The 891,400-nt window shown below is 49.3% G+C and overlaps 352 protein-coding genes across 352 annotated transcripts; 177 read left to right on the forward strand and 175 right to left on the reverse strand.

Moving 5' to 3' along the window:
• Positions 1 to 859: 859 nt before the first annotated feature.
• On the forward strand, positions 860 to 3,237 carry N7519_007136 (response regulator; the record flags this gene model as incomplete). The annotated part of the gene is made up of 4 exons (XM_057293912.1): positions 860 to 2,069; positions 2,122 to 2,777; positions 2,841 to 3,017; positions 3,061 to 3,237. 4 exons carry the CDS (start codon positions 860 to 862, stop codon positions 3,235 to 3,237), a joined length of 2,220 nt encoding a protein of 739 aa, XP_057148723.1.
• A 1,056-nt stretch (positions 3,238 to 4,293) lies between these two features.
• N7519_007137 (uncharacterized protein) lies at positions 4,294 to 4,482 on the forward strand (the record flags this gene model as incomplete). Its single annotated transcript, XM_057293913.1, has 1 exon — positions 4,294 to 4,482. The coding sequence occupies one exon, from the start codon at positions 4,294 to 4,296 to the stop codon at positions 4,480 to 4,482; it is 189 nt and encodes a 62-aa protein (XP_057148724.1).
• Positions 4,483 to 6,594: 2,112 nt separating this feature from the next.
• Positions 6,595 to 7,341, forward strand: N7519_007138 (putative NlpC/P60-like cell-wall peptidase; the record flags this gene model as incomplete). Its single annotated transcript, XM_057293914.1, has 1 exon — positions 6,595 to 7,341. The coding sequence occupies one exon, from the start codon at positions 6,595 to 6,597 to the stop codon at positions 7,339 to 7,341; it is 747 nt and encodes a 248-aa protein (XP_057148725.1).
• An 866-nt stretch (positions 7,342 to 8,207) lies between these two features.
• Positions 8,208 to 9,590, reverse strand: N7519_007139 (mitochondrial 37S ribosomal protein mS45; the record flags this gene model as incomplete). The annotated part of the gene is made up of 3 exons (XM_057293915.1): positions 8,208 to 8,761; positions 8,812 to 8,890; positions 9,102 to 9,590. The coding sequence occupies 3 exons, from the start codon at positions 9,588 to 9,590 to the stop codon at positions 8,208 to 8,210; spliced, it is 1,122 nt and encodes a 373-aa protein (XP_057148726.1).
• Positions 9,591 to 10,492: 902 nt separating this feature from the next.
• N7519_007140 (uncharacterized protein) lies at positions 10,493 to 11,557 on the reverse strand (the record flags this gene model as incomplete). The annotated part of the gene is made up of 5 exons (XM_057293916.1): positions 10,493 to 10,831; positions 10,889 to 11,146; positions 11,198 to 11,238; positions 11,297 to 11,406; positions 11,445 to 11,557. The coding sequence occupies 5 exons, from the start codon at positions 11,555 to 11,557 to the stop codon at positions 10,493 to 10,495; spliced, it is 861 nt and encodes a 286-aa protein (XP_057148727.1).
• Positions 11,558 to 12,788: 1,231 nt separating this feature from the next.
• On the forward strand, positions 12,789 to 15,291 carry N7519_007141 (WD repeat PLAP family protein; the record flags this gene model as incomplete). The annotated part of the gene is made up of 3 exons (XM_057293917.1): positions 12,789 to 12,836; positions 12,929 to 13,382; positions 13,436 to 15,291. The coding sequence occupies 3 exons, from the start codon at positions 12,789 to 12,791 to the stop codon at positions 15,289 to 15,291; spliced, it is 2,358 nt and encodes a 785-aa protein (XP_057148728.1).
• A 183-nt stretch (positions 15,292 to 15,474) lies between these two features.
• On the reverse strand, positions 15,475 to 16,422 carry N7519_007142 (NADHX epimerase; the record flags this gene model as incomplete). Its single annotated transcript, XM_057293918.1, has 5 exons — positions 15,475 to 15,906; positions 15,973 to 16,067; positions 16,125 to 16,190; positions 16,249 to 16,357; positions 16,411 to 16,422. 5 exons carry the CDS (start codon positions 16,420 to 16,422, stop codon positions 15,475 to 15,477), a joined length of 714 nt encoding a protein of 237 aa, XP_057148729.1.
• A 334-nt stretch (positions 16,423 to 16,756) lies between these two features.
• On the forward strand, positions 16,757 to 17,381 carry N7519_007143 (mitochondrial 37S ribosomal protein bS16m; the record flags this gene model as incomplete). The annotated part of the gene is made up of 3 exons (XM_057293919.1): positions 16,757 to 16,833; positions 16,975 to 17,167; positions 17,337 to 17,381. 3 exons carry the CDS (start codon positions 16,757 to 16,759, stop codon positions 17,379 to 17,381), a joined length of 315 nt encoding a protein of 104 aa, XP_057148730.1.
• Positions 17,382 to 19,265: 1,884 nt separating this feature from the next.
• N7519_007144 (uncharacterized protein) lies at positions 19,266 to 21,074 on the forward strand (the record flags this gene model as incomplete). Its single annotated transcript, XM_057293920.1, has 1 exon — positions 19,266 to 21,074. One exon carries the CDS (start codon positions 19,266 to 19,268, stop codon positions 21,072 to 21,074), a length of 1,809 nt encoding a protein of 602 aa, XP_057148731.1.
• Positions 21,075 to 23,821: 2,747 nt separating this feature from the next.
• On the forward strand, positions 23,822 to 25,142 carry N7519_007145 (WD40 repeat domain-containing protein; the record flags this gene model as incomplete). The annotated part of the gene is made up of 6 exons (XM_057293921.1): positions 23,822 to 23,831; positions 23,901 to 24,014; positions 24,069 to 24,108; positions 24,161 to 24,256; positions 24,314 to 24,936; positions 25,006 to 25,142. 6 exons carry the CDS (start codon positions 23,822 to 23,824, stop codon positions 25,140 to 25,142), a joined length of 1,020 nt encoding a protein of 339 aa, XP_057148732.1.
• A 591-nt stretch (positions 25,143 to 25,733) lies between these two features.
• On the reverse strand, positions 25,734 to 27,282 carry N7519_007146 (putative RNA binding protein; the record flags this gene model as incomplete). Its single annotated transcript, XM_057293922.1, has 8 exons — positions 27,214 to 27,282; positions 27,068 to 27,154; positions 26,780 to 26,811; positions 26,686 to 26,720; positions 26,580 to 26,631; positions 26,442 to 26,508; positions 25,844 to 26,377; positions 25,734 to 25,793 (listed from the first exon to the last, which is right to left on the reverse strand). Exons 1-8 carry the CDS (start codon positions 27,250 to 27,252, stop codon positions 25,734 to 25,736), a joined length of 906 nt encoding a protein of 301 aa, XP_057148733.1. The 5' UTR covers positions 27,253 to 27,282.
• A 604-nt stretch (positions 27,283 to 27,886) lies between these two features.
• N7519_007147 (alpha-actinin, sarcomeric (f-actin cross linking protein)) lies at positions 27,887 to 29,982 on the reverse strand (the record flags this gene model as incomplete). Its single annotated transcript, XM_057293923.1, has 5 exons — positions 27,887 to 28,075; positions 28,142 to 29,173; positions 29,256 to 29,750; positions 29,806 to 29,872; positions 29,927 to 29,982. 5 exons carry the CDS (start codon positions 29,980 to 29,982, stop codon positions 27,887 to 27,889), a joined length of 1,839 nt encoding a protein of 612 aa, XP_057148734.1.
• Positions 29,983 to 30,835: 853 nt separating this feature from the next.
• On the reverse strand, positions 30,836 to 33,384 carry N7519_007148 (uncharacterized protein; the record flags this gene model as incomplete). The annotated part of the gene is made up of 8 exons (XM_057293924.1): positions 30,836 to 30,979; positions 31,036 to 31,249; positions 31,310 to 31,398; positions 31,460 to 32,114; positions 32,169 to 32,229; positions 32,401 to 32,491; positions 32,573 to 32,968; positions 33,088 to 33,384. 8 exons carry the CDS (start codon positions 33,382 to 33,384, stop codon positions 30,836 to 30,838), a joined length of 1,947 nt encoding a protein of 648 aa, XP_057148735.1.
• A 481-nt stretch (positions 33,385 to 33,865) lies between these two features.
• N7519_007149 (uncharacterized protein) lies at positions 33,866 to 34,233 on the forward strand (the record flags this gene model as incomplete). Its single annotated transcript, XM_057293925.1, has 4 exons — positions 33,866 to 33,991; positions 34,045 to 34,092; positions 34,153 to 34,163; positions 34,215 to 34,233. 4 exons carry the CDS (start codon positions 33,866 to 33,868, stop codon positions 34,231 to 34,233), a joined length of 204 nt encoding a protein of 67 aa, XP_057148736.1.
• Positions 34,234 to 34,725: 492 nt separating this feature from the next.
• Positions 34,726 to 35,881, forward strand: N7519_007150 (uncharacterized protein; the record flags this gene model as incomplete). Its single annotated transcript, XM_057293926.1, has 3 exons — positions 34,726 to 34,864; positions 34,915 to 35,615; positions 35,678 to 35,881. 3 exons carry the CDS (start codon positions 34,726 to 34,728, stop codon positions 35,879 to 35,881), a joined length of 1,044 nt encoding a protein of 347 aa, XP_057148737.1.
• A 234-nt stretch (positions 35,882 to 36,115) lies between these two features.
• Positions 36,116 to 39,008, reverse strand: N7519_007151 (protein kinase family protein; the record flags this gene model as incomplete). The annotated part of the gene is made up of 3 exons (XM_057293927.1): positions 36,116 to 36,616; positions 36,671 to 37,063; positions 37,125 to 39,008. 3 exons carry the CDS (start codon positions 39,006 to 39,008, stop codon positions 36,116 to 36,118), a joined length of 2,778 nt encoding a protein of 925 aa, XP_057148738.1.
• A 247-nt stretch (positions 39,009 to 39,255) lies between these two features.
• Positions 39,256 to 39,495, reverse strand: N7519_007152 (uncharacterized protein; the record flags this gene model as incomplete). Its single annotated transcript, XM_057293928.1, has 1 exon — positions 39,256 to 39,495. One exon carries the CDS (start codon positions 39,493 to 39,495, stop codon positions 39,256 to 39,258), a length of 240 nt encoding a protein of 79 aa, XP_057148739.1.
• A 284-nt stretch (positions 39,496 to 39,779) lies between these two features.
• N7519_007153 (uncharacterized protein) lies at positions 39,780 to 40,661 on the reverse strand (the record flags this gene model as incomplete). Its single annotated transcript, XM_057293929.1, has 2 exons — positions 39,780 to 40,261; positions 40,304 to 40,661. The coding sequence occupies 2 exons, from the start codon at positions 40,659 to 40,661 to the stop codon at positions 39,780 to 39,782; spliced, it is 840 nt and encodes a 279-aa protein (XP_057148740.1).
• Positions 40,662 to 41,617: 956 nt separating this feature from the next.
• Positions 41,618 to 41,959, reverse strand: N7519_007154 (uncharacterized protein; the record flags this gene model as incomplete). Its single annotated transcript, XM_057293930.1, has 1 exon — positions 41,618 to 41,959. One exon carries the CDS (start codon positions 41,957 to 41,959, stop codon positions 41,618 to 41,620), a length of 342 nt encoding a protein of 113 aa, XP_057148741.1.
• Positions 41,960 to 42,089: 130 nt separating this feature from the next.
• N7519_007155 (uncharacterized protein) lies at positions 42,090 to 43,957 on the reverse strand (the record flags this gene model as incomplete). Its single annotated transcript, XM_057293931.1, has 4 exons — positions 42,090 to 42,703; positions 42,751 to 43,184; positions 43,243 to 43,794; positions 43,884 to 43,957. The coding sequence occupies 4 exons, from the start codon at positions 43,955 to 43,957 to the stop codon at positions 42,090 to 42,092; spliced, it is 1,674 nt and encodes a 557-aa protein (XP_057148742.1).
• A 489-nt stretch (positions 43,958 to 44,446) lies between these two features.
• N7519_007156 (cytochrome P450) lies at positions 44,447 to 48,227 on the forward strand (the record flags this gene model as incomplete). Its single annotated transcript, XM_057293932.1, has 10 exons — positions 44,447 to 44,704; positions 44,771 to 44,780; positions 44,818 to 45,548; positions 45,837 to 45,997; positions 46,077 to 46,246; positions 46,506 to 46,950; positions 47,010 to 47,462; positions 47,509 to 47,937; positions 47,991 to 48,135; positions 48,192 to 48,227. 10 exons carry the CDS (start codon positions 44,447 to 44,449, stop codon positions 48,225 to 48,227), a joined length of 2,838 nt encoding a protein of 945 aa, XP_057148743.1.
• Positions 48,228 to 49,479: 1,252 nt separating this feature from the next.
• Positions 49,480 to 51,399, forward strand: N7519_007157 (sugar porter family MFS transporter; the record flags this gene model as incomplete). Its single annotated transcript, XM_057293933.1, has 7 exons — positions 49,480 to 49,569; positions 49,629 to 49,705; positions 49,758 to 50,112; positions 50,166 to 50,729; positions 50,785 to 50,943; positions 50,999 to 51,200; positions 51,251 to 51,399. The coding sequence occupies 7 exons, from the start codon at positions 49,480 to 49,482 to the stop codon at positions 51,397 to 51,399; spliced, it is 1,596 nt and encodes a 531-aa protein (XP_057148744.1).
• Positions 51,400 to 52,398: 999 nt separating this feature from the next.
• On the reverse strand, positions 52,399 to 53,753 carry N7519_007158 (uncharacterized protein; the record flags this gene model as incomplete). Its single annotated transcript, XM_057293934.1, has 3 exons — positions 52,399 to 52,782; positions 52,844 to 52,990; positions 53,634 to 53,753. The coding sequence occupies 3 exons, from the start codon at positions 53,751 to 53,753 to the stop codon at positions 52,399 to 52,401; spliced, it is 651 nt and encodes a 216-aa protein (XP_057148745.1).
• An 85-nt stretch (positions 53,754 to 53,838) lies between these two features.
• On the reverse strand, positions 53,839 to 54,195 carry N7519_007159 (uncharacterized protein; the record flags this gene model as incomplete). Its single annotated transcript, XM_057293935.1, has 1 exon — positions 53,839 to 54,195. The coding sequence occupies one exon, from the start codon at positions 54,193 to 54,195 to the stop codon at positions 53,839 to 53,841; it is 357 nt and encodes a 118-aa protein (XP_057148746.1).
• Positions 54,196 to 55,883: 1,688 nt separating this feature from the next.
• Positions 55,884 to 56,825, forward strand: N7519_007160 (aldo/keto reductase family protein; the record flags this gene model as incomplete). Its single annotated transcript, XM_057293936.1, has 2 exons — positions 55,884 to 56,399; positions 56,490 to 56,825. The coding sequence occupies 2 exons, from the start codon at positions 55,884 to 55,886 to the stop codon at positions 56,823 to 56,825; spliced, it is 852 nt and encodes a 283-aa protein (XP_057148747.1).
• A 90-nt stretch (positions 56,826 to 56,915) lies between these two features.
• On the reverse strand, positions 56,916 to 58,750 carry N7519_007161 (initiator tRNA phosphoribosyl transferase family protein; the record flags this gene model as incomplete). The annotated part of the gene is made up of 4 exons (XM_057293937.1): positions 56,916 to 57,070; positions 57,158 to 57,821; positions 57,918 to 58,090; positions 58,480 to 58,750. 4 exons carry the CDS (start codon positions 58,748 to 58,750, stop codon positions 56,916 to 56,918), a joined length of 1,263 nt encoding a protein of 420 aa, XP_057148748.1.
• A 1,564-nt stretch (positions 58,751 to 60,314) lies between these two features.
• N7519_007162 (HAD family hydrolase) lies at positions 60,315 to 61,135 on the forward strand (the record flags this gene model as incomplete). The annotated part of the gene is made up of 2 exons (XM_057293938.1): positions 60,315 to 60,323; positions 60,383 to 61,135. 2 exons carry the CDS (start codon positions 60,315 to 60,317, stop codon positions 61,133 to 61,135), a joined length of 762 nt encoding a protein of 253 aa, XP_057148749.1.
• Positions 61,136 to 61,749: 614 nt separating this feature from the next.
• On the forward strand, positions 61,750 to 62,981 carry N7519_007163 (MutT/nudix family protein; the record flags this gene model as incomplete). Its single annotated transcript, XM_057293939.1, has 4 exons — positions 61,750 to 61,800; positions 61,932 to 62,024; positions 62,406 to 62,646; positions 62,743 to 62,981. The coding sequence occupies 4 exons, from the start codon at positions 61,750 to 61,752 to the stop codon at positions 62,979 to 62,981; spliced, it is 624 nt and encodes a 207-aa protein (XP_057148750.1).
• An 89-nt stretch (positions 62,982 to 63,070) lies between these two features.
• Positions 63,071 to 64,160, reverse strand: N7519_007164 (putative NUDIX family hydrolase; the record flags this gene model as incomplete). The annotated part of the gene is made up of 2 exons (XM_057293940.1): positions 63,071 to 63,583; positions 63,750 to 64,160. 2 exons carry the CDS (start codon positions 64,158 to 64,160, stop codon positions 63,071 to 63,073), a joined length of 924 nt encoding a protein of 307 aa, XP_057148751.1.
• Positions 64,161 to 67,574: 3,414 nt separating this feature from the next.
• Positions 67,575 to 70,068, forward strand: N7519_007165 (uncharacterized protein; the record flags this gene model as incomplete). Its single annotated transcript, XM_057293941.1, has 3 exons — positions 67,575 to 67,687; positions 67,740 to 69,819; positions 69,904 to 70,068. The coding sequence occupies 3 exons, from the start codon at positions 67,575 to 67,577 to the stop codon at positions 70,066 to 70,068; spliced, it is 2,358 nt and encodes a 785-aa protein (XP_057148752.1).
• A 1,547-nt stretch (positions 70,069 to 71,615) lies between these two features.
• On the forward strand, positions 71,616 to 73,034 carry N7519_007166 (dolichyl-phosphate beta-glucosyltransferase; the record flags this gene model as incomplete). Its single annotated transcript, XM_057293942.1, has 3 exons — positions 71,616 to 71,729; positions 71,846 to 72,556; positions 72,690 to 73,034. The coding sequence occupies 3 exons, from the start codon at positions 71,616 to 71,618 to the stop codon at positions 73,032 to 73,034; spliced, it is 1,170 nt and encodes a 389-aa protein (XP_057148753.1).
• A 910-nt stretch (positions 73,035 to 73,944) lies between these two features.
• Positions 73,945 to 74,733, forward strand: N7519_007167 (uncharacterized protein; the record flags this gene model as incomplete). Its single annotated transcript, XM_057293943.1, has 1 exon — positions 73,945 to 74,733. The coding sequence occupies one exon, from the start codon at positions 73,945 to 73,947 to the stop codon at positions 74,731 to 74,733; it is 789 nt and encodes a 262-aa protein (XP_057148754.1).
• A 1,056-nt stretch (positions 74,734 to 75,789) lies between these two features.
• On the forward strand, positions 75,790 to 77,050 carry N7519_007168 (uncharacterized protein; the record flags this gene model as incomplete). The annotated part of the gene is made up of 2 exons (XM_057293944.1): positions 75,790 to 76,496; positions 76,570 to 77,050. The coding sequence occupies 2 exons, from the start codon at positions 75,790 to 75,792 to the stop codon at positions 77,048 to 77,050; spliced, it is 1,188 nt and encodes a 395-aa protein (XP_057148755.1).
• Positions 77,051 to 78,144: 1,094 nt separating this feature from the next.
• Positions 78,145 to 78,878, forward strand: N7519_007169 (putative cell wall protein; the record flags this gene model as incomplete). Its single annotated transcript, XM_057293945.1, has 2 exons — positions 78,145 to 78,570; positions 78,612 to 78,878. 2 exons carry the CDS (start codon positions 78,145 to 78,147, stop codon positions 78,876 to 78,878), a joined length of 693 nt encoding a protein of 230 aa, XP_057148756.1.
• Positions 78,879 to 80,064: 1,186 nt separating this feature from the next.
• On the reverse strand, positions 80,065 to 81,228 carry N7519_007170 (ATG3/ATG10 family protein; the record flags this gene model as incomplete). The annotated part of the gene is made up of 2 exons (XM_057293946.1): positions 80,065 to 80,605; positions 80,678 to 81,228. 2 exons carry the CDS (start codon positions 81,226 to 81,228, stop codon positions 80,065 to 80,067), a joined length of 1,092 nt encoding a protein of 363 aa, XP_057148757.1.
• Positions 81,229 to 82,231: 1,003 nt separating this feature from the next.
• On the forward strand, positions 82,232 to 88,415 carry N7519_007171 (uncharacterized protein; the record flags this gene model as incomplete). Its single annotated transcript, XM_057293947.1, has 8 exons — positions 82,232 to 82,433; positions 82,498 to 83,597; positions 83,632 to 84,260; positions 84,434 to 86,583; positions 86,663 to 86,720; positions 86,791 to 87,019; positions 87,088 to 88,215; positions 88,293 to 88,415. 8 exons carry the CDS (start codon positions 82,232 to 82,234, stop codon positions 88,413 to 88,415), a joined length of 5,619 nt encoding a protein of 1,872 aa, XP_057148758.1.
• Positions 88,416 to 88,517: 102 nt separating this feature from the next.
• N7519_007172 (uncharacterized protein) lies at positions 88,518 to 88,720 on the forward strand (the record flags this gene model as incomplete). Its single annotated transcript, XM_057293948.1, is given in 2 exon segments — positions 88,518 to 88,532; positions 88,547 to 88,720. 2 exon segments carry the CDS (start codon positions 88,518 to 88,520, stop codon positions 88,718 to 88,720), a joined length of 189 nt encoding a protein of 62 aa, XP_057148759.1.
• A 138-nt stretch (positions 88,721 to 88,858) lies between these two features.
• Positions 88,859 to 89,810, reverse strand: N7519_007173 (putative cyclin; the record flags this gene model as incomplete). Its single annotated transcript, XM_057293949.1, has 2 exons — positions 88,859 to 89,503; positions 89,559 to 89,810. 2 exons carry the CDS (start codon positions 89,808 to 89,810, stop codon positions 88,859 to 88,861), a joined length of 897 nt encoding a protein of 298 aa, XP_057148760.1.
• Positions 89,811 to 90,304: 494 nt separating this feature from the next.
• On the forward strand, positions 90,305 to 91,663 carry N7519_007174 (uncharacterized protein; the record flags this gene model as incomplete). The annotated part of the gene is made up of 1 exon (XM_057293950.1): positions 90,305 to 91,663. The coding sequence occupies one exon, from the start codon at positions 90,305 to 90,307 to the stop codon at positions 91,661 to 91,663; it is 1,359 nt and encodes a 452-aa protein (XP_057148761.1).
• A 548-nt stretch (positions 91,664 to 92,211) lies between these two features.
• On the forward strand, positions 92,212 to 93,932 carry N7519_007175 (translocon subunit SEC61; the record flags this gene model as incomplete). Its single annotated transcript, XM_057293951.1, has 5 exons — positions 92,212 to 92,221; positions 92,315 to 92,415; positions 92,483 to 92,650; positions 92,718 to 93,793; positions 93,851 to 93,932. 5 exons carry the CDS (start codon positions 92,212 to 92,214, stop codon positions 93,930 to 93,932), a joined length of 1,437 nt encoding a protein of 478 aa, XP_057148762.1.
• A 540-nt stretch (positions 93,933 to 94,472) lies between these two features.
• On the reverse strand, positions 94,473 to 95,936 carry N7519_007176 (bifunctional ornithine acetyltransferase/N-acetylglutamate synthase; the record flags this gene model as incomplete). Its single annotated transcript, XM_057293952.1, has 2 exons — positions 94,473 to 95,400; positions 95,482 to 95,936. Coding segments are annotated over 2 exons (1,383 nt in total), but the record flags the coding sequence as incomplete, so codon positions are not given.
• A 712-nt stretch (positions 95,937 to 96,648) lies between these two features.
• On the forward strand, positions 96,649 to 98,334 carry N7519_007177 (origin recognition complex subunit 2; the record flags this gene model as incomplete). Its single annotated transcript, XM_057293953.1, has 1 exon — positions 96,649 to 98,334. The coding sequence occupies one exon, from the start codon at positions 96,649 to 96,651 to the stop codon at positions 98,332 to 98,334; it is 1,686 nt and encodes a 561-aa protein (XP_057148764.1).
• Positions 98,335 to 98,528: 194 nt separating this feature from the next.
• Positions 98,529 to 99,162, reverse strand: N7519_007178 (uncharacterized protein; the record flags this gene model as incomplete). Its single annotated transcript, XM_057293954.1, has 2 exons — positions 98,529 to 98,681; positions 98,803 to 99,162. The coding sequence occupies 2 exons, from the start codon at positions 99,160 to 99,162 to the stop codon at positions 98,529 to 98,531; spliced, it is 513 nt and encodes a 170-aa protein (XP_057148765.1).
• Positions 99,163 to 100,059: 897 nt separating this feature from the next.
• On the forward strand, positions 100,060 to 101,167 carry N7519_007179 (pyridoxal 5'-phosphate synthase subunit PdxS; the record flags this gene model as incomplete). Its single annotated transcript, XM_057293955.1, has 3 exons — positions 100,060 to 100,164; positions 100,235 to 100,417; positions 100,538 to 101,167. The coding sequence occupies 3 exons, from the start codon at positions 100,060 to 100,062 to the stop codon at positions 101,165 to 101,167; spliced, it is 918 nt and encodes a 305-aa protein (XP_057148766.1).
• A 1,249-nt stretch (positions 101,168 to 102,416) lies between these two features.
• On the reverse strand, positions 102,417 to 105,697 carry N7519_007180 (putative importin 13; the record flags this gene model as incomplete). The annotated part of the gene is made up of 4 exons (XM_057293956.1): positions 102,417 to 104,741; positions 104,813 to 105,314; positions 105,394 to 105,587; positions 105,635 to 105,697. The coding sequence occupies 4 exons, from the start codon at positions 105,695 to 105,697 to the stop codon at positions 102,417 to 102,419; spliced, it is 3,084 nt and encodes a 1,027-aa protein (XP_057148767.1).
• Positions 105,698 to 106,757: 1,060 nt separating this feature from the next.
• On the forward strand, positions 106,758 to 109,200 carry ampp (aminopeptidase P; the record flags this gene model as incomplete). The annotated part of the gene is made up of 10 exons (XM_057293957.1): positions 106,758 to 106,938; positions 107,007 to 107,066; positions 107,119 to 107,284; positions 107,340 to 107,401; positions 107,456 to 107,677; positions 107,731 to 107,776; positions 107,833 to 108,664; positions 108,716 to 108,800; positions 108,853 to 108,897; positions 108,953 to 109,200. 10 exons carry the CDS (start codon positions 106,758 to 106,760, stop codon positions 109,198 to 109,200), a joined length of 1,947 nt encoding a protein of 648 aa, XP_057148768.1.
• Positions 109,201 to 109,686: 486 nt separating this feature from the next.
• N7519_007182 (exocyst subunit SEC8) lies at positions 109,687 to 113,593 on the forward strand (the record flags this gene model as incomplete). The annotated part of the gene is made up of 5 exons (XM_057293958.1): positions 109,687 to 110,272; positions 110,331 to 110,504; positions 110,560 to 111,548; positions 111,602 to 111,718; positions 111,773 to 113,593. The coding sequence occupies 5 exons, from the start codon at positions 109,687 to 109,689 to the stop codon at positions 113,591 to 113,593; spliced, it is 3,687 nt and encodes a 1,228-aa protein (XP_057148769.1).
• A 556-nt stretch (positions 113,594 to 114,149) lies between these two features.
• N7519_007183 (putative extracellular cellulase CelA/allergen Asp F7-like) lies at positions 114,150 to 115,367 on the forward strand (the record flags this gene model as incomplete). Its single annotated transcript, XM_057293959.1, has 2 exons — positions 114,150 to 114,893; positions 114,957 to 115,367. The coding sequence occupies 2 exons, from the start codon at positions 114,150 to 114,152 to the stop codon at positions 115,365 to 115,367; spliced, it is 1,155 nt and encodes a 384-aa protein (XP_057148770.1).
• A 293-nt stretch (positions 115,368 to 115,660) lies between these two features.
• N7519_007184 (uncharacterized protein) lies at positions 115,661 to 116,058 on the reverse strand (the record flags this gene model as incomplete). Its single annotated transcript, XM_057293960.1, has 4 exons — positions 115,661 to 115,751; positions 115,820 to 115,888; positions 115,954 to 115,994; positions 116,044 to 116,058. The coding sequence occupies 4 exons, from the start codon at positions 116,056 to 116,058 to the stop codon at positions 115,661 to 115,663; spliced, it is 216 nt and encodes a 71-aa protein (XP_057148771.1).
• An 872-nt stretch (positions 116,059 to 116,930) lies between these two features.
• Positions 116,931 to 117,858, reverse strand: N7519_007185 (basic helix-loop-helix domain-containing protein; the record flags this gene model as incomplete). Its single annotated transcript, XM_057293961.1, has 2 exons — positions 116,931 to 117,271; positions 117,327 to 117,858. The coding sequence occupies 2 exons, from the start codon at positions 117,856 to 117,858 to the stop codon at positions 116,931 to 116,933; spliced, it is 873 nt and encodes a 290-aa protein (XP_057148772.1).
• Positions 117,859 to 119,953: 2,095 nt separating this feature from the next.
• N7519_007186 (putative protein N-terminal asparagine amidohydrolase) lies at positions 119,954 to 121,217 on the reverse strand (the record flags this gene model as incomplete). Its single annotated transcript, XM_057293962.1, has 2 exons — positions 119,954 to 120,927; positions 121,040 to 121,217. 2 exons carry the CDS (start codon positions 121,215 to 121,217, stop codon positions 119,954 to 119,956), a joined length of 1,152 nt encoding a protein of 383 aa, XP_057148773.1.
• Positions 121,218 to 122,060: 843 nt separating this feature from the next.
• On the reverse strand, positions 122,061 to 123,513 carry N7519_007187 (uncharacterized protein; the record flags this gene model as incomplete). Its single annotated transcript, XM_057293963.1, has 2 exons — positions 122,061 to 122,821; positions 122,886 to 123,513. The coding sequence occupies 2 exons, from the start codon at positions 123,511 to 123,513 to the stop codon at positions 122,061 to 122,063; spliced, it is 1,389 nt and encodes a 462-aa protein (XP_057148774.1).
• An 831-nt stretch (positions 123,514 to 124,344) lies between these two features.
• Positions 124,345 to 126,561, reverse strand: N7519_007188 (metallophosphatase domain-containing protein; the record flags this gene model as incomplete). Its single annotated transcript, XM_057293964.1, has 3 exons — positions 124,345 to 125,052; positions 125,706 to 126,206; positions 126,271 to 126,561. 3 exons carry the CDS (start codon positions 126,559 to 126,561, stop codon positions 124,345 to 124,347), a joined length of 1,500 nt encoding a protein of 499 aa, XP_057148775.1.
• A 382-nt stretch (positions 126,562 to 126,943) lies between these two features.
• On the reverse strand, positions 126,944 to 128,738 carry N7519_007189 (uncharacterized protein; the record flags this gene model as incomplete). The annotated part of the gene is made up of 4 exons (XM_057293965.1): positions 126,944 to 127,215; positions 127,272 to 127,467; positions 127,530 to 127,938; positions 128,731 to 128,738. The coding sequence occupies 4 exons, from the start codon at positions 128,736 to 128,738 to the stop codon at positions 126,944 to 126,946; spliced, it is 885 nt and encodes a 294-aa protein (XP_057148776.1).
• A 550-nt stretch (positions 128,739 to 129,288) lies between these two features.
• Positions 129,289 to 132,920, forward strand: N7519_007190 (uncharacterized protein; the record flags this gene model as incomplete). The annotated part of the gene is made up of 6 exons (XM_057293966.1): positions 129,289 to 129,327; positions 129,373 to 130,889; positions 130,942 to 130,987; positions 131,074 to 131,894; positions 131,998 to 132,468; positions 132,563 to 132,920. 6 exons carry the CDS (start codon positions 129,289 to 129,291, stop codon positions 132,918 to 132,920), a joined length of 3,252 nt encoding a protein of 1,083 aa, XP_057148777.1.
• A 583-nt stretch (positions 132,921 to 133,503) lies between these two features.
• N7519_007191 (uncharacterized protein) lies at positions 133,504 to 134,570 on the forward strand (the record flags this gene model as incomplete). The annotated part of the gene is made up of 5 exons (XM_057293967.1): positions 133,504 to 133,543; positions 133,650 to 133,752; positions 134,103 to 134,121; positions 134,275 to 134,310; positions 134,538 to 134,570. The coding sequence occupies 5 exons, from the start codon at positions 133,504 to 133,506 to the stop codon at positions 134,568 to 134,570; spliced, it is 231 nt and encodes a 76-aa protein (XP_057148778.1).
• Positions 134,571 to 135,320: 750 nt separating this feature from the next.
• Positions 135,321 to 135,990, reverse strand: N7519_007192 (uncharacterized protein; the record flags this gene model as incomplete). The annotated part of the gene is made up of 3 exons (XM_057293968.1): positions 135,321 to 135,551; positions 135,685 to 135,800; positions 135,948 to 135,990. 3 exons carry the CDS (start codon positions 135,988 to 135,990, stop codon positions 135,321 to 135,323), a joined length of 390 nt encoding a protein of 129 aa, XP_057148779.1.
• A 1,523-nt stretch (positions 135,991 to 137,513) lies between these two features.
• On the reverse strand, positions 137,514 to 142,035 carry N7519_007193 (uncharacterized protein; the record flags this gene model as incomplete). Its single annotated transcript, XM_057293969.1, has 6 exons — positions 137,514 to 139,635; positions 139,656 to 139,741; positions 139,785 to 140,341; positions 140,485 to 141,445; positions 141,498 to 141,677; positions 141,736 to 142,035. 6 exons carry the CDS (start codon positions 142,033 to 142,035, stop codon positions 137,514 to 137,516), a joined length of 4,206 nt encoding a protein of 1,401 aa, XP_057148780.1.
• A 429-nt stretch (positions 142,036 to 142,464) lies between these two features.
• On the forward strand, positions 142,465 to 142,944 carry N7519_007194 (uncharacterized protein; the record flags this gene model as incomplete). The annotated part of the gene is made up of 1 exon (XM_057293970.1): positions 142,465 to 142,944. The coding sequence occupies one exon, from the start codon at positions 142,465 to 142,467 to the stop codon at positions 142,942 to 142,944; it is 480 nt and encodes a 159-aa protein (XP_057148781.1).
• A 1,415-nt stretch (positions 142,945 to 144,359) lies between these two features.
• On the reverse strand, positions 144,360 to 146,091 carry N7519_007195 (uncharacterized protein; the record flags this gene model as incomplete). Its single annotated transcript, XM_057293971.1, has 4 exons — positions 145,984 to 146,091; positions 145,732 to 145,933; positions 145,288 to 145,680; positions 144,360 to 145,225 (listed from the first exon to the last, which is right to left on the reverse strand). The coding sequence occupies exons 1-4, from the start codon at positions 146,065 to 146,067 to the stop codon at positions 144,360 to 144,362; spliced, it is 1,545 nt and encodes a 514-aa protein (XP_057148782.1). The 5' UTR covers positions 146,068 to 146,091.
• A 9,668-nt stretch (positions 146,092 to 155,759) lies between these two features.
• Positions 155,760 to 160,701, reverse strand: N7519_007196 (ATP-binding cassette glutathione S-conjugate transporter YCF1; the record flags this gene model as incomplete). Its single annotated transcript, XM_057293972.1, has 6 exons — positions 155,760 to 156,017; positions 156,074 to 156,165; positions 156,229 to 156,297; positions 156,360 to 156,514; positions 156,572 to 160,326; positions 160,414 to 160,701. The coding sequence occupies 6 exons, from the start codon at positions 160,699 to 160,701 to the stop codon at positions 155,760 to 155,762; spliced, it is 4,617 nt and encodes a 1,538-aa protein (XP_057148783.1).
• Positions 160,702 to 161,332: 631 nt separating this feature from the next.
• Positions 161,333 to 162,440, reverse strand: N7519_007197 (ankyrin repeat domain-containing protein; the record flags this gene model as incomplete). The annotated part of the gene is made up of 2 exons (XM_057293973.1): positions 161,333 to 161,792; positions 161,854 to 162,440. 2 exons carry the CDS (start codon positions 162,438 to 162,440, stop codon positions 161,333 to 161,335), a joined length of 1,047 nt encoding a protein of 348 aa, XP_057148784.1.
• Positions 162,441 to 163,547: 1,107 nt separating this feature from the next.
• Positions 163,548 to 164,816, forward strand: N7519_007198 (uncharacterized protein; the record flags this gene model as incomplete). The annotated part of the gene is made up of 1 exon (XM_057293974.1): positions 163,548 to 164,816. The coding sequence occupies one exon, from the start codon at positions 163,548 to 163,550 to the stop codon at positions 164,814 to 164,816; it is 1,269 nt and encodes a 422-aa protein (XP_057148785.1).
• Positions 164,817 to 165,347: 531 nt separating this feature from the next.
• N7519_007199 (putative C2H2 finger and ankyrin domain protein) lies at positions 165,348 to 167,338 on the forward strand (the record flags this gene model as incomplete). Its single annotated transcript, XM_057293975.1, has 2 exons — positions 165,348 to 165,396; positions 165,450 to 167,338. The coding sequence occupies 2 exons, from the start codon at positions 165,348 to 165,350 to the stop codon at positions 167,336 to 167,338; spliced, it is 1,938 nt and encodes a 645-aa protein (XP_057148786.1).
• A 3,340-nt stretch (positions 167,339 to 170,678) lies between these two features.
• Positions 170,679 to 171,456, forward strand: N7519_007200 (uncharacterized protein; the record flags this gene model as incomplete). The annotated part of the gene is made up of 2 exons (XM_057293976.1): positions 170,679 to 170,880; positions 170,945 to 171,456. The coding sequence occupies 2 exons, from the start codon at positions 170,679 to 170,681 to the stop codon at positions 171,454 to 171,456; spliced, it is 714 nt and encodes a 237-aa protein (XP_057148787.1).
• Positions 171,457 to 172,227: 771 nt separating this feature from the next.
• On the reverse strand, positions 172,228 to 173,678 carry N7519_007201 (AP-2 complex subunit mu; the record flags this gene model as incomplete). The annotated part of the gene is made up of 3 exons (XM_057293977.1): positions 172,228 to 172,234; positions 172,296 to 173,286; positions 173,342 to 173,678. 3 exons carry the CDS (start codon positions 173,676 to 173,678, stop codon positions 172,228 to 172,230), a joined length of 1,335 nt encoding a protein of 444 aa, XP_057148788.1.
• Positions 173,679 to 175,747: 2,069 nt separating this feature from the next.
• Positions 175,748 to 176,515, forward strand: N7519_007202 (uncharacterized protein; the record flags this gene model as incomplete). Its single annotated transcript, XM_057293978.1, has 1 exon — positions 175,748 to 176,515. The coding sequence occupies one exon, from the start codon at positions 175,748 to 175,750 to the stop codon at positions 176,513 to 176,515; it is 768 nt and encodes a 255-aa protein (XP_057148789.1).
• Positions 176,516 to 178,975: 2,460 nt separating this feature from the next.
• On the forward strand, positions 178,976 to 180,964 carry N7519_007203 (cytochrome P450; the record flags this gene model as incomplete). Its single annotated transcript, XM_057293979.1, has 8 exons — positions 178,976 to 179,174; positions 179,245 to 179,377; positions 179,458 to 179,501; positions 179,546 to 179,648; positions 179,707 to 179,858; positions 179,921 to 180,168; positions 180,222 to 180,493; positions 180,568 to 180,964. 8 exons carry the CDS (start codon positions 178,976 to 178,978, stop codon positions 180,962 to 180,964), a joined length of 1,548 nt encoding a protein of 515 aa, XP_057148790.1.
• A 216-nt stretch (positions 180,965 to 181,180) lies between these two features.
• N7519_007204 (ankyrin repeat domain-containing protein) lies at positions 181,181 to 182,287 on the reverse strand (the record flags this gene model as incomplete). Its single annotated transcript, XM_057293980.1, has 1 exon — positions 181,181 to 182,287. The coding sequence occupies one exon, from the start codon at positions 182,285 to 182,287 to the stop codon at positions 181,181 to 181,183; it is 1,107 nt and encodes a 368-aa protein (XP_057148791.1).
• Positions 182,288 to 182,812: 525 nt separating this feature from the next.
• Positions 182,813 to 188,342, reverse strand: N7519_007205 (uncharacterized protein; the record flags this gene model as incomplete). Its single annotated transcript, XM_057293981.1, has 5 exons — positions 182,813 to 184,053; positions 184,731 to 187,232; positions 187,289 to 187,676; positions 187,732 to 187,780; positions 187,834 to 188,342. The coding sequence occupies 5 exons, from the start codon at positions 188,340 to 188,342 to the stop codon at positions 182,813 to 182,815; spliced, it is 4,689 nt and encodes a 1,562-aa protein (XP_057148792.1).
• A 2,209-nt stretch (positions 188,343 to 190,551) lies between these two features.
• Positions 190,552 to 190,851, reverse strand: N7519_007206 (amidase signature enzyme; the record flags this gene model as incomplete). Its single annotated transcript, XM_057293982.1, has 2 exons — positions 190,552 to 190,720; positions 190,793 to 190,851. The coding sequence occupies 2 exons, from the start codon at positions 190,849 to 190,851 to the stop codon at positions 190,552 to 190,554; spliced, it is 228 nt and encodes a 75-aa protein (XP_057148793.1).
• Positions 190,852 to 191,149: 298 nt separating this feature from the next.
• N7519_007207 (CocE/NonD family hydrolase) lies at positions 191,150 to 193,273 on the reverse strand (the record flags this gene model as incomplete). The annotated part of the gene is given in 3 exon segments (XM_057293983.1): positions 191,150 to 191,930; positions 192,088 to 192,929; positions 192,944 to 193,273. 3 exon segments carry the CDS (start codon positions 193,271 to 193,273, stop codon positions 191,150 to 191,152), a joined length of 1,953 nt encoding a protein of 650 aa, XP_057148794.1.
• Positions 193,274 to 194,220: 947 nt separating this feature from the next.
• Positions 194,221 to 195,672, forward strand: N7519_007208 (uncharacterized protein; the record flags this gene model as incomplete). Its single annotated transcript, XM_057293984.1, is given in 3 exon segments — positions 194,221 to 194,297; positions 194,354 to 195,112; positions 195,126 to 195,672. The coding sequence occupies 3 exon segments, from the start codon at positions 194,221 to 194,223 to the stop codon at positions 195,670 to 195,672; spliced, it is 1,383 nt and encodes a 460-aa protein (XP_057148795.1).
• Positions 195,673 to 196,271: 599 nt separating this feature from the next.
• N7519_007209 (flavin reductase family protein) lies at positions 196,272 to 197,318 on the reverse strand (the record flags this gene model as incomplete). Its single annotated transcript, XM_057293985.1, has 2 exons — positions 196,272 to 196,430; positions 196,560 to 197,318. 2 exons carry the CDS (start codon positions 197,316 to 197,318, stop codon positions 196,272 to 196,274), a joined length of 918 nt encoding a protein of 305 aa, XP_057148796.1.
• A 394-nt stretch (positions 197,319 to 197,712) lies between these two features.
• N7519_007210 (putative quinol monooxygenase) lies at positions 197,713 to 198,476 on the forward strand (the record flags this gene model as incomplete). Its single annotated transcript, XM_057293986.1, has 3 exons — positions 197,713 to 197,772; positions 197,822 to 197,958; positions 198,011 to 198,476. 3 exons carry the CDS (start codon positions 197,713 to 197,715, stop codon positions 198,474 to 198,476), a joined length of 663 nt encoding a protein of 220 aa, XP_057148797.1.
• Positions 198,477 to 198,622: 146 nt separating this feature from the next.
• On the reverse strand, positions 198,623 to 200,510 carry N7519_007211 (fungal specific transcription factor domain-containing protein; the record flags this gene model as incomplete). Its single annotated transcript, XM_057293987.1, has 3 exons — positions 198,623 to 198,987; positions 199,047 to 199,432; positions 199,483 to 200,510. The coding sequence occupies 3 exons, from the start codon at positions 200,508 to 200,510 to the stop codon at positions 198,623 to 198,625; spliced, it is 1,779 nt and encodes a 592-aa protein (XP_057148798.1).
• Positions 200,511 to 202,370: 1,860 nt separating this feature from the next.
• Positions 202,371 to 203,300, forward strand: N7519_007212 (single-stranded DNA-binding protein; the record flags this gene model as incomplete). Its single annotated transcript, XM_057293988.1, has 3 exons — positions 202,371 to 202,660; positions 203,064 to 203,152; positions 203,242 to 203,300. 3 exons carry the CDS (start codon positions 202,371 to 202,373, stop codon positions 203,298 to 203,300), a joined length of 438 nt encoding a protein of 145 aa, XP_057148799.1.
• Positions 203,301 to 204,771: 1,471 nt separating this feature from the next.
• Positions 204,772 to 206,250, reverse strand: N7519_007213 (pheromone receptor; the record flags this gene model as incomplete). Its single annotated transcript, XM_057293989.1, has 2 exons — positions 204,772 to 205,625; positions 205,695 to 206,250. The coding sequence occupies 2 exons, from the start codon at positions 206,248 to 206,250 to the stop codon at positions 204,772 to 204,774; spliced, it is 1,410 nt and encodes a 469-aa protein (XP_057148800.1).
• Positions 206,251 to 207,197: 947 nt separating this feature from the next.
• N7519_007214 (uncharacterized protein) lies at positions 207,198 to 207,680 on the forward strand (the record flags this gene model as incomplete). Its single annotated transcript, XM_057293990.1, has 1 exon — positions 207,198 to 207,680. The coding sequence occupies one exon, from the start codon at positions 207,198 to 207,200 to the stop codon at positions 207,678 to 207,680; it is 483 nt and encodes a 160-aa protein (XP_057148801.1).
• Positions 207,681 to 208,201: 521 nt separating this feature from the next.
• On the forward strand, positions 208,202 to 209,647 carry N7519_007215 (uncharacterized protein; the record flags this gene model as incomplete). The annotated part of the gene is made up of 2 exons (XM_057293991.1): positions 208,202 to 208,521; positions 208,597 to 209,647. The coding sequence occupies 2 exons, from the start codon at positions 208,202 to 208,204 to the stop codon at positions 209,645 to 209,647; spliced, it is 1,371 nt and encodes a 456-aa protein (XP_057148802.1).
• A 412-nt stretch (positions 209,648 to 210,059) lies between these two features.
• N7519_007216 (phosphatase family protein) lies at positions 210,060 to 213,275 on the reverse strand (the record flags this gene model as incomplete). Its single annotated transcript, XM_057293992.1, has 1 exon — positions 210,060 to 213,275. One exon carries the CDS (start codon positions 213,273 to 213,275, stop codon positions 210,060 to 210,062), a length of 3,216 nt encoding a protein of 1,071 aa, XP_057148803.1.
• A 521-nt stretch (positions 213,276 to 213,796) lies between these two features.
• Positions 213,797 to 214,775, forward strand: N7519_007217 (Dcp1 family protein; the record flags this gene model as incomplete). The annotated part of the gene is made up of 2 exons (XM_057293993.1): positions 213,797 to 214,379; positions 214,420 to 214,775. 2 exons carry the CDS (start codon positions 213,797 to 213,799, stop codon positions 214,773 to 214,775), a joined length of 939 nt encoding a protein of 312 aa, XP_057148804.1.
• A 233-nt stretch (positions 214,776 to 215,008) lies between these two features.
• Positions 215,009 to 216,234, reverse strand: N7519_007218 (bifunctional triacylglycerol lipase/ester hydrolase; the record flags this gene model as incomplete). The annotated part of the gene is made up of 5 exons (XM_057293994.1): positions 215,009 to 215,067; positions 215,125 to 215,363; positions 215,429 to 215,613; positions 215,690 to 215,858; positions 215,906 to 216,234. 5 exons carry the CDS (start codon positions 216,232 to 216,234, stop codon positions 215,009 to 215,011), a joined length of 981 nt encoding a protein of 326 aa, XP_057148805.1.
• Positions 216,235 to 217,070: 836 nt separating this feature from the next.
• Positions 217,071 to 220,207, reverse strand: N7519_007219 (SMEK family protein; the record flags this gene model as incomplete). The annotated part of the gene is made up of 9 exons (XM_057293995.1): positions 217,071 to 217,628; positions 217,680 to 218,116; positions 218,173 to 218,340; positions 218,394 to 219,194; positions 219,257 to 219,583; positions 219,634 to 219,683; positions 219,734 to 219,815; positions 219,888 to 219,984; positions 220,094 to 220,207. The coding sequence occupies 9 exons, from the start codon at positions 220,205 to 220,207 to the stop codon at positions 217,071 to 217,073; spliced, it is 2,634 nt and encodes an 877-aa protein (XP_057148806.1).
• A 1,292-nt stretch (positions 220,208 to 221,499) lies between these two features.
• N7519_007220 (DUF914 domain membrane protein) lies at positions 221,500 to 222,882 on the forward strand (the record flags this gene model as incomplete). Its single annotated transcript, XM_057293996.1, has 3 exons — positions 221,500 to 221,720; positions 221,777 to 221,967; positions 222,023 to 222,882. 3 exons carry the CDS (start codon positions 221,500 to 221,502, stop codon positions 222,880 to 222,882), a joined length of 1,272 nt encoding a protein of 423 aa, XP_057148807.1.
• A 1,101-nt stretch (positions 222,883 to 223,983) lies between these two features.
• Positions 223,984 to 225,690, reverse strand: N7519_007221 (uncharacterized protein; the record flags this gene model as incomplete). Its single annotated transcript, XM_057293997.1, has 7 exons — positions 223,984 to 224,313; positions 224,378 to 224,483; positions 224,537 to 224,741; positions 224,931 to 225,149; positions 225,206 to 225,310; positions 225,494 to 225,543; positions 225,602 to 225,690. 7 exons carry the CDS (start codon positions 225,688 to 225,690, stop codon positions 223,984 to 223,986), a joined length of 1,104 nt encoding a protein of 367 aa, XP_057148808.1.
• Positions 225,691 to 229,456: 3,766 nt separating this feature from the next.
• Positions 229,457 to 232,852, forward strand: N7519_007222 (uncharacterized protein; the record flags this gene model as incomplete). The annotated part of the gene is made up of 3 exons (XM_057293998.1): positions 229,457 to 230,075; positions 230,145 to 230,216; positions 230,271 to 232,852. The coding sequence occupies 3 exons, from the start codon at positions 229,457 to 229,459 to the stop codon at positions 232,850 to 232,852; spliced, it is 3,273 nt and encodes a 1,090-aa protein (XP_057148809.1).
• A 1,668-nt stretch (positions 232,853 to 234,520) lies between these two features.
• Positions 234,521 to 235,999, reverse strand: erg1 (squalene monooxygenase erg1; the record flags this gene model as incomplete). The annotated part of the gene is made up of 2 exons (XM_057293999.1): positions 234,521 to 234,789; positions 234,844 to 235,999. The coding sequence occupies 2 exons, from the start codon at positions 235,997 to 235,999 to the stop codon at positions 234,521 to 234,523; spliced, it is 1,425 nt and encodes a 474-aa protein (XP_057148810.1).
• A 314-nt stretch (positions 236,000 to 236,313) lies between these two features.
• On the reverse strand, positions 236,314 to 239,220 carry N7519_007224 (pentatricopeptide repeat protein; the record flags this gene model as incomplete). The annotated part of the gene is made up of 1 exon (XM_057294000.1): positions 236,314 to 239,220. The coding sequence occupies one exon, from the start codon at positions 239,218 to 239,220 to the stop codon at positions 236,314 to 236,316; it is 2,907 nt and encodes a 968-aa protein (XP_057148811.1).
• Positions 239,221 to 239,863: 643 nt separating this feature from the next.
• Positions 239,864 to 241,679, reverse strand: N7519_007225 (putative tetracycline-efflux transporter; the record flags this gene model as incomplete). Its single annotated transcript, XM_057294001.1, has 3 exons — positions 239,864 to 239,940; positions 239,993 to 241,442; positions 241,506 to 241,679. 3 exons carry the CDS (start codon positions 241,677 to 241,679, stop codon positions 239,864 to 239,866), a joined length of 1,701 nt encoding a protein of 566 aa, XP_057148812.1.
• Positions 241,680 to 242,115: 436 nt separating this feature from the next.
• On the reverse strand, positions 242,116 to 243,513 carry N7519_007226 (ferrochelatase HEM15; the record flags this gene model as incomplete). Its single annotated transcript, XM_057294002.1, has 3 exons — positions 242,116 to 242,573; positions 242,631 to 243,213; positions 243,277 to 243,513. The coding sequence occupies 3 exons, from the start codon at positions 243,511 to 243,513 to the stop codon at positions 242,116 to 242,118; spliced, it is 1,278 nt and encodes a 425-aa protein (XP_057148813.1).
• Positions 243,514 to 243,842: 329 nt separating this feature from the next.
• On the forward strand, positions 243,843 to 246,072 carry akuA (uncharacterized protein; the record flags this gene model as incomplete). The annotated part of the gene is made up of 7 exons (XM_057294003.1): positions 243,843 to 243,905; positions 243,961 to 244,581; positions 244,629 to 245,151; positions 245,202 to 245,474; positions 245,527 to 245,630; positions 245,691 to 245,909; positions 245,962 to 246,072. The coding sequence occupies 7 exons, from the start codon at positions 243,843 to 243,845 to the stop codon at positions 246,070 to 246,072; spliced, it is 1,914 nt and encodes a 637-aa protein (XP_057148814.1).
• A 1,113-nt stretch (positions 246,073 to 247,185) lies between these two features.
• Positions 247,186 to 247,612, forward strand: N7519_007228 (uncharacterized protein; the record flags this gene model as incomplete). The annotated part of the gene is made up of 2 exons (XM_057294004.1): positions 247,186 to 247,279; positions 247,389 to 247,612. 2 exons carry the CDS (start codon positions 247,186 to 247,188, stop codon positions 247,610 to 247,612), a joined length of 318 nt encoding a protein of 105 aa, XP_057148815.1.
• Positions 247,613 to 248,566: 954 nt separating this feature from the next.
• On the forward strand, positions 248,567 to 249,061 carry N7519_007229 (uncharacterized protein; the record flags this gene model as incomplete). Its single annotated transcript, XM_057294005.1, has 1 exon — positions 248,567 to 249,061. The coding sequence occupies one exon, from the start codon at positions 248,567 to 248,569 to the stop codon at positions 249,059 to 249,061; it is 495 nt and encodes a 164-aa protein (XP_057148816.1).
• A 2,096-nt stretch (positions 249,062 to 251,157) lies between these two features.
• On the forward strand, positions 251,158 to 251,514 carry N7519_007230 (uncharacterized protein; the record flags this gene model as incomplete). The annotated part of the gene is made up of 1 exon (XM_057294006.1): positions 251,158 to 251,514. One exon carries the CDS (start codon positions 251,158 to 251,160, stop codon positions 251,512 to 251,514), a length of 357 nt encoding a protein of 118 aa, XP_057148817.1.
• Positions 251,515 to 252,976: 1,462 nt separating this feature from the next.
• Positions 252,977 to 254,019, reverse strand: N7519_007231 (DUF3431 domain-containing protein; the record flags this gene model as incomplete). The annotated part of the gene is made up of 3 exons (XM_057294007.1): positions 252,977 to 253,025; positions 253,081 to 253,701; positions 253,772 to 254,019. 3 exons carry the CDS (start codon positions 254,017 to 254,019, stop codon positions 252,977 to 252,979), a joined length of 918 nt encoding a protein of 305 aa, XP_057148818.1.
• Positions 254,020 to 255,773: 1,754 nt separating this feature from the next.
• N7519_007232 (U2-type spliceosomal complex subunit CWC24) lies at positions 255,774 to 256,840 on the reverse strand (the record flags this gene model as incomplete). The annotated part of the gene is made up of 2 exons (XM_057294008.1): positions 255,774 to 256,241; positions 256,304 to 256,840. The coding sequence occupies 2 exons, from the start codon at positions 256,838 to 256,840 to the stop codon at positions 255,774 to 255,776; spliced, it is 1,005 nt and encodes a 334-aa protein (XP_057148819.1).
• A 989-nt stretch (positions 256,841 to 257,829) lies between these two features.
• N7519_007233 (putative nuclear migration protein (ApsA)) lies at positions 257,830 to 263,322 on the forward strand (the record flags this gene model as incomplete). Its single annotated transcript, XM_057294009.1, has 3 exons — positions 257,830 to 258,279; positions 258,348 to 262,843; positions 262,899 to 263,322. The coding sequence occupies 3 exons, from the start codon at positions 257,830 to 257,832 to the stop codon at positions 263,320 to 263,322; spliced, it is 5,370 nt and encodes a 1,789-aa protein (XP_057148820.1).
• Positions 263,323 to 264,156: 834 nt separating this feature from the next.
• Positions 264,157 to 265,509, forward strand: N7519_007234 (class I SAM-dependent methyltransferase; the record flags this gene model as incomplete). The annotated part of the gene is made up of 3 exons (XM_057294010.1): positions 264,157 to 264,241; positions 264,523 to 264,639; positions 264,803 to 265,509. The coding sequence occupies 3 exons, from the start codon at positions 264,157 to 264,159 to the stop codon at positions 265,507 to 265,509; spliced, it is 909 nt and encodes a 302-aa protein (XP_057148821.1).
• A 569-nt stretch (positions 265,510 to 266,078) lies between these two features.
• Positions 266,079 to 266,465, forward strand: N7519_007235 (uncharacterized protein; the record flags this gene model as incomplete). Its single annotated transcript, XM_057294011.1, has 2 exons — positions 266,079 to 266,349; positions 266,398 to 266,465. The coding sequence occupies 2 exons, from the start codon at positions 266,079 to 266,081 to the stop codon at positions 266,463 to 266,465; spliced, it is 339 nt and encodes a 112-aa protein (XP_057148822.1).
• Positions 266,466 to 267,800: 1,335 nt separating this feature from the next.
• N7519_007236 (DNA helicase ZGRF1-like domain-containing protein) lies at positions 267,801 to 269,621 on the forward strand (the record flags this gene model as incomplete). Its single annotated transcript, XM_057294012.1, has 2 exons — positions 267,801 to 269,245; positions 269,297 to 269,621. The coding sequence occupies 2 exons, from the start codon at positions 267,801 to 267,803 to the stop codon at positions 269,619 to 269,621; spliced, it is 1,770 nt and encodes a 589-aa protein (XP_057148823.1).
• Positions 269,622 to 271,951: 2,330 nt separating this feature from the next.
• On the forward strand, positions 271,952 to 273,551 carry N7519_007237 (BAR and SH3 domain-containing protein; the record flags this gene model as incomplete). The annotated part of the gene is made up of 4 exons (XM_057294013.1): positions 271,952 to 272,065; positions 272,126 to 272,443; positions 272,552 to 272,620; positions 272,679 to 273,551. The coding sequence occupies 4 exons, from the start codon at positions 271,952 to 271,954 to the stop codon at positions 273,549 to 273,551; spliced, it is 1,374 nt and encodes a 457-aa protein (XP_057148824.1).
• Positions 273,552 to 274,492: 941 nt separating this feature from the next.
• Positions 274,493 to 274,882, forward strand: N7519_007238 (uncharacterized protein; the record flags this gene model as incomplete). The annotated part of the gene is made up of 1 exon (XM_057294014.1): positions 274,493 to 274,882. One exon carries the CDS (start codon positions 274,493 to 274,495, stop codon positions 274,880 to 274,882), a length of 390 nt encoding a protein of 129 aa, XP_057148825.1.
• Positions 274,883 to 275,262: 380 nt separating this feature from the next.
• N7519_007239 (cytochrome P450) lies at positions 275,263 to 277,019 on the reverse strand (the record flags this gene model as incomplete). The annotated part of the gene is made up of 5 exons (XM_057294015.1): positions 275,263 to 275,458; positions 275,492 to 275,658; positions 275,741 to 275,860; positions 275,908 to 276,204; positions 276,255 to 277,019. 5 exons carry the CDS (start codon positions 277,017 to 277,019, stop codon positions 275,263 to 275,265), a joined length of 1,545 nt encoding a protein of 514 aa, XP_057148826.1.
• An 835-nt stretch (positions 277,020 to 277,854) lies between these two features.
• N7519_007240 (uncharacterized protein) lies at positions 277,855 to 278,825 on the reverse strand (the record flags this gene model as incomplete). The annotated part of the gene is made up of 2 exons (XM_057294016.1): positions 277,855 to 278,719; positions 278,776 to 278,825. 2 exons carry the CDS (start codon positions 278,823 to 278,825, stop codon positions 277,855 to 277,857), a joined length of 915 nt encoding a protein of 304 aa, XP_057148827.1.
• A 4,025-nt stretch (positions 278,826 to 282,850) lies between these two features.
• Positions 282,851 to 290,147, forward strand: ags3 (alpha-1,3-glucan synthase Ags3; the record flags this gene model as incomplete). The annotated part of the gene is made up of 4 exons (XM_057294017.1): positions 282,851 to 283,198; positions 283,245 to 283,420; positions 283,474 to 290,040; positions 290,099 to 290,147. 4 exons carry the CDS (start codon positions 282,851 to 282,853, stop codon positions 290,145 to 290,147), a joined length of 7,140 nt encoding a protein of 2,379 aa, XP_057148828.1.
• Positions 290,148 to 290,744: 597 nt separating this feature from the next.
• Positions 290,745 to 291,172, reverse strand: N7519_007242 (uncharacterized protein; the record flags this gene model as incomplete). The annotated part of the gene is made up of 2 exons (XM_057294018.1): positions 290,745 to 290,949; positions 291,066 to 291,172. 2 exons carry the CDS (start codon positions 291,170 to 291,172, stop codon positions 290,745 to 290,747), a joined length of 312 nt encoding a protein of 103 aa, XP_057148829.1.
• Positions 291,173 to 291,433: 261 nt separating this feature from the next.
• Positions 291,434 to 292,243, reverse strand: N7519_007243 (uncharacterized protein; the record flags this gene model as incomplete). Its single annotated transcript, XM_057294019.1, has 1 exon — positions 291,434 to 292,243. One exon carries the CDS (start codon positions 292,241 to 292,243, stop codon positions 291,434 to 291,436), a length of 810 nt encoding a protein of 269 aa, XP_057148830.1.
• A 340-nt stretch (positions 292,244 to 292,583) lies between these two features.
• On the reverse strand, positions 292,584 to 293,408 carry N7519_007244 (Serine/threonine-protein kinase HT1; the record flags this gene model as incomplete). The annotated part of the gene is made up of 1 exon (XM_057294020.1): positions 292,584 to 293,408. One exon carries the CDS (start codon positions 293,406 to 293,408, stop codon positions 292,584 to 292,586), a length of 825 nt encoding a protein of 274 aa, XP_057148831.1.
• A 1,329-nt stretch (positions 293,409 to 294,737) lies between these two features.
• N7519_007245 (uncharacterized protein) lies at positions 294,738 to 297,761 on the reverse strand (the record flags this gene model as incomplete). Its single annotated transcript, XM_057294021.1, has 16 exons — positions 294,738 to 294,926; positions 294,980 to 295,061; positions 295,112 to 295,305; positions 295,497 to 295,752; positions 295,800 to 295,852; positions 295,908 to 296,015; positions 296,070 to 296,130; positions 296,195 to 296,338; positions 296,390 to 296,514; positions 296,569 to 296,639; positions 296,693 to 297,023; positions 297,074 to 297,299; positions 297,347 to 297,392; positions 297,445 to 297,476; positions 297,532 to 297,589; positions 297,647 to 297,761. 16 exons carry the CDS (start codon positions 297,759 to 297,761, stop codon positions 294,738 to 294,740), a joined length of 2,091 nt encoding a protein of 696 aa, XP_057148832.1.
• Positions 297,762 to 298,461: 700 nt separating this feature from the next.
• On the reverse strand, positions 298,462 to 300,299 carry N7519_007246 (uncharacterized protein; the record flags this gene model as incomplete). Its single annotated transcript, XM_057294022.1, has 4 exons — positions 298,462 to 298,543; positions 298,594 to 298,939; positions 299,000 to 300,103; positions 300,161 to 300,299. 4 exons carry the CDS (start codon positions 300,297 to 300,299, stop codon positions 298,462 to 298,464), a joined length of 1,671 nt encoding a protein of 556 aa, XP_057148833.1.
• A 658-nt stretch (positions 300,300 to 300,957) lies between these two features.
• N7519_007247 (NAD(P)/FAD-dependent oxidoreductase) lies at positions 300,958 to 303,110 on the forward strand (the record flags this gene model as incomplete). The annotated part of the gene is made up of 13 exons (XM_057294023.1): positions 300,958 to 301,169; positions 301,223 to 301,454; positions 301,503 to 301,640; positions 301,696 to 301,870; positions 301,925 to 302,090; positions 302,146 to 302,215; positions 302,277 to 302,314; positions 302,381 to 302,516; positions 302,566 to 302,598; positions 302,653 to 302,711; positions 302,764 to 302,800; positions 302,856 to 303,000; positions 303,052 to 303,110. 13 exons carry the CDS (start codon positions 300,958 to 300,960, stop codon positions 303,108 to 303,110), a joined length of 1,500 nt encoding a protein of 499 aa, XP_057148834.1.
• Positions 303,111 to 303,390: 280 nt separating this feature from the next.
• Positions 303,391 to 305,892, reverse strand: N7519_007248 (beta-glucosidase; the record flags this gene model as incomplete). Its single annotated transcript, XM_057294024.1, is given in 4 exon segments — positions 303,391 to 304,050; positions 304,086 to 304,238; positions 304,256 to 305,667; positions 305,724 to 305,892. 4 exon segments carry the CDS (start codon positions 305,890 to 305,892, stop codon positions 303,391 to 303,393), a joined length of 2,394 nt encoding a protein of 797 aa, XP_057148835.1.
• A 2,172-nt stretch (positions 305,893 to 308,064) lies between these two features.
• Positions 308,065 to 309,003, reverse strand: N7519_007249 (putative FacC-like extracellular signaling protein; the record flags this gene model as incomplete). The annotated part of the gene is made up of 1 exon (XM_057294025.1): positions 308,065 to 309,003. One exon carries the CDS (start codon positions 309,001 to 309,003, stop codon positions 308,065 to 308,067), a length of 939 nt encoding a protein of 312 aa, XP_057148836.1.
• Positions 309,004 to 309,683: 680 nt separating this feature from the next.
• N7519_007250 (uncharacterized protein) lies at positions 309,684 to 310,023 on the reverse strand (the record flags this gene model as incomplete). Its single annotated transcript, XM_057294026.1, has 2 exons — positions 309,684 to 309,774; positions 309,806 to 310,023. 2 exons carry the CDS (start codon positions 310,021 to 310,023, stop codon positions 309,684 to 309,686), a joined length of 309 nt encoding a protein of 102 aa, XP_057148837.1.
• Positions 310,024 to 310,026: 3 nt separating this feature from the next.
• N7519_007251 (uncharacterized protein) lies at positions 310,027 to 310,370 on the reverse strand (the record flags this gene model as incomplete). The annotated part of the gene is made up of 2 exons (XM_057294027.1): positions 310,027 to 310,148; positions 310,211 to 310,370. 2 exons carry the CDS (start codon positions 310,368 to 310,370, stop codon positions 310,027 to 310,029), a joined length of 282 nt encoding a protein of 93 aa, XP_057148838.1.
• A 304-nt stretch (positions 310,371 to 310,674) lies between these two features.
• On the forward strand, positions 310,675 to 311,979 carry N7519_007252 (NAD(P)/FAD-dependent oxidoreductase; the record flags this gene model as incomplete). Its single annotated transcript, XM_057294028.1, has 1 exon — positions 310,675 to 311,979. The coding sequence occupies one exon, from the start codon at positions 310,675 to 310,677 to the stop codon at positions 311,977 to 311,979; it is 1,305 nt and encodes a 434-aa protein (XP_057148839.1).
• A 472-nt stretch (positions 311,980 to 312,451) lies between these two features.
• Positions 312,452 to 313,972, reverse strand: N7519_007253 (glycoside hydrolase family 32 protein; the record flags this gene model as incomplete). Its single annotated transcript, XM_057294029.1, has 1 exon — positions 312,452 to 313,972. The coding sequence occupies one exon, from the start codon at positions 313,970 to 313,972 to the stop codon at positions 312,452 to 312,454; it is 1,521 nt and encodes a 506-aa protein (XP_057148840.1).
• A 678-nt stretch (positions 313,973 to 314,650) lies between these two features.
• On the forward strand, positions 314,651 to 316,695 carry N7519_007254 (glycoside hydrolase family 32 protein; the record flags this gene model as incomplete). The annotated part of the gene is made up of 3 exons (XM_057294030.1): positions 314,651 to 315,052; positions 315,122 to 315,482; positions 315,539 to 316,695. 3 exons carry the CDS (start codon positions 314,651 to 314,653, stop codon positions 316,693 to 316,695), a joined length of 1,920 nt encoding a protein of 639 aa, XP_057148841.1.
• A 592-nt stretch (positions 316,696 to 317,287) lies between these two features.
• On the reverse strand, positions 317,288 to 318,717 carry N7519_007255 (uncharacterized protein; the record flags this gene model as incomplete). Its single annotated transcript, XM_057294031.1, has 3 exons — positions 317,288 to 317,873; positions 318,121 to 318,414; positions 318,467 to 318,717. The coding sequence occupies 3 exons, from the start codon at positions 318,715 to 318,717 to the stop codon at positions 317,288 to 317,290; spliced, it is 1,131 nt and encodes a 376-aa protein (XP_057148842.1).
• Positions 318,718 to 319,585: 868 nt separating this feature from the next.
• N7519_007256 (fungal specific transcription factor domain-containing protein) lies at positions 319,586 to 323,790 on the forward strand (the record flags this gene model as incomplete). The annotated part of the gene is made up of 9 exons (XM_057294032.1): positions 319,586 to 319,786; positions 319,846 to 320,135; positions 320,211 to 320,424; positions 320,493 to 320,565; positions 321,775 to 321,918; positions 321,989 to 322,280; positions 322,349 to 322,720; positions 322,946 to 323,521; positions 323,589 to 323,790. The coding sequence occupies 9 exons, from the start codon at positions 319,586 to 319,588 to the stop codon at positions 323,788 to 323,790; spliced, it is 2,364 nt and encodes a 787-aa protein (XP_057148843.1).
• Positions 323,791 to 324,336: 546 nt separating this feature from the next.
• On the forward strand, positions 324,337 to 326,187 carry N7519_007257 (uncharacterized protein; the record flags this gene model as incomplete). Its single annotated transcript, XM_057294033.1, has 5 exons — positions 324,337 to 324,400; positions 324,499 to 324,840; positions 324,912 to 325,519; positions 325,546 to 325,694; positions 325,794 to 326,187. 5 exons carry the CDS (start codon positions 324,337 to 324,339, stop codon positions 326,185 to 326,187), a joined length of 1,557 nt encoding a protein of 518 aa, XP_057148844.1.
• An 800-nt stretch (positions 326,188 to 326,987) lies between these two features.
• Positions 326,988 to 328,761, reverse strand: N7519_007258 (uncharacterized protein; the record flags this gene model as incomplete). The annotated part of the gene is made up of 6 exons (XM_057294034.1): positions 326,988 to 327,746; positions 327,942 to 327,988; positions 328,044 to 328,264; positions 328,314 to 328,449; positions 328,501 to 328,537; positions 328,597 to 328,761. 6 exons carry the CDS (start codon positions 328,759 to 328,761, stop codon positions 326,988 to 326,990), a joined length of 1,365 nt encoding a protein of 454 aa, XP_057148845.1.
• Positions 328,762 to 330,119: 1,358 nt separating this feature from the next.
• N7519_007259 (uncharacterized protein) lies at positions 330,120 to 330,868 on the forward strand (the record flags this gene model as incomplete). The annotated part of the gene is made up of 3 exons (XM_057294035.1): positions 330,120 to 330,521; positions 330,581 to 330,661; positions 330,719 to 330,868. The coding sequence occupies 3 exons, from the start codon at positions 330,120 to 330,122 to the stop codon at positions 330,866 to 330,868; spliced, it is 633 nt and encodes a 210-aa protein (XP_057148846.1).
• Positions 330,869 to 331,779: 911 nt separating this feature from the next.
• N7519_007260 (uncharacterized protein) lies at positions 331,780 to 333,291 on the forward strand (the record flags this gene model as incomplete). Its single annotated transcript, XM_057294036.1, has 3 exons — positions 331,780 to 332,067; positions 332,180 to 332,935; positions 333,073 to 333,291. 3 exons carry the CDS (start codon positions 331,780 to 331,782, stop codon positions 333,289 to 333,291), a joined length of 1,263 nt encoding a protein of 420 aa, XP_057148847.1.
• An 808-nt stretch (positions 333,292 to 334,099) lies between these two features.
• On the reverse strand, positions 334,100 to 335,534 carry N7519_007261 (uncharacterized protein; the record flags this gene model as incomplete). Its single annotated transcript, XM_057294037.1, has 3 exons — positions 334,100 to 334,375; positions 334,437 to 335,414; positions 335,484 to 335,534. The coding sequence occupies 3 exons, from the start codon at positions 335,532 to 335,534 to the stop codon at positions 334,100 to 334,102; spliced, it is 1,305 nt and encodes a 434-aa protein (XP_057148848.1).
• A 1,850-nt stretch (positions 335,535 to 337,384) lies between these two features.
• Positions 337,385 to 339,623, forward strand: N7519_007262 (Zn(II)2Cys6 transcription factor; the record flags this gene model as incomplete). Its single annotated transcript, XM_057294038.1, has 5 exons — positions 337,385 to 337,610; positions 337,672 to 337,726; positions 337,781 to 338,874; positions 338,973 to 339,266; positions 339,319 to 339,623. The coding sequence occupies 5 exons, from the start codon at positions 337,385 to 337,387 to the stop codon at positions 339,621 to 339,623; spliced, it is 1,974 nt and encodes a 657-aa protein (XP_057148849.1).
• Positions 339,624 to 339,884: 261 nt separating this feature from the next.
• Positions 339,885 to 340,945, reverse strand: N7519_007263 (sterol desaturase family protein; the record flags this gene model as incomplete). The annotated part of the gene is made up of 3 exons (XM_057294039.1): positions 339,885 to 340,090; positions 340,149 to 340,654; positions 340,719 to 340,945. The coding sequence occupies 3 exons, from the start codon at positions 340,943 to 340,945 to the stop codon at positions 339,885 to 339,887; spliced, it is 939 nt and encodes a 312-aa protein (XP_057148850.1).
• Positions 340,946 to 342,091: 1,146 nt separating this feature from the next.
• Positions 342,092 to 344,689, reverse strand: N7519_007264 (uncharacterized protein; the record flags this gene model as incomplete). Its single annotated transcript, XM_057294040.1, has 1 exon — positions 342,092 to 344,689. The coding sequence occupies one exon, from the start codon at positions 344,687 to 344,689 to the stop codon at positions 342,092 to 342,094; it is 2,598 nt and encodes an 865-aa protein (XP_057148851.1).
• A 465-nt stretch (positions 344,690 to 345,154) lies between these two features.
• Positions 345,155 to 346,614, forward strand: N7519_007265 (putative RNA 3'-terminal phosphate cyclase; the record flags this gene model as incomplete). The annotated part of the gene is made up of 2 exons (XM_057294041.1): positions 345,155 to 345,689; positions 345,746 to 346,614. The coding sequence occupies 2 exons, from the start codon at positions 345,155 to 345,157 to the stop codon at positions 346,612 to 346,614; spliced, it is 1,404 nt and encodes a 467-aa protein (XP_057148852.1).
• Positions 346,615 to 349,930: 3,316 nt separating this feature from the next.
• N7519_007266 (uncharacterized protein) lies at positions 349,931 to 350,216 on the reverse strand (the record flags this gene model as incomplete). Its single annotated transcript, XM_057294042.1, has 2 exons — positions 349,931 to 350,053; positions 350,139 to 350,216. The coding sequence occupies 2 exons, from the start codon at positions 350,214 to 350,216 to the stop codon at positions 349,931 to 349,933; spliced, it is 201 nt and encodes a 66-aa protein (XP_057148853.1).
• Positions 350,217 to 352,820: 2,604 nt separating this feature from the next.
• Positions 352,821 to 354,161, reverse strand: N7519_007267 (putative inositol 5-phosphatase; the record flags this gene model as incomplete). The annotated part of the gene is made up of 1 exon (XM_057294043.1): positions 352,821 to 354,161. One exon carries the CDS (start codon positions 354,159 to 354,161, stop codon positions 352,821 to 352,823), a length of 1,341 nt encoding a protein of 446 aa, XP_057148854.1.
• Positions 354,162 to 354,789: 628 nt separating this feature from the next.
• On the reverse strand, positions 354,790 to 356,850 carry N7519_007268 (putative pyruvate carboxylase; the record flags this gene model as incomplete). The annotated part of the gene is made up of 3 exons (XM_057294044.1): positions 354,790 to 355,113; positions 355,203 to 356,745; positions 356,801 to 356,850. The coding sequence occupies 3 exons, from the start codon at positions 356,848 to 356,850 to the stop codon at positions 354,790 to 354,792; spliced, it is 1,917 nt and encodes a 638-aa protein (XP_057148855.1).
• Positions 356,851 to 357,143: 293 nt separating this feature from the next.
• On the forward strand, positions 357,144 to 359,042 carry N7519_007269 (uncharacterized protein; the record flags this gene model as incomplete). The annotated part of the gene is given in 4 exon segments (XM_057294045.1): positions 357,144 to 357,462; positions 357,476 to 357,834; positions 357,927 to 358,509; positions 358,564 to 359,042. The coding sequence occupies 4 exon segments, from the start codon at positions 357,144 to 357,146 to the stop codon at positions 359,040 to 359,042; spliced, it is 1,740 nt and encodes a 579-aa protein (XP_057148856.1).
• A 3,729-nt stretch (positions 359,043 to 362,771) lies between these two features.
• Positions 362,772 to 363,952, forward strand: N7519_007270 (uncharacterized protein; the record flags this gene model as incomplete). Its single annotated transcript, XM_057294046.1, has 5 exons — positions 362,772 to 362,952; positions 363,026 to 363,298; positions 363,425 to 363,538; positions 363,600 to 363,733; positions 363,803 to 363,952. The coding sequence occupies 5 exons, from the start codon at positions 362,772 to 362,774 to the stop codon at positions 363,950 to 363,952; spliced, it is 852 nt and encodes a 283-aa protein (XP_057148857.1).
• Positions 363,953 to 365,711: 1,759 nt separating this feature from the next.
• N7519_007271 (HPP family protein) lies at positions 365,712 to 366,443 on the reverse strand (the record flags this gene model as incomplete). The annotated part of the gene is made up of 1 exon (XM_057294047.1): positions 365,712 to 366,443. One exon carries the CDS (start codon positions 366,441 to 366,443, stop codon positions 365,712 to 365,714), a length of 732 nt encoding a protein of 243 aa, XP_057148858.1.
• Positions 366,444 to 366,704: 261 nt separating this feature from the next.
• On the reverse strand, positions 366,705 to 369,899 carry N7519_007272 (uncharacterized protein; the record flags this gene model as incomplete). The annotated part of the gene is made up of 4 exons (XM_057294048.1): positions 366,705 to 367,473; positions 367,527 to 369,217; positions 369,319 to 369,583; positions 369,640 to 369,899. The coding sequence occupies 4 exons, from the start codon at positions 369,897 to 369,899 to the stop codon at positions 366,705 to 366,707; spliced, it is 2,985 nt and encodes a 994-aa protein (XP_057148859.1).
• A 2,812-nt stretch (positions 369,900 to 372,711) lies between these two features.
• Positions 372,712 to 374,479, forward strand: N7519_007273 (putative amino acid permease; the record flags this gene model as incomplete). Its single annotated transcript, XM_057294049.1, has 2 exons — positions 372,712 to 374,295; positions 374,363 to 374,479. Coding segments are annotated over 2 exons (1,701 nt in total), but the record flags the coding sequence as incomplete, so codon positions are not given.
• Positions 374,480 to 374,610: 131 nt separating this feature from the next.
• On the reverse strand, positions 374,611 to 375,721 carry N7519_007274 (homocysteine S-methyltransferase family protein; the record flags this gene model as incomplete). The annotated part of the gene is made up of 2 exons (XM_057294050.1): positions 374,611 to 374,751; positions 374,825 to 375,721. The coding sequence occupies 2 exons, from the start codon at positions 375,719 to 375,721 to the stop codon at positions 374,611 to 374,613; spliced, it is 1,038 nt and encodes a 345-aa protein (XP_057148861.1).
• Positions 375,722 to 376,095: 374 nt separating this feature from the next.
• N7519_007275 (glycosyltransferase family 69 protein) lies at positions 376,096 to 377,923 on the reverse strand (the record flags this gene model as incomplete). Its single annotated transcript, XM_057294051.1, has 5 exons — positions 376,096 to 376,422; positions 376,854 to 377,011; positions 377,060 to 377,285; positions 377,352 to 377,414; positions 377,573 to 377,923. The coding sequence occupies 5 exons, from the start codon at positions 377,921 to 377,923 to the stop codon at positions 376,096 to 376,098; spliced, it is 1,125 nt and encodes a 374-aa protein (XP_057148862.1).
• A 414-nt stretch (positions 377,924 to 378,337) lies between these two features.
• On the reverse strand, positions 378,338 to 379,087 carry N7519_007276 (uncharacterized protein; the record flags this gene model as incomplete). The annotated part of the gene is made up of 1 exon (XM_057294052.1): positions 378,338 to 379,087. The coding sequence occupies one exon, from the start codon at positions 379,085 to 379,087 to the stop codon at positions 378,338 to 378,340; it is 750 nt and encodes a 249-aa protein (XP_057148863.1).
• A 668-nt stretch (positions 379,088 to 379,755) lies between these two features.
• On the reverse strand, positions 379,756 to 380,304 carry N7519_007277 (uncharacterized protein; the record flags this gene model as incomplete). The annotated part of the gene is made up of 2 exons (XM_057294053.1): positions 379,756 to 380,045; positions 380,118 to 380,304. 2 exons carry the CDS (start codon positions 380,302 to 380,304, stop codon positions 379,756 to 379,758), a joined length of 477 nt encoding a protein of 158 aa, XP_057148864.1.
• Positions 380,305 to 381,911: 1,607 nt separating this feature from the next.
• Positions 381,912 to 382,539, reverse strand: N7519_007278 (uncharacterized protein; the record flags this gene model as incomplete). The annotated part of the gene is made up of 2 exons (XM_057294054.1): positions 381,912 to 382,409; positions 382,480 to 382,539. 2 exons carry the CDS (start codon positions 382,537 to 382,539, stop codon positions 381,912 to 381,914), a joined length of 558 nt encoding a protein of 185 aa, XP_057148865.1.
• A 686-nt stretch (positions 382,540 to 383,225) lies between these two features.
• Positions 383,226 to 383,814, forward strand: N7519_007279 (uncharacterized protein; the record flags this gene model as incomplete). Its single annotated transcript, XM_057294055.1, has 2 exons — positions 383,226 to 383,756; positions 383,782 to 383,814. 2 exons carry the CDS (start codon positions 383,226 to 383,228, stop codon positions 383,812 to 383,814), a joined length of 564 nt encoding a protein of 187 aa, XP_057148866.1.
• A 1,605-nt stretch (positions 383,815 to 385,419) lies between these two features.
• Positions 385,420 to 387,273, forward strand: N7519_007280 (uncharacterized protein; the record flags this gene model as incomplete). Its single annotated transcript, XM_057294056.1, has 5 exons — positions 385,420 to 385,521; positions 385,579 to 385,673; positions 385,837 to 386,355; positions 386,427 to 386,765; positions 386,817 to 387,273. 5 exons carry the CDS (start codon positions 385,420 to 385,422, stop codon positions 387,271 to 387,273), a joined length of 1,512 nt encoding a protein of 503 aa, XP_057148867.1.
• A 472-nt stretch (positions 387,274 to 387,745) lies between these two features.
• Positions 387,746 to 388,993, forward strand: N7519_007281 (SDR family oxidoreductase; the record flags this gene model as incomplete). The annotated part of the gene is made up of 6 exons (XM_057294057.1): positions 387,746 to 387,800; positions 387,854 to 388,112; positions 388,174 to 388,337; positions 388,400 to 388,599; positions 388,663 to 388,813; positions 388,872 to 388,993. 6 exons carry the CDS (start codon positions 387,746 to 387,748, stop codon positions 388,991 to 388,993), a joined length of 951 nt encoding a protein of 316 aa, XP_057148868.1.
• Positions 388,994 to 389,431: 438 nt separating this feature from the next.
• On the reverse strand, positions 389,432 to 390,309 carry N7519_007282 (uncharacterized protein; the record flags this gene model as incomplete). Its single annotated transcript, XM_057294058.1, has 3 exons — positions 389,432 to 389,593; positions 389,681 to 389,844; positions 390,279 to 390,309. The coding sequence occupies 3 exons, from the start codon at positions 390,307 to 390,309 to the stop codon at positions 389,432 to 389,434; spliced, it is 357 nt and encodes a 118-aa protein (XP_057148869.1).
• Positions 390,310 to 391,160: 851 nt separating this feature from the next.
• N7519_007283 (uncharacterized protein) lies at positions 391,161 to 392,705 on the forward strand (the record flags this gene model as incomplete). The annotated part of the gene is made up of 1 exon (XM_057294059.1): positions 391,161 to 392,705. The coding sequence occupies one exon, from the start codon at positions 391,161 to 391,163 to the stop codon at positions 392,703 to 392,705; it is 1,545 nt and encodes a 514-aa protein (XP_057148870.1).
• A 37-nt stretch (positions 392,706 to 392,742) lies between these two features.
• On the forward strand, positions 392,743 to 394,107 carry N7519_007284 (uncharacterized protein; the record flags this gene model as incomplete). The annotated part of the gene is made up of 1 exon (XM_057294060.1): positions 392,743 to 394,107. One exon carries the CDS (start codon positions 392,743 to 392,745, stop codon positions 394,105 to 394,107), a length of 1,365 nt encoding a protein of 454 aa, XP_057148871.1.
• A 288-nt stretch (positions 394,108 to 394,395) lies between these two features.
• On the forward strand, positions 394,396 to 394,710 carry N7519_007285 (uncharacterized protein; the record flags this gene model as incomplete). The annotated part of the gene is made up of 1 exon (XM_057294061.1): positions 394,396 to 394,710. The coding sequence occupies one exon, from the start codon at positions 394,396 to 394,398 to the stop codon at positions 394,708 to 394,710; it is 315 nt and encodes a 104-aa protein (XP_057148872.1).
• A 2,053-nt stretch (positions 394,711 to 396,763) lies between these two features.
• On the forward strand, positions 396,764 to 397,942 carry N7519_007286 (uncharacterized protein; the record flags this gene model as incomplete). Its single annotated transcript, XM_057294062.1, has 2 exons — positions 396,764 to 396,981; positions 397,037 to 397,942. The coding sequence occupies exons 1-2, from the start codon at positions 396,796 to 396,798 to the stop codon at positions 397,940 to 397,942; spliced, it is 1,092 nt and encodes a 363-aa protein (XP_057148873.1). The 5' UTR covers positions 396,764 to 396,795.
• A 1,664-nt stretch (positions 397,943 to 399,606) lies between these two features.
• On the forward strand, positions 399,607 to 400,074 carry N7519_007287 (uncharacterized protein; the record flags this gene model as incomplete). The annotated part of the gene is made up of 2 exons (XM_057294063.1): positions 399,607 to 399,863; positions 399,915 to 400,074. Coding segments are annotated over 2 exons (417 nt in total), but the record flags the coding sequence as incomplete, so codon positions are not given.
• A 962-nt stretch (positions 400,075 to 401,036) lies between these two features.
• On the forward strand, positions 401,037 to 404,565 carry N7519_007288 (GTPase-activating protein; the record flags this gene model as incomplete). The annotated part of the gene is made up of 3 exons (XM_057294064.1): positions 401,037 to 401,841; positions 401,903 to 402,254; positions 402,303 to 404,565. 3 exons carry the CDS (start codon positions 401,037 to 401,039, stop codon positions 404,563 to 404,565), a joined length of 3,420 nt encoding a protein of 1,139 aa, XP_057148875.1.
• A 794-nt stretch (positions 404,566 to 405,359) lies between these two features.
• Positions 405,360 to 410,763, reverse strand: N7519_007289 (putative Rho guanyl nucleotide exchange factor; the record flags this gene model as incomplete). Its single annotated transcript, XM_057294065.1, has 3 exons — positions 405,360 to 406,109; positions 406,167 to 410,475; positions 410,540 to 410,763. 3 exons carry the CDS (start codon positions 410,761 to 410,763, stop codon positions 405,360 to 405,362), a joined length of 5,283 nt encoding a protein of 1,760 aa, XP_057148876.1.
• A 1,072-nt stretch (positions 410,764 to 411,835) lies between these two features.
• On the reverse strand, positions 411,836 to 414,280 carry N7519_007290 (fungal specific transcription factor domain-containing protein; the record flags this gene model as incomplete). The annotated part of the gene is made up of 7 exons (XM_057294066.1): positions 411,836 to 412,298; positions 412,360 to 412,592; positions 412,643 to 413,053; positions 413,109 to 413,431; positions 413,481 to 413,825; positions 413,907 to 414,114; positions 414,245 to 414,280. The coding sequence occupies 7 exons, from the start codon at positions 414,278 to 414,280 to the stop codon at positions 411,836 to 411,838; spliced, it is 2,019 nt and encodes a 672-aa protein (XP_057148877.1).
• A 756-nt stretch (positions 414,281 to 415,036) lies between these two features.
• Positions 415,037 to 417,534, reverse strand: N7519_007291 (uncharacterized protein; the record flags this gene model as incomplete). The annotated part of the gene is made up of 10 exons (XM_057294067.1): positions 415,037 to 415,171; positions 415,227 to 415,595; positions 415,650 to 415,835; positions 415,897 to 415,934; positions 415,986 to 416,486; positions 416,513 to 416,866; positions 416,917 to 417,044; positions 417,095 to 417,243; positions 417,301 to 417,380; positions 417,438 to 417,534. 10 exons carry the CDS (start codon positions 417,532 to 417,534, stop codon positions 415,037 to 415,039), a joined length of 2,037 nt encoding a protein of 678 aa, XP_057148878.1.
• Positions 417,535 to 419,815: 2,281 nt separating this feature from the next.
• N7519_007292 (acyl--CoA ligase) lies at positions 419,816 to 421,840 on the forward strand (the record flags this gene model as incomplete). Its single annotated transcript, XM_057294068.1, has 6 exons — positions 419,816 to 420,091; positions 420,156 to 420,536; positions 420,595 to 420,861; positions 420,919 to 421,081; positions 421,136 to 421,458; positions 421,514 to 421,840. The coding sequence occupies 6 exons, from the start codon at positions 419,816 to 419,818 to the stop codon at positions 421,838 to 421,840; spliced, it is 1,737 nt and encodes a 578-aa protein (XP_057148879.1).
• Positions 421,841 to 422,470: 630 nt separating this feature from the next.
• N7519_007293 (WD40 repeat domain-containing protein) lies at positions 422,471 to 424,021 on the forward strand (the record flags this gene model as incomplete). The annotated part of the gene is made up of 1 exon (XM_057294069.1): positions 422,471 to 424,021. The coding sequence occupies one exon, from the start codon at positions 422,471 to 422,473 to the stop codon at positions 424,019 to 424,021; it is 1,551 nt and encodes a 516-aa protein (XP_057148880.1).
• A 346-nt stretch (positions 424,022 to 424,367) lies between these two features.
• N7519_007294 (NADH dehydrogenase [ubiquinone] 1 beta subcomplex subunit 3) lies at positions 424,368 to 425,000 on the reverse strand. Its single transcript, XM_057294070.1, has 2 exons — positions 424,688 to 425,000; positions 424,368 to 424,630 (listed from the first exon to the last, which is right to left on the reverse strand). Exons 1-2 carry the CDS (start codon positions 424,783 to 424,785, stop codon positions 424,459 to 424,461), a joined length of 270 nt encoding a protein of 89 aa, XP_057148881.1. The 5' UTR covers positions 424,786 to 425,000; the 3' UTR covers positions 424,368 to 424,458.
• A 32-nt stretch (positions 425,001 to 425,032) lies between these two features.
• N7519_007295 (CCR4-NOT core DEDD family RNase subunit POP2) lies at positions 425,033 to 426,575 on the forward strand (the record flags this gene model as incomplete). The annotated part of the gene is made up of 2 exons (XM_057294071.1): positions 425,033 to 425,497; positions 425,574 to 426,575. The coding sequence occupies 2 exons, from the start codon at positions 425,033 to 425,035 to the stop codon at positions 426,573 to 426,575; spliced, it is 1,467 nt and encodes a 488-aa protein (XP_057148882.1).
• Positions 426,576 to 427,404: 829 nt separating this feature from the next.
• On the forward strand, positions 427,405 to 429,570 carry N7519_007296 (peroxisomal copper amine oxidase; the record flags this gene model as incomplete). The annotated part of the gene is made up of 3 exons (XM_057294072.1): positions 427,405 to 427,858; positions 427,915 to 429,165; positions 429,224 to 429,570. The coding sequence occupies 3 exons, from the start codon at positions 427,405 to 427,407 to the stop codon at positions 429,568 to 429,570; spliced, it is 2,052 nt and encodes a 683-aa protein (XP_057148883.1).
• A 1,015-nt stretch (positions 429,571 to 430,585) lies between these two features.
• On the reverse strand, positions 430,586 to 433,140 carry N7519_007297 (Tetratricopeptide TPR2; the record flags this gene model as incomplete). Its single annotated transcript, XM_057294073.1, has 5 exons — positions 430,586 to 431,285; positions 431,817 to 431,905; positions 432,039 to 432,498; positions 432,564 to 432,910; positions 432,982 to 433,140. 5 exons carry the CDS (start codon positions 433,138 to 433,140, stop codon positions 430,586 to 430,588), a joined length of 1,755 nt encoding a protein of 584 aa, XP_057148884.1.
• Positions 433,141 to 433,544: 404 nt separating this feature from the next.
• On the reverse strand, positions 433,545 to 435,083 carry N7519_007298 (uncharacterized protein; the record flags this gene model as incomplete). The annotated part of the gene is made up of 3 exons (XM_057294074.1): positions 433,545 to 433,583; positions 433,795 to 434,527; positions 434,611 to 435,083. 3 exons carry the CDS (start codon positions 435,081 to 435,083, stop codon positions 433,545 to 433,547), a joined length of 1,245 nt encoding a protein of 414 aa, XP_057148885.1.
• A 633-nt stretch (positions 435,084 to 435,716) lies between these two features.
• On the forward strand, positions 435,717 to 436,648 carry N7519_007299 (O-methyltransferase; the record flags this gene model as incomplete). Its single annotated transcript, XM_057294075.1, has 3 exons — positions 435,717 to 435,737; positions 435,795 to 436,544; positions 436,607 to 436,648. 3 exons carry the CDS (start codon positions 435,717 to 435,719, stop codon positions 436,646 to 436,648), a joined length of 813 nt encoding a protein of 270 aa, XP_057148886.1.
• Positions 436,649 to 436,953: 305 nt separating this feature from the next.
• Positions 436,954 to 438,225, forward strand: N7519_007300 (putative NAD binding Rossmann fold oxidoreductase; the record flags this gene model as incomplete). The annotated part of the gene is made up of 5 exons (XM_057294076.1): positions 436,954 to 437,236; positions 437,305 to 437,400; positions 437,453 to 437,856; positions 437,925 to 438,056; positions 438,091 to 438,225. The coding sequence occupies 5 exons, from the start codon at positions 436,954 to 436,956 to the stop codon at positions 438,223 to 438,225; spliced, it is 1,050 nt and encodes a 349-aa protein (XP_057148887.1).
• A 373-nt stretch (positions 438,226 to 438,598) lies between these two features.
• On the reverse strand, positions 438,599 to 439,524 carry N7519_007301 (uncharacterized protein; the record flags this gene model as incomplete). Its single annotated transcript, XM_057294077.1, has 2 exons — positions 438,599 to 439,091; positions 439,160 to 439,524. The coding sequence occupies 2 exons, from the start codon at positions 439,522 to 439,524 to the stop codon at positions 438,599 to 438,601; spliced, it is 858 nt and encodes a 285-aa protein (XP_057148888.1).
• A 1,119-nt stretch (positions 439,525 to 440,643) lies between these two features.
• N7519_007302 (uncharacterized protein) lies at positions 440,644 to 441,660 on the forward strand (the record flags this gene model as incomplete). The annotated part of the gene is made up of 1 exon (XM_057294078.1): positions 440,644 to 441,660. One exon carries the CDS (start codon positions 440,644 to 440,646, stop codon positions 441,658 to 441,660), a length of 1,017 nt encoding a protein of 338 aa, XP_057148889.1.
• A 596-nt stretch (positions 441,661 to 442,256) lies between these two features.
• N7519_007303 (HPP family protein) lies at positions 442,257 to 443,209 on the forward strand (the record flags this gene model as incomplete). The annotated part of the gene is made up of 2 exons (XM_057294079.1): positions 442,257 to 442,547; positions 442,631 to 443,209. 2 exons carry the CDS (start codon positions 442,257 to 442,259, stop codon positions 443,207 to 443,209), a joined length of 870 nt encoding a protein of 289 aa, XP_057148890.1.
• Positions 443,210 to 443,737: 528 nt separating this feature from the next.
• N7519_007304 (ATP-binding cassette family ATPase ARB1) lies at positions 443,738 to 445,631 on the forward strand (the record flags this gene model as incomplete). The annotated part of the gene is made up of 2 exons (XM_057294080.1): positions 443,738 to 444,298; positions 444,363 to 445,631. The coding sequence occupies 2 exons, from the start codon at positions 443,738 to 443,740 to the stop codon at positions 445,629 to 445,631; spliced, it is 1,830 nt and encodes a 609-aa protein (XP_057148891.1).
• An 860-nt stretch (positions 445,632 to 446,491) lies between these two features.
• N7519_007305 (uncharacterized protein) lies at positions 446,492 to 446,872 on the forward strand (the record flags this gene model as incomplete). The annotated part of the gene is made up of 1 exon (XM_057294081.1): positions 446,492 to 446,872. One exon carries the CDS (start codon positions 446,492 to 446,494, stop codon positions 446,870 to 446,872), a length of 381 nt encoding a protein of 126 aa, XP_057148892.1.
• A 411-nt stretch (positions 446,873 to 447,283) lies between these two features.
• Positions 447,284 to 448,661, reverse strand: N7519_007306 (TFIIH complex kinase subunit CCL1; the record flags this gene model as incomplete). The annotated part of the gene is made up of 3 exons (XM_057294082.1): positions 447,284 to 447,967; positions 448,017 to 448,238; positions 448,329 to 448,661. The coding sequence occupies 3 exons, from the start codon at positions 448,659 to 448,661 to the stop codon at positions 447,284 to 447,286; spliced, it is 1,239 nt and encodes a 412-aa protein (XP_057148893.1).
• Positions 448,662 to 449,126: 465 nt separating this feature from the next.
• On the reverse strand, positions 449,127 to 449,947 carry N7519_007307 (E2 ubiquitin-conjugating protein UBC1; the record flags this gene model as incomplete). Its single annotated transcript, XM_057294083.1, has 3 exons — positions 449,127 to 449,298; positions 449,352 to 449,629; positions 449,687 to 449,947. 3 exons carry the CDS (start codon positions 449,945 to 449,947, stop codon positions 449,127 to 449,129), a joined length of 711 nt encoding a protein of 236 aa, XP_057148894.1.
• A 730-nt stretch (positions 449,948 to 450,677) lies between these two features.
• On the forward strand, positions 450,678 to 452,253 carry N7519_007308 (proteasome regulatory particle base subunit RPT2; the record flags this gene model as incomplete). Its single annotated transcript, XM_057294084.1, has 4 exons — positions 450,678 to 450,680; positions 450,747 to 450,812; positions 450,873 to 451,944; positions 452,000 to 452,253. The coding sequence occupies 4 exons, from the start codon at positions 450,678 to 450,680 to the stop codon at positions 452,251 to 452,253; spliced, it is 1,395 nt and encodes a 464-aa protein (XP_057148895.1).
• Positions 452,254 to 452,562: 309 nt separating this feature from the next.
• Positions 452,563 to 454,323, forward strand: N7519_007309 (WD40 repeat domain-containing protein; the record flags this gene model as incomplete). Its single annotated transcript, XM_057294085.1, has 1 exon — positions 452,563 to 454,323. The coding sequence occupies one exon, from the start codon at positions 452,563 to 452,565 to the stop codon at positions 454,321 to 454,323; it is 1,761 nt and encodes a 586-aa protein (XP_057148896.1).
• Positions 454,324 to 455,043: 720 nt separating this feature from the next.
• On the forward strand, positions 455,044 to 457,486 carry N7519_007310 (DUF803 domain membrane protein; the record flags this gene model as incomplete). Its single annotated transcript, XM_057294086.1, has 2 exons — positions 455,044 to 455,953; positions 456,024 to 457,486. The coding sequence occupies 2 exons, from the start codon at positions 455,044 to 455,046 to the stop codon at positions 457,484 to 457,486; spliced, it is 2,373 nt and encodes a 790-aa protein (XP_057148897.1).
• An 823-nt stretch (positions 457,487 to 458,309) lies between these two features.
• On the forward strand, positions 458,310 to 461,254 carry N7519_007311 (uncharacterized protein; the record flags this gene model as incomplete). Its single annotated transcript, XM_057294087.1, has 11 exons — positions 458,310 to 458,487; positions 458,547 to 458,639; positions 458,714 to 458,821; positions 458,889 to 458,965; positions 459,031 to 459,138; positions 459,190 to 459,377; positions 459,429 to 459,497; positions 459,552 to 459,767; positions 459,820 to 460,117; positions 460,172 to 460,410; positions 460,474 to 461,254. The coding sequence occupies 11 exons, from the start codon at positions 458,310 to 458,312 to the stop codon at positions 461,252 to 461,254; spliced, it is 2,355 nt and encodes a 784-aa protein (XP_057148898.1).
• A 441-nt stretch (positions 461,255 to 461,695) lies between these two features.
• On the reverse strand, positions 461,696 to 463,532 carry N7519_007312 (uncharacterized protein; the record flags this gene model as incomplete). Its single annotated transcript, XM_057294088.1, has 3 exons — positions 461,696 to 463,270; positions 463,332 to 463,457; positions 463,509 to 463,532. 3 exons carry the CDS (start codon positions 463,530 to 463,532, stop codon positions 461,696 to 461,698), a joined length of 1,725 nt encoding a protein of 574 aa, XP_057148899.1.
• Positions 463,533 to 464,237: 705 nt separating this feature from the next.
• Positions 464,238 to 468,115, forward strand: N7519_007313 (GRAM and VASt domain-containing protein; the record flags this gene model as incomplete). The annotated part of the gene is made up of 4 exons (XM_057294089.1): positions 464,238 to 464,641; positions 464,715 to 465,410; positions 465,479 to 465,712; positions 465,754 to 468,115. The coding sequence occupies 4 exons, from the start codon at positions 464,238 to 464,240 to the stop codon at positions 468,113 to 468,115; spliced, it is 3,696 nt and encodes a 1,231-aa protein (XP_057148900.1).
• A 1,097-nt stretch (positions 468,116 to 469,212) lies between these two features.
• N7519_007314 (uncharacterized protein) lies at positions 469,213 to 469,542 on the forward strand (the record flags this gene model as incomplete). Its single annotated transcript, XM_057294090.1, has 1 exon — positions 469,213 to 469,542. The coding sequence occupies one exon, from the start codon at positions 469,213 to 469,215 to the stop codon at positions 469,540 to 469,542; it is 330 nt and encodes a 109-aa protein (XP_057148901.1).
• A 1,157-nt stretch (positions 469,543 to 470,699) lies between these two features.
• Positions 470,700 to 472,195, reverse strand: N7519_007315 (FAD-binding oxidoreductase; the record flags this gene model as incomplete). Its single annotated transcript, XM_057294091.1, has 3 exons — positions 470,700 to 471,743; positions 471,793 to 471,869; positions 471,940 to 472,195. The coding sequence occupies 3 exons, from the start codon at positions 472,193 to 472,195 to the stop codon at positions 470,700 to 470,702; spliced, it is 1,377 nt and encodes a 458-aa protein (XP_057148902.1).
• Positions 472,196 to 473,404: 1,209 nt separating this feature from the next.
• Positions 473,405 to 473,938, reverse strand: N7519_007316 (uncharacterized protein; the record flags this gene model as incomplete). The annotated part of the gene is made up of 1 exon (XM_057294092.1): positions 473,405 to 473,938. The coding sequence occupies one exon, from the start codon at positions 473,936 to 473,938 to the stop codon at positions 473,405 to 473,407; it is 534 nt and encodes a 177-aa protein (XP_057148903.1).
• A 986-nt stretch (positions 473,939 to 474,924) lies between these two features.
• N7519_007317 (uncharacterized protein) lies at positions 474,925 to 475,747 on the reverse strand (the record flags this gene model as incomplete). Its single annotated transcript, XM_057294093.1, is given in 2 exon segments — positions 474,925 to 475,231; positions 475,248 to 475,747. 2 exon segments carry the CDS (start codon positions 475,745 to 475,747, stop codon positions 474,925 to 474,927), a joined length of 807 nt encoding a protein of 268 aa, XP_057148904.1.
• A 966-nt stretch (positions 475,748 to 476,713) lies between these two features.
• On the reverse strand, positions 476,714 to 478,333 carry N7519_007318 (uncharacterized protein; the record flags this gene model as incomplete). Its single annotated transcript, XM_057294094.1, has 1 exon — positions 476,714 to 478,333. The coding sequence occupies one exon, from the start codon at positions 478,331 to 478,333 to the stop codon at positions 476,714 to 476,716; it is 1,620 nt and encodes a 539-aa protein (XP_057148905.1).
• A 1,239-nt stretch (positions 478,334 to 479,572) lies between these two features.
• On the forward strand, positions 479,573 to 480,144 carry N7519_007319 (thioredoxin family protein; the record flags this gene model as incomplete). The annotated part of the gene is made up of 3 exons (XM_057294095.1): positions 479,573 to 479,615; positions 479,718 to 479,796; positions 479,853 to 480,144. 3 exons carry the CDS (start codon positions 479,573 to 479,575, stop codon positions 480,142 to 480,144), a joined length of 414 nt encoding a protein of 137 aa, XP_057148906.1.
• Positions 480,145 to 480,748: 604 nt separating this feature from the next.
• N7519_007320 (SIMPL domain-containing protein) lies at positions 480,749 to 481,513 on the reverse strand (the record flags this gene model as incomplete). Its single annotated transcript, XM_057294096.1, has 1 exon — positions 480,749 to 481,513. One exon carries the CDS (start codon positions 481,511 to 481,513, stop codon positions 480,749 to 480,751), a length of 765 nt encoding a protein of 254 aa, XP_057148907.1.
• Positions 481,514 to 481,978: 465 nt separating this feature from the next.
• Positions 481,979 to 482,421, forward strand: N7519_007321 (uncharacterized protein; the record flags this gene model as incomplete). The annotated part of the gene is made up of 2 exons (XM_057294097.1): positions 481,979 to 482,140; positions 482,194 to 482,421. The coding sequence occupies 2 exons, from the start codon at positions 481,979 to 481,981 to the stop codon at positions 482,419 to 482,421; spliced, it is 390 nt and encodes a 129-aa protein (XP_057148908.1).
• A 360-nt stretch (positions 482,422 to 482,781) lies between these two features.
• N7519_007322 (heavy-metal-associated domain-containing protein) lies at positions 482,782 to 483,094 on the reverse strand (the record flags this gene model as incomplete). Its single annotated transcript, XM_057294098.1, has 2 exons — positions 482,782 to 482,933; positions 483,007 to 483,094. 2 exons carry the CDS (start codon positions 483,092 to 483,094, stop codon positions 482,782 to 482,784), a joined length of 240 nt encoding a protein of 79 aa, XP_057148909.1.
• A 1,970-nt stretch (positions 483,095 to 485,064) lies between these two features.
• Positions 485,065 to 489,679, forward strand: N7519_007323 (putative ABC transporter; the record flags this gene model as incomplete). The annotated part of the gene is made up of 4 exons (XM_057294099.1): positions 485,065 to 485,449; positions 485,499 to 486,056; positions 486,113 to 489,582; positions 489,650 to 489,679. 4 exons carry the CDS (start codon positions 485,065 to 485,067, stop codon positions 489,677 to 489,679), a joined length of 4,443 nt encoding a protein of 1,480 aa, XP_057148910.1.
• Positions 489,680 to 490,604: 925 nt separating this feature from the next.
• On the forward strand, positions 490,605 to 491,445 carry N7519_007324 (60S ribosomal protein uL16; the record flags this gene model as incomplete). Its single annotated transcript, XM_057294100.1, has 4 exons — positions 490,605 to 490,649; positions 490,711 to 490,886; positions 490,942 to 491,377; positions 491,431 to 491,445. 4 exons carry the CDS (start codon positions 490,605 to 490,607, stop codon positions 491,443 to 491,445), a joined length of 672 nt encoding a protein of 223 aa, XP_057148911.1.
• Positions 491,446 to 492,455: 1,010 nt separating this feature from the next.
• N7519_007325 (Ribosomal protein L10e/L16) lies at positions 492,456 to 493,088 on the forward strand (the record flags this gene model as incomplete). Its single annotated transcript, XM_057294101.1, has 1 exon — positions 492,456 to 493,088. One exon carries the CDS (start codon positions 492,456 to 492,458, stop codon positions 493,086 to 493,088), a length of 633 nt encoding a protein of 210 aa, XP_057148912.1.
• A 1,034-nt stretch (positions 493,089 to 494,122) lies between these two features.
• Positions 494,123 to 494,750, reverse strand: N7519_007326 (uncharacterized protein; the record flags this gene model as incomplete). The annotated part of the gene is made up of 2 exons (XM_057294102.1): positions 494,123 to 494,372; positions 494,440 to 494,750. 2 exons carry the CDS (start codon positions 494,748 to 494,750, stop codon positions 494,123 to 494,125), a joined length of 561 nt encoding a protein of 186 aa, XP_057148913.1.
• A 1,083-nt stretch (positions 494,751 to 495,833) lies between these two features.
• N7519_007327 (uncharacterized protein) lies at positions 495,834 to 496,401 on the reverse strand (the record flags this gene model as incomplete). The annotated part of the gene is made up of 2 exons (XM_057294103.1): positions 495,834 to 496,143; positions 496,361 to 496,401. 2 exons carry the CDS (start codon positions 496,399 to 496,401, stop codon positions 495,834 to 495,836), a joined length of 351 nt encoding a protein of 116 aa, XP_057148914.1.
• A 2,170-nt stretch (positions 496,402 to 498,571) lies between these two features.
• N7519_007328 (uncharacterized protein) lies at positions 498,572 to 499,071 on the reverse strand (the record flags this gene model as incomplete). The annotated part of the gene is made up of 2 exons (XM_057294104.1): positions 498,572 to 498,647; positions 498,704 to 499,071. The coding sequence occupies 2 exons, from the start codon at positions 499,069 to 499,071 to the stop codon at positions 498,572 to 498,574; spliced, it is 444 nt and encodes a 147-aa protein (XP_057148915.1).
• Positions 499,072 to 500,669: 1,598 nt separating this feature from the next.
• On the reverse strand, positions 500,670 to 501,552 carry N7519_007329 (uncharacterized protein; the record flags this gene model as incomplete). Its single annotated transcript, XM_057294105.1, is given in 2 exon segments — positions 500,670 to 500,758; positions 500,772 to 501,552. 2 exon segments carry the CDS (start codon positions 501,550 to 501,552, stop codon positions 500,670 to 500,672), a joined length of 870 nt encoding a protein of 289 aa, XP_057148916.1.
• Positions 501,553 to 502,212: 660 nt separating this feature from the next.
• N7519_007330 (uncharacterized protein) lies at positions 502,213 to 502,440 on the reverse strand (the record flags this gene model as incomplete). The annotated part of the gene is made up of 1 exon (XM_057294106.1): positions 502,213 to 502,440. The coding sequence occupies one exon, from the start codon at positions 502,438 to 502,440 to the stop codon at positions 502,213 to 502,215; it is 228 nt and encodes a 75-aa protein (XP_057148917.1).
• A 2,438-nt stretch (positions 502,441 to 504,878) lies between these two features.
• Positions 504,879 to 508,160, reverse strand: N7519_007331 (putative beta-galactosidase; the record flags this gene model as incomplete). The annotated part of the gene is made up of 3 exons (XM_057294107.1): positions 504,879 to 506,034; positions 506,088 to 507,498; positions 507,566 to 508,160. The coding sequence occupies 3 exons, from the start codon at positions 508,158 to 508,160 to the stop codon at positions 504,879 to 504,881; spliced, it is 3,162 nt and encodes a 1,053-aa protein (XP_057148918.1).
• Positions 508,161 to 508,871: 711 nt separating this feature from the next.
• Positions 508,872 to 510,507, forward strand: N7519_007332 (uncharacterized protein; the record flags this gene model as incomplete). Its single annotated transcript, XM_057294108.1, has 3 exons — positions 508,872 to 509,871; positions 509,931 to 510,016; positions 510,040 to 510,507. The coding sequence occupies 3 exons, from the start codon at positions 508,872 to 508,874 to the stop codon at positions 510,505 to 510,507; spliced, it is 1,554 nt and encodes a 517-aa protein (XP_057148919.1).
• Positions 510,508 to 511,711: 1,204 nt separating this feature from the next.
• Positions 511,712 to 513,852, forward strand: N7519_007333 (putative MFS allantoate transporter; the record flags this gene model as incomplete). The annotated part of the gene is made up of 10 exons (XM_057294109.1): positions 511,712 to 511,978; positions 512,064 to 512,211; positions 512,274 to 512,304; positions 512,360 to 512,626; positions 512,682 to 512,899; positions 512,960 to 513,048; positions 513,102 to 513,342; positions 513,400 to 513,493; positions 513,554 to 513,751; positions 513,834 to 513,852. The coding sequence occupies 10 exons, from the start codon at positions 511,712 to 511,714 to the stop codon at positions 513,850 to 513,852; spliced, it is 1,572 nt and encodes a 523-aa protein (XP_057148920.1).
• Positions 513,853 to 514,205: 353 nt separating this feature from the next.
• On the reverse strand, positions 514,206 to 514,874 carry N7519_007334 (Hemopexin/matrixin; the record flags this gene model as incomplete). Its single annotated transcript, XM_057294110.1, has 1 exon — positions 514,206 to 514,874. The coding sequence occupies one exon, from the start codon at positions 514,872 to 514,874 to the stop codon at positions 514,206 to 514,208; it is 669 nt and encodes a 222-aa protein (XP_057148921.1).
• A 2,434-nt stretch (positions 514,875 to 517,308) lies between these two features.
• On the forward strand, positions 517,309 to 517,758 carry N7519_007335 (uncharacterized protein; the record flags this gene model as incomplete). Its single annotated transcript, XM_057294111.1, has 1 exon — positions 517,309 to 517,758. The coding sequence occupies one exon, from the start codon at positions 517,309 to 517,311 to the stop codon at positions 517,756 to 517,758; it is 450 nt and encodes a 149-aa protein (XP_057148922.1).
• A 407-nt stretch (positions 517,759 to 518,165) lies between these two features.
• Positions 518,166 to 518,902, reverse strand: N7519_007336 (mitochondrial 54S ribosomal protein bL19m; the record flags this gene model as incomplete). Its single annotated transcript, XM_057294112.1, has 2 exons — positions 518,166 to 518,644; positions 518,707 to 518,902. The coding sequence occupies 2 exons, from the start codon at positions 518,900 to 518,902 to the stop codon at positions 518,166 to 518,168; spliced, it is 675 nt and encodes a 224-aa protein (XP_057148923.1).
• A 235-nt stretch (positions 518,903 to 519,137) lies between these two features.
• Positions 519,138 to 520,284, forward strand: N7519_007337 (uncharacterized protein; the record flags this gene model as incomplete). Its single annotated transcript, XM_057294113.1, has 3 exons — positions 519,138 to 519,243; positions 519,289 to 519,634; positions 519,663 to 520,284. The coding sequence occupies 3 exons, from the start codon at positions 519,138 to 519,140 to the stop codon at positions 520,282 to 520,284; spliced, it is 1,074 nt and encodes a 357-aa protein (XP_057148924.1).
• Positions 520,285 to 520,543: 259 nt separating this feature from the next.
• Positions 520,544 to 522,401, reverse strand: N7519_007338 (uncharacterized protein; the record flags this gene model as incomplete). The annotated part of the gene is made up of 4 exons (XM_057294114.1): positions 520,544 to 520,639; positions 520,691 to 521,365; positions 521,416 to 521,804; positions 521,861 to 522,401. The coding sequence occupies 4 exons, from the start codon at positions 522,399 to 522,401 to the stop codon at positions 520,544 to 520,546; spliced, it is 1,701 nt and encodes a 566-aa protein (XP_057148925.1).
• Positions 522,402 to 522,818: 417 nt separating this feature from the next.
• Positions 522,819 to 527,284, forward strand: N7519_007339 (Hid1 family protein; the record flags this gene model as incomplete). The annotated part of the gene is given in 12 exon segments (XM_057294115.1): positions 522,819 to 523,042; positions 523,185 to 523,657; positions 524,101 to 524,189; positions 524,201 to 524,308; positions 524,369 to 524,990; positions 525,046 to 525,143; positions 525,191 to 525,433; positions 525,490 to 525,843; positions 525,895 to 526,138; positions 526,194 to 526,643; positions 526,654 to 526,709; positions 526,775 to 527,284. 12 exon segments carry the CDS (start codon positions 522,819 to 522,821, stop codon positions 527,282 to 527,284), a joined length of 3,471 nt encoding a protein of 1,156 aa, XP_057148926.1.
• Positions 527,285 to 527,755: 471 nt separating this feature from the next.
• Positions 527,756 to 529,041, forward strand: N7519_007340 (uncharacterized protein; the record flags this gene model as incomplete). The annotated part of the gene is made up of 6 exons (XM_057294116.1): positions 527,756 to 527,923; positions 528,026 to 528,045; positions 528,099 to 528,130; positions 528,187 to 528,248; positions 528,311 to 528,435; positions 528,492 to 529,041. The coding sequence occupies 6 exons, from the start codon at positions 527,756 to 527,758 to the stop codon at positions 529,039 to 529,041; spliced, it is 957 nt and encodes a 318-aa protein (XP_057148927.1).
• Positions 529,042 to 529,318: 277 nt separating this feature from the next.
• Positions 529,319 to 529,606, reverse strand: N7519_007341 (uncharacterized protein; the record flags this gene model as incomplete). The annotated part of the gene is made up of 2 exons (XM_057294117.1): positions 529,319 to 529,515; positions 529,576 to 529,606. The coding sequence occupies 2 exons, from the start codon at positions 529,604 to 529,606 to the stop codon at positions 529,319 to 529,321; spliced, it is 228 nt and encodes a 75-aa protein (XP_057148928.1).
• Positions 529,607 to 530,190: 584 nt separating this feature from the next.
• N7519_007342 (H3 histone acetyltransferase RTT109) lies at positions 530,191 to 531,792 on the forward strand (the record flags this gene model as incomplete). The annotated part of the gene is made up of 1 exon (XM_057294118.1): positions 530,191 to 531,792. One exon carries the CDS (start codon positions 530,191 to 530,193, stop codon positions 531,790 to 531,792), a length of 1,602 nt encoding a protein of 533 aa, XP_057148929.1.
• Positions 531,793 to 531,999: 207 nt separating this feature from the next.
• N7519_007343 (putative ceramide glucosyltransferase) lies at positions 532,000 to 533,899 on the forward strand (the record flags this gene model as incomplete). The annotated part of the gene is made up of 3 exons (XM_057294119.1): positions 532,000 to 532,032; positions 532,053 to 532,291; positions 532,351 to 533,899. 3 exons carry the CDS (start codon positions 532,000 to 532,002, stop codon positions 533,897 to 533,899), a joined length of 1,821 nt encoding a protein of 606 aa, XP_057148930.1.
• Positions 533,900 to 534,139: 240 nt separating this feature from the next.
• N7519_007344 (ankyrin repeat domain-containing protein) lies at positions 534,140 to 534,957 on the reverse strand (the record flags this gene model as incomplete). Its single annotated transcript, XM_057294120.1, has 2 exons — positions 534,140 to 534,582; positions 534,705 to 534,957. The coding sequence occupies 2 exons, from the start codon at positions 534,955 to 534,957 to the stop codon at positions 534,140 to 534,142; spliced, it is 696 nt and encodes a 231-aa protein (XP_057148931.1).
• An 832-nt stretch (positions 534,958 to 535,789) lies between these two features.
• On the reverse strand, positions 535,790 to 536,629 carry N7519_007345 (WW domain-containing protein; the record flags this gene model as incomplete). Its single annotated transcript, XM_057294121.1, has 1 exon — positions 535,790 to 536,629. The coding sequence occupies one exon, from the start codon at positions 536,627 to 536,629 to the stop codon at positions 535,790 to 535,792; it is 840 nt and encodes a 279-aa protein (XP_057148932.1).
• A 1,702-nt stretch (positions 536,630 to 538,331) lies between these two features.
• On the forward strand, positions 538,332 to 540,287 carry N7519_007346 (uncharacterized protein; the record flags this gene model as incomplete). Its single annotated transcript, XM_057294122.1, has 3 exons — positions 538,332 to 538,391; positions 538,449 to 538,612; positions 538,682 to 540,287. The coding sequence occupies 3 exons, from the start codon at positions 538,332 to 538,334 to the stop codon at positions 540,285 to 540,287; spliced, it is 1,830 nt and encodes a 609-aa protein (XP_057148933.1).
• A 3,089-nt stretch (positions 540,288 to 543,376) lies between these two features.
• On the forward strand, positions 543,377 to 543,920 carry N7519_007347 (hydrophobin family protein; the record flags this gene model as incomplete). The annotated part of the gene is made up of 2 exons (XM_057294123.1): positions 543,377 to 543,811; positions 543,864 to 543,920. The coding sequence occupies 2 exons, from the start codon at positions 543,377 to 543,379 to the stop codon at positions 543,918 to 543,920; spliced, it is 492 nt and encodes a 163-aa protein (XP_057148934.1).
• Positions 543,921 to 544,595: 675 nt separating this feature from the next.
• Positions 544,596 to 545,363, reverse strand: N7519_007348 (uncharacterized protein; the record flags this gene model as incomplete). Its single annotated transcript, XM_057294124.1, has 1 exon — positions 544,596 to 545,363. The coding sequence occupies one exon, from the start codon at positions 545,361 to 545,363 to the stop codon at positions 544,596 to 544,598; it is 768 nt and encodes a 255-aa protein (XP_057148935.1).
• Positions 545,364 to 546,403: 1,040 nt separating this feature from the next.
• N7519_007349 (NAD(P)H-dependent flavin oxidoreductase) lies at positions 546,404 to 547,580 on the reverse strand (the record flags this gene model as incomplete). Its single annotated transcript, XM_057294125.1, has 5 exons — positions 546,404 to 546,547; positions 546,606 to 547,141; positions 547,194 to 547,335; positions 547,399 to 547,481; positions 547,538 to 547,580. The coding sequence occupies 5 exons, from the start codon at positions 547,578 to 547,580 to the stop codon at positions 546,404 to 546,406; spliced, it is 948 nt and encodes a 315-aa protein (XP_057148936.1).
• A 1,157-nt stretch (positions 547,581 to 548,737) lies between these two features.
• Positions 548,738 to 549,489, forward strand: N7519_007350 (uncharacterized protein; the record flags this gene model as incomplete). The annotated part of the gene is made up of 3 exons (XM_057294126.1): positions 548,738 to 548,777; positions 548,838 to 548,925; positions 549,054 to 549,489. 3 exons carry the CDS (start codon positions 548,738 to 548,740, stop codon positions 549,487 to 549,489), a joined length of 564 nt encoding a protein of 187 aa, XP_057148937.1.
• Positions 549,490 to 551,501: 2,012 nt separating this feature from the next.
• On the reverse strand, positions 551,502 to 551,801 carry N7519_007351 (uncharacterized protein; the record flags this gene model as incomplete). The annotated part of the gene is made up of 1 exon (XM_057294127.1): positions 551,502 to 551,801. The coding sequence occupies one exon, from the start codon at positions 551,799 to 551,801 to the stop codon at positions 551,502 to 551,504; it is 300 nt and encodes a 99-aa protein (XP_057148938.1).
• An 873-nt stretch (positions 551,802 to 552,674) lies between these two features.
• N7519_007352 (mitochondrial 54S ribosomal protein mL57) lies at positions 552,675 to 553,449 on the forward strand (the record flags this gene model as incomplete). The annotated part of the gene is made up of 2 exons (XM_057294128.1): positions 552,675 to 553,286; positions 553,345 to 553,449. 2 exons carry the CDS (start codon positions 552,675 to 552,677, stop codon positions 553,447 to 553,449), a joined length of 717 nt encoding a protein of 238 aa, XP_057148939.1.
• Positions 553,450 to 554,290: 841 nt separating this feature from the next.
• N7519_007353 (AP-1 complex subunit mu) lies at positions 554,291 to 556,044 on the forward strand (the record flags this gene model as incomplete). The annotated part of the gene is made up of 6 exons (XM_057294129.1): positions 554,291 to 554,329; positions 554,427 to 554,555; positions 554,665 to 554,894; positions 554,970 to 555,459; positions 555,515 to 555,889; positions 555,964 to 556,044. 6 exons carry the CDS (start codon positions 554,291 to 554,293, stop codon positions 556,042 to 556,044), a joined length of 1,344 nt encoding a protein of 447 aa, XP_057148940.1.
• A 742-nt stretch (positions 556,045 to 556,786) lies between these two features.
• N7519_007354 (Rag GTPase GTR1) lies at positions 556,787 to 557,874 on the reverse strand (the record flags this gene model as incomplete). The annotated part of the gene is made up of 3 exons (XM_057294130.1): positions 556,787 to 557,005; positions 557,031 to 557,613; positions 557,681 to 557,874. The coding sequence occupies 3 exons, from the start codon at positions 557,872 to 557,874 to the stop codon at positions 556,787 to 556,789; spliced, it is 996 nt and encodes a 331-aa protein (XP_057148941.1).
• Positions 557,875 to 558,737: 863 nt separating this feature from the next.
• On the reverse strand, positions 558,738 to 560,411 carry N7519_007355 (URC4/urg3 family protein; the record flags this gene model as incomplete). Its single annotated transcript, XM_057294131.1, has 4 exons — positions 558,738 to 558,821; positions 558,882 to 559,477; positions 559,527 to 560,016; positions 560,076 to 560,411. The coding sequence occupies 4 exons, from the start codon at positions 560,409 to 560,411 to the stop codon at positions 558,738 to 558,740; spliced, it is 1,506 nt and encodes a 501-aa protein (XP_057148942.1).
• Positions 560,412 to 563,268: 2,857 nt separating this feature from the next.
• On the forward strand, positions 563,269 to 564,445 carry N7519_007356 (uncharacterized protein; the record flags this gene model as incomplete). Its single annotated transcript, XM_057294132.1, has 2 exons — positions 563,269 to 563,484; positions 563,537 to 564,445. 2 exons carry the CDS (start codon positions 563,269 to 563,271, stop codon positions 564,443 to 564,445), a joined length of 1,125 nt encoding a protein of 374 aa, XP_057148943.1.
• Positions 564,446 to 566,445: 2,000 nt separating this feature from the next.
• N7519_007357 (UBA/TS-N domain protein) lies at positions 566,446 to 569,129 on the forward strand (the record flags this gene model as incomplete). The annotated part of the gene is made up of 3 exons (XM_057294133.1): positions 566,446 to 567,532; positions 567,603 to 568,957; positions 569,028 to 569,129. The coding sequence occupies 3 exons, from the start codon at positions 566,446 to 566,448 to the stop codon at positions 569,127 to 569,129; spliced, it is 2,544 nt and encodes an 847-aa protein (XP_057148944.1).
• Positions 569,130 to 569,674: 545 nt separating this feature from the next.
• On the reverse strand, positions 569,675 to 571,229 carry trm61 (tRNA 1-methyladenosine methyltransferase subunit GCD14; the record flags this gene model as incomplete). The annotated part of the gene is made up of 2 exons (XM_057294134.1): positions 569,675 to 570,623; positions 570,679 to 571,229. The coding sequence occupies 2 exons, from the start codon at positions 571,227 to 571,229 to the stop codon at positions 569,675 to 569,677; spliced, it is 1,500 nt and encodes a 499-aa protein (XP_057148945.1).
• Positions 571,230 to 571,411: 182 nt separating this feature from the next.
• On the forward strand, positions 571,412 to 574,026 carry N7519_007359 (cysteine--tRNA ligase; the record flags this gene model as incomplete). The annotated part of the gene is made up of 2 exons (XM_057294135.1): positions 571,412 to 571,852; positions 571,915 to 574,026. The coding sequence occupies 2 exons, from the start codon at positions 571,412 to 571,414 to the stop codon at positions 574,024 to 574,026; spliced, it is 2,553 nt and encodes an 850-aa protein (XP_057148946.1).
• A 439-nt stretch (positions 574,027 to 574,465) lies between these two features.
• On the forward strand, positions 574,466 to 575,806 carry N7519_007360 (transaldolase family protein; the record flags this gene model as incomplete). The annotated part of the gene is made up of 7 exons (XM_057294136.1): positions 574,466 to 574,538; positions 574,611 to 574,654; positions 574,709 to 574,834; positions 574,901 to 575,009; positions 575,080 to 575,311; positions 575,364 to 575,691; positions 575,741 to 575,806. The coding sequence occupies 7 exons, from the start codon at positions 574,466 to 574,468 to the stop codon at positions 575,804 to 575,806; spliced, it is 978 nt and encodes a 325-aa protein (XP_057148947.1).
• A 364-nt stretch (positions 575,807 to 576,170) lies between these two features.
• On the forward strand, positions 576,171 to 577,502 carry N7519_007361 (PQ-loop repeat-containing protein; the record flags this gene model as incomplete). Its single annotated transcript, XM_057294137.1, has 2 exons — positions 576,171 to 576,226; positions 576,395 to 577,502. The coding sequence occupies 2 exons, from the start codon at positions 576,171 to 576,173 to the stop codon at positions 577,500 to 577,502; spliced, it is 1,164 nt and encodes a 387-aa protein (XP_057148948.1).
• Positions 577,503 to 579,177: 1,675 nt separating this feature from the next.
• On the forward strand, positions 579,178 to 579,684 carry N7519_007362 (uncharacterized protein; the record flags this gene model as incomplete). The annotated part of the gene is made up of 1 exon (XM_057294138.1): positions 579,178 to 579,684. One exon carries the CDS (start codon positions 579,178 to 579,180, stop codon positions 579,682 to 579,684), a length of 507 nt encoding a protein of 168 aa, XP_057148949.1.
• A 275-nt stretch (positions 579,685 to 579,959) lies between these two features.
• N7519_007363 (co-chaperone SGT1) lies at positions 579,960 to 581,352 on the reverse strand (the record flags this gene model as incomplete). Its single annotated transcript, XM_057294139.1, is given in 3 exon segments — positions 579,960 to 580,457; positions 580,509 to 580,684; positions 580,704 to 581,352. 3 exon segments carry the CDS (start codon positions 581,350 to 581,352, stop codon positions 579,960 to 579,962), a joined length of 1,323 nt encoding a protein of 440 aa, XP_057148950.1.
• Positions 581,353 to 581,643: 291 nt separating this feature from the next.
• Positions 581,644 to 584,018, reverse strand: N7519_007364 (terpene cyclase/mutase family protein; the record flags this gene model as incomplete). The annotated part of the gene is made up of 4 exons (XM_057294140.1): positions 581,644 to 581,734; positions 581,790 to 583,235; positions 583,321 to 583,754; positions 583,809 to 584,018. The coding sequence occupies 4 exons, from the start codon at positions 584,016 to 584,018 to the stop codon at positions 581,644 to 581,646; spliced, it is 2,181 nt and encodes a 726-aa protein (XP_057148951.1).
• Positions 584,019 to 585,018: 1,000 nt separating this feature from the next.
• Positions 585,019 to 586,530, forward strand: N7519_007365 (uncharacterized protein; the record flags this gene model as incomplete). Its single annotated transcript, XM_057294141.1, has 6 exons — positions 585,019 to 585,220; positions 585,378 to 585,444; positions 585,509 to 585,617; positions 585,690 to 585,857; positions 585,920 to 585,988; positions 586,060 to 586,530. The coding sequence occupies 6 exons, from the start codon at positions 585,019 to 585,021 to the stop codon at positions 586,528 to 586,530; spliced, it is 1,086 nt and encodes a 361-aa protein (XP_057148952.1).
• Positions 586,531 to 586,943: 413 nt separating this feature from the next.
• N7519_007366 (E2 ubiquitin-conjugating protein UBC7) lies at positions 586,944 to 587,540 on the reverse strand (the record flags this gene model as incomplete). Its single annotated transcript, XM_057294142.1, has 2 exons — positions 586,944 to 587,197; positions 587,291 to 587,540. The coding sequence occupies 2 exons, from the start codon at positions 587,538 to 587,540 to the stop codon at positions 586,944 to 586,946; spliced, it is 504 nt and encodes a 167-aa protein (XP_057148953.1).
• A 276-nt stretch (positions 587,541 to 587,816) lies between these two features.
• On the reverse strand, positions 587,817 to 589,663 carry N7519_007367 (scramblase family protein; the record flags this gene model as incomplete). Its single annotated transcript, XM_057294143.1, is given in 4 exon segments — positions 587,817 to 588,833; positions 588,891 to 589,062; positions 589,115 to 589,644; positions 589,655 to 589,663. The coding sequence occupies 4 exon segments, from the start codon at positions 589,661 to 589,663 to the stop codon at positions 587,817 to 587,819; spliced, it is 1,728 nt and encodes a 575-aa protein (XP_057148954.1).
• A 381-nt stretch (positions 589,664 to 590,044) lies between these two features.
• lcl2 lies at positions 590,045 to 590,509 on the reverse strand (the record flags this gene model as incomplete). The annotated part of the gene is made up of 2 exons (XM_057294144.1): positions 590,045 to 590,238; positions 590,335 to 590,509. 2 exons carry the CDS (start codon positions 590,507 to 590,509, stop codon positions 590,045 to 590,047), a joined length of 369 nt encoding a protein of 122 aa, XP_057148955.1.
• Positions 590,510 to 590,696: 187 nt separating this feature from the next.
• Positions 590,697 to 591,512, forward strand: N7519_007369 (mitochondrial 54S ribosomal protein bL27m; the record flags this gene model as incomplete). Its single annotated transcript, XM_057294145.1, has 1 exon — positions 590,697 to 591,512. The coding sequence occupies one exon, from the start codon at positions 590,697 to 590,699 to the stop codon at positions 591,510 to 591,512; it is 816 nt and encodes a 271-aa protein (XP_057148956.1).
• A 356-nt stretch (positions 591,513 to 591,868) lies between these two features.
• On the reverse strand, positions 591,869 to 593,909 carry N7519_007370 (GMC family oxidoreductase; the record flags this gene model as incomplete). Its single annotated transcript, XM_057294146.1, has 5 exons — positions 591,869 to 591,915; positions 591,970 to 592,471; positions 592,528 to 593,407; positions 593,462 to 593,491; positions 593,545 to 593,909. The coding sequence occupies 5 exons, from the start codon at positions 593,907 to 593,909 to the stop codon at positions 591,869 to 591,871; spliced, it is 1,824 nt and encodes a 607-aa protein (XP_057148957.1).
• A 1,023-nt stretch (positions 593,910 to 594,932) lies between these two features.
• On the forward strand, positions 594,933 to 596,223 carry N7519_007371 (lipid-binding SYLF domain-containing protein; the record flags this gene model as incomplete). The annotated part of the gene is made up of 3 exons (XM_057294147.1): positions 594,933 to 594,975; positions 595,037 to 595,134; positions 595,192 to 596,223. 3 exons carry the CDS (start codon positions 594,933 to 594,935, stop codon positions 596,221 to 596,223), a joined length of 1,173 nt encoding a protein of 390 aa, XP_057148958.1.
• A 699-nt stretch (positions 596,224 to 596,922) lies between these two features.
• N7519_007372 (uncharacterized protein) lies at positions 596,923 to 598,017 on the reverse strand (the record flags this gene model as incomplete). Its single annotated transcript, XM_057294148.1, has 3 exons — positions 596,923 to 597,201; positions 597,249 to 597,631; positions 597,807 to 598,017. The coding sequence occupies 3 exons, from the start codon at positions 598,015 to 598,017 to the stop codon at positions 596,923 to 596,925; spliced, it is 873 nt and encodes a 290-aa protein (XP_057148959.1).
• A 1,333-nt stretch (positions 598,018 to 599,350) lies between these two features.
• On the reverse strand, positions 599,351 to 603,685 carry N7519_007373 (chromatin-binding protein RAD9; the record flags this gene model as incomplete). Its single annotated transcript, XM_057294149.1, has 5 exons — positions 599,351 to 600,039; positions 600,072 to 602,160; positions 602,222 to 602,620; positions 602,698 to 603,567; positions 603,626 to 603,685. 5 exons carry the CDS (start codon positions 603,683 to 603,685, stop codon positions 599,351 to 599,353), a joined length of 4,107 nt encoding a protein of 1,368 aa, XP_057148960.1.
• Positions 603,686 to 604,129: 444 nt separating this feature from the next.
• Positions 604,130 to 605,575, reverse strand: sen2 (tRNA splicing endonuclease subunit SEN2; the record flags this gene model as incomplete). The annotated part of the gene is made up of 1 exon (XM_057294150.1): positions 604,130 to 605,575. One exon carries the CDS (start codon positions 605,573 to 605,575, stop codon positions 604,130 to 604,132), a length of 1,446 nt encoding a protein of 481 aa, XP_057148961.1.
• A 390-nt stretch (positions 605,576 to 605,965) lies between these two features.
• On the forward strand, positions 605,966 to 606,877 carry N7519_007375 (H/ACA ribonucleoprotein complex subunit NOP10; the record flags this gene model as incomplete). The annotated part of the gene is made up of 5 exons (XM_057294151.1): positions 605,966 to 606,187; positions 606,266 to 606,310; positions 606,418 to 606,485; positions 606,549 to 606,601; positions 606,672 to 606,877. The coding sequence occupies 5 exons, from the start codon at positions 605,966 to 605,968 to the stop codon at positions 606,689 to 606,691; spliced, it is 408 nt and encodes a 135-aa protein (XP_057148962.1). The 3' UTR covers positions 606,692 to 606,877.
• Positions 606,878 to 607,081: 204 nt separating this feature from the next.
• N7519_007376 (rRNA-binding endoribonuclease) lies at positions 607,082 to 608,391 on the reverse strand (the record flags this gene model as incomplete). The annotated part of the gene is made up of 2 exons (XM_057294152.1): positions 607,082 to 607,597; positions 607,651 to 608,391. 2 exons carry the CDS (start codon positions 608,389 to 608,391, stop codon positions 607,082 to 607,084), a joined length of 1,257 nt encoding a protein of 418 aa, XP_057148963.1.
• Positions 608,392 to 612,217: 3,826 nt separating this feature from the next.
• Positions 612,218 to 613,604, forward strand: N7519_007377 (uncharacterized protein; the record flags this gene model as incomplete). The annotated part of the gene is made up of 5 exons (XM_057294153.1): positions 612,218 to 612,418; positions 612,472 to 612,576; positions 612,638 to 613,011; positions 613,071 to 613,138; positions 613,198 to 613,604. 5 exons carry the CDS (start codon positions 612,218 to 612,220, stop codon positions 613,602 to 613,604), a joined length of 1,155 nt encoding a protein of 384 aa, XP_057148964.1.
• A 474-nt stretch (positions 613,605 to 614,078) lies between these two features.
• On the reverse strand, positions 614,079 to 614,336 carry N7519_007378 (uncharacterized protein; the record flags this gene model as incomplete). The annotated part of the gene is made up of 1 exon (XM_057294154.1): positions 614,079 to 614,336. The coding sequence occupies one exon, from the start codon at positions 614,334 to 614,336 to the stop codon at positions 614,079 to 614,081; it is 258 nt and encodes an 85-aa protein (XP_057148965.1).
• A 26-nt stretch (positions 614,337 to 614,362) lies between these two features.
• Positions 614,363 to 615,622, reverse strand: N7519_007379 (uncharacterized protein; the record flags this gene model as incomplete). Its single annotated transcript, XM_057294155.1, has 1 exon — positions 614,363 to 615,622. The coding sequence occupies one exon, from the start codon at positions 615,620 to 615,622 to the stop codon at positions 614,363 to 614,365; it is 1,260 nt and encodes a 419-aa protein (XP_057148966.1).
• Positions 615,623 to 616,646: 1,024 nt separating this feature from the next.
• N7519_007380 (zinc-dependent alcohol dehydrogenase) lies at positions 616,647 to 618,225 on the forward strand (the record flags this gene model as incomplete). The annotated part of the gene is made up of 5 exons (XM_057294156.1): positions 616,647 to 616,809; positions 616,876 to 616,971; positions 617,029 to 617,256; positions 617,319 to 617,896; positions 617,947 to 618,225. The coding sequence occupies 5 exons, from the start codon at positions 616,647 to 616,649 to the stop codon at positions 618,223 to 618,225; spliced, it is 1,344 nt and encodes a 447-aa protein (XP_057148967.1).
• Positions 618,226 to 620,173: 1,948 nt separating this feature from the next.
• Positions 620,174 to 621,702, forward strand: hapX (bZIP transcription factor HapX; the record flags this gene model as incomplete). Its single annotated transcript, XM_057294157.1, has 2 exons — positions 620,174 to 620,989; positions 621,055 to 621,702. The coding sequence occupies 2 exons, from the start codon at positions 620,174 to 620,176 to the stop codon at positions 621,700 to 621,702; spliced, it is 1,464 nt and encodes a 487-aa protein (XP_057148968.1).
• A 677-nt stretch (positions 621,703 to 622,379) lies between these two features.
• On the reverse strand, positions 622,380 to 624,006 carry N7519_007382 (RNA-binding signal recognition particle subunit SRP54; the record flags this gene model as incomplete). Its single annotated transcript, XM_057294158.1, has 3 exons — positions 622,380 to 623,674; positions 623,746 to 623,872; positions 623,929 to 624,006. 3 exons carry the CDS (start codon positions 624,004 to 624,006, stop codon positions 622,380 to 622,382), a joined length of 1,500 nt encoding a protein of 499 aa, XP_057148969.1.
• A 248-nt stretch (positions 624,007 to 624,254) lies between these two features.
• On the forward strand, positions 624,255 to 625,166 carry N7519_007383 (rRNA-processing protein RRP15; the record flags this gene model as incomplete). The annotated part of the gene is made up of 1 exon (XM_057294159.1): positions 624,255 to 625,166. One exon carries the CDS (start codon positions 624,255 to 624,257, stop codon positions 625,164 to 625,166), a length of 912 nt encoding a protein of 303 aa, XP_057148970.1.
• Positions 625,167 to 625,883: 717 nt separating this feature from the next.
• Positions 625,884 to 627,270, forward strand: N7519_007384 (NAD(P)/FAD-dependent oxidoreductase; the record flags this gene model as incomplete). The annotated part of the gene is made up of 3 exons (XM_057294160.1): positions 625,884 to 626,235; positions 626,282 to 627,064; positions 627,116 to 627,270. 3 exons carry the CDS (start codon positions 625,884 to 625,886, stop codon positions 627,268 to 627,270), a joined length of 1,290 nt encoding a protein of 429 aa, XP_057148971.1.
• A 373-nt stretch (positions 627,271 to 627,643) lies between these two features.
• On the forward strand, positions 627,644 to 629,325 carry N7519_007385 (uncharacterized protein; the record flags this gene model as incomplete). Its single annotated transcript, XM_057294161.1, has 2 exons — positions 627,644 to 627,765; positions 627,867 to 629,325. The coding sequence occupies 2 exons, from the start codon at positions 627,644 to 627,646 to the stop codon at positions 629,323 to 629,325; spliced, it is 1,581 nt and encodes a 526-aa protein (XP_057148972.1).
• A 101-nt stretch (positions 629,326 to 629,426) lies between these two features.
• Positions 629,427 to 629,747, forward strand: N7519_007386 (uncharacterized protein; the record flags this gene model as incomplete). Its single annotated transcript, XM_057294162.1, has 1 exon — positions 629,427 to 629,747. The coding sequence occupies one exon, from the start codon at positions 629,427 to 629,429 to the stop codon at positions 629,745 to 629,747; it is 321 nt and encodes a 106-aa protein (XP_057148973.1).
• A 940-nt stretch (positions 629,748 to 630,687) lies between these two features.
• N7519_007387 (uncharacterized protein) lies at positions 630,688 to 632,405 on the reverse strand (the record flags this gene model as incomplete). The annotated part of the gene is made up of 3 exons (XM_057294163.1): positions 630,688 to 631,512; positions 631,582 to 631,669; positions 631,723 to 632,405. 3 exons carry the CDS (start codon positions 632,403 to 632,405, stop codon positions 630,688 to 630,690), a joined length of 1,596 nt encoding a protein of 531 aa, XP_057148974.1.
• A 2,237-nt stretch (positions 632,406 to 634,642) lies between these two features.
• Positions 634,643 to 634,825, reverse strand: N7519_007388 (uncharacterized protein; the record flags this gene model as incomplete). The annotated part of the gene is made up of 1 exon (XM_057294164.1): positions 634,643 to 634,825. The coding sequence occupies one exon, from the start codon at positions 634,823 to 634,825 to the stop codon at positions 634,643 to 634,645; it is 183 nt and encodes a 60-aa protein (XP_057148975.1).
• A 1,112-nt stretch (positions 634,826 to 635,937) lies between these two features.
• Positions 635,938 to 637,272, forward strand: N7519_007389 (uncharacterized protein; the record flags this gene model as incomplete). Its single annotated transcript, XM_057294165.1, has 1 exon — positions 635,938 to 637,272. One exon carries the CDS (start codon positions 635,938 to 635,940, stop codon positions 637,270 to 637,272), a length of 1,335 nt encoding a protein of 444 aa, XP_057148976.1.
• Positions 637,273 to 637,433: 161 nt separating this feature from the next.
• Positions 637,434 to 638,636, forward strand: N7519_007390 (uncharacterized protein; the record flags this gene model as incomplete). Its single annotated transcript, XM_057294166.1, has 1 exon — positions 637,434 to 638,636. The coding sequence occupies one exon, from the start codon at positions 637,434 to 637,436 to the stop codon at positions 638,634 to 638,636; it is 1,203 nt and encodes a 400-aa protein (XP_057148977.1).
• A 1,929-nt stretch (positions 638,637 to 640,565) lies between these two features.
• On the reverse strand, positions 640,566 to 641,344 carry N7519_007391 (ferredoxin family 2Fe-2S iron-sulfur cluster binding protein; the record flags this gene model as incomplete). Its single annotated transcript, XM_057294167.1, has 3 exons — positions 640,566 to 640,849; positions 640,911 to 641,017; positions 641,085 to 641,344. 3 exons carry the CDS (start codon positions 641,342 to 641,344, stop codon positions 640,608 to 640,610), a joined length of 609 nt encoding a protein of 202 aa, XP_057148978.1. The 3' UTR covers positions 640,566 to 640,607.
• Positions 641,345 to 641,551: 207 nt separating this feature from the next.
• N7519_007392 (mitofusin complex protein UGO1) lies at positions 641,552 to 643,130 on the forward strand (the record flags this gene model as incomplete). The annotated part of the gene is made up of 3 exons (XM_057294168.1): positions 641,552 to 641,914; positions 641,992 to 642,852; positions 642,945 to 643,130. The coding sequence occupies 3 exons, from the start codon at positions 641,552 to 641,554 to the stop codon at positions 643,128 to 643,130; spliced, it is 1,410 nt and encodes a 469-aa protein (XP_057148979.1).
• Positions 643,131 to 643,146: 16 nt separating this feature from the next.
• On the forward strand, positions 643,147 to 643,563 carry N7519_007393 (uncharacterized protein; the record flags this gene model as incomplete). The annotated part of the gene is made up of 2 exons (XM_057294169.1): positions 643,147 to 643,157; positions 643,275 to 643,563. 2 exons carry the CDS (start codon positions 643,147 to 643,149, stop codon positions 643,561 to 643,563), a joined length of 300 nt encoding a protein of 99 aa, XP_057148980.1.
• Positions 643,564 to 643,767: 204 nt separating this feature from the next.
• N7519_007394 (alkaline phosphatase family protein) lies at positions 643,768 to 645,855 on the reverse strand (the record flags this gene model as incomplete). The annotated part of the gene is made up of 3 exons (XM_057294170.1): positions 643,768 to 645,542; positions 645,599 to 645,725; positions 645,841 to 645,855. 3 exons carry the CDS (start codon positions 645,853 to 645,855, stop codon positions 643,768 to 643,770), a joined length of 1,917 nt encoding a protein of 638 aa, XP_057148981.1.
• Positions 645,856 to 646,506: 651 nt separating this feature from the next.
• On the forward strand, positions 646,507 to 647,798 carry N7519_007395 (Gfo/Idh/MocA family protein; the record flags this gene model as incomplete). The annotated part of the gene is made up of 3 exons (XM_057294171.1): positions 646,507 to 646,717; positions 646,825 to 647,229; positions 647,302 to 647,798. 3 exons carry the CDS (start codon positions 646,507 to 646,509, stop codon positions 647,796 to 647,798), a joined length of 1,113 nt encoding a protein of 370 aa, XP_057148982.1.
• An 89-nt stretch (positions 647,799 to 647,887) lies between these two features.
• Positions 647,888 to 648,856, reverse strand: N7519_007396 (putative class III chitinase; the record flags this gene model as incomplete). The annotated part of the gene is made up of 1 exon (XM_057294172.1): positions 647,888 to 648,856. One exon carries the CDS (start codon positions 648,854 to 648,856, stop codon positions 647,888 to 647,890), a length of 969 nt encoding a protein of 322 aa, XP_057148983.1.
• Positions 648,857 to 649,738: 882 nt separating this feature from the next.
• Positions 649,739 to 650,216, forward strand: N7519_007397 (KGG domain-containing protein; the record flags this gene model as incomplete). Its single annotated transcript, XM_057294173.1, has 2 exons — positions 649,739 to 649,999; positions 650,067 to 650,216. 2 exons carry the CDS (start codon positions 649,739 to 649,741, stop codon positions 650,214 to 650,216), a joined length of 411 nt encoding a protein of 136 aa, XP_057148984.1.
• A 381-nt stretch (positions 650,217 to 650,597) lies between these two features.
• N7519_007398 (putative spindle pole body associated protein SnaD) lies at positions 650,598 to 653,171 on the forward strand (the record flags this gene model as incomplete). Its single annotated transcript, XM_057294174.1, has 1 exon — positions 650,598 to 653,171. One exon carries the CDS (start codon positions 650,598 to 650,600, stop codon positions 653,169 to 653,171), a length of 2,574 nt encoding a protein of 857 aa, XP_057148985.1.
• A 500-nt stretch (positions 653,172 to 653,671) lies between these two features.
• On the reverse strand, positions 653,672 to 655,680 carry N7519_007399 (uncharacterized protein; the record flags this gene model as incomplete). Its single annotated transcript, XM_057294175.1, has 3 exons — positions 653,672 to 655,109; positions 655,166 to 655,443; positions 655,498 to 655,680. The coding sequence occupies 3 exons, from the start codon at positions 655,678 to 655,680 to the stop codon at positions 653,672 to 653,674; spliced, it is 1,899 nt and encodes a 632-aa protein (XP_057148986.1).
• Positions 655,681 to 656,953: 1,273 nt separating this feature from the next.
• On the reverse strand, positions 656,954 to 657,496 carry N7519_007400 (uncharacterized protein; the record flags this gene model as incomplete). The annotated part of the gene is made up of 2 exons (XM_057294176.1): positions 656,954 to 657,036; positions 657,085 to 657,496. The coding sequence occupies 2 exons, from the start codon at positions 657,494 to 657,496 to the stop codon at positions 656,954 to 656,956; spliced, it is 495 nt and encodes a 164-aa protein (XP_057148987.1).
• A 423-nt stretch (positions 657,497 to 657,919) lies between these two features.
• Positions 657,920 to 659,974, reverse strand: N7519_007401 (fungal specific transcription factor domain-containing protein; the record flags this gene model as incomplete). The annotated part of the gene is made up of 4 exons (XM_057294177.1): positions 657,920 to 658,814; positions 658,866 to 659,041; positions 659,097 to 659,470; positions 659,629 to 659,974. 4 exons carry the CDS (start codon positions 659,972 to 659,974, stop codon positions 657,920 to 657,922), a joined length of 1,791 nt encoding a protein of 596 aa, XP_057148988.1.
• A 25-nt stretch (positions 659,975 to 659,999) lies between these two features.
• N7519_007402 (uncharacterized protein) lies at positions 660,000 to 660,328 on the reverse strand (the record flags this gene model as incomplete). Its single annotated transcript, XM_057294178.1, has 2 exons — positions 660,000 to 660,164; positions 660,215 to 660,328. The coding sequence occupies 2 exons, from the start codon at positions 660,326 to 660,328 to the stop codon at positions 660,000 to 660,002; spliced, it is 279 nt and encodes a 92-aa protein (XP_057148989.1).
• Positions 660,329 to 661,508: 1,180 nt separating this feature from the next.
• On the forward strand, positions 661,509 to 662,098 carry N7519_007403 (CDR ABC transporter; the record flags this gene model as incomplete). Its single annotated transcript, XM_057294179.1, has 2 exons — positions 661,509 to 662,010; positions 662,094 to 662,098. The coding sequence occupies 2 exons, from the start codon at positions 661,509 to 661,511 to the stop codon at positions 662,096 to 662,098; spliced, it is 507 nt and encodes a 168-aa protein (XP_057148990.1).
• Positions 662,099 to 666,641: 4,543 nt separating this feature from the next.
• Positions 666,642 to 667,974, reverse strand: N7519_007404 (alpha/beta hydrolase; the record flags this gene model as incomplete). Its single annotated transcript, XM_057294180.1, has 3 exons — positions 666,642 to 667,251; positions 667,344 to 667,910; positions 667,961 to 667,974. 3 exons carry the CDS (start codon positions 667,972 to 667,974, stop codon positions 666,642 to 666,644), a joined length of 1,191 nt encoding a protein of 396 aa, XP_057148991.1.
• Positions 667,975 to 668,243: 269 nt separating this feature from the next.
• On the forward strand, positions 668,244 to 668,859 carry N7519_007405 (putative L-PSP endoribonuclease family protein Brt1; the record flags this gene model as incomplete). Its single annotated transcript, XM_057294181.1, has 2 exons — positions 668,244 to 668,626; positions 668,793 to 668,859. The coding sequence occupies 2 exons, from the start codon at positions 668,244 to 668,246 to the stop codon at positions 668,857 to 668,859; spliced, it is 450 nt and encodes a 149-aa protein (XP_057148992.1).
• Positions 668,860 to 669,191: 332 nt separating this feature from the next.
• On the reverse strand, positions 669,192 to 670,853 carry N7519_007406 (uncharacterized protein; the record flags this gene model as incomplete). Its single annotated transcript, XM_057294182.1, has 3 exons — positions 669,192 to 670,173; positions 670,228 to 670,330; positions 670,391 to 670,853. The coding sequence occupies 3 exons, from the start codon at positions 670,851 to 670,853 to the stop codon at positions 669,192 to 669,194; spliced, it is 1,548 nt and encodes a 515-aa protein (XP_057148993.1).
• Positions 670,854 to 671,617: 764 nt separating this feature from the next.
• N7519_007407 (DUF1593 domain-containing protein) lies at positions 671,618 to 673,174 on the forward strand (the record flags this gene model as incomplete). Its single annotated transcript, XM_057294183.1, has 2 exons — positions 671,618 to 671,926; positions 671,981 to 673,174. 2 exons carry the CDS (start codon positions 671,618 to 671,620, stop codon positions 673,172 to 673,174), a joined length of 1,503 nt encoding a protein of 500 aa, XP_057148994.1.
• A 1,277-nt stretch (positions 673,175 to 674,451) lies between these two features.
• Positions 674,452 to 676,142, forward strand: N7519_007408 (uncharacterized protein; the record flags this gene model as incomplete). The annotated part of the gene is made up of 3 exons (XM_057294184.1): positions 674,452 to 674,670; positions 674,719 to 674,821; positions 674,872 to 676,142. 3 exons carry the CDS (start codon positions 674,452 to 674,454, stop codon positions 676,140 to 676,142), a joined length of 1,593 nt encoding a protein of 530 aa, XP_057148995.1.
• A 5,051-nt stretch (positions 676,143 to 681,193) lies between these two features.
• Positions 681,194 to 683,909, forward strand: chiA1 (class III chitinase ChiA1; the record flags this gene model as incomplete). Its single annotated transcript, XM_057294185.1, has 2 exons — positions 681,194 to 681,746; positions 681,805 to 683,909. 2 exons carry the CDS (start codon positions 681,194 to 681,196, stop codon positions 683,907 to 683,909), a joined length of 2,658 nt encoding a protein of 885 aa, XP_057148996.1.
• Positions 683,910 to 684,607: 698 nt separating this feature from the next.
• N7519_007410 (CaiB/BaiF CoA transferase family protein) lies at positions 684,608 to 685,794 on the forward strand (the record flags this gene model as incomplete). The annotated part of the gene is made up of 3 exons (XM_057294186.1): positions 684,608 to 684,659; positions 684,711 to 685,306; positions 685,384 to 685,794. The coding sequence occupies 3 exons, from the start codon at positions 684,608 to 684,610 to the stop codon at positions 685,792 to 685,794; spliced, it is 1,059 nt and encodes a 352-aa protein (XP_057148997.1).
• A 264-nt stretch (positions 685,795 to 686,058) lies between these two features.
• Positions 686,059 to 688,434, reverse strand: N7519_007411 (GMC family oxidoreductase; the record flags this gene model as incomplete). Its single annotated transcript, XM_057294187.1, has 7 exons — positions 686,059 to 686,603; positions 686,660 to 687,029; positions 687,081 to 687,152; positions 687,206 to 687,668; positions 687,722 to 687,965; positions 688,025 to 688,150; positions 688,206 to 688,434. 7 exons carry the CDS (start codon positions 688,432 to 688,434, stop codon positions 686,059 to 686,061), a joined length of 2,049 nt encoding a protein of 682 aa, XP_057148998.1.
• Positions 688,435 to 689,601: 1,167 nt separating this feature from the next.
• On the reverse strand, positions 689,602 to 690,513 carry N7519_007412 (uncharacterized protein; the record flags this gene model as incomplete). The annotated part of the gene is made up of 4 exons (XM_057294188.1): positions 689,602 to 689,724; positions 689,777 to 689,964; positions 690,016 to 690,204; positions 690,255 to 690,513. The coding sequence occupies 4 exons, from the start codon at positions 690,511 to 690,513 to the stop codon at positions 689,602 to 689,604; spliced, it is 759 nt and encodes a 252-aa protein (XP_057148999.1).
• Positions 690,514 to 691,279: 766 nt separating this feature from the next.
• Positions 691,280 to 692,635, reverse strand: N7519_007413 (aspartate aminotransferase family protein; the record flags this gene model as incomplete). The annotated part of the gene is made up of 1 exon (XM_057294189.1): positions 691,280 to 692,635. The coding sequence occupies one exon, from the start codon at positions 692,633 to 692,635 to the stop codon at positions 691,280 to 691,282; it is 1,356 nt and encodes a 451-aa protein (XP_057149000.1).
• Positions 692,636 to 693,256: 621 nt separating this feature from the next.
• On the forward strand, positions 693,257 to 694,471 carry N7519_007414 (uncharacterized protein; the record flags this gene model as incomplete). The annotated part of the gene is made up of 3 exons (XM_057294190.1): positions 693,257 to 693,616; positions 693,677 to 693,830; positions 693,981 to 694,471. 3 exons carry the CDS (start codon positions 693,257 to 693,259, stop codon positions 694,469 to 694,471), a joined length of 1,005 nt encoding a protein of 334 aa, XP_057149001.1.
• Positions 694,472 to 695,050: 579 nt separating this feature from the next.
• Positions 695,051 to 695,748, forward strand: N7519_007415 (uncharacterized protein; the record flags this gene model as incomplete). Its single annotated transcript, XM_057294191.1, has 2 exons — positions 695,051 to 695,371; positions 695,401 to 695,748. 2 exons carry the CDS (start codon positions 695,051 to 695,053, stop codon positions 695,746 to 695,748), a joined length of 669 nt encoding a protein of 222 aa, XP_057149002.1.
• Positions 695,749 to 695,986: 238 nt separating this feature from the next.
• On the reverse strand, positions 695,987 to 697,976 carry N7519_007416 (uncharacterized protein; the record flags this gene model as incomplete). Its single annotated transcript, XM_057294192.1, has 3 exons — positions 695,987 to 696,818; positions 696,877 to 697,314; positions 697,375 to 697,976. 3 exons carry the CDS (start codon positions 697,974 to 697,976, stop codon positions 695,987 to 695,989), a joined length of 1,872 nt encoding a protein of 623 aa, XP_057149003.1.
• A 2,064-nt stretch (positions 697,977 to 700,040) lies between these two features.
• N7519_007417 (uncharacterized protein) lies at positions 700,041 to 702,253 on the reverse strand (the record flags this gene model as incomplete). Its single annotated transcript, XM_057294193.1, has 15 exons — positions 700,041 to 700,204; positions 700,260 to 700,379; positions 700,433 to 700,507; positions 700,558 to 700,697; positions 700,755 to 700,842; positions 700,905 to 700,958; positions 701,015 to 701,069; positions 701,126 to 701,295; positions 701,349 to 701,386; positions 701,438 to 701,503; positions 701,554 to 701,631; positions 701,685 to 701,731; positions 701,794 to 701,821; positions 701,883 to 701,976; positions 702,046 to 702,253. 15 exons carry the CDS (start codon positions 702,251 to 702,253, stop codon positions 700,041 to 700,043), a joined length of 1,425 nt encoding a protein of 474 aa, XP_057149004.1.
• A 507-nt stretch (positions 702,254 to 702,760) lies between these two features.
• Positions 702,761 to 704,684, reverse strand: N7519_007418 (uncharacterized protein; the record flags this gene model as incomplete). The annotated part of the gene is given in 2 exon segments (XM_057294194.1): positions 702,761 to 704,596; positions 704,610 to 704,684. The coding sequence occupies 2 exon segments, from the start codon at positions 704,682 to 704,684 to the stop codon at positions 702,761 to 702,763; spliced, it is 1,911 nt and encodes a 636-aa protein (XP_057149005.1).
• Positions 704,685 to 707,026: 2,342 nt separating this feature from the next.
• On the forward strand, positions 707,027 to 707,468 carry N7519_007419 (uncharacterized protein; the record flags this gene model as incomplete). Its single annotated transcript, XM_057294195.1, has 3 exons — positions 707,027 to 707,178; positions 707,225 to 707,234; positions 707,295 to 707,468. The coding sequence occupies 3 exons, from the start codon at positions 707,027 to 707,029 to the stop codon at positions 707,466 to 707,468; spliced, it is 336 nt and encodes a 111-aa protein (XP_057149006.1).
• A 314-nt stretch (positions 707,469 to 707,782) lies between these two features.
• N7519_007420 (uncharacterized protein) lies at positions 707,783 to 709,228 on the reverse strand (the record flags this gene model as incomplete). Its single annotated transcript, XM_057294196.1, has 3 exons — positions 707,783 to 708,649; positions 708,710 to 708,996; positions 709,207 to 709,228. 3 exons carry the CDS (start codon positions 709,226 to 709,228, stop codon positions 707,783 to 707,785), a joined length of 1,176 nt encoding a protein of 391 aa, XP_057149007.1.
• Positions 709,229 to 710,724: 1,496 nt separating this feature from the next.
• Positions 710,725 to 711,924, reverse strand: N7519_007421 (PHD finger domain-containing protein; the record flags this gene model as incomplete). The annotated part of the gene is made up of 1 exon (XM_057294197.1): positions 710,725 to 711,924. The coding sequence occupies one exon, from the start codon at positions 711,922 to 711,924 to the stop codon at positions 710,725 to 710,727; it is 1,200 nt and encodes a 399-aa protein (XP_057149008.1).
• A 1,147-nt stretch (positions 711,925 to 713,071) lies between these two features.
• Positions 713,072 to 714,069, forward strand: N7519_007422 (EGFR-like transmembrane domain-containing protein; the record flags this gene model as incomplete). The annotated part of the gene is made up of 4 exons (XM_057294198.1): positions 713,072 to 713,189; positions 713,240 to 713,396; positions 713,463 to 713,590; positions 713,660 to 714,069. 4 exons carry the CDS (start codon positions 713,072 to 713,074, stop codon positions 714,067 to 714,069), a joined length of 813 nt encoding a protein of 270 aa, XP_057149009.1.
• A 1,346-nt stretch (positions 714,070 to 715,415) lies between these two features.
• Positions 715,416 to 715,628, forward strand: N7519_007423 (uncharacterized protein; the record flags this gene model as incomplete). Its single annotated transcript, XM_057294199.1, has 1 exon — positions 715,416 to 715,628. The coding sequence occupies one exon, from the start codon at positions 715,416 to 715,418 to the stop codon at positions 715,626 to 715,628; it is 213 nt and encodes a 70-aa protein (XP_057149010.1).
• A 1,050-nt stretch (positions 715,629 to 716,678) lies between these two features.
• N7519_007424 (putative MFS transporter) lies at positions 716,679 to 718,585 on the forward strand (the record flags this gene model as incomplete). Its single annotated transcript, XM_057294200.1, has 7 exons — positions 716,679 to 716,691; positions 716,813 to 716,984; positions 717,047 to 717,207; positions 717,275 to 717,397; positions 717,453 to 717,809; positions 717,872 to 717,925; positions 717,984 to 718,585. 7 exons carry the CDS (start codon positions 716,679 to 716,681, stop codon positions 718,583 to 718,585), a joined length of 1,482 nt encoding a protein of 493 aa, XP_057149011.1.
• Positions 718,586 to 720,111: 1,526 nt separating this feature from the next.
• Positions 720,112 to 721,726, forward strand: N7519_007425 (DNA-directed RNA polymerase I subunit RPA49; the record flags this gene model as incomplete). The annotated part of the gene is made up of 3 exons (XM_057294201.1): positions 720,112 to 720,250; positions 720,312 to 720,637; positions 720,698 to 721,726. 3 exons carry the CDS (start codon positions 720,112 to 720,114, stop codon positions 721,724 to 721,726), a joined length of 1,494 nt encoding a protein of 497 aa, XP_057149012.1.
• A 3,820-nt stretch (positions 721,727 to 725,546) lies between these two features.
• hemA (5-aminolevulinic acid synthase HemA) lies at positions 725,547 to 727,420 on the reverse strand (the record flags this gene model as incomplete). Its single annotated transcript, XM_057294202.1, has 2 exons — positions 725,547 to 727,147; positions 727,201 to 727,420. The coding sequence occupies 2 exons, from the start codon at positions 727,418 to 727,420 to the stop codon at positions 725,547 to 725,549; spliced, it is 1,821 nt and encodes a 606-aa protein (XP_057149013.1).
• Positions 727,421 to 730,513: 3,093 nt separating this feature from the next.
• Positions 730,514 to 735,686, reverse strand: ino80 (chromatin-remodeling ATPase INO80; the record flags this gene model as incomplete). The annotated part of the gene is made up of 6 exons (XM_057294203.1): positions 730,514 to 730,710; positions 730,767 to 732,848; positions 732,937 to 733,777; positions 733,822 to 734,550; positions 734,610 to 735,098; positions 735,159 to 735,686. The coding sequence occupies 6 exons, from the start codon at positions 735,684 to 735,686 to the stop codon at positions 730,514 to 730,516; spliced, it is 4,866 nt and encodes a 1,621-aa protein (XP_057149014.1).
• Positions 735,687 to 738,348: 2,662 nt separating this feature from the next.
• Positions 738,349 to 741,045, forward strand: N7519_007428 (uncharacterized protein; the record flags this gene model as incomplete). The annotated part of the gene is made up of 1 exon (XM_057294204.1): positions 738,349 to 741,045. The coding sequence occupies one exon, from the start codon at positions 738,349 to 738,351 to the stop codon at positions 741,043 to 741,045; it is 2,697 nt and encodes an 898-aa protein (XP_057149015.1).
• A 181-nt stretch (positions 741,046 to 741,226) lies between these two features.
• Positions 741,227 to 743,137, forward strand: N7519_007429 (WD40 repeat domain-containing protein; the record flags this gene model as incomplete). Its single annotated transcript, XM_057294205.1, has 1 exon — positions 741,227 to 743,137. The coding sequence occupies one exon, from the start codon at positions 741,227 to 741,229 to the stop codon at positions 743,135 to 743,137; it is 1,911 nt and encodes a 636-aa protein (XP_057149016.1).
• Positions 743,138 to 744,770: 1,633 nt separating this feature from the next.
• On the forward strand, positions 744,771 to 746,076 carry N7519_007430 (uncharacterized protein; the record flags this gene model as incomplete). The annotated part of the gene is made up of 2 exons (XM_057294206.1): positions 744,771 to 744,907; positions 744,942 to 746,076. 2 exons carry the CDS (start codon positions 744,771 to 744,773, stop codon positions 746,074 to 746,076), a joined length of 1,272 nt encoding a protein of 423 aa, XP_057149017.1.
• Positions 746,077 to 747,306: 1,230 nt separating this feature from the next.
• N7519_007431 (zinc-dependent alcohol dehydrogenase) lies at positions 747,307 to 748,459 on the forward strand (the record flags this gene model as incomplete). The annotated part of the gene is made up of 3 exons (XM_057294207.1): positions 747,307 to 747,945; positions 748,001 to 748,355; positions 748,413 to 748,459. Coding segments are annotated over 3 exons (1,041 nt in total), but the record flags the coding sequence as incomplete, so codon positions are not given.
• A 376-nt stretch (positions 748,460 to 748,835) lies between these two features.
• N7519_007432 (putative GABA permease) lies at positions 748,836 to 751,030 on the reverse strand (the record flags this gene model as incomplete). The annotated part of the gene is made up of 6 exons (XM_057294208.1): positions 748,836 to 749,444; positions 749,519 to 749,605; positions 749,679 to 750,211; positions 750,269 to 750,419; positions 750,648 to 750,778; positions 750,844 to 751,030. Coding segments are annotated over 6 exons (1,698 nt in total), but the record flags the coding sequence as incomplete, so codon positions are not given.
• A 1,382-nt stretch (positions 751,031 to 752,412) lies between these two features.
• N7519_007433 (bifunctional K:H/Na:H antiporter NHX1) lies at positions 752,413 to 754,793 on the reverse strand (the record flags this gene model as incomplete). The annotated part of the gene is made up of 5 exons (XM_057294209.1): positions 752,413 to 753,144; positions 753,216 to 754,288; positions 754,385 to 754,534; positions 754,636 to 754,665; positions 754,751 to 754,793. 5 exons carry the CDS (start codon positions 754,791 to 754,793, stop codon positions 752,413 to 752,415), a joined length of 2,028 nt encoding a protein of 675 aa, XP_057149020.1.
• A 621-nt stretch (positions 754,794 to 755,414) lies between these two features.
• N7519_007434 (putative sucrose transporter) lies at positions 755,415 to 757,523 on the reverse strand (the record flags this gene model as incomplete). Its single annotated transcript, XM_057294210.1, has 4 exons — positions 755,415 to 756,742; positions 756,791 to 757,124; positions 757,234 to 757,273; positions 757,369 to 757,523. The coding sequence occupies 4 exons, from the start codon at positions 757,521 to 757,523 to the stop codon at positions 755,415 to 755,417; spliced, it is 1,857 nt and encodes a 618-aa protein (XP_057149021.1).
• A 1,167-nt stretch (positions 757,524 to 758,690) lies between these two features.
• steA (sexual development transcription factor SteA) lies at positions 758,691 to 761,036 on the reverse strand (the record flags this gene model as incomplete). Its single annotated transcript, XM_057294211.1, has 5 exons — positions 758,691 to 758,937; positions 758,989 to 759,072; positions 759,171 to 760,694; positions 760,752 to 760,851; positions 760,907 to 761,036. The coding sequence occupies 5 exons, from the start codon at positions 761,034 to 761,036 to the stop codon at positions 758,691 to 758,693; spliced, it is 2,085 nt and encodes a 694-aa protein (XP_057149022.1).
• Positions 761,037 to 764,170: 3,134 nt separating this feature from the next.
• Positions 764,171 to 765,761, reverse strand: N7519_007436 (uncharacterized protein; the record flags this gene model as incomplete). The annotated part of the gene is made up of 2 exons (XM_057294212.1): positions 764,171 to 765,648; positions 765,707 to 765,761. 2 exons carry the CDS (start codon positions 765,759 to 765,761, stop codon positions 764,171 to 764,173), a joined length of 1,533 nt encoding a protein of 510 aa, XP_057149023.1.
• Positions 765,762 to 767,938: 2,177 nt separating this feature from the next.
• On the forward strand, positions 767,939 to 768,372 carry N7519_007437 (uncharacterized protein; the record flags this gene model as incomplete). Its single annotated transcript, XM_057294213.1, has 3 exons — positions 767,939 to 768,081; positions 768,144 to 768,241; positions 768,305 to 768,372. 3 exons carry the CDS (start codon positions 767,939 to 767,941, stop codon positions 768,370 to 768,372), a joined length of 309 nt encoding a protein of 102 aa, XP_057149024.1.
• Positions 768,373 to 768,735: 363 nt separating this feature from the next.
• Positions 768,736 to 770,328, reverse strand: N7519_007438 (amidohydrolase; the record flags this gene model as incomplete). The annotated part of the gene is made up of 1 exon (XM_057294214.1): positions 768,736 to 770,328. One exon carries the CDS (start codon positions 770,326 to 770,328, stop codon positions 768,736 to 768,738), a length of 1,593 nt encoding a protein of 530 aa, XP_057149025.1.
• A 2,207-nt stretch (positions 770,329 to 772,535) lies between these two features.
• On the forward strand, positions 772,536 to 773,084 carry N7519_007439 (uncharacterized protein; the record flags this gene model as incomplete). The annotated part of the gene is made up of 1 exon (XM_057294215.1): positions 772,536 to 773,084. One exon carries the CDS (start codon positions 772,536 to 772,538, stop codon positions 773,082 to 773,084), a length of 549 nt encoding a protein of 182 aa, XP_057149026.1.
• A 1,371-nt stretch (positions 773,085 to 774,455) lies between these two features.
• N7519_007440 (uncharacterized protein) lies at positions 774,456 to 776,202 on the reverse strand (the record flags this gene model as incomplete). Its single annotated transcript, XM_057294216.1, has 3 exons — positions 774,456 to 774,668; positions 774,732 to 775,621; positions 775,683 to 776,202. 3 exons carry the CDS (start codon positions 776,200 to 776,202, stop codon positions 774,456 to 774,458), a joined length of 1,623 nt encoding a protein of 540 aa, XP_057149027.1.
• Positions 776,203 to 777,633: 1,431 nt separating this feature from the next.
• Positions 777,634 to 779,010, forward strand: N7519_007441 (Rieske [2Fe-2S] domain protein; the record flags this gene model as incomplete). Its single annotated transcript, XM_057294217.1, has 1 exon — positions 777,634 to 779,010. One exon carries the CDS (start codon positions 777,634 to 777,636, stop codon positions 779,008 to 779,010), a length of 1,377 nt encoding a protein of 458 aa, XP_057149028.1.
• Positions 779,011 to 779,275: 265 nt separating this feature from the next.
• Positions 779,276 to 779,940, reverse strand: N7519_007442 (uncharacterized protein; the record flags this gene model as incomplete). The annotated part of the gene is made up of 3 exons (XM_057294218.1): positions 779,276 to 779,385; positions 779,456 to 779,563; positions 779,646 to 779,940. 3 exons carry the CDS (start codon positions 779,938 to 779,940, stop codon positions 779,276 to 779,278), a joined length of 513 nt encoding a protein of 170 aa, XP_057149029.1.
• A 1,252-nt stretch (positions 779,941 to 781,192) lies between these two features.
• N7519_007443 (uncharacterized protein) lies at positions 781,193 to 782,767 on the forward strand (the record flags this gene model as incomplete). Its single annotated transcript, XM_057294219.1, has 2 exons — positions 781,193 to 781,561; positions 781,613 to 782,767. The coding sequence occupies 2 exons, from the start codon at positions 781,193 to 781,195 to the stop codon at positions 782,765 to 782,767; spliced, it is 1,524 nt and encodes a 507-aa protein (XP_057149030.1).
• A 918-nt stretch (positions 782,768 to 783,685) lies between these two features.
• N7519_007444 (fatty acid desaturase) lies at positions 783,686 to 785,045 on the forward strand (the record flags this gene model as incomplete). Its single annotated transcript, XM_057294220.1, has 3 exons — positions 783,686 to 783,776; positions 783,825 to 784,687; positions 784,740 to 785,045. 3 exons carry the CDS (start codon positions 783,686 to 783,688, stop codon positions 785,043 to 785,045), a joined length of 1,260 nt encoding a protein of 419 aa, XP_057149031.1.
• A 3,813-nt stretch (positions 785,046 to 788,858) lies between these two features.
• Positions 788,859 to 789,618, forward strand: N7519_007445 (uncharacterized protein; the record flags this gene model as incomplete). Its single annotated transcript, XM_057294221.1, has 3 exons — positions 788,859 to 789,261; positions 789,309 to 789,411; positions 789,483 to 789,618. The coding sequence occupies 3 exons, from the start codon at positions 788,859 to 788,861 to the stop codon at positions 789,616 to 789,618; spliced, it is 642 nt and encodes a 213-aa protein (XP_057149032.1).
• Positions 789,619 to 790,333: 715 nt separating this feature from the next.
• N7519_007446 (uncharacterized protein) lies at positions 790,334 to 790,768 on the reverse strand (the record flags this gene model as incomplete). Its single annotated transcript, XM_057294222.1, has 1 exon — positions 790,334 to 790,768. The coding sequence occupies one exon, from the start codon at positions 790,766 to 790,768 to the stop codon at positions 790,334 to 790,336; it is 435 nt and encodes a 144-aa protein (XP_057149033.1).
• Positions 790,769 to 790,956: 188 nt separating this feature from the next.
• Positions 790,957 to 791,193, reverse strand: N7519_007447 (uncharacterized protein; the record flags this gene model as incomplete). The annotated part of the gene is made up of 1 exon (XM_057294223.1): positions 790,957 to 791,193. The coding sequence occupies one exon, from the start codon at positions 791,191 to 791,193 to the stop codon at positions 790,957 to 790,959; it is 237 nt and encodes a 78-aa protein (XP_057149034.1).
• A 137-nt stretch (positions 791,194 to 791,330) lies between these two features.
• Positions 791,331 to 792,521, reverse strand: N7519_007448 (uncharacterized protein; the record flags this gene model as incomplete). Its single annotated transcript, XM_057294224.1, has 4 exons — positions 791,331 to 791,438; positions 791,501 to 791,690; positions 791,738 to 791,921; positions 792,461 to 792,521. 4 exons carry the CDS (start codon positions 792,519 to 792,521, stop codon positions 791,331 to 791,333), a joined length of 543 nt encoding a protein of 180 aa, XP_057149035.1.
• A 1,278-nt stretch (positions 792,522 to 793,799) lies between these two features.
• On the forward strand, positions 793,800 to 795,089 carry N7519_007449 (uncharacterized protein; the record flags this gene model as incomplete). The annotated part of the gene is made up of 3 exons (XM_057294225.1): positions 793,800 to 794,191; positions 794,256 to 794,508; positions 794,607 to 795,089. 3 exons carry the CDS (start codon positions 793,800 to 793,802, stop codon positions 795,087 to 795,089), a joined length of 1,128 nt encoding a protein of 375 aa, XP_057149036.1.
• A 403-nt stretch (positions 795,090 to 795,492) lies between these two features.
• On the reverse strand, positions 795,493 to 796,182 carry N7519_007450 (putative isochorismatase family hydrolase; the record flags this gene model as incomplete). The annotated part of the gene is made up of 1 exon (XM_057294226.1): positions 795,493 to 796,182. The coding sequence occupies one exon, from the start codon at positions 796,180 to 796,182 to the stop codon at positions 795,493 to 795,495; it is 690 nt and encodes a 229-aa protein (XP_057149037.1).
• Positions 796,183 to 798,856: 2,674 nt separating this feature from the next.
• On the forward strand, positions 798,857 to 800,439 carry N7519_007451 (uncharacterized protein; the record flags this gene model as incomplete). Its single annotated transcript, XM_057294227.1, has 2 exons — positions 798,857 to 799,349; positions 799,406 to 800,439. The coding sequence occupies 2 exons, from the start codon at positions 798,857 to 798,859 to the stop codon at positions 800,437 to 800,439; spliced, it is 1,527 nt and encodes a 508-aa protein (XP_057149038.1).
• A 1,202-nt stretch (positions 800,440 to 801,641) lies between these two features.
• On the forward strand, positions 801,642 to 802,022 carry N7519_007452 (uncharacterized protein; the record flags this gene model as incomplete). The annotated part of the gene is made up of 1 exon (XM_057294228.1): positions 801,642 to 802,022. One exon carries the CDS (start codon positions 801,642 to 801,644, stop codon positions 802,020 to 802,022), a length of 381 nt encoding a protein of 126 aa, XP_057149039.1.
• A 1,658-nt stretch (positions 802,023 to 803,680) lies between these two features.
• N7519_007453 (succinate--CoA ligase (GDP-forming) subunit alpha) lies at positions 803,681 to 805,084 on the reverse strand. The gene is made up of 7 exons (XM_057294229.1): positions 804,879 to 805,084; positions 804,785 to 804,813; positions 804,605 to 804,731; positions 804,486 to 804,548; positions 804,396 to 804,421; positions 804,259 to 804,341; positions 803,681 to 804,195 (listed from the first exon to the last, which is right to left on the reverse strand). Exons 1-7 carry the CDS (start codon positions 805,037 to 805,039, stop codon positions 803,695 to 803,697), a joined length of 990 nt encoding a protein of 329 aa, XP_057149040.1. The 5' UTR covers positions 805,040 to 805,084; the 3' UTR covers positions 803,681 to 803,694.
• Positions 805,085 to 805,315: 231 nt separating this feature from the next.
• Positions 805,316 to 807,098, forward strand: N7519_007454 (Elongator subunit ELP3; the record flags this gene model as incomplete). The annotated part of the gene is made up of 2 exons (XM_057294230.1): positions 805,316 to 805,619; positions 805,675 to 807,098. 2 exons carry the CDS (start codon positions 805,316 to 805,318, stop codon positions 807,096 to 807,098), a joined length of 1,728 nt encoding a protein of 575 aa, XP_057149041.1.
• Positions 807,099 to 807,637: 539 nt separating this feature from the next.
• N7519_007455 (uncharacterized protein) lies at positions 807,638 to 808,172 on the reverse strand (the record flags this gene model as incomplete). The annotated part of the gene is made up of 2 exons (XM_057294231.1): positions 807,638 to 807,949; positions 808,008 to 808,172. The coding sequence occupies 2 exons, from the start codon at positions 808,170 to 808,172 to the stop codon at positions 807,638 to 807,640; spliced, it is 477 nt and encodes a 158-aa protein (XP_057149042.1).
• A 313-nt stretch (positions 808,173 to 808,485) lies between these two features.
• Positions 808,486 to 809,468, reverse strand: N7519_007456 (1-(5-phosphoribosyl)-5- ((5-phosphoribosylamino)methylideneamino)imidazole-4-carboxamide isomerase HIS6; the record flags this gene model as incomplete). Its single annotated transcript, XM_057294232.1, has 3 exons — positions 808,486 to 808,769; positions 808,826 to 809,012; positions 809,169 to 809,468. The coding sequence occupies 3 exons, from the start codon at positions 809,466 to 809,468 to the stop codon at positions 808,486 to 808,488; spliced, it is 771 nt and encodes a 256-aa protein (XP_057149043.1).
• Positions 809,469 to 809,640: 172 nt separating this feature from the next.
• On the forward strand, positions 809,641 to 810,591 carry N7519_007457 (uncharacterized protein; the record flags this gene model as incomplete). Its single annotated transcript, XM_057294233.1, has 2 exons — positions 809,641 to 809,979; positions 810,034 to 810,591. The coding sequence occupies 2 exons, from the start codon at positions 809,641 to 809,643 to the stop codon at positions 810,589 to 810,591; spliced, it is 897 nt and encodes a 298-aa protein (XP_057149044.1).
• A 150-nt stretch (positions 810,592 to 810,741) lies between these two features.
• Positions 810,742 to 811,208, reverse strand: N7519_007458 (RidA family protein; the record flags this gene model as incomplete). The annotated part of the gene is made up of 2 exons (XM_057294234.1): positions 810,742 to 811,034; positions 811,097 to 811,208. The coding sequence occupies 2 exons, from the start codon at positions 811,206 to 811,208 to the stop codon at positions 810,742 to 810,744; spliced, it is 405 nt and encodes a 134-aa protein (XP_057149045.1).
• A 3,405-nt stretch (positions 811,209 to 814,613) lies between these two features.
• N7519_007459 (uncharacterized protein) lies at positions 814,614 to 815,816 on the forward strand (the record flags this gene model as incomplete). Its single annotated transcript, XM_057294235.1, has 1 exon — positions 814,614 to 815,816. The coding sequence occupies one exon, from the start codon at positions 814,614 to 814,616 to the stop codon at positions 815,814 to 815,816; it is 1,203 nt and encodes a 400-aa protein (XP_057149046.1).
• A 792-nt stretch (positions 815,817 to 816,608) lies between these two features.
• On the reverse strand, positions 816,609 to 817,760 carry N7519_007460 (uncharacterized protein; the record flags this gene model as incomplete). Its single annotated transcript, XM_057294236.1, has 4 exons — positions 816,609 to 817,171; positions 817,243 to 817,554; positions 817,661 to 817,692; positions 817,747 to 817,760. 4 exons carry the CDS (start codon positions 817,758 to 817,760, stop codon positions 816,609 to 816,611), a joined length of 921 nt encoding a protein of 306 aa, XP_057149047.1.
• Positions 817,761 to 822,502: 4,742 nt separating this feature from the next.
• Positions 822,503 to 824,259, forward strand: N7519_007461 (uncharacterized protein; the record flags this gene model as incomplete). The annotated part of the gene is made up of 4 exons (XM_057294237.1): positions 822,503 to 822,790; positions 822,843 to 823,083; positions 823,132 to 823,200; positions 823,256 to 824,259. The coding sequence occupies 4 exons, from the start codon at positions 822,503 to 822,505 to the stop codon at positions 824,257 to 824,259; spliced, it is 1,602 nt and encodes a 533-aa protein (XP_057149048.1).
• A 737-nt stretch (positions 824,260 to 824,996) lies between these two features.
• N7519_007462 (DUF890 domain protein) lies at positions 824,997 to 826,829 on the forward strand (the record flags this gene model as incomplete). The annotated part of the gene is made up of 9 exons (XM_057294238.1): positions 824,997 to 825,076; positions 825,130 to 825,177; positions 825,238 to 825,313; positions 825,365 to 825,375; positions 825,430 to 825,650; positions 825,701 to 825,830; positions 825,884 to 825,974; positions 826,067 to 826,330; positions 826,401 to 826,829. The coding sequence occupies 9 exons, from the start codon at positions 824,997 to 824,999 to the stop codon at positions 826,827 to 826,829; spliced, it is 1,350 nt and encodes a 449-aa protein (XP_057149049.1).
• Positions 826,830 to 827,454: 625 nt separating this feature from the next.
• On the reverse strand, positions 827,455 to 830,274 carry N7519_007463 (tetratricopeptide repeat protein; the record flags this gene model as incomplete). The annotated part of the gene is made up of 1 exon (XM_057294239.1): positions 827,455 to 830,274. The coding sequence occupies one exon, from the start codon at positions 830,272 to 830,274 to the stop codon at positions 827,455 to 827,457; it is 2,820 nt and encodes a 939-aa protein (XP_057149050.1).
• A 298-nt stretch (positions 830,275 to 830,572) lies between these two features.
• On the reverse strand, positions 830,573 to 832,185 carry N7519_007464 (glycoside hydrolase family 5 protein; the record flags this gene model as incomplete). Its single annotated transcript, XM_057294240.1, has 5 exons — positions 830,573 to 831,088; positions 831,114 to 831,239; positions 831,315 to 831,695; positions 831,763 to 832,027; positions 832,088 to 832,185. 5 exons carry the CDS (start codon positions 832,183 to 832,185, stop codon positions 830,573 to 830,575), a joined length of 1,386 nt encoding a protein of 461 aa, XP_057149051.1.
• Positions 832,186 to 832,592: 407 nt separating this feature from the next.
• Positions 832,593 to 835,273, reverse strand: N7519_007465 (putative APSES transcription factor (MbpA); the record flags this gene model as incomplete). Its single annotated transcript, XM_057294241.1, has 4 exons — positions 832,593 to 833,272; positions 833,324 to 834,183; positions 834,243 to 834,982; positions 835,037 to 835,273. 4 exons carry the CDS (start codon positions 835,271 to 835,273, stop codon positions 832,593 to 832,595), a joined length of 2,517 nt encoding a protein of 838 aa, XP_057149052.1.
• Positions 835,274 to 835,659: 386 nt separating this feature from the next.
• On the forward strand, positions 835,660 to 836,682 carry N7519_007466 (uncharacterized protein; the record flags this gene model as incomplete). The annotated part of the gene is made up of 1 exon (XM_057294242.1): positions 835,660 to 836,682. The coding sequence occupies one exon, from the start codon at positions 835,660 to 835,662 to the stop codon at positions 836,680 to 836,682; it is 1,023 nt and encodes a 340-aa protein (XP_057149053.1).
• Positions 836,683 to 837,070: 388 nt separating this feature from the next.
• N7519_007467 (putative glutamine-serine rich protein MS8) lies at positions 837,071 to 837,868 on the reverse strand (the record flags this gene model as incomplete). Its single annotated transcript, XM_057294243.1, has 3 exons — positions 837,071 to 837,173; positions 837,252 to 837,667; positions 837,791 to 837,868. The coding sequence occupies 3 exons, from the start codon at positions 837,866 to 837,868 to the stop codon at positions 837,071 to 837,073; spliced, it is 597 nt and encodes a 198-aa protein (XP_057149054.1).
• A 3,746-nt stretch (positions 837,869 to 841,614) lies between these two features.
• On the forward strand, positions 841,615 to 843,237 carry N7519_007468 (sugar transporter family protein; the record flags this gene model as incomplete). Its single annotated transcript, XM_057294244.1, has 3 exons — positions 841,615 to 841,791; positions 841,859 to 842,533; positions 842,587 to 843,237. 3 exons carry the CDS (start codon positions 841,615 to 841,617, stop codon positions 843,235 to 843,237), a joined length of 1,503 nt encoding a protein of 500 aa, XP_057149055.1.
• Positions 843,238 to 844,695: 1,458 nt separating this feature from the next.
• Positions 844,696 to 848,177, forward strand: N7519_007469 (GPI inositol-deacylase; the record flags this gene model as incomplete). The annotated part of the gene is made up of 3 exons (XM_057294245.1): positions 844,696 to 845,235; positions 845,295 to 847,885; positions 847,949 to 848,177. The coding sequence occupies 3 exons, from the start codon at positions 844,696 to 844,698 to the stop codon at positions 848,175 to 848,177; spliced, it is 3,360 nt and encodes a 1,119-aa protein (XP_057149056.1).
• An 898-nt stretch (positions 848,178 to 849,075) lies between these two features.
• Positions 849,076 to 850,945, reverse strand: N7519_007470 (CocE/NonD family hydrolase; the record flags this gene model as incomplete). The annotated part of the gene is made up of 3 exons (XM_057294246.1): positions 849,076 to 850,381; positions 850,432 to 850,683; positions 850,752 to 850,945. The coding sequence occupies 3 exons, from the start codon at positions 850,943 to 850,945 to the stop codon at positions 849,076 to 849,078; spliced, it is 1,752 nt and encodes a 583-aa protein (XP_057149057.1).
• Positions 850,946 to 851,127: 182 nt separating this feature from the next.
• N7519_007471 (uncharacterized protein) lies at positions 851,128 to 851,541 on the forward strand (the record flags this gene model as incomplete). Its single annotated transcript, XM_057294247.1, has 2 exons — positions 851,128 to 851,281; positions 851,462 to 851,541. 2 exons carry the CDS (start codon positions 851,128 to 851,130, stop codon positions 851,539 to 851,541), a joined length of 234 nt encoding a protein of 77 aa, XP_057149058.1.
• A 208-nt stretch (positions 851,542 to 851,749) lies between these two features.
• N7519_007472 (uncharacterized protein) lies at positions 851,750 to 853,979 on the forward strand (the record flags this gene model as incomplete). The annotated part of the gene is made up of 3 exons (XM_057294248.1): positions 851,750 to 852,007; positions 852,066 to 852,984; positions 853,042 to 853,979. 3 exons carry the CDS (start codon positions 851,750 to 851,752, stop codon positions 853,977 to 853,979), a joined length of 2,115 nt encoding a protein of 704 aa, XP_057149059.1.
• A 739-nt stretch (positions 853,980 to 854,718) lies between these two features.
• On the forward strand, positions 854,719 to 857,530 carry N7519_007473 (uncharacterized protein; the record flags this gene model as incomplete). The annotated part of the gene is made up of 5 exons (XM_057294249.1): positions 854,719 to 854,840; positions 854,899 to 855,090; positions 855,154 to 855,422; positions 855,475 to 856,205; positions 856,259 to 857,530. 5 exons carry the CDS (start codon positions 854,719 to 854,721, stop codon positions 857,528 to 857,530), a joined length of 2,586 nt encoding a protein of 861 aa, XP_057149060.1.
• Positions 857,531 to 858,422: 892 nt separating this feature from the next.
• Positions 858,423 to 858,971, reverse strand: N7519_007474 (cupin domain-containing protein; the record flags this gene model as incomplete). Its single annotated transcript, XM_057294250.1, has 1 exon — positions 858,423 to 858,971. The coding sequence occupies one exon, from the start codon at positions 858,969 to 858,971 to the stop codon at positions 858,423 to 858,425; it is 549 nt and encodes a 182-aa protein (XP_057149061.1).
• Positions 858,972 to 859,337: 366 nt separating this feature from the next.
• Positions 859,338 to 860,694, forward strand: N7519_007475 (fumarylacetoacetate hydrolase family protein; the record flags this gene model as incomplete). The annotated part of the gene is made up of 3 exons (XM_057294251.1): positions 859,338 to 859,695; positions 859,743 to 860,087; positions 860,150 to 860,694. The coding sequence occupies 3 exons, from the start codon at positions 859,338 to 859,340 to the stop codon at positions 860,692 to 860,694; spliced, it is 1,248 nt and encodes a 415-aa protein (XP_057149062.1).
• Positions 860,695 to 861,214: 520 nt separating this feature from the next.
• On the reverse strand, positions 861,215 to 863,098 carry N7519_007476 (uncharacterized protein; the record flags this gene model as incomplete). The annotated part of the gene is made up of 5 exons (XM_057294252.1): positions 861,215 to 861,460; positions 861,516 to 862,316; positions 862,388 to 862,639; positions 862,700 to 862,947; positions 863,017 to 863,098. 5 exons carry the CDS (start codon positions 863,096 to 863,098, stop codon positions 861,215 to 861,217), a joined length of 1,629 nt encoding a protein of 542 aa, XP_057149063.1.
• Positions 863,099 to 863,479: 381 nt separating this feature from the next.
• On the reverse strand, positions 863,480 to 864,449 carry N7519_007477 (DODA-type extradiol aromatic ring-opening family dioxygenase; the record flags this gene model as incomplete). The annotated part of the gene is made up of 3 exons (XM_057294253.1): positions 863,480 to 864,211; positions 864,259 to 864,389; positions 864,446 to 864,449. The coding sequence occupies 3 exons, from the start codon at positions 864,447 to 864,449 to the stop codon at positions 863,480 to 863,482; spliced, it is 867 nt and encodes a 288-aa protein (XP_057149064.1).
• A 375-nt stretch (positions 864,450 to 864,824) lies between these two features.
• Positions 864,825 to 865,358, forward strand: N7519_007478 (Zinc finger C2H2; the record flags this gene model as incomplete). Its single annotated transcript, XM_057294254.1, has 2 exons — positions 864,825 to 864,873; positions 864,934 to 865,358. Coding segments are annotated over 2 exons (474 nt in total), but the record flags the coding sequence as incomplete, so codon positions are not given.
• A 64-nt stretch (positions 865,359 to 865,422) lies between these two features.
• On the reverse strand, positions 865,423 to 867,070 carry N7519_007479 (uncharacterized protein; the record flags this gene model as incomplete). The annotated part of the gene is made up of 5 exons (XM_057294255.1): positions 865,423 to 865,775; positions 865,845 to 865,960; positions 866,010 to 866,102; positions 866,161 to 866,642; positions 866,675 to 867,070. The coding sequence occupies 5 exons, from the start codon at positions 867,068 to 867,070 to the stop codon at positions 865,423 to 865,425; spliced, it is 1,440 nt and encodes a 479-aa protein (XP_057149066.1).
• Positions 867,071 to 867,303: 233 nt separating this feature from the next.
• On the forward strand, positions 867,304 to 867,771 carry N7519_007480 (uncharacterized protein; the record flags this gene model as incomplete). The annotated part of the gene is made up of 2 exons (XM_057294256.1): positions 867,304 to 867,630; positions 867,691 to 867,771. The coding sequence occupies 2 exons, from the start codon at positions 867,304 to 867,306 to the stop codon at positions 867,769 to 867,771; spliced, it is 408 nt and encodes a 135-aa protein (XP_057149067.1).
• Positions 867,772 to 868,484: 713 nt separating this feature from the next.
• On the reverse strand, positions 868,485 to 868,938 carry N7519_007481 (TMEM14 family protein; the record flags this gene model as incomplete). The annotated part of the gene is made up of 3 exons (XM_057294257.1): positions 868,485 to 868,681; positions 868,752 to 868,844; positions 868,902 to 868,938. The coding sequence occupies 3 exons, from the start codon at positions 868,936 to 868,938 to the stop codon at positions 868,485 to 868,487; spliced, it is 327 nt and encodes a 108-aa protein (XP_057149068.1).
• A 3,400-nt stretch (positions 868,939 to 872,338) lies between these two features.
• Positions 872,339 to 875,604, forward strand: N7519_007482 (putative translation elongation factor eEF-3; the record flags this gene model as incomplete). Its single annotated transcript, XM_057294258.1, has 2 exons — positions 872,339 to 875,453; positions 875,519 to 875,604. 2 exons carry the CDS (start codon positions 872,339 to 872,341, stop codon positions 875,602 to 875,604), a joined length of 3,201 nt encoding a protein of 1,066 aa, XP_057149069.1.
• Positions 875,605 to 876,878: 1,274 nt separating this feature from the next.
• N7519_007483 (DEAD/DEAH box helicase) lies at positions 876,879 to 878,861 on the reverse strand (the record flags this gene model as incomplete). Its single annotated transcript, XM_057294259.1, has 3 exons — positions 876,879 to 877,303; positions 877,371 to 878,580; positions 878,628 to 878,861. 3 exons carry the CDS (start codon positions 878,859 to 878,861, stop codon positions 876,879 to 876,881), a joined length of 1,869 nt encoding a protein of 622 aa, XP_057149070.1.
• Positions 878,862 to 879,089: 228 nt separating this feature from the next.
• On the forward strand, positions 879,090 to 881,081 carry N7519_007484 (uncharacterized protein; the record flags this gene model as incomplete). The annotated part of the gene is made up of 1 exon (XM_057294260.1): positions 879,090 to 881,081. One exon carries the CDS (start codon positions 879,090 to 879,092, stop codon positions 881,079 to 881,081), a length of 1,992 nt encoding a protein of 663 aa, XP_057149071.1.
• A 309-nt stretch (positions 881,082 to 881,390) lies between these two features.
• Positions 881,391 to 883,563, reverse strand: rscE (uncharacterized protein; the record flags this gene model as incomplete). The annotated part of the gene is made up of 3 exons (XM_057294261.1): positions 881,391 to 882,776; positions 882,830 to 883,410; positions 883,467 to 883,563. The coding sequence occupies 3 exons, from the start codon at positions 883,561 to 883,563 to the stop codon at positions 881,391 to 881,393; spliced, it is 2,064 nt and encodes a 687-aa protein (XP_057149072.1).
• Positions 883,564 to 884,590: 1,027 nt separating this feature from the next.
• Positions 884,591 to 885,415, reverse strand: N7519_007486 (uncharacterized protein; the record flags this gene model as incomplete). The annotated part of the gene is made up of 1 exon (XM_057294262.1): positions 884,591 to 885,415. One exon carries the CDS (start codon positions 885,413 to 885,415, stop codon positions 884,591 to 884,593), a length of 825 nt encoding a protein of 274 aa, XP_057149073.1.
• Positions 885,416 to 886,728: 1,313 nt separating this feature from the next.
• On the forward strand, positions 886,729 to 888,523 carry N7519_007487 (uncharacterized protein; the record flags this gene model as incomplete). The annotated part of the gene is made up of 3 exons (XM_057294263.1): positions 886,729 to 887,161; positions 887,258 to 888,138; positions 888,197 to 888,523. The coding sequence occupies 3 exons, from the start codon at positions 886,729 to 886,731 to the stop codon at positions 888,521 to 888,523; spliced, it is 1,641 nt and encodes a 546-aa protein (XP_057149074.1).
• Positions 888,524 to 891,400: the final 2,877 nt, after the last annotated feature.

Raw genomic sequence — 891,400 nt, forward strand, 5'->3', positions numbered from 1 at the left:
AAACCAATGTGTGGACTTTGTATGGAAAATATGTTGTGTGCAGCCAGGACGACGTCAACTTCTACGCCCAACAGGACAAGATGGATGGTATATATTGTTATGGAGTGCAACTGCAGATGCAGCTCTTCGGAATGTTCCAGTGACCCTAAGAACCATCGGCCCTTTGTCTCTGGCTAAGCGCTGGTGTAGTGGATATATTGTTATCGGCATTTATGTTCAGCTATTTATGTTGATTACGAATCTGATGGCTTCTATGTTGATTTAACTCTGCCTGAATGTCGATTTAGACTCAGTTCACGTAAGCCCTGGAGGTACTGCGAATAAACCTGTTATATCCAAGCTTAAGGCTCCTATGCATACTGCATTTTAGCTCTACCTAGGTATACATATATGCCTCCTCGCCTAACAGAAAACAAACCCCGTAATTTAGATGCCTAATAATCTTGTGATATATGTATTCTCATGTGCCATCTTGTGTTTTTCTACCCCAAATGCCCGAATAAACCCCTCAATCCTTTGTAGGTTAGTCCAGCATTAGCCTTAAAAAGGCCATAGCTTTTTTCCTTGGCCGGGAGATCAACTAACCCAGCTGACTCCAAGTCCCAGTTTCCCCCTCTCAACTTCTTTTGACCTTTGACCTCTTTGCCTTTGAAGCTATATTGGAGCTATATTGACGGAAAAGTACGAAAAAGTCCGAAAAGTCCGAAAAGTACGAAATTTTCCTTATCGGGAGAATAACAACAGAGAACAATCTGTGTTTCTCCCACTTTCTCTCTTGTCAGAAATGAAGACCCAACGATGCCAGAACGGATATCACGTCTGAAGGCGAAGTTACTTGGACGATTATCTCCAAAAGCGGATGCGGATCCGAGTTCCCACTTCAACCAGAAAAACCCCCTCGCGCCCTCTTGACTCCAACAGATCCGACAGCATCGCATCTTCAAATTTGGACATCGGTTCTTCTCGCGACCGCCAAGTCGAGGAACCCCTATCTCCAGGGACAAACCAGGAACTGAATTCTTCCGTGTCTGCGCCTTCGGAACAGCCTCATCACACAGGAACTCGCAATTGTACGCCGTCGACCGAGCCATATAATTCCTCCTTGCCGACTCCTATCTCGGCCGATCCTCCGTCTCCCCTCGAAACCCCTCCGTTATCGACTCCTCCGCATTCCGATACCACCTCCTTCCAGTCCACCCACTTGAAAGCTCAAACTCCAATCCTACCCGGGACTCCATTGACTCCAGCCTTGGATACTGTTGTCGAGTGGCCTACGAATGATCGCCGACCTTCTACCTCCTACTTTCCTCCAAGCAAGCGCCCGAGCCTCGCGATCCGTCGTCAATCTCTTCTCCCAGCGACACAACAACACTTGATTAGCGGGCTACTAGACGCGAGTCTTTTCTCTTCAGGTGACCAGGGTAGTGGTTTCACTCCTCTTGTTCCTCACGAGATGGTCACACGCCGGGTTTGGGTCAAACGGCCCGGTGGTTCGGCCACCTTGGTGCCGTGCAGAGACGACGCGGTGGTGGATGAGCTACGCGACCAAGTCATTATGAAATACGGAAACTCATTAGGGAGAAGCTTTGACTCGCCCGACATCGCTATCCGGGTTTCGCCACGAGAGGGTACGAATCGACCAGGTCACACTGAACGCCTTTTGAGCCCGGAGGAAGCCCTGTCATCTATTCTCGATGCATACTATCCTGGTGGACAAAAAATCGAGGAAGCACTGGTGATCGATGCACCGTCACGGCGGACCCCAAAGCCATCGCCGCGCCATTCGATCTACCAGCACCACCATTCAGAACCCGGCGAGCATGGCGATTACTTCCCTCTCATGCCACCGGTCAATGCGAATGCGGGCACACCCTCTGCACACTCGGGATCTGCATCAGCAGCGGCTACTGCGCCGTCGATTTCCATTCTCAACACTGGGGTTGCTCCTCTACTGCCATCTCCAGGAAGCCGTAGGGCACGGCATCAGCAACGACCTCCGTTGACACGACACAAAACAAATTCTCCCACTATTCTTCATAACCAGAACACCCAAACTCCTGGCATAACAGGTACGTTTTCAGACAACTTTGCTTTGCTCCACATGGCCACTGACATCCATAGAAACCGGCGCTACTCCTCATTCCCAACCTATCCCGCCTCCCACCGCTCCCGCAGTGCCTACACCCCCGCCGGCAGCACCGCCGGTAGAATCTCCGCAGGTGAAATCACACACTCCCCCGGCAACTGCATCACCACGCGTGGTCCGGAAATCAAAAGCAGCCACTTCTCCTGGTGCTATGTTTGGCGGGTTGATTGACGGCACCGTTCCGCCAATCAATGTCCTCATCGTGGAGGACAACATCATCAACCAGAAGCTTTTGGAGGCCTTCATGAAAAGGTTGAAAGTGCGCTGGAAATGTGCAATGAACGGCGAAGAGGCAGTGCGGAAATGGCGACAAGGTGGATTCCATTTGGTCTTGATGGACATCCAGCTGCCCGTGATGAACGGTTTGGAAGCCACCAAGGAGATCCGGCGTCTGGAGCGCTTAAATGGCATTGGTGTCTTCCCGAAGACAGCCTCTGGACGCTTTAGCGCGTCCAGTACATCTCCCGCGGACAGAAGACCCGGCCTTCACCGTACGGTCAGTGAAGAGGACACTTTGTCGGATCTCTCACTGTTCCGGAGTCCAGTCATTATCGTCGCATTGACAGCTAGCAGTCTGCAAAGTGACAGACATGAAGCATTAGCTGCTGGATGTAACGATTTCCTGACCAAGGTAAGTCGGCTCCCTACTGCAACCATTTTCTTCTCAAGAAGTATGCTAACATTTCTCGAATAGCCTGTCGGATTCCCTTGGCTTGAGCAGAAAGTGACAGAATGGGGCTGCATGCAAGCCCTGATTGACTTTGAAGGCTGGCGTAAATGGCGCGGCTTCTTGGACTCTCCTCGCGCCGCCTCGCCAGTTGATACATCAGCCAGCCCGATGCAAGGTGGCTACCGCAAAGAACCACCACAGGTGGATCCCCCCATCGCCCTCGACTTCCCGCCCTGCTAATAAGCCCGACCACCACGACCCCAAGCCGCAGCTGCCAGATGTCGCGCAAATCATGCGGGAAGATTCATGGGGTAGCGGCAGTCCCGACAGCCTAGACTCACTTTCGAGTCCGCAGTTGCCAACACCGGGAGATACCGCGCCAAGCAGTAGTGCGACGGCCGCGCCTCCGGGTGAAAAATGAGGACGGATTTGTCTTTGGATGGGTTACCATGCTTTGGTCCCTATACGCTTCTATCAATCCTTTTCCAACTTGTTTGATTCGACTTTCTGTCTCTCTCATCGAATACCCCGCATAGCAACGTGTCTTTTCCAATCTCATCCTTTCATCTTCTTGTCATGGTAACATGCACTTCACTTCGAGGTTCTCAAACCTAATGCACCTCGTGAATCTTATTTTGGCCGTACGAATCTGTCTTGTTATTTTGCGCTACATACGCACATCTGTTCCTTCTGTGGCTGGTTTCTTTTGTCCCGTCCACGATTTTCACTCTTGCATACGATTGTCGTGCAATGGGGATTCTCATATACACGACCGAGATATCCCGTGCCTATATTCTTCAATGTATAGCTTTCTTTGTTCGTTCCGATTATCGGCTAGGGAGATTGGTGGTATCCTCCTTGCACCTACTTCACTAATTCTTTGAGCGGTGATTCGTATACATACATTTAGCCATAGTATTCAAAGTATTAGCTTCGACATTGTACGCAATCCATATCCCTTTCCAGAATCTCCGGCATCCAAGGTAACACAACATCTCTCAAAGCAACGAACTCGTCCAATAGCTGTTAATCAGGTACGAAATCAATATGTAGATCTGTACAATGTGATCATAGCACCAATCACGAGAGAGCAGCATGACCCCAAGTACGAGGAGCAACCCAGAGAAGCTTTAGAGTAGCAAATAATATCAAGTCCGGACTTTATGCACTTATGCAAATCGAGTTCCGGGCTTTGTCTGCTGAGTATTGTCCTGCATGTGATGTTCCTATTGTCTTTGATTCCTTAAATACCTTAATCTGGCCCCCGATCTTCTACACCCATATATTCTCCATACACCCTATACCCTACACCTTACACCTTAGAAAAATACCACATACAAGTCTATCATCTATCATTATCTCCCGAGCAATATACCATTTACCAAAAGACCTCCTCTCACACCCTACAACCTACAAACTACAAACCACAAACCACATACCCCGCATCTTACCATTCACCCCCTCACTCAGCTCGACCATGCAGTCATCAAAGACACCATCAGCTCCAGTCTCCCCTACTACTACCTCATGGATCCAAAGTGCCATCGCCTCAATCGGCTCTATTTTGAAACCTTCCTCCAAGGAAGACGAGTCTGAATCCGACGCGATCTCCGGATGGGTTGGGGCGAGAAGGCGACGCTGTCGGTCTGTCGGGGAGGCTCGTTGAGAGTCGACTATCTGGTTGTTTGGTTACTTCCTACATGCATGAATGGGAAGAATTGAAACGGGATAGGAATGGAAGTGGCTGAATGTAATGGCGGGACTGTTGGGCATATACCTCTTGCTTTTTTGATTGACGAGGCGCTGTGCATTTGATTTTGATATCTCGGGGTTCTTAGTTCTTATATTTTCGGGGTTCTTTGTTTCTAAGGGCTTGCAGGACTGGTTAGGAATGCATGATATATGATATCCATACAGTATTCATTGGCTTAGAACTATGAATATGGGAGTGATATGACCATCCCATTCTGCTTGCACTAATATCAAGATTGATAGTTTAAACTAACTGCTGTTGTTATTTATGTTCATAGAGACTTAAGGAGCATTTAGTTCATACACCTAAACCATGCGTACGGCAGTGTATACCCACCAGTGCGCCATATCGTATTTCGCTAGTAGAATATTTCATAAAACTAGTATTCGTGTGTTTTATTAACTATGCCAATCCTGGATATATCTAGGGCTTTGTGGGGGCCTGATACTGTTGAGCGATGCTGCGCTACACAATGGGAGATTCCGCTAGCGGAAATTGCTCATTGGTAGGGCCCATGCTAACTGCACTTGTGACTGTTACGACGACTGGGATGAAGAAAGTCGCTTCGCGGGCGAGCATGTCGACGATGTCGAACACTTGGCGGGGATTGCCGACGTGTCGGACGAGAAGAGGCTATTTTACCTCGAAATAGCTTGTGCACATGTGGCGAGAGCCAGGAAGGCAAGCAATGCAATGGATGTACGCAGACATGGTAATTGGTGGAGTTGAAATGAAGATGAAATCGAAAAGGATGAATATGAGGTGGACGAGCGAGAGGCTAGGAAGAGGTTGATCACTGACCTTGAAACGCGTCTGAGGGACGTTGGGGGATTGTTTCTTGACAAGGCCATACAATCAAAGGCACAATCTCTAGGGGAAGCAGCTGGGGATCAAGAGCTTTGGGGCTTGGTTGAAGCGAAGCCGCAGACTTGTTGGAGGAACTACAGTCAGTCACGCTCTTAGGAGCTTTCCCCTGGTCTTCCAGGTTGATTATGACTATGTATTATATGAAATTTACCTCTAATTACTTCTACTGATCAAGTTCTAAGACTATATATCTCCTAATCCGGCTACCTTCAATACATGTACACATCGCGTTGCGACAACTTCTTGAATATCTACCAAGATCGAAATATAGCCAGCGTAATGCGCTAATCAGCAATCAGTTTTTGATTTCTACGAGAAACAGATATTCAACTGAGAAGGGAATGTTTGGGAGTCAGACTAGTACTTAACGAGTACGAAGTACTTAGCAAGGGAATGAAAGTTGAAGGACGAGCTCTTGGTATCTGATAGAATATCTATTCCGGGACAATCCATTTCTATTAGATTGTTTTTATCTCGTTTATTGATATTAAAAAGCAACCTCATGTTTTCTCCCCTCGCAATTTGCATCCTTTAAAGGTATAGTCCTGCCGATCGTTGATGCAACTCGTATGGGCCGAGGCTAAAGTGAAGAAACGAGCCTTTTCTAGCATCTTCGGAAAATAATTGTTACATCGTGTGCGTCTAATTCATCGAAGTGGCTTGTCGATCTCGTCCTGCCAAGCAATCTCGTGTTTTCTTTCGACATCGTGTTTGGTTAGACCCTGCCGATCGCCCTTGCGGCTTGTATACGAGGCCGATGTGAAGAAACGGGACTATTTTTGGCAACATATCCGGACCTTTAGGGCTTCATATCGTATTCGCCCCGGATGTTTCATCTGCAATCGCATTTTAGCCCCAGGGTAGGATTCATTTTGGGCATCTTCCTCGTATTATGAGAAAACAAGACTAACTTACGAGCTCTCTGCGGACGAGAGGATCCAAGTCCTGCTTCCTAGCACTAATTTTAGACAAATTCTTCTCGACTACTCCGTATCGTGATAGTACTCGATCCCACCCTAATCAGCACCGGGCAAAGATCGACACATCAGTCAACGTATAAGTATCCCAGTCCGACCTGATGAACAACATTCTCGATACAACAACCAAGCCCTTCAAACATTTTACCTTCTCTCCTGCCAACTTGCTCTATTCGCCAACATGCAGCTCACCAACTTGGCTCTGACCCTAGCCGCGGCATTCTCTATTGCCAACGCATACCCCATCACCAGCGACCAACTCAACTGCCGCTCCGGCCCCTCAACAAGCGACTCAGTCGTCAAAACATACAAAAGCGGCGCCGACGTGAAGGTCTCCTGCCAGACCTACGGCGAATCCATCAACGGCAACACCATCTGGGACAAGACATCCGACAACTGCTACGTCGCCGACTACTACGTGAAGACCGGCTCTGACAGCATGGTCACCGAGTCCTGCGACGGCGGCAGCTCCGGCGACGGCAGCTCCTCCTACCAGGGCAAGATCAGCCGCAAGGAGATCCTCTCCCGCGGCCAGTACTGGGTCTCCCGCCACGTCCCATACTCCATGAGCGACTACTACCCGGACCCCCAGGGTCGCAAGTACCGCACCGACTGCTCCGGCTTCGTTAGCATGGCTCTGCACGCCGCTTCGCCGGGTGCTAGCACCGTCAGTCTCCCCGACATTGCTAAGTCTATCTCTTGGGACGATATCAAGCCTGGTGACTTTGTTGGAACTCTTGGCGCTGGTACTGGCGGTGCTGCTGGTCACGTCACCCTGTTCAAGTCGTGGGCCGATAGTTCTAAGAAGGAGTACAATACGCTTGAGTGCCGTGGCACTTACGGCTGTGTCGCGTACAAGCGTCCTGTTGGCTGGAAGGTTGGCAGTTACACGGCCAAGCCTTACCGCTACATCCATGTTACTGACTAAGTTGGAGTTTGCGGGATCTTGGGGTTGAACAGGGATAGAACCGATTCTTTGTACATGTATATAGTTCTCGTGATGGCCGCAGTTGAGCAGGCGGAGGGATAGGAATGAATATCTTCAGATGAATTCCTGGGATCAGATAAGCAGAAATCGAAGGCAAGATGAATTTTGATTACTCGTCCAAGTATATCGTTTCCTTAAGAATGTAACCTGAGTCCAGAAATAGAGGTAAATGCTATGACCAAGTGTTCGAGAGGCGAGAAGCGCGCGTTAAATGTGCTTCGACAGCGATTAACCGAAGTGAATCAGCCTTTCTCAACGAGCTCACAACATTCCTCCGAGAAGGTCGTTCTCAATACGTGTTTTTCCGTCAGCATTGCCCGGTTCAGTACGTTGGCCAGTATTCGAGACTCTATTTTTTCAGGAATATGGTCAACCCTGGGCAATCGCTGATATGTTAGGGCTAGATATGTATCTAGTTATATAGATATCTTCTCCCCCTTCTCAGATTGCTAGCTGGATAGCTGAAAAGGGCCGAAAAAGGCTTAATTTGTGAAATGGACATTTCTATATAACCCTTGGTCATTCACCCAGGTGGGCATACAAAGGGCGAATTACACCCTCCAGGGCTGGGCAAAGACGTGATTATTCAATGCGTCGTGACCAGGCAACTTGGAAAACTTGGAAGTCCAAAATGGAAGGAGAAATGTTTCGACATTATCCGGTATATAGGTACATAAGTGACAGCCTCCTTCGTACATCCATGGATGAGTATGCGTACAAGTAAAATTACAAAGGCCGTAGCCAAGAAAGTTGCTGAAAAACACAAAAAAAGAAAGAAACAGCCCGGGGACTATCCCAAAAATAAATCAAGCCTCCACACGGGTAGGAATCTTGACTTCGCCGCGTGTGCGGTCGCGGTGAGGAACACCGTAGCGACGACCAGTAGCCTTCGAACCACGGCCATCAACGCCAGTAGTCTCTGTAGTGTAGATAGTATCCTTGATACGGTAGTCGAAGCGCGAGTCCTCGGGGGAGACAATAGTCGTCTTCTTCTCACGGCGAGCCTGGAGGCGCTCACGGCGCTCTTTCTCGAGTGCGTCCTGACGCTCGAGCCTCTTAGATTGGAGATCTGCAACAGCCAGACGCTCATTGGGGTGCGCGAGGCGGTCGCGCTCCTGGGCAACCAGGTGTGGGTGAGGAATGCGCACGTCAGCAGGTTGCAGGATCTGGCGGGCGTTGGCGCCCTTGCCGACCCAGCCGATGGAGTTGGGATCCTCCATGATCTTTTCGGCGAGGTCGGAGGGGTGGGAGATTTCCGCGGCCTCGGAGTGCTCCATTGCTGGGGCACCGGAGAAGACGCGACCCGCCTCGACACGGTTGAAGGAGCGGGATTCGGGGACGGGGTAGAAGATTTGGGAGCCTGTCAGGGGTGGGCGGGGAGGTCGTTGATGGGTTCGTGATATGTTTGACGCTCGCCTTTCTCGGCGAGAGGCGTGGTGGGGACCATCTCGTGGACGGCCCGAGCATATGGAAGTGCTAGGGGTTTACCCTGATTTGAGATTCGTCAGTTCATGTCACGCGACCAAATAAAACTTGATAGGAATCCAAAATGTAAGGGTAACGCAGTTCAGTTCAAAAAGTAAGGTTTAACCATGTAGGTGTCTTCAAGACTAATCGATTTTTTGTGACTCATCATATGCGTGGAGGGTCGAGAGTCCAAAAGGGAAGGGAGGAAAAGCAGAAAGGGAAGATGCTCATACCTGGGCGCGCTGTCTCTTTTCCAATTCTACCAATCTCACGACAGCAGCAATACGCTTCATATCGATTCCAAGCTCCACACTAACAACGCGGACACTCTTCTTCTGTTCGACGACGCGGTTATAGACTTCATTCCGTAGCTCCTCACTGAGGATAGGCTCGCTGATGAAATGTTGGTTGTTGGGGAACGGACGGGATGTCTCTGAGCCCTCGTTGCCGCCTCGCTGTTTTAAGCGAGTAAGATAATTGGTTTCGCCAGGAATATGGTGCTTGAAAACGGATCCTTCATTGTTGAGCCATTCGAACATCTGCCGACGAAGCTTGGTCTGTGCCTGTGGTGCTGCCGTGGCAGAAAATTGACGCGAAAGGCATTGTGATGATGCAGAGGATAATGAAGGAATGGAGGAAAGTGAGGAAGAGGAAGAGGAGGTAGATGTGAGGTAGGGAAGAAGGGTGTTGGACACACTCCGGCTTTGCATCCGGGGTGGCATCTTGGAGGATATTATAGGGGAATGGGAAGGAAAATTTAACGTTAAACTGGATGGAAGACGCTGGGTATTAAGAATCAAGGAGTTCCAGCTGCCATTGACCCTTTTGCAGCAATAATTGAAGGATGGGAGTTTGTCGGGTTGGAGCGGGAAGTGTAGTGTCGGCAGGGGAAGAAACTTCTCGGTAGTGTAGTCACGTGGTATCATCTCCACTTGTATACCACCAAAGTAAACATCTTCATCCTATTCCCTATATTGACCCATAACGTAGTAATAATACCTTCTCAGTGGTTCTGACTATATATAGTAGATCTTTAGACATCACTTACTGTAGCCCATTGTTGACAGCTCTGTGCTTTATATTTGGGCTTACAACTAAATACGAAACAGTTTTGGAAAAGATCATTATCTGACCGACGTCGGCCGCTGTGCAGGGGACAGAGGAGAACAGCACGAAGAAGTCGAGGTCATCGCTACTTAGGATATCATATAGTGACACAAAGGGGGATAGAGGGTTGGGGGAGGGGCTGAGCTTGCGTTGGCTTCGCCAAAAGGCTACTAGTCAACAGCTCCAAGTAGAGGTCCAAGCTCATAGCTGTTGGATCTTCCAGAACACCCGAAAGCATTCTGGAAGACCCCGGTCACAGGTAAGACCGGAACTCTTAAAGAGGAAGACCAAGCAAATGCCACTCAGTACGAAAACTTCACATCTTTTCATGGGTCCAACCACCCGTGTGTAGGCTAAATGAAACCAAACACATACGTCCATCCTACACCAGCCTATCAGGAGCAAGGCAAGGCCAAAGCCAGCCACTCCGTCAGGAGCGAGAATACCGAGGGAACTCCGTCAGGAGCAAGACAAAGCCGAAGCCAGTCACTCCGTCAAGAGCACGAAAAAAATCCCATCACTCCATGATAAAGGGGCTGTAATAACCGTCGGCGCCCTGCATATGAGCAATGCGAGACAGGTGCCACCTCAGTTCCAACAGTTCCATAGAGGGTAGTGGCCATTCGTCCTTGTTGTCGGTCTTGACTGTGAAAACATATCCTGAGGTGATCCTAACTCCTGTCTCTGTATGAAAGACGACGTTATTCCTCCCAGGAGTCTCACAAGGTCGGTACTTCGGATCCTGATATGGGCTCTCCAAAGTCGAGACCAAGTCGAACCGAGCATGCTTTGCCACCCCTGGCATGTTCTCTTTGAGAGGCAGCCAATGAAGCGAGATTTGCATCTCGGTTCGGTCCTGACTGACTCAAATAGGGCGGAGTGCAATTTGTGCACAATCCCAGTATCTGTGCACCATGACTTCCAGAGTGATCCGGTTATAGAGTCGCTCCATGTCCATTGTGCCCTCTGATAGCAGCAGGCTTTGCAACCTACTGACTTTTTCTTCACCCCAGAAGCCGGTAAGCCAGTTCCAGTAATCGACTGTCTCGAGGTATAGATTATTCGTGCCATTCAGCTTCTTCGGCAGGATGTAGGCACTCTCAATCAATGGCAGTCCGCGCTTTGTCACTACGCACTGATGACCATCACGAATACCACTCTCGAGTGGGAGCTGGAAGCCGTATTAGCACTATTTCCTCTTTGTGATTTCTGATAAACTGACATCAACTGTTTCATCCTCCTCTTTCCTCTCCTCATAAGCCCCTGGTTTAAGTAGAACAGTCAGTTCAATATTGTAGACGCAACGTGTAGATCCACTCACAAACACCAGCAACATCGTATAGCCGGGAGACCCTCCTCAAGTCGTTTGTGCGTCTGTCTCGTTCGTCCGTGGTTCGCGCGTTCGCCATTTTCTTGAGAACATCGAGGTCGCTAAACCACAAGGCAGATTCTGCCGTGGGATCACGTACAGAAATTCGTCATCGTGGACGATTTGTTGGACGAGTTGTTGACGAAGAGGGTCGTCAAACTCAAAAAATATGTGTAAAGGATCCTGCTGGCCTTCTTCAAGCCGTTGGGCCATGGTTAAAAGAGATATTTGCCGGTGGTGAGTAGTAGAAAGAAACAGAAAGTGGAGAGCAACCTTCCAAGGTTGGAAGGTTCTATAAGCTTATGGGGTCGCTACTGCCTTAGGTGAATATGTCCACCTAGGCAGTCACGTCAGACACGCACTAGTTTGTAAACTACCTAGGTATAATTTAGAGAACGTAGCTAAGATCTGGAACACCAAGCCTACCTAGGTACTTTATTAGGCTTAGTACTTATATTACAGATTCCCGAGGTCAGTCCGAAATATTGGGCTAAACCTTTGTACCGGGATATACCGCCCTCCAAATTCTGCCAGTTCTGCCAGTCTAAACACCCTAATATAGTTAGCGTATAGGCACGTGATTCAGCACCAACAGTTAGCAGTCAAAGGGTTTGTACCTAAGGAGACTACTAAGTAAGACCAGTAAAAAGACATTTAAAAAGACTACCGGAGAAGACTACCTGAGAAACCCTTAAGAGGACTACGGTCGGATAAGCGGCTGACTATATATTCCTATGCAGTATATAACGGGCAGGCGGTATACAGAGCGGTAATATGTAGGTACAAAGGCTTAGCCCAATATTTCGGAGGTCCCACTGTAAATGGTAATAACTTCGACTTCTCACCGTCCTTGCATTGCAATTATATTCGAATGTGTGTTCCGCAATGAGGGAACGAATGGAAATGTGTCCCGAGCATGATCAGGTTTGTGAACGTTGGAAAATTGATGTGATTTGCAGTACGCTTAGTCCTTAGCGCGACCATTGGCCTATCTTGTTCCGGGCACCAAGCTCTGAGGGAGAGATATAGTCCGCTTCGGGGCCATGTGATACACCCCAATCTTGGAAGCTCCCAGCTGCCCTGAAGTAGAGATAGCTGTCCACAAGATGATTCCAACGTTGCTTGGTCATTGGCCAGTATAGTGGATAGGGTCTTGAGGACCACCTGAGCATGTAATAGAATTCTTTAGTGGTAGGAGATCCAATCAAAATCCCCGTACTACCTTTCGCATTTGATAAGATCTTGGCGTGTTCCAGCAGGTTCCCCGGCGTTACCGCCCACGTGATATGACCATTGATGCTTCGGCGGGGCGATCCCCGGAACGACTAAAGGACAACAACATCCAGGGGAGCTTGATTGATCATTAATTCCGTGGTTATACCCTCAAAATATTCCTTCCTCGGATTCTTCTTTTTTCACCGTTTCTTCTCTCAGAGTTTTATGTATGCCTGACTTCAAGCTCTCCGCAACTTTGGAGGGCCACGGCGATGATGTAAGGCTCCTGGTCCCGGCGTCTGTGCCGACGCCGTTGACCGTGCCCCCAAACCACACAGACTACTCACGCAGTTTTGATTTTTGATCTAGGTTCGCGCCGTGGTCTTCCCAAATCCAAATGTCGTCCTTTCCGCCTCTCGTGATGCAACGGTTCGGCTCTGGAAGCTCGTCTCCACTCCACCTCCCGCATATGACTATACCATCGCAGCACATGGCGGCGCTTTCATCAACAGCTTAGCCTACGTTCCTCCCACATCCGAGTTCCCAGAGGGCCTTATCCTTTCTGCTGGACAAGATGCAATAATTGAAGCCAGACAGCCTGGCAAGGGTGCAGAAGATAATGCAGATGCTATGCTTCTGGGTCATGGCCACAATGTCTGTGCTCTAGATGTATCTCCGGATGGCAAATGGGTCGTGAGTGGCAGCTGGGATTCCACCGCCCGGCTATGGAGGGTCGGGAAATGGGAATGTGATGTCGTACTGGAGGGACATGAGGCAAGTGTCTGGGCCGTGCTGGCCTATGACGAGAACACAATCATCACGGGTATGCTAGCTTCGTGCAGCCGTAATAAGACTTACATGCTAACTTCACCCTAGGCTGTGCTGACAAAATGATTCGGATGTTCAATACCTCGGGAACCCTACTCGGAAGCGTACAGAACTCAAACGACGTTGTCCGGGCCTTGTGCAAGCTTCCTGCCTCGAACTCTACAGGAGCCCACTTTGCCTCAGCTAGCAATGACGGAATAATTCGTCTTTATACTCTGCAGGGTAAACTCGTCGCCTCTCTGCATGGTCATGAAAGCTTTATCTACTCCCTTGCGGCACTCCCATCTGGCGAGCTCGTGAGCTCCAGTGAAGATCGTACCGTGAAAATCTGGAGCGGGACCCAGTGTGTGCAGACTATCACTCATCCTGCAATCTCTGTGTGGAGTGTCGCAGCCTGCAGTGAGACCGGTGATATCGTCACCGGTGCTAGTGACCGCATTGCTCGTGTTTTCAGCAGAAACCCTGACCGTCATGCAGCCCCCGAGGCCATACAGCAGTTTGACCAGGCTGTCAAGGAGTCAGCTATTCCAGAGCAGCAAGTCGGGAAGATTAATAAAGAGGAGCTACCTGGACCTGAATTTCTCAAACAAAAATCCGGAACCAAGGAAGGTCAGGTCCAAATGATTCGAGAGCCTGGTGGTACTGTGAGTGCCCACACTTGGTCTTCGGCAACACAGGAATGGGTTGCCATCGGTATGGTGGTGGACTCGGCTGGAAGCAGTGGTCGGAAGACCGAATACCATGGTCAGGATTATGACTACGTCTTCGATGTTGACATAGAGGATGGCAAGCCTCCGCTGAAACTACCATACAATGTCACGCAGAATCCATATGAGGCTGCCACCAAGTTTATTGGAGACAATGAACTCCCTATGACGTATTTGGACCAGGTTGCCAACTTTATCACTCAGAATACTCAAGGTGCCACTATTGGGCAGTCTCAGGAGCCCGCAGGCGCTGATCCTTGGGGCTCAGACCGACGTTACCGCCCTGGAGACGCCGCAGCGACCGAAGAGCCTCAACCACCTGCTCCCGAGCCGCGCCCTAAGGTGCTCCCCCAGAAAACCTATCTCTCCATCCGCTCAGCAAACCTCAAAGTTATCACGAAGAAGCTTCAGGAATTGAATGCGCAACTCGTGTCTGATGGATCAAAAGACGTGGCTTTGAGCCCCTCGGAGGTGGAAACGGTTGTCGCCCTGTGCGGTCAGCTCGAATCTTCCCAACAGCTCAAAGCTTCACCCGAGGTTGAATCCGGAGTGCCATTGATTTTAAAAATCGCCACAACCTGGCCTGCTGCTAAACGACTCCCTGGCCTAGATATTCTCCGTCTACTAGCGGCTGCTGCACCATTTACAGCATCCGCCGAGTACAAAGATGAAAATGTTGTGTCGGGGGTGGTATCCAGTGGTGTTTTTGAATCTCCTCTTAACGTCAACAATGCAATGCTCGCAATGCGGACATTTGCTAACCTATTCGAGACCACTGCCGGCCGTGATCTGGCTATAGGCTCATTTGATCAGATCTTGGCAGGAGTGAAGTCTGCCTTGGCCAGCAGCGGAGAGTCACCAAACCGCAACCTTACCATCGCCATCACAACACTCTACATCAACTTTGCAGTTTATCTTACCTCTGAGGGTAGGAACCAATCCCCAGAATCTGCGGAGCGAGGTCTGGTCCTCCTGGAGGAACTGATTCGGATTATCGCTGGAGAGAAGGACTCAGAGGCGGTTTACCGAGCACTAGTCGCTCTCGGCACGCTGGTAACAGCGCTCGGAGAGGAGGTCAAGAGCGCCGCCAAGGAGGTCTACGAGGTAGAAAGTGTTCTCTCGAGAGCCTCGGCCTCTGGGCCTGGGAAGGAGCCGCGCATCAAGGGCATTATTAGCGAGATCCAGAAGGCCCTCTGAGAGAAAGTGCTATTTTTATTCGGTATGCATAGATCAGAGATGCACTACCTCCTAACGACGACAACGCGATTCCCACTACAATGGCTATTCATTACCATCTCTTCCAATTCACACTAGATAAATCGTAAATGTTCTTTCATTCTTAAATCAACTTCAACTAGCGTTCTCAACAACACCGTTGCCTTACAATCTCCCCTCCGCATCAACCCCAATCTCCAAAACCTGATCAATGCCCTGATACTTGGGCAAATCAAGTCCGTACTTATCAGTAATATCCTTGGTCAAAAACCTACCACCGATAAAATGCCTGCCCTTATAAAACGCCACACACGGCTTGGGCGCAGACAGGCTGATTAGCGCATGTGGCATAAACTTCGCGCCAGGTCCTTCCTTCGGCGGTCCGCCCTGGATATCCCATGAGCTGGGTGCATCAACACTCAGCACCTGGACGTTGGCGGATTCGATTTGCGAGACGATTTCGCCGAACGGATCGCGCAATGCCCCTCCGAACGAGAAGCCGAAGATGGCGTCGACCAGGAAGTCTGTCGTCTTTAGGGCTGATTGGAAGTCATCTATGAAGGGAACTGAGAGGTTTTCAAGTTGGATTCTCAGGCGCTAGGTTGGGTTAGATTTGCTTCATGTTTCATGCTTCTAGTCTTCTTCTGGTTTGGGGCTGCGTACTTGATAGAGCTCGTTTTTGCCCTGTTTCGGATAATAAACTGACGGTGTGTAGCCATAATGGGCTAGGTGGCGAGCGGCTACGAGACCATCTCCTCCTAGTGATCTGTTAGGCTGATGTTGCTCGGAATGGCAAGGTTAGAGTTGTTTCTCACCATTGTTGCCTGGTCCACAGACAACTAGGATATTCTTGCCTGCGTTTGGCGGATGAATTTTCCATACTGATTGCTCATTGTATCAGCCTACGCTGAGTGCATGTTCAAGATCGATAGAGCTTACCGGCTTGCGAGACAGAAAGGCCCGCTAGCTCCATCAACTGGTCCAGAGACCAGCCACCTATCTCCATGAGGTCTTTGTCAAGGGATGCAGCATCTGTGGCTGAGATTGCCTAGTATAATAGTCAGATTATATGTTGTTGGAGCTAATATCAGACAATAATACCTTCAACGACATTATTGCTGGTTTACTGTAGCGGCGAATGGAAAGAGGTAGGCGAAGATGGGTGAATGCAGAACGAATCATATAAGTTTGTTAGCGTCAGAGCTGATCTTTCCGCTAACTGAGTAAATTGACAGAAGCTGTGTAAACCAAAGTGACACCAAGCTTCGAAGTAGATCTACTGAGGGTCCTCACACCATTACATCATATATGCGCTAGTCCATATTTGGAATCATCGGATCAATAATTCTTCCGGACCTCCTAGAACTTTTGCGGAGGGCAGACGGGATCATCAAGAGAACAGTCTTTGCGCTCTTTCCAATTGCAAAAGCATTAAACACCCGCCAAAATGGTTCTCCGGATTCGACTAGCACGCTTTGGCAACAAGCACAACCCCTTCTTCAACATTGTTGTTGCGCAAGCCCGGTATGTGGTCATTTCCCCGTGAATGGTTACCCCCGATACGCCCTCCAACGCCAAACACTGGAGTTGCCAGGCTATGGAGTGCTTCAATCTGCTGTGCACTGTATCTTTAAGAAGAATTGAAATTGACCCTACTATCTTCAGCTCCGCCCGCGGCGCTAAGCCCCTCGAAGTCATCGGCACCTACAACCCCATCCCGAAGCGTCCCACGAACTTGTACGGCGAGAATACCGATGCCCGCCCATATAAGGAGATCGCCCTCGACCGGTCACGCGCAAAGTACTGGCTCGGTGTCGGCGCACAGCCTAGTGATCCCGTCTGGAAGCTGATGGGCATGGTAAGCCGGACCCTTGGTTTCTTTATCCGCCAGAGTTTTGGGAATCGGAGCATCCGAGAGAGATGGGCGGCTATTGTCGGGTCTCCGTTCTTAGCAGATCATATGGACTGATAGGGATTACGTTGTTATTATACGGACTGCTTTTGCTAACTCTTGAACCTCATTCCAGGCTGGCCTTGTTGCGCCCAAACCTACTACTTTTGACAAAGCTTGATTCTGCTTGTCTGACTCCTTGACCCCTTGACTCTTTGATACTGTGTGGCTTGCAGCATGCTTGACCTTTACATAGTTTCCCAATTCTGCCCTCCGGCATTCTTTGTGTACTCGGCCGGAGAACATCCGAGAACCTTGAAAGGTCAAGACATGGCACCCTCGATGACGGGTAGGCAGTCGTGCTGTATTTCTTTTTGTTTTTCTCCTGAATTTGCTGGCATTTTTGGCGTTATTGAGTTGCCTTGTGGGAACCCCTGTACATTATGTGGCAGCCTGACTGCTCTGACTCTACGCGGTAGATGAGCCGCAGCATGAATATCTACTGATACGATTTGAATTTGTCTCAACGGTGAAGGACACATGTTGCCTAGATGGGCAGACACTCCGGACCGAGGTAGGCTATGCGTTACCAGCATACTTGCCCATAAACTGCTCACACCTATATTTTTACATTATAAAGTCATAGATTGCTACTAAAACACAAACGAAGTAAATCTTATGCATCGGAAGATACCCTTGGAACTTGATCAAATTCAGTAAATTTGAAAGCCAAAACTTTTGACGCGCCTATGACCAGTTCAGGCACATTGAAGAAGTAGTGCTAATAAAGCCCCTAGGCAGTAGCTTCTCTCCACGGCCCAACCAGATGAACCATCGCCCCCTCGATAAGCCAAGTCATTTCCCCGTGGCAGCCAATCCCATGTGTTACCGGGGTTGGGCCCGTGGCAATTGGTCAGTGACCCTGGAGGATCGCCGGTTTTTGACTTTTGTGATTCCGTGGACGTGTGTGATGACCTTTGTATTTTAGATTTATAGAATGGGTTACTCCGTAGATGGACTCCAATATTGACATATGGCGGAAAGTATATGATATTTAATATCAAGCCGTTGGCTCTTATGATCTGGCCCGGTTAACGGCAGTTGTAAATGTATTCAAGGTTCATCCAATAAACTGCCTAGAGGTACTAGGATGGGATTACCGGTTTGGGAATACCTGCTCTACCGAGTCTATAATATAGTAATAACATCCCTGTGATATATGTCTTTCATTTCATAGGGCCCCAATCGCGTGCAGAGCCGTACGGCAAGCCGCATAGGCACTTGCATGGCCGGTGCTTTTCCAGAAGAGAGACACATTCATGATCCACCCGTCGATCTAATATATAAGAGAAGATCAAGAAAAGAAAGAAAAAAACCGGGGGCATTCCACAGTTCACCATAAGTCACCTCGGGGCACGCACTTGGCAACTCTCTGCATGCGGTCAGTTTCCAGGGCTAAGGGTGTAAGACTACGTAAAATTGTGTAATGATGTGGCCATGTACTGTCATTTACCTCAGAGTACATCCCCTAATAGGAGGATCCACATACAACCCCATGTACCTCCGCTGTCACATACCTGTTCCCCATTGAGTCGCGTCGTGAAGGGCAGATCCATGGATCTGGCACTTGTGGACTGGCACTCGACCGTTCCGGACTCTTTTCTTCCCCCCTCCCCTGCACTCTCCTTCATCCCCTCCTTTCAAACCTTTCTCCCTTTTGCATCCATCTTACCATTCTTGTCAATTTCCATCTTTATCTCAATCGTTTTCACAGCGCTCATAGTCCAACCTGTCGCAAATCCGATGAGACACCATCCGAGTGAACTCGACTTTCGATCGAACCGCTAATCGCCTTCGCCTTCGCCTTTCGCCTTCTTCATTTTCTATCGTTGCATCGCGTTTGGTGTACGATCTCTTGTCGCATTACCGATTACTGCTTCGAACTTCGACTTTCCAGCTCCCGCGACTCCTTTTTTTTCATACCTGGACTACCTTCCCCTGTGTGATCGCGAACCCCCGAAAGGCGAAAAAAAAAATTCAAAAAAAAATTGAATCTCGTGGAGGGATGAGCGGCAGCTCTAGCCAGTCCACTCGTACGAGTCCCGGCTCTTTTGGAACTACGCAGCTCACAGAGTCCGTGTCATCTGGTTCGCCCCCACAACAGTCACTCCCTTCTTCGCAGGCGCCTTTGACGGCTCAGCATGCGATGTCGACCGACGTGTATAGTCCGAATGCGTCGCAAGCGCCTTCATCTATGAACCCATCTTTCTCATACCCTTTCTCCCCTATCGGCACAACAGCTTCATTCGATAACAACATGCGCTTGGGTGAGAACGATCGCAACCTCCAGGGCCTGAATGGCCTGAATCGCGGAAACGGAGGCGCGATTCTCATGCGCAAACTTCCGCGAAACACGAGCCGTGAAGCCCTGCGCAGCATGCTTCTTTTCGCCAAAGACTTTGTCGACGCGGACTTTGTGACCTTGGACCTGCCGGAGGATGACGGGTTCTTGACCGCGATCGCGCGATTCATTACTTTACAAGCCGCCGAAGAGGCCAGGTCTCTCCTTGATGGCAAACCGAACTCCAAAAACGACGCCAACATGGTCGTCGAGATGTACCCCGGCCCGATGGGAGCGAATCTGTCGAACACGCGCCGTAACACCATCGATCACACCGCGAGTCGTGCGCTGATGGGTGCCTCAAACGGTCCTCTTGCGCGTCAATCGTCGCGTTTCAACGGCACTTTCCAAAGCTTAGAGAGGCTCTCCAACGCCAACCCCAACCAGCCTATCGGCGAAGGACTTCCTCCGACCTCGGAATCAGGCTCGCGTATGCACAGCCTTTTCTCCCCACAATCTCCGATCGGAAATGGCATTGATAACCTCCCACGCATAACCGGGAAGTCTATGATTGACGAAGACCCGGACGAGGAGACAGGCGAGCTGCTCAAGGATCCGGTGGGCTATGCAGAAAATGGCCATTCTACCAATGTCTCCGCCGGACGCCGGGCCACCAACCCTCAGATCCCGACCAACCGCTTTGCCAATATGTCCCTGTCAACCAACATGTCGCCACCTTTGCAGAACTACCAGGGGGGTGGCGCGCAACGTATGGGCGGCGGAACACCCGCATCTGCATACCCGAACCAAGGCCATAGTTTCCCATACAACGCCCAGCACACACCACGCCACAGCCTCCCCGCTGCGAACCCGAATGACCTAAACCCTCCTTGCAACACTCTGTACGTGGGCAACTTGCCACCCGACACCTCCGAGGAGGAACTTAAAGCCCTTTTCTCCAAACAACGCGGGTACAAGCGACTCTGTTTCCGAAACAAGCAGAACGGACCCATGTGCTTTGTGGAATTCGACGAGGTCGCCATGGCCAGCAAAGCGCTGAATGAGTTGTACGGCTACAAGCTGTCGAACAGTGTTAAGACTGGCATCCGTCTCAGCTTCTCAAAGAATCCTTTGGGTGTGCGCTCTGGTCAACCTGGCAGCATGAACTCATCCAACTCGGCCTCTGGACAGGGCGCAGTCCCCGGGGGCAGCAGCTTGAGTGGAATTCACAACAACATGTTCTCAGCTGTCAATGGTCCCCCTCCCGGATTGGCAGCACCCCCTGGTCTTGGCATGCCCATGCCTGCGCCGCCGATGCGCAACGGCACCTCCATGCACACTCCCGTCAATCCGCATGCTGGACTGATGGGAAATACCTCATACAACCCCAACTCGGGCCTGGGAATCCGAAATGGAGCCAATTCAATGATGATGTCGCCGCCGCCTCCTTCTAATTCCGGTGGTAACAACAATACGGCGCCGAACCTGAACGGCTATAATTCCTTTTACCCTGACTACATGATGGGTCGCTAAGCCCATCCAAGCGTTATATTAAGATAATGCCCGGCATGTTTGAACGAACTGGGATATCTGGCGCATTTGGGGATCTTCGTTTCGTGAGCTAGATCAGCATTCGGCGGCTGCATAACTCTCGGGAGTACTGTTTCGGATTTGCTTTTCTTTTCTTTTTTTCCCCCTGACTTTTCTGCAAGTCCTTTTCTTGGCTTTTCGTCTTTCTGTTGCATGGGAACCTGGGCGCTCTTACATTCCTTTTTTTTGTTATCTTTTTTTTTCATTGGGAGGATTGCATTTCAGGTCATTGCCAAATTTGTATTCTTATCTGGTCGGTGCGAGGCGCTCGAGAGCGCATTTGTTTCTGTCGGCCATTGCGCTTTGTTCACACCTTCATACCCTCGTGATTTCTTGCTTTCTCGTTTACCTCGTTCTTTTATCCTGACTCAATAGGCAATGCACACTAATGCGTGTTTGCTGCCTGCCCTAACCAGGATCTATACGAGCTGTTATCTACTTTATTCCACGTGATTCCCCCTGTTTGTTACATCTATCCCCTGGATCTTTCTCGATGCATCGTCTGCGTGGATCGGAAAGGATTTTGCTGATTTACTTGCTTTCTCTATTGCAATGCGTGTTTATTTCTATGCAAGTACGAAAACAAAAGAAGGGTCTTATGTGGCTTTCTTTAGCTTCTCTTCTAATCTCTCTCTACTCAATGGCATGAGCTACGGAAGGACATGACATCGGCTCACCGGCCACATATTGTCCCAGGCGTTCGCGTTGGTTTTATCTCTCTCCTGCCATATTCCTCTCATGTCGGCGGAGACGAAGGCGTCCGGCCCATGCATTTTGCTCGAAAGCTCTTCTCTCACCTTGCTTGCATTGCCACTCGTTTTTGCTTTGGGTCTGGCTTACTCTGCTTTCCAGGAGAAGTATGAGGAAACGAGGCGTGTCTATTATTTTTTACTCTTCTTCTTACCCCGTCTTGCTTGGGGGTATCATACCGATACATTTGCTTTGATCTGTACTTGATACAATGAACTCGTGCCAGTTGCCCTGGAGAACGAACCCATTTAATCCACTTATAAATAGGGGATTGATATATGTACCCCCGTTTGGCTATTGTCCCCTTGCCCAGATGTTGAGGCATCTAGGTAATTCTGCGACTATAGAGTTTTTCTGCCGTATATTCTGCCAACACTGATCAAAGATCGTACATTCTGCCTGATTCCTAACTTGAATTGTGCCAGTATAAACCTCCTAATATAGTTAGCGTGTAGGCACGTGATTTAGCGCGGAGTTAGCTGTCAACGTATGTATCCAAGGAGCCTGCCAAAAAAAGACCACGAACAAGACATATGAAAAGACTATCGGAGAAGACTCCGTTGTCTAGTTCTGTGGATTTTCCTAATGAAACTTCCACACGTTCTAGAAAGCTGTATGCTCTTCTGAGAGGTTCGGAGCGTGACAAAGTTATCTGCTTGTTCGATGAACTTTTCCATTTGGTCGAAAATGTTGAGAGGATTGGGCTATTTCTATCTAAGATATTTGGAGAAGTTGTTTAGAGATTCGGAAGAACTTCCTTGAAGCGGCAGTATTAGTATCGAATAGCTCGAGATCATCATTTACAGACATTTCTAAAGGCATTGTACCCGATATATCTTTTTGGGTTAACATACGCATCCATAGCTCCTCTATCACGCACAAGCCTTTCGGGCGTAGCTTGTACGATGCAGGTTCTGGCAAAGAAGTCGCCAGTTGCTCACCAAGCGGACTAGAAACTTCGGGCTCATCATCGGCCTGGTTTTTGTATTGTCCCTTTCTGGGGTTCGACTGTTTTCTGCTCGCCCGTATTAAGAATTGATTTATCAATTTGTTGTTACAGAGGCCGCCTTTAGTGTACTTACAAATTCCAGGCACGTCAATATCAGGCCTGCGTAGCCTGAGTATTGAGAAGACCAAAGCGTTGGCCATAATGTGCAAGGCATTGTCGATGCCTTCTTCACATCTAAATGACATTATCTCCGTAACCACTCCCAGTACGGATATATCGCTGAACCACAGGACAAAGGACTTCTACCTATAGGAATTGGGACATAGTCGAGTATCGAGGAGGTCGCATTAGGTATCTCAAGTATATTTTCAATCTATGATGTCTTTCCATGTTTCTTTTATGTTTCTTTCATATTTCGTTTCAATGCCATTCTAAGCATATTTTTTAATATCTTTAAAAAAAGTCTTCTAGATGCCTTTATAAATATATTGTTCTAGACTTTTTAAATATCAAAATGTCAGTTTAGAACGATTCATCGTAAACCCATAGCATATGTGAGCCTCACGTGTCTCAGCCTACCCGAATCAGACTAGCGTATACCTTACCTAATACATGATCGGCTCCAGCGTTATTGTTTGAAAATGAAATTCGATATCCCATCTACACACTGAAGGAGTCTCATATTCCCAGAGGCTTTCTCTCCTTTTTGAGGTGTCTGGTTGGAAAAGTCGTTCAGTCCACTTTTTTCGATCCTTTGTTCTCGGCTCTTCCTCGAACCCCACATATCTGATGACTTGACGACCCTGACGAATCTCTTATGTACCTTCCTTAGACATATTGAACTCTCTCTCGGTCTTCTTCCTGGATTTGTATCTTGATATCAAGTCGTGACCTCTCGGTTGGGCACATCGCGTTACGCTGATCTGATTGGCTATCTGATACCTAACATCAAAACTACTGGAACCTCGGGAACTTCCTCAACGCCCACAAAATGACTGCTGGTGAGTGATATGTGTAGATGGGAATTGAAACCCACTATTTAGGTATGTTTACTAATACATCTTCAACAGATATCCCCAAGGTAGTCCCTCTGACATGCCACGGACATTCCCGTCCGGTGACGCATCTGAGCTTCTCTTCGACCGTCGAAGACGAGCAATATTACTTCATCTCTTCATGCAAAGGTAAGAAAGACCAATGACTTCCCAATTTACTGCACATCCACTAACCAACCAAAGATAATAACCCCATGCTGCGCGATGGTATAACGGGCGACTGGTACGACAAAAGAAACCAAGCCCAAAACGCACGCACTAACATCACTGTCCAGGATTGGAACATTCCTCGGCCACAAAGGCGCCGTATGGCAAGCAAGGCTCTCCGCCGACGCCGCCATCTCAGCCACAGCAGCAGCCGATTTCTCAGCGTAAGCAACCCCCAACCCCATCCCACACTGATATGCTAATCTCGACACCGGAAACAGCAAGGTCTGGGACACCTACACAGGCGAATGTCTGCACACACTGCAACACGCACACATCGTGCGGGCAGTAGCATTCCCAATCCAAGCAAACCCGCAGGTGCTCGCGACAGGCGGCGCAGAGAAGAAGCTACGGATCTTCGATCTAACACGGGGCGGCAGTTCCAGCACGGGCTCAACGCCGCCTCTCCCGTCCTCGGCTACGTCTGAGAACGGGGTCGCGAGCTATGAGATCGGTGCTGGCGTGCACGGCGGCACGATCAAGTCTATCGTCTGGAACCAGGATTACAATGTCGTCACGACGGCGGCGGAGGATCGCAAGATTCGATGGTGGGATTTGCGGTCGCGCGATCCGATCGTTGAGTACGGGGTTGATGGCACGATTGGCTCTTGCGAGTTGAATAGTCTCGCGACGAGACCTAATGATGCGGGGATTTTGACTGTCGCGGCCGGGAAGAGTGTTTATCTCTTTGATGGCGTGCAGCCTGGTCGGTTGCTTAAGAAGGTTGATTATGACTATGATGTTGCTAGTGCTGCGGTTAATAGCGAGTCTGCTCGTTTGGTTACCGGTAGTGCGAATGATACTTGGGCAAGAGTTTATGACTTGAACACGGATGAGGAGTTGGGTATGTTTTGCTATCCCGGCTATTATCTGCTTTTTGGCGTGGGGGGTTCAAGCTAACTTTCTTCTGCAGAGGTTCAAAAGGGTCACCATGGCCCTATCTGGTCTGTCAGCTTCTCTCCCGATGGTAAGCTCTACGGGACTGGTAGCGAGGATGGTACTATCAAGTTGTGGAAAGCATGCCGCGAGCCCTATGGACTGTGGAGGTGAACTTGTACTCCCATAATTGTTACATTGTACAGAATAAATCACGGAAGAATCTCATGTCTTCTTCCATCATTTGCGATCCGTGTTCTATTTATAATTGGCGGCGGCTTTGATTGGGTTTATGCTCTATCAACTTGTATCTTGCCCTCATTCATTGGTTGCAAGCAGCCTCTTCTTCTTTGTATACAGGCTTTATGGCATATGCGCGAAGGCTTTTACCCCGACTAGACGATAGAAAAACGTGAAGAAAGACACCGAACAATGCAATAAAAAAAACTTTATCATGGGCTCCCAGTTCGCCGGTGTGGACATGCAAGGGCAAGGATAAGAGCCCAGCAAGGGTAAAGAAGAATCGAAGCAGTAAAAATCCGAATGTGTGATATGGACCGAGTTACAATTTGGTTGTTGAGGTAAAGTACAGAGTTTCAGCTCTCGTGCCGAAAGGCTCAGCGATGGAAAAGAAGAGAAGAGTGGAAAAAGGCCGAGGTGATCTTAATTCATAGAAAAGACCAAGAAGTAATGCGATCGAAGCCCGAAAGATCTGAAATGCTCAAGACAAGCGAGTTTCCCGTAGTTCGAGTGACTGAAAAGTATTTACTCGATCATATCGATATCATCATCGGCAGCGGGTGCGCTGGGGGCCGGAGCAGTCTGCTGGGGGACGTCCTGAGCGGGTGCAGTCGCTTCACCACCGTTGTTCGCACCCCCCAGTAATCTTCCATCTCCTGGTCCAACTCCTTTTGGGTCTTGCGCGGACGGGCATTGGATCGGCGGTTGGATCCATCAGTTTGTTGCGAGCGGTTGTCACGTCCACGCCTGCCACCGCCGCGGCGGTTAGGGGAGCGCTGGTGCGAGCGTTCTCCGGGAACATAACGGTCGATGTTGTCTGGGGCCGGCTTGGTGACGTCGCTGCGATGAGGACGGCCACCGCCACGACGGCGTCGGCCATCTGCGTTGTCCTCGGGGCTCATGCTGCGGTCGTCACGGGGGCGCTGAACGCGGTCCAAGAGGCTGGGCCTAGGGCGCTGTGCAGATTCCAGGGGGTTACGGTCACGACGGCCCCCGACGAGAGAAAGACGGATGGGCTGGCCCTTGGCGTTGGCTCCGTCATACTCCTGAATGGAGGTGTGCGCATCCTTCAGGCGGGCGTATGTAACAAAAGCAACTCCCTCAGAGCGTCCAGCGCGGTCGTAAGAGACAGTAAGTTCAGAAACAGGTCCAATTCGGCCGAAGAGGTCCTGTTCAGCGAAGCAGCTTGTTAGGGGTGTTCTTGTACGGGGGTTGATGGGGTTGAAAACGTACCTCGAGATCGGTTTCGGTGATGTCGTAGTGAAGATTATCGACGCGAACCTTGGTCAGTGTGCTAGAGCTAATCGTTCAATTAGCGCTCTGACCAGACAAGCTATCAAGCCAAGGCTGGTTTAATGGGAGGATCCATACCGATCGGAATCATATCCGTCGCGGCCTCTGCGGCCTCCACGGGATGGGCGGGCTGAAGAGCAATGCTGTTAGAGAGATGTGGACAAAGTATGGGTAAGCCACATACATCGGTCGTCGTCAAATTTGTCGTGCACCCAGTCACTAGAACCAGAGACCGGTCAGTATCATCCACATCGCAGTAGCCAGGGAGGTATAATCACAGGTTGAGATCGACACGGTCTGAAGTGTATGGCTGTTGTTATCGAAAAGACTTAGCGTTAGCTCCAAGTCAGATGGGATATCGTGCAAAGTTCTGTTCCATGTCTTTGCCGTGGCGTGTTCGTTGGCGAGTCTCCAACGATCCAGAGGACTGGCTACGATTGTCACGGAGCAAGAAGAGAATTCGCAGAGGAAAAGGAGGGCGGACCTAGATAGCGAGTAAGATATTAGTTTCGCTGCCATGCAAATATAACTCTAGAACAAAGCCTCGATTTCAAGTCAAGTTGTACCTTTCTGACGCCATCGCGCTCGTGGCGACGGCCGGGGTTGTTGTGACGACGAGGACCACCACCGCCTGAGGGGCGACCAGGGTTCCGCTGCAATTGAGTGAGTTAATTGTGCGCTTTAGTGGTTTTATTGCTCGCTGGAGCCTTACCGTGTCTTCAGCGATGATCTCGTCCAAGCTGCGGTCCATCTTGGAGTGTATGGTTGGGGGATGGGATTGAGGGAAGAAGTAATATGTGTGAAAGAGAGAGGGTGGTCAACAAATCCGATTATGACCAGTGTTTAAATGAAAAAGATCGAACTAAGTGTGATGTGTCAAGGAATACAATGAATCGCAGGATCATCCTCATCAGCTCCGATGGATCTGGGGACTGTCACATGACCTTGTATGAATCCGGTAGTGATCGGCAGTATCCACATCTACAGATCAGGCCCGAAATAGCTTCAAAGGATTCCGTTGTAGTAACAAGGAATTGCTATTTTATGGCATATTTATATGTCGTGGCTATCCTCGCTTGCCCAAGTCCAACTCTACGTCTACCGATAGACTTGATAGTTGAAAATGTTCACATGGTATCCTGATCATTACAAACAGAGAAGCATACACCAACACAATAAATACATGTGGTAAGAGGAACAACCACCGAACCCCAGGATGCAAGATGGACCAGAAAAAAAAACAAAAGGGAGAATGCGGTTTTCGAAAAGAAAAAAAGATCATGAGGATTCTCCCTGAAAACACCAGAAACACAGCAACACCAAGTCAGTGCAAATCCCCCCATAACCACCAGTAATGCTGCGGATATCAACCTCAATGGTACCTTTTATTGCTCACTCCCATTATTTTTGTTTACTTCTCGCATCTTCTCCATGAAGCTAATGTAGTCGTACTTGGCCAAGTCCCGATCCTCGAGTAAATCGGGACCATCGTGTGTGGGCATCGTCTTAACTAAATGCTCAATAACATCGTCTGGAATGAGCGAGTGTCGGAGGTCCAGTTCTGTGACATAGGGCTGTAGGAGAGGTTAGTGACTGTAGCCCGGTAAATTCCTTAGAGGTTAAAGAAACGCTTCACATACCTTGCCATCGGCAACTTCCTTGAAACTTTGGAAGACCTGTTCGGCAGTATTTTGATCCTCTGTCACGCTGACCATAAAGCGAATAAACTGCTCGAAGCTAACTCCAGCATTCTGTGACAGTCGGTTGACCCCGCAAACCTCCACGTAGACTTGGTGCATCTCGTCCTCGTCGTAGACCAGTCCCAGACTGGCCAGTGCTGCGGAAAACTCGAGCTCCTGGAGCGTGTTAGAAGAGTCGCGATCGAAATGACGGAATACCGATTCAAACTCTTCCAATTGGATAGGGGTCAGATTGGTCATGTTGCGAGCAACCATCTGGTTGTCGAGGAATGCCAGCTTCTTTGAAATGCTGGATTTGACGAGACTCAGCTCATACGCAAGCTCGTCCAGGGTGTATGTGGTGAAGTCGTTTTCTTCAATATTGGCCTCCGCACACTGTTGGTCCAATTCTGCGATAGTGTCGAGAAAGGCGTCAAGTGGCGGCAAGTTGCCATTTAACTTTTGAACATGATCAAGCTGGTCCTCAACATCGCCATCCAGTCCGGAGATCGCCAATGACAGGGTCTTCAGGGTCAGTGCAAAGTCATTTGCCTTGTCAGCAAAGGAGCGCCGCAGTTTGTTCTTGATGTCACGGATTGTTTCGTTTATGAGTTGACTGCGTTCGTGCTCCTCCCGGGTAAGGATCTCCCACTCTTTGTCGCAGTTTTCGGGACTCAGTTCTTGCGGTGGATCGTAAGGACGCAGTCGATATGTACCTAACTTGGTTTTGATATTGCCTAGCAAAGCAGCTAGATCAGATTTCTCGGCCACCCATTGACGTTTCTCGTTCCGCTTGTAGAGCGAGAACTGATACAATTGTTCTTTGGCGTCTTTGTATGTCCCCTCGAACGAGGAGTTCTTCCAGTGCTCGCGCTGGCCGCGAATAAGTCGCAATAGTTCCTTTACTCGGCGCTCATATGAGTTCTGCATATCCCATGCACCGTGCATGTTGTTGACAAATTTCTCCACTCGTCGCCCGGCATTCTCAACCCTCTCCAATTGCGAGAGAAGCGTGGAACCAGTAGGCAATGTAGGTCATGAGGGAGCGTTCGTCGGGTCTAGGTACGTCGCATACATCGTCCACGTCAAGCAGGTCCGGGATGCCGATTTCGTTGGATGCGATCTCGAAGGCCAGCTTCATATTTCCACGGTGATCACTCTTGTCTAACGAGTCGTAGTCGATCAGGTCCGGTCGATGGATGTCGAGGAGGGCACAGAAGGCCAAACCGTTGTTCCAGCTGGATGAGAAGTCTCGGACCTCTACATCATCGTAGCATGCCGTCTTTCGTTGACACCAGAGTAGCAATCCTTCCTTTGCAGTCATGCCCTCCTCGTTGATGTCACTGATGGTAAATCGCAAAATCAGGGTCCAGATCAAACCTAAGATGATCTTTTGATTACCATCAACGATATCCTCTGCTCCAATGTTCGTCATCTGGATCCTTCTCCCCTTGATAAAGTCTAGACTCTTGTTCACATTTTCGAAGCGCTGTACGCGCAATTTGGGTTTCGAGGCATATCGACCGAGGGACTCTCCTCCTAGGATTTCAAGGAGGTGAATGAGAATGACCTAATATGCGATCAGCAACTCGAAGTTAGTGAGCGGGGCACAAGGTGGGACATACGCCGTCGGAGAGGTCAGTGACCAAGTCCTCGATGGACAGGCTCCGTGCCTTCAGCTTGTCATTCAGCCTATCATTACTCGTCAGCTGAGGTCCACGAGAGAGAAGTTGACAGGGAACATACCATTTGGTGAAGGTCTTTTGCTGCACATTAATCCACTGCTTCTCAACCGTCAACATCTTCGATCACGGCGGAGACATTCAGGGCCGATTGGCAATGTCGGGAGATGAGCGAACAGGGTTTAAGAAGAAAAGGACTAGGATGATCGGAGAGGCTTGAAGACTTTCCGATTCGGACTGGAGATCAGAAAATGGAGCACAAAGGGGGGGAAATAATGTCGAGTGGGGTTGTGTTTGTCCCGCAAGTCGGAGCTGAAGATCACCCGAGCAACCGTCCACGGGTGTTTCTTGTTCGAACTCGAAGAGAAACGAAGAGAAGCAGCACTTGAATCAAAGTGAAAGACAGACGAAAAGAATAGTTAAGACTTGGGAGTTTAGGAAAATTACTGCAGATGCATCCCTTGTGGACCCACTTCTAAGTATAGCCATTGTTTACAACCCCCCCTTTGTCTTTTAGGGAGTTTTTAAATATCGATATAACTGGAACTCCTTAAATCTTTTGAATCTATGCAAATGTATTGGTCTTCTCTTTTGGGTCGAGTTTCAAATTCCCATTCTGGCGCCGTTGGGCATTAATATGTAGTACCTATGTAGGTAGTATGTACCGGCCCTGGGGATTTTAGGCCCATCACGATTTTCCCGGGGTGCCGCTTTATAAGGCTTAACTGAGTATTTCATTTTATAGTATAGTACGTATAGTCTATATCTAATAGTCATAGGCTAGAAAATAGAAGCGATACCCGAAATCTTAACCGCTTGTAGAATTTATAGATCTATATATCTATTTCTCAACGTCATTAAATCCTTTCTTGCTATTGATATAGCTTTAGATATTCCTTATAAAGAATAGAAACGTTGACATACGGGCTGCTTATCCCTATGTTCAATCCTCTTGATTTCTTCTATAAGGAAGTCAGGACTGCGTTACACTCAAGCGGATGTCATGTAGATGCTTGAATATCTTCGCGACTTTGTCGGGCTGCGAGAGATCAACTAGAGACCACTTTGCGCCTCGCATAATCTTCAACAATACCCATAGACCCATGAAGACAATAATCTGGTTCAACAAATCTTAGTAAATGCAAACTAGATCCATCACAATATTGCTCTTACCGTCAAGTACGATGCTAAGAATGGTAGAAGATGGAACCCGTTCCACAATGCAGCACCGTTTGCGACCAACGAGACAAAAGCACAGCCTAAAAAGGCTAGATATGCCGTCAATGGCTGCCTATGGCTGCGGTATGGATAGTCATCATGGTCATCGCTCCAGCGCTGAACGTGGGCGACATCTTCACGTCGGAGATGATCGCGATGCCGAGAAATACTGGGAGGAAGAGTTCTAGTTAATATTCGGAAGATCCAGCATCTGAATGACTAGACACACCAATGGTAGAAGCGAATGAATGCCAGACATTCACACGCCCAGACGATTAAAACCGCAGAGTATGCCATTTGGCTCAACACCTCCACGAACTATTCACGTTTATTAGCTCTGAACTCGAAGTTAGAGGGAAAATTTACGCCACATCCTTACCATATCCACGGATGCTCGAGTTCCCTTCAAGGAGGATTCAGAGGATTGAGTACTCCCGCGGATCAGCTGCAGGAATGGCACCCACCAGAACGCCACCGCGGAGAATATCATAGCTCGCAGGGGAACCTGTCGTCTATCTGTTTTGCCAAACCATGCAAAAACACGCAGATACCATCTCTGACCTTCGCCTCCGTCCAAGCGACTTGTTAAGCCAAACAAAGCCCGAGAGGCGACGTACAGATTAGTACCAGCACAAGAGAGACACGTGAACACCAGGAAAGCATTGAACACGTCTGCCAAGTGCGGAATATTGGACATTGTGGCTATTGCGACGAATGCAGCACTGTTTGAAGGCTCTGTGCACCCGGCTTCCACATCCACTGAAAGCCAACTGAGCCGAGGGAGAGCACAACTCTTCCGCTCTATATCCAATGTCGCGAGCAGCCCACTGATGGTATAGGCAACCATTGCAAGTACAGGAATAAATATAGCAGAAAACTTGAATGATCTTCCGACCTGGACGTCATTAGACGGTGGAAGCTTGTCTGAGATTGTTGACATTTCGTCTTCGCGATGTACCCACCGTGCCTCTAGGGCAGAGGCAGCAACAACTTCCACTCCAGTGTATGCAAAAGTTGCTATTGAAATGCTCATCCTGATATGTTAATTAGTAATTTGAGCACAGGTAAAGACGCATGATGCCACTCACAGCAAAGCGGTGCCCCAGTTATTGGCCGCCCGTGTATCAAATTCGGTAGGCGAAGTCCAATCTGATGATGTCAGTATTCCAATCTGGCGAGAAATGTATGAGACGGTAGTCATTGCTCACACTTGGCGCCAAAGGGCAGAGCATTGTTTGGGCCAGCTGCTCATCGTTAGCGCATATGCCCCAAAGAACAAACACCCACAGTCCAAACCCATCCGTTAACCACCTTACTAACCTCCAAGATTGATTGCAATCAGTGTCACTATGATTATAACAAGAAATATGATTTTGATGCTGCCTGTCGCCACTTCCAACCAACCATAGATCTGAATGCACGTCAGCTGGCAGCTTCTCAGCCCCGAAGTCGCGAGTATTCGCATTGATCAGCAATGACGGATGAAGCATACCTCAATTCTTATGGCATTGATACAGACGATTATCAGTGGGATCAGTAGGTATATAATCAAGCCCTGTATAGCCGGTCTTTCGTGGATGTAATCCCAAAAATTGAACTCTGCAGCGGAGGTTGCCACCAGTGTGGAAAAGGACATCGAGTAGACAAACCAGTATGTAACACCGACCGCGATCCCCAGTTCTTCGTCGACAAACTGGCTAACGTATACTGACAATGCACCGGGTATTGGCCAAATGCACAGCATTTCAGTGATACATTGCATGACACCCCATGTTAGGATTCCGATGAAGAGGAAAGATAGAACCACTGCCAACGGTCCACCGAGCTCAAGAATCTGACCACCTCGCCAGTAGAGGCCTGTACCGAGAGTTGCATTGACTGTGATCATCTATTCCTGTTAGCTTTTCTTATTCCCAAGTACAACAGATTGGTCAACGTTGTCTATTGCAGGCTACAATGAAGGGAAGTCCCCTCTCAAGTTCGGAATTTGGGAAGATCTTCACATACAAATATGTGGACACCTTTCAGCGCTCTGCTGACAGTCCGTTTCCGGCTAAGTCCAATAACAAGTTGTTTCTCTGGGCACTTGGTGAAAAGCCCATTATCGTGTGAGTCAGTTGAAACGGATGACGGTGCGCTTATCAGGCTCGGGGAGTCATTTGGTGGACGAAGAAGAGAATTCTGAGATGGCGGATGTGGACTTCCACTTGGGATTTGTTCCATCCTTGTGGGCAAGACACCAGAGAGCCAGGCTCGTGCCCATTCTGGTAGCTCTACCGACTGTGCCTCTGCCGGTTGCGACATAATGCAACAAAGCGTATAGGTCTCCTATCAATATTTCAGGATTACCACACGATGCATGTTCGTGAGATAGGGGGTAATTTCTCCAATAAAGGTATAACACTAAGCCGCATTTTAAGCATAATGCAATTAGCTCTCCTGGCCAATCTACGGACATTGAAAGCTCCGCCCCTTTTGGTTGCCTCCAAGCCCTAGAATTACATCCAACCAGTACCTACATATGTATGCACCCGGGTGACCAAAACAAAGCGGAGACGATATCCTCTTGTGGTATAGTCGCGCATAATCTCAAGACAACTCTCGAATCAGCGATATCTGATAGACCGCCCAAAATTGCAAGGGATAGGCAAGGCAAAGATCGGCTTTGTGACGTGTCAATGAAATTTGCCCGGGGTTCAGCCGCAGCTTGGGGTTTATCATGTCCCCATGTTTGGGGGGGAACTGTAATTCGCAAAAGCAAAGTCGCGATTATTTTGAAATAATCATGCCTGGAAATACAGCCGAACAACAGACCCCTATGCAAACCGCGAGTAGTCGCTACTTGCGGAGAGACAGTCTTCAGGATCTGCTTGAAAGACTGTTTCCTGGACAAACAGACTTTGGTATTCAGGTAACTTGCCTGAACCTCGTGCATCGGGCGCAAGGCTGACTCTCACGTTCTAGCTTCTAGAAGACCAGTGGATCTTCACTGCCCCTAGAATAGTGGAGACTGTAAGTTAAGATCTCTTCCCTATCCCGAAATGAAGTACCTTGCTGACACCTTCTCACAAGGCTGAGCTCGAGTAAGAGTTGTTCAGTTTTTGTTCCGAATAAGAAAACTGACATGGAATTAGTTCAGCGCAGGATGATTAGCCTAAGGCCGGTGTGACAAGGGCATGAGACACCTCGAGTAGAGGCGCAGCACATGAGGCATATCAGGCGCATCAGGCATACCTTGGTAGGGTGTGTGGCGGAGCGGCTCAATGGGCATACCTAGGTACCCCCGGGGCCCGTAGATCTGATATAATAATTCAGATCCTAGATTCAATGAATCTAATCTTATCATTCTCTCCAAAAACTGCACATAATGACTTCCTTTGATCATTACTGTCTAGACCACCTGGTTGAACCCGTACAAGTCTTTGAGATCGGGGAGGATGCGACATCGTTCCTCCCAAGAGGCTCATACCAACGATCAGACCTTCTCACGGTAGATGATACGGCATCTTTTCTGAGAAACAATCAGAAGCCTTACAAATGTCGACTAGTGTATGTTTAAATCAGACATCACTCTTTCTTCTGCTAATAATTGATAGGTCAATATGTCAACGTAATTCCCGGCAACCACTGCAAATCACTAAACCCATGCTTGACCTCCTCGTCGCCAGACACGAGATAGGTCCATCATTTTGGGCGGTGCCATCATGTTTTTATCGGCGCCGTGATGACCTCGAAGGGGTGTTTTGCCTTCCATTTACAGAGTCCTGCTCTGGCTCCATAAATGGTACTTTCAACCCGGTGGATATTGACCCTGTTGCTAAATTTAAGAAACAGAAATATCTTACACCGTAAGATACCCCGAGTACAAGCAACAAGAGGACAAATGGGTCATTCGCCAGACGGGAATTTACCACCGATACGACAAAACTTCATCCCAAAGTCTTTTCGTACTGTTCAATCCTACGCCACGATCAAAAGCGCATTCGCAGGCTGAGAATTTACTACGCAATCTTTGCCCTGAGGTGGAATCCGATCCCTTTTGGCTACACCGGGTCTTGTTCGCAACGTACTTCCCGACGTGGAGAAAATATATCGCCGTACAAGAACAACGATTTCTGCCCCTGGGACGGAGTGCAATCGCCACTTTTATTAGTGGACCTTTAGGTTTAGGCCACGATAGCCTTATAACATTGACAGCCTTGCAGACTCGATTTCTCGAAGTCCCGGCCATCTTGGCATCTGCGACAGACATTCTCGACGAGCTTTGTACCGTTATTAGTTCCCAGTCAGTGATCTCGACAAATTACGGGATCCACTCGTTTCAAAATCATCGTCGAGAGTGCATTGCAAATTCCCACAATGCTTCACATTTACAGCAGCGGGCACAGGTTGTCTCGAAACTACTAGCCGACACTTTATTGTTTCGGGATCAGGTCATGGCAAAGGAACAGAATACGAACATGCTACAGCTGAACAAGTCGGCAGTGTTCATAACCTTTCTGACGCTGTTATATCTTCCTTCGTCATTCGTGGCTGTTAGTACCCCTCTGATTTCCAATACACCTTTGTCAGACCGCGACTAACATTCTCACAACAGACTATATTCGGTATGAATTTCTTCGACATGGATCAAGCCAACAATCGTATTGTCGGTACACCTATGATATGGATATTCTTTGCCTCGTCCATTGCCCTGACGGCAGGCACGTTCCTTCTATACTACTGCTTATTGCGCCGCGACGGCGAAACCCTTCGCGGCATTGCTCCGAGTAGTCAAACCTGGAGTATCGGGGGGAATTAGGAGGCGGTTCACAGCTGGCTCCAATGCCAGTATTGAGCTGCAGTCTTGTCCAGCCTGAGAACCAAGCTTCCATAAGACCCTGTCAGTTATATCAAAGTTTTATGAATTTTGGGTAAAAGCGCAGCTAGATATGAGCTCGTTATAATAGACAAAAACCGAGAAAGTAAAATTATGTTATGGGAACAGTATTGACAATACCAAATAAGGATATACATAATTATCGACAAGAACAATCTATGCTGCAGCTGAGGTACCCGATCTAGAACTAGGCACAGTGATTTTGTATATGCCACATTGATTCGCACCCATCAAAGCAGCAAGAATAACGACACTCTCGCTTTCACCGTGAACGACTCTCTCTGCAAAATCATCGCTGTATGCCAGACCCGGAATTTCAGCAAGCTCTGTCACAGAAATCTTTGTTGCCTGAGGTACTGGCATGTCCTGAGGTACTGGCATGTCCTGAGTTACTGGCATGTCAATCTCCAATAAAAGCATCTTATGATGGGCCGCGCGCCTCCCCATGGCGAATATTTTCTCATCATCCTTGCCCATCATGAGCTTTAGCACTCGGTAGTTCTTGATATCCGCCTGTATAGCAGCTGACTTATCCACTTGTGCAAGGCTTTGGATGTGCAACTGTTTTTCTCGGGTGACAAGTACACAAACATGGGGCTTTTGGGAAAGTGGAGCGAAAGTGGTAAAAAGACCAACAGTACTACTACTCTCAAGGCCCTGTATAGGAGAGATTAGACAGACAATTGACGTTGAACATAGCGGAAGACTCACTTGTGGTTCGATAATGAGCGGGCATAGCTGGTTAGTCCGAAGAGACACATGAATGACGGGAATTTCGTGCTTGCGATTTGGACCACTTCGCTGTGGTCGGAAAACCATGTGGAGGTCTTCATCTGTTGAGAATGATAACTGAACCACATCTGCTGCTGGCCAATCCAGTTTACTTCCAAGCTGCCAGTCGTATGGAGAATGGATGGAACCAATGTACAAGGAGCCGGCATTTTGATCCTCGTCTCTGTCGCTGACAACGCATGCCAATCTCTGACCTCCAGGTGCGAGAGCCACTTTTTTAATCTCCGGCAGTGTTGGCAGGGAGATTCGATCCCCATGTCTGAGATTGACGTCCATACCTACTAACCCCCTTCGTAGTTTAAAAATATAACACTTCAAAATCTCATTAGATGGGAATGGGAAAAAGAGAGGTAAAAGAGAACGAAAAGCTTACTTGAAAACTTCCTCCGGAGGTAGAAGCTATCAGATGTTTTCTGGTCAGACTGATACTCTTCCAGCGACATTCTCGTATGGGGATCGGATATTCTGCAGCCGGGCGAACAATATCAACCTCGTCTTGCTCCAGAGATTGCGAAGTGTAAAGCGAAATTTTGGTGTCAGTCCAAAACGCAATAACAGTCCCGTCTGGAGAGATCTCGCAGCCTTTGAAAGGCTCTGGTTCACGTAGATACCAACGCTCGACGCTTCTGTCTGTGGCGGGCTTTTTGCCTATGAGCACATCGATGCGCTTTCTCCGGAGCCTACTGCCTAGACCAGACTCTTCCTCTGGCAAAGATAGGCTCCCTTCGTTTTCCAACTCCTTGTACTTTCGATATGTGTCGAGCAACTTTTCCTCCAATTTATCGGCTTTGCATCTCTTCAATTGGTCTGGCTGAAGAACCTCGCGCTCTAGATAATCCAGCATCGATTTCAAAGCTTCTCCTTCTTTGGGACTCCTCTTTCTAGCTTTCTTTATCAGTTTGTCATGCCATTCTGTGACCTCTGGGTGGATCTTTGGTCGACTAAATAGTGAATTTGTGACGAAGAACCGATCACCATCCGAGGCTCGATGGTTCCTTCTCTTTTCTCGATATTTTTCCACGCCAGAGCTGCCCTCCTCCAAATACGCAAAAACAGTACTGAGGACACATCCCAAAGACCAGATATCGTTCGCTGTCCTCATAGCTCGATGTGGTGAAAGGGACTCGGGCCCAAGATAAGTGCCGCCATCTCCGCGTCTGTTGTACGTTGCCGAGGCCGATACATCCCTAGGCTGCTGGAACCGGACAAACCAGCTGTCGAAGTCTGTTTCCTCTTGACGAGATTTCAATTTGAGGCGAGACATGCCGAAGTCACTGATTTTCCAGATGAATCCCTGCTTGTCTCCCACATTTCCGAGGAAGACCAAAATGTTGCTCGGCTTGAGGTCCATATGGTAACAGACTATCCGCTCCCCCTCGGCAGTCCTCATGCCATTATGAAGGAACTCCAGCCCACGTGCGAGACCCCGAGCGCAATGAATTATGTCCGTCTTCTCCGCCATGGTATATGGTCTGGTTCGATTGTCCTCCTTCATGTGGGCGCTCAGATCGCATATGGCGAGAGGCATGAAGATGCTGTAATTCGTGCCAATGGAAAGACTGCCGTAGATATCCACGATATTCGGGCACGTCCGATCGCAGGCGAGGATCTTCTTCAAGATGTCTTGTTCCATATCCTTGGTGGATTGGTAATCTTTGCGTGCCATTTCCTTCGGCTGCTGATTTGTTCCTCTAATGTCCGAGTCGTAAAAGTGGCCCTTGGCAATCTTCACCTGGTATACAGTGCCGTACGCTCCTTTCCCACGAAATTTCTGCTCCAGGTAGGGTAAACACTGCCGGTCCAGGCTGGGAATTCGGACTTCCTTTTTGTTGCAGATCACGATAGGACAAAAACATGCTTGTTGGGTCATAAATTTATCCGGCGTGACCTGTTCCCCGAAAATCTCCGTGAGCGTCTTACGCTCTGCTGGTAGAGTGTAAAGATCTGGCGAGGTCGTTTGAGCCAATAGTTTGATGGTGAATGTTCGAGCAGCCTCGATAGTGCAGGAAGTGAAAATGAGAATCGCTAGGAAATCATAAAGCTTCCGTTGTCGCATTTTGAGCAAATTGTCTTCAAGGTCAAAATCTGACATGTCCAATTGAAGACTTCGAAAAAATCGTCGCAAAACTTCTGGCTGAAGCACTTTCCTCGCAGTGCCATGAGGAGCAAATCGGCCTCCCTCTTCATGGCCCCTTTCCATCCTTTCCATGATTTGCACATAGATCTCCTCACATAGCTCATTGTATTGGGATGCCATGGAGTTTGCTTTTCACCAGTATTAAACATGTTACAGAAATTGTAGGAAACCATTTACGAGTAGGCAGAGGTGACATCTCTGATCTCCTGACCTTTTGCCCGGGCGCTCAAAAAGATAAGGCAAAAAAAGCAAAAATAGGCAAAATAGGTCCATTTCCCCCCCGGAATATCATTCGTTTTATTCATTTCTACATATCAAGAAGGGGCTATAATAATAAATACAGGATATTGAGACCCAGATCGGAACTTCAGAACTCTTGCGCTCGCAGTTTGGCAAACATCGGTGAAACTGACTCTTTTTCCTTTGCCCATTTCAACCTGGACATCATCTGGTAGGTCTTTCGTTTGATAGAGGCGCCAATCTGGTCCTCTACAGGTTCATTCTCCAAAAACGCAAGCCGAGAAAATGTGCTGTTTTGTGTGCTTAGCGGCTGCTTCTGCTTCCAATGTGGTTCAGTGAATAGCTGCAATATCCAGTTTTCATTCATTTTCATCATGTCAAACTTCTATGGTGCGCTCTGAAGGCAAAATAATTGAATGCTGGCTGACAGATTGAATGAACCAAAGGATCGCACCTCCCAGGCCGTACCGGTCTCAAGGCACGTAATGTCTAGATCGGATTAATCTAGGCGACTTTTATGCGGGGGAGGAGATGGGACCCGACTCTGAAGCGTCTTCAAATGCGACCTTTCGGCCCTTTGAGGAGAGGGTTGAAGGAATTCAGGGTCTTAGGGACTCAGTCTGTGTGCCACCATTTCGCGTCGCGGCGGAGTTATCGAAGCCACTCGGAATGGCCAGCTTCTACCATAAAGGACGGCCAGGCTGTAGGCGCCAGAGGAGGAGTTTGGGTGGTGTGTGGAGGGTTGGCAACCGGGATAAAGCTGTAATCACCTTCTTTGCCGCAATAGAACCCATGGAAGCAAGTGCGAATTTCCACCACTGGTTCCGCAAGGCCAGGAAGGGCAATTTCGAAGAAGTCCCCAAACGTTCCCGAGGAGCTCTCATTCTCCTTGAGAGCCAGGCTTTGCCCTGGCATTGACGGAATCCGAACGACGTCTGGGTGAAACACACCACTGATCTCTTCCACATCACGCTTTGGCTTCGGCTCATCTTCCTCTGACTCGGCGTGTGATGAATGCATACGAAATTGGTCTTCTGAAAATGCAACCGCCATTCCTGCAAGGTTGTACTTCTCGGGGATGTCATTGATGGTGTCACGGGCTTTTCTGCTTTCTCTCAGGACGCGGGTTTCGGCTTATGACAAGGAGTTTAAGGTCATCTTGGGATCTAGTTGACCTCCGGGATATGCTTCGACTAGGTCAATGATTCTCTTCGTTTGGTAGGGCCAGTTCTGTCTCTGTGTCAACGAGACGTCTTTTTGGGAGACAAAGAGAGTCCTCGCCTCTGGCAGGTCGGAAGTATAGGTCGTCGTGCAGGTTGTACGGCAGTTTGGCTTCATGGGGTTGTCGGACCTCTCCATGTCGGTGAGGGCCATAGTGAGCGGGCCCTGGTGTCCTGCCGTACCCCGTTTACGTCTCGTCTCGTCGCTCATCTCGACGACCGACGTACCAATATCTCCCCGTCTAGCGAAAATGCTGAAAGTTGAGGGGCGATCAAGGATTATTTCAGAGATAAGCAAGAGCACCGGTTCCATACGTCTGTATGCCCTAAGCGCTGTGGGTGTGCATGATCGGGACACGTTGAGATTGTCGATGGGCAATATGTTTTCGCGCTGTTCGGCGCGAGGAATGCCTCTTCGGCAAAGTTAAGGATGCCACCCTCTGAGTGCGTGAGCTCGCACCGTAGAAAAGCCAAACGGTAAGGGCGTCGCCAAAGTGCCTCTCAACCTCCAAGAGACGTGTCGATTAGTGCTGAGGGCACCAGGATGAGCCTGGGGTGGTATGGAGGCCGAGATAGGCAGAGTGCCTCCTAGTAGATCAGGGTATTCCTGGCGCAGATCCACCATCTCAAATCACCTGGCCGGGGTCTCAGCGCGGGAGTGGGTTGAGATACACGTGAGTGAGTGGGCGTGGAGAATTACTGGTCAATTTCCGACCTCAGTCGACTTGACGTCTCTCACAGCCCTCACGGCCAGAAACCCCCCCCCCCCCCCCCCCGGCTCTGAAAGTAGAGTGGACATTGAGGAAAGAGCAAGGGAGGGAAAGATTCGAGCTTAGATACATTAGCAAATTCTAAGAAGACATTTAGAAGACATTTAGAGCCCGATATATCGATATTGTCCATGTCCACAGATCTATACGAGAGAGAGGTGATCAGAATCAATAATACTAGATGATGGTAAATCTCTATATAACTACATGAAGCTCACGCCTGTATAGCTTCATGGGACAAAGGAAACAAAGACATAAAGCCTGGGAATATCGAGCAAGAAACGCTCCGCCACAAACCGCATGAAAGCATAGCTGGCATGAGTGCATTAAAGGTATTAAAAAGATATACAGAAAGACACTTGGAAACCCATCTAGAAGGACTACTGAATTCGGTAGTTCTAGTAAGTTCCCAGCAATTACCTTGGAGTCGCTCCCTTAATTTAACACTGCAGCTCAATAATCTCGACCTACAGAAGCAAGCTTAGCGCTGCGATTCCCATCAGATGTGATAATTTGCCTCATCGCTCTTCGGGTTAAAGAACATGGAAACATCATAGGGAAATACAGGAGGCATTGCGAAGAACCCGTCCATGGTATTCGTAGAACTAAACCCTTCCAGTCCAAACTCATTAAACATATCCCACGGGGCAGGAGTGACGTCTGTATTGATCGGCAACGATGATGCCTGTGGATCCATGGCCGTGTCGTCGGGAGCGCAAGCCTCGACAGTTGGGGTATCAGGGCGCTGAAACCATAGCTTGTGAAGAAGCCTTGCATAGCGGGAGGCTATGTGGTTTTCGTCGTCGGAAATGGTTGTGAGAAGCGAAATGAAGCGCTTCATTAGGGCCTCTGTTTCGGAGTACCTGTTTGGGGAGATGGCTCCTGATGCATGGGCTTTGAAGAGGAATACCGAGGAGTGAATTTCGTATCTATTTGGATTAGTTTCTTTTGTCGAGTCAAATATGATTTAGTCAGGTTGGAACTTGCAGGTAGAAGCGAGTTGGCATGTAGCGTAAGTGCTTTTCGGGATCGAAGTCTTCGGAAAATGTTTTCAACAGCGATTCTGCGGCATCAAGCGCTTCGTAAATATGTCGCGCATCAGCACTAGCCATTGTCGAGTTGGGAAAGTCCAGACTTGGTCCACCGACATCGCCTTTCTCTGGGGAGGCGCGGGAAGCACGATAAATGACGGCTTGGAATGCAAAGGCGTTGACATAGAGTCTAAGATAATCCTTCATCAATGTCAAAAAGCTTTTCAAATGCTTGGATACTGCAAGTGATTGCCATGCGTGCTCCCACGCAGCCATTGCTCGGCTAGTATCGTCGATATACTTGACATAGTCTCCACGGGTGATGAGCTTCACCGTGTGCGACTTGGATGCAAAGAGAATATCGTGCGCATTTCCAAATAGTGTCGTTAGCTCAACTTGTGCTTGGATCCACGACGCAAGATCTTCATCGTTGGCATTCTTCGGTTGGAGAGAGGGGTAGTCTTGTGCTGTGAATCTCCTCGAGAGACCTGGGCCACGACACCAGAAAGCTTGACCCATTCGAATCGATATCTGGCGATCTGAGAGGTAGGTGACTACCAATGTCAATATTTCTGTCTTCTTATTCCAATGAAACACTTACAGGTCCACGCTAGACGCTTCCGCTGCGACGCAGGGTCGAGCTCTTGGTTCTTTTCTTCGAACCCGCTATCTTCTAATCGTAGCCGATATGCCAGTCTCACAGCCACGCCTAGGATTGACCATGCAGCCTCACCACCATCGTCGGCCTGTGTCTGGCCATAGTTGATCAGATTCCATTCTCCAAGAAGTAAAAGCCCTTCGACGCAGCCAATATGGCGGCTGGTAGCTACCCCGAGAACAATGTCTAAGATCTGTTGGCGGAGATAATCCCAGGTGGCTTTGTAGAGATCTGTGAAATCAGAGCAGTCCTGGAGCGCAATGACCAAGATTGCAGTGATCAGGAAAGACTCTTTTGTTGCATTCTGTTCAAGGCGGGCTGGGTCAAGGACTTCTGGGGGTACTATCGGGAAGAATGGATGGTAATTTTTCCTGAATCTAACCGAGATCAGTAATTGTTCCAAGTGCCCTCGAATTACCCGATGCGTTGACTTACAGACGTAGAAGGTCCAGCAACAGCGGCAAAGTGATTATCTTATTCTGCAGTAGATAGTATGAGCCCCTTTCATGGTTTGGCAGATAAGTGGTCGTAATAGATGAGGTGTTACGACAACTGCCAATATTGTCATATTGCACTTGTCCGCCCGTTCCTCCTGGGGCAGCGCCACTAGCATGGCTATGTCGAGGCACTCGAGCGTCATCGTCGATAATACGTTCTTCTTGTATATCCGGCTGGCCAGCTGAATGGGCCAGAATCAGTAAGGCATCCGACGGGTTCTGTAGATTATCGTGTATTGGCGTCTCTGCATTTGTGGGTTGCAAGGCCTCATTATCTAGAGGCGAAGCCGATAGGCCTGTTAGGGAAGAATGAACGTTGTCCAAACATTGCTGACTCAGTCCTTCGTTTGCTATCTGCGAAGATGATTCCTTCCGTGACCGGCGGTATCGAGAGAAGTCACCACCACGGCGAGAACCCGCCAGGACACATACGGCGCCCTCACGGGAGCATTTGACGCACGGAGGTATCCCCGGTTCTCCAGTGCTTTGCCTAGAGGGACCAGACTGTTAATCTGCAATTTGGACTGGCCAGCCGGTTGAAGGGGAAATTCTTTTCTTCATGGTGCTAAGGATACGTACAGATCACATCGCGTTTTTCGGGAGCGACACCTCACACAGGCCCGATATTGTCGAAGGTTCTGGCCCTTGGTCATTTCTCATCATCTTTCCCCGGTCCGTGTCAACTGTATAAGCCAACTGCCCTTCATGCAACCTAATTGATGCGAAATTTGTTTGAGAAGTTGGGGGTGCCCAAGGCTTTAGACGGCTACAGATATACTCTTCCCCGCATTCGGGATAGATGCCAATGCGGGGTCGGCTCTAGACGGTTATAGATGGCTACAGATAGTGCCATTTCGAATCTCAGATGTCTATGATTCGGATTGATTCGAATTATTGCATCAATGGTAATGCCCATTGGTATCCTGAAGGCCCAAACGTCGCATTGGTGTCTCCAGAGCTCGGCCTGCCTCCGGCGTAAGCTGCGGGGTGGCTTCATGAGCCAGATATATAGCTTTGTTCACATCGTCATACCATAGCTCTCCGCTCTCCATCTTTCGGAAATTATATTGTTTCTAGGATTCCAGATTGCCTGAGCTCAAACGTTTGTTAGAAACCCAGCTTCCTTTTCCACGGCCGTTACCATGGCTCCCAGTCGCCTTGAATCACCCCAGCATGCCCCAAGAGTCCGGACGGCAGAAAGCCCACAGCATACCAGCACCTTGGAACCTGCGGTCGATGACCAGTATGGTACATACTATCCAGCCGACCCGGAGACACTCAACCTTGAGTCCAATTTCGGACCCATGGACCCTAGCAGTGTCGGATACCTTCAGCCGACTTCAGTCGATACACCACTAGAAATTATGCATGAACGATTTGAGCGGGATGGATATCTCTTTGTATGTCTACTATCTCACGCTACCTAGGTGCCAGTATAATATGAGCTAATCCAGTTTGGAAACTAGGTAAAGGGATGTATACCCGAGAGAAGCCTCCCTGAAATGCCGTGAAGCCTACTTCGAATATATGGCAACGAGCGGTCTGCTGAAGGAAGGAACCTCGCCTGTTGAAGGGATCTTCTCTGGAAAAGACAGCCGGAAGTATCTGCCGCCAGGGAATCTCCGCCGTCTTTTCGGACTGAAAGACGACGCAGAGAGCGAGAAGTATCTCGAACTCATGATCTCGGCCCATTCAGCGCCTTTCTACCTAGAGTTCTGCGCGAATGAAGAGCTTCGAAAGTTTATCAGCAGATTCAACGGCTGGAAGAATCCACAAATGCTTCAACGCACCATGCTCCGTGCTTTCGTTCCCAATAGCGAGTTGACCCCTGTCCACTTCGACCAGATGTACCTACGTGCTGGTCCTCCTACAAGTATCACTGCATGGGTACCCATCGGAGACGTGTCTCTCGAGGGCGGTGGCCTGATGTACCTTGAGGGCTCCACTGATATCGGTCAGAAATGTGAAGCAGAGTTTTCGAGAAACGCACACAATCTGTCAGATGAGGAGCGCGTTAGTGCTTTCAACAAGAACATGAGTGATGGTGGCTTCTTGAGCCGCGATACAGTGGCGTATGGAAAAGAAGTGCATCGAAAATGGCTCATTGCTGAGTACGAGGCTGGAGACGTTATCTTCCATAATCCGTGGATGGTGCATGCTAGTTGCAAGAACAGGGATCCTAATGGTAAGATTCGGCTGGCAACCGATTTACGATTTGTTGATCCCGAGAAACCTTACGATCACGTATGTTGCCCTTTCCCGATTGAGTACTATCTGACTGTATGTTGGCTAATTTCTACAAGCGATGGATGAAGGTGTGGCGGCCTCTCGACGGCCTTTAATGGTCGCATTACATATAGAATATAAGGACCTGTGAAAATGACGCCGAAAATGACAATGATTATTCAATTTTCCATAGTTTAGCTCTGTTCTGCTATAACTGGGACTCGACCAGGTGTACTGCTCCTACAAAAAAGCTACCTGCCGGGCGAGTCGTTCTTGGGTAAACGCAATCAAGGACAAGCTTTCCAGAGTGATCTTCCGAAGCACACCTCTTTGAATGATCTTCTAGACTCTGTCTGCTACCGGGACATCGAGCTCTTCTATCTGAAAGACCCCCAAAGCAACCGGGATGTTCTGTGCGCTATCATCGAGTTCCGCAACCTCAAAGGTCGGCCAGAAGGCGCCGATGGGTAAGGCCTATATATGTTTCGTAATTTCATAGCTGGTCTGCTGCTAAATCTTCCTCTCTGGACCAAATTTTATACATAGGGATTACCAACTGGCGTACTGCCCTATTGCCCAAATTATTTCATTTGCCTTCCGTGACGGAGATTTCTCGGTCGATGGCGTCTCAGTTTACACTTTGCCGAAAGTATGGAGGACGCTACCACCTTCGGCTTACGCACTTGGCCACCGAAACCTGAAATTCCGGATGCCCCGTATGCTGTGCCAGAAAGTCGGATGCTGGCTATTGCAGTGTTAGGAAAACTGGCCAGGTGGTTACCTAATGGCCAACTAACAACTAACTGCGGGGAAGCATCAATCGGGGTCGACTTGTGGGGTAGAAATCCTATGGAAATGGCTGGAGCCCCAGCCGTCGCTGGCTATTGCAGTGTTAGAAAGAAAACTAGGCGGTTACCTAATGGCAACTAACTGAGGGGAAGCATCAATCGTCTCCGTTATAACCGACCTACAAAGTACGCTCAGCGGACAGATTGTCGTGGAACGTCGTCTGCCACAACGCTGGCATCAAGATGTTTATGACAATCGCGGCCGCTTTTGCGGTCAGTATCGCTTTCGTGGTTCATTATATTTGCCAGTCTCTGTTCTTCGGTCCTTTGGCTGGGATCCCAGGGCCGAAGTCCTTTGCTTTAACGAAATGGCGACTTGCTTTCGAAGACTACAAGGGCACGCGTACCCGCAAACTTCATGCACTTCATGAGCAATATGGGCCGGTGGTCCTCGTGGGTCCAAATGAGATATCATTCAACAGTCTTTCGGCATTGCGTGCAATTTATGGGGCCGGGAGCGGCTTTGAAAGGACCACATTCTATAATATGTTTTCGGCATACGGGCGGCAGAACATGTTCTCGTTTAGCTCTGTGAAACGGCATGGCGACCGGAAAAAACTCTTCGCACATGCGTATGCCAAGTCTACAGTACTGAAGGGGAGACGGCGCGCACGATTGAAACAAAGGCCAGAAAGTTCATAGAGCTTTTGGAGAGAGAGCGCAACGGTCGATCTATCGACATTTTCCCCACACTACATTACTTCTCTTTGGATAACATCACAGAGTTCGTATATGGCGATGCTGGCAAAACCGCATGTCTGGATAGCGTGGAAAAAGACTGTGCACTTCTTCGTGATATTATGGCCACTGGCAGTCGCAGATTTACATGGTTCATGGTCCATCACCCGAAATTCACGACTTGGCTTTACTCGAGGACCGGATTAATGGGCTGCATCGCTCGTCGGTTCTACCCACTGCAGGACCCGATACCATACACCGATATCAAACTGCATGCAATGAAAGCTTTCCGGACGTTCTCGAATTTCTCGACCGAAGAGAAGGCCAAGCAAACTTCTCTCATCTCAAAGCTCTGGAAGCATCATTCCACTCAGAAAGAGGGCGGCCTAGATGATCTCGACATAGCGTCTGAATGCGCAGACCACCTCGATGGGGGGGATTGACACTACAAGTGACACTCTTATGTTCGCAATTTGGTCTCTTTCTCGCCCTAAACATGAGAAGTTCCAGCAGAGACTCATCAATGAAGTCCGAAATCTATCAGAAGACGAGCTTAATGCGGACGGTATACCACGGACAGAAGTGGCCAGCAAGCTAGAATATGTGGATGCAGTTATCAAAGAAACGCTGAGACTCTTCGCGCCTCTTCCAGCGTCACAACCAAGATCGCTACCAAAAGACACAACCATCGATGGTTATCCCATTCCTGCCCGTACTGTCGTTTCAATCTCACCCTATATTCTACATCGGAACGAAAATGTTTTCAGGGACCCTCTAACGTTCGACCCAGGCCGCTGGCTTGATCCATCTCAGGACGCTGCGGCAATGAATAAGTTATTTTGGGCCTTCTCTAGTGGCGGACGGATGTGCATTGGGATGCAGTAAGACAGCTTCCAGTGGGTGATGTGAATGTTTTGTTACTTACACTCACTAGTCTTGCCATGGCTGAAATGACCACGTTTCTGGCTGCGCTTTACCGCAAATATACAACGGAACCCAGAGATGGCTTTGACATTGTCTCCCCTGGCATTACTAGCCGTTTTGAGGTCTTTTATGACGAGAGTTGCTGTGGTGTACGGGTATGTAATTCAATACCTGAACCTATCACTGGATTGTGCGCTTACTATAATCAAAGGAACATCAATGCCAAATTGTATTCAAGCCCCAGTGATATCCAAGGTTGAGAACCGTCTTGGTTGGTTATTACAAGTCAGGCGAAGAACAAAGCACATGCGGAGAGGTCTGACGCCTGGTCTGATGATTGCTGCCGTAGGCATCCCACCTGGATACAGGTCTCTCCTCGCAATCTCTTCTTCTTTCCTTGCCCACGCTTAGTTGCTTCCTTAATACTAATGCATTGGTTGCTCCTTTTGTAACTGAGCGTAACTCTCTTGGCAGATAAATGCCCGGTCATTATTCCCGACCCTAATGGCATTGCGCTTAAAATCTCTGCGTAGCCCTTTCCAGTCCGATTGACTTTGCCCAAATATCTGCTAACTTGCTTTCTGCGTCATTTAAAGCACCGTGACTAAGAATAAAGGGGAGGGCTTTTAAGAAGAGAGATGGGAGCTCCATACAGACCATTTCTAGGGTTAGTATATGGTGAAGACGTTGATCTATGAATCATAACTGTTTGACAAGCACTATGATGTAGCGCAGGTAACATATTGACGAGAGTCTGTTCAATGAATGGAACATTGAATCTATCGAGAGTCAAAGGTGGATGCAATATCTAAACCAAGGAGACCTAGGGTAAGGCTCGTGTAGACCCTCAGGTCTATAACTACATATGTAGAGAGAAAGCTACCACCTGCAAGATGGTAGAACTACTTCATATATCCCGGGTCTAGTCCCATGAGTTGAATGGTACATTCCAAGCAGATATTATTACTTAGTGAGCTTTGCTAAAGTGTTCAATGCAAACGGACCTATGTGCAACAGCTGCTTAGCCAGCATAAAGCCGGCTAGCTAGTCTCAGAGGACAGTCTTGACTTACATGATCTGATTACTATTCGCACATTTTTTTTCTCGTTTCTTTCAAGGGTGCCTACATCTTGCCTGTTCTGTGAGTGGTGGAATTTCTAGGTCTATCCTTTGCCAATTCTGTTGTCAAAAAGTCATGTGCCGTCTGGCTAGGCGATTTCCATGGGGCTGAGTACGTCTGGGGTAAATGCGGGGAAATTTTAATGTAGCCCCAGATTCCTATCTACCTAGGTAGGTCCAATATCAGACTTTTGCGGGGAAGGTTTGTCTTTGAGGGCCGTCTATTACCGCCATGCCAAGTGTTACTACAAGCTCACCAGTGCTGGGATTCTACTATACTTAGTACCAATGACATAGATAGTTGATATGCCATTCTTATTCCCCATTGCATACTCTCATCACCATATTCCAATTCTTCTTGCCCTATCCTCAATTTCATCATGCTTCTCCAGAAGTTCATTCGCAATGAGGCGGTTAGAACAGACCCTGTCAACATTTACAACCTTCGGACGATCGTCGTCAGTTTAGTGGTATGTTGCTTATAGTTCACTATAACCATCATAAACTACCGCTAACACTAGGAAAACAGGCATGTGGCGGTGCTTTGCTCTTTGGTATGGACATGGGAATTATCGGCGGAGTCTTGACTATGGGTCCATTCAAAGAGTAAGAAGACTTCTAATGTTATCCGGTATAACACGTCTCACATATCTTCCAGCGATTACGGCCTCAATAAGCTGACCACCACCGGTCACGCCAATTTGTCCTCTAACATCGTCTCCGTGATCCAGGCTGGCGCTTTCCTGGGATGTCTCATCGCAATATGGCTAGCCAACCGCATTGGCCGACGTTTGTCACTCATATTCGCGTCAGTACTTGTCTTTATTGGAGTCGCTTTGCAGGCCGCAGCTATGGGTCGCATTGCAGCGTTATATGTGGGCAGGTTTATTGCTGGAGTAGCGATTGGCATTGCATCGACAGTCAACCCGCTTTACGTGTCCGAAAATGCCCCTCGAGGTATTAGAGGGTTATTGACAGGGTTTTACCAGCTCAGTGTTGTGACTGGATTAACGGTACGATTTTCAGAATTTCTAAGAGCATGCTATTTGTAACTAACAATTACCAGCTCGCATTTTGGATTAACTATGGATGCTCCTTGCATATCAAGGGCAAACCACAGTACATCATTCCCTTAGCCCTCCAAGCCCTTCCCGCGGTGATCCTTTTCATTGGAATGATATTTGCAAACGAGTCACCGCGCTTCCTTGCCATGAAGAGCCCCGAGAAAGCACATGCTGTTCTATCGAAGCTACGCGACCTTCCAATGGATCATCCTTATGTGCAAAACGAAATGGAAGGAATTCTTCTCCAACTTGAAGAAGAGAGAGCACTTGCTGCTAACGCGTCTGCTTTTACTCTTTTCAAAGAGGCGTTTACGGTGAAGTCGTATCGGCGTCGGACTTTCCTATGTGTGACACTGATGATGTGGAGCAACCTGACTGGGACGAATGCCATGACTTACTACAGCCCGGAAATCTTCAAAAGCGTTGGTTTATCCGAGTCATCAGTTGGACTATTTGCAACGGGAATATACGGCATTGTCAAATTAGTTTCATGCTTCATTTTCATTTTCTTCGTGACAGATTCACTAGGTCGACGGCGGAGTTTGCTGTGGACCGGTGTTGTTCAGGTAGGAGTGTTACCACGATCATCATCCATACTTCATGCTAACGGACTTTATACAGGGAGTTGCCCTATTTTATGTCGGCTTTTACATTCGCTTTGATCCTCCTGTTAGTGGGATGAGCCCAACTGCTGCAGGCTATGTTGCCTTGGTGGCAATCTACATCTTCGCTGCTGTTTATCAATTTGGATGGGGTCCTGTTGTTTGGACATACTGTTCTGTACGCCAAATCATTGCAGACTTTTCTCTCTGGCCTTGTTTAACCATCAATATAGGAGATACCAGCCGCCCGTCTGCGAACTCTTCAGATGGGAATGGCAACAGCCAGCCAGTGGCTATTCAACTTCGTTGTCGCGAAGGCCACTCCAAGCATGTTCGCAACTCTTGGTGTCAACGGATTTGGTACTTACTTTATATATGGATCTTTCTGCTTTGCCATGGTCATTTTTGCTTGGTTCCTTGTACCAGAGACGAATGGTAAGCTCCGGTCCCAGCATTTGATTATTTTACTTGCTAATAAAGTATAGGCCTCTTGCTCGAGGATATGAACGAGCTCTTTGCCCAGGACAATATTAGGGCAAAATTCGTACCAACTCGCTTGCAGACCATCCAAAATGAGCGAGATCTCAAAGGAATTCCTGAAGTACAGCATGTCGATGATGTGCATCGTGTCTGAAGGTATGGGTCAGTTGTATGGTCACTTATCACTGACACAATTGCGAACGAATGGCTTGCTATTGGCATGACACTCAAGTATCTGCCTATAGAAACGAGTACCATATGGAACACAACATAAATGAGTACCATATGGAACACAACATATGCGTCTGGAATTATGTCTATAACGCAAATACTCGGGTACATTAGTCGGCCCCCTCGTGGAGCCTTCCCTTTTGCGTAAGGGGATTAAAGAACCTTGGAATTATACGGGGAAGCGCTAAATAGAACAATAATTTCAGAATAGGGTTCCACCGAGTAGTATAGTCAAAAGTGGAGCTATCTACGGTTTGGCTACAGTAAGTTTAGTTTGTAGAATCTACGTGGAGGAATTTGAGAGAGAGAACACCGAAATCTCATTGTATTAATTAATAAAGTAAACGTTTTAAGGGCCGGGCCATCTCCGCTACTTGCGCTCTAGTGAAAAATTGTGTTCACAGTCTATTATTTGTTAATTGCTCCAGCGCCAATAAGCACTTGTTCGCTACTAAGGTAGGTTTGGAATAGGAGCCAATGAGTTGGATCAGATGATTTTGCCAAGTGAGAAGGCCTCGCGGGTCATCCACATTATAACCATCGTAGAATGCTATCTTTTCTTCTCTGGTATCAAACCCTTGTGGCGAAACTCCATAGCCATTCTTAGCCCGGCCTGAGCTCGTAAACTGGATTTGTTCCTCTAGGTCAGTTGACCTTTCTGCAACTTCCCCTCCGACCACCGGGGCAGAGTAGCATGCACTGTCTCAGCGAGTGGCCACTCGATATGCTCGGCGAGAGAAGTGTCTCGCAGGGTCTGGGAGGTGGCCACCGGCAATGACTAGGGAAAGGCTCTGACCCTTCTCAAGGTCAGAGATTTTCCCCCCCCCCCCCACCAATTCTTTTACACCAGGCAGACCTTTCGTGGGATGGTATACTAAGTCTCAGGTCTAACATCGTTTTAAACAGGTTGGGACCGCAGCCTCTAGTGAGGTTGTCGGAAGCAATGTTGAACTCTGAGGGCAGTGCTCACAGCTCCCCCTCTAGTGGCCGGGGTAGATCTCAAGAGTTGTACAGCACGGTAAAGCTCCATTGGTCTAATACCACTAAAAAGCAACGTCTCGAAACCCTGCAGAGCAGCTTCGTGCGGGGAAAGGGACATCTTGTTCAGAAGTAAGCGAAGTGAGCTGTCGTACGGAGGGCAGTTTGCGGTCCAACCGTCAATTGGTTGAGTCGTAGGTGAATTGTCCCCACTGAGACTTGGACGCGACTTGGTTGCGACTTGGTACGCATTGGCGGCGATCAATTTGTCCGATGGCAATTTCCGGGCTTGTTCAATCCTGCTGACATTGAGAATCCCTAAGAACTGCTGCAGGGTGTCTTCTTGTTGTTCTTTGTCAATGGCTGGGGGGAAAGAGGGGGTATCTTACAGCACGGATGGTGGCGACGCGCGTGGTAAAGCGAGCAGCGTGGGCAATGGTACGGTCCGCAAGGACCTGAGCGGCGTCAGCCTCAGCCGTGACCTTGCAGATTGTACCCTGGGAGTTGGCCTTTCCGGCCAATATGTGTATGAAGGCCTATTCTTTGTTTCTGTAGAGAGAGCATCCCTGGTTTCTGTAGAGTGAGGCCTTCGGGCTTGCGTAGAAGCCCGAGGATTGCGAGTGATAGCAAGGAAGAAGAGAGATCAAAAGTGTTGACATACATGGGATGTCTTTGTCTCTTTGTACAGACTGAGCCTTTGCTAGTTTGCCATTTCTTTGTTTCTTTGTTAGTGCAGGCTTTATATACAGCCTGCTTTCCATAGGTTCATTATCACCTCTCTTCTTCCCGATTTTCCCATGCTAGTGCTATCCACTAGATCTCCAGTATTGTAGCCCTCAACAAAAAGCAAAGGGGAAGGTCTATATATAGTCATCTCAGAAGCGAAGGGAAATTGCGAGATATCCGAGGTGAAGGAAATGAATCACATACTTGATATAATATAGAAACTGTATGTAGAGGTATGCAATTGCTTCCTGTTGTGCAAATTGGCGCCCCCTGTTTGGTGAAAGGGTTGACATTTTCTATTAGTTTACATTAATCTCCATTAGTAGATTAATAGCATGCTCACGACAGGGGGGTTCAAGTTTATATTCTTCTCTCTTCTCTTCTATTCTTTTGTTAGCTCTCTTCCATCCCTTTTTTTATCACCTATGGTATCCCCCTTCTCTTTGCTATCACCCATGGTCTCTCTTTTCTACCGCCTGTGGCCTCTTCTTCTCTCTTCTTACTATCACCAGTCGACCTAACACAAAGTCCGGTCAAGATGTTCGCGACTCTCCCAGTCGAGCTGATAGGCATGATCTGCAGCTATCTACAGCTATCAGACTGGCAAGCTGTCAGATTATCATGTTCCGCATTGTACACAAAATCCCTCCAGAAATTCTCAGATCGGCACTTCAAGAGCATGCGCTTCATTGTAACAAGCAGCGGTCTCAGTGAACTGGAAGATATTTCCAAGTCTGACACTTTCCGGGACCGGGTTCAGGAGTTGTGGATAATCCCCATCGTTTTCGGAGGCTTTTATGAGATGGACAAGGACGTATTTGCCCACTCTTCCTATGCGGTGTCGACAAAAGGCTGCAGGCTGGCGAATGATGATGATGAATTGAAATCTCGTTATGCCGCATACCAAGCTATAGCCGCTGACCACCTCAACGTTCTTGTATCGGCCACCTTTGTCGACAGGCTTCGCAGATGTTTCGCATGTTTTCGCAACCTTGAAACAATCGGACTTTCCCATCACCCGACATCATTTCTACTCGATTCACGGCAACATACAGTTCGATTTCTAGGTTGGCGCGACCTGAAGAATCAGTTTTATGTCCGATTCTCACTTTCGTCTCTGTCGTATGTTAGAAGCAGCTGGACAGCCCGTTGCAGCACTTGGCCCCTATCATGCCTTTTGCAAGCGCTAAGCGGATCCAGCCGAAAAATCAGAAAGCTGCATACATGTTGTCCTGACGCTTGTGGCGTAGTTTCCTCAAATCTCATGCTGACGGAAGCACAGTACAATTCTCTTCTTGTTATCTTAGAAGAGCTGGAAGATCTCCATCTATGCATATGGTTTGAGGGGCTGAAGCGAAGTCACCATTTTTGCATCTCGGACCTGGATTGATCTTATGATCAAATTCGCTCCTAGTCTAAGAAGGCTAGCATTGTCGTCCATGTATGAGCAAAATACTCAACTCTTTCAGAGGTTTTCCCAGAACATTGTGTTCACCCGGCTCAGAGACCTTCACCTTGATTCGATTTGTACCACTTTTGGTGCCCTGAAAACGTTCCTCACCACTGCGAAGCCGACTCTAACTACTTTTACTCTCTGTCGGGTGAGAATACCTGTTGAAGAGCTTTATTCGACTTCGTCCGTCGAGATTCAGGGCGTTCTACTCTGGCAGCGTGTTTGGGACTTTTTCCGAGACGAGCTATCATCACTACAGAGGTTTTCTATGAGGAAAGTCGGCTGGAATCATATGATTGTGATTCAAGGACCTGGTGGCTTGAAACCGAGCACACATGCTGTTTATGATGGTACAATGACCAAAAGCTCGTTTAGTGAATGGATCAATCAACTCACACCAGTGTCGTCATGGGATCGCAGCCTGTGGATAGAATATGATAACGGTAAATAGTCAATATGCTCCTTGGCACTGTGGATTATATTCTAATAATATAAATAGTGGACTGGTTTAACAGAATGATGCCTCCAAACAGAAGGTCACCAGATTCCATTATATGTTCCTGTCCAAACAGATCAACGCCCTGCTCTTTGGGGTATAGTAAAAGCTGAGATCGAGATTTGGAGGCAGTGGATCAAGGCCACAAAGGAGGGATGTGAGGAACAAGACTCTTGCAAGGAGTATCTGTTTACAACGAGACTTGTAGTCTTTATGGAGACTTATCATGGCGGCAAACTACCTGAATACATGTGTTTACTAGAACTGACCAAAAACATAACCACCGAAGCTTGATTTGGTTTTCTCAAAAGCGCTCTAGTAAATTGCGCTATAAATCTCCAGGCAATGTTATTCGATGGCGCAATAGCATTATAAAAATAATAGTAAGCCCAGTCAGAAGCCCTAGTGGTCAAATGGTACATGTATGTATCACGCAATTCTCTGCCGACTAGGTACAATACAGGAACAAGTTTGTACAAAGGTCAGCTTTCGACAGTAAATAGGCAGGGGATTAGGGATTCTCGATCAGAAGAGTCCAACAGGATAAAATCAATTTGACTTGCCTATATTGGTAATATTGTAGAAAGCGTGATGTCGGAACCTTGGAAAGCCGCGGCCCGGGCAGGTGTTTGAGTTTAGTCATCCAAAATGAGGTCATTTTCGCAAAGCGGGGCCAGGAGATTATTCTTCTGAACTCGGCACTCCCAGTCAGTTTCTTTTCCTTTCGCAAACAATACCCCCAGATTTCTCCAAGATGTCCGCCTCATTCAATATCACCGATCGCCTTCCTCTCCCGAACTCGAGTGTCCGCATCCCGCGCCTCGGCTTCGGCGTTTACCGCTCCCCCACCAACCAGTGCGTGCAGTCTTGTCTGAAGGCATTGGACGCAGGCTACCGACACATCGACACGGCACAGTTCTACGCCAACGAGGCAGAAGTCGGCGAGGCACTGCGCACCACCCGCGTTCCCAGAGATGAGATCTTCGTTACGACCAAGATCCTCAGCCCCGCAGCCTCGGTCGAGGCTACCTACGATAAATTGCTGGCTTCCGTCCACAAGATTGCCGGCGCTGACGGATATGTCGACTTGTTCTTGATTCACTCTTCCAGCTCTGGCTCTTCTGGGCGGAAGCTTCTGTGGCAGGCGCTTGAGAAGCTGTACGCGGAGGGCAAGACGAAGAGTATCGGTGTTAGCAACTTCGGTGTGGGGCACATTGAGGAGATGCGCTCATATGCGCAAGTGTTCCCGCCTCATGTTAATCAAATTGAGGTAGGTGCTTTTACTTCTATTTCTACTCTAGAGTATCTACATAGCTAGATCTCTGGTTTGATCGTGATCACTGACATTCTATTTTTGCAGCTCCACCCTTGGTGCCAGCAGCGCGTCATCAACGAATACTGCCAGAAGAACGGCATTATCGTCGAGGCTTATTCGCCCATCGTACGAAACTATAAAGCCAATGACCCAACACTAGTGGAAGTCGCAAAGAAATACGGCAAGTCCACTCAGCAGGTCTTGATCCGCTATGCGCTGCAGAAGGGCTGGGTGCCTCTGCCCAAGACCGACAACCCCGAACGAATTGTGTCCAATGCGGATGTGTTCAACTTCGACCTCAGCGCGGAGGATATGACTGTGCTGGATTCACTCGACCAGGGCAATGCCGGCGCTATCGTGGAGGCCGTGGACAACGAATGAGCGATCTCCGGGGCATGTTATTTATGGCCCTGGCGCTTCGACACGAATCAGGACCTACCAAGCGATGCAATGTAGTCACATTGCTCGAGGTCAATAATCCGGCGGCTGCATCAGGAAAGCATTGACAGATTGAAGCGTGGCGCGAGACGGGTTCACGTCATGTTTCGACGACACGAGCCAGGCTAGGCGCTGTCGAATGAACTGCTTGCTGATCGCACGCTTGCTCAGTGAGGCATCGAAGTGGCCTGTAAAAAACAATTAGTTATTTTTCTCCTCTTATCACATAGCGTCTGAATCCATCACCCAGACCACCTGGGCCATTGCATACATACCCTCGTCATTATAAAACAGACAAACGATCGCCAGAAGCGTCCCTGCCGAAAGATCCTTCCCATTCTCGCATGTAACCAGTACCGACAGCGACGAATCCGCCCCAAGACGGGCGCCGATAAAGTCACGCACCTTATCCAGACATTTCCGTAGATCCCGGCTTCCCAGTTTCCCAGAATCGCAGCCCAAATTGAGCCTCTTCGAATTGCCTTCCGCAGCTGCAGGACTTGCATTGCAGTCAATGACAAGATCATACTTATCTCCAGCATCAACCCCGGCCCCCGAGCCAATGTATAAATTGCGCGTGGGAGAAATGAGCGCCGCGTCCTGAGCTACATCTAGCAGCTTATGCTCAGCCACCAGCCGCGCAATAAGCTCCGGCAATTCATCTTCAGGTGTCCTCTTCAAAACATCCTGGTTGGCCCAGAACACTGGCGGCGTCAGGCCATGTGCCCATGCCTCGCTATCATCACCCGCGCCTTGGATGTATCCACCCTCAGACATTTCAGCGCCATGCACGCGCCTCGAAGCGGAGCATAGTACGAGCAGATTGTACTCATCGCCCTTGTGCAGATCTTGCGGGTGGAAATATGTCCTGTTTGCCCACGCGATCTCGATTGGTTTGCCGAGTTGCTGGCGCAGATTATCCAGATCGAGTTTTAGGCTCTGGTTGTTATCAAGTATCAGCCATTTTTGTCTGGATGAAGAAGGGGGATGCGGTGCAACTATTGTGCAAGTTGCATTCGTGTTATGCATGTGTACCTTTAGTGAATGCACGAATCCTTCGATTCGGTTCTCGATTTGCGCTTCTTCCGATGCGCCCAGGTAATCGGGTGGAAGGCGGACTGGGTGATATGCAGTTGCGGATGGGAACAGGGCTCTGTTGAGGACGGCGCTCCAGATTGGGACGGTTTTTGATAATGCGTCGGGCATCACTAGGGACGGGTTAATAAATAGCTCAAGGCTTAGGCATAGTGACCATTTGGGAAAGGGGAGCGGGATGATCCTCTAATTGGGATGGTGCAGGTAGGGGTACATACGTTTTCCTCGGCGGGTTGAGTCCACAATTACACAGCTGCAGAATCAAAGAAAATATAGTCAGCTTTTTGCGTTTCCTTTACGGGCTCTTGTGAGGATTATGCAGTGATGGATTTGCCATGGCCCATATTTGGCTCAATGAAGGCCAGCCAAAGGCACTCTAACACAGACGTCACTCCACAAGCAAAGAAGACAGTAAGAAGGGGAATTATACTAACCCCCCCATGCTCCCTAGCTAGCGGGAGCAACTGCAAGTTCAGCCTACGAAAGCTAAAATCCCACTGACCGGTATGACCATCGGTGCTTTTGAAATAAGCACTGCCAGCCTTGGCCGTAGGCGGGATATACCAGCTTCCACAGCGCTCATTAGCGACCAGAGGTAAACCATAGTGGTCAGCGACCTCCTGCGCAAAAGCGGCATCGGTCTCAATAGACTGGAGCCGGTTGGCGACGGACAGCGCTGATTGACGCAGAGACGAAAGCGTCTGGGAGATTGACAGCTGCGCCGACGGGAAATGAAGGGACTCTAGTGTCGGGAAAGTATCGGAGGACCCCATGTTTTCTTTCTCTGGCTAGAGCTGTTGCCAAGTATATTTGGAATTCAAATATTGGTATCGGGTCGTACTCCGGGGTTGTACTAGGGGCCGTTTCGGGTTCGGCTGTGCAAAATGGCGATTTAGCCCGAGACCCGTTGAATCGTGCTGATTAATTGGTTTTGATTTGATGAAGGGTTATGTTGCGGTGTTTTTTCTTTTTGGTCTTCGGGCCAAATGTGAGAGGCCGTTGTGGAATTATCTTTTGGGATTTGAGTCTAGCCAATCAGGATGGTTGTATGAGGTGGACCCGGCTTTGTGCAATGTATGTATACGACACGCTGTGCTACATGGTTCCTGGTTGTGTAAATCTGTCTCTATTGGGATAGAATAATGAAATAATGAGTAAGGTTCTAGCAAGCCTACGCCAGGTTCCGGAGTGTCATGCTCCGGAAATGATAGTACGAAGTACACTTCCATGGTTGGGCACAACTCCCCCTGGCACGGAGATGATAATAGATTAACACTTTGACCATGTCGATAATAGAATGAGGTATAAGGCAGTCAAATGGCTCATCGTTCACCGGAACTGGAATAGTACTGTATGTACTCACTACCGAGGTAATGTTAATGTCGGGTTTTTCTCTTAAATCCCCGCCAAGCATGCTCCGAACGTCCAAGTGCATACTCCTTGCTCGATATCATCTGAGCGCGCCAGTTATTTGAGACGACACGGAAAAATGGACCAACGGGCGGAGCTTCGGGCCTGCATGCTTGTGTATGATTCTCAATCATTCCGTACCCCGGCTGCTTTTTCCGAATTGGAGTTCCGCCTCCCCTCGGAGGACAGTGAAAGAACAGTGAAAAGACGGGAGCATGGCCGTGCATGAGTTTGGGCCTAGTAGGCTGATGTATAGTCGTATCCAGCCCTGGGGCGATGTCCAATCAAACGGCCCATTTGCAATATAGAGTCCTGTACGATCTAGACATCAGGTGAGAAGGTTACTTGCATATTAAAAGTCACTTGACCAGAGCACTCATAGAAGAATGAGATAACGGGATTGTATATCAAGGCAAGTTTCAAACTCGGAAAACATTGAAGGGAATCGGTGAGAGAAAAGAAATGTGAGAAACTACGAGAAACTGCGAGGTGAAACCATTCGCACCTGCTCGGCGTAGAAAAAAGACGCTAGTCCATAAACAGACTAGTCCATTATAGGTCTGTGCTTTTTTATTGGCTGAATGTCTGGCCGTCTCCCCAGGTTCGAGGTATGAGATACCTGTTTTTGTACGAACAAACTGGGCCAATCTCAGGTATCTGGTACTTCTAGCCCCACGTCAGTGACCAGCCCCTCCCGCTCTGGCCCGATTTCCCCTTGGAGATTGTGAGCGCGGCGTCATTGCTTTTCGGGGTCAGCTCTTGCCTTGACTTAAATACTCCAGTCGCCTATTTCCTCAACGGCATTCCTCTTCTCTTCATTTGACCTGCATCCACCACTCTCCTAGATCATACTAGACAGATTCCACTTCTTCTCGCATTCCCATCTCAATAAACAAACATCCCGGATCTACTCTCCGTACTTTCATCATGACTAAGGTGCGAGGATTGCGGTATCTCCCAAGAGAGAGACCCACTGGTGCTAACCGGTACTGCAGATCACAGAAATCTTCTTCGATTGCGACAACACTCTGGTCCTCTCAGAGGAGCTGGCCTTCGAGGCCTGTGCCGACCTGGCCAATGAGATTTTGGAGGCCAATAACCTCCCCGACCGTTACACCGGCGAGGAGCTCATCAAGGACTTTGTTGGCCAGAACTTCCGTGGCATGATCGTCTCCCTCCAGAAGAAGTACGACTTCGAGATCGATGCAGAGAAGCTGGAAGAATACGTCACGAAGGAAGAGGACAAAGTCATCGCCAAGTTGAATGCTAAGGCTAAGCCCTGTATCGGTGCCAACGAGGAGCTGGAGAAGATTTTCGCGGCGCAGAAGTACGGTCTGGCGGTCGTATCCTCTTCCGCTTTGCGCCGCGTCCTCGCTTCCATCAAGAAGGTCGGTCAGGACAAGTTCTTTGACGAGGACAAGGTCTTCAGCGCCGCCAGCTCTCTGCCGAAGCCTACTTCGAAGCCCGACCCCGCTATCTACCTGTATGCTCTTGAGCAGGTCGGCAAGACTGCTGCCGAGACTGTTGCCATCGAGGACAGCAAGTCTGGCGCTCTTTCCGCGATTCGTGCTGGTATCCCCGTCATCGCCTACGTTGGCAGCTACAATGGCGAAGACACCCAGAATGCGATGGCGAAGGCCCTGACTGACCTTGGCGCAAAGACTGTCATGTACCATTGGTCTGAGTTTGAGGATCGTCTGAAGGATATCGAGAATGATGTCTCCGTTGATGTCCAGTCGAGCCTTTAAACGCACTGTCGCTGGTGACGCTTGCACGTCCACGATGTCATGATAGCGAGCGTATGGTCGTTATGGAGCTCTTTCTTCTTTTATTTGCTGCTTTTTGCGCCACTCTATGTATCATGGACACTTGATTTCTCTTGACGCTTTCCGTTCTCAAGAGCTTTTGGATTGCTTTGACACAAGAGTGGCAAGACTTGTTTGGGATTGGACTGTGTCCAGTCATTGCTACATTCTTCTTTGCCTGGTGCACTTTTATTCAGTATCTTCCGTCTTTGCATAGACAGGTTTTGATGCGCAATGAGATACCATTTAACTATACCTTTTCATTAGTCGGTTCGAGTCTTTACTTTATGCCCCGTAATATATAGCAATCTTTTCCATCCTAAGATTGAATACACTCAAGAAACATCGAAGGCATCAATATCAGACTGATAAGATAAGGGCTAACCCCGCTTCCCCCGCCATCCCGCCATCACCCCTCCCGAGGTCACTCCGGTTGGGATTGGTCGCAGATCTCGCAACGTCAGTCTAGGACTCCATTGGACGGATAAATCATACGCCATCGAATCTCCGCCACTTGTTCCCACTCTTTCAATCTAAACCACTGCCAACCCATTACAATGTCAGCTCGCGCGCAGGCCAAGTCGAAACTCGTCTCGCGGGGTCCGTTGGTATGTTTACTCCAATTTCCCCGAGAAGTCCCCCAGCAATTAAGTCCCAATCTGCTATGTATAAAATAGATTTGGGGTGGTATCACCAGTAGTACAGCGCTAGGCCATGACTGACAAGTTTTACCAAACAGGACCCCAACGAAGCCCGCTGGGCTCGCATGGTGAAGACAACATACACTGACCCCCTGGGTGTCGAGCGAACATGGGAATCAGCTGAGCGCACGGTAAGACCTATCCCGTTTTGTTTTCTGCTTATCCGTATTCTGCGCGTTGGTCGATGTCCGGGGTATATGCATGACACCCGGTGCAGGTATCGAGATGACACGAGGGCCACCTACGTGACAGACTAAGCTCCAGCCTCGTCTGAATCAGGAAATGTGGTTAGCGCTAGTGGGGCTCCCCATCCTCGGGAACCTGTGCTCCAGGTGGCATAAACCCGGGCGTTGCCCGACGTACCAACCGAAACCACATGACCATTGGTTGCCTTGCAATGTAATCTGTATTGGATGCATTGGTCGATCCCATTACCAGCCAGTTCAAGCAACCTTTAGAGCCTATGTTTTTGAAATTTGTATTTCGCATTTGATGCTAACCGCATTTTCCAGACTCGTCCTGCTGGTCTCGAGCTCGATGGCGTTGGGATCGTCGCTATTCTGAACAAAGATACCGGCTCGGAGCTGCTTCTCCAGAAGCAATACCGGCCGCCAATTGATGCGATTGTTATTGAGGTTCCTGCGGGGCTCATTGATGCGGGTGAGACGCCTGAGCAGTGTGCTGTTCGAGAACTTAAAGAGGAGACTGGTTACGTTGGTGTGGCGGAGCAGACTAGTCCAGTGATGTATAACGGTATGTGAGCGATGGCTGTCGGCTTTGTTTTCTTTTGCCTGCGTTGTTTGACCTTTTCGGGCGCTGAAAGCTGACGAATATATGTAACTTGATCAGACCCTGGACTTTGCAATACCAACCTGCATATGGTCCATGTCCGTGTCGATATGTCTCTTGCTGAGAACAAGAACCCAAAGCCTGAGCTTGAGGATAATGAGTTTATTGAATGCTTTACTGTTCCTTTGGACACGTTGTTTGACGAGATGAAGAAGCTTGAAAAAAAGGGTTATGCTATTGATGCCAGGGTTGGAACACTGGCTGAAGGAATCGAACTGGCAAAGAAATGGAAGTTGTGAGCTAGCAATTGTAGCATATCTCACTAGCTTGCAGTAGAACAATAAGTGATACAAACAACCCTCTATTGACACAAATCTACTATTCCCACTCAAAGCAACCCCTCCTGCTTCAACCCCTGATACAAAGCCCAAGCAGCCAACGTCTTCCCATCCCTAAGCCCCTCCTTCCACAAATCCGCCAAAGGAACAACCTTAAGCGTAATCTTCTCCCCGGACTCTCGCAATCCCGTCAATTTCCCCTGCAACTCCTCAATCTCCTTGCGAGGCATAGCCTTCTGACACAAAAACAACGGAATAAACTCATCACTCCCGCCAGGAGACGGGTAAACAGCACTCTGCAGGCGCTCACCGTAACCAGGTTCCTGTGCAGCCTGCAGCGCCAGCGAGGTCATATCAATTAAATCGCCCTGCTCAACCCGCAGCCCCGTCTCTTCTTGTATCTCTTTCGCCGCACCGCCAGCAAACGTCCCGCTGTCATCGAGCATCCCAGCCGGGATCTCCGGGAACGACAGCGAGCCCGCTGGAATACGGGGCTGGATGGTCAGGATAGCGCGCTTGTCATTTTCATTCGGGGAGGGTATATCATCCGGTTGGAGGATGAGCTATTCATAGAATTAGAAAAGAATGAAACAGGTTTATGTTTTCGATGGTGGGGCTGGGGCGTAATATTTCTTTTTCGCCTACATGTCTACATACGTAGAGCATAAAGGGAAAGCCCCTCTTATCGAGTATAAATGGTTCAAGTTTGGTGGTTGGGGGACAACTCACCAACATGCCGACACTGCCACCCCGCAGAAATACGCTACCGGGCAAAGTCTCGCCCTGGCCATTGGATACCTCTGCTTTCAATTTGATGAAGCCTAGTCGCCCGCCACCGAAGCGGTCGACGGACTGGATATCGATTTTGCGTAGGACATATGGATCACTGTGGAACTCGTGTGAGGGGTGTTCTTGTCGCGCGAGGGATTGCTGGAGGGTTGTTATCCAGATTTTAAAGGCTGGGAATGAGAGTAGATCATCCTGGCTTAGGTCTGGGATGCTATTCACGTTGAGGCTTGAGTTGGGGATTGTGAATGTTGACATGATTTTTGTCTTGGCTTTGATGCTGATGGTTGGTCTGTGTGCGGGGGTGGGCTGTGTTGGTTTTAGGTGTCGCGCGGCAAGGCGGAGGGAGTTCATTAATTCGTGAGATCTCTGGCCTTGGGGTGTTTTACGATGGGATTGGATTGGTTTGTGGGTGTTTTGGACACAGCGCGTACGTGTGGATGTTCATTGTTGTCAATGTTGCTTCTATGACGTCGTTGAAGGCTGGTACCCCTTTCCATACATGCACATCCTAAATGGACATTTTACATATGTAGACATTGTATAATTATAGGACTCCCTTTGAATATGTGATTAATTCATTAATTCTGCTATTGTCAAACGGCTGTCTCAAATGTGTTATGGATTCATTCTTAAGCCCGTTCGCAATTTTGGAGCTATCAGTCCTGGAATTCATATAGTTCCACCTTTTATTAGAGACAGCGACTAGCGCATAGCTGGTATTCAGGGGTCAACTCTACCAGGATGCCTTCTGCGCTGCTATTTTGATATCTCATCTTTTATATGTCTAGCACTCGTCGAGCCGCACTTGAACTTGACATTCCTACCACTGTAATCTCAAGCTTTTATCCCTTTTAAGAAAGAATCCATCGAATCAACAATTTTATTGGTCAATACAGTAGATTGGTCATCAAAATAAACTTTCCCAAGATTGCAGCTGCAGCTGCATCTCAATGTCGATGAGGCCCGACAGTCTCCCAGACTTCCTACATAACAAAGATTTACGATGTGTCTTGATGGCGACTAGACTTATATTTGCAGAGCCATATTAAGCCTATATGCTATACCAATCTTTCATTCTGTGGGTGTTCATATTCTTGTATGCGCACCGATATCGCGGGTTCAGAGGACATGCATGTCACACAAGCTCCGTTGGGCTCTAAAGAGATGCAAGTGGGAAAAGATTTCAGCCGAGTACTACAATAGCGGTCAACAGTGTCTACAACTGTATCTGTCTGAAGTGAATCCGCTAGTCATAGAACCATTTATGTTCTTAGCTAGTTCCTCAATCTCAAAATAGACTATGTATTAGTATGGGACTATGTATTAGTATGGCATCTACCTTCAATTGCTCATATTTAGGAAAACAAAGGGACCAGATGTCAGAGTCTTTCAATAAATCCCGTCAATGGTTACATGGATTTGCCTCATACTCCAAAGGTCGCATCCACCATTCTCAAAACAAAGCAAAAGCAACCTCCAAGATCATATGAGGGTAAACAAGACCAAGTAAACCCCAAACAGATGCATTAAAGATTCACCAATCGCATCATACCTTCCAAGGTAGCTGAGCACACACCCCTTTTCCATGCAAATAAGAAGATCCTAGATCCCTGAACTCTAGAAGTCACGTAGAATTTCACCCGTGTGGATTTCACCCGGGCGAAATCTGCAGCCAATCTTCCCCGCTTCAGCAAGACGCTAGAGCTCAACGCATGGTTCCATGCAAGCTTATTACACTAATTACACTAATTAAATATCAGAAAATCCAAGTCCATCCATTGTCGCATAATCTGTACTCCATAGGGGATTTCCCCTGGGACAAACAGACCTTCACCCGGGTGATGGATAAGTCGTGCGCCCACCAATATCTTTCCTGCTTCCTCCCGTGTGGCTTGCAATATCACATCATCGCTCCCTTGCAGCTCCATTTTAAGTTGATTCCCGCGAAGGTCGAAATTAACGGGCTAGATCCCCTTTGTTCGGGGGGGAAGTGGAGCGCGTAAGTTGCCTTGTAAATTGCGACCCAGGTGGGTACGTATGGATTGGGTGGCACAGGTTGTTTTACTATATTGGATTGTATATGTCTAATTGGATATTCAATAGAACTGAAACTGACTACATCCTACGAGTATGGAGTATGGAGTACACGCTGTTGTTTTTAGACTGGGCCCCTTAAAACGCACTCTTATTACGGGCGCTTAGGTGATAGGCTTAGGCAGCCCTGGAGCCCTGCCCAAGATTTCTGACAGGAAGTGGATTAACTAACGTCATCGTGCCAAGCCACTTGTTTTAGTTTCCGATGGATTCAAAGTCCAGGCTTGGAGAGATTCTGTACGAGGTGGCTGATGTTGAGTATTCCAATTGTAGCCCACGTTCGTGTTAGGCCCACCACATAGTAACTTGTGTTGGATATGAGTGTTAAAGCTATTTCCAAGTTTAGAACTATGTATTACTGTATCTTGACTCAGGTATAGATAGAGATAGGAAATATTAGGTAGCAGTATAACCGGCCATAGCTCGGATCCCGTCCAAGTCGAGTCATCACCTGGGCATTTTGGCAATCTAATAAAGCCATGTGGTCGAATACTGGTGGATAACTCGTTAGCAGCTGTGCATCAGCCCATTTGTGAGTCTGTTGCATGATTGCCTGTCACCGGACATACAAGGAACCCTATCCACTGGTGATTCAACAAGGCGGCGAGTGATGGTGTGTCCCCAATATATGCTGTAGTGCAGACGACTTATTGACCAAGAATTGCCTCATTCTGGGGCGAACCGAAGAGGAAAAGCGGTAATCTTCACTTCGTACATAAGCCGTCAATGCTCAATGCGAGAGCGAAATCGCTAAGCCCACAAGGTCCATCCCAGTGCCTAGGCGGGCCAACGGAAACCGAAACAAAGGCTCTTTGGCCGAAAACGCCATGGCCCAAGCTGAAGCTTGGTCAAAAGAACCGGTGTGGTCGATTTCGGCGATAGTAGCCAAATAGCGGTGACGGAGCAAACAATGCCCTAGGGCTAGCGCTGCAAGGGCAACCGGGTTCGCTCCTCGACCCGGCGGCTTCCCCAAATCATGAGACGGCGACTGTCACATCTAAATGGTATTGGAAGATGATCTGGAGGCTGGCTGTAGGGCGATGACCGGGGTAGACTGGAACCCTACGACCGTTTGGTGAGGCTGTCAGATAACCGAGGGATCAGCTGTTTCAAATAAGACCTATTTCTTCAATCTCTTGCAGATCTTGATAATAGTTCGGCGAGTCATGCATATGAAAAAAGGTGAGGCAGAAGATATGGACCTGGGGTGCGCAGGGCGGCTATTGCCTGTCTGCCTCTCTTAACAGGCGCGGCTAAGCTTTGCATCAGGGGGCCATGGAACCATTCAAGAAGAGGTTCGAATGTTCCAATGACACAGTTGCATGAGAATCGGAAAAAGAGGCATGGAGTAGCAATAGAAATAATAAAAAATAGCTCAAGGCAACCAGTAGTTCGTATGGTAAAATATAATACCCAGCCACTCCGTACTGGGGCTAGGCGCACATGTGCAGATCGGCATCCTCCCGGGATCAGACAGGACACCCAGGCAGTTCCCAGGTTGCCTTCTGGATTTTGATGTTCTACGCTTCTACGTACATTTTAATATAAATAACGTTATTCCATATCTCTGTTCCTTCATGACAACATGTGAAATTTGAACATCTCTCTTTTTTCGTGCGTTCGCCACTTCCAAGGTGCAACCGATAACCTAATTCTCCCTAGATGGTTGAAATGGCCGAGCCACTGTGCCGTAAGGAGGCAGGACCGACTCGGCGCAATTTTTACAGTCTGTTGGATGCCAAGACAAACCTCCCAGGCAGAATTGTCCGTAACGTGTCACCTAGGTATGTTGCGCCCACCGGGCTGTTGTTGCTTATCTTTTGACTGTTCATCCAGGCGAACTTTGAAAAGACTATTGTCAGAAGAACTTATCTCTGAATCAATGAGTACCCACGGCTGCTGCTCCATCACCACGCCGATATCCAGTCCTCGGCCAAAGTCCACGGGCGTCCTAGCAGACGATTGCACTATGGAAACGCTCAGTAGTCATGGCATGCGAGCTCTGAGAAGTCCCGCTTGCACCAGTGTAGGCCATGTGGGCAAATCTCGTCGCCGGGTCTCCAGAGATCCTCGGCGGCTGTCGGCTTCGGCTTCTCAACACTTGAAGTCCAGCGTGCCTCAATGTATCAATAAACACCCCGCAGATCCAAAAATTGAGATCAGTGCTCCCAGGCAGGAAGAGGAACCGAAGCTACCTCAAGCCCTTGCGACACGTCCTGAATTACAAAGATCACAGTCAACACCCATTGCTGTGCACAGTCAAAATGATGTTGGGTTTCAGAATGCTTCCCACACTACCCAAATGCAAGCGCAAGTGCAAGAGACACGGCACACGGAAAATGATCAAATATCAAATCAAAATGTGGAGATGGTGGGTGGAGAGGCAGTCACTCAGGAACCAAAGCCTCATGAAATGTTTAGGCAACCGGAGACCCATACCATCACCGAGGAGCAACTGATCAACGAAGTGCGCGGAATTTATACCGGACTTGTCATGGTGGAAAAGAAGTGCATTGAGATCGACAGACAACAAGCGCAATCAAAGACCGAATTATCACAACCTCAGTGGCAAACGCTCGTCTCGCTACACCGAACATTACTTTACGAACACCATGACTTTTTCCTCGCCTCCCAACACCCGTCAGCTGGTCCTGTTCTCAAAGACTTAGCCGATAAGTACGCTATGCCGGCGCGCATGTGGCGGTATGGGGTGCACTCCTTCTTAGAGTTGTTACGCCAGAAACTCCCCGGCTCGATGGAGTATATGCTCGATTTCATCTACCTCTCGTACTCGATGATAACACTACTACTGGAAAGCGTGCCGGATTTCAGAGAGACTTGGATTGAGTGTCTAGGTGACTTAGCACGGTACCGGATGGCCGTGGAGGAATTCGATAAGAAGGACCGTGACCTCTGGGCAGGTGTATCGAGGTATTGGTATAACCAGGACCGAAACCAAGAAAATGGCCGCATTCAGCATCATCTTGCTGTTTTAGCTCGCCCGGACGTTCTTCAGCAGTTTTTTCACTACACGAAAGCATTGATCAGTGTGCGCGCATTCCCAAATGCTTTCGATAGCATGACCCAGCTTGTCGCTCCTCTGATGAATATGCAGAAGGGAAATTTGAGTACTTTATTCGTGACAACTCACGGTGCGCTTTTTATGCAAGCTCCGGTTGAGGAATTTGTCTCTCGAGCGAGTGTGTTTCTTGCTACTCTCCGTAAAGAAATTAGCCGGGTAGGGCGACAGGGGCAGGAAGGTGTTCAATTCACCTCTTGCAATATCTGTGCGATATTCCAGTATGGGGGGAAAGGGATGATGGAAACAGATTTTAAATTGAGGTCGCGCAATCCCACGGCAGAGGATCGCCTAGCGGCAATGAAGTGGGCATCGACTACAGCCGCAATGAAGTGGGAATCGAGTACAGCCACGACAAAAACACCTATGCACGCCATATGCAACGATCTTTCGTCCCAGCTCGCATTCCGGGCGAGCTCTCTCACGTTTCACACGTTGATCGTTATGCTCGGCCAAATTGGGGATCCAAACATGTACCCGAGTGTGCACATCTCTATGGCATTTGTCTGGTGTCTGACGCTCAACCCGGCTGCTATACAACGACTAGAACCGCTGATTCCGTGGTCGTTACTTGCGAGTTATCTAAACACCTTGTTTCGTCCCGACACAATCATTTCGAAGATCGAGGATGAATCATTCCCTCTTCTTGACGACTCAACTATACAACAGCTACCGGAGGACTTTTTGATTAGAGGACAGGCGTGGAGCCGGGTTTACTACCCAGAAGGATTCTTCGAGGGGGCTCCTACAGAAGACGACAGACCACCAATAGAAGAACATTCGACAGTGATTCCTAGAAGACATCGATGTCTTTGGCTTGGAGTGAGAATCGCAACTGTCCGTTTTCCCTGTCCTGTCTGCGCTGACCTGTTGCCCTGCCCCTATTAGCATATTGAAAGCTGACCATCTATCTCATACTAGTACACCCGCTGGATGACATACGATCAGACGCGACGGTTCACACCCACCCGATTAGCAGATGAATTTGCGCCAATGGCTGAATCTCCCGCTTACCTCTATGGCAATCCTTACTCACTAGGCACTGAGACATCACCCTCCTCCGATCAGGAGATGCAGGAGGTTTGAAAACACGGTTGGGTGACTGCTGGCTCTGTGGGTTCCGTTATGGCGTAGGCTGTGCGTCTTGGCGGATCAGTTTGGGGCTGGTGGGATCCTAAGGGTTTCTTTTTTCCTTGTTCGAACAAGTGCTCAGGCCTTCTTGAGCAAATCCTTTGGGCCCTTTCCGTACACGAAGCCAGAGAGTGGATCCTTTTCTTTCGTTAATACCAGACAGGAAATTCATGAGTCGCCCTCGACTACACGACAGATATCAGCTATCAGATTACTTTCTGGACCAACCCTGGAAGGCATGCCTCTGCCTGGACACCACTATCCAAGGACTGGACCGTTTGGAGTCTCCGGATTATTGCATCGATTGCCATGGATTCATGGGAACTTAGCCTGTCCCGGGATGCTCCTGCTTCTGTCCATCCGGTTTCACTATGATTGGGAACATAGCCTGTCCCGAGATGCCACGTATCTGTCCGTCCAGTTCTATAATGATCGGGAGCTTTCGCAGGCCTTTTCATCAGTTTCCAGACATGGGCGACATTCAAATGTGATTGGATCTGTCTTGTTGGGAAACAAGACTCCAGCTTCAATCGCTTCCTGGACTTGGATTGTTGCGTGCTCCTTCTATCCAGAAGGGGCACATTCAGAGCTATTACAAAGAAGCCTTGGCTTCCCAATGCGTTGTTTTGAAAATTGCTAGTTGGACGAATGAGTGTGGAGAGAATAACAGACACGAGACAGGGGAAGCAAAACGGTTGAGAAGAGAAATGAGACGATAAGAGAAGGAAAGTATTTGAATGAAACCTGGAAATATGGAAGCTTTTAGTGTCAGTCCCCTTTCCTATTTGGGAAGTGTTCGCATATAGTATATACACCCCCCTTGTCCTTCTCCCCAACTCCCGAGACTTTCTTCTTCTTTAACCCCATATCCATTACTTACTTTTCAATGGCCCTTTTAGTGGCTTATGGATTGCAGCATGCTCAGAGAGTTCAGGCATCATAGTCCTGTTCTCCCTAAGCTAATTTCTTTAAGGTTGCTATATCTTGCTAGAGGCGCCATTCTAACTTTGCCCATTGAAGCTCATTTTGGAGAGGGTATATTTACGAGGAACTGCGCCATTCGATAGAGCAAGAATCAGGTCTTGTATGCGACAATGTCTTTTCCAAATGATCTACCCGAGGACAATAAACATTAATTGTAATAGAACAGAACAAATAGATTAATATACCTCCTGCCTAGGTAATATACCTTCTAATATACCTTCCAATATAGTTTAATTAGTGTCTACGAACCGTGGCTCCCAAATGTGGATCTTTTCCATATCGGCTTGCGTGTTGCCGATAAAAGGCCAAGCTGGCGATTACCAACTAGCAACATTCCTCCCCCTCTCTTCTGCCCTCTCTCTCTCCAAATGTTCAAATGGCGAGGATCATTCTTCCTTACCTCTATGAATGATCCCTTTCTCTCTCGGACCTAAGTGCTTGCCTCCCTCCGGCATCACTCACTCCCCATTCCGCATCTGTTCCGTCTCCGCATCTGACGTCCAGCTCGTCACTCCACAATGGCGGCAGCTTGGGGCGAGGTCTGTCGCCAATGCTTCAATTCTGCGGTGGAAATCCCAGTCCAGATCTTACTCATTGCTTCCATAGCCAGTTTGCTGGGACTGTTTGTCCTGGTGAGTCCACGTTTCCCCCACTCCGCTTGTACCAGTCAGATCGCGCGGTGCCACTCCAGACACCTACAGCTCCAATTGCAAGTTACTGATCGTCAATCCTTCGTTCTATTTCATAGTTCTCATTATTCATATTCTTCGTTGCGCCGGTCCCACGAGAACCCCTACCAGAAGAAAAGAAGTATAGAACCCTCGCCAAAGATGGCTCCGTCACAGATCCCGAACCCCTACCCTGCTGGCTCGAAAGCCTAGACACCAAAAAGGGCGAAAAACCCACCGCAACCGACACAATCGCACCAGCCGAGCTATTCATGTCCGTCGTCGTACCAGCCTACAACGAGGAAGACCGGTTAACCGGCATGCTGGAAGAAGCCGTCAACTACCTGGAGCACATGTACGGGGATACAGCCAGCGCGATCGCCAACTCCAGCGCAGGAACAAGGGAGACGCGCTCAATGCGCAAACGCAAGCCGAACGGAGATACCACCAGCGATCCCGCAGTCTCGGCCTCAGACCGCGGCTGGGAGATCATCCTCGTCTCGGACGGGTCGACAGACCGCACGGAAGAAGTCGCATTCCGGTTCGCGCGCGACCACCAGCTCTCTCTGCATCCCAAGGGACACGCGGGTCCGTGGACACCACAGGCTGCGGAGGGCGTCCATATCCCGCCTGGCACGATCCGCGTCGTGAACTTGACTCATAACCGCGGCAAGGGCGGCGCGGTCACGCATGGTATGCGCCATGTCCGTGGGCAGTATGTTGTCTTTGCGGATGCGGACGGAGCGAGCAAGTTCGAGGATCTGGGGAAGCTTGTTGGGGCTTGTCGGGATGTGGAGGATGCGAAGGGGGAGGGCGGTTGCTGTTGGATCGCGGGCGCATATGGTTGGGAGTGAGGCTGTGGTTAAGGTATGATATTTGATGTCTGAGTGGGATGTTTGCGTGGATTACTGACTTGCTCGATAGCGATCCAAGTTTCGGAACTTCTTGATGCACTCGTTCCATTTGATCCTGTGGCTCATGACGCCCCCTAAAACGGCTACTGTCAAGGATACTCAGTGCGGGTTCAAGCTGTTCTCCCGCAGTGCGTTACCTTATATAGTGCCGTACATGCATTCCGAGGGCTGGATCTTCGACGTTGAGATGCTCATGCTGGCTGAATTCGCGCGGATCCCTGTGGCTGAGGTGCCTGTGGGATGGAGGGAGGTTAAGGGTAGCAAGTTGAATGTCTTGCGAGACAGTATTGGCATGGCTTGGGGTCTGGCTGTTCTGCGGGCAGCTTGGTCGTTGGGTGTGTATAGACAGCGATGATCAGGTTTGGAACTTGATTATTCCCGATATTTTCGAACAGTTTCCTATAGCGAATATATTGCATCTTGTTTTTTGGAGACTCGCCTTTTTTGACTTGACCGTAGTGGATGATTCAATGGATTTCCGATATAGTTCTGGGTTGATAGGTGTGCATTTTTCCTGCTCGAAAGAGCTTAGCCTCTACATATGTATGTATTATTGGACCAAAGGTGTATATCTTAGTCGACTAAAATGAATATAACGACTTTTAGTGTAGAATGTTAAAATGCCACGTTTGCATCACTCCGTATACTCAACATTCTGCATCTGACAGATGCGCCCATGGCATGTTGCTCAAGAACGTACGGAGTACTTGAGACCCAATAGATTGCACGTGTACATTTGCAAAGTTTTGGACGGTACTTGGCGTTAAGAATTCTCCTCCAATATGGAGTACATAGTTCTGAAGTAAAAACTCATCGGCTCCACTAATACGTGGGTCAACAGGGCCAAGGATCAGCCCATTTAAAGATATAAAAACTTTGCAAATGTATCCATGGTTCAGGAATCCAGGAACAGCTTTGTATGTACACAGGTATATAACTAGGTAACTACATGTAGAGACCTAATTAAACGACTTTGAACATTCGCCGAACTTTAACACCCGGCGAAGTATATCGGCCTGGAGAATGCCGAGATACTCTCGGCATTTCATATAAGGGGTCATGGTCCGATGCATTTTATCATCTAAAGTACGGTGTACAGATCTCTACTTTTTTGTTTGACTTTTTCAGGAAAAAAAAAATTTTCTGACGGTGGCAACACATCTATAGCGTATACACCCGAGTGGTACCACCATTTAAATCGGGATTAACAGCCGCATTTCGCTCGAATTCATCTATTGCTCATTCTTCTAAGGTTCTAAGCAGACATGACGAACCTCACTCCGTCAATACCATCCCGGCTTCTCCAACTCCCAGCCGAACTCCGTCTCAAGATCTACGAATATGCACTCGACGTCCCAAACGAGTATCTAGTCAGCAAACCAATGATCGTACTAGGCGATCACGGCAACACCTTCACATCCCGCGGCCAATACCGCGCCTTATCAATGAGTCCACACTGGGTCGGCGAAGACGGCACCGCACGCAAGTTACTAGCGGTGAACCGACAACTCCACGACGAAGCCGAAGACTATCTCTACTCGACGCACACGCTCTTCCTCCGCAACTCCTTCAATCTCGACCGACTAGCCGACTTCCTCGACACGCTCAGCGCAACCGCCCGCGCCCGCATCCGCAGCGTCGGCTTCGAGATCTTCTTCTTCGTGCACACGCAGACCGGCGTGCCGAAGCGCACGCTCAAACAATACGAAACCGCGGCGCGGCTTCTGTCGGAGAAACTTCCCCGCTGGAATAGTGTGCTGCTTTACCTCGATCCGCGGTACTATTATCCGTCGGCGAATGTGGGTGGGAGGGATCTTACGGCTCGGGGTGTGTTTGATCTTGCTACGCGCTTCGGCGCGTTGTGTAAGGATGTTAGTTTCTATCCGTTGCCGAATGGGGATCAGCATTTGCTTGATGAGGCGCAGCAGTTTGTTTGGCGGAGTCGGTCGCCGATGAGACAGGATGGTCGGTCTATTAAGGGGTGTTCGGCTTGGTCTTTGGATTTCAAGAAGAAATTGGTTCCAAGCCGACTCCGATCCTCGTCTGTCCGCTGATATTTTTTTCTTTTTTTCCCCTTTCTTTTTTATATATCCTTTTGTTATTTGGTTTTTGATTTGACAGCTTTTAGCATTCACCTCGATTCTTGACTTTGTGGCTCCGCTAGCCCTGCTAGTCCTGCGCCATGACGTCTGAGCGCGGATTATACTGGTCAACTGCATGCTAAAGGTCGAATGTGGCTCATGGCGCAAATGGCGTTTTCCAATTTCTCCATTCTTCCATGTTTATTTTACTAATTCAGCGCAGGGGCGAATTCTGGGCATACATTTACGGATATACTGCGCTTGTTGATATATACTTACACACATAGATGGCCTCGAGTTAATACAAATCACTTTTACTCTCATTTCAAACTATTAGGATCAGACCTTGAATTTTCTTTGTTGCTGATCTTATAAGTACATAAGTAGGATGGCCCATCCTCATACTGTATTTGCTCTACAATATATATATATCTGACATATCTGACATATCTGACATATCTGACATTTGGAGTGAAATGTTCACTTCACTCTCACTTCCCTATTTGATCCTTTTAACAATATATATAAACTACAACATAGGTAGATCTTCCATCTTATTAATGACATTTCCTATTAGAGTCCATTTGACGTCATAAGTTGTGGTCGGATCCGTTGACTATCTTCGTTGGTTGCCTTCTTTCTCTATTGTAACCTCCATTTCCCCGGAATCTGTGGGGTTCATGATTCAGTCCGATATTCCTCCATTCTTTCTTACTTATCTCTGGGAATTTCGTACCTGAAAGCTACCCAAATCCTAAATCTGCCCAAACCATTTTATCTACGGACGTAACCCAAGGCCTGACATGTGCCATATTGGGAACCTCGCATGAAATTCGTCGGAGTGCTCTGATCATTGACCGCTTCTAGGAACTCCACTGGTCAACGTGGGAAAGGCTTTGCAGGTTGGGCACGATTGTGATTATCGTGTTACTATCGTCCACGCTACTATCGTGCATGTCCAAGTCTATCCCTAATAGATCCTTATCTGCCGATTTGCGCTCATCGTGAGAAAAACACACTTCGGACACAATGAAGACTACCAAATTACTGGACGGCCACGGAAGTCTTTACAAAGAAGTACGCTTCTCTCCGACCGAAACCCCTATCCGTCGCACAAAATCCGTTTCAGCCACATTCCCTCCTGTTATATCAGGCTACGGCCGAACCGCATTCCAAGACTCGGCGCGGGTGAATTCGTTCGCCATGGATACTTCCTATATCGACCAATCGCAGGCGCTTCTCCAGAGCCAACGGCTGAGTTTTGAGACGGAGAGGGAATTGTTCGCGCAGGAGCGACGGTTGTGGGAGAAAGAGCGGGCACTATTGCGATCGAAAATTGCCGAGCTGGAGGAGTTAGTGAGGGGTCAAGGGAGCAGAACAAACCAATTGGGATCTGAAGCGGCCAAGCTTGTGCTCGCAGGTGGAATATCGCAGTATAACACAAATCGCTTCGCAGCTCAGGTGTGGGAGGGGACAAGTCCAGGCAGTCGACCAACAAGAGTATTCTCCGACCATGAATCTCCAGACCAAAGCTATCTATCGCCGATCTCTGAAAATGGAAACCTGCCATCCCTTGATCGGGCCCTTTCACCCCAATCGCGACAAGTAGACCGTTCTGCAGCGCCGAGTCAGCCGGTGCCGATCGAAAAGCTCGACAGCACGCTGGACGGCATCACGCTCAAGTCCACGGCGCTGCCACCGGCCGTGGTAGCTCGTGTGATCACTCCGCCCTCCCCGTCGCCCCTGGTAACTCCCCCCTGACACTGCCCCTTCAACCGCTGCAAGGCCGCCCATCGAACACCGAAACAGTCTCAAATTGAAGCTGTCAGAGCTCGGCCCGCCCAATGAGAACTTGCTTCGCCATGCAGGTCACACCCCGATGGCGATCATCGACGTTGATGATAGTCGACGGTCCACGCAGGAGGGGACTCCCCTCGAGGTTGCCTCCCAGGTTGAGGAGGCTCCATATGCGCCCGTGGCGACGAACGTTCATCAACCTTCCGAAAATGAGATCTCCTACTTTCCGGATGTGCCAGAGGATCCCGCTCTCCAGGGGCCTCTCGGTCTGATTAACGATGAGGAGCACGACTCCAATTTTTTGAATCAACTCGATCAGAAACTCCTTGATCAAGCGAAAAATATTCTGGGTAGCTCGGTTGAATCGGCTGATCCTAATGAGGCTGATCCTGAGTCTGAGTTCCCTCGCGAAGAGGAAGAACCGGAAATCAAATTCAAGAAATCTACTAATTTTGGCACTGCATTTGGAATATCGAACTCGAGTCATGTCTAACGAAGCACATATTTCACATCTATGTTGTACGCTTGGATATTTGTGATGTGTGTGATAGATCCCATGTCTATTTGGATCTCTTGATGTTTCCTCTTCTTTCCATGGAGTATATGCTTTTGGTGCTGTAACTTTTTTTTTTCATCTTCTTTCCTCCTTTTGGCGAAATACCTCACGAGATTATGATCTATGGCGATATGTGCAATACAACCTCATTTATTCCAATTGTTTCATATTCCTTTCCAGTCTGTGTTTTTGGGTCTTGACTTGACAACAGTCGCAAGTTGCATTGGGACTCACCTGGGAGTTCCTTGCGTGTGATGTATATGCATTCAATTTTAATCCCATACCCTGATTGGTTCCTTGGCAAGTCTCCTGCAGTTAATGTTTCTGTGCCTTATTGGCTTATCCCTTGCATCTATACCTATTAGGTACCTTTCTTCCCCATGCACGTGTTTTCGTATTCTCCAAACTCCATCTGTATCCCAATGGAGACATGGAGAGCGCCAATCCTGTCCTACATGAGCTCCTACAGCTCAGAAGCTCGGGGTAGAGCTCGTGCATAAACTTTACAGCATACGCTGCTCGCTCAGGGCACATCGGGTCTCTCGACAGCGCTGCAGGTCCTGACTATCGAACCATGCTGCTTGCTAATTTCCAATGACTTGGTTCCAGACCCCCTAAGACCTGATGTCTCTCATGATTTCCTTTCTCGGCAGCCGTTGACTTTGTACCTTGCAGATCACTGCCCTTGTGGCTTTTTTAGTCGAGTGCCACCAAGCATTAGTTCGTGCCTTGCAGAAATCTCCCTATCCGGTCCTATCTGGTCCTGGATAGAGCCCTTAGCTCTCTATCCCCATACTTTTCAAGTGTATACTCTGCTTGGAGGCCAAAAAGTACATAAGGGTCCCTGCTCACGCCTACTCTTCCGTTCTTCATCAAGCATCACAGTCTCTAAACAGTCATTCGCTTTCTCTCTCTTTCTCAACTCTCTTTCAATCACTTTATCGACTTGACATTTTCAATCTTCGGATTTATTTAATCAACCTCCATCTTCCTACTTCCAAACCAACAAACCAAACCAAACTACCGCAACAATGGTCTCCACTACTATCAACTTCTCCGGCCTCATGTGCCTTGTCCTTGCTCTCGGCCCTGCCAACGTGCTCTCCGCTCCCCAGCTGCCCGCTCTCCCATTCCCGGAAATGATGAACCAGGCCCCCGAGACCACCAACCACGGCCCAGGCAACAGCGAGACCTCCGCCGGCAGCGGCGTCAACGTCGGCATCCCAGGCGGTCCCTTCGTGAACGCCGGCGCCGGATTCCACGAATCCCACCGCGGCCCCTGCGGCCCAGCCTCAGGCTCTGACCAAGCCGCCGGCGCCGGCGTCAACGTCGGTATCCCCGGCGGTCCCAGCGTCAACGTCGGCAATGGCATGCACCACCACGAGGACGGCTATCCTTGCCCCGAGCCTCCCGTTGTCGTGCCCACTACCACCACTGTCATCCCTCCTCCGGAGACTGTCACTCCCCCCCGTTGAGACTGTTATCCCCCCCCGTTGAGACTGCCCACCCTCCTACCTGGACCGTCCCTACTATCCTCCCTCCTCCCACCTTCACCACCCCCATCTCCGTCCCTCTCACCACCGCCCCGCCCGCCTGGGCACCCTCTTCCACCCCTCTGATCCACCGTCCCGCGCCCACTGCATCGGCCTCGCCTTCCGCCGTGCCTTCCGCGCCTGTCCAGCCCGTCTTCAACGCCGGCTCTGCCCTGCTCCCTGGATCTGTTTTCGCAGTGGCTCTTCCCGTTATCTTGGCTTTCTTCAACTAAAGCTGCTTTGACATTTACCGAACACGATAAAAAATGGCGAAAATGACCCGGATAGACCATCGTCAGCGACATGGTCTATCTAATGATTGATTAGATCTGTGTATTTCTTGCCTCTTTACATCTGTATTCTTGTTTACTTTTCTTTTTATAATTTGTCTTCGTCGGCTGGTGTACTCACCCCAGGTTACTTGTATCTTCTGTGCTCAGTGAGGGCCGATCTTTTTACTTATCATGCTTTTTGGCTCTTGTCCAGCTACTGCGGATGGTGTCCAATTTTCCTTTGGGCGTCCGCGCGTGCTTTGCACTGTTCGGAGTTCTTATGTGGTTTCCTGTTACTTGTGGTTTTTGATGTTACTCTCAATTGGAATATATTATTTTGATATGCTATCGATTTTCAAGTTCTATTATGTTCTATTAAGTTACATTCAGTAGTTCTAGTGGGGAGAAGTGCCTTTATAGTCCATGGGTACCACGCACCTTCCTTAATAGGAAACCGCCCATACACCTTCCGCTTTAAGACTATATAGTCGGCCGCTTGTATGGCCGTAGTCTTGGTGGCCTACCCACGTACTCTTCCCCGATAGTCTTTTTATGTGTCCTTTTCTATGTCTTTTTGGGTAGCCTCAGTTGGTCTATTTAGGTATCTGGTATGCAGAAAAAGGCGGCAGGAGGCTTAATTTGCGAAATGGAATGTTCTTTGACGTTATATTAAGCTTGAATACTCAGAATGATCAGATACGAAAAAAGCCGCCATCATCTTAATCTAAATACATACATGTATCTATTTGATAGATCGACTTTCTCTTCCCTATCCTTATTAGCTCAAGTTTCAACCTCCTGGGCTTACTTCGAGGATACCCGGGGCTCTGTTATGATCTCGCTTTATGCAAGATGCCTACTCTGGAATCTTCAAAGATCGTAGTAGAATTGCCATGGAAAAATTCCCAAAGCTAACGAAGATAATACACAGCAAAAGCAACCCAGAAAGGGGGAAAGGAGATTATCCGTGCTCCCCAAAGCAGATTAACGCCCAACTCATATCATGTCATGCATATCACATTTCGAAAATCAAGAACAAGGGAGCAGCACGCCAGATCCTACTCTCCAGTCCAATTTCTCCGAAAAAAATATAGCTGCCTGGAAAGTAAGGATAAGATAGGACGAGTCTGTATCCCATTAAAACAAATTATACCCCCATCGTAAAGTCATGCTCGATGCCCGGCGTCACACTGGCAATGAACTTGAGGAACACAACTAGGTACTGGTCTACCCGGATGGCAACCTGTTCTTCCTCATCGCGTTGCAGCATTTCCCACTCGTCTCCGCCAGGCTGTGCGTGGTGGGAGTCCCCGAGCGACATATTCTTCGTCTCATCCACCAGGCCTTCCAATCCGCCGCCTGCCCGAAGAACGCGGTCCGCTTCCTCGCGTGACTGCGTGTGCTTGAGCTTGTCGCGGCGGAGCTTGAGTGCGGCATCGGCACGATCCAAAAGTGTCTTCATCACAGAGGCGTGGCGGCATGGGTGTACGCTGGCCATCTTGACGCTGCCCTCGAACCATGGGAAGTCCTCTAACGTCACGGTCTTGTCTTTGTAGTCGCCGACGATATCCTCCATCATCAGATGTGGTGGAAGCGGTTCGGATGGCGACAAATAGCCGGACAGGTAGAGGCGGGGCGTGCGGTAGAAGTTTGAGTAGGTAATGTAAAGGGTATAAGTGCGGAGAGATCTGGAGCGATAGCAAGTCACGGGTTAGAAAAGAGGGCAAGGTGAAGTTTGAAGACAGGAAAATGGTACTCACGGTGTCCCTGACTGATCATCTGTCTCTCGGATGATGGCTTCCTCATCATCGTCTTCATCCTCCATATCGGGGATGTCATCATCCTCCTCCTGCTCGCCCAGATTTCCGGATTCATCGACGGTTCGCACGTCACGAATCCGAGCTTCTTGTTTATCATGGTCTGCCGCAGCGTCGCGGCCACCACCAGTCCGCAACCATCCATCCTCCCCATCGTCGGCCGCTGTGCCTTCACCGCCGTCGCCGCCCGAGAGGAAATCCCTCACGATCTCATCCTCGAGCCCTGCATCCCCGGCAAAGTTGTCATTCAGCCTCCGATGACATGGTACTCCGCGGGTGACCAAGAACTGCTTGCCGTCTGGAAGGTAGGATACACGTTTTGCCGGACTTGATGCGTCGGCCCATGACCATGTGGGGAACTTGTAGACTAGATAATCTCCGGCGAGAACAAACTCCTCTGGGGTGATTTGGCCGGTGTTGCGGAAGGTGGACGTGCGTGATACCGGGGCCAGGCGGTCCCGCCAGGTTGACAGTGTAGAGTGTAGGATATTCATAGTGTTTCACAGGTGAGAGTGAAGAGAGAGATACGGAAGAAGCGGCGGGGGTAAATGATAAGCGGTGGAGCACATGATCCGCCCCGCGTCCACGGGTGAGCGTCATTTTGAACTGATATCCACGTGATGGTACCTGCTTATATAAGAATGTTATTTTCCATGCCCAGGTGATGGGCAGCCCTGGAGCCTTCTAAGGTTGGAATTTTGACTGACTTCATCTAGTGGACTATCCTAGCTCGACATCCTTTCATTTTCAAAGAGATATCTATTTATTCTTGCCAGAAGTTGGGCTTGGGCATATAAAAGGGTCTGTATCAAGTACGAAGGGCTAGTGGATCTGCCATAATAGGAGAGCAAACGCCGTCTCCATATCTGACCAATTCCTATACCAAGACAATGATCCTTTTTGATTAGGAAAAGTTGTTCAAAGTATCATATCTCAACTTCTTGAAGCAAGATTATTGTTTGAGATCCATATAGTAACCTACTATATATAAATAAGATACGTGAGGATTCCTGTACTTCTAGTCTGTATAAATTTCTGGCTCTTCTCACAGATGAACTTCTCTATGTACTATACGTCCGCTTATAGGGCTTTGGTATTCTATAGCATCCTTAGCCTTTAGTTCTCGGTACCTTAGCCTACCTTGTATGCATACATGAAGTTGAGGCTGGGAATGAGTTTGATTGTCAGTCTTCACCGTCGCTAAGCAGATAATTTGAGTATTCTAGGCACGGTGCATATCGTGTTTGCTATTTGCAACTGCGTCTTGTTTGCCATGGATCACATAGCCTATAATTACATTGCCAGCCACTTGCTTTCCTAGGAAGTCAACTGTCTTCCTTTTCCCTACTCGCTCAAATCACCTACTTTGCGATCATCCGGTCAGCCAACCACTTCTCTTAGAAAGATATTTTCTTCATTTGCTGGAGCTATGCTGACACTGCGAAGCATATCGTAACCAGATACACTAGCTGAAGGTTTATTTGTCCCTTTACAATCATGGCTGGCCGTGGAAACCGGCGATTGCGCGGCCAAGGCCATACCAGCAATCCAGACAGATCGAACAACCTCGGAACCCGTAACCAAAGCGACAAAATCTGCAGGCAATTTCAGCGTGGAAATTGTACCTATGGCTCGACTTGCAAGTTCTCGCACGACCCGGCAAGAGCTAGCGTACCTGAGCCTAATCCTACAGCTGATGGTTCGGCCCGGAAACAATACTTGGACTGGAAGAAGATTCTAAGAAGGAATTTCCTCGGTGTCAGATCTCAGAGAGGACCAGAAGAGATCCTTCAACTATGGGCAGGAGCGATTGAAATACTTGATAGTGAAAATACAGGGGGACCAACAGTTCCTTGTTAGAGACCTCGTGGATGACGATCTTGATGGGCACGGGTTCATACTGGCAACTATCGATACAACCGGCCAGGACTCAACTCACCATATTCCTGTCTATGTTGAGCCATTTCTGAAAGTTATTACCCATTCTTCCCTCTTAGATTGTCTCTCTGTTGATTCATTTGTTGGCTCTATGTACGCAACATTTGGTGGCCCGAATGGAGATCGAGCAATCGGGTTTTTGGAAAGCGTTTGTCGCTGCATGATAAACAGCTGTGAAAAAAACAGCAACAACCGGACTCTAGTCACTCCAGACATGGTGAAGTTGTTGTTGAGTGCCCTGTATCAGCTTCTGTACAGGGTCCGACGGGCACGCTTCCATGATGACCTTGCTTCACTTCTCGGCTCATTGTACGAGTTGGTCCACAAAATGATCAAAGTCTACTCCAAGGCCGACCTCGAGGCGCTTGACAACAGGATAGAGATCATGCGAAATGTGGTTGCAAGCGCACTCCGCGGTCTTGTTCCACCCACAGTACCCGAAGAAAGCGTTCCAAGGATTAGCACTAGACTAGCTCAATCGACATTTCCAATGGACACAGAAATCCCTGGTGGCAGACACGACAACGACCTTGCAGAAATCTCAGAGATTCAGATTCTTCCGACACAGGGAGAAATTGTCAGTGACAATTCGGAATATCTACCATCCACCAACTTTTCTCAGCCGCACTTCATCGCAGACCCTATGTTGAGATACATTGACTCCACGTTCCGGCTTCTGCGCCATGACATCTTCGGCTCTGTTAAGGATGTACTCCGAGATCTACTGCAGCAATGTGGCCCAAATCCCAAGCTATCGAACAAGGATACCAGGGCGCATATCTACATGACATCACATGTCCAGCGTGTCTTCGTTAATGGGAGAAATGAGCTTGAAGCAACAGTATCCTTCTCTGTACCGCCACAACTACGCAAAAAGCCTCTTGCCGAGCAGTGCAGATGGTGGAAAGACTCTAACCGACTAGAGGTAGGGACCCTGGTGTGCTTCCTGACTTCCGAAGGCACACCAAAAAAGGCTGCTTTTTCTCGAAGTCACAGCAAAGTGTTCCTCACAAGAGCAAGCAAAGAAAGAAGAGAGCACCCTTGTCTCCAATCGGCATCTGCCCAGCATTACAGTGAAGCTCGCGACATGTTCACAGCAAGAACTGGATCTCCTCGGCCAAATTTACAGCGAGAAAATCCCAGGTACACTGGTTGACTTCCATGGCCTCATTCCTGCTACATTTGTCCCGATTCTAAGGAACCTACAGCGTGTTCAGCGTGAAGGGGAGTTGACATTCCAGAAATGGATTTTGCCAGGCCAGAACGGGGATAAGGGGACTACCAATATACCTCCACCAGCATACGCCCGAAAGCTAGGATTTGCCTATCCCTTCCTTTCGATCATGAAAGGTCAAACCCGAGACATTAAGTTGGATCCCAATTTCCCGGAGTCTCTTGACATCAAGGAGCTAGAAGGTTTGACTGGTCTCGACCTTGGCCAGTGTCAGGGACTTGTTGCTGCTCTCACCCGGGAATATGCCATGATTCAAGGGCCACCGGGAACGGGAAAGTCTCATGTTGGCGTCAAGCTGGTTCAGGTTCTCCTCGCCGTCAAAGCAAGCGCGAATTTGGGGCCAATCATCGTGATGTAAGTATTTCTTATTCTACACATCTTTAAAGACCTAAACAACCGGCCGCCGGCCGTAGTCCGTTGGTCTGGTCAGTTTGTTGGGTAAACAGCAGAAAAGGGCCAAAAAGCTTATTTGGGAAAGCGGCTTTTCTATGTATAACCGTTGATCATATGGCTAACCTCGACGATAGGTGTTACACTAACCATGCCTTGGACCAATTCTTGAAGCACCTTCTTGCAATTGGTATCCAGAAGATCATACGAATTGGCGGCCGCAGTCAGGCCACTGAGCTGGAAGGCAAGAACCTTCGCGTTGTTAGCGGTGGCGTCAGCAAGACAAGAGTAGAGTCTCAAACACTCGGACAAACCTACAGCGACCTTGAAGAATGCATGAAAATAGCCGGGTATTCCATGAAGCCTCTGCACCAGTCTCGAAAGGGCCCGACCTGGAAAGGGATGCAGCACTTTTTGCGCCGGAAGTGGCCCGCCATACACAGACAATTGGATTTGATGGATGCCGAGGGATTCAAAATTGTCACTGACGATCCTCTGTTAAACTGGCTGGGAGTCAAATCGTTCAATTGCTCGAAAACTGAGGATGTGGATGAGCCCGATGATGAGCGCTTGGGAAGCCTGATACGCACTGCCGAGCGAAACATCTATCGCCCCTCGAGGCCAGAGCGTCAAACTCTTGCAAAGAGCTGGTTTAAGCAATGGTGCAAAGATGAGAGTGCCTCAATGTTTGAGGCTATCAATAGCGCCGAGCGTTCGCGTGAAAACATACACGCCGTCCACGAAGAAATAAACCGACGGGCTCTGATTCAAGCTGACGTTGTGGGCATCACGACAACATCCCTTGCGCGAAATATTGAGACATTACGCCGCATAGGAGCAAAGGTCATCATATGTGAAGAGGCAGCCGAGGTGATGGAGGCACATGTCATCTCATCTCTTATGCCGGGCGTGGAGCACTTCATCCAGATTGGCGATCACAGACAGCTACGGCCGCAAATTCAAAATTACTCGCTTAGCCTTGAGTCTTCATCTGGGAAAGCCTGGCAGCTAGATCGGAGCCAATTTGAGAGGCGTGCTGTTGGAGAGCCGGGCCTCAATCCTGCCCCTGTTGCACAACTCTATGTGCAGCGAAGAATGAGGCCCGAGATTTCGCAACTCATTCGAAGTGTCTATCCAAAGCTTGAAGATCATGAAAGCGTCATGAACCTTCCTAACGTCGTCGGAATGCGAGAGAACGTCTTCTGGCTGGACCATCGACGCGATGAAGACAAGAGCGAAGATGACATTCGTGTGAAGTCGCATAGTAATAAATGGGAGGTTGACATGGCGACCGCTCTTGTGCGGCATCTTGTCCGACAGGGAGAGTACAACAGCAATGACATTGCTCTTCTGACTCCCTATACCGGTCAACTGCGGAAGCTTAGAGCATCGCTGAGCAAAGATTTCGAAATATGTCTCAGCGAGCGGGACTTGGAGACCTTAGCAGCCGAGGGGCTCGGGGTGGACACAGATGAGACTCCTGAAGCAGGACCTCGCAAAATAATTGAGAGGAAAACGCTCCTTCAGACGCTGCGCCTTACTACCGTTGATAATTTCCAGGGCGAAGAGGCGAAGGTGATCATCGTCTCCCTAGTTCGGAGCAACTTGAAACAAAAAGTTGGCTTTCTTCGCACTGAGAACCGTATCAATGTACTTCTCAGTCGAGCACAGCACGGGATGTACCTGATCGGGAATTCCGAGACCTACCTCAATGTCCCAATGTGGGCTGATGTTCACGCTCAGCTCACACGAACGAACGCAGTCGGTACAGAACTGGCCCTATGCTGTCCCCGCCACCCCGAAGTGCCTATCCTCTGCTCTGAGCCTCATGGGTTTGAGACGAAGAGCCCCGAAGGTGGATGTAATCTCCCATGCACCCGTCGTCTCGAGCCATGTGGCCACCGGTGCCAGGCAAAATGTCATTCATCGTTCATGCACCATGGCTTTGCATGCTGCAAGCCTTGTCCTCGAATTCGGAAGACCTGTGACCATGCATGTCCTAAGCTCTGTGGTGAAGAGTGTGGTCTTTGCATGGTTGAAATCCGCGACGTGATGCTTCCTTGTGGCCATGTTAAAAAGAAGCTCATGTGCCATCAGATGCGTAACCTGGCATCCATTAAGTGCGACGTCAAAGTGGATAAGGTCGTTACCAAGTGTGGCCATGTTCTCCGACTTGCCTGCTTTATTGATGTTACGTCTGAGATCTTTAGTTGCACTGAGCCATGCACCGAAATTCTCGGATGTGGTCACAACTGTGGAGGTGTCTGTGGGAAGTGCTTGAAGAAAGGTGAAAATGGTGTAGTGTCGTTTGGGCATCCGGCATGCACAAAGAAATGTGATCGTCCACTTGGCGTCTGTAATCACAGGTGCCTCAAGGTATGCCATGATGGCGAAGGCTGTGGGAATTGTGAAGCCAAATGCGAGGTGAGCTTGATTTCTCCATTTCTCTTGCTTACATCCCTGGTTATTCTTGTATCATACTAACACTAAAAAGGTTCGATGCTCACACTCAGCCTGTGCCTCCACCTGCGGAAAGGCATGTGCACCATGTATCGAGAAATGCAATTGGGTTTGTCCTCATCAAGGCTCCTGCTCAATGCCTTGCGCAGCACCGTGTGATCGACTTCCGTGCGATGAGCGATGCGCCAAAATCCTCGATTGCGGTCATCAGTGCCCAAGTCTTTGCGGAGAAGACTGTCCTAGTGGTCTGTGTCAAGAATGCGGTGACAAGCCAGACGCTCGTGTCGACTTCCTTGAATGGAAATGTTATTCTGAAATCAACCTCGACGAGAGTCCAATTGTCGTGCTCGGCTGCGGCCATTTCTTTACCAGTGAGTCGGTCGATGGTCTTGTCGGCCTAGATGAAGTGTACACAAGAGACAGATCTGGCAAGTTTGACGGCCTTAGGGATGTCTCTGCTTCTCTTGCTAGTGCCATACCATCGTGCCCTGATTGCAAGCAGCCCATTCGTCAGTTCGTAACAAAGCGATACAATCGTGTCATCAATCGAGCTGTTATGGACGAAACATGCAAGCGATTCTTAACCAAAGGACGCATCGACCTTGAAGCCCTTGATTCCCGTCTGAATACCCTCGCAGATGCGCTTGTTTCCAAAGACACAACGGCGAGGCCAATCAGCCTTACCAAAGCGCAGATCAACACAAGATATGGGGCCTTTGTCCAGCTTGCGAAGGAAGCTGCAGTCCTCAGTAAAACGATGGATACAGGGCACCAACCGGCGAAGCGGCTCAAGGACGCCATTGCCTTCCGTCAAAAACCATCAGATGATGAAGCTATCACCGTCTCCAGCCAACTTGAAAGACTGACAATATCCACGCCGAGACCCGACAACCAGATAACTCTTGGGGCACTATTGATCTCTATCAAGGCCCGCGAATTCGTTCTTCATGATAAGTTCAGACTCTTGCATTCAAATGCAAAGATCGAGGAGTCAATCCTCATTGTTCAGCTTAATCAGCTCACGATACCGTTCCTGGAGGACTGCCAGGACTTGATCATCCAAGCCAAGGGTGGGAGCCTCTCCCGTATTGTCATCACGGCAACCCTCGCATTTGCCAAAATATCCGAACTGTTCGGATGGTACCATCGCACACGTCCAGTACACGGAAAGGATGAGACTGATATGAAAAGACGGAAGAGCACGGGGTTAGAATCGCGTGATAACCGCAGGAATACGGCGCGTGAGTTCCTTGCCGATGCCTTGCATTTATGCGAGGAATTGGGCAATTGTGAGGAACTTCGAGAGAAAGTTCAGGAAATGAATCGTCTCTATGAAGAGACTCGATATGAAGAGATCACGCCAGAGGAACTTGCGTCTATCAAGATTGCCATGGTTGGCGGGCGAGGAGGCATAGCGACTAACTCTGGGCATTGGTACAATTGTATCAACGGACATCCTGTGAGTTGAATTTGCGGAATATTCGAGATCTTCTTCTTAGAGACATACAAAGCTAACCTTTTCTGTTCTTTCTTCAGTTTGCCATTGGCGAATGTGGGATGCCGACGGAGCTAGCGAAATGTCCTGAATGTGGTGCGCGTATTGGAGGACAAAATCACCAGCCTGTTGAGGGTGTTTCTCGAGCGGAGCATATGGAGTAGGATGGAAGCATCTATGCCGTTCATTTATCATCAGAATTTTACCTAGCTATCTTGCAATTGAGTTCTAAATAGCATTCATACATCTATTTTGATGTTACGGCCATGAGAGAGGCTATGGTATGTAACAATAGGTTCAGCTGGACAGGCTGCAGAATTCACTGCGATTGGCCGAAGCTGTGGAACAGTCAATGCCCCTGACAGCATATTGGGCCACACCTGCAGAGACGAGGCCGTCTGTTGTCGGTCGGGTGTTGCCAGAATTCCTTCTGGGTGCAGACCAGGATCTCGCAAGTCTTCAGCCGTGAGGCCTTCTGTTGCCAGGACGTTCCTGCCATCCTGCGGTATATTATTTGGTAGATAGCTTGGTAGCTTCTACCAGAACATCCTTCCCAGTAGGCTTTTGATCTCGAAATCTGATGTTCTCAGCAAAAGTCAAAGAATGTTCATTCGCCCTCCTCCATCATTCGCCGTCGCTCAATTTCGGCATCCACATCATCTACTACCATTGGAATAGCTCTGTTCTTCCACCGACTGACCTCCGCCCGCATAAAGCCTTCTGTGCTTTTCATGCCGACGACCAAAAAGCCGAGCTCTTCGCGATCAACATCAAAGACTTCCCACCACTCGCCATCCACAAGCTTGACCTCCTCCTCGCGTGAAGCGAGGTAGATGGCAGCCACAGCCAGGGCATTTGGCTGGTGAGTGACATAAAGGAGCTGGGGTGAGAGCAGCGCCGCATTGAGGTGCTGGATGACCCGTTGAGCCACAGCGGGCTTTGTCACACCCAAAGTTTGAAGATATGTCAAAGCGATCGTGTGCGGTAGAGCGACATGTGTATCAAAGCCGAGAATACGGAGGATAACCGTTTCGGTGCGGAGGAGCACTAGCCGGGCGGACTGGTAGCCTCCCTCGGACAGGATATAGGATTCGGGCGATGGAGGGGTTTCGGGAGCCCCGCTGTGCCTCACAAACCACAATGGCGATGCATCTTGCGATAGGAGGAATGTGTAGACATTCAGGACAGAGCGTGGGGAGGTTGGTTGAAAGGAAAGCTTAGCCGTCAGGTACAAGGCTGCAGCAGATACATCCTGCTCTGGTTAGTGGATCAGAAGGCAGATTGAGAATTCCTGGAGTTGGCCTTACCTTGACCGAGTAGATTCGCAAGCTACCCCCATCAGCGCCAAGCCAAAAACGCGTGAAGATCACGATCGCTTGGGCAATTACGTCCTGTGACAGGTGTAGTAGAATTCCGGCAGCTTGAGTGAGCTGTGCGCCCGCACAACGAATGGAGGTTTCGAGATCGGATGGGACATTGTCGATTGAGGATGAAGAGTTGGACAGTTGGTCTGGCGTTGCCAGGGCATTGGATAAATGCTTCAGACCGTTGGGAGCCATGACGCTGGGAGTTTGCAGAAAACGTGCAATGACGCAGATCCTCGTGCAGCTGAAACCATGCACAGCGGGAACGGGAAAATTGACGGGATCAAACTCGAAAGAAGCCTATATTGTAGAGGCACTAATTTGGGCGTGTAATTAATCAGATTGGAAAAGGAAGATGTGGTGGATCATTGGAGGTGGAGAGAGCTCCTGTTCAGCCACCGCTATTTCCATCACCCCAGCCTCTTGTTTTCCTGTCAAATTATTTTTCGTTTTGGTTTCAAAAGGGAAAATTCAAAGACTCAACACTGTGAAACACGAAATACTTCACTGAAACTACCTATACCCTTTTTCATTTGACCTTGAATACCACCAGGGGTCTGTTATCGTCCTTGATTAGCCTTCATACCTCTCCCCTACAGATACCCCAGGTTGCACACGCCACATTGGGCCTGAATCGACGTGGCATTTCTATCCTGCCTGCTTGTTCTGTCGAAATAACCCCTCAGAACATGTCTCCCGATCTCTCCCATGCACCTGTCACCCTGCATTCCGATGGCACGCAACCTCACGAGACCGTTGCCTTGACGCCCCCAGGATCGTCGATCCGTCTAACCTCAAATCACTTTAATAATCCGCCTTCACATCGTCGGGCAAACACAGAATATATTGCAAGACCCCCACTATTTGAACAGGGCATCGACGACACGATATCAGGCCCAAAGAATACCCCCTGGACGGAAACCTTCCCGAAGAAGAAGCTTGAAGCAAGAGCCAGGATCTTGTCAGATTGGTTTCAGGGGAAATCAGATCCAGTCGAGTTGGGGCTGAAAATGGGGCCTAACAGTGCTTCAGATGGGACCGGATTAGATTCCCGTCCAGCTCCAACATCCATGTCACATACGAGGCAGAACTCAACCCCAACGAATCGGTTTTCATTCTTCGGCCTGCGGCGACAACCGAGCAGGCCCAACTTCCCAGAACCAGCAGATGATGAGTTCCTGAACCTGGACATCACTGCCGCTCTTTCACTACCCGAGTCGGACGATACCAACGATGAGGCGCTGGATGCCCTACGAGATCACGCCGACAAGGTGCTACGACGCATGCAGGATGCCTATAAGCAGCGGACCTTCGCCATGCACCAGGCCTTGGCAGAGAAGAACGAAAAGCAGGAGGAGCTCGAAGAGACTCGCGCCAGAGTCGACCACCTCAAGACGCAGCTGGACGGCATGGCCGCCAAGGTGCTTGATCAAGAGAAAGCCATGCAGGCCATGGCCGAGGAATTGGAGCAAGAGAGACAGATGCGAAAGGCCGAAGAATCCCGCAGTCGCAGTTGTGCAATTCGTACCGTGCACCCAGATGACGACGTGCCTTCCATGGCCCTCCAAACTCCTCGGCGCGGAGGAAAACGTGCTAGCCATAGCACCTTCACCAGCGACTCGGGCTTCGAATCCGGCGACGAGAGCGTTGCCGATAGCGTCTTCTCGCAGCGTGAAGGCGTCGAGTCTCCCACGTCCACGCTGACAGCGCCGTCTCCCAACATGTCGCAGATCGCCCTATCTACGCCGACGGGCCCGATACCAACACCTACAATCCAGAAAAACCTGGTTGCCGTCACAAGTGCAGCACCGCCTGCACGCTCATCGGCATATGATCGGGTGTTGAAGGGCCTTGCTTCAACGCGTTTAGGTAGCTCTTTCACTGGTGGTAACGGCAATGCGTCTAATTGCAGCAACTGCTACGGCGTGCCGGCTTCCGAGGCCTGGAGTGTCATGGGTGTCCTGCAAGACGAGAATCGGGGCCTGAAGACACGATTGGGAGAGCTTGAGGTGGTCATTGATGATTGCCTGGGTCTCGTTGGACCTTGAAAGATTTTCTTTTGGCCATATTATACTCTTTATAGAATGCTGGTATATATTTATAGGACCAAAGTAGGAATATTTATTTGGGCATGGATGCCAATATTATTCCTAATAATTACCCCATATGCTGTAGACCCCCCGATCGCGTTGTTAGTACCGTGGCCTCTGGAGTGTGGGGATAGCTTGGAGCCCTGCTTTTTGGTGTGCACACATCGGACTTGAAAGACTAGCAGAAAAAAAAAAGTCTGGAGAATTGAATTGAAGCTCATATTAGAGCTCATACCAGTGCAATTATCTCCAAATATGCCGTTCCTGTGTTGGTTGAGTCACCAAGTTGGTTGTTGCGGCGAAGACCAAGTGGCCTTAATTAGCGCGGAAGCGAAAAGTGGCCAGCGAACCTCTTCTGTCTTCTTCTTCCCTCCTCCCCCATCTTCTCGACAACTTCACTTCCTTCTCCTTTTGTTTTATTTCTCTTAATATTTTCCATTCCTTTAGCTGGTTTTCGACTCCAGCTTTCTTTAATTCTTTAACGGACTGGGAGGAAGATAGCCACCATGAGCGGCCGTGAGTTCCCCGAATCCTCGTCGCGCACGCAATCGCAACAATCCGTGTTGAATCGCCCTCAATTGATGGTCAAATGCTGATGGAGGACTATAGTACGCTTCCTTGACTTGATCAAGCCCTTTACGCCCCTCCTCCCGGAGGTGGCAGCTCCTGAGACCAAGGTGCCCTTCAACCAGAAGTTGATGTGGACTGGTGTATGTCGCCCTGAATCCGCTGTCTCCGCACGAAGTCGGCTTGAATCCTAATTGATATATATTGCAGTTGACTTTGATGATCTTCCTGGTCATGAGTCAGATGCCTCTTTACGGTATTGTCTCCTCCGACACTTCGGACCCCCTGTACTGGCTCCGTATGATGCTGGCCAGTAACCGGGGTACTCTGATGGAGCTGGGTATCACCCCTATTATCTCCTCCGGCATGGTCTTCCAGGTATGCGACCCACAACACTCTCCTATCATAATTTGCGATAATTATACTGACACAACTTGTTCTCCAGCTTCTTGCCGGTACCCACCTCATTGATGTCAACCTCGACTTGAAGACCGACCGCGAGCTCTACCAGACCGCCCAGAAGCTCTTCGCTATCATTCTCTCCTTCGGCCAGGCCTGTGTTTACGTCCTGACTGGTCTCTACGGCCAGCCCAGTGACCTCGGTGCTGGTATCTGTGTTCTCCTGATTGTCCAGCTGGTTGTGGCCGGTCTTGTCGTCATTCTGCTTGACGAGCTCCTCCAGAAGGGCTACGGTCTGGGCAGCGGTATCTCCCTGTTCATTGCCACCAACATTTGCGAGTCGATTGTCTGGAAGGCCTTCTCCCCCACCACCATCAACACCGGCCGTGGCCCCGAGTTCGAGGGTGCCATCATCGCTCTGTTCCACCTTCTCCTGACCTGGCCCGATAAGCAGCGCGCCCTGTACGAGGCGTTCTACCGCCAGAACCTGCCCAACGTCATGAACCTCCTGGCTACTCTTCTGGTCTTCGCCGCTGTCATCTACCTGCAGGGCTTCCGTGTTGAGATCCCCGTCAAGTCCTCCCGCCAGCGTGGCATGCGCGGCTCGTACCCCGTCCGCCTCTTCTACACCTCCAACATGCCCATCATGCTCCAGTCCGCTCTGTGCTCCAACATCTTCCTCATCAGTCAGATGCTGTACTCTCGCTTCTCTGAGAACATCCTTGTCCAGCTCCTTGGAGTTTGGGAGCCCCGTGAGGGATCTGCTCAGCTTTACGCCGCCTCTGGTATTGCTTACTACATGTCGCCTCCTCTCAACTTCAAGGAGGCTCTTCTCGACCCCATCCACACCGCTGTCTACATTACCTTCATGCTTGTTGCCTGCGCTCTCTTCTCCAAGACCTGGATTGAGGTTTCCGGCTCCGCTCCCCGTGACGTTGCTAAGCAGCTCAAGGACCAGGGTCTCGTCATGTCTGGTCACCGTGAGCAGAGCATGTACAAGGAGCTGAAGCGCGTTATCCCTACTGCCGCTGCTTTCGGTGGTGCCTGCATTGGTGGCCTGTCCGTCGCCTCCGACCTTATGGGTGCTCTCGGCAGCGGTACTGGTATTCTTCTTGCCGTTACGTAAGTTACTCCGTTGATATCTCAAACATGTTCATCTCAGCTAACAGCTTAATACAGCATCATCTACGGCTACTTTGAAATTGCCGCCCGTGAGGGTGACATTGGCGCTGGCCTCAAGGGCCTCGTCCCCGGCAGCTAAACGAGACTGTCCGTAATTTCACGAGCAGCATGACATAGGATCGCACCGGTCCTTTGCAACCTCTCTGTTTACTTTTCTGTCTTTTTTTCCCTGTCCGCTCTACGTTATACTTTTTGGGTGAATGGATCAGCGCCGTCTGTTTGGCTGAATTGGAACTATACTGATTGATATTCAGTCGTGCGGGTTGATCAACCTGCCGATGAACGTCCCGAGGTCTCCTATCTAGGAGTCTCTGCACGTCGACACAAGTGTGTCAACGTCTTATGTCGTCCATGTGTAAAATCATATGGGTCTAATCTCACTCGATAGACGGTGCTCAGCGATTAAAAGTGCCCTGTTTAGGGCCTTGTAACCATATGTGTCTAGAAAAAACCAAAATCATATATTCAACTTGCCGTGATCCTCAACATCGTTCATATTTATGCTCATTTCAACGGCTCTTCGTAACTATAGGCATTCTCGCTCCCAAAGGCCTTTAATCCCGAAACCTCCATCGATTCGATAATGTGTCCACTGCAAATGCTGAAATACATCTATTTTTTAAGTGCGGTAATCACCGTTGATAGTCACATACTCGTGACTGAAATCACAGAACCAGTAAACAGCATCCTCACCACCACATCCAGCAGCGCCCTGTTCACCACCACCAAGATCAACCTCGATCTCAAGATCCTCATTCTGCAGAATAACACTGGCCCGCTGCTCATCAACAGTCTCAGGCTCACCATTAACCAACAACTTCAAAACCTCACTGCCATCAACTGGACGGAAGCTAACAGAGGTCCGCTCAGGAACAACAGTCCCCTCAGCCACACCCTGCGTATAACCCACCGCACAGAGAATCCGGCCCCAGTTAGCATCCTTACCATAAAGAGCCGTCTTAACCAGCGGCGAGCGCGCAATCGTCGAAGCAATCATGCGCCCAGATTCATAATCCGGCGAGTTGCGCACACGCACAGTAACAAACTTAGTAGCGCCCTCGCCGTCCCGCACAACCAGCTGCGACAGCTCCTGCGCGAAATCAGTCACAACGCCCTGCAGCGCCGTGTAGTCCGCGCTGGCAGACGCGCCCGGCGCACGCACGGTCTCGCCGCCTGCAGCGCCGTTCGCCAGCACCGCGATCGTGTCGTTCGTGCTCGTGTCGCCGTCAATGGAGATCGAGTTGAAAGAGCGCGACACGGCGTGTTTCAGGATGGATTGCAGGGCTGCGGGTTCAACCGCTGCGTCTGTGCAGAGTACGCCGAGCAGGGTGGCCATGTTCGGGTGGATCATGCCAGCGCCCTTTGTCATGCCTGCGAGGCTGTAGGTGCGGTCTGGTGACGAGGGGAGGGTGAAGGTGCGCGAGAGGAGCTTGGGGAAGGTGTCTGTTGTGCAGATTGCGCGGGCTGTGTTGAGCCAGGCTTCGTGTGTTGAGGCGAGGGTTGAGTGCGCTGTTGGAATGCGGTCGAGGATCTTGGAGATCGGGAGGCTGGTGGGTGGGTTGTTGGTTAGTTATTGGGGGATTCTTGGGGTGAGTTATGAAGCAATTGAGATAGGGTGGTGCATTTACCGTTGTCCGATGACACCGGTGCTCATTACTAGAGAGCTGTCGTTCTCGACACCGCTGCACTCGTCTACTTTTCTTCCCATCTGCACGGCGTCCTCTAGGCCGCCCTTGCCAGTAACGGCGTTGGCGCAGCCTGAGTTGATCACGACAGCGCGGATACCATCGCCTTTACGGCTTTGCAGGGTCTTCCTGCTCACTTGCACTGGCGCAGCCTGGAACTTGTTGGTTGTGAACACTGCCGCGGCTGAGCATGGGGTATCGGAGGCGATCAGTGCCAGATCGGGGAAGCGGGTGTTGGAGGCCTTGACGCCCACATGCGTACCAGATACCTGGAAGCCCTGGGGGTAGGTGCCGGTCGTGGGGATGTAGCGCTGTTTGGAGGCCGGAATGGCCATGTCCAGCGGTGCGGAGTAGCATCGGACCTGGCCCTTGAGCATGCGGGCGAGGGGAGGTCGCCATGCTGGCGGATTGGGTAGTTGGAACCATGTGTGTCTTGTATAGTGGAATTGGTAGACACACACCCGGGGTTTATAAGGGAAGATGCTGCTCTTGTGAGTCAAGCCCCGTGAGTCAAGGGAAAAAAGTAGCCGATCTCGGGAGCTCCGCACTCGGCAACTGATTGCGCGGTATGAGCCCACTGCAATTGAGGTGTCTGGGGATATGTTGAGTGATTTGATTATTTGGCCTCTGCTTGCTGAATACTTTGAGTACTTCCAAGGTTTAAATATAAGAAATTGGAATTTTGTCTGATCAGTAAATTTGCTCACATGACTTGCGCGACTTTTTTAGTCCAATGTAAAATTGAATTAAATTTTTATAGCAATACAAAGTAGAGAGACCGACCGCGTATGACACAGATCAGGATAAAAGGTGAGATCTCACGAATTGTGTTGAATCCAAGACAGTGCAGTCGATAGTCGCCGTTATACCTCCAACCTGGAGACGCGGAGTCGGAGAAACCCATCCGCTCCAATTTAATTCCTTCAAGCACTTCCAGACCCAATTAAGTCCTGCATTCCAGTGTCAGACCTGCAGCTCCCTTCAATAACGAGGTCTCGAATTTACCTTCGAACCCCCTTGCGTCGCGACCCTGTGCACATTCTCCGGATCTGATGGTATTGTTGCTTCCTTCCCTTCGCGTCTACGTGACTATAATCTGACTAAAGCGCCATGAAGCGTAAGCTCTCAGACGCCGGCGACCAGCCGCCTGTCTCGACCCCAAAAAGAAGACGGACAGCCCTAGAACAATCCAATGGCGCGTTGAACAGCCACGCGCCTAACGCTTCACTCCCAAACGGCGATGCCTCCTACGAGCTTCCTCCATCAGGACGCGGTCAATCAACACCCAAAAAGGCCAATGGTGTCTCCGCGACGCCCTTACAACAGTCTGGGCTGAAAACGCCCACCCACAAATCTAAGGCTCGTGGCTTGTTCGCTACGCCCACCAAACCCAAGTCCGCAACTGCAGCGACTCCATCTCGAGTGAAGAACGCGGACCGATCCGCGAGGAAGAAGAGCGCACGGGTGCTCTTCGAGCAGGACGAAGATACAGCTTGGGATGGATCGGAACGACTAGCGGAGGAGATCTTACATGGAGATCAGCTTGATACGGAGAATGCAGGTCAGCCTCTGGCGGAGAGTATAGAACCTGAAGGCGAAGAAGATGCCCCCGAAAAAGGAGTGAAACAACCAAAGCGACGTGCTGGACGACCGAAAGGTGCTAGAAATAAGCGCTCCCCGACACCGGAAGGCGAGCTCCCTGCCCACGAGCGATACTTCTTCCAGAACCGCGCTGGTCCTGTTAAGACATCAAATGCCACTCTCAACAAAGTACCGCTGCTAACGCATGAGGAATATTTCGAGAAGCTTGGACAATATGAAGACCCGTGCAAGGAAGAGAAAGAATACCTGCAATCCTTGCACCACCGATCTTTCCCGCAGTGGGCATTCGAGTTCGATGAAGGGTTCAACATCTGCCTATTTGGCTACGGCTCCAAGCGCAAGCTAACGGATGAATTCGCGGAGTGGATCTATAACCACCGCTTGTCAGACACTACGAATCCAACCATAGTAATGGTCAATGGTTACACGCCAGGCATATCCATTCGATCAATCTTCGCTACGATTGTCACAGCCGTGATGGGCGACAATGCACCATCCAAGCTTGGTGCGCAGCCAACCGAAGTCCTCGAACTCCTACAATCTGCGCTCAAATCCCATGAAGAGCCCGTCACCGTTTTGATCAACTCCATTGATGCCCCGCCTCTCCGTCGCGCAGCTAACCAAGCGCTCCTTGCCCGTCTCGCTGCAACACCGCGTATCCGTCTCCTGGTTACAGCCGATACCCCCAACTTCCCGGTCATGTGGGATATCAGTCTGCGTGATCAACTCAATCTCGTCTTCCATGACTGTACAACCTTCCTACCGTTCTCAGCGGAGGCCGACGTTGTCGAGGAGGTTAACGCTCTCCTTGGACGCAAGGGCCGCCGTGTCGGCGGAAAAGATGGCGTGGGCTTCGTGCTCAAGAGTCTTCCCGAGAATGCGCGCAACCTGTATCGTCTCCTGCTGACAGAACTGATCACTCTACTGGACGACGGTCACCAGTCAGACGACGAAGGCGCGGCAGAGGGCGGCAAGCCTGGCGATGAAACTGGCATCGAGTTCCGTCTTCTTTACCAGAAAGCAACGGAAGAGTTTGTGGCTTCTTCGGAGATGATGTTCCGTACCCTGCTGAAGGAGTTCCACGACCACCAGATGATCACTTCGCGCATGGATGCCAGCGGCATGGAGATACTGGGTGTGCCACTATCCCGCGATGAAATGGAGGGCGTGCTGGAGGATCTGGTGCTGGGGTAGCGTAGATTCCCCCTCTGTATTTGGCGTGGAATAGATCAAGACTCATGATACCCCTCTACGAATGAACATTTTACCAATGCAAGTATGCGCCTCCAACCGCCCAAATTGCGTTCTCGTCAGTTGGCAAAATCCAACTTGGCATTGTTCGTATGTACAAGTAGCGTTAGATCTCCGTCTAACCGAACAGCTAAAGCCTAGAAATTCGCAAATGCCGCCATCGCCATCATAAAACCGAAACTCATCTTGAACGGCCGTTTCTCACTCATAGCACGACGCAAGTCGACGCGCTTAACATATTTCTGAATTCGGTTGATCGGAAGAATATTGTACCCTTTAGACGCAGCATACTAGATCGAGAACAAGCATCAGCGCACCGTCACAAGTATAACCATACCATACCATAACGTCTGACGACGAAATACCAAAGCCAACGGAAAGCCCAAGTCTACAGCAGAAGCTTATACATACCTCAACAAGAACAACCCCCATACCCAAAATAACAACCAAAGCCTTTGAAAACGCCCTCAACCCAACACCAGCAACAAGGCCCAACACGCTCCCCAAACTAACCTGGCGCATAGTCTCCGCATTCAACAGGCCAGTCTGCCGCGGACGGCCCTGCTTCTGCCCCAAAGATTCGGCGGAATTAACAGCCCACTCTGAATCTCTGTTGAAGGTGGGTTGTTGGGGCACGGCGTACTGGCATTGCATTGGGGCGGCGCGGAACGGTGACAAGGGGTGCATGGTTGCGGCGGAGAGACCGATGCCGACGCCTAGACCCAGGCGGAGGAGGGTGGCTGGTTGGTGGGTGAATAATCTAAAAGACATTGTGTTTGTTTTGCTTGTCTATCTTGTAATTGAGGGAGTTGGAGAGTCAGGTTTGGAAGGGTTTACGGTTGGAGATGCGCTTCTTGGCCGATAAGGAAACCAGGTGACGTCATATATCGCTGAGCCCATGGATGGATCTTGAAGGATTGAGGCTCTGGTTTGAAGTTTTGGTTGTTTTTCTTATTTTAGAGTCTAATCTAGTTCGTTAGATCCATGACTGGTATGCAACGTATATTGTGACTATTGGGAGATATATAGGCATCTGGAATGCGTAGAAGGTTAGGTTGATGGGGACATGGCAGTACATGTAGTACACATATATGTGCGTAGTTGACCCTGGATCGTATGTATACGGACGTATAGTCAAGAAATATATGCATGTGCAGGCATGGGTGCTTGTATCCTGATATATACCGTGTTATGCTTCAAGTAACTCTCCTGCCAAAATAGGATAAAGTTTAATATTGATGAGTCACGAGAATTGGGAGCCCTCATCAATCTGACTCTTGACTGGCATCTGTCCAACTGATGGAAAGATATCTCACCTACTGAAATAGGCATATTAATCCCAACCTTGGAAGTGTCCCGAGCCTTGGAACCTTCCAAGGCTGGAAGAGCCGACCTCAGTAGTGTAACGTGACCAAGAGGAAATCTTCTGTCCGCAGAGAGTAGGCGGTCTGTTGTTCACCGAGGGGCATCTCCTCGGGAAAGGCAAGTTGACAGGGGACTTTGCGGAGTGGAGGGGCATCCTGGGTGTGATTGGCCTGAGGCAAGTAACTTTGGGGAAAACTGTATTTCTTACTGACTCACTTTCGGAACGCTCTCTTCCTTTCTCCTTTTATTCCCCTTCAATTCTCTTCTTTTCTGTTCATATTCCCTTCTTTTACACAACTCATAATGGCTGCTCCCAATGGAACCACCGGCAATGACTTCACTGTCAAGGCCGGTCTCGCCCAGATGCTGAAGGGTGGCGTTATCATGGACGTCGTGAACGCCGAGCAGGTATGACCTCTCCCCGAGGAATTGGTTACCATCCGGCCAAGTATAGAAAACTAACAGACTCTTCTACCAGGCCCGCATTGCTGAAGAAGCCGGTGCCGCTGCCGTTATGGCCCTCGAGCGTGTCCCCGCCGATATCCGCGTTGAGGGTGGTGTCGCGCGCATGTCCGACCCCAGCATGATCAAGGAGATCATGGAAGCCGTGACCATTCCCGTCATGGCCAAGGCCCGTATCGGCCACTTCGTTGAATGCCAGGTATGTGAACAATTATCTCTATGCGGGGGAGGGGTAGATCGGCAGATGGAGGCGAAAACAGAGATGGCGGGGGGAGGCGAACAAAAAGTAACAATTTTACTAACAAACACCTGCCTACAGATCCTTGAAGCCATTGGCGTTGACTACATCGACGAATCCGAGGTCCTCACCCCCGCCGACGATGTCTACCACGTCACCAAGCACGGCTACAAGGTCCCCTTCGTCTGCGGTTGCCGCAACCTCGGCGAGGCCCTGCGCCGCATCTCCGAGGGCGCCGCTATGATCCGCACTAAGGGTGAGGCCGGTACCGGTGATGTCGTCGAGGCCGTTAAGCACATGCGCACTGTCAACGCGCAGATCAGCCGTGCCCGCGGTATCCTCCTCGCCAGCCAGGACGCCGAGCCTGAGCTGCGCGCGTTCGCCCGTGAGATCGAGGCTCCTTATGAGCTTGTTCGCCAGGCTGCTGAGCTCGGCCGTCTGCCTGTTGTTAACTTCGCCGCTGGTGGTGTTGCTACCCCTGCCGATGCCGCGCTTATGATGCAGCTGGGCTGCGATGGTGTCTTTGTTGGCTCTGGTATCTTCAAGTCTGGCGATGCTAAGAAGCGTGCCCGCGCTATTGTCCAGGCTGTTACTCACTACAAGGACCCCAAGGTGCTTGCTGAGGTCAGCCAGGGCCTTGGTGAGGCTATGGTTGGTATCAATGTGAAGCAAATGCCCGAGGCTGATAAGTTGGCTGGCCGTGGTTGGTAGATATGCTTTTCTGTGTGTTTCAGCCTTGATCATTGTTGTATCCTAAAAATTTACTGTACATGAGCCATGAGTAGATGTCTAATGTGACATATACAATATACGATTTGATACATTTGTCCTTCTGAAGCCAATCATTGCACCTATGTTGTAGACTAGGATTTGCCTATGTGTAATGCTTCTTCGACAAAAAGAGTAATTGTATCCGACGTTACACAGGGCTTCGACTATTCGGGACTATTCCTTCATGGCAGAATCCCCTGCATAATACGAATAAAACTAACCCGCGGTCTGCCACATGATAGGCTACCGGCACCGAGCCACCGATCACCGAGAGTCTGGGGAAATTCATGCCGATAGCAAAAGTCACGATTGGCGTTTTTAGTCCGCAACTAAGAGAAAATAGCCAATCGGGGCTTCGGTTGTCATCTCCATGTCACGCCGTAGTCTCCGTACTCTCCGACGGCGGCCCGCTGACGGGGAATTACGGAAAGAGTCCTGAAGGCTATTCGCGGAAAACGGTATTCAACGTTCTTATTATGTGTTCTGCTACTGAATTTCGGTGTATCAGGCTCAAAACTGTACAGTATCTATAAGAATAGTCGATTAGGTAGCTTCTGTACTTGACGATGTAAGGCTTGGATACTTCCAAGTTTTATGTCCGGTTGGCTTAACATGATATTTAATCAATATACTACTGCAATGTATTTTTAGGTGTTCTTTGAGATGTCTACCGTTTCTTCTTCTCTTGGAATTGGGGATGAAGTACAACATAGCCTGTGGTCTGTGTTGTATGTCGCACAGATCTTTGGGATAAGGTTAGTGCTAAGTGGGGTCTGGTAGGCACGTGATTCGGCATTTGTATAAAGTGACAAGATATTCCCCAAGCAATAACTTAAGTTGTGCGGTAGTTTAGAGCAAATTAGCCCTTGACGAGGCCTCCTGGAATTCGCCTTGGGGCCGAAGTTAGCGGTCTGATGGTTTGTTAGGCCATGTACTCCTGGGCAGGAGCATAGGCATTGGTCTCGTGCGTATTGGACCATATGATTCCTTTTTGTTTGTACGCCGGCCGAACTACTAGATGATTTGGAAATTCCTCAATTATGGCGCTTATATGAATGCAAATAAAAACTCCCAAGTAGGATCAAATCAACCTGGACCACGCATGTCATGCAAATGGATATCTAAATGAACACCGAAGTTGCAGGACCCATCAACTCCAATCATCAGGTCATGTACCACGCAAGCTCCATTATTGGGCATAATCAAAATTCATCCCACGGCATTTCAACCAGAAGGAACGCACAATATCCAGAGACGGTTTCTGACCACCTCTAGCAATGGCGAGAGACTCCAAGAACCGCGACTTGTCTTGCGCCGACAGGAGTGGCACTTGTTGTCCGTTCGCATCTGTGACCTGGGCGTCCAAAGAGTCGAGTGCAGCCTTAATAGCTGGCCGTGCCAATGCCATTTTCTTGAAAACAGTGCGTCGTAGAGCATCGTTCAGAGAGACCAAGTCTGATCTTGCGCATCGGCCTGCAATCTGCTGGATGATTGTGTAACACAAACGGGGGATAAACTCCTGATGGACCGATTCGAGTATGTTCATTTCTTCCGGTGAGCTGCCGCGGAGATCTATTAATGCAACCCAGAATGCAGAGGCAGATTTAAGAGGAAGTGGCTCAGGTCGTGTCAATGCGTGAAGTGTGAAGTGAAGAAGCACAGCAAGAGGAGACTCTGCGGTCAGATTTGACTTCATGGGAGTGAACAATATCGGATAGTACTTTGGTAAAAGACGTGCGAGGAAGTCAATCCCGGCGTTAGCGGTCTCTGGGTCATACACATCCGGATTTTGGAGCATCGAAGAGAAGAGCTGGGCTACATGATCGATAAGCGCTTCAGCCTCACTGCGGATGTTCATCGCATGCCGAGCGTGAGATGCCAAAAATGACGACGCAGTCGCCATAATAACGTCTGTACCGGAGATGCCAAGGGGAAAGCTCTTGATAAAGTCCACTGTCATAGAGGGCGGGAAGACGAAAAGTCCTGCCCGCTCAGTGTAACCAGCTTTCAAAATGTCACAGGCTGCTTCAATGATGCTGCTGTCCACAGGGAAGTCGACAATCAAAAGTCTCATGGCCTCCATGATCAGGCGCTGGGCTTCGGCACCTGGTCCAGAGTTCCAGAAGGATGGGGGATATGGGTCTCCTTCCTTGGCAAGCTCGATATCAATGACTTCGGTCTCTGAACGGAGGCCTTTTCCGATACTCGCAATGCAGCTTAGCACAAGGTGGCCGCGTTGACGACCATATTCATGAGCTGGGCCGGTAACCTCTTCCCGCGCTGTGTTAGCTTCTTGAACAAAGAAGCCGAGAATTCTCTCTAGTGTTTGTACCTTTTCCTGGTCACTATGCAAGCACTGGATGATGGTTGCAATTCCTTCCAGGACCTTAGGCATGGTGGGCACAGTTGCCGTCGGCTTGCTTCTGAACTGGTCTAGTTGATCTAAGAATGCGGGAAGATCCGACGTCAAGACGCGAGCGCACGATTTTGAAAGAGTCAATATAGACCTTGAAGCCGCGTGCGCACACAACTCGAAATTGAGGGATTCGAACAGGATATTTAGAACACCCGGAAGCAACGAACTGTGACGCTCAAAGTACGATTCATACTTTCCGAATGAATCCACCAGGGTCTGGCGAGCCTTGAGTGGTATTTCAGTCTCCCCACCTGCGCAGAGCCTGGCAAAAGCATCGCTCCCAAAGATGGCGTCAAGACACTGGTCGGCGTGCCCATTCTCATCCACTGCTTCTGAGAGCTGAGCTATGCAGAACATGGCAGTCTCGAAATTGCGCCAGTCCCGACTTTCAAGGCAGGACGTGGCGCTCCTCTGGAAGACAGTAACCAGGTCGACGCCGAGGACGGGGTATGCCGAAAGTAAGTAATCACAAGCGTCATGGCGGAAGGCGCCGAATTCACTCCGCTCTTCCTCACCCCAGTCTTCCAGATCTTCAGACTTGGGATATAGTAGTTTGCTGGAAAGACCCAAAACAACTTCTGCTAGATGTGACTTTACCAAGTCATACCTAGAGCTGCCTTCTTTGATTTGACTGGGGAGACTTTCTGCGATGTCGTTCCAGAACTCCAAGACACGTGGGGTTCCGAGATCGTCAATTGAAGCATAGCCAGGGGTCTTGAAAATCCCATGGATAAGTGCGAGGATCGCTGCATTTTGTGGGGTCACGGGGTCGCTGAAGATATCTAAGTGCAAATGCGAGACGTATGCAATAAGCAGGTCAACAAACGACATGCTCTCCACTCCTTCATCGCCACTCCTCACGGCAGCAATGTGAGCTGTTACGATTGAATCGGCAAGGATTTCAGAGATAAGCCACAACGAGTTGTCGTCAAACGCCCAGGAGCGGGTTTCAAAGGCCTGCGTCAAAATAGAAGCTGCACTTTCACTCAAGCTGGGTACCCTCAACGTCTCAATGACGGTATGGCCACATCGCACTGCCAAGACATTGACATCTTCAGCAGAAGAACGTTGGCGGTTTCCATGAACACCTAGCCATGTCTGCGAGATGGAAGTCAAATCAGCGATCCCACTCTTCAAAACGAAAGTACCAGAAACCGTGATTAACTCACCTTCCATGAATTCATGGCTTCAGCCACCAGTGCCACGTCAACTGCATCATCTCCAGCTGTCTTTGCATGCTGCATAATCTCCCCAAGGACAAATTGAACCAGGAGCAACCCGTCCTTAATGTTGTGTATGGCTCGCTGAATGGCGGAAGTGTCTCCAGTGCCATCCTGGGGCTCAGAGTCCAGTCTGAGAGCCTCCTCGGCGAGTGCAATTGAGAAAAACAGGAGTGCACCCGATCCACTCTTGCTCAACGCTGGCAGTATCCGCTCCTGGAAATCAACCGCTCGTGATTCCTCTTCAGATACGTATCCACCGTGGACGAGGCTTGCAGCCAGCTGCCAGACAGCCTGTTTCCATGGTGTGACAGGGTGCCTGAAAATGGCAACCAAGCTTGAGGCAAGCTTTCTCACGACCATTGCTTGTTCACCATTGGTTACCAAAGCAACAAAACGATTGATCAAGTGCTGCATGATCTCTGAGGCCGAATTCACGTTGATTTCATTCCTAATGGTATCCAGGATCAGCAATCATCGTCACATAAGTATAAGCTTGAAGTGGTGCGGATCGGAGAGGTTGACCGTACCATGAGACATTGATCTTCACTGTGAATGTAAGGGCCCCCATGAAACGATGTTGGGCAGAGTGTTCACTCTGCAGAAGTGAATCAGCAATTGCCCATGCATTTTCTGTCTTCTGAAGTTGCTGGAGACGCGTCTGGATCTCATTAATTCTGGCGGGGTCCCGTTGGTTCGCTGGGTTATAGAGCTCGGTAACCAGCTGGTTCTTTGTTAGCTGAATGTCAGGTGTAGACAAGACACACATACAATATGAGCTTCTGAGATTGACTCTCTAGCTCCAAGGCCCTCGTCAGACATCCACGTTGCCATTTTGTTTCAGCAAGCGCGTGGTTGTGAAAATGAAAAAGAGAAGTGTACATACACAAGCACGGGGGCTATGACGGGCAGAATCTAGTGTTGGTATCAGTTGGCCAATCACCTTTAAGGCGGTAACTAGAGCGGTAACTGCGGGGCTCATCAGAATCCCACGCACATGACATGACCTCTTTTGAGTAGATATGTCGAAACTCTCAGACAAATAGCAGGCTGTACGATAGATACATTACATGCTATACATACGTGGCGAAAGTCGATTCATATTCTGTTTCTTGCTGTGTGGTTATAGAACGCCAATAAGGAAGAACATCCAAAAAGACATCCAAAAAGACATCCAAAAAGCCATGCAAGAGCCTGCCTACGTAGTACATATCTGAATTGACCTTCAACAAGGTTGTTTCCCCAAGCTTTTGGTGTCTTCTGTAGACAGCTTGCGTCTCTCTCACTTGCTTGACTCACCTTCTATATTTGCCTTGCTCTCACGATCCTGAATATATTGTTTTGGCACACCCTCGAGCTTTTGGCGTCATCCTTAGCAGATGGGGCTGGATTCAGAAATACCAAGGAGTCCTGGCTTATGTTGCTTCTCCAGGCATTGCTTAGTTCTATTAACAAGTCACACTTGGGCAGGTCCTGTTAGTGCTGAGACCGTTGCTTCTAATGTATGGGTATCAAGCTTGGCGTCATGTACAAAGGATTAGTTTAAAACTATTATCGATGGCACTAAAGTCAGATAAGATCAATCTTGAAAAAAAAAAAAAAAAAAAAACAATTTCTCATTCGGAATGAACAATATGATTGTGTACAATGTCCTAGAGGTCCCTTTGAAAAGAGTGCAAACATGACAACACCAAGTGGGCCGTGTGTAGCCGCGACTCCGGAGATCGGTCTGTGGCCAAAAGCCTACTTGGTAAAAGGCCACTTACGAACGGAGTCCACACGACCTGCGGAATTAGCTTATCGTGCACTTATCTGACGCGTTCAATCCCTGTTTCGCTTAGCTTTTCGAAAGCTAATAGGTTGAGGAAGAATCTCTTGGAGTCTACCAGTGTCCATGCTCCTCTCCCACCCAATTCGCTTTTGGACATCTTTGCGATCGCTAAGGCCCCTCCCTCGTCCAAGATATTTCTCCGTTTTCGGTCCACGCTACACCGTCGATATGGGGGCCGTGGATACCTCTGAACGCCTGTCAAAGCTGAGGCAGTTGATGCAGCAGCACAAGGTGGATGTTTACAGTATGACATCATCTCTGTTTCTCAGCCGGTTGCTTAAACCTCGAGTTGTGCTTACCAGTTTCGCATAGTTGTGCCCTCAGAAGATAGCCACCAGTCCGAGTATATTGCGCCGTGTGATGCCCGTCGAGGTCAATGATCGCCCCCCTTGTTGGCCCGCGTCGACAGCTAACATTTCCATAGAGTTCATTTCGGGATTCTCTGGCTCCGCCGGTACTGCAATTATTTCACTGAGCAAAGCTGCATTGTCCACCGATGGACGGTACTTCAACCAAGCTGCGAAACAATTGGATAACAACTGGCAGCTCTTGAAGGGTGGAGTTGAGGGTGTGCCCACATGGCAGGAATGGTACGAGAGACAGTCGTGCGGGCATGACTTGTACGGGAACTGATATTGTTGATAGGACCACGGAAGAGGCCCAAGGAGGCAAGGCTGTGGGTGTTGATCCTTCTCTGATCACAGCATGTGAGTGTAGTTATGTCGGATGTGGAAGTGTATAGTGGCACTAACATTCAATAGCTGGTGCACGGAAGTTGGCAGAGACCCTTAAAAAGAACGGTTCATCCCTCGTAGGGGTCCGGGAGAATTTGGTCGACTTGGTTTGGGGGAAGGAACGCCCCGCGCGTCCCAGCGAGAAAGTGCGCGTTCACCCTGAGAAGTATGCCGGCAAGACGTTCCAAGAAAAGGTGGCCGAGCTGCGGAAGGAGCTTGAGTCAAAGAAGAAGGCCGGATTCGTCATCTGTATGACCACCTCGCATATATCCCAATCATGTGGAGTGACTAATCTATTGCAGCTATGCTCGATGAAATTGCTTGGCTATTCAACCTGAGAGGAACCGAGTAAGGACACTCTCTTTACCGTGATGCATCATTGGCAATTGACTGACTCTGAGCAGTATTCCCTACAACCCCGTGTTTTTCTCTTATGCGGTTATTACGCCCACCACCGCTGAGATCTACATCGAGGATGACAAGTTGACACCAGAGGTCAAAGCTCACTTGGGACAAGACGTTGTCGTCAAGCCATATGAATCCATCTTTGCTGACGCTCAAGCCCTCAGCACCAAAAGCCAGTCCGAGGGTGAGAACGCCGCCAAGTTCTTGTTGTCGAACAAGGCTTCTTGGGCTCTCAGCCTTAGCCTTGGTGGCGAGGGACAGGTTGAAGAGGCCCGCAGCCCAGTCGCCGATGCAAAGGCTATTAAGAATGAAACCGAACTCGAAGGAATGCGGGCGTGCCATATCCGCGATGGTGCTGCCTTGACCGAGTACTTTGCTTGGCTTGAAAACGAACTTGTCAACAAGAAGACTGTCTTGGACGAAGTTGACGGAGCTGATAAGTTGGAACAGATCCGCTCTAAGCATGATCTGTTCGCTGGTCTCTCCTTCGATACCATCTCGTCGACTGGGCCCAATGGTGCCGTCATCCACTATAAGCCCGAGAAGGGAAGCTGTGCTATCATCGACCCCAATGCCATCTATCTCTGCGACTCTGGTTGTCAATACTTCGATGGAACGACCGACACCACGAGAACATTCCACTTCGGCGTTCCCACAGAGTTCGAGAAACGTGCTTTCACGTTGGTGCTGAAGGGAACTATTGGAATTGACATGGCAGTGTTCCCCAAGGGCACCAGTGGCTTTGCAATTGACGTTTTGGCGCGCCAGCACTTGTGGAAGGAAGGTTTGGACTTCCTTCACGGAACAGGCCATGGCGTTGGTTCCTATCTGGTGAGTATCATCGCTGATGAGACACCTTACACTTTGCTAATGTTTGTTTAGAACGTCCACGAGGGTCCCATTGGTATCGGGACTCGGGTTCAGTATACCGAAGTCCCCATTGCGGCGGGAAATGTCATCTCGGATGGTTCGTACCTCTTCATCTATTTATTGCAGTCCGAAACTAATTTCTGACGCAGAACCCGGCTACTACGAGGACGGCAAATTTGGTATTCGAATTGAGAGTGAGTTGTACCGCCTATGACTTCCATTGGAAAATACTAATCCTTCTCTTTACAGACATCGTCATGGCTCGCGAAGTTAAGACTGCTCACAACTTTGGTGACAAGCAGTGGCTAGGATTTGAGCATGTTACAATGACTCCTATTGGTCGCAACCTGATTGAGCCGTCGCTTTTGAGCGATGCCGAGCTTAAGTGGGTAAACGACTACCATGCTGAGATCTGGGCGAAGACTGAGCACTTCTTCCGGGAAGACAGTCTGACTCGTTCATGGCTCGAGCGCGAGACCCGGCCTATCTCAAAATAAGTGGGTGGTCTACGGGCTTGATGGGCTGTGGTTTGATATCCACTGCTATTGATTAGACGGCACTATGTAGAATACAGCCTAGAATATGCACTATTTCGATGCTGTATCTAGAAATGAATAATTAAGTGTGAACCAAAATACGAAATTATAATGAAAGTCTATGTATACTTTGTAAGCCCCGGCTTTCACACTCATAGTACACTGACAACTGGCCAGTGGAACGGAATGCGGGAAGCTCTGGTGGAGCCTGACACTCCGCCCCGGTCTGTTTCAACACTATCACCACGGCATCACCGAATTGCTTCCAGCGCTCCCTGTATTTCGCACCTGAGAATGCTCGCAGCTTCTCGCCAACTGTTGCGCGCAAGTCACAGGACCTAATACCGAACCTTTCTGGCTAACAGCCCCACGCCAACCCCTTGTCACAGCCCACCAACGCTTCCATACTGAGCCAGAACACCCCGTGATTAGCGGGCATCATTTGGAATGAGCGGCCAAAACGGTTATGGTAACGGGTATGGCTACTCCGGTTCCGGTCGGAACGCTGCCAATGACGGGGGATACGGTGGAAACAACAACCCTGCGGTAGACGGATACGGTGGACGTGCCGCACCACCAGGCGGAGGTGGACGTTCAGATCGTCGCCCCGGCGGATACGGTGGTTTCTACCCTGACGCGCCTCCGCCTCCGGCGCTATCGCCAGGCCAATCTCCTGCGCCGGGCCAGTCGCCCGAGCGGCGGCGTGATCGAACGGACCGGGGCTGGCAGCAGCCCTCTCCGCAACCGTCTTCGAACCCCTCCTCACACCCCTCCTCGCAAGCCTCTTCGCATCCCTCCTCGCGATCACGCACAAGGAATCAAGAACCAGATAGGAAATACCAGGAAGAACGGTCTAGAGATGCAAATCGGTACGCGGACAACAGGGACCAAAGAGATCAAAGGGACCCGAGAGGCCAAAGAGACCACAGAGACAAGAGAGACCCAAGGGAACAAAGGGACCACAGGAGCCAGAGGAATGCGTCGCCTGTGGTTAACTCGAGCAATGACTCGGGGGAACCCCAGGCCATCGAAAGTATGTCTTTCTCTTTTGACTAGTCCGGCCTGATAGCTAATCCAGCTACCTCCTACAGCTATTCTGCAGTCGATCCAGCGCGATTGGGATTTTATGACTGATGCCGAGTGTGTCCCGGTACACGTTGCTTTGAGTTTGATGGACACGAGTACATTGGGCAAAGCAGATCGTGAACCGGAATTTTTGCATATGTACAATGACATCCAGAAGACATTGAAGGCAATTGTCAATGGTAGGTCCTCTCTGCAGTGGTTAGGACAAGCGTATGCTAAAACTACATGTTACAGAACACCATCAGGGATTCAACAGTTCTATTGGAACATACCACAAAATCCAATCCAATATATCTTCCTCGCAAGCTCGAGTACGCAGCTTGAGACATGCCCTGGATCAGGCCAAAACCGGGTTAATATCGACCAAGCCAGAGTTGAAAGGGCTGGCAACGTCTTCTCAGAACTACGATGATATCGTACAGCTGTTCACTCAGATTGAGGAAATTCAATCCCTTCCCGAGAAGTTGGAATCTCAGATTTCAGATAAGCGCTTCCTTGCAGCTGTGGATGTGCTTCACACTGGTCTCCGAGTTCTACGGCGTTCGGAACTGGAGGATATTGGTGCTTTATCCGATATTCGCGCTTATTTCACAAACCAGGAAACGTCGCTCACAGACATCCTGATCGAAGAGTTGCACGACCATTTGTACCTCAAATCACCCTATTGCTCTGACCGATGGAAAGCACCCACATCTGATGAAAAAGAGGTGCATACATCTAACTTAGCCGGTAGTCGCTCTTGGGAACGGCCTGTGTATAGTTTCCTCGCTAAGTTCGATCCCTTGACGCCTATGGTCGAAGACGCCTCCCGGAACCCGGAGGCAGACACGTTTTCCTATATCCAGTTATTGGTCGAAGCGTTGAACAAGATGGGTCATCTTGACGTCGCGGTTCACAGGATTGAGCAGCGTCTTCCGGTCGAACTGTTTGCTGTGGTGGATAAGACGAACGCAGAGGTCGATACTCGCTATCCTGCGCCAACCAAGAGCTTCTCAGCCCAGGACAACTACAAACAGTCCAGTCTCCCCACCGAGATTATTGAAAAACGGGGCCACGTGCTTTCTGAGTTTTTGTGGGCACTGTATGCCAAGTTTGAGGCAATTGCGGAAGGCCACCGAATTCTTCACGATGTTATTGCGGCCATTGTTGAACGAGAAGGTTTAATCAAAAGCGAGACGCTTTCTGGAGGATTCAAGGAGTTGTGGAAGCTTCTACAAAGCGAGGTAAGATGCCAACGGTTTTGACAGGCATCGCGGATATTAATCTGTTTTTCCAGATACGATCTCTCATGCACGACTATCTTGCAACCGACGGGGACTCTTCTGTTCGGTCTAGATCAGAGGAGAATGATGCTCGACGTCATCTATACACAGGCAACCGCGATAAGAATAAGGTAAGGAAACCAGAGTTTTCATTATTTTCAACTAGCTGACCATTTGCATTGTAGAAAATGTTCAAGTTGTCCGATATCGAGCAAAATTCTGAGATGAAAGCCGAACAAGACGAACTTGATGAAATCCTCAAGTCGTCAGTACCAGGGCTTGTTTCTAAGTCCAGGCAAAAGGCTGCAACAAGCGATACTACGCAATCTAATAAGGGCAACTCGGGAACTGGGCATAAGATTCTGCTCGAGCCAAGTGTCTTCAATATGGGAATCCTTCTTCCTCCCTCTCTATCCTTCATCCAGCGACTTAAGGATATCGTTCCTGTCGATTCGGATATTTCCATGGGCAGTTTGACCTCCTTTTTGGACGACTTCATGGTCAATGTCTTCCTGCCGCAGTTGGATGAAACAGTGACGGACCTCTGCACGCTCAGCTTCATCGCCGCAGATGCGTTTACAGAAGACCCCCACTGGACCAAGTCCTCTCCTCGGCCTATTTTCAAGGGAACGATCAAATTCATGTCCATTGTTCGGGAATTTAGCAAAATGCTGTCGAGTATTCCACATGACCAAGCATTCACGCAGCTTCTTATTGACCAGATTGTGACCTATTATGACAAGTGCTGTGGGTGGTACAAAGCAATGGTCACGAAAGTCTCTGCGCGGAACCGTGGAGGCGAAGTCCAACTGAAAGCTGCGGCCTCCTTTGCTGATTCAGGCGACATACATGATGTTGTGGACGAACTGTGGAAAGGTGCCGGGGACAAGAAACAGACCCTGATTGATACGGAAATCGACCTTCTTCTCAAGCGAACAGGGCAAGTGCCTTTACAGCCTTACGACATCATATCTGACCCGAAAACCGTCATTTCCCTTTCGCTCTTGTACAACAGTATGCAATGGCTCGCTAGTCACCTCGCGAGAATCCGACTTGTGGTTGAACATACCGCGGATGCCGAGTCATCCAGTTTGACTGCAACTGGCCGACCGTCTCGCAGATGGACTCTGTTCGGGTCCGTGAAGCCCAATCGCGATAGCATCAATCACCCGGTGCATTTGCCACTCAACCACGAGACTGCCGTGGTCTTTGATGGCACGCTCGAATCACTACACCGGCTTGGGGATACTGCAATTATGACGATGCATGTTGACATCCGCTGTGGCATCATCCACATGTTGACTAAAACAATGTCCGGGCCGAATCCTCCTAACTTGCGGAACTCTGAGCCTGTCACTCCATCTCCTAACACAACGGACTACTGGTGGCACATTATCATGAATCAGCCAACCGCTGCGTCGCCCACAATTCTCGCACTCAACAATGATCTCATTGCATTCGACACCAACATCTCGACGTATCTGGGATCTGTTGAGCGTTGGTTCATCACTTCAGGCCTGGCACGGTTTATCGATCGAGTGTTTGTCGCCTGTACCCAGTATATCGGGGCCATGAATGAGAATGGAGCGCTGCGACTCCAGCTTGATGTGCTTGTTCTCCAACAGAACTTGAAGAACATCATCATCGATCCAACTGGTGATTCATCGGAGTCAACTACAGATTTGCAGGCGCAGGCTTCTCAAGAAATCGTTGCTCTACCACGCAGCGCCAAGTTCCTGGACTGGTTCCTAGAAGGCGCCGAGAAGGCTTTGGACTACGCCAAGGAAGAGAAGGAGGCTTTCGCATCACATGGCGACAAAGCCTTGGCTGCTGGAAACGGCGAGCCATTTACCTACGAGGAGCTGCGTGTTCTCGTAGACTTATGTTTCTCTGAAATTCTCCGTGGTCCACGCGGGGCGGAGAACCGAGAGGACTTTATGTCGGCGAAAAAGGCCAGTGCGGATGCGCTACTAAGGCTGAACGAGATTATGTGGGATGCTCGATAGTCCAGGACTGTTTACTCCGTAGTTGTTTTGTTTTTCTCTGAGAAATCCACTAATAGGCTAGAAACCGAATCTCATTTTACCTTGACTCACAGTCATTTCCTCTTTAATTTAAACAACCTCCACTAACCCTAACTCGGTATAGCACTATGGGTCAAATGCCCTTCTCGGCTTCTCCGGAGCATTCACACTGGCTCACGATCCACGGTGTGTTTCACCTTTTTGAGCGTAGTTCTTACGGATGAAATGATCAATTTACTAGTTCATCAAGCCATATGGAGTATGAGCATGGACTCTAACGGCGCTTAGACTTATATCTCCTCCCATCCCATCTTTTTCTCCCTCTTTTCATACCTTCTTTCGCTCTCTTTGCAGTACTTCCTGTCTGGAACAGTATCTGTTTCGAATCTGGAATTCGTTATCCAGACGTCCATTCCTTTGAAGTGCACCTGCACGTCCTATCATTTTTAAGAGGCAATCTGTGACTGTCATTCATTCGATCTTCGGTACCTTGTCTTACCGAACCCTTCATTATTTACTTCAATCTACATTTCCAACAATGAAGTATCTTCGTCTAGCCTCCGTGGCCGCTCTTTTCAGCGCTGCCACTGTATCCGCTGGCCCATTGGGCGCCCGCGAACATGACGGATACTGCCCGAAGGGCTACACCATGAGCGTCTACTACAAGACCATCACCGTGGAATCCTACCCATCTGCGACCTCCGTAGAGTCTACAGCTACCCCGTCGTCTACTCCGGCTATTGTCGAGTCTCAACCCTCCGCTGAGCCCACATTGGCCTCATCCTCTCCTGCCATTGCCGTGGAGTCTACGACTCCCGTCGCAGTTATCCAAGTCGAGACCACAAGCTCTTCAGCTCCTGCTGCCGAGACCGAAATCACCGAGACCGCAGCTCCTAAGACCAATGCAGTCGTGGCTCCTCTGCCCACTGCATCAGCCGAGACTGCCGCTGTCATCGAAACCATTCCTGCTCCAGCCGTGAAGACCCCCGTCGTGCAGGCCTCCACCACCGAAGCCCCCGTGGAAGTCGCCAGTACTTCCACCAAGTCTTCTACTTCCACCTCTTCCACCAAATCCGCCTCCACCGGCTCCTCCAACGGAACCCCCGGAAAAGCCACCTTCTACGGTGGCAATGTCGGCGGCGGAACATGCTCGTTCTCCGGCTACACCCTCCCGAGCCACCTCTTCGGCGCAGCCCTCTCCCTCCAGCGATGGGACGATGCCGCGAACTGCGGCGCCTGTGTATCCGTCACCGGACCGAAGGGTAACTCCATCAAAGCAATGGTAAGCCAAACTCTTATCCCACCCCATCCCATCCCATCTCCAAGAAGCTCTAACCCAACCCAGATCGTCGACCAATGCCCCGAATGCGAAAGCAATCACCTCGACCTCTTCCAAGACGCCTTCGCCGAGCTCTCCGATATCTCCGCCGGCATCATCCAAACCACCTGGTCGTACGTGTCCTGCGACCTGGACGGACCACTAAAGCTCAAGAACAAGGAGGGCACATCTGCGTACTGGTTCTCGATGCAGGTTGTCAATGCCAATGAGGCAGTGACTGCGTTGGAGGTTAGCACTGACGGCGGTAGTTCGTGGCAGAGCACCACCCGCACTTACTATAACTACTTCGAGAACACTTCCGGGTTCGGGACTAGTACTGTTGATGTGCGGATTACCGGTGCTAGTGGCAGCACTGTTGTTGTTAAGGATGTTGGTGTTTCGTCTGGGAGTGAAGTCACTGCTGGGTCGAACTTGTAGATTTGTTAAGCGGAGGGGTTTTATATTTATTTTCTTCTGTTGATATTCTTCTTGAAGTGGTTTGATGATGTCTGTTGGTTATTTAGTCTATTGTATCTGAACTGATCTATAGCAAGGTCGAGCTACAAGGGCACTCTATATCTGAAACATATAGTTCGTTTGCTCTATCATAATTCCGTGCTCGGCTAGTAAAGACTGAGTCGTATACCCCATAACCCGGGTAGGCCATGATGCAACGCTAACGAATCTATGCTCCTGCCATGCAGCTGATCCGCAATCTCACATCTGGACAATTACTGCGTCGTCACTTCCTTATCGGCCTCGACATTGTCCACATGCGGGTGCGTATCGAGGCTGTGGACCGTATCCTTAGGGAAAGAAACGCTAAGAATGTCAAGATCAAGAATTAGCCATCTCACGCTGGAAGAAGACCGAGTGTCGAGATAACTCACGCAAAGCCCTTGATCAACGAGTACTCGTGTCCAATAGTGCCGCCTTGCTTCTGAGCGTGGTCCTTGACACTAAAAGCATCCATGTATTAGTATAGTGTATTTCAAATGACTATCTACCAGCGTAAGATGCATACGCCTGGACCTCGTCGTCGGTTGCGGTTGGCTTGCAGGTGATCTAGGTGGGTCAGTAAGATGTCTGTCTTCTGAACGTGTTATTTACTCACAATATAAGAAGACATGTTTAGATGATGGAAATGTAGTTGTGTAAGAATATAGGAGAAAGTAGATGGGTTAAGTAGAAGGAAAGGTGTCCACGTTGACATCATAGAGGGGTAGCCTATAAGCTGATCAGGGCTGTGTTATCTCCGCTCCGTCAGTGGCTGATCTGCTTATCACGCCTTATGGACGTAAATAGAACTGTAGATCTTTTGTAGGATATTTAGGCAGGAATTATCCAACCCTACGGACTACATAACTCGAAGTTGTTCGTTCTTCGTTCTTCGGGTGACTTGGGGCCTCCCGAGGTTAAGGCGCCACCTCACCCCGATGAAACTACTCTGCTTATGTTGTGACTGAGTAACTGAATATGCAACTACAACACTGTCCCTACGAAGCAGCATAGAAAGAGATAGAATAAAACAGTTTAAAATAAGGACTTATCAATCCGCAGCTCCGTTCAAAGGCAAACCCATCCCAGCCGTAGATTCGCCAGCCCACAATCCATTAATGATGAAAGAAAGTAAAAAAAGGAACAAAAAACAAAGCCCAAGTAGCGTACAAAGACCGCAGATGTGTGTGAGCAGAGAATGATCAAAGGGGGTAAGCAACAGCAGAAGAGAAAAATTGCACAAGTCGCAAGGGTAGTTAGTGGGAAATGCAACACTCAGAAACACTCAGAATGCCAGCGGCAGTCCGTATTGCGAGGAGACAGGGGCAAGAGGAGGTTCATGGCGAGGTTACATCGATTGGAGGAAACATCCATGGTAAGAAGAGAAAAGATCTGTCAACGGCAGAATAGCAGATTTGAAAAACAGAGATGAGGGTATGTTCAAGTATTGACCTCCGGAACGCAACAAGTCGTAGCACATGCAGAAGAACAAGGATGATAAGCCTAATCCATCTCCAGTGACTCTAGCTCTTTCGACTCCTCGTAATCATCAAACTCGAGGCCGGCATCCCGGCAACGTGTCAGCCACTTTAGGGCAATGTTGTTGCGTCGGGCGACCTCGCCTTTGAGCTTAGAGTTCGAGCCGCTGATCTCGGCGATAGCATGATTAGCAGTCAGACTGTGCTTCTCAAATTGCTCATCGATGTTCTTCTTTTCTTCTTGGAGCTGGAGGATATATTCGATCGCACGTTGGAGAATCGCGCCCTTGTTCTTATCGCAGTTCGGCACAAGACGAGCAATTTGGTTGATACCCTCATTAATAGCTTCGCGGCGGCGACGTTCAACTACAGGAAGGGGTCAGTATACAGACACGAACTCGGTCGGAAATGTGCTTCTTACCTTCTTTGTGATTGTTCTTGCGGATCTGGTGCCATTCGGGAGAACCAACGGTAGGCTTCTGGTTCATACTCTGAGCCTCGCGGGCGGCATAGACTGCAGCAGCAGTCGAATTGTGGTTGTGACCACCACCCATGGGAGTCTGGTTCATCTCATCGCCAAAGGACAACCCTTGGGTGAGGTTGCTGGCATCAAAGCCGGAGTCGGGAGGAGGGGGGTACTTGTGTTGAGGAGTGTGTGCAGCCAGGGCGGCCTTGGCATTTGCGGTCAACGCATTATCGTCGGCCAGACCGTTCTGCGGACCAACATGTTGAAGAATTTGTTGATCAATGTTGAGCTCAGCGCCAGTGTTGGGAAGCCCGTGGTCGTAGTTTCCGAGCGCAGAGTGGCCAAAGTTGTGCTGGTTATCCATGCTGCCGTTGCTTCCGTGGGAAGAGCGGTTAAGGCGCTGCGGGTCGGGACCTAGATCCTCAGAGCCATCTCTCTTGCGCTTATGCGAGCCGTTATCAGGGCTGTTCATGGTGGGATCAGACATGCTGAACCCTAAAGCTGATCGTCCTATTCGTAGTAGTGGTTAGTGGCCAGTAAGTGAAAAGTGAATTGAAAAACAGGTCTTGAATAAGAGAAACGGTATGTGATTGGAGATGTCAATGCAGCCTGCGATAAGTTGGCGCCTGGCAGATCAAGTCCCTCTCGGGAAGATCAGTGGGCACCCCGCGAAGTAAACAGACGCGTGAGTCCGACGCGCTTGTAATGCATCCCACGGAGGCCGGCCAACGTCGGGCTCAGCCATCACCAGCAGGTTTTTCTGGCGAGCGGCAGTGCATGGATAGTTCTACATGGAAGGGACGTTGTCAAGCGATCGCATATAATGCGATGCCTCGAGACATCCGCGGGGTTGCAGATATCAAGAACGCGTCACGATGGCTTGCAGGTAGCTGAGGTCACACAGGGGGGACAGCGTCGTGAAGGACACCACTTGCGATGAGCATCGCGACGCGATGTGCAACGACATGGGGGGGTTCTGGATGGAGATGAGGTATTGATGGAGCCGTACCTTGGGATGATCTCTCTTTATCACCTGACAGGAAGTCACCTGCCCGACAACAACAATACGCAGGTCACGTTGTCTGCGAAACCCCGAGTTCGAAATTGGGGCGTGAAAAAGGGAAAGTTGAAAATTTGAGGAAGCTGATATCAGGATATGCAAACGAAGCAGGAATCTACCTCGCGGTAAATTTAGATATAAGAAAACGTGTTTCTTTAGGAAGATGTAGAGCAGCGGACAAGTTCAAGATGGATTGCTCACGTGGCAAGGAGGTGGTCAAGAGGAGGAGTCGCGCTGAATACGGCGGATCAGAACGACCAATAGCGCAATAAATCACCTGATTGCCTTATTCACAAAAAGTCCACTGATGTAAGCAAACCGCATACCGCAAATGAGCCACCGAGGAGCCCTGGAGGTCTAGACAATTTTGCAGACACGACCATAAAGAAACGGACAGCAGGAGCTGAAGATAACCAACTAAAATGCTTGAATAGCTCCGGGGATTCTACGCCTCCATCTCTCATCGCAAGTCATGTGCAGCCATCCCGTGCCCCTCTGCTACACACCTTCTTTCTTGGCCTCTGATTGGCTGGCGTCTCTCGGAGGGGGAAATCCCTAGATCACGTGTAAGGATATATTATGGGCCAATCACAGGCTCTCTTCACCCACTACGAGGGGGGATCGGACCGTCGGATACCAAGAAATTCAAGTTATCTACACATTTAGCAAGTATATGGACGTAGTCTAGACACACTAGAAGCCTACTAACTACATGCGATATACCCGGCATTTGATCCGAAGTTACTGCTCATCCTAGTTTCTCTGCAAGCGCTCGGGCTAGGGCCACTAGTGTATAGAATACCCCCTTCGACTGAATCAGGAAACACAACAGGGGAATATCCCAGAACAAAGGTAGCAACGGGAAACAAAGTCGTGCAATATGTAGTGGGTGTGCTGGTCTAGATTGTGATATAACAGTTCTCTTTACAATATAGCCAGCTTACAGGCTATCTAGGTACTTCGTTTCTAGTTCTCATCTGTTTACCTCTGATCCCTCACCGGGGTGGGGGAGAGGAGAATCACATGTTTCAGACTAAGCATTCTGAAATAGGATTCCCCAAGTGCTTCACACCATGTCTCCAAAGGGTTGCATCGGATATCTAAAAGGGTCTTCCCTAGTACATCGCCTGCATATTGATGAATGTGAAGTCTGAGTGATCATGAGACCTCAGAATTCCACCCCGATGCAAAATTAAGCTAAGTACCTGAGCTTTTCCTGAAGATTGCGACGATCTCGATGATCTTCTTCTATATGTCATCACGTTCAAGTCCCCTATCACATGGATTACCTGCACATGATGCACCTGTGGCAAACGGTGGAGTTTCCATTCTTGCAGGGAAGATCGCCATAAAATAGAGCAATATACACCGTCTAGTGTATATATCCTGGGATTAGGAGGTATCACAGAGACTCGGGTGATCGAAATGCCATTTCTAATGTCATGTCGCAAGGGTGGACCCTCGATCTGGTCATAGACTCCGCATTATCTGTGGAATAGTCTGACGCGTCCAGTGCGCTGCCTCACTCAGACGCCTTTTTCAGTGCAAATACCATTTGTGGATCTGCCGTAGTATCCGCGAAACAAATACCTTCCTCCGTCGCGCCTAGCATGTCCCAGCAAAGTATCTTGACGTCGAATGGGATGACCGCATCCCCTGTCTCACTTTCCACATCAGTGGTGTGCGCACCTGACCTTGCATCTTTCTCCGCAGTATTGGGTGTGGGTCGTTGCGTCACAGCGATGATAGCGCTTGTTCCCGCATATCGCGCCGGTGGCTTGGTATCCTCTGTAGGTGGCTCCTCGCCCGACCGATTAGAAAAGACGATGACGATCTTCTTCGGAGAATCTGCCGCCTTGCCGCCGTCAAGATCCACCTCATGTTCCATCTTCCTTTGCAACAGGGGCCAGAACCGCTGAAGCCAATAGTTGAAAGTATCCATCTCGGGCTTATCCTTCAAGGCATCGAGCTCTTCTCGGCTCAGGGTGGTCAACCAGGCCATGGACAGAATGACAAGCTGGGATTTGGAGTCAAGGACTCGGGTTGCAAATTCCCACTCGGTGAATGGCGCCTCAAACTTGTATGGATTGATATCCATGCAGATACCAAGCGAAGTCGCGACCCGCTTTTTCTCGGATAAAGCCTGCTCACCCTGGTGCACCGGGCTTCTCAAGGAAGACACTGTGCCTTGAGTGGTAAATTCGAGCTCATGAAAGCCTCGCTCAACTTGACCTTCGGCCGCCCACGTTTCGTCGGTGTAATACAAGAAGCTCTTGCGGTAGTTGAGGATGAACTCCCCATCCTCATCGACAACAAGGAGTGAGTTATAGTACGTGGCGTTGTCGGAATTTTGAGGATCCTTCTCGATCTCCGGATACCCCACGCAGACCTTGCATCGCAAGCGTCTGGCAGTTTCGCGCGCCCACGAGCCAGAGGGGCCGTCGCCGGCTGGCTCGAGATATGGCTTGATCGCTTCCAAGGAAGGGAAGTTATAGCCTAGTTATTCATTAGTGAAAATTCCCCACAGATTGAGCTAAACGTCAGAAACTGGGGGGAAGACGGGGTTCTGCTCATTACACGCTCGTGGACAAGTTGGGTAGGTACGTACCCGTCAACGCCAACTCAGGCAGCACCAAGATATCAGGCTTCAACAGATCAACCCCAACTCCGAGCTCCTTCCCATCTACAGAAACGGTCTTGCCAGTCTTCAGTAAGGCATTTGCTTTCTCGATATTGCCTTTGAGATCGCCCAGCTTTGGCGCGAATTGAAGGCTTGCAATCCTCATTTTGTGAGACAGTGAGGTTGAGAAATTCCGAAAGTTAAAGAATGACACGCGTTGTGTAATAGGAAGTTTCTGAGTGAATCGTGAGAGAGATGCGCTTGAAGTTGTTGTTCTTGACGTGGAGGTATGAAGTCCGTGTCTTCTGGTCCCGACGCGGACACAGCGGGGCAGGATTTTTGCCAGAATGATGGCGAGTTGGAATCCTCGGACTATATCCCAATATACTCAATATAATTATTTATATGCGATTTTTGAGTCCAAATCGGAAGCGATTACTTCTGGGGTATTGTTGGTGTTTGGACGGAAGGGCGATATTTTGGGGCGGGTCATATGAAAGTTGATGCCTCAGGGATGAATATCAGTTCCTAGATCCAGTCCAAGCATTGTAATGGTGTAATGTTTACGGGTTTCAACTGAACTCCCCAGTTTCAAGAATACAGGATAGATAATAGACAGTAGAGCTATATGGACTATGGAAGTCATCAAGAGCAGATCAATGGGGCCGACCGATGCACTTCTCTACGTCGTCCACGCATATTGGTACAATTCTGTACATACTTGATGTTGATAATGTATATAGTGCTTGCTAGATCTGGAGAGTCTTCCTCCGGTGATGCATTCATGTTGTTTGATATATGTCACTGAGTATTGGCTCCTCCCATATAGTTTCTATTCCCTTCGCCGTGAACTGCCCATGTGCTTCTTAGCATCCAAACCTACGTTGACTACACCTCCCAAACTTCCTATTATCAACTACTGTACTTAACCCCAGTTTAAGCAGAGAACTGTGCATCGATCATTGCTATTTGGCTACTAGTACATGTTATTAAGCGCAAGGAAATCTCTTCAGCTCCTCTCGCAATCAGGTAATGCCCATTTGAGCATCCAATCTGATATTAACACCTCTTCAGCAGTCGGTCGCTCTTCCGGCCGGTAAGACAACATACGGCGCATCAAATCCAGAAACGCGTCTTTCTCGTCTTCCTCAATCTTGACTCCCATCTTCCGTCTCCATTTCTGCACACCAGTCTCAAATGATTCCTCAAGCGGAGGCCACCTATTTCCTCTGTATGACTCTGTTGGCTGTCTATGCTCACCAAAAAATCGTGATCGTGAGTGCCAGCGGTGCCACCATTCCAATGGCATAGGTCCTAATACATCAATGTGCCGAGCCACTACATGATCCTCGTCCGCAAAATCAGTACTAAATATAGCCTCCATTCCCACAATCTCCCAGATCGCCGTGGCCAGACTCCAGATATCTGAGGGATATGAGAGCGGGCTTTGAAATTCGAACTTAGCCTCCGGAGCTCGAAACGGGATTGGCGTGTGGCAATCTTGTCCAAGGCGAGTTTCTGAAGCGGGAGGGAACGCTTCACCAAAGTCAGTTAGAAGCGGGTGTGCGTCGGATAATGAGAACATCTCCGCAGATTTCCAGATAAATAGCGGCACAACAGCTTTAGATGGGACATTAGGAGGCAATGGTCCTCCGTCACGCCGGGTGATAGGGACTGTCTCGGGTGGTCCGAATCTCTCGTAGAATTGCTTTATAGAAAGATCATCGAAGCTGGACGGCAGCTTGGATAAAATATTATTTAAATGAATATCTATATCACCAAAGATCCGAATATTAGCTAACTAATATTCAAATAGATAGTGGTTATAACCAACCTCCATGAACATAGCCGTGTGAATGCGTGTAAGCAACAGCCTGTGCGAGTCGATATGATAGTGCTCGAGCGACTTCGAGAGGGAAAAGACGGCTAAATGAAGCCTCTCTAAGGTTGCATTGTGCAGGGGCCACCGCGTAGCATGTATGTTTCCCATTAGGACCTTGCACTTCGAATTCATCTAGGAAAACAGGCACCAAACCACGCCCAGGATGTACTGAGAACGACGGAGTCGGATCAGACAGAGCCTTGAGAATTTTTGTCTCGCGCTGGACCGAGTCGGCTATGCTGACCTTGAGAGTAACATATCTGTTCAGGCGAGCATCTCGGGCAAGCCAAACCGTCGAATAGGCCCCGAAGCCAAGTTTGTCTGCAATGTGATAACGGTCGTGTAAGACATCACCAACCATAACAGGATGATATCCCCCAGGCTGATATAACTCAAGTGTCTCCACTCCCTTGATCCAGTTATACTTGACGTGATGATTCCCGGCCTTTGTAGTGTTTGGCCGTACGAAAGATATCGAGTCGAGATTTCGACGCCAAGGGGATTGCAAGACTGGACTTGAAGGTCGAGCTAAGGTCGAAAGGTTGACAGGGTTCGCGATCATTCTGAAGCAGCCCGCCATGGTATGCTGGCCTGATTGCTCAAAGAGATAGCCATGAAGCGCCCTTGGAAGCGACGGTGAACTTTGATGCAGCTCAAGGCGCAAGGTCAATCAAGTGATTTGCCGCTACTGATATGTGATCCCAAGAGCTTTGCGGACTAGTGGTGCTCTCCCTAGTGATGCTCTCATACACCATATACATTGACGTGCATCGATGTAGCTGAACAATGGGTGGTATTACTGGTCGACCATACCAACTCACCGCTTCGCTCTCCGCCTCTTCCCCAATTCTTCTCTTTTTTTCCCTGATATTCTGCGTTGCAATCTGATATAAGAGTGTAGGAGAAGTTTAGCAACATGGGAGCTTGGAGCCTACAGGAAATTGATGGGTACCTGCTTGACAACTATCTAGCAGAAGATTTATGCCATTTCGATGGTATAGTTATTGCTTGCAATATTAGACTGACCTATAGAACAAACAATGATGGAAAGATGACGACAAGTGGTATCTATCATAATGATATGATGGGTGTCGACGCCTACAGGAAATAGCACTTAACTATATTGTTTAGAAGAGGTTGAATTCTTATTACTTGCTAAACACTGCACAGAAATACTTGGACAATACAACAATAGCGGAAAAGTGGGAAATAAAGTGATCAAAAGGGTAAGATATGATGAATTCGACTTGTGGTGATCTAAGAATATAGGAAATTCAAGGCATCGCAACATCAAATGACAACTTTGATTGGTTGTCTCCGTTCCTCATCTCGCAAACCTCCAACAATAGCTGCATTCACAAGTAAACATTTTGCCTCCACACTCGGATTGAAACATGTCTTGACAAACTCGCTAATTGTGGACAGAAGATTCCAAATCCCCCCCTTTAGCAACGACAGTGCGCTCATACGCCTCCTGCAGCGCATCGAACAAGATCCACTCGGTACCTGCACCAGCATGGACATGTCCAAACACATGCAGTTTTGGCCTGACTCTCCATAGCTCCCGGAGGAGGTGATTACAGCCCAGATGTAGCAAGTCAAGATGGGCACGGGGCGGACCATGCGTGATTAGCACATCAATCCCTTCAGACACGGAGCCAGTCCATAAGTCTTGATCGGGAGGATACTGGAAGGCCCAGTTGCCATTACGTTTAGTCAAAGGACTTCCGTAAATCCTAAGCTGGCGACCGTTTGCACAGGCAACGGTGGTCTCCTGCTTATTCAGATAGATGATCTCGCCCCAGTCAAGCCGATCCAGGTCAGCGATGGCATGATCCGCCTCATGGCGCCTTGGGTCGAGTGACAAATCGTGGTTGCCGGCAACAACTATTTTGGTGGGATGGGGCTGGGCGTTTAACCAAGTGAATGCTGCCTGGAGTTCTTTCAACGAGCCCGACTGTGTGAGATCACCGGAGTGAATGAGGATGTCGCCATCGGGAAGGCTGGGTTGACTGTTGTGAGTATCGGAGATGCAGACGATAGTAACAGGATTTGTGAGTGGTTTTGCAGGGATGGGTTGACGCCAAGTGTACAGCTTCCGCGCAAGGAAGATGCAAGGCTGGGCCAGGAATTGTTCCCACGGTGTGGGTGGTTGTCGATTGAGGAGCTCATTAAGACCTGGCATGATTTTAGACTTAGACAGTAATGTAGTAACTACATATGTACCGGACAATGCCTGGCACTTGAGACCTTTCCCTTTCCATTCTAGTGCTCACCCCTTGCCGCTTTTTGATCACTGAGTAAAATTGAGCACGCTCCTGAGTCCCTGACTTCCAACCATCTGGGAGATCCTTAATGCGGGAATTCCGTCGTACAACCGTTACAATACTAAAATTGGTTTTACTATGGTAATAACTCCAAAGTTTATTAAACACTGGTTTTTCCTAGTATTATTTAGAATACGTATTCATGTCAATTACGTATTTATCTGCAATACTAGTATTTCAGTCCTATTTTAGTATTTTGATCCGATCAGTATTTTTTTTCAGCTGTGGAGATTGTCATTTAGACCTAGGTATTTTGTTCAGCAAAGGTATTTCATATAGTATTCAGTGCATAAAGTATTACTATGGTATTCATAAGTATTTGAGTGGATTCCTCATAGTCCCGAGGTCAACATCGACGTCTACCTACCTAGGTAGGTATGTGCATGCTAGGCTAGTCGTTTTCTGAATCCGTAACATATTGAATGGCTTCCTCTCCTACTAATACCCAGCCTTTTAGATTGTCTGGGTCCCACATAACCTCTGGTATGACTGCAGGTCTACCTAGCCTCTGTAGGAGCTGGAAGAGACGCATGATTGGGGCATCAGACTGAAGCTGTTCGCCGGGAACAGCTTGCTTCAGCCACATATGAATCCGTGTGTTCAATTCCCTAACCGCTCGTGGTACTGCCCAGGCCCGAATTGATGGTAAGTGCACCCATATGTCGGGGATATAGGTGTCTTCGTCAAGAACATCCACTTCCATAGATCCGAGGCCTTCCATTGTAATGAATTCTGGGACCATGTATGAGATTGGGTCATTATCGGGGAAAGCAGAGGCGGATTCGACGAAAACAGGGGCTGGAGGAACATGTTCTCGTGGACTTTGAGGCGCTGAAGGGCGATTTTGGGACGAGGGTAGAGGAATCGGGACCATGTCACTAGAGCTCCAACCTCGGGGTTGATACTCTGATACTCGGTTAGGCTGTGCACCTGATAATGGCAATCGCTATAGATGGATCTATCATTAGCGACCTCGATTACCATTTGAGTTGGTTCGAAAGATTTCTTACCTGGTATGAGTCTTCCTGGCTTGCGACATTGTCTTGTAGCTCTTCACCCGCTGATGGTTGGTCAGGTAAGACTGGGTCTAGAGGAGAGGACGATGCCGTTGTGGCATTGTAGAAACTGGAGTGTAGCTCCTCGGTTATATTGCCTGTCCCGTGTCTGTCGGTTGTCTCATCTCCGGCATTCTCTTGTTGCACTTGGCTAGCTCCTGGATGAGCTTGTGACGTGGTATCTGGTGGCGAGGAGGACGCAGTTGTAGTATCATAGAAGCTAGAGTGAAGTTCTTGCTCTGCCATGATTGATTTGATAAAAGAGGTGATAGGTTCGAGATGTTGTGTTGTAGTTGGGGATAAGTGAATGGAAGAGAGTCATGTCTGTGCCAACATTCCTCGTTTGGTGAAAAACTTCTAGGGATTTCAGACTATATCTATTCTGGATTAGATAGATCTTATAGCGTTTAATATATAAAATATTTATTATAATTTATAGCCACTATTTACCTAGAATACACTGGATTATTCCTATATATCAAGTAAAAGGACAACTTTGGAACCTTGGAGTATTGGGTAGTATAGCAACTCAGAATCAAGGCAGAATAAAAAGGTCTCAAAACAGAATCATATCGAGTAAACAATGTCCGATCAAAGAGTTCATCATCGTCAGTTATAGGGGGATAATTCAGGATGTATCAGAGTCACGGATAGGTGGTCCTCGGAAGTAAATCTGTGGGACTGGATCGAGAGGCGCACTTCTTTTCGGTCGAGTAATACGAGGAGGACGCTCAGTAAAGATTTCCTTAGTAGCACCTCGAAGAGAATCGTGCTTGGCCATATTGAACCAAAAGGTGTGGATTTCATTCATTTTTCCGGCGGCCATAAGGTTCTTTTCTCCAGTTGAACGAATGCAGTCAGTCCAGATCTTCACCTTGGTAGCGAGGTTGGCCCAGATGTCTTCGGTCTTTGTTAGCTTTCCGAATATGAATCCTCAAGTAGTGTGGTTTACTTACTTCGAATGAAGGAGCGCCCTTGTTCGGGGGATTTCTCAAGATCAAGGATATCATATACCCAAGAAAAGCAGTAATAGAAATCCTCTTCGTTGAAGGTCTTGTAGAAGTATTGGCTAAGCTTCTCTTCGTCTTCGCAGTCTGTAATAGGAATAGCGTCCTCTGCGGCAGACTTGTCCATAATATAGGCAACCCTTTCCTATCCATAAAAACATATGTTAATAACCATAAGAATTTGGATTTATTCTGATATTGATTTACCTTCATCTTCCTGAGGGTGGTTGTCTTCCAGTTCTTAACATTGTCCTTTGCTAAGTTCAGAGCAGACGTCCACTGTGCTGATGGGATTGTGATATTTGGGTAGCTCTCGAGAATCACAGGCTTGATGTTCTCGATGTTGAAGTTGCAGATAAAGTGCCATTTCAGTCTTTGGTCGTATGCGATCCGTGCAGGGAGTTCATTCTCCTCGAATCCTGTTGCTTCTGTACACGGTATGCGACGGTTGTAGGCTCGGCGGGGTCGTGAGGCTGTTTGTGTTGTTACGCTTGGTGAGATCGGTTCTTCTGATGGGGTCTGGCTTTGAATGTTAATGGCCTCACGGGTAGGGCCGTTCGAGTCAGGAGTGGGCAGATTGTTTTTCGCACGGCATTGGGGTTGGTGTATCGAGAAGCTGTGGATCAATGCCACGCGAAACAACAAGGCTCTCTTGCGAGGTCAAGGTGCTCTCCTCTTCTAGTAGTGCTAGCCCAGGGATACTAGGTCTCGAAGTTGTGGACGAGTTAGACGATTCAGGTCGGAGAGGAGGTTTGAACGGCGTCTGAATGCCACTTGAGGCTTTCCTCTATTAGATGCCTGTTAGTTAAGTCATTATATCCATATTGCCTTAGACGGGGAATCTTCTTACACTCGATGCTCTCGAACTCCGTCCACGGCGTTGTCGTGCCGTATCGTCTGGTGTCTCCATCTTGCAACGATGTAGAGGCGGATTCAAGTAGGCTAAGAGGAATAAGAAAGACTGCTCTAGACCAGTGAGTCTAGTTTTGTATATATTGATGAAGAACTTGATAGTGAGGTGGGTGGTGAGAGATTGAAGAGAGAAAATGTAGGCACGAGCAGGCACGCCGGTGTCTCGCACTTGAGTGTCGTCATTTGGATACCCCGACTTAAATCCTAAGGAAATGGATTCAAATTGTAGTGATTTATATATATAGAGAAATGTTTTAATTAATTTAATCTCAATTTCAGAATTCACTTTTCTAGATCAATCGTTTAAATACTCGTATATCTTCAGTATAAACGGTTATGGGTTTCTATATGGCGAGCAAGATCACCTAGGTAGTGCCTATACTGGATTTTTTACCACATATAGGCTTCCTCTCCTTTTCTATCTGTTCTTCAAACTACTCCTGCGATTTCATCAGTACCCCAACCTGCCTTAAGGTAGTTCGATCTCATCGTTCACTTTACCATAGTCTCGAAGATTTACGACCTGACCCTTTCTGATATCCGTCATATACCCTCGACACTGCGCAAGACCAGGCTTTATTCTGTGGGAGGACAGAATTTCGAGGTTATGCTCATAACTCAGTTCTGAATGATTTCGTCCTGTGAGTTTCTATCTCTGACTTGTTTATGATACTCCTTTGGGCCTATGTATTGTGTCTTATATTCACAATCCTCTATCCTAGTATACATTTCGACTTGGTGGTTGAATCTACCATCTACTCTTCGACCCTTCATCTACCGCTGCAGATTCTGTCTCCCCTTCGTATTCCTTCTCTTTGGGAATACCAGGATACCATTCAGTGACTTATACACATCTGGGACTTACAGGACGAAGATATGGCGTGCCGAGGATTCCGTAGGAGGATGAGATTCATTCTAGATGAGCGTTCTGGGAACAATCTAAGCCCAAGGGTCGAAATCTCCCGAGAGCCAATCCCAACAATTCTACCCTCAGTTGAAGTGGACAATTCACAGCTGCCTATACAAGATACAGCATTCGGGGGGAGATTTCGGAATGGAGGATGAAGAATCTGACTCTTCCCTAAGCCCCAAGGTATGTCCTTTATTCTCTTTTGGAACAGGACTAATATGCTTTTAGAATATCGGCGCGAATCTTGAGCCTATTATTGAAAACCATCCTGACACCGAGACCTTGACCGTGTCCGAACATATCCCTGACGAATTCACCCAGGAGGAATGCCAGATCGTGCTCGAAACTGTGGTTGAAGAACAAGTTTTACCCAAGGATGAAGATATAGAGAGTGATACCGAAGTTACACTGGCAGAGATACCTACACAAAACACACATGATACCCAATCTATCCCTCCAATGCCCCAGCCTATCCTTGAAATGCCCCCGCCGCCTCGTCGAGGGATACAGACAGAACCGGAAATTGCCTTTGAAACTGTCGAGGTACCGCGTACTTTAACACCAATGGACAAATTCCACCTTCTCTTCTCAATATGGTTGGACGACGCCCGAATCTCGCGCCAACAATACGCCTCTCTAGCAGAAATCTTAAGGACAGTGACGGACACAAGCTCTCTACAATCCTTGCCAAGGGACATTACCACTCTAAAGCGAAAGCTATGGGGCCAAGTTTCACTCTTACCTGTCCGAACTCGGAAAATCACTATCATTCCTTCTCAACTTCCTACACTTTCGGCACGCCAGCGTCACCTCAATGAGCAGCTCATGAAGAATATCTATCTTATTGATCCGATTCCACTTGTCACAAAACTCCTCCAATCCCCAGTTTTCGAATCTCATATGTACAAAGGAGTAGCAGAACTCGTCTCAAATCCGGGTGAATTATGGCAATCTTTGTCCTGGGCCTCCTCTATTCGAAGCACATCTGGTGTTTTTGCTCGCTATCCCAACAAGACGCCAATTTTTCCTTCCGATTTCATCCGATACCGTTGCAATAGCCCAGATTGTTGTGCCCAAGGGCTTCCCCCGTTCACTCCTCATTTGGGACGTGTGGTGGGTGTATACAAGCAACACGAGAACATGCTTATCCGCACCCAGATCATCAAGCGCCAGACTGATCTCTTACCTGCCCTTCATTCAAGCCTAACCATTTGTGGACCGCCATTCCAGCGCTTTGAGTTGATCCCTGTTGAGGACGAAGAGATTCTACTTCACGAAGAAAATGTTCTCGGACGCCAACCAGACGTTCTTCTCGATAGACAGTTTGAGAATCTTCCCAATGCCTCTATACGGCAAACATCAAGTAGCACATTCACAATCTGCCGTGTCTACAATCGAAGTCGGAATCATGTGCGTCCTCTACAACAGACTCATCCAATTAGAGGGGAACTTGAGATAGCACATTATGGGCGTCAATTTCTTATTGATACCCTTTCTTCGCGATGTATATCCCTCCCATACCAAATGTTCATCGATGGGTTCGGTCTTTACCGTACTATGTATCGAAGCATTATGGGCATATACATGATTCCTTCTTGTGTCAACGCGGAAGAGCGTGCTAAAAGATCAAACGTGCTCCCGATAACTCTGGGTCCTCATGGAAGTAATTTCTCAGATGTGATCGCCAGCCTACCGCACCTCCGTAGGCTTGAGCAAGGTGTGGACATTCCATGGACAGATGGCAAGTCAGTCAGACTCCTCGCAATTTGCCTTTCATATATTGGTGATATGCCCCAGCAATGTGATAACGCTGGCTGCAAACGAGGACACGCAGATCGAGGGTGTAGGAAATGTTTAGTCAATAAAGAGCAGAGGCACGACCTGAATTTCGATATAGTATCTGAAGGCAGATATCACTTTAAGATTCAGGATCAACGCCAAGCCCAAATGTCAAGGTCACGAACTGCTCGAGCTGAAGCATTTCGCGATTTAGGATTGGCTGACAACGAATCACCTCTTCTTCAAATTTGCCCAGCCCTTGATCGGGTTACCCATTTCCCGTCCGATGTATGTCATTCCGAGTATGGCGGGATTTCAAAAATGGCACATAAACTACTCGTCGATGAGATCCTCACGAAGTCTGGGAAGGAGATGTTCCTAAACCGTTTAAGAGGATTCCCATTCCCCCCAGGCTGGTGCAGATTGCAGTCTCCAGTCACACATTTAGAGAGTTATCAACTCTCCGAACATGCCCGAGCAAGCATTGTGTTTCCCCTACTCCTCTGCCGAAATCTGGAGAAGTCCTGGATTGATCCAGCTTTCTATCAAGGAGTATCCCGTGCGTTTCCCACTTCAGTTTCACCGCCAGAGGATATTATTGTCCTTGCTTTTGCTGCTATTGCTAGGAGTAACGTGCTCCTATCGAGTCGCACAATGAGCCAAAAGGATAGAGAAAGTATCAAGAAAACAGTGGAGCGAGCACGGTCCGGTCTTCAAGGGCTGCTCGAGGCAGCAGCACTTGCGTCACAGGAGATCCGACGGTCACGTTCAAGGTCACAATCTATATTTCTCGGCGCCGAGGGAACTCCTGATCGTCAAACGCCAGCTCCAAGTACAAATAAGAAAGGGACATCCTTCAGGGAAATGCAACGTCGCCCAAATATGCACATTGGTATTCACTACGCCGACGATGCAGAGCTATTTGGGGTCCCGATGAACAACAACACACTTCCTGGAGAGGGTAAACATCAGTAAGTTCATTCCTATCCTCAAAAATACCAGAATATCTCGACTTCTTGCATGTGCCCTGTCAACTTGAAATGGAGTACTAATTATACTTGTTCTTATTCTCAGTGATCATAAGGAGCTCGTCCTTACAATGAACGGAACCGAAGTCGAGCGAACCTTGCTTCTCGAAGAAAGCTTCCGACGCACACTGCGGTTCTACCTAGAAGGAGCATACTTAAACGAAGATCAGGTCACAACACAGACGATCCAGGATGCAGCAATGGAATGCCCTCTAGTGTTTCGAAGTCTTTTTCATATTGATCTTCCGCAAGCGGGACATGGCCACCATGATTCTAAATCCTCTGGTATCAATCGCCTATTACCGGAAGGCTATTCCGCATTGAAACTTCTACTACCTTGTTCCGGATCTACAATACCAGGTTTCACAATCCCGTCATATCTGTCCGCTGTTAGAGTTCGACATCCTTTTGTGGATTCCCTTCGGGGTGCATATCGAGACGAGTACAACAAGCCATATGTCTCTGACCCTGGCAAGTATGTTCCGCGCTGGTATAAGAAAACCTCATTCTACCATAAGTAAGTGAAAGTATAACGCCAAAACCACTATGTACTTTGAGTCAAGCTTGGGCATCTATATTCGCAAAACTTACACTTACTGTGGCTCGATTAGACCCACGAAGAAACGTCACACTCTTTCAATCGGAGATTTTTTACAATACCGGCAACAACAAATAGGACTTGTCCTTGGCTTCTTCACGCACGAGCTAATACCTGGGGAAACAAGAGTCTTCGTGTATCTCCAACCTCTCTCACCCACGAGTAGATTGGACCCAATCCTCCTCCTACCCGAACTCCATCTACAACCGACTTATATAGTTGTGGGCCTCCCAGGTGTCTCAACCCGCAAGGATTACGTCTTAAAGACCACAAAACGGAATACCCAACAGTCGACGACCAGGGGTATTGGGGATGACGATGAATCTGATATCAAGTTTACGCACTGCATATGGGAAGTTGAATTCTTTTAGCTCTACTCATGTATCTACAGATAGCTCATTTGAAATGGATAATGAAATAGAGAGGCACAGCCTTGCTACATGCTGTCTCTATTCCAAGTCAATAGGTTCGATTCTAGAATATATTAAACCTCCACGTCCCTATAGTAGCAAAAAGCATATAGAAGGAGTAACCATTAACGGATAAAAAGGAAAAAGATCCAATTCATCGAACCACAAGTAAACACTGAAAGATATTCAGAGAGATGCTGTTAGGGTTTTATACGCGGTAGTTGTGATGCCTTCCTTCTAGTACGAGAATGGCTAGATCTTTCCCTTAGGGACCCCATCCACCTTCTCCTATTCTTCCGTCCCCCCATCTCCTCAAATCTTTTCTCCAACTCGCTGCTACTTTCAATTTTTCAATCCTTTGGTATTTTGAACACGGCTGGGTGACCTCAACCTTGGGCAGTGACAGATGAGTGAATGAATCAGTTAAAAGGAAAAAGGACTGACCGAAGAATCTTCAGGTCCTGATCCATTCTCCTCTCTCCTGATACAGAATCAACCTACAGGCGTGTCCCTATCGAACGATCCATCTATCTTCCGTATAACAATGAAGATCTCATATTCATCCAGCCATCAATCTCTCGACGGTATTCTCCAGATCCTCAAGATGGCTTGGAATAGGGAAATCTAGGAGAAAGAGAAGTATACCAGACACAGGCAAAGCTCAGTGAGCTAACATTTCTATTGAAACAGATTCTGCCTACGATCTGGTTACCTTCCTACGAACACACAGCCTAACCTCCGAGAGAATCTACGGCGATAAGACTCAAATCCCCAGCCCCAAAACCATTGCTAGGTGCGTCACGATACTCCAGGATGATCAGAATATATGCTGAACAAAGGCAATCTGAGAGAACCGTGCACGATTCCTTCTATTCCTCTCTTCCACACATCGACCAAATAGACGAATACTGGACTCAGGTTAGCAAAACTTCCAACGACCCAACTACCGGCAGACTATCCATAAGTGCCCCAATCCCATCACAGGTCAAGGAGCCAATGATCTACCAGACAACAAAGACAAAATGGAAGGCAAGTCTCTTAATCCCTATTCTACCATACCTATATACCCAGTTGATTTACATGCTAACATAGCTAGCCGTTATCTGCCCAGGTGGTTACCATAAGTAACCAAGTTACCTCAAGGTTAGACATCGCCACAAAGGTACGTGAATCTTCGAAATATATCACAGATATTAACCGCCCTTGACAGATACTCCAAGAACCGATAAACAGAACAACTAACGAACTGGTTTGAACTCCCCCAAAACCCCAATGGACATATATGGGCAGAACAACACTGACTAACATAAAGTAGGGAATCGATACCGTTAAGATGAACATCCCTGGCCAGGTATGTCTTATGTTTATCCTCAAAAAGAACGAAGTTATACTAACTTTGATATGACGTCTCTCACACGCGATGAGGCTCTACAGATAACTTTCTGAATACCCTCACATGCTGCCCAAACTGGCAATTGAAAGCCACAGAGTCTAGGTGAGTTCCCATGGGACTATCTGCCCAACTGAAACTCAAAGTTGAGTGTGTTTCTGACATATACGTGTACGAACATGATCCAGTTTTCAATCCCTACGGTTCAGTTCGCTCGGTGACACGACCATGACCAGCACTACAGGGTCAATGACGAACAAATACGGCATGATCGGAAACCAATCCCGCCCATCCATCATCATCCGAAGACCAAGAATCCTCAACGTCTCCCCACGGCCTCTTATACCCCGTTCCAGGTTCAGTGCGAAGCCTACCCACGTCTGCCCCTGACCCGGACATGGATATTCTACGAGCTAATATACATGTTCCACGGGCCAACAGGTATGTTCTCCAGGAAATGGACTACAAGAAAACAGTGGATTGAACCAGGAATGCATGGATGGTCGACACCTGGGTAGGTAGACAGGTACAAATGAAAATGTCACATGATCGCCTCACTGAAATGCCTAGCTGTGGCATGGATATCCAATGTGATACAAATGGATAAAACTATACCGAAGAAAAACCCAAGCATTCAGATTACTATGTAAATACTACAAGAATACCTGGCAAATACTATGTTAATACTTAGCAACTTACTGAAATACTACAGTAATACCTAGCATGCAACTGAAATACTATATTAAAACCTAGTGATCAGATGAAAAACCTATACAATACAGGCTGTTTAATGGAAATACTAAAACCAATGAGAGAATACCGGATTAATTGGAAATAAGTATTGCTTATAATACCGTGTTTACTCGATTGTTGTGGGAATGCCGCATTTAAATAAATACCGGATTACAACCATTGAAATGCCGGTATTTCGCATCCTAGTTTCTCCCAGATGGAAGGTTGATCACGGATCATTATATAATCAGCATGGTCCCGACCTCAGGAGGTCTGCTCACTGAGCATCGTGAGCCTCTCATCGCCTGGAGGTCCTCTTTAACCTGCGACACCTCTACCCTTGTCGCGGGCTTTGTCAGGTCGCCTTCACTCTTGGCCTTCTCGGCCTGCCTGTCGGCCCACCAGTTATGCACGGTGACCAACTCCCTAACAAACTGCATCACAACAAGTGTGATGCCAAAGACTTTGGTCTGGAAATCAATTTCCAGTACCATCTTATCTTCTGCTATTGTCATACAATTACAGTTAGTTGGCGTCTACTCAATAACTGGTATATAGGGAAGGGTGACGGGAAGGGGCCACAAATCGTGGTCTATTACGCACCTGGGCACGCTTTTGAAGGGCTTGGCAGAATTTGCCAAGTCCTCTGGCCTCACGGTATAGTTGCCATCGGGGCCGGGCCTGGGGATGGGAAGGGCCGCAGCCACATTGAGGATCATCTATATATTCATTTGGTTAGTAACTACCCTTGTAGGGATCCAGAGGTTGGGGTCCAGAGGTAGGGGCCCAGAGGTGCTTCCAGGTAGTGACACATTCAAGCTTGACCCGCGTACATGTGTCTACTCAGAGGTTCATATTTTACTTACCAAGAGGAGTAGGGAGATGAAGGAGGAGGTATTTTTTAGCCATCATGGGCATTTGAGTAGTGCTTGATTTTGCAGAGATTAGAAGAGATTAGATGAGAAGAAGAAGGAAAGAAGACCGAGTCAGTTTTTATACGTTCTGTCAAAAGCTTATCCATCCATGGATACCTAGGTAGGACTATATATGAGTAAAACCTCGTGACTACCCTTAGGAAGAATCCACTCTCCTTTTGCTTTGAATTTTGAATTGATACTGACATTCCTTTCACTTTGCTTTCACTTTGCTCTCACCTTGCTTTCGCCTTGTTATCTTCATATTTACTTTGATAGAACGATCATCCATACTGTACCCTGGTCCTGGTGACCACAGGATAAAGCTCGCTGGGAATAAGAATCGCATTGCAGACTTGACACTATTCCAAGGAATATTCTCATCCATGGTATGCCCCATGTCGTCGAGGGAAGCTCGACTGGTAGGAGAGTCTTTGCATCATTTTTGGGTGTGGTTAATATGGTTGCTGAGACAGATTTTTCCGATATTCGTCGCTGCTGCGGCTGTTCATTCTTCTGCCGGCCAGGCTATAATTATCCCTAGGGAGATGGTCTCCATGGGCGAATAACTCACTCAGCTGTACATTCAGATTCCTGAGGATGTGGCTCCTGAGAGTGATCAAACTCCGATTGAATATAGGGTGTTAAGTCTGAAATGCACGGCTGCGAAGAAATAAGATTACCCTTAAGTGAATTCCAGAACAAACTGTCGACGCGATCAAACCATAATCTCTCCTACCCAAAGAGGATGCTCTCCACTGGTGGGCTACCTATCAAATTGGCCAGCGTGTCTCGCCTGAATTCATTGTCAACGACTGCAAGACTCGAGCGAAGGGTTACTATAGAGACTCACATTCAGACTATGTGTATGGCTGGCTATAATATGAAGCATATTAGTTTGAGGCCATGGAGTCTATTCAAAGCGAACTTACCATCTCCGGCAGTGAAGACTCTTCCAATCCTAGCTCGGGTTGTTGCTAGGTAAAGGCGAGTCACGAATATAATTTTCGTTTATTTCTTTGTGTGACAGTCCCTTGTCTCGAGATATGGCCAAAACGCTTAGTAAAGATCGCAGCAATCTACTTCCCGTTTTCTTTGAGGGCTCTTTGTATGCAATATACCAACGGTTCCCTCCTGCTTTAGTGGAAGGCTTGCCATATAAAGACACTATAGTTATCAATCAACTAATCGGCCAATCAACCAACATATGTATAGAGAGGTTGCAAGTTGTATGTTATCGGCCTTCCCATTGGCTGCTATGGCTAGCCGATATTGCGTATGTCAGTCGCCGAATACCAGATCTTTTTAAATAGCTCTCCTACTCTATTCTTTTAATATTTGTGACCCGTTTTTCTTTTACTCTTTACTATATTAATTTGTTTCCATAACCTCTTCAAATCCGAAGCTTGTCGGGGATAAAAAAAAAGAAAACCTTTCAATGTTGTAGGTGCACATATCGTGTTTCGAACGCATTGGCTGCTACGCCGAACACCAGATTTGTTAAATAGCTCTCCTACCCTATTCTTTTGATTTTTTTAACCCCGTTTCTTTTACTTCACTCTTAGCCATCTCCTCTTTCTCTCGCCTATGACGTTCGAAGTCCAGAGGCACATGCGCAAGTCCACGAGCACCAGTTCGTCGAATACGCTGTTCGGTTCGGGACATAGGTCGGTCCGGTGTATCAGGAGCATAAGCGACCTCGTATCCTCTGGCAGTGCGATTGAGTGTCAGACGCGGGGGTACATAGGAATTTGGTTGGGGAATATTTCGGGCTTGATACTTTTCCACGATCCGGGCAATGGGATTCCAGTTTGGGTCGTGCCATGGCTCTCGGATTCTTCCGGTCCAACCGTCGAAGATTCCAGGGCCCGTCCTCAACTTCTCGGCCAAGATCCGTGCTCGTGAGAGGGCAATCTCGTCCTCATCGACTTGGCGAGCCCGTTTCAGTCGAGCTTCTTCAATGTACTGGAGTTGTTCCTCGGTCAGGGCCTTCGGCTCGCACAAGGCCTTGGCTCGTGCAAGCTTTTCTTCCAGCTTTTCCAAGATCGGGAGCTTCGGTATGGGCCGGTTTTCCGCTTTGTAGACGGAGAAATTGAAAGGGACATGTTCTTCCGCTGTGGAAACCTTGGGCGCCTTAGTACTTGGGCCCTCTTCCTCCAGCTGGGGCTCAGTTTGCTCATCCGACACTCGCTTCTTTTTGAGGACTTTAGACTTCTTGCGCGCCGAAGACACTTCCGAGTCCTGTGGCAGAGGCTCTTCCTCTTCGAAATGAACGGACCTTTTGAATGATCCATCGGGCACTGCAGCAGGAGATTTTCCTTTCAGTGAGGAGCGCCTCTTGTGCTGAAGGGGTGCTTCTGCATCGGTGGCCTCATGTTGTCGTTTCAATGACGCTTGATGTCCAGGAGCCACTGAGGGTTCTGGGCCTTGGAACAAGGGCGCTGACGGCTGAGTAGTTGCCGCTTCAGGCGAGTATGTACTGGATGTGGCGTCGAATATCTTAGGCTGTCGAAGTGCTTCAAAGAGAGTCCGGGGAGGTGAGGGGGCGGTCGCTTGGGTGTGCGAAACAGACCGACGCGTGCCCGAAACCGAAGCGGAGCCGTTGATGGGAGGCGGGCTAGGTATTTGAGCCTGTGCAGGTGCCGACTGGCTGAATACTGAAGTTTCACTCAGCTTGGGCGACTGTAAACTACTCAATGACGGGGATGGAGTCAATAGTGGCTGCTCAGGCGTGGGCGCTGTAGTTGCTGGAATGTCCGCTTTGTGGCTTGGCTGCGGTGGCTTGGGAGCTGCAAAGACTGAGCCGGGAACTGGAAATTGAGTTGCAGCCGAAGATCCTGCATTGTTCACTGAGAATGGCGAGGAAGGCTGCCCGGAACTCAATGCAGCTGCAGGTTCCTTGGCTTTGACAGCTGTCTCTGGGGCCTTGGCGGCTTGGAATGGAGATGGAGCAGCAGATGTAGCAGCAGTTGGGAAAGATAGCGGAGTGCTCGGAAGTGCAAAAGGATTGTTCGACGCAACCGATGATTGCTGTGTTTTGGTGTCGGTCTTGAACATCGTAGACTGTGCAGAAACATCTGCAGCAGGTTTGCCCACCCCAGGGCCTGCCCTTGGAAACATGGACGTCTGGCCAAAGGGGTTAGCACCAGAGAACGCCGAAGACGCGAAGGGATTCTTGGATTCAGCCAACGATGCAGGAGGTGATGGCTTGAACAGCGTAGAGGGCGCGGCGGCAACTGTTGCCGGTGTCTCCGTCTTCTGGGTTGGCTCTGATGGCTTGGGGAAGGAGGATGGAGACGGCGCAGTGAACGCGCCGGCGCCGGAAGAGAATGCAGACGCGGGTTTCTCCGCAGTCGGCGCCTCAGGAGGCGAAGTGCTGGGCTTGAACAGCGTAGACTGCGCAGGTGTGGCTACCGCAGGAGCCTCCGTCTTTTGGGTTGACTCCGATGGCTTGGAGAAGGAGAATGGAGACGGCGCAGTGAAAGGGCTTGGGCCAGTTGATAGCACAGAGCCGGGGCCATTCGGGAACATGGAAGCGGGCTTGTCTGCAGTTGACGATGCAGGGGGGAATAAACTGGGCTTTGGAAATGCGGGTGCAGGGGAGTTGTTGTAGGTGCCTCCGCCTCGAGTTTGGCGTTGGCTGGCTTTGAAAAAACGGACGAAGAAGAAGAAGTAGAGGTAAAAGCGGATGGTGAAGGGCCGGCAGGAGTAAATGACGAAACAGCTGCCTTGTCGGCGGTGTCAGGCTGTGAAGGAGGGGGGTTTTGTCTGGAAGGGCGAGGGAGCCACATTAGTGGTCACGCAGGTGTCGGTCTTTCCGGGCCCTTTTGGGAACGAGAACGGACTCGGCGAAGAAGTGAAAGGAGATGGCGCTGCGGGCGTAACAGTGGTGGAGGGGATCGAAGTTGTGAATGGATTTGAGGGAGGAGATGCCATTTTAGATGGCTGAAAGGCCGGCGCGAAAGGATTTGGCGGCTTTGAAGTGGCTGGTGGTAGATTTGACTGGAACAGGGAAGGCGAAGCTGCAGGGGGAGGTTGTAAAGGTTCCTGAGACTCAGAAGCGACCCGGAATTCAGAAGCAGATGTGTCCTGAAGAAGGGCGTTCGGTGTTTCAACCACTGGTGCGGGCGTCTGATTATCAATATCACTCACGAAGAGATCCCCATCTTCTGCCTCTGCCTCAGGCAGAGTTTCACTCTTTTGGGGCAACTGGGAGCGATCAATCATGCCCATTCTTGCGGCTTCTCTGATGTTCATGCCGAGAATGATGGCGACAAGACTACGTCCTGCGCGCTTTGACTCCACATATGTTTCAGAGAAAGAGTGGTCAGATGAAGGCGCAAAGTCTGGGAAATTGTTAGTCACAAAACAAAGAAAGAGCAAGAAATGGGATGGAAGGCATCATAAATTTGGGGCGAGTGAGATGGGTGAAGTGGGAAATGAAAGCAAACGAGACTCGGCTGAGATGAAGTTGCTTAAAATCACTTACCGACAGAGTCTACTGGTCGATCACCCCAATTGAGATAGAGTCCACCACTTGCGTTCTCAGCAAACTGTAACCCTTGTGCATTACAGTATTCGATTGTCTGCTCGTCATCATCAAAGTGTAACACCTTAGTTAATTCCTCCACAGTCCAGTGATCGTTTTTGGATTGCTGTGACAGCGGAGTCCGGCAGTAGGCTTTCCAGATTGCACGGATTGCTGTCTGACGAATGTGGTTGAAGTAGACCTCAGCCACACAGGCCATCAGGTATGACACACTCGGGGAATTGATGATGTTGAAGAAACGAGCGTAGAATCCCTGAGCAATTGCATTCGGTCGACGAGAATCCAGAGCACCTTGAGGCTCCCATGTATTACAGGCAGCAGCAAATAGTTCCAATGCCACCTGCACTCGAGGCGAAGCGAGCAGGGCAGTTGGCCATTTCTGAACACGGGCTTCCAGGTCAGGCCGCTGGTCATGGATCGAGAACAAGATGTGGTAGGCACGGAACTCGTCCTCGTTAGGGAAGTGGATGCGCTCGCGGTTGTCATCGTAGTAGTACATGAGAGAGAGCATGGTGTTGTTGAGCTGCTCACGCTCCTGGTGACGGTCAAATTGCTCCGTGTTCGCCGGGTTAGAAAGAAGATGCAGGGACACGATATGGAATCGCGCAATCCTTTCTAGACAAGTGACGGCTGTCTTCACGTCTTCTTCTTGTGTAAGTTGCTGCACCGAGAAGTCGTTTCGGATTGACCGTGTCCGATTCCAGACAAACATGTGGATGACGGCCAACGGTTCACCACCATTGATAACATAACGGATCAGGTAGTTCATGGTTTGTAAAAGTGTCCTTGGTGTCCGGATATCCGAGGGCAATTGCTCGTCATTTCCAGCTGCCGCACGCCGGAAGCGCTTCACCATTTTGGTTTCCATGATTTCGAGCTGGTCCGTTGACGGGTTGTAATACTAAATTTGCGTGTCAGCAATGGCACAAAAATAGAAACCGGCGCACCATTACCTTTTCACATTTGTCGACTGCTTTCTGGACGATTCGCTCCACCCTCTCGAAATCAGGACACATGCTAGTGCAGGTACCCACGGGTGTGATAGCCTGATTCAAAGAAGTCGGCTGATTCGGGTCCGCCATTTGCCCATCCTTGATCGCCCTTTCGCGCTGTGTCACTTGATCAATTTTCAGCTGCAAAGTCGGTTAGCTCCGTAGTTGCGTTGCCCGTTTTCGAGAAGGGCAGACTGACTTTGTCAAAGCGTTCCTGGTAATTGTTCAACGTCGAGGCATGCTCCATGGCGGCGGCAACATTAGATCCGGCGCCAACAAATTTCGTCGAAGGTTGTTGTCTCGTAATGTTCGTAGGTTGGGCGAATGGGTTTTTGGCGACGTTCGAGGGGGAAGCACTGTTTGAGACTCTGGAAAATGGAGATTGCTGGGCGGGCTGAGCCCCGAACGGCGACGCGACGGCTTTTTGCTGGTTCGATTGCGCAAACGGTGATTTGACAACACCAGGCTTAGGGGCCCTCCGCGGGTTGTTGGGGTTCATTCACGGTGTGGCCTGCAGCGCCTGCGCCGCGACCACGACCACGAGCTGTCCATGTCGCTGACCCCCGCCCACGCCCTCGAGCCCTCGCTGCGCGAGGCGCACCTGACCCTCTCGGCACATATGTTGATGTATGGCCACCTCTTCCCCGTCCCGTTGAGCCTTGCACGCCCGGCGCGCCTCCCCTGTGGCCACGGCCCGCAGAAGGGTTAAACGGGCTAGCCATCCTGCCCGCAAAGAGCGGAATAAACTGGATAGGCTGCCGCCTCTTGGAATAGGCCTGTCGCTCACTCTGTGGTCAAATTTATTTTGGATTTATGGGGTGGACGATTCCGATATGCGAGACGGCAAAGTCGATTGCGCAGAGATCTGAAAAGTTGTTTCCTATCTGCTAGAGTTAGTGCGCCGCGGCGACCACAAAGAAGTCAGCCCATGTTACAAAGCCGAGGGGATGGCCATCCCGACCCAATACTGCGCGGAAGAGGCGCGGATGGATACAAAGAAAGGCCGGAGGACAAAGCTGGGGACCGGAATGGACTCGGGGATAGGTATTCGCACTACCAGTACACTCACGGGTCTCTTTTCTTCAAAGGAATGTGTAAGCGACCTCACTGGCTTATCGCCTTTGGTATTTGCGATTCGTTGGGATCGTTCAAGCTCGTGAGGCGGCGTGCCGGCGTGCGCGTCGGAGTTTGCAATACTGGCATGAACTGGAAGGCGGATCCAGTTTATGAGCCACGCAAAGACGCCGAAATGCAAATAGGGACCGGAAAGCAAGCACGGAGTGAGCGTAAAGCGATTGAAGAGGATGGTAATCGAAGTGTCGCCGCGTTCACGGAGCTTCAAGCTGAGCGGAGTGGCTCCGCTTACTCCGCTGACCAAGCGCTTATGTCGGCGCGCGCTTGCGTCTAATTGGCCGCGGCTGTGCCTATTCCAGTCCCAATTGGATAGAATGTTGTTAGGAACAATAGGTATTATTGGCAACAATTACAATTGACAGTTTCATATTGTATTAGGCAAATACCAATTCAACCATCCGGCCCTCTCGCGATCTGTACCTGTACGTTGGAATTTCAGGGCAGATGTTGCAAACACATGGAGCGGCAGGAGACCTTGAATCTCGGAATCTAGTATAATATAATAAATATAATAATATTACTACCCATAGTGCGATAGAAGTGTCCAGGAACCAAAGATCAAAATAGAGACAGAAAGACAAAGGCATATATAAGACCGAAAAGGTAGTCCAATAGTCCAGGCTTGGAATAAGTAGGTATAAGATGGACGCCTTATGCTCAAAATTCTAGCTTCCCCCGCTTAAACTATAAGCTATTTCGATAGTTCTAGTGCAAGGGATTTCTCGTGGTGCATCTTCAAGCCTATGTATTATAGCAATGATAAGACAGGCTCAAAAGAACCGCACACTGCATAGTCTTGCAGGGATTAACGAGGCGCGTCCTTGGCTATACAGGACAAGGTCGTCTGTACATTGCATGCTTTCCACTGCCTTCTATTTCGCTATAGAACTGGGACGGGAAAATAGATCCAAAAAGAGAACGTAGTATTATAAGATATCATGGCATGGACAGAGGCCACTTAAGCGGACGACTTTTATTGTCGAATTGGTTCAATATCCATTGGTTCCTATGGTCAAGAAACTGGGGATCTCCGAACTACTCACGCCATTCAAGTTTGTGACAGATACACTGCGTGTAAGTCTCTCGACTGAGGACTGGGTACTACATAGCTAGATAACAGCCCATGGCAAGGATCATGAGCTAAAAAGAAAACCATTAAATGAGAACCGGTTGCATATTATTGAGAATAAAATTTTGAAGTATCTACCCAAATCTCGTTTATCAACAGCTCCAAACATCCAAGTTGGAGAAAACCCATATTCACAACGAAAACCAAAAAGATCAAGCAAGTAAGCAGACCAACAGATGACAAGAAAAGAAGCACAAGGCCAACACCAAAAAATAAAAAGAAATAAAGATGAAAAAATGGCGAGACCATAAAGAAAATAATAAAAAAGGAACCACAGAACAAGAACAAAGACCGGAATATAAATCACTTCAAACCAAACAAGACCCAAGTATTTTCAGAAAGAAAAAGAAAAAGAAGCAAAAGACCCCATTTGTACCGTCACCTTTCAAGATGACCCCAAGTTTTATACCAATGTACCCAAAAACACAACAACTCCCCTGGCAAAGCCTTATGATAAGCGCTAAGTTTGTGGACTAGAGCCATCACTCATATATGTTCGTTAATACCCATTTCACGAGTCAGAATCATCCGTGACAAGAGCACCACACCCTATTAGTCATTTAGACGGCGTGGGAAAGAGTCATCCCGTTAGGATGTGGGTGGCTCAATGATCCCGTGCGGAAAGGCAGGGATCTTTGGTGGATGGAGTCCATGTGGGACTGCTGGGCATGGGACATGTCTTGCATGTGTGATACCATGGGCATCTGGTAGGGCATTGAAGGCTGGGCCATACCCTGGCTAGAGGCAGGTGTGGTGTAATCGACAGGGCTGAAGATGTTCTGGCGGAAAGATGGGGTCCAGGTATCGTATTGGCCGCTTACTCCCGCGCGTGAGTGATCAGGTGTGGAGTTTTGGAAGGTGTTGTGGGCGGAGTAGTCGAAGGCTGAGACTGAGACGTCGTGGGGACTGATCATCTCTGCTGTTACGGGAGTGCTGAGCATGGGCTGCGAGAATGAATCGCTGTATTGGGGAGGTGTCGTGTAGTAAGGGCGGTCCTGGCGGTTTTCGAAGTTGATAGGCTCAGTCATGGAGAAGCTGCCTGGGAGGGAGCGGGCTGATGGCATGTTGTCGATAGGCGTGGTTAAGGAGGTGGATGCTTGCTCGAATGATGAGATGGGAGTCATTAATCCTTGGTTGATGTGCTCGGGTTCTTCGATGGTCACTGAGGAGGTGGTAGAGTCGTCTTCTTCATCACCCTTAGGGCTAGGGCCGCGGTTCATGGTGTAAACGACCATGTTGGCGTCGACTTCACCTCGTTCAAAACGCTCCTCCATCTTGCGAACTCGTAGGATCTCGTAGATGATCTCGACGTGGGATGGGTGCTTCAAGCTCCGCTTGGTGTCGCCAGCAACATCCTTGAGCTTGTCGGCAGTGATACCGTAAGAACCGAGCTTGCGGATAATGTGAAGCAAGAGCTCAATGCGGTCTAATAAAAATAAGTAAGCAATCAGATCGAGAATAAATTAGACCATAGGACCTAGATCATACACTCTTTTCTCAAGTGGTCAGGCTCCTTGTGCATAACACCGGGAGGCCACCACTCGGGCTTAGTCTTTTCTGGGTCCCCAGTAGTACCGGGGGCGGATCCTGCCGGTGGCTTGCCGCCATTGTAAGGGTGTCGGACCTGCTTGCGAGGCTCGATGAATTTAATGAATGCCTTAGCAACCATACGGCAGTTCAGCTGTTGGAAGTGCTTTAGGGCGCCCTCATAGTAGGCCATGACCTTTTGAGAGTCTCCAATGCGGAGAGGAACCATTTCAGTAGACCCGCTAGGGAGCTCCTCGCTATCAGTATCCTGCTCAGTCAGGCGGTCGTCGATAGAGATAGCAGGAGCGTTGCCCTTGCGACGTCTTACCCGACGAGGAGATGCGTCCATTGTCTCTATATTGGGATTAGTATGAATTGGCCTTGGTGTTTGGAACTTTGACATACGGCGAACAGGAGCATGGTAGCCAATGCGTTCGCCCAAAATCTCGAGGAAGTTCTGGCGAACCTCTGGAGTGAACACAGTGGAGTTTTGTTCTTGAATAGAAGATGATTCATCCACCTTAAGCTTGCCATCACGGTCAAGGTAAATCATAGCAAAGTGAGCATAAGGAGGACGGAATGATGAGCGGGAGTTGGTCATCATTGGCTAAACCAGATGTCAGTAAGAAGGAACCCAGATTTCTCTTGGAAACATACAGGAACATCGCCCCATCCTGGGGGTCCTTCGAGGGCCGAGGCAGACCTCTTCATGGCTCCGCTTGTTGGTTTACTGTAAACCATGGTGGCGGATATAGATGCGTATAGGAACTTGGAATGAAATCGTCTCGATAAGGGTAATTCAGGCTCAGTCGAAGCAGTGTATCAAGATAACCAGGAATGAGTAATGTGGAATCTGGATATTGCACGTCTAGGAGAGACTGTTCTCTTTATAGATAGTGTTGCTCGAGTGGCGGGGTTGCGATTCGGAAGAAGTTGGTACTAATGCTGTGGACTTGCAGTCAGCCAACTGCCACTAAGCATCTTCGGCAGCACCAGTCCGTCCCGGGAGAGGGTGTTCTCATGAACACCCAACGGCGGAATGGCCATTCCCGCTCCGGTGCGGGAACCGGTAGGACAAACGCTGGCATTCCGACAAACCGGGATCCAATCAAGCTCTTGTCAAACAGAGCCAGAATAGGTGGGATGTACTCACACAGTTGGAGTTGACAATGTGCAGGTGGCTCAATGGGGATGTGAAGCGGATAACTGCAGCACAGTAACTGTTCGTAACCGGGATGCAGGAACGAAAGGAAGCCTCCACTTTGTGTTCCCAAGTAAACGAAAGGTGGCACCGGGGGTTGGGACGGGTGAGAATGAAATATCTTGAAAGAAGATGATCAAGTGGGATGATCTTTTAAATAGAGCTGAGGGAGTATAGAAAATCGAGAGGGACAAGAAGGGGATATGCAAGCCTTTTTCAGTTCTAGACTTTAATGTGTACAATGACAAAAGCACGATAAAAAAAAAAGGCCAGCAACTGGGCATGGATGATCCTAGAAGCTGGAATCCCTCTGTGATCGTATGCATGCAGCGAGATTGGCGCATTCAAAGGACATGCAGTAGCTTAGACTTGACTCGATCCAGCATCCCTGTCCCACTATTTTGTAGATCGCATATTTTTTTATATTTATATTTATATTTATTTGATTTGAATTTTTTAATCCTTTTTTAAAATTATATTATATTTTTATTTTATGTATTTTTATTTTTATTTTATTAAATTCCATATTAATTCCATTAATTTCAACTCGGGGCAAACCCCAACAGTGGCGCTCATTATCGATCGACCCCCCACAACCAGGCTCATGGCTTGCTGTCAGTTCAAAGATACAAAGATACCCTTAGGGGGATCAGATCCCTATGTTGTAAGTCTTGGAGTCACTTACTATTGGTATGCGAGGCAACCACCAAGACCTTACAATATAAATGTCAATCATAAACACGAACCTATTAACCCTATAAGCACTCGTATAAGCACTCGCGTCTAGCTGCCAGGCACCCCCAAATACTGGGAAGGCGCACAGGCCCTATTTGAAGCCGTGTGCTATTCTTAATGTGCAGATCGACCTTTCGGTGGTTCCGGTTGAAAAAAAATGTAATTCGTCATGCTGTGAATCTCAGGAAAAAGTACCTAGTAAAAGTGTATAATGATGCCTATATTATCCTATTTTTTTTTTTTTACATTATAACACTATAACATTATCTTATTATATTCCAAGGTTACTTATTACTTAAATTTGAAAATTAAATATTATCTATAACTTTTTTTCTTTCGATCTTCGGATCTCAGCAAAGTGCCCCGACACTAGCAAATGTATCCACACTTCCCCATTCTACGTGAACCTATCAAAATGCGGATTGTGCATGGCCCAACATCCTGGATCCTGGGAGGTGACTCGCCGATAAACTGTCACTGTTTCTTTTATATCCCCGTCTGGAGCTTGTTGCTGTTGTCGATCTCGGTTCATTGACAGATACCTAACTCCGGGGTGGCCAAAAACTGCGGGTTTCTGGAATAGACCTTGGCTTCAGCTGAGTATAGCATAGCCCAAAAAATCCCCCCTGAGATCAGACCCTCAAATCTCAATCTCGCCAAATCAATCCAAATCAATCCAAATCAAATTATTTCAGTAGAAGCGAAAGGGGAATTCAAAAAAGTACGTGCTAATACGACCGTAGCTCTCGCCTGCGCCGGTTTACCCGCGGAAGATGGGCTATAATAAATTCAAAAACCGCTCTAAGACAGATCGAGATAATAGAGTGTTTTGGCATCCCAACACGACGGCATGATCTACTCTCTCTCCCTCTTCGGGGAAGAAAATTGGTAGCAAAATGGTTCGAGAAACTATCCCACGGCGGGTTAGTGGCGGTACTTTTTGACGTCGGGGCCCTTTTTGTGACAGCCCAATCAGCCGTCTTCCCTCCTCCCCGCCTGCGTCTGTGCTGAGGGTCCAGGGGAAAGGAAACTCCGTACCCAGGACTCTGTCAACGCGTCCATCTCCCGTCCCGGTGGATTACACTGGCGTTTTTCTTTGGGATATAAACGCCATACAATTTACACTATCGGTCTTTAACTCCGGAACAAAGGAGATGCTTCGTAACGGCCCAACTCGGTCAATGCTACCCAAAAAAGGGGGGGAGGATCTCAAACACTACCCACCTAACTATCTCTATACTATCTTGACATGGCAAAAGGGGAATACAGGGAGTACATGCGAAATACTTCCTCGGTCCCACTATCCATCCACGCTATATCGGGGAGATGCAAGAGGCAGATTTTTCCTTGTTTTTTTAATGCACAATCCCAATCTAATTGTGTACTTTGAGTATTGTATCTATCTGATTAATCTCATCGAAGTAGACTACTGCCTACCGACATACGGAGTACATAACAATGTAACATTCCAATTGCCGAGCAGTCTATTCCATACAGCAATAGTAACTGCAGTGCCTGTTGCGAATTGGATGTAGTAGTCTCCGAGGCAATGTAGGCAGATCATATTTTTTAGGTTACCGCAAGGCACACATACAACAAAGAAGCAGTGTCGTCGAACTAGACAGTTTTAGGGCAACGGTAGTTACTCCGTACGTTATTTGTCATTCTTTGAGACAAAATCGCAAAACTAGGCATACTCCAATGCTTAAGTAACTAAAACATCTGCGGCTTCAGTGCTGACATCCCCGGATAGTCTCTCTTTGTTTGTGCCCCCATTACATCTTCCTACTGGGTCGGCCTGTATGCTTCGCCCGTTTAGCCGCTGTGGTTTGTTTTAGCGGGGGGGATCAGGACTGCTCTACTCCGTAAACCATTCTATGAGAGAGTCAGGTGAGAGTCAGATAGTTTAAAAAATAAAATAAACAAAAGTCCTAGACGCATTTGAAATCACGGATTACTCCGAATGTACGGAGTACGGACTGCGGAGTACCATATTGAATACTCCCGTACTCCATATTTTCAATTCAATTTGAATGGCTTGGTCTAGATTTAGAAAACCCCCCTTTTTATTAAACATATCAGAGATCATCAGGGTAACATTTGACACTCGCCAACGAAAGCTTCTCATTGGTACAAGAGGCGATCCCTCCCCAAACGCTAAGACCAGCCACAACGTGGCTCAGTCGCGTGGCTCAGTTTATTTCAAGCACTGCCACAGGGACATGACAGCTGAAGAGGCAAAATCCAGCACTGTTACTTAAGGTACAGCAAAGAAGCGTTCATGGATGTCCCCTGCTGGTCCTTAATTCAGAAAATTTCGAAACCCCAAGACAAACGTCAGGAAGTTTGAAGCTTGGCATTGCCAATCCTTATCACACTAGTTTCAGAGCAAACATTTTATCAGCGCCAACTATTAATATAGTGACCGCCACTACCGCTTACCCTACCATTAAAAAAGTGAGCTAAGGCGGACTTGTTCGGCGATGCAATCACTCTGAAACCTCAAAATGAGGCGTGGACTTGGCTCGGACTCGGCGGATATGTGACAGCGGGTGTGCACTGACGGGAAGAAAATAACTGGGTGGGGGCCAGAGGTTTGGGATAACTGCAACAATCAGACGATCGGAGTCGAGGATGGGGATTTGGTTCACACTTCCAAACAACTTCATGTCTGTGCCCGTCGCACATTTCTGGAACGTTTGAGAAAAGGTCCCGGGTAATTAAAGGACTGGGATGGCTCTTTAGGTTGGTTCACCGCTACGGGAGTAATCAGAAATACACAAAAGAACCTCTGGAAGGATGTTTTTCGTCTTAGAACTACTTCATGTCTATAGTTCGTTCCAGACCTCGATGATCCAACAGTCCGTCTGGAGCTTATGTCAATCGAAATAGAACTAAGCGGTTTGAAGGAGGGGTAAACATATGGAAAGGGGGTGGTAGTGTATACAGTGTGTGAGTCAGTTCGCAGAGTATCATCGTGGATAGAGACGGTGGTTTCGAGACTGCATGATCGGTGTGCTACAAAGATACTGTTGAGAGATGCTCGCATGACAGATGGAGAGCAGAGGATGGTTCCGAGTTAGGCAAGAGATATGTAGCTGCATTCGCTAGAGGATCGTATTCTCCTCGTATTATAGAATCGCCACAGCCTATCAAACCGGCACTCTATTTGGATCTTCGGGACCAAAAAAGGTGCACATGACTAGTGCAGATTGTTGGGTAAATCCGAGCCACCGCACGCACGATCGTTCAATGATGCACATCGATCGAGCACGATCGAACCGAGAGAGGCTAGCATTGCGTCACCCAGCGTCCACCTATTTGTCGGGGCGTTTTGAGGCCGAAGCCGGGAGCCGTAGAGAGGTACTTTCCAGGCTCAAATTCGGTATCTTTTTTAGGTGTAAGATTGGCAGGAGAAGTTCATGGTCAGAAGGACAGTGACATTTACGCTAGTACTTTTGACGTTGGCCAGTTATCGACGATGACTCTTTTAGAAGTGGATCATCCCCTTCCAAGTCCAATCTCGCTTGGACCATGGGGCCCAGACTCGACCCGACTCGACCCCACTTAGCCACTGGCGGGTCGGGGATGGCGGGCCGGTAAAACTAAACCTGTCAGACTCCATATAAGGTCTAGCGTGTTCTCCACTATCCCAAGGGAAAGGTCAAAGTTGAGGATCATAGGGCCTTTTGACTCTATATTGTACCCGACAGGTTGGAATTGATGCAGATTTGAGATTTGGATTTAATTGCCACATTGAATAGCTCCGAGCTAGAGGTTTCAGGAAACGATGTCTTACCAGATGCGAAGATATTAGACATTCCAAGACATCGGCTTACATTTGGCGTAAACAAAAGTCCAATTCTCATGTGCCCTAGTGATAGTACTGTTGATCATAGCATCACTTTTCTTCGGGCAGCCAATCGCAATGAGCGTTCATTCCAGCCTTGGAATATCATCGCCTATCCATTGTAAGCGAAGAAAGCATTTCAAATATGCGTCCTGTGGTGGCTTTCGATAATGCTTAATGCATTCCAAATGGGTATGCAAACTTTCTGTTCCTGCTGCTTGCAATAAATGAATACGACATACATAATGAGAACGAAGCAAAAAGCAATATGAAACAGTAGGAAATTATTTCCCCATTGTGGCACGGCCCGAGGGGCCGCCCATAGTGTCCCTACAGGTCGGGGCAGCGCTACTGCACTTAATCTATTGTTGGTCGCCCAGTGTGTTGCAAATAGAATACAATTGCAACCATGTACTTTGGTATACCTGCGACTGCGAGACTCTACGTTAACCCTTGAGACTGTCGTCTCGACCTAGTCTATCTAGTCTATATATGGTAGGAGCAATCTCGGTTTGTGAGGGCGCAATGTCCAAAGCTCCTACGCACAATTCGTACTTTGTACCTAGTCAGTCTGATCGGATTGGTTGAATTTCTTCAATGCATTGTCCTCGGTCCACTTTTCGGACCATCCTTTGCCCGAACTCGCTTTTCGCTTACTCCGTACTCCGTAGCCCTGGGATAGTCAGGAGGCACCCTTGCAGCGGAAAATTACTTAGGTCGCCTCAGAGGGGGAACGTGGAAATCACCTGCATAGAGTATCGATACATGTAAGGGGAGAAAACCCCAAGAGAAAAATATCTACTCCGTATGAATGATCACGATGCTTTGATAGTTTGAACCGTGGCTTTGGATTGAAACTCTATAAACTTATCCAGTTCCTTGGTTCACGAAAGTGTTACCATATCCAGCAGCGGGAAGTGGGGGGGCACCTCGAGACGACCTTGGGAGATCACAGAATCCCAGATACCTGGATGGTGCGAATGGAGAAGTGGCTTATCTGTCCAATCCATCGGAATCTTTCCATAGAGGTCCTTGCATCGTACTTTGTGTTCAACTTTCACTCATAGCCAATCATTGCCCTATTCTTCCGTGCACTGGCACTACCTAGTTCCTTTACGTTAATAGTGCAAACTCTGCTAAGGAACTGTAAACTCTTCCCCGGGCCACTCTTAATCCCCAAAGCTTCCTGACGAATCCACCAGAACGGAACCCATTACTCGCAATCACGTTTACAGCACAGACTTCCTCCTTTTCCTGTTCCACTCCCACTTTTCCCATCCGACAAGATATATCGCATTCCCAGCAATCCGCTAACCCGCCAGTCTAGTCTCTAGCGTCCGCTCATCCCCGATCCGCGGACCAATACAATCATCGTAACCGTTGACCCAGTGGACCATTCGTATCCCCGTCACCTGCAAAGACGGACAAATTTCCCGAAGCAGCACCCGCAAGATCGCCCCTGGATATCTGTGCTTGGTCCCGATCGAGTGGTGAGGCAGGAACGGATGTCACCGTATAGACTTCGAATGATCATCGCCTTTATTTATCTTTCGGGGATCCAATGTGGAAAAGAAAACTGGAGCCCGACTGACCAACGAACAAGACCGTTCAATTCCACTGATCCCCGACCATAGGGCGTTTTGTGGCTCTCTTCAACTCCCCGGGAGCGCCCGGTTTCCACGCGAGTCAGTGGCTGGGGAAAAATTATGCGCTGCGGGGCGGACAGTGACAAATACATCCCAGCATCTCCATTCGCCCCATAATTAAGGTGCATGCCATTATTACCAACTACTGTGCTGACTGTGGGCTTTCTGCGTCTGTCGTAGACGGATTATGTAACTCTCCAACAGGAAACTTGATTACAGGCATGAAGGTGCCACTTCTATTCCACCGGGATTCGCTCATTTCCGAATCGTTCAATGCAAGGAATTACCCTTCCGTTCCATCCGTAGAGCTAATCAAGTGGGACATCCTGAAGAGATTTTGAGTTCTAAGTATCAAAGTTTCGAAACTAGGTCTAGCATTCCCCTCATCTCGATGATCATGGCTCTAATTCTATATTGTACACTTCCTGTTGTGCGAGGGTTTTAGTGTTTGGCTATGGGAACGAAGCGATCCTTCAGTCCCGCCACATCGGTACTCTCAGGGCAAAGATAGGTGCATTGTGCATTGTGCATGGGATTGTCGCGGTGTGCGGTGGTGTTTGTGGGTATGTTCCCACCGTGGCTGGATTCGCCCTTCCCCCTCAGGGCTGAGTCGATCGAAGGGTTGCAGGCGTTCCAGTTCCCTGATTGAGACTCGACAAATCCAGATGTTTCTTGGAATATATGTATTTTTATACGACTGACTATATGCAGATAGTTCATGCCGCTGGGCTTTTTAGGAAGTATAAAATAATCAAAATAAAATCTGTTCGCGTAAAGAGAGGGGAAGATGGAACAGGTACTACACAAACCAACGCCTTGTGGGTTCATGACGTTCCTGGAAAAGACTCCAAAATTGCAGAGACCTACCATCGTATGTGTAGGACTGGAGCTGGGATGATGCGCCGGTAGCGTGCATAGTGGATAGTGGAAAAGACAGACCGTCATTATGGAGCACTCTATACAGAGACGGGATCAAATTCCGTAGGCTGGTCGCACAACCAGCTCCCAAAATCGCCAGCCACTGATGCGTAGTGGACTCCATACTCCGTACATCAACGTACATACTATGTACGATCGACCAGGGAAGCGGGGATGACGTCCGGTCTTGTTCGGTGTGAAGACAGTTACCATTTCGAGTGGAGGCTTCGGGCTTTGGACTAAAAGAGAAAGTGGATAAAGGGATAAATTCGTAGTTTGACAGTGCATGAGCACACAAATCCTGCGAAAATAACAAGACAAATTGAAACAAATTCGCTTGGAAAGGCACAATTCTTCCCCGAGTAGAGTTACTATCCGGGAAACCCTGATCGCTGTCCGTGCGAGATCGATCTACTTCTGTGAACATTGCCTCTTTTGTCGACGTGCACAACCTGGGGGAGTTCGCGATCTCAAGATCAAGATTGCTGTCTCTCTGGTTGGTTCATCAAGACATGGCCCATCGAACAAGATTCCGGTGTCCACATCCCAGATCAGTCGTGCAGCCAGTGTGTTTTGAGGTCATCCCTTGCCTGGGATCTGGATGGCTGAAACATATCCTGAACGCAGGTCCACAGCCAATCAGATTTGATGAACCGGGAAAGGTGGGAGGTAATGCCATGCGATTAGATTCACACGCGAGAAAAATACGTATGTTGTAGATGCTATCCCTTGTGTTTCGAGTCTATCACTTAAAGGGCTCCAGATTAAACATCTGACGTGCAAATCAAAGTCGAAATCCACTTCTGTCATTGCCCCTCCTTTTGCCCCTCTCAACGCCTTTTGCCTCGGGAAATATATATTTCAGGTTGAGATATTTCAGACAGCTATATTGTATACCAGGTACTTCAGCAAATGAAACAGTTGTTCCTTATTTGAACAATTTACTCCATACATGCATGTACTATAATTCCAACCGCGTGGGGAGTCTGTTTTGCAGGCAGCAAGGAGGTATGCAGGAGTGTCGTATACGTACCTATTTGAAGTTGGCAGATCTATTTTTTTTCTCGCCGGAGATATATTCTCAGGATGTGATCGTCGAACCAGAGAGAAGGGGGGGAATCATGTGGAGGAGGGCCTAGGTGCATGGTTTTATTATGTCGAGTGAAGATGACAATCTTAGCTTCATGTCCTCGCGGAATAGCTTCAACATACAGATAAGTAGAGCTTACAATTTGTTATATTTACCCGAAGGCCTCCGAGTAGACTGAGATGGACAGGTGGCCAACCTTTCACCGCTACAATGAATTACTCTATGGGATATCAAGATGTCACCGCCACGTTTAGTACAAGACACTACTGCAGATAATCATCGTAAACGCTGATTTAAGTCTGGGAATGCTGTCTGTTCGTTTAGTTTGATGCATAATTACGTTGTTCAGCTGTTCACTTGGGTCTAGACAATGATGTCGGTAGTCGTCTTCAGGTTATTCACATATAAACATTGTGCACGGCCATTTGATCAAAATGTCAAAAAAAAAGGAAGGTAATGTACGAAAGGGAATCACTTTTATCTTTTTAGTTCGCAGGGTCAAATCCAATCGGATGTCCTCATACATGGAGGCAAACCATCTCCAACATGAAACGAGGCTCGAGGACAGCATATTAAAAAAAGAAAAAGACATCAGGGCAGAAATTCAACCATTTAGCCACTCACCCACCGTTTATGTCCATCCCTGTCAGGGGGGGTCCTGGGGTCCCCCTGAACTGTGCAATGAAAAACTTTTCTTCAGTACATGTACATGCATATATGCACAGACACCTGCGCCACATTCAGCACCACAAAGTCACATTTGAACGGTCAGGAAGGATCTGCTGTCAACATGACCCATGCAAGCAGCAAAGAGCATCCGGGACCTCTTAGGATCGGCCCGAGGTACTAAAAAGAAAAGAAAACCCGGCCTCCCCGAGCCACTCAGAGGTGCATGGATGGGGTTCAACTCAGGTGGGCTGGCTGAGTGATTCTTTTTGTCATCAACAGGAAATCCGGGGATTCGAGGCCACTGCAAGCGATTGAATTTTTACGCTATTGCGAGGAGACAATGCCACCGTCGCTGTCGAGAAGGCCGGCCTCCTTGGCGAGCTCGTAGAATTTGCCGCCGCTCTTGATCAGCTCTGCAGGCGTGTCGAATTCAGCCACTCGCCCCTTGTCCAGAACGACGATCCGATCTGAGTCGATGATCGTGTTGATGCGGTGCGCAATCGTGATAATAGTCCGATCGGAGAAGATGCTGCTGCGCAGAGTGCGCTGCAGCAGCGCATCCGTCTCCACGTCAACTGCAGCCTGTCGCCATGGTTAGCTGAAACTATCATCCAAAAGCAAAGACAGAACTATCTTACCGTTGCCTCGTCCAGAACAAGGATATTACTAGGAGTCAAAAGAGCGCGGGCGAGAGAGACTAGCTGGCGCTGGCCTTGACTCAAATTGGAGCCTGCAATGATGTGTCAGGGGACAGGATGCCTTAGGCAGTATGTGGACGCAGATAGTCACTTACCTCCTTCTTGGATCTGAGCATCCAGTTGCCCGTCCATCCTCGAGACATGGTCCTTCAACCTCGCATGATCTATTTATTACAAACCGATTAGTCGCTGGACACCGCGGTAAACGGATTTAAGTTAAACCAACCTATAACGCTCCAAAGCTCGGTGTCATCGTGGACACGACGAGGATCCAAGTTGTCGCGCAAAGTGCCTTCGAACATGGCGGGATCTTGAGGGATGATAGCAAGACGTCCACGAAGATCAGTCAACCCGATTGTAGAAACATCGAGCCCATCAATACTTAATGTTTGTTAGCTTAGAGAAGAAAAACGAAAGGTAATAGTGGTATGTTCTTACCTGATGTTTCCTTCAACACCCTCGATAATCCGGAAGAGGGCCAGCGTGAGCGAACTCTTTCCGGCGCCTGTTCGGCCAACAACACCGATCTTCTCCTTAGGCTTGATATTGAGACTAACATCCTTGAGCACAAGGTCGAGCCCAGGGCGATAGCGGGTGCTGTAGTTATTGAACTCCACGGCACCTTGAGCCGGCCAGCCGATGGCAGGGCGACGTTTGAAGATCACGTCGGGTGCCTCACTCGGGAGATTAGCGTACTCGAGAACCCGCTCAACCGACACGATGTTGGTCTCAACCTCGACAGTCTGGCGGACAATCCAGTTCAGAGACTGCGTAATCTGCAGAGCATATGACATGGCCAAACCAACAGTGCCCGGTGAAAGATCAGCGCCAGTCGCAACGGCCATAATTGCAAGCCCCGCGGATGCAAGAATGATGATTGAACCAATGAACTCGAGTCGAACGGCAAGCCAGCGATTGGCACTGATGGATGGGAAGTAAGCCCGGAGGTTAGCATCCATGCGCCATTCATTCTCAAGGGCGAATCGATTCTCCTGTCGGTAGGCACGGATGGTCGAGATGCCGCCCAGAGATTCCTGGAAGTGAGCGTAGATTGGGCTTCGAGTGACACTGTCCAGACGTTTCAACTCCCGCGAGGTACTCAGGTAGTACTTCTGGTAGCTAAGGTAGATATAACCCAAAGGAACGACAAATAGCAAGAAGTACGGGGTGGCTGACGCAATGACAATCATGGTGAACACCGCACGGGCAGAGTTTGCGAACAACATATTGAAAGTGCGAGCAAGTACCTCATCGACTCGATAAATGTCGCTAGAGAAACGGTTGAGGATGCGGCCAGATGGTGTGGTTTCAAAGAAGCTCATGGGGGAGCGGAAGATAGCAAATGCCATCCGCTCGTGAAGCTTTCGGGATGCTTCGATAGAGCAGAAAATCCACAGGATCAAGTTCTGCACAATGACCAAGAGAGATGATCCCAGGCCAAGCGCCAAGTAGACACCAATGAACTTTCCAACCTTAGCATTGCTTCCATGGGCTTCGTTCCAGTCAGTCCAGTGCTTCAACCAGAAGTTGCCCACCACTTGAGCGGTCTGAGAAGCCACCAAGGCAAACAAGTAAACAATAACTGCCACGATATTGCTATCCTTTGCGTATTGACCGTAAACACCCCATTTCACCTTGCCTTGCTCTGCGACTTCTTGGGTCTGCTTGCTCTTGAGGACGTTCTCCTCATCTCCCAGCTTGCGCCGGGGACCTTGCCAGCTCACAGTGCTTGCACGGCGCAAGGTGACGGTACTGGTCCGTCTACGGGCCTCACCACCACCTCCCTTGATGGGAACAAGGTCACCAAGTTGTTCCGCCTCGTCGCTGTCCGATGTACCACCGTTCTGAACGATGGTGGTTGTGACTGAGCTGTCGGGGCTAGCAAGGTCATCTGAGCCACTCCCAGTACCTTCATCGTCTGAGTCAACCGTCGTAGAGCGAACGAGATTGGAAATCTCCCCCTTCATGGCCATCAGTTGTTCATAAGTTCCTTTCTCGATGATGGTCTTGTCCCGCAGCAGGCCGATAAAGTCAGCCTCCTTTAGTACAGTGATTGCGTTTGTTGCAAGAATTCTGGTCTTGCCACTGAGGAGACCAGTTTTGCCGAGCACTCTATTGATGATGTGACGTCCAACATGCTGATCGACCGCAGAGAGAATGTCGTCCAAGAGATAAATATCGGCACGAGCATACACAGCTCTGGCGAGTGTCAACCGTGCCTTTTGTCCTCCTGAAAGGGAAATGCCACGTTCTCCGACTTCGGTCTGATCACCATCGGGCAAGTTCTTGAAGTCGTCGAGTAAAGCACATGCTTCAACGGTGAGATCATAGAATGATGGGTCCCATCGGTGTCCAAAGACAATGTTCTCTCGGACACTGGCGTTCATAACCCACGGCGCTTGGGCGACATACGCGATTCGACCACGTACAATCACCTCTCCCTGGTTCTTCCACAGGTCACCCAGCAACGACTGTAAGAGAGAAGATTTTCCAGCGCCAACTCGTCCAACAATACAGCTGAGCTCTCCTTTGCGTGCACTGAGATCGATGTTTTCCAGCACAGTCTCCCCGCTATGACGATTCCAAGTGAACGAGGCATCGCGGACACGGACAGACTCGTCACCGATCTGCGCCACGGGATCTTGGAGGACAACAGCATCAGTCTGCAGCTCCTCTGCGGTTAGATATTCTATCAATCGCTTCACCGCCACGGAAGATTCAATAACGGCTGTAATCACCATAGGCAAGATAGAAAGCGGGAATGTGAGCAAATTGAACAGCGTCAAAGCAGGGAACACAATCTCAGTAGTCAAAGGTTTATCATTCGTCAACACAAAGACAGTGAATGTGGAGCAGGACACGAGGAAAGGGGTAGACTGCCAGGTGAAGTTGGCAATGGATTGAGTGGCGCCAATTTTGCGGAGCGTGTTCAGCTCGAGATCATTTCTGATATGGCTGAGTTTGTTCATGAAAGCCGTGTTCCAGGCGTAGAGCTTGATGCTCTTGATATTGTTCAGAATCTCAGTCATCAATCGGGTCCTCGAATCCTTGTTCTTCATTTGGATGATCTGCAACTTCTTCATCATTCGAGCAATGACACCGTTCAAAGGAATCATGAAAATCATGACTCCAATACCAGCAAACATGCTCGGTCCAAGAAGTTGGTAAAGGGAGAGCATACACAGGGTGATTTGGAAAGGCGCAGAGATTAGCTGAGTGCCGAACTGGGTCAGATCTGCAACGCGCTGCTGGTCAACTGCCATGTGATTGACAATATCACCTGTCGTCTTTGCCGAGCGCCCTTCGTTTGATAGTTTCAGCGACTTGGCATAAATCATAGCAGTCAAGGCTGATTTGACTCTCATGCCAGTGTCAAAGGCACGCTGGAAATATTGATGGAGGAAGCTTGTCTGGCAGACAGAAACAACAAACATTGACAAGGCGATGGCAACACCCCTGATGACAGGCTGCGGGTCTGGGCTTCCATACGAGTGAATGAAGGCAATGAGAAGTCGTAGAAGTTGCGGTTGCACAAATGCAAGGATATCGCTTCCGAATTTGATTATCGCACCACGCACATAGGGTGCACCGAAAGCCTTGAAGAGCGCTGTCCACAGAGATGGCTTCGTCTTTTCGAGCTGTTCATCCCACGCCTCCTGCAGGGCATTGCCCGTGACCCGGGTGGTATCGCGTCTGCGGAGGTTCCAGAGGTCGTCCTGGGTCAAATAGTTTTTGTATCCATATTTCATCATCGGAGTCATCCAACTGAAGGTGAGAACCGAGAAAACATCGGCATAATTGTAGGGACACTCGTCCTCGTCTCCGAGCGCATCGTAGGCGCTTTGCTTCTTGGGCACGAAATATTCTAGCACAAATTCAAAGAGTGCTAGTCCCAAGCTGATATTGAAACAGACAAAGTAAGGAAGTCGGCCGATATATTCCTTGCGCGCGACCAGGGACCGGAGTTTGACCGCGTAGGCGATGATGAAGAAAAGCCAGTAAAATAGGACAACACCATTGGGCTGTCTACTCCGCCAATGTTCCAAATATTGCACTGAAGTTATCACCCCCAGCGAAATGATTGTCAGGATGGAAGACCAGAAGCGAAAATCGGCCCAGAAGCTTTTAGGGTCTGATTCGACTTGGATCGCCGCTTGAAGGGCGGTAACGACGATGAGAGCGGCGAGAACAGTCTATGACCAAAATACCAGTAGTCAGTACATTATCAATGACGTCCAAGGATGTGCGAAGGTGTGCGGGGGTGTCCGGCATGTACTAACCAACTTGGTGTAGAAGTGCCAATTCTTCGATACGGGCTGCGGAATCCGCTTCCTCAGTAACAACCACAAGGCACCCAGTCCGCTCAGTGTACCCCAGACAGCTACTACAGCCACAATCACGTCAAGGAAGCATGGCGTCAGATCGAATCTCGATGAGCTGAGAGGGCCCCAGCCCTCGCTATCTGTGCAGAAAGGCTGTCGCCGGGAATCAAGCGCCGATCCAAGGGAATGTAAGAGGTGCCCCGGGCGGGACGCCTCTAGGACCACCTGGGATTGGCCATCCAGCATTTTTCTTAGTGACTTCGTCCCAGTATGCCTTTCTGTGCACAGGCAAGAAAAGATACAACGTTGGAGAAGTACCTCGAAGAAAGAATGGGGTGTTGGTTCAAGCTAGGCTGCTGACAAAAGCAAGAACGGGCAGCTCCACTTTACGGGGAAATTCCCGAAGTCGGGGGCTGCTTACCATACTCATTCGTATTCGAAGTCAGGCTAATTAATTAATTACATTGTACTTGTACACATGGAGGTAGGGTTGTCTGGAGTTCTTGCATGAGACTTGCGTAACATGTATTAACAGCCTAGGTATATCTTCCTGACTCACCTCATGTTCGAATACGAATTTTCCAAGACATTTTCACGTGATTCGAAACGACGTAATCCTTGGGGATAAGCGCACTAAGACCGATGCGGCTATTTCTTATCGGCGTTGGATTCCAACTTTGGAACTTTGGGAAAGGTTGATGGCTTCGAGAACTGTTTGTAATGCTGGTCAACATTGATGTGTCCATCGTTTATTTTATATATACTAGTAGTAATAATGTTAAAAAAATTGGTATCCTTTATTTGCCACAAGTAACAATTTCCGAATCGAGATAGCAATATATATTTCTCGGTATGGGCTATATAAAACTTTTAGACATCAATCGTTGCCCTTAGTATATTCCTCAATGACCTTTGATATCTCTTCATTCCCCGAGGTACGTGCATATTCGGCTGCGCTACCCCAGCTTCCTCTTTTATATGGATCTGCCCCATGCTCTAACAACCACTTAACTCGCTCAACTGCTCCTGCCATGACTGCATACACAATCGCGTACTGTGCGACCATGTGTCGGGACTCTTCTTTCTGATTAACATCAGCCCCACGAGCAACCAGTAGTTCCATTACTGGAATCCTGCTGGTATCAAATTCCCGGCTCGGGACCACACGCCCAGCATGTGGATTCGTACCGGGAGGACAAGCCCCTGCAGCATAGTGTAGTGGTACACCGTTTTGAATCTTAGCACCTGCATCTAAAAGCATACACACAGCCTCAACACCTCCATGAATTGCAGCTGCCTCGAGTGCAGCACATGAGGAAGTATCTGGTCCACCACACCTGTCATGGGTGGTTTTCTGCACGCCAAGGTTGGGATTGGCCCCATGGTCGAGAAACCAACGAAGAAGAGGGGGGGCTCTTGATAGTCCGAGGGAGAAGAGTACTACCATAGTAACCTGGGGTGTTGGGGGTCCATTCATACTGGGTAAGAAGCTCAAAGAGAGCAATTTGTCGTTCCAAGGGTACACAGAAGATATTGCTTGGAGTTTCGCGAACAATGGGTGAGCCACGATCGAGGAGATAATGAGCAACCTCAATATTGCCAGAGCGTAGGGCACGTGTGAGACCATGGTGAAGAAAAGCAGGTGTCAGATTATTAGATGAGACAATGGACTGAATGATGTAGGGCGGGCCGTGCTGGCAGGCGGATTCAAAGGGCCCCAAGAAGACGGGAACTAGACCAACCGACACAGGATTTTCACAGATAAAGATAACATCAGTGGGCTCCAGTATGGGCAAATCATCATATTTGGATCCCATTATCCCTGACTGAGGCTGCATTTGCTGTCGCGGAGTGTCACTGTTGTTGTTGTTGTTGCTGCTGCTGCTGCTGCTGGTGTTTGGTTGTTGCTTAGCAGCCATCATTTGTATTTGATGTCGGCGTGCATCAAGCATTAGCTGCTGTTGACGCTGCCGTTGTGAAGACATGTTGCCAAAAGCGATGATAAATTCTGGTCTCCTATAAATTCTGGTCTCCTATATATTAACTTTTGCCAAAGTCAACGGGTTGGGAGATTGATGCCAAAGAGACGCATGGGCCTTGCGATGCCAGTCATGTGATATCCTATATACACAGATTCGAAAATGTGCTCACAGATCAAGTATAGGAAAAGCCAATATTATGAGTTAATTGGAGTATGTACGCGCCTTGAAGATCGAAGCATCAGTTCATTAACCATTCTTCACTCTGAATGACTCGAGTCTTATTTTATTCCTTAATCGACCTTCGGACCAAAATCTTACCGGGAAGACAGGAAAAATAGAGACCTTCCATTCCTGAATCTAATGGCCTACTCTTTACCGTCAAAAGAAAAACTGAGCTGACTATACGGAAAGTCTATCATATTTTAGTGATAGGAGGTGATGTTTAGAACAAAGCTCACAATCTTATTGTATCTAAGCCCAAGCAAACAAGCTTTGTTGTCATTGTCCCCAGCAGCACTGCGCACAGCTCTTTCAATGTGATAGCCTAGTCACCATCATATAATTACCTCTTTGGGTATCAATGCCACAGAATCACACCTTGCCCTTTACCCTTACAAAGTCTTCACCCACCAATTCTTCTCTCAGAATCAGAGATATTGAATGGGAATCTACATTGTTCGAATAGGAAAATCAATACCATTGCTTCCTCTACAATTCCACCCACCACATACTTGCTTGAGTAGCAAGTACACATGTTTCTCCATATAACATTTACCACATTGCTACAGTCCAGGAATAATAGCCGCCGCTACTGTGGGTGGGAAAAATTGGCATCTTCTATGACCACCGAGTCTAGTAACCCTCTGACAAAACCCCTCCCAACAGGACCATCATACCCTTTCCCAATAAAGCTTTACCAGTTGCAATATCCAAAGCTCCGAAGCAGCATTGAATGTGTTTACCGTGTCTTCGCACATTGCGATCTTCGATTCAACTCAGATCATTAACTCTTGGTCAAGCGAAAAGTGCTTAGAGTGGGATTGGAAGTCTCACAATCTGAGTGATCCCTTGTCGTCCTCGGAATGTGGTGCAAAGAAAAAGAGAAGTTTAATGGGCTCTGTTGGGGCCATCGCAGACACATTTTCCTGTCTCGACGAGAACTTTGAGCTTAAGACGATATCGATGCGGATGATGCCGAAGCCATTAGCCGTCGACACCCTAGAGGATCTCATTGACAATACCACTGTTCCCACAACAACCAGCTCACCCACAACTACTGCTACCATTATTGGATACTCCGTCACAGAATCAACTACTACAGCTTTCAGCTTCACCTCAACAGGTGATACTCAAATACTATGTCCTTCCGATGCTTACCAAAAGTCAAGCTCCGTGAGCATAGACCCTCTGGGCAGTACTAACATCGGAGTGATGGCCACAATTGAGCATTCTGCATTGATCTCAGAGGGTATTACCACTATTCAACCAGCTGAGAGGTATGAAATTGCAACGAGTGAAGTCACAGGTCCAACACAGCCTGCCTCCAAGGCAAGTCTCTCTAGTGGCCAAGATGAGAGAAGGATGGTCAGTTCGTTGATTGCATATACTTCCCGGGACGCTTCTCCTCCTCACAGCGCTTATGTCGAGAGCTTGGCACCAATTTGGATTGATCAGCTTGGACCAGTGTCTGCGCAATGGTTTGAATATCCATCATCCGGTCCCTCAGCTGTAGGGGTAAAGGGCATATACGGGTGCACGGCAGTGATCATAGTATCCGAAAAGGGTGTGTACATTGCCCACATCTGGGAAAACCCCGTATTCGTTGATCGTGATTTCAATCCAACTGATGACAACTCGTTCACGATAAATGTGTTCAATTCCCTCCGAGACGGAACAGAATATGCACAAAGTGTAACTGGTCTGATTGGGACTGACCAGAACCCCGGTGTCTTGAATACAATTTACGCACCCAAAGTCTTCGTCCTCACACCCTTCACTACTGATTGGGATAGACAAAACTTTGGAATTTCCACCACACTCAGATATCAAACGCGTGTCCAAGATCTCGTGCAAAAGATAGCAAGCATTGTTCCCGGTTCAGGTGGGAATGGAATTATCCTGGGTTATACACGTACGAGTCGGCAGGCATCGAGTCAGGAGCCAGGAATTGCAGGAAGAGCCATTTTGGAGATAGATCCTTCTTACGCAAGGCTCACTACAGCGTATGACTCGAAATCCACGGGCCTCCAGATTGGTCGTTGGCGTTTGTGGGTAGAGGACCAGTTGATTACTTACCAAGACTTCTGGCTCCCGCATATTACAGCTCCTTGGGCACTTACCGACGAGGCATTGGCTAATACGACCAACCGGAATAAGTAGAGGAGAAGCAAAGGAAAAGAAGAATAAACAACATTGAAGTTAGGGCAAGTGTAAAAAGTACGTCATAATGTTGCCTCTCGCTCTCAAATCACGTGATAACAACAGGTACTTGAAAGGCAAAAGGCGTAAACAAAGTAGATAGAAAGATGGCTACCTACATGTAGGTATGTAGTGAAAAGAGTATTTGTTAGGAATGATGCGCTAATACGTGAAATACAATACCAAGGATACAGGAGTGGGTGTAATTTCCTAATTGGGAGGCCGACTCGTTGTGGCACAGCAAGTTTAGAATTACTCACAGGAAAAAGAACATTCTCGAGGACGCAAAAGGGGCTGAGTAAAGGTTCAGAATATGACACAAAAAAAAGGGATTGCAAATTCAGCATCTACAACATAGACATAAACGCGACAAAGCGAAGAAAGTCCTACAACATTGTAGTACCCGCATTGCTCTTAGGCGGTAAGAGCCCACTTATCAGCGTCATTGGAGGGGCACCACGATCTCAATACACATTCTTCGCCCAGCCCATCATGGTCGACACGACTCAAATGGAGGAGCTCTTGAAAAGGCCTCTCTATGGTACGCCTCCGAAACCCCATATCGCCGTTGATCCAATCCGCTGATCTTTCCAGTTTACGATCTGCCGCCAGAACTTCTTGCCAGCTTAACGGCCAAGACCACAAGCCAACCTGTCGCCGAACAAGTCCCCGAACCCTCTTCCAAAGACCTCGAACTAGCGGCGCAGGACTCCGCGATCGCAACATCCAACCTATGCTCCCTCTGCAGGGTCTCTTACAACAGTGTACAGGAACAACGCAGTCATGTCCGCTCGGACCATCACCGGTATAACATCAAAGCCCAGCTGCGCGGGAATGCGCCTCTGGAGGAAATCGAATTTGCAAAGGCTATCGGAGAGCTAGATGAGTCTATATCCGGTTCTGAGTCCTCGGAGACAGAGGAGGAGGATTCAGAGGGGGCCGCGGGCACAGCGCTGTCCGCCCTGCTGAAAAAGCAGGCTAAGCTCTCTCACCCGAATGAGGACCCGGAAATGACTGAGACACCGATCACGCCGAAGCATCCCATATTCTGGCTGTCTAGCTCGGGATTGCCATCAAATAAGTCCCTAGGTGTCTACAGGGCCATTTTCTCAAATGAGGAGCAGGACGAACCCGCTCACCTAGTTGACACTCTACGACGGAAGCAGCTGGCGCCTATCAAAGCGCGCACCAACAAGGCAAGCAACGTGCAAGAACCCGCTGCTTCGGGCCCGCATATTTTCATGTGCATGATCGGCGGTGGCCACTTTGCGGCTATGTTGGTTTCGCTAGCGCCAGAGATCCACCGAAAGCAAGGAGGAGTTGAAGACAGACAGGCTCGAGTCATTGCGCACAAAACGTTCCACCGATACACGACGCGGCGAAAGCAGGGTGGCTCGCAATCTGCCAGTGATGCGTCGCGCGGTGCTGCCCATTCTGCAGGTTCAAGTCTGCGCCGGTACAATGAGGCTGCACTTGAGAAGGATATCAGAGAGGTTTTGTCGGATTGGAAAGAGATGATTGATACAGCCGAGCTGTTGTTCGTCCGAGCTACAGGAAAGACAAATCGAAAGACCCTTTTCGGTCAATATGACGGACAGGTCCTCAGACAGAACGACCCCCGACTACGAGGGTTCCCCTTTAATACTCGCCGTGCGACTCAAGGGGAGCTCATGCGGTCTTTCAAGGAGTTGACCCGCGTGAAGGTCAGCGAGGTGGATGAAGCCGCACTGGCTGCGGCTGAAGCTAAGAGGCGAGAGGAAGAATCAAAACCATCTACTCCTGTCCCAAAACCGCAACCACAGAAGCCGAAACTCTCGAAAGAAGAGGAAGCTGCCTTATTGCACACATCCCAACTGCAGGCACTTATTCGCCGCTCAAAGGTTCCCGCCCTCATGTCCTATATCTCAAACAACTCCATACCTTCTTCTTTCACCTTTACGCCCGCCGACTCGCCACAAAACTTCCGCTGTCCCACACCCCTCCATCTCGCCGCAAATCTCAATGCACCAGCCGTAGTCACGGCCCTCCTCACAAAAGCCGGGTCTGACCCAACGGCAATCAACAACGAAGGCAGAACCCCATTCGAACTCACCGGCGACCGAGCCACTCGCGACGCCTTCCGTGTTGCCCGCCACGATCTCGGCGAGTCACAATGGGACTGGGAAGCAGCCAAGGTTCCGTCAGCGGTCTCTAAAGCTGAGGCCGAAAGCCGAGCCGAGAAAGAACGCAAAACAGCCGAGGAGGAAGAAGCCGCCCGGCGCAAGGCTAGCTTGGATCGTCTGAACCGCGAAGAGGCCGAGAAGGCGGCGCAGCCGAGAACGACTAAATCCGGCGGTCGTACTGTAGGCGCTGTTGAGAAGTCTGCGGCTGAAAGGAGAGATGAGGAGACTAGAGGCATGACGCCGGAGATGAAGATGCGATTGGAGAGAGAGCGCAGAGCGAGAGCGGCGGAGGAGCGCTTCAAGAGAATGCAGGGTCAATGAGGTTTTGTTTGTATACCCTTTGAGCATTGAAGTTTTGACGGCGTGACTACGGCCATGAATATTCCATTCCTAAGTAGATATTGGCTCCGGGTTTGCCATTGGGCGAAGAAAATATTATTCATATTCATCTTTAGCATCTCTTTCTCTTCCTCGCTATTGTTTTGCGCAGCAATAAACCCAGGAGTTCCCTATTTTCAAACAGTATCAAAGGTTCGGGAGCTAATAACACCAGTGTCACTGGGGATAATACTCAGCAGAACGAGAAGTCACTGAATGGCCATCCCTAGGAAGCAAGTTACGCAGGCAATAGTTTTTGGTCCTTCGGGCATATGGGCCGCGGCCTACAGAGGGACAGGAGAGCGAGTGAAGGCAAAAATAGCGCTTGCTAGGACCACCGGACAAGGATAGAGGGGCTTCCACTGACTATTGGGCACTAAGAAGCCAGGGTCCAGTGTAGTGAGCCCACTTCTACTTCGGTAGCCTCTTTATTCTTATCCCTGTGTCTCGGGTAGGGTTAGTAGTCACCGAAAAAGGATAGCGGGTCTTTATCGTGTGACTGTGAGGGTAGCCTGGCAGGGGGATAAGAAAAGTGGGGAGGAGGGGAACTCATTACAGAAATAGGGAGTGTTGATCGGGAGCAAAACTGGATAGATGGTCTCACTTTCAGGCCAATGAATGGGTGGTTGAGCGACGGGGAGGCCCAGCGTAGATGGACTCGGTTTGCAAGAGTGGTAGACTAGTATTGCAAGGCAAGCGCTTCTTGGATCGCTATTGAAACGTTGAAAAGCTACGGTACATAAAGCCTGATCTGATTCTATAGGTCCTCTTTCGCAAGGGTTCCGGTATCTATCCTGGGACAAGGCAATATAACACAACCCCTAGACCCAATCACAGCGCCCTATCAGCTGAAATGTTACTCTCGAAAAAGAAAAGAAAAGCAAGAGTGTATGGAGTAAAAGACCTGGACCTTAGAGAAATGATCGTCAGTTGAAGCACACATGTTTGGCCAGAAATTAAGACAGGGAGAGAGTGATGGGGCAAGAGAACAACCAAGGGATCTATATTGAGCTATGTCTGAGACGATGAGGCCATCAAGGTGAACCTGTGAAACCTTGTATCTTGCCCTATAAGCTCTAAGGCGGGGCCTGGAGGGGCAAGTAGAGTCCCAGCCACATTAGGGCACGAACAGATCAGAAGAATGTGGAGATATGATCGACATCAAGGCCCGTGGGAAGGGGCTTATGTCTTGCATTACCGCCACTGCAGGAGAAGCTTAGATAGCATCCATAGATACCTAGGTAGGAGAGAATCGAGAATCGCCCTGGAAATTGGAAACTTTCATCCATTCTAGGTTTGGTGTATATTGCGTTGTACTATTGATGACATGCCTCTCTGTGTCCTAAGTTCCTGAAGCCTAACCTTGTGATAATCAATGATCCTCGGTGGGAGCAGTTTCATCCTGGGGCTACCCCTTGCATGAGATTGGATTTCGATCTGTGGCTGGGAGCACGGGTCTTGGAATGGAGGCTCAGAGTACTCCGAAGGCTCTCCACTCGGTATTGTAGATAGGACTAGGGCCGTCTGAATAGTCATGGGTCTAGTGGCCCTGCTAGCCCTTCTAGTTAAGCTGGATTCCAAGGAGCAGGCACCCCTTTTCAATTGACACGAATGGAATATCATCTATCAAACTGTATGTACATTGTAGTATTCTGTAATGAGCAGAGCAATGAGTCTATGTCTTATAGACCTGTAGAGGACTTGTCGGCCCGCAGTGTGCAGCCAGTCTGCACCCCACAGTGTGGAAGATGCAGAGCTCTGCAAGATAATGCAAGCCGTATCTTTGCACGAGTTGGCCTGAGTAACCCCTGTAAGGAGAAGCAAGGGTGGTGGGAGTTTCTTACAGTACAGTATAGAAAATCCCCCGGTGGGATGACCCTGGTTGATCCTATTGGGCACATGGCATTCTAAGCATTGACCCACGAGCAGTACTGCAGTACTCTTTATTCACGTACATGCTGTACTCCATTGATAGAATATCGTCCATACAGTATGTTGTACGTTGTTAGGGCACATGTGCCCAAGAGTCTTGGCGCGGCACGTCGCGCGACGCGAAACGCGAAACGCGTCAACGCGTTGAAAATTTTGAAAGCCACCATTCTACGGAGTACCATTCCGCTACGATATCTAAAGGTCTAAGAGGAGGTTCATACATGTAGCAGTGTTTAAAGGTACTACTAGTCCTAGAGCCCTAGAGGGCTGGTATGGCAGGGAACACATCTCCTGGGCTGGTGAAGGGTAGAAGAAGGGTAGGAGAACAGTAGGAAGGGAACGTTCACCCTCTTTCAAATCATTATTAAAACGCGACTTCCCCCAGTGGCGAAGATGGAGATCAGGAAATCAAAGAATATCGTAGCTAGGTATGACCTAGCGCGTCTAACAGGGCTGTGCTTTGATACCTATGCAGACCAACGCCATTGACGTTACAGGCTTTAATTCCATTGCAATACAATACAATCCAGATCTACTACTCCAGATACGGAGTACAACATTGAAATACAAAGAAACTCGAGTGCAGGGGATCTCCAGGGCTGTTGCCCGAATAGGAAATGTAATTGAAAAAAAGTGTCTCAGGGGTGCCTCGTGCCTGTTGCCCTCTCCAGGGCTCTCTTTGTATGCGCCTTGCATGTAGTCCCTCTTATCCTAGACTCCTTAGTATACTGTTTCACTGGTCTATAGTTGCAAGTTCATCAAGTACTCTGTAGTTCAAGTATAATAGAACGGCATTCCTGTTCCTATCTAGTATTCCCATCATCACACTCACTTTCGTTGACCCTTGAGATATCTCTCTCAATCCCTTCTTTTTTTCCATCTGTTTCAAGTCCTTGAACTGTCTCATCAAAAAAGAACCTTGAACCTAAGAAATCATTAATAGAAACACATTCTTTGTGACCGGAAATAAACTTGACGTTGCACGATCATTCGCTTGACCGTTTGCGGCCCCAATTTTCTTTTATCGCATTTCCCCTCCAACTTCTTCTCCCCTACACACTCGCTGCCCAAAAACATTTATATCACCACGCTGTCGCATTCCCCGGAAAAGGTGGAAATCGAAGCGCATTTCAACGACAAGTTAATTCATTCGTTTTCGCATCCCCAACTCCCTCGTCGCGCATCGAAACCGCCTCCGGCGCAATCGCAGCCTACCCACAAATCGCGCGCCCGCGCAACTCGTTGACTCTCTCTCTTTCTTTGATATCATTCATCTTCAAACCAACTTCAAACCACTCAAGTCGCCCATTAAATTTATATCTACAATCATGCTACTTCCATCCGCCCTCCCATGCGATGTGCGCCGGTCGTCTCGCTTCACCCCCAGTCGCCTATTCTCAACTCCTCCCCATCCGACACAGGGTTCCCATCGGGCAACGGTCTCCTCGGCACCTGTCGCGCACTACAATCTCTACTCAACAGATCGCCCACACCTTCATCGCGATCAGTGAAATCCCAACGCCTCCAGAGCCCCATCCCCTTCAACACACCTCGTCGCTCGCCACGATCACACAAGACCGTCCGACCCGCCTCTCCCAGACAAACACCACCACCCAGAACCGCCGCTCTCACACCCCCTCCCCCCTCCATCTGCACCCGCCCGCGGCGCAAACAAGCGCCGCCGCGACATCCTCGATGACGATGACAGCGACGCGGAAACGGGTCGGCGCAACCGCTTCGCGACTCCCAAACGCCGTCGCCACGTTCCCTACAATATGCCTCTCGGCCTTTCCTCTACAGACTTTTACTCTCTACACTCTCCTCCTGTCACCCAATCTCCTCCCTCTCCGCCTCGTCGCCGCGTGGACTATGACATCCCAGCTGGCTCACCCGACCCAGACGCGCCTCTGCCCTCCATCGAGGTAACAGAGGAACATATCCCTTCGGCTCCACAAGACTGGACCGCCGAAGAAGACGAGCGTCTTCTCGAGCTGGTCCTCGAGAAATTCCGCCTCTCCCAACAAGAATGGGATGAGTGCGCGCGCCAAATGGGTCGCAGCCATGTCGGGTCCAGGTGGCAGTCCCTCGTTGGTGAGGGTCGTGTTGGCCTGCGTCCGCGTCGGTGTTGAACATTGCGTACTGCAATTATTACCGTCTTTTATTAATGTATTATATGATCTCTGTACCTGTACCCTGTGACTGACCCTGTTCCTATTGGCCTGACTTGGCTTGATTTCTTTGTCAAACACCCCTGTATTATCATACCTTCTTGTATTTGTGAGACTGTTCATTTTTCTTTTCGGGTTGTCTATTGACCAGCACAAATTGCTTTTGTTTTGGTGTTGTGGGTTCCGTTCTACTCGGGCTATGTGAATATGCTTCTGATTGCTTTCCTGCTGATATACTGTTCATTTTGTGTCACTTACTCTTCCACATCTGTCGTTTGTTCCAATTGTACTACTATCTACATACCACTATCGACTTGACTTATTTATCATTATCTATTACTCCAACTTCAAGATAGTAACTTTGTAGTGTTACATTCGTCTCATCGTATCTTATTGTTTTGACTATCCAGCTCTCTCCCAAGGTTGGCTCAGTTGGTAGAGCCAGGCTTTTATCTGGCCCCATGGATACCACAAGGGTTAGATACACCCAGAGCTGAGTGAAACATGCTATTATACAACCTCAAACCTGCCTACAAGCATATAATCAAGGTACGGGAAATGCAGAATTGGATACTTGTGAAAAATCCATGTATGTGTCCATCCAACGCCAGACACCAATTGTGCTGCGCAAAGTAAAAATGACAAGATGAAACCGGGCTCAAGTCCATCGATATCAACACTGCTCGTTGGGGTTCTCTCCCAACCAAAATTACCTCAGAATTTCAAGCACGATCAGAATCTAAATGAAGCAATTGAGTCAGCAACAAAACCATAACCAGCGCAAAAGATAGAACACATACCGAATCTCGTAGCTCCCTGCGCGAGTCATGTAGCGCACCCATTTGACAGAGCTATAGTTATTCTTCTCAAAGACCTTAAGATAGCGCACCAGCAAACCAGAAGAGGTAAACATAAGCAAACTAAACGAAAGACTCAACGGCGGCCGACTCCAAGCCTTCTGATGCGTCATAGTCGTAAGCGTCGCCTCAGCATTAAGCACATACTCCGACTGCCCGGAGAAGCGCGCAATCTTCCAGACAATATTATTCTGCTCGGGCTCGTACTTCGCGCGACCCTGGCTCGTGCGCTCCGTAGTCTTGGCAGTATTAAGCGGCGTGGGGATGCGAATAACGACATTCGTCGCGAAGAGCTTGGAGCTATAATTCGCCTTGATAGCAACGCTATATTCGACCTTTGTGGTACCGATCTCGCGCACAATCGGATGCACCTTGAAGGGCAGGTTGACGTTCTCGGTGGCGCGGTAGCGCATCAGCTCGAACTCGCCGTCCGGCGGCACGAAGGAGATGATGCGGTCTGCGTCGAACCGGCCCAGCTTCACGCACTGGTGGAACTGGCAGTCTTCCAGCGTGACGGACCCTGCTGCGGCGCGCGTGGTCTTTGAGGTGCTGAGGCCGTTGCCGCCGCCCGGGTTGTTCATGTTGCTGGAGGACTCGCCGGTGTCGAGGAGGAGGCGGTCGTTTAAACCAAATTTGCATTCGGGCGTGCCGGATAGATAGGCGCGCATGACGATCTGGCCGTTGACGTCGGCGCGGAGGACGGTGCCTGTTGCGGACATCAGGAGGTTGACGTCTTCGATTACGTCGACGAAGGCTTCGTTTTTGCGGTATTTTATGTCGGAGCGGCGCCAGGAGATCGCGCCTGTTGCTTGTTGGGTGATTCGGGAGGAGTCGGTTGGGGAGTTGGCGATGGCGGATTTGACGCCTTCGGTTGTGATGTACATTTTCAGGGTATCTGGATCGGTGTTCTGGGGGTATCCGAAGTCAAGGATTTCTGGATCAATTGTTAGGGTCTGCTTCGACGCCATTGGTCCTTTCTCAGGTCTTACCATCGAGTAGTTCGTAAATCAGGACGAAGTTATTCTTCACGGCCTCCTCGTCGAGCTTCCCGAAATAGCTCTTGCCCAGCATGACCAGCCGGTAGAGGAACTCGAAAACCAGCGCGGCATTGGCGTTGCTCTTGGTCACAGCTACCAAGTAAATGTTCTCGTGCTTGACATGGCTGAAGGTCGTCGAGCCCAAGGTCAGGATCGGCGAGCGCACCTGGGGATTGGAGATGACTTGAATGCGGAAGATGTCGGCCAGGCGCGGACGACAATCGCTGCGGAAGGCGCGAAAAATGAGGTTTTCGCCCTTCTGATTGAATATGAGGATCCCCGAGAGCATATTGTTGTGGTGAGTCGAGTTGTTCCTGGGGATTGGAGTTGGAGTGCGGAAACAGGGGTGGGGGTGGATCGACACCGCCTGAGGTATAAAAGGGTCAACTTGGACTGCAATTGATTCAGTGTTTTACTTTCAAGTCTTGAAGTGGGCTGTTTCACTTTATTAGAACTCGAGGGGAATGCCATACTCGCAGGGTAAATGGTAGTATTTACCGAAGTTTAGGACGTAATTACTAGAAGGTTAATACATATGTAGTTTGTTACCGCTATGCCATTTACTAGTCTTTTAGCTCGTAGAGCAGAAAAAATATATATATATATATATATATAATCTAGAATAGATGGGATTGATAGAAATAATAAGTAAGCTTTAAATTTGTGCGCGCAACACATGGAGAGAAGATGGACTCGAAAGGCAACATAGCACAAAGACATGGCCATCGGAAAATGAGCTTGAGGCTGTACCAGAGATCGGCTACGGCCATCTACCAAGCAACTAGAGAGTCATTTGAAGTGGTTGATTAAGGTGATTTGGTTCTGGGGAGTACTGCAAAGTTACTGTTGAATCTGATATAGTAGAAGTTTTGTCCACATCTCATAGTCGGATCTCAGTCGTTGATCCAATAGCCCTTACAGCCTTTCTGATAATGAACACATGCTTAATTGGGCTTCGATCCTGAGGTTTTAGTTCTCGCTCTGTAACTCTATCATAACTCGGTCGTAAAAACCCAGCTTTCCAACACTAGTATACGCCCCATAAGAATACGCTATAGCCTGGTTCCTCTTGCTGCTGAGGCAAGTCGGACGGTAGTCCACGAGGTTGAGTCGGTAGACATAACTACTCAACAGGAAACAGTTGTCGGAGTAGAGATAGGGATCGAAATCTGCTGGGACTTGAGGGGAGGAGAGTGGGACATAGTTTTGCTCGTAGGCTTTTACGGGACGAAAAGAACAACTGAATTAGTGGTGTGATTCATTAGCAGGTACTTAGTACGTGCGCTATTATTCGAATAAAGGCCAGAAGGAAAGCGAGAGGATGAATCAATAAAAGGAAGCGAAAGACCAGGCCTTCCAGCCTGCCAGTATAACTACGAGACAGAGGTCGCTATTGGCATGATTTTCACCGCACTTAGGCGACAATAGTACACATCACGTACTTTAGTCGGGCATATTTGACATTTTCACAATTGACAGTCAACCTTTGTCTAACAAACCGCTAATACTTCCTATTATAAATATTAAATAGGTTTACTGCCACCTGTACCTCGCGTTGGCTGTGACAGGTACCTTGACCCAGTGATCGACCACACCAGTCCCCGAGTACATGCGATCGGCTCTAGAGCACAGACTGGCCCTGAGCTGCCCGCTGAGCACCTGAGCGGCCCCTTTCATTCCTTAACTATGCCCTTCCTTTCCCACACCCTTTCCAGGGCACATGGCCATGACTACGGAGCACGTCATTTTAGCCTTAAGTACCTTATCGTAGGTGTACATCGATCACCGTTTCTCCAGCTTTAAATGGCTACTTCACCTAGGTGAGTACGCGGAGACGTGACCTCTCTTGTAGATCCATCGCCGCGCCCCGGATTTGGCCATGGCTGTATTAATTCTACGCAGTTGGCTACGATACTCCTGAAGATAGAGTTCGGGAGTGCTGTTAGGGTCCGAGCCAATCCAGACTGTGCGAACTTGCTCGGCATTTATTGGCCAGCGAATGCCTGCCTCGTATTGACCATATGATCTCTGTATCGAGTCTTTCAGCCCCACTGCACTGCCTCTCTAGCTACTTTATCACATCCCTGGCGCATGGGTAGTATAACTGGAGTTCTACCGCTGCGGTAGCCTCGTTGTCTAAACCAGTTCAACTCCTATATAGTGATCATCTATTTTCTGGAGCGTTGCGCGTACTCAAAGAATATATAGAGCATATATATACTACCTTCTACCAAAAGGACGGGACGGATCTCTACCTCTCCTTCTCCTGCTCTGGTATATCGACCTTCTCATTAAGTGACCGGTACGCTGCTTATACGTGACTAGCTCTAAGCCTGGCACCAGCGCTGCAGACCAAGCATGCCCGCCAACCAAGTCGTCCAAGGCTTCAGTCTCACCAACCGATGGCTCCTCTACGCCAGTATGATGCTCGCTCCCGCCCAGTTCGCCGGTGGAGTGGGGAACAATGTCCCCACGAACGTGGGCTTCCTCGCCTACAACTGGTACACGCAAATCCAATGGTACCAGGCTGTCAAGGCGAGAAAGCTCCATGCGCTCTCCCTCCTCCCAGTCCACTTTAACTTGATCTACGCGATCAGTTACCTAGGCGGCATTTCGTCGGGCAATCTCTTCCTGAGCGTCCTCCTCGCCGTCGGCACGATCGGGGTGCTCATTCTCAATACTGTCTGTGCGTGGGTAAGCTGGGCTACGAACCAGCCAGAAGGATTCGGCGACTATCAATTTTTCTTCTTCGGGTGGAGGACCTTGAGTTACGGCTGGCATATTTTCACTCTGCTCTGGCAGATTGGAGACTCGATTGTAGTGTTAAACACGATTATTGTGGCCGGGTACTTGGTTCTCGTTGGGGGTGTAGACGCCGAGCGTGCCCGTAGGATTCCGTGGTACTGTCGCAGGTACCCTGCTATCCCGTTGGGGACAATTGCGATGCTGATATTTGCATGGCCGTTGATCCTCTGGGTGGAGCTGATTGTCCAGCGAAATCAGATAGTCTCGGAGACGGACATGGTTGCTGTCTGGCTTTTTGTGGCGCAGGTTGGCACATTGTTGATACCGAGCTGGTCCAGCATGTGTCGGCTTATACGTGGCTCAGAGGATTCCTCATTGTGAGCATCCTGCTCAGGACAGGCGTTTTGGTAGTTACTGGAGTTGGAGCGTCTGCCCTAGCACGCCGAGGGAAGAGAAAGCTGATGACTGAGCAGCTCACAGTATTTACCTAGGTAGTGAGTGCTTAGTGAGCCCGTGGTTTGATCATATCAAATGACTTGTACATGACGAAGGTTTTGGTAAAAATTGCGCTGAAACTTAGAGTTGCGCTGTAATTTTGATCTTTTGGTTCTTAATACGATATTTCTAATTAGGGCGTTACTGTATTGCATGGACCACTACCTTTCTCAGTTACAATCACTAATATAAGCTAACTGTTATCGCGACAAACGAGATCGCTGCTACCGAGTACAACAATAGCATTAGTATCGACTGGAGTAACTACCAATTCTCGTTATATCCTTGGTGGATTGGCTCAGTCGCCGAAGCTACTTTTCTTATTGAGTAGAGCGAACCGCAGACAAAATCATCGGAACAACATACGTGAGTACTTCTTTCTGACGCTAGTATGAATGGTCTAACAGGTTCCCGGCATGACGTTTTTAATTACTGCATCATTTATCATTCAAATTCGTCACAGTTTACGAGAGGAATCGCTTTGTTTGAGTGTTCGCACACTTGCCACTCAAGCTGTTGTCTTCGCTCTTCTTGGTGCATCATGGTTCTTCCGGGTCCTGTGGCCATCAAGCCGCATCCCCGCATTCTTTGATTCTCCTCTTGTGGAATGGTATCGACAGATCGGATGGCTAGCTGTGGATTATCTCGCATTTTCCATTGGCCAGGCGACTATTTGCTATATTACTTAGAGGCGTACTAATGGCAGAACTCATTCCCTATCAGGGGGAAGGGAGCCCTTGTCCTTAAGGTTCAATTATGCTATTTTACGATTGCTGGATTTTTGCTTTCGTTGGAAAAAGATTCATTGCAATATTTATTCACATATGTATTTCCAGAGATCTATTAAAACAATAATAGCGGTTTAATCTGCAAGAACTAGCTCTATCTCGCTGGAAGAGGGAACAACGATTTGAGGTCTGCCACCGTTATTATCATCTGTAAAGTCCAATCTCGTATTTTGACCATACCCCCTAGAAGTCACGACAGTATCAGCATGGGTCCCATCTTTAGTGCCCCAATCCCGCCACTCAATCGTTACGCCCTTAAATGCAAATCGGAAGATTGCCCCAGTTCTGAGAAGATCTGGGAACTCCCAGAGCTCATCATCCAAGGTGAATGACCCTTCCCAGCTTTCACTCGGATGGAGACATACAAAGTCTTCACTTTGAGCAACGTGAATCTTAGAAGATTGATCATTCACAAAACTGGGACAATAATCACCATATCTGCAGGGAATCCACTGTTCGCTGCCACCCTGAACCCGTCGATTTAATTGATAACTTAATTCGTCACGGAAGACATTGGTGAAGAAAGAAAGTAAGAGGACTGGCAGTGGTAGAATTGGTAGTATCGACACCGTGATATGTCACTTTGCATCGAAATTTCATGCTTATATCGCCGCGCTTCAGTTCTCTGGAGCAATTCTAAGTTTCAAGCGACACGCTAAGTATGGGCACGTTGTGTCTAATAGAACGAAAGCAAATATGATATGAGCGCTGATCAGGGGTAGAAAACTTAGCATAGGCTGTAGAAAAGTCCAAGTGGCCCCATAGCAAATACCAATAAACCCCGACCTTTCAAGAGGCGATACTCTATAGATGTGTCCTGACCACGACATCAACATTGCGTTCCAGCCGTGTGGCTCCCACATGGCCAGCTGTGCCAACACGGAAGATCACAGGCCCCACTGCGGAGGCCCCACAGGTACAATTATATTGTACTCTGGTTTCTGACTGGTTTCTGACTGGTTTCTGCACTGCCATCCCTTTGGTTCACCACGGGTGGGTCAAGCAAAGTCAACCAATGAAAACGCCAGCGGCAGCCGGCTTTGGCATCCGTAAGTGTCTTTTATGGAGTCTTGCCCTTGCTGCCATGATATCGAATGCATGTGGAGTATCTTGCTACTCTAGCGTCAGCTGGATAGCCCAAAGGGGAAAAAGCCAATGATTGAGCATTGATTTGGCACGGATTGACATCTTCGCAGATCAGTGCCCCGATAAGTTTGCTTTCGCTAAGCCGTCATATTCGTACAGGGGCAAATGCGGTCTAACTTAATTGTTTGGCAGTAGCAGATCCGTTCGCTTCACGGCCTTCGAAAAAGGGGTCGAGGCCTTTCGGGGATGCATAGCAGATATAGGAGGCTTGTGGTTCGTTCGGCGACCATTGAATGACGTCCTCGGCGAAAGTACAACCTTGGGGTGCATGAGCGCCGTGTGATGCACAAGGCTAAAAGCACCAGAGACTAATATGAGCAAAGCAGCCACAAGTGGGCCCGTACTCATGTGTGATTAGGACTTTCATTTTCCTTTCTCCAATTCCCACATTTACATTTTGTGGCCTGTCAACATGTCATTCAAGGCACTCTTGAACGCTATACTGGGACTGCTCACTTTTCTTATCACGAGAATATGGGTGAGACGCAAAATACCTCTAGGACCACTGCCCCCAGGCCCACAGCCTAAGCCAATCGTGGGTAACATTGCCGACCTGCCGCCTCCAGGTGTGCAAGATTGGATGCATTGGCTAAAGCATAAAGACCTATATGGTAGGCTCAAGAAGCTACGGTTGACTGTTATCTTTCTTTTCTTGTTGCTAATATGGAAAGGCGGCCGTAGGGCCCATCAGCTCCGTTACGGTGATGGGACAGACGCTCGTAATCCTTAATGATACACGGACAGCGTCAGAGCTATTACGCAAACGCGCCTCGCTGTACTCGTCACGACCGCATATGGTTTTCGCATCTGAAATGTAAGTTTACAAGTCCCTTTCCCATTTTAAGTCTAAAGAGTACAAATAGACTATTGGAGCTTACATTAACAGCTTAACAGGGTGGGTTGGGGCATGCGTTATCTATGCAACCATACACCCAACGGTTCAGAGCATATCGGAAGCTACTAAAACCATATTTCGGTTCAGAGATGGTCGTTTCACGGTATACTCGGCTGCAGGAGGTGGAAACCGATCGCTTTTTGTGGCGTGTTTTGAAAGACCAAGAAAAGCTCACGCAGCACATCCAGACGTCAGTGATTCCCCCAATACTCACAGTACAGGATATAGATAATAACATGATTAAATAGTGAGGCCGGAGCGGTTATTCTCAGGATAGCCTATGGTTATAGGGTTGAGCCGCACAACCAAGATCTACTGGTGAACCTTGCCAATGAGGCCCTTGAGCAATTCTCAATTGCTTCAACACCAGGTACTTGGCTTGTAGATTTGATACCGGCATGTAAGTTGCGCTTGAACATTTTCCCTCTTATCTGTTTACCATAAAAGCTGATTCCAATCCAGTGAAATATGTCCCTGCCTGGTTTCCGGGCGCTGGTTTCAAGCGAACCGCGCAGGAATGGAGGAAGAACCTTGAGGATGTTGCGAAAAAGCCTTACGCACTTGTTCAGCAGCGGACAGAAGATGGGAAGTACGAGCCATCATTCCTCTCCGATATATTTAGGTTAAATGGGATTCCATCTTCTGGATCAGAGGAGGAGCTGGTTGCCAGGTGGACAGCAGCATCGCTTTATGGCGCTGGCGCCGACACTGTATGCTACTCACCTGCGTCTTTATAATTGATACTGCTGCTGACATGTATTAGACCGTGTCTTCAGTTGGAACGTTTTTCCTCGCTATGGCATTGAACCCGCATGTGCAGCATAATGCACAGGATGAAATTGACCGGGTGATCGGGCCTGGGCGACTTCCCACGATAGCAGCTCGTGATCGCATGCCTTATGTTAATGCAGTGGTAAAGGAGGTCTTCCGTTGGCACCCTGCACTGCCGATGGGGATCCCACATATGTCGACGGCCGACGACATGTACGATGGATATTATATTCCTAAAGGTTCTATACTTATGCCGAATATTTGGTGAGTTGTCATATACGAGAAATCGGCCTGTCATGATCTCGTTTATAGGATCAATATTCTAACTTGCACAATAGGGGCATGATGCATGACCCCGCGCTGTATCACGATCCGATGGCCTTCAAGCCAGACCGTTTTTTGGAGATCGATGGCCGAGACCCAGAAATAGACCCGCACACCTTCGTGTTCGGCTTTGGGCGTCGCATCTGCCCTGGCCGGATTCTGGCAGACAACACAGTGTGGCTCAGTGTTGCAAAGTCCCTGTCGGTGTTCAAAATTAGCAAACCCATGGAAGACGGTACTGAGGTGGATGTAAAACCAGAATTCCAGCCTGGGGTTATCAGCCATCCGGTGCCATTCAAGCTACAGGTCACGCCCCGGAGTGCTGCGCATGAAAAGCTGATACTATTGGTGGAGCAGGAACATCCTTGGGAGCAGGGCGACGGGTCCGAGTTGCAAAATATCCGATGTTAAAGATCGTACTACACGTAAAGTTTCAAGGATTTAATTGTGATAGCATGAGGCATCAGTTTCGCTTTTCTAAAACTAGTTTTGGTCAAGAAAGTTATTCTATAGGTTGAAGCCTACGCCCGCTTGCCGTCGTGTGGAATACTAGTATAATATAGTACTACTAATATAATATAAAAAGGGAACCAATTTGAAGTGTGTGATATAAGAAAAGGTACCCAATCAATCCTCATCATCTTGAACCTCGTCATCCTCCTCTTCCTCTTCGATCTCGGTCTCGTCGGAAATAAACATACGGTGAAAAAGAGGCCGACGAGTGCCATCCCCGTCCTCCTTCGCCCAATTTCTCTTGTCAGTGTCAGTAAGTGCAGCCAAGGTCGCACCCTGAGACTCCAGCAAGTCGACCATATCCTGGTCACCCTTCATTTTAGCAGTGTAGAGTCCAGCATATCCGTACGGTGAAACATTTAATCCTCCATCAAGAAGAAGTCTCACCATAGACTCATCCTCACGTAGTATAGCTAGCTTCAACGCTGTTGCTTGCGGCCCCACGCCATGTTCGAGCAATACAGGGATAATATCCCGTCGATCATCTTTCACAGCGCGATATAACGGTGAAGGGGCATACAGCTCTGGATCAGCACCACGCCGAAACAGCAACTTTACTAGCTCCAGATTCCCGAACTGTACCGCAGTGAAGAGGGGCGGGTAGTCAACCTCCTTACTATGCCACCGGTTGCGACTATGTTGACTAATTAAGCATTGAACGCGCTCCCCATAGTAGAAGTTGGCCTGTGCACCAAAATCCAGCAAGACGGCCACGATTTTGGTATGGCCACCCTGGATTGCCACCACTAGAGCGTGCTGGATATTCACAACGCTCGGGATGCTGTATCCCTGTTGGAAGAGAGGGTGGGTAAAGATATCCTGACAGTAAGGATCCGTGGGGCCCCATCTTTCATTGTCTCGGGTTCTCCTTGGCTCGGTGTCTTCTTCTTCTTCTTCTTCTTCTTCTCCGTCGTCGTCGTCGTCATACATTTTTGGCGCCTTGTCTTCCGTTGCTTCTATCGCTACTAGGGATGCTTGAGGCTGGTTGCGGGCAGCATTCAGCCCATCCAGCAAACTTTCAACTTGTAAAAGGAGGTTCCGCTCAGCAGCAAAAGAGAGCGCGGCTCCATGCTTATACTGGCCGTGAAAGCAATACAGAAACTTGATGAGTGTTTTGTATAGATGACAATTGGTCCGGACCAAGGCGTAAATGTCCCTTTGGTGGCAAAAGCATGATGCGATGATCCACAGGATCGCAGTAGGTAGTTGGGCGAGCGCCATTATGGGAAAGTAGATGAATTCAATTTCGCAAGTGCATGTATGCGTAGGGGAAGTTGAAAATACGTAGAAGCGTATATTGACGATTTGGTCCCAGAGGCTCTAAGCCGTATGTGGTTAGCGTGAAAAGCGATGTTGATTTAGCAATGTGAGTATTAAAGAGGAGAGAGAAAGAAAAGCCAGAATGTAATTCTTTTCCAGAATGGTAGTATGTCTAGGAGAATGCAGTGTGACATCCAGATATGGACACAAAGGCATGAAGATGACAATAAGAAATCAGGGTAAAGTAGCCCCTAGGATCAAGAGGGATATGTAGACAAAGCTGACAGAAGAAATGTAAAAGAAAGGTATTAGATCACAAAAAGATTAAAAGAACCTCCTCAAAAGATGAAGGTATATAAGGAAAGATTGTAGGAAAAAATGCCGCGGGATGGATATCATGCAGAGGTCCCAGGAAGGGAACAAATCAGAAAGATGTACAATCAGAAAGCAAAAGCAAAACGGCGTACTCCAGCCCGACAAACCCCATCAAGACCCAGCCCCAATACCAGTACTTGGCCTGGTATTAGGAGCCGAAGGTGCTTCACTGGGTACGATACCAACCTTTGGATCGGGAATCTGGATGTCAAGGGACATGTACGCCGTCCGCCTCAAGCTCCAGATATGAACACCATCCTTAGCACCGACCTCACGATTCCAATTCTCCAGCCAAGCCTCAACATGCTGCAGCTGGCTTTTCGTCGCGGGACCATTGAGATCATCCCATACCCAACCAGTCAACAAACCCACCGCGCCATCAAACCAATTCCGAAAACTGAACGGATCAAAGGCCTTGATAATACCATCATTGACGGTAGAAATCACCCGACGGAACTCCTGCTCCGACAACAACGGATCCAGAATCTCAGGATACAGATTCGAAAACGTCGGCGCCAAATCACCCTTAATCATCCAGTCGCGCCGGATACGAATCACCCGCGTTGTCATATGCTCCCTCGACCCGACAGGCACATGGGGATTAACATGCGGGAAGCAAGGATGAGCCGGACCCCAAGCAAGCTCCTCCGCAACATCTGCCTGCGGCTGACCGGTATGCGAGGGCACAGAAGCAATCTGAGACTGGGAGCGGAGGGAAGTCTGCGACTGGGCGTGGCGGGGGCGATCATTCTGACGAGTGCCGTTTTGCGTGAGGTGGACAGCTTCGGGAGGACGCAGGTTCTCCGTATCGCGCGCTGCGCTGCCCGCGAACGCGGCGGCCATTTCGTTGAAGTCTTCGCTGCGGCGGTGTCGTCGCGGTAGGGCAATGCTAGTCCGGCCACTTTCTGTTTCCCCCTGGCTGCGCTCGACGAGCAGGCTGCTTGGGGATGGGGTTAGGCGACTGCGACGTCGCTCTGGGACGCTGAGGAGGGGATGGGCGTCGCGTGAGTGGCCGAAGCCTAGTGGGAGGCTTTCGTCGGATTGGTGTGGGCGGACGGTTATTGGGGTTATTCGTGGGACGTAATTGACTGGGTTTGCGAGCCGGACTGCTGGTGGGCGGAGAAGCGACGGCGGGCCAGAGATCGGGACGCACTGTCGCCGCTGGGCGCGAACAAATGACGGAGTTGACTCCACGGGGGCGCGATTGGTTGATGGCCCGGTTAGGAATTGTTGTGGATAACAGTGTGTTTCTTCCTCCCTTAGAGGTCTGGGGATTTTTAAGGACGCCGTTTTGAGGGGAGAAAGGAGATGGGGAGAAAGCGGAGATGGAGATCGGCCAAGGAAAAAGTGCCCTATGTGGAGGACATGCAATAAATGAGCGTAAAGAAAATAAAATTAGAAAAGAATTAGAAAAGAATTAGGGGAAAAGAAAGACGTTGGATTTGAATAGGTGAAACTCGAGATGAAATCCTGATAAATCCTTATAGAAGCTTGCTTGGCGTATATAATCCTTCTAAATATTTAACAGAAATAGGAAACTGGTGAAAAAGGATCTTACATCTTATATCAACAGACACTCGAAAGGGATACATCCAATTCAATAACAATAATATATATGCGAGCCGTTTGCCCCCAGTTTCACTGTGATTAATCGACCGTCCCTTGTTTCATCTCGGCTTTTATTGGGTATAGTATGCCTCTAGCAAACGCTAATAGACGTACTATTGCTTTATTGTACAATGACGAACTGCATTTCATTTCAGTCCAGGTCTCGGCTGTGCTCGGGATAGCCGTCTTACTTGCTGCATAGAGCTTGTGTAGGCGGGTAAAAATATGAAAATATACATTATCAAATAGAGATTATAGACATGGATGCAATAATAAATCCTTCATAAAGTCGTGGGAAAGGCACATTCGCCGCGGCATGTAATAACAACACCTAGTTAAAAAACACAAACAAAGGGTATCGAGTAAAATGAGTGAGCCATGATTAGGCACTACAGCTTTCGATTCGCCGAAGCCTGCATACGCCGCATTGCCTGACGGTGTAGATCCGTCATGTTGCCACGCTGCATGCCGTCTGCAATGGCATCGCCCAGCTGAATAGACGAGGCGTCGCGCATCTGCTGCACAGAATTCCATGTACTGCGCCGCTGGTCGGGGGGACTGACCGGGCTGAGGGGCTGGGACTGGATGGCCAAAGGATCTCTTTTTTGAGTGATATCTTCGCGGACCGATTGTCGCCACGCTGCCATTCTTGATGCAGACCGGTTCAGCTCGGCGGGAGCTGGCTGGAAGTATCCAGGGGATTGGGCAGCCTCGAGGTTGTCCAGTGTTAATGCAGATGGGGACTGCACAGTTTGGCGTTGGAGCAGGGCACGCCGCTTGGAAAGTGGAATGTCGTCGTCGTTGGGTTGGGCTTGTTCGTGTTCTATCTCCGTTTCTTCGGGGATGGAGAGCGGTGGTGAAATCGGGGAGACAAGGTGGGCCATTTCAGGTAGGGACTGGCGGGATAGGTTCCGTGCGGCCCAGGGATCGAAGCGGTCTGATGTTGACGACATGCGGTTTCGGACCATGTTCTGGCGGACTGCGAGGAGAGGAGGTGGTCCGTTCCAGCGTGGTGATGGCCCTGTTTCTTTGGGCTCGTTGGGAGTAGTGATTGTCAGCAGGGGAGTCGATGTGCTGCGCATCGACGCCAACCCCGATTCCCGAGTTGGAAGAGGGCCAGAAGATGATCGAAGCATGTTGACTGAAGCTGTCGAGTTGTTCCGGCTTAAAGTTGGATTCGCTTTGGTGAGACCTTGGGGGCCTGTCCGCGTCTTGGATTGGGGAATATCCGGCGAGGGTAACGGTGAGACGTAGGCAGATTGTTGATTTTCCATATCATCAAATTCAGGTCTGTTCACGATTGGTGGTGGTTGTGCAGTAAGAGGCGTCTGGAGAAGACCGCCTACATCGACAAATGCTGCAGTCTCGCAAACTTCCTCTGAGTCTTCTGCCTCCGGTTCAGGTTCGGACTCAATTGGCTCCATCTCAGGAGTTTCAGCATCTGCGAGATGCTTGGCCCATTCGTTTGTGCGGTACGAGTGAATCACTCGTGATGTTTGCTCAGGGATGCATTTGACGGTTGATGCATCCAGTTTCCTGAGCACTTTGATCTCTGGCTCAACCTTGGGCTCGGGCAAAGATACAACTTTCGATTCAGGGATAGACTCAGCTTTAACGGTTTTAGTAGTAGGAGGTAGATCTTCATTGGTCTCGTCCACCTTCCCCCCTTCAGTATCGTTCAAAGGTGATGGCTCCAATGTAGCTGTGGACTTGACTTCCTCGGTCTTCCCTGAAGCATCTGGAATGTCTCCTTGAACATCTGTTGCGGGGGTTTCCGGCGATTGGGGCTTCTCTGACACTTCGGAAACGCCAGAATTCTCAGAAGAACTGTCGGCAATAACAGTGCTCTCGACGGGAGACACCTGCTGAACAGGCTGGCTGACAGTGGTATCTTCGGTGATCACTTTCTCGGCGTCTGTTTGGGCTGTGGCCATATCGAAACGGAGTCCAGCATCTTGGACAGTTGGTGAACCAACATTTGACATAATCTCCGCATCCGCGGAGTCCTGCTCTGGAGCTAGCTCGGCCTTAATTTCTTTCTGCGTTTGCTCATGGTCGTGAACATCCGCATCCGAGATAACACTCGGACAACCAACGCTCACCTCATGGAGATCATCCACGACTCCCCGTACAGAAGAACTGGCATCATCATGAGCCACCAGATTCTCCTGAGACTGTGAAACAATCACCACACCGTTGCTGTTCCGCCAAGAGAGCCGGTTCAACATTTCTCTGCCAGAAAACCGTTTGGAGCGCGGCGTACCAACCTCCGAGCCGATTTCAGCACCATGCTCAGAGGAGTCATCATTGCCCTCACCAAGAACATGAGTAATAACAGGTGTAGTAGGTCTCGGGGTCTTTTCTTTAGATTGACGCTCCTTCTCGGCCCCCTTTTCCTCATCTGCATCCCGTGACTGACCCTGCTGGGATGAATCCTCCTCCGGCACAGCCTCGAGTTCACGAGCATCGTTTTCACCCTGACGGTTCTTCTCCTTGTCAGAGGCATTACCAGAAGCATTCGGGCTGGGCATCTCCTTCAGCTCGATATCACCCTCCTTGCCGTTCTCAGATGACTCGAACCCATCCGACCCCCGTCGGGAGTCACCGACAGCAGTCTCCGAAACCGAGACAGTCTTGCCATCCGGCTTTCCGTTTCCGTAAATGAGTTCCCATTCAGCGCGGTCTTGGATGTTCTTTTCCTCGAGGCGGCGACCGACTTCGGCATCTTCTTCTTCGATCTTTCTGGTGCGTTCCCGGCGGGCATTTTCTTCCTTGGCTCTGCGTTCCTTGATGAGGTTCCAAAGTCTGACCTGGGAGATTACCCCGAGAACAGCAATAATAATAGTGGCGGCGAGCTCAACACGAATACCACGTGTGACGGGATAGGTATTCGTTCTGAGAGGGAAGGCGTTTTGGTTCAATCCTAGGTTCGTCAACAACTAGGAACAGTATGGAACCCAAAAGAAATGTTAGACTTACCCCAAATATATAACCAGAACTCTTTCAGTCCAGCTCTGCTGTAGCAATCAATCCCAAGAACCAGGGCAGTTGCACCGGCGAACGACGTGCACCCGATCAGCCCGTATGGCCGTGTATAGTGGCTGAATGATAGGGAGTAGAATCCCACGGTAAAGGCAATGATCATGCCGGCCTTGGGGCCGCCCTCGGTAAGAAGACCGCCGGATTTCAAGGAAAGGAGCCACATGCTCAGACAGAAACCGCCCAGAAGACAGCCCAATCCCTCGCAGATTTCTCTGAAGACGAGCGATAGGCCACCGAACACAGCGCCGGTGAAGAAGGCGGCGACGAGATAGCCGCCCTGCACGGCGTTGCTGACCGGTGGGCTCATTACATAGATAATGAGGACCTGTATTGAGATTGATTAGTTCCGTTCTTTACTACTTTCCAAGTATAAAACTCACGGTAACTCCCAAAGCGCTAAGGAGTGCAGTCGAGAGGAAGATTTGGACCCTTTTCTTTTGTTAGCAAAAGATATTAGCATCCAAGAGTCGAAGAATGAATACCATTGTTTGCGGACACCAATGAAAGTCAGAACAGCCCCCAGTGCTATTAATATAAATCCCCCAACACCCCATGCCGGCGTGATGGTCGGTTTGATTGGCAGACCGCCAGAGTAGGTTGGTCTAGAGGAATTTGCGGTTTGCTGCTGAGAAGATGGAGTTGTTCCGTCGAGCGAGGGAACAGTCGAGGTAGCAGAAGCAGCAGAAGTCGTCGTCGTAGCATTGGTCGTGGCATTGGTTGTAGCAGCGGTCGAGCTGGTAGTCGAGGCAGTAGCATCTGTCGCTGTAGCTTCGGTAGCTGTAGATGCATCGGTTACTGTTTTTGACGCATCTGTTTGAGTTGCGGTTGTAGCCTCGGTAGCATTCTCAGTTGTAGGATCCGTTTCGTTTTCCTGTCTAGCCTCAAGGTTGGCGCCTCCAATATCGCGTCGTCCCGGGCCTGAAGTTGGCGCTGCCAATGTCCCCAGTAGGAACAGGGAGACTATTAAGGTGAACAGCAAAGACCACCGCATTTTGACTTAGCGAAATCCAATTGATTCTCCGTAGAGAAACGTCCTTGGTTATGGTAAGACCAGCACGTCTTTCACATATCCCTGTTAGTCACACGGTTCGCGCGCGAAATCAATATAGACGGGAATACACGAATATTAATAATTAATAAAAAGAAAGGAATTAATTGACGTGGCGCCAGGGACGCATTATAGGGTAAGGGAGAAAAGACAGCAAAGACTAACGGAGTAGCCCTAAGCCTACATATAAACGAAAACACGTAAAGACCTGGGAAAAGAACCATATTTTGAGTTTATTAGCACAAAAGATGGACTGAACGAGGAATCTAAGAGGACAAGAGAATATTTTAAAGCGCGATTGTACCTGAACTATCTACTTTTGTCCCCACCGATCGAGGAAATTGCCGATCGAGCCAGCAATCATCTTCGATCAACTGGGACCAGCACTGGCACGGACCAAAGAGGAGAGAGAGAGAAGATCCCCATCTCCATATTGTGGCTGAATTATCTTTTTTCATTAACCATGGCTCTGTTGGATTATTTGTTTTTCTTTTTCTTTTTTTTCTTCTTTAAGCCGTTGAACAAAGCATTGCATATGCAAGTGAGCTGTCATTTCATCCCTGTTATATGGTTGGTAGTTACTTCGTACACCGTCCTTGATATTCAAAGTCTACAGATTGCGGTGAAAAAAAAATAGCAGACTCAGTTCTTACGGGTGGCGCCGCGCTTTGACTATCATAGGCGATCTATCGATTCTACAAATTTGGCGAAGATTTGACGAATTTAACTTTGAACTTTGACTTGACCAATCTCACCACCATTGTCATGCAGATACCTGCAGGTCCAGGCCGTGTTAGCCATATCAGCCCATTGTTGACTCGCAAACGCCCCCTCCGCAGCGACGTGGTTGGGCCGCTAATTGACAATGCAAGGAGTGCATCTGAGACAACAGTTATCTTAATTTATCTTCGGTCCGGTTCACTCAATCAGCGATATTGCGGCTTCTCCACTGGGATCTGACCCCTAGCCGATCTGCCTATGGGCTGCCATTTCCAGTTTGGTGTGCCTGGCATTGTACAATTGTGCACTTGTACGGAGTACTTCGTACTCGGTAATCCGTACAATCTTTGCGGGACTGTCGGATGTGATGGATTGTGACATGATTAGGCTGAAAAAAAATATACACTGGCGTGTTCGTGTTGGCATTCACATGGTGATTTCAAAATAATAGAGCTAGGCTCGTTTGATTTGCATTTCTTTACATTTTCCGTCCTTGCTTTTTCTTTTGACTCGGAACGGGAGACGCTGGATTTATAATCCTGGGGCCCGTAGCTGTCTGCTCCCGTATGGACTAGATATGCACGGATTATGGAGTATATGGATAGGGAAATGTCTGCGAGGTGTTCCTAGCAGGGCCCCCTTTTACGGGGTCAGCCCAGAATCACTGACTCGTATTGCAGATCACGTGTATGGTGACTAATTTATGGGATGCGAGCCACCTGGGCAGGGCTTCCGGACATTGCGCAGCTTCCATGATTAGCATTAAATCATGAACTGTTCCATTCATCATTGCACTACATGGGAGGAATGAATTCATATCTACTGCCCTCCAAAGAATTTGTGCAATTGATACATTCTTCACATTCTGTCGTTAAAGGTCCAAGTCTGCTGACAAGACAATTTCATCTATTTCCTTAAGCACCAGTTTGTGGACTTGTGGACTTGCCAATGGGATACCTACCTAGGTACCTGAGGATACCTATATGTAATGATCTACCTGAACATACTGTCATGGTTGTCATCCAAATTACCGGTCCAAGGTGACGACCCGTCCAAGACATTTATATGTTTTATCGGATCATATTAGTTATTATTTTGATTAATCAACACGGCCAGCTTAGTCTCTCTCTCCCATCCTCAAGTTTCAGTTTCATGAGACATTCATGCAGAACTGGCCAACAATTCTGCTCTGGAGTTTTCCGACCTTGCTAAATAATGGTTGAAAACGAGCTCCTTGGAATTAAGTCCGAAGAATAAGCCACTTTCTTCACCCATCCACAAATTGGCTTACCTTGATCCTCAACTCTGCTTTCATCCCAAGTCGACGTCAGGGGGGACCTCGGCCTCGATTGACTGTACTGAGGCTGCCGCCAAGTTTAAAGCCGCAGAACACGTTGGTCACTCCCTCGATCCCTTGATTCCGTCTTCCTTTTCACGGATATAGCATCGGACCCTTAGCAACTGGTTCCAGTGTACCTTGTTCCTCCATTTCGGTGATCATATTGGCCAGCATCAGATCGCATCCTCGCGCTGCACCCAGGCTGATTGTGACGGGCAAGTACTCTGTCTTTCCACTCTTGGTGCTATTAAATGGGACCTCGCTAAAAGAACAGGAACAGAAAATGGTAGTCAGAGAAAATTCGTATGCAAAGGAGGGCCAGGACCTACCCTACCCACTGGGGACAACCAGATCAGGTGTGCCCGCATAGACTGTAATGTTGCTATCGGACATGCCCCAGAACGGAGGGCTTGGAGGGCTAGAAATGCAATGCCAGCACAATATCCTGCACTTGATATGATGGTGCTGGAATACTTGTTCTACTAGACGGAACAACAGAATACTTTTTCGCTGCACGGTGTCATCTCTCAAGTCAATTGGTTGATATTACCACTTTACTATTTTATTTCAACACTGCATTGTGTCCCTGATCTTACGACAAGCCTTCGTCATCCAAGTCGATATTATAACTTGATGTGGACAGATCTGAATGGGCAGTACCAGTCGTACATTGAGCAGCATTTCCGGCAGCCTAACTAGATATCACAGGGATGGTGATGGAGCTGACATAGACATCACCTGTAAAGACACGATTGACAACACCTTTGTGATAGGATTCGTCATATGCCCGTTCAAACCCAGGGACTCTTCCTCTTCCCTCGGCTGCAGAGATCTCGACGCGAAGTCGGTATCCAGCAGAAATGCGTGCAGTAGCAGGCATTAATTCGACTTCAATTGGCACTATCTCGCCGGGTGTAAGAGGGAGAGCATCCTTCTGTCGATGTGTGTGCCAAGGGCGTTCCGCCGTGCTCAGTTTGGGGTCAAGAGCTCGGTGGGAAGCTTTTAGAACCCCCCATGTCAACGGAGCCACTGAACCAGGCTCACGCGTCCGATATTGGACTTCTCGTTCGCCGTCAAAGACGCGGACAGCGACGAAAACATCGGCATCTGTGGAGGATGATGACACCCATAGACTTGCACGGAAATGGCCTGCGAGTTTAATATCCTCTTTGAGAGGCTCTGGATCGAACACAGCCAAAGCAACATCCTCCACAGGCCCGCCAACGTCTGCAGAGTATATGGAAACACCCTTGTCTCTCGGTGGAACGTCAGAGAGGCGCCCGCCAGGATTCTCGCCACTAGCGTCAAGGAAGAATTTCCGATACTCAGTCCCTTTAAGGGGCCAACTATCAGATTCGCGCCACTCAAATCCACCATCGCCTGTTCGGATAATTAGGCGCACTGGCGGTGGCTCTTTCTTTGGCTTTTTCCCCTTGAGGTGTTCATCAAAAAATTCCTCCAAATCGCATTTGCTGTCTTGGTACATGTAAGATGTATAAGAAGCGTTCCCAAATCAATAGCCTCTTTGATTTTGAGGGTATCTGCGCAAATGATTCGAAGCCAGCACGAGAGTGAATCCAAGAAGTCTGGCTGACGGATGTGATAAAGGGCACATTGATGCGTGCGTACTCGGCCGACATTAACGCCTTTCCGTGGTAGTACGTGTCGTCCCAAGGGTGACTGCGTAACCCCCCAACGAAGTCGACAGCGGCAGACTCAGGGTTCTTAGCAGGCCCCACTGTATCCTCAAACCACCACCGGCGGTAGTTGTCGAGAAGGATACCACCTTGGTATGCTAAGTCCCGGTAAGCATCCGCATCAGAGGCCAGTGGTGCAATAGCTTTCAGGGCGGGAGGTTGTAGAGCAGCGACATTCCATTGGATCGTTGCATTATATGATGCCCCGTACAATCCAACCATGCCATTGCTCCACGGTTGTTGAGCAGCCCATTGAATGGCATCGTAATAGTCTTCTGCCTCCTGTCGCGAAAATGGGTCAAGCTTCCCAGGCGACTTGCCCACACCTCTTCCATCCACACGGATGACAACGTATCCGCGAGGTACCCAGTCGCTGCTGTTGGCGCTCACACAGCTTTCCGAGTACCGCATGTAAGGATGAATCGGAGATCGATCCTTTTCATACCAAGCTGCTTCACGTTCCTCGCTGTCGTTGTAGTCGGTCTCCGTGTGTATAGAACCGATTGTGAATGCACGACCATAAATGCTCAGTCTCAACAACACTGGGTAAACACCCTTGTCGACAGGATGAAAGACGTCGGCCAAGAGATAGGTTCCGTCACGGAGTGGCACCGGGACATCTCGGATCGCTTTGATTCCCAAAAGACCCCGCCGGGTGTGGTTACGAGCTTCGGCAGCTCCACGGAATCGGCGGCCTAGCTGTTCAAAGACTGTCCTGACAGAGGGCGATTGTTCAAAATCCTCGACGCTAGTGGTGAAGATTATCTCGTCTGCCTGGGGTTGATGACGTTCTTTGCAGTCTCGTCAATCACGACACCGTTATGGAGATCAGCTTCTCGTCCCAGGCTCAGAACGAAACGTGCCCGGTTTATAGTTTCAGGAAGGAGAACGTCCACTACCACGTTGTCGGCACTATTGTGAAGAGATGCTAGCGTCAGAGACGAGGCTGCCTTCGCGACACCAATAGTCAATTTGCCGATAGAGAAAGTCACATATTCTCCCTCCAGATAGAGGAATTTCCCGTCATTTCCCGTTACACCTTTTTGAGAAGTTGTTCGGTAGCTCAGACCAATAAAGGGGCCGTCATTGAAGTGACCGACCAAGACTTTGGTGCTCATCGCTGTGTTGACAAATTGGTTTTCAGTGGGAAGTTGCAGGTACCAGGTGATGAAAAAAGGATAAAAAGCAGTAAAGCGAAGATGCTGGAGATGTGGACAATTTCAATAGGGAGTAAGTAGACCACTATATATTTGCTCTCCAGTACGTGCTGTCCCAAGCTCCGTATCCAACTCTCATAATTCCCACCGCACATTGTACACCAAGTTATCCCTGGTTCTCCAATAGTCTACAATCAAACGGTGATGATTCGCTATACCGGTCTGTTAATCCCGAATGGGAAATAGGCCGCCTTCAGTCCACCTCTAGTCAGGACCTCGGGAGGATACAAGTCGATTATTCATGTAAAAGCAGTAATTAACCACAATTTTTAATATATGGCTAAGTTATATTAGAGGTAATTAGACTATTCTATTTGTAGTCGTAGTCTCTAGTCAATAATTCAATAATTAGATAGCATTTCATATCATATTACTCTCTACTAGTACTTCCTATATTACCTCAGGCTCCATATCGAAAGTTCCTAGATTCCATACGAACATATTCATTGAATTTTCGCATTATGTCTGATCGTCCAATTATCCCTCTACCCAAACGGTGCACAGGTGCTTCTATCCATGCCAAGTATGTGGAGACTGAGAGACTTTTCTCCGCATTGTATGTATTATGCCGCCATACTGGTCTATTCATCCGCTGTTTCGAAAAAAAAAAAGAAATAGGCCGCATTCATTCAGGAATATACAGGAACGTGTCGATATTGCGGTCAAAGGTGAATAAAGATATTCCGCTGGAAAGAGATGACAACCTTGGGGCATTCCAGTGTATGTTCATGGAGTATAAAACTCAACATCAGTCGCAGGACGTGAAATTCTTTTTCACTCAGCGACTTCAAAGAATTTCTACAACTACTGTTATCAAAGTTTTGCAATACTCCTTGTGATTTGTCACAATGGCTCTGAATAAGACCACGCCATATGTCCTAAAGGATACGTACCAGTATCACGATGGCTTAGGAAACTTCATCCAGTGAGGGAATATATACCGATTACGACAGAACTTTCATTCTAATGCACCTTTGTCAGGTCTGAGACATACCCGGGTGCTGTACCTTTGGTCAACAACCACCCCCAGTTCCCCCCTTTTGGAACACGCTCGGAGAAGATATCTGGAACCTCATTCGTTGGTCCCCGACACAGGAACTTGCATACATATCTATATCGTGTGCGACCGGCCTTTTTCCACGACGAATATACACCATACAACCATCATCTCGAAACTGCGAACCCATCTCCTGCCAAACATCTGACGCCGAATTCATACAACTGGCCGAAGTTCCAGTTCGCCCTTGATCAGGATTCCGACTGGACAGAACAACGTCTGCTCGGCAGCAATGGAGATCCTGCCAAAAAAGAGGGCGTTTCCATCTGGGTCTTCAACATCAACAAGGACATGGAGCCAAACACTGTTTTCATGAGTTTAGATGGCGAGGCTCTGATTGTTCCATCAGTAGGCGCACTGGACATCCAAACCGAGCTTGGAAAGCTTCTTGTCAGGCAGAACGAATTCGCCGTCATCCCGCGGGGTGTCAAATACCGAGTGACACTTCCTGAAGGAAAGCCTGCTAGGGGAGTAACGCTTGAACTCTACCAAGGCCACTTTCAGCTGCCAGAGATGGGCATTATTGGATCCACTGGGCTGGCACACCAACGGGACTTCCAGATTCCCGTGGCGTACTTCGATGGACAGTTCGTGGAAGACAAGAACTCGCGCGACGGTATCGTCGCAAAGGCCAACAATGGGCCTGCTTGGACTATTATCGCTCGCCTCAACTACCAACTCTGGTCAGCCGCGCAGGAGACTACTCCCGTTTGATGTTACAGGCTGGCAAGGCAACCTTTACCCGTACAAGTACGACGTTGCTCGCTTCAGCTACCTTGGAAACCTGTGCTGGGATCATCACGATCCTTCGCTTTTCGTTATCCTCACAGCACCAGCATACGGCAAAGCCCCTGGCACGGCTGTTGTGGATTTCGCCGCTGTGGGACCCCACTGGGAGGCATCGGAGGATACTCCATGGGTGCCGTGGTACCACCGCAACACGATGCAGGAATTCGTCTTCCCCATAATCAATAACACGGACCCCAAGTTTCCGTTTAATCAGGGTCGTGATTGGGCCCCGTTCGGTGCGTGGCTCAATGGGTCTATGATACCCCACGGGGAGAATGACGAAGAGTACAAGCACTGGCAGGAAAAGGACACATCTAGACCTGGCAGGCTGCAGGACGACGGCATCACCGCCGGTGTTATTGAAACCGAAAGCCCTCTCCGATTGACAGATTGGGCCTACAACCAGGCCGGAAAGAACTTCAAGAATCAGGTCTCGGCTGTTTTCCTTGAATAGGTCCAGGGCCTAACTACCGTCGCCCCTTAAGGTGCTCAGTAATCTGAGCCACATAGCTTCGTCACAAGTATAGTTCTTATATTGCTTTCTTTTCGTTGCTTTCGTTTGTCGTAACTAGAGCCATTCAATCGAATACTCTTATTTTTTTCTACCCGTAGTAATGAATACGCAAGAAATATGAACCTCTCTAGATTAATTCCAAACCCCTGTACATACCGCCTGGAATTAATACGCTAGTAGTGGTAAATCTCAGCGTCAAATCTGCTCGAAATTTCCATTGAGACTCTTAGTAGGATTCAATCGTCCGGCAATTGTCTCTACCAGCACCAGCTTTTTTTTTCCTGCTTGTTTTAAATGACATGTCACCTCTATAGCACAAAAAACTCTAATCATAAGAATAAATAGAAAGAAAGAAATAAGGCATGGCCCGGGTTCCTGAAGGCCTAATGATAAAAATCCCCGAATAGTACTCAACTCCCAAGAGGATTCGAGAAAATGAGGGATACCCTTGGAAGTATAAAAGACATCATTGCTAGCCTACTTTAATGCTGTGATAACAACCCGCTATCCCAAATAGTGCTTTGTCTCTAAACACAGGCCTAGGCAGCACTCCTTTCTTTCTGTTCCCTTTCTCTCTTCAGCTTCGCATAACCCTCCAAACCGCCCACATCGAGATCAAAATCCGGCCGTTGCAGATCAAAGACTTGAGTGATCCGGCCATATGAGATGCCACCTAGCCTGCTCACTGGCCGCAAGATCTGTGGCTCTGTTAGCTTGCTTTACTTGTCCACCAGATTTGAGCGATGTTTGTCAGAAGTGGCAAAGTAATCCAAATTGAGCTTTGCAAAACAAAAAGAGTAGAGGGTACAAGGTGGGTATCAACTGACCGAAATATCCAAAGATTTTCCGTCGGGAGTGAGGGCATCCTCTCGTGCCCAGAAGTGAGTGGCTTCTACGAGCTGCAAAGAGCCCGATTTAGTTCCGGGATTCAGTCTGCTAGTAAAATTGCGCACGCTTTCCAGCTTCGCCTCGATACTGAAAATGGATTCCTTCGCTCGAGGAGGGGAAACCGTTTTAGTGTCGTACACGGGTGTCAGACCACTGATATCCCATTCTGAAGCACCGTATGGGGCATTGGCGCTGGAAGCGTTAACAGCTTCGATGAAGCCTTCGCTTACAACATTGATGACGCATTCCCCAGTTTCGAGTAGGTTACGCAAAGTGTCCTTTGCCGCACTGATCGGGCTTGTCACAGCCAGCGCGATGACCGGCGGATCAACATTGACGAACTGGAAAAAGCTGAAAGGTGCCAAGTTTTCGGTCTTTCCGTCACGGGAGCATGTGGATACCAAAGCGATGGGTCGTGGGACGATTCCGCTCACGAGCAATTGGTAGTTGTTGAACAATGTTCGATCAGCGGCATAAGGATCAATAGATATGTGTTTCGTGGGATCTGCGGAAGCCTTGGCCGATGTTTTGTTGGACCCAGAGCCACATACCCAGTCTGGCTCCGGAGGTTGAGTGAATTGAACAGTGATGGACTCATCAAACACTGGCCGAGAGGCCTCGGCAATTTTGAAATTGACACGGCGAGTTGCAGCCTTCAGTGTCGCTTCCGCTCTTTTGGGATCGTCGACGTTGGCCATGCCAAAGTTGGTATTTAGCAAGATGGAGACGGGGAGGAACCTTTTCGGACGGTGCGTAGGGATAACGTAATGCCAAAGAAAAAGACATAGTCGATAAGTGTACGTGATATAGGTGGGGATATTGAACACTTTGAGAATTAGTCCGCAATAAGAGTTCGGCCGAGTCCAGATAGTCCGCTAGTGCCCAAAGGCCGCAGTCCCCAATGACAGATACGCCGCAATCAGATTAATAGTCGGTTTCGGCTCTTTAGAGTACTTAGTCCTGGTTATATATTCCACTCGGGGAAGGCGGATCGGACTGGACATATCTGTTCCAGAATAAGCCCGCATCTGCATATTCTTTGGTTCTTAACTACATACACAAAACACCGGGTTTTGGATTAAGAAAAGGGAAATGTTTCCAAAAGCAGTCGTCGCCCGACTCGCCCCTAAGGACAAAGCCGCGCAAGAAAAAGTACGTCAAGGGGTAACCCTCGAAGGAAGTATTAGCTGACAGACCATAGCTTCTTAAACTTCTAAGAACGGCAGCCGATCACGCCCACAAGAACGAGCCCGGGCTGCGGAGATACGCCTTTACCATAGAAGCCCAAACTCCCTTATCTCAGACCCCGAATGAGCGAGCCGTATGGGTCATAGAAGAGTAAGTCCTATCAAGGAGAGCTTCATGATCAGCTTAATCTAAGATGCCAAAGATATGCAGATGAACCCGCTTACGAGGAACATTTCCGGCAAATTCCTATCCGAGAGTTGAGCGCATGGTTGGCCGTGGGTCTGGGTGAAGCTCCAAAGATCTGGACATTAGAAGTCCAAGAAGATTCCAGTTTCACCAAACCTGAGGTAATCGGATACGAAGATCCCACGATTGTTTTCACAGATCTGGGATACAAGCAGGGTACCCTTCAGTCGACGCTGCCATATTGGAAAAAGGTCGCCGACGCCAGCAAAGCTGAGTCTGGTACATTTGTATGGGGCGTGGCTTTGAATCGTGCGGAATCCGACAGGTTAGCCGTCATCCATATTTATGAGAGCCTGGAATATCTCATCAATGTGCATGCTGCGAGCAAGGAAATGCAGGATATACAGGGTTTCACGGCAGATCTCAGGACTGTACTGGCTCCTCATTTTCTCAAGTTTGTAGGAGGATATCTGTGGAAATAGCCTTGCAAGCTTTTCCCATTCTCAATTTGGACGTATATTGCTAAGTGTATGAATGATTATGAATTTTTTCATCAAATGGGACCTTTTCTGGACTACTCTTTACCCTTTCTGAAATTCACTTTGGTAGTTTGGCGACTCCGTCTCTCTTATGGGGCCGGGAATTGGTCACGATATGCTTCCGAGGCATCTCTAAGGGCAGAGTTTATCCAGTCATCAGCCTGCGGCGTGGAACATAAGAACGGACCCGAACCGGGATCATCCATGAGAATGGTACGTTCAACATCCCAAAGGTCTGTGGGGAGTACATTTACCACTTGGTGCTGGTTAGTGCGACCAATATGTTGCATGTAGTCGACGTGATCCGATTCATCGATAATATCGGAAATTGCATCATCAATGTAGCTTGGCAGTGAAAGCAATCGTTTTGTGAGGGTGACGTCTTTGCCAACATCTGGAAACTCACTGCCAGATGTTGTGCGATTCAGCCTCTGTTCATACATGCGAAACGACGCTAGGAATGAACGTTAGCTTTTCGGGCCTTGAGCACCAGGGAGAACTATTTCAACATACAAAGGATCACCTGTCCAAGGCCCCAATATTCCGCAATCTGTTCCATAACAAACATGAAAGTTTGAAAAGATAGCAGGGCTTTTTCACGCAGGTCCCAGGTTGAAGTAGCAAATGCCTTGACTAGGAGCTGAAGGCAGGCAGGAGTCCAGAATCCCAAGATGATAAAGGGACAACAGCGGCCAATCGAATGCCTAGGCCAGTCTCTCACAATCTCGCATATGATGTCCGACGCAAGGAAAGCTTCAAAGAACTTTTGTGTTGCGGGAAGCACTGTCGAGTCGTCGCCAGGATTCAACAGCCTTGTTCGATAGTTTCGACACTGGTCTGATATAGATACCGCGTCGACTCCTGTGAACATCTGGGCTCTCGCGATCAAAATACTGATCCTACCACGTCTGTTTTAGTTAACCTCCTCGTCTAAGAAAGCAATACTCACTGCTGGTTGGTTATATATGTCGAAAATATTTCGGCGAGCTGGCCGGGACTCTGGTGAACACGCTTGGGGCGTGACTCGAACTTTAGCTTTTCAGGCAATCTTTCCCTCCAGATTGCGACGCATTGTTCAACTTCCAGGTAGGGGCAGGAGCGGCCTGGATTCTCGCCACTCACTACGTCGATGAGAGTCATCAAGAAATAGAGGGAAACAATTCGGTTGCCAAGGAATGAAGTGCAATGCCACGAGTCCTCCAATTTGCGCCACTGATCAGTCCTGCTCGGTAGAAGAGGAGAAGCAACTTCGTTTCCTTTGAACCAATCATCATCATCAGCTGGGAGCTTCGTCCGACACTTGGCAACGTCGATCATCCACGGTACGCATTTGACGCTGCCCAGAAAGCTATCCAGCTCCCATATACACCACCAGACATGACGTAGTCCCTCTTTCTTGACCCATTCAGTTTCCTCGTGTTTGCAGGAAGAGCCGAGTATGAGTTGTTGATGCTCTGCGCTATCAATCCGGTCCAGTCCAGCGTCATATGCCATCCGAACACATGTTGATACCAGAGAGTGAGCCTGGGACAGTGCCCCCATTGTTACCTTGGCATAACTCAACAAAGTAGCTCCTTGAATCAGCAGCAAGGATGGCCTTTCGACTATACCATGCTCAAGCTCGAGTCTCTCAAATTCCATGACCTCATCGTAGAAGATTTTGCTTGCACGTCTTATGAATCCTTTGCCGTGCTCCCAACGCTCTAACTTTCCAAATGGGGGTCTAGACGAAGCACCCGGCTGATTTGCATCTTCAAGCAAGAAGAGGTCAAAGGCATGCACTTGGGGGTCATCCGTATATCTCGACGCAAGGGCAAACATCGCATTTAAGAGAAGCGACGAATGCTCTTGTGCAATTAAAGAGCCGCTGTGGAGCCGCTCGAGGAAACATGGACGATGGAGCAGGTGGAACTGGGGCTGTACCGTCTCAAAAAATACTTCCACCAAGTGGACAATAATGCTATATTGAGGAAACATTGGTGCCGCTGGTGATGTTGACGGCTGAACCTCACCAGAATTGCTGAGGACCGGAAAGAAGTCCGGCTGCAGGGAAGCAAGCTCATCAATATCACTGTCGGATTCAAAGTTCCTTGGGGATGGCAAAACAGACGAGTCCTGACACTGCACCGACACAGGTGCAGTCTGTCCGCCAACTGACGTTGTCACTTGTGCAGCATTATTCCGTCCGTTTCTGGCCCTGCTTTGCTGTTCAGTAACCGGCTGTTCCAGCAACTCCCGACCAATGGTCGGGTTATCTGAATCGAGTGAAATCAGACATTATTCAGCACCTGCCAGGTGGAACCCACCGTTTCTTGGCCGTTTCTTTGGGCCAGGCTTTAGAGTGAGCAATGGATAAACGCATGCAACTCCCGACCGCATACACCGCTGACACTGCGGCTTGTCTGTATCACCTAAGTATGGAGATAAGAAAGAGGTAACAAATTGACATTAGCGAGGCATACATCTCCTCTTGCGCCTATGATCCAATATTGTACATGGTCAGTCAAACACCCAAGTAATTCAGAAGATGGTTAGCATTACTGTCTGCAATTCTCGCAGGCACGGTTTCGGTACCGCGAGGAGTAGATGGGATGGTCCATATCAGATAAATTCGGAAGTGTTGCTAAAGGTCCTATCCAGTGTTTATTGTCAGCCTTAACCGAGAGGTTAACGAATCATCCATCACACACCAAAAGGGGTAATGATGGAAAGAAGGTAAAGAATGAAAGCTTCAGCTCCGATTCTTTTCGGTTTAGGTAGATTCCAACATAAACTAGCTAGCCAAACATACAATAATAAAGGGGCTTAGGAAAGTGAATGGTGGCTATTATGTGCGACAACTGCTATAAGGCACGGTCATGGGAGTCTCGGGATTTCGGATGACCCTTAGCTCCGCGAATCTCAGCTCAACCACCGGGATGTTCACGTTCCGATGACTGCGCTTCGGCTCCATTCCAATTTGACATTGCAGTCCTGCGGGTCCTCTTTTGGCTCAATCAGAATCAACCAGAATGACGGAACTTCCTCTCTAGGATTCCACCTACATATGTAGGCATCAGCGGTGATAATCGACAGGAAGAAAGAAGGTAATCCTGCAAGCATAAACGAAGACCGACCTCATTTCAAGTTAGACGGTGCAACCATTGACATATTATTGTTAAATCTATTTGGATACGTCTTCCGCTGGCAATCTTGGTAAACCATGCCGATCACTTCGCAAATGGAGTACATACATATGTATTTCAGGCCTTCCGCCAACGCCATAAGTGGTTGCCTCCAGCACAACTTATTAGGCCAAGGTTGACAATCGCATCTTATGACTGGACAGTTGCTTAAACTAAGGAAAGCTTGGAGTTCCAAGGGAGAAGGTTTAAAAGGGGTTTCTAATGGGGTGTTGGAGAATACCGTATGCTTCCCGAGGACCCTGATGTGACTGAGCGCGAAGGTTGGCAACAACCTATTCAGGGGGTTCATTATGTTTAACTGTGGCGCAGAAACCTGAAATGGTCATGTTAATAGCTAAAGTTATAGCTATCGGGCATGAGCTTAGGAGCTCCCAAATGACTAAGGAGCACTCTGTACCCAATTCCATTTCTAAGGAGATCTCAATTTCAACGAATCCTTGACTCAAGCCATAATATAATCATAGGTATAGTACTAGCCAGCCTAGATACGTCCATGCCCCAGCTGGATGTAGTGTCTATGTCGTATCACATCCGGAAGCGGTAACCCCCTAGATCACGTGTCGTTATCGACATCAACACGCCAAAACAAATCCCGATGGATCCATCCTTACTATACTTTATAATCTAATAATTCAACATCCTCCATCCAACTATGTCCGCCTTCTTCTCCTCCCTGCGCCCTGCCCTGCGCATGGCCAACGCCCCCCAGGCCGCCCGCGCCTTCAGCTCCTCGCCCGCCCACTCCATCGCCCGTTTGACCCTCACCGGCCGCCTCGGCGCAGAGCCCGAGCTCCATGCCACCTCCTCCGGCCAGGAGATCGTCAAGTACAACATCGCCACATCACACGGCCCCCGCGATAACCGCCAGACCAGCTGGTGGCGCATCACGAACTTCGTCCCCGAAGGCTCCCAGCGCGATTTCATCCTTGGCTTGCAGAAGGGGTAAGTCGCTGCTCTTGATATTTTTCCGGCTTGTGTGGGACACCATACTGCGTGTTTGGATGCCGTCTTGTCCGGGGAGTGTGTTGTTGCTATATCGTGTCGATTGGGTCCGGCAGACCCGCACGCTCTATGCGGATCGAGAGCTTGCGCTTGCGCTCGCGCTTGAAGTTTGCATGGGGATCGTGTGGGCATGTTTGGACTTACGTCATGTGGATTTGGCGATGAAGCGAGGCGCCTTCGGATGAGACGTGACTCCTTCGTGTCATGTTCCTCCTTGAACAGTAGGGCTGGGGTTATGGGATTGCCCTGCTCAATTGCCTTGCTCAGTTGCCTCTTGCCACTTGCATCGATGCAGCAACTTGAGCTTTAGCTTAATGCAGATAAGCTAACTTCGTCCCCGCAGAACCCTCCTGTACGTCGAAGGTGATGCCAAAATGGCCACCTGGGAAGATTCCGAGGGCCAGACCCGGTCCGCTCTGAACGTTGTGCAGCGTATGTCGATCCCCGTTTTCTCAATTTGCTTTCACTCTTCGGAAACAAGAGGGGAAACAAAACCAAGGTTCAAGCTAACACTCCTCTAGGCACTCTCGAGGTCCTTAAGCGACCCGATAACGGCGGCCACTCTGACGAGTCTCACTAAATTGTTTGATTAAGGCTCTGTATCAACCTGAATTTGTTGCTTTCATTTTGGGGCTGTGTTGAGTGAATCCTCCTTCGCGGTGTGATAATATTGTACGATTATACCCTGAATACACTTCGTTTTGACACTTCGTTTTGACACTTCGTTTTGTAGTGGATGACATCTTGGTAGCATGTGTACCTAGGTAGTACACATACACACTAAGTATACTAAAGCTCGATTACTGGTTCGAATACTGGCTTTTCTGAATTCTACCTGTGACTTATCTCATTTTATACGAAAGTTTACGTATCCTTGACAACAGACGTGCGCCCGTACCAGTAGTCATCGTCAACTCCCACCTGTTCTGCTTCTCCCTGCCTGTCAAGCAAGTGAGCCAATCAGACGGAACACAAATCTTAAACAAGTCCAGCCTCGACTCTGGGCAAGTCTCTCCAAGGCAGCAAGAATATCGTCCATGGTGCCATCGTTTATCCTCCCTTCCACTTCTCCCAGGCCGGCATATGCATCGTCAAGCACAACGAGCGAACATTACAAAAGCAATGCTCGAGCAGACCAAAGAAGGCCGGGTAAACCGTTTCCCAAGCCGCAGCCTGCATTTCGTCTAATGCGCACAAGAAATCAAAAGAGACATTCACAGACGTGATGAGAGAGGAGCAGACAGGCGATAAAAGCGTAGACATGATAATCGGAGCGTCTAATCCGTGCGGTAGAACAAAGACGTTCGTCCCGTATAGGACCGTTAATGCCTCTTCATACCTAGAAAACAATATAAGTCATGCTGTATCTATATCCAAGAACATCCAAGACTCACCCGATCTGACAACACCTCAACCACTCTACGCCCCCGAGTTTAGTACTCTTCAACCCCTCGACCCTGTTCGCATATCTCTCATCCTCACGGTTCCGACACCGATCATCAACAAGAGATCCACTTCTCTGGCAAACACCATGCCACCAGTCCCAGCGCTTCCTGTCCTTCTCGCTCGGACGAAATGGCGACGGCATCATCCATGCATGCTTAATATGTACGCGCCGATTACCCATTAGCTCGATGTAGATTATTCTCCTGAGTTCTATTGGGAGCTGGAAGAAGTGGCTTGCTTGTTGACAGTTGCATTTTTGGGTGAATCTAAGGACGCGCTGGTCCTGTGGAGGGATTGGTAGTTTCCATGCTGAAGGGGTCGCCGTCGACTTCGCAGGTGGAATCGGAGATTCCGATTGCGGGTGGATGGAGTACGTGGCAGAAGCTGGGTATATGGAACATGTAGTCTAAGCAGAAACAGATTCAAACAAATTCATTCATTTTCCATTTTGGAGAGACTCCCTATTATGTGTTACGATACTTAAGTATTACTACTCTGATGTACAGCAGAACCCCACGACCCCAGACTAACGTAAAGGCAAGATTAGAAGAACCGTAATAAGCCACTGCAACCCTCGAAACAATCCCGAAGAATGAACAAGCCCACTAGTTCTGAACCCTAACCTCACTCTGCTGGCTAATAACCTGCCGCACATAAATGAAATCCCTACTATGCTCCGGCGAAGTCGGCCCACTGGACAAGTCCCGACTATCACGGTGACTAGCCCAAGCATTGGTGCAGACGGTCTGCGAGGCACCGCCGGGGAGGTCATCCAGCAGTGTGCCATCGACATCCTGACGTGTTTGACGTCTGTTAAAGAGCGACCAGGGCAAGTTACTCCATCGAGACTTCTTGGTCGACCTGCCATCGCTCTGACGGGATAAGGTGGAAGAGGTGCCCTTTTCAAGATCGTTGTATGTAGCATGCGCCGAGACAAAAGTGGTGATGGATTCCTTCTGGCGCGAGAACAGCAATTTGGCACGGGAGCTGATGCTGCCGACGAGGGTGGTTGCTGTTGAGGCGTGCGCGGGGGAATGCGCGGTGCTGTGCGTCTCCGTTGGGGGCTGGATGCTTGGGAAGCAGTAGCCCAGTCCGAGATACCAGAAGACTGTGCGGTACATGCGGGTTGCGTCGCGGCCGAAGCCGAAGAAGATGAAGATCATGAAGCCTGATGCGACGGGGGTCCAGCGGTCGAAGAAGACGGTGCCGTCGATGGGGATTTTGGTGATGGTATTCCATTCTCCGTTGTGGATTCTGCTCCAGGAGTAGGGATGCCAGGGGAGGGAGAGGATTATGTTGGCGTAGACGACATAGCCTTGGAGTGGGAGGATACAGATGAGCATTGATAGGGCAAGGAAGAAGAGGCGGAGGAAGCGGGATTTGCTGAGATTGCTGCTAGAAGCGCGGAGGATGTTTGCGAAGTCGTTTCTGTACTTGTGTACGCGGATGAGGACCAGGCCTGGGATGTTTAGTCAGTTGGTGTGCTTTTCGTATCTTTCTGTATGAAGGAAGTCGGGAGTATACGTACAGCAATAGTATGCTGCAATGAGGCAGATGACCGGCGGCCAGATCCATGCAAAGACGAGACTGACCCAGCTCTCGTCGAAGTTGTTCACACATCCCGAGATGGCAAATAGCAAGTATCGACTCTTCTGCCAGATGATATGTGTGATCATTGCAATGATTGGAACAGCCACGCAGAACAGAATCTCCATGAACTGATTGCGCCAGCGTTGACCTTTGCTCGGGACTAATGTAGCCCGGTCTGTGTCCAGTACAATTGCAAGACTTCGAAAGATGCATGCCAGACTTCCTGGAATGCCCACATAGCCGGCAGCCATAAACTTGACCTCGATATCACAGAGGCCAGCTCCGTCCCACCACGACGCCACGTTGTCCGTGGGCCATATAAGGGCGTTGGTGATGTTGAACAAGTTGAGGAGGATTGACCAGAAGATCAGACTGGTAGCAGGGAAATTGCGGTTCTTCCCATGCAAAATTAATGGTGGAATGGCGAGAGCAATGGAGAAAGAAGATAGAATTGGCAGAGCAACTGCCTGCGGGTGTCTTTGGTGAATATCCATATCCGTGACGGCAGATGTAAAACAGAGATTAAAACGAATATGTCGCTAACCTGAGTCTCTAATTCTTCGATGAACTGCTCAAGGAAACGAAAAGATAGGATGAAAGAAAGAAGGATGGGATAAAACCATCATCCCTCGATGAAGGATGTATACCCGGCCAGGGGATACGATTGAGGGACGATGTCTTATTGAAATCTGAATAGTGAGAATTAGGAGGTTGATTCACACTCAAGACATCATACCTTGAGTGAAGTCGGGTGCTATTCACGAAGAATGTACGGGCCGCAGAGACAAAACCCGCCGGGGGCATCAGGCCTTGACATGTTTTGCGACAGACAGAGAAACCTATCCATTGGATTAGCATTGAATTAAACTCAACAACTTGCAATAAAGAAAATAAGGAAGATGAAAGAGGCTGAATAAAGAAATACGAAGCACATAGAGTGTGGTGTGTAGGTTGAGCGAATCGTGTGAGGCAAACCAGTCCGCATTTGGGTGTCAATAGACCCGAGGAGGCGGGGACCTTATTCATTTGCATCCGCCTGATATTTTCGTCGGTGGAATGATTTTATTATTGATCTAGACTTTCTAGTCTATTGAGGATCAGATCGGTCAGATTGACTAGTTCCCGGAGGTGTGTGTGTGAGAGAGAGAGTGTTGATGCAGTTAATAAGTTCAGAGATGATATCCCTCGACAATAAGAATAACAACATTCCAGTGAAATTTTTTATTTCCTATTATTTCCCGCACACTACAAACACTGTACCTACTTAGTTTACTGTTAAATTTCTAGAAGGCAAATGTATACAAACAGAACATCCACCATTATTGCCTTCTATAGCAGAGAACATACAAGCAGATCACACACTATATGCCTCCCTCCCTCACCTGACTTTCTCAAGAATTCTTCCCATGAGACTTATTAGAAGGACAATTTGTATTTCAACATGCCTCAGGTGGATAACGTCACTGCCCTCAAGGTATGTGATGCTGCCACACACAGCTCTGTGGACCGGGTCGAGTCCCTATTAGCCTCGGGCGTCGATCTAAATGTAGGGTCCGATGAATTAACCTCTGTCCTTTCTGGAGCGACAGAAGATTGGGCTAGCGTCGAGAAAAGTACACGTCTTCCAGTATTTTCTTTGACCACACCGACCCGCTCTTCGTCGAGCTGCATAAGATGGCAACGCAAAAGTTTTGAAGAGTTGCAGGCGGTACAGATCATGGTAACTTTATTCCAGCACGGGGTAGATCCTTACGCGCTGTTTCGTCCGCCTATTCAAGTCCATCATGCCCGACATTTGTATCCAGGTGGAACAAGGACTAGCTGTGAAGAGACCGATCTCATAATACTGACTGTGGACCACCTTGAGGTCCTTCGACAGGCATTTGAATTGGAAGGATCGACAGCAGGGAAGATCCGAACCTGAGTAGAGTGGTTCGGATTATGAGTTGACTGCGAATATGACATGGCTCTCACATACAGTATCCGCGCAAGTACGGTGTATGCAACACTCTTCATTTGCTGCTCGAGCTAGGGGGAGCCAGTCCGACCTGTGCTCGACTTTCTAGGCAGTAAGCTTAATGTAGATTTGGGACGGGGCCCTCAGAGACTGAAACTCAAGGCTACAGTCTAATCCTCACTGGCCCCACTCTCTCGAGTTCTTTATATTACGGACCAAAGCTTCTTAGGATTGTTGACACTGTGGAGGAGAGAAAAATACAAAATATGTGATATTGTTATTCGAGGTGAAATATAGAATATCGTGAAGTGTATACATGTTACCTAGGTAATATATAGGTAGAGTGGACAATTACCAGTTTGGGATCTGCGAACCATGGAACCGGTTCTTATTGCATCATCCTCGGCAAGGTTCCAAGGTTACCCCATACTCTGCACGGAGTAGTAATAGGTAGAGACAGACAACACATTCCTTTCCCAACCATCACCATGGATGATTCACCTTCCTTGAAACCACGTCGTGCCTATACCTTCGACAGTCAGCGACGGAACTCCACTCTCTCCGACTCGATCTCAGAGGCCCGCAACTCGATCCGCTCATCGACCGACGACTTGTTTCTACCTCGCGTAGCGAAAGACCATGCCACACTCTCAACTGAAGAATCGAATTGGCATTCTGCACCGCTCGGGCTGGCTCTGTTGCCTGCAATTGCCGGCATTTTCTTCCACGAAGGTAGTTCCTTCGTCACCGACGTCACATTACTAGTCTTGGCCGCTATATTCCTCAACTGGTCTGTCCGGTTGCCTTGGTATGTCCGCCTATATCCCCCGATAACCCCCAATGATCTCCCAAAACAAGAAGTACAAATACTAACTGCGCAAAGGGACTGGTACCGCTCAGCTCAGGCCATCCGACGAGAAGAGCATGGATTCCCAGCGCCCGACAATCCCCAATTCGACCCCGACGACCAAGAACCCCAAAACAAAGAAGCAGCAACCGCCATCTCCGAGCTCCAAATCCACGAACTCACCGCTCTAGCCGCCTGCTTCATATTCCCCATAATCGGCACCTGTCTCCTCCACGGCATCCGCTCCAGCCTCTCCCGACCCTCAGAGGGCCTAGTATCAAACTACAACCTAACAATCTTCCTCCTAGCCTCCGAAGTCCGCCCAATCGCTCACATCCTAAGACTAATCCAAAAACGCACTCTCCACCTCCAACGCATCGTATCATCCTCAACAGATCCAATACCCCCAACAACCCTACAAGACCTAACAAAACGCCTCGAAGAACTCGAAACCCACGTCGCAGAAACAGCAACCGCCCGTCTCGCCACCCAAACAGATAAAGACTCTTTTCCCCTCTCCCCAAAAGAACAAGAACAGACATCCCCAACCCTAGTCGCCAGCGCAGCCCTCGAAACCCGCAAAGCTATCCAGCCCGATATCGAAGCCCTGAACCGCGCAGTCCGGCGCTACGAGAAACGATCCGCCCTCTTCTCTCTGCAGACTGATCAGCGTTTCGCGCGTCTTGAGACACAGGCCGGTGACGCGATTGCGCTCGCTGCTGCTGCGAAGCGGTCGGCTGAGGCCCGGCGTCCGAATTATGCGCTCGTTCTGCTGGGCTGGGCTTGCGCGTGCATAGTTGTCCCTGCTCAGATCGCGCTGTCGCTTGTTAGTTTGCCTGGGCGTGCGGTCTCGGGTTGTTGGGATTCTGCGAGGCGTATGCTGATGGGGCGGAAGGTTGCGCCGCCGCAGAGGTCAAAGTCTAGGTCTGGGTTAAAGGGGAAGGCTGGTGCTGGCGCTGGCGCTGGCGCTGGCGCTGGGGCTGGAGCTGGAGCTGCGGGGGCTGGGTCGTCGGGTGGGTATCGGCAGGGTGGTGGACTGGTCACGCAGCGGCGGTCTGGGGTCAGGGATGGGGATGGTACGGGATGAGGATCTATATGGACATTTTTTCCGACTTTATTGCCGGCTGAAAACCTTTAGTGGGCTATAAGCTGTTTGAAATGGGCGTTGGTAATGGCCGCAGGATCGGTCCACGAGTATATTGGCGTATGTATGGACTTAAGTACTTCCGTAACGTGATCTATCATGTTTTAGGATGGGAATACTGAGTTTAGTTCAAATACGAGGTTGTTTAGCCTGTATCATTAATCCTCATAGGCAAGGAAAACGTGAAAATATGGCACTTGTACAGCATTATACACATCGAGACAACGTGATGCAATCGAACAACTGCAAAAATCAAGTCTATAGGAGTCAAACCTTGGCCGGGCTTCTGATAAATTTGAGAATAACCCAGGCCGGACCACGAGATAGGGCAAACCTCTCGACTGTATCAGAAAAATCAAGACCGACCTCCAGATGGACCTCGATCATCCACCGCAACCATCTTCAAGAACGGTTCAATGATTGATCGCCTCCGCTCTTCAGATATACGACGCTCTTTCTCTTTAGGCGGCAGTGGAGCAGAAGCAGAAATAAGCACGAGTGCAAAGGCAGATGCTAGAGCAGTCTCGACTGCTTGTCGACGTGCTATCGACTGATTCTGACCGGTAGAGTCAGGGCTAGTGCCAGCGGATGTGCTCGAGGAGCGGTTCTTGCGGCGGAAACTGCCACTGGTTATGAAGGCAGTAGCGGAAGCTGGAGTAGGAGATTGAGCTCGATCCTGGCTTACAGTTCCAGCCTGTTCATCTCTCGGCTCGTTGGGGACAACGGGCTTTCCTTGCTTGGATATTGGGACCAACGGTGTATTGGATGATACTGGGGCCACTTCATTGGCGATGCGGGCGAGCATAAAAGTGACAAATGTGAATGATACGCTGTGCGCTGGTGAGTAGGCTAGGTGCTCAAGCACCCAGGCCTGGGTTTCTTCCCAGTTTCGAGGAGGGGATTTGCTCTTCTCGCGTGCGATTATCTGCTGCTCCATGTCTTGCCATACTTTCGCCGTGACAATGCCGTCTTGGAGCGCGTTGAGGAAAGTGAGGAGAGCTTCAGATAGGACCTCCAAGCGATGAAGAAATGATGTCTCGGGGGCAAATATTGAAGTGAGGGACTTGTTGGTGTCAAGGGCTTCACGCACAGAAGTTTGCAGCGCAGCACGCTCCTGTGGGTCCTTTAGAGTCCATGTATCAGGCTGGAAGGGCCATGCTCCACCGGAAATATCCGTTGCCCATGGGGCTTTATGTTCCTCGGATTCACCATTTGTCATGCTCCACTCCGCGACGGCGCGCTCTGTCAACTCGGAGATCGCCTCAGTCAGTCGGAAAAGCTCGCGGGGTGCCGACAGACGGATTTCAGTGGAACTATCTGTGCGGGATGGATGAGGGGTGTCTGATTCGGCCAAACTTCGAGCACCCGCTTCTGGCATGCGTGTCAACTCGTCGACACTGCAACCAAAGCAGGTGGGTAGCCAACGGCCATGAACAGGGATAAAGTGGTCGCGGCCGCCATCAACATGAAGAACTAGGATGTCTTCTAGTTTCAGCTTTCCAATATTAAGCAAGCGGACGTGCCTAATGCTGCGAACGTAAGCCGTGACATCTATATTTGCTACTTCGCCAGGGAGCAAAGTGTGGTTCCCAGACGAAGAAGTCATCGCTTGGCCGGTGTCATGGGCGGTGTCTGCAGACTTGGAGACGTGCAGAACAAGCCACGAAGGTGTTTGTGTAGTGCTCTCGTCGTCACCTTCATGCCGCTCCGCAAATGAAAAGGTGGCTGCGGTGCCACTAGTGTTGGCAACGGTTAGGGACCGATGAGCTGGCACGTCAAAGGCAATATCGCCGAAATCGACAGTGTCCGGATCTTTATCTGTGTGCTTTTGGTCACCATATTTATCCACCACAATAGTAAGATCCGGCCGAGATTCATTCTCGGCCTTGTCCAATTCACGCGCCACTTCTTGATGAACCTTTGTTTTGAGTTCGCGATTGACCGCATCGAAACTCAAGGTAAAGACAGCATCTAGGGGCTTGTGGTCCGACGAAAGAATGCCTTGGTGCGACACATAGTGGTCCAAGCGGATTGGATCACGAGAAGAGTCGAGTGATGCGACTGTGGTAGCATCCTCATCAGCGGCTTGCTCCTCGTCTGATATGTACTCCTCGCTGTTTGCACCGTCTGCATCAGGGTCATATTCAAACAAGACATTATCATCGGCAACAGCCTTGTCCAGTCCGCTTGCCTTCATCTCCTCATCCCTCTTTCGGGCCTCCTCCGCTTCCTTGTCGAGCTTCTCATGTCTCAGCTTATCCTGAAGACTGCGGAACAGAATCCGATCACACCAGCTAGGCCCCCGTTGCTTCTCGCTCGAATCAAACATGGCCACACTTCCCACATCGTATTTGTACGTCGGCAAAAAAGTGATGTCACCTTCCCGCCAACCCTTATGGAAAGCTGCTCCTTTTCTCTGTTGCACCCCGAGTTGATCGTGCGGGAGAAGTGAGGAGATTGTAGTCTGAAGAGATGCAGGGTCATTATGAGGATCAATCTCATCATCAGTGACAGGGTCGGTGCCTGGCGTCGTCTCCTTTTCTTCTGGGGGAGAAGAAGGCGACTCATTCTCATCATTGGAATCGGTCGTAGAGTCCTCAGAATGGCTTAACGACTGCTTTGCTTGGCGCTCTTTGTCGTACTCATTAGCAGTATGCCGAGCGAGGACTTGACGCACATCGTCACTAGGGATATCATCGAGGCGGTAGTTGAGGTCACCAAACCAGAAAGTGAAATCTTCATCTCCTATTGATTCGCCCGATTCACCCGATCCGTCAACGTCGGACCAAACCGCGTCAAATTTAGCACGCTGGACAATCTGAGAAGAGTCCCAGTTGCGTCGCTCCAAGCTGCCTTTGTCGGACCCTGCAGCGAGATGACAATTGATAAAGACCAACCGGGTCGTTTCGCCCAGGACAAGGCGCGTTGTCACGGCACCCTTGTTTCCCATGTAACCCATCAGTCCGGTACCGACAGATGTACTACAGACAGAAGAAATACTATCTCCAATAGCAGGCGACGCATATATCAAAAGCAACAAGCCTACCAGCTGGACTTCAGAGACCAGCTGGTATCCTCCAGGTAGTGCCTTTTGGACTGCTTCCTTCCACCGCTTGGACGGTGCCAAGTCAACATATGGCCGGAGCGCTTCTGTTGGAGAAGAGATATCGACCACTTCTTGCAAACCCAAAACGTACAGGTCTATCTCCTCGGGGCTGTGGTGGAAGGTTCCTTTTTTGTCGCCGTCTGATTTCTGCTGATCCTGCTTGCTGGGCGATTTAGGTTCTGGCTTTCGTGCGTGTGCGTAGTTTGTCCCAGAGAACTTCGGGCACACCCCGTCTCCTTGAACAAACCATTTGCCAACGTCTTTCTCGGTGCCGGAGATGCCGGCTACATTCCACGTCCCGACCTTGACTCGGATAGATCGCCGGCGTGTGTACTCATCTTTTCTTGCTCTGACAGCACGCGAAAGAGACGAAACGTCGAGTCCTGGGTTCTTAACCTCTTCCGCGTATTCGGACTCGTGGCCCTTGTGGTCTGATGCGGACGGCGATTGCGATTTAGTGCTCATGGTGTACGAGTATACGATGGAGTCAGAAGGTAAGAAATCTAATTCGCCTCGCTTGGCTATGGTTTGCGGTTCGGTAGGGGAGCAGCTTGTAGCGGTGGTGTATGTATGTGCGCTTGCGCGGTTCTTAATTCCGGCAGCGGAAAATAGGCTTTGAGGGTTGTCGCAATAGAAGAACAAGAGGATAATGGTTATGATAGGATAAATAGAAAGAATTGAGAGAATCACTTGTATAATGCGACAATGGCTCAGTCATTTCATCACAGAGGTCATCCCACCAAAGTTTAGAAGGGTCGTATCGTCATCACGTAGGATATAGGGAATAGGAATATGTTGAAACCAATTGTGAAGGAATCAAATATATGCCAGTGCCCAAAATACCCTACATGAGGTTCGAAACGAAGAGCTTCGAGAGTCGGAAAGTAGAAAGTAGAGAGTGGCCGGATAAGCGCGAAGGCGGAGCTGCAATGACGATATCAGCTCCTTCCATCCTTCCACACCTTCCAAGCGTTCCCACAGAAATCATGACTTCACGCAAACCTCGGAAGCAGAACAATCACAATCCTGTCAATCTCACCGATTATGAATCCGACGCCCCATACTACTCCGACATGCAGCAACAGCCTGCACCCCCGCTCCGCTCGAACGAGGAGCTCAATCTCTCTGTTATCCGCCGCCACAAGCCCTCAGTGACCTCCATCCTCTCACTTGCCCCCTACGCAGTGGTCTACATCTTCAGCCCCACCACAAAACAATGGGAAAAGAACGGAGTTGAAGGAACCTTATTTGTCTGCCAGGAAACACAAGGTGATCTAGGCCAAGAGCGCTACACTGCCTTCGTGCTGAACCGCCGCGGGTTGAACAATTTCGATCTTCCCCTCACCGATGGCGAGAATGTCGAAATTACAGAGGAGTATGTGATTCTCAAAGCCGAGGAAAGTGAAGGTGAAGCCGGACAGAATGGCATCGCCGATCCCTTGCACCCGCAGAATGTACCCAACAACCAGACCGGCACGAACAACGTGCGCATCTACGGTCTCTGGATCTACTCGGAGCCGCCGCCAAACTCCACCGCAGAGAGTCGCACCATAAACGCCCAGATGATTCGTGAGTGCGCCACCCATGCGGGGGGAGAGCATGAAGCTAGCTCGCGGACGCCTCGAAGCTATGCGCCAGAACAGCCTGCACGTCGCGGCAGTGGCGGCTTCCTCACAGACTGCCCCGATGGAGGAAATACAGGCTAGCGTGCCTATGGGACGTCAGATTTCGCTGAAGGATCTGTTTGGTCAGCAGCGCGCCCAGGACGACGCTTGGAGTGTGCGAGCACACCATCTGGGCCCCGAGCAGCAGCCGCAACCATACCCACAGCAGCCTAACTATCAACATATGGTGCCTCATCAGATGCCGGCTCCTACTCCCCCGCCCCAGCCGCAATCCGATGTGTTAGGAGATTTATTCCGGAGGGCAGGACTAGCTCAACAGAGCAATGTGCAAGGGCACTAGAGGAGTGCTGAATGTTTCCTTCGGGCCCCTCAAGCATTTGTACATGGCGTCTAGCTTTCTGATTTATTCCGGCATATTTGAATAGCTTTGGGCTCTGTCTTAAATTCGGATGGGAATGGGCGTGGCGTAGCGTCTCTTGAGATACCCGTTACAATCTGCGCCAATGGCGAAATTCATTGTCTTCATATAGCTCCTATCTATTTCGATGCATTGTAAAATCCGTAGCCTCTCCCTCAGGCCACAATCTGCCTAATCATCCCCGCAACTTTTCGCGCCATCACATCACTGTGTTCTACAAAATGTCAGCAAGCCTACGTATCGTAGTCAAAGTCAATAAAAAGCCACTTACTCAAACAAAATGCATGTGGCAAGCCTTCTTCACAAACAACCATAGTCGGCCCAGCCTGTCCTCCCTTCTGCCCGCGCACCGCAACAATATCATCCCTCGTCTGATCAGCCACCCAGTGATCATTACGACCAAAATAGAAGAACAGCTTAGCGATAGGCTCACGCGCCGACGCAGCACCCCAGACATCATCACTCCATTTGTCCGAAGTGATAGTCCGCATTTCATCAGCAGCCATATGTCTAGCCAGGAGAAGAAGTTAATTAGATAAACCCAAACCACCAGCCAAAAAAGGAATATCACATACAAAGCTTGCCGTACCCCACCCCGACTCTTCAAAAAAGCACACGTAGTGTCCAAAGCATGAACGGGCGGGTCATTCATAACAAGCCGGATGACAGATCGAAGAAGTGATGCCGGGAGCAGAAATGTAAGTAGTCGAGCGAAGAAACTAACCACCACAGCCAGACGGGGAATAATCGAAAGTAGAGTCTACGCAGTAGAGCTGAGATTAGCTACGAAACTGAAGGAAAACATAAGCATCTGGCAAGAGGAATATGGTATGTACCGTCAATTTCTGCCCTGAAGGCGACGCGGCGATATCCTTGACTGTTGGGAAGAGCATCGCTCCGCCGATGATATCGAAGGCGCTTCCTGGATTTGATTCACGGTGTCGTCTTAGGATTTCCATTGCGATATATGCGCCGACGGAGTGGCCGATCAGGATGACTTTTTGTCTGATTCCGGCATCAACAGTACCTTTAGCATTACCGCTGCCGTTCACGTTGCCTTCGTCCCCATCAGGGTAGCGAGCTTGCCCTGGACAAAGCAGATCTGATCTTCCAGGTCGAGATCGATGCCATTGTTTGACGGCGAGGGCTTGTGTTCGTCGATTTCAAAGCCACCCAGAGAGCAGCCGTAGATTTGAAATGATGGTCGGCTTGGTAGATTTTCCTCTTTTTCCTCATCTAGATACTTTGAGAGTAAAGAGAGGAATGGGTGGTAGTAGCCGATCAGACCCGGATTGCCGGAGATGAAGAAGATTGTCGTCTTTTGGTCTGATGGAGAACCTGTGGCAGTGAGAAAGGTGTTTGCAGTAATTTCAGGTGTCATTTTTTGTTTGGCTTGTATCATTGGATCTGCTGTAGGTCTCCCATGTAGTTTCCATCCAGGGTATAGATGGCTACAGGTTTGTTGGGTGGCCTGGGCTTGGTTAGTGCTGTCCAGGCGCATATAAAATAATCGAAGGGATATGATTACAGGAAATGCACCCCTTTGTCATGTGTACTTTTCGCGTATATTATTGCCCTGGGGTGGTTGAACGAAGCGCGTTGGATTGATAGGGAGGTGAAGTCGGATTTCGCTGGTGGATCCAAGCACTCTACATCGAGAGCCATCCATGCTAGCCGATCGACCACCCAAAAAATACGAAATATATATAGAAAAAGTCAGAAAAAGAAAGAAACACACAGAGAGAGATTGGTGGGCTGTATAGGTATTTTGATAGCTGGCAGAGCAGATACTGTGAACGTGCCTACGGCACTACAGACAATTCCAACAGGTAAAGAACACCACGAAGATAGCAGGATATATTGCAACGACTCCATCCGCGGATGCAGGGCTCTTCCAATGGTCGGTTTCCGAGTCCGACCAGAAAAATAAAAAGAATAGACATCGCAAGGCTAGATCCAATGCATTGCCCAGACGCCATGCCATGTACATCAACGTTCTACTAGACGCTAGTTCAGGCCAGAGAAGACAAAACCTCGTAAAACCAGGAGGGAAGCAGATGGGTAGCACCCTGAAGAAAAGAAACGGAACAAGAAGAAAGGGCATCGCCCAAAGAACAGCAGGAGATGAAATATGGGAAATCCCACAACCGAGTCTGGTATCAAGGCCATGGGAAAGGAAAATTAAATCAAGAAAAACGCCTGGCTTATGAGGTATATTCATCCACCCTCGTTACCCTGACTGTCGTCGCGATTCTCCTTCTCGTAACTCTCGCTCGTCACCTCTGCGCGGGGGGTGTCAGTTTCTGACACGACAGGTTTTGCCGTTGATCCAATATTGATAGCGATTCTCTTGGGCGCGGCGCTGGTGACCTTGTTTAGGACACCTGGTGAGGCATTCTTATCTGCCAGTGAGCTAGCAGACAGGTTCTTTTTCCGATTCATGTTAAAGGCGCCAGAATTGCCACTAGTTGAACTTCTTCGTTTAGGTCCCGCAGTAAGCTTGCTGAGCTCATCATCGTCTTCTTCCTCACGGCGACGCTTCTCCGCAAGTCGCTCCGGCGGTGCAGGGGGCGTTTGGGTGGGTGATGATGCAGGGACCTCAGTGAAAGTCTCGGTTGGACTGGCAACTGGCTGTTGTTCTGCACCTTCGGGTTTGGTGTCCATGATGTCCTCATCGTCGTCATCTGGGTAGTCAACCAATGGTTTGACGACCGCAGAGGCGGATCCGCTTGAAGGTTCATCCGCAGTGGCCACACGGTCCTGTGTCCACTTTATCTTAAATGGTCAGTCGTTTGCTTAAACTATCTCAATCCAAAAGGTACCTACCTCATCTTCGTCGTCGGATGTGTTGAAATAATCCTCTTCCGCGGGGTCCATTTCTCTAGCACCCTGCCAGCGCTGGCCATTGAGGGGAATTCTCCGCGGAGCGGTGCTTTCATCCTGACTGAACAGAGTCGCGTCCGCCTCGGCTCCGTACCCCTGCATCTGGTCATATCGAAGAATCAGGCTCTGGAAGGTATCAACATAAATGATGTTCTCGAGTTTCTCGCGATATTTTTCGACCACATGGAGAATAAAAGGCTTGATATTTTCCCGCCTGATAAACTCAAAAAGTTCAAGACAGGCCGAGTTGAGCAGGTTGTCGCGAGGCATTGTCTCGTAGACGATGTCGAGAATCAACTCAAACGTGTTATTGTGTGTCATGAGAGCTTGGTAGAAGGTATCTTGGAGGCTGATCAAGGTGCGGAAGAATTTGAGGGCGACTTGTCGGTATTAGCTATGGATTCTGCGTCAAAAAAAAAAAAGGCTGTACACTCACCGAGTTTGAGGTGTTTCTGCGGTGCCCGCAGAAGTTGTGCCACACGAGGCGCGAGTGATTCACTCTGGATAGAGTTACGTGTGCGGAAGAGATGCTGGCGGACGAAGAAGGTGAGGATATCAACAAGATGCGAGTAGAGGGTGACCTCTTGGAATGTCAAATCATTAACTAGACTCGAGGTTAGCAAAGTCTTGACCAAAACCAAGGATCTCACCACTTACGGGCTGTGCGATTTGCAAGCTGTTTAAGCGGTTGGAAAAGCCGTTTTGAGGACTCATCAAAATGTTGCTGGACAAATGCATCAGAGAGAAGGTTGTTGTTGCGAACTTTGAAGTAATCGGGTCCAGCCCGACCAAGCGGGTCCTGCATAGGGATCTGAGGATCAAGGAGAACCTTGATAGCATCAGCAAGTTGGTTTTTGACGCCAAGGTCAGTCTCCACATGAAGAAGGTCGATCAAGGTGTCTGTGAGTGGTGTCTTTTTCTCATTGACAGCCTTAAGCATATAACCTCTCATCATGACTGGATCGTGATCCAACAGAGCCGACAAGATATCAATGCCAGTCGTGCGCATAGCTGGATTCAAGTGCTTGACGGCAAACGCTATAACGGCGAACAACCCATGGCTAATAAAGTTGGCGAATAATTGGGCCCGCGACGGCGCCTGCAAGTTCTTCGCGATGCCAGCACACTGGTGAAGGAACTGCACGGCATCATCCTTGCGTCTCTGGTCCGGATTTCTCGGGTCGAAAACGTGAAATAGATCACGCAGGAAGGGCCCATTTGCTTGGATATGATTCACTATCTCCATTTGATTGAAGAATATGAGAGAATTGAGCACCGAAAATGTCGGGTCGTCCAAGATCCGAGCTAGTACCACATCTTTTAGATACTGCAGCCTCCATGTACTCCGAATCTTGCGGCGAATGAGCGGGTCCTTGATCGGGACAACTTCCTTATATCTCGATTTATCCGCGAGGTATTGTCGATGGTTTGCCTTGTGTGTGGGGAATTCAGGGTCATCTACTTTCGTTAGTATCCAATTGCATCGGACTTGGATCAGGATGAATCTGGGTAGAGCATACATTCCAGAGCCCCAACCACTCCGAGGATGATATGATCGGCGACGACGGTTTCGATGATGGTGTTGTCATTGAGCAAAATTAGAGATTTCATGATGTTGCACAAACGATGCAAATCGATCAAGCTCTCCAAATCCTCAGCCATTGTCACTAGCGGTACCAATTTGGAGATGTACTCGTCGCGAATGATGTACTTGGATAGCGCATCTCGACCGTTCTGTGTCATGCTCGCTGCTCGTACAATCTGTTCGATTTCGGGGAGGTTTCCGAGTTCGGGGCCGGGTAATACGATGGACTGGTAGCTATCGAGGTCGTCGGACAAGGCGTCATCTTGGAGAACAATTAGAGCTGCCAGCTTTCAAACACGCGACAAACCTTACCAGCTGAAGTGAGACTCAAGAGATGTTGTTGGACAGCATTGACAAAGTCCCTTTGATGAGGTTAGTTCATGCGCGCAAAGATTTTTCGTCGATTCCTTACCAAATGACCGCACAACCTTCCGCCTCTTGGAAACTCAGTGCCATATCCGTGCCATTCTGCTCGGTCCAGACAATCAAAGTCTCTGAATCGCATGATACAGTTAGTCAAAAAAAGACACGGAACAGCGATGAGATGATGATGACGGGATAGGTACCCTGTTGTTTTTGATAGCCATCGTCCTTGGTGATCCGCGTTTCGAGTAGGACGCGATTGGGTAGGTCTTCAGATTCGACGAATATGCGAGGCTCCTCCTAGTTCAAAGCGATCAGTTACTGATGATGATGGTGATGCGCTCGGGATTGCGCGCGATGAAACATCGTCGCAAGAGCCTCAGTGCGCGCACAACACGCGACAACTCACTCCCAAGATCTGACCCGTGCAGAAGCCGGTTCCTCGGTCAAACCAATCATTATCTTTTAGTTCATAAACCTTCACTCGTTTGCGACCGTCGGGCGGCTGTACTTCCAGCGCCATGGTCCGGCAGGAACAGGGAAAGGCGTCTCGTCACTCCGGGCCTGATAAAAGTGCACCGGCGCGAGAGGAGAGCCAAAGGGCGGTGTGGGGGGAAAAGAATGAAATTAAAAGAAGGTTATCGGAGGATTGTGTAGTTTGCTTGAAAAGGGTTTGAAAGGGACGCAAAGAGGGAATGGAGGTGGAGATCCCAATGATGAAAGAGTCTGCGGAGGGGATGACGATCGGGAACAGTCCTGAAGGTCCACCTGACGGCCTCGGCAGGTACTTGGGTTTTTTTTTGGATTTTTTCCCCTTAAAGGACCTCGGAAGACTAAGAAGAAGCTTCTTTGAGAGATATGAAGTGAAAGTGGAAACTTTCAATCCTTCCAGAATTCCATATGATCCCTGTTTATCCCTACTTCATCTCTATCATCTCTACCTAAGGTATCTAAAGTACCTATAAACCACCTCAGACTATATAGGTACCTGGACTCCCTATGTATGTACATTAAGCACAGGCAGAAAATATGCTATACCACTAGGAATGCAGCTTATGATAAAATCTAGCCGTACTTTATCTTCGTCCTTCTGCTGTTCTTCCGTGATCGGCAGAAGCTGGATCTGGAATCCATTCTACAATGTTCTTTCTCAGGGGTTTCGGAATGGCGTCAGTCAATACATTATGTACTCCGTACATCCATGGAGGATGGTCATAAAGTACATGTATTTATAACAGCTGAGTCTGGCTTGTGTAAAATATAAAATCCAATATAATTTAAGATTCATCTATCAATCTATAAATCTATAAATATTCTCTGCAAGGTCAACTCAACGCAGGGATCTCCACAAGCCATGGGAGGTGGGTGGTACGCGGAAAGTACTTCCCCTCAAGCCGACAACTAGCCTCGCTATTCAAGTATCGGCCAAGTACCCGGCCGCCTTGCTTAAAGCTGCTGACATAAAAGACCAAATGGACGGCAATGTCCGCAGCACAGACCCTCACCGCCCCCACTATCCTCCCGTTGATTGGCTGTGTTTAACAGTGTGGAAGGATCTTATCGAAGATTGGCCCGATTAGGAAAGGTTCCAGACGCTTTTTTTTCTTAGGCCTCGGGTTACTTTGAGATTTCTGCTTCTTCGTCCGATTCATCGCCAAACGGTACATTGATACACGAGCGACTTCGGGAGTTTTGCGCTCGTTTTCCAATCTCATAAAGCTCCCTTTATATTGCTCTAATACTTCGACTGCAACTGGTTTTGCCATCTGCATCATTCAAACGCAACCCCGCTTTCTGAGCGCGCATCAATTAGCCATGTCTGAGTCGAAGGACCAAGTCACCGTCCAGGCATCTGGTGTAGACCATGATACTTCTACCCATTCACTAGCCAAAGATGCCCAGTTGGGCGCACAGAGTTCGAGTTCCCAGGCGGAAGCCTCCGAGAGCCCTGTGCAACCTGCGGACCTAGTCGATCAGAAGAAGGGGTTCTTTGGCTACTTCAAGACTAAGGAATTCTATATCACCTTGGTTCTAGGGTGAGTATCACTTCAGAAACTACCAGTCACTCAAATCCTAACTCAATTTCTCGCAGTCAAATCCTCGCTATTGCCAATACCTCGACGGGTACATTCACAACGCTACTCGGCCAGGAACAATGGGCAATCCCTGCGTTCCAAACCTTCCTAAACTATGTGCTACTCAACGCCATTTTCACTCCTTATACGATGTACCGTTACGGCTTCAAGGGCTGGCTCCGACTGGTATGGCGTGACGGCTGGAAATGTATGTCTCCAATCTCCCCACATATTCGATATACAACCCCGACTAACCACTGCAGACATCATCCTTGCTTTCTGTGACGTGGAAGGCAACTACTTCATTGTTTTAGCATACCAATACACAACCATGCTAAGCGCGCAACTGATCAACTTCTGGGCCATCGTCGTGGTCGTCATCATCTCATTCCTGTTCCTGCGCGTACGCTACCACATCACCCAAATTGCAGGTATCATAATCTGCATCGGCGGCATGGGCATCCTCATTGCCTCGGACCACATCACCGGCACCAACGGCGGAGACGTATCCCAAGGCAACCAACTGAAGGGCGACCTGTTCGCGCTGCCAGGCGCAAGCTTCTATGGTCTCACCAACACGGGAGAAGAGTACTTCGTCAGTACTCGACCCGTGTACGAGGTGCTGGGTCAGATGTCATTCTTCGCAATGATCATCAACGGTGTGCAGGCCGGTATATTCGACCGGACCTCCTTCGACAATGCGCACTGGAACGGGAAGGTCGGCGGATATCTCACCGGCTACACCCTGTGTTTGAGCTTGTTCTACTGTCTCGCACCGCTGTTGTTCCGTCTTTCGTCGGCGGCTTTCTTCAACGTCTCCATGCTCACCATGAACTTCTGGGGTGTGATCATTGGCGTCAAGGTCTTCCACTATTCTATCCATTGGATGTACCCGATTGCCTTTGTTCTGATTATTGTCGGTCAGCTCATCTACTTCCTCGCTCAGAAGGTCTTGAGCGAAGCCCGCAAGCCCTGGCTGGGGACTAACCAGGAACGTGGTGTTGTTGGTCTTTTCACTGCAAAGAGGAAGATCGTGCATACTATCCCTGCTGCTGCGGAATATGATCAGAACCCTGAGCATACCCCCGGGCACACTACCACGGTGAACAATAGCGCTGTCTGATTGTTAACCGCCTGTTGCTTTCTTGTTGTAAATCTTTGGGGGGTTATGACTACGGATGGGACCGCACATATAAGAAGATCTTTCAGATTTTATTTTGTGTGCTGTGATAGATGCCCGTCAAGTCCGTTCGCGTGCTCTCAACTAATGCTTAATTATGTTCAGATAATTGCTATTTCAGAGATCAATACCAATCTTTGTTTTGAGAATAAAATACACAGTTTATCGCCTGTTCTGAGCATCTAAGTACATCTTCAGCGTAGTCCAGAAGCAACATTGAAACTCCTGGTACTAGGACTGATAGCCCAAACTAGAAGGGCCAGACACGTTATAGAGCGTACATATGTACCTTTATATGACCAGGCACCGAGCAATGAGAAATGGATAGGTACACAAGGACATAATATTCTCTTCCCTATAAAACCCATAGCAAAGGCTAGAAATCAGATCCAAACGAAACCCAGATCCGTTGGAATAGAAGTAAACAGACTCCAAACCCTTACATCAACCAAGCTATAAGTCAACCCTCACCTGGGATAGAAGAAAAAACAAAAAGAACAAACAATTAAAGAATCTCCAAATCCAAGAAACATCCGTTTTGAGCCTCTGTTCGCCTCCCCATCTCCATATGGAGATATATAGTAAAAACAGGCATCCAAAATTAAATAAAAGATCACAATGTGCAAGTTTCCCGTACCACCCCCAAAGATGAAAAAATAAAAGAGACCTGTGCATCCGACATGAAGAACACCGAGAAAAATGAGACAGCCCATACATAGCCCACGAGCATCACAGATAAAGCGCCATATTTCCGACCATATTCGCACGGGCACCGGAATAGCAAAAACGACCCAACAAAAGCAGAAAACAACATGCTGAACCCAAGACCTAACAGGGGAATGCGAAGAAGGCATCATATCACCCAGAAAGATTCAAAATTTGGGGGAAATATTTCCAACCCCCCAGTAAACACCTTCGTCTTGTTCCCCCGCCTGGTATATAGTAAGCCAGCTCAACCCCAAGTCCAATATGCAACAAGCGCCCACTGGAGTAATGCCATCGAAAAGGTAATGCCATCAAAAATCAGAAATTCAGTGTGGAGTTTTAACCCCAAACGGAAGCTTGCACGCCAAGCCCACTCTTAGAGCTCCAGACGCCACTGCCGTTGCTCCAGCCGAGGCCAACACCACCAGCCTGGTCCTTCGTGCCAGGGGTACCAGCAGCGGAGGTCACAGGCGGGGTAGGACCGGCCGAGGAGGTGCGCTCAGTCGCAGGGCCAGCAGCAGGGTCAGCGGGGGTGAAGCCGAGCCCGAGCGGGGAGGGGAGAGGAGTGATGGAGCGCTTGTTCAAGGCCGGGTTGGCGGGGGGGAGCAGAAGTCTGGCCAGGGGCAGGCCGGGAACCGATGGGACCGACGGAACCGATAGGACCAGCAGCTGGCTTGGAACTGGCCTGACGGGATGAGGGCGAGTCGGCGCCGGGCGACGAGGCCGAAGTTACGGGCTGCTCGGTGCCGAAGCTGGCATTGATGGCGGAGCTAGGCGAGGAGGTGCTGTTGGCGCGCGAGGGCGACTGCAGGCCCGTGGTGGCTTCGGCGGTAGTGGTGCTAGCCTGTGTCAAGCCGAACGGGTCCATGCCTCGCGGGGAAGATCCACGCACACCGGACGACGGGGTACCCCGCCGGCTTGGCTATCTGGGCGTGGGTTATCATCGGAGAAGGCACCGGGCGGGAAGAAGGCTGGGCTTTCGTTGCCGTACAGGGCGCGGTGCTGGCGGGCGAGGAGTTCGCGACGGCTGTCCTCGCTCACGGCAGCCGGGCTGGTGGAGCGGTCGGATTTGGATGCAGACATCTCGGCGAGGAGGCCTTGAAAGGAAGAAGAAAAGTATTAAAACCCCGTGTTCAAAGAAAACGAAGAAGCCAAACCAAATATATTACACAGGCCGACGGATACATAGATGCAAGGAAGTGACAAGAAAAAGAGAAAAGGGAAAAAAAAGCCGACAGGGGAATATAACAAGGCTCAAAAAGAAGAAGACAGACGCTACCACGTACTTCGGTTGTACTGTTGCTCCTGGTGATAGTTGCGGAGTTCCCTCTCACGCTGTGCTGCCATCCGACGCTTCGCCTGCATCATCTGTTCCACCTCGTTGGGACGACCCTGGTACCGCTGGGAGGCATAGAAACCCTGGGCATTGCCAGCCGGGGGCATACGGTTGCCATCGAACTCGCTGATCGAATGGTGTCGCTGAGGGCCACCACCCATGCGAGGGTCTGTCAAGAGACAAGTCAGAAACGCGTTCTGGGTGTCATCCGTGCCCGCAACATACCGTAGTCGGGGTAGGGCCGGCCCATCATCATGGGCATCGAATCCCGCCGAGGGGCATTCCACAGCTTCCCGCTCTTGACGAGATTGTCGATCGCACGATCGACCTCTAAAAAAAGGAAAAAGATCAGCACTCGTCCCCCAAAGGGTCCCCCCGAAGAAAACAAAAAACAAGTATGTCCATATCATCTCCACAACCGTCTCGCTTCAAAACCACCGAACTTTTCCCCCGTTACGCGATTCGGTTTTCGGAGAAGCAATTGTAGAGATCCAAGCAGAAGTGTGTCCGTACCGTCAAATTGGGAGGAAAAGGCCGGGATATCCTCGCGCTGGGAGACCGAGCTCGATCCTGTCAAATGTTAGTTTTCTGCTCGGGGTGCTCGGCATTATGATCCCATACCTGACCGGGAGGGAGGCGCCGGTTGCTTCCCAAGAGACCTGGCGCGCAGCGGGTGCTTGCCAGCCCTGAGGTTCGTAGTACGAAGACATTGTCGAGATCAAAAGGTGCGACGGTTCAGGGGGGGAAGATGATCCGGTCAGAGGCGATCTGTCGAGAAAAAAAAAATGTGAGCGTCGATCCACAACACACTTTTCGAACAGTCCTCCAGTTCTTCAGATCTTCTTTTCAACACATCAAAAGAAAGTATCGATATTTGAGATCACAAAAGAAAAATAATTTTCTCTCGGGAAACCCTTTTTCGAGGGTGTTTTTTCCGCGCTCTTTCGAACTATTTTGGGGCATATGTATAGAATTTTTTTTTCTCCCCAATTGGAAACAGAAACAATATCACACTTACAGGAAATAGGCCTCCGAGTATTTCTTTCTACCACGAGTCAACGAGGCAGAGGAAGTCCAAAGATTGGAAGGATGAAGAAGAGAAGAAAAGGAGAGAGGGTCCTATGGGGGGGGATGTGGGTGTGTATTACCTTATGGGGGGGAGGGGGCTTTCATAAATTGTAATGTAAAAGAGTAAAATAGTTAGTATTCCGTACATATTAGTAGTATATTAGTATGTATTAGTATACGGGGGAAAAAAGGAGACACTACTTTTTTACTTTTTTTGTTTTTTTAAAGTAGGACAACATATTAACCTAGGTATTAAAACTGAGACTTAACCTTCCTTTCTGTTTATGTTGGATATGGACTATAAGTATACCTAGGTAACTACATACTAAGTCTCTTTCTACTAAAAACCAACCTATTTGTCATTCAATGCTTTCATTTAATACCAATTCCCTTTTTTTTTTTTCTGTACATCGAAGATCCCAAGTACGCGGCAATTCCCGGCAACCCAACGGCTTCTATTCGTCACTGCTGGGGCCGGTCACCGGAGATTGGACGGGGACACGGGGGCGTGTGTCTAAGCGTCGAGCTCCCCTCGTGTCTGATAGTTACTATTACTTATTATTCATTACAACATACTGTATACATTCTATACTTGAATGTATATTCTACTCTACATCTACAATCTAAATGTTCGAATCTTGGAAACTTGGTAATTCCCCACTTAAAACGGTGAATATTTACATTTACATTGCGTTGCCCTTATGTTGTATGCCCTAAGTCTTCAATACTCTATTTCAGTACAATATTCAAAGTTTCAAAGATTCAAAGTTTCTAAGACGTAGGTTCTGAGATTCTGTTCGTAATATAACCCAATTTAAACAGGGCATTCCCTAGAATCAACGTATGATGATGCCTTGGAAACTGCAAAGACTCTGCACTATGCAGTCAGCTTGCCAAGAAGCTGCCTATGGACGCCATCGGAGGCTGCAAGTGAACACTCTAGTCGCATCAGGAATGTGATCTGCAGCTCCATGTATAGTGGTTAGGACAAATGCATGCAATAAGTATATATAGCCCACTGTAGCCTGCTCGAATGTAGAGAACCTTGTATACATCTGGTTCAAGTAATTCCCCTAAAAGCCTTACTAACAAGTAAGTCTAGAAATTACATCTACATACAGGAGTAGACGCAATGCAATCGTAACATTGCTTCCAGAATACACTCTGAACGGTGCTTGGACCAACTCGGTCAATTCAGGAGAGGTGGGGCAACGTCCATCATTTTTTATATTTTTCCGCAAGGTCCGCGCCCCTCTGAACTGGATTGGCAGCGAGAATGTTAATGTACAATATATGTACTCACCCGGCTCGACCAGTCAGCAGCCCGAGTCCTCCCCCGCATGTACATGAGACTATTTCTATGTGATCGGGGTGAATCGACTCCGGGACGGGATTTTGGGGGCACTGAGGTACTCAGATATATAAAGTAGAAGAGGGATTTTGTATTTTCTACTCCGTAGTCTACCTGAATACCAGCTCCCTAAGCTCTGCCCTGTTGTTGTCTATGTATGTCAATCTAGCGGGAAGGTACCCGTGGACAGTACCTACATGTAGGTATTATTAAGTTGACTTCCATTCAAACCCTCCGGAAATGTACCACTAGCACGATAAACGATACGCTCAATTATGCCTCCGCGTTACCTTGGGTCCCCACTTGTCATACATGGGACTGTGCTTGGCCGTATTTGGTCCTAGTCATACTAGCTGGATGCTTGATTGTACGGGGTTAAGGCTATGTTATAAGTTACAATCCAGAGCTACCTTGATAGCTCAATGTCAGTGAAGAGGGGTAAACACTTCAACCTTGGAAGTTGGTTACTTGTTTACAAAGAAACACGCCAAAACAAGCCTCATGTTCCCAATGTGGCGACCCCAAGCCCTAATAAACAAAGGCTACCATCTTACGACTGATACATCAGTTAGCCCAGAGACAAATGGTCCAATGAATATTTATCTCACGAGGCTCATCGTCTCGAGTATCATCGGATTCGAAGAGCCACTGTTCGGACTCTGGAGTGAAGTATGGGTCCAATGGTGGTCCATGTTCTCCAAACAAAGAAGTATCCTCAAGCCAGGATGCAGAGTCAACAGAATCCTAGATTCCAACTCGATTGTTTGAAAAGAGACACATCGTCATATTCATGCCTCAGGCCACTGACATGGATTAGGTTATACTAGTGAGCAGCACGTGCAAGGACCATGCTGATCGCGGGGAGGAGTGAAGAACGACGATCAGGAGGGAAAAGGAGTGTACAACATATGGACCATGTAAGCCTTTCCTTAGGAATTGATATGTTCAGTCAATAGCTAGTAGTCCAGAGTGGTCCAACGAACAAGACTGTCTTATCGATAAACTGTCGTCATGGTACCTGCATGAAATGCATAGCTCGGTGATACGGCGGGCAACTCTGGCTGCATTTTGGCTTTCTGGCTTCGAGTTTCAGGGTTTCTGGGGATCAAGGGGAAAGGAAGAAAAGAATAAAGAGTACTAGTGAGAAAGAGATAAGCGTGAGATCATATTAGAGACAAAGGATAGAAGTTTAGCCCCTAATTGTTAGCATAAGAAATGAGGGTAGAGAGCTATCCCCCAATAGTCTGACTCCGTGGGCTGCTCCGTCCAACGTTATAACGGCTAATTTCTCACTCAACACGTATTCTTCAAACCTGGAAATACCTACCCTGGGTATATTCATTCGATTACTCGACTTGTATATACATAGAATCGTTGACGTTGGCAAGATTGGAGTTCTTTAAGAGGGGACGGTCGGCAGTGTCTCTTTACCGCCGACAGGGGCTGACCTCCAGGGCTTCATCTTCACAACTTCTCAAATTCCCCTCTCTGGCTACGCTTCCTCTTCAAAAACAATCGGAAACCTAGGCTGGTTCCTAACAACTTGCTTAAAGGGCAAACGGACTGTATCATCCTGTACTTTGGTCCTTTTTTGTCTCATTTTCTTTGATCCAATCCTCGAAAGTCCGCTCTCTTCTCTCTCACGAAGACCGTGTCTCTTTTTTTTTTTCTTACTATTTTCTTTTTGTCTTATTTTCATCTCCTGGTTGAGGCATTGTCTTTTTTTTACATCTCTTCAATTCTTATCGGTCCCGAGTGAGAGATAAAAAAAATTCGGCTTTTCGCGACTTTGGTCGAGGGCGATTGAAAGTCTCCCACCACGAACGATCTGTTTCCCGGTTGTCTCACCATATCAACGAACCTTCGACGTGTTACACACGTGCCATAACCTGCCTCACTCGAATTTATCGATCACGAAATTTCTCCGGTGATTTCCAACTGAGCAGAAACTGAGGGGATTATATTGTGTGGTGTGTGGGAGTGGACTCTTATCTCTTTTGCCGAGCACCCACCCCATACAGAAGGACCACAACGGTGTGGGAGTTGCGAATTGCTATATGGTCGCAAAAATCGATGGGAATGCAAAGTGTTCCCTTCACCGTGACGTCGCCTCGCTAGCGTCGGCGCAGCCCTCCACGATGGCATGGATGCCGCAATCCGATGTGCCACAATCCGACGTGCCCGAGCCCGCCGTTCGGCCTCCCTTGACTTCGCACCAGTCCAATTCCCTTCCTTCCACCCCATATCAGCATGCGCGCAACCTATCGTTCCACTCCCGGTCGCCGTCCCCCGCCCGCGGAAGCACCTCCCCTCGATCCACCCACTCCGAGGCCACGCATCTACCCCCATTCTCCCGGAAACCGCTCGGAGGCTGTAAATATGAGACCGCCATGGCATATTTTCGACGACGGATACCGTATAGCTTAGGCGCAGATATACTACCAGAGGAGAAGGGTGCATTGAAGGAGCAACTCAGCCCGGACGAGGAGAAAAAATTGTCGACCGAGATCATGGACCTGTATGATCGATTGTTACCATCTGCCGAGAGTGATGATCGTCGACGACAACTTGTTCGGAAATTGGAGAAGCTTTTCAACGACCAATGGCCTGGTCATAATATTAAGGCGAACATTTTTGGCTCGTCAGGGAATAAGCTCTGTTCAAGTGACTCGGATGGTAGGTTTTCCCTAGCTTTTTTGGACAAAAAGAGAGATAAAAGCGCAAAACAAATACTAACTTGAGCAGTGGACATTTGCATCACAACCAACTACAAGGAATTGGAGCATGTGTGCCTGTTGGCTGAGGTGTTAGCTAAACGTAAGAGATCGCTGTTGACAAACCTTGACTTGGATGATAGACTGACCTGGACAGATGGGATGCAACGCGTGGTGTGTGTGTCGCACGCAAAGGTCCCCATCGTGAAGATTTGGGACCCGGAGCTCCGGTTAGCCTGCGACATGAATGTCAATAATACCTTGGCGTTAGAAAACACTCGAATGATTCGGACCTATGTTGAGGTGGATGAAAGAGTTCGGCCTTTGGCAATGGCTATCAAGCACTGGACGAAGCAAAGAATTCTCAATGACGCAGCCCTTGGAGGAACCCTTAGTTCTTACACCTGGATCTGTTTGATCATTAATTTCCTGCAGACAAGAAACCCTCCAATTCTTCCAAGTTTGCAAGCACGCCCGCACAAAAAGAGGATGACTCACGATGGATTGGTCTGCTCGTTCGATGATGACCTCAAGACCTTGTCTCAATTTGGCCGCAAGAACAAGCAATCAGTTGGCGAGTTGCTGTTTCAATTTTTCCGGTATTATGGCTACGAACTTGACTATGAGAAGAACGTCATCTCAGTACGGGACGGCACCCTGATCAACAAAGAAGCCAAGGGCTGGCACCTGATGTTGAACAACCGACTGTGCGTGGAGGAGCCATTCAACACGTCAAGGAACCTAGGAAACACCGCCGATGACACCTCATTCCGGGGATTACATTTGGAATTGCGAAGGGCTTTCAAGTATATCGCAAACGGTGATCTAGAAGGGTGTTGTCAGCAGTTTGAATTCCCGGCAGAAGAGGAGCGGACCTGGGAACGACCACCACCCCAGCCGCGGCCAACCCTCACACCTTCCCTCCCATCGCGGGGTGGACGGGGAGGAAACCGAGGCGGCAGATATAATAATCAGTTCTCGCGAGGCGGGCTCTCTGGCGGGCGACGACAGTCAAATACCGGAAACAAGTCAAACTTCCGGCAGCAGAACACTGGCAATGCCCCAGATATCTCTCTGCATGCTCAACAACAAGCCCAGTATCTTCTGCATGACCAGTTGTATCAACAAATCCAGCTGTTGCAGGCGCAGGAGCAAGAACTGCGGATGCAATTACATAGTCAGGCATTGATTACTGGGAGACCACCGCCGGTATTTATCCGTCAGCCATTTATCCAATTCCCAGTCCCTCAACAGCAAGAGTTCTCAGAGGAATCCTCGCGACCGAGATCAGGAACAGGAACAGCAAGCCATGCCACTCTCAGCCCGACTCAACGACACCAAACGATTTATAACCCTACTTATGCTTCAGTTGGTGCATCTGGCTCGCAAGCGACCACCACCAACCCTCCCTCGCCATCTGCTGTTAGTGTTATGCCTGATACTCGTCGTAACTCTCGGCGATTGTCGGCTGCCAACGGATCCCCGAAGTCCCTTCGTGCGCATTCGCAGCCTGCACGGCCTCAAGGCTCGCCCTCTCTTTCCAGCTATATTCCCCTTTATACCATGCCGCCACCCACAGAGAACTGGTCAAAACAGAGGCCGACCACTGAGTCATCAGAAGGCGGAGACGGCAGTGGTGACGAGAATGTAATGCGTTCGAATAGTCTGGCCAGCAATGGATCCCGCTCAAACTCTGTGGACGACAACCGGCAGCAAGATGTGTTGGGTTATTATATAACTCCTCAACAACTTCAAGCCTTCCAGCAAGGTTCCATGCTGCCGCCGTTGTCCACACAGATGGGTCTGGTCTCGAATGGTTATTCGTTTGTCCCCCTTCAGCCAGATTACCGACCGGGATCGTTCTCGTCAGAAACTGCTCGCTCGGAGCACACCCCAACCTCCAAGCCCCCGTCGCAACCCGCCCAATCCGCTCCACGTCCAGTTGCACCCGGTCCGTTGATCGTCGATGGGTCGGTGCGCCCGAGTGAAACCCGCTCGGCGTATGCGTCTGACCTGGTTGACCCTTACTCTGCGGTAAGCCATTATACTTCCTCGGATGACCACAACATGAACACGCCCGCAAGTTTCTCCGATTCCTTGTCTCAAGATTATCAGGATTCTGGGTCCTTTGAATTGGAGCACTCAGCTGTCTTCACTCGGCCATCTACGGAAACTCAAAAGGTCAATGGTGCGGTGGAACAGCAGCCAGACGTGAATGGCCAATCTGAGCTTCTCGCTAGTCGGCTGCAGAACTACCACCTATCGAATTCCGAGAAGCTAGTACAGCAACCCGCAAAGACAAGTCCGGATCGACCAAGAAATGGCACAGCACAAGGACCAGGAAAGGAAACCGGCCCTGCTAAGCCCTCGGGCCAGACGAGCGAGAAACTTGCTACATCTGGACCTAATGAGAATCGGCATCAGTCGACCAACTCGAAGCGCCGGACCAATGGAGATCATTCTGACAAAGCCAACGGTGTTAGTGGCAAGAGCAAACCCAAAGGTCAAGGCCGACACGACGGTTCTCACAACGCTGTCCCGGGCACCAAGGATCGACACACAGACCCGCCCCGAAGATCTGGCGGACAGAGTAACGGCACGAACGAGAGCAACCATGGATGGCAGACCACCAAGAAGAAAAACCGCAAGAACACCAAGTCATCAATGGAGCCTCGAAACGGCATCAACAGCGGTCATGAGCTTGTTCCAGCAGATGATTCTTTGCGAAAAGGCGGTTGACCAAACGTATATCGTTGCGCTTCCAAACCCACCTCCAGCACGATCATGAGGATCGAGCAAATACTCACGTCCAACCTGATCAACCTGGTTCCATTGCCGTCCAAACGGTATCCCCCAAATGAACTCACGTTCCCCTGAAATACATTATTTTGCTCTTTGTCTTTTTCTTTATTTGCTCTTTTCCCCATGAGGGATCAGGGTCCATATATGCATGCATTCGTTGCCATCGGGAAAGTTGGCCGGTTCATTTTCCAAGAAAAGCCTCCCATGCATTGAGACGATTTCTTTCCAGTTGTTTGGAGTTCTTTGTGTTCAAATGGTTAGACCCGGTCCTGTGTCTGATGCTTTTCATCTTTCTTATGCCAATTTTTTTTTCTTTTTTTTTTCGGCCATGGTTCTGTACAAAAGAGAAAGAGATTAACTTGTTGCCAATGAGAAACAAACCAAAATTTTCGAAAAAAATCCTTCCTTTCCTGCTCAGATCATGATACCTGATTCTCCCTGGGGGCCTGGCATTGTCTTTGACTCTGCTATTTCCTCGCCTTACTCTGCCGTCAACAGAGTGTCGATGCCCTGAATGGAGCCATGCAAGTAACAAAGACAGAGAACAAAGGGAAGAGAACAAAGAAGTCCCAGTTCTCAAATCCTCTCTTCCTCTCTCTCTTCATGCTCATCCTCATCCTCTCCCATCTACCTGAACCCCAAGAACAAATCCCATCCGAAGACCGCATCCACTTGATCAATCTGCGACAAACCACAAACCACAGATCCCATAAAGAATCCACATATATATCCAGCATACATACCAAGAAAGGGTATATCCCAACCAGCAAAATCCCACAAACCCTAAAAAGAGAACGAAGAAAAGATGTGGATGATACTCCTCTCATTCATGCTGTATTTATATTATTGCTTTTTCTTCGCCTACGGTGTAATCTGCGAGACCTATTCTGGCATATCCTTCGTGCACAATTACGCCATCCGATCAGTCAGTGCCGTCATGTCTCTTTTCTCTCTGAATTGGAATTCGGATATCCAGCTCGGGTTTGGTCTGCCCTGGCTTGGTCATGTGTCAGCCCCGATGCCGATTGCGCCTAACTTCTTTGCGTTTTCGTTTTCGTTTTGCTTTGGGGTGTTGGCGTATCTGCTTTGTGTTGATTTGCTGTGATGGGGCTTGCTGGGTATATGAATGTTTGTATGGTGTATCTGGTGTATGTGTACTGGAAGCAAGAGAGGGAAATATGCATGGTTTTGGGCAGTGGGAGAATGTGAAATGATGTGAATGGATTGGAGTTGGTTTTTTGTTTGGGCATTTTTATGTAGCATTGGCGGAGGGATAGCGTTGATTCTGGGAATGTTTGGAATATATTGACATTGTATCATTTATCATAGAGATAATAGTATGGCATATTATATAGTACAGTGCATCCATAACAGAGATCTTGTAGTGTATCAGATGTAGTGGGAGAATGCTGGACAAGATTAAATCACATAAAGGCATTGGAAAGACAGAAGCAGTGCGAGGATGGGATATTAAAACGGAAAGACTTGGCGGGTGAAATCGACAAATATGTTCAATAGAGTGAGAATGGAGAATGATATGCTGGGATTCTCCATTGTCGCTCTTTGAAGGGAAATTAGAACACCACTCGACGGATTCGAGCCAGATCAGTACCAGATCTCGGTCCAGATGTATGGCAAAATCACGACAGAGGCTGTGTACAATATCATGACGGCGTAGTATGGAGCTAGGAATAGCTTGGACAGAGGGGTATCGCAGATGTGGACCCAGATGGCGAGGAAGGCAACAGAGAAGAAGTGGCTGACGAGGACGAGGGGTTTCTTGATTAGACCGGCTAACAACCCGACAGGCCCGCCAACTGGTCCAATCTGGAAGTAGCGGAAACAGCCACGCTGAAGAGCTTTGAGGTAATAGTCTGTTCATGAACAGTTAGTTATTGAGAATTGACTCGAAGAGTGAGCGTACGTACTGTCTGCAGCGAAGAGCGCATAGAGAGCCTGCGCGAGGATATTGATGACCGAAGAAGAGTTCTTTCGTTTCCAGTGGAATTCCGCGAGCTGCTCGAGAACAAGCCCTGTATTGGAGAGGTTGGGCACACGCTCTGGGCTGAGCAATTCGCGGATGACACAAACATCGTTGAGGGCCACCGTCATGCCTCCACCAGTGAGAGGGTGCCGCATGTTAAGCGCATCTCCCAGAATCATCAAGCCGGGTGTCTTGTTGGCTGAGGCAGGGAGGAACGAGTTCGGCATTGACCGTAGCTGGCCCTGCTCTAAGGCATCGGAGAACGACTGCTGGGCACCCTCTGGGAGCTTGGGCAGGATGTTGTTTCGCATGTAACCCTTGACACCACCATTCTTGATCGAGGCCTCAGGCAGGTTATCAGGGATATCGATAAGGATTCGGGTCTCGTGGGTGCCGATCTGGTACATAAGTACGGGTGGATTATCGCTGAGAAGAACATGACCAGTGTTGGGCGCGGGGAGTTTAGCATCAATGAGCTCCAAACCATAGAACTTTGAGCGCCGTTTGGGTGTATACTGGTGATGTTCCTTGCGAAAATCGGAGTTATAACCGTCGGCGGCCACGGTGAGTTGACCGAAGTAGCAGTCCTTGACATCCTTGGTTATACACTCGACTCCAAGGACTTCCTGAGTATATGACGATGTGATGAGGCCGGTAACCTTGGTTTCAACCACTGTGACATTGGGGCAGGACAGAGCGGCTGCCCGTAGTTTCATCACGAATCGGCCATGGTGGAAGGCTCGTCCCAACGGTGTAGGCGAGGTTGGGCTGGACTTGGGGTATTCGAGGAGAACCGGCTCTCCAAAGTAAGAAACCCAGTATCCCCTCACATCAATGCCATCAATATCTTCCAGACAATCCCGTAGCCCTAGTTGCTCGAGCGCCTGAACACCTCCCGGTTGGAGTAGTTCACCAACAATGCGGTTGGGCTCTTCCAACGACTTTTCCAGCAGGATTACACTGCGTCCTTGATTTCCCAGTGCAACTGCAAGTGCACAGCCGAGGACTCCGGCACCCGCAATTACAATATCAGCTTCGTGGTGTTCGATGCGGCGTTGAGCGGCCGGGGAGAGGGAGGCGTGGCCATTGAGCAAGGTCATTTTGGGTTTAAAAAAGTAGATATTGTCAGAACGGAGTCGACGGAAGCAGGACCATTATCGGCTTGAGCAATTGATTTAAAGGAAAGTCGATTGGCTGTGCTTATGGGCTGATGTTTTATTTTTTTTGCGGAGAGAAAGGGGTGGCGTGACATGTGAAAGGTCACCTCTCTCCGCCTTCTCAATTCTACGCAGCAGGGAACATCACGTTTACTTCAGGTGGACTGATCGAGAGATATCGCGATATACAACAATGTACACATTTATTTATAAATCTATCGATGTCTATTATACAGACTATTTACATTATTATACATTCACTGACACGCTCGATGCCCCTGATAATCCTCATACTCCATGTACTCCTCGTATTCCCCTTTAGGTGAAAACTCAAGGTGATAGTCGGACGAGTACTTCTCGGGCACATAATACCGACCCCAATTCGCGGGATTGTTCCACGGGTACTCGGGATCTTCTGAAGGGACGGTGTGCGATTTTGTGACATTCGACTCTGCCCACCACTTTGCATGATCAGGGGCGTCGAACTGCTTGCGCCTGAGTAAAAGATCCAATTCCCACTCTTCATCAAAGCTCATGATGAGTTCCCCTAGGTCTGTGGTGGGCAGTAAATGTTGTTGCTCGGTGGGCTTGAATGGCTTGGCACGATTCGACCTTTTCAACTCCGGGTGAACACTGATGGCTGACCAATGCGAATCACCTTCAAACTTGGCCTCCAGCGCGCCAACAATTTGCCGGAGTACCAACACTTGACCCGCGGCATCGTAGGAGCTAGAGGATCTGATGGCATTTTCCAATGAGCCCAACTGAGAGGTAGCTTCCACGACAAAGTCCTGATTGATGGGCTCATTCCGCGAGAGGACTGTCATTATGCACCACCAGGCCCCCTTGAAGTTATGAACCCTGGAAAACGCACGCAGCAGCATCTTCAATAGCACCTGGTCGAATCCATGAGAGAGTCGCCACCGAGACTGGTAGATTGTTGTGAGGAGATCGACGGCCAGTTCTGGCGTCCCACCCCCAATGAGGTAACGGCTGGAGGAAGTCGCGCAGAAGTGCTTCACCAAAAGACCATTGGTGTTGGCACAAACGTCATAATATTCAAAAATGGCCATCTTGATCAAGCCTCCATACCCAATGGCTTCTGGGTCCACTTCCATGACCCGTTGGAAAAAGATGGGAATCCACGAAGTGAAACGCTTGCTATAACGGAGAGAAGGAACGTTCTTCCAGTAATCCCATTCGGATGTAATCAGACGTCGCGCGTTCGCCAGGCCTGTCTTTTTGCAGCTGAGAATCGCGGCGATCACAGCCAGCTTCAAATGAAGTGGTCTGACAACGTACCCGCCGGTGGTGGCGTGGTTGTAAATTGCCAGGGCATCGGTGTGCCTGCCCATGTTGATAAAGTGCTCCATCCGCTTGTGGAGCGGAACGTATAAACTGGCAGTTTTGGAGGCCACCATCTCGCTCACCGTTTGAGGGAAAGATTCCTCAGCGGGGATATGAATCGGGGCAATTTTATCTCCTCGTACAGCCCAAGTATCAGAACTAGACCCAAGGATTCGCCGTGAAGAAGTTAGATGATCTTGTCGATTCTTGGCGGCTTGCTTCAGTCGCCAGATTCCCACAGGATTGTCGGTCATTGCGAGTTTTCGGCTCTTCAGGAGCGACTTGATAAACCGATCGTCAATACCAGTATTCCAATTCTGATCGTCGGCCATGTCCATAATGGTTGTTATCATATCTTCGTTGCCCTTTTCAATGATCGCTTCGAGGATGTGTCGGTGGAGTACCTTGTCAGGTTGTATGTCAAAGTCGTTGATACAAGAGATGACGAAGTCGAGAATTTGCGAGCCTGTGTGGGTGGGATAGTATTCCAAGAAGACGCGGTCAAAAATCATAGCGAAGTCCTTCTTTGATTGGGTGTATCCGTGCTCGTGCATAGCATGCATGCCATCCATGACCCTGTCCCATTCACAATTAAGTGCTCGGTTGTAGATAATCAAGCCAATGGTCCGGCATCCAGGCTCGGTCCCATAACGTGTTGACATCGCCTTGACCATAGCTTCGGCTTCTTCGGCGCGGCCAGTTTCAACCATGGCCTTGACCATTGGATTGAAAAGTTTCTCGGTTGGTTTCCGATCGAGGGATTCGAGACGTTTAAGGATGAGGCCCAATTGGGATGACAGCAATTCCATGCTCCTAGTTTTCCTCCATAATCCATCCAGATAAGCACCACACAGACCACAATCACGGTCATCCTCGAAGCGTTGGAAGAAGAGGAATTTGGCAGAGTCCAACCGTTTGGACTCGATCAGACATCGGAGGATGACCTCCAACAGATGCGTTGGAACAGCAAAGCTGGTGCTGAATTTATCATATATAACGCCGACAGAGTCGATATGACCTTCCTTTGCAAGCAGATGCATCAGTGTAGCCCACATCTCCCGTGAGACGACACTGACTTTATCCAGGCGGTTGAACAAAGTTCGAGCAACGAACAAGTTGCCCTTGATGCAGTTTGCAGTGAATATAACACATGCAAGCTCTCGGCGTTCCCAAGAAATGTTAGGTGTCTGCCGAGTGTGCGCTAAGAACAAATTCGCAGCAGTGATTTCCCGCTCTTCACTTAACAGCCTGCGGATCTCGGCGTCAAAGGGCAGCTTGCCAGATTCTCGTGCGATCTCGCCCTGCTGTTTCTCACGAGCCAGGATTTCGGCGTTCTGAGCCAAGCTCGGAGCATCGATCTTTCCCGTGTAGTTGGATTGTGCAATTGGATGGGTCCCAAAGAGCGAGCGTTTTGAGCGAGCATGGTGCTTTTCCAAGCTGACCAGGGGCCTAGGCTTGGGCTTTGGATCATCCTTTTCCGTCTCGAACCCTGGCTCATCTGGCCCGTCAGGTCCGTTCCGATTCCTCGCCTTGAGGGATTCAATGCCCATAAATTCACCCGCTTCCGCCGCCTCAACCATCACCTTGAGCCGTTTGGCAGCAGATGTTGCATCATAATTCGGGGCAGTGCTGTGTAAGGTTCTTTTGTTCTCGATGATTTTCTCGGCAATGCGGACCCGGCGATGGGCTTCGTACGTGAGGGCTGCGACAGTGCAGAATCCGCCGACTGTTGAGCCGGCCAGAGCCAATTGACGGAGCACTCGGAGAGCATTTGGAGAAGGGACTATTGAGCCGGATTTTGCGGCGCGGGCAAGCATATTTGTGGATGCTGAGCGCGGGTTGCGCGCGAGTTCACCAGTCGTGCATGAGCGGCCTCACACCAATGATCCGAAAATGAGCAGCTAGGTGCAGTAAATGAAACGTAGATATCTCCAATCACCAGGTACGATCCAAGATTAAGTGTACAGGCAATTGAAGCTGAGAGAGTAGGGTAAGTTCGGAGCAACTTCTTTTTTCCCGATGCAAATCAACTTGCGTATTAGGACGTTGCCGCCCGCCGGAGGATGGCCCGGTCATACGACCATGGATCTAACCGGATACATCCTCCACAGCTTCCTGTCCTCAACCTTCAAATATCAAACCTCTCTCGAAAGAAATACATGGAAAGGGCTCAATGTCGGAAGTCGAGCTGCCCATACCATGTTCTACAGCTATTCCACGACTATCAAGATAATTTGCTTGTCCAATAGCTCTATATAATCTTCTGTTTCTAGCATGCATCAAGCATTTTCATCACGAGATACCCAACAGCTACATTTGTACCGATAGGAGCTCTCTAGAATAGGTGAAAAAAACAGTCTATTTCAATCATGTAGAGCACGATTTATTAGAAAGACGCCAACGAAGCAGGCATATAACATATGCAAGGAAGCGCGACTTATTATCTCACAGAGCTGTCTATCAAAGCAAAAGACCATCATGCTCGTCGGCATCTTCTTCCGCTCTTAGATCGGCAGCGGGGCCACTCTCTAGGGTAACTGGTACAACAATTAGTATAGTTCCTGTAGGAGCTCAAAACGATAAACATACCATGCGACTTGATAAGCAGACTCATGAGGAATGCTACACCAAAAACAGCTGCAAGTGCCACAAACACTGTCTGAGGCAACGTCGCAACAGTCAGACTGTAGATCAAGTTAAAGATAGTAGGTGCAACAACTCGAGCAAGAGCATGTAAAAGACCAGTGGCACCGAGCATCTGTCCAATGCGTTCATGAGGCACATGCTTGGTCAGAGACGACTGTAGGATTGCAGATCCCATGCCACCTAGCGAGGCGACGACTCCGGACATTATCATGACGGATGGCGTTTTGGACAAAGCATAGCCAACATAGCCCAGTATATCGAAAATTATAGATGCGCGAATTAGAACAATGTCCAGCGTGTCCGAGCCGCGAATGGTTCCGTCTTCCTCGCAAGGGGTGCGGAAGAACAGGGAGATAAGCGGAAGCACCAGGAAGAGATTGACCACTCGCACCACATTAATGGTCGCCACAAACAGACTGGACTCCACGCTGCCCCAGTTGAACATGTATTCAGCGTAGATGATGATAACCTGTATTGTGCCCAGGGCAACTCCAAAGACAGCGGTATCGATAGCAGCCAACAGAATGATATTCCGGCGTAGAGCCGGACTGGCACCGCGGCGGTTAGGGAACAAGACACTTGGCTTTCCAGCGGCAGGCATCAGAATTGCAAGCGGGGTGATCAGGTTCATTGGGTTCCAGACACGCCAAGAGTACCATTTAGGAGAGTCAGCATCCACAATTTTCATGCGATGCTTCTCACGAGCCGCAAGCTGTCGATCCTCGGACAAAGATTCAGGCACGATGAAGAAGACCGATAGACAGAAAGTTGCATGGAATGCAAGCGCAATGTAGAAGACGAGTAGCGTGCCTCCATGTTTGATCAAAAAGGCTGCACCACCAGGTCCAGCTGCAATTCCAAAAAACAGAGCTCCGTGGAATAAACCGAATGCCACGCTTCGCTTTTCGGTTGGCGTGCAATCAGAAGCATAGGAATGGATCAAAGCCTGTGCGGTTGTAAATGACCCACCGAGTCCATCCATGACTGCTCCAACCAGAAGCATATTGACCGAGAACCGCTCTGGCCATTGAGCCACGATGACAGTAATAAGTTCATTGAATACCGCGCCCATCGCGCCTAGAGCGATCATCTTGGTTCTTCCGTAACGATCAGATAAGTGTCCGAACCGGGGACTCACTAATGCCGATATAATACCGGCAATAAGGTTGAGATAGAGCTGGAACTGGGCAACCAACGACTGAACTTGTGGTATCTGGCACTGTGGGTTATTTTCGCCAAATACAACAGGGAGATAGGTGAAGCCGGGGCCTTTGGTGGTCTTTTCGGCGAGATAATCTCGACAGATGAGCGACATGATCAGGTTGATCTTGGGCACAGCTATTCCACCAAAGCCCAGGGTAAAGAGGAGACCGAATGGAAGCAGCCACCAAATCTATCACGTTTGCAGATTAGAAAGTTGTTCCTGACGCTGTTGTCGCGAACCATAGTCACTCACATTCGGTTTCCTCCATTTCGGCCGATTATCCGTAACGTAAACAGGCTGTTGATGCAACAGCCTATCGGATTCATCAATTAGAGGCGTGTTTTCATTCACATCTTCAGTGGGAGTCTCTCGGGTGTGCAGCTGGGCAACATCGGGATCCCCCGCAAATAGTTCTTCGTTCTCCATCATGAAATTGGAGGCATTGGAGGTGATTCCAGGATTATACAAGATTATCGTATAATCCAAATGTTGATATATAAGATCTGAAGCCACGGACAATTCATTCCCATATGAAAGAGGGGAGAATGTTAAGTGTTGGGATTCCTTAAATTCTTATCGGGATTTCATCATTGGTAATCGATAGCTCCGGAATCTCCGCACGGACTTAAGTGCTTGCCCAGGAGGTGCCGCGGTTATATTGAGGTGTCATTCTGACGGTCTGCCCTTTTTTATATGTCGTGGATGCCTTGCCAACTTGTATAGAATTGGAAATATATTATACCATACATTTTAACCCCGAAATTTTATACTCTAACGCCTCCAACACCTACTAGTGCCATATATACATACACCCAAGGATGAACTATCTTAGTGCGAAAAGAAAAGTTCAAGCCCAGCCAGCTTATATCACCATGGAAGCTTGTTCCTGGCCTGCAAAGAATTTCTTCTGACCCAAGCACCGCTCGCTGGTGCAACCCTGGCAACGCAGTGTCATTTGGCGAGAACACAATTCTCCCTTTTGCAAGTGGTCGTGAGCAATATCGGCAAGTGCCTGAATGAAGACTGGGTTTCCGTTCAAGCTCTCTGCGCGCTTGACACCCGGGTTGTTTGCTTCATGGATGACTTCCTGATCCAGCTCGTAGAGTGTCTCAATGTGGTCACTTGTAAACGCAATGGGCACTAGGATCAAGTCCGTCTGTCCTCGTTTCACATACTCTTGAACAGTATCACTGGTCTGGGCCCCGAGCCACGCACTAGGTCCCACTTGAGATTGCCAGCACAGGCGGTAGGGGTTTTTGAACTTGAGTCGTTGCATTACGGCATGAACTGTCGCTGCAACTTCCGCGGGGTAAGGGTCGCCTGTGTGAGAGAGTAATTAGTGTAATTCTAGCAAGTAACCAGGGGGCATAGGCCTACCTCGGTTGACAACGCTCATAGGCAAGCTGTGGGCCGAAAACAGCAACACAACTTCGTCTCGCTTCTCCTCTGGGTAGGTCTTAAGCTGAGCCTCGATATTTTGTGCGAAAGCCTCCACAAGACCAGAGTGAGAGGGCCAACGGTCAATTACGCTCCATTGGATTGTGCCAGCCGGCTCGGATCCTCCATTTGCGCGCTTTCCCTCGAGACGATTACGCCACTTCCACAGTTCGTTCAGGGAACTGCCGGTCGTTGAACAAGAGTACTGCGGGTATTGTGTAAATGCGACAGCACGTCCTCCCTTGCCCTTGCCAAATCCATCGGCGAAAAGCTGCTCATACATGGTCTCGGTCAATGGGGCAGCGTAGCGGAAGGCAACGTAAGGCTTATGCGGCGCGGTCTCCGGGGACATTTTATCCAACAACTTGCACATTTCTGCGCATTGGTACTCGGACCATTTCCGAATGGGCGAACCGCCGCCGATATCTGCGTACTGCTTTTGGATCTTCGAGGTTCTCCGGCGTGCGATGAGGGGCCCGAGATACGATTGGAGTCGTCCCAGGGGAATCAAATCACCGTCTGCCTGTAGTTCAATGTGTTAACATATCGATTCAAAGCGGCGACTGGAACCATTTATGATGCGTACAAATAGTCTGCTCAAAAAGTCCTCCACCTCGTCCGTTGTGGAAGGTCCACCCATGTTCATAAAAACCATGGCCGTGGGACCCTTGGAGCCCGTCGCATCCTGTGTGACTGGCGGTACTACCGTCGCGAGACCTCGTTGATTGCATCTCAATCGAGTGCTAATTGCCGACCGACCTCCAAGATATGTGGTCCCAGTCAATAACTGTCGGGGGATCGCGAAAGGGCTGCGGAATGTCATGGTTCGAGGAGGCCCGAGATATTATATCGAGGAGTAGAGCAAAAATAATAGATATCAATGAGGAGATGGCAATTCCAATTTCCAATTTCCAACTTCCAACTTGGAACTTGGACCTCGGAGTTGTTGAATCCGGTCCTGGTTGCCCCATGTAGCTTCCGCCCACCGGATTTGGACCAATCAACGCAGGAAGATGTCAGCAGCTTCAGGCATCAGCGTCACCTGACCTTCGTGTTTGCCCGCGTCAGAGAGCGCGTCTCAATGATACTTAGACTCGATTAATTTACACCTTTTAATATTTCCAATTTCCCGAGGATCCCTACTCCATAACAATGGTTGAAGATAGCTACACGCGCGAGGAGGAGAATTACGAGGATGAAGAGCTCGACGAGACCGTGAGTATCAAAAGTTGGAGATATAGTTACCGATTGTTGACTGTTGCCTACATAGAGCTTCAAATCAGTCAAAGATGCGGTGCTGTTTGCTATAGAAATTAGCAGTTCGATGCTCACGCCTCGTCCATCGCCTGATCCTAAGAAACATGGAGACGAATCACCCGCGTCTGCAGCTTTGAAGTGTGCATACCATCTAATGCAACAACGCATCATCTCCAACCCTCATGACATGATTGGCGTTTTGCTTTACGGAACGCAATCGTCCAAATTCTATGATGAAAATGAGGATGACCGTGGAGATCTCTCATATCCTCACTGTTATCTGTACACGGATCTTGATGTTCCATCAGCCCAGGAAGTCAAGCAACTGCGGTCCCTCGCATCTCCAGCAGATGCTGATGATGACGTACGACAAGTTTTGGAGCCATCAAAGGAGCCAGTCTCCATGGCCAATATGCTTTTCTGCGCCAACCAAATCTTTACCTCAAAAGCTCCAAACTTTTCTTCTCGACGCCTGTTTGTCGTGACCGACAACGATAATCCCCACGCAGACAACAAAGGAATGCGGTCTGCTGCAACTGTTCGTGCAAGGGACTTGTACGATCTTGGTGTCAATATTGAGTTGTTTCCCATATCTCAACCAGACCACGAGTTCGACACCTCTAAATTCTATGACGTAGGTCATTAACCTTGATTCCATAGGGGTATACTCACAATTGGCAGGACATTATCTACAAAACATCTCCCAGTGATGGAGATGCCCCTGCATACCTACAGCCGGATACCAACGCATCAACAGCTAAAGGTGATGGACTTTCATTGCTCAATTCTCTGTTGTCGAGCATCAACTCAAGATCTGTCCCCCGCCGATCGCTATTCTCAAATGTGCCACTTGAGATTGGACCTAATTTCAAGATATCCGTCAATGGATATTTGCTTCTCAAAAAGCAAGAGCCTGCAAGGAGTTGCTTCGTCTGGCAAGGAGGCGAGACTGCTCAGATTGCCAAAGGCGTTACAACTCTAATGTCTGATGACACAGGACAGGAGATCGAGAAGTCTGACATTCGCAAGGCATACAAGTTTGGTGGCGAGCAGGTATCATTCACCATCGAAGAACAGCAGGCGCTAAGGAGCTTCGGCGACCCGGTGATCCGTATTATTGGGTTCAAGCCACTGTCAGCCCTTCCGTTCTGGGCCAATGTCAAGCATCCCTCGTTTATTTATCCCTCTGAAGAGGACTACATTGGTTCAACAAGAGTCTTTTCTGCACTGCATCAGAAACTTCTCGAATCTGAGAAACTGGCTTTGGTCTGGTTCATCCCCGCAGAAATGCCTCGCCAGTCTTAGCTGCTATGATTGCCGGGGCTGAGAAGATCGACGAGAATGGCGTGCAGAAAATTCCACCTGGGATGTGGATTATCCCTCTCCCTTTCGCGGACGATGTGCGCCAAAATCCAGAGAGCACTGTGCACCGGGCGGGAGATGCGCTGAACGACGCCATGCGAGATGTTGTTCGCCAGTTGCAGCTCCCCAAGGCTGTGTACGATCCTTCGAAATATCCGAATCCTTGTGAGCCTTAGTCACTTCAATCTTTGGGACAATGATACTGACTGATTTGCAGCGCTTCAATGGCATTATCGTATCTTACAGGCTATCGCCTTGGATGAAGATTTCCCAGAATCACCAGATGACAAGACCGTGCCTAAGTACCGACAGGTTCACAAGGTTGGCTGCTTCCATGATCCCAGAAATTGCCGGAATGTACTGACCAAATGGATGTTCTAGCGCGCTGGCGACTATATTCTTAAATGGGCCGAGGAACTGAAATTGCAAGCCTCCGAGATGTTTGGCGGGTCAGTAGCCGCCACCTCTACGCTGGTAAAGCGAGGTGCAAAGACCGAGGCAGCTGGTGAGCACCCATCAAAGCGGGTGAAGGTTGAAGACAGTGCGCCCGGAGTGGAAGACGAAGTGAAGAAATGCTATGCGAAAGGCACTGTTTCCAAGGTGAGCATTCAAATTCTCCCAGGTGATTGACCAAACTAATACTCGCCTTCAGCTTACGGTGGCCGTGCTGAAGGAATTCTTGCATGCACATGGCCGTGCTACAGCAGGAAAGAAAGCAGATCTCGTGGACCGAGTTGAGCAGTACTTTGAGCGGAAGTTTTAAATGTTGATTTGAAGTTTGCTCAGGATCGTCTTGAGGTGGTCCAAGGTTGCTGTAATCTGCGGCCCGATTAATGAGTTATGAGTGTATCCTACTTGCCTGTTTCCATAAGGCCATAGTCATTTCAAATGAATCGATATTTTTTATCCAGGATGATGTTGATATAAGAATATTTTCGATGTCTTTCCAGATGTACACAAAGGCGCAAGCCGGTAAAAAGCGCGAACGCCTTTCCGATATATATCACCGGTACTTCTTTATCCAAGATGCCAGAAAATACCTCTAGCAACTACAGGGGTGAAAAAAGAGATCACCCTTCCAAGGTTGGCCTAGTCTCCCTAGGTAGTCTTTTTATATATCTTTTTAGCGGTCTTTTTAGCGGTCTCCAGATGTCCTTATATAGTCTTTTTAGATATCTATTTATAAATAATATTTTCTCTCCCTTCTTAGTTTCTTGAGTTCCTGACACACTGCCCCCGACGGGGCCTTCCCCCCGGCATCGCATATTAGCCCTCCTGGGCATTACAGACAAAGACGACCTAGCTAGCCCTAGTGAGGACGGGTGGTTTGCGTCAGACTTCTACCTGTTCCACTGTTAGCCACGCAATTTTCACAACGTGGGTGTCCTCGTCCTATTGTCTTGTCCGTTCTCTGCTAATCTTACGAGTATAACTAGCGCCTAACCAAATCTGGCTGACATGCGAAGACCCATCGGCCCTGGTCACAAAACACCATGAATACCTTCATGGCAGCCTAGAAGGCGACCGTCCGGCCGTACTAGATGGCGAGAGACTCTCTAACATCTTAGGGGCTGGGAACGTACGTGTTGTGCCACGAAAAGATCTCCTCGAGAGATACCTTAGCACACTACAAGAGCAAGCAGCCGAAGCGGAACCTTGGAAGGTTGGTCCTCAAGTCCTACCTACATATGTAGCAGTATGTACCGGATTTTAGGCCGCGGATGCAGATTTCCCGATCGGGGTGCCGCCGCTTTATGAGGGCGCTCAGGGGTCCTGCTCACTGAGTAGCTCACAGCACAGGGTGATTACAAGCCAGATCGCCAGATAGATGTCTCTTTAATAAGTCCTAGTACATAGAACCAGGACGAAATTCGCCATGATTGGTGTAGGGTTGCACCTCGGCTCGAACTTGCTTGGCCGCCCCCAAAGTCCAGGGGTCTGCCTTGCTGTTCATATCGACGTGGAAATAGGTAAGACCAGAGATGACTATCCGTTTGAACAAACAAACTGTAGCATAGTGGAAAAAGCATTGGCACTCGTAATTGACACTGGGAAATGGGTTTCTGTGCTATCATACAGTGCGGCTTCAAGATATGGTTATCACTTCTTTACCTGAGCATTCACAGTGCAGACATGTTCGGAATGGCATATTCAGGAAGATCCAAGTCAGCCTTGAGGACCCACGCCGCCTTGAGTCCAATGAAAGGCTCCACCTTCACACGATGGAGAACACTGCCATTCATACTGCCCAACAGATCGTCAAAACCGGCTACGGCCATCTAGACGACGACCCACTTGGATAGCCTCGTCAGTAATAGCTGTATGGGCACGACACTGCCAGGCTACACATGATCAGCATTACCAGCGGGGCGGGATACATCATGTCTAGGAAAATTGGATGCAGAATGGGGCGTAGGGGCTTGACCTTACGGATACTGCTGACGGCCCGGTCCCAATCCGTATCCGAGATTGAGATGGGCCTGAAGAAGGATGCTATACACATTAGTGTGAGGAAGGATGCTATACACATTAGTGTGAGGGATTTAGCGAAGACAATCAGGGAACCGATGTACACCGGGTGGCTCTGGTTCTACTCCGAAGCATCCTGGACAGGAAGTCAATATTGATTCATACCGCGCCCCGTTACTTCTAGTCACCTGCTTCATCCTCTTGTGTCATGAACTTCCACTGAAGGGGCTGTAGGGCTGTACTTCTCTACAGCCGTCAACCAGATATAGGGTTTGCATTGGTTGGGAATGCGCAAGGACCGTAAAGGTATGGCTGGCTCACTTGGAAACGCTTGGCGTGGGGGCCACACTGCCTCAAATACGGAGTATGGGGCCAAAGTATGGAGAGTACTGACGACAACCGTGCAGGGCAACTCGATCTAACAGTACTTGCTTACTTGAATTTGATATTGATCATGCATGAAGTCAAAGCTGATCTGCAGTCCTTCAGAGGCCTGATTAAGAAATGTTGGTCTACTCAAACCGACCCGGAGTAGTACTGCAGTAAGGGTAACCTTCCTATCCAGATTTCAACCTCGACCTCGGCCCCAGGGAACAAGAGGTACAACCTCACAACATCTGCATTGTTACGTAACTCTCTCAGCACAAGGCAGTCTCGGTGCGAACAATTGAGGTATATAAACCCTATCTATCCCTCTCAAAATTCTTCAACTTCAACTTCAACATCAATCAGACCAGAAGCAATTCCACTTATCTCGCTTTCTCTCCCACCAGACAAAACAAGACAAAATGCTTATCAAGTCTCTCCTTGCCATTTCTGCCACGGCGACCACTGTCATAGCTGGCGAGAACAACATCAAGTTCCTCTACACAAGCTCCTCCTTTAACGGCATCCATGACTCCGGTAGCGGCCACATCGCCGGCTTCACCCTCTTCGACAACGACAACAATATCCTCTTCCAAAGCGCAAACCCTATCGGCTACGCTCCCTGCATGAGGGACACCAACCACCTCCAGATAACTTCGGACTGCTGGGAGGGAACCTACGACTTCAGTTGCGGGTCCTCCTTCAGCGGCATGCCCGGAGCATGCAGCGTGTACGCCCCTGATAAATCAGAGACTAAGGGAGAGGTGGACAAGGACTTAACCTTCATCGGCATTGCCTCCGGCGAGGACGGCACCTGCAGTGGCACCATTACTACTCAAAGTGATGGCGAGTGCACGAAGGATAGCCTTGTGAAGATCGAGCGACGCTACACCGGAAAGTATGCTGGTGACGACTAAGAGCCTGTATGCTATTGCGGGCAACCTGGTATATGGCTGGTTTAATTTCTGGGACATACATTGTCGTCAGGTTCTCTCTGCCTATCTATTCATTTCCTGTGTCTAGTTACTGTTCGTGGAGGGTTGGTAAGAAGGCTAGTCGTACCAACGAGGGCTGGAACTCGTTATGGCTATGGCTATTTTCAGAGAAGCCCCAACCTCCTAAGCAATACCATCTTCCATAGCCCGGTAGCTCGACTATCTAGAGACTTAGCCAGTAATAACGGTTAGTTCTTCCGCAGAGACGTAGATATTCCTCTTGTGAAAATCCGGGTAAAGCAGAGCTAGTGTAGCAGCGTCCTTGATGCGTTTATCTTTAACCACCTTTTGTATCACCTCTCGACTTGTTTTCAATAGACGGATATGATCTTAAATTAATCCTTAAATACGGCAGAAGTTTGCGATTATTGACGGCTTCTTTAGGCAAACGAGAGAAACCCTGTATCTATCAAACCCCGACAATAACTTATAAGATATCTCTAAGGTCCGCAATTAGGACTTAGGCCATGGTAGAGTTCACATTCCCCCGGATTTCGGTTCTAGAAAACCGGACTACAATACAGTCCCACATACAAGCCCTAGTCGAAGGGAATCTTTAAGTCCGAGTCTAGAGGCGTATCTACGAAGTATAGACTACTATAGGCCGGGAAGTCTAGGGTAGCCATCTTTTTCATTATTAATAAAAGCGCTTTAGTTTATAGTGTATATTATTCCGGGTTCATTTTGTGCCACTCTTAATATAATTGAACACCCGCCACATGCTCCTAGATAATATATTTAGTTCTAGCCGGATTAGAAGGATTATCCCAGTTCTCCAGCTCATTGTATGTCCGTGGTCCTTTACCATGACCGGATTCCACAAATTATATAACTGCCTCTCACACACAGTTGCCTGAAACGAGACAGAAAGGCGAGCACGTGAGGGGACAAGTACCAGACCAATACCAGACCAATGCGAATGAGGGACGCAGCAGAAACTAGTTTAGTACCCGGAGCACGGTTCCTGGAAGATGCATCGGACTCTTGAGGGCACTGCTGCAATCGCGGACGGTTCATGAGTACCTGTGGCTTATTAGCCTGATACTTTCCATTATTCCTATTATGAATAACGAGCAGGTCATGTCTCCAGATAAGACACGAAGGCATCACTGACAGTACGTGTAGATATGTAGACATAGTTGAGTTCCCAACATTCCTCTTTGAGTTCAGCCCATCCACGGGTGTATATTGCCCCAAATTCACCTCCGGCTACTGCCTCATCGACCTGACTCGCTATGAGGAAGGACCGACCTGCTGTCTAAACATTCCGACTTCCTTGGATCTATTGTCTGGTGTCTGTTGTAGGCGACTCCAAAAACATCTCTCTCGGTGAATCAATTGACCAAAAATGGCTACACCAGCTTCCAATGATGACGCGATGACGCCTTCTCCACCCATGAGAAGTCAACCATTCGAACACAATTCATCCCCGCGGCCTAGCTGATCTTCCTCTTCTGCTGTTAGCAGGTCGCTCGGAGGCACGTCGGAGGGTTCATCGGCTGCACAGACACTTGCTATATTCCCCACAGCAAGTTCGGTACCCCAGTCGTCAGAATTCTCTGTAGTCATCAGGGCTGAGATCGAGCGGCTCGCAAAGAACGAATGCTGGGTCTGCACATCCAGAACAACAGAGGCATGCCATGTGATCCCTAAGGAGGATAAGGCAGTACGTGATAACCAGCTTGTACTATTGGCTTCAGTATGATAGAGCTACCCATGGGCCTATAGGTAGAATTTTGGGCTGATATTGGTCTCATCAATTTCAACCTGAGGTCAATCGTAAACGGGATCGCCCTATGTCCAAGTTGCCACACCGAATTTGACCGAGCCTACGAACCAGGCATCGCCTTTATACCTGTTGACGTGGAGTACTTCCTCAACTTTGAAGTTATGGATCAAGAGAGACGGTCTGGGGACGGCAACCTTCGTCGCCAAATCCCGACCAACAAGATGTACAGGAATCATCTCGCTGAGAAGCAAATGAACGGGCCTGAAGCCGCTTATGGTCTGTACCGGCCATGTTCCTGAGTACGGACTGCCTGCCTGTGGTAATGGGAGAAAGGCTGGAGGAATTCGGTTTGACTCAACCGAAGGAGTGGCATGGAGCGCCGCTGGCCAGCTTGCGGCGGGCTTTCACCGCCCTTGCATGCTCCAAGATCTATGTGGTTGGCGATGAGACCGTTGCCAACCTACGAACTCTCTTCGACTTGTATTTCAAACCAACTCTAGCTAACCGATCAATCTTGGGGACCAGAGTCGCCAAGCACCTCAGACCGAGAGATGGTTCACGACGCCCATCCAACCAAGCGACGCAAACTCGATACACCAAGAGAGGAGACGCAGAGGAAGGCAACTGCAAAACTGCAGCAATATGATGTTTGCACGTCTGTGGTTTGTCATTTGTCTCGAGCCAGAATGGATTCTTGGGCCAGATTCCACAGCAGAACAAGCTGTGCATCGCTTCGCCTGTCTATTCGCTCTGACCTGAGCGCTTGTTGATTTGTATTGCTATGAAATTGTATTGCTATCTTAATGAGATTGACATGCTTCCTGATTAGCACGAATCATCGCACTTTTAATGCATTGTTGAACTTGGTATAAATCTCGCGTAGATCGAGTCCGTTTTGGTTATGTTTCTCCCTTCTAGTACTGGGAGGCGGTTTACGGTAGTCTCTAACCGCTAGTGCGCCATATAGTATTCCCATATTAAATTTTGACCTTCATGCCGCCAATTTACTATTATCTCCATTGTATAGGTAAGTTCTAGTAGTAATTAATTCCTACAGTATCATCATTCGAGCTTCTATAGGGTCAATTTCTATGATATCTCAATCTATAACAAGAATAGTCAGCCGCCTATACTGCCGTAGTCTTCTTGGTGGTCATTTGAGTGGTCATTTGAGTGGTCTTTTCCATTAGTCGGTCGGCGAATGGAAGCTTCGGGTGGAAACATTGATATCTAACAAAATAACCACACAGATATCCCCTCCACTGGTCGATTACGCATCTTATGCCTCACATCGGCCGACCTTCTTGATCGAAGCACTGCAGACACTGGAAGCAGTCATTCTGCTAGAAGCGCAGTTCTGCAATTGGACCATTGAGCAGATTATTCCGCATCGCCGGCTGCATCGAAGGTTTGAGTGGAACGACGTGCCGTCGTGTGTAAAGCAGTAAGCTGAGATGTGCTTCATGATAGACCGGCTTTGGATGATGCGTATAGTATCTACGGTGTAGACCCAGCACAGGACGCATTAGTGGGAGTCGGGCCTGATGGGTATGTTGACTTTGTTGCTTGTCTTGGTGATGTGCATAGGGTGGATGGGTATCTGAAGCAGTACATTGGACTGTCTCTGGAAATTAGCGCCTGTCATTGGTATTGATTAGAGTCCGATAAAATAAAGCTTGAATGATAAGATGCTTTGGCCACCTGGGGGTTATCAGAGCATGGAGTCACTATTGATAGTGGAGGTCACATGTAGAAATCTGAATGGTATGATACATCTATGTATGCATAGGAAGTAAGAAAGACAATGGTAAGAATATACATTTCATGTACTCTGATTGTCCAGAAATCCATCAATGAAAGTGAAGGAGTATGTGCATGAGGAACTTCGTCCTCGGCGCTTGAACGCAATTAATCTATGATGAAAGCAGGGCCCCTGAAAACTCCAAGTTCTATCCGACAAAAGGGGTGCCTGCTGTGTCGCAAAAATCATACACATCATGACGGAAAGGTGGAGGTAAAGGTGTAACGCCACGTGTCCCACGATATGTAAATACCAGCCTGGGAGATGTCGCTGGATTTTGGAATGTATGTTCAAGCCGAGGGCGCATTTAACACTGCCCGTAGACTCGACAATAACATATTTGTTCATCGGGACAACTGCGAAAGGCGGTTAGGTCAACATTACAGCGAAACGTGATCGACTATAACTTACTATACCCCTTCCATGCCAAAAATTACATGCCACAAGAACTCCATCACCCTCCCCGACTTAGCATCGCTAAGCTCCGTATCGATAACCCATTGGCGGAACCTAATATAATCCTCCAGCGGCCGCTTCTGAATCTGCTCTCGCGAGACAGCGAATTGCGCGCAGCATGCGGCGCCAATCTCGGCAGGCTTGCGGAGATATTTCTGGCCCGGGAACTCCTGATCCGTGGTTGAGGAGGCATTCAACGGAGGCGTACTCGTGCCGTCGAAGACTTCCATCCAAACCTGCTCGGTGACATGGCCATTGAAGCGGTGGACGCCCTTGCAGCCGGGATTCCAATTGCAGCGAAGATTCACATAACCGTTCTGTTGGACGAAATCGAGTTGTAGGTTGCGCATGGCTATGACGTTGTCGTGGAGTGGCGCATCGACATGCCAGGCCATGAGGAAGCCTGCGCGGTGGGCATGGAGAAAGGCGACGGTCGAGGGAAGATTGTTGTAGAAATCGATTATATACGTGAAGTAGGCCATGGCTTCGTGGCCTTTGTTCAATGGGGTCGTAAGAACATTGGGATTTAGTCGTGTCTCGTGTGAGGGGTTGACGGTGTAGATTGCCCGTTGCCAGCTGTTTGGAGAGAAAGAAAGCCAATTAGCCGTGCTTCTTCAGTGGAGTGTTGGAGATCAAAAGAACTCACTCGGGAAGCTCTTCTTCCACCCATTCGGTATTCTCTTCTTCTAGCTTGGCCATGACAATCACCTTATCACCAGGTGTCGTGTCGCCATGTGGAGTTGAGGCGGTGTCATTGCGATCTAGCCAATTAATCACATACGCGCCAGCGCGATATTGATTGCAGATGTCTTGTAGATGCGCCTCGAGTAGATATAGTGAGAATAGAACAAGACACGAGACGCAAAACCCTGCGATACGGAGTCCACCTCTCATTATGAATGATGAATGAGAGGGATAATACCCCAGGGACTCTGCGGAGAGGAGCCCGTAGGTGTTAAGTCGAGGTTGATGATTCAACTAATAAGCCATTGATATATACGGTTTCCGATGTATGATAGCGATGCGAAATAGGACAAGTGATTGTTCTAAAGTACCGAGACGTCTGAAGGCAAATTCGAGGGCAAAAATGATATAAAAGGAAGGCGTAGTCGGTAATAAAGGACAGGGAAGGTAGAAAGGGGGAAAGATTAAAAGAATTGTACCCCGTACGAAGTACAAAGTGGAAACCTGGGAATATTAAAGTAAAATAGAAAGAGGGGAGCTTTTCGAGTGGACTCCTTAACAATGTCATGGACATATCATTGGCCACTGGGGCGTTCAGGGGAGCCGCCCTTTAGTATTGATGCCAAGGGGCGTTTGGGTTTCTGGTTGTGGTTGGGGGAAAAGCAAAAGCTTGGCTATAGCGCACGCTTTACCCCTTTTTACCATAGAGTTTACGCTTGAGCCATGGACGGACCTCTCTGGACGGGATCAAGGCTTAAGAGTTTAAACCTTGAAAATGAATCTGTTAAACGCCCGGGCGTTGGCATACCTGAGGCAACAGTATTTAACCTATCGCAAAGTTACCCTAGGTGTTGGAATCCACTGTGGCGACACGCGTGTTTTTCCCGTACCACGGAATGCACGTGGCGTTGGGTTTGAGACTGCCAAATTAAAAAAGCTTTCCAGAATCGGAAAAGTGAACACTGCAATGGGAATAGTACGAAGTTCTCCACAAGACTATTATTCGGTAGGCTCGTATCACAGTGGGGCTGTCTCGTTTGCTTGAAATGGGTTTAAAAATTGTTCGGATTATTGCCGTTACTGGTCGGCTACGATGATCCCTTTTCAATGCACAGCCTACATAATCGGGTGGACATCGAACTGGACAGTTGGCATCCCTTGGTATGATTTCATCGGCGAACGGACTCTTGAAAGATCCAGGGTCCTAACATGTGGGTTATTTTCGATTGCAGCGTGTGGCTGTGACAGAATCAAGCCCACATATTGGCCGATCAGCGGCACTGCAATATGTTGGATGTCTTGTAATGACGTCTCTGGGATCAGAGGCATTCAAGCGAGCCATTTTTCAGAAGGCCCAGGCGCATTTTTATTGTTATGTCATCCAGCAACCTTAAAAAGCCTCGTTGCTCCCCTGTACGTGTATGTTCTCGGAGTTGCGTCGCAATGGAATATCGACTGCACTGAATGTTTGCATGCCGTGTTGTCGTCGATATTATTTCTTGGCTTGTCTGATCTTCACTGATCCAGTGAAGATCTCGGTGATCTCAGGGTTGCCTCTTCGCTTGTTGGATTAGCGTATTGTTGTACGTTGTACTCCGTACTCCGTAGGAAACGGAGTACTTGAACAGGATGAAGTCTCCATGGCTTAATGCGGTGAATGGTCTAGCGTACCACACGGACCCCAAGTAGACCACATGTATATAGTACCTCAACGCCACCCTTGTAAAATAATACTAGGCCTCAAAGAAAAAGATATATTCTCATTCTATTTTACTCCGTACACGCGGCTGATTTACATGTTACGCGTCCCCGTCTTATGTTCAAAGCATGTGAAGTGCTCAATCTCACGGTACGCCAATGGAGATAAATCGACATAAAATAAACAAGTTTTGATACATTGCCAGAGGACAAATGTTGCAGTCCAGCTGCTTGTTATATTATGCTATACATAAGGTCTTTCCCGGCTAACCACTATCATCACCCTCTTCTTCATCGCTGACCTCCTCCCCATTTGCAATCGCCTCCTCTCGAATCTTGCGCGCACGTTCCCGCTTCTTGTTCAGCAAAGTATTCAACTTCTTTGCGACGTTGAAGACACCCCCAGTCCCCTCGCCACAGGCAGCACACGACGGGGTTTTCCGGTATCGCTGTAGGGCACAGGCTTCACAGAAATAGTGCCCACATTTGGTGATGATAGGTTCTTTATAGGGCTTCAAGCAGATGATACAGGCGAACGGGATGCTCTCTAGCAACTCATCCTCCTCGTCATCATTGTCATCCTCGGCAATTTTGCCCGCGCCCTTTCGCTGTGAAACCACTCGCCCACTTAACTGCTTGCCCTTGGTGTTGATTTCCCAGTCACGATCCAGCTCCCATCCTGCCTTGTATGCCTCTCGAGAATGGAGATATTTACAGCTGTCTCCAAAGCCACACTAATTTTAGATAGGTTAGTCTTGATTCACGATAGAAAGATGGAGGCGAGGGCGTAACTCACGTAGCCAGTTTGTTTCCAATCTTTGCACACATCGGGGGCAAAGTCTGTCACTGTGATAGTCCTGACATTGGTCGCAGCTTTGACAGGACCGAATTTCCCTGGTGCATCAGGGTTCTTCTGGATGAAAGATTGATAGTTGGCGGCACCCTTGTAGGTTCCGTCCGGCTGTGAGGTAGGGACTGGTTTTGCCCGGGTTGTGCCCAATAAATTCTTTTCGCTCAGGTTCTCGTCATACCAGTCGGAAGCCTTTGTGGCATCGTTGCTCGAGGTCAATGGAGCGGGTCCCGCGGTTGTAGGTTCGTCTTCTGGGCGCTGTTTCCTTGTCGCATTTGATGTGGACGATGCGGTGACAGCTGCATTCTTGCGCCGCCTCTTGATCCGTCGCCCTTCTTCGTCGTCGGAAGATACAAAGTCGGAGTCGGAGTCAGACGCAGGAGGTGGCGTTGCGGGCTTCTTGCGAAAGTTGGCTTTGCCCTTGGAGCGCTTCTTGAAAGCGACTTGGGGCACGGCGTCTGCGACTTCTGTTTCTTCACCCATATTGTATGTTGGATATTGGTGAAAATTAGTCGTAGATATTCAAGCAGTTGTGTCAGATGCAAAGGTTGCAAAGATGCACGCATATCGTTGGATATCGACCGGGCCATCGAGAAATGACTAAGCAGATATAATGCAAACAAGACAAACAACCTCCTCACTTTGGGACGCGTTTGATAGTGAAAATCACAGCAGAACACGCAGGAACCTGTCGAATCAGCATTTCATATTGTCTTTACAGTTTTATAGTAAATTTAGAGGTATCCGGAACAAAGAATATAGCCTAGTATCGTAGATTCGTCTCTCCGTCTGGGGTGATTATCGATCGTGAATCTCAAACACCGGCGCCAATTGGCAATAACAACACCACGTTCGCTCACTCTCATTATTCTCTTCCCTCTTCTCCCCGCCGAGTCATCCAAACTCGACCTATCCAATCACTCCCTACGCTCCCTTTCTTTTCTTTTTTTCATTCCTTTCTTTTTTTGAGTTAGCTGTCCTTTTGTTTTCCATTTGTCTTTTAGTCTTTCCTTTATTCAGACCACCAAGGCCGATTCCAAAGGCCCTGCAGATCCCGAGCACTTTGTTGTGGTTAGTTGCATCTCTTCGCGCGTGTCTGGCCAATCTTACCGGGAGCTCACTGATTCGTCCGAAGGTCCTCGGTGTTTGTTGTTTTTAATCGTGTGGGATTCCCCCCTCTTCCCCTTTCGCATCTTTCAACGGTGTGCCGTTCCACGCCCATCGCATCAATATCAGCGTGCGGTAATCTCGAAAAAAAGTCGAACAACTTTTGTCGCTGGTCGGCTCGGCAAAGATCCTGACGGGAATCATCTTGCGACAACAGCCTTTGACCGAGCGCGGTAATTCGGATGATGCCCGCGGCCTAGAATCACAACAAAGATCAAGCCGCGAGTCCCCGATATCTCAACGGCAACTGTGTCCTCGTCATTAAGAGGGTTCAGATGCCGTTTGAGGCCCACGATTCCCAAATAATGACCGCATCCAATGCTGAGGCCACCGGGTCATTTGCATCGATGGAAGACCCCTTCGTTGCGAATTCCGGAAGGCCAGCTGTGCCTGGCGACTCCAATCGATTCTTCTCCTTCGATACGCAGCTATACAGCCTAAATGCGTCTTCGCCAGCACAGGCAAAACGGGCCCTCGAGGCCCACTTGGCGGAGACGGAGCGTCGACTGGAGGAGGCATCGAAGCTGGGAACGGCCCTTATCGACCAGCAGCGGCAGCTATCAGAGCAGTTGAAGGAGGTCGAACAGGAGCAGAATGAGGGAGAGATGGGCCCGGAACTGCGACGCAAACTTGCGGATTTGGAGAAGGAGTACAACGAGATCGGTCGTGAGTCAGCACGGGCGTTCCTGGGACCCAAACGCCTTGCCGGGGGCCCGGAGGATGCTCAGCTTGGGACGCCATCTTTCGATCAAAAGGTACTGCCTGGGTCTTACATCTGACTCTGGTCCGATTTCTAGCCGAACTAACATCCAAGATCTGATAGTCACCCTTAAGTCCCGCTTTGTTCGCCAGTCAAGCTACAAACTCCCCTAGCAAAGTCAGCGTTCCATCCCGCAAGCAGCGCAACCAACCATCGAACCGTGTCCACGATATCGAATTTGCGACTGAGATATCCACTTCACTTTTGGCCCAGGTCCGGCAACTGCAAGCTCTTCTTGCAGAACGGGATGAGACACTCAAGTTTGTTAACTTGGAAAAATCGCGACTTGAGTTGGAGGCAGAGGGGTATGCACAGAGAATCCGGGCGCTTGACGACAGTGAGCAACGGTACAAGGACGAGAACTGGGCGCTAGAGACTCAGACACATGAGTTAATGGCAGCTGCGAGGGAGGCCGCGGAACGTGAACAACGGCTCAACAGCACTATAACATCGACAAATTCGGAAAAGAATGCCATGGAACGAGAGCTGGAGGAGCTCAGGCAAACCAATGCGAGGTTACTTGAAGATCAGAGCCTCACGCAGAAGGCAAATGACGCGGAAATCCACCTATTGCGGCGGAATCTGACTTCTGGTGACGCTGAAAAGGCCGCGCTTCAAAAGAAGCTGATGGAAATGACTTCACAAAATCAAGAACTCGCCAAGGCAGTTGCCATGAGGCTCCGGGAGCATGAAAACCAAGGCACTAGGGAGGTTCCGTATGACAGCGAGGGCCACGAGCCGGAGCATATCACACCTGAAAGCTCTCCTCCGCCATCCCCCAATAAGTTCACTCCGCGACATGGCCATCTTGAATCGGAAACTTTGAAGAGCTCGCTCGGTCATGCTCATCGTATGATCCAGAACCTTAAGAGCACAATCCACCGCGAAAAGACCGAAAAGATTGAGCTCAAGCGTATGCTGCAAGATGCTCGGGATGAAGTTGAGCAACGGCGCCGTGATAGCACTGCGGCAAACGGAACTAGCAAGCGCCAGAAGACCAAGACAGATTCGACTCGAAAGCCACCCCGCCCAGATCTTCTGGGCGCAGGACGCAAAGAGAAATCATTTGTTGAGCTTCACGACACTGACTGGGAAGACAATGCCGGCCAAATCAGTCCCACCCAGACCCACACCAAGGCGATATCCACTAGGGGACGCCCTCGCTCGGAGTCTCCCGATGGACCTAGCGATGTCTATCAAACAGCTACCGAGGCGGAAGATGGATTTGAAACAGCGAATGAGCGGGCAACCGCAACTGAGAGCGAAGCATTCCAGACTGGTGTCGAAAGCATGGCGGATGACAGCAGCGATTCGGCTGATCTTACCGAGACGGAAAATAACCTACAGAGAACTCCTGTCCGCCGAGTGCCTTCTTCCCTGGTTATGGCCAAAGCTCGTGAACGCGCCTCATATAACAGCACTGCTTCCGCATCTTCCGATGACGAAGAATACGATAGAGCGTTCGGTTCTCCCAGCCAAATGAATATCTCCCGACCCCGTGTGAAGTCCAAACGCAGCATGTCGAGACGCATTCGTCCATCTGGAGAGGCTACATTCGCATCCACCAGTCGACCTTCCAGTTCACGCGAATCCGCAGCACCCAGTTTTGCGCCAGCGCCAGCAACTCAAGAGGGCCAGAGTCTCTTTGCCGAACTTGCAGAGCTCGACAGCACCGAGGATGATGAAGTCACTTCCCAGGCTTCGACACCGCGCATGGAGCCTGCATCCGGTTCCCGAAGACCATCGGATGCAATGCTGGATGCACCCTCCACACCCGCAATGGTCGACTCTGGTGTCATGACTGAACCTTGGGAGCCCACGCCTTCTATCGGTGCTAGCGTTGTTACTGGAGCTGCCGGTCTTGCTGCAGGAGCTGTTCTGCCGCATGCTCTCGCTGCACCCCAGGCGGCTCAAACAGCAGACCGTGAGATCGCTGAGGAAACGAAGGAAAAGCGTTCAGTGCAAGACCAGCTGGGCAATGTCCACGCTGAACCTGACCTTCCCGAGCTGGGCATGGCTAACATTTCTTCTCAAGAGACCACGCCTTCTGCACCTAAGCGACCCGATCTCAGTGTCTCATACATTACTGGGGGAACCACTACGCCTGTGAAGCATCAACTACCCCCGCCGGAAGTGCCGGAAATGACGATATCTTCAGTTTCATCCCAAAATACTAATCCCATTCAACCAACGGTTCTCGTACCTGAGCCAATCATCAAGCATGTCGATGTCATCAAATACGTGGAACGCGAGCCGGAGGTGCCCGAGCTGACCTTCTCCTCCATCACCACTCAATCAACTTCTCCTGTCCATGCAACACTTGCTGTGCCAGAGCCTACCATCAAGTACGTTGATGTGATCAAGCTCGTTGAACGTGAGCCTGAAGTGCCGGAGTTGAGCTTCTCGTCTGTCGCCGCTCAGTCGACGGTACCTGTCCAGGCAATCCAGGCAACTGTTCCTGAGCCAGAACCTGTCATCAAATACGTCGACGTAATTAAACACGTCGAGCGCGAGCGCGAGATCCCCGACTTGACACTATCTTCCATCAATAATCACTCCACTGCCCCTGTCCAGGCAACGCTTGCTGTGCCGGAACCTATCATCAAGTACGTCGATGTGATCAAGCACGTTGAACGCGAACCCGAGGTTCCCGAATTGACCTTCTCTTCCATCACTACTCAAACCACCGAGCCGGTCAAAGCAACCGTTCCTGAACCCCAGCCGCCTGCCATTCAGTACGTTGATGTCATTAAGCACGTCGAACGTGAGCGTGAAGTGCCAGAGTCAAGCTTCTCTTCTATCGTTACTCAATCCACTGCGCCTGTACATGCGACTCTTGCTAAAGCGGAGCCGGTTATCGAATACGTCGACGTTATCAAGCACGTTGAGCGCGAGCGCGAGGTGCCCGAGTTAACTTGCTCTCCCATCAACAACCAGTCCACTACCCCTGCACACGCGACTGTCACCAAACCAGAGCCTATCATCGAGTACGTCGACGTGATTAAGCACGTTGAGCGTGAGCGTGAGGAGCCTGAATTGACCTTCTCTTCGATCACCGCCCAATCCACTACCCCCGTCAAAGCAACCGTTCCTGAACCGGAGCCACCTGTTGTCCAATACGTCGATGTTATCAAGCACGTTGAACGTGAGCGTGAGGTACCGAATTTGACGATCTCTTCTCTCAATCCAGCATACACGGAGCCTATCATCCCAAGGCCCCGCCTTGCCCCTACGCCGGCATTGTCATTCTCCTCTGTTCGCTCCGTGGAGACTCATCCAGTGAAGTCTATGCCAGTTGTTATCCCTGCGGCGGCAGATTTATCTACTCAGACTGAGTCGACAGAGCCCAAGCCCGCAGGTGCCGCAGTCGTTGTTCACGAAGACCAGCCTACTGGCGCTACTCGTAGCCACACTAGCACTGCCAATAGTGACCAGCGCGCTGGTGCCGGACTGGCCTTGAACGATATCTCTGGTAACGCCCTTGCCCGCTCTGCTAGACAGGAATCTATTTCAGTGAGCATGGACCAAGGGTCCCAGACTATCCTGTCCTCTAAACAGATAGATCAAATCCTTATGGATCGTGTGTCCTCACGCCCGCTATCATCTGACAGCCAGGTAACAGACAACTCAAAAGAGATTGCTGCAGTCGCTACCGCTACCGCATCTCCTTACGTGACACCCAAGGCTCCTACGCGACCTCGCCTTTCGCAAGTTCAGTCTGCGAAATCGACAACGCCAACACACCGCCGGCCTCCCAGTGCCGCCAGTCAGACATCCGGTGTTAGTCACCCCCCACTGCCCGTCGATCACCGGGAAGCTATCATGGCAGCCGAGAAGAAGCCGATCGATATGCCTCCGCCATCTCCTACCTCTGTCATGGGGCCTCCTTTGGCACCAGCCTCCGCCTACCGCATGAACTCCCAGCGCCCACTTACGCCAGGCGAATATGCTGCGCGGGCTAGCTCTTCAAGAACCGGCTCATCTCAGGCTAGAATGAGGAGAGGAAGCCAAAGCCAGATGTCTCGACGATCCTCAGTGTCGTCTTTTGCGTCTGAGATCGAGGAGCGCTTCAACATGGCGCCTCACGCTGGCCCCATGCCTCATGGCTATGGACCCAATACGGATCCGCGCATGATCCAGGCGATCACTCAAACCATGATCGGTGAATTCCTTTGGAAGTACACTCGGAAGACCGGCTCAGCGGATATGTCCACAACACGACACCGACGATACTTCTGGGTTCACCCGTACACCCGTACTTTGTACTGGAGCACGCAGGACCCTCAAACTGCCGGAAAGAGTGAGCTCCGTACCAAGAGTGTGCCTATTGAGGCTGTTCGAGTGGTTGCGGATGACAACCCGTATCCTCCAGGTCTTCATTGCAGGAGCTTGGAGGTTGTCAGTCCTGGCCGACGAGTTCGCTTTACGGCTACGACGAGCCAGAGGCACGAGACATGGTTCAACGCATTGTCTTACCTCCTTTTAAGGGAGAGCAATGACAACTGCGAGGACAATAACAGCGTAACCCTCGACGATATCAACGAATTCAATCCCCCCTAGTTTCCGGTCTGGTTCTCGCCAGACAGCACGGATGTCGTTCTCATCTTACAATAGCCGCACCGCTCGTCAAACAGCCAAGCAACAGCGGCGAGCGGCCTCGGCGATGTCCATGCGATCTTCGGGGACTCTCGGTGGGCGTGCATCACCGGCGCTCAGTTCACCTGTTCCAAACTCGTCTTTGCAAGTTCCCGATGATCGCCAACGTTCTTCGTCAAGACTCAGCACCATTTCCAGTTCCATTCGGGGATCCATCGCAAGCTTGAAGGGACGGCACGGTCAAACTCCTAGTGTCCACAACGAAAGTCTGCATGGCCAAGAAAGTGCCGATGATCTGAGACAGGTGATCGAAACTCAGGAACAAGACCGGCTCGAAAATGTCCGTGCCTGTTGCGACGGAAAACATGATGTTGGCTCTCTTTCTCGCACCAGTCGGTACAGTCCGAGGATCAACCGCATCCGCTCACCCCACCGTCACTGAACATCGTCCAATGAGATGGGCATTTGTTCGTAGGGTTTGTGGGCAGGTCCTCAACCCAGACTCGAGTCACTCCTAAAGATGATGACGAGCCTCCTTTTCTTCTGTCTCTTGTCCAACCAGCAAGCCTTTTAATAGTGTTTCCAACTTACCTCCCTTCACACGAGTTGGAATGCCTCAAACCTCAGAATCGAGACTCAACTGAATTATGTACTCTTTGTTGACTCTGGATTCTTGGGCTCCGAAACTCCCTGAATAGTTTCACCCGCAACTTCACACGCCTTCTCTTCACCTACGATCTTTTTCTTTCTTTACTCTCTACGGATCTCAACTCTCCTACTGTTCTCTGACCTTCGTTCAATCATTGCGTCCTGCTGGAACGTTTCTCCCAATCTGAGTCTGCTCTTTTCCTATATTCTCCTTTTATGTTGATAATTTCTGTTACCACTTGATGCCATCGTCTTTGTACTGATAGGCTCCACTCTTTGTTCCGGTGTGACCATCTTTTGAGTATTTGTGCAATTTGCACCAGACCAGGATGCTAGATATTAGTCTGTGTTCAATTTTGTTGGATTATGCCTGATCAATTCTGATTTCGTAATGCCAGATGAGACAATATAATCATCCATTCGAAGAATCACATTGTCCTTCATTGGTCTTCAGATAACCTCCAGGGCTGGAGATGTGATTTGCTTATTTTAAACGCCGAAGTCCCCGCAAAGTCTGTGTCACGTGAATGATATCCGTGCCCTCACTATATAAACCTCCTCTTGCATTTTCTCCTCCCAGTATGCATTGAGGCTTGTTAAACCCGAATTTGAACATTCTCTGACCATAATGTCGAACGAAAGTCCCCCACCTTTTACTGGGCGTATGCTCGGAATGTTAGAGCCAGCATATCTCTTGACTTGGGCCGTGTCGCGTAAGTACAGACGCCGAACAAACACCGAATGGCTTCGATTTGAATATATGTAATTCGACGCGGGTGGATGTGGTTTTGCCCTGCTTGCATTTGCTCTATCATGGACGTGCTTTTGATATGCTTATATAGTTACCCTATTCTGTATCCATTTTCCGTATCATCTTCTGTCTTTTGGCGGGACTATCTGTATCCTGATATATCGTTGCACATTCCTCACACATCAACACCAATTTCTCATTTTCAATATTATGTCTAGCACATTGCTAACTCCAATACTACAGACTACGTCCGAGTCTGCGCCGAAGCAGTCTTCAAAAATGGCCAGGTCTTTGCCCCAATTACCCAGACGCGGAGACTCCGCGATGAAGCATTCGGAAGATTCTGGATCGAATTCAGCAGTGAGTCCCAGCCACCACATCTATCACCAACAAACCCAGAGGGGAGCCTCTGGCTCTATGCAAGCACAAGTCAACGAACGGGAAAGCAAAAGAACGCCCTACCAACATAAATGAATAAGTCTGTATACAAATAAACACACAAGTCCTAACCAAACCACCACAGCACCGCGCCAAATGACCTCCGACCCAAACAACAAAGAAATCCCCGAGCCAGTCGGCTCCTCAGCTCTAATCCCCCCAATCCTCCGCACAGCCTCGGGGATAGTCCTCGACATCGGTCCAGGCACAGGCACACAGATGCCACTACTCACCTCACCAGCAATAACAGCCCTATACGGCGCCGAGCCATGCAAAGGCCTACACGCATCTCTGCGCGCAAAAGCGCAAGCAGAGAACATCTCACCCAAGTACCGCATCGTGCCAACAGGCGTAGCAGCCGACGAACTGGTCCCCGCATTGCGGGCCACAGGCACAGGCGTCGTGGACGCGTACGATGCTGACCCCCGCGCGGGCATCTTTGACACGATCCTGTGCGTGCGGGTGCTGTGCTCCGTGCCGGAGATGGAGCGCACAGTGGGAGAGTTGTATGGGATGCTTAGGCCTGGTGGGCGGTTGCTTGTTACGGAGCATGTTGTTAACCCGTGGCGGCGGGCGAAGGGGTCGCTTGTTGGGCGGGTTGTGCAGGGGTTGTATCAGGTTCTTGGGTGGAGTTGGTTTATTGGGGATTGTTGTTTGAATAGGGATACTGAGGCGGTTTTGAGGGCTGTGGCTGATGTGGATGGTGGGTGGGAGAGGGTTGAGTTGGAGAGGAATTTTGAGTGGTCTGTTATGCCTTATATTTCTGGGGTTTTGGTTAAGAAGGGGGTTTAGGTTTGTTGGGTTCAGTTCTGAGCTGAGCTAGGTAGATACCTAGGTATGTATTTTGTTCATAATTATTTCATGATGGCCATGTTCGACATCCGACGCTTAATCCGATCAAGAAACCTTAGAAGTTCTGACAGATAAACTCTCCCCTCTCTATTCCTTATCTACCTTATTCCATCTTTTAAGTGAGAGTAAAGAGTAAAGTAAAAGTAAAGTGAGAGTGTTTCCGATGCCTATTTAGGACGGGCCGCACCTTCCATGGTTCTCCCACTTTATTCTTGCCTACGTGTGTCTTGTCTTTCACTTATTTATCCCTTGCCACTTCTCTCTCACATCTCTCTCAGTTCTCTCTTAATTCTCTTTCTGAACAATTCACGTCGTCTTGCCGTCAGTTTCTATTAATCTGAATCTCTCTTCGTCACTCTTAGCCCTACAATTCCGAAAGGATATCGTCCACCGCCACATCCTAACCACCTGCTGGATCAAATATATGCCGGAAGTGCCGTAAACTGAACGTGGAAGTTGAAGAAGGCGAACAAGCAACGAAAGAGGGAGAAACTTGTGCCAGATCTCTCATGAAGATGGGAAAAGACACGCAAGATATTGAGTGGTACCGCCGCTGGGTCAAACAAGTCAAGGAAGACTTCAAGCAATACAACAGTGGTCAAGTAACACTAACACAGCTTGATGCAACCATCAGCCAAGTGCCCAGCGCCATCAAGACTGTGAGTTGTGACGGGCTAGTAGCCCGTGACGTTGAATTCGGGTTCGGGATTCGTTATGGACCCTATGGCAAGCAAGCATGGATGTATCCGCATCAATTTATCACTCTCCCACAGGTGTTCTGTAAGTGGGAAATGATCTACTGCCTTTATCCAAGCTAATTGTCCAAAGTCGACGATCTTGCCGTGACATCTGAGATGATCGAGAGCCGGGACCACTCCGGTGAGAACGAGGCGTAAGCGAGGACCATAGTCGCAAAACTGTTGGAAGCCGTGTACAAGGAGCTTCGGCTTTCGGGCTTTGCTGGGCCCAACGACATCCGTATGCTTCAAAAAAAGGCATTCACATTCTACCCCATGAAGTATAGGGAATGTTGGAAATGTCACAAGGTCCGTTGCGTGGGGAGAACAGACTTTTCCTTTTACTTCGGTGACGAAGAAGCTCAGGCGATCAATCGGGTCATTGAGACAAGGCCCAAAGGGGGTTTCAATGGCGAAGGGCAGATCCTTGCCTGTATGGCTACGGTATTGGCAGAGAGGAAAAGAAGAAAGCAAAGTGATTGCACTGTCTTTGGGTGGTGCATAACAGATAGCGAGGAGTTCACCTTTTTCCGACTCACTCATGACGGTACCTGGTCGAAGGTGGTACTTCGGGTTCATCTATATTCCAGCTTTCAGGATGCGATGAATGTTGCCGCGAACTTTATCGCCAGTTTCCTTCACCACGGTCTCGACACTCCGTTGCGTTATTCAGTACCCACGATTGCTGCCTGTGAGTCTGGCTCTGATCTACCATGCGGTGCACCCAAGCTCAGGTGCCAAGTTTATCCCTCTTCAAGTTCCGGTCTCCGATAGCTTAGTTCTATTTTCAATCCATCTCTATCTTGAGCTAAAACTATGTGGCTCCTTTCCTGTCGTGTGATCCCTAGTTCCTGTACTGTCTTGTGTGTCTGTCAGACCATCTTAATCGGGCTACCGCCTTCACTGCCGCCTTAGTCCTCTTTCCATACAACCTTGTTATGTCTATTCTGGTGGTCTTTCTAGTGGTCTTTCTAGTGGTCTTTCTAGTGGTCTTTCTAGTGGTCCTTGTAGTGGTCCTTGTAGATATTTGCTTAGATATACTCATTTATAAATTCTTTCTCCTTTATGAGTGATATAGTTAGAAGGGTACGAAGAATTAGTTGTCGCGATCTGCATGTCAGGCATCTGTCAGGACTGCCTCATATTGAAATGCCCAGGGTACATCTATTTTCTGCCGGCAAAAATCCACCTATCGCCCCTCAACAACCCTCGCCCTCATCGTCCCAATCGGGCACTGCATTTCCAAGGTCTGCCTTGCTTTCTTTTTCTCTTGATGCTGTGATGGAAGATTGATTCCTCCCGATTGTTTTCTCTTTTTACCTTTTGCAACCTTTCCTTTCCGTCAGTCTCTTCAATCCCAGTCGGTTTTTCCACTTTCAACAACGCGAAAATAACGCGAAGATAACGCGAGAACAACGCGACTAAAACTACATGTACATTTCCTGACTCCATGCGATGCAGCCATGATCATCTTAGGTACTCTACAATGCTACAATGATGTCCACGCCGTCATCCTCCGTGCGTCTTCCCCCGACCTCCCCGCAGGTCACTGCGTCGGTAGTGAAGTTTCGCTGCCTGTACACTCATGACCTACGCCGCAAGTCCAAACGATGGCACGATGGTTACCTACGTTTTCATAAATTCAATAAACGTGTCATGGTCTACGATGACCAAGGGAATTTTATTGGCGACCACCACTGGCGATCCCCTGATGATGTACAAGACGGCGACGAAATGGAGCTGGACAAAGGAGTCCTGATTGAGGTGACCGAGAACATGGGCACCACGGAGACGGACATCACAACCCTATACGAAAAGAAGAAATCCAGCCAGGGTTCCCCACAGGCCAGAGAACCGGTGTCCCAAGTTCCCCGCTCCTCCACCTCAGTCTCCGCCTCCGTCTCAGCACCTCTTCGTTCCTCCCAGTCATTTCGCTCACTTAACGATTTGCTGGGTATCAAAAGGACTCCAATTGGCCATTTGGTGTCTCCATATGAGCAGAGGAATCCTCCACGCCAGGCCTCCAGCATCCAGGAGCCAGAGCGAGCGCTGAAGCGACAAAGGACATCCTCGGTGGTGAACCCCTCGCGTACCCAGGCCGAGGTCATTGATTTGACCAATTCGACGGATTCGCCCCAGGGACCCTCCACGAGGCAAAGGTCAAATCAAGTCACAAAAGAACCACCCAGAGCCGGGGGTGATTCTGCGGCTGACGTACTCGTAACAAATTGTGAGCAGAGGTCGACACTTAAGTCAACACAGGTCCGCCCACAAAGACCCAGCCCCCCTTCATTATCAAGAGTCTCCGATTTAGCTACATCTGAGCCAACCTTCAGCCTACCAACACCGGAGGTAGTTCGTACAGCCAGCAACAGCCAGCCTGTAAGGCCCCTGGCCAATAAATCGAAAAATGGGCCGCCGCATATTCAGCCACCAAAACCCTCCATCCCCTCATCGACAGATTCAATTCCAGCTGTAACCCCAGAAACAGAGATATCCAGGCCTCGGGGGCATTTGCGCGTGGAGCAGCCATCAGTCAACCGTGAGAACCAGTCAAGAGCTGTGTCACGTCCCATCCCACCACAAAGGTCTGACCCTCCGACGAGGACTACTGGAGGATCTACACCACAGGCTCCAGTGCGGGCAGTCACAAATTATGTGAAACCTATCGAGCCCGCAGACAACCAAGCTTCGATCAACGTTCCACCTTCAGCCAATATTCCACCTTCAACTGACATGCCACCTCCATCGCGTCCATCTTCTGCACTGGGCTCTGGTGCACCTACGGCGGCTCTACGCATGGGAACCGGAAAGCCACGCAGAAAGCTAATGTACAGTGCTTTGCTACCCAGTGCTTCACGAACTCCATCGTCGGCGACCTCAGATACACCGCCTGGTAGTGCAACCCGTGAAACTGTCATAAATATCCCGGAGAAACAGTTAGTATGTGCACACCTATTAACCAAAATCGCGATACTAATTCTGTGCAGGCTGGCTGCCGCTCCAGATGATTCCGCAAATGAAGAATTTGTGCCTTCAACCTCAACACAATTTATTTTCGACGAAATGATAGATGGATCAGGGTTTAAATCGCCCTCCACGATCAAAAGGTTAACTGGGAAAAGATCACTCGATTCGCCACTGCGCAAATCGATATCGGATCCGACTACCTTGACGGCCCGCCAGGTCCCGGCAGGAGGGTCACTCGATGCAGCCAACAAGGAAAATGAGCCCAAAGAGCAAGGCCCCTGGACATCCGAGGCATTAGACTTATTTGACTTCTGGCCTGCTGGACGGCCAAAGCCAAACGAGTGAAATACAATGGTCGGTCTGGGAGCCGTGCATGAGGTTTTAAGGAACAATGAGCAGGGTTTAAACCAACCCGATGACGCAAAGGACAAGCCCCTTTCAAGGCTCTTGTGCCCAGTGATGTTCACTGTCTCGTGAGAAGCAACCACCAAATCGCCGAAAACCTTTGTCGACTGTGCTGTTCTCGAAGCCAAGGCAGTGAGCAGCTTTCTGTGGTGTGCCTGCGAGAGACATACTATTTTCCAAAAGCGTGTGCACTCATGAATGCGCACTTTGCGAGAAAACACTCACCATTCCTGCTGTGGAAACCCACGCATTCATACTACAGCTCCATCCGCCTCTCTCCACCGAAGCCGTCAAACCCTATATCTATGGTAGATTTAAAGGGGGTGCCGCATGAAATTTATGCTGCGTCTGCTTGTCCGAAACCAAACATCCAGACCGAGAATCACCCCTGACGACCTCATTGACATGAATGAAAATGTGATAGAAACAAAGATACCCATTTGACATTGATGTACTTTCAAGCCGGACGGAAGACATCAATTCCAAGGTCCATTCTCCTACTCTCCTCGAGCATTTAGTTCGACTGGATCCAATCCCGATTTGTCGTTTCTCTGTGGATCCTCTAGAAATGTGTGGAGGTTGGCCAACTCATGCTCCACCCCATATTCCGGATCGGCCTCATCCATCGGTAGATGTGTATCTTGACCAGATCCCCAGACCAGTCTTTAACGCAGATATGCTCCTTGAACAGACAGGTATATTTCTGCGGCGAACAGGCGGGTGCTATATTGGTTTCTTTGTACGGATCATGGTGTGTATGCAATCAGACTGTGCTGGTGGTTTGCTGATGCGGATGACCTTGGGGAAAGACCTCTAACCCCGCCGTCCGCACCCTATCGGAAAGACCCAGGTCTGGCGGAAGTCTCGAGAAATCCACGGGAGTGGTCGCCCACTAAAGAGACACCGCTGTCGGAATTGAAACTTGCAAACTTATGGGGCAGATAGCAAATTTTGCTCCCACGGTTGTCATCACCCAAGCAATGTTGACTGAAATTTGTTCACCAAGTTCATGATATCACTCTATTGGTCTGAAGTACTTCATACCCAGCCCGAGTTATACAAGATCTCTCCGTCGGTGGATTGGACTAGTCTGTCATGAGGTCATCATCCGATCTATTTGAGACAGAGTCGTTTGAACACAGTATCTCCCTTTTGCTTTTTCTTTCCTTTGTTTTTATTATTACCCCTTTTGGGGGGGGGGCTGTTCTTTATTCTTTCGTATCAGTTCCTAGGAGTACCTTGCTGGCATGTGTGACCTTCTTCCACCGGCGCCTTATCTCCAAGTGTCTTCGAGAGACCCAGCACCGGGATTTCAGCAGTGCCTGGGAGGTCCTCATCATTCGATTGTTTGACCCAGTCTGTCTCTCGAGCAACTGGGCAATTGGCTTGGGCTCACTGAATACACGCAGAAGTCTCTCCTGCGCCAGACGGTGTTCCATAAGATAGCTGGTAAAAACGGGGGCTAAACCCAAACGGGGGCAAGTGTGACGGCGCCATACTCGGAATGGAATGGAGCCATTTCTGGCGGCCCGCTCGCCGTCGTATCATAGGTATACTATCTCGGTTGAGTTATGATTGAAGGGAAAAGATAGAACAGATATCTACAAGTATAAAACCTTTTGAAGAGCAAGAATTGCACTATGTGGGTTCAGATCACGTGCGGATGAGATGTCGAATAGAGTTCTTATATCAGCAGGTTAAGTTCATCCATCCATGGATTTCATTATCAATTTCACCTGGGCACTGTTTACATCTTATTCTACTAGCTTCCCTTGCATATGTTATAATTTTATGGCTAGGACGCAAGCTAATGGCACTCTCAAAGTGGTATACGTATATTCTTGTCATACAGGCCCATGGACTTCGTCTTGATGTATGGGATAAGATGGCCATTACCCCTGGTTTAATATGATGTATCTAGAGTGGAGAAGGGGTCTTGGGTGATTGACCTACCTTTTTCCCGAAAGGTCAATACCAATGGAGGGGCCGTGACGCGAGAGCCGCATGAAAGGCTGAAACACTGGGGCCGCCCCGGGGCGAGTTATGTGTCACGAGGGGATGGGACGTTTTCCTTCCAACCTTGGAAGGTTTCTTTCAATGCTCCTTCCCAATCAATTTCACATTTTGAGTCTGGAATTGATTAATTGATTAATATTTTGAATTAAAGTTTGTTCTTGTTTCAAGTACTCTGCCGTGTGCGATACCTCTATTATCACCCCTCTCTCCCTGTCTCGTGTTTCCCAGCTTCTGAGAGCTCCCCATCGCCCAATATGCAGAACATGTCGAGGCGCTTTGGTCGCATGACGACGAAGTCGTCTGCAGATGATAGCCAGATTGCTGTGCTTCTAAAAGATTTCGACGATGCAGATATGCTCTTGGGCAAGGTAATCTTACCCCGATGACGCGCGTCCCGTCGCATTTCCTAATACGTGTTATTTAATCAGATCGTGGAATCCACCCAAGCCTGGCGTGATGCTTGGATCTCTATCGCAACTTACCAGAGTCGCCTCGTCGAGGAGTTCGACGGACTCTATGGTCCTATCATTGGCTCCTCAGAAACCCCCTCCAACCACAAAGCTGTGGATACAGACCCCGTCAGATTAGCGCGGACAAACCGACTGCGGAAGGAATATGATGAGCTACGTACCGATCTCTTGGAGGAACTCGGTGCCGTCGATACTCGCATGTCCCAGCCGGCTGCGCGGGCTAAGGAATCACTTGCGCCGATGAAAAAGACGATCAAAAAGCGAAATGACAAGAAGGTACACAATGAAAAATGAGAGTCTTTGGTGGATTGGTTGTCGCTAATATTCCAATTCCTAGACCGACTTTGAAATCTCCCAAGGCGTGTTGATAGCCTCATGAAAAAGCCAAAGCGCAGTGATCGCGAAAATGTGAGCCTAGCCAAAGCGGAGGCAGAACTTGCCAATACGAAAGAGGTACAAATTCCAACGCCCAACGTTATATGATTCCAAGAAAAAACTAATCGCCATCCAGGCTTACCAAGCTGCCGACCATGATCTACGACAGCGACTCCCAACATTGGTCGCTCTCATATTCTCCCTGACGCCATACATTCTCGAAGCACAGGTCGAGATCCAAAACCGCATGCTTGCGCACTATTACACAGTGCTTCATACCTATTGTGAAGAAGAAGGATTTCCCTCCCCGCCACCAGCCATGGAACAAGTTGTCCAAGACTGGGAGTTTGCCTTCAAACCCGTGCAAGCCGAAATAGAAAGCTTCGGTTCCCTGACCCAAGGCAAGGCCATGCGTCGAGCCGCCACCGACCAAGATAACAAGAAACGCCCATCAAATGGAAGTCGCGTTCCCAGCACTGCCTCGTCGGTCTCACTCCCAGCTTCTTTCCGCCGGGGATCGCAAACTCCAGGATCGTCGAGCCAGACTCCCTGTGTATCAGAATACCCTCCATCTCCGCCCCTGTCAACAATTAGTCGCAAGAGCAGCGCAATTCCTGTTGGAAACGCCGCAGGATCCCAGCCCCTCTCAACGGGCGGCGACTACTTCGACCCACCTCGTCCGGCATTCATGCCGACTCCACAAGCCACTCCCATTTCATCAGGAGTGGTGAGATCACCCGCCGGTCCAAACATAGACTCTTTCCAGGCCAAGGTATCACCCTTGACTGCCGCCATAGGGAAGAAAAAGCCCCCGCCACCACCGCCGGCAGCTTCCCGTCCAGTGTTTGTCACGGCGCTGTACGATTTTGATGGTCAGGGAAACGGTGATCTGAGTTTCCGAGAAGGGGACCGCATTCGCGTCGTGCAAAAGACTAATAGCACAGACGATTGGTGGGAAGGTGAGTTGAGAGGGCAGAAGGGACCGTTCCCTGCCAACTATGTTGAGTAATGGGCGGTATTGGAAGCTTTGGAGAGGCCTCGGCTTATCCAACATGCATTAAAATGACGCATCGGGATTTCTTTGATGGATCAACCATTACGCCGGTATCCAAGTACACGATTAATGAACTCTTTTGTCTTCCTGATTATTTTACTTTGTCGTTATGGATACACCTTTGGGATTGTTCTCTCTTTCTTCGTTGGGGACATTGAAACACCATGTCAAATTGACGATTCATCTTGCATAAAACCTTGGTTGTCGTATCATACTCAGCCTCATTTACGCATAAAATACCTAATTTTGTCGAGTCACACATGTCTGCATGCTGGATACTTTCTATCCGAGCGAAATCAGACAAGTCTGGGCTGCGATGTTGTATCTGGAGTTTAGGCCTATTAAAAGCATCTCACCGCAAAGATCAAGCTTGCATTTCTCAAGATGCTACCTATGTCTAGTTTGGATTGATCGACACCATCAGAGAAATATCATTGCTCTTTTGGAGGAGCTAAACACCAGACCAACGTTCATTTACAATGCCAAATTCCTTGAAGGTATAGCGTTCATCGACAACTGTGAAGGCTTTGTTCTTTGGCTCTTTGATCCCGAACCGAAAGGAGTGAAAAGGCCTCGAGCCTTTGTCCATTATACACTATATGTAGGTATTGGGTTGGGTGTCATTGAACCTAGTCAAAGGATCGATAAAGGGCATTGTAACAACCTTGGGGTGATGTGGAGGTCTTTGTTCTCAACTATGTCAAAGACGGCCTCCCGATATAACTGCCCATTGTTTCCTGCTTCATACTTAAATAACCTCGGAATCACTCGTCTAGCCCCTACAATCAGCCGGAAAGGCAGTTCCTTTCTCACAGGTTCATCAAAAGCAAATGAACCCCCCAACACCCCCAACAGCTGAACATATCTAGGTCGAAGCTACCATAACCCTCGAAGCCATGAATGCATCAAGTCGGGTCGCTTTGAAGCGAACTCGTACCATCTTCCTCTCGGACGGCCAGCCTCACTACGAGAACCTCAGCAGCATTCCCGAACTGTGGTGGGTGTCGGTGAAGCTTACCGCCGAGGACCGCCTCTCTTCCGATGAAGAATTGATGGATCTTGTGGCTGACCGTTGCCGTGCTGGTGACTGCGCGGTCACCAACTATGATGCCTTGCACCACAAGCAGGAGCTTTGTATCTCGTTCCCGGTTATGAACTGTGACAAGGACCTTGCTACGCGAGGTTGGATGATTATCGTTGCAGGACTTGCTGAGCACTACCAGATGGAGATTGCCGCCGGACGCCTTACGGTTGATCGGGATTATGTTTTTGGGCCTAGGGTCTAAATGTGGAGTGGTAGGCTTTGAGGAGGTCTTGGTCCTATTCAGTTAGTTTTTGTCATATTTTTGGAACTATTTCCTATTATAACTCATTGAAGCCGAGTAATGCATCTTATAGTCTTTCTTCCGTGTCATATTCATTTATCCCATCCATTCCTCTATAAAATAAAGCATAACCAGGTAGATAAATTAAAGGAGAGAACTTATTGTGGGAAACACAGAAATTGCGCAATTCTAGATGCCCGGGGGTAAAATAGTAGGGGTTGGATGTGACAATCAATTTGAACCGAGATGATATAAAAACTGAAACATAATCAAGACATAGAACAGATTGGAATCTATATCAAGAAGCGAACAGATGGACGATCCACATGATTGTGAACATTCTAGTTGAATTCTTTGACGACCTTAACATTGATCAAATTGAGCCCCGGAACTGTCTGTCCATTGAAGCAGTCTCGAACAATGTGAATGTTCTTCTCATCAGTGTCGTGAAGCTCCAATTGGAATCTGCGTATCAAGGTGCCTATAATTGCGTACATCCACGAGTAGGTCATGCTAATGTATATAAGCGCCATTGGTCTGGAACTGGTAAAGAAACTAGAAACTGCTTACCTTTGGCCCATGCAGCTTGAATTTCCCTTCGCAAATGGAACGAGGTATCTATCCAGTACACGGACTTCCTCAGCTGGGCCCATCCAGCGTTCTGGCATGAATTTCATTGGGTTGGTATAGATATCGGGGCTTCGTAGAATGGAATGGGTGGTCATGCCGACAGGCGTCTACATCGATGTATTAATAAATATTAATAAAGCAAGGGGATTGTGGGAAAAAATAGAGGAAATATAAACTAGGAAGATATACCCCGGGTGGAATGGTCCATTTTCCGTACTGTAAAGCTTCCTCTGGTGCACTACGAGGAAGTCTTGTTGTCACAACCGCAGAAAGTCGTAGACCTTCTTTCAACACAGCAGACTTGTGCACCTATTGTTAGTACAATCTGCAAGGACATGATAGGGCTACTGCCTTACCAGATAAGGGAGATTCTTCAACTTAGTCCAGTCCGCATCGGCCACAACGGGGAAAGCTTCATCTAACTCGGCTTTGAGTTTTTGGTATGGTTCTGGATTCCAGAGGAGATGGAACAGGGTTATCGCCATTACCTGGGACGGTGCATCCGACCCAGCAATTAACAGAAACTTCAGTTCATCCGTCATGCGCTCGAGTTCTTTTTCAGTGCCAGGTACTTTCTCGTTGGAGAGAATAGTCGATACCATCGATTCCCCGTCTGGTTTGTCGTACACAGCCTTCACATGTTGACTAATTTCCTAACACCTAGTCAGTATATTGCAGTGTAAGAGAAGGACCACACACATACTGTTTGGAGTTTATAAATCCAATGAAAGGGGGGCAATATCCAGGCGGTAGCCTTGGGAAAAATGTGCAATAGGCCGAATAGTGACGGGACATGCCTGACAAGAAGCAGTACCTCAAAGAGGCTGTTAACAGTCTTCTTCCATTCATCTGTTACCTCTGCTCTGTCCAAGTATCCATAGCAATTCTCGCGGCCAAGCACATACGCGGACAGCACATCTGCGGCGAAAGAAACTAAGATAGAGTGCAAGTCGAGAAACTCCCCTGTGCCAACCCTTCTGGACAGGTGGTTACAAACCAGATCCGCCTTTTCCTGGATGAGAGGCTGGAGGTTTGTAACCGATTGTGTTGAAAGGAATGGGCCTAGTAATTTCCTCCGCTCACGATGAAGACCATGTGGCGCAGTCTCGAAGGCTGATAGGGGCAATCCCGTTTGAGTAAACGAAGGCAATCTGTCTCTTTTATTTAATGGCCCACCATAGAGGGTATCGTAATAGCTGGGGTCTTTGATATGCAGCTCGTGAGGATTGATGCGGAGGATAGGGCCGTATTTGTCATGTAAACGGTTAAGTTCAAACATGAACTGGCCGTCTCTAATAACGTCGAAATAGAACTCGTAGAGACTGGTTGCTGCTGCCAAGCGTGGACCTGGAAATTTGGCAAGTGGAGAGAAGTATACGCGGTAAATAACCTGCGTGCCTTTATGCGCAAATAGTATGCCTAGTAGCACGAGCAGGTACTCGGATATGCCAAATGTGAGAGGCACCATCTTTCGCGTCGATTATTGAAATGTTGAGGTGCGAACTTGGGAAACTGGAAGAAGGAAAGAAGAGGCCGACTGATTCTGAACATATATATATATATATTATTCCAACCGTATGGTATTAGTCCCGAGGGGGGAGGGACCCTGTATGCAAAGAACACATTATGTGCCACATATGTCACAGCATAGTCAAATTGGGGTCTGTCCACAGATTGGACGATGCAATCTTCGCTGACAAGATGTTTTGGATTCTAAAAACGCCATATCGTGCGTCCACTACAATCGGCCATGCGCCTCACCTTTCTGGGAGTGACATATCTGGTTTCGAAGCAATGGATGGTGTGTAACCTTTGCATCCTGTCCACAAGCGGAAATATGCAAACTCGCCATGAGTAATGTGTAACCGCATAACACCTCCGATATGATTTTGTACATATGTAGCTTACCATGACACGCTATCTAATTTAATCCTCCGTGCAACTTGTGCTGTTGATCTTCCGCTCAAAGTGCCAGCACGAAGCCGACCACTGGCCCAGTGAACTGTATCCTAAGGTCTCTACCAATTGGTAACATTGTTTTTATTAATGTTGAAGAAGACAGCGAAGTGAATAGAATGTAGGTATACCATTATGATCTGGCTTGTATATCGTACTCATTCATGTTGGTAGTTTCTTTGTAGGCTACATGTTATATATCTGCTAGTTAAATTAATACAAATGAGTCAAGTATATGAGAGCCGTGTAGTTAACCAAAAAATAAGACCGGATAGAAATAGTATCGTACACAGTCTTCGAATCCACAGTAGGAAGCAACTAAAATCAACGCAAGCACACGGATATTACTAGATCTTCGACCTCTCTTTCTCTTTCCGCAATTGGGACTTGAAAGCCTCCTCCTCTAGCATGGGCCTCCATTTAGCCGGCGCAGTTAGCACCTCCCTTGTTGACTGATTAGTCCATTTCTGGTGGACTCGCAGTTCGTCTTTCTGCCACCTCTGCACAGACTGGCCAACCCATGCCCCAATAAGAGAAGCACTTCTAGTCACATCCTCCATCGGAACCGTATGACCACAGTGTGACAGAACTGTTTTCTTAACTTGGGAATGTGTCACTCCGCCGCTTCCCCCAATTCCTGCACCTGTCCTCTCGAGAATTTGAGCTTGATCCTCTGGTGTTGATACCTGGCTCTCCTCGCCAAACAAATAGAAAACTGATGGTCGGATATGCTCTAGCATGAGGAACGCAACACGTACCTCGCTTCGATAAAAGGGCGTAGATAGGTGGGGAGGGTCGATAATATCGGGGTACATAAGAGGGTCATGCGGAGGCGCTTCGGTGGAGTCTGCTAGTGCTGAAGTAGTGTGCCCCATGAAGTTTGGTCGAAGGTAGAGCATAGACTCTTGATAGATTGAGCTGGTCAAAGTGACTGGTCCGTCAATGGGTTTGGTTTCTCCATCTGTCTGTGGGGAAACGGCCTTTTGTAGACTGCGGTATCCATGCTCATTCCACCGCTTCAGGACACGAGAATCCCATCGTGCGTATGACTTGGTGGATGATTTAAGGGCTTCGGATTTAGATGGCCAGGTGTCCCGTCTCTTAAGTGTGAGGAACGCATATAATTTTAAGGGCAAGTTTGTTGGTAGAATGGCTGGTTCAATGAGGACCAGGGAAGTGAACAGGCGGGGATGCACCAGCGATAAGAGAGCTCTAGTGTTTGCAATGTCAGCATTAGATACTCTGCCCTGTCGCTTCAAGTAGCATACAGCTGCGTCGCACCCATACTATGCCCTACTCCAATAATGGGCCTCGGCATCTCGTGACGAAACAGATTGATCATGTGTAGAATATCACGAGGATGGTCAAACACGGACGCTGAACTTGTTAGTCGTGAGATTCAAATGTATAACAAGATACACTCACGGTCATCACCGAGCATTCTCTCATTTACAACACCGCTGGCACCTAGATTCGCTATATCTGCAATCCATATCGATCCAATCCGAAACCCTTGTTGTTGACTTTGAACTAGAATTTCTTCCCATAACGGCTCATAGAGTTCCTATAATTATAATTAACCGATAAGATTCATGATTCAAGTAATGGATTATTTGCCTTTGGAAGCCCGAGGCCATGCGCCCCAATGATGGTTACATCGCCTGGCCGAGGACTTGGGTTGTCAATAGGGGTATACTTTTTCACCACAATTTTTAGAGCAGCATCTTGAGAAACTGTCGCAGTGGGATATTCCCGAATATATTGCGCGTCAATCACATGCTCTGTTATTTTGAACTTGGCGGGTGAACTGTCTGCCATGGCGTACAAACTTTTGAGACTTGTATGCTAGGTCACGAATCTCTACCACTTTAAATATGTACCACACATGGATACAGACCCTTCAAGTGAAGCTTATGCAACCCCCCGAAACTCCAGTGTTAATCCTAGGTGATGTTGAACAAACCGTGGTGGACTCTAATGCAGTCCTATTGTTGGCTTCGCCACATCCGCCTCGAATGCTCCATTTTATCAAACGAATCGAGCATGAAGGTTGGTGATACAATATTTCCTAGAAGACGAGGTTGCTCAAGGTTAATTAAACAAAATATTATTAAGTGAAACCTTGCCCATCTTTTCCTCTAAGGTCAGATCAATAGATTAACCACACCTTTATAAAGCCACATACATTAGTCATGCATTATGGACAATTTTTGTTGTATAAGTTGGCGTGGTCGGACCTACCTAATTACTGTTCCTACGTCAAACCCAACGCTCTTGTGAAACGTGCAGTCTTCCCTTTCAGGAACGCTCTACTCGGCCCAGCAAGACCAACCTCAATGGAAGTTGGGCTGTATTGGGCCGATATTTGCTAATATTGATCACCGAGTTTCAGTAGTTTCATACCATGACATACTTACGCTTTGTACTAGTGAGAGAAGGGTCAGCTTGTACAACCTCTATTCGATTAATGCAGCAACTACCCTAACGGACCCTATACTCAAGTTCAGCATGAGCGTTTGTGCCTCCAGGTCGGCTTAGATACATTCAGTCACTGTCACTTTGATTCTGAAAGCAACCTTACAGGCCCGTTTCTCACCAAATAAATTGACGCTAACTGTATTGGGAGGTACAAATGCAAAAATCAGCTATTGCGTGGCCTCCCTTACAATCTCTAAATGTGTGTAGAATGGGCCGACTGAAGAACTGACAACAACAAGTTTGTTAGGGTCCCCGTTGTAAAGACGTCGACACCCGAGATATAAGGCATTCAATATGAATCTTTGTAAAGACAGGTCGTTGTGGAACCACCCGATTTAAAATAGCCAGCGAACCGAACAATGGGAGAAAATCTTGGATAGCCCAACTCTGCTTATAGATCAATGCCTAGGGAGCAGAGCAATGAGATCGAAGTGTCAAGTAACGGTGGCGAATCCAAATGATGATGAAAATCCGCCTAGCAGTGGTCGGTAGTACGATAGGATAGCGGCTACATAGATATAATTGGGATTTCGAGTGCTAATAGAAGTGTAAAGAGCGCCTTAACAACACCACATGTAAGCATTATTGTATATAGAAGTTTAACCATTCTCTTGCCTTAACTTTCCATGGTTTGAAGCATAGGTACCTATATACATACGTAGGTACCTGCCCAGGAACTCGTGGACCTTGGAACCTTTAAGGAACCTCCCAAGTTTGGCAGCAATTAAAAATTCATCTACACTATATATAGGTCTTAGTATGTCTATATTCTCCCTAACTATTTTGGGGATACACTAATCTGATGGTTAAGAAAATTCAGGTTATGACTGTGGTGTTTATGTACATTTTATGTGCAATTATTAATACTTACAATTCGCCATGTGAAAATTTGCTATCCGGTGTCAACGCTTGGTTGGCTTCACTGTGAGCAGAGATCCACCAACGTAAATCGGTGCCCCACCGATAGTGAAACTAGTCCCAATCAGATGATGTCGGTGGAGCCTCGTATACAATATATATCGTTATGTTGGTTGGCTTGCCCCGATTATCCCCATTATAGGCTCCAATGTGGCATATAAGACATTTGCGTACTTCGTACAATATATGACGATATCTGGAACTAGGCTAAATCATATATGCCCTAGCGCGTTTCTGATGTGTCGTGAGTGTATCACAAGAGTGAAGCGAACTTTGATCCACTCTGATTGGGGCGTGCGAATCGAGACAAGCAATAAATATCGTGGGTCGCTTGGCCCAATCATTGCTTGATCACCTTGGCTATATTTAGTAAGACTACGAGGTTGGTACATTTAAGCTAACCTTACCGGTACATTATTCTGTATCGGGTTATCGTGTATCATGTAGATGTAGGTAGAACGTTTCGTTCGTTTGATATCGCCATATAGACTAACATTCAAAACAAGCTCCAGACATACCGTTCGAATACGATTGAGAATACTACTAGGACGTTGACGCCAAGCATATGGTGCGACTTCTAGGCCGCGCACGGCAAGCTTGTACTGCCTAGGCGCGGCAGAAAAAAAAAAACCTCATGCTGGCCAAATAAGATCATCAGTTATTCTGTACGGTTCCCCAGCCTCGTCATTAAAGTACTGGTACATAATCACTGGGAATAGGAGACTTTCCCAATTGTAACTAGAAGGGTGACGGCATTGTTAGGTACATATGTGCGGATTCGCTCGCTTCTATCTAAGACACGGGAAGTCAGATTTGTGTACATGGGAACAAGCAAGTAAATCGGTGAAGCAGGGTTGGGGGATAGTCAATTGAGGAGTCTACTCCATCAAACAGGGAATTTGGAGTTCTTATTTTCACCCTGATTCACCTCGAGACATTGTATAGTGGTCTGAAACTGACGGAAGATGTGACGTCGAAGGCGGGTGGGCCCAAAAAAAAAAGTCCACCGACAGACCAACTTTGACCAACTTTTACCGAAATAGTAGAAAATATCAGGGTAAAACAGGATGTCTAAAACAGTTCGGGTTTATTGTGTACCTTCAATTTTTTTATAGAAATAGTAGAGATAGTTGTTTCAACTAATGGTCTCCTTAATATCTAATCCCCCACACGTTTTTGAGTGTAGAGTAGAACAACTAGTTACCTAGGACTACAATTTTCGAATAATTAAGAACATAAGCCTCGAGGATTATCGGTTGCATTGCATGATGCAGTTAGTGAAAATAAGAGAAATATGGTGCTTTGACCTAGGACATATCTCATCGCAAATGCGTGTCGCCATACAGCGTACATATGTAGCAGCCACACCGCTGTGATTTGACAATGCAGCGTATCGCTAAGGACTGCACTTTGCATACTCCGCACCTTTGTACCTACCTATGTACCTACCTAGGTATGTTATGTACCTTGGTAAAATGCCCATTTAGTAAGCCCAGGAGTTTTCCAACTGGAATACGCCGTGCAACGGAAGCCAAGTTCAAGTGCTTAGGTGGATGCACTAGTATCATGACAACCCAAGGCCGCTTGCTAACAATTACTCTGTAGTGAATGACTCAAATCCTTCGGATGAATCTGAGACACGGGCCCGAAAAGCATGCAGCGGCAAAAAGCAGTGGATAGATAAAATCTGGCCGGGTGGGCTACGTGGGTCAGCCTATGTATAGACCATCCATTCGGCCCGATAAGGATTTGTTCTCCATAAAAATGTATTCTGGAAAATCTTAGAAATCAGTAATCAGTAAAATGCGAAAGGCCTGTTTCAGTTGATTTTTTTCTTTGTTCTTTCATCTCACTCTCGCTATCTCTCAAAGACTCATTTCATTCGTTCTTTGAGTCGCGCATTTTTCCGGCAGCAGGTTCCTGCTGATAACAGTATCATCTACGGAAATGCAGCGCTCAGCTTTCCTCATACTGTCGTTTTTGAGCGTTTTTGGCTTTTCTTGGCCCTACGATGAATCACTCGCTAAATACAATCTAAATGAGAACAAATCCGCCGAAGGCCCAATCGATTATTGGGGATCATGGCCGGACCATGAGTATCATCCGTCACCGGATAACTGGCGCCTCCCTACATATACGATCTTCTTGGATCGTATAGCCAATGGCGACCCCACAAATGATGATATCAACGGCACCGCATTTGAGCATGTGATCAATTCTAATCAGATGCGCCACGGCGGTGACTTGGACGGCCTGGTAGATACGCTGGACTATATTCAGGGAATGGGATTCAAGGTTAGTTGACCCAGCTTCATAATGAGTCTATCGCTAACCTCAAAAGGTCATCTACTTTGCCGGAACTTACTTGATGAACTTGCCCTGGGCCTACGATGGGTACTCGCCGGTCGATACCACTCTCCTCGACATGCATTATGGAACACTGGATGACTGGAGGCGGACGATCGACGAGATTCACAAACGGGACATGTATGTGTTGATGGATAACACACTATCAACGTAAGTCGATGCTTCAGATCTTCGGGTATTCGTAAGCTGATCTTGAAGCACAGAATGAGCAACCTGATCGGATTCAAAGGCCATCTGAACAGTTCCGCCGACTTCAAAGCTTCAGAATATGAAGTCCAATGGGTTACCGACAGAGAATATGTGGATTTCAAATTCGGTAACGAGTATAACGAGACTTGCAACTATCCCAAGTTCTGGCATGAGACCGGATACCCATTAACGAACGAGGGGGTTGAAGATCTAAAAGGTTGCTATAACAGCGATTTTGATCAATATGGAGAGCTAGAGGCGTTCGGAAACTTCCCAGACTGGCAGCGACAACTTACGAAGTTTGCCTCCGTGCAGGATCGCCTACGTGAATGGCACAAGCCGGTCCGCGATGTGCTCATTCAACATTCCTGCCTTCAAATCGCGAGTCTGGATATCGACGGTTTCCGGTTTGATAAGTCTGTGCAAGCGACCCTCGAGCCCCTAAGTGAAATGATTGCCAGCTACCGTGAATGTGCAAAGAAACTTGGCAAGGAAAATTTCTTCCTTCCCGGCGAGATCACGTCCGGTGATACCTTTGGCGCTCTCTACCTCGGCCGCGGCCGCCAGCCGGATCAGCGTGCGGCCAATGCAGGCGCGGGTATCAAGCTTACGAATAACTCGGAGTCGGCTTTCCTGAGAGACGATGGGCTTCAAGCTTTAGATGCCTCCGCATTTCATTATACCATCTACCGTTCGATGACCCGTTTCCTGGGTATGGACGGTAACTTGGTTGCCGGCTTTGACTTGGCTACCGACTTCATCGAAGCCTGGAATCAGATGCTGGTAACCAACGATTTCCTCAATGCATTCACAGGAGAAGTGGACCCCAGGCATATGTATGGTGTATCGAACCAGGATAACTTCCGCTGGCCAGCTGTCCAGAATGGCACAGATAAATACCTCCTAGGTTTGTACATCATCTCGCTGGAGCTTCCTGGAATCCCTCTTGTCTTATGGGGAGAAGAGCAGGACATGTACGTGTTCGACGCTACTGCATCCAACTATATGTTCGGCCGGCAGCCCATGACCTACCAGACCGCGTGGTGGACACAGGGCTGCTTCAACTTGAACACCTCAAAGTTCTATGACTTCCCCATCGAAAGGGGACGCGAGGGTTGCAATGATATCACTGTCACGTACGATCAGCGGAATCCCGCCCATCCACTGCGCAACATCATGAAGCGCATGTTCGAGATTCGAGCCCATTACCCAGTCGCCCAGGATGGTCTGTTCCTCAAAACGATCTCTCAACTCACAAAAGACGTCTTCCTTCCTGGTTCTGATACCACCCCCACGGTCACTGGCCTTTGGTCTGTCTTGCGGAGCTATTTCCCTGAAGTACAAACAAACGAAATCCTGGCCAACGAAACTCTGTGGCTTGTGTATCAAAATGGGAACGAAACCGAGACATACGGGGGCAACTGCAGCGATAAGAATTCGTCCTTGTTGGCTCCATTTGACTCAGGGACAAAACTGAGGAACCTCTTCTATCCCTACGATGAGCTCACTTTAGAAGATGGCCCAGCCAACTCCGAGAACTCCTACGGATGCGTCCGTAAAATGGAGCTGCTTCCATGGGAATACCGTGCCTATGTCAAGACCACCCACTTCGTTGAGCCCGGCCCCACCGTCACGGATTTCTTCCCTGGACATGATGCTCGGTTGATATCTACAGAAGACAGCGGTGAAACCATGTCCGTTCGGCTGGGATATTCCACCGAAATGGACTGTGACAGCATCACAAAGGCAGTGTCCTTGAATTCTAAAACAGAGAAAAACATCACTGCCGAGCTTGATACGTCTAGTGTCAACTGCGCCAAAATCCCTCCCAGGACCTCGAGCCATAACTACATCGGAGAAGTCCCGACTGTTTGGACATGGTCTGCAAGCCTGAAAAATGTCCACCATGGAATCCACCAACTGACGGTCAAAAATGTTTCCTCTTCTGGGGTTTACACCAATTCGACCGACAAGTTCTTGCTCCGCCTCGGTGCTCATGACAACCCCCTGATTTCTCCACTTGCCAATTACTCTACCACCCTAGTCCACAAGTCCAACGACGACTTTTACATTCAGCACAGAGCTGCCGGTGCAGACATGTTCCGATACTCGTCTGACTTTGGCCGGAGCTGGAACAACTGGACGACCTATTTAGGTGGCAACACGACTGTTACCATCCCACCTTTCACTGGCCCGGACTCCCGGAAGTGGGAGGGAACTCATATCCGGGTCCAGTACTTTTCAAGGCTCACTGGAAGCAGTGATTACATCCAGGAGGGTGATTATGAGAGCGATACAGTTCGAAGATTCCCGCACCTGTGGTTTAACGGCCCGTACAATCAATACGGCTACGATTCGGGAATAGACAGCAAGATGAAATTTGATTCCAAAACGTCTCGCTGGAGCTACGACTTCGTTTACGAATGGCCAGCCGTGGGCCAGCTAAATGTTTGGGGAGCGGACAGTGAGGGCGCCCCTGATACTACCGAGGTTTACGGTGATGTCGGCAACTCGTCTTCAGTTCAAAAGCTTCCTCCGTCCTATCTCTCATCAAACGTGATCAACATCACCAGTCCACCGCCATTCCCTCATCTTGGATGGACAATCTCGCTCAACGATGCGAATCTGCGATACCAAATGATCCCCGTCGGATCTGGATGGGCCCAGTTGGTCCTCTTTATCCTTCTCTGGGTTATCCCAATCCTTATGGGTTGTGCTGGTGTCTTCATCTTCATCTCGAACTTCTACCGTGTCAAACTCAACAAGAATGGCAATGTCACCAAGGCCGATAAGTCCTCGGTACTACTTTGGCGCAGACTCAAAGGAACTTTTGCCAAAGACGATGATGTCGAGGAGATCGATATGGCAGAAAAGTCGGTGCCTACAAACATGGCCCTGGCAGGAGCGAGCGACCAGCGACGCACTGTATTGATTGCCACTATGGAGTACGATATTCAAGACTGGAAGGTCAAGGTCAAGATCGGTGGTTTAGGAGTAATGGCTCAGCTCATGTCACAGAACCTGAAGCACCAGAATCTCATCTGGGTGGTGCCGTGTGTCGGTGATATCGATTACCCTGAGGATACGCCTGCTGAACCTTTCGTGGTGACGATCCTGGACCATCCCTATTCAGTGCAGGTCCAGTATCACGTCGTGGATAATATCACCTACGTCCTCCTTGATGCTCCTGTTTTCCGGCAGCAGACTAAGGCAGAGCCCTATCCTCCACGTATGGATGACCTTGACAGCGCGATTTACTATTCGGCCTGGAATCAGTGTATCGCCGAGGTAATGAAGCGAACCCCCTCCATCGATCTCTATCACATCAACGATTTCCATGGCTGCGTGGCACCACTCTACCTGCTCCCGTCGCGAACTATCCCGGTTTGTCTTTCATTGCACAATGCCGAGTTCCAAGGTCTTTGGGCTTTGAGGACCTCACAGGAGAAGAAAGAAGTCTGTTCTGTCTTCAATCTTCCTGTTGACATAGCGACCAAATATTGTCAGTTCGGCAACGTTTTCAACCTCCTTCATACCGGAGCTAGCTATTTGCGATTCCATCAACGCGGCTTCGGTGCGGTTGGTGTGTCTGAGAAATATGGAAAGCGCTCATGGGCCCGTTATCCAATCTTTTGGAGTCTTGGCAAGATTGGCAGTCTCCCCAATCCAGATCCCTCCGATACAGGCGCCCTGAAGAAAGACCCCGACGTTCAAGTTTCCATTCAGTCTACTAGCGAGCTGACCAATGACAAAATCCAAGCACAGAAATGGGCCGGTTTGAACGAGGACCCCAACGCTGACTTACTGGTGTTCGTGGGAAGATGGTCGAAGCAGAAGGGAGTCGACTTGATTGCGGATGTTATGCCGGCTGTCTTGTCTGCTAGACCTAATGTGCAGCTAATCTGTATTGGCCCTATCATTGATCTGTACGGTAGGCTGGCTGCTATCAAACTACAGCGCATCATGGAAATGTTCCCAGGCCGTGTCTTCTCCAAGCCAGAGTTTACAGTCCTTCCCCCCTTCGTGTTCTCTGGTGCCGACTTCGCCCTGATCCCGTCTCGCGACGAACCCTTCGGATTGATTGCCGTTGAGTTTGGTCGGAAGGGTGCACTTGGAATCGGTTCCCGCATCGGTGGTCTAGGCCAGATGCCTGGTTGGTGGTACACTGTGGAATCCGACTCAGCCCGCCATCTCTTGCACCAGCTGAGAACAGCCATAAAGTCTGCTTTGGAATCGACGCCAGAGACCCGAGAGGAGATGCGTGCAAACTCTGCCAAGCAGCGATTCCCCGTTCTTGAGTGGGTTCAGAAGCTCGAAGTCTTGCAACGGACATCTATCCACATCCATCACCAGAAGAATCAACTCACCGTTGCAGGCTCAGCTCGGGAATCTCAGATCTTCTGGGAAACACCAGGTTTGCGGGACTCCGCAATGACTTCCCGCCCTTCGTCAGCGATGGGGGCTTTGGATACGCCAGGCAGAACATCACAGCCCTTGCAGCCTTCCCTTCTACAGCTACAGGCAGTCGAAGCCCAAGAAATGCAGGTAGCCGAAAACAACAGAGGTAGCACGTTGGGTCGCAACCTATCGCTCGGTCGACGATCTGGGCCAGGACATGGCAGAAAGCGTCTCGTCAAGAAGTCACTCCGCGAAAGTCAGATGCTCGAGCCCGTTGACGGCGATACCACTGATGCCGATGATGAGGGCACTGCCACACCACAGGAGAACCTTATTACCCAGGAAGAAGCTATGGCAGCGGTCAATTTCCCTCTCCAGGATCTTGCCTCCCACCCTAGAAACAGCAGCCATTCCCGTGGTGTGTCTAGCTCGTCGGCCTCGGAGTCATCGCGTTTCATCTCAAGGGACTCCTCTCCAGTGAGGGCACCTGGTGGCCTTTCCGATCCAGCTGCACCCTTCGCTCAGTCCCGGAATATTTCTGTCCTCTCATTGCCTTCTGTTGTTAATGACCATGACCAACCCGATTTCCATCTGCAAAAGGTCGACCCGACCTTTACAGACAGCATGGGCCATTTCACCCGGCACTTCGAACAGCTGCTCACCAACCTCAACAAGAAGAACTCAATTTCAGATCATTGTATTGAGCTTTATCTCATGAAGTCCGAGCGAAAGTTCTTTTACATGTACAACGATGCGCAGTTGAAGAAGCAGCCCAAAGAACGTCCCGCGACCGGAGCTGGCTTGGACCGTGCTGTCGAGAACACACCCTACAGCCTTGTCACAGAAGGTCCCGAAGACTCGGATTCGAACAACAACGATGAAATCGATTTGTGGCTCGCTCGTCTGGGATACAAGAGACCCATTGCCGTCCAGCGCTTTATGAGATGGCGCGTCGGAAACTGGCCTGTTTATGCTCTATTCTTGGGTCTCGGACAGATTATCGCAACCAACTCTGCGCAGATCACCCTGTTGGCTGGCCAGATTGGTGAGACTGCAGTCAAGCTCTACGTTATTGCGGCAATCTACTGCGTCTCTTCCATCGCCTGGTGGTTCCTCTTCTACCGCTTCCCGTCTGTGATAGTCCTCACTCTCCCCTGGTTCATATATTCCATGGCATTCATCACCATCGGCGTCTCTCCGTTCGCACTCTCGGAGCTCGGTCAAGCGTGGGCTCAGAATGTCGCTGCGGGTATCTATGCCGCAGCATCTTCCAGTGGTTCCTTATTCTTTGCTCTCAACTTTGGTGACCAAGGTGCCGTTCCTGTGAAGGATTGGATGTTCCGTGCAAGTCTTATCCAGGGTATCTCGCAGCTCTACACTGTTGCCCTGTGGTACTGGAGTTCCAGGGTCACAGCCGCGGAAGTTGGAGGTGTTTCCACAGTTGCCTTGAATTCCTGGAAACTCACCGCTGTGGTGATGCCCATTGCCGCAGTTTGCTTCATTATCGGTGTTCTCCTCGCCCTCGGCTTGCCGAAATACTATCGCCAAGCACCCGGAAAGATCCTCTTCTTCTACACCTCCCTCTTCCGTCGCCGAATTGTCCTCTGGTTCTTCTTCATGGTCATCGTCCAGAACTGGTTCCTTTCCGCGGCATTCGGTCGAAACTGGTCATTCCTCTGGTCCTCCCAACACACCAAGCCATGGGAAGTTGCTCTCCTGGTCGTCTTCTTCTTCATTGTCCTCTGGGTCGCTGTGATGCTACTCTTCCGCTTCTTGTCCAAGGAGCACAGCTGGATTTTACCCGTCTTCGGCCTGAGTATCGGTGCACCACGATGGGCGCAAACTTGGTGGGGAACATCTAATATCGGCTACTATCTTCCATGGGCTGGAGGTATGACTTCCGGAGCTATCGCATCCCGGTGTCTCTGGCTCTGGCTCGGCGTTCTCGACGAGATTCAGCAAGTCGGTTTGGGAATGATTCTCCTACAGACTTTGACAAGAGTACACGTCGTCTTTGTCCTGCTGGCTGCGCAGTCTATTGGATCTATCGCCACAATTTGTGCTCGTGGATTCGCACCAAACAAGGTCGGTCCAGGAGACATTTCCCCCGCTGTTGGATCGTCCCTGGACGCAGTTGCCAATGCGTGGTTCTGGATTGCTCTCTTCTTCCAGCTTCTCGCTAGGTCAGTTATCACCCCGATCCTCTCTCATTTTATGGCGTCGTACTAACTGTGATTGTAGCTTTGGCTTCCTTCTCTTTTATCGCAGTGAACAGCTCAATCGGCCCTAGATCAATCACCATGTGTGTTTTGACTTAATAATTCAGTAAAATCTGGGGGTTGGTATAGATGGAAAGGAGTTGGAATTGATCTTTTGTCTTGTTAATAAAGCGTTATTTATACTCTAATACATATATGGACTATTGGGTGCAGTGAAATATTTTGCGAATAAACCACATTTACAATAGACACGAATAGTCTGGTTATGCATCAATCTCGTGTCCTTTTAGGTACATTCCCAAGGTTGTTCGCTTCGATTAGCCGAGGCAGTCACAAAGTTCACTTCAAAACTCATGATTAGATGTTTTGCAATACTGAGGGCAGAATTGCTGTTTGTTTCTTACTTCACTGCCTGTCGAGCCATCCTCTGCACCATCACATATCTTTGATGCACCCATGCTTCATCGGCCAAACCGTCGCTGATTCACCCGCAATACACCCGGTACCCCTCAGGTGAATCGTAATCGATGCAGTCAAATAACAACCTCATCTCGTCCCCAGTTCCCATCATCACCCAGAGATCCCAATGGGTAACACCCATGTCCTACACCTCACCCACCCGGGGATAGTGTCATACTGATCCACAATCGGAAATGCTTCGAGGGCCTTCACATATCGTAATTCTTCCTCAAAATACCCTGGCCCTTGATTTTCAGGGTCGATATCCCTTTGAGCACCTGTAGGGTTTCTTCATAGATGATAATGCACATTCGAAATTTGTTCCAATTATCATGTCTGTCTTGGGCATCCACCCAGGCTTCGAAATGAGCACGAATTGCCTCGAGGGACGTCCCGTTGAATTGCGTGGGATCACTATGATAGTTGACGGATATTACGGATATTTGGCCCAGATTTCATTGACATCGTGGTGTTTAGGATTCTGATTGGCGTCTTGGAAAAATGATTGCTGGATGCGGGCATCAATTTACCTAATAGCACCTGGGAATACAGCATCGGATTCAGCAGAGTAGGTAGTGCGATAAATGACATATCCCCAGTCCGTGAGACTGTAAAGTCTATTTCGGAGCTCGTCCATGTTTGTGAATGGCTGAGAGGAAGGTCTTTCACCGATTATATATTTTAGATCCGACCTGGTGGTTTGGCGAAGGCAGAAGTTCCTAGCTCCGGCATGTCAAAAGGTGTTGATGCCCAGGTCAACCAGAGCTAACCGAGTTTGCCAAGGCAGTGAATTCATAGAGTAGGTGGCCAGTGAATTCTCTCTGTCTGTCCTTATTTTTGCTTTTGCTTTTGGCTGCCCATCGAATAATGTTTGGTGGTGGGGTCAAGAGCAAAATCATTAATGAACAGCCGCATAAATCTCCAACGCATCATGCAGCCTTCCAAAAACACCACCATGCCAATCTCGAACCAACTCCCACTCCTCAGCAGGCAAAGTCTTGCTCGCCATCCTCAACCAAGCCCCAACAATAAGATCCGCGTAATTAGCTCGATCCCCAAGTAAAAACGGCCCGTTGCCACCAAAAAGCTTCGCCAGCCCACCCAACATCTCTCGGAAGGACCCAAGAAGCTTCTCACGCTGTTCCCCTGTTACAGCCAAATCCTCCCAACAGCTCACACCAGCCCGTCGAACAAATTCAGCCTTTGCCTCCTCGGCAGTCGCAGGATCAAACGGTAGCCCGTAGGCCATGAGTCCGACGTGCGTGGTGAAAGCAGCATCGACATTCACATTGAAGCGCGCATACTGGGGGTATTCACTGCCATCGCACTCAGACAATGGAATTAAAATCGCAGCGTCTGGACTGAAGGCGTAGTCCAGGGACTGGGGCGGGAATAAATCGTTTCCGGCTGGGTATTGCTTTTGCAGGTAGACGGCTATGTCGAAGGAGTCGCCGAGTATGCGGGATGTTGTGGGGTCCACTAGGATGGGGAGTGTGTGGAAGTCTGTGCCATCGGCAAATTTGCGGCACGCAGGGATGTTGAGGCTCTTTCGGACACTGGATACATCGGGCAGTTGGACCCAATTGGTTGAGTAGGGGAGTGATTTGAAGTTCAGGGCTAGACGAGTTTTCCATGGGTTTACGGCGCTATTGTACTTTTCGGCTGGGGGCCCCATGGCAATGTCGTAAAAAGCAAGCTTGGTGTCCATGGTGAGGAATTAATTGGGCTGTTCTTTGTTGGGTCTGTGGTTTCCAGCGTAGATGTCTCCCAAGTAGGTATATTGATGCAAGTTGACTAGATGTGGGAAGTGGGGATGTGGCACGAATGATGAATGCACGTGACCTCGTTTGTCCATACCCGCGGAGTAGATATCGTCTTTGCTTCCTTTTCTTTTGTTCGTAGTGTCGTTGATAGCATAGTTATATGTCTCTCTTTCCTTGCTTCAGAATATTGATAGTAGTTGTGGAGATATGGCGTGATTGTCGCCGCTAGCGCGGCCATCAGTTAAGAAATTGGCTCAACTAACGATACCAACACTTACATTTAAACTATAAAAAGATGCCTTTCGGCAATAAAGGTTGCTCGTTCAGAGACCCGGGCGCTGGCGAATGTAAAGCGACTGAATCCAATGCCCGTAGTAGGCTACGAGCGTTCCGAAATCCTCCGTCAATCCAGCAGTCTTCAATGATTGAGCCAAGCCAAACGTCTTCAGTGCTGGGAAGAAGCTCTCTCCGCGGCCAGGTTGCTCGACCATCAGTTGGAAGGTTGTCTTTGAAGAGATCGATTTCGCATTTCTCGCCAGTCACAACTTCATAGATAACTGCCCCGAGAAAGCCCAGGTCTATCCGAGTCGTGTATCCGTTATCATCGACAGTATCCATATCGACATCCAAGGGTAGAAGAGATGCTTCGGAGAAATCGCAAAATTTGATTGTCATATCTGAATCGAGAAGGAAGTTTCGACTAGCAATATTTGCCACAAGCACACGTTGATCGTGAATATACTGGAGCGTGCGAGCCATTTCACGAAACCACGAGAGTTGGAGCCGTTGAGGGGGCCGGTTGGTTCCCAAGTACTTACGAAGATCTCCATTTGCCATATAAGCAAGTTGGGTAGCTTCTTTTGAGAAACCAAGGCACTTGACAATACCGTCGCATTGGGGATTTAATAATTGAAAACGACGATAGAGATCTTGTTCACGTTGGATAACTTCAACGTTCATCTCAACCTGTACATCCGAGCTCCAAAAATATCTCAGAGGGGTCTTCACAGCCAGACCGTCGCGTAGCACCACAACCGCTGAAGATCCGGATCCAAGGACTTGCTCCAGAGGGATGGAATCTCCGGAGAGATCTAAAAATGGAGAAGCCATAGTTTGTTGTTGGGGATGGAACGAACGTGGGATTAACTACAGAAACTTGGAAGGGAATAAGGGGTCGGTCGGCCCGGCCCGGGGCCCCAGGGTCAGCCCACCTGCTTATATCATCCACTCGTCGCACCTGCCAGGTACCTACCTAGGTAAGTAGATATCTGGGCACCCAAAATAACCTGGAATATCTTGGGCTCGGAAGATTTTATTTAATCCTGTTACTGTTCAAGTACTCTCGGCTACCTCATGACCCAAAGCCCGATTGAAAGAGCGTGAGTGTCAAGAACTTCGCAACCTTGCCGGCAGAGTTCCGGGTTCAATCCGCTCTTTCGATAATACGGTTTTATATTCTGATGAATAGAAACTATCAACTCATCAGTTGAGATCGGATCTTTCCATGCTAATGGGCTCCTATAGCGCCTAAATCCTCCCTGGTAGGTAGCCAGCGACTTCAGCTTTCCGTCTCTGATGATAATGATAATATCGAATATTGAATGTACGGACCGGAGATCGTCGAGTTTATAAGGGTCACTCTTATGGTGTTAGATCAGCGATCTTATTCCCGGGCCTTCTGCCTATACGCAAGGCCTGCTCGGATTCTCGAGGCAGTGACATACCATCTGAATGAGGGAGCTTGAGCTCCACGGGCCATCGCCAAGCCTAGGAGCGCGCTGATTGCCGTTGGGAATGTGTGTATGTTCTGGCCCATGGCACCCATTCTGGAGGTTGATCCAAGGAAAATATCAAATGGATGAGCTGTTTGAAGGCGAGTACAGCGATATAGAAGGAAATTGCCTTGATGAGAAGACCGATGGATTCTTGAAGTTCGTCATTCATGATGAGAATAATAAGGAAGAATCTTGCTGTTTATCTTCGTTAATGCCTTGGAATGGGAAGACAACAGAATGGATCACGCTCACAACCGACGGTATTCCTGAGAATGTCACGGGATGGGAGAAGGAATTTATTTCATATAAGCGCCATATTCAGGCGACGCACGAGTGGTGTCCGGCGGTGTCCGGGCCCAGTAGGGCCACAGGGGGCCAAGCTAATATAGCGCCAACTAGCGCCGAACAAGATTTTCTTAGCCTTTAAATTGAACGACTACGTCATAACGTAGGGTGTAGTATCTCTTGCGGAACAAGATCTATAAGATATATATCGAATAATTTATATTGAGGTTTCGCATATAGAAGGATGTAAACTCTACACTTTGTATTCGCAACCTCGTAGAAGGCCGTATACGTGAGTACATTCATTCATGGATGGAGCCCACCTGGGCAAGTTTGATAAGCCCAACCCATGAAAATCTTTTGTTGTCTGTTAACACATTCACTGGTTTGGAGGGCTCCATTGACTATATTCGGTGGATGAAAGTCGACGCCACGGCTCAGTCCACAGTTCCGGTACTTCGACATCGGGCGCATAAAGTGGGGATATATCCAGAGGCATCTCAAGTAGAAAGTCGGTGTCGAATATCACAGAGGACTGTCCACCTAGAATAGAGTAATACTGAGTTGCCTAGGTGAAAGATGTTAAGCGATATACCACTGGAAACCAAAATATTTACGTACCATCGTTCCCATTTCAAGAGTCTCTGGTGTCGACCCAGATGTCGCATCTTGGTCTTTCTGGCTTGATAGTGAACGCAAAATCCTACAGATCCAAAGTTAGAAACCTACAACAGAAGATTTGTCGCCACCTACCCTGATGCTTCTGACGGATCACTGGAAACAATCCTGTTCAATGCATTGCGCACTTCATGGCTAGGATGGATATCAGCCCCGTTGTCGTCATAGAGCAAAATATTGGAGAGATCCTCGAACAATCGCAAAAAGGGTGCAGTAGCTGGCAGTACTCGCGTGTATACAGCCAATGCGCTTAAACAAGCACCTATCGCCTGATGAGTGCGTCGAGCTGTTAACGCCGTTGGTGTTGTTGCTAAACATTGCAGTAATGTAACACCGCAATAAAAACAATGGTACACTGTAATGCGATCCGGAGGTGTTTGGGGGTTTAAGCTCAATGATTTTGCATTCTGGTGAATTTTTAGAAGATTGCTTCATCGGTGTTAAGATGTAGACCACGTACCTGGCATGCTTCAACTGCGAATTCAACACACAGGCCTATTAGATCGGGATCAATTTCATTGGCCATCAATATGGGTCGTATTAGGAGAAGAACAGCTTGCGTGTATGTAGCTTGGACTCGATCGGGGGTTTGCTGAGGGAAGGGCCTCGAGTCTCGTTTTTGTGGCGCTTGCTGTTTCCATTGATCCAGCTCGTAAAGAAGATTTTGGACTTCAGCTAGCGAGGGGACTTGAGCATGTGGTCCCGTGAACCTCGTTCTGAAGAGTGTTAGCGCTTTCTATATATGTGGTAGAGGATCTCATACAATATTTTGGATCTGATGCGGTACACACGCAAATGGTGTAAAGCAGCAGTCATCTGTGTCAAATGTTAGGACCTCGAAATTGAGCGAGTAGAAACAAATTAATTATACCGTAGTGACCATCCCCTCTTCTTTACCTTGGGCTCCAGTTCCTTGGAGGAGTTGCATTTGTCGAATTCTGTGCTGGTCGATGCACGTGTCGTCAATATCAATTGGTATCTAAATTATGGTCAAAAAAGAGCGTCAAATAAATTTTCAAGCCAAGGCACACACCTCTGCATCAATATCAGAATCACTGATTCCAAACGGGAGCTTGGACCAAATCGCCAACGATCTATTTTGATCGTTAGGTTGGTTCATCGTGTAGGGGTTACATTTGGAGTAGACCTGATACACACCGATCAAAACAGTATGCACACCAGAAGAATCGTTTTCTAAGCTCAATGGTATATGGATCTAAACTTCGAGACTCGGGAGATGCCGCAAGTTTACGGTGGTATCTGAGCTTGACACACAGGCGCAAAACAAGCCCTACAAGGTGCCTAGTTATAACATCAGCAAATTATGTTGTTGAAGAATGGTGTTCAACGAACCAAATTGGAGATTCTGTCTGGGCTCTGAAGTAATACTGCACAAGACAGAGCAGAGCTTGCACTGTCGCCATGTCCTGTAGAGACATTACGGCCGGGAGATAAGTCCGCGCGCGAGCAAAATATGCCTACCACACTCAGTTAACGCGTTCTCTTTTTCCCTTCGGCGAACAACCACGTACCTCTGTTGAATTTTCGGGGTCCGGGATCAACCGGGCTCCAATAGCATATATTATCCAGATGAAAAAGGCCCCTATTGTGATATCAGTCATTGTGCTCACATTCAATCACATGGCTGGTGTTTACCAGTTTGTGATTTTATCGAATCTTGAGAAGAAACATATGCAATTGTGTCTCTTTGTCGATGCCATACACTAATTTGATTCCAGTCAACGATGCAGTATCGAGCTTGGGTATAAAAGTATGCTGCATCAACAAGTTTCCTGGCACCGTTGCTCGAGGGTAACACAGGGAGAGACTCGGTTGCTGTCTCCGGGACAAATGTGCGTCCATAGACCATCTCAAGGATGGTGACATCTGAACCTGACACCTGCGTATCATTTCTGGTCCCAAATAGAGCCCCAGGCACTTGTTCCGGAGGTTTCAAAGATTGGCCTTGTGCCATACCTGGGTACCCCTGATGTGGCTATTAGTCGTGTTCAATTTCAAATGACAAAATAAGATTACATTGTATTGTGAAACGCTCCCATTCGCAGAGAGCTGGTCATTTTGAAGGATTCCCGGTCGATCCTGCGACATTAAAGTGGAGGCATCACTTCCATGAGTCCGAGGCTCAGGAATAATCGTCTCAGGAGTAAGACAAATGCCAGTGGTCGATGTGGGTTGCTGGGATCGGCTTGCTTGTAGCTGCTTTTCAAGATTTCTAATCCGTGATTCAAGCGTTGCGACATATCTATGGAAACTTTAGCGGAAGATGTTGTGAGTAGCAGAGAAGCTTACGCATCGCGTCTCAATACACCGTCTGGGGGAACATCGAAGTGGCATTCTAGCATATAAGTCAGTTGTGCTTGAAGACGAGTAAAGGGTGCGTATTTTACCTGCAGATGACTTGGAACAAGCGACGCATTTACTACCAACAGGTTAGTCAAGACTCCACGAGCTTATTATAGTGGCGATCAAGTTACCCGTTCATGTTCTCGATGTTGTAATGGCATTTTATCTTCCTTCGTTTGCAGTAACGACCTAAAATTGGACACTCAGTCGGAGTACCCCAGATCTTGGCGTACAGTGGATACTCACACGCATTAGTGCTTCTCCGGTGGATACTACCATTGATCTGCCGAGATTGATTTTGCTTTTGTGGGCTACTCTTCCGGGATTGGAGATGCTGCTCGAGGGCTTCGGATTCTTGCATGTTGTTGAGGGATTTGAAGAGTCGAGGATTTAAGCGGCAAGGTGTACCCGCACAGAAAGGAAATAAAAGCGTAGCTCAAGTGGGGTTGGGAATCGAGGAATATGAGAACGAGGGAAAATAGACCTAGACTAGTGTTCGCTGGAGATTTGGACCGACCGATAGCCCGAAGAGATATGGGAGATATGAGAGAGGGGAAACGTCTCCACAAAATCCCTTTGAGATAAAGGGGCGAAGCTAGGGATGCCAAAATTGCTATTGTTCGACACTGACTATGATATATTTTTGGTTTGACAGGTTCGATCTTGATCACTTGCCCTACGGTGTACTTGACATCAAGTTCATTTAGAAGCAATCCCCAGCATTGATGGCTCTCCAATCAACTGGAAGTTGAAGTAAACGTTCCCAGGTTGGAAGGAGCGGAATTGCCGCTTCCCCGCTTTTGTCGGCTTTCCACGGTAATTCCGTGGAATTCATGTCTACGGCCAATCACAATGCGGGAATACATTTAACATCTGTGGACGGGACAAAGCTACCAAAGCTACCACGTACTGTTCTGATACTCATAACCCCACAGGGTGTTTTCCATATCCTACTAGTAATTGTTAAATGAAAAACACCGGAAATACGAGTGCTCTCGAGTGGAGACTGACCATAGTAAAGGACCAAAGTAAAGTGAAATAAAATTATACTAACAAAATACCTAGTGAGACGACGAACGCGACACCTCAACAGACTTCTGCGCGAATTTAGTCCCTGGAACCGCTTCGTCTTTACTGCTATCTCTGTTGCAAGTTAGCCACTGGCCGATCAATAGACGCGGAACAGATCTTACGACTTATGGTTCACATCCTGGCCCTCAATAACAGAGGATGTATCTCGGAATGCAGATTGCCTACCGAAGAGTCGCCACGGTCCGCTGAAAACACGTTCAATCTCTTCGACGCTGAGACCTGCAATCTCCGGCACAAGCAGATATACGTATAGAAGAGCTCCGGCGCACCAAGCCGCAAAGAATATAAAGGCGCCCCAGTTATCCGTCCGCGAAAGAAGGGACGGTAATGCGAATGTCATGGAGTAGTGGAATAGCCAATGAAAGGTTTGCGTTATAGCAGCACCAAAGGATCGAATGCGATTGGGCCATAGCTCGCCGCCAAAGACATATGGGAGGGTTAAAAGGCCTATGTTTTGTCCTTCAAGTTAGAATCCAGTGCACAGTTGAACTTGCTTTGTGAACTCACCGATAGTGTATCCAAAAGAGTGGATGAAAATTGACGCAAGTGCCGCCTCGCCTGCAGCTTCAGAGGGAGATGCATCGTTTTGGACTTTGATATATGCTGCAAGATAGATGTCGGAAATCATTTGAAGGGTAATTCCGAAGAAAAGCGTATTTCGACGACCTAGAGCATCGATGAAGAAAAATGATGCGGACAAGCCGAAGAAGAATTTCGTCATGGTATACATTCCATTGAGGAATAAGTTTCGGGAGGAGTCGCCGGTCAACCCGATAATTTTCAAGATAGGAATAAAATAGTTGGTGATGGAGTTGCCACCTGAGAATTGTGGAAACGCGTATAGGATAAGGGCTTGCTGAACTCGGCGGAGATTCGACGGGACTGTGAATGTTTCCTTTGCAAGGCTGACGATGTTAGAGGGCGATTTATCATTGGGGTCATGAGCTGCGGTCTCCAATTGGATAGATTCTTCAATGCTTCGGAGTTCTTCCTGGACCCGATCGTGATCGAGCGGTAAGCACCGTAATCGGACAAGAGTGTTGGCAGCTTCTTCGTTTCGGTTGGAGAGAACTAGCCAGCGAGGTGACTCGCAGAGAAAGAAACTTGCCAGTATCCACAGTAACATAAACACACAGGGAGAGAACATCACGACCTGGTATTGAAGTCGACTCGCTGCAATGTGCAGCTGCACACCGTACACACAAAATGTAGCGAGCATCAAGGACAACGTCATACACACAGTGTACCATGCTGCCAACAGTCCACGTATCTCAGGCGGAGCCAATTCAACAATAGAGACAGAGCCCGTAACACTCAATGATCCAATTCCAAGTCCAGAAATTATCCGCGACGCGTACAGTGCCGATGGTCCAGGGCTGAAAGTCGCGACTAGCTGTCCAATAATCCAGATTGCGGTGTATAACCGGAAAGACCAAAGACGCCCAATTCTGTCGTTGATGAAGAATGATAGAGCAGCACCGGCTGCGTCACCGATGTAGACAAGCGAGACGAAGTTCCTAGTCGAGTGGGCACCCGCTGTAGAGCTGATACCGAACTGCTGTTGAAAGCCCTCCAGGGACGGTAATGTGGATGCTGATCCTTGATCCCATGCTGCGTGCGATGATCAGTAAGGCTAAAGCATAAATTCGAGCGATGGAGTCAACTCACTCAAAGGGATGGCTGCGGTCGCGTACATCGCACACGACAGAAGCAGACTAGGACCCAGGATCACTTCGCGGGGTGCATTTTTTATTCTCCTGCTATAGTCCGCCAGCATGGTTCTTCCGAGCATGTTCTTGAAGCTCATGTTGGATGCTCAATGCGCGAACATGGATTGGTTGTGTTTAAGTGTGGAAGAGAGATCGGATAATTGGAAAAGAGAAATTAAAATGGACTGAGATTTCCCATAGCCGGCAATTCGAATGGTCAAACAAGCCCTGTCTTATATACCTTTACCGCAATCCGGAGGTCGATACTTGCGAAAATGCGGGGAATCAAACTGACAACCAACATTGCGGTAAATCCGCACATATATGAAGTCAGATAAAAGCAAACAGAGATAAAAGTGCATTTTGTGCGATTGGCCGAGCCACCTTATCATTTATTTGCGAGACAAAGCAAGCAGCGGGGGATGAATACCCGTATATCAAGGGATCTCCACGCTTTGCTCCGAACGGAAATGCCGCATAATGGCCACATTCCACTCTAAAACATACTATCTTGGGAGCCATTTGATCATATCAAGTATCTTATCTGGAAAACATGTAACCCAAACATCTGGGTGAACTTTTAGTGCGTGACGGAAATACCGCTCGTGCATAGATAGCTCCTTCGTCGGTAATTCCGTTGCATATCGTCAAGTCTAAAGAGCAAATAAAAGGCCACTGACGCCACCACATTTTGTACTCTGCAATAAATCGAGTGAACCTCGAACTCCAAAGTCAAACCCCTTGGAACCCTCTAAAATGACTACACCCGAATCTCGTATCATCATCGTAGGCGGTGGTGTTTTCGGATTAAGCACCGCTCTCTGGCTTGCCCGCGGTGGCTACAAAGATGTCACGATCTTCGACCGCTGCAACTTCGACACGAACTACTACAACCCTGCCGACGGCTGCGACGGTGCATCCGCTGATATCAACAAGATTTTCCGCGCAACGTACGGTTCGCAAGAACAGTCAGTACACCGAATTAAAATTCAAACCGGCCTCGTCCTTAACAGACCTTTAGTTCGCAAGATCTTGCTCTGGAAGCCCGAGATATTTGGCTGGATTGGAACCGGGCTATCAAAGAAAGTCTTCCATCCGATCTTCCGCGACCGTTGACACCAGAAGATGAATTGCTCACACTATGCGGTGTGTATCATCTCGCCGATGGACCAACCATGATCCCGCGCTATGTGGAGAATCTGCGCGTGATGGAGGACACGGCGCCTAGCTTCCGCGATCTGCAGTTCATTAAGGTGCGGCAAGGTTTCCTAGTTCAATGGCATTGTTAACAATAGAAACAGGATAACGCCGACGACGAAAAGCGAGCTGGTGCATACGGTCCCGAATGGGCTAAGAAGTTCCATCTATTTGACAATTTCAAAGATGGTGCTACTAATGGATTTCTCGATGCGGGCTCTGGAATCACCTTGGCCGACAAAGTGAGAAGCCTTTCTTTTCCCTGTCCTTCGAAGAATATTAATTCAATTCATGTAGGCATGTGTGTATGCGCGGTATTTATGTCAAAAGGCCGGTGTCAAGTTTGTCCTTGGACGTCCTCAGGGTGAACTTGACCATTTGATCACTGGGCAAAATGGTTCAGACAAGAGAGTCAAAGGCATCAAAACCTGCGATGGATTGACACACGCTGCTGATCTAGTAGTTGTTGCATGTGAGTGATGAACAACCAATGGTATCCAATGACCATACTAACATGTAAACTTAGGTGGTCCTTGGACAGCAGCTGTTCTTCCAGAGGCACATCGCTCGGTTGAAGCAACAATGGGAACTGTTATGTTCATCGATGTGCCGGAAGATCGGAAAGATATACGAGAGAAGTTCCATCCAGACAATATTCCCGTCTGGCGGTTTATTCAAGGCGAAGGCGAAGGGTAAGACCTTATTTCTTGCCCAGGTTGGACTCAATTTAGTTAACCGGGATAATAGTGGTTATGAAGGCGGCGGCTTCCCTATCACTCGAGAAGGGAGATTGAAGTTTGGATTCCGCGCGCGAAAGGTAGCCCCGGACTCTTGTGGCTTTTGTCTTTGCGACGTGCGCTAACTTTCTCTGCCTCAAGTTCACAAATTTCCAAGACCACCCCACGGAAGACAATATGTACGATTGATCCGATGCTATAATTTTCCGTCGAAGATCATGTGCTTACCACCATTTTGGTTACAGTCGAATCTCAACACCCCGAACGAAATACAGCCGAGAGCCAATCAACACCGTGCCCCTATATGGTCTGGAACTCATGAAGCAAGTCATCGGTGGACTGTTTCCAGAGTTGGCTGAGATTGGCTTCACCGATAGCCGGGTTTGTCAATCCCAGATCCTCAAAAGCCCGTCGCTAACATATATCAAAGTTGTGTTGGTACACTGACAGCATTGATAACGAGGTGAGTGTCATGAGCCCAAAGATGCGTCGTATCAATAATACTAATTCCCAGTAGTTCGTCATCGATTATGTGCCTGGCTACTCTGACTCCCTGTTCATCTGCACAGGTGGCTCGTGAGTACTTGAGTATCGATATATAAGTATATCCTCTAACCTAATGTCACAGGGGCCATGGATTCAAGTTCCTTCCAGTTCTTGGTAAAGTAAGTTTCGTCGTCTTCATACGCAGAAGAGGGAATATCTGACTCCATTTCGCAGTATGTCAAGAACCAGCTTGAACGAGTCCCTGATCGCTTTACGCCTATTTGGAAATGGCGAACTGTTGAGGAAGGGAAACCATGCAATGGCCTCGAAGAGGGCGAAGCTGGTCCTCGTGAGATGTCGAAGCTAAAGTTGGCAAAGCGTAAGTGGCCTCGGTTCTCTGACTCTGAGTTGTACTGATTGTAAACCGCAGCGCAAGACTTTCAGTTCCCGGTCAATGGTCCAGCGTTGTCAGATCGCTTCGACAGCTGAGTGTTGCACCAAATGAAAAGTCACAACTGTAGTGACAATCATACTTGTTTCGAGCTTAATTGAAGAATATATCGCGGCGGAAAATTTCGGGGGACGGGGGGGGATTACAATAGCTTCACCGTTCCCCATTGATACTGGAGGATAATTGAGCAAATCTCAGAGCACGTTTGAAGAGGACACAAAGAATGTGAAAAAACTGGTAGGAACACTAGGAAAAAATAAAATCTCGTATTTACTACCAGGCGATCTGGTCACTGATAACAGACTCTATACACAGGCTTCAAGCAGAAACAGGGGTAATCTTAGCGACCTCCTTGAGGTCACGACTACTGAATCCAACACTGAGGACAAACTCACCCTCAGGGACGAGCCACTTCTGAGAAACAATATCCCAGTAGCTCAAATCTCTGCGCATCAACTCAAATCCAACAGTGCGCGACTCGCCCGGAGCCAAAGAGACCTTCTCGAAGCCGCGCAGCTGCTTGGGCGGGGTGCCCTCAGGGGTGCTGTCTGGGAAGGTAACGTACAACTGGGGAACGGTAGCACCCTTGACGTCGCCAGAGTTGGTAACTGCGACGGTCACGTTGTAGATAGTCTCCCACAGAGCGGGGTTACCACCGGGCTGAATGGGCTGGTCTTCGGGGATGGAAGGGATGGACTCAGCCACCTGCTCGGCGTTGATGTCGGAGATGCTGAAGGTTGTGTACGAGAGACCGAAGCCAAATTCGTACTGCACGGAGATGTTCTTAGCGTCGAAGTAGCGGTAGTCGATCTCGAGCTTCTCGTCAAACCAGGATTGCCAGTCGTGCGTGCCATCAGTGGACACTTCGGTGGTGGGAGGGGCATTGTAGTCTGTGGCGTTCTTCGCGATTGTGTAGGGGAGGTGTCCGGCGGGGTTGACATCACCATAGAGGACATCGACGATAGAGTTGCCGGCTTCCTGGCCGGGTAGTGGGCGGCGAGAATGGCAGTGACGTTGGGGTGGTTGGCCCAAGGGAGGACGTTGATGCCGGAGGAATGGGTGATGACAATTGTGTTGTTGCAAGACTTAGCGACGGACTCGACAACCTCGTTGCCGTTGTAGTCCACTGTCAGGTGCTCGCGGTCAGCACCTTCCTCGGCCCAGGTCTTCAGGAAGACCAGACAGGCATCGGGGTGGCGGGGACCCAAAGATCGGTGACATTCTTGGTCGCAATCTGGGTGTTGTTCAAAAAGTATTGAACAAGAGCATCGTCCTCCTTAGCGCGGGTCTTGATGGCCTCGAGTGGGGAGACAAGATAGGTAAAGCGACCGGTACCCGAGCCACCGCCAGCAGCGAGGTTGCCGAATTCGAATGTTGCCTCGTTCACAGCTCCCATTGTGTTCTCCCCGGCATCATTGCCGAAGATAGCGATGTTCTTAGGAGCCTTCAAGGGCAAGGCCTGCTTTTCGTTCTTCAGCAACACGGTAGCTTCAGCTGCAAGCTTGCGGATCAGCTCGGCGTGATCTCCGCGGACGTCGCGGCTTCGCTCGCCGGTAAGATTGAACTCGCGGATCCAAGTCGAACGGGGAGAGAAGGTGTTCAGGTCGGCAGACGAGGGGTCCACCTCTGGGTAGTCCTCGTCCTGGCCAAGCCAGTAGTAGGGTGTCATAATGCGAATGATCATATCGTCGACACGGGACTCATCAACGGTTCCGTTGTTGACGGCATATGTCACGTTCTTGCCGAAGAAAGAACCGACCCCGGGGACCTTACCGTAGGCACCGAGACCACCGGGCATGTTCATGTCAAGGCCACCCTCGATCGAGGAGACACCAGAGTGAGTGCCACCCCAGTCGGACATGACGTATCCCTGGAAACCAAGTTCTTCTTTGAGCAGGCCGTTGAGTGCCTTGGAGTTCTCGCAAGCATAGGAACCATTCAGGCGCTGGTATGCGCACATGAAACTGGCAGCCTGGGCGCGGACAGCATTGGCGAAGGGCCAAAGGTACAGCTCATGCATGGTTCGGTCATCGATGTTAGAGGAAAGAGCCTCCTGGATCACATCTGTGAGGGTTCCATTGGGGTTGTAGGTAGGGTTACGCTGAGTTTCCTGCTCATTACCGATGAAGTGCTTTGCAGTGGCTTGCACGCCAGCATCCTGGTGACCGCGAATGGTCTTCTCCATGGCGACACCGGTCAAGTAAGGGTCAGCAGCAAAGCCTTCCCAGTTTCGGCCTGCATAGGCAGAACGGCCGAGCGGGCCGGCCACGGGGCTGAGGGCAATGTGAGCACCTTTGGCCTTGAACTCTTGACCCATGGCGTAGCCTCGTTCATAGAGGAGATCTCTGTCCCACGTGGATGCCACGGTGACACCAGCAGCGAAAACGCTGGCATAGTCGGCAACCCGAATTGCCAGGGGCCCATCCTGCAAGCAGAGACCCGGGAACCCGAGTCGTGGGATAGCAACAATGTTTCCCACACACGGACCCGGCTGGCCAGTGACCATGTCGGCTTTCTCATCGATAGTTAGCTTGGCGACAAATTCTTGAGCTTTGGCGTAGGCTTCCTTCCATTCGCCTGTAGCGGTAGCATTTGCTGTATTATAGGTCAGCAAAAGCCCAGTTGTAGAGAACTATCGGAGAGAAACATACGTGAGGGAAGGACGGCAGGGGAGTGTCCGTAAGGGCCCAGAATGGTTGTGTTCTCGGGCTGGACATAACTGAAAGCATCTTCACTTCGACTGGTCCCATCAAATGATTGACCATTGGCCACTGTGGCAGCCAAAAGGCCTGAAACCACAAACTGAGCGACGCGAGCCATTTTCCGTAACTTCCTTAAACAGGAGCTCGAATCTCTGGAGGAACAGTCTCTAGAGATGCCATGGGATATTCACTCCTTTTTATAACCTTTAGTACACAACCCATGGTACACAACCCGATTACTTGGCGTATGGGAAAAAGACGATTTTTGCCGTTCAACCGGCAATTGCAACTATTCCAAGGGAAGTCCCAACCCGGAGTTCTGCCGAGACCAAGTCTTGGCGTTCCGGGGACCCCACACATTTTCGCTTTCTGGGGAAAAACTTCTTCATCCCTGCAAGTGTGCACAAGCGTACAGAGTCAGTGCAAAGTCAGTGCGCAACACAACTTATGACGCATTTGAACTCTCTAGCTTAGTCTCTCCATCTACTACTCCATTAACTCTCACCGGTGGCTAATTTCTTCTGGGTTTGCTCTCCGCATAGTCCGAGCATGGCAACTTTAAGCACGAGACATGGTCACGATCACCGCCTTGGCAACTAGACTTGGCTAGCGGGTATTATCCCACTCCACGGCTTCATCGGAGACCGAGTGCCGGCATTTCCCCTCCATATTTGTTCCAATCGCCGGGGATACTTCGGGTGCTCGATAGAGTTTGTTGGTCGGTTTAGTGCCTCCCGACGACGTCACTGTAGAGTACCTACCTCGGTACACTCTGGAACTAGCCCTTGGCATTCCCGCAAAGCCACGAATGATGTTCTGAGGAGTTGGAAGTTAGTTTTGCCGATATATTGACTGAAGTTGGTGGCTTGGACTCGGTGGCTACAACCTATCCCGCGTTTTCGGGATTTGAGTGTGTTTACCGGCTCAGTATCTGACGGCCGAGCTTTGTCCTCGGATAGCAGAACTCTTTCGGGAGAGGGGTTAGTTGGTTTATAATCATTATGAAAGAAATTTGAAGTTTCCGCGGTTGCCCGCGGCGCCCAAGAGTATGTTCATGTCATGCAATCTGGTTGCCTAACTTTTAGTACAAGGCCTGCTATGGTTTACGTCCTCAAGCAACCGGAATATATTGTAGTGGCTCCAACTTTGTCAACTTGATAGTCTATTGTCCAACTAGCTAAACACAACGTCTCTCGGGATTCATATCGAGACAATCCCGTCTGGACTCGGGGTGAAGACTTGCGCCTTGGGCCACCTGCACTGGGTTGGAACGACAGTTAGGACTTGGCAGTAAGGTACATTTATGCTGTACATGGAACACAGCACACTTGATTGGCTTGCTGCTCTAGTATTTCTTGTATCCTACTGAATTCTAGAGATATTTAGTACAAAACCCATTCTTCTCTCCCGGAATTTCAATAAGACCGACTCGCCTGCACTTTTTACGTTAAATGGTAACGGATGAGGCTTAAAGTAACGCATAGAAGGTGTATAAGAAGGCTTAAGAAATTAATTCGATTGCCAAAACTATTCTACACAACTGAATATAACTATATCCGACTACTATTGCTTAAAGCTACCTTCCTGGAGCTATAATTACCACTGATAGTAATAAGAAACAAGTGGACGAGCGAAGCCAAAGCCAAAAATCAAATTAAAACAAAAATAAGTGGAAATAAAAGTTAAACTGTGAGCATTCGCAGGTGTGGGTGCATATTACCGCACTCCTGCAATTTCATTCCTCGTGATAGACGGTGGGTCGCCCACTATATTAATTTCAATTGGGCGTCATTCAATTACCTGCCGATATTATATCCGACAAGTGATGGAAGAAACAATCGCGCTACGAGGTCAGCTTAAGAAAGAGAGACTGACGCCAGAAGAGGTAGAGCGGAGCTAGGGAGAGACAGAACTACCTAGGTATAAGTGTAGCCTGACACACAAGTTATTCCGCCTTCTCGGTCGCTGTCACCGTTCTTTACATCAAGCGATCAGACTTGAGACAGATGCGACCCTGACGACCTAGGGGAAAGTGACAAACCTAGTCAATTGACTTTTCCCTAAGCGCATTGTCTCTTGGCTTAGCTTCCCCTAAGCATAAGAAAAAGGCTAAAAAAGATTCGATAGCACGGAAGGTAGGCTGCGATAGGACTCCTAATATATTTGAACCTCTCAGCTATATGCGCTCGGAAGACAGAGAATCGAGTATCCTCCCATTAAACAAAGCTCTTTGCTCTTTCACTGGTATGTGCCGAGCACTGGGATAGATAATATCAGACAAGGCCTGAGTCTAAACCAACACGTTCTTATAGAATAAGTTGCTGCGGCGGTCACCCGCCACCCCGGACGCAAAGCCCAAGAACAGACGCGCCTCACCATCCTTGGTCTTATAGATAGCCAAGCCCTCCGGCTCCCGGAACTCAAGTGTCGACCCAGCCTTCGTCATAACTGGTCCCTGAACCAGCTCTCCCGTATTCAAATCCATCGACAACATCTGCGAGTTAAGCTTCCCGCCACTGGCCTCATACGACTCCCCGGTAAGTAAATAAAGATACCGGCCATACACCGCATAGCCCTGATTCACACCCGTCATCGCACCCAAGTCGTCCTTAACATTCGGTATTTTCCAATCAACAAGCGGCTTCGAGAAATTGCCCGAAACAGCATCATCAAGATCCCATACAGCAATATACATAGATTTGTCGTACTGATACCGCACAACGAACCGTTCATACACAGGGTCAATCGTCGCCGTGCCCCGCTCGAACTTCTCCAGCGGCTTGATCCGCTCCCTGTTGTCTTTCGCGGGATCCAGCGTCTTCCCGTCCTCGAACTTGAATCGCCACAGCGCAGTCCCGTACCCACTGGCCGCGGCGTCGGTCTCAGACCAGATATATGTGTCGCTGCCGACGGGCTCGGCGGCAATGTTCACCCCGTGTCCGCAGGCAAGCAGGTCCATGGATCCGAGCAGGTTTCCCGCGAAGTCGACCTCGCTGATAGTGAGGTCGCCCGAAGTGGTGCTGGCGCCGTTTCGGCGGTTCACGATGAAGAGCCGGCGGTTGACATTGTCGAAGGTCATTGATTGTTGCACGGTGTAGGCGGCGGTTTTCTTGTGCCGCCAGAGGTCGTGGGAGGGGGTTGTTAAGTCGAAGCGCTTGGAGTCGGGGATTTGGGCCACCGCGGCGGCAGCGGCCGTTAGGGCTGTGAGGAGGAATGTGATTGCTCGCATTGTGGGCGAGATACCAGAGATGGGGGGGCTTATTAGAAAAATGTAGTTTGGGGGCTCGTGTAGACCGGCCAATTCATGCTCTTAAGTAGTTATCTTACTCTACAACCTCGGCTCGCTCGAGGGTGATATATCTGGGTGTTTCCTGAGCTACTGCATGATAATACGAGGTGAAGATTTAAATATAGAAATTCCCACTCGATTCTCCTGATCGTCTCGCTTAGATCCGTGTGGGGCCTAGCACTTAAGGAACCAGTACAAGGATAGTCGTGCTTTCCAAGTTGTTCGGCTGCAACCCCATCCACATGGGCCTTGGGGTGCGACGTAGATGATCCGGTCCTCGTACAGTTCGGGAGCGATTTCACGATGCTAACCCGATCGGGGCCGATGATCTTCAGAACACGAGCCCGTGTTTCGCAGTAGTCTGGCCCGAGCAAGATCCGAATCCTGGATGCGACACGCAGTCTCACAATAATTTGCGACAAGGGAACCTACATTATCTGGGTGCAAATAATATGACGCTAAGGTGTGGAGGTTGGTGAAGTAAAGGCACGGCAATATTTCATCTAGGTCTAACGTCTGATGATACCCATCGGACAGAATCGGGGAAGGGGCATCTAGAATATTTCAAAGTGATGGACAAGATTGCGACCTATCCTGTACTCATTTTGCGAGATATTTCTTCACAATTTGCTCTCCAAAAGTCTCACAACTTCCGTCTGATTCAACTGTTGTGCCAACTCCACAGCGGTGCGGCCGTTCGCGTCCTTGGCGCTAGTATTTGCGCCGAGGTTGACCAAATGACGAATTGCATCCGTCCCCCGAGCTCTGCTGCAATATGCAAAGAGTCCCCAGGCTCATAGGCCAGAATCGCATCAAAGTATGCCCGTCCTGGTGCATTGCGGCGTCTAAAGGTGCACCCTTATCAACGAGCATCGATATAACTTCATTAACATCCGTGTCTCGGAAAATGGCATACTGAAGAAGTTGTCCTTGGCTTACATCAACCCCACGGCTTAGCATCAGCTAGATGACACTAATAGGGGCAAGCTGAACAGCATAGGACAGAGGGGTACAGTCAATCTCGCATCGTTTGTTCGGGTTAGCTCCATGATCAAGAAGCCAGCTAGTCATTTGCTCATCTCCAACTGCGTACCTATAATACATCCTTTTTAGTAAATTGTCTCTCTAAATAGCTGAGTTGACCTACCCAAGAACAGGAGGCTGAATTTCGCTGACTGGTTCATTAATATCCCACCCTTCATTGATGAAACACGCGAGGGCTGCCTTTGCCTTATGGATGGTCCAGGAACATTTAGCTTCAGACACTCTCCGTAATCCGCCATTGATAGTGCTGGAAGCCTCAACATGTTTTACGATCTGAGACAACGTGGACTGTCCATCACAAATGAGTCATCGTTCAACGCCAAGAAGATTTGAGCGGATCTAAGTCACAATTAAACATACTTGGCTCACTTTTTAACCAATCCTTGGCGATTTAAACAATAGCAACTCCGCAAAAGGGCGGTTGGGGGCGGATATATGAGGGGACAAGTATGCCGACATCGGGCTAGCATAGCGTCATCTATACAGTTAAGATCACTATCCAGGGCCTCTTTCATGGTACTCACCCTTTCTATATCAGTTAAAAAAATTTTAAAAAACAGTTCCAAGATGCCGTCTACATTGACTATTGCGCAAATGAATAACAATCCCCCTCCTCGCCGGATCATTATCGTTGGGGGAGGCATTGTCGGCGCAGCGCTCGCGTTCCATCTTTCCAAAGCCCAAAGTGAAAATCATATTATACTCATCGACAAAAGTCTAGAAACCCTATTGGGCTCCACTGGTCACGCTCCAGGATTCGTTGGCCAACTCAATGAGTCGCCTGTCTTGACTCGGTTGGCTAAAGACACCGTCCAGGACTACCTCACAATTCCAGGTGGCTTTGAAACAGTCGGCGGCTTGGAACTTTCCTCTACGCCTTCCGGCTTGGAGACGTTAGCGCGCCGGCAGAGAATCGCGCAGGAGGCCGGTCTACCTGCGGAGCTTCTCACCCCAGAAGCGGCCGCCTCTCTTGCCCCGGAATTTATTGACGCCAACTCGATTAAGCACTGTCTGCATTTCCCATCCGATGGAACCGCAAATGCGGGCGTCATTACTTCCTACTATGTCGACCAAGCTCGCGCCAAAGGGGTGGATTTCTTGGAAGCCGCCGTAACAGGCTTTACGACCACGAAAGAGAACGAAACGTCGAAGATAGCGACTGTCAAGACCGCTAGCGGAGACATCAACTCGGAAGGCAGCACTGTGATTCTCGCCACTGGGATTTGGACATCTTCTTTGATTTCCAATGGCAGCACCCCTGTTACGCAACTTCCCATTCCCATCGTTCCCGTCGCACACCCTTACACCTTTACTCCGCCTCGGACTAGACGTGCCGGTGCCCCTTACCCATTCGTTCGCTGGCTGGACCATCACGTCTATGCAAGGGACCACGGAGACCGAGATGGCCTGGGCAGTTATGATCATCCCCCGATGCAGCTTGATCCCACTGAAAGCGCGATTGGAGCTTGGCAATCAAGCTTCGACCAAGTGCTGTCAGAAGCCTGTTCGAACCTGAAGAACAAAACAGAATTCCAGGTCCAGGGACAGAACACGAAGCCAGAAGGACCTTGGGTAGCAGACAAGCCATTCAATGGTATATTTTCTGTCACGCCTGACAACTTGCCTTTCGCTGGTCGGGTTCCTGACGTTGCGAATCTATGGCTTGCTGCCGCCATTTGGGTTACAACTGCTGCTGGTACTGCTAAGCTATTGGCAAGAGAGATTCTTGACGATGGTGAGAATGCGACAACTTCAGAAGATAAGGCTCTGCTGGACGCCTTGGATCCTGCAAGATTCCAAGGCGTTGAAGCGGACTTGCTTCTGCGACAATCATTGTCCAAATATAATGATATCTATAACCGAGAGACTTAGGCACATTTAAATAGCTCAAATCTTCTTCGATATTGGTCTTTCTCAAATAATACTCTCCTGTCCGGCACGGTCGGCGGCAAAATCATATATCGCACTCACTGGGACAGACATAGCCGAAACACATCAAACAAGTTTAACTAACCGCTAACCGCGGGTGTGCGGACGGGGGAATGGGTCTGCAACCGTCCTTTGGTGCTATGCAAACATGACTACGACGATTCTCCACTTCTACATGTTTACTTTGAGGGACATCTTCCCTAACCGCAACACGGTCTCAACATGTTGATTTATTCATCAATATGATAGACCAGCCTTATCCTCCTGCAACGGCGACACCACTTGTCGCCAAATGAAAGCCTATAAATCAGCACAGATCGTTTAAAACAGCAGTTTCAGATTTCTGGAAAGTGGGCTCTCATGAAATCATCCGTGAAAGGTGTCGTGATTCCCGGTACTCTTCAACTCCGGTAACCTACTCCAGAGAGATCTTCCGCACTACTACACTCTGTAGCACGACAGATCCTCCACCTACCTGCAGAGCTAGGCCATCTGCTGCCTCATCCGGGAAGATAAGGTCAGAAATAACGACCTCCCCTTTCCCTCCAAAGACTTCCACGGAGCAGATATCAATCAGTGCTCTGATTCGAACCACTCCCGAGGCATCGGGCTGTAGGGAAGCGCTATGAACACCGCCTGCTGCAGCGTCATAGGATGTATCCCCACTAGCTGTTCGGTCAACTGCCAGTGTCGCGGTGGACTGTTTGTACTGGATAACTGTTTGCTGTGATCCGGCCTTTCGAACTGCCAATGACAAAACCGTGTTTGTTTGTGCGGTGAATGCAAGCTCGATATCCAGTGCGGTCCCAACGACAGATGAGAGAAGAACCTGGCCCGGGGTAATTGTCCGGTTTCGAATAGTTGCTAGAGTAGAGCCTGCAGACAGAAGTTCACTGACAGGCCACTGAACAAATGATCGCACAGAACCTGTCTGTTGCAGCCCAAGAGTCCGAGGGAATGAGAGCATTCCTTTCCAGGTATTGGTTGGTGGACTGGCTCCGTAGCTGTTTGAGATGGCCGCGAGGATCCGTCGCCCATCCGTTTTAGGCACATTCTCCCAGCTCATCGCGCCATCGAAATCGCGCCCATAGTCAAGCCATAGGTTCGCAGTATCCACAGGATCCGGTTGAAAAGTCTTGCCATCAAATGAGCCTGTCAGGGCGAAGACGCCATTCCCACCAGCTGGTGACCCCTTTGCTGGGGTCAGGATCAATACCCAGGTGGTCTCATCAGTGCCTTCAATGGGTAGCTGGAACATATCCGGCACCTCCCAGCCGGTGATAGCTGACGGTAACCCTGATACCTGGGCTGATCCAAGATCGCTCACCCACGTCCAGTGCTTGGCATCGGTAGAGGTCCAGAAAGTGATTTTATCCTGCCCACCATGGGCAAGAATCATCACCCACTTCCCAGATGCCTCGTGGAAAAAGACCTTAGGATCGCGTGTCTCCAGTCCCTTGGTTGTATCATGGGGCGCTTCCTGCGCCGCTGAGATAATAGGATTACCAGCGAACTTTGTCCAAGTGACGCCCTCATCCACGCTATAGGCAAGGCGCTGGTCTTGTGTGCCATTCGACGGGAAGTATCCAGTGTACCAGGCCAGATAGGGCGGGCTCTGAGAGGTACCCAACCCTGATGTATTTTTAGAATCGTAGTAGCTGGTACCGGTGAATGCCTCGACGCCGTTCTCGCTTGTTATCGCGATGGGTTCATAGGTCCAGTGGAGAAGGTCCGTGCTGGTTGCGTGGCCCCAGTTCAAGTTTCCCCAGACGTTGGCGGTTGGGTTATGCTGGAAGAACAGATGCCAGACCGAGTCGATCTTGATAAGGCCGTTTGGCTCGTTCATCCAGTTCTTTTCTGGGACGAAATGGAACAGTGGGCGATAGTCGTCGGCTAAAGCCTGGGTAACAAGAAGGAGCAGAGTCAAAATGATCATGCTGACAATAAGATTGTTGCGACAGGTCTAAAAGAGAAGACAGGATTGATTATGCTGATGCACTCGATCTGTGAGTCTTCAGGGTTTATATATCTTTCCAACTCCTCAACAACACAACCTCATTTACCCTCAATCTATGAGGCATTTGCGCCCGACTATCTTTTGTATAGAGAGCCACCTCATTCTTCAGGGATTGCAAGTAAAGTGCTGCAGGGGAAATAGAGATCTGCAATGTCAACGTCCTTGGGTCTGAGGGTCTGAGACACATCCGCTCCACTTCGCGGAGAGAGTGGCATGTTCCGCGAGGGCTCCTCCTATCGAAAAGGCAGGTATTCCTCCTAGATATCCGGAGACCCCACAAATGCCGAGCCTCCATTGTACCCCATGTGATGATTTACTCACACCGGCGGCCCGTTGCGGGGAATACGGGGCTTCTGGAACCCCCCAGCGGCTGGGAGTGTGGGCAATAGGGCTTCGGCCACCACCCCGCCTCTCCGCGAAAGTTGTTTGGATGAAACTACACTTCCTCATTTTTTGGATGTCATGGATTCACGCCCGGTGAGGTTGCTGGTTCCTGGAGCCTACATAACCTGAGGACCACCCGGACTGGAAACCGCTACAATCACGCACTCGCTCTTCTCCATCTGCGATTACTCTCAACCTCCAAAGCCGACAATCATGAAGCTCAGTACGGCCTTTCTCTTGGGGGTGACAACCTTGACAGTTGCTGCAGATAGCCCAAGCAAGGCCTACACGGAGCCTTATCGTCCCCAACTCCACTTCAGCCCTGAGAAAAACTGGATGAATGATCCGAACGGCCTCCTGTATAATAATGGTGTTTATCACCTCTACTTCCAGTATAACCCTGGGGGTGATACATGGGGTGCAATGTCTTGGGGCCATGCAACAAGCAACGACTTACTGCATTGGACTGAACAGCCTATTGCTCTTGAGGCGAGGGGTTTCCCGGATAATATCACTGAAATGTTCTTCTCAGGAACGGCTATCGTCGACGAGAGAAATACTAGTGGTTTTGGTCGCCAGGGAAAGGTACCCTGGATTGCTATGTATACGTCCTATGTAAGTGCTCGTGATCGCAAATACTCCTGAATCTTTGAATCTTTATCCAATCATTCTAACGCAATGCAGTACCCAATCGAGCAGACACTGCCAAGTGGAAAGCACGTCCGCGCAAATCAACAGGCCCAATCTATAGCATATTCGCTCGACAAAGGGATCACATGGACCACATACGACGCCGCTAACCCCGTGATTCTGGACCCTCCTGCTCCATACCAAGATCAGTTCCTGGAGTTCAGGGATCCCAGTGTCTTCTGGCATGAGGATACTGAGCGATGGGTTGCAGTCATTAGTCTTGCGAAACTGCACAAGGTCCTTATCTACACATCACACGACCTCAAGAAGTGGGACTTGGCCAGTGAGTTTGGTCCAGTCAACGCTGTTGGTGGTGTCTGGGAGTGCCCGAGTATCTTCCCGCTATCTCTCGATGGTGGGGAGTCTGTGAAATGGGTTCTCATGCTTGGTCTCAACCCGGGGGCCCTCCAGGAACCGTCGGGTCCGGCACGCAGTATATCGTGGGGAATTTCAACGGCACCACGTTTACCGCAGACAGTAACAGTGTCTATGACGGGAATAGTCCCACTGATGGCATAACATTTGAGGACTTCGAAGGAGACGAGTCCCTTGCTGCTCGCGGCTGGACGACTACCGGTGATTTTGTCGGCGCGTCCCCAGCAAAGGGCACCCTCGACGGACAGAACACAGTAACTGGATTCAAAGGAAACCAGCTTCTGAACACATTTCTGAACGGCGATGCCACAACTGGTACTCTCACATCTAAGCCCTTCGAAATCTCACAGAGGTACATCAACTTTCTCGTCGGAGGAGGGAGCAATACCAACACAACCGCAATTCAACTGAAAGTGAACGGGCAAGCCGTCCATACCTCCGCCGGGTCCGACAGCGAAACGCTTTCGTGGGAAAGCTGGGACGTATTCGCCCTCCAGGGGAAGAGCGGTACTATCGAGATCATCGACAACGCCACCGGAGGCTGGGGCCATATCAACGTTGACGAGATTTCATTCTCCAATACGCGCGCCAACAACCAGGTTGCTAATTGGCTCGACTGGGGCCCAGACTTCTACGCGGCACTCGGGTGGAATGGTCTCCCTCAGGATGATCGAACGGTTATCGCGTGGATGAACAATTGGCAGTATGGAGCTACCATCCCGACAGACCCCTGGCGCAGTGCAATGACGGTTCCCCGGCACCTTGCGCTAAAGACAATTGGTGGCAAGGCCACATTGGTGCAGGAGCCAGCGGGAAAGTGGGGATCAATCACATACGGTGGCAATGTGTCCACGTTCTCTCGGGTGGATGGTGTGCGCGAGCTCGGCCGTATCGGGAAAGCGCTGGACATTCACCTGACATTCTCCAATAGACCGCCATCCTCTTCAAGTAGCAGTTCCGAGTTTGGGATTGTCGTTGCCGCGACCAACGACTATACCCAGCAAACGCGAGTCGGCTATAATTTCGGCACCCAGGAAGTTTTCATTGACCGGTCACAATCGGGGGACGTGTCCTTCGATAGTACCTTTGCGAGTACGTACTCTGCGCCTTTGTCTCCTTCGGCGAACGGAACTATTTCCTTGCGGGTTTATGTGGACTGGTCCAGCGTCGAGGTCTTTGGGGGGGCAGGGTGAAGCCACGATCACCGGTCAGATTTTCCCTTCCACTGAGGCTGTGTACGGTCGACTATTCTCTACCGGTGGTGCAACAAGCAATGTTAAGCTGGGGGTGGAGGAACTGCGTTCTACGTGGCGGTAGGATCTCGCGGCAATTAAGCCGGACTAAATTGGGGGTTGAGCCCTGGAAACACTAAGCGCAGACTTATAACAGAACCAAGAATAGGACAATTTTACTATGACTCGCACCGCAAGGATAAGAAAATAATTCTCACTGAGTAATTGACACCGCGTTGTTTGAACGCATTGTTTGAAACCATGGAATACAAGAAGTTTGATGGAGCCCCGTAGGATACTCAAGCCCTGTGTTTAATGTTGGTCCCCTCCAGTCGAGCTTTCAGTGACTCCCGCATATACTTCACAGATGGACTCAGTATACTCGGCCAGTGTAGAGCATCAACCGACGCGCCAATACATTCCCAGAAGAGCGGTTGGCAGAGCAACCGAAGGCAACGCACCTCCAAAGCCCTAATTGCGGCAATGCATACGATATATATACTAAGGGGGTTGCATAAGTACAGCCACGCAACAGAAAACGAAGAACAGTAACTCACAGCACATACCTCGCACAGAGAAACCAGGTTTTCGGCAGGCATAGTCGCAGAGCGAGGTTGGCTGAATCAAGGAGGCTTGTCACCGATTGGAAGAACAGTGGCGCGTAGGTTAGCAGCTCGGGGTCTGCAGAACCGCTGATTATGATACGGTATATCACCGGCCAGTAGATCGACACTTCATACAAGTGATACTTAGCTCGGCATACGGCACCATCGATGTGCTGGCTGATCGGTTGAGGCCGCGAGTCCGATGCAATACTTGAGCAGAGCATGTCTAGGGCAAACGCAAGAGGGTAACCCGGATCTGGAATTTCCGTGCTAGCGCTCAAGTCATCCATTGCAGGACTGGTGTATTTGTTTAGCACTGTTTGCAGTTGTATCTCCGTAGAAAAGTGGAAAGGGGTTTCCGTTCGCGAGTAAGCTTCGCTTATGTGTGATCCGTCGGACGAGGATAGTCCCGAGGGTGAGTGTGGATTATCGGACCAGTCCCAGACATCTGTGTTTGTCGGTATGGGTATCAAATCCAAATGGCCACGCATCGTTCCGCTTATGGACGATAGGCTTAGGTGCATAGAAAGCTCGCTATATCCTTGTTAGGGCTTTCAAAGCGTGGCTGTCGGCTTGAGCCCACCTTTCTATGATGTGAATCGTCCAATATAAGCGCCTTATAAGCCGCGATCCGGGAGAGCTTTGACTGCAAAGTGTGCTTTATTCCGTTAGATAAAGCCAGGGCAGCTTGCAATCAACGATGCGGTAGGCAGTCCAAATAAAAATGTACCTTTTGAAAAATGGTTGAATCTTGAGGAACGCGCTTTGCATATAATCATACGCATGTCTTGGTTGGATCAGGCATGCAGAGTATAGGCTGAAAAGGAGCAAGCACTGAACGCTTGTCACGCTGTGTTCCTGAATGACTATTGGGAGCATAGAGAAAGCGGCCTCAAAGGGTGACGATTGGGTTTGGTCTTGGCTTACATGTGCGAGTGACGCGACAAGAAGTGACAAGCAAGACATTGTGGAGGGAGGGAAACCGGCAGCACTTGACTCGCGAAAGTGAAGGGTGAAATCTGGATGGAGAACAGGATACAACTGGTGCATGTGAGTGTGGAACGTGTGGAGAATACTAGGCGTCGTCAGTATGCATCAATGTGTTTGCTCATTCGTATCAGACTGACAGATCAGCAGAACCGACAGGCCTATGCTCAGCGTACTCGGATATCTGTGCGGAGTGATGCTCCAGTCGGTACAAGACACATGCTAGATCTGACGGTAAACCGAGGATCTGCATGAGATGAGTAGACTTGATCACAAGCGGAGGACAACCCCATGGAGGCGCAAACGGTGTGATATCCTCACATAATGTGACGTGATGCGATTGCGGCTCCACCAGTGGGATGATATACTCCAGCCTTTCTCGGATGTTCATGAGTTCCTGTACCAATCTGCCACAAAATTTAGCCAATGCAAGGCCATCAAGAGAGGAAGGACTTGCTGTGAGGGTTGGGAATCAGGAGACCGTTCATATACACACTGCACGCCTTGCGAGACGCAGAATGAACACTTGGGTCTGCCTCGGTCACAGCGCCTTCTGCGCAGGCGACAGTGGTCGCAGACTGGAATTGTGGATCTAAATGGGAGCATTTCCAGAGAACTGTATATGGTCTGGGGATTCCAAAGGTATGATTTTGTCGCTGTATGATCGTGTTCCAGCCTGTTAACTACGTTGCAGAGGGGATGACAAGCATATTCGAACCCGCGGAGATACTTGTAGTAGATAGTGGCTCAATGCGGTGCTCTTGCTGCTATTAACTAACAAAATGCGGTTTAGCTCGCCAGTTAGCAATGTCAACGGAGAAACAATTTTACTTCGGGGCTATAAATAATGCTCCTATCACATGTGAGTACCTCTGCTCCACCCATGAACCCTATTGAAAAACAAGCCAATCACAGGTTGCTAAAGCAGCAATCGCGGAGAAGCTCCTCCCTTTCCGCGAAGCCATCGGTGCCCTGTCCAGTCACGATTCATGGTGGTCCATCTCTGACTCCCCACATGAAGTACGAATCCTTCTAGAATTTTGTTCGAAGTAGCTTCTTTTACTTGAACTCTCTCTAGATTCCCCATAGTCCTGAAATGCGGAGTGAGCTTTGACCCTCTTCCCCCTTCCCCGCTCAAGAGGCGCGAACCTTGGAAGCCTTATATAAATATTCCAATGAGGGCTCATAGACAAGCGTTTCTGCGTCTTCCCTTGTTACATTTTCTCCCCGCCCTGGCAGAATATGACCAAGACTTCATTATGCGAGCTCCGAACATTACTCAGGCGGGCCTCTTGATCCTTTCGAGGAGAATTGTTCAACGCCCAGAGGATGACCCTGATGCGTTGGTCCTAGAAGCCTGGTCCCAGGGCCTTATGACGGGCTCACTGGTCATCATGGCGGCGGTCACATTTGCAAACATGCGACCGGGTGTCTTGCTGCACAAACTAATTTTACTAGAGGTAACTCCCAGTACCAGCAATGTGAATAGTACCTGCTAACCGGCAACTTTCTGCGATAGTTGATCTTGGCCACCGCTCACGGAACCTTTATATTTGCGCCAGACCCTGTATATGGATGGTACTTGGCCTCAACCGCAATCGGATTGATTATATCGTGGTCCCTGCACAACGTGATTGCGTGGATGAAGAATAGGCCGTTCATGAGCCGTGGACTGTCTCTCTTCTACATCGGGACGATTATCCTAGTCCAGCCCTACTGGGCGGCCGAGATATACGCCAACTTCGCATACTTTAACAATATAAGTCTTGTTGCGTACGAAAAGATCCGTCCATGGGAAGCACTGTTCCGGTAGAGTACCGTTCCATTGTTGCAACATTGTTTTGATTCGTGGCCTTCTCTCATTGACTTATACCGCATTCCCAGCGACCCATGGTGGATTTACACAACCTGTAATCTGTTCTGGGTAGTAAAAACACATTACAACTTCGGACTCATTGAGCTGGTGCGCGAATGCCCCCGCTTTGGCCTCATGCTGGGTTCAATGTGCCTCTCTATTCTGTTCAGTGTGGCCGATGTTCTCAGCGTTACTGGCGTACTCAGCGCTGCAATGCCCACCGGAATCAACCCTTTCTGGAAGGTGAGCCCCTGCGTGTCAGCCTCTAGTTGCAATAAGGTCCGGGTCTAACAAGCGGTCGAGCCCTTCAGCTATGCTTCATGTTCAAATGCCTCTGTGACACTATTATTCTGGACGACTTCAAGACCGCACTTGACAAGCTCAGTACTAGATGGCTCGCGCGGAATGGGATGCACACAATAGGTCAGCACTCTCTCTTTATTTTCTTCTCTACGGCCTTCATCTCCTGCGTCCGGAGCCTAAATATGTCTAAGTGTCCGTAGACTTCAGAAGTCACCCGACTTTCACAGAAGAGCGTGTTCCGCCCGATGCGCACGATAGTATTTCGTTGAAGCACCCTATCAGCGCTGTACATATTGCATGAAGGGAAATTCTCTGTTTTGAAAGGCGACGAAGTGAATATTGGCTAGTTGGACTACGATATATGAGGGGCTTGTGTAATACCCATAAAATATACTACTCCCCGTCCCCCCCGGGCTGGCCCCTGCTGAAGAGTGGCCGATGAGTCAACGTATATTGTATGCATTTCGGTCAGGGCGCCGCAATTTGCGCTCAGGCTCTTGTCCATTGTCCGTCACCCAGGAATGCCCTCTACGTTATAACCTTCTTGCGAGGGAGGACAGCTCATTGGACACTAGTTAGACCCTAATGCAGAGACAGGCGACTAAAGGGCTCGACTTCGCATGTAGGGAATTAAATCATACAAGGGAGAGGATGATCGGTGTCCCACATTCACGGCCCATGAGACACCATTCGGACCTCTCCTCTCCGGGGCGTCCGGGGTAGGACCACTGATATCTGCCCACCCGCCAGCCACTTTCGGGGAAAAGGACCTTCAGGTCTGACGGCCGACTGCCACATCACATCACATTGAGTCTACCCCACTCCCGTTGCCCGATACTATCGGGAGTCCAAGGTTGTAGTGGCTAGCCGTAGTATCCACTCGGCAAGAAGAGGGAGCGTGCGACTGGTGCCCGACCTAGTGTACGAGACAGGCTGAACGCCCATTCGATGGTTATTCTTGCCCCTTCCCGCTCCTTCCCCGCCGTGATGAAGTAGAGATGTTCTTCGTGTGTTCTGGAAGCATAATGCCATGGGGCGGCGCACGCTGTAACGTATACAAAGGAATTGCTGAAGTACACCGGTGGATTTTTCCTACCCAACCAGGGACCTAGAAGGACGCGGGTGCACCAATCACAGTTTAAAGATGGTACCGGGTTCTGGTTTTAGTGAACACATCCATTGCTATAATCTCGCCAGACCCTTTATTATGGAATGTACACCCCGGAGGAATCCACGCCAGCAAGAGTGGTTTGCCGGCATTTAGCAGAAAATGAATATAGATCATGACAGCCGGAGACGGCGCAGCACGCTGGCGTGCAATACATGTCGAGAACGACGGACAAAGTGCGACGGGAAGCGACCCAAGTGCTCTTTCTGTGTTGAGCGCAGCAAGGACTGCTTCTACCAGGAAGCCCAAGACCTTGCACCCTCTCCGTTAGTGGAATACCTCATCGCGAGCTACGATACTGATCTGCTTTCTAACCGTATCCTAGGCAGAAGCTAGAGCTATCGAGGATATGGGAGCAGCTAGAGCGCATTACTGCAGTAGTACAGGGCCAGTCTCTGAAAAGCTCTCCCTCGCCCAAGAGGCAGCAGCTATTTCGTTCCTTAACAAATCACGATGCGTCTATTGGGTTTCCAATTATGGTAATCCAAAACACAGCATTCATGAACCTCCTTGGCCTGGATCACTCCCTACCTGTGTTCCTCGAAGGCTTGGAGCGCGGAAGACCAGACATATATCCTCAGCCACCCAGCACCCCCACTGTGATTATCGATATCCAGCATGCGTCACTGTAAGTCAAAGCAAAAGGCTCGACCTGGAAGATAGAGCGAGTCTGACATCAGCTTGCTTTCCGATTAGCCTTCTCAGCGCATTTATGAGGCAAATCTACATTTGGTACCCAATTCTGCATGCCGAGTACACCGAAGAGTTCGTCCAGGCTATAACGTCCTATTTCCCGCCCTCGGTGGGGTCTTGCCTCACTCTTCTTATTTTAGCGGTTGGATGTGTGGCGGAGTGCGAAACCATTACGGACGCTGTGCAGAGACGCCCGGAGGCGATATACATACAGGCGGCTATGGAGATGCTCCCATGTGTCTTTGCAGACAGTAGCTTGCGCAGTGCGCAGTGCCTGCTCCTGTTCAGTATATACCACCTTTGTTGTGCGCGACCCTGTCAGGCGCACGACTATGTGGTGATGGCATCGTATAGACTGCAGAACTATTTGATAAAGTGAGCGAATGCATAGTGGAATAGAAACGGGAATGACTACTGAACATTGGGATGTCACAGTGAGTTAGACACCGATGATTATACTACAGAAGGATCAATCTTCCGAAACTGCTTCTGGTCAGCCTTATTGATTGAAAGGTTTCATCCCCCTCGACTGTGCCATCTGTTGAGAAAACAGAAGGTCACGACCAGCCACTGATCTGTAGGAAGCTAACCACTTTATAGCGAGATCAGGGTCCAACTGGACTTCGTTGACAGTGGAATCTGGAGCGTGGCTTCATATGCCCCAGCCCCAGCAAGCTCAGCAACCTGGACCTGGAATAAACCAGAGCCCTTCGAGTCTCCCAAAAATACAAATGGTAGAAGCGACAGCGATAGGGACCTGTCATACTTCGTTGCGGAGATCGCTATGCGCAAAATGCTACGGCGCTGCACCTGGTCGATCAGCACCCTGCCCCATGGCAGCCACATTTACGCACCTATTGTCGCCGCCGAGCTGGAGCGCCAATTGGATGAGTGGCTGCAAATGCTGCCAGAGGCGTTATCATTCCGCGCTTCGAGTTCATGCATCGGGAGCTCGCGGCGGAACTCAGCGTGGGGCGAGTTCTTGCGCACGCAGTATTACGCGTTCAAGACATCGATTTACTGGCCTGCGGTCTATGAAGCACTCAGTTCAGGCGAGGCAAACGACGACCTCCTTCTCCACTGCAGTAAATTCTTTACTAGCTATGCTGAATTCGTTACCAGCGCCGCCGCTGCTGTAACGCTCTGCAAACCGAATATCTGGACTTTGTATGCGAGGTGAGCGTGGCATCCGTATCATCCCCTTGGGGTTGGAACGACAGGCTGACCTGTTTTGGGGATGTAGTGTGTTTACCATTTCGATGGCGACATTGGCAGCGCTAGCGGAACCGTGTCTATCTGAAGTAGCAGTGCTTCCGGGGGTTGCCCGAGGCCTCAAATTGGCTGTTGAAATCCTCGCAAATGTGGCGGACGTGAGCCCCTCGCTTGGGGAAATGAGTGTGATATTGAACGACAGGGTCTTTCAAGGCAACGTTCTGGCAATTTAGAAGTTAGTCATACACCCCATGTAAACCTAGAGATTCTCGTGGTTAATGTTATTCGTTCTGTCCACTGCCCAACTCGCCGTGTAAAACTGGAAAGATCTTCGGAAGTCAAGGGCTAGTCTCACCTTGTGGCGATGCAAGTGACAAATGCGTTCAACGGTGTACCTAGATAGGATCCAATATTGACTAGCAGTCTCCACTCCCTCCTGGAATATGTGATTAGCGTCATTGCTGCGCCCGGGCACCGCTTAGCTGACGGGTCCATGGCCGAGCCGTCGCGGAAAACCCCCACATCTCCGCGAGGTCATCGTTCGGGACCAAGCACTGGAGAGATTGGGGCATCGGAATCGGGCGTATCTATCCTCACCGATCAATGTCGGGCACGGTACGGAGGGATTGATGAGGGGAAGCTCTTTGCGAAAGGGGCGTGCACGCGTGGTATAAATTCCCATACAAGCGCCCTCACCTCGACCTCTGGGGTTTATCAAACAGCAATTGGAAGCATCTCTACTGTTCCTCCCCTTTCAAGTGTGCCGTTACGTATATACCATGGGTTTTCTCTTGGAAAAGCCCGAAGGAACTGCGGGCAAGGCCTGGCCTGCCATCGTTATAAGTGGCTTCGTTGCATTCGGGGGGGATTCTGTTTGGGTGAGTGCCAGAGCTGGCCCGGGGAGTAGACATCTCCATCTCGTGGAATCGCTCTCTGACCAGGCGTGTGTTTATTTAGCTATGATACTGGCACCATCAGTGGCATCCTCGCCATGCCCTATTGGGCTCGCACGTTCTCCACGGGCTACAGGGACAACACTGGCCAGCTGAATGTCACGTCCAGCCAGTCATCTGCCATTGTCTCCATCCTCTCAGCGGGGACCTTCTTCGGAGCTCTTGGTGCCGCTCCTATGGGCGATATTCTGGGTCGCCGCTGGGGTCTGGTTGCGTCCAATGCTGTGTTTGTTCTGGGAGTGATCCTGCAGACAATCGCAACCGACATTCCGCCCTTTCTTGCTGGCCGGTTCTTTGCCGGCTTGGGGGTGGGCCTGATTTCTGCGCTGGGTATGTTTCTTTCCATGCAATTTTTTTTTCTTCACCTACCAAGCACTGACAGTTACGGTATCGCCCAACAGTCCCTCTCTACCAGTCCGAGACAGCACCTAAATGGATCCGAGGCTTCATCGTCGGCTCGTACCAATTCGCTATCACCATCGGTCTCCTCCTAGCATCAGTCATCAACAACGCAACGCATGACCACAACGACTCCGGCTCCTACCGCATCCCCATCGCCGTCCAGTTTGCCTGGTCTATCATCCTAGTGGTAGGCATGCTCATTCTCCCTGAGACCCCACGCTACCTAGTCAAGCGAGACAATATTAAAGCCGCAGCGCGCAGCCTCTCCCGACTCCGTCGCCTCCCCGAAGACCACGAAGCCGTCCGCCAGGAGCTCGCCGAGATCCAGGCAAACCACCAGTATGAGGCTAGCCTTGGCGAGTCCGGATACATCGACTGCTTCCGGGGCAATCTGCTGAAACGGCTCGCTACAGGATGTTTCCTGCAAGGGCTGCAGCAGCTAACCGGAATCAATTTCATCATCTACTACGGGACGCAGTTCTTCAAAAACTCCGGGTTCAAAAATGAGTTCATCATCACCCTGATTATCAACTGCGTCAATACGGGCTCTACAATTCCGGGACTCTACGCGATTGACAAATGGGGCCGGCGCCCGTCCTGCTCCTCGGTGCGGTTGGGATGGCTGTCTCGCAGTTGATTGTGGCTGTTCTGGGGACTACGACAACGGGTCAGGATAGTCAGGGGACTATCGTCGTCCACGATACTGCGGCCCAGAAAGCGGGCATTGCTTTTATTTGCATCTTTATCTTCTTCTTCGCTGCCTCGTGGGGTCCAATCGCCTGGTACGTCCTTCTTTTTCTGTTTCTTTTCCTTTTTCCCTCTTTCATCCTGTCTTTCCCCTTCATTTCCTTCTCGGTTACTAATAAATCTTTTAAAAAAAGGGTCGTCACCGGCGAGATCTTCCCCCTAAGAACCCGCGCAAAGTCGCTCTCCATGACGACCGCCACAAATTGGCTGCTGAACTGGGCGCTGAGCTTCTCAACCCCATACCTAGTCAACTATGGCGACGGCAACGCGAACCTGCAGTCGAAAATCTTCTTCATCTGGTTCGGGTGCTGCTTTATCTGCATTGGCTTTGTGTACTTCATGATCTATGAGACAAAGGGGCTGACCCTGGAAGAGGTAGATGACCTGTATAATGAGGTACCAAGTGCTCGTGCTAGCGTGGGTTGGAGGCCCACCATTACGTTTGTTGAGATGAGGGAGAAGGCTGAGGCACAGGGGGCTATTGGGGAGCATCATGAGGTTGAGCTCCGTCTTGATGGTTCTGCTTGACTGGGTGTGGAGACGGAGTAAGTCCTGGTGGAAGAGTAGGTGGCACGCAAGTCGTAGTGTGACCGTGATTCGGGTTGGGGAATTCTAGAAGAGGATAGATTTAGGAGAATGGATAAAGGATCTATAATGAGCTCCAGTTCAGAACAGTGTCGTCGTATCTGAGGTCTAGGAAGCATTCTAGGTCGTCGAGCGTGGCAGGAAAGTGACTAATTGCCAGTTTCACAGATATTCCATAGAAAAGGCCTTTTTCTGCTGTCTACCTAACAAACTGGGAAGTGGGAGTAACTATCTATGTACCAGGCATCTAAAAAAGACTACGTGAGGAGAGTACCAAATAGAAGCCACTAAAAGACACATAAAAAGACAAATGAAAAGAGTACCAGAGAGGAGTATTTAGGAAGCCCACCAAAAGACGTTGGCCGACTATTCTTGTGGAGTATCAAGAGAGGCAAATTCCTTCATCAAAAAGATTATGTCTTTTTATTATATTCCACAACCTCCTTGGTGAAGCAACAAAGTCAGCATCTATGAAGCTCAGTGAATGCCCGACAAGTGGGCAAACTAGTTTATCTGGACTGTAGGAAGTACATTGGAAGGGGTCTCTCATTTTGGAACCTGTCGAGGACGATGGATGACAGCTGCCAGCCGTCACCCCATAGAGTAGCTGGTCTTCCAAGGAATCCTCTTCTCCTCCATCCTCCACCTGAGCGTGTGCATCCATCCGATCTCCAGTCACACCCACCATCTTCGACCCTTCACATAGTCCCAAAGGAACCCAGTATAAGCAGGAAGCTCGTGGATTAGCCAGAAGCACCCTCCATCATCAACCGAGTTGAGAGAGTAGGGTCCGCGCCATTGTGGACTGGACACGAAACATCCTTGATCAGATCATCCGATGCGCTTTGGATGGCATCCGGCACACAGTTTTCGTCCTCGAAGTTCTTAAGGTCAAATGCTGCCATCCACGTTCCATCTCCCTGATCCTCCCAAATCCAGGCGGTAAGGTCGTCGGAGTTGCTCACGCAGCCTTCCACACCAGATTTGATCGCGTCCTGTGTGGCCCAATCTCCGCTCACAATAACCTTGTACATCCAATCCTTTGTGGAAGACAGGTCATCTTCGAAGATCACTTCACATGTGGCCGACCCGGTAGCAGAAGGGGTAGGTGTGGCTGAGACCAATCTTGTTGAGGTAGGTTTCGCCGTGGCTGATACCATGGATTGTGATACCGATGGATGCGGATGATCTTCGACCCAGTCGTCATAGTCCTCACCCACATACTCGCACTTCACGTCCATGGGATCGCTGCCGACTTGCGCACAGTTTGCCTGAGGATAAACTTTATCGACATCAATCGAGTCGGCATCCAGCACGGTATCGGGATCGTGTTCAACGTCAACATCAGTGTCGATATCAGTGGAATCAGTCTGTGTGTCGCGCTTGACTTCGTCGTGGATGACATCGTAATCGCCGTCACTTTGCCAGTCGAAGTAATAATTAAGCCAATTGAAGCTCAGGAGCCATGCATAACTATCAGCTGTCATCAATGTCAGCTCCGCCTGTTTTGTGTTTAGTCAAATATGGAATTTTTATAATCACCATTCTTCTTCACATTCGTATTAATTTTGTTCCAACTTCTGAGGGGATGTAGCGAGTTTTTCCGTGCGTATCTGGCGCAGTACTCTGGCCCATAGACGACCTGGTGATATCGTAAGTATTTAATAAAAAAGGAAAAGCAAAAGAAAAATTCATACCTTTTTGCCGGTCAAAATCCCAGCAATGTTATCATAGACGTCCTCAACTGGGTACATTCATTAGCATTCGAATCGTCGTAACAGGTCGTATCCCGGGCTTACTGTGGAACTGGGTTTTCAGCGCTGTCTGGCAATGGAAGAACTCGTGTGTCATAGCATGGGCCTTTGTGTATAGCACAGGTAGCTCTGAAATGGCCTTCGGGCGGCCGTTGGTCAGTTCATCCAGATCCTTGTACTTCGGTCCGAAGAACGCGGGACAAAACACGACACTATCGCCGTAGCCATCAGAATTGGCGAGGCCTCCTGGGTAGCGGAGTGCACCCCTAAACTCATTAATGACTTGTTCTTCTTATCAATGGTTGTCGGACTTACGCGCCCATTTTTTTGCAGCGATCTTTCAATCTCTCCGGTTCTTTGCATGTAAACGTGATCCGACTTCCAGGCTTCATGGTGCGCCATTTCTTGGTATTTCCCCTAACAGGGAACTGCTGGGCCTGCTCGAAATTGTCTGGTCTTGTTAGCAAAATATGTTGCAGGCGAAGGAGATAGATATTCTTACGCATGACGTTCTTGAAGTCATCCTGTTGAGCTTCGCCCTACACAGGTCGCTCCAGTTAGCTTCATGCGAGGGTTAGAGGATTCCAGGTAAACTGACCGACCAGCCTTCACCGTCTGCCACCTTATCATCATTGAGAAAGAACTGGTTCCAGCCAGGGGTTTTCGCAGGGTTCTGAGATGACGGAGGTCCCAAGAGAAGCTTATGCGATTGATCAAGAGTCTTGACTATTGTATCGAATTGCTCGGATGAGCATGTCTTCATGGCATCAGTAAAGTAGATGCCCTTCCATTTGGAATGCAAATAGTTCAAGCTGTATGAATCTCTCTCGAAAAGAGACGTAGTCCCGTCGGTCGACACAGGGGTGGAGGTTGATGGATTCACCAGAAAGAAGAGACAGATGCTGACAAGTAGCAATTGTAAAGCCATATTGCACACGAACCAGCTTCAGTTTTGAGAGGTTGCCAGAAATGAAAGCGATACCCTTGACAGCATATTTATATACTAGAATTTGTAGTCGGGATGTGGAGATCAAGCCATAAGGCTGGCACGGTTGTGCATTGGGATCTTCACTTCCTTCGCATGAGGGGGGAGGGCTGATCCATCAGGGGGGAGTATTTGTAATTCTGGAAAGAGCCCCCAAGATTGTTCTTCCGTTGAATGAAGATTATGACCTACACAAGGCTACCTAAAATGGAAGGTTCTATGATATATTGTCCACATGTACATAGGATGAGGCTCCGCAGATCATCCACAACCTTACCTGAAACTGTAATTAGCCCCCACGCACAGCCTTGGAGCCTCCTGACAACCGACCCACAACGGAATTGACGGGACAACTAACCGGCGTTCTCCGTCTCTTCAAACGTGTTTCCTTCCATGATATGCGGGTGGGGGCCGAAATAGCTCTGGAGATCAGTCCCGATTAGGTAACATCCAGTGAGTTTCGGTGGGACCTGCGCTCTGGTGCAGTACTTCATTAGGAACCACGTCATTTAGCTAAAGACTACTCCGTAGAGGGAGTACCGTTTAAAAAGGAGCCTTGAGTCTAGTTTCGACTGGTCAGGTAACTTCTTCAAGTATAATTGGCCATGAGTATGATGTGGACGCTACGCTGGCTTCTGCTCTGGGTCACCCTGGCTCTCGCTATGGAAGACTATCGTATGAGAGACTCTCTTCATGAAATTGTACTTGGCGCTAACATAAGAAATCCTTGTCTGTCTACAGCGCTCGGTGTTAACTTCGGATTTAAATACATGTATGTGGCTCTGATTCTATCCCCAGGGCCGGAGACCTTGGTTACTAAACAGGCAATCTCAAACTAGCACGGCGGCTTACTACACGGCATCTAATAAATCGATCACTGTGGCGAAACTTGAGGCATCAGCGGACTATCAAAAGCACATGGAGAATCTAGTGACCGACTCTCAAAAAAGAGTGTAATTTAATGCGCCCGGAAGACCAAGTGAAGTGGAATCCAAAGCTAATATATCTCCCATTTTTCCAGAGTACGCTTTCAAGAGGTCCTTCTACGGGAAGGGGATGAACTCATCCCAGCACCGAAGGAGTATCAAGGCTACAGCAAAAATGATAGCATGATTCTCTCTGATACTCTGCGGCACATGATCGCAGCCGCGAATCACACACTAGGCCGGCCTGTTATGATTTCAGCCGTCAGCCTACCCTCGGATTTGGACACCATCTCCAGATATCACGTCTTCGCAGCGCTAACAGGCACGGATGTGGCTCCGGAATTGACGCACCCAGGGCAGCTGCTAGGGTTTCTCAATGCTGCTCGCCTGGCCTATAGTCTTGATACACCCGAAAGTCTTGGGTATCCTCCTGGTTTTGATTTAATGCACGGTCCATTAAATATCGCTGTTTACATTGATTACAATGGCTATTCCCTGGATTTATGGACCGCGGATCTCACAGAACTCGGAGTCGACACACTTGAACATGAGCATAGCTACGCACGCTACCCAGACTTAGGACTATGGAGGGTAGACCCGGCGGATTCAGAGGTTTGTTCTTCTCTCTTGTTCACAATTCATCTATAAACTCTAACCTATATGACTATCAGAGCCGGGTATCGCAGGTCATCCACAATTTCATCTCTAATCTGAAGAATACGGATGACGGGCACCACGTTCGAGCGGTCATCGTAAGTGGCGAAGCACCGTTGTCTGTGATGGATTCTCTCCGGTCGATCGTTTCTCAGGCCCTGCCCAAGGAATGGATTCCTATGCTTCGAGACCAGCTAGACCCGGCTTATGTCGCCGCAATCGGAAGCGCGCATCGTGCTCGAAAGTTCATACAGAAGCCTGAACTATGGGAAGATGATCATGATCATCCACATGATGAGCTTTGACCGATGAATTTGGAACTTTGTAACATAATAAAAGGATTGCTTGTTCTGTTAAATTGCTTAGTACATGCAATATCAACTGTTCAAACAAGGAAGTACTTTACCTACATGTAATTAGAGCTATAATACACGTCACCTTGATTTGAAGGAAGAAGCGCAAATGTATTAGAGACACGGTGCGTTAGTTAGCATAGCAAAAGGAGGGAGAGAGGCAGTCTCCAACCGCCAGTGCACCATATCGTACTTTTCTATAGTTTTTAAATTTGGCTGCCTTCCACACCACTAATTTACTTATCACCTCATTCCTACAAGTTCTAGTATCAACTTCTATAGTGTTAATTTCTACTATATCTCAATTCCTATAACAAGAATACTTGGCTGGTTATACGGCCGCAGTCTTCTTACTGGTCTTTTTAGGTAGACTTTCGAGACAGTCGTTTAGGTATCTGGTCATATATATATTTCTCCCCCTTCTTAGTTTGCTAGGTAGATAGCAGAAGTTAGGAATTTGAGAGGGATCACTAATGTAATTAATGCATAATCAGGACGTTTGGCATCCAACGGCTAACTCTGACTTAATTCCAAAACAAAGCTCATCTCAGCACGTGGTGTTTGTTTTGAGACTCGTGGCTCTTCTCTAGAAATTCCTTCCACGCTTGCAATCCTCCGCACCTCGGGCATATTTCCCTCTTGGTCTCCCTCGTAATGTCGACGTCAGCTCCTCCGCTAAGTATAGCTCCTATTTTCATTTACATCCGAAGTCTCAAACTCGGCCCGCTCTCATTTGATACCCGATTCGGAATAAAAATGAGGTAGGAATCCCGTCACAGATGTGGCGCCAACAATATTTAATCCAGTTGTCAGATGTATTAGGTTCCCAAGTTGAGTCTTGCTCTTTTCCCTAAGATCCCGAAATGTTCTACAATATTATCGACTCGGAGCGCCGATCCGGAAATTCTACAACAGTCACAAATCCCAGGACCAATGAACCCCTCTGGGATGTGCCTGCCGCACGTGAGACGCAACTAAACTACGCAGTCGAAGCTGCAAGAGCGTCATTTAAATCATGGAAGCTCTTGGCTATCGAGGAAAGGCAAAAGTACCTACTGAAGCTAGCCGATGAGCTAGAACAGCGAAGAGATGAGATACATGCCCCTTTGGCAGCAGAGACCGGAAAATCGGTAACGAAGACCTTCCATGTTGTGAGTGTCGGAAATATTGCTAATAAGCTTCCCAGAACCCCCTCACACAGATGGCGATTAATGATACTTTGGCTTTTATCAGATTTAATGGTATTGCAAATCTACATTCAAGAACGCTGCTTGGCTGGAAAAGCTGACTGGTCTAGCATCTCAGTCACTGCCCGATAAAGTCGAACACGAGAACGATAAGACCAAGATCGTGTCAACCCATCATCCTATCGGAGTAGTAGGTGCGATCATCCCTTGGAATTTTCCGCTCGTGTTAGCCGCTGCCAAAGCTTCTGCAGCGCTCGTCATGGGAAACTGCGTCATTGTCAAGCCATCGCCATCCACCCCAAGTGCCACTTTGAAGTTCGTTGAGCTTGCGACATCAGTACTTCCGCGGGGTGTGCTTCAGGCGCTTAGTGGAGACGATAATATGGGAAGGCTCATTACCATTCATCCGGGGATCGACAAGATAAGTTTCACCGGATCTATTGCGACTGGAAGAAAGGTAGCGGAAAACGCGGCCAAGACTCTAAAGCGAGTTACACTCGAGCTTGGTGGAAATGATGGATGTATCGTCTGCCCCGACGTTGACGTCAAAACCGTTGCTGCTAAGGTCGCTGCCGGAGTTTTTATCCATTCGGGTCAAATGTGTGTTGCTACAAAAAGAGTCTATGTGCATGAGTCTATCTTCCAAGAATTCCGGGATGCTTTTGTGGAGGCAGTCAAGGACATCAAAATCGACCTTGCTGGCGACCAATCACCTTTGTTCAGTCCCATCCAGAATGAGTCACAGTACAATGTGGTCAAAGATATCATCGCCGATTGCAAGAAAAACAACTATACTTTACTTTGTGGGGGGGACTACCGACGAGCACCCAGGGTTTTTCATCGCACCCGTCGTTGTGGATCAACCGCCAGATGATTCCCGCGTCGTCCAAATGGAGCAGTTTGGTCCTGTTATTCCGCTTATGAAGTGGTCTTATGAGGATGAAGTGATTTCAAGGGTCAATGCGACAGAAACTGGCTTGGGGGGGCTGCGTCTGGGCGGATGATGTTGGCAAGGCGGAGCGCATTGCGCGGAGAGTCGAAGTTGGAAGCGTATGGATCAATAGCGCTGAAGACCCCAACCCATATGGCTACCTTTCTGGATGGAAGCAAAGTGGGATTGGAGGCGAGTGGGGGAACCTGGGCTTGAACTCGTACTCTTACACACAGATAATTCAGCTCCGCAAGTAGACTGTCCATAGCCCTCACAACAAAGATGACATGCTGGGAAACAAGCCCGCATTTAGAGGTCAGAGGCGCTTAGAAACCAAGTTTCATAGGCACCGTCCAAAAACGACGCATCGATTGTTCCGTCTTAGTCATCCAAAATCGATATACAATTCTCTAGGGGCAATTTCGAGGAAGAGGAAGATTGGTTCGGTCAGATAGTGTTATGGCTTATAAAACTGTAAAGTACGAAACATTCCATAACATCCTCTGATAGCTCAGCTGGAAGAGCGCAAGACTGTAATTGACGTGTTCTCATGGAACTTGTTATCTTGAGGTCCCTGGTTCGATCCCGGGTCAGAGGATTTTTTGCCATTTTCACCTTCGACATTGTGAAATGCCCTTTCTTCTTTTATGTTTTCTATTTTGGAACAATGAATTTCGGTAATTCGTTGTCATTTCTTTTAAAATATTTCTAAAGTCTCCAAGGTCGGATTAACCTTGGCGTAGCTACCTAGGTAACGTCGGACCGATGGCAGCACCCAGGGGACTTACAAACACCTCCCTTGGGCGGCATATATAAAGTGATGCAACCAATAAAGTCATCATATACACATGGAAAGCTTTAATCGCGAGAACAAGGTGAATTCATAGACGTATATCGTGGGATTATATTAACTCATGCTGATTTAAACCATGGAACAGAGAAGGAGAAAAAGAAAAGACAGACTGGTATGTCCAACGCAACAAGAACTGTGAATCTAAACACTGAGCGATCGGAAATGTCACCACCAGCTAGCGCCTTTGCCACTATCTGAACTTAGATCGAGACTTAGATCTGCATAGCAACAGCACAGAGAACTCCGAACACCACGGCAACACCGGACAAGGTAGCACGGCCAGCCGCGTTGAACGGAATGATGCTGGGGCTGGGGCTAGGGGTGTGACTGGGGCTGGGCTTGCTCCCGCTACCACCGGAGGCAGGAGAAGTGTGAGCCACAAGGCCGGTAGAGGTCTTGGATGCGTTGCAGGCGGCGTTGCAGACAGTGACGATACTAGTGTAGGTAGGAGTCACACGGGTGAAAGCGCCGGTGGGGGGATGGGCGTGCTACAGTGCCGGAAGGAACAACACCGGGGCCGGTAGGCTTGCCTGGAGTCTCTCCAGGAACAACGGGAACGGGAGTCTCAACAGGGCCAGCAGGCTTGCCGGGAGTCTCACCAGGAACAACACCGGGGCCGGTAGGCTTGCCTGGAACTTCGCCGGGAACAACAGGGGTCTCGCCAGGACCGGTGGGCTTGCCTGGCTTGCCTGGAACCTCGCCAGGAACAACGGGTACAGGAGTCTCAGGAGTCTCAGGCTTGCCTGGCTTTCCTGGAACCTCGCCGGGAACAACAGGGACGGGCACAACGGGGACAGGAGTCTCAGGCTTGCCTGGGATCTCAGTCGGGGGAGATCTATCATGGCAATCAACCTCACCCAAAACGGCGAGACATACGTTGACGGGGATGTTGACCAGACCACCATTTGAGTCAGACTTCTGTTTGCACAGAGCCTCACCAAGGACAGCCAGGCAAACGTCGATCGGCACATTGATAAGGGAACCGTCGCCGCTGTCATAGGAAGAGGCCTGGTCACACTTGGCCTTTCCGAGGGCAGCCACGCATGTGTTAACGGGCACATTGATCAAGCCACCATCAGTGGCAGTCTTCTGCTTGCATTCTACCTCCCCAAGGATGGCTCCGCAGAGTCCAACAGGGACGTTGATCAGAGCACCGTCTTCGCTGCCGCCGCTGCCGCTGCTGGAAGAGGAAGAGACCTGGTGGCATTTGGCTTTTCCAAGAACCGCAGCACACGCGTTAACAGGCACGTCGATCAAGCCACCACTGCTAGCTGTCTTCTGCTTGCATTCGGCCTCTCCGAGGATGGCTGCGCAGAGATTCACGGGCACGCTAATCAGACCACCCTCGCTCCTGGCAGACAAAGCGGCCTGTTCACACTGGGCCTTCCCAAGGACCGCAGCACATGCATTAACAGGAACGCTGATTAAGCCATTTGTCACGGTCTTCTGGTTGCATTCGGCCACTCCAAGGATGGCTGCGCAGAGATTGACAGGTACGTTAATCAAGCCATCAGCGGCTTGAACTCCCTATACCATGACAAGATGTGTTAGCTGTGGACCTAGTTACAACAGCAACCATCAGCGGAATTTGCCTACCGAAGATGAGGCTGCGAGAGCCACAAGCGAAGCGATCATGGATTGCTTCATCGTTGCAAGTTGGAAGTATATTCAGACTGAAATAACGAATGGACGCTGAATGACCTGCAAAACGAGTGATAGGTCAAAAAGCTGACAACGAAGAATGAAGAGTAGGAATAAATCAGAGAGGTAACCAGCCTTATATGTGCCAACCCACCAGGCAGTCATTATAGCAATTTTAAAATAGGGGGAGCAAACCTCGATCCTCCGTACTGTATATCTCAAGCTATCATTTAGCCCAAAAAGGAACGCCAAGCGAGAAGTTCAGACTAGACCAGCCCATTTTACTTGGAAATAACTTTCCGATTGGTTGCCTGCTCGTGATTTCCTCGTTTTTTCGTTGACAAGTTGGGGAATGAACCAAACCTGATATCCCAATCTTATACTGGACCTATCACTTCGCTCCCGGGCCGCTAATGCAATTAGCGCTTTATTTGATTGCTCCCGCTGGCAGTCTAGCCCGAACTAGTTCAGCCACACATATCCCCGTATGCACAACGTATCTCAAGCAGCTCTTTGTGCTCGTGATATCTCAGTTCAGGGGCTACCCCAAGCAAGGTGTAAGTTTCAATATAGGGCTATTCGGCGAGACAGGCGGAACAATCCCAAATTAGACCAGCAAACTGCCTGTTCCACTAAGTTGGAGTCCCGTAATCCCAATGGACCAGTCATCATGTGCCTCCTACCTGATGCAGAACCCAGCTACTGGAGCGCAAGGGTTCCTAGTCAGGTACGCTGCATTTCTAAATTAATTTGCCGCCAATCAAACCTGCTCGCTTTTTCTTTCCAGTCCAGTGTAAACTATTCTGTACTCCTTATGAACTCAACACGACATCGCATCGGATGCCGAAGTATATTGCACAAGCCTTGGGATTTACGGTCTAGTTTGGCACTACCCCATGGTTCATTTAACTCTTAGTCCTTGACCTTGGCTGCGCTAGAGATGTGAACCCCACCGCCTTTTCGATCTTTTGGATATTTTTTAATCTTGTTATGATCCACAAGGTCTGTTTCCGTTTGTGGGGCCTGACCTATAGTCTGGGCATGGTTGTCTTTGATTCCCGGCTTTACCCCGGCGCCTGAATACATTCGTTGCGGACTTTCTCATACACAAAGATCGTGGAGATAATCATGAATTTGTAATTAAAAAAGACCGTGCGCTCGAGAGAATGGGACTTTTCTCCACCAGTGGATATGATACTTTAAATCTACAGCATAGGAAACCTTTTGTACTGCTCCACTAATGATCTGGCCGATTCGATGCAGGTCCTGTGCACGCCAGGGGTGCGGAAATCCCCGTTAAATTGCTCCCATCGCGTAAATGGTAAATAGATTCCGAAAAAGAAAAATCGGCTTACTTTCAATGGTTGGGAAAATAACTAGAAACCGAGAACTGTCCTCCGGGTGTCCAGTCCACCCCTTCATGGGTATCCGGGGTTTTTCCAAATATTATTGCACATGCCATACATGTCAAACATAGGAACTACAACATAGAGATGATCCCACGTTGAACTGTGGTCATACACATAAGATCAGCAGCCTTTCTCCAGTGGCCCCGCCAAAAAGAAGCGTTTCATTAGCAAAGCATAGTATGCAGCGTTATTAGCGTGGTTTATCACTTACCCTTGCAGACTCTACATAGCATGGCATGGTCAAGCCCTGTCCCATTTGTCCTCAGTAGTTTATTGAAGCCTTTGGGCTGTAACTCCGACTCCGTACTCCGAAGTGCTCCCGAGGTCAGGCGTACATTGCCCGAATAAATGACAAATGTTGATATAGTCATCGTTCCCTTCAGTCTTCATCCAAGAACCTCACCTAAGATAGTAATAAAATAGCCTGTTGAAATTGAAATCGAATTTATGCGACTTTACGAATCAATATTTGCCAACCTTGGAATTTGTGAAGGATTCGGCCACGCACAGATGGAATTCGTCCACGCGCTGACCTTCGTAGCCGCCCACTGCCCCTTTCCTTTTTTTTCCTTCAGCTTTGCAATGAAGGCTGCTTTCGACATCATGTTTCAATGTACACTGTGTGAAAAGGCCTATCAGAGGAAGACGCATTTAATTCGTCATGAAGCGACCCGTAAGGTCCAATGATCCCCGATTACAAATGTGAATACGGAGTAGGCTGACCACCCTCTCAGATACACAGCAGCCCTCTTCCAGCTGTCCTTTATGCAGCAAAGCATTTGTAAAGCCGTATGTAAACTATCTTCACCATAAATAAAGAACCGTGATCTAATGTTTCGAAAGTGAGGTCGCACGAAGACATATCAAAACCTGCGCAAAAAAGTTCAACCAACCTGCGCCTCCTGCAGCCAAGCCAGGCAGGAAAAGGCATTCCTGCGAGCTATGCTTCTTTGCCAAAGTATCATGCGACCGAAATTCACCGTGCTCTCGCTGTCGCTCCCTTGGGCGACAATGCACTTTCGTAACCCAAGAGGTGCCTTCCCGGGATCCCAGTTGCTCTGCAGTAACCTCGCTCTCGCCGTCTATAACCGTATCGCGAGCCACCTCAAGAGACAGTGGGTCATTTTCTTTTCTCCAACACTTTGCCAATCCTTCTTTCCAAAGGGACAGGCTGGCAATTGGGGAAACGGCAAAATGTTCTGTTCGAAGAAACCTCGAAACACTCAATTCCCATATCGAAGATGCTCTCGTTCCCACTGATCCTATGTCGGCTTTTGGCGATTTCCAACTTACAAGTCTGCCTTTCCAAATACCATCAACTCTACCCTCTTTCACGGATGATTATCTCCTTCAGTTCAACCCTGATACACTCTTTCCTTCGAAGCTATCCAACCAATTATCCGTGATTATGACAGAGTTGGTCGACACTTCAAAGTCAATGGGGCTTGGCACTGCAGGAACGCTAAACCCACTTGATTTTATGGAGCTTTCTACTCTGTTGGGGGTCTCCAATATCTCCGCTTCTATCTCTGCGTTCTTCCACTCTCTTCACTGGCATTTACCCGTGGTGCATTTTCCAACCTTCGACCCAGGGAACATCTCCAATCCTCTGTTACTCTCAATATTTTTATCCGGTGCCACATATACTATTCCATTGGATGGAGGTGCCCTACCATCCGGTCTCTTCGATGTCGCAGAAGAGTATATATTTCGGAAAATTGCGGATCTATCGACGGTCGCTTCAACGAAAGACCAGTCGCATCTGTTATCAACTGTACAACTACTACAAAGTGCTCTCATTATTGAGATGCTTCAATTTGGACAGGACAATATGCAAACAAGACGTCGCATTCGCATCGTCCGACATCCATGTTTGGTATCCACCATACGATCCCTAGGGATTTTTCAGCTCAAGCGAGGAACCGCTCCCACCGTTTGTGATGAGAGGACTTGAGGGAATTTAGTGGCGGAAGAAACGTGTATACGGTACTATACCCCCATTCTCTCCGATCTTTCGAGGCGCACCGCTAACCAGCTCCAAGAATCGCATGTTGGGTCTTTCTAGCGGATGGATTCCTCACAGTCTGCTTCAAGAACCACCCGTCAATATCGGTCTTCGAAATGGACTGTCATTTTCCCTGGAATGCCGGGTTATGGGAAGCCGAAAACGCATCCTCTTTCAGCAGAATTGCCATGTCGCACTCGACGGAGCTCCCGCTTCCTCCCCTGAAAGATGTGGTCACGCAGTTGCTCGAAACCCATCTAAGTAATGACCGAATACCATGGGGTCTTTCGGTATCAGTAGAGCATCTCCTAATTCTGATTTATGGTATGTGACCAAAACCAGCCAAATGATTGATTTGCTAACAATGTCACAATAGCCATTAACTCCCTCGCATTCCAGGCGAGAGCGGGCTTGTTAAGATACCTATCTCTCGATAGAATACGCTGTGCATCTGGTAACTGGAAGCTCATCTGGGATTCTGTCATTGGTCTCCTGGATAAAGATCAATTTCTTCACCTTGGGTATCCGAAACACGCTCAGGAGCTTTGGTGGTTGTTGAATGCCACGCTGGATGCTACCGGTAGATCTGATGTCAGCCTTCGGTATATGGATAACACTGCTACCGATGACTTGGGGAATTTGAATGAATTCATTCAATGGTGCCACCAAGCTCCGTCATGAGGTTGGATATAACATGATATAGCTGGGTTATACATGGGAATTCGTATTCCATCCCGCGTATGCTGCAATTTGTGGCTACTTATTTTCCTCCTTTTGGCCAGGACAATTGAAATCGAAAGAGACATACAAAACTATATTTTATTATTAAATATTACTATCCTCTCGAGTCAAATGAAGACCCCGTCAATAACAGAGGCCAGATTAGCGATCGACTATACTGGTACATTTGAATACAAAACCCGCCCTTTTAGATCATCCATCTCAATCGCATTTATCTCCAAGTTTCTCCTTCCCATCCAATTGCTGGCTTTCCATAAAGCTATCACCCTTGGGTTTTCGATACGTTCCTGCCAGGCGATCCCATGCCGTTGTAAACTGACCATAATTGTAGTTAAAGTACAAGTGATGCATCGTATGACAAGAAGCACCGTTAATCACCACCGATGTCGGCATGTACTCAGCGTCATCTGTGGAAACAATGTAAGCAACCATTCCATCGTTCCATGAGGACCAGAGAGAACTCACGAATCAGCACTGTCCATACAGTGACAAAGATAAACAGCCCCAGATAAGCACCTTTCTGCAACGGAAAAACCAACGGATAGACATGGTACGGCAGACTCTGCGACCACCCATCCAAAGGATGAAACGCATAACTGGCGAACGGCGTCGGCACAGCCCATTTATGGTGTGGTTTGTGAAGCCAGCGGTAAACGCGAGGATGATGCAGACCACGGTGTATCCAGTAGATCCCGCTATCCGTGAAGCATATAAACAACGGATATTGCAGCAAGGTGTATCCGAAGAACGGAGAGTCGGTGGTGAAATCGTATAGCTTCGACCATCCGCGGATCTCTGCTAGGAAAAATGGCACGGTGAGGAGGGCCATTACGGGAATTGCGGAGATGCCTTGGTTGATCTCGAGCTTGATCTGGTTTGGGAGGAATCGTGGGTGTTGGAGGAGTCTTTTGTCGTATACTGTGTGGTATAGTAAGAGGCTACCGAGGAGGTACATTATCATTGCGAAAAGCCTGTTGTGTATATGGAGAACTGAATCAGTCGTTGGGATACTGGACTTTGGGTGAAAGAACTTACCATGTAATCAAGTATAACGACAATGCTTGTCTGGCAATGTCATCTCTCTTCCAGAGGCTTGCCTCTGCCCACTTTGAGGGCTGCATGGGGTAATAAATGCCGACATGTCGGTTCAAATTGGCATTGGTTGGAAGGTGTCCATTGGGAATTGCCGCTGGGTCTGGTGAGAGAAATGCGTAGCACCGATCGAGGACTAATGTATCCAGAATGTCGAGGAAGATATCCATTGGATAAATGTGTTATGTCCTTTGGGAAAATCACCCTACGCAAAACGGGACCATTTCTCTTCTCTTATGTATGGACAATACCTACAAGGGATATACCTACATGGCAATTACCTACATGGAAAATACCTACATCCATAGATGCAGGTGGTTGGCCTCGGCCTATTCGGGGAATACCCACACGGCAAATACCCACACGGCAAATACCCACCCACACGGCAAATACCCACACGGGAAATCCCTACATGGGATTCGTATTTACACGCAGTGATCCACTTAGTACCACGCGTGTATATCACTGGGCGAACTATTCCAAGGATATCCCTACACGGCCATATATAATAGTTTGAGAGGCGTGCGTGAAGGTATCTGATCAAATAAAAACCTTTTGTCTCTTGAATGTGGAAAGTCCTTCGTGCAACCCATGGCGCTCGCAATTGAATATAGGTTATTCAATATAATCCGTGGTCGACATGTGTGGCTATGGGACAATCGAAGAATATATATATCGAGCTTCAACTATTTTTCTTTCCTCAGAGTGCTTTTTTTTCCTGCTCGTGAATAGAACAAAATTAATATATAGCATGTCCGACCAGGAAAGATATTGCCGTCAATCAGTATCTGAATAAATGAGTATTGAAGCTTCCACAACTATGTTGGCTCCGATGTGAATAGTTCTGAGGATTCCCTCATAATATTCAGATGGCCAAGTCCTTCCATCAACCAGCCAAGTGGCTGAGCAGTAACTCAGCCATCACATCTTCCTTGGTCTAGTGGTGATGATTTCCGCTTGTCATTAATTCCGATAAGCGCGGGAGACCGGGGTTCGATTCCCCGAGGGAGAGATTTCTTTTTGCACTTTGTTTCTTTTTTCCCATTTCCTTGAACTGGCTGGATATTGAATGAATGATGCTCGATTATTTCTATTAGGTGGAAATAATGAAAGATAAAAATGGCTGCCTCCATGCTTCGATATCAGGGTAAACAAACTGGCCAACTCCGACCTGGAGCTTTAGTATACATGTCCCAAAAGTGATGGATGAGTGAATGAGTGAATGAGTGGTCAGGATCTCCGAAAGAATATGACAGAGCAAAAAATGAACTACCACCCGAGGTATTCCAATAGCAAAAAGTGTAGGTCCCTCACGTTCAAAGAAAAGCCTCTGTGGTTGTATTGTTGTCAGTGATTTCACCCATTTGCCGACGGCGACTGTCCAAGAACATATCCACCATACGCTTGCTAGAGATCGTGGAATGAATGTCCTGAAGTTGGTGGTAGCTCTCCATCATGTCACTATACTCATCCCGCTGCCTCGCGTTCTCATTGTTTGCACGGTTATCTCGTTGGGTGCGCATAGACCGGAAATGGTTGATCCTACCATCTTGAGCGATTGGAGCACGCCTGGCTGAATAGCGTCGCTGTTGCTCTTTGGTCCAGGATCGCTTCGCTCCCACTCCCTTGGGGGTTGGGGACTCTGGCGGCTGCATGTTCCCAGATCTCAGTCGGATTGGCGACGGTTCTTGATTGCAAGCAACGGGGATTGGCTTGGGTGAAATGTTCTCGCCAGCCTTGGTAGCGGTGTCCATGGACAATGAGTTAGCGTGAGCCTGCGGCACATTTTCTGACTTAGTTGTCTGCAATGGCACGACGGTTCGCATGCCGGAAGCCTGGATCAATGGTCGGGAGAAATTGCTCTGTGACGGGACTTTGTTCTCAGTGGAGGCTTTGCGCTCAGTGATACTTTGGCTGTCTTGAACCTTTACAACTGCTGAAGAGCGAGCCGAGACAGCGACAGGAGCTCGTCGAGCTAGGCTGGTAAAGTACTCATCATCGTCTTGGTACTGCGCATCTTCTCTGATGTGTTCCCTTGTGGGGCTTGCCTGCTCAATTCGTTCGATCTGCGAGCTCATCCATTGCTGCCAGTCTGCACTGGGGTTTTTATGAGGCGTAGAAGATGAAACACGATTGGCACGCTTGGGCGAGCTGTATGTTGTCCGCTGTGGAGCGAAGATGGTCGCTGTTCCTGGTTCATCATGGACGTCCATGTCGGCACTGCCAGTTCTTGTTGGGGTATTGCCACTGGTGGTTCGGGAATAGATACTTGGGGAAACAATATCCCTTTTCGAGGCCCGAGTGCGAGAGACAATAACGCTACCATCATCCTCATCCGATTCCTCGCTCAAAGCGTACGTCGATTGCGGCGATCTTTTGTCTGAAATAGCAGTCATATGTTGATTTTTCACCCGAGACGGCACACCCCGAGAAAATTGCATCGACTTAGCTGAGCGCGGATACTTTCGTGGACTGGATTGATCACCATCACGCGCGGTTGCGAATGAACCAGGCGAGGTTGAGCATTCTTGGCTTGCGACATGGCGGATACTGCGTCGGCCATGTTGGGAGTAGACCGAACTCGTCCGCTCTGGAATCACACGATGCTGCGATACTCTGCCAAAGACCATCTCCTCGTCGGGATCAGACAGGGAATTTTGGCCCATTTGTTTCATCAACGCAGTGTACAAATCTTGACTGTCGACAATGCTAATTCGGTGAGGGCTTGCTCTCACGCCCAAAGGAGATTGATTTGCCGTATCATCCATAGTAGGAGTTCGTGGTAGTTGCTGATCCAGGTTCCCGTCCTCTCGGATCAAAGAAAGAGATTGGCGATGTCCTGGCTTCCGGGTAGTAACTGTGTTCGGCGTGGTTGAATCAGCCCAACTGGTGACGCGCGACTTGGAAGTGCAGAGACTATCGTGGCTGGGAGACTGGGGCATTGCCTGGAAATAGTTAGAATCAATGCCGTCTTCAGTGGCTGCAAGTTTGTGTGGAGAGTATCCCTCCGTGATTTTCCCAATGGGAGTTCCGGCGAGCACCTCAGCGCCATTTGGGGTACCATGTGGCGTAGGTTGATCGGCGAGCCTGGAAAACCCAAACACACGTCTGAATTTGTTTTTGATGGAACTTGAAAAAGACCGGGATTTATGAGAAAGCCCGGTATCGACGCCACCTTCACTTGTGGCCCGGAATGACTTTCGAAACGGCCTGTGCTCCCTCTTGCGTCTGAGTAAGAAAGATGACCGGCGAGGTTGAACACTTCTACCGTCGGGATCCTGAGCGAATTGACTACGAGCAAGCTGAATAGCTGCATCATGACCCTTAGCAGTTGGATCGACTTGTGTGGATTGGTAGCTTCCTCGAAGGAAAGACATGGATCGTCTCATTGTTCGTGGCAGCTGGAATCCAGGACTGCGCTCAGGATCAAGAGGATCACCGCAAGGAAGGGGAGGCACTCCATATGGGGTCTGTGAAGTTCGCTGCCTGGTTGAGAACATTGACTTGGCCTTGCGCAATCGGCGGTATGACGAGGGAACTGAGCTGTCTCGTCCATCAAGTCCATCGAGTTCCGTGATTGGCGGAAGGGCGGCAGGGTCATCGAAGCAATGCGCTCGAGCTGATACGCCGCTCGATTCTTTGGAGTGACGAGGATTTGGAACCTTGGGTAGGTCGGCCTGGCCAACCGACGAGCTATCATCAGTGCTCCGAAGACTCGATCCGGTACGCCTTCGAGGGATGGCCACATTTCCTGGACCTCCTAGTCGTTCGTATGAGTTCTTCGACTCCTGAGACGAGTTTTGACTTGAGCGCATTGCCCGGGAAGCTGCAGCTGCAGCGGCTGCATGCTGCACGGCCGCATCGGGGATCTCCGGGGCTGATCGTCGCGGTTTTCGTATTGAGCGGGTGGACATGGACCTTCTTAGGCTGCGTGTATTGGATGTAGAGGAAAACATGTTACAAAATGTCTGCAGAGTATATAACTACAGGAGTATTGAGAAAACAGGGGATGTAGAGAAGAAGGGATTTGGGAATTTGTAGAGAGAAGATTCAAGACGAGGTCATGGAAGGAAGTACTCCATCACCACCTGGGCAGTACGGAAGGTGCGAAATATCTTCTTCATGGCAACTTCCATGCCTACATTTCTTCCATCCATTTTACAACCTTCCAAGTCCCTTGGATCAAATCTCGATTTCCTTTCCAGCAGAATCAAGCCTTCGCTAAGCGCTAAGAGCCCCAGTGACTCACGCCAAGATGACGCAGCCTCATGATCTGACTCAGGACCAACTCAAAGTCGAAATGAATATGTTAATTGTTTTTCGCACATTTATCGACGCATCCCAAGGTATCAGTGTCAAATATAACTAAATTGCCTGAAATGGCGGCCTCGCGATCTACATCCAAATCAAACCATGTCTATCTGAACGGCCGAACCCTGGAAGGAGGTGGGCAGCTGGTTCGCATTGCCGTTGGGCTGTCTGCATTGACTGGTCGTCCAGTTAGCATTGACCATGTTCGCGGGAACAGAGAGGGAAAGAAGGGACTCAAGAGATCCCACGCTGCAGCAGTGAAGCTGTTGGCCGAGATTAGCGGTAGCAAAGTATCGGGAGGCGAGGTTGGCTCCCAGTCCTTGAACTTCTTTCCGCAGTCTACCAGATCGAAAAGCGGACCGCTTCTGGACTTGTCGCATGTCACCGTAAAGTCTGAATACGACATCAAGCTCACGACTGCCGGTGCCATCTTTCTGGTCTTCCAGGCCCTCTACCCGTATCTGCTTCATGTTGGATCGCAAGCGACTGCTCACTTTGTGAAAGTAACCATAACCGGCGGAACCAACGCTTCTTATTCTCCTTCATATGACTATGCAGCACAAGTCATCGTGCCCAATTTTGCCACGCTTGGACTTCCTCCCTGTCCATTATCCTTCATAAGCGCGGCTGGACAACGGGGCCGGTTGACCTTGGATCAGTCACTTTCCTCATACATACGCTCGGATCTCGATATAATCTTGATGGCGAAAACCAGCCTGAGGAGTCATCAGAAAGAGACAGGGCAGCCAAGCCTGTGTGCAGCTTCCCGCGGATTAACTTGATGGATCACAAACGTGGGAAAGTTACGCAAATTGATATCACAGTGCTAGCACCTGATCAACCCACATTGAACGCCAATGCAGAAGATGGCGGGGGGAGTACCGTTCGTCAGTTTATCGAACAGTTCACTCAACACACTCTCCGTCGTGAAATGAGGAAGCTGGATCCGTCTATATTTGCCAAACGCTCGACTTCGCGTCCAGCTGAAGAGGATGCTCCCGAGACATCATCCAAAGATACACCAGTTCCTACCAAAATCCACACATCGGAAGCTACAAATCACCGCAGCCACGTGTACGTCCTTCTTGTGGCCCATACCTCCTCAGGGTTCAGAATAGGCCACGATATTCTCGGCGGCATAGGAGGTGATCGTCTGTCTAAGCCAAAGAATAAAGGGAAGCAGAAACACCAGCAAGCCCAGGACGCTCGGCATGATTCTCAAAATGAGATAGTATTTTCTGCGGCTGGACATCTAGTCCGCCGATGCGTGGAAGGATTCATCGGGGAAATCTCAGACAAGAGTCCAAATGCCCAGCCAGACCAGAAACCTGCCTCCACCGCCAAGAGAGCTTGTCTAGATAGTTATATGAGAGACCAGGTTGTTGTCTTCGAGGCACTTGGAAAGGCCTGTCACGCAGGTGGGGGTGACACCGATGCAACAGATACCGAAACTCTGGAAGACGAGAGAGGTTGGACACTCCATACAAAGACCGCACAATGGGTGTGCCGGCAGATGTTAGATGTATAGACCGTTGCATCTGGAGAAACATCTACAATGCGGCATCGAAGGCACCAACTGAATTTTGAGCCTCTCTATAGGCTGCAACCTCCACCCAAACAATGATCCACCAAGAAAGCCTAATATATAAAACGTCAATATTAAACTGAGCCCCAGCACGCTCCGTACTCCGTATTGGCTGTAACCTTCGGCAAAAGCAATCTATCCATCGCAAATTTCTTCCGCCAAGTGCCGGTGTCCACGTAACGTGCCCGACCACTTTAGAGCCCGAGATTAAAGGATCTACGCCCCAAAGCGGCTCTTCCAGGGGGCCAAACACTTGCTGGGTCATCCCAGCCGTTCCATGCTTATCATCCAAAGCCGAAGAAGGTTCCAGACCGGAACTAACAACCAATTGGTAACTATTAGCGGAGAGGCGTGTACCGTGTAGATCCGATCGGGTACATCTCCACGACGGCAATGTTTGACGGGTTGACACATATGTACCGGAACAGAGGGTCAAACGGGTGCCTTCAAACGCTTATAGGGCGCAGTGGATATCGAGTGTTCGTGTTCGGGCGACATGCAATAACACGTATCCGCTTTGGCTTGTTGGATATAGACAAGCTCACAGGTGTTTTGAGTTGGATTTCATGTGATCCCTGTTCTTTTCCCTTCTAGACTTTTCGAAATCCAATCTATTTTCTACTGGAGGATTGGCTACGTTGTTGCTGCATAACATGTTGCCGTTATATCGGGATATTAGGGAGACAAGTTAATATAGTATTAATCTACGTAATCAAGAAAGTAATCTAGGATTTCCACCCTTTTCTAGGTAGGTACTTCCTCAAGTTCAGGGATGTGACCCAATATGCCCAATGTGGAAATATAGAGCGATAATCCACATGTGCATTCACCAAACTGTCAACGGGAAAAGCAACGCCACACCGATCATCCCTCCCACACAGCGATCAACAGATCGTAGGAATTCCAAACTAGCGAGAAAATCTCAAGAGCAGACAACCCCTGATGGAACGTGCCAAATTCCCCACAGTTCCTGAAACAGCGATCGATCCGCTAGAGTGGAATGTGGCTGAGCGTAGAAAAAATACGCGATACCGAGCAAAACAGAAAAGAAAAAGGGGCTTGAAATTTCCACGCTAGAGAACCAAAAGAGAAACCGCGTAGAAGGCCAATAGAAGAGGCTAGAAGCGGATATTTAACACTAGACTCGTTAGTTAGCTCCAGGGCTTATTCCACTGGCCTTTGTTTTACATTCAAATGGAGCCTGAATCTGACACAATCCGACTATGGAATGTGGATTCTCTTTTTTCTTCCCGTTCTTCTTTTTGAGTGTTTCCTGGAATGTCTAGCTTACAATAATATAGACAATAGTTTCAGATATGGAACACAACACAGAGTGGAACTATCTATCTCTGAGACAAGCGATCGACATAGTTCTTTTCCTTCGGTATTCTCCTATGTTGTACGGAGAAAGGAGAACGCAGTACGGAGAACTTTGCACGGAGTAGACGGCCCCCTTTCCCCGTTCCTATAGTCTAGTCTGCGTATGACACGCCCTATCCACGTCCCCAGTAAAAGAAGGTAATTACGTAGCACATCGCAGCAAATCGTACATCGTCATCGTCATCGTAAATCGTAGAAACCACCCCCTCGGAACCAATAATTCTCCGGCAAAAGCCAGGCCCAGTTCAGTCTAGATCTGCCCCCAAAACACCCGCACATGACTTTCACAAGCGAAAGCCAATATCCCGGGATGTATCCGCAAGCCATAACGGCGTCAATGCAATACCACCGAGAGCTTGTGCATTTCTATGTATGTGTGCGCCCACCAAAGACAGGGATACCCCCCCTGCATGACATGAGCTCTCGACAAAAACCCGATCGACGACGGTCGTACTAAGCCTAAGCCTTGCACAAATGCCTTTATTGCCTAACCGTACGCGTGCAACGTCGCGCGGCCACTTACTAGAAAAAGCATGCCACCCGTGCATCGACAAGGCGCAGATCTACAGATTCGGGCTGAGGTCTAGATCGTGACAGGGATCTTGTTACAAGGGTTGGAGTCGGCATTCAGCGGAGTCGGGGGGGTTGATGCGACACGATGGAAATGGATGGGCTGGGTGGTGGGTGAAGGGTACCCGAGGGTACCTTACCTAGGTAGGTACCGTGCGAGTTTGAGGTGTTGTTGAGTCAGCGGTGATGGGTGAGGTGTGTGCACGGGCAGATTTCTAACCTTTGGGGTAGATGCGAAATTTTTTTTCTTTTTTTGGTATGTTGGCGCTCGGATATCTGTTTCAATGTGAGACGCGGGAGTTATTGCGGCTGAAAAATGTTAGCGAAGAGCATTAGCCGGGTGCCGGATCCCCACGTCGGGTCTGGGAGAGGGGTGTTTGGGGGCTGAAACTTCACAGCCCCAGTGCAGTGCCACTGGGGCTGAGGGTGTCCATCGAGGCCCGAACACGCTACTGCAAAGATAGGCAAGTGGGTGTCGGGTTTGAGAATACAGAGGCTTGCTGACAGGGCTGAGTATTCTGATTTAGTTCTAGATTATACAAGGATGAAGACGAGTCGGCATAGAATGTCAAGACACAACAGTATGAATTCTGTAAATAGGTATATAGCACTAGGGGGGAATGGTCATATGATAGCGCAAGTAAAACAGAGGGGTATGGCATCACCGTTCACAAAGAAAAGAGTCAACATCAGTTAAAAGAGCATAAAAATAGGGCATAAAAACCAAAAAACAAAAGAATATCGAAGCACACGTATGCGCAAGGAAAAGAAGGGGTCGATCAACGATCAACCGGAGAGTTGAAAGAACCCAATCCATCAGCGCCACTGCCCTCCAGTGGCAGATCCATGTCCGTAGGTATCCATGCAAAAAGAAATGCGATCTATCCTCCATGCAAAACAGAATAGCGGGCCGTTCTTTGTCCTAGAAACAAACCCAAGCGAGTGAAAAAGGAAATGTTCGCGAAGTTCACGCCAAGTTTCCCAGTTCCCAAAGGAGATTCGTAGAAGCTCACTCATTAGCCCGGCCAATGTGGAGAGAGTTCAGACGAGATCAAAGAGGTGAGGTAATATGAGAAAGCCAGGAAATTAGGCGATCAAAGCAAATGGCAGGTCGCCAAATATAACAAAGAAACTCCCGGCGATGCAGATGAGAGATGTGGAGAGGGAGAGAGAGAGTAAGAGGCAAATAAGAAAGAACAAAGGAAGCGGCCGTAGATCATGCGAGGTGAATCCCAGCCGGCAGGACGCAACCTAGCAAAGAGCTGGGTTATTCTCCGGACCGTCCCGGGATGTGCGAGCTTTGCATTCATTACAGCTCTGGCTCAGTGGCTTTAGAGGAAAACTCGCCAAAGAGCTCTGAGGGCAGCGCGCGCTTGTACTCGCGTGGTTGAGCGAAGGGCGAAGCAAAAGCAGGACGGCGCAAGTTTAGAGACTGTCAAGGGTGTTAGAGTTCTATTCTTTGAATGACCTTTTGTCATCGACAAGTTCAAAGATATAATTTCTTAGGGATAACATACAACGCAGTCGGAGCACTTCGCTCCTTGCCGGTTGACACGGCCTCGGCAACCACGTGGATAGTTTGCGCAGGAATACATGGTAGATATTGACCGGGGTTTAGATCAAATGTCGACAAAGGGGAGTTGGCGAATTCTTCTCAAAGAGTCTTGAGAGAAGAAAAGGAAAAAAAAAGTCGACTAGATACTTTTTTCAAGATTAAATGCAACGGAGAATAAGGATCAAGGCTAGAATGTGTAGTACAACACGATGACGTCGGAGGTTGAAGGTTGCGGTAGAAATTCCACTTAGTAGAGAAGTTGAAGAAAAGAAAGGGAGAAGATGACGGGTTTATATCAGAGGCTCAAAAAGATGGCTTAGACATGTAAAAGCCAACAAATACAATTCTTTAGGCAGTTAAATAGGAGTTTTGAATTTTTAGGGTTTTTTATTCCCATTTTCCATTTATTACGACCGTTTGCTGGGGTTGGTTTTTTATTTTTATTTTTAAATTTATTTTTTAATTAAATTCTTTTGTTTTATATTATTCTCAGTATTATTAGTACTGTTTTTTTACCCATTTAACCCATTTTTTTTTTACTGTTTTATATTATTTTACAATTTATTTTTCATTTTCTTTAATCTCTTTCTAACCCAACCATCTGAATCACTCTGTCTTCTTGCGAGGTAGCATTGAGTATATTGAGTACCCTTGGAACTTTCCGGCTTTTTTCCCCTTTAATATTGGTAATGTTCATAAGACTACAACATAGGTATAAACTATAACACTGTCTACGTACGTACTGTTATACTGTTATATGTTGTACTGTTGCACACATGTATTTAGTAGATTCTACTCCTGCAGAGATCGGTCGATCATGATCCTAGACCCGAACATGCGGGTTGATCGGCCCAAATGCTGGTCTTCGGTGCATGAAAGGGGCCAATGAAGCGCCAAACATCAAAAAGAAAATTCAGACGGTAGGATGCATCGTCAAGATCGCGGGATGACTCGCAGTCTCGTCTGTATATTGCAGGGACAGGTGGAGCAGCTGACAAGAGCAGATTTCGAAACAGCAGCCTAATGCAAACCAAACCGTTAAGCTTCAGATTTAGCATTCCGGGACTTCCGTGGACATGGAGGTACAACATACAACATACAATATAGTTGGTAGATTGCACATAAAACATATAACTAATGTGGACCTCACTTCGTCTACTCCGTAGTTATTTTAGTATTCGAGAGAGTGCCGGGTTTCAGAATGAAGCCTCGATTCCTAATGGGTCTTGGGCTCTTGGGCCTCTGCGATGGAGTCTGGGTTTTTGTTCTGGAAAAATCTCCACCGAACTCAGGGGATTCCTCGATTTTCCACTTCAGGCTCGTTTGTAAGTTTGCATGGAACATTCCGATCCTTCTGTGCTGTCCACTTTTCTCCTGATCAGCCCTGTCAATGACATCGTTTGGCCCATTTTGGGTTTTGATTATGTATTGGCACTGTATATCCAACCCCCTATTCTTTCTACTCTATATATTAGATGATCGTTATCTTATATATCTGTATAAACCAATGACAATTCAATATTCTATTTCTTGAAACTTCACTAGAAACAATCGAATTCAATAGCCCTTTGACTTGGTCCTACATTTGTATGGTTTCTCCCTTTCATCCTGTGGAGGTTGTGGAGCCCGGGCGTTTTTTTTTTCCGTCGTTTTTTCCAGCCCAGCCAGAAACATTCCAAAGGAAATGAGATATCGTACGGAGTACGAATGCCCAAAATGCAGGGCTTACTTGTCAGATCCAATGCATTCCTTAAAAGTCCAGATCTATACACGTTTAGACCACACACCGCCTCTCATGAAACCTCTTCACATTTTTCTTGGCAATTCAGGTCGTACGGAAGGCTAGACGTGTCTCTTTTAAATTGTCTGGAGAGGAAATTAAGCTCCTTGCTAGTCACTTGACCAGTTCATGTGGTTCCATGCGTTATCGCACGTTTATTAATGGTGACACATCTAATTTACCTTCCAAGGTTGTAAAGAGCAGTATTTTCGGATGTCGCGGCGAAATAGTGGACCACAGTTCAGGAACAGAAACATTTGGGAGTCTAGAAGACAATCGAAGTTTTACCTCGGCATCTGGACTGTCACAGCCAAAAATAAAAAAAAACACCCGGTGTGACAAAGTGGAGGAGACTGAAGTGTGGAAACCTTACTATGACAGCAACAGCAATGACCCAACAATGAGAGACCTGTACCTATGCAGAGCTACCTAGGTAGGTACAGTCTAAGCCCAGTCATCACTCATGGGAACCTTAGACCTCTCGGAGAAGCCAGAAACAGGCGATAATCGGAGGGAGAAAAACCAAGAAATATGACCTCATCCAAGAAATCCAACCCCTCTCACCTGCAGAATGCATGACCGTTTCGGATCGGCTCGGTTCATGTGACTATGTGACTTGATCCGTACTGCCTAGTTTAGGCTGTTGCTAAATCATCAACATCCATTGTCCATTGTACATAATTGGGACTGCAGCCGGTAAGACTTATTAGCTGGACTTTCTCATCCAGTGCCGGTTCTGGCGACTGGCAGCATTGCATGACATTCTTCCGAAAATACCTAAGAGACAGCAGGGCAGGGCGAGATATCTGAAAAAAAAAGAAAGGAAAAAAAAACCTCTCCGAGCGCCATTCACCACACCGCCACTTAAACCTCCAGCATAGATCGAAGAATGAACCACGCCCCGAAAATACCTAGCAGCGACGCGAGCAACAGTCCGTTTCCTTCCCTGGTCAGTCCCAGATACGCAAGAGCACCCACAACAATCTCCTTTCGTCGCGCCGTATCTCGCTTGGATTTCCAATTCGGATCGATAGAGAATGGAGCTACAGCCCGGACGTTCTCAGTGTTTGAAGATGCAGCAGAGGGCCGCAGTGGCACCGATGCAACGAGCGCAACGGGACGATGATCAGACTGTGCGAAGAGAGGAAGTGCATCATAAGCGATCGGTTTGACCTTTCCAGCTTCACCAACCCAAGAGGGCTTATCGAGGAAGAGGACTCGATCGCACCAACTGGGCCAGCGGTGATTCGACCAGTCCCATTCATGATCACCAGTGTCCAAGCCCCGGCGGACAGCTTCGCGCGCAGCATCCGAGTATTTGTACGTGGGAGGGAAATCGATCGGCGCCTCAGAAAGACTGTGGAAGGTCCTGCCATAGCTCATCTCGCGCACGAGTTGGTCGTTCTTCAGAAGGTGGGAGTAGTGCGACGGGTTATCGATATCGACATTGCGGCGGGGGAAGTGTTCAATCTCCCGAATCGAGGGTCCGATATTCGACGTGCGGTAGTTCAGGTCTCCGGCAAGGAATAGGTAGGCGTTTGGCGCGAAGAGATCTCTGCGACTGCCCTCCGCGTGCGCCGATGCAGCATCGTCGAGAAGGCTGGTGTTTTCGTCCACGCTTGACATCTCCGCTAGTCTCTTGCTGCCATTGCTGTTATGCGTGAACACGAGACGCTCAACAATGCTCTTCCAGTCTAGGTTCCTTTGTTCGTAGGAATCCTCCATGGGGGCGAGATGGGCCGCGACGAAAGTGAGGTCCACGGTCTTGGATGGGTGTCCTTCAACAACGTATCCCAGGCGTGCCCCGACAGCGCCCTTGTTTCCCATTTCCTGGACCCCGAGGCCGACGTGGGCTGTGTCTCTCCAGGCGATTTTGCCAAGGGTGTCATCGCGCGCGAAAAGCATCAGGCCTGTCATTCCCGTATTGTCGGTGAGGAAGTTCACATAGTGGTGGTCCCATTTTTGTGCCGCGGCTTTCTGGACGGCACGGCGGAATACATCGAAGTAAGGTAAAAGGAAGGATCCTCCGAGGAACGAGTAGGCGATGGGTGCGATCTCTTGTAGCGAGAGGAAAATCAGGTCGGGTGCGGAGCTCCCCGCACCAGACGCGGGGAGTGCGTCGAAGAAGTGGTTCGCGAACACGTCGACATCGGCAAAGTTTCTCGCACAGTTAAAGGTCAGCACATAGACACCGAGAGCGTCCATCCTGAGAATTTACTCTGTTCAAGCCAGAGGAGACAGAAGGGTAGAGGATGGTGAAGCTGAGGCGGTGACGTCACATGGAAAAGTGACCGCTTTTTCTTGACCGCCTGCCTCGGCCTGCGAAAAGTAAACACACAGAACTCGATGGATTTTGGTCTGAAGAGATCATCTGATACGTGCAAAAACAAATACTTGCGACGAATTATTCTAAATAGACATTGGTGGGTATCTAAAGGATAGAACAAGATATCTAGCCAGGCATCTATATAATATAGAATACGACGTTCAAAAGGATATATATAATTTTTTTAAGAAGAAAACAGACCAACGTCACGTCTTTATATCGTCTCAAACCAACTGTATTCGGACTATCCAGGCACTACTCCGTACATCTTCAAAGACTAATTTCTTAAATGATTCCTTAGCCAAAAAGCAAAAAGAAATTCTTGTGCATCATCCGTGAATCGAACACGGGCCTCGTCGATGGCAACGACGAATTCTACCACTAGACCAATGATGCTGGAGGACCAGGCGAATCGGAGAGCTGATTCGTTGGCGATATATGGGACTCACGAATTTGATTTGTAGAGGGAGTCAACGCCATATCCTCGATGGTCTACACAACGCAAAATCATAACTTGCCCCGAACTTCCACATTGCCATTATTTGGCTCCAATTCGACCAAAAGCATACCCTCAGCAACATCCTCCTCTTCATCCTCCATCTCATAAACCCATTTGACCCGCCCACTTCGAGGGCTTCGTACTTCGAGCTCCATCTTCATCTGCTTGATGAAAGCCAGGACCTGATTTTCAGCAACAACCTCTCCATCCGATACCAGTATCTCGATCAATTTGCCCGAAAGAGGGAGGATGATGTGGTGAGGATTCTTTGGATCACCTCGGCGATGTGACGAGGACACCAATGCTGATGCAGCAGTCGTGGTTGTTTCGAGCTGCATCCGATAGGGACTGCGCCCTGCGAGGTCGGAGTCGTATATTCGATTTCGGCAGCGAGGGAAGTTGGGAACTCATTGCGTAGTACCCGGGACAGGCGCAGATGGTGGGCGACTTTGTCTGATCGTTGAGAATCCTTCGATAGAGGTTCCAGTGTGATTGACCACGCATCTCCTTTTCGGAACAGGAGATTAGACGCTGGCAGTCCACTTTGGGAGACAGCTTGCTGTGAAGGTCTGGCGGGACCATCTAGTTCCCGCAGAGCCTTCGATATGCTCTCCCCTTGCTGGAGAACTGCGTCGAGGTCGAGCCCCAGCCATTGCGTGTCGACTTTGCCGGCCATGAAATCAGGATGGGCCACGATCCCCCGTAGAAGATTGATATTAGTTTTCACACCGTAAATCCTAGAATCAGCCAAGACCCGCTGGGCTTTTCTAACGGATGCTTCCCAGGTGGGCGCAGTCACGATTATCTTGGCTAACAGATTGTCGAAGTTGGATCCCACAACCAGTGCGGGGCCAGAGACATTGACATGAGTATCGACCCGGATTCCGTGGCCACTAGGAACACTAAACCCGGTAACTTTGCCAATGCTTAGAGCAAACCCGTTGCTCGGATCTTCAGCACACAGTCTAAGTTGGATTGAAAAGGCATTTGGTGGAGGATGGCTTGCGTTAACCTCAGCACCGAGGCCCAGCTGATGCAAAGTGTATCCCTGGGCGAGAAGAAGCTGCGTCTGCACCAGATCTATCCCACTGATAGCTTCCGTAATGGTGTGCTCGACTTGCAGACGGGGGTTCACTTCCAAGAAGTAGAATTCCCCGCGCTGTTCACTGACAAGGAACTCAAATGTCCCCAATGACCGATAACAGATTTCACTTGCCATCCTGAGCGCAGACTCAATCACTCGACCGACCAAAGCTCTGTCCCGCACCAAAGCCGGGGCGCATTCAACCACCTTCTGAAACCGCCGCTGAGCACTGCAATCTCTTTCCCACAGATGTCGCACCTGACCCGTCCCATCACCAATAATCTGAATCTCAACATGATGGAACCCGTCAACAGCAGCTTTCTCAACAAAGACAGTCCGCGACGGCGACTCGCCAATCGCCCTCTGAATACTATTATCCAGCTCATGCTCCTCGCGAACAAGGCGAATCCCGCGACCGCCTCCACCATCAACAGCCTTAATCATAACCGGGAAACCAACCTGCGTCGCAAACGCACGTGCCTCGTCCACGCTGGTTGTAGGTTGGCTCATGGCTTCCAATACAGGGACGGCACATTGTTGCGCTAGCTGCTTTGCCTGCAGCTTATCACCTGTTCGGGCGAGGTTTTCCCACCCAGGTCCTATGACGAGAGATCCCGCTTCGTGCCACATGCGATGCGCGAATTCGGCGCTCTCGCTGAGGAATCCATACCCGGGATGCACGGCGTCAATAGAATGTTTTTGGGCTAGCTCTACCAGGAGGGAAATGTCGAGATAGGACGATGCTGATGGGATTTGAATCGCATGCTGTGGTCGCCCTAGATCGCAGTGCGATCGGTCGTCTGATGTGTAGAGAGCGATTGTCTCGACTGGCTCGGGTAGCTCTCGTGCTGCATGGAGAATACGGACGGCAATCTCTCCTCTAGAAAATATAAAGTAAGCATCTTATAATATTATTGTGTTGTAAAGGGTCATACCTGTTGGCGACCAACAATCGCTTGATGGGGCGTGTGTGCGGGGATGACATTTGGGGTGGAAGGGGAAAATCCGGGGTAATTGTATGCAAAGGCACGAGGAAGCAGATAAACGAAATAGTCTATGATATATTCAGATAGATACTAATTGAAACACTTCAAGATATTTCAATACAAGCTACTTCCATCATTGAGCAAGATATTATAGCTCGACGTGGGCGACCTCGGCCCTCGGTCTGCCCACCCCCTCAGTAGACCAAACCCTTAAACATCTCCAATTCTACATATGTACATTGTAGTCGAAGAAAATAAAAGAAATAAACCAACCTATATCAATTGTTACACCATGACCAAAGACAACGACAACCCACCGACCAGAACAGGCAAAGACCAAGCCACCGACCGTCTACACCAAGTCTCATCCCATATATCCCCACCAAAAGACCAACCAAGAAAGCCAAAGCCAAAGCCAAAGTCCACAGAAAACCGCCTCCCAGCTGACCACTCAGATGTACTAGGCCAACTCTCAGCTCTGCGCGAAATAGCCGCAAAACCAGACCCCAACAACCGAGGCTACGTACGGCAAAAGCAAGCAGGCAAGCTATGGGTACGCGAGCGCATCGAGCAACTCCTGAGACCCCAACAGCTTTCAAGAAATCGGCTCCGTCTCCGGCACAGTGACATGGCAGAAGACCGCACCGATGCGCGAGAAGCCCGTCTCCTTTGTGCCAAGCAATAACATCCAAGGCGCCGGACTCCTTCGCGGCAGGAAGGTCCTTCTCACGGCTGATGATTTCAGTATCCGGTCTGGACATGCAGACGGCGCGAGCCACGGAAAGACGGTTTATGTGGAGAAGCTTGCTATTGCGCTGCGTGTGCCGGTTGTTAAGCTTGTTGATGGGAGTTCGGGGGGTGGGAGTGTTACGACGATTCGGAAGGAGGGGTGGAGTTATCTTCCTCATGTTGCGTCCTTTCCGTATGTTATTCAGCAGTTGAATATGGGGATTCCGAATTTGGGGGCTGTTGTTGGACCTGCGGTAAGTTTGTGTCTGATATTTTCATTTCGTCATTGTTTTTATCTGATCCATTTTGGTATTGGTTGATACAAGCTGAACTGACCGGCGTGTAGATTGGACTTGGTGCCGCGAGAGTGGTGTCTTGTCACTTCTCCGTGATGGCAGCTGACATCGGAGCACTGTTCAATGCAGGCCCGAAGGTTGTTGAGGGCGCAACTTTCGAAGAAGGTCTCGACTTCCAAGACCTGGGTGGGCCTATGGTCCATTGTATGAACGGCACGATCGATAACCTCGCTGCCAATGAGGCAGAATGCTTTGAGCAGTTGCGGGTAGTTCTGAGCTATCTTCCCAACAGTGGGAGCGATGCGCCGCCAACAATTCCCTGTACTGACTCGGAAGAGCGCGAGGATATTGCACTGCGGAGTATCATACCTCGACGACAAGCACGCATGTACAATGCCCGCTCAATCATCACGTCTGTAGTCGATAAAGACTCGTGGTTCGAGATCGGAGCATTATGGGGACGGACTGCAATTGGTGGACTTGCACGCCTGGGTGGCCGTCCTGTTGGGATTGTCTCTCTGAACTGCGAAGTGAACGGAGGCGCACTGGATGCCGCTGGCAGCCAGAAATTAACGAGGCTGCTGAAGTTGTGTGATGTGATGAATCTGCCTGTTCTGCAGTTTTTGGACGTCCGTAAGTGATATCGTCTCATCCTAGATCACTTTGAATGAGCTGACATGTTTGAAGCGGGTTACGCCATTGGAACCGTTGCAGAGCGCACGGCGGCAATGCGTTGGGGTGTCGAGCTCGCCAAGGCTTACTTCAGCACCACTGTTCCGGTCTTCAGTGTGGTCACACGGCGTGTCTTTGGTGTGGCCGGTGGTGTTATGTTGGGTTGTCGTGATCCGTCTATGCAGGTTGCTTGGCCGTCTGGACAGTGGGGTTCGTTGCCTCTGGATGGCGGAATTGAGGTTGGGCATCGGCATGAGCTGCGTGAAGCTGAGAAGGTTGGAAAGAAGGAGGAGCGGTATCAAGAGTTGGAAGAGGAGTACCTGCGGCTGATGAACCCTGTTCGTACAGCGAATGCGTTTGGGATTGAGGAAATTATCGACCCGAAGGATACGCGGAAGGTGTGCTGTGGATGGGCATCGCATGTATATGAGGTGCTTATGAAAGAGAGATTAGCAGACCGAGCCTGTGGGAAGGTCCAGCCTTCTTTTGCCTGATAGAAATTGAACTTGTTATGAGACATCAATCAATATAGCAATACAGTATGCATCCATAAGAAAAGGAAGTGATGTCGCACTGGAACGATACCGTGACTTTCGAGAGATTTTGTGTCAACGACAAAAGCGAGCCGGAGTCCACTGATATACTATCTGCTGACTCGGGCGATGCCTACGTTCTTGTCGGGGTCAACATCCACAATGGCCCAACTCAATTGAATCCCGCTAACCTAGGATATCTTAAGCATTGGTATTGATTCGAGCGAACAAATGTATTCAAATGTTCTATTGTTGTTTCAGAGACCACGAAGAAGTGCGAGAATAGAATTTGGAAAAGAACAAACGCGACACCTACGCCTACGTTCTCCTTTGATATCAATATAATACGTTCAACGCTATATGTCTAAAGCTCAGTCGTCAAATGTGCAAGTCATACTTGTAGATGAATGTCTCCAAAGGTAGGGCATCATATACAGTTCGTGATCTCTAACACAATTCCTTTATGATTGGTTAAGCGCCGATAACAGTTTTGTTATGATGGATCCCTCCTTATAGTTGTGATAACACTATGCCACTAAGTCTATGTCTAATGTTTGTAGAGCCAAAGAACTAGAGGTCCGGCTTCAAATAAGGGCCTCGTATCCCGAACCCAAAGGGTTTCGTCCTTTAGCTGATGGCTTTTATAGATTCCCTGTGACTTTTCGACTATACTTTCTTTGTTCCTAGACGCGTCTCCGGAGCAAACAAATTTGTTTGCTTGCTTGCTCGCTTGTTTGTTTGCTTAGCCTTTAGTCCTAGATCCTGTGTCTCATGAGTCGAGTGTAGGAGACAGTGTTTATAACAAAAATAGTCCGCTCATATAGTCCGTTTCCCTGACGAAGTAAGGTTTTAATAATCTCAGCTATTTCGTCCAACATTGAAGACGAAATGAGGAACTTTATACAAACGTAAGAACATGTCAACATGCTTTTACATGACTTTCTTTAACATCTTTTTGATGTATACGCGGTAAAAAGCATAAACCGCACAGAAGACCTTTCTATGTATAACCATGGGCTCCAATTGCAATTGTCGTTTTGATAACACCGAGATACATGGTCTTTGCTTGATCTTATAGAGGTAAAAAATACAAGGGTTGGCTTCAAATAAAGGACTCATGCCCTGAATTCAAAGGCCATTCCTTTGGCTGATAGTTCCTATAGATCTATTGTAGTCTACTTTATCTTTTAGCCCATTGACCCTTTATACGTAGACCTATCTACAGGTGCATGTCTCCAAAAGATAAGATTTCATAGACAATTGGCGGTCTCTAAGCCAATGTCTCCCCAATTCCTACGTGATAAGTTGAACGTCGAGGACAGTTTGTTATGATTGAGCTCCCCTTATAGCTTTGATAGCTCTAAGCTACCAAGTCTATGCTTAATGTTTGTCGAGGTGAAGAATGAAAGGTCTTGCATTAAACCACTAACTGGTGTCCCGAAGCCGAACGCTTCAATTCTTTCGCTGACGGTCCCCTGGTATTCACTGTTTCCCCTACTCTATTCCCCTTATACCTAGGTGATCCTGATCTATTTGCTATAGACGCGCGCAATTGCTCACGTTGCGCGTCGACGCGCGTAATGCGTAATGCTCGAGTATAAAAGGTCTGCCCCTCCCCCAATTGAACTCTCCTTCCTTCTTCTTCCTTCACCTCTATCCTCTTGAGAGATCATCAGCCTCATCCTCATCTATCATCATCACCTGCAGTGAGTATCGTCATTATAATCTGCAGTGAGTATCATCAGCATCTCCATCTACCATCCTCATCTCAATCTACCATCATGGTCTTCATCTAACATCTATCTTCATCCACAGATATCCTCATCAATACCAACTTCATCCTCATTTCCAATCGCTATGGAAACCATGATGCAGGCTTGCTTCAAGCATGACTGTAACATGTGTCGGGAACACAATCGACACACACAGGATGCACTGCCCTTCCTGGGAGAAATTGCATCGGTGCACTACGCGGGTAACCCGTTTTAGCTTCACCTGTCGCTTTCTCCCTTCCTAGACCGATCCCTGCTCTTTCCAGGTACGTAAGTCACAACCTGGAGCCTCATCCCCATTGGTGGCCCCTCTATTACTACACTAGGTTAAACCTACTGACCGATGACACAGAAAAAAAAAATTCTTGAATTGGTTATACCACTCCTTGGCGGGTTGTGTCTCCTTTGCTTGTCTTTTCCCCATCTCAGTGTTGTAGTGGGTTGTTGAGCCTGCACAATCATGCCTCTGGAGGACCAGTCAATCGACAGGTACTTGGAAGACTTCACGTCTCTTGGGTACCAAGTCTGGAGTGTGCCTGTGTGTACGGAAACCCTAGGCCACTTCGGACTGGAGGCCTGATCAGGAGAGGGGCAATACGTGCTTTCACTCTGCATGCTGAGTCTTCACCAAAAGTACGTTTGCTGCCCACGAGTTTATATTCATGGTGCATTATGCTAATACGAAACAACAGATTCTCAACGGGCCACTCAAGTTCACACGGCAAAGAAACCTTCTTGTTCCAAATTCTGTGCACGCTTCCAACCAATCGACTGAACTTTGATGAAGAGGTGATCCGAAACCCAAACAAGCAAAAGGCCACCAGAATGGATGAACTTCTCATAATGCCTCAATTTCCATTGCGTCCAGATCGCCAGCCAATGACATCAAGGGGGACAATATGACTATCCTGTGTTGGCTAGTGCAGAAAACACTGCATGTCAATTTCACTCGAGCAGCTGTTTCCGCTCATGACAAGTGTGGCAAAAGGTGGTGCATGCCGCTGGGACTGGGGATAGCGGTTTGCGTCACTTCCATGCCAGCATTGGAGAAGTCCTCAACAGGCTAGCGTGGGACAACCCATCCCCCGAGGTTCGTCAGACGACGGTCGAAAAGTTGTGCCGGCTCCCTAACCGAGTTTGACAACATCCGGATCACTGGACATGGCATGCTCGAGCATGTCCCAGGCTCAAAGATTTTGACTGACGATTTCTCGATGCGGAGGATGATTGTTCCAGATGCTGGGGCACCAGCAGAGCATGGACGGACTGAGAGTACCCCATTGCGTCACATGGATATATGCAATGAATTCCCCCAGAGCCCACTGCCAAAGGCTAGCACAACCATGTGATATGACCTTGGTCTTGAGTGCGAGATATCTGCCTTGGGAGTGCAAAACGCCCAGGAGACTTCGCCGCTTCTACTATAAAGCAACTCTTGCAAAACGGTTTGGGTTTGTATACATACGGTATGCTGAATATGGCTTCATCAGCAATGGTCAGTTTGCTATTGGCAACGGCATTTTGGGAACGGGACCTCTTATATCATCAGAAAGACCTCTCTGCAAGCTGTTGACATCTCGAATTGGGTATTCTTCAAGTCCCAGAATCTCCCCCGATAACCAATCTGCTTTCCGAGATGTACCTGACTCATTGCGGCCTCTTGTCGCCCATGGCAATCGGATCTCACTGAGCTCTCTGAGCGGGCCCATCCTCTTGGGTGCTTACGCTTACAAAAATGCCTGCTTTGCCATCATTGACAAGGGTCGAAACAAAATTTCCCTGAGAGGCCAAATCAAGAAGTGTTAATGACAAGCGGGAATCATTACCACTAGACCCAGGAAGATGTGGGGTGCGGCAGGTAGCAGCCCTGTGCATACTCATTACCTTAGGCCCAGCCCTAGATCCCATCAAACCAACCATGGCCATCGAAGCTTTATCGTGCACCAGGTCCCTATCGGCACCTCGCACCGACTTTGGCCATGTCCTGGCTGCTGGGTTCAATCGAAGCTTTATCGTGCACCAGGTCCCTATCAGCACCTCGCACCGACTTTGGCCATGTCCTGGCTGCTGGGTTCAATCGAAGCTTTATCGTGCACCAGGTCCCTATCGGCACCTCGCACCGACTTTGGCCATGTCCTGACTGCTAACTAACGAAGCTTTATCGTGCACCAGGTCCCTACCGCACAACTGCCTCAGACTGTGAGCATGTCCCGGCTGCTGCACAAGAACCCATCCTCATGCTTGATGTTCACCATATCATGCGTTACAGCACTTTAGGCGCATTTGAGGATCTTTTTCAAAAAAACGATCGACAACTACTTCCTAGTGCGCGACCAATTCCTAATGCTTCGACAAACGCACTGAAGTCCGTAAGATTTCCAGACTGCGAACGACGCCCGTTCACATTTGGTGTGACGAATGCTAGCCAAGTGTACTTCGCCAAACGTATGTTTACTACGTATCTGACGATATTTTTGGTGCATTATGCTAATATGAAATAACATAGTACAACAGGCCAGTTACTGTCAAACACTTTGTCCTGGAAATGAGCGAACTCCGTTCCTTTTTAAGGAGCAACACCGCAAACTATATCAGTGTCCAACCATGGGCTGGAAAGCAGTCCATGGACATTAAGGGTGGCCTTGAAGGAATTCATGGCTACTACTCAGGTGTACTTCGCCAGACGTATGTTTACTACCTATCTAACGATATTCGAGGTGCATTATGCTAACATGAAATAACAGAGTACAACAGGCCACTCAGCACCTCTCGCAGATTCAGCTAGAGCCCAGACAAGGCCAAGGCAGTCCATGGACATCAGGGGTGGCCTTGAAGCGATTCATGGCTACTACTCAAGTGGAGCTCAGCCTACCTAGAAAGGTATGTTTTCTACCACTGCCTATCTGTCAATATATGTGGTGCATTATGCTAATATAGGCCACTTAAGAGCCACTGCCTATATCGATGGCAAGAGCCGAAACAAAGCGAAAGCAGTCCATGGACATTAGGGGTGGCCTTGAAGCGATTCGTGGCTACTACTCAAGTGGAGCTCCGCATCTACATATTGGAAATCGGCCATCCACGAATTGCAAGTGGTAGGACTGACACCAGGCCCTCAAAATTGTATGCGGATGGACTAACAGATTTGTTTTGATAGATGATATACCCGCATCAGCATCGGAAACATCCGAGTGGAGACTGCCTCCAGCTGTTCCAGGTACATACTATTTGGTTTACATAAACCAAATACAACAGCATGGTGGAATGGGCTGACGGTCACGCGTTCCAACGTCCACAACAGGGAATGTGTGACCGTCCCATTGACCTTGGTGAGCCCATTCCACCATGCTGTCGCAACCTTCCCATGCCAACAACAACACAGTGTACCTGGAACAGCTGGGGGCAGAAATGTCGCCTAAGTGATCCATCTTCATAGAGTGATGGGCGTTTTATGTTTGACGTGCTAAATGGGGATTTCCGAGTGGGGGAGGATCATTCAAGACTTGATGAAGATAAGTGGAGCTGGCAATGGGTTGTGCTCATTACGGTACTATCGATTAGTCGCCTCGTGTGATAACACAATAGAGGCCTTCAATGGGATAACTTAACATTGTATGTCACTTTCAGTGTAGTCATTACTCTGTAGCATAGCATAGACGATGTGGAACCTGCAACTTGTTCGTTATGAAACTGCGCGGCATGCTGGCCATGCAAGTTGGAAGCCTCACTCTTCATGGTGCCGCGGGCGTGAAGCTGCGGAGAATGCCTGGATGGTTGAGGCGGAGCAACATAGGTGGAAGATGAAGTTTGTGCGGAACAATATGAAAGACAGGGATTTCCGATGGTTCTTGTGGCGCTTCTATTCTAAGGGGATGGCTGCATTGCAGACAGTACTTGGGATATTTGCAATATTGCAAGCCTACCCATTTTCGTCGTCTTTCACATATTCTGATGAGAGCGACAGCGATTTACGAGTTCGTTTGAGGCAGCAAACGAGAGAGCCTTTCTCCGTGGGTTCTCTTTTTTTACGGTGTCACTTTCCCGGGTATTTCACTGCTTTTATGACGCTGAAATTTCGAGGGTTTTCTCTGTCTCTGTCAGTCTTTATGATACCAACGTGTCTGGTTATTCCTCTGCTTTTACGATGCCTTGTGTTCTCTGTTTTAGCGGTGCACACATTTTTTCGGTTGACTGAAATGAAATTGTGACTTGTTCTTTGGATATCCAAGTGGAAAAGCAGTCAAATAAGATGAAAACAGTAGGGAGGAAAGTGAAAAACGTGCCCTAAAAAGTTACCTTAGTTGGAATAAACGAGCACAAACATAGTAGACGGTGAGACGAAACTGATGTCCCCCAAAATAATCAGGCCGAATGGTCGTCGTAAACCGGATGAAGAGCCCTAACTAGGAGGTTAAGCTCATAGCGTAAAGTCTAAGAAACAGTAGAATATCCCATTCCACGTATACGATGTCTACTGCTTTTCCATTTCCCCTTGACCTTAGTATACGATCATACGACTCTGCACAATACTCACTTCCCCCACCACATCCTTAGAGCTGAAGTTAGAGGACTAGCATATCGCTGCTATCAAGCAGTTGCTTCTAAGGATTACCGGTGTGAAGCATTATGACTGTGAATATTACAAATATATATGTTAGACCTGAAAGAGTAGTAATTAATCTATTTCCCTTATAGAGATCTCGAACATTAGTAGTGCAACCGAGTTTATATATGCATCATGCACCATCACACACCAAACGGATAGCGGCATATACCGTGTAACAACATCCGAAGTGTAATACAAGCTCATTCGCAACGAACACCTCTTACCGCAACGTCCCAAATCAAACAGGACTCTTCACTGCCTTCTCCCCTTCCAAGGAAACATCAACAGACACCGGAACCGGAGCAGGAGGCGCAACAGACTTGGGCGAGTAGGCGCGATCCAAAACGCAGGATACCGACGATGCAAATTATTAAACAGCAGCGCGCAAACCATGAGCATAACCGAAGACAACAGGACAACAGGCAAGAAGTACCAAGAAAGCCTCCAGATCTCCTGACTGGTAGCTGGGAGCAGCGCTGTGGCACCAGCAGGCGGGTGCGTAGTGCCGGTCAACTGCATAACGACGATAGCAATAGCGGTTGAGAGCGAAGCGGCCAGCCAGCGCAGGGACTCGAAGCGCGTCTGGTCGGGGATCAAACTAAACAATTTGGTGATGCAGACGCCGATTAAGGCGCTGAAGAAGTGGCCGAAGATTAGAGCGCGCGGTTGTGCGAGTGGGCTTTCGATTGCGCCGAAGACCAGGACTGCGGATGCACCCTGTTTTTTTTGTGAGTCAATGTAGATATTTCGGATATTCATTTGTGGCGTGGGACTTACGTAGGAGGCGACTATTCCTGGTACATTGCGCTCGGTGAAATAGTCGGAGTAGTTGAAAATTGCTTGTACGACTGATAGACCGCAGAATGAGGTTATGAAGGACCAGAGAGCGACTTGGTATGTAGAGAGTGGCTTCACGGGCTCTGGGCGATAGCCAAGCCAGTGGCTGATCCACCGGGGAAGACGGGCAAGGCGCGGAGTGGCCATGGGATGAGACCCGCGGTTTCGAAGATTAGAGTTATTAATATTTTATAGAGATCGAAAGGAAGAAAACAAAATATTGCATGACATTTAAAGGCGCTAGGATGGGTTTGGAGTTGGGGGGGAGAAAAAAATTGGAGAAAATCGGCCGTGCGGAGGAATGAGGAGAACCAATTTTTATGACACATCGCTATATGCGCAATTCGGAATTATATACACGGATGCTCCCAGGCACAACACACCTATCATTACATAAATTTACACTCTTTATACATACTGCTCGTGCAACAGATCGCGGCTGACGATGTGCGACTCGCCCAAAGTGCCTTTCATCACGAGCACCAGGTCATCCACGGCGGCCAGGAATTTGAGGTATGCGCTGATGGCGACGCAGAACCGGCGGTACTCTTCGTCGCGAATCAAATCCTTGCTTAGAATAATATCCACATGGTGCGACATCCAGTAATCGTGGCAACGATTGAGTAGTGGCGTTGGCAACACCTCGGGTAGAGGGTCACCCGTCTTCAGTGACTGTTCAACCACGCCTAAAACAGCCATGACATCGCCGATATTGTGATGGTCAAGAAGACCAGCCTGACGAGCTAATCGGCTCTGCAGGTGTTCTGGCAGCGACGCAGATAGGTAAAGTAGGCGAGCGATGTTCTGGTTGAGTTCTTGGCACAGCGCTTTCACCTGGCCGAGACGCTCGCTGTCAAATGGCGAGCTGGAAAATTCAAAGCGCAGCAATGCGATGGGCCCGTCCAGTGCGGCGAGAGTCTCGGCGAGGTTTAGAGCCAGCTTCTCTGCGGCCAGGCCTTCTTCGCGCCCTTGTCCCCAGCAGGATAAGAGAAGCGCGTAGTGGTCCGACAGTAAGCGGATGGAATTTGAAAGGGACTTGCAGACGTGGCCCGATGCGGATGGTGGGCGAGGGAAGAGCTGCACAATAAGTGCCGCTGCCGAGCCGATAAGAACAAGGACAAGTCGCCGCCAGAAAACATCATATCCCCAACCGGGATTGCCGTAAGCTGGGATGTGCCTGGGAAGTGTGTCAGTCATGTTGCTACCCGCAAAGTAGTACAATTTACTCACGTATCCTCGAAACTGTAACCAACAACCAAAATGCAGGTTGCACCAGCCATCATCATAGCTTGAAGCATAGCGGGGGGCGCGAAGATACGTCCCCACATGAGAATCGTGAGCACAACAGCCATGATGGCAGCAAGACCATACGGGTTACCCTCGCCGTGGCCTGAGCCAATATACCACGCAACTAAACCAAGCACGCCGCCAACAATGGTACCAGCGGCTCGACAGAGAAGGGAGAAGGTGAAGTCGGCCATGTATATGACCAGTGTGGTCTGCCCCATGATGAGGGCCCATAGACCTTTCTCGCGGTAATAGAAACCCGCAGTGCGAGGAATTGCAGCAGGGATAGCGAGTGCAATGGTGACAGCCACCATGCGCATTGCGTAAAGGCCTTCCGGGTTGATGAACCAATGATAGGTGCCGATAACAGCGCGTCCGAAGCGGCTGCCTCGGTTGACACGATACCCTCTGCTGATGCGAAGATGCTGCTGTGCCGCTTTGGACTGCGTCTCTTCCACTTCAGGGTCGACAACTGGATTATGAGCCGCCATTACAGGCGCCACGACATTTTTTCGACGAATCCAGTTGACTGCATATCGTAAGCCCTTGGGCAGCCACAAACGGATCTTCTGGCGTTCCCCCAGGAGAGCAACAAGCTGTCCTAGAACCCGCTCCCATCCGTCGACGACACCGAGCACCTGCTCTTCGAAGATCATCCCCATAGTGATACCTCTAACTCTGGGCAATGAAGATTCGTCCAAAGTCCTGAGCATGCCTTTTTCGTCGAAGATCTCTGCATGTGTTTGAATCAGACGTTCAGTGGTCTCCGTTGCAAACGATGTGCGCAGGGCTTGAAGATTCTGCAGCGCAGTCTGACTGCGCTCGTGCAATTGACTGAGATGTTCCTTGGAGGGGCGTCCGAACCAACGCTTGTTAACAGTGTGAATGGTCTCCGCAATGATCTCGACAGCTTCCTGGCATGCCGGGAGGATATCCTTGCTGGACTCGCGCAATACGTCAATAGTTTCTGATCGCATGGATTCATGTTCTGGGCTTCGTAGTGCTTGTACCAAATTAACACTCTCCATCAGCTGGCGCATGCCAACCTCGCGTGAACGATTTTTCTCATTGCCACCAACTTGTGAATCAGAATCAGAATCACGATCCGCAACGAGCTGGTGCAATTTTTCCAGCTTCGCGTATCCCCCGAGGCGGGCGAGGTGAACTTCCAAGAGGGACAGACTACTCATCAAAGCCTGGCGTATTGGTTTCTTCATGCTCTTGATGTCTTCAGCGCCCCACCAACCGACGGAGAAGTCCAATGGTAAAAAGCCCATGGCCGGCTTGAGATCCTTGTAAGCAGCAATGGACTTCATTTTGATTTTTTGCAGATCCGCCATATCCAAGTCTTCACCTTTCAGAAGACTGTTCTCCGTGGCATCCAGAGGCCCTTTGAGTAGCCGCACCAGCCCCTCCATGCCATCAAGCACGACATGGGAGGTAGATCGAGGGAAGAAGATAAAATGGGAGACCAGGCCCAAGCCAATTCCAATAGCGGCAGGCTCGATCAGAACCTTAGGGATGGTACCGCTGAAAGATGGAAGCAGCGGGCCAATAGTCAGAGTAACGTCGATGATGATGATTGAGAAAATCTGCAACAGAATGAATTTGGGGTTCGTCGCCCGAAGACGGGACTGCACAAAAGGGTTAGTGTCTCGATGATTATGCTGGGGCTAAGAACTCTCACGATTAAATATATGAACAGACAGATTAGGCAATAATAGACAGCTGTTACACGAGCATCAAGCATCCAGCCGGTGTAGACAAGTTGCTGCTGGACAGCTGCGACAGGCTGTCCAGTGGAATTGGCCTGGCTGTATGCGGCCTGTCCCAGGGCTTGAAGCTTGGCCTGGGTCTCAGCCGCCGGTCTCGCTGCCATAGCAGCCTTCATGGCGACGACACCCCAGGCCCAGCCCAAGGCCATGCCAAGGACGAGGGTCAAAGTTCCTAAAAGGAAAATGAAAACAATGCCGGTCGGAGGTACCATGAAAAGTACCAGACTGATTACAGTAGGATTAGTAACCGATACCGAAAGGAGATATATGGATGTACTCACGTTGCAAAAAATGTCGCGGTACCAATGACGGTTAGGGACGGCGTGATAAAGATCAACAGCGACGCGACCCACGCAGCTAGCGAGCAACGGAATAGCACCTTAAGATCGCGGGCATTGAAATGATCAAGCCATCCTGGCAGCTTCCTGCCGGCCTTGGGAGCCGGCACTGCCTTTACGGGCGAGGGCGACCCCTCCCCGTTAGAGCCAAGCGGGGACGCCTCCGGCCGGGCATCTCGCTGAGAAGGTTCTGTTTCAGTCATTCCAACATGAACTAAGAGAATGAAATTATCGGGAGGATAAATTAGCTAAAGACTGAAAGAGTTGGATGTAATTGGGCATTCCTCGCGATGAAAGGGGAGGGAATGAGGAGTCAAGATTTTATCCGTCTTCGACCAGCAGAACGGGCGAAAACAACCTCAGGAACGATCGGCACTATTGACAGGATTATTCAATAATCACATGTAAATATAAATTTTAGTATTTTTAACGATTCTACATTTTGTAGCTAGCTAGCACGAATAAGGGGGAAATTATCAAAGTAAAAAGGACATAGAAATACCACCAAAAACACTACCAAATGACAAGGCCGTATAAGTCATTATTTAGTAGGATCGTACTCTCGCCCGTACATGATCGACATCTAGCCTGCCCTACTGTCTTGGATCGGCATTAAATCCTGCATACGCTCTTATGCCACGCATTATCATGATGATGAAACTTGGCGCTTGGCGCGTGGGTGCGGAAGCGGAAATTGCGAGAAAATCCAAGCCTTGGCGTTGACAGCTTGTCTCAGTCCACAGGGCCAATAACACAACAGCCGTTAGGTAATTGTGAGATAATTCTACGATATATATTAGTTTCACCTTAGACTATTGAACGCCTCTGCCAGATTGGGCTTGTTTGAGCCGAAAGGAGATAAAGAAATGGAGATTGACCTCGGGCGTGTGTAGCCCTATTATTGAGAGGCTACGGAGTAATAAGCCAAGTGCCGTCGGGTGTATCAATTAATAACCTTAATTTATCGCTGCATTGTGTCAAATGAAAACTCGCTAATAGTGTGTTCGATGAAACCTCAGGAACAAAATTTATACTGTGGCCTGATAATTCAGGTGTCGGTTGCTCGTTGCAGCATCTTCTGAACATAAACCAGATGCTCTCTGATTTTCAAATACCCCTCGTCCAACGATGATTCGAACTTGATCATTCTATTGTGATCAGATTGAACAAAAACATGTGATGAATTATCCTGTGGCGAGAACGACGCAGTCTTGTTCAAAGAAAACCAACATAGTGTAAGCAAATAGTCCACGGCTAGCTGGTTATAATTCTCTTACCTGGTCCAATGTGCTGTTTGCTGATAGAGAGTCGGATCTTTCATGCACAAATAAAGTCCAAAACTGTCGACTGATTGACGGATAACTCTGTAATATAGTCACCAACCAGTGTGCTTCCTTATAAGTATCGCTAGACTCCTGCTCAGATCCTTTAGCATTAGCTAAGTAGCTTTGCAGTCCAATGAGCCTTGAATCAAGCTCTGGTGTGCCCATGAAAATTGCTCCGCGAGTTGAGAGTCTGATGCTGCGAAGGTCCTTGGCAGGGGTTGAGTCGGCATAAAGCAGGGCCTGACGCTGATCAGTCACAACTCTCTTTGCATAGAATGGAGAAACTTACACTTTTGACTATAGTTCCCCCGAGGCTATGTGCAACAAAAATAATCGGACGATTGGCTGTCTGCGCTGTCGTCAGTACTAATTCTTGTTTCCTTGTTGGGCCAGCTCAGTTTGCACGTTTGTCGATGATCTCATCTCCCACAAGTCGCAGGCTAATTGCTCAGATATTTTCTGTTGTGATAATTTCCCACGGGATTTTCCCATGCTGGGTAAACTATAGCCCCAGGACAGGATTCGAGTGTCGGGTATATCACATGGCAGCAGGTCATGGAGCCAGTTTACCCCATTGGCCGCCGTCCATGAATTTTCGCGATGGCCATTCAGTCCATGGACAGCGATAATGCTGTGTTAATTATTAATTATCAAAATGTTTGATAGAAATGGCTTGTACAAACTCGACTGTTGGGCTGAGCCCGTCATGCAGCAACTTTAAGCCAGTCTCCTCGTCTAGTGGAAGTGAAGGCTGTAGATTCTATTAGTACAACGACAAAACAAGATGCAGCCATCTCATTATATAGGGCTCTTACTGTGCTCGCGATATTCGATTGGCCCTGTTTGAATGGAAAGCAGCATGGCCACGGCATAGTTCACGAAAAATCTGCGGTGTTGAAGGTGCGGGGAAAAATATGGCTGGGAAAACAACATTGACCAGAGTGGTATCAACCTGAGTGATTTGTTGCAAATCACAGGGTCACAGAGCCGTAAGGTTAAGGTTGTAGGGTAAATGGGAAAAATTGAAGGTACCTATGTATGTTGTAGGTAGATTGGCCTATTATTTACTACTGTGAGGTTAAGAAAACCCCAACTGTAGTAGAGGATCCGCTATCTATTCGTCCTGCTACCTTTACCCTGCGGGTCTTCGGCCCCCTACGACTAACTACCTAGGTACAACATTATAGGAGAATTAGGATAATAACCCGCGGATAAAGGGTCCGCTCCATATATTGAGGCCTGGGGCAAAAATTGAATGCCTAGGATTTCAGGCGCAAAGCTTGAATTCTTGGAACCCTATCCGGCGCATCACGTGGCATCCTTCCATATGCGTGCAGTTTTCATTGCGTCTCAACACATTATTGGTACCTGGGAAAAAGAAAACTCAATTGAGTGGGCATAATGCTTATTGGCAATATGCTAACAAGCCTTGTGATGACATGAAGCCAAGCAATCAATGTTGCATAATTCGCCTTCTCTTGCGATTATGGCAAAGAAGAAAAAGTTAGTCAATCGCCTCCCATAAAAGTGGAGAGAGGCCGAACTCCGGGCGATGAAGCCCAATGAGCCTCCCCACTGTGGAGAACATACCGGCGTTACAGGGCCGATGTCGTGCTTGGACGCGACTGAATAATTTTGGAAGAAAAAGGGAGCTGTTTCCCACCTAACCCGCTTTGATCACTTCCCAAGTCTCCGGGGTATAATCTACGGGGAAGACTTGGCCCGGATGACCGCCACCACACACAACAACATGGACAAGTCCGGCTTCAACAATGACAATGTCCAGCCGGCTCCTGGCACAGATTTTGAAGAATACGATGTGAACCCCAAGGCGGAGTTTGAGCTCAATGTCGGCGGTCGTGCGGCCTTGCAGCGTCGCCTGCGCAATTACCAGGTCACCATGATTGGCTTCTGCAGTGGTATCGGCACTGGTTTGTTCGTGGGAACTGGCGCTGCCTACGCCAAAGCTGGCCCCGCTGGATTGCTGCTCGCGTATATTGTTGTGGGAGGAGTTTTGTGGTGTGTCATGCAAAGTATCGCCGAACTCGCAACGCTTTTCCCGACTGCTGGATCCTTCCCTCACTGGGCGACTCGATTTATTGACCCAGCTGTTGGTTTCTCGCTCGCTATTTCATACGGATACTGTTACACAATCGCCATCGCGTCGGAAGTCTCAGCCGCCGCGGTTATTGTTTCATATTGGACGGATATAACGCCTGCCGTGGTGATCACTGTTGGATTGGTACTCATTTTGGCTATCAATTTGATGAGTGTGCGATTCTATGGTGAAACCGAAGTCTTTGGAGGTGCTGTCAAGGTTCTCTGCTTCCTTGGCTTGGTTGTTGTCTCCATTGTCATTACTGCAGGCGGCGGTCCCCAGGGCGACGCCATTGGATTCCGCTACTGGAATAACCCCGGCCCGTGGACAAACTTCAACGGTATCACCGGTCCAACAGGCCACTTCCTCGGCTTCCTGTCGTCGTTCGTCAACGCCTCGTTCAGCTTCATTGGTGTCGAGACTGTCGTCATTACTGCATCCGAATCGGTTGATCCTCATCGTGCTATTCCCAAGGCCGCCCGCCGTGTGACTTATCGCATTGCATTCTTCTATATTCTCGGAGCGCTTCTCATCGGCATGATCGTGGACCCAAGAGCCGCAGGCCTTGTCTCCGGCTCTGAGAACGCGAACAGCTCGCCCTTCGTCATTGCCATCACTAACGCCGGCATCAACGCTCTTCCCTCTATCGTGAACGCATGCATTCTCATCGCCGCGTGGTCCGCCGGTAACTCATACTGCTGGGTCGGGTCGCGCATGATCGTCGCCATGACTACAGACCACCAGTTGCCCCAGATCTTCGGGCGCGTGAACAAGACTGGTGTGCCATACGTGGCTGTTATTACCGCCTGGCTCTTTGGGCCCTTGGCGTACCTGAGTCTCGGCAGCGGTGGTGCAGCACAGGCATTCAGCTGGCTTCTGAACCTGAGCACTGTTGCCGGTTTGATTGCCTGGGCAACTCTTTGCTTCTGCTATATTCGTTTCTTTGCCGCAATGAAGAGGCAAAATGTGAGCCGAGACACCCTCCCATGGAAGGCACCTTTTCAACCTTATGCCGCTTGGGTGGGCTTTATCGGTTCCACTATCATTACTCTGGTTGCTGGTTTCCCCGTGTTTTTAAAGGGCAACTGGAATACGTCGGACTTTGTTGCGTCGTACATTGGTATCCCCATTTTCATCGTTCCGATCATTTGCTGGAAGCTCTGGCATCGCACAAAGGTTAGTTCAGTCCTCTCCTATTCGTTTTTCTTTTTTACGAAGATTTGCTAACATGTTGAATGTACAGTTTGAGCGTGCTGCCAATATCGACTTATGGTCGGGCCGTCTCTTGGATGGGGAGATCATGCCGGTTGAAAACCCGCATAACAATGCGTGGACGAAGTTCACCGATTGGCTCTTTTAAACGACTTTATGATGTATAAATATTTGCATGCCTAGCTGGCTATTCAACATTAGCGACAACATTAGCGATGTACAATATCTCATTTCATTCAATCTGCATTTCCGACACCACTTGCGTTCCGCTTAAAATTTCTATTGAGTCTTAAATTGCTGTCCAAGTTTCTTGATATCGTGGTGGGAAGCTTTACAGCACCCGCCTACAAGGAACGAAGTGAAATGGCCCTTTTCGTATGCTCCATTGACCACTTGGGCCAACTGCTCCTCCCAAGGTCGCTAAATTTTCACGTCAGCATAATTGTACATGGGGGGGTAATCTCTAACATTCCCACCAGAGAGTAATACTCACATTAGCACTCACATTATCACCCAACCCATCCCGTTTCTCCCAAACCTGCGTCGTAGTATTGTACACCTCCCCGTTCGTCCCATCCGGATACAACACCAAGCTCGGCGGAGCAGAAACCTGCCCCTCCGTAACAGCCTCCGCAACAGCGCGACCAAACAAATCAACAAGCCCAGCCAGCTTATGCATCTTAGTACAATTGATCCCAATCCCCCAAGGAACATCCGCACCCTCGATCGGCGCAACGGCAGCCCGTACAACCTCCCCCACCGAACTCCCATCAGGCAAGAGATCATCATCGCGCGGAAAAACACAAGCAATCCAAAACGGCACACGGAAAGCAGAATCACGAATCGCCCTCCTCACAGCCCGAACCTCATCAAGCCGCGGCAAAGTCTCAAACGCAACATACCGCACCCGCGACACGAGCTCCCCATCCGCCTCAGCAAACATCCGCAGCCGATCCAAGTGCCACAAATACAACGACTCCTCGGAATCATGCTCGGCATCGTATGCACCGCTATACTCCTGTCCTGGGATCATGCATGCACCGTAAGGACCAAGGCTGAGCGCGACGCTTGCGCTCTCGCGCACTTTCGCTTGCTCGGCGATGTCCACGGCTTTCTGTAGGAAGGGCCCCACTGCGCTGCGCGGGATCCCGTCTGGGAATTGGGTGGTTTTGGTGCGTGCAAAGCCCTCAGCGGATACTTGGTACGTTGCTGTTAGGAGGATGTCTACTCCTGCGACGCCGAAGTCGCGTTGGCATGCTTGCAGTGTTGCTGGGTCGCTCACTAGCAGGTGTGAGGCCCAGAGTGGGGTTGTTTTGGAATCGAATTTGATGTTGTATAGATCGCCTAGGGAGGTGCCGAGGCCTCCGTCTAGGATTTGGATTGTTGCCATTATGTGTATTTTGGGGATTTAGGTGGTTTATGGAGGTAAGTGGGGGGGGTTTGGTGTTTGATACAGTCCTAAACGGGGCGATTTGCTGGGTTACATAATCGCTTTGGGCCGGCCTCGGGGGTATAAAAAGTCAATCTGAGAGGAGTTGAGAAGTGGATATTAGACTAAATGTGGACCATGTTTCCAGATACTGGGGGTTTGTCTCTCTCTGATAGAGTAAAAGATATTGAATAACATTTTTGTATATTGACAGCATTGTCTCAGCGTAGAGCTCTACTATGCAGACAAAGTACAAAGTACAGGTGACTGCGTGAGTAACCCCATGTAGGGCAAGACCAAGTGTTCAATTTTGGAAGGTACGACTGTTGTCGTGTTTAGGAAGGCACGCATGTTGTTGAGGGTATAAAAGGACCCCTCCCACCTTTCTTCCTCTTCTCTTCTTCTTCCTCTCCCCAACCCTCTCGACCACAATGTCTCTCCGTAGCCCCCATGAGACGGCGTAGGCGGAGGTGGCACTTGGTGCTTATATCTACGGGGATCTCAACATCATCACCATTGTTGAGGTCTGCCGTATGCCGGTGCGCACCCTGATCAAACTCCAGTTCTTGTGCGAGCTCTTTGATAAAGTCATGGCTGAGCATAAGCTCCATAGCCATTGGCGGTCCCACGGAACACACCCCTATTCCTTTGTGATGTCTTCTCTGTACTATGTTAGGTAGCTCAAAATACATCAAGTAGCCGATCCATCTATACGTAGATCATCCTCTTGCAGAACTTGATCTTCACACTAGGTTCTGCTCCATCCCTCGAATATATATTTTGTCCGAAGTGAATAATTATGAGATGATTTATCAAACAATATCACTTACTCTTCTTACACATGTGCCCAGCCATATCGATGCAGAATTTGCATCTCATTTATAATGCAAAGTTCCCCCCGCTCTTCATTCCCAGCACCCGACGCTCTCCAGCTGTTTATCCGCCTTCGAACTCCTGCTTCTTTCAACCACGTAGTGATACCCAAGCGGCGTAGTCGATTAACCCACAACCCTTGTACAATCCGTTTCGCAGACAGCCAGTTCATCATCGGATGGGTAGCTGTATATGCGGCTCCACTATACCCAACCCTCACCAAAGGGTTCAAATAAACACCCTTCTCCACTGACAGTGGGTTATCTGTGTGGATGAGACAGCACTCGGAGCCTTCAAGATGATACTCCGCTAGCGAATCTGGGATACCTCGGAAACGAAGTGGGGAGCTGGCGATGAATGGACTTGCAGGCATCGCCACTGGAGATGTGTTAGTTTATTTACTTTATAGAATGGAGACCAGCGTACCCATGCCATTCCAGCAACTCGCCACAGGAACAGGAGACATCTTCTTCATTGCATGTCGTGATTCCGCAGAGCCGAAATAGGGCCACGTCTGCATGATGGATTCATGGCCCTTGCTATCCCGGAGAGCAAATGTGTCATAGTAATGGGGAGGCTTGGAGAAATCCAACGAGCAAGCAGCAGCGTATTCGCCGCCATTAGTATCTAGAAGTTTGAGAACGTCGTTCGGCTGGTCAACAAAAGAGGGTCTTGGTTAGAATACACATTCGCAGAAGGTAAGCTGACTCGTACTCACCGTGAACACAACGTCATTGAGAAACAGAATTTTATCAAAAGTGATACCCTGCCGTGCAAGATCCTGCAGAGGCAACAAGCTCAGGTTCCGTATCCGTGCTAGATACGGCACTCGTCGTAGTTGTTTTCCCCGTCGGGAGCGCGAATCCAGCCCTCGCCCTCTGCAGGTGCGGCTAATTCATCTTCATGTGTCACAGGCGACAAAGTGATATTCCGTGGTACCCGCATTTGTTCGAGTTCCCAGTCCAGCTCTCTCAATGCGCCTTTCGTGTTATCGTAGCTCCCGCTTTCGTATATGCTGATGAACACATTTTCACGACCAAGCTTCAAGACCAGCTGTGTGAGTGCCTTGCTCCAGTGGCTGCGTAGAATGAGCTCATTGTTCCAATTGATGCTTGCGATATATATTCGTTCTTGCTTCTGTGGCCTGTGTCGGAGGGCAGTGTACTCGGCTTCGTAAATTCGGTGTTGGATCAGATGTATTTCGACCAGATTCCATATTGCGAAGATTATAATCAGAGCCCGGGCGATGCGGTACCGGAGGACTCGTCGGGAGGTGGACAAAATCGTCATGGAATGCGAGGGAATTGGGAGATTGGTGTTTTGGTGTCAACGCCGGGGTCGGTTGCGATGTGCGCGATCTGGTCTTTTTGACATACATGACTGGAGTCGTGGAAGAAACCCTGGATAGAGGATATTCAATATTGCTAGAAGGGGGAACTTGGCAATCAAGGGATGTTCCAAGATCAATGTGAGAATGTATACTTCCGAAAGCAGAAATATCAACGACGATCATCAACGAAAGGAGTAAAAGCGTTATTCGCCGATCGGTCATAAAAGAATTGTGACAGCCAGATGTGAATCTTAATATGTTGGTGGTACGTGGAAGTATAGAAATGGTTGTTCCTATGTTAATTTGAACAAGACAAAAACAATGATGAAAAGTGGTATACAAGGGATAAAACCTGCGATATCCAGGAACAAGTCTCAACCCAGGAAATGCAAAATAGCCGTCATAGCAACCGCAATGCCAGCTACTCTCTTCAAGCCCAAATGGCACCGATTGCCCGCCCCTGTCTGACTTGCCTCGGGACTTGACGCCGTCGTACTAACTCCACCCTCGACCCACGGCTGCCCAGGCAGTGAATCCGAGCTCTCGCCGATCTCCGTCGCGCTAAGGAGCTTGTTTTCGAGCATATCGCAGTCGATCCGGTCATCATTCTCGGGTATGCTGTTGGTGACAGAGATCGGCAGGTCGAAGACAGTATAATAATCGGTCCCATTCCACCGGAAAGATTGGTGCATGGAGATGTTGTATGTCCCGCGTGCCGAGTCCTTTGAGCCAGAGTCCTCTCCCACGAGACATTCGGGCCAAATCCAGTTCACATGTTTGACGGTGGATGAGGGCTCCAGGTCTAAGATGGGTCCGATGTAACTTGCGTTAGACAAGGGCTCTGTACCGTTGGATATGGTGAAGTTGTGCGACTCGGAGGTTAAGAAGAGTGTTATATCGTGGAAGCGGGTGGATGAGTCAGGTTGAGTTGATGCCGGCCACGGTAGTTGACCATTGCCGGACACGTCGATTGCAACTTGAAGGTTGTCTAATAAATTAGCAAAGAGTTGATACGTTTGGCGTATTGACTTGCCTCCTCCGAGGGGTGTGTTAGGTTGTGGCGCATCGACAATTGCCAGCCCTGGCGTGTAGATTTGGCCGTTGACGATGGTGATGTTGACCATTCTTTCTACGTCTATGATCTTAATCCAGGTCTGTAGTTTTTTTCTTTCTTTCTTTTTCACAGAAACATAACCTGCGCTGTCGTGTTCTTCTTATTCTTTTTGCGATAAGGGGCTCATCTCCGACAGCTCCGCCGTCGTCCTTAGCGTATTGGGATTAATTTTATTTCTTCAGATCATTGGTCTGGCTATGTCTCGAAGTTGCCAGTTATCCTTTCTCGATATTAATCCTAGCCAATAGGGGTACATGGTATATTTGACCACTGCTCATTTCAAACCTGTATTTGGGAGGATATAATCGTCTTCTTCCCGATGCCCCATACCGGTCGACAATGTGACCGAGTTATCATTGATGTGTTTCTGTAGATCATGTTATATATTTTATATATTATACATCTTCTGACAGCAACCCCAATGTCGTCCATGCCTTTCTTCCCCGTTTCTACCCACTTTACCCGAATCCCCCTTCGATTATCGGCATTGTTTAATTGTCCCACATAAAACTTTGTGTAATCAACCGCTATTGCTATTGTGTTTATTTTTGTACGTAGAATCAAGTACTCAAGTTGCTCCTCATTACTCACTCTAGATATTTCTTATTTTTATTTTTTGGTGGAAATCATTGAAAGGAAGCCTGAATTTTCGGATTGATCAGTAGTACCCGAGATCACCTAGTTTTGGGGAAGGATAGTCAAATGAGATCCTACGATATGGTGGCGCGCAATGCACACAGGGTGGATGGAGGACTCAGCAGTTGGAGCACTGCGAGCCCGCAACTGGCTGTCCCTTGTGGCTTGCATGGCCGCGGCAAGCATTAGATCGAGGTTCTTGGCGAGGCCTTTGAATCGGTCCTCGGCACCCGCAAGGCGTTTTTGACGTTGCAGGTTGAACTCGGCGGCTGCGACTATCTGTCGCAGATCCTGGATGTCGTGGCGGTCCTTTTGGAAGTCGTATTGGAGACCTTAAAGTGGGAAGAATGGGCTGTGTCGGGGCCCACCAGGGGGGGTGATCCCGTGCGGGGGTCCCTGGTTACTAAGGTACGGAGCAGAAGAAGGGGGAGCAGCCGGCATGCGAATGCCAACAGGTCCATTGCCGCGGGACGGGTCGGGAATGGGACCCTTATACCGCGGGGCGATTAGAGGGATGGCGGGGGTGGGGCCACCCGTCATGTTGAACCCAATAACGCCGTTGCGGCGGGCTGGTCCCTGCTGATTCGCCATTACAAACTGCGAGACAGGTTAGATATGATGCTCGAAAAATTGCTTGCAAAGGTAACTGGACTGACAAGCTAGCGAAGGGGACACGTAAAGAAAGATAGGCGGGGGAACCGTTTTGTAGGCCGTGTCCAGAGACTGGACACGAAATAAACTATGCGAAAAGGTGTCAGAAAAGGTAGACAGGTTACTTGGAAGGGTAGTTGGGACAAACCAGCAATCGTATTGTCTCTTGGCAGATGCTTCTCAGGGTAGCAAGCAGATAGATAGACAGAGACGATGATGGAGAAGAAGGAGAGGAGAGGAGAAGAAGAAAAGAGAAGTTGAGAGGAAAGATGCTTTGCAGCTGCTTCGTAGATAGCCCGCAAAGCAGCCGCCAGGCTGCCTACCAAGCAGAAAGATAAACTGTGACGATGATAAAAGGGTTCTCACAGTCGAGGCCTAGGGCATATGACGAAGTTTTGCCTTCGGCGTTAGGCAACTGGAAAGGATGGAAGAAGGAAGAGGAAGGAGGAGCGAGTATTTATAGTCCTAGAAATCATGTTAGTAGAAAACAAGGGATAAGTTTGAATGAAACGAACTCACAAAGGCATGAGTATATATAGTGCCATTTGGCGTAGACGTTTAGATGTGGAGGGGGTTGTAAGAAGAGAGAAGATGAAGAAGGAAGAAGATGGTATTTATAGTTCATAGTCCTAAGGACCGCAGAAACTACTCTGCTACCTGATACCTACCTAGGTAGGGTATATCTAGGTATTCTTCGTTTATTATTCATCTATCTATCATCGTCTTCACCTGGGTATGATCCATTCGGTAATCTCATTGAGTACATATGTCAACCTTCTATAAAGTATGCATATCGTATATACCAATCTGAGGATGCATGTGTCCTTTGTATCTCAGTCTACCCTCACTCTACTCTCAGTTTATTTTCACTCTACTTATTGTAAATTCTGCTCTTATTTCTTCTTTTTGTTTCTAATTATAATTACTCATTATCTAAGTTAGCTAGGCTAGAAGACTGCCCATTCTTATCGTTTGGTTTGACTCACCAAGTTTCTAGAGCTATGACTACTTGGTTATTCGAGGATTAAGTGCTGTCAAGAAAGTAAGGATGAGGATAGTTTGCAGGTAAGTCTGATCGGTTCAAGCCATCTACTTTAGATGCTAGTTGTACGTATGTTGTTTGTCTGTATGGAGTGTTATGCTGATATGCGTGTTATATGATGCATCATGTGCAAACCATAGCAACTGGAATGCTGAATTTCCATATCGATTCCCCTCATCTCTAACTCTCCATGCGCGTTATTAAAGGCTAGGTATCCATGTTTATGATGCGCTTCAACTCGGCTGGTCGGGACAGCGATTTTGTAGATATGGCTCGGATATGCCGGGTGCGAATTTAGAAGTTACTCCATTCTAGGTTGTTTCCATTGCAATGTACAAGAAAAGATGAGTAAAAGAGAAGCATGACAGAACAAAAGGTATCAAGCACGAAACATATTAGACGCGATCAAAGGAACAGTAGCGAAAAGGCTTTTCCAGAAATAGATATGGAGCAACAACCAGTGTTTTCACCATGAAGAAAGACTCTGGGGCTCAGAATAAAGGTATCACCTCTTGTCACCCCAGAGACCAACAATGCCAATAGAAAGTGCAACGCCAGACAACCAAGTGCGCGCTCGGTGGAGCCGGCGCTCCCGGTCCATCTCGCGCTGAACAGTTTCGCCATTCAGGTCGTCCTCGGCCTCAACCACGACAAGGTCTTCATCCTTCTTTGTGTTCGAGTCCCGGGCGAGGGAGAAGTGGGAAACGTCGCGGATGACAGCCGAGGCCCAGTTCTTGAAGCCGAGGTGACGGTTGAACCAGTAATCTACACCGTGGGCACCGATTGTAGAGAATGCGCACAGCCAGATCATGTATGGGTGTCGGCGGCGCGGAGAGGAGAGGCACCACGCGAAACAGAAGCAGCTGTTGGTCAGGAAGGAGAGGCGCAGGGCATATCGGCGGGTTAGTCGCTTCACTTCGTTTAGGGAGCGGGCGGCGGCTGTCGCTGTTGGAAGGAGCTGCAGAGCTGGGATTGTAATGGCTGATGTGGAGTAGGAGAGGCCCTATAAGTTTGAGAGGGGTTGTTAGTTTTGTTGACCATATTTTATGATGCGATAGATGCGGTTGACCTACGGTAAGAAGACCGAGGGAGACAGTGCCAACAAACTTGCTGACGCTGATGGGACAGGCCATGTTGCAGAATTAAAAGCTAATCACTTGTCTCGGAGCTTGTATTTGACGAAAACAACAAAGTCCGAAATGGGTTGAGTCGAAGATTCGCGTCAACAATGCAAAGAAGTGAGACGGTTCTTTTTCGGTGACGTCGCGGTCCGCCCACACGCCAGCCAATCAGCGGACGGCCTTTCTTCATCGCAAGGAGATATGTTCTTTCTATGATAAATTAGTGGCACAATATATGTGTAGATATAAGCGTGATCTAAATTATGCTTGATTTAGTGTTTGAATTTTATGTATGCAGCTATATATAGGATGCAGATGACGGCTATATGTATATATATGAGAACCTCTTATCACTGGCCAATTTTCACGTATATGGAACGACAGGAAAACGAACCTTCTCCTCCTGGGTGAACTCTTGCGATCTTATCTTGTACATCGGATCCCGCGTAAGCAACATCAATACGTACGGATTCACGACCATTCCTCGAACTGAGGTATGCATCACATTTGAGAAGGACTCGGTTACCGTGTACGGCTTCCAGAGCTACAGTGTGCTCATCAAAGCAGCTGCAGGATCTCCTCGAGGGCATGGATATTGCCCAGCTGCCAAAATACACACCGTATCCCGATATTCCGAGCCCCCGACAAGATCTGGCCGCTCTAGCTCCCGCCAGATCCCGCGGGCACATTGAGTCATGATGCATTCTGGGCTCGCATGTCGCACGCATTTCCTTCGTCCAGGCGATATTGTCACGACGGAGACCGGGACCTCCAGCGCAGATGGGCGAGAGCTTTTTCCCCCAGAAAACACGCTGTTTGTCAACTCGAGCATCTGGCTCTCGAGTGGATTTATGCTGCCAGCGGCACAAGGCGCCTGCCTTTCTCAGCGTCACTTACAAACACAGGGGCCCACAATCTTATTCGAGGGAGACGGCAGTTTTCAGGTGACAGCACAGGAGTTGAGTGCGATAATCCGCAAGCGCTTGGATATCATTGTTTTCCTGACAAACAACAATGGCTTTAATATCGAGCGACTTATTCACGGCTGCGATGCTGAGAACAACGAAGTCGCTCTGTCGCGCTACCTGGAAAGCCTCCGTTGTTACGGTGTGCCCACTGATGGGTCATACGAGGCACAGACTGCAAAGGTAGAGACTTGGGGTCAGCTGCATGCGCTTCTTGCAGATGGAAACTTTCAGGCCGGGTTTGGTGGAGGTCGCGCTGGACAGGTACGATGCCCCCGAGGCCCTCAAGACTTTGACACCTCGCAACATCCAAGCGTATTAGCAGAAAGCCTAGACGCAGCCACGAAATGGCTCTTACATGTTGTATTCGTCATAAGAGACGCGGAATCAGGAATTCCACAGTGGATGTCATCTTGCAGCACAAATCAAATGCACGCCCACTTCACTTCATGCACGGCCCAGGCAGCCACTTCACAGTTGAATTCACCCGTTGAAATGGGAACTGGCTATATATTATTTTCAATTTTGCTTGTGCCTACATTGTGTATTGTAGCAGAAAATATTTAGACCAACATAATGCACTAGTGCTAACTTGCTGATCTCATGTCGATGGCTTTCGCTGCATATATAGTGCTAATAGGACAACTAGTGGTCACACCCTACAGAGAAATGACAATAATCACCTGAGACAAGACTCGAAGCGCTTTCTAACATGCACTGCTTTCGCTCAAGGCAGTGCGGAGTGCCATTTATCTTGTTTACCTTCCCACATGCATGCCCAAGGCGACAATCTAGATCCGAGTCAACATGATGCTATATGAGACGACGGAGAAGCAGACAGCTGGAAAAGTACAGTCGTAGAATGCGGATGAGGAGTGTTCTAGGTATTAAGTATTTATAGCCTCGTATCGAAAGAGTTGGTCTCCAAGTGACGATATAGCGGAGAAATTAACATATCGACGGAAAATGTGGAATCCGCGTGTCCATGCACAAGCATAAGATGTATCAGCAAGTATTATATCATATATCGCTTTTGCACCTACATGTGCCGGGGCCATTTTCAGATGTTCTGGGGTTCCGGGACACAGCCGAATCATCAGAAGAGCTGTATACATGCGTACCATCACTGGGCACCCATAGGCCAGCTCACATCACCCATTTATCCATTCACTCGCTCACTGCACGTTCCTTCACGTTACAGGTCGTAGCGTACTCTTAAACTCGTAGTCGCTGGCTGCGGTATACAGGACACGTAGCCCTAGTTTAAACTATCGTGCATGACGACATCATAGCTCTTCCTGGTAGCTAAAGTAGTAGATCATCCCAGCAAGGGTCCGCACTTGTAGGAAAGGGAAATACTCTGGGCAATAAGAGTTAAATATGCTCTCCAATGTCAGGCTGTCATAGTTTCTTGCTTCTTGTTCAATCATAATAGAAAGGCCAAACTATTGGTTGCTGAAAGTGGAAATTCTGTGTAAATGATACGTTGCTAGACCAGCAGCCTCATTTCCTATCCAAGCCATTTCCTATCCAAGCCCATATTAGACTATTAGCCCACTTGACACTTGACACTGGATATGGTTCATACATCAATACCCCGCAGCCACTAACAATTCCCTGCAGCAGCTGCAGGTTATGATTTAATGGGAGGCGCCGTATGTGGAAACTACAGTAATGCGCATCAGACCTATCCAGCAGGTAGCAGTCTGCATGCGAGGGGTAACTTTGAAATTAGAATCATTTACGACTGTTTACCTAATGGTAACTCATGGATTCTAGGGTCTTAGCAACCAGGTAGGTTCAACCCAGTTGCACAAATTATCGCAAAATACACGTCTAACAATCCCCTGGAGAGTATATATAATAAGTGTTCTACCTCGACAGGTTTCTGCACCTAGTAGCAAACAAAATTCGACAATACCTCAGCATGGGAGACATCGGCCAAACCGCCGAGCATTGGATGCCCCCAATGACGCCCCAGGCGCTACCTATGGGCAAAGCAAACATTTACCCATCAGATGAGGGACATGTAAGTAGAATCGCTTGAATTGTTCGGCATGGATACTTTAAAGGTTGACACAATCAGGGTGTTAGCGTTTCCTTGCCTACATGGGATTCAGTAATTGGGCTGTCTCGCAAGGAACCATGGGTTTTGGACCAGCTGGAATGCAGTTATCCTCGGTAGGCCATGTTCTTGCAAGCTGGTGGTGACTTGATCTAACAGAGCGTGAAGGTTTTACATCAATAAGCTGGTTGAAGAGCTTTCATCAGCGGTCTTGCGACGACTTTCCGTGGCTGACAGCAATACTAATTGAATGGTATTCGCCTCTGCCACTGCTGCTAGTAAGTGCCTTGCAGCCTTGAGGGACTCCATTACCAGTGAGGAGGACCCAGCGTCGTTGGAGACTGTCCGCTTCTTCATGCCTCTAGAGCCAGCCCGAGGGGTTATAACCTTTCATTGGGCGAATTTCTCTGCCGTCCTTCTACCATCCACACTGTGGAAAAGGGCAATGGCATTCTGGAGGGACAGTGGTAGTGGTCTATCTACGCGGCATGCAGAGTTCTGTATAGGCGAGCTGGGTTACCTCGACTCTGATTCATCCAATGCTGTATTCTGCAGTCCGGCCCCCTTAGAAAGGGACAATCGCCAAACTACACAATTACTAGATCGTGTACAGGGCGCAGCTGGCAGTATGCCTGAGCTAAAGAGGATCATTGCGGAGCTAGCGACTTCTGACGAGCCAGGCGAGCCGGCTGTGCATCCAAACGATGTATTTCCTTGTCCCACTGGAATGAATGCTATTTTCTCGTTGTCTGAGAGTTTAGTTTCGGTGACAGCTGAGTCAACTGTGGTTGCCTTTGGGTATGAGCCCACCCGGGACCCCACCCATGGCATCTAGTTCCAGAAGATATGAACTAACAAAGATATCCAAGTTGGCTATATCCAGAAACAGTCGAAGTGCTCCGAGGTGGTGGTTGGAAAAACTGCCTCTCCTATAAGCATGGCACAGAGGAGGAGCTGAATCAGCTGGAGAACTTGCTCCAGTCGGGTCTGAAGATCGCAGCCCTGTTCTGCGAGTTGCCCAGCAACGTCTTACTGTCTTCCCCGAATCTCCGCCGAATCCGTGCTCTTGCCGATGGATTTGGTTTTATCGTTGCTTGTGATGATACCGTGGCCGGCTTCGTGAATCTGGATGCCATTCCATTTGTAGATGTCATGATATCCAGTTTGACGAAAACATTTAGTGGCTCATCTAACGTCACCGGAGGGAGGTCAGTTTCAAGTCGCATTGTAATATATATGCCCACACTGACGATCTCAAGTCTCGTGGTAAACCCCAGTTCTCGGCATCGTGATACAATCAAAGCAGCTTTGTCCGCAAACTACGAGGAGACGTACTTCCCCCTGGATATCCTTGCGCTCATAAACAACTGCAAGAATATGCCCTGGCGAGTGAAGAGATGCAATGAAAGTACCATTCCGCTTGTCAATCTACTTAGCTCACACCCGTCAATCGCCACGGTTCATCATCCATCCACTGCGCCAACTTCATCTCTATACCAAAATGTGATGCGCAAAGATGGAGGCTACGGTAATGTGATGAGTATCATCTTCCATCACCCGGCCAGCGCTGAACATTTCTACAATATACTTGATGTTTGCAAAGGTTCCAGTTTCGGAACTAACTTCACTCTGGTGATTCCATATGTGCAGCTGGCGAATTACTGGAACAGAGAAAAGGTCCCAAAGTGGGGTGCCCCAACACATACTTCGCGTTAGTGTTGGGCTCGAGAACAGTGGCCAACTGTTAGCAACTGTCGCCAAGGCACTTAAGGAAGTGGAGCTATTCGAGTCGCAAAACACTGCCTAGCTAGTTGATTTTTGAGGGCGCAGATTAGTAAATAACCAATTTACTTTAGGAAATACATATTTATACACGTTTGCAGAATAGCAGCAAGCATAATTCACTGATTTGACTCTAAAATAGTCGGATACATATATGCCTAGACACCTAGGTAAGGGCTGATACTGTCTATGAAGAATCAATGGATCCCTAGAGGTTGATGGAGGCGCGATATTGCATTCCAAATTTGGATGCATAAAGTTCATAAAATGCATAAATCCGTGAAGCCGAGGTCCGACTGTGGGGAAACGGGTGTCATCAAATCACCTGGGCACGACCTCCTGAACATCCCCCAACTCCCCCACAATCTTTAGACTAAGTTATCCAGGGACATACATAATAACCAGAATGCCGCTGCCCAAGACAGAATACTTGAGTGACTCCTGGAAGGATGGGATCTTCGGTAAGCTCTCTTTCAATCCGTCGCCACCGCACCCACGCTAATTCCTGATCCAGCAAACAAGGTTGTCTTCTGCACAGGGGGCGCCGGCACTATCTGCAGTGCCCAGGTCCGGGCCTTAGTACACCTGGGTGCCAACGCCTGCATCATTGGCCGTAATGTAGAGAAGACCGAGCGCGTTGCCCAGGACATCGCGACAGCTCGACCCGGTGCCAAGGTGATTGGGATTGGTTCCGTGGACGTGCGCAAGCTCGAGAATTTGCAGCAAGCAGTTGAGCGCTGTGTCAAGGAGCTCGGAGCGATCGATTTCGTCATGTACGTTGATATAGTAACTTGACCGCAGTCTTCCATTCTCAATACTGATAGTATCTGACAGTGCTGGAGCGGCGGGTAACTTCCTCGCCTCCATCGAGCAACTCTCGGTCAACGCTTTCAAATCAGTCATGGATATTGACGTCTTGGGCTCTTATAATACCCTCAAGGCGACCCTTCCGTACCTAAGGGAGTCAGCAAGCAAGCACAGAATGGACTCAAAGACTCGTGAGTGCACCATTGGGTGAATCCCGAACCTCTGTCTGTCGTTGCAACTGACAATCTTTCAGTTCAACCGTCACCGATTGGAACCGGCGGAAGAATTATCTTCGTTAGTGCCACCATTCACTACCGGGGTATGCCTTTCCAGAGCCATGTATCCGTTGCCAAAGCCGGTATCGACGCCTTGTCGCACAGTGTCGCAATCGAGTATGGTCCTCGCGGTCTGACTTCCAATATCATTGCGCCCGGTCCTATTGCACAGACTGAGGTTAGTACAAGTCTCAACGGTGCTATGTCTATGTCAAAAATCGATCGACTTACCATTTTGTAGGGTTTGGAACGCCTGCTGCCATCAGATGCCCTGGAAGCCTACACCAAGGCCCAACCGCTTGGTCGCTTTGGTCATGTCCGCGACATCGCGGACGCCACCGTGTATCTTTTCTCAGACACTGGCAGCTATGTCAGTGGTCAAACGCTTGTTGGTGAGTTGTCAGATAACACAAAGAACGTGATGTACGTTCCATACTGACACATAAACAGTTGATGGTGCAAACTGGCGCATGTCGGCAGGCGGCGCTTCCGGTGGGAGCCTTTCTTACCCAGACTTCTTGCTTTCGGGAGATGAAGTACCTAATGTGACCGGCAAGAAGTCTAAGCTTTGAGCCACTGAAATCATGCACAAGACATTCGTAATACATCGGATTGTTTCGGACGTTCGTGTTTTGGATAGGTTCCACTACGTATAACTACGCTGGAATTGGCAGGTAGATATTATATTCATTCATGATATTTCTAATGTTGTTGCCTTAACTAGATCAACCCACGTTGCTGTTATCGCATGACCAAAATGCTGTGCCATGTCTTCACTCTGCAAGGCACTCCTCCCGACTCTTGTATGTGCGACAATCGTATAGAGCAAATCCAAAGCAAAGCATGCTCCATACACGCAAAGATGGTGCAATGGCTTTCTTCACCGTTACCAGCCAAGGAGCGGGAAAAGGCATGGATACGCTCTGTTATTTAGGCTAGGGAACGAGATTTGCCCATCTGAATAGATGCCTTTCTTCATGTTGTGGAAACGTCATCTTCACAGATTCCCCTTACCTGTATAACTGACCGTAGGCTGCCAAAGATGATTGGTTTTCGAAGTTGGGAAACCAATAGGGGTGAATCGCCACATCGAACATCGTTTGCTGGCGGACCAGACCACGTGCCGGGTATTTGCTGCGAGGGCTGCTGGTGGTTTGAGGCTTCCTGGGCGTCTGGACAGGGAATCTGAAGTAGAAGCAGTGTCAGTCTTCTTTTAACGACGTATGTTTTGAGTAATTCTGGCAAAATGAGACACTTACCTTCACCCCATATTCCCCATACTGGTGACAAACCAAGTAGAATGGGATGCCTGCCTTGGCAAGATCAATGGGTATGAGTGCAAAGGTCGCGTATGACGGCTGAGGGCCTGTTGGAGACAATTCCGCTGTTAGATCATCAATTGCGTCGACTGGGGCGTGAGGTCCTAGGGAAAGTGTCAATACCTTGGCCCAAGGTCGATCATGACATTTGCGTCGTTTCTCTTGATGGAGTATCCCCGTGATGCGAAGGCCGTCGTGTGATTGTTCGCAATGTAGGGTAATTCAGGTTGTCTCGTCTGCTTTGACTCAGCGTAGATCGCCACGGACAGCTCCTGGTTGGTCGCTGGTGTTTCGTTCGCTTGTCACGGATCCGGCCCGTATCGTGCTCGGATGTATTGGGGGTGTTGTGGGGCCGAGGGACAGCCCCCACAAGCGGCTCTAGGGGATATGATTTTCCTGTTAGCAATGACTGGCAGTGTAGGAGGGCTGGAAACCCAGATACTCATATCCGAGAACAGTAGAAACCCACGAAAGCGTGCAGATCGACCCGTGAATGAGTGACAACACAACGAGAGTCAGGGCAGGACCACTTTTTGACCAAGAATTGTGGTGACAGTAGCCTCCGCCATGACTGTATTATAGAACATAAGTAGACCAGACGGTACGAAATCGCCAAGTCTTCCAAGCTTTTATTAGACCATGGAAGAGCAATATACTCGGTAAATCGAGTGCACTGGCCTTCGCCAAGCCGACGGCATTTAGCCGCAACCACATGGCGCAGATCTCAACTGTATACCTAGGTCCACCGAGCAACTGCTGGGAATATCTACGTAGAGCTAATTCTAGGAAAGCTAATATTGAATAGACACATATTTAGAAACTTAATGTAGATTGTATTGCTGGATGAGACATCCTATTCCTAGAAAAAGAGCATTCAAGGGACCAATGAGGCACCCCATTGTTCTCTTTATTGGAGATCTCATAATAGCCATTGTTGAAGAGATACCCTGCCATCAATAAACAATGGGGAAGCCTATTGATTGGTCCAAGGGGTGAGACCAAGTCATTGAGCAGGTCATTGACCCAGAGGGTGCCAGAGTCTCATCAACACGTCGCGTGTCGAGGCCTACCTATATCTTCTCCCCTCTGGTCTCAACTTCTCTTTTCTTCTTCTCCTCCCCTCTTCTTTTCTCCATCATCGCTACAACCCTTTCTGTTTCATAAGATCCGGAAAGCATCTCTGGTTGTTACATCGTTGCTACTGGTTAGTCCCAACTACCCTTCCAAGTAACCTGTCTACCTTTTCTGACACCTTGTCGCATAGCTTCGTGTCCAGTCTCTGGGCACGTATCGAAAATAGTGTTCCCCCGCGTCCACGGACGTGGTCGTTTTTCAGTCTCTTTTTCGACTTTGTAAGTTCAGTTACCTTTATAGGCAATTTTTTTTCGAGCACCATATCTAACCTTTCTGATAGTCCCAAATGGCAAGTCAGCAGGGACCGGCCCGTCGCAACGGGGTAATTGGGTTCAATATGACGGGTGGACCTACCCCTGTCATCCCTCTCGTCGCCCCGGCGTATAGAGGCCCCATTCCTGTCCCCCGCGGTAATGGAGCCACCGGCCGCCCGATGGTGTCTGCTCCCTCTACTGCCATTCCGTATCTCAACAACCAGGGACCCCCGCACGGGATCACCCCCCTGGTGGGCCCCGACACAGCCCATTCCTCCCCCTCTGGTGTCCGACCAAGACGGACATCGCGCGAAGTTACCGCGTTGAGCGCAAGTCTAGCGGATGCCGAGGGCGCTCTTTCTCGCCTGGAGACCAAGCAGGACATCACCGAGTCCCAGGTGTCTGCTCTGCGGTCCCAATTGGCGACCCATCGAACAACTCGTTTCGTTGATCAAGCGCATATGGATGCCTTGATCAACCGGTCTTGCAACGACCGGGCTCGCGACATCGACCGCCAATTCCAGATCCTGGAGGACCGATTGGACCAGGTGTCTGAAGATCTTGAACGCGCTGAAGGAAACCAAGCTGCGCTCCAAGGTATTCAATACGCCTTCCAAAAGGATCGCCACGATGTCCAGGATCTGCGACAGATAGTTGCAGCCGCCGAGTTCAACCTGCAACGTCACAAACGCCTTGCGGGTGCCGAGGACCGGTTCAAAGGCCTCGCCAAGAACCTCGATCTTATGCTTGCCGCGGCCATGCAAGCCACAAGGGACAGCCAGGTGCGGGCTCGCAGTGCTCCGACTGCTGAGTCCTCCACCCACCCTGTGGGTATTGCGCGCCGCCACGTCGTGGGAAGCCAGGAACCAGGCTCCCACGGGCATGCATTTGATCTCCACCCGCAGGAGCTCGGCAAAGGGAAGGCTCGTGACCCGGGACCGCTCCCCTCTGAGGGTCCCCGTGATGATAGTGACACCGAGTCCGACGTTGACGATGGCGACTGCTCGATGAGATCGCGATCGGAAAGTCCTAGCGTGCTTTCCGTCGTGATGTCATTGGACAGCCGTCGATCGTCGCGGGCTAGTTCACCAAACGACATCATCATGGTGGGCACGGTCCAACAACTTGCCGCCGCCCCGTTGCAGGAAGATGGGTCCCAGGCGACCAACAACAACGACTGGGTGATGCCAGACGCACCACCCATTACCACCCTACCCGTGGACCAGCAGCAAGTGGAGAATACTTGCACAACAAATCATCTCCCCGACCCCGACCTCGAACAGTTGAACGGCTACGACATTGACATGGACTGGGAGCCAGCCAAAATCCCAGGCCGCACACGCCCGTGCAAGCGAGACGCACGAAGTGCAAAGTACCACCGAGACCGACGGCGTCGTGTGCGTCGTGCCCGTCGTGCCCGTCCTGTGCGCCAGATGGCCATCGAGTCTGTCAATATGCCAGTGCGCAAACGGATAGCTCGCGTGGACGAGCCGAGCGGGGACGAGCCTACTCGCAAGAAAAGGATTACGAAGGAGATGATGGAAAGTAACGGATCCCGGTTGCTTTCCCCTATCTGACGAATACACATTGGACACCGCTGCGAAAGTGCCAGTCATGAGTGTGCCAGCTGTTACGCAGCCAGCTCATACCGATTTCCAGTGCACTGAAGGTGTCTCAACCGAGCAGGTGCCCACTGAGGCAGCTATGAGTGCGCCAGCTGTTCCCCAGCCGACTCAAGTTGCCCTGGAGGCCACCGAGCAGGTTCCTATCGATGCAGCTTTGAGTGAGCCCGCTGTTCCTAAGCAGACTCATGCTGTTTCGGAGGAAAACGAGACCATCGAGACCGCGCACGTGTTCACCGAGGTAACTATGAGTGCGCCAGCTGTTCCCGAGCCGACTCAAGTTGCCATGGAGGCCACCGAGCAGGTTCCTATCGATGCAGCTTTGAGTGCGCCCGCTGTTTCTAAGCCGACTCAAGCTGTTTCGGAGGAAACCGAGACCCTCCAGACCGTGCAGGAGTTCACCGAGGCAGTTACGAGTGAGCCAGCTGTCCCCGAGCCGACTCAGGCTGCCTTGGAGTCCACTTTGCTCGCGCCTGTGTCTAATGTGTGCAATGAAGTTGTGGGTGCGCCTGCTCCTAGTGAGCCAGCCCCAACCAAGTCAACCCAACCTACGCCATTGTGGACTGAGAAAGTTCGGAGAGTGCGTGCTGTTCCTAAGCCGTCTCTGAATCGATCAGACCGTGTCGTTCTGACCCAGTGGACTGAGAACATTCGGAGTGTGCGTGCTGTTCCTAAGCCGACTCTGAATGGGCCAGACCGCCCGGTTCCGAGCCAGTGGACCGATACTCATTCGCGAATCGAGGCGATGCGTGCGAAGGGCATTGGAAGGGTTCAACCACGTCAGAAAGTTGTGCGCGCTCTTAAGGGGTTGCAGGTCACAGCAACCTCTCGCAAACACTCCACCTCTTCCCTGGTGGCCAGTCCCGAAGACGCTTCGGCAAAGAATGCCGTTGCAACAGGGACAGATTCCCGTGCTGGGGTTTCGGAAGGCACCAAGAGGGTCGAGGACGCCGAAGACCCAAATTGCAGCGCTCAAAAGACTGCGGGAGACACACAGGAGAAAATGGGCGAAGAAGAGGCAGCGACTTCTGGTCTTCAAATGCCAGGAGCTTGGCCTTCCGACCCACCTGTCGTCACTGCGTCTGGCGAGTCAGACATGCACGAGGGATCGGCTTTGCTGCGGGTCCTACGGACAGGAACTCGATGGGCCTCCGTTGGTGTATTCGCTATGGTGATGGTGACTCTGCTGTCGTCCCCCTTGTGGCTAGGTCACCTTGGACACCTTGCTTACGCCTTCGAGGGTCCAGAACAGTTCCTGGAGGAACTGCGCGAGGAGCACGGATATGTCCCATTCTTGGAGTGGGTCATCTATGTCTTCCTGCGGAGTTTTGCCGGAGACCGGACATTGTTCGGTTAAAGGCAAGTGGTACCCCATCGAGGGGAGGGACGGATGAGCCGCCCCTTGATGCATCATGACATTACTTACTGCAAGGCAGGAAGCTGGCGAGTCCGACGATTGCCGCTTCACCTGCATAAGTCCAGTTACGTTCTTTGTCCACCCTTCGGGGTGATGTATGATTTGTGAAGTATATATCCATATATATGTTGCACTGCCTACCCAGTTTCCTGGGTAGATGATGTTGAGTGGTGGCAGCCAACCCACACAGCAAGATTCATGCAACAGCATATATATCACAATTACGACATGCGATACCGCCAGCGTGTCCAGCAGGCTGACCATGCCACCTTGCAACCGCCAGCTCCTGGGAGCGGAGAGCATTACATGATCTCCCGGGAGCTGGCACGATGGCACAAACAGCGCCATCTACATGGTCAGCCTGCTGGACACGCAACAGGAACAACTCGCCAGCCCCTAGGGGATGGGGATGTCATATCATCTCCCAGGGGCTGGCAATATGGCACAACAGCTGCCATCTGCGAGTTCAGCAGGCTGACTATGCCACTTTACAATGGCATAAACACGCTTCGATGCCACCTGCATAGTCAGCCTGCTGAATAGCCAGCCCCTGGGAGACGGGACCATTATATGATCTCCCACGGGCTGGCAACACCAACAGCGCACCAGCCTCTGGGAGCGGGGACAATTATATGATCTCCCAGGGGCGGGCAATGGCACAACAGCTGCCACCTGCGCGTTCAGCAGGCTGACTATGCCACTTTACAATGGCACAAACACGCTTCGATGCCACCTACATAGTCAGCCTGCTGAACAGCCAGCCCCTGGGAGATGGGACCATTATATGATCTCCCACGGGCCGGCAATGGCACAACAGCTGCCACCTGCATGTTTAGCAGGCTGACCATGCCACCTTCAGAAATCTCCAGCATGGTCAGCCTGCTAAACACGCCGGTCCCTGGGAGATGGGACCATTATGATCTCCTAGGGACCAGCAATAACAACAGCGCGCCAGCCCCTAGGGGACAGACCATTACATGATCTCCTAGGGGCTGGCAATACGGCATAAAAGCTGCCACCTGCGTGTTTAGCAGGCTGACCATGCCACTTTCTGCAACCGCCAGCTCCCTAGGAGCGGAGAGCATGACACGATCTCCTAGGAGCTGGCACGACGGTACAAATACTATCTGCATGGTCGGCCTGCTAGACACGTAGCAAGAACAATGCGCCAGCCTCTGGGAGCGGGGAACATTATTTGATCTCCCAGGGGCTGGCAATGGCACAAGAGCTGCCACCTGCGTGTTCAGCAGGCTGACCATGCCACCTTCTATAACGACGCGCCAGCTCCTGGCAGTGGAGAGCATTACATGATCTCCTAGGAGTTGGCCGTATGGTCAGCCTGCTGAGCGCGCCGATTCAACAACCCGCCAGCCCCTAGGAGATGGGGATATCAAATAATCTCCTAGGGGCTGGCACCATGGCATGATGAATAATATGCCAGCCCCTGGGCGTGGGGAACATTATTTGATCTCCCAGGGCTGGCAATGGCACAAGACCTGCCACCTGCGTGTTCAGCAGGCTGACTATGCCACTTTACAATGGCACAAACACGATTCGATGCCACCTGCATAGTCAGCCTGCTGAATACGCCAGTTCATCCATGCTGTCAGCCCCTAGGATCTGGGGACATCAAATGATACCCTAGGGGCTGACACGAGCAACAGGCCAGCTTTCGGGAGTGAGGGACATTATATGATCTCCCGGGGGCTGGCAACATGGCATGAACACAAGTCAATGCGGTCTCACATATGTTCAGCAGGCTGACCTGCCAATACGCAACGACCACCAGCTCCTAGGAACGGGAACATCAGTTGATTTCCTAGGAGCTGACATCATGGCACCTGCGCATTCAGCAGGCTGGTGATGTGAACTTGTTGTGAGCTCCTGGGAACTGGGAGCATTATATGGCCTCCCACGAGCTCAAAAAAAAAAAAACTGATACTGCAGTATGCGCCTTGGTCCTACTATTCGCCAGGCGATGCACATTTCGCACTCGGCGAAAACCCACGCCACCATCAACATTGTGCCCTTGTGGCTTGTCACCTTGAAATGTATCCTGCAGTACCACGTATGATCCAGAGCTCTCAGGAGACGTCATGCCAACTCCTGGCAGCTGAAAGCGATGTGCAAATTGGATTATGCTGCGGTATACGGAGTACGGCCATCAGCAATATTTCGAGCGCATACCCTATATGCTTGGGACTGGAGTCGTCGCCATCTTCAATTTTACGAAAAACCATGGGAACAATACCACACTGTATGCCACTCGGTGTTCCTTTGAGAGGGTCTTTCGGGGAGCCTACGCATCCAAACACGAATCTCCAAGCCCGGGAGATGCCGCCTGCACAGTCAGCAGGCTGACTATCAGCCATCCACCAATCACAGCACGAGCCACGCAGGAGCTGGCGTCACCCACTCCACTTCCCGCTGAAAGAAGATCACTTATCTCCATACCCCCTCGATATATTGTTCATCACGCTGCTGAGTCTACTCCTCTCATCGAATTTAAGGAGGGAAGCATCGTCTTGCTTCTGACTTACATTTTGCCTCCACCTTGGTTTCCTTCCATCACCATGTTCGTGCGCTCCGTTTTTGCTGGGTGGCGCCGCTGCCCTTGGCGCCAGTGCCATGCTCGTCGTCCCCGAGATGGAACCTAAAGTCGATATGATTGAAGATGGGTTTGTGAATGTTCACCCTATGCTTTTGGAGGACGTTCATCATGCGATTGTTGACCTGCCCTGCTCTGAATGTCCTCTCCGTGAAACCAACGACGAAGGTGTTGTTACCTGGACGGAGGGCAAACCATCATCTCTGGTAAGCGTGACAGAATCCGTTTATTCATTTGAATCTAGCTAACAAACCCGGGTAGACTCTGGATTTCTCGATCGAAGACAACCGCCTGCTGGCCAACGGCCGTCAAATATTCCCACCGGCCCCGCCCATTCCAATTCTTGCTGTACAACAAAATGAAGAGGGAGAGGACTCTAACCCAATGCCTGTTGGCTATGCGCTGGAAATCATGCCGATGGCCGCACCATCTGACGAGCCGGGCTATGAACTCCTGGATATCCGATTCACTGTTCTCGACCTCGAGACCCACCCAGTCCCTGTCGATACCGTTGCGATCACCGTTCTACAGGATCCGAACGGCGAGCTCTTCATCGCCCGGACTGAAATCGAGAACACCACTCCTGCCTCCGACCGCTTGTCCTGGAAGGAGTGCCACGGCAAGGCCAAATGCCTGCAGGAACTTCTAGTCTCTCGCATTCGGGGCCTGCTGGCTGGCGCCAAAGCTCGTGTTATGGGCATGACCAAAACCGGCCGCAAGAGCTGCCATGGCAAACATAACGGCAAGACAATGGACCACCACGAAGAAGGAAACAACGGTATGCCTTTCCCTTTCCCGCCTCCTTTCGGGGAAGACGGTCGCCACCATGCCCACGCCCACGGCTCTGCTCGTCCCCACCATCACCACGCATACCACGGCGCTTTCGCCCGCACTTTCTCTCGCATTGTGCACTTTATCGTTGTCCCGGCTGTTTTGGGTGTCCTGGCTGGATTGACCGCCAGTGCCATTGGCATGCTGGTCGGCCAGGCTGTGGTTTTCCTCTGGCAACGCTACCGCGGCACCACTTCTTCGGAGCACAAGGCCGCCTGGGAGGACGGCGAGGCCTGTGAAAAGCAGGGCCTCATGAGCATTCCTCGTCCCTCCGAGGAGGTCCTTCCTGAATACACTGGGCCTTCTCAGGACCAAGGATCACTTGATAAGGACTAAAGAAAAACATTGAAAAAAAGAAAGAAGGAAAGAACACACCAAACCAAAAAAAAAAAAAAAAAAAAAAAAAAAAGAAAAAAGAAAAAAGAAAAAAGAAAGAAAGAACACATTGATCTTGTCAAGCCCGCTGTCTTATTCGAGGGCCATTATCAGCCTGTCTGGACAGTGCTCAATTTCTCAGCTGGGGTTTCCTTCCTACGAACAGTGCTCACGCAAATACACTGATTTTCCCGAAACCCGAGGACTGCTTCACAAATACAATACAAAATACAAATACACTCCTTCAAATCCTCTTTCAAGGGTCGTCACCAGTCACCAGACTGACCTTCCAATATTTTTCCTTTGAATGATGCACCGCAAAACACAAGCTCTCTGGCACCAGTGGTGAACTTGACAAGATCACTATCAACGACAAAAACAGAAAAAAAAAAAAGGAAAAAAGGATTCTACTATCTTCAACCAAGGACGGTCCCTTTTTTTGTTGGCTCTCCACCGTCAATCCTTATGAATACACTAGGCCTTCTGGTGCCAAAGGACCACTCAAAGGAACAAGACGGAAGCCTTGGAACAGCAAGACAGAACAAGACGGAGCAAAAGGCACAACCCAACACAAGACACAACCAAGCACAAGACACTACAACACAAGACACTACAACACAAGACATGACCAACACAAGCAAGACCAACCACACGAGCAAAAATAAAACAAGTGCAACGATCAAAGAAGGGCCCTGCTATCCTTAAGCAACAGCTATTGCCAGCCGGACTGGTCTTTCCACTCGTTCGCCCAGCCAATCGGCCAGGAAACACCGAGCCATCATACTCAAAGGTCATCGACAAGAACAAAGCAATCCCCAAAAAAAAAAAACCGTTCTGTCGTCTCTTGATTGAGGTCCAATTCCACTTGCACGGTCTGCATAGTGCTGAGTCAATGTCATATGGTTGTTCGCTCATAGTGGGCTATCCCACACCCAATTTTCAATGGCCAATGGTTGCCTTGAGCTTGGTTTTGTTTAAATCTTGTTTCGTGCCAACTTCTCCTTTTGCTCTTGGCTTTTTGTCAATATCTTGTTCTATTCCTGGACCTTGTCTTGTTCCAGTCTGTTCTTGCTCTCATTCTACATACCTCCTTTTTCATTCCAATGTGTCCTTCGATTTTCATGTTAAGCTCGCTCAAATCGTGTTCTACAAATCCTGTCCTGTTCTGAACTTTTGTTTGGTTTCAATGTGTTTTCTTTTTCTTTTTCTTTTTTTCCCCTCATGTCAAGCTTGGACAGTGTTGAATTCCCCATTTTGTCTGACTATACTATGTTCGTGTCCTTGCATCTCAGGCTTGTGCAGTTTTTCTTGTGTAATGTCTATATCCATGTCAATCAAGCCTCATAAATTGAAATATCTCTAGTTCTTAGGCTCTTCTCCGTAGTCGGTCGTAGCCACTGTACTCAATAGTATTCCACTCAGATAGCGAAGCATATTGTAGAACTTCGCGGTATGTAACCTCTACGCTAGCTCTATATATGGCAGACAAATGTAGACCCTTATATTTTTAGACGGCTCTTGTAAACGTCTTGCCCCCTCGTAGTTACTATTGACCTACAAATCGCATAAAGGGCGAGGCATATTCATCGTAATCTGATACGACATTCCTTGCCCTAATCACTAGTGAGCTATTCGTATCTGTTCCATACGCCAAGGGTGTTTCAACGAATCTCGCAGATGGGAAACGAGCCATCGTACACCAATTCAACCTGACTTATCGCGTGTCCGCGTACCTTAGAAGTCTGCGACCGCCCGACGAGCCCTTACCACTGGAGCCAACGCCTCAGCAACCAACCGCAAGGGCGACACTTCTCTTCGCCTACTACCACAAACGCAGCGGTTGTGAAAGCTATAAGGGAATTGACAACTGGCAGTCGACGACGTCCTGATTGATACCAAAAAACCAAGCTACACCACTCGACTAGGTTGAAAGACGCCTTGGCTTTGACAAGAGCAATAGCTTGATTGCAGTCGTTAGGCATGGCGTCACCTCGGTAGAGAAGGGCGACAGCCATATACTTGCAATTGTGAGGATCGCAGACAACTATGTGGTTCCCGGGGTCAAAGCCGGCCAGACAATTAGTATAAAATGACCTTTTTAGAGTAAAGCACACGAAGTTACATAAACTGGAAGGTGAGGTCCTTGGCTTTGAAGCTTTTATGGCCGCTGCAGTTACTAGATACGGTAGGAGCATATGAAGAGCATCTATTAGACATTAGACCTGACCACACGAATTTCGGATATTAGGGAGCTCATACAGTTGATGGCCGCATCCTACTTTCCGCTTATCAATTGCTCTAGGTGCAACAAATGGCGGTAGGTACCAGGGCGTGTCTCGTCAATAGGCTATATCACCGCCAATACGTTAGTCGTCCCCGATCTCCTATTTCAAATATATGTAACGAAAGGTCAATGTCGACAAAGATCGAAGGAGGGACGTATTTGCCATTTTCAGTCTCAATGGAAAAGGTCTCATAAGTGCCGCCCTGACAAATTTCCTCGGTAAGATCGGGATCGATATTTCCATCGGCGTCAGGCCAGGCTCAAGCAGAACTATATCATCATCGAGCGGTTTAAACATTGCCGACTGGATTAGTTTCTACTAGATAGTACTAGCTAGGTCATATAGAGGAATATAATTATATAATCTAGTAAATCTCTCGCTTCTAGAAACCCCTTCTTCTTTTATACGCGGCCCTATGCTATAGATCTTGCCATAGAGTGCCTAAGGCCACTATATAATACAAACCTTGCAAACTTCGGGACGACAGATAAGGCTGATGATGGTCACGTGAACACGGCATCATCACGCCCCCTCTTATCAATCCGACAACAACACCAGACGCAATCCTTTTGTTCTGCAGGCGTAGTCCTCGGCCAACGATGATTTAGCTTGTACGATGACCTTGAAGCTCCAATCTCGACTACGCACTGGCCTTTTTTCCTATTCCTAGCCCGGATCTGCTGGACTCGAAGTAACTGTAGCTTGATCCCGACATCATCGGTTATCGGCTTCAGGACATTCACATAAATTCCCACGTTCACCTCTCCAACATGATACCGTGGTCGTCCTTCGTTCAAAAGGCCCAGAGCCTGATTGACCCCGCCAATTTCAACATTCCCGCCCTATCCTCGCCCGATCATAACCCCTCAAAGGCATCGTTATTCCGGCAACAATTCCGCCTCCCTGATTCCCAGAACCCGCTTCAAGAGATCACCGCTGATCTCGTTCTACCGCTACCAAATTCCTCGGCCAGTCAAGGAGATGGCACCCGCAAGGTTGACCGGGCTGGAAACACATACACTGGACGTCTGCATCTGAGTGAACGTTTCATATGCTTTTCAACCCAACCGACAAGCTTCATCCCCTCTGCCACAGCAAGTGCTTCGACCGCCTGGACTGGCCAGACACACGGCACTGGGCCATCAGGCAATGGATTCGTTCTCCCGCTATCCTGCATAAGACGTGTCGAACGTCTTCATAGCGCCAGTCACGTTTTCTCCCTTGCGCTCACAACATGGAATGGTTTGCTCAATAAGCAACAAGAACCCAACCTCGTCCCTCAACGCCTCATATTGCAGCTTGTCGGTAGCAGACAAGCCTGCGAGCGATTCTGTGACACACTGAAAAAAGGCCTTCGGGAAGGAATGAAGGAGGTTGACAACCTGCGGACTGTCGTCACGGATTGTTATTCGGAATATCTGCTCTCAGGTGCAAAAGGAAAGGGACAAGATGGGAATGAGGCTGACACTCGTCAACCCCCGGATGCGGGGCTGGGTCTGATTTTCCGCTACCCTGGCGATGCACGCAAGCTGCGCGATCGCAGCAAGATGAGACTTTGGGGCGAATATTTCAGAGGTAAAGAGTCATCTATCTTTCTTTTGATCGTATATTCCAACATCTGACCGATATCCACTAGAAAATGGTCGCAATGCCACGTTGATTCGCCAACCAACATTCCACAAGCTGATCAGAGTTGGTTTGCCAAATCGGTTACGTGGAGAAATTTGGGAACTTACATCCGGTTCTCTGTTCCTTCGTCTACAATCCCCGATGCTGTATCAACAGACATTGGCCAAATTTGATGGACAAGAATCCCTTGCTATCGATGAGATCGAGAAAGATCTGAATCGCAGTCTGCCAGAGTATCCTGGATTCCAGAGCGAAGAAGGCATTGGACGCTTGCGACGAGTTCTCACTGCGTACAGTTGGATCGACCCGGAGATTGGGTATTGCCAAGCCATGAACATTGTGGTTGCCGCATTGTTGATGTATGTTTAGAATCCCCAGTTGTCAAGGGTGTCTGCTAACTTGACCAGATATATGTCAGAGGCCCAGGCCTTTTTCCTTCTCTCTGCGCTGTGTGACCGTCTCCTTCCCGGTTACTATTCAACAACGATGTACGGCACACTACTCGACCAGAAGGTGTTTGAGTCTCTAGTCGAGAAAACAATGCCAGTTCTCTGGGATCACCTCACCAAATCAGATGTACAACTTTCCGTGGTATCGTTGCCATGGTTTCTCTCGCTATATATTAACTCCATGCCGCTCGTCTTCGCTTTCCGTGTCTTGGATGTGTTCTTCTTAGAAGGGCCGAAAGTCCTCTTCCAGGTCGGTCTTGCCATTCTCCGAGTTAATGGCGAGGAGCTTCTCGAGACACAAGATGACGGGTCATTTATCTCTGTCTTGAAGTCGTATTTCTCCCGACTGGATGAATCTGCCCACCCGAGATCGGAGAATCCCAAGCTTCGAGCCATCACTAGATTCCAAGAATTGATGGTGGTTGCTTTCAAGGAGTTTTCTGGTATCACTCACAGCACGATCACCGAGACACGAGAGAAGCACAAGGGCGCTGTGTTAGAAAACATCGAGACTTTTGCAAAGCGTACTTCTATCCGCAACCTTGGACCCGAAAGCAAACGCCTGAGTGTGGATGACCTTGGAACGATATACGACCGCTTCTATGAAACACTGTACCAGTGGGAACAACGCCAGAGAGTTATCGAGGAAGAGACGAGGCGGCAAGAGCGAAAGAGATCCCAGCGCCTTTCTATGCTTGCTCCTCCTGCGGATACCCAAGTTGGCCGTGTCGGTCTCGGGCCTAGCCCCACACATATGGACTATGAGGCTTTCCGGGAGTTTTTAGCGGCAACGTCCAAATGGGCAGTTGCTGACTCCCCTGGGCCATCAGGGAAAGAATCATCATCGGGGAAATCGGCATTGTGGGCGAACCGCAGGCAGCCAGCAGACCATGAGTTCATGCAACGCCTCTACCGCAAGTGGGCCACAAACCCCGAGGAGGGATTGAATCTTCAAAATGTTGTGAATGGTCTCGCCCGGCTGAAGGGATCCCCTGACATCATGAACAATATCAACTATTTCTTCGACCTGTACGATGACAGTGGAAATGGTCAGGTTGATCGTGAGGGAATCCTCAAAATCTCCGAGGCGCTGTTGTTCCTCTCCCGGCGTGGGTTTGAGGGCACGATCACGGCCACTCCATCTGTGGAAAACCTGCATTCGACGGCAGACCGCGACCATGCTGAGAACTCGCTCACTACCGACGAGAAATTCCTCGGTAGTGTCAGCGCATTCATCCGTCGCTGTTTCGAATATGCCGACCCCAGCCACCCAGAAAACCGAAAAGCAGACCAGCAAGATGCAACGGCAGAGGCAACTGAGAAGCCAGACTCTTTTGCTATTGGCGATGATGACGACGAAGAAGACCTGATTGATGTTGATGATGCTAAGCCCGCCAGCTCTCCAGCACCAGACCCAACGGCCCACACAGCCAAGTCAACGACCCCCGAATTAAACAGTGACGACCATAACCGCTCAACGTCTGAGTCTGCCAACCCGGCTCTCGATCCTAATAATCCCCTGCACATCACTCTCCCCACCTTCCGAATGGTTGTGCTGGCCGACGAACTTCTAGAGCAGTTCTTTGAATCCTACTTCCCTCAATCCTTCCACCTATCCGACCACCCCCACCCCGCTGCTCTAGCCGCATCATCCTCAATGTCGTCCAACCTCACAACCTTCTCCAACCTAGGCAGCATCCGTTCCTCCGGCCTCGCCGCAGGCTCAGCACCCGTCGCCGGCGCCTCAGGAGGTATCGTACCACCAGGCAAGGGCCTGCGCGGTGTCCTGGACAACATTGTCTCGGACGGAATCCGCATGGCCGCCGAAGTCAAGAAGCGAATGGACGAAGCCCAGCGCGACCTCGAGCGCAACGCTCTCAGCCGCGAGGAAGATGAAGACGATGAAGACGACGAAGACTATCCCCGTCGTGAGAACACTGCCGCCGCGATCCCTGGGGGTATCCCCAGCTGGGGCGCTGGGGCGTACGGCGCTGATACGGAGCGCCGTAGCGTTGTCCGCGACGCTGACCGTGACCTCCTTGAAGGAGCTGAGGTTCTTGGCGGCGGGAAGGAAGAGAGAAATTCTCTATTGGACGGAAAGGATGATGCGAACCACGCTCCCCGCAAGGTGTCCGGCTCTGCGGCTTCTGCTAGGGACGGTGGCTCCCCCACAGCGCGTGATGGCGAGGTTATCAGCAAGCTCGTCGAGTTTGAGTCATGATATTCTGCAGGGCTCGCATACAACATACTGTCTTATGTCATATACGGTTGGCCGCCATCTTATGCATTTCTTTTTTTTTCATTGCCGATCCATTGCTTAGATCGTCATACAATTTTGTACTACAACCCTTGGTTTGGATGTTTCAATTCCTCTTTCGCGTGGTTCCCGTCGGACTGGGACTTTGATTTTAGATTCCCTTAGAAAGAACTTCCCGCTGGATCATTCTTGTTCATATATACATGCAGGTTCGATGTAGCACTCTTCGTACATGTACAGAATTCTACAGGGTATTTGCGACGTAAATGTGGAGATCAAAAGATAGATTTGAGACCTATGTTTCCAAGTAAATCAAAGATTCATCAAGGGCAAAATCGCCCATAAAACAAAACTGTTCTGAATTTAGAGAATCGTCAAGTCATGAGATGTAATGACGTTTTCTATGTACAGCATCATCATCAAGCAGGTGGAATAACCCCAGGGGGTGGAAGCGATCAGTCACCACCAAGCCTTCGAAGAAGTAGAATGGCATTGTATGATGACGGGGGAAATGAAGAAAAAGGGTATAAAACAAGCATAGGCATGGAGAAAGGGGCACCGTCCATAGGGAAGAAGTATAACCACGGCGGAGAATAAAGGCCCAAAAGAGAAAGGGATGAAAAGCGGTTGGATGAATGAAAGGAGCGCGAAAAGGCGAAGAAAAGGGTAAGTTTTGTGGTAGATGCAAGCTCCAGGTGCGAAACCAAAGATGTTAAATGTGAACGACGACAAACCCAAGACGGCCGACTGGCACTGCCTTAGTCTTTTTGCCCTTCATTCTCGACAAGCTCCAAGACGATCTGGCTCCGCTCATACTCTGGGTGCTGCATGCAGATTTTGACCGTGTTGCCCAAACCCGTGGGGCCCGGGGAGCCATTGGTATTGGTAGAGCCGGAGAAGCCGCTAGCAAGACCCATTGAGCCACCGGTGTTGGCCTGTGCATTGCCATTGAGAGAGCCGGGCACCTTACTGCCATCATCGATGCAAACGACATTGTGGCCGGGAATAACCTGGCGTAAGCGGCCGTTCATTGCGTTGCGGACTTCGACGAAGTCGTCGTTGAAGAGAATGAGGAACTTGCCATAGAGACAGGCTGTGTGTGCGCTGCCCACGAACTCCATGACTACACTGCGAGAGACGTCACCGTGTTTGTTGACGTACACGGCGCACTGCTGGTAAGCTACTAGGAACTCGCTCTCGCTGAGACGGAACATGCCCAGTGGCTTGAGCCCGCTGATGCGGTTGGCGATGCTGTTTAGGGTATCGTGTGCATCTTGGGTATCGTTGGAGCTAAAGTCTGGGACAGACCAGGAAAGTTTCTTGTCGAGGGTGAGGACTTCAATGCCCTTTTGGGTTGAGATGGCAAGCGAGGAGTGGAACATGTTGATTCGGTAGGTCTCGGCAGGGATGTAGAACTCGTCGTAATCGCGGAAGAACTCAGTTTGTGAGCGACGCGAGAACAGGCGGCTCTTATTTGTGGATGATTTCTGCAGGACGGGCTCGAGAACCTAGATTTTCGTTTGAGTTTGCTGTTGTTGTTTTCAGTTTGCTGCGACTGTACATACCTTGAATGTAGATGACAACCCCTCACGCTTTTTGTACAGGACCAAGTATCGGTCCTTCAGACGACCAGCAGCAAAGAAGCCCACTTCACGGTTGCCAGACAACTTCTGCGGGGCTCGTCGGGCTGAATCTTGAGATGACTGGGAGTTTTTCCCATTGGGAGGACAGACCACATCGAGGTGGTATGCAATCAAAGACCGGTCTGCAATCAACAACAGCAGATTGAAATCCTCAAAGACAGCAACTTGTGTGACCCGCGTGATGGGAATCGCCCTATACCAGCCCCGGGGGTTATTGAGCTCAGACATGTACACTCCATAGTCTGTGCCAATTGCACACATGATGCGACCAGGTGGCTGTTGGAAGACCGTGGCACAGTTGACTGCAGTCCTGCATATTGCTGGAGGACGAGTCTTCTCGCCTTCATATTGCTTCTCAACTTCTTTGATCGCACGATGGAGAGGGGTACCCTTGATGGTGACACTTTTAGAGCCAGGTGAATGATCAGAATATGCGAATGCAGTGTCCGCAAGCACCCGCAGTCGGAATGGCTCGGCATTCTGAGAGAAGAGAGCAGCAGCATGCTTTGTCTTCGCTTCGATGATCTTTTGGCACCATTCCTGGCGGCTTTGTGCCGAGAAAGCATACAGAGTATATGTTCCAGTCTTACCAAGATGCTTGATTTTAAAAGGGTACAGGATCTTGTCGTCCCTCGAGCTGTCAATGGCCCCGTTTCCTCCAGATGCACCAGACCCTGTATGTGCAAGAGGACTGGCAGCACCCGCTTGGGAGGGTGTGACAGTCGCCACTCCCCTAACGGATGATTTGACCACAGGATCATCATCGGTGCTTTCCAGGCCCAATAAGTCCATTGGGATGGGCAGTTTTGAAATATCGTATCGCTCATACTTCACTGCCCGGTCACGCATTGTGAATATCTTCGCAAGAACAAGATAATGATCGAACAGGATGGCATGTGTATCGACAAGGAATCTTGTGCGGGTTCCAGGACGTTGCAGCTCGCCTCGATGGATGATCTGTCGACCCAAGTGTTCGAGATTAAGTTCAACCTCTTTCTTCATGTCGGGTCGCAATTGCAGCTTGGATGCCAATTCCATCAAGTCGGCCTTCTTGTTCATCTCTCCAACTTTATTGTCACACTCCAGCGCCACGACCTTGATCTCTTCGATGGCCTGCGCCAGATTTGCCTTTTCTTCGCAATCCTTGACCATATTCTTGTGGACAGTCGCCAAGAGAAGAGTATACCGCTGGATCCTGGTAATCGGAGCTTTGAGGAAGGTATCCCAGCTAAGGCGATTTGACAGTTTGTGTTCCCGGGCTTGGTTTAGGAACTGCTTGAAGTGCGGGTTGCGCTCAGCCTCCTTGCGCATAAGATAGTTTGCCGTTGGGAAGGTTGCAGCATAGTCGATGTATACATTCTTAGCTTTGCGAATCCATTCCCGGAAGATGTCACTGAATCCAGAGATGAAAGGCCCTTGTTCTTTTTGACGGTATTTAAGCTGGGCCAACAGGAAATCCTCGTTGACTCTCTTCACAGAATCCACCTTGCCAAACACGTCGGCCAAGAATTTGGGCAATCGCTTCGGCGGAATGATCGGAGGGTTCATCTTAGCCAATTGATCACGATAAAGTTCTCGTAGGACATCCAGTTGCCCCATGTAGGAGTCTTCTGTAGTGACAATTTCGTGCAAATTGTTCTGACGATCGACTTCTTTCCTCGGATGGGCTTCCCAGACCTCCTTGGGCACCTTGTAGAAAGTGACCCAGTCCTCGATTTTCTTCTGCGGTGCCATCATTTGTGCCTTGAGATTGACCTTCTTCAATGTTCGCATACAGTGATGCGAGTAGCATCGACCGAAACTATCAGTACCCTCAATGTGCATCTCGTGTAAGTGGAGCATGGGCGAGTAACATCCTGTGCCGGTAATCTGGAACAAGATACCCGAAAGAGTGCCTGAGCCAAACTTGACCCATTCTTCTTCTTTCACCAATGCACCTTCTTCAAGCATGCCGCTCACAACTCGAGCAGCCAGTGTCTCGGCATCAGCAATGTTCATGGTGGGGACTTTGTGAGTGAACAACGCGACCATGGCATCGGCAATTGCTTGCTCCCTAAGGTCTGTCTCGTCCTCACTCAGATCTTTAATCCAGGCCAAGAGGGAACTCAAAGCCCACGGCTCGCTACACTTCTTGAATTGTTCCGATGACAGCTTCGCGGGATGGAACTTCTTGCGCCGGCCAGCCGGGATGCTTGGCAGATCCAGCGTCATAGCCGCTGCTGCCGCTGCTGGGTCGATATGAGGTAGGTCCTTTTGCTGAAGCTGCGAGAGCAGCTCTTGCTGCTGCTGCCTGTACCTCAGCCGGTCGGCATCGGTCTTCGATCTGATAGGCGCATCAGTACGAGGCCCAATAGGGGTCGACAAGGATGACGACCGCGGAACTTGGGACGAGCTCAGCAAAGCATCGCCATAAGACTCCGCTGAGGTTGGCAAGGAGGGGTGATTATACTGTGAATAACTATCAAAGTCGTCCTGCTGCTCCGAGTGGCGGTTATATGTGCCCGCAGGCATCAAATGCGACACAAGGTCAACATTGCCAGCGGGCTCAACGGGTGCTGGTGGCAATGGACGCATCCCAGGGTGGAAGAAGAGATCTTCGGGCGCGGATCGGTGGGGGCTCTCGTCGTCGGATTGATCTCCAGAATGGGTCTGATCATATGGCGATTCTCCTTCATCGCCATAGTCGAAGCTCATCCGCCGCGCATAGGCATCGGGTGCCGATAATCCTCCTGTGCCACTGGCATCTACCCTGGCATCGGCCGGCGTATGATGGAGACGTCTGGCATAATCATATGCAATACGCGGATGTTCATATTCATTATAATACTCACCACGCTCTTCGTGCGGCAGAGAGCTTTTGAATGAACCAGATGTGCCTGGGAATCTGTTGTCTGCGGCAGGGTCCGAGTGATCTTCTGGACTGTAAACACCGTAGTGTACGTTTGCTTGGTAGCCGCCTTCGACCTGGGATAGGTCAGGGACGACTTCGGTATCGTCATGGAAATCAGACAGTGGTGAATGCTCCCTTGGCGATATGTTGGATCCACGTGAGCTGCGAACTGAGGTATTGGTATCGCGTCGCATCCGCTCTTTTTCGCGCTCTTCACGCGCTATGTCTTCTTGCAACATGATCAAGCCAGCGGCAGCTTCGGGATCGCTTTCGTCACTGTAGGCATCATAATTTATATGCCCTGTGTCCGTCTCCATGTTACCATTGGTGTGGGTGTGCTCCTCATCAGGCGAGAAGTACATTCGTGAAGCAGAGCTAGCATGGGAAGCTCTAGAACTGTGACGCCGGGCAAAGTTTTGAGAGTCCAACGCTGCCGCTTCATCCCCTCTCATCACATCTTCATATGCCATGGGGGCTTCCGCCTGCCAGTGATTGCCATTTGCTCCGGCTTCATCGACCGGGGGTCCAGGAAGAGGCCGTGATTGAGGGTGTCGAGTCAAAGTGTCAGTTCGCCTCGGTGGATGTTGAGGCAAGTCTATCTGCATAGGGGGCGTCGGCAGGGTTCGCCCTGACACGGAATGAGATACACTTGGCCTGCCGTACAGGCCATTTGCCTGATTCTGGTGAACTGGAGGCATGGGAGGCTGCTCTTCGAAGGAACCGCTTGGGATCGCTGGGGTGTACTGGGGAGATGGCATGTCATACGCAGCAGCCCCCTGTGAGTTGCTATAATAAGGACGTGAGGTAGGCGGAGGCATATGCATTATCCCCGGGGAGCTTGACGGCACATAATTAGGCGAAGTGGTGGGTGACATGGGTTGGTATGAACGTCCTCCATACGGGTGATCAGGGCCCCTCGGCGGTGGAAATGGTGGTTGTTGGGGGGGGAAGCCGTACGATTGTGGAGTTGGCGGTGTCTGCCCGTAGTGTGAAGCTGCGCTCTGCCTTCTAGGTAGAACCGGAGAGCTCAGTCCAGACACAGCGGTAGACTGGTAGGCCGCAGGATTATATGGTTGATGGCCCGAGGCTGGAGCGGCGTAAGAAGCATTGCTGGAGCCAGTGTACGTCTGAGGGTTATAAGCGAGGACCGGTTGCGACTGCGTGTGTGGAAGGGCGTATTGCTGTGGGTTGTAGGCCGGCTGGGATGAAGGTGCTCCAGAATATTGATATTGATAAGACATAGCGGAGGTTTGCGAAGAGGCGCGACTCGGAGACATGCGCGACATGGCGTCTGAGGAAGTCCGTGAATATCTCGAGTCTCTGTCATCTTCAAAGCCCCCCCTGCACAGCGTTGTAGCCACCCTGTCCCGCGCTGCCACCATAACCACTGCCTTGTGTTGAATACTGTCTGTTTTCTTCGGTCGCTCTCACATTCTGGGCCTGAGCAGGGTTGAAGAATCCAGAATCATCCCCGGCATTGTAACTCGGCATCCTTCGAGGCAGATGCTGGTCCGGCACGGGGTTTTGGGACGAATAAACCTCATAGTGGCCGGTGGATGGTGGGACAGAGGCTTGAGGGTTTGCGGATTGGCCGTAGTATGCCTGTTGACCGTTTGGATATTGCGACATGTTTTCGGAGGGGTGAGGGTCCGACCTGATATCGACTCGACTTGGCTCGACTCGACGCGTCCAGTTTTGCGCGAGAGATTGCTTAGCAGGACTGTGAATTCTGAAATCTGAATTCTGATCTCGGGCACTCAAGTGAATAGCAAAACGAGTGACTAGTTCAGAGCAACTCAGAATGTTTGGAATGAGGGGAACGACCACGCGGGTCGGTAACACGCTGTCGAGGAGCTGGCTCTGGGCATTCCCAATGAGACTGAGTGCGATATAGTAATAGAGACACCAAGTCCAAAGATGCGAAAAGGAGTTGTTTTGGGTAAGATGAGGTGTGTTGGGACATCAGCTGCGCCCACGCTAGTCGAGGTACCGTCTCCACCGCCAACGGGGTTCACCACCTGCCACGACACTTTATTTTACGAGGCTGATATCAATCTGGTTACGGTCTACTGCAAGTCCCAATATTATCTGAGTTTATGATGTGTAATTGTACTTATATACGATGTCTTTACCTTCAGCTTGTTACAAATGTTGTTTTTATTCCCCAGGATCCGGTAGGGGTCCAGTGCCGTCATACTGTACTTCGTACCTACAATATAAGTAGTATGTGCTTCTTTTTGGCCAAATCATAACAAGATCAAACATCATATATCTAATTTGAAGATGTCATGAAACCCAATAGGTACATATGTAATATGGGGCCACCTGGGCTTGAATCTTAGAACGTGTATAATCGCCCCCAATTCTTCTCGTATTTTTTTCGGGGCAAGGCTGTGAGGCTGAGTCGTATTCGGCCCCCACAATGTATATATTGCATCCACAACCACATATGCAGTGACTGGGCTTGGGAAACAGTATGTTTTTGCCTAAAACGACCGCATAGAATTGGGCCTGGCATCTAGAATAGCCCAGGAGACAGCAACAGTCGGTGGTTGGTATTATCGCTATGAAATTCACCCAATATATGCATCGAAACAACAACCGGTTAACAACCCTCGAACTAAAAGGCAAAGAAATGAAAGGATTATAGAAATGAGAAGATTTGTTGAAACAGGAATATCAACAAACACCACGCGCATCCTCAATAAGAAAAAGGGTCTGACTCGAACCACTCCAGCGAGACTTGGCTATTGAATAATTGCCACATCAACGCATCATCAGGTGCATAGCTTCCATCACTGGGTGTCTGCAATTGCTGATGGTTTGCTCCAGCGATAGGATCTATATATGGAGAGCCAGCCATCAAGACATGCGCATGCTCATCAGTACTAGCCGGATGGTCATGCCAAGTCCCAGTCATTGAAGGGTACAAAGTAGGGACTTTGACCTGCTGGCCCATGCGCTGCTTGGCTTGGATCAATGGTACGCAGAGATTCTGCAAGTAGTATAGCAGTTTCAGCAGTTTCGAGATGTATGGACTTGCGGCGAACTGAGATAGGCTTTGCGTGATGTCTTGCATTAGACTGTAGTCATCTATGTCTAATTCTCCAATGATGTTGCAGAAGAGGACAAAGAATGGACTTAAGGGATATAGAAGGACAGTCCTGTGTAAGATGAAGGGTTATTAGTGGAAGAATTGGTGATGCTGGAAGTAGACCAACCAACCATGTTAGGAATGATGGATAAGGATCCACGAAGCCAGGGGTATCCGCGAGATTCTTTTGAAGGTGATGCAGTGCCCTGAGAGATTTGCGGGAATACGACACACACTCCCTGTGCGTCAAAGGGGAAAAGCTACATTTTAAGCGCGATCGAAGAATATCAACCAGAATCGCGTAATAACCAAATTCACCTGCAATCCATTCCGCAGCGATACAGTCGGGTGCTGAGGCTCGACTCTGGGAGAATAGGTTAGCGTGGAGAAAGACAGGCATTCAGTCAAGCTCACTGATTGTAATGTTGAATATATGGCTTCCATTCGTTCTTGGAGTCTTGAGTGATTGGCAAGTATTTGGCGAGTATTATCCGCATTGCCGCAATCCAGCAGCTCTCCTTGGACCTGAGCTAAATCGAACAATATGCGTATTAATGGGATATGTGCCATAGATTGGTCGGCACTGATTAAGTTCGCGGGAGAGATGCGAGGCTCTGGCAATGACAGTGGTCGATACAGAAGGGTGCTGAGAGTTCGGTCAAGGTAAAAGCACCAACATACAGCGCTATGTATTTCTTCATCGAGGCTTGAAATCCCAAGCGGATTGCGGATTTCATGGTAGCCCAGAGCGGTAATCAGACGAGCTGCGTATGAGTTGAGAATCCAGGATTGGCTCATGTTGCCGAGATACTGCATGAAGAATGCCTGTTCAACAGTTGTCAATAAAAGAGTCCCCGAATAATGAAGCATGATGACATACAGCAGATATCAACGACTGAATAAAAGGAAGAGTTGGGGCATTCAAGAAATTGAGCCTCTTGAGAGCTCGGAAGGCATATGTTTCATATAATTTCTTGGACTTCAGAAATTGTGCGTTGATGCGAGGATCCTTATATGCTTTCGGTTTCTGGAAGAGATGGAAGATGGCCTTCACATAAACGCATATACAATACTGGTAGAATACCTGCCCATGCTCAAGGCTGTTGTCACCGAGAATGGTCGAAGCCATCTTTTCTAGTGTTTTGTCCGAGATGTGGTCCGGCCATTGTACGGAACTAGATCGTCCGACAGCAGCTGTTGGCTCTGTATAAGTATTAGTGCATGCATTGACAATGAAAATGACTTCTAGTACCTGGAAGAAGCATATAAAGCAGCTCCGGTGATGGGGTAATAAATGGACCATCATGTTGAAAGTCTTCATGCGGCACCTCTACCGGCGAAGACTTATCGGTAACTGAGGTTCTCCTCTGTCCCGTAATGTCCACAAATTGCAGGGCAGACCTGAGGATTGCCTTTCGTTCACGGTCCATACGCTCATTTCCATCAAGCTCTCCTTGTATGACGACTCTGGCCTTCTCTGCATGGTGTGTGGTCGGGCCAATGGCACACTCATTCTGGGCAGATTGAGAATCTCCTTCTATGTACGAGGCATGATCTAGTCTCCTTTTTTTCGATGCTGCATTTCGATCGTTGAGATCTGCAACATTTGATGGAATGAGAGTTTCACTGATCGGTCAATCAACCGGAGTCCCGAAGTAAAGAAAAATGGCAATCATACTCTGAAACTGTCCTTTCCAAGGATAACAATCTTTCCCCGAGTGCAGATATACTATTAAACCCCATAAGCGTAAAGCGACAGCAAGATAGATTAATATGGGAACATACACCGATGATGATTGCCGGCGAGGTCGTTGAGCTCTTGTACGACTACACTTCACGCCTGCATCCGTACAATTCGCACAATCTAGCTGCTTATCACAGCGAACCTATTAAAAGCTATCAGTCGCTGAGCAGTAAATGGATCTGACGAAATCCTTTAACCTTTCTCGAGTAGCAAAGGTCACACTAATATCATCATCAGTATACGAATGCCGAAAGCCATGTGATGGCACTCACAGCTCGCAGCACATTGTCATTCATTTGATCATCCATTAAGTAATTCGCAATCACTTCGAATTAATATTGCCTAGTAAGAGAGATAATGACCTTTCAGTATTTCCAACATTGCTCGGGGCTTGCGGAGGCCGCGGTGCCGCTTAGTGAAAGTATTCAGATCTGTTTTCCTGTTTCGGTCGGCACTCCGACCGAATCGAGAAATTATGTGGAGACGGCCTATAACATACGTAGTTCGGTAGGTGAGTTGACTATTCGCTTCATTGCAACATGTTTTTGATGTTTTTGATGTTTTTGCCGATGACTGCGTCTTTTAGTAAAGTCGAGGTTTGTCGCATTGATGGGTCGATCGAATTAAGCGTCCAGGTGAAGCCGGAAGAACTAAATTCGCTCTTTCTTAAGTGGCATCAGACGTGTCTACCTTGCACAAATTGAGGTTACCATTCTAAGAAAGCCTCCAGGGCTCGAAAATCAGAAATAGGGTATAATATTTGATAGCACGGCAGTGGCCGTCGAGTGTTCTTCTGCGCGAATATATCTGATAAAAACCACGCAATAAAAGGTATAGGCAGTAGGGTATATAGCAACAAAAAAAAAAGAAGCAAACCATGACCTGGGCATATCATAGAGATATTCGTAACAGATGTGAAAAGGTCAGCCCGGCAATAAGTACTATGATAGATATAAATAAGGTCCTGGTACTCAAGTCATACAAATCAGCAATCAGAGTTGACAAGATGGGAAGGCAGAACTGGGAAAGATGTTCGAAATCGTGTCGCTCGGCAAATAGTAATATCACTTTCCATCGTAGATTTGGTTGGGTGTGAGTGAGAACTGGCCTTTCTGGATCTCTTTCGCCTCAATGTGGTCGGGCTTGACGTATCTCGCAGTCAAAGCAAAGCGCAACTTGTTCTCGGGCACCACCGAATGCTATAGCGGTCAGATCCGATGCTCAATGTTGGTAAAAAGGGGAACAATCACAAACCTCATAGTATTTCTGGAGATTCTCTCCGTGCATGACAACCAGATCACCATGATGAAGTTCCATTTTGATGGTAACCGGTGCCTCTTTTCCCTTGCGGCCCATCGACAGAGCACGACGCGAGTCATCATACTCATCTTGCGAGATCTCACCGGCATCGAACTCTTCTTTCAGTGTCCGCCGTTCCTTCTCAAACATGCAGTCGTTTAGAACAGGGTCATCTTGCAGAAGAGTCCCAATCTGCTTGGGCTCAACCCTTCGGGTAGAGCCATTGAAATACTTGTACTTCATACGGACGAACATGGTTGCTTTCGCTCCAAGGGACAGTGTGGCGATACTGGGGCCAAGCGAAGACTCGCCGTCATCATGGAACTGAGCGAAGATATTTTAGCCTAGGCCGTTGTCAATGCCATACATTTGACTTACTCCGATCTTCATTTCTTCGAAATAACCGAGCGTCAGTAACTCATTTGGAGGCAAGTATTTGTCTCCAGAAGAGACGACTGCTTTTTCAGTTGCCCACGACAAACGACCCAGAGCTTGGAGCATGTCGTTGGGTGCTTCATCGAAGCCCTTGGAATCGACAGACACAACATATTTGTAGGGCATACCCTGTGTCCTTTGGTCAGGTGAAATGGACACTAAAATGTCAAGGTAGTATCTCTTCACTTACGTAGTTGACCGCGAAATGTGAGGTCAGTGTACCCGCAACTGTTCCATTGTGAGAAACTATATATCTGAAGTTGTATCCGGCTCACTTACCTAGGCTGGACTGGAGGCGGAATCGTTTGAGACCAAGATCACCACGTTGGAGATTGATGAAAAGGTCATCTGGTCCATTCGCACGGCTATTGATTGCTTTGTTGGACACAAAGTGAGTAATCGAGCCAACTCCATCAAGTTTATAAGTTAGCTTCCGGTACGGAAAGAAGGTATTGTCGTCAATCTCTGGAATGCTGAACTTCCGGTCAAAAACAATTGCTCGCTTGATCGGGGCCAGCTCGAAATGATCGAGGACAACCCGGAGCGAAACAGGGTTCATGTTCATGAACTTCTGAAACGGGCAGCTGTTCGTGGACTCCTCGCCGATAGAGTCATCATCGCATTTCCAGCCTTGCCAGAAAGTTCGACGGATACATTTGAAACACATAGGGCACACGATTCCCTTCCATGCGATACGAGATGTGCTAACATCCGCGGCGTTCTCATCCAATGTGGACAGAAGATTGGGAACTAGACTGTAGTGCGGTTGGATTGCCGGGTCTGGACGACTGCGAAAGCTCAGGAACTCAGGATTGAAAGTGAGCTCAGGGGGAGGGAAGCGTTCCCGATCTTCCAGAAGTCGACGCAAACAGGGTTAAGGCACATCCACCCATCCTCGTACAAGCGAACACTTTCCGTGGAGCATCTCTCACACTTGAGAGTCTCAGGCTTTGTTTCAAAGTCCCGCTCATCGAGGGGCACTGAAGGGAGAGAATCCTTGGCCGCCCACCAGCTCTTTTCGGCCAGATTCAGTTTCTCAAAGCGGACCTTCACTCCGTGTTTCTGACCAATCTTTTCAAACCAGACATTGGTAACACGGAACCAGTCCATAATGTTGTAACGATGCGGAAGCTCTCGGTTGAGAATCTTGTTCTTGCTCCCTATAACTGTGGTCAGCAGGGTTCCTTTTATAGCACTCTTGATGAATTACCAATAACAAGGCCAACAGCAAGCTTTGAGTTTTGACTGGCAATGATACTTTGGACGAGTGCATTGTCCGGGTCTTGGTTCTTTTCGAGGGTCAGGTTTCCGCCCGAGTCTTTGGTGCAGCATCCGCCGCTGACAAAGTTAGTAAAGACAGGTTACAACTCTGGACACACGATACTTACATTCTGGTAATTATGATTTCCTCGTCAATATAAGTGCGGGTACCACCGTCAGCATCAATGAGGAAGCCATAGCAGAAACCTTCATTGTGATACATTGCACCTTGAGTGCAGCGAAACCATGGAATCGCATCACAAAGTTGCTGACGACCCTGGCAGATTCTTCAGTACATATACATATAAATTACAAAGGATTATTAGTAACATACCTCTGACCAGGCCGGGGGTGTTCCATAAACCGGCTCAAGAACTTGGTCATTGACAGCAGCTTCAAGCTGGTCCGACGGGACTGTCTGGTATCAGCATGTTATATTCCGCAATAAAGATGTAACAAAGTGATTGTCACCTTTGATGGCTTGTTCTTTCTTTGTTTTGGCGATGCGGCTTGCTCGCACTGGTCTTTCAACCGCCTGGCGACGATTGACAGTAGGGCGTGGTGCCATTTTCCACAATTTGTTGTGCAATCAAGCTATTTTCCCGTAAATTGAGTAAGTATTATATCCAGACATAGCCCAGAACATATTTAAACAGCCAACAAAATTATATCTGGTGGTGGAGGTTGATAGTCAGACTCACAGTATAGAGGGCCCAATGGCACCACACAAGGTGAATTGGTGTTTTAGCTGTGCTCAGTATAATATTTCAGACAGTACTTAGCTTCGAATAATCATTCAATGCTTGAAAGGGATGAAAAAGCGTTTGAGGATGGGATGAAGTGTGAGGTGGGAGGATTATGGAGCTGGAGGGAGGACCCAAGATATATTTTGCCAGAGCGGCGTCGAGGTCGGGGTGAAGCCGGCAGTAAACTTGGACATCACATGAGCTAATCTCGAGGGAGTTCATGAATTGCCCATTATGAACTCAAATTACAAGCAATGGCATTATGTTAGTTTGGCATGAGATGGACACCGAGAAACCCCGAGATTGATAACACCATGAGAGCACCTAAGCCACGAGGCCCAGACACCTCGCTACCTAGGTAGAAGCCTATTAGACCTATACAAGGTAGGAGATACTCAAGTTATAAGATCCTCGGTTATCGGTGGCGTGTATATGAACTGGATGGCTGAAATATGGAAATGGTGGGCTAAAGGATCGACCATACATATAAGGCATGCAAGTAGTTTAGAATGATATGTACGCCAGAACTTTACCTTAACTGCAGGTTACACAGCAGTAGAACATGGAAAATATCTTGCATAGTCAATATGGATTGCACCGGAAGATTGATCATTCGATTCTGCCATATTTCAATTCAAATGAACAGTCTTCACTGCTGCCACCTCGCTCATGAAGGAATTAAGTGAAGATGATATGATGGGTTGATGTGAGTACATGTGTACTTTCATGTTGTAACAGCGCAGGATTTCCAGGCGTGAAATTCTACCGAGACAGGAAACCTCAAGGCTCGGACAAGAGGGTAAGCAAGCCCATAGAGGGACTTTTTTCTATAGGACCTGCCCGTGTAAATTGGGAAGGTGCCATGTGGCCATGTGACATTGACAATCAGGGAAGGTGCAAGGCAACTGGGCACTTTGGGAAGGTACGCGTTCTTGGGGATATAAAAGGGCTCCTCCCACCTTTCTTCCTCTTCTCTTATTCTTCTCTTCTTCCTCTCAGCCCTCCCGCCCACTATCTCTCCGTAGCCCCCAGAGATAGTGTAAGCGAGGCAAAGGGCCGTGCATCACCTATACATAAAGGCGTCAACATTACCAAGGTTGTTGAGGCCCATATAGGTCAACACCAAAAACAAACCATTCTTTCTCGTGGAAGTTCTTTGACAAAGTCGTGGCTGAGCCTTCGGGCTCCATAGTCACTTGACGGGTCCCACGGAATACATGGGGGGGTGTTAATCACATCCTCTTTCATTACACAGCTGTCACCTAGGTAGAGGTAGTCGCTGAATACATTTACAGTCCATTCGTCCTGTTTTTCCTATACGTACACATGTTGAAGTATTATTAAGTGGGCGTACTGAACACTTATTACCCAAATGTACCAAGCTGTCATGTCATTCTATACGTACATGGCTTCAGACAACGAGGTGTTGGTGTAGTCGAAGATATTCGGCACAGTCTAAAAAGGGTAAGCCGAGCGAATGGGGACGAATGGGGATTGAGTGATCTGCACGCCAAGGCCACTTTAAATGCTGCGAGCATTCTACTTTTCATTGGAGTTTAGGAGACAGGGATCCCTCGATTCATCGGGATAACTCCGGCGTTATATTTATCGCGAATCTGATCAAATTCCCAGTGCGAGGCAATTGAAGTTAACATTAGATGCAGCATGTCGTCGATCATACCCTCGGATATGTCTAGACCGAGGCATCTCTGGTCTTGGCAACATAATCGCCAACAATGAGCTGCTCAGCACGCAGAAGATCCACCGAGTCCAAGGTCGCAAATTTAGGCCGGCTACCCAATTTCGGTTAAACGCAACAAGCTACTCGGTACCTACCTAGGTACTAGCGGTATGATAGTTGGGGACACTCGCCTTGTTTGCCGATTTCCCCGCACCCGTCACTTGTCAAATCTCCCCTCAGCTGGTTTTGCCCGCGTGTTTCCAACCCCTTGCTTATTCGCATTACTGTCGCTCTGAACCGTGAGTAAAAATCCATTGAGCTCACCTGGCTGCAGCTAACCGTATTTAAAAAATAGCCGAGATCACCTCTGTTTCCTGCATTTTGGAGATTTGCCCCTATATTACCCCGAGGATTTGGAAAAAATGGTGTTTTTACCTCCAAAGGAGTCCGGTCAATTGGACCCAATTCCCGACAGTATCCCGATCAGCGAGTTCATGCTCAATGAGAAATATGGGCGAGTGCGACACGCCAGCTCCCGGGACCCCTACACATGCGGCATCACCGGGAAGTCATACTCGTCGCAAGAGGTAGCCAATCGCGTCGACTCGCTGGCTCGTAGTCTTTCAAAGGAATTTGGGTGGGCGCCGAATGAAGGGTCGGAATGGGATAAGACACTGGCCGTGTTTGCCCTTAACACTGTACGTGGAATATACTGTATCAAGAAGAATAGCGGGGAGCTTATTCTTTCGTTTTGCCGATTAGATCGATTCCTTGCCCCTATTCTGGGCCGTTCACAGACTGGGCGGTGTTCTCACTCCCGCCAACGCATCATACTCTGCCGCCGAGCTGACGCATCAGCTGCTTGATTCCAAGGCCAAGGCCCTCGTGACTTGTGTTCCTCTCCTCTCCATCTCGCTGGAAGCTGCGGCCAAAGCTGGTCTCCCGAAGAACAGAATCTACTTACTCGATGTACCTGAGCAGCTTCTTGGCGGTGTCAAGCCTCCAACAGAATACAAGTCCGTTTCCGAACTGACCGACGCTGGGAAGTCTCTACCGCCAGTGGATGAATTGCGATGGAGCGCGGGTGAGGGCGCCCGACGGACAGCATTTGTGTGCTACTCGAGTGGAACGTCTGGATTGCCGGTAAGCAGTGTCCTGGCAATCTGAATATCACTTTCGCTAACAATGTGCTGCAAAACAGAAAGGAGTCATGATCTCACACCGCAACGTGATCGCCAATACCCTTCAGATCAAGGCATTTGAGCAGAACTATCGGGATGGCGGGGGCACAAAGCCTGCGAGTACTGAGGTTGCTCTTGGTCTCCTTCCGCAGAGCCATATCTATGCCCTTGTGGTCATTGGCCATGCTGGCGCATACCGAGGTGACCAAACAATCGTTCTCCCCAAATTCGAATTGAAATCCTACCTGAACGCCATTCAGCAGTACAAGATCAGTGCGCTCTTCCTGGTGAGCATGTCTTTCCTGATGAGAAGGTGCTGTCGAATACTAATCGCAAGGACTTAGGTACCTCCGATCATCATCCACATGCTGGGCACTCAAGACGTGTGCTCCAAGTATGACCTGAGTTCCGTGACGTCTCTGTTCACAGGAGCGGCACCCCTGGGCATGGAGACAGCTGCCGACTTCCTCAAACTCTACCCGAACATTTTGATCCGTCAGGGATACGGTACGTGGTAATTGATGCTTCTGACATGCGCAGAACTGACAGATTTGCGCACAGGTCTGACAGAAACATCCACGGTCGTAAGCTCGACCCACCCGCACGATATCTGGTTAGGTTCGTCCGGCGCCTTGCTCCCTGGAGTCGAGGCACGGATTGTGACGCCCGAAAACAAGGAAATCACAACGTACGACTCACCAGGCGAGCTGGTGGTCCGAAGCCCAAGCGTCGTCCTGGGCTATTTGAACAACGAGAAAGCCACCGCAGAGACATTTGTGGACGGATGGATGCGTACCGGAGACGAGGCTGTCATCCGTAAAAGCCCGAAGGGCATCGAGCACGTGTTTATCGTCGATCGGATTAAGGAGTTGATCAAGGTCAAGGTTCGTAATCGCATCGGCTGATGGAAATATACGCAATCTAACACGTCATTCCTAGGGTCTGCAAGTCGCGCCTGCCGAACTAGAAGCCCATATCCTCGCCCACCCCGATGTCTCGGACTGTGCTGTTATCGCTATTCCGGATGATCGTGCAGGAGAAGTTCCCAAGGCCATCGTTGTGAAGTCCGCCAGCGCAGGATCGGACGAATCTGTCTCCCAGGCTCTTGTGAAGTATGTTGAGGACCACAAGGCTCGTCATAAGTGGTTGAAGGGAGGTATCAGATTTGTGGATGCCATTCCCAAGAGCCCGAGTGGTAAGATTCTTCGTCGGTTGATCCGTGATCAAGAGAAGGAGGCACGGAGAAAGGCTGGTAGCAAGATCTAAAAATGCCCGGGGTCGCTTTGATTAGAACTTGGTCTTGGAAACTTGGAAACCAATAACCATTTTTGGCTTGAACTGGAAGTATATATGTAGATATGGATAAACAAGGCATCTCATCTGCTGTTATCAGAAGAGTACATGTATGTAGGTCCACCGGTACCTAGTCCAAAATTTTTCAATATAATATATTGTTTTATAGTATTATGGGGAAGACTCCTGCAAGGGGTCCATAGCTTCTTCACGCTTTGAAACACCAGGATAAATCAAAAGAATCAATGCAATTTGCAATTAAACAGTCTACAACCAGGACTGTGGCCATATATTCATTGAAAATCCAATAAATCCAGCAAGCGCCTGCATGCTACCTATATGTAGGAGGTATTTCGCGTTTCGCGCTGACACAAAAGCGGTCACTAAGGCGGTAAGGGACAGAGCATAATCTGCCGCGGGGTGGTGGATTTCTAAGCGGGGAGGTAAGAAAAAAGATCGAGGGCATTCCAAGTTGCCTTACCAACCTGCTTCTTGCTTCAATATTGTTTAGGAACGGGTCATATAAAGAGTGACTGTTCATAAACCACTCTTTTCAGCATCATATCATTCAGCCCCCATCTCCGACCCATTGAAAAAATAAAAATGTCTTCAACCGACCCGAATCGTGAGAATGTAGACGAGGAGTATATCCAGGCCGATGATGCCGAAGAGATCTATGATCGTGATGAGGATCACCCTATGTCGGATGGAGAGGGAGAATATGACGACGAAAACATGACTATCGAAGATGAGATCACCTTCCAAAACGACTCATCGGCACACTTCGACTCCCACTCGGACTCTGTCTTCTGTGTTGCGCAGCACCCGGTTCACAACAACATTGTCATGACGGGTTCCGGCGATGACACAGGCTACATCTTTGACTCGACCCCCGCACCGCGTCCTGTGCTTCCATCGAGCTATGAGTCAAACCCTCAGCCCAGAGAGCGCGAGTCTCTCATGCCTCTGGCCAAGCTCGACGGGCACACTGACACCGTGAATGCCGTGGCGTTCACTGAGCCGGCAGGAGAATATGCCATTACCGCCGGTCTGGATGGCAAGCTGCGAGCTTATCGGGATACCACACCTCAGAAGACAGGTCTTGCATGGGAGTTCGTTGGTGAGGTCCAGGAAGTGGAAGAGATCAATTGGATGGCCGTGTGCCCTTACCAGCAGGGAAATGAAGCGACGCAAAATGTTATTGCCATCGGTGCCAATGACGGCAGTGCGTGGGTCTTCCGTATCGATCACACCGACCCCGGGCAGCCTATCTCCATCATTCAGACCTTCTTCTCCCACACCGAATCATGCACTGCAGGCGCATGGACGCCTGATGGCAATCTGCTGGCGACTGTTTCTGAGGACTCCAGCTTCTTTGTTTACGACGTCTTTGGGGCTGCTGCTGCCGCTGGCATTGAGTACTCCCCAGGTACCAATGCCATCCTTGGATTGAATGCGGAGGATCAGCGCTTCGCCGTGGAGGGTGGCCTTTACACCATTGCCATCTCCCCCAGCGGCGGTATTGCTGCAGTGGGTGGTGCTGAGGGCAACATTAGAGTTGTCGGCCTTCCTCGGGTCACAGCAAGTGCCCCTGCAGCCAAGGGTAAGGGCAAAGGCACACCCGCCCAGGCAGCCGGCTCCACCGCTGCAGGCACTATCATGGCCGCATTGCAGACTCAAACAGACAACATTGAGTCACTCTCATTCTCCCAGGCTCCGTTCACCCTTCTTGCTGCTGGGTCTGTGGATGGTTCGGTTGTTATGTACGACGCGGCTCATCGTTTTGCGGTCCGTCGGCATATCAGGGATGCCCATGAAGGAAGCGCTGTTGTCAAGGTTGAGTTCCTGCCTAGCAGCAAGAAACTCGGTGCGACTGTCTCAGGTCCCCTTGCCAATGCTTCCGCAGCCCACCAGAACCGCTCTTGGATGCTCACGTCTGTCGGTCTAGACGGTGTGGTCCGACGTTGGGACGCACGTGGTGGCACGGCCGCTGCTTCTCAAGGATTGATGCGGGAGTGGAAGGGACACATGGGTGCCACGGAAAATGACGAGGGCGAGCAAGCAGGTGGCATCATGGGCTTCGTGCAGGGCTTGGATGGAAAACGGATTGTCACTGCCGGTGACGATGGTATCTCACTGGTATTCGAGGAGTAACCTGCACAAACGAAAAGTTGAACGTCCCAAACATGCATAGTGGGGGTTCATGTCGATAATGATATTACGTGTTATAGAAGCTTGAAGCCAACCTTACTTTGTTAACCAGCTCATAACATAGCACGGCAAACCAGTAGAGTCGTCGATCGAACAATAAAGAAACATCTGGTTGTAGTAGTGGAACAAAAGCTATGTACATTCGACAAATCAAACCCAAAGCGCCATGGAAGCTACGCTCCCTATGAGCCATGAGAAGCTGCATTTCCGCCCTGACACGACAAAAGCTCCCGGACTCTGCAAAGCTGTAGGCTCTATAATCCAAAGGCTGTGGTTCTCGTGGAGGCGAGACGACTCTCTCTTGTCGCCTGGGGTATACGTCCTCCGCTCGATGATCCGTCGGTCGGTGGCATTCTCAATTGGTCTCCAGAGACAACCTTTTAGTGGTGACCCTCACCGTGGTGGGCATCACTGTGGTGGTGATCATCCTTCATGAAGAAGTGCTCGTATGTGCAGTAGGCAGCGAAAGCGACAGTCGCGATACCGAAGCCGGGGAAGAGACCCTTGAAGCGGGCGGCTCTGCTGAAGGGGCCGGTGTAGCGCCAGGCCTCACTGTAAAAACATTAGTGCCTACCACGATTGGTATGATATCGGCATCACTTGACGTACTTGCGAGCCCATGGATCCCGCTTGGCCCAGACGGAAGATGGGGAGGCCGCGGCCTTGAACTGGGCGAGGTCGAAACCGGTGGGGTTGCGGGCGGACATTGTGGGAATTGTCCGGTAGTAAATATCACTGAAAGACGGAAATAAAGAGAAACAAGATGTGAAGGGCTGTAACTTGGTCCCTTAGTCCGCAATCAACCGCAAAGTGACACAGTGAGGAGCCGAAGTTGAGGAAAAGAGGTGTGCTTGGCAATTACCCGCGCTAGCCGAATACGGTAGACCAAGTAGCTCTCCCGCCTTCGAGGGACGAAACTGTCACTTCATCCATGCGCATCCTCGAGACAACAAAATGCCACCTCCCGTTGGCAGATATGGGCCATCTGGCTTAAACGCTCCATACAACATACAACAAGCTCACCTTCAATCTCAACATCCCGCACACGCACAGTCCGGAAACACACTCCCTCCCCCTTCGCTCGGTCATCCTGGCTTCGCGGGCAATCCGAATACCAACATCAACCCTTTTACACTATCCGGCGGAATTGCAAATGGTATGGCGGTAGCCGGCTTCCCGGGAGCTGGTGCAGGTGATGGCGGCGGCACCGGTCTGGCTAGTCATGCGGCACAGATGGGATTCGCGCGCGGTGCGCAAATGCAACAACAGCAACTACACCAGGGTCACGACGGTCGGTTAGCGCTCGAAGCAAAGGGCGGTGCAGTGAAGTCAAGAATTAGAGATGTCTGGAAGCACAACCTGGCCCATGAGATGGCGGTGCTGAGGCAGTTGGTCGACAAGTACCCTTATATCAGCATGGTAAGCACCAACTAATATGGTGTCTCCGTGCAAAACGGAAACCTCCTATGAGTAACATTTACTGACTAGGGCCTAGGACACCGAATTCCCTGGTATTGTTGCTCGGCCGATAGGGTCGTTTTCGAACAAAGCCGATTACCATTATCAGACCCTCAGATGCAATGTCGATCTTCTGAAGATGATACAACTAGGCATCACGTTATTCAATGACGAAGGAGAGGTTCCCCCAGCCTCAGGCACTGATGCCAATGGACAAGCGTATGGTGTGCCCGCTCCCTGCACATGGCAGTTCAACTTCCGATTTTCACTCGAAGGCGACATGTACGCCCAGGAGTCAACGGCCATGCTTGCCAAATCTGGAATTGACTTCGCCATGCATGAAAAGAACGGCATTGATCCTTTCGAGTTCGGTGCTCTTTTGATTAGCTCTGGATTGGTGCTACTGGATGACGTTCACTGGGTTTCTTTCCACTCCGGGTACGACTTTGGCTATTTGATGAAGATCATGCTCTGCTCCCAGCTTCCAGAGAATGAAGAGGAGTTCCACAAGCTTCTTACCATCTTCTTCCCGTCACTTTACGACATCAAGTACCTCATGAAGCACGCCGGTCGCAACCAAGCCGTCAACGGTTCCCCTCTCAGTCAGGCTGCAGCACAGATTCTCACCAACCTAGGCCAGAAATCTGGTTTGCAAGACATTGCCGATGAACTTGGCGTGAAGCGTGTCGGAATCGCTCACCAGGCTGGCTCAGACTCCTTAGTCACTGGTGAGATCTACTGGAAGACGCGCCAACTCATCTTCGGAGGGGCAATTGACGACAGCAAATATTCTGGCCAAATCTGGGGTCTCAACGGACAAATGCCTGCAGTGGCCTACAACATGGCCCAGCAAACACCCAACCTTAATGGCGCGACCATTTACTCGGGCGGCACCCCCAGCACTCCCAATACTGGGTCTCACGGGGCTGGCGCCCACACACCTCAGCACCACGGAGCTGGCTACAATGCCCGACCCCCGGAGCCTATCAGATGGGCCGGGTATGAGGCACGGTCCCTGAAGCACCTGGGGTTGATATGATATGATGTATGTACATAGACACGAGAATCGTGTTCTTTTCCTTCGATATTCGGCATTGTCTTCACGCTTATGGCTTTGCGTAGGCTTCGTTGCCTGTGCCGAGTTCTTGCGTCTGGACGACGGTGTTGGGCAGGAGGGTGCCTGGCGTTTGATATGGTTGGTTTTGAATCCATTTACGAGGCGTTTACAGGCTCTAGTATGGCCTCGTGCCTTTCGTTCTTGTGATCTAGACGCTTTTTCTTTCTTTCTTGTTGTAGCTAGATCGGACCTGTCTGTGTCCTATGTATAGGAATTCTGGTTTCTGTTCGGTCAATTTGGCCTGGCTTTGTAGATCCAAGAGCTCCTTCCAGCTTGTCCCGGTGTACTTTGTGTCATCTCATGGGATCTGCTCGACTTATCTACACATCTTCTCGAATGACAAGCAAGGCCCACAGCTCCAGACACACTTTCCCAATCGAGGATTGTCATGCGACATCTCTGATTCTACCCCGCGATGTGACAAACGACATGAATAACGCAGAGATGATACCAACATCAAGCTGCAGACAAGCATCTCTTTGCCGTTTCGGGATTAGAGATATCACGCTAACCCCAATCAGGCCATTGGATCCGGCCTCCGCAAATAGGCTTTATCTAATCGGATCGAGGTATACCTGCAGGGCTAGGGACATATCGAGATACCTCTTGCTTGTTAAATAGTCCGCAGGCCCGGACTTGAGGGAGAATCAAGTGAGTTTATTGCCTTTGACTCTCAGCGACTACTTGCCTGAATTGGCGCTTTATCATCATCATATTGGAATTATCTCCTTCTATATACTTCTAGCACAGTATGGTGCTCGACCGACTACAACAATTGACTCACCAAGTCAGCGCTACTGCGCCGCTACCTCATCCACTTGATCCTCTTTCTACTGTGGAAATTGATGCTGCTGTTAGCATTATTCGCAAAGAACATGGCTCGCTCAACTTCAATGCGGTCACTCTATATGAGCCCCGCAAGGCCCAGATGATGGCCTGGGTGGCTGATCCAGAGAATGCGCCTCGTCCTGCCCGAGCCGCCGATATTGTTGCCATTGCGCCTGGCGGCAAGATCTATGATGGTGTGGTTGATCTGGACCAGAGGAAGATCATCAAGTGGCAGCACACACCGAATGTTCAGCCTCTCATCACCATGGAAGATTTACAGGAGGTTGAACATATTGTCCGCAAGGATGCTAAGGTTATTGAGCAATGTGGTATTATTGGAATTCCCAAGGAGGATATGCACAAAGTATACTGTGACCGTAAGTGGACGGACTTTCCTCGTTTATCGAAAGTTAATACTGATCAAACATTCTAGCTTGGACGATTGGATACGATGAGCGTTTTGGGACTGGTGTTCGTCTTCAGCAAGCCCTCATGTACTACCGCCCTCACCCGGACGACTCTCAGTACACCTATCCCTTGGACTTCTGTCCCATCTACAACTCCGAAACCAAGCAGATCATCCACATTGATGTGCCGCCTGTGCGGAGACCAGTTAGCAAGGCCGCTCCAAACAACTACCACCCGGCCGCAGTCGAGCAAGAAGGTGGATACCGGACCGACCTTAAGCCAATTCACATCACCCAGCCAGAGGGTGTGTCTTTCGAAGTCAAGGGACGAACAATCGAATGGCAGAACTGGAACATCCACGTCGGCTTCAACTACCGGGAAGGAATTGTCCTGAACAACATCACCTTCAACGACAAGGGCAATGTGCGCCCTGTCTTCTGGCGTCTTTCTCTGGCCGAGATGGTCGTGCCATACGGCAACCCGGAACATCCCCACCAGCGCAAGCACGCCTTCGACCTAGGCGAGTACGGTGGCGGATACATGACCAACAGCCTGACACTAGGATGTGACTGCAAAGGGGCAATCCACTACATGGACGCGGCATTCGTGAACCGAGCCGGCGCCAGCACAATCATCAAGAACGCCATCTGCATCCACGAAGAAGACGCCGGCATCCTATTCAAGCACACCGATTTCCGCGACGAGTCGATGGTCGTAACCCGCGGCCGAAAACTGATCATCTCGCAGATCTTCACCGCAGCAAACTACGAGTACTGTGTGTACTGGATCTTCCATCAGGACGGCACAGTCCAGCTCGAGATCAAGCTGACCGGCATCCTTAACACCTACGCCATGAACCCTGGCGAGGATACCAAGGGCTGGGGAACCGAGGTGTACCCCGGCGTCAACGCCCACAACCACCAACACCTGTTCTGTCTTCGTGTAGACCCGAACATCGACGGGCCGAGCAATACGGTCTTCCAGGTAGATGCAGTCCAAGGACCCGGTGAAGTTGGCAGCCCCGAGAACAAGTACGGCAACGCCTTCTATGCCAAAAAGACAAAGTTCTCCACGCCCCTCGAGGCCATGTCCGACTATGACGGATCTACCAGCCGTACCTGGGACATGGCGAATACCAACAAGCTCAACCCGTACAGCAAGAAGCCCGTCAGCTACAAGCTAGTCAGCCGTGACGTCCCTCCCCTGCTCCCCAAGGCGGGCGGACTGGTCTGGAAGCGAGCAGGATTCGCGCGCCATGCCGTTCATGTCACTAAATGTGAGTTCTGTCATTTCCCCTTTCTATATCGTGTTCATTAACTGACCCTGTTCTTCAGATGACGATGATCAAGTCCATCCAGCTGGCCGCCACGTCCCACAGACATCCGGCGAGCCCTCGAAGGGTCTGCCCGCGTGGATCGAAGCTGCTGGTCCCAGTTGCTCCATTGATAACACCGATGTTGTTCTCTGGCACACTTTTGGTCTGACGCACTTCCCGTCGCCAGAGGACTACCCGATCATGCCTGCGGAGCCGATGACACTTCTTCTGCGCCCGCGCAACTTCTTTGACCGCAGCCCAGTCCTTGATGTGCCTCCGAGCTTTGCGCGTACACCGAAACAGGTTGCTGCTAACGCAGGCACTTGTGCCTGCAAGAAGAGTGATGGGTCCAGTGTGTTGGTTTGAAAATGATGAGATTTGACGTCTGGGTTGCTTATTTTCTCCGCTCCACTTCTTGTATATAGATTACACCCGTTTAGCAAATGAAATGGATTATTGATTCTTGGTCTACTTTATGATTTGTAGGGCTTTGGTCTACCAAGTAATTGCTGGCAATTAGGGTATCTGGCTACAGAGCGTAGATATGTTAGCCATTGGGGCGACTTTTCGCTTCCTCGTCGATATTCATGCTTTACGGCAGTGTATAGCCGCTAGTGCGCCATATCGCATTCTGCCAGCAGAACATTTCATAAAGCTAGTATATGTGTATTCTATTGACGGTATTATAGAAGTTAAGATATCGAAGGTTATATATAGAGAAGTTCCCTTCCACAAATTAAGCCTTATATAGCACTTTGCTACTATCTACCTAACAAACTATAAGAGGGGGAAAATATCTATATAACTAGGCATCTTAAAAGCTGCCTAAGGAGACTGCTAGAAAATACCACTAAGAAGACATAATAAAAGACTAGTTATTAGAGACCACCTAAGAAGACCACTATAGAGACTACGGAAGCGGCCGACTATTCTCATTATAGGAATTGAGATATTGTAGGAATTGACCCTGTAGAAGCTGATATTGTAGGAATTAATCACTAGATTTTGTAGGTAATAGTAAATCGGGGGTATGACAGTCAAGATTTAACATAGAAAAATATGATATGGCGCACTGGCGGTTATAGACTGCCTTACATGCCTATTTGAACTACTGAACTACACTCACTCGAAAGAAGAAAGAGAATATGAGAAGGAAAGTCGTACGCTATAATGTCTTTTGATAGGAAAGCACGTAAATCCAGAGATATACATATCAGTGTAAACCTCGTCAACAACGCATAAACGCCTCGAAACATCCCAACAGGGAGGGAATCATGCAGTGAGAACCAAATAAACTATAAAAGCCTCGACAAAATGTCTAGCCAACATGCAGAAACAAAACAGCGCAGCTGTGCAGAAACAAAACACAGGGATAGCAATTCTACGCCGACAATCCCCGCAACAAAGCCCTATCAACCTCCCCCAGCAAGGCAAACAACTCCTTCCCACCTTCCGACTCCTTCCCTTCAATATCAAGCGCCTTATGCAAGAACTTGCGCGCCTCCTCATAGCGACTCATCTCCGCAAGGCACTTAGCAATCCGCCACCAAGCCTTCACATTCCCAATAGGCTTCGAGTCAACACTAGACTTGGCATCAACCAGCGCCTCGGGCCAGGCCTGCAGAGCCATGTGCGCCTGCGCGCGGTTCGCATAAAGACCCGCCAACTCCTCCCGCGCAACGCCCACAGGTTCCCAGCCCGGCCGGCTGAGTGCCATGTCGATGGCGTAGGAGTACAGCTTGATTGCCTCGTCGTAGTTGGATTTGCGGTGGGCGGCGTTGGCGCTGTCGCGGAGTTTGCTGATTTGCGCGCTGCGCTTGGGGTTTAGGGGGAGGGGCGCGGGTGGGATGTTGGGTGGGTCGAGGCTGATTAGGGCGCGGTGTAGTTGGTTCAGTTCTTCCAGTTCGGTGTTGATTGCGGCTGCTTGGGAGGGTGTTTGGGCGGATGAGGGTGGGAGTGAGAGCGCTTTGGTGCTGGGGTCCATGTACAATGGGTACTGGTTGTAGATGTCGATTTCACTGGCCATTTTTGGGGCTGGGGAGACCGTAGGTCCCGTGGTTTGGTTTGTATGGTCGGTGTTGCTGCGAGGTCGTTAGTATATGTGCTAGTATATGTGATGCAGTGTGACTAGGTGGGTGTTTGGGGGATGGAATGGCAAGGTTTCATGGAAGGAGGGGTTAATTCATACAAGGAACAGTTGAAGATGTACTGTTAGCTGCCCCACAAGACAGAATTCACTTTGAGGTCAAAATCCGGAGTTGTTCTTGTCAAGAGATGATGATGGCAAGAGGGCAAGCTGTCCATAAGCCCACTGATATGGAAAGCGGTGGCAGAATACTGGTACCTTGTGCTATCTATATCTTTTCCTTCTATGAGCAACATTAAAGGTGAAAACATTGAAGGCAATTAACATGATACGATGATAAAGATGTGAGTATAGCATGGCTCCAAGGTCCCCAAAATAGATTGACAAGATCTCAGCCTTCAGGATATCATCTATATATGTTGGCCAACCAAGGCATTCCAACCTACAAAACACAAGTCGGGCACTTATTTTACAATGTAATACATCTATATTTTGCTAGATCCAATGAAACAAAAACAGGACATACAATCGTAATCCCAGGACCAAAAGACCCTCGAGAAACATGGTAAAGACAAGGGCATCAGCCCAGAGTAAACAGCGATGCGCCCAACACCGCTTCCATGGTCAATATCCAAGGCGCAAAAAAGTAAGACGACTCATCAATCCTCCGGGTATTTCACTAAGCTATGTCTCCATTTACACTGGCAACATCCTTTACTCAACTCGGCCGTCTTCCGTAGCCACTCACCGATGAGCCGCCAAACCCAGTGGGAGCAGTGTACTCAGACGGGGTGTAATCCGACGGATTGTACTGAGTAGACGGCTCCGTATAGTGCTGGCCATGCGCACCACCGTAGGAGGTGTTGTTATAATCGTGGAGGATGCCTCCGGGAGCGGGAGCGGTGGGGTCGTAGGAGCCTTGCATCGCGGTCCGGCCGTGTGCGTTGCTCAGGTCATCCACCTCACTCTGGTGCAGAAGGGCGTAGTCCTCATCCCGATCGCCGCGGGAGGAGGCGCCCATGCCGCCGCCTCGGCCGGAGCGCATGTCGTCGTCATCCTCCTCGAAGTCGTGGGCTGGGTTCGACGAGAAGGCGGCTTTGCTCTGCGCGGCGAAAGTGGGATCGGAGACGGCGTCGGGGAGGGTGCCGGTGCGGCGGAAGTGCATCACGTTGCGGAAGGACATCCAGGCGGTGATGGCAAAGAGGACGCTGTTTGTCTGTCAGTTTCATTCCAGGAATCGCTGTATCTCGCAGTTAGAAGGAATTTCACGTACAAGATGAAAACGCCGATAATTGTAGTTGCCTCGCTCAGCTTGCACTTGGAAGCGCTTCCGTAGGCCCAATTATCGCATCCGGTCTTGGTGCTCTTGTTACTGTCACTGTCGGCGTTGGCTCTCCTGGCGGCGGACTTGGAATCGGAGTTGGACTTGTCGTTGTCACTGCTCGAACCCTTGGACTTTCCTTGGGCGACATAGGAAGCAAGACAGATCCAAGCACTGAGCCAGAGAATCGAATAGAGGATGTCGACACTGGCGAAGGCATAGACGTTACCGAAGCGTCGGGCTCGTGGCCACATCGGCACTGCCACCAGGTAGATCAGGCCGGGAATACTCAACCAGCACTGCCATTCGGTCGTATGTCAGAATAAAAGAGCGCTTTTTCGTATCAGAAACGCAGCAACAGAAAACTCACCAGACCCCAGTACCAGCCTGTGCGTCCATCGATGCCGTCTCCTTTGGTCCAGATAGCGATGGTTAAGGCCCATGCGAGGAAGATGGTGAAGCCTTGTACGAAATGTAGTATATTTTTCGTCCGTCCGAGGTTTCCGCCTGACGGCATTTGAAACTTCATCTTGTGTGTAGGGGCGCTGCAAGGGTGTTGCGCTTTTTGTATTGGCCCGGAGGGAAGGGAGGGGTTGGTCTCGGAGTGCGTAGTTTATCGTGAAGTCATACGGGAGACAAAGGGTGGAAGATGAGACAAGAACAGAGTCGAGACCTGAAGAATGAGACCTGGGAGGGTCTTGGCCAGGCTGAGGCTCCGTGGAGAAAAGTTGTCGGTTTGTTTTGTTTTGATTAATTCTCCGTCGCAATGTCGCACCTCTGCGATTATTTGAATCAGGACAGCAGAGAAATGTAAATTGAAGAGTCCAATATTAAATCCGACGATCGATTTGTTTCTCTACCTTATCCTGCCTCTTGTTTCCACCGGGCATACGTATGTCCTCCACAATCCGCTGCCCAGGCGACAGCCCGTTACTATTTCGGGAACTCCGCCACACTCTTCTTGGCGTATGCCTGTCAATTTACATCATAGTCTCATGTCCCATATACTCATACTAACATAAACTCATACTAACATAAAGGGAAATCAACCCAATCCCGCCTCTCGTGTTTGTTTCATCAACACCCAGATCTCTCGCAATGGTCGATAGACATGTACTTCCCACCACCAGGGAAACGGATCAAGAAAAGAGAACAGGGGGTCTTTCCAGAACAGCAGCCTCACTAGTTCTGCCTCTGCAACTTCAACAGCTGTGAGTGCAAAGTGGAACAACGAAAAATGCATGAAAGCAGCGGGAAGAATGGCGGCTCGGGCAAATGTTGGCACTGAACGGGTTGCTGATAGTGTTGCTGCGACGTTGGCTGTGTCGACTGGATTGGAAGGGAACACAGATAAATAACCTGCAATGGGGCAAGGTACATTATACAGCAGATTATCCACAGCTCTGGCACCAGGTGTACAGCCGGCGATGTAGATAGTGTGTCGGACAGAATGCGCATCAAACTCTTCATCGACCATAAGTCGGACGGAGAGATGGCCCGTTAAGCGAACACCACCTGTGGCCGCCAATTTCTGCATGAGCCTATGGACCGAAGCGGCCAAAGACTCATCTAGACGCGAGGCACCCCACGTAGACGAACCAGAATCCGAAAGCCGAACCTTGATGGCTTGAACGTGACCACGCACAATCAGTAAGTCTGCAAATAGCTCACCAAGGCGAGATTGTTGCTGCAGAATCCAGGGTCGATCTTTGGAGATCTGGATCTCGCTGATCATCGTGTATGTCTTGCTCAGTGTGCGCCTCGGCAAGAGCATAACCTTCTCATTCGCAGATGGGGTCGCTCGGGAGATCTGGTAGGTTTTGGAGGGCGACCGGTGCAAGATCTTGTGTACAGAGTCACGCGATTGAACCCTGTGATACTCAAGCACAGGAAGACCTCTGTCGACCACATACTGTCTGAAGGAATCAGGATGGACGAAACAAGCCGCCACCTCGGTGTCAAAGGTAATGCATTTGCAACTAGTGCGACTCTCAACAACCTGTCGGGCCGTCGCATCTTCAATGGAGGATGCCTTGGGCGAGCATGGGATCCACAGGTCGACCTTTTCACGGTTGATAACGTCGAGTAGCCGGGGATGTAATGGTCCTTGGGAATCCGGTAGAATGCCACAAGGGCCTTGGACATGCTTCCGCCGGAGCGCACGGGCAGGTCCAGGTCGGTAACATCGGCCCCAACCACACGGTGACCCTCTACAGCCCATGACCTTGCCAGAGTCAGGCCGTGGGCCGTGCCTATGCCAGTGATGAGGACTGTTTTCGGGTAAAAGTGCACATTCCGCTGTGTTTCTCGCCTTCGATTAGCTTTCCGGAGATAAGCTAGGAAGCCCGCGACCACGAGAATAGCGTTATCGACAAACAACAACGAGAATGAAAGGCATATTCGAAGGATATGCCAGAACACTCGTGATAGAGTCCTCGATGAGACCGACGCTTTGGCGGATTTGATCGACATGCTGAGTCTATGGTTCATCGCAACAAGCAGATAGATCTGCTCATTCAAATTCAAATATTGGGAATAATGGACCTCGCAAGGCCAACCTGGAGTATAGCCCTGGGGAGCATCGTCGCTGACAAGGAGTGAAAATGTGAGTTGGAGGGGGCTGGAGACTGATGAGGGGCTTGGCCTGCAGATCTAGTTCGGTGTGACGATACACTTTCAAGATTAAACACTTTAAGTTGGACACCTCGATCTATCTGGAGAAGATGAAGCCCCAGGGCTCAGGGTAAATTTCTCCGCATCTAACGGGGGTCTCGGATCTAACCTCCAGGGCTGGGAAGAACGTCCGGCGATTACCACATGGGATCGGGTTTCCGGGTATCAGTGCTCTCGGTACTAATTACCTAGAGCAATATCTCCGAGGTTTATGTGTTTTGAGGGTCAGGATAGTGATCAACGCCATAAATGGTGAATGGTGCATGGTCGGACTCGGATTTATCCCAGAGCTGTATCTACTCGGGCTTACTGTCTATCCGAAGTATTCCATGAGTCATCCCCGAGGCGAGTTGACGTTTATAACTTCGCACGTCCGCGTAGAATTCCTTGGATTATTTATCAGCTTCTCTTGCTCTATTAGAAACTAAAGTCATGTCTCTACAAGAACCCTCGGTAGGAATTACATTTTGACCCTTTGATTGTAAGGAATCACGCTAACTCATACTCTAGAACGATACCGGCAAGGAGCTGAAGCTCTTACATTACATCTATGGGCAACCAAATCTGGATGAAATCCGGGGACATCCCCAAAAAGTGATCGATCTGATTCACGAGTTTGAGAAAAACTACCATTTTATGAATGTTGGCGCTGAAAAGGGCAAAGTCGTCACCAACCTCATCGATGAACTCAAGCCAAAGACCATGATCGAGCTCGGCTGCTACGTGGGCTACTCTGCAATCCTGTTCGGTGAGGCAGTCCGTCGAAACGGTGGTGAACGCTACTTGAGTCTTGAGTTGAACCCAGAGTTCGCCGCAATTGCCAATATGCTCATCGAACTAGCCGGATTGCGAGACTTTGTGCGTATCATCGTTGGTCGAAGCGACTTGTCGCTACACAAACTACTCACTTCGGGCGAGGTGAAGAAAGTGGAACTTCTTTTCATCGATCATTACAAACCAGCGTACACCACTGACCTCAAGCTGTGTGAGCACTTCGGGGCTATTGTGCCGGGTTCAGTGCTCGCTGCTGACAATGTCCTTTACCCGGGCAACCCGCCATATCTGGAATACGTCCGCAGCACGGTAGAACAGAAACGTGAAGCAGCCAAGAGTGGACCTTCCCAGTCATATAACACGACCGGGATGGCCGAGCGCACGGTAGAGTCCTTCGTGGGTAAAGATGACGTGCCCACTTTCGATTTTGTCGGGAACCCGAACTTGGTGTATCAGAGTCAGCTATGCCAACCCGAGGGATTGCAGGTAAGTTTGGACTATCCGAAAAAAAAAAGAGTCTTCCAGTGTCGCTAACTGCAAGTTGACAGGATGCTATCGAGGTTACGAGGTGTGTGGGAGTGCAGGCATAGATGGCGAATGGCCAATGATGCAAGTGGGAGTGTTGTAGAGCGGCACAAGCCAAGATGTCAAATATAAGAAGAACATTCCATATATTATCAATCAGGCCCAGAGTACTCCGGGAAATGTAGTAAAAGTCGAACATTGCCACTTCGGGAACCCGACTCGGCCTTTGGGGATTGGAACCCCACCCGAGCCAAAGTTGCCGTCGCCAGGACCTTCCCATGTTTCCCCCGCCAAATGATTTCCGGGGATATATAAAATAGGTTCTCTCTCCTGATTCTTCACCTTCAATTAATTCTCACATATTCTCATCATGGCTACCAAGACTTACAATGTCGGTATTGTCGGCTACGGCTTCAGCGCAAAGATCTTCCACATTCCCTTCGTGAAGGAGGTTCCCGAGCTCAAGCTCTACGCAATTGTCCAGCGCACACCGAAGCAGGATGATGATGCCGAGAAGGACCACCCTGGTGTGAAGTCTTTCCGTACTGCTGAGGAGATGGTCCAGGACCCCGCAATTGATGTGGTGATCATCACTACTGCCCCCGATTCTCACTTCGCGCTGGTCAAGCTGGCGCTGGAGGCTGGAAAGCACGGTAAGTGCTAAGTGTCTAGAAGTCCGAGATAGAAATTGGCATAGATAAACTAACGTGGAATTTATCAGTCGTCTGCGAGAAGCCCTTTACCCCCACTACTCAGGAAGCTGATGACCTCATCGCCATTGCGAAGAAGAACAACAAACAGCTTGCCGTGTTCCAGAGTATGTCCCGCCCCTTAGCTTACTAAAATCCACCTACTAATGCCTGCCCTAGATCGCCGCTGGGATGCCGACTTCGTGACTCTCTCCAAGCTCGTCAAGAACGGCTCTCTCGGCCGCATCTCCGAGTATGAGACCCACTTCGACCGCCACCGTCCTGAGGAACCCGCCTCCGACTCTCACAAGTGGAAGAACAAGGTCATCCCTGGTGGTTCAGCAGTCTACGACCTCGGAACCCACCTCCTCGATCAGGCTGTGCACCTGCTTGGCCTACCCGCACGGGTGACCGGTTTCATTGGCTCCGCCCGGGCGTCCAACACCTCTTCATACGAGGACTCCTTCACCGTTCTGCTGCACTATGCCAACGGCACTATGGTTACCGCCAAGGCGACCGTGGTCAGCCCGAAGGACGAGCAGCTGCGCTTCTGGGTGCGCGGTGACAAGGGTAGCTTCAAGAAGGTAAGGGCATCATCTACTTGCGCTGATTACTACAATGTAGTGAAAAGTAAAACTGACCAATTGTATAGTACCACCTCGATATCCAAGAAGATCAGCTCAAGGCCGGCATCATGCCCCAGGATAAGGGCTACGGACGTGAGCCCAGCGAGCGTTACGGTGCTTTGACTACTATCCAGAACGGCAAGCCCGTCAAGGAGGTGGTTCCCACCGTGGAGCCCCCCCACCTACACCGAGTACTACCGCAAGCTTGTCCGCGCTCTTAATGGCGAGGGTGACCTCCCTGCTAGTGGTGTAGAGGCTCGCGAGGTCATTCGTTTGATCGAGTTGGCTCGTGAGAGTTCTCGCTCTGGACGTACCTTGGACGTCTAAGCTCGGTTTGTAAGATCCGTCGATGCAGATAATGATTATGATATACTTGATAAAAGGCAATATAAATTGAAGTCTTGGATGAAGTCCTTTGCATGCCCTAATAATTGTCATTGTCACATGAAGGCAAGCATTCCAGCAGCTGAAACTCTACGTAAGATGTTTAGTTCGCTGTAAATATATATCCACATCGTATTGCTGTCTACGGGCCTAAATTGCCGCCGCTTTTACGATGCTTAGGCTTAGCTGCGTTCACTGGGTATCAGCACGGGATTTGGCAGACAAATATTTCTTGAGCGTGAAGGAAGAAGGATGAATATGAATATGAACCGAACCGAACTGCTATTATTCCATAAACTAAGCATTTCAAAGGTTACTAGGGAGTTCTGAATATACTAGTCGGATGCTCCAATCGCCACTGCTCCAATTGGGGCGCCTCTCGACGCCTCGCCCGCCGGATCGTGAAACAACACCAAACGGCACATGCAATGATCGCGACGCCAATAAGCGGAAGGCCCACCATGAGAAAATATCCCAAGGTCGTAAGTGCCGGGTCATTCTGAGACTTCGGTTCTGGAGGAGCTGTGACGCTCTGTCCCGGCACCCAGGTCGAAATGTATTGCTCCGAATCAAGCGATGGTAATGCTGGGGACATGCTCGCCGTGTCCGATGCCGCCCAGGAGATGTCCCATGCTGCATGAGCTATATATCCTTCTGTGAAGATTTCTGTTGTCTCAGTGCCGGATGACGATATTGATACTGTGATTGAGGTCGAGCCGGCATGAACGTATTGGTAACAGGGTGTCGCGAGGCTGGTGACATAGAAAGGCGTGAGGAAAGACGTGAGTGTATTCCATAGTTGATAACCGCTAAACCGAGTGAATGGTTAGTAATATGTTTACAATATATCACTAACGGTGGATGTTTATGTACAAACCTAGCACAGCAGTAGGCTGTGGAATAGGGATCGATGTTTTCTTTCCCGGCTTTAGAGGATGGGCGTCTCATTTCATAGTATGTCCAGTCGCTGGGACATACGGCTGGACTGAAGTGGAATTGGCTCGCGGCATCACCGTCATTCCAGCCGTTGGGCTGGCAAGCGGAAAATTGAGGATTGGCAGCATCCGATATCAAGAATGCGACAGAGGAGATCGTGGAGGAACCACCACCCGCTGACCTGAGTATAGGTAGGGTGATCAGGTCATATATAGACAAGCAGCTGCTTGCTTGTACGAAAGGAGTTGTCACTGCTTGAAAAACAGTTTGTGTGACAGTCGACGGTGCTGAAAAGGTAGAAGACATGGGATGGTAGTGTGACTCGAGCAGGCAGTCTCAATAAGACTGATTGCTTGTATCTGATAGTAAAGAAACATCAGGGACATGTTTATGAGCAATAAATATCGATTTAACCCCAGGACGGTGTATAAAATGCAATAAGATTGCGGAGGGCACAATAACAACGTCAAGTAACATAGGACATTATAACCGAGCATAAATTGGGATATCCATGAATGATTGAAAAAGGGGTCAAACCTCAACGCTAGCAAGTCGCTTAGACTAAGCGTAGTGCATGTGCCCAGTTCTAGAGATACCTTGGTCTGAATGTACAGACAACCCCTGCAGTAGGTTACAATGCCTAGCCTTACTAGGATTCGCATGCAATTCTTGGCCACTTCACTACCAAATATGTTTGGAATCCAGATGTTCAAAGTGACAACGCTCAGGCTCTTACAAGGGTAAAGTGACGTCCAATGTCACGCAGGTTAGTATTCACTGGGCGCTAGAGGAAATTGAGTAAACCGAAAAGCTGAGTACTCAAATTGATTTCGTGACAATTTCAGACAATTGCAGCAGGACTGACCCTTGTTAACTTTCCATGTGAAAAACCAGTAACCCATCTCTAGCCTCGGAGGCTTCTATTACTGAATAGAGTCTGGTGGAAAGATCCCTCGAACTGCAGATGATATAGAGCCATTTTCTTATCGATCAGTGGATGATCACTGTCGATCTTTTGAGCTTAAAAAGATATGATGTCCAAACCCTGGGTATTAAGTTAACCAACCCGACGGTATACTGGGTAGGTATCAATGGGAGAGGCCTAGGCAATTGGCCGAGCAACATTCCAAATCTACTATATTGGGTATTCAAAAATGAATTGGACAGAGACTCACTCAGCGAAGTATATGTAGTGGTTTCCAAGGTTGGAACTATATATAGCGAAAACGAGGTCCTAGCGTGCTCAGTTTTACTCAATAACCAAAAAGCGGCAAGAGGTGAGGACTAAAATAGAAATGGAAAGCTGCCTGCAGGTGTAAGGGGGGGCCTCTTGTCATGGGGCATCCTGTACACATGAGTTCCAGGAGCTTTTCAAATGTTCCATGGCCCCCAAAGGAATCATTCTTGACCTTAGAAATACCTGCGATGGACGTCAAACCGCTACCAGAGTTTCAGTTCTTCCCATATCCAGCCAAATATCCAATCGAGTCTAAAGAACTACCAACAGATGATCCAATTACCCTCAACACTTCCTCCTCATGGACCTACTGCGGACCCCTCTTGACCCTCGAATCATGTAACCTGCCATCCTCCTTTAACACCTGGGCAGATGCCACAATCAGCGGTTCAATATTGCCCTCCCTATTCTCCTTCCTGGCCTATGTCCACGACTTCCTGACTAAAAACAACCAATCCCACTACTGGCTCACAATCAGAGCAAGCAAAGGCTCGGACGAATTCGATACCCCACGTTGGCACACAGACGATTTATTCTTCTCTCCCCTCCAACCACCAATGACCCATAGAAGACGTGAATCGCTCTTCTCGCCAATCACTAATCTACTCAAATCCACCTGGACAGGACCAACAACAAACCCGAATCACTCAGCCCAAATCTCACCCTCCAAACCACAAACCAAGCATCATGATCAACAACCACCTACACCACCAACGGCCCAAATTCCCTCTACAAGCCCCACCCCAACAAACTGGAAACTCACAACCACCCTCCTAGGCCCCGGAACCCTGTTCATCCCATCCGCGACAAACCGTCTAGCACGCGCCACGCAACAAGCCGCCAAATCCGCTGCCCGTGCCGCAGACCCAGACCATGTATGCGTCTCCGTGCGCTGTGTCGGGTGCGCTATGGCGGCAGAGTCGGTGCGAGCACAGCTAGCCGTTGAGCTGGGCGGACATGGGATGGTGCAGGCGTCTCCGGGGGAGTGTGTTTTCTTCCGGGTTGGAGAGGACGAGGGCGCTGTGCATTCTGAGCCGCGATCGCATGGTGATCGGGTGTTTGTCAATGTTGTCCCTGGCCATGAGGCGGATCTTAGGGCGCTTATGGCGAAGTGGGGGATGGAGTATCCGCGGGCTTGGTGTGTGGGGTTGCCGTTGGTGATTGGGGAGGAGGAGTGTTTGAGGGATGTTGGGGGTGAGATTTGATTCTTCTCTTTATGGGTATGTTGTGGATTGATATTGCTGAAGACATATCAATGTTCTTTAGTATAGATGGATGCTCTGTTATTTACCGGGTATATCAGAATAGCAGAGAGAGCTGGTTTGCGTGGCAATCTAGTCCATTATTTCACTTCAGGGATAGTCCAGAACGAACATGTCAGTTATACTAAGACTGAAGTTATAGAGTACATCTATGTTGTATTGATGCCAATCCGAAATAGGAAATATCGTCAGAGTTCCCCGACAATGACGGTATGCCAAGCCGCTAGTCCCAAAAAGTAGTTTATGTTACCAAATGCAAATCCGCTGAGTGGACAAGAAATTGGACCTGACATCAACCCTGGAAGACATCGGCGAGTTGACATCCGCGGAGAAAGAGTGAAAGGTTGCGCCTTAAGCCGCACACATGAGCCATTTCTCACCTAAGAGGTACCGGTACATACGGATGGGGTTGCTTCCTTTATATCCCCGGCAGGGCTGAACCCCACAGTGAGATATGTTCTTGGGATTAGGTGCTGCTGCGAAATCATCAGTAAACCTACCAGAGCCCAGAGCATATTCTCCTATCGCACCAGTCGAGCATGGCACCATCCCCGCATGGACCCGTGACGCTATCTCACCCGACGACCTGGAATTTCGATATTGATCGGTATCTGAATCCCTTCGTGCCAGCGCCAAGATGGCATCTCGTACCAAGACCCATCGCCCATATGCTGGGATATCGGGATAGACCGCCCAAGCCAATAGGCAACATCGTGGTGGCCTTGTGGTCGTTGCTTGGAGCGTTTTGCGGGGTGGCTTTGATCGCATCTGTTTCAAAACGGGTACCTTCTTTTGAAGCGCGTGATGCGACAGCGATTATCGGCAGTTTTGTGAGTCGTGTCGGGCCTGAATGTGCGAGAGCAGAGTGAAATAAGAACAACCCAAGGCTGACTCGATGATTCTTTGACAATAGGGTGCGGCGGCAGTTATTGAATTCGGTGCGATCGAGTCGCCCTTCGCGCAACCACGCAATGCCATCTTGAGCCAGGTCATCGCCTGTTTCTTTGGTGTCGGAATATCGAAGTTGTTCGCCTTGGACCCTCGTGCTGAAGCGTATACTGAGCTTGGGGGCGCTCTTGCTTGCGCTCTTACCACGGCGGTCATGCTTCTTACCAATACTACACATCCGCCGGCTGGTGCGACTGCTCTCCTGGCGGTAACGCACACTGAGACTGTTGCTATAGGCTGGTTTCTGTTCCCGGTCATGTTGCTTGGAGTCACGCTTATGCAGGCTGCGGCTGTGGTCCTCAACAATATCCAGCGTCGATATCCGCTGTACTGGTGGACGTCACATCCCCTAGCGCCATCTGTAGGGGATGCTGAAAAGGCCAGCCAAAAGGAAATACCTAGTGTTGGTAGTCATTATGAGGATAGTCTGACTGATGTTCCTCGGCGGTTGATAGTAGAACGCGGTGATATTTCGGTGCCTGACGGGGTATTGCTTTCTGCCGAAGAACGTGAGGTTTTGGAGAGGATCAGTGACAGAATCTAGGGGGGGATACAAATTTAAATACTAGCTGCATGTTATCTCAGATAGCCCATGTTATCGTCCAGTTATCGTCCAGTCGTATCACACAAATTCAAGTGGCGAAATAGACACCTCAGGCATTCCATGCGGTGACGTCTCTCCCAATCAAAAGCCACTTAAGTCCACGGCCCACTGATGGATTTTTTTTTGTTTGAGATTTAAATCCTTGAACTTGCCAACTCACTCGACTTTTCTTAGGCAAAAAGAAATAAACTTATAAAAAAGGTACAATCTTCTTTCAATCTCTCTTTCTCTTTTTTTCCTCACTAACAATCCGCTAGGATTCTATCGATAAGGGCAAACCACCCAACTCCACTGCTCTACGCCCCTCCATTTCTGTCCGCCCCGCCAGGCGATCCACTCAGCCTTTTCGCATTTCTCTTCAATCTCTTTTTGCATTGTCATCCTTTCTCCTCTCCCTACCTTTGCCTTCCGTCTTCCCTTACTTCTCCTTTTAATCCCCCTTTTTTTCATACCGTCACACCCGCAACCATGGTTTCCGCCTCGAAGGCTGCCCGCATGGCCAAGCGTGCCGACGAGAAGAAGCCCAAGAAGGCCACCAAGGTCGAACTCGATGCCCACGGAAACCCAATCGTCGAGGATGCGCCTGCCACTAAGGATCAGTCCGCCGTTGATAAGCTCACAGCCCAGATGGATAAGCACGGTCTGTCCGATCGTGTCACCACCGGTGTGCTGTCATCTCTGCCCGCCTCTCGCGACGTTAAGATCACCTCTTGCTCCCTTGTGTTCCACGGAAAGGTTCTGGTCACCGATTCCACCCTCGAGTTGACCTTCGGCCGTCGCTACGGTCTCCTCGGTGAGAACGGTTGCGGAAAGTCCACTATCCTTAAGTCCATTGCTGCCCGCGAGTTCCCCGTTCCCGAGCATGTCGATATCTACCTTCTGAACGAGGGCGCACCCCCGACCGACCTGGGTGCTCTCGATTGGGTCGTTCGCGAGGCTGAACGCCAGTTGGAAGATATGGAGAAGAAGGCCGAAGAGGTTCTTGAGGAATCTGGCCCTGATAGCCCTATTCTTGAAGACCTGTACGATGTACGTATTTCTCCAGTTTTTTTCTCCTTGATTCTCCAGAACAGAAACTAACCCTTTCATACAGCGCATGGACAAGATGGATCCTTCCACTTTCCACGTTCGTGCTTCCCTCATTCTGACCGGTCTCGGCTTCAACAAGCACACCATCAACAAGATGACCAAGGACATGTCCGGTGGTTGGCGTATGCGTGTCGCCCTCGCCAAGGCCCTGTTCGTCAAGCCCTCTCTGCTCTTGCTTGATGACCCCACTGCCCACTTGGACTTGGAAGCTTGTGTGTGGCTGGAGGAGTACCTGAAGAAGTGGGATCGTACCTTGATCCTGGTTTCTCACTCCATGGATTTCCTGAACGGTGTCTGCACCAACATGCTCGACATGCGTGGCCAGAAGCTCCTCTACTACGGTGGTAACTACGATTCGTACCACAAGACCCGTAGCGAGCAGGAGACCAATCAGATGAAGGCCTACACCAAGCAGCAGGAAGAAATCCAGCACATCAAGAAGTTCATTGCTTCCGCTGGTACCTACGCTAACTTGGTGCGTCAAGCCAAGTCTCGCCAGAAGATTCTCGACAAGATGGAGGCCGATGGCTTCATCCAGCCCGTCATCCCCGACCGTGTCTTCACCTTCCGCTTCGCCGATGTTGAGAAGCTTCCTCCCCCAGTTCTTTCCTTCGACGATGTCAGCTTCTCTTACTCCGGTAAGTGGGAGGACACTCTGTACGAGCACCTCGACCTCGGTGTCGACATGGACTCCCGTACCGCTCTGGTCGGCCCCAACGGTGTCGGCAAGTCTACCCTGCTCCGTCTCATGACCGGCAAGCTCAGCCCCATCGGTGGCCGTGTCTCCCGTCACACCCACTTGAAGCTCGGTGTTTACAGCCAGCACTCCTCTGAGCAGCTTGATCTCACCAAGTCTTCCCTGGAGTTCGTCCGTGACCGCTTCCCCGAGAAGTCTCAGGACTACCAGTACTGGCGCCAGCAGCTCGGCCGCTACGGTCTGAGCGGTGAGGGCCAGACTGCTCTCATGGGTACCCTGTCCGAGGGTCAGAAGTCTCGTATCGTCTTCGCTCTGCTCGCCATCGAGTCCCCCAACATGATTCTGCTGGACGAGCCCACCAACGGTCTCGATATCCCCACCATTGACTCATTGGCCGATGCCATCAACGCCTACAGCGGTGGTGTCGTCGTCGTCTCTCACGATTTCCGTCTCCTCGACAAGATCGCCAAGGACATCATGGTCTGTGAGGACAAGACCATCCGCCGCTGGGACGGCTCCATCGGTGACTACAAGAACTACCTCCGTAACAAGATGGTGTCTGCCGGTGCTGTTTAAGGGCTTTATTTATTCTCTTTGTTCAACTTCTTTTTTCCCCCTATTGCCCCTATTGATGACGACGAAATGCTAGACGAGAACTGAAGGAATACAAATGCCCACATCGTGGCACTAAAAGTTTGGGACCCGCAAATAGGGACATTCCAACAAAAAGTTCCTTGGATTGGGAAGGTTTTCATTTATTTTCTTTTTGTCCGTTAGATCGTTTGTCCTTCCCTCCTTTCCGAATAGATTTTGGGTTGAGGATAGGACTTTTGCGTTTATTGCTATCATGAACTCACTACCCCTGATTCGATCCGTCTGTTCCTCGCTTTGTCTGCATCCTTGATAGAGTATCTAGTCCTCTCTTCCGAGGTGAATATAAAGGATGCCAGTTACGCTGAAATATATCCGTATGATTTGTGATTTGAAGAATAGGCTGTATTCTCTCAGTCTTTGTATGGTCCTACTTGTATACATAATTTGAGCCTTCTGGATTGATCCGAGGTTTGTCCATGTCCTGCCTAGCCAGTCATGAGTATCAGCGGTCTTGTCATGGCTCTGAGGATCAGCCAGGGACGAATTGCCAAAGCCTTTCTTCTCTTTCTGAGTATTCTTATCCAAACAGGAATAGAACATACCGCGGCGATGCACCAAGCAACAAAGAACATCAACAATGGCTATAGTATCCCTCATTGTCTTCTCTCCTTCTCGAACAAAGAACCAAATCCAAGTCAGACATACATAAATACCACCGGATCTCACCACAATCCCATCCCACGCAGCCCATTCTCCCAGCTACAACTAGATCTAGGGAAGCCCTCAAAAATTAACAAACTCACATACCAGAAAGTCTACATAGATACATACACCTCGCCAGCATGGAAGGAGCACGCATACACCCCCACAACTTCCTTCAGATCTATACACAAGCCTGCGAAACCTTCACGCACAAGCTGCAATGCCAAGTCTTCGTTCTCCTGAGCCCATCCCCCAGCCCTGATATCGAGGAGATCCCGACACGGCTGGAGGAGCTCTGTGAGCGGGTCATTCAGATCGGGTTCTTGGGTGAGGTTGGCGAGTTTGGGGTCCGGGATGATAATCGCGTGCGTGTTCGTTGGGGTTCGCTTCCTATTAAGGATATTTGCTTTGAGATTAAGTGGGAACTGACGGTTCTCAAGGATGAGCTTGCTAGCGGGGATTCGGCGCCTCTTGTTGTTGCGGATCTTTTGGTTGGGATTTTGGATTCTTTGCCTTTCTAATATATTTTTGTTTTTATTGGCCTTGGTTCTTGTTTTGGTTTGTAGAGGAGGGCTGTAGGATTACGGCTTCGGGTTTGAGGTGGTTATTTGGTTTTAGACTGTAGGAGGAAGAGTATCGGTCAATGATGATACTAATATTGATATCGCATGGAATGGATATCGAGAGGCTAAATTCATTTTATTCCCCTGGACAAATTTGACTGTTCGTGCCTGATGATGACAGGAATGTATCTACCTTTGCTAGATTTGTGACACTCGAGCTTTCAGGTCTGCATAGAACCAGAGGTCTTCAGCTGGGTCTGGCGATTTGGAAATGTACCGTCGCATCTGACGTTTGGTGGATCTAGGACTGCGTCCATTCTGGTATTTACGATTAAAATGTGTATTTAGATTCAACGGCTTGCATTATCATTACTGCTTGGTCCGCTGAGTGACCAACTCCGGACCAAAAACATCGTCCTCTTGACGGACTTTCTGTTCTTGTTCCAATTTCCGCTTCTTCGCTAGGCGTTCTGTTTCGCTCTCCGAAGTGACAATTCCAGCGTCGCTTTGAACAGCTGTAGATGGTTGGGTTGATTCCCGTTTCTGAGCGGCAGCCAGATTCACCTTCTCGGGGTTCTGACAATGATACAGTTTCTTTGCGATGCGCTTGAGGCTCTTCATTTGCGCAGGGTCGGAGGAGAGGGGTGTGTAGGATTGAAGAAGAGCAGAGCATTCAGTCAAGACGTGATGCAGCTTGGAGCGAATTTCGTATAGAGGGTTCACCAGGCCATTTTCGTCTGTTTCGGGGGCGGGGATTGTGGCTGTGACAGGACCACCGAGTTTCACATCCAGCAAAAACTCGGCTAGAGGACGATCTGCCAGTAAAAAGGCGGAAAACCAGATCTGGGATGGTGTGTACAAGAAGTAGGCGTCCGTCATCTGCGCAGCGGATTTCAGCAGCTCACGGGTTGTGCCGTGGGCCCGAGCGATTCGATCTGACATTGAGGATGATGGGACGGGAGGAGGTGCGATGGACAGTAATCCTTGTTGGAGATCTTCTGCGGTCTCATATGGTAGATGGGGGGGCTGGCTGGCCTTGGCCTTGTGCGATGGCTTGTAGTTCCATGACGCCGCCTTCAAGTCCCCGGAATGGATGCCGTACATCAAAAGTGAATCGGAGTCCCTGCATGAGCAGGAATTCTGGTGCGATGACGTCCTCTGTCGTTGTGTCACCGGGGATTCCATCTGCAAATTGCCGAAGGGAAATATAGTAGTTATCGGTTTTGGTGGCGACGAAGAGCGCACACGCCATGATCGACTTTGGATGGTATGTCATGGGCGAATTGGTTAGGTAGAAGCGGCGGAGGTATTGGATCGCGGTGGCCTGTATGCGCAAAACGAGAAAAGTCAGATTCTCAGTTTCATTGGTACTGACTTTCAAGGAAAGAGTGAAGTCCCGTCGAGCTTAACGTACCCGGACCATTGTCGGAATTGGTGGCTTGTATGTCTCTCCCAGCTCTAGCGTCTTCTCGCAGTAATAGCGCACGAGAACGAGCTCCTCCTCTGGCGTCAAGCACTCCACGTCCTTCTCATCTTTATTCTTGACTTCCGTATTGCTTTCCGGTAGTGGTGTTCCCGCCGCGGAAGTTGCAGTCGACTGAGGAGCTTCGCGCGATCTGCGCAAAGCGGCGCGCACGCGCTCGCTGGCAACGGCATTTGTTGTGGCTCTGAGAGATTGCAGGGATGGCTCGGTGTATGACCACAGCCGGTACTGGGATGAGGCACGGTAAATGTCGTCTTCAATCATAGTGTTGGTGCTCTTGACTTGTTGGAAGAATGAAAGGCTGGAAACCTTTATTCTTGGGTGAGATAACGGTGATAACGGCCGGCGGCTTAGAGTATCACCAAAGAGATATTCTGAGTAGGAAAAGGAGGAAAGTGAGATGTGTTTTAGATATGAGAGTAAGTATTCGACAATTATTCCATGAGCCTAGCAAATAATCCACTTGGTTTGTTCCGCAGGAGGTTGCTCGGAGCTGATGCTTATCGATAACACCAATCTTTTCACTTCCCAGGTTCTGTCTAAAGAGACCATCAACTCAATATATTGGGAGTTTATTTTGTTTTTTGTTTTTACTGGTTTGAATATCGATTGAAAGCTACTAGCAAATACTTGACATGCATAAACCACCCAATGCAATCCATTCATCCATATGTGCTTTTGCCGCATTCTACCCCAAGCCCATCCCAGACATCAGAATATACATGTACATCACTCACCGAGAAGTCGGGCAGCAATCTCACCCATAGAACCTTCTTCCAACTCGTAGTCTTGACCTCCTCGTCGTTCGACACCGACATGTCGGAAAGCAGCCACAACACGATCAACATCGAAGCCCATGCTGGAGAAACGGTCGATCAAATTCTTGTTGTATCCGTCATATCTACAAATCATAGTCAGCAACTATATCCAGTGAATGGTAGAAATCTGGCTCACTTTGCAAGACTGTCTTCGCCAGCTCCTTGCCGGGTGTCATCTAGGCTTGATCCGCTTCCATTGTCAGCACTAGCGGGAGCTCCAGCATAGACAACTGCCCAGTCGCGTGCAACACGCTCAAACTCCTTGGGTGACTTGAGTAGCATATTAGCCACTTCAGCATCTTGGGGATCTTTGGGCTCGGGTGTGCTGAGCAAAGATTGCAGCGAAAGCAGAGCGGACTTGATAGTCAGAACTGGTGACCAAGCAGTGGAAAGCGTGTCGAGGCAGATTGCACCCTATATTGGCCATCAGAATCCAAATCTGTCAAGTGTATGTTGTGGAAGGGTACTGACCGTTTGGCTGCTGACATTTGGATGCCACACTTTGGTCTCAAACTTCATGGTAGGTGGTCGGAAAGGGTAGTCGGTGGGGATTTTGATATCGATATTGTAGGTGCCACCTTCATACGGAGTGCCAGGTGGCCCTGGAAATGACCCCCTTAGATGAGTGACATCGTCCTGGCTGCCAAATGGCTCTGCTTTGATTTGAGAGTGGGCGTCGGCGTGAATGTCCGCAATCTCTTTTCCAATGCGACGCATACGATTGCTAGCCATGGTGATTCGAGGACTTGTTTTAGAAAGATGTCAAACAAGAGATTTTGAAATATGAGACCGCTGTATGTGCAAACTGTGCAGACAAGTAGATCTATTTCCGTCTTGTCAAAGACTGTACAAGAGCGTGGAAACTGCCGTGGAGAGGAAGACGGAGTGGGGCTAATTGTAGGAGGATGGTGTTAGGAAAGTTTCAAATCATATCACACCCAGAGTACGAAATCCTCCAGGGAATTGAAAGCAAGTCAAGACGAGAATCTCACCAAAGGAGGGGAACTATACGAGAATTCAGTATGAGTGGTGAGCTCAAACGCCTGTCACCTGTTACCAGTTATATGCGTCTGAGATATAGACCTCGAGAAAAGAACACAACTGTTAAGCCTCGATTGTGTAAGATACTCTCAGTATAGAGCCTTGCTGGAATATAAATTTCTTTGACTGTCTTCGAGAATGTTGGAGTTCCAAGCAAGGTGCCGAGGCGTTAAGGCAGTAAGGCGTGAATGACGCAGTGACAGCCTGAGGCCTAAATAGTCACGTGTGGACCTAACAGCTTCCAGCTCGCCCAGCGTCTGACCTCCGGCGATACCACCACATCTGCATTGACAATCATCCCTTTCGACTCGTCTTTCCCATCATTCAATACTATTTGAGGCTCGGGATCCACCCTACTTTGATTACATTTGCAAATTCATACCAGGGATTCTGATTGTCTCCATCTCGGTGGCTGACAAACATGGTGAGCGCCTCAATCTTGCCAGCCTTTTGGAGGCCATCTCGATTCGTTTTCTAACATTTAAACTAGGGTCAACAGCAGTCTAATCTGGGCGGCGGCCCTGGAGGCCCTGGAGGCGATGACAAGGATAAGAAGGTATGTTCCTAATTCGTTTCTGCTACACAACTAGCGCTGAGACCGTCTTTCATTCATCAGAAGGACAAGCCTAAGTACGAGCCTCCCCCACCACCTACCACCCGTCTTGGGAAGAAGAAGCGCAAGGCTGCCGGCCCAAGCACTGCCTCCAAGCTCCCCGATATCTATCCTACATCGCGATGCAAGCTACGATACCTTCGCATGCAGCGTGTTCACGACCACCTGCTGTTAGAAGAAGAGTACGTGGAGAACATGGAACGAATGCGCAAGGCCAAGGCCCGGGCAACCCAGGATCCCGCCAAGGGAGGTGGCGACTTGGATGTGATGGATCGGAACGCTGATGAGCGGAGTCGAGTTGATGACATGCGAGGCAGCCCGATGGGTGTCGGCAACTTGGAAGAGTTGATTGATGATGACCATGCTATTGTCTCAAGTGCTACCGGCCCTGAGTACTACGTCTCGATCATGTCCTTCGTTGATAAAGATCTCCTCGAGCCGGGTGCCAGTATTCTTCTACACCACAAATCAGTGTCCGTCGTCGGTGTACTGACGGAGGAGTCTGACCCCCTTGTCTCGGTGATGAAGTTGGACAAGGCACCGACAGAATCATACGCCGATATTGGTGGTCTGGAGCAGCAAATCCAGGAAGTTCGAGAATCCGTGGAGCTGCCTTTGCTACACCCCGAGCTGTACGAAGAGATGGGTATCAAGCCCCCTAAGGGTGTGATTCTTTACGGTGCCCCAGGTACCGGAAAGACGCTGCTTGCTAAGGCCGTCGCCAACCAGACCAGCGCAACCTTCCTCCGCATTGTTGGCAGTGAGCTGATCCAGAAGTATCTGGGTGATGGTCCTCGCCTGGTTCGCCAGATCTTCTCAGTTGCTGCTGACCATGCTCCATCAATCGTGTTCATCGACGAGATTGATGCCATCGGTACTAAGCGATACGAGTCACAATCTGGCGGTGAGAGGGAAATCCAGCGAACCATGCTGGAGCTTCTGAACCAGTTGGATGGATTCGATGATCGTGGTGATGTGAAGGTCATCATGGCTACCAACAAGATCGAAACACTGGACCCAGCTTTGATCCGACCTGGTCGTATTGACCGTAAGATTCTCTTCGAGAATCCAGACCGTAAGTGATACCCTGATGTCTGCTGTTTCCGGGATTTACTAACAATTCTTTTTAGAAAACACCAAGAAGAAGATTTTCACTCTGCACACATCGAAAATGTCTCTCGGCGACGACGTTGACCTCGAGGAGTTCATCAACCAGAAGGATGACCTCTCTGGTGCCGACATCCGCGCTATCTGTACTGAAGCCGGTTTGATGGCCTTGAGAGAGCGCCGCATGAGGGTGCAGATGGACGATTTCCGAGCTGCTCGTGAGCGTATCATGAAGACTAAGCAGGACGGCGGTCCTGTGGAGGGTCTATACTTGTAAGCGCTGGCAATTATCCGAGGGTACAGTGCCGGAGTGCTTGCACTGGAGACCTGTACTCAGCTAGGACCATTCTGTATTGTAATAATCGAGTGACGAACGAATCTAAAGGGCGCATCGCCCAGCTATTTCCCTAAATTTATCCATAAATATACATCCAAAGTACAAAATTCGCCCATTGTAGCTACTGCGCGAGATTGCCTGCGCCAAGCACTTCGGCTTATCAGTCATGAGTTGCAAACACTGCAAACAAGCTCATATCAAGTCGAAGCCTCTCTTCATCTGTCGCAAAAGTTTCTCACACACTCAATCATGGATGAATTTGACGAGGAAGCATTCAACAAGTTTTTCCCCTCCAGCTTTGGGAAGCAGGCTAAATCTGTTGATGTTGAGACCCAAATCGACCGATCCAAGCGTGCCAATATTTCGGCTCCAAAGCCCGAGAGCAATGAACTAAGCACTGGCACGACAGCCCCTAGCGCAGAAGCAAGAGGGAGCGACGATGAGCCAAAAGACAGCGATGATAATAGCGACGAAGACTCCGACGATTCAGATGACGAGGATGAATTTCCCGTATCGCATGAGCTCGTTCTCAAGTCTCATGAGCGTGCTGTGACCACCATGACCGTGGACCCCTTGGGGGCCCGACTAATCACAGGTTCTACCGATTGCACACTGAAACTACATGACTTTGCGTCAATGACTCCATCCACACTCCGCGCTTTCAAGTCCGTCGATCCTTCAGCCAAGAAAGCGACGGCGGCCCAGGACACCCACGCCTTGCACTACGCCGCGTTCAATCCGCTCTCCCCAAGTTATGTTCTAGCTGTGACTGCCACTCCACAGCCACGAATCCTCAGCCGCGATGGTGAGATACTCACAGAATTTGCGAAGGGTGATATGTATCTACGAGATTTACACCATACCAAAGGCCATGTGTCTGAGGTTACTTGTGGTGCATGGAACCCATCTGATCCTAACCTATGCGCCACTGCTGGAACCGACAGCACAATTCGCATCTGGGATGCCAGTGTCGGCCGCTCACAGCGGGAGGTGATCGTGCACAAGTCACGGGCGGCTGGCTCCGCTGGTCGGACTAAGATGACCGCCATCGCATGGGGCTCACCGAAACAAGGAGGCGCCGACATTCTGGTAGGTGCGGCTCTCGATGGGAGTCTATGTATGTGGAGTGGAAAGGGCCCATATACAAGACCCAGTGCAGAAATCCGGGATGCTCATGTCAAAGATACATGGACAAGCGGTCTTGATATCAGTTCCGATGGAAGGCTTGTTATCACCAGAGGTGGTGATGATACGATCAAGCTTTGGGATACCAGAAAATTCAAGACTCCAGTCACAACCGTCACACATACCTCGACATCTTCCCGCTATCCGACATCCAACATCCAGTTCTCTCCTTCCTCTGCCAATGTCATCACAGGCTCTCAAACCGGCCACCTGCATATCCTAAACCCCGCTACTCTCAAGCCAGAGCTCGTCACTCCAGTAACACCGGGGTCGCCTTTGATTACTGTTCTATGGCACGAAAAGCTCAATCAAATTATGACGGGCTCCGCCAATGCTGAAACCCACGTCCTCTACAACCCGACCATGTCCACGAAGGGCGCAGCGACGGTTATGTCCAAGGCGCCAAAGCGCCGCCACGTCGATGAAATTGCCATCACCACGGACTTGAACCAGGGATTAGCAGGTGATTCAGTGGTTGTCGGCTCCAACGGAGTTCCGCATTACAGCTCGGCAACCAGGTCTGCTCGTCATCCTACAGTTGGCTTTACAGCCTCTGGTCGCTCGAGGGATCCTCGCCGACCGCATTTGCCGATGCAGACACCGTTTGCCAAGAATACCCCAGATGAGAAACACATCCTCGAGCATATTCCCCTTAGTTCTATGCGAGATGAGGATCCACGTGAAGCACTCTTGAAATATGCCGACAAGGCGGAGAAGGAGCCTGTATTCACCAAGGCATATAAGGAAACACAACCAAAGGCCATATACGCGGAACTGAGTGATGGCGAAGAACAAGGCCCCGAAAAGAAGAAAGCAAAGCGATGATCTGCTTGGAGATGTACCTTATTCACCACGATTTTTGGTATAAGAAGGGTTGCGTTGGGTTGCAACGACTCAAATCTAACTGCCTGTGCAATATACAATAGGTAGTACTACTTGTAGTTTCATAGGAATCCAGAGTCTTACCAGACCCAGCTCCTTACATTCGCTGAGTTGTCCCTCTTTTGCTGCTCCATGACGTCCCCCAAGTGCCCGACGATCCCAACTGCCCACCCGAACCGCCAATGATACGTAGCTATGAAAAGAACCGCACGAGCTTTGACCTCGCGCAAACGTCGCATTTGGCGCTGTTTGAATTCGTATCTGCACTGTGGAACGTTAAATTACCGCGTAGTCTCCAATGACCGTAAGGGACCTTGGAAGCGGCTCCCCTGGAGGTCTATTTGGTGCTGACATATCAATTATCTCCGCGGCGCACCTCCGCTCTGTAAGGCTGCCGCTTCCCCAAACCTCTCATACTCATTACTCCCCTTATCCGACGTGGTAAATTTCGCGCGAGAAATTCGGAATACTCGGAACAGAATGCGGTCGTTTGCGACTTGAGATCAAATGCTCACCATCGAATCTGGGGGTTCGTTTTGATCGGCCGTACCCGCCGGACAGCTGAGGTGTGTAAGGGGTGCTTAACAACCAAAAGAGCTTCCCCGCCAAAGCGTACGATAAACAGTACTCGAATACTTGGGTCGCGTCATTTCAGACGAACGGATGGCATCCTCCCAGTCGTCGCTGGTAGCAAGCCTGCTGCCCGGTATTCTTTCTTCGGCCCTCTCCCCGTCGAGATCATCCATATCCGCGGCTTCTTCTATCCACCAACTTTTTGTCGCGCCATCAAACTCCACCTCAGGGGCTCCTCATGATCATGATGGGAATAACGGGGGAAGCATGCATGAATGGTCATCGCTGATTGGAATTATCACGGCTTTATGCGGCAATGTTTTGATCTCATTGGCTCTCAATATCCAACGCTACGCGCATATTCGGATAGCAAGAGAATGGGAGCAGGGCAAGAATCGCGGCAGGGGATTCACAAACGGAACGCGCGTCGGATTAAGAGGAAGATCCCCGGGCCAATACCGAGACTCTGAGCAGAATGACTTCGAACCTTATCGCGACGACGATGGCGACGACACCGAAAGGAGGAACACTGGTTCAAGCTCGCGGGCCACTAGCACTGGAAGTAAGGATGGCGCAAACGGCAACCGCAAATCCTACCTAAAGTCTCCGTACTGGTGGGTCGGAATCGTGCTCATGGTTGTGGGCGAGATGGGCAATTTCATGGCCTACGGCTTTGCGCCGGCATCGATCGTCTCTCCATTGGGAGTTGTGGCTTTAATATCGAACTGCATTATTGCGCCATGCTTGCTCAAGGAAAAATTCCGCAAGCGCGATCTCTGGGGCGTGATCGTCTCTGTTGCTGGTGCCGTCGTTGTGGTTCTCAGTGCTAAATCGTCCGAAGAACAAATTGGGCCTGGTGAAATTTGGGCGAGCATCACGCGATGGGAGTTCGAGCTCTATCTCGGACTGACCACGTCCTTGATTATCGGCCTGATGTGGGCAAGTCATCAGTATGGATCGCGATCGATTCTGATAGATGTTGGGCTCGTTGCATTGTTTGGTAAGTCTCTAGTAATTTCTAGTCTTGGGGCTCATTTCTTCTCGGTCTCGTTTCTAACCGTATAAAATAGGCGGATACACGGCTCTTTCTACGAAAGGTGTCTCTTCGCTTCTGTCTGGCACATTGTGGCATGTTATTACATTCCCTATCACCTATCTGCTGGTCTTCGTCCTTGTGTCCAGTGCATTGATGCAGATCCGTTACATCAATCGTGCTCTGCAGCGCTTCGATTCCACCCAGGTGATTCCGACGCAGTTTGTTCTCTTCACTCTCGCTGTCATCATTGGAAGTGCGGTCCTTTACCGTGATTTTGAATCGATAACGGCCGAGCGTGCGGCAAAGTTTGTTGGCGGATGTCTGTTGACTTTCCTCGGAGTTTACTTCATCACGAGCGGCAGAGTCCCCGCCGACAATGAGTCGTCATTTTCATCCGAAGACGAGGAGGGGTCCATTGGTTTACTCAATGGCGAACGGTATTATGACAGAATTGATTTGCCCCCGCCTGGCCCTCAACTGCCGAAGACATCAGGCGTTTCTATAGAAGCACAATATGACGCTCCACAGTCCCCAAGGGGGTCCATATTGAGCACTGGTGGAGTTGATGATGATCAGTCTACTCCTAGAGGCCTTATTTCCGCTGCGCCCTCCTCACCTCGTGGATCTTTAACCGATGAATCTCCTCTGTCTGCTCCGTCGTTTGATTACACTTCACCGTTGCGGCCCCCATCTCGCATGTCCAATCCATGGGCAGACATCGAAGATCAGGCTGTCATGACCCCACAGTCTGATATCCGCCCTGTTACTCCTCCTGGACAGGAAGACGAAGCGGCGCAAGCCTCAACAGTCCTTCTGCGGTTCCCTCCTGCGCCCGGTCTTGAAGAAGCAGCGGGGGCCCATGATAACGTCAGCACTGTGCGACGTGCTTCAACCCCCACGCTCTTAGATCAAGCCAGCCAACCTATTCGCAATAACACTCTCCTTGAGACACCATCGCGACACGGTTTGCGCAGCTCTCTCTCCCATCGTTTCTCCCCCGGGCCTCTGCTTCCCACACTTTCCGGGGGCTTCACTGCGGTGGTCGCTGATTCTATCCGGCGTGGCGACGGTAGCCCTATCAAGGACCGGACAAGGCGGAGATTGGGACGTCGACGTCAACTCGACGGCGCTTTTGCAGATCCATCCCTCGAAGGAAATAGTGACGCAGCGCTTTCACATGCAACTGCTCGACTTCAGGCGGCCACTAACCTAGCGGATAGACCCGCGGAGGCTGGCCGTTCGACCCAAGGTCTTGCGACAGAAATAGATACTACACCAACACAACCGACCAACGCTGGTGTGACTCGTCTTCGCAGCTTGAGTGACTCGTGGAGTGGCGGGCTTGCGTGGCTAGGTGGTGCCCTCCGTAAAGCGCAAACCACTAAAACCGCCGATAGTGTTGCTGCCACGGGGGCGCCAACATCAGAGAATGAGACACAGCCCGAGCCAAGTCGCAACACCGGTGATTTTGACGCCGAGACGGAAGCTCGGCGATAATCAACCCAAAGCTCCCTAGCTCCGATGCATATACACCTCCCCCTTTCCTTGATTATTCCCCTTCGTGTTCTTCTTTCGGGTAGATTCCTTTCGGCATATTCTTGTAATTGGCATTGCATTCTGCGGATATATGTTTAATATCTTGTCAATGTATCATTTCTTTTCACCCTGTATACTTCACCCACAAAGGAGGGTTCAGCGTTATTAGCCACCCATCTTATCTTTGGCCTCTTATTCTTTAATTTATCTACGTTGTATATTGCTTACCTGCCACTCATAATTCTTCTTACCAGAGTTCCGGAAGTATCTCACTCCCCGGAGAAAGGGCAACCCTAATAGGTGGAAAAAGCTGAAAGCACGCACCACCGCCCAGGAGGCCCAGGCAGATACCCCAGATGTCTTGATTACCCTTGATTTTGCCCTCCACTTCTCAAGTCGTTTTAGCCGGAAAGCAGGCCTTTCCCCTCAATCCCAGAACGCCATGCCATTGCCGGCGGGGTATTGCTCCGTCTCCTGATAGTGCTAGCTCGGTTCAAACAACGCCAAGCAAGACACTACTGCAGCCGTGGAGGCTAGCTTGATCCCTTTGCTGAAGACGGTTTCATTTCCGATGCACAATGGTAAAACTTACCTCAATTAGTGATCATTAAATCATGCAACGCGACTAGTCTCTAGTTGAATTGCCTGTCTCCGCAGTGCAAGGGTGTTATATGCAAGAGCTTCCCCAATGATTTCCTTTTCTTCCTTCCAATCTCACGATAGCCAGTTGACGACAGTCCTTAACCATTGAATTTAGAAAGGAAGTGGTTGTCTTCCCATCAAAATGGTGGCCAATCTGCTTTCCAATGGACTATTGCTCATGCAGCTCTTTGGTGCCCTAGCTTTGGGGAAACCGAGCGACAGCCCTCTTTACAAGGATGCCAATGCTCCGGTGGAGAAGAGAGTGAAGGACTTGCTGAGCCGGATGACCATCGAGGACAAGAGGTCCCAGTTGATTCAAGGTATGGCTTATCTCAAACCGCCATAGGGAAGTCCTCATTGCTGATGCATTCTTGTACAGGTGATGTTACGAATTGGATGAACCAAACCTCGGGGGAATTCAATTACACCGGCCTGGTCACCAACATGGAGCTGAAGGCAGGCTCGTTCTATGGTATGAACTCCCCTGTTTAGATGTTAGATCCTTTTTTATCAGTTCGCAGAAACAAAAATACTAATGCTTTGCAGTCGGATACCCTGTTTCTTGGGATTGGATCTCCGATAACATCAAGAAAGCCCAGGACTACCTCATCCACAACACCACTCTAGGAATTCCTGCGCTAGTCCAGACTGAGGGTATGTGCTTCAAGAATATAGCCTCGAGGTATATTGTATCCCAAGCTCATGACATGTCATGCACCAGGTATCCACGGGTTTTTGATTGGTAATGCCACCATCTTCAATTCGCCCATTGCGTACGGATGCTCTTGGAACACAGAGGTAAGTGGATATTATACTTGCATGTCATACATACTGCATTTGAGGTCTGACACGGTATTGTGCAGCTTGTCGAAAAAATGGCGGAAATAATCGCACAAGAAGCCAAAGCCCTTGGTGTTAATCAGCTCTTCGCTCCTGTTGTTGATCTCGCTCGTGAACTTCGATTTGGTCGGGTGAGTTTCATCTCCATGCTACTATATTCAGCGTAATGAAGCTAACAACAGAGGCAAAAGGTCGAAGAAGGCTTCTCCGAGGACCCTTTCCTCTCCGGCGAATACGGGTATAGCTACGTTAAGGGAGTACAGGGCAAGAAGGTGTCAGCTATGGTCAAGCACTTTGCGGGCTTTAGCGCCCCCGAGCAAGGCCTCAATACTGGCCCAGTCCACGGTGGTGAAAGAGAATTGCGCACAACGTATGCCAGTCCTAAACCCAGGGACTGAATAGTTGTCTAATCATTGCATAGGTGGCTGCCTCCTTTCAAGCGAGCTATTGTCGATGCCGGTGCTTGGTCCATCATGGCTGCGTACCACTCGTAAGTCCAGCCTAGTCAGCTTTGTCTTATATCCATTCTAACATCCGTTTCTAGATGGGATGGTATTCCAGCCGTCTCTGACTACCACACTCTCACCGAGATTCTGAGAGAAGAATGGGGATATGAGTACTTCGTCATGACCGATGCCGGTGGAAGTGACAGAGTTTGCGCATACTTCAAGCTTTGTGAGAGCGATCCTATTGACATGGAAGCGGTTACCACGCAGCTGCTGAATGCTGGAACCGATGTCGAGATGGGAGGCGGTTCATTGTAAGCTCTGTTGAAATCACACGATACAGCTACAGACACTAACTCCGAACAGCAACTTCCAGAAAATTCCTGAGCTTGTCGAGTCCGGCAAGCTCGATATTGCGGTCGTTGACACTGCTGTCGCTAGGTTGCTTCGGGTCAAGTTTGAAATGGGTCTCTTTGAGAACCCGTACCCTGCTGCACCTAAGAGCGAGTGGCGTAAGCTCATCAACAGCCCTGAGGCTGTGAAACTTGCAAGAGACTTGGATAAAGAGTCTATCGTTCTGCTTGAGAATCACGAAGACATCTTGCCTCTGAAGAAGTCGAGTAACATTGCGGTCATTGGGCCTATGGCTGGCGGTCTCATGAACGTAAGTCTATATCCCTATTTTACTTGTTAAGCTGGATATTAACGACGCTTATAGTACGGCGACTACGTCGTCTACAGGAGTCAGTACCGGGGTGTCACCCCCCTGGAAGGTATCAAGGCTGCAGTTGATGACGATGCCCAGGTCCACTATGCCCAGGGATGCGACCGAGCGAGCAACGACCAGTCAGGCTTTGAGGAGGCAATCGAGGCTGCAAAGAAATCTGACGTGGCTGTCGTGGTTGTTGGAACCTGGTCGCGTGATCAAAAAGAACTTTGGGCAGGACTGAACGCAACGTGAGTAAACTGACCTTGCTTTAAGATATATATCGAGAAGTCTCAATACTAACAGACACAAAGGACTGGCGAGCACGTTGACGCAAACGATTTGTCCCTTGTGGGCGCCCAAGGACCTCTGATCAAGGCCATTGCCGACACCGGCGTGCCAACAATCGTCGTTCTGTCAAGCGGCAAGCCCATCACAGACACCTGGATCTCAAACTCAACAGCTGCCCTCGTGCAACAGTTCTATCCATCCGAGCAGGGCGGAAACGCCCTTGCTGACGTCCTCTTCGGAGACTACAACCCATCCGGAAAGCTGTCCGTCAGTTTCCCCCGCTACGTGGGCAATCTCCCAGTCTTCTATGACTACCTCAACTCCGGACGCTCTATGGGCGACGTAGGTCATGAGTATGAAAACGGGACTCTTGTATTTGGCCACTCGTACGTACTCGGCGACGCCTCGCCGTGGTACCCCTTCGGCTATGGCAAGAGTTATTCCACCTTCAAGTATGGAGATGTCAAGATCGACAAGAGCAAGATCTCTGCATCTGAGAAGACTGTCACTGTCAGCGTTGATGTGACTAATACCCATGCTACTCGTGACGGTACGGAAGTTGTGCAGGCCTATATCCAGGATGATATTGCCACTGTTGTTGTTCCGAATCGTCAGCTCAAGGGATTCAAGAAGGTGGTTATTCCGGCTGGGAAGACCAAGACTGTTAAGATTCCTATCAAGGTTGAGGATATTGGTCTCTGGAATACTCGGATGAAGTATGTTGTTGAGCCTGGTCAGTTCACTGTCCTTGTGGGCAGCAGCTCCGAGGATATTCGTGGTAACGCTACGTTTGTTGTTCAGTGATTGTTGAGACGTTTACGTTGAAGGGAAGTTAGCTCTTAGTATATAGTCCGATATGTGTGTTGTTTGTTGTGTGTCATATCACTGGTTGTATATATCTTGCGTTATATTTGAAAATGAGATTTCTCAGATATCTATTCGCATCCTCTTAAATGTTTTCTATGTATCCCGAGCATATTTTATCTCTCAATGTAGATAACATTGGATACTATATATTCTACACTGATCATCCAATGACCTAGGTAGTTATCAGACAAACTCTGAAGAATTGCGCTAGGCTGATTAGATGAGAAACCGAATGGTTACTGAACTACCGGATCAAAACAAATGATAACCAATTTGATTCAATGCTTCATAAATGGTGTTATGGGGATATCATACCTCATAAAAAAAGGATAGCATTAGAGGACCAAACGCCGTTTCCAACCACCGGATGTTGCCAGACTATGCCGGGTTATCACCTGCAGCACGAGAGCCTGCTTGACCAGTAGAAGGACCTCGACCGGGATCGGGAGAGGCCGAGGGGTCCGACGGCTTGCTAGCACCACTCGCAGGTGGATTGCTCTGACTGTCACCAGAGCGACCCTCCGCTCTTCGAGTTTTGGCACCCTCTTTCAATTTCTCCCAGCGGTCCCGGTAACGCCCAAGGACATTTTTGAGCTTGTCATTCTCGTGAGTGGCAGTTTCAAGTTTCTTCTCACTGCGCTGGATCTGCTCCTCCAGTTCTTTGATCCGCGCGTCAGTATCAGCCGCAGCCGGCGGCGCAGTCAGCGTAGCAACAGGAGAGGTAGTGGCCGTTGAAGGCTGGGCATAATCAGGTGTTCCGCCGCTCTGGCGGTGCATCATTCGGATTGATTGCTGAAGCGCCATCGACGAAGATTGCGCGCTCACCTCCCACATATGCAATCGTGTCGCAAGTGAATCGGTCAAATTCCTCAAGGTCTCGTTCTCCATCTGTATCTCTTCCATTGTCTTGTGTGTCTGCGGAGCAGTGAGCTTATCGGATGCGCCGCGGCGTCCCGCCCATACGCGTGAACCACTGGCACTGTGACGCATTTCAGGAGACGAAGGGGTCTCCCGAGCATCCACAAAGTCATCATCACCATCCTCAATGCTATTTCGGCGTGCCTGCTTGTCAGCTCGGGTGAGGATCCCAGCGTATGACATGGTCCCACCCGTGGTTGGCACTACATAGAATGACTCTGCTGGGTTCCCGGGACCTGCCCCAGAGCCGTCCCGAATCGAGCGCAATGCAGCTCGAGAGAACAGCTTGTTCACGTCAGGCTCACCTGCAGTCATGGACCGATCTAGAACGGCATGATCACGGTCCACTTTCACCTCGGCTGAGGACTTGCGGCTCTGTTCAGCGCGGACTGGATCCGTAGACCCCATTTGAATCCCTGCGAATGCCAAAGGTCCAGACACCTTGGAAACCAGTCCCCCGAAGGCCGAGTAGAAGCGATTGAACGCTTCGTCGGTAATTGCAGGCTTATCTTTCGATCCGCCGGCTTCACCTGCACTAGGAGGTACAGTTTGCTGGGAAACTACCTCAGTACTGGGTGTCGGGGGAGACCATGGTTGTCTGGGTGCAGAAATACGACTTTGTCGACTTTTGGCTGCTCCGTCACGTAGCTTTGTTTCACCGGCTTTAGCCCTCGGTGGCGCCTCGGTCATCTTTGCTGCGACATGTTGCGACGTAAGTGTGGGCGACACCGGCGATCCACGTCGGGGGTGCGATGGGATTCCTCGGGCGGATGCTAAGTTACTAGCAATGGAGGATTTATCCCGACTTGGCAGACGAGCGTTGCCTACCAACCTTGGTGGTAGATGTGCGTCCTGGGTCGTGCCTAGGCTCTTTGTGCCCCCGGTCTCGGCTGTGGTTTGCTGGGTCGCTAATGCTGAGGTGGCAGTAGCAGATGCCGGTTCAGCAGGGGTATTGGTTGGATGTTCATGCTGGAATCGGAGGATTTCGGCGAGCTTCTTGTGGTGAGTTTCGAGCAAACGTAGGGTCCGTAGGGCCTATGACGCGTTAACTCAGAGCCGGGTGGGGGGGTAGATCATCTCCTCAATCGGGACTCACCTCATGGTCGGAGCTGCTCTGTGCAGCGGTTGCAAATTCACCAGCAGCTAGATCATGTTCCTCGCTGGCAGCGACTGGGTTGGCCTTGCGAGTCTCGAGTACTGCGTTCCGGGCATGAGTGTGGGCCTGGCTGGTCAGATTATCCTGAAATTGAGAAATGAGGGGTTGAGGTCTTACCAGGGCCAAAGGAGCTACTTCCATGGCGAAAATAAGTTCACCTGCAGGATTTAAGAGAGTAAAATCAGGTGCATTCCTTTGATGGGATTTATCCGGGGAATGTTGGAGAAGTGACGTTATGCGAGGTGAATGGAGTTGGATTTGACAGTAACACGAGGGATCAGGTACATTGAGGTAAATTGAAGTACACGAGGTAACCCTTGAAAGTAATACTACGAGATCGATATTATAGAACAAATATTGTCTATTCAATCACAACCGAAAGCAGCAAAGTGTCCAGTTACATCCACATTCTACATAGTGGAGAAGCGGAGTGAACTAGATGCTTATAGCTATACTGTCAGGCTACTCTACTACCTTGATGGATGGGGGTTGGATAGGCAGAATATATATGCAGTAGGAATAGTAGAGCAACACCAATAAATTATTGCAAGTAATATCAATCAGAATATCAAAATAAAATCAATTGAACAGAAACAGTTTCAGTCTGAAGCCCCCGTCTTCACTTGGCGGGTGACTAAGTTGAGTTGCGGAGCTCCAGGGGATGTTCGGACAATTCACCACTTTGTCTCTCTTTCGTCACTTTCGTTTCCCCGTCTATGTACGGAAGTTCTCTCGCAAAAAAAGAAGAGAGAGAAAGTCTTCATTACATACACCTCATGACATCTTCTCCCTGATTCTCCCGGTCTGCCCGCACCCTCCCGATACACTTTCCTCTACATTCCAATTATGGACTCTTCGTCTTCAAGCTTGAAAGGTGAAAATAGATCGCGCCGCTCCTGGACAATATCTGCAGAATCAAGTGCAATCGAGAGTAATGGTCGGTCGTCCCAGGATTCCGCTATCGAGAGACCGAAAACCCAGGGCGGAGAAGTAGCAGATCCTAAGGCTGGTCCTAGTGGATTCTCAAAGCTACTCGAAGCGCGTCGGAGGCGGAAAGAGAATAAGAAGAAGACACAGAAACACAACGACGAGCCGGCGGTGCCGGCTGTGGTTTTCGAACACGACCTACACGAAAGTCGGTCCAATGCGTCTCGGGATGGGACCTCCGCAGCCCCGTCGTTGAAGGCAGAGAGCTCTGCGCATGAGGGCGAAGGCAATAGTCTGTTGACCGATGATTCAGAGCCGGACGGGTAAGTTGAGAAACTGGCTCTCTTATTGTCTTGAACTACTTCTAACCCGCTGATCTTTTTTGGTTTTGTTTAGGCCCCCGCCGCTCACCTCACATAACTCCCATACCGGATTCTACACCTCGTCCTCCCCATTGTTCAAGACCAAATCGGTGGATGCTGGAAACACGGAAGGCTCCAATGCTGATGCCGAGTCAGCTGTTAGTGGTCCCAGTGCCACCGGGTCGGATTCAAACCCGAGTGAAAGAATATCCCGACGCGCAACGTCGGGTATGGCATTGGATGTACCCACGGACCCAAATGGCAAGAAACGCAGTCCATCCCCTGGACGACGATTCAAAGGCGCTTTTGGCTCGGACAAGAAAGGTACCAATGACGACGTTGAGGCTTCATCAACTAAGTCTGGAAGCAACAAGAGCGGCCGGGGTCTGTTCGGATCTAGCCGGCGGAGCAGTCTTTCATCGAAACGGGCACAGGCAGCCCCTGATGATGTCCCGCCTCTGCCTGCACCAATTCGGACTGATCTAACGGACAACAAGCCTCGTTCACTTGAAGCGAGCCCCATGCCGAACACCCCACCCAAGACTGCTATTCCTGCGCCAGCGACAACTCTAACTCCTCCAACACCAACTGAGCACCGCCCTCTCAGTGCGCAAATCCTGTCTAACGATGTCACCGATTCGCCCGAGTCTCTACAGTCTGAGAATTCTCCGTCTGCTGGAGTCACCACCGTGAGCCCTTCTGGAAACATGATCTCTCACCGCCGGGTGCGGTCCGCTTCTGCAGCTCATGGCCCAAGCAAGTTGTCCAACTCAATATCTGCACTGACACCTCTTGAAGAAAAGGCCTCCGGGCGAAGAATGCGGCTTCAAACCAGCAAAGCGGCTTCTTCTCTTCTGTGTTTTCAGTTGCGCAAAACGCCGCCACTTCCTTCAGCAACAGCCTCAACGCTCAACAGAGAAATCGCCCACCTTCTCAGCCTGCTCCTGCTGATGCCGATAAGTCCCTCAGTGAATCCACCGCGGAGGCCGAGAAACCATCAGATAATGATAGCAAGATGGCGGAAGGGAGACCGTCTGCTGTAGAGACTCTTGGGCAGGAGATCTGAACTTTAGCCATCTGGACATTGACGCACGACCCGGTGAGTCAATTACGACTGCCGACGGTGTGGTGATTACAAAGCCAGCGAGCTCCGCTGACAAGCGCAAAAACACAGCTGTTGCCCGGAGAGATGAGGAAGCTGCTAAACTTGAAGACAAACGCGCAGCGCGCGCTGTTCAAGTAGCATACGAAAGGCCCTCTGAGGTTTCATTGCCGAACTCTGCAGAAGACGCCCTGGAGTTTCAGTCTACCACCTCACTTCCGAAAGATGGCTTGATTATGGGCGATCAAACTCCCCCCAGTGGTAGTGTCATTGACGGCGACCTGAGCGGGGGCCTCAGACGCACTGGCAGTGTGCGCAGCAGACTCGCCCGGCGTCACCGGGGCTCGTCTGGGGCCACAGCCTCGACAATTGGAGCTATTGGCATCAATGCCGTTGCACTTGGTGTTCCTGGTGCCAATTCCAGTGTACCTCGGTTGACTGGCTTCGCGGTTGCAAGCAAAAAGCGCAATCGGGACTTCCACCAATTATTCCGGAGTGTACCCGAAGATGATTATCTTATCGAAGATTACAGCTGTGCTTTGCAGCGTGAGATTATTCTTGCCGGCCGCATCTATATCTCAGAAGGGCACATCTGTTTCTCCAGTAACATCCTGGGATGGGTCACGACTCTAGTGATCAGCTTCGACGAGGTTGTCGCTATCGAAAAGGAGAGCACGGCTATGGTGTTCCCCAATGCTATTGCCATTCAAACACTCCACGCCCGTCACACTTTCCGCAGTTTACTCAGTCGCGAGTCCACATACGACCTAATGGTCAATATCTGGAAGATCAACCACCCCACCATCAAGAGCTCTGTAAATGGAACCCGTGTGACCCATGGCACCGGTGATAAGACAGAGAAGGTTGGGGAGGAGGAGAGCGAGTCCGAAAGTGATGTGACTGATGAAGATGAAATCTACGATGAGGACGAGGAAGGAGACAATGCTGATAGCTTCTTCGAGGCCGGCGACAGTGCCAACGCCAGTGCAACCTCATTGCCAGTGCGAAAAGGATTAAGCCGCAAGGCTTCAAGCCTATCCGCGAATGCAGCTCTACCGGCGGCGGGCACAAATGTTAATGGCGATAAAAAGAACGGCGACAAAGGCACTTCCAAGGAAGCGCCTGCTGATTTCCCAGGTCCGACTACACATGCACCCACCGAATACGTCGACGCCAATGGACAATATGAGAAAGTCATCAAAGATGAAGTCATTCCGGCCCCGCTCGGCAAGGTCTTCTCTTTGGTTTTCGGCCCAGCGTCCGGCGAGTTTATGACCAAGTTCCTTGCTGAAAACCAGAAATGTGGAGAGCTACAGTTCGAGGGCACAGCCAAGGGCTTGACAATGGAAAGCCCAACCAGGAAGTACTCATACATCAAACCTCTCAACGGCTCCATTGGTCCGAAGCAGACAAAATGTATCAGTACCGAGAACATGGACTTCTTGGACCTTGAAAAGGCGGTTCTTGTCACTTTGAGCACCCAAACACCTGACGTGCCCAGTGGCAACGTTTTTGCTACCATGACCAAGTACCTCTTTACGTGGGCTCCTGGCAACCAAACTCGCTTCCTCATGACCTGTACTATTGAGTGGACAGGCAAGAGTTGGCTTAAAGGTCCTATTGAGAAAGGTGCGATTGATGGGCAAACGACCTTTGGTAATGAGCTTGTCAAAGCGCTGCAGGTTGGAGTTGTTCCCCGTGGGCGTGCCAATGGCGCTGGACGGGGCAAAGGAAAGCGCAAGAAGGGCGACAGCGGACGGCGGGAGTCGACTGCAGTTGCTTCATTGAAGGTTGCTGTGGATTCCAACGCCTCAAAGCAAGAATCATGGGGACTATTCGAACCGATCCGCCCCCTCCTGGAGCCCTTCACTAGCATTCTCAGTCCGCTATGGAATAGCAACTTCGCTATTTTAATTATCGGGATCTTGTTCTACATGGCCTTCTTGCGATCCCCGTCGCCATCGTCTATGGTTTCGCCTGAAGTCGGATGTCCCGGTCACAGCTTGCCCCAGAGACTGGCTGCATACGAGGAGATGTGGCGACGTGAAGAAACTGAGCTCTGGAACTGGCTAGAAGACCGTGTTGGTATGGACGGAATGGTCTTCCCCAACGTTTACCGATCGCCCGAGCCACACCCAAGTCGCAGGTCGTCTGGAGCCAGTACGAGTGATGAGCGTGAGCTTGCTGCACGGCTCCGGGAAGAGAAGATCTCTGACCGTGAGATGGACCATGCCCTCCGTACCACACGCCAACGTCTCGACGTCCTTGAGGAGATGATGGGCAAACGCAGAGCCCAATGGGAAGTTGAAGACCTAGTCAAGTCCGAATTGTAATGGACATCAATGGTCGTGCCGCCCCTTGCACATAAGACCAACCACACTTTCTCCCTACTCTCCTTTCTAACCCTGTCTCTTCCTAGAGAAGAGCCCAACTTTCCTTTCGACACCACAAAATCTATTTCCTTGTCTTTACAACTTGTTTTATTCTTACCCATTTGTCAAGGTGTTATCCCGGAGTTATGGGAACAAGCAGAGCTGTTCCCTTGCTGTTGATATCCGCCCTCCTTACATTCATTCTGAAAAGTCTACAGTCGTTATCTCAACTCTCCCTCCTATGTCCTTCGACACATGGACGGGTTTTCCTTGCATGTACATGAGCGCCAACTATCTTGTCTCTACACCGGTCTACTAGCTACTGGCTTTGCTTTTTCTTACCTTCTTGCTTATTGTTCATCTGAGCGTGCTGGCTACTTCTTTTCTTTGTCCCATTTGCTTCTGTGTGAATATCCCGAGCTATTGCTATGTGATTTACATATTGAATTTAGGCTATGCCTGGCAGCCTCTTCTTGCATTCGTAATTCCTGACGAGTAAAACACTATTTTGGTGCTTGAGAGGGAAGACCTCTGGTGTATGAGCCTATAAGAAGCTATTCTTCCGTCTATATTGTACAACAAAAAGACAGAAAAGGTCATTGTATCATGTTTCTAATAATAGACCAGACGAGAAGTGGGGAATAGGCCGGTACCATTTCAAGTTGCAAAGGATATGAAAGTGAGGACAAAGTCAGGTCGGAATCAGTCAAAGGCCAGTAAATAAGCCCAGTACTTGGCTACTCACCTGCCTTGATTTGTACCTTCCCAAGTCAACCTGGGAAGTCCATCGTCCCATTATCTCCTCTTCATCTCCTCTTCATCTCCTCTTCATCTCCTCTTTATCATCTCCATCGTCCATGTACATTCATGGATACCCTTCGTTATACCCTCTACTTATCAAATGAAGATGGCCATCCCTTCTCTTCATTTTTGCTCTCCATGTAAGTCCCAGATGTCTCACCCACCTCGGGCTCAGAAGACTCACTAATAAACTCCATTTCAGTCTTCCAGACTCGTATCTCAATCCTGATATACAAGAACCCAGCCGCCAAAAAACTATGCAGCTGGAACCTGGCCGTCCTGGCGAACCTTCTCCAGGAATGAGCATCGAGGAGATCAGCTTGAAAACAGTTGACCTCCAGACCTGCCCCGGAGGTCCCGTTCGCCACGACGACAAGGATACGCGCATTACAGTTGCGAGCTATGTTGCTGACCTGGAGATGGCGCTACATGCTCATGGCACCTACGTGGAAGTCTCCATTGAAGCCCCATTCTCGAGCCTGTCTACAAGAATGGAGGTTGTTGGGACAAGTGCCAGCAGAAAGCTGGTCCTCCTGCAGAATCTTCTCCAGGACATGGTGAGGAGGTCTGCTTGCCAGCAGATATGATCTCCCTCGTCCAAATCTGGCACTTATGTGCCGTCTCCAATGAAATCCCCGCCGGTAGGAGACTCAAATACGACTCAAAGTCGAGGCAGAACTTGCTGAAGATACTATTCCCTGCTATACCTTGCTCATATTTTTTACCTCAATCTCTCTGTTGGAGTGATGGTGTACTAGGCCTATAGTTGACATCTAGCTGATAGCAAGAGTTCCGTGCTGGGGTAATCAGGGGTGGGGTGCCCGTCCCCGTGGCCATAACGTCCGTGGTGGCTCGTTCCGCATCCGTGACGCCCGTGGCTCCCGTGGAAGGGGAGGACATGGTGGTTGGTCGTGCTGCTCGAGATGGCCGTGACCGTGGGTACGGCCGTGGTGCTTTCCACGGGGCCCGGAGCGAACCCTCTGGGCCGAGAGGGGGGACGACTAGAAGGCCAGGGGGGCATTTCCGGGAGAGGTCGATGACCTGCAAGGCCGTCTCCAACAGGCTATAGGCCATGCCTTTGGAACAGCAGCTCGATCGACATCTACTTCGGGGATTTCAAGTGCTCAGGAGTTACATAGTCCATGGAACGCCTGGGTCCTACAGTTTACAGTTCCCGGACAATCGAGTCGAGAACCGGGCAATACCAGCCTAATACTCACCATTTTCACGTCCCTCCTTGGCAGTATCCGACGAACGCACTAGGATTGGTGAATCAAGGTGTCTACTGCACTTTCCCATTTCATTTTCTCTCCGAGGACGTTCTCATTCAACCATTGCGCGGATCAAAACAGAGTACGACAGCGCCGAAGACAAGGAGCAGGCGGAGCACCCAGCATTGCAGAATTGATCAATATCATCCACGTAATCACCACATAAATCTGTATCTCGCTTCCTCAACCACTCAAGATATCGATCTCTAATTCACTGTTTATCTGTATCCTGAGCGTATGCGGGTGCCTCACGTATACTTAGGTAAATGACAACTTGCGATTAACAATTAATATTAAAAACACCTATAGTAGATTCTATATACAAGAACTAGCGCGAGGAATTAACCGAAAAAGCTCACCTCGCGTTCAAGATAATATAGATGCACTATATATGACCCTCTTAGATGGTGTTCTTCTGCTACACATTGTCGATCCCGTCAAATACTATGCACAGAATGCCGACCTACGTCGTCTTAGGGACCAACCTGAACACCCTGCGGATTGTGGAAGGTGTCCTTTGGATCTAAGTCTCCCTTGAGCTCTTCCAACCTTGGAAGGTTGCTACGCCAGTACGCACGCTGGGCATCGGGCATTTTAGGATCTGGACATCCGAGATATGCGTGTCCCGCACTCTCTGGCACTGCCTGAGCCAAAACATCGTAAAGGCCATTGGTGAAATCATACGTAGTCTGCGAGATCGGACCAAGTGGGTTGACTACGAACACTTGGAACCAGAAAAGCACATCGCGGTGGCCATATGCTGTGGCATCTTCAGACACGGAGTTGATAGCACCACCCTCCAAGCTGAGTGTGACAAACCAGGCCAAAGTGCCGGCGTTAGTTTTGTGGATGTAATTGAAGAAGTCGTCGATAGCTGAATCAGGAATCAGCGTGTCGGGGGTGAATCCGAGGGACTTGGCGTAGAACCAGGTCGGGGTGTCTCCGACCACCTTAAGAATCGTATCTTCCAATCCATGACCGATCATCCCCAGCCAATCCGTCAGGACTAGCACAGTACCCGGCTCGCTGGTGGGGAATCTCTTCTCCAGGTCGAGCTCATCGTACTCCTCTTTTGACCCGAAGAAAATGCCCTCGAGAATGATCTGGCCGTTGAAGATGACCAAGTTCGAGTAAAACTTCCAGGAGAGGTTCTCCTGCGCTATAAATGCCTGCCAGTCCTTGACAAGCTTCGCCTTCTGCGCAGGAGTCCCCAGATTGAACGTGAATGAATATTGAACGGCTAGGCCAGGCGCCTCCTGCGTGCGCACCTTGAACTCCGTGACGATTCCAAAGCTGGCAGCAGCACCTTTGACGGCGAATAGAATATCCTGGTTCTGTGTATTCGACGCCCGCACAATACTCGAGTTCGCCAACACCACCTCGACTTCCTCAATATGGTCAAGCGCTAGACCCCACTGGCGCGCCGTCGGGCCCAATCCGCCCACCGTCAGGTGGCCGCCTGTCCGGATAGTCGGGCAAATACCGTGTGCCATTGCTCTGCCGCCTGCATTATAAAGCTCGGTGTCGAGATTGCCCGTAGGTTGTTCCGGGGCCGATGGTCGCGACGAAGGTCGACTCGTCCATGGAGAATTGCGAGAAGTGCTTCATATCGACCACGATGGCACCATTTTGTCCTCCGAGGCCTAGAGCCAAGTACGAGTTAGTCGACTGCTTGCGCCGGCAGCTGAACTACTATTATCACTAAACCCATACCGTAGTTGCCAAAGCTATGTCCTCCACTGCGCGCCTGCACCTTGTAGTCATAGTCAGAGGCGCATTTAACTACAGCAGCGATTTCCTCCGCTGACTGAGGGTACGTGACTGCCGCCGGGGTGACGGGGATATTCAAGTTGTACGGGTCGACTGCGGTAGTCTGGTAAAGAAGCGCATCTTGGAATGTGACATGAGCGGGGCCGACGGCGGACACTAGACAGTCACGTCCAGCGGCAATGCTGGTGGTATTGCCCATAGCGAAAAGCCCGAACCAAGGATGTGGTTTACGAAAAAAAAGGGACAGGCTCACACGAACACCTGGGCGATCCCCCTTCTATGTATACTGTGGGGGTAAATAGGGGCTATTGATCACTAGTTCATCACAGAACCCACTAAGGTTCCTGTTTAGGGTTAAGGGGGCCTGGGCAAATTCCAGTCTGACATTTGCAGCACGCGTACGGAGTAGGCTTTAACGCGGTAGTAATTATATAGTAGCTACTATACCTACCTACATACATATGTCGGTAGTAAACTTCCGCCAAAGATAAAAGCTCTGACTAGAAAAATGAAAAACCAAAGCAGATTGTGAACAGATCGAGATAATTAGGGCTTAATAAGAATGTGATGGACCACCAGGGGCGTAAACTTTATCCAAGCGGAGCTGGAACGCGTCGCGTTCGCCGAATCCTCAACACTCCGGCAATTCGCACCAGTCGGAGTACACGGAATAGACACAGTGACAGCACATGTCCTCACGCAGACGAACCTGCATGGCTCTCAAGCCGTCCTTCAGGCGAATGCAGAAGTATCTGTTCTGTTACAAGTGCCTCCTCCAAACTAGGCTTTTTTTTGCTCTAGCTTCTCGCGATTGATATGCACGCGCGACTCCTATAGGTGTTGATAGCCTGTGAAGGATCTTATCATTACCTAGTAGGCAGCTGATGTTCCTTGGTTCAGCATTACTTATCTCAATATAGCCCTAACTCGTCTCTGTGGGCTATCTCAGAATGGTACGAAGGGAGTCGTTAGTAATTACAAACAGTGGTGAAAAAACAAAGTATAGATTTCAATAGACTTTAATTAAGATGCACTTGTGTCTTTCAACATTTTCTACCAAGCAGAGCACATAAGTAAGAGGTATAAAATATGTCCACTTAACCCCTACCAATTTGCTCCATGATTTATTTAATCACTCAACACCACCCTCCTTTGTAGGAGCTGTCAGACTTATTCGCTTCAGCGAACAGTTCTCGTCGTCTGCGTTCTCTGGCAGATTTCCTTGATGCTCGTCTCATCGAGCACGTCGTTGAGGACTGTTAACTTCATGTGGGCGTTGGTTGTAGTTGAAAATGTGAAGCCGAGCTGCTTCTCCAGTACTACGCAAATCAAGGGGTCAAGACAAGGGTCTAGACAGGGACCGACTCATCTTCCTCCGCTCTGTCGCAGTTATCCGTGCTTGGGACTTTTAGGCTCCCAGCTGAATCTTCGTTATCGTCTCCAGATTGATTATCATTCTTTTCTCGGGGTTGGTCTTCGGCCCGGCTTTCGTTTTCGTTTCTGGCTTTGGCTTTGGCTTTGGCTTTGGCTTTGTCTCCGTTTTAGCTTTCGGATCTGGCTTGCTCTTCGTCTTTGTATCTGACTTGTTGTTTGCCTCTGGCTTTGGCTTAGTCTTCACTTCTTGCCTTGCGTTGGTCTTCGCCACCCGTCTAGTTATGATCTTTGGCGGTCTTGGCCTTGGCTTCGCGTCCGGTTTTGCTTTGCTCTTCGTCTCTGATTTGGTCTTCGCCTCTTGCGTTGACTTGGGCTTTGCATCTGATGCTAGCTTAGGCTTTGAGTCCAGTTTTGCTTGACTCTTCGTCCCTGACTTGCTCTTCGCCTTCGTGTCCGACTTGTTCTTTGCCTCCGGCTTGGGCTTGGTATTTGTCTCGAATTTTGGCTTGATCGTCACGAACGTTATTGTAGGCCCAACCGATTTCGCTTTCTGTTCTTTCTCAACCATCCTGATATTTGATGTCTCGTTATAGTCGGATTGATTGAGTCAAAAATATTTGGGTGCAAGCGTCCTTCTAGAATCTCATTCGCGTCTTTGTCAGCGTAGTTGGGCACCTGAGCATTAGCGTCATTATCAGCCTCAGCCTCGTATTCGTCTGCATTGGACTTAGCGTCAGCAGTACATCACCTCACCAGCATCCGCCCTGCCTGCACCTTCCTCGCTAGCGTCACCTTCCTTGTCAGTATGGCTGATTGTTTGCCGTTGCTGGGGCGTGAAAAACAGATGTGGCCCACAAATTCGGATCCCCCGCCATGCAAGCCACCATGACCGATTCAATAATTGGGCCGCAGTGCATACTCGAGGATAACGGGTTTATTATTTTATCTCATTCTGACTGTTTTCTTTTTGCCTTGGTGCCTTAATATGTCTTCCCTGTATTGTGGCAGACGGAATGCCACTAGTGTGTTGGACGAAACAAAAGGGAGATATATACATATATGTAATCAGAAAGGACACAGACTCCACCGTCTACTGCGGTAGCTTAAGGCAAATATCCCGCTACAGAATAACGCAAATAATGTAGTATGTGCCGTACTTCAGAGATATTTGACTAAATCGTAATCTGCAAGTCATCGATATTAAATCAGCCAATCTTTCAAATGCGCATTACATAGAAGCAAGGCAATTGCAAGCTTAGAGTTTCTACTTTTGCAGTCTAACTAGTCAAATTTCCTGACAGGGGACGTGAAATACTAATCATTGCTACCTTACGAGTGGGAACTATGAGTGAGACAATAGATTTCATTGCTATGTCCTGTCTGAATGCTGCCAGGACTGTAGCCAGTACCCTTTTTTTTGGATTTTGGATTTTTCTTTCGTAACATCTCAAAATTTGTAATATCTCAAAATTCTCCAATCGCTCCAGTGCAGGTGTGGTGCCCATTTTCACGACCTCATTAGTTGCGAGGTCGGGCCAGTCCACAGCAAAGCACCTACTCCCATGCCGGGCCGCGTCCTTTGGTGCTTTGTCTCCAGCCGCGGTAAGAGATGTCCCGTCCATGGCTTCGGCCTCGCCCTTCTCCGTCATCTCCCATGTTGGAAGACTCAGCAGCCGAAATGCTGGGCTTGCGGGATTCATTGACCAGGACCTTGCAGTAGTAGACGAACAGCTGATAGTCGACGGGGCGTCCCAAATCCTTCACCTCCTCTTGAATGTAGGGAGCCTTCAAGACCTCTCCGCGCAGCTCGTTCAAGAGTCGGCCAAGCGCAAAGTCGCAGGGGGGGCGCATGGTTCTCTGTCTTCAGGCGGTTGAACTGGTTCTGGTAGGCCATGATAAAGTCCGCAGCCGTGGGGAAGGTACCACGTTTGATTTCCTCCCACTTCCTCAGCTCGCGCTCAAGGAACTTCGACTGGTGGGGCAGACTCAGCCATCTGATCGTGCTGAACATTTCATCGGCGTAGGTGATCTCGTTTGGGTGTTCCTTCACTTTGAGTTGGAGCGAGGCATCCACCTGATTGTACAGCCAGCTAGAAACAGCGAGTGTCCAGAACTTCCATTTTTTGTAGTCATCGTCCCCTGGGTGGGGCTTCGGAAGACCACTGTCCACAAGTGCATCGAGCTTGAGAGGTCGCAAGGCATGAAGGACCTCATTGCCCCAGACTGTGAGGCTAGACTCTGGCCTCAGCTTCTGGATGTTCAGAAGGGTTACCTGAGTCGGCTTGGGCAAATCACTAGCCTGAGTGCGTGGAACTCGAGGCTGTTCAGGCTCGGCATCATGCCGGCCGGCACGAGGGCGGTTGGAGAAGAACGACATGGCAGGCAGAGGATGAGGAATGATTGCAAAGATGAGCGTGGTGACTGAGCTTTGTAGATTTGAAGAAGATATTGTTAGCAGATCATTGTTTTTTCCTGGTGAAGTGTCATCTACTCACTGTGGTTGGTGCTTTCAGATCAGAACTGTACAGCTTTCTGACTGAAGAACTGTCCGCGGTGGATGTAAGAGGAAAGAGAGAAAGGAAGAAGAGGAAGAAGAGAAATCAATTTAAAGCCTTCGTTTGCTTCTGAAGATAGGACAAATAAGATAGCAATCGCGCAGAGTCAACATAGCATAACGATTATGTCGGGGTAAGTGAAGCCAGGTAGTCTCATTCTACAAAGTTCAACTGCCATGGATAAAGGCTCTTTCCATTCTTGAACGCCAAGAAAACATCGTTTTAGAAGGCTCAGCTAACAAGGTATCTCCGATTGATATAACTTCAACTGAAAACGTACTGGCGCGCATGTCCAGTCACTTTCTCCATGCCCGTACGCTGTGCACTACCACGTATTTTGGTTTTGGTTTGTAGACCTATCAGCCATATTATATTCACTTACGCATCTTGAATCTGATGAGATTTTGTTTATTTTGCCGTTTCTTCCAAGTAGGCAAATGTCCAGGGAAAGAACGAAAAGCGTGGATCCCTTAGGGCCAGGATGTCACGTGCTTGGTGCCCTTGCGATCAATGAAGCCGCAAAAAGACGAGAAACGTATTGTAAAGATCTTTCCTACGGATTTTGTACATATCATCCTATAACTGCGGTAAGGGACATGTTTGATAGTTGGCTTCTCTGCACTCCATGTAGATTGTTCCATATAATCTATGCATTTGAGATGTTCTGTTGCAAGTTTGACCTAGGTAGCCTCACTGATAATACCTAGTAGTTCTTAACTATATACCATAGCCTGTACATTATATGTATATGACATCCCAGCTATTTGAGCACGGCTCGGCGCCATTCCTTAAGCTCCGACGTTTCCACCTGCCATGTTCCGCTTCTGGGAAGCGATGGCCTTATTCTTGGGTAGTGATGTTTTCCATGCCTTTATTCCCGAATTGAAGCCCTCATCGATCTGCTCCAGTGTAACCCCAGCAGTTTCTGGTACGAACAAGAAAGTTAAAATCCCAATGACGGCGGTGACCCCAGCATAGAAATAGCCCACATTGGGACCCATGTCCCCGTAGTCCGCGCCTAACATGTAGGGCGTCCAAAATGTTGCACCAAAGGCGAAAATACCATAGAATACTGTTGTGTTGGCTTGTCCAAAGGTGCGAAGTGAGACACTATGCATCTCCACAGAAGATAGGTTAGCACTCGCAGCAATAGTCCCACCAAAGACAAAAGCCCACAAGCACAGAAGAACAACCGTCACTATCTCGGCAGTTTCGTCCATTCCAAGAGCAGTGCTCACAGATGAAAGAGTTAGCATGCAGACAGCCATGGCAATGTAGCCCGAAAGCATGGCAATTCTCCTTCCGCCGTATTCCACAATGAACGGGCCAAAAAACGATCCTCCTAGGATGCACAAGCCAATAATGACATTGATTAGGTATGGGTCGCTGATGCCAACTCCTTTGAGAAATAGTGTAGCGTACGGTTGCACAAACTGGATACCAGTAATGGCGAGTCCAACCATGATCATGGCGGATGTCAAGGTGCGACCCACATGCTTCCTACTATAAATATCAAAGAACGAGACAGATTTTAGGGCTTCACGCTCATTTGCAAGGTTTGTCCTGATATCATCAATCTGCGCCGTGATCTCCGGCGAATATGGACTCTGGTTGTACAGCACGCTGAACGAGATCCGCGCCTCTTCCTCTCGGCCATGTCCCATGAGCCAGCGCGGAGACTCAGGGAGCATCAGGATCCCAGCACCGAGAATCACTCCCAAGGGTATTTGGCATAGAATGGGTGTCTTCCACTGCCAGTCATTGGTGGGCTCCAGATGAGCAGAACCCGCACACACCGCAAAAGCAGCAACATTCCCCCCAGCAAGCCCGACATTATACAATCCTAAAGACAGCCCACGCTTGTTGGCCACGATGCACTCGGAGCCGTACGTGACACTGGCTGCCATCAGCTGTCCAAGTCCCACAGCACTGATTGATCTGCACACCATGTAGCGCAAGAAGCTTCCACTGGTGCCAAGCATTCCAGCCGCACCGATAATAGCCAATGTGCATCCAGCCTGGATTGAACCCCTGCGTCCAATGTATTGGCCTGTCACGCCCGCAATCCCGCCTCCGATGGCAATGAACAGGAAGTTGAGGCTGATGAGTGATTGTTGCAGTGGTGTCAATGAGCAATACTGGATGTTGGCATACGTGTTCGGGTCTAGGACTTGCTCGCAGCTTCCAAATGCGTGTTTGTAAGAAGGCATGATAAGGACCGTGCCGGCGTAGCCATTGTCAAAATTCGAGATCCATGCAGAAAAGGAGACCCATAAGGAGAGGCGTAACATCGATCCGGTCGTGCTCGGAGCATTACTTGTGGTAATGGGCTGGATGGTGGAATTGGTGAATGTGTCATTAGAGCTGGACTCGGGCTTTATTTTCGGTTCTTGATTCTGCAAATTCATTTCCAGCGGATCTTGAGTATAAAAAAGGAGGGAGTGGCTAGCTGCGTTCATGTCATGACTATTGACGATGAAGGTATGGAATTCTTAGCTAGGGCTCCTGGATGCTGCATTCCAGAGCCAAAGTATACACAAATTATCAGAAGGAATGTGAAATATGATGTCCACCAATCGGGAGGCTTGCTAGTTCCCAGCCCTAAGATACCGGTGGAGGAAGCAGAGATAGCATGAACTACAGCAATCGTACAAGATGATATCATACTTCTAATCATAGGATTTACGTATTCTTTCGTTGTTTCCGATGTTGTTACATTCAAGTTAGCTTGTCAAGGGGCTAAGCACCCTCGGACCTTATTGAGCTCGATGCCACTAAGGTTTATCCCTCGTTGTGTATCCCCTGTTATATATTGAGAGGTTATCTGCATATCCTAATATTTTTCAACTTTTCTCCCATCTACTATAAAACTGAGCAGCGAGAGAAACTGTCCTAAAAAAAAAAAAGATCATCTAAAAAGATATAACAAGGCCCCTCATGCGGCGGATTACTCTTGTCCCGCATCAGAAAAATGTAGGGCACACATGTCAGGCATCAGGTTATATAAACTTCAATATGAAGTCGATATTTCAGAGCATCGTTTTTAGTATTATCCTTCGATATAGTGGTTCATCTCGCTTCAGAACCACCACAAACTAGAGCGCGTTATACTCAAGAAATGGAATTACACCCCTGATGAATCCGATATAAAGGAAACAAGTCCTTTATTACCGGCCCATGGGGGTATCATAGGGATGTATCACCGTGGCGAACCCTGCAATTAAGATACTGTGGTATGCTGGCCCGGACTCGATTCTTTTTTGATATTCATTTACTTGTTATCTGTGTCGACTCTATAGCACATTTATCATGATTCCCTTTAACTAGGTCTGAATGGAATGTACAAAATATCTGGATTTGTCTCTAGATCTGTCAAAATGGCACGTGGGAAATGAAACTCGTCACACTATTTATCCGGTTGGTAGTAGACGCTTTTGGTGGCTACAGTCGCATTAAACTCACTAAATCCCCGAGGTCCAGATTCAGCATGATCAAAGTAAGACATTTTCAACTGAGACCTAGTTGAGACCAATCATTCCCCCTCAAATGTCGTGATCGCGTGCCTCTTATTAGGGCATAGTTCCAGGTCACGTGCCACGCCAAATAACACGACGCTCCACCAAAGAACTTGGGAACGACAACTGAAGATGGAGCTCAAGACCGTCCTAATTCTCACTGCGATATACATTGGTGAGTACTTCCACGCACCACCTTCCATCTCAACCTTCATCCGAAAACACCCTTGGAACACCTCCAACAGAAACAAACTACCAAACACTAACCCCTCATAAGCTATCCGCCTCTTCTTTAAGTCACGCAACTCGAGCTCAGCAGCAACCATGTCTCACGGAAAGGTCACCGAGATCGACAAGTAAGCCATACTTGCTTCAGCGCTCAACAAATTAAATTCTAATATCCGCCCAACAGCCAAGTCATCTTCAAAGCCCTCACCTCCTCCGGCCCCGTCGTCGTTGACTTCTTCGCAACCTGGTGTGGACCCTGCAAGGCCGTCGCCCCCGTTGTCGGCAAGCTGAGCGAGCAGTACCAAAACGTTCGTTTTATCCAGGTGGACGTGGACAAGCTGCAAAGTGTCGCGCGGGAACTGGGCGTGAATGCTATGCCCACCTTTGTGGTGTTCAAGGATGGCAAGGAGGTCAACCGCGTTGTTGGCGGGGACATGAAGAAACTCGAGGCCCAGATTAAGGAGATCTCTGCATAGACGCTTTGCGCTTTGCCTTGGTTTATCGGTAGCCTTGAGGATCTCGGATTGAAGGCATCGATCCTCGTATACTTGGGGAACTGTATGGTTATTTGTCGGTATAATCAGTGTAACTCACGAATCACGAATTGAAACGGTGACATAATCGTATGCAAGTAAATGCATTAATTGAGGTTACACCATGCGCACCTCGAGATACGGGCCACTGTGAGCGCCCCGGATCGACTCCGACTTTGGGCATTAATACATATGCAGCGGACTTCAGGCCGCGCGGGATGGGTTTCCCTTTCTATTTTAGTGCCCTACCACTTGCCGCTCTTTGGTCACTGAGTAAAACAGAGCATGGTCCGGAGTCCTAGAGGCTGGGGCGGTTAGATACAGGTTCCCAGGGAGTATGTACGTGCACTTGAACAGGACGTCTCAAAACTGGCATCACCGACATTCTTCGAGTATAGCTCTGAATCTACCTGCGGCCAATATTTTCCTAGTTCCCTTGAAAATAATATGAAGCTATGGAAAGTAGAATTGGGAATCATGAAAGCATATCTAGTGCAAGAACATATCCAGTGCAAGATTACGTTCAAAATAACCAAGGCAACGCCTCTCAACTATCTGCAGCCTGGAATACCACTTCCACATGATTCGTATACCGAATCAACTGCGGACTCAAATCAAGTGCCATGGGAGCGCCTGAATCTAAGTCAATGTTGGAAGCAGAGGGAAAGACAAGCGCTGAAGTTATGGTTGGCCGAGCCTCCTGTGGCTGCATCATCATCTGGCGGTCGGCATATGGTCTATACCGTCCAGCGTTCATTCCAAAATGCAATCCGTCCGCCGACTCCCTAATTTCCACCGCAACTACTTCTCGTCCAATGACCCTAGCATAGTCGTTTGCTTTCCGGACGGCGTCGCGCATTGCCTCCTCACGGGACTCGGAACTCAGAGCCTTTTGCGTCGCCTCGGTGAGACACCACTCGAGGGACTGGATCTCGATGTTGGAGTAAGAAAGCAACTCCCCAACGACTTCGCTAAGCTTGGTAAAGTCCTGGAAGAGTGCATTGAGCGACAGAGTCGCATGGTACACTGTAGGTAGAGGGTTGCCCGACATATCGCTCGGTACTTGAGACCATGTTTGTAGCGAGGTGGAAGAGAAAGAGGTCACTGGCGAGCCTTGGATTGTCTCGCCGGTCTCCGTTTTGGGGCACAGGTCTTTAAAAAGCCGGTTGATCTCGTTAGATGTCTCGGTGACCTCCTTGGACACGCTTTCTCGGTTTTCCCCAGTTGCCTTGACGATGAAGTGGAGGGCAGCTCGTTCCGGCTGGCGTGTGGTGGACGAACTGCCGTCTAGCACGATCTTGAGTGGGGCCATTTTTACCTTGAAGGCTGCAAAAGAGAAGTCGTCTTATTTACGAATACCTGGGTAGAGGCAGAGCTGTGCCTTTAATACCTGAAAGTGGAACCCCCCAAAAATGCCTTGGAGGCTATTATTGGCGGTTGACGGAGCCGCATTGCGGGGTACTGACCTTGCAAGTTCGCCTTACACGCACATACGTACATGGACTGTTTGTATCCGTGGATTTTCTGCTGTCAAATAATAAATAACTCCTCAGAATATCGCTCGGACAAGTCTGTGTGATAGACATCTCCCAACTTTTAACGACCTCTTGGTGTGTTTGACATGTTTGCATTGGGAATATCGATTACAGGGGTGCATCCTCGGACGACGCGAAAATCGCGCAGAGATATATCTATGGACCAGTGGACCTAGATCCATAGTACAGCTTCAAAACTCCATTTTTATTTTCTCTCAAGCCATTTCCCACATATATTCAAAATGTCATGCAACGGCTGCTCAGACAAACCCTCAGACAAACTCTCGTCCAAGTCTGACCCAGACCATGATGACGGGTCTGTTCTACAAAGACTCGTTCAATTAGTCGTCAAATATCTACCGGAAGGGTCTGCCTTGCTTTCATCCTCGTGTTGCTGGCTGCCAGTATGTTATTTTCCATGTTACTAGGCTGTTGAACGCGTGTGCTAAATTTCTAGGCTGTCCTGGACTTTCTCTTTGCGGGTTCGGTGGCCACTGCTGGCATTGAGAAACTGCGAAACGCTTTTCTGGCGATTTCCATTCTGACTCTTATATGGGGCGTGTGGCGCGAGGGACTCAGTCGTAGAATGCTGTGGCGCATTGCGATCTGTGTCGGTTTGTCGGCTTGGGAGCAGGTGAATCGGGTGGGAAAGGTCGATGGCGAGGGGCATCACAGCTGTCATTAAAAGGCGACGACGGGGTCTCTGGATGAAGGATGTGAAATCTCTTTCTTTCTTTTTTCTTTTGTTTTTCCATGGTGCTAGTGTGCATCGACCCCATGTCGGAATGAATTATCAACAGGGCACAACTTTGCCCGGCAGATGAAAATTGCGGTTTTACGTAAAGATCATGAATGCTCTCCTTCATAAACAGACTAATTCTCATAAGCAGGCTAACGTAGATGATGTTGTCGCTTCTCAGAAGCACGCCCAGACTTGCCCCGACAGGGTCTGAACGGACGTGTTTTTCATCACTCGTAATTTCGATGAAGTTGGAACTGATGGAGTACTATATCATCCAACAGTGACCGGCAACCTCTTACGGCCTTAAACAGTCTGAGCAACTCCGTCAGCCTCCCCGCTGCGCACCTTCTTTCCCTTCGCCTTAATGGCCCCCAAAACAGCTTCGTAGGAGAGAGAAGGTTCAGCCACCACGAATACGGTCTGCTCTTCAAGGCAAATAGAGGAATTCTTCACCCCTACACCGTACAGAATGAAGATGTCAGTGTCCTGAAAATTATAACCGGATATAAAAACAGCACTAGGACTCACCGGTCAAGGATTCCACGGCTTCCTTGATGGCCCTGGAGCAGCCGCTGCATCCCATGTGGACTTTGAACTTGTATTGATGGTCCAACATTGGTTCGAAGGTGATATTTCGGAGATTGATGAAAGGGAAAGAGGGAGAGCGGGATAGACAGATAGATGACTTTAGTAGTATATATATATAACTTAGCAGAGCTGGAGTCAAATTGTTGAAACCAACGTTTATGCCGGAAACATGCCTGTTCTTCTTTTCTATTCCTTCCAACCGGTTCTTCCGTGCGGCATTTGTGCGTAAAGTGCTTCGATTGATATTACCTGTCTTGGTGCGGCCCACTGCGCGAATTGTGCGATTTGCGGCTTGCAACTGGCAACCCCCGTCCATTCATCGTCATGTCTCGTATATTGTCAAGCTACTTTACCGCGGGCTTATACCGTGGGCTGCTCGCTGCGCTTCTGTATTACGACCTTAATCATCAGAGACAATTCTTTTCTTTGGCGTGGAGCGGACCAGCTGCCGTGGCCTATAATGGCACGCACGCCGGTAGGCATGAGTATGGTCTCTATAGTGGCGATGCAGATGGCCAAGAACATAGTGGATAACCACTTGACCGGAGGTTAGTTGGTATCGAAATGAATGGTTTGTCAATATTAAATAAATTTCTAGTTTATAGGGGCCGGTTAGTACGGAGTAGATATCCATCAAGGAATAGATTGATAAAAAGTGACCCACCTATCACGTGGCTACACTATTCCTTCTTGGGCCTTTATTTCCGTAAGGTGAAAGCCATCCTATGCTTGTGAAATACTCAGCGGGACCCTTATAAAGCGGCGCCACCTCTGGGGAAATTGCGACCGCTTAAAATATACCTAGGTAGTATAATACATGGACATATTTACGGATAATTTTGTGGAAATATTGAGAGCATTGATTGGTCTAGAAACTCCGAATATGCACGGTGGCGCACGTCCTGCACGTGGGTTTCCCAATAAAGGCATAGTGTTCCGCCCACGAATGTATCAGTTGGTTTATTACTCCGTGGACGGATGCTTCCAAGGATATGTATGTTACCTTCTCGAAATATTGGCCTTTTATGGCACTACATGGCAGGCCAAGGTATGCCGAAGATATCCCGGGGCTAACCAGATGAGTGCTGATACAGAGTCAAGGGCCCAATAATTTTTCAATTTGATGTTTCTGAATCAAGGTCACTGAGTTGCCTAAATGCAAATGCGCACTAGGCATCTACAACATAGATACCTTAACGAAAATATGGTTCTAATACTAAACTGTAATGTACACACTCTATACAATATAGGGAAGTATCAAGTTGATTTGTATCCTTTATAAATGGATCATAACCACGATATTAGAAGCCAGTTTTCTCGACATCGATGAACGGTTCAGGGTCTATCCATGTTCAGTTATATTGTCCTTGCCTCTCCTCCGTAAAGTGGAGGACACTAATTGGCTCTCCACAACCCTAGATTGATAAACCCCCCGAACCCTTCTAGAATAAGATCTTCTGCAAAATGTGATTTAATTTATAATCATAGCTGCAGACCTCGGGAGTGATCACGAGTCATCGCGAGTCATGTTGACTGGGTTTTTACGCTTTAACCCCGTTTAGGTGCCCGTCTGCTTGGCATCTTCAAATCTGGTCACTCCACCGCGGAATATGCCGTCCCTGGAGGTTTGCCCCCACATTTGTTTGGGCTTTGGAAGATTTTGCTTGGACACAATTTCATCATCCCTGAAAAAATTTAGTCCCAAGGGTGGAGTCGAGGCGTTGAGATACAACCCGACTTAAGCCAAGGACCATTCGGGCTTAGTTTCTTCGTTTTCTTCTAGCTTCTTTTTTTTTCCTCCTTCTTTAAACGCTCTGTTTCAGGGGCTTCAAACGTTGATAGGATCTTACGTTTCTTATTTTGTTTTGGACCTCCCCAGGAAACAATTCAATAATTCAATAATTCAAACACACTCTTGGGGGAGCGTGGACGTGCCGGAGAGTTTATACGGGATCGGCCCTCGGCACAACTTAACTCTCCCGCACCTTAAGATCCCCAATGGCAAACATCGAGTCGGACCACAAGCTGGCCATGGCGGAAACCAGCAGCAAATCAGATGTGGATACCCTGGATTCAAACAGCTATGGACGCCAGCTGGAAGAAATTCGCATCGCCAACACGCCGGCGGATACGTTCCAGACGGGTGTCGATGTTACGACCGCCGAGAAGGACTTCTCGGAGCTGAGCAAACAATTCTCCAGCATCTCGCACCAAGCCCAGAGATTATCCAGACAAGAGTCACGGGTATCCAAGGGAGTCACCAGTAAAGATATCGAGAAAGCAGAGGGTTCTACTGCGTCCGATGACACATGGGATCTGGAGACGACTCTCCGCGGGGATCGTGCCGCCTCCGAAGAAGCTGGTATCAAAGACAAGCATATCGGTCGGTAGAACCTCACATTGAGAGAACAAACAAGTACTGACTGTCCTAGGTGTGATTTGGGACAACCTGACAGTCCGTGGAATGGGTGGCGTCAAGACATATATCAAAACATTCCCAGATGCAATCATCGATTTCCTCAATCTACCAGGAACACTCATTGACCTCTTCGGTTGGAGAAAGCAAGGCCAAGAGTACAACATCCTAGAAGGTTTCCGGGGCCTCACACGGCCCGGTGAGATGGTTTTGGTCCTTGGCCGCCCCGGATCGGGTTGTACGACATTCCTCAAAGTGATCGCGAACCAGCGGTTTGGATACACCGGGGTGGATGGTGAGGTCCTCTATGGTCGTTTTGACTCGGATTCGTTCGCCAAAAGATTCCGTGGAGAAGCCGTATACAATCAAGAGGATGATGTTCACCAGCCCACTTTGACTGTGAAACAAACCCTTGGATTCGCCCTCGACACGAAAACCCCCGGAAAGCGCCCACTTGGTGTCTCGAAAGCCGAGTTCAAAGAGAAAGTGACCAATTTGCTTCTGAAGATGTTCAACATTGAGCACACTGCCAACACTGTGATTGGCAACCAGTTTATTCGTGGTGTCTCTGGAGGTAAGCGGAATGTGTTATATGTGCAGCTCCATGGGAATCGAGTCTAATTAGAATAGGTGAGCGACGTCGCGTGTCGATCGCAGAGATGATGATCACCTCTGCAACTGTATTGGCTTGGGATAACAGCACTCGCGGTCTGGATGCCTCAACTGCCCTCGACTTCGCCAAGTCCCTGCGGATTTTGACCAATATATACAAGACAACAACTTTCGTGTCACTATATCAGGCGTCTGAGAATATCTATAAGCAGTTCGACAAGGTCCTTGTGATTGACAATGGCCGCCAAGTATTCTTTGGTCCTACTTCCGAAGCACGGTCATATTTCGAAGGCCTCGGGTTCCGCGAAAAGCCTCGTCAGACCACTCCCGACTACTTGACGGGATGCACCGATCCCTTCGAAAGGGAGTTCAAGGATGGAAGAAGTGCCGACGATGTGCCCTCCACGCCACAAGCACTAGTCGAAGCCTTTGACAAATCGGTCTTCAGTGAAACGCTAGACCAGGAAATGAAATCTTACCGCGAGCAGATTCAGAAGGAACAGAAAATCTACGATGACTTTGAGATCGCCAACAAAGAGGCAAAGCGCAAGTTTACTTCCCAATCATCTGTATACTCAATCCCCTTCCACCTGCAGACCTGGGCTTTGATGCAACGACAGTTCCTCCTCAAATGGCAAGACAAGTTTGCTTTGACCGTCTCATGGGTTACCTCTGTTGGTATTGCCATCATTTTGGGTACTGTGTGGCTTGATCAACCCAAGACGAGTGCCGGTGCCTTTACTCGTGGAGGTCTTTTGTTCATCAGTCTGCTGTTCAACGGCTTCCAAGCATTCTCCGAACTAGCAGCCACAATGATGGGCCGCGCAGTTGTTAACAAGCACCGCTCTTTCACGTTCTACAGACCTAGCGCACTATTTATTGCGCAGATTATCGTGGACACTGCGTTTGCTATCGCAAGAATCCTCGTATTCAGTATCATCGTGTACTTTATGTGCGGACTGGTTCTGGATGCTGGGGCGTTCTTTATATTTGTTTTGATTATCCTCGAGGGCTATGTTACCATGACAGTGTTCTTCCGAACTGTCGGATGTCTATGCCCTGACTTCGACTATGCCATCAAGTTCGCATCCGTCATTATCACCTTCTTCGTTTTGACGTCCGGATATCTTATCCAGTGGTCTGGCGCTCAGGTGTGGCTGCGGTGGATTTACTTCATCAACCCCTTTGGCCTTGGATTCGCTTCGTTGATGGTCAACGAGTTTAGGCACCTTACTTTGACATGTACGAAAGACTCACTCGTGCCAACTGGACCTGGTTATACCGACATTGCGCACCAGGCTTGTACTCTAGCGGGAGGTGACCCTGGGTCCGCCATCATCTCTGGCTCAAAGTACCTTGCACAAACCTTCAGCTACCTTAATGGCGACCTTTGGCGAAACTTCGGTATCATGATTGCTCTAATTGTGGGTTTCCTGGGTTCGAACTTGTATTTCGGAGAAACTCGTCAATTCGGTGCAGGCGGCAAAACCATCACTTTCTACCAGAAAGAGAACGCCGAGCGGAAAGAGCTAAATGAGGCTCTGATGAAGAAGAAAGCAAGCAGACAGGCAAAAACCCTGGAGACTGATGCAGGATCAAACCTCAATATTACCTCCAAGTCTGTGTTCACCTGGGAGGATGTCTCTTACGAAGTGCCTGTCCCCTCCGGCACTCGACGTCTTCTGAACTCTGTTTACGGCTATGTTCAGCCTGGAAAGTTGACCGCACTCATGGGAGCATCCGGTGCAGGAAAGACAACATTGCTGGACGTTTTGGCAGCCAGAAAGAACATTGGTGTGGTTACCGGCGACATCCTGGTCGATGGCAAGCCCCCTGGCACCTCGTTCCAAAGAGGTACATCTTACGCGGAGCAACTTGATGTTCACGAGGACATGCAGACTGTGCGAGAAGCGCTGCGTTTCTCTGCGGATCTGCGCCAGCCATTCGAGACACCCCAATCGGAAAAGTACGCTTACGTGGAAGAGATCCTGACCCTCTTGGAACTGGAGAACCTGGCAGATGCGATTATCGGTACACCTGAAACCGGTCTCTCGGTCGAAGAAAGAAAGCGAGTCACAATCGGCGTCGAACTGGCGGCGAAGCCTGAGCTGCTTCTATTTTTGGACGAGCCTACCTCTGGTCTGGACGGTCAATCTGCCTGGAACATTGTTCGTTTCCTTCGGAAGCTAGCAGCAGCAGGCCAGGCTATTCTCTGCACAATCCACCAGCCGAATGCTGCCCTTTTCGAAAGCTTCGATCGTCTGCTCCTACTCCAAAGAGGAGGTGAATGCATTTACCACGGTGACATTGGCCATGATTCCGAGATCCTGCTGGATTACTTCAGTCGTAATGGAGCCCACTGCCCCGAGGATGCTAATGTGGCTGAGTGGATGCTTGATGCCATCGGCGCTGGTCAAACACGTCGGATCGGAGACCGTGACTGGGGTGACATTTGGCGCACTTCTCCTGAACTGGAACAAGTCAAGCAGGAAATCATCGAGATTAAGCAAAGCCGTGCCCAGGCCGTTCGCGATAATCATGATGAGAATAAGGTGGATAGGGAGTACGCTTCACCTCTCTGGCACCAAATCAAGGTAGTCGGTCGGCGAACACATCTATCATTCTGGCGCTCAAGGAACTACGGTTTCACCCGGCTTTACACTCATGTTGTGATTTCCATTATCACCGGTCTTGTATTCTTGAACCTCGACGATTCTCGATCCTCGCTGCAATACCGCATTTTCGTCATTTTCAACGTCACCGTTCTCCCAGCCATCATTCTCCAGATGGTCCAACCGCGATACGACATGGCACGTCTAATCTTCTACCGCGAATCAGCATCAAAAACCTACAGCCAGTTTGCCTTCGCACTGTCAATGGTTGTCGCCGAAATCCCCTACAGTGTCCTGTGCGCCGTCTGCTTCTTCCTCCCCTTGTACTACATCCCAGGCTTCCAGACCGAGTCCAACCGCGCTGGCTACCAATTCCTCATAATCCTCATAACGGAGATGTTCTCCGTGACCCTGGGCCAGATGATCTCAGCTCTGACCCCAAATAGCTTCATCGCGTCTCAGCTCAACCCCCCGATCGTGATTATCTTCTCTCTATTCTGTGGCGTTGCAATCCCCAAGCCGCAGATGCCAGGCTTCTGGCGCGCATGGCTGTACGACCTCGACCCATTCACTCGTCTGATCGGCGGGATGGTCGTGACAGAGCTCCAGGGTCGGGATGTGGTTTGCGCAGAGTCGGAGCTGAATCTTTTCAATGCCCCGGACAACCTCACCTGTGGCGAGTACATGAAGCCGTTCTTTGACCGCGGTGGTAATGGATATCTTGTCGACGACGCGGCGCAGGCTTGCAAGTACTGTGCGTTCAAGGTTGGAGAGCAGTTCTACGCGGCGTTCAATATGTCCTTTGATAACAGATGGCGGGATCTGGGTATCTTTGCTGCGTTTATTGTCTCCAACCTGATCATTTTGTTCTTGGCGGTAAGTGCATATATTCTCTACCTTGTTTCTATTTTTGTGATTGTGATGCTAATTGATTTTGATACAGTCTCGCTTCTTGAACTTCAACCGGCGATAAACATGTGCAGCGGCATATGGTCTTGCTAATGCCCTTCGAGAAATTGGCTAACTATAAAGTATCTTTGCGTAGAATACTCTTCCCATCTAAATCGCGAGATGTGTTTAAAATTTAATTGAAAATGTACTGGCTTTTCTTCATAATATGGATGATTCCTGAACGGTCCACGTAGTAGCTTCATACTCAATGATATTAGGATATTAAATACACGATCTAATTGTATGCGAAGAGTTCAAAAAAGTTGATTAGTGTGGTATCTAATGATGGATTCCCAGTGAATGAACTCCAATACGTATCATATCAGGAGTGAACAACGGAGTTATATCCTTCGCAGTGGTAACTCAGCGGTAGAGTGTGAGATGTAAGAATTTCCGCTTTCAGAGCTGTCAAGTTCCCTAACTAACAATTAATCCAGTGCAATGTGCATACATAACTATCTCAAGGACCCGCGTTCGATCCGCGGTCACTGCTTTTTTTTGCTTCCCAAACACTTTACCGAGGTCACCTGAGACCGAGAACTCTCCATCTAGCAGGTTTCATCTGTATCCCTAAACATTTACAGCCCGGGGTCACAATTTTGGCACGAAATCCGAATACGTGCAACTCAGAACTCGGTTTCATGACCTTACTATTTAGACGTACTCGACCAACTTCCCGATGATCCGGTCTATGGGACTCTTCATTCACTTTCAATACCGAGCGACGAAGACCCCTTCAGGTATAGATAGGTCTCGGGGGTAGTTCTTGCGGGGAGACATTGAAGCCGCCTTCGGAACCCGAAGCCACGGCCATGCAGGGACCGGTCTCTTAATGCCCGAGTCGGGAGGACGCAAATTCCCGTAAGATATAGCTATTTAACGAGCTGTAACACATTGATTTTTCATTTTAATCAACATCAATCGTTTTCTATCTCATTTGCTAAAGGATGGCGCGTAGACCTGCTCGATGCTACCGGTATTGCAAGAACAAGGTTAGTGCTCACTCCGAATACTTCGACGAAGAATCGCATCTAAATATAATTAATCTTTCAGCCTTACCCCAAGTCACGCTTTAACCGAGGTGTCCCTGATGCCAAGATCCGTATCTTCGATCTGGGGCGGAAGAAGGCTTCTGTGGACGACTTCCCATGCGCCGTGCACTTAGTGTCCAATGAATACGAACAGCTGAGCTCAGAAGCTCTAGAAGCTGCACGTATCTGTGCCAATAAGTGAGTGAACCTAATTCTATACTTGCATTCATAATATTAATCTTATTCTCAAAAGATACCTCGTCAAAGTCGCCGGCAAAGAGACATTCCACATGCGCGTCCGAGTTCACCCTTACCATGTAATCCGAATCAACAAGATGCTGAGTGTGGCTGGTGCGGATCGTTTACAGACCGGGATGCGAGGCGCATTTGGCAAGCCAGCTGGCAAAGTGGCTCGAGTAGACGTGGGCCAGATTCTGCTCTCCGTGCGAACTGTTGATCGCCATCGCGCGACTGCGGTCGAGGCGCTGCGTCGGTCAATGTACAAGTTCCCCGGTCGACAGAAGGTTATTGTTAGCAAAATGTGGGGGTTCACTGCTTTACCACGAGCTGAGTATTTGCGGTTGAAGGATGCAGGGCTGTTGAGGGATGATGGTGCATATGTTCAGTTTTGTCGACGGAGGGGAGAGGTGGTAGAGAACATGAAGAACTTCCCACAGGCATATAGTTTGGTATGAATAGTTAATTCAATATGACTTTCATCCATAACTGTGAATTTGTTTAGAGGAGTGTGTTATAGAAAATATCTGTATCCGGCTCTTCCGGGCTAGTCTGTATTCGGTTTAGATCCGAGACCTCAAGACATAGATGAGACATAACCTCACTCCTACCTGAGACCAAAAAAAGAAAAAAAAGAAACCATATCTTGGACATTCACGGGCTTTTCCACCCTATCTAGGATATAACACTGAATTTCAGTCCTTCTCTGTTCCATGTCTCCCTTGAAAGAACACATGCATGATTCAAATCAGAATCAGAATCAGAATCAAACGTCCAACACGTCCCAGCTCAAGTTTCGAGCAACGTGCGACCCCTGTGCAGCTTCCAAAGTACGCTGCACAAAGGAACAGCATGGATGTTCGCGCTGTGTCCAAAATGGCCTAAAATGTGTATATGGCCGATCACGACGAAAGGGTAAACCACCTTCCAACAAGAACGGCTTCGCGCAAGCACCTAGACATTCTCAATTGTCTCCTGTTCCCATGTCTCTGGATGCTCCTCCGTCTCCTCCTGGGGTCCCAGCTCCTCCGTCGTGGGCCGACCAACAACCCGGTCATCACCAACCCAACTACAACTTCAACTGTTCCTGGACTCGCTCGCCTATGTTCCCAGCGCCTAGCTACCAGAGTCAAGCAGTGAATAATGTTATAATAAATAACTGCAAATTGTCCCCATCGCCTATGTTCCCTTCGACTATCCAGAATCAGACACCCGATAATGTTATAATAACAGGACGGGAAAGAAGAACACCAGACAGCTTAACTCGACATCAATCAATACCAGATGACAATACTGCCCCACAGATGCCAATAAACTCGGGATATACGTCACGGCCTAATCTGTCGGGCACAGATCCCATGGTGACCGATACCGCCGACTCCGGCTCCCATCCGAGGAAGGCTGTTTCTGAAGACCACCATTCAGACAAGGAGCCAGAGGATGAAAATGAAGACCAGCATGAACCATGCATTGCAGTGGCAAGCCGGGTCCTTTCCTCGCTGTACCAATTCGTGCGCAGCGACTGTGGGAATGGACACAGCAACAACGGTTTGCGCGACCAGCGCAAATCCCCCCACAGAAAAAGACCCTACAAGTGATATCCTGTTTCGAGTCACTCAGTCAGCCACGGAGACTGTGTCCCGATTGCTGAATTGCACGGGGAGTGCCTGCGCCCAGGATGCGTCCATGCTTCTGGTTCTAGGCGCGATTCTCCACAAAGTCCTCACTTGGTATCAGGCCCTGTATCAATCCGAGATCGGCGTCCTGTTCTCGTCTGCACCTTCGGCACAACCGGACGCTAACCTCACGCGTCCGCCTCTCGAACCCCATCCTTCAAACAGTGGGTCAGGTGATCAGCTTATGCTCTCGCGACAGGTCGGTGGCACGGGAGATTCAGTGTATACCGTCCCATTGACCATTCCGTTGAGCGTTGGGCCATTGAATATCTCCCGCGCCACGGAAACGAAGATGAAGGCTCAGCTGTTATTGTGTCAATTGCAAAGTTTACATCAGGTATGCCAGGGTCTTGATCGACGGGTCCGGGGCGCTGAGAGTATGCGGGGAGAGGAAAACCTATGCGAAGGGTCCAATACACAGCTCCTAGAGAAGGTGGACGAATTGCAGCGTGTGTTGGCGGCGGTCTGTACGCAGACACCGATGTAGAATATTTGTGCGACTTTTCAAGAAACAGGAGTCGCATATTGATCATCTGGTCTGTAGTCTCCAGGCTTCCTCTTTATAACGTTCTTCTTCTTTTACGCTGTAGTCATGGTCTCAATCGTTGGCTGTCTGCCCTGGATTCGGACGCCTTTTTGCCACCTGCGCAAACCCGTTTCATTTCATTCCTGACGAAACCGCGTTCAATCCTGGACACACCCCAGTTAGCCAAGACGAGCGGGAGAAACGAGGGGCTCGGAACAATGAAAGTGCATTGGCGAGGGCTATCTCGTGTTCTGGCTGGGTCTAGCACCGCTCGCGTTGGCTGTGACTTGGCTGTGACTACTCATATGATGAAGACGCCGTGTATCCCCTGCCAGCCGTCCGTCGAGTTCTACTTCGCTTTTTCTTTTCTTTACTGTTCATTCTTCCCCTGTCTTTCCTTGGGCAAAAGATCGGACCCCCATCTAGACTGTCTGCTTCTGCTCATTGAGTAGTCCATACTCAGCCGCAATGGCGGCCTCACTGCGCAAGCCGCAAGCTCTTGGGACGAAGGCATTTTGGGGCGAGGAACAACGGGAAATGAACTTAAGTAAGGTTCGTGTGGCCTTGGAACTACGTGAGAGACGCCTACGGCAGCGATGGAGGTGTCGAATCGAATTGGGTGGCTATACTTTCCACTGCAAGCAAAGCTAGCTAGGTAGAGCAATGATGACAGGTATATATGTCTTCAACCTCATACTCCCACGTTCTCCTTCTTGCTCCATTGTTCCTTAGTATCACTATATCCATGGATAGCTCGTCCTCTTAGTATAACAGCGACACAAAACTGGGAACAGTAGCAGCAAATATAACTTTCTGAAATAGTTGACCGGCTCTTACCCTTGGACAACATTAGCTGGAAGATCCCCGCATATAGTTCTTCCAGTTGCTCCCTCGTGATTCCTCAGGCGGAGTTGCATATCTTGGCGGCAAGTCAACGATGAGATCCAAAGGGTTTTCGTAACTACCGGCCATCAACCCTAGCAGAGAAGCGGTCTTTATTCGATTGTAATACCATGCACGTGAACAGTTGTAATCAAGTTTGAAGGACTCCCGGATTCGGGATTTCTGCTCAGCGTCGAGTGCAAACCCCCGGGCTCTCTCGCAACAAGAACACTCCACGGTGCAATGACCAACTGCAAACTTCCGTTCTGACTGGCGATGAGAACAGCATCCACAGTCTCTGCCACAACAGCCTCCTCTCCCGACGCAATCTTCCACAAGTACTCGATGCATGTACCATTTTGGCTGTGAACGCCAGAAATCGATACCCCTGGTCAGCGGGCCGTCGTAATACGAAGACCTAATCTCCCACCAACGTCGTTCTAAGGTCCAATATTCCGTCGAAAGTGTCGACAATTCCTCCTGTAAGTCCTGAACAACAGTCACGTAGCTGTCTTCCTTGGCGAGTTCCTCTATTTTCTCTTTCAAGGCTATCTCGCGTTGAGTATTCTCTCGAAGTGCAACTTCTGTCTGCAATAGCCCCCTTAGGTCGGTGGGGCACAGTGGTGGATTATCTTCGTCGGTGAAGGTAGAGTATCGGTATCTTTGAAGAAGACATATATCTCCAGAGATTTCTAGCTCAAGCTCTTCATCGGTTTCGTCACCCCACACGTAGTAGCTCATCTTCAGATATCGTTCTACTCAAGAATGTTGGGATGTTGGGTCTGCTAAAGGACCTTCGGATTGGAGGTTGACGTGGAATCGAAAGATTACCTGTTGAGTCCTATTTCCAGAAATATCGGCTAAAATTCAAATCGCCGCGCCCTAAAAAGGAACCGGCCGTCGGCTAGCTATTATCATGAGAGCAATCGTCAGGATGACGGGTATATAAAATTGAAGCCAGTGGCGAGCAGAGCATACGTAGGCTTCTGCAACTCTCTAAGACAGAAATTTGAGTGACACACACGTAATAACGAACCTATCTATCAGAAGTGGCGGCAAACAGACACATCAGAACGCATGATGTAAATACTGATGTCTTTTCTTTCCCCTTCATGAAAGGAGAGATGGCGCTACCATGCTATGGAAACTAAGCAAAACGTGACATTATCCAACATTGTCAAAGACGAATCCTACCTAGGTAGTGAGATACCTACATAGCAGGGCATCTTCTAGTCCGGATTATGGCTACACCACGGTTTTACTTCCTCGAGGCGGTTGTATACTTTACTAAACCGAATATTACTCTATAACATAAACGGGTAGCTACTACCAGTCCCCAAAATATAACGTGTTACCAGTACGGTTAACAGTGGTTTATGCGTTGAAATCGAAAGGTTGCCAAGATACGGTGACTTTTGCGCCTGCGCCCCACATCACAATTGGTCTCAGTATGGTACAAAGGTAACCTGGACTAGTGGACTTAACGCTATGTACAAGTAAGGGTAAGAGTGAAAGGAAAGACTATAGAAGTGAAAGAAAAAGTAAAAGAAAGATGAATAAAAGGTAAAAAGAAAGTAATAATAAAGTGAATAAAAAAGTGAAAGAAAAGTAAAGAAAAAAGTAAAGAAACACTGAAAAAACTTGGCTTTCGCCATTGACGGCTCATCGAACTGCAAATACAATGTTAGTCGTTTCCATTGCCAGGCAATTGCAGGTAGAGGATTTCGCCGTGTTCAGACCTTGGTATGTATATTTTATAAATGCAAGTAAATGGCTTTTATATCTGCTTCGTGTTAATGCTTAAGTGTGCTTCTGACTTACAATTCAGGTCTGGCCTTCCTCCATCGGAGTCATCCGGTTAAATCGGCGATTGCGGCAATATTCGCAGCCGCAGCTTACAGAGTGGCCGAGTGTTATGGGTCGCAGCGCATTAGTGCGCTGGAGGCGCTGGAGGCGCTGACGGAGGTGGCCGGAGGTGGATGCAGACGCCTGGGGTTCGGCGTCCGGAGGGTGGACGGTGTCAGGAGGGTGGATGGCGTCCGGAGGGCGGATTGGTGGCACTGGGGGTATGTCGGCCACGACAATGATGTCGGAGCGCTCTGGCGGTGGTCGGGCAGGGCGCGGGCCAAACCACCTATGGACAATCAATCAGTAATTATGCACATGAAGCTTGAAACAGCGATCTCCAGTGTGATAGGGCACATAGGCTTTCCGTGTACTTTACCTGAAAGCCTAAGCGAGGGCAATTTCTGCAGTAGTCATTGTCATACTGCAACAGAACAAGAAGACCAAACAAAAAACTACTTATAATATCCTGGCCTTCCAACTGGGGGCCAAAAAAAACTTCGTACAAGAAATCGACAACAGACTTTGGTGGTTCTGGGGCTGACATTTTGAAGAATGTTGGTGGTTTACAGAGTCTACTATTCTGCGCATCTAAGATCTGGTCTTGTCTTTCCTAATGGCGATTCTAGGAAAGAGCCAAGGGAGGAAGGAACACTTCCGGGTAAATTGCGGTTGACGGGGAAAGAGCGTCTCGATAAAGAGACCCTCCTACGATCGGAATCGCTGCTCATGCCTTTGACTCTAATTCCGTACCTGCTGCCATAGATCGAGCGATGGGAAACCCCCGCATTGTTCGTCTACTGAGTCTGCCTTTATATTTGACCCATTGTCGACTATTTCTCATGTGCTGTAGGCTAGTCTCCGCAGAGCCCTCAATCTCTCCAACTATCAGTACAAAGTTGGTTTGTAAACGGCCTGTGAACTTGTCTGTTCAAGTTAGTTTCGCCTGGGTTTAGCACCCCAATATGCCACAGTGCCCTACACCACGCGTCCACTGAGAGCATGGATCGTGCTTATTCTTCTGGAGTAGGACAGTGTATAGTTGCTAATGCGCCATATCATATTTTGCTAGCAGAACATTTCATAAAATCAGTATAAGAGTATTTTATTGACTAGGTATAGAAATAGAGATTCATAGAGTAGAAAGTCAATCAGACACCCAAGAGAACCAGGGCGGCGCCACAAGACCGGAAGAAGGTCACCAATGGTCAAATTTCAAAGCGTCAGGACCTGATGCAATTCAACTTCAATATACTCAGATTCTAGAGACGGTTAGGGACAATGGTCGGTTCCTCGTTCCGACACATATACTCCATTCATACAATCCCTGCCTAGTCGGCCAATATTTCACACGGCGTGTTCAGGGGAACGATCCAAATCAAGCTCGCATCCAAATCCGGCAAACAGAACCAATCTACCCAGAAGGAACACAGTCCTCCTCTCATTCATCTGAAATCTTCAAGTCCTCCCACTGACCCCCAACCGGTGGTGAAATCCCCTAAGGGAAACGAACTAAAGTCGGAACCTACTAGCTCTGACCAGAACCTGGCTCGGAGATGGAGTCTGGAATCCTATATCTCCTTTGTGGGGACCCAGGCCTGATGCCGACTCTGGGTCCTCGGGAAACTAACCACGCCTGCAGTGGGGACCCCTGATAGCCCAAAGAGGGTTCATCAAGGATTAGGATGCCAGCCAGATACAAACAACAAAAGAATGAAGTCATTTCACAATCAAGGCGGAAGGTCAGAATTAGAGTTCATCAGTGGAGAATGGAGAGTAGATCAGGTAAAGGTTTCCAAGTCTTGACTTGGACAACCAGGTCAGGATGATTCCGGATCAAGTTTTCATAGCATTTAACTCGAGACGCAAGAGCTCGGACTTCACGACTCAACGGGCTTCTCTTAGCTCGTCTTAGAATGACAGGATTCACTGGGTGAGAACTAGATCGTCCCATTTAGTTGATCCTAGGTCCCGGTGTTGGCAGATATTTCCTTCTACACATGTGGTCATTTTCATTTTCATTTTGCTAGATTCATGTCCTAAACTTTTTAGCATGGAGCCAAATGGGTTTAACTCGACATGGCAGATCTCGCGAACGGATGATGAGGTTGGTTGATATATATACTTATGAGAAACGGATTGGTGGGATGAAAGAGGGGGAAAAAAAGAGCAGCTTGCTGTTTGGAATAAAGACATATCCTAGATCGAGCACAACACGTAAGGGGAAGCGAAACTCTACCACAATGAAACATGATATATCGTACCGATATAAAAGCCGACGTTGATTCGTGCCCAACCCCACAGCCAGTTTATGCTTAAAAATGCCGGATCCACATTCTAATATTGGAAAGCTGACTCCGTTACATACCTGAGTTGTCTACTAGGGGCCTTTCGTGGTCCGCAGGTGACTTCTCCTCTAATGCCTGACCATCTTACACCAGAAAATACACATGACTATGGATGGATTGTTGTATTCTTTCCCTTTTGATTGGTTTTCTTGCAATTTCGAATATAGATAGCCACGTGATATGGCACATGTGGGTCCTATATGGTTAAGGCAATCTCCTTTTTAGACGTTATGTTGTATATTCTTATTCATGTGCATCTTTATTTAAAATCCAAAAGTCATAGTCTGAGCCACTATCACCAGATGTACCTGATCCCAGACTTTGTCGAAAAGTAAACCAGAAGCTTGATAAGCCACGTTCAGGACTCCTTCAATCATAGGTTTGAAGATACAAGCCTCCCCCAGCCCCAGTGTAAATCGACTCGTCTATCATGTATGAGATAATCCTGCCCAGGATGTTAGCATGTCCGAAAGGTGCGGTTCCAGATAGCGCGTTACATACGATTCTGCTCGACGAGAGCCATGGTATGGCTCATGCGAGTCGGGGCCACGGAACACCTTCAAAGTAGGATATGCACCAATAGCAAAGTCCGAACATAGTCTTTCCTCCCGTGTGCAGTCGATCTTCACCAGAGGGATGTTGTCACTTTTCAGCTCCGTAGCCGCTTGCTCAAATTTGGGGGCCAAGTTTCTGGAGTGACGACACCACGGCGCGTAGAAATTAGCCAAGACCAAGTCATGCTCCTCCATGAAGTCATAGAATGTCTCCTGGGTCAAAGACACGACATCCGAGTTCTTTGTACGAAGATTGGCAGTAAAAGCAGCCGTCGCGGCTCCGATGAGGCTCAGAATATAGAGGGACGGTCGCATACTGGAAGTGCGGAAACAAAGTAACACTGGAAAATTTCCAAGATGTCCGAAGAGTGGATTTGGAAGGAAACTTCGAAGTGGAAACAGATTGTGGGAGGAAAAGAGAACTGAAGGATGGAGGATTAGGCCCCAGTGCTCTTTTTTACCACGGGGGCTGTGCTGACTCTGTTCTCTTTGTGGCCCCCTCGCCCCAAGCGCGCTAGCCGCAATTTGAATCGAGGTGTACGTGGAGGCTTTCGTGTATTGTTCAGTTAATTCAAAGGTGACTCTATTTTGGCAAGATCCCTTAAATATCAATAGAGCCCAAAATACTTAGTACCCACACTGGCGGTCCGTCCCGTGTAGTTTATCGTCCGCAGGTGGTACGCACATGGTGATGGGGAAATATCGGGTGCTCCACATAGTTGGCCCTAAGAAACAACAGCCAACATGTTACTGTAAGCTATCTTTGTTTGCCTTTTTGTTTGCCGAGTTAAACTGGGAGAAAAATGCGTTCAATATACTCTAATTATCCCTGCTTGAACTATTCGCTTCCTTTGAGAATTTCTTCCCCTTTGAAAAGATCATAGTTAATGACACCGAAAAGTACGGTCAACGTCACGGCGAGTGCTCCATGAACCAAGTCTCTCATCTGCTTAAGTGGCAATGACAGTAATTCTTAACATACCTGGAATGAATCTATATGCCTCAATGTAGTCAGTAAACCAAGACTGTGTAGACGCAAGGTGTACAGTCTCAAGATAATCCCATCGTTCTACTCGCCTAACTAATGGAAAATAACAGAGACTAGCCTGACAACTTGTATTCATTTACATACTCACACTAGGCTAGTTAGCTAGATCCTGTTTGACCCGACCCAAAGCATAATAGCGAACATAACCCACATCTCTGGCTTTGTATAAATCGGTTCTGAGCCGGTCACACCATCCTAGAGATCTAGGAATGGTCATAAATAAGAATTCATAAAGCTAAGGCGCTTCCATTTAAACTAGCAAAGCAATAGTATTTCCAACCAAGCAGCATGTTAGCTTAGCAGGTGAAGCGTCGGGCTCATGACCCGGAGGTAAGTCAAGGTTCACACGCCAGTTATCCATAATAACATCATACTAACAATATATAGACCCTGGATCAAAACCAGGACATGCTACATCTTTTCTTTTTTCATATTTGATCGACCCTTAGTTGTGTTATTACCTACAATTTTGCTCACGCAACTATGTAGGCCTGGCAGCTTCCGAGATCCAAGGGACTACGATTTCATTAGCTGTATGAGTCCGCTTAGAAGGTCATGATTCAGAAAGTACAAGTTATTTCGATCGCTTTATGAATAGCAATCGTCTAGAAGCGATGCCTAGCTGATCACTTTTTTTTTTGCCTTTACCCAATTGGGATGCAGAGGGCTCTACCAAGGTACACCACCGAGTTACCCATTAGACCAAGAGGTCAGTCATAATGGAGTAAGTCTCTCTATGTTCATGAAATATACAGCGCTGAATATGATCAGAGCTTTTGCTGCATCATCAACTCGCGGATACTATTGATGTCTTCTTACACAAACGCCAACTGCAGGACTCAAAAATCTTAGGATGCATTTCAGGTTATTGAGGGCTATCGCAGATATCAAACCGCATCTGCAGGTCTCCATCATACTGCCAAGTATGAATTTGGGCAATACGACGTGTGCCCCCTAGGAAAAGCACCTAAGACAAGAGCACCGACAGCTTTCCCCAACGGTGTCCCCATTATCTCCCGATAATCATCAGTATCGTACAGCCAAGTTCTCAGTTGGCTATCTCCCGCAAGCTCAAGCCCATATCTCGGATATAGCACCTTGACCACAAATGTATGTGTCTCCTCATTGACGACGGTCATACGAAAGACGTACTTCAGAGACCCGATATCGAAGAAAGCCTCGTAGTGAGCCTGAGCAATTTGCGACCATTGAGGACCATCAAGTCTGACATTGTTGTCAGCGAAGATAGCAGTGTGTGCCACACGACCGTGGTATTTATTCCAACCCACAGACCCATCTTTCTCGACTCCAAGTTTGCGAAGATATAGCTTGTGGTAATTCAGTCCAACGGGGAGATTGAGTGGACGAGGATCGCCAATTTCCTCTGGTGCGCACACCCATTCATTGCAATACTCGTCCCATTGATACCTCTCGTCGGAGGGGTGGGCCAGCTGGTCCAGTTTTATTGTGGATGGCGAGACGATGCATGGCCTTTGGCAGTCGGTGTCGTCGGGGTAATTGATCCAGGTTTGGTAGTCCTTTCCCTTCTGTCGGAATATGTTGATCATCTCGTCGGTCATTGCGGGGTGCAGATCCAGTACATCGGCCGGGTTTGTTTCCGCTTCAGGTGGTTGATCTTGACAACTGACAGGCTTCTTGGGGCCTTGTTTTTCTGGGTCTTTGAGGCGTCCATCTCCAAGCACCGAGGTAGTTCCATCTAGACCAAGGCCTGTGCGAAGAGATGTCATGTTGCCAATGTCAATGTAAGAGAAAACGCATGGATATGGTGAACGTATGTATAGAGAGAAGAGAGCTGTTAGAAATTGGGGGCTACGCAAGAGCTAAATACGGAAGGTGAGACGGAGCGTGATTTCGAATACCTCCAAAGTAAGATGCTCTTAAGGCTTTTGAATGCATTATACCATAACCAGCCGCTTATTCTTCAGACTGTTGCTCTTCTGGATGAATAGAATACTCGATTATACTTGGATTGTGTTAGTATTTAAGTATAGTAGACGCATTACTATCTGATCTCGGATTTCAACCCATATATGCTGGCGCGATCTCCCAAGGAAGGTTCGATCTTTATGTTAATATTTGCTTTCTGGCCTTTATCTATAGATGCAGGTGCATATTTCCGTGTTTTTGTTTGATGATCCGTGGACAACTAGATCATAGGTACGCTGCACGCGTGAGCGGTTTTCTCTGAAGCTATAACACGCCAATTGAGATATTGGGTTGATACAGTTGGAGGGAGACTTGGTTTATGACTTGACACTTTATTTTTGTTATGGAAGGGATAATGAGATTCGGTTCCCGGGTCTTACCAGGTAATAGTCGTGAAAATCTTGATCAGTCGTATTCGTCGGCGACCCCGCAGAAGAGCGATCCTCTTCATAAATGTGTACTCAGCCCTTGTTCATTCGAATGGATTCTGGGGAGAGATGTTGTTCTTCCTCCTGAGGAGGAGCAAAGTCTGCACTTTTGCTCTCAAAGAACTCGTGAGCTTTCATTATCAATCGCAGTGCCTTCTCAACACCAGGAGAAACGGAGGATCCATGGATCGTCATCCATCGTTGTAAAAGCTGCTCCAGGTGAGGCCCTAGTTCTAGCAAGGCAATATGGCGAAGCTGCATTGTGAGCTGTGGATGACAGAAGCCGCCCATGAGAGTCAACATTGCCGTTTCGAGCCTAACAAGAGGATTTCTTATATCAGTAATAATGCACAACAGCCGGGAGGCCTGAATGAGACTTACGAAAGTGAGCATGGCCATGTGTCTACCATGACGGTATACGGCACCTGCTTCAGATACCTTAATTTGAATAGGCAAGTATCGAGAGCAACCCGACAACCATCGAGCACACGCAGGTTGTTGTTGAGGTCCCACAGTGGATTAGCGAGGGCCCATTCCAGATAAGGTCGATAGATGACACTTCGACAACTGAGATACCACTGTCTCAAATACTCGCTATGCGGATCATCTGCGGGTTTTCCATCTTCGGGAAATTGGAGACTTGGGGGTAGTGTTTGATACCAGTCTTGCAGTTGGCGTGCCAGTTCTTGATTCACGGAAGGAAAATTATTGGAATCAATCTGAAGACCAATGTCGCGGTCATAGAGCATGTAGTGGGCTCGGTTGAGGAGGCGACGGAGTGCTATGGATGCGAGGAAGTAAAAGGTCGACTTTTCTTCCTCTTCAATAGCTTCATGCGAGTGGAATTTGCCCGGAAGTGAAAATACTGATTCGATTTCTGCATTGCAGTTTTGCGGAAGCGACGGCAACTCTGAAATATAATTGCTAGTGCGAGTCAGACGGTAATGAGTAAGGTGTCATTGCCTATCCTTACCTTTCTAGTACAAAGCACGACCAGAATATTCTGGTGATGTGTTCTCGATCGTCGCGCTCGGGATTGTCAAAGGGGCAAGAGAGAAGGAAACGACAACGAGTCGCCGCGCTATTCACATAGGACCATGTTTGCAGCGGCCTTTGCAAAAATGAAAAGTAGAGACTAGATATTTGTCAGTTTCATCTTGACTCGCCGTTTCAGTAGGTAACAATGTTGTCATACCCAGTCAGCAAGAGACATTGGCACGCTTCCACGTTCATCTCAATGTGGGCCAAGTGAAGCATCTTCATTGCGGCAGTGAACCATGATGCTCCTTGCAGCTTCAGCTGCTCAGACCCGTTTCCAGAATTTTCCTCTTTGTCTGTCACGGAAGCGCCGACGCAGCCCAACGCCATGACTAATAATGCGAGACACGATTGACAACTAGGCTCCAGATTCTCCTGCCATATCCTCAATTGCAAGGACTTCAGATCGTCCAAGCTGATTGTCGGGAACCAAAAGTTATATGTTCGCTGGAATATACCTACCATATCTTTGACCTCTGACAAGCCCACGCTGGGGAATATGCCGTAGAGTTTGCTTTGGAAGGACGGCCGTCCATATTCGAGCGACAAAAATGAAGTCTCTGCCTCCTCTAATATTGAGGGATGATCCCGGAAAACTGTCCACCTCAAAAGAGACTCTGCCGAGGAAAGATGTCCTGACGAAAGCACTGCACTTTCCGTAGGGTCCCTAGTGGTCCACCGGCCTGAATGATGGCGTGTATCCTGAGATACCGGTGTAATTGTTGAACCAGGGGACGTTGAATTGGCCTGAATACCATTCATCGCACTTGAATTGGAGCCCATAGCCTGAATTTTATCATTAGCAAGTAATAAACGGCCTTTGGCCACTCATTACGTACGACCATCCCCTTAAGTTCTTCAATAGAAGCTTCCATTCGCAAGACCGTATCCAAAATCATTTCACTTTTCCCTCTTCTAATCTGATGTCAATCGCTTATCTTCGAAATGGCATCGAGACTTACTTACGAAGTAGCTTCTGTTCCGTATAGACATGTTTGGTTCAGGCTCACACAGGGTCCACATGGATCCCGAGCATCACACCTGTCGAGTCTGTTAATCGCTGAGCACTACAAAGTCAGGTGTGACATTACTAGCCTCGTCTTGCGATGGCGGCATGAGTCGCACTGTGAGGTGGGTTAGTTTCGATATTCGAACCAACTGGCTAGTTCCCGAGGGAGAATGAGACGGACCGCTCGAGCCGCCCTGAATCTCTTCATTTCGAGCCAGGATACTGATATTGGGGAGATTTTCCCTGACAATAAAGTTCTTGATCAATTTCGATACTGAGCTTGTGTTGGCAGCAAATGAACGAATTAATGGCGCCGGCGGCGGGTGGGAAGGTCGACATGAACCTCAGACGACGTTAACGCGGGCGCGCACGTGATTCCTCCATTTTCTATAGATAATTTCGGTTTTATATATCTAGCTAATCATATTTACAAGGCAGTAATGAATCAAAGGGTGAATTTTGGGATATTTGAATGATACTAGTCATGGGTAGTTTATGAAACCCAGCCTGAGTTTTGCAAAACTGGGGTGCACTAACATGGTTCTATAGATGTGGACTAAGATGCAGATTTGACCAGCTGTCAGGGAATGATGTGAGCAGTATATATGGGATTGCAGCTTATTTAACAAACTAAAATCTGACCTTTAAGTCTTCACAAAGACACAGGCTCTAATAGCATACCAAAGGTGATATCCTGCACCTTAACTAGATGCTCATCCATAGGCCCTGGGCCACAGGCTGCAGTTCCCACGCCTGCAACTTGGTCATCCAATCTCACAAACACCGCGTCATCTTTGACAAGATCGCAAGGGTGTTGTGCGGACTCAATAACCTGATCGGAGTACTGACTAGCTTTCCAGTTCAAGCTTGCCGTTCCTCCATTCACCACTGTACTTTGTTGCGGGCTTGCGCGGAAGCCTATGCCGTTTGTAGTGAGAAGCTCCATCCAAGCAGTATCTGTGCGGTTTCCATTCTCCTGTGGAATGTCATAAACCGTCTCTAGCGATGCGATGTTATCAACATTCCACAAACCAAATTTCTGGGCAGCCTTCTTGTCGGGATACGATTCTCCAGGACCAAGTCCGAGCCAGCGTGCTGACTGCAAACTAGAGCTTGCACGAAGATTCATACCAACACGAGGAACAGTTGCTGGGGCGGCTCCAGTGGGTTGCAAGCTTATCGTGGTGGACAACGAGCCGTTGGGAGTGATGGTGTAACGTGCGAGACATTTCCATCCCCAGGAAAGGACTGGAGGCGACAGGAATGTCTCACTTTCAATACAAACACTCCCATTCTCCATCGACGTCATATGGAAAGAACGGAACTGGTTTGTGAGATTGTTCACTCCGAATCGCTTCGAATAGGGCGCCGCAGAAGGTACGTCGTTGTCTGTCGGAGGACGCCAGAAACCAGGGACCATGGCAAGCCCTGTGTCAGGATGCGGCTCAAGAATAGACGTCAAGTTGTATGTCCACTTCCTGAGATGTCCCCGAATGCGGTCAAACTCAAAGGACCAGTTGGCTCCGCTGACAGACACAGTTGTTTTGGTGGAGTTGGTCGAGATAGCATCCTGAGCAGAGCTCAGGCTGACTGGGACTTTCTCGGTCGGTTTTGATACCAGTTGTTGGGTCCAAGCAACCACGTAGGTCCCCTGGTCCCATTCAACCTTTCCTCGTTGCTCAAGCGTAATAGTCAAGTAGACTGGATGGACATTGTGTTGGAAGAGCTCTGTCGGGAGAGGAATCTCAACAGATTGGCCGGCGTGTAGAGTGGGCAGCTCCAGCGGTCCAGTTTCCAAGGTTTTCGCTCTAGGTAAGCAAGTTAGCTTGCCTTATATCCATTCAATAATAGTTAGACTCACTCTTTGTCAAATGATTCAAGGTTGTATAAAGCTTGAAGATGGCTTAGGTCCGAGAAGTTGTACCGGTTCTTCAGAGCCAAGACTTGTCCACGGACTTCCAACTTGACTGGTTCAAAGGCTCTCTTCAGCTCCAACAGACCTGGCAGAGGCTGGTGGGCGCTGTTCAAGAGACCATCCATCACAAACGTTCCATCATTCGGATAGTCGTTGAAGTCACCACCATAGGCATAAAAGCCGTCTTTCTGATTGTTTCCTTCAACGTACAACCCGTGGTTGGCCCATTCCCAGATAAAACCGCCCTGCAAACGCGGGATCTCATCGAAGCATTTCTCATACTCCGTAAGCAGGCCGGGTCCGTTGCCCATGGCATGAGCGTATTCACAGAGAATAATAGGTTTGTCGAACTCGCCATTCTTTGAAACACCCTCAGTGGCTGCCAAGGATCGCAGCCGGTCGATCTCCGGGTACATGTAGCTGAACATGTCTGTAGTCTCCGCATGAATGTCACCCTCGTAGTGGACCAAGCGAGTACTGTCGAAGGCCCGGGCATACTCTACCATAGAGTGTTGACATGTGCCGAAGAAAGCCTCATTTCCCATAGACCAGATAATAATACTAGTATGGTTCTTGTCTCGTTGAATCAGTGAATGAACTCGATCAACGTAGGCTGCCCGCCAGACGGGATTGTCTGATGTATGTGTACCACACTTGGGGAAAGTCATTGCCTTCCGCTCCTCGTAGCCAAGGGTTTCGTCCATGTCCATTGGACGTGAGACGGCGTCGTAGAAGCCATGGCATTCAAGATCGGCTTCATCGATAACCCAGAAGCCCAGCTCATCAGCCATATCAAGAAGCCGAGGGTCGGGGGGATAGTGGCTGCAGCGAAGGGCATTGACGTTGTGACCTTTCATGAGAAGCAGATCTTTCCTCATAAAGTCCACCGGCACGGCACGACCCAAAAGGGGGTGGTGATCGTGTCGGTTGACTCCACGAAGCTGAATAGCCTTTCCGTTGACAGTAATGAGACCACCCTTGCGCTCAACTTTGCGGAAACCAATGCGCTGTGTAGTTCTGAACGCCTTGTCGGATCCAAGAGTTTTCAGGAGCATCTCCACTCCATACAGATACGGCTGCTCGGCCGTCCATTTCTTGGGGTTGGCAACAGGCAAGATGAGATCAACTGCGGATGTTGTTGGCTCTACAGTGCACTCTGTAGAAGCAATGACATGACTGTTGCCCTCTACCGACTGAATTAAGTTGAGTGTAATAGTGCTTTGCTCCGAGACTTGATAGTCAATCGTTGCGAGAAGCGTCGCATTTTCGTATTCTGCATCGAGATCCGTGCGAACGAACCAGTCATTCAAACGATCGTTGGCTGGGAGCGCAATCAAAGTGACGTCCCGGAAAATTCCTATTACCGTGATATATATTAGCAGATGATCCTTTCCCACTGTCGCATATCGAAAATTAAATATTACCAGATAGCCACCACTGATCCTGATCTTCGATATACGTAGCGTCTGACCACTGATACACCCGCACAAAGACTTCATTGTCACCTTCCTGCACAAATGGTGTGACGTCAAATTCAGAGGGGTTTCTGCTACCCTGCGCATACCCGACCAAGGACTTGTTCACCCAAACGTGGTACGCGCTATCGACGCCGTCGAATCGCAAACGAATCTCTGACTCGTTGGCCTGCCATTCAGCCGGCACTTGGAACTTCCGACGGTATGTGCCCGTGGGGTTCTCGGTGGGTACGAAAGGAGGACACACTGGGATGGGGAATTGTGTGTTGGTATAATTTGGCTTTCCCCAACCCTGCAACTGCCAGTGACCTGGAACGTTGATGCTAGACCAGTCCCCATCAGAAGTCTTCTCGTTAGGCTCGGGAGCCTCCGGTGGTGACCGGGACATATTGAACTCCCAGGCTCCATTGAGAAGGAGAGATGTAGAGGGAATATGATAAGAACGCGCAGGGAGGGTATTTCTGCGAAAAACCGCGGGGTTCATGAAGTCGGGCCATTTGGGGTCGGCCTGCATGGCCAGCTCTTTGGTCTGAGTAGAGCTCATAGTGACGGAATGCGAACTTGAAGGGAATAAATTCGGGCTCTCAGGTCGTCTAGGGAGGTTGGGCCAGCAATGCTACTCCGCGTCCTTTATACCAGAGTGTTGGACTAGATGACGTCGGAGCTTGAGAAGCACCACCAGTGGGATTATCCTGCATATTTTATGGACCTAGCGGGGGTTGAATGACTTGTCTGCGTGTATTGCGGGACTCGGCATGCAGTTATCGCCTGTTGCCCCGGGTCTATCGGAGCCGATGAGGTGTGGAGTTGGTTTCGCGGGGAGAGTGGATATTCCCTAACCAATAGGCGTCTCTGGGGGTAACGGCGCCGGGGAAATCGGAGCCGTAGAAGATTTTGCGAATTCTGAAGGTTTCAGTTGCCCACAAAAGGTGAAGATGTCCAATCCCCATCCTATCACGTGTACATGTGGATCTCAACGGGTGTATCGGGGAACACGTCTGTGTCTCAACTCGTCCTTCGGCAAAGCGAACTTGGCAGCTAACTTCCCCAGATCTTAATATGACCCGGGGCCGAGAATCTGTACCCCGAGGCTGGCTCAGAAGAATGCGGAGGTAGTAGGCACATGGTATGAGAAGCTTGAAGTATTAAATCTACGAAATTCCCCACCTAACAGCAGCAGAATTTTCTTAATTGTCTTGAATCTCTTTTGAAATCCCTTGGACACTCTTGTCCTTTCCCCCTTTTTTTTCCCATTATGGGTCTTGAGCAAGACAAACCTGGTGAAATTGTCCACTTGGAGGCTACTCCGGTGACAATGAATCCCACCGATATAAAGAAGTCTGAGCACCCTGATGAAGTCTCCGGATCTGTTATGAGCCTGAATGTGGCTCTTACCAGTTACCGGAATTCTCTACTGTTCAGTTTGTTCTTCTGCTTCTCCGCTGTTCTCTGGGGTTACGACATGCAGGTCAGCGGAGGCCTTCTTGCCGCTCCCGAGTTCCGCGCGGTGTTTGGATACACCCAGGCTGATGGCACGACTATCCTTCCGGCGGAATGGCAAGCTGCTTTCAATATGATCGCCACAGTTGGTGGAATGATCGGAAGTCTGCTCTGCGGTCCTATCTCGCCTTACGCAGGTCGAAAGATGACTTTGATCATCGCATGTGTCATCTCCAGTGGCTCCGTCTTCTTGCAGTTCTTTGCGTTCACTCGGGGTGTTCTGCTTGCTGGAAAATTGATCAACGGCATCGCACTTGGCATGTTCCTCGTCACCGCATGTGCCTACTGTTCTGAGGCCTGCCCTGTCGTGCTTCGCGGCATTACCATTGCCATGGTGAATCTCTTTGTAGTCGTCGGTCAGCTCCTCGGGAACTGCCTCATCAAGGCTTTCGGTGGGCGATCAGACAATTTTGCCTACAGAATCCCCTTTTCTTTTCAGTGGATTTTCCCGGCGATCCTTCTTGCTGGCGTGTGGTTCTGCCCCGAATCCCCGTATTGGTATGTCCAAAGGGGCAAGCATACAGAGGCCAAAAAGTCCCTCGAACGATTCCAGACGGGCGGAAGCATTGATAGCTGGCTTATTGAGATCCAAGAGACAGTTCGTATAGAAGAGGAATCAGCATCGTCTGCTAGCTACTTGGATTGTTTCCGAGGAACTGATCTCCGTCGAACCTTGATTGTCATGTCGGTTTGGACTATCAACTCTTTCAGTGGTGTCAACTTTGTGCTCAGCTACTCAACGTACTTCTTCCAAAGTAAGTCTTCTCGAGTCGACAACCATTTATGTTCACTAATAAATCTTTTCCAATTATAGTAGCCGGCATCCCTACCTCTTCATCGTTCGACATGGGTGTTGGCGTGACTGCAGTTGGTGTCCTAGGGAACATCTGCTCGTGGTGGGTCATCAACATCATCGGTCGCAGAGCTCTCGTCCTGGCATGCTCATTCTCACTGTGATTCTCTTCATCATTGGCATTCTCGACGTTGTACCGGGTTATAACTCCTCCACTGCCATGGGCCAGTGCGTATTGATTATCGTCTGGAACTTCTTCTACGATCTCACTCTTGGACCTCTTGGATACGTGATCTGTGGAGAGATGTCTTCTACTCGGTTGCGGTCATACGGCGTCAGCATTGGTTTTTTTACGCAAAATTTCTGGACTTTAATTATGACGCTCACGACGCCTTACATGATAAACCCTGATGAAGGTAACCTTCGGGGCAAGACAGGCTTCATCTTTGGTGGGTTCTCAGTCATTGCCTGTATCTGGACTTACTTCTGCTTGCCAGAGACCAAAGGCAGGACCTTTGAGCAGCTGGATCATATGTTCGAGCAGAAAATCTCGGCACGCAAATTTGCCGAGTATGACCAAAGACCGCATGAAGGATAAGCTCAAGTCAGCGTTCAAATCCCGTCCGGCATAAGTTCCACTGCTAGACAGCTGTATAAATACACAGTAGCTTGGTACCTGTTCTAATGATGGTCTATGTACTCTCTCGACTTCAGTAGGTTCGTAATCAATGTATTCCAAGGTTGCCAAGTCCTTATAGTCCAATCCCAAGGTGCGTCGCCACGCTGCGTAGTGTAATTTATGGTGGTACTTCTATGATAGTATAGTAAAGCGTCTATGCCCTACCCTCTAATTCTTATTCCTAATGCTGTAGAACTTACTAGTAATCTAAAATTAATGTGTGTAATCCAGTATATACCCGTGGACTGAACAAGGTTCCCACCACCTCGGCAACTCTAGCTTTCTTGGAGGCTTAAGAGATCCTTGGCATTATAAATGCCGAAGAGGACTTTCTGACATTATAGAAAAGCGTTTTACCTTTTGGAGAAGTCATTATAGGATTATTTGACTCGGACGAAAGTATTGCTGTCATTCATCCAACTACCTTGTAAACAGGCTTTCCCCCCTTCTCCCGCTGTCTTTTCCTCGGTAATGTTTGTTTATTTCCCTATATGTTTCTCTATATATTTTGACACGTTGGTTTGCTCGTTACAGACTTGGCTGCGGCGAAACTAATACCTAGGTAGTATGCATTATCGCCCAGCTATGGGCTGCGGTAAATAGCAAGGTTTAGTATGATCAGTCCAGCCCTGGAGCGGCGTAATTCCCGACTCCTCGGACTTCCACCGACCACAACAGCAGGCTTTGTGCTAGACAAACTTTGGCATTCAGCCAGACTTGTTAAGGTGGACCAGCGCATTGAACCGGGTTGAGCTATGCTTTATATTTGAGTCTGCTCTACTCGTCAGCCAAGGCCAACCTTCCCCACGTTTTGACCAGATCATCTTCGCGTGGGGGCCCCGTACTGGGTCTTCCCCGCAGATGATCCTTTACTATTCCATTTGAGGCAGGCAAGCTTTGAAATTCGCGGGGGATACGAGATGGCTGCTCTTTGTAGCCTTTCTAACCTTGTCTTGAATCAAGGAGGGAGACTCGGGGTCGTCCCGAGGTTGTCATTATCACTTTACACATTTCTTGCCGACCCATCCCGTGGCATTAGTCCTGCATTTTATATATATTTCGATATAGCCCACTTTCATGGATTTTGCTTCTCCACTTCCTATCCTACAAAAGTGACTCCACTATGCCGAACCATGCTCCACAAGATGTTGGCTCAAAGGCCAATATCGCCGAGGTTCCCACTATCAGCCATGCGGAAAGCAACCAAGAACACTCCAAATTCAAGTCTGCCAAAAATGTCGACGGCGATACGGCCATGGCGCTATTCGATGACCCGGACGAGCTCCATGAAGATGTCGATCCTGTGGAAGCGAGAAAGCTATTGTGGAAGATTGACTTCATGATCCTGCCCTACTTGGCTGTTTGCTATGCGTTCTTCTACATTGATAAGGTCAGTTTCTTTTATTGGAGATTATTTGCCTATTTTATGCCTTTTACTCGAAAGGCTGTGCTAATAGCACACATTTTGAGAACAGACAACGTTGAGCTATGCTGCTATTTTTGGGATTCGAGAAGATCTCGATCTACATGGAACCCGGTATAACTGGCTGAGCAGTATCTTCTACTTTGGTTTCTTAGCATGGGCATTCCCTACCAATTTCTTGATGCAGCGCCTTCCAATCGGTATGATTTTCCCATTGCACGCTAGACAATCTAACTAGATATCCATCTGATACCTGGTTTAGGGAAATACCTGGGTGCGAATATTTTCATGTGGTTTGTTGTACTGAGCTCGGAGATAATACAACAGATGCTAACATTCCTATTCAAGGGGCGCCTTCCTCATGATCCAAGCTGCCTGTAACAGCTTCGAGACCCTCGCTGTTCTTCGAGCACTTGGCGGTGCCGCCGAGGCTTGCGCTGACCCAGCTTTCATGCTCATCACGAGCATGTGGTATACCCGTCGTGAACAGCCAGTGCGTCTCGGACTGTGGTATACAGCGAACGGACTCGGTATTGCATTGGGTGGACTATTAGGCTATGGAATTGGTCATCTTAAAGGTGCACTACCGTCTTGGAAATACGAGTTTCTTGTGATGTATGTTGATTTCCTCTTGCCATCATTGAAACTCCCATTTACTAACCTTGCTTAGTGGTGCACTATGTTCTGCCTGGGGTATTGTCATGTTTATCTTCCTCCCAGATTCACCCGTTACAGCGAAGGGTCTTAGCAAGAGAGAGCGCCGCATCGCTGTTGAGCGTCTACGGGAAAACCAGACTGGTGTCGAGAATAAACATCTCAAGCCATATCAGATCCTGGAGGCTTTCATGGATTATAAGCTCTACATGTTCTTCATTCTTGGCATGGTTTGTATGTGACTACCAAGGTCGTGCCATATCCAAACCGGTGCATTATCTAACATCTACATAGGCAATATCCCCAACGGTGGTATCTCAAACTTCGGAACTATCATCATCAAAGGGTTTGGGTTCTCGACATTGGTGACCACTCTTATGCAGGTAAGATTAATTTGATAACCACATGGTCTTCAGCTAACATGATACGCACATAGATTCCATATGGCTTTATCATTGCTATCTCGATCTTGATATGCGTCTACCTCAACGACCGCTTCGAAAATCGACGATGCCTTTTCATCCTTATCTTCCTGATTCCTAATATTGCCGGCGCCTTTGGTCTTCGCTTTGTTCCCATCGAACACAGTGTAGGTCGTTTAATTTGTTATTACCTAACAGGTCCTTACAATGCTGCATTTGTACTCGTTTTGAGTATGCAAATGGCCAACACCGCTGGTAAGTGAAATCTTTCAGTTAAATAAATCACGGAAGTTAATGATATTGTGGATATAGGCCATACTAAGAAAGTCGTCACCAACGCTGTGCTCTTCCTAGGGTACTGCACTGGAAACATTGCTGGGCCGTTCTTCTATAAAACCGATCAATCGTGCGTTTTCCTCGGGGTAGTTCTGTTATTTCTGGAAGTAAGAGCTAACTCGGACTATAGACCTACCTATGAGCTCGGTATCTGGTCCATGATTGTGTCGCACTTGATTGAGGCCGTTTTAATCAGCATCCTTGGTCTACTGTTGCGCTGGGAAAATCAGAAGCGTGATCGTATCCAGTCACAGATGGAGGGTGGTCTTGAAGGGAGAGATCTGGATGCGACTGCGTTTTTGGATTTGACGGACCGAGAAAATCTGAAGTATGTCTCTCTATATTGTTCTGCTACTATCTTGCTGCCCTCCTTCAAATCTGGTATGAAAATGACTAACGATTTCCAACAGTTTCCGATACATCTACTAAGCGAGAGAACCTTGAATCAGTGTTATCAAGCACCTCGTTGAAAGAATCTAAACCTTGTGAACTAGACCGTCGGTGGTGAATACTTCCGGATTTACCAGCACCAGGTGAAGACGACTATATAGCACTCAAACGATCCAAAGCTGGTGCTGATTTATTGGAGCTATTTGTATGGTCATAGAGAGAAGAATCGAAACGCATATGTGTCTTTTCTGCTAAGTACATAATGAATGGACTAGATACAGAGCATCTTAGGGAACCCAAAAACGGCCACGGCCAGCCTTGTTGAAAAAGCATATCCCGCGAAACCAGTATGAATAGTTCAGCATCATCCGCTTGGAGGCGCTACTCCAAGCTTAAACCCATTCCTTCAATGATGGCCAGTTCTCTTTGATGAGCTTTGGGCCAGAGTCCAATGTAGCCCATGTAGTTCCGTCCCACTTCAGCGTTGCATACTGATCACCACAGAAAACGTAAAAGATGTCGTTGTCCGTGTGCATGGTGAAAATTGCATCGATCGTGTCGAAGCCAGCTTCCTTGATGGAAGGCCAGCCCTCAGCGATGGACATAGGCCCCCAGATAACCTTGTCTTGCGACATTTTGTACTTCAAAGTCTTTGTGCCCGAAAAGAAAAACAGGTTGTCCTTGTCTATCGGATCAGGACAACCTGCATCCACAGTTTCGAATCCGGCATCCACTAGACCTTTCCACTCCGCTGCAGTAGCGACAGCACCATAGGGGGCAGCGTCTTTAAGGTCATCTTCGGGGTAAATTGCGGTTCGCATATAATGCGCTCCGTGGAAGACGTAAAAGATATTCTGTTCGCTAGGTGATGGAATGACAGCATCCACTGCACCCCAGCCTGCCTTTTGGAAGCTGTTCCACCTGGACCGGGTGTCATATGGACCAGACATGATCTGCTCTCCTTGGCCATGAAATTGGCATCTAGCATACTTCGTGCCGGACCAGACATAGAAACTTTTGCCTTCTTTGAAGTTGGCGATAGGGAGGACGGCGTCGACCATATTGTCAAGATCGGACAGGATAAGAGGGGGATTGATGGTAAGTTAGAAGAATTGAGACCAGATAAGAAGTTCTGTTGTTTGGGAAATGAATGAGACCTCTGTTGATGGGAGACTTGTCTCTATATATGCTATTCTCTCAAGAATCAATTACCACATAATTTGGCTCACCGCATGTATTTTGATGCTATATAGTTACACAGAGTGGACCTGCATCTTACCTAGTTAGAGAGGTACGCCAAATATCAGCCAGCCATCCATGGATGGATATGATCGATTCATGGCAAGAGCGGTGAGGTTTTCATAGATCTACTGAATTAGGTCTGCTTTCACATACGGAGTACATACATGTATGTAGGATTGAGTTATCCAATCCCAAACAATCACTAGAGGCTACCTGAGTGGCGGACGTATAACGACGATGATCACACTGCAATTGCCTTGCATCCCAGTATCCGGTGTTATATTGTCATAGAATGTGACGTTTCCTTATCCTTCAAAAGGATGTGCAGGTGTTTATCAAAACAGCTGCCTCGAATGATTCATTCATTATTCACGCCTAATCTGCCCTACTTGCATATGTATGTACTTGGTGGCCATGATCATATGTCGACAATATTGCTCTTGCGTATACATATCGCTCAACCCAGACTTTTTCAAGCGTCATGGGCATCATAAAACATGATGTAAGTCAACAGATGGTGCGCCTACAACGATACACCTAGAGCCCGCCAGGACTGAGCCCTTAGACTTATATTGTGGCCATCTTTACGGCATTCGATGCCTACGTCAGATGGATGACCAGTAATCAGTAATCCAAGCCACAGAGCAATACATCTCAATCTACGGGAGCAGCGAGGTACTACCCCTGTAATTGCACACTTAGGTGATGTATCATAGACATCTTGCAGAACAACTCATACTTGCATTTCCCAGCTTCTCACGCCCAACCTGCTTATGCCAAGGCACTGAGTATAACTAGGCCTGTGCGCAAATTCCTCAATATTTTTTTTGTTCGAGTTGTCGCCCATTTATTTATTGGAGTTTCAACAGCCAGAGAGAAAGCTATAAGCAGCGCCACTGTCGCAACCTTGGAATGGAATCAAAGATTCGGACCCTCTCCAATTGTGCCCAAGCAACGATTAAGACCGTTTTCGTCGTGGATACTTTTCAGCTAGCCACATACTTGCATCACCCTAGGTGTAGGGCGATCCTTTGCCTTCGAATTGCTGCAAGGCGGAGCAAGGAACCAATGATGTACGCTGATATTATTTTACGTCGGCACTTGTGGGTCGGCCCGGTCCAACCTTATCTGATCTGCGATTTTGTCAATCAGGTGCACAACAAGCTGCACGAGGCAAACCAACAATGGCTTGCCAAGAAGACACAGCCCTAAGTTCAGCATGCAGGATCAGGCGTATCCCTGGTCATGGCTTGGGTTTCCCATCGTGGTGCACAAAGATTGGCCAATTATGCGAGTAGCTAGCCTTGCTTTTACGGTGTGTGAATAGAGGCAAAGCGGGATGTTCTTTTCTTTGTCAATCGTTGCGTGTCATCAGTTCTCAGTATTCTTCGATACTGCCGGATAGCCTGTATAGGTGTGCAGGTAGACCCTTAGAGCTTCCTTGTCTGTACGATTCGACCTGAACATTTGGGTATCTTTAGGAATGGGATACATGTAATAAGGCAATGCCTGCGTGCTCTAAATGACCCCAATATCTATATAATCCTAATTCCTCTTACGTATACGGAGTATACATAGCCCACATAATCTAAGATATCTTATATAACTTACTAGTAGCCCTGGCGGCTATACCATTTGTAATGTAGCTTAGAGCCGAGTATTCCTAGGTTTTGAGAGTATCCAGGCTAGTGTTGCTTGTCTTAGTATTGTAAGTGCCATAAGGGGGAAATGATCAGCAAATGACCTTTATATGGCTATGAAGGAAAACGGAAACTCTCAAGCGAGAAGAATACTCCCAACGTAGAGGCCTCATGCATTATTTGACTATCTCAAGCGCAGGAGACCTGATGCTGGAGCGCCATTGGGCCTTGAAGGCCTTGGGAGGACCAATGTGCGATCCAGTACGACGCTACCTCTACTGTATTATGCAGGATATCATTGAACTGTACCATATCGGGGAATAGCTACGGGTGAGACGGTACTACTCACATCCTCGTAGGAGGAAGATAGAATCCGTGTCTGTGAGATGGCTGGTCGTCATAGGTCATTGTTATTGGTTGTACGACACATGGAAGCACATACAAGACTAGATGTGATATACCATGCAGAGCAACCTTTGACCGAACCACCTTTCCCCACTTGACCGTGGAAAGATAATGGCAACGCCCAGTAGATGCAACACTCCGCATTCCTCCTTATATCACAAACACCCAAGCAAGCTCCCCAAGGAGACTCGCGCGTTCTGGTACCAAAATGGTAGTTGACAGATTCACAGAAACAATGAACACGCCAGACGGGGCTGTATTCCACCGAGCGTATGCACAGGATGACAGGGGCCTCGAAAACGAAGCTATGGCCATCCTCCTTGCAAGTGCTGTGCCTTCCAATCCCATGATCGCGCTAACTGGTTTGCAGGATGGGAAACAATTGCTTCTCGAGAAAGATCTCTTTTTGAGCGACCATATGGACTCGAAGACTGCGTCGGCAGTCTTGATATACGCAAATGAAGGGAAAGGGTTTCTCGACTCGCGAGATTCGAAAGGCAAAATCGATACACTGGAAGTAGGGCCAGATACTGGTAATGGTCTGAGAATCCTCGTTTTGGATGAAGGGCGTGATACATTCGTTCACCAAGACGTGCAGATGAGGCGTTTCTTTCAGGTATGGAAGGATCGGATGCCTGAAGAGGAATCGAAGAATTGAACTGAATTGCTTCCATCAAATTGGCATGCTAAGAGCAAACAAGATTACCTTAAAAGCCTCTTAGCATCTATTATGAGCTTTCGAAGGAATCGGCATTGAATCATTAGCGGGTACTCCCTGTATGGAACGTACATATGCAGCTTGGACAAGATGTTCATTGCTTGAACGCAGAAATCGGGTCATCATCCAGCACTCGGTTGGGGCAAAACCAAGATGGCAGGAGGGTTGAAGAGTCGGAAAGCGGCGGGTGCAGAAACATGTTATGAGATGGCATCGGCGCTAGAATAGAAGAGCTAAAATTGTATTTGATATCGCAATTTATAAACACAGATGAAGTACAAAATGATAGGTAGTAATACAGCCACACGTATGCATATGAGGGTCACTCCAGACGCCCTCTAACTCAATCACCGCCGACGGTTGCCGCCACCCAAGAAAGCCTTCTTCTGGCGAACATAGCTGGCCACAATGTTCTCCACGCTGCGACGGTCGTGCTTCTTGTCTCTCAAGAAGTACAATCTCGCCCTTCTGCGCTTCTTCTCCGATCGCTGGACAATCTCCACGCTGTTCACGTTGGGACTGAAGACCTTGACCGACATCTCAACAGCAACACGAGTAAGTTCGTTCCGCATGAGGAACGACGTTTCAATTCCGCGCAACTTGATGCTCATCACGATTCCGTTGAATGGGTCGCCGTTCTTGAATGTCACTCGCACGATATCGCCGGTCTTGACACTGCGCGGGTTTCGTCGGTAGTCGAACATGGCCTTGCGTTCACCCGTGGGGTCGAGAACTGCCAATTGCGATTCGGTAACCGCTCCAACGGGGTCCTTGCATGCTTTGCGAGCGGATGGCGGAGCAGGGTAGATCTTGAGGGGCTCGCGGTCTACATGAGTTAGTGAAAATCAGTAAATCTCGCGTCAGTTTTCCTCGACTGAAAGGACATACCAGGATCGGGGCGAAAGCGAAGAGGTATTTGGGATAGGAATTGCTCAGGCATGTTCGGGGGAAGAGGTACCCGTTCGGGCCTCTTTGAATAGGCCGTCGAAATGAATCGACGGTGGATGAAGGGTTGGATAGGCTCTGAAGCCCTCACCAAGGACCTTAAGCAGCCCAGCGGGCGCATTGCTGGTAGAGCCGCCATGGTTGTGATGAGGATGTCAAGTCAAGAAAGTCGGAGTCGAGTTTTGGCCGGATCGGCAGAATTTCCGCCAAGCCTCCAGTTACCCGTTCGGGTTGCAGATAACAGCGATTCTTTTTTCTCCTCCAACTCCAGGATACCAATCTGTCTCGTTTTCTTGTTTTTGCTTTGGGGGAAGTCTATCGGCCACTACTCCCATACCCTGCATCGCTTCATACATAGCCTCTGATCACACATTATGGCGCAATTCGCCATGAGCAGGCTCTTCCGCCAGAGCACCACCAGCTCGGTGCGCCAGTCTGTTCTGAGACCGATGCAGGCCCGCAGCTATGGTTCAAACGCAGGTATGCATTAATCTATCCATAATGGGTATCAAATTCTCATCGGAGGCGACCGGAACAGCGATCCCAACCTTCACCTCAACATCCTCCCCGAGTTAGACGAAGCTCTGGAGCGGTTCCGTAATGAGCTGTTCATACCCCTTGCTCTCCCCAAGCGACAGAGAAAGAGTGTGTTCAGGGAGAAATACGCCACACAATTGCAAAATGAGCCGATTACCGTGAAGATCAGCGAGACCGAAGAGTTCACCCTAACGCCCAAGACGCGCCACGATCTGCCATCGAAGAAAGATGCTCTCGAGGTTCTCAAGATGATGGTCGCGGCCAAGAACTTCAGCAACCTTTTCCCGTACCTCAGTGCTCTCCGAATGTCAAACTACGCCATCAACAGCGACCGGTGGGAGTATCATCATTCGCAAAACCAGCGACGCTGGAAAGCTTTCAACCATTATTGAGTGCGCCAGACAGTCCCAGCGCACCGGCTTGAGCCTCGGCAATAAGAACGTCGCTCGCCGTCTGTTCTTCGAGCTTCACAGGACAGCCGCGAAAGCGGATTTCAAGGGAATCCCAACCGTCAAGGCCCTGAGATTGGCCAGGGAGGCAGCTAGCCTGATGGATGCCCCCGAGCACTCCGTCCAGGACATCCAGGATGACCCCAAACACCAGCCTTTCGTTATCGGCACGCTTTTGGAACTCAGTGCCGCCTGTGCGCAAATCCAGGAGGCCGACATTGCCTTGGTCCGTGGCTACGCTCAGAAGCTTGATGCGGCCTGGTCCCGAGGAAATTTCAAGAATGATGCGGCCACTGGCTTTGAAACCATTGAGAGACTCGAAGAGAACCTCGCCATTTACAACGGCATGCGTTTGGCCCTTGGGTTGCCCAAGGCAGCACAAGACACTGGGAATTTCAAGGCTCGCTGCAATGGGCTTAGGGGTGTCTTGATTTCGCAGTTGCAGAAAGTCAAGAACGCCAACGTGCTTGGAGATGAGGTGGCCAAGAAATTGCTCAGTCCAAAACCCGAACAAAAAGTTGAAGAAAACGCTTGAGCTTTGTTGTGATTCCTTTTGGTGTTGATTGAGCCACATCGGCATGTATATTACTGTACTTCCCAGATATTTTTGAGCTGGCCATGTATTTCAGAGAATAGATATTTTACTTCATGCCACATCTGACCCCGCTAGGTGCTATTCAGATATACGCAATAGTTCGGTCAGTTTCATTACAAACTTCCTGGCAGTTCAAGTTTCGAATACGCTCTTAAAGTAAAAGATGCTATTCCAAATGGCCTCTTCGGGATTGACACGCTCAGGAACACAATTCCAAGGTATTGTCCTTGCTGATGCGGACTCGGCCGGTAAGAGTGGTGGTGCCGCCGACAACAGCAGGGCCAGAGACGGTGAGCTAAGAACGTGAATGTTAGTTATATATGAAAGCGGTGGAATTGAGCCTTACCTGTCCCTCTTCCGTGCCATCAGGAGAGTCTTCGGGCACATTGGTCAGAGTGATCTCAGTGCTACTCAGCGGAGCGCCAAAGTGGCTAGGGCCGGTGAGGCATCTGTAGTCAAAGGCATTTGTTTGGGCAATTGCACCAGCAACACCAGGACCAGTCAGGGCATACACAACCCGAGCCCCAGTGAAGATTCTAAGCTCGGTCAATTGCTCGGAGGTAAGATGGGCGGCAGGGTTGCCATCAATGCGGTGGGAGATGCAAAGCAGGCGCAATTCATCTAGCGAAAGCTCAGAAGTCGGACTGAAACGAGCCAATTGGCTGAAAAAGTTGCGCGTCGGCATGTTTCCCGCATCCAAAGTCCGTGCCTGAAGCCAGCGTCCAAGGGAGGAAATGATACCAGTGTGCGGGCGCATGATATTGTCGTGGTACTCGGCCATGGTCTGCGACGAAGCAACAATGACTGTGGGAGACACGCCAGCCGTGGCCAAGGCAAAATCAACATTCTCCCCAGCGACCGAGTTAAGGGCGATAGATGAGTTAGCAAACAGTGCAGCCATAGTTGTGCAGAGCGGGTAGGACCGAGAAAGAGAGTCAATAGAAAGAACAATATCGGTTGGGTTGAAGCGCTGGGCGCGAGGGATAGTGGAGGTTATGGCTCCAATGGCAGACACCAAGTTCTAGTTGAATGTTAGTCAAAGTAATATCACAAGAGCTGGGTCACTCTTACCTCTGGCTGGAAATCAATAAATTGGCCGGATTGTGAGGAAGACGGCCAAACGGTGTTGATAGCAGGGGTTTCTGTCTTTGGGTCGTACTCGGGTACATCATAGCTGGCGAGTTCCTTGAACTCCTCGACCAGTTCATGCCAAACTGCAACCTTCAGACTATCCTTGACGTTCTCGGGAAGTGCGTTCCAATCCATGTGTCTATTGCCATACTTGGCGACCCAAAGGACGAGCGACAATTGACTGTTACCCTTGACGATGAGAGGCAGGTCGAGAGATCCGGCTTCAGCAATAAGAACATCCGCTTGTGCCTTTTGAAGATGGGCTGATAATGTCTCTGCTGGAAGGTTGTGTGGCACAATGACTGTTTTATACCCATAGAAAGCGCCAGCTAGATTGCGCAAGGTTAGACATCGAGACTCACACAAGGAATGATAAGGAACGTACCAAAGATTGTAGCTAAAAGCTCGGTTGAGTCTGTAAGGCAAACAGCCACCGTCTTCGCGCCAGCGTTTTGGAGATGATGGCCAATGACATTGATTTCCTGTGTCACCTGGTCCAAAGAGTGTTCGATAGCCTTTCGACCTAGGACAGTGTATATTTTGCCTTGCTTGCCCGAAAGAGTACCGTCCTCATTCAGAGCTCCACGCACAGCAGTCTTCCAAATATCGCGCAGGTCTCCTCTTCGACCGCCAGTCCATTTCGGGGCGCCCGGGTCCTTGACGTTCAGCCCGAAGCGGAGAGGCAAGCCATGTGGGGTTTCCAGGCATCTGTAAGTAGCAGACTCACCCTGCTGGCGGATTGGGGCTGCTGTCGATTGGCGAGCGAGCAGGAACGGATGGATATCTGGATCCCGAGACGAGATGACAGAGTAAACCGCAAAAGCGAGGACAATTCCGGCGACAATGGTAGTGTAGATATTCCAGTCGGCAAGAACATCAGCCACCAAAGCATCAAGCTTCTCCACAAGTGAAGTATCGGCAGCCATTTTAGTTGGTCAATCTGGGGATGAAGAAGGGTCAGCAATCAGCGACTATGACGTTGAGGGGTACGGCGATAAGGGGTGTGTCAGCTTGGCCGGGTCAACTTATGCCCGCGCAGCCCCTTCCTCGAGCGCAGCCACTTGAGGATCGTCAACGCATAGCCAACAACAATACTAACGACTTTTGGAAAGAACAGTTGTTCATAGCTATGTGCATTTACTAACTTACAGCTCCTTGTGTTTGTTCCCCCCTAGGTAAGTACTGAACAAATAATATCAGAGTGTCCAATCCCTATTGTCAAAAAGATCTCGAAAAAAAAGACATCCTGAGCATCTAGGAATCGGTGGCTGACTTCAAGATTGCAGTCTCGAGTCAATTCCATCTCATTATCCATTCTCGATAACATTTTCACCGCTTTAGCAATGGCGACTCAATCTCTTCCTTCCACCCCGAAAGCAACACCTCCGCTGGCTCCTCCCACCCCAGAGGGTACCCTGACCCCTGGGAAATGGCGACACCCTCAGCTGGATGAGATCGTCCGGCGCCAAAATGCAGCTACATTTGATCAGAAAAATGTGAAGAAGCTGGTTTGGAACGGTGCAGCTTTGATCATGAGCTGGACGTTTGGATCTACTCTCAAAACCTAGTGAGTGCGATAAGAACTCGCGTGCGTCGCGTCGTGTGCTAACAGCCTCATTTAAGCTCACGCCAAATTTTTGATACCAACCATATGTATCAAGGAGTTCCGTTATTTATTCTCCAGCTCTTCTTTGTTTTCAACATTCTAGTGGCGCTCTATCCCCTCTTCCGGCCAAAGGACGACCTCTCCGACATTCCCTTACCCCCACTCAACGCTCACTCCTTGGTTTGGATCCTGCTGCCACACCACCAGCAACTCCTGGGACAACATTCGTTACCCCGCCCAGATACCGGCTTTCCACATCACGCAAGGCTAGTCCTGCAAGCAGACAGCCCTCCCCCATGTCCGCAAATGCAAGCTTTTCTGAGCGACGCTCTTCTATCAGCACACCCTTCTCGCCTGCCTCCAGTCCTCTGCTTTACAAAGCAATGTCAAACGGGGGCAGGGAGTCTGTTCAGCGCCAGAGCTTTGGATCCGCATCCCCTCTGGCTCGAAGTAACTCCTTTGGGGAGTCAACCATGAGCATGGCCCCAAGTACGCCTTCTCCGCTCGTGGGAAAACGTGGAAGCCTAGGAGTCAAGAACAAGTGGTTATATGAGAGGAGCCGGCGGCTTTCTGCCAGTGGAGGAGCTCCCTGATTCTTTTCGCGGTTTTTTTCTGCACAATCTCGCGAACTGGCGCTTGGGTCATTCATGGTTTTGGTGTTTAATGTCATAGCGGTTCTTTCATTCAATGTATTACAAGGATACCAATTCAAGGTTTATTATTAGACGCTGGGCTGATTGGACATATTTGTGTTTATCAAAATCGGAGCGCTCCTGGATATCTTTTCCGACCTACGTACCTAGGTATGGATGCTAAAAGTGCCTTTTGATACACGCGACTAAATGGTAAGGATATATGTAGACAAGGGAAATTCGTACGAGACAAGCTACCATTCAATCTCATCTCATATACGGAGTAGTCCCTGTAAGTCGTACTGGTGGCAATCGGCCGATCTGCCATACCCCGTGTTCAAGCCAAGATCCCGCGCCCGGACAATTAGGACCACCAACCACTTCTAGCACTCGGCAAATTATCACGCAGAAAGCGCCCTCGCCTCACCAACACATTGACATTTGCTGTGGAAAATCTGCATGAAGCCCACAACGGCGTGATTACCAGCTTCCTTCCGCTATGGGAGCTTCGGAGTCCAAGCTTGTCTTCAAACAGGGCATCTTCCGCCTCTCGGAGGAACAGGAGATCCCCGCAGACGACCCGTACTGGACCAGAGTACGTTCTGATACAAAATGACTATTGTCCAATAGGCTCAGAAGCTAACCATGCTGGCAGTTCTGGGAGCTTCCTGAATCAACCGAAGATGTCTTTAGCCTTTTCACACCGGCAGACATACGACGCACGCGAGATCATGCCTTGCACAACTTCCAAACACTCCTACTCGCAGTCACGTCGCGACTAACGGTTTTGAAAAATCATCCCTCGTTTCCCGACCCCGATCTTGCCCCCGAGCGTGATGTCCTCAACTGCATTCGGATCCTCACCCGCCTCCTTCCCTATGTTTACGAGGCGGAACATCTGGAGCAATGGGAGGATAATTTCTTCTGGGCACGTCGAAGGAGAAGAACCAGGCAATCACAAATTGCTGGAGAGGTCCTGTTTGATGAAGCACAGCCGGAGGATAACCAAGAGGCGACGTCACCGCGCGCAGAGGATTACGAGGATGTGAAGCCTCTTGCCGAGGAGTTGATAGATACACTGGTGGACTTGCTCTTCTTTGCCGACTTCACAATCCCTCGACTTCCAACTGTGAAGAGCAAGGTCTCTTTTTCAATTTGGCAGAGTGGTGTTGGCTGCAACACGGCTATGGGGTCCAACAAAACATTCGAGAGCAACCGATGCGAAATTCTACGGCTTATGCTTACTCTGACCGGAAAGGCCATGTATTTGCCTTCTAGTGAGTCTGGAGTTCTATGCAGGCAAGGTATTCAAACATTTACTGACCGGTATAGATACATTGCCCGTCCAAGGCGTCAAGGCAATTACTTACATCACAACGTGTCAAGATAAGCAGGCTGTCTTGACTCTACTTTGCTCCCTTCTCAATACAGTAAGTACTACCAAATAGGCGGCGGGAGCCATGCTAATTCAAAGCAGGCAATGAAGTATAACCCTGCATCTTGGAGAGTCCCATACGACCACGTGGTTTGGAAAGATCCCAGGCAGATATTAGTGATCTATTGCGTGCAACTTCTCCTTGTCCTCTTGATGTATCCCATTCCAGAAGACGGTCGTGGGACTCCACCGAAGAATTATTATCGCCATTACTTTGGCAGGCTACACAGACCTCAAGACTTCCAATTCCTGGTGGATGGGATGACGAGAATTCTGAATCAGCCGGTATTTATTGTTTGCCAAATGATATATTAAGATATTTTGCTAATTAACTAAACCAGATGCAAGCTACTGCTTCTTATCTCCCTGGGAGTCAAAGATCGGTGAAATGGGCCCCCGAGATGTTGGTCCTTTTCTGGGAGACCTTGCAATGCAACAAAAGGTTCCGGTCATTTATCATCGACTCTAATCGCTCTCACGACTTCCTTGTGCTATGTGTCTTCTATGCAATGGAGTATAGAATGGATGCTTCCAAACAAGGAGTTGTCCGGATGTGCGTTTTTATCCTTCAGACAATGAGCGCGGAGCCAACATTTGCCAAGAGCCTAAACAACAGCTTCGAGGCTCAAGAGACCTTACCACAATCGATTCGGCTACCCAGGTTCCGGGGGTCTTATGGCGACTATTTGATCATGGTTTGTCTTTTGCGCCCATCTGAGAGCATAATCTCATACTAACCACCGCAGTCAATTCACACGTTGATGACAACTAGCAAGGGGAATCTCGACACTGTGTATCCTGCGCTTTTGATCATCCTCAACAACATTGCTCCCTATATCGAACGCATTTCTCCATGTGCCTGCTCGAAGGTGATCCAACTTTTTACTTCTATGTCCTCGCCCAGTTTCTTGTTGGCGAATGAATCCAACCATACTCTTCTTGCATCATTGCTTGACTTCATCAACATTATGCTCGAGCACAAGTTCACCGGTAAAACCCCTACCCGGATCTTCTCTTTCCGCCAAGCCGTTTCTGACCTCTATAGACAACCCATATCTCGTCTACTCGATACTGAAATATAGGCAACGCTTTGAAGCTGTGCGGGCCTTCACTCTCGAGAGTGGTCAGCAAGAGATCGAACGGCAGAATGAGAGGAGGAAAGCTGGCAGTTCTTCAGATGTCGCCATCAGCCCTACACTTTCACAGTCAGAGGATGATCTGCACACTCCTTCGGGTGCCCGGTCACCATTGACTCGAATCCCCGAAGAGAATAGTCCATTTGCAATTGGCGATGACGACTCCGATGATGAACGTGAGGAAGAGGGAGCACAGACCCCATCTCAGTCATCATTCTCAGCTCAAACCTCACGGAGGCCCTCCACGACATCCACCATGGACGAGAACGGAGTGCAGCAGGTGCGAGCAATGTCCGAGAAGGCACGGGGAAAGAAACCCGCTGGGCATCCACCCTTCTCCCGACAAAACAGCATGACCAGTCAGACGAGTATGTCTGCTTTATTCACCCCCCTCTGCTAGTGGCTTCACACCAACCGTCCCATGGGTAAGTTTTTTTGCAGACCGAACCAGCTTTCCATTAAAGGTTGCGCTACTAACAATATTTCCCAGCTCGAGTCATGGTTGCCCGAGCTTCCTTTACACACAACTCTCACCATCATCTCAGCAATTGCACCTCATATACCTGATGCAGCGCTTGCAAGCGCTGCCAGCCCAGAGGCCCGAACACTAGTCCACAATCTCCCATCATTTGCTGATGAGCCCGAGGTTAAAAGTATAATCTCCGAGCCCACCCCGGTTCGCGTGCAATCATTCGAGTGGTCTGCACTTTCCATGGGCTGGTACGAATCACTGCTGTGGGGCTTCATCTTCTCCAGCGAGATGGTAGTTGGTTCCGCTTCTGGTGCAACTCCAGGAACTGTCGGTGTCTGGAACGGTACAGCTATTAAACTCTTCAGAGTCCAAGAAGCTGCCGCTCAAGGCCCGACCTTGCTTGCGCCCAAGGGTGCAGTTGATGCTGTGGGCAGCAACTTAGTCCAGCGCATCGGAAACCTCAGTCTTCGGGGTCGGAACTCACAAGACTCCGGGGCTGCCTCTTCGCCAAGCGTGCGGGAGGTTTAAGGTCATATTATCGTGACGTACATAGATTTCATTTCGCAACCTGGCCTCTTCTTGGACAATCTCGCTGTCATCCGTCCTCGAGCTCCCTGGATGACTATGTTAGTCTGGCGATTTTCATGTTTTTTTAGCACCTTCTGGCATTGATGCCAAATACCATACATTATTATTCTCTGTTTCTTGTAGTCTGTCTAATAAACAATAAGTACGATCAGCTCTTAATTGGTCTTGCATCTTGAATTCTAATAGCCAAGATTAAATGATCAACCCTGTTTCTTATATATTGAACTCATGAAATTTTTTTTCCTCGGCGTTATGGTCATTACTTGACCCCTTAGAACCCCTTGGGGAAACACGTGCGTGAATCTGCCGATCGTCAGTGCAATTTGCCTCTTCTGTTCAATTGAATTCCACCTTCTTTCAATTCCTCGATATATAAAGGAGGGTCAATTCTTTGAGTAACTTCATCAGGTAATGCTCTCTGCCTTCATGTTGTTCCTCTCTGCCATTGTTGTGGCTCTCCTCGCGGGTCCGGGTCCAGCCGTTGCGGCGATCCCGTCAACCCTACAGAGCATCTTGAAAAACACCCACGGCAGCAAAGAATATGGTTATCCCACTGACCTGACAAGAGATCTCTTACCTGTGAGTTCTATCCATGATATTATACTCCGTGCACCGATGAACACTGTGGAGCATCCCACCATCTGGACAATGTTGTTAACCCTAGGGGTCACGAATGTCTAGATTCCTGTTCATTCTCACAAGTACGGATAATTCCCATCTCACTCCTATTGATTATATACTGATATTACCAAAGTGATTATTGGCGAGACAAGCCTTTCTATACTGGTATGTCGGAGCTCTAGTGTCTAGTGTCTAATTACCCCTAACATGACCATGCACAGGTCTCTCGCATGGCTGCATGTCTACCGAAGCTGATGTCTGGCTATACAACGGCACCCTTTATGTGTGTTTGATTAACCTAGCATATCTTGCATGTTCTTGTGGATAGCATACTAACTATACAAGGTTGGTCACGATGAATCCGCTCTGACGGAGTCACGAACTCTCGAATCCTTGTATATCAATCCCATTCTGGATGTCCTGGAGCGTCAGAATCCCGATAGTGCATTTATTTCATCGCCCACTAAAAAGTGAGTATCTGGTCGGGGCCTAACACGGTCTCACTGCTGATGCTTTGTCGAAATAGTGGCGTGTGGGATACTGTTCCGGACCAAACGTTTTACTTATTCATTGATGTGAAGACATCCGGCCCCGAGACATTCGAGGCTGTGATTGATGCTCTAGAACCTCTGCGAGAGAAGGGATATCTTACTACCGTCAAGGATGGCAAGAACGTTACCAATGGACCCGTCACTGTCATTGGGACGGGCGAGACACCGTTCGACATGGTTGCGCCTGTCAAAGACCGAGACTACTTTTTCGATGCGCCTCTCGCGGATCTCAGTGATCCAAAATACGCTGGTGTGACTAGCGCTGTCTCGCCTATTGCTTCAACGGATTTCCAGGAAGCTGTTGGCAAGATCACTGTCGATACGGACCCGATTCTCTCAGACGACCAAGTCAAAGCTCTCCGAGCCCAGATTGCCATTGCAAATGAGCGCGGGATTGGTGCTAGATATTGGAACACGCCGTACTTCCCGGTTCGCACACGAAACCTTGTCTGGAGGGCTCTTTTGAGGGAAGGGGTCATTCTGCTCAATGTCGATGATCTGGATGCTGTGGCGTCTTACTTTTAAGTAACATCAGGCTCTAGGAATACATCGATGTCATACAATCACTTATGCATTCAATTCGATTACATCTATTCTCCATCCGTGGCTTTTTACTGGGATTCAGGTTAGGTTAATAACCCTGGTGGACTTCCTTCCAGGATCTTCCTTGATTCAAAGATAGAAAGTACCGGCTTCTCTGCTGTGATAATCATATGTGTCTTAATGCGCCGTCTTCGCCCTTCCCAGACTCCCAAGATAATGCCTTCTGTCAACTCCTGTCGAATAGATACCATACCATGTGTCATTCACTTCGCAGACATAGGCGACACTTGTGTGGCGAGTTCTTGACATCGATGTGTTTGATTTGACGACCAATGCAGCGTTCATCCTCCTTCTTCATATGTCGTTGACACTTGATGAACTCGCCGCCTGCCGAGTGACCACAGGTGTAACGGATCTGCAACTGGATGCAGACCTCCTGGTCGTTGAGGTCGGGCACTGAGGTACATGATCAGTGGTGTTGTTTTCTGCACAGAGGCAACACAAATTCATTCTTACCTATGAGGTCTCCGGAGGTTCTGTGATACATCTTGATTGGTACTCTCGGTGTGACCAGGATGCGGCTCTGTTACACTTGAAGCTGTGCTTTCCATGTTTGATGGAATATTAATATAATTAGTCTGCTCAATAAAACATCAATCTGATTAGTCTACTTACCTTGGTGGTAACTTTTGTTCTGCTATCCACTAGTAGCAGAGTCTGGGTTGAGTGATGGGTTTGTGTTTGAGAGTGGGAAAACTGGAGAAAGTGAGAGAACCGGTGGGACAACAGAGGTCCAACACTTCGAAATAGCATAAATCAGGTGGCTAACATTGGTATTGAGCAAAAATGCTAGGCACCGTGGTCTCTATGAATAAGCCTTTCCCGTCCACGGGTGTTCTTTCATTCAGGTATTTTCCACATAACCTTGGAAGTATCTGGTCATCCCATTGAAACCTTTACTACTTCCCTACTTAATTAACCTGTCCAAAGAGTTCTGAATGTCTACAGATCGACCTTCCTGAAACGGCAGTATATGTTCCTGGCACGTGATCTCCAAGGGCGCGAAATTGAGCACCGCGATCTCCAGCTCCTCTCTTCACCTTTTCCACGACTCTCATTGGACGAACGAGAATGGAGGCAGATCTGGCAGATCTCTTGGCCAAGGTCCTCCCCACCGGGGTTGAGATCACCGTTCGCCATGTCTCGTCAACACCCACTCCGTGCGAAGCTCTCTTTGCAGCTGCGCCGGGCCAGGTCTCCGAGCCGACATTCTGCGAAAATCATTTCCTCTCCGTGTCAATTGACGCCAACGATGATGGTGAGACAATTATCTTCGGAATGGAGGTACTAGTCTACAACACGGCCCACTTGACCACCATCTTCGTCTCCAAGGCCGACTCGACTGGACTCCTGCATCTCCTAAAATTGTCACGCGGGGTATCTGTCCTAAGACTGGTATCCAATACATTTCTCTCATTTCTGGCTCGAACTCGCCAAAGGCCCGGTGTACGTCTGGTCGTGTCGCTGTTCGCCCGCGCCCAGAATCAGTACTTGTTCCCGGGCAGCATTGAGAACGCCGAAAAACACGTTCTGGACGACCGAGGCCTAATAAAATGGTGGTGCCGTGTTCTAGACCCGATTTTACGCGAGCATGAGCCAGAGTCTGCTCTTCAGGAGACGAAAGCGCTGGATCAAACAGTCGAAGCTGCCAAGGCTTCTGCCACCGCATACTTGATTGTTCCAAGCTGCGACCGCTTTGAAACGCGCAATTTCTTCCCACCTACGGCCAAGAACGACGCGCAGGATCGCCCACGGTGGCTCAACAGCTACCCACTGAAGCAATTGTACCACGACCCTTCGGCTCCTCCCCGCTGCTTGGTGCCTCGTTTCCCCGATGACCCCAAGACTCGTTTCCTCATTGACCTAGACGGTGAACTTCCCGAGGAGAATGAAGCCCAGCCTGACGTTCCTAATGCCGGACGATGGCGCAGCGTACGGTCCTTGGACCAATTCTGGGAGATGATGTCCTTCCGCCAGGAATGCTCTGCTGGTCGGTTAGTCGGCTTTCTATGGTTGGTCATCAATCCTCCTGGTCTGATGAACTCGACGTCAATGGAAAGCCAAACACGCGGTTCCTCTGACAACGGCCTGGCCTCGAAGGGAGTAGAGGTTTCTGCGGCCATTCCGAACGAGCAGAAAATGGAGAATGGCTCTAGCCAGTCCGAAGAAAACGCCACCTTGACGAAGGCAACAACAATTTCTGCGACCACCGATACCTCCCCCAAGCTTCCCCGGGACGATGGATCTAACACAGTCAACCCTTTCGACTGGCCAGAGGCCGGACGCGGACAGGTCGTTCTCAGTGAAGCAGACTACAAAAAGATGATGGATTCGGTTTTAGACCATTTCTATGACGAGAAAGAAGTTGTTACCAGTACCAAGCTCTACGTTGACCTAGTCTCTTCCCTCGCGGATGAGCTTACGTGGGGCAAGAAGGTTGTCGGCAGCAATACCACAAGCAGCACTGCTTCCCAGCCTGCCGATACCAATACCAACAATGTCCTTGACCTCGGACTGATCCGCAAGCGCAAGAAGTCATTGGGCGAGGGCACGCCTGTTGCGAATGAAACCCAAGCACCGAGTGAATCGGGAGACGCGCAACCAGCTCCGTCAGAGCCGGCAGGGGTCAATGTGCTCAATGCGAGCTTGGTCCGGAAAAAGAAGAAAACATGATTAATGGGGATTTGCATTTGCTTTTGGTATATGGGAGAGGAGGAGTTTGGGGGCCATATGGATCATTTTTCTTCATATTGACATTCGACAATAAAAGAATAGCCATAATTACTGCAATTGAACTATATCAGTACTTTTCTTTACATCCGGAGGTTCCGAGTAGGCAGCTACTTTGATACATCGCATTATTTAGAGTGTCGGAAAGAGATGCTCTCTGGTTGGTCCAATGCAGGTCTTGTAGTTTGTGAGGGCGGAGACAGCCAACTGCCGAAATAAAATCCACCCACGTCCAATTGCTGCTTCTCCTTCTCCTCCAGAATGTCATTCTCATCTGCTCCTATGTTGCTTTTCCTTTGTGTCCCATGCTAAAGCCTACCTTTTCGTTCCTCCTTCGCAGGTCTGACGATGGCGCGCTATACGTGTCCGTCGCGATCGGTTGGATTGCCCTGATCTGGTATGCATTCATACTGGGAGTTTGCGGCCTGGGATATTTTCAGATGTATGATTCGGCCTACTATTTCAATATAGCATACCGCTAATTCAATTTCCTCTGCTCAGATGGAAATATTTCCTCAGCAAGCCACATCGGTCACGGCTAACGAAAGCCTCCGTCTCCGACGTACCGCACGTCACCGCCATCCGGCCTGTCAAGGGCCTCGAGCCGCACCTCTATGACTGCCTCGCTGCCACCTTTCGACAGGACTACCCACGCGACAAGCTCAGCATTCGGCTCTGTGTAGCGACGCGCGCTGATCCGGCCTACTCTACCCTCTGCAAACTAGTCACCGACTTCCCCCATGTCGACGCGCGCATTTTCGTCGAAGAGGAAGATCCGCTCTTGCAGCAGGATGGCAACAATACGTACACACTCGGACCGAATCCCAAGATCCGGAATATGAGCCGCGCATACCGTGAAGCCAAAGGAGATATTGTCTGGATCATTGACTGCAATGTCTGGGTCGGAAAGGGAGTCTGTGCCCGGATGGTAGACAGGTTGTGCGGGACTGGACCCTCATCGAGCAAGAAATACAAGTTCGTGCACCATCTGCCTGTGGCAGTGGATGTGACCGGAGATAGCAACCTTCGTGAAGAGCGGCAGGCGCTCCTAGATGCCAACCCAGAAGGCACGGGTGCTAATGCAGCGGCCGCAGCGATGCCGTCCGTCCGTCCGGAGGATGGGCCTGCAGCCATGATCGCGACTGGAGGCGGTCGCCTGGAAGAGCTGTTCCTGTCCTCCGCGCACGCGAAGATGTACACCGCGATCAACACGGTCCTCGTTGCACCGTGCATCGTGGGAAAATCCAACATGTTCCGCCGCTCCCATCTGGACTATCTCACCCGTCCGTCGGCCTCCGATCCGCAGGCTCGCAGTCCCGGCATCGATTTCTTCTCCGACAACATCTGTGAGGACCATCTGATTGGTGATCTGCTGTGGAAGAAGCAGGTGCGCGAAGAGAAAGAGCTCCGCGAGCGTTGGGGCAAGCACGCCATGGTCTTTGGCGACATGGCTATTCAACCTGTCGCCAACATGAGCGTGCCGGCGTACATTGCCCGTCGTATCCGATGGCTACGGGTCCGCAAATTTACCGTTCTACTCGCTACGCTTGTCGAACCAGGCACCGAGTCATTCCTATGTACAATCTACGGTGCCTGGGGCATTACCACTGCCCTGGCGCCGTATCTCGAGCGGAATGGCATGCAATTTGCCTCCCGTCTTGGAACGTGGGGTGCATTCTTTGGCTTGTTCGCACTTGGCATGGTCTTCTGGATCCTGGTCGATTGGACACTGTATATCAAGCTGCATTCCGGAAAATGCGTCGAATTGGACGAGGATACCCCGGCTTTTGCTCGGCCCCAACGCTACCGATCATCCCAAGCTACCCGTCGCCCGTTCATTCAGTGGTTTGCCGCCTGGCTTGGCCGCGAACTGCTGGCCCTGCCCATCTGGATCATGGCGGTGTATGGCGGTGTGACTGTCGTCTGGCGGGACCGGCGCTTTAAGGTCGGCTTCGATGCGAAAGTTCGGGAGATCGGCCCTTCTACTCCACCACCTGTGGAGGTTTCGTCTTCTACCGGAGCGGTAGCAGGCAAGGTCCGCAGTGATTGAATTGATGTGTAGACGAGAACATACGAACATTATGTATATGTACTAGAGCAGCATTCCGAGGCCTGCAAGGTCTTCCAATGTAATCTTAGGATGAATAGAATCAAATGCATTAATATAGACAGTAACAAACAACATATGCAAGATAAGAAAGTACCCGTATCTCCAATTCTATGCGTGAAATCTTAAACTTTTCTTCAATCATTTCTGCAAAAAAGCGCTGTCATCCGATCTCGGTATAAATCAAGCAGATCCACTAGCCTCACCCTCAGTAGCCCCCTTCTCCAAACTAGCGGCGTTATCCGAAGCCAGGAGCCACTCAACCACCTGTCTGCCCGCAGACATCTCACCAGCACTCTCAGCAGGCTTCTCCTCACCCTCATTCTCGCCAATAGTCATCTCGATCTCCTGAGTCTGAGCATCATCGCCCTGAGCACCCTCAGCATCGTCACCCTGGACAGCAGTCCACGCCGTCCGCTCAGCCAGGAAGACAGCGTCGTGGCCGGCATCGTTCTTAACCTCAAGGTCTGCGCCAGCTTCGACAAGCGCCTTAACACATTCCAGGTGCGCGTTAAGCGCAGCCCAGTGCAAGGGCGTGTTGCCGGAGTTGTTGCGGTGGTTGACGAACGCGACGCGCTGGGCAGCGTCTGCGGATGACAGCTTTTGGAGCAGAGTTTTGAGGATTTCTGGGCGGTGTTAGTAATGCATATGAGATAAAAGGCGGGTGTCCAAAAAAAAAAACAGAATATTTGACATGAGATGAAATGTAGAAAACAACCAAATCATGTCAAATCGTTCATTGACATACCGGAATTTCCATTCGCAGCGGGGAAGTGCAGAACACAGGATCCCGAGCCGCCTTCGCTTTCATCTGCCATGTCGATGGCAGACGCCACGATCTGGGACTCGTTGCAGCTGTGTTGGCTGGCCAGGTTGGCGATGTCCTCGTTTAGGGCCTCGAGGTCGCCTGCTCGGGCGTCATAGATCAGATCGTCGACTGCATCGGCAGAGAGTGCGATTGGCACTGAAGGCTTTGCCTGTGATGTCGTGGAAGCGGACATTATGTATAATGAACCAAGGTTTGATATTATTTCTGTCTTCTTTTTGGTGGGGGTCTTTTTTGATATCCCACTTTATTTGATTAAGCTGGAGTGGGGTGTCAGTAATAGGTCCGTATTCAGGATTGGAAGATGACAAGACGAGTAATAAGAAAAGAAAGGATATGATAGGTGTAAAATCACAAAGGACTGGAGAAATTGGGGGTTTTTTTTTCATAGTTCGACAGCATCTCCCCCGATATATTCATGCAATTTATGTCGTTGATAAGCGTTTCAACGTCAAGAACAAGGCCCAGCCACAAATGGGAATCGGTATTCAAGGTGTCTTTCCGCAAACTTGGAGTCAATTAACAGGGAGTAGATTCATTCTTACCTTTGTTTTCAGTTCTTTGCTTCCTAGCGTAGAGTATCCCGGCGACAAATGAAGCGATCGCCGCAAAAAATAATTTGATATCGCGAGTCATGTGACTGATAGTGGGCTATCAGTCAACGGTACAATACAAGTCGTGAAATGAACGTCGATGTTAACCACTACGGGTGCATGTATGGATTCAAATTACTAGGATGGTCTCATGTCGAGACAACTTGTGATGATACATGCTACGTTGTACAAATAATTTTGCTCAATCGTGGAATGAGACGACAGGAAGTCTGCCTCTATCCACATGCAAGGCAGAACGCCGAGAAAAACAATCAAACAAGCTCAAACGCCGAGTCCCACATCCGGTGGGATGGTATCAAAAAGCTCCGAAATGGCAATGCGACCCATGGGAACGAGAGAATACATCAAACAGCCCTCCCTCCCTCCAGAACTCAAACAAATAGCCACAGACCCCTAATCTCTGAGCCAAGCCCGCCGCTTCTCCTCTTTCTTCTCGCGACGCTTCTCCTTGAACTGCTTCAACTCTTGCTTTGTCAACTTCCTAGCACTGCGCTCTGCGCGCAAGCTCCGGCCGTCATGGCTATTTGCCGCGGCATCAACGTCGAAGAAAGCATTCATCTGTCGTCGAGACTTGTTCTCATCATTGTGGTTTTCCGGAGTAATCGTTGCAGCTTGCCATCGTCCAGTGAAACGATTAAATGTGCCGGTAGCTGCATATGCTGCGGAGGGGTCGAAAACGGCTGCGTTCGCGGGCTGTTCAGGCTCTTCGTGGTATTGCGCATACGGTGCGGTGGGGTCATAGTCTCCATGAATCGCGGGATTGTAACCACCAAGCACTGGCGCTTTTTTGGGAACTGCGCTTTGGGTGCTGTCTTCTGTGCCCGGTGCTGCTGGGATTGCTGGGGCCTGCGGCACGCGGGGGTTTTCCCACTGTGAAACTCCAGTGAAGCGGTTGTAAAAATAATATGCCCCTGCGGTGGCGTCCCATGCAGGTTCCCATCCGTCGTCCTCGACCTTTGCAGGAGGAGCCTCGGCGGGAAGTGGCGGTGGGACTTCATCGGGGAGTGGTGGTGCAGATGTCTCTTCATCTTGCTCAGGTTCATCGGCTTGCGACTTGGATGCATGGGTCTCCGGTTCTTCAGTCGGTTGGGGCTCTTCATTATTTTCCACCTGGTCTTTCTGGCCGTCGATATCACGCTTGGCTTCCGTCTCAAGGCCCGACGAAGCAGGGATGGGCGAGGCGCTGGCGCGCTCTGCTGGAGCTGATGCTGATGCTTCGGGTGAGGCAGACATACTGGGCAATGGAAGCAACGATTCCTGTAGAAGGTGATATAACAAAAGAGAAAGAGATCGGAGGATGCGATCTACCCAGTCGAAACAGAGGGTCTGTGCGGGGCATTTAAACTTCACCGCCTACCTAAATAAAGCAGGTCTTGCGCTAACCCATTTAGTGTTAGCGCAAGAGTATACATCCACTTTATACTCCAGGGCCACTGTCAATTGAACATATCTCTCACTTTTACCTCAGATCAAAGTCAGATTATCATTGCTGAGGAGCTCTCCTACAGTTCAGATTGTGCTCTCAAGTACTCCGAAAACAGCTCTGTGGCTTCCAGCGATAACATGGTACTTTTCTAGTTTGCCATCTTGGCGTTTTCACTCCAACACCTTCCTACCTAGTCTCTTCGTAAGAGGATTTTTTAACGTCAATTCTGTTGGCCTGTTCACCATTATCATCCAGTTGTATCTTTGCACACAATCTATACAGGTTAAGCGCGGTGACCGATCTCTGGGCCTCTGATTTGTTATTGGCTTGTCACAACTGATTTTCGTTTCTTTCGTTACTTATTAGTCTTTCAGAGACAGTATAAACTGCTAGACTACATTCCAGTTATGCACCCAGATCAGTATCTCAGCAGCTTATTCTCACGAACATGAATATGCTAGTACGCCCTCTTCTCTCCCCTCCCTAAGAGTTCCCTATGGAGCTTCTTGCGTAGTCAACAACGAGCTTCTGTGTTGAACTTTGGTCACATTTTATTTGACGCGGTACAACTAACATGGGAATTGAAATAGTGGTTACTTGTTAGGCAACTGTCTGGTGGAATGCGCGAGCAGGAATGTATGTAGTCGGCTCTTCCGGTTCTAGATCTCTTCCACATGTTTTAACGCCTCGTGAATCGCAGATGCAAAAACGACAGATACAGGCTTTGGTAGTACGATAGACCAACGATTGGAAGCTAACAAGATCTTTATATATAAGAACTCTGAAGCAAAGTTGGAAATTTTCAGCTTAACCCTCGTGTGCGATCTATATATCCACATACTATGGGTATGCTTAGTATCCGAGCATAGATACTGATATATTATGTGTTATTATGAAATCTTTCGTAGTGCCGTTTAGCCCATTTGAGAATCAGGAAAGTCTCCCGAGCAATACACTGTAGGACACTATGGTTCTAACCTGAATATATCTTTCCAAGCAGCCAAGATGTAGCTCCTTGCTTGATTTGCCAACCCTTTGAACCTTTGGGGTATTCCGAGCGAGCCCTATAGCTCGGGTACAGTTACCGACGGTTCTAATTGGTCTTTCGGGATTGATGCCTCTGGAATGTTCCCCTGCGCCGATCCCTTGAACTACAACGATGTGAATTACCTGACTTCAGTTAAACCAACTGCTTCACGATGATTTTGGGCTCCCACCATTGGACTGATCGCGAATTCCTGTATCCAAGTGGCTTACATTCTTTTCTACTTTGAGATTTGTTGATATCACAGCTTGAGTAGGGAATATTTCTTCTGTATATGTTCGAGGTTAAAAAGCACCATGTCCTGGCTCTCTTTGATACTCGCCATCCAACATCCAGTCGACAAACTTCGCCAACATCCTCTCTCGTTTTCGTTCTTTTTTTACACCCACGCTCAACACAAGCGTCATTCGCTCATTTAGTACCCTATTTGATTACTGGCTTCAACTAATACAGCTTTGCCCATTATGAAGGGAATTGCTCTTCTTGCGCTTTTTGGTGCTGCGCTAGCTCATCCAGCAGGCCTTGTGAGTACTTCTATTCTACGACCCAAAGGACACTGGCCTGACTTGGGGACTTCTTAGTGGTGGGGTACCGACGTCTGCTACACCAGTCCAGACAATACCGACAATCAGTGCTCGGATGTTCAGCGGAAAGGCTTTGACTTGTCTGAGCTCGCAAACGGTGACAATTGGAGCTTTGAGGGCTTCCACTTCGTTGGGCTCGAGCCCAAGAATGGCTGTCAGGGGTCTAGTTACGGGGTATGTCATTGATACAGTTGCACTTCTAAAAGGGTCTCGATTCTAACTCATTGAAGGGCACTTGTCTTTGGGGGAAAGCTCTCTCGTGATAACGACTGGACAATCAAGATTTCCGCCGCTGATGCTCCATTCTCAATCCGAAACTTCCATCTTTCAACTTCCCGAAATACTGATGTCTTCATCATCTACAAGATGCCTGATGGTTCTTCCTGTCATCATGTCACATCGAGCTGGTACAAGGGAACTGATGTCGCCAACGACCAGTGTGGCGGTGCTGTCTCAGTTGAGTTCACGCTTCCCGAAGAGAGCAAGTTCGGCGATTGTGATCTAGAGATTCATCAGATCGACTTTGACTGTTCTACTGGATCCAAGCCCCCAGGTCACACTGTCCTTGTCCCCTCCCACTCTCACACTGAGCCCAGTCCAAGCTCGACTACCTCTCTGCCTCCTTTCCATTGGACCTCGCAGGAGGTTTCTACGACTAGCCACTCTACCCAGCAGATGACGACATCCACAGTCTGGACTACTGAGGAGATCACCATCACCAAATGTGCACCAACCGTCACTAACTGTCCTGGCCATTCGACTGTTTTGATTACCTCTACATATCCATTGTCAACCACAGTCTGCCCGTCTACTCCCGTGGAAACGAAACCTAGCACAACAACTCCTCACGGTCATTCGGATCCCCCGACTACTAGCCACTCTTCCCAGCGGATGACGACTTCCACAGTCTGGACTACTGAGGAGATCACCATCACCAAATGCCCACCGACAGTTACTAACTGCCCTGGTCATTCGACTGTATTCATTACCTCAACATATCCGTTGTCAACCACAATCTGCCCTTTTAAGCCCGTGGAAACAGAACCTAGCACAACATCATCTCGTGTTGAGCATTCGCATCCCCCGATCACGAGCTCCATCAGCACCACGACCGGCACCGTGCCCAGCCCACCTGCTATTACTGCGCCCTGCCCCAACGTGGTACCCAAGTGTCTCAACACATGGCTCTCCATTCCAAAGTGCGACTCCAACAGCGACGCCGCATGCTTCTGTCCATCCACTGAATTCACAGACAAAGTTAGCGGGTGCATTCGGGCCTGGAGCACCTCCAAGAAGGAGGAAGGTTCCGCCCTTGCTTTCTTCGCTGGCATCTGCGCCCCCTTCGTGCCAGAGAACCCTGCTATTGTAGATATCGCAACAACCTGCACTTCTTCGGACCCCGTTCCTAAGACCACTGCTGTTCCCCAAATCACCGGCAATACACGTACGCTCGTTGAGACTGTCGTTGTAGCCACGTCCGTCCCCCAGGCTCCTTGTACCACCATCAGCTGGGCCTCTCATACGGCAACTGTTCCGCTCGTTGGGTTCAGCACTGTCACTTGTTCCTCTACAACCTCTGTGGATCTGGTCGTTGTTACTACAGCCAGTCCTCCTTCTAAGACCGGCCACCATGCGCACGCGTCGTCCTCCAAGATGACAACTAGCTGCAAAACCCACACCACATCTCTTCTTACACCGACTGCTCCCAAGACGACTGTTACAAAGCCAACAGCATCCAGGCCAACTGAAACTGTCATTTACGGCAATGTTGGGTCGAAACTACCTTTGTGTAATTTCTGGGCTTTTGGTGTTGTCCTTTTGGCGCTTTTCTTCTAATAATCTTCTTGTCCAAATTCTGAGAAGACGAACTTCACTTCACTACGATCACTATTTGTTCCATTACATGTATTGATTGCAAGGCAATGCGAACTATAGTCGATCTGATTAATATTACTTTCTGGGAATAATTAGAATAATTATATACATGATCTGTTATTCTCGAAGATTTGACTTGGGCGTGACATTAGAAGCAAATCGGGCTATTTAATTTCACTTATTTAAATTAACTCTTCGATTCACTTTGATAGGTTGTATACCATGCAGATTCGCATCTTAACTGGACAGCAAGTAACTTCTAATGTTCCTATACTGACTACATCTTGCCCATAGTCTTTCTCGTCCAAAAGATCAGTCTCGCACATATCTTTTATTTTGACTTTCGCCGTCCCTTCTTAACGCTATCTGAGTTCTCTCGTAATAACTTCTACAAAAACGGGTTTAGTCAGGCTTCCACACTCTCAACTTGGAGTTTAAACGGGTGAAACAAAAGGAGTTATGCAAGGGAGCTTACCGAAGCGAGCGAGTCGATCGGGATATCATTTCGCTTGCTTTTCCATAAGTTGAGGAAGTTGGCCACATGGTCTATGAAGCTGTTTCAGATGCCGACACATACCCGAGCTTGCTTGGCCTTCACTAGAGCGGGGTTGTGAAGGAAGCCTCTGCGTGGTTCGTGAACAGGGGGGGCTTAGCAGAGGAGTTCCACGCGGAATGAAAGCTTAGGCGGTCGATTTCTTACTTCCCCAGATGAAGAATGTCTTGCTGACTTTGGTTTCCAGCCATACAGGAATGCCCCTATGAGCTCGAAGACGTGGAATGATTTCGTTTCGGTGTTGGGCTCCTTCAGATCTGTTCCTTGTTTTCTGATGAGGAATATTCATTGTTTGAATTAATATAGCCACAGAAATTCGTTGGATAAGTGGATATTTTGTAGAAATATAGAAGGCGGGCACCCTAGCTCATGTGTCTAGTACTCCGTACATCCATAGAATAGTGTAGCCGCGTTCAAAGGCATGATTTTTGCGATGCCTTGACGATTTGGGGACTACAATTCCTCATGTTTATCATAATTTTCAATGGCCATTTATACAAGGAACTTCTCCTATTTTTATGGTCAAGCTATTAAGGAAGGGTTGACTGGGAACTGTATTTGCACGATGGCATACATGTCGCCGCCATATGGGTTCGAACTCCGGTAAATATTCCTGGTTAAAACAGAAAGGATTGATCGGATCAATCCTGACCGGGAACTAAGGTTACTGGCACTGGTGACAATACTTTTCAGATTTAATTAAACGTGGAAGGCGTCAGGAGAGTAATGTTTTGACCGGTTGGTTTGCACCAACATGGACTATCAGGTATAGGGGTGTACCAGGTGGTGTGTACTAAATATTCAAAATTCGTAAATAATATGATTGGACTTTTTAATGAATTGCGCATTTAAAAACATATCTTTATCGTTATGCGTTGAACTAAATGTATGTGTTGTGGATATATATCCTTAACGAGGGCCATCAGGATATATATTTACAACCTCTATGTCCAAATAGAGAATCCATACCACTTTAATAGGAAGTAAATCAAAAGAAGAACCCTGGAGCATCTATGGAAAGGTAGAAATAATTATTCGAAATATGAGGATTTGGTATATTGATTTCATGAAGACTACTAGAACTGCCGGTCCACCATCAACTAGCGTTGTGGTGGACAGTAAGCTCACTACTTCTGGGGTTCACTACTCTGGGGATTATCTTCGAGATACAACTGCTAGTCTATTGTTCAACAGCTATTCAACTATAATGACGCACTATATCATGCCTATTGGGCACCGCAAAGGACATCAGGCGTCATTTTCCTCTACATTCTGATATCATCCTAAAGTGTGACTATAGTCGATAAAACTTCTAGCAATAAAATTGCGACATGCATTAGAATGAGTCTAGCAGGATCTCGATCATTCTCAATATCGCCAAAAACTTGATCCAAAAATGCGATACGAGACTACATTGGAAAACCAACGTACACGAGCAATGCGGACTACGTATAGACCAAGGGGAAACATTGCTATAGATTGATTGAAGGGGACAATATTGATAACCCCAGACCATAAAACCAGGACTGATTCAGGTCCTGTGAGAAGCCGCCAGGGGGAAGCTTGGTAGTAATCGACGAGATTATGATCGGAAAGCAAGACGCCCAATCGGAGACTTCACGGGGATACTACCCTGTGCTCACCATTACGGTGCTTTAATTCCTCGCAGGTTAAGGGAAATTAAACAAATTAAACAATGAAGGGAGTGTCTTAGATCTCCCTACGTAGCTTTAGTGTCCGAGGTGCTGTGGGCGCCCTTGCAGGTGACCCTCATATGGGAGGTTCGACCACTCAGAGGGAGAATCCCAGCCTTCTCAGCAGAGTCAGAAGATTGCCATGAGTGTATGCGTGGCATGCCTTAGCTCCCGAAGTGTAGAGACAAAGTCTAAAGGGAGAAAAGCCCCTGTGGGAAATTGGAAGTAGAGGTATGCCCTTACAACGTTGACCCACTTGGAAGAGCTTAAGCTTACTTTGATTAGGTTTAATGGGTTGATGTGGTTCTGTTCAAAAAGATCAACATTGGGTACGGAGTATATCATAGCTGAATTATACCTGTTTTCATCCAACGTTACAGACAAATTGTGGACACTTGGACTGAGGGCTGATGAGCCAGGGCAAGGGAATGCCAGGGCTCTCCCTAGTCACATGAAGTGAGAGCCTGGGAAGTAGATCCATACCAGGAACCTCCACAGGAGCACCCTCGTTGGTTTACAGGCACTGCATAGTGGAGCGATCTTCATCTCCCTTTCCTTCCCAGTTACATTCCGAAAACATACTGGAGATGATCTTGGTAAGTAGCAAAAACAACTTGGCCCTGGAATATGCAGTCAGGGAGACTCACAGACCGCCAGTCAAATCTATAAAGACGAGGTCATTCATCGCCCTCAGTTAGTTTTCTCTTCATCCGCATCACTCTCTTTCAAGCTTTCCTTCTCTATTCTTCAATCTTCTCTACTCTCCGAGTCTTCTCTCGTTCAATTCCAAACCCACCGTCACAATGCAGTTCTCTCTCTCCGCTATTGTCCTCGGCCTCGCTGCCACCGCTTACGCTCTTCCCCCTGCTGGCCCCAACGCCGGTGGCGCTGGCAACGCCAACGGTGTCGGCAACAAGGGTAACACCGACGTTCGCTTCGCTGTCCCCGACAACATGACCGTCAAGCAGGCTCAGGCCAAGTGCGGTGACCAGGCCCAGCTCTCTTGCTGCAACAAGGCCGTCTACGCCGGTGACACCACCGACATCAACTCCGGCATGCTCGGCGGTGCCCTCAGCAACCTGATCGGCTCTGGCTCCGGTGCTTCCGGCCTTGGTCTCTTCGACCAGTGCTCCAAGCTCGACCTCCAGATCCCCATCATTGGTATTGCTCTCCAGGACCTCGTCAACCAGAAGTGCAAGCAGAACATTGCCTGCTGCCAGAACTCTCCTTCCAGCGCCGTGAGTACTCCCACTATCACTGACCATAGATCACCACTAACATATCTCGCAGAACTCCGACCTCATCGGTGTCGGTCTCCCTTGCATTGCCCTTGGCTCCATCCTCTAAGCGCTTCGCTTTGTTTTCTCGCATCTTGCAAGAAGCACCGGTCACCATGCCGGCTCTTCGGACCTTGGTGCCGAGTTCGACATGGCTGGCGATGTGGACTGTTAACGATTTCGGGCATGGGAAGCAGGCTTTTGGCTTTTGTTTGATTAGTTAGATTGTCCTGTTCATTTCACATCTCGTGTATCATTTAACTTGTGTCGTGTGGCACCCTCGGAGAAAGAAGAATGTTTTGCTTTCTGCTTATCACCTTGTGGTGTGTGTGTGCTTGTTGCTTTGCGCATTGGAATCCCCCAGCTGCTGTCTTGGTTAGGGTTTCTTTCGCATATATTACTTTAATTCATTAGATTTGCTTGCATTATCACCATTGCTCTGAACCCGTAGAACATCTTTAAGCGCTATCCTACTTCTTCTGTTTTTCCAACCCTCCCTCTCTTGTAGTCCGACATCCCTTGCTGCAAATTCCTGCCCCTTCGGCCCAGTCATCTCAACGTTAACCCTTCCCTCGTCCTACTCCACGACTTTTTTTTTCTTTCTTTTCTGCCATTGTTCTTATCCACTTCCCCGTGGGCACAAGATTCTACCAGTCATTGTTTAGCAAAGAAATGTAAACCTTCAATTTTGCCTTCATTCCAACTACAACGCCAACTATTTACAAACTGACCCTCCAACAAACTTCTACCACAGCCTCCCAAGCCCAACACCACCCCATACACTATTCCTCTTCTTCTCATTCAAACTCACATCCACCCACTTCTCATCCTTCTTATCCACCAACCCCTCCTCCTCCGTAAACCCAGCAGAATCCAACCCCCTCGGGGATTGCACACTGCGCGACGTCTTAATTGAAATCGACGAGCGCGGGATATTCAACCCACAATGCCTCTTCAACAAAGCTGACATAGACCTCTTATCCTTTTTCTCAGACACGCCTTTCTCGGGTTCAAAGCCATTCTGGGCCGTTGTCGCAGACGAACAAACCGAAGTATTCTTTCCCGTATAACCACCAGCATACTCTGTAGCTTTGCCCCGTGCAGCTTTGTTCTCAGTAGCTTTATTCAAACTTCCATCCCTCCCCAGCTCCAAAGGGCCCTGAAGTACCTTCCTCGGCGTGTCAACAGGCGACCGACAATCCAATTTCAAAATTGGACGATCCATCTGGTTGGCAGTACTATCGTCATCGAACAACGTCCGCATATTCCCATTATCTGTCCTGATCTGCATACGGTTCGCAGGCGACTCGCACGGCACGACTGGTTCGTGGACCGAATGATGCACCATGGTTGAGGTGGAGTCCATGCTTGTGCGGGTCAGAGAGGCTGTTTCGGATGTTGTTTTGATTAGATCGTTTGAGTCTTCGTCGTGGAGTTTGGGGCTTGTTGTTGAGAGTCTTTTGGACAGGCGGGCTTTTCGCATGCAGCGTGTCAGGGTGGATATGATGCCCATTTTGGATTTTGGTAGATTTCTCTCTGAGGGGTTGTGTTTGAGGTGGGTATAGATAGGTATGGGGTTGGGGTTTTGTTTTGATGTTGATGGAGCTTGGAATAGCTGGTAGAGAGGCGGTTTGGGGTATATAAATTGAGTAGCTAGTTTGCGGGAGGGAGAGATAGAAACTAAAATCGAGTTCGGTTCTGGGCTGGAACACGTTGGACGAGGTATGTCGTTATCTAGATCTTCACGGGGTAATGCTGGGTTGTATCACTGTGCAACGCAGTGGGATATTGTTCATTTGCTTGAGAAATTGGATTGCGTATGCTAACCTCGGTCATATCTACGTTTTACCTCGAGGACTTCTACCCCTCACCATCTAAATAGTGAAAGTGAAAGTGAAAGCATACCAAGCATGATGGTATATGTGAGTGGTAAGGGTTGCCCGGGGAGAGACCAATCATGGTGAATGATATCATACACAAAGGCCGCGACAGCAGGAAGCACAATTAAGAAATCAAAGCTACAACTGAGACAGAGCCAATCGTCCAGACTGGAAATGTAGCTTCTCCAAGAATTCCCCAGAGGATCGACTTCATGCAAGGATGTATCCACTCTTCTTGACCTTGTATGAGGGGACTCAGCCCTGGAGGGTTCGGAGAGCAAATGTCATCCATTCTTTTTTTAATTGCAGTTACCGGGGTGAGCTTAGCTTGGAAAAGGACTCCGTCACTGCGTTCGAGTCATTGTTGTTGGAGGTTGGAGTCGAAGGAATGTCCGAGTATCCGAGGATCTGCGTGTCCCGTGTTGATCCTTGATACAATATCACGGACCCTCGCTCGGGAATGCTTATTATTGACCGTTGACCAGCCCCTTGTGGCTCTTATTTTAGCACCGGAAATGACGTGAATAATTCACGTGAAGAGAAGATAATATTATTCAACATGCAAATGTACAAAGCCAGGTCAAAAATATCACTAGATGATTCTATTGGATCTTTCCAAACAATAGGAAGCTAAATACACAGACTGAAACCACATCTGTAACATAAAACCCCTTTAAAGCTTGCTAGAGGGAGCATCGCTAAACAAAGACCTGGTCCGGCTCATCGCCTCTAGGGCCTCCTTCTCGATCCGGGTGAGCAGGACCTCACAAGTCGGGATGTCGTGAATCAAGCCAATAACCTGACCGGCAGTCCACACCTGTATGACAAAAGGAGTCAGCAAATACAAGACATACATAATTATGCAAGTAACTTACGCCGAAATCAACGTCACCATTAATGAAGACCTGACGACCCCGCTTGCCGCTAACATAGGGCCCAACCTCGCTGAACTCGCCAGTCTTACTCTCCTGCTCAACCTTCAATGCATCCTTAGCCACCTTATTAGCGAACAGACGGGAGGTATTCTTCCACCGACGCAGCACAAGCGCGGTATCAGTCTCCTGTGCCGCGACGATAGCCTCTTTAACCTTCTGGTGAATGGGGGCTTCAACAGTGCTCATAAAACGAGTACCCATGTTGATACCCTCCGCACCGAGCGCCAGGGCAGCAGCAAGACCCTGGCCATCGGCGAATCCACCCGAAGCGATGAACGGCACGCCGAGTTCCTGGCGCGCACGGCTCAAAAGGATGAAGTTGGTGATGTCATGCTCACCGACGTGGCCGGCACACTCGAAGCCGTCGATGGAAAGGAAGTCCACGCCGAGCTTGACGGCGGCCTTGGCGTGACGGATTGTCGTGCACTTGTGCAGGATGATGGTGCCGGCCTTCTTCAGCTGGGTGATGACGGGGCCTGGGTTGTTACCGGCGGTCTCGACAATCTTGATTCCTTCGTCGATGATTACTTGAGCGTAGGCGCCGTAGTCGGGGGGGAACCATGGAGGGGAGGAGGGTCAGGTTCACTCCGAAGGGGTATTTGGTCATGGTGCGACATTTGCGGATTTCTTTGCGGAGGTCTTCGGGGGTTGGTTGGGTGAGGGCTGTGAGCTGGATTGCGGTGTTAGGTATTGTATGCAGTTAGGGCTTTCATTCAAAGGATATACGACGTACAAGTCCAAGTCCGCCTGCGTTGCTAACAGCCGAGGCCAGCTCAGCGTATCCAACCCATTGCATACCACCCTGCACGACGGGCACTATATCCATGGTCAGCAGCTGGAGATATTTCCAGAATAATTAATTCGTAGCGCACCTCGAATACCGAGCTTTCGCGTTAAGGCTGTGTTGAAAGGCATCTTGTTGATATCTAATCTGATGATTGCGGAGTCAATAATTTCCAAAGAAACAGCATGGAACTTGAACAGGGACCAGATATACTAACATGAGTATGATTTCTTTCTTCGCTTCTGAATGTATAGAGTCAAGAGATAGTTTTGAATCACGAAAGACCAGATAATAAACCGATCTTACAGCCGCGGACCTATCTGCTGTGGGGAAGGTCCGAGGTGCCGAGGTTGCATCTGGGCTCCTACACTTGGGCTCAATTTCTGGATTACTGAGCAGGCCGACCTTAAGATATGCCACGGGGAGTCCTAAAGCCCTTCGTTCTTCTTGTGAATGATCAAAATATTGGCCTGTGGACCAAATACCAAGCCCAGATGTGAGGGAAAGAATATACATACATGTCGTGGTCCCTTGACATGTGACAGGAACCGATGACCTTGGATGGCTCTATCTCCAATCTTGGACTTTTACAGCTGACAGTGTTTTACGGGCAGAGTCAAGTAGGAAAAAGATCGTTGCTGAATTATCCATTGTGAATTATATATTGCTGGCTGTAGACTTGGGCGAACATCACAACCGTGCAAAAACATAAATGCCTCAGCTGGGTGCTTCTCCATAGCCAATGCAGGCTCTTCAGCAGCTGCCGTGACCTTTTCAATCACTGTATGTCCAAAGAACCTGGCAATCTACAAGCATCAAGCAATGTGATACATGCAGTATGTATCCCTGATATGAAACCCCTTCCCCTCATTGCTAGAGTGGAACGGGCGATTAACGACGGGACTCTCCTTCTGAGAGCCTTGAGATCCCTCGGCGTCCACGACAGAAAGCCGCAGTCAGTGAGGGAAAGCAAACGACGACATCATCCCAGCCAAAACCAGTAGACGACGTGAGCGGAGACTCTTGAGGAAGGGAAAGAAAGGGGAGCTGCAGACCGAAGAAAGTGGGAAAACAGGCGAGAAGATCACATGACTGCAGTAGCGTGTCGGGAAGAACGATACTCCGGCTGGTAATAGATCCGATCTGATTGGCGGACGCCGACTACCGGGTGCCAGTCCCGTGACTAAACACTCCCGTACCCGAGGTCGTCCGTTGATTCCGATCGCTCGCGAGCCACTTGGGATTTCTTATCCTGATCAAACAGAACAATCTCAACTCCGCAATCACAATGTTCTCTCAGAAGGTTGCCCAGCAGTCGCTGCGACGGCGTATGTTACCCCCCAATGCCTACCCTGTCCGAATTTGCGATCTAACTTATCCCCGAACAGTTGCCGTCCAGCAGCCGCTCGCTATGCGGTCGTCCATGATGGGTGCTTCCCCTGTCGCCGTTGCCCTCGGCAAGAACATTCAGACGAGGTCAGTTACCCGGCGCTAAAACGACGAGTTTCAATTGTTTCGCCCACCCTCGAATCCAGCGCCCCTCACGAAATCCTACGTCATCCACAATCGCCAGAAGAACATACTAACCATACACTGGTCTATAGACAAGTTACTTCGACCCCAAAAACCGAGGACCCCAGCCAGATCCTCGTTAAGCAGCGTCTTAACCGCCCTATCGCTCCTCACCTCAGCATCTACAGGCCCCAGATCGGCTGGATCGGCAGTTCCCTGCACCGTATCACCGGTGTTGCTCTCTCCGGCACCCTGTACATTTGGGCTACCGCTTACCTCGCCTCCCCCGCTCTTGGTTGGCACCTCGAATCGGCCTCCATGGTCGCTGCCATGGGCGCTCTTCCTCTCGCTGCCAAGGTCCTCCTCAAGACCACCCTGGCCCTTCCTTTCACCTACCACGCCATGAACGGTATCCGCCATTTGATGTGGGATCTTGGCCGTGGTCTCACCAACCCTGTGATTATCAAGACTGGCTGGACTGTTGTTGGCCTCAGCATTGCCAGTGCTGTTGGTCTTGCTTTGATTTAAAATGTTTCCGTACCTCATACCTCCGAATTTCCTTATGTGTTATTAAAGTGACTTTTCTCAAATATACACGAACCTGGTCAATTGGCGCAAGCTTAAAAGGCGCTGATTCTTTTTCTTCTGTTCAGCTGTTTATTTTTATTTCCATGGAATTGCGTTCGGACTGGGCTAGACTACTTGCACGATTTGAATCTACAGTATGTTAATGTTGGAGTTTGAACCCCTGCATGCTCACCCTAGTTGCGTCTAGACTTTATTGGTCTACCTCTGGATGTTTGTACATGTGTCGATGTACAAATGAGCCGGTCTGACTTGGTATAGTTTCATTTGACTATTTTGCCCGGTGGATATACGAATGAGAAAAGCACCTCAGGTATATAAACCCCTCGAAATCCATATTCACTCTCACAGTTCAGTCTCACACATTGTACTTTCATTTTCTCCCCTTAAGGGTCCAGTGTTCCTCATGGCTTTGCCATTTTCCCCGCAATTGATATTGCATTGACAACGATACACATCGCATTATGATATCCTAGTCGCCCATCAATCCACATCCCCGCTGTAAAGACCGTGGTTGAAATGCCTTGGAGTATGATCTGGAAAGTAAGTTAGTAGTTGCCCATGTGGTCCAGTACCTATGCCGATATATATCTACCTAGTAGATCTGTATATTTGACATGGCTGCATAAAGAACACTCACCTATTACCCCATGTCGCCTCAACGCCAAACAAAGAAAAACCCAACCAACTGCCATTTAAGCAGGACTAGGAGGAGGGTTGGGTGGGAAAGGTCGTGGTGAGGGAGGGTCTTGCACCGAGTGATCACAAGCCAGGATGTTTCCCACGGAGGTATAGCATGTCTGGACCGGCGATGAAGGGGTGGGCTGGAAGCCATGGGCAAAAGTAGCGTTGAAAGCCATTTCACTATTCGAAATACACGAAACGAAGGTGACTATGGTAGAATGGGGCACACAGATCAGTGCCGATAGAGAAAGGAAGTATAGATATTCAACGAAAGACAGGCAAAGGACACAGGACAGAGTACTCTGATGTTCGCAAGGATGAAGACTAGAGATCTGGGCAGGTCCATGTCATCTATTTAAATGATTCGAGAACTCAAGTTTACCTGGGGGGCAATAGGTCGCGTCATCCGTAGTCGTACACCGCTATCCCGTCGAACATCCCAATCAAGGATCAAGACAAGAAGCCGTTTGGCGATAGCCATATTCCCGTTGCTATCCGTGGACCTTGGAGATGGCTCCTATCCGTGAAGATCAAATATCTCGGTAGAATCTGCAAGGGCCCGCCTGAAGACTTGATGTATAAACCGTTAGACAGTACCCGCAGACGGTGACACCCGCTGTTGTGAATATTATATGGTTGTTTCGTTTCTTTTCATTTCCCCGGAAGCAAGCATCGACCGGGAATTAGGTGAAGATCCACTTGAAGAGACGTATTAGCTTTCATTAAAAAGCAAATAGTATAATGTCCGCAATGGGCGGGTATAGATCCTTTTCCCCCGGACCAACTGCAGACAGTGGAGTTTCACCAGCGGTCTGAGCCTTCGGTTTCTTGCAGCGTCTTGATGAATTCTGTTTCACTGGGTTTGTTCTAGATGATTTGCCGTTGGCTGATTATCCGATGTTATTTACTAAATAATGTTTGGGTTGAACAGCCGTGTGTTGTTTTCAAAGGTATACATATGAATTCGAGGCTGTCAAACATCTAGTTTGTGTCCTTGTGTCATTCAACCTTACGATCTTTCGAAGATCAACGATCTCCTGTCATTGGCATACCCCAGCCCTTTTATATAGGACTCCACAATGCCCATTGTGGGTTGCGAATTTGCTTAGTCGTGAGACGAATGTATATGCAAGCCGTAGAAGCTTCCAACGACCAGAAGAGGCAACAAGAGAAAAAGGGAGCCTACCTATGGAGCACGGTCGAACAAGACTCAATACAAATACACGTGGATCACGTTTTACTTCCCAGTACATGACAGTCTCTTGCCTAATCTAGGGGGAGAGCTCAGGGTACGCTGATACAGCAGGGCCGTTATTCTGCAGTCCAGAGAGACATGGCTTGTTCGAGCCAACCACTTGTGCCTCAGCCGAGCTTTCCAGCTGCGTATATCCGCAACCAAGCAGTCTCAATAACACTGCACCGTGCTCCCGATAGCTATGAGCTATGACCTCTGCATACCCGGCAGCTTCTGCGGAACGACTGTGTTCCGAGAAGGCTACCGAAGCTTCTGCTGAATGGGCCGCGCTCAGGGTCTGTTGCGCCGCTGCTCGCATCGCCCGTTGGCCAGTCATATAACTGGACGATGTTACCTGGCAGGACTATTAGACCTATAGTCTATAAGTTAAGAGAGCACAAGTTTCCTGTTGGGGAATATAATGGCCATGTTATCCAGAGAAGGATGTTGCTGGATAGAGTGGGGAGATCTGCGAGACCACCATCAAGTCGAACCCCGAGTTTCAATGATGGGAGCCCGCAGAAGACATGAGTCAAAGCTGCTAGTAATCCGCAACTGGGGCAAATATACATCATGCATCATAATGGAGCCTACCAAAGTTGAGCGGAAGCCTATATGTTCTGGATCTGGGCCCGCAAACCAGCGGTATGGTGTATATCGAAGCGTCTCCCATAGATACTATGGCCTGACCGCTAATATAGAATCCGCATCGCAGGGCTTCCAGGGCTCTTAATTAATGTGAGTCATATGCCGTTTTGATCGTACATGCATCGAGGCATGGCAGAGTCGGAAGTTTATGTACATCCCAGCTCCAACGGCCGTAGCCCTGCTAGCCTGTGGTAGGCTCCCACGGCCGAAATCAGCGTCAGTACGGAGTAGTTTCGGATCCGATGCACAAGTCAAGCATTCGAGCAAAAGATACCACGCAGCAGCGGTGAAGGTCCGGTTGCCTCCGGCTTCCAAGGTTGTTTAACTGCATATCAAACCGCCATAATGACAATTGAAGAGACCTGAGTCCACATTGCAAGGACTTGTGAGAATTACAGTCATGAAAAACAAACCAAGGTGTGGTCGACAGCTAACAGAGACCTCATGGGTCTCGTGTACATTTATTTGTACCTGGACATGACCGGCAGTATCACACCGCCCAGGCCGAATTCTTTGCTTTCCGTTTGATCAACTCCGAGTCGACTCGCAGACCACCGACCCAATGTCTTTGAATCTTTCTTCTCGAGCGGCCAGGACCGCCTGCGCTGCGTCCAAATTTGTCGCTCGCCCAATTGCCGGAGTCATCCCATCCCGCACCTTCGCGACTTCTACCCCGGAGGAGGCCAGTCAACAAGAAAAGCCCCGATGGTCCTACACTCCCGCGGCAGCAAAGGCTCCGTTTAGTCTGCACCTTGACTCCAAGCGCCCGACTTTCCATGTCAATGCAGACCCGCTACTGCTAGACCGATTCTACATCCGATTGTTCGGCAATGGCGGCGACAAACTCCTCTCCGACGAGACCAAGTGGTTGGCAGTGACGCATAAGAGTTTCGACCAAGGGCGCCGCGGATTCAACGATCGACTGGCCTTCTTGGGAAAACGCATTGTGCAACTGCAAGCATCGCTGGCTTTGGCGCAGGACGCTCCATACGCAGGCGCCGCACCGGCAGAGAACAAGGACGAGTTTGGTCGCGTGCCCTTCACACACCCGGCTCTGGATGGATTGAACAACCTCTCTGGTGAAACTAAGAAGATTCTCACCGAGCGGTCGAAGCTCGCTGAGCTTGCAAATAAGTACGAGTTGCAGAAGGTTCTCAGATGGAGTCCCAGAAAGGTATGCCTCGACTCTGGTCTATTTTTGTGTTCTCAGCTAACGAGTGTCTTTACTGCAGCCCAATGACCTCCGTGCCTCCGGTATTGAGCTCGTTCTCGCGCATACCATGTACGCTATTGTCGGTGCTGTTTCGTTAGAGAAAGGGAGGAGTCGTTGCCACTAAAGTGGCTCGTGAGCGGATACTTGAACCCCTGGGACTCAAGTCGGTCTCGTAAGGGTCTGAGACTTGGGGTATTGGTCTCCTTTGGAGCATTTTCAGGGCGTTATCTTGTTTGATATTTCCATCTGTGGTAGGTTGACTGGGGAGCGAACTCCTCAATCGGGGAACCTCTACGATTGTACATGTACTTTTAACAAACTTGTCTTTTTATATCATCTTATTTCTCAGCTATTAAATACCACTTGAGAGTTCAACTTGCAAGTTCAAAAATTCAATGGATGTTCACTACGATTTACAAGGGATCTTTGGTTTGATATTAAAAAATTTGAATTCAAGTTATAGAAATGTACGGTTCCTCTGACGCCGCCCGAGTAACAGAGAAAGTACTCGGCCAGCTCTTATGGAACCCTCCTAAGATCGTAGTCTCCGCGCCTCTGTATCGCAAGGTAGTAATTAAAAAACCACAGCACCCCGACAGAATGCCGGAGTAGCTGTAGAAAATCACAAGGACTTTGTACTGCCTTGAACTGTCTATTGGGAGCGTTGAAGAAAGAAGAAAATTAAAAAGTGCGCGACCAGCTTTTATGTGTGATTTTATACGCTAGTCCGTTTTGAGGTTGGCGTATTATCTCCGGCCTGGGACATGCGGGCATCGCCAACAATCATCCGTTGATCTGCTCCTTTCATTTCTCACCTCATCAGCGGCTATTCTATTTGTTCTTACTACTCGATTGACAATGCTGCAGTAGGCGCATCAGGTGTCTTTGTTATTCTTTGCTTTTGCCCCACCTTAAGAGACCAGATCACAACTCTCCCGTCACCTATTTACCCCCATTGACACGTCATGGCGTCAGCACTCTTCTTCCTCGACCTCAAGGGCAAGGTAGGCTATTGGATATTGTGCAAAACATGGCGATGCGACTCCCTGTTGGGGAAATCGCCAATGCGTCCAGGGACAAGCCCCCGCTGACCATCTATAGACCCTCTTGGCCCGCAATTATCGCGGAGATATTCCCATGTCCGCAGTCGAGAAATTCCCTATCCTCCTCAGTGACGCCGAAGAAGAAAGCTCAGCAGTGCCCCCCTGCTTCTCTCACGAGGGAATCAACGTGCGTTTCACCGAGTCTGGGCATTTGCTGTCCCGACCACACGACACCCGCTCCTGAGTGTCTCCTTTTGTGTGCTCCCGCCTACTAACACAGGGGTGTTTTTGTCTAGTACCTTTATATCCGCCACAGCAACCTCTATATCCTTGCATTGACCAAACGAAACACAAATGCCACCGAAATTCTACTCTTCCTCCACAAGCTGGTGGAGGTCTTCACCGAATATTTCAAGGTACTGGAGGAGGAGAGTATCCGGGATAACTTCGTCGTCATTTACGAATTGCTGGATGAGATGATGGATTTTGGATACCCACAAACAACAGAGAGCAAGATTCTACAAGAGTAAGCAGCTGGATCTGAATGGTACCGCGGGGTGATGGTGAAACAGCATAACTGACCTTTCTACGCTATGGGCAGATACATCACCCAAGAGTCACACAAGCTGGATGTTCAAGCGCGGCCACCGATCGCTGTCACAAATGCTGTCTCCTGGCGTAGCGAGGGGATACGTTACCGCAAAAACGAAGTCTTCCTCGACGTGGTCGAGTCCCTCAATCTTCTTGTCTCAGCAAATGGAAACGTCCTGCGGTCCGAGATTCTGGGCGCTGTCAAGATGAAGTGCTACCTGAGTGGTATGCCAGAGTTGCGATTGGGCTTGAACGACAAAGCCATGTTCGAGACCACGGGTCGTGCTACACGAGGCAAGTCAGTCGAGATGGAGGACGTGAAGTTCCACCAGTGTGTCCGACTCTCGCGCTTCGAGAATGACCGCACAATCAGTTTCATCCCCCCGGACGGTGAATTCGAACTCATGAGCTACCGACTGAACACACAAGTGAAGCCGTTGATCTGGGTGGAGTGCGTGGTTGAATCGCACTCGGGATCCCGAATTGAATATATGCTCAAGGTAATATCCCCACCCAATACATCAAACACCATCCCTAACCTCGATTCTACAATAGGCCAAAGCCCAATTCAAGCGCCGCAGCACCGCCAACAACGTCGAGATTCTCGTCCCCGTCCCCGAAGACGCAGACTCCCCACGCTTCCGCACAAATATCGGAACCGTGCACTACGCCCCCGAGAAGTCCGCCATCATCTGGAAGATCAAGCAATTCGGCGGCGGCAAGGAATTCCTCATGCGCGCAGAGCTAGGCCTACCCTCCGTCAAAGGCGACGACGAGCGCGGCGGCGGCATGACCGGCGGCTTCGGAGGCAGCATGGGCGGAGCCGGAGGCGTAGGCAAAGCCAAACGTCCCATCAACGTCAAGTTCGAGATCCCCTATTTCACGACCAGTGGCATCCAAGTGCGGTACCTCAAGATCACCGAACCGAAGGTACGTCTTTTCCAGCAGTGGATTTCCCTCGACTCTTTTTATCTCTTGAATTCATCGCTAATAACATCCCACAGCTGCAATACCCCTCTCTACCCTGGGTGCGATACATCACACAGTCGGGCGACATTGCCATGCGCATGCCAGATGTCCAATGAAAATGTTCCAGCTCGTTGCATGATTGATTTTGTACAGCCCCCTCCGTTTCCTCTATCCCCTTCTTGTCCTCATTGTCTTTTTGTTCCTCCCTTTTTTCCATCCTTCTCCGTTGAGGCCGGCCGGTCCGATAGATAATCAAATCCCTCTCTTGTTCTTACTCTTCTCTCTTCTGCCTTTGGCTGCTTTCTGCATCGGATGCGAGGAATATAGATGGTTCGGATGGGATCTTATGTCTAGTATTGTATTTGAAGTAAATGCGATGAATGTTAAGGTCTTGTTATCGGGTCATTGTAGCAACTCAGCCTCTGTGCGGTATATGACAGGGGAATTCAGGTAAAGTGCAGAAGCATCAATGTGTGTACCTCTGTGACATAACGGTTTACTTTGAAATCAGACTCGATTGCTGCGCTCAAAAAGTGTTCTAATACCGTGTCGCTAAGATGGATATCACTTGAAGAAATATGTATTTTGTATAAAACTCAAGGGCTTTGCTAGTGGCCTGAAGAATAGTACCTAGGTATGTAGTTTTTCATGAATTTTTAGAAGAAAAACAGTACAAAGAAATCCCACAGGGTATCTCAATTCTCAGAAAGCTTAGAAAAGAAAGAAAAGAACACAAAATGAAGTACATTAATCTCCATAACGCCATCGTTCAGCACCTGCTGTATTTTGTCATAAAACTGTCGGAAATCAAAGGGGAAAACACCATCCCCTAGCTACCTAATGTCACACCCACCCATTTCACGCGGGATTCCCATTCCCGTTCGTCGCATGCTCCTCCGTTGTTTCTGGCGGAGGAAGAGGGAACCCATCACCACCACCGCTGCCGGCAGCTGCCTTTGAGAATCCCTCGCGAGCAAGCATGGTGTTGAGCACGGCGCAGTTGTACGAAGCCTCGCCGGGAGGCACGACAAGGAAGATATAGGTGTTATCCGTGAAGCGGCCGAGGAAGATATTGAACTGGGGGGGTTTTAGTGTGCATGACGACGAAGCCCGCAGAAGCCGGGGTGGTGAGGGTGTTTCGAGCAGCGCAGTGCTTGAATGCCTTCATGATATTCGAGAGACGCTCGTGGCGATCATAGATGGGATTGAGGTCGCCGACCTCGGATGTCACGGAGGTAACAGTGAGGAAAGTAGAGCGCTCGAAGAGGATGACTTCTTCAGCGTTTATTTTCTTCGCGAAGGCGGTTAGGAAGCGCTCAATCACGACTAGGTTTGGGATGAGCTTGTGCACGATTCCGGCCCAGGCTTTGTACAGCGATTGGTCCCAGATGCTGCTGGCGAAGGTGTCGACGCGGAAGTCGCTGGATCGGCTGCGGATTACCGCGGAGCGCTCTTCGTAGATGCGTTGGCGGTGCTCGGCTTGGATTAGATCCATCTTGTGCACGAGACAGAAGACGTAGGCGTTTGGGCTGAATTCGCGCAGGGCTTCGATTATCGCATGGTAGGTGTCCAGGTCGCGCTCGACTTCTCGTGACTCGATGTCGAATACGTAGATGAGGACTGCGACGTCTGAGAAGATGTTGCCGCGCTGCGAGGCTAGATAGGTCTCCATGAAGGCATCTTGTCTGAGACGGAAGACTTCCGTGTTAGTGGGATGGCTTCCGGATTGGATGTCGAGTATGCATTACTTACCCTCCGCAATCCCACAGATTCAATGTGAGGTTACCCATGAACTTGACGTGGCTGTGCTCCACATCAATCGTAGCACCTAGGCGCCGGACATCCTTTGCGACGTAGTTGCTGAAGATAATTGAGCGCATGGACGACTTCCCTGATCCGCTCTTGCCCATTAAGAGCACCTTTCTCTTCTTCTTCCGGGCATCCATCCTGTCTGATGTTCTTGGGGTTGCCGTTGAGCTCAATGCCCCGCTCTTGCGGGGGCAACTCGGGTCGATCTGGAGGGCACCTCAGTGCCTTCACAGGGTCACTCGGATGCAATGGTATTGGTTTCCAGTTAGGAGTCCAATATTAGCATCTTCAGTGTTGACAATGAGATTGAGGGCGAGAGTGCATAAGATAAGAAGGAAAGGTGACAGGCCCCGGGGTGAGCTCCGACCTTCTGATGCGGAGACGGAATAATGTTATTCCGCATCACGTGATCCTTGAGTTACCTGTTGGAGAAAGCTAGGATTGGGCGGATGAGATAGGTGGAAATGATGAATCTAGCAATCTGCCCATAGGTATTTTGATATTTTCCATTTAGTTACTGATCCAGGTAATGAGACCTTACAATTGTGCACTTGATGGCACATTTAGGCATTGTTGGTGGAGGTTTTGTTTTATTTGAGCTTGGGACGGGATGACGACATCCCATGGGTCTCCCGAAAAATCACAGATCTTCTATGGTCAAATGGCTTTTATCAACAGGGCAAAGGAAACAATAGACAGTGAAAAAGAAAAGATGAAATGTGAAATGTGCGAAATGCAATATGAAATAAGCCGCCCAAAACCAATGGTAAATCAGATGAATAGCCTCAAATGCAGAGGGGAAAAGAGAAGCCCAAGATGGTAGGAGGAAAAGGAAAATAGTTGAAGAAAAAGGAGACGAAGCCAAACGTGAGATATAGGTATGAAGGTATTCGGTCATGAAGAGTTCATTTCATCAAAAAAGCTCGTCCCAAATAGCAAAACCAGATGACGGGACGAAGGTATCCAGGTATCCAAGCAATTAAAATGGGAATAGAGGGTATTAGAAGACAGTGCCGTCAGATCGTATCATGATAGGGGGTTCCTTGGTGTTTGGTCTCGAAACTTCCGCAATCTCGCGACCACCCTGCAGGTTCGTTAGAATTTAATTAACTGGGAAAATCCTCGATGAGTGCTTGGTGCTTACCTTCCAGGTACCAGCCTCAAGCATTTGCGCTAGTGAAAGTGGCTCTTCAGAGCCCTTAAGCCCCAGCTGAGCGTTGACCTCCTCTAGGAGCTCATCCAGGAACCCGACAGTAGCGGCTCGCCATTCGACAATTACATCGTCGTCGGCGCAGAAGAGCGGTGCCACTTCGACACTTGGCTGACCCTTGATCTGGGCATTCTCTTTATATGCATCGATTCCACGCTGCATATCTTCCGGCTTCAGAGTCAAGAGTCCCAGGTCGATAAGAAGGCCTCCGTTTCGATATTCAGGAAGCCCTGTTAGAAGGTCGCTGCCGGCGAAGTGGATGGACATTAATTTCGACATCGGAACCATGATCGAGTAGCATAGCCACTGTGTCAGCTTGTGGAATGGAACGATGCTCTCCCACTGCTTTGCAGGAGGAGATTCGGGGAGACCCGAGCACTTCCAAGCATCTCCAATGGATACTCCATCAATCTGTGTTCGTGATGGGGGCCAGATGGGAGAGAAGCCATCCATAAGCACGGACCACAAAGTGGTAATCGGAACAATCGGTACGGAAGAAGCAAGGGTTGATGGATGGCCGAGAAGATAATCTGAATAAAGATTAGTAGTTGATCACACACCCAAACCAGATCGCCTTACCTAGCATATTTCCTGGTCGAGCATCCACACCGAAGAAATCTTGATTGTTAAGTGCCTCGGAGAGCCGGATCAACAACCCCGTGCGGCCTTCAATACCGGCCAATGGGTTTTGTTCGGAATGTTGCATTCCCTTGGCGAGCACCTCGGCTGTAACTTTTTTAAGTCCCGCACCGTCCACCTGGCATGGCTCCGTAGGATCGCTACTGAAAAGACCTGACTTGAACATCTCCAAACTCGCCACAGCCAAGCCTTCACTGCGCGAGAAGACTTTACCAGACTCCTTCGACCGGTACGACCACTTGTTCCCGGAACCCGCATCGAGCAGAACGGACACGACAAACAAATCAATCAAACGGCGTGTGCGTTCCTGCGCATCAATGCGACTGGGCCAGGACTGAAGGAGCTGGTTGATGCGCGGTCTGCCGCCAACGTCGAAATGCTGCCAGCGACCATGCGGCGGAATGTTCTCATAGTCTGGCGCATAATCTCGCTGGTTGGGAAGACGTGTTAACGCAACTTCATATGATCGTAGAAGTTCACTGGATTTACCTTGATTATGGAGACGACGTAGGAGGCGGTAGCTTCGAATTTGCTCATGTCGACATCGAAATGGTTTAGTTGGTTATGTTTGGCCTTGTTCAGGATGATGTTGGAGCGTTCGCGCACTGCATGGATGCTCCGTAGGTATGCGGCCGGGTCCAATGCTGGGTCTGGGGGTCTGGCGATAGGGAGTTCTGGGATTGAAGCTGGTGGACCACTTCCCTTGTATCCTGGCGACCTTAGGGATGTGTTTGATGTGCGAGCGCTGTTGACGGATACGAAGGAATCGTTCTCATTCTCGCTTTGAATGGAATTCTTTGAATCTTTGCGCTTGAATAGCCCCATTGTTGCGTGAGTTGGGAGTTTCACCCCAGACCTTGGGACTCAAAGGTTGGAAGAGGGCGCCAGTGGAGTAATCGAAAGGAGGGGCGAAGAGAATGTAGGTAGTTCGGATAAGGAGTTCACAAAGAGGGGGGGGAAAGTGACATCTGGAGGTTCTGATGTTTTTTTTTTTTTGGTTTTCTTTTCTTTTCTTTTTTTTCTTTACTAAAATAACATAATAAAGGCTCTAAGGGTATAAACTAAGTAAAAATAGGTAAAATAATAATGGTGATTTTTTTTATGGGGCTTGATGACTGGAGCTCTTTAGCTGGACAAGGGCCATTTAGTAAGGGCTAGACGTCCGAGGGTTAATAATTTGCAGAATTATGGAGTCGATTTAGGGGAAATTGACTCTGGCAAAGTCTGTCGGAATCCGGCGAAGTCTGGATCGAAGAGAACAAGAGCGAGATTGGGTGATACATAATCCACAACTCGTACTTTATGCAGAACCGGTACAGAGTACCGGGTACGCAACTAGTTAGCTCAATGGGCCGGCATCTAAACCTACTGGCGTATATTGTACATCGGAGTACATGCACCTAGTACATATGTATATTTTACTTTCCTACTACAGTAATAGCTGTAGTACGTGTGCACAACAAAGGCGTTGTGTGCGGAGTACTACCATTCCCGCAGATTAGGACCGATTGCCGTATGAGGTATGGGGATGGGTCGCGGAGGGGTGGGCCAGTCGGAAAGCAAGAGAAGGGACTATCATTTCACTGTGGCAATGGACGAATTGAATGGAAATATCAGATAAATTTTGGTCCGAGGTGCCACCAGGTGGTACGTGTATAGATCGCTCACATGCAGATTAATTCGATCAGACCAAGCCCTATTCGAGAGAGAGAGAATGGTACGGAAATGCACGGACTAGCGTACCGTTCAACGAAAAAAAGCAAATAAAATGATAAAATGATAAAAGGCACGGCTTGCCCTATACGGAATCTCGAACCCACTTCGGGTACTTCAATAATGGTGTGAATGGTCAGCTATCGCGCATCGCGTTAATTTCCGTGTGAATATCTGGTTAAACAAGCGCACGTTCGAGATTTTATGGTTTAAGTTCAATTCCAAGGTTATTATGGGTAATAATTAATAATAGGCTGCGTTTTAGGGGAATAATTCTGGAACTTCATATGTAAACCCCCAAGGTGCGCCTTGGTACGGAGGATGGGAAAGTACAACGCACAGCGTACAACGTGTACACCGAAAACCGGACAATTGACTTGGTTCAATGTCAAAACGCTTCCTGCCAGCATTATCCCTATCAGCTAGAAGAGGAAGGTGTCGCTTTCCACATGTACGAATATGAACTACGTCTCTCAAGGCCAGACTCCAAGGTTTCACATCGCAATCTGCCCCTCTTTCCGGAAATGTGTCTAGACGATAGTTGTAAAGTAATTGCAGGCTCAATCCTTATTTGTCACGAATAGATACAATGCATGATACATGTAGAATAGTGGAGAGTGCAGGGGTGCGAAGGATGATAGTTCTATGACGTTGAAATCCTTCGACCCTTAAATGTAACATTTTGACTCTTACCTAGGTAGGGGCCTCATCTTCCCGACTTAAGCCCAAATTTATACGATAATGCAAGGACCCAGCTAACGGGAAGCACGGGCCTGGCCACTCTGCTGGGTCGTTTCAGTTTAACTCTGTTTTTTTTTTCTTTTTTCCTTTTCTTTTCCTAATTTTCCTTTCTTACTTTTTTTCTTTCTTTCGTTCTTTCTTTTTTTTCCCTTCTGAGTATGGCAGGTAGAAATGGATCATAACTTTCACGGAGTACATTGTATCCATATTGACTTGGCGACAATAATTGTGTATTGCGTGAAGTGACTATTAATTGTCCGAGCCCTGAAAGTCAGGGGCGTCAGATCCACCGATTTGATTTCCATTCGCTACCGTGCTCGTCCTCCCGAGAGGTTCCGCTGTTTTTTTGAGAAAAAGCGGAGTTCCGACTTGCCTTTCTACCGTAAAACACTTCTTGGTCTTAAATATTCACGGAGAACTCCGTTGCATGGCGTTGTCAAGACACAGTACGGAGTACATACAATATAGAAGAGACACTTGAAATACTATAGGACTCTTTATAGTTACCCCGCCCTACGGACTAGATAGTATATCAATAGTAGGAAACTCATTTTTGGGAACTCGACGATGAGGGGATTTTCCCTGAAAACGAGTACAATAATCAATAATGATACAATATATATGCAGGCCTAAACTTTGATCTAGATTATCGATTTGGATACATTCGGTTCGGAGCTGTAAATGAACTTACCTGAGCACAGAAGTTATAGTATAACAAGGTGTAGCCTGATTGGCCTTGTCACTGGCATCTCTAAGACATACACTTTCCAAGTGTACTCTCAAGGCATCATTTTTTTTCATATCTTTTTGGGCGTCTTTTTTGGTCCTCTTAAAACCATACTAAAACATCAACCTTGGAAAGAGCCGTCAAGATCTTGCAATCCCCCGAACCATGGTAGGGACGGAATTCCCGCAACCCACTCGGGCATCCACCCACTATCAGTATCTACACATGTATACATACCTACTTACATATAGATATCTTTAGAATCGCTCTCACCTGTTGGCAAACACTGATATCACTCACATGGACAGCTACCATGTTCGAACAGCACTTCCATGCTCGGATTAAGTTACGTGCTCTGTTACGTTCGCTACTTCCCTGACCTAGATATCTGTCACTTCCTACTCTCTCAGCTCTCATTCTCTCACCTCCCACTACCTCGCCTGCTTCTCTCCCCCATACACATACACTGAGAGACGTGATCTACCTTCATAGCTCAGCAGCATGGCAAACACTGAGCATGAAGGCCACCAAGAGTCGGAGGAGACCTTCGATTCTGATTACGACGAAGGCGATGCCGTCCTAGCTCGGGGTGGCCACGCAATTACCACAATCTCGCGAAGCACGGGTTCCGTCCTGTATGGACTTCCTGGGAAGGCTACCCTGGGGACGAGATCCCGGAGGATATTCGAGAATGGCTTGATGAAAATGCCCAGCGTAGTAAGTTTTCCTTTTCCTTTTTCTTTTTTACATCCTTGTTTATCGGGATTAGCAGCTAATCTCTCTACGACAAGGATCTACCGAAATTATCGGCCCCCTACGTAGCCTGGCATGGCTAGCGGGTCTGGACGAACTTGTCGAAGCCATAGACCATCCTGCGTACGTTATTGAGGATGACATAGAAGTCATTCCTCTCGGGGCAGGCCTGTTGTGGCCACTGGATCGACGGGTAGAAGAAGGGACCGTACCACCCATGATATGGACCAAGGCCTCAGGAAACAATCCACCGGTCATTTCCTCGCCCCTCGTAACGACAGTCCCAGGCACCGTACCAGCAGCTGTCAAAGACAGGCTCAATACGCACAAGCTCCGCGACCTTTACCCTTCTTCTCGAATCCAATCACCAGACCATGTCAAATGCCTCAAGATACCGTTCGACAAAAACATCACTCGACTAGAAGCAAATATCGGGAAGCTCGTGGGAGCTCCGCTTGAATCAGGAGACCTTTGGTTCCGGGGATTAAGTTTCGGTGCCCTAGAGTCGAATCTAGCCTTCTTCATCCCGGAAAGGAGCAGTCACGGCTCTGACAATGAATTTGGTCCTGGATTTTACACTGCGGACACCCTGTATTTCGCATTGGCATATATTCGAATTGGAGGCGCCATTATGGTCTTTAAAGACCCAGATATGCACAGTACCGAGGTTTGGGAGCCAGATTTGCAATCCTGGAATGCTTGGGTGGCCAAATGGAAGCATCTCCCACTGGAGATTGCGCAGCAGCCAATCCCAGTGGAGTATGGCAGCGCGGACTTCATTAAGGGGGCAATTTCTAGCTCGGCCCAGGCAGGCCGTCGGGTTCCTACCCCGTCAGAAGATATCCAGTTGGTCGCCTGCAGCTATAAAGGCTGCAAGGCTTTGTCCGAATCACTTGAGCTAATAATCTATGTTGAGCGGGCCTAGGGAGTCTTGTTGGTCCTTTTATGTGGCCCTCTTGGCTTTTTGCTCCGTAGTTAAAGGACGCTTCATTTTTAGACGGACATTACTTCTTGCTACAACGTGACCATTTTCATTTGCACCTTTCGGTCCACTTTAGCACCTTAACACATAGAAAGATAACTTGGGATCGTCGACATGGAAGGGAACTGTGTATACTTAGTATAGTCATGGATTATGTGCATACAGCGTTAACGCTGTACGCACGTGGTACATGTCTATATAGATCTGCACTGCTGCCCTTGATACTGCCTACATACATGCATCTTGGGTAGTCTGTACAACATACGGATTCCCGGATTCCCGGACAAGCGGCTTTGAAAGACAGCGAGTTCTGTGGTTCTTTGATCTTTTAGCATTCACTACGGACTATGCGGGGTACTGAAGAGGGGGTGGGCACATATGGAGACCGGACTGCCGCGAGAGTTGCGCCATTCCTCTTGATTCTCGTATCTTCTTGCCAAACTTCATTAGCCTGGCGCGCTAATGCAGAAAGCTTTTCTCAATTAGTGCTTTCCACTAAATCTTAAATGATCTAACGTCACGAATTTAGCGAATGATGCAATAGCCCCTTTTCGACGCTTCAAAGGAGACTCTCATACGGGGTAAACCGAGTACGGACTACATTTGTAGCTTGAGAGAACATAAATACATATGTAGATATGGGTTGCAACTTAGGGTGAATAATGTATGTTGGAGGCCTTGGATCTCCAACTACCCCTCTACCCCTCTACCCCTTTTTGATGCTTCCAGAAAAGACAAAATAGTTCTAGACTGGTCGGAGTATTGCATTTCCCGCCAATGACGTCCCAATTGGGGTATGATACGCGTTCGTCAAAAGTAGAAATGGAACCGAGTTAGCCAAATCTGCAAGTAATTTAGACCCTGGAGGCCAGGAAATCTCTTGGTTCCATTATGATTGACTGGCAGTTTAGGTTCCGCCGGCTTGCCATCTCGAGATCTTCGAGGGCAAATCTCTTCCGCGGTCTCCAGATTTTGGCTTTTTGCCGCTTAAATTGCCAACGTGCATGGTGGACGGAGTACGGAGTACCCTGTACGGAGTAAGTATTCCGTACGTTGTTTGGCTGTGGTTACGGTACTTGAGCGGCCACTGTTATAGACAGTTCCCTGCCTTTCTACAGGAATAGCTTTAACGACCGAGGCACGTTGCCCTTGCCGATAAAACCGAGATTCATGGTCCCTCCAGTGTAAGATGTTTAGAGCCTTTCTCAGTGCCTTGGCCTGCACAAATCCATCATCAGAGGATCTGGGTGAGGAGTGACTTATATCCATCATGCGTTGTCGGTGTATTGTTAGGCAGTCTCTTTTCTATTTAACCATCGGATTTGCCAAGTTCGTGGGGTCAGTTGGGTGGAGCAACTATGGTGATATCTGCGAATACCCCCCATGTTCTTTTAGGAATTGAGGGCGAGGGCGATTTGAGCGATTATTTAGTTGTTTATAAGTCAAAACATAGGGTAAAAAGGAAGAAGTTGAAGGTCTCCAGGTTGGGATATCTCTCACATCGACGTCATTGCGTATACCTTGAACTAGGTTAGTTAATGTTAGAGGCAATCGATTTCTGAGAGGCTCTCAACCTCAATCTCAGAAATTGAATATAGTAAGGTAATCCCCAGACAGCATTTAAAGGAAATGAAGCTATCCCAAAATGTGCGAGATGAAACCACAGCATCACGTGCCGGCCTCAATGCGGTCTGGATCCCCCACATGCAGGGGGCAAGTGTTTCTGCATCTGCTTGCTAGCAAACGGTCGTTGAAATTACTTCGGGCTTCTTTCATATTGTGAGCTGGTGAGATCATGGAAAACCTTCATCCCTCTTCTGGGACCTAATCCTCATTCGAACCCACCAGACGTCACCTCTATCCTTTGCGACAAGCTCACCATGGAGGACCTAAACGGCTTAAGTTGGTCCTCCGACTCCAAAAACCCAAGCAAACCACCGCCAATGAGCTCTGGGTACTTGTACCCAAGTATATCATCAAATGGCGGCTCCGGCAGGTCTACCCCGTTATCCGCGACCTCGAACCGCTCAAGCTCGCCATCCAAGCCCGCCACCTCTACCGGAGATAGCTTTGCGAATCTGGTCTCATTCAACTCTTCCGCCGGAAACAAGAACCTTTCTCTCATAGAACAGCAGAAGCGTTTGCAGGAGGAAAAGGCTAAGAAGGAAGCCGAGAATCGCAGCCGATTCGAATCGCAATACGGAGGCCAGAACAATCAATTCTGGGACAACTTTGAAGGACGTACGCGGAGCCCCGCATCTGTACCTGCTTCTCGATCTGCACCACTGCCCGCGGATGATGAGGATATTCTGGCCGCGTTCGATGCTGCAGCGCCGGTGGATGCGTCGACACATTTCCCAGTCCCCACCTCTTCGAGAGCGTCGCCTCAACTCGACATGAACAGTCGGCCAGAACCTTCCAATGGTGGAATTACCATGCAGGACAACACGGGTATGGACGCCTTTGATGACGATGACCCATTCGGCCTCAATCAATTGAAGCCAAAACCTGCTCCCGCTCCTCAGCCTCAACAAGGCGACGATGATGATTTCCTTGGTTTGCTCGGGAAGCCGGTATCGGATATCCCCCGCCAGGAACCGCCTCCCACATCTGCCACACCATCAGATCGAGACCGAGATGCATCTCCTATGCCTTCCAGCGAGGTCGATCGGGCTATTGCGGAGTTGGTGGATATGGGATTCCCCGCAGATAAATCTCGCCGGGCCTTGAATGCCACAGAGTCTGGGACCGACGTACAGGCTGCTGTTGGTTGGCTTCTTACCCAGGCTCATGCCGAGTCTCGGCAGAAGACCGAAGGACATCCCAGTGCAACTCGTCCTGCCGATCGCGCTGAAAGGAGTGATAGTCGTAACCGTGACAGGCCTTCGTGGATGAGAGAAGAAATGCCGGAATCTCGGTCACGTCAGGACAGACGGAGTCCAGCATCGGCGGACAAAGACCCTGCGCAGGTTGCCTCTCAATTTGGTAATAACTTACTGAAATCAGCTGGCTCGCTTTGGAAGACTGGCAGTAAGAAATTTCAGCAAGCTGTAAACGAATTCCACGCCGAGCATGATCCCAGCCAGCCACGTTGGATGAGGGATGCATCCTCTGCACAAGATGAACCTCCTCTCCAGCCGCAGCGTCCAGGTCGTCGTGATCAAACGGCTCAATCACAACGAGAACAGCAGGAATTCACTAATGAAGCGCTTCTTCTTGAGTCTGGAGATGGCCGGCCTCAGAAACCCCCCTCGTCCTCGTGAAAGCCACCCCGACCCAAGAAGCCAGCCTCGTAATCAACCGCCCCCTGGTGCTGTGCAGCCAAGGCAGCAAGCCAACTTCCTCCAGCGTCCATCCCGACCAAGTTCTCAAGATCCTAAATCTCGGCTTTCACGGTTTGCGGCTGAAGAGCAGACGGCGCAAGCATATGTTAGTCCTGCGAGACGCAAGCGACCTCAGGCACCACCGCCGCCTTCTGAGCCTACCGTCGATCTCTTTGATTCTCCCGCCCCTTCGGCTAGTCGTCCAAAGCCTCCTACCCCAGCCCAGACTGCCACGACTCCGACTCGCTCAGCTTCTATCCCCGTACGCCCCAAAGCCCCAACACGGTCTATTCCGCCTGTATCACAAGAGGCACTTCAATCGACACATCGGCACCGCGGAAAGGCCGCAGACTCATACAAAAGAGGTGACTACGCAGAAGCCCACCAGAGCTTCTCTACGGCTCTCGGTATGCTCCCTGACAAGCATCCTATCACTATTATCATCCGCAGCAATCGAGCCATGACAGCCCTAAAGATCGGAGAACCCAAGTCCGCCATTGATGATGCCGACATCATCCTAACGTTCATTGGCCCGTCTAAGGGTGAATCAGAGGCGATCGATCTATGCACCGGGGAAGCACCTAAGCCCATGAAAGACTTCTTCGGCAAGGCTTTGATGCGCAAAGCCGAAGCCCTAGAGCAACTCGAGCGCTGGGGTGATGCCGCGCAGACGTGGAAGCTGGCTGTAGAGTCTGGCCACGGTGGTAGCACGAGTATCCAAGGCCGGAACCGTTGCGAGAAAGCGGCTGGTATCAGCAAGCCTCAATCTAAGCCCGCAGCCCCTGCTAGGAAAAGGCCCTCACCCCCGCCTAAGAAGCCTTCGGCTATGTCCGATCTCACAGCCACATCAGCATCTGGGGCCGACTTTGAAGCGGTCAGTCGTCTGCGGCAAGCCAATCAGGCGGCTGAGCGCGCCGACGAAGAGAAGTTTGCTCTTTCTGAGAGCGTCGACGCGAAAATTGCCGCCTGGAGAAATGGCAAGCAAGACAATTTGCGCGCCCTGCTGGGTAGCCTGGATTCTGTGCTATGGCCCGAGGCTGGGTGGAAGAAGATTGGCTTGTCGGAGCTGGTTCTGCCGAATAAGGTTAAGATTCAGTATATGAAGGGCATTTCCAAGGTACACCCTGATAAGGTATGTTTACTCCCTTCTTGGTGGTATTAGCTGCATTTCATCTGATTATCCAACTAACGTTCCCTATTAGATCCCTACCACTGCCACTACTGAGCAGCGTATGATTGCTGGATCTGTGTTCGGAACCCTAAATGAAGCCTGGGATAAGTTCAGAGCTGAAAATAACCTCTGAACGCTCCTATTTCCCTGTTGATACCATCTACCTATCGTCATCACTTCGCTTGTTGCATTTCATGATCTCATTATCTAGAAGGCGGCTTTGATAGCATCTTGTCCTATAGAGAATTCCCACCTGAGCGGTTGCCTTCTTATGGTTCTGATCACCTGTAGTATTCATTCTTCACTGCTTGTTTATCATTGTCATTGACCCAAGCTCGCCTGTTATGCTCAGGTAGCCTGCATGACGACTGCTTAGGCCAAGCATTTAACGCCAGTTTCGCATATGTAAACAAACGGCTCCAAGTTAACATCCAAGCGGATTATCGATCAATTCATGACTGTCGAAGAAATTCTGCCTCTGAGAGGATTGCAAACGCTGGTTTGATACGGAGGGGTTGATGACCACCAGCCTGCCTCCAAGATTCCGCACAATGCGAGTGATTAAAGAGTCTTTGAGTAAATAATATCTGCAGCGTAGACTGTATTCAAAGCCGCCAACGCCATTCTAGTTGTGGAACTTTTATGCTAATGAAACAAATCACTGGTATGGGTTCACCCTCATGCCTCGGTGCTTTCTTCCTTCATCTCTTCTTCCTTCATCTCTTCTTGCTTGATCTCTTCTTGCTTGATCTCTTCTTGCTTGGTCCCTTCTTCCTCAGCCTTATCCCCCGATTCTGGCTGTGGCTTTTCCGCCGACTGCTTCTGTTCTTCGCGGAGCTTTGCCCGTTCCATGGCAGCCTGTCTCTTCATTTGCTTCTTGCTTGTCTTCGGCTCATTGTCGGACCTAACGACCTTGGCAGATGGCCATTGATCCCGGCACTTTTGCTCATCTTCTTCAGACCAAGCCCGAGGCAAGATCGCAAAGACTAAGTATGAGGTGTGAGTTCGGAGGTCCGGCTCTGATCGATGCGTCAAGCGACCCTGGGCATATACAGGGATATCGGTCTTCTCCTTATAGAACGGCGTCTCCTTCGCAATCGGCTGATAATCTGGCTGGTCTTTGGTCAATCGGTTGTCCCGGATGAGCTTGGCACGTTGTTCATCACTGCGAAGTTTTGCGACTGCCTCCTCGACGGTCTTAGGAAACAGTGTAGCTCCGCGCACGCCTTCGGTATCCAGACCAATACGCTCCCGCTTGACATCTAGCCGACGCTGGGCAACTTCCACCATTGAAATATTGAGCCATGATAGCTTGCGCATAGTGCGAATTGTACGCTCTGCTTGCTCGAGACAGGGCGAGAATGTACACAGATAAGCTGGGGATTCAGGGTCCAAAGCCGATTCCTGTCCGGGTGGCGGAGTGCGCGTGAGATGTTTCAGCGCGAGCCAGGGAGCAGGAAGATCCAGGAAGATGGCGTTGGCTTTGGGTGATTTGCCGGTCTTGGGATCGCCCAACAGGAATCCGTCTTCGTAGACATCGCGATGCGTAGCCTCCACTATCCCGTCGAGACCGTGATCTCTCAGTTCCTTCTGCACTTTGGCCGCGCGCTGTTCGTGGAATTCGAAACTGCAGACTTTGCCTGAGACGTCGCCGTTTCGTCGCTTCTTCTGTCCCGGGATACCCGTTGAAAACGGCGCGAGCGGAGGCGTGCGTGAACGAGCCGCTGCCGGCTCCGGCTTCAATGACTGTACACCCCGGTCGTGCGCGGAGTCGGTGGAGGATGTAACTGTAGTCTGGGGTGTAGACGACCTGCGTGCGGTGTGGAAGAGATATGGTCCATGCTTCGGGAGTCGGGGCAAGGATGTGTAGGAACCCACTCTCCGCAGAGACGGGGGCTCTTAATGATGGCTTCTTCTTCTTCTCCTCTTCTGCGCCAGTTGTTGTTGCCTCGGCATCGAGCTCCTCTGCCTTGCGCTTAGCGGATTGGGTGCGACCGCGCGAACCTGTGTCGACTTTCGAAGCGACAATCTGCGAGCCCCAGGGCTGTCCGATCAGAGTGCTGTGGGGGAACGAGCCAAAGCGGGTGTTGGTGACCTTTCCTTCCCAATAGCCTTGATTCTCATCGTCATGGTCGCGGAGGATGGTCGGAACGATCTGGTCGCGGCGGAGTTGCAAGAGGGCAAGGCTATCTTTGTCGGCTATGGTGTTCCGTGTGAGGAACGGGGACGTCATGGTGAGCGATATTAGTGAGGGTAATGGGTGTGGACAATCCCTAACTTGCTAGATCTCATTGCCTCTCCGCAAAGAAAAAAAGTATGTCATGCTCATTGCCTGATCGGGCCATAAACTAGGGCTCAGGGCTCGGTCCTCCCATCCCCAGTTGCCGCCAATCACAGCGAGTCCGCAGTTGATGGATGAGTCGATCTGGTCCTGACAAGAGCCCCTCCCCCTCCATTGCCTTTGTTTCTCTCTTTATGCTCTCCCCCCGACCCTCCCTTCTTTCCTTTTCTTTCTTTACACCGTCCAAACAGCGGTTTTTATTGTCGGTCACTTCTTTCAGGTCTATGTCTTCTCGCCAGCAGCCGCCATGGCGGCAACCGCCCTCTGGCCCGGACGCGCAACTGCCTCCATTGAAGGTGTGGAACTCGTTGACCAAGTCCAAGACGCCCTTCGTCCCGATCGACCCTGCTGGCAAGAAAGTTGTGTGGTACGCGTGCGGACCGACTGTTTACGACGATGCGCATCTTGGACATGCCCGAAACTATGTTAGCACCGATATTATTCGCCGAATTATGCGCGACTACTTCAAGTTCGATGTCAACTTCGTTATGAACATTACCGATGTGGACGACAAGGTATGGATCAGAGTTGTGTATATGGATACAGCCTCAAGCGCGGTGACTCACCAATCCTATAGATCATCCTCCGCGCCAGACAACAACATTTGTTTAACGAATTCATCACCGCCAACCCTACGATTACCTCGGAGGTCCTAGATACCGTCAAAAGCGCTTTTGTCGCCTACTTGAAGAAGAACCTTCCCTTGCTCGACCCCGAAACCCCTCCGGCGCAGTACCAAAATGAGGTTGAAAAAACCTACGCGACTATCTTGAACGGTGGAGCTTTGCCAGGAAACGAGAAGGCAGGTGATGATGAGGCCAAGGTTAAGATGCACATTAAGACGGCTGCGTCGGCCGCAAAGGTCTTCGCGCAGGCGGAAACCCGCGATGGCTCGAGCGCCGACCCTGCTCTCTTTGCTGAGTCGTTCTATTCAAACGCGCAGGATCTCATTTTGCCTTACCTCGATGCTCTGAAAGGTGCATCGGTTGACGCGGACGATCACAGCATCTTCACCAAGTTGACTAAGAGATATGAGGAACGGTTTACTAAGGATATGCGCGACCTGAATGTTCTCGATCCCACCGAGTTGACTCGCGTGACTGAATATGGCGATGAGATTGCGGCATTCGTCGATCGAATTGTTAAGAATAACTTCGGATATGCTACAAAGGATGGATCGGTGTACTTTGATATCAATGCCTTCGAAGCTGCGGGCCACCCGTACGCTCGGCTTGAGCCATGGAGTCGATCAGACAACAAATTGGCTGCTGAGGGCGAAGGCTCTTTGGCCAGCAAGACGACAGAGAAGCGCGGTGCCTCCGATTTCGCTCTCTGGAAGTCGTCCAAGCCAGGCGAGCCAAGCTGGTCTAGTGCCTGGGGCAAGGGCCGCCCTGGTTGGCACATCGAGTGCTCAGCCATGGCATCAGCCCGGCTGGGCAACCAGATGGATATCCACTCTGGTGGTATTGATCTTGCCTTCCCGCATCATGACAATGAGCTGGCCCAGAGTGAGGCATACTGGCACGGTGACCACAAGCATGAACAATGGGTTAACTACTTCCTTCACATGGGCCACCTGTCCATTCAAGGATCCAAGATGTCCAAGTCGTTGAAGAACTTCACTACCATTCGAGAAGCGCTTGATCGCAAAGACTGGTCGCCGAGAAGTCTGCGCATTGTTTTCCTGCTGGGCGGCTGGAAGGATGGTGTTGAGATCACAGACGATCTGGTAAACACAGGCAGCTCATGGGAGGAGAAGGTGAACAACTTTTTCCTCAAGGTTAAGGATCCTGCCGCTCTCCAGTCCTCAGGCACCGACACCACCTTTGCTGCTGATCTGGAAGCGACCAAGAAGGCCGTTCACGACCAGCTCTGTGATTCTTTCAACACTCCCGCTGTCATGGCATCGATCTCGGAACTCATCTCCAAGTTCAATATTGCCGACAAGGCCGCCGTGCCCTCCCAGGACGTCCAAGCTGCAGCCCAATGGGTTACCTCCATGGTGAACATGTTCGGTCTTAACGGCACCGCCTCGACTGACAGCACCGAAATCGGCTGGTCTGGTATTGATATCCCCGAGGAGGCCAAGCCCTATCTCTACCCCCTATCGGCTATGCGTGACACGCTCCGTGAAGCCGCGCGATCCAAGGCTGGAATCTCCGCCAAGGATATCGAGGCGGCAGTTGCTCAAGCATCGGCCCCCCAAGAGGCTTCCGAATCTGCCAAGCCATACGCTGAGCTTTTCTCCAACTTCCGTAACAAGGTAGTCTCTTTGGAGTCCTCTGATTCTATTGGAAAGGATATTCTCTCCCTGTGCGACCGTGTGCGAGACATCGACCTCTTCGATGTTGGTATCGCCCTCGAAGATCGGGAGAACCAACCTGCTCTGGTCCGGCCAGTCACCCAGGAGATGCTTAAGGCGCGGGAAGAGAAGGAAACTCGGGCTCGCCAAAAGCAGGCTGAAAAGCTGAAGAATCAGCAGGAAGCTCTCAAGAAGGCGGAGAAGGGCAAGCTGAGCCACCTGGAGATGTTCCGTACCAGCGAGTACACTGCCTGGGATGACGAAGGCATGCCTACTCGCGACGCTGCCGGCGAGGAGATCACCAAGAGTCGGGCGAAGAAGCTTCGCAAAGACTGGGAGCGTCAGAAGAAGGCACACGAGGCTTGGTTGGCTACCCAGGCCAAATAGGAGCCAACAACAAAAGAGAGCATTTGATTTTTACATATCTAGTCTGATAGGTGGGTATTTTGGGGGGTGGATTTCCACTTTGCATCGCGAGGCGTCTCGGAATATATCCTTCTTGTCCTATACAAGCATATTGCCTGATTGGGATACTTTAAGCACCATCTTGATTTGCTGAATAGTTCTACTAATTGTTATGACCGTAAACTTGTCCGACCTAGCTATATCCCATCCGCCATCCCCCATGTACCACAATACACATGTAGTCTAGATGCAGAGTTCAAGATGGCCCACTGTTACTCGGCCCGACAAATCCGTGCCTGCGGAGTGTGGAGGCCCGGAAGACCCCTCTTTATTAAATGCAGGAGTTAGGGAACGTGGGATGACCATTTCCGAATTTGTTTTCCTCTTCTCTCCATCCTCTCGGATTTACTCTACACTCAAGATGGCTGTACAGACAGGCCTCGATTATATGCGTTCGCGCACGCTGGTCGACTGTGATACCATGGACGACGAAGGTGAGTCAACTGGTCCTTGTACATCGTAGACATTATTATATTACCATTTCCAGATTGCTAACTGCTTTTTAGTCGCCAAAACCCTGGGCCCATTCCAGGACTGCACTTCTAATCAGGTAAGCACATGGACATCCCGTGGACATAATTAGGCCATGAAATTGACCGCGCAGGCTATTGCACTCGGCGAGCTTTCTAAACCAGAGCGATCTGAAATCATCGTCTCAGCGCGGTCAGATGCGGCAGTGCTGCATGCGAAGTACTCCATGGATATGAACGAACTGGCTGTCGAGATTTCGGTGAGTTGTGCTTCGACTATAGCATTGAGGGACTCGAGGAAGAAGTCGACTAACATGGATTAATAGATGGTTAAATTGGCCTTGGAAATGGCAAAACACATTGGTGGACGTGTCCACGTACAGGTCAATCCTTATTATTCGTACTCGACGGAGAAGATTATCGTCAATGCATTCCGTATGCTGGACTCTTCCTACTGGCAGCGTTGTTTCTCGGTTAAATCTGATGCTGACGATATCAATCATAGGAATCGTGCAATTGTTCCAGCATTACCAGCCCGACTTCGACGTGTCTCGAATTTGTATCAAGATTCCGAGTACATGGGAAGGAATGATGGCCTGCCGCACACTTGAATTAGCTGGTGTGCGTACTCTAGCGACGACTCTGTTCAGCATGGCTCAAGCTGTACTCGCAGCTGAGGTCGGCTGTACTTATATCGCACCGTATGTGAACGAACTGAAGGTGCATGTGCAACCAGGGTAAGTTTCAAACTCTTCTTTAAAATCCCTACCTAACAATCCTGCCTCTTAGTTACGTGGACAATGCGAAATTGCTTCCGCTTTGCGCAGCTATTCAGAAATACTACAAGTCCATCAATTCGCGCACCAAAGTCCTCCCTGCTAGCTTGACTTCTGTCGAGGAGATCTTCTGCCTTGCTGGGGTGGATCACATCACCATTTCACCTGGTCTGTTGACACAATTGAAACAACCTTGTGCAGGAAATATCAAGTCATTGTTTGATATTGCGCCGACACTTCCTATCCCGGCACGGGGTGTCTCTTTCATCAACGATCGTGGAAGCTACCAGATCACGTTTGCCCGAGATCAGGGTGGTGCTAGTCAGATCAAGCTGACTGAGGTAAGCACATACGCTGATCGATCTTTAAGCTTCGCTAACAGAGACCAAGGCCATAAATATATTCTGTGATGCCCAGGATAAGTTGGAGCAGCTTATGAGGGGACGTTACCCATAGATCTTTGAATTTTGATAGCTCATGATCAATTCAATGCCATTTTATTTGAGCTGTAGCTTTATATATTGCAGGAAATAGGAGGAATTGAAAGAAATCAGCTCCTGAAATGCCGTCTACTTTCTGAACTTCTTATACTTCTAGTGCACGTGATCACACGTCATCCATGGCTCCGTCTTCCAATTCTCTTCGCACCTCCAATTGCCTTATTTCCTTTTTTCCTTATTGCCAACTTGCACAGAGCTGGATCTTCCAGCAATTACATCTGTTTATATTGGCATTCTATTTTTACATTGTTTCGCTTCCCAAACCTCTATTGAGAGTACCTGAAAGTACTTGACTCTGAGTCGCACGGTTCGCCTGCAAGATGTTCCCTTCGCAGGCGGCTAATTTTAACATTGAGGCCCTTAGCGGCATCTGCGGGTAAGTTAAACAAGCTGTACTTCTCTTCTTTTCATTTTTGGTGGCCTTCCATTCGCTGTTATATTCATTTACTGCATGCACGTGTGACAGCGGATCTAGATCTACTTGGCCCGACGATCTTTGCATGTTTATGTTTTGTTTTTCTTAATCCAATACTAACCAATCCAGATCTATTTCTATTGCCTGCTGGGTTGTCGTTTTCTCCCCTCAGATCATCGAGAACTTCCGACGTGGCTCTGCAGATGGCCTCTCTCTCATCTTCCTCATCATCTGGTTGGCTGGCGATGTGTTCAACATCTTAGGTGCCGTCCTACAAGGCGTGCTCCCTACCATGATCATCCTTGCAGTGTACTACACTCTAGCAGATATCGTTCTGCTGGGCCAGTGCTTTTACTACCGTGGGTTCAACCTCAGGGAGGAGCTATCCCCCTCTACCACACCGGACCTTTTCGCATCCAACGGTACTACAGATGCGGAGCTGCATGGCGCCGATCAAGCAGCACCAACAGAGAGATCAGCCCTCATCCCAAAGTCCAGCGGCCAGGCCCAGACTCAAGACCCAGCTACAAACATAACTGGACAGCAACCCCAAGCCGGGCCACACCCACCCTCCGCCGGAAGACGGCACTCAGCAGCGTCGTACCATGATCTCTTCCACTCATCGGTAGACGCCACCCATCTATCACCCGCAACGCCCTTCGTGGAACCCACCTCCGATTCCGCGGAACTGCGTGCTCAACGCGCCCGCCGTCGCCGCATCTCCGCCCTCCAATCCATCCTGTTCAACTCCACGGCTGTCGCTCTAGTCTGTGCTGCGGGTGTGATGGGCTGGTTCGTCAGCCCGGCAGCAAAGTCATCATCGCCAGACCCGGAACCTCTCACCATGGACGTTCTGGGTCAGGTATTTGGTTATTTCTGTGCAGTCTTGTATCTTGGCTCACGCCTGCCCCAGCTTCTCTTGAATTACCGCCGCAAATCAACGGATGGTGTTTCACTGCTGTTCTTCCTCTTTGCTTGCATCGGGAACTTGACTTATGTGCTCTCTATTCTGGCATACTCGCCTATTTGCCATGGGTCTTCCGAAGAGGTTCTGGGCCACCGCCGTCACCGTGCGCATTGTCGTCCTGGTGAGCTAGCTGCGCTGTATGGCCGGTATATCTTGGTGAACTTGTCCTGGCTGGTTGGTAGTGCTGGCACGCTGCTGCTGGATATGGCGATCTTTACACAATTCTTCCTGTATCGCGATGGCAAAAGTGATGAGGAGGAGGAAGAGTAGATATTCAGGAATTAGATGTAAGTTATAGTACATACATGAATGTTTTGAAATACATATTGTAGAACTCCAGCTGCCAGCTACCTTTATTAGCAGTACCTGTGCCTAGCAATACTCCTATTCCACGGCGGTAAATAATAGTAAGGGCTTAAAACAATGTGGTATATTCCCATCCCCCTACATCGTTTGTACCTACAATGTAGCAACCTTCTATAGCGCAAAACAAGTTGAAACTACCAGCTGCGTATTATAGGACCAAAGCAACTCATTGGAACAAACTTAGGGGAATGTACAACTACGAAACAACATAGACTTGACAACGTAATTAAATAGACGCTGGAAGTGAGAATGTGGTCATAGTCCTGGGAGAACAGGCAGAGCCATTATCAAAAGAAAACATAGGTGAGATGTATGTCTTAACTGCCAACACATCCCATGCTTCTATTTCAATCAGGAAAGGGAGGATACTCCCTAGATTCCCCAATGCGTTGTTGATGACCTGGCTATTAACCATGAGGTTCTGATATGATATCCAACTGAAGTATGAATGTTCACCGTAGCAAAACGCCTCTCTTCCTCAAAGCCCCGACAGAGGCAGGGCAAAAGAGCCGTAAGACCAGTCAGATGGACCTAAGACACTGCGCTGGACACGCTGCCACTTGTACGTGGATATAGAAGGAACTGGGCTTCGGTGGTGCCAGCAACTTCTGATAATCATAATCGCACTCAATAATACCGCATCACTGCGGTCTTCATCAAAGTAAACGTCGGCCAATTGGCTCGACGAAACCATATTACAGTTCTCCGAGACGTTCACTAAATGTGAACCAACCGAACCACACATTCGCCTTAAGTAAATGAAGAGAGGTAAACTGGCGGTCCGTATTAATTTACAAGTTGAGTTCTCGAAACGGGAGGAGGGTAAAAACATACACGATTGGCCCGTTTCGGCCATGAACCATCAACGACATGGGCAAAATGTCAGACCCTTAGACCTGAAACATCTCCGATAGTTTGCATCATCCCATACCGGTAGCGCCATTGTGCGCTTGAAGGGGGTATATCAGCTCCTGGAGGAGATGCAACTTTACCGCTGAGCCAACCATCCCCATCGAGACGCAGGCGTCTCAATACTAGCAGACTAGCACAACCATACCAGTGCAGATTATGGCTTGCAGGACAGGGGTGAGTGAAAGACAGAAGTCCCAGTGAGGTGTAGGGGGGGCCGGCGCCAATATAAGTTTCACGGAGAACGAATAGAACTCAGACGAAGTCCGAGCCCTAAGCGCCCACAGCCTATCATTTTGCCTTTGAGTATACTTACTTGCAGGGCTAAGCTGACTTGTAACCCCAAGTCCTTTCGCCTTATATTCTCTCGACGATCCCATATCACGATATCCGGTCTATAAGATCCGTGGAAGCTTCCCATCCAACAGTATATCTATATGAAAGGTTGCTGTTGAGTTGGGTTTCATTCTTTGCAGCGTTGTTTCCAGCCCAACTTTCCAGATGGTTTTATCAGTAAGACAGGAAATGGGTATATATACTCCAGTTCGATCGCACCATGGGGAGAAGTATTCAGAGATCAACTCGAGATACAAAGCAAGTTAGCAAACCATCCACAAGCACCTCATCGACCAAGACAAACTATTTACTTCTTGCCTAAACAACCAACTCGATGCCCGCCGTTTTGATCCAACCGATGATAGTGGTTGCTGACGACTTCGGAAAGGGCAACTGGTTCAGTTCCGATGGTGTTGAGGCACATAAAATGGGCACATCCTCAGTTATAGCAATTGCCAATGAGGAAGGCTTTTTGCTCTCTAATGCTTCCTCGGATTCGTCTAAGGATATCGATGCTGCATACGAGTTGTGCACACGATACGAAGAGAACAAGCCGCTCTTCTGCAACAAGCCGGTGACTGTGTGGATTGTGTACGAGCAGGGAAACGAGAGAGGATCAAGTATCCGGGGAATCATGCGGGGAATCCAACCTGCTCCTGCTCGGATTGTCGAGCAGAAGTATTATGGGGAGTCCTTCATGAATTACCCTACTGACGAAGGTGCTCTGTTTCGTCTGGAATTGGTGGGTCGTACTCTCAGGGCTACTATGTGCCGGCAGGATGGACATGGTTCTCCTGTTGCGGTCACTGACAATGGGCCGACTCTGGTACATGGTCAGTAGAGTGCCCTGGAGTGCTAGCAGGCTTGGGCTTGCGCTTGGGCTAGGGTTGGGTTGTGTTCTAAAATTGAATATCTATTGGTGTTTGGAAAGGGGATCTCATGGAGTTTACATATTGAACTACTTTGCTTTTCAGAACTAAGATTAATACATAATTTGGAAAAAAAGACAGTATATTCAGTAAATTGAGACAAATCTCACAACGAAAAGTTGCGATACCTGGTAACACCTCGCTACATGCGACTTAGCAATAAGAAGAGAAAATGACAAGTGGAAAATCATTCAGGGCGAGCTTCCACCTTCCCCTTCGCAACCTCAGACCAGTTCGTGCTCAGCGTGGTCCCCTGGCTTTCGGTGTAGCTTTTGATCATAGCCCGGCGCGTCTCTGGGTCAGCGTTGGCATACAGCTTCTTGAAGAACCCGTCGACAGCATCACCACCTTCGTCATCCGATACATTTTCATTATCCCCTGACTTGCCCTTTGCTTTCTTCTCAGTGAGCGAGGATGCGACCTTGTCCCAATCCTTGGTGCCGTGGCGTGAAGAGGTGGGATACGAAGGTCCCGCGGTAGCTGGCGCCTTTTGCGCGGCTAGAGGGTCGGCGTGTGAACCTTCGAGAGCACTCCAGTTTTGGCCGGCTGTAAGCTTTCGCAGAGTGAGTTCAATCTTGGTGCTCTTGACTGAGACTTTGGACTCGGCGGGGTTGATAGATGCATAGAGTGGGTCGAGGGTAAAGTCGTATTCAGAGCCAGATGGGAGGGGGAATTGCAGCGAGACCTTTTGCAGGATTAGTTATGACCAAGAATGGCCGGGCACAAGATTACTCACCAAATCTTCTTTCAGATCGACTGCGACATTGTCCTTTGAGATTCCCTTGACATAAAGAGTCACAACCACAGAATCCCGTGACTGATACCACTCATGGCGAACCTTGTCCGGGGTAATCGAGGTAGCCGTAGCACTGGTGTTTGAGCTTTGAAGTCGAGAAGCTAAAATAGCCTCCGCTGGGGGATAGGGTCGAACCCTCTGAGGGCTGCTCAGTCTGCTGCGAGGCTGGGGCCGCTCCCACGTTGTTGCCAGCGCTGAGGCCAGCGCTGAGGCCCGTCAACTGAGCCTTCACCTCATCTGCAGTGGGAACGTGAATGGAAGACGGGAATTCAGCAATAGACACAGCGCGCTTCGGATCGTCCTTGGGTAACTCTGCCAGCTTCCGTTGAAGTTTGGCGGTCCAAATCGGCATTTGGGCTCTGTAATTGTTCCTGGGGCCACCCCACCCAGATCCTGGTCCTCCCATAGCAGCCTGCACCTGCTCCGACTTATTCTCTGGCACTTTCTGGCTCTTTGTTTTCTCTGCGATAATTCCAAACACAAATTCTGCATCTCCATACCGTTCAAGCTGGTACAGCGAGACGGCGCGGCGCATCTGAGCGGAAATGATCAGCTCGCGGTTTCCCCGCTCTTTGGCAAGTTGGAGTGCAATTTCGGCGTCGTTCAGGGCGGCCTGGTAGTTGGGTCCGCCATTTTCGGGCTTGAGGCGCGAATAGGCAGTCGAGCGTGAAATGTAGTAGGCCGGAGCGCGGGGTAGCTCGCTCAAGGCGCGGGTGTAGTGTTCGATAGCGATAGGGTAGTTGGATTCGGCCGAGGCTGTGTCACCCTGAGCTGCAGAATTCATGGTGATATGACGAGGGAACAGAAGTTGATTAAGTGAAGAACAGCATGTGCAATCAAGAGAAGAGGGTTGAATGAGCCTCAGTGGCCCAAGCTCCTGTCGATCACTCATTTTGGATCACGTGGTGTATTTGTGAGGGGAAGGTGAGGGGAAGAAAGAGAATAGAAACAAAACGAGACACAAGATGGCTCCAGCGCATTAGTTAGATGTCTGTATTAATTGAACACCCTGCTCAATAGACCCTTGATTATTGATTAAGTACATAATAGAATATTATTTTCCCTTTGAGATAGTTTACACGAGCTCTGCATTTCCGAACTTCTTACTATACAAGCCCAAGGCACGGATCGGCCAGTAGAACTTGTAGTTGGGGTACGAGATCATGCTATAAAGATGGTCAGTAGGTAAAAAAAAAAAACAAAGTATCAGGACGGTCTCACCAAGACTGATTGAATACACCCTCAATGGCCTCCTGTAGCCACTCGCCATTCCGCTGCTGGCGAGACATCAACAGCTTAATGCCCCTCTCCAACGGTTCTTTGTGCGGGTAGCCCGCCTCCATAAGCGCAAGAAGAGACCATGCAGTCTGACACACCTGGGACTTTTCGTGCTGAACATACTGATGGGTCGAGCTACTAAGATATGACTCGCCCCAGCCACCATCGGCCTGCTGCTTCCCGATCAGGAAGTCACAACCGCGACGAGAGTCGGCGCTCGTTTCGTATGTCTCGCCGACGCTGGCCAAACTCTCGAGCGCAAACAACGCAGCGTAGGTGAAGCAGATACCCCACGAGCCGTACCAGCTACCGTCCGCGCGCTGTACGCGCTTGATGTAGCCGACGGCCTTCTGCTTCGCGGCGCGGATTTCGTCGGCGCGGTATTTGGGGTAAAATCTGCTAAAGAGTGACAGAGCCGTAACAGATGCAGTTGTGCATTCAGGGTGGTCGTAGCTGATCATGATTCCGCCGAAGACCTCCGCGGCATTGAGACACTCGACCTTGGGTGAAGCGCGGGTAATTTCGTACTCAGAGAACCCGCCGCTTGGGTTTTGCATAAGCAAAAGACAGTCAACAGCATCCTTCAAGCGTTGTTCGGAGATCAGCTTAGGGAAGCCGTGCATTTCCTGTAGCTGAAGTGTTGACCGGAGACCCTCAGCGGTGCAATCGCTAACTGTGTAGCCTTGGTCCTTAGTGCTGAACGGCCAAGCGCCCTTGCGGTGCTGGCGGTAGCATTTCTCTTGATCTGGCACGTTCTCTCGTAATTGATGATCGTCAAGGAATTCGAGAGCTTTCGTCAACATCGGCCGCCACCTGGGCTCGTCAGCGAAACCAGCGACGACGATCGCCTGGGTGATGAATGCCGTGTCCCACACTTGCACGCCATTGGTTCCATTCGCAAGCATGCCCTCGCCCTTTACCCACATATAGTCATTCAACCGCTCCCTGTGTTGGCGGACAGAGTAACTGTCAGGGCCATCGTGGATAAAGCAAGCCACCATATTCATTGGGTTGTTGACAGGTCCCAGCCCTGCATATTTGGTGTTTTCATCTTCCATGCGAATCAATTCCCAGGTCCATTCCTCGGCTCGCTTGACAATACTAGGGAGTCGAAGATAAGGGTTCCAGACCCGAACCAGCAGTTCATTGGCTGTATTCAACAGCCATGTCTTGGGGTAATAATTGTCTGCCTCGTGGATCGAATTGCGATGCGCGGCAAAATCGACAGAGCTGTATGGCTGGGTGTACAATTCCTCGCGTAGCTGTCTTGTCAAGTCGTCTAGAGGATGAGACCATTGCTTAGACCACAGCCAAGACATTGGGAGGAACACCTGGCGCATATGAATCCACCACCGCCAAGGAGCAAAGGGAACCCAGTCAGGAAGAAGCCTATGTCGTCAGTTAGTAAAAGAGAGGTTGTACATGTTGCAGTGCGTGACTAACCAGATCTCAGGGGGGAACTGGGTTGACACACTCCCACTCCATGACCCCCAGAATGCTGAGCCAGAATTTAGCCCAGTGGGGACCGTAGATGGCACCTCCAAACTTATGCAGAAGGCCCCGGGCTTTGATCATGCGCGGATCCTCTTCGCTAACACCGATCAAACGCAGCGCCACATAGTTCATACAAGTACCGAAAGCGGAACTGTGGCCTTCAATGTGCAGACCCCATCCACCATCCTCTGGGTGCTGACGAGCAAACAGATAACGCTTGATCTCTGTTGCATATTCCGGAGGAATTGGTGTATTGGTCACATAGTAAGTGATCAGAATACCCGGCAGCAGGAACATAGGGCCACCGTACTCGCAGGCCCAGTTCCCGGGCTCCAGCTGCAGATGCGAGAAAAATGAAAGTCCATTCTCGGCAGCTTTCAATGGCGTCTTGGCCTCTGGTAGCTCTGGAAGGCCCTATACGCGAGGTCAGTATTGGAATTTTTGGTCAATTGTGTGGGGGTTGAATACTGTTGGTAGTCCCAAGTGATATTTATCAGCTACTGATTGCGGCCATTCGTTGTTTTCCGCATCAGATTCGAGATACCGCCATGTTTGACGGCCTTCTTCGTCGACCAATCGCCAGCGCGTATAGTCGGTTTTAAGGTCTCCATTGGCATCTGGGGTGAGATGACCCTCAGCTGGGGTTCTCCATGGGCCGATATGAGGAGTAGAAGACATGGTATGAGGAATTGGGTCTTTCTTGCCAATCTACATATATGTACGGAGTAACCAAGACGATAAACAGCTTGGAGATGGGCCCGAGGGAAGCTTAGTCATCAGTATCACGACTGCGGTGTATGTTGTAGAATGAATCATGTGATTCCAGGCAAACAAATTAATCAAATTAATTGAAAGACGATGAGATGAGAGGTTGGAATGAAGAAGTCCTTTTATCTCTGGGATGAGAATCCCAAGGTGGATGAGAATCTTGATGGGATGAAGATCCCCCGGAAAAGGCTTGATCCGGTAGAAATGAAGCTATCCCCAGATTGTGGAGATGCCGAGGATGATGTCGTCGATAGAAATTGATGAATTGATCAAGAGATTGATGAAGATGCAGAGAAGCAATATCTGTAGGATATATGCAGGCGAGAGAGTTGTAGGAACATTTGAAGCAAGCTCTGTTTGCAAGGTTGCGAGCAGACATCATCTAAAGTACTGTATTTGGTCCCAAGGTGCAGAATCTCAAATCTCTGAGTAGAGATCTTGTCACGCTGAAGCTATCCACGAATAGGCAATTCTCCAGTCTTGGCTGAGGTGTGGATATTGTTGGAATGTGCTGATATAGAGCTTAGCTCGACTTGTATGTCGTGTTGTATAGTTGTGTACACAGTTCCGAGGATATGACTGCGAGATCAGGTTGAGTCCCCGGGCTCATAGGTATTATAAGAGGAAGAGAATCTTCGACATGTATATGGCATAGTAACCAATTTCTGATCTGTATAGATCAAGTCATAGCAAAGGTCAAGTGATTCTTGCTATCTTTTACCAGTATTAATCCAATTACCTAGATAGGTATTGTTATTGACATATGTAAGTAATAGAAATTACATGTATGTACCTAGGTACACTACCTAGGTAGGTACCGTCGTGTCATGTAAGCTCAATTACACCTGGGCACATCCACGGGTATGCTTGTTCTCCCCAGAAACATCTCGCCTTGCTCAAATCCACGGCAATGGCTGAGCCAACCATCCACAGTTTGGAAATAGACGATGGTCGAGATCCTTCAGTCCAAGGATTCATCGACAACACCCTCGCAGCCCTCATGAATGAACTCTCACGCTCCCCGGCAGAGGCAGACATTTCCATCACCCTCAAGCGCAAAGCCAGCCCAATTGCTTGCATCATCAACCCCACCACCGGAGCTTTGGAAGCGAGTCCGACAATTGATACATATAGGAAATACTCTTGGCCTGGGAAAACGGCACACGAGGCATGGAAATTTAGTAAGATCTTTCCCTCCAACCCACAGCACTGACCGCACCTGGACATCGCTCTTGGGTGACAAACTGACCGAGTCTGGGTTTCTGATAGCTGTCATTCTTCGAATCCTAGCTATATTGGACCAAGCTATTCGAACGGGTCAGCTGATCTCCAAGAGGTGAGCTAGCAATGTCCAGGAACCAGTCTGGAAGGTATGCTGAACACATCAATGCAATCACCAGAGATATATACTATATCGACCCGGAATTCTTCCGCAAGCAGTGTATCGTGGACCGCATTGTCGATGACCTGGCGTACACCATCGGAGTGAATAGGACAGCATTGAATGTGGTTTGTCCTGCGAATGCCCTGGTTTCATAGCACTCCGAAGTCGGGCTGCTGACATCGTACACGACTTTCTAGGAAGCAGCAGCGAAAGGGCTGGTGACGGGAGACTTTCGGTTGATCCGTGGCTCCCACATTTTGATCGATGCGCAGTCTGTCACCGGGGACAGTTTGATTCCTCGCATAGAGGACGGAGACGAGATCGACATTTCACGGGTCCGCTGGGTACTGGTCATTGAAAAAGAGGTATGGAGTATGGAAAGACAGCACATGCAGCAACAGTACGCTAAGCCCCTGTTCACAGGCAGTCTTCCACCCGGCTCGCGCGAGTAAGTTACCACACCAGAGCACTAGCCGGGGAAGGAATTATGGTCACGGTAAGCTGGGTCCCTGCTTTAGCATATCCTGGCCCCCAGACGAGTAACTGAACTCAACTTTACTCGGACAGGGTAAAGGCTACCCCGATTTCATGACACGAACGTTCCTGCGTGCAATGTCCGACTCCGCATCCAACCAGAGGAGACGTCCGCCCCGTTTCTATGCCCTCACCGATGGTGATCCCCACGGTATGGCCATCATGTCGACGTACAAGTACGGCTCGGCGGCACACTTACATCAAAATGCTCGGCTCAGTATACCGAGGCTGCAATGGCTGGGTCTTCGAGTGTCGGATATCATAGCAGTGCCGGAGGTACTTGGTGACACGGCTCTGCTTTCGTTGACAACGCGAGACCGCAAGAAAATCGCGGCTATGCTTCTGAACAGTCCTGTCTGGGCGAGCGATGGACCGGAGCCAGAATGGCGTGCTGAATTGCAGCGGATGCTGGTTTTGAATCTGAAGGCCGAGATTGAGATCTTGTATGGGTGCCAAGGGGGTTTGGAAGGGTGGATTAATCGAAGGATGTTTCGGCAGGAGTAAGATGCTGTAGGATATGTATCTCTAGGAAGGCCTAGATGCATAGACCACATAAAATAAAGACAGGAGCGATATTCCATAATACTTGCCAAGGATCTCCAATACTCCAGTAGAAGAACGAGACAACATTGAGGAGAGTACTAAATCAGATGCAAATTTAGCAAGTCGCAAAAAGGGAACAGAACAGTGTATCGAAAATCTGCATGTATTTCATGCGCTACCATAATGCGAGGATAAGAATGCACTGTACAGACCGAGAAGCCATCTCATATCCAAACCATGCAAAAGAAAAAAGAAACCCTCGAACGCCAGTCATCAAATCTTGACTCCCGCGCAGCACAAGCAGACCATATCGACAGACATCCACCTGCGCAGCAGCGAGAGAACCGAGGCATTCAACCACAGCCCAACCCGACTCACAGACCCAGACCCTTCTTCACCTCGTCCCTAACCTTCTGCTCGTACTCGGCTCTCCGCTCGCGCCACATCTTAGCAGCCTCGACGTTGGCGGGGCTCTCGTCATTCGGCTCGGCAAGCATGCTCATAACAGAGATGAGGATCTTCTCCACGCTCTGGATGGGCGACCAGCGCTCTGAGGCGTGTTCGTAGTGGTTTGGATCGTCGCCGGGCGGATGAAGGATGGAAATGCAGACGGTTCCGTTGGGGTATACTGTATTCCAAATGCGTAAGTAAGATGTTTGCCATTGTGCGTTGAGCAATGCGAGCAAGTAGCCAGCCGCAAGTCTTTGTCTCGGTCACGTACCGTTCGGGTGCCATACGCCACCTCCGATAAACTTCATCGTCGGCGGGCTCAAGGGGTAGTCCCTTGGGAACTTTAGTTCCGCTGCGAAGACGCCGCCCTCGAAAGGGGTTTCTTCGGGGCCTTGGATCAGGGCTTCCCAATAAAACATGTCATCTTCGGAGACGGGTCCTGCGGTGATACCCTCTGGTGGGTTGGTGGAGAGGTTCTTGTATTCGTGGAAAAGGCGCTTCTGAGCGACGGTAGACGCCATTTTCGCTGTTTAATGGATTGAGAAGCGAAATGCGTTCTGGAAATACTTAGGTGGCAGGGTTGTCTGCGGGGGCTTGGGTGGGATAAATGGTGGGGATGGAATAATTCCGGGGCGGTGGACAGGGCGTGGCGATACCGTTGGGGAACCTGGATTTAGGGCAGAGGAGGTCAAAAAAAAAGTGCGATTGAGAAAGGCTGAAGTGAATGAAAACATTCTTAGTTTAAGAGCAAATATTACATCTAAATCGTGAATTTATAGTACAGAAACTGACCCTCGTCACCAGTCAAAATAATCACCGTCACCCCCATCACCAATGTCACCTCCGTCACCCCAAGGATCATCTGCACCCCAAGGGTCTTGAGGTTGATCCTGGAAGCCTTGTGATCCCGGGTCTACCGGTTCCGATGGTGGTGCATTGGGGTCGGTTGTGCTGGCCCCCCTCTGCATTGCTTCATACCCAGCCATTGCACCTGCGGTGGTAGCACCAGAGACCATACCATTTGGCGCACCACCAGCGGTCCCAACCCGCTCAAGAGTCCCTGCAGTGGCTCCACCAACAGCCCCAGCTTCACCGGCAGCAGCACCTTCTGCAGCTGCACCGCCAGCGGGAGCCTGGCCGCCCATATGGAACACGGGCGGGAATATACCAAGGCCACCTCGTTGACGGCTGAAGTAATCAAAATCAATACTTACAGCTGTGGCCAACATAACAGCACGTTGGTCGAGGGTCATGCCTAAATTTTTGTTGCGTGATGTCTCTGTGCCGAGAGCTGCAGAATCCATTTGCATTGCATAGACACCGGTGTCTGTGAAGATTTCGCGACCGAAGCCTGCGAAATCGCGATTGACAGATCCAATTAACTGATCGTCTGCTGATTTCAGGGAGAAATCCCATGATAGAAACGGCTCATCAACGTAGGCAAATTGGTTGAATATACCCTGATTTTGGTCGGGCGTTCGCGCCAGTTGCATCTGCTGTGCTTGTGATAAACCAGAGTCAGATAGCGAGATACCACGAGTTCCCATGTCTGTTTCCGGGTTTGGGGACTGGTGATGCGTGAATAGATTGTACTTTCGCCGCAAAGGCGCCCACTGCTGCTGGGCTTCGCCGATAACTCGCATTTGACCGAGACCAAGTGGCGATATCCTTGCGCTCGACCTGGTGCCATGTTCAATGAGAGAACCGGGTGTTGTACTTTGAACAGAGGTGGATGCCGAGGAAGCATTTGGCGTTTGATCGAGAGGATCATAGACGTGAATTTGGGAGTTGATCCAAGAGAACGGGCGATTGAACTGTGATGGTCAGCCAAGCCAAAACCACAGCAAAAGAGGGCTATTTCATGCGCTTACTCTAAGAACCTCATTTTCCTGTCGGTCAAATACATGTGTCACGAAACTTCGATGGGTGTGGAACCATTGCCGTGCCATTGTATTTGCCAATCCCTTGTCCTGTTCTGCCATGTATCCAATGTGATTTCCCTGCGCATCCATGATGACATACTTATTCGCTTGTTCAAATCCACTGAGGAAGTCAGTACACACGTTTCTCTTAAATGGGCTTGCGCGGCACTCACATCATAACATTCATCATCTCTAGTTCTCGTTGTACGACTATTCCGGAGTTCGCCAATATTGAAACTGCCGGGTGGTTTTCTTTAAGCACACCTCTGGGATCTTCAGGCAAGTAAACGGGAAAAAGCAGAGTGTTTCGCGAAGGGTCATAATCGGGACTTGTGGTATCTTGGGACTCGGAGACAGCAGGTTCAGGTTTGGGCGAGGTTTCGATTTTCCTTGAAGACTGTATGAGATTTGGTCTTTTTATGCTATTGCGAGGACCTCGTCGTGATTCATGACTTCTGAAGCTTGAAAGAGCTCGAGTTCGAGCTGGTGTCCACTGCTTTTGCAGGAGTCGGAGCCTTAAACCCCACATGGTAGTTGAGAGGGACCAGATTAGCTTAGATATAAGGATTGAGGCAAAAGACTGATGGGATGCGAAGTTGGTAAGTAACCCGTGGACTCCACCGCCGAGACGCTGAGGAACCGATGACGGAAGGCCACTGCGGAGATAATCGGAGATAGCGACGGCAATTGCTTTGTAGATCGTCTACTCTTACTTGAGGCATGGGGTTCTATTTCTGTGGTATCCAGATTATTTCCAGGTCAATCCAATACTAATTATCCAATTATTTACGAGTATTACTGATGGGTGCTTTTCCAGGCGTGAGAAATCGCATCCCAAGCCATTTTGAATGCATATACATAGTAGACCACATTGGCATGTCTTAGATAGAATCACTGGATTCCATATGAACATACAGGCGTCCGTATCCACATATGAAATAAGCTTGCCAAGTTTGAAGCACATCTGGGCATGTCCAAAAAAGATTCATAGTAATTTTATCGGATTAATCCGTCCAGCGGCACCAGGCTCCATGACTTGGTCACAACCCATCGGCAGCTGCATGCGGTTCTTATATAAAACAAAGAGCGTATGCCCAAAGTCTTCACAAAAGACCCTTGCGAGCCAATTCAATTTTCCGCGCAGCTTCGCCTGCCTTGAACCCTCCCTTCGACACACAAACAGCACTTCCTTCTCCAAGTTCGACCTTCTCCTCGACATTAGGGTGGGGGCATGGGCAGTGGTGTGGGAAGTGTACGCAAGCAAGAGTTCCGGGGCAGAGGTAGTGGTCGCATTGTGCTATAAAGAAAGGTCGCGATAGTCAGTTATGTGGTCCCGAGGGCGATGTGGACTTGCGACAGTATGTTCTCAGTAGACAATTATTTTGAGACTTACCTCCATTCCACATCTGTTGGTACCGATCACTGTCACTGGGACTGTTCTGCGACCGCTGCTGTTGGCGTTGTTGCTCGCCGCCTCCGAACATCTGGTCGAAGAAGTTGAATTGGGCCTGAGCGACAGACACGAGAAGGAGAAGAGCCCAGAGGGCTTGGCGCCAGCTTTGCAACATAACTGAATAATCACACAATAATTGCAGAGTCAAGTATTTGTATAGAAAGTAGAACAAGTTCGAGTTGGTGTATAGATGAAGCCAGCTTACGGGTACACACGTGACGCCAAGCCCGATCTCCGAACGAAAAACTTCCCCTTTGGAGCTTCACGATCTACACCTCCAAACACTCCAATTACAACCCACTATGTTCAAGCCCCGAGTGCTAACGCCCCTGCGGGCGCTGGAGCGAGCCTTTACCCCGACAATCCGGTCGACACCCGCGCTCTCGCAATCGCAATCCCTCCTGCGCACCCTCTCCGCAACACCCACATTCCCGAAAACCACACCAACACCCTCCCTCTCCAGCGCACTCCTCCCATTCACACAAGTGCGTCACGCCTCACACGCCTCGCAAGGAACGGCCAATCGACACTCACGTGATCCGGCCGGTAAGCGTCTCGGAGCGAAGCGCACAGGCGGCGAGTACGTGGTACCGGGATGCATCATTTTCCGGCAGAGAGGCTCGCTATGGTTCCCCGGTGAGAACTGCGACATGGGACGGGACCACACAATCTATGCAACACAGGCTGGCTACGTGCGCTACTACCTCGACCCGCTGAAGCACTCGAAGCGCCGGTATATCGGAGTTGTTTTCAACAAGGATGAGCAGCTTCCGTACCCTCGCAACGCACCCAGCCGGCGCAAGCTGAATATGGCCCCTGTGCCGATGGCCGAACGCGTCGAGGCTCAGTCTGATCTCGTTGCTTCTGTTGATGAGAACGGTGTTCGTGTGACGGATGTCGAGGCTGTCGAGGCTGCGTCTGGCCCCCAGCTGCGCCCTGGTTACATGTACCGTGAGGCTAACTGGGAGATTGGTCGGGCTGCTGAGAGGGCTGGTATCACTGCTATGCCACATGACCGTGGTAACCGTTGGTTGGCGTGGAGGAAGCGTCAGCAGAGAGCCGAGCGGGCTGCTCAGCTGAAGAGTTTGAAGGGCAAGAAGAAGACGGCCAAGAAATGAGGACATTTGTCGTGTGCATGATGTCTTGTTCCAATAACTTCTGGGTTTCTGTAGCGATATGAGGATTTGTATCTGGTGTTCACTGTATTATAGAAAGAGCATTTACCCTTCAACTTTCCCACGTTTACTACCTTCTCCCCTTCTTTTCTAGAGGTACATTGGTGCGCAGTTGCCATTTTCAAGCCCATATTCCATGGCATGCTGATGTATAAAGTATGCCTCGCATAATTGGCGTTGCCACAGCCCAGCAAAGCCAATCAACAAGGCCATTTATTATCTAAATATCAATTTAGAAACATGTATCTAAAGCCATTGGATCCTTCTCCCTTTTCGCCTCTGAATCCAAACTAAGGCACCTACGAATCCCGGATAATATCCGCCGCGATCTTCTCGGCAAGCATATCTGTGATGCAGTTAGCACTCGGCAATTCCGAGCAGTGACCGAGAGGAACCATACAAACCGTCGACTGAGGATGACCAGGAGGAAGGAAAGGAAATGCGCTAGCATCGACTACTCGCAGTCCATCCACTCCATAAACCCGGGCTTGAGAGTCAACCACAGCCATATCATCATGGGAAGTTCCCATCTTGCAAGTACAACTCGGATGCCAAATGGTCATCACATTATCCTTGATGAACTCGAGGATCTGGTCATCAGACTGGACCTGCCGCCCGGGGTTATACTCCTCGCCAATGACCACGGGCCTCATAGCTTCACTCTGGAAAGCCTGGCGTATTCGCTTGAACATGGCAATGACAACTTCCTGATCAGCCTTGTCATCGAGCCAATTGGGATTGATTACTGGCAGATCTGAGGTATCTGCGGACTTCAAAGTGACATTTCCTCGGGACATGGGTGTAATCAGAATACCTAGTATTGAGGCATACTGGTATCCATCTCTTGGCTGGTTTGCCAGGAGATTTGACACATTGCCGATATACCCTGCGCCAGATATGTACTATAAGCTCACGTGTTATACATCTTTCTCTCTATCTGAGGGAATGTTTCTCTCACCTCTGCTTCAGGCCAGTCGGATGGAAATCCGGCTAATTTAAGGTGCGTTTGCTCAGAGAAAGCCGAGCGGAAGAATAGCGGAATCTTCTCGAAGGCCACGAAGTCCGCGATTGGATTGGTGACGAATCCATTTTTGGCAACTAGTGCATCGACAATTTGGCCAGCCGCGTATAGCAGGTTCGTAGCGAATTTAGTGAATGTTGTCGCCCGCACACGGTACGAAGGAGCAAAGAACGGGTGATCCCACATGTTCTGACCGACCCCTGGTCGATTGGCTATAATGTTGATTCCATGCTCTTGTAGTTGGTCGGCCGGCCCGATGCCAGACACCATGAGGAGCTGGGGGGACTGAAAGGCACCGGCAGAGATGATAACCTCTTCTGATGCTGAAAGAGTGATGGTATTGCCCAACAAGCCTTTCACTTGAACTCCAGTTGCTCTTTTGTTTTGATCAAAGACAATATTCTTGGCAAGGGTATTTGTGTAGGTTGTCAGTGAGTCGGGCACGATCTTGTTTAGGAAAGATGACTCGGAGCTGCTTCGGAGCTGGGTGGGTGCATTGATGGTCGATGCACAATACTGGGCTCCCATTATATTACCCAGGTTAAATTCATCTACTTGATTAATGCCGATAGCTTCCATGCCGAGGCTCATCCATGACGAGAAAGGCTGAGCAAAGTTAGCATATGACACCTGTAATGGGCCACCATCCGAATCGTAGGCATCGATATCATAGTCTGCGGACGCATTTGGAACTCTGTAGTCAGTGTTCGGGGGCGTGAACTGGACGCTCTTCTGGTAGAATGGGAGCACTTCATCGAATGTGTAACTGCTGTCATTGACCGCAGCTGCCCATAGCTCCATAGACTCGCGTGTCGGACTGGATGATCCCAGTTAGTTAAGCCGCAAGTATTCAGAGTCCATGGTCCTTTACCGTTGGTAGACCATAAAATTCAACGCTGACCTGGAGAGAAGTCAGCTTCGATCTGATATGTCAGGTTTGGAAAAGACACCTACGACCCCCCAAGACATTTTCCCCGGGTGAAATGAATCGCCCGCCTATTAGCACCCGGTTGATCTCTTGTCACAAAGCCCCAATCCACCGGTGAGCTGAAAGCAGGATCTGATCCCATTGTCAATGCAGCAGCTGCAGGAAACTCAGCCACAGACCCAAGCTCATAGTATCCCCCGGCTTCAATCAACGAAACGTCGAAGTCATTCTGTGCTAGTCGCGTCGCGATCACGCTTCCGGCGGTACCGCCACCAACGACTACATAATCGAAGGTTTGGTCCGCGATGGGAATTGCTCGTCGTTCCGCAGGCGCAGATGCCACAGTACTCGCCTGGAGTATGAGGAGGACCAGAGTAGCCTGGAACAGCATCGGTGATAGTGGTGCAGGCAAGATGCGGCCGTATTACAGCGAACCAGAACCGATATGTACAACTCTCGACCGGAACATTGCAACTGTTGCACTGAAGTAGGCTCATTTCCGGAGAGCTTGCGGTCTTGAGGTATGCAGTATAATCTGGCTTCATTGTATTGAATTATCCCTGTGCACGGCAACCTCCGTTAACCGGGTACCCGACTAGATGTAAGTGCACCTTGTGGCTCAAAATTAAGCATAACCGCGGCCCGTCAGCCCTATCCATGGATGTGATGGACGAACTTTAGGTACCTAGGTACCTACCTAGGTATTTCTGATTCTCAATCTCAACGTTACATTACATGTGTACTCCGTATCTGGATTATAGAGAATGAATAATCCCTCCGAGAATGTTTATATTTTCGTTCCAGATGAAGTACTCCGTACCTGCTTTGACCCGCAATATTAATCCGTACCTTGCATAAACCCTAGATGACCTACTAAAGTGACAGGTTTGCTTTGGGCCAAGCGAATCAGTTCGTCCAGCTGCTCACGAACATTGAGACTCACTTTAGAGTAATTAGTACTCTCGAGGGGTCATTGACCGTCTGCCAAGTAACTTGGTATATATCACTGCATATTCGATCTTCCGAAGCCCTAAATACTTAGCAGTTTCGTCTAAATCAACCAAGTGCAACATAACTGACATTTCACCAGACATAGGAGAGTTTCCAAATGGAATTTATGCATAAGATTATTTAGAATCCGATGAACCTCGACGTCCATTTCTGTTCCAATCGCAAAGTATACTAACCCCGTGAAACGTCCGTGCGCAAAGTAAGCGCCAAAACCCCTGATTATACGATATTGCAAGAACAACCATCGCTTGAATTTGTGTAGACTCCCGGAGGCGGCTGAGTACCATTTCTTTCTCCCATTCGAGTCTGTCCAGCTCGCTCCGGATATAGGAGACCATACCTGGCTCTGCTAGACGTAGACATCTTAATACACACCGCGTCAGCGGGACAAAAGATATCTTCCATGAAGAACCCGTTGCACAACCCGTTGCCTGCCTCGCTATCAAGTATCATCCCCATGCTACTGCTACCCCACATGGCCGACTCCGGGCTGACCGTGTTCCACAGGCGAGTGCAAAAAGGCCGCTGCGATTCTCGAATCCTTCATCAACCCGAAGCTCAAAATCGATGGAGAAATCCCACGAAAGATATTCGCGGGAGCAAAGGTAAGAGAAAATGCTACTAGAAAACAGCCTAAGCGATCATGACTTACTTTATGCCAGGGAATCGCCATATTCACTGCGTTCAGATTCGGATTCCTGGGCTCTATCCGTTTTGGCTCGGGACTAATTGTCGCTCGTCTCCCAGATGGCAGCTGGTCCGCCCCGTCAGCCATGGCAATGGGCGGCCTCGGCGCCGGTGGCCAATTTGGCGCAGAATTAACTGATTTCGTGTTCGTTCTGACTACCGATGCCGCCGTGAAGACATTCATGCAGTCGGGAAACTTGACCCTTGGTGGGAATATATCCATGGCTGTCGGTCCCATTGGTCGGAGCGCGGAGGCTGGGGGAGTAGTGGGGACCAAGGGCGCGACTGGAGTCTTCGCCTACTCCAAGACTCGGGGATTGTACGGCGGTCTTACAGTCGAGGGTGGTGTACTTGCCGAGCGTGCGGATGCAAACAAAAAGCTGTATGGGCGGAAGATTCGAGCGAAGGAGCTGCTGAGCGGATCGATTCCACCACCACCTGAAGCGGGAGCTCTCATCGAAGTCTTGAATGGGGAGTTCTTCCGTATCGAAGGAGCTGCTGAACCGGCTTCGGAAGGCTCCGAGCAGGCGCGCGAACAAAGTCCCGAGGCTTCTGCGCAACCCCCTGACGGGCAACCACAGGGGATTCTGGCGCCTGCTGCTAATCAGCCATCAGCTGTCGAGTCAAGCGCAGAGCAGATGCCTGGAACTGCAGAATTACCCATCAGAGATCCTCACGGTGTACCTCATGAGCGAGATGCTCAGGAAGCAATGCCAGCCACTGAAAGTAAACCAGCTATTGAGCTAGATACGGAGGGAGCAACTGGGGATGCTGGATTATTCAACGAAACTACCCACGATACGCATACGTCAAACATGCCCGAGCCTATATCTACTGCTGATCATGTTTCCGCTGTGGAGTCGAATACACAACTGGAACCTAAAGGCAAAGAACCGGCAACTGGAGACACGCACGTTACCACTCATGAGGCAGATATCACCGGGCCTATGCCCGCTACTGAGCGGCTGTCTGAAAGCAAAGAGACTGCCCCTAGTATGAATCGCTGATTACTGAAGGCTTTGTTATAATAATGTTCTATTGGCTTCCTGTGAGAATAGATAGATATCCAAAATGAGAAGAAGCAGTTCAGAGAACGGGAGCATGCCCCAAGCAGAGTGTGCACCCGCCTCATCAGCAACGAAAAAAACTTCTCAGGTGTGCGATTGCACGCCATGAGGTCGAACTGAATGATTGCTCTGCTCCAGTTCTACCAATTGTGTGTAGCTTCGACGTGTATTGTGGAGCTATGATCTGATCGGATGAAGATATAGGATCGAGAATTTTATGAGGCTCTGTTGAAGGAGCATCATCAAATAGGGAGAGGATCTCATTCCACTCAATGGACAAAACAACGAAAAGTAAGGGTGATCATGATCAAGGATTGGGCAAAGAAATTTGATATCGAAAAGGAAAGGGGGAAACATGGGGGAATTCGGATCACAGCTCATCGATAGGAAGGGTTCCAGTAGGGCTCAGTTTCGGCAACCAGGTCTGGATGGTCGCGATCAATTCCTCATACTGAATGATTCTGGTCCGTAGACTCCGAACCTCTTTGCTTAGTAGCCGATTGGTTAAGGCCACTGAATTCACGCCCGACATTTTCATCCTTTGGTCATCCGACTTCTTCGGATCGGGTTTCTTGCCAGGACGACTAGGCGTAGACTTGGCTTGAACATCCTGCAAGTTCAACCATGGTCTTTTTGCTCTTAGACAAGTTTTGCGTGCTTTTCCCGAGGGGATTCCGCCTCACAAGTAGTCGACTTTAAACTTGATGCCGGAACAAGGACTGTTGACTGTAGAAACAAGTCGCCATGCTTCTGAGAGGCCGACCAGGGCGTAATAACCGGCGAATACCGGAATGAATGGAGCCCATGCGCCCACGCAATAAGTGGCTCGCCCACTTGCCATCGATCGGGGTAAATGTCACCGTCTGAGTTGAAGTCCGCCGGCCATTTACCGCGGCGATTTCTAGCGACGACGATGTTCTATCCAACAATCAAGAAAACCAGGGCGTTCGATAATCGGTGGTTACCTGGGTGATCAACCATCCATGCTCGTCGAACTCGATTTTGTCGTAGTACGGGAGTTTGTGTTTGTCTGTGTACGACGCCAGTTCCATCTGTGCATTTTTGTTCATGATCGTTAAAGAACGTGTCGTTGGTAGGATTTCACCGTCAGCGCAGAAGCCATATCGGGCTCTGGATGGGCATGTCGACGCACAAGAGCCCCATGGACCCGGGCCAGTGGTAGGTGGATCGAATGTGGTATTGAACGCCGCGAACCGGAACCTTGGATGCCGCGCAAATCGGTCAGACTCGTGCTTTACCGGATGTCGGATGTAGTCACGATATGGCACATGTCTTAGGCGAGGCGTCACAAACTCGACGCCTCCGCGCGGGAATAGGGCAGGGAAAGCTAGGGACAATAGGGGTTCTGAGGCGTTGAAAAATGAGAAGGGTGCTTCGGCAGGGAGGCAGTGTCAGGGTGTGATGGGGCGCTACCATCTGCCGGATGCTATCGATCTTTGAGTGGTCAGGAAGGAGGTTTGGTACAGCCGAAACTACTGGCGTATCGATATCACAATCCGTACCGCGATCGTCAGTAGCGGTCTCCTGGGAAACGACGTTGATATCTTGGGTAAGTACTTGATCTAGTACGCTATCATCTTCCGGGAGCTCCTGGACCCGATCCCACGAGACGGCGATGCCCCGATATCCTAGATGATTCTCCTGGAGGAACCGAAGCCATTGGGAAACGGCCTGTCGTCGTACACGGAAGTCTTGAATAAATTGGCGACGCATGCCTGGGTGCTTATTGGTATCTGCGGGTCGAAGCAAGACGATATCCAACTCTCCTCGGAGTGGGAGCTTGGCAGTTGAGGATCCGGCTATCACTTGCTTGAAAGGGAGGGGATTCCTAAAGCCGATCTTGAGCCTGTTTGCAGTATTGGCCCAATTTGGACCTTTGCAGCATCTCGCCGGCGTCTTCCCTTTTATTGTGGTTCCATAAGCAACGCAGAAGCAGGTATTCCTCTTTTGTCAGCTTCGACACTGAATTCCACTGTTGCGGAGCGTGTGGATCATTGTTCAGGGTTGATTTTCTGACTGCCCGGTCCACAGATGGTCTCTTTCCTTGGTAGAAACATCACCTAGAGACTTTGTCTCTCGTGATCTGCTTTCGTTGATGGCTCGTCATCTTCCATCTCCGCCTCTTCAAGTCGAGTAAGTCGTTGCGTGATACCTAGTACATGTCTCTCCAAGGCGTGTATGCGGAGATCACAGGCTCTCCACTGTGAGGCATTTCTTCTCGCCGTCAGTCACTTTGCACTTCTGAGGTAGCTAGCGATCGTGTGTTGAGATCTTACCGAGAGTAATACGTCAATTCCATTTGCAGCTTGGTCAGTCAGAAAATTCGGAATGGAATCGGAGAACGAGTTGTGATAGCAAGAGTAGAAGATGACGGTGTGACCGATAAGAAGTTGTGAGTGAGAAAGAAGATGATGTCTGTAATTTGCTTCAAATTGAAAGAGAGGAAAGTGGGGGCAAAAGAAGCAATCCATCGTCTGATTAAAACATCAAGTCCAGCCAAGTAACTGGCGTGAATCCCAGGTGAAAGGGAAAGGAAATCGTTAAGGAAGTATGCAAGATAAACATGATGTATAGAGAGGTTGGCTGGAGTAAACTTCTGCAGGAACATAGCCCCATGGAGTAGCGATATGAAGAAGGGAAACTATTGATCAACATAAAACAAGTAAATATATGCTAGATCTTAAGTGAGAGCCAGACAAAGAATCATCCAGGAAAGGGGCAAACAGTCTGTACGGTTCTAATATTCCATTGCACAGCCTGAGATCTGATATTTGTGCATCAACATGACTTTAGACATAGGGGTGGATATAGATTCCATGTATAACGTGGTGAACACTCCGGATACGAGGTCACAATGAATCCAAAGGCAATAAATATTCTATTTAGAGACATTACACCCCAATCATCTTCGGTGGTGAGTCGTTAAGCTAGATAACAGACCTCGTCTAGAGAGAGTAGTAATCTTATAGGAAAATAGGAGTGTGAATAGATCCGTTAAAGAATAAATATGATAGATGACATTGGTATCAAGAACGAGCACAAGATATCACTCCTCAAACAATCGCCCTAAAATCAAACTCTGACAAACAAACTCATTACCAACAACCCTCGCAGTACATTTCAGCTCATTAGGCGGCGTAGGGGTGGACGATGCAGTCGACTTCCTACGCTTCTTCCCATGGAACAAGTGAATTCTCTGCGTCTTCGGTTTAGGCGTCAACATCGACTTTGCAGCAGCTTGATCTGCATCATCAACATAAATCCAGTCCCAGCTAGTCGACAATCCAGCATCAGACTGTGAGTCCATCAATGCCCTGGCCGTGCCAAGATCAGGGACACGCTCAACTCGGGAAGCCCCTAGGGCGTAAGTCAGGAAGATATAGGCTTTCCTCTTTTCCTCTGCCTTTCCACGGCCCATGACAAGGAGCACAGATTGCCCTGCTAGCAACTTTGTTCGTGCGGAGATAGTTTCGGAGAGACGGGCTGTGGATGGAGGGTTGGGAGCCATGACTCTGGATTTTGTCGCTCCATTGAGGTACATTGAATCGCCGGCTGGGAGGAGGTAGATGTCCCAGTCAAGGACGCGACCCTGCGCGATGCAGTCCTCTACCCACCGCCCGGCCAGACATGGGAGGTTCAATGCCAGTGCTTGCATGTATTTTTCTCGCCGAGAATGGGTATCGGCAATTAAGCAGGCGAAGCCAACGTCTTCAGCAAGAGCTGTAAAGACGGCCCCTTGTTATTGAGGTCTGCATCCTTGGCTTCACCTTTTGTGGGCGTATCAACGGGGACAATTGACGAAGCCTCGAACAATTCAGTAAATCCATCATGTAATACAGTGCCCCCGTTCTCCATAATCAGCCTAGTCACACGATTCTTAGATGCTTCGTCCTCCTTGTAAGAGACAGCAAATACCATCCCCGCGAAGATGCCGCTGCCTTGGTGAATGCTGCGGGACAAGCGAGAACTAGGAGAAGCAGGCGCGGATGACCTTTCGGATGGGGTGTGCACCGTGCTCTCTTGTTGAACAGGCGCCGGGCGATACGTGAACATCCGGTCTTTAAGTTGATTCCACAGGATAGTATCAAGATAGACACGAGCAATAGGAACTTTGATCACGTTCTCGCTGTTGCCAATCCCACCATTTGGCAGGCTTTTGCGTTGCTTGGGACCGACTATCACAGTGGTGTGACCGTAAATGTCGGTTATAGGATAAAGGCCATCGTCCGCGGCTTTAGCCAGCTGTTCTCTAGTGAGCTTGTCATCGAACCCGCGGACGATATGAGTGACTTTTGGAACATTATCCATCTCAATCTTGACACCGTCTCCGATACGAAGCTCAAATCTCTTAACGGCACCCTTGGGCACCTCGACAGGAAGACTGTCCTCAAATTTCACAGAGTATTTAACTTGTGATACACCCAGTGGTGTCCCGAAGCATGTTGCTGGGTAGTATGCTCGTTTCTGGCCCATCCAGACAGAAAGGACCTGACTTGGAGCAACCACGGGGTTTTCCGATAAAGTGTGGGATGGGCGAGGCGTGGTAGGGGAGTCATCGACACTGTTCGCCTCTGACTCAATTATATCTTCCGAGGCAATTGTTGATGAAACCTCAGTGAGTTCCGATGACGGAGGTGGTGGTTGTTTATGGACTACAACCTTCGGTTGGGGGGCTGATCTCCCAGTAAGTCCGGAGCTCTTTATTGGGACATGCTTCTCTTGGGTAGACTTCGATGTAGAGGTTTTACTAATTCTTGATTTCCGGCGGACGGGCTGCTCAGGCGATCCCTCGATTTCCCAAACATTCTCCGGGGCTCGTCGCGGGGGCTTTGATTGTCTTCGCACGGCTTGTTCAGGGAGTTGCACTAAAGGCACATCATCCGAATCCGCGGGAATGGGAGCTGGTCCTTCTTGTGTTGCTCGAATGGGTGCAACAGATTTTGGGGGCTGTGCGCGAGGGGTGAGAGGTATGATAGGGTCGGAGGCAATGTAGCTTGAGCCATTATTGCCACGCCGCTTCTTCTTCGGTCGAGTCGGCGACCCATCGATCAAGGCTCTGAACTCTTGATCCTCAGTGGTAAAGATCCCAATTCCCATATCAAATCCTCCCGCCCCAACCTGCGGCGAGAGATCGGCCGCAATTTCAGTCAAAGCCCTGCGTTGGCCTCCGCCTGGACTGGACAGCAGTTTCTTGAGAGGCGAAGAGAGTGCCCTTGTCCCAGCTGGGCGGACATGATTCTTTCGAATACTGGGGATTTCACTGAACATGGGTGGAAGATCGTCGTCTTCGTTGTTCAGCCCATCGCCATTGGACCCAACCTCGGAATTACATTGGGAGTGGCTAGGACTTGTTTCTGGGATACTCGTCAATCGAGCCATATCACTGAGATGCTTGAGACGTTGATTCATAGGTGTCTCAGCCACACGGGATGGCATCGATGATGAGTTTCCCGCAGTTCCCGCTTCAACTCTGGAATGCGATGAGTTTACACGTTGCTGCTCCTCGGGATTGCTAGAGTGTGTGGGCATATTCTCGTCAAGGGATGCATCCTGAACGGGTTGAATGGCAGGTTCATTTGACACGGAGCCATTTCTCTGGGTATTGCTGTTCGAATGTCTTGATTTTGGTCGCGAGCAGGGAGAGGAGGTCTGAAGACGGTTTCGTGGGGGAGTATCCACATGAGAACGCGAAGGCGAGCGATGAGCAATTTTCCTAGGATTATCGGTTTCTGTGCATTTTGGTGATGATTGAGGTGATGGTTGGGAGTCTTTCACCATGGCCTGGGAAGAACGCATAGCACCATTCGGCTGACCACCATTGTGGGAGCCAAAGGAGTCTCCGTGACCAATTCCATTCTCCATTCCCTCGTCTACGCCCACCCCGGGATGGGGAGGGAATCGGCTCAAACCCAAGTACCTGAGATAGTCGGTCGTGGGCACTGGCGGCAGCAGCGGCATCCAGAGGAGGTCCGTCGTAGTTCTCTTTGTCTTCTTCGGCTGAAGATTGAGGAAGCTCTTGTGACCGGGGCACTTGCATATCTTCTTCTTGTTCGGTTTCTTCCTCGCTGGCAACAGCTTCTATCATTTCCTGGTCTTGTCGTCCACCTAGCTGCTTGGGAGAAGTCCGTAGTCTGGCGGAGAGATTGGATGTAGATCTGGCAGGAGCACTCAATCCGGCGAACTGAGCCGCAGCTTCCTCGTCGATCTCTCGCTGTCGCCGTGCGCGTTCTACAAAGCTCGACTCTTTATAGAATTCCTTGTCACTCTGGTCCGACTGGATATTGCCGGCCGATCGAGTCAACCTCTCCCCAAAGTCCTGTCGCGCTTTGTCTGCGATTCCTTCATCGATATATAGTTCATGTTGGGTTCCGATGATTCTCTCATGAACTGAACCGGCATGCCCATCAACGGCGACGAAATACCATTGACAACACGAGCGGGTTGAATCGGGATATTGGGCGACGGACGATCCGATACAAGTTCCGTCTGCAGGCCGTGGACAATGGGAGAGGACGGGACCTGGGTAGCCCCGAAAACCTGGCTCAGACCGAGAAGGCCGCCACTTGACTCGATGCCACTAGCCAGGGGATTCCGCGAGATGCTCGGGGTCTCTGTTGTCCCACCCTTTGCCTCATTCTTTTTCATCACGGTGCCGGGTGTTTCTGCTAGAAAGCGTTGCGATTCGGGGAAGAGATCCGGTGCGTAGGCCATCGGAGAAGACTCGTTTTGATCGAAGGTGCTCTCGTCGTCGTTATCATCTTCGTCTTGGGATAGGTTCGTTCCATGGTGCGTGGCGTCCAATTCGGAGAGGAGGTCGATATGGCCGCTGTCACCCTCATGCAACGTTCTCAATGTCGCTCCGTCGGCCCCTGTTTGTGAATAATCTTGCTGCATGGACTCCCCATTCTGTCTGATAATGCTGTCGTACACTGACTGCGAGACGACCTGAGTATCCCCAGGAGCAGCCTCTGCGGAGCTCATGTTGCCGAATTGTGATCCCGGTACAATGCCCAGTTCATTGTCACGCTTATTAGACATTATTGGGCGTCGTTCATGCTGCCGAGGTCGAGACCGAGGTGGTTGGTGTTGGTGCACAAGGCTCGCGGGGTTCGATGGTGTTTTCGGAGATAGGTGTTGGCCGGTGCACACTCCGTCACCATTGGAAGCGCCGTTGACTGTGTGGTATGTGTAACAAAGTGTGTGATTCGGCTTGTTACCTGTTTGTGCAGATCCCGAAAAGTACGGCTGAGATGGATCGTGCTCCTGGGGATGTCGGAGTTAGTCCAATGAGGGCGAGGGACGCTGCAGGGTCATTACATACTAGCCCCAACGCGTCGCGTTGCAACTTTGCAAGGTCGATGCTATCGTCCTGGGTCTCCATTTTTCGACGACATATAGTCCCTGAAGACTAGCACGTCTTGATAGCAACAGTGTCCTCTGTAGTGTTTGCTCCAACACAGTCTGATTCTTCAAATGCCTTGCGTCGAGACCTAAATGTAGATGGAGGCGTTAAAACGCGAAACGCGTGTCACGTGTCTCGAAGTAATATTACCTCTTACGGACTAGCGCCATGAAGGCAGACTCTCAACAGCGTTTTCCGGCATGATTTGGTAGCGCGGACATTTTATTATTCACACATCTACGAAGTACCTAGGTAGTTTATTACTCCGATTGGAAAGAAGTAGGAAATAAGACATGGATTTCATGGGGTCATTATGCAACGGTAATGCATTTGTACAGTTCTGCGAGCAACATAATTACAAAGAGGGTATCAGAAGCCCTTAATATTCCCCGCCTTGAGGGGACCCCAAAAAAATTGAGGCAATTAATCACGAGTGCGGTTCGGAATCCATCTCTTGATGAGGAATTCGCGCACCTCGTACTGACCAAACAGCGCCCCAATATCATCGAGCGAAGCAGCTGGTGGAGGCACATCCACATAGCAGACGACCAAGCTCTTCAACACCTGGGCCTGCACACGGCTGACACTGTGCATCCACCACCAACTCCTCGCCTGCTTCTCTGCTGTGTAGTTCTTCCGTTCTTCTGTCTCGGACCAGTAAGGGTGGGTGTAGGAAGGAATGATGATAACTGCGAACTCGGCGTGGGAGAAGACCGGTCCGCGGTTGTAGAGCAGGTAATCTGTTCCGAATTTGACTCCGGAGCGGATAACCCACCCGAGAGACCGGAAGTGATGGTAGACGGTGTAGGAGATCATGAAGGGATCATCTGGTTGGAGGGATGCGGAGGCGTCACGGGCAGGTTGGAAGGAGTGGTGACAGAACTGTTGGAGAAGGGCAGAGGTGGTGATTGACGAGGTGGATTGGTCCTCCCCCGATTTCGAGGGTGAATCGTAGATTTGCAATGCACCAAGCGAGTAGGCAAGGAAGAATGCCTCTTCGTTGGAGAGTTGGAGATGCTCTTCATTTGGGAAGTCATCTGAATCGGGGTTGTCGACGACGGAATCGGGCAATTGTAATGATGAGGGCGAGGTGGATAGAAATTCTTTTTTTTGCACGACGGGTGAAAAGCGCACGGATTTGTTGTTAGACGAGGTCTCGGGTTGGTTTTGTTCAGCGAGAGCCGGATTTTGTGCAGCCAATTCCCGTGCCTGCTTGGCCTCCAGCATCCGAGCTTCTTTTGCTTTCTTCAAGGAGAACTTCTCCGTTGTAGCCGCTGTGACGTTAGTCGTATCGTCTGAGAGTGTTGATTGTGCAGCTTGGTCAAGAGGCTCAGAAACGCCAGCTTCCCTAGCAGCCGCCTCGGCTTTGAGCCTTTCCTCAATGGCCAGCTTCTCCATCCGGGCACGCTCTAGCTTCAGTTCACGACGTTCAGTCCGTCGCAGTCTTGTAATCTCCTCGCTGGTCTTTCCATTATGTAACCCTCTTCGCTTTTTCTCTCGCGCCAGCCAGCTGGGTTCACTTCGACTGAGACTACCCTTGCCGAAGAACCCCATCTGCCATAAGGCATTAATGGACCTCTCGTCCGTGACATGGATCGATGAGGTAGCTTTGTCAAAGTAGGCCGAGTAGACTTCTTGACGGGGTGGCGAGATAAGGAATGTGAGGTACGAGAGAGCAACGCTTATAAGAGAAAGAGGGTTATGAGGAATTACAGGAGGAACGTGATGTACATTGACCGGAAGAGGAAACTGGTGAATCTGTCTGTAGTTTGGCCTAGGAGGTCGAGGGGCACGAGGCGGACGCGCATCTGATGCAGGCCCTGACTTGGCAGCCACAGGTTTGTCCATGGTGGTTACTGGAGTGGCCATCCTGGGAACCGCTACTGGATAAGAAAATATTCAAAGTCCTAAACACAAGATTCGAGGTTAGCGAACTGTGCTAAAAACATGTGAGTGAATCAATCGTCATGGTAATATCTTCTCAGATACCGTTGTAGTCAATTCAGCATATCATTGACAGGCAACTAGAAATCAAAGTGTCGCCTGCCTGAGCTAAATAAATGGTGTCATCACCGAAGGTGAAGGATGGGTTGGAGGGTGTAGAAGAGCGGAGGAGCATCTTACCTAAAAGTCTCTGTATGTATGAACAACCTGAATCAAGTGTCAATTAGTAAAAATACTTCATGGCTCTGCACATTAACAGAGCACAAAGGTCATTTAAGAGATGTTGTTCTCTTCTCTGCTCAAGTGCGAGAGAAAATGGAAATTTTGTGGTCGAAAGCTCCGTTTAAAAAGCACTCCGTGACTAAGCAACCTGGTCCGAGCTCTTTCTCGTTCAGAAAAAAAATTCCTCCACTTATCGCCGCGCAAGTACTAACACAGGACAATTCATCAATACCGCCAAGTGAGTTTCTAATCCGTGTTGAAAGTCATCTTCATTGCTCGTATGCTAATATTGCTCTTTTCAGAATGCATCTTATGGTATGTTTCGTTGCGACCTCGAAGCGAGCGAATCTTCAGCTCCGTTCGGAGATCAGTCGCTAATTTTCTGACGAACAGTACACCCTCGACAACCAAGGCAAGCGTGTCTACACCTTGAAGAAGGTATGGAAATCTTTGCGCCTGGGAGACTGCCGCTTTTCAGCGAACATGTGGCTCCTTAGATCACAGTTTCAACTTTGGACGATTATACTAATCTTCGGCAATTATAGGTCCTGAACGGCGAGGTCACCAAGTCTGCCCACCCCGCTCGCTTCTCCCCCGATGACAAGTACTCTCGGTGAGTAGCGATGTTCTTATACATGGAGCATAATGAAGCATTGGAAACTGACCTCTTTCCCAGTCACCGTGTCACTCTGAAGAAGCGTTACGGTCTTCTCCTCACCCAGCAATCCAGTACGTCGCATCTCTCCTTCCAGAACTCCGCTCTCTCAGAAGTACATATAACTAACATTGTATCCTTCAGAGGCCCCTACTAAGGCTTAAATGGATCAACACTGGGAAAAATGAATTACCGGGTGGCATAGCCCATGTTTTGGCGAATGGTGTTTTTCTTGCGGTCAACGGATGGCTGAGATGTCCATACTTGTTTTGCTATCCTTGGATAATCTATTCAGGGCTTCACCTAGACATTCTAGAGAATACGATACCTGATCTAGGTAACCAACGAAGATTTTGTTAAAATGTTCATAAAGAGCCCTATGGATTGGCTATATTCTATGTTCAACCGTAAATCACAAGACAAGACATGGTCATTCCTCATAAAAAGGCCGCCAACCACCATGACAGTGGTATTGACCAAATGAACTTTTTTCTTTCCATGCCCCAAAACTCCAGCCCATGTAACCAAGATGCAAAGTCATCCACGCAGCACATTTAGCGCTTCTTTGAGTTGACGTTGCGGCCAGCACCGACCTTGGTACGGCCGCCAGCCCTGTTCCGCTCGCCAGTCAAGATACCAGGCAGGTAGTCTTCGTCCATGAGATCACGCTCGCGACGCTGTCGTCGCTCTTCTTCCTGGTTGGCGCGGACATACTCCTTCTGATCTTCGGCAAGAACGAGCTCGGTACCCCATCCGCGCTGGCCACCGCCGCCCTTCCACTTGCCGTTCGCGCTGCCTGCGATGGGCTTGGGAACGCTGTATACATTGCCGCGCTTGTTCCACTGCATGTTCTTCTTCAGGTGCATTGTGAATGCGCCGTTGGCAGTGGTCGTGCACGAGACACGAGTGAGGGTATCCTTGCCACAGCGAGGGCAGAACTGCTTGTTCATCTCCTTAGTGGTCAAGAAGCAAGCGTGGCAGCGCTTGATGAAGGTTCTAAGATGCTGGATCTTCTGGAGGGTGGTGGTAGACAGAAGATTGAGGTTCATTTGTAGGAGAACGTTTTGACACTATAAAGGATAAGTAATTGGGCGATAGACAGATGTTGTGCGGGTGTACTTACCGCGAAATCAGTGGTCATAGTCGCAACCTGCATAGTCTTGGGCGCAGCGGTAAGAGTCGCTGTCCCCGACTCATCTTTAGCAAGACGCTTTTTATAGTTAGAGGGTGTGATCCATTCTCCGTCGTCGGAATCACCGGCAGCATCATCCTCCGCATCCTGCTCTTCGTCCTTCTCTTCTTCTTCGGCAACCGCAACAGCAACCTCGGCGACTTCAGCCTCGTTCGTTGCGGGGTTCTCCTCCTTTGGAGTCTCTTCCTGGGCGTCTGCGACTGTGGTCTCCTTCACTCCTTCCGTAATGGCTTCCACCTCCGCATCCTCGGGCTTGACCTCTTTGGATTCCTCCTTCACAGGCGGCTTTCCATTGATTTGCTTCTGTCCAGGGACGCTTCTTAACCGCCAGTCTCCATCATTCTTTTCGCACTCGATTTCATATGCAAGGGCGAGGACCTCAATATCAGTCCTACTCAGGACAGAACGGTCACCGGTCTTGCGAGCAAATTCGCTGACGATATTGAAGCTCTTAGGTGTGGGGGATCGCTGCTTCAAGAAAGGTAGGTAGAGGGTCTCGACACGCATGCGGGCATCGGGATCACGGATCTCGCCCACCACGGAGGGGGTGGTGATAATTTCGTCGCACTGGGCAAGGAGGGTTGAAAGCGGCGGGGTATTCTTGAGAATCGGGCCGGCGTCCAGCACGATTGTGGACACGGGCTTGGTGGATGGGGCAGTAGTGTCTGCCATCTTGTCCTATATACTAGGACTATTTCCACTGATCGACAATGAGAAAAAACGAGATCGTTGTCGACTTGAAAGAATTGGCCGAGTTGTGAAAAGGAAATTTCTCTGTGAATAGTGGCCTGTGCGTCCTTATCGTCTATCTTATCGCCTATCCAAATCTACTGCCCAGGTGCACCACTTTCGTCTTTGTACATGCAATTGGACACCAGAGAGCTTTGTTTGTACGCCTATTTACTTGTTATTTGATATTTGGATTGTTACATTGAGGGCTGTATATTAATTGAACACTTTTGGGTAAAATGGAGACCAAAACACCGTTCTGTTGTCAGGATATTTTCCACAACACTGAAATGCCCCTATACAATTTTGATTGAATGAAGGGGATTTTATGCCCATAGTGGAGGCAAATCTCTAGCTAGTACCAGATCCTTCTAGGTCTCAGCAGAAGTAACATTCCATCTTTTCTTCAGGTAGGACAGAACACCCAGTCACCGCCATGTTGAGATCAGCTCATATTGGAAACCAGGCCAATAGGTTACCGATGCCTCCCCGGGCTGAGTAAAGAGTCTCTCCAAATACTTTCGAAGGCCAAACAAATCTGTTCGTCTCTTGCGGCGAGATTAGTTTGATAAAAGGTATAATCTAAGTAGAGAACCTATGTCCAACGCAAACAGCTTCCAACCAATGTAAGTTCCAAGACTAGTACCATAAATCTCGCGTGTCATATGTATCTCTCTGTGGATATATGATTTTCCTAGGATAGGGACATTGCATGTTTCAACCTGCAGCCTCAACCAAAATTCTCAAGGTCCTTGTGTAAAAAAGACAAATTGGAAAAAAGACAATGGCAAAGAGAGTTGCTGCAGGCTGTAAGGAACCATGGTGACTTCTCGCGTTCTAACCAGCAGCAGCTTGATTTAGAACAGGGAGTTCACATCTTGGTCCAAGTAGCTTGCACAGCCCAATAATTTCAGAGGATTTTTTGCCAAGTAGGTAACAAGCTGCCTAAACATGGACCTAGTGCATTCCTAACAACTTGGAAGCTTCTGGGAGAAAGTTATCGGATGGGAGGCTTGTAGACTCAAAGCCACGATAGAGAGAGAGAAAGAGAGCGGCCAATACACGTGGAATCCACTCCAATCAAGCTGTTCCGATCCCAATTTGAATCCGGCTAGCTGCAGTAAGTTGGGTAACCAGAGATAAAGGGGTGGTAAGGAGATGCCTCCTAACCCATGACATCGTTGACTAGAGTAGGTATAGAACCGTCTTGGCTTATCAAGTTGCCCAAAATTGCGATAAAGAACCTTTTTTTAGCTCCATTAGTTTCTCCTTGGCAGATCACTAACAATTTAAGCATCGAGTGTAAGTTTTCGGTCTCCAATCAAAAGTGGTTGATGTACGGAGTAAGTACCTAAGCATTGAGGAGTAGTCGGATCCTAATAGAAACTACGGAGTAGATTCTACTCTGTACATTCTAGGTTAATGCAAGATTTTAAGTCCCAAGCTGCCATGACAACTCGGTAAGCAAGGCAACCTGCATACAACGCGAGTCTAGCACCTAGCGCCCTGCATATTGACAAGAGGGATTGCATATATGAGTGTTCCACTACAGAATTGAAAATGTGGTAGTTAGAAGCGCAAAGCCATGTTTCTTTGATCCTGCGACAGAGTACCAACTTTCGATACTTGTGTGTCCCAACGAATAGCCCTAATGATCGTATGTGATATGTCAACTAGCCAACGCCACTTGGCAGGGGTCCATTTCGGCCACACTCCATTAGGGAACAGTTCAAAGAGCGTAACGTTTTAATTGCTTTTTCTTGGACTCTTCCAAAAATTTCGACGCATTGCCACGAGCTGAATTGCGTGGTTAGCAGCTTTGGATATTGTGAGACGCGACTAATCGAGGCCACATTGTCATATTGAGACCGACGTTCTTTGTATGAGAGACACTCACAAAAATCCAACTAACAGGTTTAATAGATTAAACAGGTTCTCAAATTAAAGCAAACGAAGCTTTTCGGGAGCGGATATCCGGGGCAATGCAAAATGGTCATCCCTTACGAGGCCTCTGGCATTATCGAGTGAAGTGGCTGGATTTTCTAACAAATAGGAGATTTAATCCCTCCCTCTCCCGCATTTTTATTCGATGTTCAATCGGACACTCTGTTATTTCAAGTGTGGGTATGTATGCTGCATAGAAAGTAGTTCAGTGGCAATAAATGGAGAGCCCCTTACACATCAGATGCGGCAGATGAGCTTAATAGAGCCCTAACATGCAAAATGAGACAATGTCTACAGGAAATTGTTCGTTTCTCAGTCAACCGTTTATAACTGTTTAAGACAGACGCAATCTTGTAATAACCATTCCTCAAATCTCCAAGGTAACAAAATGAGGGGCAGAATGGGAGAGCCATAAGTTGAAGGAAAGTTGATCAACTCATGTACAGGGTAGGGTATTCAGACAAGGGTCGTGTCCTGATCAATCAAGGCTGTCTCGATATTGCGGCTCCGAGTTTTTACCAACCACCCCCGTCATTGCTGTTTGCACTGTGCCTTTATTGCCTGGCAGTTTTTACCGCAGGACTACTCCGTATAGAACAGGATATGAGAGTTGACTTCTAACCTAAGATGACTCGCATGACCACCATCATAAAAACCAACAATTAATACGGAGTAGGGCCAACGCATTTAAGCCAGAATTGATCCTTATGGCTGAGCATCTTTCCACATATAGACCAACTGCAGTGAGAGATTCCATGAGCAGATTGATACATAGGGTTGGCTAACTCCACGTCAGTATAGTATCAGACCCCACGCGTCATCATCAATTTCTATAAATCATTCTTCAGTGTCACCGTCGGAGATGATCGGATAGCAAATAAGATGACCTCCGAGCTGTCTGCAGGTACAAAGTGTATGCAAGACTTGCGTCATGGCATATTCAAAGTGATTTGGAATCATTTCAGATAGAGTATTGCATGTATACGGCGTGTATCATTATAAAATATTGAAATCGAATGATAATCCGTGGAAGTATAGTTTACCGTGCGTCAATCGAGAGAACAACCCAGTGGAGACCCGATCTGATCGGTAATCGAGCAGATCGTCCACAGGCGATCGACATGAATAGATTTAAATTATTGATCAAGGCCAGTGGGACGAAGGGGTAAATGTTTCTGGGGTCTCAAAATAAGGTGGAAATTGATATACCAAAGACCCTGCAAACTATAATTTGTGTAAATTGAAGCACAACCAGGTTCAAAGAGAAAACCTTTTCAAAAATGAGGGCAAAAGCAAAAAACAACAAAGAAACATCATAGAGTTGTTAGTACGGAGCACAGATGTACATATCGAGTCCATCGGGGCCAACGCTGGACCCGATTCGTTGTATGGGACCCCTTGCGCTGCACGCTGCTGCAAACACGCTTCCCAGACGGGGATCCTGTCTCGCGTCAGAAGCACTCGCCCGCTCATCCGAGGAGTGAGGGGAGAGAAAATGACTGTCCTTTTAGGGAATTGGTACTGTCTCTCTCTCTCAAAAAGGGATAGTGGATTCGTTCCTAGGCCGTTTGGTTTCTGGGGCTGCATTGTTGACTGCGACGCTGCGCATCAGTTTTATGCACTTGGGATTATAATACTGCGATATCCTCTCGTAATTTTCGCTTACTGGAGAGGTTGTTCTCTTATCACTCTTTTGGTGCCCTATCTCGATCGTGAATCAGATCAGCATCCTATACTGATCTGATCGTTGGATTATCTCCAGGCAATCTTCTCTTTGAGGAGTAGCCATCCCTTCTTTTGTTTAAGGCCGCAAGATCGATTGACAATGAATTTGGTGTACATTCGAGATGCGATCTTCAGGCGAGATAATGACGGCATATTGTTGTCCTCCCGAGGGCGGGAGGGCTTGGTTATAAGCGTTGTGTTCACGGCCTTGGCAACCTGCTTCGTGGGGATGAGGATGTATACTCGTATGAAACTTATGAATCGGGTGGAAGCAAATGACTGGATGGTCATTATTGCACTGGTAAGTTGGGTGATTGGTGTCGAAGAATACCAGATACTAATGCAGATGTATAGGTCAATTCATATGTCTTCATGGGCCTCGACATTATCGAAGCCGTCAGTGGCATGGGAGTGCATTTGAAAGATATCCCACCAAACATTCTCGAGAGACAGATGAAGGTGAGCTTGCCCTAAGCCGTGTCCTCAGCTATCAACTACATCTAACAACCAATCCGAACAGGCCTTCTGGCTCACCATTCCTTTCTACAATGCCGCCGTCCTCTGCGCCAAAGCCTCAATTCTGATGCAGTACTTCCGAGTCTTCCCAACGCACCGCATGCGAGTCGTCTGCTGGGTCATGATCACCATCCTCGCCATCTATGGCACCTGGGCAGTCATCAGTGCATTCCTCAACTGCATTCCCGTCGCCAAATTCTGGGACGATTCAATTCGGGGTTACTGTTTGAACAAAACCAAGCTGTGGTTCTCCAATGCTAGCATGCACATCGCGACCGATATTGCCATCCTCGTCATTCCCATCCCGGCTTTAATGGCAGTCGACTTGCCCCGAAAACAGAAGATCGCTTTAATGATCATGTTCGCTATGGGTGGCTTGTAAGTTATCGTATTCCAGATATCAGATCTCAACCGTCCAGAACTAACACAGCACAAAGTGTCTGCATCACCAGTGTCGTCCGTCTAGTCAGTCTGAAAAAGATCGCCGAATCGACCGATCCCACCTGTACGTATCGTTTCGCTCAGCTCTATCACACCCCAAAACAAAGCTAACCCCACACAAAGACGACAATGTCGGCGCTGCCTCCTGGTCCGCCATCGAATGCAACACAGGCATAATCTGCGCCTGTCTACCAACACTTAAACCCCTCGTTGCCCGCATCTTCCCAGGAATGGTATCGACCTTCAACGCCAGTCGTCCCACGCGCGGCGACACAACCCAGCGCAACTCCGACTGGAACGGCGATGCATCAACTCTCGCTGCTCACGGCGAAGAACACGAGTATGGCGCCGGTGACCCCGAGCGGGTTCTCGCTCTTGTTCCTGGTACTGGCTTCAGGTCTAGTATTAAGCGCTGGACGAGAGAGGAAGAGAAGAAATTAGCTCGGATTGCGTTTGTTCCTGAGCCTCGCGATCGGCCTAATCTGACGTATCCTCGTCCTTTACCTGCGGGTTCAGCGGTGCCGTTTTGAAGGCCCGTTGATGTATAGACACGCATTTGGTTTTTGGATGGCTCTTGCAGTCAGCTTTGTGGCTTGGAGTATAATGTCATATACCCGTTGGACTTTTCCTTTTTCGTTTCTCGTCAGGGTTTCACCACGCTCTTTGGGCCTGGCGGTTGCTGGGTCATAATTACCCTTTGGGGTATACTTCCAGGGCTGCGGACACTCACTATTTTTGTTCTTATGTCATTTTAAAGATATAGTAATATGGAATGTAGGTTTGGAAATTCTTGGATATATAGATAGTCGAAGTACAGCAATCGAATCAAACAAATAATTTAATAACTTAATACCGAGAGATGGAAGAGCAATAGTCACAGAATGAAGCCATTTGGTTGTAAGTCAATACACGTCCCAAGAGTAGAATAGCGAGACAACACGCCTATAGCATGCACAAATGAGAACGGGTCTATACTGTCTAAAGCAAAGTGTGGAATTATCGATCTAAAAGTCGGTGAACTCCTTATCAACTTCTTCGTAGTGGTCGAAGAATCCCTTGAACAACTTCACACCCAGACCGGGGTCCAAGCTGCCAGTAGTCGCCCGGATACTGTGCATGCTCAGCTGCGGGATACCGCAGTCAATGGCCCTCATGCCGATCTGGGCACTGGTCATGGGCCCAATAGTGCCACCGCTGCGAGAGTCATTGCGAATCTGGAAGACCTGCAGGGTTGACCCACAGCGCTCTGCAATTCGCCTCATGACGCCCTCGCTGACGCTGTCGGTAGTCATGTGTCCGTTTGAGTCGGCAGACACTGCCACGCCAACGTTAAGGCGGGCGCGTGGTTCTCCAGGTAGACATTGAGGAAGTTCGGGTTTACTGCGTGTATGACATCTGATGATACCAAGAAGCTGTTCGCCACTGTCTGGGAAAGGAGGTTGGGGCCGTAGTTGTCCTTCGCGAAGGCCTCAGTAATCCGCTCAATGACGCTGCTCATAAAGTTCGACCGAGCACCTTGTCGGAGCAAACTGCCAATCTCTTCATCATCGAACATACCGACCATCTTCACGGTTCCGGTCGATGTGCTGTCCGAAGAAGCAATGAGCGCTTCCTGTGCGGCATAGCAGCAGAGCTTGTCGTCAATGCGACCGGCGAAGATCATGTCCTTCTCCAGACCGCCTAGTTGAGCGGGCTGGGTATCAAAGAGTTCCAATTCCCAGTTGACAATAGTGCTATAATCTGTGATGCCAAGCTCCTTGGAGATGATTTTCACAAGCTTCTCAGGCTGGGTCGAGGTAAATGTGCCAAACTTGGTGTTGCTAGACTCAACCTTGGAGTTTTCAAACAAATCGGAGTTATCGATTCCGATGACAGGCACCATTTGGGTTTCCTGGTTGAACGGACCATTCGCGGGAGAACCGAAATGGGGAGCGAGGGTAGGAATACGAGCAATAGGCCAGTCAAGTTTGACCAGCTTAGCCTCCACCTTGCCGGTTTCCGGGTCGCGGACAAGCACGCGACCACCGATACCAAGATCACGATCCCACCAAGTGTTGCCGAGACCACCGGCGTACGGGGCAACGCCGAGCTGCTGGAAGCCTGCTTTGTTCGGTAGCTTGGACACGGGCTTCAGCTTGGCAGTCAAGGCGTCGACGTGGCCAGCAACGATAGCCACGCCGTTGCCGCTCTCGTATTTGGAGCCAATGTTGAAAGCGATCAAAGAGCTGCCGTTGCGGGTAGTATAGAACTTGCCGCCTCGTTTCAGGTCCGATGTCCACACCGCTCTCTCGGAGAGGTGCTTGTAGCCATGCTCTTCAAGCTGCTTGGAGAAGGACTTGACGGCGTGGAAGATTGTGGGATTGGATGTCATGAACTCGCAGTATGGCTTGGAGTAATCCTCTGGTCGGACAGGTTCATCGGCGATCGGTTCCTGAGCTCGGACTGGCTGTGCTGCAGGTACAGGCATGAATGAGCTGGGCAGCTGGGCGGATATTTGCGAAGTCCATGGCGTTTCAAGGCCTTGGGCTGAGTTGTATTTTCTGGTCATATTGAAAATGTGCTTGTATGAGTGTAGGGAGGAGAGTTGGAGAGAATGACTCGTGAGGGGAAAAGGCGGAGTTCCGACGGGGCTGGTACCTGACCCATCCCTTGCTTATCGCTGAGTCCGGTGATAACGGATTCAGCTGTCCACGGGATTGGCGCGTGACAACGTATTCTTTTACTATAGGTTAAATTATACATATCGACATGTAGGCATATTCTATTAACCGTGTAGCAAAAATCTAGCTCGCTTGGTACATGTTTAGTTTAGATCTACCTACATGTATGTATGAATCGCATACATCGAAACCAAGCCCTATGACGCCATTGCTACCAGATCCAATCCTACCAGATCGTAAATCTGCCACGAAGACAATATTCGAATAAGAAAATATTTACATTCCATTGCAATCTCCACTTAAGCGACGTAAAGGCGGGGTATTCTTGAAGCGCTGATGGAATAGACTATTTTTCTGCAACTATCTCGGATATATATCTGAAAACTACCGCGCATCGGTAACTCCCATAGTTCAGAACGCTTGCATTCAGACCTAGGCGCAACTATTCGCCTTCTCCAAACTCCTCTTTAAAGTATTATAGTCAAGTCAAAATCCGCATTTTTACTGCAGCCACACAGATCCAGGCGACATCTGTGGGAGGCCAATGGCGTGTGGCCCGCGAGCAAGGTGCAAAGACAGCGGGTCCAATTTGATCCATGAATGCCAGAGATATAATGCTCAGTATATAACAGCATCTATATATAGTAGAGTAGAAATAATAATAATCTCGTCCTGGAAACTGGTCTGCTTGACGCATACGCGACATCATGGTGATGTCAGACAGAAATTCCCCCAAACCCCAGATTTATCGCAAGCTAAGCTTCTAGAAGCATCACATATAAAGATTGACTGCGGATCTTTTCAATGAGGATAAAGCTGTGCTTGAAATTCTTACTACTTCCATGGACAGAGTGAACGAGTAAATTCACGGTATCCCAATTGTACATATCAATCCACTGAAACAGATTGAAAATGGCGATGACCCAGGCAGCAAACCTGGTAGAGAAGGCTCTCGGCCATGGTGATAATGCAACAATCACCACTGATGTGTCCAGCTACGACAATGAATATGGAGTGGAGACCGGAGAGATGATCCAGGCTACTACCTGGCAAGGGAAGAATCAAGTCAAAGTTGGTAAGCGAGAGAAGCAACCCTGGGAGTATCAATTTAATCCCATGCATTGCTGACCACTGCGATCAGTGGAAATGCCGAAGCCACGGGTGATTGACCCTGGAGACGTGATTGTCAGGGTGACAGGAAGCACTATTTGCGGTAGCGATCTGCACCTGTATCATGGTATGAAGACAATTCCGTGAATCCGGGCAAGCTAGAAACTGACACTGCTGGGCAAAGGGGTCATTCCTCAATTGGAGAAGGGCGACGTGCTCGGCCATGAATGCTGCGGGGTTGTGGACAGTGTAGGGCCCGAGGCAAAGAATGTCAATGTTGGAGAACGAGTTGTTGTTTCTTTTCCAATTGCTTGCGGGGATTGCAAGAATTGTCGGAGAGAATACTATTCTCAATGTGACAGGACCCACGAGAACACTTTGACCAATGCCTTGTATGGGAAGCGGACTGCAGGTAAGTTATATGCACTTCGCCTGAACCTGAGTGTCCTAAGGGTCATACTAAATGGATAACAGGCATATTTGGATATTCCCATTTTACAGGTGGGTTTGCAGGTGGCCAGGCCGAGTACATTCGAGTTCCATACGGCGACGTCAATCTACTTTCTATTCCAGCCGATGTGCCAGATGAGAAGGCACTTTACGTCTCGGATGTTGTGGCGACATCATGGCACTGCGTGGTCGACACCGGTGTTAAGAAAGGAGACGTTGTTGCGATCTGGGGAGCTGGACCGATCGGGCAGATGTGTGCACAGTTCAGCTTCTTCCATGGCGCTAGTCGAGTTATACTTATCGACGGAGGTGATGGTGCATGGCGATTGGACTTTGTGAAGACTAAAGCGCCAAAGGTTGAGACAATCAACTTCGCTGATCTGCCCAAAGGCGAGTCAGTGACATCACAGCTGCAAAAAATGGTTGATGGCGGACCAGATGTTGCTTTGGAATGTGCAGCGGGTGAATATGCCAAAGGCTGGGCGCATTACTTTGAACAGATGCTTGGAATGGAGACGGATACCTCGGAGTTGTTGAATGAGATGATTACTGCCGTTCGCCCGTTTGGCCATGTTGGGGTGACGGGGGTCTATGCCGGATTTGTGAGTTCACCGGTTTTCGGAAGAGTGAAGTATCTAACCATCATTCTCAGACCAATCACTTTAATATTGGGGCTCTGATGCAGACCGGTGTACACCTTATGGGTAATGGACAGGCTCCTGTGCAGAAGTATTGGAAACACCTCATGCACCTCATTCAGACGAACGATATCAATCCACTGGATATGGTGACCCACCGGGTCCGTTTGGAAGACATGGAGAAATTGTATGCAATTTTCAACAAGCGAGAGATGGGCATGCAGAAGGTCTTCGTACAGACCAAGCACTCTGCTCCCCCAACAGACGGAGCTCCTCGATTAACGGAGTTGTGAATGTCTGTTACGTTGATGTTATGGATGTCTTGAAGAGGATGACTACCAATTTGCCATCAGTCCTGTACTAATTACACTTCGGGACATTATCATTAGACCCGCCTCTTGGAAACATTCATTCCCAAGGGAAGGGGTCATGCTGATGTCGTCAATGGAAGGAAATGTATATTCTTGTCCCGAACACTTCATTGACTCTCAATGGAGCTGGAAAGTATTAGTATTTTGTGAATCAAATACCCAAGAATTGGAGATATTCTAGGTATCAGCGTAGCGTTCATGTCTCTTGCAGATTGAGAGCTCTGGAGGCAAACGCCGAATCTCGGCAATGATCGGCTGTACTCCGTAGCTGGAATCTAATTCGCTCATAGTTTATGTTCTATAGTAATTCATCCCAGAAGATTAAGTGCGAATTGGGGTTTCTTTATATGTTGTGTAGTTCCTTGATATTTGCTAGAATCTCACGAGGTCACTGCGCCCTCAAGTCAGTTTCCACAACTCGTTTCATGATAATCGCATGAAAGGATATAACTGAGAATAGTGGATCAGCTTTTCGGATCGCCGAGAATAGGCCTTTAAACGCTATGGTGTGTCCAATGGCGGCGAATTCTTTCTAGGAATTCCATATTTTCCGTCAATCTCTGCATATCCATGTCACAGCCATCTCTGGTTGTGACTAAGTAGCCGCGATATTCTCCAGATCGGGCCATGTACACGAAAGTTCCGCTGTTCGGCCTTCACAATGAGGGCATCATTTACTGATTGATAAGATTCTGCTGTGTGGGGTCACTTCCAAGGTTGGCCAAGACCAACCATTTCCACCAAAGGCTCAATCACCAAGAAAAGGGAAAATACGGTAATAAAAGAAAGACAAGTTTTGCCGATTATCAGTTTAGCCCTTGGATTGCTCCTAGCCACGAGCGGCATTAGTGCAATCAGATAAGATCAGAGGGACCGAGAACGGCCGTACGGGATCCAATTCCCTTGTCGATCCATACCCTCACCGCTGATGGATAACTCCTGGGAAAGTTCTTTTGCGCATTGGCATGTTCTCATTGGCTTAATCGCCGTTTCTGCTAGGTAATGACTACAGGGCTGGGAGACTGGGACGTAGGGGGGGTTTTTGCCCACCCATGGTCAATGGATTGACGAGACGCTCCACCCGAGCAAATTTTACATCTGGAGGGTTCTGATCCGTGTCGCCTGTCATTGAGTCATCGACGATCAGGCGGGTGAACGGTGAACTGCGTAGGGAGTTATAGCCATGTTACGGAGTATGCAATTGGGAATTGGGACGCGATTATTTGGTATTGCAATGTCGTTTGTTCAGGCAATTGATGCTCGAGGTGTATATACAAGAAACAATACACGCAGTTAGCGAAGAAAATATGAGAATAATATGACTTCGTACTCCGTTCTCCGTACAATAAAGAATGTTGCGTCAGCCCACCGACGCTCTCTCGGAACCATCTCCACTCAGATTCGGATCAGATAAAATATTTCGAAGGAAATCGCGGCATTGGGTTTAGCGAAATATAAATGGGACCAATGGTAAATTAGCAGAAAAAGAAGAAAAAGAAGATCCCACCTTGGAAGCCAAAAAACTCCAAAACTCCAAAATACAGCTCTTCCGAAGCCGGCATCATGTGAGCACATAATCTAATCTGATCATCGGCCACTTTTTCTTCCCCTCCCTTCACATCTCTCTTCTCTTACTTTTACTTCTATACCTTTTCTGTGTTCTCCGTCTGATTATTTTCCACGAGTTTGAACACAAGTTTGAAAGCAAACTCGTTCTTGTCTCTACTGGTATTTCTCGCTTATCGGCTCATATGAGCGCACTTCCGCTCTTCCGACCGAGAAACGGCTCGTGCGTCTGCCCCGACCACGCCCGATTACATGTTCCCAACTGACCTCAAACATAGTATTTGAACATCAATTTGGTGTCAAAATGGCCAGTGGTGTGTCTATGGCACCTGCTCCAGCTGGAGTTCCTGCACTGGCCCTCGCACCCGCACCCACGCTGGCCGCCAGGCCCTCCGTAGCCCCTTCGCCAGGACCGGGTACACCCGGCTCCATCACCTCGAAAGAATGGGTCATCCCACCACGCCCCAAGCCAGGTCGCAAGCCAGCTACAGATACACCGCCAACCAAACGCAAAGCGCAGAACCGAGCCGCTCAACGGGCGTTCCGTGAGCGTCGGGCTGCTCGTGTTAGTGAACTGGAAGAGCAAATGAAGGAAATGGAAGATAACCACGATATCCAAGTTGCCTCGCTCCAACAGCAAATTGGAAACCTCTCCGGTGAGGTTGATCAGTGCCGCGAGGAGATGGGCTGGTGGCGCGACCGATGCCACGCCTTGGAGAAGGAAGTATCGATCGAGCGCAGCGCAAAGGAGGCCCTTGTCAAGGAATTCAGGTCATCTCTTACCGGCCCTAGCGCCAGCAAGCCCACGCCCATTCCAGACTCTGTGCCCTTGCCACCTCGCAAGACCAGAAGCTCCCGAATGGAGGATGTTCAGCCTACCAGTACTGAACGCAACAAGGAAGATGGACAGGTGAATGTACCTCTGGGGTGCAACAACTGCTCCAACGCCCACTGCCAGTGTATCGAGGATGCATTCGGCATGCCAATGGACACCCACGAGTCATCTCGTTCGAGACACGAGCCTCATGGCGTCGGCAGCCCGGAACGAGACCATAGGGATCCCCGCATCAAGCCCGATCCGGAAGAGATGGAAATCGACTTCACCGCTCAGTTCTCTAGTGTTCCGACTCAGTCTCAGGACAACGACGTCTCCTCGCCCCCGTTGATCCCTGCGGGTTCTGCCAGGACGGTACTCCCTGTATCTGCGCCGAGATGGCCGCACAGGAGCAGCAGCGTGTACGCAACATCAACACATTCGAGACCAACCGTCTCGCGCCAATCCAATCCATCTCCCAGTTCACCCCACCCCCATCCGAGGGAGACGTCCGCTCAGAAGTGACTCTCCCACCCATTAGCCAAGCGACCAACCCCTGTGCCAACGGGCCAGGCACCTGCGCCCAGTGTCAAGCCGACCCCCGAAGCACTCTTTTTTGCAAGACGTTGGCAGCCTCCCGGTCAGCGAGCGGAACTCCATCGGGAGGAGGCTGCTGCGGAGGCGGAGGAAAGGACGGCGGATGCTGCATGTCAAGAAATGCCCCCTCCACCGCGCCCAACTCGCGTAAAAACGCCGCCATGCCTTCGCAACCTCCCGCACCCAAGCCCGCTCCGCCCTCAGAGTTAACGCTCAGCTGTGCCGATACCTTCACCACCCTGTCTCGTCACCCGAACTTCTCTCGTGCCACTGACGAGATCTCAACCTGGTTGCCGAAGCTCCACACCCTCCCCGACCCCCGCGAGATCGCTCCACCAGACAGCCGCGGTGCCATGGAAGTCGAGGCTGCAAGCGTCATGGGTGTGCTGCGATACTTTGACCGTCGCTTCGCTGAAAAATAAACAATCCTCATTGTGGATCTCATGCGTCCGGGTTACCTGCGTTTTTTCCGGTCCTCTCCCACAAGGACATTTTTGATACCCATACCCCCCTCCTCACCCCGGGCGCTCAATGTACCATCATACGGACTTGTCTTATATCCTTCCTGTCTTTTTCTCCCTGCCTCGCATGGGAATCGATCTGGCTCCATGTATATCTATATGGCTCGATCTATTCTCTGTCTACTCAAAAGCATGACATACTGATTCTCATTCGATCTCACTGGGCTCGCCTGGTGCAGAGTCTCCTGGCCGCTATGAACATGGTCAGAGGTTGATCTGGTGGTCCCTTTGTTTTCGATCTCAATCCGCTCATTTCATTAGACGGATGGAATTTAGCGGCGTTTCTGTTTAAGGATTATGTGTAGAACGTGGTTTTATTATGAATGAAACGATAGTACCGCACTGCAATTTGCCTTATCAAAACCGTAATTCGAGATGTAGAACAAGGAGAGAATATGATTCCTCTATCAGGATGGTATATGTGAAATTGATCTCGTATACAAGGGTTGCACATAATGTGAAGGAGAAAGAAAACGCCAAACACCAGCCCAGATGCTAAGTTGATGAGCCAGCGGTTTGATATGGAAAAGAGAGGGAAAGGAAAAGAAGGGACGCAACAAGATCATCAAAGACCGAGCTTAACGTCCTCTCCCACGTCCACCACCACCGCCTCCCATTCCACCCATCATTCCACCCATTTGACTCATTAGGCTCTGCATATCCGGCATGCCACCACCACCACCTCCCATCATCTGCATCATCTTGGCCATGTCAGGCATACCGGGCATACCACCGCCGCCGGCACCACCCATCGAAGCCATCCGCTTCTGCATGGCAGCCATCTGCTGATTTTTGTTTCCACCCTTCATCATGTTCTGAGCTTGCTGCATTTGCTTCTTCTGGCCACCAACACGCTTGGCCATGCCGGCCATCATGCGGTGCTGGGAGAGCAAATCCTCGACCTCACGGACGGTGGTTCCACTACCGTGCGCGATACGGACCATGCGGCTAGGCTGCTCGACGAAGTTCTTGCCGTCGCCGTCCAGCTCGGCTACAGTCATACTATCGAAGATGTAGACCATACGGCGTAGCTTCAGTGAACCGTCCTCATCATCCAAACCCTGGGTCATGTTAGACAGACCGGGGATCATGCCGGATAACTTGGACAGCGGGCCCATCTTCATGATGGATGTGATGTTCTCGCGGAAGTCGCGCAGAGTGTAGATACCTTCCGCAATGTGCTTGTATGTCTCCTTGGCACCGGCGGAATCCTTCGTCATGGCCTGGACGTGCTCGACCAGCCCGGCGACATCACCCATGCCCAGTAGCTTCTGAACGAACGCGCGGGGCTCGAATCGTTCCAGATCCATCATGTGCTCACCAGTACCAAGGAAGATAATGGGAGTGTGCGTGGCGGCGACAGCAGAAATGGCACCACCACCGGCGGCATGGCCGTCGGTCTTGGTAATGATAATAGCTCCAAAGTCTGCCGTTGCCTTGAATGCTGCGGACTGAGCCTCGGCTGCTTGACCAATTGTGCTGTCGAGCACGAGAATGGTCTGGTCTGGCGTCACGGCAGTTTGAATTTGTGTCATCTCCGTGAAGAGCTCCTCCTCTTGCCGGTGGCGACCACTGGTATCGACAATGATGATATCGAAACGCTCCTTCTTAAACTTGGCCACACCCTCTGCGGCCACGACGGCAGGATCCGTCTGCGTCAGACTACCATAGTATGGGATCTTGGCCTTGGTGGCGTTCTGCTTCAGCTGATCGAAAGCACCAGCACGGAAGGTATCCGCGCAGACCAGCGCTGTCTTGAATCCTCGCGTTTGGTAGTGCCGAGCCAGCTTCGTACACGTTGTTGTCTTACCCGCACCCTGCAGACCGACGAACATGATCACATTGGAGCGGCCCTTCTTCGGCCGGAAGGAGTCTGCATGGGGGGTCCACCAATTTTACGAGCTCATCGAAGACGGTCTTCTGGATCAGTCGCTTCTTGTTCACTGCGGCTGGGAGGGAGGCGAAGTTCACGCTGGCCTTGATCGATTTGCGTAGAGTTCCTACTTAGACGGACGTTGACATCGGCGGAGAGAAGAGCGGCGCAAATTTCCTTGAGCATGTCATCGAAGGCCTGTTATTGTATTAGCGGGCTGGCTTGTGGGCCATACTGGACAACACATAGCATACCTTCTCGTCGAGGTTATTGGACCTCGTCAGATCATTGACGGCGGAGTTGATTCGCCGCCCAAGGTCTTGAAGAACCATGGTGAGTGTGTTTGCAGATGTAAACAATTAAAAAGAAAAACCAGACTAAGACCGTAGTTGTCTATGATTCCGCGATGGAGGAGGGGTGAGGATGAAGCCCGTCGAGAGACCAGAGAGGCAATGTGGAGGGGCCAATCGGAGAGCCGACGCTTTCTCACCGCCCCAAAAAAAAGTTGTGATACGGCACGTTGGATCAGCGTCTTGACTTTCTTCTTGTCTTGTATTTATTGCATTATTTTTTTGTGACAATGCCTCCTACTTTTTCCAAGAAGCGCAAGGTCCTTGATGGCCTAAAGGGCGAGACTGGCCGCAAGAAGAAGTTCGTCAAGCAGCGCTTCTATCACAGCAGCTCAGAGGACGAAGAAGAAGATGGGAATTTCAATCCCGTCAGTCTTGAAGACTCGGACGCCGAAGAAGGAGGAGTCACAGTGACCAAGCCCTCAGCTCTCGATCTACGCATGAAGAAGGCAAAGACGCAAAAAGCAGCACCCGCACCGGAACCGAAAAAATCAGACGATAGCGACGCTGACTCCAATGTCGGCGAGGAGATCGAGCTGGACGATGAAGACCTCGAGAACGATGACGATGAAAGCGACGCCTCTGGGTCCGACGAAGATGACCTTTCCGACTCGTCCCCAGCCGGCAAACCTACAGGCGCCAATCGCGGCCGAGCCGTCCCCAAGCGCAACGACCCTACCGCATTCTCAACCTCTATTTCCAAAATTCTATCTACAAAACTTCCTACCTCTGCACGGGCTGATCCCGTTCTCTCGCGAAGCTCATATGCCGCCAAGCTGGTCAACGAGGTTGCGGATGAAAAGCTCGACAACGCCGCGCGGGCTAAGTTGCGCGCCGAGAAGAAAGAGGAATTGGATCGTGGCCGTATCCGTGATGTGATGGGTATCCAGCGAGGCATTGCTGGTGCCGTCGCCGAGGAGGAGAAGCGGGTGCGCAAGATGGCGCAGCGTGGTGTTGTGAAGCTGTTTAATGCTGTGCGCGCGGCCCAAGTCCGAGGAGAGGAGGCGGCCAAGGATGAGCGCAAGAAGGGCACAATTGGTATGGGTGAGCGGGAGAAGGCTGCCAATGAGGTTAGCAAGCAAGGATTCCTTGAATTGATCAATGGAAAGAAAGGAAAGCCTTTGAACATCGAAGAGGCGTGAGCTGGATCTACGATTACCCATGGCATGTTTCAGGCGTTGGGAGAGTCTTTTTTTTGTTATATATTCTTTTCTACATTGTAATAAAATTTGCTTATGTGGAAAGTATCGTTTGATCAAAATAGTAGCTGAAGCAATAAAATCCTAGAACATTCAGGGTATCTAAATCCGACTAGCATTTGCCGTTCGCCACTTCTGCAGCCTAGAGTTTGTCAATATTCTTGCCGAAAGCACTGTTGCTTTGTCCCCTTGATATATTCGCCTGAGTTGGACTCTCTTTGGTAGATCTTGTTGATATATCATATTCCTTGATAGAAATGGCATAGATATAATCTTGATCGGCGGTGTAGCTGATGCATTTTAGTGAGATCAGCAGTTGGGGGCTAGCTGAGGAGGACGAACCATGCGATCAGCGTGTATTCGTCAAGGCTGCTCCTGCCCGGATCTGCGCAGATCTATGCAACTTGGGCAATCCGTGGGCCAGAACTCCTAAGCCAGCAAATCAATGCTGTCGACGAAGGGAGGAAAATGTGACCCATTGCCTGCCTCGTTGTCCCAGATGCAGTGAATATCGAAGAAATCACTCTGCATAATCCCGGCGTGATACGGTAAAGTATTAAGATGGGAGAACGCGAGCTCGGCGATCATTGAAAGATATAAATATACTGAGGATATGCCCCGGAAAGTGCAGATTACACAGTCAACAATTGCATTATTGAAATGGTGTTCTTCAACTTTCCCTTCTGGCGCCTCTGTCTCCTATCTCTGCCCCTTGCTTCTTCTCTCACTGTCCCCCAGCAGCCTTTGGCAGCAGCGTCCGAGGAAAATATCTCCGAGGTCACCCAAGATCTTGCGAAAGATGATAGTGCGTTCAATATAACAGACTATACTTCGCCCGATGAATGGAACCCTACCAAGTTTGACTATGACGTTGTTATCGTCGGCGGTGGCCCTGGTGGCCTAGCTGCGTCCATGTCTCTTGCTCGAGTTGCTCGAACATCACTCTTGTATGATTCACAGGAGTATCGGAATGAACAGACTAGATATATGCATGATGTACTTGGCCAAGATGGTAAGTGTTTCACGAGCTCAAAAGTCGAGGTACTGACTCCCTGTAGGACAGGTGCCACTGAAATTCCGAACAGCCGTCCGACAGCAGATTGACGAGCTATATCCGGACTACTCGTTCTGGGCCACACGTAAGACGAAAGTCATGGGCATTATACCTCTCGAGAAGGGGTTTCGAGTCTACGACGATAGGGGCGGAACGGTCACTGCCAAGAGGATCATTTTGGCTACTGGCGTTAAGGATGTGTTACCCAATAAGCCGGGCTTTGCCGAATCCTTCGGACGAGGTGTATTCTGGTGCCCCTGGTGCGATGGCCATGACTACAAGAACCGCAAAATGGTCGTCTATGGCAAGCTTGCAAGTGCCATTGGGTCTGCCCTCAATATTAGGAAGTTGACAACCGACATAACCATTGTGACAGGGGGGCCGATCAGCAAAGAAGACAAAGATGAGGCAGAGGCTCGCTGGCCCGGCTGGGAGACTGTCATTAAGAAGACCTTCAACATCCCTATCCGGGAGAACGATATTACCAAGGTCGAACGGACCACGAGGGATATGGAACCCAAAGACGACGAGTATAAGGTCCACCTGAATGGCGGCACCCCCAATCCTCTGATCACGAACGGAATGCTCATCTCCGTGCCGACTACCCAGACATCCAGTCTTCACAAGCAGCTGCGATTGGAGATGGATGGAAAGTCCGTCAAAGTAAAGAGCAACATGGAGTCCAGTGTCGGTGGCGTCTATGTTGTCGGAGATGCCAATAACGATGGCTCGACGAATGCTTATCATGCCATGTGGTCTGCTAAGCGTGCGTGTGTGAATGCACATGGTGAGTCATATCTCCTTTCTTCTATCTGAAGTTCCTAACGGGCCATTCTAGTCTCTATGTCGAAACAAGAATACCTCGACGCTGTGCCTGAAGCCATGGCGGCAGCCGCTGGAGGAGACAAGGAGTTTTACCGCCTTCAGCTTGAAGAGCTTGAGCTCCAGATAGGAAGTGATGTTGAGCAGATGTATCAAGCGCTCGGTGGTTGATTCATAACTTGGTTAAGATAAACTGTCATTGAGAATCACAATGCTACTCTCATCGGAAATTAAGGGTATCCAGGAATAGGTTAAAGAAACCTGTAAGCTCACCGAGCCAACTATCTTTCGCTCGAGTTATTGGTTGTTCAAACTACCATTGGAATCAATAAGCTCAACAATCGAGCTGCCTATCCCAGGGGAACACAGTCTAGTAGACTGGAATTAGGACTTTGGTTTAACTATAGGAAAAAGTGGGCCCCCCAAGGAGCCACATGCCGGGTCTGCTGAAGGCTACCATCTTATTCTTTCTTATACCTTTACAATTAGCTTTCTTCCGTCTTCTTCATTCCAGTATCTCACGTCTCACCACTTCACTGAAGCAATGGCAGGGATCATTGAAACTCCCTTGGATAATAAAACAACCCTCAAAGTCCCCGGTCTCCATGATATCCCCATCAATGTGTTACTCTCCCACGATCAATTTGCCACAGGGGTAAATGACTGGTATGGTCACATTCTCACGGCCAAAGAACTGGCCATCCTAGATCTAATCAACACCATCACCGACCGACCGGATTGGCACTGCGCCATCTTTGACCAGCAAGTTACCGCCCATGGCGGGAAGACGCCGTTGGATCGTCGTCGCTGATCAATGACAAAACGTGGGACTGGTGCTTGCAAGAGTTGCAAGACAAGGCTCGACAGTTTGACCGAGACGGCCGCTTGGTCGTCTTCAACACGAGCAGCGGTGTTTGTAAATCCGATGCGGCAATATCTTCCAATCTGAAGTCACAGCTGCCAAATTTTGTCGACCTGTTATCTCATCAAGCCATTCGGCAGAAGCCAGCCTCAGCTGTGGTAAACCTCGTCGACCCATCTTTGTTTCCTCTTGTCTATGGGAGAACGAAAATCCTGGGCGGAGGACAATCGTGTGGAATGGACGAGAATTCCTGGTCGTCACGTAGTAGAGAGTGCCTGCTCGTTTCGGAACGCCCGCAACTGGCAAAGGAGGGCTCATCCTGGATATGGGACAGCGGCCGGTACATTTGGTCCTCGAAATTTCAGTGGCTGCCGTGTGAAGTGGAATTCACTGGTCCTCCTGGGTCTGCGGATGTTCGAATTTCGTCTTATATCAACAATTTGCATCCGACGAACCGCGAGATGTACTCCGCAATCGAGGCCGTGATCTCCGGCAGTATCAAGCAATGGAACGAGATTTTGGTGCGTAATAAGTGGAGGAAAGCCATTAACCTTTTCTACGGGAATTGCGTCTCCTGGCCTCGTGGGCCCATACGAATCCGCACTTACGGAGTCGAGTGGAAAGCCCAATTTCCTAAATGGGCGAAAAAACTACCCGATAAGGAAGACGAGGGTAAACTCTCTACGGAGGAATACGAAGCCATGTGTGCTCAAGTGGAGGCGTACCTTCAGGAACCTGAATCTAGGGATAAGGTATACTGGGATCAGATCCGAACGCAAAGGATCCCGGAGGATTGGAAGGCCCGTTGGGGGTTGCTTCGCACGGCTTTGACCAAGTATGGATGCACATTTGTCTTTGAGCACTCGGACCCAGGAACTGCGTACTCGTACGAGGACTGGAAAGTAGGGAGGACCGGAAAATCAATTGTTGGTCCAGCGCACTTCGATTACGTTTGCAGTCCGGATTATGAACTGTCCAAATTCTTTGAAGCAAACCCTTGGTTGACACCCTACGAATGGATGTATAAACCAAAGGAAGAGGACCCTGACGATCACCAGTTCTACACGCTTGCATTGCAGGATGAGTTTCGAGACCGGGGTCTCCAGACTGTCGTCCGGATTCACAGCATCGAGCTAGACCCTGAGACGCCATCCTTCCCCGGCGAGGAGTGGCACACCGAAGGAAATGCAAACGAACGTATAGTCGCCAACGCCATCTACGCGCTCGATTCGGAAAACATGTCTGAGCCGCAAATCAGCTTCCGGCAGAGGTGTACAGGAGGGGGCCGTACCTGGGTCTACGACCGAATCGGCGCCGACGATTCGGACAACGAGGAAGTGCTGCAGATGAGATCGATGACCTAATGCTGAAGTATGCCCTATGGGATGTCAAGTATATAGGAAGGCTTTGCGGATTTGCGGACATTCAGGATGCTCCAGCCTGGCAACAGCTCGGCGTGGTGAAGATGCCTCCGGGCCGGCTGGTCTCCTTCCCCAACGCCTTCCAGCGCCGAATGGGCCCAGTACAGCTTCAGGACAAGACCAAGCCCGGCCACTGCCGTTTTCTCACTGTGTCTCTTGTCGATCCGACCTACCGGCTTTGCTCTACGCGGAACGTCCCACCACAGCAGACTGGTTGGACAAGGAGCGAAGGCGCTGAGTCTGCGACACAAATGGATCTGGGCGAGGCCCTCGAGCTGAGAGAGGAATTGGTCAAAGAACACACCAGGAAGGATGAAGGTGTCTTTGAGCTGGCTTCAACTCTCTCGTTTTCTGGATTTTCGTGAACGTACGGGATAGCCAGCTAGAATATACACACTTTCTACTCTCGCTATTCAGAAGCCAACGATACAGATCCGGATGTCTTTGTACCAATAGAGAAGCTTCCTGTCGCAATATCTATATGTAACTAAGTTTGATAGAGATAAACTACGATGTGCAGGACGTAGGACCTAAGATTTGTCTAATATGCAAAGAGTAGAAAGGCAATGTGGTATATTTAGCTATCTTAGACCCTAAAGCAAAAATAGAAACCATGTTGTATATTATTATCCATGTGCAGCTTCATCTGAAATTGTTGGAGCCTCTGGTCACGTGACATGAATGGCTGCCTGGTTTGTCAGGCTACTAATGCCTGGTTGTTTGTCTCCAGGATGCAGATGACCTGACCCCTGTCTCTGATTTTGATCTGACCGGTGGCCCCACTAGATCATGTGACCTTCCCTATCTTATGTATCTACACCAGTTAGCTCAGCAACCGTAATCTGTATTTAATACATACTATTACTTTATTTTACCTCCACACCGCCTATAGAGAAGGAAGTATTGGTGTAAGACCAAAGATAATATGACTCCATGTAGGCGCCATTCTGCTCTAGAAGAGGCCGACGAGTAGTCCAAAAGAAAGATACAATAGGGCAAATTAGGCGGCACGTTTCACCTACGCAGTATTCATCTAGGTAGTCTGTGCAGGCCAGTTAGGCTATGTAGCAGATATTGATAGCAGGTATCGATTACTATGTTAACAATCTGGTCTTGACACCTGTATACTGAATAAAATTGTGATTGTGATACAAAACACACAAAACATACGTTAGTGAATAAAGCAAGAGAAAGAAAGCACAGCTGCTCAACAAATCCAAACAAAAAATAGCTACATTTATCCATAAAATGTCCCCGGGGACGGCTGAAATCCGATTCCGGCTCGAGCACGCGACTCATGTTTCCTCAATTGCCTGGGCCTCCGGAGGAGTGCCCTCCAAAAAAACCAATCCCGTTTGACTGCGATTGAGATTTAGCAACAGAGTTCTGCCTTTTACGACTGGGTTGTTTAGTCGTTGGGCTAGATTGCCCTCGAACTTCTTCCCTCAGTTCTTGATTGGCAGCAACACATAATCTCTGAGAGCTCATGAGCGGAACGACGGAAGTCAAAATAAAGGCATCACATTCCAAGGAAAGGAATCCAGGGAAAACGACAAAAAGGTGATTGTCTGGATGCTCAGCCCCGATGGTATCTTCACCACCTACGGGAGACTGGAATAGAGAATCCTCATCGAGGGCCCAATCGACTGGATCAAATTCCGTCTCATATCTTTTCGTGGAATTCTGGATAGGACGCCAGACCTCGATTGCCCTATCAACAACGTTCTTTATCCTCTCTTTGAGCTCACCATACTGGGCAGTTGAAAGAAGCTCATGAAGATAGTGGGACACATTCTGAACAACAGATTTGGCCCTAGACTGAAGTTCAGCTTCCTGCCCGTCACGATCAATAGAAAGCAGGACGGAGCGATAAAAATGTTCTTTTTCGTTGTCACTTTTCGCAAGCTTATTCAAGCTCATCCTGAAATTGCCGGTCTCGGACGGAAAGTAACTCGGTTGAAAAATCTCCTTATCAATTTCCCTGGATAGAATGCCTAACATCACAGCCAAACGCATTCCCTTAGCGGCATCGGAATTCGAAGCACACAGGGGGGCAGGCTGCCCTTGGATTGCCCCATCTCGGATAGCAGCATCAGTATCCAGTCTGAACTTCTTCCAGCGTCTATCATTCTTCCAGGAAAGTTAGTCTAAGTTTCGGTTTAACATATGAGGGCATAGAATATATATGGGACAACGTACTTTGAGATTCTCGTCGCTCAAATTCTGGCGCAAGACGGTCCAAATTTCATTTATTGCGTAGTCCCAGATGCCCTCAAACCTATCAATTCTGGAACTTAAGAGTTAGCAAGCTGCAATACAATACCTAGGGAAAGTACTAACATTGACTGCTCATCAATTTGGTGAGATTTAAGGATAAAAGCATCGAACTTTTCAAGTCGACTGCGAGCCTTTTGCATCTTTTCATCAAGCGACTTCTTCTCTGTTTCAAGGCAAACGCTTTTCGCTTGTTCCTTAGCAAGGAGACTCTCAAGGTTTGCGGTAGTAGCCTTCATTTCGTCAACCGATGTATCTCTTTCTTTAAGTCTTTTCTGTAGGGAACCAATATCAAGATTGTGTTGTGCAATTATTGAGTTCATCCTCCTTTCGTCCTGCGATCTTTCAGACAGCTGTGTTTGTATCTGCCCTTGGAGTTCTTGAATCCTTCGAGAGATCTCAGCCAGAGATTTCTCTCTTTCTGTAACCGCTTTTCGAAGAGAAGAATTTTCTTTTTCTGCCTTTTCTTTCTGGGTGGTCAAGGCTTGGTTCACTGCAGAAAATCTGCTGAGCGCAACCAACTCATTCTCTTCTTGAGCTTTGATATGCTTCTGCAATTTGTCCAGCTTTTCATCTCGAATCTGGATTTGATCCTGCTGTTCTTTAACCTGACTATAAGTCGCCGATGCTTTCTGGAACTCGGGATCGAAAGTGAGTTGTCTGACGTGCTCAATGATTTTGTTCAAGAAATCTTCATGTTCCACCTTAGTAGAGACGGGCGTCATTGTTTCAGTTGCTGTTGAAGACATAATGATTATAACGACTAATGTCACATGAGAGTTTGATTTGGTTGAAATCTTAGAACTAACGTGATGGAAGTGGCATGTATTTATAATTTCTTCCATACTGGAAGCATATATGGAATGCCCATAGTTTCACCTTTGATGTTGGGAGACAACGAGGAATTCACTATTGCGCGTATGGAAACAAGTGTCAGGGCTGTAGGAGCTTGGACCTCTTAACGCCTCGCTGAGCTGTCTTGCATATGCAAGACACAGGGTTCCGAGCAACGTGTTCTGGAGGGAATGGTTACCCGCTCCCACAGAGACGTATAATACAGAGGTTCAGTACCGAAGCGAGTCATGAGATATTCCTAGCGTCCAATCAAAACCTCATTGCTCAGGGATGCTCTCCACCAAACCAGCCTCGTCAAGGCGATCAGTGTTCGTCAAACAAGGCGAGGAAGACCCGAGCCAGGATTATGAGGCATCCCGGTGTGCTATAGGTGGGTATGACGTGTAACAAGTAATATACGAGCGATTTCCGAGCTGCTTATGGCGGGTATAGTCAGTAAATCACTGGGGTCGTAGCTAAATAAATCGCCTGCTGGATGTGGCTGAGAGTGAAACGCATGAACGCTTTAAGTGCTCTGCCCCGCACGGTTGCCTTGTGTCAAGAAAGGCGAATGGTGGCAGCTGAATCAAGCTATCGGCAGCAAGTTTATCAAGGAGAATACGTAACAAGACCACTTAATGAAGACGGACAGCCGATCCCTTCACACATGTATTAGCATTTACCATTTATTTTTGCGTACGGTTATCAATCTGACCGATCTTGCATCTCTTGTAGTTCCGGCTACAGACATTAAGGCTACCTTGTCCAGAAGATCCATGGATGTGGAATGCCAAAGAGCTACATCGACGGAATGTGCCTCTCTCCTTCCCTATGAGGTGTTGGGAATTACGTTCCTGGGCTCCGAGGCACTACCAACTGACTGACGGTTTCGGGAGCTTCCGCGATATATGGTGAAAGTACATCATTTTTGACCAAAAATACGATGCGAAAGACGGTTCTGAATTGCGGGTTCTTACCGTTGGTGATATCTGTTTGCGTAAAAATTCTGAATCGACTCTTGGAAAGTTTCTAATATAAATTGAGGTAAATTCCGGTCATCTGAAGACTATTATCAAGCTGCAAAATGGTGCAAAGCGCTCCGGATGAGAGGTTGATATATTTAGCCTGCATTCTCCCCGATAGCCGAATCTTAGTATCTAGCTCCGAGGATAAGAAAATCCGGCTCTAGGATCCCGTTACTAGAGCACTATATTAGACGCTCGAGGACCATTCAGGTCCGATCCAATCAGTGACATTCTCTCCTAATGGCTAGCTTATAGCGTCTAGCTCTAGTGATAATATAGTTCGGCTTTAGGATCCCGTCTTAGGAGTCTTATATCAGGCTTTTAAGGGCCATTCATAGGCGGTTTGGTCCGTTATATTCTCCCCGACGGCTAACTTCTCGCATCCGGCTCCTAGGATAAGACAGTCCGGCTTTGGGATCCTATCACGGGAACCCTACAGCGCACTCTTGAGGTCCATTCAGGTCTAGTCCGGTCGTTGGCATTCTCCCCGACGGCCGACTTCTCGCATCCGGCTCCTGGGATAAGACAGTCCGCTGTAAAGCTCACCTTTAAACACTGTAGGGGGTTGCCAAGATATAGACATATTTAACCCACACCCACTTGGCTCCATAACTCATATTCTGGGGAAGCGTTTTTAATCCACAAGCTCTAAGATAAGATGATACGGTCCTTTTCTGTGAAATGTTTATTAAGATTCGATATAACTGTCGGGATATATATCCTCCTGTTAGGACAAACCAGCAGTGACATACTACTAGCGACTGATGGATAGCATCCCTTGCTTGGTGAATGCATTCTCGCGTGCGGCTTAATGTTGTGACCGCAGAGGGCCGGTGAGTGGGATCCAGGGGTATTTTTTAACCAGATTATTTTTGAGTGACAGCAATATTAGTCATCAGACCACTTCTTGCACCATTCACTTATAGCACATATTTTCTGTTGGATGGCAGGGCGTGCTATAAAGCGAGAGTTGACCGTACTGTACATACTACAGGAGCCGTTACGGGAATTATGTCAGGGACCAAAACTTGAGCTTGTCATGTAAACTCTGACAGTAGGATAGTTATTATAGACACACACCTCACGGTCATGTCTCGGATTTACTGCTCAACGTATGTTCCGATCTATCATCTCGCTAGGAGAGTATTGAGGGTTTTGAGGTTCAACGCAGCACTGCCCCAGGACAGGCCGAGTGAAACTCCCTTCTGGTATGATCGTGCATTGGGCTTGATTGATTGTTCTGGAACCGGATCTTCCAACAGCATATATCTCGGGACGAATGGGGTACATTCCTCCACCAGATCTGGCATAGTCGCTGGTGTGACAAGAGCCTATTCCTTGGGAAAAGAGTGCGTTCTGCAGCGAATACTGAGACTGGAGAGGAGAGAGAAAAGGAAGAAGAGCTGGGGGTGCTGTGCTTGCCCTCATACCCTTCGGTCTCCGCCAATCAGATCGCTCAAAACTAGCTGGTCTATCTAAACACAGTACACACAGTTTCCCAGTGTCACAGGGGTTTACATATCGTATCGAGAGGTCATCTAGGATATATACGAGAAGCCCTTGAATGAAATTACGGCTAAGCTTGCTACGCGACGCGAGTAGACGCGAATACTTTTACGCGTCCTAAGAGATAAAGCTATGATGCTATATACATTTCAGGATTCTTAACCTATAGATTCGATAGAGAGGAGTACTTTCTACTTGTAAGGCTAAATGAAGGGGGCTAGAGAGGGAGGGAGAGAAAAAGAAAGGAATCTTCGGTCTCTCTAGCTAGAATAGTTAAGGGATCCACGATAGGCAGTCATAGAACGCCGGTAGATCGCTGTGGATTCCGCGGCTTAACGCGATCTCCCGATTCTCGATTCCCCTTCAGTGAGATCAGATGCCAAGGGGCGCACAGGACACGCACCACCAGGGGCGGGAGCACGCACGCGGGGCGAATGAGGATGCAGAGAAATGGGATGATAGGCCCAATACCTTTGGCTACGAGGGTATAAGGTAAAGAGTTTTATCTCTATGTTACAGGTTGCTGGGCCATAGATTGCGTCTCAAAGTGAATATGAAGGTCGCAAGCGTACTGTACAAGCTATCATAGTCTTAATCCACGAGTAATCCGACGCTGAGATAAAAACAATCGAGGCGTACGCTAAGACTTCTGGTTTGTTTTGTGACTTGCCGACGGTCCATGATGGAGGTGACAGGCAAGCAACAAATCCAAGGCACACGCAATTTATTAGTTCGCTTATTTATCCTGTATCACTAACCCATCTAAATGTTTTGATTTAGCTGCAGGCGCCACACGATTTGTTGGCACCTTCCGTCAGCTGAGGCCAAAACTCTTCCAATGCGGCACGTAAGCTCTGCCTCTTTTCTATCTCCTCCCACTTGTACTTGACTTCTCGGACCTGCCTTTTCGTTCTCTATGGCGGACAGCTTAAACCTGTTGGGAGTGGTTGGCACCTGGGTAGCTGCTGTCATTGCAATTATCGCGCTCGCCGGCATCTTGCCTGTCTATGTTCTCTACCGACAGTCTCAGACAGATCGCCATATTGCGCTCAACAAGGTGCATGACCCTCATAAGACGTACATAACAGCGGGATACCTGCTATTGCCGGGGAGGCGGTTCTTTCGATCATACAGTGTGCCCGACCTGGCAGACCCTCCAACATGGTCACAGCTTACGATTGTTGCAAGGCGGCGCTGCGAGGGTTTTGGAAAAAATGTTTTACGATCTTTGACGGGGTGGGTGAATTTTGTCAATGTCCTGCAGATATACAACATCAAGCCAGCAGTTTCCAAGGGGAAACTGACCTTCGCCGGTCAAGAAGCCTTGCTGCCTGTCCATCGCGGTTGGTTGTTGCTGCTGGGAATAATTGACCGGTACTCGGATCAGTGGAATCGACCCGACAAGGGCCTGTTTGTTGGTGAAGCAGAAGAGGCAGATATGGATGAGTTTGGACCTGGGGCCATCTTTGGCATAAGCGGCGTACTTGAACGTATTGTCGCTTCGCCGTTACGGCAGGGCGATGTTGAGTCTGGACAAGGACCGGTGGATAAAGTAGCTTTTCGCATGCATTCCGTACAGCATATGGCCAGGGTATCAGAGTCTTTTCTACATGGTGACGATATGCCTATTTCATCGCTGGTTGCCTTGTATCTTGGCTATCTGGTCAGCGTTGATGGGAAAGAGCATTATGACCTTGAGACGCCGGGCAAAATGCTAACTGAGTATGTTTCGGCGCACCGTCGTGATCCAGATGGGGATAATTCTCATAAGATCTGGGTCTGGGACCAGAAACCAATGGACAGTCTACCGTCCCAACAAAGAAGACTGATGCAAGAGCTTGGAATTAAACTGCCGCGAGTCCTGAAGCTGAAAGAAATCGCAGCCCCAAACCAAGCCATCTTCAGCCAGATGCCCCGTGATGCTGCTCAAAGTTATCAAGTTATTTCGCACAAGGGGGAAGGAATTTGGATGACTCGGTCCAGTTTACATATACTTGTGCTTGCGGTTTTGAGACTGAAGATTACTCAACAGTCGTTTCTGTTCGACAACCCACCGCTTGACCACGACATATTGAGTCATTTATTTGACTCGCGAAATTTACTGACCTTCGTCAAGACGACGGAAAAGTTTGTCAGGAACTTGGATGCCCTCACACAAAGGGAAAAACAGGATTTGGAACAATCATTGCTGAGTGTGAAAGAAATGCACCCGAAGACGGCGCCGAGATGGGATGGAGCCGTACGAGAATGAACGCCTGCGCTTCACTGGACAGGGTGCTGGATGAGATTTGCCAAAAAAGTGGCAAGCTTCTCTGCTGCGTCATCTCTATCCTATATATGCAAGAGAAAGGCTTTCGATTCATATGCAAAAGATACAACTACGACGACCCCGGATTGCTTGCGAAGCAATTCATGGTGGACTTGTCGTCTAAAAAGGTTCTCGCGCCACAATCTTATACCGGAGGCGAACATGAATTCGAGGAGTTCTATTTCGATTTTCCGACAGTTTTCTCGGACGCCGAGTTACTTGACATCTGGCCCACGCCTATGAACAGATATCCAGTGCCTATTTCGTTGCCGCTCGCCATGATGGCATGTCTGCGGGGACACTTGAGGATGGCTATATGGGACATGAAACTGTCTTGCTCGCCATTGGCCAATGTTTATCAAGCGCTGCGCAGTGGTGTCGTGCATTTTGCGCCCCAGGAAATACTACCACCAGGTTCTTTTTCAATGCAAATGCCGGAATCCTTTCCTCCTCCTCCTCCTCCTCCTCCTCCTCCTCCTCCAGAACCTGCTGTCGGTGTTGTCCATTACGAAAGAGGCTCTTCCTACGATTCATGGGACTCCCGATACGATTCATGGGACTCCCGATCCAGCAGCCCTGACGATGAGCCGCGTCAGCGCGTCGTGGATAGAGGGAGAACGTATATCCAAAGAGCATATTCCATGTCTGTTGACTCCGCCGAAACACATCCCCCCATTACAACATCATCCGTCGCCCTGGATGGTCACGCCGAAGATGGCTACGTGACCGCTCCAGAAGAAGACACAGACGATGTAACTGTTGTCATAAGGGCCAAATCACCGACGCCACCATCACCAGAAAATTCTGCATTTTCTTCTTCTGCCTCATCGCAACGTTCTGATCAAGCTCACCTCTCGCATGATGAAGAGGCAGCATGCATAGTTCGGCTTTCTGTCCTGAGAAACATGTTGACTAGCGATGAGTCGGTCAGAGTAAGAGCTCTCGAAAACATCGAGAGATCTATAGGCAGACAAAGAGGAGAGATGGAGACGCAGACGGGAATAATACTATCCAGGGACCAAGAAGACAGGGAGAGAACCTTAGAGGATGCTCTAGGTCAAGAGTACACTACTACGAGATCTGGGGAGCGACGTCGTCACAGAAAGTTCGTTTCTGATGGACCTAAGCGCAGGTCAGGGTCGCGTCGTGATGGAAAACAAAAGGATGCAGCTGGAAGGAGTAAATGGCCCCCCGGAAATGGAGAAGTCTGGGTAGAAGAAGTCACGTATGGTATTGGGACAAGTCGTCGTCGGAAAGAGGATAAAAGCGTCCAGTTCGATGATATTCTGATTAGCAGTCAGCGGTAGTAGGTAGCAATGATTCCTATGAATCAAGAGAGAAACGTATATGAATCGTTGTATAAATAGATCTTTCTAAAAAGGTAGAAAATCTAACTGTAACAAGACTGTTCTTGCTGGAAGGGATGGTCCACACAATTGGAGTACGCGCTTTGGAGTTCGCGGTTGGGAGTTCGCGGTTCTGGATAGTAAGACCTCGCCTGCACTGGGCATCTCATGCAACATTTAAGAGTCAATCATCCCCGAAATAGCCGAAATGTATCCAGGACCTGACGGCTCAATCAGGGACCATCAGCATTAAGCAAGCAAGCCTGTTCCTGACAAGGGATAGGGCAGGTACGTTTTTACTTGTCGATGAGGTCCGTTGGACTGACCCTCAAAGCCTAGAGCATACAGTAGAGTGTTACGCAAAACAGCCCAACAACGACAGAGGTAAGCCTATTCCCTCTAGTTAGTTAACGATTTGGAAAGCAGCGAACTCTTAAGGGTCATTCGGATTTTATTTGGTCGGTAGCGTTTTCCCCCTTGGGCCGGCAACTGGCGTCCGGCTCCTATGATAGAGATAGTCCGGCTTTGGGATCCTATCCAGGACGCCCTATATCAAAATCTCGAAGGCAATTTAGGCTCCGTTCGGTCAATGGCATTTTCTCCCGACGGCCTACCCTTAGCGTTAGGCTTAGAGGATAACACAGTTCGTCTCTAGGATCCGAAGACGGGCGTCCTAAATCAAACGCTCGAGGGCCATTCGGGTTAGGTCCAGTCGGTAGCATTCTCTCCTAACGGCTAACTTATTATATCCGGCTCCTATAATAATACAATTCGGCTCTAGAACCCTATAACGGGCTTACTATATCGCTTGCTCGAGGGTCATTTAGGCTTGGTTTCATCGATCACATTTTCTCTCGATGGCCAACTTCTGGCGTCTGGCTCATATGATATAACGGTCCGGGTCTGGAATTTGAAGATAGGTGCTGTCCAGCAGATTTTGATAGCTAAAGGAGCAGTCAATGAGCTGCGTTTTTCACAAGATGCATCATATGTCACAACCGATTTCGGAGCCCTCACTATTCAGTCTAAATGTGGGAGCCATGCTTCTAGCTAGATAAAAAAATATAAAGCTAAAAGAATATAAACTGAGCAGGAAGCGTACCAAGAAAAAACGAAGCGGAAGTGGAAGAAGGTGTTAGTCGAAATCAGGAAGTAAGGAAGGGCCAAAAAACGTAGTGGAAAATAAATTGCTTTTATATACTAGTAGTAAATTGATCAATCTATCTATCTCTGTTTTTAAATTAATTAATTTACTACGTGGTGGTGGTGGTGGTGTAAATGCTAGTTGAATTGAATCTATAGAAGAAACTGTCATTTGGGTGATCCCTTTTATATGGGTGGCGGACCCTCGCTTGCGAGGGTCCGATTTTTTGTAAAAAGATTGTGGGGCCGGTTACCATCTGCTCACCACGCTCTCTTAGGATTCCTTTATATGAATACACCTAGCCGCACACTCTCAGATCCATACCCTTCTTCATTTCTTCACCTATCCTATACATGCTTCGTACGTTCTTCCAGTGGTATCCCATCCACCTATCTCGTCCAACTTTACCCCGCCTCAGTCACGCACTTCATCCACTTCCACCACTCCCTTCACCACCCGTACCTTCAACACCCAGCTCACCGCTCGCCCTTTATTCGCTTCACCTTCCTAGCGTTCGGAGAGTCTTTTTTCTTATATATTCTTTTCTACATTGTAATTAAATTGCTTATGGGGAAAATCCTGTTTGGTCAAAATAGTACAGGAGATTTTCATTTTGTGATACCGTGCAAGTCTACTAGATGCATCAGATGAATATTACAGTACAAAGTCCTATATTTGGTGTCCAAATAGGACCATAAACCCCCTCTGTGACCCACCGTCTCGGCCCAGATAAGATGTGAGGGTATTCAAGATCCAAACAGTCCCTCCTGGGGTTTCTTTTGGTGTCTTTATTTCGACTCAAAGTCGCTTGCTTGGAGATTCCGTGTCATGGACGGCAATCGTACGACCAGTCCGTCGAGGTCCTTGGTCATGATCACCTGGCAGCCCAACCGAGAGGTCTCGGTAAGCCCGAAAGCCAGATCCAACATGTCGTTCTCGTCGTCCGATGGCTCTTCCATCTTATCAAAGGTATCCGGGTCCTCCACAATCACATGGCACGTTGAGCAGGCGCAGGATCCTCCGCACGCACCTATTCCCGACATGATGTTAGATATCAGTGGTTAAATATGCATCATATCGGCTCAACCCACCTTCCATTTCAAGGTCATTTGCCTGTGCGATGTCGAGTAGGTTATCACCCTCAGCAACCTGGAGGTCTACCTTGGTGCCATCCTTGTCAATGAAAGTCACGTTGATCCTAAAGAATCGATCAGCATGCAGTGCAGACAGCGCAAGAGCGCAGCAAGAGTGCAAATCTGGCTTACTCTTCTCCGGGCTTTGGCGGCGTGATATGACCATGCGCAGCTTGTGCAGTCACCGAAAAAGCACGCCGGGCTGTATTATATCCTTGCCAAGGTGATTGAAGGCTTCTCCGTGCATTGATATCCGACCGAGGGTGTGTCTTGATTCCGGTGTTGGTCCATGACCTTGAATAACTTAGACATCTCCGCGATTGAGTCAAACAGACATCCCCTGTGTTAGGTACACGGCGCAATTGCCGACCGACTTCTCGCCAGAAAGCCATGTTGCAGAAAAGGGGAATAAATAAATTAAAAGGGGAATTCGAAAGTCAAAGGAGAGAAAAAGAGGATCCGGGGAAGATGGGAAGAGTGAGCAATGATCGTCCAATGGCCGCGGAGGAAAAAAATGACTGACAAAGCTTGGGCGTTCGGCCATTCCACTCCTCCCGTTCTTCGTTCCCCGACTCTTTAACTCCGACCAACATCACATTATGGCGACTCGTGAAGGGATCAATCCCTTGCGGCCTTACTATATCCCTCCGTCTGGCTTATCGCCCGCTTCAAATGCGCCCGCCGAGGTGGCATCGCCGTCATCGGCCCAGGTCTTTGGCAGCACAGCTCGCGATCTCATGCCGGACTTGGACTATGCCGATTATCTGGAAGCCTCGCCCTCTGTGACTGACTGGGTTCGAGATACATTGAACCGGGCTCTTGTGCGCTACACCAAGGTCCTTACCGCACAGCCGTTCGACGTCGCCAAAACCATCTTGCAGGTGTATGTCGTACCAGACGCCACAGAGGAGCAGCGGGATCGGAACTCGACACCGGGTGCTGAAGGAAGCTCTTATGATTCGGTAAGAAGGCTGTTCTATATAGCTGATATACAGCTGTGTTGAATTCCATGACAAATGACTGACGGATTTGCGTTTAGGACTCAGAATCATCCGATGATGAAATTAGTTACTTCACCTCAGCCGCCCCTCCAACGCCCACGCCGAGTACACCTAGATCTCGCAAGCCACGCCACCATATCACCGATCGCAGTGGCTATATTCGACCAGAGTCTGCCGCCCAGCCCAAGCATGCTCTGACTATCAAGAACTCGAACTCCCTGACCGAAGTTCTATCCCAGCTCTGGTCCTCCAGTGGCCCAACCTCCCTCTGGAAGTCCTCTAACACTACATTCATTTACTCACTTCTCCTGCCGACTTTGAACACTTTCATCCGCAGTCTGCTGACGGCAATTGTCGGCTTGCCAGAAGAAGATATTTCCTTGTCGATGACAGCGGACATTCTGACTGCATCCTCCCCTCTGGCAACGCTGGTCTTGTCATTCATTTCATCCTCGCTATCCGCCCTGATCCTAGCTCCTATCGACACCGCCCGTACATTCCTAATGCTCACGCCAGCAACCCATGGGCCGGGGTCCCTCGTCCGAGCTATCCGCCAGCTCCCCACACCCAACTGCACGATCCCTTCGCATCTCGTCCCGATCACTGTGCTCCACTCAAGTCTCCCCAACCTCATTATGACCTCGACGCCACTCTTCCTCAAATCATATCTGTCCATTGATCCCCTCCTAAACCCAAACGCATGGAACCTCTGTGCTTTCCTCGGCTCCGGACTTGAGCTCGCCGTGCGATTCCCACTTGAGACCGTGCTCCGCCGCGCACAGATTGCCACATACACGTCCTTGAGTCTGCGCCAAAAGTCATCGGGCGGTAGCATCAGTGCCACGTCTATTGATGCTTCCGATGTGGAAACCATCGTCCCTACCCGCGCACATACCGCGGTATCATTGGCACCATGTGGCACATTGTTTACGAGGAGGGTGTCAGCTCGAAACCGTCCGACACAGAACGTGCTAAACAACTCCTCGGCCAGCGTACCTCACAGCAGAAGCGACAGCAAGGCCAGGGTATTCAGGGCCTGTACCGCGGCTGGCGTATTGGCATGTGGGGGATCGCCGGCATCTGGGGAGCCAGCTTGTTGGGCGGAGTCGCTGGTGGCAGCGAAGACGAGGTGACAACAAGAGGTGGCCATGGCCGTTCCAGCGGTGGACGCTTCTAAGGAATGCCGTCAAGCCATGAGGCCTTCGTCTTCATCTTGGTCTTCATATTGGAAGCCACCAAATCGCCACTCAACTGATTCACTTAATAATTCGCGAAGAGACATTCCTTAATCGAGTCTCCGCGATGTTCTTTCGTTTCATAGTCCATCCCTCTTCCTTAGTGGTCGAGACAGTTGGACACCTGAATCTTCCATATTGGCAACATCGGAAGCATTTCTCCCATCGCGTGCGCCATTGATACTCGGTCTCCACTCTCCTCTCCTTCTTCCACTTGTCTACATCTTATACCCCAGTGAATGGATCCCGGGGAAAGTCGATCGGCGTCATGTTTTTGGTTTAGCAGCGCAAACCGTGTATAAAACCTTCCCCTTCCCTCCATATAGCTATGTAACGAGATACAAACCACAGTCCGATCTCGCTCCGGCTTGCTAGGCATTTAATTCATTTGATGATTGATTATAGAAACTGAATTTTAATTCGAATCAAGGTTGCGCTATCTAAATACTGTGTTATCTAATTTATCGCACCTGAGAGAACACCTGCTTGGTTTCGCATCTATCAATATGGTCATCCAACCTGCTTTGAAGAGATTCAAAAGAGCAAACGAGGTGATCCCTGGAGAAGCGACAAAACCAGCTAATCGAGTCTCTCGATCCTCCACAGTCGATCTGCGAGTTGAAAGAAGAGATCATTAACCGTCTCAGCAAACCGCTTCGTCAACTCCGGCAACCGTCCCACAACAGTCCCAAGCACTACACTCCAACTAAGATCCGGAATCTCATCCTGAACCACACGGCCCGGCGGCAGAGACGGGCCATGCACGCTCATATCGCGGTCCAATGGCACACTGAGACGATACTTCCAAACAACCACCCCATCCACATATAACGAGTAAGTAAGAACGGAGCTACGAGCCCGAACAGGCGCAGCAGCAGTCGAACCAACATCTTCAACCTCATCCGCAATATCAATAAGCCCGAACTTACTATTTCCATTCGGCGCATACTTCACCATAACATCCTCAGAGTCTGTCTGGTGGTACGTACGGACGGGAAGGTAGAACATGCTCAACGGCCCAACGCTGAACTCGTGCAATCCCAGCCCAGCCGTATTAGGCAGAAGTTGATCGGGACCGAGGTTAAGCTCCGGGTCCGGGAACCTAGTGGCGCCGAATTCGTGTCTGTCACCGCTAAGCATGACTATGCGGATACCTAGATCGCGCTCTGCGCGCCACATTGCTTCGAAGACGGTGCGGCGCTCGTCAAGGAACCCGCCCCAGGTATCTGTGGTGCCGACGTGCCAGTTCTTGGTGAAGGGCACGCTGGAGGAGATGATTTTCCAGTGTACGCCTGCTGGCTCTGGGGTTGAGATGTACGTCAGGAGGGATTGGAGCTGGGGGTGGCCGAGGATGGTTGAGTTCTGGTGCGCTGGCTCGGTGCGGTAGGTGCGTGTGTCTAGCATGAAGAATGAGGCTGGGCCTTGCGTGAAGGCGAAGTAGGTTACGTTGTCTGGATGGGCGAAGGGCGCTTGCGGGATGGGTGGGTTTGCCCGCACGTGGTAGTGGATGAAGGGGTCTGCTGCCGCGGGATACGGGGCGGTTTTGTTGCCCTGCGACCAGTCGTTTTGGATCTCGTGGTCGTCCAGAGTGTGCAGCCAGGGGAGGTCGATAGCGCGGTTTTCTTCTGGCCCGTGGTTCCAGGAAGGCGACGAGTAGATGCGTCTATACTCGCTGCGGTAGTGTTCCATGGATGAGCCAAAACGCCAGGGGACGTCTATGTAGATGAAGTCGCCTAGGAAGAGCATGAATGCTGGGCGAAGTAGCTTGGGCAGTTTGGCGAGGGCGTCGGTCATTTGCTCGAGGCCTGGGACCCGTAGTGGATGCGATAGTATGTTGTAAGGGAAGTTTGGCTTTAGGCAACTTGACGTTACAAAAGATAGTCGCTTTGCTTCACGGGTTTCGGGCGATGGCGCCGTGGTAAACGTGCCAGACTTGTTGTTAGACAGCGAATAGCGATAGTGTGTCGCCGGCTTCAGGTCGGTTAGAGTCACAGTCGTAGTAAAGTCCGTGGTCTTATCCAGTTTGTAAACGATGCCTTCTTCATGCCAGTCCTGGCTCATTTCAGAGACCTCCTGGAACATCACCGTCACTGGTAGGCGAGCCGTGTCTGGCTCGCGAAAGACCAAGTTGGCAGTAGTCGGGGAGACATATCCAACGCGCGAGAACGCAACATCGGTGGTTGAATAAAGTAGAACACCACGGGTCAGGAAATCAAGTGTTAGCACTGCCAGGACGACATTGATTAATATCGTGATTCTGGTCCACAGGGGCCACCTTGCCGAGGGAAGCCCTGTCAACAGAGTGTTAAGAACAGAATCGCCGGCTTTGGCACGGCTAGATCCTGACTTATGCCCTGTAAATCACGTAGTTAGAATCTCATATTGTGATTATTTGGAAGGGCAGCCTGACTGTTTGAGCCTCCGGCTTTAGTTGTTTGACTTTGGTGAGGCTGGGTGTCCTTGAGCAAGGAAAATATTGATGACAGGTACACAAATAGGGAGGTAATTACGAGAGGCACAAAGTGATGACCAGGGATCTGTAATTATGTGAGTTTTCTGAAGCGCGATATTGACTGTTTATGACTTATACCCATCGCAGAAACACGAAGCTCGTCAAGCGGATGATCGCCGAACTCGTGGCTACAGCAATACGCGTAGGGAGGCCATTATGCGAAGCAATATGGCCAATTTTAAAATGTGGAGATCACCGCATGCTAAATAGAAGAAATGGAGGTGGAGAGTGGAAAATGGGTGTTGTTGATTCCTGATATGATGACGTATCCATTTAGGGGAAAGATCGACAACAGAGGCTCCAATGTTTCAATGTTTCAAGATTGATCGTATTAATTGTATTGGTTATTGAAAATTGCATAAATCGTGTAAACGGCAGGAGAATGAATAGTCAACACCCACCAACAACCTTCCCGTTGGCATCCGACATATATCCCACCGGCATCCCACCATTCTAGGTAGAGTGATAATGGCTGCAAAACCCACTATCTAGAATGTTCTCGAAGACAAGTATATCCATACAATGGTTTAATTGACCTCCGGAATAACAATCATCATGAAAGTAAGTCAAAGCAGAACGTCATTACCGGCAAGTCCACTGGCGAGTGGAGTGCCGATGGCGGTATACCGGTGGGATACCGCTGACAAACCATCATCACCTTCCAAGGTTTGTAATGATGAGTTATGATATAATAAACTGCTTGATCTATCTACTATATATATAGAGAGAGAGAGAGTAAGATGTTTCACTCTATGCTAAACCCTTAATCATTTACTCGTTCAATCTTCAATCTGTTATTCTTTCTTATGAAACCAGGTAGCATGAACCCAATCCGCATTGGCATAATCGGTCTTTCGCCGGGTGCATGGGCAGCTAATGCTCACCTACCCTATCTCCAAAGGCCTGATTCAAAGTTTGAAATTGTGGCTGTTTGCAACTCATCTGTGGAAAGTGCTGCGAAGAGCGCCAAAGACCTCAAGCTTCCAGGCGGAGTAAGGACATACGGAAATGTGCAAGGTACGTAACAATGACTTTTCCTTTTCTATGCTATTACTTGAATAAAGGCTATTCCTTTTCCATGCTATTACTTGAATAAAGGCTACATATCTAACCACTATGAATAGATATCGCGGATGACAAAGACATTGACCTTGTTGTCTGCGCTACTCGAGTAGACCGTCATTATAACTCTATTTTGCCTTCTCTGCAAGCTGGCAAGAATGTGTTTGTGGAATGGCCCCTTGGAAGGAACCTTGAGGAAGCAAGGGAACTTCTCAATGTGGCAAAAAAAAACAATGTCGAGCTCGCCGTGGTTGGACTTCAAGGCCGGTTTGATGCTATTGTGGAGACTTTAAAAGAGGTATTGAAAGAAGGAAGAATCGGCAAGGTTCTTAGCACAACAATCATCAGTCAAGGACTGATTGCAGGGCAGACGGAGCTTCATTCTCAATCTTATCTCATTGACCGTGAAAGTGGTGGATCCTTACTGTCAATTCCAGCCTTACATTTGCTCGACACCGTCCAGGAAGGTGCGTCTTAGGAGCCTCTAAGGCTACATCATGCCATTTGTTCTAAGGTTATCAGTTGCTAATAAATCGCAGTCCTTGGCGAATTTTCAAGCTTCCAATCTCTCCTTTCGAACCAGCGACGAGTTGTTAAAATTGTTAAAGAGGACGGCTCTGTGGTAAAGGAGAATGCCGTGAAGTCTACTCCGGATCATGTTATGATCCAGGGTACGCTCAACTCCGGTGTAGTACTCTCAGCTACAATTCGAGGTGGAGCACCATTCAAGGGTTCCCCTGGACTTGAGTGGAGCATCTATGGCGAGAAAGGAGAGATCAAGATAGCAGGTCCCAGTGCCTTTATCGAGATTGTCGGTACAACCAGCGTTCAGCTTCACGACTTTACCACCGACGAAATTGTGGAACTAGAGCTTAAGAACGGGACTTTTGCCGAGATGTATCCGATAAATAGGAATTTGGCCCGTGTTTACGAAGCAATTGCAGCAGGTGACAAAACTCTTCTTTGTGATTTTGAGGGTGCTGTGAAAAGACATCACTTTATTGAGGAAGTTTACAATCAGAATTCTCAGGTCTAAAGAGACTAAAGCTGGCCTAGTAACTTCATGTTGGATTTGAAGTGCAAGTATATTATAGTTTGTCTGAAATGCTACATATCAATTGTGTTTCATTGACGTCCCTGATTCAACATATCTTGAAACAAATTATTGAGGGTGCTCGCCATCGGCCCTGCCGACATTAACTGACGAGCTGCCGCGACAACATCTCTCATGCCCATACTCAATGACATCTCAGCAGCCCACTGCCACGGTTTCGCCGTGCCTCCAGGTAGGGCATTGAAATACTCCCAACCCATAACGCCACCGAAGTTGGGAAACTGCTCAACCAACATGGCCAGGAGAGGTCCAATTTTTCCCTGGGACACATAACCCTGTGATCCATTACCCGGGTTTGTCAACAGGCCATACACAATCCGTCGTGGAGACCACCCCTGGGCAACCATAGCAGCATACATCCGTGGATCCTCAGCAAGACCCCAGCCATTGTAGAACTGGGCATGGTACCAGTCAATCTTAGAAGCCCGAGCCTGCTCGAGTTCACGGTAGTCAAAGCCGGATAGGTTCCCAATACCAAGTAGTGCAGCTGCCACAGGAGCCAGGGTAATGATGAACGCGTCGCCCATGTCAGCCTTGAGTCGATCGATGAGTCGGATAATGCCTTGCAAGGACATGGCCTCTTCTACATCGAGATCGATTCCATCAAGGCCATGGCGGCGGATCATGGTCAGGAAAGGATAATAAAATTGTTCGAATTCCGCCCGGCTGCCGTCAAGGCGCGTGAATGAGCCCGGGGCCGCCCCGCCTAGCATGCCCATCACTTTCACGCCTTGCTGCTGCATGACGGGTACTTCGGCCCATAGGGGGTCGAACTTGGCGCTGTCTGGCGGGTCATCGTTGAGGGTGATATCTCCTGGTGCACCGTTTAGGTGAAAAGCCGCGAGAATAACATGTGTTATCCCGGTGTTGTTTTCCAGGAGCGGCAGCATGGAGACATACTGGCCCCCACCTGGGATGAGCGTTTGGTGGTACAGGATCACCCGCGGGCGCTCGCCGAGTCCACCTCGGATAGGGGGCATTTTAAAAAGGGGAATGTCTTGAATGCCCAGATAAACGTAGATTATAGCAAGTTTATTCCACGAGCTTCGCTTTGTGAGAGCTGGATGACTTGCTCAAGCTTTGGCGATTGGCAGATGTGGGGGGGTTCGAAATTCCTCGAGCTCCTAGCGCTCGAAGGGAATGAGCACAGAGAAGTAAATAAAGCCCCAGTGTTATCCAATGGACAAATTTCCAGATCAAAAATGGAAATAGCCGGTGAATATTACTGCAACACAAAGTAGTAGATCGGAATGAACACCTCCAGGGCTACACACGATAAACACCTGGGCACATATCCCCACTGACTAAGCTGAATGGTTGATCCATTTTTTGGGCAAGGCTACCAGCTATCTACAAGAAACTACGGTTATTAGTGGTGATCAAGTAGGCCTAAGTACTTACATTTGTGGTTTAAATTAGATATAACTTGCTAGATAGGGCATCTTCTTCTCATCCCCAGGTCGGGCCTGGATCATAGCTTCAATACCAGAACCATGGGAAACGGTCCCTATACCCATGGTGTTGGATTCGGCTCGTTGGGGAAGACTTAGGGATGACATCAAACTTGAATACCGGATTCGTGCCCCAGCAAATTGAAACGAACAACCAGGAACACAGTGTACCTCAATGTGGACTTCTTCCAGTCATACACGAATGGCATGTAGCTAGCCGACTAGCGGGGTTCAAAGGCAATGTCATAGGGAGAAGCCACCATCGCCTCCGATGAGATGATGGAGGCAAAATGGCTGTTTCTGAAGACTACATAAGTTGCGGGCCATGCCCATCAAAGCAGCCTTGTGGCGAAGCAACATCTTCTTGCGGAGCAGCGTATACTTCTGACATCAACTTCTACATTCCAGAGTATGATGGCTTTGATTAGTACTCGGTTCATGTCACGTCCACTTCTTAGACTGCTTCCATCCGGACAGTCTGTGAACGTTGGATTGTGGCATCGCTGTAGTGTCGCCACAGTACCACCGCCTGAACATCCACATCATCCCAACCCTGGGAATTTTGCGAATCGTCCACGCGAACAGCTTTCAGAAATAGGCCACAAGGGTGGAAAGAAGGGTGGAAAAGCTACCGGCGTGGGCGGATTCCATAATATGGACCCAGAGAAACAGGTGAGATTGCCCCAACATAAGCCAGTAAAGAGGACCTGCTGTTGATTGTATGAATGTGAGTAAATAGCATGCTATCGCTTCGAAAGGCGGTCGTGCTGCAGGTCGGAGAAAAGCACCAGGAAACGGGGAAACCGAGTTAGAAGCCGAACGGCGTGGCCGGTCGCATGAGCCCTCTGTGGTTCCACCTGGATTCGAAGAATGGAAGACAATGGCTTGATTTTAGAATCAATTTCATGCAAATGGCAAATAATTAATTTGAAACGAGAGCGGAATCAGAAGTAAGAAGTCAGAAGTCAAGAAGTAAAAGTCAAGAAGTACATTCATAGTAGACACACATGCCCGCTAGACCTAAAAAGGCAGTGGATAAACATTTCTGCCTCAGGCGGCCAAATACAACCCCCGTCGCGAGATTCTTCAATCTTTCATCTCTCCCCCGCAATTTGGTTATTGTTATTTCTCTATTTACTCGGTTAATATTCTTCATTTGGTAGCTCTTCAGTGCAACCTTAAGAATTGCATTTGACCTCTGCTTTGGCAGTTTTAGCCTTATCGTGTTGCCCTCATCTTTGCGCATCCGCATCCGCACGCGTGCGCAACCATGGCCAACACAGGCTATACCTCGCCGTTCCACACCTCACATGACACCATCGGGCAGTCGACGTTGGTGACGCCTCTCTTCATGCCATCCTCTCCTCCCCAACATCCTTCCAGCCCATTGGGCTCTCCGGCAACCGCGCAAACCCCTGCAACTGCCCAGACTCCTGCAACCGAGCGCGTCGCAGCGCAAAGTAGCAACCAAGGTCGCAACGAGGGTGCTGACGATGAATACCATTCCGACAATGAAATCCAACACATATCTCGACCCCACTCTCCTAGAAGCCCAACAGGTTCAGATCTCGATGCGCGTCTTGCCGATTATACCTTGGATTTTAGCAACTTCCCAAGCGGCCATTTTGCCTTGGATGGGCCTGACGATACTCTGCCTCCCTTCCACCAAGATGTAGATAAGTTATCCGATGTTGGGGGTCCGGAAGACTTTACTGCGAATATGGAGAAATACTTGATGGGGGATCCGGAAAATGGAGGGAACCATGAAGATGAGGATGAAGCGGAAGTAGACTACGGATCGGTACGACGATCTTTCCGGAAATCAAAGCAACCGGCCATCGAAGAAGAAGCCGATTCCGGCGAATACAGTGAATTCGGACCACCAGTGGATATGTCGACCCCTTCACACCTGTTACACCGGACTAGCGCTCTTCCCAAAGATTCGACTCACCTGGAAGGTATTGAAGAAAACCCTGATGATGACGAGGCTCAAGATTCTGCATCCCCTTCCGTCCGAAAATTGTCGGACGCCTCCAGTCATGCACCAGAGGAGCAGAATGAGGATCTTCACCAGCAGATTGCACAACTGCAACAAGCCTTGAAGGAACGCGATGACCAATTGCAGAAAAATCACAATCGTGTGCTTGAGGCTGTTTCTGCTGGTGAACAGATCCGCCATCTCCAGACAGAATTGCAGCGCAAGAATGCTCTCCTGGATGAGGTGAACGCCAAAGGTAGCGACGAGGCAATGCTGCGCGAGCAAGTCCAGTCGCTTCAAAAGAAAAATGAAGAGCACGAGCAGCTATTACGTCAGTCGAGCATGAATACAACGGATCTCGGCCCTCTCTTGAACCAGATTCGTGAGATGCAACAGCAGCTCCAAGACAGAGATACACAGAACTCTTTAGACAAGGAGCGGTTGGAGACAATTGCTCACCTGCGCCAGCAACTCAATATTTCCCAAGAGCAGGTGCGAAAGCGCGATGAAACTCTGGACGAGACATTCACCAAGCTTAAGGAAGTCACACGGGCCAGGGATACACAAATACAGGAGAAAAACTCGTTGATTGATCAACTCCAAGCACAGATCGACGATTACGGGCTGGAAAATGAGAAGCTCGAGTCGGAATTAGAGCGTGCGCACAATGATTATCAGGTCCTCGAGGAACGCTTTATCGACCTGGAAATTAGAAACCGTCCTCTGGAGGAGAAGAACACTACACTGGAAGCCAATCTCACCCGTGTTCAATCCCACATGGAAGCCCAGGAGAGTGCTCTCAAGGCTGCAGCAGCTGATCTTCCTATCAGTGGCCATAGCACCTACAGCGAGATTCTCGACCTGATTAAAGATTTGGGCCCAGGGAATCCAGCATCCCCACTCAGCTCACCATCGAAGGAGAAGTTCGTGGACACCCAAGGTGTGCAGCAACCGCAACAGCCAGACACGCCAAGCATCGTAGGCCTTCAGCAAGAAATCCAGGAGTTATCCGCCGCACAGAAAGCGGCAGATACCGAAGCAGCACGTCTGCGTGATCAGACAACTGAAGCCCAGACCCTGATCAAAACCATTGAATCGGAGAACTCGCGACTCTCCACTCGAGTGGGCGAGCTCACAACAGCCTTAAACAAGTGCCAGCACGATCTAATCCAATCGCAAGAACGGAACGCCGAGTCCCTCGAGACCATCGCCCGCTTGCAAGAAGACAAGATCGCTGAACCTCCAAGCCCACCACCCTCGCCCCCAACAGCGCGTGGAGCTCTCAACCCAGAGCCAAGAGGACCAGACACAGCAGCCCTGGAGGCGAACCATCAAAGCCAACTCCGCAGCCTGCAAACCGCACACTCAACGGCAGTCTCAACGCTGCGCGCCTCACACGCCGAATCAATGCGCAAAATTCGCAACCTCCTTTCCGCCGCCGAGCAACGTGAAACCGATCTACGCTCGGAACTGGCCAACCTCCGCGCTTCATCCACTACCTCCGAAACCCACCTACGCAAGAGCTTCAAATCAGAACTCAGACGTCTGGAAGACATCATCGCCGCAAAGGACGAAACCGCCGCCGCGGTCGACCAGCGCATTGCTTTGTCGGTGGACAAGCGTGAGCGCGAGTGGGAGCGACGCATCGACCTACTCCTCAAGGAACGAGACCGTATGGCCAAGGCTTTGATGATGAGCTGGGGCGAGAAAGAGCTGGGTCGGGGATCGGGTTCTTTGACTGAGAGTCATGGCAAGGAGAACCGTCGTCGTGATCGAGACCGTGATGTCGATGCCAAGAGTGGGCAGGCTTATCGCTACAAGTATGCTCAGAAGCAGAAGCCTAAGACTACGGAGGCTCGGGCTTAATGGGCTGATTTGTTCGATTTTGTGTTTCTCATGGGTTGATGTACCATATCGGGTTGCGGATTGCATTGTGTTTCCTTTGATTCGTCTTTTAGCGGCCTGGAGTACTTCCTGGAATGGAATTTGGGATCTGAAATTGCATGTCTTCGCGGTCTGTTGTGTTCTCGTCTTGAGACGAAATTTGCATCTTGTTGCTTCCGAGTGCTACGAAATGAACTTTGTACTGATCTTTCAACCTTCTCTCTTGAATGTTTAATTATGTATTGTCTATCTACTTCAATGTTGTCTTTTGTCTTCCCATTGGCAGAATCGAGTTTGGTATCAAGAGCTAACTGCAACAACACTACGAGTAACCAAATCACCCTGGTATACTGGGTACACTATCCAATAATACAAATCATATAACATTAACAAATAAACCAAGTTGAACCAAAAGGATGTCCGACCAGCAGACAAGCATCTATTAATACTCCTTCCAAACTTCCATCCATCCAAACACGGTCTCAATAAAAGCTCAAACTCGTACGATTCGCCCCACGATATTTCGTCTCATCAATAGAATTCGACGGCAACTCCGAGTAAGTGACAGATACAGGTCTCGGACCATCCACCGCACGTGGGTCCGTCGTCTCCAAGATACAGCTGAGCGGGCCATTCGCGCCGGCAGGGGTACTACTGCGCGGACGCCGCGTGCTGGGGTAGATTACTTCGACGTCGTGTCGACGCAGGATCGGCGCTGGCATGGATCGGACTGAGCCGTAGCGGCGCTGTTTTGCCCGGCGGGATGAGTAGTGTCCGTATTGGCTGCTGCCGTGGGTGTTTGGGTGGGGGTTGTACTGGCTCTGCGAGTGACGGGGGACGTGGTTTGGGTCGAAGTGGTAGGAGGAGCTGCGGACGGGGTTGTGGATGATGGGTTGTTGGGGGTGCATTTTTGGAGGGGCGTGGCGCCGGGACTGGGAGTATGCTCGTGCTTGTGGTTGCGGGGGACGTGGGATGAAGTTTGGATGGTGTGGGTGGTGGATTGAGCGGGCTGTGGGCATGGAGTTGGCTGTTTGCGAGCGGCGCACTTTTGGTGGTGGGGATGGGGTTGATGGGACTACTTCTGGGGCATCGGCGGAGTTCATTGTCATTGTTCGGGTGTGGCCTTCTTGCTGTATTGGGTTGGGGTTGGGTTGGGTGTTGGCAGGGCTTTGGGGGAGGGATGCTGAAGAGGCGTTCGGGGTGTTGCCGTTTGGGACGAGTTGGTAGGTGTTGGATTGAGGGATACCCTTGGGCATGGTGTTTGGTGTCACGACCTGCTTTTCGACATCTGATGAGGTGTTGGGGTCTGCCAGGGCCTGGATTTGAGGATCCGCTGATAATGGAAGTGACAATGGGAATGACTTTGGGAGAAGGCGCCTGAGAGAAGAGAGTGACGACTTTCCTCTCTTATGGCTGGTGTATTCCTGGGGAATGGCCGGGACTTTGGGAGCAGGCGCATCAGAGAGAAGAGCGCGTAACTCGTTGGCTGTCACAGTAGATGTGCTCGAGAGGGGATAGAACTCGCTAGCCAGGCTTTGTGATCCCGGCGAGATACGGTGTGAAGTGTCCTCTGGCGAAATTGTTGTTCCAGACATGATCTCTCCATATGTCGAACCAGGATCAGTGTTGACTCGGAGTTGAGGCCGCAGACGGGCTGGGGCAGGGTGTCGGACGCTGGGGTGGCAGTTGACTCTGTTGGCAATTGGGTCCACAGACCAGAACTCCCCGGCTCCAGTTCCGTCGTGTTGGCGGCAAAGATAGAGAATTTCGTTTTTGAGCGTTTCCTCGCTATCCCAGCTATTACCCGAGCCGATACTGCCATCTCTGGTAACTTTCTGGCGCTTGTAGATACCAAGAAGCGATACATCATATGGTCTATCGCAAAGCTCCTTTGCACAGTACATAGTGCACACAGTGACCCTGTAGAAGAATTGTCAGTTCAAATGGAGAATCCACGGAACAAAAGTGGACCATACATTGAAACCACCGACACGATCACCGAGGCTCGGTGGAAGGCACAGCTTTTACCGACTCTCCAGAAGGTTGCGTCCGTCCCTTCCGGGAGGCAGTACACCTGCTGTGCAGCGACCACGAGACCAGCTACACTGGTAGCTAACCAAAGCATAAGATCCAAGCGCAGCACATATGTGCATATATTATGAAGAATGGTTTTCTGCGTTCCAAATCCACCAATATTGTTGTATTGCCAAGCGACTAGGCTCTGGAGGCTGGCGAGCGGCACCGAGAGAAAAGACTGGATAAGAGTCAGCGAGACGGTATAATAACCAAAGGGCTAAATCAAACGTACAGCGACAAGTGCAAGTACGACACTCAAGGTCATCTCTGAGTCAACCTGGCCATTACCGTAAAGGTAGAGTACGAGCACCCATTCCAACATAGACTCGAGGAGCAGCAAGTATAGCGCAACAAATATCACAAGCTTCGTCCATGTACCCTCCTTTCGAGGTGTAGGTGAAAATCCAGATGTCATGATTGCGAAAGCTCAAGGACCAAGAGATGAACGACTCTTTTATGGTCCTCTCCAAACCGCCTGAGACTTGGAAAACGGGTAGGAAAGAATGCGAGTGTGTTGTAGGTAAAGGACAGGCGTATTGAATGCGCCGGATCCAAATCGAGCCCAGTTGCGGTCTCACTCGAAATTCATCAATTGGGCGCAAATAATAGCATACATAAGGTCGATACCAAGAGGAGTGGTGATGGACTAAAGAGGACTTTAATGAAGGGTTCTTAGCCCTGGAGCGCGTCGACGCGAATATAGCGTGGAGGGGTGGAATGTAGCAGCCGAGGGGGATGCATGGAAAGAATCCAACGCCTTGAGGAAGGCCCTCTCTGTAGAGGGTCCACGGGCACAGAAGTACCTAGGTAGTCCATCTTAGCTTAATAACTTGGAATGCTAAGCACTTGCTAGTGCCAGGGATGTATTGAGGGTTTGGTTGTTGTCAGCCTTATCCCTGTAGATTTGCCTGTACAGACGTCAGTTCGTTTCAGTTGAGAATGGAAGATTTGAAGCGCAATGAAACTTCTAAGAATTCAGTGTAATTATTTGCCCGTGCATCGAAGGGTTGTCCTTGGCCAAGATAGGATAGAGGTGATGCCCTATCTAGGAGTAAGGAGTAGATCCCTCGATGACGTGACGTGGTCAACCACAACCACCACAACCACTCCGACCACCAACACAAATTCTTTGGATCTTTCAATTAAACCTATACACTTCTTTAAATGACTCTTTTTTATTTCAATTTCGTGTTAATAGCGTCCAAGTTTATCGCTTTGGGTAATTCCCACCAATTCTGTACACACGTGATCCGAGGGGTGCACCTTGTCAGTAAGGACGAGAAATGAGCCTTGAACCTGGATTCACAAGAATTCTGACGCATTTGACACATGAATGAAGTGTGTCTGATGGTTTCAGATTATGGAATGCTCTTCCGATCTGACTGTGAACTGAGCATAGCCGTATGGTCTCTGGCGTTTGCCTTGTTGCGTTTAGAAGGTGGAAAATCAAGCGAAGAGCGTCAGATCCCTATCTTATTTCTTCTAAATTTCTACTTACTGACGATAGTTGCAGGTGAAATAGAAATGTATCATACTCCAGATACTCTGGTACGAGTTTCTACAAATGCGAATTTCTATATACAATTCAAAAGGCTGTGGGAGTACTTCCACCCTCCGAAATGAAAGGCTTTGCTATATATGTTGATGGGATACTATGTTAAGGAGCTTGAGAAACTAAATGCCCCTCCTTAGCCTCTACCCCGGAAGGCAGCAATCCCAACATTGGGGAAATATGCTGCTACCTGACCGTGCAAAGGACACCACCGGAGGGCTAATGGATGTTAGTATAACAAGATATATGGATAATGAGGTGTCTTACCCCCAGATACGATCCCAGTCGCCAGTCCTGAGGCGATACCATTTGCCGCCCCATTAAACAAGTTCACTCTTTGCCCACTCAACGTTTGATACGTTTCATGGGCCTCCTCGACCTCCCCTCGAACATTCTCGACCTCTTGCTCATATCCTTCTAGTTCAAGTGCGACCTTCTGGGGCTTTTTGCCACGTCGAGCCGTGTCCTTACAGATTTCCGCAAGTGACTCCTCCATATCACGTAGCTCTTGTTCCTTAGCTGCTAAGTCCTCGATAAACCTTTGTTCAAGTGCCTTGAGTCTCTTTCTCCAAGCTCTTTCTTCATCCTTGTGTAAATCGCGCATCGACCTCTGCAGTGCTCGCCTATCCTGCTCGGCTTTCCTCATCTGCTTTTCCAAATCCGCCTTAAGCTCCTGCATCTCAACAGCATGCTCCGTATCTTTCCGGGACACTTCACTCGATTGCCTCTTTCGGTTTTTTTAACTCCCGCTGAGCTTTGTGCAGATCTCCAGCAAGGATAATGACAGCTTTCGTCTCGCCAATCACTTTTCCCTGGTCAATACTTTCGCGTTGTAGTTCCAAGACCCCCGGAGGATGGATGTTTTTCTGATTGAAGAATAAGATGTGTCACAATGCGGCGGGCAGAAGTAATCTCTTCAAACTACCGCATTCTCCCGAGGTCTCGGGCTTCGGTCAGCTCCCGCTGTCACCGACCCCTAGTACGTCTCATTCCTTGTAGAGTTTGACTGTGATACCTTTCAGTGGTCTCTGGAGTAGTAGCTAGACTAAATATGGTACTTATTATGTAAATAGTGAGCGGCGTACTATCTTCCACTGCGTTGTTAAGAAACATAGAACCCCCTACGATCCCAACATATCTGTGAAGCCTCCTTAACTGCAGCCTCCGCCAGGGAGCGATACTCGGCACAGTCCTTTAAAAGTCCCTCGGTCCCTTCATTGGGTTTACCAAGGGCCAAGGATGACACAAATGTTTCCACTTGCATGATAAGCCCGATGTGATATGTGCGCGAGGCGTCTCGCGGATTCCGGACGATGGTCGAGGACAGTGTTTTGGATGCGAAAATAGGGTAGTAGATCATGACCCTTTTGTAGATTAGCCACAGAACAAGGAAGCAGAAGGACAAACGTATTTGAGTCTGAGTCATCACGTACCCAATCAGGGTGATGTTAAATTTCGGCATATATTTGATCAAGTTAATCGACGCTGTTGCTGCTTTTGTGCACAGTGATTCCGACGTAAACACCACTTGGTTGGGCAAAGTGTAGACACTGCTCCTTTTGAGCAGATCTATACCTAACCTTGACCCCTGAGCTGCGGTGATCCGATGGATGGCGATCATACAGTTAAAGTATGATAAATGCAAATAAAGAAGGATGGCAGCTATTGGGGACTGTGGAAACGCGGAAATCCTTCGTGGTTCGGGTCGGAACTCGGTGGGAATACTATCCTTCCACTGTTGGAGCTTTTCGTCCAACATGGCAACCGAGCCAGCCACTTCACCAAGCGGGCGATCTCCTGCTGCGACCGAGTAGAGGTGTTTGTGTACCTGGCTCTTGATTAAGGCCAGTTCACAGGTTGACCTGAATACGTTGAAGGTCTCTTGTCGGTCTGTTGTTGGCATGATCCCTATGTTATCCAGTGGAACTTCGGTTGGCAATAAGACGTCCATGTCATCGTCGCGTTGCGCTATTGGAATACCAGCACGAAGGGATATCCTAGGGGAGGTCAGTATAGAGTCGATTTGACAATACTAGCAAGTTCCCTACTCTTTGTCAAGACAGTATGCAATCCAAAAAATCCGCCTCCGTTGTTCCACTTCTTCAGGACACAAGCCAGACTCATTTTCACTTCGTTCAAGTCGAATCTGATGGCAGATGCGTACAACCGAGGAAATCAAGTAACCGCAAGGCTGGCTGCTCAATGTTCCCAATAGAAAGATAACCTATACAGAAGGTACTGTTAGTCGGATCTTCTTGCGAGGCAGCTGTTCATCTTACCACCCCTAAGAGCGCCTGGACGGCCCATATATCTGGAAACCCAAAGCAGAGGTCATTCAAAACCCCCAAGGCGTTCTTCATATACAACCAGCCGGTCTGACGGTCAATCTGTACAGGAGAGTTATTCTCTATGCGCAGCATATACCCCATCGCCAAAGCAACATTGAGGCTCGCCCAACGACCGGGTGAATTGAATATGCCTTGTAAGTTGTCGTCATCACAAAGTGATAGTAGCGATGACGGTTGGAATATGGGAACCAACGAGTTGAACTGCTGCAGATAGTCATTGACCAACGTTATAATCTCATCTTTCGGGGGCAATGGGCAGAAATGTTTGTCCGGGAATAAGCCCTCAAGCAGCCCTGGGTTCGTTCCTGGTGGAGACCTAGTGGAAGTAGAGATTCTAAGTTGCTAACGGAACCCCCTTGCGTTTTATTAGTTATCCATTTCTTCCCTTTCGGGGGATAGGGCTGAGAATCCTATACGTATCAATCAGCTTTTGACAGTAATGGGATCAGCTATGGTATCTTACCGGGGTTCGGTGCATCCGTAAAACACCTTGGAACGTAGAAGCAGGGAAGATCCTCCGGTATTACTGTGTGGATTCCATCCGGGACCGGGTTGGGCATGGTGTGATATACATTCTGTGTAGCAGCAGAGGGGTCTTGTTGAGCGTCCATGTGTATTGGTTCTGAGTCCCAAGCGCCCGTGTCATTTATTAAATCTGCATTTTCAGCCGAGCTCGATGGTGAGAATCCATCTGACTGCTCAGGTCCGTCGATAAAGGATGACCCGTTCACATCTTCACCCAGGTCAAACCCGATCTTCTGAAAATGAGCTTCCAAGCGCTGGATATTTGTCTCCAGGCGATCGATCATACTCAGGCTGTTCGATTGTTATTCATTACTGACGAAGTATAATATCGGCTGGGATGCGGTACTTCTTCAACTGCCTATGCCGCCTTGGATCAACTAGAGAACAAGGTATGTTGGCTTTGCTGCAGAACGAGCATTTGGACTGGTTGATAATCTCGCATTTTATTTTCCTGCGTCGACAAGTCTCGCATGCCTAATGATATTATCAGTGCATGAATTTATTTGTGTCTGTGGAGTCCACACTTTTCTCTTCCGCTTCCTTCTTATCGGGCGCCCATGTTCTGGCGTTGAGAGTTGAGGTAGATGTTGGCGCAATGCAGAGCCGCCGTGAGCTTGGTTGCCGAACACTCTATTCATTCTGGATGTTCACGAGTTGTAAAACCAGATATAGTTGTTCCTGGAATTAGAACTACAGGGTCGAAGTCATTGGCGTATATCAGGGAGATGCTCCATCCGAAGCAGAATGAAAAAGATACCGAAGGGTCCAGGAGGTGCCCAGGTGGACAACCTGCATATAATTATTCTGGCAACCCGTGCAAATTATGCAAATTGTGCAAATTGGGAACCTCTTAAGTCCGATACCCCCATATATTAGATGAGTCCCTCACACCTATTATTCTTAACAGTGTCTTCTCCAATAGTGTCATTATATGTATTTTTAGTGGTCTTTCCAGATTTCTGGTTATATAGAGATTTTCTCACCCTTCTCGGTTTCTAGACAGCAGAAAAGGACGGAAGGAGGCTTAGTTTGTGAAAGCGACTTTTCCATGTATAACCTTTGAACATCTCAATGTTGAGCTAACGATGGAAAAAGATCGCCCAAGAAACGCTGTCTTGTAATGAATACAGCACATGCGAACACCGTGTACGTAAATCGGATGCCGGATGTTCTTTAAACGGTAATACCGCGTATTGAGACATGCCAAGACCCCGGCCCTAACCCGACACTCAATTTCAACTTCTCGACTCTTTTTACTCCGTACGGAGTAGAGCCCTGACGGTTATAATTCGGAAAAAGAACTGGGGTATCATAAGCCCTGTTTCGGGATCCGGAAGTAGAAGAGCAAAATCCGATAGCTAGCATTCCTACGTATGTACATAGCTACGGATTTAATGATTGAGAATGCCAATATATCTCGGTATCCCGGAGGTTCTTCTATCACGGCTACATGTGTATTCACAAAAGATGATGACCCCTAACCTGGCCGGATCTGCCGGAAATCTAATTGAGACTTTCTGTTTGGATTTAGAGGTAAACTTATATATGCTGAGCTCCCAGGCTTCGGGTTTTTTGTTGTCGACTTAGGATATATATCGTTTGGTTGCCGGATTTCTCAACCTCCTATCAATCTAATATTTTGTCTTTTTATTTTTTGTCCGCCTCTTCTCTCTCAAGCAAACACCCAACAATACAGCAGTCCTGCCCAAGCCTATGTCGCCAGGGACTTGAAAAGTCGATCTCGAAACCAACTCATCACTCTAGGGGATACCCAACTGAAATCTCACTCGATCCCAGTCCATGGTCAGCCACAATTCAATGCAACTCTCGGGTGAAGACGAGATCAACATGATCCACGATCCAGAAAAGAGCGAGGATGAAGACACGGTGCAAGAGGAAGAGGAAAACAGGGAAGCACTGGTTGGTCAGCTAGCACGACAACTCACCCGTCAATCTACTCGATTCTCTGTGAACGGTACATTGGACAATCCGTTCACCAATGGAGACTCCGAATCCACTCTCAATCCCAATAGCCCCAACTTCAAGGTGCGGGACTGGATGAAGATGTTGCTGGCTATCCGGTCTCGCAACCCCGACAAGTACCCAGATCGGACCGCTGGTATTTCGTTCAAAAATCTGAACGTCCATGGATTTGGCTCTCCCACCGACTATCAAAAAGACGTCATGAACTCGGTTCTGGAGGTTGGGACTATGGTCCGCCGACTCGCCGGCCTGAAACTCCAGAAGATCCAGATCCTGCGTGATTTCGATGGTCTCGTCAAAAGTGGGGAAACATTGGTGGTCTTGGGAAAGCCAGGTAGTGGGTGTTCCACCTTACTCAAAACCATTGCTGGCGAAATGAACGGTATTGAAATGTCAGAGGATTCGGTTCTCAACTATCAGGGTAAGTGTCTTCCTACGCCATTCCATATAACTTCATTTTTTGAAGAGGTTTTGACAAATACGCAATAAATTTAGGTATCTCTGCAAAGGACATGCAGAATTCCTTCAAGGGCGAGGCAATCTACGCAGCAGAAACGGATGTCCACTTCCCCCAACTCTCCGTCGGCGATACCCTCATGTTCGCGGCGTTGGCTAGAGCTCCCCGAAACCGCCTTGAGGGCGTGGGAAACAAGCAATACGCTGAACATATGAGAGATGTGGTGATGGCCATGCTTGGACTTTCTCATACGATCAACACCCGGGTTGGAAATGACTTCATTCGCGGAGTCAGTGGAGGTGAGAGGAAACGCGTCAGTATTGCAGAGGCCACTCTCAGTCAGAGCCCGTTGCAGTGCTGGGACAATAGCACGAGAGGCTTGGATAGTGCTAATGCACTTGAGTTTTGCCGAAATCTGGCTCTTATGAGCAAATACTCGGGAACAACAGCTTGCGTCGCCATCTACCAAGCGTCACAGAACGCTTACGATGTCTTCGACAAGGTGACCTTGCTTTATGAAGGAAGGCAGATTTACTTTGGGTCAACGACGGAGGCTAGGAAGTACTTTGAAGACATGGGATATGAATGCCCGGAGCGTCAAACCACAGCAGACTTCTTGACGTCGATCACCAGCCCTTCGGAACGCGTGGTCCGGAGTGGGTTTGAAAACCGTGTTCCTCGCACTCCTGATGAATTTGCAACAGCATGGAAGAACAGCGACGCCCGTGCCAAGCTCATCCTTGAGATTGAGGAGTATGAGAGAAATTACCCTATCAAAGGTAGCTCCTACGATGCATTTATCGATGCCCGTAGGGCTATCCAGGACAAGCACCAAAGGGTCAAATCGCCATACACCATTTCGATACGGAAACAAATTTCACTCTGTGTGACCCGTGGCTTTCAGCGCCTTCGCGGAGACTACAGCCTAACGGCAACAGCTTTGATTGGGAATTTCATAATGGCTTTAATCATTGGCTCGGTGTTTGTGAATCTTCCCAAGGATACCTCCAGCTTCTACTCTCGTGGCGCTCTTCTGTTTTTTGCGGTCCTCCTGAATGCTTTTTCTAGCGCACTGGAAATACTCACTCTATATGCCCAACGTCCAATTGTTGAGAAGCAAGCCCGATACGCCTTCTACCACCCTTTCGCAGAGGCACTTGCATCGATGCTCTGCGATACACCTTACAAACTGATCAACTCATTGACCTTCAACATACCATTGTACTTTATGACCGATCTGCGTCGCGAGGCTGGGGCGTTCTTTACATTTTGGCTATTCTCGGTTATCACCACGTTCACAATGTCAATGATATTCAGAACAATTGCGGCATCTTCCAGATCCCTGTCACAGGCCTTGGTCCCAGCTGCCATTTTGATCTTGGGTATGGTTATCTACACTGGGTTCGTTATTCCCACTCGCAATATGCTCGGTTGGTCGCGCTGGATGAACTATATCAATCCCGTTGCCTACGCCTTTGAAAGTTTCATGGTGAATGAATTCCACGATCGTCATTTTGAATGTGCAGCTGTTGTTCCCTCTGGTGGTCAATACGACAGTGTCTCAATGGACCATCGCATCTGTTCAACTGTCGGTGCTCAGTCAGGGTCCACCAATGTGTCTGGATCGTTGTATCTCAGCCAGAGCTTCGGGTATCTTAAGGGACATTTGTGGAGAAATCTTGGGATTCTCTTTGGCTTCCTGATATTCTTTATGCTCACCTATCTTCTTGCCACTGAGTATATCTCCGAGAAAAAGTCTAAAGGCGAGGTCCTTCTATTCCGCCGTGGCTATCAGCCCAAACATGCCTCTAGTGATATAGAGGCACCTTCTCAATCTTCTACAGGCGTCAAAACCGACGAGTCCCCTCCCAAAGCGGCGGCCATTCAGCGACAAACTGCGATCTTCCACTGGCAGGATGTCTGTTACGACATCAAAATCAAAGGAGAGCCTAGAAGAATTTTGGACAATGTTGACGGCTGGGTCAAACCCGGGACCTGTACGGCCTTGATGGGTGTTTCCGGGGCTGGAAAAACGACATTGCTTGACGTGCTAGCAACGCGAGTTACAATGGGAGTTGTCAGTGGTGAAATGCTCGTTGACGGAAACCCCACAGATCAGTCCTTCCAGCGAAAGACCGGGTATGTCCAACAGCAGGACTTGCACTTGTCTACATCGACAGTTCGGGAAGCACTGGAATTTAGTGCTTTGCTACGTCAACCCGCCTTTGTTAGCCGGAAGGAAAAGATAGACTATGCCGACGAGGTTATCAAGCTCCTCGGTATGGAGGCGTACGCTGACGCTGTTGTCGGTGTTCCGGGCGAGGGATTGAACGTTGAACAGCGGAAGAGATTGACGATTGGTGTGGAGCTTGCCGCAAAACCCCAGCTCCTACTCTTCCTGGATGAACCTACGAGTGGCCTAGATAGTCAGACTTCTTGGTCTATTCTTGACCTTATCGACACCCTCACTAAGCACGGACAGGCGATTCTCTGCACTATCCATCAACCTTCAGCGATGTTGTTCCAACGATTCGACCGTCTTCTCTTCTTGGCGAAAGGGGGCAAAACAATCTACTTTGGTGAGATTGGCGAAAACTCGTCCACTTTGTCGAACTATTTCCAACGCAACGGGGCCCACCACCTGACCCCCGGAGAGAATCCCGCTGAATGGATGTTGGACGTTATTGGGGCAGCCCCGGGTACACACAGCGAGATTGAGTGGCCAAAGGTATGGCGGGCTAGTCCGGAGTACGCGAAGGTCAAGGAGCATCTGTCTGAGCTAAAGTCCACCTTGTCTTCAAACTCACGAGGTGATTCTTCGCCTAGTGAATTCCGTGAATTTGCCGCGCCCTTTTACGTCCAGCTATGGGAGTGTCTCCTACGTGTCTTTGCGCAATACTTTCGAACCCCGACTTATATCTGGTCGAAAGCTGCCCTTTGCATACTCACGGCGCTCTATATTGGATTCTCGTTTTTCCACGCCCAGAATTCCATCCAAGGCCTCCAGAACCAGATGTTCAGTGTATTCATGTTGATGACAATTTTTGGAAATCTGGTGCAGCAGATCATGCCAAACTTCGTTACTCAACGCTCTCTTTACGAGGTGCGAGAGCGTCCATCCAAGACATACAGTTGGAAGGCGTTTATGATATCGAATATTCTAGTGGAGTTGCCCTGGAATACACTTATGTCTGTGTTTATCTTTTTGTGTTGGTATTATCCAATTGGATTGTACAGAAATGCAGAGCCCAGCGACGCAGTGAGCGAACGAGGGGCCCTCATGTTCTTGTTGATCTGGACATTCCTATTGTTCACTTCAACCTTCGCACATATGGTGATTGCAGGGATTGAACTGGCTGAGACTGGTGGCAACATCGCGACCTTGCTGTTCTCCCTCTGTTTGATATTCTGTGGTGTTCTCTCAACCAAGGAGGCCTTACCTGGATTTTGGATCTTCATGTACCGCGTTTCGCCCTTTACCTACTTGGTCTCGGCTATGCTTTCGACGGGTGTTTCGGGCGCCGATGCAGTCTGCGAGCCAGTCGAATTTCTGAAGTTTAACCCCCCAGCCAACCAAACTTGCCAGGACTACATGAACCCTTTCATCAAAACGGTCGGGACTGGGTACCTGGAAAATCCCTTGGCTACCACCGACTGCTTGTTCTGCACGGTGAGCAAGACTGACGCATACCTGTTGCAAATCTCCAGTGATTTTGCTGACGCTTGGCGCAACTTTGGTCTGATGTGGGTATACATCGTAGCCAATATTTTCGGCGCGGTGTTTATCTACTGGCTTGCCCGTGTGCCAAAGGGGAAGAAGACCAAGTAGTACCTTGGAGAAATGTCGATGCACGGTCTGGTCCTTGGGCCTGAATATATGCACTCTGCAGCTTCGATAGACGTGTTTCTTATTTCCGTTTCTGTTCTTGTCCCTTTTTGTTCCCTTGTATAGGGTCGTCGTAATCTGTTCTTTTTTGCTTGTTCTTCTTGTTTCATTCTTCTTTCATTCTTCTTTCATTCTTTTCTTTCATTCTTTTCTTTCATTCTTTTCTTTCATTCTTTTCTTTCATTCTTTTCTTTCATTCTTTTCTTTCATTCTTTTCTTTCTTTGCTACTCCCACTAGCTTTTTGTGGCATCGGGCCACCATGCTTAACAGACCCAGGAGCCTGACAGTTTGCTGTTGTCTCTCACCTATCCCCCTCTTTCCTTTCTTCTCACTCTATTGGATGAATACAAATATAGACAGTTTTCCCATTCCACAGTTGCTATCGTAAAGTAAAGAAAGGGACAATAGAATGCAGAAGTAAGTTAACGAATAGAAGCAGTCGAAACAAACTACAAAGACGGGAAACAAACAACCCGTTAAAAACTCAGGCCACAATGGGTTCCCGAGGTATACAGGCCCAGATAGATACAGGGGTCGGGCCCTCTTGCGTTTCCTTTTCTTCGGCATGCTCGGATGAGCGGATCTAGAATCATGAGTATATTCAGAACATATATATTAGAACATTCAATCAGCCCAAAAGGCCTTTTGCAGCGCATCACACATCAAAGTGATACACCTCTTGCCCTCAGACAACGCCCCATCCATAGCCAAAAACGGATGCGGCATGCCCTTCATGACCTGCAAATCAACCGGCACACCCGCCTTGTGCAACTTCTCCGCATACTGCTCACCCTCCGTACGCAGCACATCCAGCTCGCCAACCATAACCAGTGCAGGCGGCAATTGCGAGTAATCGCCCTGCCAGAACAGCGGGCTCGACTCTGGGTTCGTGCGGTCCGCGTCGTTGGGGACATAGTGATCGCGATACCAGTACATCTTAAGTGCCGGGAGTGCGGGTGTCCGTTCGTACCGACGATATGACTCGTTGTTTTCCACTGTGGCAGTGTTGTCTGTCACGGGAACAGACAGTAGCTGGGCTCGGAAGTGAACGGGCGGTGACAGAGTCAGCGCCTTGTGTGTCATAATCGCGGCAAGGTTCCCGCCGGCGGAGGAGCCACCGGTTGCGATTTTGGATACGTCCACTGAGAGTGCGGCGGGGCCGTCGGAAATCAGCCAGAGGAGAGCTTCCCAGCAGTCATGGACTGCAGCCGGCCAGCGGTTCTCGGGTGCAAGGCTAGAAGAAAATAAGAGACATTAGATTGAAATTTCTCAAGGTCATATATGCATGGCGTGATCAGATAGTCCACGGATGATTTGGTCACTTACCGGTAGTCGACTGTGATCACAACGCAGTTGCCTCGTACGCACAGATTGGAGCACACCACGTTCTCTGTGTCAATGTTGCCCAGCACCCAGCCACCACCGTGGAAATATAGCATCACTGGCCATCCACTAGGAGGCGCCTGGCCCTTGGGAGTAAAGCAGCGGATGGGCACTGCTGGGCCCTCAGTTGCTCGTCGCTGAACGGTAATGTCTTCAGTCTTGCCCACCTCCAGCATTGGACCTGCACCAGGAATTAATACACCACTTGTCCGTGATGCTTCCACGGGCTGGAGGTGCACCTGTTGGTTATTGATGACATGCTTGTTATAGAAGGCGACATATTCCGGGTCCAACAAGTCTTTAACGGACTCGTGGAGCGGATAAGGTGGTTGAGTGACACCTGCAGTCATTTTGAAGTTACAGATGAAAAGAATAAATATGTTGTACAAGGTTCCTAAACTTTCGGGGGTGCCAGGGTCCCATTCAAATAAAAGTTCACCCCCACGCAGAAAGTGGGGAGAACCACCCAAGCAATGCGGGGGAAATACCGCTGATAAGCTGATAAGCCAACTATATGCCGGGTTTGGGCAATGATCGACAGGACTGTTGCAGTGAGACACCCCGTCGGCTCCATTATGGGGTTCTATGGACCCATGGGGGCCTCTCGTGAAGCCACTCGTGAGTCACTTCATGTTCCTCGGCTATGTGCCACCGGCCAATATAGAGCCACTTGTTACGTTTTAATATCGACCGATGTGGGATGCAGCCATAGCTCCGGATGCTGCCCGGTTGATAAAGAAGGCCTCCCCCACGCAAGGGGTGAAATTCCTGCGTCTTTTTTCATACTTCCACCTCAATTGACTTATCCCTAGCTTATATTCCATCCTTTCAGAAACTCTCACAATGTCCTCCAAGACCCCCGTCCTTACAGACAAGGCTCCCAAGCCCCTCCCCGGGATCTACTCTCAGGCTATCATCGCCAATGGCGTCGTCTACTGCTCCGGTGCTGTCCCCATGGACGCTGCCACTGGCAAGTTGATTGACGGTGATGTCAAGGCCCATACTGTACGAGACAAGTCAACCCCAATTGACCCAATTCAACCTGCTAATACCTCTGCCCTCGAACAGCACCAATGCATCAAGAACCTAACGCACATCCTCGAGGAGGCTGGCACCAACATCGACAAGGTCGTCAAGGTCAATGTGTTCCTGTCCAACATGGATGATTTCGCCGATATGAACTCCGTCTACATGCAATACTGGGGTGATGTGAAGCCCTGCCGGACGTGAGTTCTTACCCCGCTCATTAATTTCTTATCGTTGGGGTCATTTGGGGTCATATACTTCTCTCGATTCTTTTCGTACTATGCAATGTACTGATTGCGCTTACGCATGCATCTGTGCGGGTCTGCATATGTGGTTTGGTTCGTTGCTAACGGTTATACTCGGCAGGTGTGTTGCGGTCAAAACCCTCCCTCTTAACACTGATGTCGAGATTGAGTGTATTGCTGTTCTCTGAACTGCCATTCGCTTCCTTCAGTTCCATAGAGAAATTCAAGGAATGATGGTATGACTTATACTACAAACACACCTTTCAGGTCCTACCATTGAAAATAAGAGGTAAGACAACAATACTGTTATGTGAATCGTATTATCTACGCCCTTAGTTCCATCACAATCAGAAGTACTCCAAGAAACGAACACAGTGGAAGATAGTATACCCCCTCATTATTTATACAGCAAATCTTTACTCTCAGTATGAAATTCAACACAATTTGACATGAATTTGTCCAATACGTTTGTTGTTGTGGGTTCTACGCCCCGCCAGTTTAATATGAACAAACCGATAATCTACGCAACCTCAACGTGTTCAATCTGCCGACATTTCAAACCAGCCTCATCCTCCTTATTCTCCAGTTGCCTAATCTGCGCACCCAGACCAGTACAAACGTAATCCTTAAACTTCCTCGTCGCCACCTTCTGCTGGAACATCTCATCAAGTTCCTCAAGCGACCGATCCTTGGTCTCTGGCAAAAAGAAATAAACAAAGACCATAGCAGCAACAGAGAAACTGCCATAGATAATCGCTGTCCGGCCCCCAATTGCAGCCTGCACGTACGGATTGACGAAATTGATAGGCACCGAGGTAACGAAACTGCCAAGAGACGACAAGAGAAGTGTCCGTTCGCGCAGCTGCCCGGTTCCAACCTCGCCGCCGAGAATCCACACACCAGGGCCCCAGGACAACGCATAGGAAACATACCACAGAACAAGCATGGCAACACACCCGTTCTGCGTCATCGGAGATAGAACATCGTAGCCATTCGCCGTAGTCCCACCGACCCCAATCATCATGGCAGCCATGAAGAACGCCCCGACAAACATACTGCTCCGTCTACCAAGCTTGTCGAACGTAAATAAAGAGACTAAATTCGCGACGATCCCGCATGCAAGCACGATGACATTGTACTGTAGCGGGTCAGCAAAGCCCAGCTGCTTCATGAATGTCACAATAAAATTATTGATGAATGAGACACCTTGCGCCTGTTGCAGGATCTGCACGCCCATAGCGACGATAGTTCGGCGCCGGTTAGTCCCGCGGAAACAGTCCATGATGCTCGTTGCGCGGTGGAGCTCGCGTTGTTCCTCGACTTGGAGTCGGAGGAGCTGGACCTCCTCGCTCGCATTGTAGTTGGGTCCGTATAAGTCCTTGACTGCGATCTCAGCTTCTTCGTAGTTCCCTTTGTAGACGAGGAAGCGGGGTGTCTCAGGGAGGAAAGGGTATGAGATGATTATTCCGATGGGGACCAGGAGCTGGCATAGAATTACTGTCCTCCAGTGGGGTCAGCTAGATGGGGGACAGTTGGAGTGGGCTTCAGGTGCATACAAATACGCCCATTCCCCTTTCATGTTCTGACATAGGAAAACGACTAGAGTGGCGAGGAAGCCGCCGAATGTATTCCAGAATGAGTACGCCGCCAGGAACGCGCCTGGGAAGTATAGTCAGAACACCCATTGCTCATTCCTTGTAGTTACTGAACACCACATACCTCGGATTTTAGCAGGAGCACATTCTGACTGGTACATCGGCACGACGTTAGATGCCACGCCAATGCCCGAGTACACAATAATGCGACCCACGACCAACTGCCAGAACGACGTCACAGCAGAGGCCTCGAGGACAATTCCAATGGAAAGCAGAGCAGCCATCACCAGCAGCGTGGGTTTCCGGCCCAGATGCGAGCACAGCCACGGCGAAGCGAGGCAGCCGAAGATAATTCCAGCCGAGCCAGTGCCCGTACCGGCAGACTGTTTCTCAGATGGAATACTCCAATCACCGGATGCATCCTGAGACCCATACTTCTGGGCAAACGGCGTCAATCCCAGCGCTCCTCCCCACCAGGAATTATCGAAGCCGAAGCCAATCGCTCCCAGGGAGACGAAACATCCAATGAAGAGCAGGCGAAGGCTAAGCTCCTGGTAGAGCGCGGACTGTTTTATGGCGCCAAACATAATGACGAATTGATAAGAACCAGCAACGACTTTCGATTGAAGACTGCACACACTCCTTCGACAAGAGGACTCGCAGCCCCCCGGCATGTGTCACCCAGTCTTTTATATGCATACCTAGGGTTTGAACAACGTCATCAAGTCCCTCCCGAGGAACATTTACCCCAGACGGAGCCCCGCAAGAGATGGCCTGACGTCGGGCACTGCGAATGCCCCGCTTGTCTTTTCCCCGTCAAAGCGACTAAGTTAAAGACCAAGCTTGGTGCAGAGTTCATTGGAGGATAGTCTGTGCTGGCGGTTAGAAATGCTGGTTTGGAGGTGTTGTTGACTGAACCCAGGCAATCCCCCCGGGTTCTCCGCAATAGCACGCAGCTAAACCAGGAGCGAGTGGCTATAATTGCGATTCTCGGTTGTTCTCGCGAGGGGAACTGCAAATACTGCGCTTGTATTTCCCTGTCGGAGCGAAGAAGCGAACGACTAACCAAGCTTGGTAGAGAGTTCGTCGGGGGCTAGTCCGTGGTGGTGGTTACGGCTTGGTTTGGAAGTGTTGCCGGCTAAACTTCGGCAATTTTCCCCCCAGGTTCTCCGCACTCGGACGCCCCAGCCGAACTATGTATATGCGAGTGGCTATAAGTGGGTTCTGGGTTGTCCTTGTGAGGGGTGCCCTTCAAATATGGCGTATTGTGTTCGTGAGTTCCAATTCTGTTGTTCCCTTTGTTAACATCTTCGTACAGTTATTCTCATAGCCATCATCATCACCATCGACAATGGCATCACAGCACCAAATCCAATCCTTCCCGTCCAAACCGCGCGTCTTCATCCTGAGCGATATCTCCAATGAACCCGACGATGCTGAGTCACTGGTGCGCTATCTATTGTACGCCAACCAGTTCCGTACTGAAGGCCTGGTAGCTTGCACGTCAACCTGGATGAAGAATAAGGTCTGCCCGCAGGACATGCACAAGATAATAGACGGCTATGAGAAAGTCGTAGACAATCTCAATGCCCACGTCCACCCAGACGACCCATATCCAACAGCCCAATATATGCGATCGCTCATCAAAAAGGGCGCAGAGGTACCGTCCAGCGTCATGCCCCCTCCGCCAACCCACATCCTAACAACCAAATAGAGCTACGGCATGACCGCCGTGGGCCCAGACATCCCCCTAAGCGAAGGCGCACAGCATCTGCTAGACCGTATCCTCGTTCCAACCGACGATCCCCTCTGGATCCTCTGCTGGGGCGGCACAAACGTGCTCGCATCCGCACTCCTCAAACTCCAAACCACACATTCCCCCACCACAGCCGCCACGCAGCGCGCAAAGCTCCGCGTATACGCAATCTCCGACCAAGACGACACAGGAACCTGGCTGCGCACGACCTACTCAGATCTATTCTACATCTGCTCCGTGCACGGGTGGTGCCAGTACGGACTAGCTGCGTGGACCGGGATCTCCGGCGACGCATGGTACGGCTTCGACCAGGGCGGACCAGATGGGTCGAAGATCAGCGCGGAATGGATCCGAGAACATATCCAGATTGGACCCCTGGGCTCAAAATACCCGGATTTCATGTTCATCCCAGAAGGCGACACGCCGACGTTCCTGTACCTGATCCAGAACGGGCTCGGTGTTGCTGAGAGCCCGGAGTACGGGTCCTGGGGCGGTCGGTATATCCGCACAGACGTGAGCGGGGCAGGCGTTGCGAATGGCCATTTCAGCGATACTCCAGATGAGGTCGTTGGGCTTGATGGGCGCCGGCACAAGTCGAACCAGGCGACAGTGTGGCGCTGGCGGGACGCGTTCCAGACTGATTTCGCGGCACGCATGCAGTGGAGTCTTTCTGGGGATGTGGCGCGCGCGAATCATCACCCTGTTGCTGTTATTAATGGGACTGTTGGGCCTGCGCCGCTGGTTCTTGAAGTGCCGGCTGGGGGCGTGGTGAGGCTTGATGCGCGGGCGTCGTATGACCCGGACCCGGAGGACTGTATTACGTTTAAGTGGTATCAGTATAAGGATCCAAGTGCGACGCAGTGGTCTGTTCAACATGAGGTTGGGGAGTTGGGGATTCGGCTTTTGGATGAGGCTGGAAGTGTGGTTGAGGTGACAGTCCCGCCGGCTGAGAAGTGCTGTGTGGAGCTTATTAGTCGTAAGGCTGTTGCGAGGGGGCAGTTGTTGCATCTTATTTTGGAGGTGAAGGATAATGGGTCACCGGCGCTGATTACATATCGGCGTGTTCTTATTCAAGCGACGAACCAGGAGTTGCTGGGTGGTGGCGGGGGTGCTGAGGCCATTGGTGATACTATGAGAGATGTGATCCCGTGATGTTAAGCCATGAAGTAGACAGACAGTGGGTCTGTATAAAGTACATAGATGGAACAATTTCCTCTGTTCTTCATTCTTTTCGGAACAATGAAAGATAGATAGGATGACTGCGGCTGTGCACTATCAGGCTAGTGGTCTGCTATGATCCAATCCGCCATGCAAATCAGAAGCTGATTTTCATTGTGCGCTCACGGCCATTAGTTAGTTCTTCGTCCTCGTATCTGGAGCCAATGAATATTATCCCCCAGTACCCCTCACGGCCCACTTCATGACCTGTAATGAGGCTATGTGTAGAAGTCCAATGTCGCCGTGATACTGTCCATCGGTATTCAACAATGTTCTATTTCACACAGACAGCAGATCCGGCTACATCACCTCCTATCAAAGAGAGCACATCCATTTGTCATGGCAAAAGCTAAGGAGGGAACCATACCCTTGACAATGCCATAATAACAGCCCTGGTCTCTCACACTGGTTTGGAATTTCGATATTATCCCGGGGCAATCTCAGGCTTTAGAAGTCCCTCGTAAATAGTTTCCGTTATATGAGCTAATTGATAAGAGAGAATACGTTAAACACAGGTTATTAGAGATCAGAAGCGCTTGTTTTGTCATCTATCACGTCCTTTGTTGTTGGGATGAGTCTGAGCGGCGCCTGTAAGAGATCATTAGACTTTGAGGTCCACGGGTGTTTCGCTCGGACGGATGGCCAGGTGTGGAGTTGAACGAGGTACCCCAAAAGGAGGGCTAGCGTTGATGTAGAACCGATTCCGTGTCTCTGGATCTAGGTGTCCTAAGATAACAATATAGGACAGGCCCCTTCGGATTTGATATATAGGTTCCAAGGTTGACGGGAATCGGTCCGGGAATCGGCCCCACATGTCCCATTTAGAGTTTAGTGCCTGAGGCAGATTTGTGCCTGAGGCGAATAACCTTGCTCATTCTTGTCTCCTTGCTTCACATCCCCCCCTTTGTCGAACCGTTGCTATTGGAAAAAGATGATCGTGACTTAATGGGCATAATTGGGGGCTTATGTGTGGTTTGGCATCTTCACAATGGCAATAATTATGGTCTTGTATTGATCCCCATTTCTGAAGCCGAGAACGAGGTATACGTTTTTATCTAAATTATGGCGTGATGAAATTTCTGAGCACCCCAAAACTATGGCAGATAACTGAAGATTCATTTATTTCTCCTTTCTATTCTACCCATTCAAAGTCTTGAGTCGATGGTGTACGCCTCTTTTCATTGCCGGCTCGAAACGAATTGCTCGCACGTATGGATCTGGCATTGAAGGCTGAGCCTATGGCCACTGAGAGTCTGTCACCTAAGAAGGAGAGAGCTATCGACACCAAATATGCTGATGAGACTCTTCGAATCCTTCAGCTTCATGGAGACTCTGTTGGTTCATTGACGACCGAGAAGGAGAAAACGCTGAGACGCAAATTATACTGGCGTATTTTCGGGCTACTCTCCGCTATCAACCTGCTGCTCTTTGTGAGTTCGTTATCAACACCTCTTAATTGCAGGCTCTAACTTCTCTAGATGAGCAAATCCACTCTCGGCTACGCCGCTATTCTCGGCCTGTTCGAAGAGACTGGCATCACCAAGGCTCAATACAACAACCTTGGAACTTTCTTCTACGTCGGTACGTGACAGTATTGTCCTCCGATCTCATCTTCCCTAACACTCTCGTAGGCTACATTGTGGCACAATGGCCGGGGCATTATGCTATGCAAAAACTACCATTTGGAAAATTTGTCGCCGCTCTTGTCTTCATGTGGGGTGTCATTCTACTACTTCATTGTGTTGCCACGACCTACGGCGCTCTTGTGGTTCTGCGACTGGCGCTCGGTGCCGCGGAATCCGTGGTTGTACCTGCAATGGAAGTCACAATAGGGATGTTCTTTAATCGTTACGAGCAGTCCTTTCTCCAACCCTTCCTTTGGTTGACGTCCGCCGCCGCCCCTATATGCGCCGCATTTATCTCCTACGGTTTGCTTTGGAGTCATAGCACCATCCTGCCCTGGAAGCTTTTCATGATTATTACCGGGGGTGTCTCGGTACTTCTTTCTGTTCTAGTCTGGTTTCAGTATCCGAACAACCCAGCTGAAGCTACGTTCCTGTCACTGGAAGAGAGAATCCACACCATCAAACGAGTACACGAGTCAAGTCAAAGCTCTATTGAACAGAAGCAGTTCAAGAAGAGCCAGTTTATGGAGACGCTCCGTGACCCCATCTCCTGGCTATTTACTCTTCAGTCCTTCACCTTGATGATGTCTAACAATCTCACCTACGGTCAGCAGAACCTTATTACTAAGGCTCTTGGGGTGGACAGCTTGGGCTCAACTCTCGTCGCTGCAGCTGGTGGCGGGTTTGGTGTCCTGGTTTGTCTTGCAGGAGCCTATGCCCTGCGGTGGTGGCCATCAAATCTTGCCTTCCACGGACTCTTCTGGTGTGTCCCTGCAATTGCAGGTGGGATTGGGATGGTTGCTATTGATTGGGACCAGAAGCTAGGAATGCTTGCATGTCTGCTGCTGGCTGGTCACACCTATGGTAATACCTACATTATCGCGCTGGGTTGGACTACATCATCTGCAGCCGGCTACACGAAGAAGCTGACCCGAAATGTTATGTTCATGGTTGGCTATTCCATCGCAAATATTTGCTCGCCGCAGATATGGGTTCCTAGGGACGCACCTCGCTATTACGGTGCCTGGATTTCCATGATAGTGGTCAGCTGGGTTGGGACACCATTGATCCTTTTCATTATACGGTTCCTGTTGAAACGTAGGAACGCCCAGCGGAAGGCTTGGGTTGCATCTTTGACCAGCGAAGAGAGAAAGGCTCATGAATTGGGAGTGGTTGAGGAGCTTGATGAAAATGGGAATATGACACGCAGGGAGGTTGAAATTGCCATGTTGGATTTGACGGACATGGAGAACCCGTTCTTCATCTATCCTATCTAAATGGCACGGTTATATTGAAATGGGCATCATCCAACACCAAACCTCCAGAGAAGCCATTCGCCAGAGAAAAACGTATATACCTGCTTCCAAGGTCCACCTATTTCATCCAACAATATGTAGGCAGACAGGAGGCTAAGCTCTTGCCATTGCCTAGGTGGAACTTGCTGATGAGAAAAACTCTTCGGCAGACTCGGGGGGCGTTTCTACCGCAACAATGCAGCAGAGTAATCATATGGGGGTGGAAGGTTCGGCAATGGTGGACATGAGGGTAGAGAATCCATAGTATCCGTCTATCTTTTCTTAATCTAAGAAGTGTGAATTGCTTTCAGAATTGTATAAAGGTACGGTCAGCCATGCCTGCAATTGACCCGCATCGCCTCGCGCAAAGAAAGAGCAGGTCTACTACTGCAGCCATTCATTATCATACCGTTATAATCACCGGCTTCTTTCTAACTAGCTACATATTCTCATTGGCTTTTACGGAGTAGAGGAGAGCAACTCAGCCGTGCCATCTGCTTAGCATCGAGTCAACCGCACGCTCTGTAGGCCATACACCTATTTTCCGTGGCAGATAGGCCCACCAGTCATCCATTCCGCTCCCGGGAGCAATATTATTCAGGGCCTTCACGTATTCCCAGTACTCCGGGTACCAGCCACACATTTCCCAGTCAAGAATCGCCGTGATAGTAACTCCAGTGGTTGACTGATCTACTACGCCATTTGTTGGAAAAATTGACTCTTTAGGCAGAGAATTGTTCACAACTGTGGCTCCCATGATGTTTCGTGGATGAAGATCACCGTGGGCCAAAACTACTTTGTGATCATCCTGCAGATAGGATCTAATCATAGCAATGTTGCTAGTTTGCGCCCGCTGCGGGTTGGAAGTGAGGAATTCGTTAAACTCGCACTCGTTACTTGATGCATCCTTGGGCAACGCGGATTTGCCGTCATGACCGAGGCATTGGTTGGAAATTGAAATTCGTTTCTTTCATCGGTCGCACTCCTGTCATCAGAGGAGCTGGCTGTTTGAGTTGTTGACTGCAACGAAGAATCACGAAATGCTTTCCGCAGTGCGGGATATGTTTTGGCCTTGTGCTCTAACAAGTCGGTCATATCCCGGTAGGGGCATGCTTCGACTCGCATGTTCAGATCATCAAGAAGCAATGTGTTAACTTGAATGCAAGCTTCTTCTTCCTCATCCCTAAGATGATATTTGGCATTTGGTTCCATAGTTCTTACTTTCGTGTCAGTGTGTCGGGAGATACACCACGAGTCCCGCAACCTACCTCGACCACCATGCACACCGCCCTTACATATTACCGCTTTCTCACTTTCTCTAATAAGTCAACATCGGCATACATGTATGGAGCTGAAATACCCGGCGTGTCGTTAGTGGGTCTGAGCTATCTACACACTAGTAGGTATGAAGCCTAGTACAAGGTTCTGCATCGTAGCCGTAAGTGAATCTTCTTCTTCTTCTTCTTCTTCTTCTTCTTCTTTTTTTTGGTGGAGTCAAATTGAATTTTGAATTGTGGTCTCTCCCCCAAGTGTGATGGGCGAGGACAGTCTTTGACAGCAGCAGCCTGCAATATTACCCTATATCTAGTTGACCCGCATTATCGGATCTACTCCACTCGAAATCTCCCTCCACAACAGCATGAATGGTGGCGAGAGTCTGTCCTGGCCAATATGGAACCTTTGCTTAAATTGTCTCAAGAGCTGGTGAATCTGATCATGGCTGAGACTGAGGACTGGCCAATCGCAATAGCGAGACAGAAAGATGGAAAATTGAATCGAAAGCAGAGCGCGAGCGCGCGAAGGAGGTTCAAACTCGAGAAGTCCGATATCATGATTTTGAGGGTCCATTATTTGTCGGCGAGGAAGACATAGTGTTTAGACCGTCGCACTCGTGACCGATTCTTGTTGTCCTCACCGGGTATATTATGTGAGAAGAAATGGAAAAAAAAAAAGAAAGAAAGAAAGAAAGAAATCCCCTTAACTGGCCTATTATGGGGACTCTCGCATAATACGACACTCAAAATAATGGATCCTGTTACGGTCTCTCAGCCACGTCTCCCTAAGCGAACTCCACTTGAGGCTGCATGGTGATGGTTACTAACGTTCAGGGCTTAGCTCAGGGCGTTCGGATAGCCGCGAAGCAAGTACCCTGTCTATCCCATGGCAAGGGTCTAGGACTCCAATAAAAGTCCGGAAGATCTCCGCCGCAATATATCCCCAGGCAGTATTGCGCATAGCATCAGAGCGCTAACCCCTATGCCACGACATGGTTGTATGACTACTAGTATTGCTGATGTTTTTCCAGTTAAAGAAAAGCCAGACGCCATGGCCACGTACGGAGCAATTATCATCTGATGCGATGAAAGTATCAGAGCCGTATCCTATTACAATGAGTAGTATCGGAATATATATTTCGAAACTTGGATTTACCAAAATTGTACGGACAATCTTCATGTTTAACGCCCCATCAATGATACTTATTTCCTTGTTCTCTCCAATTCGAGCATATGTAATATTGAACTCAGGGGACCTAGGGGGATATATAAATGCGTGAGGCCGGACAACTTGGATATCCATCCGCATAGATCAACGATCGGGTGGAGAATTGGCTTTCGTTATCTACCCAGTATCTTGATAAAATCCTGCTCATTCATGACTTTAACCTGATTTCAGATTTCGCAGTGACCTATACTTTCATTAATCTTGTGATTTATCAGCCCCGGAAGTATGTAGCCATATCAAAAGCTTAAACGTAATAACTAACACTGTCTATTTTCAAAATTTAGTGAGTAGTAGAATATCCATATCATTATCATCCGGAAGAACTTTCCAAGATTCCACAGAAGACCATGCCGAGTAGCTCCGTAATTTCGTTCCCACTCAACTTCCTATACTGGATCGGTCTTGTGGCTTATGGGTGGCGTTTGTTTGCTTTTTCCTATTATGGATTTTTTTTTTAATTAGTATCCATTTCGACTTAGCATAAAAAAGAAATTATAGTATTGTCCTTTTTGTTGCTGCTGCTTGAAGCTTGGAAGCATGGAAGAGATATTTAGCATATCGGAAGACCGGCCTACTGTAGGCCTACCGGCACTTACAGCCGAAAATGGAATATTTCGATTGCAAACAACAAAAATTGTTTCTAGCACAACGTAAACAACTTTCTGCATTAGGTTTCGAAATCGGGGGTTCTTCGGTTTTATGTGTTATGTTCGTGTAAATAGGGCTGGAACGGCTATAGAGAGGATCTTTTAATTACGGTCCACAGGGATCGTCCACGGTCCCCGCCTACGCAACATTATTAATATATGCTGATAAAATCCATGATATGGAGTAGTATATACATGGTAGGCTGGATCTGTACCTGCATCTAGGCTGGAATTGACTTTCTTTCATTCCAAGGTCTTATTATTGTCTCGGCTAATCCTGATCACAGGAGCACTGGGGGCGGGGGCGGCTTATGGGGAATGTAAAGTGCGCAGTTCCAAGATTAAAGGGGAGCAATCAGGCACCGTGATGAGTGGCGTCATTGTCGCCTAATACCACCTTAGAGTGGGCATATCTCCGAAGCAAATTTGTACCTTGCATAAACCGGAAAATAAAAGGAAATTGTAACGTGGGAGTTTTGGGGGCCAAGGGCTAGAACGTGTACAAAATACGGAGTACTCCGTACCTTGCACAAAGCTACATCTCAACTTGAGTTCGTTAAGGCAACGAATTAGAGGTACTAAAGGTGAACTAGAAGATGAACTAAAGATGATCAAGTGGAAATCAAGTGAGACAACAATCTCAAAGTGCCGTAAATGCTGTTCCTGCTGTAACCGAATAAAAACGGTGATCCGGCTTCTTTCCGGATCGACGCCTATGATTGGCGTATCTGGGATGGTCCTGCTCCACACTTACCCCTTAAGGGCTTAGCGCAGGCTTATTAGCTTTTGGCTCCGTCGGTTCCCATCTCCTCGATTAGGAAGTTTCCAAGACTCTTCGACCTCAGACCATATCACTTGGGTTGTACCCCATTACACTCACTTCTAAGCTTGTTATTTTTGTTCTAATGGATGCCTGTCAAAAAATTCTTCTTTACTGCCACTGTTTACCCTCCTACGTTTATCTGTTGTCCGACTCTCGGATTTAGTGCTCTTCATCCGACTACATAACATGGTCGGTGGACCCCGAGGTGTCCGTGCCCTGGTGCCTTTATCACGAGTTATGATTGGATTTTGTATATCAAGCTAACAGCCTCTGCTCCAGTCATGACCCTGACACTAATGCCGCTAGAGTCCGTTAGGGTCTTTTAGCCTCTTTCATGCGGCTCTTGCAATCTTACTGCGCCGAAATAGGCCGAAACAGGCACGGGGCCAGCACATACCCCTCTCCAAAGAAAAGCCTGTCATCGCTGATGACTGATCCAGCTTTTGCTCGAATGTGACTCTTTTACGCCACTGGCTGTATGGCCATGTTAAACCACGCGTTTGGCCTCTGACCATTCTACGGTAAAAAGTCCGGTCCATATCGCTTCCACATTGAGTTTCCATATCAAGTTCGCGGCATCGCTTGTGTGAACGGATCCTGAGGACCTCCGAGTCTAGTGTTCAGACTATCAAGCTTTGAATCCACTTTGCGACTTCGTGTTGGGTCGCCCTGCACCGGTGGAGTGCAGTCGGAGTGGCACTGACCTATGAATCATGGAAACATCCGGATCTCACGCACTGGTTCATTTCCACGTTTTGATAGCTCTGTTCTCTTTTCTGATTAGTGCGCTCTATGTCGGAGGTCGGAATCTTCCCCAGGGGGCGGAGGGGGACAGTCCCAGCTGGCGCTCGATGTATTTCAGTCTGCTTTTCCCCCAGGGAGTTGTATTTCCTTTCGACCATCAACACTCTCATTTTGAGCTCTTTGGGAAATTTCCCAAGCAGATACTTGTCTGCGTCCTCTCATTGTTCGCGAGTTAATCTGTCATTCCTTTTATCAGGTTAATAAGCGATTCTTGTTGCGTCTAAATATTGCATTTAATTACTACATTCATTTTAGTCATGATGTTCAAGTCCCTTGCCGCCGTGTCGGCACTGTCACTCTTTGCATCATCTGCTGTGGCCGTTGATGCCAGTCTGAAGAATAATGTTGCTGTCTACTATGGACAAGGTTACAACCAACCCCGGCTCAAGCATTTCTGTGAACAGACAACGTCGGACATTATCAACATTGGATTTATCGACAAGTTCCCCAAACATGTGGGCGACTTCCCTGGTTCCAACTTTGCCAATCAGTGTGACGGAGCCTTCTTCCCCGGTACGGAGCTGCTAAGTGGCTGCCACCAGATCTGGCAAGATATCCCTATTTGCAAGGCTGCTGGCAAGACAATCCTGCTATCCATCGGTGGTGGCACTGCCACAGCCCAGTCTATCCCGGACGAGGCCACCGCAGTCTGGTTCGCGGATTTCCTGTGGTACTCCTTCGGTCCTTACAACTCAGCAGTCTCTTCATTGGGGTGGGAAGAGAAACTGGCTGGCCTGGCCTTCCCTCGCCCATTCCTCACTTCCTCTGTTGATGGGTTTGACTTTGATATCGAGTACAACGGCGGAGTTGGTATGTTTTCCCGGTCCTCTGGCTTCCTCACCGTACTTTCTCTAACACTCCCATCTAGGCTACGCCGCCATGATTAATCGTCTGCGCTGGCACTTCAGCAAGAGCCCCGAGCAGACCTACTACATCTCCGGTGCTCCCCAGTGCCCTATTCCCGATGCCCAGCTCGGCAACGCTATTGCCAACTCGCACTTCGATTTCATCTGGGTTCAGTGGTACAACACCGGGGGTTGCTCTGCTGCGGACTGGGTCCACGGCACAGGCAAGTTCAACTTCGATGACTGGGTCGGTGTCATCGAGAAGAGCGCCAATCCCAACGCTAAGCTCTTCATCGGTCTTCCCGCATCCGAGGATGCTGCCAATGCTGGATTCTACTTGACCCCTAAGGAGGTGAAGCCCCTTGTCAAAACTTACATGAACAAGCACCCCAAGCACTTCGGTGGTGTCATGCTCTGGGAGGCTACCGCTGGTGACAACAATCTCATCGACGGATCAACATACACCGAGCACATTAAGGATATCCTGTACGATTGCGCTCCTCCTCCCCCTCCCCCGTCTTCGTCTGTCACCCCGATCCAATCCTCGACTGCCACTCCCGTTTCGTCTTCCACTGTTCCCCCGTCTAGCTCGGCTACAACTTCGGTCACCTCGGTTTCTTCCAGCTCGGTTGCTTCCTCTAGCTCCGTGGCTTCCTCTAGCTCCGTGGCTTCCTCCAGCTCCATGGCTTCCTCTAGCTCCGTGGCTTCCTCCAGCTCCGTGGCTTCTTCCAGCTCCCTGGCTTCTTCCAGCTCCGTGGCCTCTTCCAGCGCGCATGTTACCTCTGGCCAGTCTTCCACTTCAAGCGTTTCTAGCATCTCTGTGACTCCTGGCTCTTCGTCTCCTTCGGGACATCCCACTCCTCACCCCTCCGCCACTGGAAAGCCCACCCACAGCTCGCACTCGCACCCTGGTCACAGCCATGGACATGGGTCCCACACGCACACCCATACCCGTACCCACACTGTTCCAAGCTCTACTCCCCTGGTCTCCAGCCACCCCTCCAGCACTGTTCCTGTCTCTTCTGCGACCGAGTCTGGCTCCTCTTCCATTAGCGACAGTGTCATCCCGACCGGTGGCCCGTCTACCAGCGACGAGAGTACTGGGGGTTCCAAGCCTACTGGCGACAGCACTACCGGGGGCTCTAAGCCTACTGGTGACAACACTACCGGAGGCTCTAAGCCTACTGGCGACAACACTACCGGAGGCTCTAAGCCTACTGGCGACAACACTACCGGAGGCTCCAAGCCCACCGGCAGCGACTCCACCACAACCCCGGCTGGTATCACTGCCACTCCCTCCGTGACTGCCTCGCCTTCCTCTTTGGCTCCGGGTACCACCACAACTATCATTGTGACCTCCTACATTGATATTTGCCCAACTGGTTTCACCACCATCACCACCACTATTACCAAGACCTACTGCCCTGGTGACTCCACTGCTACTGCCACCCCAACTGGCACCGCTGAGATCACTGCTCCTACTTCTGGCCCTGCCACTTCCACAGCCTCCATTCCTGAAGGCTGGACTACTACCGTGACTGTCTGCACTCAGTGCGCCGCTACCCCGACTACCGTGACCCTAACCAAGCCCGCTGCCACTACTACCACTGAGGTTGTGTCGCAGCCCACCGGCCCTTCGGTGCCCGAGGGATACACCACCACTGTGACTGTCTGCAACCACTGTGGTCCTACTGGTAGCACCATCACCCTGACCATCCCGGTTCCCACTGCTACTGCCGCTATCCCCGGTGCTGGCTCTGGCTCTGGCTCTTCTGGAAACGGTGAGGGCTCGGGTTCCGGTTCCAACCCTGGCTCTGGCTCCACCGGTGAAGTTACAGTGCCTGGCGTCGGCCCCGTGGTGCCATCTCCTTCCTCCAAGCCCATCCCCAGCAATGGAGCCGGAGGATTCCACGCCGGTAGACCGTCGTCCAGCATAGTCTTCCACCCCTCGCCCTCACGCACTGCCGTGCCCACCGCCGCGACCACCGCGACGAACACACCCGCAGCGCCCAGCAGCAACCCAGAGGGCGTCTCCCCGGTCTACACTGGTGCTGCCTCGCGTTCCAACGTGACCGGCTTGTTCGGTGGCGTCCTCGCCGTCGCTCTTTCCATGTTCATGATGCTGTAAAGCTGTCCACTTGTCTGGACAACATGATCTCATCATCTATGTGATATGATTGATCTCACGATGCTGACTTCAAGAAGAACTGGTAATTGCTGGCGACTGGTTGCTTTTTCTTTTCATTACGATATTCTGTTTATTATATTATATTCTCTTTCACCCGATCTCCAGTTCCTGGAGAGATTCTATACCTCTTGGCCTCTTTTTGTGATTTACTCTGGCCAGTAGTGATTCATCGCGTCTTCGAATTGAAGTTTTGCGGTCGCGTCCGTTTGTCCTCAATCTCCTAATGATATACATTCCAAGGTGTCGCCGACGAGTCTTGACATATTTTCGTTTATTTTTGCTTGCTGTTTTACTATATACGATAGACAGAGATGCTCTTTGTACAAAAATACGATAATCCCTTATATTCCCTATGATGTCATTGCCTATTTGCTTTCCCTCGTGAATGAGTCCGTACATCTTAGATGTTATCACTCTTTTATCATTCTGCCGCCATGTAAAATCATACTATGACGGCCCCCTCGTTAGATAATAGTGCATTTGCATTATGAAGTGTGTGACGATCATTACCTACCTGGTTATATTTTGTGCACAATTCCCCCCGCATTCTGTGATATCCACGGACCTCGGCTGCGGAGAACTATTAAATGCCAACCTCACTTCGAACCTGAACTTCATTGTTCAATCCAATATACAAAATGTCACCATTGAAGGGAATCAAAGTCATTGAGCTAGCAGGCCTAGCCCCAGGTACGCAATCAATCTAAGAAACATCATTACCACAACTAACAACCACTCCAGGCCCGTTCGCAGGTCTCCTGCTAGCCGACTACGGCGCCTCAGTCCTCCGCATCGACCGACCCAAATCCATAAGCGGCGATCAACTAACCCGCAATAAAACCTCAATAACTCTCGATTTACGCGATAAAACCTCCCTAAACATCCTCTTCCGCCTCCTCACAGCAGCCGACATCCTAATCGACCCCTTCCGCCCAGGCGTGCTCGAACGCCTCGGCCTCTCCCCAACAGAAGTCCTCCTGAAGCACAATCCCCGCCTAATCGTCGCGCGCATGACCGGCTTCCGCCGCGACGGGAAATACAAAGATATGGCCGGCCACGACATAAACTACCTCGCCGTCTCGGGCGTGCTGTCCATGCTCGGCCGCGCAGGGGAAAAGCCCCACGCCCCAGGCAACATCCTCGGCGACTTCGCCGGCGGCGGTGCAGTCTGTTTCCAGGGGATCCTGCTCGCGCTCATCTCCCGCTCCCATACTGGTCGCGGCCAGGTCGTCGAGGCAAATATGGTCGATGGCTCGGCGTACCTTGCTACGTTCCCGCGGTTAGGGGAGGAATACTCCCCGCGTGGTCGGAGCCGCGTGGCGAGAACCTGCTTGATGGTGGGTGTCCGTACTATGATACGTACGAAACTAAGGATGCCGGGCGGTATTTTGCCGTCGGGGCTTTGGAGCCGCAGTTTTATGCGGCGTTGGTGCGCGGGCTAGGGTTTGAGATCGGGCAGCTTCCGAAAAGGGAGGATCGGGAGCAGTGGCCGGTTTTGAGGGAGATCTTTACAAAGAGGTTTAAGGAGAAGACGCGCGCGGAGTGGGAGGCTGTTTTTGATGGCACTGATGCTTGTGCGACCCCTGTTTTGGAGCAGGCGGAGCTTGAGGACAATGGGTATGAGCAGAGGCCTATGGTGCACCTTGTTAGTACGCCTGCCGCACCGATTCCGGCGGATCAGGGTGGTTGGTCGGGTGGGGGACTTTTGCCTGGGGATGGGGGTGTTGATACGCTTAGGGAGTGGGTGGGATGGGAGCAAGGTAAGGATTTTGAGGTCAGGAAGGATGGGGCTTTTGTGGCGATAGATGGGAAGTCAAAGATTTGAGGTAGTTATGGTTGATGTCCTTGATACGGCAATAGATGGATGTCTTTATAACTACCTGTATTAGTCAGGTATCTATGTGGGAGATGATTTCAGACTTTGTACTAGAGCTCTAACTAGAAAGATATCTATCTTCACAATGAAAAGCTCCCGGGTCCCTTTCTTGCGATATTCCAAACAAATCGCACACATTGAACTTCATAAATGCTAAGGCCGGTCCCAACCAGCAAGGATTATCATCACCATACGCCGAATATAAACACCAACCTAGATATACAGGCCGAAGCCAACAACAGCATGTACAAAAACAAGAATAAGAGAAGTCCACATGAACGACAAAGGGCCACTTCGAGCGGGACTACCATTGCTCTTGGGAGTGCCACTCTTCTTCGCAGCAGCCGCGCTGCTAGAAGGTGTGGAAGTCGACCCGCTGAAAGCGGGCTCGGGCTCGGCGGGCAAGTTGTAGTATCGGCGAATGATATCGCTCGCTTGCTCAGCCACGCCGTATGTCGAGGACATCAAGTGTGTAGACAAGGAAATGGGGACGATGCTGGCATCCGCAACGCGCACATTGGTAAGGCCGTATACGCGCAGATTGGCGTCGACCACGCCGCCCTGATCCTCCGGCAGCATTGCGCACGATGAGGACGGGTGGAATTCCGTGCTGGCTTCCTTGCGTAGCCATGCTATCCAGTCCTCATCGCTCTGGACGGTTGACCCCGGCGATGTCTCCTTTGTGAGGCTGTTGCTCATTGGGGTGGTTTCGCCTAGCTGGCGGGCGAGTTTGATACCTGCGAGGAGGATCTTGGAGTCTGCGTTATTGTCAGTATAGAAAATCTTCCGTTGGATATTCCTGGAGGGTATATACCAGCTGAGTTGCCGAAGTAGTTCGGGTCGATCACAGGGAAGTCCATTGGATTCGAGGAGTTGATGTAGATACGGCCGTGGCTCAAAGGGTGTTGGAGAGCAGCAGTGATGCCGATGTCACCGTTTGCATCGCTGTTCATAAATAGGATCTCGATTTGGCCTGTCGGGCTATTGAAGATCTTCGATGCTGTCGTGTTGCAGATTGCTTTGTAGCCGGCGACGACACCATCATCGTAAGTCGTTTTCGGTGCATATTTATCGATTGAGGCGAGGAATTTCGTCTGGTACTCATCGACTTTACTGCCGTATATAGAGCTGGCACCCACGTAGGCAACGGCGTCATCGATATATGTCAGGAATTTGGGATCATTCTGTGGGAATTAGCATATGGCGTTGTTTGAAGGAAGATACACAGGACGCACCTTGTCTTTGCCGCCATCGTAATAGATGGAACCTGCGGTGTCCACGTTCGTGTTCCATTTCACTGTGGCACTCTGTGTGACTAGGTCAGTTACATGTCCATTTTCTGAATAGGGGCCGGACTTACTAAATGGTCTTGGAGATGTTGACCGACACCAGGAAGTTCAGATACAAGCTCAACACCAGCCTCAGAGAGGACGTCCTTGGGACCGACACCACTGTAAAGCAATACAGCCGGGCTGCCAATAGTGCCACCCGAAAGGATGACTTCCTTGTTAACCTTAACCTGCAGTCTCGTTGATCCGCTATCAGTCGTATATTCAACAGCACTCGCTGTCTTCTTGTCGGAAGATGTGGAATTGTCGAAAACAAGCCGAGTCACATGCGCATTCGCCAATACATCGTAGTTGCCCCGGTCTGGAAGCGGATCGAGATAGCCGGACCGACTGTAGGACCGCGTCCAGTTTGAAGGATTGATGCAGGAGGTTGAGACGTCAGCGCCCAAGTTTTCACCTCCGTACATACTGGCAGAAGTGTCAATGCCCATACTCTGCAGTGACGCTAACCAGTCGCCCACCTCGGGGAATGTGCTAGGAATTCGTTAGCCTTATCAGCGAATTTTAGAGAACAAGATTCGGCATACTAGTCCGGGTATGTCGTATGGATCGGCCCGTCGGTACCATGATGTGATGCATTCCAGACGATTCCAGCCTCGTCAATCACATCGTCAGTGGGAGGAGTGAAAGTCTCGCTTTTCTTCAGAGCTGCATAGAACGAGTCCCACGACCAGTTATCGGCACCGTCCATATCTCCGAGCATATCTTTCCAGGCATTGACTTCATCTTCACCCGGACGGGTCATGTACAACCCATTGATAGCGGAACTGCCTATATCTCCGTGTCAATTTTCTGCTGCTTGTTCTTCGGAATATGAAGCTTGTACAAACCTCCGAGGACCTTTCCACGAGGCCAATTAATCTCCCGATCGTCCGCATTAGGCTGAGCAACGGTGTAAAAATCCCAATTCAAAGGCGTTGTCCATAACGAATCAAAATAAGAATATGCCGGTGTGTCTGTACCAGCGTCAGAAACGTCGAAAACTCCACAGGATCGAATAATTGAACGCACCTATGCGCGTGCGATACTCGTCTCCATTCCCTCCCGACTCAAGAACCAGCACAGTATGATTTTTATCCTCCGAAAGACGAGCGCCCAACACGAGTCCAGCTTGACCTCCTCCCACAATCACAAAGTCGTAAGAATCGCCGATTTCCGTGCGCGGTGATAATGCGCTCGCGAAGTGGCTTGCGAATAGGCCTGCGCCTACGATCTGGGTAACGGACAGACCAGATCGCATTGTAGGAGTGTGCGACGCAGATGGTCTAGAGTTAGTGGAAGGGTGGATCTCATATATAAAAAGCGCATCAGCGTGAATATGCTTAAGACTGTGGAGCTCAAAATCTTTGAAAACCTTGCAATGAACTTTCGGAATTCTCAATTCTCAAGTCTACGCACGATGATCCCCCGATAAGCACATCCTGAAGCCTCAATCGCGTTAGGTGAGTGGGTCAGACTTGGGCTTCTGCAAATGAGATCTTGGTTCCGCGTGCTCCACATGGTCTTTTCCAATAAATCAACTTTGTTTCTTTGGAACTGTCTTTCTACCCGTCCCCGTTCCATGTTTCCTATCGCGTGTTCCTGAATTATTCCAAGACAATCAGAATTTTCTTGGAATCCCACAACGTATGGTTCCCATTCTGTACACCTTCCTTACTGTGAACCCAGAATTGATAAATATCCACGATTGCGTTATCAGAAACAACACATCAATTTTCTGATGCGATGACTGATGACAGCATGGTTGCTATGCATCAACCGAGGGTTCAGAGCCAATAATGGGCTAGGATTATCTCCACTCACAAATTACCTCTCGTGGGCGGGTCTCAAAGATGGTTCTGATAGGCTGGTAGCTCGATGATCGCAATTAGAACGCAGCCAGTAGCCAGCCACGATAAAGGTATGAATCCAAAAGTCTAGAACAAAGCCCTGGAACAGTGTCTGGATTTCCATGGACGTGACGTGAAACATTAATATGACGAAACAGGGATCGATCGATTCTGATCGCAAATTGTATGTTATCCATTGACTGCGATCATGTAATATTTATTTAGTTGGAATGATCTCAGAGGGTAGAGGTGTTAGGGTTAACCTTGTGGGCGGGCAATTTATTTAATTTCCACTAATCTGATCTCACAAAGGCTGGCCCTCTGATTAGCCACCTCGGCAAAATTGTACGATTTTGCGAGAAGCTTGTTTGGTTCGTTGCATTTTGAAGACACTATCGATTTCTATTAGGGATTGTGGTAAAACTATTGTAGTCATACATTGGTCGTACGCAATTTCAATCTCCTCTGTTCCTCAATAATCCGCTGTTGTATAATAATATATAAGCTAAGGTTAATAATACTTGTTGACTCATCGCGGTGACTAGGATTACAAAAGCGATGGACCAAAACTTCCAAGCTCAGTGACCAGCAGCAAACATTCGCTCGTCCAGGGATGTTGAGGGAGGGGATTCTTGGGGCCCTGGAAGAGGTAGAGGAGAGACTTGAACGAAGAGGAGACGCCGCAGTCTCATGCCCTCGCACTATCATATAAGCAATGATGTTGGCGATGGCTGCCCAGCCATCGCGATGTACTTCGTACGCGACACAAGACCATTGGCCGCCATTATTCAGCCGGAAGAAGTAAAACCATTGCCCATCTGTTAGGGCACCCCACACGGTGCTATCGGGCTGTCCCCGAGCCTTTCGCATAGCCCGCACCATTGCCATATAGGCTAGAAGCTGCCCGTGGCTGTTTGTAGCTCTATAGTCCTGTTTGGCCTCTAGTATGACTAAGTAGCAAGCCATGTGGTTTGGCTCACCAAAAGACACACTGTAGTCGGCTGTTCCAACACACTTGTGCAGCCTGTTGTGGTAGGTAACCGGTTCACATTCAAGTGCGGTCTCAAATTGGAGACCAATATCCAGACCATCTTCCAGGAATCCACGAGCCTTTAGATTCTCGCAGATCATCAACAGCAGTCCATATATTTTGCAACGCGACCGAGCTTCGGTACACTTTTCTATACATACTTGTTAGCTTGGTAAGTGTAATGGGAAATGTTTTGGGTACCGAAATCTGGCCGGAGGTGAATGAGTGGACGTGGAAACTGCCATGCCTCGGGGCCGTGAACTTGAGTAAGACAAAAGGACTCGTTCACATCAGTGGGAGTCATGTCTTCTGCCGCGATCCTGGTGAGTTCAGATTTGAGGGGAGGGTCATCAATGAATTGTTTCAGTTCAGTTGTACTGATATCGTCCGCTTTTGATAGCTTATGGAGTTGGTCCCACCAGCTTCTCCAGGCCGTAGAACTGTTGGCTAGTGCAGGCATTATAATATAACTGAAAAGATGAGATGGGTAATGTGAAAGGGAGACGAGATGTGAAGGGGAGATGAGGCGAAAGGTTGTTGGTTCAGGTACAAAGTGGTAGGGAAAGTGCATTGGCCGAAGCCCAAATAGGAAATATACGTAGGTAACATTATATATGTAGATAAGCATGAGGTCATGTATTTCCATGGTTATGTGTCCATCTCACGTCTTTTCAGTGGTCTTCCTTTTAGTGGTCTTCCTTTTAGTGGTCTTTTTTGATGGTCTTTTTTGATGGTCTTTTTTGATGGTCTTTTTTGATGGTCTTTTTTGATGGTCTTTTTTGATGGTCTTTTTTGATGGTCTTTTTTGATGGTCTTTTTTGATGGTCCTTTGGTGATTCTTTTGTTTGCCCTTCTCTGATGGTTATTCTGGCCGCTCTTTTCGTCATTCTGATTTGTCTTTTTGGTAGTCTTCGTATGATCTATTTTGCATGCTTCCCCCGTTATATTAGGATTATAGCTAGAAGGGTAAGACATGCCGGCAGAGCATAGTGTTGGAGGTTATTGCTACTAAGGAGAGAGAGAGAAGGGAGAAAGTATGATCATCAATCTAGCAAAAGCAGCCCTTTCATAGGCTGCACCTAGCAACAAGTGCTCATTCTGCCTTCAAAAGCAGGCATCCATAGGACATGGGACCATGTAAGCTCATAAAATATAGGCCGTGACAAAGGTGCGATGATAAAAAAGAAAATAAATAAACACAGTACAATAATGAAGAAAGGCCTCCATCATGCAGGCATAGTACCAGGGGTCGTTGCAAAAGCTTCTTCCAGTATTTCCAAGCCACTAATGAGCTGATCCTCGGTAATAGTGATTGGCGGGGCGATGCGAAAGGCACCCCCAAAGCTAGGATGGCTACTGAGATTGGCCCACAAGCCTAAATCGTAAGCCCGGTCCCCGATCGCCTTACCCAAAGCCAGCGCAGGGGTCTTGGTCTCACGATCCTCAACAATCTCAACTCCTGCCATAAGTCCGCGTCCACGGACATCTCCGATACAGCCATACTTTCCCTTCAATGCATTTAGCCGGTCATGGAGTACCCTACCCATAGCACGAGAGTGCTCAACCAGCCCATCACGCACCACAATCTCAAGCACTTTATCACCCACAGCAGCAGGCAGTGGATCATTAACATGAGTAGTGTAGAAGCAGTAGTCCCGCTCGATGCACACTTGCTCAATCTCAGCGCTTGTAACAACAGCGCTGAGCGGCAGGCCATTCCCTAGCGTCTTGCTGAGGGTGAGGATATCAGGAACAACACCTTCGTGGTTGATAGCCATTAGATCCCCGCACCGGCCGACGCCCGTCTGCGCTTCGTCGACGATCAGGAGCATTCCGCGCTTTTCGCACTCCCGCTTTAGAGCGGCGAGGTAACCCGGTGGTAGAACGTGCATGCCAGCCGACGACTGGATACACTCCACGATGCAAGCTGCCAGCGATCCGCACGATTGCATGTCGATCATGCGCCAGCCGTATTCCATCTCGGCTTCCCAGTCATAGGATCCATCGGCACGGCGGAAGATGGAGCGGTATGCGTTCGGTGGTGGAAGCATCAGCATCCCTGGCATCAGGGGGCCTTGGCCTTTGCGACCGAAGTGGTATTGTGCGCCTAGTGCTTGCGCTGTCACGCCGTGCCAGCTACCACCTAGTCCGACGATTTCGAACTTTCCGGTGTATATCTTGGCCATCTTTATGGCTGCTTCGTTGCTCTCCCCGCCGGTGGAGAGGAAGAAGGCTTTGTCGAGCCCGGTTGGGAGAAGATTGCATAAACGCTCGCCTAGGCTGATCACTGGGGGTGATACCATGCCTGAGAAGAGGTGGTCTAATGAGGCTGCGTGGTCGGCGATGGTCTGCACGATCTCTGGGTGCCCGTGGCCGAGCAGGCAGGACATTTGTCCGGATGTAAAATCTAGCACTTTGTGTCCGGAGGCTGTGTACACGTAGAGCCCTCTGCTGCCACAGATAACGTCTTTGTTGAACTTGGTGCCATAGTTGAGAAGGTACTTCGATGTTTTAGCCTCAAGCTCTTCTTGGTCAACGTTGCTATATAATAAGACAGGATTGTTGTCATTCTTCGAGGACATAATTGCGACACTGGATTCTTCTGTGGTGGTCCTGTAGGATGATGCGTAGTACTTATAATCTTTTTCCCAGCAGAAGTGGGATCACGGCACTAGGTCGTTCTCTCTATTCCCCTCATTAATGAGTTGCAGGGGTTCGATCTTGTACCTGCTCTTTCTTGTTGGCTTGGCCGCGGCTCCGCGGCCAACAGATATCCTTACCCCACAACTAAAGTCTCCGACTGCAACCAAATGATTGAGATATTGCTCTGCATGCGACTACAGAAAACCGTTTTATAAACAATTGAGATAGGGGAGAATATTCGCTAAATTGGTATTGGTAATATCAAAATGGAATATATACACATACACCGAATTTTAGGCCGAGCGAGATGACTTTACCTTTCCGTCTTAGTGCTTGCTCTTGGCTGACTACCTAGGTAGCCCTAGAGTTACATAAGCATTGACTCCCGGCTGAGCATTGTGTAGGCGCGGATATACGGAATTAGCCTCTTAATCGTTTTCCCGCAGTGTCGTCATCCCTAGACATAATAAATATCATTTCTTGTCTTCAAGTATTTGCAATTCTATAAATTAACTTACACGGCTCTGCCATATGTTCATATCCATTGAGCGTTGTCAAGAATGTCTTCAGCACGGGAAGATGTCAAAGTGATCGCAGTACTTGGAGCGACCGGAAATCAAGGCGGTGGTGTGGTTCAAGCACTTCTCAAGAACTCTGCCCCGCGCTTGCACGTCCGTGCTATAACTCGGGATACCTGTTCTGCTGGTGCTTCGAAACTCAGAGCGAAGTTCGAAAATGACGACAGGTTGGAGATGGTGGCAGCCAATGTATACGACAAAGAATCACTGTTCAAAGCATTCAACGAGGTCTTTGGAGTCTTCGCAGTAACGAACAATCGACTGTCTGGGAAAACAATTGAGAAAGAAGAGGATATGGACCATGAGCTGGAAGCCGGAAGAAATATCATTGACGCAGCCAAGGTATGGAGACACCGGGGGGACTTATAAGGAGGGACTGACACCGAAATGAAATATATCTAGGCCTGTGAAGTTCAACATGTTGTGTTGAGTAGCCTGCCGAATTTGGCAGAAGCCAGCAACCGGCAGTTTACGAAAGTCTTTCACTTTGACAATAAATCGAAGATTGAACAATGGGCCAAAGATGAGCTCTTGGCTGTCACTGCCCTACATCCCGGTATGTAATATAAGTCTGAAAATGGGATATCTACTTATTCATTCATATAGGACTGTTTTACACAAATATGCAATGGTCCCAATATTGCCAACTCCAAGGTGAGCTTCACATATACTGCAAAGCAAACTAGTGACTGACGAATAAACCCAGATGATGGCACTGTCCGCTTTTGTGCTCCAATTGAGGCGGACAAACTAGCGGATTGGGTTGACCCAAGTTATGATATTGGGGTTTATGCTGCAGGTGAGGCATCGCTTTCTCTCCAGATGACCTGTCTACTTACTAACAGCCAAGAAATATTCCGTTTGGGTCCTCAAAAAACAGCATCAAAGACATACCCAGTGGTTGGGCCCAAACTCTCGTTTGCCGAGTTTGCGAATATTTTCAGTGACACCACCTCGCGCAAGGCCATCTTCGATCCGATCACACTAGACCAGTGGGGTGCTACTGTAGCTGCCACTGTGGGCAAGGGATACGAGGAAGATATCAGACAGATGATGCAGTGGATATCTGTTGCTCCAGATGAGAAGATATGCTATGGCACGATGGATCCTAGGGATGATACGTCGTGGAAAGACCTCGGAGTCAGGGCCAGCACATTTGCAGAGTGGATGGAAAGGGCTGCTTGGAGAGGACCGTGAGGTCAGACACGAGGAGTCACTATGCGTGGAAACAGGACATCGAGTGATTTTAGTAAGATTCGTATATTATAAATACACGAAGAGGAATTTACATCAGTTGGGTATCCAATACAACCATCAAGAATAGTAGGTGGTGGTGAAAGGCGGTGCCACGATTACACCGGTTTTTAAGACGCGCAAGTTGGATTTCCGTTTCCGCTGTAGTGCATACCCCTTGCCGCTTTTTTTTCTTTTTTCCTTTTTCTTTTTTTTCTCACTGAGTAAGGGATAAAACAACCAAATAGATCATCCATACACGTCAAGTTGCCAGACATTCAAAGCGTCCCCGTCGAAAAGGTAAGACTGCCCAGGTGATCGCATTGGTTGCCCTACGGGGCTCGGACCTGTCCAACCTTGGGAATGCGACGGTAACCTTAAAACCTTACTGGCCTGACGAACTATTATGACATAACCAAACTCCCAGGAGCCCCCTGCATGGGTGGATTTCTATCACAGCTTGAGCTTTCTTCCTTCACTCTTCCTGACAGTCCTGCATTTACTAATACTTCATCACTTCATCCGTTAACCAGAATCAAAACCATGAAACCGCGGACAATCTTGTTCAGCATCTTCCTGAAAGCTCCCTTCGTCTACGCAGCAGAAAAGATCAGCCTCCAATGGGCAATTTGCGACCCAACACCACAAGATACGCTTGCAAAGCTTGGACTCGATGAAGCACTCCCGTACAAAGAAAATCCAATCACCTACTACGACGAAGATCCCCCTATACATATCAGCTCCGGACTAATGTTCCGCACCAAAACGAACAAAGGCCAACCACTCTCCACAGTCAAAGTCCGCTTTCCGGAGGTAGTCCCTGATGTTCCAGACTTTGTCGACTGCTCTGGGACTACTATGGCGGTAACCGGTCATCCTTCACCTGCGAAAAGCGCTGTCCTTTGGACAGTAAAATCTGGCACGAGGAGCAGGTGCAGTTCGCCGAACGGTATGGGACTGTCGACTGGGATATGCTGCGTGCGTACGGACCCTATCAGAATGCGAAGTGGAAGGTGCGGGTCGGTGGACACAAAGCCAAGTTTGATGATGTAGTAGCTGGAGATCTGCATCTGATGGAGGTCGAGACGAAGGTGCTTAGGGAGGAGGCTGATGATGCACTGCACGCGATTACGCATTATCTAAATGAAAGGAGCGTTGTGCTTTGCGAGCCGCAGGAAGGGAAAACCATGCGACTGTTTCGTGCTATGGGGTACTTCGGGAATGAAAGGGAGGAGCTATGATCAAATGCGAGAGACGTGGACCTTGTGCCGCAGATGTTAGCAAGTCTTATGTTCCCTAAACTATCGTACTTTGCTAGACGGCAATCCACTTTCTTTGAACCAGGGGTGTCTGCTGGCGGCTAGCAGCATCCAAGGGGCAATCTGGTATATACTGCTAAAAATATATATGAACAAAGAGCCTCGTCGGGAGATCGTATGTGGATAGAAAAGTTGTGAGATGAGTTCATCATACTCCCGTTCACTCCATAATTTGCAGTATGTCCCAAGTGCTTGGAAACATGTCGTCAACAAAAGCCATATCCGGTATGAAAGGCTGACGAAGTTCAGCATTCGTCTCTCCGGAGTTCTCAACTAGTGGCTCTGACTTCAACAGCTTGTCGATGACATCGGAATGCTGCGCGAGGCAAATATCACCTAGATCCCACCCAAAGTTCTTGCGATGCGATCGCAACGAATCCAAAAGGTCACTCGCCATTCTTAGGGAGCCACTTCGTGCAAGTCCGGCGTCATGCTCTGTCTCTAGTGCGCACCGGATCAAAAATGTCACCGTTGCTGAAAATGTGAACGCTACAACAGGTAGCCAAAAGTCACCCAACTGCGCTCCTCCGAGTTCCTGGACCAGAACCACAATGTCCTCCGCCGTCCTTCGGGCCTCCATAACACGGTTGGCCATTTGCTCTGCATTAGATTCGGGTGCTTGTCGTTCGCGATCTAGGTCGATGCGCCGGAGGAGGAGTCTTGTCGCCAGATATGCCAGACGGAGATTGGAGGCACCAGGAATGTTTAGGTTTGAGCCGCGGATGATGATCTTGCGGATGTCTCCTGTGAGTGAGTCCACCCATTTGTTCAACTCTAATTCTAGATTTCTGCTTGGTCCTTGGGTTTCGATTCGGATGCTGTACACTTGCTCCAGGCAGTGGTCTAGCACGTCGGTCAAGTTCATGAGCTCGATAAAAACTGCATTTGCTTCGTGATCTCGTTCCCAATCTGACAGGTACTCGGATATTGGTAACGGTACATCGTATTGTGATCTTCTTATATGGGGGGGTGTCCCATATGCAAGACTCGACCTATTCGAGGGTGAGTTCCTTGAATGTCCTATTGTCTGGGAATGTGCTCGGAACATACCAGCGATCGTGGAGTAAGATAGACCACCAGATCTTCATTCTTAAGTACTTCTCCTCCCGTGGGATATCCCACGGGAGTGGATTTCGATTTAAACCCAGGGAATGGCACAGCGCAACAGCCGAGCCAAGTCTTACTCCGTTGCCCGTCATAGATGTGGTTGGACGGCCCCCAACATCGAGGAGAATAGCCTTTATCGTCGATATCCCAGCTGACGCATGCAATTCGGAATACGAGGCTTCAATAGCAAGGTTCCATATAAAACGAACGTCTGGGCACCTTTCTCGTGATAGAAGGGGGTCATGTTGCCACTGGGTGAGCACGTGGGCATATAGGCATGCCAAAAGCGCAGGAGAAATGCGGTGTCTGGCATTTGTGTATTGCGCCCGAAAGGAGCTTTCTTCAAGTAGTGGGAGACAAGGATTGATCTTTCTCAGATATCTGGTCACAACGATCAGTTTCCAAAGCTTCTGCCGAATACTAATGTCAAGTGTAACTCACATGTCTATCAAATGCGGTCCCCACGGCTCTACAAGCTTTTCAATAGTCTGTAGCTTATGCAATGCTGGACTAGAGTTGACCATGAGCCCCAGAGGCCGCTTCTGCACCTTCGTGAATATAACAGGGGACGAGGAACTACCTGGCTCGACGGGACGAATTTCACGGATTCCCTGGCCACCCGAAATATTAGATAGGTAATCAGCCAATACATGATTATCTCCGGTCACCGCTGGACCAAGGATATGCGGATTATCATCTTCGGCTTCAAGAGACAGTGGCGTATCCTGGTCGTTCTGAGCCTGTGTGACAATCGAGAACTGCGGCGAAGTGCCGACCAGAGGGGCCCGGCTCAGTGACTGGGAAGCTGCTACTGGCGTTCGTAGTGTTGGATGTGGTAGTAGTGGGTCTGCCTCCGTAGAATACCTCTTCTGCGGTGTTGACTTCGCTCTTCCGTTGGGAAACGTACACTCGGTGCCATGCGCACGACACATCAGACAGGCCGCGGTGTGGGGCTCCAATTTGCATCGCGATTTTCTCCGCCGGCATGGTACGCATGCTGGCTTCGTATGAGAGCGGTATGGTCGTTCGTCGCCACTTTCCATCTTGTTTGTCAGTGCTTCCCAGGCAGAGGGAAATCCCGCGGCAGGTTTCCCACGGCGAAGCCTAGGTGTGCGGCACAGTCGATTTGTGTCCTGTCCCTAAGATTGCACGGAATCAACGACTGGAAGCTGGGCTCTTGTTAGATGTATATCTTGTGTATTGTCATCCGTCAACCTCAATCAGCCGTTATTCGACAGTCAGAAGATCAGTCGTTGCAATAGGGAAATTCCGCGGGGAAGAGTGGGTCCGGCTGCTGTTGGTCCATGGACTTCCCGAGATCGGACCCCGTGGACTTCGAGATGTTGTTTGGATGAAATGTAGACCTGTATTTCTCTGTTTATAGGTCTATTTGACCGAAAATATCACTTACAGACTGGAGACAGAGAAAGTAATTTCTGATCGGGCAATATGTAATGGGATCAATCCGAAGAGAGCTCGGCGTTAGGACAAGCCCCCCAGCCCCCTCCCCCCAAATTCATGATAAGCCAAGTGTCAGGGGTAGACGCAGCTCATGCTGAGATCCGTTCACATTGAAGATGTTGTGCATACTCGTGCATACTCAACATTTTTGTGGTACAATATGTCCGTTGGCCAGGACTAGGTACGTAGACAATAAGTTAGAAAGGTCCGTAACTCTGGCTAGACCCATACATAGTGACATGACTGGGAGTCACCGCAATCACAAAACATAACCCCATCCGAGGCCATTTGTGGCTGGGCGTCTCAGGAAATTTGGTTCAGAGTCAATATCGTATATCGTAATCACTGCTTAATAGGGGTCTTTATACGGAGTACGGAGTAGGCGTTATTGGTATTCGATCGCGACCAAATTCAAGAGTGGGGAATAAATTCGCCAATCGCCGTTGCCCGGTTTCAAACCTGCGACGTGGGGCCGCTGGTCGGTCACGTGATGTTTTAATCAAGCAGGGCCAATCATAGGTTACAAAAATGCCTCTACCTTATAACCTCAATATAGGGTCTGTAAAGGGAAAAAAAATAGGTAGCTTCTCTTTGATTATGCATGTCATCCTTAGTGCGGGGGCCATGCTAATCTTCTCTGTATATTTTCAGTTGACCATATGCCCCGAAGTGCGAAATGTGTAGCTTTAAAGCTCATTATAACCTCACTTTCCGGCAGAAATTGACCGCCTTCTGTATTAGTCCGGTTTGCTGTCTACCTAGGTACGTCATTGTCCTCTGAATTTAGTTCTCTTTAGGACTGGGAAGCTACGAAGCTTTGACCATTTTGAGCTTACTTATTGCAATGAACAACCTTGGAACTATTACCGAACTGCTCAAGTGCATACCTCAAAGTGCTTGATCACTAGGAAGTCGCAATGCGAACGCGACTCATGTCTTGGTGCGATCCACTATTCTGCCCTTGCAGATCTAGAGGATCCCTTGGAAGCTTCAATACAAGTCTAATATCCTGGTCATATGCAGCCCAGTATGCCAGGCTGGGGTTGACCGGCAAAACTTCTCATTCCTCACCTTTATAGCACTTGCGCCTCCTCTCCAACCATAAAGATCTCCTTGTTTGCATAACCAACAAACCCATCAATGCACCATCCGCAGGAGATCCTCCAGATTCCATACAGACAAAACAAAATAAAACACACTCACCAATGCTAGCCAATGATTGTGCGAATTTCGACGCCCAGGAGCAACCCCAATACACTCCAACCCTATTAAGAGACCTCTATGGAGAACGAGTCTATGGCGAAAGTGTAAGTCGATGAACATATGGGTGGTCTGACTTCCGGAAGTGCCTAATGCATACGGATTTAATATTCTGAGTAAATCCCTGGAAGCTACTTGTTCATTTGATCCCTACTCGCCTTTCAGAACACGAGGATACCCTCATCATCCTGGCTTTCCTCGTGCAATTTCGGCTCCACGCGGCTCTCACTAGTGGGGTGCGTGCGGTATTACTTGTAGAACATAGGTGTCTCTCATTCATGAATTAGATGTTGTTCGAATGATCATGGGACTTTTTGTAGGCTTCAGGCCCTGATCGTAAATATAATGTTCTTCTTTGGCAGAGAGGACCATTCATCAAGTCCAAATTATTTCGAAGCAACTGCCTCGGCAACAATAAAGTTTTCCTTGTCAGAAAGGCTGACTTTGTTATGCTCCTCGTCTTGGGCTTGGGGCAACTGTGCGGCCTCCTTGGAATGCTCGATGGGAACGTGGGCCCTAACAACGAGCCAAGTAGGCCACACTGAAAGGACTGGAAGGAAACGTTAGCCCTGTTTCTTTATAATCATTTAGTAGGTATCGCTTACCTAGAAGGATCGTGTTGACGATAAGTGGCACTCTCCCACCATGCCATTTCTTCGAATTGAGACCGTAAGAGACAGCCTGCGAAAAGCTCTCTTGGCCACGAAGGATACCAGATAACCGGGCTATATCTTGTCAGTAATCTGTAGATAGCATAATCAGGTCGGGTTCAACTTACATAGTTCTGAGATGTTGTCGGTCATTGTGGAGAGAAGGTAGTAGAGGAAGTTTTGCAGTGATTGCTGAGCGAATTCTAACGAAGGGTTAGCAATGTCGCGGTATTCAATGATTCACGAAGCTCACCCCAGAGCAGGATAACGAAGAATCCCTCAACGAAGCCTTTGTCGGCCCAGTCAAGCGTTGGTGGGTTCTTAGTGTACTTTTCCTGGATAACCCAGCAGTAGACCCAGGCAACGATGTGGACGACGATCACGTAGAAAAAGCTGTGGACTTTGTCAGTCTCTATTCTCATGTCAATTTAAATGTTGAGGGTTCTGTACCTGTACTTGATTCTGTTTCTGATTGAAAGGCCGCGGTAGTCCAGGAACCTACTAATTAGTGTTGAGGCAAGAAGAGTGGAGAAGTAGGCTTTGGTCCATGTTAGCACTGATGCAAATGGGTATGCAAATAATGAGAAGATGTAAACATACTGACGAATCCAATAAGAGCGCGGGCGCGCACACCAAAGTAGTACGTTTTGAAGTCTAGACCAATTAATCAGCAATTGAAAACAGTGGAGAAGAAAGAAAGGAATCCATACTTCCAGTGTACATATTGAAGTATGCAGCCCAGAAGACAGGTAATAGCAAGAGAATCTAGGAAGATTAGCCACGTATACCACACAAGCACGAGGAAACCATATTAAACCTACCTCCCTTCGCCGGCAGACCTTCCAGAGCTCTTTCATTTCATCACGCCACGAGTCCTGCAGGATAATCCTGACTTTACTTCCATCCGTGCGTTGAACCTTGTCGGGTGACGTGAGAAAGAAGGCTATAGGCACGGCAGTGCATTGGAGCGCGATGAAGATGAGATATGTGTCTGTCGTGTTTTAGCAATCGTTAATGATATTTAATCTGCCTGTATCAACGTACCAGATCCAACTTTTCCTTTGGCATGGGCGTCGGCGGCACTTTTCAATCGTCAGTAATCTCTGTCTGTAAATGTATTGAAATAGACATACTTGTTGAGGCCAAGGACAATAGCACCTCCCACCAACGGGCCACCTGTACGGAACCAAAGCCAGATGCTTCTTAAGTCAGTTATTTGGCGACTGTATGAAGTTGTAGAATATCTCACTTCATATATCGACCTCGCTTTGCGGGCTCAGGATATCCCAGTGCCACAGCACCCTCAGAGGCCCAGAACAGACCAGCGCTATAAAGGTTAGTCGATGCTCTTATTTCATTTTGTAGATATAGGATACTCACGATAAACCACAAAATACTGATCCAACCAACACAAACCACACATTTCCCTATATCCGATTAGCCTTCATCCTTTGACTGTACAGATGGTTCTAATCAACGTAGAACTCACAAAACGATTATTTGTGTACAAGGCAGCACTATATATAGAGGTCAGTCCCAAGATAACAATATCTCACACGCAGTTCTTGTGATACGTACGAATACAACGGATACCCCACAGCGCCTAGCATCAGGGTCCATCTTAAGCCAATCCGGTTAGCGATGGGGCCACCGAACAGACACAAAATCCCCACTAGCAAGCAAGTTAGCCCAAAGCCCAATTTTGGAAATTTCAATGTGATGGCAGCAAGACACCACATACTTAGACCAAAAACAAGTGCGTTGGCTGCATTAATCAAGAAAGGCTCCTGCGCGCCACCAGCACCCAAAGCATTCATGGCATTCCATAAGCCTGGGGCTGTGAATCCAACACCCCCGATAATACAGGCATTGAAGAGTGTTCCGCGATGCCATACTCGCTTTTCAATTGGCGTATTGGACAATGCCGAGATAGAAGCTTGTTCGGCCATTGTGGCGTGTCCGCGGGTGGCTTAAGGCTAAAGATAGTAAGCACCTTGAATCAAACGAAGATAAAATTCCCAACGCCAAGTCAAAGACTAAACGGGAAACACGCTATATATAGTCTTTTCCCTGAGGAAAAAAACTACCTGGAAGTGTTAATGGTGCATTAGGCCTATTCTCATCCTTTTGAAAGATTGCGTGCTTTCGAGCTCTTTTGTTCTAGTGCCATTTTGGGACTAGCCTCATCTGCCAAGACAGACTTTGTAGAGTTCAGCCAATCAACGGCGTGACTAGCCAAAGGTTGTGGGGAAATTAGTGGGGAGTCCCGGTTGAGTCAATGTCGCTTCCATTGTCGCGACATCGAATTGGGAAGGCGGGAAGAACGTGGGGGTCCTGAGATCTTGGGCTTGATAAGGAGAGGAAATTGAGTCACATATACAAAGATGGAGTAGACAAAGAGAAGAGAAAATTTTGATTATTACGTGTAAAGTCGTTACGTTATGACATTTGCAATTCTAGTTTCCAGACACCTCCTTGACTGCAGCGATGATATCGCTCGGTCCAAGGCCCTGAGCATTGACTTGCTCGTACAGACCACCGCATCCCTCCTTGATAGCACCAATGGACTTGAACTTGGGTGTGAACTTGCGCTCAAGGAGCTGTGTACCCAGGCGAGAGCCGAGACCAGTCTTCTGCGCAATAGACTCAACAACCAGGACGAATGGTGAGGATCCATACAACTTGATAGTCTCCTCGTCAACGACGTTGAGAGTGGGCTTGTTAATCAGACCGACATCGAGGCCCTCCGCGCGCAGGTTCTCGACAGCATCAAGCGAGCGGTAGAGCATATCACCGTACGAGACGATGTAACCAGCGGAGCCCTTGCGGATGACTTCTTCCTTACCGGGAACGAACTTATAGCCCTCACCAAAGAGCTTCTGGTCGGTGCCCTCCTTCAAGATGTAAGGGACCTTGGAACGGGTGGAGAAGATGAAGCGCATGCCCTTGTTCCAGAACACCTCGTTGACTACGGCCTTCATCTGCTCGCCATCGGCAGGGAAGTACAGCGCGGTGCTCGAGGCATCCATCAGACCATTGTCGGCGAAGAAGTGGTTCAGACCGAAGTGGCAGGTGTTATCGGCCATCTCGTCAACACCGCTGTGAGAGAAGTGCGCCAGAACGGTACAGTCGTTCAGACGGGCCATAGTGATCTCGGAGATACACATCTCCAGGAAGGCAGAGAAGGTAGAGAAAACACCTTGGCGCTCTCCATTGCTGCCGAATCCGAAACCAGCGGCAGCAGAGAAATTGCCACGCTCCATAACACCAGATGGGATGAAGGACTCGGGGTGTTTGACACCGATGGCCTTCAGGCCGGTGGAGCCTGCCAAGTCGGAGTCGATGACCATAACTCGACGCTTAGCCTCCTCCTTGCTCAGTTTGTCAAGAATTTCATTCACGGCTTCACCGAAAATGGACCGGTTCGCACCCTTGTCCTTGGTCGAGCCCTTGTACTTGTGGGGATTTGAGCCAGGCTTGATATCGTCGTAGAAACCAAGCTGTTGCTGGCTGTAACCGCGCTTGGTGAGGTATTTGCGAGCGATTTCGACGGGGACTACATCATGGGCGTGACATTCTCCCTCGATTCCCTCGATGCCAGCGGCCATCTTGCGGTCGACAACAACAGCGGCGGGACCGTCGTGGTTGATGACTTCGCACATAGCGCCGTATAGGGAGTCGAGATCCTCGCCCTGGGCACGGAGAACTTTCAAGCCATGTCCATCAAGGGTCCGAGCAATCTCATAGCCCTTCAGGTATTCCGAGGGGTGTCCGGCAATTGTGACATCGTTGTTATCGATGAAGAGCTTAACATTCAGATTTCTGGCCACGGCAATTCGCGCGGCCTCGGCGTCATTTCCTTCTTGCTGGGATCCGTCAGATCCCAACAGGATCACGTTCTTGTCCTTGTTGGCCATAGCAATTCCGTTGACCATACCCCACATGTGACCCAGACGACCAGAGCTGAACTTGATACCTGGGGTGAGACCGAGCTCTGGGTGGCCGGGGAGGTGAGAGTCGGCGGCACGATAGTTCAGCAGGTGATCGGGCTCGATCTTGCCGTCCAATGCAGCCAGCAGGTATTGTGTGGCGACACGGTGGCCGGCCTCGTCGTACAGGGCATCGACCCATTTGCTGGGGTTGGCGTTCATGAAAGCAAGCAAGATACAGACTTCGGGGGCTGTATCGAAGGGACCTCCAGTGTGGCCTGCGACACCACGGGCGGCACCCGTTGCTGTGAAGGCAATGATGGCATCTCTGAAAATGTTGATATTGTGTAGCAAATCGCTCTTCTGTTGGGCTGACAGCTGGGGGGGTCTTCGGGTCAAGCTTAAGCTGCTTGAACTGCTTGAGATCGACGGGAAACTTGTAGCCGCTCATGGTGTAGACTGACTTTCAGAATTCTTTCTAATGGAAGAAGTTTGAAGGAGCAAAATTATTAGGCCAGGGTATCACCCCTATAAACTTGTGAGCGGCCTGATCCCAGTATTGACGTCATCAGGGCAGGGTTGAGGTGACCTGTTTTCGGCACCGAACAACCTGAATTCTTTGCTCTCTTTATATTCGTTGATATTTTCTCATAAGTCCCACTTCTAATTCCTCTCATCTTTCGAGGTTGTTTCGATGATTTTCAGATTCTGTCAAATGTTTACATACAATCTCCTCACCCATGGAAACCCTGCACGTGGCCGCCTTTTACCCTAACTCTTCCATAACCTGGATATGAGTTCGAATACCCCGAGTATTACTATTAATGGCATCAAACCTAAATAGCTGGTTTCAGTTTGAACGATATTGACCCCATTCCCTCTCCTCTGTTATGTATTGGACAGCAACGGATTATTGATACTATTTTCCAGAGATCTACACACTACTTCTTGCCTCTGCTCTTATCTAAATTTCCAGGTCGGATTGGTGGCTGTCGCTTCATCTCTCCTTCCGGTAAATCAACGCTTCCGCAACAGCCTGGTGTTTCACGCCGTTTCGGGGCGACCCCGTGCCGAACAAGCAACTAAAGCGCCCAGGCAAACCCTCACTTATTTTAGTAGTGTAATGGCATTATACAAACCATCAAAAATGCGGGGAAGACTGTTCTAAGTAGCTGTACTAACCTCGAAAGGGCCATTTCTCCGAGATAGCCGATTCACCAAGACAATACAAGCTATCCAGCTCCCGTCGGGAAAATATGGCGTGCAGTATGCAGTAGTCAGTGGTACTGTAGTATCCCTCGTCGGCTGATGGCTGAAAAAAGGGGGCGGGGGTGGTTCTTAGGCGTCTGAGCTTATTTTCCCTCGATGATATTTGCGTTCATCTTCTAGAAAAAGAAAATGGCGGGGTATAGTCTATACAAGATTGTCTCCGGTGGGACATACAAGGACAGTGCATCCCCACGACTGATAATTTTGGATTCCTAGAGTGCTATATTGGGAAACAGTAATAAAAGTAATAAACGGGAGATACAAATGGAGGTCATGGAAGTGGAGTAGCATATTTTCGCTCTTTATTAGCAGGTTATCACATTATTCGAGCTCACTCTCTCTGTGTTCATAGGTTTTCGATTTACTTGGGTGACAGTACCGGTAGGTACCCGTGGACATCTTTTTCCTTAGCGTGTCAGTGATGTAAGTCCAGTCAATATCATAATCCCTGACCAAGACAACGATGGAAGTTGCATCCAACGCACTTACTAGGTCGGATGCAGATCAGACTGGTTTGGTACTCTACAAAAGCGGGGGCGCTCTACTTGGGGCTCTCCGTCAACTTTTTGGGAATAAATGGCAATTCTCTACATAATTCCCTCACTATGCCGTATATGCAGGCATCCGTTTTGTGTGTTATTGTCTCCACATGGTCAGCCTTGGGCCTGCTTTTGTGTCAATCCGTGTTCCAGAGCTACTATCGGATGCACCCAGAGACTAGGGGTCATATCCTCAGCCCTAGAGCTCCGTCCATTGCTTCTTTTCTGCAGTTCACTCGGATAAGACGGCTACGGCTTTTCCTTATAACTTGGCACCGGAATCATCGGAACAGCTGTAGATAGCTTGCTCGATCCCATATACAAAGAAAGCAGGGCCCTTCTTTCGAGTCTCTTTAAATTATCTCCGTGTCAGGAGTACTGAACTCCTGAATTATCCGTTGCATATAAGGAGTTTGTATTCCCGAGAGTTCCAATTATCCGACTACGGGCCAGGTATCAGTCATCCAAAGGGGGTCTGAGGAGAACTCGCATCACAAGGCCCAGCCCAATTCCAATTCGGACTGGCGTCAGGAGACTCAAAATAAAGCAAATCCTGTAGTCAGACATAACGGAAAACAGTAAGAGCGACATGTAAAGATGGCCAATGAAACACAACGTGTGCTGTTCAGAAAAAGCAAAAGGCCTAGTCAGTACTGAGTTGGGGTTTCTAGTTGATGATCCCAAGATATCCATCCGTCAACTTCGGAATTCGAGGCTCTTTATGTCTACCAATGCCAATTCTACCCCCAGTACTCCGTATCGCCAAGGCAGACATACACCAAATACGTCGAAGGATTGCATTGCTGGTCGCCTAAACTGAAGGGTTGCATATTGACATTGCCAACAGAGGATGGCAAACATATTTTGAATCACTAACTTCAGATATAAGAAGCCCGGGGTCAGCCGTACAAGTCTGATCCCAATTCCATACCTCAAACCAATACATCCCTTCAGCTTCAGTTCAAACCAGCAATTTCCTTCCAAAATGAAACTATTCCTCCAAGGCACTACAATCCTAGCCCTTCTTATTGCCAATGCATCAGCCACAAAGAGTGGTCTTTTCGCTGCAAACGGTGTCGAGCTAGAAATGTACCAGTCTGGCGAGGATATCATCTACGGAGAGCCAGTAAGTCCTTAGTCTTTGAGATTTCCTACACACGATAACTGACTCCATACAGCAAAGCATGGTGCAGGTATAATACCGATTACTCCTGATTATAAGGAATGATCAATTTTTAACAACTTTATTTTAGGCGAGAGGCCTTGAGGGCCGAGCATGCACCAAATGTGTGGGTCACCATGGAAGTTGTGTTGTAGGTGAGGGCAACTGCTATCCTCCCGATATGTGCGGATTCTGTGGAGGTTGTTCTGTCAACCAGGCCCGGTGCCAGAACCCCGACAAGGAAGGGTGCCAGTGTTATAAATGATTTTGGGCGAAATCAGAGAGGATTTTCGTTTTCGCTGAGGTTAATGCTGTTTTGATTCTTTGTGGTAGTAAAGGACTCCTACAGTCCTTTCCTTTCTTTTCCTTCCTTCTCAATAGCTTTTGCTTCCCAATACATTGATTCTCAATACCTACATACCTAGGTACGTATGTACATGTATCCATCATAATCTCATCTACTACCATCTTGTAGTTCATTCAAACAGCAAAAAGGTTCATTGTAAGAGAAAGGACTTCATCCAATCCACGTCTCAAATCTATATTCCACTATCAAAGGCAGATCAAATAACGAAACCTTCATCCAAATATGTACTCCCGCCACCCCTTCTTCCACGTCCGCCCAAACCGATGATTCACACACGCCTTAGGGTGATTAAACCCACCGGCCTGACTATGTCTCTGTCCGTTCCCCCAAACACTGATTGGCAACACGCACAACCCACCCATGGATTTATTTGGCACAGCCTCACCCGCCTGTATACAGACAGGGTCACGGATTTTATGAAACGGCGCCCACGTTACCCGTTTCTCCACCTGCCCAGTTGCAGAAGAGACGAGATCCCCTATATCCGCATCTGCATCAACCGATTGTTGAATGAACGGATGTGTCAAAGGAAGCGAAGAGGAAAGTGTGTCGAGGATAGCATCCGTGAAGACATCAGGCCCCGTAACCCCCAGTATAGTCTTCTCGTCATACGCCGGACTGGAAAAGAGGCTGGAATGTTCACTATTGTTTTTCCTCGTATGTGCTACAACCCGCACAATAGTCTCGCGGAGAAGCGGGCTGAAACGTCGCGGTGCATACATTGTATACTGGATGAGTCCGTAGCTCCGTGTCCAGTGCCAGTCGCGCATGAATTGCGGAGAAGCATAAGGCTCGTCGACTTCGATTCCAACAACGAGCGATATATCGGGTTGGGTGCTTTGTGTGTGATCCTCGGGTGTGAGTGCGAAGAAGGGCTCTAGAGCTGGGCAGGTCTTGATCGTCCGAGCGGGGAAGACATCGATGTCTGCGTAGAAGCCTCCGTAGTACCAGAGGAGGAGGTATCTGAGGAGGTCTGCTCGGAGGACATTGTGGGGGTAGGACTTGTATATGGTTGCGATTTCGGGGATGGCGGATAGTTCGTTGGTTACGAACTTAATGGCCTTTTCATCGGTGACTAACTTTGTGGTTTTCAGTTGGCGTCAAGCAAGATACTTGTGGTCGTAGGCGCAAGTACTTACATTGTATTCCCATTCCTTGTTTTTCCCTTGGAATACTATCGAGTCATCGCTCCTGTGCTTTTGATTTTTCGCTATCTGCCAGATTTTATCTTCGGATATGTTGCTTTCCTGACTTCGGGCCAATACGGCTTTTTCAATCTTCTCCAGGGCATCCGATAGCTGCTTTTCATATTGAATATCCGGATTGTTTCGAAAGGGAGAGCGGTAGATAAATCGTGGCGTGTCCTCTACTTGATGTTCTGGTGGTGGACGATCTGCGCGGGTATTGTTCTGGGTGGAAGGAGGAGCTGGAAGGTGATAAAAGAGGAACCATATGAAGGCAATAAATATTATACAAGATCCACGACGAGTAGACAAGAATCTGGATGCCTGCACTTTGATTCTTCTAAGGCTCATTGTGGTAGTAGTGAAAATTGCAACCGCAAAGAAACTGCGACTTGAAGGCTGATCCAACCAAGATTGGAATAAATCACTGTCTCATATGAAAAATTACATACGCCAGAAGATTAGAGAGTGCATGCTTGGAGTGACAGGAATGGAATATGGCAAAGATGAGGGGGAGAAGAGAAAGAAGGAATCAGAATAGCAAACGAAAGTTGTATCAACCCAAGGATTGGGTGTACGACCAAAGCCCCTAGGTTTCATGCAGCCTTTGACACAATTTATGATCAAAGCCTCGAGGTTGCCTCCAATTTCCTTCTAAATATCTACAAACCCACTTTGCGGTCTGATTCTTTGTTTGACAGCGGCCCACTTCGGGTCGATCCAACGCTAGACAAGGATATCCCTGTCGAGATTCAATAGTTCACATTTCGCATTGGTAATATTACACGGGGCGACCTCATCCTTTTGGTTGGGTAGAGCTGTTGTTGAGGTGAAAGATACCACGATAAGAACAATGAGGCCAATGGTAGTAGCGGGTGAGACCGCAACTGGCAAAAGTCAATTCATGGATTCTCGGGGTTGTCTCAAAATCGGCACTTTCTTGATCTTTGTAGCAATCATTTGGTTACACCTGTCTTACAAGTGCCAAGTGGCCAAAGTGGAAAGGGGTTGCTAGTGGTCCAGCTAGCGAGGCTCATAAATGCAACTTAAGATGATCAGAGAGAAATGATATGTGGCATTTGCTAAGAGAGAAGACGGACGTGAAAGGAAGGAAGAGACACCTTGGCCGGCTTCCTCTCCGAGCCTTGTAGGTGTCTGTGTAGTGTAATGGGTAGATAGCACGTAGAGTATGCCCATCCCGCACAGAAGGCAGTTTGTGTGTCGGTAAAGGAAGTAGGCCAAACCCAGAAACCTGCATCAAGGCGTGGCTGGACAGTGTTCTCTCTGGTCGCAGGCAAACATATAGAAAAGAGACCACATTCGAAGGGAGCTACAAGTCAGAACTGGAGTGATGCCGTAGCACGAAACGCACAATGCGAGATAGCTGAACCACGTAGTGTCCTACATATTGGGGGACAGCATTCCCTATAGGGGTAGAGAGATTGCTCAACAATATTTGGATGCCTTTGGTTTCTGCTCATCTCGGGAAGACAAAAATATCCTGCCTACATAGAGAAACGTTGAGTCTAACATACGGAAAGCCACAGGGAGAGGGAAGTGGACTGTGTGAAGAGAGAAGAGCTCCCAGATCCTGCTATAAGTTGTTAACTACATAGTAGTTACCCTAGCCTGCTAGCCTGCTAGCCTGGCCTTCAAGACATCCACCATCCATTAATGCACCCCATAACCCTAACGTTCCTCTTTCTGTTAGCGATCTCTAAATCGAAGGAATCTCAAATTGTTTCAGTTAACGTTATATTTCATCATACGTTCTTATCTGATCAGAAATTATCTGGGCACCATGCATAAGAAGAGTAAGCCGGTAATATGAAGGGTCAGTTGAACCAATCAAAGTTATGACACGGGGCGCCTCGAAATTATGTACCAAAAGTACCGAATAGGCTGCCATGGAAAGGGCGTAATTCCCGGAGCCTGGAGGGAGTGAGATTCGGATTATTAGCGATCTCGAGTTAGAAGCTATCTTCCAAGCCATAAGCTAGTCCAGAGAAGGAGTGGTTAAAAAGGATTGTGTACTGTATGAGCGAAGGCGGAACTGAGACAAGATTCCCAAGGAACCGTAGCTCCGGTCGTAAATGGGAAGGTTTAGAAAGTCGCAATTGAAGCGATTTAACAGAACCTCCAACACTAACCTCACATCCTTCTCTAATTTTTCGACGGCTGAATCCATTTATCCCACCAGGATCAAGTACCATACAGGCTCGTTCCTGGCAGCCCGTACAAACGTACTGATAGCCGGAAGAGTAATTTTTCAGACCGACACATTCCAAGTGTTGCCAAGCTTGGCATTTAGAACAACAAATACCGTGCGTCTCCAGCCCAGTGCGCTTGCCGCAGCAATGTATAGAGGACTTAAAACTTCGAACGTCAATATTCTTGAACTGAGATTCTGAAGCGTAGTAGCATTGCTCGGCTGTGAAGGATGCCTGCGAAAATGCTACGGCATCTCGCGGTTCCAGTTCATGAAGAATCATTCGAACAATCTCAGGCGGCATGTTGACCGGCCACTTCTCCCTATAGGCGCAAGGCTTCTTCCAACAGTTTGATGTTAGAACCCGGGCTAGAGCACGGAACCCAGATGAACATCGGGTCGCCGAATGGTTGGAAAGCGATATTAGGTTCCTAGAGGCCAGAACGACCTCGTGAGAAAGCTCCACGAAAGCGACATGACGTGGTGAAATTACAATCAAGCGAACATTGTCATGCCTGAGCAGGGAGTCGCCAATATATGACTCGGCTTTTGAGACGGCTCCGTTTATCATGGCATTAGATTCAACGTCATCTTGTAAAACAACAAGGTACCCATGGAACCAATAGACGTCTGCGTCGGGGTAGCTCCAACGGGGAATTGACGCGAATGAGATTGGAAGCTCAACGTTGTAATCGAAAGATACCTCAAAATCCCAGGCCGCAAGACGCAGGAAAGCAATCGATAGTACCCTGAATACGGGAGAATCGTATCTCCATGTGGAAGGGTCATCGACATAGAAGCGCCAAATAAAAACGAGGTCGGTAAAAAATCGCCCCTGTAGCTCGTTCATGGGTGTAGGGATGCCAAAGTCGATTTCAAACGTCTCGAATTGCTTTGCTTGCGCCTTATTGTTGCTCCCAGAAATATATTCACTAGACATATACTGAGGATTCTGCTCCATATGATGACTTATGCTAGATGCCTCATGGATCTTGGCGAGATCAATCCGTGTTGCCGAAGGTGTCAATGATCTGGATCCGTCAAGCTCACTCCATAGTGAGATTGTTAAAGTACCAGCATCTAGATCGACAGTGTATACATAATCTAGATTCGAGTGAATTGGGCTAGGAACGGGACTGGTTCCCATCCTTCAAGATTGTCGGGCTTATCGCATAAACTTTTGATTGTTCGGAATGTCGACTCATTGTCAGGGGGACTTATCCGCCCTCGAGGGTGATAGAAGCGGTACCATTTCCCTAAAAGAGTATGTTAGCGTTTGCAAGTCGTATAATACGGACGATCACCAACCATCGATGTGTATGTTCCAGAGCCCTCTACAACCCAAATCACACTTATTTTACTACCTAGGTATCTAATCTTCTAGTACCTAGAAGACTGTATAGTGATTGGCTAATTGTCAGTCCTTTCCCCGCCTTTCTACCAGATAATGCCAAGTGCACAGACCACGTTTAAATTGAGCTTTGTAACTGGCATTGGGTACCTAGGTAGGTGCTCATGCTCCCAAGGCTGCCTACCTACATATGTAGGTAGGTATGCAGGTTCAGAAAATATCCACTCGCTTAACCTTGACTGGTCTCATGTATATGATGTAGCATCGTACTTCGTATAAACCTTGTAGCAGACCATGTCACAAGTCGCGCCAAGACTTTTCTAGCCCCAATGTTTTGATTTAGCTGAACTGCCTGTATGTATCTCGCCTCAAATCTTTTTTTCTTTTTGTCTTTTTGTCTCTTTTTTTTTCTCTTTTTGGGCTTGAATATTCTCATCTGCTAGAAGTAGCAGGCATACTGATATGTATTATTATATTCTGATTTGTATAGGTGAGATTTATACGGTGACTAAAGTTATGGACTATAGGGCCATTCGATTTAATATCCTGTATTCCCACTGTTACCTCGCTTGGATATTAAGGCTCCGAAGGAATACGGCCGGCGCCTTCCGGATCCCCCTTAGTTTGATAGGCCAGAAAAATGTTTGTTCAGCCCGAGGCAGATATTTTCAATTCGCTGGCTTTCCGTGTCTTTGGCTACAAGCTTATCCATTCTTGACTCTCTACATTGAACTCTGTCTACACGAAGGTTACCAAAATGTTCTGTGCTCCATTTCTAGCAATACTCGCCCTCCAGGTCAGCCGTGTTTTGGCTGTGACAACAACAATACCACCCAACGTTCAAGGATATTATTGGGATTCAGAGGACAGTACCTGTGAGTTTTTAGAAACCACTGAGAATACCTATAATGCTCATTTATAACAGGGTCGGATGTAACTTGCTATCCCGGACAAACCTACGTCAGTTCGAGCAGCTTCGCAAGATGCTGTTCACACATTACCAACTCTGGCTGTGTCTTTCCGACAAATTGTGCTGGCGACAAGGTTCTTTTTGATGATGGTGGTATTGCTGATGGCAGCTGGTAAGGACCGCATTTAAGACCGCAAAACTTCATGGGTTTCTAATGGCAGGAGTCTTTCAAAATTAGTGCTAAGGGCTCATACTGTGTATTCATGACTATCTACGAGTCTGCCACCACCGACCCAGGAGTAACAGATTATTTCTGTTGGACTAACAGCAATCACTGGACTGCATCTACCATATTCCGAAATACCGGTAAGCATGGGAGTATTGTGCTTTGTATGGACTTGAGCCTCGACGTACTGACCAACATCTGATGGGTAGATGCTGTTACTGCCACACCGAGGACATCTACCACGCCATCAACTGCAACCGCCACAACGAGGACATCTGTCGCCCCCACACCCACCTCTACTGAGGACACCACACAGGGCTCTGAAAGCTCTGGGAGCAAAGCGTGGATTGCTGGTGCAGTGGTTGGTCCCGTTGCAGGCTGCGCGATAATCGCAGCCCTAGCCTTCTGGTGTATTCGCCGTTCCCGCGCAAAGAAACAAGGCACTGTATCAGGCAACGAGGCGTTTTTGCCTCCGTCAAGCATGGCTGCCAATACGACAGGCGCACAATTCGTAATCCCTAGCGAGCTTGATGGTGCGCGCAAACCACAGGAACTAGATGGGGTGCATTCCACATCAGAACTTCCTGCGCCCGTGGAACCCGCGAATAGAACCCATTAAGGAGGTTTAGTGGACTTGGTTTCAAGGGATGAACATGCTTTCAACGAGTGTTGTGATTTTAGGACTGTGCTGGTTATATAAGGCCACGATATTGGGGATACCTTTGTTTTTATGGGAGCACTGAGTTGGTCGGAAACCAATTTGGACTATATGCTGTATATATTTTCTAATGTTCTCACGTACCCCTAGAAAAAGTACCAATATGCTTGAACTACATTAAAACCCTAGTGCGATAGCTTCACGGTCTGCAATCCACACACTTCACCCAGTGCAAGCCATCAATGCGAGAACCCGTAGTCGTGTGAATTACCTTTCTGATGTATTCGGACTCCCAGCACTCCCATCACAGATTCCCTGCTGAAGACCGTCGAAGTGATGCTGTGCTTATTGAATCTATACCATGTTTAAGCTTCATGCGTCAACAGGTCGAAGAGGTGTATTCGAGATGTAGGAATATGAAGTAGGTGACAGTTAAGAGATGCTCGCTGGGGCAGAGGAATCTTTCCTGGCCTGACCGGCAACAAGAAATATGCAGACTGGATCATGGATGACTCGTTATACTGCCCACGCCGATATGCCACTAGAACCTTTGCAGCCACTAGAACCTCAGCCCAGCCAGTTCTAATGCTGCGCCAAGATATGACCGTCCCGATTGAGCACTGAAAGCTGTAGCGAGCGTCCCCCTAAGGTTGATTCTGTCACTTTACCGTTGCCATTCCATTTGGAAACCACATTTCCACCTCTACGGAGCTTCAGCCCCGTAACCGAACCCGGTCCCCACGCACCTGAGATAGCCGGACCCAAAATAACTTAGTGGGTGCTGGTATCACCGAATGCCTGCGTTATGTCAGTTGCTAGCATTGTAAGTGCAGTACCTATAATGCCGAGGTTGGAATCTATCTGGAAGGGGGTCGAGTGGTAGGGTGGTTTGCCTGACGTGAAGCCGGACAGCCCATTCGGCGCGAAGTTCATGTCAATGCTGTACTTAAGCTTTATGTACTTGTTCTCCCGAAATGGGTTCAGTCTGTTCTAACCACGGATATGTATGGAAAATGCGCGCTTAGAATATGAGTAGTGGAGACTAACGCTTGATCTATATTGTCCAGCACTGCCCAACGGGCAGAACGTCATTCTTTTCTCCCACCCGGTATTTGGATCTGCCTACCGAAAGCACGGAGTAGTACATAGATGTATGCAAAGGCTTGGTAGAATCGGGACTTGGCGAGGTTATCTAAAGTTCAAGATCTGCAGGGCTGCGTATAAGAAGTCTAAATAATTGAATATCATCTCCCTGAAATTTAGATGTTCTTACATATATTTTACTGAAATTGATGACAAAATCCACCATGTCGGTGTTCAATGAGCTCGCAGCTGGTGCAGGGACTGAGAGTGCTCTGACGGCCTATGCGACGGCGACATTGGAAGACGGCAAAACACTCCAAGCCAACCTTTATATCCCGGCTACCGGCGCTACACCTAACACCAGCTTTATACAGGAGTCCCTGTTGACGGCTAATGGCTCGGTAGAGACTAATGTGTCTACCCCTACGTGTGGATAAAGCTGGTCCCCGAGTATATGCTGTTGGTGATGTGGGATCGCATGCACGTCCGGCGGTGCACAATATTTTGAACACAGTGCCCATTCTGTGCGCGAGCATGAAAAGGAATTTGCTCATTGCTGAGGGGCAAGGAGAAAGTGCCGCTGGTCCCGATCGTGTGTTCAAGGAGGACACTCGTAGAACTCAGCTTGTGCCAATTATTGGGTAGAGTAAGGGTGTGGGCGCGGTTTTCAGCTATGGTGTGGATGATCAAAGGCCGGGACTATTGGCTATGGGCCACTGGGGGCTTGTGGAGTGGGAACCAGTGGGCCAAGGAGTCATGAAGATCTCTTTTATTTTTTGATGTGCAAAGGCCGTGGTTAATAGTTATATATCTGCTGATACTCTACACAGTACTCCGTATTGAATAATATAAAGTCAAAGACGGTAGTCATAAATATATTAAATGGATTCACCTTATCATAGTACTAATACTAATAAGTACTAATAAATACCAAAATGCAACCCCCGCACCTCCCAAGTGGATATATGTTTAACACGTGACTTATAAGCTATTTTGCGGGGAAACAGGGGTATGAGAGGGAATTCTCAGCACAGAATAGTAGAGTAGTAAGGGCAAAAAAGATGTAAAAATGGACAGTTACTTGCATATATTGTACTAGTATGTTGTATATGTATATAGTCCTGCCGATAAATAAGCAAAAATAAAATAAATAAATAATAAAAATGGGGCATGTATATCGCTCTAGTGGCCGAGATCGGGCCTCAATCGAGGGATATTTCAGGGATGATTCATCCTTTGCAATTCGAATCCTTTAACTCGCTAAGGTCAATTTACTCTTTCGGCCTTTCCCTCTCCGTAACTCCGGAAGTTACCCCACGTTCGAGACCCGTCAAGCGTAGCACCCTCGGTAACATCCCTGCATCGGCGATCTGCGCTTGAGAGAATTCGACCCATCAAAAAGCCAAACTTTTCCCCTTCCTTTCTCTCCTCCCTTTTATATTGTTATTCCAAGACGCGCAGTGTTCGAGCGCAATTCGCTTCTAATCATGGGTGTCTCAGGTATGTTCGATCCTATACATGTAGGAGTTCTTCGTTTTGCCCTTTTGAGGGTTTAGCGAATCTGCGCGCGCCAGCGCATCATCGTCAACTCGTGCTGACAATTAGCTACTCCTCTGCGCAGAACAACCCGCCTATACCCAAGAGCCTGTCGAGAAGGGCGAAAGTCAGGCCAGCTCCACGGACTTCGATCTGCCTCCTCTCACGACTACCACCAAGCGCAGGTTGCAAGCCAAGGTCGATTGGCACATTCTACCGTGTCTGTGTATTTTGTATTTGCTTGCCTTTTTGGATCGGTAAGCTTACCATTGCGTCGTGTAACCAGGCATTGCTTGTATCTGACATCATCGACCTGCAGAGTTAATATTAGCAATGCCGCTATTCTTGGACTTAAGGAGGATTTGAACATCGTCGATGGAACAAAATATAACACTGCGCTCACGATTTTCTTTGTTCCATACATTATCTTGGAGATTCCGTCAAACATCTTGCTCAAGAAGTTGAAGCCCCATGTCTGGCGTAAGTGTTTGCGCGCCGTGCGATTAAGCGCAATTTTGTTGAGGGCAGTTTGTTAATTCGAATTCAGTGTCGGGATGCATGTTCATGTTTGGCCTTGTCTTGCTCTTCCAGGGTCTGGTGAGCAACTGGGGTGGACTAATGGCCACTCGCTTCTTTTTGGGTGTCTTTGAGACAGGCATGTTCCCTGGATGTGAGTGCAAAAACCAACAAAAACTCCTACGACAGGTGTTAATTGCGATCGCCAGGTTTCTATCTGTTGGGCATGTGGTACACACGCTCTGAGGCTCAGAAGCGTTTCAGTTTCTTCTTTAGCTCCACTTCCTTGGCCGGCGCCTTTGGTGGTCTGCTTGCCAGTGGAATCGCAAAGATGGATGGCATGTGCGGCTACAGTGGCTGGCGCTGGGTGTTTATTATCGAGGGCGTTTTGACCAGCGTGGTCGCGATCATCCTATTCTTTTTCATTGCTGATTTCCCCGAGGATGTTAAGTGGCTGAACGAGGAAGAGCGCACATACATGCGTGCCAAATTAGCCAAGGATGTCGGTAAGGCTGCTCACAACGTTCACTTGGGCAAGCGCGAGGTTCTGGGTGTGTTCAAGGACTGTAAGTATAACCCGGATAACCCCTCTTTTTGCAATTGATTGCAGCGCGCTGACTTTCGTCAGACAAGGTCTTTATCGGAGGTTTTATGTACTTCGGCTTGATTGTCCCGGCTTATGGTACGTACATCACCTTTTCCTTACATGCCATTCCGAGTTGTCGCTCACTCCCATACAGGATATGCATACTTCGCACCGTCGATTATCCAGACCTACGGCTACAGTGCGATCAAAACCCAGCTGTACTCCATTCCTCCCTGGGCTGCAGCATTCGGCTTCTCAATGGTAGTCGCCTTCTGTTCTGACCGGATGCGACACCGATTCATTTTCACCTTGATTCCAATGGCGATCGCTATTGCCGGCTTCGCCATGCTCATGACAATCCATAACAGTACGAGTGCGCAATTTGGCGCTCTTTTCCTGGTCACCAGTGGCTGTTACAGCGCCATGCCTGTCATTGTATGCTGGTTCGCCATGAACTTGGGTGGCCATCATCGACGCAGCGTGGGAACCGCATGGCAGGTTGGCTTCGGCAATATTGGTGGAATCATCGCTACTTATTCTTTCGTTGTCAAGAATGGCGTCACAGATTTCCGAACCGGGTATATCATCTGTCTCTCGTTCATTTGCCTCGCTGGTCTGGCATGCACACTCTATATGGTGGCCCTGTGGTTCGAGAACAAGAAACGTGACCGCGCCCCTGTTGACCCTGCTGCGATTCCCGAGGATGAAGAGGAATATCTCGGCGATTTGGCGCCCACCTACCGGTACACATACTGAGAGAATATGATCCAGGACGGATACTCTCGTATGACGCACCTTTTTTTTATACTTTTGTGGACCTCGTCTTGCGGTTCTGCGAATCTTCACGAGTGATGAAGCTTTTGGTATACATGTTTAATATACGGCTAGCTATACCCAAGAGAAAACATTGGCATCAAAACTGTCACGAGTTCTAATTTAGAGCTATAGCTAGTCAATAATACATAGTAATGGCATTGCTCTTATATTGAATGTTGAATTGAATTAACGTCATTGCCCTACAATCTCCACTTGTACTTTGTATGTTACATAAAGTATTTTCAAATAGTTTGGCCAAATACCTCGATGGAGTGAAACCCTATCAAATTACCTAATTTGGCATAGTCATGTGTCGTCACAGATGGATGTTTGAAGTGTCACGTGTGGGGCCTAAGCGAGGGCGGCTGACTCAGCCGCACTGTACGTAAAGTCGTCTCGGGCCGCCCTCACTTCATCTTTCTTTCTACTATCTCTGTTTCATCATCGAAATCGTGAGTATCTTTCCCAAAGCTTAAGATATTCTCAAGAGCAATGCACTAACAAGTCAACAGATTGAAGATGAGAGACAAGTGGAGAAAGAAGCGCACTCGCCGTCTCAAGCGCAAGCGCAGAAAGATGCGTGCCCGATCGTAAGTCACTCCATCTTGCGCCGATAGTCTCGCGCAAGACTATCAAGCTTCCGATCGGGGAACCGTGAAACTAACTTCCTAATCAGCAAATAAACTACTCGCCCCCTCCATCTCAGCTCTCCTGCCGAGCTCATGGTTAAACGCTGAACACGACAATTGACGACGCGACTTTGCGACTTTCGTTTCTTCGTGACACGCCCTTCATTCCAACGAGTTACTTGCACAGATAAGATTTCCGACCATCATCCAGAAGAAATCGCAGATCGCATTGGCGGAATCCGCTGTTACAACAACAGTCTACCCACATTCCAACACCTCGGATTCATTCACGTCTACGATCTGATGTCATGCATGGTTATTACTCGGAGGGGCTCCTGTGTTTAGGTGGATGTTGGAGGGCCGGTGCAAACCATCGGTCTTTGAGCACGGCACTGGGGTGACTGGTCAATTCTCATTATCTTTACGGCCTTCCTTCGGGCTGGTCAAAAGTTGTGGAGAGGTTTCTTCCGGGAGTTTATCAAAAATCCATGGAATAACTCGGAGGTCTTCGTTTAGCTACTGCAGATGAATCGATGACTTGATGAGTGCAACATTTCTTTTACTCTTTGTAAATGTAATCCAATCCTGTGAACTAGAGCGTAGCTACAGTCTTCAGTATATCCTCAAATATTCGTAGTTCTCTGGATATCGCCATCGAGGTCAGCTTGACGCTTCATGTACGTCAATATTTCTTTGTGTGGAAAGCCGTAATACTCACCGCCTGCCTGGTCTCCGCTCGTAAAATTTTCTGCCAGACAAGTCCAGACATTTTATTTCACCGCGCTAAAGCCGATTCTCGAGAGCTACAATCTTTTGTCTCTCGTCTTTAACGCCATAATGCCGTCCGGTAAAACAGATCAAAAGCGCAAGCGCTCATCGGACAATGAACATCCAAGCAAAAAGCCTGCGCTGCACCAGCTGCCCCCGCTGGCCGCCAGCGTTGTTGAAGATAAGAGCGAGCTGGCACCGGTAATTGGTGAGTTAAAGGCTTTTTATGCAGACTGGGAACTATCTCTAATTGAAATTCTGCGCTATAGCCGACACACCCGGTCTCCAGAGCTCAAAATCCCTCCGCTGGAACCCATATATCAAAAGCCGCGCCAATGTCTCCAAATCTGCGGCAGCGACTCGGAACCCGGGAATTGTCTCTTCAGAGATGCTCCTCCAGTCCTCGGACCACGTCAAGATGGATTTTGTCGGCCGTGAAGGCACAGGAGACGATACCGACTCGCACGTGAAGCACTACGTCGCAGTTATAGACCCAGAGCACAAGACATGGAAGGTCGTGGAGGTGCGGCGAGCTACACTACGAGGAGCAGTGAGAAGCCGCAAGTCCGAGGCAGAAGACTCAGACGAAGAGATGGTATGTCCTCCCTTCCGCAATTCCATATATCAGCAGCACCAAACTAACAAGCATCACCAGAACACCATGCGCGCCCAACGCACAGCCCTCACCAACACCTTCGGAACCAAACAATCCCGCAAGGCCGTGCAATCCATGGCCGAGAACGCCCAACTCTCCAACGCCCCCGCCGGCGCCGTCCCGCAAGCCGGCGCAGCCCTCATCTCCTCTCTGCCCGCAGACACAGCCTCCGGCCACGCCAAGGCGCTCGCCATGCAAGCCGAAGTGCAAGCAGCCAAGCCCCTCCCAACGCCGAACCTCGCCGCCTCGCATCCCTCCGACGTCTACACAATCGAGACCCTCGTTCCAGGCAGCCACTCAACCCTCAGCCAACTGAACGGCGTAGACGAGTGGAAATCGCAAGTGGAAGCCGGTCTCGGCGTGACAACCGTCTCACGCTACGTCTCGAACCGCGTCGGCGCAGTCGTCAACTCCGACAACAAAACCCACCTCCAAGTCCTCCGCTTCATCCAGCTGCTCATCGAATTCGGCCGCTCACTGAAGAACGCCGGCGCAAGCGCCAAGGGCGGCGGCCCAGGCAGCAAGCGTCTCCCACCCCGCGAAGACCTCCGCCGCATCCTCTCAAACACCACCGGCGCCGTCACGAAGCCCAAGCCCGGCGCTGCGGCCGACTCCGCTTCCGCCGACTTGCTCCCGGAGTCTGTGATCGATGCTGTGCGTCGTCGCTTCGCGCCGAGCGGTGGCTACGTCTCGAAGAACGACTTTACCCTCCTGCACACTACTATCTGTGCGCTCTCGCTGCATATCCCGCCCCAGCCGGCGCGCGATGGTGGCTCCAGCTCGCTGGGTGGTAATGCGCCTAACGAGCTTGCGACGGATCCTTCTGATCTCCGGGATGATCTGCGTCTTGATCCGAATACTATTCACCAGTACTTCCGCGAGCTTGGTTGTCGCATTGATAAGCCGCGTGAGACGGAGTTCGCTAAGTGGAATATTAAGGGTGGACGTGCGGAGGCGCATGCGCGTCGTGTTGCTCGTTTGCGTGTGCCTGTTGAGTTCCCTAAGGTTAGCCGTGGTGGTCGGAAGTAGGGTTGACTTGTGGTTTGGTGGTCTTGAGTTGTTAGACTTTGGAATATATGGCGCTTTGTGTGTTTCAAAATTGTTACTTTTACTTGTTTCTATATAAATGGGACATTGTTACATAGCCAAAGGGACCTTGGACCTTACTTGGTCGTTTCTTTATCTAATTTTGGTTTACTTTCTTCTTTCTTTTAGACGGCGGACCTGTCCGTCACTTCAATGCCCATAAAAAGACTCTTCCCTGCTCTTCCTCCCTTTCTCTCACTTTTCCATTCTTCTATCTCTCTATCTTCACCCATCACTGTGCCCCTGCAATCTCCATGAGCTACGCTCGCCAAGAATACGTCCGGGAACTAGAGCAATGATTAGATGCGATTTTGTGACGGCATATAGATAGGTCATAACAGTTTTGTCATTGTGGCTATGGGCAGCTGAGACTTTTACAACCAACTCTACGGTGCTGGCATTCTCAGCCTATCATCTATATGCTAGTCAATCCGTCGTAATTGCTATCCTTTTTCCCGCAACCTCCATTTCGTTCGCCCCATATGATGTTACATTGCCCAGCCCCTGATGGCGCAGATCTTCTTGTTATCCACAAATGCCTTGGTGCCCACTTGCCTTCGCAGAAATACATACTTAAGCGATGCGGGCCAATAGCGAAGATACCGCACACGATACTGGCCTCGCTCGATGCTTGAATCTCGAATTCAATACCGGGCTGCAGCAGACTCGGGTGATCACAAAATTATGCAGCGAATGGAGACCCGGATGATGCCCTTCGTAAGCATGAGTGTCGGCTGGACGTCCAAAGTTATGGGTGGAAAGGCAGCCGTTTCTGGCCTCAAAAGCGGTCATTTTCGTCGAAACACAGGTCCTCATATTCTATATTGTAGGTGTAAATATATAACGGGACGGGAAAGGTGTAATTCCGGCTGATAATTTCTTAGCGTTGACAGCCCACTCGTTTGAAGCATTATCCACGAGGGCTCTAACATTTCCAGTCGCTCTAGCACTTGAGCATTGCTGAGGTAGCTAAGACGCCTCGAGTCTCCTGTCTTCAATTGGTAATCCGCATTTCCAATTGTTCGATATGAGATCGATACTCGTTTTCCCATCTCAAAACTTTATCCAGTAGAGTTTCCAATATGCCCTGCAGAAACTGTCGAATTCTTTTGTACGGGAGAAGAGAATTTTGTCAACGCCAGCCTCACGCATATCGAATATGGAACTTCCTGCGATAGCTTAGAGAAGGGAAAATTGTGGTCTATCCCAGGAAACGGACTTTTGAGCCAATAAGCCTGCACGCAGCTTTCCGTAGGTTCTCGGATTCTCGGATTTAGACAATGAGAGGATCATTAGCATTGGTTTCAGGAAGGGTAAGCGGGGACGGCAGAGGGGCGGTGCAAATGGATGTTCACCCTTGACCGTTGGCCCCTAATCCTTCGATCCTTCAAGTATGTCGTATATGGCATGTGCCACTTTTGATTTGGTCAAAGTTTTCTTCTATTGCCCCAGATTAATTTCTATTCTTAGTGTTATTCCTCACGGACTCTAACGTAACCGGTAAGCGAGCTGCGCAGTCCGGAACACTTGAGATATCAGGTTGTAATTGCGGTAAATTACAACCTGATATCTCAACAACACTTATATATGTGGTCATGTCAGGTAATGGCGGGAGCCCTAGCCTACTCCAGCCAACAACTACCATTATCGTCATCGTTACAACCAGACTGGGGCCTGTCAGTTTGATCTACCCCATCCATATCTCTAGAGGTGATCGCTTACACATCTGCAACAGCATTGCTTCCCACCGTCACAATAAAGGGGCAATTCAGAATTACCGCAGGTACACTTTATCTGGCACCCGTCGGCGGTTTCGGAACAGTAGATACATTGACGCTTCGTCAAGACGTTAGAATGTGTTTCGAGTGGAGAAGCCATGGCGACGCTGGCAGCGAAGCCAAGTAGGAGAAGGCTCATGCGCATCTTCGTATTGCTTTCACTTGAAGGGAAAATTGATACTGTCGACTGTCTTCAGCACTGTCTATATCCACTGCGGTAGTACCCTAGTGGGGAGGGCAGGGAAGAAAGTACTGACCTGATAGAAAGGATTGTTACTGAAACTTGGAGGGCACGCATGTTTCCTGCAAACCTGGCGCTTTATATGTGTTTTCCTAATAATGCCCGCCCCAGCACAATGTACTTCCCCACAACGGATGCCACAGTATCCGGTTTATCTTTTCCCAATGGAGTTGCTGCAGCTGCATCCCTAATGGACAAATGAGGGCTCTACAATGGATGTTGGAGAAACGGACCCCAAAAAGGAATGTGGCGAGGTCTACCTATATATGAACATGTGAATTTGAAGTATTGGCTAGGATCAGGCGCAATATCAAGAGCTCGGGGTGAGTTCTGTTGATTTAATTTGTCCTGTTGTTCCTTGATGTTCGCTTCCCAGCACGCCTGCCAAGTTTTTTTCTTTTTTAGTACGATCCAACAGGCCAAGCTGGGACATAATTAGTCGGATCCATAGGACTTAGCACCTGCCTCGCATTTTGAATAGGCACTACTTTACAACAGGAGTACACATTTCAGGCATTGGGAGTCTTTCTATGATTCCCGAAGTACATAGTTGTTCTAATATCGTCGGTAGGACTGCTTAATGTCAGGCTATGTTAGTACCGGCACTACATGAAAGCAGGAGCGGAGCTCAAACTATCAGTATATACACCATTTCGTCATCACATTTTAGAAAGGCTGTTGATTGAGGCAGTAACCGGATCGGGTGGCTGAGTACGATGATCCTACTGTTTTAGACATAGATTTTGTGTGATTGTGAGCAATCGTGCATGAGATTGACGATTGATCCTGGGTGTTGTTGACCCGATGACAGACATGCGGCGGCCCCCGAAGGCTTAAGGTGAAGGGGTCGGTTGTGCTCGATATTGGGTATCCAATCTATACTTCTTGGTCGGTTGGTTGTTCTTATTTACAAGAATCTCCAGCTTCTGATGAGCAGCTTTTGCAGAAGCGGTCGAATTCCTTTAAGCGATGCAAGAGAATGTTGTCAACACCCGCGTTCCGCATCTCGAACAGTCGTTTCTAAAAAAGGACGGGTGCCAAATAGTGATAGTACTGAACGGTGGGCGGTGAAGCGCCCGCTCGCCCTCGAAAGTTACGGGTGGAAAGGCGGCCGTTTCGGGCGCCAAAAGTGGTCATTTTCGGCGTCATTTTCACAGGTCCTCATATTTTGATAGTAAATTTGGGCCGACCCTATCTAATGGCATATGTGTAGGATCTGTAAATCTCTATTAGCATCGTATATCGTATAGCAGTTGCTTTGGAAATAGAGTGGAGGCATTTCAGATCCAGAGATGTGTATATCAACACCTTATATATATACAAAAGCAAATGCTGTTACATACTAATGAGCACTCACTCAAAAACCGAAGCCTACTTGAAATGCAAAGAGAGCAAATGCCACTTCAACACTGTTCATTCCAACCTGATCCACTTGAGCCCAATAAATGACACTCGATCGATATAGATACAAAATCAGTATATCCGACGTTAGTCTTTGTCTTGCCAACCAAATCAATGGCATACATCAACAAAAGTCTTACCCACGGCCAATCCAAGCCGGAAGATGACTACATCATTTAGACAAAAGCAGACAGGAGATATGACACAAATATGTGCGGTGGTATGATTGACGGATGCATATGTTATGTCCGCACAGAATATTATAGAAAATGAATGGACGGGAATAATGCAACTAGAATTACCCCCAAAAACCGAGAGGCGTAAAAGACGGGGTTCGTCTGCTCTACGCAACCACACCAACAGGGGTGGAGTTCATTCCCGAGTAGGCCTTCTCGGTCAGAGGGGTAGCAGCCTTGAGGGGCGGCACGGCGGCCTGGGCAGCGGCGTCATTGAACTCACGAGAAACAGCGCCCTCGAGTGTCTCGCCAGCCTGCAGACCCAGCTGGGCGTCCTCCCAGATGGGCCTGTTGGCGGCCTCGGCACCTTCGACGCCAACGCCCACAAAACCGCCCTGGCTCTTCCAATCGCTGGTGCGCTTGAGGCCTAGGTCGTTCCAAACGGCTTGGACGGCTTGCACGAGGTGCTCGCGCAGCGGCTTCACGTGGCCTGGGGTGGGGGTGATGCGCAGACGCTCCTCGCCGCGGGGAACGGTGGGGTAGTTGATGGCCTGTACGTAGATGCCGTGTTCCTCGAGAAGTTTGTCGGAGGCCTGCTTGGCCAGCTCGGCATCACCGACCAGGAGGGGGACGATGTGTGAGGGGTTGGGGATGACGGGGATGTCCAAATCACTGAGGGCGGTCTTGACTGCCCGGGTGTGGAGTTGTTGGAGGATGCGGTCCCGGGGTTGCTGGGACTGGTACTGGATGGCGGTATCCGCACCAGCCATAGTGGCTGGTGGGAGCGAAGTGGTGAAGATGAACCCAGGAGCAAGGGAGCGGATGGTATCCACCATGGCTGCCGAGCCTGCGATATATCCACCGACACAGCCGTAGGCTTTGCCCAAAGTACCGGTAATGATGTCAATTCGGTCTTGGACTGTGCCCTTGGTGCTTTGAGGGGAAGATGTATCCTGCGATGCGTACACGTCGTAATCGAGGTGCTCAGCAACGCCAGCTCCGTGTGGGCCGTACATTCCTACGGCATGGACCTCATCCAAGAAAGTGATGGCACCGTACTTGTCGGAGAGATCACAAATCTTTTCAATGGGCGCAATTGATCCGCACATACTGTAGACGGATTCAAAGGCAATAATCTTGGGGGTGCTAAGTGGCAATGAGGCCAATTTGGCTTCAAGGTCTTCCAAATCGTTGTGCTTGAAGACCATCTTCTTCGCGCCAGAGTGACGGATGCCCTGAATCATCGAGGCATGGTTGAGGCTGTCCGAGAGGATGACACAGTCGGGCATCTTGCTACCCAGTGTTGCCAGGGTCGCATCATTGGCCACGAAGCAAGAGCTGAATACCAATGCGGCCTCCTTACCATGCAACTTGGCAAGTGTATCCTCCAGGGCGACAGCATGCTGGTTATGACCCGAGATGTTGCGAGTACCACCTGCACCGGCTCCGTAGGTGTCCAAAGTCTTGTGCATGGAGTCCAAGACCTGCGGGTTACGACCCATGCCCAGGTAGTCATTTGAGCACCAGACGGTCACGCGCTCCTCGGCCGATGCAGTGTGAGCCCGAGGGAACTCCTTGGCGAGACGGTTGATGTTGTTGAAGTAGCGGTAGGACTTGTCCTTGTGCTTCTTCTCCAATTCCGCGTTATAAAAGTTACCATAGTTGAACTTTTCGTTGGTTGGGGCTTCCGGGCGGGGACCGCGGACTGCAGTGCCGACGCCGGCGGCGGTAGGGGACGAGCGGAGCGGATTGGCCAAGTTAGGGTTTCCTGTAGTCAGATTAGAAACAGCTCAAAGCCCAAGCTTCAAAAACTCAATTTACCTCGCTCATTCTTCTCGTATCCTCCAGAGGCTAGACTAGCGGGGTGACCACCGGTGGTGTGCAACGACCGTTTGCCAGTCGGAACCCGCAGAGACTGGCATCCAGCGACTCCGGCGGCGCGCGAGGCGAACCGCTTGGTGCCACTAAGACGGGCACTCTGCACAGCCAGAGCCTTGCTCATGACTGGGCATCGGCGACCCAGGACTTGCAGGTTGGACATGGTTCCACCGCCCGGGCTAGGACGAGTAGCGGTCGACAGAGTGCGGAGGGTAGTGGGGATGTGCGCTTGAGGAAAGGGCACATCGTGCGAGACTGTTGCAAGAGAGCCTCCATGGTTAAATTGAGCCAAATTGAGAAAACGAGAAACAGAACAGAAGAAATCCCCGTGAATTCGAGGAGATATGTAGTTCGCAGTATCAAAACCCGGCGGACCCAAAGGGAAAATTGGGGGCTGACTGATCTGGCGGGATCTGGAACGGCTTACATATGGAGAGCTCTGATTGGTCCAAATGTTCAAACGGATGTTTCTTTCCGAGGTGTCTCACAACCGAGGACTTTGCCACTTCACTTTCGCAGATATTAAGTCTCATACCTCGGCAGCTGAAATATTGAACTTCATGAAAGTTCAATTCCAGGCATAAATAGGGTATAAAAATACATGAGCAAGATGAGTATACCCTGCAAGTGCATATTCTGGGACCATTCGAGCACACCTGGATGTTACTCTTGTTACATGTCAGCCAGTCCATATTTGGTTCTTTCAACATATCATTCAGACTTGCTATGAAATATTACTATTTCCAATGAACGAAAAAAGGAAACTTGCCACAGCAGGTTACACTTGGGGATCTTATAGCACTACAACAGTACAATTCATGGTAGATCCTTTCCTAGAATTGAATCAACGCTCCACATGTCAATGTGGACCTGCACACTCTTATAGTTGAAGGCAATTCTTCTGCATTTCCACTAGGCCAGTTAGGGCTTTTAAGTTGCTAACTGGCAAGGTGATAGGGGTTGGTCAGTAGAAGAGGTTGGACAGAATATCCTATTTTATATGAAAGTAGAACCACGCTAATAGGGGCTACATCATACTCAATACTTCATTAAAGTACAACATATAACAGCTAATACTAGCGTGAACACCACAAGCCAATTTCATGGGATACCAGCCACGGTTTTGCTTTGGAATTTTGAGGTCTTTATCTCAGTATCAAACTATATAGTCTGTTAGAACCTTAGAATACTATATGATCTTATGGCCAACCCAAGAAACCACTATCCGTTGAAAGATCAAAATTTCTCCAATGCGTGATTTTTCTTTATTTGAGACGTATATCTTGTTCAAGATTACTTACAAATGTCTATCAGTCTCGTTGAATAATGGTGACAGACAGGGCAGGCAGTGCAAGGCCTTGCACTGCCGCAGTGACTTTTCCAAAAGGCGTTCCATTGCTAGTGACAGATGTGAAATGGTGAGTATTTCGCAGATCTTCATATACGGTTATGTGTTATGCTCATGCCGGATATCCTCCACAGGGAACCATTTACCTGGACCGCAACAAAGATAAAGGCAAGTAACTGCGCTGGCCCGTAGCCACCACAACCCCGCCCAGAAGAAAAAGGAGGACTCCGCAGTTCGCGACACGCCTGCATCCATATGGACTTTCATCCTACAATCGAGATGGACCCTGTGATGCGGCAGCAGAAGGGGCTGGCGATACCAGCGTCTGTGTCTACACCCAACCAACTCCGCAAGAACCGCCTTCTCCAGGCAGAGTTTGAACATTGGCCTCCGGGAGCATGGTAATAACCCAGATGAGGCTGGTAGTTGTCGACGCGATGACCAAGCGGAACATTCGGTGTGGGAGTGTATTTGGAAGATGGCTCCATTATCATGCTGTTGGCGTCCGAATTGGTACCGATATATCGATCCTTTCATGCCCCCCGGGCCAAGCAGGGGACTGAGGAAGTTAGCTACAGCCACTCCTTTCTTGCCCAATGCCGTCGTTGTGAGGAGTGGGAGTACGATAAAACTGCTATTTCGAAACACTTTGACATCTCCGACAAAGGCACCACATTGATCCCGCAATTTGCTCAGCAACATCCTGATCCCGCAATTGCTCAGCAATACCATGAGGAAAGTTGCGAGGACGGCCCCATTAAAGATGGCTCTTCGATTAGATCTTTCAATACGTCTTTGGCATCTCACCATCGAGAACCCTACGCATAACCATCAGCCCTCACTTGCATCCCATCCTGACTATGGCATCTCGTGCTGGGTGAGTTGCCGAACCGACAGACACCGTGGATTATGTCTGGACCAAGACCGGGTAAAGCCGTCTTCTCACCATTACTTGAAAGATGAGACCGAATTAGGACTGAGACTGGGGAGATGTATATGACAGGAAATACAACGACGAGTGTTTTTGTGTGATGTTTTAGTGGTATTGTTTCTATTGTAAGCTGTATGGCATGGTTTTAGAAAGTAGCTTGACTCAGGGGTTAACTTTATAGTAGTTGATAATTGAGGGGCGAGAGTAAAAGGGACCTCTTGCAAGACTACAGGCTACATACGTGTATGTACCATGCATAGTTTCTTTCGTATTTAGTACTAAGCATGAGCTCCAAGGGGCTGGTGGACAAGGCCGAGTACCTGAGTACATGGATAACCTAAACCCTAAGTTCACTATCAGACATCAACCATCAGCATTCATAACCCTAGAACACTACATTTCCCTACAATGGCCTCTAATCCTACGACTTCAACAATGACAAGCCAAAACCAAGGGCATAAGAGTCCATCAAACCAATACATTGACACTCATAACCAAACTAAAACATGAGCGCCGTTTTTGAACATTGGACATACAAGGGAGCCAAAAAAGCCAAAAATAGGAAAAGGTGAGGAAAACGAGAACAATATAAAATGGGGCAAAGAAAGAAACAAAACACAACGAGTTCACACTCAAACCACCACCACCGATGAACCACAAGCCAAAGCCAGGATCAAGTCTACCACAGGGGAGAGGAACATGTTTCCGTTGCATCAACCACCCTCAGTCTCCAGACTTTGGGAAATGTCCATACTGAGCCCACATCGCTGTTTCAGAACATAGTCAAGGTTTTGTATGATAATACAGAGCAGTTCATGTATCTGCCGTTCGAGAAGATAAGAAGAAAAGGGGAAGAGGGAAGGTGGAAAATAAGGAGGAATGAGAATAAGCAATTGGCACAAAAGAAAAGAAGAAAAGAGAAGAAACATTGACATTAAACGCCGTCCCGAGTTGCATTAATTGACCATCATTGCCGCTTAAATATCGAGGCCGCCGTCGCCGTCAATCAGACGAAGACGCTCTTTCGTGGTCTTGGCTCGTTTTGACGTGCCTTTGCCGCCACCACGGCCGCGCCCGCGCTTCGCAGGCGTCGACGAAGGGGTCTCGATAGGCTCCTCGGCGGGAGTAGCAGCCCCTGAGGGTTTGGCGCTGGCGTCGTCAAAGTTACCCTCGCCTATATAATCGATTAGTATGGATATCAACCACAACAATAGTGTGGGGTATTCTCACCTTCATGATACATGTCATCCAGCGTAAGATCCCGCTTGCGTTTCTGAGCGGCCTTCTTCCCGCCCTTAGCGCCAAGGGTCTCACCACGTTCGATGGCTTCCTTCTCCTTTTGCTCAATGAGTTCCGCTTCGTCATCGTCGGCAAGCCACAGGGCAATGTCCTTAGTGCGGTTCTCCCGAGCACGGGTATTGAAGTCCACACCGCCAGCAGCACCGCCAGTAATGACAACACGCTGCACCTCTTCTTTCTGCAAGGCACGCTTGCGGATGCGTTCTTCGATGGTACCGCGGGTGATAAGACGGTAGACAGTTACCTGGCGAGTTTGGCCCAAACGATGGGCACGATCCATGGCCTGGGAATCGATAGTAGGATTCCAATCGGAGTCGTAGAAGATGACAGTGTCCGCTGCCGTCAGGTTGATACCAAGACCACCGGCACGGGTCGACAGCAAGAAGACGAAGATCTCCGGGTTGGACTGGAAGTCTGCGACAGTGTCGCGGCGGTCTTCCAGCTTGGTACTTCCGTCCAGTCGGCAGTACTTGTAATTCCGGTATGTCAAGTACTCTTCCATCAGATCGATCATGCGTGTCATCTGGAAGTACAGGAGCACGCGGTGGCCACCGGGCTTGAGCTCCCGCAGCAGCTGGTCCAATTTGGCCAGTTTGCCTGAATCTGTCACGAAACGACGCATAGACGGTACCTCGATGTGGTTGTAGCGGCCCTTGAGTGACATTGGTGGCGGCAGCATAGGAGCATGAGAATAAGGCGCAGGATCGAGCTTCTTGATGAGGATCTGCTCCTCAACCTGCCTGCTAGAGTATCCAGACAGAGCTTGCCGAACAGATGGATTGAACAAAGCGTGGTGGGATTCCCGGTGTACCTGTTGGCCAGAAGAGGACATGGTGATGGGGGGCGCAGAAGCCTTCGGAGCAGCACAAGGCTCGATTACGTGAAGGCCTTGATCTTCAAATGAGGATCTTGAAACGTTCATAAGGGCTTTCATTCGGCCCTCAACAGCGATTTCTCGAACAGCCTGGCGATCATTACGATCGACAATATTCAACATCGAATGAGACAGGACAGAGTTCTTTGAATCATCACTCTCATCATAGAGGACATTCAAGGCAGAAAGCCTGTTTGGCTTGCTGCGACGATGTTCTGCGCGCTCGTAGACACCAAGTCGTGCCATCTCGCTTGCTTCTCCTGCGGAAGTGTCGACGAAACGCAAGAAAGAGAACGCGCCATTTTCACGTGCGCTCTTGTGGATGTTTTCTGGGGTCCAGACATTCATCAGCTGGGATAGGTACTTGTTTTGGAAGCCCACGCGAGGATTATCGGAACCGGGAAGGTCAAGTCGTCCTGTAGAGCTGCACAGGAGGCGTGGCAACTCGTATTCGATCAAGTTGCGGGTCGAATAGCGGACATCGACAAAGTTCCCTTCACGAACGAAGGAAGCGGTTTCCGCAAAGTACGCAGTGGAGAAGGGAGATTTGGTTTCGGCGCGTTCGAAGAGATCGGGGTGGTTACAGACTTTGCGGAATTGCATAACCAAGTTCATCAGTGTGCTGCTGTCAGTGTCGTCGCCTGTGGCAGCCTTTTCGATGAGGTCGATGATGCTGACACGGTTACGAAGGTTGGAGTACAAGGCACGTTGCCGGTATGTCAAGTCGCAGAAGATGTCCTTCTCAACCTTGTCTCCGAGTTCTTGCTGGACGTTCTTCTTGACACGACGCAACATGAAAGGTTTCAAGATCATGTGAAGACGCTTGAGCTGATCCTCGTTGAGCTTCGTGTTACTTTGGGCGTGCGACTCGATATCCTTGGAGAACCACTCGCTGAACTCATCGTGGGAGTCGAACAGAGTTGGCATGATAAAGTGAAGTAGGGCCCACAGCTCTTGCATGTTATTTTGAATCGGCGTACCCGTCAACAGAAGACGATTGCGACAGCTGAATCCCAGCAGGTTCTTCCATCGCGAACTTGAAGAAGACTTGATAGCTTGAGCTTCGTCAAGAATCATGTACTGCCATTTCACCTTCTGGAAGTACTGTGCGTCAAGAACGACAAGTTGGTACGAGGTGACTAGAACGTGGAATTCCGAGTCACGGTTATAGGTGATGTGCTTTGCGGTCCCAGAACTTTCGCAGGATCTTGCGGTCCTTGGCATTACCCCAATAGGGAAGCACCTTGATGTTCGGGACGAACTTGGTAATCTCCTGCTGCCAGTTGTGCAGTGTGGATGCTGGCGCGATGACCAGGAAAGGACCCCAGATGTTGTGGACCTCAGCCAAGTAAGCCATAACAGAAATGGACTGGATGGTTTTACCGAGACCCATCTCATCTGCCAGGATACCGTTGATGCCCTGCTCGTACAAGTTGACAAGCCAGTTAAGACCCTTAAGCTGGTACTCTTTCAGCTGAGCATTCAACATGGTGGGCTGGGAAATCTCAATGTCACCCAGACTAGTCGGATTCTGGAAGTTCATCTCTCCGTCGTCGAACGCAGCCATATTATCACCCTCTCCTTGGTTGAAGGCACGGGCGCGGTCCTGGGCTTCCTGCACAGCGTTTTGCGCATTAGCCATAGCAGCTTGCTGCAGCGCGGTTTCATCTTCAGCATCAAAGTCAAGGTCCTCGAATGCAGTGGTCTTGGCGTTGGGGTTGGCCACACTGTCTGGAAGATTGACTGTGTGGGCGTTTGGCTTGCCTGGTTGAACGGTCTCTCCGGTGGCGGCAACAGCGCCGTCTCCCTGGGCCTCATCGGTCTTGATCTTGCGCCCGATGAAGTGGGAGTAGAGCTCTGTTTGCGAGATAAGGAAGTTGAGCTTGCGCTTCTGTCGGTTGGCTTCGCGGTCCGCCTCTGCCTTCTTGGCTGATTCAAGCTCCTGCTTCTCAGCCACACGGCGCAAGTCGCGTTCCTCACGCTCATTGCGCTTCCAGAACGACATCATTTCACGCATTGTCCGCTTGGCGCGAGCTTGAGTATCCTTGGTGCTCTTGTTCGTGCGCTCCTGCCACTTGCGAGACTGCTTGCTGGCCAGCTGAGCCGTCTTACGCAAGTTCTCCTGGCGAGTGGAGAGGAGGTAGTTTTGATGCGGTAGACCTTGGGAATATCCTTGCGCGCGATATCGCGCCAGATCTGCTCGTAGATCTGGTTGTAGCCCTTGCTGTCGTAGTGCAGCTGCGACATGGGAGTACCCTCCTTTGAACGTCGGGCATCCTTTCTCGTACTTGGGGTGAGATACAGGTCGTCGTCCAACCCAGCATTCCAAGCTGCCTCGGCAAGATCCTTCTCGGCCTGCTTCTGCTCCTTTGACTTCTTAGGACGGGTGACAGGGCCGGCGCGGCCGGACCTGCGTCGGCTGGGCGAGGAACGGCCGACGTGGAATTGACTCGTTGTCCCGCCTTCAAGGTTGGGAGCAAGCGGGGTGACCTCACCGAGCTCATCCTGCCCATCACCACCCTCCAAAGCGCGCTTGGTGGTGCGGATTTTCTTCTGGGCCCGTTCGGCTTCGCGCAGGAACTTGGCCCTTTCTCCAGGTTCCTGGGCCTTGCTGGCCTTGCGCTCAGCCTCCAGCTTCTTTTGCATTTCTTGGCGCACAGTGTTCTCACGACGGCGCTTGCGCTGCATGTCTTTCTTCCGTTCCTTTTCATCCTGGATCTCCTTTTGTTGAACTTCGGCCATGACGGCACCCTCATTGAGCACTCGGAACCTCTCGGTGCCAAGGATGGCTTGTTTTTCGAAAGATCTACCTAGATCGATGAGGAACTCGTTGCGGCGACGCTGAGCATATGTTAGTATGAGGGATTGGCTGGACATCAAACGGATTTCAGGCAACCTACCTTTCTCCGTACTTCCTCTGCACGGCTGCTTTCCACCGACCGTTTGTAGCTTTTCTCCCGATACCGTTCCTGTTCGGCGTCAAAGGCAGGATCTTCAATGTCGCTCTTCTCCGCGCGGTCGATCTCGGCTGCAGCCCGGTTGACCTGTTCAAGGTCCACACCGGGCGGGAAGGGTTTCCGAAGAGGGGCACGAGAAACCGGTGCAGGATATTCCGCAGCGGGCTTGACGAACCCATTGGTGGCCTGCGGTGCTCTTGGGCCATCGACGTGCTTATCAAAGTCAAATCGATGCTCGGGTTTGTGATGCATAGCTACGGGCGTGGAGCTGTGGTCGAGGTGCCGGTGTGGAAAGACGGGGGGAGCATGCGGCGTGGGCGTGTGGGTGGAGATGGGGGCCGGGAGAGGCGATGGCTTTCTCACAGGCTGCTCATCGGAGGGGCCTGAAAGAATACTGGCGAATGACATGGGGTCTGCAGCTCTAGCGGGCTTCTGCGAGGCAAGGATGGGTTAGTGCATCGTAAGACATTGTAGGATCCGGGTAATGCCTACAGCTTCCTGCGGCGAGACCGGTCTTGGCTCGCGCATCATGGGAGGTCCATATCCAGCACCATTACCTCGCATGCGATATGGAGATTCCGACTCCCTACTAGGAGATTGCGAATGACCTTCGGGGCGACTCGGTGGATGGCCATGGGGTGTCGCAGATCCGTACGGCGAGGCACCGTTGCCCGTGATCACGGAGCTGGAGTAAGGGCGCGGAAGTGGCAGCTGAGAACCAGATGCCGAATGTCCCTGGTATTGCGAAGCCTCCGGGTGAGACGGGTGAGGCGGCGCGCTCCCATTCAAGGGCGGCGGCAATGTAGACGGCATTGGAGACGCGTGCGAAAAGTGCGGGCTTCGCGCGACGGAGGATGGGCCAAATGCGGGTGGGGTCTGCGGAGGATGCTGGTGGTACTGCGGTGGCTGGGGTTGTTCATTGCTTGGGTAATACGGATGGTTCTTATTCGGAGATGTGTAGGCCGGATACCGCTGCTGCTGAGTCGGGGACTGGGCGTTGTACGGCGGAGGGCCCGTCATGATGGCCGCGGTCCCCGGTTACGGGTCGAGCGCGTCGAAAGTTGGTCACTCAGGTGGAGCTAGGGTCTGGGAGGGAATTGAGGAAGAAGAGTCCAAGACCCCTGCTCAGAGACACCTGTCAAGGGGGTTCCGGAGTGTCTAGTGACGCGGCTGTCAGTTGTTGGTTTTCAGGTATCTGTTTCGGAGTGAAGAGGGATGAAAGAGAGAGATGGAGGAAGAAAGCAAGACATAAATACCTGATGGAGGGATGGATTCGTTTGTGGTGGGAAGATGCAGGAAGAAGGGAAGTTTCCGTGGAGCCCAAGAAAGAGAATGCGGCCTAGGCGAGCTGATGCAGGGGCGATGAGGATGAGAAGGGATGGGGTGGGCAATGGGGGATTCGGGGGGGCGATTGCTGAGGAAGAGAAAGTTGCAGGTCGGGGAAGGGGAAGAGACGAGTTGTGAAAAAGGTAAAAGCGGGAAAAGTTGAGATTTGGCATTTCTCGTGAATCTCTTCGTCTGGGGTATTTCAACCTACTCCGGCATCCCGGGGGTTAGATCCGAACTGGCTGTTTATTGTGTAAAATATATGGATTTTCTTTTCTAGATGACTATTTCAATTGTTTTTTGTTCTTCTATATCATTTTCCCCTTCTGGCTGGGCAATAATTCCAAGGTTGTGCCCCGATCTCACTGGGAGTCCATACGAACACTCTGTTGGAGCACAGAGGTGGTGAGAACGAACATCATCAACATGCGATAATTTCATATTTTTTCAAATGTTTCCAAATGTCTTCAAGTCGTCCGAGTTCCTTCTAAAAATGAAGATATTTTAATCCTCGCTTCTTCCATTCCACTCGAAATCTGTCCGATTCTCGGGAGTTTATCGTGAGATCACCTTATCCACATGTGCGCCTTGCCCCAGGTGTACATGGGAAATTGCATAATTACATTCACTTGGATTGTACAGAATACAGAAATGAACACCTACACTGGGTTTGCTTGGTTTCGTCTTGTCTTCCTTTTTATTTTATTTTTATTTTTTTTTCTCAGTTGCCTTTCCCCTTCCAAGGTTGTTATCGCTCGAATGTGACTATTTGATGCCCGTATTCCACCAGAACGCCAAGGAACCTGACACCGGAACTCACTCGAAACCACCTCTGACCACGCCCAGATGTCTCTGAAATGGATCTAGTCATCAGGACTACTCGGTGATCAACCTACTCATACAGGCCTTGGTCTATGAGGATAACATGGACGTCTACTAGTAACTTCGCCCCCTCTCGGCCTTTCCCTTCCTCATCCAGTGTGCTCCTTCGCTACGTCTTCTCTATACAGCTTATCCGCCTTCTTGCTTTTTCTGTCTCAACATGTCTTTCCGAGCTTGGCAGACCGATTTGTTCCCTTTGGTAAAATTCTATATGCATAATTTAACGCCATTCGAGGTGCAATGGCTAGAAGGCTGGCTATCCACTGACAGCCAACGAGAACAAATATTCTCTGAAGTTGTGGCACTCGGAGTCCGTGGTCAACAGGTACTTTAATCTTGCCCAGCCTGCTACTCCTGCAATGAAAAGATTGAACGATCGGAATAGCCCTATGCGAACCAACAGCGAAGACTAAAGGGCAGGCCTGTGCTGAGTCTCCCAGCCTACAGTCAAGAGCTATTGGATCGTGTACGTCATCCAAGCAATGAACGCCTGTTGCGTGATAGTCCCTATTGGCTCCACACTTGTCATGAGCCTTCATCCGGGGGCTCTTGGTGTGTGATTCAAAGTCACATTGAAGGCCAGTTGGGTCGGCCTGCCATTTGCAACGACCCTTCCTTGTATAACTTCGCTTCCGATTGTGAGAAGACGATGGGGGTGCAACTGCCTCAGGTCATGTCGGGTCAAGCTCAACAAGTATTTCGACCAAGAGAAAAACCTTTCTTGGAGGAATCCCCTGTTTTTGAGGGAGCTTATACTAGTGTTTGAGCAATCTGAGACCCAGCGCATGGGTCGCCTGACAGGATTCGACAGCAGCCGCGACTTACTTTGGGTATCAGCGTCCCAGTTCATCGGTGTAAACTGTGCGCCAGTCCACCCTCGATGCTGGACACGCTTTTTCTGATATGGATCGGAATCGCGAATTCTCAGGAGCCAAAAGACCTTGGAGCTGCAATACCTCGGGAGGTTCTTCGCCATCGCCTAATACGGCTGAGACTTTTACGCTCACAGAATGATCAGTTTTCTAATGACGTCGTCTATATCTTTCATCGAATCTAGCTTTGTGGTCCCGAGCGGTTGCTAGGGCTGGTATATATACCACTACAGCTACAATCAGACGTTCCGACAAGCAGATTACACCACGTTATACGCGGTGGTATTTTTACTTACGGTTAAAAAAAGATCAAGGTTTTCTAAATATATACTCTACTATTACGATACGCAAAGCTGTCTTTAAATCCTCCTTAAGAGAAAGTGTTGAGATAGGTGGTGATACCTTATGTACAAAGGGCGTAAGTTTCCCCCAAACGGCTCTCCACACCACACCTGGGCAACTAATTCAATCCGTAAAATAGTTTAGCGCGACCACGTGTCCCACATTTTGGATCGCTTGTCTTCCTCCATCAACAAGGTGAAGCTCTCTTTTATTGATCACCCTGAACACCCTCATCAGAGTAATCGCCCGAATCTGGGAGAATGGGTGACACAATAGACCTGCTCGGACTCGCCGGTACATGGTTGGCCGCCATATTGGCGCTGGTCGCACTTGCGGGCATCATCCCCGCCTATATCCTCTACCGCGAGTCCCAAACCGGCCACTACGAAGCTCTGAGCCTCATCGACGATCAACTCCATGAATACGTCTCCAAAGGATATACGCTGTTGCCTGGAAAGAAATTCTTCCGCACCGTCAAGGTACCCAATCTCACCATGCCACCAAGGATTACGGCCGAAAATCCACCGCCATCGCAGCTGCGCATCCAGCGAAAATGCGATCTGCTCGACCGTGAAGGAAGTCCGTCATTAACTGCGTGGGTCAATTTCGCCAATCTTCTGCGTGCGTACAGCATCTGCCCGCCATTCACTGGTAAGATTAAGGTTTCAGGCAAAGAATCACTGCTTCCCGTCCACAGGAGCTGGATCCTTTTGCTGGGCCTTGTGGATCGATATGGCCGTCGTGAGGACTGCGGTTTATTTGAGGGCGAGGCGTCGGAGCCAGAGTGGAGTGACCTAGGAGGAGATGCGTTATATGGATTGAGCGGCATTCTACAGTCCAACCGTCCAATCCGCAGTAGGGTCAATTTTCGCATGCACAATATCACCCATATGGCTAAAATGCCCAGCGTTATGCCCGCCCACGACATGTCGCTGCGAACCCTCTTTTTCCTATTCCTTGGCTATATCCCTGCTGCTGACGGAAGTCTTCTCTGCAGTGAGCTGGAGTCGAAGGAGATGTCTAGCTCTAGAATTACACGGTTTGTGCCACAAAGCACGGACATGCGGAAGAATTTTTTCTACAAGCTAAGGATCCTTGAACCGAACGAAATCCCACTTCGACATAGAAGATTGGCCGGCGAGGTGGGAATTAGGCTGCCCAGGATTCGCCAGGTCAGCCTACACAAGACACATCGCGTTGACAAGAGCCCGACCAATCCCGGCTCCTCAAGCGAGAAGTATGGGGTGTTGGATGGCGTCCAGTACCAACGGATCAACCGTACCGCGTCTAATACCAAGGTGTGGATGGACCCATCGGATTCGAAAACAATGGTTCTATCTTTGTTACAGCTAAACATGAATACGTATTCTTTCCTATGCGACGATCACCTCCTAGAGTTCTTCGAGAGACTGTTACCCCAAAGGAACAACAACTACCTACAACACCTTGCTGATGAGGGCACTGATATCCTACAAATTAAAAAAGAGGAGAAGAAACTCTTAAAGAACGCAATCTCCGAGGTTTCACAATATGCACTATCGTCGATTCGAAGTCGTCGTCGGGCTTCAGCGCTGACTGCACTAGAGGGCTTGGTGAAACGCCTGGTCGAGGCATACCAAATCTCTACGTGGGCCATGCAAACAATGGCAATTCTGTCTTTCACTGGGCGGGATTTTATCACCAGGCTTCTGTGTAAACCCAGCCACGTTGACCCGCAAGCAACGTTTGTAATTGACGTGCCCGGGAAGAGTGTCCGCGTCCCAGCACTCTCAATTTACCCTGAGACGCAGTTCGAGTTTGACTTTGCGGTGGTCTTCAAAGTGCCTATTGGCGAAGAAGGCCCGACTGATACCAGCTTACCGTTATGGAAAGTAATGTTAGCAGCTCTCTATGGCGATATCAAGTGGCAAATGTGGTCTACCGTCTTTTCCGCCTGGGACTTTTCTAGCTTCTACGCCGGTCTAGACCGAATCGTCTATATTCCTGGGCAGAATTCCCTTGAAGACCAAGACACTCTAGGTGGGCACATGCGGGATGTAGCCAGTGCATGCCAGGAAATTACTGGTCTTTTGCGCGGCCTCCGTGCTGATCACTCTCGTCCGAAACGAAATCGACGCTCGAGGCACCGCCGCCTTCTTTCCGACGAAGAAGAAGTAGAGCTGGATTCCGATTGGAGTTCGAAAGGGAGCGGCGGCAAGGAAGTCCAAGGTGCATACTCGGAGAGAAGCAGTGCAATATCCATGAGTAGCAACCTGGGGTCCATAAGTAGCCGACAATCGCAAGGTCCCAGCTATGAAAGGCGCAACCCACCTTCGAGCTACGAACCTATACGCCCAGAGGACCTTCCTCCTCGACCACAGACAGCTTCCAATGATTTGGCCTTGTTTGACAAGTCAACCCCTCAGACTGCGGCCAGCGAAGGCCCTCAGGTCCCGTATCCAAAGCCTCCGCTATCGCTGCTATCGCCCCCATCGGCCCTGACACAAGAAAAGCAGGAAGAGTACTTTCCGGGCCTCCAGCAAGCTCTCTCCGCTCCGTCTGATGCCGCTGGCCTCATGAATCGGACTCGAGATCACGAGAAAGTCGATAAACACAATGTCATAGCTGCAAAGTGTATCGAGCTACTTTCCGGACCAGGTACCCTTGTCCAGAATATTTGTCATCTTGAGAGTCCCGGGTCTGCGAGAATTGATATTAAAAGACAAGACGTGGCAGTTGCTCTCCCGCCCCATGTTCAGTATGCTTGCCGATATTGGGTATACCACCTTGGGCATGGTGAATGCACTCTCACGGACGAAGACCAGGTCACTGCTTTTCTGAAATGCCACTTGTTGCACTGGTTGGAAGGCCTCGCGCTGATTGGATGCATATTCGAAAGCATTGCTATGATAAAAACTTTGCTATCGTTGGTCGTACGAGGCCAACTCTCTGTGATGCACTGGTTTTCATTCCGCTAACCAAAAAGTACAGGACCCAAGCAGCTTATACGTCTCACCGTTTCTTACGGATCTGTTGCGTTTTGTTCAGAGAAATGTCTCGATTGTGGATATCGCACCGTTGCAACTCTACTCCGCCATCATTTGGCTGCCGGAGTCGAGCATAACTCGAAGGGTATACTTGCATCAGGTCTCAATCTCCATGCCACAACTTCCCGTAGTGCAAACTCAGTGGAGCAATGTGCGCCTGACACTCGAGGAGCCGGATGGTACGCAATTGTGCTCTGCTAAATCGCTTGCGTTCTCATCTGATGGGGAATTGCTTGCATCCGGGGATACTTCCGGTGCCGTGAAAGTATGGGACAGTGAAACGGGGCAACTCCTGCATACAATGGCTAGAGATCATGATGATGAGATCGAGGCTGTCGCGTTTTCTCCTGACTGCGAACTCCTAGCATCGGCGACATACGGTGGAAACCTCCATGGTGGGGTCGTCCAGGTTCACGAGTCGAGGACTGGCACAAAGCTACATGAACTTGAGTTCCATACTACTGACATCGACTACCCACGAGCGGTAGCATATTCTAGAGATGGCAAGGTTTTGGCAGTTGGCGGCGGTAATGGCGTCATTACGCTTTGGGATCTCACCAGCGGAAACTTGAAGCGGAGACTCGAGGGCCATACTGAGGCAGTCATGGCGGTAAGTTTCTCGGCAGATGGATTGCTAGCATCGGGTTCGAACGACAAAACGGCGAGGCTATGGAACCCAGAATCGGAGCAATTGCTCCGCACGTTTGAAGGATTCTCAAACCCAGTCTGGATGGTGGGCTTTGCTGCCCACGGGCACTTATTGATGGGATTGACGGATGGGGTAGTAAAGACATGGGATATGCGGGACGGGGGTACCGTTGAGACACTGACTACTCCCAGTCGGGATGTGGATCGCTATGAAATCATCCGCCCTGTTCTGTCCTCCAGCGGCCAGCTCCTAGCCGTTCCGGTTGAGGAGATAGTAGAGCTGAGTGATGCTTTTTCCGGCAAAAGAACACATGTGGTACGGGGAGTCTTGAGAGAAGCCAAGGCGGTTGCTTTGTCACCAGATGATATGCTCATAGCAGTGGCACGTCTGGGCCAAATCAGCATCGAGATGAGAGAGCTGTGCCATGAAAGCGTGATGGATTCTTCGGTACCTCTATACCAACCAGGCGCGCTGATGGAATTCTCCCCAAACGGCAGACTCCTGGTTTCGGCGGGACACGAAAGATTGGATTTGTGGGACGCAGCAACCGGAAGAAACGTTTACACTTATAAAGACCATGACGGGTGGGTCACCAACCACGTATCGAAAGTCATATTTTCGCCGGATAGCAGATGGCTAGTGTTCGCTGCCGGGCCAGCCCGCTACAAATGGGACATCAGCCGAGGCCTCAGTGGTATCCGTCCCATCCTCAGCAATGGTGTAGGGAGCCTGCGCTTCGCCTTTTCCCCGGACAGCAAAGTACTCGCGCAAGAGATATCAGCGATAGGGCACGTTCAGCTCTGGTCGATCGAGACGCTGGAACCACTGCACGCGTTTCCCGTTCTTCACGAAGTCGGCGACATGGCATTTTCCCCTGACAACAAGTGTTTCGTGTGTGGTCTGCTGAGTGGCGATATCCAGCGGTGGGATCTCGATACAGAGACACCACATCAAACCCTCACACACCAAGCGGGGATGGTAACCAAAGTTGCATTGTCATCTGATAGCAAGCTTCTAGCATCCTCGACAGAATCAGAAGTTATCGTCTGGGATTGGGCCACTGGTTCGGCTCTAAGGACATTTACCCCTGGTGCAAGAGTCACCGAATTATCATTCTGCAGTGAGGATAACTTCCTCAAGACCGACCAAGAGGTGTTTCGCGTAAACGACTCAAATACCGCACCTCCAAAGGAGCTCCCACGCTTCGACTTTAGCCCGGATGGCTCGTGGGTTACTCGCAATGGTAGCAATTTTCTTTGGCTACCACCGGAGTACAGAGCAGTTGCGTTGGCCCGATATGGGAGTCGTCTGGCATTGGCCCTCGAAACTGGTCGCGTGGTTTTCATTGGATTTAAGCATCCTGATAGCTGGTAGCTCGAGGGCGGCATAACTATATTCGACGTCGTTAAGACCTTATCTGTCCCACTTCCGGGACTGGATTGTTCGCCATCGGAAGCTCAAGGCCGGTCCTACCTGGTCTGCTTCGCATCTCCAAACAATGGAAGTCTTCACAGGTTTCCCTGAAGTGGGGTAGTTGTTCTTTCATGGCGCTGATGTGCTGAAGTGGGCGGGATGTTCACCTGTGATTATACTTACTGGCTTCACATATTTTCGTAGTCACAAGCTCGATCACGGCAGACTATGTAATCAAAAGAGACTGCCTTGATTATTGATTCTCAACTAGGATGGACGGGCTACGTCAGCGCTCATGATATTTCTCTACATATGGCCCCATTGATCCCAACTCCGAAACCGGATTGTTGGCCATAAGGATTACCCAGCTCCCGTCATTGGCATTGGGTGATGGCTGGTTTCACCATGGGAGGTAATACAGTACGTAGCCTTTCCGTGATCTAGATTGGATCGAATCTTGGTAATGCAACGGCTTTTAACAGCGGAGGCGCTGTCGCGCGATGCCTCATATATATCCATTCATAATACCTGCCGCAAGGTTCAGCCAAACATGATGTTCAACACAGCCACTGTGGTACTCAACACCCTCCCACACGGTGGCAACCAGCATCAAGGGAACCAGCGACCATCGATCACGGTGGTGAAGGGCCCTATTAACACCTCCACAAGATTAAGATTAAATAAATAAATAAACAATGGTAGTTCTTAACGTAAGAACCATAAAAAAGCTTCTTATAATAAAGATGTAGTACTTAATACTCTCTTTCAGAAAAAAAAAAAGTGATAAAGAAGTGGGAGAATCTTAATAGATCTTGATGGATTTGATAAAGTGAAGGGGGAAAACGAGGGCCTCATAACCTATTAAGGGCTACGATACTAGAGATGCACTAGCAGATACTAGTATGGGGAAAATCAGGAAGAAGCAACCGATTGCAAGCTTATGGAAAGTAGGCTCTATTTAAAGGCTACATGAACAGAGTGAATGGCAAACTATCGAAAAGGCTCAGTCTGCACAAACTGACATCTCATGTATGTTGACAATATCTAAACAAGGACTTAGATGACATGTTAAAGAAGTGCTTAGCTCGTTGCTTAGCAGATCTAAGTTCTACAGAGAGCTTATTAAAGCAGCAGAAAGAAATAATGTAGAATCATTCTTAAAAGGGCATGCTGTACGGAGTAGAAACATTGGACATCACGGCGGAATATCAAACTTAAAAAGGCAAATGCAATTCCTGCGAACAGTTCGGCATGACTATAATTACCCCTTTGATCTATAATTACCCCTTTTGATAGACCAATATTGCAGATCCGGAAATACTGAACAGCCTGTTCCGAATAGGGGTCCTGCCAGAGCTTGAGCACAGGCAGCCCTAGTGCGTTTCACTGTGAGTCTGTTTCACCGGGCCCAGCTGTATGTAGTCTATCAAAAACTCTTAGCGTTGCCGATCTCTCCCAATCTCTTGGCGTGGCTCGACACTGAAACAACCCTGCGCAATAATATGTCCGTCTTGGCTAATTTAGCCCTCATTATATATACACGATGAAGCCCAGTAGACTATCTACCAGTAGCTAGTGAACAACAATTACCACCATGTCCCCATCCAAATACGCGGCAGCGGCCCTCTTCGCCGCCAGCGCCCTCGCAACCCCAAACCCCCAAGCCTCCACCCCCCAGTGGTGCAAGCACGGAACCCTCCGAATTCACAGCAAACCCCAATGTCGGCGCCGGTGGCAACACGTTCACCGACTCGCCCCGCTTTAGACTGTACAGCGCAACCGGCGACGAAGCAGACAAAACCCTCCAGATGCTCGAGTCCGCATATTCCTGCTTCGTCACCGACCTCGGATGGCGCTCCTCCGGTCTCTCGTACAACTCTGACTCCGACACTGCGGATACCTGGTACAAGGAGAACATCTATTCCGTCGACTCGCTCGGCAGCGCCGCAGGCATAATGAACTCAGACCCGACGACAGGGCTCAGCTCCGTGCAGGTCGTGAACACCTACCTTACCGATCCATCGGTTACGGTCCATGAATACGGACACGCCCTTACGTATCACGCGCAGAACTGGGTCGACCAGACTGCTACGGGGGCTTGGTGGGAGCCGCTGGCGAATTGGTTCGCGGATACGTGGATGACGTCTGATCTTTGCGCGAGTGCGCGAGAGAAGTATTCCCAACAGGCCAGGGGTAGTATGATCGATCTCAAGAAGGTGGTTGGGGACAGCCACCAGGTTATCGTGGATGGAAGTGTGGATTCTGGGAATTATTACCAGAGTTGGCCTATCTTGACATACTTGACGAATAACCCGGATAACTTTACCGGGTTGGGCCAGGATGCGGTGCTCAGGTTGAATCTGGAGTATGAGGTTGGGAGTAACGAGACTCCGTTGCACACGTTGCAGAGGCTGCTCGGGAATCGGGCGACGGTTCAGCAGGTTGTCGGGAGATACTGGGCGCACATGGCGTATGTGGACATTGGGAGTGAGGCTGCGAACCGGGCGTTCTTGGAACAGAGGCAGACTCTGGGCTATGAGAATCTGGACGGCAGTGGGCAGAGCTATACTGTGAAGGCTTCCCGACAGCCGCAGTACTTTGGGGCGAATATTAACCCAATTCAAGTCTCTGGCGAGGGGAGTGTGAGTGTTACTGTGCAGTCGAACTCGGCGTTTACGGCGACGCTGGCTGTGAGGAACAAGGATAGTGGGGCGGTGAGATACGTTGATCTGGAGAATGGCAGTGGTGAGGTGGCTGTTGGTGGGAGTGAGGAGGCCAGCCTTGTTGTTGTGAATACGCCAGCGGAGTTGATCCAGTATGATCCGTTTAAGCTGTCTAGTGAGGCCACGGCCACGTCTGGGTTGGACTATGCTGTACAGATTACTGGGGGGAGCTTTTAGGTACCTGGGGCAGTGGTCGTTATCTCTGAACTTGTTGGTAGTTGGCGTTGCGATGTAAATAGTGGAGTATAGCGCTGTATATAGTCGTCATTCCTCGAAGCTAAGCGTCTAGCTAGATTACGTCTCACCCTTTAAGCCAGTTGAAGCCTCGGTCATAGTCATGCTTGTGTGTTTACCTCCTTTCTCTCTCTCTCTCTCCTTTTTTCCTCCCCCAGTCTTCTGTTAGTCTATCAATACAGCCTTTCCACTCTGCTCCTTGTTCTCCCCCAACAAAATTGGTATATGGATAGTTATGGTTATATGTAAATAGTGGTTTAAATTGATTTGTATTGGATAAAATTATAAAATTATTGAGTGTAATTGATTGTTGAGTCCACCAACGGTAGTATGTTGGTGAAGCACACATGTTGGAGCCTCAGATCCACGACCTCCGATCTAGGTTTCTCCGGAGAGGAAACTAGGATATATGCTATATCTGTTAATTTCAAGATACTTCCAATTTTGTATTAACTGATTAATTAATAGATTAAAAATAGATTCTAGCGTTGACCGTAAACACCAAGCTGCCACCCCACATGGGCTGATGCTCGATGTTGATGACGTCGTCCATTCTGATCTCACATGGACCTCGGAATGGCAAAATGGCACAATTGCCTCTTGGAGTATTTCTGGTTTCTTTTTTTTTTTCTGAGCTGCATGATTTTACTGATCGTTCATGTCTGAGTCCAGTTGTGGTTCTTCTTTTGTCTAAATGAGCGGGATGCATTAGAGTGGTTCATGTTTCATGCATGCATCAACATGGGGGCCCCTGTTAAATCCTTACATTATGCGGACCCTGACAGGAATAATATAATGGAGATATATTATCAGTATATCTATCACAGTTAGCAAAGGTCTAGATGTTTGGGCAATACGGTCTGCATTGCATATGTATACCGCAAACGGGGAGCAGAAGTGGATACGCAATGTCCAGTAGATATTCCAAGATATTCCAAGGATATCAAGTGACGATGACACAGATATTCTACACTAGGTAAAGGAACCGGACTGATACCCTGATCAGGCAATGCGCTTCCTACTATAAAAAGGCAGCTGCTTCTCAACATTTCCTGCGTTACATTGTTTCTTCATCCCCATTTAATACATATGTACTTTTGATCTCTCACTATTTCTCACACTTACCTCTTACCCTCACATACTCCACCTGAACCAAAATGTCCCCAATCCCAGAGACCCAATGGGCGCAAGTCGTCGAAAAAGAAAGGCGGACCACCCGTGTACAAACAAATCCCCGTCCCAAAGCCCGGTCCCGACGAAGTCCTCGTGAAGATGAAATACACCGGCGTCTGCCACACAGACCTGCACGCCATGAACGGCGACTGGCCTCTGACCGTAAAGCAGAACCTAGTTGGCGGCCACGAAGGCGCCGGCATTGTCGTCGCGAAGGGCTCACTCGCGCAGGGTATTGAGATCGGCGACCACGCAGGCATCAAATGGCTCAACGGATCCTGTCTCGCATGCGAGTTCTGCAAGACCGCTGACGAGCCGTTGTGTCCCGATGCACGGCTGTCCGGATACACGGTTGACGGCACGTTCCAGCAGTACGCGATTGGTAAGGCGGCGCATGTGGCTAAGTTGCCTAAGGACGTGCCGCTTGATGCTATTGCGCCTATTCTGTGTGCTGGTATTACGGTCTACAAGGGTCTTAAGGAGTCTGGTGCGCGTCCAGGTCAGACGGTTGCGATTGTTGGTGCTGGTGGCGGTCTTGGTTCGCTTGCGCAGCAGTATGCTAAGGCTATGGGGTTGCGTGTTATTGCTATTGATGGTGGTGAGGAGAAGAAGGCTATGTGTGAAAATCTTGGTGCAGAGGTAGGCTTTTCTATTTCTTTTTTACTTTCGGGGTTCATGCTAATATAGTGTTCAGGCCTACGTCGACTTCACCAAGTCTAGCGATCTCGTTGCAGATGTCAAGGCTGCTACTCCCGATGGCCTTGGTGCCCACGCCGTGCTCTTGCTTGCTGTCTCTGAGAAGCCGTTCCAGCAGGCTGTCGAATATGCTCGCTCCCGTGGTACTATTGTTGCCATTGGCCTTCCCGCCCATGCGTTCCTCAAGGCCCCTGTTTTCGAAACCGTTGTCAAGATGATCAGCATTAAGGGCAGCTATGTCGGTAACCGCCAGGATGGCGTTGAGGCCATTGACTTCTACGCGCGTGGCTTGATCAAGGCTCCTTTCAAGACTGTTCCTCTGAAGGAGCTGCCTGAGGTGTTCAAGCTCATGGGTACGTTTCAGATGTTGATTACTTGTTATCGACCATATGCTAATATATGCAATACAGAGGAAGGCAAGATCGCTGGCCGCTATGTCCTAGAGATCCCTGAATAGATGCGTCATTATCTGTGCATTAGTCGGAGCAGAGAGATCTGAAGAGAAATTGCTCCTAACAAAGATGAAACGAAGATGAAACGAAGATGAAACGAAGATGAAACGAAGATGAAACGAAGACGAAACGAAGAAGACGAAGCGATGTCCATAGCGACGATTTTTAGCCCTGGTGTAAGGGTGACTAGCGATAATTGAAAGCCAAATTCTGAAATCTACAGTGTCTCCGTAGCTAATGGGAGTAAGACCCCTTCAATTCTTATAGTCTTGGATACATATAGACTTAATCTATCGACATGAACAACAGAGGGCATCAAAACAAACCATGTTGGACCAAAAGTCCCACCAAAAGCCACAATATCTACCTATATCATACCAACTACTTAGAATCCTGCTCCAAATTCTTCCCCTCATCTTCAGGACTAACAGTAGTCTGAGGCCCCTTATACGTCTTCCTAGCATGAACATAATAATAAACCAACGCCCCAAGCCAAAGGCTCCCATTAATAACAACCGTATAATTCATCGTTTGAGCTTCAAACAACACCCAGTCAGCAAAAGCACAGAGAATAGTATAGTGAAGTGTAAACTCACGCGACGGATTCGGCCCCTCGGTAGGAATCATAGTAAGAACAATAACGAACATCATATAGATGACAGCAACCCACCCAATCGGCTTACTGAGATACTTACCCGTATAGAACTCACCAGGGATAAAGCGATCACCGCCCCAGAGCAGACGCGCCAGGATGGGCGTCAGCCAGGCGAGGTCGTTGCCGGCTACAGCGAGGGAAAAGAGCGCGCTGGCGGCGGCTTCGTCGATTAGACAGAGGAGGCCGATAAGCGCCGATGCGACGACTATACCGCACACCATGCGGACGGGCTGGTAGCGCATGAATGCGTGCTGGCTTACTTTGCGGAAGAAGGAGGACAGGGGGAGGGCGCCGTCGCGGGAGAAGGCCCAGCTTTGGCGGGAGGCGGCTAGGACCTGGGTAGGGTTAATGGACGGTTTTAGGGTTGGGGATGGGTTGGTAGGTAGTAGGTGGTGAGATGGGGGCTTACGATGCTCAGTCCCATGAAGAATTGGACGATCATTACCACGACCATGAAGCCCAGCGCTCCGCTTTTACCGAGGGCGTCGTAGTAGATCTGTGTAGTAGCAGATTAGAGAGTACGTCCAGCACAAGAAGACAAGACAACAGAAAACGCAAGGCAAACAAACCTGAGTCATAGGCTGACCGAACTTCGAGTTCAAAATCCCCTCAATATTCCTATCCATCGAAGACGCAATAACCGCCAGCGAAACAAATCCAAGAAGACCACATAATCCAGCGGAAGAGATAATCCCCAGCGGGACAGCGCGGGCAGCATGTGTCGCCTCCTCGCTCATATGCACGCAGGAATCGAAGGCGCCAATAGTCCAGATGGGCGATAGCCATGCCATGATAAATGCCCAGCCGGTGGGCCAGGTAGTGTGGTTCTGGATGTCACCGAAGACATACGAGCCCGGGTTGACTTGCGGGCTGTTCTTTGCTTTTCCTAAGGGTAGAGCGATGACGGTTGCTACTACGAGAGCGATGTTGAGGAAGATACAGGCGGATTGGATCTTTGGCATCATCCGGGCGAAGAATATGGCGATGAAACCGTGTGCGAAGACTGTTGCTACGTATGTACCGTAGATGACTGGTCGTGTTGCGGACCAGTTGCCGTCGCGGACGAGTGAGATGACTGAGAGGAACATGCTGGCGAAACCATCTGAGGGGAAGAGTTAGTGATTGGGTTCTTATTGGGTCTGTACTTATATAGGCTAACTTACAGTCAATTGAGCATATGCCCCGATCAAGCCGATGGTATTGCTATATCCGACGAGGAAACTGAGCGGGTTCTTCCATTTCTCGGACGCGAAGTAATGCGTCCAGAAGTAGAGTCCGCCTGCTGTGGGCATTGCAGATGCCATATCGGCCTGATGGTCATTAGTTCAGTCATTTTTAGGGTTGTAGATTGAGTAAACCATACCATTGCCAAGCTCACAATAAAGATAAAGCAACTTGCAACCAACCACCCTGTCAAAAGAACCAGTTAACAATTGCTAGAACTATACACCTGAAAAGATAGTTGCATACCCTAGTCATTCGGTCAGTCACAATACTAATAAATTCCAGCCAGAGTATATTACCCAAACCATTCCCACCGGACCAGCGGGCATTGAAAACGCCAACGTAGACGCAATGGAAGGTAAAAGCCCCATAATACTAAAGGCGACAGCAAATATCTGAATAGTCGAATAATGACGCCGCAATTCCTGCTTGTACCCGAGTGTCGCTGTTGATCAGTTAGTGGCAACGATCATGGTTACACCAGGCCAGTAAGTCGCGCAATATACACACCTAGCAGCTCGGTATCTCCAGCCTGGGGCTTCGAGTCATGGCCTGTAGCTGTCGACTGTCGCCTCTTGCTTGTCTGGGATGCCACTTTCTCCATTGTATCGTCCATGGCGAGAGTACGTGTAATGATTATAGAGGGAAACGAGCGGGTGGATAGGCAAACAAATAAACGCGAACGGACGCTCAACACCTAATAGAAATGAAGACGTTGGGAAGAAAGAAAAAGAGGAGGTCAATATTCCGATGGACACGAGTACTATAAGCACCAATTCAAGAGCCAGATAGGTGGTGCAGTAAGCGCAGATCCTTGCCGTCTGGTGAAGGTCTCTAGATATAGCCTTCAAATACCTTCCGATTCCAGAATCCAGAATAGCTAGATTTATCTGCAGCAAATGCTGAGGGGGTCCATGACACAATACTGCATATCTCCTCTCTTTCAAAGAAGATCGACCTAGAATCAAAAGCGGCTCGCCTAGCGGGGCGGGGAAGCATAAATACATGTACAACATTGTATACATGTATGCTATCGAAACGATCCGTCCCGTTTAGGACTCACCCCTTGCTGCCTTTTGGTGGCTGGGTAGAACTCAGCACACCATGAAAGCCATAGGTTGTTTGACATGTTGCCTAGGTGATCGGGGATAATTTACTAACGACCTTGGATACACAGGTTTACTGAAAAGAGATCTGATATATTCACTTCCGGCGTCTGTCCAGTATCTACGTCAATATTCAAGAAATTCTTTGCTTTTCACAAGTAGGCCCCCAGAATGGAAGACGAAGTAACCACGTGGGGGCTCAACCATGCCACACAGTGTAGCGTATATTACTACGTACTGATATATATCCTGATTATAGTAGATGTCATATACGGTTGTGTAAAGCGGCAGCCGATCAGGTAGGAAACCCTCGCTAATCCTATCTACATCAGTGCATAACCGCAAGCCTCGAAGCTAATACAAGGACCAGATGACTTAGAAGATAGACATTGGGGTAAGTCCTTCCGAATCAAGAACTGCGCCGTAAATAATTAGACTCCTAGGCTACGTATGTAGATGCTTTACGCAGATAGCTATGGCTGATCCGAGTGGGCGATAACACAGGAGATATGAACGCACGGAGATGGGATCGCACGGAGGCGAAGCCTTTGCTTATCTTAGGGTGTTACGTTTATTAAATCGCCATGTGCCGAGAGCTGTCGATTATTCTTTTGTCTATCTCATGTCGGGAGGTCCGACTATCCTGTCCGACTATCCTGTCCGACTATCTTGAGAAGGTGAGATATCCCAAGTGTGGGGTAACAGATAACGCTAAAGTGCGGAGAAACTCAATTCTATGACTTCCAATGCTCTACAAGGTCCATGTACATCCGTCCCACTTGAAAATCTGTTGACATCTATAAGTTTCAAACGTATCGTTTACACAAGCTCATACAGACAATCAGGCCTTGTATGTAAGCCAAAAATGCAGAAAAGGAAACAATAACGAGAATGCAGACCCAAACAAGAAAGGCTAAATATACACCCAGATCAAAGAAAACAAAATGAAGGCCAGTTCCAAGGTATCATCATATCAAACCGCACCAGGCCCAGGTCCTTTATGATTCGACTGGTCCAGCAAAAGTGTGGGCTTGATATAGTCCTCATCGAGCTGGCGGAACCAAGCGGCATGATCGCCCGAAGCACCTCCCGAAAACAAACCCCGCACCGCATCCCGCGCGGACATACCGACTGGCTGGCGAGTGGGTGAGACGCTGGTTGATGCCGCGGCGTTGGTAGGTGGGGCGCTCGAAGGGTGAGGGGGTTGAGAGGCGGATCGGCGGAGACGCGAGGCCCCGCTTGCAGCCGGTGGGAGGTCGTCGTCAGAGACGCCCTCGATATCGAGGTCGAACTCGTCTGGGTGGGTGGGATCATTGGAGCGGCCAGGGCCCGAGGGTGGCAGGCCGAACTCGTCGTCGCTGCCTTCGCCGGCGCTCGGCCCAGAGGCGCCGTTGAGTAACGTCGCAGCGGATTGACGGTCGCGCCAGGACTGGTCTTTGTTGCTGTATGCGGCGGAGTACATTCTTGTGTGGGTATAGGGTGGGCTTGGACGGCGACTGTTGCCGCTGGAGTAGCTGTGTGTACGCTCGCCTTCGGCGCGTGGAGTGGTGACCCCATCCATGGGGATCACCGAGTCGGCGCGTCGCGGGATGTATCCCAGGCTCGTGCCGGAGCGCTTGTAGTAGGTGCCGCCATGGGTCACCTCGGTGTCGAATTCATCGTCCGAGTCAAGCTCTTCGACCACACCCGTTCGAATGCCCAGAATCTCCAACATGCGTGCAGTTGTTCCACCGAAGATGATGACGGTTAGCACAACGACGACAAGGACCGTCGCACGAAGTGCGGGGCGTTGACTCCTGATAGACCAGCTGCTAGCGCAACACCGACGGCACCACGTAATCCAGCCCAGTAGAGCATCGCCTGATAAGCGAAAGGCAGCTCGTCGGGAACGTCCACGCCGCGGCGGCGTGCTCGGTACCGAATGAACCAATTGATAGCCTTGGAAAGCGGGAAGACCGCGAGGTAGCGGGCGAGACAGATACCAAACACTGCCACCAGGATGAACAAGGGGTTGAACTGGAGGTTAGGCTCCACGAAGAGGTCAAGGCCGAGGTAAATAAAAATGAAGTTCTCTGAAAGTTGAGCCATCACCTGGAACAGGTACTTGGTGGTCAACTGCGTGCGACGCGACATGTTATAGTAAGCATAGTGCTTGAGGGTGATACCACAAAACAAGAGCGAGACAATGCCGGAAAGGTGCACGCCATTGGAGAAGAAGTAGCTGGCGTATGCGACCAAGATGATCAGACAGCTCTCGATCTTGGGCAAGCGTCGCACGAGGGTGTATTTGAGACCTAGCGCGGTCGCGATTCCAACCAGCATTCCGACAACCATACTACCAAAGAAGACGAGTAAAAAGAGCCCCACGGCCTCAAATATATTGAGGAAGGTCAAAGAGCCAGCCGCGCCGGTCTCGTGATACCTCTGCGCCGTCTCGAAGAGCACGATGGCAATAGCATCGTTCAGGATCGACTCGCCAAAAATGATAGTATACAGCTTCGGCTCGACCTTATAAAGATTGAAGATAGCTAAGATGGTGACAGGGTCCGTAGCGGAGAGAGTTGCGCCGACCGAAATAGCTTCGACGAAAGAGATATCCAACCCACTCAGCGGGATCCGTGTCCATAGGTACAGCACCAGACCGAGAGCGATTGCGGAGATAAAAGTACCGGCGAACGCAAATGTGAGAATCGTGCCGATATGTCGGAAGAAGTTCGCCTGGTGGAGCTCATAACCAGAGGCGAGAATAATCGGAGGGAGAAGGAGGTTGAAGAAGAATTGGTAGTCGAAGGCGACGCTGTCTTGGAGGGTGGAGTCTGTGAAACGGATAAGTAGTCCAACGAACATCCCTGGCGACCGTTAGCAAGTCCGTACTAATTCGCGTAGACCAAACGAAGTTTTGTATATTTCCAGTTTGTGTCTGTGCCACTGAGGATATCGCCTACCTGCAAAAATTGATAGAACCGTCTCATGGACAGCTTGGATCTTCTTCTGCTGAAGGATGTAGCTCGTGAATAGGGCGAACATCAACAACATGATCATGATAAACAATGCCCAGGAGCTTGTGATCTCCTTGGACCCTGCCTCGGGGGCATCTGTAGTTTGCCATACTAGTTAGATATCCGAAGCTGAATAGCGCTATATCGCGACAAGACGAGGGGGGAGGGATGAGGGGGGTGAGTTTAGACACGCGTACCGTCGGGATCGGAGTCCTCAGCGGCTCTCCCTATAACAGAAATAGATATGTTAGCTCGCAGTCCAAATGAAAAATTAAAGCGCAGCGTCCAAGATCATCGCTCAGAGGGACATACGAAGCAGGGCGTGTAGGCCATCGTTCATAAGTTGGCTAGCCATCGCGGCTCACGCCTTGGGAAGTATCAAGGGCCAGGGCGGATGACTGGCAGTTCACTCCCACAGTGAAATTGAGATGGCAGGACCAGGCGCACATAATCCAAATCCACGAAGAGATGGATGACAGTTTGCGACAAGATCGAATTGTGTTGGCCGTAATAGGACACGGGCTGCTTAAGTTGCATCCGAGGGACAGATAAGAGGTCAGGTACGGGCTTGTACGATACAGAATACGGCAGGGCTGGTCGGAACCAAATTGGTGGGTAAACTGGAATAATACACCGATAGTGTAAGATATGTTGTGTATTGGTAATTAAAAATTACACGTGGGCCGATTTTCGAAGTGCCGCGCAACCGGTGGATTCAGGCAAAATACGTAGCCAGCAACATAAGGGTGTCAATCCAGTTCAGTGCGAGAACACATCATCATTTACTTGATGATATAATTTGATAATGCTCTAGGGCTGTATAGGAGGACCCACATACTCCGTACGACTATCGCTATCCCTGCAGAATCCCTTTTGTGTTATTTATAGACAAGGCTGGGGTTAATCTTTGCTTGGAAATACATACAACATACTATACAAGAATCCAACGAATATTGTAGGACCTATGTATCCAAGTTTACCTTGACCCATCCGAAACCCTTCTAGTCAACCATGCAGCCACTAACGCAGCACATCCACCAAACCGTAGCACCCATCCCACACTATCATCCCACGGCTCCCCTCTTTGCTTCTGAGACACTTTGAAAATAGCACTGCAAACAAGACTAGACAGAATCTGGGGTAGGGAAACAGCCATATTATGCAGGCCAAGAATAATACCCGCCTGTGCAACATCCTCGCCCTCACGATAGTCCTTCGGGTGTCCATGCTCAACATCACTGCCACCGACGCTGTCATGATCACCAGGACCCTCGCCTTGAGCCTCACTTTCATGCTCATTATAGGTGCTCTGAGCTGTGTGGTGGCGATTTCGTCTTGAAGGATCAATCCTAGCTACCTCCGCCGAGATCAGAGCGAAGGGAGCCCACAGCGCTACAGCCCAGGAGATACCGACAAGGCCCACAAACGCCGACCCGGCTTGATGAGAGTAGATAAAGAAAGTGCTGAACATGCATGCTGCAAAGAGGAGGTGGGAGAGAAGCCAGACTCGCGGGAGAGTCAAGCCCGGGATGCGCAGGCGTGAAAGCCAAGTCGGTTTCCCTTCAGTCTCCTGCTCGAGTGAAACCGCGTCGAGCAGAGGCTCGGATGCAGTGCCCGTCGGCATACTTGAAAATGATACTCTCCTTGCAGCGGGTTCTGCATCGTCATCTGAACTGCCGTCTAGAGAATCCCGTTGCGAGACAGTCTTTGGCGCCGGCCCATATAAGGGGACCACGAAAAGAGGAAGCAAGATATTGCCAAGGAAAGAGATGATAGCATAGATGAGGAGAGCTAATGTTCCGACACGAGTAGCGGCTTCCCAGGCCTTATCGACGTCACCCTCGGAGAGATCGGGGTTATCTGCGAAAACGGGATTGACATACAGCTGTCCGACATAAGTCGTGGAGTAGTACAGGAATGGGAACCAGCCCACCCACGCTGCGATCTGCACCTGACAGACGCGGGAAATCTGCGTTGGCAAGCTCCGAATCGACTTGATGACTTGTTTGAAAAAGGAGACCACGCCCAGCTTGTCGGTCACAGGCTCGTCTCCTCGAGGATCCCGCTCTTTGATGTAGATGCAACTGAAGGCAAGGGTTGCGCCCAGAAAGGCCGAGGCGAGCACGCACAGGACCTTGAATTGTGTATTTCCCAAGAAAGGGACGGCCTTCGGCAGGTCCATATAGCCAAAGATATACCCCAAGATGTTGCCAACGCCGACCATCCGGCTAGCCCAGGCGTTGGCCAGCTCCTGTTGGTGGGTGGGGCAGTTGTCAACAATGAATGCTCTGATTGCAGCTTGCACTATAAGATGGTAATTAGCCAGGCAAGTATAAACGTGAAGATACCGACCGGAAGGCGCACCTGTGTTGATGGCGAAATCAAGGCAATACATGAAGATCGTTGCCATGATAATGATAACAGCCTTGGTCCCTGCAGATGTTGGTTCGACACCAAATATAGATAGAAACCCTCCCACAATCTCTTTCACCCATGCCAGAGCTAGCAATGAGACGACGGTTGCTGCGCCTCCAACGACCATGAACGGTTTCCTCTTGCCCCACGCGAGTCGGCAGTTATCGCTTCGGATGCCGATGTATGGTTGCACCAGCGCACCCGTCAAGGGACTGGCTATCCAAACAAAGGCAAGAAGCGACTTGCTCATCCCAAGGGATAGAAGGTATGGCTGTACCCGAGTTAGTATGTTTCACCTAATGTTGCGACTTCAGGACGAAAGAAGCAATGCAAATTAAAATTGAAGCATCTTCTGCGTGTCACGACCTATAGTTACTTACCGATCCATTACCAAGTTCGACAGACCAAACAATCTGAAGTCTGTCAAAGGAGCCCAATGTCAATAGATGCCCAGTATGTAAGTCACAATAGCATTAAGCAAATAAAATCAAATCACCATATTCGAAGTTACTTACCCACCAATAGACACAGTCAAAAGAAACATGTACAGCGCACTCTTAGACGACTCATCGGCACCGGCACCGTGCCGGGCTGCAGGGTGAGTAGCAACCATGAGAGGCGAACTCTCGTCGATAGAATTGGGGGTAGGCTTGTAATCCAAGTCTCTCATCGGAGAATTAAAGGGTCGGGATGTCGATGTTTTGAATTGGTAGCAACCAGTATTAACCCGAAGAACCCGCGGATGTGTGTTTGGATGTGGTTGGGGCTGCTGGTATTTCCAGCTGCTGACTGTGGCGCAGAATTCAGCGCTCAGCTGAGATTTGCTTTTTCTTTTTTGAGTGTAGCTGTTGACTGCGAATTTTCTTTTGGTTGACTTTACAACCCCGGTGTTGGTGGTAGGTAGTCTGGACTACTGTGGGTTATTGGAGTGTGGGGACTTAGATATCGCCAGAAAGATGGAGTTGTGCTGGGTGTTGGCAACCAAACATCGTTTACCAGCCAGATATAGCTGAACAAACGTAAAACTCGACAGGTTATAGCCTCCTGATCAAAGCGCAGTGTATCAGATGGGCGATCTGGTTGAGATGTCTATCACGAAGGGCTGCAGAAGTGATCGACGTCAGCAACACGTGATGTACCATTTATAGACCATCACAGCCCTTTCTCACATCATTACAACCATAAACGCATTCGAGCAAGTGTACAAGGCAATAATGATAGTTATAAAGTTTTCAAGTGTTTTTTCAAATTCCAATTCAAAGTCGTTACACAATGTCTCTGTCTATATAGTGTGTTTGAGGCGTACAAAATAACCTTACCATTCCCCAGCCGGTCTCCATGGACAATGCCTGACGATCCAAGAAGCCAACCCGAATCTTCCCCTTCCCAACCCATTTCCCATCGAGAGATAGTCGAACCTCTCTGATGCCCGTGCCCGCCAGCCAGCATGAAATGAATGTCTGCCAGCGCAACCTAATTCACGTGCAGGGCAGCCCACACCAATAATACACGATGTTTCCTGTAACCATCGCACAGCGCGAAACCCAAAAAGAAACCAAACGAAATAAAAAGACAAATGGATACTATGTCAAGGACAAGCAAAGACATAACACGCGAACTATACACGAATATCGCGGTATGTGCAACGCCAGTATTGGACCATGTGCGATTATTAAACAAGAGGCAATATAAAGCCGAAGCAAAAGACGCCTGTATGCGCCCGGAAGACCCGAAGAGAAAGGAGAATTGAAACAGTTGCCCGGAACATCCCCGGCAATGAATACATGAGGTTATGCATCTACTGTTTTGCATAGACGCACCGTGCTCCGTAGCGTTCTCACATGTGTTGCTGGAGGAGTTGCGGGGCGATCATGTGTGAAGTCGGCATGCCAGTCAGGGCGGACGGCATGCTCAAAGGAGCTGCCATCGACGTCATATTGGGCATGCTAATCACTGTGTGAGCTGGCTCCGGCGGGGACATATCTTCCCTGGGGGAACCGAATTCGTGTGCGTCATTCTCCAGATCTTCGTCAGTCGGGGCAATTGCCTGACCATCCTGCTGCGCTTCATGGATCCGACGATGTCTAGCAAAAATTAGTGAAAGTCGTAAAAGAAAGAGAACAATAGGAACTCACTGTGCAAGATTATCGGACCTCGAGAAAGCTTTGCTGCAGTAAGGGCAGGGGTACGGACGCTCTTGTGTGTGCGTTCTCACGTGTCTAGTAAAAGGGGTTAGTCGGCGGCTATTGAAACGGTTTCACGGCGCACGGTGCAGAATAGCCCCACCAACGTGAGTCAAAAATAGAAGCAAGCTTACCTTTTGAGGTGCTCTAATCTCTTGAAGGTTCTACCGCATGACGGGATGGGGCAAGAATGGGCCTTGGTGGGATACGGGCCCAACTCCATCATGGTTGCACTCCTGGCTCTCCGAGTAGGACCAGGCGCCGAACGCTCGGACCGACCAGTAGTATTTTGAACCGCAGTCTCGATGGCACCACTGCTCGGCAGAGATGTCAGATCATTGGTTTGGTTTGCCATTGAGCCTGGATGTTGTGCGGTGCTCTGGTCTATGCTCTGTAGCGGCGTGCCATGACGGGACATTTCATGAAGAAGATCCTTTTGTGGCAGCATTGCACTTGGGTAAGTGCGAGCGATTTCCTGGGTGGCTTCATCCCCCTCTGCAACTGGAGCGACTGAGCTAGAAACCGAACGCCGCAGATCACTTGGTCTGTGAGCAGCGTACGAGACTGACTGAGGGCCTGGAGTTGTTGATTGGGCGTGAGCAGCGCTGCCTGGTGCAGCAGCACCGGTGCTGGGCGGGATAGATGACCTACGTCTGCGCTGCTTGTATGTCGGGGATCCCTCGATGACAGGATACGGGTTTGCCGAGAAAGACCGGGGCGCAGGCTGATAGTGAGCACTAGACAGATTCGAAGGAGGCAGCTGCATCATAGGGTGGTAGGCGGGTCCACTTGAAATATCTGGAATCGCGGTGTAAAGTCCAGTGTCTTCGTTGGCAATGTAAGCTGGTTCTCCTCCGAGTCCGACGGAATGCTGCGGCGGGGTGACTGGTTCGAAGGACAGGCCGCGATTGCTGTAATCCTCGTATTGCGAGGATACAAATGATGGGGCAGGCGAGTATTCGTAGAAGGTCGGCATGGAAGAATGGCGCTGATGGGGGCGGGAAACCGGCATTCCGTGACGATCGTACTGGACGGGGCCGTAGTCCTGCTCGCGCTTAATGATGCTCTGGACTAGATTGTTCGAAAGGGGCATCTGTGGCTGGCTGTACATCTGATTCCCAGAGTCGTCCTGGAGCAGGGGAATCGCTGGGGGAGCCATCTGCGGAGGAGGCATTGCGTCAACGGTCCGAACCACGGGGGAGTTGGGCTGGCCATATGTCGTACTTGCGTGGGCAGCGAAGGAGTTCAGATTCACTTGTTGAGACTTGGTCAATTGCTCGTACAGAGACTGGGACGAGTCGAATTCAAAGGACAGGGCCGGTTCGCTCACTGCGACCGTGGTGGCCTCCTGGTTCATTTTCTCGCGCTTCAAGTCCCGTTCCAGTGCATCGAGGAATAGCCGGTCGTGCGGCACGCCGTACCAGTAAAACACCTTTTGCTTCTTCTGGGTCCGAATGCAGTTGTTTTTGTACAGGAAGTCCAGGAACGGGCTCTTTGGATCCTCCAGGACCGCGTCTACGCCGGCCTTGAGATTTCGTAGATCCGAGAAAATGCCCTCCTCAAATTTTTTCGAGTTCTTCACCGGACGTCCAAAGGCTTGGAATCGAAATGCGAGGCATCGGACAATATCGGTACCGGAGATGTGGAAAAGGCCGCTCCTATTGAGACCGGGTCAGTCAGCTTCCCGGGTCATCACGCTCCAGGGTAGGACGAACCAGTAAACACAAGAGACATAGTCGCCTGTGGGAAGCAAAAAGCGTCGAATGAGTTGATCCGGTTGCCAGTCAACGGGAGCTGACAGAAGGAAATATTTCACTGGCCACATGTCAATACACTGCTTTGATGCGGGGATAAAAACCCAAAGACGTACGATTATCCACTTGCTGAAGAGCAACTTGCGCGTCGTGAGGTAGGCTTCGCTGTGCTTCGGTGGAGAGCATAAAGGTTTCAGGCTTTTGGGGTGGTGCCATAGGGATTTGACCACCTGGTTGAGGATACATTTTTATTTTTTTTCCTGTGTGAAGCGCACTTTACAGATAAATTAGCATTGAGGAAAAGACCGCCTGATAACGCATATGCAAACAAAGAGGCGATCTGAGTCCAATCAAAAGAAACCCTCTGCGACTCTGACTCTGAGACATAGCTGCAAGACCTCGGACCAAACTCACCAGCTGAATGGTTCAACAGAATCGCAAGTGCGAGGATCAACGTCACCAACCAGTCAAGATGATATCCGATCGGGAGAAGTTCTAGATCACACACGCGAAAAGGGTAGGGAAACAGAGGAACCAGCCTCGTAGACAAAGAGAAAGAAAGAGAGATTGTCAGAGAATGGAACTGGACCAGCCGGTAAGCCTCTGGGAATTTTCGCGCGCAGCGGAAGAAAGAAACGAAAGTGAAGAGGAAGCTCGAGGATTTGGTGAAGGAAGAAGAAGGGGGGGGGGAGAAGTACAAGTCTAATAATAATCGAAGCTGGGAATGGGCGAAGCGCCTAGGGACGTCTGACGGGTCAGAAACTAGTATGTTATTTTGGGTTATTCTTAGTCAACCGGCTGGAGGACTTATTATCCGCTGTTAATGGTCCACGGGTGGTTGTTCGTGTTATTTATGTTATTAATTTGGTATTGTCTGTTATTTACATGGTACCTATTTCGTCATTTACAGGGCGGAACAGGTAATCATGCTTATCCAAAAGGATCAGGTACATTAACCTTTTTTATACTTCACTATCTTTATTGATGATACATATAAAAAAAGTGTATCAAATTAACATACAAATAGTTTGTTTCTCTTATAGTTTCTGATATCAAAATAAGACTTTTTGTCAAAGGGAATATAACCCCTGTCTGAATTCTGTACAATATTTTGTTTACAGAGTAGTATTCACAAAATTCATGATTGGCCCAATCGTCATAGTGACCAGGCTGCATAAACAGGTGATAAACATATCACTTGCCATATTTAGAGATCCTTCTAGTACAGAAAAGTCGTGTGAGTCCAACGGGAAAAAGAGGTGGAGACCGCCAAGACTCATCAAACTGGCGCTGCAACCTGAACCACCCGCCCTGTCGTTTCAGATTTGGTGTGGGCGCTTACATGCATTGAAACCTCCCGAATTTTCCCCTTTTTCTCCGAGCTCTAGTGCACTTTGTATACATAGTATAAACGGCTGTGGCATTGGGAGATCGTCCCTGCGGTATTTCGGACTGATCTTTTTTAGCCCAATGAGACTCGTCTAATGGGAAAAAGTACCTTGTACAACGTAGTATCTTGATTACTACCTATATGTATGAATTGTACATGCGCCTCAACCCTCCTTGTACGGAGCACAGTGCTTTTTACTATGATCAAATAGATGTGTATTTGTGTACCTTTACTATTCTGTATCTGTGCAACTACTCTCTATCTGGTCCACATTTCCCCCAGCCAGCCATATCATAAATAAGATGAGCAACGGTCCAGACCACATGGATAGACAGGTACGGGAGTCTTCCCATAGGGTGAGCCACAGGTTGGGAAACAAGGCAGAATTCCAAGCTGGGATAGTACCCCACAGCATGTGGACTCGGTAGTCTACTGACTCGTGTATGGTTGTCAGAAATTTCAATGAGATCGGGACAAGCACGGGTCCGAGATGGTTGCACACCCATATGTCCCGAAGAAAATACGATCATATACGGAGTATAGAGTTCAATGATGCTATTTCCATCCACGGAGATCATTATCAGATCACCGCATAAATGGATCTATGTGTCAGAATGTCTCATCCTCCAAAAAATTTAACCTTGGAAGATCCGGTTGGATCTGACTAGATCGTCCCAGAACCACCAAACCACTATCGACCGCACTATCAACAATTGCCTAGCGATCATCGAACCAAAGAAAAATACGAGCATAGGAAGAGAATGAAGATCACTGTGTATATTGTACAACAATTGCTGGTGTCTAACCCATCGGAGTCCTACCAGATCGAGGTCAAGATATGTACTCCGTAGACATATGTCCAGATCCACGATATCCATGAAATCCTTATCGCATCCTCATGAATATAAACTCTGGCCGGGGGTTTCAACTCTGACCAGGATTTCGCGGCCCCGGCAAAGGAGAAGCCGTCGGTATTGACACCTAGCTTGTTCAAATGCCGTCCTCAGATGCTATTCTGAGCACGAGTCATCGCACAGGGCACCGGGAATCAAGCCGTTTGATCGTCCGTCCTGAAACGATCTAGAAATCCGACAATTGAGAAAAACGTGGGGACGTTATTCCTCCTCTCATGCAAGGAGCCTCATGCGGAAAGATATGTTGGTCGACGACCTACCTAGGTATACAGGAAGAAGGAAGGCGGCCCGTCTAACCTCCTGTTCTTGGAGCAAGACTAACGGGGTAATTCGGCTATTGTTCCTGGTCCGGTCGTCGAATCGTGGGTTGCGATAGTGGTATTTTGTTGGTGTGATGTTTTCTTGGTGTGGTGTTTTGTTGGTGTGGTGCTTTTTGGCGATGGGTCTTTTTTCCCCCTTTTTCTTTTTCTTTTTTCTTTTTTTCTTTTCCCTCGATTTTCTTCTGTCTGGTCAGTCTATAGCTGACCTCCTCAACAAAACAATGTCAATCCACAATTATCACTTGCCTCAAGGACCTTTGGACAAATGTGGAAGGGCCCATGTGGAGGTTAAGGGAGAAGTTCATTTCGGGCTAGCGTCGCCTCCTCGATCTATACCGCAATCTGGAATATCTCCGACGTTTCTTGAGTTCGATGAAAAATCCCCCTGATTCAAACCATATTGATATTTTGCTTACAATTTAGATCCACTCGTCTCTTGGCATTCATCTTGAATTCACTCCATGTGTTCTTGTTTATGCAGGGGGCTGAGGTGGGAATGTCGTCTATAGTTTAAGGTTTGCTTAGGCTGGAACAGACTGGAACATATCAAAGTGCCTTTTAACCTTGTTCAAGCCTTTAGGCTAAAAAACTACTCCTCGGAGTTGCGGATGACATTGCTTTACTTGTCCGCAAGAATCATGGATAAAGCTGAATTGGACAAAATAAAGTATTCAGCGAAGACAGCAAACATACTCTTAAGTCTGTTGGTATGTGTAATACGTCCTTCAAACCCCTTTGTTTGCAGAGAAAAAACCGTTAGACAGAATCGATACTCTTCCTCCTCTTTTCTACCATAGCTTCCTTCATGAATGGACTCCGTGCACGGATTTCTTTACCCCAAACAAGCACCAATATTGGCGCAAAAGAAAGAGCCAACGCAATGAAGGCTAATAGAGTACTAGCCCACTGGAGGCCAAGGTGAGTGTACATGCTCATAGTAGCTAGAGGTAGAAACGCCGCCAGGGTGTTCTCGCCAGTAGCAATGATACCCATACAACTTCCCGCGTATTTGCTGTATGCATCGACCACATAGTCGGAAATTCCCGTCACCACAATGACACTACCGGCTCCTACCATAGCGAGACCAACAGCCGGGGCGATCCACGGGAAGTCCGAATACGATGTCCACGCGTATGTGAACATACCACCGGAGATCCCGAATACTCCGCCCACAATGGCGAGATACAGCCGAGCCTCCGGGATAGGCGTACCGGGGATTTCCTTATTGCGCGATGCCGAGTCGAAGTAGAGCTTTCCCGAGAACAAGGTACACACCCATCCTAAAAGCTCCCCGATCACGACTGCTGATTGGACGTACCCAGCTTGTGCTGGCGTCCAACCATACAGCTCTTCGAATACCTGCTCAACGGATTGAGTGAACAGATACAACGTACCGACGGTAAAGGCGGACCATAGCGTCGACACAAACACCACAGACTCGGTGAAGAATAGGAAAAGAGGCCTGCTCGCGCTGTGGCCAACGATGCTTAAGATCGACTGGCCTTGCGTGTCGATTTCATGCTGGGTATAGGCATTCTTCCCTTCACGTCGCAGAGCCTTAGCCCGCCGTCCTAGGATTGCAATTCCACGACACTCCTTAAACAAGAAGAAGTACAGAGGGAAGAAAACACCATACCAAATGAGTTGGATATAGCCAATCCACCTCCACGTGAGTGCGTGGTAGATAGAAGCTCCAATAACGGGTCCAATGCTACTACCCGCCAGGTAGGCAAGGATGAAAAGACTAACAGGGACGTTGCGATTTCGCTCCGTGTCCCAAACATTCCCAATCACCGTGCCAGAGGTATTGGCAAGAATGGAGACGCATCCTCCGGCGAAGAATCTCGTTATTACTAGCGTGTAGAAATTCTGTGCCACGGCCTGCGGCACGACAAAACAGAGGAAGGTCACGTACGTGCCCAGGAACACCCATCGCACACCAAAGTCCTCCATAAGGGGAAGGACTAGCAGGGAGAAACAACCACCGCCAAGGGCCCACGACGTGACGGGCCAGTAGGAGTGAGGAAAGTTGGCGTCTGAAATGTTAAAGCGTTCATTCATGGGATCGTGGGCTACTGTGATGATTGTGCCGTTGATCATGGTCATGAAAGTGGCGAACACGGCGAGAGCTGTGAGAAGCCATTTCTCGCACAGAGACCAGTTGTATGGATTTGCAGGATCACGCGGACCATCCCAGGACACGATTGTAACATCTTTGTTGGGGTCTTGATGATCTGTGTTGCTGTTAGTCGATATTCTGGATCCGAGTTGCTGGTGGTGTTCCGGTTTTACCTAAGGTAATTCTCTGATCGTCATGGCCAGAGATATCACCACGTGCGAACACCATTCCGATCCCAAGCGACTCAACTAAACTCTTCAAGGCTGGTCTTGATTCGCAAATTCTTGTTGTCCTCCTGGTCCGCGTGGGGATCCAAAGTGAACCGAACTTCAACTTGAAGATATGATGTAATTTTTCCTCTCAAAAGGTTGATATAGATCGTAGTCGCTACCAGCAAAATCGGGTTTCCTCAACATCAGCCCTTCAGAAAACAGAGAATCCAGCTTCATTTAAATGCATCCGAGCTGCCACAAAAAAATTCTGTGCGCGCCATCTCGACTGAGGATCCGATGATCCGAACAGAGCGATCCTCTCCCCACCAGAACCCGGTTCTCCAGACAGTAGCCCCATTTGGACTAGTGACAATATGCCCCAGGGTCAATTTGAATTGACACAACCTGGTTGGTTAATGGTGTTGCTTTGACCGGTTCTTCTGTTGATACGCTTAGATGAAGGAATTAGCTAAATGACCTGCTGCTGCACCCCACATTGACTTTGTCCCTACAGGATTCATCCCGAGGCGAATCATGTTCGGTCTACCTTGCCCTCGAACTATACAATTTCCGTCCATCGGGTCTCGAAGACGATCTTTTGCTCCGGCTATCATTATCGCTCCGCGTCTTGCGATCTTGCAGCTTCAGTATCGGATAGCTAATCGTTCTATGTATATTGTACCTAGTCTGTATCAAGAAGCCAAGACGTAGTGGGGTCTGAAGGATCGCCTTATGAAGCCAAGAGAATGGCTTAATTTACTTTAATGGGAGCATTTTAGTAAAGGAATTACTCTCCAAGTGACTGGAGTAGTCTCGTTTTGCTCAGTTTTTGTCCTCTCTCATAGCCGTGGTCACCTTCTAACCTATTATTCAAATTGACTATCCTTCCAAGGTTCTGTAGAATCATAACCCTATTAATAGCACTTTGGTAGTCGCTTCAGCCGCATATGGGTTATTTACGAACTTCCGGGGTCAATTTTCCGTAGGAACGTTCCAATGATCAAAACCATGCCGAAGCGAATCTTTGAATTCGGATCCGAGCTCTGATTCCAAACTACTTTGTTGTGGGTCGATTCCGATCGCATTCCATTGCCTAATAGATACTAGTATGTTTTCTTATTTAGGCAATTACTTCCCTGTTTGCATATATCTGCACTTGACAAAGGGACAAACTAACATTGACCATGCGGACTTCGGAACTAATACTAGGTTAGATGAAGTCTTCATTCGACTCAAGCCACGATGATTTGCCCGGTTGACAGCAGCCCGGCATCGTTGTGGCGTCCATCAATTACTGTCTGGCTCTACTCAAACGGTCATGCCAATGGCCATTTTTGATACTGGAAAGTCAGGAACAGAACTCAATTTTGTTGTCTTATCGTATTCGCCATCTTCCAAGTCCCCCGCGAGGTCTACGCACAATGGCAACTAACCTGTCATCTCGGCTTCGGAAGGAATTTACGAAGAATGACATTGTGTGTTGCGAGGAGGGCCAACACTGAAGCCTTGCTTTGTGAGAGAATTAGAGAGAAAAGACCTTTATTCCTAAGAGATGGCGCTGACTTGTCTCATACTTGAAAAATCAATGCTACTACTTCTCATCGAGATCTAGAAGCCTTGGAATTTCCTCGTAATGGTCCGGCCTCGAGGGTAAGCCACCAATAGATATATATCTAGGATGGACGATGAGGATCATTACATCTATATTTTCACATCCCTCCTCCACTTATTGTTTCATTCCACAATCCAAATCACAGTAGAAAAGACCAGAATATTACTAATTTTGCCATCTTGTCACCCATTGACGAGCACTTGACCTCATACATAGTTGGCCATATAAACTATTTCGCCTCGTGTAACGAGCAATTCGGCTTCAGGTGAGTATCACAACAGTTAAAACCCCCTTTCCCCCCTTTTTTGTTTCTTCATGGTCAATAGCTAGGATGGCCGACATTCATTGTTCAAATCCCAGGATCAAGATGGATCTGATAGGTTCGCCAGAAGTGTTTATATCATAAGTTTGCCACGCCCAACTTATGACATCGAAGACTCCCCGCATTCAACATAAGATAAATAGTTTAATTTTCTCTCAATTTCCAACATATTTCCAAACGAATTCGCTTCTCAATACTCCCACATATATCAACACTCCATTTGCCACCACTACAGTCTACACAATCTACACCCTCGAACATGGTCAAAACCGACAGAGATCAAAACCCCCTAGATCCCAATTACGAAAAGCGCCGCAGCTCTCTTGGAGAAATGGAGGACCAACAGAAGAACCAATCCGATGCCAAATATGAGGATCTCATGGTAGACAGAGAAGTCGCCCCGTGCGTTTAGACTTTCGAAGCTTGCCCAAGGATCCCGTAACTGACAAATTCAAATATAACAGATCTGGCCGTGAAATGTGCGCGGAGCTTGCCCACCAACATGCCTTGGAAGGTGTGCACAAGAACACAGAGCGTCGGTCTTCACAGGAGGTAGATCACAGTATGTCTTTGTTATACCCGAACTACGAACCCCGGGATCTTTATTTGTACTAACGAGTATCAGCTTCCTTCCTCTCTGATATAAGTACCGACCGTGGACTCCAGGAACAGCCTGAAAAAGTCGAGGAGTAATTGGCGTTCATTTACTTTGTTGGACTTGGAACTACACTGAAGCTCTGAGGGACTAGATCGGAACTAGGAATGATGCCTTCATGATGCGATGATAAGCTGTAAATTAAGAAATTGTCAATTGATACTACACAATTTCACTCATGAACTGCGCATCGTACATTGTGATAAATCGTACATTTGTGATAGTCGCAAATTGTTTCGTGAGGCAAAAGCGTGTACTGGTGATGTCACCGTGATGTTCACCCCGCATAGAAGCAAAAACGTCATAAGGAATAGAAAAAGCAATACTACTAGTGACCTCTTTATACACTCATGTATTCTTTTATCTGATTATGAATCTGTAAGTCACACCTATCAATAGCTTCATGAATCAAAAACCTTCTTCCCCCGATACCAAGTTTGGCAGACACGCGCCTGAAGCAATGTCTCCGGCGTCCACTGCGTATCAACAACCAAGAAATCCGCATATAATCCCTTCTGCAGACTCCCAGTCCAGGAATCAGCAAACCGCGCATAAGCCGCACCAGCCGTAGCAGCCGTAGCAGCCTCAACCAACCCCAACTTGAAATGCTCGTTTACAGTATGATCCATCTCAGTCTGAAGCGCCGAGCGCCTCGTAGTAGCATTGTAAAGATTAGGGAAAGGGAAATGAGCCGCAGTAGGAGCATCAGTGCCGATAGCAATAGGGGCACCTCCATCTTGAAACTCCTTGTAGGCGAACGCGCGCTTACAGCGCTCAGGGCCCACAAGGCCAGGCCAGGCTTTGAAAAGCATCGGATCCGAGTGCACAGGCTGGATCGAGGCGGTAATACCTAGCTGACCGAGTCGCTTGGCGTCTTCTGAGGTCGTCAGCTCCAGGTGCTCGATTCTGTGTCTCCGGCCTGGCGTGCCGACTCTCGACAGCACGTTGATTGCTTGATGGATAGTTCTGTCGCCTATGGCATGAATTGCGCATTGGATTCCCGCTGAGTCGGCACGCTGGACTACTTCTTGGAGCATATCCTCTGGCCAGATTGGCTCGACGGGATCGGATTTACCAGTGTACGGTTGGAGGAGAGCGGCAGTGCATCCGTCGACGACACCGTCGCAGATGAGCTTTATTCCGAGGACATGGAAATCGGGCTGGTTGTACTCCCGGTGTAGCTGGATTGCTCGATCGAGGTGTTTGAAGTTGGCATTTTGATCCGCTGAGAAGGGGACGAGCCAGTGAACGCCGATGTGGAATGGGATGGTATGATCGCGACGGTAGAGATTCAGAATCTCCCAGGTTCCTTCGTCCATGGCCATATCTACTACTCCGGTATACCCGGCAGCGGTGTATGCAGCGACTGCAGTGTCCAAGGCACTCAGTTTGTCTTCCGTGGACGTAACACTTTCTAGATACGGCCATGCAAGGTTCACAACGGCAGATTCGTCAAGCAGCCCTGAAGCTCTTCCATTTTCATCGCGGTGGATTCTTCCACCGGGAAAATCAGGGGCAGTATGAACCCCCATCTCATCGAGAGCAGCTGCGCTGCACCACATGGAGTGGAGGTCGAAGGAATCAATGAAGATGGGACGTGAGTCGATACCATCCAGCATACTTGCTAGTGCGACTCCATTGGTAGATGATTGGATCCAGCCTCTGCATAGGATATGCGGCAGAGAAGGATGGGCTTCGGCGTAAGATTTGATGACTGCACGGATTTGATCGAGTGAGGTGCATGCGATGAGATCGGCCTTGCGCAATGACTGCCCGTAATGCAGGAGGTGTACATGGGCGTCGATGAAGCCTGGAATAACAGTCCGATCTTCCAGGTCAATGACATTTGCATTTTCCGGGATAGTTATTCCGTCGAGAGAGCCGACATGGGAGATCTTGTCATTCTCGATGATCATGCTCTCGGCAAAATTCCCCTCATTATTCGAGGCTTGCGAAGGGATGAAGATGCGCCCATTCTTGAAAACGGATGTCATGATTCCTAGTTTTCTGTAATTCTTGAACCCGCGTGGAGAATTGCGGCGATTTCTACGGTATTTATTGCTTCTTGCGGGGAAGTCGGAGTGTTCTTCTTACCTAGGTAGACCCGGACATCTCCAGGACTTTCCCGTTTGAGGACATTGAAGGGTGGAGATGGTGGGATTTAGGCTGGGCTATCTCCACAAAGAATGGTCATGGAATTGTTTTAAGGTAGCATGTTGCTAAGGACCGGCCAATAAACTGCACAGTGATTGGATGAGAAGAGAGGGGTAGATGGTTGAAGGGTCTACGACTTCTAAGAAGCTCATGAAGCATTGTCTTCCTCATTTTTCCATCAACCAGCCAAGTGGCCGAGCAGTAACTCAGCCATCACATCTTCCTTGGTCTAGTGGTGATGATTTCCGCTTGTCATTAACACCGATAAGCGCGGGAGACCGGGGTTCGATTCCCCGAGGGAGAGATTTCTTTTTGCTCTTATTCTTTTATACCCTTGTTTTTTACGACGAAAAGAGACCATTACGTCTACTATTTTTTTTAATGAATGGGAAGAAAAGGGGAGTACCCGTGGACGGGGTGAACGATTACTATAGATGTTTGATACCAGATGCCACTTTCGTTATATATATTCTATCAAAATTGGCAGAGCAGGTCTAGTCTACCCATTTCTTTCAAATAATTATTTCCTTCATAAACAAAGAGGTAGGGTAGCACTTTTTTACTTCAACGGTTTATGTTTCTTCAATTTCTCATATTGTTCAAATCGTCCTGGTACATCAATAATGGACGAAATTTCCTTCCAACAACAGAAACAGCCTCATGTGGACATATAAAGTGGGGCTGTGGTCGTTGGTCTGGCAGTGAATGGCGATCTTCTTGGGCACAGAAGCCACTATCTTCATGTTTCTCTACGAAGAAACCATCCTTGCTCTGTTGTTCAAAGGATATATACATAAACTGTAATAGATTATGCCCAGAGTGGCACTATAATACAGTCCATACTGCTAGTGTGAGTTGATATATATATGAGACCCTAGCGGGTGCGTTATCCATGCAACTGTGTAAAATGTGATTAATGTGGGTGCCCATCATTTTAAGTCAAGAATATGAAGATCCTAGTCATCCAGCCTGAGTAGTTCATAACTATGACGAATGTTGAGGATAAAAACATGTACTTATGAGTGGCTATGTTGTACAAGAACACCCCAAGCACTGCCACCGTCCATCGCATAGCAGTCAAACAGGCCCAACTTAATGCCTCTCAGCATTGCTACGCACAGTAGACCGTTTGCTTTCGTTACAATCTCACTGTGGGCATCTACGATGCCCTTTTAGCCAACACAAACAACGTGGCCTGTAGGGCTGTGTACAATGCAGATCCTTTTTGATAGTTATCCTGTGACAATAACTTCGCACGAATGATAATGGGCGACATGATTTCGTGGGCAGTGCATATTCTCTTATTGAACACTCGGATCGCACCAAGAACCCCGTGCAGGAATACCTTCTAAACACTAGTCAAACACCGTACAAAGTATCAATGAATATTTCTAAGTACGTTTTGGCCCCTAGAAAATGATGTCATATAAATTTCCAAGAGCCTCCAACTCCAATGATGAACCGCGTGCAAAGAAGGCATGCGTAATGAGTCTTGGGGCTCGGCGGGCGGGTAGAACACCGGACCTTCCTGTTCCGACTGTAGTGTCAAGCTCAGGAGGATGATTAGGGCTTGTAAGAGTTCAGGGTGCAGAAAAAAGGGGATATCAGTAAGCCGATAGCAGCTTCGCCCTGGATTGTACAGAGTACAGTGGTGGGTAATTTTCGCCGTAGTGGAGCTGGCCCCCAACGTTCGAAATTATAGGGTCGAAAATATAGGGCGAAGGATTGCACTATAAAGATATCCGGTGTGCCTTTTCTCCATTTGCTTTGGGGGCGACGAGGCAGCGATTGGCCGTTAGCGGTGGAGCCCGGGAAGATAGTGCGGCAGGCTCATTCGGGCTTCGCCGCTGGAGCCCCAAGCCTCGCAATACCTTCCAGGGTTTGTGACAACGCATCGGGGGCGCATTTAAGTATTTAAGCATAAAGACCCCGGAGGCTGATTCTTTCTTTCTTTCAATTACTCAAGCACACCAAAGGCACCTGTTCTTCAGCTCCGTTGTATTATTCTCTCTATCTTATACCCCAAGCATATACTTCAACCGTCACCATGCAGTACAAGTCTCTCGCAGCTGTCCTCTTCGCCAGCATGGCCATGGCCGCCCCGGCCGACACTGATTCCGCTCTTGAATCCGCGGCCGGCGAGCTCGAGGATCTCATTCCTCCCTCTATTGCCATGGTTATCGCAACTGCCGTCCCAACCTCATTCTGGGCCGAAGCCACCAACACCGCCGCCTTCCTTTCTCAGGTCGAGCAAGGCATGGTATCCAACTCCTGGCCTACCTGGTACAGCAGCCTTCCCGACAGCGTGAAGGAGTACGTCACCACTGCTGTTGAGGACTACTATCCTTCTTTCGCATCTTCCGTTGCCGCCGAGATCACTTCCTCTGGCGGCAGCTCCAGCCCCAGCGCTGCTGAGGCCACCTCCACCGACGCTTCCAGCTCTGATGCCTCTAGCTCTGATGCTTCGTCCTCGGCTTCCGGTTCGCCGTCCGGATCTGCTGCATCCACCACTGCCGATGGTGGTGCCGCCCCTACTGGTATCGCCATGAGCCTTGCTGGCGCCGCTGGTGTTCTCGGTCTTGCTCTTGCCCTGTAAGAATAAGAACAGTGAATGGGCACTTTTTGAAGCATCTACAGTGGATTCAGGGGCCTTTACTATCTGCATTCGATCACTACACAATGATTGTTTATTTCTTATGCTTTTAGCAAAGGATTGAAACCCGATAGCGCGCTTATACCTTCTGTACTTACAACTAATTTTTGTGAATATACTGCATAATCGCTTTTGAGTACACTTTCATTGTGTTTATGAATCTTACAGTATGGAGTAGCGGTCTCGCAGGCACGTGTTCAGCCGAGTATTACCAGCTATCCCCCTCCCCGGCAACCCAATTCGAGGATTCCAACCACCATTTCATTTCTCCTTCTCAGCTACGCTAAAGGAGATACGAAGGTGAGTGGCCGTCCAGAAAGGAGGCACTACATGCAGCGTACTAGTGTGGGTACTCTCAAAATTGGGGGCGACCATCGAGAGAGAGAGAGAGAGGGAGGGAGAGAGAGAGGGACGTATACTAATTGAGACTGTTGGCTACTGAGGTAGCTGCGTAGGTGGATGGCCTGGTTAGCGCGACAACGAGACATTCGCCGAGAAGAGGAGGCTCGTACGGGACCGGGCTTTCTTTTTCAATGTTTACTGCATCTGGGGTTTCCATGATTGACTATGGATAGGTGCCGTCGGCCACACCTGGATGTTACTTTCCCTTGACAGGGCCTCTCAGCCAATATCACGATTTGGGGATGAATCATAAACAGCGGAGGTACTTTGGATAATGAGACTAGAAAAGAAAAGCGGAACTGTAAAGAGAATCTCGCGGCGAGACAAAGAAAGGAGGTCGAGAGTGTTTGCAACTTGCAAATGTTTCAAACAAACTGAACATGATTGACCAATGATAATCCGGTGTATGCACGCCATGATTTGGAAAACTTCCGGCAATCGAGCCAAGACGGATGGTAACAAAGTAACGTGTAAGGAAGGAAATCAGCTCAGCACTTTGATCTTTACGTTATATCGTCCTATGCCTGTTACTGAGTTCTATAACTCCTATATAGTCAAGATCACATTAAGTGGCCAACTAGGTTGTCCATTATACGTATATTTTCTGTATCTTCACTAATGACAAAAGAATACACCCAGAGAAAGTCCTTTCAAATGGTAGGAATGGTATTATTAGGTAAACAAGTGGCTGATATGGAGATACGTATTGACCAGTTGCATGAAGAATATGCGGAGACCACAAACAGAAGTAAGACTTCCTGCTAAATGAGAATTTTCAGATTAGTCAATACTTAGGGTGCTATTAAATGATGAAACATACCATGAGCGAACTTTTTGGGTCTTAGAAATGATGTGATGGAAGTGGTGTCAGTGGAAAAATGACCTGCAATAACTGACATCCAAGCCCACCTATCAGTACACGTTCGGAAGGCCACTCTTGAATGATGTCGATGCAGCCGTCTTAGAAGGCCAGTCCAGCTGGTATGGGACGGGTGAGCCCCCAGGCTGCTGGGGGGACCGGAATAGAGGGTATGGGGATACATAGGGCGGCGCGGCGGCAATACGAGAGCTGGGGGCAGCATCAGCTGCTGAGATTACCCGGCTCGTAGGGAATGTCCGAATCGGCTAGGGTGGATTGTCATTCAAAAAGGCCAAACGAAGATGCGACGGGAGTTGTACTTTCAATACCACGATTTTGCTGGGGTTCTCTGCTTCGACCGTTTTCTCTGCTTTGGCGGCCCTTTCATCCATCCGGTCGACCCAAAGCTTCACGGTCAGCCAGCGGTGGAAGACACCGAATTTCTCGACATAGGCCTTCTCAATTTCGCTCGGGGGCTTTCCTGCGTTGATCTGGCTCTTGAACCAGGCTGGGGCGTGCTCCTTCTCGTAGTCGGTGAAGTTATTCCGTGTTCGCTTTTGTCCTTTGCGTTTCTTTCCCGTGCTGGAGTATGTGGGCTCAGGTTTAGTGGGCGTATCGACCTTTCCTTTCCACATTGGCAGTTCTTCACTGAGGTCGATGGTCTCGATCTCTGCTGGGGACGGGGCAGTCTCGGTCTTTTGCTTTTTCAGGGGCGGTCGCGTCAGGTCCTCGTTGCCATGGAGCTGGTGTTTCGCTGACCCATCTCCTTGGAATGGCTTTGGACTCTGTGTGTGATCCTGGCTTTGTGCGACCTGGGGCTTTCTGCTGCTGAGAAGTCCAGACACCGACACTCCCATTCCATTTTCATATGCTTTCTGGTCGCTTTCGGTGATGACATTCGAATTTTCTTGTTGGTCTGAGTCGTTAACCGCATCATCATTATCGTCATCACTGTCGTAAGATACTGGCCTTGTCGTATCGCCAGGGGCCGTGAAAGGGATGTCGGATCCACTTGAGACACCTGAGCTTTGGGATGAACTGCGTGCACGGGTATACGTCTCAACAGATACCGTGGGACGAAGTGACTCGCTCGGGGTAGGATACTGTAATCCAGGGGTTTGCGGTGTTCGAGACCTTTTCACGGGGTCTTGAACACCTTGGAGAAGTTTGATTCGGCGTTTCTTCAGTGCCAGCTGAAGTCGCTTCAGTTTCTCCACGTCTGATTTCATTAGCATGTCTCTTACGACCTGCGAGTGTAAAAAAGTATGGGAAGTACGCACATTTGACCTTTCTGTCGATTTCATCCAAGATGTCTGCCTCTATTGCCAGAGTGACTTCGGACTCTCGTTCAGCGTCCGCGGGACTTGGCCACAGGTAGGAGTTTGCCGGGAGGAAGCATCGGTTGAGGAGGATGCTTTTGTGAAGTGGTTCATCGATTTTAACGAGGTTCCCTTGATCGTAACAGTGGTAGGAACCGTCACTTTGTTTTTCGAAACTGCCGTGTCGGAAAATGTTGACCCAGCTGATCGAGGGATCATTCTGATCTCTAGACGACTCAGTGTCAGATGAAGACGGAGGATGAATCCCCAGTGTTTCCCTTAGTCGCGACTCGATAGTGTAACTTTCGAGTGGCTCGTCCGAGAAGTACTGGGTGAAAGTCTCATCGTTGTCGAGGACAGCCTGATAGGACTGCATTAATGCGAGGCCATCCTGTGGTAGGGACTCAAATCTTTGCAGCTGGGACCGGACGCCCTCTCGATAAGTCCCCCATTTGATCGGATGGTTGGGAGTACCATCCATTTTCGGTATTGTTCTGTATAACATTAGTTTTTAGGTAAAGCGTTAGAGTCGGCTAGCGACGTCTCACCTAATAAGGTAGAGTAAAAATCGTCAGGCCTCTGGATATTGGGACGTGAACTGGGATGTGAAAAGTTGAAAAGTGGAAAGACTAGAAGAATAAATGAGCAAACGCTCGGAATTATTTCTCCTAGACCTTTTCAAAACCCCCTGTCGCAGGGTGTGCTCAGGTGTGTGAGTGTTGGTTTGTGAAGGCAGTCGTCACAGGCGTGATAAATACCAGTACCTAACCCACGTATTTTTCAACCCTTCACGCACACTAGGTATACTGAAGGCTGTCAAGTCGCTCCAAGCGAATTTACATAAATATAAGACTAACAGCCTAGATATTATAGGAAAATAGACTTCCTAATTGATGAGGGAAAAATTTGCGACACACTTTCCTGGTCGCGGACACTATTAATTGAGAGCAGCAAGCGAGGCCCACATTTTATTGAGGCGCCTAAGGTCCGCGCTGTTGGCTGCCGCTCAATCACACTTTAATTTGGTCATTTGTGGGGGGATGAGTCCTTCGAACCTCTAAAGGAATTGCTATAGACGCCGACGGGCATGCTAAGACTGAATGAATTACTACATATGCACCCGAGTCTACGAATAGCGAATAGCCCTTTCACCGCTATCTATTCATCTTCAATTAATCTTATTATTCCCAGTAATCTTGCTGCAGCTGTATGATTGGTTTTATTAATTTATGGTGAAAATCTTTGGTACCAGGGCACGGTATTTTTACCGACAGATTTTTATTAACGATCATGATAGAGTTGGTTGTTCCTAATTAAATACAATCTTCTTTGTTTGCACGTACGTTATATGTAATATTAGTACTGATAGTCCTCGTATTTATCCCATCCGTGATATATTAATTGCGTAATTACACTATAATTTACGGGCTACATAACAAGTTCAAGGCCTAAAATTATTGCTTTTTTTCGCTAGTCCTTCACTATGTACTTTTCATCTCTGTTTTAGTTTCGAAGGATGGAAACAACGTAAAAATAGGTACGATCGGACAGGTCACTTTACCCCTTTCCATGTTGGATAACACGAGGGGGGTGATTGTGGTGGCCCAGAAGCCCGGGCTAGGCGAGACGTTTGTTTGCCATTATAATATATAGTGGGCGGGCGACTACGAAGATATTGTTAAATTATTTAATTAGGAATTAGCGACCAAGTTGGGCTAAAAATTTAAAGATATCCGAGGTCCCCTATTAAGTGACCCCTATTAAAAGTCCCCTATATAAACGGCCTATATAAAGATCGAAAAGTGGGGCAAATACACATGATCACGTGATCGTTAAAATCAATCGAGGCGAAAAGCCTCAAACAAACCCTCCTAGTTACGCCAAACAAACATCAACACTTGACAAAATCAAGATGTGGATCAACTGCGGGAAACTCTCCGACTTCACGCAGGCGCGGTACGTGGTCCGCCTAAGCACAGGCAAGAAACTGGTCTTATTCCGGCTCCCGACGATCGACAAATCAAGCCTGAAACCCAACGACACCAATGATGGCTGGTCGTACTACTCCATGGAGGCAGAATGCCCGCATGCTGGCGGCCCAATGGCCGACTCCTCAGTCGACATCGAGGACTCGGCGTATGTCGTCTCGTGTCCGTGGCACGCATACGATTTCAATGTAGAGACCGGCGAATCCAGCGTCGGTATCAAGGCCTGTACGTTCCCTGTGGATGTGCGCGGCGAGTTCGTCGCGCTGGATTTCCCCGTCGAGGACGGGGTTAGTGTTGGGGTTGCTAGTGTTGATCCTGTTAGTGAGAAAGTCAAGCTCAAGCACCCGCGCCCTGCGGAGAAGGCTGCTCCTACGACGACGACTTCGGCTACTGTTTCTGTTTCTGCTGCTTCGGGCCGAGAGGATCCCGGCATGGCGACTTATCTCGGCGACGATGCCACGCTGTGTGACTGGGCCGCTCATGTTCTCAACACCGCCAATCCAGAGCACAAGATTGAGCTGGCTACGCATCTTTTCTCTATTTTCACTGCTAGAGAGGCTTCTGATTCACCCATGCCGCTTGGAAGGGGCACTGTCACTCCGCCTGATCAGCCGCCGCGCGAGAAAATGGAAACCGTTGACCCGAGCCAGATGCCGAAGGCGGGACGAGGCGGGACCTTGAAGAGCCGCATTGCTATGCTCCATGCATTGGCTAATATCGAACTGTGGGCTATCGACCTGGCTATTGATATCTGCATTCGCTTCGCGACATTCCAAACAGAAGGGACGTCGCAGGAACTCCCGCGCGCATTCTTCTACGACTGGTTGAAGGTCGCGAGCGACGAGGCTAAGCACTTCTCTCTTCTCCGCACCAGACTCGAAGAGATGGGATCTAGCTTTGGTTCGCTCCCGGTACACCACAGTCTGTGGCTATCTGCAACTGAAACTGCGTACGATCTCCGAGCGAGAATCAGCATCATCGCTCTGGTGCACGAAGCACGAGGCCTGGATGTTAACCCCATGACGATTGAGAAGTTCCGCAGAGCTGGTGATGGTGAGAGCGTGGCGACCCTGGAGATTATCCACAACGATGAAATCACACATGTGACCACTGGTCATCGGTGGTTGACGTGGATCTGTGCCCAGGAGGGGACTGATCCTGTTCAGGTGTTCCGGTCGAATGTGCAGAAGCATTTCAGGGGTCCGATCCGCGGGCCATTTAACGAAGAAGCGCGCTTGCAGGCTGGAATGGACAAGCGCTACTACGATAACTCTGCTCCTGCGGGAATTGCAGCTTCATGACCGGGCATGGCGATGAAATAGAAGGGAAACGCTTTACGTTGGAACATGATGTCACGCGGTTGATCGGCACGATCTTTTCTCCTGCTAGTGTGTTTTTTTGATATCCCCGTCTTGAACTAGCAGTATGTACATAGCAAGAAAGCATTTCATTTCATTATTCGCTGAATCGCTATTGAGTAGTAAACATTAAGACGTCCCAACTCCTGGCCGTCGATCATTAAGTGCCATTAAAGGGGGCCAAATCACCCCGAGCGACCGTGGAAATCTAGACGTATTCGGCCTTCACCTGAACCTTGGAGCAGCTGGAGGGGATGGTGGCGGTGTAGTAGCGGTTCAAGTAGAATAGCTGGGGCGCATTGTGGTACCAATCACAGACTGTTATGGAGATGTTAATGCCATGGTCTTTAAAACGAAAACATGGAACAAAGAGACAGGATTTTCTTACCGAGCCAACCACCGAAGCCGCTCTGTTCCGACCATTGGAAGTTGTCGCCCTTGATGGAGTATCCTTCGCTGCCGCCGCTGCCGGCATTGATAACCATAGGCAACCAAGCTAAAGTGGATAAAAATATCAGGTTAGTCCAGACTGAAATGTGACACAGGAGACTTTTTCCAGGGTACGTGGCGATACTCACAGGCGTAGTTGGTGTTGCCGGTGGCGATCAGTCCCCAAGACAATTCGCTCTTCAAATCCACGACTGCGTTCGTCCCGTTCAGATAGACTGGACTGGCCATGCTGGCATCCTTGGAGAGCACGGCGTCGTTGAGACCTGCGCCCGTGTGGTAGGCGTAGACATATAGGTTGTTGTGGTTTTCATTGGTGGCGCCGCTGGTCTTGAGGTGGAAGTGCTTCGACTCCTTCGCAGTAGTAGTGATAGGAGCTGCGATGGCAGAGGTAGCCAGCAGAAGAAGGGATGTGAGGAACTTCATTTTTGGTATGATAGTTCTTTGTGAGGTGAGAGGGAATCGGTGAAGATTGGTTTAGAGGTTGAAAGTTGGGAGAGTGGAAGTTGAAGGCTGGAGGTAGGAGGCTGGGGATTGTTCTGAGTTGAAAGTGGAAAAATTCACGTCCAGGAGGGAATCTAGGAATATTTATGTGCACAGATTGTTTTTGACGGATTTATAGCTGTGGAGATACACTGGAGATACACATCATAGCATGTGTTTTGTAGATGATTTTCAGATTTACTTGCTCTTTTGGAAATTAATAGCTCCATTTCTGTATAGGCCCTCCAGTCGGAGGTTTACATCCTGAGTGACCGAGAACAACAATTCACTAGGGCATGATTAACCCCAGCAACGTATATTGCATTTGATCGCTGGAGGTCATGATGTCAACGGAACTATTAAATTGGGTCTGTACCCAGTGATGTGTCGGGGTGGCGAAAATCTTACTCCATCAAGGCTTAGTGGGACTGGGGTTGCAAGCAACTAAGAAGAACTAGAGAATTGGCGGAGGGGAAATGAGACATTTTTCTTTGGCTTCGGGAGAACAATCAGGTTATCGTTTTCTTTGAATGTTAGTCCTAACATAGCTTGATGGTTAAGACATACTTTGTTCTTCTCCAAGCCTACTCACTCCGTATTTGCTGAAAACTGTTAGTGAGAAATCATGTAGGCAATTGCAGTAACACCCAATTTTCCAAACATATGACCATGAAAGATCATGGCCTGAGAAGAAGAGGGGCGTTACGGTCAGCTTCCGATAGCTTCAATTGATCGGGACATTCTGAAACCGCATGTTGCTTTCATTATATCCACTCTATGTAGGGGCACAAGCCTGCATATCTCGTTCTATTACACGGCTGCTCCTTTCAACCTCAATCTGATAACGACTTCAACCAATATGGCCGACCGCTAAGGTTAATAAACTAGTTCCAATGCCTAGGTTTACCAAGGCTATGGCATAGCTTATTTATTGGAAGCCTGAGGCAGCAAGTCGAAGAGAGCTCTCACTAAATAAACTGACTCCTATGAAGTTATATGGCTAACAATTCAATCCACATTACTTTTTCTGCTCCAGAAAGGTGCCCCACCAGAACAAAAGCCCCAAGACTTCCGCAAGGGTTTGCCCGCGCATCTGCTTGGCGTGGAGGGAAAACCTCCCGACATCGGGCCGTACCCAGGTATCCCATGCAGTTGCCATGTTTCGCTTTAGTGCGGTATTATGAGATATCCAATCATGTTTTCAAAACTCGTGACGTTGCTTTTGGTGACATGCGAGTCACTGGCGGATATCCCCCCAGTGTATCGATCGCGACCATATGACCTGGGCGCGTTCGATCGATGGCCTCACCAGCTGTACCACTCATCCAATGCCATTGGGCCTATCCTAAACATTCACGAGGAAAATCCACAGTGTCATAATGAGAGCCTTTACACTGTTGTGCCCTACTGGGGAAAGCAGGTGAACGTTCCGGGGGTGTTGCTCCTCGATGCGGACGGGTATCTCGTCTGGCACACGACCGGGTATGTCACAGCGGACATACAATCCTACCAAGGAGAAGACTATATTGTCTCCCTTTCTGAAGACTCAACCTATTATGCATTGGTAAGTTGTCGATTGGCGGTATCGTATTGAGAAAGGTTCTAATGTCCTTAGATAAACTCCCGCTATGAGGAAGTTTACCAAATCCGCTCAGGCAATTCAGGCAAGGGGTGGCACCTCGATGCGCATGAGTTAACCCTGACTCCCTCAGGGACAGCACTCCTGGTTATCAATGGTGTCTTCGCGGTGAACCAAACGGCTTTCGAGGCACCGCCGGAAGTCGAATTCCTTATGGATACAGGGTTCCAGGAGATCCACATCCAGACAGGAGAGGTATTATTTGAGTGGCGCGCTTCGGACCATTATAGCTTCGAAGAGTACTACCACTTCCAGCCAGGCGATGGTAGAACCGAAAAAACTGCGCCGGATCTGTTCCATGTCAACAGCATCGAGAAAGACGATCTCGGCAATTTCCTCATCTCCTGTCGAATGATGAGCTCCATTGTCTACGTGGATGGCCGGACAGGCGCTGTGATCTGGAAGCTTGGAGGGAAAGGAAATATGTTCAAAGACCTATCTGGTGGTGCAGCGACGGGCTTCAATGGCCAGCACCATGCCCGGTTCCACGAAAACGGCCGGATTGTTTCCATTTTCGACAACGGGAACTGCCCTGGACGTCCTGTGACGGGTCCAACCCGGGGTCTGACGGTGGTCCTGGACACAGAGAAGATGACTGTGCAGCTGCAGCATGAATACATCAGTCCGAACACCGTTCTCACAGACAACAGTGGATCGATGCAGGTCTTGGATAGTGGCAATGTGGTCCTGGGCTTTGGCCCGAACGCGAACTGGGCCGAATATGCCTCGGACGGATCGCTGCTCTGCAATGTTCATATGGGTCCCGAGACGTTCTTCAACAGCGGGGAAATTCGCTCCTACCGGATCACGAAGAGTCCCTGGGTTGGTCATCCTCAGACCATGCCTGAGGTTGCTGTGGATGATGGACGAGTGTATGTGAGTTGGAACGGAGCTACGGAAGTGTCTATGTGGTCACTGAATGGAACCGATGAGGGTGTCGAGGGTGAATCAGTCTTCTTGGGGAGATTCCCTAAAGGCGGCTTTGAGACTGAGATACCTGTTCCTACCAACGCGACCGGTCGGTATTTCTTTGTTAGTGCTCTGGATAGAGCTGGTCGGGTTCTTGGGTCAACTTCTGCAACGCAGTGGCCTTCTAAGCATAGACAAGGCCTTATTCACCAAGGTCTTTGAAGTGGTTCTAGTATAGAAAAAGGAATTTGGCCTTATGATCGAAGGAAGCCCGGTCCGCCTCAACATGTCACTCTGTTGGCAATAATTGGCTCTTACCTAAGTAGGCAATGCCATTTGTCGCTTCGTTGCATTTCGTTGATTCTCCTTCTCTCATCCTTACAGCCCGTCTGTCACATCCATATACTAAAATAATAGATTTGTTGCGAAGTACTTGATATTTTCCACAGCCAAAACGCTTCTTCGCAGCATCTATTCAATATCCTCGTGCTTTATGTAGCCTTTCTTATAGGCTGATAGCTTATTTTTCTTAGTGATGATCTTCCGCCAGGGGCTTATCTCAGGAAATGTAAATTAAAATTCTCCAAAACCTACACATTAGATTTTATAAATCCGAGTACTCTATATTACTACACGCACATATCAAACAATTGTGCTTTAGCGGGAGTTTTCACTCAAAAACGTTCAACTGGTGGGATGTTCAGGGGGAAATGTTTCCGCCCCCTGAATCAGATGGGGATGCTGGACGGAGTACGGCGTAGCATAATCATAAGTTCTTGACAACGAGACCCTCAAATACTCTCGGATGGCAAAGGATAGCTTGAGCTGTACTTGGAAATACTAGATCAACTGTCAGGATCATTTAAGAACGTTGCTTCGACTCACATAACTTGTCGATTCCAGGACCCACAGTTGAGTCCCCGAAATCTCTTCGCGCCCCTGACGCGTTCAAAGTCTTATAATTAGGAGACTGTCCAGGGTACTCCGTATTGCTAGGCATCTATTATCTTTATAAACCCGGAAAGCCCGGAAATTATCCAAGTTTGTTATAATCAAGAGCTTGGACACCGGGTTAGTGTTGGATTACACATTTGATTGGACAAAAATTAACATGACTAGGCACTGCCGTACTAAGACATCATGGATCCTTCTACATACACAGATCCCCAACTCACCTACCAAGATCGACTGGTGATCGATGCTATTGTTGAGCCTCAGCCCAGCTCAAATGGTAATACCCCTGCATTGTCAGTCGAATAACACACTAACTAAACTCTAGACAAAACAAGTGCACAGCCATTGGACAAGCTGAGCACCGAAGAAACAGTCCAAAAGCTTCACAATCTTAATGATCCTTCTCATGTAGAATTTGATCCCACCATCTCCCAATTCTGGGATACTCCGCTGCTGAGGGCCAAGCTACCCGCGCCCATCCAAAAGTACGTGCTTACACCGTACATCAACTGGGCGAAAGGCATCGTACGATACCAGACCGACGTGGTCATGGTAACGCACCTTATCCTGTACTTCACGACTATTGTCCCAAGTGCCGCATTCTTATATTACCGATTCTCCTACCTGCACGGTGCCCTGCACTGGCTCATGCAAGGGTTCTATTGCGGCGCTTTCACTCTGATGAAGCACCAACACATCCACATGAACGGAGTCCTGACATCAAAACTATATCTGTTCGACATGCTCTTCCCCTACCTGCTGGACCCCATGCACGGACATACATGGAACTCATACTATTACCACCACATCAAGCACCACCACGTCGAGGGTAACGGCGGCGACGATCTGAGCACAACGATGTACTACGACCGCGACAGCATCCCAGACTTCTTGACCTACGTGGGCCGGTTCTTCTTTTTCATCTGGCTCGAGCTCCCAATGTACTTTTGGAGAAAGGGTCAGTTCAAGTATGCGGCCAAGTGCGCCTTCTGGGAGGTCGGTAACTACGTTGCCATTTATATGCTCTACAACTACGTCAATGCGCGCGCTACCACGTTCGTCTTCATCCTCCCGCTGACCGTTATGCGTCTGGGCTTGATGGTCGGCAACTGGGGCCAACATGCTTTCGTGGATCCGGCAGACCCTGATTCGGATTACCTGTCCAGTATCACATTGATTGATGTTCCGGTGAGTTTTAACAGCTTGATTAATGTGTACGATCGGGACTGACGGATACCAGAGTAACCGATTCTCTTTTAATGACGGGTACCACACTTCTCACCATCTGAACCCGCGCCGTCACTGGAGGGATCATCCTGTCGCTTTCCTCACGCAGAAGGATCGCTATGCGAAGGAAAATGCTCTTGTTTTCCGAAATGTGGATTATATTTTCATTACTGTGAACTTACTCCGGAAGAACTACGACTACCTGGCTAAATGTCTGATCCCCATCGGTGATCAAGTCAACTGGACCATGGAGGAACGAGTGGAGATGCTACGTCGTCGGACGCGGAAGTTTTCCCAAACCCTCCTCGAAAAAGAGTGAATAGAGGGTGTTAGTTTTTGAAATCTTGTTCGCGATAGACAAATCTGTTCCGAGTTCCTGATCTCTATATTCACAAAACAGGCTAGAAAGGTCACATTGAATATATTTTGCCGAGATATGAGATCGGCAGCATCTAGTTTTGCTCGGAGGACAAGGTTTACCATACTACCCTGCATAAAATGCCTTTGGGGGGCACTGGAAGTTAAATCGTCTGCAGAATGGTCCTTATGTATAATTCATCTCTGCAAATCCTCGACGAGCAAAATTGAATGTTTTTCCATTCCCAGACGCACGCAACACCACTGATTAGGCGCCGTATTTGTTCCCGATCATCAAGCGATGTCTGTGCACGCAGCCTAAGGTTAGCTTCCTAATACATCATAACGATGATATCGCGAGGTACTTACTCATACCAGACAGCGTGGTCCGGGCGCCCCGCAGTGCCAAACATTTTTCTTTTCAAGTCAAGGGGCCATACCCGTACGTGTGTTTCATCTGGACTCTGACAGGATGACCGGGATAAGGAGAGTGGAACGACGTTGCAATATCGTGCGTAAACACCAAGGGGATGTTGATTGTGCGCCTTGTGTTTGATTCATGCAACGGGTTATACTCATGCACGATCGATATTTCTCGTCTCGGCTCAGTTGATCCAGCTCGCCCTGGAACAAGCCTTCCTCCAGCGCTTGCGTGAATTCCTTCTTCGGCTTGGCGGTACCGGGGCTTTGGCGAGTAAACGAGATGAATCCGGGGTTGGCGATGTCTCCGGAGCCGATGTCCCATATCCTCCAAGTATCTCCCACACTCCTTCCACAGATTGACAATTCGTGTCCAGTAGTTGGGATTCCGCCTCCTGATTGAGTAGAGATCTCCCCAGGTCGTCAACATAGCTCGCAATTGTAGTACGCGTGTCCTTGTCATTGAGGTGGGCGAGAGCTCCGAGGCTTCTCTTTCTGCGAGCTATCCCCGAGAATTTCGGCAACAGCAACAAAACCAGATGGCCAGAAGTATAGGAGATGACGGAAAGTTCGAGGCACTTCCAAACTCTCACCGTATAGTTGCCGTAGCGAGGAGAGAAGATTCCTGCGACCGAACGGTCGTCTCCAAGTATCGTGTCGCATCAACGAGGTCGTAGCTGGCACCGATTGACGGTCTGCTCGCTATCCCTGGAAATTCAGTCAGTAATGCATGAATAGGTAGGATGGGATTACACAACTCACTGCGAGGAATCCATTTTCGTGTAACAACTACGGCAGGTCCTTGGTAAAACAAAAGAATGTTGTCGACGAAGATACTGTAACTTGAGCAGTACTTTTGAAGTAGCTGATAGGAGTTGGTCCTTGTCAAACCAGAAGAGTATCGTCGAGTGATATGGTTGGGTAGTGTTCATAAAGTAAGTGTCAAGCGCCCAACACTACGGTCATGTAGAATATAAATAATTGAGAGGAGGGTAGGAGGAGGGGGAACTTCGAAATGAAGAATTGATTAAAACCCAGGAACTGAGGTCAGGTATGAAAAAGGAAAGAACGGTGGACAGCAAGAGCGAAGGAGTTGTAGGTATAGAAAGAGATTTGGTGATCATGGGACATCATGAGATAGTTTCTACATTAATTGAGTGGTCGAAAAGAACAATCTAATATTCATACCATAACAAAGCCTTTCTGGAATTTGTTTCAATTGCTGTAGTCATAACCAAAGTGCTCCAGCCAAAATCATCCCAAACACCGCGCGTTCCCTGTAACCTTATATACACAAGATCAATATTTCTAGTCTATCCTCCTATCAAGCAACCTGGTAGTTGAGGCTCGACATACAATCTCCGAAGTGCTCCGACCAAACTTGAGAATCCCAACGATTGTAAATATAGGGTTCCCTTTGTTTAAAGTAGCTTCCACTTTCTCTCGGTCATGCTACGAGGCACGATAGACACGGTAAAGCAAGATCAACAACTTTTGTCTTCTAAAGACCCCATTTTTATAATCTCACGTCATGCTTCCGAACAATACTTCGGTGTTTCTGAAGATCCTGAATGAATTGTTTTTCGTATTTGTTGAGGCTACGCAGATACAGATACTAGCAGCAGATACGAGCAGCAGATACTGGCAGCAGATACTGGCGGCAGATACTAGCAGCAGATACTAGCAGCAGATACTAGCAGCAGATACTAGCAGCAGATACTAGCAGCAGATACTAGCAGCAGATACTAGCAGCAGATACTAGCAGCAGATACTAGCAGCAGATACTAGCAGCAGATACTAGCAGCGGGAAAATCCAGAAGAAGAAACTGATAATCTATCTATAAGAAGAAGGCTGTTTATAAGCCTGGACCAATAAAGAAATGGCAAACTAGTAAAGGCAAGGCTCACTGCGTTATAGTCACTCTGTCTAAAGAAGGATAAACTATTGCAGCTTTTTGGTCATTCCTAAAACTGACTACTTTAAATTCTCCCGCACATAGTCTGGTACATACGACCATAGGGTGTGGAAAATAGGGCTTCCCGTCCGCTCAGCCGTACTCAAGCCACACGCCGGTGAGTTAGTAGTTGGGTGGGTGACCACCAGCGAATCCTCACTGTTGTATGTTTTTTTTTTTTACTTTTCTCTTTAGTGATTCCGTAGGACAGCGTGCATGTGAAAGACTGACAGTGTGCTATGCTGTGATTCCAAGAGGGCTGAAGAAAGGGCACTTGTAATTATTTTTGGTCGGAAGTCCGCACTATAAAAGCTGATTTTGGCAGAACGGGGATTGCAGGTAGCAGTATAATAGTGTGCCTTAGTGTCGTGTTCCCATTTCTTTTAATTTTTTAGTGTCCTTTTTTGTCTTTTTTTCTTTCAAGGACTGGGAATGATAGCATACTGCTTGGCACCCTTCGGTAAGGTACCCAGGTGCCAGTCTACACACAAAGACATCCAATCTATGTCTCTAACAGTATTCAGACACCTAGCTACCCTAGAACCAGTTTTGGAATCGTTCTAGGCGAAGAGCGCCAGCCGTTTTACCGGAAATATCGAGCTTTGTATCTAGAAAGATTCGTGTATCGGTGAGCCAATTTTTAGGTGCCGTAGTAATGCAAAACCAGTCGTTTGCTGTACAACGTTGATACTAGTAGTCAAGTCTATCTTCCGGTAACCAGACACATGACCAATAGGTCAGACCTCCTCGAGTCTCTCGTACGAGGTAGATATTGTCTGCTTGGCCTTATATCCGTGGCGAGCAAAGTCCGCTGGGACAGCTGGTAAACGTTAGAATTAGGCTCACTGACATGATGAATATACACCTGAGAGTCGTCAGAGACCTTCAGGAATTTGAACGTCCGTGCCGAGGTCTCCCATAGTCGCTTGGGGTCAATCAAAATGGATGCCTCCACAACTCCGGCACTAATCTGCTCGTACGGAGTACCTAGATAGCTTTGATTCCCGATGTTTTGAAAGGGCTTGATATCTAGGTAGGTTGGAGCTGGTTAAATTGGGAATCATATGTTATTGTTCCACGGTTAACGCCCAATTAGGCAATAATCCGTAATACTTGCTTGTCACCTCCACACCCTTCTTTTCTCTCTGCTCAACTCTTGACTTCTATATTTCACTTATCAATTCCATCAGAGCGTTTTCATTTCTTCCGAACCTTGAAGCTGCTCACCTTTCGTCACCTTTTCCTCGTCGCAATGTCCCGTTCTAGGGACTTCGTCATAACGACCCCCCTTGATAAACTTCGATCACCTGGGCAGTACTGAAATTAAACTCGACCAGCCTTCCCTCTCGCCCCATCGGACGTTTGTTCTCGACGAGAAAATATCTGAACAATACCAAACGATGACCCAGAAGGAATATAAGCAAGAGCTGGGGCCTCCATTTGCCGTCATAAAATTCTCCTGTCACAGCCTTCTAGACCCTACTCAGCAGGGCTTCATGCGTATTTATATGCAGATCCCTCTTGACGGTACCTTTTCTAGCGCTCTGGAAGTCCGAGCTCGGCAGGCTGTCAGCCAGCGCACCCACATGGAGCTCACAGCGCTTGCGACTCTCGATCGTGAAAACTGCACGGTAGTACCGAAATTGCTTGGCTATGGGGAAGGGTTGCAAGGTGCCGAAGAATACGTGCCTGGTGGCTACATCAACTACGTTGTGTGGGAACGGGTGCCTGGTGAGCCGGTCGATTACTATTCCTTCTGGAAAAGCGACTTTGAACACCGCCAGCAAGTGCGTTTCGCCTTCCGTACTGCCTACGAGTAAGACCATGACCCTATACGTCCACCCCTTAAGAGCTACCTATACTAATACAACGAAGAGAACTTAGTAGGTGTTCCTGGCGTCCTGGCCTTACCCCAACGAGAAAGCTTATCTACAATGATGTTACCAAGGTTATGTAGGTGGTCATGACATTCCATCACCTCACCAACCTATAAACGCCGATCACGATGAGCTAATTATTTTTAGGCACATTTCCGGTTTCCGCGCTCCCTATCGAGTGGACACTCAGCCATTCTCAGACATAACTTACGCGATATGGGGATTGGCAAAGCCATCTGACAGGATGTACTGGGACCTTGATAGCTCGGGCTGGACCTGGTAACCAACATGGATATCCGTACATCGCTCTTTTGACAGTCGAATAGCCTTTCGCATATGGGATTGTATTCTTGAGTTGTGATGCCTAGCTACCCTAGTATGCATGTATCTGTCGCTAAACTAGTGCTTTCAATAAGACGATTGTAGTGCCTTTCCGCTACTGATAGCCCTTGATACTGTGGGATATCAACGTACAACACCTTAGAATCATCCAGCATAAAGGACCATATGACATTTTCGAAGCTACTCTTTGACAAAATAACATTGTCGTCCTGTAACTCGCAAGTTGCAGGACACCGGACTGTTGGTCATTCAGACCGAAGACATATATCAGACAGGCAGGGAAATTCATTAGCGCGTACGGATAACCCAGTGTGCAGTCTGGTTGTTGACGGGGTTAGTTGCACTCGCTAAGGTACACACGTAGAACATGCACTACTTCATCGACACATGGGGGAGGGTGAGATGAGTCCCTTGGGGGTTAGGGACTGTTGGGAGGTAGTGGGATGCTGAGGAGATAGGAGGAGAATACCATACTTCCCAATCCCCACTAGGGGATTGGAACCGGCGAAGGAAGATGATGTGGTTATATGTACTGATAAACCCATACTCGCATCCGAGTGCTTGCATGTCCCGTACTGGCTGCGCAATCTTTTGTCGCAATTCACGTCGATAGCGAGCCGCCATTTGGAGGTCATGTTAAATGACCCAGGGCGTCTTTAGCTCTCCGACCAGCTTGATTGTAGTATTTCCGGCCATACCTTGAAGACCGACAACGTTGGGGATCTTGTCGTAGTTGCTCCCGAGCTTTTGAAGTCGGCGAAGTAGAGGTTGATCGCCTTGGCCTCCACGACCGCCCCAAATGTTTGGCCAATGGCCTGTTGGAAACGGCCCTGGAGGCCATGCTCATCCCCGACATGCACCCGATCGGCTTCCGTGGAGTGGGGGCCATTGCCGTAAGGCGATGCCCTTGACCTCGCCCAATTTTGGTTTGTGTGCGTATGCTCAACAGATCTTAGAAAGTTGCTCCATGGGACAAGGGTCCCCACGAAGGACAAAGGCTGAAGTGCACTTGAAACGGTATGGTAGGGCCCAATTTGAAGGGATGGAAACGGATTTTCCACAATCTGCTTTGCTCGGATTGTGGATGTCATTGTGGGAAACTAAGGATCTGCTCTCTCCGATACGCAATCGATCGGCTTCGGTGATATGTGGGCCATTGGCATATGGTGATGTGCTTGACCTTGCCCAATTCTGATTTGTGTGTGCGCAGCTTGTTTGCTTCCCAAGCCTTGTACAAAAGGCCTTCTCTTGTCTCGTCTTGATTCTCCCCAGTGCTTGGTTACGTAGCTCTCAACAGATCCACCACCAAACGAGGTGCACCGGCTGTCATTCTTCCTCCAATGACAGTTTGCGCATCCACACACACGATGCCGGAGGGTCCGTCCAGGACAACGCATTGGACCCATGGCCCATGGTCCTGCAGACAAGACCGGCACTCGGTATCTTGGACACGACCGACGACCTGAATCATGGCCGACTCCACGTTCGAAACTTCATTGCCAATCATCTCGTGCATTCTCAGAGCCGTCCATCGAGATGCCCGTACGTATGTCGGGCGGAGCATCGGCTCCCGGACTGAAGTTTTGGTCACTAACAGTCGCAGAAGGTCGGTCTTGTGTCAGCGGCCTTCTCTAGCCCTGTCCCATGGGGCCTTCATGATATGCTCAGCCCATGGGCCGGGAGGGCATTCATTGGTCCCCAGGACTGTTCCAGGGAGAGATGCGGGGGGAGCGATCCACTGGTAGGCAGGCCGGGTCGTAGCTGTTAGGATTGTCAGTATTTTCCCCTAGACGAAGAAGTGACAGCGGGGTGGGATATCTTACTATTCTCCTGCAGACATGCTTTGTCTTCAGGTATGTAATGATGATGATGATGACGATGATGATGATGATGATGATGGGTGTTTGGAATGTGACGGGATAATTGATGAAAGTGGACGAGGAGCTCGAAGAATAAGAGAAAGAATGGCGGAAATGCAAGATAATGTTGTCGCGAAGGTCGTCGTTGCTGGCGCTGCTGGCATTGGCAGCTTAGTAACGGCTTCGTTGGTGTTAACCAACGTCTGCTGGATCACTTTGCCATTGCGGACGTTGGTCATGGCATTCCGCGAGATTTCCCGCTGCGGGCTGCGGCTCTCGGTCAATAAGCCAATCGCCAGTCTGGAGTTGGCGAGCCAGGTCGACGGGCTTTCTTCATTTTGATCACTTGTGGGAGAATGACAGAAGTTCGGGATAAAGGGGGTTGCTGTATAAAATTGAGGATGCTGCCTTTGACTGGAAGGAGAAAGTAGTTGGTCCTCGAAGGGGAAGGAATGATCGGAGGGGTGCTGACTTGCCATGTGAAACCTATCGATCCCATCCGAGACAAGTCGATAGCTAAGCAAATCAGTGAGAAGGGAACAGCAGTACATTGACACTTGTTGGAGAATTCCCCCTACATGGGATGATTCTTTGTGTTATGCAGACTGACCTCTTTGTTAGTGCAGGCCTTTATAAAGGCCCTGCTTTGCTAGTTTGCATATCAAGAGTTTCTTCCTCCTCCATCTCCCTGGTAGCATGTAGCTTCAAGGACACTCTTCTATCAACTATCGTCATATATACCTTTCACTTACTCTCACTTACTTCTTACTATACCATCAGTTTTCCTTCACGTTACTGTTACTTTTTACCAAAGAATCAGCCTAAGATAGCTTTTCAAAAGCCTTACCTTACTCTCACTTACTCCTTACAATAGCATCAGCCTATGATAGCTTCACTTCCAGCTGGATCAGCTTCCCCACCAACCCTCGACAGGGTCTTGCCTTCCCTGTCTAGCAGGCTTCTCGACTCGTGGAACATGGACCATGCTTTCACAATCCCTCGATGTCGCCACTATGAGGCAAATAATATCAAGTGCCTCACATTTAATGTGGTAAGTGTTAACTGGATATCACACTAGGTTAACTTATTAGCAGAATAGGTTCCTAGTGGTTGTAGGCATATACACCTTGAACTCCTGGCCTATATCCATTATATGGCCCTATTCTACAACAGTTCGGGTCCGCCTAGCGAGCCTGAACTGCTGCACGCAGCGGGCGTCCTATTACGTGAACTGATCCCTGATTTCTTCGCTACAGTAACTAAGCACCGGCGGGTGTAGTGTGTGGTGTAGCGTGTGGATCCTGAAGGCATCACTCATGTAAGAATACGATTTATTCTAGTGTACTTTATACTAACCATACCGCACTAGGGCACGATACGCGTATATAGCCGGAGCTACTAAGATGCCCGAGCACGTATACCTACATATTTCCGAATCCAAGTAGGACGTGATTCTCTGCGCAGTCCCGGCCCCGGCGGCCGGCACTGACCCTTGGAATTGCGCTCGCGTTCTGGGAGAAGCAGCGGGTCTTCCTTAATCGGGTATGTGTGCTCGTCGCGGAATACGGTGAGAGTATGCCGAGTTCATAAGATGAGGTCCATAAGGATGCTGCAACGACCTGGAGACATAATGCGCCTGTGATCGAGCGAAATCTAAGTTACAATAGCATCAGCCTATGATAACTTCACTAAAGCCTTGCCTTACTCTCACTTGCTTTTTACTATGAAACCAGTCCTCCTTTGCTTAGGCCTTATCTCTTCTCAATAATGCTATACATACTATCTACAATGACGCAATATAGGAGCAATTTGTATACTATTCCTATTTAGGAGTATTAGCATTATGCCTTTAAAGTGTGCAAAGGTTTCTAATACGCCCACATCTCAATGCTAGAGTGCATATAGTTCTATCTTACCGTGGTATCTCAGTTCTCGCTTATAATATATGTATTCTATTGGATGGGCACACAGCAGGGCAGGAGCCATCCGCCACCAAATATAGCGTCCGAAAGACTCTAGTCATGGGGAATAAGCTTTACAGATCGGAATCGGTCTGATTTAGGCTTGGTTCGTGTTGAGACGCATTGTACCCGCGGGTCTAACCCAGCCACTATCTGATTTAGGCATAGTTGATATATATCGTCTTGGATTTCGGAGGCAGACCAGAATTTGACAAGGGAAAGAAGACATAAAAGAGCCCCCGTTGTCTGCACCTTCCCTCTTTTTCTTCCTTCTTCATCATCCCTCCCCAGGTGGCTTCACAATGTGCCCTACTCCCATCTGGATTTGGCTCTTTGAGCAAAAGGAGCAGAGCCTCCAGCAGCTCCACAGAGAGCTCCGCTACATGGAACCTGGTTACATCACAAACCAGGCCACAAATATCGATATCCACCCGATGAATTTCTGGACTGGGGACACCGACCCTTCCCTCATCGAATTCTTCGCACCCGACACCGACACCGACTTCAAAATAGCTAACTCTGCACTCGACCCCGAGGACCCCGTGGATGACCCGTTCACCTGGGTCCGGGCGATGAAGGACAAGCAAGACTTCACCCCCCACGAGATGCACCATCAACTGTACAAGGCATTTTCGAAGTACCTCCGCAAGTCCCCGGGAGGCAATAAGACCCCCATTTTCTGGGACCCGGTCTCGTAAGTTTAAAATCCGCAAAAATAGATAAAATGAATCTCAGGGACTAACATTCGATGAAAATAGCATGGAAGAAGACGATGGTCTCTTCAACAGCAACGACCAGCACGGCTTCACCATTCAAAGGGGAGCCACGAGTGCCGACGGAAAGGCCGCACATCAACTCGTCGTCATGGAAAGCGAAGAATGCTACCACGACGTTCTCCCGTCAGTTGGCGAGCTCATCGTGCTTGTTCGATGGATGCTGAGTGGATTCAAAAACCACAAGCACCAATTCGGCAGGTACCACCGACATGAGCGGCCCCAACTTGACTTCCCGGTAAGTCCAGACAGTCTACCAAATCACTGCCATAACAGGACATGATTGACTGACTTCTATATAGACAATGGTCATCTCCTTCCTCCCCGATGCTCGAGTTCGAGTATTGCATGGGTATTTCCGACGAAGGCCGACTCAAAGTCGCCTATACTCAAGCACTCAACTTCGATGCAGAGGACTACGCCGACAAAATGGATGGACTTCTCCAGTGGGCATGGCCCCTACCTGATGGGGATACCACCAAACCGATCCCCCTTCCAACAATCGAGGACGATGAGGAAGACGAGTGGGATGAGTGGGAGAAGTGGGAGCTACGATACAGGGAGGACAGCGAAGACGAAGGCCTGGAGACCGAATCGGACGGAGAGGGCGACAGCACTGAGGTACAAAAAGACCTCAGTGACTACGAGTCGGAATTCAGCGAGGAGGATGAGAGCGATTGGGAAGACGAAGATCCCGTCGAGGACCAGGAGGGATGGATGAAGGAGGAGGACATGATGTCTGCGGACATCAAAAGGAAAATCATCGAGAGGCTGGAGGAGAAGATGAGGTGTTTGGGGGAGGTGCGAGAGTTGACCTGAGCCCAAAGGCGAGGGGGCTGGGACCCAGAGGCGCCCTGGGACCTGGCCTATCCTTGTCCACGGCAAAGGCAACTATATTTTCATGTAGTGGCAACCCGCCACACAGTTCTGTATTATTCCACATACCATATATGCATGCACCATACACAAATGCATAGAAAATGAGAGAGGCAATCCATCCATATTTCCGTCCTCCGTAGTCTGACTTGTAGATACTGTAGACATCTGTAGACACCCGTGAAACACAGCCCAAAATGTGAAGGTAGAACTGAAAGTCCCGACCAAAGGAAATTAAAGTCAGGCCGAGCAAATGACTAAGATAGCCTAGGACTTGAGCGAAGGAGCTACCGTCTCACGTGAACTCAGCATAGTTAAGACCATTATATCCTCAAACACTATCACGCTAGTTTTGAACTTTGCTCAAGGCCTTAACAACCTCCTCAGTGGCAAATACATCGGCAAATTCACCATCGAGACTAACAAGAGAGATCTTCTGAATAGTCTCCGAATCAATCCCAGCCTTTCCAAAGGTAGCGGTCGCATCCCCAACAAGCACAATACGCCCCTTGTCAACATTCACCTCATTCTCATGCGTCCCATCCGACCTCAACCGGACAGGCCCATCTCCGAGATACCGATCCACAACCCCCAGATTAGCCGCCATGCGCACAGTAGTTGAAACACAATGATCAGTCGTCAACCCCGCAATGATAAGCTGACGGAACCCCTTGTCACGCAGATGCGCTTCAAGTCCAGTTCCGATAAAAGAGGAATTGACACTTTTCCAAAAGACAGGCTCCGACCCATCTGAGGCAGGGGTTGCGATGTCAAGAGGACGGATACCCTGTTCCGGGTTGGAAGGGTGGAATGGAGATCCCGGCGTTGTGGAGGAGTGAAAGATGTGGATCACCTCCAGTGGCGTTGAAGAGGAGGATCTCGCAGATCGGAATGCGGAGAGAAGTGCTTGCAGGTTGGTTTCATAGCTTGGGTTGGACCGTGTGGTGCCCCAATGGGATATGGTCTTTGGGTTGGAGAAGCCTGATTGATTGTCTATCAGGATCAAAGCCGTGGGAAGAGTAAATTCCAATGTCATTTTGTTGATTTGAGATTTCAGTTCTCGGATTGCTGCTTATTGGGTGTCTCCGAGATGTTGGTGAAGTTGAAACTCAAAGTCTTTTTATACGGCTCTGGCTTTTGTGAGTCACCCCGCTCACTAATCTATCCTCAACGAGGCCACCCTTTGGGAAAAGTTTGATATCTCCATGTCTTTCGGGCATATTGACATTAAAAGTTCTGTAGTAGCTTAGTAAAAGGACTGGCCTTCCAGGTTTCGGCTTTTTGGGCCATCTTCTGTGAAGAAACTTTTCAGGTTTTTTGCCAGTTGGTTGAATTTTCAGTAGACCCGAGATTTCAGTATATCGGTTTGGGGTGAAAGCTTTACTATCTGCTCATCGATCAAAATCAGGATTACGATAGACAAACGTCGTGACCTAGGGTTATGTTCAACAGTACGCTTAAAAAAGATGCATTGTGTCGCTGGCTATTCTAAAGAGAGTCTTCTCTATGACACCGAACTTCTGTAGGCTATTGTCCTGGGGCTTAACATGACTGGTATTTCCCTGCGGCAGGGTAAATTATAAATTACCAGTCGGCCACAGCGAAATCTGTGGATATTTTCGCTGGGAAGTTTTAACAGTTTTAACAGTCGCAATCTCATTATAACTCCCCAAGGTCTCCAACAGCACTTCCTCTGCGTAGCTCGTTCGACAAAGATTCGGGAATGCTTACATGTCTGTGCGTAACATTTCATGAATCTTCTGAACTCGGTCACCTATGTTCTGTAACCTGACCTTGCCATGGGGTCTCCAGGCAACTGCGGCACTTAGCATACATATTCAGTGTTGTACTTTTGAGTGTTATTGCCGTAGGCCATTATGTGTTCTACTCCAAGGGTATAACAGACATACAATGTTAGAGATACCTAACTTTCTCTTTTCTCTCCCTCTTTCTTCTTGTTGCACTTTATCTTTTACCTGCGTGTTTGTAGGAAATTTAAATTAGTCTCACCCTATATCCTATCTCTAGTCACCTGTAGTAGTAGCATTCTCTTCACTAAGATGTCTGGTGTATCAATCCATTTGGCCCCAGCTGATTGAAAGTCAACAAAAGACACAAGTTGATAAATAGGAGACTGAAACATTGCCCGTGCCACCAACAAAGAGCCTAGTGTGTTATTTGTTGACAATAACAAAGAGGAAATGATAGGTATAAGTGCACAACGCATTGTGACTGCGCAGCAAAAGCAAAACCAGCGCTAAGAAAGCCACACGAGTCAGGGGCAGACCCACAGTCCCCAAATCTGGGAGGCCTAGAATATATATGCCGTCTAGAATAACTGAGCCTAATATTTGCAGCCTCCTATCTTTGTTGCAATATGATTGCTGATCCTCAACATATGAAGTTCTAATGGAGATGCGATACAGATGGAGCTGTGTGGATTGACTGTCTCGCACGGGAGAGGGGGAAGGAGAAGGAGAGGAGAGAGAGCTATCAAACTAGTGGATTCTATCACATAGTGATTCCTCAGGCATCCAACAAGTTCGTCTATCTTATAGTTAGCTGTATCTGTCGGCTTTGCCATTAGGCTATTTTCAACAACAGGGCAGTGCAGATGATAACAACCTTGGAACGCCAATGAGGCGGTGAAGACGCGAAAAGCGCATAGCACGTACACGTACCTCTGCCAGGCAAATCAAGTCAACACTCGAGATGGTATATTAGCAAGAAAATCAGAGAAAATCCCAGGCCTTATTATATGACAAAACGGGCGACGTACATTGCGTATGTCGGTACATAACGTAAATGATTGGCACTAGTGGTGCTTAGCTATTGGCTCCTTGGTCCCCTGCCCCCTAAATGTAAACCGCCCCCAAAAAGGTGTGGCAAGAAACTGACGAAATGATTCCCTCCTGCAGACCTGCAGAGCGATCCCTGAACCTAGACCACTCCCAAAAAGGCGTGGCAAGAAATTGACCCCCAATACCTAAACCACAGCCTAACAGGCGCGGCAGAGAAACTGGCATCCTGCTGCGGACCAGAAAACCGACCCTCGTTGCGGACCTAAAACCTGACCCCTGACAAGGATGAGGTGTGATGTCCTGGGCAACCTGCAGGATGCAGGCGCCTTGTTCCTCGAACCCCAATTAAACGAGTGTGGGGCTTTATGCGCTTCTCTATTACCCACGTTCGGTCCTGTACTTGTGACGACTCGGTAAGTGAAATGTACTTGCTTCTGTTCATGGAGATGGAATAGATAGGGCTCACACATGAGTACCATGTATGTATGTATGGAAGTATTTTATTTTGACATTTCAGATACAACGTACTTTCGGACATATCATTTTTTACGTGTTGGAAACGATTCCAAGGTCAATGCCCACGTGGAAAGGACCAACTAGCATTGAGTGAAGACTCTATCAGAGTGACCGGGGTATAACGGCGATCGTACTTGATAACAGTCGGTGCATACACACTGTAGAGATTTTTCTCATTTTCAAATCATATATATTTTGATACCTTGTCCCTTCTCCTGTGTATTATTTTCTTCACTCCAGACAACCAGGCCTTGGGTCCGCCCTGAGCAAAATTCATATTTATATTTCAATACCAAGAGCCACGGAAACCTCTATAAGAAACCACTGTACTGTATGACAAAGAACCGGCCAAACATGAAGAGTTGAACTGACCTATAAAGGGAGACGAAGAACATGGACAGCCCTGAATATTTCATCAGCTGGGGGTCAGAGAGATACGTTCCACTACAACGATTCAAAGACCTCCAGCCGCCTCGCCACGATCTCGTTCGGCATTATGGAGACGTCCTCAACACAGCCCAAACCTTCACCCAGCATTTTTCAAGAGAACCCCTCAAGAGTTACGACATCGAAAGGTCGCTGAGCAAGAATATGGGTCGCGACCCTTCATGCTGGAACGAAGACGCAAATAGCGCATCTATTTCCTGGCTGGACATTGTTCGTCACGGCGATTTCGAGCAACAAAGTGACGGAAGTTACCACTGTTCCATTCAGGGCAGGGTGCTTGAATTCGATCCGCAATCGCACGATAGGGTTGAGTTTTGCCGAAGCCATGCTGTCCAAATTTCCAATTCGGGGCCAAGCCACGAAGAGGTGAAGAGGGAGGCAGAAACCACTCTGAGAATATTGACTGATATCTCCGGCGAACTAAGTGACTTCCACAGATGTTCGTACCTCCCTCCTATCCATGAGCTTGATGAAGTAGCAATCTAATCAGAACAGATAAGGGAAGTCTAGAAAATCTTGAGCGAGCGCTGAAAATACGCCTGAGCGAGCTTCAATCCATCCTAGATCGCATGACAATATCTCCTACGCCAACAAGTCCACCAGCACAGTATCTCACGCCGCGTGAGCCCGACATCGCAGTGGGGAGCGAGAGACTCCGTGCATCAAGTCCAGCACAATCATGCTCATCGAGTGGATCAAGCGGATCAGAAACGACCTCTGATAACGATTGCAAGAGGAGTATGGACAGCTCGTCTGAAGATTCGAGTGAGGATGATGAGTCAGAGGACGAAAACACAGACGAGTCCCCGGAAGACAATGGCGCAGAGGACGAGGACTTGGATGACACGATCCAAGAGGAAAAAGGGATAGAAGATGGCAGTTCTAAGAATGGCTCCAGTGGACAGAGGAACAATGACTCTAACATTGGAGGCAACGCGGCACAGGATGGTGACACAGTCGGGACTTCATCGATGCCTCTAACGGGAGAGGATAAAAATGCCCTCCCAACATCTCGTATTTCTCTGCCAGGAGACACTGGGAAAGCCAGCTCGGTGAGCTCCGTGCTCATGAACGACTTATCGCCTAGCTCTTTACCACTAAAGAGTGAAAACGACGTTAAAATGGACCGTGTGTCCTCGCGTCAAGACCTCGCGCTGGGTATGCACGAATCACCCCCAAAGCGTCTCCGCAAGGGATGCAATACGCGCATTGGAAATGACAGTGAGCCTCCTCACGCCCACGCATGTAAGCGGCGAAAATCCACCAATGTGTCAGAATTGCAGAAAAATCGCAAGTCCAATTGTCAGGAGAGATTGGTTGCTGTTGCGTGGATGAAGGCACATGCACACGAAGGATGGAACGAATCGGAAAGAGCGAGAGCATATGAAAGCAACTTTGGCATCAAGCGAACTACCACGACTCTCAAGCATTGGATGGATGACCCCAAAAATTCTCAAGAAAGTCGTATTGTGGAATTGAAAGTTCCGAGTCCTCGTCTACGTGAGATATTATCGAACGATGCTCCTTAACCAACGGCGTGTCTTTCGAATGGTAATCTCTCTTAGGGCTGCATACCAGACGATATACTCTGGGCCGAAAAGCAGCATGGTTCAAGTCTCTTTGGGAATGGAATGGAAATAACCGCATTTCGCGCTTGGTATAAGCTTAATCGAGGCTTGGAGGAATTAGTATCATAATAGAAAAGCAGACTCCTTCTTTTTAATAGTAATAATTGAACTATTTTGTGTCTTTCATTCACCTTCCAATATCGTATATATTACACTTTGGTGTACATATGATATTTACGCAGTTCATAGAAAAGTCCCGGGGTGTCCACGGAACGGGCAGGTCGAGACTGACGACTCCGTAGAGGGGATTAAAGAGAAATGAGCATGGCCAGCCAGATCTACAAGGTTTAGGGAATGGTATGTGGAATTGTGACATATCGTTCTTGGAATCTTACTAGTATCAATTCCTATTGGCCTAGGTGCTGTTGAGCTTTGCAGGGTAGTTATTTGCTTTCATTTGGGAAAAATTGGGAAATAGCCCCTTTTCAATCAATTGATTAAGTTGAAACCCCCCTTTCTTCATGCTTGAAGGATTCGTTTCGATGTTAGCAAAGGCCACCTGCCGATGCTTTATTTGCCGTGCTCCACCTATAGCAACCTATGCTGTTAGTTTGTAGAGAAACAATTCTTCTTCACTCTCTTTGCTCCCTTTAAATGTTAGCAGTCAGGTCGGACCTCACCGGCCGTACCGTACTTCCATATGCCCTTCCATATCATCTCTACGGAAATTGCTCTCACATCGTGACTAGCGATTGTATAGCGCAGGCATCATCTGACGGAAGCCATACATTTCATTAGACAGTGCTTTACACGAGGCCGGTGAGATCTATGAATATTTTGCGTCCATCATCGAAAATAGCGGACCGTTGCTAGCCGACTTCAGCGACTCTCTTTTCTAGTCTGAAGCGCAAGAGTGAGTTGCGAAATTCTTCAGAAAGCGGAAAATGGGTCGAAGACACCGAAAATGACCGCTCTGAAACTCCGTGCCGTGTCCTAGAAGGACTTGTAGATACTCTTCATCGTACGTCAGAGATTCGCCAACGACAGAAGATTCAGAATCACTGTGATGGAACCTTTACGTTTGTCCAGCAATGTAAGCCTTTCTATTCTCCCAAAATTCGGGTTTCAAACCGAAGGCAAGTTATCAATTAGTGAATGCTGATATGGAGAACACCAACCGAAAAATCCAAAGAGCTGTGTGCACGCAGAAAGGAGACACCAGTAACAGTGATTCTCATGATATGCTTGACCCGACTCCTACGCCTTCAAGGGACAGACTGCGCAGTACATCGTCGCCGTTGGGCATTATCTGGCTCTCAACTCCAAAAGTATTCGTTTTCAACAGGGATGCTGGTACACTATCGGTTGTCTGCGAAATACCTAGCACCATTAATAAAGAGGCTAGTTGTCGAGTCTTCTCGGCTATCAAGAAAGGGACTAGCTGTCAAACCCCTAGCGCCGTCAGCACGGATGCAGTCGGCCAACCCGTCAATAAGCCTGTCGGCCAGACTACCGGTGCTTTCAACAAGGTCGCTGTCGGTTAAACTCCTCCCTCCTACAGCAAAGAGACTGGCTCTCAAACCTTCGGCACTACTAATAAGGTTGCCGTAAGTTTCTTTGGGAGTACGCTAGAGTCGAAGTTTTATCTACGTTTAAGACCTCGCCTATCTAAACTACTAGTTCCTTAACCACGCTATAAGAACGTTGTCGGTTAAAGCGCTAATAAAACTTTGGTTTATACTCCGCCTATCATGCATTAATATGTTATTAGTCAAACCACCAACAACGCTAGGTATCGAATAAAACCCCTATAATGCTATTGATAAAGTGGTTGTCCTTTAATAGACCGCTCGCTCAATTCTTGAGGATCCGGTCGGTCGAACATCTGAAAAGGTTTACAAAGAAAATGACGTAACTCCTCAATCTGCTGTAAAAAACACCCCAAACTCCGTTGACAAGGCTATGGTAGACAAGGATGATGATGTTGAATCTGTGGATATGATATCCCGTACGACGTTGACAGTCATCTCAAGTCTACTGCAAATACAGGGGGGCGCGATTCGAGGAGATCATGAACGGGCTTCTCAGCAGAAGCTCGTTGTGAGGCCTTGGCCATTCGATATCAACCACCACTGCGCGGATCTAAATTATATACTCAACGAGAGATGAAAGAAGCACCAGGATTCATACACCATCTTTTGACACAAGGACATTCCCACGGAGAAAGGGTAGATAAGTATAATTGGATTTTCAAACCCAACTATGCTCGGACGACGCTGGGGCTTTCCAGAAGGGTTGACGATGACCTCAAAAGGAAGCGGCCTCTTACAAGGCCTCAATCTCCAGGTCAAGCAAAGAGGATCAAGGGTCCAGACTCCGGTATTACAACTATCCCTTTATTGAGATACCCGTAAGACATGACTAGTACATTTGTTTACAGCCAAGTCACCCTTGCCTTCATCTGGTGGTCTACCTGGTGGAAATGAGGCCAAGATCTCATCCTAGGGCACACGTAAGGCAAGTACTGTGTAGTTGACAGGGGAAGATTAGTGATGGCTTGTTAGGTTTCCCAAACCGCTTGTAGTTCTGACGAGCAGCTATTTATTGTGCTTTGGTCTCTGACATCAAGTAGATAACAGTCTTCTCTTCTGGTGGGAGGTGAGCCTAGCTTTGGATCGTATGATAAAACAGTGACCGGCCACTGGAGCTGTCATCTTACAAACAATATTTTTCAAGGTGCACATGTTGGCAATATCCGACCTGTTATCCAACCTCTGCGGTGCCCGGGGGCCTATGAGTGGGTGATTTCCGCGTATTTCCTGTAAAATGCGGTGCATATCCTAGAATGCTTCTTACTACAGCAATAAAAGTGGGCCCATCTGGTATACTATAGATGTCCAGCATGAGGATCCGAACGAAGACTGGCCGTAGATAGTGAAGGACGCATGGCTCGAGGAGCCTGCTTCGCAGACTCTAAAAGAATGGCTTCCATATATTCACATATTTCAACCATCTACTCTGCACAACAGCATAGAGTAATAATTACACGAGCATGATTACTTCAAGGATCTCTAACACAAAGGAGAAAAAGAATACAGGAGCAGTCGAAAAGGAACAGCCCATAAAACCCCCATAGTATGAAATGGCACATATACCTCAGATCCCCGTCTTCAAAACCAGGACAAGACACGCGTTGCATCAGAAGGGGTGACAAGCTTAAACAAGGTCGCGCTTGACGAACTCAGCAAGAAGGGTCTTGCCGAGGGAGGCAGGGCTGCGCTCGACGATGACACCAGCATCGGTGAGAGCGGCGATCTTGGAGTCAGCACCACCCTTACCACCGCTGACGATGGCACCTGCGTGACCCATGCGGCGGCCGGGGGGAGCAGAGATACCGGCAATGAAAGAGACGGCGGGCTTGTTGTGGATGTTGTGGGCCTTGAAGAACTCGGCGGCATCCTCCTCGGCGGAACCACCAATCTCACCGATCATGATGATACCGTCAGTCTCGGGGTCCTCAAGGAAGACCTTGAGGCAGTCGATGAAGTTGGTGCCGGAGAAGGGGTCACCACCGATACCGACGACGAGGGACTGACCAAGGCCGGCTTGGGTGGTCTGGTTGACGGCCTCGTAGGTCAAGGTACCGGAACGGGAGACAATACCGACACGGCCGCGCTTGTGGATGAAGCCGGGCATGATACCGATCTTGCATTGACCCTATGAGTGAGTTGTGTGAGTATTTGGCGCGCATTACTGGAGAAAGTTGATGTGGTAGCTTACGGGAGCGATGATACCGGGGCAGTTAGGACCGATCAGGCGGGTCTTGTTCTGGGTCTTGAGAATGTCGGTGATGCGGACCATGTCTATATTAAATCAATCAGTTCGCGCGCTTCAATTGGAGGTCAATCGATCCGTACCGTGCTGAGGGATACCCTCAGTAATGCTATTAAACAAGAAACTGTCAGATAAAAAGTTCTTTGCAAGGGGAAGCTCCAATGGACACGTACCAAACAACGAGGCCCATCTCAGCGGCGATGGCCTCCTCGATACCGGCAGCGGCAAGAGGGGGACTGATTCCAGTTAGCATTGTTGGGCTGATATTTCAAGACCATTGGAGTTATCATACGGAACGAAGATGGCGGAAGCTGTGGCACCGGTCTCCTTCACGGCATCGCTAACGTTGGCGAAAACGGGACGGTCAAGGTGCGTGGTGCCGGCCTTCTTGGGGTTGGTACCACCGACGACATTTGTGCCTGTCCTGTGTAAGCTATTGTTTGGATGCGATCGCGACTGGATCAATAATTACCGTAGGCGATGGCCTGCTCAGCGTGGAAGCTATATCAAGGACAAATGTCAGTATCATGCGCGTGCGATTAATAGAGCGTGACAATTGCACTTACGTTCCCTGCTTTCCAGTGAAACCCTGGAACAGAACGCGGGTGTCCTTGTTGATCTTGAGGTTGTTCAAGGTCTCGCTGTAGGCAGAGGTGGCCTGAGTCCGACGCTGGGTGGCACCGACATTGCGAAGGGCCGAGAGGGTGTTACGGCGGAAGGCCTGCATTGCTGCAAGATTGTATGTATGAGGGAGAGGTGATATGAAGTGAGGTGGAAAGAAAGAAAAGGACGGGATAAAGGGCAGGTGTTCGGGATGCGCAGCCGGGAGTTTTCGCTCGGGACAATTATTTTACTTAAGCGGAACTGACTGACTTTCGGGCTCGGCCACCATATTTTTTCTATCTAATCAACCTCAACCCCCACTAAAGTACAACTTCCAAGGTTGTCGCTTTTGGTTATTGAAAATCACTTCCCGCCTAGGCGCGGTGTTATTATCTTCACCATGGCTACTATGACTTTGACCTCGCAGGAAATCAAAAGGGCCGCCAAGAAGAATGCAAAGAACGTACCGGAGAACGAGCGATTCATGCGAGCATGTTCCGATATTGCAAATGCTCTCATTCAAGATTACGAGTCATACAGAGACTCCAACAAGCCCAAGAAGGATCTTAATCTTAACAAGTTGCGGGCTACCTTTTCGAGGAAGCACAGCTTGTCCAGCTCGCCACCACTGACGGCCATTATCGCGGCAGTACCTGAGCACTACAAGAAATATATCCTGCCAAAGTTGATTGCGAAGCCGATTCGTAAGTTTACCTATTACAAATGGGAGCGTTGGACTATCGCTAACCTCGTTCATAGGAACCTCCTCTGGTATCGCCGTGGTGGCGGTTATGTGCAAACCCCATCGATGCCCCCACATCGCGTATACCGGTAACATCTGTGTCTATTGCCCTGGTGGCCCAGACTCCGATTTCGAATACTCAACTCAGTCATATACCGGATATGAACCGACCTCGATGCGAGCGATCCGCGCTCGTTACGATCCGTTTGAGCAGGCGCGAGGACGTGTGGACCAGATCAAAGCTCTCGGTCACAGCGTGGACAAGGTGGAATACATTATCATGGGCGGAACCTTCATGTCGCTACCGGAAGATTACAGAGACAGCTTCATCTCCCAGCTTCACAATGCGCTGAGTGGATACCAAACGGACAACGTTGACGAGGCCGTGCTGGCAGGCGAAATGAGCAACGTGAAGTGTGTGGGTATCACAATCGAAACCCGACCAGATTACTGTCTGGATACACATCTGAGCAGCATGCTCCGCTACGGTTGCACGCGGTTGGAAATTGGTGTGCAGAGTCTGTACGAGGATGTTGCGCGAGACACCAACCGCGGTCACACCGTAGCAGCAGTAGCTGAGACCTTCAAGCTTGCCAAGGATGCCGGTTTCAAGGTCGTTAGCCACATGATGCCCGACCTGCCGAACGTCGGAATGGAGCGCGATCTGTTCCAGTTCCAGGAGTACTTCGAGAACCCCAACTTCCGTACCGACGGTCTCAAACTCTACCCCACACTTGTCATCCGAGGCACCGGTCTCTACGAACTGTGGCGCACCGGCCGCTATAAGAACTACACACCCAACGCTCTTATCGACCTTGTCGCACGCATTCTTGCCCTAGTTCCCCCATGGACCCGTATCTACCGAGTCCAGCGCGATATCCCCATGCCACTTGTTACCTCTGGTGTGGAGAACGGCAACCTGCGCGAACTGGCATTGGCGCGTATGAAGGACTTCGGCACAACCTGTCGTGATGTCCGCACGCGAGAAGTCGGTATCAATGAAGTCAAGAACAAGATCCGTCCCTCGCAGATTGAGTTGATCCGCCGTGACTACACTGCCAATGGTGGATGGGAGACTTTCTTGGCATACGAAGACCCGAAGCAGGATATTCTCATTGGATTGCTTCGTCTACGCAAGTGCACTGAGACCCATACCTTCCGTCCTGAGTTCACCGGCCAGCAGACGAGTATCGTCCGCGAGCTTCACGTCTACGGTTCTGCCGTGCCACTTCACGGACGTGATGCCCGCAAGTTCCAGCACCGTGGCTTTGGAACTTTGTTGATGGAGGAGGCGGAGCGTATTGCCCGCGAAGAGCACGGAAGTCGCAAGATCAGCGTTATCTCCGGTGTGGGCGTGCGTAGCTACTATGCTCGCCTCGGATACTTCCTTGATGGTCCTTACATGTCCAAGATGTTGGACCCATGGGAGGATGAGGAGTGAAAAACTCAAAACAAAACAAAACAAAACAAATTAAAAGGGTACCAAGTGTCCAGCTGAGGCTCGGCATCTGATTCTGCATCCACTGGCGTTGGCGGTCTCACAAAACTTGATTTTCTTCTCAACGAAGGACAAATGATTGAATGTCTATACCAAATTTTATTTTTAGATGCATCCAATGGACCAAAAAATGAGATATTGAAGAGCTGGAAATAATTATGAGCGCTCTATGTACAAGTCGCAGGTCGGCCATCTGTGTATTCTAGCAAAGGAGACCGGGAAACCTGCCCGCCAACGCCTTTCAAGTGTAGTCCGATCCTGCTCGTCTGTAACGTAGACGAATCCGGGTCGCACAGAGTGAACATATGTAATTCATACTGAGAGAATACCTTCAATTCTCTCGGCCTCGAATCACTCCCAACGCATCAAATTCAAACCACCGTGTTGTACTCAAGTAACCCCGAGATATAAGCTCAAAAAGATTGAAAATCGACAGATAAAGGTGTCATAAAGACATCGAAAGAAAAGGGACCAAGCTAATTTCAATGCAGTGATATAGCACCTCCCCTACTGTCTCGCACGTGAAGGTAGGCCTGGAAACCGCAGAAAACGAAGAAGCCCTGTGATCCAGAAAGCGCATTGTCAGTAACCGGATCCTTTCTCATGCAACGACCCCGTCGGGGCTTAGGGATGGGGAATGACAAGTGACGTACAGCGTAGACGATCACAGCGGTGTAAATGAGGCGGCAACTGCAGGGCCATCTTCGGGTTCGCCTTCTGATCCGGTGTATGCGTGGTTGTTGCTCTATATTTAGGAACTTCGCGTTAGCGGCTGAGACCCATATTACGTAGGTCTGTGACAATCGGTCTTTGGAGGATTTGACGGGCAGGTCAGAGTCGGGGGAGACGTACACTGTACAGCGAGCCGAGGACTGAGAGGATGATGATTGCGAAAGCGGAGATAATGACACTGTTCGAGAAGCGAGGGGTTAGAGCGATAGGACTTTCGATGGACACTGTCTGGGACGAGGGAGCGTACCAAGACCAGGCGTTCAAGGCAGAGACGACAGGCTTCATGGTGGCGGCTTAATAGTAGGTAAGGAGTGTTGCAAAATGATCAGGATAGGTATAGTTTGGAGAAAGTGGTCGCAAATCGGCTAATACAAAGAGTTGAGGTTGAAGACTTGAGATACGGAGGCGGGCGGACCTTCAGTTGATGCAAGCCCCTAAGCCGCTTTTGGACAAGTCCAGACACACCTGTGACTCTTTCTCCTTGCTGTTGTTTTCTTCTCTTCCATGAAAAGTAGTAAAGAAAGATAGCTATGCAATATTTTTCTGCTCATCAGTATCTTTTTGCAATAATCTATTTGTTTTGATTCGTCTTCTATTTTTAATGCGTTTTGTTCCATTCGATACATTCATCAAACGTCACTCCAGAGCCACCAAAGATATCTAGCGCGCTACCAATCGTCAAATCCACTCTTCCCTTGCTACTAGTGTGGACCTTTTCCAGATCTTGTAAATGACGCGCACCTCCTGCGTAGGTCACAGGAATAGTACACCATTCAGCCAGTCTTGAAACAAGTTCCTCATCAACACCTTGTTGCAGGCCCTCTACGTCTGCAGCGTGGATTAGGAACTCAGCGCAATATGGTTCCAGCATTGAGATAGATTCTACACAGTGTCAGTGACCCAAAGTCCAACCTGAGTTCAGCACTGGCGGGACATACCCTGGTTGATCTCCATCTCTGTAATGGTTTGCCAGCGGTCCATCGCAACGAACCAAGTGTCGTCTTTTCTGCGGCAGCTCAGATCCAAGACCAGCTTTGACTTGTCGCCACCTAGGGCAGAAAGGACCGACTCGAGCCTCTCGAGCGAGAACTTGCCCCCAGGGAAGAGGAATGAAGTGATGATCACCTGTTGCCCACATTCCACATGATTAGCGTCATCAGACTCTTGCTATGACGCAGCGCAAGCGACCAGGAACTTCAAAAGGGTAGGCATAATTGAGTTCCCGACCCAGCACAATGCCAAGCGAAGAAATGGTAATCCATCTGGAATTCGGGGGCTTACCTTGTCTGCACCCTGATCGATCCAATATTGCGCATTCTTATCGGTGATACCGCCGGCCACTTGTAACCCACCCGGCCATGTCTTCAATGCCTCCTGGGCAGCTTCTTCATTTCCTGGCCCAAGCTTCACGACATGCCCGCCGCGCAAATCGTGCTTCTGATATAATCCCGCGTAGTGGCTGGCCGGGAGCTTGGATACGTAGTTGGTCTTCAGGTCTGTGGCCACCTGGCTGAGCGTACCACCCACAATCTGCTTGACCTGCCCTGAATGCAGGTCAATGCACGGCCTGAACTTGGTCATTTTCTCTGGCGAATTGGAGAACAACCTTGGAAGTTGATTTAGTGACGATCCATGGGTGTGTGAATCGAGGGGCGGCTTATCAGCTTATCGCACGTGATCCTGAGCTTCCAAAAAACTTTTGGGCCGAGACTCGAGTATTTGATTTTACAATTTGGTCGACCGCACATTCACCATGGTTGTGAAACGAAAGAGAGAAACCACTGTGGTTTCCAAGCCTCAGGCCAAGGAAGAAAGCCCTCCTCCGGTGGACAATGCGCAGGACGTATTCCGCAGATTATTCGAAGCGCAATTTGAGCCACTCGATTTGCCAGGTCCTACCGCCAAATCTACAAATTCCGATGAAGAAGAAAATGAGGATGACGATGACTCTGATCTCTCTGGGTCAGAAGGCGACTGGGATGGGATGTCCGATATCAGTGACGAAAGCAACCAAGTCGAGGTGGTCGAACACACGGGCATTTATGCGGCACCAACAGACAGGATGGACAAGAAGACTTGGAAGGCGTTTATGGTGTGTGCTAGATCTCAACGCATTGGACGTTCATTCTAATGCTGATATCTGCAGAGTGGAAAACTGTTGTCCGACTTGGATAAGCCGAGCACCGAACCAGAGCCTACATCCAAAAAAGAAGAAGAAGAAGACGCCCACGAATCTGCGAACCTAAAGCACGATCTTGCATTGCAAAGACTGCTTAAGGAGTCCCACCTTCTCGACTCCGCCGATGACCTTGCCCCCACTGGGAAGAACCGTTTGAAGGCTTTGGATCTGCGTATGCAATCCCTTGGAGCCAAAACTTCGCTCTACGCGCAAACTAAAATGCCTACTGCACACCGACGAGGCATCAAAGCTAAGGCTGAGTCAAAGGAAGACAGACGCCGCCAAGAAGCCAAGGAGAATGGTATCATTCTCGAAAAACCTAGCAAGGTACAGAAATCGAGCAACAACGGGCGAAGAGATCGCGGTCTTGTCGGATCCTCAGTGGGCAAGTTCTCAGGAGGCACATTGAACCTGAACAAAGACGACATAGCTCGCGTCCAGGCGTCAGGGCGCCGTATGATGGGTGGCAGGGGAAAGGGCAAAACCAGAGGCGGCAGAGGCGGCAGAGGTGGTAGCAAACGCTAAGATCACGATATTTGAGAAAGGCCTTTCCCCGTTCTTAGACTAATATGCTTCTCCCTGCGGCACTATCTACCACACTACGTCAACTCAAGAGCTATTGGGTTCATGGTCCAAAAATGCATATCACGCTATGTCCGCTCCGATCTCTATCTCTCACGGGTCATGAGCTACAACTTCAATCTCAACCCGCATATCATCCTCGCCGAGTCTCGCTACCCCAACGCATGTCCAAATAGGCTGGTGGTTCGGCATCCATTTCTTGAAGTTCCGCACCATCGCTTGCAGGGCCTCGTCGTTGATCGGGACGTGGTACGAGTTCACCCGAAATACCTGCTCCCACCCTTTTCCTCCAGCGTGCTTCAGGTTCAAGTCCACGTTGACGAAAGCTTGGTCGATCTGCGCATTGATCTCCCGATGGATCACAAAGGTTTGTGGATCCCAACCACCTTTTCACAATCAGCATGATCTATTCATTCGGAAAGCGAGGACTCATGGCTCGTGTACATACCTTGGCCTGCGCATTCGATGCGATCGCCAATGCGGACGGCTTGGCTGTAATAGAAGTCTCGGTTTGCTTTCTGGCCCCAGCCGTCGTAGTTGAAGTACTGGAGATGCGACATATTTAATCGATAGAGATAATGGACCACTTGACGATCTTGGATCTTTAGGAATGTGTATTCTTGATAAGAAATTCGTAACGTTCACTCGAGATAGTAAATGAAGTGTCAGGTGTACGGCTAGTCACCATTTCAATTCTCTACCGTTAAATACTTTTCCACTTGAGTAGTTATGCGGAATATACATTCCGCCGGACAACATATACGTCATACACTTATTTAGAGTGAGAGGCCACACCAACATCGCGATAGCCAACAAGTTCAGAAATCGAATTTCGCTAGGGCCTGTGCCGGAAATAATTTTAGAGACACAAAGCTCATGAGTCAGTATCAGTCACTTCCTGGGCCGGCCTTTAGTTCGTTCGCTTCTGTGCTTCTTCTCAATTGCAACCTAGATGACCTCTGCAATGTTATAAAGCAACATATTTTTCGTAAAAACAAAATCGCCCTCTCCTGCTCCTAGTCCATTTAAATAATAAAGACTAAAATGGGATAACTAAACCCTTTCCCTTGATAGTGGGTCCCTAGACATTTTCTCCTCTTTTTATTAGATCCGCTGTACGCAACTTAAGGTGGTTGGTATATAGGCGTGCTATAGAAATGACATTATAGGAACCTAAGATTTGACTTCAATATATGTAGAATCTCGTTTAACATCAAGAGTGATGCCTATTCATATCCGTCCTCTTAATTTATATAACCACCAAGTGATATCTCTTTCTAGCTTTTTAGCTATCTATAACTAACTTGCCCAGCCTATTTAGTTTCTGCAGAAATGATGGGGTATGAAGCACTTACGGAATATAACAATATCGAATAAAAGGGGCAGTTAATTGAAGCTGGCATGATTGAAGATTTGTTTTTGGCGGATCAGGAAAGCCAGGGGCTGCTGCATCAAATCAATTACTAGTCCCAATCTAGTACTTCTATACTAGGCCTATTTTGGCCAGAGTGGGACCGGAGGTGGATAAATGTAATTTTTTAGGCTAGTGGGGACCTCGGGAAGCCTTGAGATTGAGCATTCCATACTGAATTAAAGCTTATATTTGATGCTTCGCACGGTGAGAACAACCAGCATTGGGATCCCTAGCGGACAGAGTTTTATTGACAACCTTGGAAACTTCTCAGATTGGCATTTTATGGTCCGACTTTTGCATTATATAATCTCATTGTATGGGCCCAGTGCATTCTAAATAGGCAAAATTCCATCTAGAAAGGCGGTACTAAGTAAACCTGAGCATACCTAATTCATGGAGATGGAGAGTTCATGACCTTTTGGTCTAGTGGGTAGGGTAACTCGGTGTCCTCCGTGTCTCAAAAGGGTAATGGGCAAATGTAAGAAGAAGAGGATCAGGCGTCGCTTCTAGATGATTGGAAGAAGTGGCTATATCCGATATTATGGCGAAACTCATATCGTCTTCACAAATTCTAGCTATTTGTAAGGCAATCAAAAGGACAGTTAGTCTAAAGTCATGACCGTCTTTTACAACAGACTTGATAAAACATTATGTAGCTAATTCCCTTTTGACATGGGAAGCTGTAACGCTACCTAGGTTCGTGTGAGTAGAACCAGAGATACTATGAAGCAAGAGAATCGATAATGAGGCGAAAAAAAAAGATAGATAGCATGTCCTGGTTTCGATCCAGGGGCCTATTTATTATTAGTTTAGTATTTGATCAATTGTTAATGTGAACCTTGGGTACTTACCTCCGGGATATGAGCCCGGCACTCTACCTGCTGAGCTAACATGCTGATTGGTTGGGAACATATTCCTCTACTAATTCAAAAAGAAGCACCTTAGGTTTGTGAATTCCCCTTTCAGACCATCCTAGAGACCTATCTTCTTTGGCATAGGAAGCTGTAGGGCTACCTAGGTTCGTGTGAGTAGAAACAGAGATAATACGAAGCAAGAGATTGATAATGAGGTCGATAATGAGGTGAAAAAAAGATAGATAGCATGTCCTGGTTTCGATCCAGGGTCCTATTCATTATTAGTTTAGTATTTGATCAATTGTTAATGTGAACCTTGGGTACTTACCTCCGGGATATGAGCCCGTCACTCTACCTGCTGAGCTAACATGCTGATTGGTTGGGAACATATTCCTCTACTAATTTAAATAGAAGCACCTTAGCTTTGTGAATTCCTGGTTTCTAGGATGGTGTCGTGGCTTAGGATCGATGTATACAACGCTAGAGACACACTTTAATAAGAGGGTGTGTGTTGTCTCGTTACAATGTATTAGGAAGCTAATCTATTCAAAGTCTCCGGGACAGGCATCGCTTGAGGAAAAAAGGACTACGACGTCTATGGGATGGCAGCAGCTAGCCGGACTGTTGAGATCTACAGAGTGGATGAGATCATCAAGGTACACAATATGTTAATGTTGGGACAGTGTGAAAACTGTGAAGAGGAAAAAGGAAGTAAGACTGTAATAGTCTTCTAATACAGGGACGGTCACTCCAGTCCGGACTGTTTGGTATAAGTTGGGTAGAAGTTGCGTTCAAAAGTTCATGGCAGTTAGGAAGGTCTCAATTCGTCCACGGGTAGATAGGTAGACAGCCCTGGAGGGGACCCGTTGTTGTTTTGTCTCAAGGTGACACCCTGAATCTCGGTGAGATATGTCTATCTCCCAGATTCAGTGCCGACAACAAGTCACAACCCCGAGGTTATTCGCACTCCTGAATGGGCAATTCCGGGATTTCACAGGAGGTGAACTTGGATCATGGGTCCCGACTATTTTTCTTGTGTGCTTGGCACCAACCTGTCAACAAAGAGTCAGTTCATAATCGCTTTTGGTACTGGTACTATGAGATCAAGGATGGATGGATGAAGTACCAGACACTATCTAGGTAGCTACAAGTGGGGTCAGATGCCCTCTGTGAGGAACGAATAGATTGGGGGCCACAGGCTCAAAAGGATGAATTGGCTGACTGGAAGAATATCAACTGAACGGGGGGTCTTCTATAGACAACCCACATACCGCCTTCCAGATCCGTCACACCTCAAGCCTGACCACAGGTGACGGATTTATTACGTGTAAGCGGTGACATGTGAAAATGGGCTTTTTCCCTACTAACTATTTTGAGTATGAGGTTTCTGGACCAACCTTGGAAGATTTGAAGGCCCGGGCCGCAGCCATTTCAAGTAGTTTTGACTCATAGCTGGACTATACTTGATGTTCCTTGAGAGTGATAACCTAGCTTCCTACAAACCATCTGAATTTCAATATCTGCTCCTTCAAAGCTTTTCATCAAACTTCATCAGAATATCACTCCGATTACAACCTTGCAACCACTCGGAACACGAAGGTCAGTAATTATTGGCTTACATACGGGGGGTGCGGTAGCTAAGAAATTTCCCAGCTTCTCATCTTCACATCTCTAATTTACACAATCAACAAAACGCCATGGACCGTGCCGAGGACAAATCTGCGCCTCAACATCCCGGCGTTGCTCAACTGGGAACATTCGCAAAGCTCCCACTTGAACTTCGTTGGACGATATGGGAATCTGTCTTCGATGAAATACATTCCACCCCTTTTGCTTTAGCTATCTCGCGTTGCAGCCGATACCTCTATCAAGAGATATCAGACCATCTTTTTGAGGACTTCGAGCACGAGTTTCAAGTTGCGGGCGGGCTGAGATTCAATTTTACTACCAGGCGGACACACAGCCACGGATGGGAATTGAAGAATATTGAAGCTGTTCGCAACCATCTCCATACCTTTCCTTGGAGAAATGTCGGGGGTAAAATGTTTGTTAACATTTCCCCTCCCCCCCCAAGAAGCCCCGGTCAAGTCGTGCAAATATGGCAGAAGGCCAACCAACTCATCGATACATTAAAGACAACGCATTCGGCTCCTTCAGTATGGGTGAGTCTACTAGAGGATTGGTCGAGGGATGAAAAACCACAAGAGAGTATCACATACACCAAGGGATATCGCCCCGATCATGATATTGCAATCATCCCTTTCACACGCCTTTCAAATTGGTACTATCGAATACCACCGGCCTATTCTGCCACGGTAGCGACCGAACGCGAGTTACCAGAGAAGTCTCAATCTCTTCTATACCAATATGGGAATGATTTTAAATCAAACGACTGGTGTTGCATTACCACGGCGCCTAAAAATTGGCTCACCGATACCCGAATCTTTCTTGACAGAAAGCTCGATGATATTCCTGGAAAAACGGCTGGAGCTCTTCGCCTGGAACGATTCCAAAACTGGTTCCAGGGTAGCTGGGTCTCGGAATACGAAAAGCAATTCACTGAGGATCTCCAGAAACACCTACACATTGTCCTAAGGCATGACATGGCATTACGTGGCGCTATGAGAAGACACAAGTTGTTGATCTTGCTTCACCATGCCTATCGTGCCTCACAGGATGACCAAGAGAAAGTGGAGGCTGCTTTGGATGAAGGGAACCCTGTAATTTACAAGCATTGGAATCCTCAAGTCTGGTCGGACTACTTCGGAGATTGTATGCCGAGCCTCAACTACTGGTTGGTCGATGACAGGATGGACCGAAATTATCGGTCTTGTATATATTGGGGTTATAGGAAACGCACGGTGTTTGGGATTATTTTAGCTGGAGCACTTCAACCATGATTACAGCGATTGAAACTAAATCTAAAAAACGCTATTTGCCATGTTATTAATCTCAGATGAAGCAGGAAAGTCCCCCGTAAATTCTCAGGCGTAGGGCTTAGTTATACTACCGTACATTACTTAAGAACTATATATTTATTCTATTATTACAGGTAATATCTAGATAGAAGTAAATATATAGTTAAAGTGCTAGCTAATTATATAAATCTAGGATTGGCGGATCGCTGGGTGTAAGATATGGCTGTGAGTCATGGTGGCTCTTTCAGTCTCGTTCTCCCTGATCACAACATTCTTGGGAGCCCGGTATATGGTATATGGAAGATCAGATCAATACTGGACCCCGGGGCTCAACTTATTAAAGATATTACTGGCTAGTAGATGAGATCATGAAGCATGAAGTACAATGCCATGTAGAACTATGGAGAGTGACTTCAGAAGTTCAAACAAAAGGAGTCAAGCTTACTTTCTAACCACTTTCGTAACAGGCGCGGTCACTCAGAATTATATCTGAAGAGTTAAGTGAAAGAAAGAAAGGTCAGTATCATTGTAAAGAATGAGCTCATCTTGGCTTCGCCCATGGAGGGCTACTAGACCCCGGCACCACGTTGAGGTGTAAGATCGTCACCAGGGTTCTACCTACTCTATATACTCTACGCTACATATGTACAAACTATTTACATGAAGAATCGAACAACAAACGCCGACCAGCCAGCCCCTCCCAACCAACCAACGCCGACCAGCCCTATCCTCCCCAATCCTCCTCCCCAAACCGAAACCTCTGCCGGGTAGCCTTCACTTCTGTCGCTTCAAAGGGCGAAGGGATGACGGCGCGGGGGTCAAGTCCGTCTTCCGCTTACTAGGAACACCGTGAAATGGGTCGGACCTCGTCGACTGCGTGCGATGAGGTGAGTCTTGTCTGCAGGGCCCTCCTCCTCGGCTCAGTTGATCCAGCTCGCCCTGGAACGAGCCTTCCTCCAAGGCTCGTGTGAACTTCTCCTTCTGCTCGGCGGTTCGGGGCGGTGCGGCGAGTAGACTAGATGAATCCGGGGTTGGCGTCGTCTCCGGAGCCGACGTTCGCACCTCCTCCACGTATCTCCCGCACTTCTTCCACAACTTGACAATTCGCACCCAGAGATCGCGATCCGCTCTCTGATCGTCGGGTAGAAACTTCTCCAGGTCGTCGACATTGCTCGCGATTGCATCGCGAGTCCGCTTGTCGTCGAGTTTACCGGGACCTCCATGGCAGATCTCATTGCGTATCGCATATCCCATAATTGCCGCCTTGGCCACGTCACTGCTGATCCGGATCTCGCGCTCCTCGAGATGCTGCAACACCCCCGCCAGCTTCTCCGAGGCTTCCCCTCCCCGAGCCCCTCCTCCAGCTTGAGATCTTTCCCAACAGCGACGACTCCGGCTGGCCAATGACCTTGGGGGACACGACGGGAAGCAAGTTCGAGGCACTTCCATACTCGCCCCATATGGTCGCCGTAGCGAAGGTAGAATTCCTGCGACCGGACGGTCCTCTTCAAATCCTCCGTCGCATCAACGAGATCGTAGCCCTCCCCGATTGGGTCCATCAAGTCCTCGTCATTGTCGGTCGGCTCTTGATTAACAATCAACCGGCTTCGCTCGAGAGTCTCGTTAGTTGCCTGGACCAGCGGAATCAGGTCCCCGGTGATGTGATACGACTGTGCCGTCGAGCTGACAGTACCACTAGTACTGCTAGTACTAGTAGTAACTGACAGCGCTTGGGCATCGGTCGAGGAGGTAGAATTGGACCCCTCGGCAGAGGTAGATCCATCTGTAACAATGTTAGCATGAGGACCAACGGGAAGGGGACATACCTTGCACCCTATTGAGGGTCTGCTCGCCAGCCCTGGAAATTCAGTCAGTAATGCATGAATTGATTGGATACGATTACACAACTCACTGCGAGGTATCCATGTGTGTGCAACAACTACGGAAGGTCCTTAATAAAAGAAAAAAAGAAGTGTCGTCGAGTCATATACTGAAACTGAGCAGTATTTTTGAAATAGTTGATCGAAGCAAAAAGAAGAGAAGCAAGACAGCAGGATCAACAAAAGTAGTCATACTACAGATGAGGCAGGCACTAATGTATCTACGGTAGCGATGGGTTACCTAGACACCCGAGGTAGTGGGCATGGAAGGTGCCCCCGGTAGGTAAGAGCTAACTTGTAGGGGAGCAAGAAGTGAGAAAGAAGCGAGAAGGAAGCAAGCAAGGGTATAGATCAGAATGAACAAAGAACGGGGCATATGCTGAGTGCAAGGCAATTAAGAATTAATATCGGCGACCAGGATGGGGTAAGAGCTCAAGGATGTATAAAGCACAAAACAGTTCTACTGCTATTTTACCTAGACTTACTATGTGCCCAGGTGAAGCAGATGAATGACAAAGCTGTCAACGTTGCCGGACGAGATATCCACCTTGCAGCTTTACTGCTTCCCTTTGTCCACCTTTACTACCTCTTTGGATCCATGTTAGATCACCAAGAGACTGAATATGGAAATTTAGTTCTTTTTCCGATGTATTCGGTCGCCGTTTGGTTTTCATCGGAACAATATTTCGAACATTGCTTTGGCTCTCTCTACTAACTATGCTAAGAGGCCCGTTCTAATCTTCAAATTCCACCACCGCTGTATTTAAGTAGACTTGAGGTGACTGTTAACGTCGTACTAGATGCCAGATCCGAGATCCAACATCATCATCCTCGTCTACTATAGCCCTATCAAAGGTGTTTGGAGTGTCTTTGGCAGCAAACACTGCGATATCAAGAAATTCAACTATTTGATTATGGCTTATATAGATAATGGCATTAGGAATAGAAAGCTTATCGGTGAATCATTTTTTAGCTTCACTGCACATGCTGCTGAATTCATAGGTGACGATATATATTCGGGTGGTTATTACTATCGCCTATGATGTGGTGACATGAAGGGATCTTATAGTAACTCATAATAAGATAAAAGCCTTTTTATATTTAGGTCTAGTTCTGTTCTACAGTCTCACTAATATGACCTAGAGTTGGTCTTTAATTTTGTCGTGTATTAAGTGTGGTAACCACAAGTGCACTGGAACAACTAGAACAACTAGAACAGTACCCAAAATTTAGATACACGAGTTATACATGCTACAACATATAGACAATTGGACCTTGTTATTTGATTTGAACCATAATATTTCTGCAGCACCATCTCGTATTTACTTTGCGAAGAGTCGGACTACTCGGCCAACGACCCTCAATACCGAAGTCACCATGGCTCAGCAACTTACACATGCAGATAGATATCACATAAAAAGCCATTGGGATAGCCTTCTTTACCCGGGACAGAATAGATCACTAGACCCATCCTTGAGTTCGTAAATACTCCGAGAGGTGCGAACCTTCCCAATGCCAAAACTCACTTTTCCGACGCCAAGGTCTTGATCTTGAGGTCTTGACTGAATGGCACCAACGAGCCAAATCAATAAGAGTAGATATATGCAATGAAAGACCCAAATCCCTCAATGTAAAATAGCTATAGTGGTATATAATGTAGCCTGCCTCAACCACCTGGTCCGGTCGTTATCGTGAGACATGCATCTCCACACTTAACGCTATCAGATTATGATACCCACGGGAAGCACTCACGCAATCGCCAGATCCACAAGCGAGCTCCATATGCCGACGATCAGGGGCGTTCCGAGGGGCCCTGTAGGGTCGGCCCAGAACATATGCATTCGGGAAAGAAACCGCGTGTCTCGGTCCACAGGGTCCTATCGAGATTTTTTTTCCGGACCCAACAGCATGATGCCAAACAGTTCATGGAAATGCCTAAAAGCCGGGGGCCGGGGTTTTTGATTTTGAGTGGTACTTGCAACAGTTTCTGCTAATAGAGGTGACCTGGATAATGATAGGATGATCGGCAGGTGGGCAGAGGATATTGAGGACGTCGTTCTATGCGACGTCAAAATGCTAGGGCATCCGTTGCTGCATTAGCCCTGCATTCTTCGTGGACACTCTGGAATTCTTCATATTAGCTTGTGTGTGTCAAGTTGTTTTGGCGGATCGGGGAAACCAGGGGCTGCATCAGATCTGCGGATACTTGGTCAATGCGCTTGGTTATTGAAGCGCCAGGCCAAATAGTTTACACAGCCTCATGTGTTTCTCTCACAGATATGGAGTATATTAAAATTATTATCTTTGTTTTCTTTGCTACTACCATTACGGAGTAGATCCATATGACTAGACTGTGTTTCAAACGAGATTGTCATAGCTGTCAGGGGGGATCTACTACGTCTGCCTTGAGATTTGAAAGCCATAGTGGATAGAAACCATTGTTTTAGAAATCTTAGAGAAAACCCAATATAAAATTCAGTTCTGTATTGGACAGCTAAAAGAAAAAGAGAAAAACTTTATTGAGGGATATACAGTGCTAGAGATGCCAAATGGCGAGTCAACAAATGTGATCTCGCGCTTGATGTCAACATTGGAAGTGAGATTTTCAAGTCTAAAAACCGTCCAGAAATCAGAACACAATCACATGAAGCTCCTCCGTAAACATGTGCTTCTCAGCTCCGTTGCGACTGTGGGGCCGAGATCTACGTACTAAGGAGACTTGATATCCTTCAGGAAGAGCAGCCTCGCTACAACATACACGGGTACTTCGCCAAATGCAGGTTCACGCCGAGGTTTATAAACGCACGCAATAATTTTAGCCTCGGTTCGCCGAAAACCCTGTTCAACATACAGAGTACAATATGTATGATATGACTCAGAAGGCTTGAAAACCAAGCTGGAACTCTACTCCAAACGAGTGGTCCAGACCCCTATATTGTTTAGAAGTGGGGATCTCGCACCATGTCGGCCCAATCTACTAATGAAACCACCCAACGTGCACTAACGGAGACGGTATCCGGTACCCGAGAATCGGCATCCGAGGTAGCGGAGTTAGATATTAGACCGTTCTCGCCGTGAAACCGGAGGCTTGGCGTTGGGCATCAAAATTGAGGAATAGATGGAAAATTAAGTTCTATCAAGTTGCCAAGATGGGAACCTGCATCAGCCTTACAGGGTAGACAGCCCTGGCCAGCCTTAATCGAGCTGAAGGTTGGCGAGATAGAAAACACCCCGAAAGTGTAAGTCGACGCTCAATTGCGAAACGATGTGCAAGTTAATGATCAATCGTAGACGATGACGAGCTCTTGGCGGCTCCGCTATCATTTTTAGGGGTGTCACGCGTGGCGGATCAGTGGAGTCAGATAGGAAGACCAAGCTATGCTTGCACAGGGGCGTCTTGTGGGTCTGATCGACACGCGGATTGGCACCATTTATGCACAGTACATAGTATATTTTACGGAGTAGGGAGTACCTATGTGCTATTTATTAGTACGTATGGATATGTATGCAGTGCCTACGGACGTTGTATTCCATAGAAGCCGTTTAATTTGTCGACCATCTCCTGTCTAGTGCGAACCTTAAGACAGTCTTGAGGGAAGTTCTTACACGCATTCCTTCTCCTATCCTTATGTGCCCGGCAATGTACTCCATAACCGCATTAGTTAGTAGCCTGGGGTATCCTGATCTGGAATCATACTGCATCGTCACTGGGTTGCAATGCTAAACCCTGTGCCCAACCGCCCCCTTTGCGGGTCCCCGATTGGCGAGCTATAAGCAGCAAGGGCTAACGTCCCCTATACAGATCCATCAAGGGGGAATGCACACGTAAGTCAATGGCGTATCCTGTCCAATAATCTCCTCTGAATTAATATTGAACAGGGCTAATGACGAAGCTTGGCATTTGCTTGACAGATAGTTATCAAAATGGCTAATAGTCCACACGTGGAGAAAATGAACACCTGGTGCAGGAACCAAGTTTCAGCTTCTATTTTCCCATAATCGAGATAAATATCCGGTTCGGCAGGTCCTAAGAACCTTAGAGCTATTTGTGGAGAAGTGAACCAGCTTATCATACATCCCATCCGTAGGCTTTCGGGACCTTTAGGACAAGAGTGATGCTGCGGAGCTGAACCGAGCAACAGTATTCGGCTGCCAAACGGGCTCGTTTCCGATGTTTTTTCTCCGACTGTGAAATTTTAGGGTGAACCTGGCCTTGTGTGGTGCATATGCTGTGCAGGTCGATTCCGTTATAGTACATCCGTTTATAGGAAGAAATTCCAGTAGGTGAACTGCCCTATGAGCTTAGGTATCAGAACTATTCATCTATAGTCAAAGATGTCCATGAACACTCGTGGGGAGGTCAGGAATGTGTTGTAAACGTCAGCCTCGGAGGCTTAGGGTATTTCAACTGCGGATCATGGCCCGTATGTGATCAAATTGAGCGACGTCGGGGTTACCAGATCTGTCGTATCCATGCCACTTTCTACCATCCAGGGGATGGTATAGTGTGTCCCCCTGATCGAACCCACTGTGGAGCATGTTTAGTTGACTCTTAGATGCATGGGTCTGCTTAAAATCTTTGTTTTTTTAATTTATTTTTTGAATAAGCCCTATAGGGGTGTCATGTTGGAATTGAGATACAAAAGGGTGTGTCCATTCCATCATTTAGCTTTCTAGACCTCCAAAGCTGTCTGGCCCGAATGAAGCCATAATCCCTTTTCTATTATCAATAATTGTGTCTGTTAATACGTCCAGAATTTTCTTCATATTCTATAATAATCTTTCATCATGGCGTTGTCCCAGTTCAGTTCCACAGAAACCCTCAGGGATCCTGGGGTCACAGACAAGTCGATTAATTCAAGCCCTGATCTCTCACCTCGGGATGAGAAAGGCTTCTCGATACCGTCGACGCCAGCAGAGTCAATCAACCTTGAAAGCCAAGCGCCTGAATCACCACCATATCATGTGTTCACTCGGTCTCGCAAATTGTTGATGGTCATTATTGTCTCCTTCGCTGCCATCTTCTCGCCGCTATCTTCGAACATCTACTTCCCTGCGCTTTCTGATGTTGCAGAGGTCAGTTGGCTTGAGTAACAGATTTGGATATTTCTTGCTAACGGAATTATAGGAACTCAATATCTCTATGTCTCTAGCTACTTTAACCATCACGGTCTACATGATTGTTCAAGGTCTTGCCCCGAGCTTTTGGGGTTCTTTCTCCGATGTACTGGGCCGCCGTGTGGTCTTCATCGGAACATTTGCTGTATACATTGTTTCCAACATTGCTTTGGCCGTCTCTAACAACTATGGTGAACTTATGGCTTTCCGAGCGCTGCAGGCTGCCGGAAGTGCCGCCACCATTTCAATCGGTATGACACATTAAACATGCCTATTTGTGTATTAGCTAATGTGCCTAGGTGCTGGTGTCATTGGCGATATCACTACTTCAGCGGAGCGAGGCAGTCTTATTGGTATTTTTGGTGGTGGTAAGTAACCCCCTACTCAGATATACTGCTATGTTCTGGGCTAACAGAAATCCAGTCCGCATGTTGGGCCAAGGAGTTGGGCCAGTATTTGGTGGAATTCTCTCACAGTACCTTGGATTCCGATCAATCTTCTGGTTCTTAGTTGTTGCATCCGGAATCAGTCTTGTCTCTATTATGTTCTTCCTCCCGGAAACACTTCGTTCCATCGCTGGCAATGGCACTGTTCCCCTCAAGGGCATCTATAAGCCAGTCATCTACTCCATTTGTGGGCAGAGACACGCACATGAAGACTCAATCCCCTCCGGAAAGAAGGGCAAGGTGACCCTCAAGACCGTGCTCGCACCCCTCACCTTTCTATGCGAGAAGGATGTCTTCATCACCCTGCTATTCGGCAGCATTGTGTACACCGTCTGGTCAATGGTCACTTCCTCCACATCCGCCCTATTCGAAAAGCAATACGGCCTGAATTCAATGGAAGTCGGCCTCACTTTCCTCGGCAATGGCTTCGGATGCATGACCGGCTCCTACACAATCGGATACCTCATGGACTTCAACCACAAGCGAACAGAACGAGAATACTGCCAGCAGCACAATCTTCCAATCGAAACTCGCATCAACCTAAAGAGCCACCCCGACTTCCCCATCGAGTACGCCCGTATGCGCAACACTTGGTGGATCACCGCGATCTTCATTGTTTGTGTCTCCGTCTATGGAGTGTCACTCCGCACACACCTTGCAGTCCCAATTATTCTACAGTTTGTCATAGCCTATGGCTCCACCGCTATCTCCACCATTAACAGCGCCCTCGTCATCGACTTGTATCCCGGTGCTAGCGCTAGTGCCACGGCAGTCAACAACCTGATGAGATGCTTAATCGGTGCGGCTGGTGTCGCAGCTTCTCAGGCTATTATCGATGCTATCACCGCTCAATTTGCATTTCTCATGCTCGCTGGCATCACCATCGCTATGGTTCCTCTGCTCATGGTTGAGATGAAGTGGGGCTATGGATGGCGTCTTGAGCGCCAAGAGCGCCTTCAGAGGAAGGAAGACTCGGTCTGAATGAGGACGATCGATATATACCCGGAGTGGGAAAAAAAGGCAATATTGAATATAGAAGCGGGAAAGTACATATTTGGACACGGAAGCCTATCACGACTTGATGATTTGGGTTTGGCTACTCAGCAAAAAGCGGCGCTTATTTTGTTTCACTTCTCACTTATATCTTTTGGCGATTATTTATTTTTGCTTCAGCTGCACATATTTATTCAGAGAGAAATAATACAGCTTCCTTCGGGCAGCCTTACGCTTTCAGCATGGTTTTTAAAGTTTTTTTATATGAGGATAGACAAGTGTCGTACAGGCCGTAAACAACAATCGTGTTGCCGACAATAACGGCCACTTTGACCTTATATGTTACCATCCTCTCCGCCTTCCGAATTAGTATATGTACGCCTTCTATAGACCTCATATTTCTTGGTTGGACGTGTCTTATTGTGATATTTTAGGTGACATCAGTCTATCAATGTCAATGCTTTTTACGAGTCAATCAATCAGGCTCGAACCTAATACATTGATGTAAGTCGTCATGTCCATGGATGCTCCATGTGGTTTTCTGCCAACACCAACACAGTGAAGTTCCGCTGGCCGCTCTTGCCCTCCGTACACTCTTCCCAACATCAGCTTCCCTCATGCGACGCGGGACTTCGCTTTCTTTGTGACTAACCACATTGCAATTCTGCACATTATCTCTAACCTCAATACATTTAACATTTTCACTGAGTAACGCAGTCCTGGCCATGGAGTCTGCCCGGAGCCTCTACAAAAATGACATCGATTTTGCAGCCTTGGCGCTGCAATCGCGCGACTTCGCCAAGCAGTATGTGAAACGGCGTCTGCTCCAACAGGAAGACTGGCACTGATGGTATATAGCTTGAAACCAAACAGCCAGCTGGACTTTACTGATCCGGCCGCCGTCCGGTAAGTCAGAGGACCCTAATACCTGACATTCTGAGAGTGGATCTGATCTGCATCACGCAGACAACTTACCACCACCCTCCTGCAACAAGATTTTCACCTGGAAGTCGATATCCCCGAGGATCGACTATGTCCACCGGTACGCAGATATTGAAAATATTCAATGCAGATGTATTGACTTGATTCCCAGGTACCAAATAGGTGCGTCCGAATGACGGCTTGGACTATGCCCGCACGTATCTGACAACTGGATAGACTCAACTACATCCTCTGGTTACAAGACCTCCTCGACTCCACAGCTGGAGGACTGCACGAGGGATATGTTCGAGACCGGGAGGTCGTTGGCCTCGACATGTACGTAATGACTCCCTCCGATCTCTGCATCATGGCTGACAAGGTGAAGCGGAACGGGATGCATCGGTATCTACCCCTGCTGGGTTGCGCGACACGACCACGGTGGAACTTTGTAGCCACAGGTACGTCTTTGAGTCCGAGGATCTTCAGAATCCACTGATCAACTCGACAGATATCGACTCGAACAATATTCGCACCTCCCAGCATAATGTGGCCCTGAACAACCTCGAATCTCGCATTCAAATCGTACATTCTGACCCCAACGGGCCGCTCATCCCGCTAGAAAAGCTGGGCTGTCAAACGTGAGTCTGCCCAGATTTACGACCTGCTAGAATCTTACCTGACTATCCACCAGCCTTGACTTCACCATGTGCAATCCACCGTTTTACACCTCGTCCAACGAGTTGAAGCAATCTGCCGAACAGAAAGAACGAGAGCCCTTCTCTGTGAGTGTCACTAGTTCTTCACTTCCCTGGTCCAAACTACCATACACCACCACATGTCACTTACATACCGTATCGTACTAACCTATGTGAAGACATGCACCGGCGCCGAGGTAGAAATGGTAACCAGCGGCGGAGAAGTAGCTTTCGTGAAGCGAATGATCGACGAGAGTCTCCAGCTGCGCGAGCGGGTCCAGTGGTACACATCCATGCTCGGCAAATTGAGCAGTATCAACGCACTGGTGGAGATGCTGATCAAGCACGGTATCACCAATTTCGCAGTGACCGAGTTCGAACAGGGAAGCAAGACGAAGCGCTGGGCGGTGGCATGGTCATGGGGAGACAGAAGGCCTGCCATGGTAAGTCACACTTCACCAAATTTTACTCGGCACTTGTGTTTTGTGCGTGCCAATCTAACCGCTAGTCTAGAATATTGCACGTGGACTACCCGGCTGCCCGAAGAGTCTCTTGCCTTTCCCTGCTGATTACACATTCACGCTACCACCCGGTACGTCTATTGACACAGCCACTGCTACCATAAATGCAGAACTTAGCTCGTTGCCTTGGTTCTGGACGTGGGATCAGGCACGTTCTGCGGGGACGGGATTCGCTGCTGAGAATGTGTGGTCGAGATTCGCCCGTCGGAAGATGAAACTTGCCGGTGAGGAGGATGCGGCTAAATTGAAGGCCATTCCAGACCAGGTGGCACTTGGAGTACGTCTGCAGATACGGCTGGTCCGGGGCCAGAAACCCGAGGAGAAGGAGGTGAAGGTTTTAGTACGCTGGGCGCAGGGGACAGATACCGTCTTATTCGAGAGCTTCTGCGGGATGGTGAAGAGGAAGTTGGAATCAAAGTGATTCCCACGAGATTACGACTCTAGTTAGACGCGGTTATGAATGCCTCGATTCATCAATCAACATGGGGTTTGAATAATGTGAACTTGATGGCCCTTGCATGTCTTAGCGTCTCCTCGATTCCCCGTCTTTCCGCCTGTTCTTCTTTCATCTTTAATATTTCTGAATACACCTCTGCTCTCACTTGCTGGGTACAACGAAAACCTTGGGCAAACACCCAGAATTTTACTTGAAGGTAATGACGCGGGTTCATTGAACTTACTTTGATATGAAAAAGACTAAAGGTACGTAGGGGTATAAGCAGATCCCAGCGGCGAGAACCCAAGCCCCCCCCCCCCCGATGAGGACTACAGAATATCCGACATCATTCTGTGGGACGGGTTCCAGTCACAAATATCCATTGGTCTCCAGTACACTCAATAGCCTCCCGTACATGGTTCAGCAGGAAGAAATCCCTAGTCAAACCCATCCCCTTTTGCGCTTAGTATAGAATGCATATAGAAAGGATTGACTTCATTTGCCATCTAGAGGAAATCGTAATGCTCAATATCATCGAATTTGTAAACATTTGCACCAGATGAGCAAGCCACTCTATATGATTCATAAACAGCATCAAGGGTTGTATGTACTAATTGCCTGTAACCTCGGACTGCAACTCCTTCAAGCGCTCCCAGCCTTCCGTTCCATCCCAGAATTCCTTGCCCTTGCCCATGATTCCTCTCACGGCACTGCGAGACTTAAACCGCCAGTCCTTGGCAACAAGCTCGGCCTCTTGATCACCCTCAACCTTCTGATCTTCACGATCCATAGGACCAAACTTAGCATACCCATCCCTCACAAGCTTCTCCGTAGCCCGCACAACCTCAAGCCAGGGCTTCTCATCACCCATCTGGAAAGCACCCTGAGCATTAGCGGCAATAGTAGCGCGCCACGCCTTCTCATGGGCCTCGAACGCCTTAGAAGGCCGGCCACGGAAGACCTCAACGCGAGCAACAATCTGCCACAGCACCGAGGAGTGCGTGATAAGCGGGACGACATGCTGATCAACCAGTGAGATGATCTGGCCAGGAACAGTACCGGTGCGAACAATGGGAGCTTCGGATGGATCATCAGAGCGAATAAGCAACTCCTCGTATTCGAACGCCACGTTCAGGAAGTCAACGAGCATAGCCAGGATCGCCACATCAACGCACTTCTCGCCGTTCTTCGCGCCCACGAGCTCGATAATGCGCTTCTGCGCGGTAATCACATCGCGGAATGGTGTTGCCGGCGGTGGGATGGACGCCGCGACTGTCAGGACGTTATCCCAAATGCGGGCGTCAGTGCCCTTGAGTTGCGCCGCGCGTTGGAGAGCTGATAGAGCCTCGCGCTTGCGCTTGTGCGGGTCGACTTCGGCGGTGGAGACCTCACCGGTGGACTCGTCGATGACCTCTGGGGCCGGCTCTGGGTCGGGCATGCGCAGCATCGCCGCGGCAAGGTTACTCCAGGCTTGGCCGTCGGTATCGTCGAGTTGGACGGTGCGGGTGAAGGTATCAGTTGCTTCTTCCCATTTCTGGAGCTCGAGCTGCACGCAGCCGAGAGCGAACCATGCGCCCTGGTTCAGGCGGTTGATGTGCAAGCTCTTCTTATAGGCCATCTCGGCATTTTCTAGTTGTGGTGGTGTGGAGGTGAGGTAGTGGCGGGCTAGGGAGCGCTGGGCGCGGGCGTATCTTTCTCCGGAGACCTCCCAGGCACGCTCGTACATCTTTTCGTCCTTGTCGATATCGCCCAAGATACAGAGCAGGCGTGGGGCATCTGCCGGTAGTGGTGACCGCTCTGGTCCGTCGAATTTCTCATTTTCATCATTTTCATCAGGGCCGGTGGCTTGGTAAAGCTGGCGGCGGATGATGTTCTTCGCCTTGCCTTCGCGCTCGGTGGCGGCGTAGCAAAGCGCAGCCTCAGCCCACATGTGTAGTCTCTCGTAGATCTCGAGTGCGGTGCGCAGACCACCGAGATCAACCCAGCGCTTGGCAAGCTCGGCCTCGAGGCTCCAGCGTGTTGAGAAGTTTAGGATCCAGATGTGCTCAAGTCGGTCAGCGGCCGGGGCAGAATCAGACTGCTCAGGACGCGGCAGGAAAGTTGTGGGGTCGCCTGATTCAGTCTGAGCGGCGTCGTCGCTAGTTGCGGTATCAGCAATGACCTGATCCACCAAAGCCTGCATCTGCAGCACGGCTCTTTCAACAGTACGGGAACGGTAGCCCTCTACTCGACTGCGGACTAGAAGTGCCTGGGTATAAATCTGCCAGTTGGAGCTGCCGCCATCGAGCACTCGAGTGGCGTAGGGGTTTGTTTCCTCTCGGGTGAGGCCATTCTCAGGCGAGGTGTTAGTAATCGCAGATGCTAATGCGAGTAGGAGAGCAGAGTCAACGGGGTTGAGGATGGGCTGATTGTTGGCATCAATAGCACTTAAAGATTCAGGCACCTTATCTTGAATTGCCAATGATTGTTCGTCGGGCTTTTGGTCGGAGAAAGAGATGGCCTCGAGAAGGGTATCGTCGTCCAAGTTTAGGTTCTTAGGCCCAGAAGGCTCCGAAGATTGTGATGTTTCATCGGCACTCTTAGCCAGAACGACCAGCTGACTGATATCACGGTCTTGGAATTTTGTCCGCTTGCCCATCTTTCCGGTCAGAGCAAACTCGAACCTCCGAACCTTGGCCGCCTGATCAATATCTTCCCGTGCCTTGGCATCGAAACCGTGGTGTGTGTGGATGATGGCCCTTTCCAGCAGGAACCGACTCCTCTCGTCTGAGTTCAACTCAGCCTTATCCAGAATTTCAAGATCCTTGTAGATGACATCCTGGAGAGTACTCGTGACCTCGGAGAGCATTTTTTGGTACAGGAAGTTGGTGCGCATACGTGCGGTCTTTGCTACAAGCGGCCCATCACTGCTCGTATCGGCCAGCAGAGCCTTAGCAACAGCGAACAATTCCGGGTTGGGTGTGAGCTTGTAGGCAGCTTCTCCATCAAGGGTTAGGTCACGGATAATCTTTGCCCGCACCGCTTTGAGTGTTGTGGGGTCGGTACGCAGAATAGAGGGCAACACAGCCTCGGCTGAGTTGAATTCGAGGGGAGGACCGGTGACGTTGGATTGTAGGAAGCTGAACAAGGCTGCTAGTCCGATGTGCAGGATTTGCGACTGTTTTTGTTCCGTGGTCAAGTCATCGGTAGACTGGAGGGCGGCGCGGGCCTGATCGGCGACGAAGGTAGTATATGAGATCTCGCCGCTTGCAACCTGAGCAAGTGATTCGTCTGAGGCATCGTGACCCAGCACCTTGTGAGTGAGGGGCAGGTTGAGGATCGGGAGGATGTTGTCGGACGTCAATCGGATTGGATCAATGCGGTCTTTGAGAAGCGACGCAGCATCAAAGATGCTGTCCAGATTGGACGGATACGCAGGGGATTCAGCCATGTCAAATCCCTCCAGTAACCTTTAATGATCTTGGAGTCGAGAATGTGCCCCGCGATCTTTTTCGATTTTTCTGGCTTATCGATAATGTGTGGATAACAGAAGTGCGTTGTATTTAGATCAATATCAGGATATCGCCAGGAACGGAAATTATTGCCACACCCTGCTTACAGCGGATCGCATCTATTATTAATCCAACCTCTCTACCTAGGCAGGAGGTCTTCACTTCTAGGGCACCTGAGTCGGGTTTGAATGTCCAATTTGTTGTGGTGACCTATATTAAACCAACTCTTGCTTGCATTCAATGAGACGAATGTGCGTGGTCCTTGAGTATACGATTCAAGCCCTCTCGCTGCACGCAACCGTCAAAATGGAAACTCCTAGCCAACTCTTCCAGGTCCTTCTCACTGCTTCCTCGGAATAGTTCAGCAAATTCATCCACAAACGATGCCGCCAAGAAAGTATAAAACACATTCCGCATGACATGTAGTTCTGTATTCCACGACGTGGGATAAGTATTCTTCGCAGTTGGACTAACGCGGTCAATCCATTCAAGCAAAGGCTTCACAGCTTCCTCAGGTTCGGACTTAGGCCGACGGCCCCATTTATCCAGCCAGAGGTCCCTCTTCTTCTCCAAGAAAGGCTTGAGCGTCTTGTTCCACTTGCTCTCGGGATCCGTATAGATCATACCCTGCAGACCAATGTCCTTGTAGAGCCAGATCGACCAGCTGATGTTGTACTTGTCGTAGATACGCAGCTGATCGCCAAGGAGGTTGTACCGCTCCTGGTTAACAGTCTCAGCATCAACGTCGAATACCTGATCAGCGTAGACGGGCCCGAACTCCCCGTTCCAGACGGGGGGTCTTGTTCTCGCTCATGAACTGCGCTTTGCGCAGGTACCCGCGTTCAAGTCGCTCTTTTTGTTCGGCTGTGCCTTTGTAGCGATCGCCGGTGGGGAAACCCATTGACTAGAGATTAGATGGTGTTAGAACACTACACCCGATGTTCGTTCTCACAGGCTCAGAAAGGAATATGAAACTCACCGAGTAATCATGCATGGCATACACGCTGTTTGGCAACACCTCGTCAAAGCCCTTCCACTCCATCGCAAACGTGTTCCCGTCTAGCCACAGGATATGGTCCGGGTCGATCTTGCGAATTGCCTTTTCGACACGAGCATAGAATGCGGGGAGCCGAACATGCTCAGGATCGCAAGGTTCGTTGAGGGGGTTGTATCCAGCAACCCAAGGATTGCTTTTGTACCTGGCGGCGATCTGCTCCCAGAGCCAGATAGTCCGGTCTTGGTGGTCCTTGTAATCCCAGAAAGCGGCATAGCTGGTAGGATTGTCGGAGTGCCAGTCTGGATTCTGACCGCCAGGGACGGCATGCATGTCTAGGATGGTATAGATCCCGTGTGCTGCGCACTATACGGTGTGATTAGTCCATTTCTTCGTATTGCCGACTCCACGCAGAGATATGAAGAATACTGACCAGGTCGACGACTCGGTCCAAATGCTTGAAGCCAGATTCCTTTAGCACGCGGGGATTCATATCGTCCTCGAAGTGCCGGTAGTTGAAAGGCAGACGTAGACAGTTCAGTCCTAGCTCGGCGAAGAATTTGGCATCCGCCTCAGTGAAGAAGTACTCGAGCCATTTGTCGAAGAAAAATTCGTATTTCTCTTGTCCTAGGACTCGGCGCATGGCGGCGCGGTGCTGGGCTTCGTGGCCTGCGAAGCCTGTGATGAAATTCTCCATACTTCAAGACGACATGTCAGTTTGGAGACAGGGGAATAACACAATTTGATCGTTTGCATACTTCATCCATCCTCCAAGAGCAGCTCCTCGCATCACAACCCCCTCTCCATTCCCATCGACGATAGTATCGCCCTTCACGCGTAGGAAGCCGGTGGCCATGTTGTTGATTCAGTAATGGAATGGCAATTGTTACAAGCTACAACGATGTCTACAGAGGCCAACAGGAGGTGCTACCCATGGCTATAAGTACTTCTCCGCAGCAGCCTATTTATCCGAAAGTCCAGCAAAGAAAAACGCGGGGGATGGGCTAAATGTCTCGGCAGCTAGAACGTGGCTTGAAGCCACCAACCCCAGCAGCCAACTCGGCTAATATCGCAACATTTAGCCTACACGTATATGCAGCCAAGAAATCTAATCAATTGTACAAGAATTACATTTCTCATAAATAACAAGACATGTGCCAACGGGCATGGATGCATGCCACCAGGGTATTTGTATTCAAGTGAAGCAACGCCGTCCAGAAAAGCCGCCTAAACGCTCAGAGAATAATGCAAGAACACACTGAACTACCAGTCCTGCCCGCGATCCCGCATCAGGATCTCAATGGCTTCATCCTCGGGGACGGGATTATCATTCAGTTCCTTGACGCATTGCGTGAGCCCCTCCGCGGCTTCATCGACTTGCTCTGCCGTCCAGCCGGTGCATGCCATCACCATGCGTCGGTAGTTCTGTCCAAGAACCGCGTTCTTCGCTTTCAGACTATCGACTTCAGCTAGTATCCTTCCGTTGAATTCTTTGTAGCATTGGGCCTGGCGCCTAAGCAGATCTGTTGCTGGCAGTGAAGCCAGGAACCCGACTTGCTGTTCTGAGAACCCAGACGCTGGGTCGAAACCCTCCGGGAATAGGGCATCAAATGTCGCCACATCAACACCGGAATCTCTGTCGGCATCACCCACAACAACCGTCCGGGTAGCGTCCAATCCTGGTGTGTTCTGCACTGTGACTAACAGACCCTCAGATGAACGCTCCAGGTTTTTGATGCGCCGGTCTAGCTCCACGCGCTCAGAACCCTTGCGTCTGAGTTCATCATATTGCTTCTGTTCGATCTGTCGAGCTTTGGCAGACTCGCGGATCTTCGAATGCCAGTGATCGAAACTTTCTTGTTTTTGTGTCAAGCTCGCAGCTAACTCTCGGTCAATTCCCCCAAGTGTTTCCTCGACCATTGCGCTGATTTGAGACATTGCCGCTAGATTTCACGTGAGCCAGAATGAAATTATCGGCGGGAAGAGGTACTTACCATCAAGAATCTCTTTCTTTGACTTCGCCAATTGATCAATGAATGTGTCACTCCGATTGGCCGGTTGTTGAGATTGGGAGTTTCCGTCGACCATATCGACACCCACTCCGTAGTCTGCAGGACGGAGGCCAGTATGGTTTGGAATGTGAGGATCGGCACCCACTTCCAGGAGCTGCGGGACAAGGACTGAGCGCGCACGTCCTGCCAGATTAAGGGCCGTATCGCCCTGATCATCGCGAAGATTGACAATCTCAGAGATGAATCGACCCAAAGAAATGACTTCTCCGTGAGTGTTCCCGTTTGGCGCATGTCCTCCATTCGCACTCGGGGCAATACCGCCATGACGTACAATAAACTCGAGAAGAGCTTCTAGATAGTGCTTTGCGGAGACATGTCCGCCCCCACCAGTAGCAGCCATCATGGCAATATGGTGCAGGATGGTACGTCCGCTGTAATCGACCATGTCAATGGTAGGGGCTAACACCTGCAGCAAACGTGGGAAGCTCCGATAGTCGAGGTTGTTCCGAGTGCCCACGGACTTTTGCAGGGCCGTTTCTCCAGCACCGTTGACTCGCGATATACTTACACCCTTGGCTACCAGCGCATTGAGCAGTGGCATGCGGGCAAGCATCGCAGCCCAGTGCAGAGCATTGTTTCGGTACTCATCAAGGGGAATTTCAAGATCATCTCCGGTCAACTGCAACAATGCCGGGTGATCCGTGAAATCCTTTGTTCGTTTATCGAGGAACAATGTCATAATGAGCTTCATCTTTTGGAACCTCTCAGGAGTAGAAGCTGGCGCGAGGGACTCGACGCCACGTTTCGAGCCATCATCAATAGGAGGGGAGGAAGATCCATGTCTTGATAGAAGGAGTCGTTAGGTTCTGTGGGTGTAGGTTCGTGCATGGATAGATTGGACGGTTCTCGAGTAAGACCGATAGAAGGGCCTTGGTGCGAAGCAGAGCGCATGCGTTTGCGGGGAGGTTCCGCAATGTCATCGTTGTCATCTTGCACTTGATACCGATTTTGCAAGCTGCCAAACCCGCTGTCGGACATGCTGTACATGCTCTGCTGGCTGCTGAACGCAAGTCCAGATTCCTGGCTGCTCATCTGCTGCGATGGCTTGCGAGCCATGCTGGGCCGACGACTGTTAGAGCTGGGCGAGTCGAAGCGAGCTTTGCTGAGGGCATTGACTGCGGTAGCGGCTGTTCGCGAGATATTTTGGAAGAAAGTTCCCTGCTGTGGCTGTGAAGCGCTTCGATTCTCCCCGCCGTTGTAAAGACGCTTGCGCTGCGCGGCCATTGCTTGTTCTTTGGTGGGTGTATCTATCGTTGATCCTTGGGCAGGAGCTCCGGAACCGTCAGGGCTCATATCGTACTCCAGCAATGGCCGGAGCGATTCTTCAACGTGGTACTCTCTACAGAGTTCAACACCTCGTTGGTAGTTAACCCACGTCCCCTGGTATTTTCCGTAACCGCCTTGTACCTTCTCGTGTTCACCAGCCGCAATTTCTTTCTCGAGGGTTTTCGTTCGTCTCGCTTTCACAACACCAGCGACTTTCAAAATTTGCGTGGCGTTCAACCAAGAGTCGGATCGACGTTTCATCACAGCAACACCGTTCACTTCCATCTCATAGACAGCGACATTGGAGTAAACAGCCTATTTTAGCCTCGTTAGTGGCATGCTCTGCGGGTGTGGATAAAGACCACGCACTCGGTAAATCTGAGGTTTGTACTCGTCTTGATATGACACTACCGGCCCATAGTCATTGGCTCCGTCGTATCCACCAAAGCTACTTCGAGGGAGTCCGTTGGGGTAACCGAAAGAGGACATCTGAGATCCTTTCGGGGGCGGAGGAGTTGCGCGAGGGGTGGAGGAGAGGGATTGCGAAGCATTCAACATGTTGTAGGCCATTCCATTCGACCCTGTACTGCCCTGTGAGTATGACATGCTGGACCTCCTATGAGATGTCAGCCTACAAATCGGGTAATGATGGGGTAGAAGTACATAGCAAGGGGAGAAATACCGAATGCCGATTGGAATGACGCGAGCTCAAGGAGGCGCGTGGCTAACCCTCTGGAGGGGAACCGTAGGCCAGGCCAAATAGCATTCAAAGCCACGAAGCCGAACGGGGTGTCAAGTAGGAACTGAGATATTAAGATCCGAGGGTCAATGCAAGGCAAGGCAATGTTCGCGGGGTTTGGGGGGGAGAGACTTCGAAAATGGCGCGTCGGAGTTCCCGTGACACGCATTTCGCCAAGGATTTCGCGTTTCTCCGCTTTGGGATTTCGCTTTTTTTCATCTTCTAGGTTCCAATAAAATAAGAGATATCTCTAATGGCCATACCACAACCTCAGCATTGGGTTCACAATCTCTCAACCCCTCAACAATGGCGCCATTTATTTCGCGCTACGCTGCGCGAATGTACCTACCTCCCTGACCCCATCGCTCGCAACTACATGAAGAACCATATCATCTCCCGATATCGAACTGTTTCCTCCCGTTCCCCCAAGGCTGGTCCTCAGGTGGTTCACGCGGCAAGAAATGCATTGTCGGTTCTGCGGCGAGCAAACGATGGCTATTCACGGCCTCTGGAGAAGGTGTTATTACTATCGTACGGTCGCACTGGGAGACGGCGACATGAGCTGCTGGCGAAGATGTTAACGCCGGAAATTCCCAATGACTCTAAGGCTCTCAAAGAACTACTCTCTCGACCTGCTGATTTCAGTGATGGCTGGGAACCACCAGCTATTGTGAAGAACCTCGCAGCGTCTCAAATGCAGAACACAGTGGTTACAGCAGCCCGCGTCAGGCCGTTGATCAAACAATTGGAACCTCCGATCCCCAAGCAGGACAGCTGGGGCAAAGAACTGGCCCAATGTCGGAAGAAGAATATTCGGCGACAATGGTACAACAATACATTGTGTAGTCTGCTTCCACCATTACCAGAGAAGGATCTCCAGACGCTTGAGGGACTCATATCGGGGACTGTGCCATGGGAACCTATCAAAAGGAGAAGCTCAAAACCCCAGGTTTCCCCGACCGAGTCTAGTGGCGAGCTCTTCAGGTTACTGGCTAGGGGGCCTGAGAAGGGTACCACTTTTGCCGAATATGCCAATGGTCGGCCGCATACAATTACAGTCAGGCTTATGCGTCGTCAATGGAGACGTCTGTCTGCTCTTGTGCCACGACAGTACTGGAATCCGATATCGCAAAAGTGGCGCTTTTTATGGGATTCACCAAAGGAAATCCCTCGGCTGTCCTTTGATCTCGACAGTAGCATCGACCCAGAGGCCTTTTTCAAAGAGTCAATTCAGGCGAAGGAAGACAAGACTGAGGCAGATCAACCCTCTCAATAACAAAATATCAACAATGTAATAATACACGATTTGGAGTCCACCCATGGCCCTAGTCATTCCCATGTTCAGGTGCTCTGTGTACTGAAACGAAGGGCTATCTCTCGGGCAGAAATGCAAGCTAACAAGCACTCCAGGATATCTCACCAATCAAGGCATAATTGCATGATTCAATAATTCAACTTTGTGAATGAGCCGTCATCTCATTAAGAATACAAATTGCACATAATAAACGTAACGCGTTAAAGCTCTCGAGTCCCCGAGACGAGAAGCCCAAACGAACCGCATGCTACAGGAATGGGAAAGGTAGCAGAGAACAAGACGGGGTATACAAATGTGAAGGACAAGACAAGTCAGCGTAACCAATCACACCAAAAAAAGACGAGACAAATCAGTCGCTGTCAGACGAGCTGGAGCTGGAGCTGGAGCTCGAGCCCCTTTTCTTGTGCTTCTTATCCTTCTTATACTTCTTGTCTTTCTTGTGCTTCTTCCCACTATACCAGGGTATGAACGGTCAGTCTCCTCTCAATGCAAAAGACCAAAAAACGAATAGTGTAAAGGGCAAGACTCACAGCTTATTAGATGCCATGTTCGCACCAACAGCACCCAAAACAGCACCGCCCGCAGTACCAAGCACGCCATGGCTAAGCTTTTTGCCCACGAACCCACCTGCCGCGCCACCAAGCAGCGTCGACCCGAGGCCCCTCTCACCCTCTGGTCCTACAGGACCAGGCTGTCCTTGCTGGTGTGGGGGTGCGCCGCCATAGTACGAGGAGCTCTCGCCGCCAGTTGCCGGGTACTGCTGTTGCTGAGGGGGGTAGGGCGAATGGCCGCGATCCAGGGGAGGCTGTCCGTATCCAGGACCGCCTTGGGGAGGGTACGGACCCTGCTGGTGCTGTGGGGCATACCCCGGGTAACCCTGGCCACCTTGTTGATCATAGGGTCCTGGGTGTTGGCCGTATTGGGGCTGACCGTACGCTTGCTGGCCCTGCAGCGCGGAAAGTTAGTATGTATGTCCACAATACGAGTACGAGAGGAGAGTGAGAGTTTTGAGCCGCGTGCAACTCTGTTCTGTGCAACAGTATGTCATGTGCTTGGTGCATAAACTCACCTCCGGTGGGTAGTAGCCTTGTTGTTGTTGAGGGGGATAGCCCTGCTGAGGGGGGGTACTGTTGACCTTGCTGGTCATAGTAACCGGCACCACCGCCGTATTGATTCTGCGGGGGTCCACCGTACGACATGTTGATATCGGGGAAATAAAAGTTGGTTCTTGGGTAGGTGTTAGGTATGATGATAATTAATAGTCAGGATGCGTTCGACAGGAAGGTGAGATCTGGGGCTTACCTGACAATAAATACACGGCGTCAGCGGGGCTCGCGGGGCTGAGCGGGAAATTGAGCACCGCCTCTCAGGGGTTCTGGGATTGACACAGCCTCCTTGCCGTGTTGAAATGTGGCTTAACCTTTCTTTCAGCTGAACTGGATAACCAATGAGTACGGGAGTATGTCGCTTTACGTTTGATTGTGGGCCTTTCTAGTATTTTGGCATTCGGCATTTGTCCAAGGCAGTCAATGCCAAGACTGTCGCCCCGCAGTTGACAGGCTTCTCTGCAAGGAACCCGAGAAAGCATTCCTGTTTTGGTAGGTATTTATAGATCGGGAGGGATTTAGAATGGCAATAATCAGGTAGTATGTCCAGTCCCTTATGCATTCGTTATGGTCCTTCCAACTTAACAATTTCTATGCTAATCACAAGATCCACTACCTTGATGTTCGGTAGTATCAACTTGATATTGGAACCATAATCAAGCAACTTGTTCTTCAAACACTTACACCTGTCAAGTACGACCAGGTTAATGGTGGGTGAGTCCCAAGAGATCTCGGCAACTAGATCAACCTATATAACCCTACCTACCTACCTAGGTACCTAGGTAATCCTTGTCTTACATCACCAACCCAGGCCCCGCTAAGCACCTCGGACCCTACATACATATATACATATGTAGAGAACCTCAGGAAGTTCGCTGATAACTATCTTATAACCTCACTTGGACATTATACCTGCCAAGGATTTCAACTGGACGCTTTCTACCCTCCAGGCAGGGCCTCCGAATAAGGAAGACACAATGAGCTCTCGTGAACCGCACCTCCTTCTACTTCCCTGCCTATTTCAACTATTTCTCTTCGCAAACATCTCTTTCCTCTTCAGTCCCTCAACATCTTCTCAGATTGTTTTCTCATTTTCTACTACGAACCACTACCAGACTGAACAAAGACACATCACGATGCCGAAAAGAAAGAGGCAGTCTACGCGGTAGGCCCGCAAGAGAGAGGACTCAAAACAACTCATTGTTCCAGCAGCTGGGGGACAAAATAGAAGTTGAAGGATCAACTTCCGGCCAAGACGAGGAATCCCTCAGACTTCAACCATGGCCCCAGTCCCACTCGAGTCAGTGGAGCTCCCTAGCGCTGCTCGTAAGTCATTCTTTGAAGGATTTCTCTAGTTCCTTGATGCTTCTATAAGGCTGGAACTAATAGCTAATAGAGAAGGTGGCCCAAACAAACAAGTACCTACGTCTAATCCACCCAGAATGAAGCAGCTGCGCGCTGCATTATCAACAACATTGTGTTGGGCATGCTCGACAAAGCTGTCCAGTGTCCAGACCGTGGCCAATAGCCTTGGAATCTTCAGACCGAGATACCCTTGACCTCTCGTCCGTTCGCCCTGAGAGAAGGCACACCAGGCAAAGGGAGCCTGCGACTATCTCCTACGGTATGGAGAGACCCGCCGCCGTCCCAGTTCATACGTCTGCAAGACTAGGGCAAGAGCTATTCGCCATACTTGAGGAAGACCAAAATCTCTTTCCTAGTGACCACCTCGTATCTTAGGAAGCTCTGTTCACAGTGATGCCAGGTCATCGGCGTGATGCCATTATTGGCATTTTCATCAACCATTATCACCTCACCTCAATGCGCCTTTTCAACTACTCTGGGGATTTCGTATCCCGTCCATCACCAAGAACTCAAGAAAGATATGTGGCTAAGGAGCCTGAATGGTGACTGTCGCCAACCGATATCTTTGATGGAATGGGTCGTGGGACATGGTTCCCAACTCTGGCCCTTGAAGTGGCCGTTTCCGAAACACATCGCCAGCTATGCAAGGACGCCCAAAATGCCGTCCAAAACGATGTCAAAAAGTCGAGACGGGATACTTCGATTCGATCCAGTCCGGGCCGGTGGGTACCTCCTCGAGAACCTACAAAAGATCACTCGCCTAAGGGAAACAAACTGACCAATTTGAGTCCCCGTCCAAGAAAGGCAGGACAGAGGAGTTACAGGACTGGAAGAAGGTTACGACCTTCCCAAAGACCTCCGAGAAAAGAAGGATCAGGACTTCACCACGAAATTATGATTCTTGCCTATGACCAACCACTGGTACGAAAGTGTAGTAAAGAGTATGACCAACGTTATCTTTTAACTCTCCCCGGGGCCACTCCATAAGAAAATTAAGATCGACAAACCCTACGCCGTAAATCGGCGACTTTGCCCATTCAGCCGTGTGCTCCGCGGAAGTAGACACTCGTGGATATATAATATCCGAGGGGAAAAGGACATCAATAGCAAAGTGAAATAGGATTCAGTACATGCAGAGTAGCCAAGACTCCGGGTCCGAGCGCAGTGATAAGAAGCTTTCTTGCCAATAGCATGGCATTTATTGGCACTGCAGCCAAGAACCTCTCGCGATCTCGGATCTTGTCGTAGGTTTAGAAGGCTGGGGAAGAACCAGTGAAGGGAATCATGATAACTGGTTCAAGCGAACTCTATACCCCGTATCCCCGGATACTTTTGGTTCGGAGAGAAGCCGAACATGTGGTCACCCCTCATTCCAATGCTTGGCAGTCGACTATCCATCTGGGCAAAGTCTTACTTCAGAGAAGCCCTGCCAAGAAAATACAGGCCGGATTCATTCCAAAGGTTAACGAGTTTACATATGTGCAGTTACCGATTATGTGGTAGATGTTTCTCTCCAGGGCTTAAGACCGGATGAAAAAAGTCCCATACTCTACCTTAGGTGGTATGTGGCTTTGCCTTAAGCAAAACCGGCTCTAAACCGAATCCCAGGGCCTATCACGGCCCGGCTTACAAGTCTAAAGAAGTACGGAGTACGGCTATTGTGGGCTTCTCCTAAATCTTTTTCCCTTCCCTTTTAGACTCTACACCCCGGGTTTGGCCTAAGCAGAAAATCCAGAGTACATAAAGATGTCTTCGGGTTGAGAAATGAAACCAAAAGTGATCCAAGTGTTGTACCTGTCTATGATGCGACTGTCAGATGCGGTCATCCGACGTATCCGAAAGCACGTACCGAAAGAGAGTACAAAGTTCTAGGGAAAGTCTAACGAAAACCAATTTAGAAGGTCGTGAAAGTAAAAAACACAAAGAATTCCATAAAATGATTCACATAAAGCATACTGAGCTTAGTGGCTTGCATCAACCTCCGTTCACCGCAGAAAACCGTGGCATTCCGGAGTTGGAAGGTTTTTTTCTTCTAACTTTTTCCCCACGGGGGACTCTTGTTTTCTGGGGCCCCCATAAACGTATCATGATCGGCAACTGAGCTTAGGTCACCCTCATTCGTGCCCATCCCCGATTCCAGATTGCTGACCCGCATGGCAAACGAATGGGATCACATCGTATCCCTGCATTCGGCGGGGACCACAGACGTCTGTGGTCTTTCATTTGATTCCTTTCGGTCCTTGGGATGCCCACTAGATTCGGTCACCATGGAGGTGGGGAGGAGGACCCGCGCAGTATTTAGAGCTGCGCTGAACCCCCCCATGTTTTGACTTGTGATCTATCTTATTTCTCTTCCTTCGGACTTTGCGGCACGATCTGGCTCTTACTCTCCGATTTACCGGCTCCAAGATCCTCAGCAGTTATGGATGAGGCAAAGCCTCAGTATGCGGCGACACCCTCGCCTGATGTTGAGGAGCATATGAGTGTCGGCCGCTACATCTCCACTCGCATTTCCTCTCTGGTGCCTCCGATGAACCCCGCGCCAAACCCGTTCAAGGCTCTGACACTGCTCAACCGGACTCAGTGGCTTAATTTCACGGTATGTCGACCTCCCTGTACGGCTGGTGGACAAGAAAAAGACTCGGCTAACCAACATAACCCTACAGGTCGCATTTCTTGGATGGTCTTGGGACTCTTTTGACTTCTTCACCGTCTCGCTGACTACCTCCGAACTTGCTGAGACATTTGATAAATCCGTAACCGATATCACATGGGGAATCACACTAGTGCTGATGCTCCGATCCGTCGGCGCAATCACCTTCGGAATTGCCTCTGATCGATGGGGCCGCAAATGGCCATTCATCGTCAACCAGCTGCTCTTCGTGGTCCTCGAGCTCGGCGCCGGTTTCTGCCAAACTTATAAACAGTTCCTGGCTTGTCGCGCCTTGTTCGGAATTGCCATGGGTGGCTTGTACGGTAATGCGGCTGCTACCGCGCTAGAGGATTGTCCGCCCGAAGCCCGCGGTATCATTTCAGGACTCTTGCAGCAAGGGTACGCTTTTGGATACCTGTTAGCCACGGCTTTCGCCAGAGCTCTTGTCGATACTACCCCGCATGGCTGGCGACCTCTGTACTGGTTTGCAGCCTGTCCACCAGTCTTGATCATTATCTTCCGGTTGTTCCTAGGTGAAACCGAGACTTTCCGTCGGCGCCAGGAAGCGCGGCAGGAGGTGCGCGGAGGCGTTGCGGCGTCGTTCGTGTCAGAAGGGAAGGTTGCACTGCGGCGACATTGGCTGATCCTCATATACCTCGTTCTGCTTATGGCTGGGTTTAATTTCATGGTATGTGCTTTGCTTTCTATGAAGTAATAGTAGAAGCTAATGTGGAGGACTAGTCGCACGGATCTCAGGATTTGTATCCGACAATGCTGGAGAACCAGTTCGAATTCTCTAAGAACGCAGTCACCGTCACACAAGTCGTCGCCAACCTGGGCGCTTTGTCAGGTGGCGTATTATGCGGCTGGGCTAGTCAGATCTTCGGCCGGCGGTTCTCTATCATCGTCATCTCTATCGTGGGGGGTGCCCTGCTCTACCCCTATACATTTGTCGAGAATAAGGATGTCATAGCTGCTGCCTACTTCGAGCAGTTCATGGTCCAGGGTGCATGGGGTGTCATCCCCATCCATCTGATGGAGCTATCGCCAGGACCTATCCGGACCTTCGCTGTCGGCACTGCTTACCAGCTTGGAAACCTGGTTTCCTCCGCTAGCTCGACTATTGAATCAACGATCGGTGAACGCTTCCCGCTGCCTGGAACTAAAGAAGCTCCCCACCGCTACGAGTATGGTAAGGTTATCTGCATCTTCATGGGCTGTGTCTTTGCCTATGTTATTTTGATTACAATTGCTGGGCCAGAGCGGTTGGGTCGTAACTTCGACGCTGAGCATGATGCGGATCTCCAGGAGGTTGCTGCTCACCGCGGTCTCAATACTAAGGAGGACTTCGGGGATGATCCCGAGAAGGCTAGGACTTCGATTGTGCCGTAGACCTGCTAGTGGGTTTTGAGAGCTGTGTGATATGTGCGCGATGACTGATTGCTTTGTATTTCGGGACCTTCGAACGCCTTAAAACTTTGTGGCACAATGTGGAAGGATCTAGAATGAGATAATTGGATGTGATAATTGGATAAGACAATAAATTGGCTTCTATGGACTCGGCCTGTAAGGAGATGGTCAGCGGGCATCACACAACGGCTTTGATGCACATTAGTAGATGGTCTGTCACACCAAGGATCCGAATCTGCTTAATTGATAGTACTCATTCTGGCAAGCCAGTCTTAAAGTGAAGGATATCTTCATTTCCTTGAGGGTGACAGTGGGGCATAGATGAATCAGTACCCACCTTTATTGGATGTGGAGATGATGAACTGTATGATTCTTCGTGAGATCTGGCGAGGACAGGACTAGGGAAAAGGGTACATAGAAGACAACCTTGGAAACATAGCAAGCATGTGACCTGTAGGGAGGCTCTTCACAGTGCAGGGATTCATCCTACACTCCCGCACTTGTACACTATTCACATTCACACCCAAGTTTTAATTAAATTAAAGCAAGAATACAAGCACGAGCTGAGATAAATAGTGGTAATTACAGACTACATATGTAATTAGATAGTTGAGCAGGTACACTACGTGTTGAATACGTGATGCTATACTATGTAGGTAGTATAGTACTGTCAGTCACGTCATTCCTCCTGATAATAGAGTCATCCAAGTAAGAAGGGAAATTAGGGGTCTACAGGTATATCGGACCAGCTAGTTTCAAGTCAAATGATCCAGGGTTGTGATCTCTTATCTCTTGTCATTTATACGGAGTGTTAGTTATGCTAATAAGCACTTGGCTAGTCTCACTATGTGGCATACGCGCGTCCTGCAGGAACCTTATGATGGGATACACGGTTGCCTGCAGTGGCAGTCCCAGTTCCGTCTACACATCATACATTGAGGTTCGCCTATATTTCCATCAAATTCCTATTTATATTAGCTATAAGATAGAATATAATATGTAGGCCATTCTGGGCGTAAGCTTGTCTTGTCATGGCTTCAAGCTTATAGGACTATGTACTAGTTCTTGGTGCCAAGCCTATGATGCCAATTGCGTCGAAAAAAAAAGAAAGGAGCACTTCGAAACCGGTGAATTGCTCAAGTCAATATCTGAAGAGAATAAAGATTAGAATAATCACTTTTCAAGTTCACAAAGACCTCGGCACATTATCTCCACAAAAAAAAAAACCACTTTCAGGGACTGTCAGGGACAGGGACAGACGCGACGGCTTTTCTCCGCCAAGGCCCAGAACAAACCTCCAACCGCCCTTCCATTCTTGTCTTCATTCCCACCCCTTCCCTTCCCTCGTTCCTTACTCGTTAAGGGTTCTCTTGCGAGGTTTAACCCCCTGCGCCAAGAACCTGTCGTGTGCTGGATGAAGCCCCGGCTCCGCCTTCTCCAATGCACAGACGTTCGTCTGGCTCTCCTGTCGAGGACGAAGATTCCTCGGTCTCCCGAACAGACGATGGCACCGCCATCGACGAGAAATCCCGATCCCAAATAGCTAGGCGCGGCACCAGCTTTGACCTTCGCCGCGACGGCAGCGCGACACCGCGCTCCCGAAACTCGAGCATGTGGCGCACCCCGTCCTCCCAACCTTCCAACGATACCAAACCGATGCCATTGGGCTCCCCCCGACTTCCGATGGAAGCCCCCGCCCCCGACGGCCGCCGTGCGCGGCAATCCCGCCAACGCAGTCCGTGGTCTTGTTCCATTCTGACGGCCTTCACCACTTGTGTCGCTGTCGCATTCTTGGTCTCCATTGTCAGCTCGTTCACCGGTCGGCAACATGGTGGAGATGGTTGCGGTGTTCCGATGATGAGTCCGACTTTTATTCGTATGTTGGAGTTTGATACGGAACATACCCGCTTTGCAAGCAAATACAACCTCTTCGTCTACCGGGAGGAAGGAGTGGATCCTTACACCCAGGATAACATCGGGGTAAAGTGGCCCGGACTCGGTGCATGCGCTTGAATTCTTGTGCTGACTCGTGTGTTTAGTTGAACGGCGTGCCAGTTCTGTTTCTGCCCGGAAACGCTGGAAGCTACCGCCAAGTCCGATCCCTGGCCGCCGAGGCCTCGCGACATTACTACGATGTGGTCCGACACGACGAGAGCCGCCATGCGGCCGGAACGCGGAGTTTGGACTTTTTCATGGTGGATTTCAATGAGGATATGGCGGCGTTCCATGGACAGACGCTGTTGGACCAAGCGGAATACGTAAACGAGGCGATCTCATACATCCTATCACTCTACCATGATCCGCGACGCACCCGCCGAGACCCAGGGTTACCCGACCCCAGCGCAGTCATCCTCATCGGACACTCTATGGGAGGAATAGTGGCACGAACCGCTCTCACTATGGCAAACTATCAAGCCAATTCGGTCAATACGATCATCACCATGTCTGCACCTCACGCAAAACCGCCTGTCTCCTTTGATTCCGACATCGTCCACACCTATAAACAAATCAACGACTATTGGCGCGACGCCTATGCCCAGACATGGGCGAACAACAACCCGCTCTGGCATGTCACTCTCATCTCCATCGCGGGAGGTGCGCGTGACACCGTGGTGCCTTCCGACTACGCCAGTATCTCCTCGCTCGTTCCCGAGACTCACGGATTTACCGTATTCACCTCTTCTATTCCGGATGTCTGGATTGGCATGGATCACCTGTCCATTACTTGGTGTGACCAATTCCGCAAGGCTATAATTAAATCATTGTTTGAGATCGTCGATGCCCGGCGCCCTACTCAAACGAAACCACGGGCAGAACGGATGCGTGTGCTCAAGCGGTGGTACTTGACGGGTCTGGAGTCAGTGGCCGAGCGTACACTGCCCCAGAAGGAAGCAAATACCCTTTTGACACTCGAGGATAACGCAAACACCATTCTTGCACAGGGCCAACGGCTGATCCTGCGTGAATTGGGCCTACAGCATGGCCCAGATGTTCGTCTTTTACCAATTCCTCCTCAGGGCGTTTCTGGTAAAAAGTTCACCCTGCTCACGGATCAATCGCTTGATAAGAATGGCAATATTGAGGTCCTCTTCTGCAGCGTGTTCCCGCTATCCAATGGCCGTTCAACGAACTTCCCGTTGAATTTGGATTTTTCTGGTGGCACTGTGGGCTCAACCCGTTTGGCCTGCAAGAGCGCGGCTGAGGACACTATCCATTTGCCTGCCTCGACCCGCTCATCGAAGCACGCCCACGATCGTACCCCGCCGTTTTCATATCTCCAGTACGACTTGGAGGCTCTCGCAGAGCATCAATTCGTGGCTGTCGTGGACAAGGCCAATGTACGGACTTCGGGGTTCCTTGTCGCCGAGTTTTCGGACAGCTCGGATGCAATGATTCGGGCTAAAGTGGGATTGGGAGGGTTGCTCAGTGCTGGTCTGAAGATGCGGCTGCCCGCGAGCCGACCCATGCTCATGGAAGTTCAGATCCCCGCACTGTATTCAAGTCTACTTGACTACCGGTTGAAGATCACTCGTCATCCTCAGAAGGAGGAGCTGTTCGCTCCATTGCTCCGGCAATCCGTGTCCGACCCTCACGAGTCCAAGTTTTTCGTCAATGTCAACGAGGTCAGCGTAAACCTGCATGGTGTGGCGCCGTACATGCCGCCTGCAATTAGCGAGCAGGCCGCTCTCGGGGGCGTATCATTCCACCTGTGGACAGATCCAACCTCTGACTCGACGGTCGATATCTCCCTCCAAGTCGATCTCGCTAGTAGTCTTGGCGAGCTAGTCATGCGGTATCGCACCATCTTTGCGGCCTTCCCACTGCTCGTCGTTGCCCTCGTTCTGCGTAAGCAGTTCCAGGTCTACGATGAGTCTGGTTACTTCATTCCCTTCACCGATGGCCTTGATCGTGCATTGCGGTCTTCGTTCCCTCTTCTGCTGGTAGCTATGTCTCTGCTGGCCACCTCCCTGGCTACTTCCAAAACCCTGCCACAGACTGATGAAACCCTCCACTGGCGGTCCAACTCGACCGAGACTCCTGTCGACTTCACCAAGAATGATCTCTTGCTTGGCTCACAAGACGGTTTCTTCTGGTTCTTAGTTCCAGCCTTTGGTCTCATCAGTGTTGGCGTCTGCGTCCTTGTCAACTACCTTGCCCTTGTCCTCGTAAACATCTTCTCCTTGGTCTATGGGATCCTACACAGCAAGTCAGGGTATATCCGGCGAGAAGACCGAGGAAATCTGCCAATCTTCCACACCCCCACGCCTCGACGACGCATTATACACACCGCCATCCTTTTGATCCTTGTCTCAACTGCCATCCCTTACCAGTTTGCCTATATGGTCGCCTGCATTGTGCAGCTAGCCACATGTGTGCGGGCACAATGGCACGCCAAGGAAACCAGGTCCGCCTCGCACCTGAACTTCGACAACTACGCACACTCCATCTTGATCCTGATGTTGTGGATCCTGCCTATCAACGTGCTAGTCCTTCTGGTCTGGGCCCACAATCTCGTCGTGCACTGGTTTATGCCGTTCTCATCCCACCACAACGTCTTATCTATTATGCCCTTCCTCATTCTCGTCGAGACCATGACCAGCGGCGCTATGATACCGCGCATCACGACTAGGTATGTAGACTGGTTATTCCCTATCACTCACAATCCTAAGCTAACATATCATCTCCGCCTCAGGTTCAGACACGTCACCTCGATGATCTTCTTCTGCATCGCCATCTACTCCGCGATCTACGGCGTCTCCTACGCGTATCTCCTCCACCACCTCGCCAACCTCCTCGCAGCCTGGTTTGTCGGGATTTACCTAGTCGGCAACAATTTCTCACCGCGCCGTCTGTGGCGTATCATCGACGGCGACGAGCTCCCATCAGAAACGGGGAGCAGTCACGTTAAGAAGAAGCCATGAAGCTAATCACATCTGTTCTTATTCTGCTTGTTTGATTCGCTTTTTGCCACGGAGTTGCGCTGCGCATATGGGTCTGGAGTTTACGAGCGTTGTCACCTTTTTGTACAGACATCGGGGGTTGTCTTTCCCAGCGATTTCACGCATATCGATGTCCCCATCTCTTCCTGCCTTCACACCAATCCTTAACCAATCTCCCAACACCGCCTGTCACGACACCTAATCCACAGGCCCACGTCTCTCCTAGTGAGAGCCATGTGGACCTTGTGACACTACTTGACACTCGCAGCCTCCAGTCTTCAGAATCCGTTCTACTATCTGGCGGGCTGTTATGATGAAGTCTTGTATATATCCCCGGATGCGCTTTTTGCTGTTTCGGCTTCTTCTTATTGTTCACTATCTGGACATAGATTGCGGGATGCGACGGATTGATTCTGCTTGTCGGTTCTGGGTGTGTGGGTGGTTCTGTGTGTGTTTTTGTTCTGGTTTATAGAGTTGTGCATTCCCACATACTAATTATCTTACCACTTAACCTTTTTCTCTGTAGACCTATTGCTTATATGGGGATTCATCACGTCGATCTCGCCGTAAACATGCCTGTTTAAATATTTATGCATTTCGACTACACAGACTATTGAAAGGTAGGTGCAACATATATATAGGATAATGTTTGGCATTATTCGGCATTATGAATTCTTCCCCACCAGGAGACTTCATTACGAGGGGTTTAGGTACTGGCAGAACCTCGGTGCATATATACAAACATCTATAAGCATTCAATGTTTGAGGCCAAATCAATTCTCACCACCCTTTCGGCGGAATGATAGGCAAGGAGACGTAGTTTTGAAACTGAGGTCCGAAATGGATGTGATTGTTCCCATGAAATCTCTCCTTCGGCCTATTACCAATAGTTAGCGAAATATGTTTCCGTTCTCGGTTGATAGGATACTTGCCGATCGATTGGGGAGTCATGCTTGAAGATACCGCATCCCTGCGTATCACCCGAGGCGACTTCCAGAATGATTTTGCCTCCCTGTTCCACAACGACGTTTGTTGGCCAGATCTCCACATCCACAGCGTAGATATCGCCCACAATAACTGGCTCCACGTCCGTGCTCACGTAGTTTCGATGTGGCAGCCATGCTCGGTGCTTGTAGTGATCAGGATCAGTCTTCCGCAAGCTAACGCGCAGCCAGCCCTTGGTCAGAGGCACAGGATCGCCGGCCGTGCCCGTATAAAATACCTCCTCGCCTGCTGGAGAGATGTGTCGCAGGGTGACGAAAAGATCAATGTCGGAAGGGATGATCTCACTACCTGCGTCCGGAGTCACCGAAACACTCAGATGTGCCACAACGTGACCGGTAATCTCTGTCTCTTGCGTAAAGGATTCAGTCTCAAACTGCAACCGCTGCGGGTTGTCGAGGGTGCCCAAAGCAGGGTAAGAGACCTTTGTTACAGGCAAGCTCTTAATTGCGGTCTCATCACCGATTAACCTTCCGTCGGGGTGAAGGAAGAAAGGGGTGTATTGCGTCCGGGCAATTGGCCACTCATGCTCACTGCGCCGGGTGTATGCTTTTTCGGCCTTCGCGTCGTTGAAGCCAACGTCCCCCTTTCGCAGAATAAGGCTAACGGGTGGCAGCTTGCCAGGAACACTCCAGCCCTCACGATCTTCGCCTTTGAGGAAAGCATCCAGGAAGCTACGCTGGACCTCCACCTCGTCGTGGTAGTAGAAAGGCAAATCGTGCCGACCAGTAATGAAGCGTAAGTATTTCAGGGGAGACCCTGCCCACGTCCAGCCCTCCACATTACCGCGCAGATGCAGACAGATTCCGCCCCAATTGGCAACACTGAGCACAGGGACTTGAATATCACCCATATTATACTCTTTGGATGCGTAGTAGACGTCATCGCGGAACCTGTGAGCCACGTTATCTTCCGTTTGGTCGCGACGGTTGGCAGCCAGTTCCTCTGGCGACAGATCGCCCTCAATGGTATCGGGTCCCCAGTTACGTGCAGCACGTCCTGGCATGCCATACTGATTGGTGATGACTTGACGATCCCACCAAAATTTGATGAACCCATTAGATAGAATGCCACCTTGACGACAGCGGTCGCGGTAGTAATCTGACATCCCTTCCCAAGGAATTATCGCCGCAAGGCCCTTGGGCTGCCGAGCAGCGACACGCCACTGGCTCCCTCCATAGTAGCTGCGTAGGGGGTCAGAACCATATAAAGTTTTGAATCCGAGAAATCTCACCTAACGCCCAGCAGACCAACTTTCCCCGACGACCACGTCTGCTCGGCCGCCCATTCGATCACGTCGAAGAAGGCTTCACTTGTGCCGCGGGACATGGTATCCAGCACGCCTGGCGACTGTCCAAGGCCTCGCTCGTCGGCGCGCACAACGGCATAACCATGGCGGGTCCAGAATCCGGGGTCAGGTGTCTCCCACGCCGAATGTGCCGAGTGGTGCTCCGAGTTGACTTCCGCGAAGGATAAAGGATGAAATCTAGTCAAGGTCGTCAGCAAGTATGGCTAATATATGAGTAGCTTCTGAGAATAGTTCTGGCCGGTTACAATTCGTAGTGAATGTCCTTCCCGTAAGGTCCATACGTCACGATCACTGGGACGCGCGCTTCGGTCTTGGGTCGATATATGTTGCAGCGGATGAGGCCACCAGCCGCCTTGAGTCGGACGGTGACATCCTGCTCGAAGATGTATGGGAACGAGGTAGTGTCCTCCTTCTGGATGTCGCCAATGGCATTAGGCATTGTGACAGAGTTTCCAAGGTTTGTTGGCGTGGAAAAAGAATAAAAAAAAGTAAAACTGAAAAAGTTACAACTTCCGTTTATTTCAGACAATCCTCTTTCCAAGGTTTTTCTATTCACTTATATTTCGCATACATGTGATATCCCCAGTGGAGCGGCATCGGGACCACTTCGGGATAGTGGGTATGGTTTCCACTACTGTTCTTGAGGATGTCGGCAGCTCGCAGGAACCTTGGAAGATAGTCCACAAGGCAAGCTTTATGGCAGATCAGAAGGGGATTGCCTTCGCTGCTGTTACTATCTCGTCGGCGAACCAATTAGTGACACCGGAACATCTTGGTGAGTGGTGATGGAGAGGATAATGGTGGTATTCTATCTGCAAAAAGACTACGTGAGGTATCATTTACAACCTTGGAATTTCACTCACGTCTCGGCCTAGAAAATCTGGCTTTGGAGCGTGCCAGTAGACCATATTTAGTTACACTGATATCTATTCATTATTTCATCAGCCGCCCGCAGAAGCCAGTGAAATGAACAATGTATTAGATTCACCCGAGGCTGCAATTTCCGCAGAGTTTGGGGTTCTGAGCGAGGTTTAACCTCCGCAGGCCTTAGCTGATGTGGTCCCGATGGCCCGACATATCGGGACTCTACGCCGGAGGAATGTGGCGTCGACGGGCCATACAAGACCATAAGTATGGGACATACATTTTATTAAACCAAGGAGCTGCTCTCTATCTCTATCTTGCACTGTTGAACATCTCCTCGCCAATTAATCGCCTCCCTTGCCTGGATTGACTTCACACAATGACGGCCACAGAGGGTACCACCACTCATGCTTCTGAGGAGGCCAGACCCCTAAAGATCTTGATAGTTGGTGCTGGTATTGGTGGATTGACCGCAGCCATTGCACTGCGCAACCACGGCCATGACATTCAAATATTTGAGCAATCGCATCTGGCCACGGAGACCGGGGCAGCCATTCACCTAGCCCCTAACGCAAATGGCCTCCTTAGACGTCTGGGAATTTTTGCAGAACAGTTTGGCGCCAACCTCATGGAACGAGTAAGGCCCTGTCTCGCCAGTGGGACGCCGTGGACTAGTTGCTAACAGGCTTATCTAGCTCACAGAGTATAGCGCGACGGGAGAAGTGCAGCGAGAGATGGACCTCAAGGAAGCGAATAAGAGGTGGCAACATCCCTGGCTTCTCGCGCACCGAGTTGATCTCCACCGCAACTTGAAAAGAATAGCCACAACTGCCACGAAAACCCGCGATGCAATCCCTCTTCGAACAGCTTCTCGTGTTGTTCAGGTCGTCGCCGAGACAGCAAGTATCACGCTAGAGGATGGCAGCCAGTTCCATGGCGACGTGGTGTTGGGTGCCGATGGAGTGCACTCGGTCACCCGGCATGCCGTGCCTGGGGGCCAGCTCAAGGCAGAGTGCCGGGGCAAAAGCGCATTTCGTTTCTTGGTCTCCAAGGAGGCTGCCGCAAATGATCCTATCACGGCCAAGCTGGTCCAGCACCCCGGTGAGCTCAGCATCTGGTATGGCAACGATTCACGCATTATCATGTACCCTACTTCGGACAATACTGTCCTGAACTTCGTATTGATCCATCCGGAAGACGAGTCGGCGGCCGATTCCGATAATTCTTGGGGCCAACAGGGCAACCTGGAGAAGATGTTGCAGATTTTCGACGGATTCGACCCGACCATTCTTCGACTCCTAGGCAAGGCCGACCCCCAGAGTGTCAATGTGTGGAAGCTCCTGGACATGGACATCGTCCCCCAATGGCATCACCACCGTCTAGCTCTGCTCGGAGATGCGGCCCATCCGTTCCTGCCGCACCAGGGCCAGGGCGGCGCAGTCGCGATCGAAGATGCCATCTCACTAGCGGTAGTCCTATCTCCAGGAATATCAGCCACTGAGGTGCCTGAACGTCTCAGGCTCTACCATGATATCCGGCACGAGCGAGCCACACGCATCCAAGGTTTCTCGCGTACCATTGGCGAAGATCGTACGGACGACAAGCAGCTGGATAGTAAGCCACCCAAATGCGAATAACTGTGCATGACCCAACCTTACCATATAAATACAGTATACGGCTTCACCAATTTTAACTTCGGACATGACGAGTGGGATAATTCGACTCAATGTCTTCGTGAGTGGACGTGGAAGCAGATTCCCGACCCCTACTGGCGCATGCCTATCGCCTTTGGCCCAATGCCCGGACCGCGACAGACCCATCTCGGTTTACCCCGCGAAGGCACAAACTCGACGTTTACAACGGTGTCAGTCAAGTTCAAGACCTCGCGAACCGTCCTGCAGAATCTGTTCCCGCCTGGTCGCAAAGGATGGCGGTTCACATCTCCAGATAGCGTTGCATATGCCTCCTTCTCCCAGACAACGCTGGACAACATGGAGTGGCTGGGTGGGACAGGATACAAGCATATTGGCTTGTACGTACACGGGGTTGAGTATGTCAAGGAGGATGGCTCGGTAATTAAGGGCACCTACCTCCCCGTCCTTTTCGAGTCCTTGGCGGACCCCATCATTTCAGGCCGGGAGGAACTCGGAATGCCCAAACTTTATACCTCCATCGATGTATACCGTCGTTCCAGCTCTTACCGCATCCGCACCGGGTGGGAAGGGGCCCTCTGGGGTAACTTCTTACTAGAAGACCTGGTAGAAGTGGACCCATCAACTACCACGGGTGCATTAAGTGGAGAGGCCGATGCGGGGATCCTGACCTACAAGTACCTGCCCAAGAGTGGCCGCGCGAACAAGAATATTGCTGCGGAAGAATATACCGTCTTCGACCCCTTCTCCAAGGCTGTGCCGCCTCCACGACCACGAAGGGTTTACACGACCAATAAGGCAAGTATAGAAGTCGATGGTTTGGATTGGCAGCAGCTACCGACGCTCCACCACATTATTTCACGGCTCGCAGAAGTCCCCGTGTTCGAGATTGTGGGGGCAAAATTGGTGGAAGGGGACGGGGTGCCCGACTGTTCGGGAGCTGCACCGATTGAGTAGACCATGAAATAGGTCGTCAAACTATGAACTTTCCAAGTTTATCTCTAGTCAATTTTTCAGACCTCGTGACGCCAGAATATTTCAAAATTCAAGGCGTTTTTTCCATTAGGACTTTCATCCAACCTTGAACCTTGGAACATATAGGTCTAACTGGTAATTGCTAAGGGAAGCTTAGCTACTACACCTCGGCAGTGATGAAATTGAAAAAAAAAGACCAAAAATCGCCAAAAAAAAGGCTTATATTAAGCGTTTCGCGTAGCAACTATTCAACGGTGTACGTAGTGGTATCGTTGATGCGTGGTCTTGTATCAAGAAAAATGTCACGGAGTCCTGACAAAATCACCCTACCATAAATTTTATGCATTTTTAAGAGGGAGCTCGGATATCAAAAATGAAAATAAGATATAAATGCTGAGGCCCCTATCTTATGGTACCTAGAATAAATGGGGAACCCTCGCTTTGACCGGACGAAATTAGTATAGATTTGCCTTATAGACAATACCTAACCCTAACCACATCGGATATGTGGGGGGAATTTCCCCGCAACTCCCGAGGTCGTCCCCTGAGCCCCAGACGCCACCCCCGCAACCAAGTGAGCCAACCGCAATAAGATCCGGACCATAGCAGCATTTCCCCTACTTTCTCCTTCTCCCTATTCTCCACGTTCCGAGCTCAATCACCAGCGGCCCATCGCTTGATCTATCCGCTTGCTGCCTCGGGCGGGCTTGAAGGTGCTGATATGGCAACGGCGCAATCTGGCATGTTCCAGTGCGGCTCTTGTAAGAAGAACTACAAGCGCCTGGATCACCTAGCTCGTCACGTACGATCCCGTATGTTCCTCCCGTTCCAGGGCTGGCTCTTGTATCGTAGACTTGGCGTGACTCGGAGGAAATTTTGCTCACACAACCATCTTCCCTAGACACCCAGACCAAGCCTTACAAGTGCCATGTCTGCCCAAAAGCCTTTACAAGACCGTAGGTACACCCAGGCTTATCATCGTAACTCACTACTCGCTGGCTAAGACTGCTCAAAGGGACCTGCTCAAGAGACACGTTGCCGGACACAGCTCCCAAGCCGGGGACGCTACAGAAGGCTCCATCGAACAGCCCCGGTACATAGCTGGAAGGGTAACAAAGGCGTGTAAAGAATGCTCATCCAATCATCTCCGGTGTAGCGAGGAAAAGCCATGCCGGCGCTGCCAAGGGAAAGGCATCGAGTGCAAGTCGAACGACTCCATGGAACTAGATACAACCTTTCCCTCGCCAGAAGCCGGTCAACAACCCGATGAGACTATCTTTGCCCAAGATGACGGTTCCTCTGTTATGGGCAATTTCGTCGATACGGGTACCATGGGAGCAGCGTCTACCTCGGCAGTCATCGGTGACCAGCCTGGGTTGGAAATTCTTACCCCTCAGACTACACATAACATGCTGCATAACCTTGGTGGGTCTGTCTACTTTTAGGACAGGATGGCTATTGGGCTGATAATATGAAGATGCATCCATCGGTGCCGACGCCAATGGTCTCTACCAGTACCCAGATCTCAATCTCTTGTCAGGACACTGGGCTTCCGCTAGCACAAGTGACATTGACATGAGCTCTTACAATGCGCTTGACGACATGGATCTGAGGTTCCTAGATGCCTATAACATCAGCATCCCATTCGAAGTTAGCAGTGTCCATCCAACCCCAACAGGCGCGCAGACACCCCACGCTGCGTCGCACACGGACCCCGGCCAGCCCGCCGCTATGTGCACCGAGGCCTTCCAAAATTCTCACTGGAAGTTCCGCCCTAATGCAAAGGATCATTCTGGAGCCGAGGAGCATAATCTCTCTCTTCCCGCAGCAAACTCCGCCTACCCTTCCCCAGAGTCTGGAGTTGCACTGAACCTAGACACAAGGATCACGTGTGCAGAGCTAGGGAATCTTGTCCGAGACAAGATCCTGATGATGGTTGTCAACAGCTGCCATTCGGATAATTTGTCAAAGGCAGTCGCTTCTTTTCCGTCTGCTGGGCTACTGGATACGCTGTTACAGTACTACTTGACCTCACCTGTGACGCATGCAACGTCATTTTTGCATGCTGCTTCATTCGATCCCAACGAGAAAAGACCAGAGCTGGTAGCTGCCATGGCGGCATGTGGAGCAGTGTTGACATCTGACCCTGCACTATCTAAACTTGGCTATGCTATACAAGAATGTTTACGGATCGCAATATCGAAGCGTGTACGTTTTGCATCGAATCGTGTATGTTTTCAGTTGACTGATTAATTCTGCAGTGGGAACGTGATAACACACTCGTTCGAGATCTTGAGCTCTCTCAGGCTTTTCTGATTATTCTTGAGATGGGTATCTGGAGCGGACTCCCCCGCAAGGTTGAGATCGCCGAGAGCTTCTTCCATCCCGTGCTCACGATGATGCGACGCGATGGAAAGTTCAAACGGTCAGCGTATCCGGACACCAATTCTGGAGATAGTCAGGTCATAGTTTCGCGGGACGAATGGCTCAAGTGGGTGGAAGATGAGTCTTCTAAGCGGCTCGTCTTCAGAATGCTCTCTCACGACGCAAACTCCTCCATAGCCCTTCTGGTCAATCCGGCAATATCCTATGCGGAAGTTCTCCTACCACTCCCGGGAAATACAGATCTCTGGACAGCGGCATCTCCCGAACAGTGGAGCTCGTTCATCTCCGTACAAGACCCCGGCGAGCCCCTTTACGTTGCAGATATTATCGACGATCCCGGCATTCTCAATAATCGTGCGAGGTCGCTGGATATATACGTTGCGATTGACGCTGTGCTTGCATGCACGTGGGCCATGTGTTGGGAGTATCTCCAGCTCTCCTCTCTGCAGAGATCGCGACCACACAGGTGGAACGTCCTTGTTACAGAGATGAGGAAGGACGAGCTTCTGAAATTGCTAAATCATCTCAAACTAAGCTTGCCGTCTGATGAATTGGCGGATCCAGAAATACTGATGCGGCTGGAGTTAACCCTGTTGCATTTACAGATGCCATTTGAGGATATCCAGATCTTTGCGGGTATGGAAGGCCCGGAACGCGCCCGTGCTGTCTACCCAATGGTCCGCGACTGGGTCAAGAGTGAAGCAGCGAGACACACAATTTGCCACGCAGCCCAGATCGTTCGAATTGCCAAGCGATTGCCCAAGGGGGTTATACGCAGCCCTCTAGCAATTATGCTTTACCACGCTAGTTTAGCATTCTGGGTCTATGGACTGCTCTCCAACCAGTCTTCAGGGATATCCAGAGCGCCCAGTCAAAATGTGTGTATTGATGACACGGACAGCATTGCCTTGCAAAGGTTCAAAGGCTTCGGGCAAGGTCAACCGTGTATAGGATGGCGTTCGGAGATACCCGGTGAAGATGATGTGGTAATCAGCGTACCGCTATCACAACCAGATAAGGTCATGGAGGCTGTCATGGGAATTGTACGAACAAACTTTTCAGGATTGCCCATTCCACATCTTACAGAGAGACTGGTTCAACTAATGGCTGAGCTTAAGAACTCGGCGAAGAGGAAGGTAGCTGCTTGATATATACCCACTCGGGATGAATACAGCGATTGCCGAGGCTGACAGCTATATTTACTGTCAGAGTGGACCAACAAAGAATAAAGATTGAAAAATAACAGCTGATTGACAGTATATACTCGTCCTCGTGATGTAGCGGGGGATAACGATAGACCCGAATTTTATTTCGAGGTGTTCTCTTCTAGTTTCCGAGGTCTGTAGGAGAAAATCGACCTTCCGGCATTGAGTTACGCTTTCTTTTTTCGGAGACTTTGGATTTAACTATATGGCTTTGTTTAGCTTGTAGGTATCATGCAGATGATGTCGTAGACCCTGCTTCCACGGATTGTCCATCGGTTCGGGTGCCTCGCGAAACCCTCCACATCCTGAGTGTAGTCCTTCCTTGCATCCCCCCAGATGACTCGGTCCACCCTCCGGAATTAGCTGGGCCAACTAGTGACTGGAATGAAATGGGTTGGTTCTTGCCGGTAATTCGGACAGTCCTTGGACGTGACTTACCCTCATTATCACCGCTTGACATCCATCTTGAAGCTCACTGCGCCTCCGTAGAACAACGTAATTCTTATCATATGCACCGTCACCGCAACTCAGACTCCCAAATGGAAACTTCCACAGCGAATTATGGAGGGAGTATGAGATTCATCACTCTCACGGCCGTGGGACACCAGCCGAATCTCACCCATTCTCAGCGAGCTCCTCTCTGAGTTTGACGTACCACATCGTCGGGTGCCTCCCTATAGGCCGTTCAGTAGAGTATTCGGCTTTTTTTTATATGAGTTATTGTAGCAAAAAGGTAAAAGTAAAGAGAGGACTTTTTCCGTCGTTTGTAAAGCATCAAGACAGGAGGGGCAATACTATACGTAGGTATAAGCTTTACCTGTTCATTAAGGTATATCTATTCCGATGCCTTGACTCCCTGCATATCACCATATTCTTCTCCTAGCTGCTTCTCTCCCACGTTTGGTGCTGTCGAGGGAAGGAGAACATAAAGCATTCGAGCCCACTCCGTATCACTAGTGTTCCTCCACGCATGCATAGTGGCCCTTTGCACAGCAACATCGCCCCTCTTCAAGACCCTGGTTTCTCCTGAATCCAGAACAAGTTCCACCTCGCCTTCCAGAACAACGCCATAGTCCAGACTGATGGTACGGTGCATAGGGGACAACTTTCCAGGGGGCATGTCCACGTAACGCAGGACGCTGCCCGTTGAGACAGTCAGTCCTGGTGGACTGGCGAGAAACTCCTGATAAGACTTCACGTCGGCCTCATCGGTAAGTCTTGCTGGGAACTCTTTGGTGACATAGCCCAGTGCGAATTGGGCGACCTTGTCCGGGAGCTCATAGAAGGGGGCGGCTGGCTCGATTGTCGTGTCAATGATAGCTTGGCCCTCATTGTTGTGGGAGGTGATGTAGCGTTGTGGTCGCCTGAGGTTGCCGTTGAGCATGGTAGAAGAGTACGTTAAGACAAATAAGTAGTGTACTTTGAAATGACTGCATTTTGGTCACTGAGTCGTAAACTTGAATTTATACTTCCCTTGCCGATCGGGAAGTGGGGGAGCCTCATACCCGCTCCAACCCCCATTTCTCGGTTGTCCCCGCCACTTGACGCTCTCACTGTCATCCCCACTGCTTCCGACATCTGTACTAAACGAAATTGGGTATGTAGGGGACTTAAAATGTCCCGAGGTCCTGAAAGGCTTTTAGGAGGTCGAACATACCTTGAACCCTGGTAGTACTTTTCTAAACCATCTGGACTACCATATTGAGATCCTGAACATCAAGGCTCGAGTCTCAAGTCTGACATCGTAAAGATGGCCACTGCAAACTATAGTCATCATTTTTCCCATAGGAACATTCCTTTTGGCATTGCATCGTCGCAGACCCATAAGAAACCACAAGCTGTCTCAAGATTGGGAAACACAATATTGTTTCTGCATGACTTGCATGTTCACGGACTGTTCAAGGAGTCCAAGAACATTCCAGAGAATGTCTTCAATCAGCCATCTCTGAACAGCTTTGCAGCTCTCTCGAAGAGTGAGCATCGATATGTACGGGAAAAGATTCAAGAGGTGTTTCGCCACCAAGGCCTTGAGGGATTTCCTTCTGCCAGCAAAGAAGACGCGGATGCCACTACGATGCACTTACCCATCGTGATCAGGGATTTTACAGGTACTTTTTCTGCATTTCAATTGATAGTGTATTTTCTGACATTTTAGACTTTTCATGCTCGCTTCACCACGTCATCAACGCGGGACGCATAGTGGTTGGGAATGCAAACCCACCTCCCAGCTTTTTCAAGTTTCCTATCGGATATCAAGGTCGCACAAGCTCGATTGTCGTTTCAGGAACTGACATTGAGCGCCCGTATGGGCACTTTCGCAGCCCTCCATTCACAGATCCCCAAAGTGAGAAAGCAATCATCTTTGGACCCTCGCAGAAGGTTGATTACGAAGTTGAGCTGGCAGCAGTAATTGGGGAGCCACTGCCGATGAAGAAAAGACTCCATGCGGAAGATGCCGACAAGCATATCTTTGGATTCGTGATTCTCAATGACTGGAGCTGTGAGTGTTTAAACCCAAAAGGTTTCTGATTTTGACGAGAAGATATCAACTAACCTTTGTAGCCCGTGATATTCAAGGCTTTGAGATGAACCCACTGGGTCCTTTCAATGGCAAAAGCCTGGGCACTTCTATCTCCCCGTGGATTATCACTCCCGACGCCTTAGAGCCTTTCAGAGCCAGTGTAGCTCCTCAACAAGCCTTAGGGCCTACATATCTTCAACAGTCCAAGCCATCAACTTACGATATTCTTATGACTGTTGAGATCCTCGCAAATTCAGACAAAACCACTGTTGGAGTTTGTCCCGTACAGTCCCTGTACTGGACCCCACAGCAAATGATCGCGCATTCGGTTAGCTCAGGCAGTGCGCTCCGAACTGGAGATATTTTGGCGACAGGCACAGTTAGCGGTGAATCTAATCTGAACGGGGGCTGTTTGCTTGAGAGAACGGAAGGAGGCACAAAACCAGTGATGTTGAGTGATGGTTCAAAGCGTGGGTATCTTGAGGATGGTGATGTTGTGCGAATCACCGCGATGGCAGGAGCAGCAAGCCTAGGTGTTGGCTTTGGTGAATGCATTGGTCGCTTAACACCAGCCCGGCCTTTTTAAGTGGAAAAGCACAAGCGACATAGACTCACGAAATAGTACCTAGTGAACCAGTGAAAACGCTCCAAGGCTAGTGCACTCTATGTACACTCGAGGGTTGAGAGAAGAACCAAACACCAAAGAAGATAAGGACTGTAATAATATCTAGTTATTAAGACATATTTCACAAGCGAGTGGGCTACCCCAAAACACTATAGCGAATGCGATAGTGTACAATCTTATATCTTAGCAACGACGTTGTTTGACACATTATCATTCAATACCTGTAAGACGCTTAAACACTGTATGTCAGTTTCAAGGGAATCGAAAGGTAAAGACTATTGGAAGTTCCAATAACACAGGAAAAGGGGTTAGGTCGTTAAGTTTTATCCAATCTAGGCATGTGGGAAATAACATATGCTGAGACTTAACATATGTCTTTCCAGTTATCCTCCTGAATGAGATAATACAGCCAAAATGCAGCAACGCGACTTCGCGGTATAGATGAAGTAATATGAAAACCAGGCAGCCAGACACCCACCACTCACTCGCCTTGACCAGGAGCCCATTTCTGTGTCGCAATTCGGATTCTTTTACCATAAAAGTATATAGGAAACGTCAATAACCCAGCTAACCCCATCAACATACCAAATACACCGAAAGGCTCAGCAGCTCCACGCGCCTCAACCCACGATCCGACGAAAAAGGTCCATGCGAAGGCTACAATTGCTCGCAGACAGGTAATCATCACAAAGCAATCATGGGCAACCACGGGATAGGACTCGATAATCTGCATCGTACTTGAAAATCAGTAGCTGCTGCCAGGCGAGAAAGACCAGACTGACATAGTTGAACCCAATAGAAGGAACCTGCATGACCCCGAAGGTGAGCATCCCATAACCGAATTGGAGGCCGAGCCACCCGAGGTTGGAAATGTATTTCCCGCAGAAGCCAAATGTGAGGAGGCCCGTCGTAGCAAGAAGTAGCCCCGGAAATAGGGCTGGCAGACGGGCTTCAGGCTCACTGAGCCCATTCGTTTGGCGCATTGCCTGCCGCTTCAGGACGTAGTCTGAGAGGTAAAAGGTGAAAGCTGCTCCAGCAATGCTGCCGATCAAGCCGCCAATATTGATCAGGCCCGAATTTGCACCCCAGCTATATGGAGGCGCGGACACAAACTGTGGACCCACAGTGGAAATCGTCACAACACCACCCACCAGACCCCCGTAATGCAACATGACCAGCCATACAGCGGGAAATCGAAGGGTTTTCCAAGGCGCCATGAAATGTTGCCATAGACCGCCACGATACAGTCCGACCTTCAGAGAACTCGCAAATGTGTAGGGCTCATACGCCTGTACCGGAACGGACCGGTCTATCTGTTCATGCTCTTCGATATTGGGCTTGTCAAATCCAGTCGGCTTATCTTCCTCTGATTGTCCAATATCTTGGGTCGCGGCAGCCATGGCAATGGCAGCATCTCGATCAAAAAGCGTTTCTGGGAGGCAGAAGAAGCACGCGAGGAGTGAAATCCCGGAGATAATAACGTTGAGCCACTGTGTCCACCGCCATCCCCAAGCATGAGCGATATAGCTCCCGATGGTACCACCGATAATCGGGCCTAGGACTAGGAAGATAGTGTATATAGCCTGTCCACAGATTAGCCATTGTAATGTGATGTCCAAATAAAGAGTGTAGCGGGTGCTTGGAGGGTACTCACCATTGCTCTTCCTCGCTGGTGACGAAAATAGATTTCGCCTATCACACCTGGACAAATTGTATCCGCAGCTGCACCGGCAATGCCCTGGAAGACCCTGGCAGCCAATAGACTATTGAAGGAGGTGGTTTTGGCTGCCCATACGGAGCACAGCGTGAGCATCACCAGACTGGCGAGGATGATGGGTCGGCGACCAAACACGTTCGAGAGAGGGACCCACCAGATATTGGCACAGCCAAGCATCAAGACATTGACCTGCCAAGATATTTTGTGAGTAGTTCTCAAGATAGAGGCAAAGAAGATAGGTTAACAAACGGCAATCAAGTGGCTGAGGTGTGCCTGGGGCACTGGTGGGTGAAAGTCCGTCGCGAGAAAGGTCAAGGCGCTGGACAGGGAAGCGGATGCAACGTTGGCTACGAAACAGTAGACCGAGGCGGAGAGAAGGGCCATAGCCTTCCTCCAGAGACTCCAATTCAATGGATCGGACGGGCAGATTGACGGCGTTGGTGACACACGCAGTTGAGGGCCGAGGGCTGACTCGGATGTTGGTCCTGCCTCATGATCTTGATAAATGAGAATTAGTCTTTAGGCCAAAATAGAGAAGTCAGGTGTCTTCAGGAGGAAGACTGTACCATAAAGCTCGACTGTCCCAGGAGGCGTCGCTTGCTGGACGGCGGATTTGGGCAGTGAGAACGCGTAGTGAAAGCCGGACATGTTGTATGCTGGAAAGATATATGTGTGAAAAGGAAAATAAATAAGAGAAGTCTGGATGGTGCCCTATTTAAAAAGACCGAGCTAGGTCAGTGAGATGATGACCCCGGACTGACAAGCCGGGTGGAGAGAGGCCCGAGGTACACAGGTGGAGGACATGGGGAGAATTTCCTTATTACTTTTTGGCCCGGAACTAACAGCCGGTGGGGGAATGACAGATGCATTCATATTGGGTCAGGTTGTTCTTTTCTATGCTCTCTATACGGCCAGCATCTGCTGCCTTCAATATAATGGTTTACCCCCTGTTACTGGACCCTCTCATCTAAACAATAATTAATTGGACGTCTGGTTAACTGTGGAAGAGCTGCACTAAAAGAAAGTACATTAGGCTGTTTGTGATGCCCTGGGCCATTGCCCGATGGTGAATTGGGAATTGCACATGTTGGTCAACTCCCATGTTTCTGCCATTAGCCTTCCAGTTGTCCCCAGATCGGCTTCGCTGCCGGCTGCCCCAGCCACGAATACAGCAGCCATGTAGTGGTCATCCGTGGCATGAGCGTCTCGATAATGAGGATGCTTCATGAGCCGAGTCATGGCCCGGCGGAGAGCAGGCCCGCTGTTGTTTGCTAGCGCGTCTTCTACTGCCTGACGAAAATCTAGAGCCCATTTCTCAGGTGGCGTTTCCTGGGCAAAATTGTCACTATATCGCAACATGGGGCCCCAGACATTGCGATACAGATTATGTACCGCACCGCCGGTTCCAATGATCAGGTAATTCTGCTCTCGCAATGGCCGTAGAGCTGTACCAGCACGCATGTGGAAGTGTGGATCATACTGCACGTTGGTGGATATGATGGTTGTAGGTGGGCACCGTTCAGGAAACATGCGAATAAGAATGAGATAGGTATCGTGAATCCATTCGAAAGTCTCGTTGGCGTGCACGTCAAAGCCCTCGGCGGATAGAAGGTTGATACACTTGCGCCCACTGTCAAGATCCGGCACAAGCTCGTAGTCGACGTACTTGGACGGGTGCACATACGCCACGGGAGACTTGGTGGGATGGGGGTTCATCGCAACTTCCAGGCGGTTGCTTCCTGAGCAGCCCCAGTGGGCACCCTGTTCCGGCATCAGTACGTCGTCTCGCCGGGGAGCGGGAAGCATACCATGATGATCACGCCCTTAATACCATAGGCCAGGGCGTCATCGCCGCATTTCTTCCAATAGTCGGCGGACTCCGACTCTTCCCCCAGCATCATGGTCGAGCCATGGGAAAAGAAATGCACTGGTGTGAGCGCTGAACAGTGAGGTCAGACAGCGAGTTCAGGCAGAATCAGTTGGGACTGTACGTACACATAGCGAATTGATGTTATGCCGGGGATGATGATATTCTAGGGTGCGTGGTTAGGATGTAGCTTGTGTGTGGCTTCTTTTCTAACAACTCTCCAGGTGTCGTATTACACACCCCCATTACTCGGTAATCACCCCCAACATCCCGAATGGGGACATCCACTTATTCGGGACCACATTCCCCCGGTTTGATCATCGATAGCTTCTCCACACGCTTCTCCACACGCTCCTCCCTCCATGGTCACCAACCTGTTCCAGTGTGGAACCTGTTGACAATCCTTCACCCGCATTGGCCATCTTGATCGTCACGTCCGCTCCCGTACTTTCATTGTCGGGCCCTCTTGTCCGATGTGCTGGCTAACTTGGTCGCGTGCGTGCAGACACCCAGGAGACGCCATACCGTTGCTCTGTGTCCAACAAGCGGTTCGGTCGTGTGTGAGCCCCATTCCTTCTGTTATTAGACTAGGCCTGTCAGCAACTAACGTGCGGAGTACACAATGACCTATTGTCCCGCCATTCAACTCTCTATGACCCCAACAGAGACTCGGCCTCCACGAAACGACGGTGCATCGAGGGTAATAGTGCGCTAACCCGCGCGTCGCAGGCTTGTGAGGGCTGTGCCGAGAATCATCTCCGCTGCGATGATGGTAAACCCTGCCGTCGATATCAACGGAAGGGGTTCCGCTGTAATCTGCCCACTGGATCTGTGGAGGGTACTCCACCGACTCCGGCGACTCGGCTAGAGGTAAACGCTCCCGGCAATGACGGGAATCCATTGTCGCCATTACAACTGCCACAACAACCACACCAGCCACAGACTGTCGGTGGACCCTGCGCCTCATTGGGCTTTAGCAATCAAATAGGATCCGTGAGTCCGGGCAGCTATTCGAGGTGGCTACATGGTCCCGGCAGATAAACATTGAATACATACCACTATCACTATGCATATTCATTCCGCGCAAAAAGCAATGACTACTACCTTAGAATGTCACATGTGAGATCCATGCTTTTCCACCATAAGTCCACGCCCAATAGCCCAGAGAACACACCCCCGCGAGGATCGAGATCGAGAACAACCCCAGCCCTGTAAGAATGCCTTGCTCAAAGAACCCTACGCCTCCACCCAAGGGCCGCCGAGTCGGGGAGACCAGTTTACCCGACTGCAAGACCAGCATATTCTGCAAGGCTGAGGGTGATTTGATACGTAGAATATCCGTGACTGACTGCGACAGCCGGGTAGGGCGGATATAATGTGGCCGAGGAACGGAGAAGACGGTGGTGGGGTATCTCACTGAGCGATCCAAGGCCACTTGTTTAGGGGCAGGGGGTCCCACTAGAAGGGATAGAATTATATTAGCGCTGTAAATGTCATTTAAACGTTGTTTAATTGCGATCCCCTTACCCAGGACTTCCACAGGGATGTGGTTGACAAACGAGACATGCGCGTTAGTGAACTGCGTCAAATATTTGGCAGACTTCTCGTGAGCGAAAACGTATGTCCCCCGAAGGTTTTCAACCCTAGTAAGCCAGTCAGTTATTGGTCTTCTATATCGCGCTGTTCACTCACATATTTGACAAATCGATGGCATGATCCAACGAGCGCACAGTGTGCACCAGCAACCGGGCGTCAGTAGGCTTATCCGACAGCGCCTTGGGATCTCTGTTTCCCCATTTTTATTAGCAGAAGTCGTGGAGTCTGCGAAGAGTGATAGCTATACAGTCGGTCTGCTTCCACAATTTTGCCCCTTCCCAGGGACGATACGACCCGTAATCCCCGTCTTTCTTCTTGGTGGTCTTTTTCCGGCCGTCCCTCGTCTCCTTGTATTGCACTCGCGCTCGGCGGAAAGGGCACACTCGCCTGCACCAAGGCTATCAGAAACGGCTCCTTGATGTATTCATTGACAAGGACTAGGTCGGGCGCGTAGGGCGAGCGGCCACCGAAGCTGAACCGGGCTGCTACGAGTGCTTCAGCTGCACGATTGATATTTGCTGTGCGATCCACAACAGCCACTACCTTACCGGGTAAGTGATCGTCTTGATGAAGCCGCATATGTTGTGGTCCGAGATCCTCGTCCGTTGCTGGAGTCGGGACGAATGCGATAGTACTGCGATCAAGCGACGACTCTAGGAGGTTCTTTATCAACACGGGAAGGGCTTGAGTAGAGATTGGCAGCTTTGTAGATGCGAGGATTAGCGTGGTCTACATTATTGAATGTCGAGAGTGTCGCATACTTCAATAACGATGCAGTTACCAGCAGTAAGCGCGCCAGCGACAGCGACTAGGATCGAGTAGAAGACTGTATAGCTCGTCGGAACAATGTATACAATTCCCACGGGTTCTCGTCGGCTGGCAGCGTCCTCCCCTCTTGCAATGGCATACTCATCCTGGTGTGCGCGGTCGATGTTCAAAGACTGATGGTACTCCTTTAAGGTGTTCAGTGTGAGGAGATACTCCACGGCAGCCTCGGGGGCGGCATAATCAGTGTCTGCGCAAATGGCCCCCTGAATGGTATCTGCTTTGTCAAGCAGTGCCTGCTGAAGGGCCTCCAGCTGGGTTCGGCGAGTGAATATGTTGTGCATGCGGCCATCGACGGCAGCCTCACGAACAGCTCGAAGGGAGTCAGCCATGGCGAATGATTGAACGAATGAGCAGATTAGTTCAAGGTCAAAGATACGAGCTTTAAATCCTCCGATCTCCTTTGACACCCTGTTCTTGGACGTGGGGTGTGATGTTCCCTCGGGAAGAGGCGGGCCACATTCCCGACGCCGGGGTGCGTCTACGTCCCCGTCTCCGTCTGGCCATTTATATCACATTTGCTTTGTAGCTGTTTTTACCTCGGGGGCAAAACAGGCCTTTTAACATGTTTTCATCCGCATCAACCTCCACCACCGCTACCGCTACCAGTATTCGCACTGCCCGACTTCGGGTGCAGGGATACCCGGCAGACTACGACGTATACGAGTCCAACGTGGCCGCCTGGAGTTCTCCCTCGCAGCAGGTTGTGATCGAAGCCGCTGCTGGAGAAACTAGAGCCCATAACCCTCCCGGATGGCCAGATGACTATCGCCGTATCCCACCGCACCGGCCGATTAATCGGCATCTCGACCAAAGCCAGCGAAGGGTGTACACAAGTCTTGGAGAGCGAGCATTTTTGACCGTAATGTTTACCGGATTGGAAATGAATGTGGTGAGTGATGCCTGCTTGTGCACACACGCCTGAGATTTATGTGCTTGCTGATTGGGACAGATTGCAAACCGCTTGTGGAAGGTCACCGGGGAGCGACTCTCTGAAAATTTGTTTACATACAAGCTGGGCGGCGAGTTTTGAGTGTGGCCAATAGTCGAAAGTATATCAGCACATGCAATTTCTTTCCTATATAGAATATGGTTTTCCGACATGCTATATATACATCTCTGTAAATCTAATCTAACTCGCTGTTCACTATCCTTTGGCGGAATGATAGGCAACGAGACATACTTTTGAAACTGCGGTCCGAAACGGACGTGGTTGAGCCCATGGAGCTTCTCCTTCGACCTATTTCAATTGTCTAATCGTCAGCTATTGTTCGCGTTCGCGGTTGATGGAATACTTACCGATCGATTGGGGAGTCATGTTTAAAGCTACCGTATCCCTACGTATCGCCCCAGGAGACTTCTAGAGCGATTTTGCCTCCCCGTTCCACCACGACGTTTGTTGGCCAAATATCAACATCCACGGCGTATGTCACCCACAATAACTGGCTCCACATCCGTGCTCGCGTAGTTCCGGTGTGGCAGCCATCCCTCTTCGCAAATATGCCTCGTATAGCTGGGCCGTTTTCACTGAAATCTATTTTAGAACAAACGAGAAGCTCGGTGTAGTTGATATATCTTGTTCGAGCTATTGTGCCAATTATAGTACTGCTGCAGCTTCCATACTTCAAATAAAGGTACAATCAAGTCTCATGCGACATCACAATAAATAGGATTTTAATATACATAGTGAGCACAAAGCATTAGTGACCACAATACCAGATCTGGGTTAATCCTGTCGGGGGGAACCTAGACCCCATATCGGAATTCTCTAACCTTCTTCTGGTAGTAGTACGATGCCAACAAGCCAGTGGCGCCGAGCGCCAAAGGCACAGGGGCCTTAGCCCCGGTTTTAATAATCCTGGGAATTGCAGAACCGAGAAGAAGTACGCTGTTTCCCAAAGCAAGCTCGGTGCCGTAGTCACGGTTCTCTTTAATCAGATACCCTGACCAAATCGTCAGCTCGGGTGATGAACTAGTGCCTGGAATGGCGATGTCTGGTTGTCAGTCACTTACCAGAGTATGCGTACGAGATTCCGAGCCCGACACCCGCGATCAAAGAAGGCGCTGAGCGGGTCTTCAGGTACCCAGCGATACCCCCTGCAGGCACTGTTTTGAGTCATTAGTTGGCACGTCGCACTCGTTACGTGTGCAGGGGCGACTTACGAAGGGCGGCAAGAGTGAATGAAGGGTGTTCAGCCATGATGAGAGATGTTAGAGAGGTGATGACGTTGGGGTTCGTGACAGTCTTCGACAAAGATCATTTAAGCATGCAATTCTCCGGAACGTTCCGGGGTCCCCTGGTAAACAGGAGCTAGTCCCAATTGGATTTGGTGTCTTGGCGTATGCCCATAGGTACTAACCCAGGTGGATGTCTACGCTTACTCATCGGGACCTCGGGAGTCCACGGTTGATCTCTACCAGGGCATTATTGTATGGATATGTAAATCGATTATGGCATCTAGTTGGTTTAAACCTGGACACTGCTTTTTAATCAGCCTGCCGAAATATATATATTTGAATGGCATATATCCCCTAACCTTCAACTATGTAGAATTCTACTCACACTTATTCTCTCGCCATGTAGGCGTACTTCCAATATCGTGCTATCAGGGTTTCGGTCCGCACACAGCTCGATCAACTCCCGAGCAATATTACCATACCGTTAAAAGAGAGGGTAAATGTACCCGTGAGGCAGACTCTTTGATACACAGCGGCACCGACTATCTGAAGCACCTCCGATTCCAGGAGCCGAAGTGGTCGACAACCCTAGTACCATGGAGAACTGCCTCATATCTTTCTTGTCGACTGGAACAGAGAAAAAGACATCCTAAGCCCACGGGATCTTACTCCTGCAACGATAATAATGGCGACGTTGGTTGTATCTGCCCTGGCCTTCGTGGTCAGCGCTTCATCCTCCACTGAATCCGCTGTTCTGTCGTAAAGCAGCGTTTCTCATGGGGTGAGCGGAGTCGTCGCCTCGCTATTCCTAGCAATATTTCTCCTGAGATTTGCTGCTGGATCGTTGGTATTGGGCCCTCTTTCGAAAACTTGGGCTGCAATGCTGTCTATGCAGTTTCCACAGCGCCTCTTGTTGATCTGGATAATGGGATCTGGACTTCGCCGAACATTGGAGCCAAGCTGGCATCAGCTTTGAAATTATCTACACACCTCTGATAGGCTGTCTTTACTTACCCCTTTATTTCCCCTGCTTCAAAGTGATAGGCCCGTCACCCCAGATCAACCCAGATGATTATATATGTATCAGAGAGGAAGGGAAGGGTCTAAGCGCTATGTCCGGGAAAGGGGGCGCCTGGGTAACCAGACATGGAAAAAGGGGGTGTGAGAGAAAGGGGGAAAATAGAACAATAGAAAACAATAAAATAAAAAGCCACAAGGAAAACATGCAAAACAGGTTAAATCGAAGGATCAGATCTTCGAGATCACAACTGCACTACGGCGTACAACCTCCTTACGCGGCATCTACCCCGGATTCAAATAGTGGATACCAAAAAGCAAATGCATGTCTAACATAGTCTGCATCGAGCTAACTCGTCATAAAGGGGTTAGACTAGGTGAGATGAAGATTCGCCTCCGTGCCCCATCAAATAAACAACTGGGGCACCGGGTACAGATGCCATGTTGGATCCACTCTCTAAATGTCAAAACGATATGTCAGAATGCCAGCAGATACACCTGAATACTCATCCAGTATATTGTAGAACGGCCATATACCGAACTGTATAGTGTACATTTGGTAACCTCGCCTCGACGTGCCAGGAGGTGGCGCGGGAACGCCACAGTATTCAGAAGGAAACGGGAAAAAAAAAGACGGAAAAGAAACGAGTGCGAAACATGCAATTTCGGTTCCCTTCCAGAAGCAGTTTGAGGAAAAAATAATTGAACGTAAATGATTCGCTCGCGCGGAAATCTCGGATTACGGAGTGGCCATCTACTATACCCGTGGACGTAGGGACAGATTTTTTCTTTTTCAATAAGCATTGTTGGATGTTAGATTTGCAGGCCCACTCCGACTGTGCCAATTCCATTTTTATATTTTTTAGGCTTTTCCGAGGTTGGCTTGGAAGATTTCGTTTTGGATCTCTTTGGGGTTTGGGAATTTTTGACTTTTGACCTTTTTTTTTTGCCACCCGATTCCTTTCGCGGGGGATAAGCCTCTACGATAACAGGGGTTTCACTTCTTTTGTTCTAGATGGTGTTATTATTAGTGTAATATGCATTACAACGTAAGCCAAATTTCTTATTTGAGACTTGGAAGACTTATTTCAAAATTTTGTATAGAACACGCGATAAGCGATAAGATTAAATCAAGCGGTGAAAGAAATCCTCGACATCCCGTGGGTGATATTCGCGTTTAATTGGACGTTCATACAAAGAGAACACGTTGGAGAAAATTACGTAGGTATTGACTATTCAGGAAAAGCTGTTGAATATTAGTTGTACAGCTTTAGAAGGCTGATTTTTATTTCTGCCTGATTTTTGGCTGAGATTATACTCAGCTCTGACCGACGTGTCTTAACTACATATGTACATATGTAGTCTCGGATCGGATACGTATCCAGCGGTTAAGCATCCGCAAGTCGACACGGAGGTGCCAAGTCTGGGACTGGACGAATACAAGCACCGTAGCAACTCTAAAAATATGCAGTTTCCCTAGGAGAAAAGGGAAAACTCGGGTTTCTTCATTGGATGTCTAATGGTACTGCGCCACTCGGTCATGAGTGGCGAAGGGCGACTCGCGCACCTCTGGCTGGTTCAAAAATGTACTTTGCTTTGTACAACAGGGATAGGAGTGTTGGTACTATAGTATTGGACTAAATTATCCTCGGATGATCACCTAGAGAGTTATGTTACTCCGTACGCATGAGATTTGTGACGGGACTCAAGTGAGATGCAGGTTCAGATGAGAGTTACTTCACATCTGCCATATCCAGATTATAGATAGTTAGTAGTAACTGTCAGTAAATGGGCGTACAACAATGTATCCAGATGTACTCTATACAAGCTATTCAGAGATAATCAATTCAGTATTGAATATTGAAAAATATTAAAACAATTAAAATAAAATAAAATAAAAAAGCCACCTACTAAGCCAAATACAGCCAGGCAACGGGTTCAGCCAATCAAACAAAGGGAATTCGGACGAAAGCAGAACTTAACCCAATAAGGGTGCAGGAACGGAGATACTAAGCCTAATTCAGCACTAGTGCGGGACAATGGGCCTGAAAATTTTAAAAAAATTTTTGATTGCCATTTCATAGGGTTTTGCCGCCCAGGTTATGCCACAACGATAAATATCCTCGCCCCCCTTCCCTTTCTTCCCCTCTCCTCCACTCCTGCATCTTTTTTTTCGAGGGTCGGCCTCTTCTTTCTTTTTTCTTGTTTTTCTACTCTGCATAGACAGAATAGAAAAAGTTTCGCTCCAATCTTTGAGCGCTCGCGTCTGAAAATTTGACGCAGTTGAGTCTTTTGCTCAAAAAAAAAATTCTACGATACCCCTCATAGAAAAAAAAGGAAGGATTTTTCTTTCTTTACTCTAATACCCCCCTTCCTCTTTTCCAACCGCCAAAATTTCTTCCAAAATGCCTGCCGCCAACGTCGCCTCTCCTGCCGTCACTGGCAAGGAGACCGCCCAGTCGGTCGCTGTCCTCGAGGACCTTGTCAAGAACCTCAACTTGTCCAGCAGCGCCGATGAGGCCGCTGCCGCTGCTACCAACCTTGCCACTCTCTTCAGCGGTCCCATCGATGACCAGACTGTTCCTCTGAAGGCTACCGAGATCTTCAAGAAGCAGCTGGCCGACAAGAAGGACGCTACCGCCCGTGAGCGTGCCCTCGAGGGTATCCGTGCTATTGCCTCCCACTCCACAATCGCTCCCGGTGTTGAGCCTCACCTTGTGGCTCTCCTTGGCCCCGTCCTTGCCGCCGTCGGTGACAAGATGGTTCCCGTCAAGCAGGCCGCCCAGTCCGCCGCTCTTGCTATCACCCAGGCTGTTACCGGCAACGCCGTCAAGGCCGTCATCACCCCTATCCTTGATTCTCTCGCCAACGCTCAGAAGTGGCCCGAAAAGATGGCTGCTCTCGACTGCCTCAACATCCTCGTCGAGTCTGCCCAGATGCAGCTCGGCTACCAGGTTCCTACTTTGATCCCCGTCATCTCCGAGGCCATGTGGGACACCAAGGCCGAGATCAAGAAGGCTGCCTACTCCACCATGGAGAAGGTCTGCGGTCTGATCGTCAACAAGGATATTGAGCGTTTCATTCCCGAGCTGATCAAGTGTATCGCCAAGCCCCAGAACGTCCCCGAGACCGTTCACTTGCTCGGTGCCACCACTTTCGTCACTGATGTCACTGGCCCTACCCTCGCTATCATGGTTCCCCTGCTTGACCGTGGTCTCGTTGAGCGTGAGACCGCTATCAAGCGTAAGACCGCTGTCATTGTCGACAACATGTGTAAGCTTGTGGAGGACCCCCAGCTTGTCGCTCCCTTCTTGCCTAAGATGTTGCCCGGTTTGAACAAGAACTACGAGACTCTCGCCGACCCCGAGGCCCGTGAGAAGACTCGCCAGGCTCTTGACACCCTCTCCCGTGTCGGTCACGTCGTTGACGGCAAGATCCCCGAGGTTTCCCGCGCTGGTGACATCTCCACCGTCTCTGCCATCCTCAAGGAGATCCTCGAGGCCAAGCACAAGGACGTCATTGCCAAGTCCGAGGAGGCCATCAACTACGTTGCTGCTATCGCCGCTCAGCTCGTTGACGAGAAGGAGAACGACCACGTCATCTGGACCCAGAACACCATCCCTTACATCACTGCCATCGTTGGCGAGGGTGATGCTAAGGCCGTCGCTGAGGAGCTCCGCAAGAAGGCCTGCCCCGACGCCGCTGCCGCTGATGCCGTTGCCTCTGACGAGGAGGAGGGTGTTGACCTTTGCAACTGCACTTTCTCCCTGGCTTACGGTGCCAAGATTCTGCTGAACCAGACTCACCTGCGCCTCAAGCGTGGTCAGCGTTACGGTCTCCTCGGTCCCAACGGTTCCGGAAAGACCACCCTCATGCGTGCCATTAACAACGAGCAGCTTGAGGGCTTCCCCAAGAAGGATGAGGTCAAGACCGTCTACGTCGAGCACGATCTCGACTCTGCCGATACTGAGCAGACTGTCATTGCCTGGACCCAGAAGAAGCTGGCTGAGGTTGGACAGCACCCTCCCCGTGAGGAGCTCGAGGCCAAGCTGCTCAACGACTTCGGTTTCTCCGAGTTCCAGATCCAGGGTCCCATCACTGCCCTCTCCGGTGGTTGGAAGATGAAGCTCGCTCTCTGCCGTGCTGTCTTCGAGAGCCCCGATATCCTCCTGCTTGACGAGCCTACCAACCACTTGGACGTCAAGAACGTCGCATGGCTCGAGGACTACCTGAAGAACTCTCCTTGCACCTCCATCATGGTGTCTCACGACTCCAAGTTCCTTGACAACGTCATCCAGCACGTCGTTCACTACGAGCGCTTCAAGCTCCGCCGTTACCGCGGTACCCTCTCCGAGTTCGTCAAGCAGCACCCCGCTGCCAAGTCCTACTACGAGCTCGGTGCCTCCGAGATGGAGTTCAAGTTCCCCGAGCCCGGTTTCCTTGAGGGTGTCAAGACCAAGTCCAAGGCTATTTGCCGTGTTACCAACATGTCCTTCCAGTACCCCGGTACCCCCAAGCCCCAGATCCACGGAATTACCTTCCAGGTCTCCCTTGGTTCCCGTATTGCCGTCATCGGTGCCAACGGTGCTGGCAAGTCTACTCTCGTTAACGTCCTGACTGGTGAACTTATCCCCACCTCCGGTGAGGTCTACCAGCACGAGAACATCCGTATTGCCTACATCAAGCAGCACGCTTTCGCTCACATCGATAACCACCTGAACTCCACTCCTTCCGAGTACATCCAGTGGCGTTTCCAGACCGGTGAGGACCGTGAGACTATGGACCGTGCCAACAAGATCGTCACCGAGGAGGATGAGAAGGCCATGGACAAGATCTACAAGGTTGAGGGCACCCTCCGCCGTGTCATTGGCATCCACTCTCGTCGCAAGTTCAAGAACACCTACGAGTACGAGATCTCTTGGTCTCTGGGTGACAACGTCGGCATGAAGTCCGAGAAGTGGACTCCTCTCATGTCCGCTGACAACACCTGGTTGCCCCGTTCCGAGATTATCGTCTCTCACCCCAAGCAGGTCGCTGAGGTTGACCAGAAGGAGGCCCTCGCCTCCGGTCAGTTCCGTCCCCTTGTCCGCAAGGAGATCGAGCAGCACTGCGCCAACTTCGGTCTCGACGCCGAGCTTGTTTCTCACTCTCGCATGCGCGGTCTCTCTGGTGGCCAGCGTGTTAAGGTTGTTCTCGCCGCTTGCTCATGGCAGCGTCCCCACCTTATCGTCCTTGACGAGCCCACTAACTACCTTGACCGTGACTCCCTCGGTGCCCTCTCCAAGGCTATCAAGTCTTTCGAGGGTGGTGTTGTTATCATTACTCACTCCCGTGAGTTCACTGAGAACCTGACTGACGAAGTCTGGGCCGTCAACGACGGTATGATGACTCCCTCCGGACACAACTGGGTCCAGGGTCAGGGTTCCGGCCCCCGTCTCGACGCCAAGGGTGACGATGACGAGGACAAGTTCGATGCCATGGGTAACAAGATCGTTGTCCAGAAGAAGGTCAAGCTTTCTGGTAAGTCATACAATTATACCTCACTTATACATCACAATGTTCAATTGCTAACTGTCTCCTTACAGGCTCTGAGCTCCGCAAGAAGAAGAAGGAGCGTGCTGCCCGCCGCAAGCGTGGTGAGGAGGTGTTCTCCGATGAGGAAGACCTTTGAGCGCCCAGTTCGGGTGTTCATTGATGCATATTATGATCGTTTGATGAATTTCATATGCTTTGCTAGGACAAAATACAATTCTCTGTTCAAACATTCGTTATCATCTTTCCAGACTGCTGTAGATTTGTGACTTCGATCAGAGCATAGAGCTATTTGCTCAGATTGGTTCAAGTTACTGCGGGATGTAGTCGTGTCTACTCAATACCCCGATATCCAGGCTGGTTGCACTGGTCTGCCCTCGCCTACGTAGTTAACTATCTTCCGTTATATGCATTGCATGTCTCCCCTGTTACCTGGAGCCCTGCATCCAAATTAGCTTCCTCCCCTTATAACGTTTTCATGCATGGTCCGGCAACCGTCCACTCCCTATTTACACAATCTATATCTGTCAGAAGTTTCCTCCCACTGTTCTACTCACGCTTATTGCGCTTCCATGATTATGATTTTATGCTACTATGAAGAACAGTACATGACAGTTATATCGTGCTTTCGTCCGGGCTATATTTTTGTTTGTTTTATAATGAAAACGATCCCGACTCCATCAAGAATCGGCCTCGAAAAACTGTCAGAATCAGAGTCGGAGTCATATGGAGTTTCTATCAGCGTACGCCGGCTCATCGATTGGTCTCGGCATGCCGTCCATCTTTCCTTCCAGTCCTGAGCCGAGTACCCGATACCAGGCCGAGATGTATCCCGAGTTAAGTGTAACTATGTAAGTGATATAGCTCCATGGACTGACTCTATGGCTATAGTAGTACTAGCTTGAATTATAATGTGACGGGTTTTTTCTTTCTATTCTGTGGTGTAAACGCTACCTAGGTAGCTCTCTAAAAGACATTTATGGTCGATTTATATCTCCAATCATGAGGGCCTTGTAACCATGTCAAAAATTCTATCATTTCCTTGCCTGTTCCTAGGAAAGTTATCACACACTATCTATATCTCACACCGTCTCGCCCTTGAGAGCCAAAACTCCGACCTACTAGGATGCCAGGGGGGGAATAGCCCACTCCTGGTCAATCCTAGCTAGAACTACGCAAGAGCCTCCAGAAATGGTAAATTCCCTATTGTTGGGGTGTGCTGCCTGGCTGCTGGCCCTCCTCTGCTTGTCAGAAGCTCTTCCTGCCGGAGATAATTTTCCAGGCAAATCCTGAGCTCTTTGGCATCAGAGTAATGCAATCGCCAGGCGATTTGCGACTGTCTAGAACAGTTTCGCTTCTTCAACGTCTCGTTTCTCCAAGGGTTTACAAGAAACGAAACCACCTGTTACCCCATCAAGCCTCGACTGGCCCGACCTTGACATCAACCCTTCTTTGAAGCTCAGCCATGTTATCCACTTGCCGCAGCTTCTTCCGCTTCTGAACCTCCAGGTCCTTGAAGCGCTTCTTGCCTCCATGCTTCAGCTTCGTAATCATATCAGCCGCTTGACCGCGAGTCAAGTCCTCGGGCTTTATATTGCCATCTCGAATGCGAGCTCCGTTCAGCATTTTGATTTGTCCCGGTGTTGCCTGGGCCCGTCGCCAAGGTTTCCAAGATGCGATGTAATGTTCTTCAAACTTCGTACTGGCAAAGGTATCCGCTGCACGGACAATGCTCTCCAGATCCGAGCCAGTGGCGATCTTGCGAGGACGTGTGAATTGCGGTGCCTCTGTTGTTGGGTTATTGAATTTCATGACATGATGAGCTGTGAAGATATCGTCTGCTTTCTCAATCGTGATCCAGCCAGATATATCAGTAAGCATATATCTGTCATCGCCGACCCGGACCCAGTTGTGCGGGCTGAACGATCTGATGTGTCGCTCGGACTGCATGTCTCCTGAGGAGATCGTATATACTGTCGTAGGTTGTGAATTGGAGTTTCAGGTCGTTGTCTGAGCCATCGTATTGTTCATCGGCCTCAGGTGTGGCTTCCGATTGGCTTCCCTGATCATCATTCTTCTTCATATCTTCCACGCTGGTGTTGTCCAAAACCTCGTCTGGGTCCAAGCCGAACAATGTCGGTGTTGATAGGACTCCGGTCTCTAGCGAAGCTACCATATCGATAACATGGCAGTCCTTTTTCCCGGGAAAAAGTCGAAGACCACGCCCGATCATTTGAATGAGCAGGTTTCGTGATCTGGTCGGTCGAGCTAGGAGCACGCAGTCGATATTTGGGATGTCCGTGCCTTCTGTGAAAAGACCACAGTTTAGCAACACGGGAAATTCTTGGTCTTTAAAAGCTCGTAGCTGTTCAGCGCGGACGCCTTTAGGTGTGCTAGCCGTGATATACCTAGCATCGACGCCATGGTCGCGAAAAGCGGCGGTAAGCCGCCGCGCGTGCTCGATATCGACACAGAATACAAGAGTCGACTTTCGGTTCTCAGCACTTGCCATCCATGCCCGGACTGTGATGTTGTTCGTAGACGTAGTATTAACCGCCTCCGAAAGCGATCCCAGAGCAAAGTCTCCGAAACTATCTTTCTTGACTTTGGACAAATTGGCCCCCGACTTGACAGTCGTAAAGACGGCATTGGCCAACCAGTTTTCGCCAATCATATCAACGTAGTCTTTGTGGTAGACAATATGATCAATGGCAGCGCCCAGTTTGAGACCATCGAACCGTGAAAAAGTAGCCGAAACACCCACCAAGACCGGTCCGTTGGCAGATGGCTCGTTCAACCCGAAATGTCCCAGAGCTTCACGGTATGATTTAGCAACTATATGATGCGCCTCATCCACCAATACGAGCTTGAATGCACTCGGGTCGAACTTGTACATGCGCCCCCGCGCTAGTGTCTGGACTGACGCGATGATGATGTCCCCTGCTCCCGTTGCAACATTCTTGCCCATCTCTATTTCGACGGTCTTGTCTGGATAGGCCAGGCTGCAGTGTTTCGCGGCTTGTTCGACGAGTTCGCGCCGATGGACGATGATCATGGTCTTGGTGGCTTTCGCATCGCGAGGAGGGATTCGGCTGATAAGCTGTGTGAATATGACCTGCAAATATCAGTATGATGCTGGATAAGAAGTATATTAAGCCTTACTGTCTTGCCAGCTCCTGTTGCAAGTGAAATTCCTAGGCGTCGATGGCCTTCACCCAGATATTTCAGGACGGACTGAATGCTTTCCTCTTGGTAGTCGCGGAGCACAATGCTCGGAGGAACTGGGGACTTGGTTGAGTTGAAGCGCACATGGCGCAAAGGTTTTTGCAACAGAGGATTCTTTACCAAGTATCTCCTTGGGAGTCTCAACCGCGAGACACAGCGTATGAACTCCATGCAGATGTTGTAATGGTCTCTGTCTCACTGAAGCTCAAACGCAAGTGCAAACAGAGCAAACATGCTTATCGATAAGCCTGAATCTCATAGTGGATCTCCGTAGCTCAACTTTTTTTTCTGATTCTATAGCTCTTGATGAAATTGACGTGGCAGATTTCATTAAGGGCGCAGCTGTGATGTTTTGCTACCGAACGTCCCGTATGCGCTGCAAACCTGCGAGCCTGAACGATGAGCGACTCCGCCTCCGTCTATGAGCCCGACGACGACGCCGAGTCTGATTCCGACTTCCAGCTATCTGAGCCTGGGTCCGACTTCGAGCAACCCCGCTCGTCTATTGAACGCTCTCCAACTCCAAACCAGGGCCTTGATGAATATGATTACCATCGCGACCCGACATTCAATGGGGTCGGACGACAAATCGGTGATGCGCTTATGGCACGCGTCCCGCAAATGCGTGGATCGCTCACATTTCTCCGAGCCTACTCCCACCTTATTGTGCAAAACTCGGAGATTATTGATTATGCCTCGTTGAGGGCAATTGAGAACACATATAAAGTCAGTCAGCATGGCTCGATGGTCTGGACACCCACCGAGAAGGAAGTGTTCTTCAATGGACTGGACCGGAAGGGCAAGGGCGGTATCAAAGAGCTTGCTGCTGCAATCGGTACGAAGTCGGAGCCTGAGGTTATGGAATATATCCGACTTTTGCATAAAGCCTTGGAGGCCCAGTATTCTTCCGACGTGCACCTGGAACGCATGCCTGTCTTAAGCGATGTCCCAGCGGCTACAGAAGTCAGCCAAGAGTGTTGTGGGCTACTCGAGGAATATGCAGATGTCCTATCATTGAAAGAGTCCCTCCTTGAAGCTCAAGCTGGAACAAAACAACACGGAGATCACTGGATTATAACTAGAGCTCATGCACATGATCTGGAAAACGAGGACGGCAGTGCTCGAGGTGACCTCCGCCTCGCATCTGATTTGCTAAACCTTCCATATTGGGTTCGGCTTTCTTATTGTTTGTTCATGAACTTCGGTGGGAAGCAAGTGGAGAACAACTGGTGGAACCTCGCCAAGAGACAAGACCTGATCACAGCGTATGGACATACCCCGTCTATGACTGCAGATACTGCTGTGGACTTCTACTCTCTCGCCGTTAGTGTCACACGCCGCTTGGTCCAATCATCCCTCTTTTTCGCTATGTCAAGACTGCGCAGCTCGAATCGCAGTGGAAACGATAGAAAGGGATATGTTCGAACGCGAGATGTGCGGGCCGCCATTGAAGTGCTCAACATGAAGCACTGCAGACCTAACTTTGTGGATATTGCTCGTCGCAATGAAACAGTCCTAGAAGATATCAACAACCGGAAAGGCTGGGTGCCTACAGTATTCACCTACGAAGAAGCCGAGGAGATCATCGACAAACACGAATGGACCCGGTACCGTAAAGATGGAACCATGTACAATGAAAACGATGAAGAGGACAGTGAAGACCACGACATCACTGACGACGACATCGAAGTGGACAATGACATCGGATCGGATGATGATATGGAAATGGAAGTCAACAAGCCAGAGGCAGAACCTGAGCCAACGCCAGAACCAGAACCAGAAGAGGAATCAGAGCCCGAATTTGAGTCAGAACCAGATTCAGAACCAGAGGACATTGATGACGACCCTTTGGCCACACGAGAGTCATCCGAACCGACAGCGCCAGTTGCACCGACGGACGAATTGGAAATAGACCCTGAAGAAGAGCGAGCAGATATTGCAGACCAGAACGCCAGCCATCGCGAAGAGGCCAGCTTTCTGAAGTTGATGGAACAACCCGTGCCGTCCGTCCTTGGTGAACCTATGAAGGCAGAAGAAGTCGAGGACGAGACCAAGCAACTGCCAGAGCGCAGAATGAGAGAGGATGTTTCTAATTGGCGGGATCGGACTGTCTACCGCAGCGATTGGGAGGAGTACGGGTACGATTTCGCCGATCTGAACGAAGACCTGGAAATGCCTCCGCTGAAAAGGCTCAGATACAACGAACCAGCAGTTCCTCTCTCCGCTGCGGTTGTTTCGGGCGAGGACGACGATGAAGACGCAATAGACGGGAACGAGGACGATGAGGATGGATCTCAGCAAGGAGAACTTCAACCAACCACTGGAGAGTCCTGGGTGAAATACTACATGGCAACGTTTGGTCAACCGGGCAATCCAAATGGGCCTGGATGAGAGGTACTAAACAATCTACTTTGAGTAATAATATAAGATTCCCATCAAGGACATATGATTAAAGAGTAAACACATTGATGAAAAAAGATCCCCAACCCCCCTAGTTCAACCCCCTAAGAACAATCCACTTTCTGGAGAGAGGGTGAATCAACAGAAAAGAACTCCAGCAGATAACAGAAAAACAAAAGTTGCGCCTTTTCCAAGCCAGAAAGTTCAGAATATTCATAACTCAGCGAGACAAAAAGCAGTCCCTGTGGGTTCCTCTCTCAGAAGATCCATGGGGGATTATCGTACATGTATTGAGGAAGCCTACAGGTCAAGGGTCTTGTAGTCGGCACCAGCTTGAGCGCTCAGAGGCTGGGTGCCAGCCCGTATATCTCCGCCAACAGGCTGGAAGCTGTAGTGGTTTCCAATGCCTGTAGTAGCAGCATCAGCCAGCATCTGGCTCGTGTGCTCGTTGGGGCCCTGCAGGCTGACAGTCTGGAGCGCGTCCTGGGCCTCCTTAACACGCTTCTTGAATGTCATCCGGTCCAAGAAGAGTTGCTGGCGCGCCTGCTCCAACTCCCGACGCTCAGCCTCGATAATTTCTTCCATCTCGTTGAATTGCTGCAGCTTGATCTCGAACTTCTGCAGGGTGACGTTGACTGCAGCGGAGACCAGGCGGGTCATTTCACGCTCCTCGTGTGAGGCAAGAGCACCAGCGCGTGCGGCAGATGCGGCCAGAGCGATGGTGCCAAGGGTCTCCTTAGGCTTGGCGGAAACCTGCTGCTCGGCCTCACGTGCGGGGTCCACGTCCATTGAATCCTCGGCCTTGACTGCGTCTTTGCCTTTGCCTTGTCCCTTCTCGAGCTGGCTCCGGAGCTCCTTGCGGATCTCGTCGACAGATCGGCCGGCGGCGGCGGCAGCCACTGCAGGCTCCGCCATCTGGGCTAGGAATGCCACGACAGAAAGAACGGGGTTTTCAGACTGGCTGATGGGATCACGTCCGCTGCCAGACCGAAGCTCAGGGACATCTTCAACATATTTGTCTTCGATCTCGAGCTGTAAGAACTTCATGACACACTCTTCCCGAGATCGTGTGCCAACGTGGCTCGCAATTTGTTCCCAGTTTTCATCGAAGTTCTCCAGGCCTTCCAGCAACAAAATCACTTCCGAGTCCGACCACGCAGTGCCTTTGTCGGTCAAGTGAGAGTAACCCTTGTCCTCGAGCTTAACAAAGTCCGAGGCATTGTGGCTAGAAGGCATTCGCCCTTGAAGGAAGCAATTCGGGCACAGATCATACTTGGTATCTGGCGTAGCGGCGTTGGCTGACGTCGTAGCCGATTTGGCGTAGTGGAATCGAAGTTTGGTGCAATCAATGCCGCAAGAGAAGCAGTGTGCCTTCTTCTTGGATTCTTGAGCAATGTCCAAGCCATTCGTTCCGTCGCCGTTGGTCTGCTTGTCTTTATCTTCGGCGGAGGTGATATCCTTGCCTTTGTCGTCATAAATGGTGCGGCGTAGTTCGAGGTTAAGATCGTCTTTAGATGGAGGGATGGAAGAGGTGGCACGCTGCGTGGCCGGGTGAACCTTGCCGGACGTGACGCCGTGATTTGGCCCAGGCTGGAATGGCTGCAGGCCCCGTGGAGTATCTGCGATTACTCGGAAGTGGCCGGTGAATGGCGGCCCAATATTGGACGGCCGTGTCTGAGGGTCAACCTGCAGAGGTGTTAGCTAAGGTGTGTTTGAATGGGAATAACAAGGCCACTCACCTGATAGTTGATCAAGCCCCACTGCTCAAGGAATGAGTGAACACGCATAATAGCGCAGACGTCACCCGCAAGGTTGCGACGGCAAGCAGTAACGGTCAAATACTCGATGGGGTTCAGTCGATAGGTATTGATCATGAAGTCTCGGTAATCTTTGTATGTGGCAGGTGTCTTGCTGCGGTTGCGGCCATTAAAGAACTCGGCGAGAGCCTTCTTCTCGATTGGGTTGATGGTGTTCATATCAAACCATGTCGCGTAGCTGGGGAGGATGATGGCGTGTGTTTGGGTGACGAGTTGTTCGCGCGCGGCGGCTTCAAGAGACGACTTGGATGCCGCGGGTTGTTCTTCACCCACAGCGTCCTCAAGCCCGTCCGCTCCCTCCACTTGCGGATGCGACTCGCCCACAGCATCCTCCAAACCTTCGGCGTCGGGCTTGGCGTCGGTCTCAGTACCACCCATCTCTTCGTCTTCCGGTTCAACTCCGCCGTTCCGAGGTTTCGGAGACGCAGGAGCGTCCATCGGGTTGTCTGATCCAGGTGTGTTCTCAATCTTCTTCACGGGCGAATCCTGGCGCGATTGCGCTCCTGTCCAAGAATTTAGCACGCGGTGCAACATCAAAGCCATTTGAGAATAGACATACCTGAGGCTTCACGAGCTGCATCAGCTGCGCCATCTAGGCCAGTCACAGACTGGACATTCTCGTGGGCCGCACCCGGGTTGATGGGAGTGTCATCCATGATGGATCAAAGCAAGCAGCTCTCGCGGTCGGCAGAATGTTACCTCCTTTCCCGCGTATCAGTCTGTCTGCTGTGTAGAGCGCGATAGTAGTATGAAATAAAACAATGAAAAGCCAGCAATGGCGTAAATCAAGGCCACGGGAGATGGAAGACCTAAAGTGATGATTGGACGGGTTGCTGGTGGGCACTTGGGGGAGGTTGGTCGCGACACGCAAAACTCACGGGCGAGTGCCAAGAACCGAATCGCCACTAACCGCTTTGGGACTTGGGACCTTTCCCGTCGTCATGTGATATGTGATTCATAATCTACATTTAAATGAGAACTATATCAAGTTTCAATATACGTTTCAATATTCCGAGGTCGTTGTCACTGTTAGTAATTTGAGATTTTGTCATTTTGTCAGTATAGCTATAGCCCTACTGGGCTATGTCACAGTGTTAGACTGCGAAAACATGTTCGAGAGTTGTCAGTTTTAGAAAACTAAAAGGTGGGGAAACCATGGAAATCCTAACAGCTTTATATACGATATGCAGGGAGCCATCAACCATGGATAGAAGATATTTCCCCATACTAAGCAAACTTGAATCCTACAAAAAAGAAAGCAATCTATTTTTCTGTGTATATTCACCCCCATGTGTGCATCAAGCAAGGCAATGATAGCCTGAGGTTCCTACAGTGTCTCCTTGGCTAGTGCCTGATATCTTAACTGGCTTCAAGCAAGCCAGGTTGTTCTCAACCTGATTCAAGTCAAGCACCTTAGGTACTTGAACATACAGACCTAATCAGCGAAGAGGAGCTCAACCTTGGATTCTCTACAGTAACGTATAGGAAGATACTTAAAGTGCGTACAAAGAAACCTTGAATTCGGCCTGATAAATTTAACGAAGAAACTTCTTTGATATGAATGCCGACAAAATATTTATATATTCAATACCCTTATAGTCAAATCTAACAAAAGCAGAAACAAAAACAAAAACAAAAACAACATATAGATACATACCATTGCATGTGATAACGTAGAATGGTTTACTTCGCTTGCTTCTTCTTATCAGGCAGCTCAGACTCATCCTCGGACTCATCGTCTCTACCTCTCTTGGTCCCAGGAGCAGGAGATTCGATCGGGCCGGCGGCAGTAGCGGGAGCGGGAGTGGGAGCATATGGCAATGTGCTTGCAGCAGCAGCAAGTATATCGAGAGGTTCAGTAGGAGAAGCCACAGGATTAGGCTCGGCTGAGCATGCAGCTTCTGCAAGTACATCTAGGGGGTTAGCAGGATTAGCAGTAGCAGTAGGCGCAAGTACTTGGTTTGCTGCATCTGCAAGCACTTCCAGGTTAGCACCGGCAGTAACCACTCTTGTGGCAATAGCACCATCAACTAGGTTCCTCAAAACAGGACCAAGACGAGCACGAGGACGAGCAGGAGCAAGAGCAGCGGCAGCCGCAGGGGCAGGGGCAGGTGAAGCGACAGCAGTGCCAGGGGTAGGTACCCTCCAGGCGGGGTCGGTAAACCGGTAAAACCTAAGAATATCGTATAGGATTTCACCAAGGACTGCCTCAGACTCTATCGATTGAACGCCTGATGGTAGCTCTCGCATCCTAGCTATGACCTGTTCTCGAAACTGGCTACTGGCAGCTCTGGCCGAAAACTGATTTTGCCAGGTATGACCTGGCTCAGCAAGCCAAGCAGTTAGCAAAGGATCGTAGACACTTCGGATAACATCGAGGACCGACTGACGGTCAAGCGCATTCTGTGGATTGTCAACGTCGTCAAGACGAAGCGGCAGCCACATTCTCCTAAGATTCACTTCAGATGCCTTCATACCAGATTTCACTTTCAAGTTGGTTCGAGGCATGTTGGCAATGTTATTGACAAATGATGTGTGTTGAATGAGATGGTTAACTTGTAGGATTGTTCTGGTTGTTTGAGTATTGGTGTTGATTGCTTCAAGGCTGTTGAATGAATATCGAGAGTTGGGATGGGCTTCGTCGACAGTTAAATACTTCAAAACCTCTTTATTCACTTGGATCAATGCGGATGTCTATGATACTGTTCTTTATCCTATTTAGAACAAACAAATACACTAAAAATACAATACTTGAGAAGCTCCTCATTACCGAAAGCTAATATAGACCTATTGTTTCTTTCAGCGTGGACATAGCAGCATTGTATTTCCTCCGAAGTCAAAATGAAGATAAAGAAGGGGCCTGTAGGACTTGAAACAACCCTATTTTGGTGGACGCAATAATAGAAATGAGTGAATGAAAACAGTTTAGCCCAATCACAAGACGCAATATACTTAGCATTTTCTATCATTAGAACCTTGAAAGTGAAAGAGGTGGAAGACAAAGGGCATTCCGAGGCTGCCTACTAATACTACTCGGCCTCGGTAGGAGAGCTTCGGCCTTGCACTCCACGGCAAGTATAGATTTCCATATTCCCTGGCTATAGCGAACTCACTATTCACTGGTACTCCCTCTAATAAGTATTCTAGACACATTTATGGGCCAGGTTGTATATAATAAATCCTTTTTTTTTTTGTTTTATACGGTAATCCACGGAGTATCATGTTATCAAAGGAAGATATGTTTCTTTAAGAAATAGCCTTAGTATCAAACGGGCAGATTCTTCTCACTTTGTTGTTGATACGACTTGGAACTTCATTCTATGTGGAGGTCACATCTTTATGCACAATGTACGAGAGATAATTCCTATCCTTTCTGCGTTCCATTAAAAGCGTGAGATAATGGCTTTGTTTTCCTCTTTTGATATCTCGGGAAAGGTTGCCTGGTTGGACCTCAGGAATCTCGGGGCCGACTCCGACCTTTCGGCCAATGAGATATCGCCGATTGATTAGCACCTGTTGCGAGACCGAGCCGGGTTGTTATCCGCCCGATCGCTGAGCCCTAAGTGTCCGAGGTCGGAATGCGCCCAATCCCAAATGTTTCCGATCACGCTGACGAACTGTCGAGGTGATAAATCTATATTCCCTACACTGATCCTTGCTATGGATTAGAAACTACAATGTTGAAATGGAGGATATCGACTATAAATTTTCCTCGCTCCCCTGGTGGACTGAGGTCTTCCTTTCTACAATCATCTGCCCTTCTACCCTCTTGTGTTAGTACTTGAGTTGATTCCAGCGAACTTCAACGAGTGAAATTCAATATGCAGTCGATTTTACAGTACCGTCGTCTCCGCCGAGAGGTGGAGGAGGACTTGGCATACGCCCGAGCCAAAACTTCCAGCTTGCGTTCTAACGTCTCCCCAGCCTTACTCGAGGCAAATGCGGATGGCTATATGCGCCCGGAAGCAGAAGGAGAAAAAGAGCCAGTTCTGTCAACTGATATGCTTCTCGTGCCTGGTGTTGCGGTTTCACACCCAAACGGAGCCAACGGTGATATTGTCCTGGTGGTCGGTTGGAGAGACAACGATCCGAGCAATCCCCTCAATTGGTCAGTACTGAAGAAATGGATGGTCATGTTCATGTGCGCTCTGATCGCCATTGCAATGACGGTTCCATCATCTATTGAGGGCGCGACACAAGATGCCTTTGACGCTCGCTTTGGTGTGAACAGTATGGCGGGGTCAATGACGACTGGTATGTTAATTCTTTTTTATTTACAATTTCCCATTATTCTGCTTTGGCTTTGAAGATCAGGTCCAATATGTACTCACTGGTGTTGAATGAGCACAGGTATCTTCCTCATCGGTATTGGCGTGGGCTCGCTATTCTCTGGTCCTTTCTCAGAGACCTTCGGCCGTAACGCTGTTTATTTCGTTACTCTGATCCTTGTCATTGTATTCACCTTGGGAAAGGCTTTGGCCCCAAACTACGGCGCTGCTCTCGCGTTCCGCTTCATTTGCGCTCTGTTTGCAGCCGCGCCTATGACGGTCGCTGGTGGAACTGTCGGTGACATTTGGCAACCCTTACAGATCCCCTTCGGCCTACCCATGCTCACTATGGCCGCTTACATGGGTCCCATCCTAGGTCCTGTAATAGGGGCCTACACACCAAAGATTGGGTTCGTTTGGGCTGACTGGATCTCTATCATCATCGCTGGTGTTGTATTGATAGTCGTGATCTTTGGCCAGCCGGAGACGTTCAGCCCTATCTTGCTGGAATGGCGTGCGAAGCACCTGCGCGATCTAACAGGCGACGACCGCTATCGTGCTGAACATTCCGCTGTCATTAGCTCGTTTAGCAATCGGCTGCTGACGAATGTGTACCGACCTTTCGTCATGATCTGGACAGAACCCCTTATCCTGATTTTCAGCTTTTATCTTGTCTTGTTATACTTTGTTCTCTTCACCTTCCTCAACGGTTATCCCTTTATATTTGCTAACGTGTACGGGATCTCCACGAGCTTGACTTTTGTCATCTTTGCTGCTATGGTCCCCGGTGTTCTCGTCGCTCTGCTTTTGGTTCCTTTGCTTTATAGTCTTACAAAGAAGGCTGCTAAGAAAGCTGCTGCTAATGGCAAAGTCCTGCAGCCGGAGGTGTCTCTCTGGTGGGCTATGGCGGGAGCTTCTATTTTAATGCCTATCTCACTCTTCTGGATGGCTTGGACCTGCTACGTAAGTGTTCATTCCATCTTAGTCTCCCTACATCTGCTAATACTGTTTTATTTTCTAGTCTTCCATCAGTATCTGGTCGCCGATCGTGGCCTCTGGTATCTTCGGCTACTCTCTTGTCTGCATCTTCACTACAACATATATGTACACCATCTTTGTGTACTTGAAGTTTGCAGCCTCGGCTCTGGGATTTATGACATTTTCACGTTACGTCGTCTCCGGCGCCCTGAGCCCGGCCTCGGTCAAGATGTATGAGAACATCGGCCCCCACTGGTCGTTGACAATCGTTGGCATCGTCGGAACTATCATGGCGCCCGTACCCTTTGTGCTGTATAGGTATGGCCACAAGGTCCGTGCAATGAGCAAAAATGTCCAGAACAAGGTTTAAGAGGGTCCTTGCCAACTACGTGAATTGCACAGGCATAGGGCTTGTTCTTTTCTTCTGGTGGTGTTCCGTTTACAAATAAGGTCTACATTTTGTCAATGGTCAAGCTATGGCATGATGATTCGGTGTATATACAACATATCAATTAATGCTAATTCATAAGAGGTTCTCCCAATGATCCAGTCACACTCACATGATAACGTACTAATCAAGCACCCATAGCAATGAAGTGGTACAGTACTTGATTTTCAAACCGGATTTTTATATTATGACTCTAGGGAGCAGAGAATGGCATATCAACAATTGTTGTCAGAGAGAGCTACATTGAAATGCAACCTGTCATCGACTGAGGTGCACCCCGTGGACTTTTATACTGATTACGTCATACTGACATAAGGGCCGTTATCAAGTAACTACATCTATATAACCTGCCTGGTCAGCCCTATTTAGCAGTGTGCATTAATATATTCCTTTCCTTTAATTCTGCATATTAAAAGAGTTAACACTCACATTCTTGGTGAACCGAATATTTCCGAGGTCGGCAGCATGACGCAAATTCCACTCCACAACAAGTGAGTTCAGACCCTTTCCCCCATTCGCTAATGTTTACTTCTTTCTTTAGACCCAATCCACTAACTAATTCTATTTCTGTAGAGACGATAATGGAAACAAGAACAATAGCAACTGTCACAATTGCAAAGGTGAGCCTACATTCTCTAAACAGGCTAGCAGTACTAAAGACTACTTCGCAGGGTGCAACGATGTATGCTTCTACACCATCTAGATCATTCTACCTCCACACTACCAAGCTACCTTCATAACCTTTCTGAGACTTATAAATAACTCTAGTGCTCCAATTGTGATGACTGTGTCGACTGTTCATTCTGCAGCAACTGCACGAACTGTGAAAAATGCAAGCAATGTTCGAACATGACAAGTTGTAGCAAGTGCCAGGATTGCTCCAATATGGAGAACTGCGTCAATTGCCATAATTGCTCCAACATGGTAAACTGCACTAATTGTGAAAATTGCTCCAACTTGAAGGTCGGTTCGTGACGTGGAGTATAAGTGAACAAAAATAGCTGACTGCCTTTGAACGGTTAGGACCGGGACGGTGCTGTTAATGAGTCCGGGTAGATAAGCGAAGGCAAGCAATGAAGCCTCGAAGTGGGGAACACGATTGTACATATGGTTGCTAGACAGGTTCTTGCCTCTAGTGCTAGTGCTCGCACCTAGCTTTCTCCCTTGTACTTCTTCTACTTCTTCTTAGATGCGTTCGCTTTCCCAGATAGATCCGCGGACTATAGTTTTCATATCATCTATTGATTTGATCTCATCGAAATTCTACAGATTTTCGCCTACCCCGCCATGTCTCACCACCGAAAGAAGACCTATCAGTCAGCGGAGGTTACACTTAACAACTATTCTTAGAACGATCTCATACATGAAGTCCCTGCAGATCAGTCCCGAGGTGGCATTTTACAACACTGTAATTGGAATAAAGAAGGCCTGAAGTCGCTGCCTAGAGTATATTTTAGGGAAATCCTCTAGGTTAAGTGGGGCAACTGTCGCTTAAATATATACCCGGCCACTAAGACAAGACCCTCCCGCCGTAGTGGGTATAAATCAAAACGTGGGTGCGTCTCTGTTAGAGACATCAGGGCCCTCGGATCCCCCTAACAAGTTCCTAAAGAACAAAATAGTGGAGACAAGTCGTGATATGCACATTACATACATCACCGGTATTCATAGAGCTAGCTTTAATGTTTGCTTCAATGTTTCTAACCCGTATTCACCAAATCTTAACGTAGAATAAAGAAGTTCAAGGGAGCACTTACTGATGTTAAGACCATCACGTAGACTTAACGGGATGATCCGAAGGTAACACGATAGGGTCGGGTACGCCCGAAGACAAAAGCAATGGGGGCGGAATTTTCTATGGCCACGATATTTATATAACTGGCATTACGTAAAGATTGTGATAATTGCAGTGCTGGGAGTTTCCTAAAAGCGTCTTAGGGAAATGGTTAGATCAAGGGTTTTCCTTGTAAAAGCTTGCCTACCGCTGATATTGGGCCTTTTAGCCTGTACAGATGTATTAACTTTGACTTCATTCTATGCCACAGATCATCGTGTAACTCATGTAGATCAACACTTACATTGCCAATCGGTGAGTACTTTAATTCGAATGGACTTTCTTGGCGGGCTTCTTTTCCGGTTTAGGTTGGATCTCGGGACGGAAGAAGCGCGTGGGAACCCACAGGGTCTGCTCCGTACAAGAACAGGCTACTCCGTACACTTCGTCCAAACACCACTGTTTCACCATGATCATCGATTTTATGCTTTTCTTATATGGATACCTAAAGTGGGTTCTAACGTTGCTCTTTTCCCATGTCTTCTATTGGTCGAGAGATGTTCTCGAAGATTTCAATGAGGAACTTCTACAACACCGCGGAAAATATGCAGAACCTAAGTCACTCACCTCTCATCGCAAAAGTTTTCATGTATGGTTCTGAGAGGTTCGAGGAATTGTGCTTTGATGGTGTATTTATTAATTGCGTTTGCCAAAGACTGTTGTCATAGGCCATTTAACAGCCACCAGGGGTTGTGTCCTTCCTTCCTGGTGGACCTCGCGCTAGTCTGTCTTGCACTTACAGTCCCATAGAATCCTGTAAAAGCACTATCGTTTCAATACTCGACGGGAATTCACTAATACAAAACAGTAATATACGTTTGTGGTGAAGAGGCAAAAGGGAAAAAAAGGCACGGAACTGACTGAGCACATGATAATGGAAGACGAAGAATCTATCTGAAAATTCAGATCCTGCATAAACAGGCGGAGAGAGTCGGGGTCTCAGGCCGTCAATGGATGGTTATCCA

The sequence above is a fragment of the Penicillium mononematosum genome, assembly GCF_028829835.1.
Source record: "Penicillium mononematosum strain IBT 11891 chromosome Unknown utg000003l:1.0-8172316.0:1.0-8177699.0, whole genome shotgun sequence".
Lineage (NCBI taxonomy): Eukaryota > Fungi > Ascomycota > Eurotiomycetes > Eurotiales > Aspergillaceae > Penicillium > Penicillium mononematosum.

Excerpts from the sequence above, each read along its gene's own strand:
- N7519_007294 (XM_057294070.1), bottom strand. The coding sequence starts at position 424,785 with ATGTCCGCCCGCAACCCCACCGGTTTCGACCTCGCCCAGTTCAAGGCC. Across the intron at positions 424,631-424,687 it reads CGGGATCCATGGGCTCGCAA|TGAGGCCTGGCGCTACACCG; the intron begins GTACGTCAAGTG and ends ATGTTTTTACAG.
- N7519_007453 (XM_057294229.1), bottom strand. The coding sequence starts at position 805,039 with ATGCAGGCCTTCCGCCGTAACACCCTCTCGGCCCTTCGCAATGTCGGT. Across the intron at positions 804,422-804,485 it reads GAGATGGGCCTCGTTGTTTG|CATTACTGAGGGTATCCCTC; the intron begins GTACGTGTCCAT and ends CTTGTTTAATAG. Across the intron at positions 804,196-804,258 it reads GCCCCGGTATCATCGCTCCC|GGTCAATGCAAGATCGGTAT; the intron begins GTAAGCTACCAC and ends ACTCACTCATAG.